Source organism: Schistocerca cancellata, chromosome 1, assembly GCF_023864275.1.
Source record: "Schistocerca cancellata isolate TAMUIC-IGC-003103 chromosome 1, iqSchCanc2.1, whole genome shotgun sequence".
Classification (NCBI taxonomy): domain Eukaryota; kingdom Metazoa; phylum Arthropoda; class Insecta; order Orthoptera; family Acrididae; genus Schistocerca; species Schistocerca cancellata.
Window position 1 is genome coordinate 829,009,712 of NC_064626.1, and position 1,046,489 is coordinate 830,056,200.

Below are 1,046,489 nucleotides of genomic sequence, written 5' to 3' on the forward strand. Positions count from 1 at the left end.
TGGTGACAAAGTAGCACAAGAGGTAGTCGGTGCAGATTATTATCTACAGACCTCGTTTTTAAACTTCAGTAACATCCCGAAAACGTCGATTCCAGTCTGGTTTAATGGCGCTGTTGCAGGAGGAATTGGCCATGAAGGTAATTGCAGGACATTCTTCCATTACTGACATTCCTTATTGTGGTTCATATAGTATCTAACGGATTGGTAGAAACCTACCCCATGTATTTACATCTTAGTCTGTATATAGTCTTCACTAATCCTAGGTGGACATAAGTTAGAGAGTGGTGGAAATGCTTCAGGTTATCTAGCCATAGATGATGTTGGATGAGGAGCAACCATTTCCTTCCCATTGGATCACACAGTTCCTCCTACACAATGTTCTTTTTATTAATTGGAATTCACCTTTGGTTGGTACCTCCTTCTTCAAGGCTTCTATGGTTTTCAACAGTGCTGGAACTTCCCTCTGGTCAGCAGCAATGTCATTTAATGCAGTGATGACTGTGATTTTATCATCGCTGCTGTATTCTGTCAAAGGATTCCTTGATAGGCAGTCTGCATTTTTGTGTTTGTATCCACTTTTCTTTACCATTGTGACATCATACTCCTGAAGCCTCAGTCCTTCTCCAGTGTTTATTGTAAGGGACAGAAGGCCTTCATGAATCGCTGGTGGTACAAGCACATTCGGAAGAAATTTCGCACATCACGAATGCCACAGGGAGTCGACGACCTGTAACGGCTCTTGTTTTCTCTAAATCGGAACAGACTCCATCGTCATTAACCAGGTGCCCCAGGATTTTTATTTTCCTCAACTGCGAGGAGGCACTTTTTTTGTATTCAGGCAGGCCTGAAGTTCGAACCACACTTCAAAACAGTTGTCAGGTGACTTAGATGTATTTCAAATGTTTTCGAAAAGACAACATTATCATCTAGATGACAAAGCCACACCATCCACTTAAGACGTTGCAGCAAATTGTCCATTATATGTTTAAAGGTGTCCAAAACATTACATAGCCCAAACAGCATAACTTTAAACTAACAGTGGTAGTCGGCAGTTACGAAGGCAGTCTTTTCCAGGTCAGCATCCTCAGCACTGATTTCCCAGAAGCCTGTCTCCATATCCACAGTTTATAAATACTTTTTACCTTTAAAGAAGATCACGGCATCATCGATATACAGCAATGGATAGAAATTCTGATTGTAATTTTGTTCTGTCATTTTTAGTCATTGCAAAGATGCCATAGGAGGTGTGTGAGAAAAGTAATGAGATTGATTTTTTATCTACTGAAGCTTTTTTTCGAACAACAATATTGTCCTTTTCAAAGTAGTTACCTTTGGCAGGTCCACACCAGCAGAGTCGTTTTTCCCATTCTTGGTAGCAGCACTGAAAAGCTTCAACTAGTGGAGCTTTTAAAATGTCTGTCACATTCTTTTGAATGTTCTCTAGGGTGCCGAAACGAATCCTTTTAAGATGTGTTCCATTTTTGGGGAAAATAAGAAAGTTACAAGGATTCAGATAAGATGAATAGGGGGGCTGTGGAACAACAGGAAAACCTTTTGAGGTCAAAAATTCCGTGATAGAAATGGTCGTGTGACATGGTACATTGTCATGGTGCAACATCCACTTGTCTGCAATATCCTTTCAAGGACATCTTTGTGAAACTCTTTGTTGACAGCTTGTCCTGAAGGAAGCAAATTCTGTATGCACAGTACCCCTGCTGGCAAAACAGCAAATGAGCAATGTTTTGATCTTTGATTTGCTCTTTTGAGCTTTATTAAGTTGAGGAGATGTCTCAGTGTGCCACTCCTCACTTTACCGCTTTGTCACAGGATCATACTCTAATATCTAGGATTCATTATCTGTGATCACAGGACTGAACCACTCATAATCATTGGCAATCTTTTCAACAAGATCAATGCATACATTTCTTCTCTTTTAAGTTTAACATGTGTATCTGTTTGTGGCATCATAGCTCCCAAACGAAAGGTCCGATTTTAATACAGATTTATTAATTATTATTTCAAAACTGGTTTAATCAGAATGGTTCTTACCTATGTTCCATGAAAGTCTGTTCAGCTGTTTAAATTTCATCAGCTGAATTAAGTAAGAATTTTTTCACTAGCGCACTCTCTTGATGTCGCTATGTAATACATAATTTCAATACAGATTTCTTATTTGAACGCTAGTTTAATTGAGATGAAAGTCTAAATTAAGCAAAAATGTTTTCCTCCAGCATGCTTTCTTGATGTACACTATGTAATAAATAAAAGCTACGTCAAGTTACGTACTGCTCGATTGTAGCGCTCAAAAACAGCTAAATAAAGTCTGAGGGTCTTTTACAACTGACCAGCAAAGACGATTTTTGGCTTTAGAAGTTGCCTGTTTCAGCACCTACAAAGCAGAAAAAGGTGATTGTCACTCATCTATACAAGATAAGCATATACTCTCACAAATATTTTTGCAATTCTGTTTGAGGTCTAGAACTAAATCTAACGATTTTAACCTAATATTTTTGGTACCCTTTTGCAAGTGAACGCACTGGCAGCTCACTTTCTTTCCATTTGATTTAGAACTATCGCCTCTACTTATTGCTTATGTTACATAAATTAGCTAAATATGTACTCAAACATAGTCAATGAATACATATGTGTGAGTTAAAAAAAGAAACATGGTAATCGGATACATGAAAAAGATCTCACTTCGCAATTTTGTATTACTCAGAAAAAAGCATTTTTGTGAATGTGTGGATAGAGTGTCGTTTGTACCATGTCTGCTACTAAAATATGAAGTTTAAAAAGTGTTAAATAAAACTTAGACTAAAAATTAAAAAAAATACAAAAAGTTACAAAAACTAAAAAAATTATATGTATTGCCCCTTTAAGGTTAATATAAATATTAACATTCTGATGTAAGCAGGGGACTGATAAGTAAGTAAAATAAAAACACAATAAATATAAGCATGATAAAGTATCATATTTCAATACAAGTCAGCTACATTGGCTGCATAGGTAAGTATCAAAACAGCAATATCAAATTGTGGAGTCTAAGTCCTAATTAATTTACTCTGAAAAATTAGCAATGTAGATACAATCATCAACGACATCTGCCTGCCCATGACTCCCCATTTGGTTTGCCACACTTGGTCACTCCCTGCATACAGCATAGTGTGTACTGAGCTACTAGTGCTTTGGTTTCATGAAATGTGAGTTCGTATGCTATCATCAACCTACTGCAGGACACAGGCCCCATATGATAAATTCATCCATGAAACTAAGTTCGCATGTAATTATGTAAAAATATAATATAAAATAAATAGATAACTCTATTCTTTAACAATGATAAGCTAATTAAAGACTGATTGGTTTCTGTATTTTATATAATAAGTAATTATAGCTTCACTAGCTATTTTGAGGTGTGGATGCGTGGTGCCAGGCCTGGAAGAGATAATGCCAAATAAAAGAGACTTATATCCAGCAATAATGAAAGTTTGCTGTTCTAGAAAGGATAGCTGCTGTTGACTTCTATTTCCTTTTTAATTAGCTAGTGTTCTTCTTTGACGAGATTATGCTTGAATCAAAATTTTACTAGTTGCATTAAACTTAAAGGGGCAACACATATTATTTTCTACTTTTTATGCGCTTTTTTAGTTTTTAATTTAAGCTTTATTGGACAATCCGCTCACATATGCAAAACTTTGGTCAACATTTGATGTATGGTGGAAGTGTTTATCAGATCACCAGTCATCCTTATTGTTAAATGTTGATCTGATCTCACAAGAGTACACACACATTTGGTGTTTTCCTCGATTTTTGAAGCTAAAGGTTTCCCTGAGAAAAGGCTCATTATCGGCTTTCCAAAAATGATTTGTGCCAGCGAAAAAGTTGTGCACTTAATAAAGAATGTTCCCCATTTTTTACAGGTCACACTGGCACATTCCCCAGGTTTAACACAGAACCTGATGGCATTTCACTGCTCTAAATTCCACTGTTCCATTTTCGTAATATACAACAAAAACACAACATCACTGATGGCGCTTCCTAAAATTACGTGACGGCTCTGTGGAGCTGAAACTTGGACTGAGCGTCTGGAAAGGATGAACACACTGGTCTACACAAGTAGAACAGCATGGCGATGCCAGATCGCTGCAGTGTTATCAGTCTCATTACTCTTCTCATACACATCGTATGCCATCCTTCTTCTTCACAACGAAAATATCAGAATATCAAGGAATCTCTAAAAGTTCCGTGATGTTGTCTGGCAACATCTTGTCCACTTCATCCTCGTTTATGTGTGGTTCAGCCAGCAACAACCTATACAAGTGCTAAGTGGTGGATGACCCTCTATGTTAGTACAATGTTTTACCATAGCCTGATTGCCCAGGTCCACGATAGTGTCCGAAAATTGGTGCAGAAAGGTGAACACTTGCTGACATTGATGTTAGATCAGATCCTACTGGCATTTCGATAGTAGCTTCGTCCCATACATTGTCTGTTGCGATAGTAGAGCATGAATCTTAGTTGATGGCTAATGCCTGTTCTGGACTGGTTCGACGAGCCCTACATACACACCTTTAGGATAAGTTGTGACTGATCGTAATAACAAGTAACTCAAAGTTTTCCTTGACCAACTGTGTTGTTTATGATCGTCGCTGGTATCTACACTTCTTTGCAATCAACAAAAGCTTCACATTTTAACTGAGCATCTAGATTGACCACTGGGACTCGCCTCGTTGTTGACAGCGGGATAACAACGTCTTCAATGGCAAACAACCACATAGCACAATCTTCTATGTGTGTGCTTGTTGGAACAGCTCCATATAACTGTGGTTATAATTTTCCACTCTCTATGACTACTTGTGATACCTGCAACAAGCCCCATTCAAAAATGACATTATGACTACATTTTGTTAAAATGATGGATTCGAAGAGATAAGTCTTGTCATTGATAGTTTTTCTTGCAGTATGTGTCCCTGTTTACTGTATGTGCTTCCCGTTTGCGACTTTCATACCACGCAACACAGCCTTCTTTAGCTGGCGACTGTAAGCTTTTGACAGTAGAGAAAGAGAAGCCCCTGAGTCGACTGGCACCTGGACAATGACAACATCAAATTTCCCAACATCTTTGTGACTGTCGTCCATGGAAAATTTTCATCTGTGGCGGTCTTGCTTCTATAGATAGTCACTTCACTTAGTTTTCCTGCATTCAACAGCTAGTCAAGCAGTTGGTACAACAGTACAGTGCAGGAGCATATTGGGGAGCAATCATGTCAAAGGTACGGTGATGGGCTTCGTCCGAGAGATCGACTATAATCATCTGCAGTTGACTGGCGCGAATAGAAGTGTTGTGGCTGTTGAAGTCTGGCGGCGTAGTAATCTTCGAACACTCTTCTTATTTCCCTGTTAGTAGCATACAAAGTGCCCACAGTGCCCACATCGGAAACATACCAGCATGTTGACCACTGCCATCCAAATGTATGTTCTTCTATGGGGGATTATACATGGCAGTGGAACAGGTTGTACCTGTAACGGTCAGAAGCAGGGTTATCATTTGATGGCTGTAGCTTAAATCGAACTGACAAATTGTATTTTCCCTGGAGTGTGCATCTGCTAAATATTGCAATACCCCACTGTGTGTGAGACTGTGGAATCTGCCAGAGAAGTGGAAATACCCAGACTCAATCACAGTCCCCTTAACTGTAAATTACGCAATGGACTCACTATCTTGAAATGCCCTAACATAGGAGTATTATGTGGGAAATTGCAATAATCCTTCTATATAACTATCTATTCAATCAGTAGAATAACTCAGTGAATTGAAGGGAACCATGTGCTCCTTCAATAAAAATGCAAATCAAGCATAACCTGATTATTTGTTATATTAACCAATTACAAAGTATTTGCATCAACATTCTATGAAAAAAAGCAAAGTTAATTGCTGATGACAACTAACAAGATAGGTAAGCAAAGGGATGGCTTGGTTACTGTATCCTAGCTGCACATTAAATCATGAAACTGCAACAACCCAACGACTAAGTTAGAAACAATGGCTCTGAGCACTATGGGACTTAACTTCTGGGGTCACCAGTCCCCTAGAACTTAGGACTACTTAAACCTAACTAACCTAAGGACATCACACACATCCATGCCCGAAGCAGGATTCGAACCAGCGACCGTAGCGGATGCGCAGTGCCAAACTGTAACGTCTAGAACCGCTTGGCCACTCTGGCTGGCGACTAAGTTAGAAGCTCCATTGGTCCATTGAATACGATATCAAACGATACTAAGACTTGAGTCTGGTTTACCAGAGCTGTGGCAACATTACGCTTCCTATCAAAAAATTAACCACCACCTGCTGAGACATATCATTGTATATTCTCACTAATCTTGTAAAGGGGTTGACAACCCTGCTGGAGCAAATGTAATTTCGATGTATTGCTCACGGGCTGCCTGCAACAGAAAATATCTTTGCTGCAATAGAGTCGCAGGTCAGAGAAGTCTCCACAGCAGTTGCAGTTGCTCGCTGCTACAGTACAGTTGTATTCTGTCACTGGTACAGCACAGTTCATAGCCATGTATTGTAAGGTAAATTTTATAATTTTTTTGGCATGCGCATAGTTAAATCACTTGTATGAGATGTTAATATGAATCTGTTTCAATCTCTTTGTGATTCGTCAGCAGCAGTTGACCCAGATTTGTAATATTGAATTTTTCACATAATGGATTGCAGATCTTTATCAGTAATGTAAAAGATTTTCAGAATATAATTTTTACCAGTCAACAAAAAAAGGAAGGAATAATTTTGTCTTAACTCATTACCAGTCACAATACAGTCATTTATTTAAATTTAAATATTTCAGAAATTTTCTCAGATCGTAGTTTTGTGTTCCTTAATAATCAGATGACCAGCTGTGCAGCTATGTTAATAAGGAAAGTCAGTTTTCCTAATAATTCAGATCTCAGATAAATGTCCAGTATTAGTAGATAGGCCAGCATTGCACTAAGCAGTGCCATTTAAGAGCAGATATATAGACAGTGTTATCCGGTGACACCATCATGAGGTAAGAATTTGATTGATTTCACAGGGCCATGGCGTAGCGCTGCTTACGTCAAAATTTATCAGTTTTCATGAGTTAAAATATTTAAAAAATTATCATTTTTATTTTTATATGGGAAGGTTACACACTGCTGTGATGGTAAGTCGGAGGACCGTGGTCGTAGCAGAGAATCAGAATCTCGCTAGTCAGGACTCGGGCACCTCCAAGTGCCACGACGTCTCAAACCAGCGATCTGTCTCCATCCACAATCAAACCAAGCTTCCGACTACAATTTGCGCCAATCTGGCCACAAACCTTAGTCACGGAAAACGTTACCGTTTTCAGCCAATAACGTGTCTTTGCCACGTTTTACAAATTCCCACCACGGAATGTCGTCAATCACGGGCCAATCAGAGCACATTTTCCTCGCCAGTTTTAACCAGATATTCCCGTCTGACGTCGCCCAGCGATGGGCCAATCAGAGCATTGTTTAACAGTTCTGAATTTCTCGAGGCTCCTGTTCCCATCGTGGTTTGCCCCAACATTCCAAAAAGTGTACATTTCCGCCATAAATTGTGGTGTCCCTGCAAGCACTTGAAACTTTTGCCCTCGGCCATCTTAAGGGGCGAGTCGTGCCGCAGGCCACTAACCCCTACTTAGTGAAAAGGACCCGTAGATTCCGTAAGGTTACATCGATGATCACTTGGCATGTACAAGCCAGCACAAAGCTCTGAGTGTCCACCACACACATGCTGCATGCAGAGTGCAAGTTCTGCATTTCTGACGTATTCACTGACTAAAACTATTAGCCTCCTTACTGGCGAATGCTGAAAATTTATAAAATACGTTTCCCTGTAGTAAATCGACGTAATGAAACTTTAAGTATCTTGACAATCGCCAGTAGTGACAAGTAGCAGGTAAATTTAGTATAAATGGAAGGAGGCAAGATAGACAACTTGTAACTTCTAATATCGATACATCCCTCCTTCAGCATTCTCTATTATCTCTTGACATGTAGGGTCTACTTTCATGTCTTCTATCTCTTGCTTATTTGGTCTGATAGATGTGGCTACCATAAACTGTTGCATCTCTTCTATGTGACATATGGGATAGGTAGTGGTCTTCCAAAGTTGTCGAAGTAACCACATCAGGAAGTCAGTGAAACTTCTCTCATCCAATTTTTTTCTTTTGAATTTTCTCAATGTATTGGCACCACTTGATAAATTGCTCAGTTTTTGTGACATCCTTTACCAAAAGAATTTGGTACATGCCATCTGCACCCTTTTCATCTAGTGTGATATTTTGTCAGCATCTGTCATATTTGGATTCACAGTGGGTCCAAAACATTCTGTATGCAACATGATGTCGTTTCCTCATGACACTGACCCCTTTTCTTCAATTGTTCTTCCGCTAAGCGGGCTTGCTGCTGGTTGTGTTCAAATGCTTTCTTCATTTCAGCCTAGAAATTACCCCATGACAACAGGTTATCATTTGTCTCACAGACATTTGCTTCATAAAAAGATATAAAAGATGTAATAAATCTAGAAATAAAATAGATAAAGATAAGTGGCTTTCAGATATGATAGCTATAGTGCAATGCTGTCATCTAAGATATAGTTTGTTGAAATCGCATGGAGCGTTTCAAAATTGTTAATTCAGAGGATCATTGTGAAAATATTTATTAGCTATGAGATATTAATTTCTGTAGTTGTGAAGATATTGAAATACTGTTGTGTCATTGGATGTGCCTCATGTATCTGAGATAGCAGATGTATTCGTACTTGCTTTAATACATCTCTGTGAATTATTACAGACTCTTGAAGAGCTGTAAGAAACCATCTTTTAGCTTGTCTGACACTTTGTCACTTCTTGGAGCACTGTCTGTCCTCTTAAGTGGTCAACCCATCATCCAAATTCCCCATACCAAGATTTTCCCACTTGTCACCAGGCGCTCCTTTTCTCTGTACCTGAGCTCATCTGTGGTGGCCACACGATATCTTTGTCCCACCGTCTCACAACTAGCGAAGTGAGCAAATTCAGCTCTCCTCAGTAACAGCTCTAGGTAGACGAATAACTCGTCTACATACTTGTAACATTATATACATTTCCTAATTGGAGTTACATAGGTGTAGAAGTTTTAAATACGCAGTGTCTCCACAAAACACTGACACATTGTAATCATAATAAAATTCAAATCCGAAAGCAGGATCGCCAATGAAGTACAACACTTAGCACTGAAAGCACATTATTATGAACACTAACACACAGACTGGACAAAACTATGGAGTGAAGAATACCGCTATTTATGCATCAAATATTCCACAATACGCTATCGTTACAAATGTCATGTCTTGTATTTCGACAACTTTCAAAAAATGATAAATACTGTATAACCATTAATTTGTGGTGGTTAAGTTTTAACTGGCAACACATCCAAGCCAGATAGCGACACTAGCCACTACACTATATAGCATACAGCACATATCATTGCGATATGATTTTCATATTTAAATTTTCTGGTAAAACTGGACAGTCAACTGAACAGCAACTTCTGTTTATTCCCTTCTGAAAATGATTTTCCGTTAAGAAATGCAAGTACTACTTGTAATTAAGTCTTCAAACCAGTTACATATTTCTTTGGATGTGCTCTGTGGAAATATTTTGTTTACTAAGTACAGGTGTGAAACTGTATCAAAGGCTTCTGGGATGCCATTCCTTGCCTCACTATTTAATGCATTCTGCATCTCAGGAACAAACAGAGCAACGTAGATTTAATTAGAGCTTTACTTGTGAATACATGGATTATTTCTGAGAGACGAGCTGTTTACTTTGCAGGAAAGTCATCATATGTGATCACAAAATATGTTCAAATCTTTAAAATATATAGGTCTATAGTTCTGTGCCATGTTTCTGTACAGTTTCAAGGTCTGAAATGACCAGCACTTTTTTCCTGTCATGTGGCTAATTTTATTATCCCATTGTCCTGTGGCAAACTGTTGCTAGAAGTTCTTCTGCAGGTTACTAGATACCTGGAAAATCTCGAACATACATTAGATTTTAACCTACTGTGTGCCATCAGGGAAGAATTTTATAAAATCTCGCCGGCCGGAGTGGCCGAGCGGTTAAAGGCGCTACAGTCTGGAACTGCACGACCGCTACGGTCGCAGGTTCGAATCCTGCCTCGGGCATGGATGTGTGTGATATCCTTAGGTTAGTTAGGTTTAAGTAGTTCTAAGTTCTAGGGGACTTATGACCACAGCAGTTGAGTCCCATAGTGCTCAGAGCCATTTGAACCATTTTATAAAATCTCGAATCTCCTACATTCAGAGGAAGGCCTTATGCACAGCAACAAGGACCTTAACAGGATTTTCTTTTTCCTTGATCTCCAATGGCATGAAATAATGAAGCTGTTGTGCTTTCATAACCTAAGATCTGGTGAGTTGTTCTTCAGATTCTCCTCTATTGTTGTGGTATGAGATACTTTATTCCCTGCATTGTGAATAATGAATATATCAGCAACTAGGGCACACCTCTACATTCAGCTTTGAATGAAAAACGTTATTACAGTTGGTGTTGTTGTGTGCAGCAACTACTTCTATGTCTTAATTTCGTTTTAGGAGCAAAAATCTAGGATCATCATTAAGAGGAACAGCTCAGATGTTGCAGCAACAGCAAGATGAATGTAGTACTTCAGACCACGAACACAGTACCACATGCCCCAGCAGATTAACCAGTATTGTGAAAATAATAACCTAATGTGTCCTACACATTACAGCTTTACATTTACTCTCTCTACTGCGAATACGCTTTACACCATCACAACAGAATTACATAACTCCTTTGAGAATAAATCAGTAACATGTGCAACATTGCTGGATCGAAGGAAATCTTTTGATACAGTGTCACACAACATCCTATCAAAAAAGTGACAATAGAATGGAATAGGGTAGAATTCCTCCCTTCTATTGCAGTCCTGCCTAGGCAATCGCAGACATTTAGTGTACACAAACAACAAAAATATAGGTTCTGTACCTCTTACAACAGGTGTGCTGCAAGGCTTCGTTCTTAGGCCCTTTCTGAGGATCGTATGGGCACCAAGTAAATGAATATGATGACTGTCCCCACTTGTATATTTGTAGCTGCGTAGTATATACTAAAGAAAAAATGAATAACTTTGATCTTAGCATATCAATACACTATCATAACAGAAGAAATAGGCATGCAATTGACAAACCACAGGCACACTAGCAAAGCTCCTCTCCTACAGTTATAAATTTCTTGGCTTCATGTACTTTAACAAAGTAACTAAAAATGGTCACTCTGTGTCTCTGAATGAGTTCAAAAACAAAATAATAAAACTGATAAACAGCAATCCATTTTATACAGTGAAGAAATTTGAATCCTGTATGATAGCTGACATGGAGTTTTGAATCAGGAGAAAACAAAATCATGAATTGTAATATTTCACAAAGGTATTAACACATATGAGACTGGTCTCAGTCACCCTGAATGAGGCAGACAGACTATTGTTTTAACACAATTTTTGAAAATCATAACTTTGAAACTGTTAATGTGTGATGTTTCATTTGAAATGAAGAAACCTGATCTATCTGCTCTTAAAGTCTTATTATAAAATTTTAAAATTAGCTGATATACAAAATGTTTTACTGAATCACGTTTATTCTGAAAAAACTTGAACACACCACTTTAATAGTTAGTTTGCCTGAGTGTGGTGTGTTTTGAAATGCTCAGTCATACAAAGGGGTACATCACAATTTCGGTACCACCAGATGATTTTTTTTTTTGCTAAGTTTGTCCCTTCTGGCTCTTACTGACATTGGAACATATTTTTCAGACACATGTTAGCTGTGACTTTTTCTCAGTAAGTGGTACATTTTGGCAAAATGTCACTCACTAAGTCTCCTTGTTCCAAGAACTGCTGAAACACTCACATGTTGTTGCCTTGACTATCTGCCATTTCCCAGGTCCAACTTGGATTCCATTCACAATGTGTTAAAGTGTTACATTGATGCATTGTGGTACACTGCATTAGATTTGTAAACAATAATCAACATATGTGACAGTGATCATTACTAAAGTGGTAGCTTGGGTAAATCCCTACTTGTAACATAATTGTAGCCAGAACGAGATTTTCACTCTGCAGCTGAGTGTGCACTGATATGAAACTTCCTGGCAGATTAAAACTGTGTGCTGGACCGAGACCCGAACTCAGGTCACGAGTTCAAGTCTCGGTCTGGCGCACAGTTTCAATCTGCCAGGAAGTTTCAACATAATTGTAGCTTAATTAGACAAGTAGGCCTTCAAATATATTGAACTGTTGTAACCATAGATGCACATAAACTGTATATGATGACACAGACTGAATGTAAATATATCTAAAGGCGAATAAATGTTGTGTTCTATTCAGTTCAGTTCAATTCTAATCCATTCTTCAGCCCAGCATATAAGGCTGATCAAACGATTTGGCATAGTGGATAAATGAAAACAATAAAATAAATATAGACTTAGTGAAAGCATTTTAAAACAGTAGCCCACTATGAATTTTTTGATTGTGTTTGTCTAAAAACCTTATCTGTCAGTGTGCTGCTTTCCTGTACTACCCAAGTAGGAAAATCGATAAATACTGTCAAATTGAACGAAACAAGTAATACTTCAATCTCATGCTTTCTATCAGACTCTTTCAGAAAATCTACATTGAAATCCCCTCAACCAATAGTTTGCTTCCCTCTGTCTGACAGACAGCATAACAAAGAATCCAAATTTTTCAGAAATAGCTGTAAATTTGCCAGTGGAGACCTTTAAGACAGTTGCTACTTTTCTTCCAATTTTTCTTCTACTGTACATCAGCTGCACATTGTTCTGCAGTAAGTGGCTAGTTTCATTAACAGACACTTCCTCTGATATTGAGAAATGGCATGGTGAATCATTCAGAAATAATCAAAATAAACAAAATAACCAAAAATAAGGTGAAGGCTAATAAACAGTCTTATTTTAGATTCTTATTTTAAATTTACTATAATCTTAAAATTTTTCTCTATATTCATTATCCAGTCTGTCAGGAAGATAATATGGAAACCAGTTGTAGGCAATTCCATAAATTGCTTTATAATAAGTAATATGTGAAATTGTTGACGTTGAAATTGACGAGATCGCGTACTTTACTGAAATCTTACATACTTTGCAGTTACGTTGTTTCATATTCGATGATTGGAAAGAAGGTATTGTTCAGATTTGTATGTGCCAATAAGCCCTACGGTACGGTTTCTTTTTCATTTTGCATTGTCAAGTGGACTGTTTACTGCTGAATCGTCTAACCTCCTAGATTACATCCTTCATTAAAATCGTTATGTACTGTCCCATTTCCTGTATATATTTACCTCCGTATTACAGCTCTGTATTTGTTGAATTGCCTCAAAACTGATGCGCATATGATCCTTGGGTGTATGTTATCTGGCGAAGATGCAAAGAATTTAATATCCGTACACTTTATTGAACATCTTTGAATACAACCTTATGTCAGAGTACTCAAGTGACATCTCGCGGTAAATTATCGCTACAGACTTTTTCCCCAAACGATCCTGTCGCCGGTAGTCTGTAAAGTTAAAGTGATGTCAATATTTGCATTGTGACATAAATAAACATACAGACTATACATTCAGAAGATTCATTGTGTATACGTTTCGTCCACTATAGCACTATGGATGGTTACGGTTACTTTTTCGACATCAGAATATGATACTGCAAAGCAATGAGCAATGTGTCTGTTTCCTCATATAGCTTCTCAAGTAACTGTTCCATATTGATGCCGTGAATTAGATTTTATGAGTTTAAGCGGCACGTTGAATTAAATTCGACATATGCCAGCCAGCACGGAATAGTCGTTGACGCCAGACCACATAGTCGATTTGTATGTTTTGGCAACGCTGATGCCCAAAACCACCCTATGTCGTCGGCAGTCAGCAATAGGGAGAGAGAGATGGTCGTTATGGCAGGGTTGGATGACCACGAAAAGAAGATAGTAATAGAATTTTGCCATTTATTAGAAAAATCCAAACAACTGTTTAACGGCCTTAGGTAAAGTACGAGTATTTTAATAACTTGTACACAGCTAATATATGTTAATTATAGTTTTACACACCTAATTGTTTCATGCACAGTACATTCAAATTTCGATACATTTGAAAGTTTTGCAAACTTGAGAATACTACATATCAGACGACAGATCAATCTTAAGTCAATTGTCTCACACCCCTAGATCCTGGAACTGCTCCATTTGCAAGTGCACTGTGCCTTCTTTGTCATGTGCACATGTCAGAAGCTTTAAGTAAACAGTACATTGCAGATTAAATATTTCTGAAAGTATACAGCCCATGAAAATGTAGCATTATTTTGTGGAACAGGTTAAATGATCTGTGTGGTTAATGTCTACATTTTTTATTGCTTTGAATTGATTTGAAAACTGACTTAAATTGACAAATGTTTCCATTGTGCATGATGGTACTTAGTTGGATATGTATTTTGCTAACACATTCCTCTGGTACATATTTTGGTATTATAAATAGAAACTGATGACCATCTCAGTTTTTGTGTTTTTCAGAGATTTACCCCAGTATGGTCATAAACAATGGCAGGCATACTTTGGAAGAACATTTGACATTTATACAAAGCTGTGGAAATTCCAACAACAGCATAGGTATAATATGTGAAGTTCTTTACTTTTCATGTTTTTCTTTTTGTGTAAATCTTAATATCATATGGTCTTTTTCACAGGCAAATTCTAGATACAAAATATGGTTTAAAAAGATGGCAAATAGGGGAAATTGCTTCCAAAATAGGACAATTATATTATCATTATTAGTAAGTGATTGTTCTGCTCTTTTTGTATAAACAATGTCCAGAGGTGAATTTGTTGCTTTTTTTCTAAAGCATATTTCTTTGTCAACAGTTTACGTACAAGTGAAACAAATTACTTGAATGAAGCATATTCATTTTATGCAGCAATACGAGGTAGAGCTTATTACTCAAGAGCTTCTAAGGAAGATAGGTAGTTACCAAGTATTTTTGCATGCTCATGAATGATCTGGAGTAAAACAGTTATTTATTTTTTATTATTGTAAGTGATGTGCTATGTTGCAGGTCTGATTTGATGGTAAAGAAGCTGAGGTATTATGCACGATTTATTGTGGTTTGTCTCTTGCTCAAAAAGATGAAATTAGTGAGAGATTTGGTAATGGTGAGTGTTTTAGACTCCTTAGAATTCAAATTGTAGTTTTATACAGAACTCATTGAAATGTAGTTGTCAGTAATTTGAGTTTAATAGTGCTTGCTAGTATAATTTAAATCCACATAAAATTTATTGAAAACCTAACCTAATCGCTGTTGTTACACCATTCACATTAAAGAAAACTTCGTTATATGATATAAATGAAGGGTATGTAGACACTATTGTAACTGAATTTAAAGTAGCTGTACATGATCCTCTCAAAGGTTCTGTGTTCATTTCCATTATTGAGCTGATAAATTTCACTAGTGCGTTTGTTTCATTTGCCTGTAGTGTATACTAACAAGCATATGTGTCAGTAAGTTTCTAGGGTTCAAATGCAGATACTTTGGAGTCTATTCCCTGTAGTTTTAGATTTATTGTTGTCAGCTAATGTAGCTTTATCTCATAGACCTGCTCTTTGTAGGCTATGTTGCCTACTTAATGGTAACTTGTGTTGGTTGTCGTGGTAGAGGATTTGTTACCAATGCAGTACTGTGACTTTAGGCCAACTGTATACATATGGTTGCAGAAATAAAAGGCTTCACAAACCAACAACTCTTGACATCACTAACAATCAAAACATTAAGCAGAATAAAATTAATATGTTCAGAATTATTGAGAACATCAGAATATCAGGCCAAAGAGGGGAAAGTAATGGTTTTCACCAGTACTATAAATGTAACTATGGTAAGCACAATTTATATTTAAAGTAAAACGAAGATTTCCATGAGACATTCGTACCCCTTACCAGTTCACAACTAGACTATTACCTTCCAACCTAGACTAGACTTTGAGGTACACTACATTCTGTCACTGCTAACTCATAAAAATCCATATACTTTATAGGTTTAGCTTACAATGCAGTTCAAAACAATGGATATGGGCCTAATAAACTTACTGAGCAAGGTGGCACACTTTACTCGCTTTCGGGAGGGCAGCGGTTCAAACCCATTTCTGACCATCCTGATTTAGGTCTTCTGTGATTTCCCTAAATCACTTCAGGCAAATGCTGGGATGGTTCCTTTGACAGGGCATAGCCAATTTTCTTCCCCATAAGTCCCTAATCAGAGCTTCTGCTCCATTTCTAATGATCTCATTGCCAATGGAACGTTATACGCTAATCTCCTCCTCCTCTAATAAACCTCACAATCTAAGCTACCAGTAACAGTAAGCAATGACTTACTGTAAACAAAACATACAACCAACATCTACAGCTCAAACACACATGCAAATACAGTAGTATTTACGTCAATTTTGAGTTTGTTACTTTAGTTCACAGACAGTAATTAAGAAAAGCTATCTGCTGATTATTGAAAGTCTTCTTGTTGTCTAATAGTGACTGCAGATTGCGGTTAAATTGTTTTGTGGTGTGAATCACTCTCTACAGTAGTGCTCAGTTACATGAACAGTTGTGACAAATAACGTAAAGGATCATTCCATATAAACTCTTAGACATTTTAGTGGTTCCTAAGGCGATCATTTCAGAATACAGTCATTTTTGGTATCTTAAAAGTAAAACTGCCAAATAGCACTGTCCTAACTTTAACCTTTTTGAGAAATTCAGATTTAAAGGTTCAAGGGTGTGTACCCAGTCATGAATCTGGCACCAATTTCCTTACTTTCAGAGAACTACTACATAGTAATGAGTTGACATACAGACCTCAGTTTTTTTATGCATCAGGTGCATTTGTAGACTTAGAGAAAGCTTTCGACAATGTTGACTGGAATACGCTCTTTCAAGTTCTGAAGGTGGCAGGGGTAAAATACAGGGAGCGAAAGGCTATTTACAATTTGTACAGAAACCAGATGGCAGTTACAAGAGTCGAGGGGCATGAAAGGGAAGCAGCGGTTGGGAAGGGAGTGAGACAGGGTTGTAGCCTCTCCCCGATGCTATTCAGTCTGTATATTGAGCAAGCAGTAAAGGAAACAAAAGAAAAATTCGGGGTAGGTATTAAAATCCATGGAGAAGAAATAAAAACTTTGAGGTTCGCCGATGACATTGTAATTCTGTCAGAGACAGCAAAGGACTTGGAAGAGCAGTTGAACGGAATGGACAGTGTATTGAAAGGAGGATATAAGATGAACATAAACAAAAGCAAAACAAGGATAATGGAATGTAGTCGAATTAAGTCGGGTGATGTTGAGGGTATTAGATTAGGAAATGAGACACTTAAAGTAGTAAAGGAGTTTTGCTATTTGGGGAGCAAAATAACTGATGATGGTCGAAGTAGAGAGGATATAAAATGTAGACTGGCAATGGCAAGGAAAGCGTTTCTGAAGAAGAGAAATTTGTTAACATCGAGTATAGATTTAAGTGTCAGGAAGTCATTTCTGAAAGTATTTGTATGGAGTGTAGCCATGTATGGAAGTGAAACATGGATGATAAATAGTTTGGACAAGAAGAGAATAGAAGCTTTTGAAATGTGGTGCTACAGAAGAATGCTGAAGATTAGATGGGTAGATCACATAACTAATGAGGAGGTATTGAATAGAATTGGGGAGAAGAGGAGTTTGTGGCACAACTTGACATGAAGAAGGGACCGGTTGGTAAGACATGTTCTGAGGCATCAAGGGATCACAAATTTAGCATTGGAGGGCAGCGTGGAGGGTAAAAATCGTAGAGGGAGACCAAGAGATGAATACACTAAGTAGATTCAGAAGGATGTAGGTTGCAGTAAGTACTGGGAGATGAAGAAGCTTGCACAGGATAGAGTAGCATGGAGAGCTGCATCAAACCAGTTTCAGGACTGAAGACAACATACAATACACACAGTAGATCTTTCAATATTTGACCCCCTTGCGCCCCCTCCCCCTCTCTCCCACATAAACATCATGTACATATTTACCTTACACGTCAGTGCTTCTTATAGCAGAACATGACCTACACAATGTTCTGTTACACTACATATCCCTGCACTCAAGCTAAAGATGTCTCTTTATCATTTTATTTTATATTATGCAGTCTAGATATATTTCATGGCACATAATTGCCTTCTTATTAAATTTCCTTTTGGCATTCATTTTATTCCTTATTGCATTATTACACATGTTAGTATATTTTCATATGTCTTCTTTTCCAAGATGTCACTTAGTACCCATTATACATAATTGCTGTGTTGTTTTGTTGCACCATTAATAAGTGTTCCTTAAATATTATTACATAAACGTTCACTTGAATTATTGAAACTACTGATACACAGTGAGTGATTATTACCCTCACAGAAGAAGAAAAAGTTTACAGATTTATTCCCTTTGGGCAAGCTTCATGTTTCCATTTATTAGCATATAGCATACAATGGTTCTTGATATTTAAGAACATAAGTTAGTTGTATGTTTTATTTCATCGACATCTCGAAATTTCAAGTTACATCTGGGGATATATAAATCTCCTCAATTATCTTTTGTATTTATGTATGATATCCCCTTCTTTAGTGTGATCACTTGTCCCACAAACTCCTACTTAAATTCTTTTGTATTGCATCATAGCTGAACCACCCCATTTTTGGGTAAGTACTGCACAACTCACTTTTATTTGTGTATGTAAGTGACCCATCCCCAACTCTGTCATGGAAGTGGCAATGACCATTTCTCTTGTAAGCAGACCCAAACTATGGTACAGATCAGTCACTCTAGGATCTGTCTACCTGCATAATATCTTATCCCCCACGAGTCCACATTCTTCGTACGCCTTATTTTGCTCAGACGGTATTGGTCAGCATCTTTAACAGCTTTATTGACCAGGAATGAGGAGAAGTGTTACTACTTTTCCTCAGATTTTACTCAGTTATGATTTCAGCAGCTTCTTTCTTGTCTCTCTGTGTAATCTTTGTCCTACTCATTATCCTTGTCCTGTAGTATCAATAACTATTTTCATTCGTATTTCCCTCATACAAGTGTTTTCGACGCGCATCAATAATACTTCCTATTTTAACCCACTGGTTTCTTTTATCATAATTTATGTGGGGTCATTTAGTGAGTCATACATTATTTCATTGATGTTTCCTTAACTCCTCTCAAAATATGACAGGACCAAATTGTGTCATTTATCCATGTCCTTTGCGTTATTAGAAATGAACGTAACTGTTTCATGTTTCTTAGTTCTGGACACTCCTTGATTGCTCTAATTCTTTCAGGGTCAGGTTTAATGTCATTCACTTGTACAAGATGTCCTAGAAACTTTAACTCTTCTCTATCAAAATGTGACTTAAGTATTTTGATAGTGATAACCTTTTCTCTAAACTTGTTTAGGGTTTTAATCAAAAGCTTACAGTATTCTTTCCAACTGGCTGAAATCAAAAGGATATTATTAACATCTACTAGGAGTCCCTGAAGCAACTCTCCGTAATGCTTGATCTATTGCTCTAATAAAAACTGATACTGAAATATTCTTTCCGAGTGGGAGTACTTGAAATTGGTACAATCTTCAATTGTTTAAAAATGTGGTGTATTGTTTAGGGTCCTCACTTAATTTTTTGCCTGTAACCAGATGTTAAATCGATCAAGATAAAATACTTATCTTCTGCAAATTTATCTATTGAAGTCCTTGCATTTAGAACAAGATGGACACTGCCAGTAGTTTTTCTTTACTACTGACAGAGGATTTTTATAGGCACTAATACTACGCTTTGTTGTGTGTTGGTCTTGCAAACATAACTGGGCCATACAGCTCTTGTTTCTACATATCTGTCAATAAATTTGATTGGAACACTTTTATGCAAATATCTTGTCTGGATTTATTCTGAACTTCTTCATTATTTTGTTCCACTGATGTGTGAGCACTAGTTAGTAACTGTTTTTTATTTGAATGAAAGATATGATCTTTCAGCAACCATTGTAAATGTAGCAATACTTGCATATTTGTGTTAGGCACTATTAATAAGTTTGGGTGAAAGAAAGAGGTCCATTTTGTATTGGGATTCTTGTATCTAGTTTAATTACCTTACCTTTATTCCCGGCTATTCTGACTACATACACTACAGTTCGGGAACAATGACCTCAGCAGTTTGGTCGCATAGAACTTAGCCAATATTGGTAATATTTCCTTCATTTTGCATGCTGTAAATAACTCTTCAGATATTAAAGAAATTTTGCTACCAGAATGTACATATATCTCTAGATTATTGACACACAAAACTCCATATACTCTAGGTTTAAACATTTTCTCATCATTATGGAGTTCCTCCTCTAATACCCATTTCATGGCAGATATTTGTTAGCTGAAACTGTGTATTTTTCTACACATAGCCCGCATAGTGTTCAGTCACATCTTGGCCCTGGACCCAGGATTCTCTCCGTTTTCCTGGATAATCACTGGATTGTTACTTTGCATCACATCTTGGTTAGTATTTATAACCTCCACACATGATGCACTAGCCTGTGCTGTCAGGTTATTTTGAGGTACAAACACTTGAGACTTAATTTTGTTATTTTCATTTGATTTTATTTTGCTTGTATTGTTACCATGCAACCTACAGTAATTATTTTCCTTATTTTAATTAAATGTACCTGAACTTTGTAAAGGTGTCCAATTTCTGTTATTACTTTTTCTCTCCTAGTCTTACTGTGTTTTGTTCTTTTCTATGTTTATTGTATCTAGTCCTTCAACAAAGGATACTAGATCTCCTACATTTGACCATCCTCTACACACATTTCTTTTTCTTTTCTGATATATTGTGGTAGCCCGTGTATCAACACTTTAACTAAGTGTGTTTCGTCCAATACATCATCTAAATACTTTGCTTTAGTTAAATGCCATTCAGTATACTTCGTGGAAGTGTCCCATGAACTATTTTAATACTTCGTATCTAAAAGCTGTGATGGTGGCTCGTCTTGGGTACTGTAGATCAGTATTTCCTCTTAAACTTCTTTAAATCCTCCCATGGTTTAAAATCTTCAGAATGAGCATTACCCCATTCTGTGGCGTCTCCAGATGAATATCCGAATGCGAAATCTGTTTTCTTGTGATCACTCCACTTACTGGGTAATGATCTGTTAAACACTTTAAAGAAATAGATTGGGTGAACTTCCACCTCCAGCTTAAAGTTGGGGAACTGTTTTGCCCTATTTAAGCCACTGCTCAATTCCAAATCTTCTGTCAGCGCCAGTATGGATAAAATCAAAGCCACAGGTAAACTTACACCATTTCCAATTTGCTCGGTTTGGAAGCTGTTGTGAGTGTCTGTAATTGCACTCCAAAGTTTTTGTAATTCTTCTTGGCAATCTGCAGTATTACCCTCCAAGGTGGTTGAGCTATTCTGTAAACTGATAGTACCTTTTACATAATTATGAAATTTGGTTTCTAAAGATTTTAATATATCTTCATTATTTAAGAGCTTGTTATGCTCTAAAGAGTCTACCCATATGTCCATCTCTATCATTACAAAAATAGTGGTTGAACTCATTATTTACTACTTGCTGTACTGTATCGGGTATGTTTTCTGTGAAACTGTTAACATTTGTGTCAATATCTGTTAACTTTGTTGCCTGCTCTGTTATTAGAACTATGAAGTCCTCTTTTATTGCTTTAGTTACCTTACTAGTAATAGTTTCTTGTATGATACCCTGTTTTGCATGAAACTTAACATCTGCAATATCTTCTGTTGTAATATTTTTCCTCTGAGCTCTATAAGGTCAAAGATAGTAAGGTTGAAGATAACATTTCGAAATTTGTGCTCGAAGTGTCGAATTTAGGGTTTAAAGTGGCAAACAGTTTTTTGTTATTGTCAGTATATTCTTTCAATATATCATTTAACTCTGCTGTTATGTGAATACTAGTTTCTTCTGATTTTTGATTTAATGCTTTCCATTAACTGTTTATTATTATCGGCTAATTGCTGCTTTAGCAACGTAAATATTTCATTCATTTCTGTTGAACACACACTACAACACACACACAGTATGACAAAATTCACTGCTCACTGCATTTAGTATCTCATCGACTGGTGGCTGCTTCTGCCAGCTGATGGTGGTGTGCCGTTGGTGCTCATAGGATGCAGCTAGGTGGCTATGTGCCGCCAGCAGTCAAAGATTGCCCCGGGTTGTTGTGTTGAGATGCATCTGTAGCATGCCGCAGCACCCATGATTTCTGTGTCTTGCGGATAAGATCTCCATCAAAATTCTTCTTAGTCATTGATCTTTTTCGTGTCAGATGACACTGTAGTATTGCTGATATTGGCAAGCAATTTTCAAATTTAAATTCGCAGTTAACTGCATAGTTCTGCATCACTTGTTGTTTGTTGCCCATAGCAACTCTATCTTCTTGGTATACATGCTATTTGTTTATTTGGCAAATTCTGTCTTTAATACTCTTCTTTTGCAATTTTACCTCAAGGACATGGTTTCCATATATGACCAAAAAAAATAAATAATATATCCATTTGTGTTCTGGTTGTGTTAGTTGGTTAAGTTTGGTTTCGTATCACTTGGTACTAGTTCACTTGCATCATACATGATGCATCACAATGTTCTGTTACAGGATTAACTCTTTTTTGATGAATCTGACTTGTATGTAATTCTGGTTGCTGTGCAGAACTTTGTGGACCAACTGTGCTGTGCCACGCCTGTGTGGACTTCTCCAAAGTGTCTTCTCTACTGCAAGAAATTGCTAAAGTTTTCCGACTAATGACTTATACCAAATTATCAAATGATGACTGAACACACATTTTCAATTTCAACCGTCAATTTCTAAATGTTTATTGCATAAAGGCATTTCCATTTCAGTCCATTAACATGATGTAAATACGTTTCTTCTTTATGAGAACTCAAACAAGAGCACTGCTGATCTAACAGTAATGCAGAAGGTTTCCTATGTTAAAATCAAAAAAACATAATTTGTTTTTCTCCTAAGAGATTCCATAACCCCGTTTATTCTTGTTCATCTTATGGGCCCATAGACAGCATTCTGCTGTCTTCCACGCACTATGCCTACATCTTTTCTCGTATCACCTGCCTGTAGGAGCAGATATGGTGCACACAGTAGGTATGTTGATATTTGACCCTGCTACTTTATTTAAACTTTGCGAACATCTTTAGCTGATATGGCAGTTCTTCGTACAGCAGAACATTGATCCACAACGTCCTGTTACACTACAGATTTTCCTAAAATATATTTCAGTTGCTCATCACACCTAGTACATACTTGTTTTGTTGTTCCATCTAATCCATTTTCCCAACCAAGTAAATTTATATAGAAAAAGGCCAGTGACTAGTAATCTGATCTCTCTGACATATGCTGTTGTTTTGTCATTCAAGTTTGCATGTCTGAAAGCACATCTGCAAAGGATATATGACATATTTACGTTCTCTTTTTCACGTTTCATTCCGTCATTGTAACTGTTATGAATTTTAATAGATGCCTTTGAGGAGAAGGGGTCGCATGAAATTTGGGAATTTATGTTGTTTGATTTATCCCGAAACTTTTTACAGGAATATGGCTGATCTAATTTCACAACAGAAGGTATTGTGCCATATTTTGTTCATTTTATCTGGAATATGTTTTATGTTGTTTTCTAATTTCATGACTTAGCCTATCACATCATATTGAGTGGATGTTCTGTTCTGTTCATAGTTGTAAGATGTGCTGAGAAAAAGATTTTAACAGCAACAGACCATTGATTACTGAATTACATGTGTAGCACTTTCACACCTTATTCAATAAAGTAATGTATGTTTTTTTCTTTCGGCAGGAATTAGACAAACAAATTATAGATTATACAAGCACCTACGAACCTGATGATCAGTTAGAGTGGTCTCTTGTCTTAGAAGAAATAAAGTCATTTATTAAAGCTGATGGTGTTGTCAGTGTTTTGCATGCAGATTCAAATACCATTGTGCTTTCCCACAGGTATGAAAAGTGAAAGGATATCTATTGGCATATTACAAACCTTAAGTAACTTAATTATCTGTGTAAATAGTTATAAAGGAGGATAAATTAGTTGTACCTTTTAGAACATTATGTATGTGTAAAATAAACATTAATTACTGATTTGGTCCACACACATTTAATGTAACGTAAAATCTCTTTCTAAGATCTTTTCCAAATAATTTATACTGATTTTATTATTAGCATATAGCCCCAATATGTAGGATTACTAGCCTGCTGCTTTCCCAAAAATTCAAACATTTTTGTTTCGAGCATTTGCCATACCCACACCCTGCTTTCAGATCGCCACATTGTGTACTGCAATTTGTCACTCCACACAATGTTTTCCTTGTATTCAATCATCCAATGTTTACGCTCCTTACACCAAGCGAGGCGTCGTGTGGCATTTAGCGGCATGGGGTATGGCTTATGAGCAACCACTTGGCCATGAAATCCATGTTTCCTCACCTCCCGTCTAACTGTCATAGTACTTGCAGAGAATCCTGATGTAGTTTGGAATTCCTGTGTAATTGTCTGGATAGATATCTGCCTATTACACATTATGGCCCTCTTCAACTGTCAGCGGTCTCTGTCAGTCAACAGGTGAGATCAGCCTGTACGCTTTTGTGCTGTACGTGTCCCTTCATCTTTCCACTTCACTATCACATTGGAAACTGTGGACCTAGGGATGTCTAGCAGTGTAGAAATCTCGCGTACGGATGTGACACAAGTGACACCCAATCAACTGACCGTGTTCGAAGTCCGTGAATTCTGCGGAGCACTCCATTCTGCTCTCTCACCATGTCTAATGACTACTGAGGTTGCTGATATGGAGTACCTGGCAGTAGGTGGCAGCACAATGCACCTAATATGATAAACGTATGTTTTTGTGGGTGTCTGGATTCTTTTGATCACATAATGTATGTGTTGTACAATAATATAATATTGCAGCCTCGTGAAGTGGTACTTGTGAGTACCATCTGCAAACTGTGTTCTGAATAGAGTTGGTAGTAAAGAAGTAATAAATTAAAACACTGTATTTGATGCTGAAGTTTTACTGCATGAACAGTGAAAATGAAAATGTGGTAAGGGATAAACCTTTTTTCTTTCATCAGTGTGCTTGGGGGGGGGGGGGGGGGGGGTCAGTTTTGCTCAAAACAGTTTCTGAAAGATTTGAAGTTCTGTGCAAAGTTTGTTGGAAGTTGGTAAGTGCTCTCATTCACAAATACTGGCTGCATAAAGTCCAGATATTTGTATGCCGTCAGTTAGGCTTCCTCAGGACAAAGACTCAGTTTCTGACTGTAATTCTTGTCTTACTTCATTAACCTTTTAACATAAATTATACCACATTATGAGTAGATTATGACAGCATTTTAAATTCTGTCAGTAATTACGTAAAATATTGGAAATCAAATTTTTGTTGCCCAAGGAAGCAGTTAGACGGACAACCTGCAAGTAGTATTGTATTCTGAGATAGTTGCTTAGTAATATAGGTTCCTTCCTAAACTCTTACTGTAGTTCTTTGTTATCACTTAACGACACTGAAGTGCCAAAGAAACTGGTGTAGGCAGAATACGTGATTTGGTCGGCAACACATATATAAGACAACAAGTGTCTGGTGCAGTTGTTAGATTGGTTACTGCTGCTGCAATGGCAGGCTATCAAGACTTATGTGAGTTTGAACATGGTATTAGAGATGGCGCATGAGCGATGGGACACAACATCTCTGAGATAGTGATGAAGTGGGGATTTTCCCATACAATCCATTCACAAGTGTACCTTGAATATCAGGAATCCAGTAAAACATCAAATCCACAACATCACTGCAGCTGGAAAAAGATCCTGCAAGAATGGAAGCAATGATGATTGAAGAGAATCATTCAGCATGACACCCTTCTGCAAATTGCTGCAGATTTCAGTACTGGGCCATTAACAAGTGTGAGCATGCAAACCATTCATCCAAGCATCATCGATATGGACTTTTGGAACTGAAGGCCCACCCATGTGCCCTTGATCGCTGCACGACATGAAACTTCACACTTTGCCTGGGCCCGTCTACACCGACAATGGACTCTTGAAGACTGGAAACTTGTTGCCTGATCGGATGAGTCTCGTTTCAAATTGTATCGAGCAGGTGAACCTGTATGGGTATGGAGACAATCTCATGAATCCATGGACCCTGCGTGTCAGCAGGGGACTGTTCAAGCTGGTGGGGGCTCTGTAATGATGTGGAGCGTGTGCAGTTGGAGTGATATGGGACCCCTGATTTGGCTAGATATGGCTCTGGCAGGTGACACATACATAAGCGTCCTGTCTGATCACCTGCATCCATTCATGTCCATTGTGCATTCCGACAGACTTGGGCAATTCCAGCAGGACAGTGCGACAATCCTCATGACCAGAATTACTACAGAGTGGCTTCAGGAACACTTCCGCTGGCTAGCAGACTCCCCGGAAATGAACATTATTGAGCATATCTGGGATGCCTTGCAGTATGCTGTTCAGGAGAGACCACTGTTACAGATTAAGGGACAGTTCTGCAGGAATCTTGGTGTCAATTCCCTTCAGCACTACTTCAGACATTAGTCGAGTCCATGCCATGTTGTGTTCCGGCTCTTCTGCATGCTCTTGGGGGACTGCACAATATCAGGAAGGTGTACCAGTTTCTTTTGCTCTTCAGTGCATAATGCTCAAAGATCTGAGTTATTTCCTCTTGTATATGAAATTACATGCCTAGGTTTCATACTATTTTTTACAAAAGTGTCTGTAACTGACTGGATGTTTGAGAACCTACCACCAATTTCTGGCATAATTCATATGTTTATGTCTTAATGTAAAACGAATGTAGTCTTTCTATAGAACTTGAATTTTGTCACCGCATGGACAATACATATATGTTAGGAGTAATTTCTCACTGGTGTCCCACCATGTGAAGTGATTGGGTGAGTAAGGTGCTGGACTTTTTGTTGAGAAGTGCAGCTTTCATGTCTGTGTAGCCAAGCTGAGTGGTGCAGTTGATAAGACATGCTCTTTAGGAACAAGGTTTAAATCATCCAGGTTCAAATTTTCATACTTTCTGGAGATCACTGTAGATGAATGTTGTGATGGTTCCTGCATGAAGTCCATGGTCAGTTCATCTTTGCATCCTTTTTCTGACCAAGCTAGTGCTGTCTTTGATCTTAATGTCACTGGGACACAAGAACTGTATCCTCCCTATCCTTTGCAGATGTCTTGTAGATACTGTTCACCATTTATCACCACCTAAGGTGTCACATGACTAAACTACATTTCTCATTTAGCTAGTATGTATGAACCTTCAAGATTTGATGATGTGTTCAGTCGTCTCATGTTATGTTGACAGCATAGTGTGCAAGACAGCTTTGCAAGAGTATGTGTGAGCTAGTTTTACAGCTAGAAAACGTAGTTCCTTGGTTTTGTATTGAATTGTGAACTCTTTGACAGGAAGGTTGTCTTGACATCTGTTATAAATTTGGTGTCAGTATTTTCCTCTCATATAAAGTCACTGTCTGATGCCATCATTTATAATATTTGGCCAGTTTGCATGGGTACTGAAGATGAGCACCAAACTAAAGTTACCATACGGAATACTTTTATGTGGAGATGATTATGATTTTTGTCTTGTTACTGTCTGCAAATCTGTATATTGAGCCAGCTTGCATAGTAGTTAAGGCATTGAAACTCACACTCTGGAGGTTTGGTTCAGTTCCCCCATTTGATTATCAACATATAGGTTTTCAAGTACAATGTCTAGATGATTTTTCTATAGATAAAACAGGCAGTTTCCTTCCACATTTTGAACTCATGCTCCATTTCTAATGACATTGTTCACAATGGGACATTTTAACACATGCATTTCTTCTCCCTTGTAAAGTCATGAAAGAGGTTGATACTAACTTCTTGCCCTTAGTCAGAAAAATAGTGTATCTGTTAGAAAAGAAGAAAAAAGAGAGAGAGAGAGAAAGAGAGGACAGTGTATTGTATTGGAATTAATATTTTTAAAGTAATTGCAGACAGTATTGCGATACATTATGATTATAAAGTTAAAATTATTTGGTTCATAGCCATTACAGTTTTATTAATCGGCTAATATTGCGTTGAAGGAGGAGGATGTTACCGGTACTCCCCTGTTTTCTGCAGGTATACTGCTATTCAGTATATGTACAGTGTATTCTAGCATTTTACTTAAATATTGCCAATGTTACCACTTGTATTTTTTGAACATGATTGTTTAATCTGAAAATCTGAGCTTAGATCAATGAAAAATTGCAAATAATGTGACATGATGCAAATTGCTCGAAACACATGCACATATGAAACTTCCTGGCAGATTAAAACTGTGTGCCCGACCGAGACTCGAACTCGGGACCTTTGCCTTTCACGGGCAAGTGCTCTACCATCTGAGCTACCGAAGCATGACTCATGCCTGGTCTCACAGCTTTACTTCTGCCAGTATCTCCTCTCCTACCTTCCAAACATTACAGAAGCTCTCCTGCGAACCTTGCAGAACTAGCACTCCTGAAAGAAAGAATATTGCGGAGACATGGCTTAGCCACAGCCTGGGGGATGTTTCCAGTTTGCTAAGCCATGCCTCCGCCATATCCTTTCTTTCAGGAAGTTTCATATCAGCCCACACTCCACTGCAGAGTGAAAATCTCATTCTGGAAATATGGACATGTGTTTTGCAAGAAGGTGTTACAGCTGAAACAAATACTGAAATCCAAGGTGTCAAGATCAGACTGTGAATATATTTAACTGTAGACATAACAGAATTGTATAAATACATGTATACATTTTTATTTAATGTTTCTAGACTCAGTCCATTAACAACTCCGCCCGTTGAGAAGTCTCCCATTATGAACCTCACTCTTCAAGAAATACTCATAATTGGCAACTGCAATGATCAGGTCAGACAATATTATTGGTATAAACCTAAAATATTACTGAAAGTTTAAAAAAAATCTTCAAATACTTATTGTGCTGTGCTACTTTTTTAACTTCTACAGGTAAAATTTAGTGAACTGACAATGGATATGTTTCGAATGGTGCAAACCCTTGAAAGAGAACCTCAGGATGAATACAACCATATTTATGATGCATCTCCTGCTCCAGTGCGGGCTTCCATTGTAAGTGTTAACTACCATGTAATGTATATGTAAAAAGAAAGATGATGAGACTTACCAAACAAAAGCGCTGGCAGGTCGATAGACACACAAACAAACACAAACATACACACAAAATTCAAGCTTTCGCAACAAACGGTTGCTTCGTCAGGAAAGAGGGAAGGAGAGGGAAAGACGAAAGGATGTGGGTTTTAAGGGAGAGGGTAAGGAGTCATTCCAATCCCGGGAGCAGAAAGACTTACCTTAGGGGGAAAAAAGGACAGGTATACACTCGCACACACACACACACACACATATCCATCCGCATATACAGAGACACAAGCAGACATTTGTAAAGGCAAAGAGTTTGGGCAGAGATGTCAGTCGAGGCGGAAGTACAGAGGCAAAGATGTTGTTGAAAGACAGCTGAGGTACGAGCGGCGGCAAATTGAAATTAGAAATTAGCGGAGATTGAGGCCTGGCGGATAGCGAGAAGAGAGGATATGCTGAAGGGCAAGTTCCCATCTCCGGAGTTGTGACAGGTTGGTGTTAGTGGGAAGTATCCAGATAACCCGGACGGTGTAACACTGTGCCAAGATGTGCTGGCCGTGCACCAAGGCATGTTTAGCCACAGGGTGATCCTCATTACCAACAAACACTGTCTGCCTATGTCCATTCATGCGAATGGACAGTTTGTTGCTGGTCATTCCCACATAGAACGCTTCACAGTGTAGGCAGGTCAGTTGGTAAATCACGTGGGTGCTTTCACACGTGGCTCTGCCTTTGATCGTGTACACCTTCCGGGTTACAGGACTGGAATAGGTGGTGGTGGGAGGGTGCATGGGACAGGTTTTACACCGGGGGCGGTTACAAGGGTAGGAGCCAGAGGGTAGGGAAGGTGGTTTGGGGATTTCATAGGGATGAACTAAGAGGCTACGAAGGTTAGGTGGACGGCGGAAAGACACTCTAGGTGGAGTGGGGAGGATTTCATGAAGGATGGATCTCATTTCAGGGCAGGATTTGAGGAAGTTGTATCCCTGCTGGAGAGCCACATTCAGAATCTGATCCAGTCCCGGAAAGTATCCTGTCACAAGTGGGGCACTCCCACAGAAGGACCCCAAAAGTGCCCCACTTGTGACAGGATACTTTCCGGGACTGGATCAGATTCTGAATGCAGGGATACGACTTCCTCAAATCCTGCCCTGAAATGAGATCCATCCTTCATGAAATCCTCCCCACTCCACCAAGAGTGTCTTTCCGCCGTCCACCTAAACTTCGTAACCTCTTAGTTCATCCCTATGAAATCCCCAAACCACCTTCCCTACCCTCTGGCTCCTACCCTTGTAACCGCCCCCGGTGTAAAACCTGTCCCATGCACCCTCCCACCACCACCTACTCCAGTCCTGTAACCCGGAAGGTGTACATGATCAAAGGCAGAGCCACATGTGAAAGCACCCACGTGATTTACCAACTGACCTGCCTACACTGTGAAGCCTTCTATGTGGGAGTGACCAGCAATAAACTGTCCATTCGCATGAATGGACATAGGCAGACAGTGTTTGTTGGTAATGAGGATCACCCTTGGGCTAAACATGCCTTGGTGCACGGCCAGCACATCTTGGCACAGTGTTACACCGTCCGGGTTATCCGGATACTTCCCACTAACACCATCCTGTCAGAACTCCGGAGATGGGAACTTGCCCTTCAGCATATCCTCTCTTCTCGCTATCCGCCAGGCCTCAATCTCCGCTAATTTCTAATTTCAATTTGCCGCCGCTCATACCTCAGCTGTCTTTCAACAACATCTTTGCCTCTGTACTTCCGCCTCGACTGACATCTCTGCCCAAACTCTTTGCCTTTACAAATGTCTGCTTGTGTCTGTGTATATGCGGATGGATATGTGTGTGTGTGCGCGAGTGTATACCTGTCCTTTTTTCCCCCTAAGGTAAGTCTTTCTGCTCCCGGGATTGGAATGACTCCTTACCCTCTCCCTTAAAACCCACATCCTTTCGTCTTTCCCTCTCCTTCCCTCTTTCCTGACGAAGCAACCGTTTGTTGCGAAAGCTTGAATTTTGTGTGTATGTTTGTGTGTCTATCGACCTGGCAGCGCTTTTGTTTGGTAAGTCCCATCATCTTTCTTTTTAGATATATTTTTCCCACATGGAATGTTTCCCTCTATTATATTCCTACCATGTAATGTATGTGACTTTGGACTAGAGATAAATTATTATTTTTGTCTGGATGGGCCCCACAGCCTCAATATATTTGAAAAATGACATGATTCCACCAGACTGTATTTTAAATTACTTTACTTTCACTGCTAGCTTCAGACACTGTCCGTTTTCATGTGCATCCAAAAAACATGCAACACACTATAATAATAAAAAAGAAGAGCAAAAACGTGGAAGTCATATACAAAAGTTATGGGATACCTCCTAATATCATATTGGACCTCCTTTTTCCTGGTATAGTGCAGCAATTTGAAGTCATTGAAATTTCCCTACTTGAGCCAGACTGCTTCTATAACCATCCATAATTGTGTAAGTGTTGCTGGTACAGGACTTCGTGCACAAACTGACCCCTTGATTGTGTCCCATAAATGTTGGATGGGATTCTTGTTGGGCGATGTGGATGGCCAAAAGATGTACTCGAATGGCCCAGAATTGTCATAACCTGATGGGAGTCGCAATATTCTTACATGAACCCCTCAGTCGAATAGGAAGCGATGTGGGATTTTTCAGGTCTTCCAACTCTTTGGCACGCGCCACTTCATGCAAGGGAATAAGTTGGCATCAGGGTCTAGCTCAGGTTTATCAGATGTCTGTGGTTGTAGATTGTACAGAAAGACTCAGGTATCAGGCTAGGGAGGTAGAAATGAAGAAACTAGCTTCTGGGTTGGTACCTTGGTCTGATCATATTGCCTCGTCCCGAGTTTACATGAACATGTCGAAGGTCACAGTATCCAGGTCATAATTTTAATGAGTTTAGAACATAGATGAGGCTTACTACACACTTGAACTACTAGAACAAATAGCCTGCCTGGCCTATCACTTCATCAAAAGGAGCCACTTTCTTATTGCTCAAATCGAACCCTCAGATTCCATTACTTGTCACACTGTAAGTGACAATCAGTCATAGGTACATGTAAGCCATGATAGATTAACTACCCACAGTCCAGAGGTATCTGTAAGCAAGAATACAATTCCTTCTTAGTGTACAGGTTTAATTGAATAGATTTTTCCACTGACATAATTTTCTGCTTTAGGCTGGCGAGTCACGCGAGGCTTGTTTGCTGGCAGGAACTCTCGAACTGTTGAACTCTGTTTCGCTCGTCAACTGGTGGCCTCTGTTTGCTTATAGATTTTATGTGAATGAGTCACATTTTTACCTGCAGTTCTCAGTCACCTAGCTTGCAATCAGCATGTTTCCTTTTTTTCCAATCCCTTCATTATTTGGTCACTACAAAATGATATTCGAAACAATCATAGCTCAGTGATGCTTTTGGGAACATGAAGTCCATGAATTGCAGAAAATGGGCTCCTGGTAGCTGAACACAACAATTTCCAGTCAATGATCAGTTCAGTTGGACTAGAGGATCCACTCAGTTCCAAGTAACCCAGCCCATGCCGTTATGGAGCCACCCCCCACAAGGTTTCATGATGCCTTGTTGACGACTTGGGTCCATGGCTTTGTGGGGTCTGCATCGCACATCAACCATATGATCAGCTCTTACTTTCTGAAATCGGTACTCATCTGACCAGGCCACAGTTTACCATTTGCGTAGAGTCCAGCCTATATGGTCAAAAGCTCAGGAAAGGTGCAGGATGCAGGCATACTGTCAGCAAAGGCACACACACGGGTTGTTTGCTGCCACTCTGTCCTAATGTATATGTTTGCCGTACATCTTACATTGATTTCAGCGTGTATTTGATGCAGTGTTTCTTATTTGTTGGTACTGACAACTCTACGCACATGCCACTGCTTTTGGTTGTTAAGTGAAGTCCGTCAGCCAGTGCTTTGTCCATGGTGAGAGATAATGCCTGAAATTTGGTATTCCCAGCATGCTCTTGACACTGTGGATCTCTGAACATTAAATTTCGTAAAGATTTCCAAAATTGAATGTCCCATGCGTCTAGCTTGAACTGCCATTCCGCATACAGAGTATGTTAATTCCCTTTGTACGGCCATAATCACGTCAGAAACCTTATCACATAGGTACAAATCACAGCCCTGCCAATGCAATTCCCCTTTATACCTCGTGTATGCGAGACTGCTGCCATCTGTATATGTGCATCTCACTATCTTGTGACTTTGTCATCTCAGTGTATAACTACATTGGATATAGCATTAAACAAACATAATAGTTACCTGTTGTCAGTGCTGGATTTCTAAGACGAGAGGTTCCCGTACTGTGACCTATCGGAGGAGGAGGTGGGGGAGGAGTGTTTTTGAAATTTAGACTTCTTAAATTATTATTTCAACACTTTTCTGTGCATTTTAAAAGTCTGAATACAACCTTTTTACTGGTAAAAAATAAAGTTCCATCGTACCACATCCCAAAATCTGCAGTTCTGATTTCTTGTTGTCAGAGGGTACTACCGGTGCATACCAACACAGATCAAACACCGTCCTTAGTAACAGATGTGGTCACATCATTGTCAGTTCATTAAAAAATCACGTGTATTGCATATTTGTGCGCACTCTGGTCGTCAGCTACCGTCTTGGTATAAGGAAAATGAGCCATGTAATATTTACTACAAATCACACTGTGAGCACCTGTTCAAATGACTGTCACATTTGCATGAATGCACGGCATGTGGTTTTTTAATGAATTAACAACAGTGTGTCCACATCTGTTAGTATAAGTAACTACTATGTTTATTCAATGCTACATCCAATGTAGTTACATGACTTTCATGTTTTTAATGTCCGTTATTATTTTTTGGTGTGTTGTATGTTTTTAGATGCATTTGAAAATGGACAATGAAACCAGTAATGCAAATAAAGTTATTTAAAACATAGCCTGGTGGAATTATGTCATTTTTTCAGACATGTTATTCTCTTTATGTATAAAGCACACACTTCCATGAAATAATTGAAAAATTACTTGTTTGTTTGCTCTCTACTACACAGTATGGTGGCAAAAAGATAAATTTCAGCTTTCACAAAAGACTTACTTGATTTGATGTCTTCTTATTACATTGGTTCAATAATTCAAGCAAGGTATGAGTTCTCCACGACACTGCCCTTCAGTTGATTTCATTACTTTTGTGAGTAATTCTGTTCCATAATGTATTGTGTTTATCTTATTTTTTTATTTTTTTTTATTTGTCTTGTTGTATTATTCATGTTTTGTGCTTCTCATAAATCAAACATTTTCTTAAATTTATTTTCAAATTTCCATTTTTCATTTTTTTGCCCTATACTTCAAACTGTTATACATACCTTGTTATCTGTCTATAGTCAAAACATAACCAGTTCATTCATTTTAGGTCTTGAAATATTCATTTTCATCCTAATTGGGGGTTCTTTTGAAATTATTTGTCTCAGCTGGCACATTTCTTCCTTTCTTGTGGCATTTATTTGTGCTATTTTGTGTTGACCTTGTATTCTAGTCTGCTCTGCAGTGTAACATCCCTTTCCTCATTTGTTGGGGCATTTGCTTTTACCATATGGGCTATTTCTCCTGATATCATTTGTGTTGCTTCCAAAAAAATATCATGATATCTGCTAGTATTGTCCTCTTTTTAATACAATTTTACTTCTTATTTGTGTATGTTGGTGGATTATGTAGAACATGCAGTCTGCTTATTTCTCAAACTGAAATTTTTGAGAGTTATGTATAGAACTTAAATGACTACAGTAGTAGCTGCTTCTTTCTAGTCTCTAGATCTTCAAACTTTGTTGTAAATGTTAACAGCACCATGTTCACATTGTTGAATGCTCTGTTCTGTCATTAATATTTCTTTTTAAGAAAGTATTCTAATACAAGCAGTATGTCAGCTTTATTTCTCTAGTCCTATTTTACTTTTTTTCCATATAAATCACCCACTTCCAAATTTCTTTGTACGTTTTTTACTCAGTCGTACATATAAACATTGTATCTGTACATAGTCATGCAGTATTATTCTTGTGTTATTGTTATCAGTTGTGAGCAAAGTTGTACAGTGGTTAGGATACTGGACTCATATTTGGAAGTAGTAGTGTTCAGATTTCTACTGAGCTATTGTAATAAGGGATTTCTAATTTAATCTATGAGAGAGAAGTAAAAATTCCATGGCATAACACAAAGGTAGCCTTGATGTCAATTATTTTCTTTGAACATGTTTCACAGTAGTATAAGTCAAATGAAAACTTGATGTGTGGAAGAGTTTTGTTTCTATGGGATTTTAAAGTAAATGTGTTGTATGTGTGTTATTCAAATGAGTAAAAAATTAAATTTATTCTCCATCAGTGTATGACAGAATAACTTAACAATGAAAGAAAAGAAACATTTTCCAGATTTCCCGCAACATTTTGTATTTAATCTTTCAGCTTCTTTAGCCTTCATCAGGTGACAGCTGACTGTGGCAACAGCTCAGATAACTCTTGAAACACAGATATAGATGATATGAAGTACAATGCACGGGAAAAAATCACAAAAACGACGGAATGTAGGAAGTATGGGGGAAAGGAGGTGAAACCAGAGGGAGCAGGGCTGATAGTGAAGGTAAACATGAGAACAATGAAATAAAAAAAAATAATAAATAAATAAAAGGGCCATAATAGTGGGATGCAGATCAGTGGCTGGATATGTCTCAAGAGAAGGGACAGCAGTTGTAAATGGATTAGGTGAGATTCATATGTGTGTGCTAGAATAAGGAAAGAGAAGGGGTGATAAGGTCGAAGTTCAACAAGTTCAAGTGGCACAGGAAGGCATGGGAAACAACATGTGAAAATAGGCAAACGAGAGAGAGAGATTTATATTGATAATCTATGTTGTGGTTGAAGACTGTGGGACATGAGATGCTGCAACAACATTTTGCGCTGTCACGTGGCCATGTGTTGAGCACGGACAAGATCGTTGATTCAATGTGGCTAATAAGTCATAGCTTGTGAAGTTTGGAAGACTAGTCCTTGTCTGCCACCTACCTATCCCCTCCCCTGCTCCCACTCCAATATTATACAACCTTCTGTTCCACCAAAGCATGCACTAATCTTTATCCACTTCTCTCCTTTACCGCCCCCCCCCCCCCCAACCCCAAACCCAAACCTTTCAGCTCCACGCAGTACCCCTACCCTGCCCCACTATGTCCCTGCACGCTCTCACAAGCAGCACTACATCTTTCCCCACCCTTAATCTGCTATCACTCCCTCTCCCCACCCATACCACCACCTTACCCCCCACATCCTACACTGTATTGCTAATACCATCAGGCATAGTTGCTCTGTATGATGAGTAGGCTGATAGATCTGTAGCTGTTATTATTATATTATTATTATTATAGCCTGTTTGTCACCTTCTTCAGAAGCAAAATAAATTACAGTAATGTTCTAGTTTGAGGATACTGCCTACCTCCCTAAACATTCTATAAATTATTTTGAGTGTTCCACTTTCATTGCTTTGTCTTCAGCTTTAATCATTTTTATAGAAACATCATTTCCAGCTGTCTGTCTTTCACATGTAGCAAGTAAGAAAACATAAATGTGCTTTATGCAGAATATTTATAAGATGGCCACACAAATTGCAATATAACCCCACTTTTACATTCCTGGAATTAACATTTTTCCACTGTTTATGACATTTTTTATCGGTCTCGTCAAATTTCCTACGCCCACGATGTTAATTTGCACGTGATTTTGCATCAACATATTTACAATTTTCTCGCCATTTATGCATTACAAAAAAATGTTGGTGGAGAAAAAATGACACTGGCACGATGTTGGCCATCCAGTAGTGTTTACACATATTACGCGGTTAAGTTTCCTGATACCAGGGTACTCTGCTCAGTGGATTTGAACTGGTAAACATGTAAAAGTTCGAACAATTCATGCGGTATCTCCCACTGTGTGGTGGCTGATTTGAGTAACTAGATTTATTTGAATGAAGATATCATTACCAATCACAACCATTTCCAAACTGTCTCTATTGTGCAACCGAATTTCGTGATTGTTGTGATCATCGTGACACCTTTGTCGAACCATATTTAGCATGTTTCAGCGTATGGCCACTTGGAACACTAGTTTTTACTGTCATTTACTTTGTGTTGCTCAAATGGTTTTAGTTTAAACACAGCGTTGGTTACGTATGTTATTCATGCTGAGCAAAACATGATTCGAGAATTTATTCTAGTTGTCAAGTGCATTATTTACGTATGTATTTTTTGTGATGTTACACAAACAAACAATGTGAGTGATAGTTTGTGTGTGTGTGTGTGGTATTTTACATTACTGATGAGGCACCGTATCTGATAACCTCAAAAAGACGACTACAGTGCAAGAGGCGCAGAGTAACACACATTCAAACACCATACAAAATACTTATTTACATATTTCCACTTGACAACGACAAAAAATTCTTGAAATGCATCATGCTGAGTATGAAAAAATATGTAACTAGTGCAGTATTTCATTATTTAAATAATAAATGACACCTGTAGGCTATCAAAAACATCGATTATGACATGTGGAATTCAAATGTTCCCTCTTCCCAGACAGTTATCAGTTCCAGTTACATCAGTGGTATTTATTACATAGATAATTATATATTATCAGATAATGAACATGTCCCTGACAAGTCTTTTGATGCCTATTACATAAAGTGCAAGTGGGTATCCTATACATAACTTTTTCAGCTTAAAACGTTATTTCCCGCATTTTACATTTTCCCGTGATTTACACAATTTTTTTTCGAAGTCCCTTGAAAAGTGAAAAAGTGGAGTTATCTTATTTTTATTATTTAGTATCTGTTATTAGATAATAGCTTCTAATGATGATTGTACTTTTTCTTGTAGGAAAAGAACTATGGTATTGGAGGAAGTAAAGGTCCATACCAGTTAGTATGCCAAGAGAATGGGGATCGACCTATGAAACGTGAAAATCCTCACAAATATTTGTTGTACAAACCAACTTTCAGTCAAATTATGGTGTTTCTTTCATCAGGTACAGACTTCTAGGAATTATTTCCTACAGCCTACTTGTGTTCTGAAATAGAGCAAATAATATGCAGAAGTTTTGAGGAATTTTAAAATGCATGTGGTTGCAAACTACCAGTTCAGCATAACTGCAGGATACTCTTAGTAGTCATAATAGTAGCAGTATCTGTGCTAAAGCAATTTGAAGTCTAGTTATATTTATCAAAAATGATTTTAAATTAGAGTGACTTTGTAACTGTAGATATGTGTCGAATACAAATCAATAAATCCAAGGTTCAGTCAAGGATTTGCCTATTAATGTGTAGGTTGCTATACAATTGGTTGAATATACCAATGCTCACATAACAGAAAGTCAAGGTCATTCACCTCCAACAGGAAAATACTATGTATAACACAGTGATGTTAAAACAATTTATTGGTTTGATAAATGCTTTGGTTTGGTTTAAATTATTATATTTGCAGTAACCAGATTTTGTGAAACCCATAATTTTGTATCAGTGAAATTATTATTATTATTACAGCGATTAGTGTGACTTAGTTAGGTATCATACAAGGTCTTAAACTGTGCACCTGCATATGTCGTTTTCTCCAAAGACCTAAGTATCACGTGTCTCAACAATATGTTACTGCATGATGGCTGCCTGCGCAAATTTCAGTACGTGAAGCACTTATCTTAGAGCATGTGTTGAAGTGTTTAGTTTACTTTGTAATACTGTGGAACTGAATGTCTTGTTAGCTTTGATTCTCATTTATATCTACTGGCTGAAAATATCTTACTTTCTATGTGAAGTGCAAATATTACTTCTTAAAAGTGTGATCGACATTGGTACCGTCAGCTAAGTAAGAGTGTGGTCAGCATTACACAAAGATGGTAAAAATTAGCACCTTGGTTCTTTCACAGGCCAATAGAGGTAACCTTTGTTCTTGATGCAATGTCCATGAAGCATTAGTTCACTTTGAATTCTTGACTGAGATGCACATGAAGAGGTATGAGTGCAGCTTATGTGTGACGTTTTGAGGCTGTATTTCTCCGTAGCTACACCAAATGAGTCATGCAACAGCATCTGCATGTGAAGCCATTCCGCCAGACACGTTGTCAAAGGTTTCGAGTAATTTCATTCAGAGACTACGCCATATTATTGCTACGCATGGTGGATATGTGGAAAATATCGTACTATAGAGTTTCCCAGACCGCAGCGCCATCTGTTGTTGAAAATTGTAACTACTGTAATTTCGAAAGCTTGTCTGCCTGAAAATGTACTGTTGTCCCAAGCATATTGCAACAAACGGTGTATTTCTATCGCTGCTCGTTTAGTTTTTATTGCCGTTTCAAATATACCGGTCATTTTTGAAACACCCTGTATGTACCACACAAATATCACTACTAAATGTACAAACTACATTCTGTAACATGTGACAGATATAACTGTCATGATGACACTAGTGATTGTCGTGTCTTGAGATGCTCTTGCTGCTCTCATACTGCTCTTGCTGCTCTTCATACACTCGCTCCACTCGCTTTCATATATGCAAATTACACTTGTGGAAACTCTCCTTGCCCAAGCCTTGTTTGTTCTCACTGGCAGTAGATGTCTTGCTGACATATTAACATTGAATAGTGCTTGACAGCCACATGGGTTGTATCAAAAGTAAGTTTTCCACTGATCCTTTCTTTAATGACCACATCAGTTATGGCATCTTACAATATAAACTTCATTTTCTGATACAAAGGGCGATACCAGTGATAGCAATAGGAGAGTGCATAGAATTTCACCATTGGTATGACAGTGGTCAACATTGTTTCCCTCTAGTATTGATTTTCCCTGTACTTTCACATGCTGCGTCAGTGTCTCCATGGAGATTGGACTCTTCTGGTTGTTAATAAATTTGTCTATGGGCTGTATTGACTCGGGTCCCAAAGTCTTGTTTAACATAACCAGACTCATTGCTGGTAACTGGTAACACTTCCCCATTAGTTCTGGCCAATGAAATCATTCCATTACTAGAAACAAGTGACTACTATTATTACTTTATCAAGTGTAGAGTGCAATCAAGGTGCCTCAACCTGCTGGAAATACAATCATCACCCTCTTCCAATCCTTCTGTGCTTTCTGACCCAACAGTAACTTCACTGCTCAGGAATTGTGACCTCTCTCTTTATTCTGGTTGTACATATCTTAATCTCATTCCTGTAACACTTCTGTAACTCTGCTTCTTCCACATCTGCATGTCCTCTGCAACTAATACGATCACTGTATCTTTACTCTGTCAGATTTCTTCAACATACCCCAATTAATACGATCCACGTGGACTTCATAACATTGGTACCATGCCTGCTTCCCAGCTACTGGAAAGTAGGTTTTGCTCCATTGGTCCTTTCATTTGTTGTGCACTAGGTTAAAATAAAGGGGTACGTTTCTATGATTAAGTTCCAAGAACAACCCTAACTCTGGTGGTAGTTCGTTTTGCACTCTCCATAGCCCCTCCAGATACTGTTCCGGTGACAAGAAGTTCACACCTAGCTAGCCTTACACAGCTTGCTGCATAGCTTCCTGTATCTCTACTGCTTCCCACACAATGTTCTCTAAGGACTATAACATCTTTGTTTCCACTAGTTCCTTGTCCTATATTTCTACTTCAGTTTGCAGCCTCGTAATGTTCCTGTTTACTGATTTTTGTACAGTTTTTGCACAGTTCATCACTTTCCCAGTCAGCTGGCATTGTAGTGGAGTATTGTTCAACACATCTTTCTCCAAACTCACAGTTTGCATGGTGTACCTCTCACTTGATGCCTTCTTTTCCTTTCACCCATTGTTTCATTTCTTCTACTGTGTCATTCACCCTTCTGACATTCTCTTCATCAGCTATCCCAAACATAATTTTCAGAAATTGGTCTTCCACGTCGGTCCAACCTCTCCTCCTCCTTGTATGTGGTATAATCCCCCAAACCTGCATCATCCCATTCTTCAACTTCTCACAAGTCCCTTGTATTCTCCTGTCTGTTGTTGTTTACTACACTGCTTCCACTTGCCATCTGTCTTGTACACTGTCTGCCTCTCCCTAAGCTCATTACCACCTCTTTGCAATATTGTTACTTTCCTACGTAAGCCTTCTGTGTTCCCATGTAATCAATCTCACTCAGTCGTGCCACCCATCATGTCAGCCAACTAGATAGGTCCTTCAACCCCAGTAGTCATTTCAGTGCTGCAACAGCTGTTATCGCTTGAAACTTTTTCCTGTAGAGATAACACTTGAAGCTAGTAATTCCATAGATAAGGCTCAAAATCTCTTTTTCCATCACGGAGTAATTCCTCTCTGCTGATTTTGTTTGCCTTGATGCATAGTGCAGGGTGCTTACGCCCCTGCTTCTTGAGACAACATACAACCAAGAGCATGGTTGGATGCATGGCATCATAGAATGAATTCTTTACTGAAATATGAGAACACTAAGATCAGACTTGATGTCAGAGCTTCTTTCAGTTTTTCGAAAGCACATTGACAGTCCTCTGACCAAACACATTTTGCACCTTTCTTCAGTAATTGTGTCAATGGTTTGTCAACATCCTCAGATCCCTTTATGATCTTCGGTAATAATTCAGAACTCCAAGCAGTGATAGTAGTTCCTTCACTGACTCATGCACAGAAAATTCACACATGCTTTAATCGTTCTTGGATCTGGCATTATCCCCAGCCTTTCTAATTGTGTGACCAAAGTATGCCACCTCATCCAACACACAATTATACTTTTCTGTACTCAACCATGAATTCGCTGCCCTCAGTCTCAGGAATTCTTCTCTTGAGCATTGTATGTGCTGTTCCATATCACTCGTATAGACAATTGTAGCAAAATAGACAATGCATTGATGGGTTTCAGTCCACTGAGAACTCTGACAACCTCTGAAACATCGTAGGTGCGTTGTTTAATCTGAAAGGCATCCTCCTATACTGATAATGACCTCACATTGAAGAAACTGCTGTTTTTGGTCGCTCTTCCTGGGCAATTGTAGCCACTCCTGCTTTTATTCACCATTGAAGAATACTTGCAGTGGCCCAAATAATCCATGGTTTCCGTAATGTTCAGCAAAGGGTAGGCATCTATTGTAGTCATAGCATTTGAATGTTGATAATTGCAACAAAACCTATACTTCAGTGATCTGTCTGTCAACTTCTTGGGCATGGTGACAATCCTGGCCCCCATTGGGCTACTACTCTCCTCAATAACCCCTTCTTCAGCTGCTGATCTGTAAATTCTTCCAGAATTGGTTGCAGGTACAACAGGATTCTCTATAGTTTGTGGTAAACAGATGATTCAGTTCCTGTTTATACCTAGTGCTGAGTAATGTGCATAGCTGGCAATGGACCTTTTCTTTAAAAAAATCCATAAATTCCAAAAGAAACTTCCATCAATTCCGTATGACTTCCCTTTAAGTGCTTTACCTTTCCTTGTAATTTAGTTTCAGTGGCATTTGGCTATTGTCCATATCTGATAGAACTGTCCCACTCTTCCTCCTCCAGCATATCCATGTGAATGATCACCAACCCCTCCATTAACCGGAAATCCTCAGTGCTAAAATTATCCTCAAATACAGGTATTGTTTTCTCATCATTTATCTACTGTACATGTGTAACACTTATCAAGAAACGTGCCTGATCCAATACTTCATTTGCTTCCAATGGTTTCACCACACATCTTTTAGGTACACTACTGTGTGCATCAAGTTGTAGTGTGATTATTTGTAGTTTAAATGGTTTGTCATTTGGGATGGACTCACCTCCTGACATTGTTACACTGGGAGTGGTTCAACTCGACTGAAACACTTTCCCATCAGGCTCCACGATGTGTTGCCGTAGATGGTTTTTGACGCTTAACTGGTACAAGAAACCCAACCCCAGATCATCTCTTGGCCCTCACTGACATATGACACAATATCTACACATTGTTTAAACTGGACTGTACCCAGGCAAAAATCTGTGTTCACCAATACCAATGGTGTGACGTCCTTATCCCCAAGCCATGTAATCTATGCCATGATGGCTTCCTATGCTTATATACCACAAGATCACCACTGGGCAACTGACATGTGCACCTGTGTCCGTCAATATCGTGATATTCCTCTTTCTTTCTATTTCTCTGCTCAGTCCACCTCAGCAAATGACTTTATAGCATCTAATCTTACTGAGAATGTCCATAAGCAGAACCTCAGGTTCCCCTTGGCATTTAATATCTTGTCCTTTCCCAGTCTCCTACCTCTGAAGGTACTGTGACCTCTGCGTCTACTCTCATTGTCCCAGGTCTGATGACATTTCCTCCTCATGTGCCTCGTTTGTCCACACCTAGAACACATTATATTGGTTGAAAACACTGTCTGTCTAACCCTCACTCTTGTTGACGTATGAATTTCTTCACATTCTGTTGCCAATCAGATATCTGGGTGCAGGCCAATCAAACTCTGTGTCCATACTCTTTTTGACGCCTCTGAAAGTAACCCTCGAAAAAAAAAAAAAAAAAAAAAAAAAAAAAAAAAAAAAAAAAAAATTTACGTCAGACACCCTCCGTTCAGCCTCTTGAAAAATCATCTTATTTACCATAGCATTCTGTCCTAGCTTTGAAGTACACCCATTGATCTTCCTCGTTATGTCTGCAAATTCTTCCACTGACTCTACATGCTTCTTTGTTATGGTGCTCAACTGTTTCCTTAAATATCTTGCACTATTCTCTTCTGTATACCTCTGGACTGGCCCTCTCTTAAATTCCTCAGCTTTCTAGCTCCCTTGAGAGCCTCCATATACCTTGCATAAGTTTTTGCTTATCATATTAATCTCAACTTTGCTATCCTTTAAAGTTCTGTGTCATCATTTTTCCATATCTGCCAAATTCTTAAGATCTTCCACAAATGATTGCACATCCTCAGTTGATTTCCCAGAGAAAGGAGCAACTAAACTTGCAGCTGACAAATCTGTACTTCACTGTGGCAACAGTGACTCCACTAGAGCATGTAACTCCATATTGTTTGTTGCCAATAACATACCTTTTCATATAATATGCAAACTGCCTCCAGCTTTGACACATCTTACATCTCTGACTCTGCAGAAGCCTTGTTCTTCCAGACATTCATGTTGAAACACCAGTAATAACAAGAAACACAAAACAAAATATATTTACCAAATTCTTTTACAAGGTGCTGAACAACCTTCTAAGTTAGGCGTACCTCTGACAGGTACTAGCCAGTCATGATTTGCATTACCTCTGAAGTGAGATGAATCACTGACACTCTGCTTGCAACAGAATATGCCTTAAAGCTTCCTTTCAATGACTAAAACACTCAACAACAATTAAATTTACTTGACATGTAGTACCATACGCTTTTGGTTGAGACATTGTGACATCAGTATACAGTTGCCAGTGAAATTGGACTTGAGCAAGTAGACTTGTTTTGTGCTTTCCAAATTTCTTTATTGCAATCCTCCACCATGATTCATTACAAATAGCTGTAGTGTGTTTGAGGCATTCAGTAGCCTCGTGTGTGTTTGTGTGTGTGTGTGTGTGTGTGTGTGTGTGTGTGTGTGTGTGTTTGAGTGAAAGAGACAACCTGTAATACTGACAGTGAAAATTGGCTGTGCGGTGGTACAACGCTACTGCTTCTGTCAGTGACATCCTCCAAACTTGCCATTTAAAACAGTGCTGGTCGAGGCAAGACTGTCGTCTCCTGCAGTGCATCGGCCATGATCTGTTGTAGAAGCACTGCCACCAGTGCACTATGTCCCAGGGCTCCGCTGGCCTGCAGCAGTCTGCCCTGATGTAAGGTAGAATTCCATAGAGCCTTGTGGATGGGCACCCCAAAATGTTACAGCCACAAGATGATTTCAGTACAAAAGTGGTTAGGTATTTATGCACTTTCTTAAGCTTTGCTGCCTTTTGTGGCATGTATACTAAACATTTCCATGGATGCATGTGTGGACAGGCTTCCGCCTTTGCACATTTCTGGCCAAATGTGGTTGATCCCCTAGAGCATAGTATTCCATCTGGGTTCATCCTGATTGAAGAGGCCCATTATTTTCCTAGATCTTTGAAGTGCCATGGCATAACTTCAGTTATCTATAAATTTGATTTTGCTGAGTCCCAGATGCTGTAGTGTGGCATCAATAACTTTAGCATGTATTGAAATAGACACACACACATTAGTAACAATGGGGTGCTGGAGACTGATTTAATTCGTTCAACAATTTAAATTTTAGAGAATATTCTCAGAATGGAAAGACTGAGGAAATTCAAACAATTATAAACAAGAAAACCTAACTGGTTCCCTCTCAAAGGTCGCTTTACATATGATTAGGCTCCAGTTAATCTGAAAAATAGAACTGGAATGTGCTTGTGATGTACGTGCAGTAATGTGTCTCCCTGTTCACTCAGGTAGTTGGTTTATAGACCCATCATTTGCATTGCAACCATTAGTGTGACCTTTTGAAAACAGACATAGCAGTGTCTACTTGGAGATGTCTGCATTAGTTATTGATGGTAATTGGGTGTTCACGCACTGCTGTCTCCAATGCTAACAGGCACTACTTCTGTGTCTCTTACCAAAATGTCTCTTTCTCAGCATTTCCAAACCAAATGCTTCATGTGCGTCCTCAAAATAAATCCATCTTCATTTTCCCTGTGCTTCCTGCCATTATCACCTGTCTCCTTTCTTCTTGTACAAGGGTCACGCCAAAAGAAATGCAGACTATTTTGTTTAAGTCCATCTTTTATTCTACATGTTTGAAAGTTTTACAGTGTGTAGATACATCCTTTAGGAACAATATTTTCATTTCGCCACATAATTTCCATCCCTCTCAACTGCCTTACGCCATCTTGGAACCAGCGGCTGTATACCCGCATGGTAAAATTCTGGACCAACCTGTTGGAGCCACTGTTTGGCAGCGTGCACAAGGGAGTCATCATCTTCAAACCTTGTTCCACGAAGAGAGTCTTTCAGTTTCCCAAAGAGTTGATAGTCACATGGAGCCAGGTCAGGACTGTAAGGCGGGTGTTTCAGTGTTGTCCATCCGAGTTTTGTGATCACTTCCATGGTTTTTTGACTGACGTGTGGACATGCATTGTCGTGCAGCAGCAAAACATCCTGCTTTTGCTGATGTGATCGAACACAGTTCAGTCGAGCTTGAAGTTTCTTCAGTGTCATCACATATGCATCAGAATTTATGGTGGTTCCACTTGGCATGATGTCCACAAGCAAGAGTCCTTCAGAATGGAAAAACACCATAGTCATAACTTTTCCAACAGAAGGTGTGGTTCTGAATTTTTTTTTTTTTTTTTTTTTTAGGGCGAATTTGCATGATGCCACTCCATTGATTGCCTCTTCGTCCCTGGTGAAAAATGATGGAGCCATGTTTCATCACCTGTGACAATTCTTCCAAGAAATTCATTCCACCATTATCGTACTGTTCCAAAAGTTCACTGCATACCGTTCTTCTTGTTTCTTTGTGGGCCACTGTCAACATCCTGGGAACCCACCTGGCACAAACTTTGTTTAACGCCAACATTTTAAGTATTCTGCAAATACTTCCTTCCCCTATCCCAGCAGTTCGTTCACTGTGATGTGTCTGTCAGCAGTCACCAATTCGTTAACTCTCTGCACATTGTCTGGAGTGTGTGCAGTATGAGGTCTATCGCTGCAAGGACAATTCTTAATATTGCTGTGCCCGCTTTCATCACGTAACCTGCTTGCCCACCGACTAACAGTATTGCGATTGACAGCAGCATCTCCGTACACCTTTCTCAACCTCTTGTGGATGTTTGCCACTGTCTCATTTTCACAGCACAGGAATTCTATGACAGCAAGTTGCTTCTGACGAATGTCAAGTGTAGCAGCCATCTTGAAGACATGCTGTGATGGCGCCACTCACAGGAACAGGTTGAACTAAGTTTGAAAACAAGCAAGAAGGATGTATCTACACACTGTAAAACTTTCACACATGCAGAATGAAAACTGTATTTTTACAAAAACAGTGTGCATTTCTTTTGGAGTGACCCTCTTACTTGTGCTTCAAATGTAATTTTCACAATATTTCTTCTAATTTGATAGACTCTTCCTCTCCTTCCTTTCACTGTATTTCATAGTACCAACTTCTGCACAAGCACATACAACATCCCTGACTTTTCCATTTGTATTCCTGTTACTGTTTGTTCTTTTTTCGCATGTTGTACAGCAACCAACTTCTATTCTCTACGGACTTCAGTTGTACATGAAGCTTCAGTTCCATGAGAAGTAATGAGAACTATGATTGAAAAGTAACAAAAAGAGAAATAGCACAGGATAAGAGTAATTTAGTAGAGGGCAAGAAGTGGCCAGCTCCAGCGTAGATGGAGGAAGTGTTGAATTAATAAGAAAATGGTGAGTTTAGTGGATACAAGAAGCTGGGATGTGTGAAAGTCATGTCGATGTTTGCTGACTAAAATATATATTGAAAATTGTTACCAGAGTTCAAACAAAGAAAATTAGTGTGGGAATTTAGTTAGTAATAGGTTGACCAAGCATAATACCTTGGTGAATATATACTTACAGAATATTTTCAATCTTCTTACTATTGAATATACTGAAAATTGGTCGCCCTCTATTTTTCTGGCCTGTGTGTATCTTTTTCATGACTCAGTCCTTACTTTTGTTAGACAACAGCTGATGATGCACAGCATAACTCCCCACTGAATGGTCGTTTGCTCTTCATGTTTTATATTCTCATATTGGACGCCAATTGCTCCCATAACAGGACCTCAAATAACATACTTTTTTTCTCTTACATTATCTTCACTTGTATGCCTCATAGATTACATATAGAGCAATCAAGTAGAAAGACGAGAAATATTAGGAGGGCCAGAGGTTTCATTGGAATTTGTGTGATATAGCTTTCCAGGATTCTGCCACAGCTGGTAAGTATAGTATTTCATCTTATCTGTGTAGTTGTTGATTGTTTTGTTTCCAGCTTTCTTCAGAGTAAGTAGTCGTTAGTAAAAAATTCAGAGCATCACTTAGTTGCCTTATAAATATATTGCGTTAAGCTTGTAAAGCCTATTTTAGTGAACTGCACATAGTTTTACATGCCAGCTACTTACTGTAATTTTTGCATGTTTAAGTGTAAAGAAGTGTATCATTTGTTTCTTGTGTTTTTTAAATCACATTTATTGCTTTTCTTATCATTTCCGTCTTTTCTTTTTTTTTATATTTTTCCCAGTGGCTGTGTAGTTCTGAAACGTGAACCAGTAGATTCCCAACCAATGGCAGTTGAGAAGTTCCCTTAGCACTGCAGTTTGAATAATGTGTTAATAAAGAAGAGAATGACATGCAAACACTGTTTTGTAAGTTTTCGTTACACCTTAATGTGCACACACACATTAATTTTTATCTCAGGTAGAAATTAAATATTGTGATTGTAACTACGGAAGTATCATGCTTGACTCTCTAGTTATTTTACACAAGCTTGTTATTGCACTTCTAGCATTACCTGGAGCTTTAGAGTTACAAGCTGCCTTCATCATCTCATGTGATACTACCTTAAATAGAAATAAGCTGTATAATAATCTCTGTTTCTTAGTGTGTTTCAGTTTTGTTTATTACTTTAAACACAGTTCATTTATTTTTTTACAAAGTAAAGGATTAAAAACACCCATTTGTTATCAGAAAGACTTGGACCATATCTCCTTTTAACCATAGGTATTTTCAACAGGACATTTAACCCCTGTAGACATTATTAGAGTTTTCTGTTGGTCTGTCCAGCATCTACTTTGTTAACTCAGCAAAAATGCTTAGTAGAGCCACATGTGCCAAGCTTCCCTTTGAAGTCATCAAGTAACAATTTTATAGTGTTGTTAAAACTATTTTTAGGTCTTCGTTTTGAGCGGATGGAGTCAGCATGAAAAGGGGCTTCCTGTTGGGTGTTTCTTCTGACCTTGTGTCAACAGAAATGCACAAAATATATTGAAATCATAATTTTATGAGCCCAATTAATAGAGCGACCTTAAATTGGCTTGTCAGAGTTTTTATTTCAAGGATATAAATTGTAGATTGCTGGTGACAGCAAAACAAAAAGAATAACTAATTCCCTTATCGTCTCAGTATGTTTGGTGTACAGCATCATGAGAATTTTACTGTTCGTCATCCACATGTGTGATAGGACTGTGTATTCAGTGCAGCTTGACACAGCAGCTATGCCTCAGTTGCTGCTGGGAAAACCAATTATTCTTCATATTTTACAGTCCCTGGCAATATCATTAAACTGAATATCAACCAGAGTAATTTGAAATTACTCAATCAGTTAGGCACATAAAATTATAATTTAGACTTTTACATAATGAGAACCAAAACTGCATTTTGTGTTGGCACTGAGTATCGTATGAAATACACCACGAGAAAGCCACATGGCTGCCCCCCGCCCCCCTCATCCTACCCACAACCCCCCAAACAAAAGAAGACTTTCATTGAAAATTATAAACTACATTGCTCTAAAAGACATCCTTAGGCAAGATTGTTGTAAATTAAGATTATTATTATGCCTATTGAAGTAAATCTTCAGTGCTTGGTTTTTGTATTGTTACATTTCAGTAACTGTTCAGTAGCCCCAGAGTAACTTAATGACTGAACTTTAAATATGTATATGATGCAACACCTTAAATGTGCTACCCAATAGACTGACATAATGCATAATAATGTTTGATAGTGATGTATGAAATACAGCAATTTCCAGGGTATTCTTCAGCTTCAGTTTTCCAACAAACAGTATCAACTTCTTACACTGCTACAAACATCATACATTTCTCCAACCATTGTGGTATTGTGCAGATGCCAGAAATATTCAGTTTTTCAACATATTTAACACTTTCGCTTTAGTGTTAGAAAACAAGCTCAGGCAGAGTAAAATAAATCAGCAGTGCCAAATTCCAGGGCAAACTCAAATTGTTCATATAAGAAGCTAACTTGAGTGATTAAGTCAGTTTCCAAAATTCCGCCAATTTTTTAAAAGCACCTTGGAGCTGACCTATGAATTTGTGTCTTTCAAAGTGTGTGCGCGCGCACACACACACCACACACACACACACACACACACACAAACACACACACACACACACACAGTCTGTCCATGGGGCAGGTAAAAATGAGAAAAGTGTTATGAGTGCTTCAGTGTGCATTCATAGTGCATTGTGAAAGTGATAAAATACTACCAGGGCAGAATGTGGTGAATAGTCCCACACTAGCTATTTATTCATTTTATGTCCTTGAACTTGTTAAAGGTGAGTCAATTGGGTGGTTCAGCAGATTTGTACACAATTCCAAGCTGAACATCTAAAATCCAATCGACAACAATGAAATGAGACTGGGTGCTTGGCATTGCAAAATATTGTTGGGGGGCTATCAATGGAGGTAGAAAATGTGCAATATACGTTTACCAAACAAATTTGTAGACCTTACAGCAGAGCTGTAAACTGCAGAAACCACACCTAATAGATTGGTGCATTTTGCACATATGTTGAATTAGATATGTATGCCACAGTGCTTAAACTCTTTTTTTTTTTTTTTTTTTTTTTTTTTTTTTTTTTTTTTTTTTTTTTTTTTTTTTAAGGATTCCACGATCTTATGACCGGAATTTCATGGTCTTATGACCTAACTTCATGCAAGGTTTCCCTTACATAGTACGTGAAAAATCATGTTTTCGTGCCTCCGATACTTCATAATTACATACAGCTAAAATTAAGGCTCATGAGTGCCACTCCTGTTATGAGCCATGCAAGTGATGTTTGTTGCATCACAACAGGCAGCCATACTGAGCACTTGTAAGGTACATTTAAAAGTTGGGCAGACTTTTTATATTCATTGACATAATTCCCCCCCCCCCCCCTGTCTGTCATTATTGCCTTGGGATAATACGAGGAACCCCAGAGGTACATTTCAGTGATGTTCTACATTAAAAAGTAGCACATTGCTTTATTCAGAAGGTAAATTTTGAATTTTTAAGCATGCAGTCCATCAGAGCTAATCCTCCATTCTAAAAAGACTGGTTTCCAAATCATCTACATGGTGGTGTAAATTAAGGTCCAGGTATTGTACCCTGTAACCATTGACCATGGTGGGACCTTGTCTGTGAGTAACTGATGAAAAACTTTGAAATTCCTCATGATGCCCCACAGCTTTAAAAATAGAAACAGTACATAGATTAATTGCATAGTATAATGTTTAAAGTTCAGCCCTCCCATGCAAAAGGTTGTGAGTTTGAACCTTGTTAGGTTGGTTGAAATCTTTTGTTTTTAAATAGTTATTGAAATAACTGTGATCATTATTTTTATTCAATTAATTGGTTTAAATGCAATTTTTTTCTTTGTCATACCGTTTTAATTATCATATTAACATTTTCATTTGCTCTCTTTTTCTCTCTCTCATTCTTTTGCACTTTGAATCTTTGTTCATATGATTTTAGTTGTTATTCTTATCATCATCATTATATGTATGAACATTGATTTAATTTCTTCCATAAAAATTCATGTTTTAAGTGTTTGCATGTTGATTACCATTCAAAAACATACACATCCTGTAACAAAAAAAAAAAAATTCGACACCATTGCGCACTCACTACATATAGATTATTTCATCTTTTGGTTTTTAACTGATAGATCAACATTTTCAGGTGTTTAAATATTATGATAAATAAGTAAAAACAATGACTCAGTGTCAAAATCGGGGCAAATGAGACAGTTAATACAATTAAAATGACTTGATGAAGAAATAGAAATTTAAAAAATATGTTGGAACCAATTAATTCAATAAAAATAATGATTACATTCATTTCAATAAAGATTTAAAATAAATATTTCAAAGCACCTGACAAGATTTGAACCCACAACCTTTTGCGTGTGAACACTGTACTGTAACCATTGCGCTATGCAACTAGTCGGTGTATTAGTACTACTTTAAAGCTGTAGTGGGTCACATGGAATTCTGTGGTCATAAGAAAGTGTGTCTGTTACAGGAAGACACCAAATATAGGATTCTTAAATGGCACCCCATGTCAACATTTAGCAGGAAGACAGAGGTGCCACTAAATAACTCTGTCATCCCGGGTGAACTTTAGAGTAATTTATGTCGAAGAGCACCTAGGCCACCCAGATATTAAGATCTACAAAGGTGGTGTGCCTCTGAGACCAGTCAACAGTATATTATCACTCCTGTATACAGGCTGACAAAGCTTTTAACTTAATTGCTGTCACCTATAGTTACCCACTATAAATATCATGTTAAGAACTCATAAATGTTTGCAGCTATCATAAAACAGGTGAGGATAGGCGCCAGTAAACTTATCGCCAGCCTTGACATGGTCTCCCATTTTACAAAGATGCCAGTAGAAATTATGTTAAAACTATTGGCTATTCAGTTCTCTCTTGAAATTTTAAAATTATTTTGACGTGCCTTGACAACCACCTATTTTTGGTACATTGGAAATTATTATGAAATGTCTGAGGTAACTGCCATCAAAAAACAAGCATTAGACAGTCTCCACCCTCAAGCCATCCTGCTTCTTCAAATATGTTGACAATACGTTCTTGATCTGGCCGCATGGTGTTGAGGTACTGCTGCAGTTCATCGAGCGTATGAATGGTATACATACAAACATTAGATTTACAATGGAGATTGAGGGGGCAAGAACTTGCCTTCCTTAGATATGTTGGTTGAAATGAAACCGGATGAACTTGGTCATTTTGTGTATTGAAAGCTTCCATCATAAGGCGCAGAGAAAGCTATGCTGAACACTCTAATACACAGGCCAAGACCCAGGACAATTTCGAACAAGGAGCACCCACAGCTCCAAGAGTAATCAACTGTAAATAGTGTTCAGAAGGAACGAGCATTTGGTCTGTGATATTAGGTCAATGGTATTGAGGAAACCAAGACGCTGTGGTGTTCAGCCAAACCAGGAGGACAAACACATAGTGTGGCTTCCATTCTATGATACAACAAAAAGTAAGACAGGTAGATTCCTAAACAGTCAAGGAATAAGACCAGTCATCTGGCCAACCAGAAAAATTAAAGAAATGTTGCAACATTTTTAAGATTATCTTGGCCTAGAGTTCTAGGGATTTATAATATTCCTTGTAAGCATAGCAGTAGTTTAAAAAGGACAGTCTATAAAGACAGTATCTTAAATAGAGGAATTTTGAATAATTTGTAGTGTTCCAGCATAGCCTGTTACATAAATACAAGATTTTATTTGAAAATTGAGAATTCTGGCTCAGGCAGAATGGAGACTGTGTTATTAGGGACAAAGTGGAAATTAGACTGTGTGATAACAACTTTAGTAGAAACACGGGCTGTACGCAGGGCAGTGTGTGGAATAGTTCTGCACTTGATAAAGAAAGATCATACAGGAAGACTTCTCCTAGCTTACCGCCTGATGTGAGTGATGGTGCTGCAAGTAATGCTGGTCATTAAGCACCAACATAATCTATGGATTTAGAAGACACCAGCTCAGCATGTGCCATCTCTGATATAATCCAGCTGATCGAATGCTGTTCTGTGTGCATAAAAATGGCAGTCTCACCAGTTTCACAACTGTCAGATAGCCCCTTACATGATGAGGGAGGCAGTCAATGAAAGCTTGGGATTTTATCCAAATTTGATATGGCTGGTTAAATGAAAACTTTCTCTTCAGTGTTTGATGTTCATGAAGATCTTTTATGAGCATTATATTTACAGAAATTTAATGAAAAATAGTTGAGATGCACCTTTATGTTATCCATAAATCCCTGAAAGATGAATAATTTCTGTCTCGTTGGAAATCTAACATGTACAGTTGCGTATTTCTGACCATTGATACGGTATAGAGGTCAAATGACAATATGAGTTCTCCTTAGAGAACTATGGCATCAAAGTTCTAGCAATTGAGCATCAAATTCAAGTAGGCTTTTCGTCACCACTGGTCTTGGAATGGTCATAGATGATAATTAAACGCAGAGAGGCTGTATAAAATGACGGAGTAACATGTCTCCAAAATTACAGACAAATCCATGGATAATGAGTATATACTATGTTATCTTTCTAAAATGTGTGTTGTAGTAAACCACTGCCTAAGAAAGAAGAAAGCAGTGCACAGAGTTGCTAAAATAAAATTGAAATGCGTACATATTTTTTGGCAGCAGCAGTTCCAAGAGAATGCTTGACAGGAACTTCTATCCTGCAGAAAATGTAGTTAAATAATTATGTTATTAATTTTTGCTCTCTATAGAAATCCATCATACATCCTGTGAAATGTTGAAGCAGCTTTGCAATGGAAACACTTTGCATTAAATTATTCAATTGTGAAATGGTTTACAGGGCTCACCCTCAAAACACATTCCCACACAATGGATGCTGATACTTGGACATGATGGAGTGATGATTGAGGTCTGTTAGGAAATTCAGCAATTGTTCAGGCGTATGATGGTGTCCCTCTTACTTATTATTGTAATCAGAAGTGTGTTTCATCATTGCAAAAGCAAAATTGGATACATCAATTCAGTTTGGATTCTGCATGTCCTTCCCAGTCACCAACACCAAAGAAAAGCCATGTTAATCTGTTGGAAGGGAAGGCACTTGTTTACCACACCTATTGCTGTTCTAGAAAAGAAAGAAAGAGAAAAAAAAAAGAAAAAAAACTTGGTGGACGACCTTTTCACAAAGACAAGGAAGAAAAAATTGTGAATCCTGAAAGATTTTGGTTCCTTAGTAAATATTTCAGTTTACATCAGTGTGTGTGCTGTTTTGAAACAGGAATAGAACCTGGTCTTCGGTGGGCAATTCTCCTACTGGAGAGTTATTCAGGCACAATTGATGACACACCTCACAACTTCAGTTTTGCTAACACCCATCTTCCAAGATATGAAAGTGGAGAGAGGTACTGGCAGAATTGAAGCTGTGAGACAGACCTGGATAGCTGAGTTAGTATGAACATTGCCCACAAAAGGCAAGGTTCCAGGTCAAGTCCTACTGTAGCACTCAGCTTTAATCTAACAGAAAGTATCAAAATATGATTTCTCTACAGAATGTAAAGCTATGCTTTGAGGCATGAAAATTGTACCGTTAAGCTTTTATAATTAAGTTCCGAACTTTGCACAGTTAAAATCTTCAGCAGAAGGTTTGATAAACAATTTTTTTTACCTTATGGTGAGCAAACTACAGTGCTGAAGCTAAATTGAGTAATGTACGACTTTGGAGCATGTAGGTGTTAACAAAGTTTTCAAATTAAATATTCTTGATGAAAGTGATAGGTGATATATAAAGTGAAAGTTCTGAGACAAATATTGACATTCTTATGGAAGAATTCAAACTAATTTCTGCACATTTCTTTTCACTAAGTGGCAGATTTGTGCAGGTTCTTTTCTGAAAATGAATATTTAAAACACACTGTCGGCCATCACAGTGGATGACAATACAGTGTGTTACAGCGATGAAAATAAATTTTTGTTACATTAACAGTAATTTGCGGTTTGAAACAGTATCCAAAAGCTGTAGCTGGTTGATACGTAAAAATATGCAACAACACAGAGCTTTAAAATTACTGCTCTTTTTCTGATTTAGGTATGCACACGCATGCGCGCAGGCACACTCTGTGTGCCTGCCCCCCCCCCCCCCCCCCCGCCCCCCCTCCCCCCCCCCCCCCCCCCCCCCCCCACACACACAAAGTGACAATGCAACACTACCCAATCACTCAAAGCATTCTCACACCCAACAAATGCAATATTGTAGTGCTCCTCCATTTTGTGAATATCTTCTTTTTTGTGCTTTTTATGCTACTGTTTCTAAGAGCCACCTGGCCCTCTTTCAACATGTCTTTCATTATGTCCCCACCCATGTTTTGCCACGTACGTGTTTTGCCCTTTTGGTTAATGCGATATCTTCCTCTCCACCCAATTCTGTTGGTCTGCCCAATCGCTCACAATTAGTCAGCTTTACTGAGGTCGATTTTTGTTTGTTTGTTTGTTTGTTTGTTTGTGTGTGTGTGGGGGGGGGGGGGGGCTCAGTCAGCTGTAGAGAGTTTTGTCTCTCATTTTTATTAATTAAAAAAAGTTGTTTATTACTGCCTTGTGTATAAAGCAGCTTAACCAGTCTGAATTTTCAGTGGTATTGAGTTCACAATTTGTGGGTTAACTCACGGATATAGGATGTATCAAAAATGTAAAAAGGAAGAGGCAGCTTAAGTTCTGTGTTAAGCTAGTTTTTGTTTATGAATATATTTAAATTTTTCCTTGTGAAATTGTGTAAATTGCAAAATTTCATTCAATTTGTCATTTGTTTCCAATTTTTAAACTTAAAAATTTGATGTACATTGCTACACAACATTAACTTCTTTTTACTCATTGTAGCTCCACCACTCTTTTCTTGTTACAGTAACAAATTTGGACATAACAATTACTGGATTGAATGTTAATGAGATGACTGCAGCATTGTTACCACGTAATGTGGGTGGTTCTCTTAAAGGATAGGATTGGTCTTCTTAGTTTACACTAATTGCACGTTTCCACACCAGTTAATATACTGATAAACTTTATTACATGCCTTCATTTTTCTATTATGAGTTGGCCATTAAGGATGTTTCGTAGTTCATGTCAGGTCATTTAGAAGTGGTGTTCTTCCAGGGTTTAAAGAGCTACCACCAAATGGAGCACTGCTGCTGTACATTTCTGCAGATGGATGCTTCTCATCAGTTAAACATCCAGAGGACAGTAAGTAATAATATAATTATTCTGAGCGATTGTGCTATCTGATGAAGAGTATCTGGACACCTGCTAGTGGACATTAATGTAAGGTATATCCACCATCTTTATGATGGCTTGAACTCTACTGAGGATTCTTTCAATGAGGTGTCTGCCTGTAAAGGAATGGCAGGCCATTTTTCCTCAAGGGCCAAAACCAAAGAAGGTAGTGATGATGTTAGAAGCTGAGGTCTGGAGTGAAGTTGATGCTCTAACTCAGGCCATTTAATTGCAGGAATGTTATTGTCCACAAACCATTGCCTCACAGATGCTGCTTTATGACAAGATGCATTGCCATACAATAGAAACAGTCATCGTCGCCAAACTGTTCCTGTACCGTATGCATTAGACAGTGCGGTGAAATGTGCTCATACCCTTCCCTATTTAGTGTTTTCTTAAGCACAATAAGAGAGCCACACCCTAAGGACAAAAACAGCTGTATAGTGTAACATTACCTCCTCTGTACTTCATGACATATGTAGTTAGATAGAAAGTTTTCTAACAGACAGAGAGCATTATGTCGTCCTGAGTAGGGAGACTTCAACAGAAACAAGCGTAACATGAAGTGTGCCCCAGGGCAGCGTAGTAGGTCTGCTGCTTTTTATGATTTACATAAACAATCTGGTTAATGGTATTGACAGTGGCATTAGACTATTTGCTGATGATGCTGTAGTCTACAGGAAAGTAGTATCACATGAAAGTTATGAACAAATCAATGAAGATTTGCAGAAAATAAATGCATGGTGTAATAATTAGCAGTTATCTCTGAATATTAGTAAGTGTATCCTATTGTGTACAACAAAGTGAAAATCCCCATTAATCTATGAGTACAAAATAAATGCCCAGTCTTTGGAAGCGGTAACATCCGTCAAGTATCTAGATGTGACTATTTGAAATGATCTCAAATGGCACAATCAGATTACACAAGTAACAGGTAAGGCAAACTCTAGATTGCAATTTATTTGTAGAACTCTGAAGCAATGCAGTCCATCAACAAAGGAAATTGCTTACAATACTTTAGTTCGTCCAGTCTTAGAGTATTGTTTGTCTGTATGGGATGCTTACCAGCTGGGTCTGATTAAAGAGATTGAGAAGGTCCAATGAAGAGCAGCAAGATTCGTGACTGGTACATTTAGCCATCACGAGAGCATTAAAAATCTCATAGAAAGTTTGAAGTGGGACACACTTGCAGACAGACGATGCGCTAAATGGTAGGGGCTGCTCACTAAATTCCAAAATCTGATCTTCGCCGAGGATGTCGAGCATATGTTATTACCACCAACTTTCAAATCGTGCCATGATCACCATTCAAAGATAAGGGAAACTAGAGCTCGTACTGAGGCGTTCAGACAGTCGTTTTTCCCGCACGCAATTCACGAGTGGAACAGGGGGGGGGGATATGACTTTGGCGCAAATAGTGCCCTCGGCCACATACTGCTTGGTGGCTAGCGGAGTATATATGTAGATATGGAGATTGTTGGCACTGTTCTTGATGGCAGGCTATGTTCTCCATATGTTTGCCAAACCCAAACCCCCACACTTCCATTGGATTGCCACAGGGCATAGTGTGAGTCATCACTCCAAATCATTTGTTTCAAGCCATGTACTGTCTAGTGGCATTGCTCTTTACATGACCTTAAGTACTGCTTAGCATTGACTGCAGAAATGTGTGGCTTATTAGGAGCTAATCAACCAGTGTACCCCATTATTTTTAAGTGTCTAACACACATTGTGGTAGCTGGACTGCTGATAGCACTTTGGAACTCTGAGTGATTCCTTCTGGTGACTTAATATGCTTTTTTACAGCCACCTTCCACAGTGTTTGATGGCCCCTTGTCTGTTAGTGCACAAGGTCTGCCTTTTCTTGGTTTAGCTGTGGTTGCCCTTTTGTGTTTCCACTTCAAGTCACATCTCCAGCAGTCAACTTGTACAGCTATAGAAGGGTTTAAATGTGCCTGATGGATTTGTCACTCAGTTGACATCCAGTGACTAGCCCATTCTTGAAGTCACTGAGCTCTCCTGACCGACCCAGTTGGCTGTTACAGCTTTTCTACTGAATGCACAGTACATCCCACCTTGTTTTGTGCTGGCAGATCACTTCTCATCACACTTAGTGGTCAATTCCACATTACATAGGGATGTCCAGATACTTTTGATCACATAATGTGCATGCACAGGTACTATTTCTGTACTATATGTTACACAAGAAATTAAACATACAGTAGTCTTTTTCAAATTTGTGTTAATATCAAGCCAGTATTAACAGACAGAAACTACCATCTTACATCATTTGTTTTATTGTGTCTAGCCTTTTTTTTTTTTTTTCCAGACAAAATGTGTATTTCGAGTCAGCTTCCTACCCTGTAACTTGAAAAGGTTTATGGTCAGTACTAAAACCTTGCAAAAATTAAGTATACTGAAACAAGAGTGTTTCCACTGCATTAGCAGTAATGTGCTGTGTGTCCTGGTCCACCCTTGTTACACAAACCAATTGTAGTTGTCCAGGTATTAGATACATGGTGTGAGAAAAATGATGTCCCAAGTCCATACGCTAGTCAGACAGTTCCAGTATTTTGAAGGGGACTTCCTCATTCGTTTGCATATATTATATTATATTACTTTTTAGAATTTGTTGCATACGAGGGTTGTCCAGAAAGTAATGCACCACTTTTTTTTTCTCAGCTGAAAACAATGCTATGAATGCAAAACGTTACATATGTATTATTTGAAGTCTTCTGAGTGAGCGAGCATGTGAAGTTTCTGTCACTTCCGACAGATAGCATAGCTGCAGGACAGTTTCAGAATGGCATCTGTAGGTGATGTACATCACAAGCAATGTCCTGCCATTGAATTTCTCACTGCAAAGAAAGAAATTGTGGGGGAGTATTCACAAATGCTTCTGCAAAGTCCATGGAGCATCTGCTGTCAACATTACTTATTTAGCGTATGGCTAATACAGACATATCATAAAATTAAATTACATATACGTATGAATATTTGTAGATAGGGCCTTCCCTCCACACACAAGAAACTTAAGTTTGTCTTTACAACTGAATATCCGGTCCTTCAATCCAGTGCACTGCATCTGGAGTTGCTAGCAGGAAGTTCTCTTCAGCACCATGATAGGCTCGAATCCTGCATTCACTGACAATGTGGTGAACAGTCTGGTATGGGGCCCTGCAGTCACAGGCTGGATTAGGCAGCTTCTTCCACTTAAAAAGAGCACCTGTGCATCGGTCATGGCCAGTACGGATCCTGTTGAGTGTAGTCCAGGTCTTGCGTGGTAGGTCAAATCCGCTTGGAAGTTGTTATGCAGGTGCACATCTGTCACTGCTTCCCACCGACCTTTCCATTCTTCAAGAGGTTTAAAATCCTTAGCAATCACAGAGTTGGATGGTGTGATTTCAGTCTTTTACAAATTAATAGTGGTAGGTCACTATGCACGGGTAGGTTGGAATTCCTGGAGATCTTGTGGAATTCTCTCATAAGGGCAGTGCATCTGCACAGATCAGGAGGCATTATACCGGTTAACAGTGGAAGCCAATAAACTGGAGCAGATCGGATTGCGCCAGATATTATGCACATTGTCGTATTCAGCTGGTTGGTGACAAGAATTGTATGATGACTGCTCATCCAAACAGGTGCACAATACTCAGCACTTGAGTACACCAAGCCCAGAGCTGAAGATCACAGGGTGGTTGCTGAAGATCCCCAGGTAGTTCCGCATAGCTCATGGAGTATGTTGTTTCGAGTCCTCAGCTTTTTAGCTAAGTTAAAAAGGTGTTGTTTGAAGCATAATGTATGGTCCAGGATGACACCAAGATATTTTGGGCTCCAATTATGATGAAGAATTCTGCCTCTAAAACTTACTTCCAGTTTTACATTCACCAACCAATTATTTAAATGGAAGCAACACACTTCTGTTTTACTCACACCGGGTTGGAGTCTCCAGATTTTGAAATAATTATCTAATGCAGACAGGTCATTGGTTAGAACCTCTTCTGTTGTCTTCATTTCCTGGTGTCTTACGACTAGAGCCAGGTCATTGGCATAGCAGTATTTTCTGGACAAAGTGTCAGGTAGATCAGATTAGATATAGGTTGAACAGTTGTGGTGAGAGAACTGATCCTTGAGGCAATCCGATGTTCAGCTTCCTCTCCTTACTTATGTTGCTTCCAGTGATTACCTCGAACTTCCAATCACTTAGCATGCTGTTAATCAGTCGAGCCATTGTTCTGCAGGGTATGATGTGGAGAAATTTGTAGATAGGGCCTTCCCTCCACACAGTGTCGAAGGCGGCAGTTAGGTCAACAAATGCCACAGATGTTTTCTGCTTCATTTGGTGTCCTGACTCTATGAAGGATGTGAGAGACAATACTTGGTTGCAGCAGCTATGCCTTGGTCTGAAGCCTTCCTAATCAACTGGAATGTTCTCTAGGATATCGCTACTTATTCTGTTATATACTAGCCTTTCAAAATGCTTGTAGGAGCAGCTAAGTAGGGTCAATGAGGTGATAGCTTTCTACCATGTTGCTGGGTTTGCCAGGTTTCAGAACTGATATTATCTTCACATTTTTAAGTTCCAATGGAAGCTGATCAGTCAGCAGGATGTCAGTGAAGAATTCTGCCAGCCATTTCTTAGCTTTTCCTCCCATATGGATCAGGAATTCTGGATGGATACCATCGAATCCAGGCACCTTAAAAGGTTTGAGGTCCTTCAGTCCAGAGTCAATGTCTGAAACTGTGAAGGGGTGGGTACACTCAGATGAGGGAGATGCCATCTTTTTCAGGTCACGAAGTTGTCATCTGATATGTCTTGTATGTTTCTTGTCAGGAGGCACTCTTGAGGTAGTAATGATGTGGGAAGCAATTTGGTCTGGTGTCACTTCGGAAATTTTTCTGCGTGCTGGAGCACTTCCTCCCAGTTTTCTCAGAAGACTCCATGCTTTCCTGCTCGAGTGGGTAAAGTCCATATTTTTGACTGTTTCTGCCCATTTCTGCCTCTGAGACATGTCCAAGCTGGACAGTAGTTCCATAGCTATCTCTGGGTCACCACTTTTCTGGAAGTGTTGGTACAGTGTTTCACTTTCATCATTCCACCCTGGAGCATATTCTTTCTGGTATCCTCTTGGCATACACTTTTTAGCTGCTGTTGTTACTGCACCATTGAAGCGTTGATAGTTCTTATGTGATGGAGGTATCCAGCGAATGGTCTTATCCAGTTCCATTGAAAACTTCATCAAGTCAGCTTTCTGGAAATTCCATCAAGCATGCGGGGTTGGTCGTATTACAGGAACCATGCAACCAATTTGTATTATTACAGATCTGTGTTGGCTGTGAGGAAAGGCATCCATCACTTTCCTTGTGGCGTTGATGGGAAAGCCACTTTCGTCAACAGAAGTGCAGTTAGTTGCTGGGCACGGAGGGTGAGGTCATCAGAAAGCAGTTTGGCAGAGCTTCACGATTTGCAGTGGTGTGGGAGACCATCTGAGGCTCACACACCTGACATGTTGCAGCGAGGACATGAGGGCGGACGCATTACGACTTGGCAGTTGGCTTTGCATCCATTAGTCAGTAAAGGAAGTGTTGATGCAATTATCCACACTCTTGGATATTCAAAAGTGTGTGCAAGATGGGTCCTGCGGTGTCTTAATGGTGGACCACAAATCTCACAGAAAAGACACTTGTGTTGTTTTGTTGCAACATTTTGAAGTTAGGGAGAGTCCTTCTTGTCCCAGATTGTGTCAGGTGATGAAACCTGGGTTCACCATTCGATGGAATGGCGCCATTTCCATTCCCCACAGAAGAAAATATTCAAAGCAACTGCTTCTGCCTGTAAGGTCATGATCACCATATTCTGGGACTGTGAAGGTGTGATTATCATTGATGTGATGCCAAGAGACAGTACCATTAATTCAGAAGCATATGTAAACACATTAAAGAAACTCAAGATGTGTTTCCGGCAACTTTGGCACCACTGTGACCCAGGAATGTTTTGCTGCAATATGATAACACTTGGCCCCACACAAGTCTGTTGATTGCTGAACATATCACAAAATAGGAATGGACAGTGTTAGCCCATCCACCCTACAGCTCCCTCTGACTTCCACTTGTTTGGGCTATTAAAGGATGCCATTCGTGGAAGACGTTTTGAGGATGACGAAGAAGTGATTCACACAGTGTAGCACTGGCTTTGCCACCAGGACAAGGATTGGTACCAACAGGACATACACACCCTTGATTTTTGCTGGAGGAAGGCCATAGAATGGGATGAAGATTGCATGGAAAAATAGGATGTGTAGATAAAACACCATTCTTTCATGCGTGTGATTTTCATTATGTTCAATAAAGGATTGTCAAAGGGAAAAAAAAATATGTGGTGCATTATTTTCTGGGCAATCCTCGTACATATAATGTGGCCTCCACCAAATCTAGGAATGTCATTGACATGGTAGACATATAACAACAAATTTCATGCTAACTAATGTAGCACTAATTAATGCACCATGTCTTAATGACATATTTTGAGTGGCATTGACAAAACATTATGACTGCTCACTGGAAATTGTGTCATAGAAGTGAGTGAACTTCTCTTTGACAGATAATCACCACCGCCTTCCATTTTGTAATAGGCTGTTTACAATTTTGTAAGAACATTGCAAAATTGAACAATATTTCAGTTGTACAATGTCTGTTTGTACAACATTGAATCATAATCATTGTCAATATTTTCATTTTCCAGTTTTTTACCTGTGGCATATGGTAATTTCACAGCTCCCTCTTGTCTGCATTTGTTTGTTACTCTCAAGTTTCTCCATTGCTATGTTGGCAAGTCTAAACACTCCTCCCTCCTTTTCTTTTTCTGTCCCCTCACCTTTCCAGTTTTTGCCTCCCCCTCACCTCTCTGTCTGCCACCCACTTTCCTTCTCCCTTCCTCCCCCACTTATATATTTTTCAGTAATGTCACATCAATTAAATTTATCCATACCACCAGTAAAGATTGTAATAAAATACACGTTAATTTTGTCCTCTGAAATACTTAACTAGCGTACAACAAGTGTCTGTATTGAATGAAGAAATCTGACATTTTCTGCAGCACACTATCTGTGTAGTCTTGGATAAGTTGTTTAAATGCATTTTAAGTAGAAGCCTGATGATAGTTTGGTTCTCACTTCAGAGCTGTATCTGATGACCTGTTGTCACCCATATGTTACATCCTAATGTTCCTTCCTTCTCACCCTCCAGAAATACTCCAAAATTATTTATTTTCATGTTCTTGTCATTTTCATCCTTCTTTATTAAGTTCAGCACTGCCATGAAATAAAGCCTATGATAGCTTTACATGTATGTCAAATTATGAGCCTATTCTAAATTGTATGCCTCTGTTTAATCATGTTTCTCCATGTGTTTGAAATGAAGTCCAACATCATTCATAGTCAAGTGTTATATTAGTGATTTGCAAGTGTTGAACTTGAATTTTTGTGAAGAAGACTGGAAATGTTTCACAGTGTGAGGCATCAAAATCACAACTGGGTCCTGTGCATGTTTTGATGTCTGTCTATGTGTACTGAAGCAAAGAGTCCCAGTCTCTTTCATTGCTTTGCTGATGTGTTGATCAAGTCAACACCAAGAGACTCATAGTGGAAGGAAGACGAGTGGAAACTCTTTTATGGTACAGTCCTTAACAAGCCTGATTACATTGCATAAACATAATTAAATGTTGAGACTTTCAGAAGAGCATGTAAGTCAACATTCACCTGTCACTGACAAAAATGTTCCCGCCAATTAGCAAGGGAATACTACTGTGTATCCTATAAGCAGATAATTGAGTCCTTCAGTCAGTTCACACTGTTCTGCAGTACGGCATACTAGTGAGAAAGTGCTGTTCTTTGTGTGTATTACTCTTTGACCAGAGGAGCATACACCATATTGTGTCTTCATTTGTGAATACAGATCCAAAAATTCACAAGTACTCCATTTTGTTATGTAAACGCCACTTCATGATTGACAAAACCTGTTTTTGTTTGTAATTTTTCAGCAGTTACCTAAAATTGTCATAAACATTTCTTTATTGTGGTAGTTTTAGCAATAATTGGTATAGTATTTTTATGTAAACATAGGTGGTTCACTGTCCTATTTAGCTTTGTCCCATGGAAGAGCTACTACAAAGCATTTTGAAATTTTGTAACTAAAAAGTTGATGTTTACTTAGTTATAAGAGTTGCTTGGAGTTCAACATTTTTTTTATTTTCAGTGGGTTATGACTTAGGAGGAGTTATGACCAACAGCAAGAAGGAAGTGGATCACCCCAATAAAAAGGCAATTCAGTTAAAAGATATGCACTGGTAAGTACATAATAGTCTTAGGTTGAACAGCAAGGAATAGTTGCAATGTAGTGATGTTACTTTGCCATATTCTGCCAAAGTGTTTCATGCAAAAAATTGAGAGGATTAAACTATAACTCTGAACTTTTAAAATACGCATTACTTAATATAATCTTCTTAGCTATATACATGCAATATATGATTACATCTTTAATATTATATATCTTGTTATAGGTAGTACTAGTATTATTCACCTGATTGATATTGTGAACTTTTAATAGAATATTTACATGTGTACAACTACACATATGGCCATTGTTCTATCTCATATCTTGCAATCGTGATCTCTCAGAATTGAGCGAATGGTGTCAGTGACAAATTATCTTTTTATGGAGGAGTCTTATTCTCCTGTCACACATAATTTTCATAGATTATGTAGTATACTTAAACATCATGTGTACAGAAATTAATCTAATCTGCAGCTTAGTTTCCTAGTAGTTTATTACTTCTCTTTTCTTTCCTTCTTTTTAACCAGGTTGTCTAATCATGACCTGGCAATATCTGAAACTGGTAATGATGCCACCGGAGGCAGATATAATAAATTGTTTTTACAAGTCGGTCACTGTTTTTCACAGAGGCAGCATGCCTAATCTGTGCAAAGTCTCTCATAAGTTCACAACCTTACAGCTTGTGGAAAGAAGTATTTTTTATTTGTTTTATAAATTCAAACATCTTTCTTCTTGCTATTTATATTTATCGTGTCAGAAGCAATCAAAAAAAAAAAAAAAAAAAAAAAAAAAAAACAATATTAGATACATTACTACATACATACATTATGGTTTATAAATTGAACTAGTCAAGAATGAAATAAATGATTAGACACAGATTGTGTTGTCAAACATAAGGTGATTTTAATCTATACAGTGGATGCCCAAAAATTTGCAACGTCCAGTGCACTTTGTGTAGCGTTTACGAGGTCCTCCATGGTGCACACAGTTGGAGGTAATGTGCATTGTAGTAGATGTGTTGATGTCTGCACGGCAGCTCCGCAGTCACACTGGAGAGAGTCTATCTGGAAGCCCCACCTCTCCAGATTACTCTTGGATCTTTTCTTTTTGCTGCAGTGTATTTTATTTGTTCAAGATGTGTTTTGCCTTTTACATTAAGGCATCTTCAATAGATGTATTCTGTAATATGCAGTTTTTTTATTTTATTTTATTAAGGTATCTTCAATCGATTTAATCTCTAATATATAGGTTTTTTAATATGTAGTGCTGTAGATTAAAAAACAGTTCACATCACAGTTTTTACATAAATAAATTACTGCTGACAGTTGCTCATTTTTCTGGCCGAAATCTTTGTTTTTTATCATCTGCTCTTAGGTTAGGATTGCAATCACACTTCACATATAAAACATTGAGACATAAGATTGTGACATGAAAATATGTCTATGTTTTATAAATGAAGTGACAGTGCAATCTGTAACCCATAACCAGATAAGAGGAAACACAGATTTCGGTTGGAAAAATTAATAACTGTAAAAAGTAATTTATTTGTGTAAAAATTATGTTGTGAATTGTTTTATAATCTAAACAAGGTGTTATTCAGAAGTTTCAAGACTGATTCATTTCTGAGTAGCGGAGGTGCGCGGACTGGTTCCGCCAGTTGGGGGAATAGTGGGGGGTCTCAGGAACGAACTGATGCTGCAGCAGTTGCCTCCGGACCCCTGGAGAGTGCCCATTGCTTGCAGCATTAGTGAATGTCATTGACCTCAGTCGAAAAGTGGGAGAGGTGAAAATGGAGCAGCACTTGGAGCAGCGTTATGCGATTAAGTTTTGTGTGCGACTGAACAAAACTGCCACGTAGAGTCTCGGTATGATTCAAGAGGCTTTTAAGGAAGAAGCCATGTCCCATGCCATGGTTTTCATGTAGCACAAATGTTTCCAAGATGGCCACGGGAATATTGAAGACGATGACCGCTCTCAGAGGCCATCATCAAGCAGAACAGATCAAAATGTGGAGAGAGTGCAGGAACTATTAAACAATGACCGTTGTCTTACTACTAGATCAATTGCCAACGAACTGGAACTCAGTCAGAGTACAGTGTGGTGGATTATGACGGAGAATTCAATGATGTGAAAAGTGTGCACCAAACTGCTGCCAAAAGTTTTGTTGGTGGATCAGGAGAAACTGTGCATGACTGATTGCCAGGAAATGCTCCAACGGTTGAATGTTGATCCGAACCTTCTGTGGTTACTGGTGAATAGACCTGGGACTACAAGTACGATCCTGAGTCGAAGTGTTAAAGCTCAGAGTGGCACACTGCTTCCTCACCGAAGCTCAAAAAAGCTCACGTGGGCAAGTCGTGTGTGAAGTGCAATCCTCCCCCCCCCCCCCCCCCCCCACACACACACACACACACACACACTCACACACACAAGGAGTGGAGTTTGTTGCTCGTGAACAGATTGTCACAGGTGACTTTTACACCGGAGTGCTCTGCTGCTTGAGGGATCGAGTTTGCCGCATCCGCCCAGCGATCAAGGGTGATTGGATTCTCCACCCACCACGACAACGCACCCGCTCACACGTCATGCGCCGCCACCGAAGTTTTGGTCAAGTTCAACATGTCAACACTGCCGCAGCCACCCTACAGCAGCCCAGACTTGGCTCCAGGTGACTTTTTCCTCTTCCCCCGTGTCAAGACAGGTCTGAAAGGGAAGCAGTTTGACTCCATCAATGCCATCCAGCAGGCTTCGACGAGAGTCCTTGACAGCATGACGCCTGAGGCCTTCCAGAAGGGCTATGAACAGTGGAAGACGCACTGGCAGCACTGTGTTGATGCTGAAGGATCATATTTTGAAGAATTTTAGTCAGCTGTACTTAAATGTCCAATAAATTTTTAGTTCGGAGTTAAGTCTTGAAACTTTTGAATCACATCCTATAAGTATTGCACTTAGAAATAAAATTATATTGTTCTAGATTAAATCCACTGAACATGCCTAAATGTAAAAGAAGAAATGCATTTGGAACTTACAACTTTGAGGGCCAAACAAAATAATAGTAATAATATTTTTAAACGAAAAGGTAGTGGATTTGAAAATTTGATTACTGTTGCTGAAACTGACTTCTCAAGAACTCTTAAAGTGCCATTATAAAAAGTACATTATTTCCATCAGGGAAAAAAAAACTGCTTTTGGTTCCGTTTTTAGTTAGATGAAACATCCTTTTAAATACCAATATTTTTGAGCAATATACGTGTTCATTTGCATTCTACCTTCATCCAAAAATATCCTTTTGATATGTAATATTATAAAATGTATTTACACACTGCAAATACAATTGTACACTGGCTATGTGATTTACAAGTAACATATGAAAATTTGTGCCAGATGAGAAATCAAACCCGAATTTCCTACTTTACATAAGCAGCCACCTTAATCGCTTTGGCTGTCCGTGCACAGCTCATTGCCAGACTCAAACTTCCATGTGTCTATGTGCCATGGAGGTCACATACAGATCATCTGATTCCCACAAAGGGAGAGACATTGTTTTGCTTATCAGATTGCCTTGTTGTGACATGAAGTACAGTTGCTCAATGTGTATTTTACTGGTCTGTGTGTAATATGACTTGTGACAAGAATTTGTTGATTCATGCTGTAGATAATTGTGGAACTGGATCTAAGTTATTTTGCATCAAATTGACCCTGAAACAAAATTAAAAAAGTTGTTAATACAGTGTAAACTTTAGTGTGTCTGACTTACTTGATAAATTGTTTATAAAAGATGAATGTAATGCTGTCATGTCAGGGATAAAATGTACTTACTGCAGATGGAGTATGATAAAGTCCCATTCCAGGAGTATGATAAAGCCCCATTCCAGCTTTAAAAGCAATTGCAACTAAATGAAAGGCTGTTTGTTTTGTGCCACATGCACTTTGCCTTTTTTTTTTATTATTTATGAATAGCCTTCAGTGGCCCATAACAAATGTTTATTTTATGTATTTAGTTCACAATTTTGTGGTCTTATTAACCCATACGTGTGGTGCAGTAATTGTACCTAGTCAGCCTGCGTGCACCAGGATGTCTGATTTTGGCATTTTCAAACACATTTCTATTGAACACTTCTCTTTCACTTTGTGTTGGTTGTGGGTTTTTATCTTATATAATGTTTCCAGCTGTCATTGTGCATTTTTAATTCATCTTTAGTTTGTGTTACTGTGTCTGTATATACTTCGATATTTGTTTGTTATGGCATGCGTGTATTGTGTGATGGGACTTGATCTTGAAAAAATGCCAAAAATTGGACATCCTTATGTACGCAGGTCAATTAAGTACAACTCCAGATTGACACATATTGAATACTAATTTTGTAAAATTATGAGTAGAGCCAAATAGCAATTTAACCTTTTGAAATTTGTGCTTCAAAAAGTAGTGTCCTTCCTAAAGGTAACAAAATAACGAACAACTGTAACACAGTAACATACCTGTAATCATTATGTACCACAGTTATTATACACATAAAACAGTTATGTATTACAGGCCACTGAGGCTACTTCGTAAATAAAAAAAAGCAAAATGCGTATAGCACAAAACAATCCACCTTTCATTTTGATGCTTAGACAGACATCTCAAAGAGCATAGAAGCAACTAAGGAACATAAAAATCTTATATGCTTGCTGCTCCACAGCTTGTGAGTATTTTTTAAAGGATAAAACAATGGAAAATCCAGGATGGTATGTAACAATATTATGAAAAGGTAGTTGCTACTCACCATATAGCGGAGATGCTGAGTCGAGGATAGGCACAACAAAATAAGCTTTAGAACAACAAGGCCTTTGTCAAAAATAGATCACACACACACACACACACACACACACACACACACACACACACACACACACACACACCAGTGCCCACATGCGCACGCGCACGTGCAAATGCAAATGCAAACACAACATGACTGCAGTCTCTGGCAGCTGAAGCCACACTGCGAGCAGCAGCAGCAGTGGATGATGGGAGATGCAACTGGGTGGGAGTAAGGAGGAGGCTGGGGTGGGCAGGGGGAGGTATAGTGGGGCTGGGGTGGTGGGCAGTGATATGCTGCTGGGGAGAATGCAAGGACAAGATGGAGAGAGGGTAGGGCAGCTAGGTGCAGGACTACGTGTGTTGGTCAATGACAATAATAAGGACAGTGACTAACGAAGTTTGAGGCCAGGAGGATTACGAGAACATGAGAACATAGGATATATTGCAGGGAGGGTTTCCACCTGTGCAGTTCAGAAAAGCTGGTGTTGGTGGGAAGGATCCATATGGCACAGGCTGAAGCAGTTATTGAAATGAAAAATGTTGTGTTGGGCAGCATGCCCAGCAACAGGGTGGTCCAGTTGTTTCTTGGCCACAGTTTGTCAGTGGCCATTCATGCGAACAGACAATTTGTTGGTTTTCATACCCACATAGAATGCAGCACAGTGATTGCAGCTTAACCTTTAGATCACATGACTGATATTGCAACTAGCCCTGCCTTTGGTGGGATGGGTGATGTTTGTGACCAGACCGGAGTAGGTAGTGGTGGAAGGATGTATGGGACAGGTCTTGTATCTAAGTCTATTACAGGGGTATGAGCCATGAGGTAAGGGGTTGGGAGCAGGGGTTGTGTAGAGATGGAAGAGTATATTGTGTAGGTTCCATGGATGGCGGAATACCACTGTGGGAGGGGTGGGAAGGATAGTGGGTATGACATTTCTCATTTCAGGGCATGGCGAGAGGTAGTAGAAATTCTGGCAGAGAATGTAATTCAGTTGCTCCAGTCAAGGGGGGTGCTGAGTTATGAGGGGAATGCTCCTCTGTAGATGGATGGTGATACTTTGGGATTTGGTGGAAGACTGGAAAGATAAGGCACGAGAGATTTGTTTTGTACAAGGTTGGGAGGATAATTATGGTCTGTGAAGATCTCAGTGAGACCCTTGGTATATTTTGAGAAGGACCACTAATCACTGCAGATGCGATGACCACGGGTGGCTAGGCTGTACGGAAGGGACTTCTTGGTATGGAACAGGTGGCAGCTGTCGAAGTGGAGGTGTTGCTGGTGGTTAGTAGGTTGGATATGGACAGAGGTACTGATGTAGCCATCTTTGAGGTGGTCAACATCAAGGAACATGGCTCGTTGGGTTAAGTAGGACCACATGAAGCAAATGGAGCAGAAGGTTCTGGAGGAATGTGGATAGATTATCCTCACCTGTGGGTCATACCACAAAGATATCATCGATGAATCTGAACCAGGTGAGGGGTTTAGGACTCTGGGTGTTTAGAAAGGATTCCTCTTGATGGTGTGTGAATAGGTTGGCATAGTTTGGTGCCATATGGGGTGTCCATAGCTATACCCTGAATTTGTTTGTAGGTAATGGAATTCGTCAGGCATTGCGAAAGATAGTATTCAATAGTGGTAAGGCCAGGGGCGTTAGTATAAAGGTAGGTGGCATCAATAGTGACAAGCAGGGCACCATGTGATAAAGAGACAGGAACTGTGGAGAGTTGGTGGAGGAAATGGTTGGTATCCTTTATATAGGAGAGTAGGTTCCAGTTAATAGGCTGAAGGTGATGGTCTACGAGGGCAGAGATTCTCTCAGTGGGGGCACAGTAACAGGTCGCAATGGGGCATCCTGGGTGGTTGGGTTTATGGACTTTACAAAGCATGTAGAATGTAGGAGTGTGGGAAGTGGTAGGGATGAGCAGAGAGATGGACTCCGGAGAGTAATTCTGGAATGTGCCTAGGGATTTGAGGAGAGAGTAGAGATCCTGGTGCATTTCTGGAATGGGGTCACTGTGGCAAGGTCTGTAGGTGGATGTATCTGACAGCGGGCAGAGTTATTCTGCCAGGTAATCCTTGTGGTTCAAAACAACAGTGATGGAGCTTTTGTCCACAGGTAGGATTATATGGATGGAATCAGTTTTTAAATGGTGGACTGTGATTCTTTATGCAGATGTAAGGTTAGTTTGCTTGTTGAGGGATTTGTGGGGAATGATGGCGAGGCAAGATTCGAGGTTACAAAATTCTGGAAAGTTAACAGGGGGTGATTTGGGGGCAGTGGGGGTGGCTCATGGTTGGATGGAGTTGTGAACTGAGTCAGGCAGGGTTCAGCATTGATTTTTTTGTTGAGTCTGATCAGTAGGATTGGTGGTGAGAAAGTGTTTCCACAGTATGGACCAGGATAAGGAGTGAACGTCTTTAACCAGTCCTGCCTAATTGAATTTGGTAGTGGGGCAAAAGGTGAGGTCTTTGGAAAGTGGGAGGGAGTTTGGAGGGTGGGGTAAATGTAGTAGGTCTGCAAGACAGGATTTGTCAGCTATGAGGGGACATGGGGGAGGTTTGGAGGTTGTTGTAAGAGTGTTCTGTGTCCTGTAACCAATATGCAGAACAGAGAATACTGTAGGATATGCATTATACACAGCGTACATAAGAGTCACGCATATAACATGACTGGAGAATATAAAATTTATCACACAAAGTGATAAATTTTATTTTGGGCAATGAGAAACTTCAGAATGAGGCTTAGAGAACATATTAATGTTCATGAACCCGATACTTCTGCATTTTGTCCTCATTTAAGAGAATGCAAGCACTTTGTTAATGACATCACAAAAAACAGCACCATTCTTCACAAGTAGAAAAATGCTGATCACTGAACATCTTCAAAGAAATTGAGATACATACTCACATGACAAAACACTCTGACAATATCCTTGATGAGGAGATATAGAAAATAAGATGTATATGCAGAACTTTAACTGTGTTTTAACTAAATGGGTTCAGATTAGAGTTGCCTTTATGGAAAATTAACTAATTTCACATGGTATGTTGGTTTATCAGTAGATCTAGGTCCAAATTGACAACCTCATTTTAAGAAAGACACACATTTTGCATTATGCCTGTCTTACTCATTGTGTTGTTTATCGCAGTTAAAATTAAATTTTATTCCTTCATATACATTCATGACTTACATACTTTATATATTGTAGTCTTATCTACTAATTGCCCAAATGGATGTCACAGATATGTCTAAACATGATCTCAGGGATAACGAGAATTCTATAATATAGACTCTATGGTCTATCTGTAGTGCCAGACGAAAGAAACTACTTGAGGCATTCCATCCTCTCTGTAGTGGGTCCTCACAAGCCTAGATTTACTTCTGGAGAAATTTGAGTACGTACTACAACACACGCAGGACATATTAAATCTCTTTATTAAAATGTGCACAATCTGAGGTACTTTACATGGAAACAGTCCATGTCCACTGGAATATCACTTATGTATTTGTTACTGTCTCTGAACTCTAACTTATCACTTGATACATACAGAATGAAAGTTGTCTCTCAATATACAATTGACTGTTAACTTCGATATAAAATTCTGTTAGCTAATACAACTCGTGCTGCTGGATCTGAAGTAAGGTGACGCTATTGTCGTAAGGACACTGCGCTATGATGTAATTGCTTTTCCAGCAGCGGCAGCATATAGAATCACTTGAGGACGTATCCACACCGACACCTCTCATTCATTGCTGTATCAGGCAGCGACTGGTCTTACTTGTGATTCCTTCATGAGATACCAACATTGATATGGTACCTCTTTCTGTGGATGAAACCAACGCTATCCATCATTTCCACATTTACTTGCTGTGACAGTAGTGTCCGGTGTGACCGGGAAATGTTACTGTTTAACAATTAATAGCTGTAACATGTACGCATGATGACTTGTGTACTGTGAGATAGGACAGACCTTAGATGCTATCATAACCACATAGACATGGTTATAAGTAGATTATAAATATCCATGACATTCTGTGTTTTCTGGATTGACATAAATTTTGACATCAAAGAGAATTTGTAATTTATTTGATATAGAGGTTCATAATATGTAAGAAAATTAATGTTTCGGCTGTCGTATTCAAATTTTATGTTGATGTAGATATAGATATGTATACAACTGTTTGTTTGTCCTCTGTATCAGATGCTACTGATGATGATGGCCTCAATGTCCGAATACCAATCGGGCAATTAAATAATTTACATGCAGCTCATGGTTTTAACAGGACATCTTTGTCAACTAAATAATGGCAGAAAACATTAAAAAATAACTGATTTCACTATCTTAACCTAATTTCTTAATTAATGATGTGATTTAAATTCCCAGAACATAAAATACTCGGTGTGCCTATTTTTCATTGCGGACACCCTGGTATGCAATGTGGTTGATTACTTAATTTGGAAGCACCTTATCTAATGTGGTCAATAATGATGATAGCCTATTCCATATAAAGATGTAATGGTTTGATGTGAGACTGTAAGATGCAAAAGAATCAAATTATCTTCCCTCCAACCTCCTCCTTGGGCCAGTATTTTCTTAAAATGTATAAAGACTGCATGGTGACCAAAACGTGACTCCCAAAATAATGGTTTTCATCTTCTACATAAAATTAAAATGTTTACCAAAAAGCTGAGTGTAGTAATATACATTGCTTTGCTTTATTTGTGTAAAATACTTTTAGAGAGCCTTGACAGATGACACAAACACTTTTAGTATCTGTTTCTCTCCTCCTCTGGCTAATGCGACCTTTCACACCCAACAAGGTTCTGCATATGCCTACAGAACATGGAACCCAGTGACCAGGTGGTTGGATTACAGCTGGCCTGTACTGCTTAACTCTCTTGAAATGTCAGACATGAAACTTTTTTAGTTAGAGTATTAGTAGAAAGTCTTTTTTTCTGTAGATAAAATGCTGTAAGAGTAGTAAAAGGAACCCTTCGGTAGTTAGTTACATGTATGTATCTTTAAAGTTTCACCCACATAGTGTAGTTAGGAAGACTTGCAGTGTGTTAGGAAGACTTTTGTAAAGAGTTTTCTTCCATATCATTATGTTTTCCATGAGACAATTTTTTGCAACATATTTTTGTATTTCCTTCAGCTTGTATCCTGGTGACCTCTATCCTTTCACAAGAAAGCCGCTGTTTGTAATTGTGGATTCGGACAACAGTTTTGTGTTTCAACATATCCCACGCTACTTTGGACAGCCTCTTGTAGTGTTGATGTCACCTCAGGACCTGCCACCAGCCTTTCAGGGTAAATTTCTCAAATAATTCTGAGGCCAGATTTTCTATGCTTGCTGCACTGTAATATTTTATTTTATTTCTTCTGTTTTCAGATCATCAGCACAATGGAAGTCTCTTCACACTTTTCCTTCACAGTCCACTGACAGCCTTCTGTTTCATTTGCAACATTCTGAATATTCCTATACACTTATGGGAAAGATGTCAGTCATATATTGACAGATTTGTAACAGAAGCAAGTAGACTGTTTACTCGCTGCAGAATCGGTTAGTGAACATGTAATCTCATTTATTATTGTTGCCTAATCATACTGCATACCTCCTCATTTATAAATGCTTTCCTTTTTTCCAGATTCTGCGTATTTACAGTTCTTTGGAGATGATTTCTTACGATTGCTACTACTGCGGTACATTTTCTGTGATGTAGTGCTTCATCTACACAGATCTTTTAAGGTTTGTGTCTCAGATTTAATTCATTACCAAACAATCCTCTTAGAACTTTTCAGGAATGAAATGAATAGGTAAAAGCTCTGTAGAACATAGGTGCAAAATTTGGTACCTTTATTGTGATCATGGTATGTACGAGGGAAGGAGAAATTTTCCTTGTACGTTAGAGAGAGTGTTGATATTAATGAAATTTTATTTGTACAGGTACATGTTACATAATAATGTACATATGTCAGGTTTCAACTTGCTCAAGTGTTGTTGTCTAGTCCCATGTTCTGTGTATGTTTCATGGGAAAAATTTGGCCAAGTGCAAGTAGGACTCACATACTGAGAATTCCATACAGACTTAATTATGTATGCAGGCAGTTCAACCAGGCTATGAATCGAGCATGTTGGTGGTTTTTGCCAGTTATTGACATTGATACTTGCAAGATATTGGTCCCAGGGACTCTTAAGACTTTCGAGAATGTTTTAATTACAAATTTGAAGTCAGATAACAAATGACAAAATAAACATTTCTCATGTCATTTAGTTAAAAATTAACAATTTTCATTTTTTTTTTTCACTTCTTGCCGAATTCCATGATTCTAGGTCAATGGGAAGTACTTTATAGGTTTTGGTCAGTGAGTTTGCGAGTTTCAAAATATGTGACATAAATGGCCATAACTCTTGCTTATGTTGATTTAGTATCGTAAATTTATAGACTGCCAAGAGACTATAAACTTTAGTATGTGACATTAATTTCAACTTGATACATCTACCCATTTCTGGATTTCTGGGAAAAAGGGGGCTTAACAGAAGAACAGACAGACAGAAAGAGAGTCAGATAACAAATACTTTTTTTTTTTTTTTTTTCCCCCCCCCCCTTCATATGCTCTGGTTATAAATCCACAACTTTCAGATTTATTTTTTTTTCCTTTACTTGTACAGCGAAACATTGCTTCTTTCAAAATTTTGTGATTCTTGTGAATAGTAAGTGTTCTGTAGGTTTTGATGAGTGAGTTTATAAGTATATAAAAATGATATAAATGGCCATATTTCTTGATTCCATTGATGTAAAAGCTTCAAATTTTTACACATTCAAGTGACTGTAGACCTTAGTGAATAGTAATTTTCAACCTGGTACTTGTACCCATTCCTGAAGAAAAGGGTTTCCAATGGTTAGACAGATAGACATACAGATGGACAATGAAGTGATCCTGTAAGGGCTCTGTTTTTGCTGATAGACATACAGAACCCTAAAAAAATTAAAAATATGTTGTCATAAAATTATTTGTTTTGATCAATTTATTGCTGCCAGAAATTCAAGATGGTTGAATTGCAAAAAAGAAGTCATATTTTATCAGAAAAATACACTGTCTGTAAAAGTGGTGATTGGAAAATTAAAGGATTTAAAGTATCAGTTGTTGGAACATATACCCTACTTAACAGATTTAGGACTCTCCAACTTCCACTATTCCCTCACCTACAGAAATTTGTGGCAGTGAAACCCCTTTCACTTCCTCACATTTCCATGTCTAAAGAAAGTTGTCACTGTAAAACATTTTCTGTTCAATGGAGAGGTTATGGCTGTCATAGGTATGGTTCCTGAGGATTTTCTACAGTCATATTTTAGTGTTGGAAATTACTCATTAGAAGAACCTTGGATAAAAAGTACATTGACTTCATCAAAAAATAAGTGTTTTTTACCTTAAAAACATCCACTGCCAACCAAAAAAATTTCTCTATATTTTACATATACATGACTGGAAACTAAGTAACCTGCTTTTCTTATATAACTTTGCCCAACCTAGCCCTCTTTCCTCCCTGATGAAGGAACTGATAGTTTCAGAAGTTAAAATAGTGTCTTGTATTGTTATAGGTGTCTATTGGCAATACTAAATACAGGGTGATTATAATTAAAGTTAAACTTTCAAACTGCTGTAGAAATAACACCACTGTTCAGCATGTTGTCAAATTGCCACGGAATATTATCGGAGAAGGGGGAAAACGTATGGTAGAAGAAAAATAAAGCAATAGATGGTGCTGTAAGCATCATAATTTAATAGTGGTCGACTACAAATGACAAATGAATCATACAAAAATGCCTAAGGTGTACGTTTGACGTTAAACAAACTGTACTACTCAGTGTGCATGGGTGTACAGGTCTGATACTGTTAGTTATGTAAGTCCATCCACCATGGAAAGGTCATACTACATCGGATGGGAAAACTCGTTTTTAATTGTCCTGAGGCCAATAACCGCATAAAAAACGTCACTCACATCGATTTTTAATTGTCCTGAGGCAAAAATGCTTGAAAAACATCAATCAAAATCAAATCAGATTATTAATTTCCAGGTTACTGGCACAAAACATGTTTAATATGCTGTCCACCATTTTCTGCAAAAAGTTGAAATCGAGAAACAGCATGTTCCACAACTGATCAAAGTGTTTCCAGGGTCACGTTCAGGTTATGTTGTGCAATGTGTACCTTTAATGCAGCAAAGTTTGCAATAAGAACACTGAACACAAAGTCTTTTAGTTAACCTTACAGCCAGCAGTCACACGGATTAAGATCAGGTGATCGGGACAACTAGGCTGTAGGGAAATGGTGGGTGATAATTCTAGCATTTTCAAAATGGTGCTTCAGCAGCTGCTTAGTTGGATTTGCAATGTGCAGAGGTGCACCATCTTGCACAAAAATGATCTCATCCACACTGTTGAAGAGCTAGAATTATGTGCTTGCCCAAGACACACTCATAGCACTTACCCGTGACGATACTGATAACAGGAAAAAATATGGTCTTATGATAAATGATGCCGTAAACCTGCACCACACAGTGACCTTTTCAGGATGAAGTGGTACTGGTTGATTTGTGTGTAGATTTTCCATTGCCCTTATTCAGCAATTCTGTGTATTGACATATCCTGTCAGATGGAAGTGGGCTTCGTCTGTCCACAAAAATCTTCCACTGCCAATCATTGTCCACTTCCATGCAAGCAAGAAATTCTAAAGCAAAGGTCTCTCTCACTGGCAGGTCAACAGGGAGTGATTTGTGCACATGGGTAATTTTGAATGGATAGCAATGAAAGATGTTTCGTAGGATTTTACGCACCGTGCTCACGGGTATGTCCAATGTTCGGGCAATTCTCTGTGCACTTCACGTTTGCGCACCACCACTCGTCTCCTCCAGCATTGCTGTGGTCACTGCTTCCACTGACATTGAATCAGTTCATTTCCTCCCTCTACCAGGTTGCACACCAAAAGAACCCATCTTTTCGAATTTCTGATTCATTTTCTCCATACCCACGGCAGTAATCAGACCAATGCCTTTTTCAAACACTTCGGTGTCCAGAACTTCTGCAGAGCGATGTGTGCACAGTTATCATTCTTGTAATACAGCTTTACAAGCAGAGCACAATCTTGCTTTGAGACAGTTATGGCGAATGTCGCAGACGTGAAAGGTGGAAAAGCCATGTACCCAGCATATTTATACCAAATTCAGTGGGTTGTGCACATGACAGGTGTTTTCATTTACATATTCTGGCACATACAGCGCAATCTATTGATAAGTTTTCACTCTTTTTTTTCCACACGTTTTCCCCCCATCTCCAATAATATTCCATTGCAATTTGATGTCATTCTGACCAGTGGTGTTATTTCTACAGTGTTTTGAAAATTTAATTATAATCAACCTGTATTTCACCTCTTGATGGGGAGTACTGGACAGCAATTGTGTTTCACAATTTTATATTCTCAGAGGTGGAGAAAAATAACCTGATAATAAAGTTGGAGCAGGATAGGGGATATCGGATTCAGTAAAGGTTTCCAAGTAAACATAGGTCAGAAATGCACCATTTGGAACTTCAGACTTGAAATGACAGCCATTCAGTGATGAGCTAGCAGAAGTGTGTGCATTTGAAGTTTCTTGCCCCAGGTAATACCCTTCATGCTAAAGAGCTCAGTTACTAATTAAATTAATTGAAGATAATAGTTTCACTTGAGCAGTCAGAGCTAGGCAAACTTTAATTTCTCATCAGTGGGTGGTTGCATTAGACACAGGTTTTCCATATTGCTTATTGGGTAAAGCTTGACTACTAATTCAACTTCAATAAAACAATTGTAATGCCAATAATTTATTCTGATAGTAAAATGTACTGCGAAAACAACACTGGAGTAAGGTAGTTGACATGTGGTAGTGTAAGTTGCAATATTATTAATAATGTAATCTAAATCTTATGTGCTTTAATTTGTATTAATTTACAGAGATCACGAATGGACTTTTATTTCAACAAATACAATAGATTTGTGAGTATAACTAAGACAGTGAGAAAGAAAATGGAAATTAAATTTAAAAATGTCTTTTCTTTCTCAGATCGCATTTTTTACAACAAATACTCAAAATTTCTTTCCAACATCATTACAAGGTTGACTTAGTGGAATAAAAGATGGGTGTACCCTCTCAAAAATTTCAAGCATGTTGCGAAATATTGTTACGGTCTCAGAGACTACTGTGACCAGCTCCTTACTTGTTTGATTGGTGTCTGGTAGATATAGTTTTTCATAAAATACCAAACAAAAATGTTCAGTGATGTTAAAACAGACGATTTAAAGACCACTCTTGAGGCCACCATACGCAACCCACCTGTACCCGAACATTTTCTTCAACTATTGCCGGCTGCCAGAGTGAAATGTTGGAACAATGTCCTTTGACATTTTCCAAAAGACTGTCATCCAACAATATGAGAAATTTCACTTTGGTAAAAGCTGTAAATAATTGTATACATTTAATCAAGGAGGCAGAGTCAAAGGTCTAGTTAATTTGTCACATATGCCTACACTGAAAACCTTGCCCATGGTGACCATGTTCGTGAATGTAATAGGTAAAAAATCATTCTGTAAACAGATTGAAATAGGGAAAAATCACTTTGGCGAGATTCTGACATTGGCTTAATTCCAAGGCACAAAAATCTGCTTGCCTTGAATAAACTTCTAATGTCAAATCTTGGACTTTTATGTATGATAAGGGTGTCAACCATTTCCCTCTGATATTCAAAACTAGTTAATAAATGACATTGAGTTTCTGAGCTGTTGCTCTGATGCTGGTTGAAGGCATTGTTTTGAAACACTGGATTATTTCTTAATCAAGTTCCAGAGGCCTTATTCTCTTGCATCATCCTGTATTGGCCTTTTATGTGCAAACATGTCTTCCAGTGGTCTGCAGTCCTAAAGATGTTGACTGCTGATTGTCTTCTGTTTCGAAAACGTTCAATCTATCTTCTTCTCATACCTACAGGACTGCATCCCACTGTTCTGTAAACACTGTGAATGTTGGCTAGCCTCTTGTTTGTGTACCTGTTCATAATAAGCGGTGCGGCATGCAGCAGCAAGTGCAATGGAACACAGCAGTCACAACATAGTGCTGCAGCAGCAGCAGCTTAGTAAGCCAAATCTTACCAATGGATCTTTCCCAACACATTCACCCACCAGACAAATTTCCGCATGCTGCTAGCTGATTGGCTGTCATTTTATTGCCATACCTGCACAGTAGTACCTTCCTACTGGAGTCGTTTGGAAAATTTTGCTCAGTATGATTTCTTAGTCTGCTTTGACATTTTCATCAACTTTTTGTGTGTGTGTGTGTGGGGGGGGGGGATTCTGTGGTCCCTAAAATACATTGCCATAGGTTACCCAAAAGTCATACATATGATATATAAATTCCCTATTAATTGACATAAATCCACCTGATGATGGGATATAATAATCTAAAACTCACAGTGTAAATTTTAATATAATAAATATGACTGGTTATAGCAATTTGTATTTTCAGTCGATATTCATTATAGCAATGGTGAAGCCAAATGAAATGGTTAACATTAATGAATGTAAGGGACATCAAGTACAGTAGAACCCCTGTAATCTGACCTTGGATGGTCCGTCGCTCCGGTTAGTCCGACCATGCTCAGGCTCGTGAGCCTGTGCCGACTTGTCGCTGACTGGACGCCTGTCGGGCCATTGTTGCAGTGTCTATTGCTGTGAATATTGTTATACTGTATGTTAATGTGCAGTTTTATCCTTAGTTGGGATTAAAAAACATCATTGTTTGCTTTATTCCGTGTTCTCTACAGTACTTATTACTGTAGATTCATTGTGTGTACAGCTGACTGTTTTTCAACATGTCTGGATTCAAACGTAAACACATAACTCTTTCACTAAATGAAAAATTAGCAGTGCTACAAAGACTGGACGAAGGAGAATCGCTCCAAAAAATTGCAAAGGAGCTGAATGTAGTTATTATGACAATTAAGGATTGGAGGAAGAATCCTGTGTGGCTGATCCCGGCGGAGGTTCGAGTCCTCCCTCGGGCATGGGTGTGTGTGTTTGCCCTTACGATAATTTAGGTTAAATAGTGTGTAAGCTTAGGGACTGATGACCTTAGCAGTTAAGTCCCATAAGATTTCACACACATTTGAACATTTTTTTGAGGAAGAATCGGAAAGACATTGAATCCTATACAGTTACGATTGATGGTGAAAAGCTGAAAGTAAATTTGCTGCCAGTGAAGGCTGGATTGATCATTGGAAAACTCGTCATGATGTCCGGTTTGCTTCTATTTCCGGTGAAAAACTATCTGCCGACGCCGCAGCTGCTAAGGAGTTTTCTGTTAAGTTTCAAGAAATTGTAGAAGAAAATGAACTGTTACCCTGCCAAGTGTATAACATCGACGAGACAGGGCTGAACTTTAAAACGTTGCCAACAAAAACGCTCGCAGTTTCAAATGAATCCGTGGTAGGAACAAAACTTATAAAAGGTAGAATAACAGTAATTCCTTGTAGCAGCACAGATGGTACCCACAAGCTCTCCTTGTTCGTCTTTGGCAAATCTAAGAAGCCAATGGCATTCAGAAATATAAACTTATCTTCCTTGCCGGTTTAAATCAAAAATCTGCTTGGATGGACTGCAACTGTTTTAAATCCTGGTTTTTCGACGAGTTTGTGCCATCGATCGAAAAAGACTTGAAGCAAAAAAATCTGCCTGTTCGTGCTCTACTGCTGTTGGATAATGCACCACCACATCTATCTGAGGAAGATTTGGTGAAAGGGGACATAAAAACTCTCTTTCTGCCTCCTAATGTGACCTCACTCATCCAACCAATGGATCAGGGCGTTATCGAATGGTTAAAAAGACGATATCGCAGAAAGTGTATCAGCTCAATTTTGGAAAAATCTGAAGGTGGTCATAACTTATTTGAGGCAATGAAATACCTGAACATCAAAGATACTATCTACACAATTGCTGCAGCATGGGATGAACTGAAACCTGACACACTGTGGAAATTGTGGCTTAAGCTTTGGCCACAAGTTATGACTGAAAATGAGCATACCGAAGAGGAGTAAAACAACGACGCACTGGAAATCATTAAAGATTTACAAACTCTGGAGCCGAACGTCCCTGCCAATGAACTTGAAGAGTGGGTCAACGAATGTGACAAAGACTGTGACACTTTTGAAGAGCTCAATGAACACCAGATTGTTGCCGCTGTTAGCCAGGAAACTGTGAATGAGAACTCGGACGGCAAAGACCAACCTCCCACCCGGATTTCACACAACGATGCAAAAACGCTTTTGACATCGCCCTTCAGTACATTGAGCAGAATCCAACTTCAACTCCAATGGACGTTTTGTGGATAAAAAAAATGGAGGGACACTGCAGCTAAATCTAGAATAACATCTGATAATCAAAAATTTATCACTGACTTTTTTTGCAAGTAATTTGTTTTCATTTTTACTATAAAAACAATGCATACAGTATAATCATTTCTTAGTTTATTTCTTTGTAAAAAATTTCTTTTTTATATACAGGGCTATAAACATTTTTTAGTTTAGAGTATATATTTTTTTATGCGTTATTAAGTACAGTACAGTACTGTAATTTGTTTGTCGTTTTTCCTTTTAAAATCAATACATATAATAGTGTGTGTAGACATTTTTTAGTTAATATATTGTTTAACACTGTGTAAAAAACATCTTTTTTATCACTGTAGACGTCTTTTAGTTCTTAAATCGTTTAATTTCTTGTACTAAATGTCTTTTTATTTTTTTTTATTTTTGCAATAAATATTAGATTTTTTGGATAATCCGAGCTATTTTTCGTTCCGACCATGGTCCCGGTCCCGAAGGTGACGGATTAGAGGGGTTATACTGTAGTACAAAATTTTCTGAATAACCATAGCTAGGAGAGGTGGTGGTGGTGGTGGTGGTTTCCAGTCTGAAGACTGATTTTGAGCAGCTGTGCTGCTAGTCTATCCTGTACCACCCTCTTCATCTTTGCACAACTACTGCGACCTACATCAGTTTGAGCTTGCTTGTTTATTCAAGCTTTGGTCTCCCTCCCTATACAATGACAATTCTCTCCATTACCAAAATGAGATTCCTTGATGCGTCATGATGTGTTCTATCAACTGAACCCTTCGTTTATTCAAGATGTGCCATAAATTTCTTTTTTCTTCTCAATAATTATTTGATCTAACAAACTATCAGCAAACTGAAGGATGTAGCTAATGTGTTTAACAGTTATTTTGTAAACATAACACAAAAAACTTGTTGAGCAAAATGTCACCCATAAATATGCCACACATCTGACCTGAAAATTTGAACAGGTAGATAACACAATATTTCTCATGCCAACTACCAGTAATAGCCAGGAAGTACAGAAAAAAAATCAAGCTTCTAAAATCAAAACATTCCTTATGAGTTGATAATGTGTTAGATTTTGTTGAAAAAAAGTGCAAACATAATATTTGAACCAAGGACTTAATTTGTAAACCTGTCCTCATCTGCCAGCTTCCCAACATGATTAAAAATTGCTGAAGGCAAACTACTTCAATAGAAAATAAGCCAAGAATAGGTTCAAACTATAGAGCTGTTTCTCTGCTGTCTGTATTTTTAAAGTATCTAGAAAGAGATTTTTTTTAAAAAAAAAATGAAGACTGCCTAATGTGTTAAATAAATATCATATGTCAATAGAGACACAACACATTTTTAGAACAAAAAAATCACACTCCTGAAACAGCAGTCTTTTCTTTTCTATATGAAACAGTACAGACCCTAGATAGGCAGGAACATACCTATATCATTTTCCTAGACTTATCAAAAGCCTTCAATACTGCCAATTGTGATAAATTACTTATTAAGCTACAGAATTGAGTTATTAAGAGAGCAGCATGAAGTTGGATTAAATCATACCTCCATGAAAGAAAACAGGCCCATAGAGATAACACATGAAGCAAATGGAACAGTTAGTACCCATCAGTCAGAGTTATTAGTGGTCAAACATGGAGTTCCACAAAGTTCCCTATTGTGTACATTCCTGTATTTATTGTGTGTGTATGATTTAGATAGAAAACCAAACAATGGAAAATCTGGGATGGGATGTAACAATATTATGAGAATATATTATCACCATATAGCGGAGATGCCAAGTCGCTGATAGGCACAACAAAAAGACGCACAAGTAAAGCTGTCGGCCATTGGCCTTCATCAACAACACACACACACACACACACACACACACACACACACACACAATGCACAGACATGACTGCAGTCTCAGGCATCTGAAGCCACACTTAGATAGAAAAAGCAGAAACAGAAAACTATACTAATTTGCAAATGACACCACCATTTTAATTCCACAAAATATCAAAGAAAATTTTCAAAACAATTTTAAAGTTGTCACAGAGAACTATGATGCAAACTGTATTACTGAAAAATCTGGAAAAAACCTGTCACAATGGACATACTCACCACCCAGAATTGGACACTCACTAATTCTCATATTGAAATAAATGGACAAACAATTTGAAAAACAGAGCATACAAAATTTCTCAGTATATTGGTACAACAGACCATGAAATGGGATTCGCGTGTAGAGTACAGAAACAGAAAACTGAGCAAAACATGTTTCATAATGCTGACAATAAGAAACTGTAAATCATATCATAATCTTAGAACCATATATCTTACTCATAATCACTTGGTATTGAAGTATGTTGTAGTATTTTGGGGAAAGTTTGGAGGAAGTTTGAAATCATTTAGATTACAGGTAAAAATCATTAGACTAATGGTAGAGATATACCAAAGATCATCATGCAGTCCTTTGTGTACAAAAATTGAAATATTACCTCTTCCATTTAGTACATGCTAGAAAATGTGAGTATTAGTCAAGAAAAGTTAAACAGTAACATTCCATGCATCACCTTCAATGAATCTGAACACAGCTACCACATACAGCAAATAAATTATGTCCATGTACAACAGACAAATACAGCTCTATTACAGAAAGTCATATTCCATCCGAACACCAAACTGTATGATGCATTACCCAAATTCACAAAAATAACAATGAACAGAATGTTTGAAATAAACCTTGAAGGATTACTTGTTCAAGCACTGCTTCTGTACACTAAAAGAGTATCTAGAAAAACAAAACTTTACCATCAGTTAGTTGTAATTGATCATAATCTGGACTGAGGGCCAAGACACTGTATCCTCATTCCTTCACAACCTCAACACCACCCCTCCCGGCTGCTTCACCTGGGCCCCCTCAATCCAGCTTCCACCTTCCTGGACGTTGACATCTTCTTCTCAGATGGCTCTATCCACACCTCTGCCCAGATTAAACCCACCAACCACTAACAGTACCAACATTTCAACAGATGCTATCCCTTTCACACCAAAAAATCACTCCCATTCATCTTGGCCGTCTGGGGACAGTGTATATGTAGTGACAAGGACTCCTTTTCCCAGTATGCTGAAGATCTCAGAAAGGCCCTCACAGGCAGTTACTATCCTCCAGACTTAGTCTGAAAACAGATTTCAGGTGCCGTACCCCCCACATCCACAATCCTCCCACTACAGCCATGAACCAACTACAAAGGAATGCCCTCTTCATCACACAATATCACCCCAGGTTGGAACAACTGAATCACGTCCTTCATCATTCCTTGAAATGAGGGACATCCTACCGACGACCATTCCCTCCTCCCCTCCTCCTAAAATGGTGTTCTGTCACCCATCCATCCTCTACAACAACCTAGTCCATCCCATTGCACAAAATGCCTTTCCCAATCCCAACCCCTTGCCAGGGATGACTTCCCTGTGGAAGATCCAAGTGCAAGACCTGCCCAGTCCACACACCCAGCACTTCTTATTCCTGTCCTTTCACAGGCGTATCCTAACCCACTAGAAGCCTGACCTCCTATAAAAGTAGCAATATCATATCTGCACTCTGCTGCAGTCATTGCGCAGTGTTTTAGTGACGTGCTGTCCCCACACTTGCTATCAAGGTTTTTGTCCCCTCTGTCCTATTACCTCCTCCCAAATCATGTTCCCTCACCTTGAGTATGTGCTACACTCTGCCAACACACCCACTGGTCTTTTTCCCCTCTCTGCTCCTCTCCTTTTCTGCTTCGTGCTCCCTTCCCCACAGCCTCCTGGCACTACACCTGGTAGCATTGTCTTGCCACTATCTAGTCCCTGCACGTTCCAAGACTGCTTTGGCCGGAAGTTCAAAGTGTAACAGTCTTTTCATTGTGGCTGTCTGCAATTCAACATGTCATCTTTATGGTTAGTAGCAATCCATAGGTCACCAACTTGATAAAAGGATGGTAATTAAAAAAGTGAAACTAAGTGAAAGAATGTGCAAACAAAAAAGATGTGATGCTGTATACAAATGAATGACACACAATAGCAAAAGGCTTTAAACTACTGCAATGAACTTATGCCCAGAATAGAAAGTGCCCCATGAGGAAGCCTTTCAAACATAGTTTACTGTGAATCTGAAGATTATCATCCTAAGAATTATTATTGGGGCAATAGGTGGTTTCATTTCTGTTATGACAGCTTGGGGTTATCAGGTTTGGTGAACAGTGTAGTGGAGTATCTGAGATCAGACTTTAAAAAAGACTTCAGTAAAATGGAAATGACACTCGTGCCTCCCAAAGCAGTAGCATCCATCATAAAATCCATAAAATCTAAGTTTCTAGTGGATATGATTATACAACAACGAAATTAATCTAAGACTGCTCATGCGAGTTGACTTCTATCTTAAGTTATTTGTATAAGCAATAAGCGGAACATTTCCGGACTGGCTATAATTTGCTGAAGTTATGGCTTACAACAAGGGGAATAAAGAGATACCATCAAACTGTCAACCAGTATCACTTTTGCTGGATTTCTCAAAAATATTGGGAAAGGTTGGGTTCAAGCACTCTCCTTAAGCATCTGATTGCAAATAATATGTTGTCCAAGTCACAGTTTGAATTTCTTAGTGGTTCTAATGTAGAGAAAGCTGTTTACACTTTTTATGAAAAAAGTTCAAGGCAATCGTAAAATGCGTTTTAGACAGGCATGTGCCGAGTAAAAACAGAGACGGGAAAAACCCACCGTGGTTCAACAACAAAGTTAGGAAACTACTGCGAAAGCAAAGAGAGCTTCACTGCAAATTTAAACGCAGCCAAAACCTCTCAGACAAACAGAAGCTAAACGATGTCAAAGTTAGCGTAAGGAGGGCTATGCGTGAAGCGTTCAGTGAATTCGAAAGTAAAATTCTATGTACCGACTTGACAGAAAATTTTAGGAAGTTCTGGTCTTAGGTTAAATCAGTAAGTGAATCGAAACAGCATATCCAGACGCTCTGGGATGATAATGGCATTGAAAGAGAGCATGACACGCGTAAAGCTGAAATACTTAACACCTTTTTCCAAAACTGTTTCACAGATGAAGACCGCACTGCAGTTACTTTTCTAAATCCTCGCACGAACGAAAAAATGGCTGACATCGAAATAAGTGTCCAAGGAATAGAAAAGCAACTGAAATCACTCAACAGAGGAAAGTCCACTGGACCTGATGAGATACCAATTCAATTCTACACAGAGTACGCGAAAGAACTTGCTCCCCTTCTAACAACCATGTAGCACAAGTCTCTAGAGGAACGGAATGTTCCAAATGATTGAAAAAGAGTACAGGTAGTTCCAGGTTTCAAGAACGGTCGTCGAACTGATGTGGAAAACTATAGGCCTATATCTCTGACATCGATCTGTTGTAAAATTTTAGAACATGTTTTTTGCTCGCGTATCACATCATTTCTGGAAACCCAGACTCTACTCTGTAGGAATCAACATGGATTCCAGAAACAGTGATCGTGTGAGACCCAACTCGCTTTATTGGTTCATGAGACCCAGAAAATATTAGATACAGGCTCCCAGGTAGATGCCATTTTCCTTGACTTCCGGAAGGCATTCGATACAGTTCTGCACTGTCGCCTGATAAACAAAGTAAGAGCCTACGGAATATCAGACCAGCTGTGTGGCTGGATTGAAAAGTTTTTAGCAAACAGAACACAGCATGTTGTTCTCAATGAAGAGACATCTACAGACGTTAAAGTAACCTCTGGCGTGTCACAGGGGAGTGTTATGAGACCATTGCTTTTCACAATATATATATAAATGACCTAGTAGATAGTGTCGAAAGTTCCATGCAGCTTTTCGTGGATGATGCTGTAGTATACAGAGAAGTTGCAGCATTAGAAAATTGCAGGGAAATGCAGGAAGATCTGCAGCAGATAGGCACTTGGTGCAGGGAGTGGCAACATAGACAAATGTTATGTATAGTGGATACATAGAAAGAAGGATCCTTTATTGTATGATTATATGATAGCAGAACAAACACTGGTAGCAGTTACTTCTGTAAAATATCTGGGAGTATGTGTACGGAATGATTTGGAGTGGAATGATCATATAAAAGTAATTGTTGGTAAGGTGGGTGCCAGATTGAGATTCATTGGGAGAGTCCTTAGAAAATGTAGTCCATCAACAAAGGAGGTGGCTTACAAAACACTCGTCACAAGATTATTTGGTAAGCGTGATAGTGTTACGGAGATGTTAAGCAAACTCAAGTGGCAGACTCTGCAAGAGAGGCGCTTTGCATCGCGGTGTAGCTTGCTGTCCAGTATTTGAGAGGGTGCGTTTCTGGATGAGGTATCGAATATATTGCTTCCCCCTGCTTATACCTCCCGAGGAGATCACGAATGTAAAATTAGAGATATTTGAGTGCGTACGGAGGCTTTCCGGCAGTCGTTCTTTTCGCGAACCATACGCGACTGGAACAGGAAAGGGAGGTAATGCAGTGGCACGTAAAGTGCCCTCCGCCACACACTGTTGGGTGGCTTGTGGAGTATAAATGTAGATGTAGATGTAGCTTGCCTCCTGCTGTATGGTCTTTTCTAGAAGGGATTGCTCTGGTAGAGAGCTTTGAACATATTATTTTAGAGGTTGGGCAACTGCAGCCAAAGTTGCATGTGATGAATAAAATCTTCCACACTGGCTGTTGAATTACTTTTTCTAAAATGTCGTGACAGGTTTCGCACCATTGGAGCACGTCTTCACGTGACAGGTTTATTTATTATTTTCTTAAACAGTCATCATGCAGCAAATTAAATGCTTCGAGCCAAGCCCCATCTTGGAAGTTTTGAAGATAACATTTGTAGTCTTGAACCATATTAGGAAATACTCTGTCAAACCCTCTTTTGATATGCACCTTCATGAAATTTGATGAGGCCAATGAAGTTGTCGTGTCCTCACTCAAAGCATTTTCAGTTGGATTTACTGAAATTGAATCTCCTCTTAAACAATACCTACTCTGGTTTTGTTCCAAAGCTAAGAAAATGCCCATTGTGCTGCCATCTCAGAAGAGACAACTTAAGTCAGGATTGTATCTTCACGTCCACCTACCACTGTTAGAGGAGAATCACACTTTGCTGTTGTGAATTAATTGTACGTAATGTAACTGCCGTCTGTGTCACTTCTGCTGTGCAGCGAGCTACGTTAATTTAAGTATGAACTGTATTTTTCTTACTTGTCACTTCTTTTTCCGTGTGTTTTTGCTTTTAGGAAGCTTTAATTGTTGAGTGCCAGTAATAGTGTTCCACAGATTTCGTGTTTGTTTTGAATACAGTCAGATAGAGTCCCTTTAGTAAACCATAGTGCCAGTAGTGCTAGTGTTTGTTTTCAATACGGTCCAGAGACAGGTAGTGCTATTTTCATTGTTTTCTACAAGAAGTGTCTAGTAACCACAGTTTAGTCAACTATCAGCTGCCTTTAGTGAATTAGCAGTCTAGTGAAAAGTTTATTAACTCTCTACAGTAAATTGATTTCTTAGGATGGATAGGATGTGTGACTGCTGTGTACGGACGCAGGAGGAGCTGGCCGCTGTTCGCAAACAGCTGAATGTGTTGATGGCCGCGGTCAGCCGTCTACAGGCTGCTGCCTCGGAGTGTAGCGGTAGTGGGGAGTCTGGTGCGTTGCATGGTACACCCCAGGTGTTACATGCTGTCGAGACATCTTTGTGGGTACCGGGCGCGGTTGAGCCACCCTCTCCCCAAGGGGAGTGGCGGGTTCAGCGGCGTTCGCAGCGCATGAGGCGGAGGGTCAATGTGGAAGCTGGCCTTGTGGCGTTGCCCGCTCTGCCTGTGAGTGGACATGTGGCCGGTCCTTCAGCAAGGTCCAAGCAGGCACACGGGAGGAGGGGTTTATTAGTTATTGGGAGCTCCAACTTTAGGCGGGTGATGGAGCCCCTTAGGGAAATAGCGGAAAGGTCGGGGAAGCAGGCCAGTGTTCACTCTGTCTGCTTGCCGGGGGGTCTCATCCGAGATGTGGAGGAGGCCCTGCCAGCGGCGATAGAGAGCTCTGGGTGCACCCGACTGCAAATTGTTGCTTATATCGGCACCAATGACTCCTGCCGTCTGGGTTCAGAGGTCATCCTCAATTCGCACAGGCGTTTGGCAGAGTTGGTGAAGGCGGAAAGCCTCACTGACCCTGAATAGGTCAGGCGTGCACTACACGCAGGAAGTGGCTACAAGGGTAGCGGAGTACGTGTGGAGTGCACATGTGGGTTTTTTAGGCTAGAGAATTCCCTCCCAAGGCCCGACAAGATGCCTCCTGAGACGCAGCAAGGTAGGAGTAGGCAAAATGCAACAGGGAATGACAATGTTAATGTGGTAATGTAAACTGCAGGAGCGTCTACAGAACGGTCCCAGAACTGCTCTCATTAATAAACGGTCACAATGCCCACATAGTACTAGGGACAGAAAGTTGGCTGAAACGAGACGTAAACAGTAATGAAATCGTAAACTCAGATTGGAATGTATACCGCAGAGACAGGCTGGACAGTAAAGGGGGAGGCATGTTTACAGCGATAAGAAGTGCAATAGTATCGAAGGAAATTGACGGAGATCCGAAATGTGAAATAATTTGGGTGAAGGTCACGGTTAAAGCAGGCTCAGACATGGTAATTGGATGTCTCTATAGGCCCCCTGGCTCAGCAGCTGTTGTGGCTGAGCACCTGAAGGATAATTTGGAAAATATTTCGAGTAGATTTCCCCACCATGTTATAGTTCTGGGTGGAGATTTTAATTTGCCGGATGTAGACTGGGAGACTCAAACGTTCATAACGGGTGGCAGGGACAAAGAATCCAGTGAAATTTTTTTAAGTGCTTTATCTGAGAACTACCTTGAGCAGTTAAACAGAGAACCGACTCGTGGCGATAACATATTAGACCTTCTGGTGACAAACAGACCCGAATTATTTGAAACAGTTAATGCAGAACAGGGAATCAGTGATCATAAAGTGGTTACTGCATCGATGATTTCAGCCGTAAATAGAAATATTAAAAAAGGTAGGAAGATTTTTCTGTTTAGCAAAAGTGACAAAAAGCAGATTTCAGAGTACCTGACGGCTCAACACAAAAGTTTTGTCTCAAGTACAGATAGTGTTGAGGATCAGTGGACAAAGTTCAAAACCATCGTACAATATGCGTTAGATGAGTATGTGCCAAGCAAGATTGTAAGAGATGGGAAAGAGCCACCGTGGTACAACAACCAAGTTAGAAAACTGCTGGGGAAGCAAAGGGAACTTCACAGCAAACATAAACATAGCCAAAGCCTTGCAGACAAACAAAAATTACGCGAAGTGAAATGTAGTGTGAGGAGAGCTATGCGAGAGGCGTTCAATGAATTCAAAAGTAAAGTTCTATGTACTGACTTGCCAGTAAATCCTAAGAAATTATGGTCTTATGTCAAAGCGGTAGGTGGATCAAAACAAAATGTCCAGACACTCTGTGACCAAAATGGTACTGAAATAGAGGATGACAGACTAAAGGCTGAAATACTAAATGTCTTTTTCCAAAGCTGTTTCACAGAGGAAGACTACACTGTAGTTCCTTCTCTAGATTGCCGCACAGATGACAAAATGGTAGATATCGAAATAGATGACATGGGATAGGGAAACAATTAAAATCGATCAATAGAGGAAATGCCGCTGAGCCTGATGGGATACCAGTTCGATTTTACGCAGAGCACGCGAAGGAACTTGCCCCCCTTATTGCAGCGGTGTACCGTAGGTCTCTAGAAGAGTGTAGCGTTCCAAAGGATTGGAAAAGGGCACAGGTCATCCCCGTTTTCAAGAAGGGACGTCGGACAGATGTGCAGAACTATAGACTTATATCTCTAACGTCGATCAGTTGTAGAATTTTGGAACACATATTATGTTCAAGTATAATGACTTTTCTGGAGACTAGAAATCAACTCTGTAGGAATCAGCATGGGTTTCGAAAAAGACAGTCGTGTGAAACCCAGCTCGCGCTATTCGTCCACGAGACTCAGAGGGCCATAGACACGGGTTCCCAGGTAGATGCCATGTTTCTTGACTTCCGCAAGGCGTTCGATACAGTTCCCCACAGTCGTTTAATGAACAAAGTAAGAGCATATGGACTATCAGACCAATTGTGTGATTGGATTGAAAAGTTCCTAGATAACAGAATGCAACATGTCATTCTCAATGGAGAGAAGTCTTCCGAAGTAAGCGTGATTTCAGGTGTGCCGCAGGGGAGTGTCGTAGGACCGTTGCTATTCACAATATACATAAATGACCTTGTGGATGGCATCGGAAGTTCACTAAGGCTTTTTGTGGATGATGCTGTGGTATATTGAGAGGTTGTAACAATGGAAAATTGTACTGAAATGCAGGAGGATCTGCAGCGAATTGACGCATGGTACAGGGAATGGCAATTGAATCTCAATGTAGACAAGTGTAATGTCCTGCGAATACATAGAAAGAAAGAAAGATCCCTTATCGTTTAGCTACAATATAGCAGGTCAGCAACTGGAAGCAGTTAATGCCATAAATTATCTGGGAGTACGCATTAGAAGTGATTTAAAATGGAATGATCATATATAGTTGATCGTCGGTAAAGCAGATGCCAGACTGAGATTCATTGGAAGAATCCTAAGGAAATGCAATCCAAAAACAAAGGAAGTAGGTTACAGTACACTTGTTCGCCCACTGCTTGAATACTGCTCCACAGTGTGGGATCCGTACCAGATAGGGTTGATAGAAGAGATAGAGAAGATCCAACGGAGAGCAGCGCGCTTCATTACAGGATCATTTAGTTATTGCGAAAGCGTTACGGAGATAATAGATAAACTCCAGTGGAAGACTCTGCAGGAGAGACGCTCAGTAGCTCGGTACGGGCTTTTGTTGAAGTTTCGAGAACATACCTTCACCTAAGAGTCAAGCAGTATAGTGCTCCCTCCTATGTATATCTCGCGAAGAGACCATGAGGATAAAATCAGAGAGATTAGAGCCCACACAGAGGCATACCGACAATCCTTCTTTCCACGAACAATACGAGATTGGAATAGAAGGGAGAACCGATAGAGGTACTCAGGTACCCTCCGCGACACACCATCAGGTGGCTTGCGGAGTATGGATATAGATATAGATGTAACTTTACCGTGCTTCAATACAGAGCCATGATTTCTGGTCACCTGGTAGCCCCATGTACACCGTGGCAATCATAATCTTCCAACACAAAGTTGATGTCACTATAGTTAAAATTGGAAGTTTTCTGGTAGATGTGATCCTTGTCTAGAGGCTCGGACACAAATGAGTGTTACTGCGGAACCCACATGGTAAGCACTACTATGTTGATTCCCTTTTAGTGAGACTAAGATGATGTTGAGACCAAGCTTGGCAAGGATCACGCTACCATCCAGGTTGTTTGGTTACTGGAAGTTAATGTCAGTGCCATTGATACTGACTGGTCCAGCGCATTGAAGTTCTAGTAAGGGTTTTCCTGCACCATAAGTATGTTGTCTGCATATTCTGCGCGCATTAGGTATTAAAATTCGTTATTGATGTATGATCTCATAGAGTTGAGCGATATGATAATTAGCATTGAAAAAAATTAATTTTGTTGTTTTGTGTTCCTGATTTGAATGTGCTCAGTAGTGGTAAAAAGGAATAACCACTCATGTGAACTAGTGTTTCCCAAGTGTATCTAATGGTGGGTGTTGGCAGTCTTCAGGCATTAACCAAATTTTCTGCCTTCAATTGCTTGTAACCAAAAATAGTCAGGATGGAAAGTTATGGTAACTAGTGACATAGTGATCATGGACCTGTATTATGACTTTAGGTCATTTGTTGGCAAATTTCATGAAGTCTCCCTTGCAACCCATGCTGAATGAAGTAGTGGAAAATAAAAGATAATCTGGAGACAACAGGAATTTTGAAACATAAGCAAACCATGGGAAGGAAAATTAAATGAATAAATTTGAACAGCAGGAACAAAGAAAATTCTGCAAAAAAAAAAAAAACACACACACACACTCTTATTATTTATCAATCATTTTCTTTCTCTGTCATTGCTATTGCTTGTTAATCGAATCTCTTCTCTCCTATGTCCCTTATTTGTCCTCATTTCTATTCACATTTAAAAGAATTTACATTCTGGAGTTGTTCCTTCCTCAGTCTTATCCAACTGACCTGTACTCCATCTCTAGAGACATATGTGTGACCAGGATATTAAAACACCTATAATTTTTTGTATTTGTTTGATGATAATTCAGATATGAAGATGGTTTTCAGCTTATTGTCACTCTCTTAGCTTTACGTTTCAATTTTTGACTCTACTCTAATCTTTTTATTTAATGTATGTTTTTCACTGAGACCTAAAATTTATTAAGAGACTTTTATTTACTTATTTTGAATATATATATATATATATATATATATATATATATATATATATATATATATATATCCCCCTTCCCTCCACCCCTTACCTGTTTTTGATTTTGCCATTGAGTGATCATTTGTTTCTTTCCAGAACTGCTGTATAATTTTTAACAACGGGTGCTCTTTCTTGTTAGCTGTTCATTTCTGTTGCCACACATGTTTTTGTTCATTTCTATTCTCCCACTGATTTTTATATAACTTTGTGAAACTATAACTAAAGAAGCATTCCAGTCATCTGACTTGTTTGTTGATTGCTGGTCATTCCATCTGGACATATAGCACCCCAGTGCTTTGAATATGTTTCCTTTATGTATTTGCCACCATTTAATACCAGTGACACACTGTGATTAACTGCAGTCCATATGCTGCTGTTAATTTACCAATATTTTGATGGCTTGTGGCAGATGTGTGTGTCCTCTTCTTCCTTCACATAAAATCTGTGAAATAATGTGTTCCCCCAGCTGCCACTCCCTCCCTCCCTCCCTACCCCCCCCCCCCCACACACACACACACACACAAAATATCTGTCTCAAAATCAAGAAATATGTCATTTTTAAAATTAAAAGTTTTATTTTCTTTTCTTCACAGGGGAGGCAGTTAAGGCCACGTAGCCAGCCACCTTTGCCTGATGGTGATTTACTTGATCACCCTGCATTACATCATCTAGTTTTGGACCTAGCATCTCATTTGGAAGTTCGATCGCACTTCGTAGAAAGTGATGAAGTAGACTGATCGCCGGCCCCCATTGCTGTGACCCAAGATTCCAGCATTGTCACTGCTACAGCTGATAAAAGTGTCATCACCATCTTCATCTGCCACTATATCCTCATCAGCTAACGCCCATATTTTCACTCTGCCAATGATCAATTGGTAAAGGGTGAATGGGAAATGTTAATTCAGTTCCAGAGAAATCATCCTTTTCATAGCTTTAAGAAAAAATAATATATAAAAGTTGACCTTGGTGATGAGTTTGTTGATATTTGTTAAAAGTAATCAAAAGTTACCGAGCTTTGCAAGTTGCATAGAGATATAGCTCTCGCTGGAGGACATCCACTGACTCACAGGAGTTGTACTAGACGCTTTGCTTTGAGGGCAAGTGGGCTCAGTCAAATAGGTTATCCCAATGAAGCACTGCCATAACTGGGAAGTTGGGATTTCCAAGAGGCTGTGAGACTAACTGAGCCCATGCACCACATGTATTGCAGTGATACTAGTCAAATTTACAAAATGCGTGGAAGGTGAGTATGATATTTGTGCCGAAAATCTGTATGTGAATTGTTTCTTATGTTGTATACATAGTCCAGTTCGATTTAGGGGTGTGTTGGTAGTTTGAGAGCAAGTGATTCACTATTAAATTGAGTTAAGCCTTTTTTAAGACTGAGGAATGTTTCACAAGGAGTGGATGTTAACGCTGTACAATATTATTTTGCTAAAGACGTTAATGTAAAATTGAGAACACTTATACAACTACATGTATATATTTTGTATTGTTAGAATAGTAATGTTTAACTTCTTCAGGAACTGTCAAAGTTTTGAAGAACTGTTAAACAATTTCCAGCACACCCCAACATGTAAATACTGTATTTAAAGAGACAGTATTGTTGAGTTTTTGGGAACAAATTTTTGTGGCCCTCTGTGGCTTTTGTAACACTTATCTTCCACATTGGGCTGCTCATTCCTGCAGATATTGTTTTTGAATGAATATTTACTCTATCCTCAAAGATTTCTCTGGTTTTATAATTCAGGGATTAGTGTAAAAATGCAATAACCATTTCATACACATATGTAGATGATTTTATCTTAGTCTGTTCACCATCAGTAATTAACTTTCCTTTCTATGTTTTTATCATTGTAAAATTGTAATTCAATAAACTGTTGCTTTTCTGTGTTGGAGAAATAGAATTTAACTTTCTGTGAGCACTGTAATCCTGAGTCTGTTATATGATTATATTCTTCAGTTCTTTCATATTTTGTGTCATCTTTAGTTTTGACTGTGAATAAAATACACATTGAGGATCAGCTGGAGAAGCTGGCAGATAGAGAACTACACACAGTATGTTGCAGAAGCTAAATGTTAATTTGTTAGAGGTTGGTCTCATATCAGTTTCTGCTTAGACCAAAGTACCTATACAAATGCCTTGTGCATATGCAATATTTTGGTATTCATACATGCTACATTCATGAAGATAATTCTGTTACTGTTTCAAAGGGATTTAATTTTATAATCACCATTCAGTATTATCCTACATCTAGTACACACACACACACACACACACACACACACACACACACACACACACACACACACACTGTATTTATAATGCCTAAAATGTGTAGTTATGAGGTTCAGCAGCATTTTGTTGCCCTTTTATTTTACATTGTTATGTCTGCCACATCACTTTCAAATTGAATTTTCTTTTCTTTGTGTAGTAGTCACTTTATTTGGAGAAATCCAAATTTCTGTGTACTGTGCTATTTGGATCTGTAGTGATCAGTATGACAATTCAAAGAATCATTTTAGGCTAGAAAAGTTTTCTAGTAAGATACCTAGCAGATCTATAAGAATTGCTTTGCATGTGATTCTGTTTTCAGTTTACCTCAGCTACAGTAGTTAAAAAGTTTGCACAAAAGAAATTTTCTCTCTCTTTCAGACATGACAAACATAATAGTAAATAAATCACAGTAGTAGTATTTTGTAGCGTAGGTGAAAAGGTTTGTACCGTGAACACCACCAACATAACACCAGTTTTTATAATAAAGGCACTGGCCTTTTCCTCCTTCCATAATGTGCCTCCGTTATTTATGTACGTGCCGTCTAAATAAAAATATTGTGAAAGATGGGAAAGATTAGCATTCCCAGTAACTCTGTAGTGTTTTGAATACATAAGAGAAAAATTGTCAGATTGTTACATACTTCAGGAGATAAAAAGCTTTTCAGATTGAAAATAACACACAATATAGATACAATTTCTATTAATATATACTGTAATACAGCTGCTATGTGCTGTTTGATCTTTCTTAATTAGATTTCAACATATCATTTTTTGTATCATAACTGACTGACACCATTATCTGCTTGAGGGGTTTCAATAATCATTGCAACATATTAAATCAAATATTTAGCAGATACATTTGAAAAATACACTCACTATATAACAACAATAAATCATCCTTGTATTAACAGTAATGTTCCTTGCAGTATATATTGCTGGAGGAAAATCTCGCTGAATGTAGATATAATGCACAACTTTGACTAATTGCGCAGTTAGATCTTAGAGATTCCACAGCACCAAATTTCAGTTAATTTACTGAATTCCTAGAAACTGAATTTATTAAAAGCAAGTAAAGATACAAGCATCTTGTTATTTTGGAGACTTATTTTTATAAGATGTAAAACCTAGACACATCTTGTATCTAGGTAATAAAATATTGTATGAATAAGTGACACTGTGGAAAAAATACTTTACTGATATAACTGTTCAATATGTGATGATTTCCTGAATATCATCTAGTACTACTAACATGCATTGAAACTTGTTAATATCTCATATGTGGACCATGTGCCTTTTCAAAGTGCTTTTCCTCATAATTTGTAAGCTATTGTTTCTGGTGCTTTTTCATGCAAAGAGAAGTTCAGCTTAATGGTCCATTGTATGTTGCTGCAGCTTCTCTCCTGTCAGCGTGTGTCCTGCTTTTGACATTTACATTAAGAGAAAGTTTCCCTAAATAACGGGAATATATAAGAGATTAATTTGTCTTTCTATAAAATAGTACAAATGTCTGAAACTCTCCAAATAAAGTGACATACGTTACTTTTTGAAAATTGCATTCCTGAATGTAACACAAATCAAAAGGTTCTTTAAAAGTAGTAATATACTCTAAGCAGTAAAGTTTGTTTTATTCTAGTTATAAAATAGTCAGATATTTATTGTGTAATTATTTTGTCATGTCAGCGTGTTTATTTTGCCTTCCTTACAAATTGTAAACTGAAGTGTACAAATAATTGTTGTGCAAAAATAGTATGAAATATCTCCAAACAGAATAAATAACAATTTAACATGAAATTTGTTAGTATATGTATGCATATTTAGTAGCTAGTTTTCATCCATTATGTGTGTGCATTTACTGGTGGTCTTAGCTTCACCAGATTTTCAGTATTTTGTGGGAAGGTACTGTTTGTTATGCATTTCCTTGCAGCTGAAACGGTGCCAAAGAAGTGGGACCCATTGCTGTGTGTGTGTGTGTGTGTGTGTGTGTGTGTGTGTTTAAAATTAGGTCATTTCCTTGGCAGCTCTTCAGGTGGCTAGTCTGGTACAATAATAGTGCCATGTGCATCTGATGACTAAGTGTTTTTGGTGTTGTGATGCACAAAATATTGTACCACAGAACCTTAACTGATAATGGAAGCAAAATAGTGATTCAGCTCTGAAACTGTTTGATACAAATAGCTCAACACCTCATTAGTGTAGCTATGGGTTTAAAATAGTTGTACTTGAAACTGTTTAGTGGAGAGGTTAGTTAAACAGGTGATTTCCTGAAATAATCTGCATCAGCAAGTTAGCTATTCTGGAGAAGCACTCAGCACACGGTAGCAGACTTTGGTCATGGCAGTCAGTAGGCCAGGTGAGGTTAGCTACTGAAAGCCTTCTAACAACTGGTCTCTCTGTTCACTGTCTCTTTATACATAGCAGTTTATTTTTAGTTATTCTTATTTGCCTCTCAGAAACACACAAATAGAATGAGGGTAGTTCAGGTCATTAACCCTATTGGGCAAGTGGACAGGTGTTGCAGTTCTTTTTAATCATAATGTTGCATGTTTTATTCAGTATTAAAAAACGAAAATATGTTTGAAAGATGTTTAACTGCTAGTTGGCTTGTATTAAGTCATATATAAATGATTGATAATTCAGTGCTTCATATTTACTGGACTGAAACTGTATTAAATGGAACATTTGCTGAGGAACTATCACTTTGTTCTGACTTTTTGCTGAGTCTTGTAGCTTGCGCAACTAGAAGCATTTTATCCATGGGGAAAACAAAATTGCTTAGGGTGTGTGTTTCTCTTCTTGTTAAACCTGTCTGTAGCAACAGAATCTACAGAATATAACTTCTTATTTTGTGAACATTGTGTAATGTAAGTAACATAGAGAGATTCTGGAGTAAATCACAGTACAAATGACATTGATGGTGATTCAGATTTGACTTGTGGAAATTCATTGAAATGTGTTTCATTGTTTTAATTGTTACTGGTTATTTGTCGACAATTATTTATTTCTGTGTTTTTCTTTGTCCTTCCAAAATGTTTGCCATTAACATTTATTTTTTTATGTAGGAAGAACAGTAGTGTGTGGAAGTAACACATGATGTTGAGAATCTCAGCTGATTTTGAAATGTTTTTATGACAGGAGATAGCTTATAATAGAACTTAATGCAAAACTTTTCCATAAGCAAAACTGAACAGTAGACATGATGCTGATAGGTACCATTTATTTGTTTTGATAACAAGTTGTTATAAATACACATACACCGTGTTACACTATTTCATGGCACTTTGCAGGAAAAATATTTCATGAGGGGAGGGTGTCATTTACATCATGGCATAAATTGCTCCTCTTAAAGTATTTTAAGTGGAAAGGAAATGTAGCAACTCATTAATAAATAGTGAAAATTGACATCATTTCTTCCTTTTGTGACTACTGAACACTTTTGGTTGGCTATCATTGCTTTTACCATTGTTCGTGTGCATTCCAGCAAACAGAATAAAGTCAACAAATGTAGGTGTCATAGAAAGTTTAATGTGAATATCGACTTTGCACACAGAGATTATGGGCCATACATTGGGCTTCCAGCTGATATATGCTCCACAAGAAAGAGCAAAAATAAGAATTCAATAACTAAAAATAAAAATAAAAAAAATACACAGCTTGTTGCAGTTACTTGCATAAAATACTTTGTACTTTTTTGAAGTTACGTATTATGTATAGTAAGACTCTTTACTGACAGCCGGCCGTGGTGGCCGAGCAGTTCTAGGTGCTTCAGTCCAGAACAACGCGGCTGCTATGGTCGCAGGTTCGAATCCTGCCTTGGCCATGGATGTGTCTGATGTCCTTAGGCTAATTAAGTTTAAGTAGTTCTAAGTGTAGGGGATGGATGACCTCAGAAGTTAAATCCCATAGTGCTTAGATCCATTTGAACCATCTTTATTGACACATGACAATGAGACCATCTCGGAGCTAATGCGTATTCTTATACAATCATGTAAGTGTACTATGAACTGATTACCTGATGGAGAATTAGTGATGACATAACTAAAATGCATTTCTGTGGAAAACATATCTTCATACTCTTAGTACTTACATGTTGTTGATTTGTCATTGCTGTTGCTGCTGTTGCTTCTGCTACTACTACTACTACTACTACTACTACTGATGATGATGATGATTATTATTATTATTATTATTATTATTATTATTATTATTATTGTTATTTTGAATAGCCTGGTGAATAATTGTCGACATAACACAATATTAGCATTTGAGATAAATTTTTCTTAACCAGATTTTGTTGCCTGCAGTTAAAACACACTCTTCCAGAGCAGGAGAAGATAGTAATCATTTCTGAATTCAGTACTTTGGCGTAAGTCTTGTGTGAAATTTGCAGCTCCATGAATGTAGTATGCTAATGATGTGACTCCTGCAGACCATTAAAAATAGTGTATAATGTCAAAAAATGTTAATCTCAGAACACCAATAAATATATGGGTATACAATGTACTCTCGATGACCATGTTTCTTTGCAGGGTAATGGTTAGCAGAGGACCATTGAATAGAGTGAATCATGTGCTAATATTTAATTTGGCTTTTAAATCACTTTGTTTTATCGTACTAAGCAATATGGTATCACCAGATTACAGAGTTTTGATGGAAGTTAATGGTTGGCCTTCTTGAATTAGTCAAAAATGTAGTGTGGGCTGCAGTAGTGATGCATGTGAGCTAAAGAAAATATAAAATAAATTTGACATCACAAATGACATAAATCTCTTATCCTCATAGTAGTCAAAAGACTGTAGAATAGTTAAAAGACTGACACTGTCTGTACTCTTTCGTGTAGTAAGAGAAAAACTGTCATCACCTGAATGTTAGTTTAAAGAACTCAGTGCTTTATTAACCATGGGCGTATTGGAAATTTTATGCATTTACCTTTCTCTGACCTTCACACTGACGTAAGTCCAGTTATAGCAGTACATACAGTTTTATGTGGATTCCAAACCATGGTGCAACTCAGCATTTTTCACACTAACAAACATTCCTAGATGTGGAAGAAGTGAAAGGCGACATATTAAAATCATAGGACTCACAGGGGTTTGACTCCCAGACCTTAGGATTAGTTTTCTGGCATGTTACCACTGAGCAAATAAACTATAAAGAAACTGAAGGCCAGTGTGATCCTTCAGTGCAGATCATGGCAAGTCAGTTGATAACCAATGATCATATTCTGTTGTCTGATTCTTATTCAAACTTCAGTGACATATGTGTATGTGAGACGCTATAGTCTTTGGCAATATAAAACCTAGTGTCGCACATAATGAATATGTAGCATAATTGTTTCTTGTTCCAGAATGTTTTGAGTTGAGCTGCCTGTAATAAATTGTAGATACTGTCCATGGCAGTAGTTATTTTACAAAAAGAGCAGCACTCAAAGTTATACCTTTTTTAAGTATTTGTGGAGCTCTAGTGGAAAGAATGTCAAAGTTAATTTTCTTCACGATACCATATCTTTCTTAGCCTGTCAATTCAGTGACTGAACATCTCTTGAGATTTCAGCTGTCAGTGACTGGTTTATGCTTACTCTGTAGCCAATAAAAATTTAGAACTTGGAGCTGTTTGGAATTTCATCTCTTGGGTAAATATTCAAAGACTGTTTAATGTCGTTATGTGTAGATATTGTTGTAACAACTTCATCAAATAGAGATTTTGAAAATGTAGTTGTTCCATAATTTGACATATTTAATCTGTTCTTTGTGTTGCTCATGATCATGCGTGAAAATGATTCCTTCATTTTTCACAAAGAAATATGAGTTTTAAAAGTACTGTAATTTACTAAATGCTGGTTCTTTTATTTTTGTATGTTTATGAGACAACACTGTCAATAGATAAAAAGAGGAGAAAAATAACACTGAACAACAAATTTGAGGTGAAAGTGTGTAAATTGCATGATTTTGAGCTAGTTTTGTTTGTTTCAGTATAAAATGATACAAAATCATCATCTTCATAAATATTTAGCTCTGGTTTTTTAAAAAAGTAATCTACATTTTTGTATAAATAACTCACTAACTAAATATTAACTCATGTTCCAAGATTCAGCATAACAAATTTTAAGTGAATAATTACTTGAATTGTGTTATGCATTGGTAAATTTCAGTGCCATTCTGGAAGTACAAAAATAAAATTTTAAGAAAAAATGAAGATATTATTACATGAATGAAAATGCTTTGTAAGTCTACTTTGTACCAGAACTGTGTAAAGCACAAAAGAAAATATATAAATTAACTGGTCACAAATATATATATAAAGGATTACAAATGTTAAATGTCCATACGTACAATATATACAATTACATATTTTGTTCGGAGATAAATTCAGATGATGACCATTTTTGCTTGGCTTGACGTTTATACACATACTCGGGAAATTCCCTTATGACAGTCCAGCAGTAATCTGCTAAAATAGTAGGGCTCCACTTTCTGGCATACCTCTTCTCAAATGTGGCAATATCTTGTTGAAATCGCTCCCCATGTTCATCACGTACTGCACCACATCTTTGGGGAAGAAGTCAAGATGACTATGTAAGAAATGCATTTTCAATGACATGTTGCAACCAAGTTTTTCATAAGATGACAACATGTTATCTACAATCTTCTTCTAATTTATTGCTCCTTTGTTCCCTAATAACTGTAAACAGACTGTCTTAAAACATTCCTATGCATGCTTCTCATCACCTTGTATAATTCCATCAAAAGTGTGGTCTCCAAAAAGCTCTCAAATCTGTGGGCCTACAAAGATGCCCTCCTTTACTTTGGCATCACTTAAGTAAGGGAATTTTTGCCTAAAGTACTTAAACGCATCACCATCTTTGTTCATTCCTTTAACAAAGTTTTTCATGAGACCCAACTTGATGTGCAAGGGCAGGAGCAGAATCTTTTTAGGGTCTACTAGAGGTTTACTCTTATTGTTCTTGATACCTGATTGAAGAGATTTTCTGGTGGGCCATTCATGTTTACTGTAATGAGATGCACGAGCTCGGCTATCCCATTCACAGAGAAAGCAGCAATATTTAGTATACCCTAACTGCATACCTAATAGCAGTGCAACCACTTTCAAGTCACCACAAATCTGCCATTGAGAGTCATTCTACTGATAGCTTCTAGTAAAATTTTCATACTTTGGTATGACTCTTTCATATGCGCACTATGCCCAACTGGAATAGAAGTGTTGTAACCACGACTGGAATGGTCGCGGGGTGGCCGCTAAAGCGCGGTGGACCAAACAGAGAGTGGCCCGCGAACAAACAAATGAACAGAAAGGACGGACACAAAACAACGATGGATGATTGAGAGAGACCTTACGACAACAACATGCAAAAACCAACGGAGTGGCAGAGACAACCAAACAAATCCAAGACATCCACTAGTAACTAAAACAAAGAATGGTAAACACGATGTCTGTTGTCAAGGCGGTATGTTGAGATTCACGCAACGATTAGGCTCGCTGGCCAAGCAAGAGCCAGGCGCTTAAATACTCTATCGGGGGTGCCGCTATTGGCTGCTGGAACCATGTGTTCCACTGTGGCACCCTCACACTAAATGCAAGCCAGGAGGCGCACGCCGCCACAGCTTATGACACGATGGTGTAGAGACCGCTAGGGGTCTTCTACGTCCATGACGCCTGGCAGGGATTCAAATTCTGCGGCGCATGGTACCAGATCCCTCCCTCCGGAAACTTGCACGTAGGGGCGGAAACGCCGCAGACGGTGCCGAGGTGGGCGGCAGTGGGGCAAGGAGTCGGGGTCATCAACCGCTATTGGCGGGGAGGAAGGGACACCCGAGGTATCCATGACAGCCGATCCAGAGTCCAGGGCGAGGGAGGGATCCGTCAATCCAACTGTGGGTGGAGAGGGCTGGCGGCAAGCCCATGGGGAGATGGCAACCAGGTGCAGGGACAGTGACTCCAGAACCACGTCCACACCCAAAGGAGGTAGGGGAAGAAGCAGTGGCGTGAGTCCTGCGGGGGCACACGGGCGGAGCTGGTTGTGATGGCGGCGCTCCAACCCTTTCGACATCTGCACTGACATCACACGCCGCCCATGGGCCATGACGACCATGGCGGGTGTCCAATCCCCCTTGCGCCCATACTCGTGGGCCCACACGGCCGTGCCAGGGGCATATCGCTGTGAGGGCCAGGAGTGGGGGCGGGTGGGGGATGGCATTAGCAAATGGAGCAGGGTCTGCGGCTGTCGCCCATGAAGGTGCTCTGCCGGACTGCGTCCGTCAATTGGCGTAGTGCAGTAGGTTCTCAGAAACAGGGTGAGGGCCGACATGGTTGGAAATGTGCCGACCGCCTTGGTCAACTGGTGTTTAAAAGTGCGGACAAGCCTCTCCGCTGCACCATTGGATGAAGGGTGGAAAGGGGGGGTACGGATATGTTTGATACCGTTGGCATGACAGAAGTCATGGAAGGAGGACGCCGTGAATTGGGGACTGGTATCGGAGACCAACGTGTGTGGCAGGCCCTCAGTGGTGAGAACCTGGGCCAGGGCCGTGAGTGTAGCCTCCGTGGTGGTGGATACCGTGTGGACAACATATGGTTATTTGGAGTAGGCATTAACGATGAGTAACCGCATGGACCCCAAAAACGGGTCCGCAAAATCGATATGGATGCGATCCCAGGGCCGGCAAGGCACAGGCCAGGGTGCAAATGACTGAGGGGAGCTTGCCTGGTCACGCGCACAGAAAGTGCACCCACGGACCAGACGATCAATATCGCCATCGATGCCTGGCCAATACCCATGCCGGCGAGCCAAAACTTTCATACGGGACATACCCCAGTGCCCGCGGTGTAACAAACTGAGCACCCGAAGCCACAATTGCAGAGGGATGTCCACCCGATGGGCAACCAACACCGTGGCCAACAGTAGGACATCATTGACCAAGGGGAGCCTGTGGGACAGGTGGCGCCAGGGGCTGAAATCAGACTGCATCCGAAGAGTAATGGAGAACCAACTGCAAGACAGTGTTGTGGCAGTTAGCCGCAGCAATGTGAGCAACCATGAGAGGCAGACCGTCCAGTGCATCCCAGCGGGCAGAATCAATGTGAAAGCAGAAGACCTCCTGTTAGTCAAAGGCAGGATCGGGGCCTGCTGGGAAACGTGACAAAGCGTTCGCATTAGCTTGGTGGGCGGTGGGCTTGTACTGCATGGTGTAAGCGTAATTACATAAAAACAATGCCCAGCGCTGGAGACGTTGAGCCGTGTGCTCAGGAAGGTGAGAGTGGGGTCCGAAAAGTGTAACCAAGGGTTTATGGTCCGTCAGGAGGGTGAACTTTGCCCCAAAGAGATAGGTGTGAAATTTTTGGACGGTGAACACCATCGCCAGGGCCTTCTTTTCAATCTGGGAGTAGTTCCGTTGTGTTCAGGTCAACGTCTTGGAGACATAAGCGATGGGCTGTTCGGAGCCATCGGCATCCCAGTGCGTGAGGACAGCCCCAATGCCGTATGCCGATGCATCAGCTGCCACAACCAAGGGGCGGTACGGAGAGAAGAGAGTAAGGCAAGGGGTGGACTTCAGTATCGCCTTTAAACGGAGAAAAGCCTGGTCACAGGCAGGAGTCCAATCAAAGGGTAGCCCTTTGTGATGCAAGTGATTGAGGGGTCTAGCAATGGAGGCAGCCTGGGGCAAGAACTTTTAATAAGTAACCTTGCCCAAAAACATGTGGAGTTCAGATAAGTCCTTGGGACGAGGAAGGGCCTCAATGGCCGCGACATTATGACCGAAAGGGTAAATGCTTTCATTGCTAAGCCAGTGGCCTAAGTATTCCACATCTGGTTGAAAAAAACAACACTTGTCCAGCCGACAGCATAAACCAGCAGATTGCAGAGCGTGAAATAAGGCACTGAGGTTTTGCAAATTTTCCTGGCGGGAACACCCAGTGACCAAGATGCCATCCAGATAAATCACACCGGCAGGGATAGGCTGTGTAAGCTGCTCCAGGAATCGCTGGAAAATGGCCGGCACCAAAGAGACACCAAGGGAATGTGCTTGTACTTATACCATCTGAAAGGCGTGTTGATAACCATGATGTTCTGAGATTCGACATCCAAGGGCAACTGGTGGTATGCCTCAGCTAGGTCGATCTTTGAAAAATACTCTCCCACGGCAAGCTTGGTGAGAGGTTCTTCCTGTCGGGGAATGGGGTGAGTGTCAACGAGGGACTGAGCATTGACTGTAGTACCGAAGTCCCCACTCAGCCGAAGGGACCCATTGGGTTTCCGTATGACTACCAATGGCGTCGCCCAGGCACTGTAAGTTACAGGCTCCAGAACGCCAGCAGCCTGGAGCCGATCAAGTTCCTGCTAGACTGCCGGCTGTAAGACCACCGGAAGGGGCTGGGCCTAGAAAAAGCGAGGCTGAGCATCCGGCCGTAGGGTGATGTGCACCTGAAAACTGGAAGCACACCCGAGATTCATTACAAACAATGACGCAAAAGCGGAGTACAGACCGTCCAAGTCCTGAAAAGGAACAGCCATGCAAATGACCTTAACTTCATCTGAAGTTGAAAAGCCAAACAGTTGAAATGTATCCAGGCCAAAAATATTCGAAGCCGACGGATGGTCAGCGACAAAGAGGGTAAGGAGCCAGGAAACAAACTTGTACGTCGCCTGGTTGACGAACTGCCCACGAAGGGGAATGGAACTGTGTCCATAGGCGACCAAACAGGGAGAGCGAGGTGACAACTCAGGAGAGCCCAGTCGGGTATATGTCGCCATATTAATCAGGGAGACGGTGGCCCCAGTGTAGACCTGAAAACTGACATCCTCCGTGAAAAGGCAGAGCGTGAGGAAAAGCTTCCGCGCTGATGGGTCATCCTGTGGAACGACCAATTGCAGAGCATTGACTGTATCTTGAGGCCCAGGAGGGGCAGGACTGAAGCAAGTCGAGCGACTATGACAAACTGATTGTATGTGGCCCTCCTTGTTACACAGTGTGCACGTTTTCCAGCGGTGAGGACAATCAGCTCGTTAATGTGCAGTAAAGCACTGTGGGCAAGATGGAAGTCTGCTGCATGACCGGTGACGAGGGGCGACCGAAGGCCCCGATGCCGTAGAGAGTTCAGACAACGAGTAGTCCCGAAGATGCTGGCCTCTGTCGGCTGGGCCTCGTTGACATCATGAGGGCAGAACCCGCCGTGATGCCATGATTGCCGTCGTGCCATAAGACGCTCGTTACATGCTTGAACAATTTCAAAGGAGTGGGCAATGCGGAGAATCTCTTCCAAGGAGGGGTTGTCGAGTTTCAGCACTGCAGTATGGACCTCAGGATCGAGAGCCAGCTGAACCGCCACATCCCGGATCAGGGAGTCCGCATACGAAGCTTTACACTGCTGATTGGTGCACGTAAAATCGCATCGACGGCTGAGACCCTGCAAGTCCGTGACCCAGGAATGGTACGATTGACCAGGTTGTTATGGTACTGGTGGAACTCTACTGAGAGGCGACCACATGGTAGCAATGGGAATAATAGTTTGTCAGCAAAAGGCACATCGCCTGGAAAGAGAGAGCCACTGGATCAGAAAATGGTGCTAACTTATGGAGAAGAAAGAACGAGTCTGGGGAGGCCCAAGACAAAAACGACCACTACAAGGAGTCATCCGTGACTTGAAAAGCCGGGAAATGCTGTTTCAGCTGATGTAAGTAAGTTACCAAGTCCTCTTTAGCGTCATTGAAGGGTGGAAATGATGGTGGACGTGGGAAAGCATCTGACACCCAAGGACTCGGAAGCTGTTGTGGTAACGCGTCCCGGGCATCGACTTTGTCCATTAGCAACTGCAGTGACTGTTGTAAGATGTCTAACTGGAGCTGCTGCTGCTGCATGAGCTGCTGCCGTTGCTCCAGATGACAGACCAACTTTGTCTCCATGCTACCAACTACAACCGTTGTACCTTGTTGCCAAAGATATTGTAACCGTGACCGTTCCGATTGCGGTGTGGCCAAGAAAGCACGGGGGACCAAACAGAGAGTGGACCACGAACAAACAAACGAACGGAAACGATGGACACGAAACAATGATGGACGATGCAGAGAGACCTTACGATGACAATACGCAAGAAGCAACGGAGTGACAGAGACAACCAAACGGATCCAAGATGTCCACTAGTAATGAAAACAAAGAATGCTAAACACGATGTCTGTTGTCGAGGCGATATGTCAAGATTCACTGGATCAGACATGCTGGCTGTGCAAGAGGCAGGCGCTTAAATACTCCATCGGGGGTGCCGCTATTGGCCACTGGAACCACGTATTTCACTGTGGCGCCCACACACTAAATGTGGACCAGGAGGCTCGCACCGCCACAGCTTACGGCGCGATAGTGCAGAGACCTCTAGGGGCCTTCGACGTCCATGATGTCTGGCGGGGATTCAAACTCTGCAGCACGCGGTACCAGAAGAAGGAAGCCATTACCAATATGTAAAAGTACTGCTTTTAAGCTCTACTTTGGCGAATAAATAAAGAGTCTCCAATCAGTGTTGTAATTAATTCTGAGAGCCGTCATTAGACCATGTATGCCTACGCATGCCAGAATATCTTGTATGTTAAAAAAAGAAGTGAATTGTTGCTCGCTTCTGTGGTAGAATGAAACATTTACATTGCTTTTCAGAAAATTGTGCTGCTGCAATCTTGATGCTAAAATTTCAGCCTTAGCTTTAGAGCTCCAAATCTCTAATGAGATCACTTAACTCATTTTGAGCCAATTTTTGTGGATCATCAGTTGATTATATATTTGCAAGAAACTCTGAATCTTATCTACATCTACATTTATACTCCGCAAGCCACCCAACGGTGTGTGGCGGAGGGCACTTTACGTGCCACTGTCATTACCTCCCTTTCCTGTTCCAGTCGCGTATGGTTCGCGGGAAGAACGACTGTCTGAAAGCCTCTGTGCGCTCTCTAATTTTACATTCATGTACATCTTTACATTCATGTACATCTTATGATGTACATGGTTCAGGACATTCAGAATCCCCATCAGAAGTAATCTCATACTCTGTCAGTAGTTCATGTATTGGCAATCCTTCCCCATGTAGAACTAGATGTATGACAGATGGAATGTTAGGATGGATCACTGTCCGCTTCTTCTTAGATATTCCCTTCTTGATAGGAGGAACCATACAATGTCAGGTTACAGACAGAGAGTATTGAAAGAGATTAAAACAGAATAGTTCCATAATGTCTGTAGCAGTATCCAAAGAAATAAAATTTGTGTGTTTCATCAGAACATTAGAGGATTGAAAAATAAGATAGATGAGCTTCTTGTATGCCTAGAAAATGGGGTAAATTCTGAAGGTATAGATGTTTTGTGTCCCTCTGAACACCATGTAACCATAGGGATAGAGAACTTAAATTTAAGGGATTACAGATTAGCATCTTATTCATGTAGAATCAACATGGAAGAAGGAGGAGTTGCTACTTATATAAAAACTGGACACACAGTCAAAAATATTGAAACAAATAGTTTTTGTGTAGATCAGATCCTTGAAGCATGTGCTTGTGAGTTGCTACTGCAATATACTTCTCTAGTAATTGTAACAATCTACCTCAAGGTAACTTTCAGCTTTTCATGAAAAATCTAGTGGCATTGTTGAGCTACCTGTCATAGAAAAAGAAGCAGTTAGTGGTTTGTGGTGATTTTAATGTAGATTTCTTAAAAGATATGGATAGGAAAAATGAGCTAGAATCTTTGTTTGGTTGTTTCAATCTAGTATCTGTTGTAAATTTTCCAACTCGTGTGCAGCAGGATAGTAGGTCGCTTATCGATAACATTTTCATAGAAAGTGCTCAGGTAGAAACAATTAATGTGTACCCAGTTGTTAATGAGCTATCTGATCATGATGCACAATTAATGGAAATAACACATATAGCACCTTACAGGCTTGAGGCAGGTTCATACAATTTGTGATGCTTATTGATGCAAACAGGATACCGAGTTTTAAGAGCAACCTAGAAAAGGTGGAATAGGATGAAGTATACACAGAAAATTATACTGATGCCAAATTTAGTTTATTCCACTGTAAATTTGTCTCAATATTTGAGAGTTTCATCCCTGAATTGTTACCCAAAAAACCATTACAAAGTCAAGTAAGCCATGGATTACTAAGGGAATTAAGATATTGTGTAAGAGGAAGAGGGAAATATATGTACAGGACAGAATAAGTCAGGATCCGACATTACTTGCTCAGTACAAATGATACTGTAATATTTTAAGGAAAGTCAGTAAGAAGTTGAGAAGCTTATGTGTTCTGACAAAAATTAATATTGTGGATAATAAGATCAAAACTATATGGAATATTGTCAAATGGGAGACGGGGCAGCCTGACAGTGCACAGCATACCATAGCAATAAAGCAAAATGATGATGATGTGAGTGATAATTCACAAGTTGCAAGTATTTTAAACAATCACTTTCTGAATGTAGCAGCAAAAATAGAATTAAAGGATCCAGTTGAAGAAGCAAAATAATATGTTAAAAATGTCATTCCCAGGACTTTAGGCCTTTAGGAATAGCACCAACATTCCCCACTGAAATTAAGGGAATTATAAATATACTGAAAAGCAAGAGCTCATGTGGTGTTGATGGAGTCTCTAACACAATTTTGAAGTGTTGTTCTAATTTAATAAGTGGATTCCTTAGTGATACATGTAATGCTTCGCTGACACAGGGAATTTTTCCAGACGGATTGAAATATGCATTTGTCAAACCTCTTCATAAGAAAGGCGACAAGAGTGACTTAAATAATTATAGACCAATCTCATTGCTGACTTCATTTTCTAAACTATTCGAAAAAGGAATGTATTCAAGAATAATCTCACATTTAAGTGAAAAATAATTTACTGAGCATGTCACAGTTAAGATTCTGGAAGGGTTACTCGACTGAGAATGCTATCTACACATTTACCCATCAAAAAGTACAAACCCTAACTAAAAAATTATTGCCAGTTGGTATTTTTTGTGATCTTTCCAAGGCATTTGACTATGTGGATCATGTTACACTCTTAGAAAAACTCAGGTTTTATGGAATTGAAAGCTACACAAACAGCTGGTTTGAATCACACTTAACGAACAGAAAGCAAAAAGTTGTGCTGAATAACTCAAATAATGCTGGGAGGGTGGTAAATTCTAGGGAGTCCCACAGGGTTCAATTTCGGGTCCTCTGCTGTTCCTTATTCATGTGAATGAAAAAATTGTACCTCTAAATGTAGTTGTATGTGTAGAACTAAAAATTTCAGTAATATTAATATTAGCATTATTCATGTGTACATATGTATCTTGTAATTTGACTTTTTCCGCATCATATCAATAGAATAATCGTGAAAATGATCTGCAGAACATGACATTACTAAACTAAACAAAAGTAGCAGTCACTGATATGGTTAGTTGCCTCATGCCAGATCATGTGCACTGCAAAGGGCATTGAACGTCCTTTCCCATGCATCCAATTTCTGAGGTTGCTGGCACATGTGTTGCAGATCACATGTGGAGCCCACGGTTTATCCTGATCACCTATTTTGCACCCAAAATAACAACTGTCAGGTTTTTTAATCAATGGAGGTTTTGGCTGTTTTTGTGAAGCAAAAGTCACTTCTCCACACACACACATTGCAAAATGTGTCAGTACTGTTAACACAGACTCGTAGCATTTTTGTTCATTTCAATATCAGTCAACTTGAACAACTGGTAGTTAATCTGGAAACAAATGTGCAAAAATTATTACATGCATTAATAAAGTCACTGAAGTTGAAGAGGAGGGAGACAAAAAGATCACTAAAATTGCCATCAAAATCTTTATATCCAAAATATTACACACAAAAAAGACCACGAACAATATATAATCCATTGTTACTAGTTATTATGACTGTGACAAACCATTATAATATTTGATTTTAAACTTAACATAAAAATCCGTATATAATTATTTCACCATAATAAAACAGTGTAAAATGGACACTAGAGCTAATTTTGAATTGTCTTTGTGGCATTCGCAATCAGCACATTAGAATTGATAGGAATTGGCTATTTTCATTCAATTTACATTTTCATTGTTGCACAGTGTAATCATTATAGAATCTGTATATTCTACCAAGTAATTATCCATGTAATGATAAAAAGAATAAAATTACATCTACAAGCACATGCTGCAAACAGTGACATAACAGTCTCATTGTGTTGTCAACAATACTAATGGCAGCACTAAGTAGAGGTAGAGGTTTTATTATATACACTACTGGCCATTAAAATTGCTGCACCAAGAAGAAATGCAGATGATAAACAGGTATTCGTTGGACAAATATATTATACTAGAACTGACATGTGATTACATTTTCATGCATTTTGGGTGCATAGATCCTGAGAAATCAGTACCCAGAACAACCACCTCTGGCCGTAATAACGGCCCTGATATGCCCGGGCATTGAGTCAAACAGAGCTTGGATGGTGTGCACAGGTACAGCTGCCCATGCAGCTTCAACACGATAACACAGTTCATCAAGAGTAGTGACTGGCGTATTGTGACGAGCCAGTTGTTCGGCCACCATTGACCAGACGTTTTCAATTGGTGAGAGATCTGGAGAATGTGCTGGCCAGGGCAGCAGTTGAACATTTTCTGAATCCAGAAAGGCCCATAAAGGACCTGCAACATGCGGTTGTGCATTATCCTGCTGAAATGTAGAGTTTTGCAGGGATCGAATGAAGGGTAGAGCCACAGGTCGTAAGACATCTGAAATGAAACGTCCACTGTTCAAAGTGCCGTCAATGCGAACAAGAGGTTACCGAGACGTGTAACCAATGGCACCCCATACCATCACGCCGGGTGATACGCCAGTATGGCAATGGCGGACAGACGCTTCCAATGTGCATTCACCGTGATGTCGCCAAACACATATGCGACCATCATGATGGTGTAAACCGAACCTGGATTCGTCCGAAAAAATGACGTTTTTGCCATTCGTGCACCCACGTTTGTCGCTGAGTACACCATCGCAGGTGCTCCTGTCTGTGATGCAGCGTCAAGGGTAACCGCAGCCATGGTCTCCGAGCTGATAGACCATGCTGCTGCAAACGTCATCAAACTGTTCGTGCAGATGGTGATTGTCTTGGAAACGTCCCCATCTGTTGACTCAGGGATTGAGACGTGGCTACACGATCCGTTACAGCCTTGCGGATAAGATGCCTGTCGTCTCGACTGCTAGTGATACGAGGCCATTGGGATCCAGCACGACGTTCGGTATTACCCTCCTGAATCCTCCAATTCCATATTCTGCTATATCACTCATTGGATCTCGACCAACGCGAGTAGCAATGTCGCAATACGATAAACCTCAATCGCAATAGGCTACAATCCAACCTTCATCAAAGTCAGAAAAGTGATGGTACGCATTTCTCCTCCTTACACGAGGAATCACAACAACGTTTCACCAGGCAGCGCCGGTCTACTGCTGTTTGTGTTTGAGAAATCAGTTGGAAACTTTCCTCATGTCAGCACGTTGTAGGTGTTGCCACCAGCACCAAACTTGTGTGAATGCTCTGAATAGCTAATATTTTGCATATCACAGCATCTTCTTCCTGTCGGTTAAATTTTGTGTCTGTAGCATGTCATCTCCGTGGTGTAGCAATTTTAATGGCCAGTAGTGTATATTGCCTATTCATACATGTCTATATTTGTGAAAGGAATAGCTACTTTGGACATTAATTTTTAAAATTAAAGTTTCATAAAAAGAAGTGAAGCGATATGATATGAGTGGGGGGCAGGAAGGGTATTAGTTCATAGGCACATGATCATGTGGATACATTTAACAAGCAAATTAGTGGACAAGAGTAACAGTGGAGAGGATAGAACATAGCAGTTGAGTACTGTCAACTGAATTCCAGGCAATAGGGTCCATCAGGATGGCAGAATTGTGAAAGTTAAGTGATGAGTAGTTGCAGATGTTGAAACAGGCATTCATGGAGAAATTGTTGTGTATGTTCAGCAGTGTATCAGGTTTCTTCCTTCTTTAAACATAAATGTCCACTCTTCGTGAAATGTCTAAGGAATGGAGATTTATGTCTTGAGGAGGAAGGAACCTGATAAAGTATTAAACAATATAACAGTAACATACAGAGTAGATATATTTGTGAAAAAATTGTCATAATGTCAAAGGAGAAGTCTGTGATTAAAACATTTACAATTTTAATGGTTGACAGGTTTCAACCGCCACTGGTTGTCCGTCTGAAGATGTAAACAGATGAAAGTGAATGTTCATCAATATTTATTTCCTCATATATTGAAACTGATGAACTCTTAAATGGCAGAATTTAACAGTGAAGTGTATAATAACAACATAAAATTGTCTCCCTGTGACAGTCACTTTCTTAAAAAAAAATTTCGGGGTAATGAATATGTTAAGATCTCATTGTCTTTGGGATATAAGCTACCCCCACATTAAAAGCCACTGCTGTCAGTTTGTGCAACTCAGATCTGTATAACAGAGTTGACAAACATACAAAACTGTGAAATTGTTAACTAATAGAACTGACAGTTTTTTCATCAGGGTTGAGTGAAGAGAAGAAATAGAGGTTTAAGTATGTAGTGAAAGAGGAAAACATCACCCAAAATGATAGACAGCAAAAAGTGTGAAGGAAATAACAACAGTATGTAAGAATCATAATTCAAATACCATTACAGTAATAGTTACCTGAATGTAATTGGACGATAAAATACAATATTTGCTGAATGTGAAAACGTTTAACTAAGGAAGATGTAAGCAACATAAGCATTGAGGTGTTGGTACTTAAGAGGAAGGAACAGTGAAGGTCAAAGGAACACACACAACTGATTAAAGGATGATGAAGTAATTGATACTATGGATCTAGTGTGGAAGAATGTCGGTGCTTAGAAGTGTTGATATCTGAAGAAAAATCTAAATTACTAGCAGAACTGACCAGCCCATCATGACATGTCGTACCATGACCATAAGATGGTATAGTATGTTGTTATTATAGCTACTTTGTTGGAGTGACCATTCACCCAAGCAGAATGTGACACAAAGCTATAGTTAATCCAAAGGCTTATAGCTTGAATCTAGATCAGTGCTAGGACTTCATCACCTATCAGTTTTTTCACACCTAGCAATGATTTGTGTGAAGTATGCCAAATTCCACTGGGGTTTGAAGTACGCATTAAACTATAGATCATCCTTTAACTGGCTTAGTGAGTCATTTCACAGATCAGTGAAGGAAAGAGCATACTATTTCCAATAGTACCAGGTGTAGTAAGGCACTATGTTGTTCTAACGAAACTCCATGTTGAACACAGCCTGACTTTTAATAACTTGGTAGCTTATGTGACAGTATTCCCTGTTGACAAAACTATCAGATAAAATGAAACTTATGATATCACAAGTGAACACCTTCATTTTGTTTGTGGTAGATTGAAATACACTGACACGTAGAGGAGGCTTTGTAATGAAATTGCCTACAAGAGTCTGAAGCCACAGGCAGTGAAGCACGTTTGTATGTGTTACAGATCCAGACATGTATTTTGTCAAGGTTATACTGATAGTACACCAGAAGTTGAGGAGAAAACAGAATGAAACTTCATGGTTTGAGAGGGTATGTGATGTTATTTCAGTGCCTACAAAATGGAGTCAAATTTACAAAGCACTATGCAGCACGAGTCCACTTATCAGTGTGATGTTGCGCCATCTCTTATCTCAATGCCTACACTGATTTGTTACATCCTCTCATGACTCAAGCTAGCCTACAACTGGGAGAGAGTTGATGTCCAAGCTAGTTCCACACACATTCTGTTGGGGACAGTTCAGGGGATCTTGTTGGCCATGGGAGTATCCCACCACCACACAAATAGTTCATAGAGACATGTACTGTGTGTGGATGAGCATTGCCCTGTTGAAAGACAATGTACTGTCACACGAGAGAGAACATGAAGACACTGGATGTCTCTTACGCACCAATGTGCCATCAGGCTTCCCTCAAACACTACCAACCATGATCTCAAGTCATATCAGTGGCTCCACACACCATGACAGCAGGAGTAACACCACTGTCTCTCTCCAAAATATCGAAAGAATGTGACCTCTCCTCAGGCGATGCCACACTGATGGTATCTGGGTAGCACAGAACCATGATTTATCACTGAACACACTGCAGTGCCATTCATCAGTAGTCCATACTTTCTGGGAATGGCACTACTCCAAATGCAGCCTTTAATGTTGTGGTGTTAGTGGCAGCCTATACTACCCTAGTCTGACGAATGATGAAACAGAAAATTCCAGGGAGTCCATTACTTGTTCTTGGATGGCAAGCATAGATGTGAAGAGATTAGAGTGTGCTTGGTGCACGGTACAGCAATCCTCCCTTGTGGTGATCAGACATGGTTGACCAGAACCATGACGACAGGTATGCTTGCCCCTCACATTTCCTAGCAGTCCAGCCTCAGGCCACTGTCACATCCAAATGCTCCACAAACCTGGATATTGCATGATTTGACCAGTCAGCCAAATGAGGACTCACAAAAGAGGTGTCTTTCAAACTCTTGTCAGATGCTGATAATGCTGTCTCAGACAAGTATGCAGTATCTCCATCTCCTTCTCAATGATCACTCAACATCCAATTTCGTTAACACCCCTTATATATCACACTAGGTGTAGTAGCAACATTAAACGTGAACATTGCTAATGCTTTCTAATGGCTGTTCTGTCTGTCATGGAGAATAGCAGCTCTATAATTTATTTATTTACACGCCGATGGGGTGTACATGTACTGAGATCCAAGTACACTTGGGTGCTTCACTTTTTATGTCAGGCAGTTTAGAATACTAATCTCATACTTAGGACCGAGCGAGGTGGCGCAGTGGTTAGCACACTGGACTCGCATTCGGGAGGACGACGGTTCAATCCCGTCTCCAGCCATCCTGATTTAGGTTTTCCGTGATTTCCCTAAATCGTTTCAGGCAAATGCCGGGATGGTTCCATTGAAAGGGCACGGCCGATTTCCTTCCCCATCCTTCCCTAACCCGAACTTGCGCTCCGTCTCTAATGACCTCGTTGTCGATGGGACGTTAAACACTAACCACCACCACATCATACTTAGGCAAATTAATGCTGAATTTAAGTTGAATCAATAAGCCAAAATGTGGTGTTTCATTACGCATGTCATTCATGTTATCATATAGCCAATGAAAAGTGTAGGAAGGAATTAAAACAATATGGAAAGGATAGATTGCTACTCACCACACAGAAGTAGTACTGAGTTGCAGACAGACACAATGAAAAAGAATTGCTCATATATTAAAGCTGGAGCCCAACATCCAGGGACAGTGTTTGTGTGTGTGTGTGTATGTGTGTGTGTGTGTATGTGTGTGTGTGTGTGTACGCGCGCGCGCGTGCGTGTGTGCGTGTGCGTGTGCGTGCGCGCATGTGTTTTCTGTCATTGTGCCTGTCAGTGGCTCAACAACCCTTCTATGTGCTGAGTAGCAATCCATCCTTTATTTGTAGCATCTAATTTGGTGGTTTTCTCTCAGGTGCAAAAATGAACAGTTTTGTGGTTGTGTAACACGCCATGTATAATTATCCACACTAGAGATACATTTCTTATAAATTCACACTGTAATGTTGGAATTTTTGCCCTTGTGTTTTATTGATGGTCATATTGTACAAGCTAATCTTCATGTTGTGGCTTATCCTTCCCCCCCCCCCCCCCCCCCCCCTCTCCAGTTAATATTTCCATTTCTGTGATGTTTAGAACCTCTCTCCTGTCTCCGCAGTTTATTTAAATATTTTTTTGACCACTGGTATCATATTCTGTATTCACTGATTTGTTTAATGAACTAAGTCATTTTTGTTTGCTGAAATTGTTCACACACACCAGATTTCTTATTTATATAGTTTTGTCTCTCAATAAGCGGATACACTTTTTCAATGAGTTATAACTTCTGTCTTTAATACATTGCACAACTCATTAGTTTAAGACCGTATTTCCTGGGAGAAGATCAAATTTATGTATGCCATTTCCAAGTTGTATTATAGAACATTTGAAAATATTCTAAAACATTCATCAGCATGAAGGATACAGGGTACTTATAAGTGATGGAAAAATCGAAATTTTTTATGACTTTATTAAATTCTATAGTCTTTGCTGATTGCATTTGATATGTACATTACAGGGTTTCAAATGTAAAATGACCTTTTAATTACGGTCATGTATGCCACCACGCCCCCTTTTTTTCTATTACAGAAACCAGTATTATTTCGAAGAGAACTGTGAACTTCCTGTTTCCAGTGATTACACGTATGATACATTGTATATGTTGGTAACAGTGCAGGTTGCCAGTGTCTGTAAATGATTATCTTTGCTAGTATTTACTTTTGTTTTGCTGAAACAGCTTTTTCATGTGTTACGGAATGTTTGTTGCCCAAGTGCTACATATATTTGTGGAAGTACATATACTTTAGTGTGCAATAAATATGAACTATGCCACTCATCAAGAAATTCAATAAAAGTAAATTCCAAGGTAACCATTCACAAACAAAGCAAGCCACACTGTTGAAAGTAATCTATGTATCAGTTCTTCAGGGAAGGAACTCCCACATGGCACACCTCCTGGTGATTCAAATTTTTGTGTTAACAATGACACTGTTTGTAGCTGATTTTTTGTTGTTGTTGTTGTTGATGTGGGCATCTTATCTTCTTTGATAAAGGATGTGGCAAAATGTAAGCAATGTGATGATATTGGCTGTCTGTAAATAACTGAACAACATAGCAGCAGGAAGGGTTTAGTGTCAAAATCTGTTGTTCTGTGTGGATCCTGCAATAAATCTACCTCGAAAATAACTTTGAACATTGTGCATAATTCATATGATGTGAATTTGAAGTTAGTGTACACTATGCTTGCAATAGGAAAAGGAAAAAAGACTGCTCATACATTTTGTGGCTTGATGGACCTTCCTCCTCCTCACAGTAGGTTCAGCAAGTATATAAAAACACTTTTAGGTGCCTTGACAGTTGTGCCTAAAGCATCTATGAAATATGCAGTAGAAGAAACTGTAAATATTAGTGGAACCACGGACATTGCTGTTGCACTGGATGGGACATGGCAATGTCGAGGACATCATTCCTTGAATGATGTTGTAAGTGATACTTCTCTGGAGAATGGAAAAGTTGTTGATGTTGAGTGCTTATCTAAGTACTGCCACATCTGCTGTGGTAACACTGAAGGAAATATTGAACATCAGTGTTCTAAGAACTACAATGATTACAGTGTGAGGTATGGAGTGTAATGGAGTTCTACAAAAATATTTCAGAGGCCGGTGCCTGTTTACAACGTTAGATATACGAAGTACCTAGGTGACGGAGACTCTAAAGCTTTCAAAAAAATTAATAAGTTCAATGTTAATGGTGATACCTTGGTAACAAAACTGGACTGTTGTGTACATGTGCAAAAGAGGATGGGTGCTAGATTGGGGAAGCTACGAAGAAAAATAAAAGGAAAGTTGCTCTCTAATGGAAAATCTCTGTCTGGCCAAGGCAGATTGACAGAAACTGAAATAGACCTTCAGAGTTATTGTGGACTGGCCATGAATGATGTTACAGCAATGAGAAAAGCTGTATGGGCCACCTACTTCCATAAGTTGTCCACAGATGACCACCCTGTTCACGGACTTTTGACCTAAAGGAGCAGATTCTTGGTGTGGTTACCAAAAAGCAAAAGAAAGTGGTCAAATGTACCATCATAAGCATTCTCTTCCTGAGCCTGTTATGAATGAAATAAAACCAATTTTTAGAGACCCGAGTGACCGCGTTTCGCTTAGTAAATACCTTCATGGGGGCACTCAGAATACAAATGAAAGTTTCAACCATTGCATATGAGAAAGATTACCCAAAAATGTTTTTGTAGGACTAAATACATTAAAAAGCTGGTGTACTAGATGCAGTGACACGTTTCAGTGATGGAGAGATAGGAAGGTTGGAAGACCTGAGAAATTTAGTCACAAAATGTGGCTCTAATATGGAAGATCAGTTGCTTGCATATGACAGACAATGGATGCATGAATCTGAAAGATTTGCTCAAGTTACCAAAGAAGCAAGAAGTGCTGAAAGAAATGTCAAGAGGAAGATTGAAGATGAAGAAATGCTGCAGGATGAAGACTATCCTTTAAGAATGTTCTGAGGCACAGTTTAATTGGACTCATATCTTCATTTGCAATTTCCTGCAAGTTGTATTTTTCATAATTCAGGTACAAATATTTCCTAAAGTTTATAAAGTATTGCTCTGATTTTTTCTGTAACTTGGAATAGTCCATGCTAATCAGTAGATCTAAGCTTTATTGCAGAATCATCCAAATTATATAAAAAAAATAATATTTTATTAGGAAACAAATTATAAAAATTAAAATGTAAGATGTGAAATTTTCATCATTGTAATATACATAATATGTGGAATTAAATAGGTCTAGTACCTCAACCATCATGTCATGCGTAGCTGGTAACAATTTGGTCTCCTTCAGATGTACAACATTGGATTAAATGGTACCTCGATTTGAGGAAAAAAATTGTATCAATTTCTTTGTAATTTTTTTTTTTTTTTTTTGGTAAACCTAAGCAGGTTCAAAAGTATTCAAAATACTTCTAATTTGTTTAGAAAGTGTGCTGCATTGCCTGATATCAACAAAAAATCTCTAAAACATATACATTATAAACAGTGCCTGAAAGAACTAGGTGTTGATTTTTACACAATATTGAGCCAGAAAAGTACCCTGTATTCTTAAGCAAATATTCATAAAAGTTCAAGAACATCTCAGTTTTCCCCCCCCTTGAAAAATATATTGATGCAGAAGGGATGTCCTGGTGACCATGCAATCAGTTGAGACCACAATGAATGATATTTTGAATAGACAAGGAAAGACTATCATTTAATGAGTTTCATTATTATTATTCTTTCTTTCTTTTCTCAGACGTTATGTGTCTGTTTCTGCTTGTATCCACCGTGCATGCATGTTATGTTGTACCGGGTTTGACCATATGTTGCTCCAGAAGTGTTCAATGTCTGTTATGTTTGGTGGATTGTCTATTTTAATGTGTGTGTTATCTATTGTGTGGTAAAATTTCTTTTGGTTTGTGCTGAATGTTTGGTTTTGTTTCCTTCTATTTTCACTTTTTTTGTATCTTCTAAGTCATTTGGCCAATGCTTGTAATTTCTGCTTCTTTTGATCTAATTGCTCTATCGCTTCTTGTTGTGAGATTTTACCTAACCCTTTTCGTTTTTTTTCTGACATTTCATTTCTTATAAATTGTGTTAGCTGTCCGATGTCTTTTCTCAGTTTTTCTATTCTGATCTGTAGCCTGTGTTGCCATGCTGGTTTTGTGGGTTTCTTCTGTGTGTTGGTTGGTTCTGATCTCTGCCTAGTGTGTATATTTAGTGTAGTGAGTGCTCCTATATAGACCAGTAGTTGTAACTCTTCCATAGTTGTGTTTTCATTTATTTTGTTGTGTATGATTGTGTTGATAGTTTTTATTGTTGTTTCGACTTGTGGGTTATTTGGTGGTCTATGCAAGAATGGTCTAATGTCTGTATTTGTGTCTTTGTATTCTATATATGTCAGCTGAAATTTTTCTTCTATATCTGACATGTGTGTCACTTCGTGTTCTATTTGTGCTTGTTCTGGTGGCTGTGTTAAGATTTCGTTTTCCTCTGATTGTTTAATTGATGCGTGTTGTTCTTTGTTTGTTTGCTCTGGAATGTTTGAGTCCATTACTGTATTTCTTTTTCTTCTGATTGCACATTATTTTGTTCCAGTATTTGTTGTACTTGTTGTTTGATGTTTTCTAATTCTGACTGGGGTATCCTGTTATTTTTGATTATTACACAGATCTGATCAGCTAGTCGTTCTGTTAAAAATTTTAATTCTGGGTATCTGGTAATAAATGTTGTGTATACTTGTGATCTGTATCCAGTTGTGTTGGTTCCTAGGTTTGTTGCTTGGTAATAACAGAACATCAGGTGTCGATTAACTTCATCTGACCATCTCATCCTCTGTCTTTGTTTTTCTTCTAGAGTGGTTGCAGGAAGCATATCCTGCAAAACACCTCTATTTGGATTTAAATCATTTTCCGTGCGGCTAGCAGTGTCATTACCATTGTGGGCGGGCATAGGGTTCAAGCGTCGTCCCCGACCATGACGGCACTTGTCCGAGGCTTCTTTAGTTCTGTCCTGAACCAACTATTATTATTATTATTATTATTATTATTATTATTATTATAAATGGGGAAGTCATCAACCAGAATTAGAGAATGGAGGAACCATAGACTTATTTTTGACAAATAGCATAATATTTTTTCAAACATTACCTAGACATGTCACAACTAAGTGCAATTTCAGTGGAAAAAGGACAGCTGATGAAAAGGAAGGGAGTATTAAATGTAAGTGCTAAAGAATATAGGGACAATTAAGAGAATATGTTTGGAGATATAATGAGAAGTTTATAAAATAGGGATGATCACTAAAAACCAAAGTATGAAGAAAAATTAAAGAGGTACTTATGTTAAATATACATCCCAACCTCTTGTTAAGAATAAACAAAGTGACCACACCAAATGTGTTGCCATCAAACCAATTCTAGCACTTTCTGCAACAGAACCTTCAAGCTATGTTGCGAGAACAAATACATTCATGACATGTGGGAAGAGTAATTGTGAAAATGTCATTTGCCACTATCAGAAAGGAGAAACAATTGTGAGTGAAAGGATAAAAAATAAAAAAAAAAATTAAAAAAAAAAGGTATGTAAATCAGGAAAGATGTAGTGAGAGTGAAAACTTGCAGCATTATTCATTCACAACTGGTTTTAAAAGTGAATGTACTATTCATAGTTCATAAATGTGATCATATAATGGAACAGTAATAGGTACAGACCTCTGTGGGATTTACAAATTTTGAGCAAGTGTTTGAGTGCTGGGATTAAGTCCATGCCAAAAGCACTCCAGAAACAAGAAACAGGATTACATGCATCAATTTATTAAGCATTAGGTATAATAAAGTTGCTATTTTTACTACATTATAAAAGCACTGTGAAATAACAACAATATGAAAAGGATAGACTGCTGTTCACCACATAGAGGCAATGTTGATATCATAGGCTGATACAATGTAAAAGAAAGGAATGTTGGTAATAGTGAAAAATTCATAATCGGAATTGTAACTTGATAATGGAAAATCTTAGATGTAATAATGGTGTGAGAATTTCATGTACATGGTATGTAAAATCTTAAGAAGAATGCTAGAATAATAGCTGAGTAGCAATAATGGAATCTTTATTCTTGTGCATAACCATTGTTCACTGATTCTCCTCTGTGCTGAGTAATTGTCAGCCTCATCTCATTTGTGATGAAAAAGTAATGAGACAAACAAATTCTGTTTCAAATTTGCGTGGAATGTGTATTAATATAAATAATCAGTATAAAAAAATGAAGACCCATAAAAACATTTTGTCTGAAGCACTTTTGATTTTATGGTGACATAATTTTTCATACTTTGATCACAGAACAACTTCATCAAAGTGTGGAAAGAGTCAGTATTGCAAGCCTGAGAATAAAAGTATGTGAATGGCCGCCAGTCCTAACCTGTGCCCCCAGGAGTCTCATCACTTTTTGGTGAGCATGTGCTTGGCTACCACAGGGCCCCAGCTTTTGCTGCACTACTTCCTCCTCATGTGCTGCAAACGTACAATTTGATTATCTTGTACCTCCTCTGACTTTCCTTCGGATGATCCTTTTGGTGCAGGCTCTTGTTGTGGAGGATCATCAAGTACCTACAAGATGGTAGTCCCCTGACCATGCAGGGATCACACTGTTGGTTCCTGTGCTACACACTCCCAATGTATGCCATGGAATATGTGCTCAACTAGGGCATAGGGACTCCCAGCAAAAGTTTACTGAGTAGGTAACCATTGCTGTGGCTAGATGGCGTCCAAGGTGGAAGCCACTGTTCAGAGTGGGTGGCACCATGGTGGACAGTTTGCACATGAAGTGACTTAAACTTTCTCCCTCTGGTGGTCACATGGCCCCAGAAGTCTCTTCAAATGGATGGAAAGGCCTCATTTGATGCAACAAAGTAACATCCCAACACGTTCCCTTCCCTTGCCACACCATGGAAGGAATGCAGGACTAGACGACCAGGAGCAATATTTCACCACAGTCTTCTTCTGCGGTCTGATGATGAGCTGTTGGTCAACTTAGAGCTACGGAGTGTGCACTTAATCCATCATGTTCATAGGGGATTAAGGGAAAACAGTGTTGCGGCTGGGGGTCTTCATCTTGGTTTTTGAGGGTGATACATTGCCTGAGAAGGTCAAGGTGATGGTCTACCAGTGTTATGTGAAACCCTGTGTTCATCCACCTATGAGATGCTTCAGGTGTATGAAGTCTGGACTTATGTCTTTCTTTTGCACTGCCACCCCTGTCTGCAGGGATTGTGGATGTCTGCTGCACACGAATGTTCCTTGTGTCCCTCCCCACATCTGTGTAAACTGCAGTGAACTCCTCTCTCCCTGCTCACCAGGTTGCTCCATTTTTAAGCATGAGAGGAAAATCAAGGTGTATAAGACCATGGACAAGCTCATATATCAAGAGGTTAGAGAAAAGTATGAGCATCTTAATCACAAACAAATGACACAGTCTTACCCTACAGCTGCAATGTTGTCACCTTCTCTGTTGATGGAGCCTTCCTCTGTTGTGCGTCATAGAGTGGGTCCTCAGAGCCACCTGTCATTATCCATTGGGGCCTGCTCCAATGCTTCCACTGCACCTACTTTGGGAGCATTGCCTCCTCACCTGCCAGTGACACTGGTCTCCATCCTCCAGCTGGAGGCACCTTATACTCTTTTGGCTTCTCTAGCTCGTAAGACATCCCTTGGGATTCTTCCTTCCATGGTTCCTGCTGGTCCACAGCCGGACACCAGCTGGTGGCTGAAAGAACCACAGGCTGCCGGCTGTCGGACTTGTCATTCCTCCTAAGTACCTGAAACCAATTCAGCAAAACCTTCTCACTCCTCACTCATAACCAAACATCTTGAAAATGTCTCTTCAGGGTCATAGGGATTCTTACACTTATATGACAATATAAATGCTCCCAAATTTTGTTTGTAGTTAATATCAGGAGTGAATATAGAGCAAGTAGTGGAATTCATGGCCACAGTATTAAAAGTAAAAATAATTCCCATATATACTATGCATTCCTACTATGTTGTCGTTGTTGTGGTCTTCAGTCCTGAGACAAAAATTTTCGCTGGTGCTTTCTGGCAACGCTGTTGTTGTTGTTGTCTTCAGTCCGGAGACTGGTTTGATGCAGCTCTCCATGCTACTCTATCCTGTGCAAGCTTCTTCATCTCCCAGTACCTACCGCTACCTACATCCTTCTGAATCTGATTGGTGTATTCATCTCTTGGTCTCCCTCTACAATTTTTACCCTCTACGCTACCCTCCAATACTAAATTCGTGATCCCTTGATGCCTCAGAACATGTCCTACCAACCGATCCTTTCTTCTAGCCAAGTTGTGCCACAAACTTCTCTTCTCCCCAATCCTATTCAACACATCCTCATTAGTTATGTGATCTACCCATCTAATCTTCAGCATTCTTCTGTAGCACCACATTTCAAAAGCTTCTATTCTCTTCTTGTCTAAACTATTTATCGTCCATGTTTCACTTCCATACATGACTACAATCCATACAAATACTTTCAGAAATGACTTCCTGACACTTAAATCTATACTCGATGTTAACAAATTTCTCTTCTTCAGAAACGCTTCCCTTCCTATTGCCAGTCTACATTTTATATCCTCTCTACTTCGACCATCATCAGTTAATTTGCTCCCCAAATAACAAAACTCCTTTACTACTTTAAGTGTCTCATTTCCTAATCTAATTACCGCAGCGTCACCCGATTTAATTCGACTACATTCCATTATCCTCGTTTTGCTTTTGTTGACGTTCATCTTATATCCTCCTTTCAAGACACTGACCATTCTGTTCAGCTGCTCTTCCAGGTCCTTTGCTGTCTCTGACAGAATTACAATGTCATCGGCAAAGCGCAAAGTTTTTATTTCTTCTCCATGGATTTTAATACCTACTCCGAATTTTTCTTTTGTTTCCTTCACTGCTTGCCCAATATACAGATTGAATAACATCGGGGAGAGGCTACAACCCTGTCTCACTCCCTTCACAACCACTGCTTCCCTTTCATGCCCCTCAACTCTTATAACTGCCATTTGGTTTCTATACAAATTGTAAATAGTCTTTCGCTCCCTGTATTTTACCCCTGCCACCTTCAGAATTTGAAAGAGAGTATTCCAGTCAACATTATCAAAAGCTTTCTCTAAGTCTACAAATGCTAGAAACGTAGGTTTGCCTTTCCTTAATCTAGGTTCTAAGATAAGTCGTAGGGTCAGTATTGCCTCACGTGTTCCAATATTTCTATGGAATCCAAACTGATCTTCCCCTAGGTCGGCTTCTACTAGTTTTTCCATTCATCTGTAAAGAATTCGCGTTAGTATTTTGCAGCCGTGACTTATTAAACTGATAGTTCGGTAATTTTCGCACCTATCAACACCTGCTTTCTTTGGGATTGGAATTATTATATTCTTCTTGAAGTCTGAGGGTATTTCGCCTGTCTCATACATCTTACTCACCAGATGGTAGAGTTTTGTCAGGATTGGCTCTCCCAAGGCCGTCAGTAGTTCTAATGGTATGTTGTCTACTCCCGGGGCCTTGTTTCGACTCAGATCTTTCACTGCTCTGTCAAACTCTTCACGCAGTATCATATCTCCCATTTCATCTTCACTTACATCCTCTTCCATTTCCATAATATTGTCCTCAAGTACATCGCCCTTGTATAGACCCTCTATATACTCCTTCCACCTTTCTGCTTTCCCTTCTTTGCTTAGAACTGGGTTTCCATCTGAGCTCTTAATATTCATACAAGTGGTTCTCTTTTCTCCAAAGGTCTCTTTAATTTTCCTGTAGGCAGTATCTATCTTACCCCTAGTGAGATAAGCCTCTACATCCTTACATTTATCCTCTAGCCATCCCTGCTTAGCCATTTTGCACTTCCTGTCGATCTCATTTTTGAGATGTTTGTATTCCTTTTTGCCAGCTTCATTTACTGCATTTTTATATTTTCTCCTTTCATCCATTAAATTCAATATTTCTTCTGTTACCCAAGGATTATTACTAGACCTCGTCTTTTTACCTACTTGATCCTCTGCTGCCTTCACTACTTCATCCCTCAAAGCTACCCATTCTTCTTCTACTGTATTTCTTTCCCCCATTACTGCCATTTGTTCCCTTACACTCTCCCTGAAACTCTGTACAACCTCTGGTTCTTTCAGTTTATCCAGGTCCCATCTCCTTAAATTCCCACCCTTTTGCAGTTTCTTCAGTTTTAATCTACAGTTCATAACCAATAGATTGTTGTCAGAGTCCACATTTGCCCCTGAAAATGTCTTACAATTTAAAACCTGGTTCCTAAATCTCTGTCTTACCATTATATAATCTATCTGAAATCTGTCAGTATCTCCAGGCTTCTTCCGTGTATACAACCTTCTTTCATGATTCTTGAACCAAGAGTTAGCTATGATTATGTTGTGCTCTGTGCAAAATTCTACCAAGCAGCTTCCTCTTTCATTTTTAGCCCCAATTGATATTCACCTACCACGTTTCCTTCTCTCCCTTTTCCTACTACCGAATTCCAGTCACCCATGACTATTAAATTTTCGTCTCCCTTCACTATCTGAATAATTTCTTTTTTTTCGTCATACATTTCTTCAATTTCTTCGTCATCTGCAGAGCTAGTTAGCATATAAACTTGTACTACTGTAGTAGGCGTGGGCTTCGTGTCTATCTTGGCCACAATAATGCGTTCACTATGCTGTTTGTAGTAGCTTACCCGCATTCCTATTTTTTTATTCATTATTAGAACTACTCCCATATTGCCCCTATTTGACTTTGTATTTATAACCCTGTATTCGCCTGACCAAAAGTCTTGTTCCTCCTGCCACTGAACTTCACTAATTCCCACTATATCTAACTTTAACTTATCCATTTCCCTTTTTAAATTTTCTAACCTACCTGCCCGATTAAGGGATCTGACATTCCATGCTCCGATCCGTAGAACGCCAGTTTTCTTTCTCCTGATAACGACGTCCTCCTGAGTAGTCCCCGCCCAGAGATCTGAATGGAGGACTATTTTACCTCCGGAATATTTTACCCAAGAGGACACCATCATCATTAACCATACAGTGAAGCTGCATGCCCTCGGGAAAAATTACGGCTGTAGTTTCCCCTTGCTTTCAGCTGTTCACAGAACCAGCACAGCAAGGCCGTTTTGGTTAGTGTTACAAGGCCAGATCAGTCAATCATCCAGACTGTTGCCCCTGCAATTACTGAAAAGGCTGCTGCCCCTCTTCAGGAACCACGCGTTTGTCTGGCCTCTCAACAGATACCCCTCCTTTGTGGTTGCACCTATGGTACGGCCATCTGTATCGCTGAGGCACGCAAGCCTCCCCATCAACAGCAAGGTCCATGGTTCATGGGGAGGGGGGGGGGGGGGGGGGGGGAGCATTCCTCCTATATAGGTTTCAAAATGGAGTTTATATTCTTCTGCAAGAATCTACAACAGGCTATCAATATATGTCAGCAGGAAACTGTAAATCACCATAAATTCAAAAACTAAGTGAAAGAATAATTCATCAGTCACTCCTACAATGTATCAGAATAACTGGACTCAGGGATGTAAATTGTGCATGGCTCAACTGTTTATGATAAACAGATATTGGGTCTTTCTGTTTGTAGACAGTGGATAGTGGTCTGTGTACAGTTACATAACAGTTTGTTTGACATAAAAATTGCAACTGCATGGTATAATAAAATGAATAGTGGCTGTTTTCAGAGTAGATATTTTCATTCTAATATATATAAGCATATGCATATTTTTTTTAGAAGTCATCATCATCTTGAAGAGTTTTCAAACCCAAATTGGGTTTGTATGGAACATAATCCTCGCCATCTAGTCCTGTTTTACCACCATCTAGTCCTGTTTTCCCAACATGTTTCTGTGTTTACTCTTTTCTTTTTTCAACTCACTCCTCCACACCTTTTAGCTACCTATCCCTTGGTCCTCCTCTTCATGATTTTCTTCACATCTCCATCTCATGTATCTTCATGGGAATCCTCTTGTTTACCATTCTTTTTAAGTGTCAGTACCGTCTTAGCCCTGATGTTTCTACTATGCTGTGCAGCAGTTCCTCTTTTCCTTACCCTTTCATTCCTTATCCTTTTTCTCCTTGGTACTCCTACTCTACTTTTGAGGAACTTCGTTTCACATGCCTGAAATCTTCTTAAAACTCTTTTCTTCATTGCTCATGTTTCATATGCACAGGTCAGTATTGTGATGTTGTAACTTCTATATATCAATACTTTGGTTATTTTTTGTTGGATATTTTTGCTACAAACCAAGCTATTAACACTTCAAAGGAATGCCTCTGCCAGTCTGCCATGTTCACTGATATGTTTCTCATTTCTTCCATTTTTCTCTGTCACACTTCCCAAGTGCTTGACACCCTTTAACTTCTTTGATTGCTCATCTCCAATTTTTATTCCATTAGTTGCTCTGTCTTTCTAGTTGTAACCAGGCTCTCAAATTTGTTTACTTCAAATTTCATTCCATACTGTCTCTCAGTTTCTTCCCAGTCATCCAACTGTTTCTGCAAATAATCAAGTCCTTCCACATACAACTCTGTAGCTTCTATTGTAGCACCTATAAATTGTGCTCATTTCTCTTCATCTGTTTTTGGTTCATCCTTTGGTAACCTTTCCCATATATTTTCCTGGTACTCTTCCTTGACTTTCTTTTCATTCAGTTTACATAATCTAATTCTCCTTCCTAAGTTTTCTGTCTTCTTCCATTCCTTCACGATTCTCATGCTATCACCTGTAGCCAGTGGTCACTATCCAATGCCTCACATGGTAGTACCTTTATATTCATTACAGTCCTCTTATTTTCCAAATCATAGAGCATGTAATTCACCAAAGATGTCTGCTCTAGATTCCTGCTGTACCATGTTACTTTGTGGCTCTCATTCCTCTGAGACCAGGAGTTACCTATCACTTAACCATTTCTCTTGCAGACTTCCAGCAATATCTTTCCTTCTTGATTTCTATTTCCCCATCCCTCTGCCCCAGATTATTTTCGTTTCATAGTCTTTCACTCCATACATGTTCATTCAACTCTCCCATGACTATTATCATTTGTCTGTTAAGCTACTTGTGTAGTTCTTCCTCAAAGTCGTCCTTGTCTTGAGACGCATTGCCCACTTTAGCGGCCATACACCTGAACCAGCTCCATGCTTCTTCCCTTTGTCACAATTCTGGCCTTCATTATCCTATCACTTATCCTCTGTATTTCTTCATTTAGACCATTCCTTGCAAAAACTCCCACTCCCTTTTGTCTTCCATCTTCATTTCGACTCCAATAAGTCTATAACCTCTCCTCAGTTCCCTCACTGCCTCCCCCTTTCCATCTTCACTCTCCTATGCCTGAAATATCTAGTTGTCTCCTTTCCATCAGATCCTCTATCTCCTCTACCTGTCCAGAAAGTAGAAATAACTCCCATTATTAGTAGCTACACAGATAAACACTATTAATAATATGTTTTCAGGGTACTTTATAAAAGTACAGTTGAAGAAACAGGGAAGATGCAGCAAACTTCCAATGTTGTTAAGGGTGTAAGTTAGAAATGTTAAGGGAGGAAGATTCTGTTGCTTGTTAGCAATCATGTGTGAGGTTTAAGCCAACAGTTACTGTAGATATTAGGCAGGGAATACCACATTACAAGAATTTTTAAGCCAAATGCAGGGCTTGGTAAGGTGACTATCTATTATGTAAGGACTTTACCAAGTGGAATCAGATTGTGATAATGGAAGGGACTGGGAACAGTCTTGCTAGAGACTGGGCATATGTTGTACATGACATATTGGACATAATTTGCTTCTCACATTCACACCACTAATGTTCACTTTGTATAGCCTTTGCCGTGTCACAGTCAGCCCCATTCCGAAAAAGCTATAAGACAAGTTAACGTAGGACATGGGGGTACTGATGGTTGCTGGTAAGTGATTTTGGTTGAGAGTTCTTATAGGACATGTTACAGTGGACACAGATTTCATGTGAATAAAATTGGGAATGTGTGCTTGGGTAAGTATATAAGTGATAGTATAATTGGGTGGCTGGGTTAGAGCTCATTCAAGGTCAAATGAAATGCTAATAGATCTTGACTCGTTGTCTCTAACACAGAACTTCATTTAGCTAGAGAAGAAGGATTCCTGTAATGGGATGTATCTTCACTTTTTTCTGTGTGAGGAATTCTTAGCAGATATAAGGAGTGCTTGTTTATGCCAAACATAATAATTCATTAGAAGATCTGACTTATCAAAATATTGGCCAGATCAATTATTTGGCAGTTGAGCTGCAGTGTTTGAATTTTTGAGGAAAATTTTCAGTTATAATCCTCTACTGAACCCTTATTTCAGATTAAAAGATGTTCTTGCACACAGTCTACATAGTTGACACTTTTCTAAGCTCAGTCCTTAAAAAAGACAGAAAGTTAATTGTTTGTAGGGATTTAAGTACAAACTTTTTGACAGATTCTTCAAGGAAATGGAAGTCATTGAATGTGTTTGACCATTCAGTTGTTGCATTTTCCAATACAGTACACCAATCTGTAACACAGTTATAGATAATATTTTCATAGATTGTTCTCTAGTTTAGTTAAGGGACACACTAGACAAATTGTTAATGACCTCTCAGAACATGATGCACAAATAGTTAACATGAAAAGGAATCAAGGCAGTCACAGCCCAAGGTAGTATACAAAAGCTTTAGAAATATGATTCCACTTCTAATGAAGACCTTCCTGAAGGGCATACTTGACAAGAAGTCTAAATTACAGACAACATGAATAACAAGTATAATTCATTTCAATAAAACTTTACAATTTTTTAACAGTTCATTTATCAAAAAAATACAGGCAGGAATGCCACACTAATAAGCAAGCAATTTGGGTAACTAAGGAAATTAGTATACTACTAGGAGAGGGCAGTCAGAGCTCATTAACAGAATTTCACTGCAGACAATACTGGAAAGCTCTGAAAACTGCCTTTAGATTTATTAAAATGATACATAACATCAAGAAAATAATAAATTGCTCATGTTATCTAGAAACCAAGAAACAGGAGTTTGCCAACTGGTATCAATAAAACATACAAAGAAAATATTTTAATCTGACGCTGTAAAGTGAGTTAGTGCTTGGATGGGGAAACAGAGTTGGGCTTCATTGATTTTCTTCTATATATCAATGATCTGCAATTAAACATTGTATGCAAGTTCTCATTTTTTCTACTTCTAGATGACTCAAGAGTCAACTTGAATGGAATATAATATAAATGATTTTGAAAACATGTAAAATTAGACCCTGACTTATAGAAAACAGATTAATGCTTAACTGCAAAAACACTCAGAGCACACAATTTATGGCACAGAGTCTTGTGGAAGCAAAAATTTACTGAGCAAAGAGATAAAATAATCAGTAAAGTTGGGCATTTTACATTCTTAAGACTTACGACAAATGGAAAGCTTTCTTAGAAGTATCACAATCCAGATCTTGTGTAAAAACTAAACTTTACTGTAAAGATAATTTCTACTGTCTCTGCCACTGCAACATGAAGCCTTGTTTACTTTGCATACTTTCACCCTATTATATCCCATACTATCATATTTTGGGACACTTATGTGTGCACAAAGTATAATTCCTGTCATATTTGTACATACATATCCTCAAAGAATTTGTGATTAATAATATCGATTCATTCAAAAGTACCTGCCACAATCACTCAGCGAATACCTGACAAAAAAAAAAAAATATATATATATATATATATATATATATATATATATATATATATATATATATATATATATATATATATATATATAAAATAGAGGGAAACATTCCACGTGGGAAAAATATATTTAAAAAGAAAGATGATGAGACTTACCCAACAAAAGCGCTGGCAGGTCGATAGACACACAAATAAACACAAACATACACACAAAACTCTAGCTTTCGCAACCAACGGTTGCCTCGTCAGGAAAGAGGGAAGGAGAAGGAAAGACAAAAGGATATCCTTTTGTCTTTCCTTCTCCTTCCCTCTTTCCTGACGAGGCAACCGTTGGTTGCGAAAGCTAGAGTTTTGTGTGTATGTTTGTGTTTATTTGTGTGTCTATCGACCTGCCAGCGCTTTTGTTGGGTAAGTCTCATCATCTTTCTTTTTAAATATATATATATATATATATAAATCATCTTTAACTATTGTGCAGGAAGGTGTGCACTGTTCAGCAGGTTTAGTTTCAGACCTGCAGCAGATATGAAAAAAATTGAGCAATCAATCCTAGATTTTCAAATATAATTTGAAAGGCTTTCTTGTCACATATTCCTTTTATGAAGGCTGTTCAAAAGGTATCCAACTTTTATTTATAAAATCAATCTTCATTTAGATATATTTGCTTGACACTAGTCACCTTTAAAGTAATCCCCTTCAGCTTCTACACATCTCTCTCAAAACTTCTGCCACTGCTGGAAGCACCCAAGGAAAGCCTCTTTTGGTATGGTGTGCAGCTGCTCCATCGAATTCTGTGTAGTTTCTTCCCTATTCTGAAATATGGTCCCTTTCAGAGTCTTTTTCAATTTAGATGAAGTCCAGAGGTCACTTGTGTTGTGTTTGGCCAAAAAGATACTGTATTAATTCAGAATGATGAATGGTTGCATTATCGTGGTGAAGATGCCAACTGCCCATTGCCCATGAGTCTGGCCATTTCCATCTCAGTGCTTCATGAAGGCAATGCAGAACCTCTTGGTAGTATTCCTTATTGGCATTAGTACATTCTGGGGTGTACTCATGTGGACCATGCCATCGGAGTAAAAAAAAAAAATAGTCAGCTTGACTTACACATTGCTGTGGAACTACCTTGCTTCTTTGGGTCTCAGGGATGATGTATGCTTCCAATGTAATGACTGAAACTTTGTTTTTGAGTTGTTCCTATAAACTGACGACTCATTGTCTGTGATCACTATATTAAGAAAGTTGGGATTACTGTTCACAGTGTCCAGCATGTCCTGTGTGATCTCTGAATGAAGTTGCTTCTGCTCAGTTGTTAGCAACTCTGGCACAAATTTCATTGGATCTTCCTGAAGGCCAAATGTTCTGTTAAAATGGAATGAATAGATCCAATACTAATTTTAACGTTGTGTGCAAGTTCTCTAATTGTGATTCATCTATCTTTCACCATAAGGGTCCTTATGTGATCAATAACAACCTCATTTGTGGATGTTGACACCTACCTGAATGTACTTCACTCTCCACTCATGAGCAGCCATCTTTGAAGCCATTTCTGTGTAGTACCCTTTGCTTCAAGCCAAACATTTGTTGAATCTTGTGGATTGTTTCAGCCTGAGAATCTCCAGGCTTTAAAAAAAATTGATGCAATAACAATGTTCCACTTTTTCTGTCATGATGCCCACAACGCAAAATCTGGCGACTACCGCTTACAGCTGTTCAGTCATGAATGGCTGATTAGAGATTGCGTATTACCACAGTCATGAAAAAAATCAGGCATATGCACTTTGTTTGACTACAAGCATAGAGAGTGCACATATGCTGATACCATTGTTGATTTCAACTATAACAAGGTAAGGTCATATTCATTTTGAACAGCCCTCATATTCTGTATGGGATTTCCTCATAGTAGTTAACAGCCTTAAACAGTAATACACTCCTGGAAATTGAAATAAGAACACCGTGAATTCATTGTCCCAGGAAGGGGAAACTTCATTGACACATTCCTGGGGTCAGATACATCACATGATCATACTGACAGAACCACAGGCACATAGACACAGGCAACAGAGCATGCACAATGTCGGCACTAGTACAGTGTATATCCACCTTTCGCAGCAATGCAGGCTGCTATTCTCCCATGGAGACGATCGTAGAGATGCTGGATGTAGTCCTGTGGAACGGCTTGCCATGCCATTTCCACCTGGCGCCTCAGTTGGACCAGCGTTCGTGCTGGACGTGCAGACCGCGTGAGACGACGCTTCATCCAGTCCCAAACATGCTCAATGGGGGACAGATCCGGAGATCTTGCTGGCCAGGGTAGTTGACTTACACCTTCTAGAGCACGTTGGGTGGCACGGGATACATGCGGACGTGCATTGTCCTGTTGGAACAGCAAGTTCCCTTGCCGGTCTAGGAATGGTAGAACGATGGGTTCGATGACGGTTTGGATGTACCGTGCACTATTCAGTGTCCCCTCGACGATCACCAGTGGTGTACGGCCAGTGTAGGAGATCGCTCCCCACACCATGATGCCGGGAGTTGGCCCTGTGTGCCTCGGTCGTATGCAGTCCTGATTGTGGCGCTCACCTGCACGGCGCCAAACACGCATACGACCATCATTGGCACCAAGGCAGAAGCGACTCTCATCGCTGAAGACGACACGTCTCCATTCGTCCCTCCATTCACGCCTTTTGCGACACCACTGGAGGCGGGCTGCACGATGTTGGGGCGTGAGCGGAAGACGGCCTAACGGTGTTCGGGACCGTAGCCCAGCTTCATGGAGACGGTTGCGAATGGTCCTCAACGATACCCCAGGAGCAACAGTGTCCCTAATTTGCTGGGAAGTGGCGGTGCGGTCCCCTACGGCACTGCGTAGGATCCTACGGTCTTGGCGTGCATCCGTGCGTCGCTGCGGTCCGGTCCCAGGTCGACGGGCACGTGCACTTTCCGCCGACCACTGGCGACAACATCGATGTACTGTGGAGACCTCATGCCCCACGTGTTGAGCAATTCGGCGGTACGTCCACCCGGCCTCCCGCATGCCCACTATACGCCCTCGCTCAAAGTCCGTCAACTGCACATACGGTTCACGTCCACGCTGTCGCGGCATGCTACCAGTGTTAAAGACTGCGATGGAGCTCCGTATGCCACGGCAAACTGGCTGACACTGACGGCGGCGGTGCACAAATGCTGCGCAGCTAGCGCCATTCGACGGCCAACACCGCGGTTCCTGGTGTGTCCGCTGTGCCGTGCGTGTGATCATTGCTTGTACAGCCCTCTCGCAGTGTCCGGAGCAAGTATGGTGGGTCTGACACACCGGCGTCAATGTGTTCTTTTTTCCATTTCCAGGAGTGTATATTACTTATTGTATATACTGTTGTAAATCTTTTTTTCTTTTTTCAGCATTTATAGTTTTCTTTTCTGATTTATAACTTTTATTATCACTCTTTCTGTCATTTATGTATTGACTCATTCCATAGCCAAATAGATTTGGCTCACACAATCTCACAAAACCTGCACAACTATTGAACAGTGATGGGGAATAGAATTGGTCACAGTATTTTTATAGTGTCTGTTTCATCATCTATCTTAAGCTCTCAAGTCAAACGGCTCAACTTAGGAAATACTGGGGATGCCTTGAAAAGTTTGTTCATTCCAGAAAGTTAGTCTTCTATGAAATTGAAATTACTGCACTAATATATATTATATGAGCAAAAATATCATCAGTTGAAGCTGTACATGGGCCTATTTCATGATGTAGCATGTACACTGGAGTCCAGAAATTAAGCATAAGCAGTATAAGATTACAATAGAAAGAGAAACATTTACATTGGCAATCATTGTAAATATCACTGAATTATGTGATGCAAATGAGAAAGAACTGTTCACTGCTCTGAATAGCATAAAATAATTGAAAGTTAATGGAAAGCAGGGCATTAGACACTAAATATCATGTTCACATTTGTACTTAAATTGTGAGCTGAGTGTAGTCTCTGCTAAAGATTACGACATAATCCCACAAAAATAGTATTTGACTACTGATTTTTGGCTCCTTTGAAATGGGTCAGGGACAGTCAGCAGTCGCAGCTGTGTCATTTCAAGACTCTGACAATGGTTCCAAAATACTCTAAATATTCACGGTAGTCCAGTGGAAGATTAACTAAGAGCAGCAGCAACTTTACAAAAGGGGCAAATATCTGGTATTAATTGCATGACAAAATTGAACAGTGTTTGCAAGGTAATTGTCTGTAGCATTTAATGCTGCCTTAGAAATTGTTGCTCTCCAATAGACTCTATAAAGAAGGCTTGGAGCAGTTGTTCTGCATGGCAGGCAATTAGCAGTTTACTAATGCTCATAACAGTGTAAAGACTGGCCTGCTTATTGTGGAGTTGGCAATGCTTAAACTGGATCATGAATGAATGAAGGGGGTGTTGTCAGATTAATTCCACTTCAATTTGGAGAGTGCTCCTCAATTCGAATTCATCTGGAGGAAAACTGGTGGTAGTTTGTGAGGTAATAGGAACTTCATTGGAAGATATTAGTTTGGTAGTATGGATTCTAGTGTGGGATGACACCAAAATGTCCCAATTTATGGAGCTTCATATCATCATTGGTTTTTGTAGGAATACTATTAATACTCAGAGATAAATATGCAACCACAACACTTTGAAGAAGTGCAATTGGTTCAGGTTCAGGTCATTATCCTGAACAGGAAAGCTTATAATCAGCGTGTTTTGCACTGAGATATCATTTCCTTGTGAATAAACTGTAAATATGAGTGTTCAATCATGCTGATAGTCATATGGTTGTGGTTTATCAAAAACCGTCTGATCTTGGAAATCAAATTTTGTGTCACATTGTCTTGGTAGCACAAACAGCTTCTAATTCAGTGGCAATATTTGATGAGAATGATGTTAAAAGATCATTAAAGTTCCAGAACAGTTTTGTCTTAACTTTACAACCTCTAAGCTGTGGGTATTCTACCATACTGCCCCTTCACTTTACAATATAGGACAGTGAGTATGCTTTGATGACATCTGCTGAAACCTTTTGCACTAACTGGACTCCTGTGCTGTGTTGGTGTGACTGTGAATGCTATTCATTTAGCACAACCAGTAAATGACAGGAAAGTCAAAATTCATACCTAAAAATGTCATATTCATTACACATTCTGCAGAACTGCCATCCACATTTAATTTGAAACAGTATTTTTCCTCTTTAATATTAAGTTTATGATTTTTCTTTTGTATTTGGTTCAGTTTTACTTACATATTTGATTTCAGGATTAAAAGTGTAGTAAGCTATCACTTCAGCCACCTGGTGGAAGAAATCATCTTAAACTGTGAGGACTGGGAAGGTTGTGCACTTGATCCCAAATAAAGTTCTTGAATGGCAGAACAAAATGAAAAATAGGTCCAAAAAATCTCATGGAGGGACACTGAGGTACTTGGTAAAAATAAAAGGTTCTTTTTTTGTTTCAATATGATAAATGAGCACAATATCAAATTTGAACAATGTTCAAATAGATTATTGAGTTGAATCTCACTTACAGCACCCAGTAATGAAATAAAGTGCTCAAAAAAGTTTTCATGTTGGTACAAACACATCCGCTCGAATACAGAGTTCGGAACACACTGTGATCAACAGTTTTCAAAGATGTTCGTTCTCAAAGATGAAGTGGTCAACTCTTGCAGTCAATAACCACTACAGAGCCCCCGCTGGTAGTGTGGAGTATGGTAAGGATTATGAGAGGCATGTATACACCTGGCCAGCTGATGGTGCAGGTGCACGTGACCGAGCGAGTCGTGGCAGGCGCTAGTGCGAGGCGCGATCCGACCGTTTCTCAATGTCTTGGTAGGCCCGACCAGTGGAGGGAAGGAGGCGCAGAAGGCGTCCATAGGTTGGCCGTGCCATGCTGCTGATGGCATGGTGGGAGCAGAAGGCAGCGGCGTGTTGGTGGGGAGAACATTGTCGTGCCGAGGCCGTGTGGCACATCAGGGTTTTGATCCGATCAAAGGCACGGAGTGCGTCGAAGATGCGATGCAATGTATTGCCAAAGTATTTGCCGGTGACTGCCATGGTAGGTGCAACGTGTCCGGTAACAGTTTGTTATTGGCCGTATGGCATAAAGGAGCAAGCATGCTGTGGCTTAACAGGTTGTGTAAGAGATGCCGGATGAGCAACACTCATGGCAATGACAGAGTTATAGAGGCGCTTGATGTTGCAGCAGGGGGGAAAACAGCAAGCTGCACATGACTGACCTTGGCGCCGGATGACTTTGGTGTAGACGGAAGCGTAACCTCAGAGACCGTGGATGGTGAGTGTGTTACAGCGGTAGATGGCAGGATGTTCCAAGCGGAGTTGACAGTGTCGGTGTTTTGATGTGTGAAACAGCCATGATCGATGGTTGGGTGGCGTGGCTGTGAGCCCATGGTCGGAGCAGGAAGGCAATGAGACGTAATGTGAATGTGAAGAAGTGGAATCGGCAGATGAACTACTGGTCCGTGGCGGAGAGGCGACACAGTTCGATGGAACTGGAGCTGCATGTGTGCTGTCACTGTCAGTGCTGTGGTCGAGTCATAAGGCTGCAAGCTGCTCATGCGAAACTGCTGCACGGTCACGTGTCGGAGCGGACAGATGCTCACTTGTTGAAGCAGAAACGGCAGATGTGTTGGTTGTACATTGCAGAGGTAGTGAAGAGGGCGTCAAAGCAAGCAGCACTGGAATTTGGCTGGTTATGCCGTGGTACAGAAATGAAGTGTCTGGAACTACCAAGGAAAGGTGGCACCGGCGTAAATAAGTTGCTTGTATCACATCAGTAACATAGAATTTCCACTTGAGGCGGTGTGATGATGACAGTTGTGACATCTGGGACATAGATCCATGTAGTGTGATTGTCAGGGTATTAGTTGTAGCTGGTAGTAACGGCAAAGGATCGTCAGCAGTCGGAGGCGGAACAATGACAGGAGCATCTCGTTGCATGTCATGCTCGGTCAGTGTCAGCTGCAGCATGTGTATCTGATCTTATACCAACAAGTTGTATGTCGCAATTTGCTCATGTAGCTGTCACAGTTGTTCAGGTGAAAATGCATCTCGTTGCATGTCGTGCTTGGTCGGTGTCGGCTGCAGCATGTGTAACTGTTCTTGTACCAACAAGTTGTATGTCGCAATTTGCTCACGTAGCTGTTGCAGTTGTTCAGGCGAAAATGTATGTCACTAAGCAGTCTGCTGTGTGTCACTGAGTAAGTTGGGGTCGAAATCAGAATCTGTCTCTATCAAAGGGTAACCTGGCGTACAAGACAAGTCGGCAGCACGGTATTGACATAACAGTTCGAGTAGAAGAGATCGTGTGTGCAATTGCGAATGTGAAACTCAGTACTCGGCGGTGGTGGAGTGAGAACACATTCACTGCTGTATGAAGCATTGATATGGCTGAAATCATCTTCTGGGGTGGGTGAACAAGTTGCGGGTGCGATCAAGTAGTGAACGGCCGGTTGGTAAGCGTGTGTAGTGTCGGCGAGCTGTTGACAAGATGTGGGTGTGGTAGCCGTGGCAGGATCATATGTTGTGCAGCTGTTTGTTTTACTGGATCGAGGTCAGTGAGCCAGCAGGTCGCATCCGTTATGTCGCTTACGGTAGCGGTCGAGCAGAGTCGGTGCGGCTCGGGTGATGCGTAGAGGGAGGCATGGCATGTCCAGTGTTGCACTGAGAAACAGCCGGCACTGTCGTTGGTGTAATTGGTGCATTGTCGTTGATCGGTAGCATGCCCTTGATGAAATTGTTCCTGTGATGTTGGTGACAGATGCTAAATTAAAGCGGCTTTCACTCTGGTGTACTTGTCACTCAAATTGTCACAGATAATGTCCGTAGTTATATAATGACAGTCCTTTAGGTGCCTGAAGAGTATGACGTATTTTTCACTTTCGTCAGTGATGCCATAAGAGGAGAATATATACTCTGCGGCCATGAACCACATTGGAAGTTGGTCCAAGAGAAATGTTGGTAGGTAAACACTGCAAATGAGGGACAAGCGCGGAGAAGCGGCGGAAAAGTTGGCTCAAACATTCGAACTCTGGAAGGCGGGCTGTGCGGAAACCAGTTTGAAAGAATTTTCACGCAGCATGGAAGACATGGTAGCCATGACAGGCGTCTGTGAATTCGACCAGGCATGCGATTTAGCTGTAGTTTAGAGTTCGTGCAAACTGGGATTTGCAACATAGTCCCCGTTTGTTGCAGTCCATTGTTTGACATGATTGTCTGATGTTGAAGCACTGCACTAATGAATGTCACTGTAATAATTATCACACAAAAGCAAGTCAAAATTGTCCAAATTAATCGGCGAAGAAGCACTGCACTCTCCGGAAGTGAAATTACCGATGCGTTGAGCGGGTTTCCAAGGACGACATGTGTGCCTCGGTCGCATTGTCGATGTGTGAGAAGGTGACAAAAATTACCAAAAAGCACGATTCACACAAGAGTCGGGAATTTACACACTAATTACACTTCACGTACACTGCATCCAGATGCGGCGTGATGCGAAGTCGATGGGCGTAGAAATCCGACAAAGGGTTGTTGCATTGTTTGTCCATGGCAATGTTCCAGTACACATTTCTGGTGTCATAAGTGGCGTTTGTGAGTGTTGGGTCACCAGTATGGGGATCAAGATGTTACGTATGGTAATATCGAACTCAACATTAAGTATTCGCTCGTTTATAATGAATTAACTTTATTTTGATCATGTACAAACACATCCGCTCGAGTACAGAGTTCAGAACACACTGAGATCAACAATTTTCAAAGAAGTTCGTTCTCTAAGATGAGGCAGTCAACTCTTGCAGTCGATAACCACCACATGTCTTTTGCTCCTGGTAAAAAGACAGGAAAAATCCAAGATGGTCAAAATAACCAACTTGTGTGAAGTAAAAACCAAGGTGGCAGAAATATGATCCTAGTCCTAAGTAAAAATGGTGGGAAAATATAAAAAAATGTCATTTATGCTAATTTAAAATGGCTTCACACTCATGATGGATACATGACCTTTTCTCCTCCGCTGTCAAGCACCAATGTTTCAAGTTTAGTGCTGGAGTTGGTGTTGTTCCACAATTATTGTTAAATTCATCCATTTTTATGAGTTCTGAACTTTATAGTATTATATATGTCTGTCATGCCAGATTTGCAAATCACATTACTCTGACCACATGAGTTTCAGCCTTAAGAACAGTAATGTTTTACAAATGTTGATTATGTTGTTGTTCCAAAACTTTGTTTGCAGATATCTCATTAAGTTTCATATGTTTATTTATTAGCCATTCAGCATGTTTACCACACAATTGGCTTCATCAAAATACATTTTACATATTTCGTATAAGTATAGTCATTACTAATTTTTACATTTTACTCACATCATCGTTTTACATATACATAAATACATAAACTTCTTACTAATCAGACAATTTCAGCAATAATCATTATACAGTTTACATTCAAGAATTAATTATATGGTTCTACACATTTATTTAATGATAGTTACATTATTTCATTGTTTATACATTCCTTTCAAATTACTTCCAAGATATGCTTCAATTGAGTAATATGCTTTATTTTTGAGCCATGTGTCTAATAACTCCTTAAATTTAAAGTGGGTGAGGGTTTTGACAGATTGTGGCAGTTTATTATATAACTTTACACTTAGGTGTTTGTGACTGTTGTGTGTCAGTGACAGCCTAGAATATGGTATGTCAAGCATGCAGTTGTTTCGAGTGCTGTGCAAATGTAAATTCTTTCTCTGAGTAAATTGCTGTATATTTTCTTTTACGAATATTAAGCAGTTATACATATAGAGACTTTGGAGTGTCATTATGTTTAATATACTGAAGTGCTCCTTACAGCTTTCTCTTGGACCCAATCTTTGTAAACATCTAATTGCTTTTTTTTTGCCATTTGAATACACAATTTGTGCCTGGTGAATTACCTGATGACAGAATCCCATATTGTAGCTGTGACTGAAAGAGTGCACAGTGGCAAAGCATCAATAAACTTTTACTGACGGAATTTCTTAGTTTATATAGCAGAAATATAACGTGTGCAAGTTTTCCTGTCAGATAGCTTATATGGTCATCCAATGAGAGCCTTTGGTCTATTTTTAGTCCCAGTAGCTTGAAACTGTGAGTCTCTGCTTTCTGTACCTTCAGATTAAAATAAATTTCCTCTGTTTTTGTGTTGTTTTACATAACTTGTTAGCAATACACCACACCCTATATTTTTCAGAAAGTTCATTATTTTTGTTTACCACCTCTTGCATACTCTCATCTATGGAGATCATGGTCATATCATCAGCATATAAAACATTTTTGCAGGCTATATAGCTGGAGAAGTCATTAACATAGATAATAAAGAGGAGGGGTCCAAGAACTGAGTCCTGTGGCTCTTAATTTTCATTAAATCTGACCTTCCATTGTTCACATACACTGACTGTTGCCTGTTCTTTAGGTATGACTTAATCAAATTAAATAGTTTGTCTGCAATACCATAGTATTCTAATTTTTTAACAATTATCTCATGTGATACTGAATCAAATGCTTTGCTTAAGTCTATGAGGGTTGCACAGGTGGTCAGTTTCCTTTCAAAAGCGTCATGTATTTCAGTTATCAGACTTTCAATAGCTTTTATGTTTGACTGATTAGTTCTAAATCCAAACTGGCTGTCATTAAGTAATTTATTGCTCTCAAAATACATGTAAATCTGTGTGTGTGAGCAGCTCTTTATGATTTTGGCGAGTATGGGGACAACTGATATTGGTCTATAGTTATCTGGCATTTCTCTGTCACCCTTTTTTGTATATGGTGAGTGTAACTGCAATTTTAAGGCAATCAGGGAAAATGCCATCATCAAGGATTTTATTTGCAAGGTAGAGTAGAGGAGTTCTACTTTCCTTAATTATAGCCCTTATTACAAAGTTACTGAATCCATAGTAGCCTTCTGTTCTAGAGTTGTTCAGTTTGTTTACAGAGTTATTTATATCTGTAGGAGTTATTCTACTTCAGTTAAATCTTCTATGTGTTTTATTCTGTGTTTGTGAAAGAAAAGCTTCCACATCAATTAAATCATCACTTTTTGGTACCTGGGCATTTACTGAATTTATGAAGTATTCAGTGAGAGTGTTGCAATTAATCGGGTTACTGATTTCTTCTTTCTCCGTGTGTATCTCATTTTTAACTATGTTCCATGCAGGTTTACATTTGTTTTTAGAATTTAAAATATACTCCTCATTTGCTTTCATTTTTGCTGCTTTAATTTCAGGTTTGTTTATTTTTCTTAAGTTTTTTACATCTATTCTTGTTTTCTTGATTGCCTTCAATTTTGTCCTTTAGTGTGAGTAGAAGGATTCTAATTTTATTGAGGTGCATGGAGTACCACTTTTTTCCAAGTTGTGGTTTATGCATATTGCTACGGTTACATCTCTTAGTAATAAGAGGGCAGTTACTGTCTAATGTATTTTTTATATTGGATATGAATGCAAAAAGCTTTCATTTATATCTTTGTCAATCGTTAGTTTTCTAGCCCATTCTATTCTACTCAGTTCATTTCTCATTACTTCAATGTTCTCTTCCTTGAGAGCTCTATATGTAGTTAGCATCCTGGTATCATCAAGTGTCAGATTTCAGTTTTGAACCATATGCCATCATGGTCAGACACTCCTAATTTGATGGTATCCCATTCTACTTGATTCCTACACACATTGCTAATTATATTGTCAAGGCATGCCTCCATTCTGGTCAGTTTTTCATTTAAGCAGTAGTAATTCATTGATCTTAAGATATTTAGGATGTATACCACAGTTTTTCTCTTTACTCTTACATCTATATTAATGTCTCCGGTGATAAATGTTTTATACTGTTTGTATTTGGTAGTCAGTAAAATTAATTCAGAGAGTTTTGCCATGAATATCTCCTCATCAGAAGCTGGAGGTTGCTAAACTGTTGCAATTATGAGTTTCTGAGCGTGTATAACCAAGGCAGATGCTTTGAATAGCCCTTCAACAGACAGGTTTGTGAGGTCTGTGACTGAATATTTTAGATTCAAGTTTTTGTTGATATAAATGGACACTCCAACATGTGCATTGTTTGGTCTACAGTAGCTTGTTGCCAGTGAGTAGCCAAATGGTACAAATAGGCTTATTTCCTCACTTTTAATCCAATGTTCATTCACACAAAGAATGCCACACTGAATTTCCTCCAGCCAGTACTGTAGTTCACTAACTTTGTTTCTTAGGGACTGTACATTTATATGTAATAAAAGTAATTCATTTTTGCTGCAAGGTGGTACATTGCTTACGTTGGGCTTAGTTTGATTATTTACTTTAAGTGTGTTTTTTTGTATTAAGATATAAAGCTCTTTGTTTTGACCAAGTCTGACACATTTCAGGCTTGGTCAGCCTAATATGTTTCCCTGATCTGGCTCTGAGTTTCGAGACATATGTTCCAAATTGCTGATGCAAGATAATTTGTTATTTACCACACTAAGTACTTTGTTTTTGGGCCGGCAGTGTCTTTCCTAAACCACTTAGGCCATGACCATGTCTTGCATGACAAATTCTTGAGCAGTAACAATTGTCAGAGGGTTGATGGTTTCAACTTGTATATTCCTTACTATCTAAAAGCATTACATTTTTAAACTGTTTGCAAATTGTTTCAAAATACTTGTTAGCTTTGGTTATTTCTCTGTTTACACATGATGTTTCAATTAAATCATAATGATGAGGTATTTTAAATAATATAACATTTGTGTTTATTAACTTGTCCACTGTTGTCTTCAGAGCTGTTGTTGCTGCAGCTGTTTCATTATGGTATACACCATTGGAACTACCTATAAGAACTACAAAGTCACTCCTTGTCAAATTACTGCACTCTTCAGTGTTGGTGAGGATCTGGTAGAATCTTGCTCCAGGTTTCACTATGCCTTCAATTTTGATGTTTTTTTGGGTTGTCAGGGTCTTCGTTTTTGTGGCCATTTCTCTTCCAGAATCATCAGAGTAGATTCTGATGTATGTTGTCTTTTCTCTTGGTATTTCTTGACTCTAAGTTCCATCTTGTTCTTTATCTGTTGCATTTGACACAATGTTTCTTTTATTCAATTAATTCACAGACTCATGACTTCTTATTAATTGCTATGATGATCAAAATTGCTAAATGTATTTGCTGACAGATGCAGTTCACAAAACTGTATTATCTCATTCATTTTTTGTGGCACTTACCTGGATATTTTTATTCAGTGTTGGGTCCACTGGCTAGTCTGCAGTTGCTAATGTTGATCATAGTTAAGATGAAATACACTGAGGCAACAAAAACCATAGGATAGCGATATACACATATGCAGGCAGCAGTAGTATCACAAACATAAGATATAAAAGGGCAGGGCATTGGTGGAGCTGTCATTTGTAGTCAAGTGATTCAAGTCAAAATGTTTTTGACATGATTATGGCTACGTAACAGGAATTAACTTACTTTGAATGCGGTATGATAGTTGAAGCTAGATGCATGGGACATTCTGTTTTGGAAATCTTTAGGGAAATCAAAATTCTGAGAGCCACAGTGACAACAATGTACTGAGAATACATAATTTCAGGCTTTACCTTTCATGCAGTGGCCGATGGCCTTCACTTAATGACTGAGAGCAATGGCATTTGCATGGATAATAGGCAACAATACTGTGTGATATAATCACAGATATCAGTGTGGGACATAAGAGAATCATATCCATTTGGACAGTGTAGCAAAATTTGGTATTAATGGGCAATGGCAGCAGGTAATTGACATGAGTGCCTTTGCCAACAGCACATGGCCTGCAGTGCCTCTCCTGTGCGTATGACCATATCAATTGGATCTAAATGACCAGAAAATTGTGGCCTAGTCAGATGAGTCCTGATTTCAGTTGGTGAGAGCTGATGGTAGGTTGAAGTGTGGTGCAGATCCCATGAATCCATGGACCCAAGTTGTCAACAAGGTACTGTGCAAGATGGTGGTGGCTCCATAATGTTGTGGGCTGTGTTTACACAGAATGGACTGGGTCCTCTGGTCCAACTGAACCAATCATTGACTGGAAATGCTTATATTTGGCTACTTGGAGACCATTTGCAGCCATGAACTTCATGTTCCAAAAATAACAATGTCACTGGGCCACAAATGTTCACAATTAGTTTGAAGAACATTCTGGACAATTCGAACATATGATCAGGCCACCCAAATGGCTCGACATGAATCCCATTACATTTGTGGGACATAGTTGAAAGGTCAGTTCATGCACAAAATCCTGCAGTGGCAGCACCTTACAATTATGGGCAACTATAGAGCCAACTTTTATTACTTCAGTATAGGTTATGGGTGAACAACTGGATGTCAGTGTCCAGTGGAATCAATATTTTGACAAGCGATTGTGTTGTCATCATGAGTTACAGTGATTAACTGACCCCCACCAACTTGTCCCCCCCATCGGCAGTTCACACACGGAGATACCTACTCCCGATGTCAGTTTTGGATATCTTTGTCCCCTTTTTAATCAAACTAAGTGTGCATTCCCAAGCCTTACTAAGGATGTAGCTAGTATCATGACTGATCAGTAGGGCCCAGATTTTATTTACCTAAAAAACAGTGAAATATGCAAGCAGGTATGACCTAAAACTTACATAAATATGACCTTAAAAATAAAATACAACTTAATAGAAGCTTATTTAATGCATTATTGTTTGTATATTTAATTTTTTATTCACCATAAAGTAATACAAAATTCACTTCTCAAAATATTGTAAGTATAGTTCTTTCTTCCTGTAGGGTTTGTGGCTAATTTGCACCTATTTTTTGAATGTCTGAATGTTTTATTTTCTAAACACAAAGTACAGTGAAAAGATCATCTATTGAAACAGTAAAACAATGTTTTTATTTCTAGATAGTACTTAAAGCATTTCACATTATTTAATACCTTATGTCAATCTTCAGTATCTACGAAGTTGCACGAGATCATAAGGTGCATTTTCAGGTTTTCCATTGTCAAAGATCTACGGTTGTTGCTGAGGATAGTTTCATACCTGGAAAAGCTCCTCTCCACTTCACAAGACGTCACTGGAGCATATTTGAAGGCAGCCAGGTCACTGTACTTCAGCTTTGTTTCAGTATCTTCAAATGTTGCAGCATTCCCTGAAAGACTGTCACTAATTTTGCACAGTGTAGAATATCCAGGATTCCATTGGAGAACACTTTGCTATTTGGTTTTTCACTCTGTCAACCACATGACCATGAGCTCGACCCAACTCACTCTGCACATGTTTCACAATACTCAGGGCCTCACATAGCTGAGTGCCAACAACTTCCAGTCATTTGATGGCTTTTGATATCACTGAAAAATTGGCGTTGATGAATGCCAAGTTTCGAGACAATGTATCTGTAAAAACTTCTTTCACAATTTTGATAGCACTTGATTCATCGCTATCAAGCTCACAGAAAATTTTCTTTATTTGAGTGTAGTTGGTGCAGTAATACTCAGCAGCATTCAGCCAAGAACAGGTTAAGGTGGGAGGGGTGTTGAAGGTGCTTGTTCCTTAAATTTCTGCACCCATAGTGGAGCCTTCACATAGATTTTCTTGCCACAGGAAATTAATTTGTCCATGTCAGGTATTCTGATTGCACCTCTTCGGCAACTCTATGCAACGCATGTGGCGTACACCATACTGGAGTAGAGAATCTGAAGCCCTTTGGCTGCTTTAGCCATATATGAAGCACCATCTGTTACAAGCAGCAAAATGTTGTCTCTTTTCACACCATCCAGTCACAGTAGCTTCAGAGAGTTGTCAAACAAAATAGCAATTGTCGAATTGTTTACTCTATCGAGAGCTTCATATGTTAGTAGGAACATATCTCCAGGGCCATCAATTTTTAGAACACCAACAACAACATTTGCAATATATCACCCACTAATATCTGTAGTTTCATCTATCGACAGCCAGATCTTTTGTTCAGCAATAGTAATTCATATTTTGTTGAGCACATCATTGTAGCATATGGATAAATAGTTCTTTCTCAGTGTAGATTCATCTGGAACTGGATGTGTTGTGTACTTCTCCAAGAACCGTCTGAAGTGTGGATTCCTCAGCTTTTCCAATGGGATGTTGCAGGACACCATTATCTCACACAAATCCTTGCAGAACGATTGCACGGTTGACGATTGACCTGTCTGTTCAAATAACAGTGTCTGCCTGCTGTTATTTTCAGCACTTCATTTCACACAGCTGCTGTGTTTAGAGGTATTGCAGTGTTGTTGCACATTAAAATGCTTTTATGCAGAAACTTTAACTTCACACAGTTTACAAATTAATATTTTCCCATCAGTACTAAAGAACTTTTCTCCAAATTCTCGAACATATCCTCCCAACTTCACACTGTCAGAGCACTTTGCTTTAGGCATGTTGAACAAGGCAAAGGATGTATTCAAACTGGTTACTGGGAACACCTGTGTGACTGCGATGATTATTGCAGCAGAAGCCGCCTTTGTTGGTTCTGAGAGCATATTGTCGAGTCTGCGCAACAATGTTTTATGTTCGCGAAATGACTGTTGTAGTACACCGATTTTCTGCTGCAGTCCTGAGAAATAAAGCTGTGTACTAATTTATCTGTTTATCTTTCATAATAACACTAAATATTGTCTCTTGAGCAACATATTCATTTTCTTATTCGTGTGTCCTGTAAGATACGGGAGAAATGGAATATGCATTTCTGGCAAAAGTTGACAGAAATATGACCTATTATATTAACAGTTAGCCGCAATATGACCTATTACTAAAATTTGTTGAAATGTGACTTATATGCACAATCAAAATATATTTTTTGACATTAAATGCCTAGATTTGTGTATAAATTGTTCTAAAATTCACCCTATATTTCAGAAAAAAATATGACTTGTCATTAAAATCCTGACCCTAGTGATCAGCTATATCCTTACTGGAATCTCAATAGATTCTTTAATTCTCCAAATTTTGCACTCTGTGAAGCTGTTCTTTGGGAACACCATGTTCAAGCTCTTAGTTGAGCCCTATGTATCAATGTTTTTAGCACCATGTTCCACTTTGCATACAATGGCAGCTGTCCACATAGACATATAGGACAGTGCACATTTTCTTATGGTACATACTGTGGTCCAACATGACATCAGCCCTTTTTTTTTTTACCAGGACATTCAGAAAGGATAGCACTCCATCCACTTTGACCTCTATGGTAAAATTGATGTCAAGGAAGTCATTCATCTTGTCTCTTACATGTGATGGTATGAAGAAGGTGCCATCAACATAATGGAAAAATTCCTGTTCCATAAGTTCCAAGGATAAAGGCACTTTGGTGAAATAAGGGATAATGTCAAAGCTCAAAAAGGTGTCAGAATCTTTTTGCTTAAGGCGCTTATGGCAAGAAATTTGACATAGAGATGACTAACCTTTTTAGGTATGTCTAGGCAAGGCTACTTTGAGCAGATGGAAGGAGTAGCCATGAAGAATCCACTTTCATCAATCATCGCCAACATGTATGAGGTGTGTTCAAATAGTAAGGTGACATTATATTTTTATGAAAAAATATTTATTTATTCACCAATATTCATGTTGTCCCCTTCGAAAGCAATCCCCCTCAGATACAATTCACCTGTGCCAACACTTCTTTCAATCCTCAAAGCACTTCTCATAAGCATTTTTTTTTTTTTGGTACAGCCTTGAGTACTTCCAGGAATTTCCTCAGTCATTGAAAGTCTTCGGCCTTTCATAGATCTCTTCAGTTTTGGAAACAGGAAAAAGTCATAGTGGGCCAAATCCAGTGAATATGGTGGCTGAGGCAGGATTGTCATGTTGTTTTGGGGCAAAAAATCTCTAACAATCAACGATGAATGAGCAGGTGCATTGTCATGATGCAAAAGTCATGAACTGTTTTTCCACAATTCTGGATGTTTTTTGCGTATTGCTTCTCACAAACAGTGCATGACATCAAGGTAATACTCCTTATTGACCATATGACCTTGAGGGGGGAAAAAAAGAAAAAGAAAAAGTGAGTTAAACTGACATTTGATCGAACTTAGTGTGCTTTTTTTTGGTCTTGGCTCTCCACGATGCTTCCATTGGGACAATTGGGCTTTGGTTTTCATGTCATAACTGTAAACCCATGTTTAAGCAACATTTTAGACCCTTTTGAGCAAATAAGGAGCTGAATGATGCTTCTGTAACGGTTCTTCTGATCAAAATTGAGAAGTTTTGGAACAAACTTTGCTGACACACATCTTGTGCCAAAAACATCCAATAAAATTGCATAACACAAGCTGACTGATATGCCAACATCCTCAGCAACTTCTCTTATGGTAAACTGACAATTTTTCATAACAATTTTCTTCACAGCTTTGACATTATCATCTGTTGTTGATGTGCTGGGGCGTACAGAATGAGGTTCATCATTGGCATCTTCTCGGTCATCTTGGAAGTGCTTATACCACTTGTAAACATTTTTTTATTTAGGGCTGACTCACCATATGCCACTGTCAACATTTCAAGTGTTTTAGAGCACTTGATTCCATTTTTCACACAAAATTTGATACAAATTCTTTATTCCATTTTTTATAATAATCAAAAATTGCCAAGCACACTAAAACATGTCTACCTGTCAAAAACAAAGTATGCTGTACAATTGAAACTGTGAACATATGTTTGGGACATGTGAACCAACATAACAAAAAGAAAGATCGATAATTGAATGTATGTTGCCCGTGCAATTTGGAAAGTCACCTTACTTTTTGAACGACCCTCAAATAAGTCATATTTCAAGGAAGAAGCTATGGAATCAGCCCATTGGAAACCAAACTGTTGTCTTTCCAGTATGTTGATGGCACTTCATCATATGGATATAATGGGCCCCTTTCTGGGTGTTGTAGTAAAAAGAAGAGCTGGTAGCATTTTGAGCCACAGCATGAACCATACCTACACATGGACAACTGCTGCCACCTGGCACAAAGGAACATGATGCTTAAAACACAGGTATGTAGGGCTCATATGCTATCTGACAATCAGAGACTCAACAAAGAATTTGAGCATGTGAGAATGGTGCTCCAGAAGAAGAGCTTCACAGAGTGGCAGAGTTGGAGAGCATACAGCCTACACCGAGAGTACAACCAGTGGAAACAAAAGAGAAACCTCACGACAGTAAGACAGTTTTTGGTTCATTATCTGGGAAGACATGATGAATTCTGTGGAAATACCAACTGAAGGCTCTTCTCCACCCACTAGCTAAAACATGGGCACTGCTTGGTAGTGTCAAGAATCATCTTAGTCTATGGAAGTCTGGAGTCTATCACATACCCTGCCAATGTGGCATGATGTAGCCTAACAAGTCACCACTCTTGGAAACTACCTATTGGACTTAAACAGAATCAATTACAACCATACTAAGGTTGAGGTACAGATGTTTAACTTCCAGGACTGTGTCATTAAAGAAGCTATTGAAGTTTGGGTAAGGGAACAGCTGATCGGTCGTGATAGTGGCTACATCCTCAGTAAGACCTCCGAAACCACTTAGTTTGATCAATAATGGAAGGATCAACTGAACTGAACTGACTTCAGAGCAGGCAGAGCAACAGCGGAGGTGCTGCCAGCATGAGTCTCTGTGCGTGAACCACGGATGAAACAGTGTCAGTGTAATGAAGAGGGGGAGCAGATGCTGGCTGCATGCTTACACCCTGGGTCTTAGAGCATGCATGGTGTGGCAGAACAGAGGAGGGGGTGAGATAAAAGTGCCACATTAGCCCCAGGCAGTCAATTCATTAGTGCACCTGATGATGATAATGATAAAGCGATCTCTCTCTCTCTCTCTCTCTCTCTCTCTCTCTCTCTCTCTCTCTCTCTCTCTCTCTCACACACACACACACACACACACACACACACACACACACACACACACACGCCAATGCCACACTTATTGAACCTCTTTTTCATGTATTGAGATTCTGCAAGAAGGAAGGTTTGCCAAGATAGTCAAACACATCCAATGTAGTATACTACTTCAACAAGCAGGAACTAGTGCTCAGCTGGCAGGAAGTCTTAAAAATACTCTAGCACCCACATTAGTACAGTCTTTACCAGGTAGAGAGCTGTTTCTGTCCCCAGAGATGAAACCATATGCATTCTGGCTGCACCTAAAGAATACAGAATTATTACTCTGGTCTGCTAAGTCTTCAGATTTAAGTCAAATACCAGAGTAGGGCCTTTTAGACACACACACACACACACACACACACACACACACACACACACACACAAAATCAGGCTGTAGGTTAGTCCCACTATAATTGACTGTCCTTTTCCCCCAAACATTTCACACTTTCTTGTTTATGAATGTGATGTAGGATGAAGGCCAGTGTCACGATTATAAGATGGGCTGAGTAAACTTGGACCATTCTGTGAGTACAGTGAAAGTCTCAATACTCCAAAGACTGACAGTTAGGGGTAAGACAGACCTATGTTTATAGTGCTAACTGTCATAGTCCTTGTTCACACAGGCATACATATTTTTGTGAATAATTTATGATATAGTATGTTTTTGCCAAAATAACTAATCTATGCTACTAAATAACCATCCAGGAACCTGGGGGCTTAGTATCCAGACCCATTTGCAGGTTGCCTGTGTAATTATTGACCGAATTAAAATATTTAAAATGCTGTCATAAACTGCTCATTAAGAGGTATAATTGTATGTTAAAAGTTTAACACAATAAAGCAAGTACTACAGTTCGAAACAGTGCATTTGTCTTGGGGCAGCACGACTGACAGAGCGCAAATGCCTGGACTTTATTCATTCAGTATTTGAGAATGAGAGCACTTAGCGACTTTCTAACAAACTTTCTACATAGTTTCAAACCTTTATGAAACTTTTTCTTGCTGACATTGTCACAAAATAATGAAAGGGAAAAAGTTTTTCTCTTACTCGATTTCCACTATTCATGTGGTTAAAATGGTAGCATCACGCATGATGTTTAAATTTATTACTTCTTTATTGTATATTCTATTCACAGCACACTTTGCAGACAGTATGTATATTTATAGCTGAATGTACCTGCAACATTGTATCAATGTATAACACACAGTTCAGGGGAGAAATTTTCATAAACACTGAGCTGCATGAGAAACTAGCTTTTGCTTCGAATGGCGCACAGTACATCTCCTACATCAAGCATGACATTTCAGCTTATTACTCCTTTACTAGACATCATAAACATCAATATGTGTGAAACACTAGTTGCTAAATATTAAGTACAATTGATGTGTTTATCAAAGAGTTTACATAACTAATCATTCATAACACCACTGTTTTTTGTAGGGTCTGTTGGTAAAGTTAGACTGTTTCAGTCATTCCTGTAAGTGAATGCACTGTAGAGATTTATAACATTCTACATTATATTGGCAGTGCAAGTACTTGAGTCTGTGAGAGTTCTGAAATATTATTTATGTTAACCATACAATGATAATGAGAACATTATCATGTGTGATCTAATGGTGCATACTTTGGCACGACATTCCTGTAGACCTATCAAACTGAATCGCATTCAGGAGTCCCACAACATCTCTATGAAAGTTTGGAAAATGAATGTGAACTATCAATTTTGTTCTGATGACTAGTGATGCCCGATAAGAATTCTCTACTTGATCACGGTATGTTATGTATAGTGGTACATTTGTTGACCATGGCATTTTTAGTTCTGGAACAGTACTTTGACCTAATATGTAATGATAACAATCCCAACCAGGTTTTTCTACCTGCAGAAGACATCCATTGCATACATCTACTCTTTTCACACAGCTTCAGTGAGTATGAAGCGCACTTGCATATCTTGATAGTAAAAAAGCTTCCCTTCAGACATGAAAAACTAAGTGGTTTCTGTATGTAGTATATGAGTAATTACATGGTGTCTGGAAAATAACTCAGTTGTGAAATAGGTGAATAAATTCCATATTAATGAGGCTGATTTATTGAAAGTAATATATGCATACATTGTTATGTAAGATGTGGATGCCCACTTCAAAATTCAATGTAGCTGTCTGAGACATCAGTCAATTATCTCAAATGGCTGGGTATGGAATCCAAAGTCCTCTGGAGAAAGTTGCATGGGATACTGCTCCTAATGACACAAATCCATGCTTTCAATTCTTTCAATGTGTGAGGTTTTGTCCAGTACACCTTATATTTTGATCAACCCCATAAAAAAAATCTGGACTTCTTGCAGGCCACTCAAGAGGTCTGCCTCTTCCCAGCTTACATCCTGGAAACTTCTCATCCAACCACACACTCAAAACTGTTACAAAGTGAGGGATTGTGCCATCATGCATAAATGCATGATGGCACAATGTTACCTCTTATAGATACTGTGGGCCAAACATAATTTTCAAGTATCTGCAGATAGCATTGGCAGTCATTGTATCATGCAGGTTATATGGTCTGATAACATTTGTGGCAGTCATTCCACACTACATAGTGACCTTTAGCTGAGGCTGTATGTTCTCCACCATAACACCACAATCCTGTTCTGTCCAATAATGACAATTGTGTTGTCTGATAAAACATCCCATGTGGAATATGGCCTCATTATTCCAGAGGGTGTTATTAAACAGTTCAGGCCATTCTTCATGACAACCCAGCATCGGCTCCTTGTACTCCATTCCAGCAATCCCAGTCTTCTGCTATCAGCTGTTGAACATGACGAGGTTTCCACATTTGATAATTCAATTTTTTATGCAAGATCTTACATCTTGTGTAGCTTGGGAGTCCACTTTCATGTGCTGCCTCACTTGTTTATATCAAAGCACTATGTACAAACATTTCCTGCACAGTTGCCTCTTTGTCATCAGATTGAGATGTGGATGGAAGACCAGTTTTTGTTGTATCTTTTGCGAAGCCTGTAGCCATTAACTTCCTGTGACAACTCTTTGTTGTCTCTGGATTAATTGAGGCATTTAGTCCATTCATAGTACGCCACCATTTTTGCACCAGGAGAATGCAACTGCACACTTCACAACATGCACCAATCTGTACTCGCTACTGAACAGTCAGGCGACCAGCCATCTTTTCAGTTGCTGTGTACAGCTCCTTTCACAGCAACAATCTATACTGCAGAAAATGTAAAAACAAGTGCTCACTGAGGGGGAAAAAAAGAGTAAGGGGAGGGAGTGAGGGAGATGGAACAAATGCCGAGTGTGGACTGAAATCTGGCCTGGCAGCTAGATGTCTACGCTGTATTGGTGCCAGTTTGGCAATATGACACCAGAGCCAGGTGCCACATGCCTGCACCATGGCTGCAGAGATCCAGGCCTTATTTAATTATCTATATGTAGACACTATTTCAATTTTGATTCATCAATGTCAAAACTTCTACAACTATTTTATAATACTGATTTATTTTCAGACATCTTGTAGTATGTAGAGAATTTTAGTATTTATTGTAAGTAAAATGGTATAGAGTTCTCTTTCAATTAATGTGTAGTACAGATGTTTTTACTGACTGCAGAATTCTCAAGCATTTCTGGGAATGGTTTACAGTGATTCTTGTAAACTCCACGTTTGGGCTATTTTTGTGTTATGTAAGTTAAGTGTGAATGAGAATACTGTAGTTATAACAACCAGTATATAACTTAGCTTTATTTGGTAGTCACACTGTTCAACATGAATTACTCCCTTTCCTTTGGCTCCTCCTTTCCTACAATTCAAACAGCTGCAAACTTTTGCAGAATATTTCCAACATGGAGTTCTCAAATCATCTCTGTACATGCCCTTATCAATCTGCAGACATAGACTGCCATGTGATATAGCAGGTCTGCTTCTCTGTACTTCAGCTGTCAACTTTAATGCATCAGTCAGATGTATAACATGCTATTTACCATGCTAGAAGTGGGAGAGGGAATAATAATAATAACTTGATAAAAGTGTTACAAGTTTAAAAAAATGTCATGTCCAGGAGTTGAGGCATTCTCTATTTCAAAAAGGTGATCACCATTCATACAGCAGACACAGAATTACAAATTTTGCAGTCTGTAATTATAGCTGCACAACAGTATATCAGACTGGAGATATGAGGGCTGACTTGGTCTATACTAGGCTGGTAAGGATTGGACTCTTCTAGAACTTGAGTGAGATCTTAGGAGGTTTATTACTTTCATCTAAACAAATCCTGGGTCTGGGTTATGCTTTAACCAACAACCTGAAACCTGAAACCTGTAATGCAGGGATTCCATATGAGAAAATAAGATAACTTCTGGCTCTGCAGAGCTCATGTCCTTATTCTTCAGTATTTCACTATATATTTATTGCCCAGGCCTACTTCAATAAGCAGTCATAGACTTCAGAGTATTGGTTTGATTTATTACCATTCTTTGATGCAACAGACCTTTCCAAGGTAAAGTATCTCAGATGACTGACTATATATATTATTCAGTTCATGTTCTTTTTCATACATCATTGTTACTTTTGATCTGAGTAAGGCTTCTGCATGAAGTATTCCTTGGAGTGACATATGGCACTGAATTCTCTGTTCTACACCTGTCCTGATGTCAAAACATTGGTTGCTCTGCCCACAACACCATTCACACAGCTCAGTGAATACTCCTAACAGAAATTATAAAACACAAGCAGATACATAACCTAGTATGAGTTAAACAAATAAATCATTGATATAAAAATCAATATCTTGTTTAATGTTAACTAGTGTCATTTCAGTATGACAGTATAGTATGTTTGTTCATTCATAATTAACACCAAGAGTACAGAAATATTCATTAGATCAGCCATACTAAAACTTCAAAATTTGTGCACCCTATCAGTAGTTATCAACATATGTTTCTTCAACTTTAATTATGCTACTCAGTGTTAAAAAATAGATTATGTGTAAATTATGCAAAGGATCCTGTAATGTGATCAGATTTGTAGCTTAGTAAGCAAACAAATGACTTAGTATTGAGCAAACAAAGGATTTTACAGAACTACTTTAACAAACTTTGGGAAAGGGATGGTTGGGGAGGGGAGGGGACAGATGGGTGGGGGAGGTTCCTCACAACAAAAGAATAAAAAATTTCATAAAAACAAACAGTTTAAAAAGTTCTTCATTGCATTTTTCATAATTTTAAAGACACAATATTATAACAATTGTTAAAAATTTTCTACATGTGGAAGTATACATGTATGCACTCATCAGACAATTAATTGTGGTACACTTTCAAATACTTAAATAGTTTTATGGGTTTCCTTGACATTCTGATTAAGTGTCTGCTGGATAAACCACTTGGCAGATAATACTTTAAATAGGAGAATGTGGAGGCCATGGAAATAATCCTCCTTTACCCATCCATCTATTATCAATGACATTATTGAGTGGATCTCAAGAAAAAAGAAAAGAAAAGAAAGGAGCTAAGGTGTTGGAGCCACATAATTTGAAATTATTTATTTTCTCTTATTTTCAGGGGTTCATTCTGTAATAAGTCTGGAAGAATTTTCAGAAAAGTCCTTGTCAACAGCACCTTGAAGGCTGTCAGCTACATTTCTAATCTACACACTGGTGATTGTGTCTACCCTGAATTATAACATGGAGATTTTCATTCACCTACAAAAAATGACTGCCGAAATTTGTGATTCCATTTCTTCCAAATGGTGGCTCATCTGGAAACAACAATGAAGATATAAAGAATGGATTTGTAGTTTGAGCAGCAAACCATCAGCAAGAGTTGATCCTTGTTTGGTAATTGTCAGGCCTTTGGCCCTGCACATATTGAAGATGACACAGATATCTGAACTGTCTGCAAAGTAAACTCTGTATGGTACTATGCGACATATCTGTGCTACAGTGTACTTGACCTGGATCTTCTTCAGTTTAATATATATTGTGTTGTTTTTCATCAGGCATAAAAACAGATCTAGGTCTACATTGGTTAATTTTTTTGTTGGTATGGACCCTGTAAAAGCAATGTTGTGAGAAACAGCAGCAAACGTTAGATTAGTCACAGGTCTTATTCCCAGAAACACAGTTTTATATAGCCTTGCATGCATTACTATTTGAGTGGTGATATATAAAAATCACATCTATCTGCTCATGAAATGAGTAGCCATCACCAATCAGAATCCCTATCATGTCACTCATGATTAAAAAACATGTGAAACATCCACATTACTGTCAAATCTATTCAGATGTCAAATACAAATGTGTGTACACAACAGTGCATCACCACTGATGATCAGCATCAGCAGACTGAATTATATAAATATTATCATTAGATTATCTAATAAAACGAATTTTAAGTATTGATTACAAATTTAAATTGAATAAATTAATCATTAACTTTCAACTATTTTTGGAAAGATAGGCCCTATTTATACTGACTTTTCTTCATTGTTTTTGAGTGAGCAATATGACACTACAGTTTGTTAGAATATTCTGCTAACTACTGTGAAGTGGATGACAGGGTTATACCCCAATGTATGATTTACTGAGTTTTTATCAGTTCCTTTCATGTCTGGAGCTCAAAAAGAAAGGTTGCTGAAATGGGTTTGTGTACACTCTAATTAGTCTAAACTTGTCTTCGAGGGTGCTATGGGGGTGACGTGTAGGAATGAAATGTATTTCTAGAGTCTTTACTTAATACTGTTTCTTGAAACTTTGTGTGCAGGCTTTCATGAAATAACTGACATCTTTCTTCATGCATTGTCAGCTGAGGTTGTGCAGCATCTCAGTAATGCTCTGCTCTGATTCAAACAAACCTGTGACCATTTGTGGCACCCTTCCTTGAATACTTTCAGTGTTCTCTGTTAGTCGAAATTGGTATAGGGTCCATACTGAGCAATAGTCTAGGATGGGTCAGATAAATGTTTTGAAAGCAAACACCTTTGTACACTCACCACATTTCCCCTGTGTTCTACCAATGAAATGAAGTCTGTCACCTGATTTACCTACAGCTAAGCTCACACGATGATTGCATTTTATTTTTCTACAAATTTTTATATCAAGGTAGCCTCTTTGAATGAACTGACTGACTCCAAGTGTGATTCATTGATATTTTATGTATTTATTTAATCATGTTCTGTAGATCCAGTATACAAAAAAAATGTGTGGATGTGGAATGAGTCATAATTACACATGAGAACAGTAGACTACTTATGGATGCTAACAGATACAAATTGGAATATGCATAAAGGAACAAAATACGTTAACAATTACCAGGTTAGCCACTTCCTAAAGTAAAACAGAGCTATAAAAAAACACAATAATAAATAACAATTATTCCATATTAATTTTTCTAGAGATGAAGTACATTGTTATTCTGACATAGGTCATCATGTTCAGTTGCAAAGTGGGAAGCAAATATTACAAGTCAATGTGCCATAACTGACTTACAACATAGAAGTGTTTATGTCAAAGAACTCATCAAGAGAGTAAAAAGAATGTTCCAGAAGATATTCTTTTAATTTACTTTTAAATTGTGGTATTACGCTAGTAAGACTTTTATTATCCATAGGAAGTGCATTAAATACCTTTTTGCTTGAGTAATGAACACCATTTTGTACTAGTCTCAAGTTTTTCCATCCTCACGCAAGTCGTGTTTTCATCTTGTGTCATAGTCATGATAGTCACTGTTGGTTTTGTGCATGGGTAGGTTCCTAACTAAAAAGAACACGAGGGATAGGATATATTGTGAGGTCACTGTTAATATTTTGTGTGTTTTAAAAAGATTTCTGCATAAATGATTTCTACTCATTCTACTTAGAATTTGGATTGCTCTTTCCTGAGTGACAAATACTTTATTTGTCATTGGTTGACTTCCCCAAAACATAATTCCACATGACAACAATAAACAAAAATAGCCAAAATAAGCAGCCTTAACAGTGTCAGTATTTGCAGTCACTGCTGTAATACACAGAGCATAAGATGCTGAACTAAAACTTTTTCTCAAGTTGGCAGATGTTGGAATGTCACTATCAGGTGTTTTTCAACTAAAAGAGATGTGTCATTTGCAAAGAGAGTAAATTTGGTAGGAGCTTTTGTACAGTGTAGAAGGTCATTAATAAAAACAAGAAAGATCAAGGGGCCCAGCAGAGAACTTTGCGGCACTCCTGTACTTACTGATCCCCAACCAGATGAGGCTATTGTGCCACCTCCATGATTAAGCGATACCCTCTGCTTTCTATCACATTCCCATTGTGCCACTTAAGCCATAATAGACAGTTTCTGACAAGAGGATTTCATGGTTCACACAGTCAAAGGCCTTAGATAAATCACAAAATATACCAACTGAAGCTAATCTATTGTTCAGTTCTTCTAAAACACTGTTGGTAAATGAAAATATAGCATCATCAGTAGACAGGCCTGCTTGGAATCTGAACTGACAATGGCTAAGAGCCTTGTGGATGTTCAGATGCTCCACAATTCTATTCTATGTAAGTTTCTCAAGATCTTCAGAGAAAATTGTTAAAAAGGATATCATACAGTAGTTAGAAGCATCAGTTTTATGCCCTTTCTTGAATAGTAGTTTCACATTTACATACTTTACTCTGTCTGGGACGATACCTTGTTGAAGGGATTATTGTCATCAACACCATACATAGGATATATGACCCTTAGGCTGAACCTGTATTGTGGATCCCACCAGTGGAAAAATTTGTGGTTACTGTCAAAAATAGCATTTTAGAGCAGTTCTTGAATTAATGCCTGCAACTCTAATTGTATATAATTTTACTATACAATTTATCATTTAATAAATTGGTGATGTTAAAAATCTGAAACTAAATTTAATCATTAAAGTATTCAACTTTATTTATGAAATTCGATAGGAAAAACTACTTTTAAAAAAAAGCCTTGATTCATTTCTGTGCAAAGATCAGGATTTCTCTTTTAAAAACATCATGTTGTAACTATAAGCAGATGTCTTTCTTAGACATTTGCAAGATATCAAAAGGAGTGTATCAATAAACAAAATTTTACTTATATTTCATTGTAATAGAATAATTTCTCAAACGATCAGCAGTAAAATACAAATTTTAAGTGATTGAATTGTTTTGTGTGTACTTTTCATGCAAATGAAGATACAATATCTTTATAACTTAATTGTCTTAAAATGTCATGTTCAATACTGGATAAGCCAAAATGTCTTCTAATGTGGATGTCTGAATCCTGTTTTTTATCAACTTGAATTTTAAAACTGACCATTTCCATTACCGTTTGTGCTCATAAGTGACAGGCACATTCTTAGAGTGACTTCATATTAAGGAAACAGTCTTTGACACACTGTTGATTCTGGTTTGGAGACATGAGGTATGGAAGAAGTCAGTTTTTCATGATATTATGGAGCAAGGGGCTCGAGAGATGAATGCTGACTTAATTCTTGTCAGCTACCAGTATGTACTGAAAACTTCAGCTGAATAAGCTCATTCAAAGTAATTAAATCTACATCTTTTATCATTATAAGGAGCTCCACACCACTTTGTTAAACCGAAGACCTTTTCATTTTAAATTTCTGTGTTGTACATGGAATGTTGTGAAATACAAAATTTTACATTTCTTACAAGTTTCCAGTCTTTACACCACACCAAAATCTTCTAAGGTCAGACTGAATATTTTTGCACCTTATTCCAGACAGTATTTCATTATATGCAGGATTGCAGATTTCTCAGTCATCAATCCATGACAATGAGAAAAAGAAACTCAAATAGTAATGTAAAATATCTTTATTAAGAACAAAAACAAAAAATACAAACAAAATGTATACATTTGTATATATGTCTGTACATATCAAATATATTTGTATCTTCACAAGGAATATATGTTTATGAAAACAAAAACAATGAGCACATAAATAATATCGCATATCTTACAACTTAATAACAGTAACACAGAAATTAATCTGAAATTTTATTTCTTTCCTTTGTACTTGTGCATTTGACTTACTTTTTTAATAGAGCATTGTTAATAAGTAATCATTTCATAACAATCAAAATACTAATTTTACAAACATAACAATACTTTCTATAGTATCCATTGACATTTTATTCATCTTATCTGTCATCATTGTGGCCTCATGAGGAAAAAATATACTTGCACACGCAATATAAATCTCTGTACTGTTTTGAAATTCTGTTTCTAGTTTGGAAAAAAAACTACCATTTTTTGGCAGCTGCCTTGTTTTTCCAGTTTGGACATTAGTTGACTGGTTGGAATGGTTTCTACTGTGGTGATTTGGCTAAAGACAAATGTGTCATTTACGCAGTCCCATCACATTAACGTGGCCACCACCTATGCTTGACATCAATGTGCAGAAACCATTTGCAGATGACAGGTGGCAGGTGGCAGCACTAGCAGTAGATGTTACATAAAGTGTTTCAGGGTGATGAAGAAAGCAATGTTGTAGTTGAAATGAGGAAATGAAGCAATTTATCTGATGTCCAAAAGACATGGTCATTGGCTTTTGGGCCAAGGGTGGAAGCCATTTCAAAATGGCTAAGTTCATAAACTATTTGCGTATTGTCATGGTTGAAGTATACTATAAACTGTAGTTACTTTGGCCCAATGTTTGCCTGCCTTTTTATATGTGGCAAGAAAACAAAGGATAGTGACACAGAGAAAATTTCAAATACATTTTTATAGTACTGCCAATGACTTGTACTACACTCCTGGAAATGGAAAAAAGAACACATTGACACCGGTGTGTCAGACCCACCATACTTGCTCTGGACACTGCGAGAGGGCTGTACAAGCAATGATCACACGCACGGCACAGCGGACACACCAGGAACCGCGGTGTTGGCCGTCGAATGGCGCTAGCTGCGCAGCCTTTGTGCACCGCCGCCGTCAGTGTCAGCCAGTTTGCCGTGGCATACGGAGCTCCATCGCAGTCTTTAACACTGGTAGCATGCCGCGACAGCGTGGACGTGAACCGTATGTGCAGTTGATGGACTTTGAGCGAGGGCATATAGTGGGCATGTGGGAGGCCGGGTGGACGTACCGCCGAATTGCTCAACACGTGGGGCGTGAGGTCTCCACAGTACATCGATGTTGTCGCCAGTGGTCGGCGGAAGGTGCACATGCCCGTCGACCTGGGACCAGACCGCAGCGACGCACGGATGCACGCCAAGACCGTAGGATCCTACGCAGTACCGTAGGGGACTGCACCGCCACTTCCCAGCAAATTAGGGACACTGTTGCTCCTGGGGTATCGGCGAGGACCATTCGCAACCATCTCCATGAAGCTGGGCTACGGTCCCGCACACCGTTAGGCCGTCTTCCGCTCACGCCCTAACATCGTGCAGCCCGCCTCCAGTGGTGTCACGACAGGCATGAATGGAGGGACGAATGGAGACGTGTCGTCTTCAGCGATGAGAGTCGCTTCTGCCTTGGTGCCAATGATGGTTGTATGCGTGTTTGGCGCCGTTCAGGTGAGCGCCACAATCAGGACTGCATACGACCGAGGCACACAGGGCCAACACCCGGCATCATGGTGTGGGGAGCGATCTCCTACACTGGCCGTACACCACTGGTGATCGTCGAGGGGACACTGAATAGTGCATGGTACATCCAAACCGTCATCGAACCCATCGTTCTACCATTCCTAGACCGGCAAGGGAACTTGCTGTTCCAACAAGACAATGCACATCCGCATGTATCCCGTGCCACCCAACGTGCTCTAGAAGGTGTAAGTCAACTACCCTGGCCAGCAAGATCTCCGGATCTGTCCCCCATTGAGCATGTTTGGGACTGGATGAAGCGTCGTCTCACGCGGTCTGCACGTCCAGCACGAACGCTGGTCCAAAAGAGGCGCCAGGTGGAAATGGCATGGCAAGCCGTTCCACAGGACTACATCCAGCATCTCTACGATCGTCTCCATGGGATAATAGCAGCCTGCATTGCTGCGAAAGGTAGATATACACTGTACTAGTGCTGACATTGTGCATGCTCTGTTGCCTGTGTCTATGTGCCTGTGGTTCTGTCAGTGTGATCATGTGATGTATCTGACCCCAGGAATGTGTCAATAAAGTTTCCCCTTCCTGGGACAATGAATTCACGGTGTTCTTATTTAAATTTCCAGGAGTGTATCAACTGAAAAAGATATTAAATAAAATACATCATATCTGACTGTGGTATCAAAAAAATATTCCGATGTCACCTGTACTCAGAGCTACTTTGACCCACTCATTTATATATTCATGAAAAAGTGGTAACATAGTATTGGGGTCAAAATAAACTCAATGAATATCTCTCATGTAGACATTCAATAACATAAAGAACAAACAAAATAATAAATTTTGAAGGCAAGTACAGGAAACATTGAGCTTTACTCAGAAAGTGACACAGTATATATACAAGTGTAGTGTATTCCATCAACTGACTAATTTTCAAGTTACATTTTACACTGTGCTAACTATATGAAAAGAGAATATATATAATGCACTATGGATATGAGCCTTATTACACAAATGACTGAAGCTCTGGTACTTGAAAATAGCCACATTTTGTGTCATATTGGACTGATAATTGTTATCAGGTTATCCCAAAGATAGACTAGATTATCTTTTTGTTGTAACCATTTGCAATAGGACTGTCTTTCCCATACAATTATCATTTGCGCCTGTTATAACGTCAAGTTTAACACATATATTTCAGAATGACACAACACATATAAGTCACAGAGTAAGTTGACAAGCAAGACATGTGTACAGGTTAGCATTCGAATGAGCACCGAGTCCCAGTCTAGCGGCTGCTGCTCGGCTGGCCGCTTAGGTGGCGAAGCTGCTGCATGGCTGGCAGACAGCGCCGCACATAGAGGACGCGCGTAATTGCGCGGTGGCGCTTTGAATGATCGGCGAGTCACAACAGTCTTTCCCCTTTTGAAATTGTTGCACTGGTCTTGATGGAGGTGGCCTGGAGATGGCTAACGTCCATAGGCGTTGTTTGACTTACCATAACATCTCGAAGAGGAGGCTTCCCGTACGAACGGAAGTGTCCCCGATGATAACGGGTCGAGATGACAGGAGACATAGGGCCCCATGCACCAATCTGCCTATTGCGGCAAGTCCAGTTGATATGCCAGGAGACATGGGCGATGTGTTGGCGTCCGTTGGAGGAGGAGGCGAGTAGATTTGTTCTGACAGAGGATGGTCATCCGGTTCCTGCATGGGCATGTCTCCTGGTGGCGTCTGTTCTTGTGCTGGCATCGCGATGATGGTGAGAGGGCTGCGTTGTGAGTATTGAGAGATGCCAAGATCCCAAGTGTCAGGTAGAGCCAAAGGTGGTGTAGCGGCATTCGGAACAGGCGTTGCTGGCACACAAGGCTGAAGCTGGTCCGAATGACGCACTGCAACACCCGTGTCCATCTGGATGTCATACAGGTGTCTGCCACGGTGTCTTAAGATGCAGCACGGGCTCCATTTTGGCTGCTTGCCATATCCCCGTACCCAGACGAGGTCGCCAGTGATGAACCGGCCAAGTGAAGGCACCCACGGCCGTGAGGTGGAAGGCCGCAAAAGATGAAGTAGCGTGCGGGGCTGTCGGCCATGTAAGAGCTCAGCCGGGCTGTGGTCGCCCATGAGGGTGAAACGGTAAGACGCCAGAAACTGGAGAAGCGCATCATCAGCAGCAGAAGAAGTCAGAAGTTTCCACATCTGAGCCTTAAATGTGCGGATCAGTCGTTCAGCCTCACCGTTGGATTGTGGATGGAACGGCGGGGCTGTGAAATGTATAACACTGTGATGAGCACAAAAATCCACAAATTCGGAAGAGGTAAATTGCGGACCATTATGAGTAACAAGAGTAGAGGGGAGGCCTTCCAAAGAAAAAATGCGGGCGAGAGCACTGGTGGTTGCCGTAGTGGTAGGCGACGTGCAACGGACAATGAAAGGAAAGTTAGAGTAGGCGGCAATTACGAGGAGCCAATAAGTACCTAAAAAGGGTTCTGCAAAGCCAGCATGAATGTGCTCCTAGGGCTTCTCAGGTGAAAGCCACAGTGACAAAGATGACTTCGAGGCAGCGGCCTGTGACGCACAAGGGCCGCAGGTAGCAACCATGTGTGCTATTTCAGAGTTGATGCCAGGCCAGTACACATGATGGCGCACCAGAGATTTTGTGTGAGACACACCCCAGTGCCCGTGGTGAAGGAGGCGCAAGACCGAAGTACGCAAAGACGCAGGTACCACAACACGCGGCGAAGCATTGTCAGTGGAGAGGAGGATAACACCATTCCTAGCCGTGAGACGGTAGCGCAAAGCGTAGTAGTTCCACAATGGATTAGAAGTCTTAGCGGATGGGCGATCTGGCCAACCCTTCTGAATACAGCGTTAAACCTGGGAGAGGGTAGGGTCAGAACCCGTAGCAGCCGCCAGCCTGTCCCCAGTGATGGGGAACCCGTCCACAACCAGCTGCTCGGCAACATTCAGGTGGAAACACAAAAGTTCGTCCCTATCGAATGCCTGATCAGGACCCATGGGAAGGCGAGACAGAGCATCAGCATTTGCATGTTGAGCCGTTGGCCGGAAATGAATCTCATAATTGAAATGAGACAAGTAAAGAGCCCAACACTGGAGGCGGTGTGCAGCCTTGTCGGGAAGTGACGATGGATGAAACAAGTGGTTTGTGATCCATAACAAGATGAAATTTTGAGCCATAGAGAAAAACGCCAAACTTATGAAGAGCATAAATAATGGCCAAAGCTTCTTTCTCAATTTGAGAATAGTTTTGTTGGGCATCCTTGAGCGTTTTGGAGGCATAAGCAATGGGTTGTTCCGAACCATCAGAAAAATGGTGTGCGCAAGGACTGCACCGACCCCATATTAAGAGGCGTCTGTAGCAAGAACAAGATGTTGGCCAGGTCGATAAGTAGCCAGGCACGGGGCCTGTTTCAGCATAGTCTTCAATTTCTGGAAAGCCGCTTCACACGATGCAGACCAGTGAAAAGGCACGTTTTTATGCAACAGGCGATGCAACGGCTGAGCCACTGAAGCCGCAGACGGTAAAAACTTGTGATAGTATGCTATTTTCCCCAAGAAGGTCCGTAGTTCCTTAACAGATGTAGGGCGAGGAAGGGCATCGATCGCAGCGACAGTTTGCTGAAGCGGACGAATACCATCCCGAGAGTGTTGAAACCCCAAGTACGTGACAGATGCCTGAAAAAATTGTGATTTCTGAAGATTACACTTAACACCGGCAGTCCGTAAGACATGAAAAAGTGTGCGGAGATTTTGAAGATGTTCTTCACTGGTGGAGCCAGTGACAACAATGTCGTCCATGTAATTGATACACAGGGAGCAATAATTGTTCCAAGAATCGCTGAAAGAGAGCAGGGGCACTAGCAACCCCGAATGGCAAGCATTGGTATTGATAGAGTCCGAAAGGCATGTTAAGGACCAGAAACTGCCGGGAAGCAGTGTTGAGGAGAAGTTGATAAGCTTCTGACAGGTCAATTTTAGAAAAATACTGGCCTCCAGCAAGTTTAGTGAACAGTTCTTCAGGACGGGGCATAGGGTAAGTGTCGATGAGGCATTGAGCATTTACAGTGGCTTTGAAATCGCCACAGAGACGAATATCACCATTTGGCTTAGCAACGACAACGACAGGAGAGGACCACTCACTGGAAGTGACAGAAAGCAAGACCCCTGAAGTAGTGAGACGATCCAACTCTCGTTTTACCTGATCATGAAGGGCCACAGGAATGGGCCGAGCCCGAAAAACTGAGGCCGAGCAGTGGGTTTGAGCATGATATTAGCTTCAAAGTCGTTTGCACGTCCTAACCCAGGAGAAAAAAGGGGCGAAAATGTCGTCGACAAGGAATCCAGTTGAGCATAAGGAATAGCATCAGAGACGATATTGACAGTCATCTATGGAGAACCCAAAAACGTGAAAGGCATCGAAACCAAAAAGATTTTCTGCATTGCTCTGGTCGACCACAAATATGGGAATAGTGCGAACGACGGATTTGTAAGATACCTCAGCATTAAACTGTCCCAAGAGAGAAATCTTCTGTTTATTGTACGTTCATAATTGCCGAGTGACAGGTGACAGGAGTGGAGAACCCAGCTGAAGATACGTCTGAGAATTAATTATAGTGGCAGCAGAACCGGTATCCACTTGCATGCAAACATCTCGACCAAGGATTTGGACAGTGAGGAATAACTTCCCTGAAAGGGAAGAAGTGCAATTGACAGACAACACAGAATCAGCGTCATGTTCATGAACATCATGTATGCGGTTGGATTTGCAAATGGAAGACACATGACCTTTCTTTTTGCAATTGTGACACACACCCCAACATTGGGGACAATCCTCGTGTGAATGTTTCGTAAAACACCGCGGACATGAAGGAAGTTGCCGGGGGTTCTGCTGCAGTTTCTTAGCGGGTTGTTTACGGCTAGGCCGAGGCTGCGTGTGGGAGCGCACTGCGGCCACGTCGGCCGGTGGGGACGCGCCGCACGCATCGTCAACAGCGCACAGAGGTTGTATTTCCCCGACATCACCCCATGCCTGTATTTGCGCCCCAGCGGCGTGAGAAATTTCAAAAGACTGCGCAATGGAGAGAACTTCATCTAGAGTCGGATTCGCCAACTGAAGGGCACGTTGCCGAACTTCCTTGTCGGGCGCCGACCGGATAATAGCATCCCGTACCATGGAATCGGCATAGGATTCTTTGTGAACGTCAGTAACAAATTGACACTTACGACTGAGGCCGTGAAGTTCAGCAGCCCAAGCGCTATAGGATTGATGTGGCTGTTTTTGACAACGATAAAAGGCAACACGAGAGGCTACCACATGCGTTTGGTTTTGAAAATAGACAGACAGAAGTAAGCACATTTCAGCAAAGGACAAAGACGCAGGATCCTTCAAAGGAGCCAATTGCGACAACAACCGATACATCTGAGGTGAAAACCAGGAAAGGGACAGAGACTTACATGGTTGTTCGTCCGCGACATGAAATGCCAAGAAGTGCTGTCGAAGACGTTTTTCATAATCAGACCAGTCTTCTGCCGTCTTGTCGTAAGGAGGAAGAGGAGGTATAGCCAACGATGAGAAACGCCCCGCATTTGACGCCGTGACGAAATCGCGAATCGCCGCTGTTAGAAGCGTTTGCTGTTCAAGGAGATTTTGCAATAGTTGCTCGACAGTAGCCATGGAACCCTGTGGGTCAACGGTGAAAAGGAAAAATCCACTACCTCGATGCCAATTGTTATAACGTCAAGTTTAACACATATATTTCAGAACGACACAACACATACAAGTCACAGAGTAAGTTGACAAGCAAGACATGTGTACACGTTAGCATTCGAATGAGCACTGAGTCCCAGTCTAGCGGCCGCTGCTCGGCTGGCCGCTTAGGTGGCGCAGCTGCTGCATGGCTGGCAGACAGCAGACAGAGGACGCGTGTAATTGCGCGGCAGCGCTTTGAATGATCGGCGAGTCACAACAGTGCCCTAATCACTCCTCTCAGTTCCAGTTTTGGAATATTCTTCTTTGTCATATGAAACTGTAGCATAATGCACAACTGATAATTTATCTTTCAACATCATTCCCATCAGAGAAACTTTCAGAATCACCATCAGACCTAAAGACCACCTCATCTTCATTTTAGGGTTATTTTGGTCAGGGCAAAAGTAACCCCATATTTTTCAAAAATTTGCAAAAAACATGTGCACCATTTTACAGAAGTGTTAAATATATTATCTGAATTGAGTGTCACATAGATGACAGTTTCTCACCTTATTACCAAGTACTGACAAAATACAAAATTACACTCACAGTATTTTCAGCTGAACTGATGTGAACTCTCAAGGCAGAAGTTATTGTGGTCTAATAGCTGCTAAAACGTTTATGGCCAAGTCCAGTGCTGCCAACACAGTATTACTACATGGAACTTACAACCTTGTAGACAGTTATTCATGCATTGTAAATGCATACTGCCTTGTTTGGTCTATGCCAGTGGTTCCCAACAGGTGGTCCACGGACCCCTAGGGGTCTGCGAGCTATGACAGAGGGGTCCGCAAGATGCTATTAGAATAAAAAATATATTATATATATTTCGTATGGAAACAGATTTTTTGTTTTGGCCGCTTCCTCCATGAGCAGAGCTTTAATGAATGCTAACTTCATTTGGCTTTTTTAGGTACTTGATACTGCGATATGACAAGGTATCAATCATGCTCAATGAGGGTAATGATGCAATTTTAGTGAGGAAAAAAAATTAAAACTTTCTCTGCCTAGTGGGCCAAAGCTACCTGCAAAGGGACAAAGTAACATCCCCTTAGGGTACTTTGCATGGCAAAGTGCCACTATCCAGAACAGTCGCAGAGACATCTGTTGTGCACCACAGTTCATAAATGATACTGGTCAATGACAGTTGCAGAGACTGACAGACAGACATGCAACTGTTGAGCAGCTGACTACTCAGATGAACCAAAGGCCTTTTAACAGTGTTTCCTGAATAACTGTTCAGCTATGTGTGAGCCTCCACAGCAGATGCCTGGTTCATGCACCCATGCTGACTGTTTTTCATTGGTGAGGGAGGATGGGATTTGCACACTAATAGTGCAATTGAATGTCCACCGAGTGTCAACAGATGCCCTTTCCAGGTTTATCACATTTTATGTCCACCAGACAGATGACTGTTGGCATGTACAGCCCAGCAACAATCATCAGAAGGGTCCTGGAAAGAGGAGGGTCCACTATGGTCTATGGGAGGTTTTTGCAGCATTCGCTGGGTAATATCATTTTGGAAGGCACAATGGAGTTTGTTTTTTTCCTTGGTGTGATGGCATCTACCAAAAGGACAATGCAACATATCACACAGATTGCAATGTATGTGCATGGTTCAAACAGCACCAGGATGAGATTACCATACTCCCTTGACCACCAAACTTCCCAGATTTTAACCCAATAGACAATCTGTGGGACTACCTCAATCAGGCCATTGACACCATGGATCCTCAACCAAGAAACCTAATGCAACTGGGTCACAACTCTGGAGTTGGCTCCATATCTCAGGTGGTACCATCCAGAACTCCATTGACTCTCTTCCCTTGGGGTGTAAAAGTTGGTTATTTAGACTTCTGACAAGTGCTGAAATTAATGAGTGTGGACCATGTAAATTAATATTTTTTTGTTTTCAAGTATTCCACCACTTTTTCTACAACTTTCTATTTTTTCCAAAGACATCCAAGAAAACACAAAGTACATGTAACAATTATTAAACTACATAAAAAAAGAAACGTAAACTAGTTATAAACTATGACATGCAGACACTTTATGCAACATGTAAACATTGCTACTGATATTCAGGTTTAGGTTATCCCATGTTCGATATGCTTGCCATCATTGGTGCAGACGAATAGATAATTCTGCATGTCCTGTTGAAGTATCGAAACATTGATGCTGTCGATGACCTTCTGAATGGCTGTTTTCAGCTCGTCAATGGGTTTGGGGTTATTGCTGTACACCTTGTCTTTAATGTAGCCCCACAAAAAGGAGTCGCCTGTGTTCAGATCTGGAGAATATGGCAGCCAATCGAGGCCCATGCCAGTGGACTCTGGGTAACCCAGAGCCAGAATGCGGTCCTCAAAGTGCTCCTCCAGGACATCAAACACACTCGTGCTTCGATGGGATCAAGCTCTGTCTTGCATGAACCACATCTTGTTGAAATCAGGGATAGTGGGGATGAAATCATTGTCCAAATATACCATTCAGTAGACACCATAGCATCAAGGAATATCAAATCAATTATTCTGTGAATGGACAATGCACACCACACACTCAACCACTGAGGGTGAAGAGACTTCTTGATAATGAAATGCGGATTCTCACTCCCCCAAATGCACCAGTTTTGCTTAGTGATGAACCCATCCAAATGAAAGTGGGCTTTGTCACTATACCAAACCATATTCACATCAAAGTTCTGTTGTTCAATTCTGTGGACAATAGTGTTGGTGAAACACAACTAATGGCCCTGGGGCTGAATGGCTGATGGGTTTGAATTTTGTATGGGAAGAGATGCAGGTCTTTGACAAAAATTTGTTGATTCCCACCAGTTGTGCAGGTCGTCTGATTGATATCCTGGGGCTGGTTTGAAACACAGCCCATGTCTTCTCAATGTTTTCAGGCATTTTCACCCTTTTTAGACGATTGGTGTTGACAGCACTGTCATCACAAACACTACCCATGCTCTCAAACTTGTGAATCAAATTCTTGTTTGTTAGCACACTTGGAATGATTGTCTTCAGGTTGAACTTAGTCACAAACTTCCTTTGAGCCACAGTTGGGCTGTCATTGCTCACATAGTAGGCCTTCACAAGCACTATATGCTCATGCACACTGTACTGCAACATCTTCATGTGCAAATGGCCGACAACAACAAGATATGCATGCATGTGCATATTAATTCCCATGATGCCCCACAGCAAACCATGCAGTTTGAACATCCTAACGCAACTTTTAAGAACTTATGATGATTTTGTTTCAATAGTTCAACAATTGTCACCCTGTATTTTTTTAATGATACCATCCACAGTTATCAATAGTTGTTTTATAAAATTTTACTGCGTCTCCTTGAAAGACTTCTATTCGTTTTCTCAAAATTAGTCCTTTTGTTGACATTTGCTTCAAACTGATTAAACTTGAGAGGTTAAAACCTGAATTTTCAACTTTTCCATTGGTTTGTTCTCAGCTGATGTAATAACATTAAAAATTCTATAACTGACTTTTCTCTTCCTACAATTTTTAATATTTGGAAGTGAAAAGTGGTACATTGGCTATGAAGAACCAAAAACAGACTTAACTGAGGAGATTTCTGAAAAAAAAGTTGAATTTTGAAAGTTTCCTTTTCTAAAAACATTTAAAGAATCAAGTAACTTTATAGTAAATGCAATGGTAACAAAAGCCATCCACGTTGTTTTAGAATGTCAGAGCAGAGTTTCACATACTACATTAACAAACTTATGGAAACCTTTCAGCCTTCCTATTCTGACAATGTATATAGCAAAACAATTGAATAATTTTTGAATTATTTGATCAATGTCACAAGATAATTGGTCAGCTGCTGTCTGTGATGTATTATGTAATATATGAGCAGGGCATCCAGTTCCTTCAGTGTCTGCTCCAGTTTCTAGTTTTAGTTTATTATATATGATATCTTTCTCATCTTCCAAAATTGATGTTAACATTGTCACCTCAAAATCCAGTTCATTTCTTTACATCAGTTTCTAAATTGTTTAAAACTTGTACAAAAAAATTGACCACCATATCTGATGTCTTCCCTCTTAAACTTCGAAATTTCAGTAATTTTATATTTTAGCCTGTCTTGGTGTCAAGAGTGGAAACATTTTTTTGATTTTTATGGTTGTTATGTCAGTGTTAAGGAGTGACTTTGAAGTTAACTACAAATTAGCTCAACTGAATGAGATGCAAGAACTTGCTTAATCAGACAAGTTGTTTTTTTCTGGCTGAGACCTCTTGAGAGGCAATTTTTGAGTTTTTAAATATCTTTGGTTTTAACCTGTATAGTGGACCAAGGTGAGAATGATGATGATTTAATGGTTGTAACTAAAAATACAGATTATGTACTCTTTATTGCTTGGTAGCAATATATAGCAACCCATGCAAATACAAGCAAAGGTCAGCATGAGCTAACTGCAAAGATAGTCCTGCAGCAGAGCTGGGCCACTGACCAGAGGGTTTTCGTATACTAAACCTGAAATAATCACTGCTGGGTCAGCGCAGAGCCTCTCTCCCTCTCTCCTGGTAGTGTGGAGCACTGGAAGGGAAAGGGGGGGGGGGGTTGTGAATGCAACTGCTATTGACCTCCTCTTCACACAGGTTTGTCAGACCAGCCATGCCATGGAAAGTTGCCTAAGCAAGGCATGGTTAGACCATTTCTCAGTATATCAACAGTATTGAGGGAAGTGTGATTGTTGCTGATTGATATAGATGATATTGTGTGAGGTGAGTAGCAGTCTGTGTGGTCATCCATAATGAGATTGCTGATTGGCACTGGAGTGACGTGAAGCCTTAAATGGTGTAGGTGGTGAAATGAGGGCTACAGATGTATCCTTTTCCATTTGTAAATACAGAGGCTAAGTTTGTTTCTTGGTAGCTGTGACACTGAGCGTTCTGTCCACTGACCACTTAGAAGTGATAGTGTCTGGATCAATATCCTGCAGAAGTCTATAACAGTGAGAGAAAGTTCCAGGAAATTTCCCTTCATTGCCCTGCTGTTTGGCATCTGTCCTTCCACTATGAGAAGGTAATTGAAGAGTTTAACCAAGATAGCTTCAGGTTTAAGTTGTTACATGTCTACCCACACTACAAAAATATTGTCATCTGGATCAATACGAGTGCTGTTTTCTGTGCAGTTGCCGCTATTTGCACTCATCTCAGGGGTATCCTGTAGAATCTATGCAGACTTGAGTCTGTTGACAGTAACAGTTGTTGGTTTCCCAATCAATAATATGTCAGACATGTTATTGTGCTGTTTAATCACTCTGTGCAGGCCAGAGTATGGCAGCTGCAATGCAGGCAGACTATGTCATCTCTCAGCATTAAGTAGTTGTGGTCATTTAGAGCATGATGGCAGAAATTTTGTGTGAAGAATGTGCTTGTTTGGCTGGTATCTTGAGTTGAGCAATGCTCCACTTCACCTTGTGGATGAGCAAAGAATGCTGCTGGTTGAGAAGGCTCTCTAAAGTCTGAACACTCACCCCTCTGTGAACATGGGTGCTGTTTTGAGTGTGCGGTGCCAGTACTCTACTATCCCATTATTTTGAAGGTTGTAGATGGTGGTTTGGAAGTGCTAAACATGGCACAAGTGACAGAGTTTGGTAGAAAGAGCCAATTCAATTTATCTGATTTGATCTGTCATTAGGGGAGTGGAGCAGCTGAAACAGGAAACACCAGAAGTGACAAATACTTTTGCCATAGGTTTTGCACTGACTTGAGTTATTGGAATAGCTTCATTTCAGCAAGTTATTCTGTCAGTTGCTGAAAGGATATAACAGAAAACCCCTGAGTCATGGAGGAGACTGACAAAGTTTAGACGGACACGATGAAATCACCCCACAGGGATTGAAAGTGACTGTGTTGTGTTTCTACACACTTTCCGATCTGAAAGCATTGGCAGGCAGTGCATGCTTGCAGCCAAGTTTTACAATCTCTTTTGACATCTGGCCACACAAAACAGTGTGACAGGTTTCACTGTTGAATAGATCTCTGTATGGGACAGACAATGCAGTTTATTGACAAATTTTCCCATGCTGAGGGGTACTAGTGGTTGAAGACAAATCCGTGAAACATCACATAGTACTTTTGTTGAAGAGCCAGGAACAGTGCAGCATTCTGTCTGAAAACCTGTTGTGGTGTCATGTAGGCATGGGCCTAATTTCACAGCCTGTAGTTGTGCTTCTGTTAGTTTTTCATAACCAGTACCCACTGAGAGTTTGTTTATCATAGAGGTATAATCTGCCACAACACTGTCTGCGTCATGAAGCTGTCAGGTGTCTACTGGGAATTCTGCAATATGATCTAAATGATGAAAATTTCATGGACTACAATCTCTTGTAGGATTGCAAATAGAATCTGTCAAAGGCTAACAATCAGTGTATGTTGTCAAAGGCATGCCCTCTACATCATCTTTAATGTGTTCTACTGCTTCATACAGTACCAACAATTCCCTGTCATAAGCTGACCACTTGCACTAGGTTGACAATGTATGGAAGTTTGGGTCTGACCTTGTGTCTTGCTCGGATAGCTAAGGTGACTGCTTGTGATAAACAGGAAATCCTGGTTCCTGGCCCAGTACAAATTTTCATTGTTGTCATTCCACTCTACAGCTGATGGTTGTCCATATTTGCAAACTATGAATGCATTTAATGTGCTTACAATGGGAGCCAGTTGTCTTTTTGGAGAAGTTGTGTAGTGGTTGTTGTATTATTACTACTGAATCTTGGAGAACTACTACAAACACAGAATCACTCACATCTTAGGTGACAGACAGGTGTGTGACAGGTAGTGGATGTGCCAACAGCATAGCCTGAGAAAGGCAGTCTTTAATTTACTCAAATGCGTGCTGCATTTGCGAGGCCCATTGAATATCTCTTTTGTCCATTGTGTGTTTGCCTGCTAATTCATTGGATAGCAGCTGTGTGAGGTAGGTGTCTGTAATAAAAAATATACCTTGCTAAGAAACTGACATAATTCTTGTAAGTTTTGTGGCTCCAGTAGTTGGCTAATGAGATCTGTCCACTGTGTAGTAGGCCTTACGCCATGGCTGTTAACCGAATGGCCAAGGAAGAAAACCTCTGATTGTTACAGATGATATTTATCATCATTGACCATGACACCAAGGATGTGTAAGGCACCAAAAACTAGTGTGAGATGCTTTTTGTGTTCATATTGAATAAGTAGAGATGACTAAAATATCATCTAAATAGGCATACCGAAAAGAAAAATTGAAAATAGCATTGTCTACAAACCTTTGTCACATCTGCACTGCATTTTTGAGCTGTATGGCACATAAAGGAATTAATAAGATTCAAAAGAGTTGGTATCCATGTTTGGTACATCCTCTTGGTTCATGAGAATCTGCAAATAAGCCTTTTTATGGTCCAACACACTGTACACAAAGGTGACTGCTAAATTATTAGTTGTTGTTATTGTGGTCCTCATTCTTAAGACTGGTTTGCTGCTGCTCTCCATGCTACTCTATCCTCTACAAGCCTCTTCATCTCCAGACAACTACTGCAACTCACATCCTTCTGAATCTGCTTACTGTATTCATCTCTTGGTCTCCCTTTATCATTTTTACTTCACACACTTCCGTCCAGTACTAACTTGGTGATCTCTTGATGTCCCAGAATGTGTCCTATCAACTGATCCCTTCTCCAAGTCAAGTTATGCCGCAAATTTCTGTTCTCTGCCATTCTACTCAGTACATCCACATTAGTTATGTGATCTACCAATCTGATCTTCAGCATTCTCCTGTAACACCACATTTCCAAAGGTTATATTCTCTTCTCATCTAAACTGTTTATCATCCATGTTTCAGTTCCATACATGGCTACACTACAGACAAATACTTTCAGAAAAGACTTGCCAACACTTGATGTTAACAAATTTCTTTTCTTCGGAAACGCTTTTCTTGCCATTGCTAGTCTACATTTTATATCATCTCGACTTTGGCCATCATCAGTTATTTAGTGTCCGAACAGCAAAACTACTACTTTAAGTCTCTCATTTCCTAATCTCCAGCATTCCAGCATTATCTGATTTAATTCAACTAGTTTCCATGATTCTTGTTTTGCTTTTGTTGATGTTCATCTTGTACCCATATTTCAAGACACTGTCCATCTTGTTCAATGCTCTTCTAAGTCTTTTTTTGTTTCTGACAGAATTACAATGCAACTGGGAAACTTCAACATTTTTACTTCTTCTCTCTCAACTTTAATTCCATCTCCAAATTTTTCTTTGGTTTCCTTTAATGCTTGTTCAATGTATGGATTGAATAAAATTGGAGATAGGCTACAACCCTGTCTCAATCCCTTCTCAATCACTGCTTCCCTTTAATGCCCCTCAACTCTCACAACTACTGTCTAGTTTCTGTGCAAGTTGTAAATAGCGTTTAGCTCTCTGTATTTTACCCCTGCTATCTTCTGAATTTCAAAGATTATGAGTTAACACCTGGATATTCCAAACTGGATAACTGTATAAGGGCATGCAGGCATTAAAAATCTGATAGTCACCCCACAGTCTATATGTGCCCTCCCGTTTTGGTATGAGATGTATGGGCAATGTTCAATGACTATCAGACTTTCTGATGATGTGAGGTTGTAATAAATCATCAGTAGCCAACATGGCTATATGAAGTTCCAGAGCTATTCTACACACATTGTGTTGGATCAAGGGCCTGGCATGGTGTTAATTTCATGATCAGTTTTGTTGTGGATAACACTTTGTTTGAATTGCACATGTGAATCTAGAGAGTGTGGAGAAACACAGTAAGTTCATGGGCACTGATAGACTGATACACTGAACTGACCTGGGTTGGCACTGGCATAGATGTTGCAGGTTGCTCTGAAGCTGTATGTATGTCTGATTGTGTGGCACACCGTGTCTGCTGACTCATCATTGGTGACAATGTTGGAATGATGAGGCTGTTGTTGAGTGAGTTGTTCCAAGTATGAATGCGCAGCAGCGAGCTTGTCCCTAGATGCACAAATTTTATCATGTATAGGTGTCTCTTCACATAGGCAAAGTGTTTCATATTTTATGTTGATGTAGCACTGGATGAATTGCTCCAATATCAATGCTGACGATAGTCTTGAAGTTACTGTTGGCCATGTTCACTGCAGTTAGTGGAATGGATTATTGTGAGCTGGTGTTCATGGAATGTAGCTGCATGAATGGCGATGGATGCCACAGAAAATCCTCGGGTGTAATGTAGAAAAATTCCACAAGCCAAATTGGGGAAGAGATAAAAATGCCTTAGAAAGTCAGCCCCCAGCACAGATTCCTTGACACAGCAATGAAAAACTGTCATGGGAACATGTCTTCCAAACCCATGTCCAAGGTCTGAGACGTGGTTCCATGCAATATGTGAATTGTTTACGCATTACGCAAGGAGCTGGATAACAGATAAAGTTTTTTTTTTTTTTTTAAATGGTAGCTCAGGTGGCTTGGCACTCATTTCAGCCCCAGTACACCTATCACCTATATAAGACAACAAGTGTCTGGAATAGTTGATAGATCAGTTACTACTGCTACAGTGAAAGGTTATCAAGATTTCAGCGAGTTTGAACATGGTGTTACAGTTAGTGCATGAGCCATGGGATGCACCATCTCTGAGGTAGCGATGAACTGGGGACCATTTCATGAGTGTACTGTGACTATCAGGAATCTGGAAAACATCAACTCTCTGACACTGCTGTGGCCACAAAAAAATCCTGCAAGAATGTGACCAACGATGGCTGAAGAGAATCGTTCATCATTGCAGAAGTGCAACCCTTCTACAAATTGCTGCAGATTTCAGTGCTGGGCCATCAAGTGTCAGCTTGTGAACCATTCAATGAAACATCCTCCATATGGGCTTTTGGAGCCAAAGACCCACTCATGAACCCATGATGACTGTGCAACACGAAGCTTTACGCCTCACCTGGGCCCACTAACACTGACATTGGTATGTTGATGACTGGAAACATGTTGCCTGGTTGGACAAGTCTTGTTTCAAATTGTATTGAGCGGACGGACATGTATGACTATGGAGACAACCTCATGAATCCATGGACTCTGCATGTCAGCAGGGGAATGTTCAGGCTGGCGGAGGCTTTCTAATGGTGTGGGGCATGTGCAGTTGGAGTGATCTCCCTGATACGTCTAGATATGACTCTGACAGGTGACATGTACGTAAGCACCCTGTCTGATCACTTACATCCATTCATGTCCATTGTGCATTCCGACGGACTTGGGCAATTCCAGCAGGACAATGTGACACCCTACACGTACAGAATTGCTACAGAGTGGCTCCAGGAACACTCTTCTGAGTTTAGACACTTCCGCTGGACACCAAACTCCCAAGACATGAATATTATTGAGCATATCTGGGATGCCTTGCAACATGCTATTCAGAAGAGATCTCCAACCTCTCATACTCTTACGGATTTATGGATAGTCCCGCGGGACTCATGGTGTCAGTTCCCTCCAGCACTACTTCAGACATAAGTTGAGTCCATGCCAAATCATGTTGCGGCACTTCTGCTTGCTCGCGGGAGCCCTACTCGATATGACGCAGGTGTACCACTTTCTTTGGCGCTTCAGTGTAGCTTGTGAGTACGATCCAAGATGGTAGGGTGTACCACACTCATTTCGAGGCGGCGTGCAACTTGATTGACTCACATGATGACTAGGCAGGGGATGTTTATTGGTCCATTGATCTGGATCGTTATTCCTGTTTGTGTGATCACATGGTGATGTACAGTTGCGTGCTTTATCACTGAAACATGCTTGAAACCAATAAAGTTTTGGCAGAATGGTGTTGTCAACTGGTCGCCTGTTTGTTTTGACTGGCTGGAGGACATTGTCCCAGTGAGTGTGAATGATCTCATCCCTGATGGCATCCATTCACTCTTAGTTCAGTTCTTATGCCTGCTGTTCCATTATTGTCGCCTATAAGGTGAAACAAGGATCATGGGGTTATCTGCTGTTTGTCGTAGGATCACCAGTTTAGAGAGGACCCAAGTGAGGATGCTCACGATATAATAATAGCAATTACAAATACAGAATATGTACACTTTTTTTTTTTGCTAGCAATGCACGAAAACGTATGTGAATAAAACCGAATATCGGCATGAACTTACTGCAAAAACATTGCTGCAGCGGAGTTACGCCACTGACCAGAGTTTTCTGATACTACCCGACATAATTGCTGCTGGTTGCCACAAATTTATTAAGGTAGTCTATAGGACCAGAAGACTGACGTTTCTTGACCACATGGTATGCAAAATACAACTCTGCTAGAGTAATTTTCTCTCCTTCTAAAGTTCATGTTCTACTATGTAATTTGTTAAGTTTTATAAGCACTTGAGGATGATACATTGGATTTATGTTTCTCCTTTCAAACGTGATTCTTTATATCTGCAGTTTCTCCATGGTCAATACTTAAATACATGTAACAGAGTTTGCAAAAGGCTTTATTCTGTTTTGCTTTCTTAAGAAAAGAATATTTCTCATTACATTTGCCAGAAAATTTTCGCTTTCTGTTTGGCACTTTGGACAGGACAAAAAATTATGAAATATGGCATTTAGAACTTCGTCATTAATTTAAAAAAATCTATATTTATGAATAGTACTACAAATTACCTCAGAGCGAGTGAGGGGGAAAAGGCACTGCAGGTTTAAGCAGTTAACAGCATTTCGTGCAATGCTCATGCCATAAACTCGTGCCGATCAGCTGCTTTGGTAGAACTCGAAAATAACAAGGTGTCGTTATTGCAAACTGTAAGGATGCTCATGTTCAAATATCATACTATCTGTACTAATAAATACTAAATAAAATAAATTGAAGTGGCAATTTCCTAATCAGTAGAAATCCAAAGACATTTTAAATTACACTAGTGTGTCTACTGCATATCAGACTGTTATATCGTAAGTATTTGAAAGAACGAGAAAAGGCAAAATATCCATTGATTTATGCCAAGACGACACAAGCAGAAGGAGGGTGGGGTGAGTTCTCTAGAAAGTTGTCGTACTGTAATTGTTAGATTTCATAAACTTTGTCAAATGCTTCCTAAGCAGTTAATCCCAGTAACAATTGGAACCTAATTGTTCACAACTACAACATAGACTAAAAGTCCCAGAGACCCTAATCTGTATATCACTCATCTTTGCAGTGGTATGAGAATTCAACTGCCAGCATAATATTTGATTTAACTGGTGAATGGACACGTTCACTGGCACTGAGATGAGAAAGATATAATGAAAGGACACATAGTCACTTTGTGATTGAGGTTCAGTGCTAAGGAATCAGGTACCGCATATGTCGATAAAGTAAATAATAAACACTATTCAAAGATTGGACCTTAGGCCTATTCGACTGCTGCCTAAAAGACAGTACAAGGAGTGATCTATGATCATGGGACATGTGATCAGCATCTCGCCAGTCCCTCCAGCTACTATTGCCAACAGATGAATCCTCATGATGCCACTGTTTCTTTATTCAAGCAGCTCTTCACTCGGCCTTTCTGCACCAAAGGCAGTGAGTGTAAACATTCCACTGTGGAGACGGTCAGTCACACTGGAATGCACTGATTTTCCTATTTTTATCTTTTTATTTATTTTGTTCGAGGTCTAGATTATTCTCCTTCAAAGAGACCAAAATTTCATCTCTTCTTAAGGAAAAGGCAAATACAAATAGGTGGTGTCTTATTTACCTGTAACCGAATGGTATGGCCTACAGCACATTTGCCATTACAAACATACTAGCAGTACCGTCCAATGGCGTGAAATTTACAGATTTTGGAAATTAAGCTTGAATATTTCAGAAGCCAATAAAAGTAATGTATTGGTGTTTCTTTCATAACATAGGTATTAGGCTTTAGTAATAGAATTTTTCATCTTTATTACCTTTACTCTAATCTGAGGTGAGTTTGACAACTATCTTTTATGTGATAATATAAATAACCATTTATAATGGATCAAATCAGATTGATAATTATTGATTGTTCATGACTTTTTTATGACTCCACGGTTACTTCGAATTGTTCTGAGACTCTACCAATAACTGTCAAATAGAATTAAATTTTATTGCTAATTTCATAGTAATATACAAATAAAATTTAAGGACAAAAAATGTGATCATAAATTTGCATATGAAATTACAAAGGAACACACACAAAATTCAATTTATTATCATCCATTTATAATATACATGTTATAGGAATTGTCATATAGAAAGAAAGAAAGAAAAAGAGAGAGAGAGAGAGAGAGAGAGCATGATTTATATTTTTAACAATTGCATATATTTTTACAGCATCTGAAACCACGATTGTGTCTATATCGTCAATTACAGGACACACGAAATGAGACTCATTTCTAGAAACAAATGTAATATATATCTGTCATTGGCATCTTGTAAAAACTTGCTCCTCTTAGTGTTTCACTGGTTTCTGAAGCATTATTGAAGTAGCACCATGGAGACTGATTTGTTTTGATCAAGGAATGCCTTTGCTATATGTCAAAGATTCATGTCAGAAAGTGGATATCACCAGTTTCTACAGCTGAGAAATCCCATCAGTAAAGCCTCTTCTTCTTTAGCACTATAACCTGTCTAACCACCTTGTGTATTACCATGATGACCACGAATCCTTTTTATCAAGATTCCCTTGTGAATTTTATACATTTAAATAGCCTTGTTAATAATTATTTGTCCACTTGATTTCTATGAGACACGCTACTAAAACATCAAGTCTATATTTCTTCAATTAACCTGACGTAACACGTGAAATTTTCGCAGTGACAACTCTTATGATATCACTTTTATAATGTAACAAATGGAACTGGGACTTAAGGGACAAATTCATAATTCAATATACAGGCACTAACAACAACGAATTTCTCACTCCACCACGTTAATTGAATCGGCGTAAGTGGTTCTCTGACAGGTGCAGTGGGCTGGGCTGGCCGAGCCTCAGTCAATAACGTATCGCGATTTCGTAAATTTCTCTATGACAACGCCTCAGTGTTGTCACATCTCTCTAGACGGCTCCCGCATTCGCCTGCAACCGTTGAGTGTTTTGGAGTTGGAAGCTGGCATCATCACTACGAGATGTCAGGGACCTTCTTAGACTGTTATAGACAATTGTTGCTTCATCCACTGTCACATATTGTTGCTGCATTCATTAGGTCAGATTCTCGCAGCATTCACTAACGTTTGTACATAATTGAACCGCCCGAGAAAAACGCTCAACTTCACCCCAGGTGACCAATTTCATCCCGATTCCACAAAAAATTTGCATAGTTTTATTTGTCTCTAAATAGATAATTACAACAGATTAACTTTTGTTATTGCTCTAATTCGCAATGTGAAGGGTCAGTGCACGACGTACATAAGACCTAGAAACATGAGATGTCTTACGGCAGTCACACAAATAAAAGTTTTAGGTCATTCAAAAAGTTAAAAAAGACCGGTTGTTTTGAAAGCGGTTGGTATTCAGAAAGAGGTACGGAACAGTGTACATTTAGCACAGTATACATTTAGCCACTGGTACGGAAGAAGAATTTTCGAACAGTAAATATAACTAAAATAAAATGTTTCTGTCATTACCAATGTGTAGTTATTAAACATTCTTTTAACTTTTAGGTCAACGTCACCCCTACGATCACCTTCACCCCACTTGATGGTACTTAAAAAACATGCCAAATTTAAACGGACGCAAAATCTCCAAGATTGGCGATATTTTATGGAGGCTCGAAATATAGCGTGGACTTCAATGCGAGATGCTTATAACAGTTTTCACGACGAAACTTTGTCTCCAAACCTGGCGGGAAATTCAAACAGATTATGGTCGTACGTTAAGTATTCTGCCGGCAAGATACAATCAACACCTTCTTTGCGTTATAGCAATGGGAATACTATCGACGAATGTGCTGCCAAAGCAGCCTTCCGAAATTCCTTCACCAAAGAATTCGAATCAAGAACAGCTACCAACATGTGTAACGTAGAAGTAGATATCTTCGCAGTAGTGAAGCAACTTAAATCACTTAACGAAAGCAAGTCTTCCGGTCCAGACTAGTTACGTTCCTTTCAGAGTATGCTGATACAATAGCTCCATACTTACCAGTCATGTACAACCGTTCGCTCGATGAAAGATCCGTACCCAAAGACTGGAAAGTTCCACAGGTAACTCTAATATTAAGGTAGTAGGAGTAACCCACTAAATTATAGGCATATATCATTAACGTCGATATGCAGCAGGATTTTGGAATATATGTTGTGTTTGTACATTATGAATTACACTACTGGCCATTAAAATGGCTGCACCAAGTAGGAATGCAGATGATAAACGGGTATTCATCGGGCAAATATATTATACTAGAACTGACATTTGATTACATTTTCACGCAATTTGGGTGCATAGATCCTGAGAAACCAGTATCCAGAACCACCACCTCTGGCCGTAATAACGGCCTTGATACGCATGGCCATTGAGTCAAACAGAGCTTGGATGGCGTGCACAGGTACAGCTGCCCATGCAGCTTCAACACGATAACACAGTTCATCAAGAGTAGTGACTGGCGTATTGTGACGAGCCTGTTGCTCGGCCACCATTGACAAGATGTTTTCAGCTGGTGAGAGATCTGGAGAATGTGCTCGCCAGGGCAGCAGTTGAACATTTTCTGAATCCAGAAAGGCTCATAAAGGACCTGCAACATGCGGTCGTGCATTATCCTGCTGAAATGTAGGGTTTTGCAGGATCGAATGAAGGGTAGAGCCACGGGTCGTAACATATCTGAAATGTAACGTCCACTGTTCAAAGTGCCGTCAATCAGAACAAGAGGTGACCGAGACGTGTAACCAATGGCACCCCATACCATCACGCCGGGTGATACGCCAGTATGGCGATGACGAATACACACTTCCAATGTGTGTTCACCGTGATGTCGCCAAACACGGATGCGACCATCATGATGCTGTAAACAGAACCTGGATTCATCCGCAAAAATGACGTTTTGCCATTCGTCCACCCACGTTCGTCGTTGAGTACACCATCGCAGGTGCTCCTGTCTGTGATGCAGCGTCAAGGGTAACCGCAGCTATGGGTCTCCGAGCTGATAGTCCATGCTGCTGCAAACGTCGTCGAACTGTTCGTGCAGGTGGTTGTTGTCTTGGAAACGTCCCCATCTGTTGACTCAGGGATCGAGACGTGGCTGCACAATCCGTTACAGCCATGCGGATAAGATGCCTGTCATCTCGACTGCTAGTGATACGAGGCCGTTGGGATCCAGCACGACGTTCCGTATTACCCTCCTGAACCCTCCGATTCCATATTCTGCTATCAATCATTGGATCTCGACCAACGCGAGTAGCAATGTCGAGATACGATAAACCGCAATCGCGATAGGCTACAATCCGACCTTTATCAAAGTCGGAAACGTGACGGTACGCATTTCTCCTCCTTACACGAGGCATCACAACAACGTTTCGCCAGGCAACTTTGGTCAACTGCTGTTTTGTGTATGAGAAATCGGTTGGAAAGTTTTCCTCATGTCAGCACGTTGTAGGTGTCGCCACCGGCACCAACCTTGTGTGAATGCTCTGAAAAGCTAATCATTTGCATATCGCAGCATCTTCTTCCTGTCGGATAAATTTCGCGTCTGTAGCACGTCATCTTCGTGGTGTAGCAATTTTAATGGCCAGTAGTGTACCTCGAAGAAGACGGTCTATTGACACACAGTCAGTATGGATTTAGAAAACAACAGTCTTCTGAAAAACAACTAGCTCTTTGCTCACAGGAAGTGTTTAGTAGTATTGACTAGGAATTTCAAATTGATTCAGTATTTCTAGATTTCCCGGAGGTTCTTGACTCTGTTCCACACAAGCGGCTTGTAATGAAATTGTGTGCTTAATATCGTTTCAGTTATGTGACTGGATTCGTAATATCCTGTCAGAGAGGTCACAGTGCGCAGTAATTGACGAAAAGTCATTGAGTAAAACATTAGTGATTTCTGGTGTTCCCCAAGGTAGTGTTACAGGCCGCTTGCTGTTTGTATGTATATAAATGATTTAGGAGACAATCTGAGCAGCCGTCTTAGATTATTTATAGATGACGCTGTCGTTTTTTTTTTTTCCTTTTTTTGTAAGGTCAGCAAAGGATCAAAACAAATTGGAAAACTATTTAGAAAGAATATCTGTATGGTGCACAAATTAGTGATTGACTCTAAATAACGAAATGTGTGAGGTCAACCACGTAAGTGCTATGCGATAGATTGGTCAAATCTAAAGGCTGTAAATCCAACTAAATACCTAGGAATTACAATTATGAACAACTGAAATTGGAAGGATCGTGTAGAAAATGTTGTGGGAAAGGCTAACCAAAGACTGTGTTTTATTGGCAGGGCTCTTAGAAAATGTAACAGATCTACTAAAGAGATTGCCTACACTATGCTTATCTGTCCTCTTTTAGAATACTGCTGCAACAGTGTGGGATCCTTACTAGACAGGATTGACGGAGTACATCGAGAAAGTTCAAAGAACATCATCATGTTTTATGTTATCGAGAAAAAGGGGAGAGAGTTTCACTGACATGATACAGGAATTGGGGTGAACTCATTAAAACAAACGTTTTTCGTTGCGGCGGAATCTTCTCACGAAATTGCAATCACCAACTTTTTCCTCCGATTGCGAAAATATTTTGTTGACGCCAAGCTACCTAGGAAGAAATGATCATCATAATAAAATAAGGGAAATCAGACCTCGCGCCGAAAGATATAGGTGTTCGTTTTTTCGGAGCGCTGTACGAGATTGAAATAACAGAGAATTATTGTGAAGGTCGTTCTATGAATCCTCTGCCAGGCACTTAAATGTGATTTGCAGAGTATGCATGTAGATGTAGAAACTGACATATAATACAAATCGAATAACCAATCAGTCTTTCAATATATCAGCATTCTTTTCGTGGTGGTAATTACAATTTTTAATTATAAATAGAATCAGTCACAGCACCAATTCTTGCCTCCACTCACTGCTTAGTAGCATGTATTGTTTGCAACTATCATTTATGACGTATGTCAGCCCATGTTTCATCAATCCCAATTGCATTTTCTGAATTCACTGCTAGTGCCCCATGAAAGTAACATCTCCATGAGAACCTTTTCAGTCTGAATCAAATTTCCTCAAAAATGTGAAAAGACTCGTTCTGCCTATGAACAGATCACTTTCCGACATTAAAATTATCAATTTGCTAAGCGTCAGATAATCCTACTCTTTTTTTCACTATTACTTATGTATCGGTTGTATGCATTTTCGACAAAGCCAACAATCTCTTCCTTATATGTCAACGCAGGACGGAGCTCAGCTGAATCTATTTTATTCTATTCATTGTCACTCCAGAGACATGCAGTGCATCTGCCTCTCTGACAGTTACCACATTGCACCTTTTACCTTTCGAAGAAAATATGTAGTATGTACAGATTCAAATGATTGACGTTTCAGCACTGCTATTTTCCCAGACTTCGTCTTCGCCGTGTTAGATGAAGTCATCTTCGCAATGATAATCACGAAGCTCACTTACAGAATCTGTGGAATACAATGCAAATATTTAGAACAGAACGTACACCATCACTGACGGAAAACCATACTGGTACTCACCTTGACCAGCTACAGTACTGCAGCTGGGCCATATAAATGCAACGATTTCACGTGAAGCAGCCTTGCCAAACCCACTTAACTCTCACTTGGGCTTTAGTGTTCGTGTGCTGTAAGCCCATTGGTTCCTATAAACTAGAGCCCTTGTTGTTAGCTAAAGGTTTAGTTTTGTACCTGCATCTGTCAGTGTACAATACTCAGTATTTACGTTTATTAGTGTCATTTAGACTCGCTACATTGAAGGAAGCAGCTTTGATAGTTTTATTAGGTCATTTTTCTTGTGCGTAAACGTTTGTTTACATTATAAATACGAGGGATAATCCGTAGGTGTAGCTTACCCTAGGTTACTGTTTAGTTCTTTAATAATATTCACTAGATAGCCCCTAGCAGTTTACTGTAGCTCACTGTTTTTTTCTTCAGTATTCACTAGATAGCCCCTAGCAGGAAAATAGGACCGGATATAGCTTCTACCATACATTTTTATTGTTTTCATTGCTGAATGTACTTTCTGCCGACTAGAGTGTAGGTGTCAACCTTGTATAGCACTAGGTTTCCTTAAGTTTCTTATAGTAAATCACATGTTAGCTAGATGGATAATAAGTTGTAGAAGTGTCTGTGGCAAGATCCCCGAGTTACTCTCTGAAATAAACAGTAGTAATGCCAATATTGTATTAGGTACGGAAAGCTGGTTGAAATCAGACATAAATAGCAATGAAATTTTGAACTTGGATTGGACAATGTTTAGGGAGGATACGACTGATGCTATTGGAGATGGTGTGTTCATTGAAGTTAAAAGCTGTTTAAATACAATTGAGATCGCTACTGGGTCGGACTGCGAAATAGTCTGGATAAATCTGTCAATCAGACAAGGAGTGACCATTGTATTAGGATGTTTTTATAGACCACTAGCATCAGCAACAAACGTCGCAGAACGTTTCAGGGAAAGTCTTGAGTACATAGGAAATAAATATCCAAATTATCCATTAGTTATAGGTGGAGACTTTAATCTGGTGCCCATTGACTGGGAAAATTACACATTTATCACAGGGGGTAGAAGCAAAGACCCGTGTGAAGTTATTCTAGGAGCGCTTTCAACATACAACCTTGGGCAATTGTTTAGAAAACCAAGTCGAGATGGGAACATATTAGATATCTTGGCGACAAACAGACCTGATCTTTTTGAGGAAGTTAATCTAGAAGAAAGTATTAGCGACCATAATGTCATTGTGGCTTCTATGTCAGTGGAAGTTGCAAAAAAAATCAAAGAAACAGCGTAGAGTTTTCTTGTTTGGGAAAGCAAATAAAAGGTGTCATTAATGAATACCTTCATAGTCAGCTCCAAGCATTCGCCGTGGGACACAAAGATATTGAACATCTCTGGTCGGAATTTAAAGGTATTGTCCACTACGAGCTAGAGAAATATGTGACTAGCAAAAATATATGGGAGGGAAAGGATCTACCTTGGTTCAACAAACATATTAGGAAGTTGCTGAGAAAGCAGAGAATTTTGCACAGTCATTTTAAACGTAGTCACCGCCCCGCTAACAAACAGAAATTATGCGAAATGAAAGCAGCTGTCAAAAGGTCAATAAGAGATTCTTTTAACGAATTTGAAAGCAATATTTTATCTGCAGATTCTAAAAATCACCTCAAAAAATTTTGGTGGTACATAAGATGTAGGAACGCTACAAATAATTCAATACCTTCTCTTGCTGACAGTACGGGTAATGTAACGGATGATGATAAACAGAAGGCCGAAATTCTAAACCTAGCTTTCAAAAACTCGTTTACACTAGAGGACTGGAGCAACATACCCCCTTTCAATTATCGAACAAACGCAAGGATGGCTGACATAGTGATCAGTGTATCTGGGATTGTAAAACAGTCGAGATCCTTAGACGCCAGGAGGGCATCAGGCCCAGACGGTATCCCCGTAAGACTTTATGTTGACTATGCTACAAATACAGCACCATTCTTATCCATCATCTGTCAGAGATCACTGGAACAGCGGAAAGTTCCACGGGACTGGAAGAAGGCCCAAGTCACAGCAATTTATAAAAAGGGTAGAAAATCGGATGCACATAATTACTGGCCAAATTCACTGACATCGATTTGTTGTAGAGTCATGGAACATATTTTGTGTTCAGACATAATGACCTTTCTAGACTCTATGAACCTCATATGCAGAAATCAGCACGGTTTTAGGAAACAGCAGTCATGCGAGACACAGCTGGCCCTCTTTGTGCATGACATACAACAACAACAGGCTCTAGATATCGGCTCCCAGGTTGATGCCATATTCCTCTACTTTCGAAAGGCGTTCGACTCCGTTCCGCACTGTTGCTTGCTCCAAAAAGTGCGCGCTTACGGTCTATCCGATGACATATGCTGCCGGAAGTTTTCTAACAGACAGAGAGCAGTATGTCGTCCTAAATGGGGAGACGTCAACAGAAACAAGCGTAACAGGTGTACCCCAGGGCAGCGTAATAGGTCCGCTGCTTTTTACGATTTACATATATGATCTGGTTGATGGTATTGACAGCGCCATTAGACTGCCGATGATACTATAGTCTACAGGAAATTAGTATCACATGAAAGTTGTGAACAAGTCAATGAAGATTTGCAGAAAATAAATGTATGGTGTAATGACTGGCAGTTATCTCTCAATATTAGTAAGTGTAACCCACTGCGTATAACAAAGCGAAAATCCCAATTAATGTACGAGTACAAAATAAATGCCCAGTCTTTGGATGAGGTAACATCCGTCAAGTATCTGGGTATGACTATTCGAAATGATCTCAAATGGAACGATCAGATTACACAAGTAACGGGTAAGGCGATCTATAGCGTGCGGTTTATTGGTAGAATCCTGAAGCGATGCAGTCGTTCAATAAAGGAAATTGTTTACAATACTTTAGTTCGTCCAGTCTTAGAGAATTGTTCGTCTGTATAGGACCCTTACCAGCTGGGTCTGATTCAAGAGATTGAGAAGGTCCAAAGAAGAGCGGCAAGGTTCGTGACTGGTACATTTGGCCATCGCGAGAGCGTTACAAATCTCATAGAAAGTTTGAAGTGGGTCACGCTTGCAGTTAGACGACGCGCTAAACGGAAGGGGCTGCTCACTAAATTCCAAAATCCGATCATCGCCAAGGATGTAGAGTATATATTATTACCACTAACTTTCAAATCGCGCAATGATCTCCATTCAAAGATAAGGGAAATTAGAGCTCGCACAGAGGCGTTCACACAGTCGTTTTTCCCTCTCACGATCTGCGAGTGGAACAGAGGGGGGGGGGGGGGGGGGATATGACTTTGGTGCGAATAGTGCCCTCCGCCACACACAACCTGGTGGCTAGTGGAGTATATATGAAGATATTATCGTCAGTTGGTTGGTTGGTTGGTTGTTTCGGGGGAGGAGACCAGACAGCGATGTCATCGGTCTCATCGGATTAGGGAAGGACGGGGAAGGAAGTCGGCCGTGCCCATTGAAAGGAACCATTCCGGCATTTGTGGAGCGATTTAGGGAAATCACGGAAAACCTAAATCAGTATGGCCGGACGCGGGATTGAACCGTCGTCCTCCCGAATGCGAGTCCAGTGTCTAACCACTGCGCCACCTCGCTCGGTTTATCGTCAGTGGACGAACGGATTATAACTTTACCAACATTACTTGCTTTAACTACATACATTTATAAAATTAAAGAGGATGGTACTTTGCCGTTTACTGTTAACATTTATTACCACATCTGAACCGTTCATCAATAATTACTGGACAGAATGCGTCTATTTTATAACAGAGCACTACATCCAATTAGGAATATACATACAATAAAATATTAATAGATTGAATATACATGGTTGGTACAAGGGTTGCTTTTTAAGGTTCTACAAACAACGGCTAGAAACTAATGAGATAATGTTTAAAAATACACTGAAGAGTCAAAGAAAAAGGTACACCTGCCTAATATGGTGTAGAGCCCTCATGAGATAAAGTGCCGCATTATGACGTGGTAAGGACTCAACTAATGTCTGAAGTAGTGCCGGAGGGAACTGACATCACGAATCCTGCAGGGCTGTCCATAAATCCGTAAGAGTACGCGGGTGTGGAGATCTCTTTAGAGAAATACGTTGCAAAGCATCCCAGACATACTCAATGTTGTTCATGTCTGGGGAGTTTGGTGGCTGGCGAAAGTGTTTAAACTCAGAAGAGTGTCCCTGGAGCCACTCTGTAGCAATTTTGGACATGTGGGGTTCGCATTGTCCTGCTGGTACTGCCCAAGTTCGTTGGAATGCACAATGGATATGAATGGATGCAGATCAGACAGGATGCTTACGTACGTTTCACCTGTCAGAGTCGTATCTAGACATATCAGGGGTCCCATATCACTCCAACTGCACATGCCCCACAGAGTTTCCATTAGCTTCAACAGTCCCCTGCCCACATGCAGGGTCCATGGATTCATGAGGTTGTCTCCACACCCGTTTACGTCTATCCATTCAATACAATTTGACAATTTGAAACAAGGCTCGTCCGACCAGGCAACATGTTTCCAGTCATCAACAGTCCATTGTCGGTATTTATGGGCCCAGGCGAGGCATAAAGCTTTGTGTCGTGCAGTCATCAAGGTTACACAAGTGGACCTTCGGCTCCGAATGGCCATGGTGAGGATGGTTCGATGCATGATTCGCACACAGACACTTTTTGATGGCCCAGCACTGAAATCTGGAGCAAATTTCTGAAGGGATGCGCTTCTGTCATGCTAACGCTTCTCTTCAGTCGTCGTTGGTCGTATTCTTGCAAGATCTTTTGCTGGCCGCGGCGATGTCAGAGATTTGATGTTTTATCGGATTCCTGATGTTCACGATACATTCATGAAATGGTTGTACCGGAAAATCTCCACTTCATCGCTACCTCGGAGATGCTCCGTCACATCGCTCGTGCGCCGACTGTAACACCACGTTCAAACTCACTTAATTGTTGATAACCTGTCATTGTAGCAGCAGTAACCGATCTAACAACTGCAACCCAACCGATAGACCAATTTACCTCGTCGGGCGTTCAGTTGGACACGATCAGCCCTCTTCCTCACCCCCCCCCCCCCCCCCCCTTTCATGCACCAACTGTGCTGTGCTGTCCGACAAATCAGTCTTTCGGCACTGTGGCTGGGAATATGACTAACGTGAGGAGCTTTAGCAACTTAGAAAAGTGTTTCTCGTCCATTCGTAAATAACTTCAGAAATTGATGGATTCTAGTTATTTCAATAACGAAGTGTGGGTGAATTTCTTCACTTTAGAAAGCTATTTCTTATCCTCCAAGTTTTCTCTCACCATTTCAGGCCTTGCCATTTCTAAGATACTCAAGTCCAAGTTTTTGCTCTCTGTTAAGGCCCCTGGTAACGATCAGTTTTATTTTTGGAATTTGCTGTTTCCTAACCATTGGTTTGTCAAACAAGTCGCAGAGTGACCAACAAAGTTCGTCAAATTTAGTTTTCTTTTCAAGCTGGTGTCGCTATGTATTTTGACATTAATGTGAATGGCTACCAACGCAGTCAAATCATTTCTTGCACTGCCTACAGCACTATGCATAAAGAAGAAAAAGAAAACAAGACACTGATCCAGGGTATAGTTGAAACTTGAGAGACAAATATATGCACGAAAAGCTGATGAAAGCTAGTTAAAATACTACAACGTGAGAACATGTACATTGTCCATGGAAGAACCACAGAGCACCGATTTTTTAAATTTTGTAACATTTCCACCTGCATGTTGTGTGAAGAATATCCATTTTGTTCTTAAGGTTTTCCTGTGTAATATATGGCTGGGAAAGACAAAACACTTCTACCATTTTGGTAACTGCCAGTGTTCCTTTGTTTTTATCCTTGATCTTAGTTGCTACAGTTGTGGAAACCAACGATACGGTGAAATGAACTGTAATAAAATCTCTGTCTCGCCAAAGATCAACTCAAGCAACGTCTCCCATCTTGTTAAATCAACGAAATATCAAAATTTCTCTCAAACACGACACTCCCTCTGCTGACAAACATTCCAAACAAAGCTACATACAGCTAAATCATTGACAAAACTTGTGAAGATTGACAAATTGTTTAATCATTTACAGGTGCTTTTCTATGAAGTGGCATCTCGAGCAATATAACCTCAATGACCTAACGCAAACAACAAGCAGCCATTTTGGTAACTGCCAGTGTTCCTTTGTTTTTATCCTTGATCTTAGTTGCTACAGTTGTGGAAACCAACGATACGGTGAAATGAACTGTAATAAAATCTCTGTCTCGCCAAAGATCAACTCAAGCAACGTCTCCCATCTTGTTAAATCAACGAAATATCAAAATTTCTCTCAAACACGACACTCCCTCTGCTGACAAACATTCCAAACAAAGCTACATACAGCTAAATCATTGACAAAACTTGTGAAGATTGACAAATTGTTTAATCATTTACAGGTGCTTTTCTATGAAGTGGCATCTCGAGCAATATAACCTCAATGACCTAACGCAAACAACAAGCAGCCACCGATACGAACAGGATGGTGCTGTGACAGCTGCATGCTGTTGATCAGACTGTGTCGATGCTGCCATCAAATCGGCCCACTAATTAATTGGTGCATGTGTAGGACCATTAACATTATTGTATACAAAAACTGAAATTTCAAACGAAGTTTATAGTTGGTTGCAGAATTTCATTGTGGTGGTTTACCTGGCAGCGAAGAACTTCCTATAGATCGATCAAAATCTGCTGTTCCAAAAAACATCGACGTTGTATGTAGCTTGACTGAGGAGTATTGGGAAGTGACTTGCTATCAGAGGCATTCTTATGCATACTAAAGAGTAAAGACTGCAGCGGGCCTACATTTGAATTTGCATGAACATTTAGTTTTTAAAAAGATCTGGCCCTCATTGAATCTGTACAATCTGACCAGAATTCAAAAGCATGCTTGTGTCATTACAACTGGTGTGAGGAATTTCTCAAAAATTCGACAGAGGAAGAGTAAAATCAGTATAATATGTCCTCACATGAAAGCAGATTGGATGTTACTATTATGTATGTGGTGTCTGTTCTTCCAGACATGTTCAAAAGAACAGACACCACACATATAATAGTAACATATGGGCCTTTGCAGCATTTTTAACCTCTTCCATTTGGATGCGCCCTAGGTCCTACCTCTTGTGTGCATCATGCTAAATGCTGTGAACAATGAGGATAGTGGACAAGGGGTTGCTACAGAAATAGGTGCAACAGGTTGAGAATATGGGCTGGGCAGGAAGTCCGTTCGGATAGCCAAAGTGCTTAAGGCGACCACTCATGTAAAGTGTCAAATCAGGATTTGAGTCCTGGTCTGGCACAAAGTCTGAATTGTCAAAACTAGTCAGCAATCAACTACTTGGCTGCTTTAAGATGTACAACAAAAGTGATTCATTCGCAAAGCATGTCCAAGAAAATAATCATTTGGTTCCTTGGTTATACTGGGCAACTCATGATCATTGCTTTAGAGGAAGTTATTGATGACATCAGAAAACACAACCAAAAACTTCACACCGTTTTTCCTTGTGACAATGCCAGATTCGACATAGCATGAAAAACAGTTGGATATTTGATGACAAAAAGCATTGAATTAAAGTCGTATTGCCCATATCACCTAACTGATCAACTAACTCCTTTAAATAATGCAAATTTAACTAAAATGCATAATCTGACACTAAATAAATAATGTGACATTCATGCTGTGATTTCGACAAACAGATCATAAGATAAATTCATACTTCAATACCTTGATCAGCAATATACACTCCTGGAAATGGAAAAAGAACACATTGACACCGGTGTGTCAGACCCACCATACTTGCTCCGGACACTGCGAGAGGGCTGTACAAGCAATGATCACACGCACGGCACAGCGGACACACCAGGAACCGCGGTGTTGGCCGTCGAATGGCGCTAGCTGCGCAGCATTTGTGCATCGCCGCCGTCAGTGTCAGCCAGTTTGCCGTGGCATACGGAGCTCCATCGCAGTCTTTAACACTGGTAGCATGCCGCGACAGCGTGGACGTGAACCGTATGTGCAGTTGACGGACTTTGAGCGAGGGCGTATAGTGGGCATGCGGGAGGCCGGGTGGACGTACCGCCGAATTGCTCAACATGTGGGGCGTGAGGTCTCCACAGTACATCGATGTTGTCGCCAGTGGTCGGCGGAAGGTGCACGTGCCCGTCGACCTGGGACCGGACCGCAGCGACGCACGGATGCACGCCAAGACCGTAGGATCCTACGCAGTGCCGTAGGGGACCGCACCGCCACTTCCCAGCAAATTAGGGACACTGTTGCTCCTGGGGTATCGGCGAGGACCATTCGCAACCGTCTCCATGATGCTGGGCTACGGTCCCGCACACCGTTAGGCCGTCTTCCGCTCACGCCCCAACATCGTGCAGCCCGCCTCCAGTGGTGTCGCGACAGGCGTGAATGGAGGGACGAATGGAGACGTGTCGTCTTCAGCGATGAGAGTCGCTTCTGCCTTGGTGCCTATGATGGTCGTATGCGTGTTTGGCGCCGTGCAGGTGAGCGCCACAATTAGGACTGCATACGACCGAGGCACACAGGGCCAACACCCGGCATCATGGTGTGGGGAGCGATCTCCTACACTGGCCATACACCACTGGTGATCGTCGAGGGGACACTGAATAGTGCACGGTACATCCAAACCGTCATCGAACCCATCGTTCTACCATTCCTAGACCGGCAAGGGAACTTGCTGTTCCAACAGGACAATGCACGTCCGCATGTATCCCGTGCCACCCAACGTGCTCTAGGAGGTGTAAGTCAACTACCCTGGCCAGCAAGATCTCCGGATCTGTCCCCCATTGAGCATGTTTGGGACTGGATGAAGCGTCGTCTCACGCGGTCTGCACGTCCAGCACGAACGCTGGTCCAACTGAGGCGCCAGGCCGAAATGGCATGGCAAGCCGTTCCACAGGACTGCATCCAGCATCTCTACGATCGTCTCCATGGGAGAATAGCAGCCTGCATTGCTGCGAAAGGTGGATATACACTGTACTAGTGCTGACATTGTGCATGCTCTGTTGCCTGTGTCTATGTGCCTGTGGTTCTGTCAGTGTGATCATGTGATGTATCTGACCCCAGGAATGTGTCAATAAAGTTTCCCCTTCCTGGGACAATGAATTCACGGTGTTCTTATTTCAATTTCCAGGAGTGTATGTATAGGCCTAACATTTATGTAATTTTGACAGTTGAGTTTCACGAATTAGATAAATGACATGGAGTGCAAAAAATTAAATAATAAATTTTAGCCTGCCTTAGGAGGTCCTTAAGGAATAACTTTTTTTAAACCTCAAATACGGGAAATCCCTTACAATATATGAAGGCTGACAATTCTATATCAAAATATTATATGGACAGGTATTTCATCACATCAAAGAGTTGCAGAATTCTTATAGAAGCTTTCTGAGACTATTACTCCTGAATGCATCTGAACTAGTACCCCTTCTTCCGTCCCCCCACCCCCAACTATCATCAACATTAGCGTCTAACTACTAAACTTTAGAATGAAAAAGAATTTTCCTTCAGCACTTTTATTTTTAAAATGACGAAAGGTAAATGATATTTCTGTGGGATAATGGAAGAATAATCAATGTTAGATTTTCATGAATTTGAGGCAAGTTACGTAATCGACTATAAAATGACCAAGTTGTTTAACATGTGAGGATAACCAAAAAGAAACTTTAAATTATTGCTACAGACCAGGGCTTCTGGAAAACCAATGTCATGTCATAAACACAGAAGTACTACATGGAACAATAACCAAAATGTACATCGATGAAAGATCTTCTATGGTTTTCACTGCTGTAATAGTCAAAGTCAATAATGTGGAATAAGAAAATAAAATAGAAGAAGAGAAGAACGTTCATTTAAGTATAGTAAACTTTAGTTATGAGCAGAAGAAAATCGACTAAGAGAAATGTAGGAAAAATGTAAGAATTTATTTCCTGTGATTTGCTTTGCAAAAGTGTTTACCAAAATCTCTATTATGCAAAGTTGTAGCTTTCTATAAGTGATCACTGTGGACTCTTAGTTTAACTGTGTACTTTTCAACCAATAACCATAAACATACTCAGTGTTATATGTCAGATGAAACTATTGCTGGCCACATAATTTTGTATTCGCAAGCATATTCTGAAGATGGCGATGAGATCTATATGTTTAGTAATTTCTGCAGCTACCAGAAGAGGAATATTAATTTCGTAGTCATACTTATAAATAAATTTCATGAACTAAAACACTGTGATAGTAAATTAGAGGTTATTAATCATAAGTTCCTTGAACTTGGTCACACCCACATAAAGGCTGACTACATTTATGCAACTGTCGAAAAAATAAAAAAATAATACGACTGCAAAAGCTGATACACCAAGGGACTGGGCTAATTTGATAACATTAGTTCCTAGAAAACCGCTGATAAATGTAGTTTAACTTGAGCATAAAGATTTTCTCATTTTCAGAGTACTACTTTGTCGATGTCATTAATAAAAAACAAAAGATTGTGGAAGAGCCAGTTCTTTGTGTAGAGATAAAATGGTTGCAACATAGGCATAATTCATCTCAGAACTTTTACTATACATTTTCCTTCAGTTCATAAAAGGCATTCAATAAATTAAATCCAACATTTCGGTGAATCATGACTATCAGCTCATTCACATGACACCTGTACGGTTATCTGCAGAAAATATCAAACATCTACAGTTGTTAAAGCCCTTTAGACATCCACATAGGACATTTTACCAGAACCTGTTATCAAATGTCTTAGGAGAACGTGTACTTATCAAATGAATCAGATAATGAATAATGTTACAGCATGAAAATTACATATTTTTCTGTTTTAAAGAACTGTTTCATCTTTCTGTATTATGGACTGATACAATAACTATTCCATATGGTAAATGCCTCCAGACAGTGCGATGTAAAGCGTTATTTTATATTGTTTGTCTTTGTATTTACTTAGGGAGAATAAGTGCATAAAATGCAGAACATGCACAATTTTAATTATACAGGCAGCTGATTTTACTGTATTGCCTAAAACAACAAAAATAGGCATATTTCGTAATCAATATGTGTAATCAAAAATGTAAATGTTTGGTGATCTTTTGTTCAAAATCATGTATCTCCCATAGTTCTTCACTGTTTGCTTTGAAATTTTGACACAATATTGCATTCGAATATGAATGCGTTACTACATACGTTCTGGAGCATCATATGATACTTAAATACATATAATATATATAAGAAACAAAAATTAAACAAACACACACAATATATGGCGCTATAGTTGGCCCGCTAGATACTCCCATAGGTCAAACGGATTTCAACTGCGTTTTTTTAAAATAAGAACCCCATTTTTTATTACATATTCGCGTAGTACGTAAAGAAATACGAATGTTTTAGTTGGACCACTTTTTTCGCTTTGTGATAGATGGAGCTGTAACAGTCACAAACATATGGCTCACAATTTTAGACGAACAGTTGTTAACAGGTAGGTTTTTTTAAAATTAAAATACAGGGCGTAGGTACGTTTGAACATTTTATTTCGGTTTTTTCAATGTGATACATGTACCTTTGTGAACTTATAATTTCTGAGAACGTATGCTGTTACAGCGTGATTACCTGTAAATACCACATTAATGCAATAAATGTTCAAAATGATGTCCGTCAACCTCAATGCATCTGGCAATACATGTAAGGACATTCCTCTCAACAGCGAGTAGTTCGCCTTCCGTAATGTTCGCTTATGCATTGACAATTCACTGAGGCATCTTGTCAGGTGTTGTCGGTGGATCTCGATAGCAAATATCTTTCAACTTTCCCCACAGAAAGAAACCCGGGGACGTCAGATGCGGTGAACGTGCGGGTCATGGTATGGTGCTCTGATGACCAATCCACCTGTCATGAAATATGCTATTCAACACCGCTTCAACCGCACGCGAGCTATGTGCCGGACATCCATCATGTTGGAAGTACATCGCCATTCTGTCATGCATTGAAACATCTTGTAGTAACATCGGTAGAAGATTAAGTAGGAAATCAGCATACATTGCACCATTTAGATTGCCATCGATAAAATGGGGGCCAATTATCTTTCCTCCCATAATGCCGCACCAGACATTAACCCGCCAAGGTCGCTGATGTTCCACTTGGCGCAGCCATCGTGGATTTTCCGTTGCCAATAGTGCATATTATGCCGGTTTACGTTACCGCTGTTTGTGAATGGCGCTTCGTCGCTTATTAGAACGCGTGCAAAAAAAAAAAAATCTCTCATCGTCCCGTAATTTCTCTTATGCCCAGTGGCAGAACTGTACACGACGTTCAAAGTCGTCGCCATGCAATTCCTGGTTCATAGAAATATGGTACGGGTACATTCGATGTTGATGTAGCATTCTCAACACCGACGTTTTTAGATTCCCGATTCTCGCGCAATTTGTCTGCTACTGAAGTGCGGATTAGCCGCGACAACATCTAAAACACGTACCTGGGCATCATCATTTGTTTCAGGTCGTGGTTGACGTTTCACATGTGGCTGGACACTTCCTGTTTCCTTTAATAATGTAACTATCCGGCGAACCTTGCGGACACTTGGATGATATCGTCCAGGATACCGAGCAGCAGACATGGCACACGTCCGTTGGGGATTTTGACCACAATAGCCATACATCAACACGATATCGACCTTTTCCGCAATTGGTAAACGATCCATTTTAACGCGGGTAATGTATCACAAAGCAAATACCGTCCGCACTGGCGGAATGTTACGTGATACCACGTACTTGTACGTTTGTGACTATTACAGCGCCATCTATCACAAAGCGAAAAAAGTGGTCCAACTAAAACATTCATATTTCTTTACGTACTACACAAATCTGTAATTAAAAATGGGGGTTCCTGTTTAAAAATACGCAGTTGATATCCGTTTGACCTATGGCAGCGCCATCTAGTGGGCCAACCATAGCGCCATCTGGTTTCCCCCTTCAAGCTAGACGAGTTTCGTTCTTTGTAGTTTTTTTTGTTTGATGGTTATTTCGTGAGATATTTGGCCCAGTCACTATCAATGGACCAACATGTATATACCCTTTAGGTATATAAAAATGTGTGTGATTTTTTTATGAAAAAATATATACTGCAACAGTCACTTATTACTAATATTTTATTAGCCTGACATATTTTGGCAGCATGCTGCAAGCATCAGGTGCATTTAGAGTTAGGTACTTTTACATTGTAATTTATATGAAGTGAGGTTAGTGTACCTTGCTATGTATCCCACTGACGTTAAGTGCCAAAAAAGATCTATTTTTGTTGGTAATTTCGTTGTCTCACATACAGAGCGCAGTAACAAGGACATTACAGCTGAAGACTTTCACAATCATTTATTTCCATCAATCCAAAGGGGCTTTGCTGGACCTCGGCCATTGGGTTACTGTCAAATCTTGTGGTCCTTTCTCAGAAGAAGCACAATGGGACACCTGGCCATCCTGGTGTTTGGTTCTGTGGCTGAGTTGTTCACTTTGGTTCCGAAACATTTCCTTACTTCCCAATAGTATGCAAGACCATTTTTATACCACTGCAAGTAATGATCATTTTTACATTAAGATCAATTAATTATGCAAATCAAGAGTGATCCTACAGTTTAAATTTTATGAATTTGCATGATGTGGTTTGTTCTGAAAAACGACCCTGTAACATAGTGTTTTTGCGAGTTTTCGGTTTTATGGTGGCTCCTCCAAAATAGCAGCATATCCAGGGTTGTATTTTTGCACAGGTTTATGTAGGGTGCAACTGAGGAGCTACTTGACCGAAGTAGCGGCTCCAAGGTCTGGTACATTTTGTTCACTGTTCAGTGGAGTTCATCTACAAATTCAGTCCTTTCTTACAAGCACAATACATTTAAAAAATTATTGTTATTTATAATTGTCTCTGAAAATACATCCACGAAAACAGAAACAAAATTTTACATTATTTCTAGGCATACTAGATCGTCACATTGAGTATTAACACCGTTGAAATACGAGAAGTTGCACTAGATCAGTGATCACTGTTCATTCAGTTTGTTTGTCATAACATCACGGATGGGATTTGTTTTGGAACAAGGTAGCCTAACTTCAATGTGGTACCATTCATTGTCTACCAGTCTTAAAGTTTATCATGTGCACACTCGTTGTTCATCGTTCACATTCTCGGGAACAAAAATGACTAAATTGTTCTACAAGTTCATGTCTCTGTTCAGTTCATGGCTGGATGTATGATGTTTGTATTGGCAACTGGTCAACACATCATAGATTGTCTTATAACTGATGACTGTTTAGCGTCCTTGGTGTTCATTTTTGCTGAGGAATTAGTGATCGGTCTTGAAGTGACACATGACTGGGCATTTGCATAACACATAGTTATAAGTTAAATACCTTAGCTCATAGTAGTGAAATGCAGCATAAAATAAGGCATGTGGTATCACTTGGCAAACAGTCTTTAGAACATAATCAGTAGGCTAGGCGAGGTGCCTCTAGTTAAAGCGTACAGCGTGGTGGTGAGTGACATGGCCTGTGCACAACATGTGCTTGTATAAGCTTCAGTCTCTGACCTCGTGTGGTGGCAACGGCAGTTGGGGGGGGGGGGGGGGGACAGCCCATGGTGTGATGGTGGTCTCTTCCAGCCTGCATGGAGCCAGCACCCTTCTGTTTCATTCCCTTGGGCTGTGGTCGCCAACAGTGAGCCAGAACGGCGGACATATGCCAGCTGATCCCATCTAACCACATTCCAAGCCATCCATCCTCCATTTTCATTTTCTCCAAGGCCATTCCTGCGAATTGCATCGCCTCTCATCATGAATAGTTACATGATTTACATAGAACGATTACAAATTATTACTCTCATTCGACAGCATACAACTTGCATACTGATTCTTGTCTTTCAAATCCATTACAGATCCACTAACTATCTCACTGAATTTTTGTTACTATTTAACAAAGTGAAAATACACATACTTGTAAAATTTACTCAAAAAATACATGTTTCTTGGTTTTAAATTACTCTGTGACAAAATAAACTGGTTGGTTTCACAAAAGTTAATCGATTACATATAGGTTTCTTGCTTCAGAATTACCTTTTGGGCAAACAAAAATGCTTCTATCTCATAAATTCAAAATGATTATTGTGAAGTTTAGCTGAATCTCTTAAATTCCATATTTACAGGTTTCACATTCATTCCTCTGGCTTACATTCTTAAATTTACATTCATTTGACGTCATATGGAATTGAGTTGGTGTGTCACCCATGCTGGGTGGTTTTCTCTCTCTATTACCCATGCCAGAAGCAATTCCATCACCTCTAGTCTATTGTAGCCACCTACAATACCTATTCTTACCCCTCTTACTCATTTTTTTGTTGATCGACAATTTGTGTACTTGGGAAATTAAGAGTCCTCCTTCGCCTTAGTTCATTGTGGATCCATGGATCAGTAACCGATAGCACTCACATGATTTGTTCACAACATACACATTATTATTCTACACCACTATCGGTTGTTACCTGTAAACATCTTTTGATTTTACCTTTTCTGCTTACATTACCTCTTTTTATTTTTATTTTACATCTCAGCATGATCTATCGCTATTTTCGTCTATCTCCAAATGTATTGTTACAAGTTTCTCCTTTTGTTATTCATTCTGGCTTTGACTTTGTCACATAGTTTATCAATTATACAGTTCACATCACATTAATAGTACCTGGGGGTATGTAAAATTGTTAAATTTTATTTTTATTAGTACATAAATTACTCACTTAAATAAGCCTATTGCTCTGAACAAAATCATATCAGCATCCTTTGCAGGCATTAGTCCCCATAAATCTCATACCTCAATTCTTATAGTTCGCCAGCGTGCCTTGCATCTGCGAGATCTCATAAACACCATGTCTCAGAATTACTTATTTCCGACGCATATTTCTCTACTTGCACACTTATCGTTGGCAGTCGTCCAATATTCCTGCTGTTCACATCACCATTCGTATCTCCTTGACTTCTCTGGATGAGCTTCATTTATCCCATGTGATTTCAATTATGTTTCTCTTGGATCAGCTTCACGTTGTTGCGAATTAGCTTCCTTTCATGACAGAACACAGACTCGATGTTACACTTCCCATAATCCTCTTTCATCCCTTAAATATTAAGATGTAGGAGATGTGATGACTCCCTATTTATTGTGACTTTTTAATGTTTCAAACTCAGAGCATTCTCATGTACAATTCTTCTCACTCGCTGTGATGCGCAGCATATACAGAAGCATTTTTTATATAAATAGTGACTCTCTTTTGATCTTTTTCTGGATATTACCAGGACTTCATCTGCTATGTAGAGCATCAATTCATGTGCTGGTCCCTTCTGATTTTTCCTTCCCTTCTCTACTTCCGGAACTATATTCTTAAGAGTAGCTTTTATTGCTTCTTGATGGTGCGTATGTCGAATCGGAGTGAAGTCCACACTCTCCCTTACTCTCTACTGCAGTGGCTGATTCATCAGAACTAGTCGGGGTGCCAAGCCAGTTGCTTCATGTGGCAATTCATTCAGTATCTCCTCAGAATCCTTGACGTACTCATCTCAGGTTCGATGTCGTTTATGGCAGTATAACCTGCACGTTTTCGCAATGTCCCTCACGATTCTTTCCTAAGGGTTCAAAGCGGGGTGGTTGCAGGATATTTATATAGTCCTGATTCCCTACTGCTGAATAAAATATGTCCACATCTCTAACCTGAACCGATGTCAATTGCCCAATAAAATTAGTTTTACTTTTCCTGTTTTGTGGAGGTGATTATTGAATGTGCTGGCTATCGTCCGTCTAGAAGCTTTCTTTAAGGGAATGCATACTACAGACTTTGAGATCGGTAGGCGCGCGGGATAGTCACGCGGTCTATGGAGCCTTGTCTCTGCCCGCGTGGCTCCCCCCGTCGGAGGTTCGAGTGCTCCCTCGGGCATGGTTGTGTCTGTTGTCCTTAGCGTAAGTTAGTTTAAGTTAGGTTAAGTAGTGCGTAAGCTTAGGGATCGATGACCTCAGCAGTTTGGTCCCATAAGACCTTACCACAAATTTCCAATTTTTTTATTTTATTTTATTTATTTATTTTTTATTTTATTTTATTTTATTTTATTTATTTATTTTTGAGATCGGCTCTACAATCACAAGGATTCAGTGATAATCTTTGTTCATGTTTGGAACAGGTCCTTTGCAGCAATTTCTCGTAGTTGTTTGAACATTATTGGAAACATAGGTGCTCGATTGGTTGAGGTTGTAGGTTTAGCCTTCTGACAGGGAGTGCATACACTTAATACCTCCCTATTTTGCCTGTATCTATTCTTGAAGTAAATTGATTCTCTCATTTTTGCGTGACATTTTCGTGTCCCAAAAAGTGCATGGCTCAGGTGTGTGTACCAAATGAATTTATTTATTGCTTCGTCCGGTATGCAGACCAACCAGTTGCTCTCTGCAGGATTCGTCCATCTCAACAAAACATTCATCCTCACCGTATAAAACTACCTAATATTGGAAGGTGATCAATCTTTCCACTTCCCTTTAATTGCGTACAGTGCTAAGTCTTTGTCTTGCTGTCTTCCGAGTTGCCCAAGCACACCTCCGACGGCATTATTGAAGTTTATCTTCTTTATATACAGCATGTTAAAATGAGATCTCATTGTCTCGCCTCATTCAACCAGTTGGTTCTCTGGACTGTGCATCAGTTACCATACTCTCCTTCCCTGAGATATGTGCTAAAAACTGAAATTCTTTTAAATACGTTGCACAGTGTAAAAATCGCCCATGCTCCATCTTCGCAACCATTAGGAACTACAGGACCTTATGATCTATATAAACCTTGTTTGTTCTGCCTGTCAAAAAGTACCTGAATTTACCGAAAGTCCAAATGTTGGCGAGCGCCTTAGCTCAGTCATGGAGTAATTTTTTTTCTTTTTTTCTTTGGCTTTGCTAAGAATGTGATTCGCAGATACAATTCTTCGGTTACCACTTCTTCATCTAGTTTTCCTTCTTGAAAGAGGTGTAGGGCGAGGCCTGACTCTCGATAACCACTTACATAAGACAACCTGTTTGAACGTAAATCTGTTAATGTGACATGAGGGCTGGAGGAAACTGAAGATAAATCACCTGAGCACTGAGTGATTGTCATGAAATGAGTTAGTAAAGGAAGGCAACACACAGAATTATGGAAGACAGCACCTCATACCTGTTATAGGATTTGGGAACAATCGTTTCATAACTTGCAAATTATCTCATTAGAGTGAAGCACTAAGATGTTGAAGTTGTGAACTTACTTGACTCTCCCTACATCTGATGTTGAACTGACTCGGTCTCAACATGTGGTGGCTGTTGGTGGCAGAAATACTGCAATCTCAATCTGCGGCAGCGCCAGTGGCCTTCCTTGTAAGTTGGCGCCATAAGCTGGAGGTCAGTAATGGAGATCTAAGTAGAAGTTCTGCAGGGAAGCTCTGCAAGCCGAGGGCAAGATGAATTCTGATATTACTGTGTAACGGCAGACCTGATTGGCTGTATTCTGTTTCTTGTGAGCTCCGACCGCTAAAGATGCATCTCTGAGAGTGCAGGTCCCCTTCCCTGAGCTATGCTTATTTTTAACTTGGTTAACCAGTGAAACACTTCTAACAGTTTTCTGCGAACAAACTCGTTCCTCGCTCGTGTCTCTTTCATCAACCAATAAAGGAACTTCCTTTCGGTCCTGCCTTGCTCTCAATCACTCTGGGGAAAGTTCCAGGTGATCCAATGTCCATTTTTCTTAAGTTATTAAACAAAGGTTTTGTGTAAGAGCCGCACATTCATCAGCATACCACGGTTTTCAAAGACAGGGGGCTTTTTTTTTTCACCTTTCCAGAAGCAATCTCCAGTGTCTGTACCGAAAGTCATGGCTACATTTGGCAGATAATATCACTTTCTGCTAAGGTTTCTTCTCGCTCCATCTCATAAAACATTCTCGCAAGTGGTCCTGCAGGAAGCCCTCCCTCTTGTGGAATTCACGTGGTGCAGGGTGTCAGAGAAGGCTCTGCCAGCCCTTAGCCATTGTGTGACCACCGCTCCCGGTCCCTTCACACAAGAAATGGAAAGGAGCGCCTAGCCTTCGCAGCATTTGGTTCGCTGGTCGTGTCGTCCAGTAGACTTCCAAAACATTTCCTTACTTCCCAAAAACATACAAGTCCGTTTTTATACTATTGCAAGTACGATCACTCATAAATTTAAGATCAATCAATTACGCAGGTCGACGGATGTGTCACTAATTCAAATTTTGTGAATTTGCATATATTGGGGGTCGTTCCGGCATGCAGTTCTGTAACTTTTTTTTGTGAGTTTGTGGTAGCTAACCTGAAAGAGCAGCACGTCAAGGGTCGTATTTATGTGCAGGCTATGTAGGCTGCATCGGAGGAGCTGCTTGACAGAAGTAGCAGCTCCAAGGTCTGGTACGTCAGCAACCCAGCTGGGAGACCAATGCGCTCACCACAACCCCTCCATATCGCATTCACATGATACCATATGGCAGAGGATGATATCCCTCGGACATTTAAGAACTGGATAAAAGGCTTGTTTTTGGTTTATATAGGGTGCAACCTACAGACACACACCATAGAAATGTAAAATAAAAAGTGTCTTTGTCTTTATTCTTTGTGGGGGCCCCTTTGCAGTTGTAAAAGATGTAGATGCAATTGCTTTGCGTGGGATCATTTAGCTCAAGTTCTCAGTGTACAGCTGACATGAATTAAGTCAGCATTCACCTCTAAAACCCGCACTCCCTAGTATAAAATTACCAAATTCCAGTCGCACTTGGTCAGACGCATGTCATTTCAGTTGGCAAAATCTCCCAGACCCCTTAGAAAAACGTTTAACGGAATATTGGTAGTTTGAAGTATTGAAGTGAACTGGATCCTGCGGAAAATTGATTTCCTCATACCTCATTCCATCAAAACCAGAACCCATCGAATATCAAAGATTTTTTCGTAATATTGGAGTCACTCTAAGCATGTGTCTGTCACTTATGATCACAGACAGCGGTGGAAAAGGTCAGTTTAAAACTTCAAGTTGATCAAAAACAGGCCTTTTAACCTCCATGTTAGAAGACAGGCTCAATGTTTTGCCTTCACTCAGTACTGAAAAAGACATTTAAGACAAGTGAGATACGAAGAAATTATACGAGGGTTGGAACTTAAATAGTGGCAACTATTTATTCACAACCGATAGAAAAGAGTTGCATGTTTGCACCTGTTACTGTCCTTCAAAGTACTCACCAGCGTTGTGTAGAACCCGTTGACAGCGATGTGGAAGGCGTAGTATACCGTTAGCAGTTCCTGTTCTGTTGATGGTGCGAATGGAGCGATCTGAAATAATGGTGATTCTCGTGTATGAATGTGATGGTGTTATCCTAACGCATTACGTTCCTCCACGGCAGACCGTCAGTGCACAGTATTACTGCTCGTTTTTGGAGCATCACCAGTTTTCCGAAAGAAGCGGCGACACTTTCTGCGCAACCCATCCGTCTTTATGTACGACAATGCGCGGGCGCATACAGCGCAAGCTGTGGCTGCTCTGTTCGGTCGATGGGACTGGGAAGTACTGTACCATCCACCATACTCCACGGACTTAAGTCCTTGTGGCTTTCATTTGATTCCGAAGATGAAGGAACCAGTTCGTGGCATTCGCTTCAGAACCGTTCCAGAGATTCGATAGGCAGAAGACCGCTCCCATCGCACCACAACAGGCTCTGCTAACGGTATACTACGCCTACCACATCGCTGACAACGGTTTCTACACAACGTTGGTTTGAAGGACAGTAACAGGTGTAAACATGTAACTCTTTTGTATCGGTTGTGAATAAATAGTTGCCACTATTTAAGTTCCAACGCCCGTAATTAGCTTCATCTGTATGAAGTTCAGGCACAAAAAAATTACCCAGTAAGTTTATTTAAAACTATCACTTTAACTCTGTCTGTTTGGCAAAGTATTATATTATAATTAATTATAGGTAAACGTGGTTTACTATTGCATTCGTTTTGTTATCTTACGTATGCCTAAAGAACACATTTGCCTACATTTATTACATTACATTTAAAAAAATGAAATACTGGTTTTTGCATGGAGATGATCTTAGCTTATTCCTTATTTGTAAACACGTAGTTGTCTCTGAGCACTATGGGACTTAACTTCTGAGGTCATCAGTCCCCTAGAACTTAGAACTATTTAAACCTAACTAACCTAAGGACATAACAAACATCCATACCCGAGGCAGGATTCGAACCTGCGACCGTAACGGTCGCGCGGTTCCAGACTGTAGCGCCTAGAACCGCTCGGCCACTCCGGCCGGCTTGAACACGTAGTTATTCAAAGTGTGTTCATAAATCATGTTGAATACTTTAATCATTAAAATCCTCACCAGTTAATTGCATCATAAACTGTATAGTAAAATTTTATGCAATTACGTATTAAACCTTAAATTGTAGCTGCAATTCCATAGGCTGCAATTCTAAAACTGCTCTAAAATGCTATTTCTTCATGGTATTCACCAAATTTTTTCTTGTCGTGGGACATGCACGACAGGTGTAGCCTAGGGGTCTATAAATTTTAAATACAATCGTCAGCATGTGTAACTGAATTTTGTCTTAAATTTGAAATGCCTCTGCAGAAACTCACTAAATACTGAAGGAAACTTTTGGAGACAAGGTTTAGGGCCAGACACGGACTCACAACTGGTACAAGCACTTCAGAAACGGGGAAACATCAACTGATAATGAGCGTTTCAGTAGGCTGTCAAACTGGAAATGTTCAGAAAGTGAGGTATCATGTTCTGTAGTATCGGACACACCACCCAAGACCTCAGCTACATACATGCATCTTTCCACTATCTGATCAAAAGTACCTAGAGAGCTAGATTAATTGACATTAATATGAGATAAGTCCGCCGTTCACCTTTATGATGGCTTGAACTCTACTGGAGAGGCCGTGCGGGGTAGCCGAGCGGTTTGAGGCGTCTTGTCACGATCCGCACGGCTTTCCCCGCTGGAGGTTCGAGTCCCCTTGGGCATGGGCGTGTGTGTGTCTCCTTAGCGTAAGTTAGTTTAATTTATCTCAAGCATCTCTTAGCATTGACCACAGAAATGTGTAGCTTATCAGAAGCTGCTGGGCCAACGTACCCCATTCTTTTAAACTCGCTACACACAGTCATTGTGGTAGCTGGATTACTGGTATAACTTTTAAACTCATGAGTGATTCCTTCCGCTGACTGCATGCGACTTTTTTACAACTACCCTCTGCAGTGCTCGACAGCCGCTGTCCGTGAGTACATGAGATCTACCTGGTCTTGGTTTAGTTATGGTTGTTTCTTCATGCTTCCACTTCACAGTCACATCATCAACAGTCATCTTGGGTAGTTTAGGAGGACTGAAATGTCTGATGGGTTATGAAAACATAGCTAGAAAGCAAAACACTATTATTCAACTCCTTAGGTCAGGATCTAATGTAAAATTGTGCATTGGGAGTACCTCTAGAGCTTATCTATGGAGTGTAACTGTGGCTGCCTAAAGTTTAATTTGGCCTCTCCTCTTACAGCAGCTGACAGGTGAAATGTTGACCCTGTAATGTCGCAGTCTGCTCTGTTAATTATTAATCCACTACCGTGCAGTTGCAGTTGCTTAGTTCCTGTGAACCTTCCGTTCTCGTAGGAGTTAAGTACCACCTTTGTGATCCTGTTCGTTGACTAAACCGAGCATGTTTCCACTTGCTGGATGTAGGGTCGTGGCTCCAGGGTGTCATGTGGACAGCCCTGGTTGACCACAGTACCTAAGTACAACTGAATTTCGCCAGTCTCAGTTACCCTGGTCAGCCAACTTGTAACCCTCTGACAGTGCTTAAGTTCCCCCAATGACATCACTGTGTGACTAGCTCCATCCTCTGAGATCAGCAATGCTTGCCCTGTTTTAATCTGCACGAACTCCCTTTAGGTCCCCCAACTTCAAGGATAAAGTTAAATGGTGAAGCACTTAAACCGTGTGTGACTACTGGTAATCAGACATAATCACCTCAAAAGGGTGCAGTTGGTCCATCTTAGCCTCAGTTGTTGCAATGCAGTAGTACAAGGGTAGATTCTGCTTGTCTGGCTCTGCAGTGTGTAACGACTCTGGTGGCATCACCCTCTGTAACTTCTGTAAGTCTAACAGAACCAGTCCAGTGCTAGCTGTGCAAGATTCATTTGTCCATGCACAGTACGGAGAATGGCTTCTTGCAAACTGGACACCGCTATTCACAGATCGCACATGCTTTGAGCTAATGATTGTATCAGCCTTCCGAATATTAACTTTGTGACCAATGCATCCACCTGGTGCTGTGTAAGTCCCAGGTTCAGGTCACCACATCTACCATTGTCTTTACAAATTGTGTCATCTCTGTAGCTAACTTTTGTAACGTGCATGTATTATTCAATACTCCTTGCTCCAAATTGCGTCTTCCATGCATTTAAAGTTAGTTTCAGTGTTCTTTAATGGCTGGTGAGAATCACATCCTGTTGTTTTAACAGAAAGCACTCTGCTCGCCAACCGTTGTACTGTAGTGCCCCACACCACTTCTGATGAAGCGAAGCACCGCCATGACTAGGATTCCTCTCATATCTACCCTGTGCATATAGCATCATGGGAACAGGGAGCTGCAATCATTTCCCTCCCCCATCCCCTTTGGATAGGCCTTCTATCCAGTAAACACAGAAAGAAATAATTAGACAAAGAATATACATCGCGGACAAAACAACAACACTTTCACAACAAGTTCTGCTCCCAACCAATGTCATTTACACAACAGCAACCTATTCCACATTGTGTTTCAACTTAACCCCTTTATTGTACACAAGACAATACAAAACTCGAAATGTCCTCTCCTACATTCTAAACCTAAATCCATATGGAATTTACATTTACAGGTCGCATAGTGTTCTTGCACTCACCTTTCTTCCTACTATCCCCCCCCCCCCATCTCCTCCCCACTTTCCACCTGGTGGATGACTATACTTGTGCGAATGTTTCCAGAGTTATCTGGTATGGTCGTTTCACCATGTGATTCCTTACCTGCTCTTGGCAGGTTTCGCCTTTGGTGTTTCGCCTTACACACCTACATACATCCCTAAATGTTTTGACAAATGCTTAGTGGACTCACCATCCCTGCTGGGTTTTGGACTGGCAAAGGCAAAGACATCTTCCTTCCATAAACCACTTCATACGAAGGTAGCCCAGTATTAGTATTGACCTTTGAATTTTATGCAACCACAACAAATGATAAATATCTGTCCCAGTCGTTATGGTGTGAGTTTATATAGAGACTCAACATCCTACCAACAGTACAATGCATATGCTCTGTCCTACCATTAGTTTGCAGCTGCAGTGGACTAGTTCTTAATTTCCAGACCTGTATCAAATGACATAATTGTGATATCAGAAGTAGAGATGATATAAAATGCAGACTGGCAATGGCAAGGAAAGCGTTTCTGAAGAAGAGAAATTTGTTTACATCGAGAATAGATTTAAGTGTCAGGAAGTCCTTTCTGGAAGTATTTGTATGGAATGTAGCCATGTATGGAAGTGAAACATGGACGACAAATAGTTTAGACAAGAAGACAATAGAAGCTTTCGAAATGTGTTGCTGCAGAAGAATGCTGAAGATTAGATAGGTAGATCATGTAACTAATGAGGACATACTGAATAGAATTGGGGAGAAGAGGAATTTGTGACACAACTAGAAGAAGGGATCGGTTGGTAGGACACATTCTGAGGCATCAAGGGCTCACTAATTTAGTATTGGAGGGAAGTGTGGAGGGTAAAACTCGTAGAGGGAGACCAAGGCATGGAGGATGTAGGTTGCAGTAGTTACTCGGAGATGAAGCTTGCACAGGATACAGTAGCATGGAGAGCTGCATCAAAGCAATCTCTGGACTGCAGACCACAACAAAAACATATCAGATCAGACATCAAGTTCTTCCATTGATCCGTGATTATGGTTTCTGGCACACCAAACCTGAGCAACCACCTGTTGACCAATGCTTCTGCCATCTTTGCTGCTTGCTGATTAGGAATGGTGAACATTTCCATGTATCAAGAAAAGTGATCAATAATAGCCAATACAAAATGGTTTCCTGCAGCAGTCCAGTTAAATAGTCCCAAGATATCAAACCCAAACATTAGAAAGGGTTTAATAGCCTCTGACAGCAAATTCCAATGGTACTAGTTCATGGTTCGTGTCTGCTTATTGTGCATATTGTGTAAAATTTCTTATGTACTGGCCCACATCTCCTCTTCTCGTTTTCAACTAATTGCTTGCCGCCACTGCCTTATTCATTGCTCTATGTCCTCCATGCCCAGACAGCAGGTGAACATGTATCTCTCACAGACCTTCTTCCTTCAGTTTAGCTATGACATGTTGCCCCAACGTTATTGCCTTACATAACAGGCTGTCAAATTGTGGCTGTGTTGTGCACATTTTGCAGTCAGCATCAGCATGTTGAGCCACTTGCCAATGTGCAAGGCCGTGACCCAGTGCCTGTATTACCACTACATTTCTGGTTAAATCATCCATGTTTCTGTGTTCCTTACCATGTTTATGCACAACTTCATATTCGAACTCGCTCAATTTTAGCACCCATCTTGTAAGTCTACTAGAAGCGTCCTTTAGTCCTAGCACCAATTTAAGAGCTGTATGGTTGGTTTGTTTCCATATAAATAACAACGAAAATATGTACTCCCATCTATCACAGCCGGCCATGGTGGCTGAGCAGTTCTAGGTGCTTCAGTCTCGAACCACGCTACTGCTATGGTCGCAGGTTCGAATCCTGCCTCGGGCATGGATGTGTGTGATGTCCTTAGGTTAGTTAGGTTTAAGTAGCTCTAAGTTCTAGTGGACTGATGACCTCAGATGGTAAGTCCCATAGTGCTCAGAGCCATTTGAGCCATGAATCATAATGAGCTTTTCCTGTTCTGTCATGGAGTACTTGTTACAAAATGTTCTTTACTGTCTATCTCTTAACTCAAAATACATCCAAACGCCAAACTGGAAGCATCACATGAGAGCAAACCTCGTTCTTGTAATCCGGAGAAAACTAACAGTAGACTCGTTGTTAATGCTCTCTTCAGTTCTTCGAATGCAGCCTGGCATTCCTTTGCTCACTCACACTTTATGCCTTTCTTTAACAGTTGTGTGAGTGGTCACTCCACGTCTGCCCTCCCTTTTATGAATCTACTGTAATAATTTGCTGAACCCGAAAAGATCGTAATTCTATACTGTTCCTAGGAATTGGAAACCGTTCACTGGCTGAATCAACCTTGGGTCTATCTTAACCCCTTCACTACTGCTTACATGCCCCAAGCACACAACTTCCTCCAAAGTAAAATGACACTTCTCAGTTCTTGGAGTCAAATCACTTAATAAAGGTCCATATTGTATACTAGTTAGGTTCCTTTCAGAGTATGCTGACACAATAACTCCATACTTAGCAGTCATATACAGCCGCTCACTAGTCTAAAGATCCACACCCAGTACTGTTACGTAGATCACACCTATACAAATGGGAGTAATCCGCTGAATTTCAGACCCATATAAGTAATGGCGATTAGCAGTAGGATTTTGCAACATATACTGTGTTCTAAGATCATGAATTACCGAAAAAAGATTTATTGACAAATACCCAAAACAGATTCAAAAGCGAAACATTATTCTCACAAAGTAATGAATACTGTTGCCAGAAGATGTCAATCTGACTCCACATTTTTAAATTTCCAGAAGGCTTTTGACAGCGTTCCTCACAAGCGAGTTCTAATCAAGTTGTATGCCTATGAAGTATCGTCTCAGATGTGCGACCGGATTCGTGATTTTCTACCAGGAAGATCGCACTTAATTGTAACTGACGGAAATTCATTGAGTAAGACAGAAGTAATATCTGGCTTTCCCTCTCCTGTTCGTGATCTGTATAAATGATTTAGGAGATAATTTGAGCAGCTCTCATAGATTTCTGAAGAGGTTGCTGTCATTTACCATATTGTAAAGTCATTAGATGGTCAAAACCAATTGCAAAATGATTTAGACAAGACAACTGTGCATTGCACGAAGTGGAAATTGACTCTAAATATTGAAAAGTGTGAAGCCATCCACGTAACTGCTAAAAGGAACCCACTGAATATTGATTACATGCGAAATCATACAAATCTTAATGATGTGAATTCAGGTAATTACATAGGGATTACAATTACGAATAATTTAAATTGGAAAAATCACAAAGATAATTTTGTCGAAAAATGAAACAAGACTGTGATTTATCGGCAGCACACTTAGAAAATGCAACACGTCACTAAAGACATTGCCTACACAACACTTGCCCGTCATCTTCTGGAGTATTGCTGCGCCGTGTTGAATCTGCATCAAATAGGATATACGGAGAACATCAAGAAAGTTTAAAGCAAGACATCTCGTTTTGTATTATGGTGAACTAGGGAGAGAGTGCCATGGGTATGATACGTGAATTAGGGTGGCAGTCATTAAAACAAATTCGTTTTTCGTTGCGGCAGGATCTCCTAGTGAAATTTCAATGACCAACTTTCTCCTCCGAACACGAAAATATTTTGTTGGTGCTCACCTCCGTAGGGAGAAATGATAATCGCAATAAACTAAGAGAAATCAGAGCTTGCACAGAAAGATTTAAGTGTTCGTTTTTCCCACGCGCTGTTCAAGAGCAGAAAGGCAGAGAATAACATGAAGGTGGTTCGAAGAACCCTCTGCCAGGGACTTAACTGTGAATTTCAGAGTAATCATGCAGATGTAGATGAAATGTGCCACGTGTAAACTTTCGAAAACCTCTCATACAACAGTATACGCTTGCCATACTCCTCGTGAAAACAATTGTATCACTGAGGTATACCACGCATTGCTGAGATTTTAGACTTCCTAATATCCCATCCAAAAAAAGTTGCTGGCGCATTTTTTAACCGAAATGACATCCCTTTACACAGATAACGATTCCAGGGTGCCTTGAACACTGACTTCGGTCGGTGATCAGGCAAGACCTCCAGCTGATGGAACCTGCTCCTTGATCCATCGTAGAGAAATATTTGCACTATGCCATGTTGTCAACAGCCTCCTTGATATTTAGAATTGGGTACACTTCTGATATTCTCTTACTGTTAATGTGTTAGTAGTCACTGCAGAATCTATATTTTTTTAGTTCCATCATCTGGTGACTTCTTCAGCACCCCTGCCGTAGTGGCCCCAGTGGACTAATGATTTCGCCTGTTATTCCATGTGCTACCTACCTGCTGGTTGATAAAATCTTCACAACTGCCTGCGAACACTAAGGTAAATGATACAGTTTATGATACGTTGATACTTCATTCCTTAAAGGAATTCGATATTGTATCACAGATGTTGCTGGCAACCAATATCTAGGAAAAAAATTTTCAAACTCTAGTAATTTCTCCATTTTCCACTCTTTCTGTTTCTTCTGGATGCTCTACCTTCTTAGATACCGGTAACACAATTTTAGTGGCGGAATCAGTATGATTTCCTAATCATCGTCATCTAGGATATTCAGATTAGCTACCAGAAACCGCTTGGTCAGCTACACTTCATTGGGGCCAAAATTGTCTACATTTATGAGTACCACTTACCCTTGTACATGTACAATGCTTCGTCTCACAGAGCAACGTGATGTGCAGGGGCGGCTTTTGGAGTAGTACCGCAACGCTGTGTCTTGGCACCACTTGTGCGAAAAAAAGTAACAGTTGTCTATAAGATTTTCACATAAAACATTGTTCCCAAGTACGTGCTCTCTGATTTGAAGAGGTTTGTTAAGTCGCGCGAATTCTCTCGGTGGTTTTCTCAAGCTTGGAGCCAGCTCCAGACTGACAACGTCTGTGTTCATACGCTATGCATAAAAGGCTAGGTTGTCTGTTTATATACGGTTCTTATGGCAAGGATAGAGTCAAGATTACTCAAGAGCGCACTAAAGAGAAGAACTTACACAGAAGCACGATTCTGCCATCTAGCGACAATGTTAGAATACATTCCGGGCTCAAACTTCCTGTAAAGCAAAGTTACAATGTTTCTGCGATTTCATGGTAATGCATTTGGAAAATCAATTAATGATGAATTAAATCGAATTCAGAGACAATACACTTAAATATCATTATAAATGGCTATATATAACCTGAATATAATTATGTCGTTAGACTTTGAAACTAAGAGGCATTATTTCAACATTCGTGTACTTCACAACAGATAAATCTGATGCTTCCCCGCCCCCCCAGAGAAAGGGGGAAGGGGGGGGGGTTCGTGAGATTATTCAGTTTCGTGCGGAACTGGTTAAAGAACAAGTTCATCTTAGTCGAGCATCAGTGTTCAAAGGTGTTTCTATGACTGTTCAGATCGAACTACTGCAATGCCTGTTGGAAGTGTATCGTGAGGAAGTTCGTAAAAGAAATAAAACGGGCAGATTATGCTGCAATATTCACTGATGAAACCACAGATGTGTCTTGAGAAATACAATTGGTTATTATTTTGCGACATACCTTTGAGGGAAAACTTGCTGAAATATTTTGGAACTTTGTCAGTCCAAAAAGTCAGAATGCTTATACTGTATCATAGAATATTCTGAAAGAAATTGAAACCTTAATTGGCGCTGACCGATTTTGAAAGGTGGTAAATCACCTGATCCCCACAATGCGAATGCCGAAATTCTAAAGCTGCTCTGTGAGAATAATTTAAAACCGTTGACTGCAATATTCAGTGACATCTACGACTCTGGTAACATTCCACGGGACTGGCTTAAATCCGAATTTATTGCATTGCCCAAAAATCTCGGAGCTAAGACTTGTGGTGAACACAGGCTCATCAGCCTCATGAATCACCCGCTAAAGATCTTTATGAGGGTCATTCACTAAAGAATTTACAAGATCTGTGAAGAACAAATTTCTTCTACACAGTATGGTTTCAGAAATGCATTTGGCACGCGCTAAGCATTATTTAGTATCAAGGTACTATTTCAGAGGTGCAGAGACGTGAATTGCAACATTTATGCCTGCTTTATTGATTATCAGAATGCTTTCGACAGAGTAAAACACCAGAAGATTGTGAAATTTTAAGAAGCATTGGTTTGGATGATAAAGACCTACGTATAATTGTAAACCTATATTGGAACCAATCGGCTTCTGTGAGGCTGGACAGAGAAAATACAGAAGACATAGACATTCTACAAGGGGTAAGGCAAAGTTGTATATTATATATACTGATTTTCAAGGTCTATTCAGAACACGTCTTTGAGGAAGCTCTAGAGATGGGAGTGCTCTTAAACGGAAAATATATCAACAACATCCGATATGCTGACGACACAGTAATATTTTCTGATAGTGAGGATAGTGTGCAGTACCTTGTCGATAGACTTCCACAAAAGAAGCTCTGGGTATGGCCTAGATACCAACCCTCAAAACACGAAAACAATGATAATCAGTAAAAACAGAGTGCCTGCATGTCACATTAAGATAGGCCAAAATCACATAGAGCAAGTACACAAAAACACGTACCTTGGACTACAAGAAATAACCAGTGGGATCTTTCTGATGAGGTGAGAACTTGAATTGTAAAAGGCAGGGCTGTCTTCAATAAGATGAGTAACTTTTTCAATAGTCATGGCTTAGCGCTGACGACGAAGATCAGCCTTCTACGCTGCTACGTATTTTCCACCCTCTTCTATGGTGTTGAAACATGGACTCTGACAGAATCGTTGGGTAAGCGGCTGGAGGATTTTGAGATGTGGCTGTACAGGAGAATGTTAAGAATACCGTGGACAGCTCATGTCGCAAATGTCGAGGTCCTACGAAGAATGAAGAAAGAAAAAGAAGTACTGGCCACCGTGAAAGCAAGAAAGATTCAATACCTGGGACGCATCATGGGGAACAGCAACAGATACAATCTCCTCCGCCGGCCGAAGTGGCCGCGCGGTTCTGGTGCTGCAGTCTGGAATCGCGAGACCGCTACGGTCCCAGGTTCGAATCCTGCCTCGGGCATGGATGTGTGTGGTGTCCTTAGGTTAGTTAGGTTTAACTAGTTCTAAGTTCTAGGGGACTAATGACCTCAGCAGTTGAGTCCCATAGTGCTCAGAGCCATTTGAACCATTTTTTTAACAATCTCCTCCAGACCACCCTGCAAGGAAAAATACCAGGGAAGAGAAGCGTTGGCCGGAGAAGAATATCCTGGCTACATCAGAACGTGGACCTCTAAAACATCTACAGAGCTATTTAGAGCTGCAAGTGACAGGAAAAGCACTTCCAAGATGGTTGCCAACATCCGGAACGGATAGGAACCAGAAGGAGAAGAAACGTTATGAGTAGGAGGTCAAATGGGGTGCAGAAATTAATTAAAGACAAATACCCATATGCCAACTGCATCCATTGTTATGCGCATCAGTTCAACTTTATTATGTCTGTAGCAGCATTTGTTAATCGCAAAGCCCACATTTTTTTGCACATCTTTCAGGTGTTTCTTCCGTCTTTTTAAATTCGCCATAGAGATCAAAAGTTTTGGGTACCATTTTTCAGAAAAGCTTGCCTCATGTGTCTATCACGATACGAAATTACCATTTACGAACAGTAAAGGATTATTATAAACAGGGAAGACCTTATTGTTGTAATGGAAGCCATTGGAAAAGTGAGAGCATAAAACTAATTTCTACTATAGAGGAAGCTGGCTCGTACAGACAGAGACGGTTCGGCTCTCATTTTTCTATAACATAATTCCTCATGCAGACGTATGTTTATCACTTTTAAAAGAAAATAAGTGAACCGACTAAAGCAAAACAAGACATCCAGAACTTTAAAGCGGCAATGCAAAACATCAGAGATAACATTGAGTCCATCATTAACGAAATTAGTTTTGAACATGACGAAACAACGCTTGCCAAGGAACCACGGATTGTTGAGGATTTAAAAAAAAAGATGCTTCGGAAGTGTGCGATGTCATCCTTTCTGAAATAAAACCATGTTTTCAGTTCATTGGAAACCTCATTGCAATCAGCTTATTTGACGCAAATCAGTTTGAAAAATACATAAATTTTCCAGATAAATATTTTGAAATTACGGACACACATTCACTTCAGGAGAAAAGAACGTTGAAGGGAGAGTTTCACGTCTTCTATGCTACGCCCGAGTTGAGAGTAGTTTCCTGCGAAGTTCCTTTTCTTTTGCTGATTGTAGATGCTTTCGGAGAAACTGTCAAAATTTTAAAGCTGCTAATCACGATTTCTGTCTCGACATCAGAAGCTGAGCAGTGATTTCCAATGCTCAAGACAATTAAAACGTTTCTACGAAACACTGAAAAAGAAGAACGACTGAATGCCTTAAAAGATGTTATCGTGTGAAAAGCCATTTCTGTGTAAAACTGAAAATTTCAACGCAAGGGTGATAGATTCTTTGGCCAACAACAAGGTGTGATGAATGGATTACCAATACCGTTCCTCCTAATTATTTTGAAGCTGTCTTCCCAAAGTCATTGAGTTGCTGCTTTTGGTGAGTACAATGCTTTGGTTTTAAATGTTAGTAATTTGATTAAATTTGCTTCCCCAAATCCGATTACTAGTTCGAATTTATGTATGCTCTATCATTTTATGTACTAATGGGACTCATGTTGTATGGGACACTATTCTGGCATTTGGCCGCTACAGTAAACAAATGAGTACTTTGCCCGGTCGAGGGGAGAACAACGATGCCGAGAGACAAGCAACGCAGTGTTCTGTTCTTCTGCAAAGGCATTTTTTTACATTTCATTCCCCTCCCCAATATGGGCGGGGGGAGGGGGGGGGGCTGTCAGCGGATATAAGTCGCCGCTCTTCAGCCATATAAGATAAACAAGTTTAAAATATACTTTAAAAGTGGACATGTCAGTTGACAAAATGAATATTTGACCTGATAAAAAGACATAGATTCAGCTGAATAATTTAAAATATAAAAGGTAAATTTGTTGATTAATTAAAAGATTGACACAGATGAAATAGTAAATGAAAGTTTCGCAAAAGATAAAAGACAGAGGGACAGTTGCATAAGTCAAAAAAAGTATGCAGTGTGCTGACTGATTAAAATATATACATAGATGAGTGATGCGATGAGTGGGCCTAGGCTGCCTGGAATAGGGATATCATGGGAATGTAGCAGTTGGGGCAGTGTGTAAGAGAATGTTTGTGAGGGCGAATGTTTGGAGGAGAAATTCGGGAGAGTGAAGAGGGATGCAATTCCGGACCAAGGCCTAGGATATGGGGGGGAGAGGTTCAAAAATGGTTCAAATGGCTCTGAGCACTATGGGACTTATCATCGGAGGTCATCAGTCCCCTAGAACTTAGTCCCCTAACTAACTAACCTAAGGACATCACACACATCCATGCCCGAGGCAGGATTCGGACCTGCGACCGTATGGGTCGCGCGGTTCCAGACTGAAGCGCCTAGAACCGGGGGGAGGGGGGGGGGGGGAGAGGAGTGGAGAATAACGGAGCCCTGACTCGGGGAGGTGGGATGGGTTCTTTTAGACCTGGTAGGATGGGTAAATACCAGACGGATTTCATGGTCGGGTAAGGAAAGGCGATTAAAGTTTCTTTGGAAGAGGATGTGGAGGCTTTGGAGAGGTGTAGCGTTAGCGGAATGTTGTGGTAGAGACCCAGCAGAGTACCAGGAGCAGTGAGCAGGGGTCAACTAGGGGGTGGTTAGTGTCTAATTTATGGGTAATGTAGGATTTTCGGAGATGTTCTAAATGGAAGAGGAGGGAGGAGAATTTCATAAGTAGGTAGAGGATGCGGGTGGGGAAGGGTAAGCGGATGCGAAAGCCTAGGCGGAGTGCGTGGCCTTTGCGGATATATAGGGCTTGATAAGAGGAGGGAAGAACGGCAGTCCATGAAACATTTGCATAGAAGGCAAAGATAGAGCTGAAGTAAAGGTCATAAGGATCGATAATTTCAGCTAATGCTGTGAGAGTCGTATTCGAATGCCGAGTACAAACTGCATTCGGTATCGCCTAAGCCCAATTGTTTACTTAGGCTGTCAGTGCTGTAAACGTGGTAGTTCACGCCCGGCCTCTACCGGTGTCTTACGCAACCATACTCGTATATCAAAACACCCCTCTCTCAAGGCTGTCAAGTAGAAGTGTCCACACATACCCAATGAGCAGTGAAGAATAGCGCGGTCGATATGTATTCTCGCGTACTTTGGTGAGTGCGAGAAAAATTTCCAGAATTGCCGTTACGTTTTATTTCTCATGCAGACACGAAAAAAATATATCGCTTCCTATCGTGTTCTCCAGGAATGTATGAAAATGATACTGTGTGTAAGAAGAGTGTCGTTGTAATAAATGTTTATTTCTGCTTTCCTATAAATTTTGTCTGATACAGTATATTATTATTAAATATATGAATTATTGATATTTCCTAATACGTTAGATGCTGATGCTACTCTGATACTGCACCATTTTTTTCCACCGCCAATAGAACGAGTCAGCAACCTCCACCTGTAATACGTCCAATACATCATTTTCTGCAAGTGGTTCTACCACACACAATATATTGACAGGCCACTCTGAGTACAGTCAACCAAAGCAACTTCTCGGCGCCTTGAGGCACAATATCATGCAAATTAAGCCTTAGTACTGTTGTTCACAGTTCAGGAGGTTCACATCTTAAGATAGACGAACCTTGCTACAGCATTTCACTGGCCCCTAGCTAGAATGTAGCCCAGCCTAAGGTAAATTGTGGCATGCTTTGTTATAAGTAAGTCTAACCCTAGCATCATCAATAATCTATGCTTATATGAGGTACGACTTCTACTCTCTCTCCGTCTCTCTCTCTCTCTCTCTCTCTCTCTCTATCTCTCTCTCTCCATTCAAAGAGGCCTCGGAAGGCGCAGCGGTACCGACCGACCGCTATGTCATCCTCAGCCGATAAGCGTTGCTAGATGCGGATATGTAGGGGCATATAGCAGCACGCCGCTCGCCCGGCCATTGTCAGTTTTCATCACCAGGCCTGCTACTTCTCAGCCAGATAGCTCCTTAGTTGGCCTGACAAGGACTGAGTGCACTCTGCTTGGTAACAGCGCTCGGCAGACCCGGATAGTCACCCGTCCAAGTGCTAGCCAAGCCCGACAGTGCTTCACTTCGGTGATCTGACAGGAACCGATGTTACCATTGTGCCTAGGCACTTGGCTCCATAAGTTCCACACATTGCTTAAAATGTTCTACCCCAACCTGAAAATTCTCCATTACTCAATTCAAAGACTGTCCCCAACCCCATGCAAACTACAGCGCGTGGGTTCAATTGCTTTCAATCTACCAAGTCCGCACTTGCCACTGACACAAGTGTCCCAATGTCCAACAAAAACTTGTACTTCGCTCTCACAACTCCCACTGTGCCCCGACAATTGTGCTGACAGTGTCCAGGTACACTACAGCCACTACAATGAAGCTGCCAACATTGCCTCTGGACAAGCCGGACGGTGTGGCCGTGCGGTTAAAGGCGCTTCAGTCTGGAACCGCGTGACCGCTACGGTCGCAGGTTCGAATCCTGCCTCGGGCATGGATGTGTGTGATGTCCTTAGGTTAGTTAGGTTTAATTAGTTCTAAGTTCTAGGCGACTGATGACCTCAGAAGTTGAGTCGCATAGTGCTCAGAGCCATTTTTGCCTCTGGACATGCCCTGTCCATCCACATCTATAGCATTTGACGCTAGCGGGAAACACCCCTCGAGTATCATGTCCTTTGGGGCACCTGTCTTAACCCTTTTGGGCATATCGGGTGTTAGGCTCCTTGAAAAGGCATCCAGTGCCCTATTTTCAGCTTCCTGCAGTATGACTCCTTTCGCCTCATCGTTCTCCCTCAACTCGTGCGTTAGTACATTGAGGTTACATCTACAATTACATAAATACTTCGCAAGCCACGGTACGATGCGTGGCGGAGGGAATCCTGTACCACTGCTTGTCATTTTCTTTCCTGTTCTACTGTCAGATAGGGCCAAGGATTTTTCCAAACTTTCTTAATAGCGTTTCTTGAAAAGAACGTCGCCTTCCCTCCAGCGACCCCTATTTGAGTTCCCGAAGCATCTCTGTAACAAATATGTGTTGTTAGAACTTACCGGTAACAAATCTAGCAACCTGCCTCTGAATTGCTTCGATGTCTTCCTTCAGTTCTACCTGGTACAGATGTCAAACACTCGGGCAGTACTCAAGAACAGGTCGCACCAGCTTCCTATATGCGGTCTCCTTAACAGGTGAACCACTCTTTCCTAAAATTCTCCCAGTATACCGAAGTCGACCATTCGCCTTCCCTACCAGTTCTCACATGCTCGTTCCACCTCATATAGCTTTGCAACGTTATGCCAGATATTTAAACGACTGACTGTGTTAAGCAGTACACTAGTGACACTGTATCCGAACATTAAAGGTTTGATCTTCCTACTCATCAGCATTAACTTACATTTTTCCACATTTAGGGCTAGCTGCCATTCACTTCACCAATGGAAATTTTGTATAAGTCGTCTTGTTTTTTCCTACAGTCACTCAACTTCGACACCTTACCGTACACCACAACAGCGTCCCTATCACACTTCCCTGGGAAACTCCTGACGACATCCTTGTCTCTAATGAACACTCGCCGCCGAGGACAGCATACTGGGTCCTATTATTTAAGAAGTCTTCGACCCGCTCACATATCTGTGAACTTATCCCATATGCTCGCACCTTCGTTAACAGCCTGCAATGGGGTACCGTGTCAAATGCTTTCCGGAAATCTAGGTTGGTTCAAATGGTTCAGACGGCTCTGAGCACTATGGGACTTAACATCTGAGGTCATCAGTCCCCTAAAACTTAGAACTACTTAAACCTAACTAAGCTAAGAACATCACACACATCCATGCCCGAGGCAGGATTCGAACCTGCGAACGTAGCGGTCGCGCGGTTCCAGACTGAAGCGCCTAGAACCGCTCGGCCGCACTTGCCGGCGTAAATCTAGGAATATGGAATAAGCCTGTTGTCCTTCATTCATAGTTCTCAGTATATCATTTGAGAAAAGGGCAAGCTGAGTTTTGCAAGAGCGATGCTTTCTAAAACCATGCTGATTCGTGCACAGAAGGTTCTCAGTCTCAGGAATTTTTTTTTTTTTTTATATTCGAACTGAGAATATGTTCAAGGATTCTGCAGCAAACAGAAGTTAGGGATATTGGTCTATAATTTTGCAGGTCCATGCTTTTACCAATCTTTTGTACTGGAGTCACCTGCGAATTTTCCCAGTTGCTTGGGACTTTGCGCTGGGCGAGAGATTCACGATAAATGCAAGTTAGGTAAGAGACCAATGTCGTAGAGTACTCTTCGTAAAATTGAACGGGGGTTCCATCAGAACCTGGTGATTATTTGCTTTCAAATTTTTAGCAGGTGTGCTTATTAGTATGTCGTCCATACGAGAGTCTGTCCGATGGTCAAATGACGTTAGGTATGTACGATTTGCTGTGTGAACGAGTTCTTGAACGTGAAATTTAAAACTCCAGCTTACGTTTTGCTATCTTCAACTGCCACGCCAGACTGGTCAACAAGGGATTGAATGGAAGTCTTAGACCCACGTAGTCATTTTACATACGACCACAATTTTCTCCGGTTCTCTGCCAGATCTTTTGCTAAGGTGTTACGGTAGCTTCGCGCATAGATCTTTTCATAGCCGCTCGGATCTCTGCTAAACTTCGATTGTCGTCATTAAGCGTTCCATTTTGAAACGAGAGTTCAACAGCTTCTTCTTACTCAGTATCCGCCGAATTTTGTTATTAAACCATGGTGGGTCTTTTCTATCCTTTGTTCACTTACTAGGCACATAAGTCTCAAAACCACGATTTAAAATCTGCCTAAACTTTGCCCGTAATTCCTCTCATCCATCTTACTGGAACTAAATGGTGCCAATTACTGACTAAGTGAGATGTTAATAACTGCCTATTTGCTCTATCTAGCAGAAATTCTCTCCTAGCCTTCTTGACCGATTTATTAACTTTCGTAATCAAGTTGCTATAGTGACATCATGATCGCTAATCTCCGTTTCTGTACTGACATTGTCGATAAGATCCGGTCTATTTGTAGCTGCATAGCGTTAGGACTGCCGAGCTAGCTGCACAAGACAATTTTCAGAACACGTATTCAAAAGTATTTCGTATGACTGTGTCTGTACCGCCCCCCCCCCCCACCCCCATTCTCCACCTCAATGAATCCATAGACATCCCAGTCTATATGCGGAAGGTTAAAGTCACATCGATATTTACGCGCTATTGACCATAGACTTCCTTTGAATGACTCTAGAATTGTTATAGCAGAATCGGGTGGCCTATGAAAAATCCAACAATTAACTTGGTTCCATTTACACCTGTTATACACGACGAGATGACATCACTGTCACACTCAACTGCGACCTCAATAGAGACAATATTTTTGTTAACTGAAATGAACACTCCCTCTCCTATGGCCTCTAATCTGCCTTTACGATATACATTCCACGACTCGCTAAATATCACAGAGCTCTCCACTTAGGATTTAAGCCAGCTCTCGGTCCCAAGAATAATTTGAGCACGAGAACTTCCGTGGAGGGCAGAAAATTCGGGAACTTCATTACGAATACTTCGACAGTTTACTGATAAAATTGTGACATTCGAAGTGTCTTTATTCTGAGCACCGTTTGACTTCCCTTGCTGCATATCGACTGGCGAGTGTTAACCAGAACACCTCAAACTATCGCTTAGTCTAAAAAACCCTCATATGCACCCTGCATGTACTCTACTACACGAGCAGCTGCACCCCTGACCTATCACGGAGGGTCCTTCAAATCCCCACACTGCAACACAGGTCTAGAAATCTGCAGCCAAGTCCGTCAAAGAATCGACGAAGCCTTTGGTGAGACCCTCCACTCGGCCCCAAACCAAAGGAGCCCGATCGACTCTGGGAACGATGATGCAAATTGTGAGCTCTGCTTGCACCCTACGCGCGATGCCAGCAGTCTTGACCATCTCCGCCAGCCGCCTGTATGAACTGAGGATCGCCTCAGAACCCATGCGACAGGTGTCGTTGGTACCGACGTGAGCCACAATAAGCAGACGACTGCACCCTGCATGCTCGATGCCGGCCATTGTGGCCGAGCGGTTCTAGGCGCTTCATTCAGTCTGGAACCGCGCTACCGCTGCGGTCGCAGGTTCGAATCCTGCCTCGGGCATGGATGTGTGTGATATCCTTATGTTAGTTAGGGGACTGATGACCTCAGATGTTAAGTCCCATAGTGCTCAGAGCCATTTGAACCATTTTGCACGCTCGATACCCACTGGCAAGGCCGCCTTCACATCTTGGATGAGGCTCCCAGCAGACATACTGCGTGCAAATTGGCTTTCTTTCCAACCCTGAACGATATCTGCCTAAGGGGCTGCATAACTTGCCTAGCATTGGAGCTCCCAATAACTAGTAAACTCCTCCCCCCATGTGCTTGCTCGGACCCTGCTGAAGGAGCGGCCACCTGTCTACTTACAGGATGAATGGGCAAGACCAGGTGACCAGTCTCCACAATGGCCCTCCACCTCGAGCGACGTGAATGCGTTACCACCCGCCATTCACCCTACTGTTAGGGTAGATCCACTGTGTCGGGTGCACAAGGACGTGCCTTGGAAGCAGAGTCCTTGGCCGAAACAAGTGACATCTGAGGTGTTCCATGCGATGCACCAGATTCTCCGCCACCGCTACAACCCGAGCCAGCAGCCTGAAGGTGATTGACTGTAGCCAAAAGCACATTCAGATTTTCCCGAACTGCGGCCAGCTCCTCCTGCATCCACACACAGCAAGCACAGTACTCTGTCAGTAAAATTTTCCACCAACTCGCTGTGCTTCTTCATTGCACTACTCAAAAGCTCACTGAAAAATCTCGTGCTGATCTCTTTCTTATGCCTTTACGGTGGGTGTTTCTCCAACCCCTTAAACGTCTGTGCATTTTTTAGCCCTTCTTGACACATGACAGATTTTTGCTTCCCGTATTGAACGTAATTTTGCTATTTCGAGTAATTGGTCCTGTGGACAACCTCCAGTCTGCTAACTGTAGGTTATCCAAGAAAAACAATGTATCCTCAGTTGATTTTCCAGAGAATGGTGCGATCAAGACTGCAGTGGCTGGATCTACTAGATGACTAGAGTATTCAGCTAATGCCAGTTGTTCATCCCTAGCTGCAAGCTTCCCAAGTAATCCTGTTATACCCACCCTTAATTGTGCTACCTTATTAAGCAAATCTTGCTCAGTAACACTCTGTATTTTAGACTCTCATACTGAGCCCTAATCTTCGATACACACTAAGTAAAACAGAACATCAATCAACAATAGCTTAAACACTACAATATACCAGTTACAACCTACATATCATCACGAGCCATCTCAACACCGTGCATTATCTATCCACTTGACCACATCTGAGAAAACAAAGAAATTACTGACGCTGACTCAGTACATGACGCACAATGAAGCAAATTACACTGATAACACCTCACAGGTTGAAAATATTGCTCCCTAATATTACCACGGAACATAGTAAGATAAGCTGGTTCTGGTAACTGCAATGAAGTAACCTTAAAACTCCAGTGAATCTCCAGTATAGACCCCTTGTTCTCTACACAGGGAAAGAGGAAGACAACCAAAAAATTAATAGTCTCTTCACTCATCCCGCCGCGTGACGTTACTGCATGGTATGTTGAAGTCGGGTCTGCTGGCACCAGTTGCCAGCCAGGGGCTTCTGACACCAGACTTTATTGGCCCAGAGGTGACAGGCCGCTACAGTGTAAGGTTGTTATAAGTTGTACAGATTTTTAAGTCATAATGACGACATTCTTTTATTTTGCCACAAACGCAGCCACCATTTTTTGAACACCCGGCCGAAGAGTTCGAACTCGCTTATATGCATACGTAGACTGTTCAACATTTTTTCAGAAAGAATTATAGCATATTGCGCTTTATACGAGTGAGTTACTTTGCTCGTATCCTGTCATTTCACGAGCACTACTATTACGCCTTGATGCTCCACGGATCGGTTGTAAGTCTACTAGTACTGTCAACCTGGAAACAGGGCATACGAACGAAAATATTTTACTGTACATGACGCTGTAAAAGAGCATATCAGTTGACGTCGATGAATGAGAATTCTCGACTTACCTGTTTTATGGGACGCTTTAATTACAAACCCGTCTTGAAAACTTATTTGCAGAGTCCTCACACACGCTGTAAGTACAATTGTTTCTTAGACATTTAGTTACAGTCCCAAATTTTCCTTTGCCTTTTCTTTTCATGCCCTTTATGAAAATATTAATAAGTACAAAGTTGAAAAACCTGAAAATGAAAAATAATAAAAAGTTTTCTCCCGACGGACTTGACCCCACGACTTCTCGGATTAACGTTATTCTTTCTCCTGCGCAAACCGCAACCTGGATACTGTGCCAGCATAAATAGCTTATGCCTCACCCGAATCGCGCCAGAAATGCTATTTTTCTAAACGCTCGTATATCTGGAGTTCCCACTTCTGTCGCTCCCATTTCTTGCCAAAACTTGCATTTACCGTAAACTTGGATAAAATCGGTAATGACGATTAGCACAGTCTCATTGTTAGTATTAAATGATCAAAGAATGGTTTCGTTTGTTGACTTCTGTTAAATTAAGTTTTAATTATAAAAGTATTAGATTAAAATTGCAAATTCAAAAATTAAAAAATAATTTGATCGGTTTTTAAATATATCCTCACATAAAACCCCATATTTATCCTATTTTTGTTAGCTGTAACTATTCCTGTGTGACATAACAATGTAAGTATTTACTGTGTAAACACTCTGCATGTCATTTTTTATACTTTTGTACCTTCTTTATAAACAACCTCTATGTAAGTCGCACGATATTTTATCTGAGTTTGCGACATTGATTTGTCACCTGACGATGGCTTTGGAAGTCGAAAGTCGGTTCGTGACTACATAAATACGTATGATTTTGTAGAGAATTAGGAAGTCTTTCCTACTTAATATCGTTATGTTCTGCCAAGCACCGACGGAAAATTCAGCTAAGTGTTTTACAAGCGTAAGCTGTTGTTCGTACATACTTGGAACCTATAAGGTTCACTCTCTTAGAATATCTCGTCAATTTGTTTTCCGATTTGAAATCTGTTCACTATAACTCTTCACTTCTATGTGTTAGTTGGCCTTTGCTGCGTCGCAGAACGCTGTTCTGTTTCCTGATATTGAACAAGAAGTTTTGACTAAAATAGCGAACTCTTGGCTGATTGCGGAGGTAGTGTTCAGATTAATGGCTGTGATGATTTTTAGAGTGAGATATTAGCCATATCTGGGCGATACTAAGAATTTTCAATTGATCTGTCGGCAACACCGTTTTATTAACCACTCCCATAAAGGCAATTATAGAGTATGACTTTACATAAATTTCCAGCCAGTCCTTGTAGAAATCCAACTGCTTTGAAATGTCCTGCGTGTCGTTGTAGGAAGGTACTTCTATGAAAACACATAGCCTGTCTTTATAGCTCCATGATGAGGTGACTAACAACCTCAGAGATTTTTGTGTTATGGACTTTGAGATTAAATTTTTCATGATACATGTGATAAACCTTACGTGGCCAGGATTGGCGAATTGTGGACAGTACTGTTACAGTTGCCACTTGTATATTAACTACGTGGTAGTAAAAGACAAGGCTCCAGAGAGGAAGACTACTGCGACCTTTTGATGGCTTTAAAAGTACCCCTTCTACAAGGGTAAGTCAAGTGAAAAACGCAAATACATTGCCGGAAAAAATTAGTACCCCCTTTTAGAGGTTTCCAATTCACTCAAGATTTATTGTTGCAACAGTGTCTGTGGAGTACCTAAAATGATTACATTTACAGATCAATAGCAGGAGCTGATCTGAGGTACCAGGTATCGACCTACGCTGAAACACCCGTATCAGTATGTGGTATAGCCTCCGCAGGCGACAATGCAAGCTTTGACTCTGGCATCCAGTCGATCGTGCAGATGGTGAATGCTCTTCTGTGATACATTATTACCACGCCTGTTCGACCAGTTTACTTAACAATGTAAGAGTTGTTGGTTGAAGAGTCGCACAGGTCACTTCTCGTTTCATCATATACGACACGTGCTTGATTGGAGACAAGTTTGGAGACAGTGTTGGCCAGATAAGTTGCTGCACGTCTTGCAGAGAACGTTGAGTTTTGCGCGCAGTGTGTGGGCGAGAATCATCCCGTTGGTTAGCGTTCCCCCCAGAAACATCAGAGGCTCAAGTCCAGTGTGTCTCGGACGAATGTTCTCACCAGGTCTGCATCATACGCGCAAACGACCGTCTTATGCATGCAGGCAGAATCTGCTTTCATCGCTGAAGACCACGGCGCGCCATTCTATCTCCAAAGTGATCCTCTGACGGCATCAGTCGAGTCGTGCACACGTCATAGAGGTGGCGTGAATGGAAGACGGGCTCGATGTGGACGTGCTCGTAGTCCCACTGCTAATAACTGGTGTTGTGGTTGGCAGGAGAGCCAACACCGGTATGAGAGGAAGCCGAAAGGCACGCGTTTTAGCTCACACAGGCTGGCGTGAGGTCTGGAACAGGAAAAGGAAATTAGACTTTAGCAAAAAACGTACGTAGCTGCTGGAATACTTAACTTTAATCCATAAATGGTGAACATCGCTCTTGACGGTACATTATTCACAATCTCAATAGTAACTGGTAATGGCGCCTTGCTAGGTCGTAGCAAATGACGTAGCTGAAGGCTATGCTAACTATCGTCTCGGCAAATGAGAGCGTATTTTGTCAGTGAACCATCGCTAGCAAAGTCGGTTGTACCACTGGGGCGAGTGCTAGGAAGTCTCTCTAGACCTGCCGTGTGGCGGCGCTCGGTCTGCAATCACTGATAGTGGCGACACGCGGGTCCGACGTATACCAACGGACCGCGGCCGATTTAAAGGCTACCACCTAGCAAGTGTGGTGTGTGGCGGTGACACCACAACTGGTTCGCAACAATTTGAGTTGACATGTCTGGACTCACAAGCCCTCTTATCTCGGCTGTGATAGCTGTACGAGGCAACTTCTGTCCTTGCAATACGACGCTCCTGGCGGGCGTTTGTGCTGTGTGGACGTCCAGAACCTCGTCGACGGGTGTGTGTGACAATGTTTACGTGACCACTGATACTAGCATCGTTGCACAGCTGACGCAGCAAGTCCAACTTGGGTGGTAATTATCCGAAGGGACCACACCGCCACTTGGAAGGCCACAATTTGACCTCTTCCAAACTCCTTCAGTTGTCTGTAAGAAGCATGCTCTGTAGCACGATTGCCTGATTGCATCCCCCGTTTGCACCACACTGAGCCTTCTCATTTCCTATTAAAGGGAAGACACAGATGGCGCTCTGGTGGCTACACCACTATGCTATTTGCTGGTGGACGACGTCGAAACCATTAACACTACATCTACTATCCCCAAGTGGCATACGCCATCATCGGATCAAAATCGAGATCGTGCACGAATTTTTTTCAGGCAGTGTATGTAACAAAAAAGGAAAAATGATACCAGTAGCCTGAAAGTCGATGAAGCGTAGGCCTATTCCTAAGAGTATGTCAGATGTTCCCTCGGTGGCATCATCATGTAGACGTACCAATAGCTGCACGGGAGCAATGGTAAGTTGGAACCACTCTAGCAACTTGCACCAGAAACGGCGCCCTTCCGCAGTCTCAGGATGTGCCGATAGTGATGTCTGCTGCTGGTATGGTCCTGCCTGTCACGCTGAGGAGAGTCGGGCGCCAAGCTCTCGCCGTGCCTTGCTGGTGTCGGAGTACCCGTGAATACAAGCACAGCCTGCATAATTGCTAACCCAAATGTTCAGAGTTTAAACAGTTTCCCCCACATCTCTAACGTCATAGCTTAAACAGTTGTCACCCCATCTGCCAGGTCACTTTTGCTTGGTTCAAATGGCTCTAAGCACTATCGGACTTAACATCTGAGGTCATCAGTCCCCTAGACTTAGAACTACCTAAACCTAACTAATCTAAGGGCATCTCACACATCCATGCCCGAGGCAGGATTCGAACCTACGACCGTAGCAGCAGCGCGATTCCGGACTGAAACGCCTAGAACCGCTCGGCCACAGCGGCCGGCTCACTTTTGCTGCGTCGTAGGAATAGAATAGGAAGAATTGCGTCTTTGTTTAAACAAATATAGCATCGGGAGAGGCCTCTTTTCCCACGTACACTTCCGCCTCTGCCTCCTCCGGGTCTCCCACCTCTGCAAGTGCAGCCACTCCACAAGCCACCACACTGTTGGGAGAGCCCGACAGCCTCCACAGCGACCTCCTGCACGCTGCAGTGGAGACAACCATATGCATACTGCTGGTTTGGGTATCTAACACGCAATGTCTAACGACATAGTGGAGTTAGACAATGATTTTGCAAGTATGTTGTACCAAAAAACTTGCTCCTTACCGTTACTCTGTCGTCTGAGCTATACATACCTGGTATGATCCTAACAGTATGTCTCTTATTTCGTTCCATATCTGTTACCATGCTTACTTCATTAAGTACTCCGAACAATGTAGAATTTATCGTACTACCGTCTTCTAAGCTATTTCCTTTACACTACATGGCATTTTTCGAGAACCCTTCCAACAACTCCACCCACTCTTCCTAATCTACTTTACGTGATCATCACAGTTTTTAATAAGACTTCCTCATCTACTGTTGAGCCTCTGAACTGAAGAATCAAATATAGTTATTACCTCAGCGAATGACAGAGTTTCAAATTTTACGAAATTCCTATCAAACCCCGGTTTGACAGTCACGAATTTTTGAATCATTCCAGCAGAATGTATAGTAATCACCAACAGTTTTGAGCAATGGGTCGTCAGTGAAATATTTGGCAGCTGCACTGAGTACGTGTATGAACTCTCAATATTACCTTGGTAATGTCGTAACATCATTCTACAGTCCCTAGGTCCATATTTTAAAGTAACATTACTCGAATAGCACTGCATTGGTCTGCTGGATGCATACCTTTAAGCACTGTGAAGCCACCTAACGTTTTCCTCGCAGCATAGATGGAATTGCTTGACAGGGAACACACAATGTAACTGCACACAAAAACGTTCAAACTCAGTAGTGTAAAGGTTCTGGATGTTATGGATATAACAATTTATCACCAATGCGAACTTTGCTTCGTATTATGAAATGCGCACTTCTTTCTAGATACCATTGTCAACCGTCAATTTAAGAATTGTAAGTGTAACTCTTACAAGTAATCACCTGTAAGAGTTCCACTCAGAGTCAGTGAAAAGACATCCATTTGTATGGAAAAATACAAGTCAGTGTCCTGACCTACTGCTGTTACAACTTACATTGCACTCCATATGAAGGCTTAGGATTGTTAACCAATCAAACATATTACAACAGATTCCTCATGTTTCCAAGGGTATCTCACATTACATGTTTACACATTTCCTGTAAACTGTGGATGAAGAGTTCAAGTTCAATACAGTGCCAGATGCGTTCAGAACAGTCGAATTTTATGACTAAGACATCAAGGTGAGTGTTCCTCAAACCACTATAGCACGATTGATTCTTACACCACAGTCAATTATACGTGTACTCGTGCGGGAAAATGCATTATAATAGCTCTTAAAAACGTGTGGTTGATCCCGAGCAGTTGGTAGAGTACTAGTAATTGTTGTAATAGCATATTCATTCCAGAGATGCTAACAGTAGGTCCACAGACGAATTTATTAGACGAATTTATTAGATCAGTAGCAGTAGATTTGTACTAAAGATTGAAATAGGTTTCCAGCTACCTGTAATACTAGTAGATTCATACCATAGATTCGCAACTAGCTGTACAACAACGACCACACACTTTTTGATAGTGACAGTATTATTCATTAACTGGTACTGAAATTCTCTGTAATTATGCCTTGGCGTGATAGAAGTTTGATATCGATGTAGACAAAACATTAAACTCCAAACATCCTTCCTATAAACAGAAAGTGCTCTCATGTCCAGGCTAGTGTTGCATTTTTAAGTTTTCTAATCGATCTCTCACACAAATTGTGTTTTAGACTATACATAAGACATCAAACGATGATTACAATTTTAGAAAAATTTGATGATTTATTCAAGAGAAACAGCTTCACGCACTAAATGAGTCAATAACGCATTGGGCCACCACTGGCCCTGATGCGAGCACTTATTCGGCTTGGTAGTGATTGATAAAGATGTTGGATGTCCCCCTCAGGGATAACATGCCAAATTCTGTCCAACTGGCGCGTTACATCGTCGAAATATCGAGTTGTCTGAAGCACCCTGCCCATAATTCTCCAAAAAATGAACTATATCTCGAGTCTAAACAAAGAGCTATTCATGCCTAGGATGCACACATGTCTAGTAAAACAGTTCTTGATGTGAGAGACCAGGATCTTACAGCCAAGTTACTGCTAGGTCGAAGAGACTTAACACATTTTTACAGAAGGTGGAACTTAACAGTTCAGCTGTTGCAATGTCAGAAAGTGAGACACAGTAGTTTTTGTTGGTCCCAATAGTTCATTACCAGAAGAGGCAACATGACAAATGAAAGTAGTGCATTTAAACACTTAATATGTGAAAACTATTCGTTGATACTGAATTTTTTACGACAAAAATGCTCATAGTCTAGCTAAAATAGGAATCTGACACACAGCATATGACAAAATGGAACGTATACATTTAATGCACACAGAATGTTTTTATCTGCAGATGCTGAACTCATTATTTGTGCATAAAACCCACAACATTGTGGTTACTGCCAATTGCATTCAGCATTACATTGCAGAGATTAACACCACTTTCGTAGCTGCATTATACCATGGCGCACCTTGACGAGTGGTGCAGACACTGGTGATAGTAGAAAGTAAAAGTCTGGAATCAATTCCGCGTACTGACCTGATTTCTGTTCCAATGTACCAGGTGCACTATGGATTGGTGTTGGTGCAACGACTGGTGCATATGTTGAATAAATTGGAAACTCAAAGTCTCTAAATAATTCTATCCTGCTCTGGTGTATCGCGTGCTGCATAGTGGAATCTGTCTGCATGCTGACACGACTGAAACTGCTGCTCAAACGTATCAGGCACTTCATCTTTTATGTCAGTGAGATGTTAAGCTGAGAGAGAAATAAATGAAAACCATCAAAACACATGCACGTAGACACACTCAATAATAATGAGAAACATTTAGAGAGGTATCGATAAAGACTTAGCATCAATTACGCGAATTAATTTTTTTTCTGTCTGGACGTGGCGGATCTCCGATGACACTTCGAGATGATCAATCTTTCACTAGGATATGTTGAGTAAATCTGCGAAGTTCAGCTGATTGAGTGGGTGGTGTTGTGGGTAGCAGGGGACAAACGACAGCAGCACTACGGAAACTGGAACAACCATTTTGGGCTACGCCTTTATCCACAGGTCCAGGATCTTGGATTCTGGCATGATAGGTCTACCATATTGGATCTTCATGTCGGATTTAGGTGTAAAGTTGATTCTACACTTTGCACAGGTGACCTGCTTACAGTGTGTTGTCAGTAAAAGACCCAGTGAGAGACAGCTATGTTGGAGTTAAGAGATCTTTGGTAACAGCACTGATCACTTGTGCCTGCTATATTGTCAAATATGTTAATAGGCCCATATCAGCTGATCGGTATGTGAGTGATGTAGAACTTGTACTGACCTCCCTCTCGTGGAATTTTGCAGCTTGTATGTGTTTAGTGAATTTTATTGTTACATAGTGGTATACTGAATAATTTGTTACAGTTTTTGGTGTAGCAAGGGGCTGTTTGTTACAGTTCAGCTGCAAGACAATGTGATTTCTTGCAAATTCGCTGTAACATAGGGAAATTTGTTACAATTTTGGGGCATTTTGTTACAGTTTAGGGGCATTTTGTTGCAGTTTAGGGGCATTTTGTTACAGTTTAGGGGATTTTTGTTACAATTCTTGCTGATATGTGGGTGTAGTTTAGGTACAATTGATTATAATTTTGTGACATTTTTAACAGCTTTTGGGCAACTACTTATTGTTTCTGGGGCATTTCGTTGTTTTTTCTGTAACAGAGGGTAATTTGTTAGTTTCATGGGGTATTTTGTAACAATTTTTACAGTAACATGGGGCTTCTTTTACAATTTCACTGTAACAAGGGACATTTTGTTATAATTTAACTCTAATCTGTAAATGTACAGGGTGAAGGAGTGTGTCGTCTCGACTGACAACGCACGAACTATTCAATTTCTCGTCGTATTGACCTTACGACTTATCTTAGAAGAAAGATTAAGAAAAGGCAAACCTACGTTTCTAGCATTTGTAGACTTAGAGAAAGCTTTTGACAATGTTAACTGGAATACTCTCTTTCAAATTCTGACGGTGGCAGGGGTAAAATACAGGGAGCGAAAGGCGATTTACAGTTTGTACAGAAACCAGATGGCAGTTATAAGAGTCGAGGGGCATGAAAGGGAAGCAGTGGTTGGGAAAGGAGTAAGACAGGGTTGTAGCCTCTCCCCGATGTTATTCAATCTGTATATTGAGCAAGCAGTAAGGGAAACAAAAGAAAAATTCGGAGTAGGTATTAAAATTCATGGAGAAGAAATAAAAACTTTGAGGTTCGCCGATGACATAGTAATTCAGTCAGAGACAGCAAAGGACTTGGAAGAGCAGTTGAACGGAATGGACAGTGTCTTGAAAGGAGGATATAAGATGAACATCAACAAAAGCAAAACGAGGATAATGGAATGTAGTCAAATTAAGTCGGGTGATGCTGAGGGAATTAGATTAGGAAATGAGACACTTAAAGTAGTAAAGGAGTTTTGCTATTTAGGGAGTAAAATAACCGATGATGGTCGAAGTAGAGAGGATATAAAATGTAGACTGGCAATGGCAAGGAAAGCGTTTCTCAAGAAGAGGAATTTGTTAACATCAAGTATAGATTTAAGTGTGAGGAAGTCGTTTCTGAAAGTATTTGTATGGAGTGTAGCCATGTATGGAAGTGAAACATGGACGATAACTAGTTTGGACAAGAAGAGAATAGAAGCTTTCGAAATGTGGTGCTACAGAAGAATGCTGAAGATAAGGTGGGTAGATCACGTAACTAATGAGGAGGTATTGAATAGGATTGGGGAGAAGAGAAGTTTGTGGCACAACTTGACTAGAAGAAGGGATCGTTTGGTAGGACATGTTTTGAGGCATCAAGGGATCACAAATTTAGCATTGGAGGGCAGTGTGGAGGGTAAAAATCGTAGAGGGAGACCAAGAGATGAATACACTAAGCAGATTCAGAAGGATGTAGGTTGCAGTAGATACTGGGAGCTGAAGAAGCTTGCACAGGATAGAGTAGCATGGAGAGCTGCATCAAACCAGTCTCAGGACTGAAGACCACAACAACAACAACAACAACATTCCTAATTCATATAAAATATTCGGAGTCCAAACTACATCGTTAATATTTCAATGTAGCTTTCAAAAAATAAAAATCCCCATAATCTTGAAAACTCTTATATGGATGATAGTCGGAAATGAACATATTAATGTCCTACAACCTACCAGGCTTGTAGAATTACTTCAAGTCCGCAAGTGCAGTCATTTCATACCACATCTCCTGACTCCTGCTATTGCGACCAGCGAAAGACCTCCCACAGAAGCGCCTTTATTGTAGGAATTGTAAGGAATTTGTTGGAAATGATTTAAAAATCCTGCTGAAAGTGTAAGCTCGCAACTAGAAATCAAACTACCTTGCCAGTCGATTACAAAAATGAGAATCTTTCACATCCTAGACGGTCGACACTGATCATACAAAGAGGGTGGAGAAGAAGACCATGGTACTCCTCAGATAACCTGGCTTGCCTAATGAGATTTTTAAGAAACTAAAACAGAGAGCAGCAGTTCCACTGAGACATTATGGATTGCCAAAAGTTCACAAAGATAGAGTACGTTGACATATGTAACTCTTCAGGCTTTCCCGGCGATCTAATGACATCTTGGGTTGTCGGGTGTTCTGCCGGATATCAGCGTCGTACTTGCACGATATTTCGGTCACGTAGCTCGTGACCTTCATGGACCTGAGACTGCTCCTCGAGTGGACCTGGTCCAGTATTTATGCCTATGGCCTTCCCCCCCCCCCCCCCTCACCCCACCAACGGCTGCAGGCGCTTCCTCTGTGGTCCGCGTCCATTCCCTGCGACCTGCTGGAGCGTTGCTGCTCCGTTTTCCGTCCGCTGCGGTTCTAGGTGTTCCCTCTGCGGTCCGCGCCCACCAAACCCGCTCCTGGGGGTTTCATCTACGGTCTGGGGTACCAAGCGTTCCCCCTGCGGTCCGCGCCCGCTCACCACGACCTGTTGGAGCGTTGCCGCTCCGTTTTTCGTCCGCTGCGGCTCTGGATGTTCCATCTGCGGTCCGCGCCCACCAGTCCCACTTCTGGGTGTTCCATCTTCGGTCTGGTGCGCCTGGCAGTCCGTCAGGGGCTCGTTTTCCATCTCCATGTCTCTCAGAGACGCTGATATCCGGCAGAACACCCGACAACCCAAGATGACGTTGACATATTATTATTAGCCCGAGAGAACTCACGCCTTTAAAAGTTTTACGATCGGTCGTGGAATGAGCATTTTGCTAACACTCAACAAGCAGTCTGAAATACACGTAATATGTGTAAATCGGTATGTTTGTGTTATTTTTATAACGAAACGCCGATGTTTTACTATTTAAAATATTTATTTGCGGTACAAGACAATCAGGGTGTCTACATTGTTGGTAATAATCTTATTAAAATCGGCAGTCTTCTAAGGTATTCATATAAACATTGAATCAAAAACAAAGCTAGTATATCTTGATTTAATTATTGTGACTTAATCTTCGTCATATATTTGATCTTTGCACGTATCACATAATGTTGCAGCATGTTCATTACAAGGAGTATTTTGATGATGAATACGTGCCTCTTTTTCTCTTCTGATTTTTCCATTTCGGACAAGCTTGACGTATGCCACTGGATTTTTCAGCGACTGAAACTTCAGTTTCGTTGGTAAATGGTTTCAAATCTTGCTTTAGAGGATAAGGCAGATTTTGCATTGCACTCTTGTGTACAATATGTGGTCGTGTTAGCCCCAGAGCTATCATTTCCAGGTATTGTCTCCTAGTAATAACCACATTAGTACTTTCTTCATATATTATTCGATTGTTTATGCCAGTAATATTCAAAATCGAAAAAAAGTAATCTCAGTGGCCACCTACATGCTATTAGAGCCGAGAAATATTCTTCTTTCAGACAATCCCTCACATCGGCACCTTCTTGAAATTGAATATCATCTGTTTGAACACTGAAGCACGACCACTGATCGCTAAAAACACTTTATTACTTCCTAACAAAATTTCTCGTCAGCTTTTGAGTTATTTCACGCTTACTTTGTCTGTCGGTAACTGTTCTACTCAAGAACAAGTCGCATACATTCTTGGGTCTCAGTCTCAACGACCTATTACGACGCTAGTAGAAAAGTCACGTTTGAGAGAGAAGGAAGAACATTTTTCCGTAGGATTTTCTATTGTATGGGAAGGCCCAATACCGTTTTTATCTGCACAGTATTATATGAGGGCGCTGGTTTATGTATTGGGATTGTAAAATATAAGTTCTAATACGAAAAAACTAGAAACGACGCGCCACGAAGGAATTATCCGAATGGGAGATAAATCAGCAGATGTGATGTACATGTACAGACAAACAATCACAATTTCACAAAAATTGCTTGAATTATTCAAAAGAAAGGGCTTCACAAACTGAGGAAGTCAATAACGCGTTAGTTTACCTCTGGCCGTTACACAAGCATTTATTCGGCTTGGCATTGACATAAAATTGTTGGATGTCCTCCTTGAGGGATATCCTGCCAAATTCTGTCCAACTGGTGCGTTAGGTCGTCAGAATGCCGACATGGTTAGTGTGCCCTGCCCGTAGTGCCCTAAATGTTCTCATTTAAGAATTGATTCGGTGACCTTGCTGACCATAGTAGTGTTTGGGAAGCACGAAGACAAGCAGTAGAAACTCTCGTCGTGTGCGGGCGGGCATTATCTTGCTGAAATGTAAGCCCAGGATGGTTTGACCTGAAGAGCATCAAAACGGGTGCTGTCCTGAGCGCCTCCAGACAAGTCTTCGCTTGTCATCGTGGTTCATTTCGAAGCGCGACTCATCACTAAAGATTAATTTACTCCAGTCGATCAGATTCGGCCCGAAGACTTGTCTGGAGACACTCCAGACAGTGTTGGGATACCAACCTCACTGTCGCTGGTCACAGGCCTGACAAGCAGGAGTGATGGTCTGGGGTGCCATTTCTGTTCATAGCAGGACCCTTTGGTTGTCATCCAAGGCACCTCTACAGTAGAGCTGTACGTCGACGGTATTCTACTCTTCGTTTTGTTGCATATCCTGCGGTTACATTTCAGCAAGATAATGCCTGCCGGTCCACGACGAGAGTTTCTATTGCTTGTCTTCATGCTTGCCAGACCCTATCTTGGCCTGCAAGTTCGCAGGATCTCTTCCAAATTGAGAATGTTCGGAGCACTACGGGCAGAGTTTTCCAACCAGTTCGCAACTCTGACAATCTAAACGCGTCAGCTGGATAGAATCCTGTGTGATATCGCTCAGGAGCACAGCTAACAAGTCTAGCAATCAATGCCAAGCCGAATAAGTGCTTGCATAACGGCCAGATATGGACCAACGAGTTATTTAATTGCTCAGTTTGTAAAGCTCTGCCAGCCGCGGTGGCCGAGCGGTTCTAGGCGCTTTAGTCCGGGACCGCGCGACTGCTACTGTCACAGGTTCGAATCCTGCCTCGGGCATGGATGTGTGTGATGTCCTTAGGTTGGTTAGGTTTCATTAGTTCTAAGTCCTAGAGGTTTGATGACCTCAGATGTTAAATCCCGTAGTGCTCAAAGCCATTTGAACCATTTGTAAAGCTCTTTCTCTTGAATAAATCATCTGCTTTTTCTAAAATCGTAATCATTTGTTTGTTTGCACATGTATATCACATCTACCGACTTCATCCAATTCGGATAATTCCTTCATCGCACGTGTTTTTCTCCCTTAGAGTGAATTTTATTAATAAACTCTATGTTTATTGAAGGCATGGGAGTTGTCAGACTGTGGAGTCCCAAGACCTAATCAAGGTGATGTGCCCTCGCGAACTTATCGTGCGACAGCCAGAAAGGCTTATAATACTGTTACCGTGACTCACTACTGAGGAGTTGACATTTTGCTCACATGAAACAGTTGGTACGGGACAGGTGCTCAACGCTTATGCAATGCTTAAATACACCGAGTATTTAAAATTGTTGTTTCCAGGAGCCGCACGTGTGAGGGGTTAATTGAACTTTAACACATATATAGTATGATAAACAGAAACAACTATGATGAACAGCATAACTCCAGACTAACTAATGCGCACAATGCTATACAGTGTGGTCGGAAATTTCCGTTACACAGTTCTAGGACTTGTAGAGGGGAGTGAGTACATCATATTTTGAACAGGAACCCACGTCCGGAGCCGGCCGGTGGGGCCGTGCGGTTCTAGGCGCTTCAGTCTGGAACCGCGTGACCGCTACGGTCGCAGGTTCGGCTCCTGCCTCGGGCATGGATATGTGTGATGTCCTTAGGTTAGTTAGGTTTAAGTAGTTCTAAGTTCTAGGGGACTGATGACCTCAGAAGTTAAGTCCCATAGTGCTCAGAAATATTTTTTGAACCCACGTCCGGAAACGTCATCCAACGAGACTACCGAGCGTCAAAGTCATAGGCGCGGGCGTCTGTAAATGTACGAATACACGGCGTGATTCCGTGATGATGTTACAGACTTCCTACGATGACGGAGAACGATAAACGCATTAATTTGAAGTAAGGATCCCTGTACCGGAAAAGAACGATTCGAAAGTTATAAACGAAAACCGTTCTGATACCTCTGGCAGTTGAATACATGTGCCAGTTCCTGTGTTGCGAAGAGTGCAGGGCTGGTAACTTTCAGTGGTGGTAGTGTGGACAAAAATGAGAAAAAATGTTCAATAAACGTGGGCTCTAAATTGCACACCTGAGGAGCTATGACCATTCGTTCATCTTCGCTAATGTGAAACACATCTCCTCCACTGAGCAAGTGTTCATAGCTGTTAAGGTACGCACTTTCAGGTATCAGAACGGTTTTCGTTTATAACGCACATTTACAGACGCCCGCGTCTATAACTTTGACACTCTGTAGTCTCGTTGGATGACGTTTCCGGACATGGATTCCTGTTCAAAATACGATCTACTCACTCCCCTCTACAAGTCCTACAAGTCTCTAAAGGGAATTTGCGACCACCCTGTATAATAAAACCACGAAGAGGTCCCAAAAATACATATGCAAAATGTGTGTGTATTTTTTAACTGGTGCCGTAATTAGTGTAAGGCTACAGTATGTTGTGCACGAAATAGGGCCATTTACTTTGTAGTGGTAGTCGGGGCGGGAGAGGAGGGAGCGAGAGGATGAGGTCGTATAATGCGTAACATAATGCAAGACTTCTACAACACTTCTAAAATTTAAGAATTGCGAGCAAATGTTGAAACATTTTAGTTGCGACAGAGGAGAAGAGGCCCATAGTCTACCAGTGTCTTTTATGTAAGATACTAAATTGACTTATTTCCCCTAACTCGGGTTTACCTTCAATTTTCTCCGAATTTTGCAAGAAGTGAAAAGGGGCATTACTGAAGCAACGCAGGAAGTCATGTCATTAGCTGTGAGAAACTATACTTTGGTCTGGAATGATCCTGACTCAACTAATACTTCAAGCCTGAATAAAATCTAGAGAAATGTTGTATCTACATCTACCGACGTACTCCGCAATCCACCATACGGTGCGTGGCGGAGGGTACCTCGTACCACAACTAGCGTCTTCTCTCCCTGTTCCACTCCCAAACAGGACGAGGGAAAAATGACTGCCTATATGCCTCTGTACGAGCCCTAATCTCTCTTATCTTATCTTTACGGTCTTTCCGCGCAATGTAAGTTGGCGGCAGTAAAACTGTACTGCAGTCAGCCTCAAATGCTGATTCTCTAAATTTCCTCAGTAGCGATTCACGAAAAGAACGCCTCCTTTCCTCTAGATACTCCCACCCGAGTTCCTGAAGCATTTCCGTAACACTCGCGTGATAGAAGGGTTAGTTTGGCAGTCAAGATCGCTTTATAAAGACGATCTAAGTCTTCAAAATCGTAGGATGTAAATGGCATTTTAGAATTAATGAACCTGCTTGCATAGGGTAACGCATAGCGTGCTGCCTTGTGAGGCGGAAGTGAGACTTGGATCGAATCCGCGCGGCGGATTAACGACTGTGGATTGGTACACTGGCCAGCCAGAAAGTGGTTTTCAGGTGGTTTTCCACGCTCGTTTAGGTAAACGCAGGGCAGGTCTCGAAATTCCGCCTTAGAGAATACGATATGCAAACTGTTAAAATGGGGTAATCCACAGAACAAAGTTTACACGATTCACAGACAGTGGCGTACACTCTCCTTTAGGTTACCTTTATGATCGTGGTGTCATGAAGGGCATCCGGTCACAGAGTTAAATAATAAAATAAAATTTTCCCAATTCTTGAATATCTGGCCCCATACTAGACGAGATAAACGCTGGGGAAAAGAAAGAAAGACAAACGTCTCAGAATTAAAGGCTCACAGAACTCACAAATATGCCTAGGTGGGATTGAATAATCTCAATTTACCGACGTATAACAAATAAAATCGGAGAAGAAAATACGATGGCCTTGTAAGGGTACATAAACGTTGGGTAATATTTCAGGGGTTTTGTGAAACTTATATCCTCAGCAGTTAGTATAACTGAGTAATTATTCAGATAAGTTTAAGCAGCATTATAATCGTCAGTTAGGGTACTAAGAAGATTCCGGATCTTGTGGGGTTGGGCTTTGATGCTAGAAGGCTCCTGGGGCGACGTGCGACAGCAAAAGACATCCTTTCGATGACTTTTAACCATCGCAAGTAGTCGCTCAGAGTCTGCAGCGCCATGCTTCGCACCGTGGAGATCCTCCCTGGCGAAATTCCTCGATTTTTGTCATCACACATCTAAGAATGTAGAACGAAGAACAGAGAAGAACTTGATGTCAGAAATCTGTGAGACGAGATGCTCTTTTGAAACGGCTAAGTTGTAATCTGAGTTATAAAGTGAGTCAGAGTTATAGCCTGGACACTAAACCAGACAGTATCCAAAGTACATTACCTGTTCTCCATCACAGTAAAAGAAGCCTTATGAGATGAACAGCTGGAAGAAGTGGAGATTCCGTCTGCCATAAGATAAAAGTATTCTTCAAGACTAAGGAAATGCTCACAATCTGTTACTGAGGAATGTGATGGAGATTAAATCTTCAATCAGTACTGCTTTTATTATAACGAAAGGAACCTTATGTAATAAGGACATTAGTTTTAATAAAAACAGTTTTTTAAACCCTTACATAATTTTATTCTTTCTATACGGTCTAAGGACCTATTTGGAAAGATACTCATACTAAAAGAAAAATCTGAAGTTTTCAAACATGGTTGTTAACCAACTACATACATATAAAATACAGGAGACAAACCGAGTTTCTTTCACCAACCAAGAATGGAAGCCCAAATGGACGCGTTATGAACCATTGCGGGAATTCCAAATTCACTAGGTAGCCAAGAAGAGTTACATGTGCAAAAGAGATCTTGGAATAAGAAAAATATCCTGGTTTAGCCACCATCAGAAAATGGTTGAAGACAGCGGCGCATATCTTGCCAAGGTTCAAAGACATTATGATCCCGTTGGACAACCAAAGTCAGGAATGGATAAGTCAACGCATGAAGCTGAAGCATTGTCTCGATACGAAGATACTCCATCAAAGCAGCCGTACATTCTTCACTGTTCGGACTGAGTGCTTTGATAACATGACATCCTTTAATGCTGACAAGACAAAGAGAGTCCTAAACACTATGGTGTTAACGATATACCACTTACCTGTTCGTAAACTCTCCTGTAATTATTCACCATACGCAACCGTTTATCGTTTGTGCGAGCATTCGCAATGCATTCCTTAGAACTGAATCTCCATTTTTTAATACCTTCCCCCCGTTCCCCCCTCATCCTTGAATCATGGACCTTGCCATCGGTGGGGAGGCTTGCGTGCCTCAGTGAGACAGTAGCCGTATCGTAGGTGTAATCACAATGGAGGGGTACCTATTGAGAGGCGAGACAAACCTGGGGTTCCCGAAGAGTGGCAGTAGCCCTTTCAGTTTTCCAGGGGAAAAGTCTGGCCCCATAACATCAACCAAAATGGCCTTGCTGTGCTGGTACGGCGAATGGCTGAAAGCAAGAAGAAACTATAGCCGTAATTCTTCCCGAAAGCATGTAGCTATCCTGTATGCTTAAACGATGATGACATCCTCTTGGGTAATATACACTCCTGGAAATTGAAATAAGAACACCGTGAAATCATTGTCCCAGGAAGGGGAAACTTTATTGACACATTCCTGGGGTCAGATACATCACATAATCACACTGACAGAACCACAGGCACATAGACACAGGCAACAGAGCATGCACAATGTCGGCACTAGTACAGTGTATATCCACCTTTCGCAGCAATGCAGGCTGCTATTCTCCCATGGAGACGATCGTAGAGATGCTGGATGTAGTCCTGTGGAAAGCTTGCCATACCATTTCCACCTGGCGCCTCAGTTGGACCAGCGTTCGTGCTGGACGTGTAGACCGCGTGCGACGACGCTTCATCCAGTCCCAAACATGCTCAATGGGGGACAGATCCGGAGATCTTGCTGGCCAGGGTAGTTGACTTACACCTTCTAGAGCACGTTGGGTGGCACGAGATACATGCGGACGTGCATTGTCCTGTTGGAACAGCAAGTTCCCTTGCCGGTCTAGGAATGGTAGAACGATGGGTTCGATGACGGTTTGGATGTACCGTGCACTATTCAGTGTCCCCTCGACGATCACCAGTGGTGTACGGCCAGTGTAGGAGATCGCTCCCCACACCATGATGCCGGGTGTTGGCCCTGTGTGCCTCGGTCGTATGCAGTCCTGATTGTGGCGCTCACCTGCACGGCGCCAAACACGCATACGACCATCATTGGCACCAAGGCAGAAGCGACTCTCATCGCTGAAGACGACACTTCTCCATTCGTCCCTCCATTCACGCCTGTCGCGACACCACTGGAGGCGGGCTGCACGATGTTGGGGCGTGAGTGGAAGACGGCCTAACGGTGTGCGGGACCGTAGCCCAGCTTCATGGAGACGGTTGCGAATGGTCCTCGCCGATACCCCAGGAGCAACAGTGTCCCTAATTTGCTGGGAAGTGGCGGTGCGGTCCCCTACGGCACTGCGTAGGATCCTACGGTCTCGGCGTGCATCCGTGCGTCGCTGCGGTCCGGTCCCAGGTCGACGGGCACGTGCACCTTCCGCCGACCACTGGCGACAACATCGATGTACTGTGGAGACCTCACGCCCCACGTGTTGAGCAATTCGGCGGTACGTCCACCCGGCCTCCCGCATGCCCACTATACGCCCTCGCTCGAAGTCCGTCAACTGCACATACGGTTCACGTCCACGCTGTCGCGGCATGCTACCAGTGTTAAAGACTGCGATGGAGCTCCGTATGCCACGGCAAACTGGCTGACACTGACGGCGGCGGTGCACAAATGCTGCGCAGCTAGCGCCATTCGACGGCCAACACCGCGGTTCCTGGTGTGTCCGCTGTGCCCTGCGTGCGATCATTGCTTGTACAGCCCTCTCGCAGTGTCCGGAGCAAGTATGGTGGGTCTGACACACCGGTGTCAATTTGTTCTTTTTTCCATTTCCAGGAGTGTATTTTGGATGTAAAACAGTTCCCCATTCCGAACTTCGGGCGCGGACTTCTCAGGAGGATCTCATCATCATGAGAAACAAACCCGGCGTTCTATGGATTGGAGCGTGGAATGTCGGATCCCTTAATCTGGCAGGTAAATTAGAAAATTTAAAATGGAGTTGGATCGGTTCGAGTTAGATACAGTAAAAATTAGTGAAGTTCGGTGGCAGGAGGAACAAGACCTCTAGTCAGGTGTATGATGTGTTAATACAAAGTCAAATAGAGGTAATGGAGGAGTGGGTTTTAAAAGTGGATAAGAAAATAGGAATGCAGATAAGCTACTATGTACAACATAGTGAACGCATTACCGTAGCCGAGATAGACACGAAGCCCACACCTACCACAGTAGTACAAGTTTTTATGTCAACTAGCGCCGCAGATGATGAAGAGAATGAAGAAACGCATGATGAGATATAAGAAATTATTCATATAGTTAAGGGGACGAAAATTTAATTATGTAAAGCACTGGTATTAGGGAGTAGGAAAAGGAAGAGGAGGAAACATTGTAGGTGAATATGGACTGTGGGAAACGAATGAAAGAGGAAGCCGTCTCGTAGGATTTTGCACAGAGCATAATTTAATTATCACTGGTACTTGGTTTAAGAATCATACGTGGAAGAGACCTATGGACACTATAAGATTTCAGACTGATTACATATTGGAAAGACAGAGATTTTAGAGCCAGCTTTTAAACTGTAAGACATTTCCAGAGGCAGATGTGGACTTTGGTCACAATTTATTGTTTGTGATTCAAATGGTTCAAATTGCTCTGAGCGCTATGGGGCTTAACTTCTGAGGTCATCAGTCCCCTAGAACTTTAGAACTACTTAAACCTAACTAACCTAAGGAAATCACACACATCCATGCTCGAGGCAGGATTCGAACCTGCGACCATAGCAGTCGCGCGGTTTCAGACTGTAGCGCCCAGAACCGCTCGGCCACCCCGGCCGGCTATTGTTTATGAAATATTGATTAAAACTGAAGAAATTACAAAATGGTAGGAAACTAAGGAGATGGGATCCAGAGGAGATGAAAGAACCAGAGGTTGTTGAGGGTTTCAAAGGGAGCATTAGGCAACAGTTGACTAGCACAGGGGGAAGGAATACTATAGAAGCCGAATGGGAAGTTTTGAGAGATGAAATAGTGAAGGCAGTAGAGGATCAAATAGTTAAAAAGACAAGGTCTAATAGAAATACTTGGATAACACAGGAGATATTGAATTTACCTGGTGAAAAGAGAAAATATAAAAATGCAGCAACTGAAGCAGACGAAAGAGAATAGAAGGTCTAAAAATGAGATTGACAGCAAGTGCAAAATGGTTAAGCAGGCTAGAGGACAAATGTGAGGGTTTAGATGTATATTTCACTAGGTGAAGTTAGATACCGCTTACAGGAAAATTAATGAGATCCGTGGAGAGAAGAGCATCTGTACGAATAAAAAGCGCTGAGAATGAAAACCAGTCCTAAGAAAAGACGGGAAACCTGCAAGGTGGGAAGAGTATGTAGAGGGTCTATGCAAGGGAGATAAATTCGAAGGCAATATTACAGAAACGGAAGAGGGCATAGACGAAGATGAGTCGAGTAATGACACTGCGAGAAGAGCACCGAAAGACCTATGTCGAAACAAGACACCGGGAGCACACGACATTCTGTCAAAACTACTGATAGCTTTGAGAGAGCCAGCTGTGACTGAACTCTTCCATCCGTTGTGCAAGATGTATGAGACAGGCGATAGAACCTCAGCTTCAAGTGATCCTACGACTTGTCTTAGAAGATAAGGAACTGCAAAGCTACGTATATAGCACATTTAGACGTAAGACAGAGCTTTAGACAATGTTGACTGGAATTCTCGCTTTGGAAGTCTGAAGGTAGCAGCCGTAAAATAAAGGGAGCGAGAGGCTCTTCACAAGTTGTACAGAACCCAGACGACATTTATAAGAGTCGAGATGCATGAAAGGGAAGAAGTGGGTGAGAAGGGAGTGAGAAGGGAGTGAGACAGAGTTGTAGCCTGTTCTAGGTGTTATTAAATCTGTACATTGAGCCTGAAGAAAAGGAAACCAAAGAAACGTTTGGAGTGGGAATTAAAGTTCACAGAGAAAGAATAAAAACTTTGAGGTTTGCAGATGACATCGTAATTCTGTCAGAAGCAGCAAAGGACTTGGAAGAATAGTTGAACGGAATGGACAATGTCTTGAAAGGAGGATATAAGATGAACATCAACAAAAGCAAAACAAGGATAATGGAATGTCATCAAATTAAATTAGGTGATGCTGAGGGAATTACGTTAGGAAGAGAGAGGCTGAAAGTAGATGAGTTTTGCTATTTTGGCAGCAAAATAAATGATGATGGCCGTAGCAGAGAGGATATAAAATGTAAACTGGTAATTGCAAGAAAAGAGTTTTTGAAGAAAAAGTATTTGTTGACAATGAATACGAACTTAAGTGTTAGCAAGCCTTTTCTGAAGGTATTTGTCTGGAGTGTAGCCTTGTATGGAAATGAAACATGGAGATAAACACTTTAGACAAGAAAAGAATAAAAACTTTTGAAATGTGGTGCTACAGAAGAATGCTGAAGATTAGACCGGTATATCACGTAAGAAACGAGGAGGTACTGAACGAAACTCGTCGTGCCGTTCTCCCACTGCATTCAGAGAACCTATACACGAGGTGCACATCGGCCAGCCGTTTATTAGGAAACCTATGCACGCACCTGTGTATCACTGTTTACGTACAGCTAACACAGTCGGAAAAACAGACCCAAGTCAGAACCGAGCAGTGCTGAATGCAAGCTTGAAGGCGAAGAATGAAATGGGTACTACTGTTGCCTACAGCAGGAATAATGAGCGAATGGAAACAAGGCAAATCGATATTTGCGCTGTGGTTCACAATTACCAGTGCAATACAGACTGAAACCTAATTGGGACAAGAAATCGAACAAAATATAATAACTCTGTAACGGGCTGCCGGAGATTATGGGTCCCGCTTACCGAAATACTCAGAAGGTATGCTTTACAACATCTGAAAGTTTGTTAGTGAAGTTATGATTACCTTGGAGGACGGCCGATGTTAATATACGTCTTAATATTTCTCCTTGTTAAGAATGACACGCTGGGTTCTGTTTGCAAGAAACTTTTCAATCCATTCTCAAAGGTGGACGGTATTTCATAAGTCTGTAGGGAGTAACCGCAGTAAGATCTTCCTTATGAAACTATTTCGGATAACAGATTTATTAGTTTGGCCTTCTACCTGTCATCCTCCATTTCGGTGCCAGTACGATCACTGAATGCTTAAATACATGGCTTTGATCCGTTTACTGACTTAATGTAAGGCCAAACCTTCTCAGGATTTTCTATCATGATGATAGATAGAATTTTACTTTGAAATTCGTTAATAACTTTAAGCTCGCTATCGTCACGCTCATTTTTGCTTCGTAGACTTTGTTTGTCACATAGCTGTGGCTACTTTCAAATCTGTGCTGAGGCTGTCTTTCCTTTCCAAGAAACTTTCTACACGGCACAGTCACATTAATGTGACCACTACCTATGTTCGACGTCAGTTTGCAATCATCAGTCACAGACGGCAGGGGTTAGCACTAGCAGTGAAGGGTATACAAAGCGTGTTGGAGGGACGCGATAAACAGTGCAGTGGTTGTCGTAACGCGGAAACGGAGCGATTTATTTGACGTCCAAAAGGGCATGATCACGGTTTTGAGCCAAGGGTGAAAGCATTTCCGAAAAGACTAAGTTTATAAACTATTCGCGTGCCGCCGTGGTTAAAATACACCGTGCATGGTAAAATGGTGCTATCAAAAACCGGCACCGAGGCAGTTGTGGGCTACCACGGCTCGTAGATCACAGGGGTGAACGAGGGCTGCGGAGATGTGCACGGGTGAATAGACGTGCAACTGTTGAGCATCTGACCACCCAGATGAACCAAGGGGCTACCAACAGTCTCCCCTCAACAGCCGTTCAGCGAACGTTGCTACGTATGGGCCTGCGCAGATGGCGCCTGGTTTATGGACCCACGCTGACTGCTGTTTATTGGCGACGATCGCTGGACTTAGCGTGCCATTACCACAACTGCACGTCCACTGAGTGGGGACAGGTGGGCTTTTCGTATAAATCACGTTTTATGCTCCATCGGCGTGAAACGTTTGAAACCAAACACCCTGCAATAATCGCCGGAAGAACTCAGGTCGGAGGAGAGAGCGTTACTGTCTGGTGAATGTCTTCGTGGCAATCCCTTAGTGATCTCGTCATTCTGGAAGGCACAGTACATCAACACAAACATACATCTATACGTGAGGACCATATCCACCCCTACATGCAGTTTATTTTTCCTCGGCACGGTGGCATCTACCAGCAGGACAATGCAACGTGTCACACGGTTCGTATTGTACGTGCGCGGTTCGGAGAGCACCATGATGAGTTTACCATACTCCGGTTTAAATTCAATCGGGAATCTATATGACTACTTCGATCGGGCTGTTTGCGCCACGGATTCTCAAACTATTGCAGCTGGTCACGGCACAGGAGTTGGCACGGTTCCACATTCACGTTGGTACCTACAGTACCAAATCCTCACCGACACTCTTCTTGCATGTATCACAGCGGTCTGCACTGGCTATTCAGGCTTTTGACACGTTGTTACATTAATGTGACCGGGCAGTGTAACTGGGTTGTTGATCACAGCACGGCCTTTCGATCTTTCACAACTTTACTTGGCACTTACGCATTGTATAAGGGGCGATAAAAAAGCTTTCCGTTGAGAGCGTAGCTGTAGCATATATGCAACCCATCGCGAATCTGATGCGGATGTACAAGCACGGACATGTAGGCAAGGGGCTAGTGTGGCTTTCGAACGGAGATTTTTTGATCGCCCTCATACAATACTCTTGAATTTTGCGCTTTTACACTCAATATTTTTTACGTGAGGGATGAATAAGTGACGAGCAAACTGTTGAAAGACGTGAATCAATGCGCATTTCTCTTTATTAGTCAGTGTAGAACATTTAACGAAAATGGCTGTGTTTGAATGCTATTGTGCCTATATTGGCCTGTGTTATAAAAACACTATTATCTCTCAAGGAATAGCGACATTATCTTCGTGAGTCATCATTTTAAATCACATTGGCTATCACCGGTATTCTATACGTACTTCTCGTTAAGGAGATTAAGATCGTCTTGGATATTAAAAGTGTCCGTAGACTACGTGAGACGACTATTCGTGATTTTTGTGCATTGTGATTTGTAAGCCCACCGGACAAAGCCTTAGGCACCCCTTTGAAACAGCGCACGGCTCGCTTTGGAGCGCTTTAGTCTGTGTAGGACTGATACCACGCGGCCGCTGGACCCTCCACCGCCGATGTGAGCCATGCCAGTGAAGTACTGTGTATGTGACAGTCGGCTGTATGGAACCAGTAAGAGAAATCGATATGGAGATGGGACGAAATGCCAAAAGGAGTTCTCGTTTTTGGACGAGCGCATTAACGTATCGTTATGAAGTTGCCAGATTTGTTGGTGTAGCTGCGTGTAGTGACCAACGTAGTTACAACTAATGGTGTATCGCTCGCAGCCATACAGCGTAGTGCAAGAACAGTGGTTGTAAAAAGATTCTGACCCATAGAGACCGGAGACAAGTTTCACAGTTTCGGTACCAGTCAGTTTCAAACAGGACAGGAATTGCTTTTACCTGTGAATACAGGTCCATTTCTACATGTTTCCAAGGGACTATTGCGAAAGAAAGTTTAGAAATTAAGACGGGTACCTGAAAAACGCTGTTACATCGGGACGCAGAGCTCAAAGAGACTGGAGAGCATCTGAATGGAGATGCTTAGTATGGTCCGACGCATCACAATGTTACTTCTTGTCAACACGTGCAACGCGTGGGACGCACCGACGGGCCAACGTGGCGTTTAAACTGGATCCGCGTAACAGACTAACGACGAGGCCCGGTGTGCCTTCTGACGTAGATGTTTTTAGGCGGTTTCCCTCATCCGAGTAGGTGAATACCGGGCTGGTACCCATGTTCCGCGTCTGTACACAATTTCGCGTGGGATAACACTAGACACAGAGGTTCGGTAGACAAATTGAGTCCCAAGTCGGGGTAGGAGGGAGGAAGGGGCTGGCGACAGTAAGGGCATTCGGCCGCCCTCTGCTACTAACACTGCCAAGTCCACATTAACATGCCGACCCTGTAAGACACGGGATAAGGCCACGAAAAGGGATTCTGTATCGTAAGATAGTAACAACCGTGTTCAGAGGGCTACACGAAAGGTTTTCTGGTTTGACGAATAGTCAGGCACCCTATCGCCCCTTAATGGCCCGTGAAATCAACCTCTATTAAACCTGTAAAAAATACCTGGGAGTATTTCAAACAGCGGGTTAAATGCAACAGCCAAGACCATCTCATTTTGGTAGCTCTACGGGACCTAGTCACGAATGAGTGAATTCAGCTGAATACGGCGTACGTGAAGAAAGTTGTGGGCTTTCTTCCTCGCCATATAGGGGCCATCATCAGGACTAGAGACATGGTCTTAGTGTGATGTCTCCTGGGGGATGACAAAAATTTGAATTTTGAAGTTCAGTAGGAGTATTGCCGTGGCAGTGGAGGTACATCTACATCTAAATTTACACACAGCAAGCCACCCAACGGTGTGTGGCGGAGGGCACTTTACGTGCCACTGTCATTACCTCCCTTTCCTGTTACAGTCGCGTATGGTTCGCGGGAAGAACGACTGCCGGAAAGCCTCCGTGCGCGCTCTAATCTCTCTAATTTTACATTCGTGATCTCCTCGGAAGGTATAAGTAGGGGGAAGCAACATATTCGATACCTCATCCAGAAACGCACCCTCTCGAAACCTGGACAGCAAGATACACCGCGATGCAGAGCGCCTCTCTTGCAGAGTCTGCCACTTGAGTTCGCTAAACATCTCCGTAACGCCATCACGATTACCAAATAACCCTGTGACGAAACGCGCCGCTCTTCTTTGGATCTTCTCTATCTCCTTCGTCAACCCGATCTGGTACGGATCCCACACTGATGAGCAATACTCAAGTATAGGTCGAACGAGTGTTTTGTAAGCCACCTCCTTTGTTGATGGACTACATTTTCTAAGGACTCTCCCAATGAATCTGAACCTGGCACCCGCCTTACCAACAATGTGATCGTTCCACTTCAAATTGTTCCGTACGCATACTCCCAGATATTTTACAGAAGTAACTGCTACCAGTGTTTGTTCTGCTATCATATAATCATACAATAAAGGATCCTTGTTTCTATGTATTCGCAATACATTACATTTGTCTATGTTAGGGGTCAGTTGCCACTCCCTGCACCAAGTGCCTATCCGCTGCAGATCTTCCTGCATTTCGCTGCAATTTTCTAATGCTGCCATTTCTGTGTATAGAACAGCATCATCCGCGAAAAGCCGCATGGAACTACCGACACTATCTACTAGGTCATTTATATATATTGTGAAAAGCAATGGTCCCATAACACTCCCCTGTGGCACGCCAGAGGTTACTTTAGCGCCTGTAGGCGTCTCTCCATCGTACCTGCCATCATCACAGACACATGCGGCTCCTGAAATTCGCGTCTGAATGGGAAATTGTGCCACAAACTCACAGGCCTGCCGCTGTCAGTCTACAGTCTATCGAAGCCCTTGTTCACCATGACGTAATGGCATCTACTTGGGACGGCTGCTGCGACAGCAGTCACGGCTGGAGTGCGATTGCGAAAGTTTGAGAGCGCGCGCCGCCGACTGACTTGAATACGGCAGCAGCGGCGGCGGCGGCGGCGGCGGCGCAGCGTGCGTGCGGCGGGAGAATATCGAACGGCGTGGCGGTGCGCGGCGCGGCGCAGCATTGGCGGCGCGCCTCTTCGCCTTTCAGAGAGATCGCACAGACGCCCTGGGCGCAGCGCAGCACATGACAGCAGAGACGACGCGCGCCCGGCGCCCGACGCCGGCGTCTGATAAGCGAGCAGCCAGTCTGGTGGCGAGAGTGCGAGCGTTCTCATGTGTTCCACAGCGGGCGGGCAGCCGCCGCCCAAGATCCCTCCGCAGACGTACCTGTTCGAGGAGGTGCGGCGCCAGCGGCTGCGCGGCGGCTACCCGTGGACGCACGTCGATGGACCGCCGTTCGACCCGCTCGCTGAGCCCAGGTCAGTGCTGCTGCCTTCCAGCTAGTCCTTTGGGCCCTCCGAGACCAGATGCCAGGCCAAGTAGAACAAAAATCACAGTCTAACAGTATTAAGTTTTATTAAAAAACACATTTTTTTTATCCTAGTCCCATTTGAGGCCTGTGGTCTTTGACTAGCGTTTCTTCTTGGAATAGATTACAGTCCCATATTTATCTTCCAGAACTAATTCATTTGATACTAAAATGTAAACTTTCACGGCCGGAAATATTATGTCCATTATAATTATCCGGGCTGTTATGCCGTGGTCGGTTGATGAATTCTGTGGTGATTCCCAACGTTTCGTCTCCGACTGCGGGAGACATCTTCAAGGGGGTCCGTAGCTTGATGGAAGGTCCAACACACACACTGGCTCGCTACTGAGCCAGTATGTGTGTTGGACCTTCCATCAAGCTACGGACCCCCTTGAAGATGTCTCCCGCAGTCGGAGACGAAACGTTGGGAATCACCACAGAATTCATCAACCGACCACGGCATAACAGCACGGATAATTATAATGGACATAATTCATTTGACTAAAAACAAATTTCAGGCATAAATTTTTATGCTTTACATAAGTACAAGTGTGGTGTCACCGCCAGACAGCACACTTGCTAGATGGTAGCCTTTAAATCGGCCGCGGTCCGTTAGTATACGTCGGACCCGTGTGTCGCCACTATCAGTGGTTGCAGACCGAGCGCCGCCACACGGCAGGTCTAGAGAGACACCCTAGCACTCGTCCCAGTTGTACAGCCGAATTTGCTAGCGATGGTTCACTGTCTACAGACGCTCTCAATTGCAGAGACGACAGTTTAGCATAGCCTTCAGCTACGTCATTTGCTACGACCTAGCAAGGCGCCATATTCAGTTACTATAAGTACAGATAATAGTGTGAATCATGTACCGTCAAGAGCGACGTTCGTCATTAATGGATTAAAGTTAAGTTTCGAACTAATTACGTCCGCTTTCTGAATTCTAATTCCTTGTCATGTTCCAGACCTCACGTCAATATAGTCCTTCCCTCCTCACGCCAGCCTCCGTGAGCTAAAACGCGTGCCTTTCGGCCTCCACTAGTAACACGGTGTTGGCTCTTCAGCCAACACAACAACAAGTACAAGCCATAAGGTGCCAAATATGAAGACTAGGTTGCGCAGGGCGACTCAAAAGTCTGTTAACATTCGAAAATGCACCATTTCACGGAGTACAGAGGTAAAAATTGGCACCCATGCCTGAAATGACAAAGGATTTTATTGAAACCAGAAACGAGTGCAAAAACTGGCCAGCAGATGGCGTTGGACAGCAACACGTCAGTTTTGCCGCTTGAGAATGGCGTATCAAACGAGCTGTAGGGAGAGAGGGAGCCAGATCATCTCTACCCTGGCCGATAAGCACCTGCTGGAAGGTACGACTTTTATGCAGAACGGTGCTCCATGTTGCTACACGTGTCAAAGATCTCTTGCACACATAGTTTTGTGAGAATCGCGTGCTGAGCCGCCACCTTCGTCATGCTTGGCGTCCATGGTACCCAGACCTCAATCTGTGTGATTATTGGTTGTGGGGTTACCTGAAGTCGCAAGCCTAGCGCCATCGTTCGACCTCATACGGGATACTAAAAGGCAAAATCCGATGAAACTTCCCCACCAGACCTACTGATAAGCTGTGCAGTGCTGTTCACAACATTGTCCCGCGACTACGACTATTGTTGTTGAATAACGGCCGACATGTTGATCATTTGCTATAAAGAACATCGTTTTTGCTAAAAATCAACTGTTATGCTAATTATTACTTTCGTATCATCTGCAGCGCCATCTGTTGGTTATTTTGGGCACTTTATTTTTGTTTCAGTAGAACACCATGTCATTTGAATCATATATCTGAATATTTACCTCTCTACCTACATTATTCCATAAAGTATTGAACTTTCAAATGTTAAGGAACTTTTGTATCACCCTGTATATTGCAACATTTCAAATTTCAAATCATCCCGTTAACCATCGCCAAAGTACTCTTGGACGTATTTTCCTGATGAAACAGTATTTATTTTTAAGGTTCCATACCTGGACCGGTAAAAACGGAATCTTCATATGATCACTCTGTTGTTTATCTGTCTGTGTGTCTGTCTGACCCTCAAAGATCCTTTTTTTCAGTACTCAGGTATAGGTATCAAGTTGAAATTTGTCACTTGCTAGTGTCTACGCTCCATTGGAGATGCGAAAAATTTCAGCTTCTAAGTCAATGCAGTCAAAAGATGGCCATTTATGTCACATATTTCGGTACTCGTAAACTCACTCATCAGAACCTATAGCTAGATGAATTAGCTACACACGCGGCAAGTCCGAAGGTTTAGCGGTGAAGCACATGTCAGCAAACCGAGAGGTCGGGGAATCGAATCTCTCTTTGACTACAGAGTGTCCAATCTTCGTTTTAACCTAGTGAAACTTCCGATCATAGGATGGACAAAAGATAGGAGACGTGGAATGGAGAACCCAGGCTGAGAGCATCATTTTTTGTTAAGAAATTACAAACTTATTTAAAAATATGCCAACAGTCAGAATGATAAATAAAACCACAATGTCGTCTTGCATCTGACATAATGAACAGCAAGGTTTTCTTACATAAGTCTTCAAGTCAAGAGAAATATCAATTTAGCAACCAGATTCACTGACCCAAGCAAATTTAAAGAGGAGAAACAACAATTGAAATAACTACCGTTTATCACAACAAATAGGCCGGCCCCATCCTCACCCCCGCAGAGACCACTCTTAGAACTCAGCAGACAACAAGTTTAGGTAATCCAAAATTTTAAACGGCCGTAAGGCCATTAAATAAAACCCACACAAATATAGCAGTGGAATTAAGTAGAGGTTCCAAATTTAAATTACACAACAACAACAAGAAGAATCAGTCCTCCGAGAAAGGGGGAAAATTTACAGCTTTAAGTCTGGTAATCTTCCGGTGAATTATAAGAAGTGTGCAGTCAAGTTATGCCAAGCTGACTATTAAGAGCAGTGATTTACAGACGGAATTTAAACGTTCAAAAATTTAAGTACATAAATGTTCGTAAACGTAAGTACAGAAAGTAGATTTTAAGGTTTGTTTTGTTAGGTCACAAGATAGGGCAAGCTGGAGAGGGCAGTCACTTAAAACCACCTGTCAAATGGACTATCGGGAAAACTTAATTGGTTTACCAGCTACAGCTGGAAACGCAACTCCAGTGAGAGCTAACGGCCACAGGAGACGCCGCGCCGTCACGGTACATGCACTGCCGAAATACAGGATTACGTACATGCTGGCAAGCGCCGCGTCATTACAGTATCACAGCTCAAAAGTCAAGACTGTCAACAAGTAGCGTACACATTACGACACTAAAGTCAAGACCTCCGGAAATAACGTCTTCAGGTCTTTCAAGATTTAATACAGTCCTTAAAGAAATGTAACGTTCGCTAAGTAATTACATAACTCTAAGCTAAGTGAATAAGGCTTAAACTTTTTAATTATAAGCAGAAATTTCAATTACTGTACTAAAACTGCTAATATAAAAGATTAAGACACTTGTGATAATGAGTATCAGATTTACCAATAGACAAAGAATGCTACAGAATAATAGATATAAGCTAAAGCGCCTGTCACGGACTTCAGGCTTAACGTTTATAGATGAGACTGAGGTTGCAGACGCTCAAGACTTAAACCCATCTAAAACAAATTCAAAAGAACATTAGTTTAAAACTTGAAAAGCTGACTCAACATTAGTCAAAACTTAGAACAGATAAGGAACGACTTAAAGCTAACGAACGCCGGCCGGAGTGGCCAAGCGGTTCTAGGCGCTACAGTCGGGAACTGCGCGACCGCTACGGACGGAGGTTCGAATCCTGCCCCGGGCATGGATGTGTGCGATGTCCTTAGGTTAATTAGGTTTAAGTAGTTCTAAGTTCTAGGGGATTTATGACCTCAGAAGTTGAGTCCCATAGTGATCAGAGCCATTTGAACCAAAGATAACGAACAACAAATGGAAACAGCAGTGCAATTAAGTACCGCCGGCAGAGTCGTAGAAGAACAGTTCAAAGACAAATTTACCACTTCAGTCAGTGGTCCATCTAAGTATACATTCATGTAACCCGAGACTGACTCGCGGAGATTCTAACAGACCACCTGCCCCTACAACACTTCTTATACATACTTTCAGGGGAACCTCCCCATCGCACCCCCCCCCCCCTCAGATTTAGTTATAATTTGGCACAGTGAATAGGCCTTGAAAAACTGAACTCAGATCAGTCGAGAAAACAGGAAGAAGTTGTGTGGAACTATGAAAAAATAAGCAAAATATGCAAACTGAGTAGTCCATGGGCAGCATAGTCAATATCAATGACGATGTGTGCACAGGAGCGCCGTTGTCCCGTGGTGAGCGTGAGCATTTGCAGAGCGAGAGGTCCTCGGTTCAAGTCTTCCCGGGAGCGAAAAGTTTGCTTGCTTTATTTTTGCAAGGTTATGATCTGTCCGTTCGTTCATTGACGTCTCTGTTCACTGTAATAAGTTTAGTGTCTGTGTTTTGCGACCGCACCGCAAAACCGTGCGATTAGTAGACGAAAGGACGTGCCTCTCCAATGGGAACCGAAAACATTTGATCCAGGAAACCACGTCTGATATATTCTATACGACACTGGTGACGGCATGTGCGTCACATGACAGGAATATGTTGTCGACCCACCTAACTTGCACACTTGGCGAATGGGTAAAAAGATTCTTCTATCTTGCCCGATTTAGGCTTTCTTGTGGATGTGATAATCACTCCCAAAAAAGTGATGAAAACGTAAGAGTGTGTCACATAAACTGCAACAAATGAATGCAACAGTTTCACAGTCGCACAGTTTTCTCTGTGCTCTGTCAAAACATATGTTTTTAAGGTTTTCAAATTTTTACGTGTGTAGACCGTCAAATCCTGCAGATGTCCAAGCAAATCTGAACATGTCCTGGAATTTTGGAGAGCGAAATTGATTATGTGTGAGTGCCTGAACTCTGATAATTGTCTGAAAATAAAAATTTAAACTTTTCACTCGAGGGAAGATTTGAACCAAGGACCTCTCGCTCCGCAGCTGCTCTCGCTAACCACGGGACCACGGCGCTCTTGTGCTAATATCATCCTTGATATTGCCTATGTTGCCCATGGACTACTCAGTTTGTATATTTTGCTTGTTTTTTCATAGTTCCACACAACTTCTTCCTGTTTTCTCGATTGATCTGTGTTCAGTTTTTCACGGCCTATCCACTGTGCCAACTTATAACTAAATCTGAGGGGGGTGCGATGGGGAGGTTCCCTTGTTAGCAAATCAGCAAAGTTACACTTGCGGTTTCAAACAGGTTACAGTAATTGCAAGAAAGCCTCATTTTTCAAACCCCACACCCTTGGTCCACTGAAGGAATAAACACAATACGCACCATTACTTATTTAGTACTCCACATGCCATCATTCGAAGCGCTATTCCGGCCGTCAACATCCAAACTACACACGGCGAGAACATTCCAGAAGGCAAACTGCTGGCGCACTCTCTCTCCAAAATCCAGAAATCAGGCACAGTGGATGCTATCGTGCATACGGCTCTGAATATACCGAGAGCCCCCCCCAACGGCCGCCACGTCAACACCCTGCCCCCTGAGTCCGTACCTGCTGCCGCCTCGTACCAACACCGACTGCCAAACCGCGGCGCGGCTCCCGCCTGTCTCTCACTCGCAAACAGCGATAAACCGAGCGAATCAGTGCGGCACTCGCGCCTCGTGCCGGGACGCCAGTCAGTCGGAAAACCCAAAGACAGCACAACGCCGCTACAGCTCACCTTGCCTTCACCTTCCAACGATGTGTGGAATCACCAGAAACAGCACGTGGTTCGGATTCCTAATTAAACTGTAGGGTCCATTCCCCCGTTAGGGACACGCAAGTCCCCGAAGTGGCGTCCAATAGAAAGACTTGCACCGATCCACTGAGCCACACGAAATTATTATTATCATCTATGTTATGTTATGTTAACCGGGGACCTAGAAACGACGGAGAGGCTCCGTCCCCGCTGCAGCCGCAGTGGTCCGCAACCCCACGACGACTAGCGCAGTCAACTTTACCCCTCCGCCGCCCCACACCGAACCAAGGGTTATTGTGCGGTTTGGCCCCCGGTGCCTCCCTTCTCCCCCCCCCCCCACCACCCCCTCCCGACAGGGAACGTCTCACACCAGACGAGTGTAACCCCTATGTTTGCGTGGTAGAGTAATGGTGGTGTACGCTTACGTGAAGAACTTGTTTGCGCAGCAATCGCCGACATAGTGTAGCAGAGGCGGAATAAGGGGAACCAGCCCGCATTTGCCGAGGCAGACGGAAAACCGCCTAAAAGCCATCCACAGACTGGTCGGCTCACCGGACCTTGACATAAATCGGCCGGGCGGATTCGTGCCGGGGACCGGCTCTCCTTCCCGCCCGGAAAACCGTGCGTTAGACCGCACGGCCAACCGGGCGGGCCATTATTATCATCTACTTACATAATTAAATTTGTACGGAACCCTCAGAGAGTGAGTCCTACTCATATTTGTCCAGTTTTTTGTTATAAAATCCAGCCTTCTTCTCCTACAATTTTTGTTGTGTATTGAAACAGAAGACCTGCATAGTATTCATCAGTTCCTGTGTTATCCTTTGCAGGGTACCAAGAAGAAGAATTCCTTTATGTTCCACGAAACACTGGCCGTACCTTTCCCAGTAATTACGTTAACCCTCCATTTCCCCCCCCCCCCCCATCCTGTCTTTTACCTTTCCCTGAACTTGCATTTGGAAGGACGACGGTACGAATCCACGTCTGGCCGCCCAGATTTAGGTTTTCCATAGTTTCCCTAAATAGCTTCAGTCAGATGCCACGAAGCTTCCTTCGAAAAGAAAACGGTCGATTTTCTCCTTCATCCTTCCCTAACCCGAGCTTGTGCTCCGTCTACTGAGCTCACTATCTACGGGCTGTTAAATCCTGCTCTTCTTTGCTTCCTACCTTTCCCGGCAGTACACCTGACATCACATTTTTAGTGCACGGCCATCACATTTCACCAACTATTTTGGTTGCTGGAGTAAATTGAGGAAGTCATGTCTCATCCATCGTAAAAAATATCGACACTGGCAAAGAAAATCAGACGTAATAAAAAAAAAGAGATCGCAACATTCGTTTCTGCATTCGCTTCTGGTCACAATTCGACTAAAGTAGCGCCCATCTTTCACATTGTTGCTTCATGCCTAATTAATAGCTAAAAATGTAGCGTACTCTTTCTTCTGATGTAATCGTGACATCATACTTTCCATACACCTTTAACCGCCAACCGATACAATACTGTGCACTTATCTCGATATTTTCATCAGTAATTTCTTTGTTCGGCCCGTCCTCTACGTAGCTCATTTTCAACAGAAATTCGGTCCATTTCTGTACTATAGACGATGAAGGATCAAACTCATAAACCTTTGTCAACTCTGAATGAATTTCCGTCGACCACAAAACGTCCAAAACAAAGAGATTTATGACGTCATGGCACACCCATTTGGGCACGTGAATGAAATACACACAGCGTAACTATTTTGAGAAACCCTATAAAGAAAACTGTTTGCTTGAACTTGTTTACATTTGAGTGAGTTATTATCCGGCATGTATCAACACAAAAGAAATAGTTTCATCGAATTCAAAGCCGAGAATATTTCTACTTGAACAGATACAGGTAGTAACTATGCTCCTTGCTTCCAAACGAGTCCCTATTTGGTCTCATATTCTATAAATATAAGGCAATAAGATTTACAGCGAAGACCACCCTGATTAATTAAATTTTTTTGAAAACGACCGTGTCATAACTATCTGCATTCCAAGGTACAGCCCAGCCAAAGAAAACGTGCGCCTGGCTGGACAGCCGTGTTTTCAGAAACTGTTTGAGGTGCAATATGCTCAAGACGGTTGTTATCTGATCTTTAGTATTCGTTCTGTGAAAAGGAGAGTAATACGGTGTGTAAAAGTATGTATGTGGTATTGCTTTAGTGTATGTCGTAGATACACGAATAACTTTTCCTGTTTCCGAAACGTAATAAGGCGCAGTGGTGATATCATCACGGGACCCACGCTTCATTTGATCTGTATGTAATTTGCTGAAAGTATGGTATCTAAGTGAGATCGTGTCCAATATTTTAACAGTTGATTCACTTCGGTATAAGGAGCACGGACATACAGTAGAACCCGTCAATTAGGCTGACGACGGACCTCGCATTAAATGTCTGTTCTGCATGCTAAGAACACTGCTCTATCCTTCCCATAATAACAAAAACGGATTTGGGGCTAATGACGGACCTCTCAGTAGGCCCCTGTTCTACATGCTTAGAATGCTTCTCTAACCTTCTCATAATAACATAAATGGGTTTAAGTGATACAGAAAACTAATAAGAATGAAAAAAGTAGATGCTTACGTCTGTCTAACATCGTATCTGAGTGACCAGCGTGTTTAACACATGAGAATCGGATCGATCGCCGGTGCAGCCGATAAGTTCTTAAGGGGGTGAACGGGTCTACTCAGCTTAGTGCGAACAGCTAATGACCTTCTTGAAGACGATTCGGGGGGTTTTGTCCTGAAAGCAATCGTTATCGTCCTGAAGCACGGTGTCTAGCCATACGCACCTCCAATACAGACTCTGAGGAACTGATCTCCTAAGCCTGATAGTAGTCTAAAACAGCCTTTTTTGCCTTGCACGTTTGACATGGATGAATCTTAAAAGAGTGTCGGATACGTTTCTTTTGTCACCAATAAACCAATAGTTTGAGGACGGACTCCAGAGGTCCTCATAACCTGTATAAAGCGATCTTCGTAGCGATTTTTTTCTGAGGGCCTATATATTCCATGTTTCGTGTTCCAGACTCATGTCCATTGCTACCCCATGTTTCTATTGCAGTGTTTTCACCAGTACAAAGTTCAAAGTTTCTGGTGTCTTAGGAGATGGTCTACCAGACCGTCACTTCTTTAATGTGCTAGAAATGTGCAGTTTCAGATATTTCTTCTACGATGTTAGGAATTTCCACCAGCCCGAAATGAGATCCAATCGATTTCATAAAAAAAGCACTCCGTCTTCAGGCCACAAGTTGCTCGTCGGGACAATCCGACCGCCGTGTCATCCTCAGCTGAGGATGCGGATAGGAGGGGCGTGCGGTCAGCACACCACTCTCCCGGTCGTTACGATGGTTTTCTAATCGATTTCATAAGAATTCTTATAACGTTTCAGTTCGAATTGTGATGTGTTGGTATCAGTGGACAGAACAGGAATGAAAGATCATATTCTCTGCAGCAGTGTCACGACTCGACCACTATCTCTTCGACTCAGGTGCAGACAATGACAAAAACATGACTTACCCATAAACTATATAGCTGTAAATGCCTGGGAGATATTATTAAATGTTTTACCTTGGTGTGAAACGTGGAATAACTTGAGTGAAATGATTTTCGTGTATCCTTGTCTACGGTTCTCACTGGAATTGCTTAGTTTGGTGCCAAGGTCTTCAATAAGTTCTCACTAAAAAGAAGCAAGGCACTAGGAATCCTCATCAATTGAGAAGTAAATTTAACAGGTAGCTCATTGAACGATCTGACTATTTTTATTCAAGGATTGAAAATTCCTGTTAGCTGCATAGCAAGTAGCAATGATAATTGTAACTCTGCATGAGAAGTAGTAGTGTACAGCAAACGGTCCTTGGTTATTGCAAATGTAGTTAACTACTTTCTTAAAAAGTACTAATGAGTATTTGTAAATATTAAGCTGTCAGAAAGTGATAAATAGCTGCTAATCAATATGACTGAGGAATCTCCTGGTGTTCTTCCTATTTTTTTCGAAGCAGCAGTTTTTCTCCAACTGTTGATAAAACAGAAAAGCTGGGGACTAATAATAGCGCGAAGTGATTTCTGTCTTTCACTGTAGAGCGGCTTGCCGATTGCATAAGTAGATGTATACACAGGAAGGGCTCTCTATAACACGAACAACGCATCAGCATTAAGCTGAGAAACTTATGTATAGTCTGCTGAAGTTAGGGAGAAGGTTAATACGCTGATCAGCCAGAACATTATGACCACCTACCTAATAGCCGGTTTGTCTGTCTTTGGCACGGATAACAGCGACGACGCATTATGGCATGGAAGCTAGAGGCCTTGGTAGATCGCTGGGGGCAGTTGGCACCACATCTGCACACACAAATCACCTACTTCCCGTAAATTACGGGGAGGGGGGTGACGCCACGTTCAATCACATCGCAGATGTGTTCGATCGGATTCAGATATAGCGAGTTGGGGAGCCAGCACATCAGTTGGAACTCGCCAGTGTGTTGCTCGAAACACTTCTTCACACTCCTGGCTTTCTGACATGGCGCATTATCTTGCTGAAAGATATTACTGCCGCTGGGAAGCGTGACCGTCATGAAGGAGTGTACGTGGTCTGCAATCAGCATATGATACTCGTTGGCCGTTATGGTGGCTCGCGAAAGTTCCTATGGACCCATGAATGCCCATGTGAATGTTTGCCAGAGCATAATGGAGCCGCCTCCAGTTTGTCTCCGTCCCACATTACAGGTGTCAAGGAACATTTCGCCTGGAAGAAGACGGATTCGCGGCCTCCCATCGACACGGTGAAGAAGGTATCGGGATTCATCAGACCATGCAACGCTCTGCCCTGCGCCAACGTCTAGTACCGATGGTCACCTGCCCATTTCAGTCGTGGTTGCAGATGTAGTGTTAACATTGGCACATGCATGGGTCGTCGGCTGCGGACGCCCATCACTGGGAGTGTTTGGTGCACTGTGTTTTGACACACACTTGTACTCTGTCCTGCATTAAAGTTCCGCCACAGTTCGCCGCCTGTCTTGTTTTACAAGTCTGCCCAGCCTACGATGTCCGACATTTGTAGTGAGGGGTGGCTACCCATGACGTCTTGGACGTGGTTTCACATTGGTTTCGCCACGTCTTGAAGACAGCACAGCTCTCCTCGAACACCCGACAAGTCGTGCAGTTCCCGAAATACTCGTGGCGAACCTGCGGCCATCATAATCTCCGCTCGATCAAACTCAGATAGATCGCGCGCCTTCCCCTTTCTACAGACAGGCAGCTCGCTCACTGATACTACACACACCGTGCGTGTGTCTGACTAGCAGTCATTCCTCGTCCGGTGACGCTGCTATCTCCTGGATAGGTTTATATCGATAGCAGGTCGGCGATCATAATGTTCTGTCCGATCAGTGTACTCTCAGAAGCCAAATTAATGAGTAACGTATCTGCATACTCCAGTCTGAACATTTCAAAAACACACTCTCAGTCAGCAGCATTGCACTGAAATGTTTTGAAGGTGCTGTAGAGAAATATCTTCTGCTCAAATTTACGGTGTGTTATTCTCCTCCGTCTGGCAAAGCATACGTGCAGCTGCTGATTATATGTAAAGAGAAAGTCTCTGTTGTGCGTAACCCGTTGCGCACTCCGTGACGATGCTGCTGTAATATGCATTAACTGTGGCATCATCCAAGCCACAAAACTTCATTCCAGACTTTCAAAAAATGCGTCTGACACGTTTTCATAAACACACAAGCATTTGTTGTCGGCGTTGCAGCATTCAATCCTCAGACGTTTGATGCTGCTCTCCACGCTAGTCTGTCCTGTGAAAGTTTCTTCATCTTAGTATAACTACTAAAACCTACGTCCACTTGCCCTGTTTATTGAAGTACCCTATTGTGCACATTAATATGAGGTGTGTCAACCCTTCGCTTTAATGGCGGACATGAGTTCTGCTGGGGACATTTTCACTGAGGTGTGTCAGTGTTGTGGAGGAATGGCAGCCCTTTCTTGCAAAAGAGTCTAAACCAGAAAAGGTAGTGATACTGGACGCTGGTGTTTAGGGGGAAGTGGACATTATGACTCATCGCAAAGGTGTTCCATTGGGTCCACGTCGGCATCCTGAGCAGGCTAGTCCATTTCAGGTATGTTACTGTCCACAGACCGCTGTCAAATACGTGCTGCTTCATGACAGGGTGCATTGTGATGCTGATACAGTTATCGTCTCCGAACTGTTGCTCTGCTGTACGCAGTACACTATGCTGTAAAATGTCTTTATACACTTCCATATTTAGTGTTTAAGCACAATACGGGAACCATATCCTAACCACCAAAACCACCCTCACGCCGCAACACCACCTCCTTCGTCCGTCACTGTTGGTACCACACATAATGGCAGGTAATGTTCTGCAGGAATTCTCCAAACCCAAAGCCTTCCATCGATTTCCATAATAATAGCATGATTCATCACTCCAAAGCACTCATTTCCAGTCATCCATTGTCCAATGGCATCGCTGTTTACACCACCTCAAGCGTGGTTTAGCACAGACAGCAGAAATGTGTTGCTTATGAGGAGCTGCCCAATAACTTACCCCTTTTCTTTTTGTTGGTACTGCTTTGGAACTCACGAGTGATCCCTTCTGCTCATTTCATGCGATTTTTATAACCACCCTCAACAATGCTCGATGGACCGCTAAAGGCAAATTCTACTCCGGTCAATGAGATACTAGGCCGAATGTGCCGGGCGCCGCTGCAATGGGCTTGTTGGTGCACAGAGATCAATGGTAGGTCACAAGGAGTGACGTGGGTTCAGCTCCCTTTCTGAGAGTCGCCTATTAATGGTTCTTGTGACCACAGAAGCACTAGCTGCTCGAGACGATGAATCCGGTGTTCTGAGTGCCTCTCTGACGGTTGCTCGGTCCTCACTTTCTGTCGTCTCTTTAGGTGGACCGCTTCTTTCTTAACGCTATGTTCGGCCATGGTTCATCCAATACAGCCAACGTCGCCGAACAGTGGCATCGCTTCTATTCAAATGTAGAGCGATTCGCCGGTTACTCCAATCAGCGTCTTTGGGCCCAACTCCACGTCCTATGTCAGAAGATGAAACCTGCGTATATTGTTTACGCGCCTATCTGCGTGACATAGTAACTGTCCAGCTGAGTACGCCGAATGAAATTCTTAGACTTCATTGAACTGGAATCGTCATGTCCTCTGTTTAATATCCTTGCCAGTTGCGCCGTGAAACTGCACTGCAGCGCCATACATTCATCCATCGGCCGCCAAGTTTACAATTTCAGTTTTGCGTTTATCACTGATACTTCTATGAATAACAAGTTTGTGACTAATCTGCATAACTCCTTCGTGGTGCGTCGTTATGTCGTAGGTGTAATTTCAGAAAAGACTTCGTGACAGTTAAAATAATATTAATTGTTAACTTGCGAGTATTTCTCTTTTCCATGAGAGTTTTTCTTTCTATTGCCACTTGCAGTTTCAGTTATGTTCATTTCTACCCGCATTGTAAAACTGGCCTACTACTGTTGTAAGTAGGCTGCTTAGGTTTTCATGTTGGTAACGCCATGTGACGCTCTATATGAAAATCATTGACTGGTGTGTGCAGTCTGTGGCTGGTTTCTATTGTTGGAATTTGCAATTGTAGTTTTGGGCAGTTGGCTGTTAACAGCGCGTAGCGTTGCGCAGTTCGAGGTGAGCCGCCAGCAGTTGTGGATAGAGAGATGGCAGAATTTTAAGAGCGGACGATCTGGACGTGTGTGCGCCAGAAAGAGTAAATTTGTAATACTGGATATTATGAACTGATATATATATATATATATATATATATATATATATATATATATATATATATAATGACTTTTGAACAGTATTAAGGTAAATATATTGTTTATTCTTTATAAAAATCTTTCTTTTGCTAACTATGCCTATCAGTAGTTAATGCCTTCAGTAGTTAGAATCTTTTATTCAGCTGGCAGTATTGGCGCACGCTGTATTGCAGTAGTTTGAGTAACGAAGATTTTTGTGAGGTAAGTCATTCATGAAAGGTATAGGTTATTGTTAGTCAGGGCCATTCTTTTGTAGGGATTTTTGAAAGTCAGATTGCGTTGCGCTAAAAATATCGTGCGTCAGTTTAAGCACAGTCATTTATAATTTTTCTACGGGGATGTTTCACTGTTAGTGTCTAGTTTTCTAATATAATTCCCTCAATATTAAATGATTTATATCGAGTAAACTTCGTTACCCCTCGCTTTAGTTTTATTTATGTTCATCTTATAACCTTTTTTCATCCACTGTCCATTCCGTTGAACAGATCTTCCAAGTTGCTTGCTGTCTCTGACAGAATTTCTTCATTGCAAACCTATATTACGCATATTGTTTCGTGTGTAGTCGTGACAACAGTCTCCGGCAATGTATCCATAATTACGAACGCAGCGAATGTCTATAGTAGCTAACTGAAATCTGAAGTGCGTAACGCCGGCAGCAAAACGGATGCAAGTGGAGCACACGTGGAGAGCGGCGGCTCCCACTGGGGCCAGCTGCGCGCACGCGCGGTGCCAGCCAAGCCCTCCCGTCCCGCGAATCGTCACAGAATCGATTCCACCCTGCGCGCGGGACGCCTTCGATCTGAAACAGAAGTACTCGAAGGAATGTGCTGATACAAAGTGCCAGAGGCTGACATTCCTTGTGTCACTTCAACCAAGAGCGGTTGCCAGCAGTAGAAGCGTGTGCCTTCTAATTAGCTACGGCCACGTCGAGACCTGTCCAGGGCGTTAGCCACTATAAATTCTTAGACATTAAAAATAATTGTAAACGTATCCACCGGCGTGTGTGTGTGTGTGTGTGTGTGTGTGTGTGTGTGTGTGTTTGCGTGTGCGTGTTCGTGTATGTGTGTGTTATTTAAGGAGATATCTCATTTAGGTATCATTATCTATGGAAAAAGAATACCTCGGGCATGGATGGTTAGTTAGGTTTAAGAAGTTCTAAGTTCTAGGGGACTGACGACCAAAGTACACTCCTGGAAATGGAAAAAAGAACACATTGACACCCGTGTGTCAGACCCACCATACTTGCTCCGGACACTGCGAGAGGGCTGTACAAGCAATGATCACACGCACGGCACAGCGGACACACCAGGAACCGCGGTGTTGGCCGTCGAATGGCGCTAGCTGCGCAGCATTTGTGCACCGCCGCCGTCAGTGTCAGCCAGTTTGCCGTGGCATACGGAGCTCCATCGCAGACTTTAACACTGGTAGCATGCCGCGACAGCGTGGACGTGAACCGTATGTCCAGTTGACGGACTTCGAGCGAGGGCGTATAGTGGGCATGCGGGAGGCCGGGTGGACGTACCGCCGAATTGCTCAACACGTGGGGCGTGAGGTCTCCACAGTACATCGATGTTGTCGCCAGTGGTCGGCGGAAGGTGCACGTGCCCGTCGACCTGGGACCGGACCGCAGCGACGCACGGATGCACGCCAAGACCGTAGGATCCTACGCAGTGCCGTAGGGGACCGCACCGCCACTTCCCAGCAAATTAGGGACACTGTTGCTCCTGGGGTATCGGCGAGGACCATTCGCAACCGTCTCCATGAAGCTGGGCTACGGTCCCGCACACCGTTAGGCCGTCTTCCGCTCACGCCCCAACATCGTGCAGCCCGCCTCCAGTGGTGTCGCGACAGGCGTGAATGGAGGGACGAATGGAGACATGTCGTCTTCAGCGATGAGAGTCGCTTCTGCCTTGGTGCCAATGATGGTCGTATGCGTGTTTGGCGCCGTGCAGGTGAGCGCCACAATCAGGACTGCATACGACCGAGGCACACAGGGCCAACACCCGGCATCATGGTCTGGGGAGCGATCTCCTACACTGGCCGTACACCACTGGTGATCGTCGAAGGGGACACTGAATAGTGCACGGTACATCCAAACCGTCATCGAACCCATCGTTCTACCATTCCTAGACCGGCAAGGGAACTTGCTGTTCCAACAGGACAATGCACGTCCGCATGTATCCCGTGCCACCCAACGTGCTCTAGAAGGTGTAAGTCAACTACCCTGGCCAGCAAGATCTCCGAATCTGTCCCCCATTGAGCATGTTTGGGACTGGATGAAGCGTCGTCTCACGCGGTCTGCACGTCCAGCACGAACGCTGGTCCAACTGAGGCGCCAGGTGGAAATGGCATGGCAAGCCGTTCCACAGGACTACATCCAGCATCTCAACGATCGTCTCCATGGGAGAATAGCAGCCTGCATTGCTGCGAAAGGTGGATATACACTGTACTAGTGCCGACATTGTGCATGCTCTGTTGCCTGTGTCTATGTGCCTGTGGTTCTGTCAGTGTGATCATGTGATGTATCTGACCCCAGGAATGTGTCAATAAAGTTTCCCCTCCCTGGGACAATGAATTAACGGTGTTCTTATTTTAATTTCCAGGAGTGTAGTTAAGTCCCATAGTGCTCAGAGCCATTTTTTTTGGAAAAAGGATAGACACATCTGCGTTGCTTCAATGAAAGGAGCAAAGTCTTAGTTAATGAGCGAAGGAACTTTGCACTTACAGTGTTATCTGACCTCTTCATCGTTATTCGCATCCTTCGCCTTGCCATTACATTGAATGCTAATTACTGGTTTGATTATGAGCTGCTGCTCGCTATGTCTTAAACTGTAATTGGAGCCAGGCAGTATATAAGTTCTTTTTTCGGATGCTTGTGGCCAAACGACAGATTTTGTAATAAGAAGCCTGTGATGCTGAATATGAGTTCACAGTATTTATTTACCTATCAATCTTTCCAGAAAATTATCTTTAATGCTGGGAGAGCCAATTTCGCTTTTGGAACATATATAGGAATGAACTAAATTTAAAATGCGAAGGGTGTTCAAGAAGTAATGCAACACATTTCTTTTCACAAGCAGTTTTTGTTAAAAAAATGAGAAATTTGTTGTGGGACATTGTGGAATATTCTCGCTTCAGCACCTATAGTTTCATGAAGTTCCGGTAGGAAGTGGCGATATACGCAGCCTTGAAAATACCATTTGTAACGGAGGTGCGTTCCAAGGACAGAGCTATCATTCAGTTTCTTTTGGCGGGAAAATCAGAACATCGCAGATATTCGTAGGACTGTACTGAATGTCTACAGAAACATGGCAGTCAACAAAAGCACGGTGAGTCGTTGGGCGAGGCATCTGTTATCAGTGCAAAAAGCTTGCGCAAACCAAACCGATCTCTCGCGTGCCGGCCGACTGCAAACAGCTGTGACTCATGCAGTGTTGGAACGTTCGGACACTCTCATTCGAGGTCATCGACAGATCACAATAAAATTTATCTCTGCTCATTTGGACTTCTCTATTGGTTGTGCTGACACACTCGTCCACAAGCTGGGGCACTCAAAGGTGGATCCCTCGCCGCCTAACAGAAGACCACAAAGAGCAATGAAGACCATCTGTGCGGAACTGCTTGTGCGTTACGAAGCTGATCATGATTTTCTTTTGTCGAACAAAGCCGCAGGTGATGAAATATGGGTTCATCACTTGGAACCGGAAACAAAACGGCAATCCATGGAGTGGCGCCACACCAATTCAGTTCAGTGCAGCACCCTCAGCCGGTAAAGTCACGCCGACGGTCTTCTGAAACTCTGAAATGATCATTCTGTTTGATATCCTCCCTCATGGAGCGACGATCAACTCTGAAGTGTTACCGCCGTGCGGTCTTGGGCGCCTTGTCACGGTTCGCAAGGCTCACCCCGTCGGAGGTTCGAGTCCTCCCTCGGGAATGGGTGTGTGTGTTGTCCTTCGGATAAGTTAGGTTAAGTAGTGTGTGGGCCTAGGGACCGACGACCTCAGCAGTTTGGTCCCATAGGCTCTTACCACAAATTTACAAAAAGTATTGTGCTACCCTCACGAAACTGAAAAAAAGAAGACTTCAACGTGTTCGTCGCCACAAAAATGAAAACGAACTTCTCCTTCTCCATAATATTGCAGGCCCTTAAAAAAGTCTGCGCAGCCGAGAGGAGCTCACAAAACTACATTTGACTGTTCTTCCTCATCCACCCTACAGTCCGCATCTCGCCCCTTCCGACTTCCCCATGTTTGGCTCAATGTAAGATGCAGTCCACGGGAAGCAGCACATGGATGATAGTGAGGTTATTGATGGAAAGACGTTGGCTGCGACGTCGACCATTAGAGAGGTACCACGCGGGCATATAGGCTACACAGTATGGTGGCGTAAGGCAATCGCACTGAATGGAGATTATGTTGAAAAATAAGGTATTGTAGCCCAAACAACGTAACGGATTCCTGAATAAACCCAGTTCGCTTTCGGGAAAAAGGATGTTGCATTATTTATTGAACGCCCCCCGTATATGCTAACAACAGTGGCAGAAACACAAAACTGACAGATATTAACAAAAGCGGAGCAGGGAGTGGCGGTGCAGACGCCAGTAACGAGGAAGCTTCGAGTGTACAAGTGTGAAAGGTGTGAGAAAAGGACATGTGACAACTAATTGTCAAGATATCAGTGGTGGCGAATATGAAAAAATAAGTTTTGTGCAGGGACATACAAGTGATAAAGGCGAAGGATTTGTGCGGAAATGAAATATAGTTAATGCATCAGATGCAGTTGTTTACAACGTAGTTTGGGCTTGGGTAGCTGTGAATCACGCCGCACACGAAGGAACAAGTAGAATTGCAACAAATAACGAACAAACGCCTTATGATCAATGAAGCGTTACGAGAACTGCAGTCATACACAGAGTGTTCACTTTTCTTGACCACCACAAATTAACTTTTTGTCCAAAAGCGAAATAATAAATGTATCTAGAAAATGTTGTTGTTACCTGGGTACATTAACCAGAATTGCAGCCTTTCTTGTAAATTTGTTCGTTACGGAGATATGAACAGCAATACGTCTTTTTTCAATAACACCCTTCATTTATTATTCGGTGATCCGCTACCTCTTCTCAAAAGCTGTTCGAAAACATATCGCAGTGTAGCACTGACGTAAACTTGTCGTCATTATGAACGTAACACAAAAATGACTTTGACTCTCCTGTACTAGCACACATTGCTAGTTACCAGGGCTGACGTAACTCATCCACTTGCTGCAGAAAGAAATAAATAGAAACACAATGAAACTCCAGAATGTAAGTTTGCAGAACAATAACTGCAATAATGTTATCTTATTTACTGTACCTATATGTAGTGTCGTAGTACTTTGAAACGCTATGTCGTTTACAGTAACTTCGGTGATTAAATTGCCTTGAGTTGAAGCTTCCTGTTTCCTGAAGCTTCACAACAAGACGAGAAAAAATCCGTCGGTAAGGTGGATTCTTGTCAGAATATCACTCCCTGCACCGTTTCTCTATCTGCTTACCATTACACCTACTTTCAACGACAGTAAAAGAAAATTAATGATGCAGGTTTTAATCGAGGACTGCCTTTACTGTACACAATGTATCGTGTAAAAGTACTACCGCATTACACTGCCCGTACCCGAATTATAAATAACAAAACAATATTACAATTACTGTTCTGATACTCCATAGATGAGTAGCATTTCTGCCTCCTTTTCGGTGGTGTACATTGTACTCACACAAAACGTCAACTGAAGACGGTTGGGTGAATGACCACTGTGAATATGTCTTTTGTTTCCATGTATTTATTATCGACTCCAGCAAGTGGATGAACTACGTTACCCCAGGTACCAGCAGTGTGAGTCAGTACATGGAAAATCAAAGTCAGTTTTGTGATACGCTTTTAGTACGTCATGATTACGTGAATCGTAGACTGTCATACGTTTCTGAAGAGGTCTTGAGGAGAGGAACATGATTACCAAAAAATATAAGGTGGTATTTAAAAAAGGCACTGCTGGTCATACAAGAGTCGGACAAAATATGGAGACACCAAAAAAACAACACCTTATCATGAATGAGGTTTTCACTCTGCAGCGGAGTATGCACTCATATGAAACTTCCTGGCAGATTAAAACTGTGTGCCGGGCCGAGACTCGAACTCGGGACCTTTACCCTTCGCGGGCAAGTGCTCTACCATCTGAGCTACCCAAGCACGACTCACGCCCCGTCCTCATAGCTTTACTTCCTCCAGGTCCCGAGTTTGTATCTCGGTCCGGCACACAGTTTTAATCTGCCAGGAAGTTCTAACACGTTATCATGTCTAACACGGCGTATTAAAACTGTTGGCATTCAACACTGCTTCCTCTCGTCTTGGAGTGGATAAATACAGGTCCAGTATGGTTTTCGAGAGAATCCTATTCCATTCTTATTGCAAAATAGCGGCAAGTTTAGGTGAGGACGATAGAGGTGGATAGTTATCAGACACGGTTCTCTTCCAAGCAGATCGCAAAGGCTCAATAATATTGAGTTCTGGTCACCACAGTGACCAAGAGAGACGCGACAATTCATCCTGGTGCTCACAAAATCAGTCCTGAACGATGCGAACATTGTGAATAGGGGCCCTGTTGTCTTGGAACACAGCATCACCACTGGGAAACAAACATTGTACCATGGCACGGACCTGTTCAGTCAAAACGGTCACATAAACTTTGGCATTAATGCAGCCTTACAGAGTAACGATGAGACCCATGGAATACCACGATATGGCTGCCCAAATCATCACCGAATCCCCATCATGTTCACTCTTGGGACGGAAACTCGGCCAGAAACTGTAAACAGTGTGAAACAAGACTCATCTGACCAAATGACAGTGTTTCATTGCTCCACAGTCTAGCTTTTAAGGCTTCGGCACTACGTTTTCCTGTTGGGGGCGTTTGCATCACTAATTAGTAGCTTTGGAATACCAGCTCGCACTGCAATTTCCTTTGTTGTTTTTGTGATGACTTTCAGCTCTACATTGACTTTTGAAGCTGCCCTCCTCTTATTTTTCGTTATAATACTCTTCAACGACCGTCCTTCACGATAACTCAACACACACTTTCGTCCGCGCTGTGTCGTAGCGGACGATGCTTTTTCGCTTTTCTTGTTTGTAGTATAAATTTTCGGTGCGGTGCCACTTTAAATGCAAAACACTTCGGCCACCTTGGTTACGGTAGCACCCCCTTACGAGCACCAATAATTTACCCACGTTCGAAGTCCATTAGCTCCAACAAAATGTACCCACAACTACACACAACACTGTACTGGCCACGAGCGACACTTGAAAAGTGTTGAGATCATTGACTGCACAGGTGCCGTTCGTGTTCAATTACCACAGCGAAACCATCAGGCTCGTCTAGCATCTGGACTTATGTTCAAGCATGCGATTCTCGCTGTGTTTCCATATTTTTGTCCAACTCCCGTCTCGTCGTAACGCACGAAGCTGCAAGAAATGCAGTGTTGCTTGTTAATATCCCTCTGGTGCGTTTCCTTGATACATTTTTTATTTTACTTCAAGAAAAAACTTATGTGGGATGTTCAAATAAATGGGGAATTCTGTATAGTGTATACAAAAACCAACTAATAACAAGACAGTATGTATAACCTACACAGAGTTGTTATGACCTGTCACACAATAGTCGGAGTTTTGTTCACAATAAAATAATTAGTGTAGCATCGATTAGTGGTTTGCAAACGAAATTACGAGTATATCCCACATGGAGTTGATATGGCTGGAGATGTGTTGCGACATGCACTAACTATTAGATAAGTACTGTTATAACGCAGATTAGTCACAATAGCTGTAGACATCGTATATGTAACTACAGATGTTCCTCTTAATGTACACAAAATTCGAGCCAAACGCAGGTAGCCTAGCATCAGAGGCCACACATAAAAAGCCATACTGACGAAGGTTGTAAAAGTAGCTCATCAGTTTCACGTGATTTTGTAATATCTCATTAATATAAGTCTTTTAATTTTAATTTCGTCCAAATTAAATTTGATTTTTGCTTTGTTATGTTTTCTTTTTTGACGTCTCTTTTAACATACGTACATTGCATCAGATTGCTATATCTCGTATTACATTGTCGGGGTTAGGACTAACACGTATAACTTCCTGTAAAGGACGTTCAACGCAATTATTTGCCTTATGCACACAAAAATATAGATTTTGAAGAAGAAAATATATAAAGTGTCACTAATGGCGACTAGATATTGTGTTCTTTTGTGCACTAAATGAACATGTTAGTCATATTAACAGAATATTCCGTCGGTTCTTGGTAGAACAACATTATAATAATAAATGAAAAGCACCAGTTTGCTTTTGTTCTACAATATTATTTTTATTGCTAACCGGTTTTCGGCTTACAAGGCCATCTTCAGGCCAACCATGCGTCTACAACCTGCATTCGCGCGTTCATTATGTAGGCTCCCATACAGGAGAAACATTTTAATTGAAAGTCGCTTGCCTGGAGTCGACGAACGCATGTCCGAAGGAATATTACATCGTTACTCAGTAAATGCCTGAAGATGGTCTTGTAAGCCGAAAACCGGTTAGCAATAAAAATAATATTGTAGAACAAAAGCAAACTGGTGCTTTTCATTTATTATTAGAACATGTTAGTGTGTAAACAGAACTGCGCCTTATGATTACGCTACCCGAGTACGACTCACGGCCAACCATGCGTCTACAACCTGCATTCGCATGTTCATTATGTAGGCTCCCATACAGGAGAAACATTTTAATTGAAAGTCGCTTGCCTGGAGTCGACGAACGCATGTCCGAAGGAATATTACATCGTTATTCTGAACAACACAGGCATGCAATATCATATTTAATGAGAAAAGTGGAGTGGTCAACGTGAGAACTGTAGCTGGGGTCAGTCACAGGCCTCCATTTGCTATCATCATCATCATGTCTTCACATGTAGCTCTCCCTGAAATCCAGTCATTTTGTACCCTCTTCGTTTTCTCATGATTGTTTCCTATCCTTATACTATCCACCATCTAGTATTTTCTGCCCTGCACCCTCTTCTTCTTCTTCTTCTTCCATTCACCGTTCCTCCCACAGCATCCATCCGTAAACATCCTCTTCTCATCTAGTGTCCAAGGCAATTGCGTTTCCTCTTCCCGATTGCCTTTAAAATTTCTCCCTGTTCCACCACTCTTCTCATCACCTCGTCATTTCTTACTTTGTCTATCTATTTTATCCCTTCTATCTACCTCCAAATACAAATCTCAAATGCTTCTACTCTTCTTTCTTCCTCTTACCTCATCGTCCACGTCTCAGCTCCTTAGAATGCCACGCTACATATGAAGCACATCGGCAGTATCTTTCTCAGATACCTGACCATGCATTCGTATATAAGCCTCCTCCTTTTATTAAACGCTTCCTTGGCAATTGCTATACGTGTTTCCACCTCATTGTTGTATCTCATACCGTCAGTAATAATGCTTCCCAGAATCTGAAAGCACTAACTTCTTCTGTATCTTCCTATCCTAACTTAGTGGTTGTTCTTATCTTTCTTGTACTTACCAACATACATTTGGTCTTTTTCTAATTAAGCCTCATTCAGAGTTTTCCACAGGTTTTAGTTACTTCTTTTAACATTCCAGTCACATTTCTTTCGCTCTTTGACACTACCGTGCGAAGTGGCGCTTGGTTAGCACACTGGACTCACATTCGGAAGGACAACGGTTCAAACCCGCGCCCGGTCATCCTGATTTAGGCTTTCGGTAATTTTCCTAAATCGCTTCAGGCAAATGCCGGGATCCCCATCCTTCCCTAAGGCGATGGGACCGATGACCTCGCTGTTTGGTCTCCTCCCCAAAATCAAGTAACCAACCAACCAATAACACTGTATCATCCTCAAATCGAAACATTCTATCCTCCTACCACCAACCCACACTATTTTGTTTCAAAAACGTCTGAGTCATATGCTCCAGATATGTGTTAAACAGTCTTGGGGAGAGACAGAAGTTTGCCTCTCTCCGTTCCAACTGTGCTTTCCTCTGTCATCTCATTCCGAATCTGTACCCGTATTTTCCGTTGTAGGTATAGGTTTTTATTCATCCTTCTAGCTCTCCAGTCGACAAAACTCTTCCTTAGAATGTACCTTAATTTATTCCACTGTACTTTATCAAATTCTTTCTCCAAGTCAATGAAAACAGTATAAACTTCTCTTCCTCTTTCAATGTATCTCTCACCTATAATTCTCAGCAGTCCTGTTGCATATCTTGTACTTTTTCCCTCTTCTAAATCCACGCTGTTCCTCTGCAGTACCTTTTTCCAGTCTTCCATGATGTCTTCTATTTATCATACTTAGTAAAACATTTCAAACAATGGAAAATCCAGGATGGAATGTAACAATACGTTAGTAAAACTTTTGCTGCATGAGAAATCAAACTTATAGCTCTAAAATCCTTGCATTTCTTGGCATTCCTTTTCTTCTCAGTCGGTAACATTATTGCTAAGCGAAAGTCATTCACCTTTTTCACATATCTTATAACATACATATGTTAACTCTTTCACACCACTACTCCCAAAAGCTCTTAAAAAACTCTTTATGAGTGGTATCAATATGTTACAAAATCGTCTAGAAACTATTCTCTCTCTGTCAGAGCACCATATGTTTTGTACTCGGTATAGTAATGATTCCAGTAAAAATTTTGTAGGTAATCAAATTAATTTCCCACCTAAAATATTACTAGGTAGAAAGTTCTGTATTTTACGCAATTTTGAATGTAACGCACCGTCGATTACACGTTGTCAGTCAGCGAAATCATTCCAGATATTTCAAACCACAATCCTGAGCATTAGTGTTCAACATCAGTAAAAGTTCGGACAGTCTGCTTATGTTTGGTCTGAATACTTTACCGGCGAAGAAAGGCCTAATGCAATCAAACCAGTTATCAATTTAATTGAGATCATGTATTATGGATGAGTGTTTTGGCTTCGTAAGCGAGGCAGGGAAAGGCGCGGGCCGTGCTTAAGATTTGGTAACATTTTCAGAGTATTTCTACTACGTTTTTATGTGCATCATTACAGTGGTCATTTCTTTTTGCCGCTGGAAAGCACTGCAGCTCATAAGAAACTAGCGACGCTTAGAAATAGATGGCAAGAAGACTGATACTTACAGATCTTTCATTTTTAACAGAAAACTAACCGTGTTACATACTCATGACACTACGTTCATATATCATATGCGAGGGTGGATGGGCAAGCCCAGTAGAAGTATGTACGTAATCAGACTTCCTCTGTGTGATTGATTAGTAATGTGCTTCCTAATGTGCTGCCGAGCATCTGAAGAAGACGGCTGGGTCGGTCGTCAAAATGCTGTTCATAAAATGGAAACAACAACTCTGCAGAACAGCCGGAGGCACGCTGATAGATTCCGATCTCACCGTTTCCTAGGAGAAACCGTTGTTACATTCATAGCCGGCCGGTGTGGCCGTGCGGTTCTAGGCGCTTCAGTCTGGAACCGCGTGATCGCTACGGTCGCAGGTTCGAATCCTGCCTCGGGCGTGGATGTGTGTGATGTCCTTAGGTTAGTTAGGTTTAAGTAGTTCTAAGTTCTCGGGGACTGATGACCACAGATGTTAAGTCCCATAGTGCTCAGAGCCATTTGAACCATTTTTTTGTTACATTCATTTGCGTTCCAGATAACGTCTTTATTAGACGAATTTTCCTTCTGTCTTTGCCGGTTTTTGAGATCAAAAACCAGAAAAAATAAAAAACAAAAAAGTGTGTTGCGACCTGTTTTAAATACCAACTGTAGCGCTCATCTACAGATCACAACGACCCTGATCTCAACAGGTACACTGCCGTGGCACAGAAACATTTCTCTGCGAATTAATGTGTGTTGTTTCTGTTTCAGTTCTCCATGTCGACGGCCCAGTAGATTGGGAATAAGAGGCAGTCACTGATTTACACGTCAACAAATGACCAATGCTGATAGTACGATCTGAGTGTGAAAAACGATTGATATCACTTTTCGCATCTGCAAAATCGTTTTCGTTTTATTCAGTACACTTTCACATTTCTAGACCCATTTGTTTGACTGAGGTTTGGTCCGCGGTGTGTGATGACGGGTCCTAGTTTCGTCCGAAGTTAAATAATGACAGCAGACGTTCTTGGCATTATGTTGAAATTTTTTCAAAAATGATTTTCAAGTACTTTTCAAGCGTTGTCGATATGTAGTAAAACTCAGCACCTCAGCTTCTTTGTGTGTGAAACTTCATTCAGGATATTCTTTCTTGCAACGACGCCAAGAACTTCGTTGGTCACTATTTCAGAAGTGATATCAAAGGGCGTCCAGAAAATGACAAAGTTATTGTGCTTCCTAGATCTATAATATGCGATTCTGAGTGCTGATGAAGAGTCCTAATGAATCTCCCTCAACTCGTTGTATGAAGGTCGCAGTTCATTTTCTTGAACAGAAATGTATTGTCACAGCGCTACACTCGTCTCTATCGATTTCTAGGAAACGTGTGACATCCTATCAATCTATAAAAATGCTAACAAACAATTACACTACACATATGTTTCAAAATTTGAACAAAACATGTAATAAGAGAAGTGCTTGCTAATTATGACAACCTTAAGATGGTAAAATAACACACTGGACTTAGTTGTGGTGAACAAGCTATTCCCGGTTTCAGCTGACGGGACCCAGTGATTCAAGGTTGTGTAATGCAACCAGTAACCGAGCCTTCCTGCCTCAGATGAAATATCCAATTTAGCAGCGATCTGAGCCCTTCTGCCTGCAACCAATGGCTGCTTTATTGCATAGTATTGCTCACTGCAAGAGCGATTCAAAGTGACGGATCTGATACAGTCTCAGGAGTAGTAACGAGACAGCTCCGCAATGCCAATCTCATATTTACATCTTCTTCTGAAGTCCACCAATAAAGCGGTCACGAACTTACGTTCCTATAGTACATGTTGTGGAGAGGTCAGCACCTTTGTCTCAGATTGTGGCTCAATTTATTTTAGGAGCATCTGTAGTATTCTCAGTGACTTAAATCCACAAAACAGGAAAGATAAGAAATTGGAAATTTGTGGTAAGGTCTTATGGAACCAAACAGCTGGGGCCATCGGTCCCTAAGCTTACACACCATTTATTCTAACTTAAACTAACTTACGCTAAGGACGACAAACACACCCACGCCCGAGGGAGGACTCCAGCCTCCGACAGGGGGAGCCTACGGACTGCGACAAGACGCCCTAGACCGCGCCGCTACCACGCGCGGATAAAGATAAGAGTCTTCAAAAATCGATAAATAGATCGTAAGTATTTACGTACTGCCAACAAGTATAAAGGTCACTGTATATATGTCAACATTAAGATAAAGCAGCGTATGAGTTATTGATGAAGTCTTACAATATTAGCGTGTCTCCTTCAAACAACCTGCACCTTAACAACTGGATATCAGTCAAAGCAATCTGACTCAAGTAAATATCTTCTACACTGCTGTCAAACATGTAACAACTTAATAATCTACTCGTCTATAACTATGATAGCAATTTAACTTGTAAGCCGCCATTCTTTTGAAGCTACACGCGAGTGCTCGTACAAGATTACGAGTACAGTTTATGCCCTGAAATACATCGTTAGACTGTGAACATCAGTCGATATAGTGCTGTCTGACTGCTAATTAGCAACAGCAGATGGCAAAACTTACATAAAGAGCAACGAAAAAGGGGAAAGTTACTCGAAAGTAAATCCACTGGATACTGGACATGTGCCTCTAACGCAAACCACATACTGTAGAGCTTTAAAGTATAATAAATCGCACCCTGTAAGTCTGATTTGTGCGTGGACAAATGTTTTTGTCCTCTGTTAATTACTTTGTTAATGACCTGAAAACACTGTGTGATAATGTGATGATTTGAAATTACGTCGTCTCTGTCGCAGAATACCTCGGAGAACTGCATCGGCGTCTACTTTCGTGGGTTGTTGAAACTTTCTTACAAAAAATAAACAATAAATAGTGAGGCAACAAAAGCAGCGGAGGAGTGGTACTCAAGCGTCAACTTTAGGTTACAACATCTCCGGATGTAATTAACATTTTACAATGCAACAAACGGCACTGATTACGTATTTGTTTATATGTTCAGATGTGCTAACAAAACTAACGCGGTTCCATTTAAAAAAACGTAGGTTTGTGTTAAAAAACATACTTCCGTGCATTTTTTTATGGTTTGTATTAAACAATTACACTAGCCCCTCTCCTCACGTTCGGTCTGTGGAATCGGTTCGTCAGTATTTGATGTGGTTTACGAAATATATGCAGCGGTAACGTTAGGTGACTCACCCTGTACATGAACTAGTGAATTTACTCACGGCTCTTTTGTTGCTCTATGTCTGTAATCACTTTCAGAACTTAAATTAATAATCAAATGAACTAATAAAACTGAACCTTAAATCGCTGGTGTACCCATGTACCACCACAATAAAATAAAAACAGTGAGTAATAGGGGTAGTATGACTGAGAACAGTGACGTATTTAAGTTTACAAAATAAATAAAAAGTTTTATTAAACCTTTAGTAACTACAACTTTCTGGAGAACCAGCTGACAAATCTTACACAAAAATGACAAACACAAATCAGTTAAGGACTGGTGTTTGATAGGCAAAGGATACATTGGGGCAGAAACTATACTAATTCTTCCCTGGATTAATCCCTTTTACAACGCACGTTGACTTTGTTTACATGAATCCAGTGTGAAGTCCAATTCTGTTCAAATGGAATCAACTCCGATCAGGTATACCAAAAACTACGGTCCATCTGAGAACAGGAACCTGTGAATATCATTTAACAACCTTACGTCGGTGCAGCACTACTTTGGCCTTTCATCTTGATTCAGGAGGCAGGAGAAAACGGCGCGCTGTGGGCGAGGAGCGATGTGCTGGGGAAAACTGTATGATCTGACTCGTCCACGAAAATATACAAACAACGCGGCCTGGCGTTCTGATTATCAGAACGCGGGAAACATCCCTGGCAGAGCTCTGAAATCCCGGCAGATTTCAGTGTGAGGTGCACCCGTTCGCTGGTCTAGTCAAACCAATTTGACTCACAGGCACAACGGTAAGTAGGACGAATAAATTCACCCTAATGACACACGATATGTCCCAGATGATATGCAGTTCCACTGTCGGTACAGTTGGAAACTGCTACTGGCTCTTAATCCACCTTAAGATACAGACGGCAAATCTCACCTACTAGGGAAAGACCTGAAACTCTCCATCAGGGGATTACCACAAGACGAAGAAAGCAAAGAATACAACCACTTTCCACCTAGCCTCGGTATGGGAGCCGAATTACCAAAAATGGAACCGCCCCCCACATTGCACAAACCAATCGAACTACGCTCTAATAATGGAATCTCCCCTCTAGACTGTTCTGTTCGCCGGGCAGCCAAACTGGACTGGGGTTCGACGCTGGAGGAGCAAGCCTCTACTTTGCATATTCTGAGAGGAGCCAGACAGTGGCTCCAAATCTCTCTTGTCCGAAAAGAGAAGAGTTTAGATTAAGGAGGTGTCGTTCTCACTGTAAGCATGGCCATGTTCGCAGAAAACGTCTATATAGATGGGACCACAGTCCCTCATTTATGGAGTGATCTAATCTTCACGGGCCAACCATTTCCAATTTCTGAAAGGAGGCTGTTAAGCTTCCCAGACAGTCGTGCCCATGAACTATATGTTTTTGCCACTCGCTAGTAAAACTTGGTGACTTCCTGAAGTCAGGGGAGGAGGGTGGGGGCTTACAGTCTTGCCCCACTTAATACATACACCAGCTGCTCTATTTGTATCGTCCCAGCTTCTAAAATGAGAGTGCATGGAGTTTTATGACCTTGCCACCACTTGCACAAAAGCTCATTTTACAGCAGTCTGTCTTAAATGACTTCCTCCACCCACTTTCAGCCACCTGGCTGCCTTTGCAACAGACTGCCGCCTGGTTCAGGTTAAATGTTTTGCGAACCGGCGGCCTTCTGTCTGACCCTAAGGAGAAGGAGGAGACAGTTTGGGCCAGAAGTTCCTCTGCTGCTTCCCAGAATAACTCATACGGCCACGTCGCTGCACTCAGCATTTGTGGTCCCCAGTTCATATCTCTGTCTGATATCGATCGCCACCACTACGGCCCCTCAAGTACAAATTCTCTGCAGGTTACAAATACAGTTATAACAACATTCTGTCCACAGTTTACCCAGGTAAAGAGGTCATAAAGCACACGTAACAAACGTAGTACTGGGGAACATTAAACTCATGACCTAAAATATAAATGTTAATCTGACTTACAGTGTTGTTAAGGTGAGAGAATGGCATGCCATCTCTCAACCATTCGCCATGTATCCAAGTATAAAGATGAAAAGATGAAGGGAAATATACATGGCGGGATTGGTACTTCCACGTTAAAAGTGCACGATAACAAATTCACAAATTAAAATGTATGATAAATGACATATAATATGTCAGCAGATTAAATGTAGTGTTCAAAATTTAACCAGATGCAAAATCCCCAAGATTGACGATTTTTTACAGAAGCTCGAAACCGAGCGCGGATTTTAATGCGAGATGCTTATAACAGTTTCCACAACGAAACCTTTTCTCGAAACCTGGCAGAAAACCCAAAGAGATTCTGCTCGTATGTGAAGTATGTTAGGAGCAAGAAACAATCAATGCCTTCTCTGCGCGGTGCAATGGATGTACTATCGAAGACAGTGCTGCCAAAGCAGAGTTACTAAACACAGCTTTCCGAAATGCCTTCACAAAAGAGGACGAAGTAAATATTCCAGAATTCGAATCAAGAACAACTGGCAGCAAGAGTAACGTAGAAGTGAAGCAACTTAAATCACTTACTAAAAGCAAGTCTTCTGGTCGAGACTGTGTACCAATTAGGTTCCTTTCAGAGTGTGCTGATGCATTAGCTCCATACGTAACAATCATATACAACTAGTCGCTCGACGAAAGATCCGTACCCAAAGACTGGAAAATTGCACAGGTCACACCAATATTCAAGAAAGGTAGTAGGAGTAATCCACTTAATTACAGACCCATATCATTAACGTCGATACGCAGCAGCATTTTGGAAAATATATTGTGTTCGAACATTATGAATTACCTCGAAGAAAACGTTCTATTGACACGCAGTCAACATAGATTGAGGAAACATCGTTCTTGTGAAACGCAACTAGCACTTTATTTGCATGAAATGTTGAGTGCTATTGACAAGGGATTGCAGATCGATTCCGTATTTCTGGATTTCCGGAAGGCTTTTGACACTGTACCACACAAGCGGCTCGTAGTGAAATTGCGTTCTTATGGAATATCGGCTCAATTATGTGACTGGATTTGTGATTTCCTGTCAGAGAGGTCACAGTTCATAGTAATTGACGGAAAGTCATCGAGTAAAACAGAAGTGATATATGACGTTCGCCAAGGTAGTGTTACAGTCCCTTTGCTGTTTATTATCTCTACAAAGGATTTGGGAGACAATCTGAGCAGCCGTCTAAGGTAGTTTGCAGATGAAGCTGTCGTTTATCGACTAATAAAGTCATCCGAAGATCAAAACAAATTGCAAAAATATTTAGAAAAGACATCTGAATGGTGCGAAAATTGACAGTTGGCCCTAAATATCCAAAAGGGTGGGGTCATCCACATGAGTGCTAAAAGCAATTCGTTAAATTTCGGTTACATGATAAATCAGTCAAATATAAAGGGCGTAAACTGAACTAAATACCTAGGAATTACAATTACGTCTGCGCGCAAGTCGCCGAGGTGGCGTCAAATCGAAAGACTTGCACCCGGCGAACGGTCTACCCGACGGGCGGCCCTAGTCACACGACACTTACTTACATTACATCTACGAACAACTTAAATTCGAAGGAACACAAAGGAAATTTTGTGGGGGAAGGCTAGCCAAAGACTGCGTTTCATTGGCAGGACACTTACAAGGGAACCTCCCCATCGCACCCCCCTCAGATTTAGTTATAAGTTGGCACAGTGGATAGGCCTTGAAAAACTGAACACAGATCAGTCGAGAAAACAGGAAGAAGTTGTGTAGAACTATGAAACAAATAAGCAAAATATACAAACTGAGTAGTCCATGCGCATCATAGGCAACATCAAGGAGCGGCTGAGCTCAGGAGCGCCGTGGTCCCATGGTTAGCGTGAGCAGCTGCGGAATGAGGGGTCCTTGGTTCAAATCTTCCTTCGAGTAAAATGTTTAATTTCTCATTTTCAGACAATTATTATCTGTCCGTGATCGTGTGTCAATTATCGAAGTTCAGGCACTCACACATAATCAACTTCGCTCTCCTAAATTCCAGGACATGTTCAGATTTGCTTGGACGTATGCAGGATTTGACGGTCTACACACGGAAAAATTTGAAAACGTTAAAAACATATGTTTTGACAGAGCACAGGAAAAACTGTGCGACTGTGAAACTGTTGCATTCATTTGTTGCAGTTTATGTGACAAACTCTTATGTTTTCATCACTTTTTTGGGAGTGATTATCATACAATCGGGCAAGGTAGAAGAATCTCTTTACCCATTCGCCAAGTGAACAAGTTAGGTGGGTCGACAACATATTCCTGTCATGTGACGCACATGCCGTCACCAGTGTCGTATAGAATATATCAGACGTGTTTTCCTGTGGAGGAATCGGTTGACCTATGACCTTGCGATCAAATGTTTTCGGTTCCCACTGGAGAGGCGAAAATAAAGAAAGTAAACTTTTCACTCGAGGGAAGACTTGAACCAGGGACCTCTCATTCCGCAGCTGCTCACGCTAACCACGGGACCACGGCGCTCCTGAGCTTACTCTGTCCTCGATGTTGCTTATCTTGCGCTTGGAGTACTCAGTTTGTATATTTTGCTTATTTCTTTCATAGTTCCACACAATTTCTTCCTGTTTTCTCGATTGATCTGTGTTCAGTTTTTCAAGGCCTATCCACTCTGCCAACTTATAACTAAATCTGAAGGGGATGCGATGGGGAGGTTCCCTTGTTAGAAAATGTAACAGATCTACTAAGGAGAATGCCTACACTACGCTTGTCCGTCCTCTTTTAGAATACTGCTGCGGGGTGTGGGATCCTTACCAGATAGGACTGACGGAGTACTTCGAAAAAGTTCAAAGAAGGGCAGCACGTTTTGTATTATCGCGAAATAGGGGAGAGAGTGTTACTGATATGATACAGGATTTGGGATGGACATCCTTAAAAGAAAGGCGTTTTTCTTTGCGACGGTATCTTCTCACGAAACTTCAATCACCAACTTTCTCCTCCGAATGCGAAAATATTTTGTTGCCACCAACCTACATAGGGAGAAACGATCACCACGATAAAATAAGGGAAATCATAGCTCGTACGAAAAGATATAGGTGTTCGTTCTTTTCGCACGCTGTACGAGATCGGAATAATAGAGAATTGTGAAGGAGGTTCAATGAACCTTCTGCCAGACACTTAAATGTGATTTGCACAGTATCGATGTAGATGTCGATGATTGTGGTGAAAAATAAGAGGACTATAGCTTCAAAAGTCATTGCAGAACTGAATGTCAGCACCAAAACAAAACGAAGGGAGCGCCATAAACAGGGGCTGCAGAGATTCCAAAACGACTTATCAGCGAAGGAAATGCCCCTAACAGGAAAACGTGGTGCCAGATCCATAAAACCTGGACTATAAAGCAATGGAAGAATGTCATTTGGTCGGATAAATCTTGTTTCACACTGTTTACAACTTCTGGCTGAGTTTACGTCCCAAGAGTGAAACATGGTGGGAGATCGGTGATGATTTGGACAGCCATATCGTGGTATTCCATGGGATTCATGGTTACTCTGCAAGGTCGCTTTACTGCCAAGAATCACGTGACTATTTTGACTCATAAGTTCAATCGCAGTGTACAAGTTTGTTCCATAATGGCTATGCTGTGTTCCAGGAGCCCAGTTCTCATCCAGGCCTGGTTTTGTGATCATGAGGACGAATTGACACCTCTCCCCTGCCCATTACAATCATCAGATCTACTTTGGAGAGAACAGTGAGTGATCGGTGTTCACCTCCATCGCCGTTAGCAGTACTTGGCGTTCCTCTTTTTTTTTTAGGAAGACTGTACACGATTCTCTTAAAATCCATACAGAATTTATATACAAGCATTTCGAGACGAGTGGAAGCTGTTATGAATGCCAACGGTTTTTCTGCATTGTATTAGGCATGGTAATATGTTGCGTTTTTTGTGTCCGTATTTCTGTCCCCCTTCCTCCCTCCTCGTATTTCAGAATCACAAAAGAAATGACGCTACGAATCACTTCCAAACACAGTATCGAGTGAGAGAAGCTTTTTGTAAGTCACCTGAATTTAGAGATGGCTAGAAAAGAGACGGATCCGATCAGGACCTGTTCTAAAACATTTAAAATAAGAACAAAGATCCAGCACTCTACACGTGAGGTCCGCATGTCAAAGAGAACGCGAAAAAACACGATTTTACTTAACTTGATTGTTATTATGGATCCCAGACATATAGGTGCAAGTGAAATGCTCGCTGCTTGCTGTACTCTCACCATTACACTGTTGGTTGTTGGTCGAGTGCGTCCATATCAAACACAAGACAAGTGTCTGCAATACTGCCTGGTACCGTGTGCTGGCTTTGCCGATGTATGAGACGATAGAGTCGAGGGGACAGCGTGCCTTTGTGTTTGATAACATGATGGAACTGAAACGAACTGTGCCGCTTAGAGTTATCATTGGTCCGCTTCGATCAACGCTTTTGCTTCGATGTTTGGTAAACAAACAGTTCCTTGTTTTTGCAAAGATGCGTCGCTATCGTGGACAGAAGTGACTCGTGCCTGATTGAATATGAATCAACATGTGATTTACGCCGAGAGCGGTGTAGTTCGGCGTTGTATGAAAGGCGTTCGTTACGAAACGGCCTCCTTTCAAATTTTATGAGGAACTAAATGTATTAAGCAAAACAAGTGGAAAAGAATCCTCCAAAAAGTACTGGAAAACTCGTGTCTTTGGTAATGCCATGACTCTTCAGATAAATAATGTATTTCGTTGAAAAACTATCCCAGAACCCACCGTTAGCACATGTCATTTTATTTTTAGTACATACATGGAACTATTTATAACTAATAGTAATGCGGGAAATCGAACAAAAATTGTATGTGTGTGTGTGTGTGTGAATTCTTAAGGGACCAAACTGCTGAGGTCATCGGTCCCTAGACTTACACACTACTTAAAGTAACTTAAACTAACTGATGCTAAGACAAACACACACTATGCCCGAGGGAGGACTCGAACCCCAGGCGGGAGGGGCCGCGCAGTCCGTGACATGGCGCCTCAAACCACGCGGCCACTCCGCGCGGCGAACAAAAATTCTTCATACATCTTAGCCTATTGGTACCTTTTGGGCTCTTGGCACCATTGTCGTATACAGGGTGATCAAAAAGTCTTCTTATTTTTCTTCACGAGATATTGCTGGTCTAAACAGGAAATAAGTCCTGTAAATGTACGTCCACAAACAAATATTTGTCCAGATGAGGGCCATGTTCTTGTGTCCAGAACAAACAGTACTCACTGGTGAAGGCTGTCTTCCTGCTGAGGTTCGCTGCCATTTCTTGCTGGCAGCGTTTGTCAGTCTCTTTACTTTTCTGACTGTGATGCTGTTGTCGGACAAAGCACTTACAGAATTTGTCACCCGTGTCAGCCAGTCCATAGCTATAGTTTTCAGGCTGTGCTGGTATCAGGACGAGATTATTGATTCTGTGGAGTACAAAAAATGTAAACAGTATATTGGAATTCCCTTATTCACGCGGGAAACGACAGACTCGGTACTATGTGATTTACTTGTTAATCGACAGGTATGCGTTCCATAGAGGGAACTACACCGTCAACAAAGCATTCCATCTGAAAAACAAGTGTTGAGAGGGTAGTTCCTGCGACTTAGAGACTACGAGATTACTCACAATGACACAAGGAATCGCAGCAGACCTTCAACAGTTGGCACGCCTGATACAGACGAGCGAGTAATGCGACGAGTGTAAGATGATGCTGAAACAGGTGTGCCAAAAATTGAAGCTGCTGATGGCACAACGACGCTGCGCAAGCAGTTACTTTAGCCGTCTCACTTACAGCTCTCAGGCCACAAGAACAGCGACCCACATTACCGTTCTGGTAACGGTTTCTAAGGCGGAACGCAGAAAATCCGCAGATCACAGCTTGCAGTTTATTTTTGGATGACACGAAATTCACACAGAGTGTTACTGTAATGTGCCACAGTAACTATGTGGATAGATGGAAAACTCGAGTGATAGTGGAAGCAAGGCATCCGGTCAGTTTTAGTGTCAAAGAAACCGCCAGGAATCGTGTGTGACAGACACGTAGAAACTTACACTTTGCCGGACAAAGCAACAGCGGGTGATGCATCATCAATTTATGCTTAGAAATTATCCGCGCTATTGCAGGAACACAAGGGATGTGGTTTATGCTCGATGGGACACGATCCCATTTTTTTACAATTAGTTAAGATAGTACCCAACACAAACTTTAAAGAGCGATGGACTGCTCGAGGAGATACAGTAACATGGTCTCCCCTTTCATTTGACCTTAATCTCTTAGAATCCTGGTTATGCGAACGTTTAAAGACATTGGTGTATTCTAGACCCATCGATAACGTTACTAGAGCGAGTGTCGCATGAATGTGACCAAAGTCGGGAGCAGTCAGGTGTGGTCTCTCGAGTTGGTGATTCTTGGAGCAAAAGCGGTGAAGGATGTTGAGCACGTGTGGTATCGGTAGACAGATGGCTCTCGTAGGACGAAGTGACTCACATCACAACAAGTATTTGTTTTCGAACTTATGTTTCTAGTTTCTAATTTTGACCAGTACTCTCTTCTGTAAGATTATGAGACTTTAAAAAAACAATAAAAAAACAACCTATGTACCTCATTTAAGTCTGTCGTTGGCATGTGTAAGTTAAGGGACGATATCCAATCCTCCATGTTGTTTCGTGTCAGCTGTGCTAGATATTCAAAATTTGTGAATTTGAAACCACCTGATCGACAAGCACTGTCGCACATTACGTTACAGTGCCGGTAGCTTACATTTCACTTCAATCGTTACATAGTTTTCAAACTAAGACGTCACTTTTCTTGAACCTTTAGAGAGCCACACCCAGTTTTCTGTCAGATGACCTTTCTGTCTGCACGCTCGCCAAGTTGTTGTTACGCACCAGGCGAGTTGTCGCAGTGGTCAACGAACAGAACTGCTGCTCAGGAAGAGTGATTCGCAAACCCTCACGAACACAGATTTAGGTCTTCTGTGGTTTGCACGAATGACTTCAGGCAAATACTGCAAGGCTACTTTTGAATAAGCTACTGTTCATTTCCGTCCCCATCATTGTCCAGTCCGAGCTCGCCCTTCGTTACTCATAATCTCGGTGTTGACAGGGCGTTTAACGCTAACCTTCCTCCCCTTTTCTGCTATTTAACGTTCCGCCGATGCTGGGATCATCAATTGAACAAGGCTGACAAAGCAGTCGGTGGTGACCCTATTAAAGGGGCCACACCATATCTAATGTTCAGTAATTTAGGAAGCCAAAAAAGACGAAATATGAGTGGCTGGACGGGTGAGTAAAGTGCTCGCACACCGACGTTGAGTGCAGTATTTTAAAGCTAGTGGCACCTAGCCTGGTGATAGGCTATCTGACACTGATGCGGGCTATTCTGCTCTCGGCTGCCGTGCTGCTACGCTCTTTGTGCACGACTCAAGGACGCTTGGTTGAGCTTTGTTGAGAGGGCTGGAATATCTTTTCTGGATTTCGCGATACTGGTAGTCTGGCGAGAGACGTCCGGCCTGGACGCCATCTTGAGACCGAGTGCGGCATCGGCAGCTGGTCAAGAGCAACCACTACCGCTGCTGTCTGGAACCCTTGGACCGTCTTTGTCAAGAAATATAACTATACTGGAAGAACCGTGACGGGAGAATGCTGCCATTGTTGTTCATACCGCAACTCAGCATTTTACATGGCGATCCGCTTTTATAGAAAGATTTCACAGCTTATCTCTACAAATTAAAAGCCTCTCTTCTAGGAAACGTGCCTATCACATTTCGAAAGAATTTTTACGGGGTGTTTTTTTGTTGGTGGCTATTCTTAACAATTATTTCAGTTATTCCTTCAAGTCGTTATCCAGCAGGAATAGTTTAGAGCGCAGCTGCAGCGGCCATGAGCTTGGAGCAGGTAGCGGCCTCGCCCTGCTACCAACTGGTTCTCTCCTCTGAGCCTCCTCTATCTGTTACAGGGTCGCCCACGCGGCTCACACACGTCCTAGCTACTACATGCAGAGAACAGTTTCCATCAGTGGAGGAAGGATCATAAAGCCGTATCCGGGCCAATGCACTATATTACCGAAACAGAGGCCACGCCGCAACAAACTGAAAAGAAAGCGCAAGATGAAAATGAGCAGAAGCTTCGTAGTCGTATTATTGGATACAGACTGCAGCTGTAAATGCTTTATCCTTGTTTAGTAAAATAACATAAATGTTAGTGTCATGATATGATAAAGCTGTCTGTTAGTCATCACCCGATGGAGGCCACTTGATACAGTAGTTTATGCATCATTTTGCTTCATGACGTGGTTTTCAGTCCAGAAGAAACATTTTTTTAATTCTATTCTGACCCCGAAAGCCTAAGAATTAACTCAACCTGTCAGTTTCAGGCTGCGGGACAATTTTCTAGCAGCTTGAGCTATAAAAGACAAGAAACTGGAGAGCACGTTGTAATACATTAAAGTTCTGTATGCCGAGACTCGCTGGTTGAGTGTATAAAGAATAGCAAGACGCATTTTATGAGCCGAAGTGGTTTTCTTTATCAGGATTTCCTCCTTCAATTAAGATAGAAACAGTCGAACAGAATCCTATGACAGTAGCCGGATACCGGGACAGTTGCTTAAGACATGAGTGCTGCAGTATAAAACTTACTGTTAAAATATGTCTTTACAAATCAAAATCACGGTATATATTCTGCAGTTGGATTGTAGCCCGGTGGAGAGATGAAGAAAACTAACTTAGCGTAGAGTGCGCTGTACTTCTGCCGGAAATGGTGAAAGTAAAAACGCCTTTGACAGGCAATTACCCTCTCAAGATGTAGTTCAAAAATGCACCGGAACTGACGCTAGTACTTGTACATTCCGTACGAACGCTAAAGCAAAGAATTAAATTCCCAACTGTGTGAGTAGAGGACGCATCGATTCACGTCTGTTTGCTAGTTAGCGAGCGAAGCTATTCACAAAAAAGCTAAGGACTCGTCTGGCTAAATTTTGATTTCTATGCGAATTGTCGAGTAAATCCTCATCCCAAGTCTGACAAACTTCGTTCAAGACGACATCTGTCGAGTAATTAACACGCAATTTAAGAGCACTAACCACTGAAATACGCCGCCACTCATTGGTCACATGACCATGAAAACTAAGGTTCACTCTGTTGAAACAGAATATTGTTAATTAATTTTGCATCGGCGTTCATGACTATGTCATGACCATATACATACAAGAAATGATAGTAACTTTGGGTAGCCATTCCTTCAGTCTGATGTCATACTCAGTTAGACGTTCCACAGCGTAGCCACATTATCCTAGAGAAGGATATGGCTACAAAAATATTTCTTAGTGTTATCATAAAGGACTGCGTATATAGGAACTCGAGAATGCGGAATAGCTTGGGTTACCAACTTCTGTAAATCAGTAGAACAAAAACCAGTCCAAGTAGCAAAATGTTTACTCTTTATTTATTAGATGACTAGTTTCGGGCCGAGACCCATTTTAAAACTATCATAAAAAAGTCGAAAATGGTACTTCCGAAGACGAAATATTATTATTAAGTAAAGTAAAGATTCAATAAAGTTAACTGATATATTGTCAGGTTACTTCATACTAATACGAGTAATCGATAGAGATAATGGGATACACAGTAACCGCCCATGTTACATTTCTCGTGAAGCAGATTTGAGGCTTTGGTTCATTAATTAATACCCGGGAATTGAAGTTATTGTCAAATCCTGAAAGTGACATCTCTACAGAGACCACATCCAAACAGGGGTCCAGTCAGTCTCAAATCCTGTTCCAGGATTCTCTTGTTCTCTTCAATTTCTGTGGCTCACGGCTTGACGCAAACGCCATTTCAGCGCCTTGCGTGCGGGGCGTGTTAAGAGTAACAGCGTAGTTGACTGTGATGGGAGCGTGTAGAATGTAGTGTCGTGTTTGTATCGTTGGTGATAATGAGAGATAAGGAAGATGTTATAAAGCAATTCGGTTACTTATTCATCCAACTCTTACACTATTATATCCACTGTAGCATGCGCCTTCAACATTTCACAGCATAATAAGATGTTTCAAGAGATAAATGATAATTCAGAATATATGCACATGAGAAAATATGTTCTGGCGTGTTTCGTTCCTTCCAGAAGGTTCTACGTAGTTATTTTCGTTCAGTCCGTCCAAACGTAAGCGCACATACCACGGGGATTATCCCGATTTTGCCTGGAGACCCTGTAAACGAGTGTTCGACACTAAAACTGGTCGTTTCCGGTTTGTTGCATGTCCACCTTCTCGCTCCGCCTACAGCAGTAAGTGAGAAATCTCGTCATGGCTTTCACGAGCTCCTCCAAATGACCTCTGAACTTCCGCTCTGACACTAGTTTCAGACAATTCACGTTATTTTTACCCCTTTCCACGCCAGTCCCGCCTGCGTTAGTCAATTGCCATCGGGACGGCCTCCTATCAGCCAACGACCTCGAATGCTATGAATATGAACTGACAATATCAATCTTTTCACTTAATTTTCCATCACACCTTATCCTCCTTTCCACATCGACAACTTCGGATGCTTGGAATGTCTTGTACCTGAATGCTTTTCAATATATTGTGTGATACGTGTATATTGTCACCAGGACTGTTACCCCAGACCACATAATGTGGTCTGGCCTAGAGACACTAAGATTTTTTTTTTTTTTTTTTTTTTGCCATCTGGCCGAAACCGTTTATAGTGAAGTCTAGAAGCTAGAAACTTGTGTGATCAAGACGGACCTGTAAAATAAAGATCCAAAATATGATCACGGGCTCATTTTCAGACTTTATGTCTTCAATTGATAGACTCCTGGTACTATCACATTGTTCAAGTTTGCTTGAAATTGCTTCAGATATTCGAGAGAAATGCTTCTTTTACGGCGACGTTCTTTGAATAACCAGACATAAGATTCTGACAACGCGCTAAACGACCAGAGGTAGGTTATCTCTAGGATACACGTGAAAATCATACCAAAAAACAATTTTACTTCTGAAGACGGTCGTCTAAATGAAATAATAAATGACAAAATACAAAGTTATTCTTTGCAGCAAACACTTCTAGACTATGAATGACGAGTTATACTTTGTATGTAGCGTTGTATGCCTTGCTCCTCGCTGAAAAGAAATTAATTTATCAGCTAACCATAAATAATTTCGAAATTTAAAGAATGAGGTTCCAGTCTTACTTCATAGCTACAAAGTTACAAAAAGCACATAGAGCGAGTGCACAAGGAACAGTTTATAATGCACGATGCAGTATTAGTCAAATCTATGGTAGAACTCACGTTAAACACAATCACTGACTTGTGAAACACAGTCACCAACAATGAATCAAAATTTCTGCGAAACACAAGCAAACTGAAGAAATATCTACTCTAATTTGAAAGTTTTAAATATATTTCTAAAGGACACTGCTGCTTCTGATGTTTGCATACAAGAAGAAACAGCGGTGACTCCATTTCGAACTGAACATACCGCTGCGTTACTGCAAGCAAAACGCAGAGGCCGGATGCCAGTCCTTTTTATGCCGTTTTTCATGCATACCGCTAAGTATGTTACGAAGGTGATGGGCTGTATAAATCAGATGTCTCATTATACGGTCCTGAAGATTAGCAATTACTTTAATTTCTTCTTATCAGGAGGAATGCCAAGTTGCAATATGGCATGAAACACAGGCCTAAGGAGCCACAACGATTACGCTTGTTGAAAAAGTAAACACGTACATGCCACTTCTTATACACACATAAAAAAAAGTTTTGCAGCACCCCCGTTCCAGAACTCCTGAAGATATACGTTGACTGTAGATACTGTATCACAGACACAGTCCCTTTTACTGATCAGAGATGTCACTAAACACGTCGGAAGATGTAATCAACCATGCATGAGCAGCGCCTATTAGACGGAGGGGGAGCGACAGCCGATCAGTTCCAATCATTCCACTAGGAAGGAGGTACACGGCTCGTGATGTCTGTAGTTCAACAATGTCTAGACGGTCAATACCGCGGTTCGATCGCTTTCGCATTATTACTTTGGCCAGGAAGGGCTCTGAATAAGGAAAGTATCCAGGGGTCTCGCAGTTAAAACGATGTTGTTCGGGCATGGAGGAGGTACAGAGAGACAGAAATGTCGATGACATACCACGCTCAGGCCGCCCATGGGATACTACGGAAGTGGATGACCGTTGCCTATGGATTGTGACTCAAGGGAACCGTGACAGAAACGCCACCATGTTGAATAATGTTTTTCGTGCAGCCACAGAACGTCGTGTTACGACTCAAACTGTGCGCAATAGGCTGCATGATGCGCAACCTCACTCCCGCCGTCCATGGCGAGGTCCATTTTTGCAACCACGACACCATGCAACGTGGTATGATGGGCCCAACAACATGGACCGCTCAGAATTGGCATCACGTTCCCTTCACCGATGAGTGTCGCATATGCCTTAAACCAGGCAATCGTCGGAGACGTATTTGGAAGCAACCCGGTCAGGCTGAACGCCTTAGACACACTGCGCAGCGAAGGCAGCGAGGTGGAGGTTCCCTGCTGTTTTGAGGTGGCATTATGTGGGGTCGACGTACGCCTCTGGTGGTCATGGAAGGTGCCATAACGGCTGTAGGATACGTGAATGCCATCCTGTGACCCATAGTGCAACCAAAGCGGCAGCGTAATGGCGAGGCATTCCTCTTCATGGACGACAAATATCGCCCCCGTCGTGCACATCTTGTGAATGACTTCATACAGGATACCGACATCGCTCGACTAGAGTGGCCACAATGTGTTCCAGCCATGAACACTATCGAACATGGTTGGGATAGATTGACAAGGGCCGTTTATGGTCCATGTGACCCACCAACTACTCCGAGGGATCTACGCCGAATCGCCGTTGAGGAGTGGGACAATTTGGACCAACAGTGCCTTGATGAACTTGGGGATAGTAAGCCATGGCGAATAAAGGCATGCATCAGTGCAAGAGGACGTGCTACTGGATATCAGAGGTACCGGTGTGTACAGCAATCTGGGCCACCACCTCTGAAGGTCTCGCTGTATGGAGGTACAATATACAATATGTGGTTCTCATGAACAATAAGAAGGGCAAAGATGATGTTTATGTTGATCTCTATTCCAATTTTCTGTACAGGTTCCGGAAGTCTCGGAACCGAGGTGATGCAAAACCTTTTTTGATGTGTGTATAGACGTCTCACCCCATCGCTACTCAAGACCTAATTTTGTATTCTAGCCCCCTAGGTATTTTCCGCATATGGTTATAAGCAGCCGTTGACTGTCTTTATCATCTCAAAAGTGTCGTCCAGATGCAGAAAACAGTGAAAACAATTAGCATCCGGATGACGACCGTAGGGAGAGAGAGACAACTGGTCCTACCCGAAAGCCGTGCTCGTTGAGCTTCTAATAAACCTTCGAACTTCCTTAGTTAGTGTTGTTTGTTGCTGACTCTTGTGTAAACGTTGCAGACTTAGCTTTACACGTCTACTACGGTCGCCTTCGGTATAATCACTAAAAAAAGCCTGAAAGTCACATGTGGCGATCGATGCAATTGCGCTTGTAAATCCATAGATTGCATGAAACTAGATACAAATAGCTACGTTCTTAGAACAGCCCCGCCGCCCGCGATATTGCAGTCGACTCAGAATGCTGCCAGTATTCGTCAACAGAGCTTACTTTCCGATGATCGTTACGAGAATGAAATTATGTAATTTGTATCGCTTTTGTTCATTCATCCTCTGACTGAATCAAGCAAATTCCGGCCTCATTCAACAAAATGTAATGTTAAATTTGACACGTTTGCCCTACACGGATAGATCGCCATCAGCGTTATAATAATTTTAACTAATATAACTTTTTAAAAGATTTTGGTTTCTTGCTCATCTGATATAATGGCAGCAGCGGGCTGGAAAACTGCTTACGGATCGTCCATCTCTCTGAAGTTAAGGAAGACTCGCTTTAAAACTGTCGCTGTACAAGTTGCCATGAGTCACTTACGGGCCGTCGATACTCTCCCCCGTAAGTAACTGCAGAAGTTACGTGTACTTGAAGTCTACTCTTCATCTCGGGTAAATTTTGTAATAACATAAAGAACGGTTAGCACTTCATAGCTTCTGATATACCACTCTTTAATGTGGAACTTTAGAACACAGCAAATTCTCATATCATATTCGTCATCTGATTGTTTCAATAATCTTTGTACCTGCGTATTGGGACAACTTTTCTCATTTGTTTTTCTTTTTTAATTGATAACTCAATTATTTAACAATTTTCAACTTTTGGAATATCATGCTCGACCACCACAAACAGCATGGGATAAATGTGTGATGAATGTAGCCACGAAGAATAGATCAGCATACGCGAGAAAGAGATAAGGCACAACACTCAGAGCAAAGCAGTACCCTATATTTCTGTGATGGGACTCAGAGTCCTAGAGAGTCTTTGAAGTCTGAGTCGAAATGCCGACAGTAGACTGGCATAGTTCCAATAAGAAAAAACGGGCAGAGGTTGATGACTAACGTTGTGTTGACGTCAAGGTGAATTATGTGGAAACTAGTACGTTGTTTCTTTTTTCCGTATTCGTACGGAATACGTTCAACGTAACTATGTGATCCGAAACCTCAATATACGCCAATAAGCGGTGTGCGTTACGGCGCTTTAAATTATAAGGAATCAAGCGAAGAAAGATATTGTTTCTTGGTAATAAACAGTGCATTGCGCACAAGATTTAAATAAGAATATTTGCTTATTGTAAGTCCAACCAAAGTGCTTCAGGATAAACGTGAAATTAAGGAGACAAACACACGGTACTTAGTAAACATAAAGAATACTGTAAGTCATGAGCAGCAGAAAAATGATATGCTCTGTCATTGTATTTGATTTCTGTTATATCCTGCTGAGATCTACTTATTGGGACTTTTCCACTTGTCTCAGATGCAGTTATCGTACACCATCTTTAGGTGTAACTGCAAAAACTATTTTTAAAATTAATCGGAATATAATATTACTAGAAAAGTGCGCATTTCCAAAAACTGTACCTTTATTGCCAGATTGCAATTGCTATCGGGAACGGGTATACAGTAAATTCCGTGACTCTGCAAAGTGTTTTCTTTTCGTGATCTCGTTGAGATCTGGTGTTCTACCGGTGGTCCGCGTCTTCCCAAAACGATATGGCGCAACTTCTTTGTGGTTCACAGCAACTTCGTAACTTATTCTGACGTAAGAAACAAGTGTTTCGTTCTTTCTGGTAGGTAATTGTAGCCGTTTCCTTCATGGCACGAAATTGGAATTTCATTAATTTTTATTTTATTGTATTTTGTAGGGTTCCGACACAACGGGTCTTTACATCCACTACATAAACATTTTGTACAACTAGCATTCAACAATAATGGGGCAAAACATTTAATATGGAGGTAATGAAAACACCACAACATGATAAGGCGCAGATGAATATTTTAAAAGCTGCACAAAAGATTAATTATAATTTACAGTATTACAATCTATAATATTACAATTTGCAATGCTACGAAGCATTATTTTCAATAATGTTCGACCTATAACATACGTGAATATGTTATTACAATGTTTGTGCTGTTGTACGTTGTATATCAGCCTGAGCCTGTATTACTGATGTGGTAGCGATACGAACTTTGGGCGATTATGTTCGTCCAGACATCGATATCATACGTGGATTATTAAGTAAGGAAGTTTGGTGTAAAAGCTTTTAGATGTAGAGTGGACCTCTTCTGAAACAGTTTTAACTTTTAACTCATTATGGATTCTTGAGTTTCTAACGAACCATGTAGCATTTAATATCATGCACAGCGTCTTATTGTGGGCAACATTAAGTTTGTGCGAATTTAGTAGAAGCTGCGCTAAAGTACGAGGGTTATTCGGAAAGTAAGGAACGATTGATCTCGAAATGGAAAATACAGTAAAAATATAAAGTTTTGTACAGATGCGTTGGGCACTGTGTCTGGTACGCCCGTCGATCGCATCATGTCGCTCTTTTCAGTTCTGAGCTCACAGTGACAACGTAAAGATGGCTAGAAATTAGCGTCTCCCGCCAAGTATGAGGGCCTGGCGAAAGATTTCGCCTGAAGCTATGCAATCCACATACCATAACTGTAATGCGGTTCGAACTACACGACAATTCTCGGCTGCACTCTGCAGGGGCAATGAAGATGCTCCTGCACCGTTTTCGATAGGAAGTGTTTGATCACCCACAATACACCCCGTAATAGGCTACCCCTGAAGTTCATCTCTGCTCAAATGAATCGCTGCCTATGAAGACAATATTTAGACACAGACAACGAGCTGCAGTCCAAAGTAGAATTGTCGAAAAGCGCTTGCAGCTGTCTTCTATAACGAGGGAATTGAAAAGTTGGTACAATGCTATGACAGTTGTCTAAGTCTGAGCGGCGACTGTATAACTAACTGTTGCAAATAGAACAGGTTTGATTTTCACTGTGGTTTCCATTTCGCGACCTATCGATCCTTACTTTCCGAATAGCCCTCGTACAACAATTCCTGGTGAGGGCATAAGACACATGTCGAAGTTATTCAGCTATACTGGCCTGCACAGTTAAAACGCAATCGCAGGAAAAACCCGTAAATATACGTGTTATGCATTAAAACAGCCCGTCTGACCTACACTCTGTCGGATAACGCGTCTTAAGACTTGGGAGATAAGGCACTGACTTACGTAACGTTGTTCTGCTCTCGCGGCATGGTAATAACTAAGACTGCCGTCATGTGCGTCTGAAGCGAAGTAAATTTTCGCGTCCTCTCCCACTTTTGTACACGTAGAGTGCTGCCGCTGCTTTCGGCGAAAGTGGGTCGGTCGGCTGCAGCGTTCGCGCCGCTGGTGGAACTCGAGCTGTTTACCGAAGGCTGCTGCTGAATGGCTGAACTCTTCCGAGCCTACTGAATGACAAAGAGCACAAAACGCACAGCGAGGTGCGCGCGACCACCCGCTGCTGTGTCAAGACTGAATGATATCGCCAATGATGAGAGACTGGTATATTTATTACTATTATACCCCTTCCTCTCTTACGCTCCATTTTGTGTGGTACGTTTCCATATAGTCGTACGGTAAGCGGCGAAAAAGTAAGCTGTACCTCAAGTAGAAGCACAGAAGATTAATTTAAGATATGTGTGTGTGTGTAAAATATTTCTGAAAAAGAGGCAGAAGCACAAAAAGCTATCAGTATATGCGAAGTATTTATTGGTTTTTAGATGATGAGTTCTGGCCAAAGCGCCAAATGGTCGTATTGGTATTCTAGAGGCTGAAAAAGGAAAGAGGTAAGATGAGGATTTAACGTCTCGTCGAACGACAGTGTCATTGGAGATAGAGCGCCATCTCGGCTAGGGCAAATATGGTGAGTAAAAACGGCCGTGACCTTTTCAAAATAGCTATCCCTACGTTCACCTTAATCACTCTGCGAATTTCACGGAAAATTAAATCTTGGAGGCCACACGGGGATTTCTGCTCCTGAAACCATGTTGTGTAGTGTACCTGTATCCTTTTAATCTCATTCTTTTTCCATTGACAGTTGGTGACCGGAAAAAAATTGAGCATTAGTGTCAGCCAGACTTTCTCTAATTTTATCGACATGATCATTAAATGTGATGCTCTAGAAGGAAGTAACATTTCTTCACTTGTAACACACGCTCTCCGAATTAAAGGATAATACATTATCTGAAGCCCAACTTCAACAACTGAACATTATTCAGAAGGCCTGTGACACCCATGCGCTAAGAAACCAGCTGATGAACTGCGCTGCCCTTTTCCGAATTTTCTCTGCTTCTTCCGTTTACGCAAGCCGAACTAGAGAATTATCACGAAATGATCGGTACGCTGAGTGTTTTGTAAGTGATCTCATTCGAGAATGAACTACATTTCGTTAGTGCACATCCAGTGAATCTTAATCTTCACCGTCATTGCAAGTATGTTGCGTTAATTCACTTCGGGTACATACATACGCCTAGCTATTTCTCGATTGTGACTGATTCCACTAATTGCTTGGCGACAGTTTAGTCAAGTAATATTTAGATTTGCAACATTCTCTTCAAAATCCCTCATTCATTTGGTCGGCACCCTCTATTATTTTCCAAGTGATCAACTAAGCCCAATTCCGTTATATTATTTTAGCTGTTGCATAGTTATAGTCTGTGTATTTTAGCAATGGATTAAAAAAATGACTTCCATGTGATATCCACGTGCCATCACACCTAGCAGAAAGAGTCCTTCTTCACCAACCTTTGTAAGTGGAGAAGAGTTTCCTGAATATTGCCGACTATTTTATATGCTGAGTACAAGTGTTGTAGAGAGGGAAGGCCACTCACAGCGTCAGAACAAACGAGGAATTTAGAACTTACAAGACGTTTACCCGCTCCAGTGACCGTAAGATCGCCCATAATTCCGCATCAAAGACAGTATATTTGTGAGGCAGTCGGATCTCGAGGACACGGTCAAGGAAAAGAACAGAAGAACTAATGTAGTCCCCTATTTAAACTAATTCGTAAATACAGCTAGTTGTGGTGCTCAGTTGAAATATCTTAAAATAATGTATTATAAACAGATGCAGAAGTGCAGCCTCCCCTGTACCGCATTAAATCTACAATTACTCTAACTCTTTGTAGTAACCAGGGTGGCAGTCGGTTGAGACTGGATTTGGGTTCTACTTGTCGCATACCAAATGACTCCAGCACACACTTCACACAGATCCCAAACGGCCTTGTTGCTCGTTGAATGACTAGAGAGAGGCATTTCATAGCTGAACGAGCAACAATAAGGTATGCTGGTGAACTGGGAGCAGCGAGTCACTTACACATATTTGCCTCACTGTTGAGGTGCAGAGTCATGCATCAGTGGGAAGAATTTTGGCTGGAAATAATAGACAATGAGCTTTAAAGTCCACAACGTGGCCGTGACGTATCTCCTTCCAGCCACGCAGACGTGACGAAGTCCTTCTCACTCGTCTTCGCATTGGACTGTGCCCTATGACGCATGGCTTCTTGCTCCAACGAGAGGACTCTCCAATGTGTGCGCCACATTTCACTGGCCTGTCTTTTGTTTTCAAACAAGTGGGCAGCCGTTCATTTGTCGACCTTTCTGTCCTCTATTTTAAATGTCAGTGACCCGAATGTAGTATGTCTTTTAAGGTTTGTGCAATATCGGAAATTTTAGGGCAATGTTTTTAATTTTTTATGTCAGGGTAGCTTGTTCATCCGTGTTCTTTGTAAGTGATCAGCCATATATTCCTCTGTATCTATTGATTCATTTTTGTTTTAATTGACAGTTGTAGAATATTGGACCATTTTTAGCGTTTACATGACGTGCACTAGCGTAGTTGTGTGGGTGGTCGTGGATGAGATTGGAAGGAAGCGAGTGCCGTCTTATCTAAAATAGCTTTTTATTTCTTTTATCGCATTTTCTACGTCTTAAGCAATTAGTTTCTACTACTTTTCGTATGAGAGCTGATAACCTCGGCCTTGAGCGCCTCTAACCCTCAAACACGCACACATACATACACACAAACACACACACACACACACACACACACACACTCACACACACACAAACATGCCCGCGTTAAAGTGCGCGAGCACACACACACATACACACACACACAAATGGCTCAAATGGCTCTGAGCACTATGGGACTTAACATCTATGGTCATCAGTCCCCTAGAACTTAGAACTACTTAAACCTAACTAACCTAAGGACAGCACACAACACCCAGCCATCACGAGGCAGAGAAAATCCCTGACCCCGCCGGGAATCGAACCCGGGAACCCGGGCGCGGGAAGCGAGAACGCTACCGCACGACCACGAGATGCGGGCACACACACACACACACACACACACACACACACACACAAACTATCTCGGAAGGGGAAGAAATGTTTATTTTCAGAATTAGTCATGTAGATATCGTACGGTTCAAGACTGTCTGTTCCAATGTCCGGCGAAAATTATTTGCATCTCCAAAGCGTCGCGGGGGTGAAAATGTCATACCGTACTGTCGGCTAGGAGACACTGAAGGGTATGCTGTGCCACCTAGCTGTACAGGTTTCCTTTCTTCCTGCATAATATCACTTTTATATTGTGAAGTGCCAAGTATTGTGTTTTAACTGAGAACATGTGACAATATTGACGGTGGTTCGTTGGCGGGAAGGATCTGTCGGCGCTTTACGAAATACTCGTAAGTTTTACAGAATCTCATCGACGGCGGGGTACACGTAGCGGATCATTTCTTGTTGACTTGCCGTTTATGAGCTATACGCATGAATGGTGTCGATTGCTCGTCATACATAAAGTGCCGTAGCCAAGGCGTAGTTACTTGTTCCGTTCCTAAGCTATGTGCTTTAACAGATACTATTTATGTGTGATGTTCTACATCCAGTTTGAACTACGTATTGTTTGAAGTCTATGACATGATCACGTTTTACGGTGACGCGAGGCAACTTATACGTGTTATGTACAAATGAGGCCTACTTTACGTGAGCCAGAAGACGATAGGGAGTATGTCCCTGCTTTTGAATCTCATCAAGAAAGTCATTCCGTTGATATTTGCGGTAAAATGGTTGTTAATCATTTTCTGCTAGCCGTAAATCAGCTATCGCACGTGAAAGGGGTCAATATGTTATGTGTTTCTGTACACAATACATACAGAATTTCTGGATAAAACTCTGTTCGCTGTGCGCGACAGCCTCTAGTTCCAACGCGATGGAGCCCCAGAATATTTCAGTATTGATACTCGAGAACGAGTAACTGTCGACTTGTCGATTTAGTAGATCGAATGCAGGACGATGTTAAACATTAACAAAAGTATGATGAAGATTAATTATTGGAACGTACCTTTGAATTTGTACTTGTAACAGAAACCAAATTATTCAAAGCCTTCGCTTGCTATGCCCGTATTGCCATCAACTAGAGAAATAGTACTTCTTACTCGCAGGAAGATACCTATTCTGTCTCCTCTACACAGCCGACATGCCCAAACCACCTCTACTAGTCCACCTCTTTCAGTAGGCCTACGCTGATTACACTGCTTTCTTTGCTCTCTATCCTACACTCCAGAAATCCCAACGATCCCTTCAAATCCACCTCAATCAGTTTACCTCCTGGTGTAAACAATGGCTCCTCTAATCAACCCTTCCAAAACCCAGGCAATAATCCGGCCCACCGCCACCTTCCGTCTGCATGACTTCTGCTTTCCTATTTGCGGCCGTTCTATACAGCTAACTGATACACTAAAATATCTTGGACTAACAATCGACCGGCAGCTAACGTGAAAACTTCACCTACTAACCATCCAACAGAAAGCCCAAAATACACTTCAGCTACTAACTGGCCGAATTTGGGCATCGCACCCGTCCACTGTCCTCCAAACCTGCAAAACCTTGATCCGATCTGTCCTTTGCTATACGGATGTTGGCATGGATCTCCGCCCCACTCAAGCTCTTTAAGTCCCTGCAGGTCCTGGAGCGCCATGCGATCCGCCTCGCTTTTCCCATCGTTTTACTTTCTCCCACAAGGACCCTTTACCAACTCTGAAATTCACACATCTCCTCACTCACATTGAACACCCCTAAACAACCTTTACCATCCGCAAACTCCATTAATCCTATAGATGCCCCTCCGCTTTCCAATCCACATATGCTTCTGCGCCCTTACCAGCACATCCCACAAACCCTACACCTATAACACCCTCAACGTACTTTTCCAAAGGAACTTCAGCCAATCTACTCCCTCCCAATTATGAACTCTTTCCCTACATTTACCAATCCTGCCAACTACTGTGGAAGCCCACCCCAACCATTCCACTTCATCAGGGCTACCTCTCCCTCCACTTCCCACGTTTCCTTAGCCTCCTTTTCTCCCTGTCTAACTTTTTCTCCCCACCGCCCTTTCACTGTCAAGTATTAATCTCACCAATAACCCCCTATACGCCACCCTGCCTTCTGTCCCAACAGCCATTCCTACCCTACCGAGAGTATGCACCAGTCCTCCATCCTTATACCACCACATTCCTGCCCTCCTGATCTGATGAGCGTTTCCCCTTCAACAACAGTCTTCCTATCTCAGGGTTGGTCCTTCTAGTTTTAGTGCCTAGAAATTGCTTCTTTTAAATACCAGAGTTTTGGCATTATGTTTTAAATGTATTTAAATGTGCTCTTATTATGTTTCGTTTTACCTTTTATTATTAATGTTTGTAACTGCAAGTGCTATAAGTTATATTTCTTGTAGATACAGGGTGTCACATTTATCTTGACCACCCTAGATAACTGTTTGTCCAGATGCAAATTACAAAACGTTTCAAGCAAATGTTCTTTAGCCGTCAGGGGGAGATCAATCAGCAGGATTGCCTTCGTTGTAGCTTTGTTTTTTACAAGGATACGAACAGCGGTGTGACTCTTTTAAACGGCACCCTGTATTTTTTATTCGGTTATTCATTTCCTCTCATAAAGAGCTATTCAAAAATGTATCACCGTGTACCATTCACTGAAACACATAAAGCTCATGACTCACAACTTGTGAATGACCTCTCTGCACGGTTATGGATCCCTTATGTATACTGACACGTGGCGGCATCCAAAACATTGTACAACTGGTGCTTTAATGCAAGTCAGTCACTTTTGATGATTGATTTAAGCTCGACTTTACTATCAACAGGAAAACTGTAATTTCAGCTTCTTATTACGTTGTTAAAAGATGAATCCTGCTTCAACGCGAAGCATATCACTAGTGTCAAATGTAATATGGCTACACAAATACTTAAAGGTGCACAAAGGGACTGTAAAAAGCAGTGCAATTAATGTTACTACAGGAAAAGAAAGTAAGTGATGTGAGACTTTTGTGCTCTGCTCTAAAAAGGAACAATTAACTTGGACATGGATTTAGATGGAAACAGACCATTACCACGATGGCTTGCCGAGTATGTGTGTAGATGTTGGCGCAGATGAAACAGAACGTCTGTCGCAATCAGTTAATACATACACCAGTCGTCAGCTTTGCACCGCACATTAGGAGGAATGGACACAATTTCCATCCTCAGTGCACCAAAACTTAGTGGAAAGCCTTCTTCGAAAATCGAACTCATTAACAGCAGCAGAAACAGGTCCTACGCGCTATTAGGCAGATAACTGGCGTCGTGACAGTGTGTGGGCAGACTTTTGGCCACTAAGTGCAATTCCCGTTTTGTCTTTAGACGATGTATTCAGCATCTAGGTTGAATGGCCTTTCTTTTGGCCGATGCTTGTGTTAAATGAAAGGAATCAAGTATTTCTACTCTGCTCATTTTTTAAATTATGGGTCAACTGCGTCACTTAATGAAACAGACGACTTTTATCTTCATCTTTACCCAGAGTGCTCTGTTCCTTGTGTGATGCATTTTTTTCTGATGTTTAGAAAGGCATTTTTAATTTCATTTTTGTAGTATGAAATCGGCACCAACAAAGACTGTTCATCGGGTGTTGCATGCCAATCCCAGTGTAAATAGAAAACGTGTTTATTTCTCACGTAAACAAAATATTTGCGGTAGCAATTAAATAAGGTCCCTATATGCAAATAGTGCGGAGACGATTCTTCGATATACTTGCGTAGTGAATATGCATCGCTCTAACAGTGAAAATTTGAGCAGTAGTTAAGACAGTGATCTAGTATTCCGCGTAGGTCGGGTCCATATTCCCGTCCTGCCACACTGATTTGAGTTTTCCATGGTTTTCCTGACGCCCTGGCGACTAATACTAGGATGTTCAAAATGTTCAAATGTGTGTGAATTCCTATGGGGCCAAACTGCTGATGTCATCGGTCCCTAGACTTGCACACTACTTAAACTAACTTATGCTAAGAACAATTCACACACCCATGCCCGAGGGAGGACTCGAACGTCCGGCGGGAGGTGCCAAGCAATCCGTGACGTGGCGCCTCTAACCGCGCAGCCACTCCGCGCGGGCTAGGGTGGTTTCTTATACGTGGTAATGGTATGTTTCCATCTAAATCCATGTCCAAGTTAGTTGCTCCTTTTTAGAGCAGAACACAAAAGTCTCACGTCACTTACTTTCTTTTCCTGTAGTAACATAAGATGCACTGCTTTTTACAGTCCCTCTGTGTACCTTTAAGTATTTGTGTAACCACATTCCATTTGACACAAGTTATATGCTTCGCTTTGAAACATGGTTCATCTATTAACAACGTAATAAGAAGCTGAAATTACAGTTTTCCTGTAGATAATAAGGTCGAGCTTAAATCAATCATCAAAAGTGACTGACTTGCGTTAAAGCACCAATTGTACAATGTTTTGGGTGCCGCCACGTGGCAGTATACATAAGGGATCCATTACCGTGCAGAGAGGTCATTCACAAGTTGTGAGTCATGAGCTGTGATTTGTCAGAAACAGAAGTCTCCCCTCAGGCGCACCCTTTTACGTAGTTTGTGCGTGGCTGGTCTTACACGCTTATTGCAATTACTTTTATGTAGCATTCCCAATAGTCTTTTGGAGCACCACCCAATGTCCACTTCTTAACTGAAAAGCCGTTTTACAGGTTACACTACGTGAGAAACGTGCAGCACGGGTACCGGCAGAGAAAGAATAGTACAGGCGGGTGCGGGGAGTGAGTCGAGCGATGACCAACGTGGGTAGGCAGCGCATTGAGTACATGCCTACAAATTGGCACATAGTGTGGTTTGTATTGCAAGTGGTCCATCACATAAGGGTGGCCGCTGCAAAATATGTGTATGGCTGTGCTTTCGTTGGACAGCTTTGTGCCTGATATGGCCTTAGCTGCACAATCTGCCTATGAGCGTTACAAAGGAGCTCTGGACGTGGAAAGGCAAGCATTTTCAGTGTTAAGTATTTGCAGAGCACACAAGAAATCAGTTCCAATAAATGCCATCAGGGTGGCAGATTCTGCAGCCCAATACTCTAGCCAATACCTGCAAATTTTAGAACCAAGTTTTCATGCCTTTTCCAATGCCCTCATTGATCAGCTGGGCACCAGTTGAGGTGTAATGAGAACACAGGCCAGGCAAACAGTGTACAACAGTTTTATAGAAAAGAACAATCCAAAATGCTGATCCGTTGGAAAAAACTTTATCACTACAATAGTCTGCAAAAATTAGTGATTGACACTAGATTTACGTAAGTCCGAACTTAAATTCAATGCTGCAATCATAAAACTGTAAAAGTTTATTTTCACTCCGAAGTAGAACAAAATATCGTAGTGAAGGTCGAAGGTCAATACTAAGTTCCTGGCCGTCTCCAATGCAAAGTCCTGGTGATGTTGAAGGCAGACACTGGCAACTGCCTCGGTCGGAGGTGGCTGGTGTGGCACAGTGATGTACATTGCGAAGGTCCCGATCGAGACGCTGAAGAACTGCGCGTGGAGTCGACGCGTTGCCCAGAGCGCGACGGAAGATGCTTCAAATGGCTTTGCGCCGCACTAAATATCCAGGCCATGTAGAGATACTTGAGGAAATACTTGCTATCATGGAGCCCACAGAGGTAAACAGGTGTATGCGCCAGCGACTTCTGGCGGCGCTCCCTCTGCCACCTGCTGGCCTATGAAGCATGCATGATTGGAGCTCTGTCATCTGCTGATGGGTAGCCTTTTTGAGACTAGGCCACTGGTACGCAACTGCTGTGAGAAGGGTTGCCAGTCTGTAGGGTGTATAGCTGGGACACGGCTTCCCTCTCACCCCTCAAAGGATGAGAGGGTGTTGCACATCTTAATGTGTGAGGGACCTGGAGCCTCTTCCTTCACAGCCCATGGAACGGCTGACCCCAGTGGGTAAGGCAGATATCCATCGGAATGGGTATCTGGACTTGGGATGGACTGTCCTTGACAGAGGCCAGAGGATGTGGACCATGTAGCTGCTGTGGTTGTGTTGTGGCATCCAAGGTATAGGGAGTGGGGACATCCAACTCAGGAACAAAAGATAGCTACTGCTAGGAGGCGTCGCTGTTTTCTATGCTCGCACTTCATTGACATGCTTGCAACAAATATAGCCAATAGTACTTTCACCATGACCTGTTCCAATTAGTGTATGCCCACTGCCTGGGCCTACTGGCGGTGATTTTTGGAGATAATCAACGCTCAGGCATCATCTTTGATGGAACAACAGTGTCGTCGAGACTTCGGATGGGAAAATGAAGTTCTTGTAGGGTGGAGGATGGAGAGGTTGGACCAGTATTGCTGTCCATGGAAATTTTCAGCGGGCCTGACGCCGTCCTGAGGGGTGAAGCAAGAATACGCCAAAAATACAGTGAGGGCTTCATCTAAATCATGATGATGGTTTAACTTTGCCAATTGTGACTTGAACGTGTAAACAAAACATGCTGCTGATTTATTGGAGGCGGAATGAAATGCGCTGGAACCGACAGTCGTGGGTTAACTCTGCAGCTTGGCTATGCACTCTCTGCAAGACTGTCCACGAATCACAGCTCATGACTCACAACTCGTGAATGCGATGCTGTTGGAAGAACAAAAAGAGGTAAATTCAGAAGATGTGAACTGAGACCCATTGACTGTATCCTTGGTTTCGTGGTGCCCTTCTATGGAGAAGATCTGTGTAAGAACCTGGATAGCCTATGCCAAGGATGTTGAAGACAACTGGAAACATAATATTGAAGACAAGCGAGAAACATAGGGGAACCTTGTTTACTTATGGTAAACCATAAATAACCAAGGAAGGGCCCTGCATTAAATGGAATCATGAACAGGGAGCTGAAGCAACCGCCGAAGAAAAGTTTCTGTGTGTGAGTCCTCCCTGTTTACTTTGGCAGGTCTTGCGTGGTGCCACCACGTTGTTATTATCTGCATCGATCCCTCACATTTTTACATGTTGATGGGCCAGTCTCTTCAGGAGCACAGCTGTCCATTGTCCCTAATGCAGGAGGGACAAGATGCAGTGTCGCAAAGTAGATGGAATCGCAGTACAGTTTCAACCATTTTCTTCTTGCAACAAGAGGACTATCTGAGGGTGGAGAACTCGTGGCGCCTGTGCCAGAATGCTTGGACTACTGGATGATCCAACTGTTTCCGACCTGTGGGCCACCGTTGGTGCAACAAACAGTGTACTTCATGGATAACTGGATCCTCCAGGGAGTCACAGGCTATGACCTTTGCATCCAAGGGTATAGAGGCTCTGACATCTTCCGCTTCTGTGTGCACGTAGCAGCAGACCTCTGGTTCTGAATGGAATTGTGTGTCCTGTCCCAATGGTAACCTGAAGGCAAAGCTGCCGCTTGTATACTGAGCTGTCAAGTGATGTATAATGTCGTGTGAATAGCTGAGCAACTAACCTGGAGCATAGGTCTCTTAAATATAAGTTAATCCCCGATCGTTGAATTCTGTTGGTTGAGTCATGTAATTCCACGCCCAAAGCATTCAAAAAGTCCAACCCAACGACGTCTGTAACTCCCTCAGTGTTTACCACAAAGATGCCTGCCATGAAGACACTAAAATGATACTGAATGCGAGCCATGATCTGTCATTTCACTTCGATAGTATTGCTGCTGTAGCCATGTAGATATGAGGAGAATGCCTGTGGCGGAGGTGAGCCCAAATGATGACACATCCGTATCACAATAGTCGTGAAAGAGCCCCTATCAACATGGAACTCCACTGGGACTGCGTTGACTCCCACCATGAACGTTAAAAGTCTATTAGACACGGGGAGCACAGTGTGGACATGTAAAATATCCAGAGCATAGGCGTCGAATACCCACATGACATTCCATGTAGGCGTAACCTACATTCTTCTTGAGGGAAAACTGAAAGACTTCAGCCCTGTCTCCTGTCTTCCCACAGGAAAATATGGAGCCCTGCAATAATAAGACTGTTGCTGTGGATGAGTGATAAAACAGTTGCCACATGAGGGTAACCACTGCGGGCAACGCACATTGTTTGAGGGCTTGCTAGCTGCAGTAGACGGCCGTGGTTTTGGTTGGGGCCGCAAACACTTACGATGGGTAGTTTAATGTTGCAGATGACTGTAGAGACTGTTCAAAAGCTCGAATGATGGGGAGGCAAGTCCCTAACGTGGGATACTTGAGTTTGAAGAGGTCATTACCGAGGCCTTTAAACCCTGCAATTTGGCTGTTTTCATCTGTAAGATTGTCCACTAATCTTGTGGCAGCTAAAAATGTTATGCGGGCCATTGCAACATGTGCTTGAGTGTCGAAATATTCTGGTGGACAAGTCTTTAAGTGAGAGTACAGGAGAGCATTGAAATCCTCTTCAGGGTTGAGCTGATGCAGTACATGATAAATTTCCAGGCCTGCATAGGCCAAGAAGAACGTGAACTGCTATTTGTCACCTGTGATATCATAGCCAGGAAATGTTGCTACATTCTGGCCATGTGGTTTACCCAGGGCTCGATCTTCCTTTCATACACCTGGGAAGGTGGCTCGCCCCTCTACGTCCTTCTATCAGTGAACTGATGCAGGACAGACAAATGGACAGTTCCTGGTCATAAGTGGTGATGGCCACAATCCTGTCCACCATTGCGTGCATGGCCTTTCACATGTTCTGGAGTAGCAGCAAAACGTTGGTAGTAGCATCCGAAAGGTTGGGCATGGTGGAACAAAAATATGCTCTCAAGATCTTTGCAACGCAGAAGTCACACGCAGACTGACACTGTGTACCTGGGGTGTGAACACGCATGCTGATGTTGGTTCATGGAAAAATTCCTCATCGCCACTCACTAAGTTTTGCACTGGTTGAGGCGTAAGAAAACACATTCTAGGTATATAATGCAGATGAGTTTTAAACCAAATATTCATCTCTTGAAGAAAAGTTAATCAGTACAATAGTTTGTGAACATTTGTGGTTAATGCTTAACCTACATAAGTCCAAACTTAGGGTGAAGGCCATAATGAAGAAACAGTAAAAGATGAATGTCAATCAGAACAAAATAAGGTAGTAAAGGTCGACGGCTAATACTAAGTTCCTGGTCGTTTCCAGTGCAAAATCCTGGAGATGGTGAAGACAGACACTGGTGGCTCTCTCAGTCGGCGGTGGCGCAGCATTGTAGGTAGCCAGGGTTCCGATCGACACTCTGATTGAAGTACTGCGGGTGCAATTAGTGTCTGGTCCAGAGAACGACAGGAGATGCTTCAAACCGCTTTGCACCGTCCTAAACCACCAGGCCACGTAGATAAATATTTGCGATCATTTGGCCCATGGTGGGAAGCACATCCGCTGGACTAGCGACCTCTGGTGGTGCTCGTTCTGCCACCAGCTGGCCTAGCAGCTGATGTAACCCCCTAGAAGTTAGGCCGCTGGTGCACCCTTGCCGATCTATAGGGCGTACAGCCAGTATACAGCATCAGTCTATGGACAAACACCTCCTGTAATTCTGAGTTCCGACTAATCAGCTAGTTACACACAAAGAATTGCTCGAATGGTGCTCCAGAGACAGAATACTTATGATCTGTGGGAGAAGATCATTGGGATAAAAGGAAGTGGTGAACCAGTACATTTGTTGCTACCTAATTGATATAATTTATTACTTCATCTTCCATATTGCTGAGGAGACGGGGACGTTGTTCTATATACTAATAATACACACATAAAAAATGTTTTGCATCACTCAGTTCCCAGAACTCCTGCAGATAGACGTTGACTGTGGATATTGTATCACAAATACAGTCCCTTGGACTGTACAGAAATGTCACTAAACCCACCCAAAGATTTAAACAACCATGCATGAGCAGCGCCTATTACACGGAGGGAGTCCGACAGCCGATCAGTTCCAGTCCTTCCACCGGGAAGGAAGTACACGGCTCGTGTTGTCTGTAGTTCAACCATACCTAAACGGTCAACACCGCGGTTCGATCGTGTCCGCATTGTTACTTTGGCCAGGAAGGGCTCTCAACAAGGGAAGTGTCCAGGCTTCTCGGAGTAAACCAAAGCGATGTTGTTCGGACATGGAGGAGATACAGAGAGACAGGGTCGATGACGTGCCTCCCTCAGGCCGCCCAAGTGCGTGGATGACCACTGCCTACGGATTATGGCTCGGAGGAAGCGTGACAGCAACGCCACCATGTTGATAATGCTTTTCGTGCAGACACAGGACACCGTATTATGACTCAAACTGTGCACAATGAGCTGCTTGATGCGCAACTTCACTCCCTAGATGGTCTTGTGGATAGTATGCCAAGGCGAATACAGGCATGCAGCAATGCAAGAGGACGTGCTATTGGGTATTAGAGGTACCGGTGTGTACAGCATTCTGGACCACCACCTCTGAAGGTCTCGCTGTATGGTGGTACACATGGAATGTGTGGTTTTCATGAGCAATATATTGGACGGAAATGATGTTTACGTTGATCTCTGTTCGAATTTTCTGTACAGGTTCCGGAACTCTCGGAACCGAGGTGATGCAAAACTTTTTTTGATATGCGTATTAAAATCTTTATTTTCCTTCAGTATCCGTCATAGTTGCGGTTGCGATAATAGTAATTTCCTTTAGTGACAAGTTTGTAACAATCATGTCCATTTTCACACCACGTCCTTAGATTTAAGTGCAATCGTACAGTTTCCACTAATGTACATGTTAGTAAGCAAATATGCGTCATTCCTCAACACTGATGATTACATGTATACAACATGACAAACCTAGTGCGAGAATCCAATCGAATCCAGTTTACTGTGTTCTATTGGAAAGAATTCATTTTAACTCCTTATGCATACTTATTGTGCTAACTGGACTGCTGATAGTGATTTGGAACTCAAGAATGATCCCTTCCAATGATTTCATGCGATTTTTTACAACCGCCTTCCGCAATGTTCGATGGTACCCACCTGTCAGTACATGTGGTCTAGCTGGTCTTAAATTAGTTGTGGTTGTTTCTTCACATTTCCACTTCACAACCACATCACCTAAAAATCTACTTAGACAGCTTCAGAAGGGTTCAAATATCCGTGATGGATTTGTTACTCGGTTGACATCCGGTGGCTAGCATACATTCGAAGTCAGTCAGTTGTCCATACCGACCCATTGTGCTGTTATTGCCTCTTTACTGACGACACCATACCTCCTGCTGCCTTTTATACTGGCAGGTCCGTCTCTCGAGACATGTAGTGGGCGGTTCAGCATTACACAGAGGTGTCCGAATACTTTTGATCAGACAGTGTATGTGACAGTTATGGCGAAGCTATAGATGATAGAGTCCAATGATTGTGCAGATACATACTTTGCAGTTGCTCAGCAATTGGTTGGCCTTAGCATGCTCTTGATGATGAAGTCATCAGAATTTCGAAATACAACGTAATAAGTGAATATAACCAAACCCAGGTAATTGGAATTAATTGAGAAAAATAGAATAAGTAGATATTCTACGTAATAACGATTTATTCAGAAACTGCCGCGCCTGCAGAATTAAGGCGGATAGAGGAAGGTGAGGATTTAACATGCCGTTGACATAGAGGTTGTTACAGACATCACAGGCTCGGACTGGACGGGAAAGAGGGAAAGAAGTCTTCCACGTCCTTTTCGTTGTCATTAGTCCGACATTCACCTTAAGCGTTTAGGGGAAACCGAAGGGAAGTTAAATTTGGATGCCCCAATCATTGTGCTACGTGTCCAGAATGATATTTTCACTCCGCAGCGGAGTGTGCGCTGATATGAAACTTCCTGGCAGATTAAAAGTGTACGCCGGACCGAGACTCGAAGTCGGGACCCTTGCCTTTCGCGGGCAAGTGCTCTACCAACTGAGCTACCCAAGCACGACTCACGCCCCGTCCTCGCAGCTTTACTTCTGCCTTACAAACTATACAGAAACTCTCCTGCGAACCATGCAGAACTAGCACTCCTGAAAGAAAGGATACTGCGGAGACATGGCTTAGCCACAGCCTGGGGGATGTTTCCAGAACGAGATTTTCACTCTGCATCGGAGTGTGCGCTGATATGAAACTTCCTGGCAGATTAAAAGTGTGTGCCGGACCGAGACCCGAAGTCGGGACCTTTGCTTTCGCGGCCAAGTGCTCTACCAACTGAGCTACCCAAGCACGACTCACGACCCGTCCTCACAGCTTTACTTCTGCCAGTATCTCGTCTGCTACCTTCCAAGCTATACAGAAGCTCTCCTGTGAACCTTGCAGAACTAGCACTCCTGAAAGAAAGATACTGCGGAGACATGGCTTAGCCACAGCCTGGGGGATGTTTCCATAATGAGAGTTTCAGTCTGCAGCGGAGTGTGCGCTGATATGAAACTTACTGGCAGATTAAAATCTGAGCTACCCAAGCACGGAAGTTTGGAACGTGGGAGACGAGATACTGGCAGAAGTAAAGCTGTGAGGACGGGGCGTGAGTCGTGCTTGGGTAGCTCAGTTGGCAGAGCACTTGCTCATGAAAGGCAAAGATCCAGAGTTCGAGTCTTGGTCAAATGGCTCTGAACACTATGGGACTTAACTTCTGAGGTCATCAGTCCCCTAAAACTTAGAACTACTTAAACCTAACTAACCTAAGGACATCACACACATCCATGCCCGAGGCAAGATTCGAACCTGCGACTGTAGCGATCTCGCAGTTGCAGACTGTAGCGCCTATAACCGCTCGGCCACACCAGCCGGCAGTCTCGGTCCGGCACACAGTTTTAATCTGCCAGGAAGTTTCATTGTGCTACGTAGCTCAGTAACTAAAGCGTCTCTCGGGGATGGGCCTGCCCATCATCCACTGAGTGCAGTGGTCGTGAGATGCAGCGGCTGTTCCGGGGCCAGATAGCACGTGGCGGTCATCGCCCGAGCGCCGGTCCTCGGGCAGACGCGCGCCTTCCCGCTGCCGCTGCCCACTCGGCTGCTCCCGCTGGCACGTCGCCCCGCCGCGCCGGCTCCCGCCTGATATTTCGCCAGCACTATTTCTGCCTCAAGCCCACCGCTTCGCCAGTCGATGGGCCGCGTTATATTTACCTGATCTACCACCAGTCTCAGTGTCTGCTGCTACCGCAAACCCTTCATTCTTCCGATTTCGTGCGGTTTTTTCGTACTGATGCGGCGCGGACTGGTAAGAAAAGGGGCATTTGGAACGAGGGACGGGGACGGAAGCTACTGCGCCGCTAGGAGATTTCCTAAGCGGCAGGTTGACAGAAACAATCGGAGCATTGCTGGCAACGCCGCTGTCCCCTGGCGAAGAGTCCGGCAATAAAAATAGCGGCCACCCGTTGTCACTCGGCCCGGTGAGAACGGTGGCGGCGCAGCCAGCAGCCGGCAGCCAGGCGAGAGCGCATGCGGTGTAATTAGGGGATCGCAGCCGAGCAGCAGCAGCGGCAGCTTCCGGGGGGCGGCGAGCGGCAGTGCGGATGAAGCCCCGCGGCCGATCGGAAGAGCCGCGCAGCCCGGGGGCGGCGGCCGCGGCAGTCGGCCAGCCCCGCAGCCGCCGCGACTCGTCCGCGTCGAGCCTGGGGAGCGGCGTGCGCTGCGCCTGCCAGTTCTACCAGAGCGACAGCCTGCTGCCCGAGCGCGCCGCGCAGCGCGCCGCCCTGCAGACGCACCAGCGGCCGTCCAGTAGGCCGCCGAGCCGCACCGCGGACTCGCCGACGACCTCGCCCGCAGCCACCATGCAGCGACCGCGGCCCGCCTCGGGGTGAGCTGACGCTAGCGCGCCCTCGCGCCGCTCCCCGACTGCCGCCGCTCGCCGCCCGGCTCGGTATTTCAGACGGTGGAGGGGATGAGGCTTGAGGTCGTTCACTTATCGTTAAATGTGCCACATCGTACGACGCATCCGAGAGGACTGCATTCCCTTGACGCCAGTTGTACGCTACTCTGGATTAACTATCGTGGTGCAGAGAGCTATTTGCCATAATTCATATGTAGCCTCCCTACAATGACGTGAACTTTGTGGACGAACTTTCGTGGATTATTCAGAGATTGTGGCTGACTGTGTCGATGTAAGGGAACCGTCCCAACTGCGGGGAGTACGTTAGCTATTTTCGTCAGTGGAGGGGATGAGAACTGATGTCAGTCACTTATCGTTAAACGTGCTGCATCCCGCGACGGACCCGACAATATTACATTGAGATGATGCTGGATTAATTTTTGTGGTGGAGAGTGTCTTTTGCCATATAGTCGCCGTCCACAGCTCGTGGTCTCGCAGTCGCCTTCTCGCTTCCCGAGCACCGGGTCCCGAATTCCGATTCCCGACTGGGGCAGGGATTTTCACCTGCCTCGAGATGACTGGGTGTTTGTGTTGTCCTCATCCGTCCGAGAGGACTGCATTCCCTCGACGCCAGTTGTAGGCTACTCTGGATTAACTAACGTGGTGCAGAGAGCTATTTGCCATAATTCATCACAGCCCTCGTCTGCTTTCATACGTAGCCTCCTTACAATGGTCGCGAACTTTGTGGACGAATTTTCGTGCATTATTCTGACATTGTGGCTGACTGCGTGGATGTATGGGAACCATCCCAATTGCGGCTAGTAAGTTATTTTCATCAGTGGAGGGGATGAGAACTGATGTCAGTCACTTATCGTTAAACGTGCTGCATCCCGCGACGGACCCGACAATATTACATTAAGATGATGCTGGACTAATTTTTGTTGTGGCGAGTGTCTTTTGCCATATAATCGCCGTCCGCAGCTCGTGGTCTCGCGGTCGCCTTCTCGCTTCCCGAGCAACGGGTCCCGAGTTCGATTCCCGGCGGGGTCAAGGATTTTTACCTGCCTCGAGATGACTGGGTGTTTGTGTTGTCCTCATCATTTCACCATCATTCACGCACGTGGCAAGATTGGACTGAGAAAAGGTTGGGAATTTGTACGGGCGCTGATAACCGCGTAGTTGAGCGCCCCACAATCCAAACATCATCATCATATAGTCGCCATAGCCATCGTCTCTTTTCATATCCTGCGTTAGCACCTCAACCGAGAATGCGAAGCAGAGTGGTAGCGAAATTCTCGGACGAACTTTCGTGCGTTGTTCAAAGATTTCGGCTAGCAGTGCGGATATCAGGGAACCATTCCACCTGCCACTTGTGACAGCAGAGTTCGGTAACTCAACCAGAGAAGGGCTTCAGTCGCGAGACCACACACCAATGAGACTTGCTGATTCACTTGTGGGTAAATGTGTCGCATTGTACAACGAGCTTAAACGGACTACAGTTAGATGTCTGTTTTTGCTCCGGCTGGGTTAATTTTTGGGGTGGAAATTGTAATTTCCCATATTGTTACCAAAGACTGTATTTGATTTCATGTGAATCTGCAATCTGATATAGTGGTAAAAATAAGAGGACACCGCGTACAAGCGTAAAAATATTGTTCACAAACTTTGGCCGGCTACTGGTAGAAATGAAATCATCCCAGCGTACCAAGTTTGGTATATCAGTCGCCCAATATGGAGAGTTGAGGCGTTTCGCTTATCGCTAAATCCGCCGCATCGTGCCCTCCGCCGGAATGGGTGCGGACGATTTCATGTCTTATGTCAGCGACTCTGGACTAATTTTCGTGTTAGAGACTGCAATTTGTTACACTATCGTAACAGAGTTCATTACATTTTGTTTACAGCTTTCACACTGATATCGAAGCCGCAACTTAAGTTGAAAGATAATTTAATGACGAATCTTAAGTCATCATTCAAAGAGATTGGCTGGCTTTAGTAATATATGGGAACAACTGCCATTGGAGACTGCCGAGCTCGTTGTTTGAATCGTCGGATGAGATTGCAGCTAAGGATTTCCGCAACACAGAGCGCGGAGGGCATTTACTAAACTTTAAGTTGGCAGCACTGTTTACGTTAGATCGCTTTCTGATCAAGCTGCTCGGCGTTCTCAGCAACTACAGGTTATATGACGCGCTCGAGACTCCCATCTGCCTTTTCATCTTCATGTTCTTCATCTTATTCGATAATTAGTCTCTCGATCGACGCCGGTGCTGTTGTAACGTATTAACGTCTCATATGACTATGCTGAAATTAAGAAAAGCCTTCTAAAAGCATATGTATACAGTGATGACCTATACGGCTGTGAAATTTGCGCTTTGCGAACTGAGGAAGGAAAGAAGTTGAAATAGTTTGCGGTACAATGACACAGACTCGTGATGAAGATGGAATTGAGTGATCATATAGTGAAGACACTGGTGAAACGGCATTTAAGAAGGGAAATCTACTTTGGAGGTTGTTCACAAATACTGGCTGACCACATTAATGCAAGGAATTACCTGTGAGAGAGTAAGATGTGTGTTGCAATAGAAAATCTGAAATGAGAGTTCCACTTGACTGTGTAACATTTTGTTTGTACTTCAGTTTATCTTACGATAAGGGACCACAATTAGCTCGAAATTCGAGAAGTCACTAAATTATACAAAAAATAGTGGCTAGTTACATATAATTCAGCCAAAATATTCATGAAATCATGTGTAACTGATCGAAAACAGAGTGTGTGATGCTCGCGATATCGATAAAAGTAATTACCTGGGTAAATCTGTCGACAGCTCATCTTCGTCTGGCATGCACATCGTGCTGTTACATAAATGAAGACTGCACTGTGAACCATCATCCCAGCCTACCGCCAGTCCATCAGTAGGAGTTCTCCACTTATCTCGTTTCCCCAGTTGCCTTTTTATTTCTTCATATATATCATATCATGCGTATTTCAAAATGTGTTCCTGTACCTCAATTGTGGTCCTCTGTTTCACTATTCTCCTTGTCATGTTAGTCTACTATTGTTTCAAGGAGCCTCTAGTACCTCAGTAAATGTCCAATAAGGCAATTGTTCCCCGTTACTGTGGACTTCTATACAGCTTTCCATTCATCCTCTTTATTATCTTGTCGGTCCCTGTGGTCATTATCATGATCTCTAGCATCGTATCTCAAAAGAATTCAATCTCTTCCTAAGTTCGATTCCAGAAGTCTACATTTCACAACAATACAGCCAATGGTCCAAATGAACGCTTTTATAAGTATTTTCTTAAGTTGCAAGTTACAACGTGACGTTAAAATACTTTTATTCTTACTAAGACCACTTTTCTCTTGATAAATTCTTCTTGGTATCTCTACGTTACACTTCTCATCGCAGGTGATCTTACTCCCCATATAAAACGATGAAGCTGCTTACTCTTGGACGTTTACGTATGGAGTGACCAGAAAACACATGTCCAGAGATGGAGCATAAAGCTTATTGGCTCGTAAACTACTGTGTATTAAGAAGTGCTACTCAAAACTGGTTTTCACAGTATCCACCGATATGATCATAGGTAATTGTGCGGAGTTTTTCTCATGGGGTGCAATATCACAGAACACTGGTGCACGCCTTGAACTGCTCCTACAATCCAAATTTCACTTCCGCGTCCTATCTTGAGAGCGAGATGGTCACTGAACAGTGCTATCGGGGTCAGTCCGTGAATTACCCATCAAGGATTTACCTAACATTACCTACTAGCACGCCTCATTCTATGTTGAAACAACAGTCACGAAGGGGAAACTAATCGAGGAACAAATAGATACTTAATTTTTTCTAAAGAAAAAGCAAAGAGGCTGTGGATACCCAGCTTGCATAATATAATAAGCTGTGTAACCTAGTCACTCGAGGTCGGGCCCGTCCCCTAGATATAGGAGTTGATTTAGGCTTGCAGAACATTTAGAGGATATCTCTGTGCAGTTTATTAGAGCATATTTCCAGTTATTACGGGAGTTTCAGAAATTACCTCCATTACACTGATTTTCACAACCTTCATCTAAGTAATAATAGAAGTTTTCATTTCATTTTACGTTATTTATGCTCTTGTACCTCTCACTTTTAGTTAGGATGCTATTCCGACTTTATAATGGATTGATATATGCACCAAAACACGCATTAAGGAGCCAGTATAATGACCATTGTCCGTGACAGTGTCTGTGGACGTTTTTCCTTCGGAAAGCGTGGCGTAATCAACTAACTAATACGAAGAATGACTGATTTGCCGGTACTGGTACAAAAACTAGGAACTGGATATCAGCACGATATAAGATGCGGAACTAGTTTTTCGAGTTGCCATCTGAACAAAGTCAACACGAGTGTTTCCAGTGCCTTAGAATAGATGCACTACGTCTATGCACCGCCCCCACATCCCCAACCTCATCCACTCTCGCTTGAGCCTCAGTTACGTCGTACACGCGGTGAATGGTGCTACGGGTGTCTTGCTTTCGTGTAAGTCCACCGCACGGGCGCAGTAAGTGTTATAAAAATGTGTAGCTAATGGGTTATCAATATTATTGCTGCTTTGAACGAAGATGGTGTAAGTGCAAAGCGACGACCTCAAGTAAGAAAGATACAATGGAAGAGAGTTATGCGCAGGTACAAAAATCAGAACGTCATTACAAATTCTTGATATCAACAGCAAAAATAACGACAACGAATCGATATTTCTGGAAACATGACAGTACAAATATAATGTATTACTGCCTCCAGTGATTAAATTTCAAAGATGCCCCACAGTCATATGTGAAACCTATTTTCTGAAATAACTGTTCTTATCATAGTTGATTGGTCATATGAATTTATATTAATCGTATTCGTTTATAAACAAAACATCTTAATGTTTACGTAGGTGCTGAGCAAAATGGTCATTAAAAAAACTGTTAGATTAACCGTGATGTTCTGGAACGGCTGTCTATGATAGAATGTTACTGCTCCGTCCCTCCTCTTTCGAATATAATACGCCCCTTTAGAGGCTATGTTAACCGAAAAAATGAACCGTGGTAATGTTCCCATATTGGCGTTCGGAGTGACGATGAATTATATTCCCTCTGTAAGATCATGCAGCCGCAGATGAACAACTGACGTGTAACTTGCTGTATCTTTACTAACAGGTGGTATTAGTCATGCAGATATAACGAGTTAAATGATTTTCAATCACATACCGATATTTAATTAAATAGGATCAATTATAGTAAAATTTCTGTAGATGAACAAAAAAGCAGCGGAATTGATGGAATCTTCTGCATAGGTTAAGAAAAATTTCACAGTCATCTACTAAAACACAAACAGTGAATATTCTACATCATTTATTTATGAATGAGTTTTCGGCTAACAAGTCCATAGTCAGATCATAATTTACTATCATTGTCGAACACCTTAACAAGGTGGAGAACGGCTTTAAAAAACACATTAAATATGAACGGTGTCTTGCAAAACTTATAGAGTAAAATTATCTTCGAGGTTGTAATCGTGACACTGTAGAAAATATTAAAATCAAGCATTAAGTAATTGTAAGGAAAAAGGAAGAGGTGATGTACAATGTGAACCAAATTAAATTATCATTTCAACCTGTACTATGACTAAAACAAAATTGTAAATATGGAATTATCTACACATTATGAGTAATATGTCAATTGCGGTTTATATAAAGAGAAATAATTGCACATAACTACAGAAAAGATGTAAGACTAAATTGAAAATCGCTCCAAAACAAACTTTTGTGATGTTTCATTAAGTGAAAATTAGGTTAACTCCAATCTAACGTTCGAATCCGTTTGCTTCATAAACTGTATTAGTAATCTAGAGTGAGGTTGTTAACCTATATTTATATTTGTATATACTTTAACTGTTGAAAGTTACATTCTTCTGGCATTTGCTACAATTTTGAAATCAGAATTTTATAGTAATCATAAGTGCACATTTTATTTATGTGAGTTGTTGAGTCTTGATCTTTCCACCATCAGTCCATGACTTTATCTGAAGATATATTCTTCAAACAACGCAGTTGAAATGCTATGAATGAAGCTTCTGAATCTACGAGATCAACATCATTAGTAGGGAAATAAAACAGAAGACTTGCATTTATGGGAAGGATTCTGGGAAAGAGCAATACATCTAAAAAAAAGTGCCATACAGAACGACTACTGGTCCAGCTTTTGGAGTCCTCAACGAATAGGTCTGACAGCAGACATCGAAATAATTCAGAGACTCGGTTGATATCCCCATGCACCGATCCAAATCAAGGTTTTGGGTGGTTCCCTACATTACTTAACACAAATTGCCGAGTGGTTCCTTTGAAAAGGGTATGGCCATTTCCTTTCCCCTCCTTCCCTCCTTCGCTATTCCAAGCTTGTGTTGCGTCATCTACTCAAATAATGACCTCGTCGTCTGTAGAAAGTTAAACTATAACGTGCCCAGCATCGTTTTCGTATATTTCACCTCGGGATCATGAGAATAATATAAGAGAAAACCAGCGGATAAACGCTTCTATCGGAGCACAAAAATGGCGTATACGCTCCTGTTTAAAATATTGTGACTGAGAATTGGGATACCAGCTGCCTTATTCTACTTCCCTCAGCCTGTAAACATATTCTTCACTCTTTTTAATGTACAACTCACCTCTCACTGCCACAAGCTTCCCTAACTGTAATTCACTCACATCTACTATTCCATCGCTCGTACCCATCCACTCCCACTTATCCCTTCTCACTCACTCATCCAGCCCAGCTCTTTGTCAGCATCTCTTTTGTGTTCCTCTAACTCTCAATGTCTCTTGTGTCACAGTCACAGTTTCCTTCGTTCTGTCCTATTATTACAGCTGCTGCTATGCCATTCACTTCTTCCCACTGCTGCTGTCTCTTCCCACTTTCACTATCTCTCTCTTCTTCGCTGTCATTGCCATATACTCTGTATCTCATTATCATTGCCTCTCACCCAATTCCACTTTCTCAGTCTCTTTATTCCTTCCGCATTCTCCGCTTCACTCTTATCCTAGCAGTTCTCTGTCACAGTCAGCTATGTTCCGCTGCCACTATGTCCCTCTCTTTCTCTCACAATGCCATCGTTTCCTTCGCTCTTTCTATAACAAAACCACAATCTACTGTTTTCCAGTATATATTTATTACGTTTTCGTCTCTTCCTCACTTACACTGTGTCCTTCTCTCTCAGCATAAAGGAAGCACGAATATGTTAGCACGCCAAAATTTTTAAAGGTGTTGAGGAAGGTACAATGAGGCAGTTGGTGCCCGACTTTTCAGTAGGAGTTTTTAAAGAGGATCATATTCGCCCTTTTTGTGCTCTGATTGGAGCATTTTTCCGCTTGTTCCCTTCTTTTCGAAGCTGAAATAAAGGATGAAAACATATGGAAATAACTATAAGTCGGTAAAATTTTTAAATTTTACCTACATGAAACTTAAATAATGCAAAGGTAATTTTGCGCCTCAGACCGGATTTAACGTGCAGAAAATTTTTGCATGTGCCTCCATATGACAACACGAGGTCCCCAGAACCCTGCTAATGATAATGGAGACACTTTACTGCATATTTCCCCGCAATGCGTCACTTTATATGCTACGTTTTCGCCTTAAATCGGATTTTACGTGCACATTTTACATGTACAAGTAGAGTAACTTTGAACCTCTGTATCTCGGAAACGGATAAAGATACCGAGAAAATTTTCTAGGTTATATGACATCCGGATGTTAGGAATATATCGCAAAAATTTCAGCCATTTTCTGTTCGTAGCCGTCTGTGGGAATCAGCAGCTCGGCTTGATACCCAAAAATTATGTTTTTAGATTGTTACTCGATATCGGATACAGATGTTTGAAAATGAGAAGATGGCACTTCCAGATAAATGCCTAGAGAATGTACTATTAAAATTTTAGCAGTTTTTTGCCGTTAGTTACGTAGCTATCCGTTTATTTTAATTGTCTATCGTATGGCAATGCATAGACAAAGATTCCAAAAGTATTACATGTCAACATCTAAACACAACTCTGCAACATAAAATAACACAAATGGAAACAGCTTTATATGGATGTCAAGGTCTTTTATGTATTTTATCACAGCATTCGTCGCTCGCAGAAAATTTTTGAGAGGAGCCTTGCAGGAACGTGGGGGACACATTGATACGATATCAGAAACTGCCTATCGTACCGCACCACAGTCACACGAGGGTAATGAACATTTGTCCCACTTGTGAAAATTGTCTGCACATATTCCATGGCACTTTCGGATGTGGTACAGTGTAGTCCAACTGTCCAAGGCTGGTCGAATCCAAGGGGTGCAGGGCAGTCTCAGGCATTCTGGAGGACATTTTTGTTGCCAGCAGCGTTTCCATTCATCGACGGTATTGAATTCAGTTTCAGTGAGAGTTCTGGCTGTGATAAGAGTGGTATATCTTGATCTTAGTCTTTTTCGCTTCGCAAGGAATAAGTTACATCGTTCAGTATTGGAATGTCGGTGTTATCAGCAGTCTCCTGCTATTCACTTTGTAGCGCCCTCTTCTGTCTGATATCAGGAAGTGAAATGTGGCTCAAGAGAGGTAACCAATATGTGGGAGTAGGTCGTACTAAGCCGCTAACAACGCCCATCTCTTCGTTAAGTTGTACACACATCTTTTTTACGTGTGGACTATTAAGCCACATACGTCCACAGTACTCTGCTGTTGAGTAAACTAATCCGAATACTGATACTCGAAGAGTGTTTACGGAGAATGTTGTTTCGCCTTTTGAGCTTAGTAGGTGTTCGTTTCAGGTGCTCCATAAAATAAAGTCTCCTATCTAACGTGATCCGGAGGTATTTTGGATACATGTTATGATTGAAGATATCCGCTGCTGGTGGTCAAAAAATGGTCAAAAACGCTTATTTCGGGTGTTTTCAGGAACCGCACATCAACTAAATGGTGCCTTCGCAAGCCCCTTAAGGCGGACCTTAGGACACCTATGATGAAGAAAGAATCAGGCGACTTTCTCCATTTGCCTAAGCTGGATGAAGTATGTAATGGTTTAAATGGGTCTGAGCACTACTGAACTTAACTTCAGAGGTCATCAGCCCCCTAGAACTTAGAACTACTTAAACCTAACTAACCTAAGGACATCACACACATCTATGCCCGCGGCAGGATTCGAACCTGCGACCGTAGCGGTCACGCGGTTCCAGACTGTAGCGCCTAGAACCGCACGGCCACTCCGGCCGCCTACAGCAGGAGGGACATGATGCTGTACAGAGCGGGATTCAAGTATAATCTCCAAAGAAGAAAAAAGGAAGACCACACAATAAATGTCCCAGTGACGAGACATATAAATATATTAGCATTCGACAATCTCTAGATTTCCAAAAGGCTTTTGATCTCATTCCCTACAAGCGGTTTCTAATCAAATTACGTCTATGGAATATCGTCCCAGTTGTGCGACTGAGTTCGTGATTTCCTGTCAGAAAGTTCACAGTTCAAACGAATTGGAGAAAAGTCATCGAGTAAAGTAATATCTGGAGTTCCCCAAGAAATGTTAGAGGCCCTCTGCTGTTTCTAATCTATCTAAATGATTTAGGAGACAATATGAGCAGACATCTTAGATTGTGTGGCGATGATGCTGTCATTTACTGTCTTGTAAAGTCTTCTGAAGATTGAAACAGTTGCAAAATAATTTAGACAAGATATCTGTGTGGTGAGAAAAGTGGCAATTGACACTAAATAATGCAATGTGTCAAGCAATCGACATGGGTACTAAAAGGAATTCATCAAATTTCGGTTTCACGATAAATCACACAAATCTAAAAGCTGTCAGTTCAACCAAATATCTAGGACTTACGATTACGAACAGCTTAAGCTGGAACGATCACATAGAAAATGTTGTCTGGCAGACTAAACAAAGACTGTGTTTTACTGGCAGTACACTTTAGAAGCTGCAACAGGTCTACTGAAAAGACTGCCTGCATTAAGTTAGTCCGTCTTCTGCTAAAGTATTGCTGTGGGGTGTGGCATTCGTACCGTATAGGATTGACGGAAGACGTCGAAAAAGTTCAGAGAAGGGCAGCTGGTTATTTATTATGTCGAAAAGGGGGAGAAGTGTCACGGACATGATACGCGAGTTGGGGTAGCGATCATTAAAACAAAGTATTTTTCACGAAATTTCTATCTCCGACGTTCTCCTCCGAATGCGAAAATATTTTGTTGACAGCCACCTAGATAAGGAGAAATGATCATTGTAATAAAATAATAAAAATTAGAGCTTACATGGAAAGATTTAAGTATCGGATTTTTCTGAGCATTGTTCGAGAGTGGAAGGGAGAAACTGATTGAATGCGGTTCGATGAACTCTCTGCCAGGCATTTATGTGTGATTTGCAGAGTAATCATGTAGACATAGGAAGGAAATTCTGAATAAAAATGGTCTGTTTATGTGGATTTGGTTTTAAAAGGTTCCAGAACAAACGAGTTATCTGTTGCGAAAGACGACTTAGTTTCAAAAGATAGCATACTGTGTCATATTAAGCATTAGAGTTGAGGAGGCAACTGGTTTACTCAAACGAAACATAGAGTCATATGCATTACATTGTGAATAAACGGTGTTACACTGGTATTCTGCAAGAAAATCTATTTCAAACTTCCGTTTAGAAGTGTCGGTCAATGTTCAATTTTTATACTATGCAGGACATTGGCGTTTAGACGTGTTGCATGTTTTCGCTCCCTGTTTCATGCACTTGAACACGGAGGCACTCCTACCTCAGCCAAGTCTCAGTTGGCTTTGACAGTTGGTACAGTTATGAAGTAAAACAACTCTCACGGGCAATATCCCAGATGAGTTTCCATTGAAAACTCCGTGTTCGAACAGGCCTTGGAAAGGCCAACGGTACCGACCGCCCGTCGTGTCATCCTCACGGCCCACAGGTATCACTGGATGCGGATACGGAGGGGCATGTGATCAGCACACCGCTCTCCCGGCCGTATGTCAGTTTACGAGACCGGAGCCGCTACTTCTCATTCAAGTAGCTCTTCAGTTTTCCTTACCAGGGGCTGAGTGCACCCCGCTTGCCAACAGCGTTCGGCAGACCGGATGGTCACCCATCCAAGTGCTAGCCTTCGCAAGCCCCTTAAGGCTGACCGTAGGACACCTATGATGCAGAAAGAATGAGCCGACTTGCTCCATTTGCCTAAGCTGGATGAAGTATGTAATGGTTCGAATGGCTCTGAGCACTACGGAACTGAACTTCAGAGGTCATCAGCCGCCTAGAACTTAGAACTACTTAAACCTAACTAACCTAAGGACATCACACACATCCATGCCAGAGGCAGGATTCGAACCTGCGAACGTAGCGGTCACGCGGTTCCAGACTGTAGCGCCTAGAACCGCTTGGCCACCCCGGCCGGCTGAAGTATGTAATATTCAATTTGGAACATCCTGGTAACCCACTCTGACGCTTGCGCAGTGATAGGGTTCGTACCTTGACATATGGGACTTTTTATAGACAAGCAGACTTTTCTCACAGCGTAAGTGAAAGGCAAAGGTCAGAGATTGGCAAACATCGGTAGGAGTTAGGCGTAGATATAGAACAACGCGCGCTGTCTTGCGGCTGGGGCAGGAAGGCCCTGTGTGCTGGCGTGGCTTGCGGCAGCTCACGTCAGGTATTTTTGTGGGTGTTCTGCAAATGTCTCCTGGCAGAGGCTGCGGAGGAGCCGCGGCCGTCGAAATTTCCGCGAGCCGAGGTGCCACGTCGCCTCCAACAGCCCGCGCATGCGCTCTGGCGCTGGCATACACTGGGCCTGAGCGGCCGCGCGTGGGACGCCGCCAGGACGCGGCCACTTTGCAGCGGCCGGCCTCGCGGTCGCGCCACTGACTTCAGGCTGGCGGCGTCACTGGTCTTAGCGCACAGATCCCTGGTAGACACCGTGACGTGGGATATCAAGCAGAGCCACAGCGAAAGATGGATTTTCATAAATAAAGCAGCTAGTCTCGAGCCGAGCACGTCTATTATTCCTCCTCTGCCAAGACCCGTTCACATTCACTACCATTGAGCCCTGAAAAACAGGCCATCATCACAGAAGTCACCTTGGTCATCGTATTACATACCACGACGTGATTCTTTAACTCAAAAGAATTTTTCAAAAGTGGGAACCATCTCTGGGAAATACGGACCGTGGGATAACGTGGCTAACTCTAGGGTCAAAAGAAGGACCAAGGATGAACGAATAGATTAGATTAGATTAGATTCAGTTATCGTTCCATAGACCCAAAAAATGAGATGATTCTCGTGGGTGTGGAACATGTCAGAGAATATGACATAAAAACATAAAACATTTGAATATAATACTTAATACTGTGATCATTTGTCAGGAGATAGTCGAAAATAAGCTAATACAATGCAGTGAACTGGACAGATAATATTTACAGAGTCAACACACTGTCAGAATGAAACATTGTTATCCACTATTAATAAATTTATCATACGCAAAATACCTAATACTGACTGTTGTGACCAAGTGTTGTCAAAACTGAAATCTAACAGATATTTTTACTTGACCTGACTTAACAGTCTCTGTTAAAATATTCATCTATGGAGTAGAAGGAGTTGCCCATCAAAAAGTCTTTCAAACTCTATTAAACTGTGCTTTAACTGAAACCAAGTTTTTAATGGATGTTGACAATTTATTAAAAATGTGTGTTCCTGAATTTTTGACCCCTTTTTGGACCAAGGTAAGTGATTTTACGCCTTTATGTAGATTCTTCTTATTCCTAGTATTGATACTGTGTACTGAGATATTGGTTGGAAATAGATATGTATTACTTGCAACAAATTTCATAAAAGAATAAATATCCTGAGAAGCAGTGGTTAGAATACAAAGTTCCTTAAACAGGTTTCTACAAGATGTTCTTGAATTTACACCACAAATGATTCTTATGACACGCTTTTGCACCCTAAAAACTTTTGCTTGGTTTGATGAGTTGCCCCAGAATATGATCCCATACGACATAACAGAATGAAAGTAAGCAAAGTATGCAAGTTTTTTTATATTTATATCTTCTACATCAGACATCATTCTCACGGCAAATACAGACTTGTTTAGGCGCTTAAGCAATTCTATGGTATGCCCTTCCCAACTGAATTTATTATCGAGTTGTAATCCCAGAAATTTAACTCTGTCAACCTCTTCGATTCCATGTCTTAATACATTATACTCATGCTGGAAGGAAATCCCTTACAGGTTCTGAACTGCATATAGTGGGTCTTCTCAAAGTTTAATGACAAAGTATTAGCTTTAAACCACTTATTAATGTCAGTGAAAATTTGATTAGCAGCCATTTTAAAATCTGTTCTTGTCTTGCTACTTATTGCAATGTTTGTATCATCTGCAAACAAAACAAACTTAGCATCTGGCAATATAACAGATGAGAGGTCATTAATATACACAAGAAAAAGCAAAGGACCCAAGACGGAACCTTGTGTGTACTGAGCTATTGGTTGGAAATAGAGATGTATTACTTGCAACAAATTTCATAAAAGAATAAATATCCTGAGAAGCAGTGGTTAGAATACAAAGTTCCTTGAACAGGTTTCTACAAGATGTTCTTGAATTGACACCACAAATGATTCTTATCACACGCTTTTGCACCCTAAAAACTTTTGCTCGGTTTGATGAGTTGCGCCAGAATATGATCCCATACGACATAATAGAATGAAAGTAAGCAAAGTATGCAAGTTTTTTTATATTTATATCTCCTACATCTGACATCATTCTCACGGCAAATACAGACTTGTTTAGGCGCTTAAGCAATTCTGTGGTATGCCCTTCCCAACTGAATTTATTATCGAGTTGTAATCCCAGAAATTTAACACTGTCAACCTCTTCGATCTCCATTTCTTAATACATTATACTCATGCTGGAAGGAAATCCCTTACAGGTTCTGAACTGCATATAGTGGGTCTTCTCAAAGTTTAATGTCAAAGGATTAGCTTTAAACCACTTATTAATGTCGGTGAAAATTTGATTAGCAGCCATTTTAAAATCTGTTCTTGTCTTGCTACTTATTGCAATGTTTGTATCATCTGCAAACAAAACAAACTTAGCCTCTGGCAATATAACAGATGAGAGGTCATTAATATACACAAGAAAAAGCAAAGGACCCAATATGGAACCTCGAGGAACACCACAAGTAATTAACTCCCAGTCAGATGAAGACTGACTGCTTACTGCACAGGTATTTCACAACGACACCCTTTGTTTACTGTTAGACTCAAAGCATTTCGTAGCATTGCCGGTGACACCATAATATTCAAATTTACTTAGGAAAATGCTGTGGTTCGCACAGTCAAAGGCTTTTGACAGGTCACAGAAAATGCCAGTAGCCTGTAATTTATTACCTAATGAATTAAGTACATTCTCACTGTAAGTGTAAATAGCTTTCTCTATATGCGTTTTGTGTCATAGCTTGACATTAAACACAGATCATTGCCGAAAACGACGCAGCATGTGGGAAACAAGATCGACGCTTAGTCGGTAGTCGAAAAGTTGTATGCAGTGAACGTCACGGTTGCAGGTAACTTGAGGTCGAATCACTATCAGAATCCATTCTCTTAGCTGAATGGTCAGCATGGCAGACTGCCATCCAGTGGGTCCGAGTTCAATTCCCGCCCAGGGCGGGGGAGTTGTCTTCGTCATCATCATCATCGACACTAAAGTCGCCCAATGCGGCGTCAACTGAAAAGACTTGCAAGTTGGCGGCCGACCTTTCTCAGGTGGTGACTCCTGGCCGTCGATGGCACACGATCATTTCTTTTGAGTACCTGAAAATAAAGCCAACATCGTCTTAAACACAACAGTACACAATCAGCGTTCCAAATTCAAAGTCGGGGTCCAAAAACGAGGCAACTTTTGTGCTTGAGGTTCGTTGTACAAAGGTTTCAGGAACAAAATACGAACTGTTAATACAGCCGCCAGGCCTGGTGTTTATTTCCTGTAGCGAGCCAATGGCCATCCCCGTATGACGCGTTTGTCGCCCTCCCAAGAATCGCAGAACTCTGCTATACAGATAATATCTCCACCGCTGAATGGTGGCTGGAGAGGCAAGACATTAAATTCAGGGGAAATTTAAACATTATTCGTTGTTATTTGTCAACCTCCTCTCTTCGATTACTTGACTTACTTTTTGTAGATACCTTTAGCATTTGTAATGTTCTGTCGACTTCTTTATATTAGATCATTGCCGTCAAGGTCACAAAAATACTCAGCACCGACTTCTCAAACAAGGACCGTGTCATTGTCTTCCCTGGTGAAAAGAGGCCCGACTGTTCGGCACGCTAGTCATTTCTTTCTTTCATGGCCATAAAACTTTACTGTTCATAATGCATACATATAAATGACCCGATGGGTAATTCTGAAGCTCTATGAGGCTGTTCGCAGACGACTCTCTTGTGTAAAGGATGCTCAAGTCGTTATAAGATTTACAAATGATCACGTATGGTGCAAAGACTGATAATTAAATCTAGATATTTATAAATGTTACGCAATGCATATTATTAGACGAGAAGACGGTACATCGTATGACAACACAAACGCCAATGAATCACTAGAATCAGTCGCAACAGTCAATTATCAGGGAGAATAGGCAAAAAACCTTCACCCATATCCATCAAAAAGAAATATTGAGCTTGTACAGAGATGTTGATCATATTTCTTCTCAAGTACAATCCTTAAATAAAATAGAACGGCGGTGAAATAATTCTGATGCTAGATACGCTCGCTACTCATCGTACGGCGGCTTCCGAAGTACTGATGTAGATCTAAAATGTGGAGGTAACGTCAAACCCAGTACTCGTTCGTCATGTTCGGATCGATAAAACCGTGTTCATTTTTTTCCAGGTTATCATTGTCTCTAAGTTTATTGGTGCTCCCTTAGGAATTAATACCTTTTTTCACGTGCACTGAGGCATACAAAAAACTGCACGGAGATTCAGAATTAACGCAAACCCTTTAGATGTTGTTTGAAGGATCATGCACCTATCGGAAACTTTAGCATGCTAGAGGATAAAGTATTTGTCCCATATAATCTGTTCGACGTTCTTTCTCAAGCTCTATGTAATCTCAATGATACTTTCTCCATTTAGTGCAGAGTCTTCTCTACTGTCGAATATCTATGCATATAATTCATATTTCATCATGATTCTTCTTCAATGATTTCCTTTGCAGATGCAAAAACCTAAACATCGCATGTACATTCACATTACACCTCGGCGTGATACTATAACACTATTATAATGTACCGAAATTGGGAATCATACGAATGAACAGTCTAAGACGTCGTTGTATTTCTATGACCTGCGGCTGCTTACAGTTTTTCGGAAGAGTTATAATCAAAGTTACGAATGTCATTAACTTTTCGCGGACATGTTTATTAAGCATATGATTGGTCCATTAGTAGAATTCTCGAAATTAGAGTTCATCTATGGATAACTTTCACACAAAAAAGTCCTATGATGCATCTTTGAAATTCTATGGGTATTAAGAATATCTTATCTTTTTGGCGTAGCAGAACTCAACATTCAGAAGTAGCTGTTGAATCCACAATGTAGAAAAGTTTTTCATCGCTACAAATTGAAAAGCATAGACTGTTGGTGGCTTGATCAACATATCGTTCGTCTATTTCCGGAATTAAATTCCAGATCAATCGAAAACATCCCATGCTAGAGGTAAAAGGATACCTTGATGATGATCTACGCCTTTCTCCACACCTCCCAAATGAAATTTTATGGTTATTTTAGAGACGATTGAACGACAAAATGAGATTAGAAATCAACCCTACTGTTTTATTTCTACATAGATTTGTAATATAAGCATCAGAATATTTACACTCATTCTCAGATGCTTATAAAACAATTTACGTCAGAAAGTAATGTCAGTTCATCTTGTTAAAATTTTTTTTTTTTTTCTGTGAAGCACAGTTTGCCCTCGTGGTAGGACCTGAACTGAGCACTTCTCAAAGAAAAGCTTAAATAATTTAAAAAAAAATTTTAAATCAGAGATTAGAAACAATATGAGAAGAAAGAAAGTATCGGTCGCAGTGAAACCGCGAAGAAAATATGAGAATAAACACAGCGGTTTCGGTGACATCTAGGAAGTCTTACTACGTTTTCTTCAGTCGAAGTGGAAAGAGCAATTAATAATATGACACCACGAAAACTACCATTTTGTCTCATACATACCCACCTATTTAGAGAGCGTACATATAAATAAGACAGCTTTGCCATCATTCATCTTCTTTCCTGTTACCTGCCTTCCGATAACCTCTCTTGCTTCCGAACATTATCTTTCAGGAAGCGCTTTATTTTAATGGACAAAACACTGATCAAAGGAATGGCTTGTTCAAGCTGACACAACATTACATTCTCTTGTTTAAGACTTAGGTGGATCAGAAGCTATACACGAACCAGTCACATTAATGTGACCACCGCCTGTGTTCGACGTCAACGTGCAATAGCCACACACACACGGCAGGTGGCATCACCAGTAGTGGACGGAACATACAGCGTGTCGGGAAGGGGGGGGGGGAGGGGAGTAAATAATGCAGTCGTTATCGTAATGCGGAAACAGAGCGATTTATCTGACTACCAAAAGGACATAATCACTGGCTTTTGGGGCTACGGTGGAAGCATTTTCGAAACTTCTTAGTTCGAAAGCTGTTCGCGTGCCACCGTGGTTAAAGTACACCGTGCATGGGAAAATGGCGCTATCCAAAACCGGGGCCGAGTGTAGTATGATGTGCCACGGGCCGTAGAGTGACAGGGATGAACGACAGCTGCGGAGATGTATACGGGTGAATAGATGTGTAACTGCTGACAGAGTGACCGCCCAGATGAACCGAGGGGCTATCACCAGTGTCTCCTCAACGACCGTTGAACGAATGTCGCTGCGTATGGGCCTCTGCAGCAGGCGCCATGTCGCATGCCGAGTGCCGTTCACCGGCGACGGAGGCTGGAATTAGCACGCCAATACTGCAATTGGTTGTCCACTGAGTGGCAAACAGTGGTCTTTTCGGATGAAGGACGTTGTATGGTCCATTGGTTAGATGGCCGTTGACGTGTACGGCGTGAAACATCTGAAAGCAAACACCCTGCAACAATAGTCGGAAGAGTTCAGGCCGGAGGGGGGGGGGGGGGGGGAGTGCTATGGTCTGGAGAATGTTTTCCTGGCATTCCCTGCGTTATTTCGTCATTGCGGAAGGCACAATGGATCAACACAAGTATGGATCTATCCTTGGGGACCATGTCCATTCCTACAGGCAGTTTATTCTTCCTCGGCACGATGGCATCTACCAGCAGGACAACGCAACGTGGCACACAGCTCGCAGTGTACGTGTGAAGTTCGAAGAGTGACAGGATGAGTTTATCCTACACCCCTGGCCACCAGACTCCCCGGATTAAAGCCGAATCGAGAATCTGTGGGACCACGTTGATCTGGTTGTTCGCGCCTTGGATCATTAGCCGAGAAACATAGAGCAATTGGCCACGCTACTGGGATTGTCATGGTACCACATACCTGTCGGTACCTTCCAGAACCTCGTGGACTCTCTTCCTGCACACATCTCAGCGGTGCGAGGTGCAAAAGATTATTCAGGGTTTTTACAGCTGTTCACATTAATGTTTCTGGACAGTGCCGTCACTACATATTCACCGTCTGGGAGAACCTGACAGAAGATGAAAGATAATGGGCGATAAGTTGGATATTGCATGGTTGCCGCTAGTGGAGGCTCTTAAGACACAAAACTAGATTGCCTGGTTACTAAAAGTCTGTTTCTCTGTCTATGATGACAACGTGATACGTAACCAGCGATTATACCACTTTGGTTTGTCCTGCTGTAATTATAGTCGTGCGCAAAACTTACGGACGAAAGTAACTTTCTTGTGTTGTGTCACTGCCAACTAACATAGTTCAATGAAACTTGGACCATGCAAGCTAAAGTATAGTGTAAAAGGTAACTGTAAGAAACACGCAATGAGACGAACAGAAATGACATTCTTGTTTAAAGACGATAATTAGACTGAAGACACTGCGATTTTTGATGGTTCTCAGTACATAACAAAAAGCAGCACGTAGTTCTGAATGGGATGTGTGATCACCATGGACGGCACTGTATGCTGTGCAAAGTGATCTAATGGTGACCCTAGATTGGTAAGGTTTCATATGGTAGGGCGTTCTATTTTTCTACCAGTGCGGTTGATAAATGATGGATGCTCATTGGTGCATGTGGACTTGCTGCAATATGTCTCCTCAAAGCATCCCGCAAGTGGTCGATGGGATTTAAGTCGGAGGAACAGGCTCAAAAAAATGGTTCAAATGGCTCTGAGCACTATGGGACTTAACATCTATGGTCATCAGTCCCCTAGAACTTAGAACTACTTAAACCTAACTAACCTAAGGACATCACAAACATCCATGCCCGAGGCAGGATTCGAACCTGCGACCGTAGCAGTCGCGCGGCTCCGGACTGAGCGCCTAGAACCGCTAGACCACCGCGGCCGGCTGAACAGGCTCCATCCACCGAACACCTTCTCTCTCCAAGAGCACCTCCACATGCGGTGTTCGATGCGGTCGCTCATTGTCATCTATAAAACTGAAATCAGGGATGAACGCACGCTTGAAAAGACGCACCTGCTGAAGGATTACAGTGTGACAATAACGTTGATCGATGGCTTCACTGTGTTCTAAGCTTTGGAGGCCATTACGCCCTTGCAACATTATACCTCCCCACACCATAACACTTATATCACACAAACGAACATGTTTGACAATTCTGGACCTACTCTCACACGGCAGGAGGTGGGAAAACGTAATACATCGAGGAACATTGTCGAATGTGATCGTTTTCTTGGTCTAGGTATAATGGTGTGTGTGTGTGTGTGGGGGGGGGGGGTCGTAACCGGTCAGCGTTATTGTGACACGGTACTTCTTTACCGTGTGCGTCTATTCAGAGGGGCGTTTGTCTCTGACTTCAATTTTATGGATGATAATGCCCGACCGCATCGAACAGCGCAGGTGTAGAGGCCCTTGAAGGGAGAAGGTACTCAACAAATGGACTGATGTATCCGTTCCCCCCACTTAAACCCCATCGATCACGTGTGGGATACGTTGGGGAGGCGTACGGCACCATGTCCACATGCACCAACAACCATCCGTCACCTGTCAGTCGCGCTGGTGGAGAACTGTACCCCCTATCACAAGAACTCCTTACACTCTTGTGGACAGCATAGGAACACACATTGCCGTCCACGGTGACCACACCTATTAAGACTGCCTTTTGTAATATCTTCGGAACCATCATAATCACAGTGTCATCAGTGTAGTTATTGCCTTTAAACAAGTCTCAGTCTGTTCGTCTCATTGCGCGTTTCTTTCAGTTACCTTCTGTACTATACAACAGTGGTTTTCCTATGTATAGTCGAACAAGTTTAATCGGGCCATGGTACTTGGCAGCGATACATGATGCGAAAGCTACTTTCGTCCTTAAGTTTTGCACACCAGTATATCCTCGTCACCATGCTGAGACTACCGGTTATGCGGCGCCCTCTTGTGCTGCCGCTGTGTGCCGCGACTGGCGGAGGCAAAGCAGTCATTGGGGTACCAGCCTATGTACTAAGCTTCGCTCGTCGTATCCTTGAGATACAAGGGGCATACAAGTGAAAGCCGGTCACCAGTGTAAAGTAACGGTAACGATTTTATTAACTCAAAAATGTTGTGATACACAGTACACATACTCAAAAATACGAGTAGTTGCCAAAACTGTTGGCACATTTATCCCATTGCGACACTAGCCGGTCGATTCCATCCTTTAAGAAGCTTGTAGGCTGCTGTCGGATCCAGGCCTGGATCCGGTCACACACTTCGTCGTCCGTTGCGAATCCATGTCCGAGAATAGCTTGTTTTAGAAGTCCAAAAACACGGAAGTGACACGGTGAAAGGTCGGGACTGTACTGTGGATGTTACAGCGTTTCCCACCGAAACTGCTGCAATGTCGTCTTCACCGCATTGGCCGTGTCTGGACGGGCATTATCATGCAGGAGGATAACGCCAGTGGGCAACATGCCTCGGCGTTTCGACTTGATGACTCGTCTAAGGTTCTGTAAAGTGGCGTGATAACGCTGGGCATTGACGGTGGTTCACCGTTCTAGGAACTCGACGAGCAGTGGGCCCTTGCGGTCGAAAAAGGACATCACGACCTTACCAGAACTGGTGTGCACGGCCTTTGAATTCTTTGGAGGTGGTGAAGTCGCATGTTTCCACTGCTTGCTCTGACGCTTGCTTTCCGGTTCAAAATGATAAAACCATGTTTCATCACCTGTGTCAGTAAGCTACAGAAAGCCGTTTTTCTCCTCATGATAACGTCGAAGGTGACTCAAAGAGAGCACCATTCGAGTATTGCACTGTTGGGCAGTCAGCTGGTGGGGAACCCACTGCGCACAGATTTTTCGAAAGTTCAAGTGTTGATGCATTATGGTGCGGGCGGTGCCCACGCTAATACCCAGTAACAGATGGATCTCGTCCACGGTGATTCTGCGGTTGTCCAAGACTAGAGCATTCACTTCCACAACCATTTCCGGTGTGATGACACGATGAGCCTGTCCAGGTGTAGCATCGTCTTCCGGTGACTCGGGACCCTCGAGGAATCGTTTGCGCCATTCCACAACACTTGAACGACTCAGCCTGTACTCACCATACACACCCTTCATCCTTCGATACATCTCAAGGCCCCCAACTCCCGCCGCCGTCGAAAACGAATCACTCCTCGTTGTTCCTGCTTACTCGCCTCATAAAATAGCTCCATATTTAGCAATTATATACAACCACTCGCTCGTACCTAAAGACTGGAAGATTGCTCAAGTCACACCAATACCCAAAAGGGGAAGTAGGAATAATCCGCTGAATTACAGGCCTGTATCACTAACGTTCATTTGCAGTAGAGTTTTAGAACACAGACTGTATTCGAACAATATGAAATACCTCAAAGAAGAAGATTTATTGACTCATAGTCAGCACGGATTCAGAAAATATCGTTCTTGTGAAACACAACTAGCTCTTTATACTCCTGAAGTAATAAGTGCTATCGACAGGGGCTGTCAAATTGATTCCATATTTTTAGATTTCCAGAAGGCTTTCGACACCGTTCCTCACAAGCGTCTTCAAATCAAACCGCGCGCCTACGGAGTATAGCCTCAGTTGTGTGACTGGATTCGTGATTTCCTGTCTGAAAGGTCACAGTTCGTAGTAATAGACGGAAAGTCATCGAGTAAGACAGAAGTAATATCCGGCGTTCCGCAAGGAAGTGTTATAGACCCTCTATTGTTCCTGATCTATATTAAGGACATAGGAAACAATGAGTAGCCATCTTAGATTGTTTGCAGATGATGGTGTCATTTACCATCTTGTAAAGTCATCAGATGATCAAAACGACTTGCAAAATGATTTAGATAAGATTTCTGTATGGTGCGAAAAGTGGCAATTGACCCGGAATAGAGAAAAGTGCGACGTTATTCACATGAGTACTAAACTAAATCAGCTAAATTTCGATTACGCGATAAGTCGCACAAATCTGAGGGTTGTAAATTCAACTAAATACTTTGGGATTACAATTACAAACAACCTAAATCGGAACGATCGCACAGATAATATTGTTGGTAGAGCAAACCAAAGACTGCGATTCATTGGCAGAACACTTAGAAGGTGCAACAGGTCTACCTAATAGACTGCTTATACTACGCTTGTCCGCCCTATTCTGGAGTACTGCTGTGCGGTGTGGGATCTGCATCAGATTGGACTGACGAATGACATCGAAAAAGTTAAAAGAAGTTCAGCTCGTTTTGTTTTATCGCGAAACAGGGGAGATAGTGTGACAGACATGATACGTGAATTGGAGTGGCAAGCATTAAAACAAAGACGTTTTTCGTTGCGACGGGATCTTCTCATTAAATTTCAATCAACAGTTTTCTCCTCCGATTGCGAAAATATTCTGTTGGCACCCACCTACATAAGGAGATATGATCATCACGATAAAATAAGAGAAATCAGGGCTCGCACGGAAAAATTTATGTGCTCGTTTTTGCCGCGTGCCGTTCGAGATTGGAACGATAGAGAGACAGCATGAAGGTGATTCATTGAACCTCTGCCAGACACTTTATTCTGAATAGCAGAGTAATCACGTAGATGTAGATGTTCGGTAGCGGCCGATAACTTGTGTGACCAGCTTCTCTTCAGCGTGAAACCACACTGGCGCTATGCTACATCAAACGGTGCGCACGCGTCAGCCTGTCTACCGACAGATGGCGCCACGATACCAGGAATTATGTGGTACCACCTTACGTGTAAGGCAAAGGTGGAGGCACTGACCAGGTTTCATTTGAATGAACCTCATACAAAAGAAATTATGTACTCTTCTTACTATGCTGTATACGTACTGCACATTTAAATTTGTCATTTGTTGGCCTTCCAATTGTTGCAGTTTTAATGTCCAACACTGCAGTAATACCTTCGCAAATCGGATAAATGGTGAAGGTGAGCGATTAGGGCAATTACCCTTGAGGGCGAAGAGAGCCGTAAATGCTCCTTTACTTCGTCAGAAGACCGAGGTTTTTTCCCGGAAGGAGTGTCAGAGGTCGTACGCTACGCAGTGGGTGGGGTTCGAGCGGAGTGGTGCGGCCGCGTCTTTGAGAGCGGCTGTTTGTTGATAGGCGGCGCGGCGACTCCTGTACGCCTGCCAAGCCCGCCCGGCCGGGCCGGCAGCTCCGTAATCGCCGCCGGCGCAGACGTTGCCCGCGCATCGCGCCGAGTGAGCGCACTGTGTCGGTCGCGGGCGGACACGCCCACCTCTGCCGGTAACGCGTGTGGCCTGCGCCCGATCCCGCGGACCAGATTCTGCACGCGCCTCGGATGTGACTGCCGCCAGCAGTGCGCGTGCACCGGAGACACTCGCCAGACAGCGTCGCCGCCTCACCATGGCTAGGTAAAGTGTGTGCGGTCACGCGACGCGGTGAGCGCTGCGTGCCGAGTGCGGCGGTCACGCACCGTGACGTACAGTGTAAGCCAGTGTGTGTGTGTGACTACAACGACAAAAACGGATTTGTAACAGCGGAGAATATCAAAATTCTGTAACAGCTTTCGTACACCGTCTTTTAGATTTAAAGCAGCAGAGGTATTTTTATCCCCTTTGAGCAGTAACTACCCCAGTTAGATCGATGTTACATCAGATATGTGTTATAGGTTACCGTATTGCGGAAGATGCAGTGGTCCAGTTTACAGTGACAGTACGGTAACGTACATCTTCGTGAGTAAAAAATGGCTCTGAGCACTATGGGACTTACCACCTGAGGTCATCAGTCCGCTAGAACTTAGAGCTACTTAAACCTAACTAACCTAAGGACATCACACACATCCATGCCCGAGGCAGGATTCGAACCCGCGACCGTAGCGGTCTCGCGGTTTCAGACTGAACTTCCTGAGTAAATACCTCACAAAAAAGAAACAGAAGAAGGAGATGCTTCGCTATAGTAGCTATTATCGAACGTAACAGTGTAAGGTTTAAATTATAAACTGATTTTTCATCTTTGAATTTGACAAAGAAATGCTTTTTTAGTGGCTCATACGAAGCAATTATGAAACAGTCTAAAACTGACCTTTTTTATGAAGTAGCTCTGTAAGCCAAAGTGCACCTAGCATATCGAGTGCGACGAATCTGCCACTATTTGAACCAACAACATTCACTACAGTTTCAGTATTCGATAAAACAGGTGTTGATTCATCATTAGTTCTTAAGTCAACGAATACAGTGATATTCGTCGTTCGGAACAACACCAGTCGTTCCTGTGGTATTAAGGTAAAACTGAAATTTGGAGGACGGTAATGCGGTAAGATTACACTTTTGATAGCTATGCTAAAAGCCAACTCAGAATGTCCCCACTACGTTTGCCTATAAATGATATCCTGAAGTTTGTATACCTATTACGAAGGACATTCGTCACTATCGTAACCGAGCGAGGTGGCGCAGTGGTCAGCACACTAGACTCGCATTCGGGAGGACGACGGTTCAATCCCGCGTCTGGCCATCCTGATTAAGGTTTTCCGTGATTTCCCTAAATCGCTCCAGGCAAATGCCAGCATGGTTCCTTTGAAAGGGCACGGCCGACTTCCTTCCCCGTCCTTCCCTAATCCGATGAGACCGATGACCTCGCTGTTTGGTCTCTTCCCCTAAACAACCCAACCCCAACCCTCACTATCGTAACTATTATGAAATAGATTCGCATTCTACGGCCAAGCGTTGATGTCAGCTGTTTGCGACACGTGAAAATTTATGCCGGATCGGGGCTCGAACCCGTATTTTCCGCTTTGTGCGAACATTCGGTCCGAGCGAACCTCCAGCAACGAACGATACTTCCATATGTCATGTAGTCACAGCCCGTATGCTTCCAGAATTCGTGGTTCCCGCACAGGGAGACAAATATTATAGCGTCAGTTTAGCCAATCGAGGCATGGATACATTATTGGCGGTTACAATGTCTGTGTTTCTATTGTGTCTGTATCTTCACACTACGATGTCCTTCAGACGTGCTTGCATGCATACATGCATATCTGAATGACATTGTATTGTCAAGATACAGATAATGTACCAACGCAAACATTGTAGCCATCAATGATGTATCGTGACTAGGTTTATAACTGTGGCAAGATTCAAACGCATGCTTTGTTAAACAATTATTACAACCAATCATATATCACTGTTGTGATAGTGTCAGAAGTACAGTCGATATGTTACAGGGATTAACTAGAAATGAATGCGAAAACTGTATGATTTCCAAGAAACTTCGCCTCTTTGGTAACTTAAAGCACTGTTCTTAACGAGCCACTGTGTTAAAATAACATTCCTGCTGGTGGAGCCAGATGTGGTACCTACTCTCGTGCCTCCTCATTTTGGTGTCGAGAGTTCGCTGAAACTCAATGCATAAGATAGTCCGAAATTTGGAGGCAGCTTCCATTGTCCTTCAGCAGGACGCCCTCTTGAAACCTACCTTTTGTATGAATCAGTAGATTTGCGACACGGCGTCGAAATCAACGTCATGGCTAATGACCAACTAGAATACTGGACAAATGGAAAAATTCCCAACACCACACACAACTGTTTATGAACTGACATCACTTGGCAACTGGAAGCGACAGTCGCGAAGGTGTTAACTCTCGAAGATGTAGATATAAATGTGTTATACCGAACGTAATATAATTCCTAGAGCGCAACAAGTATTCCAGAGATGAAGCCTAAAATAAGTAGCAGAATTACTGAGAGACAGATTTCACTTCGGGCTGGAAATTGCTGACACTAAAGATTTAGGAGCGGTAGATGTATCGGAAGTGTCAAAAGAAAGAACTCAGTACACTTCGCGATGAGCGTGATTCACCAGAAATGCAACCTTGAGTGCAAAATGCTTGGGGAGCACTTATTATTATGCCATTACTTCACTCTGATTCAGTATTTCTGTCATTTGCTAATTAAGAAGGGCTTTGAACAATTCTTTTAATAAAGCGCTCTGTAGTTAATGGGGCAAATATTATTGGATGAAAATCAGGAAAAACATTGTCGCTGCCCACTATCGATAGAAAATAAAGCACACACATTTCTTCCATAGAAAACAGCAAGGTTTTTCGATTCGCCGTATTAACGTTAGCGAAGTCTGCATCTAGAGAATGTCAGCTACAAATTATCTCTGATTTCCTTTTGTCCAAGACAAGGGAAGAGAATGCGCTACTCGTAAATCACGTGCGCAAGGATACTAGTACAGCATGTATGCTTCCGCGCGTACTCCCTCGCAGACAGGGTTGCGTAAACCAAACAGCGCTGACGTCACTTACCGTGCCCGAGGACATGGGCAAACAGCGCTGTATGAACGGCAGCGTCTACAACTCCAGCTGCAGCAGCGCTCTCCTCCCGGAGATATTTTGGAAGTGGCACATACTGTTTTGAAGGGAGTATTCTGGTCCGGCAGAGAATAACAAACCGTTCTGCGACCGAACACAATCAATACAGTCGACGTGCATTACCTGTAGTCACACTATACATCGTCAGTAACGACTTGGTCGTGAACTCGCGAGTGCCATAACCGTCTTTTTTTATTGTTAAATCATGCTACATTTACGTAGAATACTACCTTCACTACGGTCGATCGAATGAGGTAGCTGAGTGATTAACACAATGGAGTTGCATTAGACAGGACCATGGTTCAAATGCCACACCGCCCACTTCTAAATCTGTTAAGGCGAAAACCCGGATGGTTACTTTGGAAATTACACAGCCGATTTGCTTTTCTTACCCTCGTCTGTTACAAGTGTGTGTTCTGTCTGTAATGAACTCGTTCTCAGCCGGCCGAAGTGGCAGCGGTTCTAGGCGCTATATTCTGGAACCGCGCGACCGCTACGGTCGCAGGTTCGAATCCTGCCTCGGGCATGGATGTGTGTAATGCCCTTAGGTTAGTTAGGTTTAAGTAGTTCTAAGTTCTAGGGGACTGATGACCTCAGATGTTAAGTCTCATTGTGCTCAGAGCCATTTGAACCATTTTGTTCAGAAAGATGAAAAGACGGATGAAGATGTATATAGATCTCTCTCTCTCTCTCTCTCTCTCTCTCTCTCTCTCTCTCTCTCTGTGTGTGTGTGTGTGTGCGTGCGTGCGTGCGTGCTGCGAACTGCTGTAACTGCAGAATACTGGAGTAGCACCGGTGTAAATAGTTTTCTGTCTTAAATTATTCTAAATCACCTTTGACGATTGCTGACATAAGTGAATAGGTGAGGTGTTGAAGAGGTAAGCGGATGCTGTCGCTCCTCGGAACAGACGACAGTCGAAAAAATCTGTAAGAAATATTAGTTGCGTAAGTGTTTACGAAATATTCATGAATTGTCTAAGAAGTGGGATTGACCACGTGACAAAAAAGTAATTCGAAGGTCGCGGTATCGAATATGACGGCCATATTTCTCTTCCCTTTTTTCTACAACGTTCACTTTTTGTTAACATCAGACTAGGTGGCAAAGTGGTCCGGCCATCCAGATTTAGTTTTCCGCTAAATAGCTGAATCAGAAGGCTCTGATAAGGACATTACCGATTTCGTTGCCGGATTCGAGGCTATGCTCCAAGGATATCGATGTCTACAGGACGTTAAAACCTTGTCCTCTTTCCTTCTTTTCACTTCTGGTTGATAGCGACATGGCTAAGATTTCACGTTAATCTGCAAACCATCATTTAGTTAATGAGGTAATGTGAAGTACGGTTCAGCGATAACACAGGATGTACTACATACAGCCGGCCGATGTGGCCGAGCGGTTCTAGGCGCTTCAGTCTGGAACCGCGCGACCACTACGGTCGCAGGTTCGAATCCTGCCTCGGGTATGGATGTGTGTGATGTCCTTAGGTTAGCTAGGTTTAAGTAGTTCTAAGTTCTAGGGGACTGATGACCTCAGATGTTAAGTCTCATAGTGCTCAGAGCCATTTGAACCATTTGAACTACATACAATAGCAATATCCACAATACATCATCACTGTACCGAAATGAATCTCTACATCATTACTGAATAATTGGTTCAAATGGGTCTGAGCACTATGGGACTCAACATCTTAGGTCATAAGTCCCCTAGAACTTAGAACTACTTAAACCTAACTAACCTAAGGACATCACACACACCCATGCCCGAGGCAGGATTCGAACCTGCGACCGTAGCAGTCCTGCGGTTCCGGACTGCAGCGCCAGAACCGCTAGACCACCGCGGCCGGCACTGAATAATTAATCATTCCGGTGTTGACTAATAGTTGAACCGTAAATGAAATGGTTAACTGTCTACGAATATTATTGATAGAATGAAGTAAGATAGTCACTTCTGTTTCACAAACCTCCATCCCCCACTCTATCAGGGCTGCAGGGTGCGGTAGTCATGCAGAGATGAAGGCAATTGCGCCGAATAGACTAGATAGATATCTGCAGCAAGTCATTCGTCGGACTTATACTATAACAACACTGATGTGACAACGTATCAGACCAAAATATCAGACCTCTGTAACTGAGCAAAAAATGTCTGTGTTGCTACCTGCAATTAACGCAAATTATAGAGGCACCGTCACTGATTGTGTAATCATTGACGTATGCGCAAGAGACACCCACTTTACGTACGATCAGCAACTTCACGCAGCCTTTCAGTCAGCGGTATACTGCTGAGGAAAGAAGCTGCAGTGTCATTAAGGAGAAGTAGTTAATTAGCAGCTCCACTGAACTTTTCACTAAAGCGATAGGTGTAGTCTATGGTCTCACTAAATACAGTCTAGGTAACTATGGTAAATGGCCTTGAAATATGAAATAACTAGCGACCAGTCCAGGCTTTACACAGGTAGCACTCAGGATCTACGGCCGGACGACTTGTCTGGCGTGGCGATAACAAATTATATGCACAAGCCTTCGTCGTGAATCAGACTATTAGTGAAAAGCGTAATCAAAATCTCTACAGTAGCTCCTGAGTGAATTCTTCACACACACACACACACACAAATACGTTGAGGTGGATTTTGATTTATGATATAAATAGAAGATGTGTACAAATTCTGGTGAAGGTGCGCTGCTCTCTGGAGTTTTGGTGCCTGTTTACTGCATTTTCCGACAGATACCGCCTCTCTGTAGTCCATCAGTTCGTAACTCCACAGCTTCTCTGACCATTAACTCCTCATTGTTACTGTATTATTATCCATTGTTTCAGTTTTACAAAGTATTTCAACAAGTTTAAATTGCATCAGTCTAATTTAAAATACCTATGTTATCTATATTATATTAAATAACAAATCTGTCAGTCTCACTTCCCTGGCTAAAGGTCTAACGCCAAAGGCCATTTAATAAATAAATGGAAAAGCTCGCAGTTCCCGTCATTGGCACGAGATGTCACTCCAAACGCTAATTCAGTGTTGAACAGATAACAATATATACATTACACATTCATCATTACAATAATTATAAATCATACACAAAATCTTCATCGTTAATCAGTTCGTCTATTGATCAAAACATTATTGTTGTTTCTGAAATTAAACTTCACATACAGACAGAGAAAACGGCGTGCGGACCTTAATTTGTAATATGTATAGACAAATACAGGTTTGGCAGTTCGCGAACAGAGATTGTTGAATGCGTCAAAAACGAAGATAATTACACGCCTCATGGCACTGGAACGTTTCCCGAATATGTGCTAAATTACACTTTGTAAGCTAATGAGAGATGTGCTGTAAGTGGTTATCAAACAGCTATCCTAACATCAATAATACGCACCCGTTGCAATAAAATGATGCCTTATATTGTAAAGTGTAACAGCTCGCTGTGTTTTTCTTGTCCTGATGCTGGAGAGTTAAAAGCTCAAAGCACTGATCGGACTGTGACGCTCGCTATTACGTGCAGCGAGAACATAGCTCGGTTGCTCATCGTCTTCAGCCATGCGAACACGACGGGCGCCTGTGAGCTAATACATAATTCAATGCGCCGGAAGAGCGCCTATCCTTGGTGACGCCACGCTTGCAGCTGATAACATGCTTCTCAGAGGCACAATGCCACTTCACTATTGTCGCCGGCACATTACAAAGTGTAACGAAATAAGCGGGAAAAACGTGTAATAGCACCTTCCTTCGACACTGTATTTTCTTCTAATTCGACACTGTATTTTCTTCTAATACATCAATTCCTTTACATAAAAGACAGAGTGTAGATGCAACTACTCTACCAATCAGTTTTCCAGATTCATTTCACTCATTTGGCTTTCACATTGTCACTACAGCTACGTATTGTTTTAAATAACCCTATTACCTCCCGAGGACGATTCTTATTTGAGGAATATCGCTGCTTTCGGTAATCCAAGATCATATTACTAAATCCTGTCATGTTGTTTCAATTGCTGACAATGAGGCAAGAATTGGGAATATATATATGGTAGTGATTTTAGACAACATGTGCACGAAAATCACGTGCGGTAACACAACTCGTCAAATATAATCATTTGTCATTTTCGAAATTGCATTTTTATCGGAGTATCAAATGAAATCCTGAAGGTTGCGTTACCGACGTGCCTCTGTTTTTCTAAGGAAACGTCACTCATTAAGAAGTTAAAGCCAATGAAAGAATTTAACATTTTGCCAGATTCTGCAGATGTAAAGAATTACTTGCCCCACTAAACATAGTGCCTTCGTTGAGATGGCAGTTTTCCAGCGGCTGATTTGCAATACCGATAATAAATGTTAAAAGGTGGAAGCCATATTGTATTTCAGTGCGAATCGATAGGCCACGTATATTCCGTATAATATTTACATTACTTTGAGACAGTTTTCCGCTCTCTTTCAAGAGAAGTCTTTCGTCTTCCCCACACCATGTTTTGTCCGCTTCGCTCACGGAGATTTCTAATCAGACGTGTAATTTCCTAGGCATTAATGGGTACTGTCCTTATTCACATAAAAGACGTCAAACAATAAGAAGTTAATTCTTCTTCAATAGCTTCGATCAAACCAAAGACACACGTGTACTCAACTTGATCTCAGAACGAAGAATATAACGAACTGTTAAGACAATGAGAGTAGTACACTAAGGTTGATTACATGTAGATATTATCGTTGAGTAACTCTAGAGACATTCAGGACGATTTAGACAAAATTTCCTCTTTGTCTAACGAATGTCACCAATTCAAAGTAATACGCGTGGTCAGGAGAAAAGTCGGTTTCTTTTGAATACAGCTGTAGCGATGTATTGTATGACGATCAAGACCCAAGCGGAGGTGCTGCGAGGATTATGGAAAAGTGAGTGTTTGTACGACGAATACCACTAGATGCCTTGGCCCCTGTTCTTGAGCTTTCCTTAGTGTTTTGTATCGGCATCAGGTCGAACTAAAAGGGGAGCTCGAAGCAATTCAGAGGTGTGTTGCTAGCATTCTAACCTCCTGGTTCATTTAATAGGATAATGATAGGGGTATGTTCATGTACCTTAAAGGAATCCGTGAACAAAAGACTACGTCTTCATGGCGAAACGCTGTTTGATAAATACAAAGAACAAACATCCAAGACGGTCCGTTACAATTATTTTACTGTTTATATCGTGTACCTCGCAGAAGGGAAACTAGAAGAACGCAAGATAGATAAAGCCATTCGCTGTGGCACAAACATTGTCATTTTCCCACGCTCCTTGAAAAGTCAACCAGCAAAGATGGTGACATATACAAACTCATAAATACCGTTCCTCACGCACTCTGTAGTGCCGTGCGGAGTACACGTAGATGCTTTTGAAGCATTCTACGTAAAACAAAGAAAATTACGATGATATTTATTTAAACTCGTGTTATGTTACTATTACCATTTTTCCACCGGATGTCAGCAGATAATACGCATAGTGAATAGAAGAGGTGGTTGTCTAGGTGATATAAAAAGTCTCCGTGCGTTTCGCTCTTTCGTGTTGTGAATACAGGTGTGGTTTATCCAAGATGTAAGAAAGTTTTTATGACGAATATTTATCGTGACTGTGCAGGTCGTTCTACTGTTAACAAGCGATGTGTAAATCATTGATTGTCGCATGCCAAGAATGTGAGAAATGGCTGTCGACTACGAAGACGTATACAGGACGAACATTACTTTAAAGAGAGCAAAGAATTTCTACTACATATCTACATCTATATCCGTTCTCGGCCGGCCACCTCACAGAGTGTGGCGGAGACTATTTCGTGTATCACCGTCACTGTCCCTTTTGCTTTTCTAGCCGCGAATGTTCACAGGAATGTTTGCTGGTAAGTCTATGTGAACTCGAGTATCTCTAATTTTACATTCATGGTCTTTTCGCGAGATATAACTGGGTTAAAATGGTTCAAATGGCTCTGAGCACTATGGGACTTAACATCTGTGGACATCAGTCCCCTAGAACTTAGAACTACTTCAACCTAACTAACCTAGGACATTACACACATCCATGCCCGAGGCAGGATTCGAACCTGCGACCGTAGCGGTCACGCGGTTCCAGACTGAAGCGCCTAGAACCGCACGGCCACACCGGCTGGCCTATAACTGGGAGGAAGCAATATTTTCGTTGACTCTTCTAGGAACGCACGCTCCCGGAACTTTAACGGTAAACCACAACGTGATGCGGAAGGCCTCTCTTGCAGCGTCTGCCACTGAAGCCGAGCGACCATCTCCGTGACTTTTTCGCGCTTTCTAAATGGACCCGTAAGGAAACACGCTGCTCTTCTCTGTACCTTCTGTATTTCCTCTACCAAACCATTCTGGTACGGATCCCAGACTGACTTGCAATATTCAAGTGTTGGATGAATGAGTGTTTTGTAAGCTACTGCCTTAGCTGGCGGACAGCATTTCTTGTGGATTATTGCAGTGAATCTCAGTCTGTCATCTGCCTGTCCTGTGATTATTTTTATGTGGTCATTTCACTTTAAATCGGTACCTTCCCATGCTCCTAGGTATGTTATAGATTTGACTGTTTCCAGTGACTGTTCTGCAATCGTGTGATCATACATAATAGCTCTTTCCGCCTGTTTATGGGCAATACGTTACATTTGTTTATGTCGTGGTGAACTGGCAATCCTTGAACCAAGTGTCGATCCTTTGCAGGTCGTCCTGCATTTCGCTGAAATTATTTAGCGTGGTAACTTCCATGTACACAACAGCATCCTCCACGAAAAGCCTCGTGGAACTTGTGACGTTATGTACTACGTCACTTATATAGATCTTGCGAAAAGTGTTACAACACTCCCCTGTGGCACACCCGAAGCTTCTTTTAGGCCTAAAGACTTCTCTCCGTTCAGAATGACATACTGTGTTCTGCTTGAAAGAAACTTTTCGGTCCAGTCACACAGCTAGTCCGATATTCCGTACGCTCGTGTTTTGTTCCGTAGGCGGCAGTGCGGAACTGTACCGGACGCCTTCCAGAAGTCAAGGAACCCGACATCACTCTGGGCGCCGTTATCTGCTGCTTTCTGGGTCTCTTGGACGATCAGAGCGAGCGGGGTTTCACCCGCGTATTGCTTTCGAAACCAATATTTATTCCTAAGGGACTTCCGTTCTCGAGAAATGTCATAATACGCGAGCATAAAACATGTTATCGAGTTCTGCAACAGACCGACTTCAGAGATGTAGGCCTATAGTTTCGACCGCCTGTTCGACGATCCTCCTCGAAACCTGGAATAAACTGCTCTTTTTTTTTTCAATCATTAAGTACGCTCCGCTCCTCTAGGGACTAGCGGCCCACAGCTACTAGAAGAGGGGCAAGTTCTTTTGCATACGCTACGTAGAACCGTATTGGTATCCAATCAGATCCACTGGTCTATCCTCTGTTGAGAGATTTCAGTTGCTTTTCTATCCCGTTGTCATTTATTTCGGTGTACGTCGTTTTGACATTCGTGTGACGATTTAAGTGAGAAACTACAGTGCGATCTTCCTCAGTGAAACAGCTTTGGAAAAACACGTTTAGTTTTGGGCCTTTTCCATGTCATCCTCCGCTTCGATGCCATTATGGGTACAGAGTGCATAGATAGATGGCTTCGATCCATTTAATATTACAATAGGACCAAAACTCCTTAGGATTTTCTGTCATGTCGGTAGACAGAACATTACATTCGAATTTATTGAGTGCTTCGCACATGCCTGTCCTTGCGGTGATTTTGTCTTCGTTCGTTTTGTTTGTCTATGAGGCTTAGGTTACGTTTAAATTTGCAGTGAAATTATCTTTGCTTTCGTAACAGATTGCTAACGCAGTTGTCGAAGCACGGCACGTCTTTCCCATCCTTCACAACTTTGTTCCGCACATAACCGTCTAAAACGTATTGCACAATATTCTTGAACTTCGTTCATCGTAAGGCAAGTATTATACTACAAAGCGAAGCGTATCCCAGACCGCCACGGGAAGTAACTTGATCACTTGACTAGGTACAGACATATTTCACTTCAAAATATTACATGACAGTGGAAACAGGGAAAGTGATAGTGGAAAAAGCCTTTGCAGGCTGTCGTGGCAGTTTGCTGTTTACCTCAAAAATTTTACTGACAGTCAGAGGGAGAAAAAGTAACAGTGCAACGGAAAAGGTGACGGGACATAAAAAAAAAACAAAAAAAAAAGTTAAAGCTGAGTACGTCGATGGTGTGAAAAGTACAGCAGGAGGCTCAAATGGCTCTGAGCACTATGCGACTTAACTGCTGAGGTCATCAGTCGCCTAGAACTTAGAACTTCTTAAACCTAACTAACCTAAAGACACCACACACATCCATGCCCGAGGTAGGATTCGAACCTGCGACCGTAGCGGTCGCTCGGCTCTAGACTGTAGCGCCTAGAACCGCACGGCCACTCCGGCCGCCTACAGCAGGAGGGACATGATGCTGTACAGAGCGGGATTCAAGTGTAACCTCCAAAGAAGAAAAAACGAAGACCACACAATAAATGTCCCAGTGACGAGACATATAAATATATTACCATTCGACAATCTCTAGATTTCCAAAAGGCTTTTGATCTCATTCCCTACAAGCGGTTTCTAATCAAATTACGTCTATGGAATATCGTCCCAGTTGTGCGACTGAGTTCGTGATTTCCTGTCAGAAAGGTCACAGTTCAAACGAATTGCAGCGAAGTCATCGAGTAAAACAGAAGTAATATCTGGAGTTCCCCAAGAAATGTTAGAGGCCCTCTGCTGTTTCTAATCTATCTAAATGATTTAGGAGACAATATGAGCAGACATCTTAGATTGTGTGGCGATGATGCTGTCATTTACTGTCTTGTAAAGTCTTCAGAAGATTGAAACAGTTGCAAAATAATTTAGACAAGATATCTGTGTGGTGAGAAAAGTGGCAATTGACACTAAATAATGCAATGTGTCAAGCAATCGACATGGGTACTAAAAGGAATTCATCAAATTTCGGTTTCACGATAAATCACACAAATCTAAAAGCTGTCAGTTCAACCAAATATCTAGGACTTACGATTACGAACAGCTTAAGCTGGAAACATCACATAGAAAATGTTGTCTGGCAGACTAAACAAAGACTGTGTTTTACTGGCAGTACACTTTAGAAGCTGCAACAGGTCTACTGAAAAGACTGCCTGCATTAAGTTAGTCCGTCTTCTGCTAAAGTATTACTATGGGGTGTGGCATTCGTACCGTATACGATTGACGGAAGACGTCGAAAAAGTTCAGAGAAGGGCAGCTGGTTATTTATTATGTCGAAAAGGGGGAGAAGTGTCACGGACGTGATAAGCGAGTTGGGGTAGCGATCATTAAAACAAAGTATTTTTCACGAAATTTCTATCTCCGACGTTCTCCTCCGAATGCGAAAATATTTTTTTGACAGCCACCTAGATAAGGAGAAATGATCATTGTAATAAAATATGAAAAATTAGAGCTTACATGGAAAGATTTAAGTATCGGCTTTTTCTGAGCATTGTTCGAGAGTGGAAGGGAGAAACTGATTGAATGCGGTTCGATGAACTCTCTGCCAGGCATTTACGTGTGATTTGCAGAGTAATCGTGTAGACATAGGAAGGAAATTCTGAATAAAAATGGTCTGTTTATGTGGATTTGGTTTTAAAAGGTTCCAGAACAAACGAGTTATCTGTTGCGAAAGACGACTTAGTTTCAAAAGATAGCATACTGTGTCATATTAAACATTAGAGTTGAGGAGGCAACTAGTTTATTCAAACGAAACATAGAGTCATATGCATTACATTGTGAATAAATGGTGTTACAGTGGTATTGCGCAAGAAAATCTATTTCAAACTTCCGTTTAGAAGTGTCGGTCAATGTTCAATTTTTATACTATGCAGGACATTGGCGTTTAGACGTGTTGCATGTTTCCGCTCCCTGTTTCGTACACTGGAACACTGAGGCACTGCCGCCTCAGCCAAGTCTCAGTTGGCTTTGACAGTTGGTACAGTTATGAAGTAAAACAACTCTCGCGGGCATGATCCTAGATGAGTTTCCATTGAAAACTCCGTGTCCGAACAGGCCTTGGAAAGCCCAACGGTACCGACCGGCCGTCGTGTCAACCTCACGGCCCACAGGTATCACTGGATGCGGATACGGAGGGGCATGTGATCAGCACACCGCTCTCCCGGCCGTATGTCAGTTTACGAGACCGGAGCCGCTACTTCTCATTCAAGTAGCTCTTCAGTTTTCCTTAGCAGGGGCTGAGTGCACCCCGCTTGCCAACAGCGTTCGGCAGACCGGATGGTCACCCATCCAAGTGCTAGCCCAGCCCGACAGCGCATAACTTCGGTGATCTGACAGGAACCGGTGTTACCACTGCGGCAAGGCCGTTGGTATTTCCATTGAACGCTACTGCGAATACCGAATAAACTGGCACACACTGTATTCATAATCGGGAGGAACTGGATTCGAATTCGAATCCCTGCCTGATCATCCAGGATTTTTTGTGTTTCTCTAAATCGATTAAAGATAATACCAGGATGAACTCTTTGAAAAAAACACCGCTGATTTGCTTCCCCATTTTTGTCCAATGAGAGTTTCCGTTCCTTGTCTAAGGACCTCTTCGTAGACCAGGTACCAGTTGCAGGTAGCCTATCTAACAGTAATTAGATTTTCAATACATCTCGTATCTGTCGACTGAACTTAAAAATTCAATATGCTGTTATTAAGTAATATAATCTTATGTTAAAAGATTAATACAATAAGAGAAATATTAGACTTATAAACTGTGTGTTTGTTTTGAGGCAACGTAAATGTCAGTTCGCAAATACCCGGATTTTAATCATCCAGTATTTGACAATTTCCAAACAAATTTTACACACAATTTCAAACCTTTACGAAAATTTATCTCCCCGATACTCTCACAAAATGATGAAAGGCAAAATTGTATCTCTTACTTTTAATTTATTACTTCTTTACTACAGACTTTATTCCAAAACACTCTGCAGACATTATGCACATACACCACTGAATGTACCTGTAAAATTACACTACTGGCCATTAAAATTGCTACACCACGAAGATGACGTGCTACAGACACGAAATTTAACCGACAGGAAGAAGATGCCGTGATATGCAAATGATTAGTTTTTCAGAGTATTCACACAAGGCTGGCGCCGGTGGCGACGCCTACAACGTGCTGACATAGGAAAGTTTCCAACCGATTCCTCATACACAAACAGCAGTTGACCGGCGTTGCCTGGTGAAACGTTGTGATGCCTCGTGTAAGGAGGAGAAATGCGTACCATAACGTTTCCGACTTTTATAAAGGTCGGATTGTAGCCTATCGCGATTGCGGTTTATCGTATCGCGACATTGCTGCTCGCGTTGGTCGAGATCCAATGATTGTTAGCAGAATATGGAATCGGGTGATTCAGGAGGGTAATACGGAACGCCGTGCTGCATCCCAACGGCCTCGTATCACTAGCAGTCGATATGACGGGCATCTTATCCGCATGGCTGTAACGGATCGTGCAGCCACGTCTCGATCCCTGAGTCAACAAATGGGGACGTTTGCAAGACAACAGCCATCTATACCAACAGTTCGACGACGTTTGCAGCAGCATGGACTATCAGCTCGGAGACCATAGCTGCGGTTACCCTTGACGCTGCATCACAGACAGGAGCACCTGCTATGGTGTACTCAACGACGAGCTAGGGTGCACGAATGACAAAACATCATTTTTTCGGATGAATCCAGGTTCTGGTTACAACAACATGATGATCACAACCGTGTTTGGCGACATCGTGGTGAACGCACATTGGAAGCGTGTATTCGTCATCGCCATACTGGCGTATCACCCGGCGTTATGGTATGGGGTGCCATTGGCTACACGTTTCGGCCACATCTTGTTGGCATTGACAGCACTTTGAACAGTGGACGTTACATTTCAGATGTGTGTACGACCCGTGGCTCTACCCTTCATTCGATCCCTGCTAACCCTACATTTCAGCAGGATAATTCACGACCGCAGAATCAAAGTACTCTGGTTCATATTGGCACGCAAGGCAAGAAACAGAAGAGGAAAAACAAGGCGTTACTTTAAGTATTTTCGGCAAAATTATAGTTCCGGAACATTTTAATATCATTTTCTCATGTCACTCAGCCATGTGGAAGTCACAATAGATATGATTACGAATACTTCCTTGTACGTCATACGTATATACTCACCATACGCTAATATCACATCTGAAATCCTGCGGCATTTAATGTTTGTCATTGGCTGAAAGAGTGCAAAAAATGCTTTAAAGTGCTTTTCTGGTATCAAATTTTTTACAATTCTGCCACACGGAGAATTTATTGGAAATTTGTGGTAAGGTCTTATGGGACCAAACTGCTGAGGTTATCGGTCCCTAAGCTTACACACTACTTAATCTAACTTAAACTAACTTACGCTAAGGACAACACACACATCCATGTCCGAGCGAGAACTCGAACTCCGGAAGGGGAAGCCGCCCTGACCGTGACAAGGCGCCTCAGACTGCGCGGCTACCCCGCGAGGCAGAATTTATTGTTAGCGTCCAGAAGATACCCCACTATTGCAAGTAACGTGATGAAAGGCATTAGTGATCACCTTCTACGCTATTACCAACATCTATACTCCACAAGCGAAGGTTATACTGTATAAATGAGCCACAATCATCTTTCTCCTTTTCTACCACATTCGCGGACAGCATGCGGAAGGACCTCTGTACCTATATGTAGATCCCAATTTATTCAATTTTAACCTCTTGGCTGTTTAGTGAGATGTGTTGTGGAGGAAGTAGTGTGTTCCTCGCATCGTTTTAAAATGTGGGCTCTCTAAATTTTGTAAATGTGGTCTCTGTGATGTAGAACGTCTCCTTTGCAGCGTGTCGTGCTTAAGTTTGTTGGGAATCTCCCTGACATTCGAAAGCTAACCATACAAATCCATGTCGAATTGTGTAGTTCTTCTTTGAATCTCTTATGTCTTTCGTTAAACTAATTTCAAAAAATGGTTCAAATGGCTCTGAGCACTATGGGACTTAACATCTGAGGTCATCAGTCCCCTAGAACTTAGAACTACTTAAACCTACCTAACCTAAAGACATCACACACATCCATGCCCGAGGCAGGATTCGAACCTGCGATCGTAGCCGGCGTTAACCTAATTTGGTAAGGGCCCCAGACCGCGTTCTATGGGAGACCGCTTTTATGCATGATTTATAGTACAGTACCTTAGGATTTTTTCTAATAAATGTGTGCCTACCATTTACCTTTCCCACGGTTAGGTTTATGTCGTCCTTACGGCTTAAAAGTTCCAGCCGCGCATTTCTAGACATTGAAGGCTGTGACTGATGAAAGCGACCAGTCGTCGATTGCGTGAATATCTGTGTCTTTTTCGTCTTTTTTTATATTTAGGGTCAGTTGCCGATCTTAACATTAAATATCGGATATCTGCAAGTCTCTCTTCAGTTCAGCGCCCTTGGGTTACGTCTAGATGTTGCTGAAGATGTTTTCTCTGTATACTAAATAGGTACCACAATAATGTAATTCTTCTTTGTAAGGAAAGGAGTCGTTGCCTTCGACAGTTTTAATATGAAATCATGGCTGTTGAAAAAGACGGTAATCACAACTTTTTCAAACTGTTATCGCCCCTGACACCATGCCAGAATTATGTTAACGAGGTCAGTCGGAACGTAATATTACGGTGCAGAAGCAAACGCTGCTCGGTGGTGGTTGGTCTGTGCTCCTGTACCGTACGCCGTGGAGCGTCGGGACACGGCAGTATGCGGCGACGCCTCTCGGTTACGTAAGCCGCCAGGAACGTCAAGACCTCTGAAACACAAGCCAGGTCTCCGACAAACAGTCCACATAAACAATGGCATAGCGCTTTAAAAAGGAACGTTAAATGTCTTCCTCTACAGAAATAGTACCTGCCTGTCAGCGTCGTGTTATATATGTACTTTACTGAAGTATTCAAAGGCATCGCCCGTAACGAAATAAATCGAAGGCGCTTATTTAAACAACATAATGAAGGTCAAGTTTTAAATGGGGGTGTCCTTTCAGCGAAAGTATTCAGAAACTTTCGGTACTAACCTTTAAGCGGTAAAATGAACACGCTAATCTTTTATACGAATAACGCAATATCAAGAATAAAGTTTAAGAAGTATTATTAAATGAGACGTATAGTGTTATTTTGTCTTAAAATTACGATTTTGACCTTTTCCTTTGTGTCATCAATTCAGCGTTGTCACGTTACAATAATCTGGAGGCTAATGATTGTGACAAAATGCCTGATTAATGGAGCCTTTTTTCCTTCATCGAGCTAGGTAGCGCAAATTTTGAACAAATGGTGTTGTCTTTTGCACCCATAAATTAAAGTATAAATGGAGCCTTTTTTCCTTCATCGAGCTAGGTAGCGCAAATTTTGAACAAATGGTGTTGTCTTTTGCACCCATAAATTAAAGTATAAAGCCGCTTGAAGTAGAGAAGTTTCCAGTTTATACGCCTTGGCGATAATTTTTGTAAACAAGATTGTTTAGTTTTTCGTTCTCCGTTATTTATAACGTTATAATTATTTCCAAACAGACTCCAAAAAATTTGATTGAAATAGCTAAATAAAGTGATTAATATTGAAACAAATATCGCTTACCTCCACAACGTTCTCAATTTTACACTACTGAATATATGACAAAGTGCATATCAGAGCAATAATATACCATTGTCTTAGTACTAGATGTTCAATAAAAAAATTGCTGTTACTGTTTACTTAGATAAAGCGATAACGCAAAAATAAATCGACAGAGTTCTTCTTCACAGCGAAATGTAATTTCAGTAAGCGACTGTCTAAATATCAAGAACTTGGAAGAAAATTCATTTCTACTTGATTACTTACGAAGGAATCGATTTTATCTCTTCTTGATCAGCTGATTTTCAAGGGGAGAGATATTGACCCGTCACCCTCGATAAGACACCATGTAATATGCGTCTTGGTTTTTCAGGGGAGTACACTGGGCTGACAAAAGTCGTGGTTCAAATGGCTCTGAGCACTATGGGACTTAACTTCTGAGGTCATCAGTCCCCTATAACTTAGAACTACCTAAACGTAACTAACCTAAGGACATCACACACATCCACCGTGGCGGTCGCGTGGTTCCAGACTAAAGCGCCTAGAACTGCTCAGCCACATCGGCCGGTGACAAAAGTCGTGGTGTAGCCATATGTATATATACAGATAGCGGTTGTATCGTGCACACGAGCTATTAAAGGGCAGTGCATTGGCGGGGCTGTCATTTAAGCTCAGGTAATCCATGTGAAAAGGCTTCCGATGTGATTGTGGTCGCCCGACGGGAATCAACAGACTTTGTACGCGGAATGATAGTTGGAGCTAGACGCATAGGACGTTCTATTTCGGAAGTCGCTATTGAATTCAATTTTCCGAGATACACAGTGTCAGGAGTCTGCAGAAAATACCAAATTTCACCACGATCAATGCAGAGGCCAACTGCCTTTACTTAAAGACCGAGGGCAGCTTAGAGTTGCCAGTGCTAACAGACAGGCAGTACTGCGTGAAAAAACAGCAGAAATCAATGTGGGACGTCCGACGAACGTATCCGTTAGGACAATGCGGCGAAATTCGGCGTTAATGGGCTATGCCGGCCGAAGTGGCCGTGCGGTTAAAGGCGCTGCAGTCTGGAACCGCAAGACCGCTACGGTCGCAGGTTCGAATCCTGCCTCGGGCATGGATGTTTGTGATGTCCTTAGGTTAGTTAGGTTTAACTAGTTCTAAGTTCTAGGGGACTAATGACCTCAGAAGTTGAGTCCCATAGTGCTCAGAGCCATTTGAACCATTTTTTGGGCTATGGCGGCAGATGACCGACGCGGGTGCCTTTGCTAACTACACGACATCGCTTGCAGCGCCTCTTCTGGGCTCATGACCACACCGGTTGGACCCTGCCGCGCGGGCTTAGCCAAGCGGTCAGTCGGCACGGTAGCTCAGTGTGTTCGGTCAGAGTTAATGGATCAACGACGAACTGAAACGGGTGTCTTGCGACGTCCGCCTCGAGCAGATACAAAGAACGAAGACGAACAAAATGAGATTAAAAGAAAAAAAACAGTCTAAGGCGCTGTAGTCATGGACTGTGCAGCTGGTCCCGGCGGTGGTTCGAGTCCTCCCTCTGGCATGGGTGTGTGTGTTTGTCCTTAGGATAATTTAGGTTAAGTTGTGTGTAAGCTTAGGGACTGATGACCTGAGCAGTTAAGTCCCATAAGATTTTACACACATTTGAACACTTTTTCTTTTTCGCAATTATGGGAGGTTATAGAGGAAGCATGGCTCAACATTTCTTCAGGGGACTTCCAACGACTTTTCGAGCCCATGACACGTCGAGTTGTTGCGCTACGGTGGGCAAAGAGAAGTCCCACACAATATTAGTAGTATCCCATGACTTTTGTCACCTCAGGGAAGATATGTGTATTCAATTAGTAGGCAGAGCCATATCCTCCGTGTGTTTAACGAAAGCACTGGAATTTGGAGATCGGTGAGAGAGACTATCGGTGTACTGGACGCAGGCGAAGGTGTGTTGGAGCGACGAGCAGGTCTCGGCGAGTCGCCTCCGGGCCGCAAGCAGCTGGGTATATCTGGCGAGGGCGGCGGCAGCCACGGCTATACTTAGCCCCCGCGAAGGGCTCGCGCTTCTTCAGTACACACGCACGCACCACGTGCGTGCGCCCTGCTGACACGCATTCACTCAGATTAGTCGACTGTTACTTGCTCATAAAGAAAATGAGCTGTGCGTCCGGGCAGAGGGGTGAAGTGCTCGCACTCCGCAGCATAGTTCAACTGAATGAAAATAACATATAACCCTGACTCAGTCAAACAGTTTACTTCATTTATTATGCGTTTCGGAGTTTCAACGATCATCATGAAGTGGGTGTCATCTTTTAAATAGCTTTATTTCAATGCTAAGCATTAGCAACTCAGTAGCATGTGAAGTTGCCATGAGTCTCATGGCCACCTTGCAAGCTGCTACAAGATATTGCCAACGTTTGCCACTAAAAACAGCTATGTAAAATACGCCTGTCATATGATGATGATTGTTAAACTGTCGAAGCACGTAGTTTATCCAGTACTAGACGATTTTGGATTTTAATAAACAATCCTAATCATCATAACACTGTCCAAAAAGAGTAAATTGCTAACTGTTTAGCAGACAGCAACATTTATTCAAGTAGCAAGTAATATGTTACATAGCTATTGTCAACGTCAAATGTACTTCGTACTCTAGTGCCGTAGAGCTATATCTGAATATCAAAGACATTAACGCAATGCGTCCGCAGTGCCAGGGAGATCCTAATTTGTTACTTTATTTATTTAAATTTATTTATTTATTTCTTTGTGCATTCAAACCTATTACACTGGGGTTCTGAAGCCTCTCCTACATATTTCCAAACTTTTATACAGACAAACCTTTTCGCATTATAATTCAATTTTATATTGATAATTGCATTTATGTCATAAATAATAACAATAATAACTGAGAAACGATTATTTAGAGCAGCTTTTGGTACGCCTAATCTACAGTGCATCCGTAAATAGAACGTCGAGAAACAGTATACGACGCTTTATACGTCTCAATTTCACAAAATTCGTAATAGCACCTGGGCGTAATAAATAAAACATGTACTTTCGGAGTAACCGATCATAAAGGTAATTGAATTTTGATTTGTCAGCAAACGTAACTCATTATGTCATTTTTACTGAGAAAACTTTGTGTGAAACTAAGGTTGCGTTTGGCTTACGTCAGAGAATTTTAATACGAGCTTTCGTATCTGCAGATGATCATCACCTGGCAGAAATACTGGCGGCTGAACCACAGCATCAGTAAATGCAGTTCGATGACGGTAAATGAACTGAAGGACCCGGTAGTGACTTATATGAACATCGCCGAGCAACCATTCACAGCCATCAAATAGTATGGCACATGAATTCGAACCGAACTGAGAAGCAACGACAACGCAAATATTTACGCAAGGAATGCAGATGCTAACTTGAGATTCATCAGACGATTACTAAAGAAATATAATTCAGTGTTTACAATGCCAACTTAAACATTGTTCTTTTGTCTGAGACCATGGCAAGTTGAATTAATTTATGAGACCGGACAACTGCAGGGAAGAGCTGCAGGATCGCCCCATATTTGTCTAGTCAACAGGAAAATATCAGAACATACCCAGGGACGCTGACGCTGCAAGGGAAAATTATGTTTCGCGAAAACATTTGTAGCCTCGAAAGAGATCGTTGTGAAAAGAGCCAAAAAATATATTACTTGATTCGACGCACAACTTGCGTAATGACTTTATCCTCAAAATTCGAGAAACTCGGAACCGTATGGAGGCAAACTGACAGTCGTCAATGATTCCAGTAAACTACATAAATCACCGCTGCACAACTGTATATACAGAAGTATGTAAACAGAGTAATGTTACTAAAACCAGTGGGGCAAATACGTTGTCGGAATTTTAAGACCAACACTTCTCATTATGGGTGATGCTTTACTGTAAGTTGAGAGTTCCTGTCATTATTTTGCGTAGACCAAATCCCGTCGTTCATTGCCATTTTGCTAATGGTGTCAGCTAGAATATTCACGATCTTTTTGGAAGAAAACCGTGAAAGAATTCCAGGAATAAGAAACATAACGGTATTTGCGCTGTTACTGTAAGATTCGTGAGGCCATTAAATCCTATATAGCTCCCAGTGCGACATGTTTGACCCATGACACGGACCCTCTAGCGACATCTGAGTTTCAAATCTACTCATCCGTCCTGTGATGTACTTCCTCAGCTGCTGGTCATTACTACATGCACTGATGTGTTATGCATCACAATATATTTCTCTGGATTAAATTTGATATATTTGATGAAGTAAACACTTACTCGTATATTACGCTGCAGCACTTAAAACGTAGTATTCCTGTTCATTTAGAACCATAATTTGGATTCTGCTGCAAAAGACCTTCCTCCCAAACGTCTTTCTTTAGCTGACCGCGTTTTTAGGAGCAAATACGCGTTTTTCTGAGATGTGGTAATTTCGCTTGAAATTGAAAAGTATTTATGAATCTTCCTACACTTACGTGATAGACACAACAAGCGGGATAGAAAGAAAGGGCACACGTTTAGAAATCGATATTTCAGTCTAAGAGATGCGTCACTCTGTTTCAACTATGCACATTGGAACAAGCTGCATGGCTCATGAAACATTATTGATGAAGTACCACATTACAATAGGATTCCGAACATATCTCTCCAGCACAAGTACCGTTCATATACACTCCTGGAAATGGAAAAAAGAACACATTGACACCGGTGTGTCAGACCCACCATACTTGCTCCGGACACTGCGAGAGGGCTGTACAAGCAATGATCACACGCACGGCACGGCGGACACACCAGGAACCGCGGTGTTGGCCGTCGAATGGCGCTAGCTGCGCAGCATTTGTGCACCGCCGCCGTCAGTGTCAGCCAGTTTGCCGTGGCATACGGAGCTCCATCGCAGTCTTTAACACTGGTAGCATGCCGCGACAGCGTGGACGTGAACCGTATGTGCAGTTGACGGACTTTGAGCGAGGGCGTATAGTGGGCATGCAGGATGCCGGGTGGACGTACCGCCGAATTGCTCAACACGTGGGGCGTGAGGTCTCCACAGTACATCGATGTTGTCGCCAGTGGTCGGCGGAAGGTGCAAGTGCCAGTCGACCTGGGACCGGACCGCAGCGACGCACGGATGCACGCCAAGACCGTAGGATCCTACGCATTGCCGTAGGGGACCGCACCGCCACTTCCCAGCAAATTAGGGACACTGTTGCTCCTGGGGTATCGGCGAGGACCATTCGCAACCGTCTCCATGAAGCTGGGCTACGGTCCCGCACACCGTTAGGCCGTCTTCCGCTCACGCCCCAACATCGTGCAGCCAGCCTCCAGTGGTGTCGCGACAGGCGTGAATGGAGGGACGAATGGAGACGTGTCGTCTTCAGTGATGAGAGTCGCTTCTGCCTTGGTGCCAATGATGGTCGTATGCGTGTTTGGCGCCGTGCAGGTGAGCGCCACAATCAGGACTGCATACGACCGAGGCACACAGGGCCAACACCCGGCATCATGGTGTGGGGAGCGATCTCCTACACTGGCCGTACACCACTGGTGATCGTCGAGGGGACACTGAATAGTGCACGGTACATCCAAACCGTCATCGAACCCATCGTTCTACCATTCCTAGACTGGCAAGGGAACTTGCTGTTCGAACAGGACAATGCACGTCCGCATGTATCCCGTGCCACCCAACGTGCTCTAGAAGGTGTAAGTCAAGTACCCTGGCCAGCAAGATCTCCGGATCTGTCCCCCATTGAGCATGTTTGGGACTGGATGAAGCGTCGTCTCACGCGGTCTGCACGTCCAGCACGAACGCTGGTCCAACTGAGGCGCCAGGTGGAAATGGCATGGCAAGCCGTTCCACAGGACTACATCCAGCATCTCTACGATCGTCTCCATGGGAGAATAGCAGCCTGCATTGCTGCGAAAGGTGGATATACACTGTACTAGTGCCGACATTGTGCATGCTCTGTTGCCTGTGTCTATGTGCCTGTGGTTCTGTCAGTGTGATCATGTGATGTATCTAACCCCAGGAATGTGTCAATAAAGTTTCCCCTTCCTGGGACAATGAATTCACGGTGTTCTTATTTCAATTTCCAGGAGTGTAGTTCATGTTAAAGGGACAACACATCAGCAAATATTCAAATCAGCAACCTTTCTTTGAAATGCGTCTATAGAGATAATAGCAAGGGGAAGTTATACAGCAAGTTCATAGTTTAACATTATGTAGACGCCACAGACGCTGCGAACGAAGAAGTGGCTGATTTCCATAAGTGGATCAGGAAGCAGCTGTAAACTGTTGGGCAACCATCCTGTGTGTCAGCTGCAGTGATATATGCAAGCTACGAGAATTTTAACTAGAATGACTTGATAGGGATTTGAAAGCCTCTCTTGTCGGAACCTCTCCAGAGTCATTATAATTGCACACTTAGCTCTGCGGAATAACCTGGTATATTTCTACTCTCATTTCTACCTGCATTTCCGTATGCAGACTCTAGAGAACCACATCTACAACATTTAGATACAAAACTTCTGTGTGCTGTCGCACAATATTTATTTTATTTTGTTATAGGAGAAAATGACGTTGTATTCACCCTTCATATGTAAATTTATTAGGTGAATGAAACTGAAGTACGTCGGTCTTGCGATTATTACACTCGGCGCTAACATAAAACTGTATGTAGCATCGGGTAATGTACCATACTGACACTGACATGTTGCCGCAAAAGCATCACTTGAAACACGTACGGTACTGGAAAGGACACTCTGTGGTACCAACATAGTTACGCTGTCTTTTCAATATACAAGACACAAGATATCCGAATACGCAGCTTAAACAGACATATTCTAGCGTAAATATCCGCGCAGGGCTCTACTCAAAGCAAAATGGCATCATATTATTAACTGTATCTGGAAGTGAAAGAATACTTTCATGGCCATGGACTGCTCCTATACAGAGAGTATTAATGTGCAAATAAGGACCAAACATCTTGATTTGATGTAAAAATTGCTGGAAACTTTATCTGTCGTAAAATATCAAGGAATAACAATCCAGAGCGACTTTAATTGGCGTGACCACATGAAACGAACAGTAGAAAAAGCAGATGCCAGGCAGATTCATAAGAAGAAACTTAAGGGAATGAAACTCATCCACGAAATAAGTGGCTTACAAGTCGCTTGTTCGACCAATTGTTGAGTGTTGTTCATGAAAATAGGAGCCTTACCAGACAAGACAGATAGAGCAGATAGACAAGATCCAACGAGGAGCGGCGCGTTTCGTCACCGGCTCGTTCGGTAGGCCCCAAAGCGTTTCAGAGACGCTCTACAAGCTCCAGTGGCAGAAGCTGCAAGAGTGTCGTTGTGAATCACGGAGAAGTTTACTATTGAAATTTCGGGGGAGTACTTCCCGGGAAGAGTCGGACAACATATTACTTCCTCGCACATACATCTCGCGAAATGACCACGACGAGAAAATTCTAGAAATTGGAGCTAACACAGAGGCTTAGCAACGATCATTCTGCCCGCGTGCCATTCGTGAGTGGAACAAGCAAGGGGGGATCAATTAGTGGTACCAGAAATACCCTGCGTCACACAGCTTTAAGTGGCTTGAGGAGTATTGACGTAGACGTAGATGTAGATTTTTGTTTTCTATTGACGACTGAATCGTCCCAGATAAACCCCCTTGTAATACACTAAACAAATAATAGTGATTCCACCCTTCCATTGTTAAATTTCTGAAAACAGCCTCCAGTACTTCCACTGTTACCGCTACTTAACACGTCGGTGAACATTTATTTACCTCCTGGTATCTTCCTCATTTATCCTCCTCCGTAGCTGAGTAGTTAGGGTGGCTGATTGGCATGCGGGAGACCCGGGTTCAATTCCTGGCAGTGCCAGGACTGGTGAGAGGACTAGAATGATGTCCTTCATGCCAGCTGAGGTGCTCCTTGAACGAGAAAAAGCGACAGTGACACCAAGTTTTGCAAATCCGATAGCGACCGGAAAAGCGTTTGCTGCCCTCATGACTGTCCATACCGCAGTCACATGTTACCACTGGCTGAGGATGATACGGCGGTCGATCGAAACCCATTGACCCGTGCATTGTCAGAACGACTGTGCTCTCCTCTCCCATGTTCTTTATTTTTATAGCATTATGCAGTACTATATAACTGAAGTATTTTTCGTGTCATTTTTATGCTACAGCATCTAATAAAAGGCCAACTATCTGTTACATTCTAGTCTGTGTTCCATCGTGTGAGAGCTATTCAGGAAAGCGTTAATGTCATCATACTTCGTCTTAAGTGACTGTGAGTAACAAAGACATGTAATAACTTACGGAGGGGAAAATCGGTGCAGAAAACCACTTTAAATATGTATGAAATATGCAGCCCTACCAGATAGGCATTTATTAACCAGAGGCCTACGCACGACATATCCCCTTCATACCCAAAACGCATTTTCTTGAGTGAAGCGCTGTTTGGTTGATATCGCTCAACATGGCCCTCTTATGTAAGTCTTAGTAGCTGCGGCACTATTTTGAACGAAGGTTTGTTACGTATTAATAAACAAAAATTAATTTAGTGTTAAAAAATCAGTTTCATCAAATGGAATTCAGAATAACCTCTCAACACTTGCAGCAAATATTCTCCCTGCGTTTTCTTCTTTTTTAATCTTATTTTACAAGCGTCGAACAGCATTCTTCATCCAGTTCAGCAATCAAGAAGCAGAGAGTTCCCTATGATAAAATATAATTAAAACTTCGTCCGAAAAGGCCTCGGAAAGCCCAACGGTTCCGACCTACATCCGTGTCATCCTCAAACGACAGGCGTCACTGAATGCGAATATGGCGGGGTGGTAGGGGGGGGGGGGGTATGTGGTCAGCACACCCACTCTCCCGCCCATTGTCAGTTTTCGTGACAGGAACCGCTACTTCCCCATCAAGCAGCCCCTCAATTAGCCTCACAAGGGCTGAGAGCACCCGGCTTGCCAACATGCTCGGTAGACCAAGAAGGTCACCCATCCAAGTGCTAGCCTAGTCCGACAACGCTTAATTTCCGTGATCTGACGGGAACCTTTGTTACCACTGCGACAAGGCCGTTAGCGATAAAATAATAGGGGCAGTCAAATGAAAACGAAACAAATAGAAAAAGAAAGTAAACTTTTAATTATTTCGAAAATTGCCATAATTGTTACCACATTTACTCCACTGTGAGACAAGATGGTCATTGTCTTAGTGGAAAAATGTTTGCGGTTGCCGACGGAACGACGGCTGTGTCCAGGCGTGCACCTCTTCGCCCAAAGGAATTCGACGACCTCGAATGTCTTTTTCAGAGCTCCAAAAATAAGGAAATTGCAAGGGAAGTGTCCGGGACTGTGTGGAGGATGGGTAAGGACTTCCCAGCGAAATTTCTGCAGCCTAGTCGAAACAACCTTAGTAACATATGGTCGGGCATTATCCTCCAACAGAATGATGCCGTCGTCAGCTTTCCTGGGCGTGCGGTCTTGTTGGCGCGCTTCAGTTTTTTGCAGAATGTTCACCTACCACTGTGCGTCGTGTCATCAAGTCCCACAAAGTCAATGAACAACGGGCCCTCGCAGCCAAAGAAAGATGTCATTTAAATCTTTCCCTGAGATGGCGTGCACGAATTAAGATTTTTTAGGTGGGGGTGAATCCATGTGTTTTCATTACTGGGTCTGACACTGGATCCCCGACTAAATGATAACACCATGTTACACCCCCCGCGACGATATGGGACAGGAAACAATATTCTTCATCGTGAAACCGTTCCACGTACTACAGTGAGACCTACATTCTAGAATGACATTTCCACTCTTCAGCGGAATGTGTCCTCATATGAAACTTCCTGGCAGATTAAAACTGTGTGCCGGACAGAGACTCGAACTCGGGACCTTTGCCTCTCGCGGATAAGCTCAGTTTTTTTATTTATTTATTTTTTTTATTAGAGAGGGCAGCTAACCCTCTGACCGAACACGCTGAGCTACCGTGCCGGCGACCACCTGAGCTACCCAAGCACGACTCACGCCCCGTTCTCACAGCTTTACTTGCGACATATCATATCAGCGCACACTCCGCTGCAGAGTGAAAATCTCATTCTGAAAACATCCCCCAGGCTGTGGCTAAGTCATGTCTCCGCAATATCCTTTCTTCCAGGAGTGCTAGTTCTGCCAGATTCTCAGGAAAACTTCTGTGAAGTTTGGAAAGTAGGAGACGAGGTACTGGCGGAAGTAAAGTTGTGAGGACGGGGTGTGAGCCTTGCTTGGGTAGCTCAGTTGGTAGAGCACTTGCCCGGGAAAGGCAAAGGTCCCGAGTTCAGGTCTCGGTCTGGCACACAGTTTTAAACTGCCAGTAAGTTTCAGGCCTATATTCCGTTCAATTTCTGCGCTTCCCCGTCAGTCTATGGGGAGCCACCTGCGCACAAATTTTCCGGAACTTCTGTCATGATAGCGTGAATGGTACTGTGACCGACGACCAACATGAGCCGTAAGTCTTCCATCGTCTGCCGTCTGTTATTTCTGACGGCAGCAACCAACGTATCAATGACAGAAGGAGTAACGATACAATGAGTTTGTCCCGGCCCACTGCTGCCTTTCCATGACGCCGGACCGCTTCGAAATCCTTTATTCCACGCGTACACGCCAACACAGCAGACATGCGGACATAAATTATACTCCCTGCCATTTCTTACGCACTACCCCTGACTGTTCTTCTCTCCCGGCCTTCATAGCGAAGTCGGAAGGGCACAGGGCTCGCTGGCCTGATTTCGAGCACGTGCAGCAGACAAGTGACACAGTTGTAAAGTTCACGCTGCTGCAACGTGTTTCCCAATAGAGGGCACTACTGTACACATATCTACCTGAGTATTAACGTCCACGCCACGTTCGTTATATAGTCTGTCTCGATTTCATTTGACTGACCCTTATACAGGGTGGAGAAAAATTGTGTCACAAAATTTTAACCCTGGATAGCTGATGCCAGTAGGAACCAAAATTTGTGTCGGTGGACAAAACACAATTTTTAAACTACGGAAACTTGGCGCCACGCACTTTAATTACCCGCAGGATTGCCCTGTTGCCGGATGCTCTGGACAACTCATAACTGCGAATACTTTGCCTGTCGGATATCGCGATGTATCCAAGGCGGCCCGCACGCTCGTTGGTAGCGCGCAGCTTTCGACTCTGTGGGCCTCGGGGCGAATCCGCCGCGGTGCCGACACAACCATTGTAGTTGCATGACAAGACGTACGGGGAACAAAACCATCAACAAGTGCTAGTTCGCGTACAGAAAGTCTTTTACAAATTGTGTTCGCCCTAAAAAGGGTCTTTTTTGTAGCTAGGACATTGTTTGCTTAAAGCAGATGCTCGAACTGGCGACCCTCTGACGGGACACAAGCTTGGTAACGTCGAACGGTGTTTTGCCGAACTCTTTCAAAGATTGCTGGCCTTGCCCTGATGTGACTGGCGGCATGTTGAATGCGATCCATAAATTCCTCTTCGATTCTAGGTGGTTCGCGCCCAGTTGGGTGAACTAGAACCTTGAACAATCCCCACAGGAAAGAGTCCGGTGGAGTGAGGTCTGGTGATCGCGGATGACATGTCCTACGAGCATCTCTGCCAATTACCCGGCCATCGAAAATTTCATTTAAATATCCGCGCACAGCACGACTGTTGTGTGGGAGCGCCCCATCACGCTGCAACAACATGCGTAGCCGTATGCCCAGGGGAACATATTCCAGAAGGCCGGGTAGAGTTTCTCGCAAAAAGTGAAGGTAATTTGCCCCGGTAAGTCGGTACACGGACCGGCCCACTCAGATGGTCACCCACAATGCCTGCCCAAATGTTGGGCGAAAATCGTTCCTGGTGTCCGTGGACGTACGTAACGTGAGGATTTCCCCTTGCCCAACAATGAACGTTTCGAGTTTTGTAAAGGCCATCCCGATGGAAGGTGCACTCGTCGGTAAATAACACAACGGTGGGGAAGTTGGCATTTCGTGCAACACGTCGCAGAAACCACCGGCAAATCCCTAGCCTGTGTTCATAGTCCGCCACAGGAGTTAGATGTAGGACAGGGTGGAAACTAAATGGATAGTGGCCGTCATCCCTCAAAACGTCCCAAACTAATCGATGAGTGACCCTCATGTCGTGTCCAACCGCTCGAGTACTTATCGTAGGTGCTTCCTCGAAGCGCTCGAGAACAGTCTCTTCAAATACAGCATCCCGTCGTGTTCGAGGTCTTCCAGCATCACTGTGATATCCCGTTAATCAGCCTAGTTCACCAAGTCGCCGGTGAATTGCTATAAACGTTTGCGGATGTGGGTGGCGTCTTGCTGGGTACCGTTCCTCATACAACCGTCGAGCTTCATGCACATTATCATCGGCTAGTTCATAATTAAAAACCATATCTCGTTGTTCTTCAAACGAATACTGTGCCACCATGCTTACTGTATGACTAAATCGCAGGTGACGTGTGTGTGCTCCGAAGCGAAGCTTACGTGTGAATGCCTCTGACGTGAGGTGGAGACAAACAGCAAGACGTATTCGACACGTGTGCGTATCACGTTGGCACAGTGACGGGGCGAGGGACGTTTGTATGTGTGAACGGACAAACATAGGACTGCCCGTCAACCGATGAAAGTCAACAGGGCAATTCCACGCCCAATCGGAGCGCGTGGCGCCAAGTTTCCGTAGTTTAAAAATGGTGCGTTGTCGACATAACACAACATCTGTAATTTTGGTTCCCACTGGCATCAGGTATCCAGGGTGACACAATTTTTCTCCACCCTTATATTTCGATATGATGAAAACCTGATGTCCCCAGGAGGTGTTTTATTATTTAGGGTGTTTTCTCGTGAATGCAAACATGTCAAGGACCAAGAATCTTAACACACACCCGAAGTTAGTGAATGGAGTTCTCATTGTCAGTAACCAGTAAACCCTAGCTTCTTTAAAGAATCGAACTCCCATTATAAAACAGCTTCAAACTTCTGATTAATTTACAAAAGACTTAATGTGTTAAGTATTTGACTTTAAAAATATAAGAGAGAAAAAGTTTAGAAAAGCTTTGAAATTGTGTTTACGGTAAAGTTTGTCGGAAGTCGCTAAGTACTCTCATTATTAAACACCGTATGAGGAATTAGCGCTCGGTTTCAAGCAAAAGCAATTTTTCCACCCTTCCAATGCTTATGACTTCGTATCTCAAAAATGTGTGCCGTATGATTATATAAGTTTGCAGGTACATTCAGTGGTACGTGTAAATAATCTCTGCAAAATGTGTTGCGAATAGAGTTCGTAGTAAAGCGATTATAAATGAAAACATCATGCCTGATGCCCGTGTTTTACTGCATGAACAGCGAAAATGTAGTTTTACTTTCATCATTTTGTGGGTGGTGTTGTGCCGGCTCCTGTGGGAGGCAGAACGGACACAAACAAGGGAGGAGAGAAATTGCGGTGGCAGGTGGTAGGAATCCAAAATGATATGTACATAACACCTTAAGATTAACTGAACATGTTATTTCTAAAAAGAAAATAAACGTAACTTAATTTGATTCCTATGCTTCCCGTGCCTTCTACATACAAGCTCCTTACTCTCTATTACTACTCGCGGAACGCATGCTAAGTAACTTCTCCCTCTTACTCAGTACTGATGCTCTCGAAGTCTGCGACCGAAATGGACCGACCAGTGATGGGCGGCCATTTTAATCAGCGTTGACAGGGGGCGCTGGAATCTGTCTTTCTGGAGATATGGCGCTGCCCGCTCTTTCTATTGGCGCGCGGGTCAGCGCCTTCTTGAGGCCGTTTCGAGGCCCTGCGCTGGTCGGTGTGTAGTCGATGCTTTAGGACTGCACAAGTGGCGTCAGCGAGAAAAAGTTTCGTGAAGGTTTAAAATTATGTGTAAAGTCAGTTTCAGGTCACTGAGTGCTTTCATTCTCAAATTCTGAAGGTGCCTTGCCACGGTTCAAGCGGCTCTCCCCGTCTGAGGTTCTAGTCCTCCCTCGCGCGTGGGTGTGTGTGTTGTCCTTAGCGTTAGTTAGTTTAAGTTCGATTCAGTAGTGTGTGAGCCTAGCGACCGATGACCTCAGCAGTTTCATCCCATAGGGACTTACCACAAATATCCAGATATTCTCAAATTATGGATAAATATCATCTGGGTAAGGAGCGCGACATGAGTTACGCGCCATCAAAATATATACACAGTTTCTAACTGTATACCTGTCTTATTACGCTAAACCTATAACAGATGATTATACCTTTTAATGCGCAGATTATGACAGCATTTTAAATTTTTATATTCCGTCAATAACTTTATGAAATATTGAAAATCAGTTTTTCGTTGGGTTTGGAAGCCGTTGAATAGGCAGCCGGCGAACGGGAAAATGCAGTTAACCATGAACTACAAGGTGTACAACTTTGCTTCCGCTGTTTTTTCCCCAACATTTGAGGCTTTAATGAAACAAATTGGTTCCATATGTAACATTTGAGGCTTTAATGAAACAAATTGGTTCCATATGTATCATTCAAAGTATTTTCCATCGATGACCACTACTTTCTCCCATCTTTCGGGCAGTGTACGAATCCCGTGTCGAAAATATTGTTCATCTTTTGAAGCGAACCACGAATAGATCCAATTTGTGACTTCTTCATGAGATCGGAAACGTTCGTCAGCCAGGCCATGCGTCATTGATCTAAACACGTGAGAGTCAGCGGGAGCAATGTCTGGAGAATACGGCGGGTGGGGTAGGACTTCCCATTTTAACGTTTCCAAGTACGTTTTGACCTCTTTTGCAACGTGGGGTCGACTGTTGTCGTGCTGCAAAATCACTTTATCGCTGTATTGTGGCCGTTTGTCTGTTAATGCTCTGCTCAAACGCATTAATTGCGTTCGATAACGAGCACCTTTGATTGTTTCATTTGGTTTCAACACCTCATAGTACGCCGAGCTGGTCCCACCAAATGCAGAGCATGATCTTGAAGCCGTGAATATTCGGTTTGGTCGTCGACGTAGAAGCATGGTCGGGATACCCCCATGATTTTTTGGCTTTAGGGTTATCGTAATGAACCCATTTTTCATCCTCGGTCACAATGCGATGCAGAAATCCCTTCCATTTTTGCCTCTGAAGCAACTGTTCACAAACACACAAACGCCGTTCAACGTCTCTTGGTTTCAACTCACACGGGACCCAAGTTGCTTCTGTCTGAATCACGCCCATGGCCTTGAGTCGTTTTGAAATGGCTTGGTGTGTCACTCCCACTAATCGTGCCAATTCTTCTTTAGTTGGGCGAGTCTTCACTCAGCAACGTCTCCAATTCTGCAACTTCGAAAACATTCTCTCTTCCACCACTATGCCGGTCTAAGACTTTAAAATCACCGTTCTTGAAGCGTTGAAATCACTCTCGACACGTTCTTTCACTAATAGCGTCCTTACCATACGTACATGAGAGCATTCAATGAGACTCAGCCGCTGTTTTCTTCATATTGAAACAAAACAGTAGCCGGCCGCGGTGGTCTAGCGGTTCTAGGCGCTCAGTCCGGAGCAGCGCGACTGCTACGGTCGCTGGTTCGAATCCTGCCTCGGGCATGGATGTGTGTGATGTCCTTAGGTTAGTTAGGTTTAAGTAGTTCTAAGTTCTAGGGGACTGATGACCATAGATGTTAAGTCCCATAGTGCCCAGAGCCATTTGAACAAAACAGTAACATCTTCCGCAAATGACGAGAATTAGGCTCGTAAACTGACATTTTCAATCAAGAACAACTTTATGATGCAGACGCGAATCGACTAATGCTTGAATGAGGTTATGGTGACCGAGGTCCAAGCTAGCTGCGTGACGTCTGCGATCTGTTTCTTTCGACCGCTACTTGCCATTGTCGCCACCTATCGGCAAACGGCGGAAGCGAAGTTGTACACCTTGTATGCTCTGAGATACTCGTTTACTAATATAGGTAATGGCTGCAGTACGATTACTAGTCCTGTTATGCAATTTCCATTCGTTATAGGGATGCGTGTATTTGACTTCAAATGAGCAAATGGGGGTGTGATAGTATTAGTACATGTTAACGTGTGATCTGACAAGCGAATTACTCAGTTAAATTATTTTGAAACATATGCATGAGATTATGTTCTGCTCTACATTATGCTTATTCAACCACTGGAGAAAAATGCTGAGTTAATGATTCTGAGAACATGTTCTACTACTGAAAGCGCTAGTCTTAAAATTAAGCATGAGAATCGTTTATTCTAGGGATATCCATTTTCACTCCCTCTATATATTTTGGATATGCGGTTTAAAACTTCCCGGGTTAGTATAGAGAGCGTGCCAAATCGTCTACATAACGATGAGCTCGTAACGTATCCAGCTGGCTGTCAACACACCTACGTATGTTGGTTTTGGAACCTGTACGGAGAGAGCGTTCCGCCCTCTTTGGCGCTTCGACTGTCTGTTAGGAAGCCAGCTTCCTGGTCGTTCGTCCAAAACTACTAAAGAACACATCCACTATTCGTATGCTATTTTTATTGGAGACTTTATGTTTCTGATCTGCAGACATATCGTCGGCTTTGTAAAGTCATTAGATGAAGGACATTACTTGCTGATTTTAGTACCGACCGAGGTGGATCATTGATTAAGAGACCGGACACGTATGCTGGCAGAATAGGATTCAAGCCCCTTTCCAGTCGTCTTTGTTTAATTTTTACAGATTCTCTTAAAGAACTTAAGGCATGTGTCAGGACATATCCTTATACAAATAACGATATCCCTAGCATTCCTTCACATGTCCGAGTTCACGCTTGGTCTCTTGTGATGCCGATGTCGCGTCGGCACATTAACGTCTACTTTCCTTCCTACGTTTTTGAACTTTTTGGTGTCTTTCAAATTGTGATTATACTGTTTACAAGCTGATTAAAACTAAATAGCAGTAGATTTTCCGTGTTTATTCAGCTTGCTGCACGCGAGGTATTGTATCTTTTATCCATTTATGCATATCTCTGTGCCTTTAAGATGGAAACATATTGACAAATATCGACTAAACGTAAATCTACCCAGCGCAGTTCTACAGATTTTTGCAGCTTACTTCAGCAATGCATTTTCTTGCATTGTCGGAAGTAGCAGGGAGATATTGATGGGAATCATGGGAATCTTACACTTTTCGAGCGAGCGTTTTATTTAGCCTATTCTATGGGTTCTTTATAGAATTATGATTCAAAGAGGACCTTATGAAGCTACATCCCGTGTGAAATTATAATGGATCTAATTTATGATATTTCTAGCCATGAGCTGCATATCTAACACGTTGTCTTTCACTCAAATGAAGGGTACTGGACAATAAACTGACTTCGGGCAAATGTTAACAGTGTTGCCCACCGCGCAATCGACACACAAACGAGAGTGGGGGAATGCGACACAAGCTAAAAAGTTCTTGTGAATCAAGTGAATACTTACCAACAAAACGATTTTACATCTTGACATGACGTATCGATGACAGACAACGTCTTAAGCTCCACGAAAATTAGAGTCTTTGAAGATACCGATCTCTTCTCCGGTTCTCAAATTGAGTGTAGGGGCTCATCGGGAAGCAGTTATGAACGGCAAACAGCTGGTCGCTTGCTATTTGAGCACTTTGTTCCATCGTTACAGTACAGTTTATGCTGCAGATTATGGCAAATCTCGATTTCTTGGCAAGATGAAGAGGTTAAAATAAATGGGCTGTCTTGCAGTGTAGATTATCTTCTTGCTAGAGTTACGGTAAGGGAGTTTCGCAACTCACTTCTGGGACAAGGTTCAAGAATAGCTCCCCACTCATGCGGCAAAGCGATGCTCTTCGTTGCAGCATCAGATATTTTGCACGAAGAGTTAAGCAACTTCACCGTTTTTTAGGGAAGTCAGCCTGTTACTAAATTTGTTATTTTACATATTTACTCTGTCTATATGATGCTTTAGTCTTACCATAGGAAAAAGTTCTTAACTCTTTAATGTTGCACGCCCCTCGTCATTGTGATGCAATATGTTGTAGTTTTGGTACCGGGTATCCTCATAACGGGCGTTCAGGTGTTACTATCAGGTATTTGAGCAGATATTTTGAGTTACGTTTTTGCAATGACAGTCTCCCGAAACTAATAGGTGTTTCATCCCGTACGAGGTACCAAGACGAAAAGTTGTCTAGGTTACCATTACAAACAATGTGTTGGAAGTCCTATGTTACGAGCTAAGTCAAGGCAGCGGTGTGAAAATAATATGGTGCAATGCTCAGTTGAAGGCTGTTTATTGACGGTGGCATGAAACGCGAAGAATACACTGTGTCCCAAGAGCGATACTGCAAGACTGCTGTATGAGGCGTTTGTCGCGCTTCGTTGTTTCCACAGTGCAGTCGTCCAGTCGCCTTACTTAATCTCTGCTGGGAACACTATTATTCTATGTGGTTGCGGTGAACAGCTACATGTATTTTTGAACTGAATATTGTACCAGACTAATTAGAGATCACTGTATCGACTGAGTTAGTAACATCACACTTTACACAATATTTAGCTTGTAATGAGGATTGAAATAATATTTTCAGTTCATAATATACGCTGTGTGAAACACCCGAAAAGCCCTCTTTGCTTGGGCGAACTCTATCTACATGTTACAGAAATGATATACAGATTGTTCCGAAATTATTCCTTGAAATTAATACAGCAGGTAGAGAACATCAAAACAAATACGTATATTTAGTTGTGGCACATATGGTCCCTGACGGCAACTTCTGATGCTACGGACGATTTACACAGAGTGTAGTTAACACGCTGATTACAGCTGTGCCATTCACAGGAACTCCTAGCGTGCGCGACCACTTACCTGTATGCACGCAGTACATCTTCGGACCATTATTGTCGTGTCCGTTCGAATATTCCTTGGCATGTCAGCAATGGTACCAGTAGCGACGGCAATTCTAGCGGTAAGGTCGGCTTCATACACCAGCTACTTCGTATGTCCCCACAGGTAGGAATCGTCGGCCTATCCATCGATTCCCGAAGTTGGCTCTCAGATGATTCCTTATAGCAACGCTGAAATCGCCTGCCACCCCATTGTGCTGGAAGTACATCCTTTGTCTAACATTCAGAGGTTCATCCTCCAGCAGTTCTGTCAACACGTGTTCCACGAAGATGCGATATCGAAAGAAGTGTGGTCCAATTGATCTAACACCGAGAATGCCGGTCCACACATTAACATTGAATCGCTGTTGATGAGGATGAGATCGATTATCTCATGGATTCACATGTGCGGAAACATGGGAATTGTGGATATTCAAACAGCGTTCACGAGAAAGCCGAAAATAAGGCCGGAAATAAGGGGTCCACGGCAGTCTGTTGTAAAAACCATTCTACCAACTGCACAAGTTGGGAGAATCTTCATGTGCAAGTGCTGCCAGGTGCTGAAGATGGAAAGGATGAAGCTGCTGCTCACAATGCTATGTCTGATGCGAATGTCGTATGCAGTACATCGTGTACTTGTAGGTGGAGTGTCATCAGCATGTTCCAGAATCTCGTCTTCCATTTCGGGAATTCGCACTGTTCGATTATGATATGTATCATGCACACTTGCACGGAAAGTTTCTCTTTCACGTAGCATATGATGGACACGCCAGAATGTCTGGTGTTCTGGAACCTGTCGGTTGGGAAAGCGCTGTCGATACTCTCTCACTTCATCTCGTCCATTTCCATTCACAGACCCTTATACCAAATGCACGTAAGCCTTTTCAGCATCTGTAAACTGCTCCCTGTTCACTCGTGTTGTCACAAGGCGTTAATGACTGCGACTGTATCGGTTTGTTTACAAGGAAGTTCAAATGGGTCAAATGGCTCTGACAAGGGAACATCCCCATCGCACCCCCCTCAGATTTAGTTATAAAATGGCACAGTGGATAAGCCTTGAAAAACTGAACACAGATAGATCGAGAAAACAGGAAGAAGTTGTGTGGAACTATGAAAACATAAGCAAAATATACAAAGTGGGTCGTGCATGCGTAAGATAGGCAACATTAAGGTCTATATGAGGCGAGGAGCGCCCTGGTCCCATGGTTAGCGTGAACAGCTGCAGAACAAGAGGTCTTCAGTTCAAATCTTCCCTCAACCGAAAATTTTAACTTTTTATTTTCAGTTTATGTGAAAAACTCTTATGTTTTCATCACTTTTTTGGAGTGATTATTACATCCACAAGAAAACCTAAATCGGGCAAGGTGGAAGAATCTTTTCACCCATTCGCCAAGTGTACTAGTTAGGTGGGTCGACAACATATTCCTATCACGTGACGCACATGCTGTCACCAGTGTCGTATACAAAATATCAGACGTGTTTTCCTGTGGAGGAATCGGTTAACCTATGACCTTGCGATCAAATGTTTTCGGTTCCCATTGGAGAGGCACGTCCTTTCGTCAACTAATCGCACGGTTTTGCAGTGCGGTCGCAAAACACAGACACTAAACTTATTACAGTGAACAGAGCCGTCAATGAACGAACGGACAGATCATAACTTTGCGAAAATAAAGAAAGCAAAATTTTCAGTCGAGGGCAGATTTGAACCAAGGACCTCTCGTTCCACAGCTGTTCATGCTAACCCCGGGACCACGGCGCTCCTCGCCTCACATTGCCCTTAATGTTGCCTATCTTACGCATGGACGACCCAGTTTGTATATTTTGCTTATTTTTTCATAGTTCCATACAACTTCTTCCTGTTTTCTCGATTGATCTGTGTTCAGTTTTTCAAGGCTTATCCACTGTGCCAACTTATAACTAAATCTGAGGGGGGTGCGATGGGGATGTTCCCTTGTGAGCACTATAGGACTTAACTTCTGAGGTCATCAGTCCCCTAGAACTTAGAACTAGTTAAACGTAACTAACCTAAGGACGTCACACACATCCATGCCCGAGGCAGGATTCGAACCTGCGACCGTAGCGGTCGCTCGGTTCCAGACTGCAGCGCCTGGAACCGCTTGGCCACTCCGGCCGGCTTACAAGGAAGTTACCATTGTTGTCATAAGGCGGTGATGCCTGCGAAAGCATCGCTGTGTTTCCAAGCAGAACCCAGAGTCAACCACCCATACCCAAAGCAGTTTAGAATGTCAGTACACTTGTACTATGTTCACATGGACTCCCAAAACCGGATTTCGTAAACCGATTTACCAATACCACTTCTGGTTGGTCATGTAAACACCCCAAAATCGATTCTGCAAATCCGTTTCTAGCTGCCGGTTTCCCACTTCCGCAATCGATTCTCGCTTCCATGGAAACGCACAACCGTTTTTGAAACATGCTTGGGCTGTCAAATTACGTCTTGTTCTCAAAATATTCCCCCAATATGGACGGAGGGACTTACTGTGCAATGAAATAGAAGCAGAAATACTGGATTGAGCATGAAGATGTTTACCTCTAACATTTCAGTGAAAGGATACAGCAATTGTGCTGACTAAATCAGAAAGTGGAACAGCTAATTTGAAAGCGCCATATTTAACTGGTGTAACAAATTTATTTCAGGCCTTAACATGTGAACACGACAGCGAAAAATGGTTTCCGAAATTCGATTTTCGTCTGTCGGAAGATGTGTCGCATGTAAACGTAGTGATGGTCTGTCAGCGACACCGACGCAACACCTTACTTTAGCACCACTAACAAAATGTTCCGCAACATGAGAAGCTAACTTCAGACGCCATATATCCCTTGTCGAAATACACTACTGGCCATTGAAATTGCTACACCACGAAGATGACGTGCTACAGACGCGAAATTTAACCGACAGGAAGGAAATGCTGTGATATGCAAATGATTAGCTTTTCAGAGCATTCACACAAGGTTGGCGCCGGTGGCGACACCTACAACGTGCTGACATGGGGAAAGTTTCCAAGCGATTTCTCATACACAAACAGCAATTGACCGGCGTTGCCTGGTGAAACGTTGTTGTGATGCTTCGTGTAAGGAGGAGAAATGCGTACCATCACGTTCCCGACTTTGATAAAGGTCGGATTGTAGCCTATCGCGGTTTCGGTTTATCGTATCGCGACATTGCTGCTCTCGTTGGTCGAGATCCAATGACTGTTAGCAGAATATGGAATCGGTAGGTTCAGGAGGGTAATACGGAACGCCGTGCTGGATCCCAACGGCCTCGTATCACTAGCAGTCGAGATGACAGGCATCTTGTCCGCATGGCTGTAACGGATCGTGCAGCCACGTCTCGATCCCTGAGTTAACAGATGGGGACGTTCGCAAGACAACAACCATCTGCATGAACAGTTCGACGACGTTTGCAGCAGCATGGACTATCAGCTCGGAGACCAAGGCTGCGGTTACCCTTGACGCTGCATCACAGACAGGAGCGCCTTTTCTCAACGATGAACCTGGGTGCACGAATGGCAAAACGTCATTTTTTCGGATGAATCCAGGTTCTGTTTACAGCATCATGATGGTCGCATCCATGTTTAGCGACATCGCGGTGAACACACATTGGAAGCGTGTATTCGTCATCGCCATACTGGCGTATCACCCGGCGTGATGGTATGGGGTGCCATTGGTTACACGTCTCGGTCACCTCTTGTTCACATTGACAGCACTTTGATCAGTGGACGTTACATTTCAGATGTGTTACGACCGGTGACTCTACCTTCCGTTCGATTCCTGCGAAACCCTAAATTTCAGCAGGATAATGCACGACCGCATGTTGCAGGTCCAGTACGGGCCTTTCTGGAAACAGAATATGTTAGACTGCTGCCCTGGCCAGCACATTCTCCAGATCTCTCACCAATTGAAAACGTCTGGTCAATGGTGGCCGAGCAACTGGCTCGTCACAATACGCCAGTCACTAATCTTTATGGACTGTGGTATCGTGTTGAAGCTGCATGGGCAGCTGTACCTGCACACGCCATCCAAGCTCTGGTTGACTCAATGACCAGGCGCATCAAGGTCGTTATTACGGCCAGAGGTGGTTTTTCTGGGTACTGATTTCTCAGTATGTATACACCCAAGTTGCGTGAAAATGTAATCACATGTCAGTTCTAGTATAATATATTTGCCCAATGAATACCCGTTTTTTCATCTGAATTTCTTCTTGGTGTAGCAATTTTAAGGGGCAGTAGTGTATATTTGTTTTGATGTTCTCTACCTCCTGTATTAAACTGAGTGAATAATTTCGGTTCACCCTGTATATGCAGTTTTAGTTTAAGATAATAAATGGCATTACCTCCACCTGCCAGCGCGTTTTGCGTTTTCATCTAACGAAACAGTTGCACATTGCCATATCCTTGTTACCTAAATTACTCGATACGTTTCTTTTTTCTTTATGTAGATGCACACAGGGTCTACGTACAGTTAATGCAGTTTCTGAGATGCTAGGTTTTAATTCTTGATAATGTGTTTGTTCACAATAAATTTTCCTAAAACAGTGTTATACGAGTCTCGCTGTATGGCATATGACTGTCTCAGGTTCGGATGGGAAAATGGCAGACACGAAAGGATAATAATGATCATCATAACATTGTCGTGATAATTAATAAGAAAGAGTTAGTGCATTGCTTTCATTTTGTACTAATGGCTATTAAAACTACAGCATCACGAAGGATAGTAAATAACGATATTTTACTCGTAGTGCATATACATTATAGTAGGAAGAATACATGAGTGAATTTGTTGTTGATTTGGAGATACATCGGGTGAGAAGTTTAGTACCCGAGCTGCCGCCTTTCGTAGCAACATTGGGTCTAAACTGTCTGGGAAGCGAGTCGAAGTACTTTGGGTGAGTGATACAGATAAGTTCTGTAATTGTATGTTGCTAAAACTCTATACCAGAGTTTACCAATCGTAGTGGCTGGTGTGTGGTGGCTAACCAGTCTCTCGGTATCCATGACCAAATGTTTTAAATAAGTGAGAGATCTCGAGAACGTGCTGCTTATGGCAACAGTGAAACACACACTGTATCGTGGTAGGTCAGGACAGCACGGGTAACATGCAGTCTTGCGTTATCATGTTGAAAGATAACGTCACGGGACTTCGAAAATAGGGCCCCGCCATTGGACGTCAGAAACTTAACTGCTGCTGTCCAAATTATAGGCTATGCTAACGTTAGGTGATCGTGTCGTGTACCCAACAGGATCCGATACCATCACATCAGGTGCGAGGTCACTATAACGATGACAAATGCAATCCAGGAACGTGGTCTAGACGTCGTCGCTAATGCCCGTGTCTGTACGATTTGGCAAGACTGAGTAAACAATATGTCTGTCTGCTCTTTTACTAGTCAAATGGGCTCGTTGAGATCGTATATGCCGTTGAATACACTCCTGGAAATGGAAAAAAGAACACATTGACACCGGTGTGTCAGACCCACCATACTTGCTCCGGACACTGCGAGAGGGCTGTACAAGCAATGATCACACGCACGGCACAGCGGACACACCAGGAACCGCGGTGTTGGCCGTCGAATGGCGCTAGCTGCGCAGCATTTGTGCACCGCCGCCGTCAGTGTCAGCCAGTTTGCCGTGGCATACGGAGCTCCATCGCAGTCTTTAACACTGGTAGCATCCCGCGACAGCGTGGACGTGAACCGTATGTGCAGTTGACGGACTTTGAGCGAGGGCGTATAGTGGGCATGCGGGAGGCCGGGTGGACGTACCGCCGAATTGCTCAACACGTGGGGCGTGAGGTCTCCACAGTACATCGATGTTGTCGCCAGTGGTCGGCGGAAGGTGCACGTGCCCGTCGACCTGGGACCGGACCGCAGCGACGCACGGATGCACGCCAAGACCGTAGGATCCTACGCAGTGCCGTAGGGGACCGCACCGCCACTTCCCAGCAAATTAGGGACACTGTTGCTCCTGGGGTATCGGCGAGGACCATTCGCAACCGTCTCCATGAAGCTGGGCTACGGTCCCGCGCACCGTTAGGCCGTCTTCCGCTCACGCCCCAACATCGTACAGCCCGCCTCCAGTGGTGTCGCGACAGGCGTGAATGGAGGGACGAATGGAGACGTGTCGTCTTCAGTGATGAGAGTCGCTTCTGCCTTGGTGCCAATGATGGTCGCATGCGTGTTTGGCGCCGTGCAGGTGAGCGCCACAATCAGGACTGCATACGACCGAGGCACACAGGGCCAACACCCGGCATCATGGTGTGGAGAGCGATCTCCTACACTGGCCGTACACCACTGGTGATTGTCGAGGGGACACTGAATAGTGCACGGTACATCCAAACCGTCATCGAACCCATCGTTCTACCATTCCTAGACCGGGAAGGGAACTTGCTGTTCCAACAGGACAATGCACGTCCGCATGTATCCCGTGCCACCCAACGTGCTCTAGAAGGTGTAAGTCAACTACCATGGCCAGCAAGATCTCCGGATCTGTCCCCCATTGCGCATGTTTGGGACTGGATGAAGCGTCGTCTCACGCGGTCTGCACGTCCAGCACGAACGCTGGTCCAACTGAGGCGCCAGGTGGAAATGGCATGGCAAGCCGTTCCACAGGACTACATCCAGCATCTCTACGATCGTCTCCATGGGAGAATAGCAGCCTGCATTGCTGCGAAAGGTGGATATACACTGTACTAGTGCCGACATTGTGCATGCTCTGTTGCCTGTGTCTATGTGCCTGTGGTTCTGTCAGTGTGATCATGTGATGTATCTGACCCCAGGAATGTGTCAATAAAGTTTCCCCTTCCTGGGACAATGAATTCACGGTGTTCTTATTTCAATTTCCAGGAGTGTATGTTTCTCCTGAACGCTCGATTCTGTACTTTCATGCCAGTCGTGGGATACGGACCAGTGCGAGCAGTAGTATTTAGGAACGAAAAAGCACAGTCTCAGTATACCACGTGTAGCGTAATAGTTTTTACCTGTAAATGTACGCCCTCGGTACCTACGCATCTATCGAATTTGGCTGAAAGATCGTTGTCAAAAGCAATCAACACCAGGTTTGCAGTTCAAACACTCTACTTCTAGTTGGATGTTGAATCATCTACGTTTTATAGCCATATCAGGTCTCCTTCGCATAACCACAGTACAGATAAAACTAGTCACATACACTGAAGTGACAGTGGTCTTGGGATACCGACATGCATGTATACAAATGGCGGTAGTATCTCGTATACAAGATATGAAAGAGCAGTTCAGAGGCAGAGCTGTCATTTGTAGTCAGGTGATTCATATGAAAAGATTTCCGACGTGATTATGGCCGCACGACGGAAATTAATAAACTTTGAACGCAAAGTGGTAGTTGAAATTAGACGCATGGGACACTTCATTTCGGAAATAGTTAGAGAGCTCAATATTCCAAGATCTGCAGTGTCAAGAGTGTGCGAGGATACCAAATTTCAGGCATTACCTCTCACCACGGACAACGCAGCTGCCGACGGCCTTCACTTAACGACCGAGAGCAGTGGCATTTGGGTAGAGCTGTCAGTGCTACCAGATAAGCAGTAATGCGTGAAATAACCGCAGAAATCAATATGGGGCGTGCGACGGACATACCCGTTAGGACAGTGCGGCGAAATTTAGCGTTAATGGGCTATGGCAGCAGACGATCGGCGCGAGTGCCTTTGCTAACAGCATGACCTCGCCTGCAGCGCCTCTTCTGGTCTCAGGACCATATCGTTTGGCGCGCAGGCAACTGGGATAACGTGACCTGGTCGGATGGGCCCTGATTGCAATAGGCAAGAGCTGATCGTAGGGTTCGAGTGTGGCGCAGACCCTATGAAGCCACAGACCGAAGTTGTTAACAAGGCCCTGTGCAAGCTGGTGGTGGCTCCGTGGTGGTACGGGCTGTGTGTATGAGGAATGGTTTGGCTCCTCTGGTACAACTGAACCGATTACTTCGAAATGTTTATGTTCGACTACTCGGAGACCGTTTGCAGCCATTCATGGATTTCATATTCCCAAACAACGACGACCTGTTAGCGGGACACCGTTGTTCGAAATTGGTTTCAAGAACATTCTGGACAGTTCGAGCGAATTATTTGGCCACCGCCTACCGGGGTGACCGAGCGGTTCTAGGCGCTACAGTCTGGAACCGAGCGACCGCTACGGTCGCAGGTTCGAATCCTGCCTCGGACATGGATGTATGTGATGTCCTTAGGTTAGTTAGGTTTAAGTAGTTCTAAGTTCTAGGGGACTGATGACCTTAGAAGTTAAGTCCCATAGTGTTCTGAGCCATTTGAACCATTTGGCCACCCAAATGGCCCATCATGACTCACATCGAGCATTTATGGGGTATAATGGAGAGGTCAGTTCGTGCACAGCCTCTTGCACCGGCAACGCTTCCGCAGTTATGGACGGCAGTAGAGGCAGCATGGCTCAATATTTCTGCAACGACTTGTTGAATCCATGCCACTTCGAGCAGCTACACTACGTCGGGCAAAAGGAGGTCCGACACCATATTAGGAGGTATTCCGTGACTTTTGTCACCCCACTGTACTGCACGCGGTTGACATTCTATAATGTGATAATGATCTCTCGAATGAAGTAACGTAACACTGAAGTTATAAAAAAAATTCACGTGTGGGTAAAATATATATAATTGCTACACTCACTAAATAAAGTTATTAAATCACTGCACTTGGAACCTAATAGTCATATAAATAAGAAAATGGTGTGCACAGCAAGTAACTATTGAAAGTATCTCTGTTAATATTTTGTCCAAGCCGGCCGCTGTGACCGAGCCGTTCTAGGCGCTTCAGTCCGGAACCACGCGGCTGCTAGGGTCGCAGTTTCGAATGCTGCCTCGCGCATGGATGTGTGTGATGTCCTTAGGTTAGTTAGGTTTAAGTAGCTCTAAGTCTAGGGAACTGATGACCTCTAGTGTTAAGTACCATAGTGCTTACAGCCATTTAGATAAATCGCCGTACATTTTCAGACTTGTAACATATGGTAACTCGTCTGCGGTACGTTTCCCCGTTTTGATGGACATAGATCTTTTATCTTTCACAACCTTCCGCAGACTGACTAAAATGGCTTTCCAAAAGAAGTTATGTTAAAAGTCTGCAATAAGTAAAACTAAAATTAGCTATTGTCGTTTGCCATTTTTTCGTCAGTTAGAAATAAAGATTTACATTTCTAATTAACTGAATATAAAGAGGCATTCATCTGAAAGTTAGATAGAACAATAATTGCTATTGAATCATGCTGTCTGGTTTGACAAACTACGGGAGTCTATTTCAATAACAATATTTTGGTTGAGAATGCTGTTTACTCCGGAATTAAATGAATGCAGAAGTTGGTAATATATTTTCAGCATCAGCTGTATAAATGCTACAGCCTTTTACATGGCTTTTTTATCTACTTTATCAGGAAGTTAGCGATCAGGTATATGTTTACATATGAAAAATGCTAACGTAGATTTATATTACTGGTATTTGTAATTAGCACGGTTTTGGGTAAATTAGTTATGCTTATGAGTTACAATTAACGAAAAGAATATAATGGATAATAAAGCTAAGTTGGTTGAGCCCTGAGCCAATATTTGAGATTTTTAGATACTGTGCCCATGTCAGAAAAATAACTCTATTGAAGATAGTTGCAAAAAAAAAAAAAATTATTTGGAGGGAAGAAAAACGGCTGATCCCGGCGGAGGTTCGAGTCCTCCCTCGGGCATGGGTGTGTGTGTTTGTCCTTAGGATAATTTAGGTTAAGTAGCATGTAAGCTTAGGGACTGATGACCTTAGCAGTTAAGTCCTATAAGATTTCACACACATTTGAACTTTTTTTTTTTTTGAGGGAAGAAAAACATAACAGCTGGATGGAATCCACCTGCTTAATGTGATTTATGAATTAGAAACTCGCTGCGTTGTCTTTCCTTGTATACAGAATGGAGGTGTTGTTACTCCTACCTTCTTCGTGCGGTTGCAATGAAATACTAAGCATTTACATGCCAAAGTATGTAGTGCACTTCATGCTAATTTGGACTTAATTTCACGCTGCAATCACGAAGCTGAAATTTTAATAGCCAGCATTGTTTCTTCTTCAACTACCACATTTCCTGGAAGCTTTTGTGCATGTCTGTTAGTAGATAATTTGTACCTCTAACAACGCTTTATGGATTCCGCGGCATTTGGGTTGAGTAAGCAACCTCCTGAAAGACGGTGTCTCCTAACACCAAGGTCGATGGCATGTAACTGGAATAGCAGTTCACCAAATCAGGGTACTCGTTTTCAATGTTTAGTGGAACAAAAGATGTTTGTGTACCCTTCATAGTCGTAACTGACGATGTCATAAGGTTAACGTAGACATATTTTCTGGTGCCCTGCAGACGAGTGCCTTTTACAACAAAATGCTGTGAAATAACGGCGCCCAAAACCTCAAAATACTTGTTCCTTCCACAGTATATCAGTTACAACATTTTTCAGAGTGCAGGGAGCCTTAGACGTAACCTCCAGGGAACAGAGATATAAATGAATACCATCGAAGTCTACTAGCAGTTCCAAGAATCTTAACCTTTTCCGTGATATTCGTCCCCTGACATCGGATGAATTGTTACAGTGGTTTCATCATTGAAGCCTGCTCAGGATATGTGGGGAAAATTCTCGAATCCTTGATTTAGGCTTCTCTAAGTCCGACTGAAGCAAGACCCTCATCGAATTTGAACGGTTGTTATTCTCTAATCTTTCTTCCTACGTTTTATTTTTTATTACCTCTACGGATATAGGAAGTTCATTTGCTTATTTCGTGCTGTACTGTCTCTTGAAAACTAACTACACAAGAGTCGTAAAGTGGTCAGATATTTTCGGTATCCTGATCTAAAGTTAGTTTCCAGTACTTTGCCAAAAATGCAGCTTGAGGGGCGTCGCTTCGCTCTGAGAACAGCTTGCTTCCTCTAAGTTTCCTTTCTTCGTTTCATATTCACCTACTGCGTTATTTCAATCATCATCAGATTACCTGCACATCGATTACATTGAATATGCAACAATGACTACACGTGCATAAACTTATTCTAGCAGTGTAATACTGGTAATAAACTCCAGGCTCAATCCCTGTAAGTATCCTTTTGTTTTTAATAAATAAGAAATACACTTTATGTTGACTTCTAGTTTACTCTTGATCACAGTACAGAGCAAACGTACTAGCGCGCACTATCGTACGCTCGAATGGTGCAATCGGCTGTTCATTTTTACGACGAAATGCAGAAAACACGGTTTACCACAGAAAGCTCGAAGTCCACGAAACTCAGGGGGCAGTTCGTAAATGTAACGCTATGCAATGGTACTAAACTGTACCATGTTTCTTGTTCATTTCTAATTGTTTATTTGCACAATTTTGTTGCTAGAATGCTTTTTCCCATACGAAAAGTTTTACATTATATTGCAGAAATGCTTAATAAAACTGTCCCTTGCTCTCCTCAAATAAATAATACTGTTTAAATATTGCTGTGTGAGTCTTCTGAACGATTCCGCTACCAAATATTAATTAATATGCGCTGCGTTGTTTTCATGCAGCATTTATTTCGCCTAAAATTCCTCCTGGCAGATTTAAAACGTAGATTCCTAATACTACTTCAGAATTTGCTCTACGTAGGAAACCAACGTAACGTATTGTTATATTTGTTATTATACTGCTGTTCCAATACAGCTATTTTTGTTACCTTCTCCGCTATTTAGATGTTCTGATTGGATAAATGGGACTGAAACGTTGAGGTATGGCTTGAACCCACCAGTTGTGCAGTAAGTGCAACTAAGACAACTAACAGTTCGTATCCAACTCAAACTGATCTAACTCGTCTATATCGGGTGCTTAAAAAAGAGTAATACATTGTTGCAGGAGGTTGTGTTGATCAAAACTAGGAGAAAACTTTCTATAATTGTATATCTGGAAACCAACACCTGTTAAGGTATGAGTCGTTTTACTTGTAACAAACTCTTAGAGCATACACTCTACCAAACAGATCAAAAGTTGCTGTTTACCACAGATTTGTGCGATGGATTGCTCGAGGAGGGCAGGTAGCATGACCTCGTCATTCACTGGACTTGAATCCATTGGATTTCTGGCTATGGGGACGTTTAAAGGCATCTGAGTTTGTCCAACCCAACGAGAATGGACATTCATGATAGAAACGTGTGACGTAATCTGAAGGAAGTCAGATGTATTTCAAAGAGTAGCCAAGTGATTTTGAAAAAGTGTGTGATTCACTGCGAAGAAAGGATAGAGAATGTGTTAGGATGCGTGGTAACCACATGAAGCGCTGCTTATAGTGTTCGTTCTACGGAGCATACAAACTGGAATGATTAGATAGACTGGCCATATCTCAACTAGTACTGGTTACCGGACATACAATAATAGGAAATTTTCTTCTAGTTCTGACCTATACTATGCCCTGCAGGCATATGTAGCACTTAAAAAAAAAAGACATGTTAATTGCTCGAGCGAGGCAGTGGAATGGCTTAGACATTGGACTCGCTTGGAAGGAATGGGATTAACACACTCTTACAGCCATCCAGATTTGGGTTCTCTGCGACTTCCCCAAACATTGGTGGAGAGTTGTAGAAAGGCTCCATGAGACGCAACGAGCGATTTCCTTGCTTTACCCAATGCATTACGAGTTTGTGTTCCGTCTCTAACAATACTGAAGTAGTCAGAAAGTTAAGGTTTAACCTTCCTTCACCAGACAGCAATACTATCGCTCTAGAAATGAATCGATTCCACAACATGAATAAGTAATCTGCACGCCAGATACTGTAAACCACTTGCCAGCACCTTCTGTTCTCAGCTACTGTTCCAATAATCAGGTAAAGGTGTGTATGATAAAAAGAGGTTGTAATGGGAAAGTGATAAGTAATTGGCGTAAAGCAATAACACATGGTTTCGTACAGCACTTCAACGAGAGTCTAATAAAAACAAATGCTCATAGTTCTAACCAGACATGGTTCGGGAACTGATTGCGATGTCCTGTACATACGCTATTTACCAGTGGTAAGATACGCCAGTCCCCAACGGTGTTTAATGGACACGATGTGATCTAAGGTCAGAATTCCAACGTAGCACAGCAGACCTTTACTAAATTTCGTGATGCCTTCTCAGTCTCCTGATTTACCGTCCACGGGTTACCAACCAATCTGATCGCTCCTTGTCCACAAAAAAAAGTCTTAACGTTATAGAGGCACAGGACAAGGCTGCCCCATTTATGAATGGCTCATGATTCTTACGCTTAATTCTTGCCAACAGGCGACACTGTTCGATTAACCATAATTCTGTTTTAAAAAATAAGCTTGTGTTTTGAGTGGATAGGCTGTCTGGTCGTTCCTCTTTAATTCCCATAAGCCAAATGGCTTCTTCAGTAAGGCCAAGGCTCATCCTTTCTCGGCATCTTATCAAAACACCCTGAGTTGTTCGTCATTGCCGTAATGTTAAGTCTTCACGGAAGAAAACAGTTCGAACCATATGGGACACACGAGGTATCGATTTTATGTATGTCGAAGAAGGGAATGTCTGATAAATATCCCAAACATACCTTTTCGACAATACGGGAAATAATTCCGCTATAGTTTATTTATATCATCAACACTGGTGCTCTCAAAAGGCAAGTTGTTGTTATACATATAAATATTTATATAGTTGCTGTGGAAAACAGCCACCAACACATACTCGGTACCATTACAAATTTCGAAACGTTTCTATTGGACGCAAAATCAGTTTCATCTAGCGTCCTGTTAGGAGACATAGTTTTATATTTTCCGTCTGTCTTGTGTGACAGAGTTTTACATACTTTCTTGAAACTCATATCCTATCTAACTTAATAGCGTCGGGATCAAAGTAAGAGTGAAATAAAACAACAGAGAGCTTTATCCCCCTAAAATGTTTTCCTCATTGATCTACCATTATTGCTGCACTGTATTCCTTTTTCTTGCAAATTTGTTCTCCAGTTTTGCGCAATGTATATAAGTCTATTAATTTGTACTCTACCTTTCTTAAGTTTTCCAGTTGAGTGACACTATACGCATACGACGTTTCTCTCCAGTCTTTTGTTGTTACCCTATCTTTCAGTGCTTTCTTGTTGTTTGATAAATAACATGTGTTCTTCTTAGCCTAACATGTTATTAATACTTATCTGCAAAATATGTCTGATTATTGATCGTAATTATCATCCAAAATGTAATGACAGTCATGTGAAAGACCATGCAACGACAAATGGTTCAAATGGCTCTAAGCACTATGGGACTTAACATCTGAGGTCATCAGTCCCCTAGACTTAGAACTACTTAAACGTAACTAAGGACATCACACATCCATGCCCGAGGCAGGATTTGAACCTGCGACTGTAGAAGCCGAATGGTTCCGGACTGAAGCGCGTAGAACCGCTCGACCACAGCGGCCTGCCATGCGACGACAGCCAGCCTAGACACGACGGACTACTATCGCAGTCTAGGCCTATCCGTGTAAGGCCTTTGCAGCATAATCTTATTTACTCCCATTTAATAATGATGTTATCACCGAAACTAGACGTCAGTAATCATTTTATTCATAAAGCAGAGTACTAGCTTTCAAAAAATGATGTTGTTGTTGTTGTGGTCTTCAATCCTGAGACTGGTTTGATGCAGCTCTCCATGCTACTCTATCCTGTGCAAGCTTCTTCATCTCCCAGTACCTACTGCAACCTACATCTTTCTGAATCTGCTTAGTGTATTCATCTCTTGGTCTCCCCCTACGATTTTTACCCTCCACGCTGCCCTCCAATACTAAATTGGTGATCCCTTGATGCCTCAGAACATGTCCTACCAACCGATCCCTTCTTCTGGTCAAGTTGTGCCACAAACTTCTCTTCTCCCCAATCCTATTCAATACTTCCTCATTAGTTATGTGATCTACCCATCTAATCTTCAGCATTCTTCTGTAGCACCACATTTCGAAAGCTTCTATTCTCTTCTTGTCCAAACTATTTACCGTCCATGTTTCGCTTCCATACATGGCTACATTCCATACAATACTTTCAGAAATGACTTCCTGACACTTAAATCTATACTCGATGTTAACAAATTTCTCTTCTTCAGAAACGCTTTCCTTGCCATTGCCAGTCTACATTTTATATCCTCTCTACTTCGACCATCATCAGTTATTTTGCTCCCCAAATAGCAAAACTCCTTTACTACTTTAAGTGTCTCATTTCCTAATCTAATACCCTCAACATCACCCGACTTAATTCGACTACATTCCAATATCCTCGTTTTGCTTTTGTTGATGTTCATCTTATATCCTCCCTTCAAGACACTATCCATTCCGTTCAACTGCTCTTCCAAGTCCTTTGCTGTCTCTGACAGAATTACAATGTCATCGGCGAACCTCAACGTTTTTATTTCTTCTCCATGGATTTTAATACCTACTCCGAATTTTTCTTTTGTTTCCTTTACTGCTTGCTCAATATACAGATTGAATAGCATCGGGGAGAGGCTACAACCCTGTCTTACTCCCTTCCCAACCACTGCTTCTCTTTCATGCCCCTCGACTCTTATAACTGCCATCTGGTTTCTGTACAAATTGTAAATAGCCTTTCGCTCCCTGTATTTTACCCCTGCCACCTTTAGAATTTGAAAGAGAGCATTCCAGTCAACATTGTCAAAAGCTTTCTCTAAGTCTACAAATGCTAGGAACGTAGGTTTGCCTTTCCTTAATCTTTCTTCTAAGATAAGTCGTAAGGTCAGTATTGCCTCACGTGTTCCAGTATTTCTACGGAATCCAAACTGATCTTCCCCGAGGTCGGCTTCTACTAGTTTTTCCATTCGTCTGTAAAGAATTCGTGTTAGTATTTTGCAGCTGTGGCTTATTAAACTGATTGTTCGGTAATTTTCACATCTGTCCACACCTGCTTTCTTTGGGATTGGAATTATTATATTCTTCTTGAAGTCTGAGGGTATTTCGCCTGTTTCATACATCTTGCTCACCAGATGGTAGAGTTTTGTCAGGACTGGCTCTCCCAAGGCCGTCAGTAGTTCCAATGGAATGTTGTCTACTCCGGGGGGCTTGTTTCGACTCAGGTCTTTCAGTGCTCTGTCAAACTCTTCACGCAGTATCGTATCTCCCATTTCATCTTTATCTGCATCCTCTTCCATTTCCATAATATTGTCCTCAAATGCATCGCCCTTGTATAGACCTTCTATATACTCCTTCCACCTTTCTGCTTTCCCTTCTTTGCTTAGAACTGGGTTTCCATCTGAGCTCTTGATGTTCATACAAGTGGTTCTCTTATCTCCAAAGGTCTCTTTAATTTTCCTGTAGGCAGTATCTATCTTACCCCTAGTGAGATAAGCCTCCACATCCTTACATTTGTCCTCTAGCCATGCCTGCTTAGCCGTTTTGCACTTCCTGTCGATCTCATTTTTGAGACGTTTGTATTCCTTTTTGCCTGCTTCGCTTACTGCATTTTTATATTCTCTCCTTTCATCAATTAAATTCAATATTTCTTCTGTTACCCAAGGATTTCTACTAGCCCACTTCTTTTTACCTACTTGATCCTCTGCTGCCTTCACTACTTCATCCCTCAAAGCTACCCATTCTTCTTCTACTGTATTTCTTTCCCCCATTCCTGTCAATTGTTCCCTTATGCTCCCCCTGAAACTCTCTACAACCTCTGGTTCTTTCAGTTTATCCAGGTCCCATCTCCTTAAATTCCCACCTTTTTGCAGTTTCTTTAGTTTTAATCTACAGGTCATAACCAATAGATTGTGGTCAGAGTCCACATCTGCCCCTGGAAATGTCTTACAATTTAAAACTTGGTTCCTAAATCTCTGTCTTACCATTATATAATCTATCTGATACCTTTTAGTATCTCCAGGGTTCTCCCATGTATACAACCTTCTAACATGATTCTTAAACCAAGTGTTAGCTATGATTAAGTTGTGCTCTGTGCAAAATTCTACCTACTACGTTTCCTTCTCTCCCTTTTCCTACACTCGAATTCCAGTCACCCATGACTATTAAATTTTCGTCTCCCTTCACTATCTGAATAATTTCTTTTATTTCATCATACATTTCTTCAATTTCTTCGTCATCTGCAGAGCTAGTTGGCATATAAACTTGTACTACTGTAGTAGGTGTGGGCTTCGTATCTATCTTGGCCACAATAATGTGTTCACTATGCTGTTTGTAGTAGCTTACCCGCATTCCTATTTTCCTATTCATTATTAAACCTACTCCTGCATTACCCCTATTTGACTTTGTGTTTATAACCCTGTAGTCACCTGACCAGAAGTCTTGTTCCTCCTGCCACCGAACTTCACTTATTCCCACTATATCTAACTTTAACCTATCCATTTCCCTTTTTAAATTTTCTAACCTACCTGCCCGATTAAGGGATCTGACATTCCACGCTCCGATCCGTAGAACGCCAGTTTTCTTTCTCCTGATAACGACATCCTCTTGAGCAGTCCCCGCCCGGAGATCCGAATGGGGGACTATTTTACCTCCGGAATATTTTACCCAAGAGGACGCCATCATCATTTAATCATACAGTAAAGCTGCATGCCCTCGGGAAAAATTACGGCCGTAGTTTCCCCTTGCTTTCAGCCGTTCGCAGTACCAGCACAGCAAGGCCGTTTTGGTTATTGTTACAAGGCCAGATCAGTCAATCATCCAGACTGTTGCCCTTGCAACTACTGAAAAGGCTGCTGCCCCTCTTCAGGAACCACACGTTTGTCTGGCCTCTCAACAGATACCCCTCCGTTGTGGTTGTACCTACGGTACGGCTATCTGTATCGCTGAGGCACACAAGCCTCCCCACCAATAATATTCCTTCAATATATTAAGGTTTTGCTGCTCTGAGCTCGAAAAATATTTGAAATTTATCTTTTTTAGCTTAAGAAGCTTCCTTAGTCGTGTTCTACACCTTGTTTCAGTTTGTGGTCTAACAACTTCAGTTTTTAGAAATTTATTTTTTCTCCGCAGTTTGTAGATTCTTTTAATTCTAGAGATATTTTGTTATCATTCACAATATATTTTGTGTAACAGAATTCCCATTATTTTTGGCAGTTCATGAAAATATTCCCATGCGTCCTCCAAAGCCTCCGAACTTTGTTAGACATTAATGTGATAGATTACACGAACATAACAGTATCGATAATTGATTAGTATATCAAAACAACAAAACAAATCGACTGAACAGTGTGGCGAAACTATAACTTTGACAAATATTCTTCCTTCTGTCAAGTCCCATAAACCCCCGCCCCCCCCCCCCCCCCCCACAAAAAAGAAAAACCTTCGTTGACTTTTGCGGAATATTCCGCCGGTACTTGGAGGAACATAGGTGTTAATGTTTCACAATAATATTTTTTATAGTTCGCTGTGAGCCGGCTTTCGGCTTTCTAAGCCATTGTCAGACAACTTAGACTGAACAGACAGTCCACAAACGTCAGTAAGAGCCTCTAGCTGTACAAAGACTGTTATTTCCAAAGATAAGCGACTTTTATAGATTATGAATCTATACAAAAAACACAAAATTGAGAAGATTCAAACCGACAAGAGTAGCAATATGCTGAATATTTTAAATTCTAAAGATGTAAGTACAAACACGTAAACCCTACATTTGACTGACCTAACCATACTGAACTACACAAGTTATACAAATATTTTTTAAATATCTAAGCTATACACAAACTGATCCTGAAAAAACTGATATGAATTTACGTTTGTAAACAGGAGCGTAGACGCAAATGCAGCTTATCAACTGCCTGAGTGTGCAACTCATCATACGTTAATCTTTTTTAAATGATTGGCTGTGGCTAAGAAAAGAAATATATATAAAACTATAGTGAAGTTCAAATGATTCAATTCTGTAAGAAATAACACACAAAAATAAGAGTATAAAAGAATTTCCGATTTATGCTGCCATTTCAAATAACTGTTTAATCTAAACAGTAAGTAGCAATAGAGACTCTAGTTTCTAATGAATTGCATGTTTATTTACATTGAGACTAGCAATTTATGAAAGACTGAAATTAATCATCTAAGAATCTCTTCTTTGATTTTGTTTCTTTGCTGATTTGTAATAGCTGTAGGAGCTATACCAAGAATGCTTCAAAAGCTATCCGGCGTCGATTGATTATTTGAAGTGTGGGCACATGACGGCGAAATTATTAACAGCTATGTATGGTGAAATAAAAAAGTACAGCTTTTAAATTAATAATACAACATCATTGAAACATAAAAATTATAATACAGGACAGATGAAAATACTGAGTACGAAAGGTATATCAAAAACGTTTATGAAAATATGAGAATGGTCGTGACAAGAAAACTGCTCATAATTAACTGATTAGAATCTGCCTATTGGAGGAAGTGTAACAATCCTCTCCAGCAGTTTATTTGTGAATTTAAAACTCTAATAGAAATTTAAAAAATAGCTTCCCACGGTTTTTGTATTCGAACTGAAAGTGAAGTTCAAAACAAACCACGGGAAACTCTCTCGCCATCGGACTTGATGGATATTATCGTTGGGTCAAAGGGTTCTGCCCTATTCTGAAAATACGTAGGCCACGGCCGGATCTTCATCTTTCCGGACCGCTGTTTGTTATCCCTCAACCTAGCAGTTTATTCTGAAATGATACATGAGCCTTGGTCTTTTCGATGTGAGTTCTTGTAGGGTACTAAATTGTGACATAGCATTTCCGATATAAGACACATTTCTCGGCTGCTGCATGTGGTAATGTGGTGCATTGAATTTGCTTCATGAGCTCCAATAGCGTGATATTTCCTTTTCCAGTAGTAGTAGGTGCAAAAAAGGACTCTTGGATTTTCTGGATTTATTTGTCGTTGAATACATGCAAGTTGTCGATCAGAATAGGTTGACGAAGACCAATACAACAGTAGTGTCACATCTAGACCAGTGCCCTAAGAAACTCTTGAAGAAATCAACTCAGCATTCGCTTGGAATGATATAGGGGAACCACGTAAAATCTAAATTAGTAGGGCTGGAGGGGGTATGATATCAGTTCTTTCCGAATTTGTCGTCAATGTATTAACACTACCCCACAGTATAGCTCTCTCTAAATCGCATATAGCTCTGAATTTATTGGGATAATCAGGGGTCAAGGACACGAAATGAGAAAGATAACGATAACACTTTAGCAAATATTATTCTCCTGAATTGTCTGGAACTTTTATCTTTTAAATGCGTAAATATTGGTCACTTGGGCAATGGAGCTCAAGCTTTTGTCATGATCATTCCATGGTACGTAATTTTCTCCGTCTAGTATTACACCCCTGTACAAATGGCAAATCATGTACAGATGGCACACATATTTCAGACTGACGCGTGGAACTTGTTATTTAATTATGGAGAACATTATCTTGCATGGCTGGTGAGAAACAGATACCTGTGTCGAATGATTGCAGGTGTGCGAGTCCTGGGCGACATTTACTAAGGGGGTGCCATTCCCTGCATGCCTGTCAAGCGTGTCTATCCCTGAGTGCTGGGTCACTGACCGCAGGATACGCTAAAAGCGAGCTGTGGCCATCCAGAGATGCTGGAAGAGCTGCCCGTCCCCAATTAGCGGTCCCTGGGAGCTGTACGGAGGCAGCGAAGAAGGCCGCGCGAACAGCTGGCAGCGTGCCACAGCGGGACATCGCTGCGGCCGCTTTTAGACGGCCACGGCGCAGCCTGGGTACTGTGCGGCCGCAACTCGCCGCCCCACTGCACAAAGCGCCGCGTCGTCTCGCATTTCTGCACGGTTCACGTTCATCATTTGATGTAAACCTGTGTACACACACTACCGCCCCTAAAAATCGCACCCTTACTACAAAAGTGACTTACTACAAAAGAGACTGAAGAATACTCAGTATAATGCTTTTTTATTTCAGTCACTGATCACAATATGAATTCTCTAGACGATGACCGGTTTCAGTCTGTAACGACCATCCTCAGATCTTTTTTACGCCATGTACTAAAGTGATACGCCCATAATGGCAACGTCAAAACATTATGGCCGTATCACTTTAGGACATGGTGTAAAAAAGATCTGAGGATGGTCATTACAGATTGAAACCGGTCATCGTCTAGAGAATTCGTACTGTGATCAGTGACTGGAATAAAAAAGCATTTTACAGTATTGGATCACTGTTTGTATACGCGATTATGTCGCAGTTGGTGAGAATACTCAGTATTGTAGAACACTCAGTATAATGTCGTTTATTGAAACTGAACTACACTTCTCGAACAATCACTATACACACAAAAAGAAAACAAATAACATGTAGACGACTATTCATCAAGAGCGTCGGTGAGGTCCGTCGGAGCTGATCGTAGCTAGGCGAGGAACTGGCTGTACTGCTGCTGCGCTGGCCTTATAAAGCCGGCGGAGGTCGGCGGAGAACTCCAACTTTCCCTGTGTCTGTGAGGCGACCTCTGCAGAAAAAGGTTCGCATTAGTTCAAATGGCTGTGAGCACTATGGGACTTAACTTCTGAGGTCATCAGTCCCCTAGAACTTAGAACTACTTAAACCTAACTAACCTAAGGACATTGCACACGTCCATGCCCGAGGCAGGAATCGAACCTGCGACCGTAGCGGTTCGCATTAGTCTCTGGCAAGTTCTGTTTATTTTGAAGAATTGTTTTCCTCTTGGTTGCGCCTGCAAGTGCTTGTGTATGTTATATGGTACATAGGGGTGTAGTCTGCCTGGCAGGGGCCGTCTGTGGCAGACGTAACAGAGAGACAACGCAAAATCTAAGGTTTTCCATAAACCACGTATAACGTTTTTGGCAATAATGAAACATTATAAAGACAAACAAATTTGTCGGCACTAACATGAATGGATGTAACTCCAAGATCAAACGGTGTTTCAGTCACTTCTAACATTAACCCCAAAGAGCTGCCCTTTGGTTTACATACGTCACTTTTACTGCGTTGATCAGACATATAGCTGTTGAGACTTTTCTACAATAAAGCATATATCACTTCTGATGTTCAATTTATACTTATTAACAATGTTTTATTTATAATCAAGTCGCACATTGCGTAGGATACATTTTAACCAATGGGTTTCTGCTGTCCATTGCTGCAAACATTGCTGGTGATTAGACCTGTTTCATAAAATCTTACACAAACTGAGATGTATACGTCAAATGATAGTATCATTTAGGGTTATAAAAGTCCAACATTAATTAGACGCTAAATGACCTAATCTTAATTAACAGTTCAGCTATTCAACAAATATTTAGAACGCGTTCATAGTAAGAATCACAATACCTCTTGTTTTTTGAGGCAGAGGAAATTGTTTAGAATCTACTTTCTGACCTACATACAAAAGCATAAATGTCACTTATATCTCCTACAGATCTGGTAACAGTAACAGTTGATGCTATTTCGTTGTAGGACCTCATTATGAATCAAGCATTTCTATCACAATGCAACTCAGAAGTATTTTTTAAGTTCTTCCTTTGGTGCCTTATCACTGGGATTTGTTACATGGGCTTCTTTTGTGTGAATACTTTCCAGATTGGCACGATGTCCTTCCTCTGTATTAACGTGCAATGTGACAAACGAACATTATTCTTCTACATGAAAAGGGAACAGAAATTGGTTCAAATGGCTCTGAGCACTATGCGACTTAACTTCTGAGGTCATCAGTCGCCTAGAACTTAGAACTAATTAAACCTAACCAACCTAAGGACATCACAAACATACATGCCGGAGGCAGGATTCGATCCTGCGACCGTAGCGGTCGTTCGGTTCCAGACTGTAGCGCCTAGAACCGCACGGCCACTCCGGACGGCGGAACAGAAATGCATGAGTATATTCTTGAAAAGTGACACAACTCAATATCCTAATCTACTTCTTCAAACCGACAGTACTGAGAACGTTAGAAAATAATTCTTCTAAGTGAAGCAACTCAAGTATCAACAGTACATTATCGCAAGTAATACAATTCGTGCTATAGTCAAAAGTATCGTGTTAACTTAGAGAATTAACAATGGTTAAAGTAGAAAATTAGGAATTCTTTGCAGACGAAGCACAGAAAATGATCATCTCAATTTATTCATTACAACGGACGTATCTCAACAATGCTTAAAGTAGAAAATTAGGATTTCTTTGTAGTCGAAGCACAGAAAATGAACTCCTCAGTTTATTCATTAAAACTGATAGTCGAAGTACAAAAAATGAACTTCTCAGTTTATTCATTACAATTGACGTAACTCGAAATTCCCTGAAATGATTCTTCAAAATGAGCACAATCCATGTCATGTAACCGTTCTACGCCTGCCTTGATCGACTGAAGTGACACAAACAGAAATATCGCCCTGCTTTATAGTGACTTCAATCGAAAAGAACGACTCAACTCAAAATAACAGTTTTGAACTTCTTAACAATGATTAGTTCATTATGGAACTAATTACTCAACTAACAATGCAACCCTCTTGTTCTTTTGAGTACGTTCGCACCCCAAACGATTAATGTGACACAACTGTCCTGTAACGGTCGAATTACGAAATTACAGACACACGCTTTTGATGACTGATCAGGTATCATTTCTTCAACTCTATCACATTAAAAACTAAAAATTGAAGATCTTTGAATTGTATCACTTTTATAGCAATGGTAGATGTTCCAGTATCTGATAGTTCTGTGGAAAATAAATAAAGCTAATCGTATCTACGAAACTGAGGACAAAACATTTCAGCTGTCTGCAAATTTTTTTTTTTGTAAAAGTGCCGTTTTTGTTATTGTTATGAAAAGCCTGGTACAACTTTTCGGTGTTGTCTCCTTTTAGGGCAATGTAATTTGTCCAATCTGTTCCAGTGAGAAAATTCAGTCTCTGAAACGTGATCTTGGTAGATTTGCCAAACATCTATTTGCAGTTGTCAGGCTATTCAATCAACTTAGGTTGTTTTTGATCTACAATCTTTTTATTGGTGGGAATATGTGGAATGTCTTATACGGTGAGTAATTTGATGGACCAACAACCTGTCTTTCTAAAGTCTCAGGTTTTGTACAGGTCTTCCGATTTGGAAGATCCTATGGGAATCTAAATGCATATTTTTACGATCTAGCGGTAAAGTACTTCAAAAAAAAGTTGTATAAAGTTCCTCGATCTAAAGGATTGCTACGTTTAAGAACAAGTGAATTTCGTTCTCAAGAAAACACGCCGAGGCCTTTTTTACCTTGACCTCATAGGCAACAGTAAGTTTACGACTACAGACAGTGCACTATATTCGTGTGTTATGAAGACAATAAGCCATCTCTTTGCTTTTCTCCAAATGTTATTCGTCAGAAGAAAACGTCTATTTTATCACATTCGACATAAAGAACTGAAACTATAACTTTACTAATAATTTACTTCACATATCTGATCACATGCTTAACTTTATGACTAATTTCAAACTTTAACAATGTAGGAAAAAAGCGGATTGCTAGTTACCGTAAAGAAGACACGTCAAGTTGCAGATAGGCACAATTAAAAGACACTCACATAAAGCTTTCGGCCACAGCCTTCGTCAGTAAAAGAGAGACACATACACTCCATTTCACATACACAGAAGCAAGCACACCTCACATACATCCGGCCGCCAACTTCAATATCTCGGGCCGGAGTGCTCTTAGTAAAAATCACTGGATGAATGTAATCAGGTAATATGTGCTCCATTTTAAGGAAAAGGTTCCACATCTCAGTGTTTAGACGTTATATCTCCTGAACTTGCATTCCGACCCGAGTTGCTGGAGTTGGCGGTCATGAGTGCGTGAGGTGTGCTTGCTTGCGTGTGTATGAATGTTATGTGTGTGTGTGTGTGTGTGTGTGTGTGTGTTTTATTGATAGAGGCTGAGGCCGAAAGTTCTATGTGAGTGTCTTTTAATTGTGCCTGTCTGCAACTTGACGTGTCTTCTATGAAATCTTCACGGGTTATCAGCCGAGTGGCGTCGTCTTCTAGTCGCAACGTTTCAATGGATTGAAGAAGGCGAAGATGATGGATACGCAATCCATTGAAACATTGCGACTAGAAGACGACGCCACTCGGCTGATAACACGTGAATATTTCATAGCTGAAATACGCCGAGAAAGCCTGCAATCGCATTTGACGTGTCTTCTTTGTGGTAAGTAGCAGTCTGTCTTTTCCTACATTGTTGATATACCTACCTGGACTTTCCATTGTTCAGTTTCAGCCTTTTGCAGCCGTCGCTTGATCCCATAGTTTATAGCAATTGATTGGAGATATTTGCAGAAACGTTACACTTTTTCAATATCAACGAGAATACCGGAAGACCGAGAGAGATAGGGCAGTGGTGCATACTCAGGACTCGTTCAGGGGAATCGAGGTCTAAATTCCCGTCTTGTCGTCCAAATTGAACTTTACCGTAGATTCGCTGAACATTGGAATATTTATTTCGAAAAGGAAACTCCAAATTACTTTCCAATACTTTTCAGAGTTTGTCCCCCATCTCTAATGATCTTCTCGTCAACGTGCCTTTCACCCTTTATCTTCTGTTTTTTATCACTATCAGTATAACAAATTTCTTACTTCTAGACTCAATATTTATTTCTGAATGCTGGCCTTCGCCAACATGTCATTTACAGTTTGTAATAACTGCAATATATATCATAATTTCTCCAGTTTGATGGCAGTGTTCAGCTTTGTAATGTTCTGAAAAGACAATACACTGAAATGAAAAAGAAATTACATAAATTCAAGAACACTGAAGACAACTACTATAAGAGGTGATAATTCCCCTGTGGGAAATCCGGTGCGGTCCGTCAGATACAAGTATCCGTGGTACATGATACAATCAAAACTCTTTAATGGAACGTGGACGAGGAACCTACCAACAAACTGCACTGACTCTAGATCATACTACTGCAAATATAAGGACACTCACTGTATCGTTGCTAGCACTCGTATTAGTCGTCCTTGTTGAAATATTCACGTATTCGCTCTTCAGGATACACCTCAGCGTCTTGGAAAGCATTCAAGGGCGTACAGTAAAGCTCAGTTGTCACCGGTCAGCCCTGACGCGTATTGCGCGCTATTCACCAGGGCCGCAAGTGTTTTCATTTCCCTGCATTTTCTTATTCTCAGTAGGCGTCATACTCTAGTACCAGTAATACGACATCGAAGCAGCTGATGCTGAGCAAATGCAATTTCAGTGTACCTGTAATTGTGCCAGTTACATGCAAAAATTCAAGGAAAGATATTCTCTTTTTTCTCTTTCTCCCCAATAGTTACGCATTCGTCTTTCAGGGTACAACTAATAAACCCCGACTTTTTAAGGAATCGAACATATATGTTTGAAATAGCTTCAAACATCTGATTACTTTATAATCATTGTAAAGTCTTAATTATTTGACATTAAGCATGAAAGCGAAAAAAACGTTTAGAAAAGGTTTAATATTACGTTCAAAGTCTGTTAGAAATCGCTAAGTGCGCTGGATGAATGTAGCCGGTTAATATGCTTTCCATTTTAAGGTAAGGTCGCGCATCTCAGTGTTAGTGACGTCATGCCTCTTGAACTATGTGCTGTAAATTCAGTAAGTTCTGCGTCTGGTCCTAGAGATCTCAATCGTGCCAGTGGCGACATCGGATTTGGTGTGGAGGGTTAGGTGGTCGGCAAACCGCTCTCCAAGCCGTTTTTGGGTTCCTTGACTTTGTAACCGCTACTAATCGGTCAAGCAGTTCCTCAGTTGGCCTCACGTGGCTGAGTGCACCTAGGAAAAAAACCCTATCGACACCGGTAATCGAACCCGGGTTCCCCGTATGGCAAACAGCCGAGCTGACGAATCAGCTACGGAGGCGGACGAACTATGTACTGCACATCGATATAATTTTGTAGGGACATTCACTGCTATATGAGGATATTGTCTGAAAAACTTGTACCGAATAGAGTTAATAGCAAAGAAGTAAAAAATTAAAACGTCTTTCTGATGTTGACGTTTTACTGCACGAACAGTGAAAATGTAGTAAGTGATAAACCTTTTTCCTTTCATCGTTTTATGAGGGAGGGGGGGGGGGTCTCAGCAAGAAAAAGTTTCAAAAAGGTTTGAAATTATGTGTACAGTTTGTTGGAAGGCGTTAAGTATTCTCATTCTCAAGTACTGAATGAATACAGTGTGGGTAACTTAGTACTGCCTTAATCCGTGTCATTTCTGATCAAAACATGTAGTTTCAAATATTTTGCTTTCTATACGCTACAACCAGTTGCCTTTACATGCTTTTGATAATTATTTCGGAAAATGCACAGTAGCGGTTGCAAGTGGAAGTCCTGTTTGGATGCTGAAAGGCAAAAGAGAAATCGTACTTTTATATAGTCGCTCTGCGAACAACAAGAAAGTTAAAAAACTTGGCCAGACAAAAGTGCATATGCGGAAGTCAAAAAATGGGAGAATTTCGGCACAAAAATGAGTAGATTTTACGATCAACGTTGGGCGGTCTACATATAGTTTCCATTCATTGTGCATTTTTTGCAGCTAGTCTTGAACAAAAATGCAAACAAATCCTATTTGCTTTTTTGTCTGCTGCTACTTTCATTTTTCTTTGACACACGTATTCATTGCTTTCGCTTGGACGTAAGGCATTTTATAATATTGCAATAGGAAATGTGGGAAACGTTACTGATTCTGACAAGAACTACAGTTATCGTACTATTTTGTTTACTTCAGAAACTACTTGAAGAAACTACTTGAGTACTAAGAAACTTCCTGGCAGATTAAAACTATGTGCCGGACCGAGATTCGAACTCGGGACCTTTGCCTTTCGCGCTTGACTACTGATTTCTACTGTCTTCTTAACATTTGTATCAATCTCTCTTTCTGAAAGCGCTGGCAGTTCCAGAAGTACTCTTCTCAGACTACTAACTCTTCCGAATTTTCATCTTTTATTGCAGCAATGGTTTCATTAGTCCATATACCATAACCTTTGTCTTAGTTTCGCCTATCTTCTCCCACTCTAGCAGTAAGGAAGGTTACAGTTCAACATCTCGTCTGTGACCAGGCCAATAAAAACGAAGCATTAGCTCGGATTGGAATGAAGGAGTTAATTGTGGCCTTGCTAAAGGGAAACAGCGAAAAGCCTAAATCGGAATGAATAAACGTTTACTCTAATACTACTTCTTGCGAATACGAGTCCAGAGTATTTATTACAGAACGTCTTCCTAAGCAGTTACCTTGAAATATTTTCTCGCCTCTTTCGAATAGTTTGTTACCTTTACCATATTTTTAAGCACTGTAATGAAGAGAAGTGATATCGATATAAGGATATGTAATTTAAAAACGGGAGAAACAGGGCTCATCTTCCACTGTTCCTTTTAATACTTTTTGCAAACTTGTCTTGATCACTAATAGATGTGCGGTGAACAAAGAAACCTAACGCCACCCAGTACACTGACTTGCGGTGAAAAACATTCCGCTTTCCTCACACAGTCTTGCCATTACTCAACATTCACTCTTTTTAAATAATGGCTGATTCATGACTACGCACAGTAATGTTAGCTGGCTAAGGTTGTCAGTGGCTAGGCACAAAACAATAGCAGCCCGAAGTCTTTCGACTATCAGACTCAAAGAATAAGGAAGTCCGCATCAATTAACCTGAACGTCGATGAGATATCAAGCTCTGGCCCATCTCGTCCTGACTTCGACCTGCCCCCTATAGTCCCACTTCCCAGATCATTTGCTGAACATTTGCCCAAAGATTTTTCTTTTCTTCAGTTATCAGTAGTTCACTAGAATAACACCTGGTTGACAATATTGTTGTTCGACACAAAATACGAAATTTGCACTTACTAAATACACAGTTTTAGTGACTTATTTAGTGAAACAAGTAGTATGAGAAACAACGATATTCTTACCTTATCTGCGTGCATAGCTAATTTGATCTCATTACTTCCTTGCCTTACGTAGTTCCTGATTAATTAGACGCGCATCACTATAAAATTCCAGAGTGTCTCGTACGTTACCTCGCTTGCAGTTTTCTGGAATAACTGAACAACAAACATTATCAGCAGATCAATGCTGAATCCATTCCGAAAAATGCAACGAAAACTAGAATTTGTAATATATCTACGGATTTGCACAACACAGCAATACTGTTTGATCGTATAATACTGCAGGAGAGGGTAGTAGAGGTGGTTGACAAGCTATTCAGCTGGTACAGTAATGCTAAGGATGACTTCATAAGTAAGTACTGTCTTATTATGGTCTGTAAGAGAATGTTACTAACTTATCAGAATGTATTAACAATATTAATGCTTTGCAACTTATTAAGGTTCAGGACAACTAACTTTCCGATGTACCTCAAAACTGCTAAGGAAAAAAATTATAATGTTGACGGTTAACGCAAACATTCTCTTTGTAGAACTCTTTTGTTATGTCATTGTTGTGACAATACGACTGCTTTCCACCACAGATTCGGTGGAATTATTTTTAGAGCAATCAGAAACACTGCTACTAAAACGATGCACGATACATCACACTCATTTACTGGCTCAGTTGTTATAAAAATTTAAGCAGATAATGTGAATGTACTTTTTTATCCTGTTCGCTGAAAAACATACCTGAACATTATTAAGTTACTATTTAGCAGTTATTGTAAACAGCACCAGAGAAATTAAAAACATTTCTCAAGTCGTAGTCCAAATATCATCATCACATATTTCCACCTCTAGCTGTTTATCAACATGCTGCTATTGTGCAGTATTACACGTATACAGTCACAACGCTTTTCGATAAATCAGTTCGCTATTCTAATATGTTGTCACTTCTCTGATAACTGATAACTAGGAATTATTAAATGTTTGTCGTACTAAACCGTGGATGTACCTTTCTCGTCTCCTGCACGGAATATTCAATATAAAGTGACTGTAACAAAGATAATATAACTTAAAGATAGCAAAATCTCTGACTGTAAATACTGAAATTTCTTCTAAATTAACACTGCAAAGAATGCGTTCACAATAAACAGGAATGAAAGAAGCACATAATAGAACGTATCAGTGGCAAGACAATAAACAGGAAACCTATTTTCAAATGTTTTATGTCATAAGTAATTAAAAATAAGGGAGTACTTGCAAGATGATATAATCTCAGAGATCATAATAGCTTTTTTTACGATTCTACTTGTAGAATCTGAGATGGAAAGCAGTCGTACTGTCACAACAATAACATAACAAAAGAGTTCTACAAAGAGAATGTAGAGGTACTCAGGCTAGCTGCTTTAAATTTTCAAGTACTGGTAATCTAGATTGCTCTAAATTTCTGTAAGAAAGAAACTGGAAGATTAAAGGGAATCCTAAGTAAAAGGTTTGTTGCCTTATTGTAAACTTAACTGTCAGCATACGGCAAAACTTCAGTGATACTTTGAGATGTTTTCATATTTAAAATTATGGTATACTTTGTCCAGAATGATACTAATTGTACGTAAGATTTAGGTAGGATAATCCTTCTGCGCATTTTAAAAATTAGTATCGTACATAGAGCACAGAAGTACGCATACAAACGGATATAAGTGCTTTCGACCAGAAGTTAAATCACCTTCAAAAATAGGACCAATACGTGAATCCTTGTGTAACGGAATAATACAAGAACTGAAGGTATATGCAAACTATTAATATATAGGGTGAACTATATGAAATAAAATCGTCGTAACCTTTGAACGGTTTGCTTTAGGACGTTCAAACTGCACAGTTGGTAGCGGGGCATGATGAGAATTAGTATGCGCTCTATGGTTAGGTTTAGCGACAAAGTCCACTTTCATTTCGATGGGTTTGTCAGTCAGCAAAATTGGCGCATTTGGGAGACTGAGAACCCGCATTTCATGATCGAGAAGTCTCTTCCCCCCCAACGGGTGACTGTGTGATGTGCAGTGTCTAGTCACGGAATAATCGGTGCGATATTCCTTGATGCCACGGTAACTACCGAACGGTACGTTATGGTTTTGGAAGATTATTTCATTCCCATTATCCAAAGTGACCCTGATTTCGACAAGATGTTGTTCATGCATGACAGAGTTAGCCCCATCGAAGCAGGAGAGTGTTTGATGTCGTGAGGAGCACTTTGGGGACCGCATTCTGGCTCTGGGGAACACAGAGGCCGCTGGCATGGACCTCGATTGTCCACCATATTTTCAGAATCTGAACACATACGACTCTACATCTACATCATACTCCGGAAGCCACCTAATGGCGTGTAGTGGAGAGTTCTTTCGGAACCACTATCTGATCCCTCCAACACTGTTCCACTCGCGATTAGAGCGTAGGAAGAATAATTGTCGGTAAGCCTCTGTATTGGCTCTAATTTCTCGAATTTTCTCTCCGTGGTCAATACGCGGGATGTATGTGGGTTGAAGTAGTACGTTGTCCGACTCCTCCTGAAAAGTGCTGTCCCGAAATTTCAATAGTGAATCTCTCCGTGATGCACAACACCTCTCTTGTGACGTCTGCCAGTGGAATTTGTTCAGCATCTCCGTAACGCTCTCTCGCCAGCTAAACGATTCCGTGACGATATGCGCCGCTCTTCATTGGATCCTCTCTATCTCCTCTATCAATACTACCTGATGGGGACCCCAGATCGATAGAGAATACTCAAGAATCTGGCAAACAAGCAGCTTATAAACCACTTCTTTCGTGGATGAGTTACATTTCCTTAAGGTTCTTCAGATGAATCTGAGTCTGGTGTCTGCTTTTCCCACTATCTGTTTTATGTGATCATTCCACTTAAGGTCACTCTGTGTAGTTACACCTAGATATTTTACGTCTGACGCTGCCTTCAGCTGTTTGCCATCAATAGTGTAGCTGTACAATAGTGGATGTATTTCCCTATGTATGCGCAATATGTTACATTTATTTACGTTCCTAGTCAACTGCCACAGCCTGCACCATTCATCAATTCTCTGAAGGTCGTTCTGCAAATTGTTACTATCTTCTGGCGTTACTACTTTGGTACTGACAACTGCATCATCTGCAAATAGCATTAAAGAGCATCCGACACTCTCTACTAGATCAACAGCAACGATCCTATCACACTTCCCTGTAGTACAAAAATGGTTCAAATGGCTCTGAGCACTATGGGACTTAACATCTGAGGTCATCAGTCCCCTAGAACTTAGAACTACTTAAACCTAACTAACCTAAGAACATCACACACATCCATGCCCGAGGCAAGATTCGAACCTGCCACCGTAGCAGTCGCGCGGTTCCGGACTGAAGCGCCTAGAACCGCTCGGCCACCTCGGTCGGCCCCCTGTGGTACACCGGATATTACCTTTACATCTGTCGATTTAGTTCCGTTTAGAGCGACGTGTTGAGTTCTATGTGGAAGAAAGTCTAGAATCCAATTGCAGGTCTGGTTCGATACTCCGTAAGCTCGTATTTTTTTCATTAAACGACAATGCGGGACGCTGTCAAATGCCTTACTGAAATCAAGGAACACGGCATCAACCTGAACGCCGTTGTCCACTGCGTTGTGGATCTCAAGGAGGAACAGAGCGAGATGAGTTTCGCAGGATGTCTGTTTACGGAATCCATGTAGATTTTTATAGAGGACATGTTTATTTCCCAAAAACGTCGTACATGTATCATAATTCTACAACAGACTGGCGTCAACGATATAGGTCTATAATTGTGTGGATTTGTCTGACGGCCTTTCTTAAAAACAGGAAAGACCTGCGCTTTTTTTCCAATCGCTAGGTACCTTTTGTTGCTTAAGCGATCTACGATAAATTTCTCCTTTTTGTGGAGGCTTTATCAACTACAAAGTGCACAGCAATTACCCAAAACCATTGGTGAGCCGAAAACAGCCATTCGGTAGGTCATCGACAGCATCAATTTCGCTATTCGTCTGCGCCACATCATCGCCAATGGTGGCAGGCACGTTGAACATGTCATAACCTAAATCCCAATATTTCTAGTGACTTTTACATGTTGAACAAAGTGTGTGCACGCCATAGTTTTGTAACTAATTTACGTTTTTTTCATACAATTAAATAATTGTCACCCTGTAAGACAAAAGCGGTATCAGCTTAATAATTGTATGCGAGAGTGACTGCAACAAAAGTGATTTAATGTTGTTGATGTTGTCCGTACGTTAAACGGAAACGTTAACTTAGACAGACCTGACGGTGTTATATGAGACAAATACCGGTATGCTATCCCTGCCTTATCATCAGCAACACAAAAGAAATGCTACACTATACAGTCATTCAACAACCTCAGATGCAACAACTGCTTGACATCAGAGCCCAACACTAACGTAACAGTTAAGCGTTCAATATTTGTCAGGTTTGCATAATGACCTTCATACTCTGCAAAATTGTTCCACTGAAACGCTGTTGTGTAATAAGATGCACTTTAGTTGCCGAAAACGCTAAAGTACATGCACAGTATTTTCATTTAAATGTAGTTCAGAATTCATTTCGCCCTTTACATCTTGCCTCAAATGCCATAGTATTTCAGATCAAAACGCTTCTCCCACAATAGTACAGTGTCGCTCGATACATAAGTAGTTGATTTAAATCTTACTGGTGAAGAAAATTTTTACGATCTGTATTTGGCCGACAGTGGTAAGAAATAAGTTCACGTGAAGTTGCTGATCACTAGACTATGCGATGTGCCATTACCATACATCCAGTAAAAAATCACCGCACCTCACTGAGGTACAATGGAAAGGAACGCATCTTCTTCTTTTTCTTGCGTCTTTGTCCCAAATCGGCGCAAGGTTGGCATGATTATTAACGGCTTTAGCATGGTTTATTTAAGAGTGGCCGGATGCTTTCCCTGTCGCCATTCCGTACTCCTCAGGATGAAATATGTGTACCCCAACTGTCTGCGCATAGTGTTATTCTCGTGAAAGTGAGCGAAGTTTTCGAAACGTTTGCAAATCATGTAACTGAGGTGAGACTTGGGTACCAGCCCCGTATTCACCTATTGGGATGTGAGAAACCACTTAAAAGCCACATGCAGGCTGGCCGCGATCCAGAACAGGCACATCTCATCCAGCCGAAAGCGGCGTTTTAACACGCACGACTATCTGAGCTGGTTGGAAACGAACACATCGAAATTCCAGTTTCTATGAAACGGCTTTTACTGAGATCACTTTTGCTTACAAAGCCTGTAACTGTATCGACTAAATGATTAGTCAGTCTTGATAGCTCCACTTCTTGAAAGCTTGTGAAAGCAGAGCGACGCTAGCATTCAAGCATTGTATCTCTAACGGACGTATCGAAAATGGTTCATGATATTTAGAATTCTGAACAACCACTCGGAGTATTCCGGTAGGTAAAGCCACGTTGAATTATTATAGATGACTTCAAGTCAAGATGAACCGAACAGCGCTCCTCTGGAGAAATGTGGCAAAACTACCACATATTTGCAGAGTTTATCATCGAATATTCGTTGATGATTGATAAGAATGCTATATATAATTATTACATATTATTATTCATTTCATTTTTGCATCTGATATAAAAGTTTCAAGTGTCTAGTGAGCATGTAATTACATTTGAATGTTAGTAATACACGACTGCCACTGTGTTTTATTTGAGGCTATAAATGTTCTGCATCTTAATTTTTAGTTTATACAATAACAAGTTAAAACCATACTACATGAAAGTTCACAGTTTCTCTACGTTATCAGTTAAGTGTTTGAAGAACTCCCTTTCTCAACAATTAATTCGACAAGAAATTCTGAAAATAAACGTAGATAGAACTATTATTTGTAAACATCTAATTCCTGACCCTTAGTCTTAATTACCTGCGCTACATCCATGCTGTAAACTAGTTTGCTAAACCAGTATAAAGGCTGGCAAAATGAGTGAAATGTGTCATGGGTGACAGGGTTGCGTAGTCGCTATTTCCGTATTCAAAGCTCTGGCAGACCGCCCGCTGTGGAAAGCCTCTCAGAGGATGAATAATTATTCTATTTTTCCTACTTTCACTACTTTCAGTGAAACTACAAATAGATACGGTTTTAGAGAGATTGAATTTATACTGTTATTAATAAAAGTGGGAAAAAGTCCTTCAGCTTTATGAGACAATTGGTGCCCGGTTGACATTTTCTACGGGGTATCGCTGTATCTTCAGAGAAATTTTAGAAACTTCATTATCGGAAGAGACAAGAAGGCTACGCCATTCTCATGTCTTACTCAACGGAAGACACCCGATATGAGCATGGCCAGCGCTCTGCTTTTAGCTTCTTTCGTTCTCGAATGTTTGCCGCAGTGACGCCTGGAACGAGACAACGTGTAAGAACACTTTATGTCTCAGAGGCATTTGCACCATTGCGCGCACAAAAAAATGGCTCTGAGCACTATGGGACATAACTTCTGAGGTCATTAGTCCCCTAGAACCTAGAACTACTTAAACCTAACTAACCTAAGGACATCACACACATCCATGCCCAAGGCAGGATTCGAACCTGCGACCGTAGCGGTCGCGCGGCTCCAGACTGTAGCGCCTAGAACCGCTCGGCCACCCTGGCCGGCTTTGCGCGCACAGTGCGATAAATGCGAACAAGAAATAACTCCAAAAGAGGTCAAAGAAATGGAGAGAAAAAAAGTACAAACCAAAATCTGAAAACGTGGAAAATGTTAAGCAGAGAGTACTCTCAACCAGAAAAGAATCACAGCACCTCTGGTGCGGGAAGAAGTGTGACCATCGCCCGTAGGACAAAGAATAACCACTTGATTGCAGTGGTCGTTTTTGCTTCCAACAGCGTATGCCTATCATTCTAACTGGCAAGAAGTGTGTTCAGGCTTTTCATAGCGTTCGTCTCAGTGGTCCCTTTGGGTGACGACACCGCGCGATCATAATGGCATAGTGTTTCTCGAACTTTGTAGAATAATACAAAGTAGCTCACTTCCCACCCATTTCTTCAACGTTATTACAGAAAATGTAGGTATCATCGAAAATAAATAGATTTATACGTGCTGTCTTATGAATTGACCCTCGTGGCCACTGATTAAAGAACAGCCTCGCAACGGTAAATTCCGTCACGATATTTCTTGCGTTATGATCCTCTGCAGAAACGCATCTCGGGAATATTTTTCACAGAACTACTTTAAACTTTTTGTAATATCCAAAACGGTGTTCAAATTGTTACGCTTCTTCGCTGTCGTATTACAGCAGTATTATTTCTCAAAAACATCATGTCTCATTCCTGTTTGTCTATGCAAAAAGTTTCACATATTTTTCATAAATGTCCTTTATTTTATCATTATTTGTATGAAATTATATTGATTGCATTTCAGTTATGAGTTTAATTTGCAAGTTATAGCTACCAAAGTACGAGGGACTTCAATAAGTAATTCAACGCATTTTTTTTGTTTTTTTTTTTTTTGTTTTGTTTCTGAAAGCAGGTTGCTTTCATTCAGGAATCCAATACACCATATTATTCCCCACGCTTTAAGCTACAAAATCCTATGTTTTAACGTAATCTCCGTTCAGTGCAACGGCCTTACGCCACCTTACCGGCAGGGTCTGCACCCCCGCATGGTACCCCTCTACTGGCCGACGTCGGGGCCAACGTCCTGCTGCATTAATAACCTCCCCATCATCCGCGTATGCTTCCCACGGATTGCATCCTTCGTTGAGCCAAACAGGTGAAAGTCGAAAGGTCTGAGATAAGGACTGTAGAGAACAGTCCAATGAACTTTTGCGAGCTCCTCTCGGGTGCGCAGACTTGCATGTGCTTCGTTTGCTTACCTTAAGTCGAACAAGAGAGCGATACAAAAATTGGACATTGGATGGTACTAAGAATCGAACCTGAGCCAAAGGCTGAGCAGTCTCATGCGCTATAGTCTACGCTGTGTCAGCAACTAATTGTATCTGGCGGACCGTTTGAATTTGGGCGCACAAGTGCCTAGTTGGCTGTCTTCAGCGCTAATTGCCTCGGAAACAGCGCATAGTGAAGGAGAAGTTCGTTTGCATTTTTGTGGCGACAAGCAGGCTGAAGTAGTTACTTCAGCTTCCTGAGGGTAGCACAGTACACTTCAGAGTCGATCATTGCACCATGAGGGAGGACGTGAAACAGAATAAACCCTTCAGAGTCACAGAAGACCGTCGCCCTGGAATTACCAGATAAGGGTGCGTTTTTTGATTTTTTCTTCGGAGAAATGATGGTATGGCGCCGCTCCGTGGATTGCCGTTTTGTTTCCGGTTCGAAGGGATGTACCAATTCTTCACCACCTGTAACGATATTCGACAAAAAATTGTCAAGATCAGCCTCCTAACGCGCAAGCAATCCTGCACAGATGGTCCTTTGTTGGTCTTTATGGTCTTCTGTTGGGCGGCGAGAAACCCGGCTGGTACACACCTTCGAGTACCCCGACTGGTGGACGAATGTGTCATCACTACCAACAGAGAAGTATAGTTGACCAGCGAGGCATTTCATAGCGTTCCGTCACTCACGTCGAATAAGAGTGTCTGCACATTCCAACATTGCAGGGTCACAGCTGTACGACGTGCATTCAAGTTCTAAGGCCTCCGATTTTTTTTCTAATTAGCTACTCACCCGAAATCGATGAAACTGGCGTTACTTCTCGACATAATCGCCCTGCAGACGTACACATTTTTCACAACGCTGACGCCATGATTCCATGGCAGCGGCGAAGACTTCTTTAGGAGTCTATTTTGACCACTGGAAAATCGCTGAGGCAATAGCGGCACGGCTGGTGAATGTGCGGCCACGGAGAGTGTCTTTCATTGTTGGAAAAAGCCAAAAGTCACTAGGAGCCAGGTCAGGTGAGTAGAGAGCATGAGGAATCACTTCAAAGTTGTTATCACGAAGAAACTGTTGCGTAACGTTAGCTCGATGTGCGGGTGCGTTGTCTTGGTGAAACAGCACACGCGCAGCCCTTCCCGGACGTTTTTGTTGCAGTGCAGGAAGGAATTTGTTCTTCAAAACATTTTCGTAGGATGCACCTGTTACCGTAGTGCCCTTTGGAACGCAATGGGTAAGGATTACGCCCTCGCTGTCCCAGAACATGGACACCATCATTTTTTCAGCACTGGCGGTTACCCGAAATGTTTTTTGGTGGCGGTGAATCTGTGTGCTTCCATTGAGCTGACTGGCGCTTTGTTTCTGGATTGAAAAATGGCATCCATGTCTCATCCATTGTCACAACCGATGAAAAGAAGTCCCATTCATGCTGTCGTCGTGCGTCAACATTGCTTGGCAACATGCCACACGGGCAGCCATGTGGTCGTCCGTCAGCATTCGTGGCACCCACCTGGATGACACTTTTCGCATTTTCAGGTCGTCATGCAGGATTGTATGCACAGAACCCACAGAAATGCCAACTCTGGAGGCGATCTGTTCAACAGTCATTCGGCGATCCCCCAAAACAATTCTCTCCACTTTCTCGATCATGTCGTCAGACCGGCTTGTGTGAGCCCGAGGTTGTTTCGGTTTGTTGTCACACGATGTTCTGCCTTCATTAAACTGTCGCACCCACGAACGCACTTTCGACACATCCATAACTCCATCACCTTCAACTGTCGATGAATTTCAATTGGTTTCACACCACGCAAATTCAGAAAACGAATGATTGCACGCTGTTCAAGTAAGGAAAACGTCGCCGTTTTAAGTATTTAAAACAGTTCTCATTCTCGCCGCTGGCGGTAAAATTCCATCTGCCGTACGGTGCTGCCATCTCTGGGACGTATTGACAATGAACGCGGCCTCATTTTAAAACAATGCGCATGTTTCTATCTCTTTCCAGTCCGGAGAAAAAAAATCGGAGGCCTTAGAACTTGAATGCACCTTGTATGCGGTTGGCCGGCATGCGGGAGATGAGACAGGTTTGCGCGACCTAGTTGAGATGATGACAGTCGCTTCATCCAACGACTCACCGTGCTTTTGTTCATTGCCAGGTCTCAGTACACATTCAGAGGCACCTATGGACATCTGCAATGCTCTGGTTTTCCGCCAAAGAAACTCAATGATAGCTCTCTGCTAGGAACCCACCCCCGTTACGGGCGCCATGTGTACGTTTAGCGCCGCCATGTATCGGAATTTTATAAAGGTATAGGGGCTGATGCGGGAATATTTCGCGATGTCTCACAGCAAATTCAACATGTTTTCAACCGAAATTCAGCAAGAAAAAAATGTGCTGCATTGGTTATTGAACGCCCTTCGTGCATCTTCGCAAAAACGTAACATCATTTACTTGTATACCGTTAACTATGGGATTTAAACATAGACTGCCATTCGTTCCAGAAGAAACACGAAAAGTAACAAAAGGAAAAAGTGCAGCCACAACCTCCGCTGGCACTTGTTAGAACAAAAATTCCCGTCTGCCACGTATATCACCGTGACTGGCGCATTATACAGGGTGGTCAGAAACATTCTACACTCCTGGAAATGGAAAAAAGAACACATTGACACCGGTGTGTCAGACCCACCATACTTGCTCCGGACACTGCGAGAGGGCTGTACAAGCAATGATCACACGCACGGCACAGCGGACACACCAGGAACCGCGGTGTTGGCCGTCGAATGGCGCTAGCTGCGCAGCATTTGTGCACCGCCGCCGTCAGTGTCAGCCAGTTCGCCGTGGCATACGGAGCTCCATCGCAGTCTTTAACACTGGTAGCATGCCGCGACAGCGTGGACGTGAACCGTATGTGCAGTTGACGGACTTTGAGCGAGGGCGTATAGTGGGCATGCGGGAGGCCGGGTGGACGTACCGCCGAATTGCTCAACACGTGGGGCGTGAGGTCTCCACAGTACATCGATGTTGTCGCCAGTGGTCGGCGGAAAGTGCACGTGCCCGTCGACCTGGGACCGGACCGCAGCGACGCACGGATGCACGCCAAGACCGTAGGATCCTACGCAGTGCCGTAGGGGACCGCACCGCCACTTCCCAGCAAATTAGGGACACTGTTGCTCCTGGGGTATCGGCGAGGACCATTCGCAACCGTCTCCATGAAGATGGGCTACGGTCCCGCACACCGTTAGGCCGTCTTCCGCTCACGCCCCAACATCGTGCAGCCCGCCTCCAGTGGTGTCGCGACAGGCGTGAATGGAGGGACGAATGGAGACGTGTCGTCTTCAGCGATGAGAGTCGCTTCTGCCTTGGTGCCAATGATGGTCGTATGCGTGTTTGGCGCCGTGCAGGTGAGCGCCACAATCAGGACTGCATACGACCGAGGCACACAGGGCCAACACCCGGCATCATGGTGTGGGGAGCGATCTCCTACACTGGCCGTACACCACTGGTGATCGTCGAGGGGACACTGAATAGTGCACGGTACATCCAAACCGTCATCGAACCCATCGTTCTACCATTCCTAGACCGGCAAGGGAACTTGCTGTTCCAACAGGACAATGCACGTCCGCATGTATCCCGTGCCACCCAACGTGCTCTAGAAGGTGTAAGTCAACTACCCTGGCCAGCAAGATCTCCGGATCTGTCCCCCATTGAGCATGTTTGGGACTGGATGAAGCGTCGTCTCACGCGGTCTGCACGTCCAGCACGAACGCTGGTCCAACTGAGGCGCCAGGTTGAAATGGCATGGCAAGCCGTTCCACAGGACTACATCCAGCATCTCTACGATCGTCTCCATGGGAGAATAGCAGCCTGCATTGCTGCGAAAGGTGGATATACACTGTACTAGTGCCGACATTGTGCATGCTCTGTTGCCTGTGTCTATGTGCCTGTGGTTCTGTCAGTGTGATCATATGATGTATCTGACCCCAGGAATGTGTCAATAAAGTTTCCCCTTCCTGGGATAATGAATTCACGGTGTTCTTATTTCAATTTCCAGGAGTGTATAAAGCTTGTAACGATGTCGCAGGGTAGGTTGTGCTAAGAAATACTTGTTAATAAGAAATTTCGATGCGTTGCGTCGTTTCCTAGTTAATCAGCACTGAAGTTAGCGAATCAGGCCGTTACGCACGTAAGTTCAAGCGCCTCGCCAGAGCGGGTATCGCCAAACGTGTACTTCGTTTGGTTCCCTAAAGTCGACCAAGAGAGCGGTACAAAAATTGGACACTTGACGGTACTAAGGATCGAACCCGAACCAAAGGCTGAGTGGGCTCGTGCGCTATCGTCCACGCCATGAGAACACACATGGTTCACATGACTTTGAGCACTATGGGACTTAATATCTGAGGTCATCAGTCCCCTAGAACTTAGAACTATGTAAACCTAACTAACCTAAGGACATCACACACATCCAAGCCCGAGGCAGGATTCGAACCTGCGACCGTAGCGGTCGCGCGGTTCCAGGCTAAAGCGCCTAGAACCGCTCGGCCATTCTGGCCGGTTGCCATGAGAACAACTGACACTAGTTGTATCTGGCGGACCACTTGAATTTGGGCGCACAAGTGCCTTGGTGGCTAACTTCAATGCTATTTAACTCGGAAACAGCGCAAGATATCTTATTTGTTTCTTAACAATTATTTCTCGCCACAACCTACCGTGCATTACCCTTACAAGCTTTTCTGACTGTTTTTGACCATACTGTATCCACTGGTTAGCCAAATCATTATGACTGCTGCGAACCGTGAGATTGAATGCCGTCTTGTGACTTTGCAGGCACTTGAGGCAGAAAAGAAAGTACATAATTGGACCAGAGACGAATACGGAATTATTCTAGTGACGACACAGAGCGCAAATGGGTAAATACAGTGTCGTAAACGACTTTGAGAAAGGCACAGATTGTTATGGCTCGGTGCTTGGGAACAAGCTGCCGGTGATGCTGGTCGACTGTCGGGTGATACTGTCATGAGCGTCTATGGAAAGCGATTAAGGACGGTCCAGGATGTGGAGGTGCCCGCTCTGTAAACCAGGACAGGCGGCGATCAGTGGCAGATTTGACGACAGAGAACAGTACTGGTGCAGGCACGGATATTACAGAGCATACTGTTAAACATACGTGTTTCCCATGTTGACAGAACGAAATCATTACTTACGACTGCAGTGGCTACGGAATCTTTGAGATTGGCCAGTGGATCAATGGAAGAGTCGCGTGATCGGATGAATCACATAACTTGTTATGACAGGTGAATGGCTGTGTTCGGAAGCACCACCATATAGGCTACCTGCTGCTCCAAACAAGAACCACGCCATTGATGCAGGCGTCTGGGGGGGGCAACATTAGTGTATGGGGGTCATTCGCCTGGGATTCAGTGGCACCTGCGGTAGTAATCAAAAGCACTGCGGCAACTGCGGATCACCTGCATCCTTCGTGGTGTTGGTGGTAAGTTCCTATGGGACCAAACTGCTGAGGTCATCGGCCCCTAGGCTTACACATAACTCAGTGTAACTTAAACTAACTTACGTTAAGGATAACACACACACCCATGCCCGAGTGAGGACTGGAACCTCCGACGGGGGGAGCCGCGCGAACCGTCCAAGGCGCTCCAGACCGAGCGTCTATCCCGCACGGCATCCTTCGTGCTTGATGTCTTCTCTGACGATGGTGACATCTTCCAGCAGGATACCTGTGCGCCTCACAAGATCAGAACCTTGCTACAGTCTTTTGAGAAGCATGACAGCATACTCACGTTGACGTCTTGGACACCAAATTCGCCTAATCTGAACCTTGTGAAAGTCAACTGAGACGTTATCTGGTGCTGGCTTCGTGCCTACAAACGACCGGCTCGTAATTCAGGAGAATTTCGTGTCCCATGCGTAGACATCTGGTCCTACATATCCCCGTAAACGTACAAAGGACACTTAGAGGCCATTCGCTACTGTACTGCGCTCCAAATGTGAACCCAAGTTATTAAGCAAGTAGGCATAATTAGTTTAGCTCTTCAGGGTATGTAGCTATAATATCTACATCACTGAAAGGTACCGCTTCCTCGAGAATGAAAAAATGCCGTACTCAAATGAAAAGAAAATTTGATTATGTGCTTCACGTTCTTACAGATGTAAGGACTAGATCTTATATCCGTCTCTGTATCTTCCATATGCTGATTTGTGGTAAACTCGCCCTACATTCATAGGATTCCCTCCAACTTAACGAAAATAACTGAAGACATAAATTACTACCTGGTAAAAGATGTATCGGCCTCCCAAAATAAAGATGGCGCGACAAACTCAGAGTAAACTGGGAGCAGACATTAGCCAAGGAAGGAAGGAAGAAGATGAAGTTCTCAAAATGCCTCACTCGTTCTTTCAGCTGGAAATCGTCTGTAGCGATAAAGAGGCAGCTTCTTCATGTAATAATGTCCGAGAATTTGCCGCAGTTGCCGAGCGGATCATTTGTGCATGGAGACGTGTTCGAAGGAATCAATTCAAATTCCCCTTAGACCATCCTAACATACGTTTTCCGTATTTTCACTAATTCGCTTCTGGCTAATGTCTGGCTGGTTGCTTCGAATAGCCACGGCTGATCGTTCCTTTGTCTCTCTCTCAAAGTGAGTTAGCACTCCACCTCTAGTGACTTTGGCATCGACGAGACGCTAAAATCTAACATTCTTTTATTGTTCTCTTTCAGAGATCTGTTGTGCCCCTCAGTTCAGGCGATGATGTTGTTCATACTCGTAGAAGAAATTCACAAAATAAATTACGCACGCGTTTCATAGACAATAAATTTCTTCCTTGCAGTCACACTCACAGACCATTTGTCATTAGTTGGTCATTGTCTTGTCGAAAACATAACCAGAAACCAATCTACAAATATTTATACTGCGCTCCTCTTTTTCTAGCTGCAGGTGCAGCTACACTATCTGCTCTGTCCCGCTGGCCTGTAATGAGGGAAACCTGACATGCAATTAAGCAGTCTCTGACATCCCGCCACTTACTTAGAGCGCCAGGCGTACAGGAGTTACGCGACACGTATTTCTTGGCAAGCGAGAGGATAAGTGAAATGAATACACCTCACTGTGAACAACGACGGTGTCACATTGCCGTCCCTGTACACCGGGCGTTCGTGCATAATTAGTTTAAAAAGAAGAGAGGAACGTCGTCTGTATGCTGATGCCGGCGCCGTGGGCGAACTCGTGCCTGCAACTGCCCACGCGTCGCGCACGCGTGGCTTTCACGCCGTCGCCGGGCCTAGCCCTAGCAGGTGAGAGGCGAGCCAGGTTGCGGCCTTACGATGGGTGTCACCATCTCGAACAGCAAGTCAGTTGCGGTTGCACATATTCACATTTCTTTTCCGCAGATATTGTTTACAAGCAAACTTTCAGTCCTCTTTTAAATTGCTTCGGGAAAAAAATCTATTGTGCTATTTAGTAAGGAGGAATTCTGGAATCATCTTTTCAAAGTCATCTGTCATTCGACTAGTTTGATGTCGTCCTCAAAATCTTCCTACATTATGGTAATCTTTCAATTCCTGCATATATATAGCACTTACCGTCCTCGATAAATTGTTTACCCTGTTCTAACATTTTCCTCTCTAATTCCCCTTTCAGTGCCGAGTTCCTGTCTTTTAGATGATGCACCACATGTTACACAAGTAACGGGTAAGGTGAACTCTAGATTGCGGTTTATTGGTAGAATCCTGAAGCAATGCAGTCCTTCAACAAAGAAAATTGCTTACAATACTTTAGTTATTCCAGTCTTAGAGTATTGTTCGCCGTGTGTTACCAGTTGGGTCTGATTCAAGAGATTGAGCGGTGTGTAACCTATTGTAGTAGTAGACGAAGATTAACAATTGACACCACAATATTAGTGTCGCAATGTTAGCTCTTGTAGTTAACTTTGAGATACATGACGATGATCTGAGGATCGAAAACTCCATACGAACAGCCCTCGAAAGGCCCAACGGTACTGAGCGACCGCTGTGTCATCCTCATCCGACAGGTGCTCAGGGAGGAACATGGGATCAGCACACCGCTCTCCCGGCCGTTGTCAGTTTTTGGCCTCACAAGGGCTGAGTGCACCCCGCTTGTCGACAGCGCTCGGCAGACCCGGACGGTCACCCATCTAAGTGCTAGCCAAGCCCAACAGCAATTACTTCTGTGATATGACGGGAACCGATGTTACCACGGCGGTAATGCCGTTGGCGTCGAGAATCGAAGTTAGTTATATATATAGGGTGACAATTATTGAACTATATGAAAAAAAGTAAATGAGTTACAAACTAAGGCGTTCAATATGTAAATGTCAACACAGATATTCCGATTTAGGTTATGACATCTTCGATGTACCTGCCATCATTGGCGATGATGTGGCGCAGACGAACAGCAAAATTCTGCATGACCCGCAAAAGTGTCGGAACATCGATGCCTTCGATGACCTGCTAAATGGCTGTTTTCAGCTCAGCAATGGTATTGCTGTACACCTTGTCTTTAATATAGCCCCACGAAAAGGAGTCAAATGTGTTCAGATCTTGACAATATGGCGGCCAATCGAAGCCCACGCCAGTGGCCTCTGGATACCCCAGAGCCAGAGTGCGGTCCCCAAAGTGCTCCTCCAGGACATCAAACACACTCCTGCTTCGATGGGGCCGACCGCTGTGGCCGAGGGGTTCTAGGCGCTTTAGTCTGGAACCGCGCTGCTGCTACGGTCGCAGGTTCGAGTCCTGCCTCTGGCAAGGATGTGGGTGATGTCCTTAGGTTAGTTAGGTTTAAGTAGTTCTAAGTTCTAGGGGACTGATGACCTCAGATGTTAAGTCCCATAGTGCTCAGAGCCATTTGAACCATTTTGAGGTGGTCGTTCTGGGTATTGATTTCTCAGGATCTATGCACCCAAATTGCGTGAAAATATAATTACATTTCAGTTCTAGTATAATATATTTGTCCAATGCATACCCGTTTATCATCTGCATTTCTTTTTGGCGGAGCAATTTTAATGGCCAGTAGTGTATAACGAACTATAACCATACGCAAGAAACGTCATATTTCAACCGGCTAGAGATACCGATAAATATTTTGTAATTGGTTTTAATGACGTTAGCCGCATTTGGAGATGGAAAAGTATGAATGGTAACAGCCTTGATGCGCCTTGGCATTGAGTCAAACAGAGCTTGGATGGCGTGTACAGGTACAGCTGACCATGCAGCTTCAACACGATACCGCAGTTCATCAAGAGTAGTGACTGGCGTATTGTGACGAGCCAGGTGCTCGGCCACCATTTACTACACGCTTTCAATTGGTGAGAGATCTGGAGAATATGCTGCCCAGGGCAGAAGTCGAACATTTTCTGTATCCAGAAAGGCCCGTACAGGACCTGCAACATGCTGTCCTGCATTATCCTGCTGAAATGTAGGATTTCGCAGGGATCGAATGAAGGGTAGAGCCACGGGTCGTAATACATCTGAAATGTAACGTCCACTGTTCAAAGTGCCGTCAATGCCAACAAGATGTGGCCGAGACGTGTAACCAATGGCACCCCATACCATCACGCCGGGTGATACGCCAGTATGGCGATGACAAATACACGCTTCCAATGTGCGTTCACCACGACGTCGCCAAACACGGTTGTGATCATCATGTTGTTGTAACCAGAACCTGGATTCATCCGAAAAAATGATTTTTTGCCATTCGTGCACCCTAGTTCGTCGTTGAGTACACCATAGCAGGTGCTCCTGTCTGTGATGCAGCGTCAAGGGTAACCGCAGCCATGGTATCCGAGCTGATAGTCCATGCTGCTGCAAACGTCGTCGAACTGTTCGTGCAGATGGTTGTTGTTTTGCAAACGTCCCCATCTGTTGACTCAGGGATCGAGACGTGGCTGCACGATCCGTTACAGCCATGCGGATGAGATGCCTGTCATCTCGACTGCTAGTGATACGAGACCGTTGGGATCCAACATCGCGTTCCTTATTACTCTCCTCAATCCACCGATTCCATATTCTGCTAACAGTTATTGGATCTCGACCAACGCGAGCAGCAATGTCGCGATACGATAAACTGCAATCGCGATAGGCTACAATCTGACCTTTATCGAAGTCGGAAACGTGGTGGTACGCATTTCTCCTCCATACATGAGGCATCACAACAACGTTTCACCGGGCAACGCCGGTCAACTGCTGTTTGTGTATGAGAAATCGGTTGGACACTTTCCTCATGTCAGCTCGTTGTAGGTGACGCCACCAGCGCCAACCTTGTATGAATGCTCTGAAAAGCTAATCATTTGCATATTACAGCATCTTCTTCCTGTCGGTTACATTTCGCGTCTGTAGCACGTCATCTCCGTGGTGTAACAATTTTAATGGCCAGTAGTGTAAATCTGTGCTCTGCGACGAGGCAAGAAAATTCCTACAGCCCTTCCTCTGTCTCCTTCCCCATGTAAGTATGAAACAGGGGCAGAGACTTCCGCGAGCAAAGAAAGTTGCGAACAGAGAGCGCGCTTGGGACGACCGGCCTTGGAGCAGCAGGTGTGGCGTGGAGTGGAGCGTGGCGCCTGCAGCCAGCCAGCCAGTGAGCGGCGATGCGGCGGCCGGCGGAGCACGCGGCGCGGCCGGTGCTGTCGGCGCTGCGGCACGGCGGCCTCACCTGCGTCTACCTGGCGTGCGCCGCCTGCGAGCAGGCCCGCCACAGGCGCCGCCGCCGGTCAGTGGCAGCTACCAGCCTGACAGCCAGCTGGGTCGCGTCCTCCGTCCTGCTATATCGCTCTGCTGCCTCAGCTGCCGCCTGTGCCTCGACTTTCGTGATTTGTCATTCTGTCATTTGTTTCTTTGTGCGGCGTGTCTATTTTACACAGCAGAATGAGTGAAGCTAATAGTGAAGTTGTGCAGGGAAATGATAAGGCAACTGTAATTAGTATAATTTTTTCTGCTGGGTTGTCTGTTTCCAGATTCATCGCTTACAGCTGGTTCTTGAATCTCTGTAAATAGTCTTTCTCAGGATGGTTTATTATGTCTATCTTCAAGTGTCTGCAAGATCAGCTACTACAGCATCTCTGTGAGTGTCTCGCGGATTAAACAAACCTGTGACCATTTGTACTGCCCTTTTCACTATACCCCGTTAGTTCTATCTGGTACTGCTGTCACACATTTGAACAATATTGTAGGACTAGCCTAGCGCCAGCTGCTTAGCTCGCGTTGATTGTGTGGTCTGCACAGATTTTTTCGTTTCCCTTTCATCGAATTTTTATTTACTCACAAATTGCAACACCTTCTACACTTGGCAAACTAATTAAGCCCATAGAGGCCTACACCAGTTTCTTTGGCGCTTCGGTGTACACTCTCCATACACCACAAGCATGTCGGCTTTTTCTGCACTGGCAAATCCCATTGTTCACTCGCGACCTGCTGCTTGGATTGTCACACACTAACTGACCAGCAAGTGTGGCCGAGCGGTTCTAGGCCCTACAGTCTGGAACCGCGCGACCGCTACGGTCGCAGGTTCGAATCCTGCCTCGGGCATGGATGTGGGTGATGTCCTTAGGTTAGTTAGGCTTAAGTAGTTCTAAGTTCTAGGGGACTAATGACCTTCGAAGTTAAATCCCATAGAAGCATGGTCCGAATTTACTTCCGACCAAAAGACTGTTCTGGTAACTATAGTTGAAAATGTTTGTTAATCCGGCCTTTTGAGTTCTTGTGGTGATATTTCCACAGAAACATTCATCTCCTAGTAATTTTTATTTAGGAATCAAATACAAATTTTCATAAATTTAACTTTAAAAATGTTTTAATATCACGAAATATTTTAACAAAAATTTTCATCCCCTATTTCACCTATATAGGGGTTAGACTTTCAAAAATCCCGAAACCCATGTATCTTTATTTCTGACCGAGAAAACACATACCAATTTTCGTAAATCTACCTTCCAAATTACATTAATTCTGTCATTTTTTTAAAAAAAATCATCCTGTATTTCACTCCTTAGGGGTGGACTTTCGACAAATCCCGTCTTAAACGATGCTTACAGTGTAAGATCAATACGCTCTGCAAGTTTCAAGTTTCTATCCTTCGTAGTTTGGGCTGGGCGGTGACGAGTAAGGGAGTGAGTCAGTCGGGACATTGCATTTTATGTGTAGAGATGGGTCGAACGAGTGTCTTGCAAGCAATCTGCTTTGGACACTGATTGCATTTCTTTAGTATCCCATCAATGAACTGAAGTCTGCCACCTGCTTTGCCTACGAATGAACCCACATGATTGTTTCATTTCATATCACTACAGATTTTTACACCCAGGTTTTTGTATGAGTTGAGCGATCCCTGTTGCAGATCTTTGATGATGTAGTCATAGTCACAGGATACTATGTTGTTTCGTTCTGTGAAGTACAAATTTTACTTATTTTAACACTAAAAGCAAGTTTCCAGCCTTCTGAAGATCTGACTGAACATATGTGCTGCTTTACTCATATGTACTGCTTTACTCAGATGATACTTCAGTACAGATAATTGCATCATCTACGAAAAGTCTGAGCTTACTATTAACATTGTCTGCAAGGTCATTAATGTACAATATAAAAGTAATACATATAATTTCAATACATAGGGTGTTTCAAAAAGAATATACGTATATCGAAAGCATATGTTATTAAACAGTAAGACTTACAACTTGGGACACATATTTACGAATCTACTTGCTATTTTGTAGCTAAATGATAAGGGATCTTTCTTTCTATGTATTCGCAGCACATTACACTTGTCTACATTGAGATTCAATTGCCATTCCCTAACTCTTGTAGGTTCTGCGGTAGTATTGGTGCATAAACGTTGTCCGTAATGAAACCCTACAGGAAGAAGTCACAGTGCGTCAAATCCAGTGACCATGGAGGTCAGCTAAGAAGTGCCAAGTCCCCAGATATTTGACGACCGATCCAATGTTTCGATAGAATTTCATTCACATGTTCACAAATTTGGCGGCTACAGTGCCCTGTCTTGTTCAAAAGTGAAGTTGCCATCGTTCAGCCTCGGAAACAACCAACTTTGTAACATAACAAGATACTGCTGACCGTTAATCATGTTTCCATCAAAGAATATTGGGCTGTAAACAGATGAGTGGGATATCGCACAAAACACATTGACTTTGGGTGAATCTCATACATTTCCAGCGTGTGCATGTGGGTTCTCTAGGCCCCAAATTCGAACACTGTGTTTGTTTACATTCCCACTAATATGGAAAGGCGTTTCACCACTGAACACTATGTGTTGTGCGAAAGTGTAATCATTGTCAGTAGCATTCTGAAGCTCATCAGAAAATGCCACACGCTTCCGTTTGTCGTCATGACGTAGTGCCTGTAACAGGTGTAACTTGCACAGCTTGATAGCCAACCGGGGTCTCAAAATACGCGCAGTTGGTATTGTAGGCAGTTGTAGCTCCCGACTGACGCGACGAGTTGAATTTCTAGGACCACCTTGCAAAACGGTTTGAATTCATGAGAATATCTTCGTCGGAAACACGAGAACTCTTTCCTTTACGTATACACCCCATATCTACAAGCTGCCGATACTATCGGCGAATTTTCCATACATATTGAGGATCAGTTTGGTACCTCGACCCGAAACGTCTTTGACTGGAATCACACTTCACACACTCAGGAACACAAAATGATTTCTGCTGCGGGGTAGTCATTTTGAAACATGTAACACTAACCAAGCAAACAGAAGACATCCCATGTCTAGCGGTGATGAATATAAACTAGACAAAGTATACATTTCTCCAATAACCTAACCGTGACGTAGCGAACCATAGTGTTGATAACATAGTAATTTTTAATATGTATATAGTTTTTGAAACGCCCTGTATAATATTAATATACATTAGGATCCTACAAAGTGAATTCAAAGCTGCAAGTTAACGGATAACGCGCAGAAGTTCTCATTTACTGAACCACTCAGCTATACGAGTATTGCGCTAACGGGTAACAGCGAATCAACGACATCGCCCCATACCATGCACAACTCTCAATTACTTGGTTACTCTGATCTAAATATAGACGAGTACTTGATGCTGATAGTTCTTCGCGTATATTTGGAGCCATTCTCATCTACGGTGCCTCCCACAGGTGTTGAGGGATACGTGGCGGCGGATTCACACAGAGAACCCTAATTTCTTGGTAGTCACACATACATTCATAGCGTTTAGATATCAGAGGTTTGGTGGTCGAGGAAATACTTTAAATTCGTAATTGTGCACTTTCCACGGTTTGCAGACACTTCTATTAACGTAACAAATCAGATTATCTACCTTAACTGTTACTTTCTCTCGGGGGAAAATAATCGATCACAGATTCGTGATTACTTCTCGGCATAGTGTCTTCCACTTGGATTGCTATTAATAAAGTGTACCAGGAAGATATTACCCACACCAAACGATTCCTTCGCCGCCTTATTATCCGGTTGCAGAATGTTTCTTCTGCGCCATTTGACACTAGACATGCCACTTCCATCCGTTCTACCATAGCCGAAACTGTGTCTCTAGTCTAGTTTCAGTAAAGGCAACAAAATCTAGTGTTTCTCGTGGATGACAGCCCTTAGCAAGGGCGTAGACATTATCCATCTGCGACAGAGCCCAGTGAGCGCCAGAGCTTGAAGAAGAATTGAGGTAAATTCGAGTTTATTTGGTTTCTCATTTATCATGAAGATGAGAGGCTTCACTGTAGCGTTAACCTGGCTTCCATGCACTTCGGGCATCAATGGTTTCAGTATCGCCACAGTTGTCAGCACGGTTATTTGCATGGGCGACGTTAGTTCACTCACGACACATCTTCACTATAGTACTGTAGATATGTGCTGTGAATGTTGAATCTCGGAGGTGGTCTTAATGCTGTGATTTGACAGTGTATTACCTCTGTGATTGACTGAGCGGCCTAAGTACGAAGTCTCGTCTGTAGAGGGTTACAGTGAATTGAAAAGGGTAACAGTTCAAGGTTGGAGTTAGATAATATAGAGATACTTCAGTTCTGGGGCAGTGTGGATGAGCTTTCCCTCGCAAACCCTCAAGTGCATAATTTCAATGAGATATCACACACCTATTCCTACAAGACCCGCCCTCCCTCACTCTAATTCATTTCCCACAACACGTACTTAATTCAACTTGCATCCCACATCAAGTAAGATAATACGGTATCAGTGCACTCCACTTTTATTCAAAAGTAGTTGCGTCGAAACTGTCCAGATTTAGAATATCAGGCATTCCCCTAAATCATTTGAGAATCAAAGAAAGGTGAAACTTTGTGGGAGGGTTTTACCGATTTTCTTCCACTTGCTTCTCCAACCGTGTTTCATGACGTTGACGGCAATGTCATTATTTGGAGGTTTTGAATATAGGTATATGACGACGTCGCCTTTAATAACAAATGTTGTATTAAATTACAGTTGTCCTACCTGAGACAACAGGCATATAATGAGAAAATGCAGAGAGAATGTACTTGTTTTCGTGCAAAAATATTCAGTGAACTTCATAGTCTTTTTTTCCATAAAACTTATCTTTGATAGTAAACAAAAGAAGCTAACTGATGGTTGCGCAATACACTGAAATATGTCTAGGCCAAAATGAAGAAGAATGACATTTCATTTCACCAAAATCAACACCCTCAAAGGAGCTTATTTTTGATGAGTAAAATGTCGACATCAGTTGCATAGGAATTATTTTTAATTTTTTTTTTGTGCATGACCAGTCTCTGCCGACATTGCCATCTTCAGTGCACACTGGAAGTGTCATTGTGTTAGCCGGCCGGGGTGGCCGAGCGGTCTTAGGCGCTACAGTCTGGAACCACGCGACCGCTACGGTCGCAGGTTGGAATCCTGCCTCGGGCATGGATGTGTGTGATGTCCTTAGGTTAGTTAGGTTTAAGTAGTTCTAAGTTCTAGGGGATTGATGACCACCGCAGTTAAGTCCCATAGTGCTCAGAGCCATTTGAACCATTTTTTTTTTTTTTTGTCATTGTGTTATATACTTACAGGGTGGCTGCAGATGATAATTTGGCCCGATATCAGCCAGGCAAAAAAAAAAAAAAAATTAAAATAAATCCTATGAGGCCGTTAGTGAAATTTCAGTTATTAAAAATGAAGTCGATGAGTCCAGTGCTACATACAGACTATGGATTGTATAAAAGTATCATGAAAGTACAAGCGGCAGTCAAATGAAAACGAGACAGATGGACAAAAAGTAAGTAAATTGTTTACTGAAGCCGTACTGCGGGAAGTAAAGCAGTGACGAGGGGTCGTACTTGCGTAACTCGGATGGTAGAACGCTTGCCCGCGAAAGACAAAGGTCCCGAGTTCGGTTCTCGGTCCGGCATCTGCTAATAAGTTTTATATCAACATACACGCCGCTGCAGAGCGAAAATTTCGTTCTGGAAACTATTTATTATTTCAAAAGTAATCACCATAAATGTTAATGCATTTATCCCACTGCGAGAAAAGACGGTTATTGTCTTCATGGAATAACGTTTGCGGTTGTCAACGGAACCATGATTGTACCCAAGCATGCATCTCTCCGCCGGAAGCAAGTTGACGGCCACGAATATCTTTCTTCACTTCTCCAAATACATGGAAATCGTATGGGGAGAGATTGGAAACATATGGAGGATGTGTAAGGGCACAACAAACCCGCCCGGTTGGCCGTGAGGTCTAACACACGGCTTTCCGGAAGGGAAGGAGCGCCAGTCCCCGGCACGAATCCGCCAGACGGATTTGTGTCGAGGTCCGGCTAGCCAGCCAGTCTGTGGATGGTTTTTAGGCGGTTTTCCATCTGCCTCGGAAAATGAGGGCTGGTTCCCCTTATTCCGCCTGAGCTACACTATGTCGGCGATTGGTGCGCAAATAAGTTCTCCACATACGCGTACACCACCATTACTCTACCACGCAAACGTAGGGGTTACACTCGTCTGGTGTGAGGCGTCCCCTGTGGGCCCACCGGGGGCCGAACCGCACAGTAACCCTGGGTTCGGTGTGGGGCGGCGGAGGGGTGAAGTGGACTGCGGTAGTCATCGGGGGATTGCGGACCACTGCGGCTGCGGCGGGGACGGAGCCTCTCCGTTGTTTCTAGGTCCTTGGTTAACATAACATAAGGGCACCACAGCGAATCTTCTGAGGTATACTCGAAAAAAACCACAGGCTCAAAGGCTGCCAAGGATGTTTCGACTACAATGGAAAAGTTTTGCCGTGAAGCTCTTACACATCTTCCATACAGTCCCCATCTCTCCCTCGCGATTTCCATATTTTTGGAACCCCGAAGAGAGTTTACTTAATTTTTGTTCATCTTTTTCTTTTTCATTTGACTTCCCTGTATAATTAACATTGGACTGTTCCTTCTTCTTTTCTTTGATATTACACTAAGAGTGCATCGCAGGAATTGGAGTAATAGCAGCGCACCCTTCTACGTTACAGTGAGCACCTGTACGAGCCGATCTCTCCGCCGCCAGAAGTCACCAAAATGACGGACAAAGAGGCGAAGTCGGCGGTGGCGGCGGAGATGTCGGACGTGGACATGGCCGACGACCTGGCCGACGAGGAGATGCTCAAGGACGTGGCCGAGCTGGGACCGCGCACGGCCAGCGCCGACAGCCGCGAGCGCCGCTTCCTGGGCGCCGCGCTCGAGGACAGCCTCGCCGTGCCCGACGACGGCACCGAGGAGGACGTGGCCATGGCGGGCCCGCAGCTCGGCGACTCGGCCAACGGCCAGCCCGCCGCCGCCGCCGCCGACGCCGCTGCTGCCGACGCCGAGGCGGAGCGCCGCTACATGGCCACGCCGACGCCCACCACGACGACCGAGTCGCGCACCGACTGCGACATCAACACCAGCCAGCTGGACTCGTCGGGCCTGGAGGACCTGCCGCTCAAGCGCGGCGCGCGCAAGCGCATCACGGCCGAGCCCGAGGCCGCGCAGCTGGGGCTGCAGCAGCGGCTGCGCTCGCAGGCGGGCCGCCTGCGCTCCAAGATCCGCGGCATGTCGCGCCCCAAGTTCTCCATGCCCGAACGGCCCAAGTTCAACCTTCCGGACCGACCCAAGTTCAACCTGCCTGAACGGCCCAAGTTCAACATGCCCGACCGCCCCAGGTTCCACCTCCCGGATCGGCCCAAGTTCAGTCTGCCAGAACGCCCCAAGTTCAATATGCCGGAAAGGCCCAAGTTCCACCTCCCGGACAGGCCCAAGTTCCACATGCCGCAGCGGCCCAAGTTCACGATGCCGGGCGCGGCCAAGACGCCCGAGGACGAGGAGAAGAAAAAGAAGAAGAAGCCGACGAGCAGCATACGGCGGCCGCTGCGGGACCGCGCCTCCACTGTCTCCACTGCCTCGTCCACAGCGGGCGGCCACAAACGGCTGTTCGACTTTGATTTCAGGTCCTACCCGCGCATCTTCGATCGCGCGAAGCGGTCGCGCGACTACGCCACCTCGTCGCCCAAGGCCGGGCCGCGGAAGCTGACGCCACCACCTCAGCAAGTGCGGGTACGTTCTGCGAGGGGCTGCTGCGCCTCCATCCTACTTAATGTAAAGTAGCCGCGCATAAGCTATTTCATTTTCTTGCCGTCAACCACCCTAGTTCACTCTCACTGTTGAGTAAATTTTCTCGCCTGACATCTCGTTTAAAAGTTCCACATTGATTAAAAAAAGCTTTTCCTTATCAGAATTAACGTCTTCAACGAATGTACAGTAATATACACAGAAATTTCTTTCACCCTGTCGTATTACAGACATACAGGGTGTCCCAGGAAGAATGGTCAGTATTCAGGAATATGACAGGAAGGATCGTTCGAAGCAAAATGTCTAGTAAACATGGGCGCTAAAATGCACACCTTAAGAGCTATGAGCACTTTTTCATCTTCGATACTGCGAAACAAATTTCTTCTACTGCAAGATCTTTGCTTTCCATATTTTGACAGGAGGTAGTACAAACCAAAACAATAAAAAAAAGTTTTTCAGTACAGGAGATGTGTTTCACAGTATCATAACTTTTAAGCCATGCATTTTAGAGCTCATGTTTTCTGCTTCGAATGATCGTTCCTCTCATACCTCTGAATATCGACCGAGCCTCCTGGGACATCCTGTACACGCTAGTGAAGAAGAAATGCGGGACCACACCAATAAATTTAAACTGTCTGTAGAAACTACACTACTGTTTGTAAAAATTCCAACAAGAAGAAGGCATGTGATTACAATGAAATTTCATCCATAGATTAGAGACATGACAGTACACAAATGATTAGAATTACAGAACCGTACATGCACCCTGAGAGTGAGAATTCTGTATGGTGTGAAGCCTTCATCTGCTGCAGTCAGAGCATCTAGGCGTCATGGCATGGAATCAAAGAGGGCCTAGATATGCTGCTGGGAAACAGAGTGACAAGCTGTTAGCAGGCGCATCCACAAAGCAACGACAGTGGTTGCAGAAGGGCCAGAACGATATCCCAGACATTTTCGAAGCGTGACATGTCAGGCGACGCGCAGCTCAGAGAAGCTGGAGTGCCCAACATCCTTCGAAGAAGGCTTGCACATACTCGCCATATGTGACCGAGTGTTATCCTGCTGAAATATGCCTTGTGGAGCTGCCTGCAGGAGGGTCAGTGCTAATCTACCGGTTGCTGTTCATATTGCCCTCAGTACATAGCAGCCAGATCACATGCTATAGGCAGTGGCACCCTAAGCCATCACTCTTGCGTTTGTCCTTGTGCAATAATGCCGTCTTGACTGCATTTACCAGGATAAAGTCTATAACTGTAGGACAAGCTGAAGCAGGACTCATCCAAAAACAACTTACTTTGCCACGCACGACACCGGTGATGGCGTTCATGAGCCCACTGTTCTGTGAGGCGTTGGCGGTTTCTGTCCGATGGAAGCTTAGTCACTGGCATGCATGTCCCAGTCCCCACCTCTAGCCCTCGAGGCAAACATATCCACATCGGTTGTAGCGATCCTAGCTCAGCCCAGCATCATGATCGAAACATTTACGTAATTACGGAAGTGCGGTCAAGATGGCGGTCATCCCGCTCTGTGGTCACATTGTATGATGCAGTATCCGCTCATTTCTGTGTACGACTTCTTATATCCACTGGATCCACACAAGCGTCACTGACGTAGCAACGTGTCCTGTGCGAGTCACAATTTCATGATACGATAAATCAATCATTGTACCATGTTTGAACTCACTTTCGTGCCGATATTCCCCTTTTTATGTCGACGAGACTTAACTTGCGCTTGGGACGATGTTAGGGCACCGTACCTTATAACTGTTTGTATTCTTTGATTCCTGTCAGTTCTTCTCCCCCCCCCCCCCCCCACTTAATTCGACACGTTTACTGTTTCGTCGGTCCATAATTAACAAACAAGCGAAGGACATTTTGGGTTAAATGAATTTGAAGAAAGTCAATAGCCACAGTTTGTGATCAGTTTCATATCTCTCTAGCAAGCAACACATACCGGTTAACACATTTACTGCCAGAAATACTACATATAATAAGCCAACGTTAACACAAAATTACTTTTTCACCTAGGTAAGCTTCCTCATTCATTGAATGACAGTGTTAAAATATCTGTAGGAATTAACAAAGCGACAGGTCATTGACATTCTACAAACTGTGTGGATACAATTCTTTAATACTGATCATACCTCAGATGTAATGCGAAACACTATCATGCTCAAACGTATCCGAACGATTTGAATTGCCTTCCGCCTGATTTGTATGCAGCCCACATAACATAACTATCTTACATGCACTGTAATGTATTTCGATACATCCGTTTGACTACACAAAACGATTACTACAAGAGAGCAGTGGAGAACACTGTTCTCTATGGCTATCAGTCCAGTTGCAAACTGAACCACGATGATGAAAATATCACGAAAATGATTATTAGAGAAGGCACAGTCTTTAAAGCTTCTAAACTCAAATTTATTACAACAAATGACATTTCAAAAAGCAAGCTTCGCTCTGAAACTACACTCCTGGAAATGGACAAAAGAACACATTGACACCGGTGTGTCAGACCCACCATACTTGCTCCGGACACTGCGAGAGGGCTGTACAAGCAATGATCACATGCACGGCACAGCGGACACACCAGGAACCGCGGTGTTGGCCGTCGAATGGCGCTAGCTGCGCAGCATTTGTGCACCGCCGCCGTCAGTGTCAGCCAGTTTGCCGTGGCATACGGAGCTCCATCGCAGTCTTTAACACTGGTAGCATGCCGCGACAGCGTGGACGTGAACCGTATGTGCGGTTGACGGACTTTGAGCGAGGGCGTATAGTGGGCACGCGGGAGGCCGGGTGGACGTACCGCCGAATTGCTCAACACGTGGGGCGTGAGGTCTCCACAGTACATCGATGTTGTCGCCAGTGGTCGGCGGAAGGTGCACGTGCCCGTCGATCTGGGACCGGACCGCAGCGACACACGGATGCACGCCAAGACCGTAGGATCCTACGCAGTGCCGTAGGGGACCGCACCGCCACTTCCCAGCAAATTAGGGGCACTGTTGCTCCTGGGGTATCGGCGAGGACCATTCGCAACCGTCTCCATGAAGCTGGGCTACGGTCCCGCACACCGATAGGCCGTCTTCCGCTCACGCCCCAACATCGTGCAGCTCGCCTCCAGTGGTGTCGCGACAGGCGTGAATGGAGGGACGAATGGAGACGTGTCGTCTTCAGCGATGAGGGTCGCTTCTGCCTTGGTGCCAATGATGGTCGTATGCGTGTTTGGCGCCGTGCAGGTGAGCGCCACAATCAGGACTGCATACGACCGAGGCACACAGGGCCAACACCCGGCATCATGGTGTGGGGAGCGATCTCCTACACTGGCCGTACACCACTGGTGATCGTCGAGGGGACACTGAATAGTGCACGGTACATCCAAACCGTCATCGAACCCATCGTTCTACCATTCCTAGACCGGCAAGGGAACTTGCTGTTCCAACAGGACAATGCACGTCCGCATGTATCCCGTGCCACCCAACGTGCTCTAGAAGGTGTAAGTCAACTACCCTGGCCAGCAAGATCTCCGGATCTGTCCCCCATTGAGCATGTTTGGGACTGGATGAAGCGTCGTCTCACGCGGTCTGCACGTCCAGCACGATCGCTGGTCCAACTGAGGCGCCAGGTGGAAACGGCATGGCAAGCCATTCCACAGGACTACATCCAGCATCTCTACGATCGTCTCCATGGGAGAATAGCAGCCTGCATTGCTGCCAAAGGTGGATATACACTGTACTAGTGCCGACATTGTGCATGCTCTGTTGCCTGTGTCTATGTGCCTGTGGTTCTGTCAGTGTGATCATGTGATGTATCTGACCCCAGGAATGTGTCAATAAAATTTCCCCTTCCTGGGACAATGAATTCTTGGTGTTCTTATTTCAATTTCCAGGAGTGTATATGAAGAATTTTTTTTTTCGAAAGACATTAAATATGGTTTCTGTCACAAGTAACAAAGCCTGCGCATGTTTAAACTTGAAATGACGTAACATATATTTGTGTTCGACGAGGATTCGAACCCAGCATCTAATCGGATCGTTAACCAAGCACTATTAAATGTTAAATATCAAATTTTTCACGGTAGAGAGATGACAGACCGAAACGACGAGACGAAAAATTTTTTCGTTACCTGAATTCGAACCCAGCATCTATCCCTGTCGTTTTTCTAGCCACGAGTAAACATTAAACACCGAATTATTTCATCATCAGTGATATGCACGTATCTCTGAACTGGAAATAATGTGACGATGAAACGTTCTGTGCTTACTGCGAATCGAAATACGCACGCCGCGTTGAGCGGCCGCGCGGTTAGTGGCGCCATGTCAGTAATCGCGCGTCCCCTCCTGCCGGAGGGCATGGCATGGGTGTATGTGTTGTCCTTAGCGTAAGTTAGCTTAAGTTAGTTTAGGTAATGTGTACATCTAGGGACCGATGACCTCAGCAGTTTGGTCCCTTATGAATTCACACACATTTTGAACCATCCACATACTATCGTTGACGACTACACACGAAGAGACATTAACTATTGAATTCTTTTTCGCCAGTAGCTATGAGAGGCATGTTTGAACCGGAAATGTCATGAAAAGTTCCGTTTCTGATTGGGAATTGACAACGGTACCAATCGTTGTAGTTGACAACACACAGAGAGACGTTAAAAATATGATCATTTTCAACTGTCGCTTAGTGTGCTCAAGCTACAACTTCAATGATGAAAGGTTTTGTACCGAACCACGATTCGAACCCAGACTTGCGGTTTTTGTGGAGAGCTTGAGGAATATGGAATCTTGGGGAAACAACGAAACAATGGAATTACAGGGTTATTACAAATGATTGAAGCGATTTCACAGCTCTACAATAACTTTATTATTTGAGATATTTTCAAAATGCTTTGCACACACGTACAAAAACTCAAAAAGTTTTTTTAGGCATTCACAAATGTTCGATATGTGCCCCTTTAGTGATTCGGCAGACATCTAGTCGATAATCAAGTTCCTCCCACACTCGGTGCAGCATGTCCCCGTCAATGAGTTCGAAAGCATCGTTGATGCGAGCTCGCAGTTCTGGCACGTTTCTTGGTAGAGGAGGTTTAAACACTGAATCTTTCACATAACCCCACAGAAAGAAATCGCATGGGGTTAACTCGGGAGAGCGTGGAGGCTATGACATGAATTGCTGATCATGATCTCCACCACGACCGATCCATCGGTTTTCCAATCTCCTGTTTAAGAAATGCCGAAAATTATGATGGAAGTGCGGTGGAGTACCATCCTGTTGAAAGATGAAGTCGGCGCTGTCAGTCTCCAGTTGTGGCATGAGCCAATTTTCCGCGGGCTACGCGTGAAACTTGCCCGCACGCGTTCAACCGTTTCTTCGCTCGCTGCAGGCCGACCCGTTGATTTCCCCTTACAGAGGCATCCAGAAACTTTAAACTGCGCATACCATCGCCGAATGGAGTTAGCAGTTGGTGGATCTTTGTTGAACTTCGTCCTGAAGTGTCGTTGCACTGTTATGACTGACTGATGTGAGTGCATTTCAAGCACGACATACGCTTTCTCGGCTCCTGTCGCCATTTTGTCTCACTGCGCTCTCGAGCGCTCTGACGGCAGAAACCTGAATATGAGTTCTTCTACGTATCTGTAGTGTGTCGTGACCATATGTCAATGAATGGAGCTACAGTGAATTCATGAAATCGCTTCAATCATTTGTAATAGCCCTGTATATCGTCCTGAACGAGGCAAATCTCAGGAAAGTGAGGATTTCCAATTGCAGTCCAGCACCAAATATTTCAGCATCTAAGTTCAAATGCAATAAGAAATAAGTGTCCTGTGACCTTACATGACGATTGGTTCATTAATAAAATAAAATTCCTGTCGTAAGAGCGCTCACTGTTGACAGAGTTTCTCCTTGCCGCAACTTATGACCCTGTCTTGGCCCCCCCTACACGTACTCTCTTGTCTCTTCCAACCGAAGGAACATACAACGTTAATGTGGATTTGGAACCACGGTGCCACTGTAAGCTATTCAGTTGGCGTTACCAAAGGTGCAGGGGTCTGTTCATGGTTACTAAAAGTGTTTGCCTGAAGTGTGAATCGAACCCAGACCTTAAGTATACGCAGATAGACTCATTCCAGTAGGCCACCAAACTGCAGACATAGCTGTCTTGTGATTTCGTCGTAACGAAGGATGTTTCACGTTGGATGAGAATTCTGTCTCCGTGAGGTGGAGTAATTGGAGTCCATTCAAAGCATTCGCTTCGTGGTTCGTCTCTATCACAAATCAAAAGCGAATCGGCTACGCAACACGTAGTTTCGACTTGATTTTGTAACCATTGAAGTAAAATCACATAACGGCCACCCGCATTAACTGGCAACACAGTGGGTTGCGGATTATAAAATGGAGCGTGAAACGAAAAAAAGTCTAACGTGTGAAATTTTGTTCCCTTTGGATTTAATAGAGCGTTACAGCAGTGGAGGCAGCTGGAAAAGTCTCTGCCGGTTACGGGGTAAATGCATCGAAGAAATAACGTCAAAAAATAGTTTCTCATTTCAGTTAGGATCGTTTCGACGTGGTTTATTTGCCACGTACAAGAAGATTAACGGGCTTTGATGAAAGACATTTTTACGGTTTGTCGCTATGGTCCACCCAACTATTGGCAAATGTGATGATGTGCGACCATTTAACCGTCGCGAGAGTGTTGCATTCAGTGGTCAATGTTTGGAAATAAAGCGAAGAAAGTATGAATGGGATCAAACCTCCGTCTGCAACGAAGTCATTAGAGACGAAAGCAGAATCTAGGATTGGGAAGGAAAATAACTGTTTACTTTCAAAGGAAAGATTCCAGCATTTGATTTAATCTGTTTAAGGAAATAACGGGAAAATTAAATCAGGATGACGAAACGGGAATTTGAACCACCATGTGTCAACTTCATAAAAAGAATACAATGGTTGGCCTTAACAAAAAATATCTGGAGCAAAGGCCAACGTGAGCCTACAAAATGCAATATTATCCATCTGGTGGCACTAGACAAGTGTTTTGTGTGTTACGAACTTTATTCCACGAATGCGTCCATCAGAGTCGCTATCTGTTGCCAACGACTGAGACGCCTGGCGGTCATCATATAAGAAAAACTACTAAAGAGTCTGTATCAAGTGTTGCTGCTGCACGAGAACACCCGTCTACACTCTGCTGATTTCACTAAACCACCTAGCCAGGAGCTGGAAAGAATTCCCCACCACACTTATTCTTCTAAACTTTCGTCCTGAAGCGTTTACCTTATTTATCCTCTCCGAACAACCATTTCAATAAGTCATCAGGAAATGCTATCATACACGCACCGTTCTACTACGAATGATTTACAACTTACGATGATCTACATTTACATTTACACAGATACCCCACAAGCCACCATGCGGTGCCTGGCGAAGGGTATCCTCTAGCACTACTAGTCATTTCCTTTCCTGTTCCACTCACAAATAGAGCCAGGAAAAAACGACTGTATGCCTCCTTATGAGACCTAAAATCTCGTATCTTATCTTCGTGGTCCTTGCGTGCAATGTATGTTGGCAGCAACAGAATCGTTCGGCAGTCAGCTTCAAATACCGGTTGTCTAAATTTTCTCAATAGTGTTTCTCGAAAAGAACGTCGCCTTACCTCCAGGGATTTCTATTTGAGTTCCTGAAGCATCTCCGTAACAAATATGTGTTGTTCGAAACTACCAGTAACAAACTAGCAGCCCGCCTCTGACTTGCTTCGATGTCTTCCTTCAATCCGACCTGGTACGGATCCAAAACATTCGAGCAGTACTCAAGAACAGGTCGCACCAGCGTCCTATATGCCGTCTCCTTTACAGGCGAACCACTCTTTTCTAAAATTATCCCAATAACCGAAGTCGACCATTATGACGAAAGTCTACCTTAACAGATAAAACGTATATTTGAAACGAGGCTGCCCAAAATGTCACACAATAGCAACATATTACGCACATTTGACCTCGATATGCCGGCCGGTGTGGCCGAGCGATTCTAGGCGCTTCAGTCTGGAACCGTGCGAGCGCTACGGTTGCAGGTTTGAATCCTGCCTCGGGCATGGATGTTTGTGATGTCCTTAGGTTAGTTAGGTTTAAGTAGTTCTAGGGGACTGATGACCTTAGATGTTAAGTCCCATAGTGCTCAGAGCCATTTGAACCATTTTTTGACTTCGATATTGTCTGTGTCTACTTGAAGCGCTGTGTGCTACCCAGGAAGCAAGATCAGTGCTGGACTGCGATTCGAACTCAAATATTCCCTTTCGCTGGATTTGACGCCTTCAGGACGATGTAATTCCATTGTTTCCCCAAGATGCAAAAATGGTTCAGATGGTTCTGAGCACTGTGGGACTTAATATCTAAGGTCATCATTCCCCTAGAACTTAGAACTACTGAAAGCTAACTAACCTAACGACATCACACATATCCCTGCCCGAGGCAGGATTCGAACCTGCGACCGCAGCAGTCGCGCGGTTCCAGACTGAAGCGCCCAAGATTCCAAATTCCTCAAGCTCCCCACGAAAACAGCAAGTCTGGGTTCGAATCGTAGTTCGACACAAAACTTTCATCTTATCATTTCAAGCTGCAGCTTATAGTGGCATAAATTTGCAACTAGACTTGTACAGAACAGTGTTCTCTACTGGTCTCTTGCAGTAACCATTTGGTCAGACGAATGTTCCGAAATACTTTGGAGTGCCTGCAAGACAGTTATGTTATGTGGGTTGCATACAAATCAAGCGGAAGGCAATTCCGGTCGTTCGGACACTTTCAAGCACGACAGTGCATCAGCATTTACACATCTGTTGGGAATCACTCGATCGCTTTTTTGATCGTATCCATGACACAGTAAGCAGACACACTTGCATTAAAAGTTGAGGATTTTCATACTGAAATACAGAGAGAGAGACAGTCTGCTACGACTCTGGGTGAGTGCTCGGGATACGAAAGAAATGTGATGACTCTGTTAATTCTGACAGAGTGTCACCACTGCTGATAGACAATATAATCCTCTTTCCATATGTTTATGCAATTTACCTTTGAAAATCGATTCACTGTGTACTGCAGTCTACACGCATAACGTAGTAAAGCCATCTTCTCGCTGTTCTGGTTGCATACAGTTCAGTTATTCGGATCGATAGGAGGCGTGGCTCCTCGTGCCGAACGAAGCAGTGCGGCGCACTGAACATACCCTTTCAGACCGCTAACCAGATAACAATAGAGTCAGTCTTGCGAAATCCATTTGAAAAGCCGACTGTCACGTAACATGTCTTTCACGTCAGATATTCTTAAAGTCAAGAGACGATTAAAATTTTTTCATTTACTGTAATCATGAATGAGACGTGTCAACGGTTATATCTTTATGAGACTTATGACACTTCTGAATAGGTCGTTGGAATAGCTGGTCGAATGGTGTTCAAAAATTGTTATTTATTAACTCGTTTCGCGCATAGCGCGTCACCAGAACAGATGTTCTGATAATGGGTTTTGCCCGAAACGCGTCAGTAAATCAGTATTTTTGAAGAGCGAGTGACCAGTTGTCCTGACGACCTATTCAGCAGTGGCATAAGTTTCCTCCTGTGCTACTCATTTCGCTCCTTAACACTTCTGTCAGTAATTCTTTTTTAAATTATCCAGTCATCAAAGTTATAAGGTCAAGAGATTCTCTGTTTATATATTTCTACTTACTTCTTAAGCTTTAACGAAGCTTAAGAAAAAATTTTCTTGCTTTCCGTCAAATTATTCTGGGTGTGTGATTGCGCAATACTGTACAATGCTCCACCTACAAACAGTGAGCCAACGTAAGTATCCTTTACTCTAGGACTCTGTTACGCATCCGGCCACTGGAGTGTACGTCCACAGTTTTATTAACCAGCTCACACTTGAAGCTATGCTTCCTGTCTATCTAAATGTCGACAGAAGACGTAACGTACTCGAATGCAGTATTTTTGTTGAAACGTGGCCAAACTTCTTTTCGTACACTATGTTCAATAGACGCGTCAGCGGCAGAATACGAATCGCCTAGAGCAAAAAGGGATAAGATTAACCTCCTGGCAGCACAACAGCCTTTCCCCGTCGGCTATTAACAGATGTTTGCTGTCGACCTAGTTTCCTTGGACTGAAGGTGACGAGTTCACAGTCTGCGCTACTTCATAGCTCTAGAAAGACTCTGTCTTCTCGTTGCGGTCTTTAATCTGAATTTTGCTGTTCTTTTCGTCCATGCACATTTATTGTGCACTCTTTGCTTTTCTGCCTTTGTAGACCGACAGTATGCAGTAAATTTGTCTTCCTGATGTGTTAGCTGGTGGTTCATATGCTAAACAAGGAACAGTCCATGCTTCGTAAAGGTAGCACTGCAGTAATTGTGTTTACTGAGAACGTTTTTTTAGAAAATAAGTGTTTTTGTTTTGTATTTGATTGATGTGCTCACTGGGCAGCATATTACTTAGTACGGGGACATAAAACCAATTTCCAGTGACTCAATAATCCAAAAAACGATTTTGCGGAACATAAGTACGCTGAGATACGTCACTCTTGCCCTCAAATGAGAAAATACACACATCCCACTCTCGCCGCGTATGAACTCTTTTACTTACGTAAAGGCGTTATTCAATTGTCTTCTGTTGATTTTCTTTTCTGTTTAAAACTGAAAACACTGCCTTCCTGCAGTTGAGTGAAACCGATGGACAGTCATTCCATGTCACTGCTTATTATGTAGAGTATTCGGTGCAAATTGAGTGGCTCTGTGTTATGTAATCAATATGAGTGAAATTAGACAGCATGTAATACAATAGAAAACTACCAACTCTCGGCTGCTTTTACAGGCACTTCATGATTTAGGGTGAAAAAAATAGAACGAGATTTCTCGACGGATTTGTTTTAGAAAATAACGAGCTTACAATCTCCGAATAGCCCATCTCAGTAGGTCCAAGTGTCACGCATCTAACGAGACGGTTTTTTTTCAAATTATCAGTCGAGTACGGTTACGAGCGCGGTTTTCCTATTCAGGACTGCGCGACGTATTCATCGCAACTTACGGTAACCCCACCACAGTCACACTGCGTATCACTTGATCACTTGTAACTTTAGTAAATACCCAGGGACACGTTTTATTGGAACTCCGTGTGGTTGTAGATCTAATCAGTTACTTTAGCGTGGAGCTTGATCAGCACAGCCGAAGTCACTAGTTGTTCTGCTCTTATCTAACCGTATTGTACGTATTTAACCAAAGTACCACTATTGCATATACTGTTAAGAGTTACTAATGACGCAACGACCTAATGAGGTTTTTCACGCAAATGTTATCGTATGTGGTACTAAAAATATTTTAACGAACATATCATCATCACCATCATCAGTGTTCTGCCTAAAGGCAGGTTTTAACATGGTAGTTCTCCAGGCTGTCCGGTCTTCTGTCATCCTCTTCAGGTCTGCATTGTTTCCTCTTCCCTTTATGTCGTCTATTACCTTGTATCTCCTTCTTCCTCTTAGTCTTCTCCCACAAACCAATCCTTCCAAAGCATCTACTAGTAAGCATTCCCTTCTCAATGAATGTCCCAACAAGTTCTTTTTCCTTTCTTTTACAACCTTCAGCAGACATTTTCTCTCACCAACCCTTTCCAATACTCTTTCATTTCTCACTCTTTCCATCCAGCTTATTCTCTCCATTCTCCTCCACATCCATATCTCAAATGCTTCTAACCTTTTTTCATCCTCTCGTCTCAGTGTCCATGTTTCTGCCCCATATAGCGCCACACTCCAGACAAAACATTTGCCAAGCCTTTGCCTTAGTCCTTTATCTAATTTGCCAAATAAGAATCTCCTCTTTCTGTTGAATGCCTCCTTCGCTATGGCAATTCGAGTTGTCACCTCTTGGTGACATCTCAAGCCATCAGTTATTGTGCATCCGAGATATTTAAAATCACTTACTTGGCTAATGGTAGATTCTTCTATTTTAATATTGGACAGTCTGCGTGTTGTACTGATGACCATACTCTTTGTTTTTGCTGTGTTTATTTGCATCCCATATTCCACACAAGCTTCATTCAGATCATTGAGCATGTTATTCACTGTCCGCTCACTTTCTGCCACTAATACCATGTCATCAGAAAATCTTATACATTTTATTCTCTTTCCACCAATACCTATTCCTCTTTTCCCATCTAAACTTTTCGCAATAATCTCTTCAAGGTATACGTTAAACAACAGTGGGGAAAGGCGAGAACCTTGTCTAACACCTCGTCCAATGCTGCTTCCTTCTGACATTTCATTTCCAATCCTTATCCTTACTTTCTGGTGTAAATATAGATTCTGTATCAGTCGTCTCTCTTTCAAATCTACTCCTTTCCTCTTCAAGATATCCATCAGCTTGTTCCACTGGACTCTGTCAAAAGCCTTTTCTAAATCTATAAAAACAGCAAAGATTTCTCTACCCTTTTCCATATATCTTTCCCCTATAGTTCTTAGCAGGCCAATAGCATCTCTTGTTCCTTTTCCTCTTCTAAATCCGAACTGCTCCTCTGCAATTCCTCTATCCAGCTTGCCATATAACCTTCTATTCAACACTCTCAGCAAGACTTTAGTTGCATAAGAAATTAGACTGATGGTCCGGTGCTCTTCACATTTTTTAGTATTTCTCTTTTTCTCTATTGGTATCATAATTGTTGCACCCTCAGGCCATTCCCCTTTGTTATATATCTCGTTACAGAGGTAGACTATTTCTTTTCTTGTCTTGTTTCCCAGACTCTTCAACAGTTCTGCTGGCAAATCATCTATTCCACATGCCTTCCTATTCTTCATCTCCTTCAGCGCCTTTTCTACTTCTGCTTGCAAGATGGTAAATCCCTTTCCATCTTCCGGCACATATTGCTCCTCTTCAACCTTAATTTCGCTTTGCATTTCATCCCCCTTATACAGACATTCAATATATTCTTGCCGTCTGTTCAAAATCTCCTGTGGTTCTTCTGCTAGAGTACCATCCGCTCTTTCTATTTCCATGTTATTCCTCTTTCTTTTACGTTCAAAAACTATCTCACTAGCCAGTCTATACATCATTTCATACCTTCCCTCTCTCTCCATTTTCGCTATTTCGTCGCATTTCTGTTTCATCCATTTTTCTCTTGCTTCCTCAGTTTCTCTTCTTAATTCATTATTGAGTTTCCTGTACCTCTTTTTGCCTTCTTCAGTTTCTAAACTTTTCCACTTTCTGCGCTCTTCCATCTTTTTCAACATGTTTTCTGTTGTCCATTTTTTCCCGGTGCTTTGGGATACTCTAATTCCTAGTACTTTTTTGGCAGAGTCCATGAGTCCTTCCCTCATTTTTATCCACTTGTCATTAACACTTTCATCAACACTACCTCTTTGGCATTTTTCCATAAATCTGTTCTCCAAATCTGATGCCTTTCCTACCTCTTTGAGTCTTTCTGTGTTTAGTGTTTCCTTTGCTTTACCTCTCCAGACTTTTTTCAACTTCACTTGTATTTCTCTCATCACTAGGTTGTGGTGTGAATTTATATCCGCTACTGGATAAGCGTTAGCATTCTTCAAACAGTTCCTAAACCCTTTTTGTATCAGGGTGCAGTCCAGATGATATCTTTCCCTATTCAATTTTGATATCCTGTGTAACGTCTCCTTTTGTGGTGTTCAAATAATGTGTTACCCACTGCTAATGAATTTTCTTTACAGAAACTAATTAGTCGTTCACCTCTCTCATTTCTTATTCCTAATCCAAATTTTCCTACTGTATCTTCATCTCTTCCTTCACCCACCACTGCATTCCAGCCCCCCATAATGATAATGCAGGCATTTCTATTTTCTTTCTCGATGAGTTCTTGTATTTTCTCATACTATTCTTCCACTTCCTCATCTCTGTGCTGGCTGGTTGGCATATATACCAGTATTAATACCAAATCTTTTGAACTACCCTTCAGTCGTATCATCAACAGTCTTCCATCAATATATTGTACCTTCATTACCGTATTTTTCAACTTTTGCCCTATCAATATTCCTACTCCGTTTTCACCACTCTTGGTTTCCCCTGAGTAAAAGAGTTTATAACCTCCACTTTCTATCTCCCCATTCTCTCCCCATCTCATTTCAAACAAACCGAGGGCATCTAATCTGTTCCTTTTCGTCTCCCGTTTTGCATTCTCTAGCTTTCCTGCTCGCAGAAGTGTCCTCACATTCCATGTTCCAATCCGTATCTTTCCTCCCTTCACTGTCCCTTTCTTCCTTTCAAATATGTCTACTCTCAATGTGTTCCCCTCCCGGAGATCCGAATGAGGGGAAGTTTTAACTCCGGAATCTTTCACATGGAGAGACATACCATGTACTGCTTGGGAATGTAATGTGGTACTTTCCCGTTACTTTCCACATAGGCAGTAGGATGCCCAGCCTAAAGTCAGCCGCTCACCATGAGTCAGACGCTGTCTGTAGCCGCCCCTCTGGGGTTCAGTCGCTACTTTTACTCTTTTTGTACCCAAAGAGAAAAGGTGCCTCTTCCGCCAGCTCCGCCGTACCGAAGCCCATCTTCTCCGCCTTCGCTGCCGTTGAGGTCTTCACCGTATCCCTGGCAAGGGGCCCTCACGAGATACTATCACCCGGGCCAGGTGAACAAAGGTTTTTTTAACGAGTTGTTACTCCTCCCCCTCCTCCTTTCTCATCCGGGCTTGGGACTGGCTATGGCGGAGTTAACGAACATATAAGGGTGTTCAAAAGAAAAGGTACGAAATAACATTGTGGGTATAATTGAACTCTATATTCAAAAGAAGTCACCAGAGGCCTGAGCACAACTACTCCACTGTTTCACGATTCGAAGGATTCCCTGTTCCCATAATTCCTCTGGTTGTGACAGAAACAAGTTCTCCACTACGTCCTTCAATTCGTCGTCTGATTTGAAGCACTTCCCTTTTAGAGGTTTATTTAGCTGACGAAAAACATGGAAGTCGCAGGGCGACGTGTACAGGCTCTAGGGTGGATACTCAATTTGCTCTCATTTGAACTTGGTTATTACACTCTGCGTGACCTTGGAGTTGTGTGGACGCGCTTAACGTGAAGCAAAATCAGTCCCTCTGAGCTGCCCGAGCTGTTTGCTCTTTATGGACTTGCGAGGGCTACGGTATGTCTCACAGCACACGTTAAAATTAATGGTTTTTTTCGTGCTCGAATAATTCGATGATTATCGGACCTCGGACGTCGGAAAAGAAGGTGAAAGCCACCTTGCCGATGAGGGCGCAGATCTGAATTGTTTTTTTTTTGGGCGGGGGGGTGGGGGGAGGTGGCGACACAACACTCGCGTCCCTAGGTGTTTTGAACACTCCGTGTATATATATATATATATATATATATATATATATATATATATATATATATATATATATATATATATATCACGATCATCTCCAGAAGATGTCGTACCTCATAAAAGATGCTTATCATATTTCGTCTCCACACTACATGGATTTATTTACACAAATATCTATATTTCTGATAAAATAACATGAAATGTAGCCTACGTATGTCAACAAAACGACACACGGCTTTTTGTACTAATGCTCACATGTCAAAGCGTGGAACTGTATCATCAGGTGTACAGTACTGAAAGTAGTTATGAAGTTTGAATCAACACTTGGAAAACGTCAAGTTGAGTTCATGAAACTTGGTGATGGGTTTAGTGCTTCTCTATTTATTGAAAGACACGTTTTGCCTATGTACGATCTTGGATGTGGGAGTCTTCAGTTTGGTTGTACAGGAAACGTTCCACGTCGAAAATTACCTCGTCATCATTTTGCAAATGTCTGCTGACGGAATTAGATTAGGAAATGAGACACTAAAAGTGGTAGATGAGTTTAGCTGTTCGGGCAGCAAAGTAAGTGATGATCGCCAAAGTAGAGAGGGTATAAAATGCAAGCTAACAATAACAAGTACTGGCGCGCATCTCCCCCTACCCCTTTCTCTTCATGGGGATACTTCGCGGGACCCCTCCAGGTCTGGCCGGTTTAGCATTCGCGCTCGCACCAAAGCGGTTCATCTACATCTACATCCACTTGGCTACTCTGCAAATCATACTTAAGTACCTGGCAGAGAGTTTATCGAACCATTTTCACAACAGTTCTTAATTATTCCACTCTCGAACAGCGCACGGAAAAAACGAACACCTATATCTTTCCATGTGAGCTCTGATTTCTCTTATTGTATGAAGATGGTCGTTTCTTCCTATATAGGTCGGCGTAAGCAAAGTATTTTCGCATTTGAAGGAGAAAGCTGGTGATTGAAATTTCGTGAGAAGATCCTGCCGCAAAGAGAAACGCCTTTGTTTTAATGGTATCCTGCACCACGTCCGTGACACTCTCCCCTATTTCTCGATAACACAAAATTGTTCATCTACATCTACATCTACATCTATACTCCGCAAGCCACCCAACGGTGTGTGGCGGAGGGCACTTTACGTGCCACTGTCATTATCTCCCTTTCCTGTTCCAGTCGCGTATGGTTCGCGGGAAGAACGACTGTCTGAAAGCCTCTGTGCGCGCTCTAATTTCTCTAATTTTACATTCGTGATCTCCTCGGGAGGTATAAGTAGGGGGAAGCAATATATTCGATACCTCATCCAGAAACGCACCCTCTCGAAACCTGGACAGCAAGCTACACCGCGATGCAGAGCACCTCTCTTGCAGAGTCTGCCACTTGAGTTTGCTAAACATCTCCGTAACGCTATCACGGTTACCAAATAACCCTGTGACGAAACGCGCCGCTCTTCTTTGGATCTTCTCTATCTCCTCCGTCAACCCGATCTGGTACGGATCCCACACTGATGAGCAATACTCAAGTATAGGTCGAACGAGTGTTTTGTAAGCCACCTCCTTTGTTGATGGACTACATTTTCTAAGGACTCTCCCAATGAATCTCAACCTGGTACCCGCCTTACCAACAATTAATTTTATATGATCATTCCACTTCAAATCGTTCCGCACGCATACTCCCAGATATTTTACAGAAGTAACTGCTACCAGTGTTTGTTCCGCTATCATATAATCATACAATAAAGGATCCTTCTTTCTATGTATTCGCAATACATTACATTTGTCTATATTAAGGGTCAGTTGCCACTCCCTGCACCAAGTGCCTATCCGCTGCAGATCTTCCTGCATTTCGCTACAATTTTCTAATGCTGCAACTTCTCTGTATACTACAGCATCATCCGCGAAAAGCCGCATGGAACTTCCGACACTATCTACTAGGTCATTTATATATATTGTGAAAAGCAATGGTCCCATAACACTCCCCTGTGGCACGCCAGAGGTTACTTTAATGTCTGTAGACGTCTCTCCGTTGATAACAACATGCTGTGTTCTGTTTGCTAAAAACTCTTCAATACAGCCACACAGCTGGTCTGATATTCCGTAGGCTCTTACATTGTTTATCAGGCGACAGTGCGGAACTGTATCGAACGCCTTCCGGAAGTCAAGAAAAATAGCATCTACCTGGGAGCCTGTATCTAATATTTTCTGGGTCTCATGAACAAATAAAGCGAGTTGGGTTTCACACGATCGCTGTTTCCGGAATCCATGTTGATTCCTACATAGTAGATTCTGAGTTTCCAAAAACGACATGATACTCGAGCAAAAGACATGTTCTAAAATTCTACAACAGATCGACGTCAGAGATATAGGTCTATAGTTTTGCGCATCTGCTCGACGACCCTTCTTGAAGACTGGGACTACCTGTGCTCTTTTCCAATCATTTGGAACCTTCTGTTCCTCTAGAGACTTGCGGTACACGGCTGTTAGAAGGGGGGCAAGTTCTTTCGCGTACTCTGTGTAGAATCGAATTGGTATCCCGTCAGGTCCAGTGGACTTTCCTCTGTTGAGTGATTCCAGTTGCTTTTCTATTCCTTGGACACTTATTTCGATGTCAGCCATTTTTTCGTTGGTGCGAGGATTTAGAGAAGGAACTGCAGTGCGGTCTTCCTCTGTGAAACAGCTTTGGAAAAAGGTGTTTAGTATTTCAGCTTTACGCTTGTCATCCTCTGTTTCAATGCCATCATCATCCCGGAGTGTCTGGACATGATGTTTCGAGCCACTTACTGATTTAACGTAAGACCAGAACTTCCTAGGATTTTCTGTCAAGTCGGTACCTAGTATTTTACTTTCGAATTCACTGAACGCTTCACGCATAGCCCTCCTTACGCTAACTTTGACATCGTTTAGCTTCTGTTTGTCTGAGAGGTTTTGGCTGCGTTTAAACTTGGAGTGAAGCTCTCTTTGCTTTCGCAGTAGTTTCCTAACTTTGTTGTTGTACCACGGTGGGTTTTTCCCGTCCCTCACAGTTTTACTCGGCACGTGCCTGTCTAAAACGCATTTTACGATTGCCTTGAACTTTTTCCATAAACACTCAACATTGTCAGTGTCGGTACAGAAATTTTCGTTTCGATCTGTTAGGTAGTCTGAAATCTGCCTTCTATTACTCTTGCTAAACAGATAAACCTTCCTCCCTTTTTTTATATTCCTATTAACTTCCATATTCAGGGATGCTGCAACGGCCTTATGATCACTGATTCCCTGTTCTGCACTTACAGAGTCGAAAAGTTCGGGTCTGTTTGTTATCAGTAGGTCCAAGATGTTATCTCCACGAGTCGGTTCTCTGTTTAATTGCTCGAGGTAATTTTCGGATAGTGCACTCAGTATAATGTCACTCGATGCTCTGTCCCTACCACCCGTCCTAAACATCTGAGTGTCCCAGTCTATATCTGGTAAATTGAAATCTCCACCTAAGGCCATAACATGCTGAGAAAATTTATGTGAAATGTATTCCAAATTTTCTCTCAGTTGTTCTGCCACTAATGCTGCTGAGTCGGGGGGTCGGTAAAAGGAGCCAATTATTAACCTAGCTCGGTTGTTGAGTGTAACCTCCACCCATAATAATTCACAGGAACTATCCACTTCTACTTCACTACAGGATAAACTACTACTAACAGCGACGAACACTCCACCACCGGTTGCATGCAATCTATCCTTTCTAAACACCGTTTGTGCCTTTGTAAAAATTTCGGCAGAATTTATCTCTGGCTTCAGCAGCTTTCTGTACCTATAACGATTTCAGCTTCGGTGCTTTCTATCAGCGCTTGAAGTTCCGGTACTTTACCAACGCAGCTTCGACAGTTTACAATTGTTGCTCTTCTTTGAACTTTCTCGATGTACTCCTCTCACCCTATCTGGTAACGATCCCACACCACGCAGTAGTTCTTCGAAAGAGGACAGACAAGCGTAGTGTAGGCAGTCTCTTTAGCAGATCTGCTGCATTCCCTAAGTCGCTGCCAATAAAACACAATCTTTGGTTCGCATTCCCCACAACATTTTTGTGTGTTCTTTCCAATTTAAGTTGTTCGTAACATTAATTCCTAGGTATTTAGTTGAATCTACGGCCTTTAGATTTGATTAATACAGGGTGTTACAAAAAGGTACGGCCAAACTTTCAGGAAACATTCCTAACACACAGAGAAAGAAAATATGTTATGTGGACATGTGTCCGGAGACGCTTACTTTCCATGTTAGAGCTCATTTTATTACTTGTCTTCAAATCACATTAATCATGGAATGGAAACACACAGCAACAGAACGTACCAGAGTGACTTGAAACACTTTGTTACAGGAAATGTTCAAAATGTCCTCCGTTAGCGAGGATACATGCATCCACCCTCCGTCGCATGGAATACCTGATGCGCTGATGCAGCCCTGGAGAATGGCGTATTGTATCACAGCCGTCCACAATACGAGCACGAAGAGTCTCTACATTTGGTACCGGGGTTGCGTAGACAAGAGCTTTCAAATGCCCCCATAAATGAAAGTCAAGAGGGTTGAGGTCAGGAGAGCGTGGAGGCCATGGAATTGGTCCGCCTCTACCAATCCATCGGTCACCGAATCTGTTGTTGAGAAGCGTACGAACACTTCGACTGAAATGTGCAGGAGCTCCATCGTGCATGAACCACATGTTGTGTCGTACTTGTAAAGGCACATGTTCTAGCAGCACAGATAGAGTATCTCGTATGAAATCATGGCGGTGAATCGAGGAAGTACAGTACATACTGACGAAACTAAAATGAGCTCTAACATGGAAATTAAGCGTTTCCGCACACATGTCCACGTAACATCTTTTCCTTATTTGTGTGTGAGGAATGTTTCCTGAAAGTTTGGCCGTACCTTTTAGTAACACGCTGTATATCGTGTAACCGAAGTTTAATGGATTTCTTTCAGCACTCATGTGGATGAGCTTACGGTTGCTACTGTTGTCTTCGCACTGCCAGTAAGCACGCAGTATGTAATTACTACAAATTTTATATGGGCGTAGGCCCATGGTAATTTCACATGTGTGGCCAGGTGGCATTCCTAGTTGGTATATCGGACATTTATACAAATCCAGTTTCCTTTCTTGTGCGCCGCTGTCCATTTCTTGTGATCACCGCATGTGATCATTTAGCGTGTACTACACACGCCATCCAGCTGCGAAATAGATAACTTCGTAGCGGGTCTGCCACCTCTATGTCAACACTCCGCCGGCAGCGTGGTGCTGCGCGTCAAGCTTTGAGAATGATGAACGCCACTAGCTTGCATGGACGATACGAGGATATTATCAGCGTGCTTTTTCATCATTTTCGTGTATTTTACCAACTGGATTTTTATCAAGGCATGTATAAGTGGGGATTTCCTTTTATGTTTGATTTCATGTAACGTAATGTGGCAATTTTATATCAAGTTCCAGAAGTTACGTGGACTATTGTATATTTATATATCCGTCATATGAACTGTAGCCCCTCTCCACCCCACTCCCCCCACCCCCTGTTTATTATCATTGTTTTCCCTTTATATTAGATGATGGCAGCATAAGACTGTTAAAACCCGTCATCTTCGAGCAAAAAAAGTGGCTGCACTGCGACCGCGGCGTATGAAGTGTGTTCATTTTCAATCGCAAGCAAAGCTTTTCTGAAAAATAGAAATTTGTTAACATCGAATATATAAGTAAATTCAAATGTTAGGAAATATTTTCTGTACAGAACGGAGACGGGGACAATAATCAGTTCAGATACGAAGAGTAGAGAAGCTTTTGAAATGCGGAGCTGCAGTAGAACGTTAAAGATTGGATGGGTAGTCGAATAACTAATGAGGAGTTACTGAACCGAACTGGGGAAGAAAGAGTTTTATCACGCAACTAACTGAAGAAGGTGTCAACTGATTGGACTTATTCTAAGGCCTCGAGGAATCCACGTGGCCGCCTGCAAGTAGGCCTGCCGGAGCAGAGAGGTGCCAAGTAGTTGTCTACTACCAGGCACCTAGGACTCTCGTACTCTCGTCACGGGCTCAAGAAATATGTGTGTCCTGAGGGTATTACCGAAGGGGGGGGGGAGTCTTAGAGGGGTCCTTCGCCGTTTCATTCACGCTTTTGTCAATGTAGCACCCGTCCATGATCACGCCTTATGAGGGCGCGAAACAGTCGCTTGTGATTCTACACTGTACATTAGAGCAAAAACTGCAGGCGCACTGCACTCCAAAAGGATGCTATCACTTTCAGTGGTGTTTCTGACCTACGATGTCTTTAGAGAAGGAGAGCAGCATTGTCGAAGATTGTAAATAACGTCGTTCTGCCGCTCATCTAACTGTGAACTGTCGTTATAGATGGCAAAATGTGTGAGAATCAACGTCTCAAGGCAAGAGGTGGTTTCATTGAATCCCTTAATGCTATCCATAAAGGCCTTTTAGTGTGGAGTATGAGCGGTGGTGTATCTGAAAGGTTTTTTCTCCACCACATATAAGAAAACCGTGTGATTTCAATGCTGGGCGTTGCGGTTCTAACCACTATCGCGGAGACGTCAAAACAAAGGGCGAAATATGGGTAAGACGGAGTGCAACAACCTTCCCCACTTGTGACGCGTCCACTGTGGCGATGGGCAGAATTGATGTGAAATTTGGTACAATGCGACTTCATTAACCAACATTGCATCTCACATGAACTTCTGAGCTCTAGCCTTTTTTCAGATGTGTCGACTTCTCGTTGTTTGAGGCTTCGCCGACCCCGAGGGTGAAGTCGAACGGCCCCACGCTTTTGCATCACTACAGAGGAGGCTTGTTGGCACCTTTGAGCCAGGTTTTAAATTTATACGTTGCAAAGGGAAGTAATTGCGCGGTTTCGAAAAAGTGATCCTTGAATTCTGTTGGGCAGTATATATATATATATATATATATATATATATATATATATATATATATTCCTGGAAATTGAAATAAGAACACCGTGAATTCATTGTCCCAGGAAGGGGAAACTTTATTGACACATTCCAGGGGTCACATACATCACATGATCACACTGACAGAACCACAGGCACATAGACACAGGCAACAGAGCATGCACAATGTCGGCACTAGTACAGTGTATATCCACCTTTCGCAGCAATGCAGGCTGCTATTCTCCCATGGAGACGATCGTAGAGATGCTGGATGTAGTCCTGTGGAACGGCTTGCCATGCCATTTCCACCTGGCGCCTGATGGACCAGCGTTCGTGCTGGACGTGCAGACCGCGTGAGACGACGCTTCATCCAGTCCCAAACATGCTCAATGGGGGATAGATCCGGAGATCTTGCTGGCCAGGGTAGTTGACTTACACCTTCTAGAGCACGTTGGGTGGCACGGGATACATGCGGACGTGCATTATCCTGTTGGAACTGCAAGTTCCCTTGCCGGTCTTGGAATGGTAGAACGATGTGTTCGATGACGTTTTGGATGTACCGTGCACTATTCAGTGTCCCCTCGACGATCACCAGTGGTGTACGGCCGGTGTAGGAGATCGCTCCCCACACCATGATGCCGGGTGTTGGCCCTGTGTGCCTCGGTCGTATGCAGTCCTGATTGTGGCGCTCACCTGCACGGCGCCAAACACGCATACGACTATCATTGGCACCAAGGCAGAAGCGACTCTCATCGCTGAAGACGACACGTCTCCATTCGTCCCTCCATTCACGCCTGTCGCGACACCACTGGAGGCGGGCTGCACGATGTTGGGGCGTGAGCGGAAGACGGCCTAACGGTGTGCGGGACCGTAGCCCAGCTTCATGGAGACGGTTGCGAATGGTCCTCGCCGATACCCCAGGAGCAACAGTGTCCCTAATTTGCTGGGAAGTGGCGGTGCGGTCCCCTACGGCACTGCGTAGGATCCTACGGTCTTGGCGTGCATCCGTGCGTCGCTGCGGTCCGGTCCCAGGTCGACGGGCACGTGCACCTTCCGCCGACCACTGGCGACAACATCGATGTACTGTGGAGACCTCACGCCCCACGTGTTGAGCAATTCGGCGGTACGTCCACCCGTCCTCCCGCATGCCCACTATACACCCTTGCTCAAAGTCCGTCAACCGCACATACGGTTCACGTCCACGCTGTCGCGGCATGCTACCAGTGTTAAAGACTGCGATGGAGCTCCGTATGCCACGGCAAACTGGCTGACACTGACGGCGGCGGTGCACAAATGCTGCGCAGCTAGCGCCATTCGACGGCCAACACCGCGGTTCCTGGTGTGTCCGCTGTGCCGTGCGTGTGATCATTGCTTGTACACCCTCTCGCTGTGTCCGGAGCAAGTATGGTGGGTCTGACACACCGGTGTCAATGTGTTCTTTTTTCCATTTCCAGGAGTGTATATATGCACGATGCACGATGTCTCTGTGTGTCTAAACGATAACTGTTTCCAACGTACCACAGTGGTATAGAGGAAGTCGAGACGATCAATTTGATACAGGACTCTTGTGGTTTATCAAGTCAGGAAACCTCAAAGTGGCCTATAAAAACCATCTGAGCTACAGCGCAATCGGGACGTGCAAGGTTTTCAATGTTGTATCGTTCTTTTGGCGCATACAATTACAGGGCAGTTCTAGAGAAAAAATGAGTAGTACAGAAGTGGCGCTCAAAGGCATCCCCCCCCCCTCCCCCCCACTCACCACCGAATCGGTCAGGACTTTTACAGAGCGTTTTTCATAGTACTCCCTCCTACCAACGTACAAAAAATTGCAACTACACGAATAATTTCCCATATTTTACGTTTTTTGGTTATCATTGACTGGGCTATTACACCATATGCTTAGATGACTATTTCGTTAACATTATAAATTTATAATGAAAGAAAAAACTCTTGTAAACTTATGCAAAAGGTTATGACGTTTACAATTCGATCTAAACTTAACCCTTACAAGCACAGTAGTTATGTAGTAAGAACACCAGACAAATAAAACTATTTTTTCCGGGTTTTATGCCCTTAAAACTCACAAAACTGTGCGGTAATTTACACAAACATCTGTTTTACAAACAGTAAGTGCACGTTAGGCCTGTGGCTCTTTTTTATTGAATTCGTCAGCTTTACAAGGACGAGATTTCATCGAAATAGATGAGTCTGCTAACCATATGAGCTGCATCTGCATATTACTTACCTCAGTAAACTGATAGAGTGATTTTCAATACGAAAACATTAAGCAATGTATTTTAGAAGCGAAGCGCGAACTGAGAGCCCATGATTGGCATCATGGCAAACAAAACTGCATACGCTTGCTGCAGTGTGCCTGCATTCTGCTCCGTCTTTGAGGCATACCCAATATTAAGGAAACTGCAAAAAAGTGGGAATTTAAGGAGATGGGACCTGGATAAACTGACTAAACCAGAGGTTGTACAGAGTTTCAGGGACAGCATAAGAGAACAATTGAGAGAAATGGGGGAAAGAAATACAGTAGAAGAAGAATGGGTAGCTCTGAGGGATGAAGTAGTGAAGGCAGCAGAGGATCAAGTAGGTAAAAAGACGAGGGATAGTAGAAATCCTTAGGTAACAGAAGAAATATTGAATTTGATTGATGAAAGGAGAAAATATAAAAACGCAGTTAATGAAGCAGGCAAAAAGGAATATAAACGTCTCAAAAATGAGATCGACAGGAAGTGCAAAATGGCTAAGCAGGGATGGCTAGAGGATAAATGTAAGGATGTAGAGGCTTATCTCACTAGGGGTAAGATAGATACTGCCTACAGGAAAATTAAAGAGACCTTTGGAGAAAAGAGAACCACTTGTATGAATATCAAGAGCTCAGATGGAAACCCAGTTCTAAGCAAAGAAGGGAAAGCAGAAAGGTGGAAGGAGTATATAGAGGGTCTATACAAGGGCGATGTACTTGAGGACAATATTATGGAAATGGAAGAGGATGTAGATGAAGATGAAATGGGAGATACGATACTGCGTGAAGAGTTTGACAGAGCACTGAAAGACCTAAGTCGAAACAAGGCCCCAGGAGTAGACAACATTCCATTGGAACTACTGACGGCCTTGGGAGAGCTAGTCCTGACAAAACTCTACCATCTGGTGAGCAAGATGTATGAGACAGGCGAAATACCCTCAGACTTAAAGAAGAATATAATAATTCCAATCCCAAAGAAAGCAGGTGTTGACAGATGTGAAAATTACCGAACTATCAGTTTAATAAGTCACGGCTGCAAAACACTAACGCGAATTCTTTACGGACGAATGGAAAAACTAGTATAAGCCGACCTTGGGGAAGATAAGTTTGGATTCCGTAGAAATATTGGAACACGTGAGACAATACCGACCCTACGACTTATCTTAGAAGCTAGATTAAGGAAAGGCAAACCTACGTTTCTAGCATTTGTAGACTTAGAGAAAGCTTTTGACAATGTTGACTGGAATACTCTCTTTCAAAATCTAAAGGTGGCAGTGGTAAAATACAGGGAGCGAAAGGCTATTTACAATTTGTACAGAAACCAGATGATAGTTATAAGAGTCGAGGGGCATGAAAGGGAAGCAGTGGTTGGGCAGGGAGTGAGACAGGATTGTAGCCTGTCACCGATGTTATTCAATCTGTATATTGAGCAAGCAGTAAAGGAAACAAAAGAAAAATTCGGAGTAGGTATTAAAGTCCATGGAGAAGAAATAAAAACGTTGACGTTCGCCGATGACATTGTAAATCTGTCAGAGACAGCAAAGGACTTGGAAGAGCAGTTGAACGGAATGGACAGTGTCTTGAAAGGAGGATATAAGATGAACATCAACAAAAGCAAAACGAGGATAATGCAATGTAGTCGAATTAAGTCGGGTGATGCTGAGGGAATTAGATTAGGAAATGAGACACTTAAAGTAGTAAAGGTGTTATGCTATTTGGGGAGCAAAATAACTGATGGTGGTCGAAGTGGAGAAGATATAAAATGTAGACTGGCAATGGCAAGGAAAGAGTTTCTGAAGAAGAAAAATTTGTTAACATCGAGTATAGATTTAAGTGCCAGGAAGTCGTTTCTGAAAGTATTTGTATGGAGTGTAGCATGGAAACTTTAGACAAGAAGCGAATAGAAGCTTTCGAAATGTGGTGCTACAGAAGACTGCTGAAGATTAGATGGGTAGATCACATAACTAATGAGGAGGTGTTGAATAGAATTGGGGAGAAGAGGAGTTTGTGGCACATCTTGACAAGAAGAAGGGACCGGTTGGTAGGACATGTTCTGAGGCATCAAGGGATCACAAATTTAGCATTGGAGGGCAGCGTGGAGGGCAAAAATCGTAGAGGGAGACCAAGAGATGAATACACTAAGCAGATTCAGAAGGATGTAGGTTGCAGTAAGTACTGGGAGATGAAGAAGCTTGCACAGGATAGAGTAGCATGGAGAGCTGCATCAGACCAGTCTCCGGACTGAAGACAACAACAACAACAGCGTTGCCAGAAAGCACCAGCGAAGATTTTTGTCTCTAAGAAAATTTTTTACTCGTGATGTGACCTATCGCCCCTAGACGTTTGATACGAAGGCTTTGAAATACACTGTATATACGTAAGCTATTTTTCTCCTCGAAGGTGGAATTGTTCGCGATATGGAAACCACAATGCAAATCAAAAACGTTTTGTTTGTGACATTTGGCTACACCTTCCAGATACTTCTCTACACAGTCACTGCTCCGACTTAGATATTTGCCGTAGCGTGGCACCAACTGTCCAACACCCTCATCATAGTAGGCGGCCACCTATACTTTCCCCCAATTCTCATTGGTCGAGTACAGCTCGTTGTCTGTGCCGAGCTCTGTCCTCGCAGCCACCTGTTCGTATGAGCAAAGAGATGAAAATCAGAGGCAGCCAAGTTCAGTCTGTGCGATGAGTGCTCAAACACTTTCCATCAAAAATTCTGCGTAAGCGTCTTTGTTGCTGCTGCAGTGTGCGGCCAAGCTTTGTCACGAAGTAGGACAATGCCTGGTGACAACATTCCTCTTCGCAGGTTCTGAATTACCCTTCGTAGACGAATTTCTCGAATCGCCTGATACACTCGCTGAACAAGATCATCGGTTGGCATTCGCATCTTTCTCTGATTGCTGTGGAGGGTCTGCATCCAACAAATTCATTTGCCTTGGATGCCAAGGTTGTATGGGAGGGAATGTTTGACATGGATGGCAACTGTCAAAATGTAGGTACTGTTGTTTGTTGGTATGCTTAATGTGGATGGAAGAGAGTAGGTGGCCTTCGGTGAGGACAAGATCAACATCAAGAAAAGTGGCATGGGACTCATAATAGTACCATGTGAAATTTAATAGGGAGAAAGTATTCAGATATTCTAGGACTTTTAGCAGGTCAGCCTCACCAGGAGTCCACATGGTAAAGTCATCATCAATGTATCTAAACCAAACGAGTGGCTGAAGACACGGATTGCAGGAAAGCCTCCTCCAAGCAACCCATGAAAAGGTTGTTAGCAAACTGCTCTGATCGACTTTTATCGTTGTATGTTACGTCACTTTAATTGCCAAGCTAAATAGTTTACATTTTCTCTTATGAGTTTCACTTCTGTTTACACAGTTCTTAAAATTAGACCTGTTTCACGACTTTTCCAATTGATTTTTTCCTCTTTTCTTTTCGAATCACTTTTTTTTCTATCATGTAGACCACACATTCCTTACCTCTTATCTATATTGTTCTGTTCATCTTTATGTGCTCACTGTGCGCTCAGAACAGAAAAATACGACCTGACGCGATCCACGGTCATACTTGAGGCACTGCGCAACAGATCTGTGCAAAGCTTTATTGGATTTTCACTGTCGTTTTAATTTCACTACAGACCAGACCTTGACAAACAAACAAACAAAAATTAAAAAGAAGCTCTGATATACGTAAAAGGTGACTCATCTGCTCCTACTTATGGATTTTATGCAACACGCAATACTTTCAAAACCCACGCACGAAATTTTCACATTCTCTCACTCACTAAGCGCAAATTATTAGTCCTACATAAAAAAATGAACAGGATCTTTTGCAGAAAATTTAATGTCGTCAGATTTTGTACTGGGATATATTTTGCTGAAGGCCACTGTTTTCCAGTTGACAAATATGCTTGAAGGTCAGTTTTGCACGTTTTTCTTGAATAACTCGAAAACTGCAGCCTCTGGCGAAAACGTATCTCAGCACAAAAATTAACTATCTTACATTTCCGACAAAAAGGTTCTGTTCATCTTTTCTGTAGGGCTAATCGTCTTTGCATAGCGAGCAAGAGAATAGGAAAATCTTGCGCGTTGTTTTTGAAGGGATTGTGAGCTGTATAAAGCCCACAGATGGGGGCGTTATACAGGGTGGTCCATTAGCAGTGACCGGGCCAAATATCTCACGAAATAAGCGTCCAACAAAAAAATCTACGAAGAATGAAACTTGTCTAATTTGAAGGGGGAAACCAGATGTGACTATTACAGCGTCATCTATCACAAAGCGAAAAAAGTGGTCCAACAAAAACATTCATATTTCTTTACGTACTACACGAATATGTAATAAAAATGGGGGTTCCTTTTTTTAAAAAAAACGCAGTTCATATCCATTTGACCTATGGCAGCGCCATCTAGCGGGCCAACCATAGCGCCATCTGGTTTCCCCCTTCAAGCTAGAGAAGTTTCATTCTTTGTAGTTTTTTCGTTTGACGCTTATTTCGTGAGATATTTGGCCCGGTCACGATCAATGGACCACCCTATATATATATATATATATATATATATATATATATATATATATATATATATATATAGGGTGGTCCATTGATCGTGACCGGGCCAAATATCTCACGAAATAAGCGTCAAACGATATATATATATATATATATATATCGTCAAACGATATATATATATATATATATTCGTTAATTAAGTAATCAAGCATCTGATGATGACATCAGCTATAATATGTTATGAAATAATGAAGTAATATTTTTAAAAGCGTCAAGTAATAGAAACGGCATTAATCGCAAATCATTCTGACAGCGCCACGAGCAGTCTCCCGCGTTTTTCCCGCGAGCAGAGTGACATACGAGTGACCACGTCTGCCAGATTAGGCGCGCTTGCCACACGGCGTGTGAACGCGCTGCAGCGAACAATGCCGGCGGTTCCGGTGCGCGGCTGAGCCCTGAGTCGTCGCTTGTGCAACAGGTGCCGCCGGCGCGGAAGAAAGGCCCGGTGGGGCAGCGCTGGCTGCACCGCTTCACGGACATCAAGTTCGCCGACGACGAGGAGAACCTGCCCGACCTGGGCGACGACGAGGAGGAGGGCGGCCCGCCGGGGGAGCGCGCGCGCGCCCCGCTGCCCGCCCACGAGCCCAGCGACGAGGACGAGCCGCGCACCGAGTCCACGGCGCCCTTCCACGACAAGGACTTCGGCTACGCCATCTCGCTCGAGCGCCGCGACCAGCCGCCCGACGCCGACACGCGCTACGGCAGGTAAGCGCGCCTCACCCACTCTGCGAAAATACACTGCCTGGCAAAAAAAAAAAAAAAAAAAAAAAAAAAAAAAAAAAAAAAAAAAAAGATTAAGCATCTGGCAGGGCAGAAACTTCACTGGCTGAGAGAATATGCGATGTTACTGCAGTGATTACAGAATCTACTCAAATTTACAAATAAGTTGTCGGTATAATCCTAATTATCTGACGACACTGCAGTCCCTCTGACCTGGATGAATGCACTGGTTCAGTTGCGAAGCGTGTTATAAAGCTGTTGTATCCTCTCTTGAGTCAAACTGGCCCACAACTGCTCTAAATGGTCCTCCACATCCTGGATACTGACACTGGAACGCAGCTGACGCCAGGACTGGTCCCACGCATGACCTATCAAGAACAGATCTGGGGAGCTTACTAGCCATTGGAGTACCTCAACATCATGTGTACAGTCAATAGTAGTATGTGTCATGTGAGAACAAGCATTGTCGTGCTGAAAAATTGAACCACGACACTGTTGCACCAGAGCTAACTCATGAAGGCTGTCCATGACCTACTGTTGAGCCGTCAGACTCCGCTCAATCACCACCGGTTACGACCTGAAGTCATACACCATGGCTCCCCTTACCATGATGCCAGCTGTAACACTACTGTGACTCTCCAAAATATTGGACTAGTGGCACCTCGCACCATGTTGTCACCTTGGTCGTCTGGAGTACACAGTGCGACGCCATTCATCAGCAGTCCATGCTTCCCAGTCACGACACCACCCATACACAGCCATTTGTGTTGTCGTGTTAAGGGCAGCCTCTGCATGAGATGGTAGTTCCCAAGTCTGGTAGCTGCTACAACCCAACCAATAGTGCACGATAACACAAAATGTTGTATGGAGTCCATTACTTGATCTCGGATGGCAGCCATCGGTGTGAAAGAGTTACGATTTGTTTGGTGCTGGTCACACGTGCCCCACCAGAAATTTTGCGACGACTATGACCACTCTCGGGTTCCAATGCAGCCCAACATTGGGCCAGTCTCACATCCGAATGCCCCGAAAATCTGGATATTGCATGATTCGACCAGCTGGCCCACAATGAGGCCTTTTTTCAAACTGTCAAATACAGATGACGTTGTTTCACACGACTATGGGGCATTTCCGCGCCCTTCTCAGTGATCACTCAACATCTGTCGGTATTCACATCCCTTATACAACCTACCATGCCTAGTAACCTCATTAAACACGAACAACCTAATGCAATCTGGTGTCGGTTCTGATTGTCACAAAGAATTCATCTCTAATCATTTACATATTCACCGACGGCGAATATGTGTGCTATGTTACATTGACATTGCACCATGCTTTCTAGGTGCTTCACCTTTTTCATAAGACATTGTACAATGCAAATCACTGCGAATTATATGGCAGAGAGTGGTTCATAAAACGGTTTATTCCTGTTCCATTCCCGTATGGAGCGGGGGAGGTATGACTCCTTAAATGCCTCTGTGTGCTTTGTAATTTGTCTAGCCATGTATCGCAATCTGTATGGGAGAGAAGGGCGGGAGAAATGAAATAAAGATGTGGTAGATTCCTCTCTTATTACTGGTTCTAGAAACTTTATAAGTAGCCATCCATGGAAGAGCTGGTGTCTTTCTTAAAACTGCTTTTTCAGTTTTCCCACAACAATATCCCATGGGACTTTGTGTAAGTCCAATATTCCCTTTTAGTACTAATTGGCTTGATTCTGAATACCGTCCTAGGATGAGGGGCACAGTTTTTTGCTAGCAGTCTCTTTTGTAGACTACTCTATACTCCCAATGGCCTGCTAATGAACCAAAGACTGTTACCTGCTTTACCTGCGACTGAGCCAATGCGATATTCCATTTTACGTTCCTCCAAACTGTTACACCAAGCTATGCGTTCACCAATCCCAGCAGTGACTCATTGATACTGTAGTCATGGCATACTACTATTCTGTTTTTGTTTTGTGAAATGCAAAATTTTACATTTCTGAACATTTAAAGCAAATTCATAATCTTTCCATTTCTGCTCTGTCAGTGTCTCTCCATCCAGGATAAAATGTTCCGTCCTCCCTATCAAGAAATCCTCAGCCCATTAACAAACTTCGTTTGATATCCCATAATATCATTTCCTCATGAATAAGCTTTGATCTTGTACTGAGTCAAAAGCTTTCCGGAAGTATGTAAAAACGCAGCCACTACTTTGCCTACTAGTGACCCTCGCATGGCCACTAGAAAAATTATTAAGTATTCCTTATAAGAGCAAAAAGAACAAACAGACAGGCAGCCTCGAAACTTTCCGCTGCAAAATTAATTGTAACTAGTGTTCCCTACTCTTACCAGGTCCTCTTTCCTTCCTTGTACTAAATGATTTAAATAGCTCTGTCCTTTGGTGTTTCTTCTGAATATGAAAATTGAAATTGACCTTTCAATCGAAATTAAAATATTTAGCATAATATTCACTTCAGAAATGAGAAAATTTTTGTCTTTTAAGATTAGAATTATTATTTCATTACAACTTTCTTCTCAGTGCTCAACTATTACAGTATATATTCAGCTTCTTATCTTAGAAGATAGATCAAGGAAAGGCATGCCTACGTTTCTAGCATTTCTTGACTTAGAGAAAGCTTTTGACAATGCTGACTGGAATACTCTTTCAAGTTCTGTAGGTGTCAGGGGTCAAAAACAGGGAGCGAAAGGCTATTTATAATTTGTACAGGAATCAGATGGCAGTTAGAACAGTCGAGGGACATGGAAGGAAATCAATGGTTGAGAAGGGACCGAGACAGGGTTTTAGCCTCTCCCGATGTTATTCAATCTGTATATTGAGCAATCAGTAAAGGAAACAAAAGAAAAATTCGGAGTAGGAATTAAAATCCATGGAGAAAAAATGAAAACTTTGAGGGTTGCCGATTACATTGTAATTCTGTCAGAGACAGCAAAGAATCTGGAAGAGCAGTGAACGGAATGGGCAGTGTCTTGAAAGAAGGATATAAGATGAACATCAACAAACGCAAAACGAGGATAATGGAATGTAGTCGAATTAAATCAGGTGATGCTGAGGGAATTAGATTAGAAAATGACACACTTAAAGTAGTAGATAAGTTTTGCTGCTTGGGGAGCAAAATAACTGATGATGGTCGAAGTAGAGAGGATATAAAATGTAGACTGGCAATGGCAAGGAAAGCGTTTCTGATGAAGAGAAATTTGTTAACATCGAGTATAGATTTAAGTGTCCGGAAGTCGTTTCTGAAAGTATTTGTGTGGAGTGCCGCCATGTGTGGAAGTGAAACATGGACGATAAATAGATTAGACAAGAAGAGAATAGAAGCTTTTGAAATGTGCTGCTACTGAATAATGCCAAAGATCAGGTGGGTAGATCACGTAACTAATGAGGAGGTACTGAATAGAATTGGGGAGAAGAGAAATTTGTGGTTCAAATGGCTCTGAGAACTATGGGACCTAACCTCTAAGGTCATCAGTCCCCAAGAACTTAGAACTACTTAAACCTAACTAACCTAAGGACATCACACACATCCATGCGCGAGGCAGGATTCGAACCTTAGACCGTAGCGGTCGCGTGGTTCCAGACTGTAGCGCCTAGAACCGCTCGGTCTCCCCGGCCAGCAGAAATTTGTGGCACAACTTGACTAGAAGAAGGGATCGGTTGGTAGGACATGCTCTGAGTCATCAAGGGATCACCAATTTGGTATTCGAGGGCAGCGTGTAGGGTAAAAATCATAGAGGGAGACCAAGAGATGAATACACTAAGCAGATTCAGAGGGATGTAGGTTGCAGTTAATTCTTGGAGATGAAGCTTGTTCAGGATAGAGTAGCATGTAGAGCTGCATCAACAACAACAACATTCAGCTTCTTACAAGAGCCTATATACTGACAGAAATTAATACTTTCTTATATCTCGCAACAGTGGTGGCTGTCGTTTCTTTTCAAACAATAGAAGTGTACCTCCTCTGAAAATACGACCTTCCGTAGTCAAGTCTACTATCAGAAAAAAAAATCATTCGTAAAGTCACAGAACAAAGTGTGTTAAAAATCACGGAACGTTAACAATCCAACGATGTTATTTACGATGTCGCGCTCTCGGAGGCGAAAGCGATAATTCAGGTTATGAAATAATACTGTAGTCTTGATCGCAGGTTTTGCAAGTTGTCGGGTTGAAAACGAAGGGTGTCGATTTCGCATGATTGGCGATTTTGAAATCCGTGTTGAATTGACACGGAGAAAGTCATTCTGTTCGGTATGTCTGATTACGTTTGAGCTCAGAAACTGCAAACTATGTTGTTTCCCATAAAATATGGAAAGCTCACAAAAAAGGACTAATTCGAGAGTATGTGAAATAATAGGCACCAAGGCGGTTCTGTTGAAGTCACAGTACATCTACATGTATACTCCGCAAGTCACCTTACTGTGTGTGATGCAGAGTACCTTGTGTGCCTCTGTCACTCTCTCCCTTTCCTCTTTCAGTCGCGAATGGTCCGCGGGAAGAATGATTCTTGGTAAGCATCCGTATAAGATGTAATCTCTCTAATTATACGCACGCGGTTTGTCTCGAGATGTACGTAGGACGAAGCTATATATTGGTTGTCTCTTCTAGGAACGTACGCTCATGTAATTTTAACAGTATATCAAATCTTTAGTCACAACGCCTCTGATGTAGAGTCTGCCACTAGAGTTACATGAACATATCCGTGTCGCTGTCGTGCTTTCTAAATGAACCTGCGGTGAAACACGCAGCCCTTCTTCGGATGTTCTCTGTTTCCTCTATCAATCCTACCTGGTACGGATCCCAGACTGACGAGCAGTACTCAAATATTTGTCGAACGACGGGTTTGTAAACTACGTCCTTTGTCGGTAGCCAACTGTTCCTGCGATTTCTTCCAACGAATGTATGGCTGACATCCGCCTTACCTACGACTCTGTAATGTGGTCGTTCCAATTGAAATCGCTCTTTTCAAATACTCCCAGATATTTAACGAATGTGACTGATTCCACTGATTTTTTTCTGCAATTGTGTATTTTTGCACAATACATTGCAATTGTTCATAATAATGGTTAGTTACCAATCCCTACAATATACTTCTTTCCTCCGGAGGTCTTCCGGAACTTCGCTACGATTTTCTTGCATTGCAGCTTGTCTGTATACAACAGCATCTTCCGCGATAAGGCTGTCACCAGCCTTACCACCAGCTTACAACGTTATCCACAAATGTCATTTATAGATATTGGGAAAAGTAATTGTTCTACACCACTCCCTTGGGGTATCCGCACAAGCTGCTTTTGGGGCTGGAGATTTCTCTCTGTTGAAAACGATATGCTGTGTTTGCTGGAAAGTCAGTCCACTAACATAGTTGATATGGTAGTCATTGCGCTCGTATTTTGTTCATTAGGCGATCTCGCGGAACTGTATCCGGAAGTCAAGAAACATATCTACCTTTGCGCCGGTGTCTAAAGCAATGCACAGTAGTGCTGCGTAAGACTGCCACATGTGAACCAACGACACTGCAGTTTGCTTGTGTGGTATGTAAGTAGCCCGCAGTTGCATGTTTCAAGGAATGATTACAGCTGGTGCTGTTAGATTTAAAGAAGGAGACAGGCATCTACATCTACGTCTACATGTACGTGGATAATCTGCAAATCTCAATTAAGTGCGTGGCAGAGGGTTCATCGAATAACCTTCACAATTCTCTATCATTCCAATCTCCTATAGCCCGCGGAAAGAACGAACACCTATATCTTTCGTACGAGCTCTGATTTCCCTTATTTTATCATGATGATCGTTTCTCCCTATGTAGGGCGGCGCCAACAAAATATTTTCGCATTCGGAGGAGAAAGTTGGTGATCGGAATTTCGTCTAGAAGATACCTCCACAGCGAGAAACGCCTTTGTTTTAATGATGTCCATACCAAATCCTGTATCATTTCAATGAGACTCTCCTCTATTTCGCGATAATACAAAACGTGCTGCTCTTCTTTGAACTTTTTCGATGCACTCCGTCAATACTATCTGGTAAGGGTCCCACACCGCGCAGCAGTATTTCAAAAGAGGACGGACAAGCATAGTGTAGGCAGTCTACTAGATCTGTTACATTTTCTAAGTGTCCTGACAATAAAACGCAGTCTTTAGTTAGCCTTCCCCACAACATTTTCTGTGTGTTCCTTCCAATTCAAGTTATTCGTAATTGTAATTCCTAGGTATTTAGTTGAATTTACGGCCTTTTGATTTGACTGATTTATCGTATAACCGAAGTTTAACGGATTCCTTTTAGCACTCATGTGGATGACCTCACATTTTTCGTTATTTAGTGTCAATTGCCAATTTTCGCACCATACAGATATCTTTTCTAAATCTTTTTGCCATTTGTTTTGATCTTCTGATGAGTTTACTAATCGATAAACGACAGCGCCATCTGCAAACAACCTAAGACGGCTCCTCAGATTGTCTCCCAAATCGTTTATATAGATAAGGAACAGCAAAGGGCCTATAACACTGCCTGGGGGACCGCTTTTTAATCACTTCTGTTTTACTCGATGACTTTCCATCAATTACTACGAACTGCGACTTCTCTGACAGGAAATCACGAATCCAGTCACATAAATGAGATGGTATTCCATAAGCACACAATTTCACTACAAGCTGCTTGTGTGGTACAGTGTCAAAAGCCTTCCGGAAATCCAGAAATACGGAATCCATTTGACATTCCTTGTCAATAGCACTCAACACTTCGTGCGAATAAAGAGCTAGTTGTGAATCACAAGAACGATGTTTTCTAAAACTATGTTGACTGTATATTAATAGACCGTTTTCTTCGAGGTAATTCATAATGTTCGAACACAGTATCTGTTCCAAAAAAAAAAAATTAATGATATGTGCGTGTAATTTAGTGGATGACTCCTACTACCATCCTTAAAAATTGGTGTAATTTGTGCAGCTTTCCAGTCTTTGAGTACGGATCTTCCGTCGAGCGAACGATTGTATATGATTGTTAAGTATGCAGCTATTGCATCAGCATACTCTTAAAGGAACCTAATTGGTGTACAATCTGGAGCAGAAGACTTGCTTTTATTAAGGCACATAGAACTCTGCAGAACCATCACTTCACTCGGCAATCTTCGATGGAGGGGCATTAGCAGACAAAAATTCTGGTGCAAGCAACCCACAATACTTCACGTTACATCGAAGGAGACCGTAACAGACTCATTGTTAGGATATATGTTACATCCCTCAATGTTGGTAAACCTCATCCTGCCACTCCCAACGTCCCAGCTCTGCTGGCGATCTCGCTTTCACTGTTGTCGTCAGTACTTTAGAAATGTAGCTCTTAATTAAGGAAACGGACAGTGTCTGATCTTTTAAAAGAAAATCTTGGAATCCTCTTTATACAGCTGTTTAATTACAACTGTACTTGCTGTATCAGAATAGTCAGTAACTTATTAGTCATCCCAAACAGGTGAACATCTGCGGCAGAAATGAACAATGACTGCTCACTCACGACAGGCTAGCTGTCAGCTTAACCATGCACAACAACGTGGGGCACATTTATATAGCATGCATCGTAATTAATGGTGAAACTGACACGGGCGAAAATACACGATGTTACAAGCAAAAACGGTCCCGTAAACATAGTTCCGTCAAATAACCGTTTGTGAGTGCGAACTCATGGTTATGAGCCGCCTTAGACTTCAGTATGAAATATTGTCATGATTAGTACAAATTTTTATGAACTGCAAATTTTTCGATTAAGTCCCCATCTAACTGAGTTAAAATTTCACCCGTGGTCCATGGTCAGATGCATAATGGACCACCGGCACATTTGATGCTGATGTAAGACGACATAATGGCCCAAGATGGATAGGTGGAGTAGTATCTCTACCTTGGCTTTTCACCCGACGTCAATCTTCTGGGTTTTTCTGTCTGGGGTCATCTCAAAGTGTACAGTACTTTGATACGGAAGAAGAACTAGAGTAGCTAATTTGAGTCTTGTCAAGTCTTACGAGATAATGCCTTGTGTTGGAAGAAATTCATAACTCACTGCACAGACGAGTGGAGCATTGCATGCAAATGCGATGACGACACTTGGAACACCCATTTTTAAGGAACGAATTCGCAGTAAACTGTAACATATGACGTGCTGAAGCAGTTTTCTACCTCCTGTTAAGCCATGGGTGAAATTTGAGGCCAGTGAAATGGGAACTGAATCTAAAACAGGTTTAAAATACATTTGTACTAGCCAGGACAATATTTCACACTGTAATCAGTGACTGCCCGTAACCACAAATACGCAATTACTTCGCAAAGGACTCCTTCGCGGTCCCATTTTTAATGGAATGTTTCAGCTGCTTCGTACCCATTTATTTCTATTTATTTATTTACTTCCACAACATTATGAATGTCCGTCCGGTCACTAAGTGTTTGTTCTCTTTCTGTAGTCTTGGCAGTTATCACACTACACATCGCTTACAGAATACGAATCATGTGGTAAGAATACGTTACCGTCGCAAGTAAATGTGATACCACATAGAGGTCTCAGAAATGAAAACAACAAACAAACGGGTGTGAACTGAGTTACAACAAAGGAATTCAAGAGTCGAAACTTCCAAAATGGAACGCAACTTCAAAAACGTTAAAAACGTATTTTCTGACATAGCACAGAGAAACTATGTAACTGTGAAACTGTTGCGTTCATTTGTTGCAGCTTATGTCATCTACTATTATGTTTTCACGATTTCCTTGGGAGTGATCACATTCACATTCATATGAACACCTAAATCGGGCGAGGAGGCATATCTCACTCACTCACCAGGCGCACATATTAGGTGCGTCGGTAAGAGATTCCTATCATACGACACACGTGCTATCACTAATACCGTGCATGACACACCAGACATGCTTTCCGTTGGAGGATTCGGCTGACTTGTCGCCTTGCCATCAAACGTTTGCTGTTCCCATTCGAAAGCCACTTCCTTTCGGCTGCTAATAGAGTAGTTGTGAAGAATCAACTTTCATTGCAGGTCCTTTCCTTACACCTCGCTGTAGCAAACGGACGTTACATACCTTACAGATACAAATTTGAATACAGCGAACAGTGAGGAAAAAAAAAAAAAGGCGCTGAGTAACTATGAACACGGCTCGCCCGCTTCGCACTCCAACATGATGACCACTTTTTTTTTAATGTCATTTTGTTCGATATGGTTCGTTTAATTTGTTCGAGGCGGATATCCCATGACACCCTTTCAAGTTGACTGTTGATCCGTTTACCCAGTTTTTTTTCTTTGCTTCTTTTCTCGCTGTTCAGTACACCTTCCTGTCATGCTTGATCTGTGTTCAGTTTTTTTTATTTTTTTCAGGTTAGCGCGAACGCAATCCCGACTTCCAAAAATTATGCGCCCAAAGGACGCGCTTTTTTTGACGGGCCGTCCACTGCGCCCTGTTTCCACTAAATCTGAGGGGGGTTGCGATTGGGTATTTCCCTTGTAAGATAGACGTGGACAGCTTGCAGCTTATCCCCGTAACAAAATAAGCCTGTAGTCATTTTGAATAGCAGAAACGGGAAATACACGCGTGATCACTAAATCGGTTCTGCCAGGGATGAACGGTTGACGGTACACCCGTCGTAGGCCGCATCTCACACATGTCACTTTCGTCCAGACTTCTGCGCACAGTGCTCGATGATATCATGGTTCATGCACCTGCTGCAAGAGCAGAATGCAATTGGAATGGGATTCTGTTTTCGAGAGCGTAACATCAAATGTCCGCTATCGGTGTGAGTGAGATATAGGTGCAGTCAGTCCTTCTGGACCCTCACCTACCGATAGAAATTTTTACCACAACCAATCAATAGGAGGATGATCAATCAGCCATTTCGCTACTTGTTGACATGCATCTCGATACATCACTGATTTGATGCAGCTCTCCGTGCTGCTTTACCCTGTGCAAGCTTCTTCATCTCCGAATAACTGCTGCAACCTATATTCTTCTGAATCTGCTTACTATATTCATCTCGTGCACTCCCTATATCATTTATTTCCCTACTCTTCCCTTGGTTATCCTTTGATGTCTCAGAATGGGTCCTATCAACTGATACCTTCTTCTAGTCAGGTGGTACAACAAATTTCTTTTCTCCCCAATTCCATTCATTACTTCCTCATCAGTTTCGTGATCGACCTATCTAATCTTCAGCATTCTTCTGTAGCAATACATTTCGAAAGCATCTTTTCTCTTTTATATAAACTTTTTATCGTTCATGTTCATTTCCATACATGGCTACGCTCTACACAAACACCTTCAGAAGAGACTACCTAACACTTAAATCTATATTCTTTGTTAACTAATTTCTCTTCTTCAGAAATGCTTTTCTCGCCAGTGCCAGTCAACATTATATGTCCTCTCTACGTCGGCCACCATTAGTTATTTTGCTGCCCATCTACTTTTAGTGTCTCGTTTCCTAATATAATTCCCTCAGTATTAACTGATTTAATTCGACTACATTCCATTATCCATGTTTTTCGTTCGTTGATGTTCATCCTTTATCCTTCTTCCAAGACTGACCACTCCGTTCAAATGCTCTTCCAAGTCCTTTGCTGTGTCTAACAGAATTACAACGTCATAGGTAAACCTCAGAGTTTTTGTTTCTTCGCCCTGATCTTTAATTCCTACTCCAATTTGTTTTTGGTTTCCTTCACTGCTTGTTTAAGTTGGAACTATTTTCTTATTTTGACCGTACAAGAAAAAAAGCAGGTATTTTAATTTTTTTATTTTTATATATTTTTTAAATGTCGTCAATACTAATTACTTTTCGAAGAAGAGTACGAGCAATACATATGCAAATAAGTTTACATTGTAAACAAAATAATCTCAGCAAGCATACGATATATTAGAAAATACTGTAGAAAATCTGGTGCAGAGGTTAAGTAAAATATTGAATGATTTCTCAAGATAATTATCTTCTTAATTTTCAGTCGTTCTCTTTGCGCATAGCGCCACAAGCCACAATCCCGCCAGACTGTGAAAACTGTGATTTCCGCAGAAACCTTTCTCTGCCTCAAAACAGAAAAAAATACTCTCAATTCCTGTGTCCTGTCATAGTTCATGTCCAGCTATCTGTCAAATTATAACAAAAATCCGTATAAATGTGCGTGTGAACCATAGTCTGCTTCGTCATTCACTGTATTTTTTATCCCTGTGCTTGAACAATGTTAGATATGATTTTCCCATATAAAAGAGCCTTTTTCCACAATACTGACAAGTGGGGTCGCGTAAAAGACAATAATCTGAAATTTCGCTGCATATATTTTGTGGACTACGTCATTTATGGGGAAAAGAGGGAATGTGTCCGTTGTCGTTGATGATGAAAGTAGCGATATTACCGTCCTACCTGAATATGCTTGTTGAAACAGTGTTGCGTTTTGATGGGCATATACACTGTAACTGGGAACTATGTTTCTCTTGGACGTCATTCTATAAGTGATCCGAACAATTTAGCGAAAGAGGATGCATCTGTTATCGTGTTATCGAGGGAAAGAACAGGCTCCGAGTAGGAGATGGGGGAGGGGGGGGGGGCGTATGAGGGTGAGGAGGAGGAGAGGGAGGGAGGGGCATGTTTAAGTAAATACGCTCTAAGATAAGACGCAACGCTAAGGAAATATCCGAATGGGGCGGCAATCGGTGGGTGTGGTGTACACGTACAGACAAACAAATCATTACAATTTTAGAAAAATTAGATGATTTACTCAAGTGAAAGATTTTCACAAATTTAGCAAGTCAATAACGTCTTGGTCCGCTCAAATGGCTCTAAGCACTATGGGACTCAACATCTGAGGTCATCAGTCCCCTTAGAACTACTTAAACCTAACTAACCTAAGGACATCACACACATCCATGTCCGAGGCAAGATTCGAACCTGCAACCGTAGCAGCAGCTCGGTTCCGGATTGAAGCGCCTAGAACCGCTCGGCCACAGCGGCCGGCTCTTGGTCCGCCTCTACCCCTTATATCACCAGTTATTCGGTTTGGCGTTGATTGACATAGGTGTTAGGTTTCATCCTGCGGTATATCGTCCCAAAACCAGTCCGATTGGTGCGTTAGATTGTAAGGTGCCAGGACATGGGCACTTACACGTTAGCTTACCAACATTAGTATTAATAATAAAGGGACTGGCAAGGGCATCAGATCATGACTCTATTGAATTATGAAAAATATGAGGCATTCTTAAGCAGTATTCCCTGCATGTCTGCATGATTGAGCCACTAACTTAAGGCGTTGGGGAAAAGTGTCGGATGTTGAGAATTGTGGAATATAAAGTCTGCAGATGGCCGTAGTTCGCCGGGCCGCCGTGGGCGGCAGGTAGCGGTCACCGGAAGCACGGAACAATACGGCGCTTTTGGGGATAGCCCGGCATCCGGAGGCACCTGTGCTGGGCGACACGTGGCGAAGACGGGAATTTCGTTTGCCTAGGGGCGTTATGACCTACTCGATCATTGGGTGGATCTCAAATGGTTCAAATGGCTCTGAGCACTATGGGACTCAACTGCTGAGGTCATTAGTCCCCTAGAACTTAGAACTAGTTAAACCTAACTAACCTAAGGACATCACAAACATCCATGCCCGAGGCAGGATTCGAACCTGCGACCGTAGCGGTCTTGCGGTTCCAGACTGCAGCGCCTTTAACCGCACGGCCACTTCGGCCGGCCGGTAGATCTCAGAAATGCAGTTGGAGGGATTTCGGCGATGATAGAGCGTTCGACATTGGCCGAAACTGAGTATTCTTCCGCCGCGTTTTCGTGCGCGTGGGAGACGGGAGAATTGTGGAGAGAGTGGACTTCGCCTTCAGCCATCGAGCGGCACGGACGTGGAGACGGCGTCTTGGCCATCGTCTTCGAAGGGAGATATAGGTCTGTATCGCAGCATTGCACCAACGCGTGTTCCGTGCAGAGTTGTGCGGTTAGAGCTCTTTGTGTGCTCAGAAGCGAGATTTTCACCAACGCTTAACCACTTTCAACAACTTACCTAATATCCTTGATCTGGTAGTTATCCTTGCGAGGTGCCGAGTATTTATCAACGCAGCTGCCGGTAATAGGGGCGCGTAATTGCAAATTGTTAATGTGCCACTCTCAGGAGTGTGTGGATCGACAAAGAATTCACATTTTTTTGTAAATTTTGTCAGTTGTGGGGGATATAAACTTGAAATGCCAATATTACAATCGAATTATCGACTTCATTGTAGCTAACATTTACCCTGTCCCAGTAAGCTTTACATGTACTCTAGTCACTGCACAGCTTGCTCACACGGGAAGGAAAGAAGGTTTGCGGTCTTGTATGTCAGAGACGGACAATAAGCTTACAAGATAATCAAAATTCCGAGCTAATTGACGGCCCTGTCCCTAATGCTCCAACTGGGGAGAGATCGGGCAACGTTGTTGGCCAAGGTTAGGTTTGGCAACCACGTAGACAAGCAGCAGAAACTCGCCGTGTACGGGCGGGCATTCTCATGCTGAATGGCTTGCCGTGAAGCGCAACAAAACGGGGCGTAGAATATAGTCAACGCGCCGCTGTGCTGTGAAAGTGGAGCGGATACCAACCAAAGTGATCTTGCTGTGAAATGAAGCGGCACCCGAGACCTCTACTTTTGGGTGTTGGGCTGTATGGCGAGTGGCAGACTGGTATGTCACCGCTGTCCAGGGCGACTCCAGACACGTCTTCAGCCTGGAATCTCACTGGCTGGAGTATAATTGTCTTAAATGATGAGTCCCGTTTCGAAATGAGCCCCAGTGACCAGCGAAGTGTCTGGAGACGCTTCGGACGACAGTATGATACCACCCTGACTGACGCCCACCATACGGCCCGACAAGCAGGAGTGATGCTCTGTGGCGCCATTTCTTTTCACAGGAGAACGGTTCTGGTTATTATCCGCGGCGCCCTTACAGCATAGCGGTACGTCGACGATATTTTGCGCCTCGTTTTGTTGCCCTTCATTGCAAGCAATCCTGGGCTTACATTTCAGCAAGATAATGCCTGCCCACACGCGGCGAGAGTTTCTGCTGCTTGTTTTCGTGCTTGTCAACTCTACCTTGGCCAGCAAGGTCATCGGCCCATTCCTCGATTGAGAACGTTTGGAGAATTATGGGCGGGGCACTCCAGCCAGCTCGGGATTTTAACAATCTAACATATCGATTGTACATAATTTGGCAAGATATGCGTCAACGGGGCATCCAAAAACTCTGTCAATCAATGTCAATCCGAATAACTGTTTGTGTGAGGGCCAGATGTGGTAAAACACGTTACTGACTTGCTCAATTTGAGAAGTTCTTTCTCTTTAATAAATCATCCAATTTTTCTGAAATTGTTATAATTTGTTTATCTGTGGATGAACATCACATCCACGAACTTCCTTCCCATTCGGATAGTCCCTTCTTGGTGCGTCGTTTATTCGTGTCAGAATGTATATGCCGGCCGTGGTGGCCGAGCCGTTCTAGGAGCTTCAGTCTGGAACCGCGCGACTGCTACGGTCGCAGGTTCGAATCCTGCCTCGGGCATGGATGTGTGTGATGTCCTTAGGTTAGTTAGGTTTAGCTAGTCCTAAGTTATAGGGGACTTATGACCTCAGTTGTTAAGTCCCATAGTGCTCAGAGCCATTTGAACCATTTTTTTTAGAATGTATATAGTTTACGAAGTCCGTTAACGTTCCTGCAGAATGTGAGAAAATTACTGAGAAGTGTCGTTTAACAGTCACAGCTTGAGATTCGCCCATTTTTAGAGTTCGGTACCTTGAACGGTAAAAGCGGAACCGTTATAACATCACTGTGTTGTGCGTCTGTCTATCCGTCTGTTAAAGCCCCTTTTCTGAGTAATGCGTAGAAGTGTCAAAATGGCTCAAATGGCTCTGAGCACTATGGGACTTAACATCTGAGGTCATCAGTCACCTAGAACTTAGAACTACTAAAACCTAACTAACCTAAGGACACCACACACATCCATGCCCGAGACAGGATTCGAACCTGCGACCGTAGCGGTCGCGGGTTCCAGACTGAAGCGCCTAGAACCGCTCGGCCACTCCGGCCGGCGTTGAAGTATCAATTGCAATTTATGTTAAATACTAAGGTCTACGGTCTGATGGCGGTGTACAAATTTTGTGCTTCTAAGTAAATGCAGTCAAAAGATAGTCATTTACGTCACACCTTTAGACACTCGGAAACTCTCTCGTCAAAAGCTATAGATGAGCTATCCACATATACAATTAAGTTTGTACGAAACCCTCAGAGCGGGCGTCCTATTCGGACTTGTCCGATTTCTCTTCATCTAAAGACATATTTACTTGGACTTGTTGGAACATGGTTTAGGTGGAGTAACAAGTGTTCGTGTTACAATATGATAAGGTTCGTCAGTTGCATTCGCCCAGTAGGGCCTAAATTGAGATGCGTCAGCTCCATAAATTAGTTACACATATTCCACTGACAATACGTTCTATACTACGACGACCACGCTAGCCTAATTGCTGTGTGAAAAACAACCATCTAGTAATCATTCCAGAGGTACTGGGAATGGCTGCTGAAAACTTTTTGGACGTCTGTCGTATTACAGTAGCTTACATCAACACATTTAAGTTCATGGTAAATAACAAGAAATTTCCTCTCTCGTGATGTTGTGAGCTTACATTTGTGCTCAGTGTTGATGAAAACATAACCTAATGAAATCTACCACTGATTTATAACCGTCCGCAGCTCGTGGTCGTGCGGTAGCGTTCTCGCTTCCCGCGCCCGGGTTCGATTCCCGGCGGGGTCATGGATTTTCTCTGCCTCGTGATGACTGGGTGTTGTGTGATGTCCTTAGGTTAAGTTAGGTTTAAGTAGTTCTAAGTTCTAGGGGACTGAGGACCATAGCTGTTAAGTCCCATAGTGCTCAGAGCCATTTATAATCACTCTGCATAGTGGAGATTTACATATGGAGAAAGACCAGTATTTATCTTAATAATTCTGAAATCTCTTTTAAAACTAAATCCTTGGCATAATACTGCTCCTTGGCGTCTAGTGTTTGACAGGAGTAGATGCGATCATTGTATGCCGTAAGTTTTTGTCTCCACTGTGTACAGTTTTCAATCACAGCTCTAAAGCCCACTGCCTCTCGATGCAGTTGTCAGGATTTCCTCTTTACTGTCGTAGTCAGACTCTCGGTTGAAGCACAGAACGTCAGCCGCTGTGCGGAAGACAGTAACGTTCGCCAGAGTCCTTTCGCGAGACTATTTCTGTCGAGGGGCCCCGCCGAGGGGAAGGAAGGAGGCGCCAGCGAGGCAGGGCCCGGTCGGATATCCTGGTGACGCGCCTGCGCCGCCGTTGTTGTGTCTGCAGGGCGGAGGAGCCGGCCAGCGTGGGGGACTCGGACCGCGAGCAGCGCTCGTCGGGCAGCTCGTCGGACCGGCGGCGCGCCGGCGTGCTCGAGGAGATCGACTCCGACGAGTTCTTCCTGCGGGAGAAGGGCATCAGCCAGGAGGACGTGGCCGTCGGCAGGTACCTGACGTCGGAGATCCGCGACGCGTTCCGCTCGCCGGTGAACGCGCTGAGGCGGATGGACGCGGACGAGGACGGCGGCGGCGGCCGGGAGTCCCCGCTGGCGGCGCAGTACCGCGGAACGCCCGAGCGCGAGCCGGAGCGGCCGGCGAGGACGCGCTCGCTGCGGCCGGCGCGCCGCCGCCACTCGCCCAGCCCGCCGGCGGAGGCGGCGCAGCCGGACTTCGGCACCTTCCCGCCCGCCAGGCCCAAGCGCAACCGGCGCGCACCGCTGCTGCAGCAGGCGCCGCCGCCGCCGCCGCCGCCGGAAGCTGACCGGCCAGAACGGGACCACTTACAGGTACTGCAGTCACCGCTACTACTGTGTAATATAAAAGTATCATTTATGTCTACATTTACATCTACATCCATACTCAGCAAGCCACCTGACGGTGTGTGGCGGAGAGTACTTTTGTACCTCTATCGGTTCTCCCTTCTATTCCAGTCTCGTATTGTATGTGGAAAGACAGATTGTCGGTATGCCTCTCTGTGGACTCTAATCTCTCTGATTTTATCCTCATGGTCTTTTCGCGAGATATACATAGGAGGGAGCAATATACTAACTTGACACCTCGGTGAAGGTATGTTCTCGAAACTTCAACAAAACCCCGTACCGAGCAACTGAGCGTCTCTCCTGCAGAGTATTCCACTGGAGTTCATCTACCATCTCCGTAACGCCTTCGCGCGCTGCTCTCCGTCGGATCTTCTCTATCTCTTCTATCAACCCTATCTGGTACGGATCCCACAACACTGCTGAGCAGTATTCAAGCAGTGGGCGAACAAGCGCACTGTAACCTACTTCCTTTGTTTTCGGATTGCATTTCCTTAGGATTCTTCCAATGAATCTCAGTCTGGCATCTGCTTTACCGACGATCAACTTTATATGATCATTCCATTTCAAATCACTCCTAATGCCTACCCCCAGATAATTTATGGAATTAACTGCTTCCAGTTGCTGACCTGATATTTTGTAGCTAAATGATAAGGGATCTTTCTTTCTATGTATTCGCAGCACATTACACTTATCTACATTGATATTCAATTGCCATTCCCTGCACCATGCGTCAATTCGTTGCAGATCCCCTTGCATTTCAGTAAAATTTTCCATTGCTACAACCTCTCGATATACTACAGCATCATCCGCAAAAAGCCTCAGTGAACTTCAGATGTTACCCACAAGGTCTTTTAAGTATATTGTGAATAGCAACGGTCCTACGGCACTCCCCTGCGGCACACCTGAAATCACTCTTACTTCGGAAGACTTCTCTCTATTGAGAATGACATGCTGCTTTCTGTTATCTAGGAACTCTTCAATCCAATCACACAATTGGTCTGATAGTCCATATGCTCTTACTCTGTTCATTAAACGACTGTGAGGAAATCTATCGAAGGCCTTGCGGAAGTCGAGAAACACGGCATCTTCCTGGGAACCCGTGTCAATGGCCCTCTGAGTCTCGTTGACAAATAGCGCGAGCTGGGTTTCACACGATCGTCTTTTTCGAAACCCATGCTGATTCCTACAGAGTAGATTTCTAGTCCCCAGAAAAGTCATTATACTCGAACATAATACGTGTTCCAAAATTCTACAACTGATCGACGTTAGAGATATAGGTCTATAGTTCTGCACATCTGTTCGACGTCCCTTCTTGAAAACGGGGATGACCTGTGCCCTTTTCCAATCCTTTGGAACGCTACCCTCTTCTAGAGACCTACGGTACACCGTTCCAAGAAGTGTTGTGTAACGGTCACTCACTTTGTTCTTCTGGCGTGGCAGTCTCATTGTGATGTGTTGCGGTATATCCATTTCCGTGGCTCTCTTGGTCACTGTTCGTGCAAACATCAATCCAGCTTCCAAAGTGACATCGCCTCTTACTAAATTTTCTCTTCTTCCACAGGATGACCACAGTATTTACGAAAAGACTATTTAGTATCAATATGACCTTACTGTAAAGTTGTTTTTGTAATGTCATTTATCCTAAGATGAGGTTTAACCCTCGAAACATATCGCTAAATAAATAAGTAATACAATAGTCGACAAAGTTTGTGACTGGTAGCGGTAATTTAAAAAACCTTTACATATTTCTTGATACAATCACGGTCGAAAAATAGTCAAAATGGCTTCAAATTCTCCTAAACAGTTATACTTGAGAAGTACAAACGCAAAGAAGTATAAGCAAATCGCTAAAATGTAATGTCTCTCTGACATCGAAGCCTTCGAAGGTGATCTTTAAATTTTGGAAACAGATGAAAATCAGATAGGATCAAGTCGGGACTGTATCGAGGATGAACAATGACAGTGAACCCAAGGCGTTGGATTCTTGCAGATGCCATAGCACTCGTGTGTTGTCTGGAGTTGTGGTGTCGACGAAGATGGTGCTCCATGTGTGGACGAACTCATCGAAGTCGTAACTCAATTACAGCACGCTTCTTCTCACGCACCGACATAGTTACGTTACACGCCGCCACGTTACATGCTCCATTTCGGAGCACCTTAGCGGCTAAGGGCTGCAAATATGTAGAAATGAAGAATAAAGATGTAAAATTCTGATGATGTTTGTTTTTAAAAATCTATAAGGGTTTTCATATAAGAAAGTAGGAGGCTCTACTTTTCAGCACGCCCTCGTATAATGTGCCCTTGTGCCCTTTAGATCGCAATATTGTGTCATGAACCGAGAAATCTAAACACTGCTTACGAGGAGTCAGTGATAACACTTGCTAATTTCACCATGGGATTTACACAGGTTGATACGCAAAGTTCAGTAGACTTCATACTTGTTGCCTGGGAGTCCACACGTAATGCCATCCCACATAACATTCATTCCATTATGTCACAGCTTAATGATGAGTTTCTTCATGAAGAAAACTTGTGTTCATATTTTCTGGGTTGTGCTAGTGATGATTCGAAAGACTGGGAACATTCGCTTTGAAACCAGTAAAGCGATCACTCGTGTAGAGTAATAGCTATAAACCTTGCCATTGATAATGTCTTTCAAAACACAAAGGCGAAATGAGTTTTCATGATAAAACTGATTTTCTTCAGATGCACATAGACGGACCCAACGTGACAATCATCAACAGACGACAAAAGTACGTTTCTCCCTAGCAAGGAATGTTGTTTTACAAGGTGGGGCTTTGACAAAGTGATCTGTAAAAGAACCAGTTACCTTTGTTATTGTTTTTCCTGTCTGTGGACTCCCGTGCACGAACATACAGCACCGCTAATCACTCAACAGTGTAACAATATCCACTCACATCAGCCATCGTTCCACAACTGAAACACTGCAATACAGAAACAAAACAATACGATACTGACAACAACATTTTTTGTCAGCTTCAGTGTAGGGATATTAATGCAACAATTATTTATTCCCCCAACTGCACAAAACCAAGAAAGCTTCAAGAACATCCTGTGCGTTGGCTTCCAGAATATATACACTCATCAACAAAAGTGTTGCATAATATGTCATGCAGGAGCATTGCTATTGTTACTATTACTCTACCGACCGGGAAGTCACCCTGAACGTGTTTGTAAACATACACGCAATTACCATGGGCGCTACCAACAGGTTGAAAGCTGCACTCGAATGGACTGCAGCATTTTAGTTAAAGTAAAGCACCAATAGGGACGCATTAGAGGCGTCTGTGGAACAGTAGTTGTAACACCCATCATGCTACGAAAGACATTCGCGACCAATGATCGGATCCGCATCATCACATTACGTGCAAAGATACAGGGTGACAATTATTGAACTGTATGAAATGAAACGTAAATTAGTTACAAGCTACAGGGTGTACACACTTTATTCAACATGTAAACGGCACTACAGGTGCTCGGATTTAGGTCATGACATGTTCGATATTCCTGCCATCATTGGCGATTGTGTGGTGCAGACGAAAAGCGAAATTCTGCATGACCCGCTGAAGTGTCGGAGCATCAATGCTGTCGATGAACTCCTGAATGGCCGTTTTCAGCTCAGAAATGGTTTTGGGGTTATTGCTGTACACCTTGTCTTTGATATAGCCCAACAAAAAGGAGTTGCACGTGTTCAGACCCGGAGAATATAGCGGCCAATCGAGGCCCATGGCAGTGGCCTCTGGGTACCCCAGAGGCAGAATGCGGTCCCCAATGTGCTCCTCCAGAGCACCAAACACTCTCCTGCTTCGATGGGCCTGAGCTCTGTCTTGCATGAACCACATCTTGTCGAAATCAGAATCGCTTTGGACAATGGGGATGAAATCATCTTCCAAAACCTTCACGTAGCTTTCGGTAGTCACTGTGCCATGAAGGAATATCGCGTTGATTATTCAGTGACTGAACATTACACACCACACAGTCACCCGTTGAGGGTGAAAAGACTTGCCGATCGCGAAATGCGGATTCTCAGTCCCCCGAATGCGCCAATTTTGCTTATTGACGAACCCATCCAAATGAAAGTGAGCTTCGTCGCTAAACCAAACCATATACACATTAACAATTCTCATCATGTCCCGGGATCAACCATTCAGTTTGAACGTCCTAACGCAAACCCTTCAGAAGTTCTGACGATTTTGTTTCATACATTTCAATAACTGTCACCCTGTATGTCAGCAAGGGAGGTTGCTCGATGGGTTATAATCATGCGGAACGGATACCCCATGATCGGATTTGGGCGTTGTTATAGACGAACCTTGGGTTTGCTTGCACCCTGCTATAATCACAGACAACGTCTTTGGAGACAGCCCGGTAATATCTAGTGCCTCGAACTCAGTGTGTGCCGCATGTGCGACAAGACGGTGGTGGAGTGATGTTCTGCGGTGACTGGACCTAGGGTCACTATACACTTTTCTTTGTTGTCGTAGTTGTCGGGAGCGATCTCACTGCCCTACGGTACAGAGAAGAGAATCTGCAGCAAATAGTTGGAATACATCGCCAACATTTTGGTGAAAAATTCATCGTGATGGATTATAGCTCGCATGGTCATTGTACTGTTCTCGTGAACACGTTCCTTCAGCAAACTATTTCACCAGAACAGAGTTACCTGCCTATTCCCCGGACATGAACCTAATAAAATGTGTGGGATCGATTGAAATGAGCTGCTTTTGGACGACATCAAAGACCACGTACTTTGCACGACTTAGACAGAATCGCCATTGAATAGCGAGACGGTTTGGACCAGAGTTGGCTTGGTGATCTCGTCGATGGTATGCCACAACAAATTGAAGCCCACATCCGAGCAAGGGGACTTTCCACTACATACTGACATTTCTAAGGACTGCTGCTGTGAATGCCCTCCTCCTCCCTACCCCCTTGTAGGAAACAGACGATTTTGGCATTGCACAAATATTTTTTTTTTCATTTGGTGATTTAGATATATTGCAAATGAATATAAACGCATGCTACAGAACCAATTTTTTTATTTCCTGTGCTATGAACTTCGAAAATGGTGATACAAAACTTTTGTTGATGTGTGTATGTAAATGTAGATTACCTGTGGCCAAAGTACACCTGTCAAGGTTATTCAAGGCAGTCTCACTGCTCTACGCTGCAACGACAAGGACCTGCTGCCAACAGTGGGCAAGTATCGCCAACATTTTGGTGACAAATTCATCATGATGGATGACTGCTCGCGCGCTCATTGTGTTGTTCTCGTAAACAGGTTCCCCCAGCATGCTAGATCACCAGAACGAAGTGGTCTGCCTGTTCCCCGGAGATGGACCCAATCGAATGTGTGGGATCGATTGAAATGAAGTGTTTTTGGGTGTCAACAACGGGCACAACTTACAAAGGATCGCCGTTGAAGAGCGAGACAATTTGGACCAGAGTTGGCTTGGTGATCTCAGCGATGGTGTGCCACAACAGGTTGAAGCCCACATCCGAGTAAGGGGACGTTCCATCACACAGTGACATCGGGACTGCTGTGAACAAGCCTCACCTCTCCCCTCGCCCTCCCCTCCCCCTCTCCCCCCCTCCCCCCCCCGAGCCCACCCCCCACCGTTTAGGAAATAGACGATTTTGGCATTACGCATTTTTTGATTTGGATTTTTGGATATATTGCAGATGAATGTAAGCGCGTGCCAGTGAGCCAATTTTTATTTTTGATGCCACGAATTCTGAAATTAGTTTATGTGTGTATATATAGATGTGGATGCAGAAAGCGTTGAGTGCAGTGTCGCAAGACGTTGGCCTCAAAGTACATATTCTATTGTCTTGTGCTTCATTCCTACATATGCGAGACATTTAATTGCACGTGTGTTGTTCTAGCAGCAGGAATCGCAGCAGCAGCAGGAGGAGGAACCGGAGAAAGAGTTGCAGAAGCAGCAGCAGCGACACGAAGACGACGCCGATATCGACGCCGTCCCGGCAGCCGAGGACGACGAAGCGAAGAGGGCCGAGGAGCCGACGGCCCGAGCGCCGCCTACTCTGACGCTGACGGGTCCGCAGGAGTCGGTGGAGACGCAGCAGTCGGCGGACGAGCGCCAGTGGGCCATGGAGGTGGAGGACGAGGAGCAGCCGCTGCCGCAGCCGGAGCCGCCGCAGCCGCCCAAGAGGAAGCGGCGCAGCAGGAGGGACCTCTCCGACATCCCGCCAGGCGGCGCGCGCTACGCCAACCAGGACTTCGACGCCGGAGACGCCTCTCCCGCCCGGTACGGCAGCGAGGACTTCGCCGCGCAGCCTAGGTACGCCAATGAGAACTTCGCAGCCGAATCCGCTGACAGGCTACACAGCGACGTCTCCGCAACGGAAGGCGACCGGTACGCCAACGGGAGCTTTGTGGAGGCTCACGACCGCTACCGGCTCAATGAAGTGCCGACTATACGCCGCTACACCACCGAGGATGTCAGCGACTTTAAGGTAGAAGAGGAGATCCGGTATGCGGAGGATGCCGAGGAGAAGGTCGAGGGTCGTTACGTCAACGGCGACGCCCTCCTCGACGACTACAGGAGGCACTCTGTGGACGCTAGGCTGCCCGTGGTGAACGGCCACTACACCAAAGAAGACTGGCTGGAAAGCGTGCAGTCCAGCAAGCACGAGGTAATGCTCTTCAGTTTTGGAAACACCTTTTCTATCGTACGTGGTGTCCATAAGGTCCCAGATCATTTCAAAAAATCTAACTATTAGAAGTATTAGAAATAGTGTACCGTGGTTTGATGTAGAAATGTTCAGCATCTCTCAAAACTATTTTTTCTGTTCTGCCAGAATTTGAATGTGTGCTCTACTCATCGCTAGTAGGACGTCAAAGCGATACTCGAATTCTGCCAGTGTACAGTCAGCACTGCAGCGTCACAGTTCTGATGTTTCATTCATCTCTGCAAGAACGGAAGTAGTTTCTTGACGGGTGTTGTGTCCCCGCGATCCTTGACTAAACACCACAGAAATCGTATGACATCGGTGGAGGGTGCGGACCATGCGATGGGACCATAGTGACCCATCCACCTCTCAGGAAATGTCTCATTCAGTGCTTCCCACTTGAAGAATTGACTTCTGGGGGCCGCGTTGAAATGCAACTTGTTTTCTGTCAACAGGTGCTTGAGACAGAGGGGGACATCTTCTTCGAAGAAGGTCTGTGACGCTGCCTGTCTCTTCAATGTCTTTGAACCACTTCGTATGCTTGTTTTTGCCGGTGGTGCCCTCTCATAATGACGTCATAATCCAGCAGTACCGCAGATCTGGATTCTGCATACCTGATGACAAATTGCGCCTTCTCCTGTCCGAAAGAACAGACACCTTATCCATATAAGTATATAGTCTGGCAATACTGGCCATGACCTCCTTCTTCTGTGCGGATGCACACAATTCCCCGAACTCTTACGGGACTTGGAAGAATTTCTTCCACGAGTAATGAGTGTGTTGGGGTGGGACACTACGAATGTAGTGTGTGGACATACAAGGTGAGAATGTGGGTTTCGCGGGAGGCCCTGCGCGAGATAGTCCCTGCAGTCGCACTATCCTCTGTGCCCTCGGAGGCTCAGATGGATAGAGCGTCTGCCATGTAAGCAGGAGATCCCGGGTTCGAGTCCCGGGCGGGCCACACATTTTCACCTGTCCCCGTTGATGTATATCAACGCCCATCAACAGCTGAAGGTATTAATATAATTCCAATTTCGTTCTAGACAGCTGCAGGTCATCAGTGGTGTCTGTTCTTTCGGACATGTCTGAAAGAACAGACACCTTATCCATGTAAGTATAATTAAAAATACGTTTGCTCTCGATTCTGATGAGAACAATCCTACCACGGAACTGTTCACAATAACACACTCTCTGCCCTATCTTCCTATTCATACCGAATCTTGCTCCCGTTATAACATTTTCTGCTGCTGTTGACAGTACCCTATCCTCGTCTGGCCACAAATCCTTGTCTTCTTTCCATTTCATTTCCTAGATTGAGACTTTGCATTTCTCTTTTCAGATTTTCTAGCTTCTCTACCACGTTCAAGCTACTGACATTCCATATCCCGACTTCTAGAACTTTATCCTTGCGCCGGTTATTCAATGTTTTTCTCATGATAACCTCTTCCTTGGCCGTCCCCTCCCGGAGATCCGAATGGGATACGATTCCGGAATCTTTAGCCAATGGAGAGATCATCATGATCAATTACAGGCCACATGTCCTTTGAATACATGTTATGTGCCATTAATGCAGTGGTTTCCATTGCCTTCTGCAATCTCATGCCGTTGATCATTGCTGATTCTTCCGCTTTTTGGGCAATTTCCCACCCAAAGGGCAAGAGAGTGCCCTGAACCTCTGTCCGCTCCTTCGCCCTCTCTGTCAAGGCCGTTGGCTGAATGAGGGTGACCTCTTATACCGGAAGTCTTCAGCCACCAATGCTGATTATTATTCAAAATATAAGCGGTGACGGGGTTATAACCTGAGATCGGGAACGTTTTGATTACTAAACAAATACGCTATCTTTTTTCTTTAAGATCATTTGTCTGTCTGTTTAAGGATTAGACTATTATAAAACGGAATTTCTTGAAGGAATGTGGAACCTAGAAATGCCCACAACTCCACAATTTGTAGCGAATTAAGGTTTAAAATATCACCTGCAGAGATCAAAATAAAAAAAAAATTACAACTGACTCCAGTTAGAGTAGAACGCTCGTCCTTTACGTTCGTAAACCGTCAGCCTACCCACTCAGCCATTTTCTTTATTTTTATTTTTTTCTATTACTTCTCCTTTTTATAGGTCGTGGATCTATCTTCTCATGTAGCTAAGTTTAATCTCTAAATATAAAAAATATATAAAATCAAAACCACCCCTATTTGGCACCGCCACTTTAACTCTACCATTAAAAAAAGGAAATGAACTATCCATCTTCAGATCCCTAGACCACGGGTGACATTAATAAACTGAAAGTAGGGTAAATTAAATTTCATGGATGTTTGTTGCAAGATTCTAGTGCGAGTCGTTTACGAGATATCGTATTTTGAAAAGTTTCCGCATAGACCCTTATTTGTGCCATTCAACCTGCGTAGATGTTACGTTTCCTTACCCTGCGCTTGTGTTTCCTTCAGTGCATTGCTACTTGCTAATCAAATGGTTCAAATGGCTCTGAGCACTATGGGACTTAACATCTGAGGTCATCAGTCCCCTAGAAGTTAGAACTACTTAAACCTAACTAACCTAGGAACATCACACACATCCATGCCCGAGGCAGGATTCGACCTGCGACCGTAGCGGTCTCGCGGTGCCAGACTGTAGCGCCTAAAACCGCTCGGCCACACTTGCTAGTCAGTTAGTGCGTGACAGTCCAAGCAGCAGGTCGTGAGCGAACAATGGGATTTGCCAATGCAGAAAAAGCCGACATGCTCGTGGTGTATAGAGAGTGTACACTGAAGCGCCAAAGAAACTGGTATAGGCATGCGTATTCAAATACAGATATGTAAACAGGCAGAATACGACGCTGCGGTCGGCAACAGCTATATAAGACAACAAGTGTCTGTCGCAGTCGTTAGATCGGTTGCTGCTGCCACAATGGCAGGTTATCAACATTTAAGTGAGTTTGAATGTTGTTTTGTAGTCGGAGCATGAACGATGGGACATAGCATCTCTGAGGTAGCGATGAAGTGGGGATTTTCCAGTACGACCATTTCAGGAGTGTGCCATGAATATCAGGAATCTGGTAAAATATCAAATCTCCGACATCGCTGCTGCCGGAAAAAGATCCCACAACAGGACCGGCGACGACTGAAGAGAACCGTTCAACGTGACAGAACCCTTCCGCAAATTGCTACAGATTTCAATGCTGTGCCATCGACAAATGTCAACGTGCGAGCCATTCAACGAAACATCATAGACATGGGTTTTCGGAACCGAAGACCCACTCGTGTACCCTTAATGATTGCACGACACAAGGCTTTACGCCTCGCCTGGGCCTGCCAACACCGACATTGGACTGTTGATGACTAAAAATATGTTGCCTGGTCGAACGAGTCTCGTTTCAAATTGTATCGAGCGGATCAGCGTGTACGGGTATGGAGATAACCTCATGAATCTATTGACCCTGCATGTCAGCAGGGGACTGCACAAGCTGGTGGAGGCTCTTTAATAGTGTGGGACGAGTGCAGTTGGAATGATATGGGATCCCCGATGCGTCTAGATACGACTCTGACAGGTGACACGTAAGTAAGCATCCTGTCTGACCACCTGCATCCATTCTTGTCATGCCCACTGTGCATTCCGACGGACGTGGGCAATTCCGGCAGGACAATGCGACACCCCACACATGGTGAATTGCTACAGAGTGGCTCCAGGAACACTCTTCTGAGTTTAAACACTTCCAATGGCCACCAAACTCCCCTATTGAGAATATCTAGGATGCCTTGCAACGTGTTGATCGGACGAGATCTCCACCCCCTCGTACACTTACCGATTTATGGACAGGCCTGCAGGATTCATGCTGTCATTTCCCTCCAGCACTACTTCAGACATTAGTCGAGTCCAATGCCACGTCGTGTTGCTCTCTTCTGCGGCTCGCGGGGACACTACACTATATTATGCAGGTGTACCAGTTTCTTTAGCTCTTCGGTGTAGAAAGAATGCAGTTCGTTCTCGTGTGACGTATAAAGCAAGATGTCCCAGTAGACGTCAAGCCTGATATTGGAAGGATTTAGTCCGTGTTCGGCCAATTAGTAGTTTTAGTCCATTACGAGATTTCGTTTGGGTTGTTAGTAGGTGGGATTTCCAAGTTAGATTTTCGATCGAACGTTAGCCCAAGATGTTTTAGTGTTTTTTTCCTGGGTGGATTGGATGTCTGTGGACTGTGAAGTGAAGATATCGGGAACGGCTGTTTTGTCTATAATTACTGTTTTGCAGAATTAATGGAGAGGTACGAATGGTTACACCGGAAGGTGAAATAACTTAACTGGAGATTGAGGGATCGTTGGGAAAAATGGAGACCAATATAAGATGTAGTCAACCTCTGCGGTGGTTAATGTCTTGCATTCCATAGCGGGGTTGGGGAAGTAATCTTTGTCTCTCTTATTGCTGCACCACCGATCAGTGAAGAAACATGTGTGGGTAAAACTTATACGTCAAGATCACAAGTTTTCTTTAGTGATTGCCACTTTCATGTAAGTGAGGAGCTATCTTCAGATCTAAAATGCAGAAAATGGCATATAAAAAGAGAACGACAAAAAATACACTCAGTGTTTGAATTTCCATTATGCAATACACGTTGTTGTTGTTGTTGTTGTGGTCTTCAGTCCAGAGACTGGTTTGATGCAGCTCTCCATGCTACTCTATTCTGTGCAAGCTTCTTCATCTCCCACTACCTACTGCAACCTATCATCCTCCTGAATCTGCTTGGTGTATTCATCTCTTGGTCTCCCTCTACGATTTTTACCCTCCACGCTGCACTCCAATACTAAATTGGTGATCCCTTGATGCCTCAGAACATGTCCTACCAACCGATCCCTTCTTCTAGTCAAGCTGTGTCACAAACTTCTCTCCAATTCTGTTCAATACCTCCCCATTAGTTATGTGATCTACCCATCTAATCTTCAGCATTCTTCTGTAGCACCACATTTCGAAAGCTTCTATTCTCTTCTTGTCTGAGCTATCTATCGTCCATGTTTCACTTCCATATATGGCTACACTCCATACAAATACTTCCAGAAACGACTTCCTGACACTTAAATCTATACTCGATGTTAACAAATTTCTTTTCTTCAGAAACGCTTTCCTTGCCATTGCCACTCTACATTTTATATCCTCTCTACTTCGACCATCATCAGTTATTTTGCTCCCCAAATAGCAAAACTCCTTTACTACTTTAAGTGTCTCATTTCCTAATCTAATACCCTCAGCATCACCCGACTTAATTCGACTACATTCCATTATCCTCGTTTTGCTTTTGCTGATGTTCATCTTATATCCTCCTTTCAAGACAGTATCCAATCCGTTCAACTGCTGTTCCAAGTCCTTTACTGTCTCTGACAGAATTACAATGTCATCGGCGAACCTCAAAGTTTTTATTTCTTCTCCATGAATTTTAATACCTACTCCGAACTTTACTTTTGTTTCCTTTATTGCTTGCTCAATATACAGATTGAATAACATCGGGGATAGGCTACAACCCTGTCTCACTCCCTTCCCAACCATTGCTTCCCTTTCATACCCCTCGACTCTTATAACCGCCATCTGGTTTCTGTACAAATTGTAAATAGCCTTTCTCTCCCTTTATTTTACCCCTGCCACCTTCAGAATTTGAAAGAGAGTATTCCAGTCAACATTGTCAAAAGCTTTCTCTAAGTCTACAAATGCTAGAAACGTAGGTTTGCCTTTCCTTAATCTAGCTTCTAAGATAAGTCGTAGGGTCAGTATTGCCTCACGTGTTCCAATATTTCTACGGAATCCAAACTGATCTTCGCCAAGGTCGGCTTCTACTAGTTTTTCCATTCGTCTGTAAAGAATTTGCGTTAGTATTTTGCAGCCGTGACTTATTAAACTGATAGTTCGGTAATTTTCACATCTGTCAACACCTGCTTTCTTTGGCATTGGAATTATTATATTCTTCTTGAAGCCTGAGGGAATTTCGCCTGTCTCATACATCTTGCTCACCAGATGGTGGAGTTTTGTCAGGACTGGCTCTCTCAAGGCCGTCAGTAGTTCTAATGGAATGTTGTCTACTCCCGAGGCCTTCTTTCGACTCAGGTCTTTCAGTGCTCTGTCAAACTCCTCACGCAGTATCATATCTCCCATTTCATCTTCATCTACATCCTCTTCCCTTTCCATAATATTGTCCGCAAGTACATCGCCCTTGTATAGACCCTCTATACACTCCTTCCACCTTTCTGCCTTCCCTTCTTTGCTTAGAACTGGGTTTCCATCAAAGCTCTTGATATTCATGCAAGTGGTTCTCCTTTCTCCAAAGGTCTCTTTAATTTTCCTGGAGGCAGTATCTATCTTACCTCTAGTGAGATAAGTCCCCCATTCCTGTCATTTTTCCCTTACGCTCTCCTTGAAACTCTGTACAACCTCTGGTTTAGTCAGTTTATCCAGGTCCCATCTCCTTAAATTCCCACCTTTTTGCAGTTTCTTCAGTTTTAATCTACAGTTCATAACCAATAGATTGTGGTCAGTGTCCACATCTGCCCCTGGAAACGTCGTACAATTTAAAACCTGGTTCCTAAATCTCTGTCTTACCATTATATAATCTATCTGAAATCTGTCAGTATCTCCAGGCTCCTTCCATGTATACAACCTTCTTTTATGATTCTTGAACCAAGTGTTAGCTATGATTAAGTTGTGCTCTGTGCAAAATTCTACCAGGCGGCTTCCTCTTTCATTTCTTAGCCCCAATCCATATTCACCTACTACGTTTCCTCCCCCCCCCCCCCCTTTCCCTACTACCGAATTCCAGTCACCCATGACTATTAAATTTTCGCCTCCCTTCACTATCTGAATAATTTCTTTTATTTCATCATACATTTCTTCAATTTCTTCGTCATCTGCAGAACTAGTTGGCATATAAACTTGTACTACTGTAGTAGGCGTGGGCTTCGTGTCTATCTTGGCCACAATAATGCGTTCACTATGCTGTTTTTAGTAGCTTACCCGCATTCCTATTTTTTTTATTCATTATTAAACCTACTCCTGCATTACCCCTATTTGATTTTGTATTTATAACCCTGTATTCGCCTGACCAAAAGTCTTGTTCCTCCTGCCACCGAACTTCACTAATTCCCACTATATCTAACTTTAACCTAGCTATTTCCCTTTTTAAATTTTCTAACCTACCTGCCCGATTAAGGGATCTGACCTTCCACGCTCCGATCCGTAGAACGCCAGTTTTATTTCTCCTGATAACGACGTCCTCCTGAGTAGTCCCCGCCCGGAGATCCAAATGGGGGACTATTTTACCTCCGGAATATTTTACCCAAGAGGACGCCATCATCATTAACCATACAGTAAAGCTGCATGCCCTCGGGAAAAATTACGACTGTAGTTTCCCCTTGCTTTCAACCGTTCGCAGTACCAGCACAGCAAGGTCGTTTCGGTTAGTGTTACAAGGCCAGATCAGTCAATCATACAGACTGTTGCCCCTGCAACTACTGAAAAAGCTGCTGCCCCTCTTCAGGAACCACGCGTTTGTCTGGCCTCTCAACAGATACCCCTCCGTTGTGGTTGCACCTACGGTGCGGCTATCTGTATCGCTGAGGCACGCAAGCCTCCCCACCAACGGCAAGGTCCATGGTTCATGGGGGCGATGCAATACACACCACTGTAAAATGTTGTTCAGTGTATGACAATCATTACACATCGTCGCAATGTTAGGTCTAAATCGCCCTAGTTAAATAATAATATGGTGAGTGGTATAAAACACCTCACTTTAATGAAAAATCAGAGATGATTATGTAAACTGACAACGTTAATCACTAGCCAAATATTGGTTTTGTGCTCATATCGCCACACATGTGTACAAACAATCGACATAAATGATTGTTGCACCACCCATGGTTGGATGTAAGCAAGATATCACTTCTAATATTCATAATAGAAACAAAGAAGTGTCTGTGTGACAGCTGTCTGCCAACTGATTGAGTTGTAGCACCATGGATACACGAAAATATTGGCTGCCAGATAGCGCTACCATCCAAATAATTTAACACAGACGTGACTCTAGTAAGACAAAGGACGTTAATATAACGAAATTTTTTTGTAGACTTACATTATATAAATGCGAGAAATTATAATCATATCAATACATTTGCAATAAATAAACACTAAGTATTATCTGTTATTTAAATGATAAGAATTAAAAGTACATTCAGTACTTACTGTTTTTTATTTTTTATTATTTTTAACATTTTGCCATTTTGCCTATATGATTTTTTACGTCACAAGGGCAACTTAGATCTATGAATACGACGATGTGTAGTGACTCTCATGCAGTGAACAATTTAGATTGATATGTAGTGTATAATGGAAATTCAAATACTGGATGTATTTTTTATCGTTCGTCTGTTATATGCAATTTTCGGTGTTTTAGACCTGAAGATGACTCGCCAATGAGCTGAAAGCGGTCATCAGTAAAGAAAACTTGCGGTCTTGACGTAGGATTTTTAGCCAGCAACAGATCGCGTGTCTCCCCATTGACAATGTCATGGAATAACATGATCAGTGCCGGCCTCAATGACCGAGCGGTTCTAGGCGTCTCTGACCGGAACCGCGCGACTGCTACGGTCGCGGGTTCGAATCCTGATTCCAGCATGGATGTGTGTGATAGGTTAGTTCATTTTAAGTAGTTCTAAGTTTTGGGGGACTGATGACCTCAGATCTTAAGTCCCATAGTGCTCAGAGCCATTTGAACCATTTTGAACATGATCTACATCTATATCTACATAGATACTCTGCAAATGATATTTAAGTGCCTGGCAGAGGGTTCATCGAACCACCTTCACAATTGTCTTTTATTCCAATCTCGTATAGCGCGCGGAAAGAATAAACACCTCTATCTTTCCGTACGAGCTCTGATTTCCCTTATTTTATCGCGGTGATCGTTCCACCCTATGTACGCCGGTGTCAACAAAATATTTTCGGATTCGGAGAAGGAAGTTGGTGGTTGAAATTTCGTGAGAAGGTTCCGTCGCAACGAAAAACGCCTTTCTTTTAATGATTTCCAGCCCAAAACCTGTATCATTTCTGTGACACTCTCTCCCATATTTCGCGATAATAGAAAACGCGTTGCCTTTCTTTGAACTTTTTTGATGAGCTCCGTTAGTCGTATCTGGTAAGAATCCCACACCGCGCAGTAGGTCTGTTACATTTCCTAAGTGTCCTGCCAATAAAACGCAGTCTTTGGTTAGCCTTCCCCACAACATTTTCTATGTGTTCCTTCCAATTTAAGTTGTTCGTAATTGTAATACCTAGGTATTTAGTTGAATTTACGGCTTTTAGATTAGGCTGGTTTATCGTGTAACCGAAGTTTAAAGAGTTCCTTTTAGCACTCATATGGATCACCTCTCACTTTTCGTTATGTAGGGTCAACTGCCACTTTTCGCACCATTCAGATATTTTTTTTTCTAAATCGTTTTGCGGTTTGTTTTGATCTTCTGATGACTTTATTAGTCGATAAACGACAGCGTCATCTGCAAACAACCGAAGACGGCTGCTCAGATTGTCTCCCAAATCGTTTATATAGATAAGGAACAGCAAAGGGCCTATAACATTACCTTGGGGAACGCCTGAAATCACTTCTGTTTTGCTCGATGACTTTCTGTCAATTACTACGAACTGTGACCTCTCTGACAGGAAATCGCAAATCCAGTCACATAACTGAGACGATATTCCATAAGCACGCAATTTTACTACGAGCCGCTTGGGTGGTACAGTGACAAAAGTCTTCCGGAAATCCAGGATTACTTAATCGATCTGACATCCCTTGTCAATAGCACTCGGCACCTCATGTGAATAAAGAGATAGTTGTGTTTCACAGAAACGATGTTTTCTAAACCCATGTTGACTGTGTGTCAATAGACTGTTTCCTTCGAGGTAATTCATAATGTTTGAACACAATATATGTTCTAAAATCCTGATGCATATCGACGTTAACGATGTTGTTGTTGTTGTGGTCTTCAGTCCTGAGATTGGTTTGATGCAGCTCTCGATGCCACTCTATCCTGTGAAAGCTTCTTCATATCCCAGTACGTACTGCAGCCTACATCCTTCTGGATCTGTTTAGTGTATTCATCTCTTGGTCTCCCTCTACGATTTTTACCGTCCACGCTGCCCTCCAGTACTAAATTGGTGATCCCTTGATGCCTCAGAACACGTCCTACCAACCAATCCCTTCTTCTAGTTAAGTTGTGCCACAAACTCTTCCCCAATCCTATTCAGTACCTCCTCATTAGTTATGTGGTCTACCCATATAATGTTTAGCATCCTTCTGTAGCACCACATTTCGAAAGCTTCTATTCTTTTCTTGTCCAAACTATTTATCGTCCATGTTTCACTTCCATACATGGCTACACTCCATACAAATACTTTCAGAAACGACTTCCTGACACTTAAATCTATACTCGATGTTAACAAATCTCTCTTCTTCAGAAACGCTTTTCTTGCCATTGACAGTCTACATTTTATATCCTCTCTACTTCGACCATCATCAGTTATTTTGCTCCTCAAATAGCAAAACTCATTTACTACTTTAAGTGTCTCATTTCCTAATCTAATTCCATCAGCATCACCAGACTTAATTCAACTACATTCCATTATCCTCGTTTTGCTTTTGTTGATGTTCATCTTATATGCTCCTTTCAAGACACTGTCCATTCCGTTCAACTGCCGTAATTTAGTGGATTACTGCTACTACCTTTCTTGAATATTGGTGTGATCTGTGCAACTTTCCAGTCTTTGGGTACAGATCTTTCGTCGAGCGAACGGTTGTAAATGATTTTTAAGTATGGAGCTAATGCATCAGCATACTCCGAAAGGAACCTAATTGGTATACAGTCTGGACTGGAAGACTTGCTTTTATTAAGTGATCTGAGTTGCTTCACTACCCCCGAGGATATTTACTTCTACGTATGTTAGCAGCTGTTCTCGATTCGAATTCTGGAATATTTACTTCGTCTTCTCTTGTGAATTGATCAGTGGTGAATTGCCTGAGTGGGCTGCTGAGAACAGGGAGTGCGGGTGCTGCAGGCGGCGCTGGCGCTGGAGCCGGACTACATCATTCCCGGGGAGGGAGAGGGCGAGCCGGGCCCGCGGCAGCCGCCGGTGGCGCCGCGGAGGCTGCGGCGGCGGGCGGCCGGGTCGTCCCGCGGCACGTCGCTCGCCGACGAGGATGCCACGTCTCGCGGCGCGGAGTCGCTGCCGTCGGAGGCGGAGCACGAGCCGGAGGCGGAGGCGGAAGCCGACCAGGAGGCGGAGGCGGAGGCGGAAGCGGAGGCGGAGCCGGGCTACGCGGCCGTGGTGGCGCGGCCGCGGGCGCCCAGCCGCCGCACCAAGCCCAAGTCGCCCCGCAGGCGCTCGCTGCCGGTCACGCCGCGCTTCTTCTCGCTGCCCAGGAGGGCCCTCCGGCCGGCGCCGCCGGTGCGCCCCGTTAGGAATTACAGGTCGGTAGCCGTACCGCTGCTTCCATGCTGCCAGCAGTTTTGTCTCTTGGCGCTTCTGTCCACACTATCACGTTCTCTCTCTCTCTCTCTTCCTTCTTTTTCTACCTGTGGGAAGCCAAGGCGAGTCACTAGTGTGTCAGGCAAGAATTGTAGTCACCTCTTTGCCTTGATCCGTGACTTTCAGAATACCATACGGGAAGACAGTAAATTTGATATCGTATGGTTGATGTTTCCTAAATCCATGCTGGTTGGCACGGAGGAGGTAATTCTGTTCGAAATACTTACATCTGAGCAAAACGACGCAAACTAGACTGCTTGGCAAAAGAAGTGTAGCACACTGTACTCGCATTCGGGAGGACGACGGTTCAATCCCGCGTCCGGCCATCCTGATATAGATTTTCCGTGATTTCCCTAAATCGCTCCAGGCAAATGCCGGGATGGTTCCTTTGAAAGGGCACGGCCGACTTCCTTCCCTAATCCGATGAGACCGATGACCTCGTAGTTTGGTCTCTTCCCCCAAACAACCCAACCCCCAACCCAAAAGAAGTGTAGCGCCCAGAAGCGAAAAAGGAAACGAAATGAAACTTCAGATTGAGAGAGTGCGTTATATTTTATTACAGTGATTACAAAACTGGGTCAAATCAACTTTTTTTGTGCTGGTAGCAAGAGTCCTCCTGTCGAGTAGACCGAGCACCTGCTTCAAGTCTTTTAAGTTGATATCACTTCGGCGACGTCAGTGTCGTCGAGGATGAAATGATGATGAAGGCAACACAACAGCCAGTCTCCGACCGAAGAAAATCTTCGACTTGGCTGGAGCTTGAATCTGGGCGCCTCGCATGGCAGTATGCCACAATGACCACTTTTTTTTATCGCATTTTTTTCGTTGCATTTGTTCGAGGCGCACGTCCCTTGACATCCGTTCAAGTTCATCGTTCATCAGTTCACTCAGTCTTTTATTACTCCGAGCAGCTAACCCTCTGACCGAATACGCTGAGCTACCGTGCGGCGTACCACTCAGCTACGGAGGCGGATTAGTGTCGTGCGTCATACGAGCCTGGAGCAAGTCTTTCATTGGACGCCATTTCGGCGACTTGCGTGTCCATCAACCCATGGCACCTGCTTTTCCCCAGACGGTCACCCATCGAAGTATAACCGAGCCCAGTGTTAACTTCGGTGATCGGGCGGAAACCGGTGTTACCAGCGTGAATTTAGTAGTATGAGCTCACTTATGATATTGCACCACCTCTGGCCTGAAAGCATGCACCGATTCGTTTGGGAAGGGTGTGATAAAACAGTTGCATCCGCTCCCGAGGCAAGCTGGCTTACAACTGATGTAACTGACTGTTGGTATCCTGCATACTGGCGCTGGGATTCACTTGACACCCGAGCTGGCCCCGCACATGTTCTGTCGAGGACAGATCTGGGAATCTTGCTGGACTGCAACGTCACGCAGTCAGTTCATAGAGGCATGTGCCATGTGTGGACGAGCATTGTTCTGTAGAAAAATGGTACCACGATACTGTCGCATGGGAGGTAACAAAACAGATTGCGCGCTGTCTTTGACATACCGTTGTGCCGTCAGGGGTCTCTCACTCACAACGAACGTCACCTGAAGTCGGGCCGGCCGGTGTGGCCGTGCGGTTCTAAGCGCTTCAGTTTGGAACCGCGTGACCGCTACGGTCGCAGGTTCGAATCCTGCATCGGGCATGGATGTGTGTGATGTCCTTAGGTTAGTTAGGTTTAATTAGTTCTAAGTTCTAGGGGACTGATGACCTCAGACGTTGAGTCCCATAGTGCTCAGAGCCATTTGAACCATTTTGAACCTGAAGTCGTACCTGTTGGCTTCCCACGCTATCACCTCTGGAGTAACCACCACTGCGCTTCTCCAAAGCATTCGAAGCTCTGCTGAGCTCAGTGTTGTACACGTACACGATGGTCATCCGGGGTAGTGCAGAACTGTAATCGATCTATCAATACAAACCAAATCCATTCACCAGCAGTCTGTGCTTCCTGGTCACGGCACAGCTCCGAACACAGAATTTTGTGTTGTGGTGTTAGCGGCAGGCTGCGCATGAGACGGTAGTTCCCTAGCCCGGCTGCTGATAGTCTCCAACCAATAGCGTGGGACGACACAGAATGTTGCAAGGAGCCCACTACTATTCTCGGATGACAGGTGCAGACGAGTACGAGTTACGATGCGCTTGCACAGTACGGCGATCCTCCTTTGCCGTGATCAGATGCGTTCGACTGGAACGCATGGAAATACAAAGTTGTTCTTTAGGGCCCCTGCTATTGGTATTGGACTACGTGTCATAACAATCAATATGTAGATGCCTTAAAGAAACTTCTTAGAAGCCATAAGTCACGTGAAGTATAATATAGAATGAATATATAGAATATAGAATATATAGAATATATAATATGCATAATATAGAATATGCATAATATAGAATATGCATAATATAGAATACGTATAATATAGAATATATAATATAGAATATAATAAGAAATAGTCATATAAAAGGACTAAAACAGTATATTTTCGCGTTTCGTTCGCTGTCGACGTGTGTACGATTTCTACACGTAGCAAAAAGTAATAACTTGCGTTGTATGTTGTTCAGTTTTGTCCCAAATATATGTCCATATGCCTGCTCAGTTCTCCGCTATAGGGTGGGTGCTAGAGAGAAAAAACTGTAACACCGACAGTGCAAACACTAATTAATCAATGTTTTTTTATTATTAGAATTACTATGCCGTCCTGTATATTTTAGTTAAAACTTCATTGCGCTACTGGCCACACTTCCCGTATTACGATCTTCCTCCTTTCTCCCACTTCGGAAGCAGCTGGTAGATTATTCCTCATTGTTATTAGTGGAATATACTGTCCGCAGCTCGTGGTCTTGCGGTAGCGTTCCCGCTTACCGCGCACAGGGTCTCGGATTCGATTCCCGGCGGGGTCAAGGATTTGCTCTGCTTCGTAATGACTGGGTGTTGTGTGTTCTACATCATCAATTCATTCATCATTGACTCGCAAGTCGCCGCAGTGGCGTCAACTAAAAAGGACTTGCAATACGGCGGCCGAACTTCCCCGCATGGGGCCTCCCGGCCAACAATGCCATACGATCATTTCATTTCAGTGGAATATACTGTAGAGGCGGGTTCACACACGCAACAAAAGTGCCACCACAGCTAGTGGCATACTACAGTTGCAATGCAGTTGCATGTGTGAACTCTGTTTTTAATGGTGCAACTTAGGAGACGCAACTTCTGTCATGCCACAAAGTTCATCTTGGTTGTACTTTATTGTACCACTTTCTTTCCACTAGTTCTCCCTGGCGGCTGTATTTCGAAACAAGTATTCTGTCGCAGTTATCGCGGAGTAATTTCTGCTGCACCCCTTTCGCGCGCGTAATATTTGTAAACCAATGATGTAGCCAAAATCTTAAAAGATTTTTGGATGAATAAATACATAATCCTAATATGTAATCAAAAAAGTAGGCCCGTTATTTCTGAGGCGAAGCACTGTATAAATCGTGGATTATACGAAAGAAATAATGTGATGTGGCAGCTGTTAAATTAAAAATTATTTATTCGAAATCTCTACATCAACGAAAATGATAAGATTCTAAAATCTTGGAAGAGTGGTTTGTGTGTAGATTATATTTACATGCCAGCTGTTGGTTAGTTTACCTTAGAAGACAGCATTTTTCGCCTCCATCTGTTATTTCTTTTATAAATATGTTTGTGACCCCCGATTTATCCCTGAATGCCATAACCCGCACTGTAACATTGATACCCGTGTATACGATTTCATTTGACGCCATATTGAACGCCGTGCGACTACATAGAATTTGTTGCGTCCTGTGTGAACGGTAGGTAGCTCACGGTGCCACTACAGAAAGCTGCAAGCTGTGGCGTCACATCAGTTATGTGTGTGAAACCGGCTGAGAGATGGAATAACTACGATACTCTCACTGTTAACGGTCGGACCTTTTTCTTTATGGTCCGAACTGTTGTTACGTTTATGACCTCCAGCAAGGGCATATCCAGCGGGGCAGGAGCATAGCTCCGTCCCTCATCCATCTCCTTCTCCATCCCCTAAAAAATCGCAAACTGAACTCGTATCCTGCCCTGTCAAACAGTGAAATGAAGCAGTTCAGTATGTATTTAAAGAAAGACGGAACCTTTATTAGATACTGACGAGTGGCAAGTCTACCCAGAGCCATTTGTCGTGAAATCTCAGAATTACTTCGGCATTCATCATTCATAAGAAAACAAACATGAGTTGTTGCTCCCTTTTACCTCATATTCTGGGTACGCTCTAGATCTCTATAGCTCAATTAATGTCTTGTCACTTGCGGCTACAGTGTTGCCACATAGGCTGCCGCCTACCTCTCCGTTATAGGTGACCGACAAATACGGCATGTCACTTGAGAAATGCTGTTAATGTGTAACGTGGAGCGATGTTGGAAGTGGCCGCTGCGAGGTGTGTCGGAATGCAAGGTTCTTTGTCGACAGTCGATTTTAAGTGAGCAATGACTAAACTGTGGCATATGGCCCGTTTTGTAGCCCCAAATTTAAACTAACGGTGCTAAGCTAACCACAGCCTCGTGATGTACAAAGTATCCGAGAAAACAGCCGTCAACAGTCTGCGGCAGAACTGAAATAGCGATCTGTTTGCTAACATCTACGAGCAAACTCAAGTCGGGAAAAATTCAGTTTCTGCGCTAAAAGCAAATAGCAATTTCTCGCTGTAATTTATTACCTGAAACTATCCTCGCATTGGCTACACGAGCTGCTACGTTACTGGCCGATTAGTAGTCTTTGTTGGTGTTCGGTTGCAGATTATAGGTGACACAGGCAGATTCCAAACAAAAAAGAATGATAGGAAGAAAAATAATAGCAAATAAAAAAGTCAATATGATGACGAAAATGACACAGGGAAGTATTAGAAATAAAAAATTACATGTACGAATGTATGCTTTTGCGGCGATATTCATTAATAAAACATTCTCGGGTTTCAAGCCGCATCAAGTGGTTTACTGCCCACGAGCTTTCCGCAGAAATCTCCTCTGCCAATCTCAAGTGGATGACTGTCGTGTGCGCGCGCTCGCATCTTCTGTATCCGGCGATGGGGGTAATGCAGCATTTACCCTGTGGGCATTGACTGCTTCTTCTTGACTTCTTGTCAGAGGGTTATCTGCAGGTGGATCTACTGTCTGTGCAGTTGGGCCACGGGCCGCTTATAGCGGTCTGTCTCTGCATTTCGTCGGCCGAGCTGGCGAACAAGCGGTGAGGGTGCTTCTCTGAGGTTCCCGTATGTTCACGTGGCTCGCTGCTTAATGAGCTGCATCATTGCCGGCACCTGGGCTGCTTCATGCAGGGAATGATCTCGGGACATGGAATATCCTTCGTAGGGCGATGTTGTGCAGTCGCTGCAACTTTTCGATGTGGCAGTCGGCTGCATTGCCCCAGACTTCGCAGGCATATTCCATGATCGGCCTCACGCAGGACTTGTATAAGGTGAGTCCCGAGTCCATCGGGAGAGAGGAGTTTTCGTTGATAAGAGGGTACAGAGCACCAAGACGGGCCTGTGCCTTCTTTCGTACTTCAGCAATGTGCTTGCCCCATGTAAGCTTTGGGTGTAGGATTACTCCTAGGTACTTGGCCTCGTGCGTCCAGGGGATGAACACCCCCAGGGACTGTCGTGTGGTTGTCATTGCCGTGCTTATATAGCCGCGCTGTCGCTCGTGACGTCACTGGTGCTCGGTCCCGCACCATATATAGTAATGTTTTGGCCGCGTGACCGCCGGGCCTGCTTCAAGTCCCTCAACACCGGATCCCACGCTGTACTCAGCTGCAATCCACCGTCTCTATTGAAGGTGTTGTCAGAAATTCTAATCTCTATGGACTCGTTTATCGCGCTATCCCAGAAGCCTATAGTCCGTTTAATAATAGACGTCTCATCGAATGCAATCGGTGTCCGTTTCCCAGAGCATGTTCTGCTACAGCAGTCGGTAACACCTTTCATGTTCTATGCGGCGCTGTTCAATAGTGCGAACAGTATGGCCGACATAGAACTGCCCACATCCACACGGTATCTTGTAAATTCCTGGCGTTCTGAGGCCTACATCGTCTTTCACAGTTTTCTTTAGTTTCGGAGGCCTGAAGATTGTGTCTATTTTATGCCTCTTCAGGAGCCGACTAATCTTCCCTGTTGTCGAACCACAAAACGGTAAGAAGGCAACCTGCTAGGTGTCTTCTTCAGAGGGCTTCTTCCTTTGAAGCTTGGATGACACTGCTTGTGAGATCTGTTTGTTGTTGTAATCGTTTTCCTTAAAAACTTTGCGTAAGTGGTTCGACTCGCTCAGCAAGTTTTCAGCGTCTGAGACGGTTTCAGCTCGATGTACTAAGATCCTCAGAACTGACTGTTTCTGTGCTGGATGATGGAAGCTGGTGGCGTGCAGATACCGATCCTTGTGGGTGGGCTTGCGGTAAACGCTGTGACGTAGAGACCCATTGGGTTTACGGCGGACAAGCACGTCCAAGAACGGCAGGGAACCCTCCTTCTCTACTTCCATTGTGAAGTTGATGTGGTCGTGGATGCTGTTGAAAAAAAAAAAGCACTCCGTCTTCAGGCCACGAGTGGCCTACCGGGACCACCCGACCGCGGTGTGATCCTCAGTGGAGGATGCGGATAGGTGGGGCGTGGGGTCAGCACACCGCTCTCCCGGTCGTTAGGATGGTATTCTTGACCGAAGCCGCTACTATTCGGCTCCTCAAGCGGCATTACGAGGCAGAGTGCACCCAGAAAAATGGCAACAGCGCATGGCGGCGTGGATGGTCACTCATCCAAGCGCTGACCACGCCCAACTGTGCTTAACTTCGGTGATGTCACGGGAACCGGTGTATCCACTGCGGCAATGCCGTTGCCTGTATGCTGCTGAGGTGCTCCACGAACTCTTCTTTTCTTGTCCATGTGGCCAAGTGACGAATGGCAGAGATCTCTGCCGAAAGCTCGTGGGCAGTAAACCACTTGACGCGGCTTGAAACTCGAGAATATTTTATTAAAAAATTACATTTCAACCAGTTAATTAGGTAAAAGTAATAATCAAACTTTTCTGATTAAATTTAGAAATAAAAAATATGTGCTGTATTTGAGGAGACTCGAACCTATTACTATAAATCAGCTTTCTATGGTAACCATTGCGTTATGATGATGATGTTTTATTTGTGGGGCGCTCAACTGCGCGGTTATCAGCGCCCCTACAAATTCCCAACCTTTGCTCAGTCCACTGTCGCCACTTTCATGAATGATGATGAAATGATGAGGACAACACAAACACGCAGCCATCTCGAGGCAGGTGAAAATCCCTGGCCCCACCGGGAATCGAACCCGGGACCCCGTGCTCAGGAAGCGAGAACGCGACCTCGAGACCACGAGCTGCGGACCCATTGCATTATAGCACCATGCTGTGTTAGATAGTTATATTTACGACTGTCGCTACGATTAATTGCAGCTTTCAGAAATTCAACTTCAAGCAATGTCGTGCAAAACTTAGCTAACGTAAGTCCATCTCCGTGACTATGATAAGTGTATGTATGACGCCGAATCAAGTCTTGTGCAGAAGAATCCAGGAGTGTTTGGTTAGTACTGTGTATGAAACGTGTGTATTTCTGTTTCATTTGCATCGCTGTGTGTGTATGTGAGAGGCAACGGTCTTGCCGCAGTGGACACACCGGTTCCCCTGAGATCACCGAAGTTAAGCGCTGTCAGGCGTGGTCGGCACTTCGATGGGTGACCATCCAGGCCGCCATGTGCTGTTGCCATTTTTCGGGGTGCACTCAGCCTCGTGTTGCCAATGGAGGAGCTACTCGACCGATAGTAGTGACTTCGGTCAAGAATACCATCATAACGATCGGGAGAGCGGTGTGCTGACCCCACGCCCCTCCTATCTGCATCCTCCACTGAGGACACGGCGGTCGGATGGTCCCGGTAGGCCACTCGTGGCCTGAAGACGGGGTGAGTGTGTGTATGTGTGTGATTGATGAAATCCTAAATAGAAGTGACAGACCTATGATTCGGGGTTCAAGCGCAGAGAGGGCCATAGACACGGGTTCCCAGGTAGATGCTGTGTTGAGGTTGTAGAAAAATATCCGCTACCAGTCACGCGGATATTTTTCTAGAACCACATAAAGGAACAGTCACGGAGTTCGACAGCATCCACTATGGATAAAATTCATAAAATGCCGTGTTTCTTGACTTCCGCAAGGCGTTCGATACAGTTCCCCACAGTCGTTTAATGAACAAAGTAGGGGCATATGGACTATCAGACCAACTGTGTGATTGGATTGAAGAGTTCCTAGATAACAGAACGCAGCATGTCATTCTCAATGGAGAGAAGTCTTCCGAAGTAAGAGTGGTTTCAGGTGTGCCGCAGGGGAGTGTCGTAGGACCGTTGCTATTCACAGTATACATAAATGACCTTGTGGATGACATCGGAAGTTCACTGAGGCTTTTTGCGGATGATGCTGTGGTATATCGAGAGGTTGTAACAATGGAAAATTGTACTGAAATGCAGAAGGATCTGCAGCGAATTGACGCATGGTGCAGGGAATGGCAATTGAATCTCAATGTAGACAAGTGTAATGTGCTGCGAATACATAGAAAGAAAGATGCTTTATCATTTAGCTACAATATAGTAGGTCAGCAACTGGAAGCAATTAATTCCATAAATTATTTGGGAGTACGCATTAGGAGTGATTTAAAATGGAATGATCATATAAAATTGATCGTCGGTAAAGCAGATGCCAGACTGAGATTCACCGGAAGAATCCTAAGGAAATGCAATCCGAAAACAAAGGAAGTAGGTTACAGTGCGCTTGTTCGCCCACTGCTTGAATATTGCTCAGCAGTGTGGGACCCGTACCAGATAGGGTTGATAGAAGAGATACAGAAGATCCAACGGAGAGCAGCGCGCTTCGTTGCAGGAACATTTAGTAATCGCGAAAGCGTTACGGAGATGATAGATGAACTCCAGTGGAAGACTCTGCAGGAGAGACGCTCAGTAGTTCGGTACGGGCTTTCGTTGAAGTTTCGAGAACACACCTTCACCGAGGAGTCAAGTAATATATTACTCCCTCCTACGTATATCTCGCGAAGAGACCATGAGGATAAAATCAGAGAGATTAGAGCCCACACAGAGGCATACCGACAGTCCTTCTTTCCACGAACAATACGAGACTGGCATTTAAGGGAGAACTATAGAGGTACTCAAGGTACCCTCCGCCACACACCGTCAGGTGGCTTGCGGAGTATGGATGTAGATGTAGGAGAAAGCAGGACAAGGAATTGGAAGTGAACTGACCAATTGTTGGGGCTGTTTGGCAACGACGAAAGTTTTGTGCGTGGCGTTGAGCGCTCTGATTGGAGAGATTACGGCGTAAAGTAAGGACTGCAGTGCAGACGAGCCTCCCTGAATGATCTGCGTGCACGCCCACAGCACGCTGGGACCGTCGCGGCCGCCGCGGCGGACCCGCTTGCTGCAGCAGCAGCAGCAGTACGTGGAGATCGACGAGGCGGTGAGCAAGTCGCTGGAGGGCGACGAGGAGGAGGCCGCGGCGGTCGACGGCGGCGCGGCCGGCGCGAGCAGCGCGCTCCAGGCGGGCGACGTCGTCGAGCGCATGAAGGGGCGCCCGCTGCCGCCGCCGCCAAGGCCGCCCCGCAAGCAGCGCGACGCCCGCGAAGACGCCCAGGAGGTGGGTAGCGCAGCCTAGCGCTGTGTGTACGCAGCGCTGCTTCATTTGCATTGCTGTGCGTGTGTGTGAGGTTTTTTAAAGCTAGGACCGTTTTTATGCAGGGCCGGCGCAAGGCATGTGCGAAACTTCCCGAGGGGCGGCAATTTTGCCGCCCCCCCCTTTTTTTTATTTAGGACAAACTCAACATTCATGCCCAAGAGGGGATTCGAAACCAAACCTCTGTGAGAGCGGCTTCGGGAACTGTGGCATGGCACCTCGACTGCCTGCCGGCCGCCCCTGTGGAACAAGGGGAGGGAGGTGGACTAATTTCTTCCTCGCCACTGTGGTAGCACCGTCGTGCTTACGCCGGAGGAACAGAGAGGGGGAAGCAGTCTGGCGTACAGCCGTGCACGCCAGTATTCTTATGAGTGGAGCGCTGCCAGCCTGTTACGCGCCGTGCGTTTACTCACAACTGTTAAGTTCAATTCTTTTATCTTGGCGGTTCGCGCATGCCCGCCCAGACGCGGGAGATTGTTGCGTTGCCAGTTGTACGCGCCAAGAGAAGCAGCGCCATAGTATAGTTCGCAAACTTACGTTTAGGGGGAGCACGCAGTTGATGAAGTAAAGCTACCACGGCCGCATTAACCCTTTCGCTGCTACAGAGACGTGCTCCCCGCATTCCGCGATGTGCGCGATTTTGTCAGCAGTGCATTGCTCGCCTGTGCAGACAGATGGTGTTTCGACTGCTTTGAAACACTTTATCATTCGATTTCATAAAAACTATTTGGCCCAAAAATTTGATTTTTACACATCTTCTTGACGGATATCTTCCCCCCATAAATGACTTAATTTTGTTTCGATATTCAATGCAGTTATTGTGCAGCATTAGATGCAGTAAACCATTGCACGAAATTTTGAAGAGTTTACAGAGGTAAAAGTCCATAGTGTATACTTTCTGTATGGTCGACTTTAGTTGCCACTAGAAATTTCAAAAAATTACATTCAAACGATTAAAATTCACGAAGTAAGACACTTCGATATTATTTTCAAATAAATAAAATATTACGCACCAAACAAGGTTTGAAATCAGAATCTTTCGCTTAACAGCCATACACTTTCACCATTACGCTAACGCAGCTCATCATTTAATGCATCTCCCGGAGTAGTTTAAAATATCACGCAAAATACCGACAAACACTGTTGGTATGACTATGAATTACGTTTCGTCGAAGTACAATAGGAAATAACAATTACCGCTGTTCTTTATTGAGAATGATACAAACACCTTTCCTTGCTATCGCCTGAATTAGGAAGCTTATTGCTTGTTTGGTTTAGCCGGCCGATGTGGCCGTGCGGTTCTAGGCGCTTCAGTCTGGAACCGCGTGACCGCTACGGTCGCAGGTTCGAATCTTGCCTCGGGCATGGATGTGTGTGGTGTCCTTAGGTTAGTTATGTTTAAGTAGTTCTAAGTTCTAGGGGACTGATGACCACAGATGTTAAGTCCCATAGTGCTCAGAGCCATTTGAACCACTTTTTTTTTTTAGAATGAGATTTTCACTCTGCAGCGGAGTGTGCGCTGATATGAAACTTCCTGGCAGATTAAAACTGTGTGCCCGACCGAGACTCGAACTCGGGACCTTTGCCTTTCGCGGGCAAGTGCTCTACCAACTGAGCTACCGAAGCACGACTCACGTCCGGTACTCACAGCTTTACTTCTGCCAGTACCTCGTCTCCTTCCTTCCAAACTTTACAGAAGCTCTCCTGCGAACCTTGCAGAACTAGCACTCCTGAAAGAGCACTTGCCCACGAAAGGCAAAGGTCCCGAGTTCGAGTCTCGGTCGGGCACACAGTTTTAATCTGCCAGGAAGTTTCACTTTTTTTTGTTTGGTTTAATTAATTAATAGAATATGAAGCAATTGGTATAAAGAATGCTTTTTCCAAACTTTCTATAAAAGAAAGACTGCTATCAAGACATTGCTTTTGTTCAATTACTTTGTTTATGACTGAACATTTCTAAAACTGAAGACACTCGTCCGTGCTCTGCACTGCAGTCGAGCTCTGGCAACGTCGTTCTCTGTTCATTGGCTGATTGTGTTTTGTGACGTCAGATGCGCAGAACGAACCTAAACTCGGCCGCCTTCATAAATGACGTGCACTTTTTTTAAAAAAAATTTTGCAGAAGACAAAATCTAATTTGGAAATTCGAATGCAATGTTCGATACTGAGGTTACATGTTAAGCCTGAAGCAATTTTGTTAAGCCCTTCAATGGCAGTTCTCGAGAGTTTTATTCTTCCCGCATTATGGAAAAAAAAGGGTTGAACATTACTACAGGCAAACATGTCAAACACCTACAATGACTAGAAGTATTCCGAACGGGTAAATACGCTGCGAGTAATCACAAGGGATAAAGACATTGCTAATAAGCCTGGCATAAGTTGGGTTTCGACGTATTTTTGAAAATTTTTGCTATCCATTTCAGAGTGATAGTCGGACACTTTGGTTTTTGAGCCATGAAACACCTGTCTCCGCCTGCATGAGCAACAATTAAACTCTGAACGACACTATTGTTTGACAACACTACTCGCACACTAGGTGTAAGCACATATTAAAAGCTTTGAGACTGGCCACTCAGTGGCCGAATCCTAGGTAGATCTGAAAAGTAAAAACAAAAATTGCGATTGACAGCTGACATTTCCTACAAATTTGTGTAAATAAAATTCCACAAACGTTTTGTGAAAAAAAGGGGGGGGGGGTCGGCACTTGATCTTGCGCCGGCCCTGTCTGTATGCAACTGAACAAATATTGTCTTCTTCAGTTGCAGACAGGTGGTCCTAACCTGTTGTTTTCGTCTTCAGTCAGAAGACAGATTTTATGCAGCTCTCAATCCAACTCTATCCTATCCAAAACTCTTCATTTCCGAGTAACTACTGCAACTTACATCCTTCTGAATCTGCTTACTGTATTCATCTCTTGGCCTCCCTCTGCTATTTTTACCTCCCACGCTTCCCGGAAGGCTTTTGACTGTGTAAATCATGGATTACTTCTAGATTAGCTAAAGTATTATGGTATGAATGGGACAGCGCTCAAATGATTTAAATCATACCTAACTGGAAGAGTGCAGAAAGTTGAAATAAGCAGTTCACATAATATGCAAAAAACTGGTGATTTCTCGAACTGGGGGACAATCAAGAATGGGGTGCCGCAAGGTTCGGTCTTGGGTCCTCTGCTGTTCTTAATATACAGGGTGATCAAAAAGTCAGTATAAATTTGAAAACTTAATGAACCACGGAATAATAATAGATAGAGAGGTAAAAATTGACACACTTGCTTGGAATGAAATGGGGTTTTTTTAGAACAAAAAAAGAAAGAAACCAAGTTTACAAAATGTCCGACAGATGGCGCTGGACAGCAAAACTGCTACCGTGACGGGTGAGAGGTACGCCGATATGTTACAGAATCGCATCATCCCCAGCCTGGCTGATAAACACCTGCTGGAACGTACGATGTTTATGCAGGATGGCGCTCCACCCCATATTGCTAGGCCCGTGAAAGATCTCTTGCGCGCGTCGTTTGGTGATGATCGTGTGCTCAGCTGCCACTTTCGTTATGCTTGGCCTCCCAGGTCCCCAGACCTCAGTCCGTGCGATTATTGGCTTTGGGGTTGCTGAAAGACAACATCCGTCGCCAATGCCTCACCATAACTCCAGACATGCTTTACAGTGCTGTTCACAACATTATGCCTCGACTACAGCTATTGTTGAGGAATGATGGTGGACATATTGAGCATTTCGTGTGAAGAACATCATCTTTGCTTTGTCTTAGTTTGTTATGCTAATTATTGCTATTCTGATCAGATGAAGCGCCACCTGTCGGACATTTTTTGAACGTTTCTATTTTTTAGTTCTAATAAAACCCCATGTCATTCCAAGCATGTGTGTCAATTTGTACCTCTGTATCTACATTATTCCGTGATTTATTCAGTTTTCAAATTTATACTGACTTTTTGATCACCCGGTATATTAATGACTTGCCATTCTATATTCACGAAGATTCAAAGCTGGTACTTTCTGCCGATGATACAAGTTTAGCTATCACACCCAACAGACAAGAATTAATTGGTGAAATTGTAACGATGTTTTTCAGAAAATCAGTAAGTGGTTCTGTGCAAATGGGCTCTCATTAAACTTTGACAAAACACAGTACATACAGTTCCACACAGTAAATGGAATGAATACATTAATAAATATAGACTTCGATCAGAAATCGGTAGCTAAGGTAGAATATTCAAAATTTCTAGGTGTATGCATTGATGAGGGGTTGAACTGGAAAAAAACACACTGAAGATCTGCTGAAACGTTTGAGTTCAGCTACTTACGCTATTAGGGCCATTGCAAATTTTGGCAGTATACATATCAGAAAATTAGCTTACCACGCCTATTTTCGTTCTCTGCTTTCGTATGGCATCACATTCTGGGGTAACTCATCATTGAGTAAAAGAGTGTTCATCGCACAAAAGCGTGTAATCAAAATAATTGCTGGAGCTCATTCAAGATCATCCTGCAGACACTTATTTAAAGAGCTATATATATATATATATATATATATATATATATATATATATATATATATAATTACTTATGAAATTTGATACTAACAATCTGAACGATTCAAAAGTAATAGCAGTGTACATGGCTACAACACTAGGAGAAAGGATGACCTTCACTGCTCAAGGTTAAATCTAGCTTTGGCTCAGAAGGGGTAAATTATGCTGCCACAGAAGTCTTTGGTCACTTACCTAATAGCATCAAAAGTCTGACAGATAGCCATATAGCATTTAAAAGGAAGTTAAAAGAATTTCTTAATGGCAACTCCTTCTACTCATTAGATGAACTTTTTGATATAGTAAGTGGGTAATTTCCACAACCCCCAACAAAAAAGTAAATAAAAATAAAAATATTAAGTGTCATGCAATATTTTGTGTAATGTAATATCTTGTTTAGACACCTTTTATTAACCTGACACGTTGCACATCATAATAAAGTGTCGTATTCATGACCTGTGGAACACGTACTAATCTAATCTAATCTAATTCCTCCAGTACTAAATTGGCGATCCCTTGATGTCTTTGCATGTGTCTGTCAAGCGATGCCTTCAAGTTGTGCCACAAATTTCTTTGCCTCCCAATTCTATTGAGTACCTCCTCATTAATTACATGATCTCCACATCTAATTTTCAGAATTCTTCTGTAGCTTCTGTCCTCTTCTTATCTAATCTGTTTATCACCCATGTTTCACTTCCATACATGGTTACATTGTAGACAAATACCTTCAGGAAAGACTACCTAACACTTAAATATATATTCGATTTTAACAAATTTCCCTTCTTCAGAAAGGCTTTTCTCGCCATTGCCAGTCTCAATTTTACACCCTCTCTACTTCGGTTATCATCAGTTACTTTGCTACCCAAATAGCAAAACTAAACCACTTCGAGTGTCTCGTTTCTTAATCTAATTCCCTCATCATACCTGATTTAATTCGACTACTTTCCATTATCCTCGTTTTACTTTTGTTGTTGTTCCTCTTAAATCCTCCTTTCAAGACACTGTCCATTTCGTTCAACTCCTCTTCCAAATCCTTTGTTCTCTCTGACTGAGTTACAATGTCATCAGCAAACCACAAACTTTTTGTTTCTTATCCCTGAATTTTAATTCCTACTCCAATTTTTTCTTTTGTTCCTTTTATCACTTGCTCAGTGTACAGAATGAATAACATCGGGGATATTGCCCGCATCTCGTGGTCGTGCGGTAGCGTTCTCGCTTCCCACGCCCGGGTTCCCGGGTTCGATTCCCGGCGGGGTCAGGGATTTTCTCTGCCTCGTGATGGCTGGGTGTTGTGTGCTGTCCTTAGGTTAGTTAGGTTTAAGTAGTTCTAAGTTCTAGGGGACTGATGACCATAGATGTTAAGTCCCATAGTGCTCAGAGCCATTTTTGAACATCGGGGATACCCCACAAGCCTGTCCCACTCCCTTCTCAACCATTCCATCCCTTTCGTGCCCTTCGACTTTTATAATTGTGTTTAGCTTCTGTACAAGGTGTAAATAGCCTTTCGCTCCCTGTATTTTGCCCCTCTTGTTCTCAGAATTTCAAAGAGAATATTCTTGTAGATATTTTCAAAAGCCTTATCAAAGTCTAACCTAAAAATTATTAATACTGGGTGATTCAAAAAGAAAGATCAGATTTAAGTTGCCTATTACAGACAAACTATACACTGAGGTGACAAAAGTCGTGAGATACCAGACCTCCTTTTGGCGGCATAGTGGAGCAACTCGACATGGCACAGACTCAACGAGTCGTTGGAAGTCCACTGCAGAAATATTGAGCCATGCTGCCTTTAATGCCGTCCATAATCGCGAAAGTGTTGCCGGTGCAGAATGTTGGACAAGAACTGACATCTCGATTATGTCCCATGAATGGTCTCTGGGGTTCATGTTCGGCGATCCGTATGGACCAAACATTCGCTCGAACTGCCCAGAATGTTCTTCAAACCAGTCACGAACAATTGTCGCCCGGTGACATGACTTCGTTGTTTCGGAAGATGAAGCCAATGAATGGGTGTAAATGGTCAATGATCGGTTCAGTTTCACCAGAGGACCCAGTCCAGTCCATGTAAACAAACACCACACCATTAAGTACCCACCACCAACTTGCAAAGCGCCTTGTTGACATCTTGGGTTCTTAGTTTCATGGGGTCTGGGCCACATTTGAACCTTACCATCAGCACTTATCAAATGAAACAGGGGCTCATCTGACCGGGCCACGGTTTTGCAGTCGTCTAAGGTCCAACCGATATGGTCAGGAGACCGGGAAAGGCGCTGCAGGCGATTCGTGCTGTTATTAAAGGCACACGCGTCAGTCGTCTGCTGCCATAGCCCATTAACGCCATTTTTCGCCGCACTTTTCTAACGGATAAATTCCTTGTATGTTATTGAGTTCTGGGGTTATTTCAAGCAACGTTGCTTCTCTGTTAACACTGACAACTGTACATAAACGCCGCTGCTCTTGGTCGTTAAGCGAAGACTGTCGGCCACTACATTGTCCCTGGTGTGAGGTAATACTTGAAGTTCGGTATTCTCAGCACACTCTTGATACCATGGATTTCGGGATATTGATTTTCCTAATGATATCCGGAATGGAATTTCCCATGCGTCTAGTTCCAGTTACCACTCTGCGTTCAGAGTCTGTTAATTCCCATCGTGCAGCCATAATCCCGTTGCAAACATTTTCACATGAATCACCTGAATACAAAAGACAGCGCCGCCAATGCACTGCCCTTTTATACCTTGGTTTCGTCAATTCAAAGACACTTCCTGGCAGATTAAAACTGTGTGCCCGACCGAGACTCGAACTCGGGGCCGAGTTCGAGTCTCGGTCGGGCACACAGTTTTAATCTGCCAGGAAGTTTCATAACAGCGCACACTGCGCTGCAGAGTGAAAATCTCATTCTGGAATTCAAAGACAACGATTTAGAGGTAAGTGACAAATTGCGTCCTGGTTGATGTGATGTACCATGGGTTGCTGCGACCCGGTCAGATGGTGAATGATGAACGCTACGACGCACGATTACTCAATTTGAATCGCGCACGTAAAGACAGTGATGTGCAAATCACTATCCATGACTCTAGTCACCTCAGTATTCAAGACAAACACGTTGCCCACGACAATGGATGGAGGAGGGTTCAAAGTTTTGACACTGCTGCGCTGTTTCTTTGTAACAACATGAGAACTACACCACAAGAGAAATCATTTAGTGTGTTGGTGTTGGAGTGCAACGTCCACTCTGCCGCCGATTCAGCGAGCAGCCGCCCCTGCACAGGGAGATTTATGACTGGCACACAAAATTCCTGAAAGTTAGTTGCATATGCGAAGGAAAAGCACTGGTCGGCCACACACGTCTGACGAAAATGTCGATCGTATCCGAGATTCTTTCCCGCGTAACCCTCGGAAGTCCACAAGACGGGCAGGCCAGGAGCTTCAAATTCCTCAAACAATGATATGGCGTGTTCTGAAACGACGCCTGCATATGAAGCCTTGCAAGCTGCAGTTACTGCAGCAATTACGGTCTAGCAACTGCAACAAAAGGTACGAATTTTGCATCTCAGATCTCCAAGATATGGCAGCGGGCACTTTTCCCAACGACTCATTTTTTCGGACGAATCGACGTTTCCTCTACTGAGTAAAGTAAACCACCACGATCTGTCACAAAAGCTTGGCGTCGTCGTCATGAAACAGACTCATAAGAATCTCGAGGGACACAAAATCTTGGCGTCGTGGTCGAAGATGAAAGAGACTCGCCAAAATTGAATGTTTTTTGTACCCTTTCTTTCCCCAAAGCTTAGGGAACTTTTCTTTTTGCGGGGAATCTATAACAGGAATGTCATACCTGGACAAACCGCAATATTGTTCATTCCCCAAACTTTACGAAGATTCCAACGATTTCATGTTTATGTGTGGTGGTGCCCCACAACATGGTGTTATCTTAACAACACCATACCACAACGTTGGATCGGGAGAGGTGGACAACAAGATCTTGTTCATTGTTTTTCGTCTCCCAGCTCACGAGACCTCACACTTTCCGTTTTTTTTTTTTCTGGAAACATTACTTGGATCCCACAATTTGATCTCAGTAATTAACTTTGCAACATGGGTGGCTGAAGACAATAGGACCCTAAATGATGATTTTTTTGATGAAGTGCAAATAAAAAAAAACTATTTACCCAGTAACAAACACTCTCTCTGATCATGATACACAGTTGGTTAGGATAAAAACTTAGTGCCTTAGAGTACGAATACTTCTCAGTGGAAATCAATTAGAATAATTCATGACTCCAGGACAAATGCTTTTAAGAATAGTTTACATGAGATGAAGCTGGTTGTAACTTATAATGAACCAAATGCTAACATAAAATTTGATCTATTCCATGATAAATTCGTATCATTATTTGAAAATAGCTCTCTGCTTAAGCTAATCAGAAAGGACATTAAATAGCCAGATTAAAAATCCATGGATCACTAGAGGGATTAAAGTATCTTGTGAAAGGAAAAGGGCAATGTATCCATTGACAAAAACAAGTTGGGATCCTGCAGTACCTACACGCTACAAAAGCTACCGAAAATTACAAAGAAAGGTTATTAAAAATCAAAGAACATTCACATAATTTCATAAATCAGTACTTACAACAACAGACTTAAGGCTATATGGAGTACTATACAGTCTTCAACCACCAACCACAGAACAAGACAACATCACTACTAAACTGAATAGAATGGCTATAAATGATCACTAACAAGTAGCAAATGCATTTAATAATCATTTCTTAAATATAATAGGAAGCATAGGGACAAACATTTCAAGAGTAAAACCACAGAAGTATGTTGAGTATGTAACTTTCATAAAATTCAATCATATGAATGTATCACCAACTTTATCCTTCTGAATCTGATAAAATTATACATTCTCTTAAAAATAGGAGCTCATCTTCTTTTGATGGCGTTTCCAGTAGAGTACTAAATATTCATTGGCCTGTAAAAACCCCACTATTATCCAAAATATGTAAAGCATCACTAACTCAAGGCATTTTTCCAGAGAGACTGAAATATATTGTTGTTAAATCCCACTTTAGGAAACTGATAAGGGAGATGTCAGTAACTACTAACCCATTTCACTACTGACATCACTCTCCAGATTTTTTGATAAGGTGGTGCATTCTAGAGTAGTACCTCACACTAGCAACAACAGTATCCTTAGCAAATCACAGTTTACGTTTCAGAAGGGTTGCTCTGCTGAGAATACCATTTACATGTTCACTCACCAGATTTTGCAATCATTAAATAATAAAGAAAGTGCTGGTTGGTATTTTCTACAATCTCTAAGGCATTTGTCTGTGTGAATCACAGTATTCTCCTAGACAAGCTGAAGTTTTATCGGATTTGTAGTATGGCCAACCAATAGATATTGTCACATATAACCAAAAAAACATAGAAAATTGTGCTTAGTAACTGAAGCAACATAGTCCAGGGACATAATTCTGACTGGGAGGAAATCACATGTGGGGTTCCCCAAGGTTCAATTCTAGGTCTACAACATTTTTCATATCAGTAAATGATCTTCTGTCTAATATACAATAAGCAGATTGGTTCTTTTGCAGATGACACTAGTATTATGATCAATCCAGGCATGCATATATGGAGAAAGAAGAAATGGTGAACAAAATTCTTAAAAGTATTATTGACTGGTTTTCTGTGAATGGTCTCACTGTCACCAATGAATGCTAAGTGTAACACGCAAAGAGGAAATAACAAATAGGGTGGAAACTTCAAAGTAGTCAGGAATCCATATAGATGAGAATATGAGTTGGAAAAAATGCCGTTTGGAACTCCTAAAACAACTTAGTTTAGCCAAATCATTGCTAATCTTGGGGAGAGATAAATCAGTATGTTGACGCATTTGCATATTTTCATTCAATAACATCATATGGAACAATGCTCTGGGGTAACTCATCTTTAAGAAAGAAAATCTTCATTGCACAAAACAGTGCTGTTAGAATAATATGTGGTGCTCACTCATGATCATCTTGTAGCCATCTGTTTCAGGAGTTGGGCATTCTGACTACTGCTTCACATTGTATTTATCCCCCATGAAGTTTGTTGTAAATAATCCACTACAGTTCAAAAGGAACAATGATGTACTTAATTACAACACTAGTAGGAAAACTTCATTAGTCCACATTAAGGTTGTCTTTAGCACAAAAAGAAGTGCACATTGGTGTCACAAAAAATTTTGATACCATACCCAGTGATATAAAATGTCTGACAGACAGCAGAGTAAAATTTTAAAACAAACTGACAGAGTTTTTTCTGTGATGTGTAAAAGGTGGTTGGTAGGAATTACTAACTCACATCTGTAGATTTTTCCTCTTTGTAATAAAAAAATTAAAAACTTAAGAATGTTCAGAATATAAACATATGTACAAATTAACTCTCAATGTGAAATGACTCATTCAACATCATTATGATTTAGTGTGTAAAATGATCCATGGAACATGGAACTAACTGAAACTAAAGTAACTAAAATTGAGTGACGGATTCCACTAATGGCAGCTACTCTTCAAGAGCTGAGAAATCAAATTGTTGAAGCTGTTGATTCAGTAAACAGGGATCTGTTGATTCTTGTTTAGAATGAACTGGATTACTATTTCAATGTTTCTTGAGCAACACACAGTGGTCATGTTGAGTGTATAATATAGTGTCTGTGCGAATATAAAACTTTGAACCTTCCTCTAGCCAGTGACATGTGCATTATGTTTGTATCTTTTATAATTTGTTTGTAATAAAAAATTTAAAGCTGTTCTTTCTTTTTGAATCATCCTGTACAAAAGCAGCTGAGGACTGACAGGTGAAAAACATTAAAGGTACAAAGTTTTGAGGCTTCTGTAACCACTTATAATGTTGCCTGTTGCCTTTTGTCTCAAGATCTTCAGCTGATGGTAGTTTATTGATTTTTCTGACATGTCACCAATACAAGTGGCTAGCAAAGCCAAAGATTCACCATCCTCTGCTGGTGGTGGATTTTAGTCGAGCCTGTGGCCAGAGATCAAATATAGCTATCACACCAATGTCTGAGGGTCTTCCCCTGGATATTAACGCTGTGGTGCTCCATGTCTCACCTCCAACAGTTATTCACTAGAGCACAAGAATCCAGAGTCTGCTTACCTTGAGGCTATCTTCTTTCTTGTCAAACTGTTACCATGTTACTGAATTTCTGTGGCTTCTCTGAACAAACGGGCATGGTAATTCTTATCCATAGCAAGAACCTGCATGTCAGTGAATTTCTTTTATTTGGCTGATCTCAGACAGTGTATGCTCTGCCATGACAGATTTCTCCACCTGTCACAACCTGCAATACTGTTTATGTTTGATGATCCTGGTATTGCTGGATTGTCTAGTCATCCCTAAGTAGATTTTTCCACATGTACATGTTATGTGGTATACTCCCAACATCATGAGTAGTGCATGCAAGATGAATATATGAGCAACAGCATTTAATAATTGAGATGAAACACCTGGAATTCATCCTGAGAAGTGACAGGTAGTTGCACAAGAAGTGTCAGAAATCCTAACAGACATGGAAGTGACACATTGGATGAATAAATGTCATGACCTCTCTGCCATACATCCTCATGATGATAAACAGAACTAGCCATATGTTGTGCAAACATGATGTAAAGACTATTTACAAATCTACCAAGAAAATCAAAGAATATCTCAGATTAGCAGACAACAAAAGGGCCCCAGACACAATATTGTGAGTATATCACATTCCATGTATAGGATCACTGACTGTAAACATATTGCTGGTTGGAATGGATGGAGTTATCAGCCATAACAAAGGATGTGCTGTGTGGAACCTGCCACATTACGAAATTTGCTGACATGCAGGTTAGCGAAGATCTATCATGCTCATTTATTCAGGGAAGCCATAAGAATTAACTAATATGACAACAGTTTTAACAAGAAAAAAGATCAAGGTAAACAGATCTTCATTTCCTGTGCTGCAGGAAACAACCACTGCAGGTAAGAAAGGGAGAACCACAGTGGCAATGACTGGGGAAAGGTCCTCAGAAGTTGGTGGGCAGATACATGTCACTTCAGGCCTCACACTTGACCCCAGTCTATAATCAGCAATGGAGTGTCAATGATTGACAGTGCCAGCCACTCATGTTGGCGAGACATCTAAATAATCTCTAAACAAACATTGGTCATACATAAAAAAAACAGGTGATACATCAGTGTTATAGATGTTGTAAATATGTTTGGACTACCATTGTGACTTGCATATTTTATGTTAGTGTGTATTTTTTATTTAATTATAGGCCACATTTTCAATACTGGTACTCTTTTTACCATAGGAAATCACTACATAAAGCCACCTGTACAACACAGATAAAAATAAACCTGCCTTCAAAAATCAGTTCAAAGGAACATGCTCTGTCTCCATCCATGATTGGGACAGGTCTACTTATGTACACTGCCAACATGCACCACATGACCATTTCAGTCTTAATATGTGTTTCCACATGCAACAAAAGTGATGCCACAACAAGTGACATGACAGCTGATACAGCAGTGGAGTTGTGTGCTGTTGTTCCCACACAATCTTTTAAAAATTGTTGTGACACCATTTTCAACATGGTGTCAGCTGGGATTATTCATACAGACTACAGACATTAGTGTTGTCATTCAGCTTATGGTATTAGAACTGAGCCAGGAATCCAATAAGAAGAAGAAAAAGTACAGATGTTGTATTTGGAATTGGAATTTATTCACAAATGACACAAGCGGACCTTAGTAATGGACACATCACTTGTAAATGAAGACCCATTTGTGAAAAATATTTGGAGAAGGTAAGCTAGGTTCGAGTACTTGTAGAGCTATGGTTTGAGGTCTATTAAAAGTCTGATACTCAAATTAAAGACTCAAGTAAAGTTAGGAGTGACACTTCTAGTATTTGCCATTTGGGTATTAAATCTTTCCAATATTTAAGCCTATATCACATTCGCAAAAGTACTATTTCAAAGTATTTGTGTGAGATGTTGGATGCTATTTGTGATGGCCTAAAGACTCATTAAAAGCTACCATTTTCACTCTTGCACCCCCGTCAGTTAAATACAATGAAATATTAAAATTAAGATATACTGAATTTTGGAGTTATGCTTCATCCAAGTGCACTAAAAGACACTGTAGTATAGTTGAATGCCTTTATTAAAAGCAACACTCAATATGAAATAATACTGCCACCAGAAAACTTGTTATTTCCTTTCTCAAATCCACTGGGCAAGTATTTAAAAAGCATTTGAAGTTACCTATACCAGAATATGATTACCTGAATATACTGCCAGTATTGCATTAATTTTCACCACTTTTAGAATAAAGTTAGCTGCTGTGAAACTACAAATGTCATTTAACTTAGTAAATAATATCTACTTAGCACACACAAATTTTATCCATGCATCACATAATAGAAAAATCATCTACTTTCACTATGGAAATGAACCATTATGAGCTCATACCTCAACAACAAAACATTTATACACTGAAATTGCACATTTTACCACTGCAGAATAATAAACCATACACAAAACAATGCATTTTGGAAAGTGTTATAACGTCAAGTTTAACACATATATTTCAGAACAACACAACACATATAAGTCACAGAGTAAGTTGACAAGCAAGACATGTGTACACATTAGCATTCGAATGAGCGCTGAGTCCCAGTCTAGTGGCCACAGCTCGGCTGGCCGCTTAGGTGGCGCAGCTGCTGCATGGCTGGCAGACAGCGCCGCACGTAGAGGACGCGCGTAATTGCGCGGCAGTGCTTTGAATGATCGGCAAGTCACAACAGCAAGACTTTAATGCAATCTATCACTGAAAGCACAAGGCCTCTTAATATGCAAGCATAAATATGAAAACCATCAAATTTGGCATCTTAGTGTCAAAGACAGCAGCCCCTTCTGATGCTACTGAGTGGTGAGAGAAGGGAAGTTGTGTGACAAAGTTAAAATGTATTTAACTTTTGTGGCATGGCTAAAAGTGATGTCACTCATTGTTGCCACAGGAATTTGGGTGTTTCCACATGCAACTTTGGTGACTGCACTCGAGCAGCAGCCAAGTGGCATAATTTTTGTTGCATGTGGAAACTTGGCTTTAGACCATGCATACATTGTCATTTTCAACAAGAAGGCGTAAACATACAGCACCAATGTAAACAGCATGACATGTGCAAAATACATTGTGCAAGTAACTGACAGTGATATTTAGCGACCATTGCCAAAGTCACCTACTTGTTGTTTTATGGCAAACTGATTCTTCTTCTTCTGTGGCAGCAACAATAGTAAAAATGCTTTATTTTTCAAGTACAAGGCAAAAGCCCAATGTGGAAGGAATGGGTTCTGTTATACTATGAAAAATAACACAGATCTGGCAGAACTTGATTTCTATTCTGAAGTATTACATCAATTGGCTGTACTGTTCACATACTAATTCTAATGTTATATACGCCTTACATACTACAATATCCCTCATAGATGGACCATACAAGTCTAGCGACTTTTTTCTCATGAGCAGAACATAAAAAAAAAAAAAAAAATGCCTGCCCTGTTCCATGGCCTACTTATACACACATTGACAATTAATTAATTACTTACTGCATCTATAATAGAAATTTTATCACCAACCTTTGCTCCATGTTCTGACAAGCAAGATGGTTCCCATGGGATGTCCACAACTAATTTAGCACAGCAACCCTCTCTAAGCATGCAGAAATGAACAAAGCAAGGGTGTAACTAGTTTAGGGCAACCGGACTAGTGCCCTGAGGTCCATAGGTTGAGAGGCCACTGGTGATGAAGGAAAAGTATTTGATACTTGAAAATAGCATAAAAGTACAAAGTTTTGGTTGTACTTAAATAAACAATAAAACAGATAAATGGCGGTGTGTTCCTTAAAAAAATAATAATTTTACTTTCTGAACTTCATATAACCGTTGCCCGAATTTAAAAATGTAAAATGCTGTCATAATCTACCCTTTAAGGGCAGCTTTAATGGAGTAAGACAAATATTATAGTAAGAAGTTGTGTATATATCATGAGGCAGCATAACCTAAGGCACAGAAATTGTCCACACTATATTCGTCCAGTATTTGGGAGTGAGAGCACTTAACGACTTCCAACAAATTTCACAGTAATTTCAAACCTTTATGAAACTTTCTGTAACTGTAACCATCTGAACAACAGTGAAAGTTATACAAATGCTTCAGTTCTGTCCATATTTTCCAATTTTTTTCAAGATTAATAGGCAATATGGTATGTGAGACTGAACATTCATCTTTTGATTGTTATTCATCTTTAAATGTGTGATTATGGTACTGATGTAGGCATAGTACTTACTAAAGCTACTTTGATACAAGCATCTTTGCTAATTCTCTCTCCACTATCTACAGTGATGATAATAATTTGTAAGTACTATGTGCAACTATCAACCACATGAGCATATCACATGTTGGTTATCAGCTAACAAAACTGCTTCTCACTACTCCCATCTGCCAATCACAAGATTAATTTGTTTGAACTATACTAGCATGTATAGTGGAAAAAACTCACTTTCATGCAGTAATTGTTAAATAGACTGAGACTCAAACTTAGATACCTGCTTCCGCAAGAGGTTATCTACCAACTGAACCACCCAAACATGCATACTAGGCCTACTCAGATTTCAAATTGTATGGTTTTAGCCCTTCTCCAATTTCTACAAAGACAATATTAATTTTTCATGCACAACCAATATATTGTATTCTCTGAAAAAAGCGAAATGAAATCCATCAGAAACATACATATATTATGACAAATTAAGTCACCAGTAATTTGTCAGTGGAATGCAAGGTGAAAATTTCATACTGAAGTGACACTTGGTAGTATTTATTAAGGGACAGTAATTTCCTCCTTCAGCTATTTTTCTTTCACAGTTTTGGTTACCATAGTATGAGGTCACGTTTTTTGTGCTATTTTGTAACATAAGTGTAAATTACTATGTAAGTGTTGACTTTTAAGTCCACTGTGTTATTAACATTGTTATCAACTTCACACTCACATTTCACAGTAGTTCTAGTTTTATCAATATAATACACCGCTACTTTCGTAAAAATAAGAAACCAAATTAATTTTATATCAAATGTACATATAGTTTGATGTTTTGGGAACAATCTGCCTTAGCCCTTATATGATAATACCCCATATACATGATCTGTGAAAAATGTAACTATCGGCTCAGGGGGAGGACGACACTGCATTGCCAGAATCTATAGCAGAAGCAGCACGGCGGGAGGCTGAAGAGGAAGAGCCTCTAGTTGGTGCACTGCGTGAAGATGCCATGGACGTGGAGGCAATGGATGCTGATGAAGAGCCATCAGCAGCTGAGGAGGCATCAGTGGCAACACAGACAGACCCACTACCCGATGATGTGTGTGTTGAGCCCGCCTCTGATGAGCCACCACCTACGTTTGCCGACGCCAGCACTGAGACAGAGCTCAAGGCAGCAGTCACCACTCAACCAAAGGCAAGTGTAGCTTTCTTTTTCCATTTCATTGCATCTTACTGAAGTTGACGCCTCTCTTCACTGTCTTTGCAGCATTTAATGATTGACAACTGTCTTAAAAACTAAAGCCATATGCTGTACTGTATTTCAAGCCAGTCCTCCCCCCCCCCCCCCCCCTTCTCTCTCTCTAGCAAAGGGTCTTGTGACCTGCTTTGCTAACCAAGTCACTTTATATTATGTGAATGGAGACCATGCATGATTTGTATCAGGGGGATGCACCAATTACATTTGTCAGCACAGCATGCTTCATGAATTCTTATCTGGTGAACCTACTGGAGTATAGCACATCTAAAAATGGCCCTTCTGATAGGAAATTTACTTCAGCATGTAAAAGCTGGGGTGAATTTCGGAAACAACTAGTTAATAGCTGTCATCACCAATGGTCAATATTCAAAATAATCACTGCAAAAAACATGCCACAAAACAATGGGTCAAACCAGTTACTTTGGCTCCCCCATAGGCATGCACCTCTGGGAGGATTAACACATAAATTATCTTTCCCATTTCACCGATGCATTCTTACATATACCTCCATCTTGTGACTCTCGAATATAAATCATACTCTGATAGATATCCATTTGTTAGTGATTGAATTACTTTTCATCCTGCAGTACTTACATGAATTATAAGATTTCTCTCCAAATGATAATTTATTTCATAGCATGTCTAACAATGATGATAATAATAATAATAATCATCATCAGAATCCATTTTGATGCTTATAGGACTCATTAAGTCATCACATAGCACAAGACAAGACTTGAATCCATTATTCAAATACATGAGTAATTCACTGTTATTTCAAATGATTTTCTTGTGGTGTTAGAGCCATCAACCCTTCAGAAACCATTCTATAGCTAGTCAGATCTATGTTTAGGTGAAACAGATATGCAAAGACAAAATTGTAAATCAGAAGTTGTAAACCATAAACTGACACAATAAATTTCTCTTTGAGAATTAAGTAGGGAGATGGATAGCTCTTGACTCCCTTATTCAACAGTGATCATAAGCCCTGGCCGAGACTTGCACAACTGACAGTATCATAACACAAACAGGAAAATCTGAGGCTGACAACCACTTTAAAAAATTTACTTCAGCATGTTAAACTCATATCCAGTCTGCTGAAGAGCAAAGTCAAATACTGTATAGTCCACTACTCCAATAGAACAAAGTCTTGTGTTTTTATTAAATGTTTAGCATTTCTTCACATTTCAGATTAATTAACACTGGTCTCCTACTTCCTCTCCAATGGTTGTCATGGAAAATCAGACAATGTAGTCCAAAACCTTTCAAAATTCACTCATCATATAAAACTGCCCATTTAGTTTATTCTACAGTTGCCTCACACAGTCATGTTGTCAGCCAAGACAACGTGGGTGTGTGGGTGTATATGTGTGTGCATTTATTCTGTGCTAGGTAGTGCTAATGGACATCACCCAGTATCTCAACCTTTTTTATGTGCCTGTTGACCACTCAATGCATTAACTATACTGTAAGTTATTACCTTAAGTCCTTCCATTATTTAAATAGTGCTAGAATATATGAGTAATCAAGTCGTAATTGCAGGATATTTCAGGACATAGTTGTCAAATTGGACTTCTACCATAAAACATAGCATGAGAATACAAACAGCCATTGATTTATTTGGAAAAGGTATCCATTCACACATCACTGCTAGAAACATAACAGTATGTAATACTATTGTCAGACAACAAAGGCAGCTAATGTTTAAATGTTGTGTTTTTCCTTTGTGTTCAATACTCAAAATTTTGCAGGAAAAATGTTTAATATTCTCTAACAGTTATTGTATTGTTTGGATTGACACACAGGAGATCTTACATTCAGTCTTGGAAAAAATGGCATGATAACACTTCCTTTTCAGGAACTGAAAACTATGGTGCTTGTCATCAGCAAAGGAAACAGCTGCAAAAGTACTGCCAGTGAAATAATGTGAGCAGCAGACACAGTAACAAGTGACGTGATATGCTTGCAGAAATTTTGCAGTTCCTACTGTCATCATCTGCTTTTTTCTCTCTCGCTCTCTCTCTCTCTCTCTCTCTCTCTCTCTCTCTCTCTCTCTCAGGTGAAAAAGGGTCATATCACTGACAGTCTGAGTGGGTAAATCAGTGTGTCTTTGGGATATTAGTATTAGGAAAGTAATTAAATGAGTGTAATGACATTGCTAACTACTGTATGTGAATATTTCTTGGGCACCCAGCTATCTAGTTCTGAACTTGCAGAAGCCTGAGAATTTTGGGCCATTAGGTCCTGACTTCAGTCACTACCCAACTTGGCAATCAAAAATAGCAGTGCGCAGATCACTGTAGTAGTCATTGGTAAATCACATGTTGACCTGTCTTTTTCTTTGCAGTAAAACTGGTGATTGAGCAGTTACCGGTACATCGCATTTGCTAGTTATGATTCCCCAGAAAAGGAAGGTTACTACCCACAGTTCAGTCAGGAAACCTTAAACAGATACTCAGTGTGCAGCACTTACAAGGGAATGGTCCACTCTGACATGTTGAAAACTACTTTGAAATTACTCATGTTTGCCACATGAAGAACTGTTTATAGCAGTGGTTTGTACAGTCCTTCCTACTTAGCATGTGAAGCCACAAGTAAGCAGATGCAGGCATGACAAGAGAATGTAGTGTGAAGTCCACATGAACTTATGCACTTAACCCACACCAAAAATGTCTCAAATCATTAATTTTTTGAGTAACTTGCAGTTCATATCAGTAGTTGAAATCTAGCAGATGTAATTGTTATGCAAGTGGCTAGCAGAAGAAGAAAATCATGGCAGTGTATGGGGTTACATTATGGACATCTCCCATCAATCGGGGCCTTAATTTGTTGACATGAAATATTTTACAATTCCTGAACCAAAATTGTTATAATTTTTTAATACTGTACACTGGTGTCCAAAATTAAAGCAACAAACAGTTATTTACCCATCCTGTGTCTAATTCACAATATAATCATACAAACTTTTAACAGATGTCATTACGATCATGTTATTCATGAAAGACTGCATTTCGATTGATGGACAACCACAACAACAATGACATCGGGCCACCTATCTAGGGGGGTAGTGTTTGCAGGGTAGTTCCACATCCACAATCGTTGTGTACACAGTTACAGACAGTGCTGTATGGCACAGAGAAGACTTTCTCGGATGAAGCGACAGTTCATAGAGACTGAAACTGCATCCCAGAGACCAGGATAGGGCCGACCACATGGATGTGATCTGATGGCTTAATTTGAATTGTTCTGTTGTTTCTCAGATGAGGCAACAGTTCATAGAGACCAAAACTGTATCCCAGAGACAGGACAGGGCCAACCACATGTGGCATCAGAAAGAGTGGTCCGTTATTTGGCTGTAAGGGCATGATGGTACTGCCTTACTACTACATTGCAATTGGTATCTTATCCCGCAGCATCCATGGATGTGTTGTATCAAGGCAAATAGTGTACAGAAGGCTTCAGTAGAGTGGCCTTTATTGTTGGAGACCTTCTGTCTGTTTATTTCTGGCATGTCTTCACAGAAGTGAACATCTAGAGTGGAGCTGTCAAAATGCCACCTGGATGGTTCAACGGAGGGCCAATGTTCTTTGCAGAGATGAGCCTGATTTGGTCTGGAGAGTGATCTTTTGATGGATTCACATCTGGAGGGCATGTGGAACACTATTTTGGAACCTATACATTGTGGAAAGAGACTGATATTGAGGACGATCCCTAATAGTGTGGGCAAGAATTATGTTGACCACGCAAATTGTACAGGTGAATCAGCAAGATTTAACTGCTGTCAGGTACTGTGAGGAAATCTTGGGATTTCATGCACAGTTGTAGCAACACACTTGTTGCAATGTGCCGTGAGCCCGGACTTCATAATGATGGATGATATTGCTTGACCTCACAGAGCATGGGTAATTGACGTCTTTTTGGAAATGGAAGATACTGCACGCATGGTGTCATGGCATGGCCTGCTCACTCTCACAACTCTAATCCCATAGAGCATGTCTGTGATGCACTAGCAAGACAGATTGAATCACATCAGCATAGAACAATTACTCTAGAAGACCTGTGAGCAACTCTGCAGGAAGAATGAATGTTACTGCCTCAATCATTAAGAGCTATTTCCTAGTTCCTCTAACGTTTTCACAATTTCTAAGAACATCTCAACATCATTTGAATGAGTGTGCAGGAAATTACAGAAACTGATACATTGCACCCCATGTTCATATTTCATCTTTCATCTTTGCCAGGTTGAAAACAATAATTAGGTTCCACATTACATTGAAACACTTGGAACCTGCACAAAGACACATGCTATTAGCAAGCATATATGGAGGAAACACAAAGAAAATTAATTTAGTTTTCTCTCTATTCTTAACATTTAGAGAATTCACAAAGGCAAGTGCTACTTATTATGGATATTAAATGAGTTGTAAATCCAAGTGGATAGCAACAGTGAACCGTTGTGTCAGAGAAACTGTCAATGTAAACTGAAGTTCAGTCTACAAAATAAAATTGCATTGGTCACGTTATCTACTTACTAGCACATTGGCAACATAGGTTATGTGCCTGCTACATCACACATGCACTGTATGCTGCAGCTCCTGTAGGGGTGTACATTTTTCCACTGCCTGACAAGCCACAAGTTTGGAAATTTTCAATATTTAAAAAAGAATGTTTGAAGTGTGTCTTAGTAGCAAAAATTTTGACATTTTGTTTCTTCTGGTGTGTTCTTCCTGTATAAAATATTCAGGGCAAGTTCTTATATGTCAGACAGGACCATTCCCTTGTTAGAACAGGTAGGCCTGTACCAGTACTTGTTTGCTTTGCATGCTTTACATGGAGAACCTCTTTTATTAGTACTGGTTGAGGAAAAAGTGCATATGTTGTATTGTAATCACTGCAATTACATGATGCACCACCTACAAAATTCTGCACAGAAATAAGACAAAAAATGAAAAAGTGAGAAAAGTCCCCTACTGGTCAAGGGTTTACTGTACCAACTAAACATTGTTTATGCTATCCAGATTATAACAGGAAATTTTTGTCTCCCTTAGAATGCATCATGTTCTTGAAGTGTCAGTTCATCTTTTCCTACTCTCAAATTTTTTTCACTTTACCATCTGCAGGAAGAAGTGCAAGAGGAAATTAGAGAACTGAGAGAGCAGATGGAAGCCCTTTCCGAAGAGAGTGCACGGCTGAAGGCAGAACAAGAGGCTTTGCAGAAGGCAGCAGAGACAAAAGCAATGATGCAGGAGGCAAGAATGACAGCATCAGTTGACCAACCACATGAGCCAGCAACACCTCAACCACAGCCACAGCCACCGCCAGAGCCAATCATAATTGAGAAACCTGTGCCATTCTATGTCATGCCAGATGCTGACACCGAAGTTGAGCTTAAAGCTCGGCGGCTTGAGGTGTGTACCTATTGTTTGTTAAGTTTTCATTTAAGTATTACTTTATAAGCAGCTGAAAATATATTTTCTACATCAAAGACATGTTTTTGATCACACACTTTTACACTTGATCTACCTAAAGTGGCCAAAAACATTTCATCGGTAAAAGCTCTTCTTTGATTTATAACTAATATTCATCTATTACTTTTACAATTAGCTACATCCTAATGCAAATATTCTCAATCATTATTTAACAATCTATCTGTTTGCACATTTTATTGCAGCCAAGTTGATGGCATCTCTGATTTATTTTACTTCTTTTTCTAAAGCTTCCTGTTGTGTTCCAATCACTGCTAACATTTTGAGTAAAAAGTACAGGACAAAAAGACAAAGGGGAAAGAAACAGAAAGAATTGGAGAGAGGGGGGCAGGGAGAAATGTAGAAGCAGGAAAATAACTAATGCATGCTACTTCTTATTGTGTATTGTAAAATAATGGAAAGCAAGGGGATTCTACAACTTTTACTTTTATCACTGAGGACATGCAGCTCTACTGTATCACTTACAGATGAGTGCACCAACCTTGTTTAAAAGATTAACATGGTAAAGTCAGCATTTAATCCTATTCAATACAAAATTGTGGTACACCAAACTCGATCAAAGTTAAATGAGGGAGCTGACCACAGTTAAATTTGACTGTGGCTCAAACGCAATTTTCATGAGATGACCAGGGTTTTATAAGCATACAGTACTAAGATGGTGGCATTTTTTGATGTACTGACACAGACTCAAGGCATTTTGTGCTGTACTCTATAAGTAAGATGAACCTAGAAAGTTTATCAATTTATGAATCAAACTTACTAGGAGTATAACTAAATTGTGCCTCCAAATGTGACCACACAACAATTGGATTCATGTAATTTTTTCATTTATGATACATGAAGTTCAAAACTCAAATAAACCTCTCTCAAAGTAGTTCAATGTAACTCTCAAAAACTCTCAGGAAATTCAACTTATAAGTTTTCTGAGCATGTTAAATATGCTAAAATAAAGTAGATTTATTGTGATAGTGCTGTGCCTTTGTTGTAGCATGCTTGCTCTCTGTGGTAAAGAAAAAGTAAAAAAGATAGGAAAAATTTATTTTGTAGTTTTTAAATTATATAATCTTGATCAACAATCTTTTATAAAAGATTGTTGTTTGCAATGAAAACTGGATTTTTGTATGCAGCATATAGTTAGAAATAAGAAGACATGCATTTTTCATAAAAAATCAATTAGATGTGCTAATTAGCATATACTTGATGAATTTTATATTTGAATGACATAGGTATTTGAAGTGAATGGTAAAAAATGAAAAAATAGTGACCAAAACGAGATGCTGTACATTTCTTCTTTGCTGTAGCCATCTGTTCTTTTATTTTCAAGAACTGATGCATTCACATGAACAAAATTGAGAAGTATGTCCACCTCATTCTTTGAAAAAAATTGGTGTTGTTCTTTTGTTTTCCATTTCACCAAACATAAACAAATGGACTAGTGGTGAGGTATACACACACTTCTGCTTGTTGACGAAAGTGAGAGCATGTGACAATGATGTCACTTACCAATGATTTTCTAGAAAGCTTGTGTATATAGGTAGCTGTATGCAAATTCATATCTCTATCATTTCTTTGCAGCCCTGGGGTTCCTTCCATCACAGTACACAGACTTAACCATGGGCAAATGCATGGTTTACTGATGAAAATTTGCTGATTTGATTATTAGATTAGATTATTGTATTGTATTGTTTTGTATGTAAACTGGGGGCCTAGAAATGATGGAGAGGCTCCATCCCAGCCGCTGTTGCAGTGGTCCACAACCGCATGATGACTAACGCAGTCCACTTCACCCCTCTGCTGCCCCACACCTAACCACTCCTTCAGGGTTGTGCAGTTCAGCCCCCAGTGGACCCCCCCACCCACCTCCCCCCAGGAAACATCTCACACCAGACGAGTGTAACCCCTATGTTTGCGTGGTAGAGTAATGGTAGTGCACACGTATGTGGAGAATTTGTTTGCACAGCAATTGCCAAAATAGTGTAGCTGGGGTGGAATAAGGGGAACCAGCTTGCATTCGCCAAGCCAGATGGAAGACCACCTAAAAACCATCCATAGACTGGCCGGCTCACCAAACCTCGACACAAGTTCGCCGGTTGGTTTCGTGCCAGGGACCAGGCATTCCTTCGCAATCTGGAAAGCCGTGTGTTAGACTGCATGGCTAACCGGGTGGGATGATTAGATTAGATCCAGGTTTTGTTCCATAGATTAAAAATGAGGTGGTTCTCATGGGTGTGGAACATGCCAGATAAAAAAACATTGAATATTTGAATATAATACTCACTTCCCTGATCATCTGTCAGGAAATTGCCAAAATATGTTAATACATTACAGTAAACTTGAACTGCTGATATTTGAAGAATTAATACACTGTCAGGATAATAAATTTGTTGCATAAAATATCTAATCTTGGCTGCTGTGAACAAGTGTCCCTGATCAGAGATTGATGTTGGTGCATTGCATAGACGTTTTAAATGCAATTTACTTTTAACTGTGATCATGGAACCTGGGTTCTCTTGCTTTTGGTGATGTTAGTGCATGCAAGCACTAACACTGATGGCATCCTCTTTGACAGAATATTCCAAAGATGAAAATTGTCCCCCATTCAGATTTTCAGGCAGGGACTTCTCAGGAGGACATAGCCATCAGGGTAGACAAAACTAACATTCTGCAGGTCAGGGCATGGTATGCTAGGTATCTTAATCAGACAGATTGGTAGGTAAGAGAATTTAAATAGGAAAGTGGATAGGTTGAAATTAGATATAGCGAGAATTAATTAAGTGCAGTGACAGGAAGAACAGAATTTCTGGTCAGGTCAGTACAGAGTTATCTAGACAAAAAGAAATAAGAATAATGCAGGAGTAGCCGTATTATGAATAAGAAAATGGGAATGCTGGTAATCTACTATGAACGCCATAGTGAGCACATTATCATAGCCAAGATAGACATGAAGCCAACACCCACCACAGTAATAAAAGTTTATATGCCAAGTAGCTCCAGGGATGATGAAGAGTTTAAAGAAATGTATGATGAGATAAAAGTTATTATTCAGATAGTTAAGGGAGAGAAAAATTTAATTGTGATGGGTGACTGCTTTCCAATACTAGGAAATGGAAGAGAAGGAAAAATAGTAGGTGAATATGGAATTGGGGAGGGGGGAGGGGAGGGGTGAGGGAAGGAATGGAAGAGGAATCCATATGGTAGAATTTTGCACAGAGCATAATTTAATCATTGCTAACACTTGGTTTAAGAATCATGAAAGAATGTTGTACATGTGGAAGAGACTTGGAGACACTGGAAGACTTCAGATTGTTTACTTAATGGAAAGATAGAGATTTAGAAACCAGTTTTTAAACCAAGTAGTGAAGGTATTAGTGGATATCATAGGCAAAAACACAAGCCCTGGTAGAAATCCTCAAACAATAGATACTGAAATTAACTGATGAAAGGGTGAAACAAAAAAATGCAGAAAATGAATCAGGCAAAAGGCAATACAAACATTTAAAAAATGACATTAACAGAAAATCCATAATGGCTGAGTAAAAATGGCTAGAGGACAAATGCAAGACTGTAGAAACATGCATGACTAGGGGAAAAATAGATGGTGTCTTCAAGAAAATGAAAGAGACCTTTGAAGAAAATTAGTGAGCAGTATGAATTTCGAGAGCTCAGACAGAAAGCCAGAACTAAGCAAACTGTCCTCTTTCATACCACACTAGATAATTCAAAGGCTGTTGATATATATCAATAACTAACTTTTTACTTATAAAACTGCTTTAGGACCACAATTCAATAGTAGTTTGGGCTTTACTGAATATATTTAAGAAAGCCACCATAAAATCTAAATTAAGTACATTAACATTATATGTAGATAAGAATATGATGATTATAAATTAGCAGCAATAATAATAATATACTTACTAGACTGTAAATTTCCATTATCTGTATCGGAAGAATCAGAATCATAGTATTATATGGTTCATCTTTTCTCAATGTCTGTGGTAAAAACACTTCCTCTGAAAACGTTTGCCACCATCTGAATCACACTCCATAACTCTTTGTAACTCTGCAAGAATCTCTTTGTCTTGTAAATACTCTTTCTGATTCATTTCAATCTTCAGCTCACAGTCACCTCTGAAAGACTGATTCTTACAAGGGAATAATGGACAACAATGAACTGAGTCCATTGTTGTCATTTCATATGGCAATAATATGAATGAAAGTAAATTATTGCAATACAGAGTAAAGCAGCCAAGGCTTGAGAATGCATGAGATAAATGTATGGCATAACTATAAACAAAATTACAGCTTTTTTCTAAAGGGGTCAATTTGACCCCTCTGGGTGTTAAAGGTAAAATTGGAAAAAAGTGATAATCAATTAGGCAAAATACACTGTTTTTTAATATAATGAAACTACATTCCAAATAAATGAATGTCACAAAATTAAATGTCGCTTGAATCATTCTTCAAAACATATCTAGTACTTAAAAACTGAAAAGGGTCATTTTGACCCCTCTGGACATTCGAGTGTTAAATTGCAACAATCACATAAAAAGTTAATGCTTTGGAAGCATAAGGAAAATCAAAGACTGCATTTTATTGGCAGAATGCTTATAAGATGCAACATATCTACTAAAGAGTCTCTCTACAGCATGCTTGTCCATCCTCTGCTACAATACTGCTGTCCAGTATGGGATTATTTCAGGTAGGATTGACACAGGACACTGAAAAAGTACAAAGAAGGGCAGCTCATTTTGTACTATCACAAAGTAGGGAAGAAAGTCATATAGTTACAATAAGCGAGTTGGGGTGGCAGTCATTAAAACAAAGGTATTTTTTGTTTCTGCAAAGATCTGTTCATTAAATTTAATTCACCAACTTCCTCCTCGAAATGTGAAAATATTTTATTGTCACCAACTTACATGGGGAGAAATGATCATCATAATAAAATAAGAGAAATTATAACTTGTACAGAAAGATTTAAGTATTCATTTTTCCCACAAGCTGTTAGAGACTGAAATGGTAGAGAAATAGTCTTAATGCTGTTTAAAGAACCTTCTGCGAAGCATTTAAGTGTGAATTTCAGAGCAATCATGTAGATGTAGGTGTACACTATCTCAATGAAAATATTGCAGTGTGCTGAGAATTTGCATGATTATCTTAAGCTACCTTTTAGTTTCATAGAAAGATTTATACCTAATTATGTCCACTCTCTCTCTCTCTCTCTCTCTCTCTCTCTGTCCTATTTTATTCCTGCCAAAAATTCTTCTAAGGAGTATTAATTGATTTAACTTTGTTGTTGAAAAGGCAATAAAATAAAAATAAATAAATAAAAAAATGGGAAAGAAAATTTCACAAGAGGTGTAAAATAAAAGTGGGACATTTTACAGTGATGTGCTCAGATAAAACAGCCCTTCAAGCTGAAAATAAGGAAGACTCAGAAGAACTGTAGAATTGAATGGATGATTCTGAGCACAAAACAAAGACGAATATGATGAAAATTTTGGGAGGATACAATACCTATGAAGAAAAGTTCCATAACATAGCAAACTAGGAAGCATATGAAGTAATCTCACCAAACAAAATATTAGTGACTTCCTTAAAAGATACTGCTTGCTTCGTACCTGTGTAGATGGCATAGGACTGGTATCAGGTGGCCGTCTGTGCCTCCCCTGCTGACAAAGTCATGGCACTAGGATGAAGTTGCCCAATTTGTTGAGGCATCAGTGTGTACTGTTCAACATAACTACAAGGAAATAAGGAACCACTGACTGCCATGTAACATGAAATAAGAAAAGTGACCATAAAATGATGTTAACTGAGTGAGACTGGAGATGAGTATCATGGCTTGTCAATGACAGTCAGTTTCAAACATGAAAGGAATTTCTGCAGCCAGTGTTTGCAGCTACATCTCAACCAAGTTATGAGCAAACATTACAAAGGGGAACTACAAGCAATGGGTATTTGGAGTTAGTTACCTCACTAAGGCCACTGCTCACAGTGGCATGCTAATCTGCATGTCTTCTGTGGGCTACACAATGCAGAAGCTGGGCAATAGCTGACTAGAGGCCAGGAGTGTCGTCTGATGAATTGCAGTTTTCTTCCTCCTGAAATGACACAAGGTGCTGAGTGCACTGGCATCCCAGTGAGGTTTCTAACCCACAGATTGTGGTGAGTGTAATTTAAGCCAGAGGAAGTTCTGTGATTTTTTTTTCCTACCATAACTTGAGCCTGTTTATTCAGATTACCGTAAACATGAACCAATATGTGTATTTCAACATTCCTGATGAGCAAGTGTTGCCATTTACTCCATATGAATAAGCTGTGGACACTTCCATCATCCACAATGACAACAGCCCTATTCAAAAGGCTGCATGTTTATGTTCTTGGTTTGACAAACATGCAGTCAGCCTAACTGCACTTCTGCTGGTCTGCTAAATCACAGTCTTAATCCCATATAAATATCTGAGAATGTATGACTATTTGGAGTAGTGGATAAAACAATGATTGCAATTCCAGCAATCTGGTATCTCTGTGGGCTCTAATCATCAATAAAAGGCTTCTGCTGAATTTTGAATTCCTGAAAAAACTTGTTGACTCTCTTCCTTAGTAAACTGAAGACACTGTCAAGGCTAGAGGTGGTGCTACAGAGTATTAGTTCAATGCCCCCTGGGAGTGCCTTATTTTTTGTTAAGTGTGCCTAGATTTGTGCCAGAAAATAAAACTATTTTCGCAAAAAAAGTTCTGATGGTGCCAAATATTGATATGGGACAGACAAAGAAGTTCCTGAAAGTGTACTTCTTAAACACTGCACCATTTGAAAGTGAAGTATTGACTACAGGAAAACCAGAGAAAAAGTAAGTAGAGTCATTTAATAATTGATTACGTAAAGCTACAGAATAAAGTCAAAAATTAGGTGAATAAATGAAGTACCAAATTAAGAGGTACTCAGTCAAACATGCAAGGAAAGGAGACTGTGAAAACCTTTACCACAGTGAGATATAGGTTAATGGATTGTGTGTTAAAGCCAGCAGCACTAATAAAGTTGACACATGGAAGAGAGGTAGAGCAACAACTTATTTTAGAGCAGATAAAGATTAGAGTGTTCAAGTACATTATTGGGAATGTTGAAATTAGAGTGCATATTGTGATGAAAAGATTAGCACAAAATAGGAAGAGATGAAGAACACCACCAAACCAGAAGAAAAAAAAATGAACTGAAATGATTGTATGGCATTTATTGGCCAGTATATCCCTTGCGGTGTTCAGCTGCTGTATTGAAAATTAACGCCACTTTGGTGACTTTCATGTCAGTGATAATGAAATTGATGATGAAAGCCTCACAACACCCAGTCCCCTGCCGGGAATTGAACCCGAGCCCCCTTGCATGGTAGGCGGTAATGCTACTGCTGTGCTACACTGGCGGACACCAGAAGAAATAATTATGGTTAAATAATAATAATAATAATAATAATAATAATAATAATAATAAATTCCGTGGAGGCCCGAGAAAAGAATAGGCCTTCAGTATGTTCTGCCAGTCGTAAAAGGCGACGAAAAGAACAAACGACTAATAGGGCTAACCCCCCTTTTAGTGTGATTAGTTGGTTCAGGACAGACCTAATGAAGCCTCGGACAAGCGCTGTCATGGTCAGGGGTGACGCTTGAACCCTATGCCCGTCCACAATGGTAACGACACTGCTAGCCACATGGAAAATGATTTAAATCCAAATAGAGGTATTTTGCAGGATATGCTTCCTGCAACCACCCTAGAAGGAAAACAAAGACAGAGGATGAGATGGTCAGATGAAGTTAACCGACACCTCATGTTCTGTTATTGCCAAGCAACAAACTTAGGAACCAACACAACTGGATACAGGTCACAAGTATACACAACATTTATTACCCGATACCCAGAATCAAAATTTTTCACAGAACAACGACTAGCTGATCAGATCCGTGTAATAATCAAAAATAACAGGATACCCCAGTCAGAATTGGAAAACATCAAACAACAAGTACAACAAATACTGGAACAAAATAATGTGCAATCAGAAGAAGAAGATAATACAGTAATTGACTCAAACATCCCAGAACAAACAAACAAAGAGCAACACGCATCAATTAAACAATCAGAGGAAAACGAAATCTTAAGACAGCCACCAGAACAAGCACAAATAGGACATGAAGTGACACACATGTTAGATATAGAAGAAAAATTTCAGCTAACATATATAGAATACAAAGACACAAATACAGACATTAGACCATTCTTGCATAGACCACCAAATAACCCACAAGTCGAAACAACAATAACAATTATCAACACAATCATACACAACAAAATAAATGAAAATACAACTATGGAAGAGTTACAACTACTGGTTTATATAGGAGCACTCACTACACTAAATATACACACTAGGCAGAGATCAGAACAAACCAACACACAGAAGAAACCCACAAAACCAGCATGGCAACACAGGCTACAGATCAGAATAGAAAAACTGAGAAAAGTCATCAGACAGCTAACACAGTTTATAAGAAATTAAATATCAGACAAAGAACGAAAAAGGTTAGGTAAAATCTCACAACAAGAAGCGATAGAGCAATTACATGAAAAGAAGCAGAAATTACAAGCATTGGCCAAACAACTTAGAAGATACAGAAAAAGTGAAAATCGAAGGAACCAAATCAAACATTCAACACAAACCAAAAGAAATTTTATCAGACAATAGATAACACACACATTAAAATAGACAACTCACCAAACATAACAAACATGTAACACTTCTGGAGCAACATATGGTCAAACCCGGTACAGCATAACAGGCATGCACGGTGGATACAAGCAGAAACAGATGCATACAAGATGATTCCACAAATGCCTGAAGTGATAATTTCGCAACATGAAGTCACTGGAGCAAATAATTTTACTCACAATTGGAAAGCCCCTGGAAAAGATAAAATAGCAAATTTCTGGCTAAAGAAGTTAACCTCAACACATTCACATCTAACTAAATTATTTAACATGAATATAGTAGAGGGAAACATTCCACATGGGAAAAATATATCTAAAAACAAAGATGATGTGACTTACCAAACGAAAGTGCTGGCAGGTTGATAGACACACAAACAAACAAAAACATACACACAAAATTCAAGCTTTCACAACCAACGGTTGCTTCATCAGGAAAGAGGGAAGGAGAGGGAAAGACAAAAGGATGTGGGTTTTAAGGGAGAGGGTAAGGAGTCATTCCAATCTCGGGAGCGGAAAGACTTACCTTAGAGGGAAAAAAGGACAGCTATACACTCGCATACACACACATATTCATCCGCACATACACAGACACAAGCAGACATTTGTAAACGCAAAGAGTTTGGGCAGAGATGTCAGTCGAGGCGGAAGTACAAAGGCAAAGATGTTGTTGAATGACAGGTGAGGTATGAGCGGCAGCAACTTGAAATTAGCGGAGGTTGAGGCCTGGCGGGTAACGAGAAGAGAGGATATACTGAAGGGCAAGTTCCCATCTCCGGAGTTCTGACAGGTTGGTGTAAGTGGGGAGTATCCAGATAACCTGGACAGTATAACACTGTGCCAAGATGTGCTGGCCGTGCACCAAGGCATGTTTAGCCACAGGGTGATCCTCATTACCAACAAACACTGTCTGCCTGTGTCCATTCATGTGAATGGACAGTTTGTTGCTGGTCATTCCCACATAGAAAGATGCACAGTGTAAGCAGGTCAGTTGGTAAATCACGTGGGTGCTTTCACACGTGGCTCTGCCTTTGATCGTGTACACCTTCCGGGTTACAGGACTGGAGTAGGTGGTGGTGGGAGGGTGCATGGGACAGGTTTTACACCGGGGGCAGTTACAAGGATATGAGCCAGAGGGTAGGGAAGGTGGTTTGGGGATTTCATAGGGATGAACTAAAAGGTTACGAAGTTTAGGTGGACGGCGGAAAGACACTCTTGGTGTAGTGGGGAGGATTTCGTGAAGGATGGATCTCATTTCAGGGCAGGATTTGAGGAAGTCGTATCCCTGCTGGAGAGCCACATTCAGAGTCTGATCCAGTCCCGGAAAGTATCCTGTCACAAGTGGGGCACTTTTGGGGTTCTTCTGTGGGAGATTCTGGGTTTGAGGGGATGAGGAAGTGGCTCCGGTTATTTCATTCTGTGCCAGGTCGGGAGGGTAGTTGCGGGATGCGAAAGCTGTTTTCAGGTTGTTGGTCCCTGTGGCTAAACATGCCTTGGTACACGGCCAGCACATCTTGGCACAGTGTTACACCGTCCAGGTTATCTGGATACTCCCCACTAACACCAACCTGTCAGAACACCAGAGATGGGAACTTGCCCTTCAGTATATCCTCTCTTTTTGTTACCCGCCAGGCCTCAACCTCCGCTAATTTCAAGTTGCCACCGCTCATACCTCATCTGTCATTCAACAACATCTTTGCCTTTGTACTTCCACCTTGGCTGACATCTCTGCCCAAACTCTTTGCCTTTACAAATGTCTGCTTGTGTCTGTGTAAGTACGGATGGATATGTGTGTGTATGCGAGTGTATATCTGTCCTTTTTCCCCCTAAGGTAAGTCTTTCCGCGCCCGGGATTGGAATGACTCCTTACCCTCTCCCTTAAAACCCACATCCTTTTGTCTTTCCCTCTCTTTCCCTCTTTCCTGATGAAGCAACCGTTGGTTGCGAAAGCTTGAATTTTGTGTGTATGTTTTTGTTGGTTTGTGTGTCTATCGACCTGCCAGCACTTTCGTTTGGTAAGTCACATCATCTTTGTTTTTAGATATAAATTATTTAACACTTACATTGCAGACCCATACACATTCCCTGATACACTTACACATGGAATAACTTATCTGAAACCTAAAGATCAAGCAGACACAGCAAACGCAGCTAAATATTGCCCCATAACCTGCCTACCAACAATATACAAAATATTAACTTTAGTCATTACACAGATATTAATGATACATACAACACAGAACAAAATTATAAATGAAGAACAAAAAGGCTGTTACAAAGGAGCACGAGTATGTAAAGAGCAACTGATAATAGATGCAGAGGTGACATATCAAGCTAAAACTAAAGAAAGGTCGCTACACTATGCATACATTGATTACCAAACAGCTTTTGATAGTGTACCCCACTCATGGTTACTACAAATATTGGAAATATACAAATTACATACTAAATTGATACAGTTCCTAAACATAGTAATGAAAAATTGGAAAACCACACTTAATATCGAAACAAATTCAAATAATATCACATCACAGCCAATACAGATTAAGCGTGGAATATACCAAGGAGACTCATTAAGTCCTTTCTGGTTCTGCCTTGCTCTGAACCCACTATCTAACATGCTAAATAATACAAATTATGGATACAATATTATTGGAACATACCCACACAAAATCACACATTTGCTATACATGGATGATCTAAAACTACTGGCAGCAACAAATCAACAACTCAACCAATTACTAAAGATAACAGAAGGATTCAGCAATGATATAAATATGGCTTTTGGAACAGACAAATGTAAGAAAAATAGCATAGTCAAGGGAAAACACACCAAACAAGAAGATTACATATTGGATAACCACAGCGACTGCATAGAAGCGATGGAAAAAACAGATGCCTATAAATATCTAGGATACAGACAAAACATAGGAATAGATAATACAAATATTAAAGAAGAACTAAAAGAAAAATATAGACAAAGACTATCAAAAATACTGAAAACAGAACTGACAGCAAGAAACAAGACAAAAGCTATAAATACCTATGCTATACCAATATTGACCTGCTCATTTGGAGTAGTGAAATGGAGTAACACAGACCTAGAAGCACTCAATACACTTACACGATCACAATGCCACAAATATAGAATGCATCACATACATTCAGCAACAGAAAGATTCACATTAAGCAGAAAGGAAGGAGGAAGGGGATTTATCGACATAAAAAAACCTACATTATGGACAGGTAGACAATTTAAGAAAATTCCTTCTAGAACAAGCAGAAACTAGCAAAATACACAAAGCAATCACTCATATAAATACATCGGCTACACCACTGCAATTTCATAACCACTTGTACAACCCTTTAGATCACATAACATCAACAGATATGAAGAACGTAAATTGGGAAAAGAAAACACTACATGGCAAGCACCCGTATCATCTAACACAGCCACACATCGATCAAGACTCATCCAACACATGGCTAAGAAAAGGCAATATATACAGTGAGACGGAAGGATTCATGATCGCAATACAGGATCAAACAATAAACACCAGATATTACAGCAAGCATATTATTAAAGATCCCAATACCACAACAGATAAATACAGACTTTGCAAACAACAAATAGAAACAGTAGATCACATCGCAAGTGGATGTACAATACTAGCAAATACAGAATACCCCAGAAGACATGACAATGTAGCAAAAATAATACATCAACAGCTTGCCTTACAACATAAACTAATAAAACAACACATTCCCACATACAAGTATGCACCACAAAATGTACTGGAGAATGATGGATACAAATTGTACTGGAACAGAACCATTATAACAGATAAAACACCACCACATAACAAACCTGACATCATACTCACCAATAAAAAGAAGAAATTAACAAAACTAATCGAAATATCCATACCCAATACAACAAATATACAGAAGAAAACAGGAGAAAAAATTGAAAAATACATCCAACTGGCTGAGGAAGTCAAGGACATGTGGCATCAGGATAAAGTTGACATTATACCAATTGTACTATCAACTACAGGAGTCATACCACACAATATCCACCAGTACATCAACGCAATACAGCTACATCCAAACCTATATATACAACTACAGAAATCTGTAATTATTGATACGTGTTCAGTTACCCGAAAGTTCCTAAATGCAATGTAACATATACCGTACAGTTAAAAGGAAGTCACGCTTGATCAAGGTCTGCGTCACTTTCCATTTTTTGACCAGACTTAACGTCTGAGAAAAGAAAGAATAATAATAGTAATCATAAGGATGAGGCAGCAAGATGAATTTATCATACAAACTCACTATGGACATCTACAAGAAGAATTTTTTAATCAATGCAAGATTAAGACCTCACCAGGGTGTGATCCAGTCTGAAGGTTTGTACATAGGTGAAGGTCTGAACCTTGTGAGGACAGGTTTATTTAGGACACTAGAACACATTGAACTAAAGATTATTATAAAGGTTTTGGGAACCCAAAGAATGAAAGAAAGTTTATCTGGAAGATGAGCAAACCAGAATAGAAAGGATAGAAAGGACCTTGGATACCATCAGGAAAAGAAGGAAAATACTTATTGAATTCACCCAGAGAATGGGTCAGGGGAGACTGACACACAAGATACTCCAGTTTCTTGTGACCAACAAAGTCAAAGTACTCTGTGCTGGATCCACCAGATACAAATGATTTAGGAAAATGTGGGAATATGGGAAATAGAAAATTACAACAGTGTAAACTTCTAGTAAAGAATCAAGGCTGCCACAAGTTTCCAGAACAAAAAAATCCTAGAGTGGGGAATGGAGAAAGCTGTAAGTGCGAGTATATGGGACAAGGAATGCCTGAATGAAAGAAAGGAACTTGATCCAGATTAACTTTGCCTACATAAGACCAAAACAACAAGAAGAAAAAGAAATAATTTATTTTTAACATTTAAACACAGGCATAGAATATTTTCAATACGGGTTAGGTTCTGCTGAAACAATATCAGAAAAATAGTTTAATTTAGGAAATTCATTTAAAGGGGCTAGATGCTAACTAAAATTGACTGGCTTCAGCTGGTCATATATACTGTATATTGCTGAAGTGAATAATGATTTCTCATTTATTTTACAATTTTTAGAGAAAGTGGATGACCTTATTGAATATAAATGGAAGAGGAATTGGACATAGGATTGTTGAAGCAACTATTGTGAAGGAAGGTAGGAAGGAAGATAGAGTTTGATGTCCCATTGACAATAAGGTCATTAGAGATGGAACATAAGCTTGAAACAGAAAAGGATGGGGAAGAAAATCAGTCAAGCCCTTTCAAAGGAACCATCCTGGCATTTGCCTGGAGCAATCTAGGGAAACTATGAAAAACCTACATCTGGATGAATGGGTGGGAATATTATCTCTCATGCTGTCAAATGAGAGCCCATTGTGCTAACCACTACACCACCTCTCTCAGTAAAACTATTGTGATATGTCACTCAAGTGATTCAGCATACTTATAAAAAATATTCATTGTGACAGTGCTGCCTTAAGTCATTCATAAGTCTGCAATGATTGCTTGATGATTACTTCTCAGAAGTTAATGGAAACTCTCACAATTGCTTAGATCTTGCTGTACAAGGTTACATTTCCCTGTGACATGACTGAGTGAAATGACAATTATTTTGAAACAACAAGGAGATTTCAAATTTGTATTTCACTGACTCATTTACAATAACTCAGAAATATTTAAACTGTGATGAAAGTTTTTTAAAGGAACATAAAAAATAATGTAGTGACACACTTTTTCTTCACACTGTATCTCCCTGTGGCAGGAGATGATAATTTGTGTACATGCTGTAGCAGACTTTTACCAAGGAATTTCATAGAAATTATTTCTTACTCTCCATTACAACAGAAGTAGGTATGGTACTTCCTGACAGATTAATAGGTACTGTGCTTGTATAATTTTGAGTGTTTTCCTTTTCTTTTTTACCATTCTGTTTTCTTGTCATTAATCAGCTTTAGCCTAAATTTCATTTTCTCTTTCATAGTATTTCATTTTTCTTTAAGATTAATATGTATTTTTAGGTACTTATACTATCACATTTGTACCAACATGTATATTGAACTAGAAACATGTGATGAAATTAACAATCTAGTATCATAATTGGTGTGGTGTTCAATAATTTGTAAATTTAAGTTTTTTGTGTGTATTAAACATGTGGTCAATTTACGGTGCCATCTTGTAAGTAATATTTTAGTTGTGTGTATTAGATGAATTACTCTTTTTTTTCAATCTTTGCTAATTTGAACCCTGTGTCTTGCTAAATATTAGAATGAAAATTTTATGCATTTGTACAATAAAATACATTACACAAAAAATTTGAACACACGAATACCTATTACCTTGAATATATACATATTAATTTTAGAGAGCTATGAAAGGAGAGACACTCATAGGAATGTTTCTGTTCACTTTCTAAAGACACTGTGAAATATACCGTTATCAAGAGAACTGAAATTTGCAACTGTACATATATAATGATCATCCAAACGTGTTTGAACCCCACTGCACATTTTCTTCTTAACATAAGAAAAGATATAAAAAAATGGAATGATGATCTTATAATCTATTTTGCATGTTTTCTTCTAGATAATAACACATCTTTCCCTTTGTTAAACCTAACAGCATGAAATGACGTAAAACTGCAGTTGATTGGTCAAGTTATTATTACTGCCATGATTTGCTGCATTTAATTTTTTTTTTCTGCTGCATGAGTGAGAATCAGTTGCCTTTGATAACTATGATATAACAAAGTGTGTTGTTATAACATGCCAGTGTAAGTAAGATAAAAATGTTCAGTTTGTTATTTATTTATTTTTGAATATGCAATACCAGTGGCAAAACAGTTTAGCAACATGATCCCAGCATATCTACTCATAGTGTGTGATGGTGTAAAAAAACTAGAATCCAAAAATATTAAATCTGATCTATTTTGCCATAAACACATATACATATGCAAGTGTTGCTCTACCACTAATTGTGTGATTAATTTATTTATATGCCTTTAGAGCTCAGTGAACACAATCAAATTTTTATTATTAACTGTAAGGGCCAGTCACATGAAAATTGAACATTCACCACAACAGGACACTGAATGGTTCCATTCAAAAATAATCATCACATGCATTAAGACATTTATCCGAATGGGAGATGAGGTGATCAATTTCTGTTTCGTAGAACATGGTCAGGCACAAAGGGATCCACAATCGCACTCACTCTTACTTTTTCTTGTCTGACCGAAACCAACATCCATACATATCTTTCTTCAGGTCACCAAAGATATGAACATCACATGGTGAATGATTTAGGCTGTATGGAGGATGCTGCATTGTTTCTCAACCAAATTACTCAGGCATAGCCTTCATCCAAATGGCAGTGTGGGGGCAGGCCTAATCATGCAACAGGATGACTGCATCTGACTGCATTCCTCTGCATTTACATTATGGCATGTCACAGTTTCTGCAAAGTGCCTTCATAGTACTGCACATTGATTGTGATTCCATGCCTGAGGAACTCGATGAGCAGAAGGCCCCTGTAGTTGAAGAAGGGGCTCATCATGAACTTACCAGAACTTGTGTGGGCAGTTTGGATTTTGTTGGCAGGGAGATGTGGGATGTTTCCACTGTTGGCTTTGCCATTTGCTCTCAGGATCAAAATGGTAGCACCATGTGAGGTGGAGGTCAGTTTCTGTTAGACGAGGAACTGTGAGAGTGGGTGTGGTTGTGGATCCTTCAGCAGCCAACCGTATTCTACAAAACAGGAACTGATCATCTTGTCTCTCATTGGCATAAACATATTTAATGTGTATGGTGATTACTTTTGAATAGAACAATTCCATGGTTCAATTGTGGCAGACGTTTGATTTTCATTTGACTGCCTGTCATAGTTTCAGACGAGGTGGCCTATCTGATTATCTTGGTACTGTGTATTATTATAGAAATGTAGTTCTCATAACCTCAGAGCAAAGTGTGACTCTACTAAGAACTGGAAGGAAGGAAGGGGGTGTTAACTGCATCTTAATAATTACTAATGGAATCAATGAGAGGAAACCCTGCTGATGATTTTGAGATGTCACACTTACAGTTAGTAATCCACATAAGGTAAGAATATTGATGGGCTACTTTATGTGGAATAAATGTGGACTGGTTGCTCACCAACCTATACTGTAGACAGTGTGGTTAATAAAAGTCTGTTACCCTCTCAACTGAAAATGTTAAGGGTGATACAGAGGCTGGCTGTGTGTCAAATTCCAATGTTAATTGAAGAGTTGAGGGCTCTACTGGTATTTGATCAGTATGTGAACAGGCAATGTTGCTCTCAAGCTATGGCATTCAGAAGCACACAGATCCAGGCTGAGACTGCTTTGAGCATAGCTCTACCAAACCTTAGCAGTGTTCACATTTCTCAACAAACTCCTTGAGCTCTGGCAGGGAAGTGTATGATTTTCAGGGTTGCTGGTGGCCCTTCTGCTACTTGCAAGTCAATCTGTTGATGTCAAATATTTTGGGCAGTGGACTGAGAGAACTCAGGCAGTGGTTTCAGGCCATGGGACATGCCCAGATACTGCTCCATTCACATCTTACTATGCAAAGTTGGGCTAAGTAGATAGTAACATGGACCTTAGAACCTCAATGACTTCTACTACTTTTTATGTAGGGACATAAAACTGTAGAATTGTAAGATCCTAAGATGGAGTAATTCTAAATCTACATCTACATATATACTCCACAAGCCACCAAGCGGTGTGTGGCAGAGGGCACAATTTGTGCCAAAGTCATATTTTCCCCCAGTCTGTTCCACTTGCAGATTGCGTGAGGGAAAAACGACTGTCTGAACACCTCAGTACGAGCTCTAATTTCCCTTATCTTTGTATGGTGATCGTTGCGCAGTTTGAAAGTTGGTGGTAATAATATATACTCTACATCCTTGGTCAAGATTGAATTTTGGAATTTAGTGAGCAGCCCCTTCCGTTTAGCGCACTGTCTATCTGCAAGTGTGTCCCACTTCAAACTTCCTATGAGATTTGTAACGCTCTCACGATAGCTAAAGGTACATCACGAATCTTGTCACTCTTCTTTGGACCTTCTCAATCTCTCGAATCAGCCCCAATTGGTAATGGTCCCATATAGATGAACAATGCTCTAAGACTGGATGAACTAACATATTGTAAGCTATTTCCTTTGTTGAAGGACTGCATCGCTACAGGATTCTACCAATAAACTGCAATCTAGAGTTCACCTTACCTATTACTTGTGTAATCTGATCGTTCCATTTGAGATCATTTCGAACAGTTACACCCAGATACTTGACAGATGTTACCGCTTCCAAAAGACTGGGTATTTATTTTGTACTTGTGCATTAATGGGGATTTTCGCTTTGTTATATGCAGTAGGTTACACTTACTAATATTGAGAGATAACTGCCAGTCATTACACCACGCATTTATTTTCTGCAAATCCTCATTGGTTTGTTCACATCTTTCCTGTAGACTACAGCATCATCAGCAAATAGTCTAATGCCACTGTCAATACCATCAACCAGATCATTTATGTAAATTGGAAGAAGCAGTGGACCTATTACGCTGCCCTGGGGCACACCTGAAGTTACGCTTGTTTCTGTAGAAGTCACCCCATTCAGGATGACATACTGCTCCCTGTCTGTTAGAAAACTTTCTATCCAACTGCATATGTCATCAGATAGACCATAAATGCACACTTTTTTGAGCAAGCAACAGTGCGGAATTGAGTCGAACACCTTTTGAAAATCAAGAAATATGGCATCAACCTGGGAGCCGGTATCTAGAGCCTGTTGTATATCATGCACAAAGAGGGCCAACTGTGTCTCGTGTGACTGCTGTTTCCTAAAACTGTGCTGGATTCTGCAGATGAGCTTTTCAGAGTCTAGAAAGGTCATTATGTCTGAACACAAAATATGATCCATGATTCTACAACAAATGGATGTCAGTGAAATTGGCCGGTAATCATATGCAACCAATTTTCTATCCTTTTTATAGATTGCAATGACCTGGGAGTTCTTCCAGTACCATCGAACTTTCTGCTGTTCCAATGATCTCTGATAGATGATGGATAAAAATGGTGCTATATTTGTAGCATTGTCAACAAACATATAATCTTATGGGGATATCATCTGGGCCAGATGCCTTCCTGGCATCTAAGGATCTTAACTGTTTTACAACCCAGATACACTAAACACTGTGTCGGCCATCCTTGCGTTTGTTCGATAATTGAAAGGAGTAATGGTGCTGCAGTCCTCAACCATAAATGAGTTTTTGAAAGCTAGGTTTAGAATTTCAGCCTTCTGTTTTATCGCCATCAGTTACATTACCCGCACTGTCAGCAAGAAAAGGTATTGAATTACTTGTAGCATTCATAGATTTTACATACGACCAAAACTTTTTGGGGTTTTTAGAATCTGCAGATAAAATATTGCTTTCAAATTCATTAAAAGAATCTCTCATTGACCTTTTGACAACTGCTTTCATTTTGTATAATTTCTGTTTGTCAGCGGGGCAGTGATTACATTTAAAATGACTGTGCAAAATTCTCTGCTTTTTCAGCAACTTCCTAATATTTTTGTTGTGCCAAGGTGGATCTCTATATTTTTGCTAGGCACAATCTTCTCTAACACAGGGTGGAAAATAACTTTAAATTCTGATCAAAGAAGCTCAATATCTTTATGTCCCGCGGTGAATGCTTGGAGCTGACTATGAAGATATTCATGAGGTGACAGTGTCTCAATACAACTGATTACAGCTTGAGGAAAAGTTTTGCAAAATGAACACACAAAATTATTTACAGAAAGATTGCAAAGAAAACAGCAGCTCAAAAGTGGAAGTTGCGGTAATATTATCCTTCACAAGAAAGGAGAGAGAGAGACAAGAAGTTAAAAAAAACTATAGCCCTTTCAGACCCAAGGTTGCATTATAAGTACTATTTTGAAAACAGGAAGTTTTAGGGTGTAAAAACCATCATTAATTCGTTAGGAAAATGAAAATAAATTTATTTTTAGAAATTTCTGGAAATTTGGCAACCACAAAATTGTGCATGTTGAGTCTTTACTGCAATTTATTTTATGACAGATACAATCTAACTACTTCATGTTTTCACTGTCATTTCTTTATGTGATACAAACAAAAACAGTTAGTATCTTTTGATAATCACAGGTACACATCAAAATCATCACATTTTGATCTTGATGCTGTTTGCAATGTGTTTTTGCAGCAATGTCTTGCAGATTTTCATCAATAGGCCACTGATCAAATTTATCCAACCTCTTATCTGTGTGCAGTGAACATTAAGGTATACATCTTTTGATTTCAGCTGTAATTAAATGTTCTTCTTCTGTTTCATCATAATCATCAATCGCTGCATGGACTTCCAATTTGTGCTGTGATGAGGAATTTCCTCATGGATGTCCAGAATGCAAGCAGGTTATGTATGTCTTTTGTTAGAACTTTATTTGCTTTACTGTCAATCCTATACTGAACTCACACCTGCCACATCCATCAGATGTAAATTTATCTCCAGGTTCCACTTCTTACTTTTTATGAGTGTACAATATACTTCCATCTGCTGATCACTCACAACAGTGCCTTCCATTGATTGCGTGCACTTATGTGTAGTTGGTGCACGCACCAAACAATTTCTTGGTTTCCTATGAACTTGTTGCCAGTTGTTGTCCAGTTTTAGTCTTGCAGTAAATGTCTGTATAGGCTGTACCTTCATGGAACAATACTTAGCAAATAAGATGCTGGATGTATAGCTACGACAACAACCTGAAACAAATGAAATGAAGCTTTTATTGAAAAATATTGTGCACATGTAAAATCTTTGCTTTAATATAAGTAAATGGCATGGTGTACGTTCTGTCCGATTGTCAGAAGCTGTTGAAACCTGAGAAAAAGCTTCTTCCCCTAAATGTGTCACTAACTAGATGTTCCACCATTTTCTGCTGCAGCTGTAGCCAGAACAAGTGTGTTTTGTCCCTCTTGCTGTTGCTTCTTTTGTTGTTGTTGTTGTTGTTGTTGTTGTTCTTGGTGGTGGTGGTGTTTTACTTTCTCTAGATTTTAATTTGAATGTTATTGCTTGTCATCTTCATTGTACTGTAAAGTGGATGCTTCTACAAAATTGTCACCTGAGGATGGTGATCCAGGCAAACTTTTCCAGCATTTTTCTTTGCACTTAGGAAAATCAGGGGTATTATCATCATTGCTTAAATAATCTATATCAGACAGGTTTTGCAAAGCAGTGGTCACAAAATTCTTCAGAGACGCTGAGATTGCACCAACAATTTAATGTTATTTTGATTAATAATAAATATTAGACAGAGTGATATTACCAAAGCAATGGCAAAACATCACAGGATCATGTAAAATCTACTGTCAGATATGACAGATACAGGTGTTGAAACAAATGTGGACATCAACATTTTGTCAAAATGCTATTGTCCTAAAAATCTGACATTAGATCCAACACACATAGTTGTGCATTTGCTAATGTTTCAGTTTATATTTCCATTAATTTCCAAATAAACTAATAATTTATGAGATATTCACATAAAATGATCTATTTAAAGTAGATTTATGCCATGAAAATGATCTAAAAATAATGTATATTATCACAATAGACACAAACAGTCGAATGTGCACCTCCTGGCCACCATCATAACTCGTACTACAAATTTGCTGAATCATTCTTATGAAACACTACTGACTCTTTCCTCACATGGAGTAATGAGTGCCAATAACAGGGGATCTCAAGTTGATTCCATGTTTCTAGATTTCCAGTACATTTTTTACGTCATTCCTCATATGCCATTTCTAAACAGATTGCGTGCCTATGAGTACCATCCCACTTGTGTGACTTTATTCGTGATCCCTGTCAAAATGGTAACAGTTTGTAATAACTGACAGGAAGTCATTTAGTGAAACTGAAGTGCTATATGGGGTTTCCCAAGGAAGTGTTATAGGACCTCTTCTGTTCTTAATCTATATAAATGACTTAGGAGACAATCTGGGGAACCTTCTTAGATTATTAGCAGATAGTGATGTCATTTACCATCTAATAACTTCATCAGAAGATCAAAAGCAGTTGTGAAATAGCTTAGACAAGATACTTGCATTGTGCAAAAAATGATGATTAACCCTAAACAATAAAAAGTGTGAGTACCTTGAAAATGGATTAGCACTGTACACATTTCTGCACAAGAGTCAAGGGGGTGTGATCCAAATGCAGATTGGGTTTCTGCCTAGTATTCACTGAGTGAAAGCTGCTACTTCATAGGAATATGCTCATAATGGTAACAACAAATGGCATTGTATATTGTGAGACAAGTTTCAGAATTCTTAGATTCCTGAACATAGGCAGACAAGATGTTTATAAACTCACCACATATGGCTCAACCTACTCATTTCTCAGCCAGGGAAGTAGAAGACAATCGATCAGTAGACAAATCAAACCATATAGAAACATGGTGGATGCTTTTGGAAGACTAAACAGGATTTCAGAACTAACCACCTGATTTATTTGAAAGTGAAAGTTTAAAATCATGAAGTTCTTTGCTGGATTCCAAGAGATGAGAATATGCTGAGGTGATGACTTATTGGAGGATGGACAGTTCAAATTAGAAAACATGTACGAGCAACATGGATGTATGTAACCGAAGGCTGTGATACATCAAAAAGTCTTGAGGAAGCCTTAATCCACCAGTGGATGTGAAATGGCTGATGATGATCTCCAAGCACTATACAACAACTTAAATATAAAACACAGAAGACTGAATATTTATACAAATTAAGCTCTTTTAGACTGGATACTCTAGTTTTTAATTAGAGTCAGTGACAAACACACCTCCATAGCTATGTCAGTACAAGCCAATACTAAAAAGAATAATGTATGCATTGTTTAATTCAGTTTAATGAATGTTGGATTTGAGTCATTCCCTCTCAGAAACCAAGCATTGACTGATTAAGTGACATCATCAACAAAATGTATCTATTTCCTTATGTACAATGTTCTGTAGTCTGCAATGTCCCATTTAGGAATATCTTGCAGTAGCTTTCTCACTTCCCGCACACTGGGTCCCGGGTTCAATTCCCGGTGGGGTCACAGAATTTTCCTGCCTTGAGATGACTGGATGTTGTTGTGTCACCTTCATCATCATCATTAATCCCCATTATGGTTGGAGGAAGGCAATGGCAAACCACCTTCACTAGGACCTTGCCTAGTATGTTGGTGTGAGTCTCCCACATCATCCTATACGCTCCTCGGAGTATGGGACCTCACCACCATAATTTAGGAATATGAAACAAGTCCAAGAACATATATTAGAAAACAGGTATTAGAGCATGTGTCTACATATTACACTAAGTATTACATACTCGTAATGATTGTCTGTTTATCCGGTGTTAATAATTAGTGCCACATCAAGAGCATACTGTTAATGTTGATAGATAATGTAGTATACAGCAACAGATTACTTTTACCATGGTATTTCTAAACTTGTTCTGTAGGCCACAGTGCCTGTATGAATTAATGTCTTAAAGAGTAAATACTGTAACAGTAGTTTCAGTTTTTCCTGTATCACTGTACTGTCTGGCCTTTTGACTAACTGCTGTGGTAATGAGCACTGGGATGTCACAGAGAAAACTGAAAATAATTCACATCTCAGATACAGATAAATTGACCATGAATATCCCCATTATGTTAAGTGGTAAGAGAAATATGAGATGTGAAGCTATCTTTTGAAAAATTTGTAGAACTGTGTAATGTAATTGGGGCACAAATTCAGTGAGCATAAAATATCACATTGTGCTCAAAGTCAAAACAATAAAAGAGTGAATTAAAAATACTTGATGAGCTGTGTAATGTTAATAATCCACCACACCCCTGTTTATCAAAGGGGTAACTGAGGGGACTCTTTTTACTATGATGCTATTGAATACTGAATATTTGCTGAGTCTTGAGAAATGACCCTACCATGTGCTTGTGGAAGAAACTGCAGTAGGTTTTACATGAGACGATTTGCAGAAAACAAAATTAGTACAATGCTTAACCAGAAATGTAAGAATGACCACATATTTTACAGGCTATCATAACATGCAATGGATTAAAAAACAAAGACTGTCGGTGAAAATAACGCAGAAGATTCAAATTTACAGTAGTCCAGTAGATTGATATTCTCATTGGAACATTCCATTATGAAGCTTTACTGAAAAATACAAGACACACCATATGAGTTCCTCTTAGGTTGAACATTTTGGAAGTCATTTCGTGATTATTAAAGTAGGAAAAATTAAGTCCAAATGATTAACTTAGGAGTGACTTCATTGTTATTATGATGTGTTATACACTAAAGCTGTTAATCATTTGCATGAGTGTATAATTGCTTAATTCCTGCATGTAGTAAAATTCAAAAGATTGGAACCAGCTTTTGCACAAGTAAATTTTCTGTACAGTGAAACTAAGCACTCATTTAATTTTAACTCTGACAAGAAAAACAACTGAAAATAATTTCTATTAAATAGTAGCAGGGTATTGCCTAAAAATATAACTGGAAGAGGCACGTTTTGAAAAGATACTTTGACACACAGCACTTTTTATCTCCACTTTTTTTCATCTTCTCTTATGAGTGGTACTGGCAACAAAAATACCCAGTCTTTATTATTTTATCATTGGAATTGCTTATGAGACTAAGTGTTTGTGGTGGGTGCATGGTGTGGTGCATGAAGGTGTCGGAGCTGGACGTGGGTCGGCTGACTGTTGGGGAGCTTCAAGCACGCAAGATGGTGGTGTCAGATGTGGACAGCGTGTCACTGCAGGCTGCTGAGTTCAGTTCAAAGACAACAAATTTGGCTGTGAGCACACTTGAGCTTCCATCTGGACTGCTGCAAGAGCTTCGAGACTCTCTTCAAGCACAGCAGACAGCCGAGGTAATGCAATACACAGGGTTGCTTATTTTCTCAGAACTTCTATTTTTCTTGCCATAATATGCTTCTGCAATTTTATTTTTTATTTTTTTTATTTTTTGAGCATTATGGGTTCATCTGTGTCAAGCAATTGCTCCAAACCTCACTGACTTCTATCAATGGGAATGGTCTGCCAGTCTTGAAAGTCAAGAATATCCCTTGATGAAAAGAAATGTAGAGAGGTAAAATATACATCACAACATGAACTAGAAAATAAACAGAAAAATGTAGTATCATGAAAGGCTCAATATAAAATTAACAAATAAAAATCTGTTAACAGTAAAAAGCAGTGTTTAAATGCCATATTATTTGAATATAAGAATTATAATGTGGAAATATCAATGCGAAGAAGTTATACTAAATTGTCAACATTTGAAAGAAAAAGTTCATTTTATAAAAGCTAAAAACACAAAACTGAGACACTCAGAACAAATTAGTGCCATCTGTTCTTCTTAGCTCTTGATAATGAAGTCATAAGATCCAGAAGGTTCACATGCAGTATCTAATTTTCCTTTGACTGTTGGTTTGTGTGAAACACAAGAGTCTAATGAACAGTGAAAGCATAGTTAGGTATATGGCAAATTGTTTCATCAAATCACTGATTTCACTGAATAGCAGAAAATATAAGGTGGACAAAAAATAATACAGCCCTGAACTGCACTAAGAAAGCATGTGTTTGTTTCTCCTCTTGCACATCTGTTATTCTGACAATTCTTTCCAATTGCTTTCAGATTGGCAACTGTGCAAATATTACAAGCACACCATATTTTTGTTGCAATAGTGAATATAATTACAATAGCAGAAACAATGTTTGCATCCAATAAAAGTGGAAATTTAAACAGGATTGCTTATAAGAATGAGATTCTGAAATCTTGCTTTCCATGATAAGCATTATTTTCTTTTTTCATATTTGAGAAATGTTATGCCAAGTGAACCCATATGTGTGTGGCTGACAGACAACAGTCAATCAGTGAACAATAAATTAACAATAAATACAGATGTTGTGAATATCGGGATGGGAGACAAAATGGCCAAGGAAGAAAAAAGAGAGTGAAAAGCAAGGAAGTGCTGGAAAGAGAGTTGAGGGGTAAATGAAGATTAAAAGAATGATACTGTGATGAATTGGGAAAACTAGAAAGAGAAACAAAAAGGGAAAATAGCATGAGTAGGAAGTTGGAAGGAGCAGCAAACAATGGATATCTATCAAATGCAGAATACTAGTGTGTCACTTCAATACGGTGTAGTTATTAGGTGAGGAATGACCTCCTGCAGAGACACTTATGTGGTGTCTGAACCATAACAAACTCTGCAGTTGTGATGTTGAACACATTTTATTATGGAGTTATACGTGATGAGTGAAGACCATCTGCCTGTACCTGTCTTTCTCACAGTGTGGTTCTTCCATCTCATGCAGGTGCTCTCTTAGGGTTCAGACGAGCCACTAAGTGAAGTTGATATTCTCACAAGTGGCTTTTCCTATGTGCAGGTCTTGCCAGCTGTGATGGATATACAGGGCATTTAAGGAGCACACTGACAAAAATTGAGTGGTGGTAGATCACACAGGAAGACTACTTTTTTTTGTTAAGGAGCATATCCTCTGTTTCACATATGTGTTTGGTGCTTGGGAAAAGCGCAGTGATTGTGATATATAGTGTACCGAATCAACTCAAGGTTAGTTCTTGTCATGATTCTTAGCCTTCAGTATATATCACCATTTGTTGCTTAAATATGAGGTTCTGGATTCTTTATGGACTACAAAATAACTGAGCTCACATGAAAGATTTTTACATTTTATGGTGAGGAGGGACACAATGAAACAGGAGCTAATTATACGCAGGGTGTCACAGGAGGAATTGTCAATATTTGGGGATACAACAGGAACACTCATTTGAAGCAAAAAATGACATATGGCCATATACCTTCTTCTGAATGGTTTCCGAGATAGTAGACATTTAATGGACATTTGTTTTTGGGCTAGTAACATGTACATAGGTGTTTTATCCGTCTAAACTCTTTGACATTTTGTTCAAGCACAACCTGCCTCATTGCTTTCATCCTTTTTGCATGGTATGTCTTTCTGCCATTAAAATACCCATTGAATGCACAGTTCTCCATGGTGTGTTGCAAGTGAAGCAATGTGAGTGACTGAGAGAGCCTCACAGAGAAGCATCAGCTAACTGTTTTTGTACACAAGATGGCTAAAATCCCAACATATGTACTAATGAAGAATATGCAGATATGGTGTATGTTTATAGATGGTAATGCTCCTACTGCAGTCCAAAAATATCATCAGTGCTTTCTGACTGGTCAATTTCCTGATCATAGAGTGTTTACCAGGTTTTTCAGCACATTGCGTGAAACAGGCATTCTTCTAAGTACCCCCTTTTCTTCTGAACATGTAGTTCAACAACCTGCTCAGGAACAGCAACATGCTGTTGAAATATTGCAATGTGGTCCTGCTACCAGCACATGGTAACTTCCTGTACCTATCAACATCTCACAAAGACATGTATGGCTAACATTACATGCAGGAAAGTTGTACACATTTCACATACAATGTGTTCACAATCTTCACTTTGGTGACAATGCCACACAGCTTGAATTTTGTTGTTGGTTAAATGACAGTTGTCATTTGCTTCCATTAATACTATTCACTGATGAAGCCATGTTTACAGGGAATGAAATCAACAACATATGTAATAATCATCACTGGTTGCAGGAAAATTCATGCACTACAGTGGGAATCAATTTCCAAGTTTGTTTTTCAATCAATGTTTGGTGCAGCATGATCAGTAACATGTCGATAGGTCCAGTCCTTTTGGATGAAGAATGGCAGGACAGAACTACTTGCATTTTTTTGAAAATACATTTGTTGAACACTCTAATTGCTGGATGGTAGTACAATTAAATGGCCACCAAGATCTTAAGATCTTATGTCATCAGATTTTTGTTTTTGAGGTTCGGTGAAGTTTGAGTGGTACAAATGAAAGGTGAATATGTGAGATGAACTGCTCGGTAGCATCATTGATGCTGCTACCCTTATTAGGGAATGTGCAGGGTTGCTCAGACAAGCAACACAACATGTTCTCCCAATAGCACACAGATGCGTTGATTTTGATGGTGGGTGTTTCAAAATTTATTGTGAATAAGTAATCTGATGTGTACAACAATGCTTAGAGGGGAATGTTTTAAAAGGTATGCATTTTTCAATTGATACTTTGTAAAATGCATGTTGTAATATTTACTAACAATTGGACACATGTAAACATGACAGTGTATTGAATAGTACAGAAAATAAATAACATTGTACATTAAGTGTGTACTATTTCAGGAACCATTCAGAATAGGGCATATGTCCATACAAATTTTTTTGCTTCAAATGATCATTCCTGTTATATCACTAATGACTGACCATTTCTCTTGATACAGCATCAGTTTCCTAACAAGGGCATCAACACCACTGTACCTTTGCTTCACTTTATTGAAACCTTGGAGAGTTTTTATCCTGACCATACTAGTGGTAGAAAGTTTCATGTGAGTTTTTAGGATGCCACAATATAAATGGTAATAATTCACCTTCAACCAGTATGTGGTGAGTGATATGTGCTGTAGGTACAGATGTAGGGTTCTGGACAGTATTTCAGAGATACAGCTTACAGATGCAACACATTCAGAAGGTGCAGGCCATAGGATCACCAGTTTTACATCTCATTTTGAACTTTATTTAACACAATGCTAATGATGCTGTCTCCTTTATATGTGTTATTTACAAATTGACAACTGTCAGTTGTTTTAGTATTCTGAATAGTCACATCTAGAGTTGTGAGAACTGACGTGATTGCTGTAATATCTAACAACAATTTTCCATGAAAAATTTGGGCTGGAATGGTTAGTAATCATCCAGTTTCTCTACGTTAGCCAGCAAATATAACTGCAACTACATATGTTTCTGCATAATATATTTATTAAACAGCTAGACATAGTACAATGTGCTATGCATAGTAGCTTCCAGCTCTAGCATGAAGAAGTCCTTCCAGATTTCACTGTTGATAGATGCGTACAACTAATTGTCAACTTTAAGATTCACTACATAAAGGAGACATTGAGTTCCAAACACACAATGAAAAAGACTGCTAAAATATTTACACTTCTGGACAAAGTACTTCTTTTGATGCAGAAAACATACACATCCACACAATCACAACTCACACACGCACTGCTAGGGAGGGTGGTGGGAGTAAGTAGGCACAGGGTGGGGATAGCGGGGTAGGGATAAGTGTGTTAAGTGTTGCCTGTGGGAGAGTGTAGGAATATGGTGGGGGCAGGATAGGGCTGTTAGGTGCAATGTCGGGAGGCTGTACTGTAGGGAAGCCAAGGGGGAGGGGAGAGAAGGGGAGGAGAGAGGATAGAAGTGAGAAAGGGCAAAGACCTAAGTAGATGCGTTGTCGGGGTAGAAGGTGTCTGTAGTACTAGAGAGGGGGCAAGAGGAGGAGATGTGTAGGTGGAGGACAGATACTAGTGAAGGTTGAGGCCAACAAGGGGTTTGTGGGAATGAAGAAAACATGTTGTAGGAAGAGTTTCCATCTGTGCAGTTAACAAAAGTTGGTGTTGATAGGAAGAATCAAGATGGAACAGTCTGTGAAGTAGTCATTAAAGTGAAGCACATTATGTTGGGTGGGAAGTTCAGCAACTAGGTGACCCAGCTGTCTGTTGGCCACAGTTTGGTGGTGACCATTCATGCAGACAGATAGCTTGTTAGTTGTCATGCCCATACAGGAAGTGGCAAAGTGGTTGCAACTTATTTTGTAGATCACATGGCTGTTATCACAGGTGGTCTGATAGGACAGGAGATGCCTGCAACAGGGCTGGGTAGGTGTTAGTGGGAGGCTGTATGGGACAGGTCTTGGATCTAGGTCTATTGCAGAGATATGAGCCATGGTGCAAGTGGTTGGGAGCTGGGGTGGAGTAAGGACAGGCAAGGATATTGCTTAGGTTTAGTAGGTGGTAAATACCACTGTGGGGAGGGTGAGGAGGATAGTGGGGAGAATATTCCTCATTTCTGTGCACAATGAGAGGTAGTTGATACCCTGGCAAAGAATGTGATTCATAGTCCTGGGTGGTACTGAGTCATGAAGGAATTGTTCCTTTATGACCAGATATGGGGTATGTGGGAGATGGTAGGTGACTGGAGAGACAAGGCACTGGAGATCTGTTTCTGGACAAGGTTGGGAGGGTAATTTCAGTCTATGAAGGCCTTGGTGAGATGCTTGGAATATTTGGAGATGGACAGAAGCAATGATCTCAGGCTAGACTGTATGTTAGAGACTTCTTGGGATGGAATGGGTGTCCTCAGTGTTGATATGACATTAAACTCTAACTTCCCTTAATATTTAGGAATGGAAGGAAGGAAGGAAGGAAGGAAAAAAGGAAGGAAGGCTAGAAGTGCAAGTCTCATCCATGACAAGGTCATTAAAGATGTAAAACAAGCTCAAAATTAACAATGAATGGAAAGGAAATTGTCTGTAAAGGAAATTGCTGTGATGTTTTGAGGGAACCACCTAGCATTAACTCTAATTTATGTATGGAATCCATGTAAAACCTAAATCAGGAAACTCACATATAAAATTAATAAATGTTTTAAAAACTTTCTATGAAACTTTTTAAAATTTTCTGTATATTATCTTCCTTATATTTGACATTAAAATTTTTTACGAAGTGAAGACCAGTTTCAGTAGCCTACGCACCATCTTCAGATCATGCTATCTGTGACAGCAGCTGGAACAAAGAGCCTGTACAGCATCATAAAAATTTTATACACTGAAACATCATTGCAATTATTTTTGTTACAGTCAATGATTGCAAAGATAGATTTTCCAGTTGCCAAATTTTTACAGTGCTGTCACAGAGAGCATAGTCTGTAGATGGTAGTCAAGCTACTGTAACTGGTCATAACTTTGTAAAAAAATTTAATGTTAAATGCAATTGAGACACTATACAGAAAATTTTTGAACAATTTTAAAATGTTTGATAGACATCTTTTAAAATTTTTATAATTGTATATTTGATTATCTGCTTATGATCACTTTCTTCTATTCTTACAAAGTCAGATATATTCACTAAATCAAGATGATTAAATTGTGGCCTGATGTGTACTCCTAATGAATACATCATCAATATGTGAACCACTGTAGGAATGGAAATCTATTGACACCATTCATCAATTCAAGGTTAGTCACATAATGTCACTCTGTATTGGCTCAATTATTACATACTCCTGAAGCAGTGAATGTGACCAAATATATCTTGTAGGTAATACACAAACCATTTTGTAACTTAGTGAAATAAAGCAAATAGGACATAGCTACATGTTTCAGTGCCTTTATAGCTTGGGTGCAGCTACTTACTTCTTCATATTTCTGTTCTTCTTCTGTTGCCCATTTTCTTGTTTAACTTTACATATCCATTATAATGCTGGAGCTCTCAAAATGAAGTTTGACTTGTTGATAGGCTTCTCTGTAACTATTTTTAGAGAATTATTGCTTTTCTTAATCTTTTTTACTTGTTTGTTTTTCCTTAACATGTTTATGTGCACTTCATTCTTGCATTTGTGGGGGTCCTAAGAACGAAATTTTTTGTTCAAAAAGCTAGTTTTTCCAGCAGCTGTTTTGTTGCTCTATCAGCATAAACACACTTCTTTCACTATATCCATATTTAAACTTATAGATAACACTTACTGGTTTCTTGTGTTTGTTTCATTCTAGTGTTACTAGCAATGCTTTTTACCTGTGAATTTTCCAGTGGCAGTTGTACCTTTATATCATTATACATTCTCTTCATTTGAATGTTACACAAACAGTGGAAAGAAACACATTTATAAGTTAAATTTGTGCAATTTTTAACCCAGTGAACCAGGTCAATTTGCAGTACATAGTATAATTTGATTTATTTGCAGCTAATCACAATTTTCTAAATTTTTCTTCACTATTTGGCTTTAGGATTTATTTATACTACACAAATTTGTGATTTTGCTTTATCTAATTAGTAAACTTTATTTTATTTAGGAAAACAACAGTCTAAAGTACCTTTCATGAAGTTTCTGCTTCTTACAACTGAATGTTCAGTGCTCACAGACAGTGAAATACACTTGTTTTTTTCTGTACATTTCATTTAAAATTTTAACAGGTAAAGACAGAAATTAAAGAACAAAGACAGTATAGAGATACAATGAAGTCTTGTCTTTAATATTAGGAATCTTGATTTACACAAGTTCTGAAGATGAATCACACACTTCTTTAATTTCTTCAATTGTGTGTTGTTACATTAACAAATTACTTCCAGTCATTATAAAAATGACTGGAAACTGCTGACAACTGTAAGATATTGGCACACTTAAAAAACACTTTGGTGATAGGTGTGAGACTACAGTAATGCTGTACCCATGTGAGTTATAAAAAAATGCAGTGTGTATGACCAGCATGTGATAAATCAATTATATGATGGTGGAATTAATTCTTATCCGAGTCAGGGCTACAGTAAAAAGAGTCATGTCATGCACCAACCCTACTATAGCTTCTGAGGAACCCCAGTCTTCCTTCTTTCTTTTATGTGGGCATGACCACCAACCAGCTGTCTGCCTGAATGCAGCCAATGCTAAATTGAGGCCAAGAACAAAGTGATCAGCCAGTAGTAGTGCGTGCTGCTTGCTGCCAAGCACAATGTGCTCAACTTCCTCAACCAGTGCCAATTAAAATTCGCTTCCCCTCCCAATCCAAATACCCACTATCTTATCCTTAACAAAACATCCTTTGACATAACAATCATCCTGGCTCCAATCTCCATCTCTGCTAGTCTTTGTCCCACAATCACCTCTGCTCCTCTCGGTGGTACTCTACACTCACACAGATCTCTCCATGGTTTACCACTTCCCCTGTTCTATGCACCCCTTCCCTCCCCTCCTAAACCTACTTCTCTACCAATGTGTGTCACACACAGATTCTCTTGCTTGTATTAGGGCAGACTTACCAGTGCCAAAATCTTGTTCCATTCACCTACAGCTTCTTCTTCCCAGCAGCCACTGGCTCTTCTGTCAACCACTCCCTTTCTTCTTGTTCCTTTAACCCTAGTCAGGCTGTAGCATTTGGGCAATGTAGCCAGCTGGGACAATGGAGACATGAATGTGTATATGTGTATTTTTGTTGGTAAATTCGCTTTGAGGAAGGGCATCATCAGAAAGCTTAGTAACAATTTCAATCACATTTATGTGTTTGTTGACCATTAACTTTATTCCTTCCGTTATTTATATTACACCCAGGCTTTCAAATCTTATATTAAAAGTGGTAATATCTTATTTATTACATCAATTAATTTGTACACAGAATAATACTTTCTCCACAGAAAGCTGCTAGAATCACATTGTCGTCAAATCGATGGCCATGAAGCTTCTCCTTGATCAAACAGGTGGAAGTTTAATGTGATGTTAAGAAATGTGGCTCATGCTGACTGCTTTCTGTTTTTGTCAAGTTTCAGGAATTATCATGTTTGTGTGAGATTCAGAGGGATTAAAAATCCAGTCAATGAGAAAAATGCTTAAAAACTACTGGTTTATTTGGATGCATGGGAATAAAACATCCAAATTCATAATAGTGAATTTGTATAGAACTGTCTTTGTGTTTAGTTATTAGGAAAGTAACACATCCATTGATACAAAATTGTTGAAGTTTTCATGAACACTTGGCCGGAGTGGCCGTGCAGTTCTAGGCGCTACAGTCTGGAACCGAGCGACCGCTACGGTCACAGGTTCGAATCCTGCCTCGGGCATGGATGTGTGTGATGTCCTTAGGTTAGTTAGGTTTAATTAGTTCTAAGTTCTAGGCGACTGATGACCTCAGAAGTTAAGTCGCATAGTGCTCAGAGCCATTTGAACCATTTTTTTCATGAACACTTGTTGATGTATTGCCTGTTGGCTGCTGTCTCAGGATCACACTCATTGCTTCCATCTCGTAATCCTCCTGGCCCACTCTCTCCAAGATCCATGCACCACACTCACCTCCTGTACTGACCTAAGATCCTAATTTAGCTCATCCTGCACTCACATTCTCTTTCCCATAGTGTCCATGTCCTCTGTTCTGTTTTCTAATCCCAATCCATTCTACACGTTATTGTCATTGTGTGGTGTACGAACCTGCTTGTGCTGGTGCCCATGTTGTATTTCCATCCAAGGCACCTGCTGCCTCTCCCTCCCAGCCTTCAGCCACCCAACCAAATTCTCCATTTCATTCCATGCCTCCTTCCTCCCACTGCACATTCCACCTGACAAAACCTCTTCCTCTCAATCCAGTCAAGCTGCAGAACTGCAGTTCTGGCACATTGCATTCACCCAGCACAGCAAGCCATACTCTCTCTCTCTCTCTCTCTCTCTCTCTCTCTCTCTCTCTCTCTGTGTGTGTGTGTGTGTGTGTGTGTGTGTGTGTATGTTTTCCATTTAATTTCAGAAGTAGGACTTTGTCCAAAGCTTGAAATATTAAGTCTTTTTTGTTATGCCTGACTGTGATCCAATGCCTCCTCTACCTGGTGAGTAGCAATCTATCCTTTTCTTATTGTTGTTATTCAGACCATGACTTTCCATTATTTGACACATCTATCTTTGACATTTGTCATATCCTGAAATTAAAATTTTGTTTTGCAGTCTGAATCTCAAGAGCCAGTCCAAACAACGCGCACAGAGGTCACAGAACTGCAGGCTGCGCCAGCAGCTGAGTATCGACAGGCAGCTCAGCCACAACCAACCAGTACCATTCCACCTTCTGTCAGCCGACATAGGCATAGAGAGTATGAGTCTGAGGAGGAAGAAGAAGTGCCAGTGTCAGTTTCAACACCTGTAAGCAGACGTCGTAGACACATACCAAGGCCACAGCTGCGACACTCTAGCACCGATGAGGAAGAACCTGAGCTGCCAATATCACGTCCTGTTTCTCGAGGAAGGTCAAGAGTAGCTGCAGGTGCTGTTGGTTCTGAAGCCAATGCCGTAGAGCTGGGGCGTCAGTTGATTGCAACATGCCAGGCTGCTGCTGTCAGAGCCCTGAATCGTTCTGTTCAGTATGCATGCTCAGTTGCAAATATTGATTCTGAACAGCATCGTCGTGAACTGCAGGTAAATTTCATTGCATTCAGTTTTGATATATTCTACATTTGAATCTGTGTGGATTATGGAATGTCTCATACTAACTTCAAACATTCCTTAAACAATAAATATTTGACTGTGCACAAAAGGAAGTCCTTCTCAGGATTACAAGAATATTTTAGTTGTATTGCAGAATCTACTAGCATAATACTTATTCAAATAGAAACAATGCTTTATACAAAACAAATGATGCTATAGATTTTGTGTGGATGACTAATAGTACAACACAATTATATAAATGAACTAAAAATTGTGTTATTTTCGTCTTAACAGGTTGTACTGTGTGGGCTTCTTGTTGCTGTTGCTGCTCTGGTGTTATTTGGATTTGGATCTGGAAAGACATTTCACTACCATCATTGGGATTATGTTTTTCCACCACCCTGAAAATGTACTGAAAGAAATTTTTAATACTTCAAGATTTTTCCCTTTTCATAAATTAATCTTTGTTGTTGACAAACTTCACCCTAAAATGTTGCATCATTTTTAAAAATCATTCACATCATGCACAATATTTTCAGAGATGTAGACACTTATTGTAAATAAAATGTTATATTCTTATTTTTCTCTTATTGATTTTCCTTCCAACATGCAATGCATTTAATTAAAATTAACACGTGTCCATGATGCAATAACAAACTCATGTGCAGAAGAAGGTAATTACCAAGTTAATACTATTTTAAAACAATCAACTAAAGAAGAGGTCATCACTGTTTCAGCATGAAAGCATACATAAATAATTTATTGAGGCAGGCAGATTTTTTTTTTCAAACAGACACTAATTTCACTAAGAGTGTTCCCAAAATTCCATCAAACATTTTAAATTAACAACCAATAAATACAAATGTATTTTATGTTAAATGAATAGGACTGCTGATAAGAACAATGCAAAGAAATTTTTGCACTTTAAGAGTAGATTCATGTTTCAAAACGTATCTCCTTCAAAGATAGCCCATTACATGCATTCTGATTTGTATGAATTATAGTATATGCTGAACAGGCCCAATAAAGACTCAGAATTATGCATGAAAGTGTCATGTATGATGTTTATGTATTTCATTCACATACTACTTAAAGTTGATGAGCTATTTCTGAACTGTGCAAACACACGAACAAAATTTCACGGAATATTGGCAGACAAATGAGATGTCATTAGGCACAAATTGACAATAAAGTTTCATTCTGGGTAGCAACTGAAAGATCAGTTGGAATCACATATGAGTAACAGAAACAAAGTACACTGCTGCAATACCAATCCCATTTGGAGTCTCATCCAGGGTGGCTGTTGGAGCCATTGTTTATTGAATTTGCAGTGCAGTAATGTGCGACATTTCTGTGCATAAACATTACAGCATGTAGATAATGCACAGGTGAGTGCAGCATGGTGTAATGTGGCAGTGCAATCCAAGTGTCTAGGTCGGCTAGGTGGAGATCTGCCTGAGAGGCTGCAAGGTGCAGTTTGCTCATGTCCTCGAACTGAGCAAGCGAATGAATACTGCCTGCTGGAGGTTGTGCTCTGCCTTAAATATTGAGCATGTGGAAGGATGTCTGCAGGAGTTTGACAACCATATTACCTGTGGACGGAAATGAGCTCCTCGATCACAACGCTGCATTTTGCTTATGCATGTGCTGCTCGTGAGTGTGACTGGTGCCCCTCCCCCCGTGGCACCTATAATAATTGTGGCTCGTATTGTTTATAAATAGTATTGCGCCCACAAAATGCAATGTCCTTGTGATATTTGGGAATAATCTGGAAAAGAAATGCCTATGGGCAATGGTAGACAAACCCGCACAGTGAAAATGTTGTGCTGGAAGCACAATGTAGTTGGCGTACAGCCGATGTACAGCACTCCTTCCCCCCCCCCCCCCCCCCCCCCTTAAGAAGGAGGTGGTGAGGCCATCTCCATGAAGGCCACAGATCCTGTGCCCTGCCTCCCAGGAGAGTGAATGGTGAAGCAGGGCAGCACCTACAAGTATCCACAGAATCAATGCTTACCCAAGTGATGTGAGAAGTCCAATGTGATGGGGAACTCAGGGTGGTTTCAACCCGTTGCCAGGAACCCCAGACCCAAGCTTGTGAAGTGGTTGCTGCCCCCAAGTGTAGATAAACTGGGCAGGACTGTGAAGTGAAAATGCTGGAGAGATAGTGGCGGCGCTAAGTGAAAATAAGCACGAGATGACCAGAGACCCGTGGAGACAGGCCTCATAACCAGGTGGTGTTATGGAATTAAGTGTGAAGATGCCAATGACCTCAGGTTGGCAGTACCAGGGAATTGGGGAGCACTAAGAAACCGGGCTTGACCAATGTGGATACCGGAAGAGTGATGGTGCCAACAACAATCACAGCATCAGCAGGCACTGTGTGACCATTTGACCAGTGTGAGCACCAGGAAACGGCAGTACCAACAACAGGTATAGTGTCAGCGGGTGCTGATGAAACCATGGAGAGCAGTCATCAGTTGTAAGAGCATAGTTGAGGGGCAGATATGTTAAAAGTGTGGCAGTGTGCATTAGGAGCACTTTGGTGCACTTTGTTGTATGCTGGAGTCCGAAGGGCAGAGAGATGTCATGAAAAGGAACGGAAAAGTGAAGAAAGAGAGGAGAGACCAGAGTGGTGGAAAAGGTCATTGCTTAATGTAGTGAACATAAGAGAACATGAAAAATTGGGTCAGGGAGAGGCCAGGGTGGCAGGAAAGTCACCACCACAATGCAAGATCCACGGGAAGAATTTGGCCAGAGAGAGACCAGGGGCAGTGGGAACATTGTCGCAGCATTGTGTGTGTGTGTGTGTGTGTGTGTGTGTGTGTGTGTGTGGAGCATGGTAACAGCTGCCAGAGGGAGGCCAGGGACGTGTGGAGCATGGTAACAGCTGCCAGAGGGAGGCCAGGGACCACAGTGTATATATGAGCATGGGAAGATCTACACTGCAAAAAGGGAAGAGAAGGATATGTGTTACTCAGAAGAAAAGGCCTATGGTGCTGCGCTATCCTCAAGAGAAAGAGGTCAACCATAGCTGTGTTGGTGTGAAGTGGTGGTGCATTTCAGTGAGCAGTGTCAGCCTCAACTGTGGGAGGGCAGCATCTAATTTGACTGCTATGGAGCTGGAAGACGACACTGGGACTGCAGACAGCAAGTTCGTCAGCAAAGGTGTTGCACCACACCAGAAGGGAGGCTGGGCCGGGCTGCACCAAGGCAAAGGTGCAGAATACCAGCAGCTTCAGGTGCAGCCAGGAAAAGACAGCAGCTGGGCAGCAGTTGAGTTTCAGTGCTGTGTGAAGAGGGCTGGACATGGTTGTAGCATCATGGCAAAGCCAGGTGCAGGTGCAGCCTCATGCATACAGCCAGAAGGAGTGATGAGTGGGTGCCAGGAGAGGTTGGGTGCGGTGAGAGGAGATTGGTGTCAGAGAAGCAGGATGGTGCGTCCTGGGCTCTGTACTCTCATGAGGGAGGCTAGCCATCACTGCATCTGCACGGCAAAGTGGCAGGGCAGCATTGGACAAGACTGAAGGGAGTGGGCGCGGTGGCCAGGCTGGAAACAGCAGCTGATGACACCAGGAGCTGCAGCATGTGGACTCAGAATGCGCCACCAATGAGTGTCCAGGCAACACCAACCTCAGGAGAAGAACTGACTGTGGCTGCAATGTGCAGAGCAGCATGGATGGAGATAGGCAGCAGATGACAGTGGGCGAGATGAGGTGCAGCATGGATGGACAATACCTCGTCGCTAACTTGTAATCAGATAAGGTCACACTTGAAAGGACTGGCCACTGCTGCAGAAGTGCTGGGCACAGCTGGTGGAGGGTGGAGACTGGGTGACAAACAAGGCCAGTAGCTTGCGCAGGAGCCGGCAGAGGCACTGGAGCCAAGTCTGATGCCGGATCAGCCATGACAAAGGAGCAACAATACCAGCTACCCGTGATAATCTGTATCTTAAGATACCATTTCACCACAGGCAGTGACCTCCAAAACACAAAGCGAAAAGGGAACATAAGCAAATGGTAATCTAAGTGCATGCAATGCATAAAAGTGCAAAAAATGTACACTCCCATATGAAACAGTACCCAATATACACAGGAAAGAAATAGATAGTGAAACCAATTAGCTGCAGTGCCACAGAACATAAGGAAAAGGACACAGTGCAGAGGAGAAGGCAACAGGGTTGAGCAAAAAGACACAGGTAATGAAATCCCGGAACCAAAACAGTCAGTGTTTGAAGAAGTTGACCCTCATTGCTTCTGCTTACATAAAATCATAGCAGAAAATATGATTTTAACTCATCAACACTGTTGAAACCCATTGTGGGTTATGAATGCTACAGTGGATGATGTTTTCCAGCTTGCAAATAAGAACACTTTTATTTACAGCACAAGTTCACAATAAAGTTTGGTTCTGTGTAACAAATGGAATATCAGCAGTGATTACATAAGAGTAACAGAAACAAAGTCTGCTGCTGTAATACCAATTCCATCATAGTGTCTCATTCTGAGAGGCTGTTGGAGTGATATCTATAGTGCAGTGCAGTGTGGTTTATTTGATGTGCTGTACAGAATGACGTAGCAGCAGGTAGATGGCATGTATACAGTGCAGAGACGTATACGGCATGGCTGTGTAGGTGCAAATGTCTGGGCTGGCTTGGTGAAGTTCTGATTGATGGGCTGCTAGGGGCAGCTTGCTCCTGCCCTGGACTGAGTGAGTGAAGGAATGCTGTCTGCTGTAGGTTGCTTGTCACCTTAAATATCCAGAAGCCAGAAGGATATCCACACCTGCTATATGATCCATGGATGGAATTGGTTCCTGGACAGCAGTGCCATCATTTTGCTAACGTGCACGCTGCTCAAGAGCATGTCTGGTGCCCTATATGACAAACGGTGTGTCAAGAGATTGTTTGTAATCAGTGTCATATTCACAACACAAGATGCCATTTTGTATTTGTAAATAGTCTCGGAAGAGAAATGCCTGCCGGCCAAGGGTAGGCAAACATGTAGGGTGAATATGCCATGTTGGAAGCATAATGTCGTTGGCGTAGGGCCAATGTACAACACTGTTATTTCAAAGTATGCTTCAATGAAAATCAATACTTTGTATGATTCCATTTGGTATTTTGGGCATTCTTCTGATTCCATGGCTGTGACATTTTCTGGCTGATGAGTTCAGATAAGAAATAAGTTCTCTCAAAGAATAAAAAGCAAATTGGAATGTTCATCAGGTGGTTTACAGACAGAAAATCCTTTTCATATTAATTAAAATAATCACCTCTACCAGCATATTGAATGTTCACTTGGTGGATCACTGACCAGCTTTACAATTTTGATTAAGTGTCTTCATTTTAAGAAAATATGCAATTAGCAAATGCTGCATTATCTAAACCAAAAATAAAAGGCACCTTTCAACACATATTTCTTAAGTTTAATACTGACAGATCAGCATCAGCATTCAGCATCACACTGGTGACATATTGTGGCTGTTTGAGTTTAAATCATAGGCATAATGTCAGCCATGCATGTCAATCTTCCCTGTCGTTGCTCACCTAAGAAAGACAAAATGAGCAGGGAGTGTGGAGAAAAAGATGGTTTGCACTTTATACACTGCAAGTGGCAACATTGCCACAATATGTGTGAGGAAATTAGGGCAGCAACCATAAACTAGTTTTTTTAGCACATGCATTCCTAAATATTTCAAAAGAAGCCAAAGGAAATGAGCAAATACAGGCTTTCTTGGAATCCTGTTCTACCATGACATGATGCTTGCTGAGTGGCTATCCAACACACACAAACAAGAAGATCCAGATTCATGAATGACCATTTATCACTGGGTCAAATGGGTACAGCTATGACTTGTCAAATGTTATGAAAATTAATATAGACTGTCTGATCAAAAGAGCCCAGACAACACTACATAACATGGAACTGACCACTAGATTTCACAAAAGGTGGTGACAAGCATTGTGTTGATAGCAGAGAAACACGAACAGTGGATGGTTCGGTCAGGAGAGCTCAGTGACTTTGAATGTGGATTAGTCATTAGTAGGCTTCCCACACATCCAGGATTAGCTTGCACAGTCCTTATCTTTTTAGAGCTGTCAGGAGTAATGTACAGGATTGTAAAAAGGTCCAGGGTTTGACAATTTTATGACTGGTGAGTATTTCTTAAAATTTTAGACCTATATGTTTGAAATGGCATTTTAAAATGCAATCGTATGGCTGTGCCTCTCTCAGCTGACATTGGAGCAAGTGCTAACATTGATGGGGGGGAATGGCTGCCAGTTCCACCACAACTTTTCACTTAGTCACTTGGCAACACAACAGGGGCAATGTGTTCATGTTGTTTTCGTGTGAAAAATGACTCATGTACATCTTTTTGATCATTTTACCTCTCTTGTCTTTTGTCTCATGGTTTAGCAATGGGCAAAAGAATGTGTGTGTTTCACATTAACTTGCAACTGGAATACAAATTTTTGAAATCTCAGAATTAATTCAGAACTTTCTTCTAGTGGATTTAATGATGTAATGAAAATAAACAAACCATTTTTGAAAAAAAGTCATGTCTAATGAAAAGTACAACTGAATAAATAAAGTTAAATGCTTCAGTAAACTGTTAAGACTTTTAAAAATATGTCCTGGGTTGGACCTCAAATAATATGGTAAGACTAGTCATTGGATCTCACCTGAATTACTAATTCATCAGGGACATTTCAACCCTTCTGAAAGTGCCCAAGTCAACTGTTGGTGATGTGATTGCAAAGTGTTAATGTGAAGGAACAACCACAGCTAAACCAAGACCACGCACATCTCATGTATTGAAAAATAGGGACCATCGAGCATTGCAAAGTTGTTTCCCCCCCCCCCCCCCCCCCCATGAAGGGATCACTCATGAGTCCGAAAATGCTACCAGCAGTCCACTTAGTGCAATGACAGTGTGTACAAAATTAATAGAGTACAATGGTCCAGCAGCTCCTCATAATCCACACATTGCCACTGTCAATGCTAGGTGATGCTCAACATGGTATAAAGACTGACACCACTGGATGACTAGAAACGAGTGATTTGTCGTGATGAATTACAATATACCTTGTGGCAAACTGATTGGAGGATGTGGGTTTGAAAAATTCTCGGAGAACGCCACCTACCATCATGTATAGTGCCAACAGTGAAGTATAAAGGAGCTGGTGTTAGACTAAGTGGATGTTTTTTGGTTATGGCGTTTTTCCCCAATCTCATTTAAGAAAATGTGGAAGGATATGAATGTACTTTATAGCACTGTGTACTGCATTCAGTAAAGGAACAGTTCGGAGATGATGACTGTTTGTATGAGCATCAACATTACAGTGAACCCTGTCATACACCAGCATCTATGAGGCAATATTATTTGGACAATAATGTTCCTGAAATGGACTGGCCTGCCCTTAGTCCTGAGCTGAACCAAACAAAATGAATGAGTTACAATATTGACTTCACTCCAGGATTCAGTGTATAACATCACCACATTCTCTGGTTTTGACTCTTATGGAAGAAAGGGCTACCATTCTTCCACAGGCATTCTGCCTCCTCATAGAAAGTGTCCCCAGTAGAGTTGAAGCTGTCATAGATGAGAAGGGTGGACATAACCGTATACTAATTTCCACTAATAGGTGTCTGGATACTTTTGATCAGATAGTGTACTTAATTGCAGAATATGAACATTACATGTGAGTAGCATCACTGGAGAAGAGAGCTTGAAACTTTATTATCATTACTGACCATGTAAATAAATGTCAAAATAAGTGACTGTAGCATATGCCCTTCATTCCCTGAATCATCTCATGTAATCCTTATCTTTGAGGCTTTATTCATGGCTACTGTCTACCACAAGGAAGGGGCTTCAGTTGACAATAATGCATCTCCACAGGATTCTGTAAGGTCAAGGGTAACATGCTTCACCATTTGTTGATGGGACTGGATTATCACTTGAACACATCCTCTGAACAATGCAAATTTCTGTTTATGGACATAATTGCCCCATGGCTTGTGAAACTGTTGATAAGTGGTATTTTTTTTTTTCAGAATAAAACTTCTTTGGTTGTGTAATGCTTTTAGTACATAAGTAACCTGAAAGTGTATACATGCTTTGTGTACATCCAGTATGTGTCTAAGTAATCATTAAAGTGTCTCAAATGTTATTAATAAAAAATATTAAAAAAGGCCATGCACAACCATTTTTAGGATATGAGTTCAGTTAGAATATATCTTCCTATAGAAATTTGCTATGGTTATCTAAAATAATGTTACTGATAAAAAAAATATACATTCTCTAATTTCTTTGCAATCAAGCTCCTCAGATTTCAATTTCAGTTTCAGTATTTGAAAAACTTGCACAAGCTGTAGACCATTCAAATTTGGCACCTTTGCATCAAAGCACATTTAAGGAGCCCAAAACTGTGCAATATTCATTAGAAAGTGGGAATAACAATAGATTTTACCCATAAATTCAAGAAATTCTTTTTAAGTGATTGGACTGGACACTTTTTCCTATGTCATTAAAAACTGGTGCTTCTATAAACAGCATGATAATCTTGTCTGATACAGCATGATGAACAATAATTTTATGCTCACAAAACATTGTTGGCTGTTACAACCTATTATCTGTGGTGTTATCTAAACAACTGACACTCACAGGAGCTGGCTGACTAAGTTGCACTAAGTAGCACAGAGAAATGCCAGGAGAGCTGGTGAAGCCGATGGAGAGCTGTTGATACTGAAACAGGCCAAAGAATGTGTTAACTGCAAGAAAGCACTGTGACTGCATCGAACACACCTTGGAGATACATTTCTGTAAAATCTAATTTTTTTTTTTTTTTTTTTTTTACATCAGTCACAAGGAATCGAGAAAAAAAGTCAGTAATAGACTGAGTGCTGACTGCCTTTAAATCACACATACAGTAATCTGAGCAGTCCAATCTGTTTGCAAATAATAACGAAGAATATTGCCCACAAACTACATTGGACTCAATGGACAACGTGCTGTTCTTGTAGTGTCATGTATCAAACTGGAATGATTGGCCCAGAATATTGAAGTCAGCATGTGTCCAGCATATGTGCACAGACATGCTACACTGTATTTGAATCCTGTAACAAGCATATGTGAGCAATATGTACATGAACATGGTCTTTTGGACAAGGTGCTGTGTGTTTTTAAATATTTTAGCGATGATAAACATTTATAATGTGCTTAGTTTTATCCACTTGACAGTTTATGCAAGAAGTTCAGCATAAAATGAACATGTTTTACTACAAAAAATGTTTCAGACCTGAAGATAACAGCTAAGACTGTTGAAACTGGTTGTTTTGAATGAAAAATATTTTGTGTGATCTTGGCTTTTCAATGGTTTTTAACAGTCATGAAGTAATTTTTGACATCTGTTTGTTGCCAGATGCTACCTGTGCATGTATATCATGCAAAGCATCATCCTGTTTGAAATGAATTGTGTGGCAGATGGGGTGAGATAGACAGACATTCCTACCTTGGGCAAACTTTCCTGCAGTGAAAATACTGAGGTTGTATTTGTCTATAGTTCTGGCATGAATGTGAGATAAAATACGGGGGGCAGTTAAGGTGCAAGCCTACAAAAATATGGCTTGTTGGTACTTGTTACTTGTGATATGAGATGTAGCTACATCATGCTGACGGTGCAAGATTTACAATGAGTGGCTAGGCAGTTTGTGTTGTGTCCACTCTGTGGCAGGAGAAGGTAACCAGGTTGACTATAGCATGACTGGAACCTAACTGTGCACTACAGTGACATCCTGACTGCGCTGAAGATGCTTCTCTGCACCCTGAACTAGTTAAAAACTTTGCACAATTGACAAAATTTCATATAACGGTGAGTCTGATAGGTATAATGTCTTGACTTGGATCTCTTTATCCCGGGCTAACCATACAGTGCAATCACAAACTGAGAAGTCTGCATAAGACTACTCACTGTAAGGATTATTGCAAACAGATTACAAACTGACAAAATTTTCTCAGTTGTGCCACCAAATCAGAACAGGACTGGATGGGGACTTTGGTAACTGGAGTAACTGCAGCTGGACTTCTTGTACAACAAAAATCTGTTTGATACAGTATGCAGACATCAGACCACTAACACAGGAAAAAGACACAGTATTGAAGTCCTGCAGAGGGCACAATTTGCAAAGAAAGCAAATTGTCCTGAGAAGCCAAGCAAAAATCAAGACCAGCTTAACTGTAGGATGTGTTATGCAATGCACAGCAAAATGATGCTGAAGACATTCTGGTATACTTACCAATCATTAACACTCTCAGTAAATGAGGAAAAAACTAGGTTTGGCAATGTCATTAATTGTAACTGTTTGTTGTTGGAGAAGTTTCGTACATTCCTTTTGGTTTTATAACAGTTCCTATAATGCGATGAATATAATAGAGGGAAACATTCCACGTGGGAAAAATATTTCTAAAAAGAAAGATGATGAGACTTACCAAACAAAAGTGCTGGCAGGTCGATAGACACACAAACAAACACAAACATACACACAAAATTCTAGCTTTCGCAACCAACGGTTGCCTCATCAGGAAAGAGGGAAGGAGAGGGAAAGACAAAAGGATTTGGGTTTTAAGGGAGAGGGTAAGGAGTCATTCCAATCCCGGGAGCGGAAAGACTTACCTTAGGGTAGCTCCCGCTCCCGGGATTGGAATGACTCCTTACCCTCTCCCTTAAAACCCAAATCCTTTTGTCTTTCCCTCTCCTTCCCTCTTTCCTGACGAGGCAACCGTTGGTTGCGAAAGCTAGAATTTTGTGTGTATGTTTGTGTTTGTTTGTGTGTCTATCGACCTGCCAGCGCTTTTGTTTGGTAAGTCTCATCATCTTTCTTTTTAGAAATATAGTTCCTATAATGCTTTTTTCATGGTGATTTCTTGTAGATTTGTAGTCTCTTACTGTGATGTCTGTATAACAAAATTTATTAAATCCAAGACAAAATGCACTTGAAGTATGGAGTTGGTTATTTGCATATTCCATGGATCATAATTGCAGTCTCGACTCAGTTAACAAATACATTGCACTTCCTCAGTAAAAAGAAATGGCAACGTGACATTATAAATGATTGCCCTAAGCTACCTTTCTTTCCATACACTATATTATTACACATTCAGATATTTTTCTAGAGTAGGAGTCATCAGACAGACATCTTTCAGCTTCTTGTTTGAAGTCTATTTTATATCTATTAGGGTCTTCTGAGAAAAATACATAGACATGATAGCTGTAGAATAGCAAAGTCATCAATAAAATAAATGAAAAAGTTCTGCCAGAATAAATGCCCAGTTTACAAACAGTTCCATAACAATTTCTTTCTGATGGCATCCACATGGAATCTGGCTGGAGTAAGAAGCCTGGACATACGACCATGGGCAAGTGTCTTCATGGCACTGCAGTTCGAACAGTGGAACTTTTTGATCCTAAGTTTCTAATTATGGCAGGGAGCAGTGTTGCTGGCAACAGTCGAACCACAACAACTGGTGAAGCTCAATCACCATATCAGTATCAGTACTAACATTCTTTTCTCTGTCAAGGGATTATATATGTAGTCTGTTGAAAGCTCAGTAGGTCACAAGGTAATGAGTCATTAACCGAATACAAAATGACTTTATTGGTCGAAAATGATGTGTTTTGGCTTATGCCATCATCAGATAATCCTAGCACTGAAGGTAACAAATAGACCTACTAGTTATATGATATTAACCTAACCAGAATGAATAGACTTCAGTGCTAGGGTTATCTGATAATGGCATATGCCAAAATGTGTCATTCTGGATCAATGAAGTCTTTTTCTGGTACCGCGCGCAGCAGAATTTGAATCCGCACCAGATGTCATGGACATCGAAGACCCCTAGAGGTCTCTGCACCATCGTGCCATAAGCCGTGGCGGCGGGCGTCTCCTGGCCCACATTTAGTGTGAGGGCGCCACAGTGGAACACGTAGTACCAGTGGCCAATGGCGGCACCCCCAATCATGTATTTAAGCTCCTGCCTCTCGCTCAGCGAGCAAGTCTATTCGTTGTATGCGTCTTGACATATCGCCTCGACGACGGACAGCATGTTTACCATTCTTTGTTTTCATTACTAGTGGACGTCTTGGATTCATTTGGTTGTCTCTGTCACTCTGTTGCTTCTTGCGTGTTGTCATTGTAAGGTCTCTCTCGATCGTCCATCGTTGTTTCATGCCTGTCCTTTCCGTTCATTTGTTTGTTCACGGGCCGCTCTCTGTTTGGTCCCACCGCGCTTTCTCCGGTCACGATTACAACATTTTATATTCAGTTAATGACTCATTACCTTGTGACCTAGTTGGCTTTCTATAGGTAACATATTTGGTTTACTATGGTCACTTTTCTCCAATGTTACTTGATGTCATGGCTCTGTAACGTTAAGGAATTGTCACTGCCCTTACTGGAGGGAATCAAAATGCACAGAGTCCCACTCACTTTTTTTAAGGCCCAAGAGATGTAATGAATGTGAAACAAAGGATGTAAAACACTGTAGTTCAACATCACTGCATAGGGTAACAAGCCTATCCACCTGAAGGTGAGGGAATAAAACTCAAAATGCACTGTGGCGCTACCAAAAAATAATATAGACTGTATGAAGCACATTTTATTTGGAAGCTAACATCCTTGCTCTACAACATGTTGTAACTGAGCACTGCGGACCATTTCAATTAGGTTCTGTGGAAGGATGCCCCTCTCCTATTTTTGTAAATATGTATTACATATTCTTGTTTTGTGACATGTTCTACATCCTTGAGGACCTACAGAACAAAGGTATAGCTATTCTAATGTAAAGCAGTCACCTACAGGAAGTTTTCATTTTCTTCATGTGCCTGAATAGAAATAAATATCAGTTTAATAAAATTTTATAAGATTTCAAAATGACATATGACTGTACAACTTAAACAACCACAGTTTCCTGTAGGCAATTTAAAACATATCAAAAAGTTTGATATTTACACAATTCACAGCAATAAAATTCTCTGTTAATATACATAAGCCAGCAACAGCATACAATGCCTCACAGAAGAAGTATTCATCCAAATATGTCGTCATCATCGTAGGTAACTATTTCCCGTTTGTCCTTATGGCTTCCTTTCTGGGAATGGCTGGCAGCTGTAAAAATGATGCATTTGTAGAAATGATGAATTTACAGTGAGCAATAACATATGCAGCATTAAAGAATGACAAAAGCTAAATACATGTACTGACTATTTTTCAACAGCAAGAAAGAGGACTTAAATCAGCATGTAACTTAAAACATACTGAATACTTGAACAAACAAAGTAGAAATATTGATTCAGTTGTTTTTATTTGTCTGTATCATTTGTGCCCTTTGTTGACAGCCAGGATTGGGACTATAAGGCCCTTTCTTAAATACAGCCAGATATTCTTCAACAAACGAAAAATATTGTACTACATATTTAGTCTAACTCTCCAAATTCTGTACAAAAACAGAGAAAATATTAGAAAATGAAACAAAAAGTTACACAGGTTGCAAGTTAACCATCTGTACATTTAATTAACCTTATGTTAAACTTAACAGCTTTTGTGCTCATTTAACAAAGCCATTAGGTCCTTGAGCTCATGCTAAGAGATTGAAGGAGGAAATTTTCAGAGAACCATTTCCCACTCTATGTTCCAATTTATGTTTTGTATAGTTATTTTCATTTCAAAACATATTACCTATTGGATTTCTAATCTGAATAATAAGACACAGGTTCGCTAAGGTTACAGTCTAAACTTTTGTACTAGTAATATGCTGGTTTGCATAAATCAAGAAAAAATTATAAAAAATGTATATTCAAAATGTTATCTGTTGAATGTGATGAAACTTAGGAACAGTTTGGAAAACAATATAGTCCAAAGAAAACAATTAACACAGTTCTGAAGTTTAATTGAATTGTGAATTTAGAACATGAGTGAAATGTATGATATAGATGTACGATTTTTGGTATGAGATAAATGCCATCAACACAGAATTTGATTAGTCAGAATAATAGTCAGAATAACAATACAGAACATTCAGTGATATATGACACTTTTGAAGGTGGTAGCTGTGAGCTCATTAAGAAATGAATCCCTCTCCTCTTCTCAGTATGGCAAGGGGTTGAGGATAAGGACTGGTAGCAGATGCGTGTCTCCTGAGAGCATTAATGTTAGTTAGTTAGTTAGTTGGTTGTTTGTTCCATTGATCAATCACACGGTATGGTAGCCGTTATGATGTGGAACATGTCAAGTGCACAAGAAACGCACATATGAAACAAAAATTTTTAATATGTATATATTACAATACATAGTTAAAGATTAATATTTCTATTATTTACCACATTCCCTTAAATGGCACAAAATGCATATATTATATTTATAGATTTATTTATTCCTATTCAAGAATTCATCTATGGTATAGGAGTTGTCAAGGAGATATGATTTCAATTTATTTTTGAAGCCATTACTGCTGTCTGTCAGACACCTTATTTCATCTGGTAATTTGTCGAAAATTTTTACAGCAGCATATTTTACCCCTTTCCGTGCCAAAGATAGGTTGAGCAAAGGATAGTGTAAGTCTTTCTTTTTTCTGGTATTATAATCAGGAATGTCACTGTTGTTTTTAATCTGGTCCATGTTGTTGAGAACAAATTTCATTAGTGAGTAGATGTATTGTGAGGCTGTTGTAAGAATTCCCAATCATTTAAAAAGATGCCTACAAGATGTGCAACTATGAACCCCACACATTATTTAACCCCTTTCTTTTGAGCAGTGAATACTTTTTGTCTAAATGTTGAGTTACCCCAAAATATTATTCAGTATGACATCAGAGAGTGAAAGTATGCAAAGTATGTTAGCTTACTAATTTCTATATCCTCAAAATTGGCAATTATTCTGATTCCAAAAGTTGCTGAACCTAGTCATTTTAGGAGATCCAAAATATGAATTTTCCAATTAAGATTCTCATTTATATGTACACCCAAAAACTTAGTATGCTCTACCCTGTCTACTCATTTCTGTTGATGTGTTATATTTATTGAAGGAATTGTACTTTTCGCAGCAGAAAATTGGATGTAGTGTGTTTTTTCAAAGTTTAGAGCAAACCTATTTGCAGAAAACCAATTAATGACTTTTTCAAACACGTTATTTGTATCACTTTCAATTTGACTTTCTTTTACTGGATTAATAATGATGCTTGTTCCATTAGCAAACAGTGACAGTTCAGCTTCCTGTTTCAGATAGGAAGGGAGGTCGTTCACACATATCGAGAACAGAAGGGGACCCATGATTGAACCCTGTGGAACACCTAATGTAATTTAATCCCAGTTAGATGAAGTGGCAAACTTATTTAAATCACTTGACCCATATAAGGAAACTTTTTGCTTCCTGTTCAGTAGGTACGACTTACACCACTCATATGTTATTCCATTTATACCATAGAATTGTAATTTCTGTAACATAATGTCATGGTTCACACAATCAAATGCTTTGGACAAGTCACAGAAAATTCCTATTGGTGGCATTTTACTATTTAAAGACTATTATGTGGACAGTGAAACTGTATATTGCTGTCTCAGTGGAACAGCATTTTTGAAATCCGAACTGTGATTTACTAAGTATCCCATTACTGTTGAGATGGCTAACCACTCTTGAGTACATTATTTTTTCGAAGATTTTTTAGAATGCTGTAAGCAAGGATACTGGCCGATAATTATTGATATCTGTGGTGTCCCCCCTTTTGTAGAGAGGCCTGACAATGGCACATTTTAACCTGTCTGAGAAAATACCTTGAGTTAGTGATGCATTACATATGTGACTCAGAACATCAGCTGTAATTGCTCCACATTGTTTTAATATCTTATTAGAGATGTCATCTATTCCAAAAGAACACTTATTTTTCAGAGATTTAATAATTTTACTTATTTCACAAGAGGTTGTTAGGTGAAACTTAATCTGACTAAAGTTTTTCAAAACAGACTCTTCCATGTACAGCCTAGCTTTTTCTTTTGAACTGTTCTCACCAATTTTTTTCTACTACACTTAAGAAATGGTTGTTAACTACATTAGCTTCTTGTGTACTGTTGGTTAGGATGGTCTCGTTCTCTTTAACAGTAATACAACCTACCCCAGTGATTACTTTTCCTGTCTCCCCTCCAACAACATTCCATATTGATTTGATTTTATCGCCAAAGTTCTTTATTTCTTCTCTAACATACATATTTCTTGATTTCCTTACAACTTTTCTCAGTATGTTACAATAATTTTTATAGTGTAAAACTACTTCTGGATCTTTACTAGTTCCTGCTGTCTCATATTTCTTTTTCTTTCTGAAGACACTTTAATACCTGTAGTAATCCAAGGTTTCTTTGAAAAGTGTGTGATGTTACACTTAGTAATTTCCTTTGGGAAACAATGTTCAAAGAGGGATATAAATTTATCAAGAAATATATTGCACTTTGTAGTAACACGATTCACGTGGTCCGTCGCACTTCACATAGTCTAGACTGGGGACTGCCTGCTAGGCATGCCTGATGTAAAACTGACTGGGCACGGCCCATGCTATCTGAGTTGTTGTTGTTCCGCTGGCAGAGGGTGCAGCCGAATTCTCACGTGCCCTCTGGTGGACAGGACTTTACTTGCGGAAACTACTGTCCGTTACACGCCGTGCCGATGTGTGCCTCCCGCGATCGTTCTGGTGGCTACTGCACTCCTCCTCCTTTGGGGAGTGAAGCCATTGTGATCCACTGCGTCGGAAGGTGGAGCGTCGTGCAGTAGCAATGACCTCCACGTCCATTGGAATGCCAGAGTCGGGGGGATCTGCCAACCCTTGAGCCGGAACCTTTGAATACGGTTCAAAGTGACCCACATGAAGAGGCCCCCGTCGTCCCACCACCGGAGCCCAGGACAGAACGGGCGACAAGCTGTTGAACTCCGGATCCCGTTCCACCTTGGGAGGAGCAAGACCCAGTGGTGGGGACGAAGGGGAAGGCACAACCAGAGGTGAACCAGCCTCCTGAGAAACCGGGACTGTGAGGGGGGCCGGCTCTCGCCGGGGCATCTCTAATGATGGCAATGCCGGTGCTGGAGCTACTGGAGGCCGCCAAGGCTGAGAACCATCACAGTGTGGTGGAGGCACAGGAGGGAGGGGCGGTAGTGTCCCCTGAGAAAAAACACGGATGCTGGCAATGGGGAAGCCGGTGCCCAAGGGGTTGGAGGGTGGGTGCCCAAATGTGGACGTAGCTGATTTTGGTGATGACGTACCTCCTGCTCCTCCGCCTGCAAGGTATAGAGCTGGCAGCCATGGTGGCACAGGACCACCGCCGGTATCCAACATGGATTGCGACCAAACCCACGTGCCCAGTCCGACATACCCGGTGGAAAGACGGGTACACCGTTTTGCGAAGACTGGCGAGGACCAGGCCGGAGGAGGTGCAGCACAGTCCTAGGTTGGCGCCCATGGAGGAGCTCTGCGGGGCTGCATTCTCCCATCGGAGTGCTCCGGTATGCCATCAGGAAAAACGTCAACGCTTTCCCCGCAGGAAATTCATGCACATACTTTTTCATCTGCGTCTTAAATGTGCGCACCATGTGCTCGGCTTCCCCATTCGATTATGGATGAAAGGGGGGGAGAGCAAACGTCCCGAATACCGAAGCGCCTACAAAAATCCTGGAAGGCATGTGAAATAAACTGAGGTCCATTGTCCGATACCAGGTGACTGGCAGACCTTCCACAGAAAAGATTTTTGCAAGTGCCTGGATTGCAACTTGTGAAGTGGTTGAGGAGCAGCGAACCACATATGTGAATCAGGAATAAGCATCAATGACAATGAGCCAAAAGCCATTGAGAAACGGGCCCACAAAATCTATGTGAACACGTTCCCATGCCTAGGTTGCAGGCGGCCATGAAGAGAATGCTGACCTGGGAGACAACTGTTGGCTCGCACACTGGGAACATGCGGCCACCAAGTGCTAAATTTCTCTGTCAATACCGGGCCAATACACATGTCTGTGAGCCAAGGTTTTAGTATGGGAAACACCCCAGTGCCCTTCATGTAATAACGTGAGGACCTCCCTTCGCAAACTTGCAGGAACAACCATGCGAGGAACTGTATCATCGGTAGCCAGAAGGAGAACTCCTTCCAAGACTGAGAGGTGGTCTCGTAGAACAAAATAATTATGAAGAGGGTCAGAGGCTGGCCAGGAGGTCGGGACGACCACCCCTGTTGAACGAGGTGAACTACTTGCCGGAGAACCGGGTCAGCTGCCGTTTTCCTGGCGACTCTAGAACTAGTGATCGGGAAGCCATCAACCGTTTGGCGGGACGCCACATCCAAATGAAAACACATAATCTCCTCCTGATCGAATTTAGGATCTGGGCCCACCGGAAGATGGGAAAGAGCGCCGGCATTGGCATGCTGTCCACTAGGGCAAAAATGAATGTCATAGTGGTACTTAGAGAGGGACAAGGCCTAGTGCTGCAGTCTCTGGACCGCCCTATCCAAAATCTGAGAGGCGGGGCCAAATAACGATATTAATGGCTTATGGTCAGTGATTAACTGAAACTTCGTACCATACAAGAAAGGGTGAAACTTGGTAACAGCGTAGACAATGGCCAAAGCCTCTTTTTCCACCTGTGAGTAATGGGCCTGCACGGGACTAAGAGTTTTAGATGCAAATGCCAGAGGCTGCTCGGAGCCATCTGCGTTGCGATGGGCCAGGACCACCCCCACCCCATACTGTGAAGCATCTGTAGCCAGGGCCAACGACTTATTGGGTCAAAAGTAGCCAAACAAGGTGCTGACGTGAGGAGGCCCTTCAACGAAATGAATGCGCGCTCGCATGCCAGCGACCAATCAAAAGGAACACCCTTGTGCAGAAGGCAGTACAGGGGGCAGGCTATGGTGGAAGCCCTGGGAATGAACCGGTGGTAATAGGCAATCTTTCCTAAAAAAGCTTGTAACTCCTTCAGCGAAGCAGGCTGCGGAAGGTCGACGATACCTTGGACCAAACTTCCTAGCGGCTGGACGCCGTGCCGAGAGATGGTGTAGCCCACATACTCAATGGACAGTTGGAGGAAGTTCGACTTACGCAGGTTGCAACGCAGGCCCACGGACCTGAATTTGAGAAAGAGTGTTCGAAGGTTGTGCAAGTGTTCCTTCGTGCTGCAGCCTGTGACAATTATGTCGTCCAGGTAATTAATACAATGAGGTATTGTCGACATGACATGCTCAAGATAACGCTGAAATATCGCCATGGGGCACTGGATATTCCGAAGGCCAACCGCTGGTATTGGTAAAGGCGAAATGGGGTGTTGATGACCGCCAGCCGTTTGGAGTCCTCATCAAGTGGTATCTGATGATAAGCCTCCGAAAGATTGGTTTTTGAAAAATATTGGCCTCTCGCCAAGGCGGAGAACAATTCATCAGAACGAAGCAAGGGACAGGTGTCCACCACCAATTGGGAATTAATGGTGGCCTTGAAATCACCACAAAGACGTAATTTTCCCGAGGGTTTCCTGACAATAACGAGGGGCGAAGCCCACTCACTAGAAGAAATGGGAAGAATGGCCCCGAGGGCTGTCAGCCGGTCGCTCTGCTTTTACCTGAGGTCGGAGAGCCAAGGGGATCTGCCTCGCGCATAGAAAACGTGGGTGAGCAAACGCCTTCAAAGTGAAGTGAGCTTCTAAGTCTGAAACACGCCCCCAGGCCCTCCTCAAAGACATCCTGAAAGTCAGAGGTCAAAGATTCCAATGATTGGTAGGGAACGTCTTTGGAGACCAACTGTATGGCATCTGCGATAGAAAAACCAAAAGCTTGAACAGGGTGTATACGGGGACAAGGAAAAAAAATTCCCGGATTATTCCCGGATTTCTCCCGGATATCCCGTTTAAAAAATACGCTTTTTCCCGGGCGAAAATATGCTTTTTCTGTGCTAAATGACAGTAGGTTTTCCGTAGATTTTCCCTCGGAACTGTAAAACTTATCAATTCTTTGAATGGTTAACGTTTTATACAATCGCGTAGAACTTCCCGGAAAAAAAAAAGAAAATACGGGCAGAGAAGTTTTGGAGAGACTTTTAATTTAAAAAGAAGGAGAGAAGTGTTGGAAAGATTTGCAGCAACATATACGTTCCACATTTTCGTGTTACGAAAGTATAAATTCGAATTACACCAAACACAGCGCGTTAGTTTGCGGAGCGTTGAAACCGAGGTTGCGATGTCCTTTTGTAAGCGGGTCATATCTCAAGCCACGAGATCTCGTCAGCCGATGGCAGCAGCTATTCAGAGCATAGGACACATGTTATAGTCAGCCAATAGCAAGATCACTGGTTACATAGCGCGAACACGCAAGAGGAAAAGTTAACGGTTTACATTAATGTACACAGTACCGTATATCTACAAGAAAAGCTAAGCTTTCACATATAATATTAGTCTCTAAGATTAACACGCTACAACAGAAGCTAAGCTTTCACATGTAATATTGATCTTTTTTGCGTGTGTTATATTTTAAGATACATCACACAAATGTGCCAGTAAATTTAAAACTATGACATAAATGTCTTGGCTCGAAATTCTTGTAAGTGGCTGGTCCTCAAACTGTTCAGTTTCGAACACTCTGTGATTTAGATATCCATCCCACTTTCTCACACGTAACATAAATCATCTTGCGTAAAAAGAAATTTACTTTGAAAGTAATGCTTTTCTAACCACCGTTCGCAATACTATCCAAAGACTTAGAAATAGGTTCGATTTATGTTTCCAGAGAGTGCCAGAAAACAGGCATTATTGTGCGTGTGCAACTGCAGTGGTGTAGGAAGCCCGTATGTTCGTTTGTATAAAGCACTAAAAGAGCTTACATTACACCGTAAAAGAAACAGGGCATCAGAGGGTGCTGCAAAGAGCATCGGAATTTCGTAAACCATACTAAAATGCATAATTCGGCTTGAAGTGTGAATTGGCTTTTTCCAGATTCACAATGAAGTAGGTCCCATCTGATATTAAGCTTCTCAGTGTGGTTTTTGGGATGTAAATTTTCTTGGAGTACCAGTACTCTACGATCTCATTTTTGGTTCTATATTACGGCATAATGCCATATATGGCAGAAGATGATAACGTGCACTTGAAATTCAGCGAAAAGTTGGAACTAGCCAATACTGTAGAATGAAACACTTCGTTTCAAATAAAATGATTGCCTCAGCGGAAAGATTAATAAAGCTAAATTTCTTTAGCAAACTTGCAAAAATAACTTCACTGTTCTGCAAGGCGATTAATGCTTGACTGCTACGAACTTGGAAATAAAATAAAATCAGAAAACTGAAATTAATAATATATTTCTGCTCTCCGTAATTATGTGAATGTATTTTACTTCACTTGATAGCTCCCGGCCACAGAAATCCGTTTTGTTTTCATTTGACTTGGGAGCTGTACACGAAGAGAAGCAGTGAAATCACTTAACGTAAACACGTGTCACGTGGAGGTTTACCCCTCCCCACTACAACTCTGTGCAAGCGTGAATCTGGCAGCTAGGGCGCACGAGAAAAAATTTTCTCGTTTGCATCTGGCTGGTTGCTGCTGCTACCGATACAGCAAACAGCCAAACTTCAAGTAGCGGGAGAAGGTACTGCTTAATACGCGAGTCAAATGCGCATGCGCAACAGACCGCTGGCAATTGGTCAAACGAACCTAATGTGAACAGTTGTGACGTCATGCTCATAGCATGCAGTTTATTGTTACGAAGAATTAGTCTGCGCCCTACGGCCTTTGACATATTTTTGCTATTTGCAAACGCTTGTGCGTGCACGGTTTTTTGTTGTTGTAAATTGCACATTTCCTTTGTCACTAAAGTTTTATTTTTTTCCCCTCTTGTTTATATTTTATTGCTGCAGTATCATTCTCCAGCAGCAGGATACAATAACATTCTTTGCTAGAGAATCAATTCTGCAGCCAAAATTAAAAAAATTTAACTGAAAGCTAAAACAATGAAAAATTCCCGGAATTCCGAAAAATTCCCGGGTTTTTCCCGGTTTTCTCCCGGATGAAAAAATTCCCGGGTTTTTCCCGGATTTCCCGGTTGTCCCAGGTCGTATACACCCTGTTGAAAGGCATCCAATCCAAATAGGTTAGCGGAGCTCGCATCACTGACAACAATAAAAGTAAGAGGACGAGTGACTGATTTGTAAGTAACATCAGTCGTGAATTGACCCAGTAGGGGAATGAACTGTTTACCATAACCGCGGAAACTTCGGTAAACTGGTGCCAATGGGGGCGACCCAAGGTCAGAGTAAGTTTGTGCATTCAACAAGGAAACTGCCGCACCTGTATCGACTTGCAGTTGTAATCAGCGCGACCGAACCGACACCTTGATAAAGAGTTTGTGAGCCGATGCGTCGGGAGCCTGACCCGATGAAACTTCCTGAATGTCAACGTCCATGTCCTCTGTACCTGCTTCCTTCAATTCTTTTGAGGCTGAGCGGCAAACTTAAGCAATGTGTCCTTTTTTATTACATTTGCGACAAACGGCCCAACGCTGGGGGCACTCTGACCAATCATGATGTATATAGCACGATGCACAGGACGGTAACAGGGGACGGCGGCCGGAACTCTGTTTACGCGCCGTGCGGGAGTGCCGTAACGGCTGGATTGAACTGCTTGTACGTCATCCACCCCGGACACAGTGGACGCGGCCGTGCTGCCCTGAACCGCCGCGACGTCGCACCACGCTTCCAACTGTTGACCTGTGGCGTGAGAGACTTCATACGATTGAGCAATCGACAGGATTTCCTCAAGGGAAGGGTCTTCCAACTGCAGGGCCCATTGCCGGACCTCCCTATCAGGGGCCAAATGAACAATGATGTCGCACACCATAACGTGGCCATACGACTCTCGTGACTGCTCCGTGACAAAATGTCACTTGCGACTAAGACCGTGCAGGGTAGCGGCCCATGCCCGGTAAGACTGATGGGGCTGTTTCTTGCATTGATAGAACTCGAGCCTAGCTGCCACAACATGCATGCAGCGGCAATAATATGAATACAGCAAAGAACACAATGCATCAAAAGACAAGGACGAGGGTTCCTGCAACGGTGTTAGCTGCCGCAAAACTTGATACAGCGAGGGAGATATCCATGACAAGAAAAGAGCACGACATACCTCCACATCGGCAACATGAAATGCCTGGAAATGCTGCCGAAGACAATGTTCTTATGCATCCCAATCCTCCGCCGTCTCGTCATATGGGGGAAAGAGAGGAGGGAATGGCACTGGAGCAGACTGCGTGGAGAGCAACGCCGGAAGTGCTTGTTTCAAGATTACCATGAGCTCCGTCTGCTGCTCAACCAAAACCCGCACTAAATCCTCCATGCCGTGGATAAGCTGCAAAACCAGAACAATGACGCAACACGTGAAAGAACAACCCTACTTGTCGCCAATTGTGTAGTAACATGATTCACGTGGTCCGTCGCACTTCACATAGTCTAGACCAGGAACTGTCTGCTAGGCATGCCCGATCGATCTAAAACTGACTGGGCACGGCCCGTGCTGTCTGAGTTGTTGTTGTTACGTCGGCAGAGGGCACGGCTGAATTCATGCGTGCCCTTCCGTCGGCAGAGGGCACGGTTGAATTCACGCGTGCCCTCTGGTGGACGGGACTTTACTTGCGGCAATTACTGTCCGTGACATGCCGTGGCAATGTGTGCCTCCCGCGATCGTTCTGGTGGCTACTGCACACTTATCATTAGCATTTGTCTCATTATATACATCTCCCCAATTAACATTTCTTAAGATTTCTCTGAAGTGTTGGATAGATATTGGGTTGAGTGACCTCACACTTTTACTTAATGGTTTCTGAACTGTACACCCTACTTGGTTTTGTAAGTTAATCAGTTGTGCATCATGGTCTGACAATCCATTTACCACAGGGAAAGCACATGTTTGTTTTACATCCTCTTTCTGTACAAATACATTATCTATTAGCATGATACTGTCCTGAGCTATATGTGTAGGGAAATTGATCACTGATTCTAAGTTATATGTTGTTAATAACACTTCTAGTTCACTTTTCCTATCAGAATTGCTTAGAAAGTTTACACTGAAATCACCACAGATTAATAACTTCTTCTTTTTGTCTGACAGACAGCATAATAGGGAGTCAAACTTTTTTATGAACAGCTCCCAGTCTCCTAATGGGGACCTGTACACTGTTGCTAATATCAATACTACATTATCTAGTTGAAGCTCATATGCACAAACCTCAAAGTGCTGATCAACACAAAATTTGCTTACTTCTACAGTTTTGCATTTATACCCTTGTTTTATAAAAATGGCAACTCCTCCATTATCCATCCTAGATCTACAAGTGTAAGATGCTAAATTATACCCACTTATACTGACACTATCCATGCCCACAGTTACATGGTGTTCAGACAGACAGAGTACATAATCTCTTTCTTATTTTTGAGATCATCTAAACACACTAATAGCTCATATACTTTATTTTTTATTCCTCTGATATTTTGATGAAGTATGTTGATACTGCCCTTAGCTTTACCCCTATTAACTGTACGTGAAGTTTCTTTTATTCTATTTATCTTGATTGTCATCTGTCTGGACTTTGGCTTTAACCTAAAAAACCTGTCTGTCTGGACCCATTAACCACAGGGAACACCCCTTGTGTGACTGTGGACCCCCTTACAGTTTCTGCTAGTAGAGAAACTAACTTACTTTTCCCCATCCTACTGAGGTGCAGGCCATGTGTAGTGTATCCCCACCTACCAATAGCATTTACAGGAACAACACTTATGTGAGATTTTGCCAGTGTCTGGAGCATCCTGTTCAGCTCAGTGTTAACATGCCTTACAGCAGTGTTTACCCAGGGCTGATCATGGCAGTGAAAGACCTCCACAAACCCCACATTTGTGTGCTCAGTTTCTGCTCCTATTTTATCCAGATCACTCCTAATACTGCATCTTGGATTCATAGCCAGGCTGTTTCCTGCTTCCCCAACTATAATTACCTGATCTTCCTTCTCAAAGTCCCTGCATACCTGACCTAAGTTTTCTGTCACCTGGCTAAGGCTAGCATTTGGTTTCACAAAACTTGTGACCTGATACCCTGCACCTAATTTCTCCTGAAGCTGCTGGCCCACACCCTTCCCATGACTGCTGCCTGTATGCAGAATTCTTCTTTTCCTATTCTGGTCTGATCCTGACCTGTCTTTTTTCTTTAAGCTAATGTTTGAGATGATATTTGTACACACACTGATACCTCTTTTGTCAAGTGGTGTAATCATAAAACCATAATTTATAGCACTGGCAATGTAAACTAATCCTGTCATTTATAAAGATACCACAATAATTCGTAACATATCATTAATGCTTAGGTGTATTCGTACATATAAATCTCAAGAAGGTAATATCTGTAATCTTTGTTGACCAAAGGTGAGGAAGGGGCTTCACATAAAATTAAGAAGAGTGAAAAAAACTATAATTTTTTCCCGTGACTAATTCAGGCTTGGTGATGAGGTAAAATTGCCATATAATACCTATTGTAGACCATGCCGAAGATGATGATGCATCATTAATGGGCTGTATGACAGGCTGCCTCCTGGCCAAAGAAACTTTTAACTGTATGCCAGATACAATGGATCCATCAGTCTGAAAGGATAAAAGAAATAATAAATAACTACCACAATCTGATTAACTACCACATAATGGATAATACAGGGTATACGTAAAGTCCGGGAACACTTTCAATTATTTATTGCACAAGAATAAAAATTGTACAGATGTCATAATACATATTGCATTCTGAAGAGAAACTCTGAAAGTTTTTTTTTACAAACATTCGATATGCGCACCATGAGTGAGCCGGCAGATGTCAATACAGTACCCGAATTCTTGCCATACCCGTCCCAGCATGGCCTCGTCGACTGTGGCAGTCGCTTCCTGTATTCTCTCTCGGAGCTCTGCTACATCACATAGTTGTAGCGGTACATACATCAGATCTGGTGATCATGGAGGCAATTTCATGATACAGCTGTCTCCTTCTGTAGCACGGCCGATCCACTGACTAATGCAGACTATCGGCAAATTACCAAATTACGCTGTGGCGGTGTACATGGGGAAAAAAAACTTTCAGGGATTCTCTTTAAAATGACATACGTATGATATCTGTACAATGTTTGGTTCTTGTGCAATAAATAATTGAAAGTGTTCCCGGACTTTATGTACACCCTGTATACATAAATCCCACTGACTAAGAATTATTACTCTTTCTGGTCAACAACATGTGATGACAGGAATTATGAAAATTAAATATATACTCAAACAAAAATTATATTAATAAATAAGCCACCAGCATCGGCAACATATTTCTTTCCTATGCTTGATTACTAAACTTTTGTGGGCACAGATTTTTTCTTCTTCAATTCTTAACTTGCAAGTTCACTACATATCAGCTATTAGACACATTTATCATTAAACTAAATAATACATGAGACAGAAATCTATTAACCAGTTTATAGACTGAGAACAAGTTGTCCCTAAGGCATCCCGTAACACCCATGTCATCTAGATCTACATGTACAAAAAATACTCTATAAGCTACCATACAATAATGGGAAAGGATTCTTCATATAATTCATTGTTATTTCTCATGTCTTCTCTGTGAATCAAGCAAGTGAGACATAGCACTGTACGTCTCTGTATATACATTACTTTCATTTGTTTTTCTCTTTTAGAGAATGAAACTGTGTTTCTTCCTATAATTATTGTTCATGTTCCCTTGAGTAAATAAAGCTGTCCTCAACCTAAATATTGGTTTCAATGCCACATTTTTTTACCCTAACTGCAAGGTGACTTAAATGAAAAGTTAACATTTCAAAAATATCTGTACTAACAATGTCAATATTTCATAGTGAAACCAGCAGCAGCTTGTAACCAATTTTGTGGAAACTGCCTGAATTGAAGTCCCCCATCACTATGAAGTCGATGTTGTTGCCACCTAGCATTACAGCCACCCAGCCACCACAACTCTTAGAGAGCAGCGGTGACTTGAGAGAGCATCAAAACGCGACCAGATTCCATACCGGGCCTGTTTGTAAAGTGCATGCATGGAAAGTGAAAGATTGTAGGGTCGAATATTTGTCCCCCCCCCCCCCCCCCCAAGTCTACTTCCATTTAACCTAGGATTCACCTTTTACAGAAGTGTACATTCACCAGAAACAAATTGAGGTTTGGATGCCACATTCCACTATAGAGCCACGTTACACTATAGGTCCTTTTTTCATGGTTAGGTAAATGGTCAGGGACACAAAAGTTGCATAACTGATTGCAATCTCTCCATTTTTAACCACGATTCAATAAAATATCTCCTTTGGTGGTAAAAAGATTAATTACATCATGATTTTCTCGCATAATTGCCAAGAGATGTCACTCCAAACACCAAATCAATGTGGAGCAGAAAAACATTCATGGCTCCTAAGAACCTTCCTGGTGTGCACTGCTTACATCAAGCTAGTTACACGAAAGTGTTTCCCCTGAATTTTATGCATATTTTTATGCAGCTTATCATAAAAAATAGCATTATTCTGTAGATATTTTGTGCTACCTGTAAAAAGACAGGGCAGATCACTAGTTAATGTATATATTTGTCAGTTTTCACTAGAATGAATTAGAGTTTTTCCATCAAGTAAACATGAAAAACTCACAGGTATTAAACACTCAAGGCTGTCTTCAGAAACTGATTGCAGATGTTTTTATTACTTCATAAATGTCTACACAGCAAGCAGAAAATTTTGATAAAAGTTCCACCATAGCCGCCTTTGGCTTCTTTATTTCATTAATGGTTTCAGACTACAGATCTATTTTCAAAGTAACGGGACTGTAAAGGAACTTTCAATGAAGTCGTCCACATCATAACATCCACAGAACAAAAACTACAGAAACGAAGAAAGTTCCACATTTAGCATGTTTTCTCTGCATATTTTGTGCTTTATGTCATAAGGTGTAGGGCTACTATTTTGAAAAACAAAGTTTGGTTGAAAAGAATATTACTTGCATAAAAATATAACATCTTGGAAATGTGAGATATTAACTTATGAAGTCCAAGTAAATGTACATTCTAAGTAGTATGAATTCTTACAATATACACGAATTACTTATTGCAGAAAGGCAACTAGTCCAAAATTTATAAATTTCCTCTTTTTTTTTTTTTTTTTTTTTTTTTTTTTTTTTAATGATTATAGCTCTGAGTGGATGAATGCATTGTTTATGGCAAAAAGGAAACCTGTCTGCTTGATAACATGGGTCTAGTAGCAACGACATCAATTTTGCGTATACTGCGAATAGGGAACTAGTCTGGAACATGTTATCAGAAGTAGAAGATGTTCCTAGACATCTTAAAAGCATTCTCACTACTTCAGAATACCCTGAGATGACCTTTTCAGCTGAAAATCTGCATAGTGTCACATGCAACATGAATATTACTGGCTTGACAATGGATACTTTTAGGCTGAGAAAAGTTGTACAACATTTGACCTTTGGAATTCCCTTCACAGAAAGCCTAATATCTATACTGCTTATAAACAACAATAAAATGGATGACATCAAGAAATCTTTGCTCTCTATCCTGCAAGACAAGATGCAGTTTTACAATTCAGTCACATCATGGCCAACAACAATGGCATCTTGTAATACAGATGAAGATAACTGAGTAATGCAACCATACAAAATGTAAAATATTATTCAGAAATATGCAACAATGTTTATTACAATAAAAGACATTTATATGTACAATTCTATTTTAAAACAAGTATCTTAACCCTAAAATTAATTTGAACTCCAGTGTACTATAGGAAGGAACATGTCCAACACCAACAAAGTCATCCCCCTCTTTCCCCTTGCATCATACTTGACTTTTACATGAATATAATAAAGTACACCTACATCAATAAACCAGAAATACTTGTCAGGAGATAAAATGGCATTAAACCAGTTTTAATCACTTTTTTATCTCTGTTATAAAAGTATGAAATGTCAACATGTTGCCTTTCTGCAGTAAGTGATTTATATACTCTCCTGTAATTTGTAATTGATAACCTGGATGTTTCAAAGCGATTACAGCATTCACTGATTGAAATTTGTTAAAATTAGTGGACTAAACTTAAAATACACTGCCAATATGTAAGCAGCGCATCATCAATTATGGCAATGGCAGAAATATTGAGGTGCAAACAATAAAACCAAAAATGAGTAAAGACAACCATTCATCTTGAGCTGATCGATGTCTAATGTATAGAAGCACAGGTGAGTATGCACGTGTACTACAGAAAGAGCAGAAGTTTAATTCCTACATAATTCTCTGTGTTGTTGCATGGGCCCATGTTCTATACATCTGTCAGCTAAAGGTGAGTGGTTGCCTCTTTTCATTTTTATCTATTGTTGACTACATTAACTATTCTAGTCCGCAAAACCAAATTTCAATAAAATTTAAAAACCAAGCTCAAACTGAAAACTTTTCTTACAGTAAAGTCTCTCTTTATTGCCCACAAACGCAGATCAATTAACAAGCCACATAGTGGCAGTAGCAAAACACTGTAATGACAGTTAAGATGGTCTAAATTTGCTGCATGGTCTACCCGTTACAATTTACACCAGTTTTCACAGTTTTTATAACTTAAACAGACAAGAGAAAGGACAGTGTTTTGTGCCACATCTTCACCAACATCCTTTTGCTCATAGCAGTACTGAATTCTTTATGGGCCCAAAGTTCTATCATAGTATGACATCTTATGCAGGATTGTTAAGATATTAAATACTTGTATCACTGAAGTTAAAATTATTTCCTGTGTGAAATGGCACATTAACTTAATCTCTATAACAAACAAAGACGTAAAACTTCCCTGTTGAGTACATACAATACAAAGTTATTCACAAGTTCACTATCACAAAATCAAAATCCATTAGTTGTACTTCAGTTTTAATTACAAATCAGTATTAAAATTGAAAGTATCTAGTCTTAGTACGTAATAAACAGAGAATTTTGCTACAGACCAAACAAATAGGTGTGCACTATTCACATAAATTACATAAAAAAATAACAAATGTCCTAAATTGTAGTATTCCTTGCAAAACCGCAGATAAAACATTGTTATGTTCAAACCAACTGCTGGGTTGAGGACAGCTTCACTGTTTTTACCATGAAACATAATATGAGAGCAGATTTTCATCACCATCATATACAAAAAGAGAAAGCTAATGACATAAATAGAGTCTGTAAAGGAACATGTCCACACAGACAATCTGTATGCATTCATGAATACACATTAAGATGAAGCTTTATACTTGATAAAAAGTACTAAACTCAAGATTTTATGAAGATGATTTTAGTTACCTCACTAATAGCATCTGCAGCTGCTTCCATCTTGTCAAAAGTTACAAAACCTCGGCTAAAATAAAGCAAAAACAATACATATTTTTAGAGAATATATTCTGCAGAATGTAACACAGACAACTATGCAGATATCATTTATATTCTCACTTCTTTTCGATTTCCATTGTGACATTGACAATATTGCCATAACGCTGGAATTCTTTCCGAAGATAATCTTCTGTTATTTTATGACCTGCAACAAATATGGTATTTCCCTGCCTTGGCTTATCTGGTCTGCCTCTCTCTTCTCTGTCTCTAGCAGTGACAAAACTTTCATATAGATTCTGAAACAAAATAAAAAAGAGAAATGGTGTTAAAGGTTGAAAGTAGATGGTCTACAAAAATTAACATTCAGTGAATGTAAACACAATAACTAATGAAAGACAACTGGATGAAACTGTTTATACTTGAAGCTACAAGAGTGGATCTAGTGTTTTTGTGTGATAAGGTCACTATCATGTCATATTTAAATTTACCACTAGCGTCAGCCCTCATTAGACTACACACCTACTGAATAGAATAAGTTATAAATCTTGAAAATTAATACAACAATAATTATAGCACATTATTCTATATTTTGCAAAAAATATCATGAGCAAAACTAGGTATCTAGTTCCCAACTATGCAGCAAGAATAAGAAGACTGATACAGAATGGCATATGCTGAATCTGCAGAATGTATTCATGTAGCTCAGTTCTCTTCACCATACTGGCAAATCAACAAAGAATTACCACACACTGGTTTTGAAAACTATGTCTTGGTATGATGTTACAATGTACATATACCAGGAGTCACCTATGAGGATAGGGAGGAAACGTGCAGTTCAGTATATGTTGCACAATAATGTAAGTCAGTTGCAGAATACTTCTGTTTATACATATCTTTAAGGTGGCCGTGTTGTGTGAGCTTCATTCTGATGGATAAAAAACAATTGGGTACCGAAATTAAAATGTGGTCATATTTTTCTTGAAGAAGGCTCCATGTGAACGACATTTGAACAACACTGCAATCATAAATGAAAACTTCAAAAAAGTGTACAATGTAGTATCGGATAATCAGTGATGAAAGTTGTGTGAAGTAATGATGCCTCTAACATATCAGAAATATGAACATAGTACATGTTACATAAAGAATTAACTATGAACAAGCATGGTCAAAGATGTGTGTTACATTTGATGAATGCTTACCAGAAGAAAATGTGAAATAAAATTTCTCAATAACCTTTGAGCCATTTTAAGACAAATCCAACTGACTTTTTGCAACAATTTTAGTGCTGGGGATACATACATCCACCATTCCATAAATGAAACAGCAGTTGAGGAACTGGGTGGAAGTCGGTGGCCCTGTACCAATCAGGTTTAATTGATTTGATCTGTTACATAGGTTGTTGCCTGTGTTTTCTATGAAGCAAAAGGGATTATCCCTTTGGCTGCCTTGCAAAACATAAAGCACTAACTGGCCACTATGAGGAATGATTTCAGAGCCAAATGAGTGAAAAAAATATGTTTAATAGGGTTGGATTGCTAAATGGAGGTAATTTTTTCAGGTCAATACATCTGCTCACAGCACTATTTCCACAATGGTAAAACTGAAGGATTTGAAATGTCCTGTCCACAACAATAATCTACTGCGGATATCTTGAACAAAAAATTGTGCCCAATGGTTGTGAAAATAACACAGAAAAAAACCCTGTCTACAAGGAAGGTAGTACCCGTCCAATATCCTTGACAGCCATTTGTTGTAGAATCTTAGAACAAATTTGAGCTCAAGGTATTATGAACAGCATGACATGTTCCATGCTGACCAGCATGGATTCCAAAAATGTTAATCACGTGAAACAGTGCCACAGCTATGCTTATTATTGAAAGTGTGATTGTATGGAGTATCAAGCAAAATTTATGACTGTATTGAGAATTTTTCATAGGGATGATTTAGAATGTAACAAGGAAGGACAGAATTAGAAATGAATTTGTTAGAGGAGCTGTGAAAGTGGGACCCATGGGGAAAAAGATATAAGAGAGCAGACTAAGGTGGTATCGACACTTACAGAGAAAAGGGGAAGAGTATATCAGAAACAGAGTTGAAGATACAAAGACTGAAGGAGCGAGAAGGAGAGGAAGACCAAAGATGAGGTGGAAGGATAAGATATCCGGGGACCTAAGGGAGAAAGGATGGAAGAAGGAAGAGGCAATGGATAGAAACTATGGAGGAGAAAGATCCAGAAGAGCAATGCCAACCCTACGTGACATGGGACAAGGCGACAATAAAGAAGAATAAGATTGAGAATGTTGTCTTGGATCTGGAGTGAGCCCAGTGGAAGTACGTTGGGACCCTTGCTGTTCACGATGTATATTAAATGCCTTTCAGACAATGTAAATAGTAACCTAAGGCTTTCCACAGATGATGCAGTTAACTATAATGAAGTACTGTCTGAAAAACCAGCACAAATATGCAGTTGTATCTTGATAAGATTTCAAAGAGGTGCAAAGATCGGTAATTTGCTTTAAATGTACAGAAATGTAAAATTATGTACTTCAAAAAGCAAAAACAACATTGTATCCTATGATTACAGTATTAATGACTCATAAGTGGAATTGGTTGACTCATGCAAATACCTGGATGTAACTCTTTGAAGGGACATGAAATTGAATGATTGCCTATGCTCAGTTGAATGTAAAGCAGGTGGCAGACTTCAGTTCATTTGTAGAATACTAGGGAATTGCAATCTGTCTACAAAGTAGATTCCTTACAAATCTTTTTTTTCTTCTAGCATAATGTATGTCAGATAATGACATGATTGTTAGAAAGATGCACCAAAATAGCTGCTTATAGTAACTAATCTTTATTCACGACAAACTGTTTCGGCATTTATTGGCATTGTCAAATATGTCTAGAGTGTTGTGACGTCCATATTATGTCATTAGTGAACTGTCTTAGAAATGTCACTATTTTGATAAGACAGTAAATGACATAAATAAAAGCTAAGCAAGAATGGCTGGAAGACAAATGTAAGGATATAGAATCATATTTCACTAGGGGAAACATAGATATTGCCTAGAGGAAAATTAAAGAGGCCTTTGGAGAAAAGAGAAGCAGTTTTATGAATATCAAGAGCTCATATGGAATACCAACCCAAAGCAAAGAAGGGAAGGCTGAAAGGTGGAAGGAGTATATAGAGGGTCTATACATGGGAGACATTCTTGAAGGCAAGATCATAGAAAGGGAAGTGGATGTAGATGAAGATAAGATGGGAGATATGATACTATGAGAGGAACTTGAGAGAGCTCTGAAAGACGTAAGTTGAAACAACACCCTGGGAGTAGATGATATTTCATCAGAATTACTGATAGCCTTGGGAGAGTCAGCCATGGCAAAACTATTCCATCTAGTGTGCAAGATGTATGATACGGGAAAAATACCCTCAGACTTCAAGAAGAATATAATAATCCCAGTTCCAAAAAAAGCAGTTGCTGACAGATGTGAAAATTACCAAACTATCAGTTTAACAAGAAATGATTGCAAAATACTGACACAATTTCTTTATGGAAGAATGGGAAAACTGGTAGAATCCAACCTCGGGAAGGATCAGTTTTGATTCTGGAGAAATGGAGGAACACATGATGCAATATTGACTCTTTGACTTATCTTAGAAGATAGGTTAAGGAAAGGCAAACCTACATTTATGACATTTGTAGTCTCAGAGAAGGCTTTTGGCAATGCTGACTGGAATACTCTCTTTCAAATTCTGAAGGTAGCAGGGGTAAAATACAGGGAGCAAAAGACTATTTATAACTTGTACAGACACCAGATGGTAGTTATGAGTCGAGGAGCATGAAAGAGAAACGGTGGTTAACAAGGGAGTGAGACAGGGTTGTAGTCTATTCCCCAGTGTTATTCAGTCTGCACATAGACCAAGCAGTAAAGGAAACCAAAGAAAAATTTAGAGTAGGAATTAAGATTCAGTGAGAAGAAATAAAAACTTTGAGGTTTGCCACTGTCATTGTAATTCTGTCAGAGACAGCAAAGGATTTGGAAGAGCAGTTGAACAGAATAATGGAATGTAGTAGAATTAAATCACGTGTTGCTGGGGGAGTTTGATTATGAAATGAGAAAATTAAAGCAGTAAATAAGTTTTGATATTTGGGTAGCAAAATAACTGATGATGGGCAAAGTAGAGAGGATATAAAATATAGACTGGCAATAGAGAGAAAAACATTTCTGAAGAAGAGAAATTTACTAACATCCAATATAGATTTAAGTGTTAGGAAGTCTTTTCTGAAAGTATTTGTCCAGAGTATGGCCATGTATCGAAGCGAAACATGGATGATAAACAGTTCAGACAAGAGGAGAATCGAAACTTTTGAAATGTGGTGCTACAGAAGAATGTTGAAAATCAGATGAGTAGATCATGTAACTAATGAGGAGGTACTGAAGAGTATAGGGGAGACAAGAAATTTGTGGCACAGCTTGACCAAAAGAAGGTATTGGTGGATAAGACACATTTGAGACTTCAGGACATAAAGGCATCACCAATTTAGTATTGGAGGGAACTGTGGGAGCAAAAAATCGTAGAGGGAGACCAAGAGACGAATACAGTAAGCAGATTCAGAAGGACATAGGCTGCAGTAGCTATTTGGAGATGAAGAGGCCCGCACAGTTTGGAATAGCATGGAGAGCTGTACCAAACCGGTCTTCAAACTGAAGACAACAGCAACAACATATGTTAATTATGGTTTGATAGTAGTTTTACAGTTAATCTCTTATGGCATTATACCTTTATTACTCAAGTGTATGGCACCCATACCAAATAGGACTAAAAGGGGATACTGAATATAAGAGGGTGGTTTGAAAAGTTCTCGGAATCACAACCAGAGGCCAGTGGTAGCGCAACAAGTTGTTCACGTGATATTCATTGGATTGTTGCCTGTAAACATGTGCCACATCAGTGCTCTTGGAAGAGAGCTGTGGTGGTGACATGGCTCTGTTGTTGTTCCCGCGCAGTGATTTGCGAAGATGGGGGAAAAAAAATAAATACATAAATAAAAACTGAGATTCGAGCAGTGGTTAAGTATTTTGTAAAGAAAGGTATGAAAGCAAAGGACATTCATGCCGATTTCCAGAATACACTGGGGGACTCTGCTCCTTTGTATTCAACTGTTGCCAAGTAGGCAAATGAATTTAAATTTAGTTGGGAGAGCTTAGATGATGATCCGCACAGTGGTCAGCCAAGATATGTCACTACTCCAGAAATCATTGCAAAAGTGCACGAAATGGTCATGGAGGATTGTCGATTGCAAGTGCGTGAAATTGCTCATGTTTGCCAGATGTTATCTGAAACGGTATATCACATTTTAGCTGAAGAATCAGAAATGCAAAAAATTATCTGCAAGATTGATGCTGTGACTCTTGACACTGGATCAAAAACGCATGAGACTGGACATAGTGGAACAATGTTTGTCGTGTTTCAGGAGAAACAAACAAGATTTTTTTGCACCAGTTTGTGACCACAGATGAAACTTGGGTGCACTACTATTCCCCAGAGACAAAGCAACAGTCAAAGCAGTGGAAAAATGCTGATTCTCCACCACCAAAGAAAGCAAAGACAATTCCTTTGATGGAAAAGGTCATGGCATGTGTTCTGGGATGTGAAGGGAATTCTGTTGGTCGATTATCTCCTCACTGGGCAAACAATTACTGGAAAAAACTATGCTACCCTCCTGGATAAATTGCAACAAAAGATACGTGAAAAAAGGCCAGGTATAGCAAGGAAGAAAGTCCTCTTCCATCAAGACAATGTGTGCCCGCACACATGTGCCATCGCCATGGCAAAATTACACGAACTACGGTATGAATTATTGCCACACCCACTTTATTCACCTGATATGGCTCTGTCAGACTTCCATCGCTTCCCAAAATGGAAACTTTTTCTTGGTGGATGAAGATTCACTTCACACAAAGAATTGATAGCCGGAGTTGACAACTATTTTGCAGGCCTGGAGGAAACTCATTTTTGAGACGGGATCAAGACACTGGAATATCATTAGATCAAGTTCATTAATCTACAAGGAGACTACATTGAAAAATAAAAAAAAAGTTTAAGTGATGTAAGTACTTTTTTCTATTCCATTCCGAGAACTTTTCAAACCAACCTCATATACTGAGAAGGGCAGAACGTATGATCACAGATTTGCTTGACTTGTAGCTGAGTGTGACAAAAGTGCTGAAGAAACTGAACTGGCAGACACTTGAGGAGAGACTTAAAAGCCTACTTACAAGGTTTCAAGAAACAGCTTTAAATGATGACTCTAGGAATATGCTACAACACACCATGTATCGCTCCCATAATGATCATGAGTACAAAATTAGATTAATTACAGTGTGCATAAAGGCATTTAAACAGTCATTCTTCCCTTACTCCTACATAATTCCTATGGAACACACTGCTATCCGTGATCTGAAAGAATCCAGAGCTTATCATCCTTCCTGCAGATGAATGCTCCACCATAGTGGTCAATAATTGTAGTGCCTATGTGGCTGAGGGTCTCTGCCAACCTTCGCCCGCCTCTGCATACGAACTTTACAACCACAATTCCATCCCAGAAGTCCAACATGACTTCAAGCAGTGATCAAGGCCTTAGGTTCCTCCAAAACCTGACACCTGAATCCATCTCCGTTCTCACACTAGCAACCCCCTGCACTCCTGCCTTTTACCAACTCCCTAAACTCCAAAAACCTAACCCCAGAGGTCTCCCTACCAGTCATCCCATTGCAGCTGGGTACAATTCTCCCACAGAATGGACCTCTGCCCTTGATGACCAACAACTCCAAACTATTGTCTGTAACCTCCCATCCTACATTCAAGACACTGCTCACTTTCTTCACTGCCTCTCCACAGTTCCTGCCCCATTCCCCCAGACTCATTGGTGGTCACTGTGGATGTGACAACCTCATACACCAACATCCCCATGTCACTATCTTTCCATGTCCTCCTGATACCAAACCCACAACCTCTTTCCTAATCCTCCTAGCTAACCACATCCTGACCCATAATTATTTCACTTTACTTTCAAATGCCAAATTTACAAACAAAATCCATGGTACCTCTGTGGGTACTCACATGGCAACATCCCATGCCAACTTATATATGGGCCTTAGGAATCCTTCCTAGCCAGTCAACACCTAAAACCTGTTGTCTGGTTCAGATTCAATGATGGCATTTTCATGATCTGGACAACCTTTTCTCTTTCCTCCATAACCTCACCAGGTCCTTCCAAACTCATTGAGCAACCTTGCTAGATGGCAATCTCCACCTCTCAGACAGCTCCATTGACATGTCTGTCCATATCAAGTGCACCAACTGCCAACAGGAGCTCAACCCTGACAGCTGTCACCCATTGCATGCCAAAAGTCACTTCCTTACAGCCTTGGTATTCGTGGCTACCACATCTGCAGTGGAAGGCAAGAGTTGTCAAAATATACTGACAACCTTACAAGAGCCTTTACTGACAGATATATAGCCAGCTCATCCATAAACAAGTCACCCATGCCATCTGCTCTGCTGACATCAGTAAATCTGTTAGCCGGCCATCGACCAGCACTCCTCTCATCACACGTTATCATCCTGGCCTTGTAAAGCTCAACCTCATCCTCCACCAGGGCTTCGATTACCTCTTGTTGTACCCTCAGATGAGGGATATCCTACCCAAATCATCCAAAGTAAGTAGTGTTCCTCTGCCAACCCAACCTACAAGATATCCTTCTCCATCCCTACCTACAAGATATCCTCCTCCATCCCTACCTACAAGATATCCTTCTCCATCCCTATACCAATCCTATTCCCTCCAATCCTACACCCAATGGGTTGTACCCTTGTGATCGGCCCAGATACAATACCCGCCCCATACACACTACTACCACCTCCTACTGCAGTCCAGTCACAGGTATTTCTTACCCAATAAAAGCCAGGGCCAATGTGGAACCAGTCAAATTACATATCAGCGATGCTGCAATTACTGTACAGCATTCTATGTGAGCATGACTGGTAACGAACAATCTACTCACGTGAATGGACAAACTGTGCCAAACCACAAGCTTGACCATCAAGTTCCTGAACATGCTGCACACCACAACACAAATGACTTCACCAGCTGCTTCATTACATGGGTCATTTGGATACTCCCATCATGGAAAAGTTTCTCTGATCTACGCAGATGGGAACTGTTTCTCCAACACATCCTTCACCCTCGCAGTTCCCTTGGCCTAAACCTCTGGTAACCTGGTCCCACGGCCTCAGATTGCTTTTCCTTTCTCTCATCTGTTCACACCACTTGTCCCTTCTCTCTTCTGTCCACACCACTTCTTCTCAGTCCACATCATGCACAGCCTTCTCCCACCGCTCCTCATTGCCCCCCCCCCCCCCCCCCCGTGCCCCCGACATTCTCTCTTCTCTTCTTGTCCCTGTCTCACTCTCTCACCTCCTTTTTCAACCCCTATCCCTTCTCTCCCCCCTCTCTTTCTCTCTGTTCATCTTCACATTTCTGACCTCTTCCTCCCTCACCCCCCTCCCCACAAACTCCCTCTTCTTCTTCCTCTTCCTCTTCCTGTTTCTCTCTTTGTTTCAAGCTCTGTACTCTTTTCATCTTGCTTGTGGTCATGAAGTCATCTGTCCCTTCCTTGTGTCCTCCCCACCTTCATTAGACCAGACAGTACCAATAATTAGTCTCACCATGGCCATAGGTGTGTGTGTGTGTGTGTGTGTGTGTGTGTGTGTGTGTGTGTGTGCTGAAACCGGTTATGGTTTTTACAGTAAAAATGAAAAGTGGTATTGGGGCTGCCACTGCATTCCAAACTAGTTGAGAATCCTGGCGTTGCCTGGGTATTTATTTATTTCAATCTTTATCCATCTCCTCCTCCTTTCCCCTTGCTGTCTGTCCATTTCATTGCCTCCCTTCTCTCTCCACATCATCACAATCACCCCAATAGGAGGCTGCTGGGTTCTTCCCCCTACAGTATTTCTTTCCAGGTTGTAACTAATATGCGTACCACAACTAACTGAAATTGTTCTAGGGGTTTAGGATGAGCTTTTTACCTGTGGATTTGCTTGCATACAAACATGTCAAATATATTTCACGCATATTTCACATATGTCACTCACATTTGTACACATATTTCACCTGTACATCTAGTATCTACATCTACATCTACATCCATACTCCGCAAGCCACCTGACGGTGTGTGGCGGAGGGTACCTTGAGTACCTCTATCGGTTCTCCCTTCTATTCCAGTCTCGTATTGTTCGTGGAAAGAAGGATTGTCGGTATACCTCTGCGTGGGCTCTAATCTCTCTGATTTTATCCTCATGGTCTCTTCGCGAGATATACGTAGGAGGGAGCAATATACTGCTTGACTCTTCGGTGAAGGTATGTTCTCGAAACTTCAATAAAAGCCCGTACCGAGCTACTGAGCATCTCTCCTGCAGAGTCTTCCACTGGAGTTTATCTATCATCTCCGTAACGCTTTCGCGATTACTAAATGATCCTGTAACGAAGGGCACTGCTCTCCGTTGGATCTTCTCTATCTCTTCTATCAACCCTATCTGGTACGGATCCCACACTGCTGAGCAGTATTCAAGCAGTGGGCGAACAAGCGTACTGTAACCTACTTCCTTTGTTTTCGGATTGCATTTCCTTAGGATTCTTCCAATGAATCTCAGTCTGGCATCTGCTTTACCGACGATCAACATTATATGATCATTCCATTTTAAATCACTCCTAATGCGTACTCCCAGATAACTTATGGTATTAACTGCTTCCAGTTGCTGACCTCCTATTTTGTAGCTAAATGATAAAGGATCTATCTTTCTGTATATTCGCAGCACATTACACTTGTCTACATTGAGATTCAATTGCCATTCCCTGCACCATGCGTCAATTCGCTGCAGATCCTCCTGCATTTCAGTACAATTTTCCATTGTTACAACCTCTCGGTACATCACAGCATCATCTGCAAAAAGCCTCAGTGAACTTCCGATGTCATCCACCAGGTCATTTATGTATATTGTGAATAGCAACGGTCCTATGACACTCCCCTGCGGCACACCTGAAATCACTCTTACTTCGGAAGACTTCTCTCCATTGAGAATAACATGCTGCGTCCTGTTATCTAGGAACTCCTCAATCCAATCACACAATTGGTCTGATAGTCCATATGCTCTTACTTTGTTCATTAAACGACTGTGGGGAACTGTATCGAACGCCTTGCGGAAGTCAAGAAACACGGCATCTACCTGGGAACCCGTGTCTATGGCCCTCTGAGTCTCGTGGACGAATAGCGCGAGCTGGGTTTCACATGACCGTCTTTTTCGAAACCCATGCTGATTCCTACAGAGTAGATTTCTAGTCTCCAGAAAAGTCATTATACTCGAACACAATACGTGTTCCAAAATTCTGCAACTGATCGACGTTAGAGATATAGGTCTATAGTTCTGCACATCTGTTCGACGTCCCTTCTTGAAAACGGGGATGACCTGTGCCCTTTTCCAATCCTTTGGAACGCTACGCTCTTCTAGAGACCTACGGTACACCGCTGCAAGAAGGGGGGCAAGTTCCTTCGCGTACTCTGTGTAAAATTGAACTGGTATCCCATCAGGTCCAGAGGCCTTTCCTCCTTTGAGCGATTTTAATTGTTTCTCTATCCCTCTGTCGTCTATTTCGATATCTACCATTTTGTCATCTGTGCGACAATCTAGAGAAGGAACTACAGTGCAATCTTCCTCTGTGAAACAACTTTGGAAAAAGACATTTAGTATTTCGGCCTTTAGTCTGTCATCCTCTGTTTCAGTACCATTTTGGTCACAGAGTGTCTGGACATTTTGTTTTGATCCACCTACCGCTTTGACATAAGACCAAAATTTCTTAGGATTTTCTGCCAATTTTGTCCTACAGTTTCATTTCCACACAGTTTAATGTTTATGACATTATATCTCCTGAGCTATGTGCTGTATAGTGATATAGTACTGCAGGTACATCCAGTTGTATATGCGCCTACTGTCTGTGAAATGTGTTGTGAACAGAGTTAGTAGTAAAGAAGTAAAATTAAAACACCATGCATGATGTGGCAGTTATTCACGCATCTCGGTTTTTAACATCACATCACCTGAACTATTTGTCGTACAATGATATATTTTTGTATGTACGTATGTGCATATGTGGATACTGTCTGCAAAATGTATCACAAATACTGTTAGTAGAGACAAAGGAATAAATGAAAAGTCATGCTTCATGTGGCAGTTTTACTGAATGGACAACAAACTTTTTTCCTTTCCTCATTCTGTGGGGGTGTCAATGAGAAAAAGTTTCATAAAGGTTTGAAATTATGTGTAAAGTTTCTAGTAAGTCTCTAAGTGCTCTCATTCTCAAACACTGGATAGCTTAAGTATGGGTATTCTCTTATCTTGGGCTACACTGCTTTTTCAGCCTCATCCCCACAAATTTGATATATGGTGGGTTCTTTTCCCCAGAGGTAATTCTTTCCAGACAGTAAATGATATGTGTACCAAGTTTGGTTGAAATTGGTTCAGTGGTTTAGGAAGAGATGTATAATACACTTACATACACACATACAAACACACATTCTTTTGCCGGCCGTGGTGGCCAAGCGGTTAAAGGCGCTACAGTCTGGCGGTCGCAGGTTCGAGTCCTGCCTCGGGCATGGATGTGTGTGATGTCCTTAGGTTAGTTAGGTTTAATTAGTTCTAAGTTCTAGGCGACTGATGACCTTAGAAGTTAAGTCGCATAGTGCTCAGAGCCATTTTGAACCACACATTCTTTTTTATGATTTGTATGGATTAATCAATGAAGTCAAAAAATGTAGTGGTGGATAAACTGAAAATTCAGAGTTATTTTCAGGTGAAATTGGGTTGTTGTAGTACACAGTTTGTGAGGCAACTTAGTTGATGGACGCACCTAGCAAAAGGTAGAAATCAAATCACGACTGCAGTACAGTATACAGCATTGTGCAGCTAAACACGTTCATTCTGTCATGTTCTCCAGCAGACTATGTAGTCCTGGATCCTCCCCCCGGCCCACTTTATTTTCTTTTGTGTATTGACAATTTAAGCCCTTTAAAATAAGCTACAGAGAATTAAATGCAATTGTGATTGTGATGATGATCATATTAATATTATGATTTAATGGAGGAACAATCAGTATCATCATACATCATACACAACATGTATAATTAATCAATAAATACACAAAGGAAAAGTTGAAATGTGAAACAGTCACTGAAACTGATTATAAGTGGAGAGAGAGAGAGGGGGGGGGGAGGGGGGGGAGGGGGAGAGGGAGGCAGGGAGGGAGGGAGGGAGGGAGGGAGGGGGAGAGAGAGAGAGAGAGAGAGAGAGAGAGAGAGAGAGAGAGGAGATAGAGGGAGGGAGAAAGAGAAAATAAAGCCACAAAACAAATCACAAAGAAATAACAGTTGTGAATTGCCTGGTGGAACTATTTTTATTGTGTTGTGATAGAAAATAACAATTTTAGCTACTGAAGACAAAGTTAGTCCCACACTCTATTTTCAGTGACATGCCATATTTACTTTTGTAGCTCAGTGAATGAATTAACAAAATACAATTTTAGACATAAGGACTTTCACACCTTGAACGAGTGATCAAATTGTTGCACTCTTGTAGGTGAGTGCCTGATTGGAAGAAACTAAAGAGGTTGTATTACAGAGACTGGCATTGACATCTCTATGGTAATGATAACACCTCATAACTACACATCTCAGCAAAATTTGGAATAATGCAACGTCAGACAATCATAGGCTCAGATGGTAGCCTGTGCGATTCAGTTATGGGTTCTACTTCTGGCTTGGTGAGGACGACCAGAGAAGATATGTATAGAGGCCTGCTGCTTTGCACCAAATGCCTTTATCACAATGCTCTAAGACCTGATGATGTAATGTGGTGTGCAACTGACTTCAATGGTAAGTCACTCCTGGTACTGACTGCAGGCACATCAACAATAGTCTACTATCCTGGTGTTGTTGACTTAATTCTCTAGACAATACTCCAGCAAAATACTGTCTTACTTTGCCCAGCTCTCATTCCAAAGAATTGCCTGCAGGCCAGACATCACATTCTGACCTTTAGCATTAGTTGGTCTCTTACAAATAAAAATGCTATGGCACAAAATTCGTCATAAAAAAAAAATTACTATTTTCACTAATTTGGGAAATGCATATCGTCAGCGAAGATATCTAGGGTTGCATCAAGTCTAGTGATCTATTTGCAAAATTGAGGGGAGGGGATAATCTGAGTACAACACGAACAATGGATCACACTTCAAGCAACAGGGGGCCACACTTAAAGCAACAGGTAACATGAACTGCTCACTGAAATAGTAATCATTTACTATTATCAACACTCACATCCTGGACATCAAATGTCACTCAATTTGGAACTGCAATTCCAGTTAAAAAAACATCCATAGTGTGCACAACAAAAATTTGCACTGTAAACCACTTTTCCTGTTGACTTTGACACTACTTCAGTTACTCATAAGTGAGGACATTTTAATCATCCATTCATTCATCATGTTCTGTAGGATATCATGGATGTGCAATTAGTTAAGGGTACACATTAATGACAGAGAAGACACCATCAGAGACTTAATCTGCACACTACGATGGCTCTTAATTACCACTTTTTCAAATTTTTGGTTTTTCAGACTACCGAGGTTTGGTTCCATTCAATGTGAAAATACTCTGTTTGGAATTTTAGCTCAGGAGGATAATGGGAATGAGTGTCCCTAGACACTCACTCTTGCAAATACAGAAAAGAAAAAGACAGCCATCAGATTCTCAAAATATTAATTCTACATGAGAAATGCTTTCATTACCAAACGCAGGCTGGTTTTTTACTCCTGTATCCTTAGCTGAATGTGTTCTCACACCACAGATTGTATTCTTTGGATGATGTGATGGGTCAACAACCCCCTTCCAGGGAGAGAGAGATCAGTGCGAGCAGAGTCATTTCTTTTTATAACTTCACCACCCAATCCAGATCACCCAGTGGTCTTCCATTTTCAAGGGAAGTTAGTATTTGTAGCTAGTACAATGTCCTCATTTTCAGTTTGTTTATAGGTGAGATTTTTTTTTCATAGGTGTAAAATAAGTGGAAGCAAATTCTCAACCCCCAAACATTAATAGTTTTCTTTTACAATTTATGGGTATTTAAATTAGTGTAGCACTTGTTAGGAGCAGCTGACATTTTGGGGGAAGGCAACAGAATACCACCCCAACAGAATTCCTAGAGAACCACATGGATGGATACATTCATTTCTAAATGTTCCGGAGTTTTAAACAGTTGCCCAGTCGAATCTCCGGGGGCAACAGTTCTGAATGGATCCATGTTAAAGATGAACACAAGGAAGAAAATTAATATTGGAACCTTGAATGTTCGAAGTATATATGAAGCAGGAAAATTAGCAAATGTTATCCAAGAAACGACATGACTAAGAATTGATATACTTGGTATAGTAGAAACTTGGTGGCCTGACAGTGGAAGGTGTTCTACAGCTGGATGTGCACTGTTTTATTCTGGGAATCAGGACAGTAATCATAGAAGAGGAGTGGGCGTTATTCTCTCAGAGCACTGGTCCAAGAGCATTACATATTTTGTGCCACTTTCCAATAGAGTTGCCTTGTTAAAACTCAGTGACAAACCAGTTAACCTCAATTTTATTCAAGTATATGCACCAACTGCAGATGCAGATGAACAAGAAGCAGACTCTCTATATGACCAAGTCAAAGAAGTGTTTGCACTTACAAAACATCACAAAATTAATATAATAATGGCAGATTTCAATGCCAAGCTGGGAAATGGCAGATATGAGGACCTCGTAAGTCATTCTGGTTCAGAAACATGAAATGAGATAGAGATGATTGTCTGCTACAATACTGCCAAGAAGAAAACATGAAAGTCACTAATACATGGTTCAAATTACCACCACGATGACTTTATAGATGGAAATCTTCAGCTGACAACAAAAACAACATAGTCTGTAACCAGATAGACTATATTTTAATTAATAAGTGTTTTGGAACTTCAGTTAGAAAAGTATCCACTTTTCCTGGAGCAGATGTTCCATCTGACCATATAATAATAACAGCTTCTCTAAAAACAAAACTTGTAAAACACAAAAAACCAACTCAACAAAGGAAGATAGCTTATAAAAAACTCAAAGAGCCTGAATTAAGAAGTGAAGTTAGCAAGGACATCAACAATAAAATTGTGACAATGAAACCTCTGATTGACCAAGAAAACAGTACTAGAGTATGGGAAGAGATGAAAAACATTATGCTAACCACTGCTCGAGAAAAAATGGGATATAAAACACAATATCGAAAACAGAAATGGATGACTGACGAAATTCTTTCATTGATGGATGAACGGCGAAGGTGTAAAGCCTAGTTAGGTCAAATTAAATACAATAGTATCCAGAAACTCATAAGATCAAAGATTAAAGCAGCAGAAAATGAATGGCTACAACATGAATGTGAAGAAATTGAAAGCTTGCAAACTTCACATGACAATTTTAACTTACATAAAAAGTTAAAAGAAACTGCTGGGATATATAGGAGAAAAAACATCTCCTTATTAACCAACAAAAATAATAAAATAGTTCTAGATACCATTGAGAAGAAAGAGATATATATGGGAAGACTACATTAAGAACCTTTTTTCAGATGATAGACCAAATGTTGAGATTTCTAGGAACAACAATTTAACAGAGGAAGCCATCAAATCCAATAAAGTCACAGAGCCTGATGAAATTCCAATCGGACTTATTAAACTCCTGGATGATGAAGGTATCAAAGTCTCGCACAAACTGTTTAACAAAATTTATGACACTGGTCCTTACCCTGCCGAATGGCTATTATAAAATTTTATTCCCTTACCAATGAAGAGGAATGCAAGAAGATGTGAAGATCACAGACTCATTAGTCTTATGAGCTATTCTTTGAAAATATTTCCGATAGTCATTGGAAAGGCTATGTGAAAAATGTGAGAAATTCATTAGTGAGGCACAGTTTGGATTTAGGAAAGGTTTAAGTACAAGAGAAGCAATAGTCGCACTACAGCTTCTAGTACAAAAGTGCTATGATCAGGGTAAAAATGTAGGCCTCTGTTTTACTGACTTTGAAAAAGCATTCAATAGAGTACAACATTATAAACTCATGGAAATTCTCAAAAGAAATGATATACATGAGAAATATGTCCACTGTATAGAGAATTTATATTGGAATTAGACAGTGCAGGTTAAATTTGATAATGAGGTCACATATCTGGTCAGTATATGTAGAGGAGTCCAACGAGGATACATAAAGTCACCCTGTTATTTAACTTACTCTCTGAGAGTACTTTTAGGAGGCACCTGATGATGTAGAAAAATGCATAAAAGTTAACAGAGTGTATATCAACATCATTCTCTATGCTGATGACACCTTACTGATAGCTGATAATTTAGATTACCTTCAACAACTCGTCAACATAGTAGGAGATTACAGCAGTACTCTAGAACTGAATATAAACATCAAAAAGACTAATTTTATGATTGTCACATGAGAGTCTGACTCATTTAAAGATGCAAATCTATGAGTTCAAGGTTCTGTAATACAAAGAGTCAACAAGTTTAAATACCTCGGAACCTGGCTTTGTGAAGACTGGTGAACAGACTTGGAAATAAAATGTCACATAGAGAATGCCCGAAAAGTCTTCATAAAATTTAAGAATATCCTTACAAGCACAGACCTAGACCTAAACCTTAGAGGCCAATATGTAAAATGCTACATCTGTGCTTTTATATGGCTCGGAAGGATGGACACTAAATATGACAACAATGAAGAAATTAGAGTCCTTTCAAATGTGGGTTTATTGCAGAATGCTTAAAATACCGTGGACTGCAAGACTAACCAACACCGAAGTACTGGAATGAATGAACAAGCTGCGAGAAATGTTGAAGTGCTTAAAAGAAGAAAAACTGCATACCTAGGACATATAGTACGGAACACCAAATATATGCTTCTGCAATTAATAATAGAGGGGAAGATGTTGGACAATATAAAGCAGTGGACAGGACTACGAAGTATAGACCAGATATTACATACTGTAGTTCACAGAAGAAAGATGCAACTTGTGGTCGCCAACATCTATTAATGGATAAGCAGCAGCAGCAGCAGCAGCAGCAGCAGAAGAAGAAGAAGAAGATGCACATGACTTGCTAATATTTTGCACATAATTAATACCATTTAAGAAGATAAGTAGTTTTTATCAATCAACAATAAGCTTTACAAAAACATGAAAATTCAGCTATGACAACTATCAAGGTTGTCTGAATACTTCTTGGCCTCGCCCAGAGACCACAGCACTACTTACATGGTTTTTTCCCCTTTACGTTGGTGCCTATGTTAGTACATGGAACATTGAATTGCAAGTCATTCCAGGCAGCAGTTGACTGTAGGCAGCCATTTGAAAAATTTGTGGTGCACATCGTGTTGAAAATGGAAAAAAAAATCAAGTACTGTGCAGTGATTAAATTCTTTGTAAAGGAAGATTTAACACAGACCAAAATTCATTCGTGACATGTAAATATGTGTGACGGCTCTTCACCTTCAGTTTCCACAATGAAGTCTAAACATTGCCATGAAAGCACCCAAGATGATCCACGTGAAGGATGTCCTAAAAGTGCCAGCACACCAGAAATCATCAACAAAGTGCATGACATGATTTTGGAAGACTGGCATATAAAGATGCATAAAGCTGCTAATGTTCTTGGGATATCAAAAGAATGTGTTGGTCACATCTTGCACCATGAATTGAACATGAGAAAACTTTGTGCAAGATAGGTACCGCGTGTGCTAATTGTGGATCACAAATGCTTTCGCAAGATTCTTTCCGAACAGCGCTTGGTGCTTTTCAAGAAAAAGAGAAGTGACTTTTTACGTTGATAAGTGACAGTAAATGACACACAGATTCACCACTACACATCCAAATCCAAACAGCAATCTATGCAATGGACAGACGCTGGTTCTTCAGCTAAAAGAAGGCAAGGATGGTGCCATTGGCAGGAAAGAACATGGCACCGGCGTTTTTGAAAGCGAAAGGAATTTTGTTGATAGACTATTCTGAAAAAAGTAAAACCATAACTGGAGAATACTACTCTCAACTTCTAATGAAACTGGATGAAGCATTTGTGAAAACAGATCATTCTTAAAGAAGAAAAAAAATCATCTTCCATCGGGACAATGCACCTGCCCACAAAAATGTCTTGGCAAAGGGGAAGCTGAGGTATTTGCACTATGAAGTGCTGCTACATCCACCCTCTTCCCCAGATTTTACTCCCTTGGATTTCCAGATATTCTCAAAACTGATGAAATTCCTCGCTGGTCAGCAATTTAAATACAATCAAGAAGCCACTGTGGCTGTAGATGGATACTTTGTAGCACTTCTGGATGAACACTACAGAAAGGGTATAATGACACTGGAACATGGTTAGACAAAATGTATTGATATTACAGGAGATTATGGTGGAAAATAAAACTTTTTTGAAAACATAAATTGTCATTTTCACTATCAGGCTGAGGGCTTTTCAGATCACCCTCGTATCTTCAAATCTATTACCTTCACATTCCCCGATCCTAATTTGTCTTCAGAATCAAAACTGCAAATGACAAATAGAGGCAAAAAATTCAAATAGTGTATCAATAGCATTACAGCAGAAATCTATAAATTCCCAAACTTTATCAGAAATGGGAAAAAACAGTTGGTTTCTAAAAAAACCAGACTATATTTTTTTTACAATATCTGACTTAAGCAATGAGTTCCCCGAGACAGTGATCCTTTATAGTGGCATGAAAACAAAATTTCATCAAAGCCCTGCACCTAGTTAATAAACAGAAAGATGTACATGATCCAGTTAAGAGAGGCATTAAGCTCATGGAGGACTAAGGGAAGTTATTCACAAAAAATGAAAAAGCAGAGGCAGTATGTGCTTCAGGATGTATCTGAGTTCTGCAACAGGTTTTCAAGGCATGAAAGAGAGTCCTTATGAAAGACTGGAGATTTTCAAAAGAAAATGCTATTTTTCTCTCATCATACTTGCCTCACATCATTGTATACAGTACTGTTGTAGATTTCATTATTAAAGTTGACACAGCAATACAATAGGCCTAATCAAGTTGAAAATAACAGTTATTGATTACTCAGTCGCTTCTGGCAAAATTTTTACAGAAAAACAGTAATGAGATTTTCATGTGTTTCAGTTAGGGGCACCACTTCCACTTTTCCTATTGAGTCCAAACTACACACAACATACTATATCGTGTAACAGAATCTAACTAGGAAGAAGCACAGAGAAAAAGTCAAAACTGCAAAATAGGACCTACCCTATTTACATTGTATTAACAATAAACTGTTGCTATAGTACTGCTTGATACCATATGTGCTAACATGAGCTAATTTAACCAAAAAGCAGACAGGAAAAAGAGGAAAGAGAGAGAGAGAGAGAGAGAGAGAGAGAGAGAGAGAGAGAGAGAGCTGCTCCTTCTTCAGTTATATTAAACACTACTGTTTATCTCCTACTGAAAATTTAATATTTTCTTGAACAAAGAGACATTTTTCAGAGGGAATAACTGCTCACATCTGTAAACAGTTAACACACCGATAACACTTCCTATTTACATTTTTTTCATATTTCTGCCTTCAGCTTTTCTAATTTCTGATCTTATAACACATACAAATAACAGGGAAAGATAAATCAAGGAATTGGGAGGAGTTTATTTGTTTCAAGATATCTAATACACGTAGACAAAAGGCTGTAAATAGCGGAGAACATTTAAGAATAACCAATAATGCCAGACTGTAGACCCATCTTTCACTGGATGTTCAAGCAAAGAAACAAAAAGACATTATAAATTTAATAGGAAGAGAACAATCAACATGAAAACTATGGATAAGAGACATTATAAGAGTGCATGAATAAGCAAACATTAAAATAGCTAAGCAAAATGACAGAAAAGGGATTAAAGAGGAACAGTGAGGAAGGCAAGTTCTGACATTAACTGTCTTCCTTCTTTTTGTAATCTAACTTAAAATCCTGTAACACCTTTGAGTGAATTATGATAATGTGATCTGTTTAATGTGACAAAATAATCATTAACCTAATGCACATAAAATGTATTTTAGATGGATGTTGCTCCTGGTGCAAGAAGGGAACAGGGCCTCCTGGACCATTCCCTCAATTCTCTGAAAATGTGTAAATAAACCAAAAGCAAGAAGCTAAGAAACTCATGCAAATACTTTTGTTTATTTACGATATCTTTATTTTTGTCAGCATGTCATTTCTTGGCAACCCTATTATTAACCCTACATCTATACTCTATAAATCTCAACTAAGTATGTGGCACAGGACTGTCGCTCTTAATCAATCATTTGATATCCTCTGATGGATTAACATCTCCTATTGACTTTTCCAGCTACATATATACATGTTGCTCCTGGGTGTTTTCTAATGACATCTATCTACATTTCATTAGGTCATTTCAATCTTTAATTATCTCTTGAATTTCCTGTGGATATCTTCCAATCATTCATCTACGAACAGGAAAGAAACAATATGAAACAACCTGAAGATCAAGTCCATAAAAGGAACTATGGAGAGTACCAGGCTTGAATGCTTTGGACACATCAAAAGAATGGGACCAGAAAGACTTCCAAAGAAGAGCCCTAGAATTGACAGAATCTGGATGAAGACCAATTAGAAGACCAAGAAAAAAAATGGAGAGGCCAGGTGAAATATAATGTGAACCACAATAGCAGGTGATGCTAAATGATAGACTGTGGGAGAAAAGAGATGCTTGGAAGATACTCTATGAACGACCTCCATAAGCAGAAACGTTTCAGCAGCAGCGGCAGGAGGAGGAGCAGGAGGAGGAGGAGGAGGAGGAGGAGGAAGAAGAAGAAGAAGAAGTAATGTCTGGTTCACCTCTGCTTCATTTTCAAAATATCACAATTATGTCTTCCACTCCAGTATCTCTCATGGTCTATTTCGAATGGTTTTTCCAATTAAAGTCAATGGCTCATAGCCATACATCGAACCTGATAATACATAATGGCTGTACACTTTCCTTTTCAAACACAACAGAAAATACCAACATTCCAGGAACTTGTATGTGCAGTAGGACCTCAGACGACCCTATTGTGTTACACTATAGTGTGCCATGGTTTGAAGAGTATGGTAGGACACACGAACAGTACCAAACCTCAGTACAGTTATGCTCACAGCAGACTCAGCCCAGGCCTGACTGTTTCTACACCTCAGACACTGGGATCAGCACAACCAGTTCTCATGCTGATAAATTTTGTAACAGCTACCTCAAGTTGTTTGTCAGTTTTGTCAGCGGGTATTCAGTCAACTTTGACCTTAACACATTTACTCCAGCGGGTAGCAGATTCTTGATTTACATGTGATATGAAAAGCCATTTTTTGCCGGGCATCCAATATATTTCTTTCCATGGCAGTCATTTGGGATTTTTAGGACCCCCCCCCCCCTTTTTTTTTACGCTCACCCACACTGTAACTAGGCCAGATACCTTACAAGGGAACCTCCCCATCGCACCCCCCTCAGATTTAGTTATAAGTTGGCACAGTGAATAGGCCTTGAAAAACTGAACACACATCAATCGAGAAAACAGGAAGAAGTTGTTTGGAACTATGAAAAAAATAAGCAAAATATACAAACTGAGTAGCCCATGCGGAAGATACGCAACATCAAGGAGAGTATGAGCTGAGGGGCACCGTGGTCCCGTGGTTAGCGTGAGCAACTGCGGAATGAGAGGTCCTTGGTTCAAGTATCCCCTCGAGTAAAAAATTTACTTTTTTATTTTCAGATAATTATCAAAGTTCAAGCACTCACACATAATCAACTTCGTTCCCCAAAATTCCAGGACATGTTCAGATTTGCTTGGACATGTGCAGGATTTGACCGTCTACACACGGAAAAATTTGAAAACGTTAAAAACGTGTTTTGACGGAGCACAGAGAAAACTGTGTGATTGTGAAACTGTTGCATTCATTCGTTGCAGTTTATGTGACAATCTCTTATGTTTTCATCACTTTTTTGGGAGTGATTATCACATACACGAGAAAACCTAAATCGGGCAAGGTAGAAGAATCTTTTTACCGATTCGCCAAGTGTACAAGTTAGGCGGGTCGACAACATATTCCTGTCATGTGACACACATGCTGTCACCAGTGTCGTATAGAATATATTAGATGTGTTTTCCTGTGGAGGAATCGGTTGACCTATGACCTTGCGATCAAATGTTTTCGGTTCCAATTGGAGAGGCACGTCCTTTCGTCTACTAATCGCACGGTTTTGCAGTGCGGTCGCAAAACACAAACACTAAACTTATTACAGTGAACAGAGACGTCAATGAACGAACGACAGATCATAACTTTGCGAAAATAAACAAAGTAAAATTTACACTCGAGGGGAGATTTGAACCCAGGACCTCTTGTTCCGCAGTTGCTCGCGCTAACCACGGGACCATAGCACTCATCGGTTCATTCTTTCCTTGATGTTGCCTATCTTGCACATGGACAACTCAGTTTGTATATTTTGCTTATTTTTTTCATAGTTCCACACAACTTCTTCCAGTTTTATCGATTGATGTGTGTTCAGTTTTTCAAGGCGTATCTACTATGCCAACTTATAACTAAATCTGAGGGGGGTGCGATGGGGAGGTTCCCTTGTTAGTTTAACCTGATATGTATCCCACACTGAATTAGTATTACAATACATGGCACACAAATGTTTTGTATGCAGTCTTTTTCACATATAAGATGCAGTTTCCCAGTGTACAAGCAATAAATTGAACTCTCCTATTTGCTTTACCCATGTGACCATTCCACTCCATATTTCCATGCATTGTTTTGCTTGACATTGCTGAGTCCAGTTACATCTTATTAATCATGTGTCTAGGGGATAACACTATGAAATGCTATCAAATGAAATCCCAGGAAAGTGTAGTGTACCTGTTACCCCTCTCCTTGTAATACTGCCAGATGTGTCAATGGATCAGTCAATGTTATTGTGATACAATTGGCAATGTCGCTAGGTGTGGTGTGCAAGGATACATCCACCAGTGCTAGGTCAAGTGGGAAAATACCTGCAACAGATTTCAGGGCTATCTCAGACCACCACGGGTTCACTTGTCGCTACCAGCCAATGTTCAGAGTTTCATGTGCCTACTGTCAATGACTATGTGCTAAGTAGTTCTCTTCTGGACTGTGATCTGGACTTCATTGTATCCTACCTTTGATGCTTAGCTAGCACATGGACTTGCTGTCCGCCTAATTTGATAATGTCCTCACCCACCGTTCAATTGACAGCTGTGTTCTAAGTGAATGAACTGATAAAATATGGGTGTACCGACAGGAGGTTCAAATGTTTCTCAGACAAACCTACTAACAGTGTTCTCCTGGACTAGTGTATGAGCTATTCAGTAAACTTTCAGACTACTGTACTGACCAAGGCGTATTCATCCTCAGAAGCTTTTCATTTTGTGTGTTTCCGGAAGAGTCAGGAACTATTACTATCTGTAATTTATTTGTAAATAATTTGTGCATAATAAAACCTATGTTGTTGAAGAAACAGACTTACAGCACCTTGGACTGTTGTGGTTATACTTGCTACATGTTGTCTTAAGAACTGAGCTGTTACTGGCTCATTTCTAACTTTGAAGTTTCTCCAAAAATTGGTTACTTAATGGCAAAACCACAGAGGTGATAAAATTGCTTCTTTTCACTAAGAATTGGACATTCATTGGCAGTTTAATACATACTATTACTACGCTTTGATGAAAGTGCGGTTTCATTTCTTATTCATTTCAGCTGTTCTCTGTCCTCCCTTGCTACATAATAAAATCAACTATTCTGCCTGTATTCGTCACGACACTAAATTAAGAAATGAATAAATCTATTAATATTTTTATGAATATTTTAATCACCATATATTACTTATATTTTGAGTTTGGGAAGGGGAGGGGAGTTATACTATTTCCCTCATTGCCTGTCAGCAACACAGACCTCCACATCTTGGCTTACTACTTTATAGTATGTTTTGGTAGAGCAAAACATCTTATTTAGTCACATGGTTAATGAGGTACACAAAATGGCTCAAATGGCTCTGAGCACTATGGGACTTAACATCGGAGGTCATCAGTCCCCTAGAACTTAGAACTACTTAAACCTAACTAACCTAAGGACATCACACACATCCATGCCCGAGGCAGGATTCGAACCTGCAACCGTAGCAGTCGTACGGTTCCGGACTGAAGCGCCTAGAACCGCTTGGCCATCGCGGCTGGCTGAGGTACACAGAATGTTTGTGATGCCATACCACTGCTTTTTGTGATTTACAGTAATAACTGGTGAATGACACCTGTTTTGTAGCTTCATGATGTATGTTCATTACAATGTAGCAGAGTTAGTGCTTAGTCACAGAAGGAGCACACATTAATTTTCTGTAATGTGTACACTATAGAAACAGTGTGACAGCAACACAGCTTGTTGTCCAGTTTAGCAGCTTTTCAAAGGGTTTCAAATAACTTCTTGTGCACTGAAGAGAGATTACTATCTGCAATTGAATTATCAAAGTAAGCAGCCACACTCTGTACTGACAATTTATGGAGCATTGCAATTTTGTGTGATACAGGTAATTTACAAAAAAAAAACAGAAATGTCCACTGTTTCCTGATTGCTGTTAGCACAAAAATTCATCAATAAACAACTATCACAGACAAGCTAAGAGTGTGTTGGAATAGTTATTGAAAGTGTCCCAGCGGATTTTGTGCACGTAAGTCAATAAACTGTCCCTAGGAAATCTTCAATACCAAAATTTCTCTGAATCTTGTACTTTTTGTTGATATACAAATAACTCAACACCACAAATAGATGATTTTCTATAAATGTTGTTTGGTTGGCACAGTGTGTGGACATTCTTTTTAAATGCAGTAATTCATCTGGAGAGATGCTTCAAACCAAAATATCTAAGTTTCTGAATTCTGATGAGGTACTCTTGAGTTTCCAGCCACATCAAGTCATTTAAAATCCATGGGCTTTCGGCCGAATATTCTTCGGCGATTTTCAAGTGGTGACTGTCTTTTGGTTGCTGCTACCATCCTTATATAACCATGTTGACTCCTGTGACATCACTGTCACTCGCTCCAGCACCATATAAGGTATTGTTTTCACTGCGTACCCGCTGAGCCTGCTTCAACCTTCTGATGGCCAAGTCCCAAGCCATGGTCAGCTGCAAGCCGCCATCATTACTGAGGATATTTTCACAAATTTTTGTGTTGATTGCTTCTTTCATTACACTACTCCAGAAAGTATTAATCTGTGTAATAACTGGTGTCTCATCAAATGCAAAACAATATCTGCTTTCTTGAGCATTCTCTGCTACCTCCGAGTTCTCAGGGTACCAGAGGTGAAAGCATTCCTCATGTTCTATACATCGCTGCTCAATAGCATGCACAGTCTGTCTGACCTAAAACTGTCCATACCCACATGGTATTTTATATATATCTTGCATTCTGAGGCTTATATCATCTTTCATAGTGCTCATAATATTTGTTGGTGTCCTGAAGACTGAAACAGTTTTATGCCTCTTTGGAGACAAATATGTCTGCTTGTGTCTGTATATGTGTGGATGGATATGTGTGTGTGTGCGCACAAGTGTATACCCATCCTTTTTTCCCCCTAAGGTAAGTCTTTCCGCTCCCAGGATTGGAATGACTCCTTACCCTCTCCCTTAAAACCCACATCCTTTCATCTTTCCCTCTCCCTCCCTCTTTCCTGATGAGGCAATAGTTTGTTGCGAAAGCTTGAATTTTGTGTGTATGTTTGTGTGTCTGTCGACCTGCCAGCACTTTCATTTGGTAAGTCACATCATCTTTGTTTTTTTTATATATATAACAGAGGGAAACATTCCACGTGGGAAAAATATATCTAAAAAGAAAGATGATGAGACTTACCAAACAAAAGCGCTGGAAGGTCGATAGACACACAAACAAACACAAACATACACACAAAATTCAAGCTTTCGCAACAAACGGTTGCTTCGTCAGGAAAGAGGGAAGGAGAGGGAAAGACGAAAGGATGTGGGTTTTAAGGGAGAGGGTAAGGAGTCATTCCAATCCCGGGAGCAGAAAAACTTACCTTAGGGGGAAAAAAGGACAGGTATACACTCGCACACACACACACACACACACACACACACACACACACACACATATTCATCCGCATATACACAGACACAAGCAGATGTTTGTAAAGGCAAAGAGTTTGGGCAGAGATGTCAGTCGAGGCGGAAGTACAGAGGCAAAGATGTTGTTGAAAGACAGGTGAGGTATGAGTGGCAGCAAATTGAAATTAGAAATTAGCGGAGATTGAGGCCTGGCGGATAGCGAGAAGAGAGGATATGCTGAAGGGCAAGTTCCCATCTCCGGAGTTCTGACAGGTTGGTGTTAGTGGGAAGTATCCAGATAACCTGGATGGTGTAACACTGTGCCAAGATGTGCTGGCCGTGCACCAAGGCATGTTTAGCCACAGGGTGATCCTCATTACCAACAAACACTGTCTGCCTGTGTCCATTCATGCGAATGGACAGTTTGTTGCTGGTCATTCCCACATAGAAGGCTTCACAGTGTAGGCAGGTCAGTTGGTAAATCACGTGGGTGCTTTCACACGTGGCTCTGCCTTTGATTGTGTACACCCTCCGGGTTACAGGAATGGAGTAGGTGGTGGTGGGAGGGTGCATGGGACAGGTTTTACACCGGCGGCGGTTACAAGGGTAGGAGCCAGAGGGTAGGGAAGGTGGTTTGGGGATTTCATAGGGATGAACTAAGAGGTAACGAAGGTTAGGTGGACGGCGGAAAGACACTCTAGGTGGAGTGGGGAGGATTTCATGAAGGATGGATCTCATTTCAGGGCAGGATTTGAGGAAGTCGTATCCCTGCTGGAGAGCCACATTCAGAATCTGATCCAGTCCCGGAAAGTATCTTGTCACAAGTGGGGCACTTTTGGGGTTCTTCTGTGGGAGGTTCCAGGTTTGAGGAGATGAGGAAGTGGCTCTGGTTATTTGCTGCTGTACCAGGTCGGGAGGGTAGTTACGGGATGCGAAAGCTGTTTTCAGGTTGTTGGTGTAATGGTTCAAGGATTCCGAATGATCCAACTCCCCAAGACACTATCCAAATTGAACCCTGCCTGGAACAGTTCCGTCCTCCGTCACAGCGGGACCCACCTCCTCTTCCTCAAAATCACCCTCTCCTAACCTTCCAGGAATTTCTGACTTCCAGCCTTGCCTCTCAATCCTTTTTAAAAAACCTTAATCCTACTCCCAACATCACCACTGCTGAAGCCCAGGCTATCCGTGATCTGAAGGCTGACCAATCCATCGTCATTCTTCCAGCGGACAAGGGTTCCACGACTGTGGTACTTGATCGTCGGGAGTATGTGGCTGAGGGACTGCGTCAGCTTTCAGACAACACTACTTACAAAGTTTGCCAAGGTAATCCCATTCCTGATGTCCAGACGGAGCTTCAAGGAATCCTCAGAACCTTAGGCCCCCTACAAAACCTTTCACCTGACTCCATCAACCTCCTGACCCCACCAACACCCCGCACCCCTACCTTCTACCTTCTTCCTAAAATTCACAAACCCAATCATCCCGGCCGTCCCATTGTAGCTGGTTACCAAGCCCCCACAGAACGCATCTCTGCCTACGTAGATCAACACCTTCAACCCATTACATGCAGTCTCCCATCCTTCATCAAAGACACCAACCACTTTCTCGAACGCCTGGAATCCCTACCCAGTCTGTTAAACCCGGAAACCATCCTTGTAACCATTGATGCCACTTCGTTATAAACAAATATTCCGCATGTCCAGGGCCTCGCTGCAATGGAGCACTTTCTTTCACGCCGATCACCTGCCACCCTACCTAAAACCTCTTTCCTCATTACCTTAGCCAGCTTCATCCTGACCCACAACTTCTTCACTTTCGAAGGCCAGACATACCAACAATTAAAGAGAACAGCCATGGGTACCAGGATGGCCCCCTCATACGCCAACCTATTCATGGGTCGCTTAGAGGAAGCCTTCTTGGTCACCCAGGCCTGCCAACCCAAAGTTTGGTACAGATTTATTGATGACATTTTCATGATCTGGACTCACAGTGAAGAAGAACTCCAGAATTTCCTCTCCAACCTCAACTCCTTTGGTTCCATCAGATTCACCTGGTCCTACTCTAAATCCCATGCCACTTTCCTTGACGTTGACCTCCACCTGTCCAATGGCCAGCTTCACACGTCCGTCCACATCAAACCCACCAACAAGCAACAGTACCTCCATTATGACAGCTGCCACCCATTCCACATCAAACGGTCCCTTCCCTACAGCCTAGGTCTTCGTGGCAAACGAATCTGCTCCAGTCCGGAATCCTTGAACCATTACACCAACAACCTGAAAACAGCTTTCGCATCCCATAACTACCCTCCCGACCTGGTACAGAAGCAAATAACCAGAGCCACTTCCTCATCTCCTCAAACCCGGAACCTCCCACAGAAGAACCCCAAAAGTGCCCCACTTGTGACAGGATACTTTCCGGGACTGGATCAGATTCTGAATGTGGCTCTCCAGCAGGGATACGACTTCCTCAAATCCTGCCCTGAAATGAGATCCATCCTTCATGAAATCCTCCCCACTCCACCTAGAGTGTCTTTCCGCCGTCCACCTAACCTTCGTAACCTCTTAGTTCATCCCTATGAAATCCCCAAACCACCTTCCCTACCCTCTGGCTCCTACCCTTGTAACCGCCGCCGGTGTAAAACCTGTCCCATGCACCCTCCCACCACCACCTACTCCAGTCCTGTAACCCGGAAGGTGTACACGATCAAAGGCAGAGCCACGTGTGAAAGCACCCACGTGATTTACCAACTGACCTGCCTACACTGTGAAGCCTTCTATGTGGGAATGACCAGCAACAAACTGTCCATTCGCATGAATGGACACAGGCAGACAGTGTTTGTTGGTAATGAGGATCACCCTGTGGCTAAACATGCCTTGGTGCACGGCCAGCACATCTTGGCACAGTGTTACACCGTCCGGGTTATCTGGATACTTCCCACTAACACCAACCTGTCAGAACTCCGGAGATGGGAACTTGCCCTTCAGCATATCCTCTCTTCTCGCTATCCGCCAGGCCTCAATCTCCGCTAATTTCTAATTTCAATTTGCCGCCGCTCATACCTCACCTGTCTTTCAACAACATCTTTGCCTCTGTACTTCCGCCTCGACTGACATCTCTGCCCAAACTCTTTGCCTTTACAAATATCTGCTTGTGTCTGTGTATATGCGGATGGATATGTGTGTGTGTGTGTGCGCGAGTGTATACCTGTCCTTTTTTCCCCCTAAGGTAAGTTTTTCCACTCCCGGGATTGGAATGACTCCTTACCCTCTCCCTTAAAACCCACATCCTTTCGTCTTTCCCTCTCCTTCCCTCTTTCCTGACGAAGCAACCGTTTGTTGCGAAAGCTTGAATTTTGTGTGTATGTTTGTGTGTCTATCGATCTGCCAAAACAAAAAAAAAATGAAAAGGTTGTTATATTAACTTACGTATGTTGTTAAATTAACTTAATTATGTCATGTATTGGAAAATTTGACTCGTTCCACATCATTATGAAATATCGTATTCATGATCCATGGAACTAGTATTAATCTAATCTAATCTACCTGTGTATTTTTCCTCTGCCATCTTTGGTGAATACTTCAGTTGGTAACGAATTCTTTTTGTTTTCCTTTTTTTTTAAATCTCTAATCAGTGTCTTAGGCATGTGCTTTGAGCCAGGTAGACAATGTTTTGATGGGTGTTTTTCCACTTTCAAGTACAATTACTGTCGCATTGCTTCACGTATGAAGGAACTGGTGGAAGTCATTGCCCAGGTGTTGTTACTGCTTCAGCAGATGCAGCACACCCAGAAATTCCTGACCATGTGTCTGGTGGCTATCTCATCTTCATCTATGGAGCTCTCTGACTGCCTCTCTTGGATCAACAAAATGGTCAAGGCCTTCCGGATGATGCCCCTGCTGTTTCAATAGTTCAACAAGATGGTCCAGCCATGGGCGAACTATGTCACACACATTAAACAGCACTTCTCAGCCCATGGCATCATGCCCATTAGACAAACTGCTGTATACAGAGCAGTAATCTTCAGTGTAAGCAATTATGCGTGGCTTCCAGGCTCCTGGACATCATTCCCTTGCACTGCCCCAAATGAAGGACTATGCACGGATCTCCTTAAATTGGAGAGCCCTTCCTTAGAAACATGCCTACCAATTACCAGAACAATTGAACCATCTCTCAGATCATCAACCACCCTGCAGGACCCATCACACCAAGTGTTCCCAGCCTGACCAAAGTGCCACCCTCACCCCTAGTCACCCCCCCCCCTCCACCCAGGTCAGATTCACACAATGCAAGCAAAGACTCAGCAGCCAGACACTGCCATCAACAGCTCCCTTCCTGGAGCCAGTCGTCACTCTCTTTGGTGAGAAATACTTGAGTGTTAAAGATTTTGAGGTACATGTGGCTCTTCTCTTACCAGTGACACCGAAGGTCTTCAAAGCCAGAAATGTTCCCTACATACTCAGAGACAAATTTTGGCTTGAGGTACAGTAGTTGCAGGATGGTGGTATTCTCACTCCCATTCCCATAGGCAATGAATTTCCCTCACTGTTACTGCAAAAAAAAAAAAAAAAAAGCAAACAACACATTGTGCATTTGTGGGAATTCCAGACAACCATTAAGGACCACTCTGTTATAGATGCTTACCCTACTCCTAAGTTAGCGGACATAATGACCTCCTCATGGCCAGCAAAGTGTTTTCTATGGCCAAGGATTCCCAACTCTTCTCAGTGATCAATACTTCTTTTGGACTGTTTCAGTATAACGAACTTCTATTTGGCATTTCCAGTGCTCTGGCCATTTTTAGTGTCACTTTAAGCACCTCACCTGTAGGGTGCCATGCACCGCAAATTATTTAGAAGACATTCTTGTTACAGGGACGGACACACAGAACTTGAGTAACAACCAGCATGCACTGTTCACAGTCCTCCAACAGGCCAAACTCAAATGCAGTAAAGGCAAGTGCAGTTCTTTTCTCTTTTCTTTTCTTTTTTTTTTTTTTTTTTTTTTCCTTCACCAAGTGGAATACTCAGTTGTAGGGAACATGCAGCAGTCGTCAACAGGTAGGAGGCCTAGGTCAATTGCAAAGTCCAACAGAGAAAAGACAGTTCAGCTGCTAGGTAATTCGCATGGTAGAGGTGTGGGCCAGCAGTTGCAGGAAGTGTTGGGGTGTGAGTACCAGGTCAACAGCATTGTGAAACCTAGTGCAGGGTTTGCTCAGGTGACTGACAGCATAGGGTAGTTATGCAGGAATTTTACGAAGGAGGATCACGTAGTGATAGTGGGTGGAGCACGGAACAGTCTCAGTCTTGATAAGGATGAGGAATATGATGTAGGTGGTAACCTGGTAAAGATAGCTATTCAAACTGGTGGCACTAATGTGCACTTCATGCAACTGTTTCAGCGTCACGTTTGGTCTCATCTTAATGCAGCTGTTAGGTGCATTAACATGGGGCTGGAGAGAACGGTCATGGCAGAAGGCATGGGTCATATTTCAGTGGTGCCAGTTGGGTCTATCAGTAGGTCGGGTTTCACTAGGCACGGCCTGCACCTCAATAGGTACGGGAATGGGAGGCTGGTTAAGCTTATAGGTAACAATTTAGTGGGTGGTGGTGAGATCACTCATGGAAAAATTGCTGTAGTAGTTGCTGTTAGAGCTGCACCTTTTTTTAGATTGAAGTCATTTGATATGTATAACTGCTTAAACAAAGTCCCTCTAACTAAGGGCTCACCTTCAGAGGATGTCATGTTTCCAAGTAGAGAAGAAATTAACATATTTCATCAAAATATAAGAGGTATTAGAGATAAAGTTAGTGAACTGCTTATAGATGTTGACTCTGAAATTATTGGTATAGCGGAGCACCACTTAAATAATTTGACAATTCAGAGGCTTCCTTTACCAGGATACAGATTAGCTGGCTGTTTTTCAAGGAGTTCCTTGTGGGGTGGGGGAGTGGTTACATACATAAAAAGCAGTATTCCACTTGAGTCCATAGACATATCACGACACTGCACTGAACAGATATTTGATTGTTGTGCAGGGGCAGTTGAATTTAGTGAAACTAAACTTCTGTTATTTTTTATAGGTCCCCCAACTCTGACTTCAGAGCATTTTTGCTCAAGCTACAGGGAGTTCTTGATTCACTTTGTAGGAAATACCAGAAATTAGTTATATGTGGTGACTTCAATATAAATTTTGTATATGATGGTGCAAGAAAAAGGATGTTGGTAGATCTCCTAAATTCATATGATCTGATGCAGACTGTATTTTTTCCAACTTGGTTGCAGGGGAACAGTAGCACAGCCATAGACAATATTTTTATTCATTCTTCATTACTAGATGGGCATTCTGTTAGTGAAAGGGTGAATGGCCTTTCAGACCATGATGCACAAATTTTAACACCAAAAGGCTTTTGTATTCAAACAAATGTCACATATAATTACAAACTATGTAATAGAGAGTTTTTTAAACATTGTCAAGGAACAAGAGTGGCACGATGTTTATAATGCCGATAACATAGATGATAAATATAATGCTTTCCTTAACACATTTCTCATGCTCTTTGAGAGTTGCTTTCCATCAAGACATTTTAAATGGGGTACTAGCAGTAATAGGCAGTCTGGGTGGCTGACTAGTGGGGTACAGACATCATGTAGAACAAAGTGGGAATTATATCAAAACGTTAGAAGTTGTCACACTCAAGCTACAGTAATCCATTACAAACAATATTGTAAGGTGTTTAAAAATATTATTAGGAAGGCAAAGAGTATGTGGTACACAAATAGAATAGCTAATTCACAGGATAAAATTAAAACCATTTGGTGAGTTGTGGAGGAAGTGTCTGGTCAGCAGCACAAGGTTGACATTATAAAGTCAGTTTGCAGAAAAAATATTTCTGTTACTGATAAATCAGATATATGTACAGTATTTGGCAATCATTTTCTGAGCACTGCTGGTGAATTAAATAAAAATTTAGGTTCTACAGGAAAGCATATAACTTTCTTGGCAGATGCCTTTTCGAGATTGATGTCTGAAATACTCCCCTGTGATACAGACAAGGGGGAGAGTGAGTCAATAATTAAATCATTGAAGACTATGAGCTCTCGTGGATATGATGGAGTGCCTAGCAGAATATTAAAGTACTGTGCTGCACATGTTAGCTCTATATTTAGCCATATTTGTAATTTTTCCTTTAGGAATGGTCAGTTTCCTGAACGATTACAGTACTCAGTAGTAAAGCCACTTTATAAACAGGGAGAAAGGGATAATGTAGACAATTTTAGACCTATTTCTATGCCATCAGTGTTTGCTAAAGTTATTGAAAAGGCTGTGTATGTAGGAATAGTTGATAATTTTATATCACATGATTTGCTATCAAATGTACAGTTGGCTTTAGATGTTGTTGAACAACTGAAAAAGCTATATTCTTTTTTCTTTCGAGGTACTGCATGGGTTAAACAAAAGGTTTCGAACGCTAGGCATACTTTTTTTTTTTAATTTTTATTTAACTAAAGTGTTTGATTGTGTTGATCACAAAATATTGCTCCAGAAGTTGGACCATTATGGAATCGGCGAGTAGCTCACAGTTGGTTCACCTCTTACTTTAGCAACAGACAGCAAAAGGCCATTATTCACAGTGTTGAGAATGGCTGTGATGTGGGGCCTGAGTGGGATAAAGTCAAGTGGGAGGTGCCCCAGGGATCGGTATTGGGGCTATTCCTGTTCCTTATTTATATAAATGATATGCCCTCTAGTATTACGGGTAACTCTAAAGTATTTCTGTTTGTTGATGACACTAGCTTGGTAGTAAGGGAACTAGCTTGGTACTAAGGGATGTCGTGTGCAACACTGGCTCGGTTTCAAACAGTGCAGTTCATGGCCTAAGTCCATGGCTTGTAGAAAATAAACTAACGGTAAATCACAGTAAGGCTCAATTTTTACAGTTTCTAACACACAATTCAACAAAACTGAACGTTTTAATTTCACAGAATGGGAATATGATTAGTGGAACTGAACAGTTCAAATTTTTAGGTGTTTAGATAGTAAACTGTAATGGAAAGCCCACGTTCAGGATCTTGTTCAAAGACTTAATGCTGGCATTTTTACTATTCGAATGGTATCTGAAGTGAGTGATCGTTAGACATGAAAATTAGTCTACTTTGCTTATTTTCATTTGCTTAAGTTGTATGGTATTATATTTTGGGGTAACTCTTCCCATTCTAAAAGGATATTTTTGGCTCAGAAATGGGCGGTTTGGGAAATAAGTGATGTAAGTTCACAAACCTCTTGTCAACCTCTGTTCACTAGTCTGGGTATTTTGACATTGGCCTCTCTATATATTAATTCCTTACTGTCATTTCTTGTTACCAATATTAGCTTATTCCCAAGAACAAGCAATTTTCACTTAGTTAATTCTCAGCAGAAATCAAATCTGCATTTGGATCAGACTTCCTTAACTCTTGTGCAGAAAGGTGTACAGTATATTACTTACTCACTGGGCATACCGGACCCGAGAGTCCGATACCGCAGCAACGTATTTTTGCCATCTGTCCCTGTCTTGGGCTATTTCCTTCCATTCATCTTCAATACCTAGGCTCCTGAAATCAGCCTTCATATTGTCCTCCCATCTACGTCTCGGTCTCCCCACAGGATGTTTTCCTTCTAGGTGCCCTACCAGTACTCTGCGTGCTGCCCTGCCCTCATCCATTTGAGCTACGTGACCCGCCCATCGCAGCCTACATGATTTAATAATACTGATTATGTCAGGGCTTGAATACAGTTCATGAACCTCTTTGTTATGCAGTTTTCGCCACTCTCCGCTAATGTCATCCCTTTTTGCTCCAAAAATTTTCCTCAAAATTTTGTTTTCAAATAATCGAAATGGCTTTTCATTTTGCACAGTGAGAGACCAAGTCTCACACCCATACAGCATAACTGGTAGAATAATAGTTTTGTATATTCTAATCTTTAAATTCCAAGACAATATCCGTGATTAAAGTAATCTATTTAGTGAGAAGTAGCGTGCATTTACCGCCCATAATTTCTTCTTCAGTTCGGATTCAATCTCATTTCTCGAAGTGATGTCCACGCCTAGATACTTAAAAGTGTTCACTTTTTCAAACTGCATGTCTCCAACTCTTAACATTTCCTGATCTACTGCTGTTGGCCTTCTAGTAGTAACCAGGTATTCAGTTTTGTCTTTACTTATCCTTAGACCTACATCTTCACTAGCCTTGATTAATGCATTCATATTTGCTGTTACAGATTCTTTCCTGTCGCTAATGATGTTTAGATCATCTGCATACCCTAATATCTTACTATTTCCATTTAGCTCCACACCCTCTGAATTATCTGCTGCCATTCGTACAATATATTCTAGGACTAAATTAAGAAGCAGTGGAGAAAGAGCATCTCCCTGCCTAAGTCCGTTCTTAATTACAAATTCTTTTGACTCCAATTTCCCCACGCGTACCCTTTAATTACAAATTCTTTTGACTCCAATTTCCCCACGCGTACCCTACCTTTTGTGTTTTTCAAACTTGCTTCTATAAGTCTAACATACTTCTTTGGTATTCCAAGTTACAGAAGAATTCTGTACAATTTTGACTGCAATACTCAACCATATGCTTTTGTAAAATCTATGAAAAGATTATGAGCTGGTTTATTGTATTCCCATTTCTTTTCCAAAATTTGACACAGGGTGAATATTTGGTCTACAGTTGACCTGTTCCTCCGAAAGCCGGCTTGGTAATCCCCCACAATTTCATATGCATATGGTGTAAGCCTGTTTAGCAGAATATTCGAGAAAATTTTGGAACATACTGGTAATAGTGATATCCCTTTATTATTACTACAATCCATTTTGTCACCCTTCTTAAAAATTGGGATCAGAATCGACTCCTGCCACTCTTCAGGTATCATCTCTGACTTCCATACTTTAGTTATCACTTTGTGAACTACTTCCACCAATTTCTGTCCCCCATTTTTAACTAATTCTGCAGTTATGCAATCTCATCCTGGTGCTTTATGGTTTTTCAATTCGTTGATTGCATCTCTTACTTCCTTTAACGTTGGCTCAGGTATCTGGGGTTCTGCTGTATGTATTTCGTATGCCTGCTCATTTCCTGCTTCCTGGTGTACATTTAAAAGATGCTCAAAATACGCCCTCCATTTACTTAATATAGCACTGGAGTCTGTCAGTATTCCCCCAGCATCCCCTCGAAGTGCTTTTGTCCTAGCCTTGAAGCCCTTCCTATACCCATTTATGTCTAGGTAAAGTTCTCTAATGTTTTTGTTTTACTGTTTGTTTCCATTTTTGTAATTTGATTGTTTAAATAATCCCTCTTCTTTGCCCGTAGTCTACGACCAACTTCCCTTCTCAAGTTCAAGAACTCCTCTCGTTTTCTGTCTCTCATTCTATCCCAATCTAATCGCGCTCTTCTCCTTTCCTCTACCAATTTCTTGCATTCCTCATCAAACCACTGTTTCCTCCTGTTCTTCTTAATTGTACCTATTGTGGCCTTCGCTGCCTCTTTGATATTATTCCTCACAGTGATCCACTGTTTATTTACATCCTAGTCTTGATCTTCGTGTGTCCTGAGAGCATCAAACCTATTTGAAATTTCTATCATGTACCTTCTTCTAAAGTTTTCATCATTTAGCTTGTCAGTGTCGAACCTAACAAGTTCTGCATTGTGACACCTTGATGTTGCTGTAGATAGCCGCTGGTGAGCTTTGGCAACTACAAGAAAATGATCAGAATCGCAGTCTGCTCCCCTGAAAGTCCTAACATTTTCTATACTAGTGTGCCATCTCCGATCTACAAGAATATGATCAATTTGGTTTTGGGTGTGTCCATCTGGAGAGACCCAAGTTGCTTTATGAATGTCCTTCCTTTTGAAATATGTGCTCTCAACAATCATGTCTTTTGAAACAGCAAAATTAACCACCCTTGTGCCATTATCATTTGAAATGTTATGCAAACTTTCCTTCCCAATTGTAGGCCGGAATGCTTCCTCCTTCCCTATCTTCGTATTAAAATCACCTATGATTAATTTTGTATCATACGAGGAGAACTCATCCCACAGTTGATCTAGTTCTTCATAAAAGCCATCTTTAACAACCTCTTCAGTGTCCTCAGTTGGTGCATGTACATTAATTACTACTAGTCTATTCCACCTCCCGGACAACACTATAACTGATAGTCGGTCACTAATGAACCTTATATCTCTGATTGCGTGAAGCACTTTTCTCTGTACTGCGAAACCTGTTCCGAAACTGTGAGCTTCTGCACCTACATAGAAAAATGTATAGTTACCCCTCTTTATGCTACCCTCCCCCTGCCACCGAGTTTCTTGAATAGCTGTAATGTCTACATCGTATCTATCTAATTTGTCTAATAATGTCTGGAATGTTCCTGGCCTGTTCAAACTTTTAACGTTCCATGTTCCCAACCTGAAAGTTCCTTTCGGCCTGAATCTCTTCGAAGTAGGTTCCGCCTGGAGATTCAAATGGGAACCTAGTTTACCTCCGGAATATTTTACTTCAAAGGGACCCATGCCTATTAATGTATTAATGTTGCTGATTCTTGATGAATAGATTTGATAGTAATATATACCATGAACAGCAAGGGTTCCAACACATTCTCTGGAGCACATCCAACATTATTTGTAAAACTATCAATGACCGACTCTCCATTCAAGACAAAATTGTGCACCCTCCCTACCACTGAATCCTCAATCCAGTCACATATTTTGCTTGACATCCCATTCAGTCATACTTTTTATAAATTGAGCTCTGAGTACATTCCATGCTTTACTATAAGATGTATCACATGTTATGGCATTTGCAGATATCTAGATCTTTTTTTACAACCACAAGAAGGTGTTCTTCCTGGTCAGTTGCATGAGTGAATTTTTACCGACCCTCTCAGTACACCATTAGTGGTGTTAAGGATCTGTCACAGCAACATAATGATAAACAGCAGCATAACTTGTATGACTCAGTTGTCTTCTGTCTGGAAATCAAGTTGACACATCTGGGCAGTTTCATATCTGTTACCTTTCAGAAGGCTGCATGCAATTATTATATCTGCCTGTTCACAGAGAACAAATATCCTGCTGTGGTTCAAATGAACCCTTAAAAAGTATGCCACTATCACTACTGTGAAATGTTCAGGCAAGATTACCCTCAAATGTATGCACATATCGTATCTAGATATGGCTTGTCACCTACAAATTACCAATGAGGACACAATACGTGCATTTGCAGATTAACTTGTATCGGCAATAATATTCGACTGTCTAAAAAAAAGGAATTTTAATTACTGGTTAAAAATTTCAGATTTTGGATTTCACTTTGAAACACGTTAACTATAAACTATTATTAAAACACAAAAATGAAAGATTTTTCAGGCATATGAATATATAAGGACTTTCTAGTTTTGACATGACAAATTCATCAAAAATTCATAAAAGCAGATATGACACACACTGTATATAATACAAACAGTAACAGCCCAACCACACTCTCCTAACACACACCCAGAATTACTTCCGTATCTGAGGATGGCTCTCCACTCTGGATAATGTGCAGTGTTCTGCTAATCAACAAGTCAACAATCCAGTTGCAGATCTGGCTACACAAACCACACAAATATGTATTCTTTAGTAAATGTCAGAATCATTTTGTACCAAAAGTTTTTTATAAGTCAAAAACAACATTTGGGATCGAATTCACAGAACAGCTTTCACACATGCAAGATAATCACTAGAATCATTCCCTACAAGATGAGCGTATGAGGGCCCTCAACCAGCTTAGCAGTAATGACTCAGCCAGTAGAGGGCTTGCCCATGAAAAGCAAGGTTAATTATTTCCAGAATGACTTTCCATTCTGCAGTGGAGTTCCAGTCTAATGCGATTTTAATCTGCCAGGATGTTTCACATCAGTGCACACTCCGCTGCAGAGTGAAAATTCATTCTGGAAGCAATCCTCTAGACTGTCTTAAGCCATGTTTCCACAATATTCTTTCTTCCAATAGTAATAATCCCACACGGTATGCAGGAGAACTCCTGTGAAGTTTGGAAGATAGCACAAAAGGTACTGATGGAAGAAAAGCAGTGAGGGTAGGTTGCGAGCCATGCTTGGATAGCTCAGTCAGCAGAGCACTTGCCCACAAAAGCCAAATGTTACAGATTTGAGTCCCAGTCTGGCACACAGTTCTAATCTAACAGGAAGTTTCAAAGTTAACTATTTCTTGATGCTTTGGGATGTGTCCTAACAAACTATTCCTTCTTTTAATCTATTTGTGTCATAAAGCCCATTTCTCTGACATCCACTGCAATACCTCTTCATTAGTTACTCACTCGCCTCACCTAATCTTCAGCATTCTTCTACAATACCACATTTCAAAAGCTTCTATTCTCATACTGTCATAGTGTTTACCAACAGTATTTCACTTCTGTGTAGAACTATACTCCAGACAAGTACTTTCTGAAAAGATCATCTAACACTTACATTTATATTTGATATTAACAAATGTCTTGGTATCAGAAATACTTTTCTTTCTGTTACTGAACTGCTCTTCATAATCCCTTTACTTCAGTCAGTCATTTATTTCGCTGTCCAAATAGCAAAACTCATACAGTACTTTCAGTGTCTCATTTTCTAATCTAATTTCTTTAGTATCGCCTAACTTAATCTGAGAAAACTTCATAAACCTCATTTTATTTTTTTGGTTGATATTAATCTTATAAACCCTTTTAAGACACTATCTATTCCGTTCAATGGATTTACCAAGTCCTATGCTGTCTCTGGAAGAATTAGCAAACCTGAAACCTGTACCGTTATGTTTCTCCATCTGAGAACTGGAAAATGTCTGGATTTTAATGTTTAATTTAGTATATTACACAATGATCTCTATCACTAAAGCACCCTGCCCGATGTTCCCACACATTTACTATTATCTATTCTCTTCATTGGTGTTAGTCCACAGTCTTCTTATATGCGCTGAGTGTTCATGTTTGCACATTTCTCAGATCAAAAGTTTTGAGGGCTAGGTGTAAAACTGTTAATTTTTATAAAAACCTAAGTTAACATAAATTGTACACATCAAATCTCAGAACTAAATTTGAAAGCAATATTTGTTATGTAGCATCAAAGTATAAGGTAACATTTACAAGAGGATATAAAATTAAACATAGCCCCTTTCTGGCCTGCAAAGATAGAAAAAGAAGAAGAAGAAGAAATGATAATTAGTCACCAAACAGTGGTGACATTTGGAAGCAGACAGATATGTAGAACTAGTTCATTTGGTGAACACTTATCTTAAAGTTTACGAAGAATTATTATGCTTTTATATATTACTCTCTTAAGAAGATACTTTTACAGGAGTGACTGATATTTGGTTTGTACGGCACTCAACTGCGAGGTCATCAGTGCCCGTACAAAGTCCCAATTTTGACACAGTCCAATTTTTACACAATCCAATCTAGCCACTGTCATGAAAGACGATGATGATGATGATGATGATGATGATGACAGCACAAACACACAGCCCTCAGGCAGAGAAAATCCCCAAGCCATCCGGGAATTGGAACTCGGGACCCCGTGATCCAGAGGCAGCAACACTAGCCACTAGACCACGAGCTGCTGACTGGAACAACTGTTGGAACCTACTTTGAAGTATACCTACATAAAAAGGTCTTTGATATATTCATAATTTTTCACATGCAGTGAGATATGCTCTTACCCTCTGACAGACTGCAGTAGTCTTGGGTCTGTTCTTAGAAAATTAATTAAGGTTGAAGTGTTTATACATGACATGTACAATCACAGGCAACAAAGGAGCAGCAAAGAGTACATATGGCATTCATGATAAACTAGCATTATAAAATGAGCTGTACCTTAACTTTAGGTCTGTTATCTGCTTCTAGATCCTCTGGATGTGTAGCAGAAAATGGCTGGTAACCACTAACAGTCTTTTCAGTTCCTGGAAATTTTCTTTTGAGATTTCTTGGTCTTTTAAATCCAGCCTGTTCTGGCCTTTGAGGGGCTTTTGGTATGGCAGTTATTGCACCTGACTTCAGGAGCTTCTTTGCCACTTCTCTTGCATCTCTAGCCTCAGCTGGTCGCTTTGGTGTTTGTGGTGTCCTCTCTGGCTCTGGACGAGGTGATTTTAAAGCCTGGACAGCTTTCTTCTGCAAAGTCAATACAGTATGGTTTACTTAAAATTTTAATGCAAAGAAAGGATGATTAGCCTATTTTGGTTATTAAACAGAAATTAAATTTTAAATCTTTGATCATTTGCCTTTACAACAAATGAGTCAATAAATATAAGGGTAGAAAAAGTACAATTTTATTTACGCATTTTCTAGTTATTTGTAAATGTTGATTAGCAAACAAGTACCACAAAGATGTCTTTGACTTGTTAGGAAAATGACAAGTACTGCTTTCCAATATGATATCATATAGATGCTCCAAAGAAGTTGCAGTTGATTAAATTGCGCATAAATAAGTGTCCATGTTGAAAGAAACTGCAGGAAAAATTCACTGGTAGTGAAATCAAGATAGAAAATTATAGTATGGTGTATACCACAGGCTATGTATTAGCAAGGAGAAAAAAGGGTACAAGAAAGAAGATGATTATTATTATTACTGTGATGATCATGGAGAAAAGGGAGAAAGTATACACTCATTCTGAGGGCTATGCACTTGGCTGTATATTGTGGAATCATTACTCCAGTATTCTACATCTACTCACATAGTATGGGGCAGTAATATATGGAGTATGTTTCAGCAGTTTCCCATCATTTAATTAAACTTTTTAGAAAATGGTTTGAACTGTATGTTACCATTTATGGCACATTAGTTTTTCAAAATTATAACAAATCAAATCATTTGTGTGTATACTCAAATAAATGACAAAAGTTATGAAAAAAAATTTAAAAAATAATCAAATTGTAAGCTACTTGTTTTCTTTATGCCTTCCTACCTTTTTTTCTTTCCTTTTCTTTTCTTTTCTGTTCTTTCGTTCTTATGTTGGACAAAGGAAAGAACATGCACTTTGTTGGCATAAATATGAAGCTACCTTAAACAAATACTAGATGAGGTTACTTAAGAAACCATTGTTCGCAATACAAAATTTGGTGAAGGCATCAACAAGTCAGGCTCTGTTTTGTTTGGCCTTGGTCCTACTCCCATTAACCATGGAAGAAGAGGCCTATTAAGACAATTAGAGGCAGCTGTCTGATGACTATGTTATGGAAACAACATTTTTTAGAAAAATTCTGAACAGTACACAGTGTTTCAGTTCACAAGCAGCAGGCCATAACTGAACAGTCTGGCAAAACAGAAATGGACAGAATGATAGTGGGTCCATAGCTCTGTTTCCAGGTAGACTAATCATCTCAGATACATTATGGCACCATCCGACCATTATGGGACCATCCGACCGCCGTACCATCCTAAGAGGAGGATGTGGATAGGAGGGGCGTGGGGTCAGCACACTGTTCTCCCTGTCATTATGATGGTATTTTTGACCGAAGCCGCTACTATTCGGTCGAGTAGCTCCTCAACTGGCATCACGAGGCTGAGTGCACCTCAAAAAATGGCAACAGCGCATGGTGGCTGGAGGGTCAACCATACAAGTGCTGGCCACGCCCAACAGCACTTAACTTCGGTGATCTCACGGGAACCGGTGTATCCACTGCAGCAAGGCCGTTGCCACTGAGTTCATTACGGTACCATGTAAGATTGCTCCACAACAGGTACAAAAAAGCTCACCATGTTGCAGGAGATATTGAAGAACATCCCTTCAGACAGCAACTACAAAGAAGAAGAAGAAGAAGAAGAAGAAGAAGAAGAGACTTCAATGGTTGGAGAGAACGGATCTGTGTAATACTGGTACCAGATCTAACTCTACTTCCTCAATGAGGCACTGGAATAGTATGTGGTTTGCAGTTGAAACCTGAGCAGCACATCTCAGTTGTGTTCATGAGGCTGTGCTGACCACATTCCAGTCCACTCATAAGGAAAAACTGTAGATGGTACCTGGGGTACCTGGGATCATGCCTTGGTCCTCAGTATTCTAATCAGACACTTTGACCAACTAGCTACACAAATGAATCCAACACTTCAATAGCTCCAGCTAACACTGACACTGTGTTATGCAGCTAACTTAAAATGCAAAAATAACAGAGGAGAAGCAAATTCACACATAAGAGTAGGAACTGAAGGATGAGTGTGAACAGTTTGAATAAAAAGCAACCACCTAATTTCTCCCCCCATTCTTATCCAATTTGAGGTTATGTACCATCTCTATTGATTCTACTCTTACTTCCTTTGTAAGTGTTGGGCATGATTAGGAGAAAGTGTTTTTAATATGTAAATCCAACACATCTATATGTATATTCAACAAGGCACTCGTATATATGGCGCAGCACATGGCACAGCATTATTAACTGCTTCAATTTTTATTAAATTCATGTATGTAGCAGGAGAAAAATAGATTACATTTTCTTGTTTATTATGGAATTGTCTGACTTTACATGCTAGCTCAAAAAGAGCTGATCAGTTTTAAAGAAAAGCGGTGTCAAAGAGAACTACGCTGTGATGTTTAAAAATTGCTACTGTTTCTCAGCAGGACATACTGTAATTTTTCTTGCTATGAAAGTACATTTTACAGTCACGAAACATCAATATGTGGAAAACTACTGTGTTCCTTCATTCACAAACTTTTGCATGATGTATCTTGGTAGCAAAAACCATGCTGCTTTCAGGGAATGTTGAATGAACTGCATTAGAAGTAACCTTCCTGAGATATCGAAGAAACATTTACTGGTGCAAAATTTGCTGTAATTATCTCAAGAGGTATCCACTCACGAAAGCTACATTTTGCAGATCCCACAAAGAAACTAACAGAACACAGTTTCCCAAAAGCAAAGGTTTTATGACAATTACTTCAGGAAATAAGTTTATCCAAATTTTGAATGCTTTTCTTTCTGATAAAATTTCTTGACAACTTTAAGAGCCATTAGTAGAGTGAACATTATATCAAAACTCTTGAAGTTTTTATACTTATACTGTCCAAACTATTGAACTTGTGTATTGACTCATAGAGATGCAGGCAAGCTAAACAATGAAAGACATCACCAAAAAAATGACAAAATCTTCTGCGTCCTCATCACAAAATATCATCAGCTTCAGCTCAAGGGGCTCCAAAAGCCAAGTACTGCTTCAGTAAGTGCTAAGAATTTGTGCAATTACCCACAACATGTAAAGACACCTAGAAAATCTGTGTCAGTAAGCCAAGGACCAATAGAGCACTTGGCATAAAACGATGCCTCTAGATATTTAACGAGTCTTACAGATTCCAATGGTTTATCAAGATTGATGTAATGTAAAAGTATGGCCTACAGGAATATATCTCAATGTTTATGCTCACCATCTTCCATTTAAAGTGAACAGCCATTCACTGCAGAACTGGAACTTTATCTAAGACATTCTGGATATCTTTACATTTACTTAAAGATTATATTTTCCTATAGATAACACTACTATCAGACATCATCTTCCATTTTTTCCAGATAGAAGCTTCTGAACTGTTAAGTGCTTTTTTTATAGGACAAGAGTATTTTATGGTTTTGTAAACAGCAATGAAGGAAAAGACAGATTGCTACTTACCATAAAGAAGACACGTTAAGTTGCAGACAGACACAATTAAAGGACTATTATATAAAGCTGCTGGTAAACCTTTCAGGGTGTGAGGCTGTGGTCCAAGAAAATCTTCCATTCCTGAAGTTTCATCCAGGACTGTGCTGGACATCTTCAAAGACTCTACTCCACTGCGTCTTGCCGACTGACTGGTCGGACATCCAAGAGCGACATATATACTGTAGGAAAGGGGGCACAGTTGAAGTAACACGTGATGAGCAAAGATAATCCTTGTCAAAGATAGAACTTAACTATCAATTGTCATCTTGTTAAAGGTAAAATCATCTAGTGATTCTGCAGAGCTACTGTCCATATGTCTCTAAGTTTCATTGACTCCTGTTTCCTATTAAAATTATCCTGATGCTTATAAATTTCAATGGTTTCCCTACATAGTCGTGGATAATAATTTGATGTTGTAGATAAAATTTCTGTTTCAGAAAACTTCACTTCATGGTTTCCTGACTGAAGAGCATGCTCTGCTACAGCTGATTTCTCTATTTTTCCTAGCCGGCAAAGACTTTTGCGCTCTTTTAGCCGTGTATTTATGCTCCTTTTGGTAGTTCCAATATGAACTTTACCACACATACACAGAATTTTGTACACACCACACGTCGACAGAGGAGGGTGTATCCTTCACAGATCGAAGTACTTGACTTATTTACTTTGTTGATCTAAAGACCGGTCTGATGTCATGTTTCTGTAAAATTTTACCTATCTGATCTGTTTTAATTTTTTTAATAAAAGGTGGAGAAACTGTATTTTTCCATTGATGTGGTTCATCCTTGTCTTTTGGTCTTCTGTTCCTTGGTCACAACATTCTATTTACCTCTTCCCGTGAGTAGCCATTTTTCTCAAAGGCCCGTTGTAGATGTTTTGTTTCAGAGTCCCGGTGTTCCAATGTCCAATCACCCTCCACAACAAAAAAGTGGTGTCATTAAAAGTCTCGTCGATAGAGCCAAATGAATATGCACATCAGAACACCTGGACACTGAAATAAAACATCTGAAGCAGGCCTTGAAGAAAAATGGCTACTCAGGAAAAGAGAATTCTGCAACCAACGAGCAGAAGACCGAAGGACAAGGATTAGACAAATTTATGGAAAAATATCTTAGCCTTCATGACAGCTTCCACTCTTGCAGGCATACGTTCAATCAGGTACTGGAAGATTTTCTTGCGGAATAACAGCCCATTCTTCACGGAGTGCTCCACTGAGGAGAGGTATCGATGTCGGTCAGCAAGGCCTGGCATGAAGTCGGGGTTCCCAAACATGTTCTATAGAATTCATATCAAGACTCTGTGCAGGCCTGTCCATTACAGGGATGTTATTGTCGTGTAACCACCCTGTCACAGGCCGTGCATTATGAACAGGTGCTCGATCGTGTTGAAAGAGGCAATCGCCATCCGTAAACTGCTCTTCAACAGTGGGAATTAAGAAGGCACTTAAAACACCAATGTATGCCTGAGCTGTAATAGTGCCAAGTAAAACAACAGGGGGTGCAAGCTCCCTCCATGAAAACCATGGCCACACATAACACAACCACCTCTGAATTTTACTGTTGGCTCTACACATGCTGGCAGATGATGTTCACCAGGCATTCGCCATACCCACATCCTGCCATCGGATAGCCACATTGTGTACTGTGATTCGTCACTACACACAACAATTTTCCACTGTTCAGTTGTCCAATGTTTATGCTCCTTACACCAAGCGATGCGTCATTTGGCATTTACCAGCATGATGTGTGGATTACAAGCAACCGCTCAACCAAGAAATCCAAGTTTTCCCACGTCCCGTCTAACTGTCATAGTACTTGCAGTGGATTGTGATACAGTTTGGAATTCCTGTGTGATGGTCTGGATAGATGTCTGGCTATTACACATTACGACCCTCTTCAATTGTCAGCGGTGTCTGTCAGAAGAGGTCGGCCTGTACACTCTTGTGTTGTACGTGTCCCTTCACGTCTCCATTTCACTATCACATCACAAACAGTGGACATAGCGATGTTTAGAAGTGTGGAAATCTCGCGTACAGATGTATGACTCAAATGACACCCAATCACCTGACCATGTTCGAAGTCACTGAGTTCCGTGGAGCACCCCATTCTGCTCTCTCACAATGTCTCATGACTATTGAGGTCACTGATGTGGAGTACTTGGCAGTAGGTGACAGCCAATGCATCTAACATGAAAAATGTATGTTTTTGGGGGTGTCCAGATACTTTTGATCACATAATGTATGTCACTCTCGAAAGTCTGACCGATTAGTCAGCAAGACTCTGCGGAGGAGTGCCTCTGAGGATGTCCAGCGCAGTCCTGGACGAAACGTCAGGAACAGGAGATTTTCTTGGACCACGACCTCACATCCCGAAAGGTTTACCAGCAGCTATGTCATCCAGTCTTGAAAGCCTTCATTCTATGAATTATATAAAGCTTTTGGCCACGGCCTTCATCAGCAAAAGAGAAACACCACCATTCATACACAAGCAAGCACACCTCATGCACACATAACCGCCAACTCCAGCATCTTGGGTCAGAATGCTGGCTGGAGTCGGTGGTCATGTGCGCATGAGGTGTGCTTGCTTGTCTATACGAAACGTGTGTGTTTCTCTTTTGCCGATGAAGGCTGTGGTTGAAAGCTTTATATAAGTGTCTTTTAATTGTGCATATCTCAAATTTAATGCATCTTCTTTATGGAAGTACCAATTTGTCTTTTCCTACATTGTTGATATTCCCACCTGGAGTTTCCATTGTTTGATTTATTGTTTTCTAAAAGGTTTTTGGTAAGGTGCAATTATTTAAATAGTTGAAGATGACACATATAGTGCTTTTTGCAAATGCTCGAAGTGTCCTACAGCTTGGTATGTCGCTTTCCTCATCTTCTCTTTGGAAACGAAAGTGTAAAAAAATATTTTCCGTGTTTTCCAAATGTGACTATCAATGTGGGTTTATACTTACTTCTATAACATATCTTGGTATTCAAAATACCACAGCATAGTGGCCAATGTGGAACCACAACTTCTCTTTATTATCATCTTGCATGGGTCAGATGAGTTCCTGCCAAACATTAGGAAGAGTACAAAAAGAATAATAAAGTACAGCACTCATTGAAGAAAATTTCTGTTGTGTTCAATCCCAATAGCGTGTTGACAAAAATGTGGGTGGTTGTAGTAGAGTACCGACTATGACAAAGTGGTTTGGACAAAGTTTACAAGATGACAAGGTAAAGAAATTTCAAATAAAAATTCAATAATTTTTATTTTTGAATAGCCCTAAGGTTTAAGACCTTCAACCATCGCTACTTCAGGTACAGCACTATCTGAGGTATTGTTTGCTTCAGAATGCGAAATAAATATATAAGGTTCTGAAATTAATCCCACACTGCTGAAAAAATGTAGCAGTAAGTCCTTGGTCCATCACACCTGCTTTCTTAAAAATTTTATCTTTCTTTCAAACACACAGTGATACAAAATTTGCCAGGATTTCAAAATCAGAATGAATGTCCTAGGGAAATTATAGATACCAGAATTCCATATTCAGCTCCTGTAGCATGTTTTTATCCATGAGTTGTGACAGCATCTTTCTCTTCATTTGCTTAAACTTTTGAGGAGGCTACTACTAGTGAAGCATCACATATCAATATATTGTAATCATTACAAAACAAAGCATAGTAAATAATGCAAATACACTTTGAGAAATGTTTGCTGCTAGTATGGATCAAGACTGTAATGAGAAACTTAGTCGCAAACAGCACTGGAAACATGTATGGAAGACTTGTATTGCACCAGTGGTGGTAAGCATGCAGCTTCAGAAATTACAAAGGCATGCTGGTCTGGGACTTAAATCCAGTCACCTTAGATCTTCAGACAAAATTCAATTGAGCTGTTCACACATATCTCAATGGAACATAAAAATTGTGTTTGGATTCAAGTCCCAGTCGCTTCACGAAAATTTTAGCTTCTTCCTGTTGCAGCATTAACAATATCAATAGATCAGATTTACTTTAATTACAATTTCTATGTAGTGAGGAGGTATTCTGGGATGTCAAACATGTCAGAAAAACAATAATACATGACAAATATTTACAACTGAAACAAATAAGCTAATGTACCTTCCACAGGTTCCAAGTGGAATGATTGCCCCTTCCCGCCCCCCCCCCCCCCCCCGCCAAATTATTATTATTATTTTTTTTTTTTTTTTACATGAACGGTACAGAATGAGTCTAGAAAGCCAGGAACCAAATGGCTTTAGTTTGTCTTCAAACACAACCACTTGGAATAGCCTACTTATATGGACTTAAATAGTACTGAAGAATCTGCCTTCTGCATTCACGAAACATCAGAGAAACAATGCAGACTGACGTCATGTATAAAGCAGCCTCAAGAAATGTTAATAACTGAGTTTAATTATTTTACCCTTAGCACAATTATGCGTTGCGCTGATAGTTTGTGAAAACTATAATATCTATAATACATTAGGTACCGCATGCAGCGCAGTTTTCCTTGATTAGGTGCTACGAAAGAAAGGCATGGCGATTTAATAACTATTCATTGTGATTTGTGAGTTAGACATAGGATAATAACTTACCTTTTTCTTTAATTTCGCGTATTTTGCCTGTAACATTAACTCCTCTTCTGTTTTATTAGAAGGAAAATGTAGATAGACCATGTTCTAAACAGTAAGTTCAAATTCGACGCTAAACACTGACTTTTCACTGACAAGAAGTCTCTCTAAGCACAGGCGTCCCCGGCCTGTTTACAAACGGTATAGGAAAACAAATTAGTCTTGACAACTCGCAAAACATCTGACGGCTGACGTCCGTTTTTTTATTTAGTGATAGTTCAGAATTCATAAATTCATTTCAGCAACTGGATGAAAACGTTTTCTGTCTACTGTAATAGAACAAAGATGACGAAAATAAAATAATATTTTAATGACAACACCGTAAAAAATTATAATTTGGTTATTGAATAGACTTCCCGGGTGCGATTGTTGGCTACAATGAAAGAAATAAATGACGATAGCGAAGCACAGTAATGACGGAAACATCAGATTTGTGTTGTGTTTATAATCTGAATGGAATTATTTAGATCAGTGGCTATGAATATAGTAGTGTTGAATCTCTTAAGCAAGATAGGTGTGTTGCAGAGTGTGGACAAGCGCTGAGAAGTAGAGAATAATTTTCACAAATGTCTAGTTACATTAAAAGGGAACCATCTCGGAGATCCGAGTAAGTACTATACATCTGTAGTAATGTTTTGCAAACTGTGTATGATCACCTATTGCGGGAAAGAGTGCATATTTTTAATGCGAAAAAATTGACAGTCTTCCCAAAGAAGTGTTTATTAACTGCAAGATAAGGCTGCAGTTGTAGAATAAGAACGAAATTCTCACAATGACAAATTAAATAATTGTTTCAGTGATACCATGGACGACGACGGTGATGACAAGGATGATACCAAACGGTGAATATAAATGTGGGAAATATATGTGTGAGGATGTGTTAGAAGTCTGTCGGTTGTTATTGCTATATCAATTTATTGTCTGCAGGAAATCTCGAAATTTGAGTGAGAAGAAACGTCGAGACCAGTTCAACATGCTCATCAATGAATTAAGTTCGATGGTTTCTACAAACAATCGTAAAATGGATAAATCAACTGTTCTGAAGTCTACTATATCATTTTTGAAAAATCATAATGGTAAGCTTGAGATGAAATAATATAATAGTTACATTATTAAGGTGGCGTCATTCTTTTTACATAGGTGTGTATACACATAGCTTTCATTAAAAGACTTCTCTCTTCTATCTATGATATGGACTGTATAGTGTCCAGTCATATTTATATTACCCTTATTAATTCGCGAAACAACCTCCCACAGTAGATCTCAGAATGTATGGGATGTTTGAAGTTAACAAGTAAAATGTCATAAGTGAAAATTACAGTAATTGATCTCTCCTAATGATATTAGTTATATGTATTTATATTTCATTTGAGTCAGACAGAACTACATTAAGTTGTACTGCATTTGGCAGTGGTCTTTGCTTTGCCACTTATTACCTCGTTTTTTGAGTGAACTTGCTTATGCACCCATGGCTTAGACCACTCATCTTCTAGTCAAACATTAGTGTCCACCTTCCTAGCTGAGCAATCAGTATTTCTGACTGTCATGTGGAGGACCTGGGTTCATTTCTTAGTAGGCCTATTACCAGGGATTTCTTCGGTGGGAGAACCGGAATGGGGTGTTCTCAGTCTTATGAAGCCAATTGAGTGGCTGCTTGGATGAGAAATAATGGCTCCAACATTTGGAAAGCTGATACTGGTGAGGAGACTAGTGTGCAAACACCATGCCACCTCTCCCCCCTTCCCCCCTCCCCTTATCACATCCAGATGATATTATATGGCACATAAGGACTGACAGACGTGTGCGAGCATGTTTGTGCAGATACTTTTTATTGGCCATTAATATCTGTTTGTCGTGTTTTTATGTTGGAGCGATTTCTATTGATGGCGTTTTCAAATTTAATTTGGAGATGTTATCCACTGCTTATAACTAATACATTTTAGTTTGGGGTATTCTGTCACAAAAGTCAAATATCCTGTTAGTCAACCTACTTCCTTCCATTGAGTTAGATGCTAAATGAAACATGTTTGTCTGACAGAAGAGCAACACATGAAGCCTATGATGACTGTCACAGCAGAATCATGTCAATAAAACTGTGACATAACCCACACAAATTTATCATCATAAATAGGGCTGGCTCTTTTTATTTTCTGTTGCTGATTCATACACTGTTAATAATTTAATAGGAGCAAATAAAATATGTTCTTTATTATAGCTCATGATAAAATCAATGTTCAGTACCTGCTACAAACAGTAAGACATATATTTTGTTTTACTTTCAATTTTTTTAGAAAGTTTGGAAAATTAGTAATTTATTTATTACACTGACACATTTAATTTGTTGGGCACTATATTTTTCATCTGTATAGCTTATTTGAATGATATTCTTCCCTGAGGCTTTATTTTCATTAAACCTTGTGTACAAATTGCAAAATGTCTTAGATCTGTGTAGAAAAAATTGCAGAAAGATAGTTTTCCTTGAAGAGGTAGGGTGCACAGCTTCAGCAGTTTTGCCAAGGGCACAAATGATATGGCTCTTGCTTGGGGTCCTAGCCAGCCGGTCACAAACATTGTGTAGATGAGCGAGCAGGAGGGGAAAGAGGACAGCAGGGTTCGCTGGGCTGCAGAGAAAGGAGGGCGTGCCTGAGCTGGTCTGTCCAGGGGACACGCCTGATCTGTGGTTGTTTCACTGTGATGGCAGTTTTACAAGCCAAGGGTGTGGTGGGAGTATGGGCCACCTGATGTTGGCCCAGCACTGATCGAATGACCTGGCTACTGGCAGCTCAGGGTAACATTGTCTGTGCAACGGAGCATTGAATACTGGCTTGATTACATCTGGTCTCTGTCACTCACACTACATCAAAGTCATGTCATACTCAGTTTACTGAAAAAATACACCAAATAAAATGATCTCACACAATTTCTGGTGTGGCTGGGGCCCTCTGGCCCTTAAGAACGAGCTGCCCCTGAACCACAGTACACACCATTCACAAAAAAGGGTTAGCAAAAGTGATCCATGAAATTACTGTCCAGTCTCATTGACAGCGATCTGTTGTAAAATCATACAAACTATTTTGAGTTAGAACATAATGATGCATTTAAAAGATAATTATCTCCTCCATTCCAACCAGCATTGATGCTGAAAACATTGGTCATGCAGACCTCAACTTGTGTTTCTCTCAGATGAAATCCCAAAAGCCCATGGAGCAAGGCAGTTTGCTAGGTGTAGTATTTCTTGACTTCTGAAAATTTTTGATTTTGAAAGACACAAACTATTGTTAATGAAAGTACAATCATATGGGGTATGAAGTGCTATTTGTGACTGTATGGAGGATTTCTTGGTTGGGACAATGCATCATGTCATCATGTATGGAAAGTCATTGACAGAGGCAGAACTCACCTGTGCGTCTGGGGAGTGCACTGAGATTGAACTTCCTGTTTATCTACTGCAGTTACCGTGCACTAAAAATTGTGTGCAGAATATTAATTTGCTTTGTTAATTATTAAAGTTCATAACTTCACTGAGGTAACTAGAATGTTGAATCAGAGAATTTAAACACACACACACACACACAAATCAGTAAGGAAAACAGTCAAAGATGTCAGAAACACAAGTGTACTTTGTTGCAATGTAATCTCTCTGCCTTTTGTGCTGCCACATCGATTCATGATCATCCGCCACACAGCCTCCCCTTCTAAAGTGCGGAGCATGTACGTATATTTAAAATGCACTTTATGTTCTGCTTGGATCTGCCTTTGTGGTGTTCGCTCTTGTTTAGTCGTTTGTTAAGTCGTCAGTGGAAGTGAGCTTGGTGTTGGTTCTTGTGGATTAGTTGGTGCTTCTTTTGTTATCGCTTGGTTAGGAGCTTGGGAATTATCACAGATCATAAATGCTGGCTTCACACTCTGTATTTAAACCACTATGGGGTTTCCTTTTTTGCATATTTCCTTTGTATGTTTGTCTCTGTGTAATACTTCGTAAGGCACTGAATGCGGTGGCTACAACAGTGGCTTGATAACGTGCGATTGGAGCACAATTTGAGCATACCGTTTTAAATCCATGTCAACAAAAGTTGGTCAGGTCCCATGTCTGCTCCATGAAAGAGTGCCAAATTGAGACATCTGTTGTCATAACTGTGCAATAAACTTTGACAAAGTGTCAGCCCCCATTGCTGTAGGCATCGTGTCTTTGGTGAAATTTGCTGGGCATGAATATTCTTGCCATATATCTTTTCTGCTACAGGTGTGTCGATGTCAGACTTATAAACAGTGCATAAACCCAGGAAAACCAATGATAGGGCCTATGTTCATTTGTCCTTGAGATGCATTGTAGCTGCCCTCAAAGACATGTGCCAGCTTTCCATCATTCCATTGCTTTGCTGTTCGTCTTATGGTGGTTCACCCTGCACAGCCAGGGTAACTGTTGGAATAGAATTGACTCAAACTGTCTGTCTCTGTCAGTCTTTAGACATATCAAGCACCTGAAATGTGCTATTCATGTGTTCAAAAATGCTTTTTCCATAGTCTCAGTTGAAATATCAGTGATAGGAGTGGCCTCCGCCAAACATATAAACCCATCAATAACTGTAAACAGGTAGTGGGATCCCTCTGACGGCAGAAGTCACTCCACCAAGTTAATATGTAAGTGCACAAATTTTTTCAACTGTTGGGAAATGTCCCCAAAGCAGAGGGGTAGGTTGTAAAGTTCCATTTTACTCCTTTATCAGGTCCAAGCTTTACTTACTAGCATCTGGAACTAATACTTACTTTCTCTGGATCTGAGGAATTGCAACAGGAGACAAACAGAACTCTAGAAAGATGAAATATTTCGTGTAATGTTACTAAAGCTTTGAGAAAAGGCGCAATTTCTGCAATTTGGTAAAGGAATGAGTAATCACAGAAAAGCAGGCATTTAATGCAAAACTATTGTGGTAACCAAGCAGTTTCCGCCTTTTGTTTGCAGGCAAGAATCAAAGTACCGGTACCTTATGGAAATTTTAATACATATCTGTGGAAATCATTCCATTCTTTTGCTGTGATGAATTAAATGTGAAAATTGTTTTTTATCGTGTTGTATTGGAATTAAGCTACATTTGTTCCATATAAGCTTCTATACAGATTTAACACAGTTATCCCACTATATAAAAAACAGAAAATTCTTTAATGCAGTAAGCCAGTTTAATTTATTGATGCAGTATCTTCATATGTGATGGAAATGGTCAACTTTTCTCTTAGTGTGTGTGTGTGTGTGTGTGTGTGTGTGTGTGTGTGTGTGTGTGTGTGTGAATGGAGGAAGAAGTGTTTGTACTACTATTTCCATACACCCATCTTAATATGTATACAAACACTCATATGCAATGACACTGAGAAATAAGGACAAGAAAGAGACCTGAGGATGCAAGTCTGACTATAGTATTTCTGGCTGGCTACAAACTTGTAAACTATGTTATTTGGCAAAAATTACACATTGGAAGGAGGCAGTAATACACGATTTTGTTTGTACCTGTAAAATATATATGATATGAATTAAAATTATTGACAATAACAATAATTTATATATAAAAACAAAGATGATGAGACTTACCAAACAAAAGCGCTGGCAGGTCGATAGACACACAAACAAACACAAACATACACACAAAATTCTAGCTTTCGCAACCAACAGTTGCCTCGTCAGGAAAGAGGGAAGGAGAAGGAAAGACAAAAGGATATGGGTTTTAAGGGAGAGGGTAAGGAGTCATTCCAATCCCGGGAGCGGAAAGACTTACCTTAGGGGGAAAAAAGGACAGGTATACACTCGCACACACACACATATCCATCCGCATATACACAGACACAAGCAGACATTTGTAAAGGCAAAGAGTTTGGGCAGAGATGTCAGTCGGGACGGAAGTACAGAGGCAAAGATGATGTTGAAAGACAGGTGAGGTATGAGCGGCGGCAGATTGAAATTAGAAATTAGCGGAGATTGAGGCCTGGCGGATAGCGAGAAGAGAGGATATGCTGAAGGGCAAGTTCCAATCTCCGGAGTTCTGACAGGTTGGTGTTAGTGGGAAGTATCCAGATAACCCGGACGGTGTAACACTGTGCCAAGATGTGCTGGCCGTGCACCAAGGCATGTTTAGCCACAGGGTGATCCTCATTACCAACAAACACTGTCTGCCTGTGTCCATTCATGCGAATGGACAGTTTGTTGCTGGTCATTCCCACATAGAACGCTTCAGTGTAGGCAGGTCAGTTGGTAAATCACGTGGGTGCTTTCACATGTGGCTCTGCCTTTGATCGTGTACACCTTCCGGGTTACAGGACTGGAATAGGTGGTGGTGGGAGGGTGCATGGGACAGGTTTTACTCCGGGGGCGGTTACAGGGGTAGGAGCCAGAGGGTAGGGAAGGTGGTTTGGGGATTTCATTGGGATGAACTAAGAGGTTACGAAGGTTAGGTGGACGGTGGAAAGACACTCTTGGGGGAGTGGGGAGGATTTCATGAAGGATGGATCTCATTTCAGGGCAGGATTTGAGGAAGTCGTATCCCTGCTGGAGAGCCACATTCAAAATCTGATCCAGTCCCGGAAAGTATCCTGTCACAAGTGGGGCACTTTTGGGGTTCTTCTGTGGAAGGTTCCGGGTTTGAGGAGATGAGGAAGTGGCTCTGGTTATTTGCTTCTGTACCAGGTCGGGAGGGTAGTTACGGGATGCAAAAGCTGTTTTCAGGTTGTTGGTGTAATGGTTCAATGATTCCGGACTGGAGCAGATTTGTTTGCCACGAAGACCTAGGCTGTAGGGAAGGGACCGTTTGATGTGGAATGGGTGGCAGCTGTCATAATGGAGGTACTGTTGCTTGTTGGTGGGTTTGATGTGGACGGACGTGTGAAGCTGGCCATTGGACAGGTGGAGGTCAACGTCAAGGAAAGTGGCATGGGATTTAGAGTAGGACCAGGTGAATCTGATGGAACCAAAGGAGTTGAGGTTGGAGAGGAAATTCTGGAGTTCTTCTTCACTGTGAGTCCAGATCATGAAAATGTCATCAATATATATATATATATATTTAAAAAAATAGAGGGAAACATTCCACGTGGGAAAAAAATATCTAAAAAGAAAGATGATGAGACTTACCAAACAAAAGCGCTGGCAGGTCGATAGACACACAAACATACACACAAAATTCTAGCTTTCGCAACCAACGGTTGCCTCGTCAGGAAAGAGGGAAGGAGAGGGAAAGACGAAAGGATGTGGGTTTTAAGGGAGAGGGTAAGGAGTCATTCCAATCCCGGGAGCGGAAAGACTTACCTTAGGGGGGAAAAAAGGACAGGTATACACTCGCGCGCGCACACACACACATATCCATCCGCATATGTGCAGGTGTGTGTGTATATATATATATATATATATATATATATCTTTTTTTTTTTTTCGACACAACCACATAAAAGTATTTGACTATTAATTGGTATCAACCACCACTGACCATTATCAGAACAATTAAGCAGCATCAGTTATGATAAAGCATTACGTGGAGCTTCAGTTGTTCAGCTGTTATCAGTGGTGTATGATATCAGTCAACTATATAAAGCTTTTATCTGGTAGCATTAGAGACAGTATAAAATGTTCAAACAACGTATGTTATAATAGTACAACACTACAGACATACTTAATTTGTCACTGTAAACTTTTTTTTTAATTTATTGGCTTTTGGTATATGCCCATACATTCATCTCAAATGTGGAAAGTCAGTTAAGATGTTACAAACATAAGAACAGCACAACACCCAATCCCCAAGCAGAGAAAATCTTTGGCACAGCCGGGAACTGATTATGGGACTCTTTCCCTCTATAATTTTTACTACCCATACTTCCCTCCATTACAAAACTGACCTTTTCATGATGCCTCAGAATGTGTTGTATCATCCTTTTCCATATTTTAGTCAAATTGTACTACAGATTTTTTTATCCATCTAACTTTCAGCATTCTGGGTCAATCCATATGAAGTAGTCCAGTGATGGTTGGTTGACCATTTTTAAATATTTTAATTTTTTATATGTGATTGCCCTATATTTGAGAATTTCAAAACAGTTTTTTAAAATAATTTTATTTGCACCTTTACTGGATGGTGGCCATTTTTATTTGTAGGTGCGCGACGATTTTTCAGTCAGAAGACATTAGTGAAAATTTGAATTTTTCTGCACTGGGTTAAGTTACAACATTGCAATTTGCATTATTGTTTTTAGAAAAGTTTCCTCTACAACATTGTCTATAACACAAAATACCCTAAATTCAAAAATAACCAGTCAAAATTGCCTTAAAAATTTGGTTTCCAAATTTTCAAAAATCCACTTTTTATGCCTAAAAATAGTAAACAAGGAGTGATTTATGAGAGTCTATTTTTCCTATAGTGAGATATCATACACTACTAGCCTCATATAGAGCAAGAACACTTACAAATGTTTCCTTAATTTTTTATGAATTTTTGAAATTTGAAAAATTTCATTTATTTTAGAGTTTGGGGTTAGTTATCTCTGGTGGGACTGAATATAAAAATATGACTTTTGCACAGTTTGTACACCTATGTGATATCTATGTACTGTAAAAAATTCAACATTGATATCTGATTGTGAACAAAGATACAAATTTTTGAAAATGAGGAAATAATTCACATTACTCTACAACTGATCTTATGGCTGTCGCCTATTTAAATTGGTTATTGTTTCATTGTAATAAAATTTAATTGTGACATGTATTTAGTTCGCACTATCACCTAATATTCATTTAGTCTATTTATTTTTAATAATGCAATATTAAACAATAGGTGCTTTCGCTTTGGTTCTATGGTAATAAAAATGCCCATTTACGTTTAGGTTTATTGTCAGTAAAGAAGTACATTATTGATGGGTGTGGCATTGTAGAAGTACATTATTGTTGGGTGTGCTATTCTTGTAGTCTGTTCTGAAACCTCTGGTAGAGTGGATGTACATACTTCACCAAGAGTGTAGAATGTGTTATATGCTTTGTTCTGTGTGTAATTTGTAATTAATTTTGAGAGATTTACTGGAATGCAATAACATGGTTGAACAGTGCTCTATTGGACAGATAGCAAGTGAAGTGTGTCACAAAGCAGTTTATGGTTCAGTTTCAAAAAACTTGAAAAATGCCAATGACTTTGATGAAGTTAGACAAACTTTGTTTAAATTTCAAGTAAGTTCTTCTGTAACATCAGTGTGTGAGTATCATAAGAAGAAATATTTTCTGAAGTACAACCATATTTTTGGAAGAAAGTGCTGTGATCCACTTACAGTTCATAAAAGCCTATTACTAAAGGTTTGAGGGAAATAAAACTTGAACATTTGTCCTTGTTATGTGAGAGTGAAACAGTTTCCCAACTGAAACGTAATATGATTCCTGGAAATTCCCTGTGCCCAAATTGTTACTCAAAAATATTTGTTGTGAATCCAGAACCAGAATCACGTAACCTTGTTAATAACACGTGCATTATCCTGCTAAAATGTAGGGTTTCGCAGGAATCGAATTAAGGGTAGAGCCACAGGTCATAACACATCTGAAATGTAACGTCCTCTGTTCAAAGTGCCATCAATGTGAACAAGAGGTGACTGAGATGTGTAACCAATGGCATCCCATACCATCACGCTGGGTGATACGCCAGTATGGTGATGATGAATACACGTTTCCAATGTGCGTTCACCGCGATGTTGCCAAACATGGATGTACCATCATGATTCTGTAAACAGAACCTGGATTCATCCGCAAAAATGACATTTTGCCACTCGTGCACCCAGGTTCATCGTTGAGTGCACCATCGCAGGCACTCCTGTCTGTGATGCAGCGTCAAGGGTAACCACAGCCATGGTCTGCGAGCTGATAGTCCATGCTGCTGCAGACGTCATCAAACTGTTCGTGCAGATGGTTGTTGTCTTGCAAACGTCCCCATCTGTTGACTCAGGGATTGAGACGTGGCTGCACGATCCATTACAGCCATGCGGATAAGATGCCTGTCATCTCGACTGCTAGTGATACGAGGCCATTGGGATCCAGCAAGGCGTTTCATATTACCCTCCTGAACCGACCGATTCCATATTCTGCTAACAATCATTGGATCTCGACCAACGCGAGCAGCAATGTCGCGATACAATAAACCACAATCATGATAGGCTACAAAACGACCTTTATCAAAGTCGGAAACGTGATGGTACACATTTCTCCTCCTTACACGAGGCATCACAACAACGTTTCACCAGGCAACGCTGGTCAACTGCTGTTTGTGTATGAGAAATCGGTTGGAAACTTTCCTCATGTCACCACCGGCACCAACCTTTTGTGAATGCTCTGAAAACCTAATCATTTGCATATCACAGCATCTTCTTCCTGTCGGTTAAATTTCGCGTCTGTAGCACATCATCTTCGTGGTGTAGCAATTTTAATGGCCAGTAGTGTAGTTAATGAATTCACCGTTACTCATCGTTTGGTTAAACTAACCTGAAAATTAGTGAAAGAATGAGGCATTCTTCCAGTATCAGGAAAGAAGAAAGGAGTAGGTATAAGTGAAGAAACAAAAAGATCCAGCAGCTTTTTGAAGATGATGAAAACAATAGAATGGGCCCAGGTTGCAAAGATAGCAAAAGAATTGTTATAAATGGAGTTAAAGTAACAAAGCAGAAATGACTAGTGGTGTCAAATTTAAGTGAACTTTATGTAGCTTTCAAAAATTCTGATCCTGAATGCTAAATTAGAAGGTCAAAATTTTGTGACCTCCACCCTTAGTGGTGTATTTTGGCTGGATCCTCAGGGACAGGGAATGTGTTTGTTTATATCATCAAAATGTCAGACTGATGACTGCGGGTGTGAAACTCAGTTACCAGATTTAATGGTCTGTGACACTTAACAGCTATGACTGCATGAAGAGTTTGAGTAATAACTGCCCTGGTAAGGAAGCTGTTATGAATTGTTTCATGAATATGACGAGGAAATGCCAGACAGTATTACCTTCAAACCGTGGGTCACAACTGACAGGGCAGAAATGATAACAGTGGTTAAATCTCAGGAAGAGCACTTGGAATCTTTAATTGATAACTTACAAAAACTACCACCACTATGTTTCTAAAATCCAAAGTAAGTTTTTGAAGGAAAAAAAGCATTACTTCATGAAACTGAATACATAGCGCTAACTGATTTTGCAGAAAATTTTACATTTGTGATTCAGAATGCAATACAAGGGTACCACTGGGCCAATTAATGACCAGGCAGCAGTGCATCCATTTATTCTCTACTTTAAAAATGAGAAAGATGAAGTTTGCAGTTCTTCAATTTGGATTCTAAGCGATCACTTGGAGCACAACACTTTGGCTGTACATGCGTTTCAAAAGTATGTGATAAATGACATAAAAGAAAATTTTCCCAAGGTTGAGAGGCTGATATACTTTTCAGATGGAAGTGGTAGACAGTATAAAAACAAAAAGAATTTTCCAAATCTGTGCAACCACAAAGTAGACTTTGGGTTGGAGGCTGAATGGCACTTTTTTGCATCTTACAGTGGTAAAAATGCATGTGATGGAGTAAGAGGTACAACAAAACATGAAGTAAGTAAAGCCAGCCTACAAAGACCAACCACAGACCAATTTCTCACAGTACAGGACATGTATGTCTTTTGCAAGGATAATATTAAAGGCATTGCCTATTTTCTTATGAAGAAAGAAGAAGTGGTTCTGCATATGAAAACAACACTTCGAACCAGATTTGAAAACTGTATAGCAATAAAAGAAACAAAGCATTTCTGCAGTTCCTTGGCATTGCAGAAAACTTAGTTCGATGATATGTAACATTAGAAACCGATGACAAGGTGGCATGTGTGTATGATGGACAGTGGTGGCTTGCAGAGGTTGAAAGAATAAGTTTGGAAAACAATGATGTTTTCGAGCATTTTTACCACCCTGCTGGTCCAATAACATCGTTCAAGAAATCTACTAGTGACAAAATTTGGATACCAATGTCAAATGTTTTATGGAAACTTTCAGTGCTTGAACTTACCATATTAATAAAAAATAAAAATATTAACAAAAAAACAAAAAATATTAATAAAAAAATAAAAAAAATAAAAAATAAATAAAAAAAATGAAAAAGTTGTTATATTAACTTAAGTATGTTGTTAAATTAACTTAATTATGTCTTGTATTGGAAAATTTGACTCGTTCCACATCATTACGAAATATCGTATTCATGATCCATGGAACTAGTATTAATCTAATCTAATCTAATCTAATCTAATCAACGGGAGGTCTTATTGTATGTCACAGAAGCTGTTTGAAAAAATGTGTTCTTAACATTCACCACCAGGTTTAGGAACAGTCGCATCTCGAAGGATGTTAATTGAAAATATTTATTTTAAGTATGTCAGAATAATGTAAATGTTAATTTGAGTGATGTTTCCACTTTTTGTATATAATTCAGTATCTTACTTCAATAATAATTGATTATATCCCGCCAATATCACACATGAACAGGCAACAGCCATAAGATCAGTTGTAGAGTAATGTGAATTATCTCCTCATTTTCAAAAAATCTTTGTTCACAGTCAGATATCAATGTTGAAATTTTTACAGTACGTTGCTATCATATAGGTGTGCAAACTGTGCAAAAGTCATATTTTTATATTCAGTCCCACCTGAGATAACTAACCCCAAACTTCACAAAAAATGAAATTTTTCAAATTTCAAAAATTCATAAAAAATTAAGAAAACATTTGTAAGTGTTCTTGCTTTATATTAAGCTAGTAGTGTATGATATCTAACTGTAGAAAAAAATAGACTCTCATAAATCACTCCTTGTTTGCTATTTTTGGGCATAAAAAGTAGATTTTTTAAAATTTGGGTACCAAATTTTGAAGGCAATTTTGACTGGTTATTTTTGAATTTAGGGTATTTTGTGTTTTAGACAGTGTTGTAGAGGAAACTTTTCTAAAAACAATAATGCAAATTGCAATGTTGTAACTTAACCCAGTGCAGAGATATTCAGATTTACACTAATGTCTCCTGACTGAAAAATCGTCGCGCACCTACAAATAAAAATGGCCACCATCCAGTAAAGGTGCAAGATAAATTATTTTAAAAAACTGTTTTGAACTTCTCAAATATAGGGCAATGACATATAAAAAATTTAAAATATTTAAAAATGGTCAAGCACTCAATTTTTATTGGACCACTTCATTTGGATTGGCCCTTCTTCTGTAGCACTACATTTCAGAAACTACTGTTTTCTTCATGTCTGTCTGTTTTTTTCTCCAATAAACATATCCACATAAAAAATTTATTGTAATGTTTTAATTAATTTTGAGATTCCAAATGTAATTTCAAATTCTATACAAAATCAAATGTACTGTGTTTTTTACTTCTCTTTCTAAACGTTTTCAAGAACTAGCTGTTCGCTCAAGAGCACATGAGATTCAGGAAGACTGGAAACCATCTTTCCTGTCAAATGAAGAGTTTACACACCTTATTTTAGAGGTAAGATTATGATTTAATTTAGATCCTAATTTTTAAAATGTTTATATCTATAGTTTTTCTTACCAGTATAACTTGTTTAGTGTTAGTTAAAACAAAGGAAAAGGAAATTTTAAAATACTTGTAGAGATGAAGTGGTCTCACTCATGAACTAAAAAGGTTTTAGAAATGGGGTTCAACGTGCTGAATGAGCTGAGATAGCTGTCACATTGGATATTTACATAGCACAGTGTAAAGTGCTGTTAGAGAGGATTGAAGCAGGGAAGAACTAGCAGAAAGGTTTCTTATGAAAAATGGAATAGGCTTTACCAGTATAACTTGTTTAGTGTTAGTTAAAACAAAGGAAAAGGAAATTTTAAAATACTTGTAGAGATGAAGTGGTCTCACTCATGAACTAAAAAGGTTTTAGAAATGGGGTTCAACGTGCTGAATGAGCTGAGATAGCTGTCACATTGGATATTTACATAGCACAGTGTAAAGTGCTGTTAGAGAGGATTGAAGCAGGGAAGAACTAGCAGAAAGGTTTCTTATGAAAAATGGAATAGGCTGAAAGTATGAAGATATTAAGCAAGTGTAATGAGCATACAATGGAAATTAAATTTAAGGTGATTCAGTGACCACCAGGATGTCAAATTGTTTGTAGGATATTAGGGTAAAATCAGTAAAGATGAAGTTGTCCGAATTATTCTGGAGACCAAGTTGGTTTTTGTGGGGTAATGTAGAATGAAATTTTATTTGAATGTTAGTTAATTGTGAAAAATAGGTAAACTGAGGGCAGTAACAACAATAACAAAACAACAACAAAAATAGAAGAGGAAAAGGAACCACAAAGTTTCGGTTTGTTTGTTAAGTTTTTTATAGAGACTTTGTGTATGAGAATGACAGAGTTACCTACTGATTTCGTTTTAGATTGTGTCAAAAAGAGCATTAAATTGGTAGCAGGCTTAGTTGTGCAAAATTTGTTCCCAGCAGCTATGAGAAGGCATTTTGGAAGATGAGGGGTCGTAGATCATTATTGTTATTATTGTTGGGTTGACATTATGGCAAACAGGCAGGCCCATTTGGGGAATAAAGGGGTGGAATCGACTGATTGAGTTAAAAGTACAATAATTATGCATTTATTGATAATGCTATAATGATAGTTTGAAGAGAACAGTAAGTTACTCTCCTTGAATACACTAGCCTGAAATATGATAACAACAACCAAAGGAGAGCATTAATTTTGAAATTTTCCACTGTATATTGTAACATAAAACAACCAACTGGTGCAGCTAGCAATTTAATTAATGAATGGCGTTACTCCAGAATCACAGGAAACCAGACACTCAACAAACTTTTTACTAAACTTTAGCACTGTGTTCCATTTTGTAACATAGAACGCTAATTGGTGCAGCAAGCACAGACAGTACAGAGTGCAAAGCATCACTGTTCACTTTGTGTACGGTCAACCTATTAAAAAACAGTAATGTGATATTTGGAGTAAAGACAGTAATTGGGAATGGAGCTTCCCTTGCCATCCCTGGGTGCTTCCAGTGAGAATAGCAGTGTCACATAGACAATGGTACTGAAGGCTCAGTCCACCAGTATATAGAAATAAATTTAAACTTTATAGTTTGTTGACGATATTGTTATTCTGTTAGGGATAGAAAAGAACTTGAAAGAAGAGTTGACTGGAATGGACAGAGTCCTGAAAATTGGTTATAGGATGAACATTGACAAAAGTAAAACAAAGATTACAGAATGTTCTTGAATTAAATCATGGAGTGCTGAGGAAATTAAATTAGGACATGATATACTGAAAGTAGCGGAAAAGTTTCAGTATTTGAACAATAAAATAATTGATGTTGGCAAAAGTAGACAAGGTATAAAATCCAGACTTACAATAGCAAGAAAATCTTTTCTAAAGGAGAGAAATATGTTAACATCTAATGCAAATTTAAGTGTAAGGAATTATTTTCTTTAGTCATTTCTCTGCAGTGTAGTCTGATGTGAAAGTGAAACATGGAAATAAACAATTCAGAAAAGGAAAGAATAGGAGCTTGCGAAATGTGGTGCTACTGAAGAATTCCAGAGTCGATTGGATTACTAATGAAGAAGTACTAAATTAAATTAAAGAAAAAATAAATTTGTGCTTTACTTCACTTAGAATTTAAGTGACAGTTAATTTATTGTTGGAGGGAAGTTTTTTTTGTGTGTGTGTGGGGGGGGGGGGGGGGGGAGTGTAAAATTGTAGAGCAGTGGTTCCCAGCCTGGTGGTAATTACCGTCTAAGGGATAAAATCTTATTTTCTGAGGGTTGGAAACAAAATGGATCAATTGTGTTTCAGTCACGAAACTAAATTATTTTCAAAAGATCATTAGTTTTATCACTGTCATTCTGAATATAAAAGTTACGTATAAATACATTTTTTTCCAAATTCTAGCATTAATGTGGTGGGGAGTCTGTGTGAGAAATGTATGACACACATCTTCCTGACATAGTACACTGATGGAAAAAAATTGCAACACCAAGAAGGTTGGTAGGTGTGTTTCACATCTGAGAGATTATATCCATTCAGATTTCACATCAGTCGCATAAGAGTGGTGCTAGTAGCTCCACTATGAGAATGCAAATCAGATTTGCTTTAAATATACTCTGTAACAGTCATGAATGTTAGTTACCTTTGAGATTGGACATGGTGGGTTGATGTTAGTCAAGAATACCTTTAAGGCGACAAAGGCACCATTATCAACATCACTGAATTTGAATGAGGTCATGTCATAGGGCTGCAAGAACCTGGATGTTCCTGCTGCAGTATTGCAGAAATATTGGCAGGAATGTAGCCACTGTACATGATTGCTGTGAGCGGTGGTCACGAGACTCAGAAAAAGACTGGGCACTAGGTGTCCATGTAACTCTACCAAGAGGGAAGACTGCCATGTTTGGTGTACGGCCCTCGCACATCATACTGCATCTGCAGCAGCAATTTGAGCTGCAGTTTGCTCTAGAATGACACAACGAACAGTTACAAATCGGTTACTTCAAGGACAACTCCAAGCCACTTGCCCTGTAGCGTGCATTTGATTGGTCCCAAACCACCACCATTTGTGACTTCTGTTGTGTCGAGCAGTATGTCATTGGAGGGCAGGGTGGAGCTCTGTTGCATTTTCTGATGGAAGCTGTTTCTGTCTCGGTGGCAGTGATGGCCATGTGTTGGTTAGGAGGCAGCCTGTTGAGGGTCTGCAACCAGCGTGTCAAGGTGCTACACACACTGGACCTGGAGTTATGATCTGGGATGCAATTCGGATGACAGTTCCAGTGTCATCCACAAACAGCATTAACTGTCCCTGTACTGACCAATCAAGTGCAACAGTCATTGGAATTTCATCCTACAAAGTGACATCCAGACCTATACAGCACGATGCACGCACTTTTGCATACTTGCATTTAACATTCCTGCGCTGCCAGAAATTAATGTACCAGATTTCACATTTGCTATGGCGTATATCATGCTTACATTAACCTGTGATCCTGGAATGTTGAATCACTGAAATATGTTACCTAGACAAATGCATTCATGAAATTTTGTTACTCTACATTAATCATCTTGTGATGCTGCATTTTTTTTTCCCCCATCGGTGTGTTTAGTACTTTGTACCGCGCATCTGCAGCAGCAAAATTGATACATATACATCACATGTGCTTAAACATTTTATGAACAGGCCTTCTCCAAGTTGTACATTATTGCCACAAGTGATCAGAGATTGCTTCACTATTTATTTTGCAACAACAACTGAACTGATTGACAACATAACAACAGTAACTTTTTAACGGCTACTTCACTGCCCCAGGCCATACACAGTATTATTATTATTATTATTATTATCATTATCATAAGTAGTAGTAGTAGTAGTAGTAGTAGTAGTAGTAGTAGTACAACCACCACCAGTGGTCAAACACAAAGAATTGGCAGCCAGAAGTCTTCCAATTTCTTGTAGTTAGAAGTAAGGAATCCAGCAATCAAGTGAGTTACAGACAGTAGGCCTAATTATTCTGTACATATTTTATTTGGTTAATTTTAAATGGGACATAGAAAATGGATGAAAGAAATGTCTCTAGAGAGAAAAGTGCTGTTATGTTTTAAGTGTCTACCCTCAATGTGGATAACTTTCTGTTTTGAAGAGGAACTGTCGGTAACACTCATAATGCACTGAGAATTTCATCATCGTTCCATTTGAAAAGGGAAAAAAAGGTTGTTAGAAATTGGCTCATTAGTCTGCAGTTTAGTAAGACATCTACAAAAACTAAATAATTTTCACCTTTTGTCATTTTAAAAATAAGTGTTCAAAGGTAAACAGGTTCAAGTGAATGTAGGATGCAGTGTGGTGATATAAAAAGATCGATGCGTGAAATATATAACATCTTCCGCCATCATAACTTAGTGGAAGATCTTGCCAAGAAAATAAAGGACCCATGTAAAATTACTTATCGGGCTTGAAGGTTTGTATCCAATCAATCATCAACGAGTCTGGTGCAGTGGTAGAAGACACCCAAAGGAAAAGCAGAAGTTTTAAATTCCGCCAGGAGGATCATATGGACATACCAACGTTTGAGTGACAGACTACCACATGGAGGACATAGAAATCGACATCCTAGCACTGATAAGCAAGTGAAATAGTTGAACACAAATAAGTCACCAGATCCAGATGAAATCACAGCATTGCAGCATTGACACTGTACTTCTCATGAATCTCTTGCTCATCGCAGAGTCCAAGCAATTGGAAAAAAGGCACAGGTGACTCCTGTGTATAAGACAAATAAAAGAATGGATTCTTAAAATTGCAGATCAACATTCTTAACAGAATACATGAGCATATTTTAACTTTGAAAATATTAAATTTCCTTGAGGTGGAAAAGAGTGTGTCTGCAGATCAGCATGGATTTAGAAAGCATTGCTATTGGGAAATGCAGCTTGCTCTTTTCTTGCACGACATCTTGTGAACCGGCGGTGAAGTGCAACAGGTGGACTCCATTTTCCTAGATTTCTGGAAAGCGTTTGACATGATGCTTCACTGCGGACTGTTAAAGATCTGAGTAGCGAAATAAGCTCTCAGATGTGTGACTGGCATGAAGACTTTTTATGTAATAGAACCCAATGTGCTGTCTTGAAGAGTGAGTGTTTATCAGAGAAAATTATGTCATCAGGAGCTTCAAAGGAAGTGTAATAGGACCGCTCTTACTGTCTACATACAAAAATAAAATGATGTTTGATGATGCAGTGAATTGTACAACTCAGTGCCATTATTGAGTGACTGTAGGAGGATACAGGATGACAGAATTTCTATATGGTGTGGTGAATGGCAGCTTACTCTAAATATAATTTAATGCAGAGGAGTAGGGAAAACAGCCCTTTGTTTTATTGAAATAAGCATTGCTGGTGTGCTGCTTGGCACAGTCACATCGATAAAAATATCTAGATGTAATGTTGCAAAATGATATGAAATGGAATGAGCACATGAAGTTGGTTGTAGGGAAAGCAAAATGTCCACTTTGGTTTATTGTGAGAATTTTAGGCAAGTGTATCTCACCTATCAAGGAGACTATGTATAGAACACTAGTGGAACCCATTCTTGAGTACTGCTAGAGTGTTTGGGGTGCCCGTCAGGTTGGATTCAAGTAAGACATGAGAGCAGTTCAGAGGTGCAGTGCTAGGTTTGTTACTGGTAGGTTCGATCAACATATGAGTATTATGGAAATACTCCTTGAGTCCAATGGGTATCCCTGGAGAGACAACATTATTTTTGTGAAACATTATTGAGGAATTTTAGGGTACCAACATTTGTGTCTGAATGCAAAACAATTCTTTTCCCACCAATGTGCATCTCACCCAAGGACGATGAAGACAAGATAAGAACAATTAAGGCTTGTACAGAGGCATATAGACAGTTGTTTTTTCCTTGTTCCACTTGCAAGTGGAATAGGAAAGGGAATTACTAGCATTGTTGCAAGGTACCCTGCTCTGTGAACAATATTGTTGCTTACAGAGTGCAGATGTAGATATAAATAAAATTTAAATATATAACAACAACAATGACAATAACAAATTTCTAATCTTACTAGCTGAGCTTGATTCAGAGACCTTTTATTCTTCACAGCCTGTTTGCTTTATTACTGATAAATATGTGAGTCTTATAAGCTTTTGATATGTACTGTTATATAGTTTTTTAAACATTGTATTCATTTATAAGTAAACGACTTACAATGAGGTCTGTTGTTGTGTATTCAGTTTTTTTCTTTGCTTGCTTATTTATGCTGCATATTTTACTTTTGTTGTAGGCATTAGATGGTTTCATCATGGTGTTCTCCTCATCTGGAAGGATCTTTTATGCTTCTGAGAGCATTACTTCTCTCCTTGGTCATTTACCAGTAAGTTCCAGTTTCCTAATTTGTACTTCAAATGAATTGTCATTATCTGTATGTAGTTAATTAAATACCTTATTTCATCAATGGATTGTGTACATGATCATTAGTAGGGGTTAATGCTCACCTCACCCATAGTGCCATATTTGATATGCTGTACATTCCCCATTGATTGTATGAAATTGAGTGCATCTTGGGAACTTATGCAGACTTTGCTAAGTATCATTGTGGTGAACTCAGCATTTCATAGTTGGAGGCTGGTGAACACTACCAGTTCTCTGTAACCATAAGCCCTGGACATGTAAATCCATGAAACAGTTTAGGAATTATACATTACTTATAGAAATATTTACTGCTCTACAAACTAAACAGTTACAAACTGCAAAAATACTTGCCGATAAACCATAATGACCACTGTTTCATAACACTGTGAGCTTCTGAAAATGTATTGTTTCCTGTAGTTATCTAATGGCACTAGATCTCTATGAACTAAGGGAAGAGTGAGAACATGAGAGTGTGGCAGATTTGGCAAATATTCTGAAGAGAGTAACTGGTGAGCTAGGAAAATAGCTACATTATATTTATTCTTAATTCATAGGTATTGCCAAAACACATCTAAGCTTGTTTTCCCAGTCTTAAAGTATCATCAGATGTGTCCAGTCTGATGAGGTGTTTTAAATGCTAGAAAAATGGACATTCCATTGACAGTGTAAGAAGTCTGTTAAAAAATTCTGGAACATTAGTAATTTTGTGTGAGTGGTGTGTTGCAGTGAAATGTGGTTGACACCCCTGTACGCATCTGTGTTTAATGTGTAACTCCTGGAAGTTCCATTGTTATATGTCTGTTAGTTATTGTTCAGTGCTGTATTGAGTAGAATGTTGTGTTGCACAGTTTGCGAATTTTGATATGGCGGAGTTAGAGGAGCTACGTGTCTGCATTAAATTTTGCGTGAAACTCAAAGAAAGCCTGTACAGAGAAACACCAAATGATGCAGGAAGCTTATGGTGATACATGCCTAAGCCATACTCTGTGTTACGAATGGTTCACACAGTTTAAAAATGGCCAGACGGAAGTTAAAGATGACCCTCGTTCATGACACCCGTCAACGTCTACCAATGACGCTCGTGTCAGGAACATCTGACATGCACAGAATAAAATTGTGACTTGCCCACTTGTACCCTTCTATTTCAGAACTTTGCTAATGGCACTTGTATTGCCACGATTTGTTGCTAAAATTACTAGTAATACTTTTTTTGCTACAGAGTGACTTAATGAATATGACGATCTATGACATGGTGTATGAGGAGGACCAGTCAGCTCTCTACAACATACTACTGAATCCAGCTAGCAGTGTTGACTCAATGAACTATGGTGACACAAAAGGTATTTAGAATGTACAACATTTTTGAAATGTTTAGAATAAAGAGAGAATTAAATAACAGTTGTAAATTTTTGTCTCTCGTTTTTTCTGCAGAAAATCAAGTATCCTTTTCATGTCACATGCGTCGAGGTGGTCTGGATTTCCGAGATGAGGATACATATGAGCTTGTTCAGTTTGTGGGCTATTTTCGTAAGTTATGGCGTCAGTGGGGATAAACTTGTTCAGTAGAGTTTAATGAGAAAAACTTCTATCACTTTTGCTTTTTGTTTCTAATTTTTAGGGTCAGATATTGATCCATTGGAGGTTGACCACCTTATTTCCAGCAGTAATCGGCTGGTCAATTTCTCTGGAGAAGTAGGCATGAAGTGAGTGTTACACTATTTTTTATCATATATCCATGTTTGTAAAGTTTTATGATAATAATGTGAACTAAAAATAGTTTAGATTCATGTGTTTCTTTTCATATATATTTTAATGTCAGTACTTCTATTTGGTTTCATATTGATAAATGAGGTGTTTTACTGTATGTGCCTCAGTAGTTTTGTTACATTGTTCTCATACCGAAGAATGGGTGCTCAAAATTACAGATTAATATCCTTAACATTAGTTTTCGGCAGAATTCTTGAACATACTCTGAGTTCAAATAAAATAAATTTCCTTGAGACAGAAGCATTAATTTAGAAAACATTTATACAAAACTCAATTTAGTCTTTTCTCACATGTTATCCTGCAAACCATGGATGAAAGGCAACAGGCTGATTCCTTTTTCCTAGATTTCCAGAAAACATTGGCTTGGGGGTCCCCACTGCAGACTTTAACTAAGGTTCCGATGACCTATAGCAAACTGTTAACAAAGCTCCAAAACACATATCAGGACACCAGATATGTGAGTGGCTCAAAGACTTTTTAAATAATAATATGTTGTCTTTGATGGCAAGTTCATCAGAGACAAAGGTACCATCAGGAGTGCCAGGGAAATCTGATAGGACAACTCTTATTCTGTATATACATAAATGTTGGACATAGCGAGCAGCAATCTGCAACTATTTGCTGATGATGCTGTGGTATACGGGAAGGTGTAGTCATTGAGTGACTATAGGAGACTGCAAGATCACATACAAGGAGACCACACGGCAATCAGATTTTGATATTTTTCTTCTGTTTATGATATGTTAAGTTCAGACATGAAATGAAATTGTATGTCATTGTTGACCGGGATCTCCCATTTGGGTTCAGCCACCAAGTTCAAGTCCTTTTCAGTTGGTGTCACATTGGGCGACTTGCAGCTAATGATGAGGATGAAATGGTGATGAGTACAAAACAACACCCAGTCCCCAAGCAAAGAAAATCTCCAACGCGGCCGGTAATTGAACCCGAACCTAGTGTATGGGAGGCAAGCATGCTACCACCCAGCTAAATGGGCGGATAGACGTCAAATATCAAGGCCTCAAAGCAGTTCAGCCCCCAAAGCAATTGTATGCAAATCTCAAAAATTTTTGAGAAAATTGACTTTGAAGTTTACTGACCATGCATAATAAGCTAATGTAAGGACCCTTTTTCAGCAGTGTGGCTCTGTGGTAGAGTACTCTCATGCCACTTGGGGGCCTGCATGCAGTTTGAGGCAGATTCACATTTTTAAGCAAAGTTACATGTTTTACAAACATTTGTGTGAAGCATGAAATACATACCGTATTTACTCGACTCTAAGCCGCACTTTTTTTCCGGTTTTTGTAATCCAAGAAACCGCCTGCGGCTTACAATCGAGTGCAAAGTAAGCGGAAGTTCTGAAAAATGTTGGCAGGTGCCGCCACAACTAACTTCTGCCGTTGAATATATGTAGCGCTACACAGGCATGCTTTGCAGGCACAAAGATAAATACTGGTGCCAAAACCTCTGTGTCAGTAAATAAATTTAAAAAAATAAAAAAAAGGTGGAAGACGACCTTTTTTCTCCGCCCCGAGTTTCAACCACTGCATTTTCATACATTAACCAATGAAGTAAATACAAATTCCATATTGTTCATCTTCAAATGTAGCAGCATTTCAATGTACTATGAAATCCGACTGGCAAGACTGTTTGGGATGTTTGTCAATGTGACCAACTCTACGTTCTGAGTTTTTTCCTACCTGTGAGAAGAGATAGTTGCTAATAGGAACTTTCATGAATTGTGAATCAGCTGCAGTATTCTCTTCACCATAAGAAAAATATGAATATAAACATTTTGCCATGTATTCTTTCATGTTTGCTGCTATCTCATTTAAATCCTGTCTGCCTAATAAACTACGAAACTAGAGTGAGGCAACAGCAAACGCGGAAGAATATACATATCATGTCATGTTTAATTTGTATTATTCTTATGCCTAGTAGTGATACAGTCAGAAATGAAGCACGGCAATTGACTAGATTTTTAAATCTAAGATGACTCTAATTTCTGTGCAGAATGTAACGTATTAAAGAGGCGTCTGCAAGGATTTTCAAATGGAGAAAAATTTTCGCTAAACTCTCGTTCAGAACATCTTTCATATGCAGTCTGTTATTTGGTTCTTGTTGATCATTATCAAAGAAAGCAGCAGTGTAAGTAATAACAAATAACAGTCTCTTGTCATTCTTTCGCTTATGTGACAATTCCTCTCTTCTTTATATTGTAAGTGGTGGTAGCACGCACAAAAGCAAGCCATGCCTCGAGCGGCAACAGGTCATACTCACTCATTATCAGAATGCGACAAATAACGCATGACACAGTACAATAATGCATTTTCAGCTTAGAGTGACGTAAACACCTATAACAAAGAGAACGGCACTGTGATATGATTAAAGCAAAATAAGCAATCGATTCAAACCAGACAAAGCATTTGAAAAAGGAAGGGTACCCTTATAAATACGGACTGAGCACCTGACACATACCAATGGCTACTTGATAAAGCTTAAATGTTGAGCTTACGACACGAACCAAACTACTGTAGCTGTATCTTCATCCATTTGACCTAAATTGTGTCTCATGTTACAATGGACCAACTTTGTTTCAATTTGGAGGTGCGGTCTAAAACTTTGCTCTCCCCCTTGAATTTCGCGTCTCAAATTTCAGGTGCGGCTTAGATTCAGGAAAATTGCTTTCGAGTCTCATTTTTCAGGTGCTGCTTAGATTCGAGTGCGGCTTAGATTCGAGTAAATACGGTAAATACCATAATCATTTCAGATTACTCTCATTTTCACAGCTGACATTACTTGTACACAAATTTGTTGGTACAGTTACTTCTCTGTGGAGTTTGATTCAACAGAGGCACCAGTGTACTCTCCACATACTTACATCAATTTACTTATTAGCAGGTTTGTGTATCAGACAGATTCACTTTGTAACATGACACAACTCTACACAAACCTGAAGACAATGATGTGAGTGGTTATAGGAATATTTTCAAATTCCTGACTATTCTTGGAAGTACAGGTAATTTTGTATTTGTAAATAAAGTGATTTTTTGAAGAAATGACCTTTTGAAAGTACAATATATAGGTCACCCAACTGACAGTGATTCAATGTGTGAAGAGAGTAGGCTATATATTGCATGTGATGTGAGTGAAAATGGAAATGTTTGAGCATTCCTGGGATATTTTTTCTGTTAACTTATCACTTTCTTCACCTTTTGCTGTGATTTGTTTGTAAGAAAAATGCTAAACTGCACAGTGGTTCAGAGTCCATAAGTTGTGGCTGTTCCTACCACTAGCTGTCAGTCATAAGAATAGAAGGGCAAAGGCATACCACCCATAATAGACCACACCTAAAGGAAATTCATATAGATGATAACAGAGAGATGACAGAATTATAGCAGTGTTGTCTAACTGGTGCAGGAACCGAGGAGACTCGCAGGAGATAAACTGTGGTGTCTGGTGACATTTGCCAAGAAATAATTTTGTATGGCAGAGGGAACTAATGTTTTGTTATGGGGAATAACAAGTTGCAGTTCTTTTGAGGGCAGCACTTTAGTTTTCTTCTCTGAGCAGGTTAGAGAATTTGCCAGCATGTGACACTACAGTATTGTTCTGAAACAGGTACCAGAGCTCCTCTCTAAAGTGTGTGACTGTGGTGTGTGAAGAGGAGGATTTTTGGGGGGCTTTTCATCTCAGTGTTTCAATATGTTCAGGCAGCCCATATGTCTCTTCTTTTTCCCGGTAGTATCCCGTATTTTCACAGCGTCAGCATGTAAATCTGGATTTGGCAATGGTTGTGGTAGAGAGTGCCCAGATGCCCTTCCTGTCAGTTTACAGTGAAGGTATTGTAAGCAGAACAGTTAACAGCAAAGGTATTGTGAGCAGAACAGTTGTGTATTATAAGTGGTGTAGGGAGTTTAGTGGAGGCAGAACAAATGTTCATGATGAACAGAGCACTCTTACAGGAACACTCACAGAAATGCTGGGTTACCAGAAACTGTGCACACTGTCAGTTTCAAAACAGCTGACAGTGCAGCACAACTAAATAGTGCCTGTAAGTTTTTTTAATGAAACTGAATTGGAAGGTGAGAATTTTCTGAGCCCTTTTGTGACTAGAGATGAAACTTTGGTGGCTCGTCATAAATGTGTATGTTACTCTCAATACCATCAGAAAGCCGCCGTGCATATCAAATCAGCATATGCTGGACGTGATGGAATCACAGTAAAACTGATGGAGCTTATTACTGATGCACTACAGGCCACTATAACACGTATCCTCAACTGCTTCTTAACTGCAAGTGTTTTCTTTGAGGTCGGGAAACAGGGACTAGTTAAGCCACTACCCAAAAAGAACATTGCACAGTATCCTCTGATTACCATCCTATTTGCATTTTTCCTGCACTGCCCAAGGCCTTAGAATATAATCCACAGCCAGCTGACAAACTACCACAAACAACCTATTAGACAAATATAAATCAGGTTTCTGTAAATACCACAGCACAACACCTGCCTTAATAAAAATAACAGATGACATGAAGCTTCCCTTGGATGCACAAGAAACAACTATCATGTGCTTCCTAGACTTCAGCAAAGCCTTCGACACTGTTGACTTCGACATTTTACTTGCCAAACTTAGCAGCCTAAATTTATTGCCAAGTGCAGTGCATTGCTTTTGTTCATACCTAATGTCTCACCAGCAATGCATCATGCTGACACCATAAAGTCATCCTGACTTCCCCCAGGGTTCAGTATTAGGTCCTGTACTCTTTTCATTGTACATAAATGATGTGTCATCAGTTTTGTCCTACCGCAGGTACCACATGTATGCTGAAGGCCTCCAGTTGTATCTAAGTATAAAACCGATAAACCTGAAAACAGCTATCAAGAATCTCAATGCCAACCTGTGAATGGTATCAAAATGGGCGCAGGATATAGGGTTTGAGCTCAACCTATCCAAAACCCACGTTGTACTCATTGGTCATTCTAGGCTCATTAGCCCGAATTGTCAGGGATCCCTACCACCTTTAATGCTATCAACTTCTCTCCTTCAGCATAGATTTTAGGTGTAATAACGGATGAAAATCTACATTGGACAGATTATGTAACTGCAATGTGCAAGAAGGCATAAGAAGGCATCAACATCTCTCCACACTCTACAAAAATATAAAAATTTATTCTCTCTTGCCTGAAAAAAAGACTTGTAGAGAAACGTATATTTCCAATTATTGATCACAGAGATTTTATCATGCAAGACCTTTCTCAGGAAAGCTCATGATGCCTGGAACTGGTTATGAATGCCTGTGTTTGTTATAAATGTGATGTTTAACTTTTTGATCATATTTCAGCATCGTAAGCACTGCTATCCTGGCTGCATGCAGAAAAACGCAGATATTTTCAAACCCTCTGCCTGCTTTAATGTCTTATCAATGAACACTGTCCCTCATATATCTGCTCAACCATAATGTTCTTATGTGAACAACACGGCAGAAACAACTATTCCCATCAGAGGAAAATCTAGTCTGTCCCACTGCATCATTCATCCACTTTCTTGAAGTTTTTCTCAGTAGCAGCAACGCAACTCTGAAATAACCTCCCACATTATATTAGAGAACTGAATTACATCTCCTACTTTGGAAGGTAGTTAATGATATATCTACAAGGCATGTTTAGAAAATAAGCCTACTAGATTTTATATTTTTCAGAAAAATTGTATCTGAAAAAAAAAAATATTGCACTCATTGACTATTTTTCCACACAATCGCCATCCCAGTGAATGCGTGTGGTGAGCCATGGCACAAGCTTCTTTATGCCCTCCTCAAAGAACTGTCCTGCCAGTCCCTTCCCCCACTTAAGAATGTCTTTCTGCACCGGCTCATCAGTTGTAAATGTAATTTCACTCATGTTTGCCTTAGAAAGGTGAAAAGATGATAATCTGAAGATGCCAGGTCAGGGGAATATGAGGGGATCATTCAAAACATCCCAACCCAATGAATCCAAAACGCCAGGGTGACTAAGGCTGTGTGAGGAGGGGCATTGTCAATATTCCCCTCCTTTTGTTTTAAATGTTCCTTTTGAGTTTTTATAGGGTCTCACAATATCGCTGTGCATTGAAGGTCTGCCTCGAGGCAGAAATTCATCTAGAATGATTCCTTTTCAATTCCAAAACACAGAGGCCATGATTTTTTTTTTATTTTTTTTTTTTTATTTTATTTATTTATTTATTTTTTTTTTGCACGAAATTACGGTTTTCAATCTTTTTGCGGATGGGGAATTGGTTTTACGCCACTGTGACAACTGTCTGCTACAGTCATTTGCATCCACAAAGTAATCAGTGAGTCTCTCTTTCGTGTGTGGTTCAGTTGTGGTTGTAGGTAATTTGAAGTACCAGTTCAGTTTTTCTTCTGGGACAGTGGGATCAGCTGCAGTTTTTACTTTGCCAGTACCAAGACCACACATGTTTATTCCATAGATGAGTTGGCCTATTTCTGTTGCCAGATAACATATGGGCATGCCAGAGTTTTGCATTTCTCACAGCTTGACTAACTCTCTTCTGCTTCTGCTTGTAAGTATTGTGGGGAAGGTGAGCCGAAGGTTGCGTTTCATTGGCAGGGCACTTAGAAGATGCAACAAGTCCACTAAAGAGACAGCTTACACTACACTCGTTCGTCCTCTGTTACAATATTGCTGCGCGGTGTGGGATCCTTACCAGGTGGGATTGATGGAGGACATCGAAAGGGTGCAAAAAAGGGCAGCTCGTTCTGTATTATCACGTAGTAGGGGAGAGAGTGTGGCAGATATGATACGCGAATTGGGATGGAAGTCATTACAGCAAAGACGTTTTTCGTCGCGGCGAGATCTATTTACGAAATTTCAGTCACCAAATTTCTCTTCCGAATGCGAAAATATTTTGTTGAGCCCAACCTACATAGGTAGGAATGATCATGAAAATAAAATAAGAGAAATCAGAGCTCGAACAGAAAGGTTTAGGTGTTTGTTTTTCCCGCGCGCTGTTCGGGAGTGGAATGGTAGAGAGATAGTATCATTGTGGTTCGACGAACCCTCTGCCAAGCACTTAAATGTGAATTGCAGAGTAGTCATGTAGATGTAGATGTGGTGTAGTTTGTGTGCCCAATGTGCAGCATCTCTGATAGTCATGAGCTGCTTTAGTTCTTGTTAGGCAAGGTACAGGTTTGTTTCTTACATTTCCGGTCTTTATGAGAGCACATTTCTCATGTAGTTGTATAATTTTTTAAATAAACTCATGTTTGTCTCTTTCCCTTAACATACTACTCTACTATTGCATTGAGGAGTCCCTTGGGTCTCATTGGATGGCCATTATATGTAGTTTGCTCTCTTTCTTTTACAGCTTATTTCCACAGGCTTCTCTTATCATCCACTCTTTTGCAGACTTCTACATTTGTAACCATATCAACCCACTTTATTTTGAGCATGTGTCTCTAATGTTAAGTCTTAGAAGAATGCAGTTTCTTCTGTTCATATGTCTCCGTAACTCCAAACAATAGGCTTTGAAAAACCTTTTCCTGATTTCTAGGCTAGCATTTTTATAATAATAATAATAATAATAATAATATACTCTTCATCTTGTTGTTGAAAGCACTTTTTGCTAATGTTACTTCCTAAATAACTAAATGAGTCAGCTTGCTCAAGTACCTCTCTATGAACATAAATTTTGACTTTGCCTTTCTCTTCTTTATCAGTTGCCATCAATTTTGTTTAGTACTTATTTATTTTCGTGTTTTATTCTCTGACTGTAACCATATCCATTTTAACTGATGTGACTTCAAGATCTTCTGCACTTTCTGTTAGGATAACTATATCAGTATATCTTAAAATATCTCTTCTTTGGCCATGTATTAGTGTACAAGTCTGTGAGTCTCTGAGAGATTCATAAAATGTACTCCCAATAAAGAGATGCACTTAATCTAGTTGTTCTAAAGACCTATATCAAGTTCATCACATTTGTCTTGTTGTACTGAATCCTTTACAAGCTTTGTTCTTTTACACTGTAATCATTCTTTATGAAACTTGTAGAAGTCTGAGCCATAATGGAGGATGTATAACATACTTAATTGTGAAAACAAAGATGATGTGACTTACCAAACGAAAGCGCTGGCAGGTCGATTGACACACAAACAAACACAAACATACACACAAAATTCAAGCTTTTGCAACCAACGGTTGCTTCATCAGGAAAGAGGAAGGAGAGGGAAAGACAAAAGGATGTGGGTTTTAAGGGAGAGGGTAAGGAGTCATTCCAATCCCGGGAGCGGAAAAACTTACCTTAGGGGGAAAAAAGGACAGGTGCACACTCGCACACACACACATATCCATCCGCACATGTCTGTGTATGTGCGGATGGATATGTGTGTGTGTGCGCGAGTGTATACCTGTCCTTTTTTCCCCCTAAGGTAAGTCTTTCCGCTCCCGGGATTGGAATGACTCCTTACCCTCTCCCTTAAAACCCACATCCTTTCGTCTTTCCCTCTCCTTCCCTCTTCCCTGATGAAGCAACCGTTGGTTGCGAAAGCTTGAATTTTGTTTGTATGTTTGTGTTTGTTTGTGTGTCTATCAACCTGCCAGTGCTTTCGTTTGGTAAGTCACATCATCTTTGTTTTTAGATATATTTTTCCCATGTGGAATGTTTCCCTCTATTATATTCATACTTAATTGTGAGATTGTTAATATTTCTGTAATTTTTGGAAGAGTACAGGTTATATAAGACAAACAGGCTATATTCAAGAAACCTTGTTGGGGTGCAGCTCCAAGTGCATGATGAATATGTTTAAGTGAGCATATAACACTCAAGCCTCTTCGGGTATGAGATGGCAACCAACAATGACATGGTCACAACATACTGAAAGGAAGCTGGAATTATTACTCTAGATTTGATCCCTAGCAAAAGCAGGATAGCTAAGTAGCACTATATCAGTCAATTCAGTTACAATAGAAATTCATAGTATTAGATACATACAACACAGGGTAACTAGACGTAGTTGCATTAAAGGTGAATTACATCCACACTATTAGATGGAGTCATTTGAAAGGTGGACAACAGCACAGAGAAGAGGAAACACTTGCTAATGATTTGCAGCTCCATTGAGAAATGCTGTAGAAGTTTCACCAACTTAGTCTGCTGAAAATACCTCTTTTTCATTCAAGTAAATCTGAATATTCTGTAATTGAGGACTATGACACATTAAGTGGCTCTTGACAATAAATGAGAAGTATATTAAAAATGATATATATGTGGTAGCCACTCAGAGTAACTGTGCTTAACCTCCTCAAGAAAATCTGAAGTACCTGGACAATAAACTCAGATGAAGTATGAGGTTAAAGACGTGAAAGGTCTGAAGCAGACAGGCATCTTTACAGTCATGTATCAAAATTACCTTGAATTATCAACGAACTAGACATTTTGGAATAGCTTTGGTGAAACGTTACTCCATCTGTTGAATTCTTAACTATAGACAAAGAAAGAGCATTGCATAAATCAGTAAGATTGGTAGTTTACAAAAAGCATACGTTAAGAATATTGTAGTGAAATATGCTTTGTGTATGGTACTGACACTAGCAGCATGTTGTGTATAATTTCCTATAGTGTCCTTGCCTTTAGAAATAGGATTTCCAGTAACTGATTATTTCATTAAATAAAATATGTAGTCATAAGTTTCATTATGTTTTCTGTTCTAGATTAGTTTTTGTCGGTGTTGGACGCTTGCAGACTCCACTATTAATCCGTGAAATGTCAGTTGTGGACTCTACTAAAAGTGAATTCACTTCAAGACATAGCCTAGAATGGAAATTCTTGTTCCTTGATCACAGGTAAATCCCACCATATCCTTTACTAGCATTAGTAGCATTATTTATATTATCAGAGGGAAAAGCCTATAGTCCACAATTCTCTTCTTTCAGTGCATGTCTAAGCTTTTGAACCGTACATGGTGTAGGGTATTGTTGAGACCTTTGTTTATCTATTTGCCTCTAAAACAGTTGCAGTATACAAAAGTGCTAATGAAGAAATTACATTATTTTGATAACTGTGTGATAAACATAAGTAGAGAAAATTAAGAAGATATCATTCTATTCATGTGTTCTGTGTTTACTGGGGACAAATCTAGATTTCTTTTGCTAGTGGAGACCTCATCAGCATATTTCTTGCTCTTACAGGGTACATTTCCTGTGAACGCACATTATACTCTGATTAAAACTGCTTTGTGACTGACAGATGGCAGTGGAGGGGAGCAGACTTGCCAGCTTATGCACAGTATGCCATGTGCTCATGTGCTTGATAACTGTGCATGCACCAAGAAAGAGACAAGTCATCTGCTTACTGACTGTTGCTAAGGTCTTTGTAATTAGTGGGGAGAGCAGTGGTGGGGGCCACTGTTGCTGTAGGGGCGGCAGTGCATAAGATACCCTATCACACATTATAGGCAAATAACAGCAGTAAGAAGAATGTGCAACCACACACATGCCACAAAATAATTGTTTCTCTAAATAAGCGGAGGAAACTGGGAGGGGTGAATATAAATAAGGATACCACTGTCGGGTGCAAACCACGTATCTCTGAATCATTTTCTCTATCATCAGTGTGATCGTTACAACTGCTGTCAGAATTAAATGAAATAAGAAGTTGTTTAGTATTATTTTCCACTACACACTCATTCTTAACTGCTTTCATCATTACTTTGTTTGTGTACCTTACAACATTATGAAGTTTAGTTGATAGAATTCTTTGCCAATCTTTCTACTTTTGCCAGTGTACAGTTTTTGTTATTTCTTTCCACATAACCTTTAAATTGAGCCCATATGAATTCAATGAAATTGAATTGGCAGTTATATGGTGGGAGGATGAGGACCATGTGGCCATATTTTTTTGCCAGTTCATCTATGACATTTAGAGGTAAAGATTATTCTGAGCCACAAGATCCAGTAGATCACCTTTTCTAAAGTCATCTAGTATGGGAACATTTTTTCAGTGTAGTCAGTTGATAATCTCTTATTTGCTGGAAGGTACTATAGCCACCTTACCAGGGATAGTCAAATGTTGTCAGGCATTGTCCAGAACTATTATGAAAGGTTTTCTCAACTTTTTCAAAACTGAGTCTTTAAAACAGTGCTGAACTGTGTTTCTATTCGTTACTTTGTGGTAATCAGTGGTTTTCTTCTCTCTAAATGACAAAATACATTTTTCCATGAATCTTGCTAATGTACCTGCATGGAGAAGAATCAGCCTGTTACGGGATGTAGTGTGGTGCTAGTTACTGAATCTTCTGTCCATTAAAATTTTCTTTTGATATAAAAGAACAAAAAATACTAAGTTTGTTAAATGAATAGAAGGAATGATACTAACAAAAATGATAGCCATTAATTTTATGACAGCTTTATTTCAAGGACAATACTCTTACAGAAGCGTAACAAGCTTAAAAAAAGTTTGGACTTGTATTTGAACTCACAAGCTTTCCATTACAAGCCCAATGTTTTACTCTTACACCAGTGTGTCACCCATACTTCATTCCATTTAATGTTGTTACAGTCATTGTAACTGTAACACCAACTTAGACTGTGGATTTGAGTGATGTGATAAACTGAACTGTGACACCGAGCAGCAGACTGTGATTATATATATATATATATATATAATAGAAGGAAACATTCCACGAAGGAAAAATATATCTAAAGACAAAGATGATGTGACTTACCAAATGAAAGTGCTGGCAGGTCGACAGACACACAAATGAACACAAACATACACACAAAATTCAAGCTTTCGCAACAAACTGTTGCCTCATCAGGAAAGAGGGAAGTAGAGGGAAAGACGAAAGGATGTGGGTTTTAAGGGAGAGGGTAAGGAGTCATTCCAGTCCCGGGAGCGGAAAGACTTACCTTAGGGGGAAAAAAGGACGGGTACACACTATCGACCTGCCAGCGCTTTTGTTTGGTATATGGTTATAATAGAAGGAAACATTCCACGAAGGAAAAATATATTTAAAAACAAAGATGATGTGACTTACCAAATGAAAGTGCTGGCAGGTCGACAGACACACAAACAAACACAAACATACACACAAAATCCAAGCTTTCGCAACCAACGGTTGCCTCGTCAGGAAAGAGGGAAGGAGAAGGAAAGACAAAAGGATATGGGTTTTAAGGGAGAGGGTAAGGAGTCATTCCAATCCCGGGAGCGGAAAGACTTACCTTAGGGGGAAAAAAGGACAGGTATACACTCGCACACACACACATATCCATCCACACCTACACAGACACAAGCAAATGTTCCCACGTGGAACGTTTCCCTCTATTATATATATATATATATATATATATATATATATATATATAGACACACACACACTCCTGGAAATTGAAATAAGAACACCGTGAATTCATTGTCCCAGGAAGGGGAAACTTTATTGACACATTCCTGGGGTCAGATACATCACATGATCACACTGACAGAACCACAGGCACATAGACACAGGCAACAGAGCATGCACAATGTCGGCACTAGTACAGTGTATATCCACCTTTCGCAGCAATGCAGGCTGCTATTCTCCCATGGAGACGATTGTAGAGATGTTGGATGTAGTCCTGTGGAACGGCTTGCCATGCCATTTCCACCTGGCGCCTCAGTTGGACCAGTGTTCGTGCTGGACGTGCAGACCGCGTGAGACGACGCTTCATCCAGTCCCAAACATGCTCAATGGGGGACAGATCCAGAGATCTTGCTGGCCAGGGTAGTTGACTTACACCTTCTAGAGCACGTTGGGTGGCACGGGATACATGCGGACGTGCATTGTCCTGTTGGAACAGCAAGTTCCCTTGCCGGTCTAGGAATGGTAGAACGATGGGTTCGATGACGGTTTGGATGTACCGTGCACTATTCAGTGTCCCCTCGACGATCACCAGTGGTGTACGGCCAGTGTAGGAGATCGCTCCCCACACCATGATGCTGGGTGTTGGCCCTGTGTGCCTCGGTCGTATGCAGTCCTTTTTGTGGCACTCACCTGCACGGTGCCAAACACGCATACGACCATCATTGGCACCAAGGCAGAAGCGACTCTCATCGCTGAAGACGACACATCTCCATTCGTCCCTCCATTCACGCCTGTCGCGACACCACTGGAGGCGGGCTGCACGATGTTGGGGCGTGAGCGGAAGACGGCCTAACGGTGTGCGGGACCGTAGCCCAGCTTCATGGAGACGGTTGCGAATGGTCCTCGCCGATCCCCTAGGAGGAACAGTGTCCCTAATTTGCTGGGAAGTGGCGGTGCGGTCCCCTACGGCACTGCGTAGGATCCTACGGTCTTGGCGTGCATCCGTGCGTCGCTGTGGTCCGGTCCCAGGTCGACGGGCACGTGCACCTTCCGCCGACCACTGGCGACAACATCGATGTACTGTGGAGACCTCACGCCCCACGTGTTGAGCAATTCGGCGGTACGTCCTCCCGGCCTCCCGCATGCCCACTATACGCCCTCGCTCAAAGTCCGTCAACTGCACATACGGTTCACGTCCACATTGTCGCGGCATGCTACCAGTGTTAAAGACTGCGATGGAGCTCCGTATGCCACGGCAAACTGGCTGACACTGACGGCGGCGGTGCACAAATGCTGCGCAGCTAGCGCCATTCGGCGGCCAACACTGCGGTTCCTGGTGTGTCCGCTGTGCCGTGCGTGTGATCATTGCTTGTACAGCCCTCTCGCAGTGTCCGGAGCAAGTATGGTGGGTCTGACACACTGGTGTCAATGTGTTCTTTTTTCCATTTCCAGGAGTGTATTAAAAAAAAAAAATCAAATGACCACATTTTTCATTGCAAGCTCTCTGAATCAATTGGTACAGGTTTCTTAATTTCAAAACATCTCAATACTGCAACCACTGAAACCACACTTCAATATGAGAGTATAAGATACAAAAGAATCAAAGTTTTTGACCAAGTAGTTTATTTATGTTTGCTTGATAAATATTATCAATCTTGCATTATTATTTCAATATTTTAGTTCAAAAACTAAAATATTTACCAAAGTAATAACTTTAGCAGGGGATATAGTTTTGCCATATTGGCATAAAACTATTTTTATAGTGGCATAATAGAATGTGCAAAAATCATTGCGTATTTGGTGGTGCTTTTCTGCTCCAGCCTTTGGAAGAGGCCCCGGCTGGCCCCCTCCCAACCTCTGTGGGATGCATCACCTGACAAGGCTCTTGCTTGCAGAATGGTTAACACAGCAATCATGTGCAGCCCAAGAAACAGTTGTGATTGGCTGAGTTTTGCCCTACCACTTGACTCATTCAAATGTTAATCACAAAGTAATTTTAATTGAAGTATAGGTATCGTGTATTTTTTGTCTCACCTATTAAGTCCTGGAATCATGTTGCTGCCTAAGAATGATCAGTTGTTACTGTTACAAAAACAAAATCTTTTATTTTCACAAATTTTTATGATCAAAATTCTTTTTCTGAATATCATTATTATGCCCATCCTTGCCTTAATCACTTTTGTTCTATGAGAATTATCGTGGAAAATCCAGAATTAATTTGTCATTTTACCTCTAAGTTTAATTGGTATAGTTGCATTTGGTCACAAGTTCCATTGTTGAATATTGATTTTGACCTGCCAGAATGAAACATATCAAATTTCTGTTGACAGAAACCTGACACTCAGCATTCTGTTTATTGACTACACAATGTTCAAGCTATCATGGCATGAAGCCTCTAATCCAAGCTCTTAGAGACAACTACAGCTATTCCCAAGAGTATACTTGATTGCTGGTGGGGGACATAGGTGCCCTCTACAATTATTATCTGAATGCAGTAAATTTTCTATGATTTGTCGCAATTTTAATCTCCAGGAGAATGTATCACATGTATTTGGTGAAACAAAAAAGTGTGTACTAGTGGAAGGAGATTTGGCAAATGCAGTGGCTAATTGTAGTGCTTCATACTCCGACGTGCTTTGAAACTGCTTTTATTTCAAGGTCATGCCAACAGTCCTAATACACAACAAGGAGAAAAAAAAAAAAAAAACCTGAATTCTTACTAATACCGAACATGGTGTTGTGCACAATAATAGACTCCTCTATATCTTTGCATTAACATTTGTGAAAATTTCAGCATCAAGGAGGATACATATGCTTGAAATAAATTTTATACCCCAGATTAAGTATGTGACAATACATAATGTGAGGATTACAAAAGTATGCATTCCCATTGGTTTTGATGAACTGGTATGGTGTGAAGCCCTCATTAGAACCTCTAAATATTGTAACATGGAGGCAGTGAGCATATGGATATGTTGTTGAGGAATTTCCCTCCACAGAATTTGTATGAGCGGTCACTTTAAATGAACAGTGGTTACTGGAGGACCATAATGCTACCAACGAATCATACTTGTTTGATGGGTGAGACATCAGGTGAACTCACAGGGCTGTGAAGCAATGCACCCATCTCTCCTTGAAGAAGATTTATACATTCCTCATCACAACTGGTCAGACACTGCCCTACCCAAATGTGGCATAAGGAGCTACTTTGTGGAAAGACAATACTGCAGTCCCTACAGTGTTGCTGAGATAGCTGTTATTGTTCATATGATTCCTAACACATAGGAATAAGGACTGCTATGCCTCTCAGTAACACAAGCTGTCAGGCTGCAGTTGCCATGTAATATCTAACAGGTGTGTGGTCCATGACTTTAGCACAGGTTGGAGTAGGATGTGTACGCATGAGCGTGCATGGGTGCACACACACGCGTACACACACACACACACACACACGCACACACACACACACACACACACTTGTAAAAATGTGTTGGCTATTTGTTGCTGTTGGCCAGCTCTTGAATAAGTTGTGTGATAGTTATCGGAATCCATTAATTCCCAAAACATTGGATGTTGTTGTCTAATCAATATATATTGTTAGCATTGTGTCCAAAGGACACGCTATAAATATTGATTACCTGCAGATGTTTAATTGGTATTGAAATTAGTATTGATGTGCGTGTATGGTGTTCCATATGCAATATAGCAGGCTGAAAATATAAATAGTTCAAGTATAGCAACAATCATGTTTTTGTTGAGGAGTGTACTACATGGTTAATAGTATGTACAGGCCAACGACGGAAAAACTTTTTTGCTGAAAATACCTTATTCCTATGTTTTTTAGGGTGGGAAATCCAAATAGGATACTTAAAAACTGTATCACCCACCATTTCTTCACATTTTACAGTTATATTTATTAAATTAAGCAATTTTTAAAGAATTTTACACCTTTTATGTAGTTAAAATAATTTAAAAAGGAGGTGTAATGAATTTAGATGATGTTGGTAGCACTGCTGAAAAACATTTGGTGGCAAAAAAGGTCAAGTCTATTTTTGTGTTAACAGATGGTGTTTTGTTTACTGTCAACCTAACCTCATTTTCCTGTTTCCTGTACGTGTGCTCAGTACATCATCTAATCGTGGTTGTAAAAACTCTGCTGACAGTTTTTGTTATGTTTTTGATGAATTTGTGATTAAAAAACACCAAAGAAACATTACAGACTTTGTGAAAAAGGTTTATCTATCTTACTTTGGATCTAAACTTAGTGATAAAGATAAATCTTGGGCACTGCATAAGGTATGTTATGTGTGTGTTGAAGATCTGAGAAAATGGTCCAAAAAGGAGAAAAAAGCCTTTAGATTTGCTGTTCCTATGATATGGAGAGAGCCAAGAAATCATTCCGATGATTGCTACTTTTGCAGTGCCATAATTCGAAAAACAAGAAGGTATAAGCTGCCCTAACCATCCGTCTGCCATCTGACCAGTAGGGAATGGTGTAGATTTGCCGGTTCCGGAACCACCAGATGATTTAAATTCTATTCCAACAGAAGTATTTTCTGATGTACAGTCTGATTTAGATGAAAGTCCTGATGATGAATTCCATTGTAATACAGAACATCTAGAGCCCAGATTGTTTACTCAGACCGAGCTTAATGATTTGGTTACGGATCTGGGCTTAACAAAAGGAAAAGCCAAATTGCTTGGCTCTAGATTAAAAGAATAGGAACTTATTGGCGGTTGGAACCAGCATATACATGTATAGAAAGAGAGATCTGCAATTTCCTTGGTTTCTTTCAACAAGAAGATGATTTAGTGTACTGCTCAGACATTCCTGATCTGATGAATGAGTTTGGTATTGAATACAAAAAGGAAGACTAGAAGCTGTTTATTGATTCATCCAAAACTAGTTTAAAGGCTGTTTTGTTACACAATGGTAACATGTATGCGTCTATACATGTTGGACATTCTGTTCATATGAAAGAAAGCTATGAAAACCTAGTAATAGTGCTAAATAAAATAGGCTATTCTGCTCATGGTTGGATGATATGTGGTGATCTAAAAGTAACATGCAAGCTCCTTGGTCAGCAAGGTGGCTTTACCAAATTTCCATGCTTTTTGTGCGAATGGGACAGTAGGACTAGGGATCAACACTGGTGCAGAAAGAACTGGCCTATGAGGGAGTCTTTAAAACCTGGCGAGAAGAACATTCTACACAAAAATGTAGTAGATCCAAAACTGGTCTATGAGGGAGTCTTTAAAACCTAGTGAGAAGAACATTCTACGCAAAAACCTAGTAGATAAAAAAAAACATACTCCTACCACCTCTGCATATAAAGTTAGGCCTAATGAAACAGTTTGTAAAGGCTTTGCCTAAAGATGGACCATGTTTTAAATATCTCTGCCAAAAGTTTCCATACCTTTGACACTAAACTAAAAGAAGGTGTCTTTGTCAGACCTGACATTAGAAAATTGATATTTGATGTTAACTTTGAATCTACAGAGACCTTAAATGAGAAAGAAGCACGGGCATCATTCAAGCAAATTGTTACAAAGTTTGTAGGACATGAAAAAAGACCCAAAACATGTTTCTATTATAGCTACAATGTTAAAGAAGTTTGAAACTTTAGGATGTTTAACGAGCCTGGAAGTTCACTTTTTTGAACAGCCACCTTGGTTACTTCCCAGACAATATGAGAGATGTTAGTGAGGAGCAAGGATAGCGTTTTCACCAGAACATTAAAGTGATGGAGAAACGCTACCAAGGCTGCAGGAACACCAACATGATGGGGGACTACTGTTGGTCAGGTTCAGCAAGCAACTCATCATAGAAAAAGCAACACAAGAAGCTTCAATGAAAAAAAAGAAAGAAAATACAAACCAATTCCAGCTGACAAGTAAAACCTCTGTTAACACATAGGCTACCACTTCATTGTTTTAAGTAGCTTACTGTAAATACAAACCATGCTTATTTTGTAACAAAGTGTTTCATTAATTTCCCCATTTACCATATAGCATATGATTTTTATACTTTACAATAAAAAGCATATTGCTCGAAAACTATGGGTGATACAAAAAAACTAAGGCTAGATTTGGATTCAGCTCATAAAAATCTATAAAGATCAGCTATCAAAGTAAAAAAAAAAAAAATTTCATTGGCCTCTGTAATTATTCTTCATTACACTAAGAATGCCAACATACAGGGTTTTCTGTTGCTACTGTAACAGTATTTAACATTCGGAGAACCAGGTTAAGTGTTTATATTTTCCCGTGTATTCCCTGTAGTGTATTTCTTAAATTTTGTGCATGTTTCTCTGTTTAATAGGTTTAATCTTGCAGTTTTGTAATTGTAAATTCTTTCAGTCAGTAGCACAGTTTTCATTTCTTCTGAACAGCCATCTATATAGCTTATTAATGCATCAATGTTATTGGTGACACATCAAGAGAGTAGCAAGCTGCATATCTAGGATTTTTTCACTTTTGCAGTCTACTTCTTCACGTAGACTTGATAGGATGTGTACATGCTGCATGCAGAGCCAGTGGTAGCTGACTGCAGTTCGCGGAACAGCTGAATGCATTTTTGGCTATGGCCAGTCACCTTCAGGGTGCTGCCTCAGAACGTAGCTGTGGCAGAGAATCTTGTGCATTGCATGGGACACCTCAGGTGTTGCTTGTTTTGCCCACGGGCTCCTGCTGAGCCACCTCGCAGTGGACCTGACATGGTAGATCTGCCCTCACTGCAGGGTGAGTGGTGGGTGCTAATGCTTTCATGTCACTTGAGGTGGAGGGCCATGTGGAGACAGGCCGTCTGGCATTGCCCATTCTTGCCCATTCACCCTGTGGGGACATGTGGCTGCTGCTTGAACAGGTACGAACAGGGAGAGGTTTACTAGTTATCAGGAGCTCCAACGCTAGACGTGTTATGGAGCTTTTTAGACAGAAAGCATCCAGGGCTGTAAAAGAAAGCCAATGTGCACTGAGTATATCTGCTGGAGGGGCTCATTCAAAATGTGGAGGTAGCTGTGCCTGTGGCTATCAAGTGTGCAGGGTGCAGTCATGTGCAAGTTGTGGCTCACGTCAGCATCAACGATGCCTGTCACATGGGTTCTGAGGCCATTCTCAGTTCATACAGGTGGGCTGGCAGGAGTGGTGAAGGCTGCTGGCCTCACACTTGGGTTACAAGCAGAGCTTGCAATTTACATCTTTGTTCCCAGAGTTGATCAGGGTCCTTTGGTTTTGAGCTGAGTGGAGGGTTTCAACCAAAGGCTTCGCTGACTCTGCACCACATTGGTGCAGATTTCTAAACCTGTGCTAAAAGAGTGGGGATTTGTGGGATTCCATTGATAGGTTAGTGCTGAACTATACAAAGGGAGCAACTACTCAGGTAGCAGAGTACTTGTGGAAAGCATATTTGGTATTTTTATGCTAGTTGGTAGTTTGAGGTACTCTGATGAACATTCACCAATCGATATGCAACAAGGAAAGGCAGACCAAGTTCAGAGGAAAGACATTTCAGCTGTCAAAATTTTATCAGTAAATTGTCAAAGTATTCGTAACAAAGTTCCCAAATTTACTGCCCTCCAGGAAAGTTCTTGCACTCACATCATTCTTGGGACTGAGAGCTTGCTGAAACTCAAGGTGGAAAGCTCTGAGATATTTAGGGAATCATGGAGTGTGTATCAGAAAGAGAGAATGGAGACCATAGGAGTGGGAGTGTTCATTGCAGTTGCCAAAAATGTTGTCTCTACTGAGGTCAAAGTTGAGTTTGACAGGGAAGTTGTCTGGTCGCAGATAGCAGGTGTAGGTGAAACCAAATTAATTGTTGGAATTTTTATCAGCCACTCAATTCCGTTGTGACAGTTCTATAGTCATTCAAAGAATGTCTGTGGTCAGTAGTATGTAAATATCCAGATGTGCTAGAAAGAACAGATAAGCAGTTTATATCATCTCACTTACACAGTGATTTGACATCACTTACTTCCAGTAAGGTAGTTGCAGGGGAATTATGGGCAAAGTTTAAGCAGATTGTAAATCATGGTCTGGAGAGCTATCAACCTAGTAAGTGGATTAAGGCTGTAAAATACCCACCATGGTTTAATAATAAGATTTGGAAAATTCTGAGGAAGTAGAGGCTGTTGCACCCCCAATTCAAAAGAGAATACACAAATGATTGCAAGCAAAGGTTAGTAGACATTTGTGCATTTGCGAAAAAATCTATATGCAAAGTGTACAACAACTACCACCATCATACCTTAGCAAAACATCTGGTACAGAACCAAAGAAGATACTCGTCCTGTGTAAAATCACTAAGCAGATCAATAGCTTCCAACCAGTCCCTAATGAACCAGTTTGGAGTGGCAATTGAAGAAAACAAAACTAAAGCTGAAGTTTCAAATTTTTCATTCAAGAGATCTTTCATGCAGGAGAACTGTACAAACATACCATCATTTGAACATCGGGCAGATGCTCGTATGGACGACATAGTAATAAGCATCACTGACATAGAGAAGCAGTTGAAACATTTGAAAACAAATAAATCAACAGGTCCAGATGGAATCCCAGTTTGGTTTTACAAAGAGTACTCCCTAGCACTGCCCCCTTACCTAGCTTGCATTTATCGCAAATCTCTTGCCCAGCGCAAAGTCCCAAGCAAACAGAAAAAAGTGCGGATGAGTCCTGTATATAAGAAGGGTAAAACAATGAACCCGCAAAATTACAGACCAATATCTATAACATCATTTGCTGCAGAATCCTTTAACATATTCTTAGTTTGAATGTAATAAATTTTCTAGAGACCGAGAAGCTTATGTCCGTGAATCAGCATGGTTTTAGAAAGCATCGCTCATGCGAAACCCTGCTCTTTTCTCACATGTTATACTGTGAACTATAGATGAAGGGTAACAGACAGATTCCATATTTCTAGATTTCCAGAAAGCATTTGACATAGTGACCTTTGCAGGCTGTTAATGAAGGTATGAGCATATGGAATAGGTTCACAGGTATGTGAGTGGCTAGAAGACTTTTTAAGGTACAGGGCCAGTATGTTGTTCTTGATGGTGAGTGTTCACCAGAAACAAAGGAGTGCCCCAGGGAAGTGTAATAGGACTACTGCTGTTATCTATGAGCATAAATGATTTGGTGGACAGGGTGGACGCAATCTGCGGTTGTTTGCTGATAATGCTGTGGTGTACGGTAAGGTGCTGAAGATGAGTGAGTGTTTGAAGATAAGATTTAGACAAAATTTCTAGTTGGTGTGATGAATGGCAGCTAGCTCTTAATGTAGAAGAATGTAAGTTAGTGCGGATGTGTAGGAAAAACAAATCTGTAGTGTTTGGATACAGTATTAATAATGTCCCACCTGACACAGTCATGTCATTTAAATATCTGAGCATACCTCTCTAAAGTGATATGAAATGGAATGAACATGTGACAATTGGGGTAGGGAAGGCGAATGGTCAACTTTGGTTTATTGGGATAATTTTGGGAAAGAGTGATTCATCTGTAAAGGAGATTACATATAGGATGCTTGTGTGACCCATTCTTGAATACTGCTTAAGTATTTGGCATGCATACCAGGTCGTATTAAAGAAAGACATCGAAGCAGTTCAGAGGCGAGCTGCTAGATTTGTTGCTGGTAGGTTTGATCAACACATAAGTGTTATGGAGATGCTTCAGGATCTCAGTGGGAGTCTCTGGAGGGAAGAAGACTTTTTTTGAGAAACACAATTGAGAAGATTTAGATAACCAGTATTTGAAGCTATTCTACTGCTGCCAACATACATTGCACCTTAGGACCATGAACATAAGATACAAGAAATTAGGGCTCACACGGAGGCCATATAGGCAGTTGTTTCTCTTTTGTGCTGTTTCTGAATGGAACAGGAAAGGAAATGATTAATAGTGGTACAGGATGCGCTCTGCCATGTGCTGTATGGTGGCTTGCAGAGATCTTTGTAGATACAGATGTAGAAACTGCCCCCAAAAATTCTGATACATTGAAAGTTCAATTTGTTTCCTATTCTTTGTGAAACATGCTGAATAGTTGCCATATTTTTAGGTGGATTGATCATGCACATGAGCAACACACATCATCATCATCATCATCGTCATCCCAAAGATTTATGAAGACATACTTGGAACAATAGTGTATGATTGCAATTTTTTTACTCAGTTCAGTAAACAATTTTAATTGCTATGATCACAATCAGATTGACCTAAAAAGAATGTGCATATTTATGAATAAGAGCATTATGATAAGTGACTGCAATATAATTAGTAATATTTATTCACAGTTCCTGAGAAACATCTAATAAACATATCTGTCTCCTACAAACTTAGTAAAAGAAGAAAATAAATTTTATGGCCATGGTTGGCATCACCATATGATATTTAAACATGATAAAACTGTAGTGAATGCTCATGTCCCATGGTGTAGGGCCATCATTAACACGCTGTGGTTAAGGCTACAGACAGTTGAGGAAGCTTGGCCACTTGGTGATGTTGACAGTAAGCACAGTTTACAATGTTGTATTACAAAGCCAGAGAGAGAATATTTGAAATTCTGCCTAAGCCAGAGTGGAATGAGTTAAAAATATAATTAAAACTGAATTAGAGAATGCAAATGGGTTCACAGCAAAATATTACTTACAAAAGTCAGCTCTCAAACAGGTGTCTGTGGTGTATATAATAAGTAATGAAATTAATTGAAAGTAGCATACCAAGACACAAAACCCACAGGCACAATTAGCTCACAAAAACAGTGTCAACAAGACACATACACCCATGAGCAAGACATGGATGACGTGGGAACATGGATGGAAAATTAATGGACAGGGTCATAACATCAGGATGCGCAGGAACTTCAAGAGCCTGTTGTACAATGAAAAATAGGCGTTTGATGTAAATTCATTCACTATTTTAGCTGGGTGGTGTTTCTTATACCCATAGATGTCTATTTCCCTTTTGGTGCAGTATATACGATCTGCATGTTGTAACCTGTGTTCATTTGTGTTCAGGAAAGTGTTGTACAAATGTAGTTTTGTTCTGTGGATGTGTTTTCCCTAAAACGAGTATCAAAATTTATATCCATCTGTCCAGTATAAAATTTATTATAATCGTTGCAGTGTATTTTGTGAATGTCTGAATTTTCAGATTTACTTTACTTGTTATTTGTCTTATATTCAAGCTGCAGTTTCGGAGTATAATTTATTTGGAAGCCGCGTCTGTCAGTTGTGTTCTTAAGTAATTTCTCGAGCTGATACACTGAAGTGCCAAAGAAATGTATAGGCATGCATACTCAAATACAGAGAGATGTAAACAGGCAGAATACGGTGCTACCAGTCGGCAGTGTGTATATAAGATAACAAGTGTCTGGCACAATTATTAGATTGGCTACTGCTGCTACAATGGCAGGTTATCAAGATTTAAGTTAGTTTGAACATCGTGTTATAGTTGGCAAATGACGACTGAAGAGAATCATTCAACCTGACAGAAGTACAATCCTTCCGCAGATTTCTGCATATTTCGATGCTGGACCATCAAAAATGCTACCCATCCAACGAAACTTCATCGATATGAGCTTTCGGGAGCCGAAGGCCCACTCGTGTATCCTTGATGATTGCACAACACAAAGCTCTACATGTTGCCTGGGCCTGTCGACACCACCATTGGACTGTTGATGACTGGAAACATATTGCCTGGTTGGACGAGACTTGTTTCAAATTGTATCGAGCAGATGGATGTGTATGGGGATGGAGACAACCACATGAATCCATGGACCTTGTATGTCAGCAGGGGACTGTTCAAGATCAGGCTCTGTAATGGTGTGGGGCATGTGCAGCTGGAGTGATATGGGACTCCTGATACGGTTGTATGTGGCTCTGACAGGTGAAACGTACGTAAGCATCTTGTCTGATCACCTGTATACTTTCATGTCCATTGTGCATTCCGTTGGACTTGTGCAATTCCAGCAGGACAATGCAACACACCACATGTCCAGAATTGCTACAGAGTGGCTCCAGGACTACCCTTCTGAGTTTAACATTTCCGCTGGCCACCAAACTCCCCACACATGAACAGTATTGAGCAACGGGATGTCTTACAACGTGCTGCTCAGAAGAGATCTCCACTCCCTCGTACTCTTAGATTTATGGATAGCCCTGCAGGATTCAAGGTGTCAATTCCCTCCAGCACTACTTCAGATATTAGTCAAGTCCATGCCCTGTCGTGTTGCAGCACTTCTGCATGCTCGTGGGGGCCCTACATGATATTAGGCAGATGTACCAGTTTCTTTGGCTCTTCAGTGTATGTCGTTCAGTCACCTTCCCCATTTTTGTGCCCTTGAGTGTTTATGTCAATCTTATTTCTTTATCTTATTGCATGATCTCATGAGAAAGCTCTCTATGTACCCATTTGCCACTGCTATTTGTTTTAAAAAGTGTAATTTCTTACATATTTCTTGGCTGTCTAATGGCAAGTGAATATGTCACTATATCGTGGAAGTAAAAAGGACACTATTTTATGCAGAATTGGGTGACAGATTTTGGCTTGAATATTATTATTGGTGCACTTAGGTTTTCTATAAATACTGAATGTATGTCTGTTGGTAGTTTTAGCAGTCATCAGACCCAGATGGTTGATGAAATTAATTTTCTCTATTTTGGTGGTTAAGCTAATTTTGGGGTGCATAGATCAGTATTATTTGCACTACCTTTTAGCATCATCAAGGTATCATCCACATAAAGTTTATAGGAAATATCCTGCTTTTCACAGTTTGTGAAATAAGTCAGTAATAAAAGTGTCAGCCAGTGCATCAGGTAAGTTATTTCCCATTGGAAGGCATTATTTTTCGCAATATAAAGGCCAAGCAGCCTAGAAAAACATTAATATAAATACATATTAAAAGAAATAGTGTGCAAACAGAAACGGAGAGCTTTGTCGTGCTACTATACAATAAGGTAAATCAGCATCCTGATGTTCTGACTCTGTCCGTTTATTTTCCGTCCATGTTCCCATGCTGCCCATGTCTTCCTCACAGGTGTGTGCATCTTGCTGACCCTGTTTTCATGGACTCAATTGTGCATGAGGGTTTTTGTGTTTAAATATGTTGCTTTCATTTAATTTCGTTATGTGTTAATATTCATCATAGACACCTGTGATGCCAGAGATTTTCACGGCGTCTTTATGTTTATGCTCTTCACGGGTATATTGTTGGATATGATCGTCTTCACTGTAGTGAAGACGATCATATCCGGCAGCATACCCATAAAGAGCATAATCATAGACACCTGTTTGAGAGCTGGCATTTATAACTAATATTTTACTGTGGACCCATTTGTTTGCTGTAATTCACTTTAAATTACATTTTAACTCATCCTATTTTGGCTTATGTAGAATTTTAAATATCTTGCTGCTAGCTTTGTAACTCACCATTGTAAACTGTGCTTCTGATCAGCAACACATAGTGGCCAAGCTTCCTCAGCTGCTTGTACTTCACCAGCAAGCACAATGTTGCTAATGGCAGGTCTGCATCAAAGCCACGTGTGTTTATCACACTTTTATCGTGTTTTTATATTATGTACTGCTGGGAGTCATGGCTAGTTTAAGAAGACATGTGTCAATTGTGTGATACTTCCCTGATTAATGTGAAGCTATGCTACTGTTTATGCTGTAGTAACTTATCATAACATGTTTGTGCATACATTTGCACATTCCGGGGGAACTTGCCACAAATCTCAGAGTTATGATTCCTTGTTATTAAATAAAATGAGTCTTATTTTGGTAACAGTGTATGTCAGTTTGCATTGTGGTACATTTTCCAAATTTTTAGCTTGACTTTAATTATAGTCATAAGCATAAAAAGACATTAATCTGTAAAAATATTCACTGCCGATAACATCATGTAGTTTTGTAGAGTTAAGCTATAAGCTGACAAACATGTCCTAGCAGTTAATTTCTAATACCTACCACAGCTCTGACTGCATTTAGTGCTTCCTTGATGTTTCCACATCTCTTCATATAACATTGTTAACAATGGCAGAGGCACGTGTGGGATCTCTCTGACTGAATGCCTGAACTAATGGGTTCTTATGACCTCTTCCTGTGGATTTATTCACAACTTTTGATTACATCATGTATGTACTGTGTGGAAGAGTAACTGTCGCTTTACGGAGAATAATAATCTGTTCGATTTTCCAAAGATGCTGAGAAAGGAATGGTTTTGTACTAATGAGAGTCCAAAATTGGTCGGTAGATGCATATCTGCTTCTTAAGTAAATGAAGTCTCTGTGTGAAAGATTTGAAAATGTAGTTCTATTGATAAAACATGTATCCATAAATTCCAAATGTTTCATGTGCCATTAGAAAACACCATTAAGTAACTATGCTGTGCCTGACATACAGCCCTCATCAGCAGCATCTTGACAGGGAGGAAATTTTGTATTCAACCAGAGAGGAATGTCTTACATTGTATTTTTTAACTTTGCAGTGAAATTTCGTAACTCAAACCTGATTCTCCAGTGTTTTCTTTTGGGAGGAGCAAGTGAATAAAATGTATGCAGGAAACAAGTGTATGTAATTCTAAGTAAATCCCATTTGTTGTCGTGTGAAACATTAAATGTCTGAGAACACACATATTTAGTTTTTAGAAATCTGTGTAATATGTGTGTGACCTGCGAAGTAATTTTAAGGAAACTTCTGAGAAATTGAAAAAAAAAAATTTCTTTCATAAAGTGAGCTATAAATTACTTGTACTTTTCTTTGAGATATATTGGTATGGCACTTTAATTTTGAATATTCATTCAAAATAAATGACATTGTTATTGCAGTTGCATTCTTTGATACTTTTCAGAGCACCTCCCATTATTGGCTATTTACCATTTGAAGTACTGGGTACATCAGGTTATGATTATTACCATGTGGATGATCTTGAGAAAGTTGTCACATGCCATGAAGCTTGTAAGTATAAACGAAAATGCTATTCATCATAAACCTGTGTTATTCCTGCTCAGAATTCAGGCATTTTCTTCTGTTATTTCCAGTGATGCAGAAGGGAGAAGGTACTTCTTGCCATTATCGTTTTCTGACCAAAGGGCAGCAGTGGATATGGTTACAAACTAGGTTCTACATAACTTACCATCAATGGAACTCGAAGCCAGAGTTCATTGTATGCACACACAGAGTTGTCAGGTGAGCCCCATGACCTTCTTGCTGTTGAATACATTGCACATTCCAATTTTACCACACAAAGTTAACGTACACGTTTGATATTTCATGATTATACTATTTTCCTGTGTCCATAATATTTTTGTTGGGAATCACATTCATTGTGTAATGATACTGAAACTGGCAAATGAGTAAAACTTACGGAGCCAAATTAGAATACAAAGAAAGTTTACATAACGGAATAGGAAAGCTATGAGAAGCTTTGAGAAGTTTGCGAGCAGAGTACCATGTTTATCTGGAAATTGGGGAACTTGATAAGGATATAATTTGCTTAGATAGTGAAAGACACAGAGCCTTGCTTTGGATTTATGTAGATGTCCCTCATGTTGGTATAGTCTGTTCACTGAACATGGGACTGACAGTATGGCACACTTGGCACCCCACTTGAGATTTTCCCATACACATCAAAATGAAAGCAGTGTTTGTTTTGTGGTTATACTTCAGTCACACACACAAAAGAAAACTGTAGTTCAGATATAAACACTCAGAGAACAGAGTTTATGTAGTTCACAGGCAAATGACCTACTCAAACTATGCCTCCTCCTCCAGTCCTCTGTGCTACCTGAACTGGCTTCTGTGGAAGAAGAAAGCCAAAACAATTTCTTTGGGAGAAACAAACATCAAGAAAATGATGACTATATTTGTAAAAGAGTGGTATTGCTTTATTTGCTAGTAGTTTGTTTTACAAACTGAGTGATTTCAGTGAAGTCATATTTTCACATAAATCTGCATCTGTATTGTCTAGCATTTTCAGCATTACGAAGAGTAGAAGGTGTGTAGATGGTATTGTTATTACACTTTTTTGAATGAATATTCTCACCTTTTCCTATTCCGCTCACTGCTGTAATAGGACAAATACAGCAAATACTTGAAAGCTATTAGAGAAGCAGAATTCTGAAAATTCTTGTCACGGTGATTGCTTTCATAAAGCAAACTTTGTGCGAAACACTCAATATAATCCAATTCTTTGGGTTATGTAAAAAAATGGAAACAAAATTGTGGGTGCCTGTGAAGCAAGCAAACATTTCTGTTAATTTTGAGAAGTCTAGACCTGCAAAAACCATTATCATAGGCATATATTTCTACCCTGCTATGTTTTGTGTGTGTGTATGTGTGTGTGTGTGTGTGTGTGTCACAAAGTTTCAAGGATGCTGCAGTAGATGAGGCAGGTAATTGTGGACTTACTGTGTTCCGTCATATAGACAGGTTTCCACATGAATCCCTTGACAACTGTGGACAGTTATGCAGGGGGGGGGGGGGGGGGGGCAGAAGGAGGGTGGAGCCAGCCCTTTTGGTGTGTCTGTCAGTGTCTCGTACACCAAAAGCTTCATCTCGTCCCTCAGAAAGAAATGCAAAGAAAGTCAGCAATATCTCTAGAACAATATTCATCACTCAGCAGTTTGAACACTCTCTCTGAACATTACTAACATCAAGACCTTTTTGGACTCTGTTGGTGAAATGGTGCAACTGCAGCTTTCTTCTCCCACAGAAAAGTTTCATTTCATCTCCTCTAAACACTCTAAAATTATACATACCTTGTTTTTTTTTTACATGCTGCATACATTAAGGTGACAAAAGTCATGGGATGCCTCCTAATATTGTAATATCATGTTGGACCTCAATTTGACCAGCAAGTTTGTGCAGCAGCTTAACACTTCATGGACTCAAAAAGTATTGGGAGCCCCTGCAGAAATAGTGAGCCATGATGCCTCTGTGGTAGTCCTTGATTGCGAAAGTGTTGCAAGTGCAGTATTTTGTGCACAAACTGACCTCTTGATTGTGGCCCATAAATGTTCAGTGGGTGGCCAAACCATTCACTTGAATTGTCCAGAATGTTTTTAAACCATTTGAGAACAATTGTGGTCTGGTTACATGACGCATTGTCATTCATAAAAATTCCGTTGTTGATTGGGAACATGAAGTCCATGAATGTCTGCAAATGGTCTCCAGCTAGCGGAACATAACCGTTTCCAGTCAGTGATTTGTTTAGTTGGACCAGAGGACTCAGTCGATTCCATGTAAACACAGCCCACACCATTATGGAGCCACCACTAGCTTGCACTGTGCCTTACTGACAACTTGGGTCCAAGGTTACTTGTGGTCTGCCCCACACTTGGAACCGACTATCAGTTCTTACCAACTGAAATTGGGACTCATTTGATTGGTTCACTGTTTTGCAGTTGTCTGGGGTCCTACTAATATGATCACAATCCCAGGAGAGGCACTGCAAATGATGTCATGCTGTTGGCAAAGGCAGTCACATCAGTCACCTGCTCCCATAGCCCATTAATGCCAAAATTCGCTGCAGTATCCTAATGTATACATTTGTTGTACATCTCACATTGATTTCAGCAGTTATTTCACGCAGTGCAGAATGTCTGTCAGCACTGATAACTCTGTGCAAATGCCACTGCTCTTGGTCGTTAAGTGAAAGCTATCGGCCACTGAATTGTCCACAATGAGAGTTAATGCTTGAAATTTGGTATTCTTGGGACACTCTTAACACTGTGGATCTCAGAATACTGAATTCCCTAACAATTTCTAAAATGGAATGTCCCATGCATCTAAAGCCCGCGTCACCTAGGACGACACTTCCACGCATAGGGGCAGAATGGAAAGGAAGCACGGGGGGGGGCTGAGAACTGCTCATGCGCGGCAGCTGGGAGTGGGCAAACAAAGTCCTCGTTGCCGAACTGTATTGCTGATAAGAGCCAGGCCAGTTTGCCTCTATTAAACGTTCAAATGTGTGAGGGGAATGACAAATACTTAAACCAATTTCAGTCAATCATCACGAGTGAAATATTAATTCACGTCGCTAATTAACATCCACTGCTCCACAGATTTACTCTGCGTGCCACTGGGAGGTGAGAACAGCTGACACAGCTTTGTGAAGATGTGAAGTACAATTTTTCTCAAAATGACATTGAAACTGCTTGCAATAATTACCATTTATTGCGATTTGAACTGCATTATAAGTAAAAATTTAATAGACAACAAAATTAACTTCAAGCATGAACCGAAATTCGTTATATTTGCTTCACAACTGCTTCTGCTCAATAGAATGTGTAAGGTGTGTGTGTGTGTGTGTGTGTGTGTGTGTGTGTGTGTGTGTGTGTGTTTGAGTGTAATCACTGCGTGTAAAAAAGAATTAGTGGTAGAAAGACTAATGTAAAAGGCTATTGTAAAAACGCTTAGTAAGTTGTCATATTTTTCGTTGTTAATGGGCGTTATGAGCGTAAACCAACACATTTGATATTACAGTGAGAGACTGCATTTACAATCCATTGAACTAGCAAACAATTAATCATCATCTGTGATTAACTCCAGGGAATCTGACCGATTACATCAAAAACCACCAGTATCTCAAAAAGTAACAGTTACTGTTATTTTAGGACCTCATCAGTTCGTGCGTTGGAAATGACAGAGGTTTACAACATGGTGGGAGAATCTTAACTTCTTGAACATTATAGTCTGGATAATTAAAAGGATACAGAAGTCCTAATCAAGAAGGCTAAGAAGTTCTCATTATTATGTGTGCAACCGATATGTTGACACATTTTTTTAAACCTCAATTCTTTAAAAACTAAGAAATATTATACTTTGTTACAATACCATCGTAACTTCTGTTTGAGTTTGTTTTGTTTGAGTTTCTTTCCGAACAGTATGATTTTAAATTTATGACGATAGGTTCAAGGCTTATATCCACCATCACTTCCCTGTCAGATTCTTCTTTCTGAAGCTTTTCAGCATGCCACACAGAGTGTGCCCACGCTACAGGTGGGCTGTTGCCTGTTGCCTCATTGTCTATTACCTCATGCACAAAGTGATTCACTGTATGTTATGTTGAACATTTTTTTTCTCTCACATAGTCTTAAAACCATTTGCCCAAATTAACCTCATGGGCCTTTAATGACAGTGATATGTGGGTAAATCCAAAACTGTGTGATCCCATTTACGTGCAAGGAAGTCAAGTTTGTCGTTCTGTCACCTGACTTGTACAGTGTAAATCAATGAGCTGCAGATCAGCACGAATGTGATTTATACGGTGCTTAATACTTTTATTTTTAAGTTGGGGAAAAATGTCCGCTTTTCTGGTGTTTGCACTTTGTTTTCTCTATAACAGTTGAATTATAGCTGGCAATAACCGACTTCGAAGCAAGGTATGACAAGAATTGGGAATCACGTCATGAAACTGACAGTGTTCATTGCCAAATGGCAATCACTGCTGTTTTTCTTGCACAAGAATACAAATTTATTTTCAGAAATAAAACCAGAAGAAGAGTCAGCATGCAGAATAATTATCTGAGAACCTATCCCTATGAGAACTTTAAAACTGCCAGTGCCATCACTCATTTTCCAGCAGATCTTCTTGGAATGATTCTAATTGATCCATGTTTCATCAAGGTAATACACTCTTGAACTACTTTTTTCTCTTGTGTCGTAAATCTTTATGGGATATAGTTCATGCTGCACCTAGGTCACTTCTTTGAAATAAAAACTCTCATCTTAACATACATACCTGGACCAATGTCTTTTAAATTCTTTACCTCGACGGAGAACTTATCATTGAAGCTTGCATAACTGTAACATGTTTTTGTCATGTCAGGCATTCATCATTCGCACGGAGCACTTTAAAACATCGTTGTTAAAACTATCCATTTGTGTTACAGGTTCCGTGCAATTTTGATGCTTTCCATGCGGCACAAAACAAACTGTTTCTACAGTTCTTACAGCTCTGACACTTTCCCTTAAAATTCTCTTTACAGTTCTCTTGCCGGCACCACATGGTTCTGGAGTCGGTTTTTGTGTTTTTCAATGTCAACCGTAGGAGACCTGCTTTTAAATTCACATTTGAAAAAGTTATAAATGTGGTAAATAATCCGCCTCGCCTGCTTGTGAAGCACTTCACGTTTATTGCCGTCACCTGACTTTTTTTTAATCGCACCTAAACATTTACAAGATACACATTCACAGCTATACTGCTACAAGAAAAAAAAGAGACAAACAAAAAAATTGATAGTTGAATGGATTATTAAATTGTCACGAAGTGCAGAAACAGTGCAGCATGTAGGAGTGAGATTCTCGCTCTCTAGCTGTAACTCACTGCTAGCCACTCAGAAAGAGAATGAATATTATTGGCCGCTAGTGACTCGTGGACGGGGATGCACAGAACGGCCGAAAATTGGGCCGCCACCTTACGTGACGCAAACTATAGCTTCAACCACCAATTCATGTTCAGAGTATTTTAATTCTTGTCATGCGGCCACAATTGCATCGGAAACCTTTTCACACGAATCACCTGAGAACAAATGACAGTTGTACCTCTGCACTATTGTTTTATACCCTTCCCACGTGATATTACTGCCATATGCGTATGTGCATATCTCTGTCCCATCATTTTTGTCTCCTCAGTGCATCTAGGGCTTTTTAGCCTTCCAGCTCTGCAGTGGCATGGTGACAATCGCAAAAAGTTGTATAGCACCATAAACTGTGGAATACAAAAAAAATACTACTGTCACTTCTTTCTACAAAAGGGTTAGTACCTCTGCTAAGGAACTGTGATGTTATCCATATGTCTGAGAGAAAGACGTGGTGTGGCAAGCAGCGTGTGGAAAGACCTATGGAGCAGTCTAGGAAGGCAGTAGGGCAGTAAGCGAACTTACATTTGCCAGTCGTGACAGATCATGTAGAGGTAAGATTTGTGGTGGTAGTGGGTGTCTTGCAGTTAATGTGGTATCTGTTTTGTTGTTCATGTTCATCATAAACATTATCAGTGTGGTCTATGCAGTAGTACTATACACTGCTTTGAACACCTGTGCACCAATCTGTTAAGGTTTGAGGACTGCTCTACTGCAGTCTGTCACCACCACCATCACTGTCGTGACTGTACAGAGCAGCAGGCCTCGGGCAGGCTGCAACATCCTCTACACTGTCGCCCCTCGCTAGCTGTGCCACTAGCTACTTCTGCTTCTTCTCCATCCTGTTGTCACAGTGCTAATATATTTCCACAGTGCATTCTTACAGTAATTTTTTTGCGGAAAGACATCTTTGTGCATCTCTCTAAATACATCCAAGGCTGGCACAAGTTCTGGAAATCAGGGAATTTCAAATGTATTAGGGAAATTTGGGTGAAAATAATGGAAAAACAGGGTGTATACGACCTGGACAACCGGGAGATCTGGGAAAAACCCGGGAATTTTTTTAGAATTCTGGGATGTTTTTGCTTTAGTTTTCAGTTAAACTTTTTTCATTTTGACTGGTAAGAAATAATACTCAAACAAAGGATATTACTGTATCCCGCTACTGCAGAATAATACTGCAGCAATAAAACATGAACGAGAGAAAAAAACTAAAGTAAAACTTAAGTTGCAAAGGAAGTGTGCCATGTACAACAACAAAACACAGTGCTCATACAAGCATCTGGCAGCAGCTAAATGTGTCAGAGGCTTTAGGAAGACTATGCAATGCTTCATAACAACAAATTGCCTTCGATGAGCGTGACTTCGCAACTGTTTACATTAGATTCATGTGAGCAGTTGCATGCGGGCCCATGCGCATGCGCAGTTGTGTCGCGTGTGTGTAGCACCTTCTCTTGCTTCTGGCTACTAAAGTGTGTCTGTTAGCTATATAAGCAGTAGCAGCAAGATGCTATTCGGAAAAATTTTACTGTCGTGCGCAAGCTGCCATATTCACTAGGGGCGAACCGGGGTATCTGCCCAGGCGACAATTTCAGTCAAGCATTAATCGCCTTGCAGAACAATGAAGTTATTTTTGTATGTTTGCTAAAAAAAAGTTGTTTTTATTGATCTTTTCCGCTGAGGCAGTCAATTTATTTGTAACAAAATGCTTAATTCTACACTATTGGCTAGTTTCAACTGTTCTCTGCATTTCAAAAGAGCATGTTTTCGTCTTGTTGCAAGTATGGCATTGTGCCATTATAAAGAACCAAAAATGAAATAATACAGTACTGGTATTCCAAGAAAATTTACAACCGAATCTGGATCTATGAATATGCACTTTAAATCGAATTATGCACATTATTATGGTTCATGAAATTCCGATGCTCTTGGAATATCCTCTGATGTCTTGTTTCTTTTATGACATAACGTAAGATCTTTTAATGTTTTACACGTACGAATGTACGGGCTTCTTGCACCATCGTAGCTGCACAAGCGGTATGACGCCTGTAATTGGCGCTCTCTGGCAACTGCTGAAACGAACCTGTTTCTAACAGATCGCGGGAAAATATTGTGAATGATTGACTGAAAAGCGTTACTTTCAAAGTAAATTTTCTTTACCCAAGATGAACTATGTGCGATGAATTTCTTTAATCACAGAGCGTTTGACTCTCATTTAAAAATCAACTCTTTGAGGATGACAATTTAGAAAAATTTCGAGCCCAGAAGATCATACATTTATGTCGTTATTAAAAATTTTGCTGGCGCATTTGTGTGATGTATCTTAAAGTGTAACACGCGCAAAGAAGATCAGTGTTATACGTGAAAGTTAAGCTTCTCTTGCAGCTTATTAATCGTTGATACCAATATTGTATGTGAAAGCTTTGCTTTTCTTGTAGCAACACTATGTATATTAATTTAAACCATTAACTTTTCCTGTTTGTGTGTACGCACTACTTAACAGTGATAATGCTATTGACTGACAACATGAAGTGTCCTTTGCTTTGAATATCTGCTGTATCGGCTGGCAAGATCACGTGACATGAACTACGACTGGCTTACAAAAGTGCGTTGCAATCTCTATAAATTGATAAATTTTACAGTTCCGAGGAAAAGTATACTGTCACTTAACACGGAAAAAGTGTATTTTAAACCGGGAAATCCGGGAATTTTTTTTTTTCCCGTGTCCACGTATTCACCCTGAAAAATCTCGTTTTTGTCTCAGTAGCATGAAACTGTTTGTTTACGAGATGTCGTGCTTCATCGCTGGCTGGGTGCAGCCGAGTACGTGCGCTGCTTCCCAACTCTCTCATTCTTACTACTTCTCCCCTCCGCACGCCTTGCCTCTGCTTGCAGTCAGTGCTGCCACCACTACTTGCTGTTAGCCTTGCAGCTACCAATGAGAGGTACTGTGGGGTGAGAAGTGGTTTATTTGGAAGTGATTCTCAGAGCTTGTTGACGCAGCGGCTGGAGACAATGGTACATGAGTTGTTGTCTGATTGATTGTGTGAATGTGTGTGCGCTCTCGTTTTCTGACTATGGCTATGGCCAAAAATTTAGTTGTGAAAGTGTGATTGTCTTTTCTATGTGCCTCTCTGTGGCTCAGCAATCACCTTTACGGTGAGTTGCTACCTATCCTCATTAGTATTGATTCTCATAGTATTTGCACAAGTAATGTGTTGCGTCGGTGATTGCTGGGGTCTCATTTCATCAACATGGTGTCTGAGAAATGTGAATGGCTGGCCAGATGAGTGGACTTCCATGCCAGGCCAAAACTGCAGGCCATTTCTGTGGGTATCTCTAATGGATGGGGCCTGCTGATCTGAAGCCAATATTTTACCACTAATGTGTGGGCCCTGCCTGTTGGATCTAGTCTCACCGATCTGCCCGCAGGTGGGTCTGTCTGTGTGTTGTAATGTGGTGGATATTCATGGTTTTTCCATGGACCCAGGACTGAGATGCTCCTCGGCAAGCCAGAGGCCACATGCAACGGATTTCAAGAATAGCGACTGTCTCATTGCAAGTACATTGTACAGTGCAGCATTTTATAGACATTTTATTTATTCTAGTACATTTTGACACTTTGAAAGTAGTTTATACATTAGAAAGTATGGATGATAAGAAGAAGAAAATTGTGGCAGTCACTGGCAGTTTATACATTATGCACTCACGTATTTCTTGAAAGAAAAATCACACAATACCTGTAGAATAATAGACATAACACAGTGGGTAATAACCGTCAATAACGAACATAGTAGAATCAACATTTTATTTGTGGTCACCTACAGTGTTGGTTTACACAACTCTTTCCCACCTTATTCATTTCTTTCAGGAGGTGTTCTGTTTTCTGAGGTTATCTCTGAAAGCAGTGAAGCTATTTTAAATCTGTCTTGCAACTCCAACAAAATGTGTATTTTTGTCACCAAATGTGTTTCGCTTTATTGAAATAAAATAACATTGAAACATATATACCATTTGGCTTGCTTTCTCCATCAAAAAGCAGTTCGTTACACAAGATGTTGGTGTTAGTACTTAAGATTTTTGCTCAAACCTATAGAAACACAGAATTCCTTACATTTATTGGTCAACTTATGTCTTTCCTTACCCTTGAGATCTTAAAATTTGTCAGGGAAAAATGCTAAAACTTGTCTGGAAATCAGGGAATTTCACTTTTGTGGCAACCGTGACATCATCTTCTGTGTGTATTAGGCTTTGTCTGTTATGCCTTCTTATAGGGATTAGTTTAAGTTCTGATTTTTGGTCTTTCTACGTGTCTCCATTCCATTGGTCTGTATTTGTATAGTACATTTTGTAGTCTGTCATCTTCCATCCTAATGACATGCTCTTTCCATTTCGTTCTGTATTCTTCAGTTCTTTTGTATAGATATATATTAATCCTAATTGTGCTGTTATTTCTGTATTTTCCTTTCGATCTTGCCTTATATGTCTTCCTACAAATCCAAGGGATCCCATTTCTGCATGCTAGATTCTTAGTGTATCCTTTTTTGTTGTTATCCAGGTTTCACCTCCATTCATTACAACCGGGAGTGACAAATGTTTTGTAAAATTTCAGAATTATCTCTTTCTGTACTTTTAGTTTGTGAGATAAGATGTGTCTTCTGGTACTATTCTTTTAATTTCTTTATCTTAAGTTATCAGGTACATACAAGGTGTGTCTCAAAAGTCATGGAGTGTGTGTGTGTGTGTGTGTATGTGTGTGTGTGTGTGTGCGTGTCAAATTAGCTGGAGGGGGGGGGGGGGGGGGACTTTCCTCAGCTTTGTTGCTCCACACACTAGACCAATATCTGCTCAGAGCGTCAATGGTGCGACATGGGTATGATTGTGAACAATGTTGGGCAATCAAATTCTGCAGAAAGGCCAACAAAAAAACTCTAGAAATTCATGAAATGATTAAAGAAGTCTACAAAGAGTCTGCTCTTTTGTATGTGCAAATTATGAGGTGGATGAAGTAGTTTAAGCAAGACCAAGAAGGGGTGGACAATGTCTTTGAACAGCCATCAACAAGCTAAACTGATGAAAATGTTACTCGTTTGCATGAGTTGTTGAATGCTGACCTTCGAATGAGTGTGCGGCTGTTAGTTGAAACTCTGAACATTCTGAAAAGTGTTAAAGTGTCACTTGACATAGGTCTATCTCCTTGGCTTTCTGCTGCTCTTCCAATCAGTCTCTGACACCCAACTGACTCTTCACATAGTGAGGTACAGACTTATATGTGTAGTAAATATTCTGTTATTGGGCCAATAAATAATCAATTTATAATAATAATAATAATTTTATTATAGCTCAGTTGCCTCATACAAGTCTTTCAATTGGATGTCACTTCAGTGACTTGCATGTCCCTAATCTACTCCAGTTAACCATCAGGGAAAGAGGACATACAGTTTAATGTGTAATCTGAACCACATGTCATTCCCGGTGATTCCTCATCTCATCAAGAGATGAAGGCTAGTATAAAATGCGGACCGCAAAATATGTGGTTTGACTGGTATTCAATCCCAGGGCTTCTTGGTTTCCAGGCACACGCTTTACAACTAGACCATCAGGCCCGACAGACACTTTAAAAACTTCCTGCCATTCACTGTTTTTGTCTCAACTACAAAAATAAATGCACCATATTTCAAAACTAGTTACTAATCTGTCAGATTAGTAATTCAAGTACATATTGAAGTAAATATTTGACATATATGGTGCAAATCAAAATTTACCTGTTGTGTGCTTGGGTACTGAAGGCTAATGAGGAATAATTGGTCGTAAAACTGTGCAGCAGTCTATATTTCATAGTGTGTGTTTTTGTTTACAGTTTCAATTTCATTACATTTAAAGTAATTTATTTTCGAGGAGGAGCAAGAAATTTGCATGATGATGACAGGCACAAATAGGAAATCATAATGTAACAAAATCAAAAATTGCACCTTACAGGTATTGACTTATTTATGAGTTAACATGTTTCCTCGTTCAGAAAAATTGGTCCAACATTAATTTTAACAAGTTTAATGTTATAGTTACGTGGATGTAATGAAGCAAATGAGAAAGGACCCTGAAGAAGGTGAACGAAGCCAAGACAGTGAGATGGGTGCGTGGGAATCTTCTGATAAACAAGTGGGTACTACGTCACAAGGTAGCATCTCTTCTAGTGCCTGGACTTCTCGATCTTCAGGTATGTGTATTTTGGCAGTCATTTAATATTTTTATGACAAGAAGTGCATTCTGGTGTGTTGATCCTTTCTGGCTGTGATCAACAGCGCACTGGTCTTTGAAATAAACTTACAAACTTCCATAAAAAATGTTCATAATAATTTTTTCCTTGTCACAAAGGGTTTAGTTGTGACAACAATACAACTTGTATTCCTTAGTCACAACTGCTTTACCTTATTCTTTTGACCTCATGGTCCCTCCAAAAAGATAAAACTGTAATGGATGAAATGTCAAGATGATATTATTATGCAAAAGGAAGATGACCTCCAAAGATCAGTGTAGCAGCTGAACAGAATATGCAAGAAATATAACTTTAAAATTTTTAGTAATAAAACAAAAATAATGACATTCTGGAAAAATATCTAGTAAGATCAAAAATTGTTTTGGATAATTCAGTTGTAGAACAAGTGTCTCAAATCTCTTATCTAGGCTATTGTGTAAGTTTTGATTTTGATACTGATATTGTAAATAAGATACACGAATTCCAAGCTGTCTGTGGTACCATTAGCAGATCATTGAGTAAAAAAAAAATACAAAAAGAGACCATCACAAAAATCTATAAAGCATTGGTGGTGGTTCCTGTGTTATTCGATGAAAGCAAAAGCTGGATTACCACAAAATAAATAAATAAATGCAAACAGCAGATATGAGGTTCCTAAAAAAGATGAAGGGCTGCACAAGAAGAGACATTATTATAAATGAAGACATTAGAACAGAATTAAATATTTTGAACTCGAATAAAAAAATTTGAAATATATTGTGAAAATTGGAGATGACATCTTGTTAGAATGCCAGGTCATGGAATTCCCCAGAGATAATGAACCATAAGCCAAACTGGAAAAGAGGTATTGGAATTTCTCAAGAAAGATGGGAATAATTCTGTTTAAGGATTCAGAACAGGCCATGGCCTAGTCACTGAAAGGATGATGATGATGATGATTATCAAATAGAATTGTCACCTAATGTCTTATTTAGTGACAGATAGGCAAGTAACATTGAGAAGATAATGGGTAGGGCGAATGAATTCATTGCCATGCCCAAGATTGTGTGGTACCCCACTGAGTGAATAGGATGTACACTCATTTACAGACTGCTTATGAAGGCAAATAGTACCCTGTTGTGTGATTAAGAAGTTAAATTGAAATACCTACATTGCAGAGTACTGCAATGTTCTGTGAACTTTACAAATTTTTCCCAGAGCACTTTAATAATTTGGCTCAATCAGATGTATGTCAAAGGACAGCAGCACTATGATGACTCAGTAGAATAGTGCATACACAACTTTTGGTGCACATGTCACTGTTATGTCTTGTAGAAGGGAATTAAAGACGAATTATATATAAGGAAGCATTAATGCCACTCAAAACTTTATAAATTATGAACTGCACCTGACTATTTCAGAAATTTCTTCAGCATTTGGAGTAATTAATGAAGTGTTTGCCATTATCAGAATCTCAGCTTGAAGACTTGTGTACATATAAGTTCATCATCTTTTAGCAAACTGCCAAAACAGATTTATTGGGAATAGACAAAAAATAAGAATTTTGCTTGTGTTGTGACTAAAAGAGAAACATGTTTGTGCTTGAGCCCAATCTGAAATTTTTTGCATTTGGAAAACTTTGGAAGACATCCAGCTACTCCATTAAGAAATTAAATTGAAATACCTTCATTGGAGAGTACTGCTATGTTCTTTGAACTTTACAAATTTTTCCCAGAGCACTTCAATAATTTGGCTCAATCAAATGTATGTCCAAAGGACAGCAGCACTATGATGACTCAGTAGAACAGTTCATACACAACTTTTGGTGCACATGTCACTGTTATTTCTTGTAGAAGGGAATTAAAGAAACAGCTAATTTTATATAGATTCAGACATTACGTGGAAGCATTGCTAATTTTATACAGATTGAGACATTGTGTGGAAGAATAATATGCATTTTGTGCCTTTTAATTATATTTAATGAATCTGTAATAGAAGATGTAATTTCTTTTGATCTACAGTATAGTGATAAAAACTGGAATGGCTGGAGAGAGAGAGAGAGAGAGAGAGAGAGAGAGAGAGAGAGAGAGGAGAGGCAGATCACTACACCAAATGAACAAGCGTAGAAAATCCATGTCGTGAGAATACTTAAAGGAGAAGGAAAGATGTACCTCAAATGTGAAACTGTCATTGTTGACATGTTAATAGAATGAGAATATGGGAGAAACCCAAGAAAACATGAGCAGCTTACATAAGCATCAATATAATATCCGTAGTTCTACAAACTGCTTTTAGTCTAATACTGTACATTTAAAAGACAGTAATTTACAATGCAAATATTATACTGTAACTTCACTATTACCCTGTAGCTCCACTTATACTACTGTGATGCAGCAGTGAAATATGTCTTAGCGCAGTTAAAGAAAAGCTGACCATTCACTTATAGGTGTTTTTTGGGAATCCAGGAGTATCACAAATTTAGGTTATCTACTGTTCAGTACAATATCCACAGATTATTCTACATTCTTGGAATAACTTATGCTGATGGAAAATTCTTTGTGGAGAATACCGTGTGGTAATATAGACTCCCTGTAGATCTCATTTTTTATTTATTTATTTATTTATTTTTTTGAACTGCATCAGTTGCTTTGCCATGCAAAAATAGGTGCTTTAGCAATGCCCAGAAATCACTTTTCCCAATTTCAGCCAAGAAGCACACACAGAAATGAAATCGGTGCATAAGGAATGCCCTTTTAGTTGTTATCATTGAATTTGTGAAACAGTTTAAAATCGAAAGCATTGAGCTTCTTCACCGTTAGTATTAATATCATCTGCAGTAGTAATACTACAGGTAACCAATGAGACCTCTTATCACTGTTCAACATCCTCCATAGCCCTTGCAGTGATTTCTTTTTAAAGTGGGATGGTTTTCTATTACATCTTGTATGGGCTGTTTGACAATTTGGGATGTTGCATTGGGTTTTTTTTCTAAAAATTATAGTAAGATATGACAAAAGTACCCATTTTATGCCTGCTAATGTTTTTATATTTGGTATGAAGTGTGCCAGAGCTATGTACTAGCAAAATATCATAAAGCTCACCATTAAGGAAGCAATGGTACAGCTTTATTTGTATATGAAGGTATGCAAGTGCATAAACAGGTTCTGAAAATTGTTAAAGAAAACAGGCGAAGAAACGTAATTCAGAATTAAGTCAAATAAGCCATATAGTATACACAGTAGGAATTAAAAGTAATGTCAAAATGAAAGTGGTGCAGTTCATACTGCAGAGTAGTACAAATGAACTACAAGAATATGTTTGATGAAATACAAGATCATAAATGTTTATTTTTTGAACACAACTTTGCTATTGTTATCTTTTTGACTTTATAGTGTGTTTCATTGCTGCCCCCCACCCTTCTGCAGTCCCCCAAACCACAACTCCCTGGCCAGTGTGTTATTGTGTCTTCTTCATTCCCTCATTTGTGATTTACATAAATCCATAAATACATCATCCATGTCCTTCCTTCTGAAAGCATTTGAGCTCTTCCTTCCAAATTTGCTGTTTGCAGATTCACTTTTTATGATTAGGTAAAATAGCTTTCCACTGTAACATAATTTAGTTTCTTGCTGTTCCCATGAACGTAATCCACCTTGTCTGTATCCTTCAGTTATTTTATTTATTTATTTTTTCAAATTACTTGTGAATCCATGTTTCTAAACTTTCATCTTTATTCTGCTGTGGTATACTACCAATTAATTTATTTTGTTCTTCTCCATGTTGATGAAATATGTCAGCTCATGATGCACTTGGCTGAAAGGTATATGACTGAAATGTTAAGAGAAGAATAAAGCTTTCTGCAGCTGCAAACCAAAATTTAATTGACCATCTGTGCAAGAGTTCATTTCTTTCACTTGTATACAGTGTGTTCATTTTAGACAGTGAAATATCTTGAAAACTATACACTGAATTTTTTGTTATAATTCCAATTATACCACACTTGATCCCACTCCACCACTTGCATGAGTGGTGGAGACAACTTCGAAGTATTCAATGGAAACCCCATTTTTATTGCAGATTATGATGCTATGGCAATATCTACATACGTTTTGTCTGAATCATTTTCTTCATTTTGCCACAAATGGCACTGCAGTTGAAGGAATAGAAGTGGGTACACGATCATAATTTGAATGCTACTCAATGGTCCTTGAATATCTAGTGGCACATAGGAGTGCACGTCCAGGCTGCAATAGTAGGACAAGCCATTATTTCATAACTTCTAATTGGAAACCCCATTTGCAATGTTGTATTTCTCTGACATATCGAACAGGGGACCACGTGTTGCACCACTGTGAACATGGCTTGAGGTGAATGCTACTCTACTTTTCCATTTAGAGTTTAGTATTCAAACATAGTATGGCCAAATTCAGTACACTTAGTGATCCATTTTTCAAATGACCGTACTCAGTACAGCAGCATATCTCCAGAAATGTCAGCACAGGTGTTTCTGATGCAGTCAACCATGCCTTCATGGCCTGTTGGTGTTTGCTGGTACATCTTATCTTTTAAATACCCCCACAGAAAGAAATCCAGTGATGTCAAATCTGGTAACCTAGTGGGCAAATTAATAGGGCCATCTCTGCCAATCCACTGGCGAGTGTAAACGTGGCCTGATACCTATGTGCTTCAGTTGTGTAATGCTCTGGGCAGCCATAATGTAGAAACCATATATTTTGTCGAAAGTACAGGGCAACATCTTGCACTAATACTGATAGCTCTCGTTCCTGAAACATTAGATATTTATTCCCATTTAATAAGCCATTGATATAATATGAACCAATGAGTTTGTTCCCCATGATGCCACACCATATGTTAACTGACCAGGGACGTTGATGGTCAACTTGCCATCGGAGATTGTCTATGCTCTAGTAATGCATGCTATGCTGATTAACACTACTATGGTTTGTGAATGTAGACTCATTGGAAAACAGTACCTCAGCAAAGAATGTGGTATGTGGTATGCGGTTTATTCATCTCATTACATACAATTTTCAAATCATTTGATTTGATGTACAGGAGACATGTCAAGGTTTACAAAAGAAACTTTTTTCACTTTTTTAAGAGAAATACAAAAGTTTACATTATATTTCACATTTCTACACATGTACATAAAATAATACATGTAATACAATCCCTGTGTTGAGATTGTGAAGCTGTCCTCAATGAATTCATCGACAGAATAATAACACTTTTCCACCAGAAGAGTAAGAGTAAAGAGCAATCTTTTCAGTGAACCAATCTCCATTTTAAATATATTACTGCCTTTTATTTTATTGAAAATTTTTAACCCCATATACTCTGGCATTCGTGCATAAAGTTTTAAACGATGTGTTGGAAGTTTGAAGTTATCTCTGTGGCGAGTGCTGTAGTTGTGATCAAAACGGGAAGTGTCTAGTGTATGTTGGTTTCTATATAGGAACACCACCATCTCATATATGTAAAGTGAGGGTATAGATAGTATTCTTAAATTTTTTAACAGTGGTCGACAGGATTCCCGTTTTTTTTGCAACACACGTTTTTAATTACTTTCTTTTGTAATACTAGGAGTTTAGTGACATTTGCTGAATTTTCCCAGAAGATTATGCCATAACGAATAACTGACTCGAAGTAGCAGTGATAAACTATCTTTCTGGTATCCATGTTTGTGGCACCTGACAAAATACACATTGCAAATGCTAAGTTGTTCAGTTTATTTGCTAAGTAATCTATGTGTACCTTCCAATTTAAATTTTTGTCAAGATTTAGGCCTAAGAACTTCACGTGGTTTGCTTCTGTGATATCCTGATCATTGCAAGTTATCTTTATATCACTCCTTTCTACTGATTTAGCTTCAAATTGCATCATTTTGGTTTTAGTTACATTTAGTTTTAGTCCATTTTGATAGAACCAAGATTCAAGTTTTTCTAAAGTATTTTTGGCTTTTTCTGGAATATTTTCAGATACCTCATTTTCAATTAGAACTGATGTATCATCAGCAAATAAGACTGAATGAACATCAGTAGCAAGTGGTAGGTTATTTACGTAAAAAAGAAACAGATAGGGACCCAATATCGAACCTTGTGGGACTCCTTGGGGAACTGTTTTCCAGTCTGATGAATAATTGGTTCCATTTGAAGTTAAAGTTACTCTTTGTTTCCTACCAGACAGGTAAGAGCTAAACCATTTTAAAGCAGTGTCTCTGATTCCATACACCTGTAATTTGTGGAGGAGTAATGCATGGTTCACTGAATCAAAAGCTTTAGTCAGATCACAGAATATACCTGTGACCTTTCTACCTTTATCTAACGTGGAGCATATTTTTTGGATAAACTCATTTATAGCATTCACAGTGCTTTTAACCTGTTGGAACCCGAACTGGTTTTTAAAAATTATATCATTTATAGTAAGAAAGTTATTAATTTGTTTTGCTGCAATCTTTTCAAACACTTTAGAGAAGACCGGCAAGAGAGAGATGGGGCGGTAATTCCCCATATCTTCTGTCGATCCATTCTTGAATAGAGGTTTGATCTCACCATATTTCAATACCTCTGGAAAGCATCCCTGTTCAAAAGATTGATTTATAATAGTTGACAGTGGTTGGGAAATAATCTCGTACACATACTTGATTACAGATGTTGTTATTTCATCCCACCCATGTGAGGTTTTGTTTTTTAGAGACAATATTTCCTTTTCCACATCCCTTTGGGTGATTTTTTCAAATTGTTTAAAAGATGTGTTCTGGCTGTTTTGGAATGTGAGGGTCGCTTGCATTTGTTGATGTCCCATTCACGAAACACTATGTGGTCACGGAAATCGGTGAGATGAAGTTCTTGATGCAGTGACACGTGATATGGATGATACTTATGACAATGCAGTATAATGACAATACTCCCTGCAGATATACTGGTATCATGGTGTAATTGCCGGATGCTTATCTGTGGGTTGTGGTGCACTGTCGCTAGTACAGCTATTTCATTAGCTTCCCCTGTAACACATTTGCTTTGTTTCCTTTTGCCGGTCTGTATGCTTCCATCAGACATAAAGGCATTCTCAATCTTATCAAAGAACGAAAGAGAGCGAACTTTCTCTGGAAACCTCTTGGCATACAAGGCAATAGCAGCCTCACCATTTCTCCTCCATAAATAAGGATTATTTTAGTTTTTTCTTCTATGGTAGCAACATTCATCGTCCACTTGCATGTCTGTTCTTCGAATGATAGGTAGGTGTGCAGGTGATAAACACTGTGCAAGTATTGTAACATTGAGAGCCGCTATCTGTTCTATGTCTGTATGATGTGTGAGCTCCAGTCACAGTGTACTGCCTGGTAGTATACGTCGTAGTTAGCTACACCGCCACAGTGGCACATAGGGTAGTCTCTGTTTGATATGTCAGAAGAATACAACTTTGCGAATGGGCTTTCCAATTAGAAGTTATGAAATACTGGCCTGTCCTACTCTAACAGCTTGGAGACAGGGTTCCATGTGCCATTGGATATTCAAGGGCCATTGGGTAGCTTGTCATAAATTATGATTGTATACCCATTTCTGTTCCTCTGACTGCAGCTCCATCTGTGAAGAAATGAAGAAAATTCTTAAGACACAAAACATATGTAAATTTTGCTGTAGAATCATAATCTGCAATAGAAAACGGTGGTTCCCATTAAAGATTTCATAGTCTCCCACCACCACCACCCAACCACGGGGTGGCATGGCGGGTTGAGTGTGGTATCATTGGATGTCCCTCTCCGAAACAAACAAATGGGAATTACAACTTTTTTTGGTCCAATGTGTAGTTTTTGAGTATTTTAGAGCCTCCAGTTGAAATGAACACACCATTAGTGACCTTTATCGTGAATATTTAATGACAAACTTTTATTACATACCTTTTTACAGGTTATTGTTTTTCTACACACTCCTTATTTTTTAAATTTCTACTCATGTCTTTAATGTTTTTACCTTCAGCTTCACTATAATTTTCCGAGATCTTACACCAGAGGATTTCTTTGTTGGGCAAGGCAAATTTTCTTTCATTACATGAATTTTGTGATGTTTCTTTGTAACATAATGTATTTCACAGCTGCGGACTTGTTTCTTCAGCAGATTGTTACTGGTGTTTCAGTTTATGGACTTGTCCATATTCTGTTACTGTAATTTTTTCATTTACTTAATAACTTTCCACTTCTTATGTCGTATTTGCATTTCTGTATCCAGTCTGTAGTGCAACTGTACTTGTTTTAATGCAGAAAAAAAGTTCTTGAAGTTAATGTGTTTTGCAGTCAACTTTTATTTTCTTCTTCACAAATGTGATTTGGAATTCTGTAACTATGTCACTGATGTATTTGGAAAAGTAAAAGCAATATCTTTGTCAATCATTGGGAGAACTAATCAGTTTTAGAAGTGTTTGGACACAAAGAAATGTAATTGAGATGTCCTTTGAAAGAGATAGCTCTGCCACACAAAAACAAAAATGAAGTACAGACAGTTTTCTGTACTGTTCATAAACATTGTTGTTTGTGCAATGGGGAAGAATTTTATTATTCAGTAGGCTGTAGCTGTCTCATTTAGAACAGATAAGGCTAAAAATATTTTAGTCATCTGCTGTTTGATTGTGTGATCATATTTGCTGGTACCGTATAAAGAGAATTTTTTAAAAATAAACTTCGTATAAAATAAATGCTATTATTTTACTGACTGTTCTGTGACTCATCTCAGAACTCTGAATAATAACTGATTCACATCTGAGGAATGTATGATAAAATACTAGCCATTGCTCATAAAAAAAAGTGCACTGATCTCATTAATTTCTTTTCCACGCTAGTGGGAGTTTTGTAATGTTGATATTGGTCTCATTCTAGGGAACTAGTTATTAAATGGAGGAAAGATAAATGGTGGTAACAATCTATAGATGTAAATTAATAGTTATTCCCATTTTTAACTTTTGTGGCATGGATTTCTCTCTCATCGGGCTACTCAATTATTATGTTAACTTGAATGCTTCAAAGTGTCTGCCTTACAAAAAGCAGGAAAAGTGTCTAGAGCAGAGACAAAATCGCCAGTGACACAGAAGCAGCATCAGTCTGGATGTACTACGAACACAGTTCCTTCTGCAGCTACTACTCCAGGTTCTGCTACACCTAGTCCTGGATCTGCATGTGATTCTGCTGTGGGTGTTGCAGCAACCAGCTCCTCTGCACAGGCAACATCATCAAGGAATTCACAACTTAGCACGGTACTATTAATTAAAAGCTGTGTACAATATATTATTGGTTGCAATCTCCTGATCTCTCTCTCTCTCTCTCTCTCTCTCTCTCTCTCTCTCTCTCTCTCACACACACACACACACACACACACACACACACAAACAAAACTGTTCATGTTTCCATTTTGCAACAAATTAGATAATGTTTATATTGCATGCAGATGGTTATCGATGTAACTGTAACACTTACTCTAATGTAATTAATATAATTTATTATTTATTTGAATATTCTGTGGATTATATTTACATTATTTTGGTGTGATTGTAATATCACAGTTGATTTTCACCAGTGGATGCTGCCTTACTTTTCACTGACAATGTGAGTGAAGAGGTTTAGGTGTTCACATGTCACATGCTACCAGTGGCATAGTTATTGGTAGAGTACCACATTTGTGTGTTAAAGCTGAAAACAGCAGACATTTCGTATCACTCACTATCCATGCAGCTGAGGCTCTTTTGCCTTTATGTGGGTGAGCACTCATGGGCACTTGTGACACAACAGGCATGTGGCACCTGTCACACATCTAAGGAAACATGATGGTTAATTACTTACAATGCAACATTCTGTATAGTGGCAAGGAAATGAAATGCATTGAGTCTGTGCAGTATACAAGCTACACAAGTATCTGTGTTAATAAGGCGAGGTGGTATTGGTTATCTTTTGAGAGTCCCATCAAGCTGAGCAAAGTTTATTTGCACTCTCCCACTCCCTCTCCCCCTCCCTTGCACTCCTCATCAGAGTGAACACCACTTGGATTGGGCACATGCCTGCAGTACCCTGTTTTAGACAGTAAATGTGTGCACCCTCCCAGAGAGTCCACATTGCCTTCTTTAGTAAAAACTGGTTGACTGGAATTAATTAATCTTAATAATATAATCTGTTCTGCCACCTTTTCAGCATGTGAACTAGCTGTGCGAATGTTTATCTTCAACATTTAGAAACAATTGGAGATGGGCTGAAACTTGTGTGAGATGTTCTACACAAGGTTTTAACACTAGACATGTCTCTCACCAAATTTTTTGGTCCTGGCAGGATGGCATACTATGCACAGAGTTGTCAAAAGGAGACCCTATATACGACATACTAGTTTCTGGGATACTACATTCTTGAACTGTGTCGGAGCACATTTGAAGTATTGGACTGAACGAACTTTGACAGTGTATTTGAAACAAGAGGCGCACCCAGTTACTTCCATGACCACAGTTGCCACAAGAATTTTCGTGAAAACAAAATACCTTGGCCTGTAAAGACTTGATTGTTAAATTACTCTCAGTACAGGGTGTATCATAATTAATGGCATAAACACATACACTTGAAAGTACATGATACTAGAAGGAAAAAAGCTTCAGTAAACATAGGACCAAAAATGCATACCTTAAGAGCTATGAGCAATTTTTCATCTTCAATATTGTGAAGCAAATCTCTTCTACTGCAAGCTCTTTGCTTTCTGCATTTTAGGAAGTAGTAGTATGGACCAAAATGAGAAAAACGTCCATTAAACATTTGCTCTAAAATGCGTACCTTAAAAGTTATGAGCAATTGTTCATTAGAAGAGTTGTGTTTCCAAATAGCAAAGAAGAGTATGAGCTCATAGTTCTTAAGGTATGCATTTTAGAGACATGTTTATTGGACATTTTTTCCTTGTTTTGGTCCAAATTACCATTTCCCAAAATCTGGAAAGCAAAGAGCTTGCAGTAGAAAAGATTTTCTTCGCAGTATCAAAGATGAAAAATTGCTCTTAGCTCTTAAGGTATGCATTTTCAACCCTACTGAGACTGTTTTGCTTCTAGTATTGTGTACTTTCAATTGTATGCATTTATGTCATTAATTTGATACACCCTGTGTATGATTCATAAACTGCTGACAGAATAGCATGAATAGTTTTGAAAATAAAAAGTATCCTTACTGTTAAAAGTAAAAGTTCTTGCACCAACAACTTTACGCCCCTCAGAAAAAGTTGAAGACCTCTGGTGAGTTACAGAAATTATGGAAAGTAATTCACACTATAAGATGGTAATAGACAACTTTTGCCCCTGAGCTTTAATAAATAATCCCAGCTGAATAACATATCTGATTTTACTATAATTTCAGGTACAGTAACTAACAGAAACTCTTTGACATAATAATAAGAATTACATTAATTAAAAATACAGTTTCAAATTTTAAATGATATTTAATACCATACTCTTGAATTAACATGTACTTCTTTGAAGCAGTTGTTTATAACATTGTTTTTTCAATGAGAAAAAATTGTCAAAGTTAACGTACACAGAATTTTTCAGAGAGCAACATGTTTCTTTTATGTAAAATGCGTAATAATGAAGCATAAATCTTGTCTTGTGTACAGTAATGCTGTTCGGGAACATTTTATGAAACAATTTACTTCTTTGTGAGATAAATTTTGAAGCACTGTAGTTTGTATTATGTGACATTGTAGTCACTACATTGGTAGTTTGTATTTTTGTATCACAGTTTTGCAGCCAGCTTCTTGCCTTTGTGAGAGCACACTGTGCACAATTTGATAGTGTTCAGGTAGGAGAAAGAAATTTATATTTTGTGGTTTACATGCACACAGTCAGTGGCCATTCAGCTTTTGTCATAGTTCACCATTGCGTGTAGTCATTCACACTCAGGTGTGATATTCAGGGGATAACACTACTGTATACACTTGAAGTGACTCAGTGTCTGCCTTTTTCTTCTGATGTACCACAAAGCCATATTTGAAAGTGAAATCACTTTGGAAATACATACTGAAAGCACTTTCAACAAAAATCCGAATAAAAAACGCAAGTATTTTGTTCCAGATATTCTTTGCCTGAATCTCCATACTTTAATCTTGAACATTAGTCCACTTCATCCCCAGATTCATCTGGAACACTGTCTTCTTAAAAATCACAATCATTATCTTCAAAATCATTATGTAACTGTGGTTTGCGCTGGGCGAACATTCCGCTACTTGTGTACCTAACAACATGAAGATGAGCACATAAAGAAATAAACAAGAGGGTAAAAATGGCTTGGCATTCATTTGGAAAACTAAATGCTATATTGTTCTCCTTTGAAAAGGCTAAGCCTTATCTCTGCAGCCACAGCTTCCTCTCTTCATCTCCATCTATCATTTTCTTACCTACGATCTTACCTTCAGAGACATTTTGTAAAAGAATATTGTGTCTAATTAAGTGTCGAGTGAATTTTGCTTTGGCATGGCTTATGGGTTTCAGTAGCTTCTTCTATTTCTTGTTGAGCCATCTCACTCATTTTACTGTCAGTCCAGCTAGTTCTACGGAACTGACTGCTGCAGCCTTGAGGCAAGCTCTCCTATTTCTTTGATAAGTTTACTCAGCTACATTTATTTCTTTCAATGGCACTTGCTCCCAGTATTAAATTTATCTTTCCCTTCTTTTTCTGGTCTTCCTGTTTTTTCTGTGTGAAAATTTTGAAGAGTGGCAATCAGAGGAGCCTCATCTCTCCTGCTGCTGGACCTTGGGATCTTACACCCATGATCATTAAAGATGGATGGATTATTAAATTCTGCCATGGTTGTTAAATATAGGGTATCAAACTGAACTTTCAATGTGCCCGTTCCCCATTGCTTTTCACATCTTTATGCCATTGGCATTAGTGCCTCACCCACCTCCAAGGATAATTGCTATATTCAGAAATAACTTCACAGTATGTCTTAAAGGAAAGGTTTATAACCAGAACTAAATTAAAGACATGAAACATGTCTGTCAATGGAGAATTATTTCCACCTACACACTGTCTCTTGTGTCAAAGGGCTTCAGTAATACTGTTACCGATTTTTAAAGTTCATTGACATCCTGTGTGTCTATGGCCACACGCTTGTCGCATTACACTGTTAATGTTGTCTTAACTTCCAATAACTTGATTAAATTGCAGACAGAATTGTGCTTGGTGAAATGAATAAACATTCTTAAGGGGAGGTTTACTATCTTTTGGTTCAAAAAATCGATTTTTTTTTGTTTAAATTGAATTTTTGACCCATAAAGGTGTTTACAATCCACCCCTGAAATGGTTTTTCCGAATATGGAACGGAAATGTTTGTTGTTCGCGGTTGAGCAAAAAAAATGCACCTGCCTGAAATCGACCTTTTCCATTCACCAGTTTGTTTCTTTTGGAGGACGAGTTATTGTACTGGTGCTTGGGAGGAAACACACAAAATTCAAATGAGAGTTTGAACACGTATGTCTGGAAGTTAGCCCCCAAGCATTTGCATTCTGGTGCGAAGACTGTGGAGATGTGACTTTCCTGGCAGTGAGCAGCTTCATCGAAGGGTATTCAGCAATTCTGAAGACCATGACAACAATGGACATCACCCTGGGACTCTATTCGATGCAGCTTTCCAAGCATTTGGATGACCACCGGATTCAAGCGGCCAAAAACCACTTGCCACCGGCCATACAAGCGACTCTGGAGCAGCGCAGGATGGCCCAGATTGTGCAGAACGCCCTCTACGACGAAGAGGAAGGACTAGTTTATGGGTTCGGAATAGCAGATTTAATGTACATTGCATAATATTGCATTTATATGTAGTCAAAACTTCAAAAGCGTTTTTCTCGAAATGACATTTTTTTTTACCGTGCAGTATGGTAATTTCAAATCTACTGAACCGATTGGCATGATTCTTTGTTTCTGATGAAGCTTAACAAATTGTCTAGGAGTTGTACCACTTTTATTCCGATCCATCAATTATAAATATTTTTACTTGGCTGACGAAGTTGAAAAATCGATGAAAAAACCTTATTTTTTTCAAATGGCCGCCATTTTGTTTCCTATGGTCCAAATAACTTAAGCAAGGTACAACTCCTAAAGAATCTTATATACTTCGCTAATGTCAACTCAATTTCGATTTCAGACGAGCCGTCTGACCTGTGACATACTGCGCGTGTAGGTCTACATCGAAATTTTGTTTCGTTCTAACGGCACTTCCGCCTTTGCTCTTCGACATTCCCGGTCAAAAAAATTCCGGTTTGTAGAGGAAATAGCAGTAAACATTTTGACCAAATTTGACATTGATATCTATAACACATCCTAAGAAAAAAATTCTCAAAGAATGTGCTTTTTTTCGAGCCAAAGGTAGTAAACCTCCCTTGAACATATGCTGGGTGCTGCTCAGAAGTTAAAATGTTTATTGAGCTCTTGCGTAATACTGTGACTGCAATGTCTGATTGATTTGTGAGCTTGTTCAAGAATGCACGAAGCCCAGCTCACCATGTTACTGTTCTAATTTGAAGTTCAAAAAATTAGTTGTGGACAACTTTTCGAAGTCCACAAGTCTAAGCCGTCAAGTCTCCAAACACGATGCTGCAGTTCACAGTTGAAGTCCTGAAACTATACAGGATTTTTCCAGATCTAACACTGCTTTTCCATTGTAAGTTGAAGTCTATGAGGGCAACTGTTGAAGACTTACCTGGCTCACAAATTCCTGCAGAAATTCTATGAGTCACTTAACTTGTCACCTGAAAAATTTTAAGCACTTTAATCATGACTGACATGCCACGCATAAGCACACACACATTCATCTCTGATCTCACTAAGTGAAGTCACCAAGGCCAACATAGCTGCTACTTTAACATCGACTCAATCTGTCATTACAAAACCCATTCGATTTCACATACTGTATGTATTACTATGAAATCTGCCTGTCTAAACACTACATGTATTGTGCTTGCATGCTGATTTCCATGAGCTTTTAAAAATTGATAGTTTCATGTCTTTTTATCAGAAAATCTAGCATAATGTCTTTACTGGTTGCACATGAAACTTAATGAATAAAAATTACATTAAACTTATCACTACCATAAGCATTATACATGAAATAGGGCAAGAATTTCGCCAGCTTTTTTGTGGTGGTGTTAGTTGCTTGCTAGAGCCCTTGGTTTTGGGTTAATTAAATCTTATTCAGAGAAATGGTCATATTAGCATTATTTACCATTGACTGTTTTAAATCTAATGAGAATCAAACCTCTGCAAATACACTATGTGATCACAAGTACCCGGACACCTCCCAAAACATACGTTTTTCATATTAGGTGCATGTGCTGCCACCTACTGTCAGGTACTCCTTATCAGCGACATCAGTAGTCATCAGACATCATGAGAGAGCAGAATGAGGCCCTACGCGGAACTCACAGACTTCGAACATGGTCAAATGATTGGGTGTCACATCATACATCTGTACGCATGATTTCCACACTCCTAAACATCCCTAGGTCCACTGTTGCCGATGTGATAGTGAAGTGGAAATGTGAAGGGACACGTGCAGCACAAAAGCGTACAGGCCGAACTCGTCTCTTGACTGACAGAGGCCGCCGACAGTTGAAGAGGGTTGTAATGTGTAATAGTCAGACATCTGTCCAGACCATCACACAGGAATTCCAAACTGCATCAGGATTCACTGCAAGTACTGTGACAGTTACGTGGGAGTTGAGAAAACTTGAATTTTATGGTCGAGCGGGTGCTCATAAGCAACTCATCACGCCGATAAATGCCAAACAACGCCTTGCTTGGTGTAAGGAGCATAAACATTGGACAATTGAACAGTCAAAAAACATTGTGTGGAGTGACAAATCACGGTACACAATGTTATGATATGATGGCAGGTTGTGGGTATGCTGAATGCCTGGTGAACATCATCTGTCAGCATGTGTAGTGCCAACAGTAAAATTCAGAGGCAATGATGTTATGTTGCGGTCGTGTTTATCATGGAGGGGGCTTTCACCCCTCGTCGTTTTGTGTGGCACTATCACAGCACAGGCCTACGTTGATGGTTTAAGCACCTTTTTGCTTCCCACTGTTGAAGAGCAATTCGGGGGTGGCGATTGCATCTTTCAACCGAGTAAGCACCTGTTCATAATGCACGGCCTGTGGCTTACATGACAATAACATCCGTGTGATGGACTGGCCTGCACAGAGTTCTGACCCGAATCCTATAGAACACCTTTGGGATGTTTTGGAACAACACCCTCTTGCCAGGCCTCACCGACTGACATCGATACCTCTCCTTGGTGCAGCACTCTGCGATGAATTGGCTGCCATTCCCTAAGAAACCTTCCACCACCTGATTGATCATATGCCTGCAAAAGTGGAAGCTGTCATCAAGGCTAAGGGTGGACCAACACTATGTTACTATGTTGAATTCCAGCATTACCAATGGAGAGCACCATGAACTTTTAAGTCATTTCCAGCCAAGTGTCCAGATACTTTTGATCACATATTGTGATCTACTATCTAATATTACCACTGCACAAATCGTATTGCAATTTACTTTGCATTAGAATGCATTTTTTAACTCTTAGAATGAACATTGTCTCTCATAACTCATTTTGTCCTATGTTAATAGAAATTCTGAAGCCGTTTCATAATAGTGCTGTTCGTGCGCTATCTGTATGTGCTGTGTTCTTTAAGGTGACTTAAGGTGTTTAGAAGTTATTAATTTTCGAGGGAATTAAGTATTTTCGTATTTATTTCACAGCCATACCTGTATATTCATGTGTTGTCATCTGATATTAATTTATAAGTAAGTTATGGATGATTGTCAGCTCCATTCATAAATTTCTGAGCAATGTCTACGCAACGTCGTTTTTGATCGAAATGAAACAAGTATGGAACAAACTTTGCTGCCACTTGTTTCTTGCCAAAAAACTCCAAAAAAATTGCTTGGTGTCAGCCAGAGAATATGCCAGCATGCAACCTCTATGTTGGTCCAGGCCTTTTCGTTGTATGGTCAATAAGGAATACTACTTACAAGTTATGCACCATTTGCATGATGCAAAATTGTACCAAACTAGTTGTGGAAATTGCACACGATAATGCTCCTGCTCACACTTTAATGCTTCTTCACGAGTTTCAGCAAAAAAACAAAACCTTTGTGTTGCGTTCACCGGACAAGGCCCCTTACAACTTCTTTCTATTCCTGAGGCTGAAGAGAACCATGAAAGGACATATTTTGCCATCATTGATGAGGCAAAAACAGAATCGCTGAAGGAGATGAACAGAATAATGAAAAGTGAGTTCCAGAAGGTCTTCCAAGATTGGAAAAAGTGGAGAATTGCTTTGAAGAAAACATCAGTGGTGTTGAGCAATAAATAAAGGTTCTTTAAGAAAAACAAAAATACCCATTACTTTTTTTATCATTCTTCGTATTAGATCTAATGTCAGCAAATAGAAATACTCTCTTTCACAGTGTCCACACTGAATCTGGTATCACTTAACAGTCGATTGGGATAATTACAGCTTTGTAAGTGGTGAGAGTAACAAGACATCTTGCAAAATAATACGAAATACTTTCTCTTATAGCAACTTGCAACAAGTAGCTCAGAAGACCACTAATGATGGAAATATACAAATGTTTTGGTGATTTGTGGATTTTCCAGAACCATTTTCTCACTGCTTCTACATCATCGTCGGTAACTGATGTGCTAGAGTGTCCAGGGAGGTTGTCATCTTCAACATCTCAGTCATCTTTGGAACATTTATACCACTAGTAAACTTTTGTCTTACACGTAGTAGATTCGTCAGAAGCCACAGTCAACACTTTGAATGTGGTGCTGCACTTTATTCCATTTGTCAAGCAAAATTTAATGCAAATACTTTGGTCCAACTTTTTGGAAATAAAAATTTACCGAGCACTCAAACAGTTATAACCTTTTTGACTGTCAACAATAAACTAAACACAGCGCATCAGACAATTGGCACATAAACATTTTGACAATCATGATGAAAACAAACATGCAACACAAATGCAGCAGACAGCTATCTTGATTGCTACACACAAAAATGTTCTTCATTGTCTTGAAAGTGGCGTGTTTACTTCAATCAGCAATGCATTGGCCCTGGTCAATGTAATATCCTTTGTAATTGTGTGCGAGGCTTCATACTGCATAGTATCGAGTTTCTGGAGTGTGCTGTCTGGTGCTAATCCATATCATGTGTTTCCACAATCAAATGAGTCCTTATTAGGCTTCATTGTAGAGTCACAACTTTTTATCAATTGGAAACCTACTATACTCCGTTGTACCTCATAATATCACAGCAAGCTTAATAAAATCTGATAACAATATGTCTGAGATGATATTTCCATTTGTTCTTATTATTTATTATGACTCCAAGTTATTTTGTTGTTTTAGCTGTTGGGAAGTTATACTGTCGCAGCTGCATTGTTTGGCTGCTTAGAGTTCTGTGTATAGTTAAGATCATCACTTACTACAGATAATACAAGGCCTCCATCTATGCATGAGTCATGGGTAAGTCTAATGTCTGTATTCATTTTTTGTTGACAAGACTGTAAATTTTTGTCTTCTGCCTATGTAGACATTTCAGCTTTATATTGTAGTGTTTGGATACCACTGTGAAAATATTCTTGAAAGTTTGTGTTACATGAGTTGAACAGTAAAGGAGCCAAGACTGATTCTTGTGGATGTCCTCTTTTAATTTCTATGGCCCCAACATATTTCTGCTTTGCAGTATGGTTACTTTCCAACTTCTCAGAAGCGTGTACAGTGTTGTTCTCAAATGATTTTGGGAATTTTAAGTTTTCCCATTCTTTCCCCCAAGATTGATATAAGGAAGTTTTCATTTGCTTTTTGGTCAAGTATATGCATGCAACTAACTTGTAATAAGTTCTAGAAAAGCTAGTTGTTCATCAATGAGTAGCTGTAACTGGACTGAAGTCTCTTTCCAAAAGAAATTTCTGATCTTGTAAGACTTTCTAGTTCTCACACCACCATTCTGAATGCCACTTAATAATCCTTTGCATTTGCATTTCAGGCAGGGTAGTCAGTCTTAGTCTTTCCTCATTTTGTTAATGGAGATGGCATGGTATATTTTCATTACATCTGTTTTGAGTCTTCAAGGCAATAGATTATTAATAAAGATTTAGCAGCAATAGTTTCCTTTTTTGTGATGTATAGGCCTAATTGGTACCAGGTGCTGTATTCTTCTCTTGGGATAATGCAGTTGTCAGTTCTTCCATAAAAAGGGTTGCCTATATGTGTTGTTGTCATTCATTATGGTAATATTTATGTTTAACATATTGTGATAGAAAAGGATCACAGCCATGTGGGACAAGAGGAAGAGAAGGTTGTGATATATTTGTTCCTGGGCTACAGAGTTATCAAGTGTTCCTCTGTGGTCTTCATATATTACACATTGCTGCCATTGTGGCTGGTTGTGTTGTACAGCAAAAGGTGGATGTTGTTCTGGCAATTTTGCCACTGAAGTTTCCTTTTCTGTCATCTTTGTCATTAGCTTTATGGTGTGAGCTAATTGCTGTGAGCTGCAGGTGGCAGTGCTGAAGTTTCCATTAAAATGGTGGTGGCTTGGTAAGGGCAGAAATTCTTTGTCCTGTCTCTCTATTTTGGGTACATTCATGTAAGCTCTGTTTTCAAGTGAATCTACTGATACCCAGAAAGTAATAATGTTAAGAGCCATAAATTTATTAATTTAGTTGTGTTTTATATACGCTGGACAAATTTTTAATATGGCATTTGGATCACAGGTGCGGTAATTAGAAACTGTGACTGGTTTCTCCATAAGTGTTGCTTTTGTGAGGACATCTGCAATACTCACATCCTGTGATCTGTGGCTTCGTTTGGTACTGTGTCCAATCCTTAAATAATTATAGCATTGTAAAATAGGTGGCGTACAGACTTCGATTGGATAGTTAATTCAATGAGTATAACTGAGCTGTGGCAGCTCCTGGGATCTGAAAGTGAAACTTTCTTCATAGAATTTCATTTCATTTAGCAATTATTCTGCTGTTGTAGCTGTTCCTACATAGTCTATGATGCTGTGTCGAACAGTAAACAATTCTGAAGCACAATCTCCAGATTTGCTTTGCTAAAACAAATTTTGTACAAAGGCGTTTGTAGTTATTCCTGAGAAAATTTCAAATTTCCATGTGATTCCCCCCCCCCCCCCCCTTTCCCCTCCTGGTGCCTTCTGGCCTCTTGTAAATTTTGTGCCTGAATAACGACACACATTCCCAATTAACAAGCTTGCCAAAACGCATTGGGAGCTTGCCTGCGTTCTTGTCTTTTTTTTCTACAAATAAAATGAAATGCCGTTTGTTGGCACTGGGAACACTTAAACATTGTTGAGGTGAGGTGTCATCTTCTTAAGTGGCATTGATATGTAACAGTCTCTCAGTTTTATCTTGTCAATTATCGAGCTTTTCCTGTGCAGTGTTGTTTTGTTGTCTTTCAGCGATTTGTTGTGACAGCTCTCCGATATGTGACATGATGATCACATTACCAATCATTTTAATTGTAAATATTGTTCCATCTACTGCTCCACAGGCTCATTCTGAATGTTTTATTTTGAATTCATTAACTATTCTGTTTTCTTTGTAAAACCTGTGCCTTGAGTTGTCTGTTGGGGAAACCATCGTTTTTCCTTTTGATTGCAGTCCATAGATGGGTTGGTAGGATATCTTGTCCTACATTTCTCCCTGTCTCCTACAGGTCTCTTCAGTTCATAATTCATTGTTAATTTTAGACCGTTTGTTGTCTGCCTCATACACTGAAGCCTCGACCTTCTTTGTAGATACTGTATTGGCATTTTTTCTTCTGCAGTTTTCACTTTAAAAGGACAGTGTCTATCTATGTGTCCAGTGGAGTGACTTAACTTTCTCCAAAGCTAGTTCACCAGAGAACTAAAATGTCAATGGTATATTAAATCTGTCTATAGTAAAATGCTTAATCTGTTCAATGTTTGGTCAGCTTCATCTTTTGCAGAGGCCTGTAAAGTCCTGTCACTCTCTCTGATTTTATTGGTGTAATTTCACTATAGCAAACCATTGATTCACGTATCTTTATTTTTACCCTCCTCTATGAATGAGCACGTATTATGCAGTACTTCATTTTTTGCTACAAAATATATTGAGTCACAAACTATCATGCATGCCTGTCTAAAATTAACAGTTGTTACTTGGTTGCTTCTTTGGAGTGCTGTTATACTACTACTATGCTTCTTCTTCCCTCCTCTTGCTCCCCGTCAACCCCCCTGTGCGGTGTAATCACATATGCTTTAACTACATAAGACAGTGGCAAAATATTCACTTCTTCCTTCAGAACATCCTGTTCTGCTGAGCAGACACCATTTGTATTCTTTAAAGTCATTAATTAATTAATTCATAATTTTCTGTCTTGTTTTAATATTTTAATCTGTTGCATGAAATTTACACTAATAATAGATCAGCGGGTTCAGCATATGCTCAACACTGATGAGTGTGTCTCATGTGTTCCATAAAAGCCACAAACAGTTTTGACAAACAGTGACCAGTATTGTCTTACAATGCCCATGGCAGCTTCTACAGCATGTATGTAAATTATGACTACAGTTGTGTGTTTGTGGTGTTAACCTTACCAGACCATGTCTATGAACTTCATGCACAGATGATGCAATTATGTGCAGTAGCTGGCCGCGGTGGCCGAGCGGTTCTAGGCGCTTCAGTTCGGAACCGTGCGACTGCTACGGTCGCAGGTTCGAATCCTGCCTCAGGCATGGATGTGTGTGATGTCCTTAGGTTAGTTAGGTTTAAGTAGTTCTAAGTTGTAGGGGACTGATGACCTCAGATGTTAAGTCCCATAGTGCTCAGAGCCATATGTGCAGTATACCCAGTGTAGGGTAATTCGATGAAACATATATAGAGCTGCAACTATGCTGTGTAAGCTCAAAACAGAGAAAGAAAATACAAGACTTTTGTATGTGACTGCAACTGCCAATTGAAACCAGAATACTATGGAGAAGGACTTATAGAGATATAGATAACATACTACCAACATTCTTTTTTCAAAAACCCTTCCTGCTTTTTATATTACTGGTCACATCCATTTTCCTTTTCGTAGCAGTAAAGCGTCTGAATATATATAAGGTGGTAAAAATCGCTTCAATCTTGCAAAACTAGGAAGATAAATTTACGTATGTAACAGAGTACAAGATTGATTATTCCAGTGATGTATCAACAAAGAAGAAAAATTTTTTTAATGTGAAAAGAAGTCTTAAAATTTGGAATATTATAAGAAAGACACAATATATTTATAAAATGTGAAATTGCTTGCTTCTACATGAAGGGCTATATGTGCCTGCAGTAAATATTACAGAAAAATAATGACAGTCAGTTGTTCCATAAAAATGTGCCATTTCAAAAATAAGAAGAATGATGATTTTATTGCAGCGACGGTCGAAGTCAGTCAGCAGCAAATTACAGATGCCTGCAACTCCACCAGCTCAACAGCAGCGGCAACAGCAGCAGCAACAACAGCAGCAGCAGCAGCAACAACAACAACAACAACAGCAACAGCAACAAGAACAGTCATCATCTAATGCGATACCAACCTCAACATCCCAAGTTTCACTACCAGTGGCAGCTCCATTCTTAGAAGCCCAGCAGCAGTATGTTACAGCCATACCTGTTCAGCCAGTATTGGCTACAGGTTTCCCAGCTGTTGTTACTACATTGCCTGCAACTGAGGTAAGCAAACAATTCAGCAGCTCAAAACCCATGAAGGCATTGATACAGGATTAAAGAAAGACATTTAAGCAGTTCAAAGGTGTGCTGCTAGTGTTGTTACTGGTACGTTTGATCAGCATGTGAGTGTTACAGAGATGCTTCATGAACTCAATGGGAATCATTGGAGGGATGACAGTGTTCTTTTTGTGAAACATTATTGATAAAACTTAACTGGCATTTCTGGGTGACTGCAGACTGATTCTACTGCTGCCAGCTTATGTTTTGCGTGTGATCCATGAAGACTAGATAAGAAGAATTATGGCTTGTATGCAGGTATTTAGACAGTCTTTTTCCCTCGCTTCCTTTATGAGTAGAACAGGAAAGCGATGACAAATACTGGTACAGAGAACCCTACTCCATTTTTACTTGCTTTTGTTGCTGTCTTCAGTCTGAACACTGGTTTGATTCAGCTCCCCATGCTACTTTACCCTGAGCTAGCCTCTTCATCTCTGAGTAACCACTGCAACCTACATTTTCTGGATCTGCTTACCGTATTCATCTATTGGTCTCACTCTACGATTTTTATACTTGTAAGCTTTTTTTGTTTTCTACACTCTGGATGCAAATTTCAGTACACAGAAGAATAACAGCAAGGGTAATAGTGTTGATCTTACAATGTTTTCAGTTTGAATTTAATAAATTATCTTGAGACTGAGAAGCTTATTCCATGAATCAGCATGGTTTTAGCAAGCATTGCTTGTGTGAAACTCAGTTTTCCCTTTTCTCCCATGATATACAGCGAATTATGGGTGAAGGGCAACAGGCAGATGCCATATTTCTAGATTTCCAGAAGGCATTTGACACAGTGCCACATCGCAGGCTGTTAATGAAGGTACGAGCATATGGATTAAGTTCACAAATGCACGAATTGCTCTACGGCTTCTTAAGTAATAGAACTCAGTATTTGTCCTTGATGAAGAACATTCATCATAGACTAGGGTATCATCAGGAATGCCCCAGGGAAGTGTGATAGGACACCCCTCCCCCCCCCCCCCCACACACACACACACACACACACCCACGAACATGGCCACTGTCTCCAGGTGCTGGGGCCTGACTGTGACTGTGACTGTGACTGTGTCTGACATAAGTGACAATTTGATGGGATGGGTGGGGTTGGGGATAAGGAGACAACTTGGGATGGGGAGGGGGAGGGATAGCAGCATAGGAGTGGGGGAAGACGCTGTCCTGCCTTTAAGATAGGTATGTGATGGGGGACAGGACAGAGCTGTTATGGGCAGTGTGGGGAGGCTGTTCGGGGTTGGGGGAGATGGTAGGGCTTTCTATACGTAATTTCTAAGTGAATTGTCTCGGAAGCATGTTTTTGGTGCTATACCAAGTCGAGAGCTGTAATGAGTTGTCTCCTGTATTTTGCCTGAACTGACAGAGCAAATAATCATTCCACAATCAATTAAGACATTCAGTCACCAATGACTGTGAGGTTATTTCACTCTTCCATTGATGCATATTTGTGAGTGCTATAGAGTCTCCCACCCATAAATAAGCTAGACACCTTGCTGCAACCTGATGATGGCAAAACTGATAGTCATATTAAAAATTCATATCATTTCATTGACAGGTTAAAAGAAAGGGGCCAAGGTGATATCCTGGTTAGTTTTTGTGTGTCATCGTTTGCCATGATTCCAGTGAATGAAGCTATCCCAAGTATAGCTGATATTTTTCCTGCAGATATTGTGGAGTTTTTAGACACTGCATCACCACAGCCTATTTTCAATACAGCAATGATTTTTATGAACAGATTGTTGGGGTGCCTAGGGCAGTCCTCTTAGCACAGCTGTTGCCAATTTGTTTATGGAAAACTCTGAACAAGAGGCATTGCAGACTGCCAGAAAAATACCAGCCAGGTGGGCCGCTATGTTGTTGATACTTTCGTAGCATAGTCTCGAGGTGCAGAGAAATTGGATGCCTTCCTGGTACACCTTGACAGTATCAACCCAAAAATACAATTTACTATAGAGTCAGAGAACAACGCCTAACTGAATTTCTTGGATGTGTCTGTTATCAAGTGAGAGGACGGGACATTGTGCCATAGAGTATATAGAAAAGCCATGCATACTCTCCGTTACCTGCATAAAGATTCTAACCACCACACGAGACAGGAAAGATTGATGATTAAAACACCGGTAGATGGGGCACACAAAATGTTAGAACCGACTTAACTTAAAAGATGAGCTCAAACATCTACAGTTAGCATTCAAGAAGAGGGGTCATTATAACAAGAAGACAGATAGAGTACTTTGCCCTAGGGAGAGAAAGAGGACCAATGAAGAACAATGGCCACCCAAAGGGAAAGTTTTCCTTCCGTTCATTAGTACGATTACAGATCGCATTGGGAAGACATTGAGCAAGTACAGTGTGGAAACTATCTTCTGACCTAAAGAATGTTTAAGATTGGCGAAAGATACACAACATCCTTTGGCCACACCGGGTGTATATGAAATTCTTTATAGTTGTGGACTGGTTTATATTGGTACCACAAAGAGAAGTGTTAGCACCCATCCCGTTGTACACAAGAATTGCCACCTATAACATATGGATTAATCTGCTGTAGCAGAACATCTTTCCCAAAAGTATGTTCATGAAATAAAATTCACTCACAAGAGTGTCATATCGAAAACATTGCATTATCATGTGTGTATGTATGGAGAGGCTATTGAGATCTATAAATACCATAATAATTTTAACAGAAAAGAGGAAGATGTTAAATTAGACAAAATTTTGATATCAACATTACAACGTTGGAATGGTGATAGATTACTTCCAATCAAGAATGTTGGCAATACCGGTGATACTCTCATGGCCGATGTCACATGATAGACTGTGGTGCCTTCTGCACTGCCTGTTTAATGAGTGCTCCCTGGAGTTCTGGTTGAAATTAGCCATTTTACCTCTGAAGATGTCTCCCGCAGTCAGAGAGGAAATGTTAGGAGAAAGTTTTATACATCGACAATGGCTTAGTAGCCCGGAAGTTTAAAGTGATGTTAGTATCAGTCGTGAAAGCTTATTTTGTATGAACAGTTCAGTAATTTTCTCACCTGTAAAACCCACTGCCCTAGTTTATTCATGGGAAGTTGATGTATACACTTTCATTAAATCTTTAAGAGCATAGTATTCCAAGAATGAATGATTAGTACAGTTCACAATTAGCACAATTTCTAATTCTGTTCACAATGTGAGAAACTGTCATTTGATATAAACATAGCTTTACCACCTGTCTATAAATTTAAAGTTGACTTATACATTTGGATAAATACTTTTCAAGACACTGCACTATGTACACTAGCAGATATTTCTTGCTATTCTTTTTGTTTGTCTTATTTCGATAAATAGGCTGCAGAAACAGTAATTATCCATGTGCTCCACATCTCTTCTAATTTCTCTTGTTTTTTTCCTTACCTGTAGTAAAATATGCCATGGAAACATCTGCACTAAACACAGATGCTTTAAATGTATGAGATTATACTTATTGATAAATTTACCCATGACATTTATTGTGCAAAATTACCTTTATGTTACTAATTCCCATTGAAGTTCTATGAACATCTTCATAACTCTCATATTGACTAAACCTGTTGGATAGAATGCTGGCAGCATTCCACTTTGGAATTCCTTCATTCAAATATTTTATGTTGGCTTGATAAGAAATCCAAACCATCTGTTAGTACTCAAGAGATTACTCAAGATTCTTGTTTGTGCAACTTTTGTAGACTTTTGTCAGCAGCTTCCAGCGGGTCTAACTATAATCGACTTTTTGTGTATTCAAAATCAGAGTCCAGGGACATATAATGTACATTATAGCCAAATATTACTGAGTTTTTATTGTTGTCTGTTTACCTACATAATTTGAATTTTTTCATGTTTAAGTCAATCTTCCATTCATTGCATCACATTGAAATTAAATTTAGGTTTTTTGCATTTCCCATTGTAGCGTAACTGTTGGCTGTACATGTATGCCCCCGCTAGCTGTGACTGTGTCGAATATGGCTGAAAAGTGGGTGTCAAAAATAGTGTGTTCTAAGTAATGTCGTCTACACCAGTTTTGCAGTTCAAACACTTTATTTGCATATGGATGTTGAATGAACTACTATATATGGTCAGTCCGAGTCTTGTTCATTTAAATTATACACAGATAAACAGTTAGCCAGTTGCTGTACTCGGCTGATGTCCTATAATGCGATTGTTCAAGTGCAGTAACTTGAAGTTCACATGTGGCAAACAAATAATTAACACAGTCACTGATTAAAGTTCTCAAATTGCTGTCCTTGAAGAAATATCAATACAAAAATGATATAAACACCAAGTAACTGTTGGAAGTAGCACTGTTCATATTCTGATCTAGTTTTCACTATAAGCATTACTGAAGTATGGCACAGTCCTTCATCACTCCCTAATTATTGATTTACAACAGTCACTAAATTATTAAATAAACTTCAGGACATGAAATCTAGATAAATGATGGTACTTCTATGACTTGTAATTTCTGTTGACTCCTCTGCTTTGCAGTGCATTGTCCCGTATTTGTGGACACAGATTGATTGTTTCACAATATTCTGCAGATTGACTAAAATGGCATCCTAAACGTTTGCTTGCATAGATTTACAATAATTTGGCATAGCTTTAACTATTGTTGTTTGCTGTATTTTCATAAATTAAAATTCAAGATTTATATTCTGAGTAACTGAATATCAAAAGTTTTGTTTGAATGAGGACTTCTAGATACAAGAATAATTTCTGTTGAATTACATTGGCTAGTTTGCATAAATTGTGATTCTGTTTCAGTAAGAATGTTTCTAACTAAACAGCTCAATTACTCTGAAACCTAAGTGAATGCCAAGGTTGCTAGTATGTTTTCATCATTAGCTGTTTAAATGCTATAATTATTTATATTCCTTTTTATTAACTCTGTCAGGAAGTTAGTAATTTGCGATCTGTGTACTTATAAACAGTGACAACAAAATCTGAAATCTCTGATGTTTTGTAATTACTGCAGTTTTTAGGTAAACTAATCACACTAGTAGATTCAAAATAACCCAAAGACTGTAACAAATGATAAAGTTAAGATGGATAACCCCTGACTCAAAATTTGATATTGCTATGCACTGTGCACATGCCATATAAATGATAATATCAAAGAGATCATAGAATTTGGAAACAATTAATACTAATTTTTGGGGAAGCTAATGGAAGGAATCCACCCCCTTTGTTACAGCATCTGCATAGTTCAGAAAAGCTGGTGCTGGAGGGAAGGACCCAGATGGCCTAGGTCGTGAAGCAGCCATTGACCTCAAGCTTGGTGTGCTCAGTTACTTGTTGTGCCATTGAGTGGTCAACTTTGTTCTTGGACACAGTTTGGCACTGGTCATTAATTCTGGTGGATAGGACTGGAATAGGAGTCCTGGGTGAGTGGATTGGGCAGGTCTTATACTTGGGTCTTCCACAGGGGTATGTTCACTGCGGCAAGGTGTTCGGAGTGGGAATGGTGTAGGTGCACACTAGGATGTTGTGAAGTTTGCATAGGCAATGGGATACCACTTTAGGAGGGGTGATAAGGAACTTGGGTAGGATGTCCCTCATTTTTGGGCATGGTGATAGGTAATCAAAGCCCTGGAGAAGGATATGGTTCTTAGGAGTGCTTGGAGGATTAGGAGTGTATGAGGATACGGCGTGGGAAATCTGTAAATCAGTTTTCAGACTAGGTTTTTTGGGTAGGAGTTGGGGCAGTTAGTGTCACAGTCCAGAAAAGTCCTCATGAGACCTTTAACACATTGGGCAATGAAATTTTCATCACTGCAGATACACTGTCCACAGGTGGCTAGGCTGTATGGGTGCTATTATTTTCATGTGAAACAGATGACAGCTGTTGAAATACTGGTGCTGTTGGCGATTAGTGGGTTTAATGTGGACGAGGTGTGGATGGGAGCCATCAGAAGGGTGGAGGTCAATGTTGAGGAAGGTGTCATATTGGATTGAGGAAGACCTGGTGAAACTTGTAGGGGAGGCGGTATTGAGATTGTGGAGGAATCTGGATTGGATGTCTCAGCCCTGAGTCCAAATCATGAAGATATCATCAGGGATCCTGAACCAGACGAGAGGTTTGGGTTTGTGAGGCTAGAAAGATTTTCTCTAGATGAACCATAAAAAGATTGGCCTAGCAGGATGCCTTGTGGATGCCCATGGCTGTGCCACAAATTTGTTTATATACCTTCCCCACAAAGGAGAAGTAGTTATGTGTGAAAATATAGTGGGCAAGGTGTATGACGAATGAGAGGTTTGGACTGTGAAGGATGATGGGAGAGGTAGTGTTCATAGTGGGCAAGGCCATGGGCATGAGAGATATTGGTGTGTAGGCAGGTGAGATCACCATTGGCGAGAAGGGTTCCAGTTGGTAAAGGGATGGGGAGGATCCAAGCGATAAAGGGATGGGACTGGCGGAGAGTCAGTGAAGGAAATTGGTAGTATTTGTTGTGAAAGGGTAGGCTTTAGGCCGTTAGTTGGAGGTTTTGGTCAACAGGAGTGGAAATTCTTTCAGTAGGAGCACAATAACTAATGGTGCATCTTGGATTATTGAGTTTGTGTGTTTTGGAGAAAATATTGAAGATTGGTGTGGAAGGGGGGGATGGGGGGGGGGGGAGGAGAGGGTGCTGTTCGGGTGAGGAGGTAGATGGACTCAGAGGAGAAGTTCTGGGATGAGCCTTAGGAAATTAGTAGGGAATAAATTGTCACCGCAAAGCTGTGGCCAAGAACAAAGTTGGCCACTGACTGGCACAACCTTGCAACACATACTTCGCTCCTGTAACCCTCCTGGTCCCTGTTACCATACCCTCCACCTAACATGCTGAGCCTGTGATCCTGCCATCCCTCCCTCCGGCATTCCTAGCCAGCAAAATTGCTGTCTCCCCCTTAATCACTAGCTAACCATCCCCAACCTCTATTTCTGCTCCCCTCCTCTTCATCTACCATCGCCTGCTGACAGAAATGTTTTTTGTCGATGATTCAATGCTTCTGATATTCAGTCAGTGGTCTTCTGTACTCCTAAATTATTAACAGTCTGCCAAAACTTTACACACTACAGTTCTCTTAAAATTGATAACTGAATAAATTGGTATTACCAACACATTTATGTATCTCTGAAATTTTTTCTGCTATAAGCATACTTAAATTATCAGGAGCATTTATTGTGTTCTGATTTAGATTCATTCTGTAATTTATAACAATCTGTATGTTAGCTATAATGTTCATATTTGCAGCTGGTGCGGCAGCCAATTGCAATGACAACAGCACAGAACACCATTCAGGAGCAGTTGCAGCGCAAGCATGAAGAGCTTCAGCAGTTGATAGTACAACAACAGGAGGAACTTCGTCGTGTCTCAGAGCAGTTGTTTATGGCACGCTATGGTCTTCTTTCGCCTATGTCACTTAATATCAGCAGCACTGCTGCTAGTCACCTTGTAAGTGAAGAATGAACACAAATATTATTTGTGAGACAAAAAATAGTGCCAACTTACCAGTTAAGGAGACAGTAAAAAGAAAAAAGTCTCTCTCTCTCTCTCTCTCTCTCTCTCTCTCTCTCTCTCTCTCTCTCTCTCTCTGCTGATTTGTAGATAGGCACAACAAAATGACTGTCAAACAAAGCTTTCGGCCAAACATGCCTTTATCGGAATTAGACAACATGCGCACGCACGCACACACACACACACACACACACACACACACACACACACACACACACACACACCGCATGACAACAGTCTCTGGTTCTCAAGGCCTTGGCAGCCAGAGACAGTTGGTCGTGTGTGTGTGTGTGTGTGTGTGTGTGTGTGTGTGTGTGTGTGTGTGTTTTGTCTCATTCTGATGAAGGCCTGTTCAGCCAAAAGCTTTGTTTGATACGCTTTTTGTTGTGCCTATCTGCGACTCAGCATCTCCGCTGGATGGTGAGTAGCAACTATCCTTTTAAGAATATTGCCTTTGTTGGACATACATTCAAGTAGAAACTATATTTCATAACAGTTCAAATCTGGAAAATAACTAAATGAATACGTTCATAACGCCATAGAAAGAGTAAAGTTTCTTATGTTTACCTATCCAAAAAAGAATATTTCTTTCACTTATTATTATGTCAAACAATGGAAAATCCAGGATAGAATGTAACAATATTATGAAAAGCAAAGTTGATACCATATAGTGGAGATACTGAGTCCCAGATTGGCACAACAAAAAGACTGTCAAATATAAAGCATTCGACCAGTAAGACCTTCGTCAAAAGTGGACGACACACACACACACACACACACACACACACACACACACACACACACACAACTTGCACAACACAACTGCAGTCTCAGGCAACTGAAACCATACTGTGAGCAGCCGCACCAGTGCATGATGGGAGAGTCGACTGGATGGGGCTAAGGAGGAGGCTGGAGTGGGGAGGGGGAGGAATAGTAGGGTAGGGGTGGTCGACAGTGAAGTGCTGTAGGTTAGACGGAGGAGAGGGGAGATCTTGGGGGAGGGGTGGAGAAGCAGAAAAGGAGAGAACTAAAAAGACTGGGTGCGATTGTGGATGAGGGCTGGGTAGTGTTGGAATGGGAATAGGGAAGGGGGTGGATGGGTGATGACAGTGACTAACAAAGATTGAGGCCAGGAGGGGAGCGTAGGATGTATTGCAGGGAAGGTTCCCACCTGCGCAATTCAGAAAAGCTGGTGTTGGTGGGAAGAATCCTTATGGCACAGGCTGTGAAGCTGTCATTAAAATGAAGGATGTCGTGTTTGGCAGCATGCTCAGCAACAGGGTGATCCACTAGTTTCTTGGCCACAGTTTTTCGGTGGTCATTCATGCGGACAGACTGCTTGTTGGTTGTCATGCCCACATAGAATGCAGCACAGTGGTTGTAGCTTAGCTTGTAGATTACGTGACGGGTTTCACAGGTAGCCCTGCTTTTGATGGGATAGGTGATGTTTGTGACTGGACTGGAGTAGTTGGTGGTGGGAGGATGTATGGGGCAGGTCTTGCATCGAGGTCTATTACAGGGGTATGAGCCATGAGATAAGAGGTTCAGAGCAGGGGTTGTGTGGGGATGGACAAGTATATTGTGTAGGTTCATTGGATGGCAGAATACCACTGGGAGGGGTGGGAAGGATAGTGGACGGGACATTTCTCATTTCGGGGCACGGCGAGAGGTAGTCAAAACCATTTGCTCCAGTCCAAGGTGGTACTGAGTTATAAGCGGAAGGCTCTTCTGTGGCCGAATGGTGGGACTTGGGAGGTGATGGGATACAGGAAAGATAAGACACAGGAGATTTGTTTTTGTACAAGGTTGGAAGGAGAATTACGGTCTGTGAAGGCTTCAGTGAGACCCTCGGTATATTTGGAATGGGACCGCATGTCGCTTCCCCTTCCCGCCCCAGCCTCTTCCTTACCCCCACCCAGTCATCACTACCATCATGCACTGGTGCTGTTGCTAACAGTGTGGTTTCAGTTGCCTGAAACTGCAGTCGTGTGTGTGTGTGTGTGTGTGTGTATTTTTGACGAAGGCCTTACTCACCGAAAGCTTTATTTGTGACATTCTTTTTATTGTGCCTGTCTGTGACTCAGCATCTCCACTATATTGTGAGTAGCAACTTCCCTTTTCATAATATTGTTACTTAGTATTACGTAAGTTACAGAGAGTAATACTTTTTCTGAAAGACTTGTAATGCTGTGCCCACGGAAAGTTTTTACATTTATATTTACATATACATCTTCTCATGCTCAATATAAATGCAGGAGTAAAGATAATGCAAAGTAACTATCATGTGTATTTTATTGCTACACATGAGATACGCAATGCTAAGTTGAAGGGATTCAGCAGCAAACTACTTGTCTTGGGATTAGCCTTTCCTTGTGTGTGCTGAAGAAAAAAAAAGAAAATATCATACAATGGAAAATCCAAGATGCACTGTAACAATATTACGGGAAGGAACATTGGAGATGCTGAGTCGCAGATAGGCATAACAAAAAGATTTTCAGACTTAAAACTTTCGGCCAATGGGCTTTGTCAACAATAAACACACACACACACACACACACACACACACACACACACGCAAATGCAACTCACACATACGACTGCAGTCTCAGGCAACTGAAACCACACTGTTAGCAGCAGCTCCAGTGCATGGTGGGAGTGGTGACTGGGTGGGGGAAAGGAGGCGGCTGGGGTGGAGAGGGGGAGGGATACTATGGCGGAGATGGCATTCAGTGAAGTGCTGGAGGTTAGGTGGTGGGCAGGGGAGAGGGGGGGGGGGGAGTAGCGGGAAAGGAGAGAGATAGAGAGAAAAAAATAATAAAATAAAAAAGAAATAATATTATCTGCTCTATGTTTTTGCATAGGCTGACATGTTATGTTGTTAAATTTGTCTCATTGGTCAATGAAAAGATTGTTACATATGGCTTAGTGAAATTAAGTAAACCTTTTCTTAGAAATCACTGATGTAGCAGTGATCAGTGATTTTTCCATTGTATAATTGAAATTGAAATTAAACGCTGTCAATATTCATCATATCAATAGAAAGTTTTGCTGTTCTACTAAATGAAATTAAAAATTTGTTCTTACATGAGGTTAATATTCCATTTCTGTAGGTTACACTGCCATACAACGCAGCTGTTAGTAGCACAACTTCTGTGGGACGAGAGGGTGAATCATCCACTCCTGTCTCATCAGAGCTTTACCATGCGCCGATCACTGTGGCTACTGTCACAGCCCGCACCCATACACCAACGGCTTCCATCATGATAGATCCTCAGCAGGTGAGCAAGTTTATTACTACTACTACTTCTTCTTCTTCTTCTTCTTCTTCTTCTCCTCCTCTTCCTCCTCCTCCTCCTCCTCCTTAGTGATGAAATATCTCGTGTCTAATTATTGGTGTTGTTGAATGTTATCAGTAGAAACGTAGTAGCATCCAATGAAAATTTGGCAATGATTGTATTTCACTTCTGTCCCCAAATACAAAAAGATCTGCCGCGTAATGTTAAAGATGATCTACGCCTCTGAAAATAGTTTGTTATACATTCTGTGCCAGTGCTGCAGTTTATGCTGGTTTTGTGTGGTGGAGGTTAGTAGAATATTTGTAGAAAAGTGCAAGAAACATCAGTGATACATAGGAACAGGAAAAAATCAGTGTTATTTTATGACCAAAATAGGTGTTATTTTTTTGCACTTATCGGCGTTATTTTCTTGCAAGCTTTTACTATTATCAGTTATCTATTTTTGCCATATTTAACCATTTTTCAATGCTATGTTGAAAATGGAATTACACCTAAGGTAGGGTGGGCCAAAAATGAGACGAGTGTAGAGAAAACTTATTTTAACAAAAAATTTTGACACAAATAATTATTTAGAAACAAATACCAAAGGTAAAAATGAAAATAACAGTATGTTGCAGATATTTTATTGATGTCCTGTTTCGCTCTTTTTCATATCATTCTTGAGCTGTGAAGGCCACAGAAGCCGGTCTCTGAGGCTCAAGAATGATCTGAAAATTCGCTAGAAGCATGAAATGTGTTATCAATAAAGTATCTGCAACAGAGACTATTATTTCAATTTTTAACATTTATATACTGTTACTGCACTTGGTCTGAATAGTGTATAGTGATACATGTATTTTAAATACTGCAAAAAAATTATTTATCAATGATGATGTATCCAGCAGATTAAAAAATATACAGAACTCTCCTTTTTTCAGGTCCGCAGCATGTTTTTGACCCTCAACATTTTTTCTCACTGACTTAAATATTTGAAATTTCTTATGGAATAGTAATTATGTAACTTAAAAGAAAATCTTCTAATGTAAAGAAAAATCTTTGCCTCTGCAGTGCTATTATTAATAAATAAAATGTCTTGGCTGCATCCCCATGAGATTTTTCTGTATGAATATCACTAAGAAAACTTGAAGGTTATTTTTACGTATTCCTAAGTAACAAAATATTTATAAACATTTACAAAAGGTATTTATCTTGGGTTAAAAATAAGACAAAATTTAATTTTCTTAATTTTTTTAATGTTCACGCACATGTTGCTTGGAAACAAAGTTTATAATATGTTTCAGTACAAGTTTTGAGTTTTAAATTCTATTTATTATCAGTAACACAGTCTTTCAATACAAAAACTTCCTTTAATGTAGTCTCTTCTTCTTCTTTTTAGACACATGTATACAACTGGTAGTAAGGCTCATTTATGTACTGCATTTTCAGCTGTTTTTATCGCAATCTGGACAAATAGGGTAAAAACAGAAATCCATCCTCAAACAAAAGAAGCATAGTTAAAAACTAGTAAACATTTGAAAAAGTGAGAATATGCATAGTTTTTTTTCTTTTTTAAGGAGAATAAAGAAATGAGCTAAAAAAGATAGGTCTACAGTATCACTAAGGCACACTCTGTAGACAGTTTTTTTCAAATGACAGCATTGTCATTATTTCAATGTTGTCTTCAGAGAGATTGTGCCGCCTATCTATTAGTACTTCATTATAGTTTGAAAACAGCCTCTCGCTGTCAGCTTTCAATGCTGCAGCTGCAAATTGCTGTCTGTCGACTGCAGTTGCCTGCAAACATTTCACTGTATCAACATGTCCCGACTGCATTGACATTTGGGTTTTAACAAAATTCTAGAGAGACTGATACCCTTTCAGAGTATATGCAGTACTAAGAACAGTCATCCCAGGTACAGTTTGCAAGATTCTGGCCATTTCGGAATTAATAGGATTGAGAATTATTGTCTTTGGATCTAAACAAGAACCCAAGACTTTGAAAACTGATTTACTTGGATCTGTGGCCATTAGAGTCGACAATCTCATTTGGAGTTGCAGCCCAGTTCACGTCAATCCCTCCTTAATTCCTGCCTGAAGCACTTCCCTCTTTATCGTTTTTAAAATCTCACTGGTTTGATTGCCAAATATTCCTTTTCCCACAATACTGAAGCATACTTGAAGATGCTTCAGCTTTGAATAAAGTTCATGTGAAGTTGAATGCTTTGAAGTCTCTAACATCATTATCTGACAGTGAAATATACTCAGTGCCTGAATTCAGCATCTCTCGCATATCATCACTGCAGAAGAATTCAATCATTACCTCAAAATATTCTGCTGCGTAAATGGCTGTGGAGAGCCAAGAGTTCCATCATGTTAAAACTGGAAGAGGAAAAATTTTTGAATTTCTATTTTTCTCTTTAAGAAACTGCAGATATAAATGTTTCCTCTTGCTGGTATTTAAAAAAGCACCCTTTAAATAACTGATAGTAGCATTTAACTTACTAAGTTCCTTGGAATAAATGTTAGCAATTAGATTAATTTTATGTGCTCAGCATTGCATGTTCAAATGTGTGTGAATTTCTAAGTGACCAAACTGCTGAGGTCATTGGCCCCTAGTCTTACACACTACTTAAACTAACTCAAGCTAAGAACAAAACACACACACACACACACACACACACACACACACACACACACACACACACACCCATGCCCAACAGAGGACTCAAACCTCCAGCGGTAGGGGCCGTGCAGTCCATGACATGGTGCCTTAAACCGCTCGGCCACTCCGCGCAGCCGCAGCATTGAACATGGATTAAATTATCACCTATTATTGTTTTCAAGGAGTTAATGCATTTGTTCATATAACTAGCACTGTCACTCACTACTGCTTTAACATTATCATACTCTATATTATATGCTTGAGGAGGCTCCAAAATAGCATGAGTACATTGTGTTGAGTTTGCTGCATTGAGAACTTTCACACGTGCCACAAAAAGTTTCTGCTCATTCCAAGCTTCAATAGTTTTCAACAAAATGGCAAAAACACTACGGCTTCTTCTGTCAGCGGTCTCGTCGGCTAATATAACAGTATCGTTCCATTACCTCAGTTTTCCTTTGCTGTTGTATTGAAGGCACAATAAACTCTCTCACTGTTTTAACACATAGGATGTTACCAGCACCTAAAAATAACAGTCTGTTAGTTATATGAACCTTAAAATAATATGATACTGTACAAGAGCAAGATAGGGGGGAACTGGGGTAATTGGAACACCAGGTTATTAGAACAATGGCCTATAAACAGTAAACCAAGCAAGTTAAAGGTACCAAGAAGTTGTTGTGGATTTGTAACAATCAGCTCTTATGCCTAAATTAGTACCATTATTTAAGATTCACTAATTAAATTTCAGTGAAAATTTCAGGGTATGTTGTGCTGAGGTTAGGTATGTTCCCTAACACCTCTACAATACGTTCATTCATTATAAGTGTGAAGGAGTGGGACACACTGTTCCAATACTTCCAGATGTGCTAATTAGAACTTACAGTTGCAGACTTAACTTTTTTTTAAACTATTAATGGTTTGCCCATATCATAAGATACAAAGATGAGAAAATTGAGAAAGTCTCAGCATCAACATAAATTTTAACTCAAATATCCAAGTTGTTTTGTTTTGAAGTTTTGCAAGTATTTAAAAAATATATATTTATTTCTGTTCCAATTGCCTGGTCCCCTCAATATTTTTATCAAAGATGAGAGGTACGGCCTTCAATTATGAACTGATAGAGAGTACATATAAATTGAAGATTTACCAAAAAAAAGTTTTGAGGCAGGCTCTACCCACAATATAACCACTGCTCACCTTCAATGAACTCATTCGTCCACTGCCGAAAGTCTTTGTTCTCCAATTTGTAGAGTGGAATGTTGACCTTCAAAGAGGTTTCTACAGTCCTTTGGGCCAGATATTCACAATAGATCTTCTTCTTTTTTGCAGTTTCAAAGCTGCTGCTAATTGTAGACTGCTGCTTTATTGGCAAACTGCTCTGCATCATCTTGTTGCTCTTATGTTTTTCGATCTGCTCATGTTTCACTGTAGAATCTTTATACTCCCATGAAACTCCGATATTGCAGAATTTACAGAACACTGTTAACTTATTGGGAGCATATAAACCATCGATTTCAAATTCTCGCACCCTTTCATCAGCAGTTGCTGTAGGCTTCGGCATTTGCACAGAACAAATTTGTTCATCACCGAGTCTAGAATAAGAATACAATGAATGAAAAGAAGCAGATATAAAAATGAGTATCCGAACGCAGGAATTGCAATAGCTTTGAAACGATTGAAAAACGCGCCGCAAACAAAACACGAGTCTAGTGAAGTGCACCCCCACTCTAACACAGACAACTATGCGAATGTGTGAATTTGGCAGCTTGGCAGTGTCAGAAAAATTTTTCTGGGTAGATTCTGGCTGCTTTCTCTCACTGCTTTTACATTAAACAACCACACTCCAAGTAGTCAAAAGTGCGAGTAGGCACTGCTTATATACTATTTCAACTCTGCATGTGCGGGGAAAGCTGTCTGGTAACTGCTTAAATGAACCTTATTTCAACGAAATTTGGAAACAATCATAGCAATTTTAATTAAAATTTTAGTAAGTTAATACATGCAGAAAGATATGCACTCAGCTTTGGTTGGCAGCGAGCATTCACAAAACAGTTGTCCTGCCAATAAATGGTTTATGTAAACATGACTAATGGCTTAAACACAAGCATGTACAATATTCTATATCTACATCTACATCTACATTTATACTCCGCAAGCCACCCAACGGTGTGTGGCGGAGGGCACTTTACGTGCCACTATCATTACCTCCCTTTTCTGTTCCAGTCGTGTATGGTTCGTGGGAAGAACGACTGTCGGAAAGCCTCCGTGCACGCTCGAATATCTCTAATTTTACATCCGTGATTTCCTCGGGAGGTATAAGTAGGGGGAAGCAATATATTCGATACCTCATCCAGAAACGCATCCTCTTGAAACCTGGCAAGCAAGCTACACCGCGATGCAGAGCTATGTTATGACTTATCTCATCTAAATTGAAGCTACCGTAAAATAATAAAATAGAATAATCAATAATGAGAGCGGCGGGCGATGTGTACACCTCTCTTGCAGAGTCTGTCACTTGAGTTTGCTAAACCACTCCGTAACGCTATCACGGTTACCAAATAACCCTGTGATGAAATGCGCCGCTCTTCTTTGGATCTTCTCTATCTCCTCTGTCAACCTGATCTGGTACGGATCCCACACTGATGAGCAATACTCAAGTATAGGTCGAACGAGTGTTTTGTAAGCCACCTCCTTTGTTGATGGACTACATTTTCTAAGGACCCTCTCAATGAATCTCAACCTGGTACCCGCCTTACCAACAGTTAATTTTATATGATCATTCCACTTCAAATCGTTCCGCACACATACTCCCAGATATTTTACAGAAGTAATTGGTACCAGTGTTCGTTCCGCTATGATATAATCGTACAATAAAGGATCCTTCTTTCTATGTATTCACAATACATTACATTTGTCTATGTTAAGGGTCAGTTGCCACTCCCTGCACCAAGTGCCTATCCGCTGCAGATCTTCCTGCATTTCACTACAATTTTCTAATGCTGCAACTTATCTGTATACTACAGCATCATCCGCAAAAAGCCGCATAGAACTTCCGACACTATCTACTAGATCATTTATATATATTGTGAAAAGCAATGGTCTCATAACACTCCCATGTGGCACACCAGAGGTTACTTTAACGTCTGTAGATGTCTCTCCATTGATAACAACATGTTGTGTTCTGTTTGCTAAAAACTCTTCAATCCAGCCACACAGCTGGTCTGATATTCCGTAGGCTGTTACTTTGTTTACCATGCGACAGTGCGGAACTGTATCAAACGCCTTCTGGAAGTCAAGGAAAATAGCATCTACCTGGGAGCCTGTATCTAATATTTTCTGGGTCTCATGAACAAATAAAGCGAGTTGGGTCTCCCACAATCGCTGTTTCTGGAATCCATGTTGATTCCTACAGAGTAGATTCTGGGTTTCCAGAAACGACATGATACGCGCAAAAAACATGTTCTAAAATTCTACAACAGATTGACGTCAGAGATATAGGTCTATAGTTTTGCGCATCTGCTCGACGGCCCTTCTTGAAGACTGGGACTACCTGTGCTCTTTTCCAATCATTTGGAACCTTCCGTTCCTCTAGATACTTGCGGTACACAGCTCTTAGAAGGGGGCAAGTTCTTTCGCGTACTCTGTGTAGAATCGAATTGGTATCCCGTCAGGTCCAGTGGACTATCCTCTGTTGAGTGATTCCAGTTGCTTTTCTATTCCTTGGACACTTATTTCGATGTCAGCCATTTTTTCGTTTGTGCGAGGATTTAGAGAAGGAACTGCAGTGCGGTGTTCCTCTGTGAAACAGCTTTGGAAAAAGGTGTTTAGTATTTCAGCTTTACGCGTGTCATCCTCTGTTTCAATGCCATCATCATCCCGGAGTGTCTGGATTTGCTGTTTCGAGCCACTTACTGATTTAATGTAAGACCAGAACTTCCTAGGATTTTCTGTCAAGTCGGAAAATAGAATTTTACTTTCGAATTCACTGAAGGCTTCACGCGTAGCCCTCCTTATGCTAACTTTGACATCATTTAGCTTCTGTTTGTCTGAGAGGTTTTGGCTGCGTTTAAACTTGCAGTGAAGCTCTCTTTGTTTTTGCAGTAGTTTCCTAACTTTGTTGTTGAACCATGGTGGATTTTTCCTGTCCCTCACAGTTTTACTCGGCACGTACCTGTCTAAAACGCATTTTACGATTGCCTTGAACTTTTTCCATAAACACTCAACATTTCAGTGTCGGAACAGAAATTTTCATTTTGATCTGTTAATTAGTCTGAAATCTGCTTTCTATTACTCTTGCTAAACAGATAAACCTTCCTCCCTTTTTTTATATTCCTATTAACTTCCATATTCACGGATGCTGCAACGGCCTTATGATCACTGATTCCCTGTTCTGTGCTTACAGAGTCGAAAAGTTTGGGTCTGTTTGTTATCAATAGATCCAAGATGTTATCTCCGTGAGTCGGTTCTCTGTTTAATTGCTCGAGGTAATTTTCAGATAGTGCACTCAGTATAATGTCACTCGATGCTCTGTCCCTACCACCTGTCCTAAACATCTGAGTCTCCCAGTCTATATCTGGTAAATTGAAATCTCCACCTAAGACTATAACATGCTGATAAAATTTATGTGAAATGTATTCCAAATTCTCTCTCAGTTGTTCAGCCACTAATGCTGCTGAGTCGGGAGGTCGGTAAAAGGAGCCAATTATTAACCTAGCTCGGTTATTGAGTGTAACCTCCACCCATAATAATTCACTACAGCTTAAACTACTACTAACAGCAACAAACACGCCACCACCGGTTGCATGCAATCTATCCTTTCTAAACACCGTCTGTGCCTTTGTAAAAATTTCGGCAGAATTTATCTCTGGCTTCAGCCAACTTTCTGTACCTATAACGATTTCAGCTTCGGTGCTTTATATCAGCGCTTGAAGTTCCGGTACTTTACCAATGCAGCTTCGACAGTTTACAATTACAATACCGATTGCTGCTTGGTCCCCACATGTCCTGACTCCGCCCCGCACCCTTTAAGCCTGTTGCCCCATCTGTAGTTGCCCAAGGCCATCTAACCTAAAAAACTGCCCAGTCCACGCCACACAACCCCTGCTACCCGTGTAGCCGCCTGCTGCGTGTAGTGGACTCCTGACCTATCCAGCGGAACTTGAAACCCCACCACCCTATGGCGCAGGTCGAGGAATCTGCAGCCCACACGGTCGCAGAACCGTCTCAGCCTCCGATTCAGACCCTCCACTCGGCTCTGTACCAAAGGTCCGCAGTCAGTCCTGTCGACGATTCTGCAGATGGTGAGCTCTGCTTTCATCCTGTTAGCGAGACTGTACAATATTAATGTGGTTTGCGTGATATCACAGAGTACACCTTTTTCTTTGTTTGCATTATTTGAAGATGGGTTCTGATACGTGAAACTGGTCATCAATTAAACAAAAGTAACTGAATTTTGCAACTTTGGCTGTTTTCTACAGCAAACTGGTTAACTCAATTTGCTGTCCTGTTATCAGTCCAGTGTGCTGGAAATCCAAAAAGATGAATTTTATAGCTTCTTGTTTCTGTAGCTGTCCTGTAAGATACCTGCCACACCAACCATTCGGAGCTCATCACATATTCGGAAATAAACACCCAAATACTTATTTCATTCTTCGATCTCTAATCAGACAGAAATGTTAACATCATTTATTGCAGAACATACTTGTTTTACACTTTCGTATTTTTCCATTTACTTTTAGTGTAAAAAGTGGTACACTCAGAAGCTGAATGATTCATGATGTTTTTGGCGGTGTTCGCGCCCACCTCCTTCCAAATATTTGCATTACATTCATAAAAAAAGACCCAGACTGTGTTGACAATGCTACGATGGAAAAAAATACATACTAGCATGTAGTGGGACACAAACCTACATCCATTCGTATCGTAAACCACGAAAATATCCATTATATTACAGCTTACTCATTCGGCTACTGTCTCTAGTCTCAGTGATCATATTTCTTCAAGCCTTGTATTGTTGCTGCATTACTAACCACATTTAATGAGCTGGATGGTGTGTTAGTGGTAGATTTTCATTGCGCCATTGCTTTGAAACGGCATACTGTGACACATGCAATACAAAAGAAATAAATAATTGAAATTCACACAATGGTCATTGGTTATCGCTTGCAAAAGTCGATCGTCAAAAGGCCACTAGTGATGTCACAACTGCAAAAAGTAGTGCGACATTTGAACATGGAACATTTCAACATTAAATATGTTACTGACATTATTAGATTTACGACACTTCTTACGAGGAAACAGAGAAAGTTTGTTGAAAAACACTGATTTTGTGTTACTTCCTTAAAAACTGCCGAATTCACATTACTTCCTTAAAAACCACCAAATTCACGTTATTTGTCACATTATCGTTCAATCGAATTTTACCGGTTCCTAGTGATTCATTTTATTGGCAGCCAAACAAATAAGTTTCTGTCAAGCACTGCCTTGAGATTAAGCATAAAATGAGATACAGCAGGACTAATACCATGATTCCAGCTTTTCTGATATGGGAGTCTATTACAGTAGGAGCTTCAGGAAATCTAATATTTAGAGTTGAACTTATGTAAGGGACATACTTTTCTTTGAACAACAGTGCCATTGTCAGAAAACATGCATTTAAAGGGTAGAGTCAGTGTCGTCGTAACTGCCGTCTGCTTCACGTCTGCTGTGCAGCGAGCTACCATAATTTAAGTATTAACTGTATTTTTCTTACTTGTCACTTCTTCTTCCGTGTGTATTTGCTTTTAGGAAGCTTTAATTGTCGGGTGCTATTAATAGTGTTCCATAGATTTCGTGTTTGTTTTGAATACAGTCAGAGTCCCTTTAGTCAACCATAGTGCCAGTAGTGCTAGTGTTTGTTTTCAATACAGTCCAGAGACAGGTAGTGCTATTTTCATTGTTTTCTACAAGAAGTGGCTAGCAACCACAGTTTAGTGAATAAACAGCCGCCTTTAGTGAATTAGCAGTCTAGTTAAAGGTTGATTAACTCTCTTCAGTAAATTGATTCCTTAGGATGGATAGGATGTGTGACTGCTGTGTACGGACGCAGGAGGAGCTGGTCACTGTTCGCGAACAGCTGAGCGTGTTGATGGCCGCGTCAGCCGTCTTCAGGCTGCTGCCTCGGAGTGTAGCGGCAGTGGGGAGTCCGGTGCGTCGCAAGGTACACCCCAGGTGTTACATGCTTCACCCACTCTCCCTGCTGTCGAGACATCTTCGCGGGTACCGGGCGCGGTTGGGCCACCCTCTCCCCAAGGGGAGTGGCGGGTTCAGCGGCGTTCGTGGCACACGAGGCGGAGGGTCAATGTGGAGGCTGGCTGTGTGGCATCGCCCGCTCTGCCTGTGAGTGGACATGTGTCTGGTCCTTCAGCAAGGTCCGAGCAGGCACACGGGGGGAGGGGTTTATTAGTTATTGGGAGCTCCAATGTTAGGCGGGTGATGGAGCCCCTTAGGGAAATAGCGGGAAGATCGGGGAAGAAGGCCAGTGTTCACTCTGTCTGCTTGCCGGGGGGTCTCATCCGAGATGTGGAGGAGGCCCTACCGGCGGCGATAGAGAGCACTGGGTGCACCCGACTGCAAATTGTTGCTCATGTCGGCACCAATGACTCCTGCCGTCTGGGTTCAGAGGTCATCCTCAGTTCGTACAGGCAGTTTGCGGAATTGGTGAAGGCGGAAAGCCTCGCTCGCGGGGTACAATCAGAGGTAACTATTTGTAGTATCGTTCCCAGAACCGATCGCGGTCCTCTGGTTTGAAGCCGAGTGGAAGGCTTAAACCAGAGGCTCAGACGATTCTGCGGAGATCTGGGGTGCAAATTTCTCGACCTCCGCTATCGGGTGGAGAAATGTAGGATCCCCCTGAATAGGTCAGGCGTGCACTACACGCCGGAAGCGGCTACAAGGGTAGCGGAGTACGTGTGGAGTGCACATGGGGGTTTTTTAGGTTAGAGAATTCCCTCCCTAGGCCCGACAAGACGCCTCCTGAGACGCGGCAAGGTAGAAGTAGGCAAAATGCAACAGGGAATAACAATATTAATGTGCTAATAGTAAACTGCAGGAGCGTCTATAGAAAGGTCCCAGAACTGCTCTCATTAATAAACGGTCACAACGCCCATATAGTACTAGGGACAGAAAGTTGGCTGAAACCAGACGTAAACAGTAATGAAATCCTAAACTCAGATTGGAATGTATACCGCAGAGACAGGCTGGACAGTGAAGGGGGAGGCGTGTTTATAGCGATAAGAAGTGCAATAGTATCAAAGGAAATTGACGGAGATCCGAAATGTGAAATGATTTGGGTGAAGGTCACGGTTAAAGCAGGCTCAGACATGGTAATTGGATGTCTCTGTAGGCCCCCTGGCTCAGCAGCTGTTGTGGCTGAGCACCTGAAGGATAATTTGGAAAATATTTCGAGTAGATTTCCCCACCATGTTATAGTTCTGGGTGGAGATTTTAATTTGCCGGATATAGACTGGGAGACTCAAACGTTCATAACAGGTGGCAGGGACAAAGAGCCCAGTGAAATTTTTTTAAGTGCTTTATCTGAAAACTACCTTGAGCAGTTAAACAGAGAACCGACTCGTGGCGATAACATATTAGACCTTCTGGTGACAAACAGACCCGAACTATTTGAAAAAGTTAACGCAGATCAGGGAATCAGCGATCATAAAGCGGTTACGGCATCGATGATTTCAGCCGTAAATAGGAATATTAAAAAGGGTAGGAAGATTTTTCTGTTTAGAAAAAGTGACAAAAAGCAGATTTCAGAGTACCTGTTGGCTCAACACAAAAGTTTTGTCTCAAGTACAGATGGTGTTGAGGATCAGTGGACGAAGTTCAAAACCGTCGTATATTATGCGTTAGATGAGTATGTGCCAAGCAAGATCGTAAGAGATGGAAAAGAGCCACCATGGTACAACAACCGAGTTAGAAAACTGCTGCGGAAGCAAAGGGAACTTCACAGCAAACATAAACATAGCCAAAGCCTTGCAGACAAACAAAAATTACGCGAAGCGAAATGTAGTGTGAGGAGGGCTATGCGAGAGGCGTTCAATGAATTTGAAAGTAAAGTTCTATGTACTGACTTGGCAGAAAATCCTAAGAAATTTTGGTCTTATGTCAAAGCGGTAGGTGGATCAAAACAAAATGTCCAGACACTCTGTGACCAAAATGGTACTGAAACAGAGGATGACAGACTAAAGGCTGAAATACTAAATGTCTTTTTCCAAAGTTGTTTCACAGAGGAAGATTGCACTGTAGTTCCTTCTCTAGATTGTCGCACAGATGACAAAATGGTAGATATCGAAATAGACGACAGAGGGATTGAGAAACAATTAAAATCGCTCAAAAGAGGAAAGGCCTCTGGACCTGATGGGATACCAGTTCAATTTTACACAGAGTATGCGAAGGAACTTGCCCCCCTTCTTGCAGCGGTGTACCGTAGGTCTCTAGAAGAGCGTAGCGTTCCAAAGGATTGGAAAAAGGCACAGGTCATCCCCGTTTTCAAGAAGGGACGTCGAACAGAAGTGCAGAACTATAGACCTATATCTCTAACGTCGATCAGTTGTAGAATTTTGGAACACGTATTGTGTTCGAGTATAATGACTTTTCTGGAGACTAGAAATCTACTCTGTAGGAATCAGCATGGGTTTCGAAAAAGACGGTCGTGTGAAACCCAGCTCGCGCTATTCGTCCATGAGACTCAGAGGGCCATAGACACGGGTTCCCAGGTAGATGCCATGTTTCTTGACTTCCGCAAGGCGTTCGATACAGTTCCCCACAGTCGTTTAATGAACAAAGTAAGAGCATATGGACTATCAGACCAGTTGTGTGATTGGATTGAGGAGTTCCTAGATAACAGGACGCAGCATGTCATTCTCAATGGAGAGAAGTCTTCTGAAGTAAGAGTGATTTCAGGTGTGCCGCAGGGGAGTGTCATAGGACCGTTGCTATTCACAATATACATAAATGACCTGGTGGATGACATCGGAAGTTCACTGAGGCTTTTTGCAGATGATGCTGTGGTGTATCGAGAGGTTGTAACAATGGAAAATTGTACTGAAATGCAGGAGGATCTGCAGCGAATTGACGCATGGTGCAGGGAATGGCAATTGAATCTCAATGTAGACAAGTGTAATGTACTGCAAATACACAGAAAGATAGATCCTTTATCATTTAGCTACAAAATAGCAGGTCAGCAACTGGAAGCAGTTAATACCATAAATTATCTGGGAGTACGCATTAGGAGTGATTTAAAATGGAATGATCATATAATATTGATCGTCGGTAAAGCAGATGCCAGACTGAGATTCATTGGAAGAATCCTAAGGAAATGCAATCCGAAAACAAAGGAAGTAGGTTACAGTACGCTTGTTTGCCCACTGCTTGAATACTGCTCAGCAGTGTGGGATCCGTACCAGATAGGGTTGATAGAAGATATAGAGAAGATCCAACGGAGAGAAGCGCGCTTCGTTACAGGATCATTTAGTAATCACGAAAGCGTTACGGGGATGATAGATAAACTCCAGTGGAAGACTCTGCAGGAGAGACACTCAGTATCTCGGTACAGGCTTTTGTCAAAGTTTCGAGAACATAGCTTCACCGAAGAGTCAAGCAGTATATTGCTCCCTCCTACGTATATCTTGCGAAGAGACCATGAGGATAAAATCAGAGAGATTAGAGCCCACACAGAGGCATACCGACAATCCTTCTTTCCACGAACAATACAAGACTGGAATAGAAGGGAGAACCGATAGAGGTACTCAAGGTACCCTCCGCCACACACCGTCAGGTGGCTTGCGGAGTATGGATGTAGATGTAGATGTAGATGTAGATGTAGATGTAGCTTGTGTAGCTGTGATATAAATAGCACATTACTAACGATTACTCATCATCTGATTGGATTTCAGGGAGCAATCATGTTTAAGAGCAGTTCTCACAGCATTTGATGAAAACACTTGTATAAGACTGGCCATCAAAATATTCAGGCCTAAGTGTAATTGTCAACCTGATCGAATACTAAGAAATACATCTTCTGTCAAACTTGTTGAGAAAATCCTAGAAATCACATCACTTCTTTGCTCATTATCTTAATAAGTCATTAATGACAATTTCCTTACATTCCTCTGTTTTGCAAGGTATCAACAATTATTAATATTTTTGAGCTTAATAAAAATTCTGATTCCTGCTGTCCACTATTTTTTTTATCCACAATACATATAATGCACATAAAATGAAATAATTTTGTCATGTCATGCTGGTAATATTTTTGTTATTGCTTCTTTTATTGTAAATTTCATAGTTAATTGAGGGTTATAAATGTGATTAATAACTGTGAATATCTTTGATTCTGTGATGATATTAACTTTTAATTTAATTTTTCACTGTCACTCATATTACTTTGTGGCTTCAGGTGAATTTGCAAGCTCATGGAACAGAGGAACCAATACCTTTTCAGCTTTCTCAGCAACAAGCGCAGTTGCTCTTTTCGTCTCCAAATTCTGGACAACAACAACAGTGACCAAATTGTGAATTTCTCTAAACACTAGTAATTTCCAGACATCAGATACAGGTTATTAATATCAAGAAATATTATTTGTAGGATACAGCTACTGTAAAATTCATGTTATGTTTTGTATTTCTATTGTATATTGAAGATAATGTACAGGGTCAAAGTTGTTTGTATATAATGTTGTATAGAATTTAAAAATGAGAAATATTTTTGTGATAGTAATACATCAATGCTGTGAACAGATGCATTCCTTTATTATACAAAATGAGATGCGTAAGTATTGGTATTAGATGTCGGACAGTAAATGTTGGAAGGTACTTATTTTTTTCGACAAATATATAGATTCCTGATATTGCCTGTTATACTTGTTTTACCCCAAAGTTTCTCATTTGTAAGTTGCCAGTTATCTTTCATGTCCTCCAGTAATTTTTCTTGATGGAGGGTTGTAAAATTTTTTTGCTAGTAGTGTTTCTTGCCAGATTTGCACTGTTACATATTTATTTATCTAACAGAAGTCAAACAATTAACAGTAAAGTTAAGTTTTACTTCTTCAACTCCAGTCATTTTCTTTTTATTCCCTTTGAAAAATGGGAAAAAAGCTTAGGAATATAATGGGGAGCACAGCAGAAGACAAAGACAGTTGGCTGTCAGCAAAAATGAGGACTGAGAAAGATGACACTTTCGGAACTTTGTGTGTGTGTGCGGGGGGGGGGGGGGGGGGGGGGTTGCGGAGGAAATTTTAGACAGGAAAGGAATTATGTGAGAAAGGAAAAGACCGGAAATATTTGGATAAGACTAATGGAGGAAGTAGGGTATGCCGAAGAGGCAATTTCTACCTTTTAGGCCAGAGAGGCTGATGCTGAAGAGGGATTTTGGGGGGGGGGGGGGGGGGAGATTAGAAGCACATGGCATGAGTGTTAAAACAGCTTCTGAAGCTGTTACTGCTGCCATTTGCAGTGTGTTCAACAAATAGGTTGTTGATATTGTGGTTAGCCTGTGTATAAACCATAATTTTTTGATGTAGGGATCGGTACTACAACGTACAAACACTGAAGTCTAAGTTTTCAAGTAGAGTGATATTTGAGGTGTTGAGTTATTGATGGGCACTTAAACAACACTGAGAATATTGCTCAGCTTCCAAAAAAATCCTTCTTCAGAGGTAACAGACTACACTTACACTCTTGTGCAATACTAATGTCCTAGTTGACTACATTGTGCCAGCACTGCATCTTGACTGGGGTGAGGGAGAGTGTCAGATGAAAAGGCTGAGGGGAGAAAGGAGGTGGGGAATGAGAGGAAGGGTTGGACGGAAGAGTGGCTAACAGCTGAGATGGAGAGGCAGCAAGCTCACGAGATAGGAATGTGATTTAAGGAATCCACTCTGATGCAGGCAGGGGTTATTTTGTGCTGTGCACAATGGTGATGAGTGGATTGAAAAAGGAGGAGGTAGAACAGAGGAAGTGGAAGATGTGAGTGTAGAATGAGTGTTGTGCGATCATTAGGACAGGAGTGGAGTTGGGTTTGGGACAGGAACTAGTGTAGATTGAGGACAGGAGCATTACAGGATTGATGGACAGTGTTGTGAGGATAATTCCCATCAACAGATGGCTTGAGGTAAAGCAGCCATTGAAGCGGAGGATGATGTGCTCAGCACCACTGGGTGGTCAACTCAGGTCTTGCCCACAGTTTGGGGTGGCCATTCAAATAGGTGGACAGCTGATCAGTTGGCAGGCCCACATAAAATATTGTGCAGTAGATCTGATGGGATAGGACTGATTCCAGATGTGTCATCAGTCAGGTCTTGCACCTAGGTTTTCCAAGGGTACTGTTAGCATAAACTAGGATATTTTGTAGAATGGGTGGTAATGGAATATCACTTTGGAGGCAGTGGGAACAGTTGTAGATAGTATGTTCCCCAGTATCGGGCCCAATGATTAGTAGTCGAATTTGAACATCTTAACCATATTTTTCACCATGACTTTGACTGCTTATGATCATGCCACTGGTACGATATTCCTATTCTGTGCATGCAGTGCCTCTTGCTCCCAACCATTAACCACCCTTCCCTCGAACCCTCTCTTGCCTCCATTCTCCTCTTGCCTGTCAACGGAGTCAAGCTATAGTGCTAGAACTGAGTAATTGACCAGGACAATGTAGACATACAGGTATTATGTATTTGTGTGTATGTATATCTGTTAACTATGAAGGAGGATTTTTCCAAAAGCTCAGCAATATTCTCAGATGTTTTTAAGTAGCTATCAACAACTCAAAACCTCAGCTATATGGTGAATTGTTATATTTGCTCCTTCCATTATTTATATTCCACTAAGGGTTGTCTATTGCTATATGTGTGAAGAGTGGTATTATACATACATGGAAGAAAGAAGAAGCAAGCAATAAAATAAAATATTCTGTAGTTAGTGCAGGAACAATATTGTTGGTTTCTGCTTTAGTGGAACATTTCGGAACTGTTGCCCAGTATATCTTGCAATAAGCACAACATAATGCTATGTCTGTGTAATTTTTCTTGCCCACTCAGTCACATTGTGGACTGTTTCATTAAATTTCACAGCTAGAGTTTGAGCTTATGACTGAAATAAAGTGCAGTATCTTACAAATGCACTAATATGAATTATAAACATTAAATTATTACTAAAAGGTTGAAAAATAAATATGGTAACAATCGAAAATAAATATGAATATTTCAGTATTAAAAACAGACGGCCGGGGGTGGGGGGGACTTTCTGTTGTCCTCACTTTGCTATCTGCCACTGTCTTTACAACCACCAAGGAAGGGCATTTTGTATCTAGAAATCTCAGAATTAACTGTGCGTTTTCCAAAGAATTCTAAAACAAGCAACAGGATGGCTGATAATAGTGCACACTGTTGCTTGTCATAGTATTTCTTATTGGCAAAATATGTGATGCAAGCACTTTGTGAAAGGCTGTCATTTGCATTCTTGCCATTATAATACACTAATTGAAACAGCTACATTTCATATGTACTCCACATAATATTAGAAATTGTGAAATTTATTTCTTCTACTAATGTTTGAAAGCTAAGCAATTTACTACGTACCTGCCTGCTGCTCAGCAGCTCCAACATTTGGCATTTGCCAACTATTCTTACATACATTTTGATTCTATCCTGTATTGCAGACCAATATGTATTTATAAATCACAGTTGATGTATGGATGTGTAAATGATTTTATCGCCTTCCTTTTATAAGAATATAGAGGCATTGATTAATCATTGTTTCTCATTCATTTAGTTTTTAAAGGAAAGTGGTCAGCATCTCAGCTTGCCCATGAAAATGCAAGAGTCAAATGAAATAATTCAAAATTGTCCCTAGTTTAAGCCAAGTTTGACTGTTTTCAGAACACTAAGCAGGCATTGATATGTGTGAATTTGCCACAAATCACTTGTATCTCTATATTGTAAAAAGAGCTGGTAAATTTAATTATTTGTCAACTCTAAAGATTTTCATAATTGTAGAACTGGTTATTGATAGTTTCATTTCACCTTTAATTAAACCGTTCTCTCTCAAAATTTTAGTTCTTCCGTGCTTAGGGGTGACATGGTAGTTTGAACAGTATTTCTTATTGAGGACAACAGCTGTAGGTTTATCATGAAAATTCATATTAAGTTGTTCTCATTTGACAGTGTGTACTTTCAGTTACTGTCGGATACAGTGAGATATAAATCTCTTATTTTTTCCATCAATGTGCCATTGATACGCATGCCTGGAAACGTACAATTTCACTATGCTGTGTTACTCGAGTAAAATTATTGTTATGTTGTTTGTTAGTTTTGTATTTGTTAATAGAATGGCAGATTTTATTTTTTGTTGTTATTGATATTTTTTTAGTATTTTTTCTTTGGGAAGTCTGACAAATTATGTGTGTAATTAATGTGTACATAGAATGTATTTGCATTCATTTCTAGAGTGCAGTCAACATGCTCTAGAGCAAGTCTTAATAGAAAAATCCTTTCATGTGCACTATGTATGTATATGTTACGAACATATGCAAATTTTATTAATTATAACTACTGAAGTGTAAAATTGTGGAACATAAGGTAATTGCAGGGAAGTAAAGCCATCTTTTGTTTTCCATGTACCGTCAAACGGCGTGATTTCGGACACTGGGGCGAATTCGGACAGTATAGCTTATTTGCTCTTTGCCACTGCATAGAAACAAAGAGTTACTTATTTTAACGTCCATGCGCCAGTTATTTTAAGTGCAAGATTGTATGTATTGCTTTCCACAACTTTTATTTTGCGTCAATTGTTTCCCTAGGTGAATAATTGACGAACAGTCTCAGTGTTAAAAATCCATGCATTATTGTGAAGTGGAAAGTTTCTATTGTTGCGCTGAGTGATAAGTTATTGTAACCTTAATTGTTGACGTGCTCAGTAGCTAACAGCATTGAGACAATTTCTGTACAAGTTTGTCAAGTTTCTCTTGCAAGGTTATAAAATAACGAAGGTTTTTGTAAAAGTGTGTACTGTGTGGGGTGATTTCGGACAATGCCAAGAACATATAAGAGCAGGAGAGGTGCTACAGTATGGTGTAATTATGACCCGGAACTTTTAGATAAAGCTGTTCGTGATATTCGGAGTGGTAAATTATCGTACAGAAAAGCGTGTGATTTGTATGGTATACCTAAATCAACCCTACAAAATAAAGTGCAGGAAGCACATCCGAAAAAAATGGGAGGACAGCCAGCACTAAATGAAGAAGAAGAAGAAGAAGAAGAAGAAGAAGAAGAAGAAGAAGTGTTGAAGCAACATATCTTGAGGGCTACACTTTGGGGATTTCCCTTCACTAAATTGGATATTAGATATTTAGTTAAAGGCTACCTTGATAAATCTGGCTAAAAAGAGAAGAAATTTCGTAATAATTTGCCAGGAGAAGAAGGGGTGCATTTATTCCTCAAACGACAGTCAGAAGATCTTACTGTTCGCTTAAGTGAAAATATTAAACGAGCTCATGCAGGAGTGAACAAAGAGACTGTTAAGATGTTTTTCTCCAATATCAAGGCAAAGCTGGAAAATTTCCCACCTAGTAACATGATCAATGTGTAAAATGTCGCCAGAATCAAATAAAAAGCATGTAGAATTTTAAAAAAGGCAGTAAATCTCCAAATTTGCCCTCTATATACTGTAACTTTGGACAGAGATTTAAAAAACACATGTCCGAAATCACCCCAATCCATGGGATGACTTCGGACACTTTATTTAACTGCCTCAGATAAATATACCTACACATACACTTTTTGGTTCTGGAATATTTTATTCGTTACTCATCTACCCTACCACTACAATTTAATTTGACAATATATACGAAAGTTACAATCAAAATAACAACAAAACCGTCCGAAATCACCCCGTTTGACGGTATATTAACTGTTTGTTCATCAGTAAAAAAAAATCAAGACATTGTTATTTTCATATAGCCAAATTAAAACATATATTTTTAGAACTTTTTCAAAAGCTGTGACTGAAAAATGAAACTAATTTTGCATTAAATATATGAATAATGAAATACATACTTTTAGCAGTTGGAGTAGTTTATGCCAGAAGCAATGCGTTGTATTACCTAAATCTCATTCATTTCAGTGCTACAAATTTTGTTGTAAAACAGTGGTGTAATCACTTGTATAAAAAATATCATTTACACTCTGTTGTTCTTTGTAGATAACTATGTATGCTTTTACAGTCAGTAGAGTTTATTTTCACCTTTACACCAAATTTAGTTTGAGAAAAAGAGAATGATCTGCATTGTACACCTTGTTTGTTTTACTGCAGGTGTCTTGTGTTATTATTTTGTACCTTTCAGTTCAATTACAAATTTTTGTGTGTAAAGTCACTTATTTATTATTAATGCGGTATACTAAAATTAAATGTATTTAAAAGTAATAATTGCGGGACAGCTTTTAATACTGTTTATGTGAACAGCAACAGAAAATGGCAAAGGGACTGAGAATCTCTTCCAGTATGTTAAGCCTGAACTGCACATGAAGATAACTGTGTAAAACTCGCTTGTTATATTTTTGTAGTTAGTATGTAGTTTGGAAGAATATTCACATTACTTTGAAACATCTATGTTGATAATTCCACTCTGTCATTTTTTGAGTCTCACTGGTCTAAGCTAGCTATTTGCTCCTGATGACACCATCGAAATGTAATTTCACAGATTGTCAGATGCCTCATAAGTCATCTCCGTCCAGTGTCCAGTTGACGACTGTTTGCTGCTTTAAACTATTTTTGAATAACTCAATACAACACCATTGAAGTTTATCCTCATTTTATGCTTTATTTTCTCTGTCGAAAGTAACGAAACGTACACAACTGTACACAAGTGACTTGCTTGACTGTAACTGTGTAACTGTCTTTTGTTGTGCCTGTCTGCAACTCAATGTGTAATCGTTACAATGAGAAACATACTATCCTTTTCATAATATTGTTGAAATTCCAACATGGGATTTTCATAGTTTCACTTAAAAGTTTGGTCTTCAAACCTACTAAGTAGCCTTCATGGGATAGTTTGCCAGTTCAGTTTTTTCAGCATCACCATGATGCTGTCCCCTGAGTCAATCAAATGCTGCACATCTTTGTGTAAGTTCAATGTCCCCAATAAATCCTGTTTGTTGTGGGTACAGTACACTAGAACAATATTCTAGAATAGGTCACATGAATGTTTTGTAAGCAATCTCCTTTGTGCACTGATTGCATTTCTGTAGTGTTACATCAATGAATCAAAGTTTGCTACTGGCTTTACCTATGATTGAGCCTATGTGATCATGGCCCTATTGATTGTTATGCCCAAGTATCTGTGTGAGTTAATTGATTCTAACTGTGACTTAAAGCAAGTTCCAGTCTTTGCACTGTTTTGAAATCTTATCAGGATCCAAATGATCATTATTGCACTTTATTTCAGACAATACTTCATTATAGATAACTGCACCATCTGCAAAAAGTCTGAGTTTGCTGTTAGTATTAAGGAAGGCTGCAGGCTTTTGTGTCCTTTCTCATTGATGATATATAACAGCTTGTTATAATGTTGGAAGTAACTTCAGATGCACCTCAGGGAACTATGGAAGGATGCTTGCTGTTCATGTTGTGTATTAATGATCTTGAGGACTAAATTAATAGTAAAGGTAGAACCTTCCTAGTTGTTACTTTCTGACACGTTCCTCTTCAATTTCTCATACTGTCGATGTTTGGACGTCTCTGCTGGGATTTTCTTCAGGATTGTCTGGTAGACCCGGTTAGGTGAACACTGTCAAAGGGAGCTATTCTGTGCTTATTCTCAAAAAGTGGAATTATTGGCTGAAATCTTGCACCTATTATTGGTAGGCCATGAACATTGGATAGAAACCAAACTGGGCAGAGCAAAGGGGGGAGAGGAGGGGGGAGGAAATGTTTATCAAAATATTATAGTCATGCCATGGTTATGTTTGTATTCTTCATACACCATGCTGCATAGTTACTTCCTTGTTGGGAAGGTGCCATGAAGCTGGAAGCCTATATCTCTCTTCACTATTTCCACTGCTCTGAGTTTCCTTCTTTAAGTGTGGCTGTCCTTGGCTAGCACACATACATTACTGAGGTCTAAGTATGGCCGCAGTTCGCCTAATATTCGGCTTTCACAGATTTCACAGTTTGTTTTAACGGCATGTGGTACTCATATTTTTAAATATAATCTTTTACTGTCCTTCCTGTTTTTGTTTGTATACACATTGCCACATCCACACTTCATTTCATATATTCCGAAAATGTGTGGTAATCAGGTACATGTGTTTTGTGTTAGAAAAAGTCTTATTTTGTTCTGACTGGACTGTGACCATTTTTCTGTAAAATTCTGCTGATGCAATCAATAACTCTAGAAGTGAATGACAACCTAACAGACTAAGAAGCTGCTTCATCATCTTTCTTATTGGCATAATTAAAATATTTCATTTAAAAGCCCTGTCTATGGACAAACCAACATTGATATTGGTCTTCATTTTTTCTTTAAAAAATCCAACCTATTATTGTCACTGTCATGAATGGCATGTGAAGATAGATTGTTCAGTCCTGCTTGCATCTGGCCTGGGTAATGGTGTGAACTGGTATCTAAAGACCTGTTAGTGTTTGTAGGCTTTCTATACACTCCGTGTCGTAAAATGGTGTCGTATCTTGTATAGACCGACACATTCAGGAGTAAGAGACTGACCTCACTCTCTACCTTCAAGGGGAAATTGATACTGGGATGAACTCCATTTTCAAAAAACTGTGAAAATCTGCTATGTGGCCTTATAACACATGTGTCATCCACATAGTGGAGCCAATAAGAAGGCCTTAGTGGCACATTACTTAATATCTGTTTTTCAAAATGTCCCATAAAAATGTCAGCCGCTAGTGGCAAAATAGATGAAACCATAGTCGTCGTCGTCATTGTCGGCTGATACTCATATCCGAGTTTTCATTTCTCTCCTGATATTTCCTTTGTCATGGTTCAGGCATGGAAATGTCTTTGATGGTGTAGTAGTCCAGTCCTAGCATGGAATACGCGACCACAGAAATTACAAATGGTGGAAGGTGGAGGATGTGACTGGGCCTGGAGGAGTTTGCATCTCTGGAGTTTGTCATTCTCCGGTCTATGATGTTTCCGCTCAAAGTTCTGAAGAGCATTTGAGGTAGTTGAGCACCAGCAACTGCGATCTTCTGCTATGGTGGACCAGTTACTCGAATTGATGTTCAAGGTTTTTAGATTTTTCCTATACTGATCCTTATAACGTGTAAGAGGGGCACCTCATGGCCTTTTACCTGCACTCACTTCACTGGACAGCATTTGATGTGGAAGTCTGAGTCATCTCTCATATGCTGGACATGCCCAACCCATTTTAGTTGGTGCCCAATAATGAGAGCTTCTATACTATTCATTTTCGCTTTCTCTAGAATTGTGGTATTTGATATAAAATCATCCCATTTCATGTTCATGATGTATCTTAGCTTTCGTTGGTTGAAGCATTCTAGTTTCTTCAGATTGCAGCAGTATAATGTCCAGGTTTTGCAACCATAGAGCAGCGTTGAGATGACAACAGCTTTATACACCATCAGTTTGGTGTATAGTGGTAGGTCTTTATTCAGGAAGACTCATTTTCTGAGATGACCAAATGCTACATGGGCAGCATGTCTTTTTCAGACTAACACCATCAGCTTATCCATCAAATTTTCCTTTCTTTTATGTTTAAACTATCTCATCAAACACATAATTAGATCAGGTCACGCACATCTGGATGTCTCAGTTTCGCCGACAAATGATACGCTGAAAAGTAAATTGGAGAGTTAATTCCATTCACTATGGGTCTCGGACACCCTTCTTTGTGTATCTTTGGTAGACCATTAAATCTTGCTGATAGAACTATCTGTTCTAGAGTCTGATAACAGATTTTTTAATTTTCTATTGTTTCAGTTTGTCAGGTCACTTTTTTCCTTGCAGTGCCCAGGATCAGCCAATAGTTGTCCCGTGTTCGTTTAGTGCATCTATAGCAACCATAACAACTGTAGCATTACCCTTATCTACTTTGATCAAGTGATGCTTTTCTCTCTCATGAAGTCATTAATAGCTTTCCTTTCCTGTGCTGGTATGTTGCATTTGAGCAGTTTCATTCACCTCAGAATAATGAATATGTCCTGTCATACTTCTTTGGACTGAATCTCCAGAAGAGGAAACAAGGATTCTTTGATGCACTAACAACTTTCATAGATTTAGTTATGAAATTTAGTCCTGTACCCAGAACTGATGTGGTTCTTTCATCCAATTCCTCTGATGAGAGGTATACCACTATCCATTTTGGATCGAGAATGGTATCTTATTTATGAACTTAATTTGTCAACTTCTAGACTTTCTCTTTTTTGTTTCATTGCATAGAAATCTGATAACCTTATTGCATTATTGAATTTCATTCTGGCCACTTTGCCCCAGTCTTCAGGTGAGAGAACATTGCTAGTGAAAAATATACAACAGTTGAAATGGAGCTAACACATTGGATTCTTTCATGAAGAAGTGGTTCACTAGCTCTTATGTAGATCCTCATGGTATTTATTAACTGCACTTGGTGACTGATTCTGACACCAGGAGAGAAAATCCAGATCACTAAGCAAATAACCTCTTCTTTCGCAAATGTTCTCCAGTCTCCTGAAGGTGGTACACTCACCAGACAAAAAATTTGTCACCCCAAGAGAAATTATTACAAGCATCATTTAATACCATGTAATCTGCCCCCTTTACTTGATAACTGACTGGATTTGGTTAGGAAGTCGTCCACAAAGTTGTGCAGGTATGTTGCATCCCAGTTAAGCTACTCGCTGAGGTCCTCACCTCACAGTAGGTATGCAGATGCCAGTGTTTTATCTGCTGTTCCAACATGTCCTATAGATTTTCTGTAGTGTTCAAGTCAAGTGATTTTGCAGGGCAGTAGAGATGTAATAGGCTGCTGGAGAGTGTTCAGAAAACAAGTCACAGATACACCAAGCTCATTGAACTTGGCTGTTGCCATCCGTATGTGTCTGTGTGATCAATAGCCTCTTGTGAGGTGACCGACTCCAAATGTTCATTGCATGCAGCTCCCATGACAGTGTTCTCTGCCAACAGGTTGGTGTGGACCTTCTGTCCACTGCCTGCAACAATTCTTTGTGGGTTTGAAAGCAATTTTGATTCACAAGCTAAGAAACACATCTCCAATCTCTCTCTGTCAGGATCTTTTTCTAACCATAAATCTGAGATCATGTTTTATAGCCATGTGTGTTACACAACTGCTTCCAAACACGTTGGACAGTCTGCTATGAAACATCAACAAATCCAGCTACTAAAAAAACCATATGGCCAAACACAATTGCCCCTTTTTGCCACATTGTCATGTCCTTACATTTACCCCTGTTTACATATAGTGTCCATGTGAAACATGATTTTATCACTGATTGCTACTGCCTTATGCTCACATGGAGGCAGTACATGTGCAGTTGAGCATGTGACTCGATTGTTGCACCATCTGTAAAGCTGTATGATTCATCTGTGTTTGTTTTTTTGTCTAGTGAGCTGGTAAATATCTTGTCCATAAACGCTTTTTATGTAAGTCTGCAGGCTTTTGTGGCCATTGTCATTGAAGGTAAAATCTTCTAATTTGTTACACCGATACACTGTTTAATTTCTTCATATAAATTGACATTTGAATTCTTGTGCTGTGATCTTCTGCAGGATCTCTGATGTTCCCACTAAGCTGAACACTGTCAAAGACATATGGCACATCCATCTATAAATGGGAGGTATCCTGTGTGAATTCTGAAGAAATGGGGTTACGGGCTGAAATTCTTTATGATGTTATTGGTTGATCATCATCATTGGATAGAAAACAAAATAGGCATTGTGAGAGAAGGGGGAATGTTTATCATAATCTCATTGTTGTTTGTGTGACCTGATGGAATTAATTCTACATTGAGCTATTTTAAGTATAAAGTAGATTCTTTTCAGCAATCTGGAGGTATTGTAATGGGTTCAGCTTTGTCACCAGTAATAGCTGATATATTTTGGAGCATTTTGAACAACAGGCATTAAGTAATACACCACCAAAGCCTTCTTGTTGGCTCTATTATGTGACTGGCACATTGTTTTATGACCACACAGCTGTGAAGAGCTTCGTAGCTCTCAGTTGGGTTTGAGTGAGGTTCATCCCAAGATCAACTTCACCTTGAAGGTAGGAAATACGCTTGGTTTCTCGTTCCAAGATGTATTTGTCTATAGAAGATCTGACAAAACTCTAGGACACAATGTATAGAATACCTACAAAGACAAATAAATAGGTCTTCGATGCTCCATTACTTCACCACCCAGCCCAGAAGCAAACAGAGCCTCAACACCAGTTCCATGTCGTATTAGTGACAATAACAGCTTGGAATCGGAGTTGGATTTCTTGAAGAAGACAATGAAGGCCAGCAGTTTATTTTAGTTTCTACATAGAAAGAGGTTTCAAATGAAACAGTACTGCGACTGCATGCAACATAGTTTCATGGTTAATGTTGCTGGATGATGTGCTGTAGGTCGCCCTTCCAAATCCCATCACTGGGAAATATTTGTTATTTAGTATTTCTCATTTCCAGAAGATTCTCAGATTTTTGTTTGTTTGTAATGTTTCATATTCTTAAATATTCGAGGTGTGTATAAATAGCAGCACTCTCCATCTAAGAGACAGTTCTATTCTTCCCGTATGTTGATGTGCGTGCAAGCACTGTTGCTGGGAGAAACCAAATTTTCCTGGAACATGGTGCAAGAAAAATATTCTCTTGCCCTTGAGGAGGCACTAACATCTTCACGAGTCGTAGCATTGGATGACGAGAATGCCGATATAGAACTTCGCACCAACCGTAGTGGTTATGGGATAAGTGTAGTTCTGATGAAAATTCAGGAAGGTGCTGAAAATTTGATGGGTTATGTTTCCAGAATACTCTCCAATTCTGAGATGGACTACTCTACAGTGTAGAAAGAATGCCTTGCAGTTGTTTGACCACCAACATGGTCCAGATTGATTTATTTGGCAACTCACGCACCGTTGTTATAGACCACCATTCTATACACTAGCTGACTGGCCTGAAGGATTCCTCGGGTTGACTGGCAAGGCTGTCACTGTGACTTCATGAGTACGTCACAGTGGTATACAAAACCTAAGAGAAACATAAGAACAATGACAGCATTTCAATGATTTCTTTGGCACATTACAACAGTATTAATGAAATCTCATTATCACTGCATTATACAGGGTGGAGAAAAATTGTCATGAAATTTTAACCCAGTAGGGACCAAAATTGGTAATGTTGTGTAGGTCGACAATGCACAATTTTTAAACTACGGAAACTTGGCACCACGCGCTCCAATTGGCCATGGGATTGCCCTGTTGCCAGACAACGCATGACCGCAAATTCTTTGCCTGCCAGAGATTGGGAATGTATTGTGGTAGCATGCCAGCCTTCCACTCTGTGGGCCTGGGGGAGAGTCTGCCAGGTCCCAACACATCCATTGTAGTTTCATGAGAAGACGTACTGGGAACAAACCCATCAATAGCTGTTAGTTCACATACAGAAAGTCTTTTACAAATTGTGTCCACCTTTAAAAGGTCCTTTTTTTGTAGCTGGGACATCATTTACTTAAAGCAGGTGCCTGAACTGGCGACCGTCTGATGTGGTTTGGTAACATCAAACAGTGTTTTTCCAAATTCTTTCAAAGATTCCTGGCATTGCCCTGATGCGATCGGAGGCATGTTGAATGCGATCCATTAATTCCTCTTCATTTCTAGGTGCTTCGCACCCGAGTGGGTGAGTTAAAACCTTGAAGAATCCCCAAAGAGTGGTGGTGTGAGGTCTGGTGGTTGCAGGGGCCATGTCCTACAAGCACCTCTGCCAATTATCTGGCCGTCGGAGAGTTCGTTTAAATATCCGTGCTGTCCTGTTATGTGCAGCGCACCATCATGCTGCAACCACAAGCATAGCCATATGTCCTGGGAAACATCTTCCAGCAAGCCAGGTAGAGTTTCTTGCAAATAGTGAAGGTAATTTGCCCCAATAAGTTGAGGTAGTAGACGGACTGGCCCAATCAAATGGTCTCCCACAATGCCTGCCCAAATGTTGAGCAAAAATTGTTCCTGGTGTCCATGGATGTATGTGACGTGAGGAAGTCAGGATCTCGTGCAACATGTCGCAGAAATCAGCAGCAAAACCCCAGACTGTCTTCATAGCCGACCACAGGATTTAGGTCTTGGACAGTGTGGAAACTAAATGGATGCTGGCCGTCATCCCTCAAAACCTCCCAGACTGACCGGTCAGTGACCTCCATGTCGTGTCCAACCGCTTGACGTAGGTGCTTCCTCGAAGCGCTCGAGAAGATTCTCTTCAAATGCAGCATCCTGTCATGTTTAAGGTCTTCCAGCATCATCATCATATCCCGTTAATGAGCCTGTTTCGCCAAGTCGCCGGTGAACTGCTGTAAACATTTGCAGGTATGGGTGGTGTCTTGCTGGGTACTGTTCCTCCTACATCTGTCGAGCTTCATGTGCATACCGTCAGTTAGTCCATAAACAAACTCTGTATATCGTTGTTCAAACGAATACTGTGCTGCCATGCTAACTGTATGGCTAAATCACAGGTGACATTTGTGTGCTCAGAAGTGAAGCTTACTTTTGAATGCTTCTGATGTAAGGTGAAGACAAACAGCAAGACCTATTCGACATGTGTGTGTCATGTTGGGGCACTGACGGGGTGAGGGACGTTTATATGTGTGAACCGACAACCATAGCACTAGCCGTCACCCAGTGAATGGCAACAGGGCAAGCCCACGGCCAATCGGAGCGCGTGGCGCTAAGTTTCCATAGTTAAAAAATGATGCAATGTTGACCTACACAACATTAGTAATTTTGGTTCCTACTGGCATCAGCTATCCAGGGTTAGAATTTCGTGACACAATTAATCAACCCTGTATGATAGTGCTGCTGCATGGAAAGAAGATTGCTGAAAACCGTAGAAACATTGGAGGAGGAGGAAGAGGAACAGACCAAAGGAGAATTCCAGTTAATAAAAGGAACTTTGTATAAGAGTGGGGCAGAAATGGTTGCTCATCATCCCAGCTCTTCTGTGGCCAGCTATCCTGAAGTATTAGATAATGATTGACTGAAATGGGAGAAATGAAGAACAACAGAAGATGAATGGATTGCTTTGAGAGAGTGCGGTGTAGGCAGCAGGCAAACAATAAGACAAAACCAGGTAGATATGCTTTAATAACACACAAGATACTGAATTTAACTAATGGAAGGAGAAAACATAAAAGTGAATTTGACAGAAGAGCATAAAGATGTCTGAAAATTAGAGTAACAGAAAGGCTAAGCAGGAAGGGCTAGAGGAGGAATGCAAACCTTTAGATACAAACAGTACTAAGGGAAATCTGCCTGTAGTAAAAGAGCTATGAGCACTTCTTCATCTTCGATACTGTGAAACAAATCTCTTCTACTACAAGCTCTGCTTTCTATATTTCTGAAGGGGGTAGTATGGACTAACACAAGAAAATTTGTCTGGTTAACATGGGCTATAAAAGGGAACCTTAAAATATATGAGCACTTGTTCCGTAGAAGAGATGTGTTTTACTATAGTCCAGGTGGCAAATTAGTGCAAAGCAAAAATGGGAAGGCTGAAATGAAGGGAGTATACAGTGTGTCCCAGGAGGAATGGTCAGTATTTAGGGATATGGCAGGAACAAACATTCGAAGCAAAAAGGCCTAGTAAATAAACCTTAAGAGCTATGAGCACTTCTTCATCTTCGATACTGTGAAACAAATCTCTTCTACTACAAGCTCTGCTTTCTATATTTCTGAAGGGGGTAGTATGGACTAACACAAGAAAATTTGTCTGGTTAACATGGGCTATAAAAGGGAACCTTAAAATATATGAGCACTTGTTCCGTAGAAGAGATGTGTTTTACTATAGTGAAGGTAAACAAGTGTTCATAGCTCCTGAGGTGGAAACTTTGTAGAGCAAATGTTTCTATATTTTCATGTCTCAAATAATTGTTCCTCTCAGATTGCTGAATATTGATCTTTTCACCTGAGACATCATGTGTGGAGGGTCTATATGAGGGTAATGAACTTGAAGACAATATTATAGAAAGAGAAAAGGAAGTATATGCAGATGTGATAGTAAGATACTATAGAGAAGAATCTGACAGAGCACAGTAAGGCTTAAGTTGAAACAAAAACCATGGCCTAGGATACATTGGCTCAGATTTGTTAAGGCCCCTCAGGAGATCAAACCATGGCAATATTATTCCATTGTATACAAGATATAGGAGACAGACAAAATTGCTGAAACCTCAAGTATAATGTAATAGTCCAATTACAAGGAAGGCAGATGTGAAAATTGCTAAACCATCAGTTAAATAAGTTGCACAAGAGGTTATTTATGATTTATTATTGAAGATAGTTTTAAGGAATGCAAAACTGTTTTTATGGTATAGTAGATTTAGAGAGAGCTTTTGACAATGTTGAACGAAGTAATGTCTTTGAAATTCTGAAAGTATCAGGAATAAAATGCAGGACGTGAATGGTTATCTAGCTTGTGCAGAAGCCAGACTGCAGTTACAAGAGATGAAGGACAAGAAAGGGAAGCAGCAGTTGAGTAGAGGTAAACTAGTGGTGTAGCCTATTTCTGACAGTATTTGATCTATTCGTTGAAGTAGCTTTGAAGGAAACCGAGGAAAAATTTGGAAAGGGAATTGAAGTTTTAATGAAAAGAAATAAAAATTTCAAGGTTTGCTGATAACATTGTAATTCTGTTAGGTATGTCAAATCAGTTGGAAATCACTTGCATGAAATGGATAGTGTCTTGCAAATGTGTTGTTACATGAACATCAACAAAAGTAAAACAAGGATGGTGGAACATACTTCAATTACATCAGGTAATGCTGAGGGAATTACATTAGGAAATGAGAGACTAAAAGTAGTAGATGAGTTTTTTCCTTTGAGCAGAAAAGTAAATGACAGTGGCTGAAGTAGAGAGAATAATAAATGTTTACTGACATAACAGTAAAAATCAATTCTGAAAGAGAGGAATTTGTTAACATCAAATATAAATTTTAAGTGATGGGGAATCTTTTCTGAAGGTATTTGTCTCAAGTGTAGCCTCATGCAGATGTGAAATCTGCATATAAGCAGTTCAGACAAGGAGACCACAGAAACTTTGAAATGTGGTGCCATAGAAGAGTGCTTAAGATTAGATAGGTAGATCAGATAACTAGTGAAGAGATACTGAATGGTGAATCAGGCAGAAAAGAAATTTACTGCACAGCTTGACAGAAAGAATGGATTGGTTGTTAGGACTCATTCGAGGCACTGTGGAGCCATCAATTTGGTAATAGAGAAAAATGTGAGGGGATTGGTATTGTAATGAGGTACCAAGTCTTGATAACCATAAGCAACTTTAAATGTATGTAGATGGCAGTAGTTATGCAGAAATGAAGAGGCTTGCACAAGAGAAACTGGCATAGAGCACTGCATTAAAGCAAGTTTTGGACTGAACAACAACAGTATTAACCAAATGCCATCCTCAGAATCACGTAATAAATAGTACTAGCAGAGCATGATTATCTTCAAGACTTCTTGTGCCCATATCTAAAAACAGAAGCAAAACCTGTACTGACTGAACACATGTCCATCACATTGATATGTAAGTCACTGACAGGCTCACACTAGTGTGTTGCAAGGCTGGAGTGTCCGTGTGAACTTAGAATAACAAGAAGATTTCACACGCATTTCTCCATAAGTTGTGTAGAGTATATTGCTGCTTCAGTACTGTGTATTTTGGAAGCTTGCAATGCTAACATTACCAAAAGTATGACAGGAGAACTGAAAAGATAATCAAAGAGGAGAGCATGTATACTGAAATAAATGAAACCTAAATGTATTGAAGTATTTGAAGCAAAGGCAATGTCCATCCCTTTCACTATTCACCAGCCAGCATTCAGCAACTCTGCTGTTTGGTGGGAAACATTTCCATTAGCCAGGATCACAACAATATTGGTGACTTTATGTCCTATTCCATTTGCTTTTGGGGTGAGTGGAAAAATGCTGTTTATATGGTCAGTAAAAAATCCCTCTCATCTTATTCATATTGTCTCTATGTGAGTGATTTGATGAAGGCAGCAGAACTGTTGCACAGTTCCCTGAGTGCCAGTCTTCTTCTTCTTTTTTTTTTTTTTTTAATTTAAAAACAATATTCTCTGCCTCAAAAAGGTAAATATGTAAGTTATCATACACTTTTTTATGAATTGTACTGGCATGTAAGGATCCTTAAAGTATGTCTCTGAATTTGTTGGATGCCCACTAGCATGCTTTTTTTGATGAATACTCCAAATGACTGAGCAGTAGTCTAAAATTAGTTGCATTAACATTTTGTACACAATTTCCTTAATAGATACACTCCACTTTCCCAAAATCCTCCCAGCATATCTAAGCATTTCATTCAGCTTCTCTGCCACTGAGTTCACATTTTTGTCCCATTTTGTATCACTTCATACTACTATCATATCTATTTAAACTGTGTGATAGACTCTTAGAGGTTTACCACTAGTATGTTAAATAAATACAGTAAGAGGTTTCTCATAGTTGCATCCCTCATTTTGCATTATCCACCTTTAAAGAAAGGAAAATTTGATTAATGAAATCTTCATAAAGTGGTACTGAGTGAGGTCAGTGATTAGCACATTGGACTCACATTCGGAAGGATGATTGTTCAAACTCATGTCTGGCCATCCTGATTTAGATTTTCCATGATTTCCCCGAAATGTTAAGGCAAGTGCTGTGATGGTTCTTCTGAAAGGGCAAGGGTTTTCCTTCTCCATTCTTCCCTAATTCGAGCTTGTACTTCATCTCTAATGACCTCGTTATTGCCGGAATGTTAAAACACTAATCTCCTCCTCCATAAAGTGGGAATAATTTTGATGATAAAGAAAACTGATCAGAGGAAGTCAAAGGAGCAACATCACTTGAGGGGAAATCAATCATGTTAGATATATACTTGGCACATTACTGAGAATTAGCTCTGGTGTTACAACTCCTGGTTTCTTGCTTCCCAGAAAAGTACAACTTTGATGATATGTTTATAATTGGTTCTTGTTTGCATAATAGAAGAACTTAATGATATGAGTAATAGTATGGGGTGTGTGTTTGTGTATGAGGCATCACAAGTTAACAGACAATTCCTGGTAAAATTTCTGCATCTAAGAAAATTGCTTCTAGATTTGATGAAAGATACTTTTTGTATTGAGCCAATTAAATAAGTCATTGGTGATAGATTATTAAAATAAGTCATTGGTGATAGATCGATAAAAAAAATTTTTTCGCCAAACCAGGATCCAAACTCAAATTTTCCACTTTGTGCAAGTAATCGCCTTAGCCACTTCAGCTATCCAAGCATGCCTCCTCTCTGACCCAAATCTCAATATGTGGCACACACAGAGGAGTGTCTGTTTCCATTATTCCTCTTTGCTCATGTCCCTACTGTATTACCATGAGAGGTCAGACATTATTGTGCACCTTCACCAAAATACTGTCAGGCACACATATTGTATAGTTATGTTCTATCAGACATGCATTGCATGATGTAACAAATTTTCTCAGAATATGCTCATGTCACTGGTGATTTATAAAGGTCTTCTGTACCAAGGCACATCCCTTACAAGAGTTATGGCTGGGAGACACCAAATTTTCCTGGAATGACATGCAAGAAAGATGTTTCGCTGTCCATAAGAAGGCATTAGCACCTTCTCCAGCCCTAACATTGTATGATGAGAATAGTGAGACAGAACTTAACACTATTGTTAGTGGTTATGGGACAGGTGCAATAGTGGTGCAAATTTAGGAAGCGACTGAAAAGATTGTAGCTTACACTTCCAGAGATGAACTACTCTACATTCTTTGGCAGAACACAGCAGTGTGGATAAAATCTCAGTATCACTGTGTTACATGGCATTGCTGCTGAGGAGAGGGAAGAACCAGCACTGCTGAAAACTACAGAAGCCTTGAAGGAGGAGGAATGCACCAAAGGTGAACTATGGTGTCATCCCAGCTCATCTATTGCCAGCAATCCCGAAATATTTCCTAACCACACCAACTTATGGTCATCTGGAATTCATGGAGGCCCTAGCCAGAAACAAATGTATGTATCATTGGTCAGGTGTTCACTGATCTTTTAGACCCTGTAAGGTATACCTGCAATGGAAACATGTACTACAGTTACCTCCAGAATGACTAATACCAGTTCTGCCTGCAATGGAGCCATTCCATTGGAATCAACCTCTTGGGGAGATTCTTGAATCCAATAAAAGGAAATCAATAGGTATATAGTCTGCACTTACTACTCACTGAGCAAGGAGGTACATGGTGAGCACTGACACCCACAGACAGTGGCCTCACAGAATGCCTTAATAAGACATTGACAAAATTGCCCCCCATGTATCTTTATGTTGGAAGGAAAGTTTGGGATACAATACCTCCGGTTGTAAAATTCACATATAACACAGCAAAGCAAGACACCAAACGATTCCTATGATTCTTTCTGCTCCATGGTCATGTGGCCGAAGTGATTATGAATGCACTGGTCCTGTTTTAGCCAGATGATATTTAGTTTGAAATCAAACAATGGACAATCCAGCATGGAATGTAACAATTGTTTGAAAAAGAAAGTTGGTACTCACCATATAGCAGAGATGCTGAGTCCCAGATAGGCACAACAAAAAGACTGTCCAAAATGCTTTTGGCCCGTAAGGCCTTTGTCAAAAGTAGATGGCAGACACACAACTCACACAGATGCAACTCATACACACATGACTGCAGTCTCAGGCAACTGTAGCCACATTTAGGTTGACTGCATGAAACACATTGTCACCAAAATCAAAGAAGCAAGAGAACTTCCAGAATGATATTTTCACTATGCAGCGGAATGTGTGCTGATATGAAACTTCTTGGCAGATTAAAGCTGTACGCCGAATCGAGACTTGAACTACCTTCCAAACTTCACAGAATCTCTCCTGTGAACCTTGCAGAACTAGCACTCCTGGAAGAAAGGATTTTGTGGAGACATGGCATTACCACAGTCTGGGGAATGTTTCCAGAATGAGATTTTCATTCAGCAGTGGAGGGTGTGCTGACATGAAGCTTCCTGGCAGATTAAAACTGTATGCTGGACTGAAACTTGAACTCAGTACCTTTACCTTTCGTGGGCAAGTGCTCTACTATCTACAGCTACCATCTACAGATTGCTTGCATGTGATCCTGGGAGCCCAGGAGAAGGAACTAGAATGCTATAACATAAAGCGTTGGTCAGTGAGATTAAGCCTGGGAGACATAATATGGATATTTATTCCTGTGTCAAAAGTGGGAATACTGGAAAAGTCACTAAAATACTACATTGGGCTGTTTCGTATCCTTTGTCATGCACCAGACATCACATACAAAGTCGAGGATTATGACCCTTCATCAAGAAGACAAAAGAGTGGAGACATAGTCCATGTCCCCCACATGTAGCCCTACTACTTTCTTGAAGTGCAGATTGTTGGGGTCCTTCTCATTCAGAGAATTTGAAGCTCCACTTGATGATTGCAAAGCATGAATGGGAGGGCCTACCTTCAGTTGTTCATCATAATGAAGAGAATATGTGGATCCTTCAGTGCTGCCATAGAGTGGACCAATGATAAGTTCTAGGTCTATGATGTTGTAGTCGGTTCCAATGAGATCCTCAGAACCAGTGGGTTTCTCCAGGAGAGGTAGCAATGCCATTAGCTGTGCTGCATCCAAAGTGACATAGTGGCTAGTGTAGCTGGCTGGTGGGCTGCAAACTGCCAATTAAAATCCAATAATCAACAAATGTTTGCCAATCAGTACTTAGCATTTCTAGTGCATTTTTGAAATTTACAATATTTGAAACTTTTGTGTATTCTGGAATATTCGATGTTCTTAAATAGCAGCACTCTACATTCAGGAACCAATTAATGACCCTGCTTTTGGATTTGAACTTGGTTATAGTTATGACATGACAATATTATTAATTATGCTAATAACAAGAATGGGGAACTGCCGTATCATTCTGTTAGGTCACTGTTCTGTTCTAGAGTTTCTGATCACATCAACAGTAGTCTATGGATAGATGGTATACAGACCACATTTTTCAGTCAGAAAAGTTCTTTTGCACAGAACAGGTGTACCTGATTATGTCCATTCTATTGGAATCTGTGAAGTGGCATGTGGCTGTGGCAAAGTGTATATAGCCAAAACGGGGAGAACAGTGAAAGAACATATTAAAGGGCATTAATGCCACGTGCAGTTAAAACTACTGATGAAACCAGCAGTAGCTAAACATTTGAGCCAATAACATACAGGGTTATTACAAATGATTGAAGCGATTTCACGGCTCTACAATAACTTTATTATTTGAGATATTTTCACAATGCTTTGCACACACATACAAAAACTTAAAAAGTTTTTTTAGGCATTCACAAATGTTCGATATGTGCCCCTTTAGTGATTTGGCAGACATCAAGCCGATAAACAAGTTTCTCCCACACTCGGCACAGCATGTCCCCGTCAATGAGTTCGAAAGCATCGTTGATGCGAGCTCGCAGTTCTGGCACGTTTCTTGGTAGAGGAGGTTTAAACACTGAATCTTTCACATAACCCCACAGAAAGAAATCGCATGGGATTAAGTCGGGAGAGCGTGGAAGCCATGACATGAATTGCTGATCAAGATCTCCACCACAACCGATCCATCAGTTTTCCAATCTCCTGTTTAAGAAATGCCGAACATCATGATGGAAGTGCGGTGGAGCACCATCCTGTTGAAAGATGAAGTCGGCGCTGTCGGTCTCCAGTTGTGGCATGAGCCAATTTTCCAGCATGTCCAGATACATGTGTCCTGTAACGTTTTCTTCGCAGAAGAAAAAGGGGCCGTAAACTTTAAACCGTGAGATTGCACAAAACACATTAACTTTTGATGAATTGCGAATTTGCTGCATGAATGCGTGAGGATTCTCTACCGCCCAGATTCACACATTGTGCCTGTTCACTTCACCATTAAGAAAAAATGTTGCTTCATCACTGAAAACAAGTTTCGCACTGAACGCATCCTCTTCCATGAGCTGTTGCAACCGCGCGGAAAATTCAAAGCATTTGACTTTGTCATCGGGTGTCAGGGCTTGTAGCAATTGTAAACGGTAAGGCTTCTGCTTTAGCCTTTTCCGTAAGATTTTCCAAACCGTCGGCTGTGGTACGTTTAGCTCCCTGCTTGCTTTATTCGTCGACTTCCGCGGGCTACGCGTGAAACTTGCCCGCACTCGTTCAACCGTTTCTTCGCTCACTGCAGGCCGACCCATTGATTTCCCCTTACAGAGGCATCCAGAAGCTTTAAACTGCGCATACCATCACCGAATGGAGTAGCAGTTGGTGGATCTTTGTTGAACTTCATCCTGAAGTGTCGTTGCACTGTTATGACTGACTGATGTGAGTGCATTTCAAGCACGACATACGCTTTCTCGGCTCCTGTCGCCATTTTGTCTCAATCGAGTGCTCTAGCGGCAGAAACCTGAAGTGCGGCTTCAGCCGAACAAAACTTTATGAGTTTTTCTACGTATCTGTAGTGTGTCGTGACCATATGTCAATCAATGGAGCTACAGTGAATTTATGAAATCGCTTCAATCATTTGTAATAGCCCTGTACATATACTAGCCTAGGGAAGAAACATTTATAGAAGCGAGGTCACAGAAGTGATAAAGATTTCCAAGAATGAATGTAGCTTCATTCAATAGTGAAGACAGTTACAGGCTTCCAGCTTCATGTTTTTCTGCCGTCAAGGAAACATTCATGCAACAAATGTGTGTGAAGCATGCAGTCAATTACCAGGAAGCCATGTCTATAACATGACAATAATGTCTTGATAAACATTCCTCTCCTGTTGCTCTGCCTGTTTCACTTTCTATTTAATGCTGATAGCCACCCAGTAGCAACCAGAGGAATTTCACCTATTAACCATGCTCCTGGAGAATGAATGTGGGGTAACTCCATTTTATAAGTGAATGCAAAATTGGTCTTTGATAGTGTCAGCTAACTGGAAATGACAGAAGACCCTGAAGAAGAGCCCAGCAGAGAGGCTGAAATATTGATTGCATAAGAAGAGACTGAAGTGGAATGTGATGCAGCCTAACAGTGTAGAAGATTTTACCTTCACTATTTATATTGTCTGTAACGTCATTAACACACCATGAACAACAAGTGTCCCAACACAACTCCCTGGGGCAGACTTGAAGTTACAAGTATTGTAGTTTGATAAGTGTACCCTAACTCAGCCTCAAATTCAGTACATAATCTGTTAGCGATTTCATTGGAATTTTCTTCAGTTTCAACAATTTCAGTTGTTTCTCAAAATCACTGATACTAATATATATTTCACTGATCTTTGCAGTGGTATGAGAATTAAACTGGGACAATAAGTCAAAAAATTTTCAAAGGAATGTTTGAAAACTGAATTCAGCATTTCTGCTTTTGCTTTGCTCCCACATTTTTCAGTTCCTGTTTCATCCAAGTTTCTGGAGACTATCTTTTATACCATTAACAATCTATTTGCATGGACTGAATATCTTTGGGCTTCATCAGAGATATGTCTATAATATTGTGCTTCAACAGTCATTGAATACCTCAGACATCGCCCTCTTATTAGCCAAGCAGGTTTTATTCAGCATGTCTTCATTATTGCCCCATACTTCGTTTCACACATATTATACAGTAATCACTGTCAGTTTAGAAATTTCTTTACAGTGAGTGTATACTGTAGAGGATTCCTCCTGTCATGAAGTGTTCTGATATGTACATACCTATCCAGTGCATCGTAAACAATTCTTTTACAATTGAATGATAGTCCTTCTGCATTCTCCCATCCAGAACTACTTGTTTCAAGTTCCTCATTGAGATATGACACTTTTCACTCTGTTCTACTGTAGCTCAGTGCATGCTGACGAACACAGTGATTGTGTGTGACTGTAGCTTGGCAGTGGTTGATTTAATGGACATCCTTCAATGAAAACTCTATCCAGATTGCCTGTGGCATTGTGCAAAGCATCTGTTTAAGCACATGTGGGGCAGATATCACAAAACCTTAAAAGAGAAAGTTATTATTTTAATATCCTGACCAAAAGCAGGTTTGAATAGTGACTCGGAGATGCTGCACCTTGCTACTAACGCAGCCACTGCCCTTGGTTGCAAGAGGATGAACAGATGTCATATGGGAGGCACCACTGACACAGATATAAGGCCAGTCTAGAGTGATTTAGGGAAACTGCAGAAAGCTGAAATCTGGATAGCAGGACAGGAAATTGTACCAGATGTGAGTCCACTGTTCTGACCACTGCAACATCTTGCTCAGTGAGCAGTAAGTGCAGATTATATTATCTTCTGATTTCCATTTATTGACTTCAGGAACCTCCCCAGAGGTTGATTCCAATCTGATGGAATTTTCTCTGGTGCAGGTGTAATTGGTATCAGATGCTCTGGTGGTAATTGTAGCACATATTTCCATTGCTGGAACTCCTTACAGGGTCTAACATATTGGAACACACCTTGTCAATGGGACATTTATTTGATTCTGAATGGTTCTTCCATGAATTCCAGATTACCAGAAGTTGGAGTGTTAAGAAAATACTTCAAGATTACTGGCAACATTTGAGCTGGGATGACTTCATAGTTCATCTTATACAATGTTCCGTTCATTAACTGTAATTCTCCTTTGGTGCATTCTTCCTCCTTCAAGGCTTCTAAGAGTCTCAGTAGTGTTGGATCTTCCCTCTGCTCAGCAACAATGTCATATAATGCAGTAATACTAAGATTTCATCCACTCTGATGTGTTCTGCCAAAGGATATTGAGTAGTACATCTCTGGAAGCATAAGCTACCATCTTTTCAGCAGCTTTCTGAATTTTCATGAGAATTGCATCTGTCCAATAACCACTAACATTGGTGTTCAGTTCTGTCTCAGTATTCTCATCATACAGTGTTAGGACTGGAGAAGCTGGTAATGCCTTCTTAAGGAAAAAGAAAGATCGTCCTTGCATCTTGTCCCAGGAAAGTATGTTGTCTCTCTGAAGTAGTTCTTGTAAGGGATGTGCCTTAGTATAGAAAACCTTTATAAATCACCAGTGACATGAGCATATTTGAGAAAACTTGTTGCACCACAAATGTAATGAGATCTCAGAAAATCTGGACTGCTCCTATGTTCTCTGAACTGACATGGACTCCATAGTCACTAACTAGGGCTCATTTATGATGTCGAAGTAGGTTGTCCATCATACATTCATGGGGCAGCTGGAGCATTATACAGACCAAATGACATAACTTTGAACTCATAGCGACCATCAGTTGTTACGAAGTCATCATTTCATGGTCATCATTATCAATCTTGATTTGCCAGTAGCCTGCCTGTGTGCCCATATATACTTTGTTCCTATAAAACAGTCTAGGGTGTCATCAAAGCACAGGAATGGGTAGAAATCTTTGAGATTTTGTTCAGGCAGTGATTGTTGATGCAGAAATGCCATGTGCCCTCCTTCTTCACAAGGACAACAGGAGAGGACCAAAGACTCGGAAGATTCAGTGATGTTGTCTTATAGCATCTTCTCCTTTTCCTCCTGGGTTATCCATCGTTCAGCTGGCAGTGCCATATTCAAGCATTGATTAACTGGTGGATGATACCCACTGATGGTACAGTGTTTTACCGTGGGCTGATTGGTCTCTCTTTTCTCCTCTCTAGATATGAAAGCATTTGACTATTGGCACGGATCTGTTAACACTCATGAAAGCTGTTCTTTATTTAGACTGGATCCTATTGGCAGTTAGATAGTAGCAACCTCCCCTACATTGTATGTAGTGCTAACAGAGCACGATTCTTTGTTGATGGCTAATGCCCATCCTGGACTGGTTGGACAGTCCCTACATACGTACCTTTAGGGGTAAGTTGTGGCTATTCATGACAGTTAATGACCCAGACTTCTCCTTGACCACCTAAAAAAAGATTATCATCATCACTGACATGCAGTTTTGTTTTAGAAGCATCAGAAGCTTTTTTAAACCAATCAAGGATACACAGTTTAACTGAGCATCTAGACTGATGACCGAAACTCATGTCATTGATGATGGTGGGATAACAACATCTTCAACAACAAAAAACTACCCAGAGCAGACATTGTTAAATGTGCTCGTTAAAATAGCCTTGTTACTCTGGAGCACTTTCCTTCCACAGTCTATCACCATCTGTGATGCCTTCAAGAAGTCCCATCCAAGAATAATGTTGCGACTACATTCTGATGAAACAACAGGTGCAAGTGGCTGTGCCCTGTCGTTGATAATTATTCTTGCAACATATGTTATTGTCAGATGGACATATTTCTCATTTGTGACTTTCAGCATGATCACCTTCATATCATGGATCAGTCTTCTTTAGCTGGCGACAATAAGCTTTCAATGTTAAAGAAAAAGAAGCCCCTGAGTCTACTAGTGGCCACAGAGGTTAGCCATTGTTGATGAAGTCACTGAGATTTTCTGACAACTCGGTTACTATCATTCATGAAGGATTTTCATCTACGGCGACCTCACTTCCATAGATGGTCACTTTATTTACTTTTCCCAAATATGGCAGCTTAGCAAAATGTTAGTAGCTTTTTATGGAAATGAGAAATAGCTATGATGTGCTGAGGAGGATCTCATCCAGGATACAGTGATGGTCTTAGCCCCACAGGTCAACTACAATCATCTGCAGTTGCCTGACATGAATAGAACTGTTGTTATGGTTGATGTCTGGCAGCATAGTAGTGGTTGGACACTATTTTTTTCTTTCTCTGCAGTAGCATACAACTTGTTCAGTGTGTCCACAGTGGAAACTTAGCCTTGTATTTTCCTGTGCCCTCCAAATATCTGTTCTTCTGTTTGGCATTATTCTTGGTGGAGGAGTTCATTCTACTTGTGTTGTCAATTGTGGCCTAAGTCAAGATGGTCCATTCTTTCTGGTGGATTCAACTGGTGGCAGAGATTGATGCTAAAGATCAATACACATCTTTTCCAACATTCTCATTTAATTCCCATCATATGGGGTCAACATACATGGCTGCAGTTTCTTGCTTTCTTGATCTTACAGTTCTGGCTGTCATAAAATGCTGTATTTCTTCTCTTACCACCTGGCATACAGGAGAAGCAAGGTCATAGTTGTCTTCCACAACTGCCATAGGGACCATATTCAAGATTCTTTTCTGTTGCATTTCCTGAGTGCAGTGATACTACTTGATGAATACCTTTCTTGTTGTGACATCCTTTACCATCATCTGCAACTCCTTTCATCAAGAGTGTGATTCTCTCAGTTTCTGTCATATTTGGTATGCCCCCTGTAGGTGGGGTCATCAATGAAATACAACATTTAGCACTCTGAAAGCATGTTTATTTGGAGCACAAACATATGGGCAGAACAGACACAAAGTGCTAAAATTTATACAAACATTGAATATGCAAACTTTACAAACATAACAAATTTTGAGGTACTTCTAAAAGTGATTACCGGTAATTCTAAATTACAATATTTGCTGGTGATTGGATTTGAAATTGTGAGCCACAACACGCCAACCAGCAAAGCTAATCGCACTCTGCATATCATGCAGCATAGCTTGTGGAAATATAAACCAACCTTATTGCTGAATGTTCATGTTCCCTGCCTTTGGATTTAAATGGAAATACTCTAATTTGCTGAATATGATTTTCAGTTGATTTAGCATCTCTTTTGTTTTCTGCTTGTATAATATTAAAGTTGTTTGCAAAGAATCAATGATGTATTGTATAGCATAGCTGAAGTTGGAGTATGAGGTTGAGTGCCAACACTGCCAATTAAATGTGATGACTCATTTTCACAATTAGATTCTTTTTCTTCAAGAACATATGAAAAAATAAGTGGAAAGGATAGAAATGTGACATGATTCGTAAAAGGATGAAGTAAATCACTCAGAGCTCATGTCCCACGAGACATAATCTTGAAAAGAGTACCATCACTGCTGCCTTCAGACTTGAGAATGATGTGAAATATCATGAGAACAGTCAGCTGCTGGGGGATGAGTGCAAGTAAACAGGCTATTAATCATTAAAAGAAAACTCATAATAAAAGCATATAAGAGACAAGATAAGAAGTTGATTATAAAACTATATTAAGTAAAGAGGAGAGAACATACAATCAAAGGAAGCTGTGTTGAGAGGCATATAAGAAGTGGAAAGTAGATCATCATCATCATCATCATCATCATCATTTAAGACTGATTATGCCTTTCAGCGTTCAGTCTGGAGCATAGCCCCCTTATAAAATTCCTCCATGATCCCCTATTCAGTGCTAACATTGGTGCCTCTTCTGATGTTAAACCTATTACTTCAAAATCATTCTTAACCGAATCCAGGTACCTTCTCCCTGGTCTGCCCCGACTCCTCCTACCCTCTACTGCTGAACCCATGAGTCTCTTGGGTAACCTTGCTTCTCCCATGCGTGTAACATGACCCCACCATCTAAGCCTGTTCGCCCTGACTGCTACATCTATAGAGTTCATTCCCAGTTTTTCTTTGATTTCCTCATTGTGGACACCCTCCTACCATTGTTCCCATCTACTAGTACCTGCAATCATCCTAGCTACTTTCATATCCGTAACCTCAACCTTGTTGATAAGGTAACCTGAATCCACCCAGCTTTCGCTCCCATACAACAAAGTTGGTCGAAAGATTGAACGGTGCACGGATAACTTAGTCTTTGTACTGACTTCCTTCTTGCAGAAGAGAGTAGATCATAGCTGAGCGCTCACTACATAGCTTTGCTACACCTCGCTTCCAGTTCTTTCACTATGTTGCCATCCTGTGAGAATATGCATCCAAGTACTTGAAACTGTCCTCCTGTTCTAACTTTGTTCCTCCTATTTGGCACTCAATCCGTTTATATTTCTTTACCACTGACATTACTTTCGTTTTGGAGATGCTAATCTTCATACCATAGTCCTTACATTTCTGATCTAGCTCTGAAATATTACTTTGCAAACTTTCAATCGAATCTGCCATCACAACTAAGTCATCCACATATGAGAGACTGCTTATTTTGTGTTCACGTATCTTAATCACACCCAGCCAGTCTATTGTTTTCAACATATGATCCATAAATAATATGAACAACAGTGGAGACAGGTTGCAGCCTTGTCTTACCCCTGAAACTACTCTGAACCATGAATTCAATTTACCGTCAACTCTAACTGCTGCCTGACTATCCATGTAAAGAACTTTAATTGTTTACAAAAGTTTGCCTCCTATTCCATAATCTCATAGAACAGACAATAACTTCCTCCTAGGAACCCGGTCATATGCCTTTTCTAGATCTATAAAGCATAGATTCAATTCCCTGTTCCACTCATAACACTTCTCCATTATTTGCTGTAAGCTAAAGATCTGGTCCTGACAACCACTAAGAGGCCTAAACCCACACTGATTTTCATCCAATTCGTCCTCAACTAATACTCGCACTTTCCTTTCAACAATATCTGAGAAGATTTTACCCACAACGCTGATTAATGAGATACCTCTGTAGTTGTTACAATCTTTTCTGTTTCCATGTTTAAAGATTGGTGTAATTACTGCTATTGTCCAGTCTGATGGAACCTGTCCCGACTCCCAGGCCATTTCAATTATCCTGTGTAGCCATTTAAGACCTGACATTCCACTGTATTTGATGAGTTCCGACTTAATTTCATCCACCCCAGCTGCTTTATTGCACTGCAATCTATTGACCATTTTCTCCACTTCCTCAAATGTGATCCTATTTCCATCATCATTCCTATCCCATTCTACCTCGAAATCTGAAACATTACTGATCGTATTTTCACCTACATTGAGCAACTCTTCAAAATATTCCTTCCATCTGCCCAAGGTATCCACAGGATTCACCAACAGTTTTCCTGACCTGTCCAAAATACTTGTCATTTCCTTCTTACCTCCCTTTCGAAGACTGCTAATTACACTCCAGAATGGTCTTCCAGCAGCTTGTCCCATAGTCTCCAATCTGTTTCCAAAGCCTTCCCAAGATTTCTTCTTGGGTGCTGCAATTATCTGTTTGGCTTTGTTTCTTTCTTCAACATAACTTTCTCTGTCTACCTGAGTTCTAGTATGAAGCCATTTTTGATACGCCTTCTTTTTCCTTTTACAGGCTGCCTTGACTGTGTCATTCCACCAAGCTGTTTGATTCATCCTACTTTTACACACCACTGTTCCAAGACATTCTTTAGCCACTTCTAGTACTGTGTCCCTGTACCTTGTCCATTTCTTTTCCAATGACTGTAATTGAATACATTCAACTAACTGGTACCTTTCTGAGATCGCTGTTATGTACTTGTGCCTGATTTCCTTATCCTGAAGTTTCTCCACTCTTATCCTCCTACAAATGGACCTGACCTCCTGCACTTTCGGCCTCACAATCCCAATTTCACTTCAGATTAAATAATGATCAGTGTTATCAAAGAATTCCCTGAATACATGTGTGTCCCTCACAGCCTTCCTGAATTCCTGATCTGTTATTATACAGTCAATGACAGATCTAGTTCCCCTGCCTTCCCAAGTATACCGGTGAATGTTCTTATGTTTAAAAAAGGAGTTTGTGATTACTAAGCTCATACTGGCACAGAAATCCAAGAGTTGTTTCCCGTTCCTGTTGGCCTCCATATCCTCTCCAAATTTACCCATAACCTTTTCACACCCTTCTGTTCGATTTCCAATCCTGGCATTAAAGTCCCCCATGAGCAGAACTCTGTCCTTGTCCTTTACTCTAACAACTACATCACTGAGTGCCTCATAAAAACTATCCATCTTATCTTGATCTGTCCCTTCACAATGCGAATATACTGACACAATCCTAATTTTCTTGGTAGACACTGTCAAATCTATCCACATCAGTCGTTCGTTTACATACCTTATTGCAACTACGCTGGGTTCCATTTCTTTCCTGATGTAAAGCCCTACACCCCATCATGCTATTCCTGCTTTGACTCCTGACAGGTAGACCTTGTATTCTCCCACTTTCTCTTCTTTCTCACCCCTTACCCGAATTTCGCTAACAGCTAAAACGTCCAGTCCCATCTTACTTGCAGCCTCTGCCAGCTCTGCCTTCTTCCCAGAGTAGCCCCCATTGATATTAATAGCTCCCCATCTCATTACCATTTGTTTGCCAAGTCGTATCTTAGGAGTCCCTGGTTTGTCAGTTAGAGGTTGGACTCCGTCACCTCCAAAGGTCCGAGGCATTTTGCTCTGATTGTTGCCAGCATCGTATTTAGAGTACCAGGGAAGCAGGTTGCTAGCCTTACTTGCCCCGAGTCACATTGAGTTTTACCCCTAATGGTTGAGGGACTAACCGGTGGATTTGATAGTCTTTGCCGTATAAGCACAAAGGTGACCACGACTCAGAATATGTCCGAGATGCCCAGCCTTCTTCCAAAGTAACTGGTATCCCGACTGTCGGGACCACTTACTTGACCACTCATACGTTGCCCGTGGTTCATGAACTAGGACATGACTACAGGAACCCACACCATGAAATTAGAAGACAGAAAAAAAGATGGAAGGTGTGGCATGAAAATTATCTGTTTATGTTGTAGCTACAGCTCAAATAATATCTTTTTTTATTCTTACAGTCATAGTCTCAAATAATTATAAAGGGAAAGCAACTATTTCTTGTGACCAAACTAGCACCTATTCCTGCATTTTGAGACTGAAACTTCTTGTCCATCACAGATGGTGTCTCACAACTCTTAACTGAAGAAGCAGTTTTCAGTATTTTTTTCATGATATCTTTAAAGCTTTAAGCCAATTTTTATGCTGTAAGTACCTGATATGAAGCACTAAAACTAGATATCATTTATCTTGTTTGCAGCATTATATGAGGGCAGCTTACTCCTTTTACTCTTGATTGATATATAATGCAAAATTAAGTCCTCTTACTCCATATCTCATAATGTGCATCTGAAATTGGAAAAGGGTTGAAGCAGAAAAGTAACCTAACCATATTTTGTTACAAGCGTTATTAATTTCAGGCATTACACATAGGATTTTTTATTTTATATCACTTACTGTTAGACAGTACTGTATTTCTTGTAATATGTAATCAGTCCTATCTCTCTGTTTGTCCTAACCATTTCAAAAATTTCGTTATTGTTACACATTATATTTTAATTACTTTTATAATCCAGAGCTCTTTTTGATGTCTTATTAGTGCTATAATTTACTGTTTTTTGGAGGGAACGATTCTTAAAGACTGATAAAAAACCACCTACAAATACAGTAAATTTGAACTGGCATTGTAAATATCTTTCCAGTTTCCTGTAAGACTGTCCATTAATTAGGCTGATTATTTTCTATGATACACATCACTGAAATCGGTTAAATTATTCAGTATGATTAGCTGTGCATCAGGAGCAGAGTTGCCATCATTTATAAAACTGATTGAGTGTTCACTTACAGAAAAGTTGTCTAGTAGTGTGCTGCTTGCTGTATGGTTCTGATGGAGATGTTAACAACAGAATTCCTGTTTTTTTTCCCTTTTTTTTCACACATCATTTCTTTTATCTGAAGCTTTCAGAAAATTAATATTATAATCTCCATAGAGATTATGCTAGGTAGCACATTAATGACACAAATTTTTCTAAGACTATTTGGAAGTTTCCCAGTGGGAATCTACATATGGCACTAATTATAAATGATTTTACCAGTAGGAGCAATTCACAAGCACAGACTTCCACTTGTTGACATAAGTAGAAACTACTAGTTTCAGTAGATTTGAACTTTACTTTATTTTTTATATGCATGGAAGTTATTCCTTCTTCCATGTTTTCCATACATTTAAGGATGCTAATTTACAGTCCTCTGTATTTTACGTACGGATTCCTGTATTTACATGGCTCTTAGACAGACTTAATACATTAAATTCCTTTTGACACCTGGCATTGAGGGTGCTGAACTTTTTAAGGCTTGAGACGTACTAAATGCACTGTAGCCCATTTAGAGATCTACTAACTATTTCATAAAGGTTTATGTAGCCAAAATAACCATTTTAATGGCACACAATAAAAGATAATTTTCTTGCCACCAAATATTGTAGGCCTACAACTCAACTTTCAGGATATTAAATATGCGGAAAAAATTAAAATCATAAATGTCGAAAAAAGTTTAATGAGATACTTGGTTTTGCATATCATTGGCAAGTTTATACTCATCAGGTACAGCATGAGCAGTGACTGATTTAACAGGTATTTTATTCCTCTTATCACCAGATGTAGTAATCAGCTAAATATTGTCAATACTTTCGTACACTGTGGGTCTTGAACGACAACAAAATCTTCTCTGAGGAAGCATGTGACATTCAATGTAGTTGCCTGTGCAGCAGCCTGATCCAGACTAGGTATGGTCTCAGCAGCCAAAGATTGTGGTGATGTATATGTGAATCACACTTGTTTCACACTATTTTTGTTGTGCCTATCTGCATATCAGCATCTCTGTCTATATTGTGAGTACCATTGTATCCTCTTCGTAATATTGTCATTATTCTATCCTTGATTTTCCACTGGTGAATAATTTGTCAGAGCAGCTTTACCCAGTCTGAAAGATGAGGACCAGTCAATTTATTTCTACACTTATATTTTGCTATGTTTATCTTTGAAAACATACAATGTCACTTTTTCAGTGTTAGGGTAGATTTTGTACACTCACTAATTTTCAATAGTTGTCTTTATTGTATTCTGACTTTAATGAAATGCCATTTTGAAATTTAATTACAAAAGCTAAGCCAGGTTCCATTGCCTTGAAATCTGAAAATTAGTTTTAAAACTCTGTCTTCAGTGGTGTCAGGTTGGCCATATACTTCTTTGCAGCTTTTTGATCCAATGATGAATGATGTTTGTTGGTCTGACAGTTCTGAGGAAAGTGTTTCACATTTAATTTCTGTAAATGTGCTATCCAGAGGTCAAGTTTTTGCATGAAACATGTTATAGAAGACATAAAAATTATGCTGTGATGGTTTGGGTTTTCCTTTGAGTTATTTGTTTAACTCATTTAGTTTAACTGTCATATCGGTTACATTTGTCAGATCCAATTGTTACAGTACTTCTTGACAAAGGCATGTCTCTGATGACTGATATTATCTCTGACCTGTTTTTAAAATAGCTGTGAGAAATCATTCTCTTGTTTCAGATAAGATTTTATTCGCGTCAGCAGTTCTCTTAATCTGTTTACAGCCATGCCTTTACTCAGTTGTTGAACTTCAGTATGCAATAGAAGGTCTCTGTATTGGCTCTCCAATTCTTCTAATATCACTGTAAACTTTCTTCTCTGTAGTGGCTGCTTTTGTAACAATACTCATAACATGTGCCATTTTCAAAATATGTCGACAAAGTACATGCTGGTGCATGATACAATGATCCTTAAAGAAAGGCAGAAAAGATCTGTTATTCACATGCAAGGTAACAAATCCTTTGTGTTTGCCTACCATGCAATTCACTCCATCAGTACTAATAGACACAGTATTCTGATTTGGCAGATTGTTTTCAGAAATGAAGCATTTGAATGTGTCATAAAAATCTTCTCTCATGTAGTGTCTCTCAAGGTCAAAATTGTAAACAAGTCTTCTTTTACACAGATATCTGAAAATATCAATCTTACAAAAATCATGACTTGAGATGAATTGACTCCATCTACTAACTCACCTAACTGTAACGAGAGACACAAGCAGTGTTGCAAATCTATTATCAGTTGACCTTTTATATTTTCTGCTGTTAGCCCCACATTTCTTGTTATACAGGGTGGGACAAATGAAACTGGTCCAGAGAATAGAGTTCCAGGGTACAAAGAAACACAACAGAGGAAAGGAAATGCAGTACTGACCTGACTATAGCAAATGTCGAAAGTGACCACCATTCATCTCCTGGCACTTTTGGCCTGTGGTCAGCAAGTTGCTGAAGCAGATCAAAGTTGTACTGCTAGCATTGCTACAGTCTCATCTGAAATGTTCTGCTGCAGTTCTTCAAGACTACGAGGGTGGTTTTGATACACCTTAGACTTGAGGGCTCTTCACACAACCACACACCAACAGATCAGGTGACCTGGGTGGCCAGCTGGGGCCGTGACCAGACTGGCCTCTACTAACAGCTCTGTCAGGCGTGAAGATTGTGTAAACGTGCTCCAGGTTTGGCCGGCTGTATGGGTAGTTGCTCCATCCTTCTCCGTCAATGCTGCCACAAATGGTTTCAAAATGTAGGCAATGTAATGCGTCAAAGTCAGCATCTGATGGAAGAAGATGGGTCCAACAATGCAGCATGCAGACACTGCACACCAAACCCCAATGTTCTATCATGCAACGGTGTTTGGTGGAAGTTATGTGGATTCTCTGGGGCCCAGAACTTGTGATTCTGTGAGCTGACATAGCCACTCAGGTGAAAGCAGTCTTCGTCAGACATAAAGAATGGATCTATGTCCAAGCCATTTATTGTTACCTCAGCGAACAGCCACACACAAAAATTGGAGGTGCTGAGGAGTATATGCTGGTTTTAATACATGAACAACAGTCACTCAGTAGTAATGTGTGTGTAGTTGCAGGTGGAGTATTCGTCCACACAAATGATGTGTTATACCTGTCTCCTGCAACATGAATTGCATTGATTTGGTAGGATATTAATTTGATTGGTAGGATATTAATTTGCCGGATATAGACTGGGAGACTCAGACGTTCATAACGGGTGGCAGGGACAAAGAACCTAGTGAAATTTTTTTAAGTGCTTTATCTGAAAACTACCTTGAGCAGTTAAACAGAGAACCGACCCGTGGCGATAACATATTAGACCTTCTGGTGACAAACAGACCCGAACTATTTGAAAAAGTTAACGCAGAACAGGGAATCAGCGATCATAAAGCGGTTACGGCATCGATGATTTCAGCCGTAAATAGGAATATTAAAAAGGGTAGGAAGATTTTTCTGTTTAGAAAAAGTGACAAAAAGCAGATTTCAGAGTACCTGTTGGCTCAACACAAAAGTTTTGTCTCAAGTACAGATAGTGTTGAGGATCAGTGGACAAAGTTCAAAACCATCGTACATAATGCGTTAGATGAGTATGTGCCAAGCAAGATCGTAAGAGATGGAAAAGAGCCACCGTGGTACAACAACTGAGTTAGAAAACTGCTGCGGAAGCAAAGGGAACTTCACAGCAAACATAAACATAGCCAAAGCCTTGCAGACAAATAAAAATTACGCGAAGCGAAATGTAGTGTGAGGAGGGCTATGCGAGAGGCGTTCAATGAATTCGAAAGTAAAGTTCTATGTACTGACTTGGCAGAAAATCCTAAGAAATTTTGGTCTTATGTCAAAGTGGTAGGTGGATCAAAACAAAATGTCCAGACACTCTGTGACCAAAATGGTACTGAAACAGAGGATGACAGACTAAAGGCCGAAATACTAAATGTCTTTTTCCAAAGTTGATTCACAGAGGAAGATTGCACTGTAGTTCCTTCTCTAGATTGTCGCACAGATGACAAAATGGTAGATATCGAAATAGAAGACAGAGGGATAGAGAAACAATTAAAATCGCTCAAAAGAGGAAAGGCCTCTGGACCTGATAGGATACCAGTTCAATTTTACACAGAGTACATGAAGGAACTTGCCCCCCTTCTTGCAGCGGTGTACTGTAGGTCTCTAGAAGAGCGTAGCATTCCAAAGGATTGGAAAAGGGCACAGGTCATCCCCGTTTTCAAGAAGGGACGTCAAACAGATGTGCAGAACTATAGACCTATATCTCTAACATCGATCAGTTGTAGAATTTTGGAACACGTATTGTGTTCGAGTATAATGACTTTTCTGGAGACTAGAAATCTACTCTGTAGGAATGAGCATGGGTTTCGAAAAAGACGGTCATGTGAAACCCAGCTCGCGCTATTTGTCCACGAGACTCAGAGGGCCATAGACACGGGTTCACAGGTAGATGCTGTGTTTCTTGACTTCTGCAAGGCGTTCGATACTGTTCCCCACAGTCGTTTAATGAACAAAGTAAGAGCATATGGACTATCAGACCAATTGTGTGATTGGATTGAGGAGTTCCTAGATAACAGGACGCAGCATGTCATTCTCAATGGAGAGAAGTCCTCCGAAGTAAGAGTGATTTCAGGTGTGCCGCAGGGGAGTGTCATAGGACCATTGCTATTCACAATATACATAAATGACCTGGTGGATGACATCGGAAGTTCACTGAGGCTTTTTGCAGATGATGCTGTGGTGTATCAAGAGATTGTAACAATGGAAAATTGTACTGAAATGCAGGAGGATTTGCAGCGAATTGACGCATGGTGCAGGGAATGGCAATTGAATCTCAATGTAGACAAGTGTAATGTGTTGTGAATACACAGAAAGATAGATCCTTTATCATTTAGCTACAAAATAGCAGGTCAGCAACTGGAAGCAGTTAATACCATAAATTATCTGGGAGTACGCATTAGGAGTGATTTAAAATGGAATGATCATATAATGTTGATCGTCGGTAAAGCAGATGCCAGACTGAGATTCATTGGAATAATCCTAAGGAAATGCAATCTGAAAACAAAGGAAGTAGGTTACAGTACGCTTGTTTGTCCACTGCTTGAATACTGCTCAGCAGTGTGCGATCCGTACCAGATAGGGTTGATAGAAGATATAGAGAAGATCCAACGGAGAGAAGCGCGCTTCGTTACAGGATCATTTAGTAATCGCGAAAGCGTTACGGAGATGATAGATAAACTCCAGTGGAAGACTCTGCAGGAGAGACACTCAGTAGCTTGGTATGGGCTTTTGTCAAAGTTTCGAGAACATACCTTCACCGAAGAGTCAAGCAGTATATTGCTTCCTCCTACGTATATCTCGCGAAGAGTCCATGAGGATAAAATCAGAGAGATTAGAGCCCACTCAGAGGCATACCGACAATCCTTCTTTCCACGAACAATACGAGACTGGAATAGAAGGGAGAACCGATAGAGGTACTCAATGTACCCTCCGCCACACACCGTCAGGTGGCTTGCGGAGTATGGATGTAGATGTAGATGTAGAACTGGAGCCACATTTTCTGCTGTGTGGGCACATTTTGGAATTTTTTTTTTGACTTGCTCAAAACAGATGCTATCAGACACCATTTTTTGACTAAGTGTTGCATGGCACACGTGGCACTCTTTGCTGGCACTTTTACACAATTAAACTACTCAGAAAACAACTGACCACACCGTTTCCATTAATTTGTTGTCATTTAACTTTCCACAATGAACACCTGATCCTCCATTGTGAGTACCATTGCCCCCTTTGCATTGCTCCACTCACAGTGACACAGCCTGCTCTACGCTCTGAACCGATGTGGATTGTGTGGTTGTTCTAGACGTAGTGTACATTTCACGGGGTGTGATTATATGCGTACATTCATGTCCGATCATACCCACTCGTCTGGACCACTTCTATATTTCAGAGGCATGTCTCACATAGGTATTGAGTATTTCTAAATGAATAAAAATAAATAGTATTTTGAAAAACTAAATAAATAAAAAATATTCAAGAAGTAGACATTTATTATAGAACTGAAATTCTTTCTGTCAATTTCCTTTGGACTCAGTTATGTAAAGAGCTAAAATGAAGGAAACAGTCAGATAATCTAATCAAGAAGCTCAGTTTTGCATGTTTTTCACTTAGAAGTACCTCACAGTAAGTTGACCTCAAGATCAGGATGCTAGCTTATTTTGCATGATTTCCATCAATGTTGTATTCTTAATATAGGGAATGAATATAAATTATTTGTTTAGTAAATGTGAGTGATGATAAAATTGTGTAAAGCTGATAATTGCATATTTACCAGAGTTCTTATCAAAGAACTTGAAATTTTAATCCTTACTTCCCAGTACATTTACTCTTTATTGATTTTTGAAACTAAAAATCAGTTTAGTTGAATTTTGATTTACCGAACAACAATGTAAGAAAAAAATATTGTCATGCTGACTTTGCAGGAAGGTACAGTCTCTAGGGAAACACGCAAGGACCTCTAACATAGTACTATTAGACATCAAGCAAGAAACTGGTACCTGTATGAACCCAAAAGAAAGTTGGAAAGTACCTTATCAGCCACTCCATTTACATATTATCTGGCAATCTTAGCTCAAGCTGTCTTCATGTATGACAAGTAGCAAAGGTCATTGTAAGTAACCGTTTGCTGATACAACTGTAGGTAACTGTTGTTCTATCATGAGTAATCATACATACTAACATAGAATGAGGAGATAAACAGCAGCTGTATAGGACCTTCAATAACTGAGGAAGTGGCACATTTTCTCAAACGGTGGCATAATTTTTCTATGTTAAATTTAGCTTGATATATCACTAATAGTTTAGAGCAGTTTAATGATAGTTAATTATTAATGCAGATTAAAACAGCTGCTTCTCATTGTTAGTAATAACTTGGTCGTAGAGATCAAAATCAGACTGGATGTAAATGCCTCACTATGTTGCTTTGTGGTCTTCATATATGACTAATAACTATTGTTTTTAAATATGGCTGGTGCAGTGTTGTGGCTGGCAATCTGCACAGGCACACAAAATACCTGTATCTACTGGCTACCCACAAACACCAAATAGAAGCATTTCTGTACATTTACATTTGTTTATCTATATTTAAAATGTTCCAGTTAATTGAAAAATCCAGTTTTTGTGTTAACCACATTTTGTATGTGTAAAAGATGTGGAAATGGTCAACATTAATAGGCAGATTACTGACAATTATGGGCCAAACACAATGGGTAAAAGGATGGTAAGCACAGCATTTGCAGGCAGTTGTAGAAATGAAGTCTTCTCTCTTCCCTTGTGATTACTTCATGTGTGGTAAGCTACAGTGTTCTCTGTGAAATGAAATGTCTGGACTTAATTTAATTTGGTGTGTTATCTAAAGCACCGATTTGAGGAACTGTATTAGAAAAAAATATAAATAAGACAAAAATTGTAAAAAAATCTTTAATTAGAAATGAGCAGTGAGTATTTACAAAATAGTGATGTATTCATGACATAGAGGTAACATTTTTACAATTAACCTGTAAATTAACCTGATGCTTAATGTACGATCTTTGTGTGATAATAGTAACACACCTATCTACATATTATAGCTTTGGTATATTACAGATCAGGAACTATGTTTGCTGCTTTATAATTTTCGCAGTGCATCCATTAGAATCTGCATTTCTTCATTAATATTGTCCACCAGAGTTTGGATCTGTGGCTTTGAATCCAGTATTTCAATACTTTGCGTGTATGGATTGTAGCGCACTCCAAATGGACGTGGAATTGTATGAGCATATTTTCTGGGAAAAAAAAGTAGTGTTACAATAGGTAATTAGAAAATATATTAAATTCTATATACATGGATCAGAAGGAAAATTTGATCTAGGAAACTATAAAATTATTAGTCAGAATTCCTGGATCAGGGAATTCCCAATATTTCTAGTATAAACATATAGCATAATTTTATGTGTTTTGATCAGCTGTACTCAGAGTTTCACCTTCAATGTTAAATAGTGGCCAGTAATTATAAATTTTACAATGAATATTTTATTTTACTCACATCATTTTTTCCTTTGCATCTTCAAAACTTTCTGCAACAAAGTAGACAGGTTGATACTCTGTTATAGGATATTTCTGTTCTGCAGTCTTTGATGGTTCAAATGGTCTTAGCTCTGGTTTTCCACTCAGGCTGTACTTCAGCTCTCCAAAGGAAGAGAGCAAACCAGCACCATAAGCTTTTAGATGACCATCTTGACGGCACAGACCAAATTCAACAGTGAACCAGAAACACTAAAACAAAAAAATAAAGGAATACTGTTTAGCTTCAACAAGTCTTCCAGGTAACTCATTACATGTGCTGGTCTGCCCCACTTCCCCTCTCTCCTGATATGACATAGGGCAGTAGTTTAACACCTTATGCATCACAAGACAGGAATATCATGCTAGTTCTATTGCAGTGTGTCAGTTACCACTTGTGGAAGTCTGTTTCACTAATGATGAAGTCAGTAATAAAAAATTTCTATATTCTCATTTCTATAGAAAGTGAAATATATAATATTCAGTGATTTCAGGCAGAGAAGGAACTCACCGTTATATGTTGGAACATACAGACATTTTGATCAAACAGTCAAATATGACAAAGGCATATCATCATCATCATCATCATCATCATATACATTTTGTCATATAACGCTGCAGTTTCTACAAAGCAGCATTTGGGGTTATAACTGCTATGCAAACAAACATTCTGTTGATGTATATGGTGTAAAAATAGTATTGTCTGTCCAGAAAATAATGTAAACTTCTTAATCCTTAAATGAAAATTTTTAAATGTAGAAAAAATAATACTGTATAGAGGAGATAGGATGGACAGAAGCTATGACATGTGATTACTACTATTGTTAGCATGCTTTATAACTAAATGACACATCCTGTGAACTGAAAACTACATAGTGCAAGTAAAGTATAAATGATTTGGATGCTTTTGCTTGTTGCTCCCTCTCCTCCCTCTTTAAGCATTACTGACCTTGTCATATAGAAATGCATTACACCTACAGTTACTTTATGCAGGGTCATATTAGTGACAAAAAAATCACAACAGTTTTTGCTTCTAGTACTTTGTTTGACCTGTAAAGTTTTGTTATTTTACTGATATGCAACTGTGGCTTTTCACAAGCATGTCAAGAGCCGTAACACAAAAGTACTGATGAAAATCTTAGCACTTAAATTCTCATTTCAGTATGATCATAGAACATATTTAAAAACACAACATGGCCATTTGGACGATTACAAATCCTGAACAAAGTTTTACTGTTACAAGAATACAGTGTCTATAGTGAAAGTCTCCTGCTGCTCTTCACATGTAAGTGCATCTTGTGATAGTGAATGCTGTCAAAGTGGAACCATTTGTCCACTTTGATGTATCTGCTGCTGAACACTACAGGGTTTTGCACAACTGAAGCAATTTCATTGTGTTCACCTAATTTACAACTTTTGTAGTATCAACACTACTCTGAATGTTTCATTTACCTGGTTCCTCTGGTATTTTTTTCATTGTCATTAAGATTTTTAGACTGACCTTAATGTCAACACTCAGTTTCATGGCAGCAGCATTTCTGTTAGAGGTAACAATCTTCCCTTACACCTTCTACCATCTGTCAAGAAGTTTCATATTTCTTCCACAATTGCTTACAGCAGAAGCAGTTTGTCCATGAAATATACATGCTGTCACGATACTGCATGCAACAGTTCTAGTTACCTTTAGCAGATTTGTGACTGCTTTTAAGGGTGTGAAAACTAAGCAGATATGAATAGACCAACACAACCCCATATCAATCATGGATACAGCATTTGCCCGGAACACTTTCAGAAATACTAAAGTATAAGTAAAAATCAAAAGAGAACAGCAGATAAGTCAGAAAACAAATTCTCGAAATTAGATGTTTTTAACTGAAATTTATTTATTGTGTTCATAATATCATTGCAAGGGGATTTGTAATATTTAAACTGGCTGATGGAAACTATAAAAATTTCAAAGTCTGTTATCTTGGATGGAAAGTCATCAACAGATATTTAAGTAATTTCAGGCATGTATTTGAATCCTTGCCCTTCAAATTTTATACTGTGTTTAGGCCCTCGCTGACAAACTTTGAGAAATTATAGGTCACACAGAGAAAAAAATCTTTTTTTATTGAGGAACATTGGGGGGGGGGGGAGGCTTATAGTCTTAAGAACATCCTTAAGATTATAATAATGAATAAATACAGTTGCACAAAAATTACCATTTATTATTATTGGGCTTGTTCTGACAGTGATTTACATGAGTGGTTCAAACAATCTGCCCTAAGCCTCCATACATCTCAATATCATTCCAACTCTGGAGAGCACATCAAGATTCTATCTGATTTGGTGGAATGCATCAGTGTTTTTGGGTATCACCTACACTATAGTGGAAATTGGAGTAATGTAAACCATACTATTGGCATGTCTGCAAAGAAAGTAGTCAAGGGACCATCAAGTCAGGTTAATGCACTGGCCACACAACAAGCCCCCTTGTCCTATCCACTGTTCCCAAAAATTGACAGTTCAGTTGTGCTCACACACTGAAGTATGCTGGGGCTCCATCATGCTGTAACCAGATATCTCTGCATGCAGCAAGCAGTAGATTGTCCAGCAGTTCTGGAAGTGTGGTCTGCAGGTACTGTGAGTAAGCTGCTCCAGTTACTCTAGGTGGCAGTATTAAAGTTCCTAGAAGATGATTATCCACAATTCCCACCAACATGTTTGTGGAGAATCTTTGTTGGTGCAATCTAACAGCATCCACATGTGCATATGTGGGCTCTCATAGTCGCAGATGTTGTTCACCCTGCTGTTAGAATACCCATCATGTGTGAAGAAGGCATCATCTGTAAATAAAATGTGTGTGGCAGCATCATTCATTCTTTGTGCATGAACCACTGCACAAACTACAACAATGTGAGTGAAGATAGTATGCATGCAGCCTGAACTCCTGCAGTAATCTCCAAACAGATACATGCCGTTCCCATAGCACACACTATAGCACATGTGCTGCTGGAAGATTCTTTGCTGAATCTACAGATCACTTCACCCTCAGAATCTGTTGTTTTCCCATCTATCACAACCAACATGCTGAGGATGCAAACTCCCTGTTTCTCATAAGAGTCCATGTACTGCAGAAAAGACACTATGGTGGGGGTGTCTCCTGTAATGGCATCATCTTTCTTAGAAACAAAGTGCTGTTCTTCCACTTTCCCTCACTTCATAATATCACAAAATCATTTCAGTGAACTGATCAAATCCATACACAAAGGTTCATTCAGTTCTAATAGCACAAAACATGAATTCAGTACTAATAAGATGTATGCCACAGAAGATATATTGAAATCTGAGTGACAGGACTGATGTGACTCCACAGAACAACTCACTAGGACCTGTGCAGCAAGTTGCTAGGTGGCAGTATGCATTTCTCAAAGTCAGTCAGTGGTGTGCTGAAACTCCCTGTACGTTAATGACCTGGCAGGCTATATAAACAGTAACCTCAGACATTTTGTAGATACTGCTGTTATTTATAATGAAGTGCAATCTGAAGAAAACAGTTGCAGAAATATTGTCAGATGTTAATAAGATTCCAAAATGGCACTTTCATTGAATCTGTAAAAATTTAAAATTGTGTTAATCAAGAAGTATAAAAACTTAGTATCCTATGACTGTAATATTGGTTAGTAGCAACTGGAATCAGTCCAGTCAGCTCACAAAAATACAGTATGTAGGTAAGATGAAATTCTGTGAGGGGTGAGACAGGGAATGGGGCTATGTGAATGGCTCGCCATCAATGTCAAGTATATTCTGTTTCGTTGTTTGCCATTTATCTTCTCCCATTTTCTTTTATATTTTATGTACAGCAACAGTGTCAAAGAGGAAAATTCTAATGAAGTGTGCATGTTGCAGCCAACGGCTACCAAAAAATCACCAGAATTCTCCTGTTGATTCTAACTTTTTGAAACTCTGCTCAAAAATCATGTTGTAATTGATAATTACATCACTGTTTGGGCATTACAGATAGTCACTGCTAAATAGTGAAAATGGAGGTTGAGGAATTCTGTTTTTCATGTTAATTTTTCTGTTTTCAAGGACTACAAACAGATAATGGCATATTATGTGGACACATGCAGCAGATCAGCTACTTTCTATTTTTATTGTAAATTATTAATTAATTGTTAAATTTTAAGTTTTTCCTTATGTGATGTCACAAGTTTTTTGTGGCTCCGCCCATTTTTATTGTTTTAAAGCAAATGGAGCTGTGTACTTCTTCGATACCACACTTCATTAAATACTTCCAGACTGGGAATGGTGCATTCTGTACCACAACTAATTTCTGATGATGACAGTGAGAAATTACTGTATAAACCAGATGGGGCAAGTCTTGCTCACTGCATACACATGCATACCATCTAATAGGCCATGACACATGGTAATAGGTAAATAATTGTCTCAGCAATACTGTACCATTTCTTATGCCATGTGTTTGTTGCTCTTTCTGTCAAAACTGTTATTAAAATAGCACTTAGTACTTTACCCGTTTTCTATTATAACGCAATGTTTCAGAGCAATGGAAATTTTATGACTAAAACTTACTCTGTCTTTGAAAAGTGTTGATTTAAGAACCAAACATTTTAACCGGTCGGTTTTTCACATTCCCATCAGACATCAATCATCACAACAGTTCTATTCATGCCAGTGAATTGCAGATGAATGTAGTTGACCTGCAAGTCTAAGATTATCACTGTATCCTGGATGAGGTCACTCTTTAATACGCCATAGCTATATCCCATCACCATGAAGAAGTATCAGCTGTTCACCTGCAGGAAACAGCACTTTGAATTTCCTATTTTATCAGAATGTAGTCGCAACATTATTCTTTAATGGGACTTCTTGTAAGCATCATAAGCAGGCATAGATTGTGGAAGATAAGAATTCCAGACTGATGAAGCTATTTCAACAAGCTAGCATAACAAAGTTTGCTCAATTTTACTGTGAAGCTTTTGTTGACTTCAAAAAGTTTCTTATAGGCACAAAAGAAATCTACTTGCCAGTGATGAGGATAAGCCCTGTAGGTTGTCTAGGAGAACTGATTGTCATGAGCAGCCACAACTTATCCCTAAAGGTATATGTACCAGGGACAGTCGAACCAGTCTGGAATGGGCATTAGCCATCAATGAAGAATCATGCTCTACTTCCACTACGTACAACATAAGGGAGGAAGCTACTACTGAATTCCCAATGGGATCTGGCCTAACCAAATAACAGGTTCAGTGAGTGTTAGCAGATCTGGGCCAGTTGTCATATGCTTACGTATCTGGAGTGGAGAAAGAATGGACTCCTTGTGAAGAAGAAGGAGGGCACTTGGCATTTCTGCATAAGCCACCGACAACTGAACAAAATCACAAAGAAAGGTGTCTACTCATTGCCATGCATTGATAACACCCTAGGCTTCTTGAGAGGTGCAAAGTATTTCTCAACTATGGACATGGAGACATGCTACTGGTAAATCAAAGTTGATGGCACTCATCAGCAAACACGGCCTTCACGCCTCCTGATGGCCTCTATGAGTTCAAAGTTACGCCATTAGACTATACAGCACTCCAACCACCTTTGAGCATATAATCGACAATCTGCTTTGGCACCATAAATGAATTATGTGTCTTTCCAATCTGGATGACACTGTCATTTTTCAAAGACATTTGAAGAATATCTAAGCCACCTGACAACTATACTGAAAAGTATTCAGCAGCATGGATAAAATCTCAGTAGTCGCACCATTAAAAGATGATATATAGAACAAAGAGAAGATCTAGCATTGCTGAAAACCACAAAAGCCTTGAAGAGTGAAGAACTGACCAAAGAAGAATTCAAATTAATTAACAGAACTTTGTACAAGAGGAAATATGATCCAGTGGGGTGAAAATGTTTGCTTGTCATCCCAGCTCATTTACAGTGAGGTATCCTGAAGTTTTTTCCATGATGCTCCAATGTCTGGTCATCTGAATTCATGAAGGCTCTAGACAGAATCAGATGCAGATATCGTTGATCACTACTGATCTGATATGCACTATGTGAGCTACTGTTAGGAATGCCAGTGATGAAAGCGTGTGCCACAATTACCTTCAGGCCTTCTGGTATCGAGTCTACCTTTAGCAGTGCCATTCCACTGAATTGGTAACAACTTGTTTGGGATGCTCCTGAAGTCAACTAATGGAAATCAATGGAGAATAGTCTGCACTGACCACACTGTGAAAAAAGCTTTACTGTCATGACTAGTATCAGAGGTAATCTCAATTTGCAACATCATACACATCATGGGAAATGTCTACACTGACAAATTAATGGTCTCATAGACTGCTTTAATAAGAGTTGTCAGATATGCTCTCAATGTACATAAATGTTGAACAGAGAGAGATGGATACAATAATGCCCAGTGAAGCAAGATACTACAGGTTTCACACCATTCTTTTTGCTTCACAATCGTGAGGCCTAAATGACAATTGATACGTTATTCCCCTTTCAACTGGAAAATGCTCAGGATGACTCTATTACATTACATTAATATTTATTCCATAGATCATGAGTACTACACTATGTAATGATGTGGAACATGTCAGTTTAATGTAAGTTTCTTTACACGATTTTTTTTAATAATTACTACTTCATATCTACAAATTCATCTATTAAGTAGAAGGAGTTGTCATTCACAAATTCTTTTAATTTGTTTTCAGATTCTGGTTGGCTATCTGCCAGACTTAATTTTATTTGGTAAATGACCAAAGGCTTTTGTGGCAACTTAATTCACCTCTTTCTGTGCTCACAGTCAGATTTAACCCAAAATATGATGCTATATGAAAGCAGTGAACTAAAACAGGCATAGTGCTAATTTACTGGTATGTTTATGACTAAAATTTGCAATAAGCCTACTAGCATAAGAAGCTGAACTCAAACATTTCAGCAGATCATTTTCTTCTAATTCAATTTCTGATCAATGGACACACCCAAAAATTTTGACTATTCTGCCTTAACAACAGATTTCAGTTCAAAGTCTATATTTATCGATGGTGTTATGCCATTTTCTATACAGAACTGTATGTACAGTTTTTCCTCAAACTTTAGCGAGAGTACATTTGCAAAAAACCACGTAATAATTTTCTAAAATACATTATTTACAATTTCCTCATCTAATTCTTCTTTATTATCATCATCATCATCACCATCATCAAATTGGTGATTGAGGATCCTGTAGACCATGCACCGACCTCACAATGCTCCTCCACAGATGGCGATCTTGTGCACTTTGTATCCAGTTGTCAAAGACTCCTCGTTGGCAGAGGTCTTTCTGTAGCTCATCCTCCTACCGCTACCTGGGTCTTCCGATTGGATGGGTACCATCAGGTATTCCCATAAGTATGGCTTTTGCCTGAGAGGTGACTGTTCTCCTAGCAATGTGGCCTGCCAAGCTTATTCTCCACACTTTCAGTTTTTGAACGCTGTTTGGTTGCCTCATCACCTCATATAATTCTTGGTTTTTCCTACATCTCCATGAGCTCCCTTCCTGGATAGGTCCAAAGATCCTTCTCATAGTTTTTCTTTTGAAGACCAGCAAGTTTTCTGCATCTTTCTTTGTTGTGCTTAGGGTTCCTGTCCAATAAAACAATACTGGCACTATCATGACACTGTATGCTTTATGTATGGTCTTAATTGACAGATTCTTGGATGACTTATCTGCTTTAGACTGAAATAAGTTTTAGACCCTTTCACAATATATTGTTTTAAATTAGTTTGCCTGGGTCTTCCGATTGGATGGGTACCATCAGGTATTCCCATAAGTATGGCTTTTGCCTGAGAGGTGACTGTTCTCCTAGCAATGTGGCCTGCCAAGCTTATTCTCCACACTTTGTTTTTGAACGCTGTTTGGTTGCCTCATCACCTCATATAATTCTTGGTTTTTCCTACATCTCCATGAGCTCCCTTCCTGGATAGGTCCAAAGATCCTTCTCATAGTTATTCTTTTGAAGACCAGCAAGTTTTCTGCATCTTTCTTTGTTGTGCTTAGGGTTTCTGTCCAATAAAACAATACTGGCACTATCATGACACTGTATGCTTTATGTATGGTCTTAATTGACAGATTCTTGGATGACTTATCTGCTTTAGGCTGAAATAAGTGTTAGACCCTTTCACAATATATTGTTTTAAATTAGTTTGCCTGTTGAACCATGTACCGAGATATTTAAATTTTTCCACTTTAGCAGATTTCCATATCCCCACCTGTAATTGGATGTCATTAGGGGCTTCTCTTGATACCTCCATTACCTCGATCTTTTCCGCATTAATCTGTAACCCGATCTTACTTGCATTTTGCACTAGGTCCTCTACAGTTTCTGCTGCCTCTTCCTCTGATTCTGCTAGAACTGCGATGTCGTCTGCATAACCCAATAAATCTGTCCTACCATTTAGCCTCACCCCTTTGTTTTCTCTTTTCATTTCTCAGATTGCTTTCTCTAGGACCAGATTGAATAACAGTGGTGAAATAACATCACCTTGTCTCACACCCATTCTGATATGGAATTCCTCGGACAGCTCCCTTGGTATTTGACTTTGGCTATTGTTTCTGCTGTGCACACCTTGACCATATTTACTAACTTCATTGGTATACCAAGCTCTCTCAGGATGTTGTACATACTGTATCTGTGGATACTGTCATAAGCCTTTGAGAAGTCCACGAATGTCACCAGTAATCGGTGGTTGAATTACCAGCACTCTTCCCAGATTTGCCTCATGGCGAATATTTGATTGGTGGTTGACTGTTCTTCCTGGAAGCCTGCCTGGTACTCTCCTACAATATCTTTTGCAAATGGCTAAAGGTTTTCAAGTAATATTAAAGACAGAACTTTATAAGGTCCACCTAGGAGAGAAATGCCTCTGTAGATGTTACAATTCCTATTACTGTTCTTTTTATGCAGTGGAAGAATGATGGGTGATTTCCACTCTTCTGGGATTTCCTTTTCTTCACATATTTCTTTTATGAGGTAGCATAGCTCTTCCTGAAGTGTTTCCCCTCCTGCCTTCAACATCTCTTCTTTTATCCTATCCTCTCTGGTGCCGTATTATTCTTTAGTTTCCTCATTGCTCTTTCTACATCTTGTTGAATCACTTAGATGTTTGCGGCTTCTCCTTCACAGTCTGTATTATTCTCATATGGAAAGACACTCTGGATCTTCAGCTTTTAACAGCTCTTCAAAATATTTTCTCCACCTATTCAGAATTTTTTTTCTTGTCTGTTAGCATATTTCCATCCTTACCATTAATAACTAAAGCTTTGTTTCTGTGGCCATTCCTCACATGTTCCAACATCTGAAACATTTTCCTGCTATCTGATATTTTATTTCCCTTTTCAGTTTCATCAATCATATTGTTCATGAACTTTATTTGTTCTCAGAATCCTATTTGTTTCTCTTCTTAAGGTCTTGAGTGCTTCCTATTGTACCGCACATTGTCTGTCCAGCATGTACACTGCCCTTGCTCTCTTCCTGGCCTTCACAGCTTGTTCACATGTCTCATTGAACCATTTCTTCTTCATTGTTAGCTTTTTCTCTCCCAAAATTTCTTCAGCTGCTTCAGTTATAGAGGTCCTTATTTCTTCCCATTGCTTGTTAACACTTATTTCATCAGTGTGGTCTGTTGCCAATACTTCAAACTTGTTGCACACTTTAATGTTAAACTGCTGGCATATCTCTGGATCCTTAAGCTTCTCTATATCAAACTGTCTCTTGGCCACGTTCTTGTTCATTTTGTAACACAGCTGTAACCATAGTTTGGCAATGACTAGGAAGTGGTCTGTGTCCTCCGCATCTGCTCCTCTGTATGATCTCACATCCATCACACACTTCTTGAGCCTCTCATCTATCAGCAGATGATTTATCTGATTGATGATGCTACCATCTGGGGAAATCCAGGTGCCTTTGTGGATCTGTTTGAGCTAACCACAATATTCTGACTTAATGCAAAAGTAATTAACAGCAGGTCATTTTCATTTGTTTTTGCATGTAAACTTTCTTTTCCAATTGTCTCTTTCTGAAAACCAAGCTGACATTTTGTTAGTACTGGTACATCATTTTTACAAATATGTGAAGCTCCTCATGAACACATTACTTTTTCAAAATTTTGGATAAAGCTGTCAGAAGTGAGATTGGGCGGTAGTTGTTAGCATCAGATCTATCCCCTTTTTTTATGCAATGGTTTAACACCTCATCACAAGAACTGGAGAAGCAAGACAACTGGCTTACATACAGATCCCAGATGACAAGGAGAAAGACCAAGAGCACTAAAATACCAAATACTGGGCAGTGAGATACATCCCTGAAGACTTGATATGGATTTTTATGCCTGTACGGAAAGTGAGACTATTGGATTTCGGCACTTTGGATTGTATCCTCCGTCACTTGTTGGATGTCAGATATGAAGTCGAAGATTATGACCCTTCATCAGAGAGGCAAAAGTGCAGAGACATTATCCACGTCCTCTGTATGAAGTTCTAATACAGTCCTAGGGCGCAGAGGGATGACGTGGATTTCTTGTTCAAGGAAACAGAAGACTTTCCCAGTGATCGCAAAACATCAAGAAGAGGGGCTACCTCTGATGTTCAGCATAACAAAAAGGATGTGGCAACACGACCAAAACGCGAGGAGCCGGTAGCACTGCCATACAGAGGACTACTGGTAAGATATAAATTCAGGGTACGTAGTCAGCACCAGTAAGAACCTACGAAATGGTGAGTCGCTGTTTCTCCAGGAGAGCGAGAAATGCCGCGAGGTGTGCTGCATAGAATGTGGCTTAGTGGTTAGCGTCTCTTAGATGGTGTGCTGCAGGTCGCCAGTTCAAACATCGTCATCTGCAGTTGTTTGTCATTTAGCATTTACCGGTCCTGGAAGGTTGTGGAAATTTTCTATCTTTGTCATGTTTGTGTATTCTTAAGTACTGTACTTCATCGGAGGCCCTGCTTTAATATTCGGAATTTTTTCTGGCTGAGACGTGATGATATTTATAGAATCACGTGCACTATACCGTTCTAGAAAACAACACAGTGCACATCTGGTCAGCCCATTCAGATTCTTATCGGCGGTAGACAATACATAGACGTAACAGTCTCTCAAGATACGAAATGGAACGATCCCATAGGCTCAGTCGTAATCAAAGCTTGTGGCAGACTCCAGATCATGTGTAGGATACAGTCAGTCTGTAAATGAGACTACTTCATAAAGACTCATGTGATCCATCCTAAGGTACTGCTCAAGTCTCTGGAACCTATATTAAACAGGATTAACGGGGAAACGAAAGAGGTGACTCATGAGAGAGCGTCACAGACGTTCTGAGAAACCTGAATTGGCAGACGCTTGAAGGTATGTCCCCGTGAAAGCCCAATTACAAAGCTTCAAGACTCAGTGTTAAGTGCGCAGTCTGGGAATGTACTGGAGTCCCCAAAGTATTGGCCCCATAGTGGTGACGAAGACAAGATAAGACTAATTACACGGCGCACACAGACGTTTAAGTAGTCATTCTTCCTGTGTTGTAAGCAACAGTTGAACGGAAAGACACCTTAATTTGTAGTACAATGGCAAATACCCTCTGACATGCACCTTACAGTTGTTTGCAGAGATTAGATGTAGATGTACCACCTCTTAGTGCAGGTCAAATTTTATGCTCTAACCATGAAGCAGAGAATAGATTGCAAACAGGGAAAGAAGTGGATATTAGAGAAACAACAGTATGAACTATATGGACCATTCACTGTTCCGAGATAGAAGCTGAAACGTTGCATATAAAGGGGTTGGACAAAAGTACGGGAACACAGCGAAATATGTATGTTTGAACGTCAATGTGAGCGCTAACCAAGCCTGCAGGTTGCACTGTTGTGCTTGACTACCAACGGCACCTGTGCAGAGTCCTCAGCACGTTCCCAACTGTAGGTCGTGGTCAGAACAGTGTTCTGTGCAGTTGTGAGTGCATTATGACCGAGCTAAGTCATTTCGAACGTGGGAAAATTGTTGGTGCTCGTATGGTTGGTGTGTCAGTAACCAGGAGAGTCAAAGTGTTTGATGTTCCGAGATGCACCGTATCAAAGACATACCACGCACAGGGAAAGCAGAAAAACATCATCTGTTGTGCCACAACGCTGACGAAAGCCGTATTGAGGGATCGTGACAGATTGTCACTGAAGAGGACTGTGACGAAAAATAAGAGGACGACAGGTACAGAAGTCGCTGCAGAACTGAATGTCGCATTCGTGATTCAACACCAAAACAAAACGAAGAGACAAGCGTTCTAGCACAAACATCCCATTATCATGTGCACATGTATAGAGAAGCAATAGAGATTCACAAACACCGTAACAATTTTAATAGAAAAGAGGAAGTTTTTAAAGTTACACAAAATATGGATGTCGACGTTGCGCCAGCAGAATGACAATCGATTACTCTTAATCGAGAATGATGACGCCTTCCAAAGATAGGAATACCGTCGGCATCACGTGACGAATGGTGGTGCCCTCTATGCGCTCTATACATGCGAGAGTACCTGGAGCCTCAGTGGTAGTAGCCGGACGACCTCAGAATATGTCTCCCGCAGATGGAGACGAAACATTAGGTGGAAAATTTATACATCGACCACGGCCTGTCAGCCCGGAAGTTTCAACTGAAGACAACACCGGCCGTGAAAGCTTACATTGTATGATTAAAACGAAGGGAGCTCCATAAAGGCGCGAATTGCAGGACAAGCTGGAATTCCAGAATCACACATCAGTGATTCAAATGACTGCAGTGGGAAAACGTGGTGTCAAAGCCGTGAAACCTGGACATGGAGCAATGGAGAAATTATATTTGGTCAGATGAGTTTCACACTCTTTGCAGATTCTGGTCCAGTACCAAGAGCGAAACTTGGCAGGAGCTCAGTGACGATTTTGGCAGCCATATCACGGTATTCCATGGGTCCAATGGTTATTCTGCAAGGTTGCATTACTGTCCAGGATTCTGTGAGCATTTTGGCAGATCAGGTCCATTTCATGGTACAATATTTGTTTCTCAACGGTGATGCTGTGTTCCAAGACGGCATGGGCCCTGTTCACACAGCTCACATGAATTGTCGCATCTACGATGGCCACAACAATCGCCAGACCTCAAAATTATTGAGCCTTTGTGGTCTAGTTTGGAGAAAAGGGTGCGTGATCCCTGTCCACCTCCACCGTCGTTACCAGAGCTTATCACTATTTTGCAGGAAGAATGGAATAAAAATCTCTTGAAAACCATACAGGACCTGTATTTATCCATTGCGAGACGACTAGAAGTGGTTTTGAATGCCCAAGGTTTCCCTACACCACACGAGGCGAGGCATGGATATGTGTTGTATTTTTGGTATATCCGTATTTTTGCCCGCCCAGCACAGAATACCAAACTTGGCGCCAATGAGATAGCTACAGTACTCACCGTTGCAAGCTTCTCGATGTAGTCGTCAGGCGCACCGAGGGAGGCGAGGCCAATCTCCTGCGAGAACTGCGCAAACGCGGGGTCTGCGAAGAGCGGCGCGTGGCCCAGCAGCTCGTGGCACACGTCTGGTTCGGGGGTGTACAGCGGGCAGCTGGCGTGCCGGATGTACTGCGTCGAGTGGAAGACGCGGAACGCCAGCCCGGCCAGGAAGTCCCTCGAAGACAGCAGGCCGGCCACCGGCCGCAGCGTGAAGCCCGTGCAGTCTGCCGACAAGCGCCACACGTCACGCTTAACTAGAGTTGCGCCCTACCTAAACTACGGTTCGTTAGTCTTTGTACACTACATAAATGACGTAGTACATTGTAGGTTTACCGGTAGTATTGGTAGCATTGGTAGGAAAACACACACAAATAAATGTGTGAGAGACAAACCGGTAGCCGACGACTTGTCTTTGTTTTTTGTTTGTTTGTTTGTTTTGCGCATAACCATAACGCACATTGTTCAGCGTTAGTCCATTGCGCATTCTATATCCTTACAAAATATAAATTGAGTTTAATAATTAATATAAATTAGTTGATCGCGTAACTTCTGCGGTTTTACTTATCCAGAACAGTTACTTTTGATGCTAGTACAGTTGACATACACAGATATAAAATCTCCATCATGATCAAAGGCAATCATTCCCTGTTGTTATTGATAAATGTGAATGTCGTTTAACAATAGTAGTATATTTTATGTAAGCTCAATGAAATATTGAAGCAATGTTTGTGCTTTTGTTTTGTGGTAAGTTTTTTAGTTTAGGTTTTTTTGTTGAAGAAATAACCTTTTCTAGCATACATATTTTTTCTTTTTTAACTACAACATCCCTCTGCTTTAGTTTACAAATAAACAATTTTCGAATAAAGCCTGAATTAAATATTGACAATTTCTACAAATAATGTTTATTTTTAAATAACAGACAGCAGGATCATTATGTAGAATAAAAATGTTCCATAGGTTGCACACCCTTTATACATCCTCAGTCAGTTTCGAGACAGTTCACCACTTCTGGTTTCTAGCGGAATCCCGTAAGACAACGATCACATACACGAAATAAGCGACTGAAATGGAGTAACGCCCGATAGATAAGCAACACACCTAAAATACAGGTAATGCAGTTACAATATTAAGTGATCATGGCTACTAGGAAAACTACCGTAATCTACATTTGTTTGTGATAGTCTACAGTAGTTTTACAACTGTATACTTAGCTCAGCACTGCAGTCCTACAATATCAACAGCTTTGTAGGGTTGAGAAATGTAATCTGTGCTTGCACAGTCACCAGCATAATTATGAAGAAAAATATTTGCTAATCCGCACGTAATTGTGGTTAGAAATGTACCATTTACTTTTTCTATTTCCATGTTGGAAGGCATACAATCTGACCTAATGAATATCCTGCCAACACAAAAAATATGCATAATCTAGGTACTAGTTTTAGTATCAGAAATGATATGTTACAGCCTCAATGCCTGAAGATGGGCACTAGCAGCTGGAAACGCATCACCAATAAACTGAATTAAGGTTAACAATTTTTTCAGGTGCTGCGATCTGTATTGTTATGCACAATCCCTTCCTGGACTTCAACCACAATGTTTCAACTCCTGAGAGGAATCCAGATATCGACGCACATAATAAATAGTTCTGGGCTGGTTGTCGAAACACTGTGCAGAAAAAATGGAACTAGCAACTCGGCTCGATTGAGCACCCGAAATCGTGCCAGTAATTGATCGTGGTATTCCTTGGATTGAGGAGTCCTACAGACATTCAGCTGGAATAATTTCTGGAGAATTTAAAGGCGAGCGAGGTGTCTTGAAACGTATTATAGATCACGTTCTTCTTTATTTGCTGACATTTGTAGTCATGTCACAAAATTATCTTGCTGAAATGCCCCATGTTACACAAAAACACAATCATAATTTCCGGTAAACGTGACAACTAAAGGTGGCTTCATAACAAATTCCGCCAAGAGTGCCTTCCACATCTGTAAGTGGTCCTGTACAGTAGTACAAAGAAAATCCGCAAATCATAATTCTGTCCACATAGCCTCGGTTCTTCTCGATATGACGGTCGTTTCTCGTTAGAGACAAAGACGCCCAGTAGTCCTGTGAGTCAAACAATCCTGAGTGTGAGATTTTTTCCTGACAAAACATCAGTACATAACGTTCTGAATAGAACAAGCTAGAAATACCCTGTCTTGCATGAATTCTTAGCTACAGCATTCAAAACTCGCTAGAAGCGGTACAATTTTAATCAAAAATCTATACGTAACATCGTCAAATAGTAATCTTCGCGTGACTAACGCAGTGCAAATGAACTTTATCATATGGGCCCTTAAAAGAAATAAGGAAGAGGAGCGATGTATTTCCATTACAGCTGAAGTGGCAAGAAAGTGCTAGTGCAGGGATGCAACAATATTTCGCAGCAAAAGTACGACTGAGCTATAATTCCGATCACACAGTCACTAGAGTAAAGGGCTGCTGTCTTCGGCTTGAAGAAGACACACCTGATACATAAATGAGGTCTGTAATTGTATGTTATTTGTCTAACTCTTTTGTGACTCAGAGCTTGCGGCAGTGCACCTACAACGAAAATGTTTAGGTACGAGCTTGACTGGATAGACCAGAGCGGATGTTCAGTGACTTCTTTCCTTGAGTATCTCTTTCCTAGTCATCGAGAGTGAAACATTGAGTATATTTTGATGAAATTATTCACAGGTTAGAGAATAATGCACAGAATGGGCTGCTTACCTTTGAGGAAGTTGGAGACATCTTCGAGCTGAGGAATGTTGTCCTCGCGGTAACCGCAGTTCTCAATTAGAAGCGGGAAGACGTGGTTGTGCTCACGACACGCGTGCGTCGGGTACAACTTGGTCAGCTCGCGGAACACCTTCCCCCAGGTCTCGGTCTCCTCCTTGGTGTAGTCCACGTGAGGAAGAGGTTCGCCACTGGAAGGAACAGCGCACAGAAATATCAGTGACGGCTGTATGCTCGACCCCAACACACGTCAAGGTATACGGGATCTTAAGTAACTGTCAAAATATCAGAAATTGTTCCAGTAAACAACTATAAAAAACGTGTTGGTATCATTAACTTGGAGTTTGGTCTGAAAGTCACATTATCTTATTAGACGCAGATCTATGATAACACATTCTTGCCTGAAAATCAGTATGCAACTTATTTATGAAGAAACTAGACCAATGTGTAATTGTAATCATCCCAAAGTAGTGCTAAAGGTAGGTAAACAGCCGAGACAATCATAGGACCAGGTGAGGATCGGACGTTAAACATCGTTCTGCGGGCTGCCACATCACACTGCTTCTTCTGTATACCGAACATTTAAGATACATGAACTGAGGAACAGGCAGAAGCTTAAAATGAGGACCAGTAAGTTAAACTATAGCAGGTGAGAGATAACAGTTTATTCAGTAGCTTATCATTGTTGGCAAAAGTCTAAGTTTTTCACTGACAGGAATGGAAATAAATATTTCTTTGTTGTGTGACCTGCAGCATATATTATATCATAGTAGGACATTATGCAGAGAACTGGTAGGCCAAGGAAATATGCTGCTTGATATTTTATTTTAGTATATAAGCTTATTTCGGATTTACTGCCTTCATCAGGACATGTCCTGACGTTGTAGACGAACATATGTCAACACTGAGTAAACTATTATTGCTGTCTGTACATGTTAGATGCAATATTTTTTTTCAGTGACATTTCGAAGTTGTTCGATAATTTGCTGTTGACGTATATTACAATACGCTTTTAATTACTTGAGAGTCGTAGAAATTCAAGTTTTACAGCTAGCTGTTTACTCATAGATACTTGATAAGTATCTTTGAATAAACAACTAGCTGTCAAACTCGAATTTCTACCTCTATCAAACAATAAAAAACGTATTATAATATATGTGCAACAGAAAATTATCGAACAACTTTAGAACGTCTCTGAAAAAAAAAAAAATATTGCATCCAACAACCACAGACGGCTATAACAGTTTACTCCAAGTTGACATATGTCCGTCTACAACGTCAGGACATGTACTGATGAAGGCGGTAAAACCGAAATAAGCTTATCTACTATTATAAAATAGTCAAGCACCATACTGTCCACCAATTCTCTGCATTATGGAAATTAATATTTTGATCCACGTGTTATAGCTGCAAACCGGCTACGAAATTAAGACAAAAGCTTTTAACGAATTTTTTTTTAATCTGTTAAGCATTGGCACTATGAAAAACGTTCCTTAAATGAGTGAGAATATATACGACGAAATCAGCTTGCTATTTTGTCACATATATTCATGGATATGATTAGAAATAAATCGGAATTTTTTCAGTTGACGAGAAGTGTTTCGTTCTGCCTCCACGTTTGCTCTGGAGACAATCAGAGCAGTGAATTAGATGCAACGTCAGTTGATGCGTATTGCCATATCTTCAACAGCATGACAAACAGTTTGAGGTTCACAAAGCGTTTCAGCTATACGAAAAGAGGGTGTGTTTGGAAGTTGCAACTGAGGTAGTTATTTGAAGCTTGAAGTCAGATATTGAGCTTGCAGTTCTGCGAGTTGGAAGCTGTTTTCACAACTGGAAGTCTCCGCAGATTACAGTATCTGTTAATTTGAACCTGTGTCTTAAAAGATATGCTTTAATATTTTTCAAATGAATGTTGTACGTTAAGGCCTGCACTCACTGACGAAAGTTACTTACTGTTTGTAGTTGTAGGCAATATCGGCGAAATATTTCCTTCGTGCTCTGTACACTGGGTCAGTGAAACCGGGATGGTCTGCGTCCAATTCGGATCCGTAAGACAAGATCTGGTTGGCAAATTTGTCCAAGTCACGGATACGGCGTGGAAACCAAGGAACAGTATCTGAAACCAAGCATAATCCTCGGTTAACATACTTTAATTTGCTCCAACGTTTCTGCTGGATGATCCCGAAGGAGCCTGATCTCGCATTTCAAATGACTACCAATAACTATGTCGAAAATGGGACAACAGTTATTACATGGAATGAAATGTTAACATAAGTGTGAAGCGAGGGCAAGGTTTAATGTCCCGTTTTGTTCTGATCTTTACAAACGAAAAAAAGGAAGATTAGGTTCTAACTTCCGTCTGATGATGAGGTCCTTAGATACTGACGCTACGAACAGGGCATTAGCTCGGTTAGACTATGATGGGTGGGGGAATGTCCATGGCAGTGTTGAAGAAAGCTCGCCAACATGTTGATGAAGTAATTAAATAGCTAGAGTGGAATCTAAACCTGCTCCTTTTGCTTGAGAGTTTCGAGTTCCTGTATCTCAGCCACTGTGACACTGTGCTCGCTGACATAGGGGCAGTGCTGAAGACAGTTTGCAAAATCTTCAGTGCTGTTCTTTTGTGTCGCCAGAATAGTAAATGAAGGAACCGACTGTCACATCCACCTATGAAAAAATGACCTTCAGGATTTTTGTAATATGTCAAAAACAGAAATTCACATGAAGGAATAGGGTCAAATTTTAGTGGAACTCAAACCAGAACATAAAGTCTGCAACTTGTAAGTATGAATACTAACTGGCAACATAGACTGCTGAAACACTTGCGTTGTTACATCACGTGCCATCTGTGTGAGCGTAATCACTTCATTATTTATTTTCTTTCTGTATCCTTTTCTATGTAGAAAAGTTGTATGAATTAGAGATCATAAATGACCTCCGTATAGTAGCTGTGAACTCGCTAGCGGTGTCTCCAAACTCCCATCTCCGTATGATCGGAGCCCATTTAACTGGAAAGTTGTCACTTGAGCCCGTTGCCGGGTACAAGTGGACAAAAACCAGCGTAGAAAGGAGAGCGAGAACACAAGTTAATAAGTTCGACAGAGAACTTATGGCACTGACACTGCATACGCAACCGTTCGGGAACGTGATTATTATATTATATACCAGTATAATGCCTGACTGGTTAGCATTAAACATTGTAATGTTTATATACAGTGTGTAAATTTTAAGTTGACAAACCAGAATAACTCGAAAAATAAACTTCACACGAAAAACTGTGTAGAATCCAGAGTTGATTATTTTTGAGGGGGACATCTTCTGGCGCTAAAATTAGCCCGCCACCCCTGCCCCCTGGGGGTGGGGTGGGAGGCAACTTCAAAATTTCTAATGGGGACCCCCATTTTTTATTGTAGAATCAGATTCTACATAAAAAACTACGTACATTGTGTCTTAAAAATTTGTTTTGATTCTTGGTAGTTGGATCTGTAATTCAAGAAAATCCATGTTCTCATTTTTGCGTGGAAAATGGTTACGGATAAATAAAAGATACTTATTTACTTTGTAAATTTTGATTCGCTAAAACTAAAACTCTCCCTCTTCTCCGCGTAGGATGGGGTTTGATAATTAAAAGTTGTGTGGGCTCATGACCACGAAACAAACAAAACTTATCCGAATTTGCGGAAAAAATTAATACAGTATTTGGGTCAACATTTGCAAAACTCTAATTCCTCTCTCTCATACCCTACCCTATGGGGAGAGAGGGAGAGTTTGGTTTTAGCGAATCAAAATTTACGAAGTAAATAAGTATTATGTATATATATAATACATGTAGTCATGTGAGCGCACACGCACACACATCTAGGGATACTACATCAATGAAAAGTGTAACTAACACATGGCTAGGAAATAGTAAATATAGTGGAAACTTCAAAATTCTCAGGTGTCTATACTGATGAGAATTTAAATTGAAAAAAAGCACATTTTGGAACTCCTAAAACAACTTAGTTCAGCTACATTTACACTTAGAATCATTACATATCTTAGGGAGAGAAAAATCAGATTAACATGTCTTAGGGAGAGAAAAATCAGTAAGTTGACATATTTTGCATATTTCGTTCAATATGTCATATGGAATAATGTTATGAGGTAACTCATGTTTAAGAAAGAGGGTCTTCATTGCGCAAAAACTTGCTGTGAGAACAATATGTGGTGCTCACCCACGATCATCTTATACACATCTGTTTAAGGAATTATGCTTTTTGGCTACTGCTTCACAGTATATTTATTCCCGCATGACATTTGTTGTAAATAATCCACTGAAGTTCAGAAGGAACAATTATCTACGTAGTTACGATGCCAGAAGATAAAATGACATTCATTACTCCACATTAAGGTTGTCGTTAGCATCGAAAGGGGTGCACAATGCTGCAATAAAAATTTTTCTTCACTTAACGAGTGATATAAAATGTCTGACAGTCAGCAAAGTAAAATTCGAAAACAAACTGAGAAAGATTCTCCTTGGCCGGCCGGAGTGGCCGTGCGGTTCTAGACGCTCCAGTCTGGAACCGAGCGACCGCTACGGTCGCAGGTTCGAATCCTGCCTCGGATATGGATGTTAGGTTAGGTTAGTTAGGTTTAATTAGTTCTAAGTTCTAGGCGACTGATGACCTCAGTAGTTAAGTCGCATAGTGCTCAGAGCCATTTGAACCATTTGAGCCAAAGATTCTCCTTGACAACTCCTTCTGTTCCGTGGAAGGATTTCTACATACACATAGAGGGCATTTTATTTGTAATGTATACACTGCCGTGTTTTATTTTCATCTTACACCTTCCACAGTCTCAAAAAATGGTTCAAATGGCTCTGAGCACTATGGGACTCAACATCTTAGGTCATAAGTCCCCTAGAACTTAGAACTACTTAAACCTAACTAACCTAAGGAGATCACACACACCCATGCCCGAGGCAGGATTCGAACCTGCGACCGTAGCAGTCCCGCGGTTCCGGACTGCAGCGCCAGAACCGCTAGACCACCGCGGCCGGCCCACAGTCTCACAAAACATGGCTTCTTTAAACGCCATCTGATCCCGACAGTCATTCCGCTCTGTCAGTGCCATTTTACAACAGTACGACCTTGCACTCAGCTTCCATACTGTACGTCACGAGTAGCCCTACTCTCTTGCATACTTTAGTAAGAGAGAACGAGTCAACGACCAGGAACCGACGACAGCGCCACCGTTCTAAGGCTTTTAATACTCGCGGAATTACAGCGGGAAGGAAGTAAGCCGGTGTAGCACTGACATAACAGCGACGCCTTGATTTCTAGTGTATGCAACCCTCAACATTACACTTGCACTCGCCTCGTTTCTGATCTGTAGTGTGAATAGAGGGTCTCAAACTGTTAGTTATGTAAATGCAAATGTATTTGACAGAACAGTTTTGAAGATTTAGGTATCTGTGCTATGTTTGAACGTTTTGCCCAATAGGTCTAAAATTGCAACAAGTTACACGTATAGAAAGGTATTTTTAGTAGTTGGTCCGCAAAAGGTAGGAACCGAATTCGAATCACAGTCCAGCACACTGTTTTATGTAGTCACAAATGGGCAAATAATTGTGTTTTCAAGTATGGGATTGTGCCTGAACTTTACTTTAAGAAGACACTCGGCGGGCAACTCACCTCTGTTGTCCTTGTGGTTGCGTGAGATGATCTGGAAGTAGGCGGAGCTCTGCCGCAGGTTGGTGACGGCGCCGCCGATGTCTCCGCCCGGCGCGCACTCCACCATGAACTCATACTGGCTGGGGAACCGTTGCGACGACCGCGACTCGATGTGCATCAGGTTCACCGAGTGTTTCTGCAGGCAAAGCAGAACCGTTGCCAAGGCTTAAGGAAACTCAAATGTTGTTGCTGTAAATCATCCCAATGCGTTTCCTAGTCGTTACTAGAAACATGGACGCCACGACGCACTGCTACGTCCGTTTGTGGAATGCACCAAACTGGCTCTGTCTTCGTTCTCCGGCATAGTGTGTTAAGCGTTTATCTGTATCGTTTGGATGACTGATGAATACTTACACAGCTTAGCGTTATGGGTGATTATGAAACTGAAAGGAAACAGAGGGTACTGGCTCAGAGTGTATCCTATGTAGAATACCGTCAAGATGGCCGCAGAACCTCACTTCCACGTTCACAGTCAACAGAAGCACCATTGTGGACTGTAAAGAGGTTTGGTATTTGACTCAGTACAAGGGTTAGTCATAATGATCAACTCGAAAAAATAGTGTTATCTAATCAATTTCTTGTTTCTTTGTGGCTACATCTCTGCAGTCCTGGTACACATTGAAACACGCGCGTACAGAACCACGAAACGTCGCTGGAGGAACCAAAACAAAATGGTACAAACCGCTTATAAAGTGGAAGGGGAACAGTGCTACAACACACACAGTAGTTAGGTGTTGCTGACACTACCTATGTGGTCAAATAAATTTCAGTGAAGAAGAATGGAGGGCCATCTCTCTGTAAAGCGCTGTGAATAGCAATAGAAGTTTAGACCCGTGTGCTGGAAGACCTGTGTATTACAACCACGGCTAGAGGGGAAAAAGTGAAAATTAGTGACATATAAGTTTCGAAAGTCTTGCAAGATATTTCGAACATGACAAAGGTCGCCGCCCGCTGATGTACCGCGACTGCAAACACCCATTCACGAAGCCTGACGAAACGATGCAGCAGCAGGGATGTTGCTGCTGTGTAAGGTTAATGCAGATCACTTCTTTATACGCCTTATAACCAAGGACGACTGCTGGGTGAATGCTATAACCCCAAATCGAAGAAACAAAGCAGCAGGAAAACCTGTGCACCCACCATCGACGAAAAATGTGAAGGCTCATACCCTATTGTGGAATGTGATGCTGTTTTTTGGAACTGCCATGGTGTTGTTCTAATAGATTATATTTGTAAGGGGCAAACCGTCACAGAAGCATACTAACAAAACCTGCTGACGAGATTAAGGGAGTGTGCCAAGGCAAAGCGTTTGCGGGAAGCTGTCCGAGGAGGTAGTTTTTGCGACACTAAAACGGCCCAGCGCACTCTGCACGAGACAGCCACAAACGCCGCGTCTTTGGGCTGTCAAATTTTGCCTTGTCTCTTGTATTGTCCTGACGTGACACCCAGTGAATCCTTCCCATTTCTTCGGATGAGGAAGCCATTATTTATTTCTCGTTCAGCTACAGGCAAAGCGTGATACACTTACAAACATCAACATAAAAATTTAAATTAACATTAACAATGATTTACAATAAAATTTTCAGGGTTTCCAGCCACAAAAGTGCTTGGTCACTTATCACATGTATGTCCATCAGATTTCCTCCCTTAAGTCCGTGTACGTCGCACTCAACTATATGCTGCATGGTTTGACTCTCTCCGCACTCACAATTGGGGTCCTGGGAGAAACCCCACTTTTTCAACAAATATCCGACCAACACCTGTCCGCAGACGATTTAGAGTTACCCACACTCTACGTTGGAGTTGGAAGCCTGGAACTCGTTGAGATGGGTACTCAATAAGGAAACTGTTATTCACTTTGCTTTCCTGCCATTGCTGTTTCCACAGGTTATCGATATCAATCTGTTGTTTGAGTTCTTTCCAGAAGGGATTTCTTGACATCAATCTGTCAGGGGGAGGAGGTAGGTCCCTGAACTTTTCTTTGTACCTCTGGATTGCTCTTTCACGTCTAATCGAGGGTGGTTCGATATTGGCAAGGACGGGCAGCCAAGGTTTCGGGGTGGGTCTTACTGTTCCTGTTATGAGCCTCATTGTCTCGTTAAGTTGCACATCAATATGTCTGACATGCCTACTGCGGGCCCAGACGGGTGCGCAATATTCCGCTACACTATACAGAAGTGCCAGTGCTGATGTGCGTAGAGTTTCAGTGGAACATCCCCAGGTTGTTCCTGCCAGTTTCATTATGATGTTGTTTCTTGTTTTCATTTTTTGGGCGACTTCATACAGGTGGCTCTTATATGTGAGAGTGCGATCTAGCTTAACACCCAGATATTTTGGCGTTCTATCGTTTTTCAACAATTTACCTTTTATTTGCACTTTTAGCTCACGATTTGCATCTTTGTTACACAAGTGCATTATTGATGCCACGGATTTAGTCGGATTTACTTTGAGGTGCCAGTTGTCATAATATTGTTGTAGTCGTTCCAGATCCCTGTTTAAAATTTCTTCCAGTTCTTCGAAAGTGTTGGCGTGAGCCGCGATAGCGATGTCATCTGCATACATAAAAGAACGAGATTCCAGGTTTGGGATGTCCGCTATGTATAAATTGAAAAGGCATGGAGCCAGCACAGACCCTTGGGGGAGACCATTTTGTAGTGTCCTGTAGCTGCTTGTTTTCCCATTTAGAGATACCTTGAATCTCCTGTTTATCAACATATTTCTGACTAGATCTATGATCTTCTTGCATTTCACGACTTTTGACAATTTATACAGTATCCCTTTTGTCCATACGGTGTCGTATGCTGAGGTGAGATCTAATAATACCATGCCCGTTTTCTTTTTGTTTTGGTAACCTCTTTCAATGAAAGTGGTTAGGGCGAGAACTTGGTCGCAGCAGTCTCTTCCTTTTCGAAAACCGCCTTGCTCTGGGGGAAGAGCAGCTTCTATTTTACTTTCTATTCTGCCTAGGATGACTCGTTCAAACAGCTTGTAAGTGGTGCACAATAAAGATATCGGTCTATAATCTTTAGCATTCTCTCCTGTTTTCCCTGGTTTCTGGATGGCTATGACTTGTGCGTTTTTCCATTGCTTTGGTAACCGGCTGGTATCTATGATATTAGAGAAAAGAGAAGACAGCCATACTCTTCCCTTTGGCCCGAGGTTCTTCAAGAATTCTGGAAGAAGGCCGTCACAGCCAGCTGCTTTACCAGGTAACATTTTCTTTAGTGCTATATTTATCTCTTCTTGTGTTACCCAGTTCGCTAAACCTACTTCCTCCTCGCTTGCATCTAGCTCTTCGTTCATCAGTTGGTGCAGTTCTTTTTTCTTCGAGGCGGAGGCATGGATTCTGGATGTTTGTAGTATAGAAGAGCATATCTTGTTAGGGGTCATTTTATTATTGATGTTCCGTCCCTTGAATTGTGCTCCGCCAAGTTTCCTCAGTAGGCTCCAGCTCTTCTGTGAGGAGTGTGTAAAGTCCATTTGTTCCATCCGCTTTTGCCATCTCTGTTTGCGTTCCTCGTCCATAGCTCTTATGAGCTGTTCTCCTAGTTCTGGATTCTCTGTTTTGTTGTATTCATCGAGTAGTTGTTCGCACTCCTTTGTCCAGCATGGGATGTATTCTTTCCGCGCTCCCCTTGGTATTGAGTTATGTGCCGCTTTGATAATTAACTTCGTAAATCTGTCGTAATTTTCTGGAATTGGGGGAATTCTGTTTACATTATTTTCAATGGTATCTTTAAACTTAACCCAGTTAGCCTTCCTGAGGTTCCAGCGGGCTATAGGGGGGCTCTTTATTACTGGTATTTGGATCCCAAGGTCTATAATAACTGGTCTGTGTTGGCTCCGAGGAATACGGCTCAGTACAGTTCTCTTGGACGGAAGTGCTATTCCAGTTTCTCCAGATGAGACAAAACAAAGATCGGGCGTTGATGTTGTGCCCCACGCTCCTGAACAGAAGGTGGGGGTATCTTTTGCATCGTATATTAATGTATAATTATTTATATCTGCCCAGTCTGCCAGCATGAGTCCTTCTTTGTCGCAAGACTGATAGCCCCATCTGGGGTGGTGGGAGTTAAAATCGCCAATTATGACTGCAGGGTGTTGTGGGTTAGGTAAAACAGGTTGTTCCCATTTTTCTGAAGGTGGCTTGTACACGTTATACACAGTCATATCGTTTAGTTTGATTTCCACGGCAAATTCGTGGTGCATAGTTTCCTCAATATTATCAACCAGTTCTTTCTTGATCAGTGTTGCAATACCGTGTTTATTATGGGCTTTATAGCCCACAATTTCATAGCCTGGTATTAGAAGTCTCGAGATATTTTCTTCTGATAGATGTGTTTCCTGCAAGGTCAGCACATCAATTTTTTCTTCTGTTAGTAGCTTTGTGAGGATGTCTCCTTTTGTCCTCGTGTATCCTTCTATGTTAACTTGGCATATACGTATTCGTCCACGCACTTGGCTCCGGGGGGGAAACTGAGGCATTTCCAAAATGACGATGACCCGCTTTTCGAGGTAGAACGATACTTGAACAAGCAAAACGCAGACTTCTTCAACCAAAACTAACTCCGCCATCGAGGTTCATGGTCGCAGATTGAGACGATGCAGTCTGACGATTAGAAACTGTTTATCGTGCTACGGGTTAGATGCTGGCGCTGAAATATTATTAGACAGTTAGGATTCTAGCTGGTTACCTCTGTGTCCTGACGCATTAGTGTGCGTTATCATATCGACTACATAGTCAAGCTGAAGTATACGTAAATTCATTATAAACATGTAGCGCATGTACTACAGCGATAGCATACCCTGAAAGTGGAACGTCTACTTTCCCCAGTGAAAGCGAATTCAAGCGGTTCGACTGCAAGTGTTGCTGTCATTGGAAGGAAAAGCCAGGTGTTTTGCAAAACATGTGAAAAGGAGCAATAAGCGTCGTAAATAACGTGCACACGCATCACATTAGTAAGCAAAACAGTTTTTAATTCTACTTAACGTAAACACGTACTGAACCACCATGTACGATGCTTTACAAATAAAGTGAAACGAGTTGGTGATAAAACCTCTTAAACTAGAGTAAGCTTAAAAATAAGATTCCCAATATACTGTAATATTTCCAATTATTCTTCACGAAATTGAAGTAATGCCCTGTTTTTAAATAGATTTTCTGGAAATTACAGTCGCTGATGTATTATTAAGGAATTTAGTTAAGGTCTGTTGTTATTCACACTCGTTCCACGCGTAAAACATGCACTGAATCTGTAGTGCACGATACACTTTTTATTTACTCATAGCGGAGGCTTAGAAAAGTTTCTCAAAAAGGAACCGACAGTTCAAAATAAGTTCTGGATCACTGACTGAACAACATTCACACTTCTGATTATCGTATAGTCGCTATTTGATGTCTCGCTGTTCACTGTTCCTCGCAAAATAAGTCCTCAGAATTCAAATTTCGTTACTTGCGCTGGAAGATCGTAAAATTCAAGTTGACTGAGTGAATCTTTCATTATTAATTTCTACACAGAGACTTCACATCTGTGGCAACTGTTTTCATATTTCGACGATTACCGCATAAAACGTGACATGCTGTCGAGGTGTTTCGCCACCTGCTACGATAAGTCAGAAACAATTTCTCTTTTACAGGAACAATGCATAGAAGCCATCTGCCACGATAATGATCAGAACAGAAACTACCTTGAAATACGTTTGTTTACAGTACTGCAGTCCACTCATCCTTCTCAAAGTAAACACACTGAAAAACAATAAAAAAATCTTAATAGGCAATTTCGAGAACTTAATGGAAAATTTCACTAGAAAGGGCTATTCGAAACAACTTTGGAGGAATTTTGTGAATGGCTTTCTAAGCACTAGATCTATAATATAACAATAACAATTCTAATAATAATAGTTTCACTTCCCTTAAATAAATACAAAAATTATAGGAATAATGTAATCGGAGAAATAAATGTAAGAAATCCTCTAAAATTATACACCTCTCATAAATTTCTGAAATATGAGAACTCGAGGAAACCAACTGAGATAGAGGAACAATTACAGAATGACAGGCTGCTGACGTCAATGAAAATAAATTACGAACCACCTGAGGAAACGTCGGATCAAATATTATTTACAGCACCGGTAACGATTTGCGCTTCGTTTGCCTTGCTAACGGATGACACAGAACACGTTGCTATAATGTGTCGTTCTTACATCATCTTCGTTATGGGAACCACAGCTATAAATTTATTGAATGAAGGCGACAGTTTTCCTCTCATTTATTAAGACCTCTTCTTAGTCACAGACTTAGTTGCGCCTTATATCGCTATTTTCGAGTGGTTACCCGAAGTAAACTGCCACAGGTATAAGATCACAGAGAATTCATCCGATGTGCTATTGTTCGTGTTGTTTTACGAACTACATTAAAAATGTTGCCGTTCCTGATGGTTACACACAGTCAATGCACTTAATACAAAATATTTAATCAGGCGAACAGCCGCAATTGAGGAATATATTAACAGAATGAAAATGCCCTTCAGTTGCCAGTAATTTCTTATTTATATCATCATCAGTTTCGTAACCTAAAGCTTCATCTTCTAATGCCAGGACATAATTATGGAAACATAATTGTGTGGTAGTCGGACAGTGGGCCTCGATGGGTCACACCCCCGACAAACAAACGAAATGGAGCGTAGGACCACCAACTGGGGCGCCTGCCTCGACAGCCGACACATTTCCATTTCCATAATTGTTTGGTGACACCTGAAGATGGTTTAGACTTCGAAATCGGTCGTGTAATAAATAAGGAGTTACTGGCAATTGAAGCATATTTATATTCTATTACGATGCACTTAAGGCTCCAATACATTTGCATGTACCTGTTTCCCATCTTAAGTGCTCCGATTCTTTGTAAACCATCTAGAATCGGAAAATTTCTAGTATAGCTTATAAATAGTAGCACATCGTGTGTGTTCGCTGCCATTTTTATGCCTGTGACACCTCACGCTGGGAAAACACTCGATAACTAAGCAAGCCGTAACTATGTGTCTGAGTAAGAACAGGTCTTCATAAATATTACAACCTGAATCGAAAATCACCGCATTCAGCCAAACAGCCATTCGTAACGGCTACAGTTGTATTGCTTTAATGTTGACCAGTGTCTTCTGAAATTGCCTCATCCCCCATTTCAGGCTGTTTATTGCGACGTTATCTGGCGTGATTACACAGCAAATATGGTTTTAGCTTAAGTATGCATCTGTTATTAGGATGCTGAATTGTATGACGTGATGAAACCAGTCACTGGCGTTAGAGCCGACGTCATCTGACGCAGCAGATGGCCTTGACTAATTTACGGGGGATATATGTAGCTGTAGATTTAGATCCAAAATCACAGCGATGTACAGTCTGAAAGATGAGCAGCTTCCAGAAATTCACATTTTAAACCCTTTTTCACACGAAAAGCATGAAAATTTGGAACAGAGGGTTCAATTCTGTAATAGTTTTTCCGGAACACAAGCTCTCGCTGGAAATGTAAAATATTGGCATCATTGGCTACGTAAAAGAAAAAAAGCCAGGCACGAGTAGGAATCGCTCTCTGATAGTTCCTTACGAACTTAATTATCTATATACACAATTCATCCATCCCGAGAATCGAGAATCTTGACCATTTTTGTCTGCTACCTACACTGATGAGGGCAAGATATCGGTTCCGGGAATTAGAAGGCTTTGGAGAATGTTTTAATTTTGAATTTGAAGTCGGATACAAATGACAAAAGAAATATGTTTTGTGCGATAAGCTTACAAACTAACGACTTTCTGAGTATTTCCTTTACTTATACTGAGAAATCTTGCTTCTTGCCCACTTTCATGGTTCTAGGTCAACGAGAAGTACCCTATAGGTTTTTATGAGTGAGTTTACGAGTACCAAATGTCTGAAATAAATGTCCCTATCTTTTTGTCACATTGACTTAGAAGCTTACGTTTTTATCCTAAGAAGGGACGATAGACCTTCGTACGTGACATAAATTTCAACTTGATACTCTTACTCGTTCCTGAGAAAATGGGTGTTAACAGATAACATATGAAAATTTTTTTTTTTCATGTGATGTACTTACAAATTAACAATCTTAGAATTTTTTCCTTTATTTATATTTTGAAACCTTACTACTTGACGAATTTCATGATTCTAAGTCAACGGAAAGTACGGTATAGGTTTTGAAGAGTGAGTTTGCGAGTATCAAAATATATGACAAATAATGGCCGTAACTTTTGAATGCATTGAGTTATAAGCTTCAAAGTGATGCTATAAAGATTCCATTTTAACCGAGTGAGGTACGGAACCTAAAATCTGTCCGATCATGATACGAAATTTCCAGTAAGTGTAGCTGCATTAAACCTTCTGCAAACATCGAATTAAAGTTGGATACGATCTTTTCGGTGTGTTGGTGTCCCCAGGTTTATGGGGGTCTCCAATTGCTGCGTGGCTAAGAAGAACACTGCGAGAGCTGTTTTCCCTGAGTGAGGGCAGTCGGTGGAAGTCGCAGCCTAGCTGTCACGCTGGTGTTCATCATTTTGGATAGCCTTTCAGGCCTGCGCAGTCGTGGACCATTTCGTGCAAGCAAGTGAAGGCGATACAGTGATTAATGCAATGGACTCATATTGGGGAACCGAGCGAGGTGATGCAGTGAGTATGAAACTGATCACGCATTTTACAGAAAAGCAGTTCAAATCCCCACTCTGCCACCAACATCAATACTCGTATTTTCCGTGGTCAGCACTACCGTTTCGTCCTCGACCAGACGTTAAAGCCTCACCTTCATTCCTCATCACTTTCTGCTGAAATGAACCTATCCCAAGAAAACATCTTTGTTAGCAATGTTATAATATGGTACAGACACCACCCTGCCTTGAAATAACACAAACAAGACAGCAGAAAACTATCACATTTGGAGCTGTGGTTCGAGCTTTGAGAAAGAGTCCTCGTTTGGCCTGAATTGAGCCAACTAATTGTTCTTCCACCTGCGCTACATTGCTTTAGTACTCTTAATTACTACTCCTATTCAATGATTTCCTTGTTTAATGCATGCTCGTCATCATGTCACAGTGATCCACTAACCCCATTTTTACAAATTCTGAACTCTTCATGTGTTTAAAAATTGTTTAAAAAATCATGTCACATTGTTCTACTGGATGCGACTGTAAAACCTGCCGAAGAAGCTATTCGTTGATTCAGATGTATGATAGACAAAAAGAGGATTTCGCTACACCTATGAAAACCCTTGACTTCTTCTGTTGCCTGTAGTACTGTTGATAACGCAACGGAACGTTACATTACCGCTTACAGTATGTGCGTTTACGTATAATTTTATTCTTTTTTGTCATTAAGTACATAGTTACTTAGCAGATTTTATAGATTCAAAAACAATTATTTGTCTCTTTTTAACCATTGACAATCTAAAGACTACCAGTTGCTGGTCGAATCGGTTACAGCATTGTGGAATACACAGAGATGATGTCGTATAAAATATTTTAGAAAAACCAGCAATCAAAAAAGAACAATAGTTTTTGCAATTCATATAAAATGCAAATAATGAAGCAAGCAAAAAGGAATACAAACGTCTCAAAAATGAGATCGACAGGAAGTGCAAAATGGCTAAGCAGGGATGGCTAGAGGACAAATGTAAGGATGTAGAGGCATATATCACTAGTGGTAAGATAGATACTACCTATAGGAATATTAAAGAGACCTTTGGAGAAAAGAGACAGACAAATGGAAAAACTGGTAGAAGCTGACCTCGGGGAAGATCAGTTTGAATTCCACAGAAATATTGGAACACGTAAGGCAATACTGACTCTGCGACTTATCTTAGAAGATAGACTAAGGAAAGGCAAACCTACGTTTCTAGCATTTGTATACTTAGAGAAACCTCTTGACAATGTCGACTGGAATACTCTCTTTCAAATTCTGAAGGTGGCAGGGGTCAAATACAGGGAGCGAAAGGCTATTTACAATTTGTACAGAAACCAGATGGCAGTTATAACAGGGAAGCAGTGGTTGACAAGGGAGTGAGAGAGGGCTGTAGCCTCTCTCCGATGTTATTCAATCTGTATATTGAACAAGCAGTAAAGGAAACAAAAGAAAAATTAGGAGTAGGAATTAAAATCCATGGAGAAGAAATAAAAACTTTGCGGTTTGCCGATGACTTCGTAATTCTGTCAGAGATAGAAAAGGACCTGGAAGAGCAGTTCAGCGGAATGTACAGTGTCTGAAAGGAGGATATAAGATGAACATCAACAAAAGCAAAACGGGGATAATTGAATGTAGTCTAATTAAATCAGGTGATGCTCAGGCAATTAGATTAGGAAATGATACACTTGAAGTAGCAGATGAGTTTTGCTATTTGGGGAGCAAAATAACTGATGATGGTCGAAGTAGAGAGGATATAAAATGTAGACTGGCAATGACAAGAAAAGCGTTTCTGAAGAAGAGAAATTTGTTAACATCGAGTACAGATTTAAGTGTCAGGAAGTCTTTTCTAAAAGTATTTGCATGGAGTGTAGCCAACGATGGATGTGAAACATGGACGATAAATAGTTTAGACAATAAGAGAATAGAAGCTTTCGAAATATGGTGCTACAAAAGAATGCTGAAGATTAGATGGGTATATAACGTAACTAATGAGAAGGTACTGAATAGAATTGAGGAGAAGAGGAATTTGTGGCACAGCTTGACCAGAAGAAGGGATTGGTCGGTAAGACGTATTCTGAGGCATCAAGCGATCACCATCTTAGTATTGGAGGTCACGTGGAGGGTAAAAATCGTAAAAGGGGACCAAGAGATAAATACACTTAACAGATTCAGAAGGATGTAGGGTGCAATAGTTACTCGTAGATAAAGAAGCTTGCATAGGATAGAATAGCATGGAGAGCTGCATCAAACCACAACAAAAAATTGCCGTCGTCGGGCTTAGTGGTTCAGTGGCAAAGCGCGTGCCATGAAACGGGAAGATATGAATTTATGTTGGAGGGTAGTTGTAAATGGAGCCTGCAGAATAGTGCAGAAATTCCAGAATGAGTTTTTCACTCCGCTGCAGAGTGAAAATCTCATTCTGGAAACATCCCCCAGTCTGTGGCTAAGCCATGTCTCCGCAATATCCTTTCTTCCAGGAGTGCTAATTCTGCAAAGTTCGCAGGAGAGCTTCTGTGAAGTTTGGATAGTAGGAGACGTGGTCTGGCTGAAGTCAAGCTGTGAGGACGGGACGTTAGTCGTGCTTGGGTAGCTCAAATGGTAGAGCACTTGCCCGTGGAAGGCAAAGGTCCCAATTTCGAGTCTCGGTCCAGCACACAGTTTCAATCTGCCAGGAAGTTTCATTTCACTGCACAAATTTTCTGTGTTATCTTTAAGAAAATGTTGCCCAAGTGCTGTTCGTGTTCACTGAGAAATGCTGAACTACGTTTAACTGAGCCAGTGTTTACAACTGAAAGCAATGTGAGGAAGTGTATAAACTGGAATAAGTGTGGCGTAATTCTTATTAGACCCTCGAGCAGCGGTCTACATGAAGTTCGCGAACTAACAGTGTAAACTGTTCTGATAGCCCTCACTGGGCAAAGAACATCCTTTAGGAAAGCACACTACTACATAACCTTGAAGCCTAAGGGAGTGAAAGTGAGCAAACATGTTTTCGCGTGTCTATGTAACTGGCAGTGGAGACTTACCAGAATGACGGACGAGAAACTAGTTTGCTATGAAGATGCGAACAGCTAATACAAGGCAAGAACGAGATACTTGAGATTGATACGAGCTGCCGTTGCGCCTCGTGATTTACTGATTATATGGTAACTGAAAAAACAGACTAAGTTAATTTATCGCAAGCCATCGTAGCAGTCGAAAACCCCACAGAAACGTCCAATTCCTCAAGGGAGATAGATAGGAATAAATTGCTATTTCGTTTGTGAGTGGCCTACACATAAGCAATTTTTCTGTGCATAGTACGCATACATTTTTTATCACCGGCTGTGGGTTTAGAGGGGTGAATTTGTGTTGTCTAGGAACACAGCAAACAATAAAACTTAAGTGAAAACCTTATCCGTCTCTTCTAGCGTGTGTGTCTCGAATTAATGGGTGTTGAAGTTAGCTGTAAGTAACTTGTCGGTTTCTACAACGCTTAATGAGTTGTTAAACAATTTCGAGAACTGATATACAGCGTGATTCCGTGATGACGGCATAAATTTTCGTGGATGATGGAGAAGGGTAAAGATATCAATTAGAGGTAATTGGTTCCTCGTTCGGAAATAATCGAGTGAAAAATTATAAGCTAATATCTTTCTGGTACCTCTGGCAGCAGAAGACGTGTATTGGAACCGTTTTTTCTAAGATTATAGGGATGGGGAATCCTGACGAACACTTATGTGTAGATGTTGGGATGATCAACTGATCCATTGTAGGTGGCGTACGTTTTACTGATATGATCAATCCTGGTATGCAATGTCGGTACTGTAGTAGACTCCAGTACATGTCTACAAGTTGAAGTAATAACATTGATCAGCCCTAACCAAATGGAGTTGTACCCGGTGACGGAACTTGCAGACATGATCTTGTGTATGTGCAAGCAAGTGAAAGCAGCAGAGAAGCGCAAACTTTGTATAGGACCAAACACCGGCCTGCAAGACATCCTGCTCACACCATGTTTCCAAGTCTCTTCCAGTGATATCGTGAAACAGGTCAGTTGGTACCACAGCTCAAGGACCAGGGAGGTTGACGAACTACACGGACTCGCGACTTTGAAGATGCAGTGCTTGCCTGAGTGGGTGAGACGCTTGCAATCAGCTCGATCAGTTGCACGTGAAATAAATGTTTCGCAGAGTACTGTGTGGCGAGTATTACGGAAAATTCAGCTACATCTCTATCGTCCACAGGAAGTGCGTGCTTTGATTTCTGCTGACTCCTGACCTCGTGTTGTTTTCAGCCAATGGTTGTGCAGCGCCTTTATTGGTAGATTCCTGAAGCGATGCGGCCCTTCAACAAAGAAAATTGCTTACAATACTTTAGTTCGTCCTGTCTTAGAGTATTGTTCGTCTGTATGGGACCCTTACCAGTTGGGTCTGATTCAAGAGATTGAGAAGGTCCAAAGAAGAGCGGCCAGATTCGTGACTGGTACATTTAGCCATCGCGAGAGCCTTACAAATCTCATAGTTTGAAGTGGGACACACTTGCAGATAGACGACGCGCTAAACGGAAGGGGCTGCTCACTAAATTCCAAAATCCGATCTTCGCCGAGGATGTAGAGCATCTATTATTACCACCAACTTTCATATCGCGCAATGATCACCATTCAAAGATAAGGGAAATTAGTCATCGTACTGAGGCGTTCGGACAGTCGCTTGTTCCTCTCGCGTTTCGCCAAATAGTCGCAGCTGTCATGTTTAGGCAGATGAGAATGCACACGTACACCTGTGAAGAGCCATCAACACAGATTATCTGTCAACGGATGGGAAGGCGCAGGCAGTGATTACATATTAGGTCCGTTTCTTCTTCCTACTCGCTTAAATGCTCCAGTGCACACAGTGTTTACCAGATACATACTACCCAGATCGCTGGAACGTGTCCCATTTGTTATTGGCTCAAATGGCTCTGAGCACTATGCGACTTAACTTCTGAGGTCATCAGTCGCCTAGAACTTAGAACTAATTAAACCTAACTAACCTAAGGACATCACACGCATCCATGCCCGAGGCAGGATTCGAACCTGCGACCGTAGCGGTCGCTCGGCTCCAGGCTGTAGCGCCTAGAACCGCACGGCCACTCCGGCCGGCCCCATTTGTTATTCATCAATGTATGTGGTTCCAACACGATAAAGCTCCACTTCAGGTTAAACTGGATCAGGCAGTTCCTGAAACGGGGTTAGGTAGAGGAGGTCCTGTTTCGTGACGAGAACGTCCACCTACCTGGTCTCACTTGATTTCTTCTTGTGCGGCCATATTAAAAGCCTGGTGTATGAGATGCCTGTCATGACTGAAGTGGGCCTCCTGGTAAGAATTCTCGCTGCATGCTACGTTGTTCAAACGACATCGCGGGTATTAGAGGGGATATGACAGAACTCTGTGCGACGCTGCATTGACGCTGGGGTGCCATTTTGAACAACTGTTGTAAATGTAACGGGTTATGAAACTTGTGCAGGTAAATGGAATTCATTATCACTGTACGGTAGACTTAGGATTTTCGGCCTCTCTGACATTAAGTTACTTCTTGCACCTTACTAATCCATCAACAGGGGAAATTATCTGACATTACCGGTGAGTATTCAGCTGGAATTCTGTACATAATCAGGGTTCGGTAGCTGTGGCCCTTAGTTTGAGGACTGCGCGAGGCTAAGGAGGAACTTGAGTAGATTTTCGCCTTACCCAAGTAAGGTCGCTTATCTCACATTGATACATTTAACGCCGGCCGCTGTGGCCAGCGGTTCTAGGCGCTTCAGTCCTGAACCGCGCTGCTGCTACGGGTATGGATGTGTGTGATGTCCTTACGTTAGTTAGGTTTAAGTAGTTCTAAGTCTAGGGGACTGATGGCCTCAGATGTTAAGTCCCATAGTGCTTAGAGCCATCTGAACCATTTTTTTGATACATTTACCCTTCTCCATCATCCTTGAAAGCTTGTAACATCTTCACGGTATCACCCTGCATATGAACGCTTTCGCGGCCGCACTGAGTTTCCTTAAAATTCTTCTGAATTTGTGATTGAGACGTTTTATAAAACGAACCAGTGTTACGGGCACTACAGCTAGTGGTCTTATTATGTGACGTACTCTTATGAAGAGCACTTGTAATAGTGAATGAAACGTTTGTTCGGATTACAATATGGCGCGCTCAGCAAATCAGAAGTACTTCACGTGAAAAAAGAAAATAATTGGATAAGGACTCACCTCGAAGAGCTTGAGGCATTTGGCGAGCCCGCCGACCTGGTCCGTTTCTCCCGGCGAGAAGATGAGGCAGATGCTCTTGGCGGAGTCGAGGCCCTCCTTGATGTAGTTGCCTCCCGTCATTAGCATCGGCTACAACACAAAACACACCGCAAACTTTACAATTTCATCAGGCTTTTCATGCAAAGCAGTAATCAAATGACGACTCTGAATTAAATCAAAAGATTTGATCAGGCAAACATCTGCAACTAAAGAACATATTAAGAGAATAAAAAATCCGTTTCAGTTGCCATTAATGTCTCGTTTATTGCACGACTGGTTTCGAAGCCTACAGCTTCATCTTCAGGTGCCATCAAATAATTACGGAAACATAAATGTTTGGCGATGAAGATGAAACTCTGGGCCTCGAAACAAGTCCTACATTACACAAGAAATCACTAGCAATTGAAGCGGATTTTTTACCCTGTTAAATCAAAGCGTTGTAACACACGAATGATGCTGTCTCTAAGCGCTAATCTTGTCCGCGAATAACGTTACTAAACACACACACACACACACACACACACACACACACACAGAAACACGTACTAACATATGCAGGAGAATAGTAAGAACATACTGTCTTTAAGGGACTATGCCTAGTAAAGCACTGTATATTAAAAATCGACCTCCGAGTACAATAAAATAAGGCAGTGAAAAAGAGTGAAATGCATAGCTCACTAGTAAGTTATTTATATTCTAAAGTTGATGTCACTTTCAGATTTACGCGTTTCTCACGCCAAACTGGGACAACAATAACCTGCGGTTTGGTCATATTTATCTCTGAGCACATACACAACGTATTTTTGTCATGGCACAAACAAATTGAGTTTATCTGAGTTCAAACGCAAGGAAAATGTACACGACCGTTACTTGACTCTATTGGTAACACAGATAGCGGAGCACATTTACTATGATCAGATTGTGTACGAACTTTCTAAGTTGAATACCGAGTCTTCTGTCAACGTTTTATTGAGAGAGTGCGAAAGACACTATTAATGACTTGGCTGACGTATAAAAACGTTAAGCTTGTCTTTCCCAAACTCGAGCCGCGCAGTCAATGGCGTCGTGCCACGGTTCGCGCGGCTCCCCCCGTCGGAGGTTCGAGTCCTCCCTCGGGCATGGGTGTGTGTGTTGTCCTTAGGGTAGGTTAGTTTAAGTTAGATTGAGTGCTGTGTAAGCCTAGGGACCGATGACCTCAGCAGTTTCGTCCTATAGGACCGTACCACCACCACCCAAACTCGACAAGAAAATAAGCCTGTTCTGCAGAATAAGGCCAACATACAGCTTAGTACTGAAGCAGCCACAAGCCGAATACTGAGTCAAAAATCACAGAGCTCTATGCAATCTGATATTCTGCAATCTGTTAAATGAACCGATATATTGAGAAGGCAGAGGGACAAGGGTTTGCGCCAACAGGTTATCAAGGAACCTGAAACACGGTTCGCTTTGCCTTATTTCACATCATAAATACTTATCAAAAATACTTTCATGACAGTTATTGTAACTGTCCGAAAGGAAGTCATAGTATCGAATGGAAACTGAATTACGTACGTTTGCCTCGCTAAAGTGGCTCTTGGTCAGCTAAGTTAGTAGGTATTTTAAAAACTACATTCCCGATCGCAGAATTTAAAGTGCATATTGAGCGATAATTCACCATCAACAGTGTGCTGTATCTGGTCATAAAATGTTGTGAAAAGTTCGGAAGCTAAGCCATGGCAGCATGGCAGCGATGCACTGTATGGACTTCGCAACCCCGTACAGGAGTTAGGCTCTTCACTTGGTCAGATTCCCTAGGATGGGACGTCTTTGCAACACCAGGATTTATGCAAAGTTTGATACATTCAGCCACGGCATATAGCCACAAAAACTAAACCAACTCATAAAAGCGTATGAACAGTGACCCAAGAAGCGTTCAATAAAGAGACTATCTACTGAGTTATTAAGAAATCCAGAAAACTTTTAAGTACTTCGTAAAATCGGCGCTCATGGACTGTGTATGGATATTAATTGATCATGATCGCACCATAGCAGGAGACGATAAAACGGGGGCTGAAATACAACATTCTGTCTTCTGAAATTAGTTCAGGCGAGAAAATCACATCATGGTTCCCACCTTCTTTCAGCGTCTCAAGGACGAAGAAATAATAGATATAGAAATAATTGAATCCGAAATTGCAAAGCAACTGAAGACTTTTGATAGAGGAAAGGTCAGTGTACTTGATGGAGCACCTGTTAGATTCTGTATCGAAAGTATCTTCTACCTGCAGTTCACGGCAGGCCATTGGAATGAGGGAACGTCCTGTGTGTTTGAAAATACGAATCGGCTGTTACAGTCTACAACGGTCACAGAACATATGCAAGCAAGTATTACAGTGCTGCCGGCCTAGGTGACCGAGCGGTTCTAGGCGCTACAGTCTGGAACCGCGCGACCGCTACGATCGCAGGTTCGAATCCTGCCTCGGGCATGGATGTGTGTGATGTCCTTAGGTTAGTTAGGTTTAAGTAGTTCTAAGTTCTAGGGGACTGATGACCTCAGAAGTTAAGTCCCATAGTGCTCAGAGCCATTTGAACCATTACAGTGCTACGCCACTATCGCCAGTTATCTCTTAGAATAGGGGAATGCGTTTATGTATTTCGACGTTTGGGAGATAACAAAAAGAGTGCTTGTTGAATATTGGATCAGATACGCAGTTCAACTGAAGACTTGTTAAACAGGACAGGTATGTCATTCTTGTTGGAGAGACAGCGTCAAACAAAAAAGTCATTATTGCCATCCCTTCGGGAAGCGTGGTAGTTGTTTTAACGTTCGCATATGTGTAAATTACCTCGCGGACGATATCTATGGCTCTCTGAAACTATTCCAAAGAATATAGAGATCAGATCATTAGCAAATTGTTCCGAATAACAGGAAAACTTGAAGAACACAAGCGCTTGTGCCAAGACTGGTAGCTGCCCATCAACATAAATAAATCTATTGTACACAAATAAACGAAAAGACCACATATTGGTTGATTATGTAATCTACGATTAGTCAGTGGGCGCCATCAAATCGTCAAACATCTGCTCGAAAGAAGATGATTTTTTTATTTCGGGTCAAAAGCGCAGCACACAACATCTATACAGATTATATTTTTCACCAAAGATTATGCGAAATGACGAAATACAAATGACATAGGAAAGACAGACGCCAGGCTGACAATGAGATACACCAGAAAAGTCTTAAAGATTGTATCATTCACCTATGAAGATGATAATTTAGAGTGAATCAGGGGGAGATGGTAATCGGGCAATGATGCCTATTTTCTGCTGTTACTTCACTGTCTCAAGAGAGCTGAGAACCCAGTGGTTCACTGCTTCCTAGAGTCTAAGTCTCGAGAGACAAGCGGTAGGTGCTGTTTTAATGGATATTTTTCCTCTTTGGGAGACAAAAAACTGCACTATGTATTAATATTTACGCTGTAAAATAATCGCAAGAATACTTAAAAACGTGTGCATCCAGTTACGTCCAGTTCGCTGTCATACTGGAATACGTATTTCATCCTGATACCTGGGTAAGACGCCATATTTTCTTTGGGGAAAGATTGACACCCGTATACCTATTTTGTTCATTTATTTATGTGCAGATGATGCCTTGAGATTACGAAGACGCGTCCTAATGGAACTAACATTCTTGGTGGATCTGGCAACTCCGAATCCAACTCTCCTAATGAATCTGTAAGCGCAGAAATTGCATCCAAAAGTGTTGCGGCTGTAGCAGGAACCTGTACCTCGTTTCAAGAGATTGCACCGATACCAGTTTTTGAAATACCGGGGAAAAGGAGGAATAAAATGGCATCGGTGTTGACAGATCAGGAAACCCTACAAAGTTTAAAAGCAGCGCAACAGAAAAGGACTGACCCAAAAAACGTTCTCCAGTCACTAAACGACGCATAGAATTTTTTTTTTTTTTAAATCGACTACCGAAGACAACGAGTGTATTGTATGTGAAATAAACTACTACGAAAAAAGCGGACCGTATGTGAATCGGATTCAGTGCATTCACTGTAAGAAGTGGCTGCACAAATACGCACAGAGGAAGCAGATAATGTGTAGCGACTGTGCTCAAAACAGTATATATTAGCCGTAGAACGGTCGCTAATTGCAATGCAAACTTTTACTTTGTATTACTTGGCGATAAAAAAGTAATAAAATTGCAGATGTTACCAAATTTATATTGCAATTTTACTCCGGTCTTCAGGGTTGGCTGTCTAGTAGTCTAACATGTACCAAAAAATTACTACGGGACACGAAAGTTATGACTTTACCATATACATCGGTCTTTAGTTTGAAGAAACCTTGCCAAACATATGTGATTAATTTCATCTGGAAAATCTCAAAATTCCCATCATAATTTCATGAAGAAGCAGAAAGTCTTCCCCTGACGTACTATACAAAAACTCGTCTGACCAAGATTTCAATATTCTTTGTCCATCTTCGACCCTTATGAAGTTGAATTAACCAATGAGATGGGGATGATTCATGTAAGGACTGCGCTTTTCATCACGAGTTTGTTTAGACTGTCCTAGAGCCTCACAAATAGACTCTACTGGAAAGAAATTGTGAATAGTGGAGAACCTTTCTCTCAAAACTGTAACAGTACAACTGAATTATTTTCGGTAGCATCTCAAGTAATGACCACGAGAGCAAATAAAAAGCAACTCGGAGCTGTAGTCGGATACCGACGACCGTTGGATGTAATAAACACAGAAGAAAGTGATACTGGTCTACACTCTATTAAACACAGTACGATGGCTTCCGGAATACTGAAGTAGATCGTGCCTTCAGAGCGTTCTCTATACTATCTTTCCAGGAGTAGCTGTGGGCATCGTTTGGAAGACACTAGGCGAACTACTGGCGTTTGATGGGAGCACCTCGTAATGTAGTTTTAACTTACGTCATCGATGATCTCTTCCGGCGTGTGCGGCAGCTCGGAGAGCCCCATGTTTAGCGAGAGTGGCTCTGGCGCGCGAGCTGCTGTTGTGAAGTGGACCTACTGCGGACTGGCTCCGTGCTGTCTACGACGCCGGCGCGCTCACCCAGTTATATATACGACAGAGCGCCGGCACGCACGACCCCCCTCTCCTACGGCAAGGCCGGTCCCGTCCGGCCGGTAAACTAGATCCGATCAGCGTTCTCCGCAGTGGTTTTTACCCTTCCCAGGCGCGGGCGCAATTTCCCGCCGCTGTCTGCAAAAGACGGACGTAGTGCAACCTGCCCCAGAGTTACGTCAGCCAGTTACGCGGGAGCCACGGCTGGAGATCCCCAAATTACGCTGCATTGGCGGTCTCCAACCCCCCCCCCCCCTCTTTCGCCCTGTCGCCAGTTCCAGTCTATTACGCCTCTGCAATTTTTTCAGACACAAAACAAGAAGTGGACAGAAGCCTCACAGGACAGCACAGGCCCTGCCGCCTCCTTCTCCGCGGAGAGCGCGGCTGCTGAAACCACAGCGCTTAACCTTGGCAGAATGTCGTTCCCTGTTCGGACCATCACAGTATTTTTGTGTACCATTTCTTCTCGCGAAAATACAGTACCATACCTGCTTACGCATTTCTCGAAAACATTCTGAATTGCGATTGATATACAGGGCGCTTCACAATTAATGTTACACATTTCCAGAGGTTCTAGGGTGGACTTAATAGATCAAGTTTTACGTAGCAACTCATGTCCGGCAACGTCATCCAACGACGCTACGGACCGTCAAAACTATTGGCGCCGTCGCCTGTAAATTTATACAGGGTGGTCCATTGATCGTGACCGGGCCAAATATCCCACGAAATAAGTAGCAAATGAAAAAATTACAAAGAACGAAACTTGTCTACCTTGAAGGGGGAAACCAGATGGTGCTATGGTTGGCCCGCTAGATGGCGCTGCCATAGGTCAAACGGATATCAATTGCGTTTTTTTTTTAAATAGGAACCCCAATTTTTATTACATATTCGTGTAGTACGTAAAGAAATATGAATGTTTTAGTTAGACCACTTTTTTCGCTTTGTGATAGACGGCGCTGTAATAGTCACAAACATATGGCTCACAATTTTAGACGAACAGTTGATAACAGGTAGGTTTTTTAAATTAAAATATAGAACGTATGTACGTTTGAACATTTTATTTCGGTTGTTCCAATGTGATACATGTACCTCTGTGAACTTACCATTTCTGAGAACGCATACTGTTACAGCGTGATTACCTGTAAATACCACATTAATGCAATAAATGCTCAAAATCATGTCCCTCAACCTCAGTGCATTTGGCAATACGTGTAACGACATTCCTCTGAACAGCGAGTAGTTCGCCTTCCGTAATGTTCGCACATGCATTGACAATGCGCTGACGCATGTTGTCAGGCGTTGTCGGTGGATCACGATAGCAAATATCCTTCAATTTTCCCCATAGAAAGAAATCCGGGAACGACAGATCCGGTGAACGTGCGGGCCATGGTATGGTGCTTCGACGACCAATCCACCTGTCATGAAATATGCTATCCAATACCGCTTCAACCGCACGCGAGCTATGTGCCGGACATCCATCATGTTGCAAGTACATCGCCATTCTGTCATGCAGTGAAACATCTTGTAGTAACATCGGTAGAACATTACGTAGGAAATCAGCATACATTGCACCATTTAGATTGCCATCGATAAAATGGGGGCCAATTATCTTTCCTCCCATAATGCCGGACCATACATTAACCCGCCAAGGTCGCTGATGTTCCACTTGTCGCAGCCATCGTGGATTTTCCGTTGACCAACAGTGCATATTCTGCCAGTTTACGTTACCGCTGTTGGTAACGCTTCGTCGCTAAATAGAACGCGTGCAAAAAATCTATCATCGTCCCGTAATTTCTCTTGTGCCCAGTGGCAAAACTGTACACGCCGTTCAAAGTCGTCGCCATGCAATTCCTGGTGCATAGAAACATGGTACGGGTGCAATCGATGTTGATGTAGCATTCTCAACACCGACGTTTTTGAGATTCCCGATTCTCGCGCAATTTGTCTGCTACTGATGTGCGGATTATCCGCGACAGCAGCTAAAACACCTACTTGGGCATTATCATTTGTTGCAGGTCGTGGTTGACGTTTCACATGTGGCTGAACACTTCCTGTTTCCTTAAATAACGTAACTATCCGGCGAACGGTCCGCACACTTGGATGATGTCTCCCAGGATCCGAGCAGCATACATAGCACGCCGGTTGGGCATTTTGATCACAATAGCCATACATCAACACGATATCGACCTTTTTCACAATTGGTAAACGGTCCATTTTAACACGGGTAATGTATCACGAAGCAAATAAAGTCCGCACTGACGGAATGTTACGTGATACCACGTACTTAATACGTTTGTGACTATTACAGCGCGATCTATCACAAGGCGAAAAAAGTGATCCAACTAAAACATTCATATTTCTTTTGGTACTACACGAATATGTAACAAAAATGGGGGTTCCTATTTTAAAAAAAACGCAGTTGATATCCGTTTGACCTCTGGCAGCGCCATCTAGTGGGCCAACCATAGCGCAATCTGGTTTCCCCTTTCAAGCTAGACAAGTTTCGTTGTTTATAGTTTTTTCATTTGATGCTTATTTCGTGAGATATTTGGCACGGTCACTATCAATGGACCACCCTGTATATATACTGGGCGATTCCCTAATAATGTTACAGACTTTCTAGGATTGTGGAGAAGGGTAAGTATTTCAATTATTTGAGGTAAGGGTCCCAATACCGGAAACGAACTAGTCGAAAGTTATAAGCGAAAACTGTTCTGATGCCTCTAACAGTGGAAAACATGTACTGGTACTGTTTTTGCCAGGGAAATCAACTTTCAGAGATGGTAGTATGAACGAAAACAAGGAAGAATGTCCAGTAAACATGAGCTGTAAAATGCATAGCTGAGGAGCTATAAGAACCTGTTCGTCTTCACTACTGTGAAACACGTCACCTGTATTGAACAACTTGTCGTAGCTTTTAAGGCATGCATTTTAGAGCCCATGTTTACTGGACATATTTTCTTGTATTGGTCCATACTACCATCTGTGAAAGTTGCCTTCCCTACAATCTTAGCAACAACATTAATAGTACCTGTATTCCACTGTCAGAGGTATCAGAAAGGTTTTCGCTTATAACTTTCGACTAGTTCGTTTCCGGTATCCTTATCTCAGATTGACAAACTTATCCTCCGGCATTATCCTAGAAAATCTGTAACATCATCTCCCAATCGCCCTGCATATATATTCGTTGAAAGGCGTTGGTGCCTATAACTTTGACGCTCCGTAGCGTCGTTGGATGACGTTTCCGCACATGGATTCCGATGTATAACTTGATCTACTAAGGCACTCCACAAACTATAGAAATGTTTAACATGAACTGTGAAACACCCCGTATATCTTATACATCCACAATACTAAAGACGTACCAATAAGTTGATCTCTTTGCACGGAGGAGCTAACGTGACGTCGGTTTTATTTATTCGTTCGTGTTAAAGATATCCCGTTGCAAAAATAGTTTCAGAGCAATTAAAATTGCATGAAAGGATAAGTAACATACAAATGAGAACACAACAGATGTAGCACTTGGCTAGATCTGTTGCGCACATTCCTATACCTGTAAGATCGTCCACCTGACAATACCTAATAAACTTTTTAAAAGTTTGTAAGATACTGTAAGAACTGTTCTTCGGCACACATGAATTATCTCTCCTTCGGCTGATCATTGCCGGCCAACTTTAAATCTTGACCTAGTCGCGCTAGCGCCTAGTTGATTCAGAACTTTTCCAAAAAGTCTGGCGCCGCCCGGATCCAGCAGGGAGTTATCTGGAGAATTTTGCCCTGTTGTGTTGTCTTAAAGACCATTTTCTCATCTTGTCTGTTGCGGGACGGCGTATTAGACCGGCAATACTGTTTGGTGACTGCTTTGGCACCGCAAACTTAAGCACAGATTGTAGATATTCGAGCAGTCGATTGAGATCTACCTACGATTCGTTCTTTTGGCATAACGGTCGCAACTTCTCAGTATATTCTCACTCCCACAGCCATCGTGCACTTTCACGGCTTCGCATGTCTTGGGTGATCTGAAATGCTGAAAAATAGGCAGACATTTTGGGTAATTGCTGATATTTGATTCATGGTCATAAAGCCGTGGTTTAAGGCATAATTCTCTGCCTAACGTTTCGTCTTCCACCGCTGGAGACCTCATCAGATGCTTTAACGACTCAGAAAGTTGTATAGACTGAAAAAAGCTCAGCAAGCCGAACTGTCTGTGTATATATCGACGCAACGGTCGCTTCGTGACGTCATCAGGTCGCTGCCTGAGCTCACGGAGAAGCGCTGACGTATGCATCGGAGCTTGTAGTGGGGAAGAGTTGGGGCTACGGTATTTGTTTTATTTGGATGTAGAAGACGAAACATTAGGCTGAGAATTATGCCTTAGACCATGGCCTTATGTCCGCAAATCAAACAGCAGCAATAAAGCAAACACCGGCCGTCAAAGCGTTCATTCTGTGGTGGTGGTGGTGGTGGTTAGTGTTTAACGTCCCGTCGACAACGAGGTCATTAGAGACGGAGCGCAAGCTCGGGTCAGGGAAGGATTGGGAAGGAAATCGGCCGTGCCCTTTCAAAGGAACCATCCCGGCATTTGCCGGGAAATCACGGAAAACCTAAATCAGGATGGCTGGAGACGGGATTGAACCGTCGTCCTCCCGAATGCGAGTCCAGTATGCTAACCACTGCGCCACCTCGCTCGGTATTCATTCTGTGATTGTGAGTAATATTTGTTTATTATCATTCAGAACAAACGCAAAATAGCATGTTGCTCCATTTCAGCATAGCTTCGTTACTTTTTCACAATGCTTTTTATTACAGTCTAATCATCTGAAACTGTAGTTCCAGTCACTCTGATAGTAACTGGCGTACTCACTGAAAACTCTCCACAACTGCCCAGCGCCAGGTGGGGCAGTTTTTTTTATTTTTTATTTTGGTGGTTTATGAAGTCGTGCACACGGCGTCAGCCAAGCCCCACGCCAGAAATTCGAAGTGTCTTCTGTACCAAAAGATCATTTATACAATTTCCAGTAACACTGAAGGCCAATTTTCGCTATGATTTAGTGGGCCAAAATAGAGTTCATTGTCCCTCACACATTGCTGACTCTGTTTGTAAGTAAACCATGTTCATAATACTTTGATTGAACCGTTTTTACGCCGGGATATAAGGACTAAAACATACAAAAACTAAAATCACTACAAAACAGTCAGAATCAAAACCAAACAGATGTGGTTCAAAATATTGCATTTAATATGATCTTGAATTTTTCGAGGGCAAAGTATTTCTTAAGTTATCTTTTCACTTGTATCGATGTTTTACTTAATCAATATTAATTTAAAAAATATTCTTTTGGATTAAACAAATTAGTTATATCAAGATATTTTGACTGTGTACATCGACAACTATACTTCAGAACGTTTTTCAAGGAAAGTATCGAAAAGCATCCTCCACAAAATTTACTATTCCATAGCGTATAAGAGGTGGTTCTGACTTCCAGTAAATGTTAGTAACGCTGTGTATAATTTATACGAGACAAACCAGAAACGAAAAGTCGAATCACACGAAGAGGCGGATAAAGTAAATATGAGTAAAAGGATCGTTACGGAAGGAGACGAGTAATTTCAAGAAATTTTATGTAGTAGCCGAAAGTGTCTCATATGTTACATCAGAACCAACTTTTACTGCGCGAATGGCTGTGAAGGACAAAAGGTTTTCCTTATAAAGCCACTCATTTCATTTTATGCTAAATGGCACGCATATTTGTCTTGGGGGTGGACAGTACGGCGCTAGACTTAACTGGCATGTTGGCATATTCCATAGGCAGAAACCCGAAGAGCTTTTTTGCTCTTGTTCCTTACTTATTCTTTCTTTTTAAGAGATGAATATCTTGCATTCCTAAAGAAACACTACCACACACCAATCTCTGCGTAGGCTTCCGTCTGAACTGCGCATTCACCTACAATTCATGTCACTTACAGTGGACGATGCTGCAAGGCATAGGACGTATAGTGGAAAATGAGTGCCAGGAAAACGTTTTGCGATAGACGACACGTCCTCACGTGTTCTAAAATTAACTACATTAATTCTTGGAATACCTTATGCAGTACAATCTGTCTAGTGTGCCCTTTCGCCATACCTCTGCCACCGCTGCATCCCAGGAGTTTGCATTTTCTGTACCTGTTGTCAGTCTCCATTGATACTTCTCTAATAATCTCGAGTTCCGAGAGACAGTAAACTCTCTCTCTCTTTCCAAAAATTGAAATTTTTCGTTACTACAATTTCATTGAAACTTCGTTTGTTGCCTTATAAATTTATATCACTTTGTCGCTACCAGTTTTCTTTCATAATCGTGGTCAATAGATTCAAGTAAGCCTCGAAGGACTTTCTATACTTCTCTGTATGCATTAACTGTCACCAATCCCGAAACACAATTCTGAGTATTGGAGTTCATTATCCTAAGCCCTTACTTACTTCCTTGTCTCCGTTAATTTTAATAAGTTTCTGGAAGATTTATTACTCTAGAAAAATGTGTGTTATCTTCTGATACGGTTATGTACGGGACTTCCGCCTCTGATGTCACAGTTCTTTCATTTCCTGCTGCTGCGGTCTGACAGACAGTTGTTTCTCAACGTCGGCCTATGTTTCCAGAGATCCGTACAAGGATGCGGTGCAGGAAGATCTCTTGGAGGCCATTTCGCTTCTTCGTACATACTTCTCACAATTTCCGCCACTCAGAATGCCACTCAAGTTTTAGAAAATAGACCTACAAATCAGAAACACTCATTAGACACGAAAATTCAATGAACGCCCTTACCTCGGATTACAGTTCACTGAATTCCTGAGTTCTGAAAATACGTTTTATCTCTGCCATAAAGCAATTCTCAAATTTGGGTAGCGTGTCTGAATACGAAAATATTTTACAGCAGGTCTGTAAGTTATACAAATGTCCAATCAGTTTATTGAAATTGTTAAAATTCATGGTGAAACCTTTGTCTATCCTTTATTTTGCACAATTCGCTACTGGTTTCGGTCAAATGACCATTATCAAGCTAAATTGGCATAAACGGCAGCTTAACTTGATAATGGCCACTTGAGAATTGTGAAAAAAAAGGACAGCCGAAAGTTTCACCACGAATTTTAACAATTATTTGGCGGCTGAATACACCCACCTGCAAACATACATAAGTTTATTGAAAGGTACACATAGGTTCAAATTGAAGAGCGTTGCTACAAATCAAGACAATATTGACAATAAGTCAATAATAAAAGGTACTGACTGATACTTCTTCTTTTGTACCAACGTATGTGCTTTGGTAGTACTGCCTTCATTTGTAGTTTGTTTTAGACTTGTTTCGTACGGGTATGAGATTCTCTTTATTTGCTGTTTGTAAGGAAGGGAACAATGAGAATGAAACACAAACAACGAAGTCCACTATTAAAAAGGGTGTAAAGCAGGAATGCAGACTTTCCTTCCACTGTCCATTATGTGCATGGAAGAGGCAATGTCAGAAATAAAAGGTTCTGGTTGGAATTAAAATTAAGGGTTAAAGAATATCAATGATAACATTCGTTGATGATTTTGTTATCCTCAGCGATGAAGAATTACAGGAAACAGTGAGTATCGGATATGGACTGACAGCAAATCGAATAAGACGACTAGCGGAAATGTGATAAATGATAAACGCAACATGTAAATCGGGAACCACGAAAGGGACGAAGTAAAGAATTATGCTGCCTCGGAAGCAAAATAACATATGGCGGATGAAGCAAGAAGGACCTAAAAAACCAGATTAGCACATCTTGGTCAAAAGATGTCTGCAGGTATCAACCATTGGCCTTGATTTGAGGAAGAAATTTTTGAGAATGTACGTTTTGGAATGTACGGAAGTGAACCGTGGACTATTGGAAAACTGTAAAAGAGGAGTATCGAAGAATTTGAGATATTGTTATTGGATGTTAAAAATTAGCTTGGCATAAAATAAGAAATGAGAAGGTTACCCGCAGAATTGTAGAGGAAAGAAATATGTGGCAAACACTGACAAAAAGAAGGTACAGGATGACAGGACATATGTTAAGACGTCAGGGAATAACCTCCATGGTACCAGAGTGTGAGCTGCAAAGGCTACAAACCGAAGGGGGAGAAAGAGAGTGGAATATATCCACCAAAGATGTTCGTTGTAAGTGCTACTAGAAGACGAAAAGGTTGGCACTGAAGAGAAAGTCGCGGCGAGTCGCATGAAAACAGAAGACTGACGGCTTGTAGCCCTTCTACGTTTTTTTACCTGCTGATTATTTCCACGTTCGTAGTGCGTATTTTCATTATATTTTTGCTGTCTTTCATATGAAAATACTAGGCTTTTTGTCGCTGTTTTGGTCTAAGATTCCAGCATTGATTGTATAATGAGACGTTGAACTTAGTTTGCTTATTTGTGGTTATATTTTATCGGTTCCGTTTATATGATCTATGTTCAGCTCATTTTACGTTTTTGTCTATTTATGTCCATGAAGATGTACTGAGGGACTATTTTGTTTGCACGTTTTGAAATTTTGCAAGCAATACGCCATACATGCATATTTCGGTATGGAATTGTTGAACATATGGGATTTGTAAAGCGCGTAACACATAAATGGAACCTGGAAAGGTAAAAAGCGAGGAGCTGGTAGTGGAAAGTGCCAGTAAAAGTCCATTTATCCAAAAAATCGAAATTATTTCGTTTGACTCAAGCTCAGCGCTGCTCCTTAGAAAAAATAAAATTTCTATAAGTTTATTACCGTCAGGTTTAACACAAGTACATGAGAATTAGCAACACGTGCTCCACAGAGACTAAAAGGATTTATAAAACACGCAATAAAGCATCCAATGTACAACAGACGACTACCCCCTGTCCCCGATTATCTTGACGTGCACACCGCCTGGTAAGATGACGCAATTTTATAGTTATCCCAGGGCATTAATCTATCACCAAAAGACAACTGAAATATTTGAAAAAAAAACTCTCGTAAAACGTGCAAACAGATAACACAAACACTATAGAAATGGATATGAAAATCGACAATCAGAATTCTGAAAAACATTTTATAGATCCATAAAATCTAACCATATCAAATAAAAAATAGAAAAAAAATGTAAACAGACAATCAGAATTTTAAATAATTTATAAACTCGTAAAAGCTTATGAAATGACATAAATGAAGTGTTAACAGCCAACTTAAAAAACTGTAGTCACAAAAATTACCGCCCACTTTTGTATCGGTGTTAGTGGCAAAATTTTCTAACAGCCCATCGGTTCCACGGTAATGGAGGTTTATGAAGTAGGCAAGTATCTTTACTTATAAAATTTACAGAACAGTGTTATAGCAAGTTAAAGCATGTATTAATAATCACTTACCATATAATTAACATCACAATTTTATGAAAACCCAATGAAAATGTTTTAGAACACCTATTGCCTACTAGTAGGTTAAAAAGTTAAAAGTACAATAGAGCGAAGACTACTATCGATAGAAGGTTTACGAGTTGATAAAAGGCTGTTCTGTACAGGTCCGGTCTTTAGTGCCTCCACCATAAAGTTCCGCGTTTCGTGTTGAGGGTTTCGGGCAATCGTTCTCCGTGCAGTTCCCACGAGACAGCAAAATGTGCGGCAATAAGGCTCTAAAGATATGAGAGTCTCAGACAGACCGCTCGAGGTGGAAAAAGACGGTTTTGAAAATCTACAAAGTGGTCTGTCCACAGTTACTAAAACGGGCAACATTTGTCTGGAATCTGAATCAGTCTTCACAGACCTGTGGAGAGCAAAGTTACATGGTGCCCTATTAAACATTTTATTTACTTCGCTGACTATAGGATACTTCCCAAGGGCCAAAACATATCAATCTTTAACGTTGTTTCCCACGTACGTTTATCTGTACTATCTCTACACTAGATGTTTTGTCAGTAGCATCTCCTTCACGGTAGTCATTTCTTTCACATCTTCCCTGAGCTAAACGGTGGAAAATTTTTTTTCATTTAAAATTCCGATTTTCTGGTCTTCCGCACGTTCCTTAGACAACTGTTCGACTAGCTTCGAGTCACCGTTTCTTCTTAGTTAGGTAAGTATACAGGGTGTTACAAAAAGATACGGCCAAACTTTCAGGAAATATTCCTCACATACAAATAAAGAAAAGATGTTATGTGGACAATGTCAGGAAACGCTTAATTTCCATGTTAGAGCTCATTTTAGTTTCGTCAGTATGTACTGTACTTCCTCGATTCACCGCCAGTTGGCCCAACTGAAGGAAGGTAATGTTGACTTCGGTGCTTGTGTTGACATGCGACTCATTGCTCTACAGTACTAGCATCAAGCACATCAGTACGTAGCATCAACAAGTTAGTGTTCATCACGAACGTGGTTTTGCAATCAGTACAATGTTTACAAATGCGGAGTTGGCAGATGCCCATTTGATGTATGGATTAGCACTGGGCAATTGCCGTGGCGCGGTACGTTTGTATCGAGACAGATTTCCAGAGCGAAGGAGTCCCGACAGGAAGACGTTCGAAGCAATTGATCGGCGTCTTAGGGAGCACGGAACATTCCAGCCTATGACTCGAGACTGGGGAAGACGTAGAACGACGAGGACACCTGCAATGGACGAGGCAATTCTTCGTGCAGTTGACGATAACCCTAATGTCAGCGTCAGAGAAGTTGCTGCTGTATAAGGTAACGTTGACCACGTCACTGTATGGAGAGTGCTACGGGAGAACCAGTTGTTTCCGTACCATGTACAGCGTGTGCAGGCACTATCAGCAGCTGATTGGCCTCCACGGGTACACTTCTGCGAATGGTTCATCCAACAGTGTGTCAATCCTCATTTCAGTGCAAACGTTCTCTTTACGGATGAGGCTTCATTCCAACGTGATCAAATTGTAAATTTTCACAATAAACATGTGTGGGCTGACGAGAATCCGCACGCAATTGTGCAATCACGTCATCAACACAGATTTTCTGTGAACGTTTGGGCAGGCATTGTTGGTGATGTCTTGATTGGGCCCCATGTTCTTCCACCTACGCTCAATGGAGCACGTTATCATGATTTCATACGGTATACTCTACTTGTGCTGCTAGAACATGTGCCTTTACAAGTATGACACAACATGTGGTTCATGCACGACGGAGCTCCTGCACATTTCAGTCGAAGTGTTCGTACGCTTCTCAACAACAGATTCGGTGACCGATGGATTGGTAGAGGCGGACCAATTCCATGACCTCCACGCTCTCCTGACCTCAACCCTCTTGACTTTCATTTATGGGGCATTTGAAAGCTCTTGTCTACGCAATCCCGGTACCAAATGTAAAGACTCTTTGTGCTCGTATTGCGGACGGCTGTGATACAATACGCCATTCTCCAGGGCTGTATCTTCCATGCGACGGAGGGTGGATACATGTATCCTCGCTAACGGAGGACATTTTGAACATTTCCTGTAACAAGTGTTTGAAGTCACGCTGGTGCGTTCTGTTGCTGTGTGTTTCCATTCCATGATTAATGTGATTTGAAGAGAAGTAATAAAATGAGGTCTAACATGGAAAGTAAGCGTTTCCGGACACATGTCCACACAACATTCTTTCTTTCTTTGTGTGTGAGGAATGTTTCCTGAAGGTTTGGCCGTACCTTTTTGTAGCACCCTGTATAGTAAGTATTTAAAATAACATTATAATTTTTCCGCGTTAAATGGATCATACATCTATATGGTGATGGTATGTGACACTCGAACTGCTGATCCATCATAAGAATAGTGTAGCCCTAAATGATCCACGACAATCATGACTTATCGTTCCCTTGCGTACCGAAAGGCGATATATAGGTTTAGTGCTATTAAGTGCATTAATTATTCCTGATACGCAATACTAGAATTGTGATCGATGAATTGTAATTTCATTGTAGCTATAGTAACCACAGATACATCATTCGTAAACAACTCATACCTTCTTGTTTTTTAAAGACAAAACGAGGGAGCTCGATGTTCAAGCCACTGGATAAGTGCCTGAGAGGTCCAGGTATCATGGTTCCCATTTTCTGTGGTTTCTCTAAATCATTCGATACAACTGCCTTGTTGGTACCACTCTCAGCCGTGTAACTACGGTGTTGTATTAAGAAGACACTGCCAATGACAGTCAGTTTCAAACCCGACAGGACTGCTGCTGTCAGTTAATGCAAGTTCGTCTCAACCAGTTTCCGAGCGGAAGTTGTGCCAGGAATTGCATGCAGTGAAAAGTTGGCGGCTACGTCGCAAAACGCCGTTGCTCACAGCGACATATGAAGTTGCACGGCTTCAGTGAGTCAAGCAACACAGAAACTTGGCAGCAGCTGACTAGCGAGCAGCGTGGTCCGAAAAACTGAGATTTTGCCTGTTATCAAATTAGGCAAGGTGTCGAATGCAGCGGTGGCCCATTGATGCGTTTCACCTACTGTGTATGTCTGCTGTAATTAATGGCGGAGGTTGTTCTATGATGTTTTGACGGCGTTTTTCTTACCATGACTCAAGACCCAATCATACAGAATACGTACGAGAAGTAGGATTAACTCAATGTTCTCGGTAACAAAGTGATGCTCTTTTTTCTCCACCTTCATGATGAGAATATTCCGCAGACTCCAAGAGTGACAACAACCTTGTTCACAGGGCTGCACGCATACTTTCACGGTTTGACAAATATTCAGCCACCGCCGCTAGCCCGCTTTATATTAGCCACAGAAAATGTCTGGGACTGGTCGGAATAACAGATGAAACGTAACAACCCACATTCCCACAATTTAACATTTATAGGGTATCCGATCATCAATGAGTATATTCATCTGCATATGGCGTACCTGAAGAAACCTGTGGACTCGGTTTCCTGGGCGGTGACTAATTTTTTTGTCCAGTGTGCTTACATCCAGAGTCCCAGCGATGTCTATGAAACTGTTTCGAGTAGTGCTTGACTGTCCGGTCGAAAGAACAACTGAAGGGCAAAGTACTGAAAGCTACGGTTCCGTTGTGGCAGCGAGTATGCGCAATCGCCGCCGGCCAATCACAGCCGGGAGCAGAAACAATTGGCGGTGACTAGCGGTGGGGCAACTCGGCTCTCCGGTTACGTCAGCCGCAGTGCGAGCAGGTGGTTCCGCCTGGACGGGTTGCCGGTTCATCATCTGCACACTCCGGGAATGCGGCGGAACCTGTCATCCGACACTTGCAAGGGCAAACAGAAAACACTCGCCCCTTTCAGTGTCGTTTATGTTAAGGCACTTTTCTGCATCAGCCATGATTAGCAACGTACACCAAATTCACCAGTAGTGCATTTTGTGTAACGGGATTGGTAAAGTTCAACAGACGATCTCTTTTCTTAACTCAAATTTCTCGTATTTTCTCGTATGATGATGTGTTAATAGGAAGTACACGCACAATGTAATGGTCTGTCGACATCAAGATCATTAGCAGTAATGTAAAAGCCACGCGGAGTGGCCGCGCTGTTTGAGGCGCCACGTCACGGATTGCGCGGCCCCTCCCGCCGGAAGTTCGAGTCCTTCCTCTAGCATGGGTGTGTGTGTGTGTGTGTGTGTGTGTGTGTGTGTGTGTGTTGTTCATAGCATTAGTTACGAGGTGCATTCAAGTTCTAAGGCCTCAGATTTTTTTCTCCGGACTGGAAAGAGATAGAAACATGCGCATTGTTTTAAAATGAGGCCGCGTTCATTGTCAATACGTCCCAGAGATGGCAGCACTGTACGGCAGATGGAATTTTACCGTCAGCGACGAGAATGAGAACTGTTTTAAATACTTAAAATGGCGACGTTTTCCTTACTTGAACAGCGTGCAATCATTCTTATTCTGAATTTGCGTGGTGTGAAACCAATTGAAATGCATCGACAGTTGAAGGAGACATGTGGTGATGGAGTTATGAATGTGCCGAAAGTGCGTTCGTGGGTGCGACAGTTTAATGAAGGCAGAACATCGTGTGACAACAAACCGAAACAACCTCGGGCTCGCACAAGACGGTCTGACGACATGATCGAGAAAGTGGAGAGAATTGTTTTGGGGGATCGCAGAATGACTGTTGAACAGATCGCCTCCAGAGCTGGCATTTCTGTGGGTTCTGTGCATACAATCCTGCATGACGACCTGAAAATGCGAAAAGTGTCATCCAGGTGGGTGCCACGAATGCTGACGGACGACCACATGGTTGCCCTTGTGGCATGTTGCCAAGCAATGTTGACTCGCAACGACAGCATGAATGGGTCTTTATTTTCGTCGGTTGTAACAATGGATGAGACGTGGATGCCATTTTTCAATCCAGAAACAAAGCGCCAGTCAGCTCAATGGAAGCACACAGATTCACCACCACAAAAATTATTTCGGGTAACCGCCAGTGCTGAAAAAATGATGGTGTCCATGTTCTGGGACAGCGAGGGCGTAATCCTTACCCATTGCGTTCCAAAGGGCACTACGGTAACAAGTGCATCCTACGAAGATGTTTTGAAGAACAAATTCCTTCCTGCACTGCAACAAAAACGTCCGGGAAGGGCTGCGCGTGTGCTGTTTCACCAAGACAACGCACCCGCACATCGAGCTAACGTTACGCAACAGTTTCTTCGTGATAACAACTTTGAAGTGATTCCTCATGCTCCATACTCACCTGACCTGGCTCCTAGTGACTTTTGGCTTTTTCCAACTATGAAAGACACTCTCCGTGGCCGCACATTCACCAGCCGTGCTGCTATTGCCTCAGCGATTTTCCAGCGGTCAAAACAGACTACTAAATAAGCCTTCGCCGCTGCCATGGAATCATGGCGTCAGCGTTGTGAAAAATGTGTACGTCTGCAGGGCGATTACGTCGAGAAGTAATGCCAGTTTCATCGATTTCGGGTGAGTAGTTAATTAGAAAAAAAATCGGAGGCCTTAGAACTTGAATGCACCTCGTATTTTAAGTAATGTGTAAGTTAGGGACACATGACCTCAGCTGTTTGGTACCTTAGGAATTCACACACGTTTGAGCATTTGAGTAATGTATAAGTTTACCTCGACACAGGTGGGTCAGGAATCAGCTATAGCCTGCAGTAGTGTAGCGAAACTGTGAATATCCTAAATTAATATAGCTGGACGGAGGCTTGAATCTTATTCCTCACGGCTAAGAGCCCTGTATCTTAATCACTCTACCACAACAGTCGGACTATACATTTCTACAGACTCTTCTGCAAAATCACATTGATGTCCGATCCCCCTTAATTTTTAAAAATGAAGACAAAAATTTGGAGTAGGAGTCTGTCTCGTCAGCGTTGAAACTATTAGAGACGGGGTACTGAATAGGAACGGGGGGAGGACGGAGCGAAGTAAATTATTGCAGCCCATTTAAAGCCCATTATGTACACAAATTACAGCTTCAGTGTCTTGTCTTTTACCCCGCACACAATGTTGTTTTACCTCGACCAAAACATTGTCCCGCGGGCACAAGAACGTGTCTGTACCATACTCCTCGTTCGTTATCTATGAGGAAATCGATTCTGAGGCAAAGAGGTTAAGGACACAGTCAAAGGTCGGAAAACAGTCTCGTTTCACGGAAAACAGTCTCGTTTCACAACAAATAAACGATTCGGGAGATCATCTGAACAGCCGTCTTCGGTTGTTTGCAGATGACACTGTCGTTTATCGACTAATAAAGTCATCAGAAGATCAAAACAAACTGCATAACGATTTAGAAAAGATACCTGAATGGTGCGAAAAGTGGCAGTTGGCCCTAAACAACGAAAAGTGTGAGGTCATCCACATGAGTGCTAAAAGGAACTCGTTAAACTTCGGTTACACGACAAATCAGTCAAATCTAAAGGCCGTAAATCCAACTAAATACCTAGGTTTTACGATTACGAACAACTTAAATTCGAAGGAACACACAGAAAATGTTGTGGGTAAGGCTAACCAAAGACTGTGTTTTATTGGCAGGACACTTAGAACATGTAACAGATCTACTAAGGCGACTGCCTACACTACGCTTGTCCGTCCTCTCTTAGAATACCGTTGCGCGGTGTGGGATCCTTACCAGATAGGACTGACGGAGTACATCGAAAAAGTTCAGAGAAAGGCAGCACGTTTTGTATTATCGCGAAATATGGGAGAGAGTATCACAGAAATGATACAGGATTTGGGCTGGATATCATTAAAAAAAAGGCGTTTTTCGTTGCAATGGAATCTTCTCACGAAATTCCAATCACCAACTTTCTCCTCCGAATGCGAAAATATTTTTTTGAGACCGACCTACATAGGGCGGAACGATCACCACGATAAAATAAGGGAAATTAGAGCTCGTACTGGAAGATATAGGTGTTCATTCTTTCCGCGCGTTATAGGAGATTGGAACAACAGAGAATTGTGAAGGTGGTTCGATGAACCCTCTGCCAGGCACCTAAATTTTGCAGAGTATACATGTAGATGTAAATGAAATGGTTCCTTAGTAATGCGGGCAGCCTCGTGTCTCTGTGTCGCTGTACAATGTAGGATGGCTAAAAATGGCTCTGAGCACTATGGGACTCAACATCTTAGGTCATAAGTCCCCTAGAACTTAGAACTACTTAAACCCAACTAACCTAAGGACATCACACACACCCATGCCCGAGGCAGGATTCGAACCTGCGACCGTAGCAGTCCCGCGGTTCCGGACTGCAGCGCCAGAATCGCTAGACCACCGCGGCCGGCACAATGTAGGAGAGTACTCGCTTTTGTGTGTAGGCAGTTTTTGGGATCTATAGATCTCTTAGGCTAACCCAGTTGTCCAAATCCTACCAGAGGAAATTTAATTTTAACTACTTCGGAAAAATACTATTTTAGAGAAGTTATTGAATCATAAGACTATAACGTAGCATTTGAGGTTCATAATTTAATTCTATAAAATTTTGCTACAGAATTTTTGGTTTAACGACTTTGTACAAGTCGCCTAGGCGGTCTAAGGGACGTCACAAATTTGTATTTTTTAGCCAAATTTTTCACTTAAATTGTCATCTCCGACGCCCAAGTATGATTCATTGTGGCCAACATCGCGAGTAGGATCATCGCTTCATCGAGATTGTTCATTCCTGTTGAAAGTGCTGAAGTGCGCGTATAGGATGCTAGTGCGACCTATTCTTGAGTACTGCTCGGGTGTTTGGATCCGCGGCAGGTCGGGTTAAAGGAAGGCATCGAAGCAATCCAGAGGCGGGCTGCTAGATTTATTATCAGTAGGTTCGAACAACAAACAAGTGTTACGGAGATACTTCGAGAACTCAAATGGAATCCCTGGAAGGAAGGCGGCGCTCTTTTCGAGAAACGCTATAGAGGAGACTTAGAGAGCCGGCATTTAAAGCTGGCTGCAGAATGATCCTACTGCCACCAATATACGTTTCGAGTAAGGACCACGAAGATAAGGTACGAGAAATCAGGACTCATACGGAGAGGCATACAGAGAGTCGTTTTTCCCTCGCTCTATCTGCTAGTGGAACAGGAAAGGAAAGGACAAATAGTGGTACAGGGTACCCTCCGCCACGCACCGTACTGTTGCTTGTAGCGTACGTATGTGGATGTAGAAACAAGCCACCATTCACCGCTGTGAGTAGCCACTAGTGAGGGAATAAGAGAAATGACGTGCTGACTACTGGCTGTTGCTGCATTGAACGGTGTCTGTGGCACCGGCTTTCAGCTAGCAATTACGTGAACTATATCTCTCCTTATTTTCAGAACTTTGTTTCGACACTAAATAAAAATAACTTTCTTTGAACATCACTTTGACTGGCTAACTCGCGCCCATACAGCATACCGTCACGAGAAAACATCTTAATTTTTAAAGAACGTTTTTACTACAGTAGCTCCCTTTATACGTCTACACCCTTAACCATCCTCGCCAGGACTCACTCTAACCTTGTAGAAATTCATGAAAAAAATTCATTTAAAAAATGAAAATAATTGAACTCATTAAGGATTTACTAAAATCACTTTGAATGACGACATTGATTAAGAAACAACAACAAAGAGTTGTGCCTCGTCGTATTGGAGCTGTAAGCAAATATATTCCTTAAGGAAACGCAAGATAACAAAAGAAATGTAAGAATAAACAAATTTTACATATATATTGTGTTCAAACGAAATACTTTCTTACAATACATCGTCAACAAACAAAGCTATCCAGAAATTTATTATTTATTTAGTTTTCCATCACACGTGCATATAACACAACTGTGTTTGTTTTACAACAAAGGATTTGTAAATAATTTAGTGAAGCTTTTTGCGTTAGCTACTTTGCTCCGTATTTTTCTAGTATAGCTGCTAATGATAGCTGTCAGTCGCTCATTCTTGAATACATGATCAAAATATGATCGTGCTAATATTGTAAATATTACCACAGTGTTTGTTTTTGACGGCCGGAGTGGCTGAGCGGTTCTAGGCGCTACAGTTTGAACAATTTTTTTGGTTTGTTTTTGTATTAATATCGTTAACAACCGTTTATGCGGTCTAGTGGGTAGTGTCATTTGCTATCCGTGCGAGGTTAACTGTTAGGACTTTGCCGCTTACAGATGGTCTGGGACAGGAGCCAGAAAGCCTCGTGAAGTCAATTGAAGAGCAGATTGAATAAGCAGTGACATTGACACGCCAACTGCCGAGGTGGAGACGAATAAAGAGGCCTACGACCGGCTGTGAATCACGCAACAATAAAGGGAGCTGTCGGTTCCCGTTCTGCAGTAGTAGGACTCACATGCCCGACCGCACTGAGTAAGATTTCCCTCGGTTTTTCTAAGCCTTGCTGGCTGATTTGCAGGCCCATCCCTGTCCAACCCGAGCTTGTGCTAAGTCTCCACTAATCTCATCGTCGACGAAATAGTAAACGCTAAATTTTAATTTGAAATGACGGGTAAGTTTCACTTCATTAGGCATGCCATTGAGTACTTCTCACGATGATGTTGTTGTCATATAGCTTTTACTGTCAAGAGTTAGATACTGTGTCGCGAATTGTCAATTTCACTTTTACGCTTGAACTGCTGCCCCAACTGACAGTCGCACAAGCGTTGCTCCTACTTTCCTGATGCGCCAGAGGTTGCAGGTATCTGCTAGTTGCCGAGTGCAGCGCCACAGCGAGGCGAGTAGTAGCGCGCTTTCACAAAGCGAACTGGAGTCTGACGAACAGAACTGAAGTGGCAACTTCAACTTGATGCCAATGTCGGACCACAGTGGGTGAAGGCCGGTCGACAAGTCTTCAGTACATCGCCGGGCCGGGCCGATGCATGGCGCGACGGCCAAGCTGGTTTGGATATTGGCATAGCTGGCCCTGGATTTGCCAGTTTCAGCGCAGTTCCGTATAGACAGAAGATGGGCAGCCGCTGTCACTGTTGTCGTGAGGAGGCTGAGGTGGAGAAGAGTACGTACTAGCCAGAGAAAGCGGGAACAGCAAGCTGGAGCTCGAGGGCGGACACCTGAATGTCGAGTTAGAAACAGGGTAGAGCAGCAAGGCAGTTGGGCTGACGGACTGCCAAGGCTTGGTCCAACTTGATGTCAACACGAGGCATGGTTCTTACTGGAGCAGTGGGCGGTGTTTGCCTACCTATGTCCAGCAGACACGGAGCAGCTGAGAGCAGGGAAGTGCTAGCTGAAGTGTGGTTTCATTTATTACAAGTGGAAGGCAGCATGTAGTGTCTTCTGCTATATTGTCGTTCAAACCGTTGAGCTCGTGGTAGCATGCTTGAGTAACCAAGGATTTACGTTGGTCAAACTCAGCAAATCCACTGTTAGGACTATAATTTGAAGAACAGTGCTATACCTGACCGAATCGTATTTTAGGGACAAGTTGCCTGTTATTAATGTTGCTTTTCTTTACATCCTTTCTATAGGATGTACATACACTGTCGAAAATAAAAATCGCAACACCGAGAAGGAGTTGTCCGACATAAATGAAAGATGGTAGGTGTGTTTCTACTTCTGAAACATGATGTCTGTCCAGATTTCGCGCCAGTCACATAGGAGTGGTGCTAGTAGCGCTAGTATGAGCATACAAATCAGGTTTGCTTTAAAGACACTTGTACCGGTCGTGAGAGTTCAAAATGGTTCAAATGGCTTTGAGCACTATGGGACTTAACTGCTGTGGTCATCAGTCCCCTAGAACTTAGAACTACTTAAACCTAACTAACCTAAGGACATCACACACATCCATGCCCGAGACAGGCTTCGAACCTGCGACCGTAGCGGTCAGTTGATGTCAGTCAAGAATTTCCTTAAGGCGATAAAGACGTCATTATCAACACTTCACTAAGAAGAGTACAACAGACGGATCGAAGCGTCGATCATTGAAGAAATCTGAAGAGTAGTATGATGCAATCTTTCCGCCAACACACTGGTCTCTTCGGCCCAATGGCAACCGCTTTAGTTACGAAAGAGCTTTTCTTTACTGCAATACTGCAGAAAGACTTGGCAGGAATGTTACCATTGTTTGTCATTGCTGGTAGCTGTGATCATAGGAATATACGGTCGCATGAAGACCAGGCTGGTGTGCCACATGGCACTTTCGTGAGGGAAGTTTATCGTCTTTGACGTATGGCTCTGACGCATCATACTGCATCTGGAACAACAACTGGAGCCAGCACAGCCACACAACGAACTGTTACAAATCGGTTATTTCAAGGACATCTACGAGCTAGAGTCTCTGTAGCGTGTATTCCACTGATTCCAAACTATCGCCGTTTGCGACTTCAGTGGTGTCAAGCGAGAGCTCATTGGAGGGCAGTGTGAAGGTCTGTTATGTTTTCTGATGGAAACTGGTTCTGCTTCGGTGTCAGTCACGGCAGTGTGTTGGTTAGAAGGAGGCCAGTCGAGGACCTACAACCAATTTGTGCGCGCGCTAGATGCGACTTCGTAGGACAGTGGTTATCACACGCACAGACTGCAACTCTGTACCTCTGTCTCGTGTTCCGACCTGTTGCGCTTCCATTAGTGAACAACATTCCAGGGGCTGTTTTCCAACAGGATAACACCCTCCCACAGTCCAATGTCGTAACCCATATGCTCTACACAGTGACGGAATGGTGCCCTGGCCTGCTCGATCACCAGATCTGTTTCCAATCGAGCACATATGGGACATCATTGGACGACAGCTCCGGCGTCATCCACAAACAGCTTTAATCGTCCCTGTAATGACCGGCCAAGTGCAACAGGCATGGAACTCCATCCCACAAACTGTCATCCGGCGCCAGTACAACACAATGCATGCTCTTTTACGTGCTTACATTCAACATTCTGGCAGTTACACCGGTTATTAATGTTCCAGCGTTTTACTTGTGCAATGGCCTACCTTGCACTTACATGAATTTGTGATCCTGCGAAGTTAATCACATAGCTCATCTAGACAAATACGAGGCTGTTCAGAAAGTAAGCTCCGATTGATCGCGAAATGGAAACGACTATGATAATCCGATAAAGCTTTGCACAGACGTGTTGGGCAGTGTCTCTAGTATGACCCTAGATAGCATCACGTCACTCCTCTCATTTCTGAGCTCACAGTGATCGCGTAAAGTTGGCTAGAGAATAGTGTCTCCCGCCAAGTACGAGGACCTGGTGAGAAATTTCGCCTGAAGCTATACAGTCAACATTACATAACTGTCGTGCAGTTTCTTCTACAAGGCAATATTCTCAGCCGCATTCTGAAGGGGCAATGAAGTGCTCCTGCATCGTTTTCAATTGGAAATGTTTGACTGCCCACAATACAGCCCGTAATTGACTCCCCCTGCGTTTCATTTCTGCTCACATGAACCGCTGGCTATGAATACAACATTTTGGCACAGAAAACGAGCTGTAGGCCAGCGTAGATAATTGGCGGAAAGCACTGGCGGCTGTCTTTTATGATGAGGGTATTGGAAAGTTGGTACAACGCTACGACAAATGTCTAAGTCAGAACGGCAACTACGTAGAGAAGTAGCTGGATGGTGTAGCTAACTGTTAAAAATAAAACATTTCTAATTTTCACTGTGGTTCCCATTTCGCGATCAATCGGAGCTTACTTTCTGAACAGCCCTCGTATATTCCCCAAATTTCATTACTAGCATTAATTACTTTTTGGTGTTGTGATTTTTTTTCGGTCAGTGTATGATTTATGCTTTACTGCAAACTGTGTCTGTTAGTGTCGTCTGGCTGATGTTTGCTTAAGGTGTCGGCCTTTGTTGGACGCATTTATGATTAGGCTCTGGAACAAGATCCTTGGTTGGGTGTCTTTGTGTTATCGTGTTGACGGGTGTGTTGCTCCTTTATGTGCTAATTCGTGTGCCATTTATTGTAAGGTTTCGATCTCAGAAGGACGAGATATTGATATTCATCACGTTCGATTTCATGGGAATCACTATGACTCACGATCGTGATGTGATGCGCGACAGAAAGAAGGTCAGCATCGGTCGCCATGTCATCTGTCTTTTCTATTGCATTGCAGATCTAGGTTTCAGCTGACAGCGCTGTTATCAACAGTGTGTTTTAACTCTGTATCACTGTTTATCGTGCAATGGTGATAGCTACACTGTCATATCTGCAATGCAATAAAAAAGACAGATGGCATGACGACTTTCTTTCTGTCCTATATTGATATCTGATGCTGTGTATCAGATCTCCTTTTTTTTACATGTTTGTGCCCTACAAGGCTGGTTACTCCAGTGGGTCAAGGGTGTCATAAGTATTACTGTATTATACCAGGTATCAAGGTCATCTGATAACCTTAACGACAACTCTTGGTTCGTGCTTTCTCAACATGCACTTTTATATTGTTCAGGTATTTAATAAAGTTGTTTTGCATTTGGTCGCGAGTCTGCGCTTACGCAGCCCCCAGCCACTTTCCTCTCCCACCGTCATCCCGCGCCACGATATAACTGAGATACAAGATACGTAGACACGCTCAGTGTTAAGTTGTATCGTGGGACCTCCAGAGCATGGAAGGCCATTCCACTGTAGAGTGCGGCACTGCGATCGTGAGTCAGTTGTCAGTCCACGTGAAAATCTGAATGTCCGCCATAAATCACTGTTTGAGAAATGCAGTGGGTGTTTCGTCAAGCGCGAACAGTTCCAACTGCTACGATTGCTGCCAATCATTTATCAGTGTTAACGACTGTACGGCAAGCTTTGAGTAGTGCTACTTTTGGAAAATACGAAGGGCGTCCAGAAAGTAAGTTCCGATCAGTCGAGAAATGGAAACGACTATGAAAATCCGATAAAGCTTTGCACAGATGCGTTGGGCAGTGTCTCTAGTATCACCTCACACAGCATCACGTCGCTCTTCTCATTTCTGAGCTCACAGTGAGCGCGTAAAGATGTTATAGAAAATAGTGTCTCCCGCCAAGTACGAGGTCCTGGTGAGAAATTTCACCTGAAGCTATGCAGCCAACATTACATGAATGTCGTGCTGTTTCTTCTTCAAGATTATTCTCAGCCGCATTCTGCAGGGGCAATGAAGTTGCTCCTGCATCGTTTTCAATTGGAAATGTTTGATTACCCACAATACAGCCAGTAATTGTCTCCCTCTGAGTTTCATCTTTGCTCACATGAACCGCTGGCTATGAAGACATCATTTTGCCACAGACAACGAGCTGTAGGCCAGCGTGGAGATTTGGCGGAAAGCACTGGCGGCTGCCTTCTATGATGAGGGTCTTGAAACGTTGGTACAACGCTACGACAAATGTCTAAGTCAGAACGGCGACTACGTAGCGAATTAGCTGGAAGATGTAGCTAACTGTTACAAATAAAACATTTCTGATATTCACTGTGGTTTCCATTTCACGATCAATCGTAACTTACTTTCTGGACAGGCCTCGTAGTTGCATGATGCTGGTTGAACTGTACTCTGGCCGTCACGATTGCCGCTATTACCACAGCAACATAACACTACAGATTTATATCTTGTTCCAAATAGCGGTCGTTGTGTTTTGCCTTGGGGCTGACATGACCAGAACGTTGTTTTGTGTGAAACTTAATCGCCTTAAAGTTATTTTGACATTGCAGTCGTAACTATAACCACATCTACACACCGTAAACCACCTTACGGTGTGTGGTGGAGCATACTTCTGGTACCGCTATCACTGTTCCACTAGCGGACGCTACTTAGTAAGACCGACTTTTGGTAAACCTCTGCACGAGCCCCAATTTCCTTATTTTCCCGTCCTGATCATTTCTCGGGATGCGTGTGGTAGGAAGTAATAAGTTGCGCAAGTGTTCTTGGAACGTACACACTAAGAATTTCAAAGGAAACATTTTCTTGATGCACAACGCTCCTCACTAAGTGCATGCCACAGATGTTTGATGAGCAATACCGTACCGATCTAATGTTTTCTAAACTAATTCGTGACGAAACTCCCACCGTTTCTTTGAATCTTCTCTATTTCCTCTAGCAAACCTACCTCGTAAGAGCCCCAGGTGTCCGGGCAGCATTCGAGGATCAATAGATCGATCAAGTATTTTGTAAGCCACTTCAATCATGTATGAATCACCATTTTCTTATGACTCTTTCCGTGAATCTCAGCCTGCTTTTCCTGCAACTAGTTTTACATGGTTGCATCACTGTAGGTCGCTCCAGACGGTTCCTTCCAAAAGTTTTATAAATGTTGCTGTGCCGGCCGGAGTGGCCGTGCGCTACAATCTGGAACCGAGCGACCGCTACGGTCGCAGGTTCGAATCCTGCCTCGGGCGTGGATGTGTGTGATGTCCTTAGGTTAGATAGGTTTAATTAGTTCTAAGTTCTAGGAGACTGATGACCTCAGAAGTTAAGTCGCATAGTGCTCAGGGCCATTTGATTTTGTTACTGTTTCCAGTGCCTTGTCGCCATCAGTGTAGCCAAACAGCATTGCGTCTCTCTGCCTATTTAAGCGTAACAGGCTACATTCATTTTTGTAGACAGTCCAGTGTAACTCCTTGTACGAAGCGTCGATCCTCTACGTCTTCCTGCATTTCATCACAATTTTCTGTCACAGGAGTTGTCTTATCAACAACAACATCGGTCGTGAACAGCCTTATGGAGTTTCGACATTAATCAGTAGATCGTCTACATATTTCGTGAACACTAACCGCCCTATAGCACTCCTTTCGAATGTTCTCGAGGTTACTTTTACGTCGGACGATTTCGGCCCCTCACGGACGACGTGTTGAGTTCTCTCTGCTGGGAAGTCCCGAGTCCAGCCACAAAGCTGGCCCGATACTTGCTCGTGTTTTGATCTCTAAGCATCAGATAGGAACTGTATGAATAACAAGCGGAAGTTTAGGGTTCAAATGGCTCCGAGCACTATGGGACTTAACATCTTAGGTCATCAGTCCCCTAGAACTTAGAACTACTTAAACCTAACTAACCTAAGGACATCACACAACACCCAGCCATCACGAGGCAGAGAAAATCCCTGACCCCGCCGGGAATCGAACCCGGGAACCCGGGCGTGGGAAGCGAGAACGCTACCGCACGACCACGAGATGCGGGCGGAAGTTTAGGGAACAGGGTATCAACCTAGATGGCGTTCGATGCTCTGGATTTTATGAACGAAGAGAGTCAGCTGAGTTTCACAAGTTCTCCATCTGAAGAACCCATGTCTATTCCTAAAGAGCACATTATTGTTCTCTGAAACAGCCGAGCACAAAGTGTATTCTGTAATTGAATCAGTCGTTTCTAATAGGTCCTTTAACGAATTTTCTGGTAAAAGCGTTTTACCGTGGTTTGTGGTCGCCTGGGGGTAAATGTGTGATTGTGTGCTCAAGCGGACTGTCTCCGTGAGCCGGTTTGACACAGGGAGCCGACAATATTTTCATTCTTTTCTGGAAAGCTCCTTCCCCTGGAGGAAGCGACACTTCTCCAGAAAACCGTGCTTAGAATAACCACTTTAAAGCCCACGTGGTGAATACGGAGGAAATTTGTTACAGTTAGTAGCCGCCAAAAAAGGTGGATTTCCCACGGCACTCGAGGAAGAGATGCGTATCGTCAGTCTTGCTAGTTATTCACAATTCAAACAATTCACGTGTGGTGACGACCTTTGAATTTATGAATGGAATTTTAAAGCATATGTTTGGATTAAGATTACCAGTAACAAAACGTGTGACTCTTTCTCGGTGACCGGTGCACAACTGAAGCGTTTGAACCAAACATAAGAAAATAAAAGGCGTAGGCAAGGCTATGAAATACATACCATACAATTAGCTACAGCATTATGAAGACATACTAACAATATCTGTAAAAAATGATTAGTATGAGAGACTAAAACGTTACTATATCCACTGCATATCCGTCATACAGTCAAATATGCTGGTTGTATAAGCACTGGATAGAAAACGCGTAATATATGTTCTTCCAACACTCTAGCGCAAAAAGATAAACTCTTAAATACAGCCACAAACAGCGAAGTGACGCTGTCGTTAAGAGTATGGAAGGAGGATGCCGTTGTAACGTTCAAAAATAATGTTGCACACTGAGTTGCGGATTATGTGTCGCTTCAACTGATTACGGATCGAATTACAGGCAGTGTGCAACTAAGAAGTATGGATATGATTGCGTAGTGTACCATTACATACTGCTTCAGAGAGAGAAAGATTCGGCAGAAGGAGAGAAGCTGCCGTGTCTGATGGAGCCAGAGACGGTGAAAAGAAGCAATAAAAAATCAAAAAGTAATTTAAAAAAAGAAAAATAATCAGTATAAAAAATAATCAGTGTTTTGACGAAGCATTGGTGTTCACGAATGAACTCACCTTCAGAGTTATTCTTTGCAATAATTGGCAAAATAGCAATCACAGGTAGTGAAATATAGTAATAAATTAAAGCTAAATTGTATTCGTGATATAATCAGAGCTTTACATTAATCACTGACATTATTCCAGCGAGTTTACGTGAAAGAAGGCAATTCATAATACAAAGAAAAACACAAAAGAGTATTTTGTTGGTTTTCGACCAAAGAATTGCTGAGACGGTCAATACTAAATCGCTGACTGGTCAATACTTGAATGTTTGTTTAGGAGAGATGTTAAGATCGAAACAAAACAAGGGAAACCGCTCGTAATTTTCAAACGTCATTAAAAAAAGAGAAGACAATAAGTAAATTTTCATATGAATGCGCTCGCTTTTTAATATAAAATCAAAATTTGGACTTTTCTCAGTGGCTGTCATAGGCTACTATTAATGTGGATTGAGAATTACTGCCACCAGCGCTGTCGTATTTTTCAAGGCCATGTATTTCTGTTAACTTAACAATACGATACATAGTGAACGTTGTAAAACATATGGTTTGTTGCAAACTCCTTGCTCAACTGGTTATCTTTAATTGAAAATATAAGCTTAATGTGACCGTAATACAGTGCTAAAGCGTATTTATCTACTGTTTAAGCACAATGGTCTCTAAATTAATAAATGGATACACTAATGTATAAAGCTACCCAAGCAGCACATGCTCCTCCATGGTTTCAGACGAATAGTGTTCAGTCATAAAACCTGGCATGTCGCTGCTAGGCCTTGACCTTTTTACGGTATTACTGTTAATTTTTACTTATTACACATGTTTATGTGTTGACTTTGGATTGCATCTGTCCATATGAGCAGAATTTCATGAGTTGTTATTTTACAGTACATTGTTCAGTCCTCCTGTGACAGAGTGCTGTAAGCATTCTATGATGAACTGCCACTACACGGTTTTATGAGTATGTAATTTTTGTTATTTTGCTTTTGTGTATGCCCCAGTAATTTTTTTTAATGTAAGCCTATAATTTCGACATATTTCGTTTTTATAGACCTGAGTGTGGCGGAACATATTGCTGACACTAGGAATCCAACAATTGTGTTAACATATCGGTCTTGGGAAATAAATTGGTTTTCAAAAGAAGATTACAATACATAATATTTTTGTATATGAAAACCAAAAAGCACACAAAGAATACATTCTTTCCTCAAATATTGTTTACACCGAAGTATTGTAATGCACTGTAAATAACTTTGTTCAAAATTATGTGCATGAAAATATGTAAACAAGGATGTATCGCATATTCGTTATTCCACGTCGTTCGGTTTTCATTTCCACAACTACTCCTACCCAAACGACTACACTTATCCCAGATATTGTCATAATTTAAAACTATAAAAGTGCGAAAGTTTCCCACAGGCCCCCTTGTGCAAATAAATTTAGGCTGCAGTACGTAGCCAGAAAGAAAGAGACGTGCACGGGGCAGATTAGCGTGCAGCGTTGCATCACAACAGTCTCCGGACTATAGTCTGTAACAATAGTTTCCTTAAAACGCTTCAACCGCATAAAGAGGGAATTTTTTCCAGCAAGGCCACGGCAACTTTTCATTGCTTGCTTGATCGTCTACTTCGTTTCTAATGACCTTGCGTTCGCGACGAACGGTTCAAATGTTCGCTCTGCCTTCCTGAGTTAAGTTTTCCTCGATATTCCTAGATAACTTCAGAAGAATGTCGAGGCGAAAGCTTAAAACGATAACTTTCCTTCTCCGTCGTTTGTTTTACGGAGCAAGTGATCTATCTCTAACGACCTCGATGCTAACAAGTTGCGAATTTCTAATTTACTTTCTAATGGCCTTGATGTCTAAGCTTTGTTTCCTTCCTCAGCCACAAGCCACCACCGCTTTAGTGATATACTCCTCATATCGAGACAGTGTGATTGTTTGCAGTGCAAGGAGTCTTCAGATACGCTTCATCGGGGAAATCTCCGTATGTGGCGCAAGGCGGAAGCGAGATGGCAGGAAAGATGACTACAGCTTAGATTCCTGCAAACTACTAGGGAAACAGATAATCAAGTTTTCCTTTCCTGTTGCCGGAAGTAAAGGCGAGCGGGTATTTCGTTTTACGTAATTTCCCATATCCGTAGGCGACTCCTCACCTTGGCCGCAGACTCAGAGCGCTAACCGCCTGATACATAGACGTCCGTGTGTGGCTTTCAGAACCTTGGCAGGCTTCCTGTACCAGGCATGAAGCCACTTACGTTGTGTGTGTGTGTGTGTGTGTGTGTGTGTGTGTGTGTGTGTCTGTGTATGTTCGTTCGTCCGTGTACGTGTTCCCATGTGTCGGGCGTTTCGGAACTTTTAAAACTGGTAAGTATGGTTCGGTTCTACCTTGGATGTATGTCGGCTTGGCCGCGGTGGCCGTGCGGTTCTGGCGCTGCAGTCCGGAACCGCGGGACTGCTACGGTCGCAGGTTCGACTCCTGCCTCGGGCATGGGTGTGTGTGATGGCCTTAGGTTAGTTAGGTTTAAGTAGTTCTAAGTTCTAGGGGCTTATGACCTAAGATGTTGAGTCCCATAGTGCTCAGAGCCATTTGAACCATTTGTATGTCGGCTTAGCAGGGTTTAGATATCTTGAGTTTGGCTTCAAATCTTCTGGCACCTGACAATTTTTAATTCCTGTAAATTCTTCTTATATGTGGTAAATATCAATCCACACTGTGTTTGGGATTCCTCTGATAATTTGCAGAGACAGCTCTCAGGTCAGTTAAAGGCAACGGCCTATCATTGCTTGGTTTTAAAACCTACTGCTAAACTTTTCTTTAACGTGAAAAGAACTGTTGTATTTCTGAAACTAACTTCGTAAATATATTTTGCAGCTGTCTCTTCTCTATAAAAATGCCTGTCTTTGTCGCTGTTCTATGAGGATATTGCTTCAATTTAAATTTTATTGAGGAAAACGACACGACTTAGAATCAGACATACTGTTGTCTATGATTCGATTTTCTCTGACAATGTAGCGATAAAGTCAGCAAGGTGCCCCAACCGTTTCTTGGATATTCTCTACTTTATTTTTTAAGAGTTTTTCCTGTCACACGTATGGCATGTTTCAAGTGGCAACCGAATATTGGAATTAGAATGGCTGCGAATCTTAAACGACTTAGAGCATGAGTAAAATTTCAACTTGCACAGTAATTGTTTGAAGGGTAGTTGACTGTTATTGTTGAAAATTCAGAAAGAAAATTTTTCTGAGGTTAGATAAATAATTCTGCTCTTTTAATTTCTCTGATTTGCAATGGAACCTTTTCTGATGAGGATGAAATTAAAATTACTTGCTCTTCCGATGACAGTTCATATTACGTATTAGCGGGTACCAACAATTTTTCTAAATCTCACCCATTTTACAGAGCTGACGGATGTCGATCTCTTTCGTGTGTCAAAGACAAATTGCAACAAGAAAATTTTAAAATTTATTTAAAGTAAACATGTTTAAATTTACGAAAGGGATGAAGAAAAAATTGTCTCGTTCTGTGGCACACAGAGAATGTAGACCACTGTAAAATTCCAGTAAATAACGAGACTATGACATGGTCAATTAACATTCCTGCCACACCAAAGCATATGACAATCGGTTTCAGTGAGTTACGTAGAAAAAGAAAACTTGAAACCTAATTAATGGTGAAAGATGAGAATAAGAAATCATATAGAAGAGGGCTAAAATAAAAAGTAAATGTTTATACATGCAAACAATGGCTAAAATTCCATTAGGAGAGAAAATAATTGAAATTGCAAAGGTGTATATTGCCAAAAGAAAGTAACAAGGTACTCAAACTGAACTTGAAAGATAGAAAGCACTGTTTTCAATCAGATGTTAGTGCAGGTGTCAGTACGTTATGCAGTACCGGGAGACTTACTATTGATAAAAGGGAGAAAAGAATAAATACAGTTCCAACGAAAGCTATAGTATAAAATACGAAATTTCATTTAAAAATGCTAATTTTTCGCAGAAAACTAAAATAAAGCAATACATGTTCACCAAGATATTAGCGTCGTCTGATTATTTTGTATGAGTAACTTAGGAAGTTTTGATTACCACTGCCAGACCTAAACGTCATTCAGGACTTGCAACTGGACACCCGCCTTTAATGGCGGTTCTCCCCCGATTGCGTCACCCGAGCATGCCCACTGATTCAACCTGCCACCGGATCCGCCTCATTACATCCAAAATTTGCAAAAGTTCTCCTGTTGTGGGTCCAGGGGCCCCTGAAAGAACTGATACAGCGGGGAGTTTGTCTTATCCAGAGCTGCAGCAAAGAAATTCATTCTTTTATTCTTGGCGAAACACAACTGTGTTGACCATTTGTAGCAAGTTGAGATTGCACATGGGGTCACAGTATTGCTCTTCCGTGTGATCCTGATTATTGGTAAGAGCATTTCTCGAGTCTCGAGTCACGGTCCAGTGTACGCTCAACTGCACAGTGAACTATTAATTATTGAAACAACCTTAGGCTATGTCAAATACATGCTCCATCACAGCCATTCCCAAAGCGACGCTATACTATCTAGGTACGCAATAGGGCCTGTGCAGAGTCACAGTGAAAAACTGAAGTTGTGAGGCGACCCACTACGAGTGCCTGTACAATTCCGTCGGTAACAACACTGCATGAGAATATCTAGGGCCGAATCTTGGTACACACACACACACACACACACACACACACAGAAGTTTCATTGCAGCATACTACGGAGTTAGAAATTCATTTTGTATTGTTTCTCTATTTTTCTGGTAGTTCAAGGTTGTCCAGAAGAACAGGCCACTTGTGCTGTTTGTGATCTAGCTGATCGAGTCAATAAAAAAGAAAAATAAAGCGTTTCCATCGTCACAATAACAGAAATGTACTTCTTGTTCCTGTTCCTTAGAACGAACGTATGCGTTGACCGCTGCTGCTTGTTAATAGACTAAAAAATAAGTCTTTTTGTTTGAATTACCTGCTGTATTAGCGCATTTAAGCATACCTGCAAAACTCCACCATTTTTTCTGTAGTCAATGGTATGAGATGCAATTATTTGAGATTACATAATCAAACTTACGTGGAGCTTTTTTGCATGAATATTATAGGATAAAAATAAATGTTCGAAGTTTGGTAGATAAAAGTTGTCATGTGTTGCTCTAGGAACGAGACATTGCCAGCCAGACCAGAATCACGACTAATCTGATCGTTGCAGAAAAACCATCGAAATTTCACTTGGGTAGTGACTGTAGCAAAGAATTCCCACATATCTCCTGATCGCTAGTTTATGTGGCAGACTACTAGGTAAAATTCTGAAAGTGATAAGCAACTGTCGAAGAATCGGCCATCGGATCGCAGCGTCAAATTGAAGGCGCTATGGGATTTTTTAACTAGAGTTGGTATAGTGCCCCATGTTTGTTCGATTCCCACATAAGATCGAACATGTCATACTGAAAATTAGCCTGCACGTGACATCATTACCAACAACCTACATTTACATATTTGATATACACGGCAGCACCTCATCAACTGGATGTGGTAGGCAGCGTAAGAACACCACGAGCGTGTATTTCTTCGAAATGTCAGTACGCGCAGTGGTCACAGGCTGAGAGTGGGAGTGTATTACACCTCTTGTCTAAATGATACGCTTGTCATAAAGTTAGAAATGCGAATGGGCAGTCTGGAGGACACCGACGCAAGTAGCATTGCGTGAGCCTGTCCCAAGAGTTGTCGCCGGCAGGAGTGGCCGTGCGGTTCTAGGCGCTACAGCCTGGAACCGAGCGACCGCTACGGTCGCAGGTTCGAAACCTGCCTCGAGCATGGATGTGTGTGATGTCTTTAGGTTAGTAAGGTTTAATTAGTTCTACGTTCTAGGCGACTGATGACCTCAGAAGTTAAGTCGCATAGTGCTCAGAGCCCTTTGAACCATTTTGAACCAAGAGTTGTCGATTCTGCTACCGGTTCCAAAAACGAATACGTCGAATCTGCTAGGCACTTGAATAGCGCTAAGGGCTGACTGAGTTTGCCATCGTATACTCTGACAGACTGAAACGATTTACCAAGAAAACCTGTACAAGAGCCGTTGGTCCACTTTTTCTTTCAAAATGATACCTCGCGGAGCGTTATGGCCAACTCACTCCAGTAATGAGTCACGTCCCGTTAATACTCGCGAAGGCACGAAAGGAATGTTAAGTAACGACAATAGGTTATGCATTGGCGAGGCAGCCAATTGCCGAATCACAGGTGGGCGAATCAGCCAGCCGTAACGGATAGGGTTTAAGATGTCTCGTCGACGATATCAATAGAGCACTGATTGTAGTGAAAGAGTAAGACGGCTATTCTCTATTTACATATACCAGCATCAGTGTTACGTGACTTAGGAAAATGGGGATAGGCGAGTGGTTCGTGGATATGTAACCTGGAGGACCCAGGCGTAAGTTGCGGAGGTACTCTGCATGAGCATCTATTGTCATGGAGTAGCACGAGCGTATCTCACGTGTTGACGATGCAGCTATCGATTTCAGCAATAACAGGTTTCTTTCATCCAGAATGTAAGAAAAATATGGATAATACATGCCTAGTCAGAATATTTCAGCAGTACAATCAACTCTGTTTCTATGACACCGCCGAGGCCGGCTCCAAAACACCTGCCACAATGGACACTGTGCTGCGTACGAGCTGCTGTCGGTAACGGGCACGCACGCTATTGAACTAAGTGTCTCGAGGGTGAAGAGCTATTTTCAGCTGTCGAGACCGGTTCGTTTCGTGCGTAATGTGCGTCTCAGTGTGCCTCTGGCTAGGCGCTGTGACGAAACGGCGCCTCCTATCTGCGGGCCGGGTCGCGAGGTCACATAATCGCGAGGTCGACACGCGTGATTTCGGCAGTCTGCCTCTGGGCGTTTAGAGGACCTAATGAGGGTCGCCGATCCCGTAAACACGCACTCTTGCCCCATCATCAGACGCATTTGTAAACATTAGCGCCGTATGTAACGCAGGATAAACAGCGCCTTATCTAGCGGCGAGCGCGCGATGCGAGTCGGCGGCGATTTCGCCACTGGGCGGTCAGCTCGCGCGTGCTCCTGACCTTCTCGCCGGCCGACCGTCACGTAACGAGCCGAGCCGAGGCTCTTCGCTGTAACGACGCCGTCCGCGGCGAATAACGCAGCGAGCGCCCCAGGGGTGCTGAAGCCGCGGACGAGGTGATCGTTAAGCGAGGCGGATGTCTGCAGGCACGTGGGCGGCCCACGCGTTGTGTTTGCGCACCTCACCAACACTCGTATGCAGCCAGCTTTTGCGTCTTCAAACACGGCACACTGTTCCGTGAGAGTAAACGCAGTCAGAGTTTGGTTTGCAGTCTGTACACAGTACTCTTACGAGGAACAGCTCCACGGGTGTGTGTGCACAGGCATCACCCAGGCCAAGGAGAACGCTATTGACCGGCACGTCGTGTTCTAATTACTGACCCATTTGGAACAAGGTGATCTACTTGACCTTCACGATCAAGAAATTTACTACTTAACTCGGCCTCTATTCACGGACTACGATGAGTTGCTACTTAATTATAGCGTATCTGGGAATACCGATGACATCATGACTGCAAAAGTTAGAAGACCCAAGATGTTGACAACAGGCCTTCAGAACTACACTCTCTAGTAGGAAATTTGATACTGGTTTATGAGAGCGCCGTGTCTGAGAGGTTAGTATGTCTTACTGCACACTCGAAAGATCCAGGTTCGATACCTAATCATGTAAGCGATTTTTGGCTCTGAGCACTGTGGGACTCAACTGCTGTGGTCATCAGTCCCCTAGAACTTAGAACTACTGAAACCTAACTAACCTAAGAACATCACACACATCCATGCCCGAGGCAGTTTCGAACCTGCGACCGTAGCAGTCCCGCGGTTCCTGACTGCGCGCCTAGAACTAAGCGATTTTTCATCGGTAAGAGAGCTGCAACCAAGTGATGAGTCTGATGACACGAGCGAAGACAAGGAGCTGCTAGGAGGGAGTGTGACGACTTCGAAACACAAATTTACAGCCGCATTTGAATGATGTGTTTTTTTTTCATTCATGTCTCCCGCAAACTTCCTATCAGTTACGCTTCAGGCGTAGGATAAAGAAGCGATCCAATTTGGACGATTCCGCCGCTGACTTCAGGGTTAAGGTGTGTTGAAGACAAAGTAAACAGAGGAAGCTCTATTTAGAATTTACATTGCTGCGTCACATCATGTGGAAGGAGAGGTGAAATCTGTCTTGTATTTGTTGCTTCTACGGAACGAGGAGGTGAGATTATCAACAATCTGCCGTTTGAAGCATCGCCGTTGCATTTTCTTTCGATAATAGTGAAAGAACATCACTAACATTAAGAAATATCTTGACTGTATTTCCTCAATAACACGTCGAAGGTAAAAAAAAGTTACATTGTATGGTGAAAGAAGACGAAAAATCAGAAGAAAAAGAAGACCATGAAGGAGAAGAATTAAAAGATTCCTACGAATTTCGAAGTGAAAATGAATCTCTGTGTCGACTGAAAATAGTTGGTATTGACATTTTTGCGCTGTTGTCATACAAACAAAGTGCATATGCCATTTCCATCAGGCACAAATTTTGTCCTAACAGTTCTAATAACTCTGTCACTGTGAGACCGTGATATTTTCATGCTTCTGTGTATTCGACAGAATTTGAGTGTGTCGCCACATCTGACGCGAATTCAGCGCTACAGACCCCTTTTTCGCCCAAGAAAATGAGGGGTCGCAATATTCTTGGTTTTGTTGTCGATGATCCCGTAGAAGTCGAAATTGCTTGGTTAGTATCTCCAGGTTCGAAATCGCAGATTTGTACAAATTTACATAATGATTTTTAATGTTAACTGCAACAAATTAAGAAAAGGTAATTACGAGATTTTAGTAATATTCATTTGTCGATTCTTATTCCACTTATGTATCAGATATATTAAAGTGCCATCAAGGCCGCTACACTGGGCGACACTTCAACATGCCTAGATATTACGAGATACGTCTTTCTGACAAGCAACTACTTTCTCCGTTTTCCCGTGCCAAACACGAGGCACCCCTGAAAGTCACCGGCCGCTGTGGCCGAGCGGTTCTAGGCGCTTCAGTCTGGATCCGCTCGACCGCTACGATCGCGGGTTCGAATCCTGCCTCGGGAATGGATGTGTGTGATATCGTTAGGTTAGTTAGGTTTAAGTAGTTCTAAGTGTAGGGGACTGATGACCTCAGATGTTAAGTCCCATAGTGCTTAGAGCCATTTGAAGCTTGAAATTCAAAACAATTTTTCACGAGGACTTCCTTATGTAGATTCATAATTTTTCAGATTTATGTTAGATACACTGACGTGCAAAACTTGAAGATGAAAGTAACTTTCAAATGATGTATCACTACTAAGTAACATAGCTCGATGAAACTTTGTCCATACATACAAATAACTACCGTAGGTAACAGAAAGAAATGCGCAGCGAGATGAACAGAAACGACATTCTGATTCAAAGACAGTAATTTAATTCACCGCGATTCATGATGGTCCCCTTGGGCATTGCAAAAGGCGGGTGTATTGTCACCAGGGACCGTAATACATGCTCTGTAACGTGCTCTCATCCTGGTCACAAGGTTGGGAAGGAGTTCTTGTGGTAGAGGGTTCGAGTTCTCCACCAGCGCCATCGGTAACTGCTGTACGGTCACTGGTGTCCTTTATCGTGCTGAAGGTCATCTCCCCAACGCATCCCAGACGTGCTCGATGAAATTTACGGCAGGGGGACGGGGAAGTCAGTCCATTCGCCGAATATCCTCTCGGTCCAAGAGCTCCTTCACTTGCGCAATTCGAGACTGTCGTGGGTTGTCATCCACAAAATAAAGCCAGGGCCGAATGAAGCCCTGGAAAGACGCACACGGGGAAGGAGTACAGTGACACAGTAACGTTAACCGGTGACAGCACAGTGTCCAGTGATATGGAGGTCAGTATGCTCACGTTTCATTATGCCTATCCACAGCATAACACCTGGACCACCAAACCGATCATGTTCGACCATGTTCTTGGGTGCATTACGTGTTCCCAACTCTCGTCAATGAGAGTACGTTAGGCAGCCGTATAAACCGTACCACAAGAAGTCCTTACCACCCTCGTGGCCAGAGTGGGAGCTCGATACTCAGCAGACACTGCCGTCCATGGTGATCACACTTCCTTTTAAGAACAGTGTTTCACCTTTTGTAATATCCAGGGGACCATCATACAACGCGGTGATTTTAATGCAATTATAATCTTTGACTGAAAGTGTACATTTGTACTGGTTTCAGTTACCTCTTGTACTATACTGTAGCAGCTTTTTCTATGTAGGGATCAAGTTTCATCGAGCAATCTACTTGGCACTTACTTTCGTCCTCTAATTTTGGACACCAATGTACACTCCTGGAAACTGAAATAAGAACACCGTGAATTCATTGTCCCAGGAAGGGGAAACTTTATTGACACATTCCTGGGGTCAGATACATCACATGATCACACTGACACAACCACAGGCACATAGACACAGGCAACAGAGCATGCACAATGTCGGCACTAGTACAGTGTATATCCACCTTTCGCAGCAATGCAGGCTGCTATTCTCCCATGGACACGATCGTAGAGATGTTGGATGTAGTCCTGTGGAACGGCTTGCCATGCCATTTCCACCTGGCGCCTCAGTTGGACCAGCGTTCTTGCTGGACGTGCAGACCGCATGAGACGACGCTTCATCCAGTCCCAAACATGCTCAATGGGGGACAGATCCGGAGATCTTGCTGGCCAGGGTAGTTGACTTACACCTTCTAGAGCACGTTGGGTGGCACGGGATACATGCGGACGTGCATTGTCCTGTTGGAACAGCAAGTTCCCTTGCCGGTCTGGGAATGGTAGAACGATGGGTTCGATGACGGTTTGGATGTACCGTGCACTATTCAGTGTCCCCTCGACGATCACCAGTGGTGTACGGCCAGTGTAGGAGATCGCTCCCCACACCATGATGCCGGGTGTTGGCCCTGTGTGCCTCGGTCGTATGCAGTCCTGATTGTGGCGCTCACCTGCACGGCGCCAAACACGCATACGACCATCATTGGCACCAAGGCTGAAGCGACTCTCATCGCTGAAGACGACACGTCTCCATTCGTCCCTCCATTCACACCTGTCGCGACACCACTGGAGGCGGGCTGCACGATGTTGGGGCGTGAGCGGAAGACGGCCTAACGGTGTGCGGGACCGTAGCCCAGCTTCATGGAGACGGTTGCGAATGGTCCTCGCCGATACCCCAGGAGCAACAGTGTCCCTAATTTGCTGGGAAGTGGCGGTGCGGTCCCCTACGGCACTGCGTAGGATCCTTCGGTCTTGGCGTGCATCCGTGCGTCGCTGCGGTCCGGTCCCAGGTCGACGGGCACGTGCACCTTCCGCCGACCACTGGCGACAACATCGATGTACTGTGGAGACCTCACGCCCCACGTGTTGAGCAATTCGGCGGTACGTCGTCCCGTATGACCACTATACTCCCTCGCTCAAAGTCCGTCAACTGCACATACGGTTCACGTCCACGCTGTCGCGGCATGCTACCAGTGTTAAAGACTGCGATGGAGCTCCGTATGCCACGGCAAACTGGCTGACACTGACGGCGGCGGTGCACAAATGCTGCGCAGCTAGCGCCATTCGACGGCCAACACCGCGGTTCCTGGTGTGTCCTCTGTGCCGTGCGTGTGATCATTGCTTGTACAGCCCTCTCGCAGTGTCCGGAGCAAGTATGGTGGGTCTGACACACCGGTGTCAATGTGTTCTTTTTTCCATTTCCAGGAGTGTATTAAACAGATGTTCGTGACTTTAACGTAATACGAGGGACATTCAATAGGTAATGCAACACGTTTTTTCTCTGCCAATTTTGGTTGATAAAAATGTGGAATTTGTTGTGGGGCATCGTGGAACTTTCACGATTCAGCTCATATATTTAATGAAGGTCCGATTTGTGGCGGCGCTATACATAGCCTTCCAACTGGCGTCTGTAACGGAGGTGCGTTCCAAGCAGAGACCTGTCACTGAATTTCTTTTGGCGGGAAACCAGAGCATGGTAGGTATTCACAGGCGCTTGCGACTGTCTACGGACATCTGGCAGTGAACAAAAGCACAGTGAGTCGTTGGACGAGGCGTCTGTCATCATCGCAACACGGACGCGCAAAACCTGTCCTTTCTGCTGCGTCCCTATCAGGCGTCCACAGCTGTGACTGCTAAAATGTTGGAACGTTCCGACACTCTCATTCGAGGCAGTAGACGGGTCACAATCAAACATCTCGCTGCTCAGCTCGGCGTCTCTGTTGGTAGTGCTGACACACTTGTCCAACAGTTGGAGTACCCAAAAGTGTGTGCATTCTGGGTTCCTCGCCGCCTAACAGGAGGCACATTATGAGGCTGATCGTGACAATTTTTTATGGAACATCATCACAGGCGATGAAATATGGGTTCATCACTTCGAACCGGAGACAAAACGGCAATCCATTGAGTGGCCTCACACCACCTCTCCTCCGAAGGAAAAGCTGCACCCTCAGCCGGTAAAGCCACTGTGATGGTCTTCTGGAACTCTGAAGCGGTTATTCTGTTTTACGTCCTCCCTCACGGTGGGTGCAACGATCAACGGTGAAGTGTATTGTTCTACTTTCAGGAAATTGAAGAAACGACTTCAGCCTGTTCGTCGTCACAAAAATGCAAACAAACTTTTCCTTCTCTATGACAAAGCAAGGCCCCATATAAGCCTACACACCCGAGAGGAGCTCACAAAACTTCATTGGACTCTTCTTCCTCATCTGTCATATGGTTCAAATGGGTCTAAGCACTGTGGGACTTAACATCTGAGGCCATCAGTCCCCTAGACTTACAACTACTTAAACCTAAGTAACCTAAGGACAACACACAAATCCATGCCCGAGGCAGGATTCGAACCTGCGACCACAGCAGCATCGCGGTTCCAGACTGAAGAGCTTAGAACCGCTTGGCCACAACGGCCGGCCTCATCTGTCATACAGCCCGGATCTCGCACATTCCGACTCCATCAGTTTGGCCCAATGAAGGATGCGCTCCGTGGGAAATAGTACGTGGATGATGGGGAGGTTATTGATGCAGCAAGACGTTGGCTCCGGCGTCAACCAGTAGAGTTGTACCACGGCGGGCATGCGGGCCCACCCAGTAAGGTTGCGTAAGGTCGTCACATTGAACGGTGTTTACCATATATTGAAAAATAAGGTTATCCTAACCACAACAATGGGGAATAGTATAGTGTATTGAAATTCTGAATAAAATCAACCTGCTTTCAGAAAAACGTGTTGCATTATTTATTAGAGGAGGAGGAAGAGACTAGTGTTTAATGTCCCGTCAACAACAAGGTCATTACAGACGGAGAGCGAACTCAGATTAAGGAAGGATTGGGAAGGAAATCGGCCGTGGCCTTTCAAAGTAACCATCCAGGTATATGCTTGAATCGATGTAGGGAAATCACGGAAAACCTAAATCTGGATGGCCGGACGCTGGTTTGAACTGTCGTCCTCCCGAATGCGAGTCCAGTGTGCTAAACGCTGCGCCACCTCTCTCAGTCGTTACTTATTGAACGCCCCTAGTATCTCCTCTTCAAATGTTCAAATGTGTGTGAAATCTTATGGGACTTAACTGCTAAGGTCATCAGTCCTTAAGCTTACTCACTACTTAACCTAAATTATCCTAAGGACAAACACACACAGCCATGCCCAAAGGAGGACTCGAACCTCCGCCGGGACCAGCCGCACAGTCCATCACTGCAGCGCCCTAGACCGCTCGGCTAATCCCGCGCGGCATCTCCTCTTTTTGGGGATGATCACATTCTATATAAAAGCACTTTAGCGTTCCCGTTCTCAATGGCCCAGGGAAGTTGAGCACGGTGATTGCTGTTGATGCTTGTAACGACAAAATTACAATTTAAGTGTCTTCTTTCTGAACACGACTATTCAAGTTTTAAATATTGTTTCGGTGTTATCAAAATTGAAACATGATGGTAGTTCCAATGTTTATGTGAATTCAGCATCTTTCAGAATTTATATTTGAGATGCAATGTACACAATTAATATTTGATTTTTAGCTCAGTTCAACAGTACTGACATACTATAAAATGCATTGTGTTTACTCTGTCCTCTAAGGTCTTCACTCAGACATAAATTGTCGAAAGGTTGTAACTTTTTAAAAAATACGTAAACTCTAAAGCTGTTTAATTAGGTTATATATCAGTTTGTACTTTTTAATGGTCTCATTGACTTTCCAGTTTCTCACAGGAGACGTGGTCATTTCTGAAGTGAGTCAAGTGTCTGCCACAAATGCCGTCTCAAGATATTACCTTTAGATATGCAAATGGTCGCAAACATGTCTGTAATGACCGTGTGTCAGAAACTCTGTTTACCTTTCTCAGTACACGAATTCATTAGCTTGACATTATAAAATTCCACAAGATAGTAGCCTGCTTTGTACTTCTTCATCTACATGTTTATTTTTGGATGTTTGTGAGTACAAAAAGGTATTGTAATATCCGATACATTGCAAAACATTAATATAGTATCCGATACGTCGCAAAACAGTACTGTAATATCTGATACATGGACAAATTCGCTACATCCTGCTTACGTAATGCAACATACTATTACATGCAATACCAAATGTTGTGAAAACAACCATTACACTATAGCTCTGGCTAGAGGAATTCACCAAAATATATATCCAGTGAGTATGAAATATCTCTTTTCTTAAAATAATTCCCTTTACATCTGAAGTTAGTATTTTAATATTTATAGTTCGGGTTATCACAATAATGTATATCAAATAATATTGAATCTACCGTTCTGTCCTTGATCATTTGTGACTGATGGTGTATGTATGATCAGAACTGTTTTGACGAACTGAACGGATGACGAAATACAGGTGCACAGTAAGTAGTGTAAGAAAATCCCTGCAAACACACTCGCAATTGTTCGACAGCAAAATGTGGCTGATCTAAATTTACAGAAAAGAGCTTCTGCATTATCGCCGCTGTAGAGTAAGTTTGGTGGTCAGACAATGGTTGAAATTCGTGTAGAGGCATATAAAACATGTTAAGGATACTACTGCCGGAGATCGCCCTTTGGATGCCTCTCCTCACCTCCAAACTAACAGGAATCTGGAGTGGCTAAATGAGTAATTACGACAAACAGGAGTAGCGTCAGTGATGAGCGCTACTTGTAGCCACTCTACTAGGTCCACCATTCATTACATCCATGAAGGAATACTCTCTGTCAACATCAGGATGCTCGACCTTATGCTACAAACAGACAAATATGTCTGAGAAATTATCGTGTACCTTTCTTACTTAGGTTTGGCTTCCTCCGATTGCCACTCTTTTGGTTTTATTAATGACCCGCTATGAGGGAGTCGGTCGACAGAATTCTCAAAATGGTAAATACAGTTTTTGTGTCCTCCATGGGCTACAGAGCTCTGCAAAGTAATGATGAAGTGCAGCCAAATGAAAACGAGACAGATGGAAAAAAGTAAGTGATCTCTTTATTATTTCAATAGAAATCGTCATAACTCTTAATACATTTATCCTGCTGTGAGACAAAACGGTCAGTGCCTTCATGGAAAAATGTTTGTGGTTGCCAACTGAACCATGAATGTATCTAGGTGTGCACCTCTTTGTCCGAAGCAAATCGAAGGCCATAAGTCTTTCTTCGGCGCTCCAAAAATATGGAAATCGGATGGGCAGAAATCAGTACGGTGTGTAGGATGCGCAAGAGCTTGCCAAGATGTGGACTGGCATTATCTTGCAACAGAATGATGCCGTCATTGAATATTACAGCGTTTGGAGATGACTGTGCTTCATTTTTTGCAAAGTGTGCACGTACCACTGTGCTTTAAGTGTGGCGCCGTGTTCCAGAAAGTCAATGAGCAGGCTACCCTTCCAGTCAAAGAAAAAGGTCATAATGACTTTCCCGGAGCTAGCGTGCCCGTTGTTTCGAGTACACTGCAGAAGTTTCGCTGGGAAGCCCTTACACATTCTATGTTTGCTTCGACCAGTATTGAAGGCGATGTTTTAAGAAAACGAAGTTATGATGTTATTGTAAGTAGCTTCAGTGGTATGAGGGATAGGCACTTATCAATTAGCCAAAAAGATCACTTGAAACTACCATTTTAAGACAGATTGTTTGGGAAAGTATTATATTTGAATCTTTATATAAATAAAATTTGCTTTTTTTCCATTCGTTTTGCTGTCTTGGATTTGTTAACAGACATCTTTGCTTATAGTTACAATGATCCTGCAACTTCTAATCAGTGTGCCTTCCAGTGAACGCTTCTTCTATGCTACTTTCTCGAGGGATTCACTCCAGCTGAAAAGGAGCCATGAATACTGACTAACGTCTGCTCCACGGTATCCCTCTCTATTGCTTACTCCAGTCCCACTTTTCAGTCTTTCTGAGATACCAATAATGTGACAAAAGCACCATAAAACTACAACAGCGCTAAGATAATGAACTCATCAGCTGCATCAGATAGTGTAGACAGCTGAACTCGTGGAGGATGTTTGGATTTCGGAGAAATGTAGGAACACGCGAGGCAATACTGACCCATAACTTTTCGTAGAAGATATGTTATGGAAGGACAAACCATTTTTGCAGCATTTTTAGATTTAGAGAAAACTTTGACGATGTTGGGTGGCATACTCTCTTTGAAATTCTGAAGGTAGTAGATGTAAAATACAGGAAGCGAAAGGCTATTTACAAGTTGTACAGAAATCAGACCGCAGTTATAATAGTCGAAGATAACGAAAGGAAAGCAGTGGTTGAGAAGAGAGTGTCACAGGGTTGTAGCCCATCTCCGATGTTATTCATTCTGTACAGTGAGCAAGTAATAAAGAAAACCTAAGAAAAATTTGTAGTAGGAATTAAAGTTCAAGAAGAAGAAATAAAAACTTTGAGGTTTGCCGATGACATTGTAATTTTGTCAGAGACAGTAAAGGACTTGGAAGAGCACTTAAACGGAATGGACAGTGTCTTGAAGGGAGGATATAAGATGAACATCAACCAAAGCGAGACAAGGATAATGGAATGTAGTCGAAGTAAACTATTGAGACTGAGGAAACTGGATTAGGAAACGAGACGCTTAAAGCAGTAGATGAGCATTTGGGCGGCAAAATAACTTATGAAATGCGTTTCCGGAGAAGAGAAATTTATTAATACCGAGCACAGATTTAAGTGTTAGGAACTCTTTTCTGAAGGTATTTGTCTAGAGTGTAGCCATGTATGGAAGTGAAACGTGGACGATAAAAAAGTTCAGACAAGTAGAAAACACCTTTTGAAATCTTGTGCTACATAATAATGTTGAAGATTAGAGGGATAGATCACATAACTAATGAGGAGGTACTGAATAGAACTGAGGAGACAAGAAATTGGTGGCACAACTTGACTAAAAGAAGGGATAGGTTGCTAGAACTCATTCTGAGACATCAAAGACTCACCAATTTAGTATTGGAGGGAAGTACGGAGCGGGGGGGTAAAAATTGTAGAGGGAGACCAAGAGATGAATACAGTAATCAGATTCAGAAGGATGTATATTGCAGTAGTTACGTTGTAGTAGTTATTCGGAGATGCAGAGGCTTGCACGGGATAGACTAGTATGGAGAGCTGTATGAAACAAGTCTTTGGACTGAAGACAAAAACAAAAACATTGTAGACAGTTCTGATAATAAACTGAAGTCAAAGTACAGTTTAGTAGGTGCAGTTTTTGTTCAGCTTAATGTATGCGGTTCGATGCGACAATTTTGGATCTATTTTAGTTCGTCTTAGTTTTAAGTTGTACATGTATATTATAATAATCAGGTTTCGAAACTGAGTGTTTGATAAACAGAGACATCAGGATCATTTCGTGGGACCCAAATTGCTCCGAACTCAAACACCACATCCAGTCAACATCCAATTTGAATCTATGAATTAGCTAACCCCGTAGAAGGGACTAATTATGCCTGTAAAACAGAGTCGTACATTAGAAACATTGAGACAGGCAACAACTTTTACACCCCCAATGAGGGTGGGGCAGCGTCTTGTTAAGAAAATAACATCTCATCGACATACATGTAAACTGGAGGACAGTAAACGGATACAACATGTCAATATACACTTTAAATGTGTTGTCGGGGAAGAAGAAGGGCAGCCAGTCGATTTTTACTGCAAAAGTGCCGACCAAATCTTTATTTTTAACTACTATCGTGCACTCTCTCAGTTCAGAAAGGCGTTATGAACTGCTTATAACATCTTAAGTGGGATTTACAAAGTGTGCAGCGCAGTGGCGTGGAGTAAGTTGGTCGTCACTTCTACCACTCACTTACATAACACAATGAGGACCACTTTATATTAAAGACCATATTTTTTTCAGCCAGTTCTTTATGAGTTATTCGAGTTGCGCATTAGGCATGGCACAGAATGCAAAGGCCGCTAAGGCTATTTTCAAATGGACGTAACTCAACGTAAAGCTATTTCTGAACAACTGTTATTTAGAAATGGCCTGCACCGTTATTGTTTGTTTCCCGATGTTGGGAAAAAAGTCTCTGACGTTTCAGGATTGTGGTTTGGAAGAAATGTATTTCTTTGCCTAAACTTATCCCTCATATACGGTGTCGGCATGTTAATCTGTATTTGACAAGATCAGTGGTAGAGTGTGGCCGGATGCCATCCCTATAGACTATTTATTGCCGCGCGGGGTAGCCGTGCGATCTCAGGCGTCTTGTCACGGTTCGCGCGGCTCCCCCCGTCGGAAGTTCGAGTTCTTCCTCGGGCATGTGTGTGTGTGTGTGTGTGTGTGTGTGTGTTTTGTCCTAAACGAAAGTTAGTTTAAGTTAGATTAAGTATTGCGTAAGCCTAGGGATCGATGACCTCAGCAGTTTTGTCCCATAGTCCTTACCACAAATTTCCAGTTTAGACTATTTATTCAGCTCTCCTTGAAATAAGATATGCTATTTGTCTAAGGAAAGATGGGAACCCTAATAATGGTTCATGCAAGAGAAGCGTGAGAAAGTAAAATAACTGAAACGTCTGAAACCCGGAAACTGAGTGAAAACATTCATACATGTGCCGTAGGTAGAGAGTAGATAGTATTTCTAATAAGTAGATAGGTAGGTAGTAGGGAGACAATATATAGGATGCCGTCGGTAGGGAAAGACAGGTAACGCAATATCTACAAGAGCCAAGACGGAACAACAAGAGTGAAAGACCAAGAACGAAGTGCTCAGCTCAAAAAGGGAGTAAGACAGAGACGTAGTATTCCGCCCCTATTGTTCATCGATGAAGCAATGACGAAAATAAAAGAAAGGTTCAAGAGTGGAACTGAAATTAAAGATGAAGATATCAACGACAAAATTCCCTGATAAAACTGCTATCCTCACTGAAAGTGAAGAAGAATTATGGGATCTGTTGAATCGAGTGAACAGTCTAATAAGTACAGAATATGGAGTGAGAGTCAACTGAAGAAAGACGAAAGTAACGAGTGTTAGTAGGAATGAGAAGAACGAGAAAATTAACATCAGGATTGACTGTCACCAAGTAAATCAAGTTAAAGAATTCTGCTACCTAGGCAGCAAAATAACGAATAACGGAAGGGGCAAGGAGGACATCAAAAGCAGACTAGCAACAGCAAAAAGGGCATTCCTGAGCAAGAGAGGTCTACTATTATAGAAACATAGGCCTTGAGCAAGAAATTTCTGAGTATGCACGTTTGGAGCACTATGTTGATGGTAGTGAAACATAGACTGTAGGAAAACTGGAACAGAAGAGAATCGAAGCATTTGAAATGTGATGCAACAGAAGAATTTTGAAAATTAAGTGGATTGATAAGGTAAGGAACGAGGAGGTTCTCCGCAGAATCAGCGAGAAAAGGAATATCTGGAAAACCCTGACAAGAGGAAAGGACAGGATATTAAGACATCTGTTAAGACATAACTGTCACGGTACTAGACGGAGCTGTAAAGGGCAAAAACTGTAGAGGACGGAAGAGACAGGAATACATCCAGCAAGTAATTGAGGACGTATGTTGCAAGTGATACTCTGAGATGAAGTGGTTGGCACAGGAGAGAAATTCGCGGCCGGCCGCATCAAATCGTTTAGAAGAGTGATGACTCACAAAAAAAATAAAGCGAAAAAAAAACAAGAAAGCTCGCCCGTAAGTGTCAGAGATTTGTGTCAGTCGGTTGTGTCATATTACCAAATTGAGTGGAACCAGTGAAACCCAGATAGTGAGTGAAAACATTCATATAGTCGACATGGCCGCAGACATTAAATACTTGCGGTGGTTCCATTCGACTGAAAAATCCGAGTGATCGGCAGAGCTATCGATTGTTAGACCAGTGTAGTGTCCCGCCACTGGAGACTCACCGTATCGAGCTGCTGCTCTGTGGCGAGGTGCTGGCGTCGGCCGTACATGTCTGCTGGCGTGTGGGTGGGTACGGGGAGGTCTGTGCGCGCCGCGGTGCTGGGCTGGAGTGGCGCGAGGCGCGCCCACCGCCGCTCTTATCACGGCGGCCGGCCTGGGTCAGCGCGCAGGTCACCACTGCCGCTGCCGCCCAGGGACGCGGTAGCCGCGTGTTCAAGACTTTCGCTACTGGCCGTCAGCAGGAACGGAAATAGTCCAGATAAGGCGCAGGCGGTTTGTGAACCGCAGTCCACTGTCAGTCCATTATGCAATAGCAACGAGCGGCTAATAAACCTCAAATTATATATATATATATATATATATATATATATATATATATATATATATATATATACTACTGGCCATTAAAATTGCTACACCAGAAAAACCACTTCTGGCCGTAATAACGGCCTTGATACGTTTGGGCATTGAGTCAAATAGAGCTTGGATGGCGTGTACAGGTACAGTTGCCCATGCAGCTTCAACACGATACCACAGTTCATCACGAGTCGTGACTGGCGAATTGTGACGAGCCAATTGCTCGGCCACCATTGACCAGACGTTTTCAACTGGTGAGAGATCTGGAGAACGCGCTGGCCAGGGCAGCGGTCGAACATTTTCTGTATCCAGAAAGGCCCGTACAGGACCTGAAACATGCGGTCGTGCATTATCCTGCTGAAATGTAGGGTTTCGCAGGGATCGAATGAAGGGGAGAGCCAAGGGTCGTAACGCAACTGAAATGTAACGTCCACTGTTGAAAGTGCCGTCAATGCGAACAAGAGGTGACCGAGACGTGTAACCAATGGCGCCCCATACCATCACGCCGGGTGATACGCCAGTATGGCGATGACGAATACACGCTTCCAATGTGCGTTCACCGCGATGTCGCCAAACACGGATGCGACCATCATGATGCTGTAAACAGAACATGGATTTATCCTAAAAAATGACGGTTAGCCATTCGTGAACCCAGGTTCGTCGTTGAGTACACCATCGTAGGCGCTCCTGTCTGTGATGCAGCGTCTAAGGTAACCGCAGCCATGGTCTTCGAGCTGATAGTCCATGCTGCTGCAAACGTCGTCGAACTGTTCGTGCAGATGGTTGTTGTCTTGCAAACTCCTCCTCACTTGCACTGAGGATAGCAATCTCATCAGCAAATCGGATCATTGACGTCCTTTCACTCTGAATTTTAATTCCACTCCTAAACCTTACTTTTCTTTCTATCATTTCTTTTTCGACGTACAGCTTGAATGGTAGGGGCGAAAGACTACATCCCTGTCTTACATCCTTTTTAATCCGAGCACATCCACTCTTATTATTCCCTCTTGGCTCTTGTACATATTGTGTATTACCCGTCTCTCGCTATAGCTTACACCTATTTTTCTCGCACCATTTTAAATTGTGAACGCTTTTTTCTGGTCAACAAATGCTATGTACGTGTCTTGATTTTTCTTCAGTCTTGCTTCTGTTATCAACCACAACGTCAGAATTGCCTCTCTGGTACCTTTACATTTTCTAAAGCCAAATTGATCGTCATTTAACAAATCCTCAATTTGTTTTTACCATTCTCTTGTATATCATTCTTGTCAGCAACCTGGACACATGAGCACTAGTCAGCTCTTACAGTCTTCGGAATAGTGTGGATGATATTTTTCCAAAAGTCAGATAGTATGTCACCAGATTCATACATTCTACACACCAACGTAAATAGTCGTTTTGTTGTCACTTCCCCTAATGACTTCAGAAATTCTGCTGGAATGTTATTTATCCCTTCTGCATTATTTGATCTTAATTCCTTCAAAGCTCTTTTACATTCTGATTCTAATACTGGATCCCCTATCTCTTACCTATCGACTCCTGTTTCCCTTCTATCGCACCAGACAAATCTTTCCCATGATAGACGCCTTCAATCTACTCTTTCCATCTATCCGACGTCTCCTCTGCATTTAACAGTGGAATTCCCGTTGCATTCTTAATCTCACATCTTTGCTTTTAATTTCACCGAACATTGTTTTGACTTTTCTATATCCTGAGTCAGTCCTTCCGAAAATAATATCTTTTTCGATTCTTCACATTTTTCATGTAGCCATTTCGTCTTACCTTCCCTGTACTTCCTATTTATTTCATTGCTCAGCGACTTGTATTTCTGTATTCTTGAATTTCCCTGAACATTTTTGTACTTTCTTCTTTCACCAGTCAACCGAAGTATTTCTTCTGTTACCCACAGTTTCTTTGCAGTTACCTTCTTTGTATCCATGTTTTTCTTTCCAATTTCTGCGATTTCCCTTTTCAGAGATTTCCATTCCTCTTCGAATGACTGCCCACTGAGATATTCCTTATTGCTGTATCTATAGCCTCAGAGAACTTCAAGCGTATCTCGTCGTTCCGCAGTACTTTTGTATCCTACTTCTTTGCGTATTGATTATTCCTGACTAAAGTATTAAACTTCAGCCTACTCTTCATCACTACTACATTGTGATCTGAGACTATATCTGCCACTGGGTAAACCTTACAGTCCAGTATCTGGTTTCGGAATCCCTGTCTGACCATGATGTAATCTATCAGAAATCTTCCCGCATCACCCTGTCTTTTCCAAGCGTACCTCCTCCTCTTGTGATTCTTGAACAGAGTATTCGCTGTTACTAGCTGACATTTATTGCAGAATTCAATTAGTCTTATTCCTCTCTCGTCCTTTGTCCCAAGCCGTTATTCTCCTATAATCATTTCATCTGCTCCTACCCGTACAACTGCATTAGATTCATCTCCTCTTTTGTACTGTATTACACTTTCAATATCCTCATATATCTTCTCTATTTCTTCATCTTCAGCTTGCAACGTCGGCGTGTATACCTGAACTACCGTTTCTGTGTTGATTTTCTAGACACATTGGCTTATTGCTGATATCTTACATTGGTGGAACTGACAGTCACATATCGTTTCATTGACAGATTAAAAGAAATGCACATTGGCTCAGATAATATCCTTGTTAGTTTCCATCTTGTGTAATTGTACACTGGGATCCGGTGAACGAAGCTATCGCGTGTATCCAGTAGATATTGTGGAATTTTTCGAACGCTGCCTCATCAGAACCTGTTTTCAATACAATAATGACTTATGAGCAGACTGAGAGGCTACGGGCAGTTCTCTTAATCCGGCTATTGTCAATTTGTTTATACGTAGAGACCTTTGAACAACGGGCGCTGCAGTCAGCCAGTAAAAGACCAGCCTGGTGGTACCGCTATGTCGGTGATCTTTTCGTGGTATGAACACACGGTGGAGAGGAGTTGGATGTCTTCCTGATACATCCAAACAATATCAGTCCTAAGATACAGTACGATGGAGGAGCAGAATAATCACCAACTAAATTTTTTTAGATGCATTTATTAACACACGAGGGGACAGGACCTTGTTACGTAGGGTGTATAGAAAAGCCACGTATATTCCGCTGTCTTCGTAAGGAATCTAGCCACCACCTCAGAGAAGAAAGAGGCGTCATTAAAACCTTCGCAGATAAAACGGCATAATTTAAGACTAGACTTATTTAAAATATGAAATTGACCATCTACGGTCGACATTCAAGAGGGATGATTGTTCTAACAAGGAGATAGATCGAGCACTTCGCCCTATGAAGAGAATCAGTGTCGAAGAGGAACAACGGTCGCCCAAGGGGAAAGCGTTCCTCCCGTTCATCAGTAAGATTACAGATTTCGTTGTGAAAGTGTTGAGAAGCGTGGTGTGGAAACTACTTTCAGATCCACCCGGAAGATAAACGACATCCTTTGGCTATACTTGCAGTTGTTGACTGGTTTTGGTACCACGAAAGGAAGTGTTAACACCCGTCTGGTTGAACACAAGAGGAACTGCCGCCTATGACATTACGGATAAATGGGCCATAGCGGAACATTTTCACTATGAGTATGATTATGAAATAAAATACAGTGAGACGAACGTCATATCGGAAACATCGTATTATCATGTGCGCATGTATAGTATAAACACCGCAATAGTTTCAAAAGAAAAGTGTAAGGTGTTAAATTAGATAAAATTTGGATGTCAGCGTTGCAACGTAAGAGTGACGGTCGACTACCTTCAGTAGAGAATGTTGGAGTTAGCAAAGATAATCTCGTTTACGAAGTCAAGTAATGGACTGTGATACCCTCCTCATTGCCCATATATTCGGCCCTCCCTCGAGGTCTGCTTGCAGTTCGCCGCTTTACCTCTGAAGGTGTCTCCCGCAGTCAGAGGGGAAACATCAGGAAAAAGTTTTATACATCGATCAAGACCTATTATCCCGGCAGTTTCAAGTGATACCAACTATAACCTGTTGCGAAACCACTGGGATTCTAATAGATGTGTCTCGTCGGTAATTGCAAAAGTTAGGGCCTTAAGGTGCAAAGACATACAAGGGTAATCTTAACCAATTAAAGCATGAGATGCTATCCACGGTAATCGAGAGGAGCCGTGGTCCAAAGTCCTATTGTAGTTATTCATGGATTATAAAGTAATTTAGCATACATACTAAACAGGAGTAATGATAAATCATTATGCTGGACAGATTCCCCAGTATCTGGAAGCGGACAGAAATAGTGACATTAAAGAAGAGATCAGAGAACAACCCAATGATTCCTACGTCAAGCTATCCCATCTGTTTAACTGATGTAATGAGCAAGATGCCGGGAGAAATCATGTCGCAGATTTACATGGTAGCGCACACTGTACGAACTAAGAAAGTAAGAATTCCGATTTCATAAAGGTAAATCGGTGGAAGACCGAGAGAGTTTAATTTGTCAACCTAAAAAACAACAGTACATATCAAAATAGAAATTTCTCTGATTATCATTACTAACCTTTCCTTTCTCGAAAACTAAAATGCGCGCAGCGACTGCATGATTGTCTGAAAGCACAAATGGTGAACCTGTCATCCCAAGCTGTATCAGTTACGAAAATACTAATGGTTTGCCTCACAGGCCGACAAATAGGACTATAGATTGGGATATAAATATGGAACCACTGATCACATTCTTGCAGCATGACGAATCAGTCCTATGGGCAATAGATTACTCCGAAGACCTCCTTCTGAAAGTAATGGATTATACTCGAAACTGGATGACAAACTCTATTTTGAACAAGTTGAGACAGTGTTGCGTCATCTGTCTGTACAACTGTTAGGCTGCAAATCAAAAGTTCGGTATCCATCGCCGGTCCGTCCTAACATTTTTCTCATACTTTCATTTTCACTATTACAAACTTACTGTGCACTTGGAAAAATGCTGTGGTCACTGTGGTCAAAATTCTCGTTATGTTACAAATTGATTGAGTTCGGATGGCAGGGATATATCAACACCAATAAGAGTGTGTTTATGTTCAAAGTAATTTTTAGATAGAAAAATGTTTAATTTATTGATGAAAATGCTCCAGAAACAGATTTTACAATACAGTGTAGAAGTATAAACGTGTACATGAATCGCCGTTTGCAAGCTTTCCACGATCTTGTTCGAACGTTATGAATTACATCGAAGAAAACGATTCACTGAAAAACAGCACGTACCCAGAAAAGATCGTTCTTGCGAAACAAAACTAGCTCTTTATCCACATGAAGTAATGAGTGCTACCGGCAAGGGATCTCAAACTGATTCCATACTTCTAAATTTCTAGAAAGCTTTTGACAATTCCTCAAAAGCTACTTCTAATCACATTGTGTGGGTAATCAATCAATTTGTAACATAACGAGAATTTTGACCACTGTGAACACAGCATTTTTCCAAGTGCACAGTAATTTTGTAATAGTGAAAATGAAAGTATGAGAAAAATGTTAGGACGGACCAGCGATGGATACCGAACTTTTGATTTGCAGCCTAATAGTTGTACAGACAGATGACGCAACACTGTCTCAACTTGTTCAAAGTAGAGTTTGTCATCCAGTTTCGAGTATCGTCTCAGTTGGATTCGTGATTTCCTGTCAGAAAGGCCATACATAGTTCGTAGTAACTGACGTAAAGTACAAGTGATATCTGACGCTCCCCAAGTGCTACAGGCCCTCTGTTGTTCCCAATCTATAAAAATTATTTAGGAGACAATCTCATTAGCCAACTTAGATTGTTTGCAGATGATGTCATTTATCGTCTCGTAAAGTCATCAGATGGTCAAAAGCAAATGCAAAATAATTTAGACAAGATATCTCTATGGTACAAAAGGAGGCAATTGACACTAAATAATGAAATGAGTGAAGTCTTTCATATGAGTACTGAAAGGGATCCGTTAAATTTCGGTTACAAGACAATCACACAAATATAAAGGCTGTCAGTTCAACTAAATACATATGGATTACAGTTACGAATGACTTAAATTAGAACGAGCACGTAGAAAATATTGTGGGGAAGGCGAATAAATGACTACTTTTTACTGGTATAACACTTAGAAAATGCAACATGTCTACTATGGAGACTGCCTGCACTACGCTGGTCCTTCCTCTTTCTGAGCATTGCTGCTCTGTATGGGATCCATACCATATAGGATTAACGGTGGATATCGAAAAAATTCAAAGAAGGGCAGCTCGTTTTGTGCTATCGGGAAATAGGCGAGAGTGCCATGGATATGATACGCGAGATGGGGTAGCGATCATTAAAACAAAGGCATTTTTCGCTGTGGCAGAATCTTTAACGAGAAAGTTGGTGACATTTCTCCTCAGAATGCGAAAATATTTCGTGGGCGCCCACCTATATAGGGAGGAATGATCGTTGTAACAAAAATAAGAGAAATCAGAGCTCGCACGGCAAGATTCATTCGTTTCTGCCGCGCTCTCTTTGAGAGTGGAATTGTTGAGAAATAGCCTGAAGGTGGTTGGATGAAATCTCTGCCAGGCACTTATTTGTGAATTGCAGAGCACTCATGTAGATGTAAAAGTAGATGTAGATCTTGTCAGAAGTGAGATTGACTGTGTCTAACGAATTCATCGTCGACAAGTTGTTGCGCTCTAATAAAAACGAAAGGATTACATATAATCCTATTGACTGCGATAAAATGTTTGATTATTATGACCGCCTTATATACCACAGTGTACGTTTGCTTGTACTGTATTTTTAAAGAAAACGAGAGACTTTATACAGTCTCGATGGTATCAAACCTCAAAATATTGTTGACCAGTTCGTAGTTCCATGTCCCAAAAAAAAAAAAAAAAAAAAACTATTGTCATGGCTTCCGTGTTATTAGGATCAATGTTACGTGAATCGCATTCCAGCAGTCCCAAGCGGAAAGAAAGGTAAAATAGTACTATGAGAATAGTCATTTATCACATCTGTAACTAATTGCTTTATATACACAACATCATGGGCTATGAAAACGGAATAGACGGGAAAATTGTAAGTATAACTTCAGACCTCGACTGTTGGTTGTTGATAAGTAAATTGTTGTCACGTATATTCTAGCATTTGAATGAATATAACTAAATGCGTCCAAACGTGGATTCTACTCTAAATATTTTTACATCCAAACGCACATATCGTCTCGAGGAAGACATCCTTTGCAACTGTGATAAATGTACACTATTTCGTCATATAGGCTCCACGTTATTGCAGAGCACATTATCAATGGGCAATATAAATATCCAGTTTTTACCTGTAATTCACAGAATAATGTTTTAAGTTATCAGACCTACGTGGGTTCCTTATACTGCTTAAAGTTTCGCCAGTGTCAGTATTACCAAAGTTCCGGTGCTCGTTCGCTTCAGCCAGTGAAGTGAAGGGGGTTACGCGGACGATTGTGTTGATGCGTTGATGGAATTCTACTTTCGTTACGTTCGCTAATATGATAAAATAAAGTTATAATGTAATTCTGCAATGAAATAATGTTTAGTTTTAGACACTGTTTTCTCCTGCAGAATTACTGATATATGATTCAAATGAAGAGCGTTTCCCTGTAAATCACTGAATCAACTGTCTTAAACTTAAATGAAATGGATTATACTTTCACCCCCACGTGATGCATATCTGTATCGTTACGTTTGTATTGTAGCGCTACATGCACGTGACTGCGCGAAGTCATCTTACGAGTCTTCTTAAGTTGACCTCAAACACTCAGTGTTCATCGGTCTGTGGACCGAATTTATATATTACTGCATCTGTGATTACTGCATGTTTTTATGTGTCATTCTACCAAGAATAAGGTTAAAATGGTTCAAATGGCTCTGAGCACTATGGGACTTAACATCTGTGGTCATCAGTCCCCTAGAACTTAGAACTACTTAAACCTAACTAATCTAAGGACATCACACACATCCATGCCCGAGGCAGGATTCGAACCTGCGAACGTAGCGGTTACGCTGTCCCACACTTAAGCGGCTAGAACCGTACGGCCACACCGGCCGGCCAAGAATAAGGAATGAAGTTTTTTTTTTTAATTTAGTTTTACGCCAGTATTAATATTCTACCGACATCGTAAGACATGATTTATGTTGACTCGTGGCCGAGAGGTTCTAGGCGCTACAGTTTGGAACCGCGTGACCGATACGGTCGCAGGTTCGAATCCTGCCTCGGGCATGGATGTGTGTGGTGTCCTTAGGTTAGTTAGGTTTAAGTAGTTCTAAGTTCTAGGGGACTCATGACCTCAGAAGTTAAGTCCCGTAGTGCTCAGAGCCATTTTTTGTTTGTTTGCATTTTTTATTCATTTTTGCTAAGAAGAGAAATCGTGAAAACGTGCAGCGTTTGTAACGCAATGAAGTCAACTTGCAAGGTCTTCCAGAGCGCACTTGAGGAATTGAAAGTACTTAAGGGAAAACAATGAAAAAAGCATATTGACTCAAAAGAAGACTGCGTTGCATAGCGAGAATTTTTGATCTTTTCCTCGTATGATTGCGTGCAAAGAAACACAGTGGCACATTTTTCCGTTGCAATATTCGCGAGCTGAACGGGAAATGCTGTGGCAGAAGAGCTTTGACATGCCCCGTATAAATCTTGCGAACAACACTGTATACAGGGTGAGTTCTGTGATGTGTCTCAGATACAGGGACTAAATATGGAAACACCGCGAGAAATGCTTGCTTAGATATAAATGCAGACGTTAGCCGAGTCTGCAATTTGCGCTGCTGTATTTGACGACGAAAGTCACCTGTGCAATGTACCTCAGTACATTGCAACTGTCAGTCGTGGCCAGAACAGTGTTCTATGCTGTTGTGAGTGCATTATGTCGGAGCTAAGTGAATTCGAACGTGGGCAAATTGTTGGTGTTCGTATGGTAGGTGTTTCCGTCACCCAGGGAGCTGAAGTGTTTGGTGTTTCAAGAGGCATCTTATCGAAAATTTATATCGCATGCAGGGCAAACGAAAATACACTCCTGGAAATGGAAAAAAGAACACATTGACACCGGTGTGTCAGACCCACCATACTTGCTCCGGACACTGCGAGAGGGCTGTACAAGCAATGATCACACGCACGGCACAGCGGACACACCAGGAACCGCGGTGTTGGCCGTCGAATGGCGCTAGCTGCGCAGCATTTGTGCACCGCCGCCGTCAGTGTCAGCCAGTTTGCCGTGGCATACGGAGCTCCATCGCAGTCTTTAACACTGGTAGCATGCCGCGACAGCGTGGACGTGAACCGTATGTGCAGTTGACGGACTTTGAGCGAGGGCGTATAGTGGGCAAGCGGGAGGCCGGGTGGACGTACCGCCGAATTGCTCAACACGTGGGGCGTGAGGTCTCCACAGTACATCGATGTTGTCGCCAGTAGTCGGCGGAAGGTGCACGTGCCCGTCGACCTGGGACCGGACCGCAGCGACGCACGGATGCACGGCAAGACCGTAGGATCCTACGCAGTGCCGTAGGGGACCGCACCGCCACTTCCCAGCAAATTAGGGACACTGTTGCTCCTGGGGTATCGGCGAGGACCATTCGCAACCGTCTCCATGAAGCTGGGCTACGGTCCCGCACACCGTTAGGCCGTCTTCCGCTCACGCCCCAACATCGTGCAGCCCGCCTCCAGTGGTGTCGCGACAGGCGTGAATGGAGGGACGAATGGAGACGTGTCGTCTTCAGCGATGAGAGTCGCTTCTGCCTTGGTGCCAATGATGGTCGTATGCGTGTTTGGCGCCGTGCAGGTGAGCGCCACAATCAGGACTGCATACGACCGAGGCACACAGGGCCAACACCCGGCATCATGGTGTGGGGAGCGATCTCCTACACTGGCCGTACACCACTGGTGATCGTCGAGGGGACACTGAATAGTGCACGGTACATCCAAACCGTCATCGAACCCATCGTTCTACCATTCCTAGACCGGCAAGGGAACTTGCTGTTCCAACAGGACAATGCACGTCCGCATGTATCCCGTGCCACCCAACGTGCTCTAGAAGGTGTAAGTCAACTACCCTGGCCAGCAAGATCTCCGGATCTGTCCCCCATTGAGCATGTTTGGGACTGGATGAAGCGTCGTCTCACGCGGTCTGCACGTCCAGCACGAACGCTGGTCCAACTGAGGCGCCAGGTGGAAATGGCATGGCAAGCCGTTCCACAGGACTACATCCAGCATCTCTAAGATCGTCTCCATGGGAGAATAGCAGCCTGCATTGCTGCGAAAGGTGGATATACACTGTACTAGTGCCGACATTGTGCATGCTCTGTTGCCTGTGTCTATGTGCCTGTGGTTCTGTCAGTGTGATCATGTGATGTATCTGACCCCAGGAATGTGTCAATAAAGTTTCCCCTTCCTGGGACAATGAATTCACGGTGTTCTTATTTCAATTTCCAGGAGTGTACATCATCCGCTAAGTCACAACGCGGACGAAAGTATTTGTTGATGCATCGTGACAGACGGTCATTGAAGAGGACTGCGACTAAAAATACGAGAACGACAGCTGTAGAAGCCACTGCAGAACTGAATGTCGCACTCGCAAACACTGTCAGTACCAAAACAACACGAAGAGAGCTACATAAACAGCGAAATGCAGAGCGAGCTGGAATTCCGAAACCATTCATCAGTGATGGAAATGCCCGTAACGGGAAAATGTGGAGCCAAAGTCATAAGACCAGGTCTGTGGAGCAGCGGAAGAAATTCATTTGGCCGTATGTGGTTAGTTGATTATTTTGGGGAAGGAGACCAGACAGCGAGGTCATCGGTCTCATCGGATTAGGGAAGGACGAGGAAGGAAGTCGGCCGTGCCCTTTCAAAGGAATCATCCCGGCATTTGCCTGGAGTGATTTAGGGAAATCACGGAAAACCTAAATCAGGATGGCCGGACGCGGTATTGAACCGTCGTCCTCCCGAATGCGAGTCCAGTGTCTAACCACTGCGCCACCTCGCTCGGTGGGCCGTATGTGTCTTATGGATATTCACACTGTTTTCAACTTCTGGCCTAGTTTACGTCCCTGGAGTGGGGATCAGTTAAGATTTAAGCAGCCATATGATGCTATGTTATGGGTCTCGTGGTTAGTCCCCAAGGTCGCATTACTGCCAAAGATTATGTGACCATTTCGGCTGATCATGTCCATCCCACGGTCCAGCGTTTGTTCCCCTATGGTGATGGTGTGTTTCAAGACGATAGAGCTCCTGTTCACCCATATTGGATCGTTCAGAAGTGGTTTTGCGAGCACGAGGATAAATTGTCACATCTCTTCTGATCATCACAGTCTCCAGATCTCAGTATTATTGAATCTCTATGGTTCGCTTTGGAGAGAAGGATGTGTGATCGCTATCCACTTCCATCACCGTTAGCCGAACTTTCCACTACTTTGCAGGAAGGTGGGTGTAAGATTTCTTTGAAAACCATTTAGGACCTGAATATGTTCATTCTGAGACGACTGGAAACTGTATTGAATGCCAACGGGTTTTATGCGCCATATTGAGCATGATAAAGTGCCGAGTTTTTGGTATTTCCATATTTTTATCCTCTCTCTGTATATCCGGGAGAGTTGAAGACGTCGAAACTGGGCTTTCAACGTTAGTACACAAAAATGGTTCTTGTTACGTCTTCATCTACCAAGAATTTGAAACAGATGTAGTATTCCAAATTTATATTCAGTTATTTTTTACTTTTTAATTATATTCGATAACTCCTGGGAAGAACTGTAAAGTGAAACTTAGATGGTGGGTTCTGCTCTACTATCCAGTGTCAGCGCCTTGAAGAAGTTGCAACTGCGATGTCAGCTTTGCACATGTTATTGAGAGGCTTGAGCAGATACTATCTACACCTCCATTTAATCTGAATTATAAGGTCTGTATTGTTTCTTACTGTACTATTCACAGATGGAGCGTGTTAGGAATGACCGTTTGTACTCATCTATGCCAACTATCATTTCCTAGTTTTATTTGCTAACTCTTTGCGGCACAGATACGTGAGGGACTGGAGAATAATGGAAGTTTCCGCACTGGAAACCCGATTTTCGAGTTTTGTAACAGGTTCTTGCAAAATGTATGGCATCCTTCTTCACGTGTCTGTCAGCTTAGATTTTTCAATATTCTGTTACCCTCTCTAACCTTTACATTCGCATCTCTCTTGTTTATATTTTCTTTACGGTTTCAGTTAGTCCGACCTGATATAGGTTCCCTGCACTTGAGATGCATTTAATTACAGTCCGTACAATCGTCGTGGGTACAACCTCTTTTGAGGACATACTGTTGTTTTACAGCGTCTTAAGTATGAAGACGGATGAGTCCTTTAGCTACATGATTCTATGTGATCGTCAAATTTCATATCTATGCCCATCTACTTCGAAATAACTGAATGAGAAGACAGAATCTAATCTGATCCATCAATCCTGCAGTCAATAGGAACCCTGCTTGTCCGTATCGTGCATTTTCCTCCATTAATAGCTAGTTGAAAGTCGTTACATCAGAGGTTTCTTTTTGTAAAATTATAACTGAATATTACTGCAGTGATGAGTTAGTAATTCGTTAAGTTTGTGGATTGACGTCGATGGCTTCTTATCATCATACAATTAGTGTATATCCGCATGCGTACTATAAAATGACACATAAACATGCGGAGTGCAGATAGTTGATCTCGATAGAAAAATCCCACCGTATAGTAGAGCATTAAAGACAAAAACGACAGATACAAATATCTACGCGCTACTCATACACAAGGACGAAATGATATCTCGTATCCGAGAGTGAGAACATACGGCGTCGAGTCCGAGAGTAAGAATATACGGCGTTTTCAGATCTAAAGTAGAGGAACGTTAAATACACAAAAATGCAACTTTCATACCATATTATGTGTATGTATCCTAATGTACTGAAACATCGTCATCATCATCATATCCCGCTTGTTCCAATCCCAAGTAGACTGCAGCTGATCTTTCCATCTCTACTTAGGACACCCAACATTCATTTTACCTTCAGGTGTGTATTTGAATACTATTTTAGGTATTCGTTCTTCTGACATCTTGTGAATGAGCTCATGCGTTTCTTTCTGTACTCCTCTATTTTTTGAAGTGTGCTTTTGACACCCATTTCATTCCTTATTTCAATATTTTTTACCCGATCTATAAGTTTGCAACCAGGTAGGATCTCATCTCTGCTGTCTCTACCCTACTCCTTTGAGTGGTGGTTAGGGTCCAAGTCTCTGACCCATATGTTACAATTGGCACTGCCATCACATTAAAAAAAATTGTACTGTCTCTTTTCTAGCTTCTTTGAGGAGAGTGCGATTTGGAGTACCTACCAACTGCTGGGACTTTTGCAGTATGTATTCTTGATCATTGTTTGTACTATATTAGACCTTAAATCCCAGTCTTTAAAAGTATGTATTTTTCTAATAGCTAATCATCAGTTATTATTTATGGTCTTAATTGCTCTTTACCATGGAATTCCATTATCTTAGTTTTACTTTTAGATATTATCATTTTATAATCGTCTGCCATCTTGTGCAAGGACCAAATTGCTCTCTGTAATTTATCTTCTGTGTCCGCTAAGATTATTTGATTATCTTCAAACATAAGTGTATTTATAACTTAAGTAAGACCAGGCATTGGCTCCAGGGGCAGCGACTTTTAAAAATAAGTTTTCAAAACAGCCACAAATCACTCATTGTATTTCTTATTTACAGGTTTCGCTCTTCAAATAAACAAGAGCATCACCAGAATTTATAGTTTGAAGTTGCCTGACAGCATTAACGACTGCGTTTAAAGTTGACTGGCAGCTCTAAAGATTAACCTGGCCATACTATATTACTTAAATTTACGTTTAAAGTACAGCAGCATACGATGACATTGACAGCGACAAAGATGAAATTCATCACCTGAAGAAGGAAAGCGGTAAGTAAAAAATACAAAGTGCTAATTGTGGGTGTTTTCAAAAACTTATTTACAACTTTATTACTAAGCTTATAATGGTGCACTACTTTATTGTTCCATGTCTTTACGACGTCATTTATGTATATATTAAATAACGTGGGTGATAAAGGAACACTTGTCTCACTCCTTGACGTATGTTTCTCGCAAATGGACTGTCTTTTTGTACTTTAATTTTATTGTGTGTACACATACTTTGAATTACATTTGTTAGATGCTAGGGTATACCAATCTTTCTAAAATTTCCCATAATTGATCTCTGTTAACTTTATCAAAAGCTTTCTCATAGTCAATAAAGGCTATATATGAGGGATAATTGTGTTCTCTGTGTTTTTCAGTAATTTGGCAGAATGGAAAAAAACACTACCTAAAAAGATATTCCCATCCGAAACCCATTCTGTTCTTCAGTAAGAAACGTTTCCCAAATTATCTTAAGTGTATTTGTTATTAGTTTTGGGTATATCTTTTAACCAGAGTTCAGAAGACTAATACCTAGATGACTGTCACATTTTCTGCGATCCCATTTTTTAAATAATGGAATAACAACAGCTGTTTCTCAATTTTCTGGTATGTTACTGTTTTTCAAAAAAGTATTTACAAAATTCGATCGTTTTGTTAGTAATGATTCTCTACATCTACGTCTGCATGGATACTCTGCAAATCGCACTGAAATACCTGGCAGAAGCATATTTAAATAATTCCGCGAGAGGTTGTCTTCCCCTGGGGAAACAGTCGCTCAGAACAAACGATGAACAAAACGGGCGGGTAATCCAAGACGTAATAGAAAAGCAGAAAGAGTTACCTGTGTTTCGTCCATCACAGTGTGGTCGTTTAGAGGCATAGTCTTTCCAGATATCAGACCTCCAGGTACCTGAAAATGAATTGGTTTTTTGGTATAGTAAGTTCATTAGATGCAATCAACTGGCGATAAAGGAAAAGTTTTTCAGTTTTCGAAATGTTAAAGACCATACTTGGTAGGTCATAACACACAGGAGAATCGATTTGCCTACAAGTGTAAATGCACATTATGGAGCTTTTAAAGAAGGAAACAGTTCGGTTTGCAGAATGGCTTATGATCAATGAAGAGCTGTAATTATTAATTTCATAATATACTTTATGAAAAAAACTCAAGAGTTTTTCATTAAGACAAAAAAATTCGAAGAAATCGAATAGAAGTGTTGACAGGTTCTCTGCCCTATGGTACGGATATGCTCAGTTACTGTGTGTGTTTGTAGCTGAGAAAATGTGCAGCAAACAGTCACTAATAATCTGTTTGTTGCAGATCTAGACTTCAACCATTGTATGGCTGTCATCAGTGCGGTAAGGTGCAAGTCAGATTATCATTATCGCTGTTCGTATAGACAAGCGATAATGCTGATTTGACTTGCATCTTCCCGCACTGATGATAGCCACATAACGGTTGAAATCTAGATCTGCAATAAACGGAGTATTTGCGACATAACTTTATAAGCATTCCATTGACTAAAACTGAAACAATTCCAGGTCTCAACACGTCAAGGACACTGTCAAGGTTATAAACTGAGACTTTCTCCATAAGCATTTTTGTAAAGTGTCGTCGATATTTCCCATTACTTGCTGCGACGTCTCAGCTAGGACATCTCGAATTTCGTCTTGAACTCCTTGTTTTAATTCATCCAATAACCTACGCAGTTGTGCAAACCAGAAGAAAGCGAACTATAAGGAGAAAAACTATCAAAAAATCTGAAGATGTCAGTGGGAAGGAATATCGAAACTTAATTTGAAGCTTTTTTGAGCAATTGTCGCACGTCTGCCACAGCCTTGTAGCGTGCGATGTCGAAACATCCTATTAAGATGACATGCCCCGATGGTGTACAAATTTTCTTATGCATACAGTAAAAGTACTGCAGCACTTCTACATACGCTCTTTGAAGGAGTAATATCCGGCGATTCTGCATCATGTTAACTGTACAACTTAGCAACGCCTTGTAGCAATAGAAACGGTGGTCCTGAAATGCGTTACTTCTGTTTTAATACCAGCACTTAATCAAATTTTAATTTTCAAGTCACACTGAAGACTTCTGCCTTCGTGTAGGGTGGAGAATTTACAGTAGGGCAGTTTTATTTATTAGGACGAAAATTGCAATACCTAGAAACAAAATTAATCAGAACTCGTAGGGGTGCCAGCAGTAAGCGATTCAGACTTCAAGTGAATGGCCTGGAGGACTACAACGTCTCTCCTTTGCGTGACTGGAAAGGCCCGTGTTACTTGAAACTCATTCTGTAAACGGCCATCAAATCAAGTGTAAATTTGAAAGCGGATGCAAGAATGGCTCGTCGAAACCATCATGAGAGTGAATTACAACAGGGCAGGGTGATCTATTCGGAAAACGTGTTTCTCGTATCTTGTCACTGCAGCTCGTTCAGGATATGCTGTTGTGACGGGTTATCGATGAGGAGGTAGTTGCCCACGTAATGTGACCAGGATACGGGATGACCGCCATCTTGTCCCCACGACCATAAAGCACTATATTATTCGACCACAGTATTCTCTAGACTCTGGAGTGTCGCAGTGGTTGGGAGGACCTGTCGAAGACCGTGGCTCGGCGGCTCCTGATGCTACAGTCTGATCAACATTGCTCGTCGTTTGATACTTCACACTTTGAAAATTAGTTGCTCCAATCAGCGCTCGAGAGACCACAAGCGGAATGTCCACTGTTGCACAACAGAGCGTCAGTTCACTTGCTCTTTTCGAGTAGTACGGTGTACACACGTAGCCAGAGTTTGGGAATTGCCGGCAGAATATTTAACTGTCGCCGATCGCAGTTTTAATCATACTAATAAGCATGCTTGTTTCGGATTTATTTTAAAGAAACCACAAAAAGCGTCATTCTGCACTGGATACATGAATGCCGTCGCCGTGAATGGCCTTTCTAACCAGTAAAATTTAAAGTTTTGGTGTGTCACTTCAGCCAGGATTGCGGATGTGGCCACGTGCTTGTTACACTCTGCCGGAGTGGCCGCAATCTGACGGCCTGCATCTATTAATGCCACAGCAGATAAATGGTTTCGGAAGCCATTAGGTTCGAAATGCAACCTCGACTCATGTTTATTGCGGGCAGTCTGAACAGCATCTGTTACGTCAGGAAGGTTTTGGAGGCGGAGGTACTTGAACCACTCCACATGCCATACTTCAGCATGACAAGCTTCTCTTCAAGTGACGAGGAAGTGATGGCCAGTTTTCATAGAACTGTGGGTACTACTGGATCTATTATGTAAGCGTATGCCTGACGTGTCGCTCATGGAACACGGCTGCAGTAGGTGTCGTCGGCTAATTGCTCCTCACTGCACCTCTAGCAATAACTGTTAATGCTTTATAGGCAACTGCAAGCAGCAAGATTCCTCAGGAAAGCGTCCAGAGTCGCTGATTGCATGTCACGTGTTAAGAGTCCTTTGCACGATAAATATGTACTGCGCAATAATAAGTATTGATGAGTAATACTGTTCAATATTACTAATCAATATCCATTATCTGAGATCGATATTGACAGTCTGCGCAATAGACTGAAGGATGATGGAAGACTTTAAAAATACTGAAGTTCGTTCTACATATTGTGCTGTATAAGGTACCCAGTGAGGGCAGCATTGCGCAGTACACATCACTTCCTGCTAAGACCGAAAGATATTCAGTTTAGTCCCCTCCTAACGAATTTCCACAAGGAACTGAAAGAAGTAAAGGGCAGAAGATCAGGAGGTAGTGCCATGTGGCACTTTGAAGAAATGAAGTTTCTGATTTATCAGGAAAACGACAGGTACCTCATTGTCCACAATTGCAGAGGAAATGGAAGATGATGGTATCGTGGCAGTAAGCGGAAATGTTTATTTTACTTGTAGTACTTCTAAGAACTGACAAATAAGATCAGGTCAGCTGTCAAGCGAACATACATGTTTATGCTTCTTCCAGTAATTGTCACACTTTACTCATAATATCACGTAAACTTTCAATCAACATCATCGTTTTATTCCATTAGCAACAGTAGTTACAGTATAGAAATACATAGACAACAGCACTTGAACACGACAAATTATTCATCAAGTTTGTTGACATTGTTAGTCATGAGATATGCGATCTGCTGTAAATTTGTTATTTATGTTAGGAGTTCAGAACCCATGAAGTCAGGCTTGCACGTGGAATCTTCCTTATTTGGTTAGGTTACTGGTTTCGGCTAACAATCTAGCCGTTATCAGGTCACAAAACATTCTTGATTAGTGTTGGTGCTACCACGGCTTCACACATAGTTAAAATCGTGCTTAAAATGATAACATCAATTCATGATGTAAATACTGATTGTGTCCGTTATTAAGTTTTAACGGCATAACGCCTTTGTTTTATGACCATAATTCAATTACGTTGGCTACGAACAACGAGAGACTGTTTTTAAGTATGTTTTATACGGATTTGATTACAATGTTTATGCCTCTGATACAGCACAACCAGCACTATGTTTTCGATAAGCCGATAAATATTTTTATCTCACTGAAGTGAAGCTTTATTTGAGAACCAATATATTTTTCAAAAGATCTGGGCTTAAACGAAATTCATTATAGGCCTGTGATATATGCATAGCCCCCCGGTAATAGGGGAGGAGATAATTCCAACTTACCTCGGAAGACCAATCCGAAATATTTATGAAATTTTTACTGCACTATACACCAACAACAGCTGTGTAGAAAGTAAATTATATTGACAAATTTTGTAGATAAAATATTGAATTTAACAAGTCATGTGTTCCAAATTCTCCCCCCCCCCCTCCCCCACCCGCCAAATTTAAGTAGTACTTGACAAAAATAATTTTCCCAATTATTAAGATATGTCTTATTATTGTGAATTAAGGGGCTATGTGAAATGTTAAAAGAGTTTCATAATCTGATACAAGAAACAGGAGATTGGGATTGCATGTGTAATTTAAAATTCGTTATGGATTTCATCGGTCACTTTTGTGAGCTTAATTAGAAATTGCAGTAACAACGACAACTGATCATCAACTACATGAACTTATCAAATAGTAATAAACCAGATTGTTGGAAAGTCAGATACGAGCTAAAACTTGTTATAATTTTTTCATTCAAGTAACTCTTGAAAAATAACCAATGTAACTACGTCTACATCAACATCTATATCCACACTCTGCAAAGAACTGTCAATTGTGTGGCAGAGGGAATGTCCCACTGTACCAGTTATTAGGACTTTCCATTCACGCATGGAGCGTGGGAGGGATGATGGCTTAAACGCCTCTGTACGCGCTATAATTAGTCTGGTGTTGATTTCGCGATCCCTACGAGAGTGATACTTTAGGAGTTGTAGTGCATTCCTAGATTCATCACTTAAAGTTGGTTCTTCAAACTACATAAGTAGGCTTTCACGGGGTAGTTTGCTACTATCTTAAAGGGTTTGACAATTGCGTTCTTTCAGCATCTTCTTCACACTCTTCCATGGGACAAACAGACGTGTGACCAGTCGTGCTGCCCTTCTGTGTAAACGTTGTACATCCCTGTTAGTCTTATTTGGTACGGGTCCCACGTACTCGAGAAACATTCTAAGATGGATCGCACGACTGTTTCGTCTGCAGTCTGTTTTGTAGACTGACTGCATTTCGCTGTTATTTTATCGATGAACCGTAGTCTGTCACCAGTTTCACCTACGATGGAGAGGATGTGATCGTTCCATTTCATATCTCTACAATATGTTACACTCCAGTATTCGTGTGAATTGACAGGTTTCAACTATGACTCACTGATGCCATCTCCTTTTTCGTTTTGTATATTTCTGGGAATTTGAAACAAGTCGACATCTTTGCACCACTTTGAAATATTATCGAGATCAGACTGAATATCTGTGTAGCTTCATTACACATAACTGCATAGTCTGCAAAATATTTGAGGTTAGAATTAATATTGTCCGCATGGTCACTAATTTAGAATATGAACAGCAAGATCCCAGGGGTACACCTAAAGTTACTTCTACACATGTCGAAGAGTCCCCAACCAAGACAACATGCTGTATCCTCCCCACCGAGAAATCCTCAGTCCAGTCACAAATCTCGCTTGACACCCGTTATTACCGTACTTTTGATGATAACCGTAGGTTTGGTACTGAGTGATTGCTTTTTGGAAGTCAAGAAACACTGCATCTATCTGACTGCCTTGATCCATGGATGTCATGTCGTCATATGAGAAAATCGCAAGTTGGGTTTCACGTGATCGATACTTTCGGAGCCCATGCTGGTTGACGTAGGAGCTCAGAGTATGTTCTAAGGCTCTACAACAAATGGTTGTCAAGCGTATTGGTCGGTAGTTCCGCGGATCACTTCTGCTGCCTTTCCTGTAGATGGGTGTGACCTGTGGTTTCTTCCAACCACCGGCCACTGTTTCTGTTCAGAGGATCTTCGGTATGTTACTGATAAAATAGGAGCTAACTCAGACTCAAATTCGCTATAGAATCTGATAGGGAGTCATTTAGGCCCTAGAGCTTTGTTCAGTTTTCACGACTTCAGCTGTTTCTCAACGCCATTGGCACTAATATCAATTTAATTCATCTCTGCAGTGATACAATAACTAAAGTGGGGCATAACAGCTGCGTTTTCCTATATGAAGGAACATTTAAAAACGGAGTTAAACGTTTGTGCTTCTGCTTTTTTATCTTCAGTTTCAGTTTCTCCAGAAGGAAATGATAAAAATTTATTTGCCTAAACAAAAGAAAATCATTCGTATTTATGGCAGCACATACACTCCTGGAAATGGAAAAAAGAACACATTGACACCGGTGTGTCAGACCCACCATACTTGCTCCGGACACTGCGAGAGGGCTGTACAAGCAATGATCACACGCACGGCACAGCGGACACACCAGGAACCGCGGTGTTGGCCGTCGAATGGCGCTAGCTGCGCAGCATTTGTGCACCGCCGCCGTCAGTGTCAGCCAGTTTGCCATGGCATACGGAGCTCCATCGCAGTCTTTAACACTGGTAGCATGCCGCGACAGCGTGGACGTGAACCGTATGTGCAGTTGACGGACTTTGAGCGAGGGCGTATAGTGGGCAAGCGGGAGGCCGGGTGGACGTACCGCCGAATTGCTCAACACGTGGGGCGTGAGGTCTCCACAGTACATCGATGTTGTCGCCAGTGGTCGGCGGAAGGTGCACGTGCCCGTCGACCTGGGACCGGACCGCAGCGACGCACGGATGCACGCCAAGACCGTAGGATCCTACGCAGTGCCGTAGGGGACCGCACCGCCACTTCCCAGCAAATTAGGGACACTGTTGCTCCTGGGGTATCGGCGAGGACCATTCGCAACCGTCTCCATGAAGCTGGGCTACGGTCCCGCACACCGTTAGGCCGTCTTCCGCTCACGCCCCAACATCGTGCAGCCCGCCTCCAGTGGTGTCGCGACAGGCGTGAATGGAGGGACGAATGGAGACGTGTCGTCTTCAGCGATGAGAGTCGCTTCTGCCTTGGTGCCAATGATGGTCGTATGCGTGTTTGGCGCCGTGCAGGTGAGCGCCACAATCAGGACTGCATACGACCGAGGCACACAGGGCCAACACCCGGCATCATGGTGTGGGGAGCGATCTCCTACACTGGCCGTACACCACTGGTGATCGTCGAGGGGACACTGAATAGTGCACGGTACATCCAAACCGTCATCGAACCCATCGTTCTACCATTCCTAGACCGGCAAGGGAACTTGCTGTTCCAACAGGACAATGCACGTCCGCATGTATCCCGTGACACCCAACGTGCTCTAGAAGGTGTAAGTCAACTACCCTGGCCAGCAGGATCTCCGGATCTGTCCCCCATTGAGCATGTTTGGGACTGGATGAAGCGTCGTCTCACGCGGTCTGCACGTCCAGCACGAACGCTGGTCCAACTGAGGCGCCAGGTGGAAATGGCATGGCAAGCCGTTCCACAGGACTACATCCAGCATCTCTAAGATCGTCTCCATGGGAGAATAGCAGCCTGCATTGCTGCGAAAGGTGGATATACACTGTACTAGTGCCGACATTGTGCATGCTCTGTTGCCTGTGTCTATGTGCCTGTGGTTCTGTGAGTGTGATCATGTGATGTATCTGACCCCAGGAATGTGTCAATAAAGTTTCCCCTTCCTGGGACAATGAATTCACGGTGTTCTTATTTCAATTTCCAGGAGTGTACATTCTTCAACAGTCTTTGCCGAGGAAAAAATACAATAAATAAACTAATCGAAGAAAAGCAAGGGAGTTTAACGTCCCACTGACAGCAAGATCGTTAAAGACGGTCTACAAGCCCCGATTACGAAAGGACGGGGAAGAATGTCGGCTGCGCCTTTTGTAAAGAAATCAGAGGCCAAATGTGGATAGTCGGATGGGGATTCGATCTGTCGCCATCGTGAATACGAGCCCAGTGTGCTAACCACTGCGCCGCCTCGCTCGATGAATTAATCGAACCATAATACGCCAATAAACCTTTAAAATTCATTGTCATTAATTAAGATAAACATCGATACTTACGATTTCGTGATTCTATAAAACACCGATCTCCATATTAAATTTTCATTCATTATGTTAAAAAATATCCCATGTACGTTGTTAATACCTAAACGTTATAAATAAACTAAACATGAAATTGCAAGTCATCCTTTGCGGCAACATGTTTTTGAACTACTGTACGGTGACGGTATGGCGTAGAGTTTCACCACCTGGCGTAATCTTCAGACGGCGTATCACAGTGACTGTACTCTCGGGTCAATAAGGAGAGCAAATGATAATCTGATGACCGATTTAAGAAAAGGTGGTCATGCTTCAGAATATCAAGAGATCTATTTGCAGTTGAATCTACTATTAGATCTGTAAGAGCCTTTGGTTACAGCAATCGGGCTGAAATACGCCTTCCCTATGTATCTTGGTCCTGTTATACAGGATTCAGTTAGCCAATATATGCGATAAGTATGTTCATCCATGGATCCCTACGTTGCTGACTCCATAATAAGGGTGCCTGCTGTGAGCCTTCGAAAAACAGTTTTCCGGGAAATTCTTAACTGCTGAGGCAGCTGTACACAAGGCAGGTATCGTTGTATTTCATAATTAACTTGCACAGCCAGGTAACTGTCTTGTCACGGAGTAAGAGGAACATTTCGTGTGTCTGGGAATTGTCGCTAAGGCATTTAAATGACACTGTATTCAACGACGCTGAGATTGATGTCTGTGTCTGGCCTGCTTCGAAGCGTCCTATGATTCTACCTTGCAATATACGAGGGCTGTCCAGAAAGTAAGTTACGATCGGTCGCGAAATGGAAACGACTATGAAAATCCGATAAAGCTTTGCAAAGATGTGTTGGGCAGTGTCTCTAGTATGACTCTAGGTAGAATTATGTCGCTCTTTTCATTCCTGAGCTCTTAGTGAGCACGTAAAGATGTTATAGAAACTAGTGTCTCCCGCCAAGTACGAGGGCCTGGTGAGAATTTTCCCCTGAAGCTATGCAACCAACATTACATAACTGTCGTGCGGTTTCTTCTTCAAGGCAATTCTCAGCCTCATTCTGCAGCTGGAATGAAGATGTTCCTGCATCGTTTCAATTGGAAATGTTTGGTTACCCACAATACAGCCCGTAATTGTCTCCCATTGAGTTTCATCTCTGCTCAAACGAATCGCTGGCTATGAAGACAACATTTTGGCACAGTCAACGAGCTGTAGGCCAGCGTAGAGAATTAGCGGAAAGCACTGGCGGCTGCCTTCTATGATGAGGGTATTGGAAAGCTGGTACAACGCTACGGCGAATGTCTGAGTCAGAACGGCAACTACGTAGAGAAGTAGCTGAAAGGTGTAGCTAACTGTTACAAATGAAACATTTCTGATTTTCACTGTGATTTTCATTTCGCGATCAATCGTAACTTACTTTCTGGACAGCCCTCGTATAATACTAATGAAGTCTTCGTGGTTTACTATTTAAAGCTCACTAAAGAAGTAATCTCTGCGTTCAGAGACGGTGTAAACATTGCTTTAACCACAATTTTTTCTTTATTCTACAATCTAGTGCCAATACGGAGCAGGGAGCGTCCGCAGCTCGTGGTCGTGCGGTAGCGTTCTCGCTTTCCACGCCCGGGTTTCCGGGTTCGATTCCCGGCGGCGTCAGGGATTTTCTCTGCCTCGTGATGACTGGGTGTAGTGTGCTGTCCTTAGGTTAGTTAGGTTTAAGTAGTTCTAAGTTCTAGGGGACTGATGACCATAGATGTTAAGTCCCATAGTGCTCAGAGCCATTTGAACCATTTTGGAGCACGGAGCACTTCTCCCTGTGCGGAAATCTTGCTGTTTTTTCTTCCCATTTTTCTCATTTCCGGGTTATGCTTAACATTTAGCTACTAGCATAACATGTTTTTAAAGAATAACCGGAATATTCCGCCTGTTATAGCAGAATCTCTTAAAATTATTAACAAAGTCAATTCTCATTGGTCGTGAGAAATATAAATTTTACTTCGTGCATTTATTAAGATTTCCTTACGCAAAACGAATTGTAATTGTCATTACTTTTATTATTTTATTGAACTAAAGGAACAAGTACTTAAGTTTGTGTCTGAAGTAAAAATTTATCTAAAAATTCGTGCAATATTGTCCATAAGATACGTTACATGCCATGCTAAAACATATTGAGTACATTGAAAATAAATTTCATTCTATGCTTGTTAGCGTCTGGACATAACATAATTAATCGAAAGACTAATGTGGGGGCCAGAGAACGTAATGTTAACGCTCACCGTCTCAGACTTGAAAAGAATGTAGTTATGTTTGTTTCTTCTGCTGTGTCTAGAGGAAACTACCTGTCAGCGCGTGAAGGACTTGCTTTCCTGTTTAAAGTCCTGCGGTGGCTGACCAAACACTCTCATAAATGTTGCAGATATGATTGTGACAGATACTAAAGGCGATACAGATGTAAATATACACGTTACAGTGTACATACCTAGTGCTTCCTCTTTTATAATGGCAGGTTGCACTCCTCAGCTTACGACTTGAACCTGCAGAGATGTCCCCGTAGATGACCGTACTGTTGGCCAAAAAGTGAGGAAGTCTGAAGCTTAAGCTGTTATACTCTGGACTGTAGCTCATTGGATGAGGTTGGGGGGGGGGGGGGAGGGAGTGACGCATGATTGCGATGTGGCAGTTAAGGTTTTTTATTTCACTGCTTGCACAACTTGGCTTTATGCTGCCCACGGTTCAGTTGTGCTTAGATGGTGATCTTACTGCTACATGACAGAAACAAAATATCACTTCTACGTCCATCATTAAGTTGCGAAACGATTATCTCTAGTGACGTAACGTTGTTTATTAACTCTATAATGAAAATAGAAGGTCAGAACGCAAGAAACGAAACAGGAAAAAGATGTGGCAGTTGCGTAAGCTCATAAAAAAGGGAGTGCGTATATCACTCTGACTTTATTACATTTAGTACCTGCCTAAGGATATGTATCAATAACGCACACGCACCCACAGTTATCACATTGAAGAGTGAACTGGTTTAATTAGTGAGTAAATCGAATGGTAATTTAATTGGATTGGTCTTTTTAGAAGGCGAACAGTTGAAGCTTAAACTGGACAAAAATATTTAATTATTTCGAACTACGGAAAAGGGAAGTTTTTAAATGACACAAAACCTTTTTACATCAAAGGGGTGCAGTATCTCAGTCTCAGGAAGAAATATTCATGTCCGGGAGAGAAATCAGGCATTTCTTAAAATTTATTGCAATCTTTTTTCAGTCTCGTTATTTCACTGAAGCCCTTACGCCCGTGTCTAAGCCCATGTCTCTTACGAAATTTTCTGAACCACAAAAATCGAGTGTAGTGGCGTAGTGGTTAAGGGCCTGGGGGGTAGCGGGATTCACCGCCAGGACAATCAGATTTAACTTTATTGTGGTTCCCCTAAGCCGATTATGGTAAATACTGTCGTGGTTTCTTCGGAAACAGATTTCTTTCCCACTCTTGCCCTATCCGATCTTGCAACCTATCGCTAATAATTTTACCTTCGACGGGACATTAACACTAATCTCTTTCCGGTGCCCGCCCTGTTAGCCGTGCTGTCTGACGCACTGCTTTCCGGGCGGGAAGGCGTGCCGGTCCCCAGCAAGAGTCCGCCCGGCGGACTAGTGTCGAGGTCCGGTGTGCCGGCCAGTCTGTGGATGGTTTTTAAGGCGGTTTTCCATTTGCCTCGACGAATGCGGGCTGGTTCCCCTTATTCTGCCTCAGTTACACTATGTCGGCGATTGCTGTGCAAACACTATCTTCACGTACATTTATACCATAATTACTCTACCACGCAAACATTGGAGTTACACTCGTCCGGTGTGAGACGTTCCCGGGGGGGTCCACTGGGGGCCGAACCGCACAGTAACCCTGGGTTCGGTGTGGGGTGGCGGTGGGGTGAGTGGACTTCTGCAGCCTGTTGCGGGGCTACGGCGGGGACGAAGTCTCTCCGTCGTTTCTAGGTCTCCAGTTCCATACAATACAATACAATACAATCTTTTTCCGTTAGTCCCTTGATTCGCGAAAGCAACACGAATTCGTGAGTAGTAGAGTTGCACGGCCAGCACTTGATTTCAGCTGGGAAGGAACTCACCTCCATTGCGGGACCGTCAACCATATCCTCAGATTGTGTTTCTCAGGATTTATTCCAAGTTTGAATCTTAATATAAGAAGATGGTATCTGTTCCCGAAACAACAGATACTATTGATGACCGTGCAGCTTATCTAGAATGAAATGATAATTAAATCGAAACTCTTAGCTGCCTTCAGGTGTTGTTTATATACATCAATGGAGACAGCTAAAATGCGTGCCACGACCGGGACTCGAACCCGGAATCTCGAGATTACATGGCAGACGCTCTATCCACCTGTCCCCATTGATGTATATCAACAACACCTGTCGGCAGCTAAGGGTTTCGATTTAATTATCATTTGAACCTTAATAGTTCATGAAGAGAGATCTTTTTTTTTCTCATTGTATTCAATTAGTTGTTGCACTTGATGTTATGGATACCTTTCAACAGGGTATTAGTGTGTTACTTGGTAGTTGGTATTACACTGTTTTGAAGAATCATAATTTTGAAGAAAGAGAAAAGAATTTTTGCGTCAAAGGCTTGCAAGTGATCTGTGTAAGATTCGGAACGCACATCGTCCGGCTGGTACTCTTAGACTAACGACTAGTTACAATTTACTCAATTGTTATTTTATTATTACTTCACTAAGTAACATGTCACATTGCAAGCACTGGCGTGAATTTTCTATTCTTGCAGATGGCCCACTCAGTTAGTGTTCAGAATTTCTAGCGCTATGGCCGAAGTATATAATGAATAAAAGGACAAACGTTTGTATAAATACTGTTTCTGTTAACGGCTTGATGACGTGCGCCACCTATTTTAAACATATGTTTTGGTTTCAATAAAGACTTTGTGTTTTAGTGCCCAATCGTCATTTTTATTCAGTTCGCAGTTATTCAATATCAATACAAAAATTATTTGTTCTCTGATGGCAGGCATAAATGTGTACTTAGTGCACAACACAGCGATCCTTCATTCAGGTGGTCGAACGTGGTCGACCGGGACCTTGACGACGAGTACCCTGCCCTCATTTCCCACGAAGTCCAATACCGGGCCACTGTGATGTCCGAATTCACCATAAACCTGGATATTGCACGACTCTGTAAGGTGCTGGGAACGCTGTCTCATACGAGTACGCGGCATCTCCATGATCCTCACAGGGACCACTCAACAGCTGGCGCTGCTCACTCCCCTTATACACTGAAACGCCAAAGAAACTGGTATAGGCATGCATATTCAAATACAGATATATGTAAACAGGCAGAATATGACGCTGCGATCTGCAACGCCCATGTAAGACAACAAGTGCCTGGTGCAATTATCGTAGATCGGTTACTGTTGATACAATGACTGGTTATTAAGATTTAAGTGAGTTTGAACGTAGTGTTATAGTAGGCGCACGAGCGATGCGACACAGCATCTCCGAGGTAGCGATGAAGTGGGGATTTTCCCGTACGACCATTTACGGGTGTACTGTGAATATCAGGAATCCTGTAAAACATCAAATCTCCGACATCACTCTGGCTGGAAAAAGATCTTGCAACAACGGGACCAACGACGACTGAGGAGAATCGCTCAGCGTGACAGAAGTGCAACCCTACCGCAAACTGCTGCATATTTCAATGCTGGGCTGTCAACAAGTGTCAGCGTGCGAACCATTCAACGAAACGTCATCGATATGGACTTTCGCAGCCGAAGGCCCACTCGTGTAACCTTGATGACTACACAACACAAAGCTTTACGCCTCTCCTGGGCCCATCAAAACCGGCATTGGACTATTGATGACTGGAAACATGTTGCCTGGTCAGACGAGTCTCGTTTCAAATTGTATCGAGCGGGTGGAGGTGTACGGGTATGGAGACAACCTCATGAATCCATGGGCCCTGCATGTCAGCTGGTGAAGGCTCTGTAATAGTGTGGGGCATGTTCAATGGGAGTGATATGCGATCCCTTTTATTATTGTGTATATTGTATATTGTATATTGAGCAAGCAGTGAAGGAAACAAAAGAAAAATTCGGAGTAGGTATTAAAATCCATGGAGAAGAAATAAAAACTTTGAGGTTCGCCGATGACATTGTAATTCTGTCAGAGACAGCAAAGGACTTGGAAGAGCAGTTGAACGGAATGGACAGTGTCATGAAAGGAGGGTATAAGATGAACATCAACAAAAGCAAAACGAGGATAATGGAATGTAGTCGAATTAAGTCGGGTGATGCTGAGGGAATTAGATTAGTAAATGACACACTTAAAGTAGTAAAGGAGTTTTGCTATTTGGGGAGCAAAATAACTGATGATGGTCGAAGTAGAGAGGATATCAAAGGTAGACTGGCAATGACAAGGAAAGCGTGTCTGAAGAAGAGAAATTTGTTAACATCCAGTATTGATTTAGGTGTCAGGAAGTCGTTTGTGAAAGTATTTGTATGGAGCGTAGCCATGTATGGAAGTGAAACATGGACGATAACTAGTTTGGACAAGAAGAGAATAGAAGCTTTCGAAATGTGGTGCTACAGAAGAATGCTGAAGATTAGATGGGTAGATCATATAACTAATGAGGAGGTATTGAATAGGATTGGGGAGAAGAGAAGTTTGTGGCACAACTTAACTAGAAGAAGGGATCGGTTGGTAGGACATGTTCTGAGGCATCACGGGATCACCAATTTAGTATTAGAGGGCAGCGTGGAGGGTAAAAATCGTAGAGGGAGACCAAGAGATGAATACACTAAACAGATTCAGAAGGATGCAGGTTGCAGTAGGTACTGGGAGATGATGAAGCTTGCACAGGATAGAGTAGCATGGAGAGCTGCATCAAACCAGTCTCAGGACTGAAGACCACAACAACAACAACATGGGATCCCTTATATGTCTAGATATGACTCTGACAGGGCACACATACGTAAGCATGCTGTCTGATCACTTGCATCCTTCATGTCCATTGTGCATTCTGACGGACTTGGACAATTCCAGCAGGACAAAGCGACACACCACATGTCCAGAATTGCTACGGAGTGTCGCCAGGAACACTCTTCTGAGTTTAAACGCTTCCGCTGGCCACCAAACTCCCCAGACATGAACATTATTGAGCATATCTGTGATGCCTTGCAACGTGCTGTTCGAAAGAGATCTCCACCTCCTCGTACTCTTACGGATTTATGGACAGCCCTGCAGGATTCATGATGTCAATTGCTTCCAGCGCTACTTCAGACATCAGTCGAGTCCATGCCATGTCGTGTTTCTGCACTTCTGCCTGCTCGCGTGGACCATTCACGATATTAGGCAGTTGTACCAGTTTCTTTGGCTCTTCTTTGTATATCCTACCAGTCTTGGTAACAACACCAAACACGAAGAACACTAATGCACTCTGATGGCCGTTCTACGCGTCACAGAGAATTTTAACTAATCATTTACATACACAAACAAACACCGTCCAAACAGTCCTTGAAGGCTCAACTGTACCGATCGGCCACCGTGCCGTCCCCAGCCCTTAGGCGTCACCGGATGCGGATACGGAAGGGCTTGTGCTCAGCAAATCTCTCTCCCGGCCGTTGTCGGTACTCTGTCAAGTAGTTCCTCAATTGTCCTCACAAGGGCTGTGTGCACCCCGCTTGCCAACATGAGTCGGCAGACCCGGACGGTGACCCATCCAAGAGCGAGCCAAATGCGACAGCGCTTAACTTCGGTCATCTGACGGGAACAGGTGTTACCATTGTGACAAGGTCGTTGGAATAATTTACATACCTGCTGATGATGTATACGTGTACGAAATTACAGTGACATCTGACCTTGTCTTCTGTATTCATTTTTTTCATTAGGCAGACTATCTCACTGTTTACATCTCATTTAGGGAAGCCGCGAAAAACGTAAATCAGGTTTGCCAAATGGGTATCTAGGCCCTGCTGCTAACTAATACGATTCCCGTTGTCTAATTACTGCAACATTTCGTTCAATACATTGGTAAGCACCTCGAAAATTGTTAGAGGACAAGGTAGAACGTGTAGTGGTATGTGTTTGCGAAATACTACCAAATAATTGGTAGAGGATTCCAAAATAGTGTTATATTTTATTTTTAAGACAGTGTTAAATGCTGTGTCCATAATCGGCAAAGTGAAACCGCAAATTTGGTAACATTCTCTAAACAAGTGACAGTGAAGTAAGTCTGCCTTGGCATCCTCTCAGTGCAAGAATTTGGCACTGTACTGCAAATTTCGTCGGTTTCTTTTAGTAACTGGAGGAATTAGCGCTTGCGAGCCTGGCGCTAGTAATTACCACAAGAACGTTAAAGCAATTTCCTTCGTTGGTTAAAGTGAGTGCTGTAAAACTGTTCGTGCTCGTAATGAACGACAGGAGACACTGTGAATTTGCCACGTAAGTCCAGTGACCTGTTCCGGAAAAATGCACATTCCGCATCAAAATACTGTAATATCCAGTAGATAAAATTTTGTGTTTTTTTTCATTTCTTTCATGAATTTGAAGAGAGTGGTTATTCACATTATACACGTGCTGAAATAACAGGTATACGTACTACCTCAGCTTGCTTTACAAATGCGTTGATACACACTTCAAGATAGAGGAAACGTACCATTTATGTATTCTTCTCTCCAGCCACAATTAAACTTTCCTCTCCGTAACTATATGAATAATTTTTATCTTTTATCGAACGATTTTCAGGATATGTGCAACACTGGTTGCATTTCTGTCTCATAACAACTGCTTTTAATGTGAGCAGATATCAGGGTACCAGACATTGTGGCCCGCCGAGAAGACTCTGATGAACAACGAAAGGCCATCCGACTGTTTCGTCTTAAGTGCTTGTGTACCCCCCGCCCCCTGCACTATTGTTGTGTCTAAGACGACACTCGATCCAGCCCATGTTTCCTGTAAGAGGTGACATATGGCCCGTAGGCATCGACGAAATTCGCGTAGCGTGGGTTTTTAGAGTCAGATTTGGAATCTGACCAGCTATGGAGGGGGATCATCAGTGAAAGTGGAAGACTATGACTGTCAGTATAGACTATGCGTTTTGCGTCTGCATGTCCACCCTAAGCCGGCCCCTGTAGCCGAGCGGTTCTAGGCGCTTCAGTCCGGAACCGCATTGCTGCTACGGTCGCAGGTTCGAATCCTGACTCGGGCACGGATGTGTGTGCTGTCCTTAGGTTAGTTAGATTTAAGTAGTTCTAAGTCTAGGGGAGTGATGACCTCAGCTGTTAAGTCCCATAGTGGTTAGAGCCATTATCCATCCTAAAATATCTGATCTACTGCCCTCTCGTAATAGCTGCTATTATTAGTCTGCAAATAAAGTTAATTCTGATCTAATGTTGTTCAGTACGCTGTCCTCAGTTATCAATACAAATATCTGCACTTATAGCGATAACATACAGTATGTCACAAACAATAAGGGTGTTATCACACTTCCTTTAGTACTCCTTACATTACCTTTACACATTTCGATTTTGTTCCGTTAAGAGTGACGTGTTGAGTTCTATGGTATCTGCAGGTAATTCCTGAGTCCAGTTACATCTCTAGTAAGCTCGTAGTCAAAGAACATAGCTTCAACTGGGGCCCCGATGTCTGTGGCACTATGAATCTCATAAGTGAACACGCTAAGCCGAGTTCTCCGTTTGCATATTTCATACGTGATTTTTATAGAGGAGGTTATCGTTCTCCAAAAACATCATAATACGTGAGCATAAAACATATTCCACAATTTTAAAGCAGATTAATATCAGTGATATAGGCTGATAACGAAGTGCCTCTGTCAAGGACTCTTCTTGAAAACGAGAATGACTTGCACATTTTTTCATTCGCTAGGTATGCTTTGTTGCTCCAGCGAAGTACGATGAACTATTGCTAGAAAAACAGCACATTCTTTTACATAATCTTTATACGAGTCTCACAGCTATCTCGTCTGATGCAGATGTCTTTCCGCTAATAAGCTGTTTTCTAGTCCGCGATCTCTTATTTCAGTATATGTCTCTTCGGTGTTCGTGCGATGCTGCAATGGAGCATCCACATTACGATCTTCGGCTATGAAAAAGTTTCAAAAATTCGAACTCAGCTTTTCGGACTTCTATCTGTTATCTTCATTTTCAGTACCAGTATCGCCACTGGGCGACCGAAAAGATGACTTCGATCCGCTTAATATTTTTACATGAGACCAAAACTTCGTAGGGTTTTTGACCAGATCGGTTAGCAAAATCTTACTTTCAAATTCATTGAACGCATCTCTGATCGCTCTCCTTACACCGACTTTCGTTTCGTTCAACACTGTTTGTCAGCTAGGCTTTGACATCGTTTAACTTTTTGTTGAAGCTCTGTTTACTTTAGTAGTAAATTTCTAAGACGAAAATTAAACCACTGTGGGTCTTTCCCATCTCTTAGAACCTTGCTCGGCACACATGCTTGTCTAAGGTGCATCGAACAATATGTTTGAAAATTATCCATTTGTGCTCATCTTCATCCTCAGAAAATATTTGATTCTGATTGCTCAGATGCTCTTCAATTTGTATCCTGTCACTCATGCTAAGCAAAAATATTTGCCTACCTTTCTTAATAGTTCTTGCAACATTCGTAGTCATTGATGCTTCTGATAATGTTCATCACTGATCTTCCAAGCATTCCAATGCGTAGTTTACCAATATGTCTGCATACATTTGCCAGCCGATTACCTTCAGTCATTCGCGAGCTGACTGGCTGACGTGATTTGTAGACATCCACCTCGCCGAGTTGGTGAATAGTGGTCTTCTCTTGCCTCATACATCTAAGATGCTAGAAACCTTTGTCTTTAGTTCCGACTAACCACAGGGAAACCGATGAGAATGTCAGCCTCTCACAATGACTCTGCCTTTCCACTGGAGGCAACCCGATCCGTCACTCAACTGACGAGAAACGTTTACAGTATACACAGTCCAGTCACATTAATGTGACCACCTGAGCCGTGCGTGGCTCATGTTCGTGCCATCTAATATGTCTCATCGTGTTTTTACCGTGCGGCCGCCTCGTAATTTTAATTTCAATTACTGGTGTCGATGAATTGCCGTCTTGCCTGCCTGTGAGCGGCAGCAGCAGCGCGTATCGATAAGCGCAATGTCTTACTACCTCTGGGCGACCAATAGTATTTCCCTGCCGTCGTGTCTCTGGAGGTCAGTTGGAGAAGGACCAGCGCTGGAGTTGGATGCGACAGAGCCCCAGTGAGGTCTGCACAGCCAGTACCAGCGGGGACGACCGTTGGTTGGTCGTTCGGTCGGTCGTCTCATCGACGACGTGTATTTGGGTCGGCTCCTTCCTGTGCAGAGATGGCAGTTGTGTTCCCTCTGCATGGTTGGGTCTGAGCCAGTATCTCCAGGATTTCGTCTGTCCGAAGGAAGTCAGTGAGCAGGAGACGCACCAGCAGTGCAGTCGCGACGGAGCAGCAGTCGCGGACGGACCAGCAGTATAGTCAGTCGGTTGGCGTGGAGCAGCAAGCAAGCCCCTGTCGCGCGAGGTCGGGCTGGAGCCGCTGGCGGCGTGCACGCGCGATTGGAGTGTGAGGATCTGGTTACGAGTGCTACGAAGTTCGTCGCCCACTGATCTTGGACGTGAAGGCTGAGACTTCGCTTAACATACTATCGAGCCTCAACTGTTTGCATTTCTTCGTTTGATTCTGATTGTCGCTTTTGGGACTCTCCAGCTACCAACAATGTGTAGGTATTTAAGTCGACTAAGATTCCAGCCATCTTCCTGTGGAGTATAACGTAATTTATTCCCTGTTACTGAAGTTCACCAGCGGTATCGTCTCCCTTGTGGCCGTTGATGTTCCGGTTACCTGATGTGGTCATTGACGTAGTTTTAGGCAGTGTATTTTCCTCGTCGCATTGTTTGGTGTCCAGCGTGGCGTGTAGTTCGACAGCTGAGGTGTTGTTAGTCGTTGTGGTTGCCAATATTGTGTGCGTCGTTGTATTGAAATCTTGTGGTTATTTGCTGGTTGCGTGGAGTGGAACTGATTTGGTTGATTGGTCGATCGTCTGTCTGTCAGTTGGGTTGCATCCAGATTATGAAGTCATTGGACAGGCTGCCTGTCTCACCTAAACTGGCGTTGGTGTCTCAATCCCAGGACGACCCTTGGACACTTCTGAGCACTGTTCCGTGTCTGTTACATACTAACTTCCCTGTTTGAGTTTTAGTTATTTGGTTGATGTTTGGCCTTCAGCCGAGTTTTTATATATCCTGAATTAATGTTCCTCTCTTGCCCTTTAAGCATAAGATTGTTATTCCTTATATGGGACTTTTGGCCGAATTTTACATGAAATGTTTTAAGGCCTTAAGCCGTTAAATTATTGTGTTGACGTGTGGCCTTCAGCCGAGTTCTAATATCTCTTAAATTAATGTTCTTGTCTTGCTCTTAAGGCATAAGATTGTGATGCTTTTGTATGGGCCTTCAGCCGACTTTTGCATTCAGTGTCGCGGACGGACCAGCAGTATAGTCAGTCGGTTGGCGTGGAGCAGCAAGCAAGCCCCTGTCGCGCGGAGTCGGGCTGGAGCCGTTGCATTCAGTGTTTAAAGACAAGGCCTTATGCCTTTTGATTGAAACTCTTCTTATTGCTTAATATGCGACCTCTAGCCAAGTTCCATTAAAATTAAACTGCTAAGGCCGTCAGCCCATTAGATTGAAGATTTAGAAAATATTCTTTGGTGAAACCTCCAGAAGAACCTCGTATTTCAATCTTTGCTTAGGCCTTGTGTCTTCCATTTTAAGTGTGGCCTTCAGCCGATCTAAAGTTAATCAAGGAGGTCGATTAAAGTTTTGGATTCTTGTTATTGTGTGTTGATAAATAAAGTTTATATGTTGAGTGCAACTGACAGGAACTTAATTTTGTCCACTTTCCACAACCTAATCCGCTCTGGCCTGCTAGCCCAGGCATTTCACTGTAACGCCGGAAATGCATATCCTCCTATTTCCATCTGCTGCACTATAATTTTTTTTCCTTATTTTGTTACCAGAAGATATGACATTTCTGTGTCTTTATGTATTGTAATTGTTTTACTGTTTGTATATATATATTTATGCATTTATGTTGGTTTGTTTTGTGAATATTATTTGTATTTATACACTGGGTCTGGCCTAGGGAAAACTATGCTATCGAACGAATACATCGATAGGTCGTGTGGAGAACCAAAGTGTTTAGGATCTTTGGTAGTGAACTCTGTCGCGTGGAGCGCGGGCAGTGGAGAGTCTGGCTGGGGTGGTTCAGTGGAGCAGGTGTGTTGTGTGACACTCCCGCGAGTTGCCGCGCTTTCGGGGTTGGGCAGCATGTAATTGCGCTCGACTTGCTATGATAGTTTCTGACACGGTGTCACGGACGGGAAGCATTAGCTGGCGCACATCAAGAGCCCGTTTCGCCTGGTGACCGTGTCGAGAAGAAGGCGCGCCAACATCCAGCTTCTGCAACAGCGACGGCCGACAATGAGTGACTGTCGCCACCTCCTCGATCGACGGCTTCAAACCTTCAATCAACCAACAAGGAAGACTGGAAGCATGTAAAGTTTTAGAACTGTATGGCAGACCTCAGCTTTTCAAACTGTTCTATTTTCATAACTAAATTACAGCAACATAGCATGGACCTATGTTGCTCATTGTCCCAATTGCATTACCAAGCCGGGTCCCTTCCTTTTCCGGAATGAACCCGAGTGTTGTTGAAATTCAAACGCCAGTATCATTCGATTTCACTGCCTTAATTTCAATGTTCAGTTAAGGTATTCACAGCTGGCTACAATATTTAGATTACACAAGCACAAATTAAGAGTGCGAGTTTTGTTACTGTATTTTAGCTTACCTGTGACTGCAGCTCAGCTTGGTACGTACTAAATTTTACTATTGTTAATTGTTCAGAATCATTTAATTCTAGTTCAAAGTTAAATCTCTTATTTCTAAATTGCGTAGATACAAGTAGTTTTTGAAATGATTGTTGAGGTAGTCCAAGACTAACCGTATTTTACTGAATTTCGATGTGCTTCAGAAAGAAAGCTCACTATTAACTTCAGTCACTAAATTAACTTTCGATTTTCCGGTTTTATTCATTCTTTTGCTAAATTAAGTCAGAGTGTAGCGAAATTTATTACTTCTGACAAACTTTCAGTTTTCACATTACACGTGTCAACCTTCAGTTGCCACGCTTCTAGTGCTAATTATATGTGTAATAACCTTTCTTTTTCAGTTACTATAGTAATTGTCCTTAGGACTGGCGACCGTAATTTCCCCCAAATCTCAAATATCTAATTACCGCTAGTTAATTGTTAACGTAACGGCCGCACATTTACTTTCTTTATTAACTTTACCTTTTTTCAAAATTAATTTCCACCAGTTTCATTTGAATTTTTCCTTTCATTTAGATGTAACCCTTTCCTCCCTCTTTACCGAAAAATTAACTTCGGTGACGATTGCTTTTCCCAAATTTCCATTAGGTACACGCGGTTTAATTTTTCACTGTCATTAAGGTCGATAAGTGAGGGGGAGGTTACATCACCACCTGTCAAACGCCTGAATAATCACCTTTTCCATTGTGAACCGCTTCAAGACGTGCAGGAAGCGAATCAGTGAAGATCTGGAAGGTACCAACAGGGATGTGTTGCCATGCCGGCTCCGAAGCCATGGTCAGCTGCGATGGGTTTCGGTTGAGGATCCATGACACGAACAGCCCAATCGACTGGATTAAAATCCAGGGAGTTTAGAGGCCCGGAGAGTATGGTAAATTCATCCTGGTGCTCCTCGAACGATACACTAACTCTGCGAGCTGTATGACACATTGCATTGTCCTGCTGGTAGACGCCATCGTGCCGAAGAAAAACAAACTGCATATGGGGACGAGACCACTCAGGGAATACCATAAAAACATTCCCTAGACCATAACGCTCCCACCTCTGGAGTGGAATCTTCCGATGGATGTTTCAGAGTGTTTGCTTTCAGATGTGTCACGTCTTCCACGCCAACGGCCATCTGTCTGATGGATCATAGAACGTATTCAGCTGAAAATGCCGCCTGTCACCACTCACTGGACGTCCAGTAGCGGTACTGGCGTGCAAGTTCTAGCCTTCGTCGCTGATGAACGACAGCATGGTACATGAACCAGATGCCTACTGCGGATGCCCATAAGCAGCAACATTCACTGAACAGTCGTTGAGGAAGCACTGCTGGTAGCACCTTGACTCATCTGGGTGGTCAGTTGCACGTCTGTTCGCCCATACACATCTCCACACCATCTTCATCCCTGGCATCTGTGGTGCCTCAGTGGCGGATTTGGATAGCGCCATTTTGTCCCGTATGGCGGCAAATGAGCTATTAGTAGTAGCATAGAGGCGCTACGAGTGCAATTTTGAGATCAAATTGACATGCGAATTAATTAAATTGATCAATTAATGACTCCCACTCCCGCCCACCGCCTCCACGCCCCCCACCACCGCACCCAGCCACGCCCACCCAAGCCCCAAGATGGCGTTATGTGTTTCTCTCAGCTGCATGTGTGCCCCTGCCCCCCCCCCCCCCCCTCCTCCGCATCCCGCCCCGCCACCTCCCCCAACTTGCCCATTGGTGGCAATTTTGAATTTTGGCGTAAATTTCGAATTTTGGTGGGAATTTCTTTGCCCCAGAGCTTATCAATGTTTCACCTGACTGCTTGAAGCTCTTCCACAGATGGGATAAAAACGTTACAGTTAGTGAGACTGGAACTACGAACCATAACGGACGCTTTTTCACAGGGCAGCACGTTACCAAACAGCTGGCGAAGAGGTATGTGCATTAGCTTCGTCTAACGATGCCAATGGTTACTAGAACTCGTAAACCGCTACTAAAAGGACGAGATTTGTTGCTGACTGCAAACTAAGCATCATAAATCAGTAACTCTCATAGTTGTTTTTATATTTCTTTTGTAAGTGTACTCAAAACTGAGAACTCATTCTCAGAAATTTTCGTGCCTCGCTGATAGTCGAGCACAACAAACAAATAAATACAAAAAGAAAATAATGTGTGTGTGTGTGTGTGTGTGAGAGAGAGAGAGAGAGAGAGAGAGAGAGAGTGGGAGAGAGGGAGACAGAGAGAGAAATCAAAAATGGAAGAAATGACAGCGACGAATATCTGAAGGCAGTAAGATATCTTGCCTTTTGGTTTGGCAGTACTCGATAGCCACTTCTAGGCGCAAGTAAATGGTGAAAGGCAGCGCGTTTTTGCTATCAAGTAACGTCTTCATCAATTACTTTAGTTTTAATGTAATCTTTGAGTAATTGCTGATGTTTGATATTAACATGAAAAGGATTCCGCAGACAGGGAAAGAACCTGTTCTTGGGAAACTACTTCTATAATGACCAAAAGGCATTAAATGATCTTCAAGCACATGCGTTCCAGCAGCAGTATGAAGAAAATGATAGTAATAATGACGGTAATAAACGAATTATCCGGTAACTTCATACTTCACAGTGGATTTTTTCGAACTAAGAAATTTGCTGCGTTTGTGAAAATTTCAAAATGGCAGGCCTATGATGCCTAGATGAGTCTTTACATCCTGCTGACAAGAGAATAGCATAATCTCCGCGTCAGAAGCTTGCTTCTACTTAACCATTGAATAGACTCGCATTTTTTCCACCGTGACTAATTTTGTAAGCTAAGCACAACATCCGTTACAGCACACTCCTGGGGATGGGAAATCCACAATGGTCTGGTGGAACGAACTGTCACAGGTGCAATGCGTGGGTTCAGGCAATTACTTTTAAGAGGCACAAACAGATTTGCTTTACCACTGGTAACCTCAAGAGAAAGACGCTATAATCCAGAATCCGCATTAAACATCACGTTCCTTCATTACCAACTGGGCAGAGCCGGTCTACGTTGGGATATGACATAGCGGATGTTATGGTAAACAGATATACAGTCACCAGTAAGCTTACTTACATTAGAAAATTTTATTTTATTTGATGAACCGATAGCCATTCAAAGGGACAGGGCTCTTATTTTACTGATACTTTATTGAATTAGAGACGTTGAAAATTTGGTGCTGGACTGTGATTCGAATTCGTATCTCCTCTTTCAAGGATCTGAATCTCTCGGAATAGTATAGTTCAACCATTTCGTTCCTTTTCCCAAGACTGCAATCTTCTCTAGGTCTCCTCCAAAGGTAAATATGTGGGTCCGAATACTGATCCAATACAAAAATATTCATAACATCGTTTCAAGCCCTATCACGTGCTTACCGGCCTGCCAGTGAAAATTAACGTTCATTTTTAATGTCTGTTTATGTGTTGCCAACAATCGAATTAGGTACCGTTATTTCTGGTCAAACACGCACACATCTTACTCCTGGTGAGTAAGCAGCTGATACTTAAGCTATATTCGTGGATGCACGGTAGGTATGAAGTTCGATTGTCACTTAGGCACGAAAGTTTGTATCCTTATTTTAGATTCAAACACCTAGCAGCTGGTAAGAAAAACCTATACGTAACATTTGATTTTACTTAGTTAACAATCCGATTATGTGTTGGGTTCGTATCTTCGTCACAGAACTCCACATCATGCACTTCATCTTTAAATGCATGCACACTTTGTTACTTCAGAATGAAGGTATATCAGACATCTTTCGTGGTTAGTTAACAGGAACGAAGGGTCTTGATAGGAGTCCCGGTTTATTACAAAAATTGTCGTCTTTTATTGTCAAGTTTAGATTTGGTCACTGGAATTGGAAAAAGTTTCGGTAATTCATGACTCTTCATTGCTATTTCTCAATATGTTATGATTAGATTAGATTACGATTAATTCTTGTTCCATAGATCATGAATACATTTCGTAATGATGTGGAACGTGTTGTTTTAATGAAAGATTTCTTTCCAACAATTTTTTACTCTCTCTCATTCTTTTTGATTTCTCTCTCTCTCTCTCTCTCTCTCTCTCTCTCTCTCTCTGTCTCTCCCTCTCCCCCCCCACCTCTCTCTCTCTCTCTGTCACACACACACACACACACACACACACACACACACACACAATTTTATTTTTATTTTTACTTGTTTGTTGTGCTCGACTATCAGCGAGGCACGAAAATTTCAGAGAGTGAGTACTCAGTTTTGAGTACACTTACGAAAGAAATATAATGAAATATAATATAATATATGAGAGTTACTGATTTATGATGCCTAGTTAGCAGTCAGTTCTGTGTATTATTAGTAACTACGCTCCAGTCCCTAAACCTAGTTACAGAAATGCGAATCAGACGCATTACGTATTCCAGGCCGTAGCAGCCGCGACTTGGAGACGCCAGCTATGGTCACTTCCCAGCCCGCTGTAGGATCACATCGGTTCGTCCGCTTCCTGCTGGTACTGTAACTGAGATTTGGCAACAACACAGGGTATGTTTGGCAACTCTGTGATCGACGAGTTACTTCCTGGTGTGCACGGAAATAAGCCTCAAACTTCATTTGATTTTACCTGTCATTTCCATTGAATAATCTGAGTTATTATCGCTTGAGGTGTAATAAAAGATTGAAAAGTTACGGTTTTCAGCCCAGAAAAGTCGTTGTACGTGGAAATCGCAACAAATCTCGTCCTTTAAGTAGCGGTTTACGAGTTCTAGTAACCATTGTCCTCGTTAGACGAAGCTAAAACACATACCTCTTCGCCAGCTGTTTGGTAACGTGCTACCCTGTGAAAAAGCGTCCGTTATGGTTCTTAGTTCCAGTCTCACTAACTGTAACGTTTTTATCCCATCTGTGGAAGAGCTTCAAGCAGTCAGGTCAAACATTGACAAGGAAATTGCAAGAAATTACTTTCGGCTAATAGTGCAATGGTGAAAAACTTACAATGCTGCACAACAGGTAACGGCTCTTTCCGCTGCTGGCAAGCAAATTTTGGGTTCTAGGAATATGTACCTTTATCTATGAAATGCCACATTTGTATACCCCTTGAGCATGTCACAGCATACCAATTAAACACAGACCCAATCTAAATGAGTAGTATCTTACTAATTCGTGTCCATAGAGGCACGCTTGTGTACAGATACTCAGTTTTATTAAAACAGACTTTCGTTGTAAACTTATCGTGGGTAGTTTTATTTCATTTCTTATAATACAGCGCACAATTTTCGTAAGTTTTCCTTTAGTGTTGTTAAAACAATAGTAAACATGAGAGAGATATTAATCATCAAGGATATATGCGAATTCTCTGATGTTATCTATAACAGTCTGACAAGGCACATGCAGTTTATTGATTACATCATGTAGAAAACTTGTTCTGAGTTAAAGCTGTCAAACAAGGTTTGAAGAAGAATAAAATGCCACTACCACACTACAGCTAATGTAGAAAATACTTTTCTGACGTATTTTGGCACGATGCGCTCTCCCCATACATAATACAAAAGTTTCGAGATGCATCTGCTGCCTGGCTGTCTATTAAACCTGAAAAGAACAAAATGTCGCAGAAGTTAGCTCTTTTTTGACATTCTACTATTTTGGGTTGAGAAGTGAAGGGAATTATGTTCAAAGTTCAATTAGATTGATAACTTTGTAAGACAGCGGGATTGCGGTTTTAAAAAACGTAGCAGTGAATGTACTCGAACTCGCGACATCTTATATACAGTGTACGACACTTACCATGAACTCAACAATTCCTCCAGAACTTCTGCATTGCACTGCGCTGTGAGATAATGCATATGGCCGGGTCTAGACTTCTGAGAGACAAAGAGTTACAGCTTTTCTTTTGCACTCCACGACGTTTTCAACAAACAGAAAGCGCAATAGAGTAGCTCAAGTGGAAAGGAACACTTCCTATTTAAATTTCTGCCTCCTACACTGTTGGCTGTTCTGTGAAGGTGGCAGTTATGTGATTTTGTTTCGGTGATTACAAAATAGTCGAATGTATGCCCTGGGTGGCCGAGGCAGCTAGTTCATGGTGATTCGGTCAACCAAGTAATGGATTTACTGAACATACTGCAAATTACTACAGGGAGTTGTGTGTAAGAAATCTCATCCAGTGTTACGGCGTTACGATAGAAAAATCAGTCTGGGTTCGATTCCAACTCCTGTCAATGATTTTATGTAGGAAGAGACAGATTCCTTTCTCTTCTGGCTACACCAAGTGAAGAAGATATAATGGCACTGTGGTCTGAAATTCACATTAAAAATGATATTCCTTCTCTACCAAGTAGACGTTAGTTTGAACCACAATAAAGTCTGGAGTGGCGACATGTGGAAACTCTATCACCAGTAACCTTTCATATACTAGTAATTTATTTCTAGTGACGAAACAAATGTTATGTAGGGTCACAAGACACTTATTCCATCTTTTATTTGAGCTTCTGTATGTCGATAAAATTGGTTCTCAACTGGGAATGCAACTCCGACCGCCCTTAACGCGGAATTTGATCTTTTCGTGACAATACAGCTCGGCTGCAATTTGTTGTTTGTTCAAAACTGCAGATTCCTCAATATCTCCACATGTTGCGCGTGAATGGGTTCGAATCCTGGTCCGGCACTAAAGATTTCGTTATGTATTATCAAGCTCTATCATGAGAACAGCTATCTGCTGGTGGATAATAATTTTGATGATTAATATATTTTCATTCATTGTCAACACTAACGATATTTGACGTTTTTGAGTCCCCGTGAGACACAGACCTATTTGCGAGATCACTGTAAGTTCAAGATGTTATTCCGAGCTGCTGGTGGAGAAAAATTCGGTAGCTGACGTCTCTTTGTTGCTCTATTCCCAGTCAGCACTGAACTCTTCGTCATATTATTTCAAGTTCAAACATGCTCACATGTCGCTGCTGTTGCAACAAACCCATTTAACGTTCGTTTTCTCTAGAATATAACAGCGATAGGTGCCGGGTTGGAGTCCTGGGAAGGAAAAAATTAATGTTTCGTCTCGTCATTTCAGTTAAAACATCTAGCTACTGCCGAGAAAATCCGATATGTCACAGTTGATTGTGCTTCTGGGTTCGAATCCCTGTCCAACACAAAGCTTTACCTCAAGGCATTTCAAGTAAGTTACTTGAGAAGAAGCAATATTTAACATCTCTCGTAGTTCGTTAACAGGGACAGTAGATGCTGGGTAGGAATTGGCGTCCGTTAAAAATGTTTGCCTTATGTAATTTAAAGTTGATGTTTGTTAACTGATACTGTCTAAAATCGAGGTATATCACTCTCTGTGTGGCTAATCAGGAATGACAGTTTCCGTCAGTCACGAAATCTTTGCTTAGTCTGCATGACCTGGGTTTGAATCCATATGCAAAACGAGACGGTTCGTCGTGTCATTGGAAGTTCATACATATTCTCAACTAGCTGCTCGTGAATAACTTAAAATTTTAATGTCATTTTGTGTTAAATAATAAGTACGGTATGTTACTTCCAAGAGTAAATCATGAATACGACGAACTTACTACGTGCATTACCTATCTGACGTAATTATGAGAGTGGTAAAGTTTCGGCTATGTCATTTATTGAAATAAATGTGAGCTTACAAGCCTTAAGGACAGTCTTATCTGTGATAAGGTGTTCTCTGATATTTGGACCGAGCGAGGTGGCGCAGTGGTTAGCACACTGGACTCGCATTCGGGAGGACAACGGTTCAATCCCGCGTCCGGCCATCCTGATTTAGGTTTTCCGTGATTTCCCTAAATCGCTCCAGGCAAATGCCGGGAGGGTTGCTTTGAAAGCTCACGGCCGACTTCCTTCCCCGTCCTTCCCTAAACCGATGAGACCGATGACCTTGCAGTTTGGTCTCTTCCTTCAAAACAAGCCAACCCAACCATGATATTTGTAGTATCGTGGTATTACTTTACATCATGAGTTATTGCGATACAGAGCAGTATTTTGTAGTGGTGACTTGTTGGAACCATTTTCAATAGTCAAACGACTCTACCAAGGAGCGATTAGAGGACCTGCTAGACAGCTGCGTTATGCCGGTTGCATGCGAATCAGGCGAAATGCAATTCAGGTCGTTCGGATACTTTTGAGCATGACTGTACATGATTACTGTTCTGGTGTTGACCATCGCCGGAAGGTGCTGTTCACAACATGAGGCAGCACAAATGAAAAGTGGTACTGTTATCTTATTGTTAAAAAAAATAAAAATAAAGACATGTTGAGGGCATCGCAGCATATGGAAATAGGCCGAGTCTGTAGCAATAGGAAAGCTTCCAAACAACTGTAATAAGGTGATGACCTCTACATTTAATCCCATGTTCCACAGCGACAAGTAATAGTTACCCAGTGTTCCGCCAAGGTTCTCTCCATCTCAACGGAGTGGTCTCAGTCAATCATTGTGCGGTAATCAACAGCGTACACAGTGGATGGTCGAGATGGGAAAGATACCATTGATTTGGGGCGATGTGCTGTAATACACACAGCAGTTGATAGCGAGATCAATTTTACCCAGAAGTCGGAGAGAGCAATGTCTACCACACTATGCAACCTGTGTAGAAACAGAGTGAGCTGAGTTAATGCTATAGGACCGTGTTTTGACCGCTCAGTGGAAACGGGAATAAGTTGTCGTTGCTCCGCCATCCGTATACGATGTGTAACGTTAGTGCCAAATGAAGCCTGCTCCTGCAACATTACGACAGTACGAACAGTTACAGTTGTGTTTCTTGTTGGGAAAATTAGGAAGACTCAACATCGAAGCAGATCCGCCTTCCTCAGGATCCATTCACGTCCATCACCCAAACATTCATCATCGTTATTCTTCACCATCCAGCAGAGAAAAATTACGAAATATAAAAGCTCCCTTAATTTCATCCGATAGATTTTTACCGTATCTCTCTCTTCCGATATATCAAAAACGAATACCGGCTACGTGCCAGCATCGAGCATATGTGGCGATCCTATGAAATATGCAGGTATTTATCCATTGGAGCAGGTGGCCATTGATCGACGTCGCTTGCACAAACCGGTGTAAGTTACATTGCCTGTACTGTACGAGAACCTTCTCTCACATGTAATCAGTTTAATTGTCAGTTGAAAAATTACTGTATAGTCAGTTCTCTGAAATATGTACATGGTCACTGTTATAAAAAATAAGCAACAATCTCGACTTTAATATAACAAGTTACACGAGCTCCAAACTATAAATCACAATCATAATATTTTGAACTTTGATTACATCAGTTTCTTGTCCTCTTGTACGATGCTCAAAATGATTCTTTTGTTTTTTCACGTTGATCTCCCTCCTTTTCATATTTTTAAAAGAAACTAGTGATGAATTTCAACCGAGAATTAGAGAGTCTCCTTTTGAATTCCAAAATGTCCTTCTGAAAGTTTCGAAATCTGGTAAACAAACGGTGACGAGGTCAAAAGATATTCGACAGACGTTTTCTTTGAAAGTGAGAGGCAAATATATACAGCATGAGTCACTAACTACTGCCAGCAAGAGTAACTCCGACAGTATGACAGCAGCTGAAAAGTTTTTGTTACAAAAGTTGCATGCAACGGGGGCCATAATACGCTGTTGGTTTTTTGTTGATAGGTAGGGTCACCTTAGAGATATGAACGTCAACTTTGTTTTTTTAAATGGCATGCTATAGTTTGGTACGTATTTTCTGATAGCGGCTACCGAGACGAATCCAGTGTTGTGTAACAGTAAGGTCTTTGAAGGTCAACGAAGGTCACAAAGCTGGCATGAACGTCCATTTACAGAAGGTATTCGAAGTGATGACCCTTGGTATCAATGCAGTGCTAGTGCTGCAATCTTCTTATCATGGATTGAGTAGTATTCCCTATCCCATCGGCACTTATCGAAGCACATGCTCTAACAATTCTCTCTCGCATATCTTCAAGTGTAGTTGGAACGTCTTTATAAACAATGTCTTTTACGAATCCCCACAAGAAAAAAATCCAGAGGCGTCAAGTCTGGCGAACGAGCCAGCCACCACATCTCCTCCGTGTCGAATAAAACGATTTGGGAATTGTCTCTGCAACTCATTTCTAGCCATCTTGTTGATACCACATTCTGTTCCTTGTTCCTAAAGGTATTTCTTCCAATAACACACCTAATGTTTCTAGCAGGAATGTGGTGTACTTCCTACCCTTAAGATTTCCTTCGATGAAATAAGGGCTTATAATTCTGACCTCTACAGTCCCACACCGTACATTCACCGACCATGATTTTTGGTGTGCAACTTGCCGCAGCCAACATGGATTTTCAGTTCCCCAATAATTCATGTTATGGAAATTAACACTTCCATCGTTCGTGAATGTGGCCTCGTCAGTAAATAAAATCAAATTAATAAACGCGTCATCCCTCTGAATCTGAAGTTTAGTCCATCGGCAGAATTCAATGCGCCTCATACAATCCGTACCAGTTAATTATTGGTGGAGACTGATATAGTAAGGATGATACTTATGACGATGCAGAACGCCAACAACACTACTCTGGCTCATGCCAGATTCCCTTGCGATTTGACGCGAACTAACAAGGATCTCGAACCACAGTGACAAGAGCACCAATTTCCGTTTCCTCGTTAGTAACTTTCCTTTGCCAGATATGTTTACGATGCGTTAAAGATCCAGCTCTCAATTTATCATACACATATTTAAACGTACGACGTGTATGGTGTAGTTCAGGATATCTTTCAGCGTGTAAGTATCTAGCTCTCACTGAATTTCATTGACATTATCCGTACATGAGAAGCATATGGACTTGTTCTTCGAAGGAATACATCATTCACATTCGCTTGACTCGACAGTAGTAGTCTTACCGTTCCTATTAGTGTTGTGTTACGAAAGCGTTGAATGCTTTTTACATGTCAATGGCACGTTAGATGGATATACCGTATTAGACGAATATTTACTATCTCCACGATATACGAGAGAGAACTGTCAGCGCATGTGCTTCGAGAAGTGTCGATGTGATAAGGAATACCACTCAATCCATGATAAAAAAACTGCAGCACTGCATTGATACCAAGGGTCATCACTTCGAATATCTTCTGTAAATGGACGTTCATGCTAGCTTTGTGACCTTCGTTGACCTTCAAAGACCTTACTGTTACACATCATTGGATTCGTCTCGATAGCCGATATCAGAAAATAAGTACCAAACTAGAGTACCCCATTTACAAAAACAAAGTTGACCATATCTCTGACGCGATTCCACCCAGCAACAAAAAACCAACGTCATATTATGGCCCCCGTTGTCCCATGCAACATTCGTCCAACAAACCTTTCAGCTACTATCATATTTTCGGAGTTATTCTAGGTGGCAATAGTTAGTGACTCACCCTGTATATTATTATTAGATTCTTGCGGCGGTCGTTGTGAAAGAACCATTTGTAGTATCGTGCCTGAGGACAAGGAACCTCTTCATCTGGTGATTCCAACGGGCTTGACAGCACAGGTACAGCCGTAGGGCGTATACAAATTTTCGATGTTGGAAGAACTTTGTGAGTCTTTCACCTCTAGTTCTGTTGAATGATTATGGTGACAATCTCCACTTGAGAAACAATATAGTCACAATATGTAATCAGTTCTCTTCGCCAAACTTTACCAATGTACTGAAATAAGCCTGATGCAAATAGGGATATTTAGAGGATCACGCGTGACAATTTGAAATCCAGCCGAATTTTGTTTTGCATTCGCTTCTCCGTCGTGTATATTACGTGTAGAAATTTGATTCATTTTATGTGGATGGTGCAAAAGCATTAGGTTTTAAGCATTTCCTTACAGATTATCATTATTGTAACTGTTTTCCATAATATTTTCAATTAACGGTACACACGTATGTAAAATAGTGAACTAAAAAACAAAAAAACATGAATGTAAAATAACAATTTAAAACTTAAAAAATAAGAGTAAACTCAATCAGAATAGTAATGAATGTGCAGGTATTTTAATGAGATATTAAAAATCATTGTGTACACCCTATTTTTCAAAACCAGAATTTCAGAAACCAGCATTATTACACAGGGCTGTACGTTTCTCGAAAACTTTAATTTATGTTGAAACAAAAGTTTTCATTTCTCAGAATTAATTAATGGTGGTGGGGTATTTTGCAAAATTTCAAATTATTACAAAACTTGGTAGTACAGTTTTCAAGAACATTAATTACATATAAACTTTCATGTGAAAACTTTTTTATATAGCATCGTTTCGAAGATATCCCCTCTATGTTTTACCCCTTAAAACTGAAAAAATATGTATTTTACTATTTTGCCCCCTACACACTCGAAAAGCTTCATCAAGATTGTTTACTGACACTTGGGAATGTTCCCTTGTTAGTTACGTGCGCCTTGTGCTATCTGGCCGTGGTGTGTGGCTACTTGCGTTCAGAAACGTTTTTATGCTGTATTTTTTGGAACCACGTGAATAGTTGAGTGCCTGTGCAAAGTACTTAAATGTCAAGTTAACCATACCGAATGGTCATCTATCACGGCTTATGTAACGTCCGTTGTTTTGTGATACTTATTTGTGTGGTGTGTCCACCGGTAGCAACTTGTAGTGATTTTTAGATCTCCTGAATGGTGCACTATATCTGCGATTGCTATACCGTATGGTGATCTTCGTTGTACCCTATGGTAAGTCTCTAGTACTTGTTTCTCTTAGTATGCGGTTGCGTTGTCCGTTAGAAGTACCCTAGTGGGCAGTTGTCACTTCATATTTCAGGAGCACCGCCAAGCCGGTATTTGTGCTATTTGCCCATAGGATGTGCTGATGTCCTCATTTTCCGTTTAATGCTGCTACAGAGCGGTTGTTATGATCTGTGTCACGTATATGGATCGCTGGTGCCTATTTATCAAAATTGTCACTAGTAAATTCTGCTTCATTTTGTTTTCGCTGTTTTCTTATAATCTCCTTAAGTTAGTGATACACAAACTTATGTGAGTGGTACATGTATTAACGAAGTTTGTTGCAGAATCATTATAATGAATGAGTTGTACATGTATAATATATCCTGTCTGTACCAAGTTGGTGCTATTCATGTTGAAGAGCCAGTTTGATAAGTTTGAAGGCAATGGATCATTAGGCGTAATTGTTCATTGATTTGTGTAGCTGACCAGCTGAGTAAAATATTATTATGATTTGCTGAGTGCCTGTTTTATTTGATGCATTTTATCAAATTGGTATTTATCCCGTTAATTTCTATATTTGTCTGTTCAGTTTGTTCTTGGTGTAAGCTTTTAGGCTTGCTCGCCGTTAAAACCGTAGCTTTACAATTGTACATACCGACTAGAATCTCTTCTTGGGGGGGGGGGGGGGCGAGTACCGTGTAGTTCTTTTATTAAATTATGACATGTTTCGCTTTAACCACATCTAATTCTACTATCCGAGTTTCTCGAATTTTGTTATTCATGTGTTTTTTGTAATTCTACAGCATTGCATTAATGTCTAAAATTTTACATGCAGATTGGGTTCTATTCCTGGAATGATTTTGCATTTGGATTTCGTCGTAGTTAATTTCTATTGGTGATTGAAATGCAAATTACCAAATGCGTAATCAGCAGAACTATTGGCAACATGTACATCCATGTAATCTATGTTGCAAGCTATTGACTTAAATCTTGTCTTGCACGTTATTTCTGGTACCTTGCGCCTTATGTTTAAAGTCAAAACTGCAAATCAGAAAAATTGTAGTCACTTTTGACATAAGACACAAATAGTTCTTACACAAGCTGCGTGATGGTCGCGAATAAAACAGTGACGCGAATATAGAATAAATTTCCTTTACTTTACGTCTATGGTCACAAATTTTTTGTCATCAGACTAACCGTTTCGGTCTATAAAGACCATCTTCAGATCTGTTTTATAAATCTGCTTCATTAAGCAGATCTGAAGATGGTCATTCTAGACCGAAACCGGTAGTCTGATGACAAAATTGTCACCAAAGGCGTAAAGTAAAGGAAATTCATTTAATAGTTCTTAAATGTTCGGTGCTTCACCTCACTTGTTAGTGTTATGCATTTGAAATTTAATACTTTTGTCGAACTGTACTGTCATTTTCTGAATTACAACTCAAGTGAATATTCAAGGGTTATGAATACACTGACAAATTTTCTTCTCTCTTCTTGTCTTTAGATAATTAGTTATTCTACCGACCCATATTTCGATGTCTTACTCGTAAACTGTATTACATTTGTACTTCTTACCACTTAGTGGATCGTGTTGTTCGTTCGCCTACAGCTGTTTTCCTCTCCGTCCTGCTCGTTGCCGTTTCAAATCTGTTTGCTTACATATTACATTTTATACTGATATTTTGTGGCCTCTTAATTAACCGTTGTGCTCCATTATATGGAACTGTATGCTTTGTGACTACTTTTAAAGATTTATTTTGAGCCAGATAGTGTTAATAATTCTTTCATGGCCATATTTATTTCGTTTGCATATGACTATCAGGGCTTCCACAATGCTTTCAGAAACAAGCACCTGTCCATGTAGACATAACATTGTTGCCTTACAGTCCATTGTATAGTAGATAAAGCTTTTCCACTCAGTTATATGTGCAGGCTGCGATAGTGGCACTAGTGAAAAATAAAGTTAATGTTTCGACGAGCGAAAACATTATGACCACCTGCTTAATAGCTTGTTAATCCGTCTTTGGGACGAAATACACCACTGATTCAGCGTATCAGGAATCCGACAGTTTGTTGGTAGGTATGTGGCATTAGATGCCTAAGAACAGGTCATGTAACTTCCGTAAATAACGAGCCACTGTGATGGCGTGCGATAGCGATCCAGGTGGGTTTCATAGGATTTACTACAGGCGAATTTGGTGGCCGAGACATGAGACTGAGTTCATAATTCTCCTCAAGCCCCTGCAGCACTGTTCGGGCTCCGAGACACGGACCATTATAATGCTTTCGCCGTCGGGAAAGACATGGAGCGTGAAGAGATTCGCAGCCGTCAGCGTGTCTTCGATTACTACCAAAGGTTCCATGCAAGCACAGAGAATGTATCTCATAACAATACTGCTCTCACCTGCCCGAGTCCGTGGCGCGCTGAACGTTTCGAACCGCCGGTCACCTCGATGACGACGTTTGTAGAGACGACCATCGACCTAGCGTAGCAAAAATGTGACTCACCGCCGACGCGTTTCCATTGATCGACGGTCGGATACCGATGGTCCCGTGTCCACTGCAGTCATAACTGATGATGCCGCTGTGTCAACATGTTAATACGTAGGGGTGGTCTGCTGAGAAGCTCCATGTTCAACAACGTACGATGAACGGTACGCTCCGAAACACCTGTGCGTGCACCAGCATTGTGTTCTTTCGGCAGTGAAGCCACAGATCACCATCTGTCATTCTTTACAAAGCAGACAAGCCTCTGAGCCGCACGTTCTGTGAAGAGTCGTGGACGCACAACCATTTAGCGCCTAGTGGTAAATTTCACTGTCCTACCTTTTTCCGTAGATTCTCACGACAGTAGCTGGTGAACATTCGACCAGCTTCGCCGCTTTCGAGATACTCTTTCATAGGCTCTGTGCAAAAATAATGTGCCCTTTGTCGAAGTCCATTATCTCAATGAGTTTCCCCGTTTGCAGCCCATATCTTCTCCAAGGTGATCCCCCATCCGCGTCTGCTCCGTTTACATACTTCTGTTACCGCGTCACGTGCCCGCAATGCTAATTAAAGGTGTTGCATGTTACGAAACCTTAAAAAAATAAATCCTATGTAATTACATATCAGTTCTGCAATGACATACATACACTCCTGGAAATGGAAAAAAGAACACATTGACACCGGTGTGTCAGACCCACCATACTTGCTCCGGACACTGCGAGAGGGCTGTACAAGCAATGATCACACGCACGGCACAGCGGACACACCAGGAACCGCGGTGTTGGCCGTCGAATGGCGCTAGCTGCGCAGCATTTGTGCACCGCCGCCGTCAGTGTCAGCCAGTTTGCCGTGGTATACGGAGCTCCATCGCAGTCTTTAACACTGGTAGCATGCCGCGACAGCGTGGACGTGAACCGTATGTGCAGTTGACGGACTTTGAGCGAGGGCGTATAGTGGGCATGCGGGAGGCCGGGTGGACGTACCGCCGAATTGCTCAACACGTGGGGCGTGAGGTCTCCACAGTACATCGATGTTGTCGCCAGTGGTCGGCGGAAGGTGCACGTGCCCGTCGACCTGGGACCGGACCGCAGCAACGCACGGATGCACGCCAAGACTGTAGGATCCTACGCAGTGCAAATTAGGGACACTGTTGCTCCTGGGGTATCGGCGAGGACCATTCGCAACCGTCTCCATGAAGCTGGGCTACGGTCCCGCACACCGTTAGGCCGTCTTCCGCTCACGCCCCAACATCGTGCAGCCCGCCTCCAGTGGTGTCGCGACAGGCGTGAATGGAGGGACGAATGGAGACGTGTCGTCTTCAGCGATGAGAGTCGCTTCTGCCTTGGTGCCAATGATGGTCGTATGCGTGTTTGGCGCCGTGCAGGTGAGTGCCACAATCAGGACTGCATACGACCGAGGCACACAGGGCCAACACCCGGCATCATGGTGTGGGGAGCGATCTCCTACACTGGCCGTACACCACTGGTGAACGTCGAGGGGACACTGAATAGTGCACGGTACATCCAAACCGTCATCGAACCCATCGTTCTACCATTCCTAGACCGGCAAGGGAACTTGCTGTTCCAACAGGACAATGCACGTCCGCATGTATCCCGTGCCACCCAACGTGCCCTAGAAGGTGTAAGTCAACTACCCTGGCCAGCAAGATCTCCGGATCTGTCCACCATTGAGCATGTTTGGGACTGGATGAAGCGTCGTCTCACGCGGTCTGCACGTCCAGCACGAACGCTGGTCCAACTGAGGCGCCAGGTGGAAATGGCATGGCAAGCCGTTCCACAGGACTACATCCAGCATCTCTACGATCGTCTCCATGGGAGAATAGCACCCTGCATTGCTGCGAAAGGTCAATATACACTGTACTAGTGCCGACATTGTGCATGCTCTGTTGCCTGTGTCTATGTGCCTGTAGTTCTGTCAGTGTGATCATGTGATGTATCTGACCCCAGGAATGTGTCAATAAAGTTTCCCCTTCCTGGGACAATGAATTCACGGTGTTCTTATTTCAATTTCCAGGAGTGTAGTAACAAAAGTAATGTCTGATACCTTGGCAGAAAGCTTTTATAATATAATTTTACAGGAGCTGAATTCAAAATTTATCGCAGGAAAAATCAACGGCACACCATTTTGCGTAGTATGAACTCTCGAAACTGATGTTCGGTCTATGTTCCCTTCCGAAAATAATGTGAACATATTTTGTTGAATATGGTTGCTTCCCAATCTTTCGTTGCTACAGCGTTCACTTGGAGAGCTTTGCTACTTGGATCTAAAGGTAAATGACAGAAATAAAATCACTAGAATGAACGTAAACAGCGCAACCATAATTCATGTATGCAAAAGGACATATTGCTTGAAAGGCTCGACCTACGGATGATATGTGATTCTTTTAAATTCAGATTACGATTGGATAGATTAGTAGACACGTAAACGACACAAGCTGGCATTTTTAATAAAATAATTACATCCACATAATCAAAGTACCAGATACTACTTGAGATACGACAACGAAAGTCGATAGATATTCCCAATGGTCGAAACTGGGGACAGGCAAGTCAGAGTTACGTCACGGGGAAGTATCACACGATGAACCATGGAGGTATAAATGCTGTGAACCTAATGTTTTGGACTATGTAAGATGGCGGACATCGGCTCCAAGCATGTGACGTAATGGCAGCTCCTTCCTTTTCTACCTCCATGAGAGCTACCATACAACAAAAGACGACCGACGCCAGCAGTTATCGACAGAGAAAATTAGTAACCCAGAGGAGAAGCGGCATTAACTCTGTCCCTCTGTTTTTTGACAAGCGAGAGAGCAGTATTCCACTTAGAAGCTAAGTGAAAACTTCCATCTCTCTTCGTAAGGTTACTTGCTAATTAATTTTGACTGTTTCCTTAATAACACTGTCCTAATGCTCTCTTCTTTTCAAAAAACAGAGACAGAGTTAATGATACCTAATCCCTTAGTCAATAATTTTCATTATAGATAACTTCTGTCGTTAGTCATCTTTGGTTTGTGGTGGCGCTAGTGTTTAAACGGCGTTGATATGAATGCATTTTTGTTTTTCTTGCGTTATTACACGCTGCACAGTAACATCTTTGCCAACCGTCTAGACTCGCACTCAAGTACGTAGCATCCTCAAAGAGTTAAGTAATTTTCACCTTTCCCATGTAAGCTACAGTATTTATATTATTACCCACACAATAACAATCATGTCACTGTAATACACATCGCTGACCAACTCAAGTCCGACAATTCGGAGTTGTCACAATGGATTTTTAAGGTCACAGAGTTCAACATGTTTATCAGATGGAAATGGAAAGTTCACATGCTATGTACACGAGCAATGTGGGCAGTTGGAGATACTATACACGACCGTTGTGCCACAATTGTCCTGTGTCCTTGGAGAGACCTTCCCAGCAAACATCAGGAGACGGGATCAGCTTTGATGAAACACCACCATTTTGCAAACGGTGATGAAACTTCTCGCAGACCCAGAGGGCAGAGTTGCTGCGTAGATGACCTCCCCACCCATCCCCCCTCCCCCCCATCCTTGTCATTTATCTTTACCGACCTCTGATGTTTTAGCTTGCCCAGGCCTTAAATGTCGAAATGTCCAGAAGTACGGTATCTGTTTTCAGTATATAGTCGAATGTCGCGCTGGGAATCGAACCTGTAATCTTCTTCAGTTACTAGTTCTCTGGTCTTAGAGCCATTCCAACTTTTTATGGAGTGACAAAGACATTCGTCTCCAAGTATCAGAATCATTTCTTTATTCTTTCTCCCTTTATCACACCGCGCTCAAATTCCCTCATTGCTCCCTCCTCTCTGAAACTCTCACCATTCAGGGCTCTTCCACATAGAGTGTTCAGATATATCCACTACAAAGTACCTAATGAGGGTGATTCAATGTATATTCTCTTGATGATGAAAATTGGATGTGTGAACAGGCGGTGAGAGAGTTTATGTAACGCAGGTTTCGTACTTACCTCTGTACTACGGAATTTGGGGTAGTGGCGTCATAGAAGAACGTGTGAAATGAGTGGATGTAACTCGTAGATATGCGACAGCTATTTGTGTTGCATTTGATTCATATTTGATATTCGACAGAACTTTGGAATAGAATAATTAATCAGACGTTTTCCATCTACTGTGTAATTAAAGCCTCCTCCAGAATACTCCATGGAGTAGGATTCTCAGATTCATTTATTTAAGTTTGTACTGTGTATGTACTGGTGGTGTTTATTCACTTTCCATTATATCACCGCGTAGGCCATTTCTAATTCCGGCGAAACCAACGGCATTCATTAGATTATATTTCGCCTGTTCGTGTTGCTATATGCCTAACCCAGGTTCAGTTATTAAAAGTAGTTACGACAGTCATAGCTTCTGTCTTACGCATTTATTACATTCCTGCCCCTTCTCGTATCTTCCAACATTGTTTAATTCACTGCCTGTTCAGCGACATCCTGGTTTTTGATTTACCATTTAAGATTCACACATTAGGACTGAATTTATGCGCCGTTTCTATAGTTTTCGTTCCAAGCATAAAAGGAACATTTTTTTCAGTACAGTACTCAATTTCCTAAATGAACTATCTGCTATTTCTGTATCCTCGATTCTTTCTGTACTTTCCGTATTCTCTTCATTGTGGGATGCTGTTAGTTCATGAATTCGTCTTCTGGTCTAATAATGCTACTGTCGAACCTTCTGTCGTCAGGTTACATCGAAATACCATGTGATCTTAGCCAGTCCTCCAGATCCCATGTTTCAAACACTGATGCTAATTCAGATCGTGTAATATTATTGGGCTTTCCGTCGTATGAAAATGCCGGGATGGTTCCTGTGAAAGGGCACGGCCGATTTCCTTCCCCATCCTTTCCTCACCCGAGCTTGCGCTCCGTCTCTAATGACCTCGTTGTCGACGGGACGTTAAACACTAATCTCCTCCTCCTCCGTCGTATGAAAGCTATAAGTACCCTTGGAAAGGCATTCACCAAACTACGTATTAAATGATCAACTTATAAGATAAGACCTATTCTTTGAAAGACATTTGGTTTATATAATTTACGTAACTGTAGAGATGTGCATCTAGCGCAAATGCTAATACATCGACTTCGCAGTCACAGAAACATTTTAACAGAAGGTGAACTGAGCGTTCCGCTCGATCTAAATAAAAAATATGACGGTAAAAACTTTTGCAGATCTTCAGATTTTATCGCACTTCTTGTGATGTCAAAGGGTAAAGAAGGTGGATTGTGAGCCATAAAAATTAGCGGTCTTGCCAGCGTGCAGACAACAGTTGTTAACTGGTAAAATTCAAGTAATTTACGTTCGATTCTGTAAATCGGCAAGTTATTGTTATAAAAGTGATAAACAGTGAAAGAATTGAATCAAAAGAAAGAGAAAGAATGAGTGTAATTTGTGATATAGACGTGAACCAAGAAGTGATCACAGGACAGGCTGAAATCTTATAGCACCAACATAGTCAGAAAACTACTTACGTAAGTTATACTGTTCATAAATAAGCCCTAATTGGTGAGAATTATTTGAATATATTTAGTGTTTACCAGAATTCATATTTTATTGGCTCTGAGCACTATGGGACTTAACACGTAAGGTCATTAGTCCCCTAGAACTTAGAACTACTTAAACCTAACTAACCTAAGGACATCACACACATCCATGCCCGAGGCAGGATTCGAATCTGCGACCGTAGCGGTCTCGCGGTTCCAGACTGACGCGCCTAGAACCGCACGGCCACACCGGCCGGCATATTTTATTCTTTTCCTTTTTTTTACCTCCATGTCATTTTTATAAAAGTCAATCATCCTTTACTACAGTAGAGAATACTGCGGCATCCTTGTTTTCTATATAACTCATGGCCGCCCCATTTATTAATGATTTGATTTGCAAATGCAATTTTTATAGTTCATTGTTAAAGGTCCCCTAGGTAATCATAAAACTCATACTGATTACGTAAAGGAATCTGGGTTCATTTCCAAACAATAGAAGCCTTTGCGTAATCAGAAACTAGCCTTTTGACAACGACCAGGTGCCGACCAGAAGACGGACGTCTTCGGCCTGTTTCGTGTTTCCCGTGGCAAAGCTGTGCCAAACCGGAAACACGACATTCTAGTGTGAAATACAACACACACATATATATATATATATATATATATAGATATTAGATAAAAATTGAAAAACTGAAATATATCAGTATTTTTTTATCATACAAGAATCGCTAACGTTGAATGGTACAATATTTTGATCTTCTCTTATAGTTTTATGTTTCTCTTAAAGTTTTACGCGTCCAACATTATACTTCTAACACTCATGTCACATTTATTGATTTTCGTCCTAATAATCTCTCTTGATATCCCGATATACAATTAGGAGACATGTTTTGTCCCCAGGTATTTAGCGTGAAATGTCTGCCTCTTCGGTGCTGTATTTGAGTCCACTAATGCTTAATGAGCATCACAAAATTTGCAAGTCATTCGTCTCATCTCAAAAAGTATGAAATATGCAATAACAAGCCATGTATCATTTTAGAAAAAGGGATGAAATTTGAATCGTGTATCACTTAATCACAACAACTATCAAACTGGGGAGAATTTTCCGAAATTCATTGCCGCCGATAAATTAATCGATCGAACTACTGAAAGAGACGTTAATTTAAAGCACATACTCTCTGAGTTAATTTAACATAGGTTTCCTTGATTTTCACTTTAAAGAACAACGAAAACCTTTGATGTATAACATCCAGAATCTCGGAAGAACTCACAAGTATTGAAGGAAATAGTATAATATAGATTACCAGAAACGCCTTAAAATGAAAGTCAGCCAGATTCGGAAGAAAGTGGTGCCAATCACAACAAGCCACGTCCCAAGATTGACCCGCGGAGACCACAGAAATGCAGGCATAGCATACGCGGTGTTGCGCACATCAGAGGGTGTACCAGCAAGGAGCAGTGTAGCAAGCATGATTAGGATTTATCGCCCATCAATAACGATGTTGACAGAGTACGGCGGAACAATTCGTCTGGTCTGCTACGGGTGTGGGAGCTAATTGTCTGACATCTGATTAACCTTTCCATCATAATGAAGACAGGAGTCAATGTTCTTCACAACCAGTGCAGCGTCCTAGCGTCCATGCCACTGTCCAGATTCGTATTCTGAATGCAGGACGTGCAATGGGCTATGTTTTTACTCTCTTGCATCAAGGCAAAACACAAAAGTTCTATTTTCATGATTAAACATGTTATAGCTCTATACACACATAAAAAATGTTTTGCATCACCCCGGTTCCCAGATCTCCTGAAGATAGACTGTATCACAGACACGGTCCCTTTGACTGTTCAGACATGTCACTAAATCCGCCCAAAGGTGTAAACAACCATGCACTAACAGCGCCTATTAGATGGAGGGGGACCGACAGCCGACCAGTTCCAGTCATTCCACCAGGAAGTAGGCACACGGCTCGTGTCTGTAATTCAACCATGCCTAGACGGCCAATACCGTGGTTCCATCACGTCCGCGTTGTTACTTTGTGATAGGAAGAGCTCTCAACAAGGGAAGTGTCCATGCGTATCTGAATGAACCAAAGCGATGTTGTTCGGACAAGGTGAAGATCCAGAGAGACAGGAACTGTTGATGACCTGCCTCGTTCAGGCCGCTAAAAGGCTACTAATGCAGTGGAAGACCGCTACCTACGGATTATGGCTCGGAGGAACCCTGACAGCAACGCCACCATGTTGAATAATGCCTTTCGTGCAGCCACAGGACCTCGTGTTACAACTCAAACTGTGCGTAATAGGCTGCATGATGCTCAACTTCACTCCCAACGTCCAGGGCGAGGTCCATCTTTGCAACCACGACACCATGCAGCGCGGTACAGATGGGCCCAACAACATGCCGAATGGACCGCTCAGGATTGGCATCACGTTCTCTTCACCGATGAGTGACGCATATTCCTTCAACCAGAAAATCGTCGGTGCCGTGTTTGGAGGCAACCTGGTCAGGTTGAACGCCTTAGACATACTGTCCAGCAGTGCAGCAGCGTGGAGCTTCCCTGCTGTTTTGGGGTGGTGCTATGTGGGGCCGACGTACGCCGCTGATGGTCACTAAAGGCACCGTAACGGCTGTACGATACGTGAATGCCATCCTCCGACCGATAGTGCAACCATATCGGCAGCATATTGGCGAGGCATTCGTCTTCATTCACGTCCCCGTCATGCACATCTTGTGAATGTCTTCCTTCAGGATAACGACATCGCTCGACTAGAGTCGTCAGCATGTTCTCTAGAAAGAACCCTATCGAACATGCCTGGGATGGATTGAAAAGGACTGTTTGTGGACGACGTGACCCACCAACCATTCTGATGATGGATCTACACCGAATCGCCGTTGAGGAGTGGGACAACAGGACTAACAGTGCCTTGATGAACTTGTGGATAGTATGCCACGACCAATACAGGCATGCATCAATGCAGCAGGATGTACTGGTGGGTATTACAGCTACCGGTGTGTTCAGCAGTCTGGACCACCACCTCTGAAAGTCTCGTTCTATTGTGGTACAATATACAATGTGTGGTTTTCATGAGCAATAAAAAGGGCGGAAATGATGTTTATTTTGATCTCTATTCCAATTTTCTGTACAGGTTCCGGAACTCTCAGAATCGAGGTGATGCAAAACTTTTTGATGTGTGTAGTTATTTAGAATGAAGTCCTTACACTACGAGGCTTTAGGGGCTTAGCCTCCATCTTCAGGTGTGTCTATAAATGGTAGATCGAAGTGTCCATATCAGAGCTAACTTACAAGGCAACAGATCTGCGATATGGGGCTCAACAGATGTTTTGCCTTCTAAGTTAGCTTTGATATGAACGCTTCAACCTACTGTTTATAGATACATCTGAAGATGGGGCTGATTCCGTGAAACCTGGTAGTGTAAAAACTTTAGTCAATAAAAGCTGTACAGCAGTAGCGCATGTTTTAATCGTGAACATTACTTATGGCAGTTGTGGATGTTCCACAAGCAAAACTTTACTAAAGTTTTAATTTTACAAATCTGCTGCCTTCTACAGATATCCTTGCGCAGAAGTAGCTTGTAGGTCGTGGAGTTCACTCTCTTGATATGAGGCTGGAAGGAAGTTACTAGCGATTGGGCTATGGCTTTCAACGCTACTAACTGAAAAGTCAAATTTAATTCTTGGATGCCAACGTCTTTAATCAAATGGAACAAAGGGGAAGACGTAGTCATAAACCGGTTACAACCAATATAATAAAAGTTCGATTACAATGTCACGGGCAATGCAGTTCATACAATGAACAATGTCAGTACTGGTTCATTAAACTTTACATAAATTACTTGACAAAATTTATTTCCTGTGGACATGCTCCACTCTGCATTGGTTGTTACCTTACATAGTCACTCTTGTTGGGGGCGATCTTTAGTCATAAATGTTGATGTCTTCTTATATGAACACTTTTTTCGCCAAGATATCAATTGCTTGTACCATGATGACTAGCTTCGGCAAATTGAATTGCTAGTTTCAAATCATATTAGAAAAACCAGTATTCTTTACAATGACCATTAATAGGTAGAAACTTTGTCATAATCTTGGGTAACGTTGTATTGTGTATTGCGTATTGAACCGTTGACTTAGAAACGACAGATTGGCTTCGTCGCATCATAGCCCTCAGTTTTTCACAACCCCACAACAGGCCACCGCAGTCCCCCCGCCCCACACCGAGAGTAATGTTGGTGGTGGTTAGTGTTTAACGTCCCATCGACAACGAGGTCATTAGAGACGGAGCGCAAGCTCGGGTTAGGGAAGGATTGGGAAGGAAATCGGCCGTGCCCTTTCAAAGGAACCATCCCAGCATTTGCCTGAAACGATTTAGGAAAATCACGGGAAACGTAAATCAGGATGGCCGGAGACGGGATTGAACCGTCGTCCTTCCGAATGCGGGTCCAGTGTGCTCCGAGAGTAATGTTTCAGTAGGGGTGTACTATATAAGTTCCATGACAATTACAGAAATAAAATGTATATCAAATGTTACAAGTCGTTGATACCTGTACTGTTAGTAACATTATTATCGATTACGGCAATGGTCGTTGTAGACGCTACTGCTCGTACTAAAGCGATTTGAAAATGACAGTTCCACTTTGCCAAAACTAGTTACCACTGTACAGCCAACTGCATTCTTGCCAAATAAAGTATTCATATAAGAAGACTTTAACATTTAGAAATATTTCAATTTTCCTATTTCTTGCATCGTTATCCTATACTGCACAGTTCTATCCAACCTTAAAAATGTAAAAAAAGAAACTAATCGTAAGCCGTTCAATTGTTCCACCCAGTAGCCTGCCAGTATCTGTATCGCCCCCATGCACACACACATCTTAAGACAGCAAATTCTCATACTTCAGCAACCAACTAACTTAATCTTATTTCCCAAGGTCTGCAAACACAGAACCTTAGTAACCGAACGCTGAACAGGAAACAATGAGAATCAAATTTCCGTAACGTTCAATAGTAAACAAACGTCGTGCTGCTCAGTATTTATGAAACTTTTAAATCATATTGAAAGCAATATTTTGGTCTGCATCTGTAGGTCAAGGGCCAAAAGCCAAACCCGCAAAAGGGAACGCCTGCTTCCGATACCGAGAAGATGGAATGATATTTCGCTGGAAAACCGTAGAACGAGATCCACTCAGACTCCGGAGAAAAATGAGGAGGTCCTGGTGGAAAAGCAGCTGCTCCAGTTTCGAAAGCACATGTCCACAGCCAAGCGTTGTGTTGACCGCATCCCCTCCAGTGCTGCCTTCCAATGACGTCGTAGACAGAGATGAAATACTGATTTGTCGGCAGGCCAATGCCCTATAGCGATAGCGCAGCGAAGCTTCATTTAGTATTCGTGATATGTAGAGAGCCGAAATTCCATCTTCTGGCTACTTTCTAAATCAACGCTTCCCAAACAATGTACACTATAGCTCAGTTTCACAAACGGTTTGTGGCATCTATGAAACAACCTATTCTTATAAGTTAATTACTTCGATGAAAAACGTTAATGTAAGGAAGGTAGTATAATATTAACATTCTACACAGCAAGTGCTGGTAACTGGTCCAAACCAAGTGCCATTAGATCTTATTTCTCACGGGTCCAAAACAGTTCTGCCGGTTGTGACCGATCTGTGAATGTCGTTTCCTTGGCTGGGGCTTCAGCTAGATGTTGCTGAGTGTGAAATACTTAACAACTTGGGCGCCTAGCGTGACCACTGGAAAGATTTGTAGAGCTGGAAGAGCCACGCTGTTTCTGCTCTCCAGGACTAAAGCTCTTCAAGACATTTTGTAAGGCACCATCTCTTTTCGTCCCTTAGGCTTGTAATCGAATAAGACGCTGGCCAGTTGCAACGGTTTTCTCAAGTATAGAACAGTGTTCTACATTATGAACATAGGTGGGTCACGTAATGCGTCATGAACGTTAGAATTCCACACGCACACCATCTTTTCGATCGATAGGTCGAGACCTGTACTTTCAGCTCACTAAAAGCTTTAACGCTAATCGTGGGTGGTTGCTGTTGCAAGCTTGGGAGAGGAGCAAAATTTAGCGAAATCTTCCACGTACAAGGAGCACTGCACGAGGTGGAAGTCGGCCGTGTCTTTAGGACGGACTATCCAAGCATTTGCCTGAAGAGATTTAGGAAAATTGCGGAGAATCTAAATCAGGATGACCGGACGAGGGTTTGAACCGTCGTCCTCCCGAATAGGAGTCCAGTGTGCTAACCACTGGGCCACCTCGCTTGGTGTGGAGATGCTGTTCTCCTATTAAGCCAATCCGACAGAACTTCACCGACTCGATATTTCAAAAGCAGCGGAGGCTGGACAGGTTGAGCAATGATGAATAGTCGTCCCCGCAGTTCCTCTTGGTACTCTCAGAAAACTGAGTTCACTCATAAGGTATCTCTTGCGTAAGAAATCCTGTTGCGCTTCTCTCCCCAGGAAGGCAACTTTTCAATAGTGTCAGCAGTTGATTGAGATATAGTGAACTGAAATAGGAAGTAAATGAGCAGTTGTCTGGATTCAAGAGGCGAGACTAGAAGGCCCAAGGTCTTTCCTTCCCCGTTTTTGAAGGCAACAGTACATTACCTCCTTGGGTAAGTTTGGTCTTTCTCCGGCATTAGAAGAAGGATTAAATATGAAGTCTGACATGCAACGATTCCTTACTGCACATGAACATTTATGCAGCTTGGCCGCTCTAAAATGAATGTAAATTTCTCTTGGTACTTCTTACGACGCGGTTACCTGCTAAATTATGTTTGTTTTAATTTTCTCACATACGAATTGAGTTTAGGCTCTCAGGCTTATATGCTCCACTTAGGTGTTGGATCAATCAACTACTCCAGATGGTTATCGAGTGAGACACATGAGTATATCTTGTACACAAAAATTAGTTGTTTAAGCGTCAGCTGTGATCAGTTGAAATTTATTTCGTGTCCTATACTGGTTGTAGCCCAGTTCTAGTCGCACTAAGCCGGCCGGTGTGGACGAGCGGTTCTAGCCGTTTCAGTCTGGAACCGCGCGACCGTACGCGCGACCGCTACGGTCGCACCTTCGAATCCTGCCTCGGGCATGGATGAGCGTGATGTCCTTAGGTTAGTTAGGCTTAAGTAGTTCTAAGTTCTAGGGGACGGATGACCTCAGACGTTAAGTCCCATAGTGCTCAGAGCCATTTGAACCATCTTGTCACACTAGTCAATATTCAGCATTTATATGGTTCTCTCCCTTAATTTAAGAAAATCGTGTTGTTTGATACCTCGACTTCCACGACCTAAATGGAAATTTTGCGAGTTATAAACATCGATAAATCCGTTTATATTTTATTAATATAGTAAATTTATTTGAAACAAGGGCGCTACTAGTTCAATAGTGTCGTTTCTCACCATATAAGTGTGGTTTAACGTTTATAAATCGTATTTTTAGATACATTTCGTGCTGGTAACTAATTATATGGATGCAGCAAGGGCCCAGATTTCTCGGTTATAAATCTCAGAAACATTAAACAAACATTTTCAGGAGCGCACATTATTTCAGAACAAAGAAGCAACTAAATAATTTTTTTTGTCATTGTGTCTAATACAGTACAACAATAATGGCCACGGCTCAAAACAAGTGCAGTGATGCAAAACAGTCCTCCAATATAGTGCATTAAATTAACGGTTTAACAGTTGCAAATTTTAGGGAAAGTTTGCAACAGTTAGACTGGGATCTGGTGTACGGGGAACCTGATGGTAATTTAAAATTCAACCTTTTTCATAATACCTTTGGGCATATATTTGAAAACAGGTTCCCTAAGAAAACAGTGAAACATAACTGTAAGAAACCATCTAAAAACCAAGATTTAAAGGGATAAAAATATCTTGTAAACAGAAAAGGGAGGTGTACCTTTTAGATAGAAGGAGTAACGATCCAGAAACAGTCAAACATCGTGAAAACTAATGCACTGTATTAAGAAAAGTTATTAAAAAGTACAGAAGTACGTGCATTATGCCTGAGATTAGCACCTACGATAATGAAATTAAAACAATTTGGAATATTGTTAAAAGGTATACAGGGCAACCAGCACAGGAAGACTGAATTTCTATCAAACTCAATGAAAAGTTTGTTAACAAAATCTCAGAATTAGAAAATTCTTTTAGTAATAATTTTTAAGTGTTGTAGAGAAAATAGGATCCAGCTGTTCATTGGAAAATATAAGGCTGTATGTGGAAGAGGTAATGCCTATACAAGTTGATTAAATTGACATTCAACCCAACTTTCCTACTGAAGTTAGGGGAGTAATAAATTCACTCAAAAGTAAAAGTTTGCATGGAACTGATGGCATTTCCAACAGAGTACTAAAAGTATTGGTTAAAAACAGTCTTGGTTGCAATTTTAGTTTTTTTATTTCTCAACGACTCGTTTCGCCTTATTTAGGAGTCTTCAGGTTACCTTTTCTAGATGGACGCGAGAGGCACCAAGATCTGCATATCGTGTTCCGGTTTACAGGAGCGAGTAACAGTAAGATGGGGGTCTCAGGTAGTAAGCATAATGCCTTGATACGCAGAGCTAGGATGCCGTGTACAGGTACAGCTGCCCAAGCAGCTTCAACACGATACCACAGTTCATCAAGAGTAGTGACTGCCGCATTGTGACGAGCCAGTTCCTCGGCCACCATTGATCAAACGTTTTCAATTGGTGAGAGATCTGGAGTATGTGCTGGCCAGGCCAGCATTCGAACATTTTCTGTACCCAGAAAGGCCCGTTAAGGACCTCCAACATGCGGTCGTGCATTATCCTGCTGAAATGTAGGGTTTCACAGGGATGAAGGGTAGACCCACGGGTCGTAACACATCTGAAATGTGACGTCCACTGTTCAAAGTGCCGTCAATGCGAACAAGAGGTGACCGAGACGTGTAACCAATGACACCCCATACCATCACGCTGCATGATACGCCAGTATGGCGATGACGAATACACGCTTCCAATGTACGTTCACCGTGATGTCGCCAAACATGGATGCGACCATCATGATGCTGTAAACAGAACCTGGAGTCATCCGAAAAACTGACGGTTTGCCATTCGTGCACCCAGGTTCGTCGTTGAGTACACCATCGCAGGCGCTCCTGCCAATGATGCACCGTCATGGGTAACCGCAGCCATTGTCTCCGAGCTGATAGTCCATGCTGCTGCAAACGTCGTCGAACTGTCCGTGCAGATGGTTGTTGTCTTGCAAACGTCCTCATCTGTTGACTCATGGATCGAGACGTGGCTGCACGATCCGTTACAGCTATGCGGATAAGATGCCTGTCATCTCGACTGCTAGTGATACGAGGCCGTTGGGATCCTGCACGGCGTTCCGTATTACCCTTCTGAACCCACTGATTCCATATTCTGCTAACAGTCATTGGATCTCGACCAACGCGAGCAGCAATGTCGCGATACGATAAACCGCAATCGCGATAGGCTACAATCCGACATTTATCAAAGTCGAAAACGCGATGGTACGCATTTCTCCTCCTTACACGACGCATCACCACGACGTTTCATCAGGCAAAGCCGGTCAACTGCTGTTTGTGTATGAGAAATCGGTTGGAAACTTTCCTCATTTCAGCCCGTTGTAGGTGTCGCAATCGGCGCAAACCTGGTGTGAATGCTCTGAAAAGCTAATCATTTGCATATCACAGCATCTTCTTCCTGTCGGTTAAATTTCGCGTCTGTAGCACGTCATCTTCGTGGTGTAGCAATTTTAATGGCCAGTAGTGTAGCTTCGCATTGGTAAAAGAGGACCTCTCATGGTGTACAAAACAGCTAAATTCTCTTGAATTATATATATATATATATATATATATATATATATATATATATATATATATATATATATATATATGCAAAGCTAGTCACGATTATTGTAAATGATCATTTTCAGATATTGAAAACGGTCTAGCCCGAATCGGAGTTATTTAACAAACCCCACCTTATCTACACTACACTACTGAAGTTTTAGCGAAGAAAGGTGGGACGCTTGCACTTTGTTGCCCCAGAATATGGGGAAAATGTTACCATTGTCTCATGTGGGAATGCAGTTGGACAGGTTATTCTTCCTATGATACTTTTCAAAGGAAAGCAACGCAACCCATAATGGGAAGACTATTTGCCAACTGGGACAGCAGTATAAATGACAGATAAGGGTTCAATGAATACTGCGACATTCATCAAATGAAAACATCATTTTGCCAAATACAAGCCTGAAAAATATGTTGTTTTGATATTTGATGGAGCATCGTCACATTCGGATCGTGAAATTTGCGACGTTGCTGAAGAGCACAAGATCCGACTTTACTGCTTGCCCAGCAACACAGTTCATGAGGTGCAACCCATGGATGAATCAGTATTCAAGTCGTTTGAGTCTTACTGGAATGACGAAATTCGGCTGCACTGGTCCACACATGAAAAGGAAGAAAACAGAGCAATTAATAGATGTGTGTTTGGAAAAATCTTCAGCAAGATGTGGCCAAAAGCAGCATCCCCAGTAAATGTCATGTCTGGGTTCCAACAGGGATTTATCCATTTGACTCAGAAGCTATTCCAGACACTGCATTTGCTTTCTCTCGTCTACCAGAGCGTCCCGAAAAAAGAGACGCCAGTCAATTGATTCCAGTTCATCAGAAAGCGAGGTATATTCAGTAAAGTATAGTTCAAGTGACTTCAGTGTTGAAAATAGTGACGTAGCTGAAAATCTCGATTGTTCTTTCAAGGAAATTTTGCAAAACCCATAGTTGAAGAAAAAAAAAACACCACGAAAGAAAACATTAAATTACAAGGCGCAAGTCGTATGTAAGGCACTGTTTACGCAGAATCAAAAGAAAACTGGTACCAACGAAAGCACTAGGTCTAAGGAAAATAGATGTCGCAAAAAAATTTCACTGTCAGTCAAGAATATTTAGAAGAAAAAATGCAAAAATAAAGACTCCGCTGAAGAAAGCAGCAGCTCTGCCTCTAAGAAAGTGTTGTAAGATGTTGGCTTGTTTTGTCACGTGCGCTGTGAAGACAGGATATTGGGAATGAGACTTTGCAAAAAATGTATGAAATATGTGCATTAAGATTGTGTAGGGTAGCCACCCAAAGACAAAATGCGAAATTTCCTGTGCCTCCACCAGAAAAAAATGATTTAAATGAGCCAAACCAGTTTCACAAATCATTATTTATTTGGTCATTGAAAATTTAATGATTAGAAATATTGTTCCTATTACGATAAGGAAACATACTGTTATCAGAACAATTTTGATTGCTGATTAAATTTAATAATCTGAAGAGTTAATAAACAGTAAATACGAACAGTTCTGTATGAAGCGTTTGTAAAAACAAGTAATTATAAAAGTCTATGTATCATCTCATTCCACTTATTTCTAAAATAAAATTACATTACAACTCTTGCAGTGTATTCAAACAGTTTTCCTGCCATTTACCCGCCCCAGAATGTTAATATGAACAAGATGTGGCTACGGCCCGTAGTAGGAACAAGGTCTCCTAACAAGGCCCACTTGCAAGAGTTAAACATTTTCTTTAAACTGATGATATTAATTAAATAAACTTCCAGGGTTCATTTATTTTTGAACTAAATACAGTTGCAGGATGTTGCACGTACGATCTCGGAATCTTGTCACTTACACATACTGAATACGAAATTCCTAAACGATAGGTGGGCCTTATTTGGTACACGTACCTCACGTAAATTGCAAAAAAAGAAAAAAAATCACTGAAGTAATATTACATTCAGCGAAGGATCAATACGTTCAGAAGCTCAGATCTTTATCTTTGCCTTATAATCACATTTATCTTTGCTTTATCATCTTTGGAATCACGAACGTACTTGCAAATGGGCTTATAATCTGAAACCTAGGTTATTCACTAACCGTAATAAAATTTGTGAAACTAGGCAGAAAACAGTGCTTATTTAGTTAATTTGCAGTGTTTCACCAAAATTCATTTAAAATACTCCAGTTTTTTTAAATGTTGACTGTTTAGTTTCCTGTTGTTAAGACACTGCGAATAGTTGAAGTTTGCTGTGGAAATTTTATAATGGAGCACATGACCTTGTCTTATAGTTGGAACAGATGTCAAGAAAGGCAATTGTACAAAGTAGAGTTTTTAAGAAATATTTTTACTAACTTGTGTAGTTGTGAGAACTTAATGAAAAGGCGTCTTTAGGCTTAATGAAGCATAATTAAACTTGGAGCCTTTGTTGTCATTTATCAATCGTCAAAATCAGTTCCGCATGTTCATTTTTACTTTTATGACTCTGCTTGTACACCTGCAGTGCACATCGCGAGTTTTGTACTGAGAAGCATTAATGAAAATTGGTAAGATACCGTCTTGTATTGCACATCGCAAGTATCTCGAATGAAAATCGATTTTTGACAGTCACAAATTTGTTCCTAATAGCATCAACTTGTAGAGCAAACAAGCGTTCCGTTCACAGGTAGACCAATAAATTTAATTACCATCAAAGTTCATGTCCACTGTAAAGCACGGTGATTGTTAGAGTATAGTTGTGGAACTAATATCGTATCAGTTCAGAGGCTTAATACCAGTAAAAGATTTCTGTAAAGTGCTATCGTGTGAACTGGCGAGCAGTTTTATCAGAAAGACAAATGCGTTAATTTTTATGTCAATTTGCTCAGTAATTACAATAACAGTTATGTAATTCGGCAGGCTTTCTAGTAGAAATATGACCCAAAAGATTTTAACTTCAGCTACAATAACAGTTGTTTGCAAGACTAATGACAAAGATTAGCAATATTCGGGGCCAACATTTTAACCTGTCATTTTGTTTTGCCGTCAGATGACACATGTAAGTTTAATTGAAAACGGTTTGCTTTCTCGCAGACGAATTGTTTGATGTACCGAGTATGTGGTTCCGCATCGTGCAATGAGATATCCACGTATTACTGTTCAAAATTAAATTTAACAACAGTTTTGGTGCACTACACAAAATTTACATTACAAGATAAGTTCTGCACATTTCTCAGATACTATCTTAACATTTACAGACATGAGTAGACATGAGTTTAAAATATAAAAGAAACTTCTACCTTTTTACACACTTCTGTCACAATGATAAATTGCAGTCAAATACCTACTTCCACACATTGATGTGATACTTTCAAACGGGATATTATCAGCATGTTACGACCTTGGAGTACTGTTATCGGTGTGCTACAGCCAACGTCTATTAGTTATGCAGTATACATACATGCTCAATTCTTAACTATGGAATCCTTTCCTGAGGACTAAACACACATAATATTTACAAAGTTGTCAAACTACTGAAAAGGACCATAAAAATAATAAACAAAATTAGCAATCAGGCTCATTGTAAAGATGTTCAACACAATGAGTATTTTAACTACACGATTTGAATGCATACGCTAATCAGTTGTACACGTTAACAATAGCATTGATAACTAATGCACTGGAGCTCTTTCCGTGAACATGGAACGAGATCTGTGGGTACATTTAACCTAAATTTACGAAGGAAAAAAAAACCATGAAACTCAAAATAGCATTTTGTGTCAAGGAACTACATTGTACAATGAATTTCCAGAGGAGATTAAAGTGGTTACTGAAACTAACTTATTTAAAATGTCAGAAAGTATGTATAAAGCAGTAAATTCTATGCGGTGAAAGACTGCACAGATAACAGAGACGAGGAGTATGGTAAAAAATATGCACAAAGTAAATAACAATATGTAAATAACGCGATAAGTATTATAGGAGGATCAAACATGGTTATCGGATGCTGCGGCAGTAGCATTAGTGGCGGAACATTTGAGGGGAAACTTTGAGAATATTTCGCGTAAAATGCGTGGCATATTTAAGTACTAGTTGGAGATTTCAACTCAACATGCTATAGACTGGGAGACTCAAGTGATAAAGGCAATATGAGGAACAGGGAATACTGTGAGATTGTTCTAAAATCCTATTCGAAAATTACCTTAACAGCTGATCAAAGAACTGACTCGTGAAGGCAACACATTAGTATTCCTGGTCACCAGCAGGCCCGGACTCTTTGGTTAGGTAAAATCGAACAAACCTGTCGGTGATTACAAGGCCGTTACAGAATGCTTGAATGCGGTTCTAAATTGGAATGTAAAGAAAGTTTCGAAGATTATTATGCTTAGCAAAAGCAACAAAAACAAATTTCGGATTGTTTGAGGAGTTGACTTGAAAAATCTATCTCCGTGACCGAAAACGTAAAGCATCAATGGACGAAGTCCAGGAATATTGTACCATACGCCTTGGACAGGCATGTGCGGGGGAATGTTATAGAGCGACTCGCCGTGGTTCGATAGCCTCGTTAGAAACCTGCTAAGAAAGCAAATTTAAACGTAGCTAAAGCCTCAAAGAGAAACAAAAACTAAACGAAACAAGAAATTAGCCTTACGAGAGCCACGTGTGAAGCTTTCAACGAATGACAAAGCAAATTCTATTTACCAGCTTGACAGAAAACCCTAAGAAGAGTTGGCCCCATGTTGGATGAGTAAACGGTTGGAATCCATCTCTCCAGACACTGTGTGACCATAATGGCAATGAAATGGAGAACGACAGAGAAGACCGACATACTAAACGCCTGTTTTCAAAACAGTTTCGCTGATGAAGATCATACCACACCTCCTCTTTTCAATCGCCACAATAACGTCAGAATGACGAATATCAAAATTATTGACCATGGGATAGAAAAGAAACTGAAATCGCTGAATACAGGAAAGGCCGTTGGGCCTACTGGGATACCAGTACGATTGCACATAGAATATGAGGAAGTAAATGTGTTGTGAAAAACATAAGAAATGCATAGCCCTGCAGAACAACTAAAAATTAGACCAAAATTACCTGTGTCTAAGGCAGGAAAACGATGGTGTGCGATCAGAAGGCATTTTCCGATGTAAGCGAGAAATCAGCCGAAAAACATCATAAGTACAAATCAATTTACTGTTAACGACCTGTTTTTCGATCTACACTCCTGGAAATTGAAATAAGAACACCGTGAATTCATTGTCCCAGGAAGGGGAAACTTTATTGACACATTCCTGGGGTCAGATACATCACATGATCACACTGACAGAACCACAGGCACATAGACACAGGCAACAGAGCATGCACAATGTCGGCACTAGTACAGTGTATATCCACCTTTCGCAGCAATGCAGGCTGCTATTCTCCCATGGAGACGATCGTAGAGATGCTGGATGTAGTCCTGTGGAACGGCTTGCCATGCCATTTCCACCTGGCGCCTCAGTTGGACCAGCGTTCGTGCTGGACGTGCAGACCGCGTGAGACGACGCTTCATCCAGTCCCAAACATGCTCAATGGGGGACAGATCCGGAGATCTTGCTGGCCAGGGTAGTTGACTTACACCTTCTAGAGCACGTTGGGTGGCACGGGATACATGCGGACGTGCATTGTCCTGTTGGAACAGCAAGTTCCCTTGCCGGTCTAGGAATGGTAGAACGATGGGTTCGATGACGGTTTGGATGTACCGTGCACTATTCAGTGTCCCCTCGACGATCACCAGTGGTGTACGGCCAGTGTAGGAGATCGCTCCCCACACCATGATGCCGGGTGTTGGCCCTGTGTGCCTCGGTCGTATGCAGTCCTGATTGTGGCGCTCACCTGCACGGCGCCAAACACGCATACGACCATCATTGGCAACAAGGCAGAAGCGACTCTCATCGCTGAAGACGACACGTCTCCATTCGTCCCTCCATTCATGCCTGTAGCGACACCACTGGAGGCGGGCTGCACGATGTTGGGGCGTGAGCGGAAGACGGCCTAACGGTGTGCGGGACCGTAGCCCAGCTTCATGGTCCTCGCCGATACCCCAGGAGCAACAGTGTCCCTAATTTGCTGGGAAGTAGCGGTGCGGTCCCCTACGGCACTGCGTAGGATCCTACGGTCTTGGCGTGCATCCGTGCGTCGCTGCGGTCCGGTCCCAGGTCGACGGGCACGTGCACCTTCCGCCGACCACTGGCGACAACATCGATGTACTGTGGAGACCTCACGCCCCACGTGTTGAGCAATTCTGCGGTACGTCCACCCGGCCTCCGGCATGCCCACTATACGCCCTCGCTCAAAGTCCGTCAACTGCACATACGGTTCACGTCCACGCTGTCGCGGCATGCTACCAGTGTTAAAGACTGCGATGGAGCTCCGTATGCCACGGCAAACTGGCTGACACTGACGGCGGCGGTGCACAAATGCTGCGCAGCTAGCGCCATTCGACGGCCAACACCGCGGTTCCTGGTGTGTCCGCTGTGCCGTGCGTGTGATCATTGCTTGTACAGCCCTCTCGCAGTGTCCGGAGCAAGTATGGTGGGTCTGACACACCGGTGTCAATGTGTTCTTTTTTCCATTTCCAGGAGTGTAGAAGCAAATCAAAATGAAATAACTTTATTACAGACCACTGATGATGCTATACCTCTATAAAGCGAAACGCGTCGGGTAAAAAAATCGAGCATTTTTGTAGTTGCAACAAAATACCCTCAAGAATTATAAAGCAGCTACGGACACTATGGCCGCACGAATGAAGAATTTTATGAGGAAGAACTTAACTTCTTCTCTAGCAGCTGTGAATCGTAGTTCGCTAGAGGAGCCAGGCGTTCCTAATGATTGTGAAAAAGTTTAGCACATTCCCGTTTTCCAGAAGGGTCGTCGAACAGACAGACAAAAAGGTAAACCTCTACCTTTAACGTCGGTCTGTTGAAGAATTTTTGGACGTGATTTATGCTCGCACATTATCACATTTCTGAAGATCGAAAATCTTTGTAGGAATCAATATGGGTTCTGTAAACAACTACTGTGTGAAATCCAGCTCTCTCTTGTCGTTCACGAGACCCAGAAATCAATAGATACCGGAGCCCAGATTGAAGCCGTGTTACTTGACTTTCGGAAGGCGCTGGACATAATTCATTACTGCCAGCTAATGAACAAAATAAGAACGTACGTGATATCACACCAGCTTTGTGATTGAAGATATTCTAGAAAACAGAACACAACATGTCGTTGTCAGTGGAAATAAATTTTCAGACCTAAAAGAAACTTCTCGCGTACCCCAGAGAAGTCTTATACGACCGTTACTTTTCACAAAATATGTGACTGACGCAGTGGGCAACGTTCAAAGTTCCTTAGGCTTTTCGCGGATGATACTGTTGTATAGAGAGAAATCGCAATGCTAGAAAACTGAAGCGAAGTGCAGGGAAACCAGCAGAGGTCCGACGTTTGTTGCAGAGACTGGCAGCTAACTCCCAACAAAAGCAAATGTAACGTATTGGAAGTCCCTTTCTTGTGCGATTACACAACTGCAGAACAATCACTGAAAGCAGACACATTTATAAACTAGGATTAAGCGTACAGACAGATATAAAGTGGAATGACTGCACAATACAGCTCGCAGGTAAGGCATATGCCGGACTGAGCTTCATTGGAAGTGTTGTCCACCCCTAAGGGAAGTAGCTTACAAATTCTCGTTCGAAAAATATTTCAGTATTGTTCGTCAGTGTGGAATCCGCTCCGAATACGATTGGCAAAGGAAATAGAGGTGATCCAAAGAAGAGGAACGCGTTTTGTTACAGGTTATCTTAGTATGCGATAAAACGTTTAAAACGTCACTAAGATACTCAGTCAACTCCTGTAGCAGACGTTGCAAAACAAGCGAACTGTATCACGGTGTGATCTACTGTTGAAATTCTAAGGGGATACTTCCTGGAAGTGTCAACCAAGGTGTTGTTTCCTCCTTCGTGCAGCTCGAGCAAAGACCATGAAGGTAAAATTAAAGAAATTCGAGCTCACACTGAAGCTTACCAGAAAACGTTCTTCCCGTGGACAGTTCGCGACTGGAACAGTGACAGTGCCACTCAAAGTACCCTCTAGCACACACTGCAAAATGACTTGCGGAGTGTAGATGTAGATCAAAACGTCTTTTCCATTTCACAATACATTCTCCCAATGCAAATTTTTTCTTTTCTGGGAAACATTAATCTAAAACTCTGGAGTGGGCAATGCTATAAATTATCCTTTCCCCAGCTCAACACATTACTTATTATGGAAGGATGTGCAGTGTGACCTAAATAGTAACACCTAGGAACTACAAAGGCGACATTTTCTTTGTACTGTGTCAGACGAACACGTACGTAATTTCAGTACGTCTGAAATGGTCGTTACTATATACACTGGCAGCAATCAACACTTCTAATACTGTTTTACAAGAAGTATATCCTTGTAGTGAACAGTGCTTCACATCCACTGAATCAGTAAACAACACTTACAACGTGCTTATGTATAAGAAGAAATGTGACTAAGTATACATGCTCTGTGTTTAAATTTGATGTTACTGTGTTCCAGGACAAATTTATTCTTATTTAAATTAAATTTCATACTAGCAGCTGCGCGCCTTATAGCATTTGAACGGTCCACTAATCAACAGAACCAAATGATCTTAGTAAGATGAAAGTATGTAACTGGACTTGTAAATAAACAGTAGAGAACATTCGCTACAATTAAATGTCTTAATGAATAATGTAATATTATCCAATCTTTGTTTTCGTGTTCTATATATCAGAATCTAATTCCATGCTTATGCAATGTAGAACATTGTGAGAATTTGTGTCGGAAATGTGACACTCTACCCATATTTTTGTGGCAGACCCAGGGTACTGCAAAAAGGGATGGTTCCCGTAGCATACACATCAAATGGACTTTCCCATGACAACGTCAACGACGAGTGAGATAAGTCGTCTCCTTTGTAATTACAACTATTTTAGTAACCCTCTTCTTTTGTTTTTGCTGTAGTGACCGCTATAAACATGCTCAAACGCTCGCCACCACAGTCGCGTGATCGATTTAGAATTGCACGTTCGATATATGTATATCGTTTGCAGCCAGAGGCTTCGATAAGCAAGCATTCTTGGAAATTACCAGAAATTCGTTGAAATGTAACGAGATACGACTGAAAATATTGTTCAGCCAATTTACTTATGAATGAGATCTGTGCTGATTTATCACGATGTCACTTATCATTCAAAAATAACTGATTCAAAGCAGACCTACCACTAGTCAATTTTCTTTACTCACCGTATTTTATAATACGTAATGGTACAACTTCTCCTCATATTGCGAATAAATACCGACCGTTTTCAGACCAAAGAAATAATTAGACACCCGGCCGGAGTGGCCGAGCAGTTCTAGGCGCTACAGTCTGGAACCACGCGACCGCTACGGTCGCAGGTTCGAATCCTGCCTCGTGCATGGATGTGTGTGATGTCCTTAGGTTAGTTAGGTTTAAGTAGGTCTAAGTTCTAGGGGATTGATGACCTAAGATGTTAAGTCCCATAGTGATCAGAGCCATTTGAACCATTTGAACCAATAATTAAACACTCGGCCAACAATATAATTTTTCTCGACAACGTTTCGCTTTGTTTTGTTTCAGCGTACGAGGTCTGTTCAAAAAATTCCGGAACTTTGTCCACAAAATTTTTCTACGCTTGTGTTTTACTTACTGTGAGTGGTGTCCTTCGAAATACTCTCCTTCACAATTGATACATAGCTCCCAACACCGTTTCCACTTCCGGAAGCAGTCTTAGTACGTTTCTTGTGGATCGCGCCAAGCGCCCTCTGCGAATTTTCTTTTATCTTGTCTGTGTCTGCAAATCTTCGTCCTTTTAACGGGTTTTCCAAGATTGTAAATAAAAAAATCTTCACAGGGGCTAGGTCTGGAGGATTTCGTTTTTTTGTGCGATAGCCCACGTACCAACAGGGATGAACGTATGACTGCGTTATCGTGACGCAAGAGCCATGAACTCTCTCGCCACATTTCAGGTTGTTTCCTTCTCACATATTCTCGCAGGTGTCGCAGCACTTCCCGATAGTATAATCGATTAACAGTTTGTCACTGTGGCACGAATACATGATGAACTAATCCTCCAAAGTCAAAGAAAACTATCAGCATGGCTTTGACATTTGACCTGACCTGGAAAGCTTTCTTTGGTGTTGGAGAACCTTTCCTGACTTATTGTGAAGCTTGAATCTTGGCCTCAACATTGCAACCGTGGACCAACGTCTCATCACCTCTTAAGGAACATCTCGTTCTCATTTGCACGATCCAAGAGCTCTTATAGATTGCGAGACGAAAGTCTTTCTGGTCTTGGCTCATGACCCGTAGGACGAACTTGACGGCAACACGATGCATTCAAGATGCCGTGTCAAGATTTCATGACATGATCTAGCTGAAATGTTATATTCACCTGCAATCTCTCTAACAGTCAGTCTTAGAGTGGCACGCACAATTTCGTTGACGTTCCTGACATGAGCGTTGTCGGCAGAGGTCGAAGGCGTCCTGAACGAGGGTCAACTGTAACTTCCGTCCGGCCATTTTTAAACCGTGTGAACCATTCGTAACACCGAGTACGGCTTCAGCACTCATCACCGTAGGCTTCCCGCATCATTTGGTATGTGTGTAAGGATTTTCTTGTGTTTCACGCAAAATTTAATGTAAACGCGTTGCTCGTCTAACTCTGCCGTCGCGACATTCGCAAACTGTGTGACACAACATTCTACTCAATATAAATACAGCACTGAACAATAACCGACAGACATAAAATGATGAAACAGTTACACATTAAACGCAGCGTGTGCCGGGATACCAACCGCATTTCGTTCCAACACACAATTGGCACGAAATTACGAATGTTCCGGAGTTTTTTGAACAGACCTCGCAAAATAAATATTTTATTCATTTCCTCTTTAATACCTTTGTTCTCAAGATTTACTGTAAAGTATTACATTAGATATACACTACTGGCCATTAAAATTGCTACACCAAGAAGAAATGCAGATGATAAACGGGTATTCATTGCACAAATATATTATACTAGGACTGACATGTGATTACATTTTCACGCAATTTGGGTGCATAGATCCTGAGAAATCAGTACGCGGAACAACCACCTCTGGCCGTAATAACGGCCTTGATACGCCTGGGCATTGAGTCAAACAGAGCTTGGATGACGTGTACAGGTACAGCTGACCAAGCAGCTTCAACACGATACCACAGTTCATCAAGAGTAGTGACTGGCGTATTTTGACGAACTAGTTGCTCGGCCACCATTGACCAGACGTTTTCAATTGGTGAGAGATGTGGAGAATGTGCTGGGCAGGGCAGCAGTCGAACATTTTCTGTATCCAGAAAGGCCCGTACAGGACCTGCAACATGCGGTCGTGCATTATCCTGCTGAAATGTAGGGTTTCGCAAGGTGTGGTGTCACCGCCAGACGCCTTTAAATCGGCTGCGGTCCGTTAGTATACGTCGGACCCGCGTGTCGCCACTATCAGTGATTGCAGACCGAGCGCCGCCACACGGCAGGTCTAGTCTAGAGAGATTCCCTAGCACTCGCCCCAGTTGTACAGCCGACTTTGCGAGCGATGGTTCACTGTCTACATACGCTTTCATTTGCCGAGACGACAGTTTAGCATAGCCTTCAGCTACGTCATTTGCTACGACCTAGCAAGGCGCCATATTCAGTTACTTCAAGAATGTAATCTAAACAGATAATATTGTGAATCATGTACCGTCAAGAGCGACGTTCATCATTAATGGATTAAAGTTAAGTATCAAACAAATTACGTCCGCTTTCTGAATTCTAATTCCTTGTCATGTTCCAGACCTCACGTCAGTGTAGTTCGTCGCCAGCCTGCGTGAGCTAAAACGCGTGCACTTCGGCCTCCACTAGTAACACGGTGTTGGCTCTTCTACCAACACCACATAAGGATCGAATGAAGGGTAGAGCCACGGGTCGTAACACATCTGAAATGTAACGTCCACTGTTCAAAGTGCCGTCAAAGCGAACAAGAGGTGACCGAGACGTGTAACCAATGGCACCCCATACCATCACGCCGGGTGACACTCCAGTAGGGCAATGACGAATACGCTTCCAATGTGCGTTAACCGCGATGTCGATAAACACTGATGCGACTATCATGACGCTGTAAACAGAACCTAGATGCATCTGAAAAAATTACGTTGTGCCATTCGTGCACCCAGGTTCGTCGTTGAGTACAACATCGCAGGCGCTCCTGTCTGTGATGCAGCATCAAGGCTAACCGCAGCCATGGTCTCCGAGCTGATAGTCCATGCTGCTGCAAACATCGTCGAAGTGTTCGTGCAGATGGTTGTTGTCTTGCAAACGTCCCCATCTGTTGACTCAGGGATCGAAACGTGGCTGCACGATCCGTTACTACCATGCGGATAAGATGCCTGTCATTTCGACTGCTAGTGATACGAGGCCGTTTGGATCCAGCACATCTTTCTGTATTACCCTTCTGAACCCACCGATTCCATATTCTGCTAACAGTCATTGGATCTCGACCAACGCAAGCAGCAATGACGTGATACGATAAATCGCAATCGCGATAGGATACAGTCTGACCTTTATCAAAGTCGGAGACATGATGGTACGCATTTCTCCTCCTTACACGAGGCATCACAACAACGTTTCACCAGGCAACACACGTGAGCTGCTGTTTGTGTATGAGAAATCGGTTGGAAACTTTCCTCATGTCAGGACTTGTAGGTGTCGCCTCCGGCGCCAACCTTGTGTGAATGCTCTGAAAAGCTAATCATTTGCATATCACAGCATCTTCTTCCTGTCGGTTAAATTTCGCGTCTGTTGCACGTCATCTTCGTGGTGTAGCAATTTTAATGGCCAGTAGTGTAAATCACCAGTATTGCTAACGTTACATGCTGTAGCTATTTTCGTTTCAGTACGGAATTTTATCGTCAAGTCAGCATAATGGTAAATTAGTGCATCTCTGTACTGGTTTCTTTCTTTGTAGCAACCATCCACGGACGTAAAGGTGTCAAGACGTCAAAAACTTGAAGCCGATGTCAGCCATTTTAGTTGCCTCAAAACAGGTATTTTTAATCTGTCCAGTACATGAAGCACAGAATTCAGTGAGTTCAGTCACAAAGTCAAGCAAAATTTCCGATCAGAAATTCCACATTGAACACACCTTATCAGTTCTTTTGTTGGAAAGTGTTTCGTCGTATGTACAAAATACAGATTTCCCTGAAGAAAGCAAACAAATATTGAATGAGTAAAATGATGGTTACACGAGGTAATACGCTTCGTTGGTTGAAATATTAGGGAGCGGAAGATTCTTATGGTAATCGAGATAGACTGCTTTCTTTAACATAGATTTTATGCACTTCAAATGTTCCGAAAATTTAAGCTCGTAAAACTTGCCTCTTTCCTCTTATGTGGTTCATTTTAAGTTGTTAGATGTTGTTTCTGCTCCTTGAAAGTTTGTATCTGTGTTGGTTATTTGTCAATCAAGTTTCGAACAGTTAGCTAAAATTTGTCACATCCTAAACATATACCAGTTCTAGGCACACGAAATTTATGTTGCAGTTAGTCATAAAAACCGACTGATACTGTTCGTAGTGCACATGGTTTGGAGGTTTTTCGTCTGAAAGTAACAAGTGTAGCTTTCGAATATAAGCTCTTCTGGTTAACATAATCGTTTGCTATAATGAATTCTCTAATGTGATTTGTGGCCTTTCACTGACGGTATATGTTGATGCGTTTTAGATACCGTTTTCCCTCTCAGTTTGTTTTGTCTAACGTTATGTTTTCCTCCACATGTAGTTTTCCAATAGCAGCCAGTGCATTTTACGAGAAATAAGATATCTGTTGCTGATGCCACCAACACCAATAATGCTGGTTGACATACTATTCGTCCATCTCTGTTACTACAACCTTATAGAAAGGGAAAAATGATAACATGCAAATTGATCTAGACTTTTCTTTGGTCTTCTTCGCATCGCAGGATTTATATTTGCAATTCCAGTCAGATGAGTTTTGTGTATCATAGGAATCCATTTGATTGAATTTCGTCATTAATCTATTCCTTTCTATTAATGGAGCACTCTGGAAACATCTCAGTGGCAAGCACCTAACAATCGTCACTTATAACGTGACTCGCGGCTCGTAATCTTTTTTTACAAAAAAAAAAAAAAAAGAACTTTACTGCGTTGTAGTACTTTCATACCTCCATAAAAAGGCATTATCAACTGTAGTTTAAATTTGGATGGATCTTGATCGTTATTCCGTGTAACCTTTATATATATTCGTATTATGCATCCTTACGTTCATGATTTTATCTGACAGTTACAGTGTACCAAATTTCGTGTCTTGTATGATGGTTGAATGAATAAATAAAAGTAGTAATTGCGTGGCATCCAAGTATTATTGTCGGTCATTACAAAGCTTGGTGTAGGCTTAAGGGGACACAGTCGCGAACATGCTAAAAAAAATCGATTTTTTTTAGTCTTAATCTATGCTCCAATTATTTGGCTACAAAATGCCGTTTGTTTCATACAAATCTGATTATTAGAGTCGGAGTTATTAATTTGTGCGTGAAGCATGGTAACTAGCGTCACGTCCATTTTTGCTGTGTCTTGCGCAGTAGTCAGGATTGACTATAGTACAACAATCATTTATGTTCCACGGATATAAATACTCTTTATTTGGATTGCAAGAGAGAATTGTTATTCTGATGTTTGCCAGCCTGTCTGCATTGTCGACTATCGTTTGTCAGTTTCTTCATCCTAGTTGTTTACGTTTTGGTGCTACAGATGTAATGATTTTGTGAAACGTTATAACACAATGGCTAGAATAAGGAAGTTTGGATATAAGCCTAAGTTTCGTGGAAATAAATATGTAAAAATAAACCGCGAAACTGGTAGTTTTGAACAGAGGGCAGAAAATAATATTGAAAGTGAATTCAGTGCGAGTGTCAGTGCTTCAAGCAAGAAGCTTCTAGGTGCTGCCGGTTTTCCAAGTGCCTCTCAAATGCGTGACAATGCAATATTTGGTGTGAACAGTGTTTCTGTTATTACTGACACAAACATTCTGATCTCCATGAGGTTATTACGTGAACTTATCGAAAAACACACAAATTGTAACTGTGGTGGAAACGTTACTTTGCACGAAGATGTGGTGAAAACCAAGGGAATTGTTTGTAATTTAGTTCTGACATGTTTGGAATGTAGCTGTACTGCCAATACAATGTCATCCCACGTAACAAGAAGCAGATTGTATGAAAACAATATAAGATTAGTGTATGCACTTAGGTCTATTGGAAAAGGGCGAAGTGTAGGTGCTGTTCTTTGTCCAGTGATGAACATTCCTCCACCTCCAAGAAAGTTTGATGTTTACAACAAGACTATTGGTGCAGTTGTAGCTGAGGTAAGTGAATCTACAATGTTGAAAGCAGCCAAAGAAGCAGTTCAGTTGAATGATACGAAATCTGGCCCAAGGCAAATTTCTGCAGGTTTTGATGGCAGTTGGCAAAAACGTGGGCATACATTCGTAAATGGCATTGTGTCAGTAACTTCTTTTGATACTGGGAAGCCGGCCGCGGTGGTCTAGCGGTTCTAGGCGCTCAGTCCGGAACCGCGCGACCGCTACGGTCGCAGGTTCGAATCCTGCTTCGGGCATGGATGTGTGTGATGTCCTTAGGTTAGTTAGGTTTAAGTAGTTCTAAGTTCTAGGGGACTGATGACTGCAGATGTTAAGTCCCACAGTGCTCAGAGCCATTTGAACCATTTGATACTGGGAAGGTTCTGGATATTGAAATTATTACTAAGTTCTGTGAAGTCTGTAGCAAAAATCCCACTATACAACATGTGTGCAAAAAGGACTATGATGGTTCTAGTGGAGTCATGGAAGTGGCTGTTGTTGCTAACATTTTCAAAAGGTCTGTGCAGTCAAGAGGTATTCTCTATACAGACTATCTTGGGGACGGGGACAGTAAGGCTTATCAAAAAGTGGTAGAAGATAAACCTTATTGGCCTAGAGTCAAAATTAATAAACTGGAATGTATAGGACATGTACAGAAAAGAATGAGATCACGACTTCTAAAGATACCAGGGCAGTTCAATAAGTAATGCAACACATTTTTTTCTGAAACAGGGGTTGTTTTATTCAGCATTGAAATACACCAGGTTATTCCCCAATCTTTTAGCTACACAACACTATTTTTCTACGTAATCTCCATTCAATGCTACGGCCTTACGCCACCTTGAAATGAGGGCCTGTATGCCTGCACGGTACCATTCCACTGGTCGATGTCGGAGCCAACGTCGTACTGCATCAATAACTTCTTCATCATCCGCGTAGTGCCTCCCACGGATTGCGTCCTTCATTGGGCCAAACATATGGAAATCCGACGGTGCGAGATTGGGGCTGTAGGGTGCATGAGGAAGAACAGTCCACTGAAGTTTTGTGAGCTCCTCTCGGGTGCGAAGACTTGTGTGAGGTCTTGCGTTGTCATGAAGAAGGAGAAGTTCGTTCAGATTTTTGTGCCTACGAACACGCTGAATTCAATTTCTGAAGAGTAGCACAATACACTTCAGAGTTGATCGTTTGACCATGGGGAAGGACATCGAACAGAATAACCCCTTCAGCGTCCCAGAAGACTGTAACCATGACTTTACCGGCTGAGGGTATGGCTTTAAACTTTTTCTTGGTAGGGGAGTGGGTGTGGCGCCACTCCATTGATTACCGTTTGTTTCAGGTTCGAAGTGATGAACCCATGTTTCATCGCCTGTAACAATCTTTGACAAGAAATTGTCACCCTCAGCCACATGACGAGCAAGCAATTCCGCACAGATGGTTCTCCTTTGTTCTTTACGGTGTCCGGTTAGACAACGAGGGACCCAGCAGGAACAAACCTTTGAATATCCCAACTGGTGAACAATTGTGACAGCACTACCAACAGAGATGTCAAGTTGAGCACTGAGTTGTTTGATGGTGATCCGTCGATCATCTCGAACGAGTGTGTTCGCACGCTCCGCCATTGCAGGAGTCAGCTGTGCACGGCCGGCCCGCACGCGGGAGATCAGACAGTCTTGCTTGACCTTGCGGCGATGATGACACACGCTTTGCCCAACGACTCACCGTGCTTTTGTCCACTGCCAGATCACCGTAGACATTCTGCAAGCGCCTATGAATATCTGAGATGCCCTGGTTTTCCGCCAAAAGAAACTCGATCACTGCCCGTTGTTTGCAACGCACATCCGTTACAGACGCTATTTTAACAGCTCCGTACAGCGCTGCCACCTGTCGGAAGTCAATGAAACTATACGAGACGAAGCGGAAATGTTTGAAAATATTCCACAATAAATTTCCGGTTTTTTCAACCAAAATTGGCCGAGAAAAAAATGTGTTGCATCACTTATTGAACTGCCCTCGTATATAAGGAAAAACAGGTGGTGAAGGGGGCCTGACAAAGGCTGAAATAGACAAGATCCAGACTTATTATGGTATGGCCATTAGAAATAACTACAACAATGTAGAAGCAATGAGGAGAGCCATCTGGGCTATATTCATTCATAAAATTTCAGCAGATGAGGAACCACAACATAACCTTTATAACCTTTGCCCACGTGGACCTGACAGCTGGTGCAAATTCAACAACCCAGCTACATCTTCCAGCTATAAGCACAGACGTTCAATTCCAGAAAAAATCCTGCTAGCTGTGAATGAGTGAATAGTCTCAGTAGCCTAGATACCGTAAAGTAAATATTTTGCTTCACCAAGTATGTAAACTATTTTTAGTAATGATGACCTAATCTCTATAACATATATATGCTCCTTAAACAGGTGTTTCACATATAGTTTAATACATGTTTAATTAATAGTATTTAGGTTCACACTTGGTTTCACACTAAATTATTGTTGCTTTTTAACAGTAGCTAATTGCTTCATTTCCCAGAATATTTCTTGCCAGGAATAGAGAATAGCTGGCACTCATTCACTACCGTCACTGCGCCGAGAATTTCGCAGTGTGAATTCAACCACTGCGCTCAACTTCTCGCCATAACTTTCCGCAACAACTGACTAAGCCGCTCTTCTGGACAACCGCTCTTTTCAACTGCCCATAAGGTACATGCTAAACTATTTTGGAACCATTTACCCGATCAAACGTACAGTGATACCATCCCTTTCAACAAAAAAGTTATTATTTCAGATGGCCGTCTACCATTCTCCTTTTGGCTGGCTGCTGCACCGTGAATATTCAACCATACCAACGTACACTTCCGCTACTACACATATAGGCGAAGATGACAAAGTTACCGTAACGACAAAAAATTAATACTTAACCTTTCGACTGTCACAGATGCTGATTCAATTTTTTAGACAAGCAGATGGTAAAACGCGGTACACAAAATCGCCTCCAGTCCTGACGTCAGCACATTGTGTAGTGTGAATAGTGTAGGTGTAGTGTGCGTAGAATGTACGCTGAGTGATAGTGAGAAATGAATGATCAGCGTAGTACTATCTTTTCATATTGGTAGGTAATTTCTTTGCAAGAATAGAAACTGGTAGACCTGCCTAACATCGTGTAGGACCCCCGCGAGCACGCAGAACTGCAGCAGCACGACGTGCCATGGACTCGACTAATATCTGAAGTGGTGCCAGAGGGAACTGACCCATGAATCCTGCAGGGCTGTCCATAAATCCTTAAGAGTACTGTACAGCACGTTGCAAGGCATCCCAGATATGCTCAATAGTGTTCATGTCTGGGGAGTTTGGTGACCAGCGGAAGTGCTTAAACTCACAAGAGTGTTCCTGGAACCACTATTCTGGACGTATGGGGTGTCGCACTGTCCTGCTGGAATTGCCCAAGTCCGTCGGAATGTACAATGGACGTGAATGGATGCAGGTAATCAGACAGGATACTTACGTACGTGTCATCTGTCAGAGTCGTATCTAGATGTATCAGGGGTCACATATCACTCCAACTGCACACACCCAACACCACTACAGAGCCCCCACCAGTTAGAACAGTCCCCTGCTGACATGCAGGGCTATGGATTCATGAGGTTGTCTTAATACCCGTACACTTCCATTCGATCTATACAATTTGGAACGAGACTCGTCCGTCCAGGCAACATGTTTACAATCATCAATAGTCCAATGTCGGTGTTCACGGGTCTAGGCGAGGCGCAAAGCTTTGTGCCGTGCAGTTATCAAAGGTACACGGGTGGGTCTTCAATCTGAAAGCCCGTATCGATGATGTTTCTTCGAATGGTTTGCTCGCTGATACTTGTTGATGGCCCAGCACTGAAATAAGCTGTAATTTGAGAAAGGGTTGCACTTCTGTCCCGTTGAACGATTCACTTCAGTCGTCGTCAGTCTCGTTCTTGCAGGAACCTCTCCGACTGCGGTGATGTCGGAGATTTGACGTTTTACCGGATTCCTGATACTCACGGTACACTCCTGAAATGGTCGTACGGGAAAATCTCCACTTCATAGCTGCCTAGGAGATGCTGTGTCCCATCGCTTGTGCGCCGACTATAACACCACGTTCAAACTCACTTAAATCTTGATAACCTGTCGTTGTACCAGCAATAACCGATCTAACAACTGCGCCAGACACTTGTCGTCTTATATACACTCCTGGAAATGGAAAAAAGAACACATTGACATCGGTGTGTCAGACCCACCATACTTGCTCCGGACACTGCGAGAGGGCTGTACAAGCAATGATCACACGCACGGCACAGCGGACACACCAGGAACCGCGGTGTTGGCCGTCGAATGGCGCTAGCTGCGCAGCATTTGTGCACCGCCGCCGTCAGTGTCAGCCAGTTTGCCGTGGCATACGGAGCTCCATCGCAGTCTTTAACACTGGTAGCATGCCGCGACAGCGTGGACGTGAACCGTATGTGCAGTTGACGGACTTTGAGCGAGGGCGTATAGTGGGCATGCGGGAGGCCGGGTGGACGTACCGCCGAATTGCTCAACACGTGGGGCGTGAGGTCTCCACAGTACATCGATGTTGTCGCCAGTGGTCGGCGGAAGGTGCACGTGCCCGTCGACCTGGGACCGGACCGCAGCGACGCACGGATGCACGCCAAGACCGTAGGATCCTACGCAGTGCCGTAGGGGACCGCACCGCCACTTCCCAGCAAATTAGTGACACTGTTGCTCCTGGGGTATCGGCGAGGACCATTCGCAACCGTCTCCATGAAGCTGGGCTACGGTCTCGCACACCGTTAGGCCGTCTTCCGCTCACGCCCCAACATCGTGCAGCCCGCCTCCAGTGGTGTCGCGACAGGCGTGAATGGAGGGACGAATGGAGACGTGTCGTCTTCAGCGATGAGAGTCGCTTCTGCCTTGGTGCCAATGATGGTCGTATGCGTGTTTGGCGCCGTGCAGTAGAGCGCCACAATCAGGACTGCATACGACCGAGGCACACAGGGCCAACACCCGGCATCATGGTGTGGGGAGCGATCTCCTACACTGGCCGTACACCACTGGTGATCGTCGAGGGGACACTGAATAGTGCACGGTACATCCAAACCGTCATCGAACCCATCGTTCTACCATTCCTAGACCGGCAAGGGAACTTGCTGTTCCAACAGGACAATGCACGTCCGCATGTATCCCGTGCCACCCAACGTGCTCTAGAAGGTGTAAGTCAACTACCCTGGCCAGCAAGATCTCCGGATCTGTCCCCCATTGAGCATGTTTGGGACTGGATGAAGCGTCGTCTCACGCGGTCTGCACGTCCAGCACGAACGCTGGTCCAACTGAGGCGCCAGGTGGAAATGGCATGGCAAGCCGTTCCACAGGACTACATCCAGCATCTCTACGATCGTCTCCATGGGAGAATAGCAGCCTGCATTGCTGCGAAAGGTGGATATACACTGTACTAGTGCCGACATTGTGCATGCTCTGTTGCCTGTGTCTATGTGCCTGTGGTTCTGTCAGTGTGATCATGTGATGTATCTGACCCCAGGAATGTGTCAATAAAGTTTCCCCTTCCTGGGACAATGAATTCACGGTGTTCTTATTTCAATTTCCAGGAGTGTAGGTTTCCAGGAAACCATCCCAGTGTTTGTCTTAAGCGGCTTAAGTGAACCGCGAACAATCTACATCTATCTGGCAGACCATGGATATTGAACCAAACCTCTTCCGAAAGCGAAACTAGCGTCGGCTGAGTGGCGTCTGCAGCACCGTATTCTGCCTGTTTACATATCTCCCCATTTGAATACGTATGACCACACCAGTTTCTTTGGCGCTTCAATGAATGTGTATATTCGGTGTCGTGAAGACAACTAAACAGCTACTCGAAAGAGTCGTAGCGCCTTGGGTTTCGAAGGAGCAAGGAAAATTAGGATTTGTCGCCTCATCTGGGAGGCGATCTTTGGAAACGCAGCACACGCTCGGAGTGAGGGAGGATGGAGGACACAGGCCACATCTTTTCAAGGAAACCATCCCAGTGTTTGTCTTAAGCGGCTTAAGTGAACCGCGAACAATCTACATCTGTCTGGCAGACCATGGATATTGATCCAAACCTCTTCCGAAAGCGAAACTAGCGTCGGCAGAGTGGTGTCTGGACCACACATTGCTGCAATATTAGCGTTCTGGGGAATCACGTGACAGAGGCTGAGGCAGTAGTGCATCAACTTCGCATGATCATCTGGCGATGGTTGAAGATATTTTATTCACTTTCCTTGTTACAGCAGGTGAAGGTCTTCTCGCCGCAAGTGGGTCTAGCTTCACAAAAGATAAAGTCATCACCGATTCTACATCTAAATCTACATAGATAATCCGCAAGCCACCGTACGGTGTGTGGTCGAAGACATTCTGTACCACTGCTTGTCATTTCCTTTCCTGTTCCACTCTCAAACAGAGCGAGGGAAAAACGACTGTCTATATGCCTCCGTATGAGCCTTAATTTCCCGTATTTTATCTTCGTGGTCCTTACGCGCAATGAATGTTGGCGGCAGTAGAATCATTTGGCAGTCACCTTCAAATGCCGGTTCTCTAAATTTTTTCGATAGTGTTTCTCGAAAAGAACGTCGCCTTCCCTTCAGCAATTCCCATATGAACTCCCAGAGCATCTCCGTAACACTACGTGTTGTTCGAACCTACCGGTAACAAATCTAGCAGCCGGCCTCTGAATTCCTTCGATGTCTTCCTTCAGTCTGATCTAGAGTACGGATCCCAAACACTCGAGTAGTAGTCAAGAATGGGTCGCACCAGCGTCCTATACGCGGCCTCCTTTACCAATTATTCCTAAAATTCTCCCACAGTCTTCCTACAGTTACTCAACTTCGACACCTTACCGTATACCACGGCATCATCAGCAAACAACCACAGATTGCTGCACATCCTGTCCGCCAAATCATTTATGTATGTAGAGAACAGCGGTTTTATCACACTTCCCTGGAGCACTCTTGAGGATCTGATGAACACTCGCCATCGAAGACAACATACTGGATTCTATTATTTAAGAAGTCTTCACATATCTGTGAACTTATTCCATATGTTCGTACCTTCGTTAACAACTTGCAGTGGGGCCCCGTGACAAATGCCTTCTGGAAATCTAGACATATGGAATTTGCCTGTTGCCCTTCATCCATAGTTCGCAGTATATCGTGTGAGAGAAGGGCAAGCTGAGTTTCGCACAACCGATGCTTTCTGAAAGCATGCTGATTCGTGCACATAAGCTTCTCCGTCTCAAGAAAGTTTGTTACATTTCAACGGAGAATATGTTCAAGGATTCTGCAGCAAAAATAGGTTAAGGATATTGGTCTGTAATTTTGCGGGTTCGTTCTTTTACACTTCTTATGTACTGGACTCACCTGCGCTTTTTTTCCAGTCGTTTGAGACATTGTGCTGGCAGGAGGCCCGCGGTAAAAATTCAAGCTAGGTAAGGGCACGATGCCGTAGAGCACTCTTTGTAAAATCGAACTGGAATTCCATTCGCACCTGGTGATTCATTTGGTTTCAAATATTTCAGTTGTTTCTCTACGCCAGGGATGCTTATTACTATGTCGTCCATACGGGAGACTGTCCGATGACAGTATGGTTGTACGATTCTCCTGTGTCGACGCTCTCTTGAACGTGAAATTTAAAACATAAGCTTTCGTTTTACTATCTTCAACTATCAGACCGGACTAGTCAACAAGGGAATGAATGGAAGTCTTAGATCCGCTTAGCGATTTTACGTACGACCAGAATTTTCTCGGATTCTTTGCCAGGTCTTTTGCTAAGCTGCGACGGTGGTGGTAGCTATGTGCCTCGCATATAGATCTTTTTACAGGCGCGCGAATCCCTACTAACCTTTGTCGTCATTTGTGTATTCCCTTTTGAACAGAGAGTGCCACAGTTTCTAGTCCCTCAGTATCTTCCGAATTTCTTTATGAAAACCACGGTGGGTCTTTCCCATTCTTTATCCACTTACTAGCCACACAACTCTCCAGACCACAGTTCTCAATCTGCTTAAACTTTGCCCCTAAAACCTCCCACTTGGCAATGAATGATACATTAAGAAACCATATTTTTAAGGAATCTGTGGACTTATTGGACGTCTTCGTTTGTTTTATATTTTCTTATTGGCGCCACAGCAGTGTAGGTGCCATATCGGCTGGAATAACAGTTTTTTTGTTGTATATTGATGATCAATTAGATTAAAAGTAGTAGCAATTAAAGATTTATTTATTATCAGCTGTAGGGGTTATTGACCATCTTTAAATATTTACGGGATGCTGGGCACCACTTGCACAAAAAGAGAGTATAGAACTTGTTATCCAGATTGTAGACAGTACCGGAGGTAAGAGAAAAGGGTAGGGATGGATAAAGATCAGCAAATGCGAAAAGGAATATCGATTATGTAGGATGTAGAAGACATATGGCTATGAAGAATTCAGTGCGAGAGAGGCCATATTGTAAGACAGGTACATGTACATGTACATCTACATCTACATCCATACTCCGCAAGCCACCTGACTGTGTGTGGCGGAGGGTACCTTGAGTACCTCTATCGGTTCTCACTTCTATTCCAGTCTCGTATTGTTCGTGGCAAGAAGGATTGTCGGTATGCCTCTGTGTGGGCTCTAATCTCTCTGATTTTATCCTCATGGTCTCTTCGCGAGATATACGCAGGAGGGAGCAATAGTAATACCAACGACTTGAGGGTATCTCTCTACTCTCTCAAAAACTGTGAATGGTGTTGAGAAAGAAATCGTTCAATTTTAACAAACATAGTCCTTAGAGCCGTTAAACATTAACCAAGCACGGATGTTTGGAATAGGAGAACCCATTTCCCTCCCCCCCCCCTCCCCTTTTTTCCCACCTCGAATTACGTTAACCATTAACAATATAAATCTTGTTCGGATATCGTGAATTTTTTATTAAGTGTTAGGGGGGTACAGGCTAGGAGAAGCACCTCGTTAAAAATCACTGCACGGTATCTACCGCTCAGAAGGAATTAGTAATGTGTTGCAGATGGTATAACTTTGAAAGCCTTTGCTAACATGTCAAGACTGTGAGACCCCAGTATCGGCAGCAGATAAGACAGTACAGTGGGAGTAGGGAGCAGTACAGTACGAGAAGTGGCGGGCGACATGTGTGTGTGTGGAGGCTGTCGCTAGGCAGCGAGGGCGTGGCCCGTGACGGCAGCGGCGAGCGGTCACGCGGCCGAGGGCGTGATGGCTGGCCGAGGGCACGTCTGCCGGCGACCGGCGCCAGTAACCAGCCCAAGGGGAGTGCATATTGCGCAAGCAGCGGCGTCACACTGATAAAGACGCGCGAAAATACTTTACAGGGACGGCTAGAGGTCAGACTACGAAGGTGCGCACACTTCTTTATTGCTAATTGCTCGTTGTAGAAACTTGTTTCATCAGAAGCAGCTTTCTCAACTCAGCGCCTTCGAAACCGTTGTTTTGGTATTGGTGGAGAATGATAAGTCAGAAAAAAGTTCACGAAGTTCAGCACGGATGATGAACTCAATTAGCTGATTACTACTTTGTTCCTTTTCCATTTTGATTACCCTAATGGAATTGAGTGAAGACACAACCAAAAGAACTTAAAGGAGACGATAAAAACCAGCGTACAAACCCAGTCAGTTATTGTTGTTACAAAATTCTTGACTTTTCTCCAAAAAATATATGATTCGGTAGCTGTGTTTGTGACCGTGATGGTCTAGTGGGTAGAACATCCCTGCCCTTGAGGTCCTGGGTTCATTCCTGGCTGGGGGCGGGGATTAGTCCCTCTTGCAGCCCCCCAGGACAGCCAAAAGTCCACTCAGCCTGGTATCAATTGAGTACCGGTGTCTTTCTCGGGCGTTCAAAGTGTCTGGGTCACTGGGTCCGCCACCCGCCAATTCCTAGTGCCCAGGCGAAGAAAGGTGTTAAGGTTTTCATATGTTTTCTACCATTTTAAACAATTCAACTGTACTGTAATGGAACAAAGATGCATGTGCGAGCAGCACGAGTAGTGAATAAGATCCCTGACTCTGTGTTGAACGTAATCTGTGGTGCGTTTGATCGCCAGTCAGTTGTGCAGCACTGGGGCATTCTTATTTGAGGCACAGTAGCGAGCAGGTGAGTTCTTAGACATTTGAAATTTTTGGATCTGAGAAAATCTTGTTAGTAAACATGCACTATGTGACCAAAAGTATCCGAACGCCCCCACAAACTTAAGTTTTCATGTTAGGTGCATTGTGCTGCCACCTACTGCCAGGTACTCCATATCAGCGACCTCAGTAGTCATTAGACATCGTGAGAGAGCAGAATGGGGCGCTCCGTGAAACTCACGGACTTCGAACGTGGGCTGGTGATTGTGTGTCACTTGTGTCATAGGTCTGTACGCGAGATTTCTACACTCCTAAACATCCCTAGGTCCACTGTTTCCGATGTGATAGTGAAGTGTAAACGTGAAGGGACACGTACAGCACAAAAGCGTACTGGCCGACCGCGTCTGTTGAGTGACTGAGGCCGCTGACAGTTGAAGAGGGTCGTAACGTGTAACAGGCAGACATCTATCCACACCATCACACGAGAATTTAAAACTGCATCAGGATCCACTGCAAGTACTGTGACAGTTGGGCGGGAGGTGAGAAAACTTGGATTTTATGGTCGAGCGGCTGCTCATAAGCCACACATCACGCCGGTAAATGCCAAATGACGCCTCGCTTGGTGTAAGAGCGTAAACATTGGACGATTGGAAAAACGTTGCGTGGAGAGGCGAATAACGGTACACAATGTGCCGATTCGATGACAGGGTGTGGGTATGGCGAAAGCCCGGTGAACGTCATCTGCGAGCGTCTGTAGTGCCAACAGCAAAATTCGGAGCCGGTGGTGTTATGGTGTGGTCGTGTTTTTCATGGAAGGGAATTGCACCCCTTGTTGTTTTGCGTGGCACTATCACAGCAACGCCGTACATTGATGTTTTAAGCACATTCTTGCTTCCCCCTGTTGAGCAATTCGAAGATTGCGATTTCATCTTTCAGCACGATCGAGCACCTGTTCATAATGCACGGTCTGTGGCGGAGTGGTTACACGACAATAACGTACCTGTAATGGACTGGCCTGCACAGAGTCCTCACCTGAATCCTATAGAACACCTTTGGTATGTTTTGGAACGCCGACATCGTTCCAGCCTCACCGACCGACATCGATACCTCTCCTCAGTGCAGCACTCCTTGAAGAATGGGTTGCCATTACCCAAGAAACCTTCGACCACCTGATTGAACGTATGCCTGTGAGAGTGGAAGCTGTCATCAAGGCTAAGGGTGGGCCAACGCCCTACTGAATTCCAGTATTACCGATGGAGGGCGCCACGAACTTGTAAGTCATTTTCAGCCAGGTATTTGGATACTTTTGATCACATAATGTATGTTGTTGCTTCTATTGAAGGAGAAAGTTTTTGGAGGAATTTTTCAAGGTACCAATGCATGGGCAACAATGTAAGGTATGTTTGCCAGTACTATTAATTGAAGAAAATCTTTGTTCCTCAGGTAACTAATAAAAAGCCGGCCGGAGTGGCCGTGCGGTTCTGGGCGCTGCAGTCTGGAACCGAGCGACCGCTACGGTCGCAGGTTCGAATCCTGCCGCGGGCATGGATGTCCTTATGTTAGCTAGGTTTAATTAGTTCTAAGTTCTAGGCGACTGATGACCTCAGAAGTTAAGTCGCATAGTGCTCAGAGCCATTTGAATCATTTTTGAACTAATAAAATTTATGATCAGTGTTAATTTGAGCTCTTTGTTTTCATTATGTGACAAATAACGCGACTGGTTGGAAAGTCTGTAAATTTTGTATTGAGAGAATTTCGCAATTGTTAGAGTCTTCTTGTGCTGAACAGTCTTTTTTGACAATAACCAGAATTTAATTTTAAAGTAACGACTATCTTTAAAACCCCCGTCCATCATTCTTAGTAAAGTTTTGAATATTTTGTCGTGTGTGGATTGCACGTTGCGCCACGCGAAGCCACAGAAGCAAAAAACAAATTTTGTGTTGAGTAGTTTATCCTTCTTTAGCTGCTGCTAAATATCGTGTGACTAGGGCCTCCCGTCGGGTAGACCGTTCGCCAGGTGCAAGTCTTTTGATTTGACGCCACTTCGGCGACTTGCACGTCGATGGGTATGAAATGATGATGATTTGGACAACACAACACCCAGTCCCTGAGTGGAGAAAATCTCCGACCCAGCCGGAAATCGAACCTGGGCCCTTAGGATTGACATTCTGTCACGCTGACCACTATTTCTTTTTAAATTTTTGTTCGTTGACTTTGGTCTGGGCGGACGTCACAAGACATCCGTTCAAGTTGATCGTTGATTCATTTATTCAGTTTTTTTTTTTTTTTTTTACTACAAAGGGCGAGCAGCCCTGTGACGGAACACGCTGAGCTACCGCGCCGGCGGCTCAGCTACCGGGGGCGGACGCTGCTTCTGCTGATTTCGATTTACTTTCGAGAACGTCAGTACACTAGACACAAAAGAACATGCTGGGCGTGAGGTAAGTTGCTTTCTTTCAAGGCGGATCTCACTTTGTATTCTTTTGAGGAAACAGTTCGCAGTCAGAATTATCAGGTGTTGTTGTGCTAAGCAAGCATATTAATTAACAGTGAAGAGCGCAGGTAATCTCAAACTGTTAATTTTCTTCTTGGTAGAGCAATATCTTATTTTTGTGGACATTTCAAGTCAGAAATTGTGCTTCGTGTCACGGAACTTTCATAATCTACTTCAGTACTGAGTTTTAATTAAATAGTTTTTACTGCGTACACAGCTAGTTACTTTTGGTATTTAATGAGAGTAGTTTTCATTATTTCAAATTCAGTATTTCACTGCACAAGGTGAAAGTTCTTATAAAAAATAATGGTCAGTATTTTCATTTGTAGATAAATTTTTATAGAAGGCTTACAGAGGACAGTACCCCGGTCAATGTTTGTGCGCCTTAGGCTCTGCTCAGACCTCATCTGTCATTGTTACATGTTCCGATGCAGTTTTCTGTCAAATGATTCTCGAATATTCATGATGTTCAGTCGTTGAGAACATAACGGAAAATGTCTGCTTGTCCGTTCCTCTTTGACCTGATTCTTTTGCGACTTGTTTCACAGTTTCGACTTTCCTGTTAGCTGTCGGATCTTTGTAAATTATGTATCGTGGCGTAGCTTCGAGAGCTGAAACACGTCCAGGGCTTATCTAGATTATATTTTGTTCCAAAATTAGGAATCCGTAACAACTGATGTTAGATCTCCAACTTTCTTGACTTCTATGTGGGTATTAAAGTGATCACTGACATACACGGTGAAGTTCCATCGAAGAACATGTTACTTAAAAAAAAACAGCAACCTTCCACTTTTTCTATACCTTTCTTGATCTCGAAAGGTGTTTCTGGTTTCCACCAACCTCCAGTTGTAATACATTTGTACCTGAATCACTATTATGTTATTAAAGAACAGCATCACGTATCACCAAAAACTGCTCGATGTTTATCCGTGATGTCAATCTATAAATTAATTGAAGCTGATGCAGCACTGTTTACCAAAATTATTACATTCATGTCGACTGCATTGTAAATGTTGTAGCTGTGTTTTACTTTGTCGGTCATACGGTAAATGCTGTGCTGCATTAATGCACCAGTGAACAGAAAAGTGTTTTACTTGTATGAATATAAATCGAAAACGAGTTATAAGGTAAAGCATGAGTGGCAACTGCTACGCTCAAAACTCAGTCAGTATAAACTTCATAACCATGAACATACGCCTGTATTGCGTCAATCGACTATGGGGGAAAACTCGAAACGTTTCTTGAAATAAATAAAATCATATAACAAGTGGCTGGTTGCTATTTAATACACAGCCACCAGTATCATGGCTAAATTAATGGAAGACAACGTTTTGGAGAGTGCCAGTCTCAGAACTGCTTTTAAAATGGAAATACAATCGAATGCTCAAGTTGGGTGGTAGCATCATACACTTTCGTGCCCTCATCATGCTCTAGGTTGTTAACCCCAGAAAACTAAAAAATAGGTTGACTCTTTACTTTAAAAGCAACATTGTTCAGAATTTTAATTCACTTGTTGGCTTTCGTGAACTATACGTTCAGTGAAAGGCAAAAGGTAGGCATCTGCACATATTTTTTTGAGTGCTTTCACTGAGAGGTAGGCATGTTTTTCATTTACCTCCTCTGAGTCTAAAATGCCAATCTCGTGCGTATGTGCGAGTCCAAACAACAGTACCCCAAATTCACTTGAACCGAAATATATCTGTGAATAACACTTTTCAGAACAAGATCGTTACAGCTGTGTTATGGGACTGAAAGGGTTTAGTTATGATGAATTTAATTGCATTTGGAAGGACTACCACTTTGAAAGATATGAACTTGAGTTTCAGCACTTCTACGTCTACATCTGCATGGATACTCTGCAAATCACATTTAAGTGCCTGGCAGAGGGTTCATCGAACCACCTTCCCAATTCTGTATTATTCCAATCTCGTACAGCGTGCGGAAAGAACGAACACCTATATCTTTCCGTGCGAGCTCTGATTTCCCTTATTTTATCGTGGTGATCGTTCCTCCCAATGTAGGTCGGTGTCAACAAAATGTTTTCGCATTCGGAGGAGAAAGTTGGTGATTCGAATTTCGTGAGGAGATTCCGTCGCAACGGAAAACGCCTTAATGATGTCCAGCCCAAATCCTGTATCATTTCTGTAACACTCCCTCCCATAGTTCGCGATAATACAAAACGTACTGCCTTTCTTTGAACTTTTTCGATGTACTCCGTCATGGCCGAGCGGTTCTAGGCGCTTCAGTCCGGAACCACGCGGCTACTACGGTCGCAGGTTCGAATTCTGCCTCGGGCATGGATGTGTGTGATGTCCTTAGGTTAGTTCGGTTTAAGTAGTTCTAAGGACTAATGACCTTAGTTGTTAAATCCCATAGTCATTAGAGCCATTTTGATGCACTCCGTCAGTCCTATCTGGTATGGATCCCACACCGCGCAGCAGTATTCTAAAAGAGGACGGACAAGCGTCTCCTCAGTAGGTCTTTTACATTTTCTAAGTGTCCTCGGAGTAAAACACAGTCTTTGGTTAGCCTTCCCCACAACATTTTCTATGTGTTCCTTCCTATTTAAGTTGTTCGTAATTCTAATACCTAGGTATTTAGATAACGGCTTTTAGATTAGACTGATTCATCGTGTAACCGAAGTTTGAGTTCCTTTTAGCACTCATGTGGATGACCTCACACTTTTCGTTATTTAGGGTCAACTGCCACTTTTCGCACCATTCAGATATACTTACGATGGCAAATACCAATATCAGAAATTCTTTCCTTTCACAAGAACAAAATTTTGCAAATCGCAACCTATTCATTTCATTTTCCTGGCATCGCCAAATTCTGCTACTTTTTAAGCATTAGAATGATTTAAAGAAACAAAGAAGATACAAAATTTACTGTCTAACTAAAGTCAAGTCCTATACGATAGTGGTGCAGGAGCCATTACGAAGTGTTTGACAGCAAAGACCGAACAAATTCAGAGACATGGTGTTAGGATCGAAACAGATCGGTATAGCCTATAAAAAGTGTAACAGATATGCTTGGGGAAAGACGACATTTTCGCGCGAAACCCTGTTGCGTAAATTATGAGTCTTGTATCCGATGAAGATTTTGCAACAGTTTTGCTGACACCATCGAACGTGTAAGCTCGGGATGGACAAGCACACATTAGTATATATAGAGGCTGCATATTTCCCTCTCTCATTACGCGAATTAAATAATACAGAACATCACTAATACGGGGTGGGGCAAATAAAAGTGGTCCGGACGATTGGATGCGAATGGACGTGAATGCATGCATGCGCCCCACAACTCGCACACCACGCGTACGCCGACCACGTGATCCACATCGGTTCAGAGTGTAGTACGGGCTGTGTCCGTGTGAGTGGAGCTGTGCAAAGAGGACGACGGTACTCACAGTGGAGCAGCTGGTGTTCGTTGTGCAAAGTTACGTGACAAAAAAGTCGTGGAAACGGTGTGATCAATTGTTTGGTTCAAATGGCTCTGAGCACTATGCGACTTAACTTCTGAGGTCATCAGTCACCTAGAACTTAGAACTAATTAAATCTAACTAACCTAAGGACATCACACACATCCATGCCCGAGGCAGGATTCGAACCTGCGACCGTTAGCGGTCACGCGGTTCCAGACTGAATCGCCTTTAACCGCACGGCCACACCGGCCGGCGATCAATTGTTTTCTGAGACGTTTAAAGGTATGAAAGTATCAGCAAAGAGTACCATACAAAGCTTAGACCGAAAATGGTATCAGACAAGATATGTTTCGAATAAATGAAAAAAACATTCCGACACGTGCCAGCACACCAGAAAACGTGACTGCGGTTCACCATAAGATGCGTCAGAGTCCTGCCAATTCAACGCGACGCCTGTCGCAATAGACCGGCATATCACGCCGATCATGCGGACGCATACTCCACCTGGATCTGCACGTACATCCCTATCGAGTGTCTGTTGAGGCATGGCGACTGGCGCTAGTTGTGCTCCACTTCCGTCGCTGATATCGGCACTCGCCTGGTCTTATATCTCTGACTGTTCCACCTTTGGTTTTCCGGCTTGGTGTGCGGCCGAGCTCTCTCGCTGGTCGCCGTTCAACGAGCCAACATGTTTAGAAGTCAGGCCCTTGTCTCTATCCGCTGTGCCTGGGCCCCGCCGTCCTCGCCGTTTTGCCGCTCGCCGTCTGTACGGTGCTGATTAGCCGACGCGTCTGCGTGCGAAACGGTGGCGGGTCCGTCATCTCAGGCTGGACATCTCATCGCGTAACTGGAAGCATTAAGGGAATCACACCCTGCCTATCTAACCCATGTTAATTTAGGCAAGTATTTGGCCTATTTCTGAAAAAACTATTTGGTGCAGGACCTTAATATTTTTACTGTATGTTACATGATGCTAATAGAGTCAACTGTACTAAAATCTACTTTATACATTTTATAGTTTTTAAGAAATACTTTTTTTAATTTATTAACAAAAAATATTAAGTTTTTTCTGCAGGAAATATTTTTTTGTGAACTTCCTAATGGGGGAATATTAATGAATGTAGTACCGGAGGTGGCTTTTTATGTTATGCAGAGTCTCTGAAAAATTCATTCATTTATCTATGATAGTTTCTGATATAATGGGGCATATATGCTGATAATTTTAGTTTGCGGGAAATTGACTTTAAAGAAAAAACTTTTGAAATTTATTACTTACAGTTAATTAAAACTTTCTGCTGTATATGATGGCCCTTCTTTGGCCTCTAGCAGGTCTTCCGGCTTCTTTTTCACTTTCTTGGATGTTTGTCTTGCTTTCTTGGCCATATTAGATGCAGACCTGTCTGCATCGGCTATCCTCATTTTATCGCAAAGTGATCATATTTTCACCATGGTTACTTCCCAGATTTTTCAGTACCCAACACTTTCCAATATTAACACAATTGAATGTAATAACAGCATCATGAACTCCTAGTTTCATTGTATGCATGCCTACAAATACAGTTTTAGGAAGGCGTTTCCAAATTATGCTGTTGAAACATTCATTTCAGTTCTGTGTCTGCCTATGCAGACATTTCCTTAGGAGGTCAGGATGAGCCAAGTCTCTGAAAATAGGTTTAATTGCTGTAATAACAGCAGCAGGAAGAGAATGTTGGTGAGAATATGATTCTCCAGTTTCCTGAGCCCTATTGTATTTGTACCACGAATTTTCTCCTGTTGGACACAATCCATGACATGGCTTATCATCAGTAGAGAACTTATGGAAGAATATGGCCCAAACATCTCTCTTCGTTGTGTCAAGATTTTCTTTATTTCTCCTAATTGCCTGCCCATAGTATACCTGAAAGTTTCCTGCTTCAGTTTTAGTTAACCGACCCTGTCCAGTCAACAATTTTCCACCTTCTAATTTTTTCCCTCTCATATCAACAGTTAGTTTTCTCAGCCTTGTTCCCAAACGTTTTTGAACATGGCCTACACTTTCTATTTTGCTAATAATGGCATTTCCATATGGCTTAGAGTTGACAGTGGGTGACAGAAAAGTGGACGTGGCACATAAACACATGTGGTAGGACAATGCTCTTTAAAAGCTCTAAGAAAATTTTTTTTCACCAAAATCCTTTTCAGAGTTCTAAAATAAAACCTTAATCTATCTAAACATGATGAAAACCGAAAATCGACCTGAACCACGGTGTTGTCCCCTCAAGTTGCGTATGATTCATAAGCTGCTGTTAACCTGTGAAGATTTGTGAAACTTATGGTGGCATGTTGTATCTGCCGGAGATCGGCTAAGGATGGTTCAGTATAAGAGAGTGTTATACTGAACTTACGAAGTCTAAGGCTTCCAAGTGTTGTTTACTGCTTGTTTTAAAGGTTCCTTGCGGTGTTAATTTGATTGAGTATGTCACTTAGTGTGTTCTTCTCCCAGTTTTGATTTTAGACTTTCTTTTAAAATGAAGGGCAGAGCTTTGTAAGTCAGTGTAATTTTAATTGTTCTTTTATTCGGCAAATGTCTCAGTTTGGTTGTCAGTTATGTCACATGTAGTCGCGTAGTTAGTAAGACTTGCATGGTCTTAAAAAATCTGAATCACGAGTTGAATTTGTCTGCCGCGTGAATTATTTGCTGTCGCATGAATGGTCTGGTATGTGGGGCAGATGGATTTCGTCGCCTTGACGGGCAGGATGAGATCGTGTGTGTGTTCGGCGTGTTTTCTGCCCTGATTTTCTGCCTGATCATCTTCGAAATTGCTTGGCAATTGCTTTCTACTCTGTTCCGAGTACCATCGTGTATAAGCCGTGCCCCCATTCTTTAGTTAAGTATCCAGCCTGTCCGCCGAGACGGACAAGATCTTTTCATAAGTAACTCAAAGTGAATCATTAGTGTTGTGTAAATTTTGGCTATGTAAGGTGCTGACTGCTTATGGTACTGACTGTCTGTGATACATTTGCAATCAGATCTAATTATTATCTTTAAAATATTGTTTGTTATATTAATTGAGGGCAGACGGTTAAAGTCACTTTTATATTCTCTTAAGAGGACAAAGGTCCGGATTAAATTTTATGTTGTTCTTCCAATTTTGTAACTCCGTAATATTGAAATTTGTTCTTTAGTGGAAATTAAAATTATGTGCCAACCACAAGTTTGTCCATCAGCAAAGGTCCCTAGCTTCCTATCTCCTTTGAGTAGCTGTGGTTAAATTGCAATTTTGATTTTTCTAGCACGTGACTTGAGAAGCCACACAGCTCATCTGTATTCAGCGCTTCCAGATATGTGAGTGGCTGTTCACTGAGATAACAATGGATGGCTTGGACACGGATCTGTCTGATGCAGCCAGGTTTCCAGGTGATTAGGTAAACTCACAGAATCACAGGTTCTGTGCAGCGGAGAATCCACATAGCTTCCACAAAACTCTCACAGAATCACAGGTTCTGGGTAGCGGAGAATTCGCACAGCTTCCACGAAACACCATGGCATGATCAGAAGTTTGGGGTTTGGTGTGCAGTGTCTGCACGCCTCGTTATAGGTCCCATCTTCTTGCATCAGACGCTGACTTACGAGCGTTGCATTGCCAACATTTTGAAAGCGTTTGTGGCAACATTATCGAAGGAGACATAGACATACAGTTACTTCCAACAGGGTGGAGAAACTGCCAATACAGCCGGCCAATACTTGGAATACATTTACACAGTCTTCACGCCTGACAGAGTTGTTAGCACAGGTCAGTCTGGTTGCGGCCCTAGCTGGCCACCCAGTGTCAGCGTGCGATTTCTTTATGTGGGGAGCCCTCAAGTCTAACATGTACCGCAAAAACCCTCATAGTCTTCAAGAACTGAAGCAGAACATTTCGGATGAGACTGCAGCAATTTCAGCGGTCCAGTTTCGATCGCCTTCAGCAACTTGCTGACCAGGGCCTTTGTACCAAGACATGAATGGTTGTCAGTTTTAACATCTGCTATAGCCAGATTAGTACTGTTGTTCCTTTCCTCTGCTGTGTTTCTTTGTACTCTGGAACTCTGTTCTCCAGGCCACTTTTATTTGCCCCGCCCTGTACAATAGGAAATGCCCACCGCCATTCACTGTATAGTGGCTTACAGAGAATATATATGCAGATGTAGACTACACCAAATGGGTCTACAGCTTTCACAGATGTTTGGAATGTCTCTCATTTGTTCTTCCAACGTAACAATAAATGTACATCAGAAATATTGCATTCACGCGAGAGGAGGTGAGATAGCAGGGAATGATGCTATTGTTTTCACAAACTGTGAGTCACAGCGTTTTCCTGAGGCTCATCGGGTGGTAAATTTATTTCTGGTAACGGCTTTCCATTTATATCGATATACTGAAATCTTCTGCGTAGCTTCATAACTTAATCTGCGACGTAAACACGTGAATAATTTATTAAACAATGGGGAAGAATACGAAAACCCAACCAAGAGGTAAGACCCACAGATTGCACTTGACTTTAGTTATCTGTTGTGTGATAAGCCACACACTCGTTTTCATGGAGAATGAATCAGTTGCTGAAGATTTCATTTTGTTTCCTGTGACATAGTTTCAATGTTCACAGCGTATTTTTAACTGGGATAAGGTGAATGCCTCGTTTAGTCTTCCTGGATACCACGGCTGAACTATCGTCAACGATGAGCCAGGTCGACTCGCCCCTTAGTGCTGCTTTGATATCCCATATCCTTAATACCTGACGTCCATCTTCATAGAGCGCGCAGTCCCACAGTGTGTGTTCTGGTGTGTCCACATTGCCGCAGGCGCAGCTATCATATCTTCTTATTTTGTATAGGTACGTGGTATATGGGCCATGTCCAGTCAGATAATGTATCAATCCACTCGATGGGTTAAGAGATCTCATTTTTAATCTCTCGTTGATGTTAGGGAGAAATTCGTATGTTCTTCTGCCAGTGCCTAAAATGTCTTATTTTTTTGCCACATATGTAACATGCGATCTTTTATTGCCTTTTTTGTACTGGCTTTCGTACTTCCATTTGTTTGCCTTTCTTTAATCAGTTAAAGTCTCACATTTTCCTAATTTTCAAGACCAGAGGGCATATTCCTAGAATAACTAACAAAGCTTCATTCGGGGTAGTGCGGTAGGCGTTCGTCAATCTTAGCAGCACGCCTCGTTGAAATCTTCTCACTACTGAGGCTGGCTTCACTAGCTGCAGTCTATGAGCCCAGACACTCGCACCATATCCTACGACGGATGCTAATATAAATTGGTGTTATACTCTGATTGTCTTCAAGGGAAGCCGAAATTGCCTATTTGCAATGATTATAATTTTATTCATTCCCTTGGTACCTTTTCTGCCTGCTTCCCATACATGATGTGCAAAGTTACTACGTTCGTCCAGAAATACCCCTAAATATCTTTAATGCGCTTCTCCTACTCATTACATCATTTTATTTTATTTTAGGATTTCTTATTAGGTTCCCTTTCAGTAAGAGGCACTTTTTTTGTGAGTTGTGACAGTTTAATACTTCGACACCAGCCCTCGAGTTCGTGGAGGGTCGCATGACATTTGTCTACTATATTTCTTCTGGGGTCACCACGTACACCCTCTGCAAATGACATCAGACCGCTTATGTTACCACTGTTATATAACTTCTCTAGTATGGGCTCCAGTGCTACATCCCAAAACTCCAGACCACACACTGATCCCTGCGGACCGCCTTTTGTTATTGTCTTCGTTATTTTTTTTCCTGGGCATGTTAAAAAATCATATCGCCTTGGCAATAATCTCTCAGGCAATTTTACGCCGCTTACGGACACTCCAAATCCCTAAGGCCACCAAGAAAGACGGCCGCCATAGGTTATCGAAAATGCTACCACTATCAATCGTCACCGCTAGAGCGTACATAGAATGAATGTCTATCGCTAGCGAAATCGCCTTGTTTATTGCGTCTTCAATTGACTTGCCTCTTCTAAACTCGTACTGGTGAGGGCTCATCCCGTGTAGCAGTCTGCTATCCTGTAATATTGTGCATAATAGTTTTTTTTTAATATCTTGCCGAGAGCGTTCAAAAGACAAATTGGTCTGTAGGATTTGTGTATCATTGGATGTGTATCTTGCCCTTTACTAATTATTACTTCAGCGTTATTCCACAGTTTAGGGACCCCTCCTTGAAAGAGACACTCATTGTACAGATCGCACAAGTAACTATTTAACTGGTCACATAATGCTTGTATTACTTCGGCAGAGATCCCGCCCGGTCCTGAATTTCTGAACTCTGGCAGTGTTGACTCGCCCAAGAGTACCGTCTATAGCACAAGGCCTCAGTTTGCCACCCCGTCTCTGCAGATACTCTGGCTGAAGCTTTACAGTCGCAGTCTGGTGGTGACTCTGTGTGTCAACTATTCTGTACTCTCTGTTCTGTTGTTCCAGTGAAGTGACTTATTAGATACGTAAACGCTTGCACTCTTTTGTTGATTCTACGTGTGTTCACACGGCCTTTGGGGCCCCGTTAGCGAAAACACACACAAGGTGGTAACTAACTGGTAAATAACTGCGGCGTTTCCCAGGCGTTTGAATGTTTGGGAACATTTAAATGTGAAAAACCTGTCTCCCTTCCCCCTTTTTCCCTTCTGAGGAGAAGTGTGCCTGATTTCTTCGTGGCGTCGGCAGTTAACTACATATCGCACCCCGGCGAGAAAAGTGACATAAGTCGAAAAACGGCATGTGTAGTTTATGTCACTTAAAATACCTGTCAAGTACCCAAATGTGAACGAAAAATCCATATAAATTTACTGCCAACAATAGTTATTTGAAATTTAAGGAAGCTTGTACCATTTTAATATAAATTTTAAAGAATTAATTGTTTAAGTCCTGTTTTCTAACCCAGTACATTCCTTCCTATAGAACTACTACTTACATCCGCTGCACAACCTACAACTGGGGAACTTTCGGTTAACTCAGGATCATATTTCATTGAAATCAACAAAAAATACATGTAAATAAATAAATAAATCCGAGGTTACTTTGAGTAACTTCACAGAAATCAGATTTGCTGAATTCACATAGCTATAAACGGAAAAGGAACTCTATAATATGTTACGGTTAGAGTCCTCTGTATTGAATGACGTTGTCGTTGACGGAAAATTAAATCCTAACTCATCTCCCTGCTGTAGATATATTGATACTGACTATAATACTCAGCTACGAAAACAACTAATTCTGCTGCTGTGACCGAGCAAGGTGGTGCAGTGGTTAGGGCACTGGATTCGCATTCAAGAGGACGACTGTTCAAGTGTGGGTCCTGCTATTCACATTTGGGTTTACCGTGGTTTCCCGAAATCGTTCCAGGCAAATGCTGGAACGGTTCCTTTGAAAGGGCACGGCCGATTTCCTTCCATATGCTTCAAACATTCCGAGCACGTGCTCCGTCTCTAAAGATATCGACGTCGACGGGACGTTAAGCACTTATCTACCTTTTCTTTTTTCCTTCTGTTGCTGTGTTATATGTAAAATGTTATTTACACAAATGGCAAACAATAGTGGTTATTATCGAACCCCAAGGAACACCATTAATGATAATTTTTACCAGTATCAGAAACCTTCCCATCTACACGGTGAAGTCACATTAATGTGACCGCCGCCAGTGTTCAACGTCAACGTCCAGTAACCACTCACAAACGGCAGGTGGCAGCACTGGGAGTGGAGGTACAATAAATAAAGCATGTCGGAGGGAGGCGGAACACAGTACAGTCATCGTCGTAATGCGGAAACGGGGCGATTTCTCTGACGTCCGAAGGGGCATGGTCGTTGAATTTCGGGCCAAGTGAGCAAACGTTCCCCAAACGGCTAAGTTTGTAAACGAAACGCATGCCGCCAAGTACACCGTGCTGGCAAAATCGCGCTATGTGGTGCACAGTGGGCCATATTTTATAGGGGTGTACGACGGCTGCGGAGATGTGTACGGGCGAAGAGATGTGCAACTGTTGAGTAACTGATCGCTCAGATGATCCAAGGGACTACCAACTGTATCTCCTCAAAGACCGTGCAGCGAACATTGCTGCGTGTGGGCCTCTGGAGCAGGCGCCTGGTTCATGCACCCCTGTTGACTGCTGTTCATCGGCAACGAAGGCTGAAATTTGAGTGGCGACAGGTGGGTTTTTCAGATGTCATGTGACTAGCGCGTCCCGTCGGGTAGACCGTTCGCCGGGTGCAAGTCTTTCGAAATGAAACCACGTCGGCGAGTTGCGCGTCGATGGGAATGAAATGATGATTAGAACAACACAACACCCAGTCCCTGAGCGAGAAAATCTCCGACCCTGACGGGAATCGAACCCGGGCCCTTAGGAGTGAAATTCTGTCGCGCCGACCACTCAGCTACCCGGGGACGGATGGTTTATCAGGTAAATTACGTTTTGTGCTCCATCGGATAGATGGCCGTTAGCGTGTACGGCTTGAAACGTCTGAAAACAAACACTCTACAACAGTCATCGTAAGGGTCTAGGGCAGAAGAGAGTGTGTTTTCGTAGCATTGCCTGCGTGATCTTATCATCAAGGAAGGCACAATGGATCAACACAAGTATGCGACAGTTTGTTTTTCCTCATCAAAACGGCATCTGGCAGCAGGACAATGGAATGTGTCACACACCTCGCAGTGAACGTGCGTGGTTCGATGAGCACATGGATGAGTGTACCGTACTGCCCCGTCCAGCAGACTCCCCGGATTTAAACCCAATTGAGAATCTGTGGGATCATCTAGATCGGGCTGTTCGCGTCGGGGATCTTCAACCGATTGAACTAGCTGGCCATGGCTCCGGACTTGGCAGGCTCCACATCCCTGTCGGTAGCTTCCAGCACGTCTCGTAGCTGTCTGCGCTGCATAAGGTGGATATTCAGGCTTTTATATGAAGATGGTATCTGTTCTTTCGGACATGTCCGAAAGAACAGATACCATCTTCATATAGTTAAGGCTAACCGGCCATTGAACTTCTTCTTCTGTGCTGGATGCACACCCATTGCCCGAACTCTTACGGGACTCGGTAAGATTGTCTGCGGCGAGTAATGAGTGTACTGGGCAGGGGCACTACGAATGTAGTGTGTGGACATTAAGTTGGGAATGTGGGTCTCACGGGGAGCGTGCAAGGGATAAATCCCTGCAGTCGCACTGTTATCTGTGCCCTCGGTGGCTCAGATTGATAGAGCGTCTGCCCTGTAAGCAGGAGATCCCGAGTTCGAGTCCCGGTCGGGGCAGACATTTTCAACTGTTGATGTATATCAACGCCTGTCGACAGCTTAGGGTCTTGATTTACCATCATTTCCTACGGTCGCAGGTTCGAATCCTGCCTCGGGCATGGATGTGTATGATGTCCTTAGGTTAGTTAGGTTTAAGTAGTTCTACGTTGTAGGGGACCGATGACCTCAGATGTTAAGTCCCATAGTGGTCAGAACCATTTTTATCATTTTATTCAGGCTTTTGGTGGGTGCTCATATTAATATGAGTGGATGTGTATATTTGCTGAATTATGTAGCTCAACATTCTGCATTATTTCGTTAATTATAAGTGGACGGTACAATATCTACATTTAATGCCATGAAATCCCGGTTTGTCTAATAAAAATTTATTAGTTACTATCAAATGTCTTAGATAGGTTGGTTGTGGAAAGAGGGAGACTGACACTGCTCCTCGGGGTGCCCCCTGCTGCAGACGGTTCAGAGACCCGCAGTGCCGCAGCCGTCTAACGTAGGCAGGATGGGAGCGTCTTAGGACCGCAAGCGCAGTGCGCCGAGGCGTGATGGACTGCTCGGCGCCTCTGGCCAGACGAGACGGCGCTCGGGTTACAACTTGAGCGTGGCGTGGCGTGCTCTCCATTCATTGCCGGGCCGCACAAATCCAGTGCTGTCCGTCCCCACGGACCGTTCATCGTCGCTCGTCGCCTGTCCATCAACGTCCGCCGTACGCACGTGCACAAAAATTTAACCCAATAACGGGACGATATGCTCACATTCCTCTTTGCAGAATGGTGTATCTTCACTACTGAAATATATACTACCAGGAATAAAAATAGTACACCTGTTATGACGACGTCGGCTTTTATCCAATGACGGCATCTTCCACCTGAAGGATAGTGTAGGTAATAATAATTGTTTCAATGTTTTCTGCCAACAGGTAGAGTAGCGGCGTAGCTACAAAAGCACCATCTGTGTCTACCCTTTCATAGGGAGTACTCACAGCCAGAAGGCTTAGTGTTGTGCTGGCGTGTGAAGCAAGCAGGCATCCATGCCACAAAGGAGCACTTCAGAGTGGCGGGATGGTCCTTTCGGAGAAGTGCCACACAAGTTGGACGTGCTGCGTCAGTTGTGCAACGATGCTGGTATCAGTCGTCGCTTGAACATTCTCACACCCGTAGGCGATCATGCAGCACAGACGTCCGCCATAATCTTCGAGTCGCGCGGAGTGGCCGCGCGGTTAGAGGCACCATGTCACTGATTGCGCGGCCCCTCCCGCCGGAGGTTCGTGTCCTCCCTCGGGCATGGGTGTGTGTGTTGTTCTTACCATCAGTTTAAGTAGTGTGTAAGTCTAAGGACCGATGACCTCATCAGTTTGGTCCCATAGGAATTCACACACACTTGAACATTTGAACATAATCTTTGTATTGTAAGGACAGCAGTGACAGACAGATCGTTCAGTTACCACAGCACAATACGAGGCGCATTCCGAAAGTAAGGTCCGATCGGTCGCGAAATGGAAACCACAGTGAAAATCAAAAGTGTTTTATTTGCAATAGTTAACCACAGCTTCCAGCAACGTCTCTACACAGACGCCGCTCCGTCTGAGACATTTGATGTAGTGTTGTACCAAATTCCCAATACCCTCGTCATAGAAGGCAGCCGCCTGCACTTCTCGCCGATTCTCTACGCTGATCTGCAATTCGTTGTCTGCGCCAAAACGTTGACTTCATAGCCAGCGGTTCATGTCAGCAGAAATGAAATCAAACCCTTCCCATCGAAAACGCTGCAGGGGCGTCCTCACTGCCCCTGCAGAGTGCGACCAAAAACTGTCATGAAGAAGGAAATGCATTACATTACATCTACATCCATACTCCGCAAGCCACCTGACGGTGTGTGGCGGAGGGTACTTTGAGTATCTCTATAGGTTCTCCCTTCTATTCCCGTCTCGTACTGTTCGTGGAAAGAAAGATTGTCGGTATGCCTCTGTGTGGGCTCTAATCTCTCTGATTTTATTCTCATGGTCTCTTCGCGAGACATACGTAGGAGGGAGCAATATACTGTGTAAGGTGTCAGGCAAATCCAACACCTTCCATGAAAACCCTGACATGATAAGCAAATCCAATAGTATGTCACATAGCTCCGAATAAATCGTGACATTAACTTAACCAAACTAATACGAGTAACGAGTGAGCAAATGGAATACCACAGACTAACACAAGAATGCCTAAATGCATGTCATACCTTCCCACCGTGAGACAGACGCAGTTCCGAGGGGAGAAACGAGAACAGAAGCCGAGAGCAGAACCGTGTTAAGCTAGAAGGTCCTACGATAAGGGACGGACACCCGCGTCGCCAGCAAACTGCCAGGACCACCCCCCAGCCCATGTTAAAAGATAGAGTCCTCCAGAAGAACAGTATAGATCTTACGATAACACTAAAAGGGCCACACCAGCTGCAAGTTTTAGCGTGAGACTTTTCCGCGTCTCTGTTACGTTGCAAGCTTTAAAAACATTGCCCCACCACAAAAACTGTAACGTTTCTCATTGGATAGACAGAATTTTTGTAGGTGGAGCTTAAGGTTAACATTGAGACCCTGATTGGTCAGATGAAAACACAGCCAGATAGTTTTTTTTAAACCAACTTCGGTAAATTGTAGTAAGTAGAAGTTAGGAGAGAGTTGCTTCCGAGACGGCGAGCTGTATGGAGCTGCGCCGGCCGCCGCCCCCTGACGAACACCGACAAGGTAATGAACGCACGTGACGCCGCATTTTTGAGCGCATAAGGCTTCACTCAGAACTGCAGAAGTCTCATCTGTTACATCCCCTTTTTACGTAATACTAGTGTCGATCGTCAATTGAAGCTCATGGTATTCACATTTGCGACATAAGTTAAAATCTGAAACGCAATGATTTTTCTGTTATATAATTATTGAGAAGCCACATCAGCCACTGTAATTTACGACAAGTTAGATAAGTAATTAAAGATAATTGAGGGTCACTGTAGACCATTTTGATAGTTTTCTCTTTTATGAAACTTAATTTAAACCTAGATTATAGATGTGATATGGCATAGGTCATCCTTCGATCCATTGTAGAACTTGGAAACCCACTCAGGGAATATTCGTTCACATTTTTGTTGAACGCAGTTGGTTTTTATCATCCTGTATTAAAATATTTCCTTTTATCAATAGTGCAATTTATAAACAATGATGTTTTGTGAGTAGAATAAAATTTCCAATGGTAAACTTAACTGCTTTTTCGACGTTATTTTACCAGCTAACTAAGAATAGGAAAGCCTTGAACCCCTTCCACTAAATTTAGTTAGTATTTACAAGGAGTGCAGTGGAGCTGACGCTGAAATCATTAAGTATTTGGTTATATCATCGCTAGTCTCACTGAACTCTACATGTCATGTGTGGTCTGCCGTCTCCTTACCAGCAACAGGTCCCAGGTTCAAACTAGTCAATTCCCTAAAAAAACACGCTCAGAGCGTCGTTGCGCGAAAGTGGTAGGGAGACACGGCTTAGAACAGACAGACACCACGCAGAATGTTAGAACTACTTGACTCCTCGGTGAAGGTATGTTCTAGAAACTTCAGCAAAAGCCCGTGCCGAGCTACTGAGCGCCTCTCCTGCAGAGTCTTCCACTGGAGTTTATCTATCATCTCCGTAACGCTTTCGCGATTACGAAATGATCCTGTAACGAAGCGCGCTGCTCTCCGTTGGATCTTCTCTATCTCTTCTTTCAACCCTATCTGGTACGGGTCCCACACTGGTGAGCAATATTCAAGCAGTGGGCGAACAAGTGTACTGTAACCTATTTCCTTTGTTTTCGGATTGCATTTCCTTAGGATTCTTCCAATGAATCTCAGTCTGGCATCTGCTTTACCGACGATCAACTTTATATGATCATTCCATTTTAAATCACTTCTAATGCCTACTCCCAGATAATGTATGGAATTAACTGCTTCCAGTTGCTGAAATGCTAAATGATAAAGGATCTTTCTATGTATTCGCAGCACATTACACTTGTCTACATTGAGATTCAATTGCCATTCCCTGCACCATGCGTTAATTCGTTGCAGATCCTCCTGCATTTCAGTACAATTTTCCATTGTTACAACCTCTCGATATACTACAGCATCATCCGCAAAAAGCCTCAGTGAACTTCCGATGTTATCCACAAGGTCATTTATGTATATTGTGAATAGAAACGGTCCTACGACACTCCTCTGCGGCACACCTGAAATCACTCTTACTTCGGAAGACTTCTCTCCATTGAGAATGACATGCTGCGTTTTGTTATCTAGGAACTCTTCAATCCAATCACACACTTGGCCTGATAGTACATACGCTCTTACTTTGTTCATTAAACGACTGTGGGGAACTGTATCGAACGCCTTGCGGAAGTCCAGAAACACGGCATCTACCTGGGAACCCATGTCAATGGCCCTCTGACTCTCGTGGACGAATAGCGCGAGCTGGCTGTCACACAATTGTCTTTTTCGAAACCCATGCTGATTCCTACAGAGTAGAGATTTCTAGTCTCCAGAAAAGTCATTATACTCGAACATAATACGTGTTCCAAAGTTACGGTTATGGTGTGTGGGCTGCATCAAAACAGGCAAACAAATCTCTCACTGGCACTCATACTTGGCGGGAGACACTTCTCTAGGCATCTTCACGTGGCTCACTGTGCGCTCAGAACTGGAAAGACAGAGATGATGCGATCAACGGTCATACTATGCAAAGCTTTATCGGATTTTCACTGTGGTTTCCATTTCGCTACCGATCGAACCTTACTTTCGGAATACGCATCATTATAGGTCTTGTGGGCCCAGACGTGTCAACACGGACTGTTACGAACCCGTTATTAGCAATGGGACGACGGACACACACGCCTCTTCCAATCACGCCACAGTACTTGCGGGCACGGCTAGACTGGTGCCATCAGAGCATCACTAGGAAGATGTAACGGCGCGCCGTAGTTCAAATGGCTCTGAGCACTATGGGACTAAACATCTGAGGTCATCAGTCACATAGAACGTAGAACTACTTAAACCAAACTAACCTAAGGACATCACACACATCCATGCCCGAGGCAGGATTCGAACCTGCGACCGTAGCAGTCGCGCGGTTCCGGACTGAAGCGCCTAGAACCGCTCGGTTACCGCATGCCGGCAGGCGCGCCGTACTCTTCAGCGATGAGAGCAGATTCTGCCTGCACGCAAGTGACGATCATTTGCGCGTACGACGTAGTCGTGTTAGGCGCTGTCCCGTAGAATGCATTCGTTCAAGATATACTGGTCACACTCCAATCCTTATGGCCTGGGGTGCGGTGAGCTACTACTATCTGGTGTTTCCGGAGGCTACACTAACCCGTGCTCGTTAGGTGCTGAATGTTTTTAGACCCGTTATTTTTCCGTTCTTGTAACAGGAAGGTGAGGTATTGTTCCAGCTGGATAATGCTCGCCCACACACTGCCCGTGAAACTTAACGTAATCTGCAAGAGGTGCAGCAACATCCCGTCCAGCATGATCTCCGGTCTTGTCTCCAATCGAGCACGTGTGGGATATAATGGGATGGCAAGTTACCCATTCAGCTTGTCAACCAACAACTCTTAATAGAACTACGTGAACAGGTCGTGGCATAACGTACCCCAGGAGAGAATTCGCCATCTGTATGATCGACTGAATGCCGGAGTCAGCGTCTGCCTTGCTACCCATGGAGGCTACGCCACATACAAGTATGAGTGTTTCATCATGGGTACCTCACAACCACTTGTGCCATTGATCTGTAAATGTAATCATTTCATGTACTCCATATGCACTGTTGCTACAATAAATCCTGAGTGAAATGAAAAAAATCTAAAACAGTGTACTAATTTTTTTCCAGCAGTGTAGTCTTATTAGTTTTGGCCTTTCGAAGTACTTCTATTATGTGAGATGGCTGTAGAGCGCAACTGAAGGTGTAAATGCTTGTAACCGACTTCCTGAAAGCTGTTCAGAAAATTAGACTGTACTATGCTCTCCTGCTTCTTAAGATTCAGACGACGTCACCTGTGTTGACCTGAGGGCATTCGAATGCCTGTCTTGTTAGAGAGGTATGTATTATGTCATTTGCTCCCACACTCAAAAATGAAACAGATTAAGGAACATTTTCTCTTCATATCAAGGTACTGGCTACGTATCACAGCACCAGGCACAATTTGGAAAACGCGAAACAGAAGCTCTCCAAACGCATCCCCGTTGATTGTGATGGACTTTGGCATACTAGTCATCTAATAAATTACAGGAATTGGTTTAAGAAACTACAGTAACACATGGCGCAACTGAAACTGTAACTAGTAAACTGAGTTTGCCATAGATCTGGTTCACTTCTGAACAGACAACCGCTATAGCAAGTAAATAACTAGAACATGTGCTTATTTTTTCCTGTTAAATACTTGTTATCACTTAGTTTTTCATTCTGGTCAGCTATCGTATTCACCAAATGCACTTGGCATCATATATATGAATGTGGTAGGAAGAGAAATCCTACTATCGAATTTTTTTCCTTTTGTCAGCTGTGTTGCTTCTATGCAGCAATTTTACAGCTTCGCCAGAGGGTCAAATGAGGTTAGGCTACACCTATGCCAAAACAGATGGCAACATAGATGAATAACTATTTACAATTATTTATTACTAGAAGTTTATGATACCTAATTGGTTTGTAAAGGCTGTGCGTGGCAATATAGATGATCGTTCACTTGCCCTGTTCTGCCTTTAAACACTCGTGTAGTCCTAGATCCAGCGAATGATAATTAACATAGCTGCGTAATGTCCAGTTTGACTCTTCTTGGCAGTGACTGTAGATTGTCCTGTGTTGAGATACTATGCTCACCGTAGGTACTATCCAATTACCTGCTGAGTGGGAACGTCTATCTGCTTATATCTATGTCTGGCGAATGGTTGTCCATTTGGGATCTATTTGTGAGACATCAGACGGATTCCCTCTCTGGACTTCGTCTTATCTACGAGTCATAGACAGCTTGGTGCTCTTCTAAATAGGCTGTGTCCCGTTTCTCTTGGAGGACACAGAAGCAACTTTTGTTGGAAAGGCACGGCGCAACGAAAACTGACGACATGGTGACAAAACCACAAAAATAACTGCACAAAACTTCACAATGCAAACACAATTAATGCAAAGAAATTTGATAATGAGATCGTGCTCTCAAAATGCTTAATTCCTTCTTTAAATAAATCCATGAGATATTTTGCTTCGATTTGGGATCTTTCTAGTTAATGCATAGGCTGAACATGTTTTATTTATAGGTGCAAGGCGCCCAATACATTTCTTCTCAAGCGCACTCACATCTTTTGGTCACGTAATAATAAGTAACATACGCATATAGTTTTTCACAGATAATGACTAAGGCAGTCTTGCCTGTGACGTTGCCGAAACAGATTGAGGTTGACTTGGAGCGAAACCAATAGAGTTACTCAAGTGAGGAACATGTTGTTATGGATTAGCTGTTCGTCATGTTTAACGTGCTTTTGCAATCAGTTTGTAATTACCGGTGTAAAAAGATTCCTATCGTGTTCTATACGTTTAGGAAATGGTATGATAAGTTGCTCGAGGCGGAAAATTCGTGGAATAAAATCAAGATCACACACGTCACGTCGATTAACAAATTCTTCCTTTGTTATGGTTACTGCAGTGCCGAGAAATTTAGTCATGTAGCATTACACAGTTCCAGTGGGTTCATTTTTTACAATCGTGTGATTGTCATTCAAATTTTAAAGCCTCTTTCATGTAATGGACACGCTGATAGTTAAATTAGAGATGCGGCTGGTTATTTGGTAACGTCATATACTTTCCGAACCAAAGTATTGATGTTTCGCAATCTTTGGACGTGCGATAATACATGGGCACCAATAACAGCTGCTTATTAATTTTATAGATTTAAATTGTTTGTTATACCTGCAATCTATTATAACCTGTTCTGCACGTGTAAGTTAACTTACGGCTTTAGTTATTGACCCGAGAAATTCTGCTCTCTGTTGTAAGATTTGCATTTTGATTCTCTGCAGTCAATGTAATCGCACTCATCGTTCGCTTTTAATCTAATGTATTTCTTCTTCTTCGCATCAAAGTTTAGGCAATATGCCTCTTCCGACTTCAGATTCTTAAGACCATCTTTTTCTCGGTCTTCCAATGTCTCTTTTTCCTGAGTTCTTGTACTTGTTTACAATGACTGGGATTCTGTCTTTTGCCACACGTTTAGAATGTTACCTCCATTTCGGCCCATATTGTTCCACTTTGTCCTTTAAGTTAAATATTCCTAATTTTTCTCCTATATTCCCGTTTGCTAGGACCTCCTCCTTGGGCAACGTTTGACAGATCTCATTTCAACCGACTTTATGCTGCTTCTGTCTTTCATTTTTTAAACCCAAGAATCAATACTATGGAGCATGAGATGCACAGTCATTGTTTTGTAAAGCTTTGATTTTGTGTCTTTCCTAGTCTTGTTCTTTAAGCTTTTATTTAAAGTTCCACATCTGTGTTGAAATGTGTTGATTTTATTGTATACATCAACACTGTTATTTAAGTTAATGTCGCGACCTTATTTCTAAAACCGGGTACTTGTTCCAGTAAATTGTCTTCAACAACGATTTTTGATCGGCTGGGTGTTTTTCGTAGTGAGCCATAACTGTTGTTTTACAGGAAGATATTTTCAGATCGTAGCATTGCCTACCTAGTTCATATGACCTATACGCCATATGTTGTATGTTTGCTTCGTTATTCTGCATTCAGCAGATTTCAGCTGACAGCGTCTTTTCAGTTCTATGCCGTCATATATTTCATTCGTCCATTTTCTTATGAGATCATCAATAAGTAAATGTTAATTAGCATCGGTGACGAGTTAAACCCTTTCCTGGCGCATTTATTTACTAATATCGAAAAATGTTCAAATGTGTGTGAAATCTTATAGGACTTAACTGCTAATGTCATCAGTCCCTAAGCTTACACACTACTTAACCTAAATTATCCTAAGGACAAACACACACACGCATGCCCGAGGGAGGACTCGAACCTCCGCCGGGACCAGCCGCACAGTACATGACTGCAGCGCCATAGACCGCTCGTTACTATTATCGCTTCTGTTTTTGAGCTGCTTGTGTTTATGATTATTTTGGAACCTTCGTGTAGCTTTTGATTGTCTGTATGTGTGGGATATCCTCTTTCTTCCATTATTGTACATAGTCTGTTTGTAATGACCGAATGAAGAGCTTCCCCCAAGTCAATAAAAGCAATATGTGTTTCTAGATTGACTTCGCCCTCAGTACACCAAGTATATTATTATTTGTCTGATACAGCACTAAAGAACTAATCTAGGACTGCCTTATCCGTGCTTACAGATACCTATGTTCTGTGTTTTTATCTTAAATACTTATATGTCTGTTGTGAAATAACTTCACGTGCTGCTTGGATGTCCGTTAAATAGTGCACCTAAAACTCCGTATCAACACGAACAGTATCATTAAGAGATTTGTAAGACACACAAACACACACACACACACACACACACACACACACACACACACACACACACACACACAAACAAACAAACAAACCGGATGAGCCAAAGCAATATGACGATTGCGCACCGTGAGACTGAAAGCCACCAGATGGGGCTGCGGGCACGTGAGGCGGTAACGTAGCGAAGCAGAGTGAAATGGGGAGTCACTCTAGGGAAGACACAATGCGGAAATTACCGTGGGCACTCTTATTCTGATCATATGTGTGCTCTCTACACCGAATGCCCTCGGTAATCACCTGAGCGCCGACAAAGATAAAATAGGCCATATACAAGATAATCAAGAAATTTTACGCTGGATACCTGAAAGCTACAGCTTTTATACGGAATACTAGAAGAAATGGAAATCTTTGTTCGTGGCAAGAGAGAACTACAGGGCGTGCTTACAGAAAAAGATATTTTCAGATGAAACTGCTATTTTGACATCTTCCAAGACTTGCTAGTGTAACAGTACAGTGAATGGGGCGGGATGGGTCGGAGATGGTGCTTGCATATCGTCCATCTTGTGTGCGTCGGCCTCGGACCCCGTTGGATATGGCCACGCTTGCCTCGTCAGTACCGGGAGAAAACACAATAGCCGCCACTTGGCGAAGATACCACAGTGTACAGTTTCAATCGGTGATTCTTATTTATGTGCGACACTAAAAAGCGAAGTGTACGCCGACAATCCTCGCACAATAGACGATCTTAAAACAGAACATTACTAGAGAAATTATCAACATCACGCCTGCATAATTACAACGTGTTGCTGGTACCATCATCACACGATGTCAGCAGTGCCGATATGCCCATGGCCACCACTTCCAGCGTCTCTTACAAACAGGTAGCTACAAGTTTTTAGCGTTCTTTTTTAGTTACTTCAGTCTTGATTGAAATTTTCACTCTACAGCGGAGTGTGCGCTGATATGAAACTTCCTGGCAGATTAAAACGGTGTGCCGGACCGAGACTCAAACTCGGGGCCTTTGCCTTTCGCGGGCAAGTGCTCTACCAACTGAGCTAGCCAAGCACGACTCACGCCCCGTCCTCACAGCTTTAATTCCGCCAGTACCTGTTATGCAAGGTTCGTAGGAGAGCTTCTGTGAAGTTTGGAAGGTAGGAGACGAGATACTGGCGGAATTAAAGCTGAGAGGACGGGGCGTGAGTCGTGCTTGGGTAGCTCAGTTGGTAGAGCACTTGCCCGCGAAAGGCAAAGGTCCCGAGTTCGAATCTGCCAGGAAGTTTCATATCAGCGCACACTCCGCTGTAGAGTGAAAATTTCATTCTAGAAACATTCCCCAGCTAAGCCATGTATCCGCAATATCCTTTCTTCCAGGAGTGCTAGTTCTGCAAGGTTCGCAGGAGAGCTTCTGTGAAGTTTAGAAGGTAGGAGACGAGGTACTGGCGGAATTAAAGATGTGAGGACGGGGCGTGAGTCGTGCTTGGGTAGCTCAGTTGGTAGAGCACTTGCCCACGAAAGGCAAAGGTCCCGAGTTCGAGTCTCGGTCCGGCACACCGTTTTAATCTGCCAAGAAGTTTCTTAGTTCTTGCTTGAATCTGGGGCACGAGAGGTACCAGTTTTATATGAGATACCCTGTATTATTTTTATAGATCATTTTATTAAATGGCTTTATGCTTAGTAATAGAAAAAATCGAGTCTATTTGCATTTAACGCCACGTAACAGCGACAGACTGTTATTTAAAGTAGACTGCCTCACTAAACAGCACTTATCTGTGGTACAAGTATACAAGAGAACTAACAGGGAACAGTGTATCAAGACTGTAAATTTGACATGTTTTATTTTTATCCCAAATATGTATAATTGCAATAATACTACTTCTCACTTGTTCTATTTGTTATCTGGCAGATTATGTGAATAGCTGTGCCTGAAACGCGTTATGGGTGCGTATTTACAAAAAAAAAAAAAAAAAAAAAAAGCTATCAAGACGGACCAATTATATTGAATAGGGACAGTGATCACAAACAATGATTTTATGTCATTTATAGGCAGCAATAGATCAGTAAAAGGTTTCCAATTAGTATCTGGATCACTGCTGTCCAGATTAGAGGCCAGGATGTTTTGGGATGGACCACCCAATCCCTTTCCTTTTGTTTTAAGAGCAGCTTCCGCTAATCGACCATGCGTATGACATGTTTTACGGCCTTCAAAATTATTTTTCTGCTACATTCACATAAGACCTGTTGAACGATCAAACTATACAGACTGTAATATCATGGAAAAATCGTATTAAAGTAAGGATGTACCGTGCACCAGCAGAGACCTTTGTAAAACGACGGGGTTTGCAGCAGTGGCTGGAAGGAAAGACGAATGAGATGTAACATTCTCTTCGACATTCAAACATGGTTTAGGCAAAGAGAAGAAGAAAGTCGACTGTAAACTTATTACTGGGACCATCTTAGCACCGCACCGTGAGACTGAAAGCCACCAGATGGGGCTGCGGGCACGTGAGGCGGTAACGTAGCGAAGCAGAGTGAAATGGGGAGTCACTCTAGGGAAGACACAATGCGGAAATTACCGTGGGCACTCTTATTCTGATCATATGTGTGCTCTCTACACCGAATGCCCTCGGTAATCACCTGAGCGCCGACAAAGATAAAATAGGCCATATACAAGATAATCAAGAAATTTTACGCTGGATACCTGAAAGCTACAGCTTTTATACGGAATACTAGAAGAAATGGAAATCTTTGTTCGTGGCAAGAGAGAACTACAGGGCGTGCTTACAGAAAAAGATATTTTCAGATGAAACTGCTATTTTGACATCTTCCAAGACTTGCTAGTGTAACAGTACAGTGAATGGGGCGGGATGGGTCGGAGATGGTGCTTGCATATCGTCCATCTTGTGTGCGTCGGCCTCGGACCCCGTTGGATATGGCCACGCTTGCCTCGTCAGTACCGGGAGAAAACACAATAGCCGCCACTTGGCGAAGATACCACAGTGTACAGTTTCAATCGGTGATTCTTATTTATGTGCGACACTAAAAAGCGAAGTGTACGCCGACAATCCTCGCACAATAGACGATCTTAAAACAGAACATTACTAGAGAAATTATCAACATCACGCCTGCATAATTACAACGTGTTGCTGGTACCATCATCACACGATGTCAGCAGTGCCGATATGCCCATGGCCACCACTTCCAGCGTCTCTTACAAACAGGTAGCTACAAGTTTTTAGCGTTCTTTTTTAGTTACTTCAGTCTTGATTGAAATTTTCACTCTACAGCGGAGTGTGCGCTGATATGAAACTTCCTGGCAGATTAAAACGGTGTGCCGGACCGAGACTCAAACTCGGGGCCTTTGCCTTTCGCGGGCAAGTGCTCTACCAACTGAGCTAGCCAAGCACGACTCACGCCCCGTCCTCACAGCTTTAATTCCGCCAGTACCTGTTATGCAAGGTTCGTAGGAGAGCTTCTGTGAAGTTTGGAAGGTAGGAGACGAGATACTGGCGGAATTAAAGCTGAGAGGACGGGGCGTGAGTCGTGCTTGGGTAGCTCAGTTGGTAGAGCACTTGCCCGCGAAAGGCAAAGGTCCCGAGTTCGAATCTGCCAGGAAGTTTCATATCAGCGCACACTCCGCTGTAGAGTGAAAATTTCATTCTAGAAACATTCCCCAGCTAAGCCATGTATCCGCAATATCCTTTCTTCCAGGAGTGCTAGTTCTGCAAGGTTCGCAGGAGAGCTTCTGTGAAGTTTAGAAGGTAGGAGACGAGGTACTGGCGGAATTAAAGATGTGAGGACGGGGCGTGAGTCGTGCTTGGGTAGCTCAGTTGGTAGAGCACTTGCCCACGAAAGGCAAAGGTCCCGAGTTCGAGTCTCGGTCCGGCACACCGTTTTAATCTGCCAAGAAGTTTCTTAGTTCTTGCTTGAATCTGGGGCACGAGAGGTACCAGTTTTATATGAGATACCCTGTATTATTTTTATAGATCATTTTATTAAATGGCTTTATGCTTAGTAATAGAAAAAATCGAGTCTATTTGCATTTAACGCCACGTAACAGCGACAGACTGTTATTTAAAGTAGACTGCCTCACTAAACAGCACTTATCTGTGGTACAAGTATACAAGAGAACTAACAGGGAACAGTGTATCAAGACTGTAAATTTGACATGTTTTATTTTTATCCCAAATATGTATAATTGCAATAATACTACTTCTCACTTGTTCTATTTGTTATCTGGCAGATTATGTGAATAGCTGTGCCTGAAACGCGTTATGGGTGCGTATTTACAAAAAAAAAAAAAAAAAAAAAAAGCTATCAAGACGGACCAATTATATTGAATAGGGACAGTGATCACAAACAATGATTTTATGTCATTTATAGGCAGCAATAGATCAGTAAAAGGTTTCCAATTAGTATCTGGATCACTGCTGTCCAGATTAGAGGCCAGGATGTTTTGGGATGGACCACCCAATCCCTTTCCTTTTGTTTTAAGAGCAGCTTCCGCTAATCGACCATGCGTATGACATGTTTTACGGCCTTCAAAATTATTTTTCTGCTACATTCACATAAGACCTGTTGAACGATCAAACTATACAGACTGTAATATCATGGAAAAATCGTATTAAAGTAAGGATGTACCGTGCACCAGCAGAGACCTTTGTAAAACGACGGGGTTTGCAGCAGTGGCTGGAAGGAAAGACGAATGAGATGTAACATTCTCTTCGACATTCAAACATGGTTTAGGCAAAGAGAAGAAGAAAGTCGACTGTAAACTTATTACTGGGACCATCTTAGCATTCACCTTATAGAGACAACAGATACTAAATCTGAATTCCGCTCATCCGAATGTAACATCCCCCTCCTGAAGCAGATTTCTGTGGGACAGAGTTCGTGTAGTTCTGATGTCTGACGACTGTTCGATGAACTGAGGTTATGTGCGTGTGGAAGGTTAAAAGTAAGGGAAAACAACTCTTCGTTGCTGTTTGGTTTACTATTAATCTGTTAATAGTTGTTAATAGTCTTGATCGCTATGAAACAACGAACACTTGCCCGCGAAAGGCAAAGGTCCAGAGTTCGAGTGTGGGCCCAGCACACAGTTTTAATCTGCCAGGAAGTTTCATATCACCGCACACTCCGCCGCAGAGTGAAAATCTCATTCTGAAAAAATTACAATTTCCTGATAACCGGTTACGGTTGACTGACAATCATTTTCAAATCAAGATTACCAAAGATTACTTACTAAGGAATCTGTGCCTAAGTACAAAGTTGTCCCTATCATCCGCAATGAATGTGACATGTCAATAATAGAAAGTGGCACTAAGTGAGGCTGTTAAGGAGATATACGTATTGAACGTTAGCAGCCATTCATTCATAAACATTTTATTGTTGACGTGTTGCACTTAGTAACAATGTTATGAACAACACTGTATTTAGCAACAGATTCCTTGGAAAGCATCATTCCGAGTTGCACTTTGATGTTGTTAGGATCAACGGTGTACATAGGTACTGGTTCTTTAGATGGTATGTTCTGTGGTACACTTAGTTGTGACCAACATTCTAGAGGGTAGTTATAATTAAACTTTCGCTGCTTGAACCAGTACGCTCTAAAAACGATTTACAGCATGGCTATCCAACATTATAGGAATGATCTTCAGACTGTGCACTGCAGGATTTGCATTGTTAGTAGAGATATTATCATGACTTGCCGTTAGTCGCCGGCACTGGCACGGCGACATGGGGTTGAAACACAAGCATCAGTGTGGTTTACAGGTGCAGACAGTCAACACGGGTCTGGAACAAGTGAGAGGGCTTTACTCGTAGAGATATTTTTATCAAAACAACAGCAATAGTGCTGCTGCTCTTCTTGAGTCTCGACGGATTAAACGAATACGTAGAATTCCTCTTTCCGCATCGGGGTTGAAGAACATAATTCGGAAGTCCGAATTACCGATCGAATTACTGCGTGGCCGCCAGGTTCGCCAGATTGAACCCGTGTGATTTGTGGTTGTGGGGTTACTTGAAGGGAGTGTATGAATAAGGGACTAACCCACTTTGAAAGGTTGAAGATGAGCGTAGAGAGGAAGGTAGCCCGCACCCCATCTGACAAAGTTTCAGGCAATAGTAGAGCAATTCTGTAATGCGGTTCCATGTTGTCGTGGATGCAGATGATTGTCACATTGAGCAACGTTTGTAACCTAGAACGGAAACGTGTTACCCAGTTAACAATTTTACCCTCTCTTGTGGAAATCAAAATGCGGTTCTTTCAATGGTTGATTCGTTACTTTTCTTCCTAATGTCCTTAGAAGCCAACGGCCTTGCCGCGGTGGTAACACTGGTCCCTGTTAGATCGCCGAAGTCAAGCGATGTCGGGCTGGGCTAGCCTAGCACTTGGATGGGTGACCATCCGGTCTGCCGAGCGTTATTTGCAAGAGGGGTACTCTCAGCCCTTGTGAGGCAAATTGAGCAGCTACTTGGTCGAGAAGTAGCTGCTCCGGTCCCGTAAATTGACATACGGCTGCGAGAGTGGTGTGGTGACCACATGTCCCTCCATATCCGCATCCAATGACGCCTGTGGCTGGAGGATGACACGGCGGCCGGTCGGTTCCGTTGGGCCTTCCAAGGCCTGTTCGGACGGAGTGTCGTTCGAGTTTATGTCCTTACAAATGTTACAAAACTGCATTTTCCTACAATCACTCGTTTCTCACTTGGGCCCTCTCAGGTAGCGAAAGTTTAATTGTAACCACCCTGTACACAGAGACTGAGTCTTAGTAGCTTGATCTTAAGATGGTTATCAATCAGCCGAAACTGGTTATCAGCAAACTATAAGTTTATGTTTTATTACGGGCAAGACTACTTAAAAAATTTAATAAACAATACAGTTCAAAAAAATGGTTCAAATGGCTCCGAGCACTATGCGACTTAACTTCTGAGGTCATCAGTCGCCTAGAACTTAGAACTACTTAAACCTAACTAACCTAAGGACATCACACACATCCATGCCCGAGGCAGGATTCGAACCTGCGACCGCAGCGGTCGCGCGGTTCCAGACTGCAGTGCCTAGAACCGCTCGGCCACCCCGCCAGCATACAGTTCGCTGTATCTCAATTACATGACGATATCAAGTCTTGCAAATTAAAATTAATCGCTTCGTGATTCGTAGTTTCGGTGTAAACTGGAACTGATGCGAAATATTTCTCGAAGGCACAATGAAGATCTAACGCGTGTAACACGATCCTCTTACGACCTACTCCAAGGATCAGGCGCCAGCTTCAAATATTCGTAATCTGCGTGCTGACGTCGTGATTGCAGTTGGTCATCTTGATCCCATCGAAAGTTTCCCAGACGCCTTCATGAAGGCGGACAGTGTTCAGGGAGCCAAATGGTGTGAGTCTCATCAGGATCACTCGCTTGGAATGAGCTAGCGCACACGTGAATTACGATTCACAGTCGTTCATACTCAGAAATGTTTTTGATTTTTGGATTTTCGGTTTCTGCTTTTCTCTGGTCCAGTGAGAGCCACGAACACTTTACAACCCAGCTAACAGTGAAATGGATCAGGGCTGGAGCGCTTGTTTTGGAGCCCATATTTCTTCCTCTGTTGGAGGACGCACGAAAGTTTAAGTGCACTCTCACGGAATTATGTCTTTTCAGAGATATATGAATAGCAGTTTGGAATTCCATATTAGACTTGTTTGTACAAGGATGAAGAAAAAATTGTTTTCGTAGTTGATACCGTGCATATGTGCAGACCATGTCGGTCGACCGATATTCGATGCAGTATAGTATTCGAACCATGACTCTGTGTTTTAGAGAACAAACACGGGGCGTTAGCAACTAATGCCTGAACTACGTTGCCCGAACGACAGTGTAACTGATAATTGGTCTTCGAAGATAAAGAACGCAAGTACTAATTGATTAGGTACTCTGTCCTCTACCAACAGCTTGTAGCGTTGTATGTAATGCTGTATCTTCAAAATGTTTATCTTCCTTACAAGAGCTTGAAGAAGAACTTAGTGCTTTATTACTTAATTGGTTTCTTTGGACGCCATCTTACGTGATAATTCTATTTCTGAGACAAGGGTTATTTGATCAGTTTCTTTTTCATCCTCAACTTAGGTGGAACTAATTTTGTATTCGTTCTTCTTCCTGACCTTTTTCTTTAAAGGCAAATTTGCAGCGAAGTTCATGCTGCTGAAGACGTCCTACTCATTTTCAGCATTCTTTCACGGATTTTCAGCGGATATGAGGCCAATTCGGAACTAAATTCTGTTTGCATACTGTACAGGATATGGGATTCGTGGCGTCGTCTACTGTACACAAGTATGTAGTTCAGTTAGCAGTCACTCCATAGCACGAGAGTTAAAATCTCTTTTCGGACAAAGATATGTGTGCGAAGAAAAGATCCTGCAGATATTCACAATGATATTTGACTAGTTTGTGAGGAGAGCTTTATGAATGAAGGTAGTACTGCATGTCTTGGAATGGAGGAAGAGAAATGCAAGACCACGCTTGGAGTGGAAGGCAGGTTGCAGTCACCGCCAAACTTACGCAAAAAATAGACGAAACCCTGAAAGATAATCGACAATTCACAATTATGAAAGTGTTTGACTGGATTCTTAACGCTTCACGAAACTTTTTGTACTGAATACATTGGGGCATAGTTAGGGTTTGCCTAAATTTCTTTCTGTCGGGCGCAGAATCCACAGAAAGAGTTGAGATCTCACTTTCCTGGTAAGGTAACTTCATGACATCCCATGTCATGACAATAGACAATGGTCAGTTCAAGGCGAAGTAGAGTCTATGGAATGGGCTCACGGTATTTCACCACGGAAACTTGTGAAATGCCACCAGACGTTACCTTTCAGAATGGAGGAAGAGAAATGCACGACCACGCTTTGAGTGGACGGCAGGTTGCAGTCACCGCCAAACTTACGCAAAAAATAGACGAAATACTGAAAGAAAGTCGACAATTCACAATTACGAAAGTGTTTGACTGAACGCTTCACGAAACTTTTTGTACTGAATACATTAGGGCATCGTTGGGGTTTGCGTAAATTTCTTTCTGTCGGGCGCAGAATCCACAGAAATAGTTGAGATCTCACTTTCCTGGTAAGGTAACTTCATGACATCCCATGTCATGACAATAGACAATGGTCAATTCAAGGCGAAGTAGAGTCTATGGAATGGGCTCACGGTATTTCACCACGGAAACTTGTGAAATGCCACCAGACGTTACCTTTCAGAATGGAGGAAGAGAAATGCACGACCACGCTTTGAGTGGACGGCAGGTTGCAGTCACCGCCAAACTTACGCAAAAAATAGACGAAATACTGAAAGAAAGTCGACAATTCACAATTACGAAAGTGTTTGACTGGATTCTTAACGCTTCACGAAACTTTTTGTACTGAATACATTAGGGCATCGTTGGGGTTTGCGTAAATTTCTTTCTGTTGGGCGCAGAATCCACAGAAATAGTTGAGATCTCACTTTCCTGGTAAGGTAACTTCATGACATCCCATGTCATGACAATAGACAATGGTCAATTCAAGGCGAAGTAGAGTCTATGGAATGGGCTCACGGTATTTCACCACGGAAACTTGTGAAATGCCACCAGACGTTACCTTAGGACGAGGTTGTGATCAGCGTCTTTTGGGATAGGAAATTTCAATTCTTGGTACGAGGTTCAGCTATCACTTCATTCAGCTGAACATTATATGTGCTATATATATATGCTATGAACTGTAACACAAAATTGACGACGTGTCATTTGAGTTCTATTGTCGTTATGCCTCACAACAAGGCTGATCTACACACTGCCAAGAAAATTTGAAAAAATCTTGACTAGCTTTAAATTTCAATTGCCTGAGCGTCATCTGTTCATCACTCATTTGACTGCCTGTGACTACGACCTCTTCCCACAAATGAAAACAAAAACAGACTATTGTCAGTTTTTCGGAAATTACAGGGAACTTCAAGATGTCATCAAATAGCAGTCAAAGTCGGTAACGGTAGCGTTATACGACGAGGGTAAAGAGAAGTTTATTCACTTTTACAATGATTGCCTTAGTGCTGCAAAACATTATACTGAGGACTAGTTTACGCTCATAGCTCTTCGCAGTAAAAATTCGTTACATATGTTGGTATTTTCTTAATAACGAAATGCAATTAACTTTTCTTCAGACAACACCAAGTACGACTGGAGGAATTACAGCTACATCTACATACATACCCGGCAAGTCACAGTATGTATCACTACCATGCATTTCCTTTCCTGTTCCACTCGCAAACTGAGGGAAAACTGCTTTCGGACGAGCCCTAATTTCTCTTATCTTTATGGTCCCAACGGAAAATGTACGTTGGGGGCAATAAAATGGCAGTTTCAAATGCCGGTTCTCTAATTTTTTTAAATAGTGTTTCGCGAAAAGAATGTCGTCTTCCCTCCAGAGATTCCCATTTGAGGTCGCGAAGCCTACCGGTAACAAACTAGCAGACTGCCTTTGAATTGCTTCTATGCATTCTTTTAATCCGACCTGGTGGGGATGCCAGACACTCGAGTAGTACTCAAGAATAGATCGCTTTAGGGTTCTACTGATATATCCGGTCACCTTTACAGGTGAATAAGTCTTTCCTAAAATTCTCCGAATAAACCGAAGTCGATCATTCGAACGTAACGGTATTGTTTTTCCTACTCATCTGCATTAACTTACATTTTCCTACATTCAGAGCAAGCCACCATCTATCATATCAAATAGAAATTTTGTCTAAGTTATATTGTATCCTCCTGTAGACACTCAATGACGACACCTTCACGTACACCAAAGCGTCATCAGCGGACAGCTGCAGATTACTGCTCGCCTTGCCCGTCAAATCGTTTATGTATATAGAAAATAACACGCTTCCCGGGGGAACTCCTGGCTTTGTCTCCGATTAGCACTCGCCACTGAGGACAACGCAGTGGGTTCTATTACTCGAGAAGCCTTCGACAGACTCACATATACAGGAACCTATTCCAAATGGTAGTACCTTTGTTAACAGTCTGAAGTGGGGCACCGGGTCAAACGCTTTCCGGAAATTTAGGAATGTGAGATCCGCCTGATGCTCTCATCCATTTAGCACGAGCTATGCTTTCTAAATCCGCGTTGATTTGTCGACAGAAGATTTTCTGTCTCAAGGAGACAACTTTTCGAGCGACCTACATTATGCAGCTGAACTGAATAAATAAATAAATGTAGGGCGTCACGTGATCGAGTTTTCAGCGAATACAGGGCGCCAGCACTGAAAGGAGACACCGTACGGAGGCGTTAGGGAAGGAATTCCGATTTATCGCTCACTGACCCTGGACGAAACCGGAGGTGCGGTATCCACCCACGCGGCGCGGCTAATGACCCGGCGAGCCGCGGAGACACGGAACAAATGCCGGTCGCCCCCCTCCCCTCCCCACTCTCCTCCGAGTCTGTGCGCTGGCGCCTGCGCCGTACGCTATGGGCGGCGCGTGGGTGGACCAGAGACCGGCTCTCTTGCTGGCGTCTGCGTTCCCGCAGAAAACCGCTGGAACGGAGAGCAGATGACGCTTCTGGTGTCAAAACAAATAGCTCATCACTTGTTCGTAAAACCTGAATTGTAAATTTAACGTCTCATCTATTTCCACGTAATGCCACTTACACTCGAACTATCAAAAATCCTGTAACTCATACACTGGCTTTATTAACAGTCATGACGTTTCTCTCATGTTACGTTTCTCCCCATGCAACATTGTCCAATCTTAATTCACTGGAATCTGATTACTTCGTTTAGTCATCTTACTCTTTATCACACAGCAGCGCTGGCTCACCAGGCATTGCTTCCATTAATGACCTTCCTCTTATCCTACTCTTGCACACTTGATATGGCGTTGGTGGCAGATTTTTGGTCAGATGATGTAATTTCTTAGATGAGGATATTTGAGCTGAACGAAAGCAATACTCATTACACATACGCAAAGTGTTTTGGCCGAATTTTCATAGCCAAACGAAGAGTAGGAAGTGGAAAAATGGGTATCAAACTACTAGCGCGAGGTCTATTTAAAAGGCTGAAATGGTAACGCATATATTATACATAATGATTCCTGAACTTGAAAATAAAAAGAAATCAAATACATGGTCAAATATTATGTGAAATGATTTCTCTAATAGTAATAAATAAACTGGATTAGAAAAATATTTGATGAACCTTTCAATGATGCTCGAAATCATGTACAGCAATTGAAGTGCCGATTAAGAATTTAACGCTCAGTGTTAGAATTTTAGAAATGGCTCTGAGCACTATGGGACTTAACTTCTGAGATCATCAGCCCCCTAGAACTTAGAACTACTTAAACCTAACTAACCTAAGGACATCACACACATCCATGCCCCTTGCCCGAGGCAGGATTCGAACCTGCGACCGTAGCGGTCGCGCAGTTCCAGACTATAGCGCCTAGAACCGCTTGGCCACCCCGGCCGGCTAGAATTTTAGACCACACGTATATCCTCTAGTAGTCTTTAAAATTCTGAGTTAAATACTGAAGCCGGCCGGTGTGGCCATGCGGTTAAAGGCGCTTCAGTCTGGAACCGCGTGACCGCTACGGTCGCAGGTTCGAATCCTGCCTCGGGCATGGATGTGTGTGATGTCCTTAGGTTAGTTAGGTTTAAGTAGTTCTAAGTTCTAGGCGACTGATGACCTCAGAAGTTGAGTCGCATAGTGCTCAGAGCCATTTGAACCATTTTTTTAAACACTGAACTTCAAATTCTTAATCGGCACTTCATTGGCTCTATGTGATTTCGACCATCATTCAAAGGCGCGTCACATACTTCTTTACTCTGCTTTGTTTATTGCCTCTACACAAATAATTTCATGTGAAATTCGACTATTTCTTTTCCAAGTTGTTTCCCCTCATATTCTATACAGTATACAATTGTTGAATGACGTTACACACTGAGGTGACAAAAGTCGCGGGACAACGATATGCACATATACAGATGACGGTAGTATCGCGTACACGAGATATAAAAGGGCAATACATTGGCGGAGCTGTCGTTAGTACTCAGGCAATTCATGTGGAAAGGTTGCCGACGTGATTACGGACGCATCATAGGAATTAACAGACTTTGAACGGTGAATGGTAGTTGGGGCTAGACGCATGGGTCGTTCGATTTCAGAAATCGTTTGGGAATTTAATATTTCGAGATCCACAGTGTCAAGAGTGTGCCGAGAATAAAAAATGTCAGGTATTACTTCTCATCACGTACTACTCAGTGGCCGACGGTCTTCACTTAACGGCAGAGAACAGACGTGTTTGTATAGAATTGTCAGTGCTAACAGACAAGCTACACTACGTTAAATAGCCGCAGAAATCAATGTGGGACGAACGTATCCGTTTGGACAGTGTGGCGAAATTTGGCGTTAATCGACTGCGGCAGCAGACGAGCAACGCGAGTGCCTTTGCTAAGAGCACGACATCGCCTGCAGCGCCTCTACCGGTCGGTGACCATATCGGTTGGACCCTAGGCGACCGGAAAGCCGTGGCCTGGTCAAATGAGTCTCGATTTCAGTTGGTAAGAGCTGATGGCAGGGTTCGAGTGTAGCACACACCACAAGAACCCATGGACCCAAGTTGTCAACAAGGCACTATACAAGCTGGTGGTGGCTCTATTATGTTGTGGGCTGTGTTTACATGGAATGGGCTGGGTCTTCTGATGCAACTGATTCGATCGTTGACTGGAAATGGTTGTATTCGGCTACTTGAAGATTATTTGTAGCCATTCATGGACTTCATGTTCCCAAACAAGGAAGGGATTTTTATGGATGACCATGTGCCATGTCACCGGGCCGTAGTTGTTCGCGATTGACTTGAAGAACATTCTGGACAATTCGAGCGAATGATTTAGCCACCCAGACCGCCTGACATGAACCACATCGAACATTTGTGGTACATAATCGAGAGGTCATTTCGTGCAAAAAATCCTCCACCGGCGACACTTCCGCAATTATGGACGGCTATAGAGGCAGAATGGCCCAGTATTTCTGCAAGATACATCGAACGACTTGTTAAGTCGTGCCACATCGAGTTGTTGCACTACGCAGGGCAACAGAAGGTCCGACACGATATTAAGTAGGATTTCATGACTGTTGTCACCTCTGCGTATAATTGTTGCGTGACGTTATATGTTTTGTCTTGCTCATATCCAGCTAATCTCAAAATCTGTCCAATTACCAGCTCTGTTTCACTCCGATAGTATGCTTAGTGACTATAGCATACCGAGTTACAATACTTGTGGCTACATTGTATTCTCTCAGTTTTACGCTGGTTGAGGTGACTCTCGAGATACAAGGTTGATAAAAAAAAGTTCAGATGTTTTATGCTGATATTCTTCAAACTATATGCTCATATATTACATGCTCATGCGTAACTGTATGGAGTTAGATCTGGCATATTTTATATAATGAATGGATTGTATTCATCTAATCTTACAGGGTGAACATTAATAAAACTGCATGGACGGATTCCTGACTGGTGGAGGAAGAAAGGGCCTATGAATATGTGTCTGGAAACGCATCGTTGCCATGGTAGTTGGTGCTGAAGAATGCCACTTCCTCTGACCAGGTGCCGTGTGTTCCTTGTGTGTTGAGGCTGTGTTCAGTCAGATTTACAACGTTAATCACATTAAAACTGACGCATTTCTGACGTAAAAACTTCCACTTTCAGACTCAAACCATTCCGAGAAGAATCACAACACCAACGAATAAAAACACAAGTCAGCTTGTAAAAAATAGCAAAATTTTTTCACAGTAAGTTGTCTTTGTTTACTTCACTCGAAAGTCCTATTACCGGGAACCAACTAAAATTGATAAAATGTTTTAACTTCTGAGCATGGCTGGGAATTCCTATTGCTATCGTGACTGTACAAAACTGTATGTTTTCTTGGCTCTCATTCCAAATCAACTCTTTTCTAATGATAAAGGTTGGCTGAGCGCCTCTCTCTTCCAGAGAGTGCTACATTTCTATTTGGATGCGTGACAGACATACAGGAAGTGAGTACCGGTTGCTGCCTTTCGTGGCACGGAAGACCGGAAAGAGACGCGTCTATGCACGTCAGGAGGCGCGGTATGCAGTTATAAAGTGAAGCAGGCACAGAACTGTGGATGCAGTCGTCTCAGGCCACTACAACAGAAAAGCAGCAGTCTCCACGCGACTGTAATATACATCTAGTTGATCAATTTCAGCATATGCAGTAAAGGTGACTGCGTAAAATCGTCGACGACTACCAGAGGCTTAGTAAAGCTTATGTCAAGCCCAAGTTAGGTTTCAACACTGCAGTGCCTTACTATGCAGCGTTCTGTAGGAGGTCGTATGCTTCTGCCTTCCTTCAGCCTTATGAAGTGACTTATACAGGTAGTTATAGTGTCGTATAAGATGTGAAAGAAGTGATAAGTAACAGGAAAAGTGCTTATATCGACTGAGGATTGAATCTAGGCCAATTAGCGTTGTAGTACAACACTAACCGTTCACCCGACTAGCCACACTTACGCACGACGACTTCAAAATCAACAAAACAACGTTTGTTTGTAGTGGGCCGATACCACGGCTGCGATCTGACTGCTCAAATAATGAGCGAAAATAGAGCTATACAGTGGAATTAGCTACAGACTCAGTCAATTTTTGCAGATCTACTTGGCCCAAGCACACAAAATATTCTCTGAGGAACTGGCAGCGGGAACACAGGGTAAAAACGTAAGACACGTAAATAATGACAGTTGACGTATCGAGCTGCAGAATGCCACTGTAAGAAAGTCATAAATAAAGGAAATTCCGCAAGTCCTATGAGCCTACGATCATTTTGCATTTCATTTAATGTTTTCTGACTAGCTCGCTCAGAAGATTTGTATGCACTACATGTTCCAGCAAGTCATTTTTTACATTGCAATAAAGATCAAAATAAACACAATGTAGAAGCAGAAGTTTAAGTTCAGTCTCACCGGAGCATAGAACCACATACACAAAGTTAAGTGAGAACTAGTTCGCCTTTGGTAATGATAGAAGCCGAAAAAATGAATTACACTTTGTAGGACGACTGGGACTTGAACCTAGGGCTCCTATTTACTAGGCAGATGTACTAACCATTACACCACCGCAGCAGTAATGCCACCAGAGCTGCAGAAACTGTCCTAGCCCAATGTCCTCCAAATCACAATCTTCAATTCTTTCTCTCAGACCACTTTCTCCTTCTAAAATCGTCAGTCCCGGCCGTGGCACAGATTTTGATTAATTTTCTCAGCTTCTATTATTACCATACATGAAGCTGAGACTCATACGTCTCAAGGAAATTGTAATGATTTAGGTCAATAGTTTAACTTTCATATGACAAGATGAAGTGACAAGTGAATTGAGAGAAACAAGGGGAAGCAATCGCAAGGGGGCGCTAACGAATAGCATAAAACAAACTAATATTTTTAAGAACGCAAAGATTTTCTATTACTGATAAATGTTCAAAAATAAAGCTGTAAAATGAGAAAAATCGGTCTCAATCTGCACATAGCGTATCACACGAAATTCACAAAACAAATATACACACCAATACACAGATACATACATACGCACAGTTTCACATTTTTATTTATAACGAAGGACATGTGAAATACAATTTTAGAAGAACTGGATGAGAAGAGAAATAGCTTCGCAAATTGAACAAGTCGATAAAACGTTGGTACACCCCCGGCTTTTATTCGGAGTGGCATTGATTTACAGAGTTGTTGGATGTCCTCCTGTAGAATATCGAGACAAACTGTCAGTTGGCACATTAGGTTGTAAAACTCCAAAGACTGTTGGAAGGTCCTGCCCATAATGCTCCAAACGTTCCAATGGAAGAGAGATCCAGCGAACTTGCCGGTCAAGACAGGGTTTGGCAAGCACGAAGACAAGCAGTAGAAACTTTCATCTTGTGGCGGCGGTCATTATCTCGCTAAAATCTAAGCGTGAAGGAGATGAAAATGCCGGCCGCTGTAGCCGAGCGGTTCTAGGCGCTTCAGTCTGGAACCGCACGACCGCTATGGTCGTAGGTTCGAATCCTGCCTCGGGAATGGATGTGTGTGATGTCCTTAGGTTAGTTAGGTTTAAGTAGTTCTAAGTTCTAGGGGACTGATGACCAAAGATGTTAAGTCCCATAGTGCTCAGAGCCATTTTTTGGAGAAGAAAATGGGGCGTAGAAAATCGTGGACGTACCGCTCTGCTGTAAGGTTGTCGCGGATGACAACCAAAGATGTCCTGCTATGACAAGAAATGGCACCCCAGCCCATCCCTCTTGGATGTCGGACTGTACAGCGGGTGACAGCCAAGTTGGCATCCCACAATTGTCAGGGGGGTCTCCTGAGACGTCTTCAATCCGGAGTCTCATTGACTGGAGTAGACTTGTCTTCAGTGATGAGTGCCGCTTCGAATTGAGCCCTGATAACCAGCGCATTCACAGGGCAACACGCATATGTTCCTGGCTTGAGGAACAGGCACCCCACTGTACCTCCATGGCTCACTAAACCCTCTGATTTCAACCCGTATAAAATATGTGTCAGTATGTGTTACAACGGGAGGAACGCAGCAATCAACACCCCTACCAGATGGTAGCTCTATGGGACCTAATCACCAATGAGTAGCTTCAGATGGACGTGGTACACCCGAATAAGTTTGTGCACTTTATTTCTCGCCAACTGAGGTTTCTATCGAGGTTAGAGGCTGTGATACGCGGCACTAGAATGATGTTTCCTGGGCGTGACTGCTTTTTTGTCCGGTGTGCTTAGAAAGAAGTCAGTATCTTAGCTTTGAATTCTTCTCACCATTACCGGTGAAATGTATTTAACAACTCCATTAAATTCAAAGCCTTACAGTTTAGTGACTCTAAACAAATATACAATCTTAAATATTATCCACATTTTTTTTAAGGAGGCGATGATTTACAGCTTTTAAATAATTCTGAAAAACCCGGATTTGGCACAACTCTTGCATGTTACTTAATGAAAACTACCAGTTACGATCAAACAAGTGAACATCCGCTGTCATAAGAAACGATATTAATTACAGGACACGTTTTTCCGCTTTCCCTTGAATGAGGTATAAATCTTCGATACTAGATGAATGTTATACATTAAATGCACAAAAATTATAGAATGAATGAAAATACCCGATTTATATATTAGGCAAAATGTTACAGGGCGAAACACAAGGTCGTGTAATCATTACTGGAATGAAAATAAATGCTCTTTGCATTGTAGACACTATTCAAAGGTATATACACAGGGTAAATTAATTCAAGTTTTCTAAGAAAACATTTTATTGAACCAGAGATTGTTAAATATAGAAGCGATAGTGTAGTAGCGTCGCTGCTCAACAGCGATAGCTGATTCAAGGTGTTATGGGTTATGGGTTAGTGGAACTTTAGATCGAGAGATGTATGGAGAATTCTCGAGTGTAAAGACGTGTTGTATCTGATGTGTGTTGGATATATACTGTAGTTACTCGCTACGGGCAGTCATATTTTTGTTTGCAAGATACTATGATGTTTGCTAATGGTGAAAGGAATCTCAACAGAAGTTTGAAATAATTAAGGTAAAGAAAGCTGTTTTCTTACTAATGCAATGCGCGTATTCATAAGCGATGATTAAGGCAATGAATAGCACTCACATCCAATGTTTTTTTAAAAGAATGGTTCAAATTGCTCTAAGCACTAAGGGACTTAACATCTGAGGTCATCAGTCCCCTAGATTTAAAACTACTTAACCCTAACTAACCTAAGGACATCACACACATCCATGCCCGAGGCAGGATTCGAACCTGCGACCGTAGCAGCAATGCGGTTCCGGACTGAAGCACCTAGAACCGCTCGGCCACAGCGGCTGGCCGATGATTTTTAAAGTTAATTGTTAATGTATAATCATTTTATTGAGATGTTAATTGTGAGCATTATTAATTTTCAAGGAGTCAAAGTATTAGTACAAGTTTTAAAGTAAGTGGCATATTGTACCCCAAGTCAATACCAGTTCTCAGATCCATATCATTTTTGATTAACTATTTTTCTCAAGAAGTTATTGTCTGTCATATTCGATTTAATAAAATGTTTGCTGAACAACAGCAGTGCACAGTTGTTGTTTGCTAACTGTACAGTTTCAAGTACTAACAGAGAGCAGTATGAAAAGCATTACGGTACCATTGCGCAGATAAAGGTAAGAAATTTTATTATCTCATGTATAGCATTCATTAAGCACAGGGAACATTATTTTCAAATTGATCAAGTTTTGTTTTACTTCTGGGGCCAATTTCAAATCAATAGTGTGGCATCAGATTCAGTTTTTGTGTTACGTAAATTCATGCAGCTTTGGTTTGGTCGAAGTCTACAATCTCGCAAATAAATTAAATTTTCACTCTCGCAGTTCAGTATAGGCAAAGAACATAACTGGCGACGGAAATGCACGTTCGCATGCCATTCCCATCCTAACAGTTGTTGCAGACTAATGTGAGTTATGTAATTTCAATCATAATTCAAACGTACATGTTTCGCTATTATCAGCATAGTTCCGTCATAAATAACCCCTTGACTAAATCTAGCCCCCAAATGATAAGCTAGCGACACACTACGTTTAAGATACAGGAGGTGGATAAAAATATGGAAGCACTGTGATAAACGTATTCTTGAATGTAAATGCAGATGTTAGCCAATCCTGCAGGTTGCGCTGTAGTATTCGACCACGAATGCAATGTGCTCAATACGTTCTAAGTGTCAGTCGTAGTAGTGTTTTGTGTAGCTGTGAGATGTCGAAGCTAAGTGAATTCGAACGTAGGCCAACTGCCGGTGCTCGCGCGGTGGGTGCTTCCTTAACCAAGGTGAGGTGGTATTTAATGGTTCAATAGACACCGTATCAAAAATTTATAGCGCACACTGGAAAAGCGAAAAAACCTCATTCGCTAAGTCACAACGCGTGTTCAAAAATAAATGGTTCAAATGGCTCTGAGCACTATGGGACTTATCAGCTATGGTCATCAGTCCCCTAGAACTTAGAACTACTTAAACCTAACTAACCTAAGGACATCACACAACACCCAGTTATCACAACGCGTGTGAAAGTGTGTGTAGAGTGATCGTGGTGGACGGTCGTTGAAGAGGATTGTGAGAAAAATAAAAGGACCGCAGGTGCACAAGTCTTTGCGGAACTGAATGTCAAACTCACGAACTCTGTCAGCACCGAAACAACACAAAGGGAGCTACATAATCAGGGAATCGCAGGGCGAGCTAGAATTCCAAAACCACTCGTCAGCGACGATGTCCGTCACAGGAAAACGTGATGCCGAAGCCATAAGACATGGACTACGGGGCAATCGAAGAATTTCATTAGATCAGGAGAGTCTCGGTTCACACGTTTCCAACATCTGGGTGACTTGGCGCCCCAAGAGTGAAACATAGAGGTGTTTCGTTACAGTGCAAGGTCGCATTACTGCTAACGACTGTATGAGCATTTCCGTTGATCAGGCCCATCCCATGGTACAATGTTTGTTGCCCAATGATGATGCTGTGTTCCAAGACGACTGGGCTCCTGTTAACACAACTCTTATCATCCACGACTGGCCTTTCATATTCTCTCGCTCGCTCCGTGCAAACTATTAGTCCTACAAAAAAAGTGTACAGGATCTTTCTGTATGAAATTTAATGTAGCTAAACTTTGCACTGGGATGCATTTTCACTGGAGGACCCACTGTAGGGAAGCAGCCTACTCACGCCGTATAAAATTCACATCAGTCTTTCCATTGTGTGCCAGCCAGTCCTCTGTAACTAGCTCTGACGTCAGAAATGTTGCGCAATACTTTAAAAATCAAGAAAATAACCTGAAACGTTCTAGCATGTCAGGAGTAATACTAAATCAATATGTGTTGAAGATCAGTTCAATAACTTTAACCATTTTCGAAATTTGGACGTTTCTCTGTAAAAATCATTGGCGCAACAGAAAAGAGCTAGAAACTTAAAAATTTATATTTAGATTCCTTTTTCATAATAATTTAGTAGAAACAGTATTCTGGATCTCACAAATTAAAATTTTTGTTGAAATTCATGATTTTCTGGTTTTTGTCTTAGAAATTAAGGAAGCAAGATAGATTAAGTAGGCGAATAAATAAGGCTAGGATGTTTAAATTCAAGTAGAAGGGAGATCCACTATAATCATAAAGATGTGAGAAGTTTCAATTGACTAATTATAAAACTACAGCGATAGAGTATCTCCAAAGGGCAAGTTCAGAGCTCGTCTACTGCGTGTAGTGTAATTAAATTAATTCTCTCGCCCCAAAATATTTGACTTAGCCACGTCAGACTTTTATTATGATTACTTACCTGTGTGCTAATTGCACATTTAAATTGAGAGCTTCATCGGCCATCAGCAAAGGAAGCAATGATTTATTTGATAACTTGAAGTGGTGCATTACTAGCCCAGCGGCTAGTCAGGAGAGCAAATTTGATCAGGCGTTCCCTTAGCCGTTCGCACCGGGGCTTTATATATAAGAACGCTGCGTGAGAGAAAAAGGGCCCAGTTCTCTCCAGATGCTGATTAGCGCACCACCTGTGTTGGGAGTCGCGTCGTGTCGGTATCATTGCTATAAACAGCCTCGGATGCCGTAATAAGTTACTTGGGATACGCGTAACCATGAAATCGTTTTCGAGTGAAGTGTTAATTCTGGGATGACTTTAATGATCTATCTTCAGTTTATGTATGTCGTATTTTCACGTGTCGTCGCGGGACAGACATTCTAGCATTATTTAGCATGGCGTTTGATGAGCATTATCATCAAATTATGCCGAGCATTCACTTAAACATTTAATTTGAACAGTTATAGTTGCATCAGCGCATTAGACTCTGAACTGCTCTGGTAGTTGGATTGTGTGGATTCTTTTTGGTCTGTGGCTTTCAGAATATAGTGAACATTTTAGAGAGAATCGTTTTTGATTATGAATCAATCTCCTAATTCCTCAGAGCTATAAGCTGTAGCTATAAGTGTATTTCTCAGATGAAGTGGGCACTAGGAATTCTAATTACAGGCTTCACGTTTTGCTAATCACTTCCTCGTTGTCAATATTGTAGTTAGAGAGCCAGTGTTGAGAACGGCAAACAACAGCATTGAATAAATAAATAATAGGAACATTTATATAACAATTAATTCCACCCGCTGCCCCACATATGGTGCATCGGCCGGGAAATGCATCTTTTCTACACTACACTCTACATTTTACATTCTCAATAATTCCACCTGCCACCCCACATATGTTGCTAATCGGCCTGGAAAAACAAAACATTTAAATAACAACATATATTCCACCCGCCGCCCCACATATGGTGCAATCGGCCGGGAAAGAAACTGAGTAAAAGTGAAAATGATTTTTAAATATTCGGATTCGGGAGTGAAATGCGACACGCAACTGAGTAATAGAACAGTGATAGTGTTACGTGTGCATGTGGACGACGCAATTGGATTAACAACGCATCTGGATTGACGGAGCTGGCACTGAGTCTAGCGGCGCTGCCGGCATCGCGAGAAGCCAGGTTCGCCTCACCGCAGTCGTCCGCCGGAGCAACCGGAGCCGCGCCTGCAGTTGCAAGCCACGCAAACACACAGCAGCCGTCGAAGTGCCGTCTGCAGTTCAACACGCCGCGTCGCATCTGTAATCCTGGTACGCCACGCCGGTAACGCCATACGTCGTGCAGAGGGAACTAAGTTAAGTGAAAAGCTGTTAAAAATTTTACTAACCTGCACTAAAAGACTGCCGGCGATGGAACTTCCAGAAGAAACCGAGGTTAAACTTAAATCAGAACCTATGTCTGTTGAGGGAACTGTAAATCCAGACAACGATTCAAGTGTAAATATGCATGAAAATAGTAATGTTAAAGTGAAATATGAAGTATTGTCTCCTGACAGTAGTGTGAAAAGGGCCAATGATTCAATAATAGAGACCCCTGTAGTAAAGCAGAAATTAGAAATTGTTAAGTTATTGGATGATAGTTTCTCTGATGAATTAAAAATGAAACAGTCATCAGAGATAGTAGAGTTTAAAATGGAGAAGTTAGATATGACTGATCAATCAAAAGTTTCATTTAGTTTTGATGATTTCGATGTTGGAGCTAGTTTTTCGTCACCTGTGATAAAAAGCCAGCTAGTGAGCAACCCAAAGATACTGGGGCTATTGATATATATGTATTATTACAAGCAATAGCTGCCAGTAATGAAAAAATGTCTGCTAGTAATGCTAAAATGACAGCTGAATTAAAGTATGAGATTGTGGCCAGCCAAACGAATTTTAATAAACGATTTGAGGCAATGGACAATAAATTAGAATCCAATAAAGCTGAATTAGAAACTTCCTTCAAGACTGGCTGCAATAAGTTGAAAGAAGATATGGTCAGTTTAAATTATAAAATTGATTACAACCATGAGGATATTAAGAAAAAGTTGCTCAACAGTTATCTGAGATGTATAAAACAGTAAAATCCGAAGTTGCTGAGGTTCGCAAAGACTTCCAAATGGAAGATACGAAGCTGGAGCACAAGTTAACAGAAAAGATCGAGGCGGATTCTGAAATGTGCTCAAATAGGTTTGAAGATGTTAATATAAAAGTAAACATATGTCAAGCAGAAGTAGATGCAATCAAAACTGATACTACTCATATTGTGCAAAGAGTAGATAATGTTGAAATGAGAGTAGTATTAGTACGAACATTGCTAACATTGAGAGTAAAGTAGCTTGAGTAACTTCTGGTAATGGTAGTATGCAACAAGTTGTAGCTGCAAACGCCGCTTTTATCGGGTGTCGGCAGTTCTTGCGGTTCGATCCAGATAAAAATATCCACCCGCTAGATTTCTGGAACGATTTTGAAGATGTGAGTCCACCAACTTGGTCTGAACGAGAGAAAATCTCATTTATTAGAAGCCATTTAGCAGGTGACGCCATGCATTGGTCATCTGATGTTATGTTGAAGTGTAAAACATTAGCGGAATTTAAAACAGCTTTCATTAATGAGTATTGGTCTAGTAATAAGCAAAATTAAGTGTTGAGAGAATTTTGGAGTGGAAAACACTTCAATGTAGGCAAGGAATCTATTAAGGAGTTTGCCAGGTCATGGATCTCACGTTTGTCACATTTGGCCGAAAAGCTAAAACCTGAAATGATAATACTAGGTCTTGAGGCCAAACTGCCATGGTATTGGCAAACTAGAATTATATCTGCCCCTAGAGACAATCTAGATCGTTTCATTGAGTATTTGGAACGTGTAGAGCGTGTGGCTGCCAATGAGGAACAAGCACGTAATAACAGAAATGCTAATAACACTAATAGTAATTTTAAGAACGAGCAGAATGGCAATGTAAACATCAGAACAGTAGGTGTTCGCCATCCTAAGAGATGTAGGAATTGGGGAAATAATTATCAGAACCAACAATGGCATCCAAATGATAGTAATTTTTTTTCGAACAAAATTATGCAGGTAAACAACAGTGCGGAAAGCAATGCTGTGCCAGTTAACTATAATGTAAATAAAGGAAACAGTAGTAGGCCGAGGCAGGAAAACTAGTTCCCGTCTATGAGGATACTGGCGCTCGCCAGGCGGTTATTTTCCTAAGCCAGTAGTTACAGTAATTGGTAAGACAGATCAGAGTACTCAGACTGAACATGTGGATGAGCGGTCGGTAGCATCTAAGGATACAGTAGAAATATTACATCACTCACAGTATTTGATAGATACCGTGTTAGAGACGCTTTCTAAGTGGGAAGAGAAAGAGAAGGCGCAGCAGTGTAACGGTAGGGAAGAGCTACAAAATACCGAATTGTCAGGTGAAGAAGCGGAAGAAATTCATGCTTATATTTACGATGAGGATGATGTGCTCTTATCTAAAGTGCCTGTGCAGGATGTTGATACTGTACTAATAGATTTAGGACAGGAGGTAAGTGAGAATGTAGAGGATAGCCTGTTGGGGGTCGATGAACCCAGTAGCTGTGACCAGTTGTCACTTGAGAAGGAACCCGACGATAATGGTGAAAGTGGTTTAACTGTAACTAGTATTATGCCCGGTCTGGAGACGCAGAATCGCTCAGACTACAGTAATTTGGGTTATGTTCAGCAAACTAAATGTAATGAAGTCGTGCGGTGTTTCGATTTGAAATTAATAGACCGACTGGAAAAGGCAGCTGAAAATGCAATTCAGGAAACCCCTACACACTTTGACCTAAATGTAATGAAGACAGATGTCGATCACTTTAGTTGGAGACAAATCCAAAAGGAACTATTGGATGAGTTTGAGGAACCACCTGTACAACCTAGAATAAGCCACCCCATAATAATAGTGAATATGTTGGGTATTAATGTACGTTGTCTCTTAGATAGTGAAAGTGAGGTGAGTGCGATATCTCAGTCCTTCTTTGATGTATTACCTGGTAAAGACAAGCTTACCGTAATGAGGGTATCAGGAATAAGAATAATTGGTGCTACTGGCAAGGTGTCAAAAACGGTAAAGCAAGAAGCTTTGCTGCCCTTTAACATTAATGGTAATTTAATTGATCATCCATGCTTAATTGTAAATAATCTTAGTATTGAGGTTTTAATTGGCATAAATTTCTTGTCAAAATATCAGAGTGTTGTTGACTTTGAAAGAAGCCAATTAAAAATGGTCTTGCCGATAACCGGAGTAATTACGGTACCTTTTATTGATAAACATGTAGTAACTAATGATGAAACTTGGTAGCTGCCTATACGAGTTCTGAAAAATAGGAGATATTGGGACGAAGGTGTTAATTTTAGTAAAAGTAAGCTAAACACAGAAGAAGAAGAAGCAATTATTTTGGACAAGATAGAAGCTAAATTGAAGGAAATCGATAAATTTTCAGCTAATCAGAAGGAAGAACTGAGACAGGTTTTAAAAAGGCATCATAAGGTATTTTCAAATCGACCTGGCGTGGTCAAAGGAATGAATTCTGTAGGGAGGAGGTTGTTCTGTAACCTCTACACAGTGTGGCAGCAGTGCAGTCCCAGCTGTGTGAGATCTTCTTTCCTTTTCAGGTCTCACTCTTTCTTCATCTTTCCTATCTACAAAAATTTTGACCCCTTCTTTCCAATACGAAAATTTTCTGAAACCAATGAATTCTGTAGGAAGGAGGTTGTTCTGTAACCTCTATACAGTGTGGCAGCTGTGCAGTCCCAGCTGTGTGAGATTTTCTTTCCTTTTCAGGTCTCACTCACTCTTCATCTTTTCTATCCATCTAAAATTTCGACCTCTTCTTTCCAACACATTAAACTTCCGTCATGGTTATCAAGCCAATAATAAACTAATGAATTCTGTAGGGAGGAGGTTGTTCTGTAACCTCTACACAGTGTGGCAGCTGTGCAGTCCCAGCTGGGTGAGATCTTCTTTCCTTTTCAGGTCTCACTCATTCTTCATCTTTCCTATCCACCAAAATTTCGGCTCTTACTCTCAAATACTAAAATCTTCCGGTATAACTATCAAGCCAGCATTAAACTAATGAATTCTGTAGGGAGGAGGTTGTTCTGTAACCTCTACACAGTGTGGCAGCTGTGCAGTCCCAGCTGTGTGAGATCTTCTTTCCTTTTCAGGTCTCACTCATTCTTAATCTTTCCTATCCACCAAAGTTTTGACTCCTTCTTTGCAATACAAAAATTTTCCGTCATGGCTATCAAGGCATGAGTTCTGTAACCATTCTATCCACCGATTAGTAAAGAAAATACTTAATGTGACAAACCTAACAGTGACATAAACAATAGAGAAGTATGACGTAATTAAGATACAAATGTATTTGAGTAAAAAGTATGTATAGAACCCTGGTAATATTATAAGTACAAAGTTGTTTTATTGGAAATGGTCCACCAACAGTAATTTTAAAAGGATATACGAGTTCGTTTATAAGCAAGATCTGAAGTGGCAGTGAAACCTATTGTATGCTGTAGAGCTAACTAATTAATAGTAAAAGAGATTGCTTAGTGTTATGAAAAATATGCAGATAAGTTGTAGGAATGAACTCACCTTGTGTAGCAAGGAATGGCAGTGTAATAGAATTGAACAGTGTTTGTGGTTGAGACGTGAAGGACACGTCTTTGAAATATTTATAAGGTTGGAGCTGGCCGTTATTTGGTGCAGTGTGTGACAGAACACACCTACACGTATTGAGGTTATGAGTTGTAGGCGTGAATGCGACCATAGGTACTCTTACGTTAGATGAGATGGAGCAGCTCATGGTGTCCTATTGGTTTAAGGAATTTAGCATTACGCTTGGCCATAATTACTTAATGCACTTAGTGGTAGGCCGAAAGAGACTACCTGAGGTTTCAGCGTCCGATCGAGTGGAAATGGATTGCCACGTGAGCAAACTGATCAGCTGCAATACACTATAGATATGAAATAAATGTGCTATCCTGTGATGTTAATAGAATGAGTGTTAAACAACTACATACACTAGCAACATAATTGAGTAACATAATGGCAGACGTAAAACCTTATTTATAGCTCAGCATAAATACACTTCGATGAAGTAAGTACATAATTGCAGATGTGGAACTGACACAGCAGCAGAGGACCAATAAGTGGATTTAGTAGTCAACTAAACGTAGTGTGTTTTGAACACTCAGAACTGTACTATTACCACAAGTTACTCACGTGTACAAAGAAGCTGAGAAGACAACTACTAATCAAATATACTCATACTATCTCTAAGAATAAGGTAATCGAAGATGAGTCAGCTAAGTAAAAAAATACAAATGTATCAAGAATGTACCGAGCATTGGTTCAGTGTTCCGGCCCAGAAATGATAAATTGAAATTAAATAGGATTTATGATTGTATGCCTTGAGCATAAATTTTCTCTAGTACGTGACTAACGGCGTTTTGAGCCATTTGTTTACCGATTTTATGACAGTTAAGTAACCGCGAGAGTAAAATTGAAAAAGTTCTGTTAACTTTGTTCCAGTAACATATTGAAAGATAAAATGTATATATCCCCATATCATTGTGACCCACCCTTAGATATTAAGTGAACAGAGTCTGAGGCACTCTTTTTGTTTGTTCTACAGGACAAACCACATAATAACAGCCTGGTAGCTGCGTGAAAGTGTGGAGTGACTTGGACACAACTCACAGTGACCCCTCCCCTTTTCCCATGTAATTTAGAGTGAACGTGAAGGACGCACTCCATAGCAACTTCCCCTCCTCTACCCTTGTGAATGGAAGTGTAGAACGCCAGCCAAAGCGGCTGTGTAAAAATGATATTGTCATGATTTGTGAAATTTTCTTTCAAGTTTAGAAAAGACTGCTAAGATATAATTATCTGTTTATGTATCATGAATAACTGTGTTACTTTCTTTGAATTTGTGTATGTAAAAATGTATTTAATGGATTTAAGATTTTCATAATTTTACATATTTTTATTTGTTTGTCTAAGGCAATATGTATGCCAAAGTGTTTCATTGGTTTTGCCTAAATTTTGAGTGATAATGTTGCTTAAGAGGCAGAGAACATGTCAGCAATTTAAATAATTGAAGTAGGTAATCAGTTTTCTTTTAATATTTCTATATGTGTACATTTAAATTTTAATCTTTGATAGTTAAGCTGTACTCTTGCTTCCCTTTTGTAATTAATTTTTTTTCTTTCCCAGTTACATTTAAAAAAAATTAAGTAGAGGGTGATGTAGGGAAGCAGCCTACTCACGCCGTATAAAATTCACATCAGTCTTTCCATTGTGTGCCAGCCTAGTCCGCTGTAACTAGCTCTGACGTCAGAAATGTTGCGCAATACTTTAAAAATCAAGAAAATAACCTGAAAGGTTTCTAGCATGTCAGGAGTAATACTAGACCAATATGTGTTGAATATCAGTTCAATAACTTTAACCATTTTTGAAATTTGGACGGTTTGCTGTAAAAATCATTGGCGCAACAGAAAAGAGCTAGAAACTTAAAAATTTATTTAGATTCCTTTTTCATAATAATTTAGTAGAAACAGTATTCTGGATCTTACAAATTAAAATTTTTGTTGAAATTCATGATTTTCTGGTTTTTGTCTTAGAAATTAAGGAAGCAAGATAGATTAAGTAGGCGAATAAATAAGGCTAGGATGTTTAAATTCAAGTAGAAGGGAGATCCGCTATAATCATAAAGATGTGAGAAGTTTCAATTGAATAACTATAAAACTACAGCGATAGCGTATTTCCAAAGGGCAAGTTCAGAGCTCGTCTACTGCGTGTAGTGTAATTAAATTAATTCTCTCGCCCAAAATATTTGACTTAGCCACGTCAGACTTTTATTATGATTACTTACCTGTGCGCTAATTGCACATTTAAATTGAGAGATTCATCGGCCATCAGCAAAGGAAGCAATGATTTATTCGATAACTTGAAGTGGTGCATTACTAACCCAGCGGCTAGTCAGGAGAGCAAATTTGATCAGGCGTTCCCTTAGCCGTTCGCACCGGGGCTTTATATATAAGAACGCTGCGCGAGAGAAAAAGGGCCCAGTTCTCTCCAGACGCTGATTAGCGCACCACCTGTGTTGGGAGTCGCGTCGTGTCGGTATAATTGCTATAAACAGCCTCGGATGCCGTAATAAGTTACTCGGGATAGGCGTAACCATGAAACCGTTTTCGAGTGAAGTGTTAATTCTGGGATGACTTTAATGATCTATCTTCAGTTTATGTATGTCGTATTTTCACATGCCGTCGCGGGACAGACATTCTACCATTATTTAGCATGGCGTTTGATGAGCACTACATCAAATTATGGCGAGCATTCACTTGAACATGTAATTTGTACAGTTATAGTTGCATCAGCGCATTAGACTCTGAACTGCTCTGGTAGTTGGATTGCGTGGATTCTTTTTGGTCTGTGGCTTTCAGAATATAGTGAACATTTTACAGAGAATCGTTTTTGATTATGAATCCCAGACAATCTCCTAATTCCTCAGAGCTATAAGCTGTAGCTATAAGTGTATTTCTCAGATGAAGTGGGCACTAGGAATTCAAATTACAGGCTTCACGTTTTGCTAATCACTTCCTCGTTGCCAATATTGTAGTTAGAGAGCCAGTGTTGAGAACGGCAAACAACAGCATTGAATAAATAAATAATAGGAACATTTATATAACAATTAATTCCACCCGTCGCCCCACATATGGTGCATCGGCCGGGAAATGCATCTTTTCTACACTACACTCTACATTTTACATTCTCAATAATTCCACCCGCCGCCCAACATATGTTGCTAATCGGCCGGGAAAAACAAAACATTTAAATAACAACACATATTCCACCCGCCACCCCACACCACCATCCAACCCTCATCCCTCACCAGTCAGGATTTCTGGTTTGTTCTTCGTGTCGCTCCCTCCTGCGACGATACAAAAATTTTCGATTAGACGTACTGTTCCCTATATTCGACCACATTTTGTTCTCCAGTGATTGGGCTATTACGCCACCAGCATAGTCGGCTACTTCCTTAACATTATTGATTTAAACGTACCCGTGAGAGTAATGAACGGAAAACGACTTTACGCTGAAATTAATTACCTTGACAATTCGATTCAAACTTAACTCTTACAAGCAGAGTAGTTTCGTATTCAGAAGACCTAACGAACATAATGATGTAGTTGTTTATTTTATGCTGTTAAAATTCACAAAATTGTTGGATAAAATTTACGCAAACGCTGATTTTCGAAATTTCTAAGTGTTCGACTTCGCCGGTGGCGTAATATGAAGAACAAAAAAGATCAAATATGGGAAATAATTCGAGCAATTGCAAACATTTTTACAGTAGTAGGAGGGTGTGCCATCCTGAGAGTTGGGGGCTGAGTGTGGGAGTGGTGGTGCGTTTAAGTTCACTTTTGTACGTTTTTCATGAATAACTCGAGAAGTACGGCTTCTAGCGAAAACGTATCCGAGTACAAAATATGGCTTTCCTACGAAAAGATCCTTTTAATTTTTTCTGGACGACTAATACGTACACTCCTGGAAATTGAAATAAGAACACCGTGAATTCATTGTCCCAGGAAGGGGAAACTTTATTGACACATTCCTGGGGTCAGATACATCACATGATCACACTGACAGAACCACAGGCACATAGACACAGGCAACAGAGCATGCACAATGTCGGCACTAGTACAGTGTATATCCACCTTTCGCAGCAATGCAGGCTGCTATTCTCCCATGGAGACGATCGTAGAGATGCTGGATGTAGTCCTGTGGAACGGCTTGCCATGCCATTTCCACCTGGCGCCTCAGTTGGACCAGCGTTCGTGCTGGACGTGCAGACCGCGTGAGACGACGCTTCATCCAGTCCCAAACATGCTCAATGGGGGACAGATCCGGAGATCTTGCTGGCCAGGGTAGTTGACTTACACCTTCTAAAGCACGTTGGGTGGCACGGGATACATGCGGACGTGCATTGTCCTGTTGGAACAGCAAGTTCCCTTGCCGGTCTAGGAATGGTAGAACGATGGGTTCGATGACGGTTTGGATGTACCGTGCACTATTCAGTGTCCCCTCGACGATCACCAGTGGTGTACGGCCAGTGTAGGAGATCGCTCCCCACACCATGATGCCGGGTGTTGGCCCTGTGTGCCTCGGTCGTATGCAGTCCTGATTGTGGCGCTCACCTGCACGGCGCCAAACACGCATACGACCATCATTGGCACCAAGGCAGAAGCGACTCTCATCGCTGAAGACGACACGTCTCCATTCGTCCCTCCATTCACGCCTGTCGCGACACCACTGGAGGCGGGCTGCACGATGTTGGGGCGTGAGCGGAAGACGGCCTAACGGTGTGCGGGACCGTAGCCCAGCTTCATGGAGACGGTTGCGAATGGTCCTCGCCGATACCCCAGGAGCAACAGTGTCCCTAATTTGCTGGGAAGTGGCGGTGCGGTCCCCTACGGCACTGCGTAGGATCCTACGGTCTTGGCGTGCATCCGTGCGTCGCTGCGGTCCGGTCCCAGGTCGACGGGCACGTGCACCTTCCGCCGACCACTGGCGACAACATCGATGTACTGTGGAGACCTCACGCCCCACGTGTTGAGCAATTCGGCGGTACGTCCACCCGGCCTCCCGCATGCCCACTATACGCCCTCGCTCAAAGTCCGTCAACTGTACATACGGTTCACGTCCACGCTGTCGCGGCATGCTACCAGTGTTAAAGACTGCGATGGAGCTCCGTATGCCACGGCAAACTGGCTGACACTGACGGCGGCGGTGCACAAATGCTGCGCAGCTAGCGCCATTCGACGGCCAACACCGCGGTTCCTGGTGTGTCCGCTGTGCCGTGCGTGTGATCATTGCTTGTACAGCCCTCTCGCAGTGTCCGGAGCAAGTATGGTGGGTCTGACACACCGGTGTCAATGTGTTCTTTTTTCCATTTCCAGGAGTGTATATGTATACAGAGTGAACAGTAATAAAACCGACAAACAGCGGCGACAGATTCTAGATTGGAAACGGAGGAAAAAAGGTCCTATGAACATGTGTCCACAAATGCATCGTTGCCACGGTAGATGGCGCTGACGAATGAAAGTTCCTCTGACCACGTGTCGTGTGTTTGCAGGCAGTGTGATCGACGCAGCGCACTGTAAGCAGCAAAATGATCCGATGTTCATGTCGGGAACAAGTAAAGATGGTGTTTGTGTACAGTCAAGCACATGGAACCGGTCGAGGGGCAGCACGGATATACTAAAACAAGTACCCTCAGAAACACCAACCACATCTCACAACATTCCAAGCCCTTCTTGACCGTTTGTGTAATCATAGGTCCTTTCAGACAGCGAAAGTGCATGCAATCAGCTGACTGTTCGTACACCAATCTGAAGGACCGGTTTCTACAGGATATTGAAACGAACCTTAGTACGGGCTCCAGGTAAGTGCCTCTCCAACATGGTGTAAGCCGAATTACGATTATGTGTATCCTGCATGACAATCGCTACTATACCTCCCACCTGCAACGAGTGCAAGGATTATCAGTATAGAACTTCCCTCAACGATAAGGACTTTGTTGATGGTTTTTGCATCAGTCCATCACAATTAAGTGATTTCTGTCATCAGCAGTCCATGATGCGACGTGTGAACGCGTCAGTTTCATCCTATGGAGGCCACTTTGAACGTACCTGTATGTTGTGACTCGGATGCGATACAGCTTTGTACTGTGTAACGGGACGATTTCTTGTCGTTGCACGCACAACGTCCATTTCCGGACACATCTTCATACGACCTTTTCTCCTTCACTTTCAGCCAGGAATCCATCCATACACTTTGTCGGTTTCATTAATGTTCACCCTTTACATGCGGCCCAATACATTCAAGTGTTAGCAAAGAATCTCAATTCTTACCTAGCGTCAAACGTAACATTCTCGGATCATGTAGCTAAACTTTTGAGCCTGAATACCTGTAGCAGATACGTTTCATCTCGGGAAATAATTTGTGAAAAATTTTGGCTATATAAAAACTGCTACGAACTGCACGTGACGCCGACTACGCGTAACTGTCTTCTTAGGAAGACAACAGTGACAACAAGAAGGTACTTCCCTATGAACACGTAAATACTCTTTCACACAAAACAGAATATTTTACTGGTGTATAACGAGATACGAAACACTGAACTAAACATCATTTTTCTGCCGGTACAACGCTACTGTCTTCCCACAGAGTAATAGTATGAGTGGAAATTAGGCCATTGTGAATTTTTATTCTTATACTAGAAAACTATGTTACTACCTAAGTGACGGTCTTTCTACTCGTATAGGCTGCAAAGCGTTCTAGAACTGCCGCTCAAGATTGACAAGTTGTCGCGAAAGGAACATTGGCTGAAAGAAAAATTGACGTATTTATTCAAGCTACAATTCAGAAGTAAAATACGATGAAAACAAATTTTTTAGAAAATATCAGAGGAAGCAGGAACTGTTACAATTGTTACATATTTTTAAAAAAACGAGTTTTAAAATCTACGTGAATGTTATGATGTACACTAACAAAAAGCTCCAGTTCCAGGGTGAGATATAGAACATAACGCCCTCTGAATCATCCGCGCGAGAGAGGAACTGTGACATTTGTTTTCCTAGCGTCGCTGATCCAATTCACGCTGCGCCTGCTGCCTTTATGACGTCGCCTCCAATTAGAATCCCGGAGCAAAAAGCAACTCGTTCTAAAAACTGGTGCCTGGAACGCATAAACGGGAAGCAAAGCCACAGAGCGAACATCTAATTTTAAACAAACTACTTTTCACGCGATCCAGGCTGTTTGGAGAGTCTGAATATAACTTTCTTCTGAGCCAACAAACATCGGCGAACGAGAAAGAAACAAAGCAATCAGGAAAAAGGGTCACGCTTTGTACACCTCTTCTAGCTTTCGTTTCTGCAATTCGACAGATTGTGATTGAAGTTAAAATGTATTCTGCGTTTACCACGCACTGTCAATCAGCTTGATTAAGTTACAAAAACGTCCGAAACGAGACCTGAAAATAGTACAAAAATCAGTCCAAGAAAATAGAAACATTAATCTGAGACCGGTAATTCTAATATAACATTGAGTTCTTTACGTGATAAAAGCTTCCGTTAAGTATATAGTACCCACTAAAATATACCAGAAATTAAATAGCCAGAACTGAACACTAGCAACTCAAACATTTGTTTTTTAACGATGATCGCATTTGGGATACAAATACATACCAGAATCAGAATGAAGATGAGTAATGACACAAAGGCATATGCTGAGAAAACGAGTGTCGTAAAGAATTTTAATAACGTCTGAATGAATTGCCAGGGAGTTGTAATATTAATTACTATTGAATAGTATTTTAAAGTTCGTGAGCAGGTTATGTTGTAAGTTAGTGTGGAACACAAAACATCAACCTTTCCTGACAAACTATCAACTTTTATTGAGAATTTACCATTAAAACATACCAACAGAAGGTATCGCAGTTATGATACGCTGAAGGCACAACGCACACTTGGTTCTAAATTTTTCCTGCTTTGTTTTAAACCACCATGACATCTTACAGATTTATTATGTACAAAACTCCATATTCAGTGAGAAAATATTTACCCATTTTTGTTGTGTTTTGGAAATGCATACTGCTAACAAAGCAATTTCCTTTGTTTCACACATCATTGGCTACGTGAACTCAGAGGACCTAGATTAAATAATTTAATGGCCGCATAGAGCCGGTCCGAGTTTAAGCAAAATTTAATGGTCACATAGGCTCAGTCTAAGGTAAGCCATGTGGAAGGTTTCTGCTTACTAGCAGGATACTGCTAAAGTCTACAAAAGAGACTGTATAAAAAGCACTCAATGCTTACAAAACAATGGTGCATCCCATCTTAGAATATGTCTCAGGTGTGTGCTATAGATACCAAATAGGACTAACGGGGGACACTGAACGTAGGCAAAGGATAACAGTGCATGTAGTCATAGATTTACACTGTCCAGTCACATTAATGTAACCACCTTTCAGATGCCTGAATAACTACATTTTACAGCACGTGCCTTGCTGTAAGGGATGTGGAGCTATGCCGACTCCACTGCGGTGACCAGCTGCGCTTAGTTTCTCGCTTGAGAATCCATGGCGCGAGCAGACCGCTCTAGCTGGTTCACAGATTCTGGATTGGGTGTATGTTCGAGGAGTTTGGTGGATTGGATAGTTCGATAAACTCATCCTGATACTGTTTGAACAACACACGTACACTGCGAGCTGTGTGACACGTTGCATTGTCCTGCTGGTAGATGCCATCGTGTCGAGGAAAAACAAATTGCCTGTAGAGATGAACATGCTCCCCAATCACTGATGTATACTTGTGTTGATCCATTGTGCTATGCAGATCATAACGTCCCCTCCTCCGGCTTGGACCCTGCTGTCGATTGCTCCAGGGTTTTGCTTTCAGATTTTTCTGTCCGATGGAGCATAAAAGATGATTCATCTGAAAGGTCCACTCAGTGCACCTCGCTTGCGGTATTGGCTTGCCAGTTCCAGCCTTCGTCTCCGATGAACGGCAGTCGGCATGGTTGCATCAACCAGGCGCCTACTGCGAAGGCCCATACGCAACACTGTTGACAGCCCCTCCTTTCATCTGGGCACTCAGCTACTCAACAGTTGCAATTCTATTCGCCAGTATGCATCTCCGCAGCCGGCATTCAAAATGTTTAAATGTGTGTGGGTTCGTAAGGGACCAAACTGCTAAGGGCATCGGTCCCTAGACTTACACACTACTTAAACTAACTTATTCTAGGAACAACACACACACCCATGCCCGAGGGAGGACTCGAACCTCCGGCGGGAGGGGCAGCGCAGTCCGTAACATGACGCCTCAAACCGTACGGCCACTCCGCGTGGCAGCCGGCGTTCAACCATGTTATCTATGGCCGTCGTGCACCACAGTTGCCTCAGCGCCGGTTTTGAGCAGCGACATTTTGCCATGCATGGTATACTTTAACCACGGCGGCACGCGAGCAGTTCGCAAACGGCCTGAAAGCCAATGATCGTACCGGTTTGGATGTCAGATGAATCGCTCCTTTTTCGCATTACGACAACGAGTGCACTATTATTCGTATTCCCTCTACACGCTTTATAATATACCCTCCACTGCTAGTGCTGCCAACTGCCGTCTGTGAGTCGTTATTGCACGTTAACGTCGAACATTGGCAATGGTCACATTAATGTGACCGGACCACATACGAGGGCTGTCCAGAAAGTAAGTTACGATCGGTCGCGAAATGGAAACGACTATGAAAATCCGATAAAGTTTTGCAAAGATGTGTTGGGCAGTGTCTCTAGTATGACTCTAGGCAGAATTATGTCGCTCTTTTCATTCCTGAGCTCTTAGTGAGCGCGTAAAGGTGTTATAGAAAATAGTGTCTCCCGCCAAGTACGAGGGCCTGGTGAGAATTTTCCCCTGAAGCTATGCAACCAACATTACATAACTGTCGTGCGGTTTCTTCTTCAAGACGATTCTCAGCCTCATTCAGGGGAAGCAATGAAGATGTTACTGCATCGTTTCAATTGGAAATGTTTGGTTACCCACAATACAGCCCGTAATTATCTCCCACTGAGTTTCATCTCCGCTAAAACGAACCGCTGGCTATGAAGACAACATTTTGGCACAGACAACGAGCTTTAGGCCAGCGTAGAGAATTGGCGGAAAGCACTGGCGGCTGCCTTCTATGATGAGGGTATTGGAAAGTTGGTACAACGTTACGACGAATGTCTGAGTCAGAACGGCGACTACGTAGAGAAGTAGCTGAAAGGTGTAGCTAACTGTTACAAATGAAACATTTCTGATTTTCACTGTGATTTTCATTTCGCGTTCAATCGTAACTTACTTTCTGGACAGCCTTTGTATTTGACTTAGGCGGGAGCGTCACGTGTGACGGGTACGCTAAAAATGACGCTCGAACATAGACGCCAACAATCGCGCAAAGGCCTAGTTTTACACAATTTCAGAAAGCAATATGAAGAATCTAGGAAAATACTACACTCCTCCATGCATCGCTCCCATATGGAGGACGACAAATTACAGAGCCCACAGAGCTATCTAAATATCCTTCCGACACTCCATACGTTACTGGAGCATGTAGAAGCAACCATATGTAGAACAATTTGTTGGCGGAATATGGATGTGAACGGGGTATGTTAATAGTAGCTGTTCAGTGTAACAGGAGTGTTATGAACGTAGTGCTGCGTTTGTGCGGAAGGTGGAAGACATCAGCAGCTGTGCGACATAACTTCTTGCCAGTCGAAAGCTTCTGTTAAAATTTTTTAACGCTATTGGAAACTATAATACTATCAGGAGAAACAACTTGAAAACTATAGTGTTGAACATGTCTAGATATGAATACGCAACCTGTATTGACCCAGGAAATATGATGTCGACCAGCGGATATGACGAAAGTAGCTGCACGTGTCCATGTGATTCGAAAAACGTGCTTTGTATAAAATCGCAATTTCAGGGAAGATGTTCTTAGTTTCCTCCTAAAACATGAATGATGCGTAGTGGCGCTGAATTATCACACAATCCACAAACGAAAGTATAAGTCTTAGGAATATAGTACACTGTCACTAATCTATTGCTATGTGTCGCTTTATTATTGAATAACGATTAATATCATCTGTCACGAAACCTATGATTATTGGATCGGTTGTACGCCCAATCAGAATACATAATTCTTTGTATTAGATTTGTGCTCTCAGAGGAAACCTGTCATCCCTGTCGGAATGTTTGTCTGACTGTGTGTGTGTGTGTGTTTTTGTGTGTGTGTGTGTGTGTGTGTGTGTGTGTGTGTGTGTGTGAGAGAGAGGGAGAGAGAGAGAGAGAGAGAGAGAGAGAGAGAGAGAGAGAGAGAAAGTGCTTGCTACTTCTACTCGACTCCTCTAAACTAACTGAGAAGTGCAATATCAGTTCAGTTTCAGTATTCAATTCT

The 1,046,489-nt window shown here is 41.4% G+C and overlaps 5 protein-coding genes, 1 non-coding gene and 1 pseudogene across 13 annotated transcripts; 5 read left to right on the forward strand and 2 right to left on the reverse strand.

The window, feature by feature from the left end:
- Positions 1–13,573: 13,573 nt before the first annotated feature.
- On the forward strand, positions 13,574–100,244 carry LOC126188686 (protein SCAI). 2 transcript variants are annotated; one of them, XM_049930296.1, is made up of 15 exons: positions 13,574–14,126; positions 14,650–14,745; positions 14,823–14,909; positions 14,998–15,096; positions 15,171–15,285; positions 24,000–24,157; positions 29,007–29,100; positions 29,200–29,319; positions 38,289–38,436; positions 57,079–57,165; positions 65,449–65,539; positions 75,487–75,641; positions 75,724–75,894; positions 75,980–76,080; positions 96,776–100,244. In XM_049930296.1, exons 1-15 carry the CDS (start codon positions 13,996–13,998, stop codon positions 96,917–96,919), a joined length of 1,797 nt encoding a protein of 598 aa, XP_049786253.1. In that variant the 5' UTR covers positions 13,574–13,995; the 3' UTR covers positions 96,920–100,244. The 2 variants fall into 2 exon arrangements, with proteins under 2 accessions (XP_049786253.1, XP_049786260.1); XM_049930303.1 differs by having other exon boundaries at positions 15,189–15,285.
- A 270-nt stretch (positions 100,245–100,514) lies between these two features.
- On the forward strand, positions 100,515–572,027 carry LOC126188626 (titin-like). Of its 5 annotated transcripts, XM_049930244.1 has the most exons (13): positions 100,515–100,810; positions 259,482–259,614; positions 438,084–439,143; positions 468,642–468,928; positions 485,294–485,792; positions 491,733–492,503; positions 503,618–504,030; positions 513,534–513,789; positions 530,650–530,938; positions 536,122–536,405; positions 561,053–561,253; positions 570,975–571,439; positions 571,743–572,027. In XM_049930244.1, exons 1-13 carry the CDS (start codon positions 100,792–100,794, stop codon positions 571,851–571,853), a joined length of 4,788 nt encoding a protein of 1,595 aa, XP_049786201.1. In that variant the 5' UTR covers positions 100,515–100,791; the 3' UTR covers positions 571,854–572,027. The 5 variants fall into 5 exon arrangements, with proteins under 5 accessions (XP_049786201.1, XP_049786209.1, XP_049786193.1 ...); XM_049930236.1 differs by lacking the exons at positions 100,515–100,810; positions 259,482–259,614 and adding an exon at positions 322,658–323,309 and having other exon boundaries at positions 491,736–492,503; XM_049930231.1 differs by lacking the exons at positions 100,515–100,810; positions 259,482–259,614 and adding an exon at positions 322,659–323,309.
- LOC126100422 (5S ribosomal RNA) lies at positions 511,743–511,860 on the forward strand (annotated as a pseudogene).
- A 10,467-nt stretch (positions 572,028–582,494) lies between the features above and the next one.
- Positions 582,495–651,725, reverse strand: LOC126188702 (negative elongation factor E). The gene is made up of 6 exons (XM_049930313.1): positions 651,518–651,725; positions 643,126–643,419; positions 602,022–602,197; positions 601,875–601,929; positions 597,025–597,136; positions 582,495–584,614 (listed from the first exon to the last, which is right to left on the reverse strand). Exons 1-6 carry the CDS (start codon positions 651,596–651,598, stop codon positions 584,535–584,537), a joined length of 798 nt encoding a protein of 265 aa, XP_049786270.1. The 5' UTR covers positions 651,599–651,725; the 3' UTR covers positions 582,495–584,534.
- A 91-nt stretch (positions 651,726–651,816) lies between these two features.
- Positions 651,817–760,388, forward strand: LOC126188663 (circadian locomoter output cycles protein kaput-like). Of its 3 annotated transcripts, none has more exons than XM_049930270.1 (17): positions 651,817–652,160; positions 652,351–652,395; positions 652,481–652,629; positions 664,968–665,059; positions 671,372–671,461; positions 672,719–672,839; positions 672,931–673,026; positions 673,118–673,202; positions 682,975–683,106; positions 700,447–700,553; positions 700,637–700,784; positions 712,021–712,175; positions 721,252–721,460; positions 734,690–734,986; positions 742,294–742,494; positions 745,668–745,835; positions 759,938–760,388. In XM_049930270.1, the coding sequence occupies exons 1-17, from the start codon at positions 652,120–652,122 to the stop codon at positions 760,043–760,045; spliced, it is 2,244 nt and encodes a 747-aa protein (XP_049786227.1). In that variant the 5' UTR covers positions 651,817–652,119; the 3' UTR covers positions 760,046–760,388. The 3 variants fall into 3 exon arrangements, with proteins under 3 accessions (XP_049786227.1, XP_049786243.1, XP_049786235.1); XM_049930286.1 differs by having other exon boundaries at positions 721,342–721,460; XM_049930278.1 differs by having other exon boundaries at positions 651,821–652,160; positions 721,255–721,460.
- A 40,288-nt stretch (positions 760,389–800,676) lies between these two features.
- On the reverse strand, positions 800,677–843,326 carry LOC126188713 (protein henna). Its single transcript, XM_049930324.1, has 8 exons — positions 843,172–843,326; positions 838,200–838,328; positions 823,252–823,426; positions 819,530–819,692; positions 817,568–817,764; positions 814,778–815,040; positions 801,295–801,524; positions 800,677–801,034 (listed from the first exon to the last, which is right to left on the reverse strand). Exons 1-8 carry the CDS (start codon positions 843,217–843,219, stop codon positions 800,878–800,880), a joined length of 1,362 nt encoding a protein of 453 aa, XP_049786281.1. The 5' UTR covers positions 843,220–843,326; the 3' UTR covers positions 800,677–800,877.
- A 155,120-nt stretch (positions 843,327–998,446) lies between these two features.
- Trnat-ugu (transfer RNA threonine (anticodon UGU)) lies at positions 998,447–998,521 on the forward strand. Its single transcript has one exon. It is a non-coding gene; the product is annotated as a tRNA-Thr (tRNA).
- The last annotated feature ends 47,968 nt before the right edge of the window (positions 998,522–1,046,489 follow it).

Coding starts and splice junctions, on each gene's coding strand:
- LOC126188686 (XM_049930296.1), top strand. CDS start 13,996: ATGTCGTCGGCAGTCAGCAATAGGGAGAGAGAGATGGTCGTTATGGCA. Junction 24,158..29,006: donor ACCATTGTGCTTTCCCACAG/GTATGAAAAGTG, acceptor TAATGTTTCTAG/ACTCAGTCCATTAACAACTC. Junction 29,320..38,288: donor CTCCAGTGCGGGCTTCCATT/GTAAGTGTTAAC, acceptor TTTTTCTTGTAG/GAAAAGAACTATGGTATTGG.
- LOC126188626 (XM_049930231.1), top strand. CDS start 323,026: ATGAAGCCCCGCGGCCGATCGGAAGAGCCGCGCAGCCCGGGGGCGGCG. Junction 323,310..438,083: donor CGACCGCGGCCCGCCTCGGG/GTGAGCTGACGC, acceptor TCTACGTTACAG/TGAGCACCTGTACGAGCCGA. Junction 492,504..503,617: donor TGCAGTCCAGCAAGCACGAG/GTAATGCTCTTC, acceptor CGGGTGCTGCAG/GCGGCGCTGGCGCTGGAGCC.
- LOC126188702 (XM_049930313.1), bottom strand. CDS start 651,598: ATGGTCTATCTACATTTTCCTTCTAATAAAACAGAAGAGGAGTTAATG. Junction 601,930..602,021: donor ACAATGGAAATCGAAAAGAA/GTGAGAATATAA, acceptor GCTTTATTTTAG/CCGAGGTTTTGTAACTTTTG. Junction 597,137..601,874: donor CTGCAGATGCTATTAGTGAG/GTAACTAAAATC, acceptor TTATCCTTTCAG/ACTGATGGATCCATTGTATC.
- LOC126188663 (XM_049930270.1), top strand. CDS start 652,120: ATGTCTAGTTACATTAAAAGGGAACCATCTCGGAGATCCGA. Junction 712,176..721,251: donor CTGGACTTCTCGATCTTCAG/GTATGTGTATTT, acceptor CCTTACAAAAAG/CAGGAAAAGTGTCTAGAGCA. Junction 742,495..745,667: donor GCACTGCTGCTAGTCACCTT/GTAAGTGAAGAA, acceptor CCATTTCTGTAG/GTTACACTGCCATACAACGC.
- LOC126188713 (XM_049930324.1), bottom strand. CDS start 843,219: ATGGGGCTCTCCGAGCTGCCGCACACGCCGGAAGAGATCATCGATGAC. Junction 838,329..843,171: donor CGGAAGAGATCATCGATGAC/GTAAGTTAAAAC, acceptor TTTGTGTTGTAG/CCGATGCTAATGACGGGAGG. Junction 817,765..819,529: donor ATTGCCTACAACTACAAACA/GTAAGTAACTTT, acceptor TGTTCCTTCCAG/TGGCGAACCTCTTCCTCACG.